Raw genomic sequence first — 1,153,433 nt, 5'->3', positions numbered from 1 at the left:
ATACGTCCTTATATTTGCTAAACTTACTTTAAGGAATAATTCTTGGCATTATTCTTAGTAATATTGGTAACAATGAATAAATAGAATAGTTGTATGATTTCAGATTAGTCTTAAGTGTTAAAACATTCAAAAACATAGGTGCTATTTGTAAGGCATATTTTAATCATTTGTTTTGTACATAGATCTTTGTGACTGATTTGATGTTAGGAAATATGGTGTTTTGAACTGCTGCCAAAGCAATGTTCCGTCTGGCGCTGTAAGATGCACTGGTATGTCTGATCCTTTACTAGGTTCTAGTGTTGCAGAAATAACTGTATCAACTGTCTCTATCCCCCACCTATCGTAAGGTGTGCGAGTTATCCATGTATAATAACAGAACCATGGGCAAGGTCAGAGGAAGCTCTGACCTTGGGTGAGCAGCTGTCAGAGAACAGGTAGTCCCATTGAAGCAAGTGACTTAGGAGGATGAAAAGGTATCCACCAGTCAGACAGCAAAAAAAGTGGGTGGAGACTAGATCATGGAAAACATCATTAACAAAGTTACCTAATAATGTATTATTCAAATTGGGGAACTTAAAAAAATTTTTTTTAATGTTTATTTTTAATTTATTTTTGGCTGCGTCAGGTCTTAGTTGTGGCATGTGGAATCTTTCGTTGTGGTTCACAGGCTTCTCTCTAGTTGTGGCGCATGGGCTCCAGAGTGTGCAGCCTCTGTAGTTGCAGTACGCAGGCTCAGTAGTTGTGGCACACAGGTTTAGTTGCCCCGCGGCATGTGGGATCTTAGTTCCCTGACCAGGGCACATCGAACCCGTGTCCCCTGCACTGGAAGGCGGATTCTTAACCACTGGACCACCAGGGAAGTCCCCAAATTGGGGAACTTTTGATATTGAAAGAGAGTTATTTAATGATGATGCTGGAACGATGGCCAAGATTGGATAAACAGGGTGAAATGGTCACCCTACTTGTGTACCAGGCTCATGTGATGGAGAGTAGCTGAATGGTTTTAAGGCTGGACAGTGACATATACACGTTTTCATTCTTAAAGGTCATTTTTAGTGGCAGTGTGGTGGATAACTAGGAAGGGAGAGGCTGTAGACACAGAGAGATCACTTAATTGACTAAGACAGTTAGTCATCTAGATGAGCGTTGCTAAGAGCTTCATCTGAGGCAGGCATTGTACTAAGATAAAACAGAAGAGGCAACAAATTTGAAACATATTTAGAAGTCAGAATCATACAGATTTGTAACTGGAGTTTGAATATCAAGAGGAGAGAAGATTTTAGTATAACTACAGAGTTTCTGGGTTGGGTGACTGGATGATGGTGAAACCTGTTGAAATAAAGATCACAAGAAGATCAGTAGACGTTGGTGGAGGGAAAGCAAAAGATTAGTGCTGGCAGTGTGGGATACAGTGTGATAGAAATGTCCTGTAGCTGATGGGAAAGAAGGACAGATGTTCAGAGTAAAAGTCATGGCTCTAGAGGAACACATGAAACTATTGTAATTACAAAACTACTTGGCTTCAATGGAATGTTTCTCACTGTCTGTACTTGCTGGAATTCCTGGAAGGCCTCTTTGGCTTTTCAATATTAATTCTTTTAATGTTAATGTGTCTTCTAGAAATACAACTCTAATAATGCTTTCTATTGCACTCTTGTTTTATAGCACATGTTTTCTCTATTTCACCGGAGAATATTTCTTCGGTTGTTTTCATAGCTCTATTTCAAAACATTTTGCACAAATTGTTTCCAGAATATTCACCTATGACATTTGTGTGATTGTGGCCGCCCAGACATTGAATAATGACAGTTAGCAACATGATGCTCGAGGGTATGACCCACACCACACGTTCAATCCTATCGTTTCATCTGTCATTGTCACTGAGGCACATTTAGGTATATTTTAATGAAACTATCCAACTAGAAACACTGTCATAAACTCAAAGATGCAGGTACTCATTCATCTACTGTTCAAGCAGTTAGTAAGGCCCTACTGTATTCTAGGAGCTTTTAAAGGTGGGAAGGTTCAGTAAGCAGATGGTCTTCCAACCCTAACTGTAATTATAGGTACCATGTTCATCTTGGTTGAGCTGATGTAAGGTTGTCCTGTATGACTCTTTGAATTTCTACCTCTGACTTCACTGTGAACCCATTTTTTCATTTTTCCTGGGTCACAGCTGTCCCAAGTGTGAGTAGTATAAAGGTTGATTAGTGGACAAAATCTTTAAGTAAGAAATATTTACTTTTGTAGCAAAAATTTTTAAATATCTTTATTGGAGTATAATTGCTTTACAATAGTGTGTTAGTTTCTGCTTTATAACAAAGTGAATCAGCTATACATATACCTATATCCCCATATCTCTTCCCTCTTGCATCTCCCTCCCACCCTCCCTACCCCACCCCTCTAGGTGGACACAAAGCACCAAGGTGATCTCCCTGTGCTATGCGGCTGCTTCCCACTAGCTATCTATTTCACATTTGGTGGTGTATATATGCCCATACCACTCTCTCACTTCGTCCCAGCTTACCCTTGCCCCTCCCCGTGTCCTCAAGTCCATTCTCTACATCTGCATCTTTATTCCTGTCCTGTCCCTAGGTTCTTCAGAACCAATTTTTTTAGATTCCATGTATATGTATTAGCATACGGTATTTGTTTTTCTCTTTCTGACTTACTTCACTCTGTATGACAGACTCTAGGTCCATCCACCTCACTACAAATAACTCAATTTCATTTCTATTTATGGTTGAGTAATATTCCCTTGTATATATGTTCCACATCTTCTTTATCCATTCATCTGTCGATGGACACTTAGGTTGCTTCCATGTCCTGGCTATTGTTAATAGAGCTGCAATGAGCATTGTGGTACATGACTCTTGAATTATGGTTTTCTCAGGGTATATGCCCAGTAGTGGGATTGCTGGGTCATATGGTAGTTCTATTTTTAGTACTTTTGTAGCAAATTTGATCATGACCTTCTCCCACTTAGACTTTTTCAGTGACTCCCAGTGCTTCTAGGATAAAGTCAAAACTCTGTGGCGTGTCATATAAGATCATTCATGATATGTCCTGGGTCCATCTCTCTAACTTGTTTGATTCCCACCTTCTCTTACACATCTTTCTGTCCAGTCATATGCGTATCTTTACTTGCATTATCCACAAATGGTCCTTTCATCTCTCATTCTGTGTTGCACTTTTCTTTGTGCCTTCTTCCTAGTTCACTTTTACCCACTTCCTTCCCTAGGTAATTCTTACTTGCCCTTCAAGATTCTTCTTAAGTATCACTTCCTCTGAGAAACATTGTTTGTTTCCCCAACTGAGTTAAGGGACCCTCCTTCTTGCCTTGTTAGCTCTCTGTATGTATTTCTATCCCAGCACCTACCATGTTCTATACTAAATATGTGAGATTAATTTGTCTCCTTACAGTAGAAATTTCCTTGAGACTAGAAACCAGGTTTTCATCATTATATCCTTAGCACCTCGCATGATTCCTGGCACATGGGAATTGTTCAGTAAATGTTTGTTGAGTGAATAAGTGAGTGAATGAGTCGATGAGTGAAGGAATGAACATGCTCCCTATGGCATCCTGTTCCCCAGGATTCTAGCATCCCCTGTCTCCCTCCTTCCTTGCCCCTCCGAGATTTCTTCCTGAGGCCATGAACACAGCACTCCCTCTGTCTTTCTAAAGCCACACTCTTACTCAAGGGCAGAGCACCTGTGGGCTCCTGCAACCCATTTTCCCATGCAGTTGTCTCTGGACTATAGAATATTCTCTTAGGCTTTCACTCTTCAGGACTAACCCCAAGCAAGGAATCTCCCTGAGTAATTTTTTCATACTTCCATGGTAACATATTTCAGTCAGTCAATCCAGGAGCAGAAAATGATTGTCCAGTACCTTGTTTATGTCTGAGCTGTGCCAGGTTTCCCTATACAGCCCTAGAAAAAATAGCCATGTCCCTATCACATGTGGATGGCATTTCACTTTTATACAGGACCCACATTATTTCATTTTACTTTAGTTTTTCCTCACGTCACTCCCATGAAGTAAATCGGGCCAATTCTAGTTTTCCATATGTGAAAGATGGAGAAAATAAGGCTGCAAAAAGGAACATAAAATGATTGGCTGGTAAACACCAGCTGACATTCAAACCCACGCCTTTGACTCTAGATTCATTGACCCATCACTAAACCAAACTGATGAACATCTTCCCTCATCCCTGTGTGGTCTGGTCATACTTATGGGGCAAAGTTTAGGAGATGTATGTGTGCTCTGGCATCCGCCTCCCCCCAGCTCACCTTTCTCTAAGTCCGTACTAGAAGAATATTCTTTACTGCGTCACCATGTTCTGAAGCAAGAAGAACAGAGAGAGTTGCAGTTCTTATATGAATTTCTGCATTGTTTTGGAGGTGATAGTGGAGTGTTAAAGAGCCTCCATCACCCGGGCATCCGCTAAAGACTTCCTAGTCGTAGATGACCTTGTCACCAGCCCAGCTTCCTGACAGTCACATCCCCCAACAGGTGGAGGAGACAATGAAGACAGGGCGACTTTGGGCCTAATTTTGATCCCAAGAAGGAACTGACTTGTGAAGGAGAAGGATAAGATGGAAACCTAAGGAAACGTGGCCATTATCTTAGAGCAGTGAGGCTCCATCTTTAGGAGGTGAGAAGAGGCAGTCTGTTAAAATGCACATTGCTGGTTTCCACCTCCCAGATATCCCTGGGGTCTGAAGTGATGTCTCAGATTCTGCAACACCAAGCACACCAGGCAGGTGATCAGAGGGTCCACTTTGACTTTGAGCATGTGGTATAAGAAATACTTGCTAGAGTCTGCAAGGGAGTGTAAAGAAGATGATATTTGGGGTTGACTCTCTTGAGTTCATCTACCTCTGTTACTTACTAGCTGTACGACCTTGGAAAACATCCTTAACCCATAAGGGTTCAGTTTCTTCATCTATAAATCAAGGACCTTTCCAGAAACAACCCAGGATACTTTATCTTCCCATTTCATGGGATCATTTAGAGGCTCTAATTATATTCGCAAAGGAGCTTCATAAAATGTTAAACTCAGTAAAGTGATAACGGGCATTCTAATGCTCTATATTTTGGTTTGTCTTCACAACAACCCTGTGTGATACGTTTTTCGAAGTTTCAAAGGCTCCTTGAATCTGTGCCACAAAACTCCTGAGGGAGAAGAGAGCTGAAGAGAGTCATCTTTCAAAGATGAAATTCTGCTTGTGTCACTGTTTTTTATTTCAGCAAGGAAAAAGCAGGCCTGGGTTCTAAAGAACCCACCTGACCTGGTGATCCAGGGAGTGTCCCAATGAACACAATTTTTAAAATCATATGTATAATAGGAAAAAGGAAGCAAAATAACCAAAGACAGAACTTTCTAAAAATTATGTCAGGAAGAATCTGTACCAAAAAGAGTTAAGGTTTGCAAAGAAGTCCAATAACAACCACAAAGGGCAATTTTATTTATGTTTATTGTATGTGTTTTCTATGATTATACAAAAATGTACTTCAAACCCTCATTTTTTGTCTCACAGTTTCCATGTTAGCAGTTTTGGCACAACTTAGCTGGGCTCTCCACTCAGGGTCTCTCAAAGCTGCAATCAAGATGTTGGCCGAGCTGTGATCTCATCTGAGGCTAGGGTCCTCTTTGAAACTCATGTGGTTGTTGGCAGAGTCCATTTCCTTGCATTTGTGGACCTCATGATGGTTTGCTTTTTCAGGGCCAGAGAAAGAGAGAAAGAGAGAGAGAGAGAGGTTCTGCTGCTTTGAGTCTCTGAGCTCAGGGAAGACCCTCTTATAAACCCTCTTATAATGGACTCCATGGATTAGGTCAGGCCTATCCTGGGTAATCTTTCTTTTGATTAACTTAAAGTCAACTGATTAGGGACCTTAATTGCATCTGAAAAGTCCCTGTGTTTTGCCATATGAAGTGACACAATCACATGAGTGACATCCCATCACTTTTGCCCTATTCTATTGGTCAGAAGTAGGTCACAGTTTCTACCCACTCTCAGGAGATGGGATTCCACAAGGATGTGAGTTACTCGGGGTCACCCAGGATGTGTTTGCCACATGGGGAGACAGAAGACCTGCTTCTGTTCAGTAGAACATTTACCAGGCTCACAGGATGCTCCAGGTACAGTGTGGGACACTAAGATGAGGTCACTTTCCCTGCCTGCCTCTAGGTGGCTTACAGTCTAGTGCAAGTGATAGGCCAGAGGTTTGGAGCCAATGAAGAGAAAACAGAAATCTCTCTCTCTTATTTTGTTTCTAACTCCTTATGGCAACACTGTGAAGGGGAATGATCTTCAAACTGAAAAGGGCAGACATGGAGGGGAAAGTGGAGAGCCTGGGTGGGTGAAGAAATAATACAGCAGCACTTAACTGTTCTGAATGTGTCAATGACTGTTTGCCTGGTAAATATCATTGATGGTGAGAGAAACCTTATAAATAAGGACGCTGAAGTGATTCAGAGATATCCGAGCAATCAAGGAGAGAAGGGCTAGAACATGGACAGATGAAAATATTCTAATGAAAATGTATGTGGTAATGATCGTTTGGAAGAACTCTGTGTGCAGATATCAGGCACCAGCTCTCAGATTCTCTTGGGGGGCCTGGAAATCCCTGGGGCTCATCTCTTAGGCCAGCTTTGCAGACCTGGGCAGGCCGTGTAAGGATTGATCCCATTGTCTCTCAGACCCCAAGGAGATGTAAAAAGCACATGGAAGAATAGGGTTCTACTCTTTACTGTTTGAAGCACAGAGCACCATCCAGAATGAAATTAGGCTCCAAAAAATCTGACTCACTTCCTTGAAGCTTATCATACAAAGAAATGCACCTTTCTCCTTTCTCACTTTCTCCTACGTTTGATGCTAGAAAGAAAAAGTTGGGGGAAGGGAGGAAAAAGAGAAAGAGAGGCATGAAAAGCTGAGGAGCTGCTTTCCAGGACCAATCTTTGGACCCAGATCTTCTGCCCGTCCCCCCCGCCCCCAATCTTCCTAAGTGACAGGCATATTCAGACCATGCGATGCAAGGTTAGCATTTCCCCAAGAATAACCTAACAGAGAACTAAAGATAATTCCTCAAAGGCCAAGGGCCTAAAATATCTGCCACGTGTTTTTCTATCTCTATTCCCCAAGCAATCAGGGATCATTCTCCAGCGTTGAGAAGACTGTTGGCTTTGTCACTGCTTTGCTGGCAATACAAGTATGCACAGCTGTGTCCGCACACGGCCTCAGCAGTAATGCTCCGAACTTCCTGCCTGGCAGACAGCTCCACCCCACTGCTCCAGAATCTGTTCCAATGGGTGAAATTTGCAGCAATGTGTCCCTTGAGTGTCCTTGTCCAGAATGATTTTTCTCCTCATGTGGCCTCTCTGAATCAAGTCCCTTTGGACTTGAAATAGAAGATGTTGCATGCCCCCTGGGAGTGCGACTTTGCCACAGGGGCTAGAAGGACAGCTGTATTGAGCCAGGTGTTGACCTCTTGGGATTCAGAATATCTGGGCTCCATCCTGAGCCATGCCTCCCCTTCCCCATCTAAAACCATAATTTCAAGTAAAAAATTTTTTCTTAAAAATCCATGTCGCAGATTCTTCTTTCTCTGAATGAGTCCTGTTCCTTGTATGGCAAAGGAGGATTCAGATAAAGTCTGACCTCCTTATCACAGCATGCAGGACACTGAGATTTAAACTCTGTTCCCTCTCAGCCTCTTCTATTACCTCCTTCAACAGAGCTGGAGCTGTTCAAAACTCCTTGTAGACCCCATTGAATTCTGTGCTTTTAGGTCTGTGAAGGAGTTCTGGTTTTCTCAGGGGGGAACATCTTTCCCTTCCTGCCTCTGCTGTGCTTCTATTCTTGTCTCCAAACTGACTTTGCCTTTTCCATCATTGGTGACCCCTTCCCTTCCCTTCTCAGCTCCCCTGGACCTCAGGCATGTTACCCTCTCTGTGCTCTGCTCCAGCATTTATGTTGGATTGTAAGGACTTACTTTCCTGTGTGTCTTTTCCACTCTATCTAAGCACGATGAGAAATGGAATCATGGTTTATTTTTAGACCCCAATCCTTTAGCATGGTGCCTTTATAGAACAATAAATATTTGTGAGACAAATGATGAATGATGTTGACCCCATGTAAAAAGATACAGTGGGGAGGGCATAGGGGATGGAAAGTCCCCAATTTTCGCACAAAATGTTGCCCATTATAGTGTAGTTACAATAAGGCAAAACTGATGAATATTATGTTTAGAAAAGTAAGCCTCAAAGGACCTATTGTTATGTTACCAGTACTAACTCTGAAACCTTGGTGTGTTGCTGAGTCAGGAGACAGATCATTTTACTTTTAAAGATACATATTGTGAATTTGTGGGAAAAGCGATTCACTCTGTACATGTGACCACGAGAGCCATTGAGAACCAGGCAGAGGAGTTTTTAATGGACACAGTGGAAAACATGGAGCCAGGTATTGTTTTGTAAAATTGTTTTGTAAAACAGGAACTGGCAGTGAAAGTTGTGTGTGTGGCAGATGAATCAGAGAATGGCTTTGGAAAGTGGTCTGTCCCTTCCTTCTTATCAGTGTGGAAATTCCTTCTCCGTCACTGACACAGGACTTTTCAGCTCCTACTTAATTCTAGAAGCAAGGAGTTTAGAATTTCATAACAAATAGATAGTTATGATTGTAAATATGCTCTTTATTATGTGCAGCGAAACTCTGTCTACCTACAACTTCTATCCTCTTGTTTTAATTTTTTTTTAATTGAAGTATAGTTGATTTACAATGTCGTGTTAGTTTCAGGTGTACAGTAAAGTGATTCCATTATACATACATATATAACTATTTTTTCAGATTCTTTCCCATTATACGCAATTACAAAATATTGAGTACAGTTCCTTGTGCTATATAGTAGGTCCTTGTTGGTTATCTATTTCATAGATATTAGTTTGTATCCACTAATCCCAGACTCTTAATTTATCCCTCCCCCTCTTTCCCCTTCGGTAACCATAAATTTGTTTTCTATGTCTGTGAGTCTACTTTTGTTTCGGATATAAGTTCATTTGTTTCCTTTTTTATTTTTAAGCTTCCACATATAAGCGATATTTAGCCTCACATGTTAGGGGGTGACTGGCTTTATTTTCAGTGTCTCCTTCCTTCCTGGCCAAGTCTTCTGGTTAATTTCTGAGTACTCTTACTAACAGACTTTCACTAATCTTTTAGTCTTTAAAAACCTAAAACCAAACACCTTACAGTCCTTCCTAACTGTGCAGAATAAAATACAGCTCTCATTACTTTTACTCTAAATCTGTATTATTATTATTATTAATAACATCTTTATTGGAGTATAATTGCTTTACAATGGTGTGTTAGTTTCTGCTTTATAACAAAGTGAATCAGTTATACATATGTCCCCATATCTCTTCCCTCTTGCATCTCCCTCCCTCCCACCCTCCCTATCCCACCCCTCTAGGTGGTCACAAAGCACCGAGCTGATCTCCCTGTGCTATGCAGCTGCTTCCCACTAGCTATCTATTTTACTTTTGGAAGTGTATATATGTCCACGCCACTCTCTCACTTTGCCCCATCTTACCCTTCCCCCTCCCCGTATCCTCAAGTCCATTCTCTAGTAGGTCTGTGTCTTTATTCCCGTCTTGTCCGTAGGTTCTTCATGACCATTTTTTTTTTTTTTTAGATTCCATATATATGTGCTAGTATACGGTATTTGTTTTTCTCTTTCTGACTTACTTCACTCTGTATGACAGACTCTAGGTCCATCCACCTCACTACAAATAACTCAATTTCGTTTCTATTTATGGCTGAGTAATATTCCATTGTATATATGTGCCACATCTTCTTTATCCATTCATCTGTTGATGGACACTTAGGTTGCTTCCATGTCCTGGCTATTGTAAACAGAGCTGCGATGAACATTTTGGTACATGACTCTTTTGGAATTATGGTTTTCTCAGCATATATACCCAGTAGTGGGATTACTGTGTTGTATGGTAGTTCCATTTTTAGTTTTTTAAGGAACCTCTATACTGTTCTCCATAGTAGCTGTATCAATTTACATTCCCACCAACAGTGCAAGAGGGTTCTCTTTTCTCCACACCCTCTCCAGCATTTATTGTTTCTAGATTTTTTGATGATGGCCATTCTGACTGGTGTGAGATGATATCTCATTGTAGTTTTGATTTGCATTTCTCTAATGATTAATGATGTTGAGCATTCTTTCATGTGTTTGTTGGCAATCTGTATATCTTCTTGGAGAAATGTCTGTTTAGATCTTCTGCCCATTATTGGATTGGGTTGTTTGTTTTTTTGATATTGAGCTGCATGAGCTGCTTGTAAATTTTGGAGATTAGTCCTCTGTCAGTTTCTTCATTTGCAAATATATTCTCCCATTCTGAGGGTTGTCTTATTGTCTTACTCATGGTTCCCTTTGCTGTGCAAAAGCTTTTAAGTTACATTAGGTCCCATTTGTTAACTTTTGTTTTTATTTCCATTTCTCTAGGACGTGGGTCAAAAAGGATCTTGCTGTGATTTATGTCATGGAGTGTTCTGCCTATGTTTTCCTCTAAGAGTTTGATAGTGTCTGGCCTTACATTTAGGTCTTTAATCCATTTTGAGTTTATTTTCGTGTATGGTGTTAGGGAGTGTTTTAATTTCATTCTTTTACATGTAGCTCTCCAGTTTTCCCAGCACCATTTATTGAAGAGGCTGTCTTTTCTCCACTGTATATTCTTGCCTCCTTTATTATTGCCTCCTTTATTATTCTTTCAAAGATATTCTTGCCTCCTTTATTATTCTTTCAAAGATAAGGTAACCATATGTGCGTGGGTTTATCTCTGGGCTTTGTAGTATAGTCTGAAGTCAGGGAGCCTGATTCCTCCAGCTCCGTTTTTCTTTCTCAAGATGGCTTTGGCTATTCGGGGTCTTTTGTGTTTCCATACAAATTGTGAAATTTTTTGTTCTAGTTCTGTGAAAAATGCCATTGGTAGTTTGATAGGGATTGCATTGAATCTGTAGATTGCTTTGGGTAGTATAGTCATTTTCACAATGTTGATTCTTCCAATCCAAGAACATGGTATATCTCTCCATCTATTTGTATCATCTTTAATTTCTTTCATCAGTGTCTTATAATTTTCTGCATACAGGTATTTTGTCTCCTTAGGTAGGTTTATTCCTAGATATTTTATTCTTTTTGTTGCAGTGGTAAATGGGAGTGTTTTCTTAATTTCACTTTCAGATTTTTCATCATTAGTGTATAGAAATGCAAGAGATTTCTGTGCATTAATTTTGTATCCTGCTACTTTACCAAATTCATTGATTAGCTCTAGTAGTTTTCTGGTAGCATCTTTAGGATTCTCTATGTATAGTATCATGTCATCTGCAAACAGTGACAGCTTTACTTCTTCTTTTCCAATTTGGATTCCTTTTATTTCTTTTTCTTCTCTGATTGCTGTGGCTAAAACTTCCAAAACTATGTTGAATAATAGTGGTGAGAGTGGGCAACCTTGTCTTGTTCCTGATCTTAGTGGAAATGGTTTTAATTTTTCACCATTGAGGACGACGTTGGCTGTGGGTTTGTCATATATGGCCTTTATTATGTTGAGGAAAGTTCCCTCTATGCCTACCTTCCGGGAGGTTTTTACCATAAATGGGTGTTGAATTTTGTTGAAAGCTTTCTCTGCATAGATTGAGATGATCATATGGTTTTTCTCCTTCAATTTGTTAATATGGTGTATCACATTGATTGATTTGCATATATTGAAGAATCCTTGCATTCCTGGGATAAACCCCACTTGATCATGGTGTATGATCCTTTTAATGTGCTGTTGGATTCTGTTTGCTTGTGTTTTGTTGAGGATTTTTGCATCTATGTTCATCAGTGATATTGGCCTGTAGTTTTCTTTCTTTGTGACATCTTTGTCTGGTTTTGGTATCAGGGTGATGCTGGCCTCATACAATGAGTTTGGGAGTATTCCTCCCTCTGCTATATTTTGGAAGAGCTTGAGAAGGATAGGTGTTAGCTCGTCTCTAAATGTTTGATAGAATTCGCCTGTGAAGACATCTGGTCCTGGGCTTTTGTTTGTTGGAAGAATTTTAATCACAGTCTCGACTTCAGTGCTTGTGATTGGTCTGTTCATATTTTCTATTTCTTCCTGGTTCAGTCTCGGAAGGTTGTGCATTTCTAAGAATTTATCCATTTCTTCCAGGTTGTCCATTTTATTGTCAGAGTGTTGCTTGTAGTAATCTCTCATGATCCTTTGTATTTCTGCAGTGTCAGTTTTTACTACTCCTTTTTCATTTCTAATCCTATTGATTTGAGTCTTCTCCCTATTTTTCTTGATGAGTCTGGCTAATGGTTTATCAATTTTGTTTATCTTCTCAAAGAACCAGCTTTTAGTTTTATTGATCTTTGCTATCATTTCCTTCATTTCTTGTTCATTTATTTCTGATCTGATCTTTTATGATTTCTCTCCTTCTGCTAACTTTGGGGTTTTTTTGTTCTTCTTTCTCTAATTGCTTTAGGTGTAAGGTTAGGTTGTTTATTTGAGATGTTTCTTGTTTCTTAAGATAGGATTGTATTGCTATAAACTTCACTCTTAGAACTGCTTTTGCTGCATCCCACAGGTTTTGGGTCGTCATGTTTTCATTGTCATTTGTTTCTAGGTGTTTTCTGATTTCCTCTTTGATTTCTTCAGCAATCTCTTGGTTATTAAGTAGTGTATTGTTTAGCCTCCATGTGTTTGTACTTTTTACAGATTTTTTTCTTGTAATTGATATCTAGTCTTATAGCGTTGTGGTCGGAAAAGATACTTGATACTATTTCAATTTTCTTAAATTTACCAAGGCTTGATTTGTGACCCAAGATATGATCTATCCTGGAGAATGTTCCATGAGCACTTGAGAAGAATGTGTATTCTGTTGTTTTTGGATGGAATGTCCTATAAATATCAATTATGTCCATCTTGTTTAATGTATCATTTAAAACTTGTGTTTCCGTATTTATTTTCATTTTGGATGATCTGTCCATTGGTGAAAGTGGGGTGTTAAAGTCCCCTACTATGATTGTGTTACTGTCGATTTCCCTTTTTATTGCTGTTAGTATTTGCCTTATATATTGAGGTGCTCCTATGTTGGGTACATAAATATTTACAATTGTTATATCTTCTTCTTGGATCGATCCCTTGATCATTATGTAATGTCCTCCTTTGTCTCTTATAATAGTCTTTATTTTAAAGTCTATTTTGTGTGATATGAGAATTGCTACTCCAGCTTTCTTTTGATTTCCATTTGCATAGAATATCTTTTTCCATCCCCTCACTTTCAGTCTGTATGTCTCCCTAGGTCTGAAGTGGGTCTCTTGTAGACAGCATATATACGGGTCTTGTTTTTGTATCCATTCAGCCAGTCTATGTCTTTTGATTGGACCATTTAATCCATTTACATTTAAGGTAATTATCAATATGTATGTTCCTATTACCATTTTCTTAATTGTTTTGGGTTTGTTATTGTAGGGCTTTTCCTTTTCTTGTGTTTCCTGCCTAGAGAAGTTCCTTTAGCATTTGTTGTAAAGCTGGTTTGGTGGTGCTGAACTCTCTCAGGTTTTGCTTGTCTGTAAAGGTTTTAATTTCTCCATCAAATCTGAATGAGATCCTTGCTGGGTAGATTAATGTTGGTTGTAGGTTTTTCTCCTTCATCACTTTAAGTATATCCTGCCACTCCCTTCTGGCTTGCAGAGTTTCTGCTGAAAGATCAGCTGTTAACCTTATGGGGATTCCCTTATGTGTTATTTGTTGTTTTGTTGTCCTTGCTGCTTTTAATATGCTTTCTTTATATTTAATTTTTGACAGTTTGATTAATATGTGTCTTGGTGTGTTTCTCCTTGGATTTATCCTGTATGGGACTCTCTGTGCTTCCAGGACTTGATTAACTATTTCCTTTCCCATATTAGGGAAGTTTTCGACTATAATCTCTTCAAATATTTTCTCAGTCCCTTTCTTTTTCTCTTCTTCTTCTGGGACCCCTATAATTCGAATGTTGGTGCGTTTAATGTTGTCCCAGAGGTCTCTGAGACTGTCCTCAGTTCTTTTTTTTTTTTTTTAAACATCTTTATTGAAGTATAATTGCTTTACAATGGTGTGTTAGCTTCTGCTTTATAACAAAGTGAATCAGTTATACATATACATATGTTGCCATATCTCTTCACTCTTGCATCTCCCTCTCTCCCACCCTCCCTATCCCACCCCTCTAGGTGGTCACAAAGCACCGAGCTGATCTCCCTGTGCTATGCGGCTGCTTCCCACTAGCTATCTATTTTACATTTGGTAGTGTATATATGTCCATGACACTCTCCCACCCCGCCACATCTCACCCCTCCCCCTCCCCATATCCTCAAGTCCATTCTCTAGTAGGTCTGTGTCTTTATTCCCATCTTGCCACTAGGTTCTTCATGACCTTTTTTTTTTTTTTCCCCCTTAGATTCCATATATATGTGTTAGCATACTGTATTTCTTTTTCTCTTTCTGACTTACTTCACTCTGTATGACAGACTCTAACTCCATCCACCTCATTACAAATACCTCCATTTCATTTCTTTTTATGGCTGAGTAATATTTCATTGTATATATGTGCCACATCTTCTTTATCCATTCATCCGATGATGGACACCTAGGTTGCCTCCATGTCCTGGCTATTGTAAACAGGGCTGCAATGAATATTTTGGTACATGACTCTTTTGGAATTATGGTTTTCTCAGGGTATATGCCCAGTAGTGGGATTGCTGGGTCGTATGGTAGTTCTATTTTTAGTTTTTTAAGGAATCTCCATATTGTTCTCCATAGTGGCTGTATCAATTTACATTCCCACCAACAGTGCAAGAGGGTTCCCTTTTCTCCACACCCTCTCCAGCATTTATTGTTTCTAGATTTTTTGATGATGGCCATTCTGACCAGTGTGAGATGATACCTCATTGTAGTTTTGATTTGCATTTCTCTAATGATTAATGATGTTGAGCATTCTTTCATGTGTCTCTTAGCAATCTGTATATCTTCTTTGGAGAAATGTCTATTTAGGTCTTCTGCCCATTTTTGGATTGGGTTGTTCGTTTTTTTGTTATTGAGCTGCATGAGCTGCTTGTAAATCTTGGAGATTAATCCTTTGTCAGTTGCTTCATTTGCAAATATTTTCTCCCATTCTGAGGGTTGTCTTTTGGTCTTGTTTATGGTTTCCTTTGCTGTGCAAAAGCTTTTAAGTTTCATTAGGTCCCATTTGTTTATTTGTGTTTTTATTTCCATTTCTCTAGGACCTGGGTCAAAAAGGATCTTGCTGTGATTTATGTCATAGAGTGTTCTGCCTATGTTTTCCTCTAAGAGTTTGATAGTGTCTGGCCTTACACTTAGGTCTTTAATCCATTTTGAGTTTATTTTTGTGTATGGTGTCAGGGAATGTTCTAATTTCATACTTTTACATGTACCTGTCCAATTTTCCCAGCACCACTTATTGAAGAGGCTGTCTTTTCTCCACTGTATATGCTTGCCTCCTTTATCAAAGATAAGGTGACCATATGTGCGTGGGCTTATCTCTGGGCTTTCTATCCTGTTCCATTGATCTATATTTCTGTTTTTGTGCCAGTACCAAACTGTCTTGATTACTGTAGCTTTGTAATATAGTCTGAAGTCAGGGAGCCTGATTCCTCCAGCTCCATTTTTCATTCTCAAGATTGCTTTGGCTATTCGGGGTCTTTTGTGTTTCCATACAAATTGTGAAATTTTTTGTTCTAGTTCTGTGAAAAATGCCAGTGGTAGTTTGATAGGGATTGCATTGAATCTGTAGATTGCTTTGGGTAGCAGAGTCATTTTCACAATGTTGATTCTTCCAATCCAAGAACATGGTATATCTCTCCATCTATTTGTATCATCTTTAATTTCTTTCATCAGTGTCCTATAATTTTCTGCATGCAGGTCTTTTGTCTCCTTAGGTAGGTTTATTCCTAGATATTTTATTCTTTTTGTTGCAATGGTAAACGGGAGTGTTTTCTTAATTTCACTTTCAGATTTTTCATCATTAGTATACAGGAATGCAAGAGATTTCTGTGCATTAATTTTGTATCCTGCTACTTTACCAAATTCATTGATTAGCTCTAGTAGTTTTCTGGTAGCATCTTTAGGATTCTCTATGTATAGTATCATGTTATCTGCAAACAGTGACAGCTTTACTTCTTCTTTTCCGATTTGGATTCCTTTTATGTCTTTTTCTTCTCTGATTGCTGTGGCTAACACTTCCAAAACTATGTTGAATAATAGTGGTGAGAGTGGGCAACCTTGTCTTGTTCCTGATCTTAGTGGAAATGGTTTCAGTTTTTCACCATTGAGGACAATGTTGGCTGTGGGTTTGTCATATACGGCCTTTATTATGTTGAGGAAAGTTCCCTCTATGCCTACTTTCTGCAGGACTTTTATCATAAATGGGTGTTGAATTTTGTCGAAAGCTTTTTCTGCATCTATTGAGATGATCATATGGTTTTTCTCCTTCAATTTGTTAATATGATGTATCACGTTGATTGATTTGCGTATATTGAAGAATCCTTGCATTCCTGGAATAAACCCCACTTGATCATGGTGTATAATCCTTTTAATGTGCTGTTGGATTCTGTTTGCTAGTATTTTGTTGAGGATTTTTGCATCTATGTTCATCAGTGATATTGGCCTGTAGTTTTCTTTCTTTGTGACATCTTTGTCTGGTTTTGGTATCAGGGTGATGGTGGCCTCGTAGAATGAGTTGGGGAGTGTTTCTCCCTCTGCAATATTTTGGAAGAGTTTGAGAAAGATAGGTGTTAGCTCGTCTCTAAATGTTTGATAGAATTCGCCTGTGAAGCCATCTGGTCCTGGGCTTTTGTGTGTTGGAAGATTTTTAATCACAGTTTCAATTTCAGTGCTTGTGATTGGTCTGTTCATATTTTCTATTTCTTCCTGGTTCAGTCTTGGCAGGTTGTGCATTTCTAAGAATCTGTCCATTTCTTCCAGGTTGTCCATTTTATTGGCATAGAGTTGCTTGTAGTAATCTCTCATGATCGTTTGTATTTCTGCAGTGTCAGTGGTTACTTCTCCTTTTTCATTTCTAATTCTATTAATTTGAGTCTTCTCCCTTTTTCTCTTGATGAGTCTGGCTAATGGTTTATCAGTTTTGTTTATCTTCTCAAAGAACCAGCTTTTGGTTTCATTGATTTTTGCTATTGTTTCCTTCATTTCTTTTTCATTTATTTCTGATCTGATCTTTATGATTTCTTTCCTTCTGCTAGCTTTGGGGTTTTTTTGTTCTTCTTTCTCTAATTGCTTTAGGTGCAAGGTTAGGTTGTTTATTCGAGATGTTTCCTGTTTCTTGATGTAGGCTTGTATTGCTATAAACTTCCCTCTTAGAACTGCTTTTGCTGCATCCCATAGGTTTTTGATTGTCGTGTCTCCATTGTCATTTGTTTCTAGGTATTTTTTGATTTCCCCTTTGATTTCTTCAGTGATCACTTCGTTATTAAGTAGTGTATTGTGTAGCCTCCATGTGTTTGTATTTTTTACAGATCTTTTCCTGTAATTGATATCTAGTCTCATAGCGTTGTGGTCAGAAAAGATACTTGATACGATTTCAATTTTTTTAAATTTACCAAGGCTTGATTTGTGACCCAAGATATGATCTATCCTGGAGAATGTTCCATGAGCACTTGAGAAAAATGTGTATTCTGTTGTTTTTGGGTGGAATGTCCTATAAATATCAATTAAGTCCATCTTGTTTAATGTATCATTTAAAGCTTGTGTTTCCTTATTTATTTTCATTTTGGATGATCTGTCCATTGGTGAAAGTGGGGTGTTAAAGTCCCCTACTATGATTGTGTTACTGTCGATTTCCCCTTTTATGGCTGTTAGTATTTGCCTTATGTACTGAGGTGCTCCTATGTTGGGTGCATAAATATTTACAATTGTTATACCTTCCTCTTGGATCGATCCCTTGATCATTATATAGTGTCCTTCTTTGTCTCTTGTAATAGTCTTTATTTTAAAGTCTATTTTGTCTGATATGAGAATTGCTACTCCAGCTTTCTTTTGATTTCCATTTGCATGGAATATCTTCTTCCATCCCCTCACTTTCAGCCTGTATGTGTCTCTAGGTCTGAAGTGGGTCTCTTGTAGACAGCATATATACGGGTCTTGTTTTTGTATCCATTCAGCCAGTCTGTGTCTTTTGGTGGGAGCATTTAATCCATTTACATTTAAGGTAATTATCGATATGTATGTTCCTATTCCCATTTTCTTAATTGTTTTGGGTTTGTTATTGTAGGTGTTTTCCTTCTCTTGTGTTTCTTGCCTAGAGAAGTTCCTTTAGCATTTGTTGTAAAGCTGGTTTGGTGGTGCTGAACTCTCTCAGCTTTTGCTTGTCTGTAAAGGTTTTAATTTCTCCATCAAATCTGAATGAGATCCTTGCTGGGTAGAGTAATCTTGGTTGTAGGTTTTTCTCCTTCATCACTTTAAGTATATCCTGCCACTCCCTTCTGGCTTGCAGAGTTTCTGCTGAAAGATCAGCTGTTAACCTTATGGGGATGCCCTTGTGTGTTATTTGTTGTTTTTCCCTTGCTGCTTTTAATATGTTTTCTTTATATTTAATTTTGGATAGTTTGATTAATATGTGTCTTGGTGTGTTTCTCCTTGGATTTATCCTGTATGGGACTCTCTGTGCTTCCAGGACTTGATTAACTATTTCCTTTCCCATATTAGGGAAGTTTTCGACTATAATCTCTTCAAATATTTTCTCAGTCCCTTTCTTTTTCTCTTCTTCTTCTGGGACCCCTATAATTCGAATGTTGGTGCGTTTAATGTTGTCCCAGAGGTCTCTGAGACTGTCCTCAGTCCTTTTCATTCTTTTTTATTTATCGTGCTCTGCGGTAGTTATTTCCACCATTTTATCTTCCAGGTCACTTATCCGTTCTTCTGCCTCAGTTATTCTGCTATTGATCCCATCTAGAGTATTTTTAATTTCATTTGTTGTGTTTTTCATCGTTGCTTGGTTCCTCTTTAGTTCTTCTACGTCCTTGTTCAATGTTTCTTGCATTTTGTCTATTCTATTTCCAAGATTTTGGATCATCCTTACTATCATTATTCTGAATTCTTTTTCAGGTAGACTACCTATTTCCTCTTCATTTGTTAGGTCTGGTGTGTTTTGACCCTGCTCCTTCATCTGCTGTGTGTTTTTCTGTCTTCTCATTTTGCTTATCTTACTGTGTTTGGGGTCTCCTTTTCACAGGCTGCAGGTTCGTAGTTCCCGTTGTTTTTGGTATCTGTCTCCAGTGGCTAAGGTTGGTTCAGTGGGTTGTGTAGGCTTCCTGGTGGAGGGAACTAGTGCCTGTGTTCTGGTGGATGAGGCTGGATCTTGTCTTTCTGGTGGGCACGTCCACGTCTGGTGGTGTATTTTGGGGTGTCTGTGGCCTTATTATGATCTTAGGCAGCCTCTCTGCTAATGGATGGGGCTGTGTTCCTGTTTTGCTAGTTGTTTGGCATAGGGTGTCCAGCACTGTAGCTTGCTGGTCGTTGAGTGAAGCTGGGTCTTGATGTTGAGATGGAGATCTCTGAGAGATTTTCGCCGTTTGGTATTACGTGGAGCTGGGAGGTCTCTTGTGGACCAGTGTCCTGAAGTTGGCTCTCCCACCTCAGAGGCACAGCCCTGATGCCTGGCTGGAGCACCAAGAGCCTTTCATCCACACGGCTCAGAATAAAAGGGAGAAAAAATAGAAAGAAAGAAAGAGGATAAAATATAGTGAAGTAAAATAAAGCTATTATAAAGCAAAGCTATACAGACAAAATCTCACCCAGAAGCATACACATCTACACTCACAAAAAAAGGAAAAGGGAAAAAATTAATATATCCTGCTCCCAAAGTCCACCTCCTGAATTTCAGATGATTCGTTGTCTATTCAGGTATTCAACAGATGCAGGCACATCAAGTTGTTTGTGGAGTTTTAATCCGCTGCTTCTGAGGCTGTTGGGAGAGATTTCCCTTTCTCTTCTTTGTTCGTACAGCTCCCGGGGTTCAGCTTTGGATTTGGACCCACCTCTGCGTGTAGGTCGCCTGAGGGCGTCTGTTCCCCGCCCAGACAGAACGGGGTTAAAGGAGCAGCTGATTCGGGGGCTCTGGCTCACTCAGGCCGGGGGGAGGGAGGGGTACGGATGCGGGGCGAGCCTGCGGCGGCAGAGGCCGGCATGACGTTGCACCAGCCCGAGGCGCGCCGTGTGTTCTCCCGGGTAAGTTGTCCCCGGATCACGGGAGCCTGGCAGTGGCGGGCTGCACCGGCTCCCGGGAGGGGCGGTGTGGATAGTGACCTTTGCTCGCACACAGGCTTTTTGGTGGCGGCAGCAGCAGCCTTAGCGTCTCATGCCTGTCTCTGGGGTCCGCGCTGATCGCCGCGGCTTGCGTCCGTCTCTGGAGTTCGTTTAGGCGGCACTCTGAATCCCCTCTCCTCGCGCACCAAGAAACAAAGAGGGAAGAAAAAGTCTCTTGCCTCTTCCGCAGGTGCAGACTTTTTCCCGGACTCCCTCCCGGCCAGCTGTGGTGCGCTAACCCCTTCAGGCTGTGTTCACGCCGCCAACCCCAGTCCTCTCCCTGCGATCCGACGGAAGCCCGAGCCTCAGCTCCCAGACCCCGCCCGCCCCGGCGGGTGAGCAGAGGAGCCTCTGGGGCTGGTGAGTGCTGCTCGGCACCGCTCCTCTGTGCGGGAATCTCTCCGCTTTGCCCTCCGCACCCCTGTGGCTGCGCTCTCCTCCGTGGCTCCGAAGCTTCCCCCCTCCGCCACCCGCAGTCTCTGCCCGCGAAGGGGCTTCTAGTGTGTGGAAACCTTTCCTCCTTCACGGCTCCCTCCCACTGGTGCAGATCCCGTCCCTATTCTTTTGTCTCTGTTGTTTCTTTTTTCTTTTGCCCTACCCAAGTACGTGGGGAGTTTCTTGCCTTTTGGGAGGTCTGAGGTCTTCTGCCAGCGTTCAGCAGGTGTTCTGTAGGAGCTGATCCACATGTAGATGTATTTCTGATGTATTTGTGGGGAGGAAGGTGATCTCCGCGTCTTACTCTTCCGCCATCTTGAAGCTCAAAATCTGTTATTTATTGAAACTTGATATGAAACTTACATTTTGGTTGCATTTATCTCTTCTACGGCACATGAAAAAACCCGGAAGTACAATTTTAACTGCTACCCAACCAAGACTTGCGAGACTGGCACTTAGAAGCCTGACTTTTTCTCCCTTAATATTTATTTCGTTAATTTCGCTGTAGCTGTTCTGTGTATCAAAATAATTTTGAAACTCGTTTCTGTCAACCTGCATATGAACCAAGCATTACAGCTTCGCCTGAAACTTCAGTATGACAGAAATACCTCTGATCATATGTCATCACCTAATTCCATTCACTAAGCATTTTTCTAGCAGTCGATATGGGCTGGATACTGAAGACATGAAAATTAAACACATGGGAAAAGTCAAATGGTTTTTGTTCATAAGGAGTTTGAAATGCCCCAGGGAAAACAGCTATTTACACAGATAACCATATGCCAAGGTGCTATATGGACATCTGACTCAAGCATGAACAAGGTCGGGGGAGCACAGAAAATGGAGAGTTTTATTCCCTCCTGGGATTGGAGAAGGAATCATGGGGAAGGTGACATTTGACATTAAAGGTCATGAATGCTGAGTAGAATTTCACCAACGTGGGGCCGCTATGTCAGTGATATTACTGATGACATTACAATGATATTAAGAAAGCATCATACAACAAAGATGCAGAAGTGGATAAGTTCAGGGCATTTTTTGGAGGGCACAAAGAGGTAGGCACAAGGCAGTTTAGGACCCATGGATAGAACAGAGTAGAAGATCCAAAAGGGTATGTACTAGAGCCAGATTGTTGGGGACCTGAATGCATGACAAGGAGTTCACGGTTTTTCTAAAAAACTGGGACTCAAAGCCGGTAGAGCAAGGAAGTGATATGATTAGATTTAGGTTCCAGAGAGAAAGAACTATTGGCTCTTTATGGCACACACTGGAGCAGGTAGGAAAAGGAAGAGAGATGAGCTCAGGAGCTGGAGCAGTTATAATAATAGTACCTCTAAGAAACACTGGAGTTACGTTTGCAATTTATCTGGTGCTTCTATGTGTGTTATATTATTTAACATCAAGTTTCATGTGAGCTAGAAGTGCACTAAAAGCCGTGAAAAGTAGAGAATGGATTTGATGTCATGGAGGAGTGGAATAGACAGAGCTTGTCAGTTATATGTGGGATACTAAGAAGAGAGGAAGCTGAGGGTTCCTCCAGAGTTTCTGAACCAATAGCTTCAGAGAACAATTGTATCAGCTGGAGTCCTGGCAGGAGGCAGTCGGCACACTTAAATGAAACATCTGAAGAGTCAAATGCAGCGGCATTTTACAAAGATGAGGGCAGGGGTAAGGGGAACTCACAGGGATAGCATTATTTGCTGGACTAGCAATGGGAGTTCTGAGGACATTACCATCCCTGGGCTTGTAGAGGTGAGGGAGGGGATCAGCTACTGAATGAGTAGGTCTTCCAACCCAGACGGAAGCTGTGGTCTTTAGCAGAGGAACAGAGCCAGCGCAGGTTCATCCCGCAGGCAGGGAGGTGGGAAAATGAACATGTCAACCCCACTCTTGTCCTGCTGCTTCCCCACATCGATTGAAACCAACAAGAAGCCAGAGGGCAAGGGAGCCCGTTGATGAGGCCATTAAAGGTCAGCTCCCCAGGGCTCGGTGTGATGTGAAGAAAGGTGAAGACAGTGGTTAGTGGATCTGGAGAGGCAAGTGAGAAACCTCGACATGATCATGCTACCATTCATCTTATCCAAGTTGTTAGTAAAAGGTTATCGACTAAGACTGAGGGCCTTGTGAACCAACTAGCTGTTCCTTCCCCTTGACATTGATCACCTCATCACCACTGTCTACGTAGTGATGTCACAGGCTGAGAATTCCCTCATGCATCTGTCCTTTCTCCAAAAGAACTTTGTCATATGGTTGGTTGAAATCAACATAGTAGCGTGCACACTGCCCATGATGTTCCTAAAACCAAGTAACGATCAAAACATTCGATCTAACAGAATGTAACCTTCATGATGCTTTTGTAGTCTGCCTTTTTATTCCTGACTTTTTACATGCTCATAAACACCTGTTTAATTGTGCTGTTTAGTAGTTTTTTGAGGATCAAAATCAAACCTACCAGTTTACAGAAATGCACTTGAAATTAAGAGATAAGCAACTCAGAACAATCATGTATATATTTAGACTTCTATAGAAAAACCTCATGGTAACCGCAAACCAAAAGTCTGTGTCTTTTCATTTGTTAGAGATAGAAACACACACACACACACACACACACACACACACACACACACACAAACACAAACACACACAGAAAGAGAACCTGTAAAAGTTAATGCTCAAATAATGTAAACTGGCCCAGGACATCAATCTTTCAGGCTATTTATTGACCCATTTATTACTCTGACCTATTTAGAAGCCACTAAGTTTAATTAGTGCCACACAAAACTTCAGATCCCATAAGCATTTCCTGCCATATCTTGCCCCTTTTGAATCTTGTACGAGAGAATTCCCACTCTACAATCACCACACCCTATAAGACTTCCAAATAAAAGTGTATTAGTATAAGTGGTGTATTTAATATTGCCTTGTCATGTTTGTGGCTTTCTCAGTTTCCCCATCTATATTATAGCGTCTTTGTAAAAACAGCCCATGTCCTGGTTACTTCAGTTGGTGTTTAGTCAATGACTCTTGAGCGGATGAATGAAGAATGGAGGGACAGATGAAAGGATGGAAGAAGTGATCAAGTGGAGGAGGAAATGGTGAAAAACAATACCAGCTTTGTTGTTCTGCGTACCCTTGGAGCTAACTTCACTCTTTCATTTATAATAACGCTGTACACGTGCATCTGTCATTCACATCTTTTCATAGCTACTCTGTGATAAATGAGATTTTCTTAGAGGCCATAAAACAGTTCAAATCTGCAATTTCATTAGGCATTCAACTTCCACTATAAAACTTAATGACTAAGCAGATGAACATAGAGATGATTTTGTAAGAAGAAAGTGCATTGGCCCACACATCATAATTGCAAGGCTACTGTACAGCATAAGCAATTCAGATAAGCCAGCTGCTCCGAAAGAAACAAGGCTGCCTTCCTGGCAGTGTTTATCAGCCGAATTATGCTCACAATTCTCTTTCAATGCGTACTTGATTTTGATTGGGATATTCTGAATACATCATGTGGTAGAATCACATGGCCCTGAGCATCCTATCTTTTCAAAAGCACCATGCTTCTTGATTACCCCAATTATATTTCTCCCTTTCCAACCCACAAATTTGTCTCCATTTCACAGATGGAGAAACTGAGGCAAAGTCAATTTAAGTCATATGATAAGTTTGTACCGTAACTAGGATTACATCTGGTAAAAGAAGTGTGTGTTTATATTAAGCTGCTAATTAAATTTATATACAGTTATAATAGTTCTTGTGAAAGCATCTTGTGGCGGGTACTCACATAAATTGGTAGAAGTATAAATCGGTACAATCTTTCTGAAAAGCCACTTGTCAACATCTATTGAGAGCAGTGAAAATGTTCATATACATTGACAGTGTAATTAGACTCTAGGTATCCATACCAGGGTAAGAATCTGGGATGTGTTAAAGGATTTATGTACAAAGATAGTGTTAAAAACATTGTCAGGCACATAGTAAGTGCTCCACATCATTTCATTTAGTCTGTGGTCCTCCCATAGGAGAGGGGTAGTGTCCTCCCCATCATACAGATAAAAGCTACTGAGGCTTAAGAGGAGATGAAGTAATAAAAATAAAAAGATGAATAAGTCCATGGCCACCTGGTTGGTAGAGAGAATCGGAATCCAATATTATTTATTGCACAAAATTTAGAAACTGAATAAATTCCCCAATTAAGAACAGACATGAGAGAGACTTTCCTGGTGGTGCAGTGGTTAAGAATCCGCCTGCCAATGCAGGGGACATGGGTTCGAGCCCTGGTCTGGGAAGATCCCACATGCCGCGGAGCAACTAATCCCGTGCGTCACAACAATTGAACCTGCGCTCTAGAGCCCGCGAACGAAAACTGCTGAGCCCGCATGCCACAACTACTGAAGCCCAAGCGCCTAGAGCCCATGCTCCACAGCAAGAGAAGCCACCACAATGAGAAGCCTGTGCACCACAATGAAGAGTAGCCCCCGTTCGCTGCAACTAGAGAAAGCCCGCATGCAGCAACGAAGATTCAACGTAGCCATAAATAAATAAATAAATAAATAAATTTATTTTAAAAATTAAAAAAAAAGAATAGACTTGAGAATGTTAAGAGTTACATATGATAGAAAATTATACTTTAAATAACATTAGTGGTATTTATTTGTGATTTATATCTAAAACAAATATTTATTAAGGACCAATCATTGGATGGGCATTTTCTGTATCCTGGAAATACACATATGAATCTGGAGCTTAGGCAAGAGGTCAGAACTAAAGATAAAATGCACAGGATTCACCAACATGGTATATAAAGCCTGAGGCATTGAATACAGTGAAGTAGGGAGTGAGTGAGATTAAGAAGGGGTTCAAGAGTCGACACCTGAGAACGTCAACGTAAAGAAGTTAGGGAGACGATAGAAACCAGAAAAGGAGACTGGGAAGCTGCAGCTGCTGAGGTGAGGGGTCAGAGTGGAGTCCAGGAAGTCAGGCAAAGAAAATATTTCAAGGAGGAGGGTGTGACCAACCAGTCAAATGCTGTTGAGAAGTTGAGTAAAATATGAATTGAGGCTTGCATTTGGTAATATAGAGGTCTCTGTTGACCTTATAATTGTTTCATTGAGAATGATGATTACAGAACCTGATTGGAGTGGCCTGGGGAGGAAAGACAAACTGAAAAATTGGAGAAAACAAATTTAAATACCTCTTTCCCTGAGTTTCATCATAAAGGAGATCAGTGCATGGAGGGTAATGATAGGTCAAGGAAGAGTTTTTTGTTCATTTGTTTAAAAAAAGACATTGTGGTATGTTTGTTAATAGGATTGCTGTAGGGAGGGAAAATTTGTATTTTTAGAAAGAGAAGTTAATTGCAAAAGTGATGTCCTTGAATAGGTGAGAGGAGATGGGCATAGCCTAGGGGTTGACCTTAGATTGGGTCCTGGACAGATAAGCTATTTTAAGAAGGAAAGGCAGAGCACATGCGTCCATATGGTTGGTAAATTTTACGATGGAAAAAGGATAAGTATTTCTTCTGATTGTTTCTATTTCCTTATGAGGTAAGAAATAAGGTTGTCAGCTTAGTGTCTGGAGAGGGAAGTGGTGTTGGAGATTTGAGGAGCGATGTTAAAAAGTTTTTTGGAAAGTGGGAATGTAGATTGACAATTGAAGAACAGATAGAATGGCCAGGCAGTATTTAAGGTCTACTTGGTCAATACAGAGGGGTGCAGGGCTAGAACTTATTGGCAAAAGCCTCAAAGGAGATGGCATTTTCTTTTCAGAAAACAAAGAGGGAAAATGGTCTAGATGTGGCTCTGAAGCCCTGGAAATCCAGTACCATGTGGGATAGGGCAGGAAAAAAAAATAGCTCCTGCTTGAAAAGAATGCAAGAAAACTAAAGTCCTCAGAGGTGAGTTCAAGTTGAGTTAAAGCAAGGAGCTTTGGAGAAGATGCAGAGAAGAGGAGGAAGAGGTGGAGGGTTTTGGTGATGACAGACTACAGGTTCCAGAGGTGACTGGAAAATGTTTCAAGTCGACTGGGAAAGTGTCCAGAAATGAGCATTGCGTATCTTGAGATGCCTGAGGGGCACAGGACATGCTGTGGTATGCCCTGAGGGTTTCTCATAGAAAGGTATTATTCTATTTGTAGTCTGTTTACTGGGCTGGATTCCTGGTCAGTTGATTTTAGTGAGTTGGAGAGTGTAGATGGGAGAGTGGAGTGATAATTTCACTAGAATTGTGTGAGGCACTTCGAACCCTCCTTACTATCACTTTTGCCAGTGTCTAGATGAAGAAAGGGTGGTGCGTTGATAAAGGAAATACTTATGAGGTAATATTAGTGATTCTTTTAATTCAATAGTAAATACGATAGCAGAAATCAAAATTGAATAATAAGAATGAATCGTGTAAAATGCAAATAAGAGCAATTTCTTTTAGATGTGATATTGTGCTGATAATGCATGGTTCTTTAATTTTTTTTTTCTACAATGAGCATGGATATATTTAGAGTCCATAAATCATTTCTCAATTTTTTGTGTATAATTGTGCATCCACTTATTGTTTTGCCCTTGCAATTATGGACTCATATATTGGCCTAGGAGAAAACAATATAAACAAAAAATGAAGCAGAATGAAAGAGAATAGATTAATAGTAGCATAAAAGGGAATAAGGGGTTAAAAATATTCCATTGTATGGGTATGCCATAATTTGTTTATATATTCATCTGCTAAAAGACATTTGGATTATTTCCAATTTGGGGCTATTATAAATGAAACTGCTTGAACAATCATGTTCAAATCTTTTGTGGACATATGCTTTTATTACTCTGGGTAAGCATCTAAGAGTGGAATATCTGGGTCATTTGGTGGGAGTATGTTTAACTTTTTAGTAAACTGCCAAAGTCTTGAAAAATAGTGGTAACAGTATATATCCCAAATGGCGGTGTGTGATTCTGTTACTTCACTGTCTCACCAACATTTGGTATTTGACTTTAGGCTTTCTATTGGATGTGTGGCGGTATCTTATTATGGTTTTAATTTGCATTTTCCTAATGACTAATGATGTTGAGTTTATCTTCATGTGCTTGTTTGCCATCTGTATCTCTTTGTTGATAAAATGTCTATTCTCATCTTTTGACCATTCTTGAGTTGTTTTTTTTTAATATATTCTAGACACAGTTCTTTGTTGGATGTTTTGCAAATATCTTCCCCCAATTTGCAGCTTGCCTTTTCATTTTCTTTCTTTTTTTAAAATTTTTATTTTATATTGGAGTATAGTTTAACACTATTGTGTTAGTTTTAGGTGTACAGCAAAGTGATTCAGTTATACATATACATGTATCTATTCTTTTTCAAATTCTTTCCCCATTTAGGTTATTACAGAATACTGAGCAGAGTTCCCTGTGCTCTACAGTAGGTCCTTATTGGTTATCTATTTTAAATGTAGCAGTGTGTACATGTTTTGACAGTGCTTTTAAAAAACAAATTTTTTATACTTGGTGAGATACAACTTCCTAATTTATTTTTATTTTAGAATTTATGTTTCTTGTATCTTATCTAAGAAATTTTGCCAAACCTAGGGTCACTAAGATGTTTTTCTATGTTTTCTTCTAGAAGTTTTATAGTTTTATCCCTTATCTTTCCATCTATGATTTATTTTGAATTAATATTTGTAGGTGCTGCTAGATGAGGGTCAAGGTTCATTTTTATCTTTATATGACAATCCAATTGTTCCAGCACCATTTGTTGAAAAGATGATAATTTCTTTCTATTTAATTTCATCTGTGTCTTGGTCAAAACTCAGTTGACTATATCTGTGTCAGTCTATTTCTGAACTATCTGTTCTGTTCCATTGATTTGTCTATCTTTATGTCAATACCCCAATGTCTTGATTACAGTAGCTTTATAGTAAGTCTTATAATAATATAGGATAAGTCCTCTAACTTTATTCTCACATATAAGTTTTAGAATTATATTGTCAATTTCTACTAAAAAATGACTGTTGGGATTATGTTTTTCTTGGGATTTTGTTGTATCTATAGATCATTTTGGGGAGAAGTGACATCTTAAAAATATTGAATCTTCTGATCCATGAATATGGTATATCTCTCCATTTATTTAGGTCTTCTTTAATTTCTCTCAGTAGTGTTTTACAGTTTTCAGTGTACAGATATTGCACATCTTTTATCAGAGTATTAGATTTGTCCCTAAGTATTTTATATTTTTGATGCTACTGTAAATGTCATTGTTTTAAAATATTCTCAGCCTTGTGTAAGTTCTGGAGCTTGTTCTCTCTACTTCTTTTGGGTGGATGCTTCCTTGGTCTCAGGTAGTTTCCACATGGACATGTGCTGTTCAGTGCTCAGCCGAGAACTCCTGGAGACTGTAGATCTCCAGAATTCTCTCTCTGTGTAACTCTCTTGTTTCTGGTAATCTTCTCTGTGATGTATAGTAGCCCTGGCTTCTCCGCTCCCATCTGCTTCTCCTCAACTGTGGGAGACCTCTGGGCTTCCCCTGGGTTTTCCCTCTTTGAGCTACAACCTAGAATCTCTCTTCAGGCACCAAGCTGCAGCAATCTAATGTTCACCCTGTCTCCTTGCTCTGAGATCACTGCCCTGTGATGTCTGATATTCAATGCCTGAAAGCAGTGTATTTTGTCTTTTGTTGTTGTTTCAGCTGAAAGGGTAAGTGCAGTCTCTCTGCTGTGTTCAGAAGCAGAACTCCTTTTTATCCACTTTTCAATACCTCATTTGAGAATCATGCCTCTCTGTGAAGAATACAGATAACCACTGCTGTAGGCAAAAATAATGTCCCCCAATTATGATCATGCCCTGATTCTCAGAACGTGTAAATATTAATGTTATTTTACATAGGAAAAGGGACTTTTCCTATGTAATTAAGGTGGGGAATCTTGAAAATGGAAGATTATTCTGGATAATTCAGGTGAGCTCAACCAAATCACAAATCCTTAAAAGTGAAGGACTTTCCTAATGCAAAAATTAAAGAGATGGCTGAGTAAGGAGCTGATATTTTGTTGTTGGCTCTGGCTTTGAAAATGGAAGAAGAATCCAGGTAGCCTCTAGAATCTGGAAAAAACAGGGATATCTGTTCTCTAGAGACTACTGAAAAGAACCAGTCCACAACATTTTGACTTAGCCCAGTGAGACTAAGTAGTCAGGCTTCTGACCTACAGAACTGTAAGATGTTTAGTTTCTGTTGTGTTAAAGCTCTATGTTTGTGATCATTTCTTACAACAGCCAGAGAAAAAGGACACATCTGCAGAACATTAAAATTTTTAAATGGATAAACTTCAAAAATATATATAATAAACAAGCTATATTTTTCTTTGTAATCTGTAAGTTACACTGCTGCCATTTCAGTACCCATTTGTTAAAATATTCTCCAAAGTATTTTTCCGACAGAGGCTTCATAAACTCTAGTTCCATGGCTGATGTTTTGTAGATAGTATTCTAGTCTTATTAGTTTCTCAGCCATTTGTCATTTATTTGCTAGTCAATAGTCATCCTATCCTCTTGGTGACAACTTAAGTATATGACATATCATTCTGTCCCTTCCACTCTATCATCACGATAATAGTTTTCATTTAGCAGGATAGCTTGTGTCAAAAAGATCGAGATGAATTTAGGAATCAGAATTTCAGGATTACAGCCCTCGTTTTGTTATTGTATCACTTTGGGCAGTTTCACTCTGTTAAATAGAATTCATGTTGGTGTGTCTTGGAGGCAATTGCATTTACTCTTGCTCAGAAGTCCCATAGGAGGTGGAAGGAAGTAGAGAAAGGATTCAAAATCCTTTTGTGGTTGAATTTTGGTTTTTTTCATTTTAAGAATGAATAATTAACAGAGGAGAGTATTTTACTTAGAGACTAAGAATTTTAATGTAAGTCAGCATGCAAAGAAAGAATATACATGAAGAACACTTTTTAAAAATTGAGGTAAATTTTACAAACAGCAAAATGCCAGATTTAAGTGTACAGTTTTTTGAGTTTTGTGTACACATGTGTAACTACCACTTGAATCAAGAAATAGAACAGCTTTATGCCCAAAGAAAATTCCCGTGTGCCCCTTAAAATCTAGCTTTGCCTCTTTAGAGGCAAACATTATTCTGACTTTTATCACAATAATTTAGTTTTACCCATTTTTGAACTTTATCTGTATATGGAATCATACAGTATGTATTCTTTTGTGTATAGCTTCTTTCACACAACATAATTTTTTGAGATTCATCAACATTCATGATGTTGTTACATGTATCAATAGTTTTTTCTTTTACTCTTATCCAATCAGGTTTACTGAAGAACAATTTACATACTGTGGGGAAATAAAGTTTCCCTGGTTTTCTCAGTGCTCCTGTAAAAAACTTCAGTCTCCTGACACATGGAAATGCATATGATAGGAAGATAGAGAATGTTTGCTTTCCTTTCCCCTAGAAATATTTCACTCTTTTCACACCATGAGAAGAGTATATAGCCATTTGTCTAACTAAATACTCTATGTGAAAGGACAGTACAACTTTTCTTATTTCCCTGATGTGGCCAAAAGGTTACAGCTCAAAAGAGTCTCCAAAGCCCCCAGGGTTCAAGGAAGCTTGGAATGTCATCTCCTCAGGTGTTTACATGTCAACAGGGACAAAGTCCAAATGTTGGAGGCATTTCTAGGTCAAAAAAAAAAAAAAAAAAAAATCCAAGACCCAGGGGGCTGTCTGGCTCCTAGAGAGGTTTTATTGACATTCCAAAAGGTTAAAGTCAGAACCTAGGATCCTTTCCATCCTGGCTCCAAGGAGCAAAGGTTTCTCTCCATCTTTTTGGCAGGAGAGAGGGAGACAGAGCTTCTTTCCTGTGTATAAATGGCAAGAAGCCATTGTTCTCTGTCTCTGGTCTACAAGGTATAACCCACCAGTTGTATAGAAGGTTTCAGTAATTTGAAGATAAAGAATTCAAGCGTACATGCTTAGTAATTTAAGGACAACTTAATCATTTATTGTTTAGAAGAAACTGACAATTTCACTATGCAGAGAGTTTTCTGTTTCACCCCCGATTACTTTTCAACAGCAAACATTAGAAATATTGTTAATAATATGCTTACAGCATCCAGCACTTACAAGGTTGGATACACACAATGCTGAGCTGCTGTTGATTGGTACAAGACTGATTAATTCAATAGACCCGTTGGCAACTAAATTTAGAAAATAATTTAAAATTTGTGTAACAAGTTACCCTGGGCGCATATGGCTGCACAGAAGATATGTATCATCTCCTCTTATGTGTCTTCTCTCTGTGGAATAACTTGGTACTTTCCACAGCTGGAGTTCAAATCTGTACATATGTTTCTAATAAACTATAAGGACACAATTCATATAGTATATTGGTGACACCTCAGAAAATGTTACCAGAAGGGCCCTTCCAGGGCCTGAGAGTGGGCTTTTGTCTAACATCCGGAAATGAATTGTTTGAAGAGACACACACGCTGACAAAGCAAAAAACTTTATTGGGAAGGGACGTCCAGGTGGAGAGCAGCGGGGAAAGGGAACCCAGGAGACCTGCTCTACCACGAGCTCGCGGTCTCAGGTTTTATGGTAATGGGGTTAGTTTCCCGGTTGTCTCTGGCCAGTCATCTTGCTTGTGCCCATATTTGGTCTGACTCTGTCCTTCCTGGTGGCCCGTGTATCTCTCAGACAAGATGGATTCCAGCATAAGGGTTTGGGGAGGTTGGCAAGACATACTATGGGCTGGTGTCTCCTGCCTCCTTTTGGCCCCTCCTGAATTTTTCTCGCTGTCGGAGCTTGTCACTTCCATGTTACCTCCTGTTGTGAGATAACTCATTCAAATGATTATTATCATGCCTGGGCAGGGCGGGAGGTTTTTATCAATGGTTCCCTAACAAAAAGAGAACACAAAGAAGAAAATCATGGTTCCTGAGACAATAATCTTTGTTTAAGAAGGTCGTTTTCAAGGCTGGGTGGCACCTGTGGTGATAATTCCAAATTCAGGGTAATGTCTGTGCTTGACCCTAATATCCCGAGAAAACCTCTGTGATCTATAAGAGAAAATTATTATAGAAATAAGATAATTATATCTCTAGAAGACCAAAAAAAATCTGAAAACTTGAAGCATTCTCACAATTCTCTGCAATATTTGGGTGTGGAAAAAATAACCAAATTATTAGTTAAGCCAATAAGGGAAGGAATTGAAGAATTCAGACTTATTTCTAGGAGTATTATTAAAAATGTGTTGTATGTCCCAAAATGTTTATTGTGACATTTTCTATAATCGATAGCAATATTCTAGAATGATTTAGTAAAACATAGTACATCAGATCCTTCCTTTATTTTCTCATGGCATCCTATGTATTCTTCTATTCTCGTATTTTTTTTTACCATGTAATTATTTCTTACCATTCTCTCACCGACTGTGAGCCTCTGAGAATGACAGTATGTCACAAATACACATCATTAAAATCACTCCCTTGGATATTTTCTCAATTCATTTGCTCCTTTGTCATTACCATGTTATCCTAACTTGTCAAAACCACAACCCTAGTTAAAGCTAACTTTGAACCAACTTTGCACCTTCATTCATGCAGCTAAAAATGGCTGGAGAAAATAATCAGAAATATACTGACTGGCATCACTTTTCGTGACCACAAACGTCCAGTTTGACTTTCATCCTCCCAGCAATCAATGCCTGGCTCGTCCACTGGCCTGGATCACCATTTTGTGCTTCTCTTCTTTCCTCAAACTTTCACCACTTTCTCCAACATCCCCACTTTTCACTGATCACTTTGCCTTCTACTTTTCTACAGTTATTAAGAAAAACTGAAGCAATCAGAGGAAATCTCCCCCACTCTCCCACCACAGCTACTCACCTTCCTGTCTGTCCCATACACTCTGCAGTAAATTCTTTTTATTTATTTATTTGTTTGTTTGATTTTATTTTTTAAATTTTTAAACTTTTTATTTTATATTGGAATATAGTTGATTAACAATGTTGTGTTAGTTTCAGGTGTACAGCAAAGTGATTCAGTTATACACGTATCTATTCTTCTTCAAATTCTTTTCCCATTTAAGTTATTACAGGATATTGGGCAGAGTTCCCTGTGCTATACAGTAGGTCCTTGTTGGTTATCTATTTTAAATATAGTAGTGTGTATATGTCAATCCCAACTCTCTCGTTTACCCCAGGACATCTTTCCAGCAAATCTCTCTCCTACCTCATTAATTTTCCTCTTTCTACTGCATCATTCTCATTAGCATACACATATGTATTTTTTCATTGGAATTAAAAAACAAACCAAATAACTTCTCTTGATCCTATTTCCTCTCCCATTTCCACTCCATCTCTTTGTTCACCATTTTTTCATGTAAATTGAATGACTCTTTGCTTCTCCGATGCTTCCATGATGCTTGGCACCATATACTCCCTCCAAAGAAGTATTTGGGAAGAACTAATTGTGTAGTTGTCTAAAACGATAGCTGTAAAGATGATATAGTATTTAAGAAAAAGGTATGTAATATTGTGCTGAATAAAAAATCAGTGAACAAATATTATATGTGCACCATTTATATAAAATGTGAACGTTTTGACAAAGAACAGAATCTGTTACACAAAAATGATGAGACAGTTTTGTCATATTAGAAGGAGCAACGCTGATTGATTGCTATTCTATGAAAAGTTCCTCAATGTTTGTTTACATATACAAAGTTAAGCAAAAGGAAACAGAGCCTCCATCACAGCCAGACTTTAAGAGTAAACCCATTGGATAGTTGGTGGAACCACGTGCAGGGGGGAGTCAGGCTACCCAAGTCCAGGCCAAACAGCCACAGCTCACAACCTCAGGCCTGACCCAGGGCTGGCTAGAACTTAGCCCTTAATCTATTTTTGAAAAGTTATTTATTGAGCTCCTAATGAATGCCAAGTACTATGTTAGGTGACGGGGATACAATAGTGAATGTAAGTATCCATGACCTCTGGTAGATAAATGGAAGAGTCCTGAACTGGACTGGGAAGGGGAGGTGCATGTAGGAGGCTTCCTTGAGGAAGTTGTCCTTGAGCTGAAAGCTATAGGAGGAGATGAAATTAACTGGGGGACCTGTAGGATGAAGGGGAGACATTCTTGTTTCAGAGGGACATCTGCATATACAAACCCTATGATTGGAGTCTATGAAGGGAGCATGATGCTTTTAAGGAAATGAATGAAGTCAGGGTAATTGGAATGCAAAGAGTGAGAAAGGAGGGGCTTAAGATAGCACCAGAATGGAAGCATGGGCAGATATGCAGGGCCTAGAAATCCTATCTTGACCTTCATTCTAAGAGCACTGTGAAGTCATTAGGCTTTTATGCAGAGGAGTTATGAGATCAGATTTGTTTGTTTAAGGCTACTTTGACTACAGATAACAGCCCTGCTTTCCCAAATTGTCTGTGTCATGGCACACTTACAGGATGATATTTCTTTCATGCCCTGGTGAAAGTAAGAAGAGATTTTGGGGTATTTAGATGAGATTTGATAAAAAGTAATTAATTATCATTAATTAATTGTTCTTCATATAATGTGATTATAATAAGTACGATGAAATGCAAACATTAAGATGTATATTAAAAATTGAATTTGTAAAAAATGTCCAATATAATGCTGAAGCTTTCATTTGTCAAGTGTACTTGCACACATGAATTGTTAGAATGGTCATCTTGCAGTTTACCTGGACACCAATAAAAGGACATATCAGGCAGAAGTAAACACAAGTTTATTTGACACAGAGATTTGGGGCATGTCTTGAGCTGTATCTACAGTAGCTTCCATCTGGCCAGACTCTGGGTTGTACACCTTGCTCCTTGGGCACCTGTAACCCATACATGTCATTGCTTGGGGAGCTCTGGGTTTTGAGAATGGACTGCGAAAATCCAAAAAGATTGTACAGGTGGACAAACTCATGGGCCATTTTGTTGCATAGCTGAAGAAAAACAGCCAGTTGGGTTAGCATGGTAAGTGTATAGATGTAGAGAGTGTATGGATTCGGTAGATATTTTAAAGGTAAAATCTATAAAATTGATGACAGTTTGGATGTGGGGGATGAGGGAGAGGTGTCTGGCTTGCCAGATGGATAGTGGTGCCATTATTCTAGGTAGAGGAGCATCAGGTGGGCCGGGGGGCACTATGAAATAAGTCTTACACGGGTTGTGTTTGAGACATTCACTTGAATATATGGTATAGGTGATTCAGTTATTTTTGAAATATATATTTGTATCATTTTTAAAAAATTTTATTTCAGTATAGTTAATTTACAATGTTGTGTAAGTTTCAGGTATACAGCATAGTGATTAAGTTATACATATATTTGTTCTTTTTCAGATTCTTTTCCCATATAGGTTATTACAGAATACTGAGTAGAGTTCCCTGTGCTATACAGTAGGTCCTTGTTGGTTATCTATTTTATATATAGTAGTGTGTGTATGTTAATCCCAAGCTCCTAATTTATCCCTGCCCCCCATGTTTCCCCTTTGGTAAATATAACTTTGTTTTTGATATCTGTGAGTCTGTTTTTTTTTTTTTGTAAATAAGTTCATTTATATAATTTTAAAAAATCATTCCACATATGGAATATTCCACATAAAATAGATTCCACATATGGATGATATCATATGATATATGTCTTTCTCTGACTTACTTCACTTAATATGACAATCTCTAGGTCCATCCGTGTTGCTGCAAATGGCATTATTTCATTCTTTTTTGTGGCTGTGTAATATTCCATTGTATATATACACCATATCTTCTTTATCCAGTCATCTCTTCATGGACACTTAGGTTTTTTCCATGTCTTGGCTATAGTAAATAGTGCTGCTATGAACATTGGGTGCATGTATCTTTTCGAATTAGAGTTTTCATCTTTTCCGGATATATGCCCAGGAGTAGGACTGCTGAGTCATATGGTAATTCTATCTTTAGTTTTTTGAGGAACCTCCATACTGTTGTCCATAGTGGCTGCACCAATTTACATTCCCACCAACAGTGTAGGAGGTTTCCTTTTTCTCCACACCCTCTCTAGCATTTATTATTTGTAGACATTTTTGTTGTTGTTGTTCTTTTTTTTTTATTTTTTGAATTTTATTTTATTAATTTTTTTATATGGCAGGTTTTTATTAGTTATCCATGTTATACATATTAGTGTATATATGTCAATCCCAATCTCCCAATTTATCACACCACTACCACCCCCCACCCCGCCACTTTCCCCCCTTAGTGTCCATACATTTGTTCTCTACATCTGTGTCTTTATTTCTGCCCTGCAAACCAGTTCATCTGTACCATTTCTCTAGGTCCCACATATATGCGTTAATATATAATATTTATTTTTCTCTTTCTGACTTACTTCACTCTGTATGACAGCCTCTAGGTCCATCCACATCTCTACAAATGACCCAATTTCGTTCCTTTTTAGGGCTGAGTAATATTCCATTGTATATATATACCACATCTTTTTTATCCATTTGTCTGTCGATGGGCATTTAGTTTGCTTCCATGACCTGGCTATTATAAATAGTGCTGCAATGAACATTGGGGTGCATGTGTCTTTTTGAATTACGGTTTTCTCTGGGTATATGCCCAATAGTGGGATTGCTGGGTGGTATGGTAATTCTATTTTTAGTTTTTTAAGGAACCTCCATACTGTGCTCCATAGTGGCTGTATCAATTTACATTCCCAACAACAGTGCAAGAGGGTTCCCTTTTCTCCACACCCTCCAGCATTTGTTGTTTGTAGATTTTCTGATGATGCCCATTTTAACTGGTATGAAGTGATACCTCATTGTAGTTTTTTTTTTTTTTTTTAAACATCTTTATTGAAGTATAATTGCTTTACAATGGTGTGTTAGCTTCTGCTTTATAACAAAGTGAATCAGTTATACATATACATATGTTCCCATATCTCTTCCCTCTTGCATCTCCCTCCCTCCCACCCTCCCTATCCCACCCCTCTAGGTGGTCACAAAGCACCGAGCTGATCTCCCTGTGCTATGTGGCTGCTTCCCACTAGCTATCTATTTTACATTTGGTAGTGTATATATGTCCATGACACTCTCTCACCCTGTCACATCTCACCCCTCCCCCTCCCCATATCCTCAAGTCCATTCTCTAGTAGGTCTGTGTCTTTATTCCCGTCTTGCCACTAGGTTCTTCATGACATTTTTTTTTTTCCTTAGATTCCATATATATGTGTTAGCATACTGTATTTCTTTTTCTCTTTCTGACTTACTTCACTCTGTATGACAGATTCTAACTCCATCCACCTCATTACAAACACCTCCATTTCATTTCTTTTTATGGCTGAGTAATATTCCATTGTATATATGTGCCACATCTTCTTTATCCATTCATCCGATGATGGACACCTAGGTTGCTTCCATGTCCTGGCCATTGCAAACAGAGCCGCAATGAACATTTTGGTACATGACTCTTTCTGAATTATGGTTTTCTCAGGGTATATGCCCAGTAGTGGGATTGCTGGGTCGTATGGTAGTTCCATTTTTAGTTTTTTAAGGAACCTCCATACTGTTCTCCACAGTGGCTGTATCAATTTACATTCCCACCAACAGTGCAAGAGTGTTCCCTTTTCTCCACACCCTCTCCAGCATTTATTGTTTCTAGATTTTTTGATGATGGCCATTCTGACTGGTGTGAGATGATACCTCATTGTAGTTTTGATTTGCATTTCTCTAATGATTAATGATGTTGAGCATTCTTTCATGTGTCTGTTGGCAATCTGTATATCTTCTTTGGAGAAATGTCTATTTAGATCTTCTGCCCATTTTTGGATTGGGTTGTTCGTTTTTTTGTTATTGAGCTGCATGAGCTGCTTGTAAATCTTGGAGATTAATCCTTTGTCAGTTGCTTCATTTGCAAATATTTTCTCCCATTCTGAGGGTTGTCTTTTCATCTTGTTTATGGTTTCCTTTGCTGTGCAAAAGCTTTTAAGTTTCATTAGGTCCCATTTGTTTATTTGTGTTTTTATTTCCATTTCTCTAGGACCTGGGTCAAAAAGGATCTTGCTGTGATTTATGTCATAGAGTGTTCTGCCTATGTTTTCCTCTAAGAGTTTGATAGTGTCTGGCCTTACACTTAGGTCTTTAATCCATTTTGAGTTTATTTTTGTGTATGGTGTCAGGGAGTGTTCTAATTTCATACTTTTACATGTACCTGTCCAATTTTCCCAGCACCACTTATTGAAGAGGCTGTCTTTTCTCCACTGTATATGCTTGCCTCCTTTATCAAAGATAAGGTGGCCATATGTGCATGGGTTTATCTCTGGGCTTTCTATCCTGTTCCATTGATCTATATTTCTGTTTTTGTGCCAGTACCAAACTGTCTTGATTACTGTAGCTTTGTAATATAGTCTGAAGTCAGGGAGCCTGATTCCTCCAGCTCCATTTTTCGTTCTCAAGATTGCTTTGGCTATTCGGGGTCTTTTGTGTTTCCATACAAATTGTGAAATTTTTTGTTCTAGTTCGGTGAAAAATGCCATTGGTAGTTTGATAGGGATTGCATTGAATCTGTAGATTGCTTTGGGTAGCAGAGTCATTTTCACAATGTTTATTCTTCCAATCCAAGAACATGGTATATCTCTCCATCTATTTGTATCATCTTTAATTTCTTTCATCAGTGTCCTATAATTTTCTGCATACAGGTCTTTTTTCTCCTTAGGTAGGTTTATTCCTAGATATTTTATTCTTTTTGTTGCAATGGTAAACGGGAGTGTTTTCTTAATTTCACTTTCAGATTTTTCATCATTAGTATACAGGAATGCAAGAGATTTCTGTGCATTAATTTTGTATCCTGCTACTTTACCAAATTCATTGATTAGCTCTAGTAGTTTTCTGGTAGCATCTTTTGGATTCTCTATGTATAGTATCATGTCATCTGCAAACAGTGACAGCTTTACTTCTTCTTTTCCGATTTGGATTCCTTTTATTTCTTTTTCTTCTCTGATTGCTGTGGCTAACACTTCCAAAACTATGTTGAATAATAGTGGTGAGAGTGGGCAACCTTGTCTTGTTCCTGATCTTAGTGGAAATGGTTTCAGTTTTTCACCATTGAGGACGATGTTGGCTGTGGGTTTGTCATATACGGCCTTTATTATGTTGAGGAAAGTTCCCTCTATGCCTACTTTCTGCAGGACTTTTATCATAAATGGGTGTTGAATTTTGTCGAAAGCTTTCTCTGCATCTATTGAGATGATCATATGGTTTTTCTCCTTCAATTTGTTAATATGATGTATCACGTTGATTGATTTGCGTATATTGAAGAATCCTTGCATTCCTGGAATAAACCCCACTTGATCATGGTGTATAATCCTTTTAATGTGCTGTTGGATTCTGTTTGCTAGTATTTTGTTGAGGATTTTTGCATCTATGTTCATCAGTGATATTGGTCTGTAGTTTTCTTTCTTTGTGACATCTTTGTCTGGTTTTGGTATCAGGGTGATGGTGGCCTCGTAGAATGAGTTGCGGAGTGTTCCTCCCTCTGCAATATTCTGGAAGAGTTTGAGAAGGATAGGTGTTAGCTCTTCTCTAAATGTTTGATAGAATTCGCCTGTGAAGCCATCTGGTCCTGGGCTTTTGTGTGTTGGAAGATTTTTAATCACAGTTTCAATTTCAGTGCTTGTGATTGGTCTGTTCATATTTTCTATTTCTTCCTGGTTCAGTCTTGGCAGGTTGTGCATTTCTAAGAATCTGTCCATTTCTTCCACGTTGTCCATTTTATTGGCATAGAGTTGCTTGTAGTAATCTCTCATGATCGTTTGTATTTCTGCAGTGTCAGTGGTTACTTCTCCTTTTTCATTTCTAATTCTATTAATTTGAGTCTTCTCCCTTTTTCTCTTGATGAATCTGGCTAATGGATTATCAATTTTGTTTATCTTCTCAAAGAACCAGCTTTTAGTTTCATTGATTTTTGCTATTGTTTCCTTCATTTCTTTTTCATTTATTTCTGATCTGATCTTTATGATTTCTTTCCTTCTGCTAGCTTTGGGGTTTTTTTGTTCTTCTTTCTCTAATTGCTTTAGGTGCAAGGTTAGGTTGTTTATTCGAGATGTTTCCTGTTTCTTGATGTAGGCTTGTATTGCTATAAACTTCCCTCTTAGAACTGCTTTTGCTGCATCCCATAGGTTTTGGATTGTCGTGTCTCCATTGTCATTTGTTTCTAGGTATTTTTTGATTTCCCCTTTGATTTCTTCAGTGATCACTTCGTTGTTAAGTAGTGTATTGTGTAGCCTCCATGTGTTTGTATTTTTTACAGATCTTTTCCTGTAATTGATATCTAGTCTCATAGCATTGTGGTCAGAAAAGATACTTGATACGATTTCAATTTTCTTAAATTTACCAAGGCTTGATTTGTGACCCAAGATATGATCTATCCTGGAGAATGTTCCATGAGCACTTGAGAAAAATGTGTATTCTGTTGTTTTTGGGTGGAATGTCCTATAAATATCAATTAAGTCCATCTTGTTTAATGTATCATTTAAAGCTTGTGTTTCCTTATTTATTTTCATTTTGGATGATCTGTCCATTGGTGAAAGTGGGGTGTTAAAGTCCCCTACTATGATTGTGTTGCTGTCGATTTCCCCTTTTATGGCTGTTAGTATTTGCCTTATGTATTGAGGTGCTCCTATGTTGGGTGCATAAATATTTACAATTGTTATACCTTCCTCTTGGATCGATCCCTTGATCATTATATAGTGTCCTTCTTTGTCTCTTGTAATAGTCTTTATTTTAAAGTCTATTTTGTCTGATATGAGAATTGCTACTCCAGCTTTCTTTTGATTTCCATTTGCATGGAATATCTTTTTCCATCCCCTCACTTTCAGTCTGTATGTGTCTCTAGGTCTGAAGTGGGTCTCTTGTAGACAGCATATATATGGGTCTTGTTTTTGTATCCATTCAGCCAGTCTGTGTCTTTTGGTGGGAGCATTTAATCCATTTACATTTAAGGTAATTATCGATATGTATGTTCCTATTCCCATTTTCTTAAATGTTTTGGGTTTGTTATTGTAGGTGTTTTCCTTCTCTTGTGTTTCTTGCCTAGAGAAGTTCCTTTAGCATTTGTTGTAAAGCTGGTTTGGTGGTGCTGAACTCTCTCAGCTTTTGCTTGTCTGTAAAGGTTTTAATTTCTCCATCAAATCTGAATGAGATCCTTGCTGGGTAGAGTAATCTTGGTTGTAGGTTTTTCTCCTTCATCACTTTAAGTATATCCTGCCACTCCCTTCTGGCTTGCAGAGTTTCTGCTGAAAGATCAGCTGTTAACCTTATGGGGATGCCCTTGTGTGTTATTTGTTGTTTTTCCCTTGCTGCTTTTAATATGTTTTCTTTATATTTAATTTTGGATAGTTTGATTAATATGTGTCTTGGTGTGTTTCTCCTTGGATTTATCCTGTATGGGACTCTCTGTGCTTCCAGGACTTGATTAACTATTTCCTTTCCCATATTAGGGAAGTTTTCAACCATAATCTCTTCAAATATTTTCTCAGTCCCTTTCTTTTTCTCTTCTTCTTCTGGGACCCCTATAATTCGAATGTTGGTGCGTTTAATGTTGTCCCAGAGGTCTCTGAGACTGTCCTCAGTTCTTTTCATTCTTTTTTCTTTATTCTGCTCTGCAGTAGTTATTTCCACCATTTTATCTTCCAGGTCACTTATCCGTTCTTCTGCCTCAGTTATTCTGCTATTGATCCCATCTAGAGTATTTTTAATTTCATTTATTGTGCTTTTCATCATTGCTTGGTTCCTCTTTAGTTCGTCTACGTCCTTGTTCAATGTTTCTTGCATTTTGTCTATTCTATTTCCAAGATTTTGGATCATCCTTACTATCATTATTCTGAATTCTTTTTCAGGTAGACTACCTATTTCCTCTTCATTTGTTAGGTCTGGTGTGTTTTGACCCTGCTCCTTCATCTGCTGTGTGTTTTTCTGTCTTCTCATTTTGCTTATCTTACTGTGTTTGGGATCTCCTTTTCACAGGCTGCAGGTTCGTAGTTCCCGTTGTTTTTGGTATCTGTCCCCAGTGGCTAAGGTTGGTTCAGTGGGTTGTGTAGGTTTCCTGGTGGAGGGAACTAGTGCCTGTGTTCTGGTGGATGAGGCTGGATGTTGTCTTTCTGGTGGGCTCGTCCACGTCTGGTGGTGTGTTTTGGGGTGTCTGTGGCCTTATTATGATTTTAGGCAGCCTCTCTGCTAATGGATGGGGCTGTGTTCCTGTCTTGCTAGTTGTTTGGCATAGGGTGTCCAGCACTGTAGCTTGCTGGTCGTTGAGTGAAGCTGGGTCTTGATGTTGAGATGGAGATCTGTGAGAGATTTTCGCCGTTTGGTATTACGTGGAGCTGGGAGGTCTCTTGTGGACCAGTGTCCTGAAGTTGGCTCTCCCACCTCAGAGGCACAGCCCTGATGCCTGGCTGGAGCACCAAGAGCCTTTCATCCACACGGCTCAGAATAAAAGGGAGAAAAAATGGAAAGAAAGAAAGAAAGAGGATAAAATAAAATAAAATAAAGCAATTATAATAAAAAATAAGAAAAAAATTATTAAGAATAAATTTATTAAGAAAAAAAATTTTTTTAATTTTTAAAAATAGATTTATTAATTTTTTATACTAAAAATAAGAAAAAAATTAAGAAAAAATTTATTAAGAAAAAAATTTTTTTAATTTTTTAAAATAAAAAATATGGAAAAACTTATTAAAAAAATTTTTTTTTTAATTTTTTTAAAAATAGAAAATAAGGAAAAAATTATTAAGAAAACATTTATTAGGGAAAAAAAATTTTTTTTAAGTAAAAAAAAAAAAAAAAAAAAAACGGACGGACCTAACCCTAGGACTAAGGGTGAGAGCAAAGCTATACAGACAAAATCTCACCCAGAAGCATACACATATACACTCACTAAAAAAGGAAAAGGGGAAAAGTTAATATATCCTGCTCCCAAAGTTCACCTCCTAAATTTGGGATGATTCGTTGTCTATTCAGGTATTCAACAGATGCAGGCACATCAAGTTGTTTGTGGAGCTTTAATCCGCTGCTTCTGAGGCTGCTGGGAGAGATTTCCCTTTCTCTTCTTTGTTCGTACAGCTCCCGGGGTTCAGCTTTGGATTTGGACCCGCCTCTGCATGTAGGTCGCCTGAGGGCGTCTGTTGCCCGCCCAGACAGAACGGGTTAAAGGAGCAGCTGATTCGGGGGCTCTGGCTCAGTCAGGCCGGGGGGAGGGAGCGGTACGGAGGAGGCGGGGCGAGCCTGCGGCGGCAGAGGCCAGCGTGACGTTGCAGCAGCCTGAGGCGCGCCGTGTGTTCTCCCGGGGAAGTTGTCCCCAGATTACGGGAGCCTGGCCGTGGCGGGCTGCACAGGCTCCTGGGAGGGGCGGTGTGGAGAATGACCTGTGCTCGCCCACAGGCTTTTTGGTGGCGGCAGCAGCAGCCTTAGCGTCTCATGCCCGTCTCTGGGGTCCGCGCTGATAGCCGCGGCTCGCGCCTGTCTCTGGAGTTCGTTTAAGTGGCGCTCTGAATCCCCTCTCCTTGCACGCCGTGAAACAAAGAGGCAAGAAAATGTCTCTTGCCTCTTCGGCAGCCGCAGACTGTTTCTCGGGCACCCTCCCGGCTAGTTGTGGTGCGCTAGGCCCTTCAGGCTGTGTTCACGCAGCCAACCCCAGTCCTCTCCCTGGGATCTGACCGAAGCCCGCGCCTCAGCTCCCAGCCCCCGCCCGCCCCGGCGGGTGAGCAGACAAGCCTCTCGGGCTGGTGAGTGCTGGTCGGCACCGCTCCTTTGTGCGGAAATCTCTCCGCTTTGCCCTCCGCACCACTGTGGCTGCACTCTCCTCCGTGGCTCTGAAGCTTCCCCCCTCTGCTACCCGCAGTCTCTGCCCACGAAGGGGCTTCCTAGTGTGTGGAAACCTTTCCTCCTTCACAGCTCCCTCCCACTGGTGCAGGTCCCGTCCCTATTCTTTTGTCTCTGTTATTTCTTTTTTCTTTTGCCCTACCCAAGTACGTGGGGATTTTCTTGCCTTTTGGGAGGTCTGACGTCTTCTGCCAGCGTTCAGTGGGTGTTCTGTAGGAGCAGTTCCACGTGTAGATGTATTTCTCATGTATCTGTGGGAAGGAAGGTGATCTCCGCGTCTTACTCTTCCGCCATCTTGCTAGAATGTCCCTCATTGTAGTTTTGATTTGCATTTCTCTAATAATTAGTGATGTTGAGCAGCTTTTCATGTGCTTCTTGGCCATCTGTATGTCTTCTTTGGAGAAATGTTTATTTAGGTCTTCTGCCCATTTTTTGATTGGGTTGTTTTTTTAATATTGAGCTGCATGAGCTGTTTATATATTTTGGAGATTAATCCTTTGTCCGTTGATTCATTTGCAAATATTTTCTCCCATTCTGAGAGTTGTCTTTTTGTCTTGTTTGTAGTTTCCTTTGCTTTGCAAAAGCTTTTAAGTTTCATTAGGTCCCATTTGTTTATTTTTGTTTTAATTTCCATTATTCTAGGAGATGGATGAAAAAAGATCTTGCTGTGATTTATGTCACAGAGTGTTCTTCCTATGTTTTCCTCTAAGAGTTTTATAGTGTCCAGCCTTACATTTAGGTCTCTAATCCATTTTGAGTTTATTTTTGTGTATGGTGTTAGAGAGTGTTCTAATTTCATTCTTTTACATGTAGCTGTCCAGTTTTCCATGCACCACTTATTGAAGAGACTGTCTTTTCTCCGTTGTATATCCTTGCCTCCTTTGTCATAGATTACTTGACCATAGGTGCGTGGGTTTATCTCTGGGTTTTCTATCCTGTTCCATTGATCTATATTTCTGTTTTTGGGCTGGTACCATATTGTCTTCATTACTGTAGCTTTGTAGTATAGTCTGAAGTCAGGGAGTCTGATTCCCCCAGCTCCATTTTTTTCCCTCAAGACTGCTTTGGCTATTTGGGGTCTTTTGTGTTACCATACAAATTTTAAGATTTTTTGTTCTAGTTCTGTAAAAAATACCATTGGTAATTTGATAGGGATTGCATTGAATCTGTAGATTGCTTTGGGTAGTATAGTCATTTTCACAATATTGATTCTTCCAATCCAAGAACATGGTATATCTCTCCATCTGTTGGTATCATCTTTAATTTCTTTCATCAGTGTCTTATAGTTTTCTGCATACAGGTCTTTTGTCTCCCTAGGTAGGTTTATTCCTAGGTATTTTATTCTTTTGTTGCAATGGTAAATGGGAGTGTTTCCTTAGTTTCTCTTTCAGATTTTTCATCATTAGTGTATAGGAATGCAAGAGATTTCTGTGCATTAATTTTGTATCCTGCAACTTTACCAAATTCATTGATTAGCTCTAGTAGTTTTCTAGTGGCATCTTTAGGATTCTTTATGTATAGTATCATGTCATCTGCAAACAGTGACAGTTTTACTTCTTCTTTTCCAATTTGTATTCCTTTTATTTCTTTTTCTTCTCTGATTGCTGTGGCTAGGACTTCCAAAACTATGTTGAATAATAGTGGTGAGAGTGGACATCCTTGTCTCGTTCCTGATCTTAGAGGAAATGCTTTCAGTTTTCCACCATTGAGAATGATGTTTGCTGTGGGTTTGTCATATATGGCCCTTATTATGTTGAGGTAGGTTCCCTTTATGCCCACTTTCTGGAGAGTTTTTATCATAAATTGGTGTTGAATTTTGTCAAAAGCTTGCTCTGCATCTATTGAGATGATCATATGGTTTTTATTCTTCAATTTGTTAATATGGTGTATCACATTGATTGATTTGCATATATTGAAGAATGCTTGCATCCCTGGGATAAATCCCACTTGATCATGGTGTATGCTCCTTTAAATGTGTTGTTGGATTCTGTTTGCTAGTATTTTGTTGAGGATTTTTGCATCTATATTCATCAGTGTTATTGGTCTGTAATTTTCTGTTTTTGTAGTATCTTAGTCTGGTTTTGGTATCAGTGTGATTGTGGCCTCATAGAATGAGTTTGGGAGTGTTCCTCCCTCTGATATATTTTGGAATAGTTTGAGAAGGATAGGTGTTAGCTCTTCTCTAGATGTTTGATAAAATTCGCCTGTTAAGCCATCTGGTCCTGGACTTCTGTTTGTTGGAAGATTTTTAATCACAGTTTCAATTTCATTACTTGTGATTGGTCTGTTCATATTTTCTATTTCTTCCAGTTTCAGTCTTGCAAGGTTGTACCTTTCTAAGAATTTGTCCATTTCTTCCAGGTTGTCCATGTTATTGGCATAGATTTGCTTGTAGTAGTCTCTTAGAATGCTTTGTATTTCTGTGTGTCTGTTGTAACTTCTCCTTTTTCATTTCTAATTTTATTGATTTGAGTCCTCTTCCTCTTTTTCATGATGAGTCTGGCTAAAGGTTTATCAATTTTGTTTATCTTCTCAAAGAACCAGCTTTTAGTTTTATTGATCTTTGCTATTGTTTTCTTTGTTTCTATTTCATTTATTTCTGCTCTGATCCTTATGATTTCTTTCCTTGTACTAACTTTGGGTTTTGTTTGTTCTTCTTTCTCTAGTTCCTCTAGGTGTAAGGTTAGATTATTTATTTGAGATTTTTCTTGTTCTTAAGGTAGGATTGTATTGCTATAAACTTCCCTCTTAGAACTGCTTTTGCTGCATCTCATAGGATCGTCGTGTTTTCATTGTAAGTTGTCGCTAGGTAGTTTTTGATTTCCTCTTTTATTTCTTCTATGATCTCTTGGTTATTTAGTAACATATTGTTTAGCCTCCATGTGTTTGTGGTTTTTACATTTTTTTCCCTGTAATTGATTTCTAATCTCATAGCGTTGTGGTCAGAAAAGATGCTTGATATGATTTCAATTTTCTTAAATTTACCAAGGCTTGATTTGTGACCCAAGATGTGATCTATCCTTGAGAATGTTCCATGCGCACTTGAGAAGAAAGTGTAATCTGCTGCTTTTGGATGGAATGTCCTATAAATATCAATTAAATCTATCTGGTCTATTGTATCATTTAAAGCTTGTGTTTACTTATTAATTTTCTGTTTGGATGATCTGTCCATTGGTGTAACTGAGGTGTTAAAGTCCCCCACTATAATTGTGTTACTGTCAATTTCCTCTTTTAGAGCTGTTAGCAGTTGCCTTATGTATTGAGGTGCTCCTATGTTGGGTGCATATATATTTATAATTGTTATATCTTCTTCTTGGATTGATCACTTGATCATTATGTAGCGTCCTTCCTTGTCTCTTGTAACATTCTTTATTTTAAAGTCTATTTTATCTGATATGAGTATTGCTACTCCAGCTTTCTTTTGATTTCCATTTGCATGGAATATCTTTTTCCATCCCCTCACTTTCAGTCTGTATGTGTCCCTAGGTCTGAAGTGGGTCTCTTGTAGACAGCATATAGATGGGTCTTGTTTTTGTATCCATTCAGCGAGCCTGCATATTTTGGTTGGAGCATTTAATGCAATCATGTTTAAGGTAATTATCAATATGTATGTTTCTATTACCATTTTCTTAATTGTTATGGGTTTGTTTTTTTTGTTTTTTTTTGTTTATTTTATTTTATTTTATTTATTTATTTATTTATTTATGGCTGTGTTGGGTCTTCGTTTCTGTGCGAGGGCTTTCTCTAGTTGCGGCAAGTGGGGGCCACTCTTCATTGCGGTGCGCGGGCCTCTCACTATCGCAGCCTCTCTTGTTGCGGAGCACAGGCTCCAGACGCGCAGGCTCAGCATTTGTGGCTCACGGGCCTAGTCGCTCTGCGGCATGTGGGATCTTCCCAGACCAGGGCTCGAACCCGTGTCCCCTGCTTTGGCAGGCAGATTCTCAACCACTGCGCCACCAGGGAAGCCCTATGGGTTTGTTTTTGTAGGTCCTTTTCTTCTCTTGTGTTTCCCACTTAGAGAAGTTCCTTTAGCATTTGTTGTAGAGCTTGTTTAGTGGTGCTGAATTCTCTTAGCTTTTGCTTGTCTGTAAAGCTTTTGATTTCTCAGTCAAACCTGAATGAGAACCTTGCTGGGTAGAGTAATCTTGGTTGTAGGTTCTTCCCTTCATCACTTTAAATATATCATGCCACCCCCTTCTGGCTTGTAGAGTTTCTGCTGAGAAATCAGCTGTTAACCTTATGGGATATGGTTGTTAATAACCTTGTATGTTATTTGTTGTTTTTCCCTTGTTGCTTTCACTAATTTTTCTTTGTCTTTGATTTTTGTCAGTTTGATTAGTATGTGTCTCAGCGTGTTTCTCCTTGGGTTTATTCTGCCTGGGACTCTCTGCACTTCCTGGACTTGGGTGGCTATTTCCTTTCCCCTGTTAGGGAAATTTTCGACTATAATCTCTTCAAATATTTTCTCGGGTACTTTCTCTCTCTCTTCTCCTTCTGGCACCCCTATAATATGAATGTTGTTGAGTTTAATGTTGTCCCAGAGGTCTCTTAAACTGTCTTCATGTCTTTTCATTCTTTTTTCTTTATTCTGTTCCATGGCAGTGAATTCCACCATTCTGTTTTCCAGGTCACTTATCCGTTCTTCTGCCTCAGTTGTTCTGCTATTGATTCCTTCTAGTGTATTTTTTATTTCAGTTTTTGTATTGTTCATCTCTGTTTCTTTGTTCTTTAATTTTTCTAGGTCTTTGTTAATCATTTCTTGCATCTTTTCGATCTTTGCCTCCATTCTTCTTCCTAGGTCCTGGATCATCTTCACTATCATTATTCTGAATTTTTTTTCTGGAAGGTTTCCTGTCTCCACTTCATTTAGTTGTTTTTCTGGGGTTTTATCTTGTTCCTTCATCTGGTACACAGCCCTGTGCCTTTTCATCTTGTCTATCTTTCTGTGAATGTGGTTTTTGTTCCACAGGCTGCAGGATTGTAGTTCTTCTTGCTTCTGCTGTCTGCCCTCTTTGTTTGTAGACTTTTTGATGATGGCCATTCTGACCACTGTGAGGTGGTACCTCATTGTAGTTTTGATTTGCATTTCTCTAATCATTAGCGATATTGAGGATCTTTTCATGTGCTTGTTGACCATCTGTGTGTCTTCTTTGAAGAAATGTCTAGTTAAGTCTTCTACCCATTTTTTGATTGGGTTGTTTGGTTTTTTTTTTTTTTGATATCAAGCTGTATGAGCTGTTTGTATATTTTGGAAATTAATGTCTTGTCAGGTTTTTTAAGGTGACGATGCTGTATTTCCCCCCTTCCCTTTTTTTTCCTTATGTTCCTTGGTTCCCAGTGTTAGGTCCACATCTTTTCCCTCCTGTTTCTGTGTGCTGGGTTTACCTATTCTCCCAACTTCCAGTTATAACTTTATGGGGGAAAATGATAAACTCTGACCCTGTACTTTTTGTTACAAGATTTTCTCCAGACTTTTACCCCATATGTCCAACTTTCTGTAAGTTAATTCCACTTGGAGGGCTTATTTCTCATATCAGATGTGTCATATATCAGAACCCCTCTGATGTGCTCTTCCTGCAAAGGCACCAACCCATTTCCAAGCGACACCAGGCTACTGGTCCGTCATTTTCCCTGCAAATGCCGGTCCCTCCCTTTGGCAGCCCGTTGACCTGCAATTTGGGGCTCCCCAAAATGTCAGGTCTTGGATGAAGCCTCACACTGCAGGTGATGGCTTCTGGCATCCTTAGTGCCTTCCTAAGAACTAGGTAATGAGGGAGCCAATGGTCCCTGGAGTGGACTTTGACTAATGAGAAACAGGAGTCTGTGGAAGCCAAGGAGATTGATTTCCCTTCTTTCTTTCATTCATAGACTAATATAAATTATGGGTTTGCTTCTCAGCCTGTGTGGAAAAGTCCTGTGAGCTGAGAGAAACACCTGCTGAGCCTGTCCTAGGCTCCTTGTGAGACAGTGGCCGGTCCAGGAAAGCATCCCCGTGCGGCCCACATCCTTCCTCACCTCCCTTCGCTGTTTCTTCACCTGCAAATCATGCATCCCCACGTTATTCATCACCTCAGGCCTCTCTTTCTAAAGAAACCAGGTTAAGAGAGCTCTTCAAATCCAACATTTTTAAAAAGAAAGGGAACTTTTCACCATTCAATTTAGCTCCTGTGTCTGTTAAAAATAACACTCTCATCCTATCCCTTCTGATATAAATCTGGTGCTCATTTAGGGCTGCTCATTCTTTCTTTTCTTGATTAAAGTCAGACTTTCAAAAGCCGTGGTGGTTCTTCCTTCACAGGAGGCATCTCCTCTCCAGTGCGGGTCATTGACATGACCCTGTTCCATGGTCACAGCACTCGTACCTTGATTACTGCACAGGCTCCTGATTTCTTAACCAGGTTCTCTGGCTCCAGTGTCTCCTTCCTGTGATCCGTCTTGCACCCTCTACCAGCCCCCAAGATTGATTTCTTACATATCACCTTTATTTCATTCTCCAGAAACACGTGCACACAAACACACGCAACAACACCTTTAATGATGCTGCACAGCCTACTATAGAAACTCGAAACTCTTTCTGGGTCTGAAATCCTTTAAACGAGTCAACATTCCAATCCATTCCTCTCTTTCTGGTGTAGTCACAAGCCAGGCTGTTTTTAACCTTTGAACCTTTGCTCATATTATTTCTTTGGCCTTGTTACCGCATCCTCCAAGCTTGCTCTGCTCGCCTCATGACAGGCTAATAAATCAGGAGATGAGGTGCTGAGGCAAGAAATAGCGACTTTATTCGGAAAGCCGGCAGACCGAGAAGATGGTGACTAGTGTACCCCAAAAAACCATCTTATCGGGGTCTGGATGTCAGTTTCTTTTATAGAACAGAGAGGGGGAGGAGGTGAGGAAGTAAAGTCAAAAGGCCATTAGTTTTGCCTGGCTTGGCTGTTATCCGGGAGGGGATGTGTTAATTTCTTCTTTTCTGCAGCCATTCACAGGTGGGCAAGGTCAGATTGTCTCCCTGTGAGCTGAACAAAGGCACTTTAGTTTAACATTCAGGCAGAGGGGCAGGGTCCCCTGAGGCAGGTCATTATGTATGATTATAATAACAAAAGCAATGAAAAGCAAAGATTAAAGTCAAAGAAACATCCAACCTGGAGTGTGATTTTGCTCTTCCATGTTACAGCCTGAAGTACCTTTTCCTTCTCCTATAGAATTCCTCCCTGCCTTCAAACCCCACCTTAATACAGTCTCCTTCATGAGGTTTATCATAAGAACTCTAGAACACTCTTCCCTTGAATGTCTTTAACATTAATTCTATGAAGTTTAATTGCTTAACTGCTTATTGCTTTATGCTGCTTATTAAATTGTTTGATATTTTTGCTCTGTTTTCCTACTGTTGACCTGCTGAGATGTAAGAAGTATCTGTTGGGTTTGCCCTACCTTGGAAATCAAACACCATAGAGTCTTGAACAGAAAGCAAAGGTTGAACCAGTTTAGAATCTGGGTAAGGAAAAGAGATTTGTGCAAGACCAATGCCTTGCAAAGGATTTTGTATCAAACAAGAATTTGGAGCAGAACTAGCGCTCAGAACAGTGCAAAAAAGGTCTCCATTAAATGATGATTAGTTGAATGAATGAGAGATTTAATGAAGGGGTTATTCTGTAGCTGAGGAGAAAGGAGCTAAAGCATAGTGATTCCAAATAGAACTCTTCCATTTGTTTTATTTGATGCAAGTATTCCTTCCTGCCTTCGTTGTGTAAAGGCAGCCCCAACTCCTCCTGATGATCAGGATTAATTATCTCTGCCAAGATGGTGACTCCATTTCTTGCCTATTGGTCCACGGACAAGAGGAGTCCAATGACAGCCTTGGCTTGTGGTTCAATGGGAACTTTCTGTGTCCTCTGCAAAGAGTGCTCTCCCCTTTGGTGACCAGGGCTCCAGCCTAAAGGTGCAGGGATGAGAAATGCAAAATCCCCCAGTGGGGTCATTAGGAGTAACGGAAAGTGGGCCCACTCCATCTGCCATCTCTTAATTTCCAGACTGATATATCCTTCCCATTGGGGGACTCAGTGCCATCTAGAGGTCTCTGATTAAATGCATATACTGCATCCTGAAGGATAGCACCCCATCCATTCACAGTGTTGCTTCTGAGCTTCATCTGTGCCTTTAGAAAGCCATTCTGGAATTCTGTGCGGCTGGCTGCTTCTGGATAATAGGCTGTGCAACGCAGTGGATCCCATGGTCATGGGCCCACTCCCTTACCTCCCTCACTGTAAAGTGGGTCCTCCGGTTGGATGCAATTCCATGCCTGTGGATCAGGAATTCCATAAGCTCTAGAGAGTGGTGCTGGCTGAGGCTCTGCTAACAGGAAATCCAAATCAATACCTAGAAAATACCTATTCCTATGAGGATGAACTGCTGGCCCTTCCAGGCTGGAAGGGGTCTCATGCAGTCTCCTTGCCCCCATGTGCTGGTTGGTCTTCTCAAGGAAGAGAACCATAAGCGGGGCTGAGCCCTGGTCTCTGTTGCTGGCAGGCTCGGCGTGTAGAAGTTCATGCTTTGAGCCCTGTATGCAGCCTTTATCTCTGCCACTGTGGATACTCCATTTGTATACCCATCACGATGGTGACAAAGTTCAGCTAATGTCAACTGGCTGAGTCATTTTGTTCCTACTTGGTTGTTCAGCACCCCTTTTATTTTGAATGGTTTCTGATGGTGCGTTGGATCTCCAAGTATCAGTATCAATTTAGACCCTGTGTCCAACCATCTTCATCATGTCTGAGTATTTTCCTTTCCCCAAGTACGGTCAGCAAAGTAACAGCTATAAGTCCCTTTAGAAAAGATTAAAAAAACAAGGAATCATTTGAATTTATACTTGCTGCAGTTTTGCAAATTCCTTTCTTCTAGTGAGTGGCTTCCAGATATGAACAAGGGATTAGGACATTTCACTGGGGCCCCTGCCCTCAGCCTCTTGCTCCTTGATTCTGCCTTCTCTGGCTACAGATAGTAAGCAGAGAATCCGTGTTGACTGCCCCTGCATTTTGCCTCTAGGGATACCATATTCTATTAAATCTCTCTATGAACTGCTTACTTTGTGTGAGTCAATGCACATTGACTGCCCCTCTGACTTTTCCAGTTGTTCCAGGAGCGTCAGCTACCTGGCTTCTGGTGGCTGAGCATCCCCACGTGGTCCTGACTGCCTCAAACCCTGTCAGTCCCACAGGTGTTCATTAACCCAGCCCTGGGACAGCATCTCTTGCTACCTTTGCCTCAAGGAGTCCCCCCACTGCCATTCCTGGTGATGCTCGTGCCCCCTCACCCACTGCCTTCATCAGGCCCCCTCAACATCCATCCCCAGTGAATCATGGCCACGTGCAGTTCATTTTTGCAGTCCTTGCAATAGATAATCTTTCCTGCTTTATCAGGCCCAGCGTATTCTCAGCTGGGTGATGCTGGGATTTAACTCTAGTTATATCAGCCTGGTATCCAGGAGAGGAGGTGGGAGCACCTCTTGAGGGAGGTACGTACCTTGTTGGGGAGAGGGCTCAGCAACACCTCCCAGCATAGAGGAAGTGCTGGCTTTTACTGGGGGTGGTGGTCACATCTCCAAGCTCTGAGGGTTAGGGTCTACAGAGCCAGCTCCGCTGGAACATCCATCCAGCTGTCCTATCTTATGCTTCAGGCCCAGGTTTTCTCACCCAGGTCTCCAAACTGTCTTGGCTGAGTGTTCAACTTCTCTGGAGTTCTGTGTCTCTAGCAAGTGAGCCTGCCCCTCAACTGAGTCAGACCTCTGACTACAGGTGATAAAGGCCTCTCTGAAAGCAACCAAAAAGGTCTTTGGCTCTCACTGTTACCTTTTATTATTATTATTTTTTTGAGCTTTTTAATTACCATTGATTTTGATTTTTATTTTTTGAAGTATAGTTGATTTACAATGTCACATTAGTTTCAGGTGTACAGCACAGTGATTCAGTTATACATATATATACACATTCTTTTTCAGATTCTTTTCCCTTATAGGTTATTACAAAATATTGAGTAGAGTTCCCTGTGCTACCTTTAACTGTTTGTTCATGGCCCTCAGTTTCTCATTCTACTTCTCTGGGGGCTCAATGCAACTTAGCAATAACCAGCCAGCTCTGCTGTCCTTGTAGCAATTACTCCCTCACGTCTTTCCGATGCCTGGATGGCTGCCCTTGGAGGGGCATCCCCTCTGCCAGGATGTCTTTCCAGGTTACCAACAAAGAACTCTGCAGCAGCTGGGCCACCGCTTACCCCGGAGTCTGTGTGTGGCACACACCACTCATGGTGGCATCCTCCTTATCCACTGGGTGGTCAGTGAGACAGCCTGGCCCCAGCTGTTCTTCTGTCCTTGTTTCCTTGGACCAACCCTGGCACCACCTGTGTTAGTTGGAATCCTCTGAACAGCAGACACTAGGATGGGATCAGACATGCAGGGCAGTTATTAAAGGAATGTCCAGGAAGGATCACGGGAAAAATCAGGAAAGGGCAGGGAGAGGCTTGGCTTGACACATGTGAAAGGCAACGGAAGCAGGGGATGGTAAAGGATGGGGTAGAAAGAGAATCAAACCACAGAGCAATGCTAGGAAAGATCCCGCCTGGCTAAAGCAGCATCCTCATGGCAAAGTTGATTTAGAGAAGTCCCCTGTCTAGAGGCATGGCTACACACTTGTCCCCCCACTGCCCAATCATTGGCTGGAAGCAGTCCCGGGGGAATGTGAGCCTTGGCATTCACATGGTGGGGTCCAGGGGCATGGGAGCCAGTAGTGGCCATCAACTGTGCTCCCCATTGCCACCATCAAGGACTGTAATTGCTTCCTGACTAATAGTGAACACTTCTTGAGCATTTTTTATATACCAGGCAGCATGTAAGACCTTTTAAATGCATCTTTCCCTTTCATCTTCCCAACAAGTATAATGATTATTCCCATGTTTCAAAATTGAACTAAGGCTTAGAGAGGTTAATTTGTCAAAGGTCATAAGGAGTTGATCCCTTTCCCAAGAATCTTTTACAACTTCCCATTAAAGCAATTTTGTATGTATTGACAAAACACATGTTCTGATTCTGAAAGTTTACCCAGTTTTGGAATATAATGGTAAATCAGGCAGAAAGGACCCTACCCTCACAGAATTTAAATCTAATGGGGGTTAGATTTGTTAGAAATTGATGTGCAGATATGCAATTATAATATGGCTTGTCAACTGCATGGAAAGGCCATCATGATGTCATGTAAAGCTTCCTGGGGGACGTGATATTTAAACTGTGACTGGAGGATGGGAAGCATTTAGCCAGGTAACAAAAGGTGGGCAAAAGAGAGCACCAAGTAGAGGAAACATTATATGCAAATACCTAAGGGCCAAAGAAAGCATGGAACCTGCAAGATAGCTCGTGATAAAGAGCATCAGAGCATGTGGAAAAGGGCTCCCAACTGTTAGTAATTTTAGACTGTGTTCTCTATGGATGTGCACAGAAGCAGTGACACACAGAAAAGACAGCGTCACATATCCTCAAAAAGTGTGTATTAAGTAGCATGAAAGTTGCCTTGCGGATGAGAAACAGAACATTCTTTTAAAAAAGTTATGGAATTGCATTGTATCGCATTGAATTGACTTAAGGTGTTAAAAAACCTTCCTATTTGATTAATACAAGAGTTTCCTGGTTGAACTCTCTCCCTTCCATCCGCCTCCACGTCCTGCGCCAAGGCTACCTTCTCTGAGCTATCACATCAGTTATTTCACCCTTAAACCTAGGGTAATGGTTTCCCATTGATTCTCACAGAGAATCAGCTTTGTGTCCTGACCTTCAAGATACTTCAGAGGATAGGGGACTTCTGGTTATAGCAGCAGGAAGAGTTCCTTTGTATCAACCTGGTCGGAATTGTCAAAAAGAACGATTTCAGGGCACTGGAAATCGACCCAGGAAAGAAAACAAATTGAAGCATTTATTCTTAAAAAAGTGCTAGACATTCAGGTAAGACCATGTTACTTTCTTGCCAAGGGCACTGTCTCCCACCTCACTTCTTTTAGGCAGGAAGGATGGTTTACAACCTGGGCTGCTCACAAAATCAGCAGCTTTGCTGCCGGGAGGGGTACAATCTGTCGGAGTTAAAGGCAAAACCCTGTGGGTTTTCAGGGTAAAAGTGGCAGACTTCACCTAAATGGGAAATAAGCCAATCACCAACTGGGCGTTGATAAACCAAACACAGTATCTGCTTTCAGTGGAACAGCACTCGGTGAGAGAAGGGAAGGAACCGCTGACCCGTGCAGTAACTTGGAAAACCTAAAACACATTGTGTGATGTGGAAGAAGCAGTCACAAAAGAACGTCGTATATGACGTGATTCTATTTATGTGAAATATCCAGAAAAGGCAAAACGACAGAGAAAGAAAACAGATGACTCAGTTGCCTGGGGTGAGGTTTAAGGACTGAGAGCCAAACAGGCACGAGGGAACATGTTGGGGACAGAAGTGTCGTAAAACTGGACATGGAAGTATTCACCTGACAGTATAAATAAACCAAGACTCACCAAACTGTACACTTAAATGAGGGTACATTTTATAATATGTAAATTACACCTCAATAGAGGTGTTAAAGTTCTCCAAAATCTTGTTCCGTTGCAAACATATTTCCTGATACTGTCCGCACTCACCGTGCAACAGAGCCGAGGTCCAAGCTGGTCCTCACTGGACGTGCGCTCCTCTCCTGCGGCTGCAGCCACACACCCTTTGGGCGGGGCTGCCTGCGGCGCTGAGCTGAGCGCAGGTCATAGGTGACAGCTGATAACTGCCACTTTGGCTGCAAGAAGTCCCATTTGCCCCAGGGGACTGAAGAGACATTATTATTTCTTACGTTTCCCCCTCCTGAAAACTTTAGGGAACATGACCCACGTCCCATTTTCACAAAGCTCTCCATGACTATTCTAGTTCATAGTGATGTACAGTCTGATAATTAGTTCTCCAATCATTTAATTCAATAATCTTTCAGCAGATTTTGTTGAAAGCCTACCATGTGTTGGATCCTCTGAAGCAGCTAGAGAAAGGCAAAGCTCTCACTTCCATGGAACCGATATTCTAGCAATTACATATGGTACTGTACCTGTGTAATTAAATCCATGTTTGTTTTGTTGCCTTTGTGATAGTATAATTTGTTCTCTGAGGGTAGAGAATCTCTTATGCCTCTTTGCATAATCTCTAATACCATCCTTAACACAGTTTAGACCATTTAGTCAAATGAAGGTGTTGTCTCTCTCAGGGATATTTGCATTGGAAGTCTTAATTTTATGTATAGCAAGAAAGACCTGGGAAGAGCAATTAAGGAATTTTAAATTAGGGAGCGGGTGGAGATTTACTGGTACCAAGTAAGTGAGAAGGGGTGATTCTCTCTCCATACTTCTGAGATTAAAACTCAATGAGTTTCAGCTCAGCCTAGATCTACTCCAAGTTCGATCTACTTGGGAAGTTCTAGATCTACTTTACTCTTCTATCTATACCTGTAACTTGGAAGTATGTTAAAGGTTTCACTGATTGTGGTAGGTAAAGCTAGCTGCTTTAATATAACTTTCGGAGATTCAGTAGCTTAAAAGTTTATTTCTTATTCATGTCAAGTCCAATGCATGCTTGGCAGGTGGTCTACGTCATGGTCATTCCGGGGGCAGGTTTTTAGGTTCCTTCCATTCGGCTGGAGCTGGCAGAGAAGAAGAGATTCCAGAGGGAAGATACACCCTCTCCTGAACCACTTCTATCTGGAATTGATGTGTATCCTTCCACTTCTGTTCTATTGGCTAGAACTCAGTCACATGACTACATCTAAATAGCTTTGCTTTGTGCTGAGGAGGAAAAGGAAACAGGTTTTATTGAACATGTAGCCATCTCAGCCTCAGAATTTGTACCCTGTTGTTCCAGAATAGCTCAGTAACCTTGGATATTTCTGACAAATGCTTATGAATAATTCACTTTGACACAGTGGAGAAATGCCATATGCTGGCTCTATTTGTGCTAACTTCAATTTTCATTTGGGTTACTTGCGTTTTTATAGTAAAAATAATAACATTGTTTCACATGACATTAAATAAAAACTGCATTTTACAGATAATTAGTATTGTCTGATGCCTATTTTGTGTGCACAAATACAGTCTGGAGGGAGAAATATCAAAATGTGAATAGTGGTTATCTCTTTGGAAAAAGAAATATTTTTCCCTCTGTTTTCTATTTTCCTGTATTTTCTGAAAAGTTTTAGAATAAGCATATTTAATTTTACAATCAGACAAATAAAACCATTCTATTTAAAATAATGGCAATCAACTTATAGATGGCGTAGCTGATAGTATGGGATGCTTCCACATGCTTTATTTTATTGCTCCTGGGGGTCAATAAGGCAGGCATTAGCCGTATTATGCCCATTGTGCAGATGAAGGAACTTAAACAGGTGGTGCAATTAACTTGCCCAAGGGCACACAGCTAAAAGTAGCCAGTCTGGGACTTGAACCCAGATCATATCCTTTCAAATTCTGTGTTTTATTCATAGTGTCAAGATGGTTTCAGGAGGCCAGCAGGAAGATATTGTGCTGTTGAATGTTCGGGTTCCCAGTTATTAAAGAAGAAAAACACACAGAAACATGGTTGGAAGATTCTTCTAGAGCAACTCTTAGAAAGACATCAGAGAAGTTTCCCTGTGACTTTCCCAATGACATGATACAGAACTAGGGGAAGGGAAGTGCTGAGTGCTTTTAGGTGTTTTTAGGGGAGGGCTTTTGACAGAGAAATTATAGTGTATGGTCACCTTTGTGACCTCTATCCACGTGGACAGAGTTTGTTTTCTTGGCCCTTGGCAGCTCTTTTTATAACAAGGACTGGAAAAATTTCCAGGCCATCTTGTCTGTGCCACATCTGATCCAGATGGCTTTGCACACTCCAATTTTAGTTACTATTTTGTTTTCACCTCTCAGGGTAAAAAAGAACAGCCTGTAACATTGCTGTGGAGAAATTTCTGGAGCACAAACTGCATGGTGAGTGCACAGGAAAGGCCAGGTTGCCACCGCTCTGGTGTTCTAATTAGCCTCTTGTCATTGTCACAGCCATCAGACTCCACAGCCTGCTGGGGTTCGGGCAGTGGTCTGTTTCAGGGGCATCTGGCGGGAACCAGAGAAGATGATTGGCATGCAGACTCTTTTTTTTTTTTAAACATCTTTATTGGAGTATAATTGCTTTACAATGGTGTGTTAGTTTCTGATGTATAACAAAGTGAATCAGCTGTACATATACCTGTATCCCCCTATCTCCTCCCTCTTGCGTCTCCCTCCCACCCTCCCTATCCCACCCCTCTAGGTGGTCACAAAGCACGGAGCTGATCTCCCTTTGCTATGCGGCTGCTTCCCACTAGCTATCTATTTTACATTTGGTACTGTATATATCTCCATGCCACTCTCTCACTTCGTCCCAGCTTACCCTTCCCCCTCCCCGTGTCCTCAAGTCCATTCTCTATGTCTCCGTCTTTATTCCTGTCCTGCCCGTAGGTTCATTAGAACAATTTTTTTTTTTTTTTTTTTTTTTTAGATTCCACATATATGTGTTAGCATACGGTATTTGTTTTTCTCTTTCTGACTTACTTCACTCTGTATGACAGTCTCTATGTCCATCCACCTCACTACAAATAACTCCATTTCTTTTTATGGCGGAGTAATATTCCATTGTATATATGTGCCACATCTTCTTTATCCATTCCTCTGTTGATGGACACTTAGGTTGCTTCCATGTCCTGGCTATTGTAAATAGAGCTGCTATGAACATTGTGGTACATGACTCTTTTTGAATTATGGTTTTCTCAGGGTATATGCCCAGTAGTGGGATTGCTGGGTCGTATGGTAGACTCTTAAAGATGTGCCACAAGGCTGGAAGTCTCATTAAGAAAGCTTGTTCAAGACTCACAGACGTAGAGAACAGACTTGTGGTTGCCGAGGAGGAGGGAGGTGGGGGAGGGAAGGATTGGGAGTTGGGGACCAGCAGTTGCACACAGTATGTATAGGATGGATAAACCACAAAGTCCTACTGTTTAGCACAGGGAACTATATTGTGTCCTGTGATAAACCACAATGGAAAAGAATATGAAAAGAATGTACATATATGTATAACTGAACCACTTTGCTGTACAGCAGAAACTAACACAACATTGTAAGTCGACTATACTTCAATAAAATCAATTTTTAAAAAATAAAAGAAAGCTTGTTCACATGCTGAAGGGCAGAGAGAAAGAGAGAACCACTTCCTAAGAACCAGCGTTTGGACTGGGCTGGAAACTAGTCATTACGTGACCCAAAGGGCATGTTCAAGTTGAAGCTAATGACAGGTAAGGTTAGAGCCAAATAAGCTAGTCCAAAGGCATTACAGCTTTTATGTCACCTGCCCCAAACTGCCAGCTCCTCCCACTCTCTCTCCCTTTAACCTTCCTCTTATCACTATTGCATATGCTGTTCTCTCTTCAGTCTTTCCAACAGAGCAAGTTTTAAAGAACCATGGTTGTCCTGGTGGTGCAATGTTATTTTAGGTGGCAGAATCATTTCGGTCATGAGAGGGTTTTCTCTACTGTTTTAGCAGATCTTCCTAGAGCCTGGGCATAATGTACCAAAACCGAGGAAATCAGACCTTGAGTTTCACTTGCTCAAATGCTGTGATGGAGCAGACAGTTAAGGGGTAAATTCTCTGGTCATGGGATAAGTGTCTGAATGTCACAAAGAGCAAGCAGGGCATATGTCATCTTCTCCAGATGAGATCCAATATTTCTGACCCTATTCCTGAAATGTAGCTTGAAAATTGAAGATGCTCCAAAAAATGTCTCCTGGCTAATGAATTGTCAAAAACTTGCAAGAGTCACAATAGGAAATGATTCTCCAAGCAGGAATGAAGTGAAACATATACATATAAGCCAAGAATGTTTCAAACTCTGTCACACTAGCCTCTTGCAGTGTGACCTAATTTGGTTCCTTCATCATTGGCAGATCTGTCAGGAAGTCAATTCAAGGAAGAGAGGAACCATGATGGGCTTTAATTTCTAGAAAAGAAATTTCAGGCAGATGTGCACACCAGATATTATGGAACAGCGTCCGTTTCCAAGCGTATTTATGTGAGACTGTTAAGTTTTATTATTACAAACACTGTTTATGGAGCGAAGATGATGTGACCTGAGTGTGAAGGAAAAAGCACATGGGGGGAGAGTGAGAGCTGGTTCTGGGGGCGGGGGGCAGGTGTGCAACTTGCATGTGAGGAAATGGTAATGAAACAGTGTCCTTAATCCTGTTTTTGAGGATGCATAGAGAAAAATCTGAGTTTTCCTAATCCAGTTCCACTCCCAGCAGTTAGTCAGCATTTGTAAGGAGAGGTCAGCCTGGTATGAATCAAATCTGTCAACCAGACACGGCAAGAAAGGGTGACTCAGGCACATACAAAGTCCTTGGAAGACGGAGAGGGCTGTGTTCCCACAGCTGACGGTGCCCTGGAGAGGAGTCCAGGCACCTGCGAAGTCTGGTTCCATAACTTAAGAGCTGTGTGACTCTGGGTTATCCTGTCGAAGCCCCATCTCTCTACACCATACAGTGGACATAGGGTAGTAACACCTTATATGTTGTTATTAAACCTGAATTCTACCTATGTACATTAAATGCAACTTCCTAATTCAGGGAATAGTCAGTAACCCTAAAAACACAGAGAAAATCCCATTAGAAACCTCCTAGATTTCTCCCAGGAAGATAAGGCACGCCCACATCTGTGAAGACAACTGCCATTTGGATAATAATTATACTATATTAAAATATATAACCAAATATGGGAACATATGTATATGTATAACTGATTCACTTTGTTATAAAGCAGAAACTGACACACCATTGTAAAGCAATTATACTCTAATAAAGATGTTAAAATATATGTATATAACCAAAAAGGACCTACTGTATAGCACAGGGAACTCTACTCAATATTCCGTATTAACCTAAATGGGAGAAGAAATTGAAAAAGGATAGATACATGCACATATATAACTGAGTCACTTTGCTGTATGCTTGAAATTAACACATTGTTAATCAACTATACTCCAGTATAAAATAAAATTTTTTTTAAATTTATTTATTTTTGGCTGCGTTGGGTCCTCGCTGCCGTGTGCGGGCTTTCTCTAGTTGCGGCGAGCGGGGGCCACTCTTCGTTGCAGTGCGCGGGCTTCTCATTGCTGTGACCTCTCCCGTTGCGGAGCGTGGGCTCTAGGCGCGCAGGCTTCAGTAGTTGTGGAACACAGGCTTAGTTGCTCTGCAGCATGTGGGATCCTCCTGGACCAGGGATCGAACCTGTGTCCCCTGCATTGGCAGGCAGATTCTTAACCACTGCACCACCAGGGAAGCCCCTAAAATAAAAATTTTTTAAAAACCAAATAATTATGGAAGAACTACTATTAGGATGTGAAATAGAGCTAATTAAATGTTGCTTTATAAAATATTCTGAAAACATAAAAAGAAAAAAAAGAGCAAGTCAGAAATGCAAGAGACAATGGATTTCTAACACATGCTCCCTAAAGAAGCATATTTAGATACCAAAATTCTTGGGATTGCCTCAGTGTTTGGCTGGTCTTATCATAGATGGGCCTATGTGGCCTTACTTGAGAGCCTGTCGGTCTCACTCAGGAAGACCTCATTTTATTTTTTTCTGTTGATTTTCATGTTGTATGAATTGTCATCATTCAGGGTCATTACCAAGCACTAGCACACGTGTTTAGCCTGTGAGGTTAAGAGCACTTGGCCTACCGAGTATTCACTCGTCTGCTACTACCCTCCTGCTATCCAGCTGGGATCATGGCCCTGTGCTGGGAGGGATGGAGGGGAAAAGAAACTTCATGGAATTTTCCTGGGTGTCAGCAGGGTGCTCTGTAGAGAAGTAAGACAGCATGAAGACCTTGCCGACTTAAGGGAGAAAGGAGATAGGAAGCTGGGGAGGAAGGGGGCAGAGGAATTGTGGATTGAGATAAAAAATTAAATGTACCTACTTCCTAGGAGTCTTGAGCTGCAGTAATCCATAAAATTAAGCTCCTCTTTTTATTCTGTTTCTTAACTAATTAGTGTTTCCTAATCATGCCTTAAGCTTTCCAGGCTGGTTTTGTTTTCTTGACCTCGAGTTGACCTCACCAATTTCCCTGCGCAACTTTTGTTTTACTCACCCTTGCATTCAGATAATTCATGAACACCCATTGGCCCTCGACTCATTCATCATTACACTTTCACCTTTGTGATAACCTTCTTTGTAGATTGCCACGTCTTCTGTTTGTTTCCTCAGGAATAGTTTACTATCTGGATGTCACTATTTCCATGTCAGTTGGGAACATCCTTAGCACTTGAAGACGTGTAAATCTTTTTGAATTGAGAACCACAACTTTTTCGCCCTGTCTAGACTGTTTCCTGCTATCCCCACTTTACTCTTTTCTTCAGTTCGGCGGCATTTACTATAGCTCTTGGGATCCCCCTAAATACTTCACTAATTTCTCCTGTACATCTGATCTTTAAGGCTTTCTTTGCTTCTCTGTGCTTCAATTTAATTCTCCTGAAAGGGTTCTCCTTACAAACTCTTTCCCAAGGCAGAAGGCAGAGCTGGGTAGCTTCTCAAAGGGACCCTTTCTGCTGCCTTGGAAAGCTGAATCAGGCTCCCCCAACCCCCAGCCTCATCTACGAGGCTATTCAGTGTCAGCTCGTGTATATTACATGTATCTGACACTGTTCTCAGTATTCTACATGCATTCAAGCCAGATGACAACCCCGTGAAATAGGTATAATTACAGTTACTACTTCCATTTTCTAGATGAGGAAACTGAGGCCCAAAGAGAAAAATTCCCCAAATCGTAGAGCTCAGAGGTAGAAGAGTTGGGATATGAATGCAGAAGATTTGGCTCTTATACTAAAACTTTTAACTGCTACATGTTTAGGTTAATACATTTTAATCTTCTGCTTTTATTTGTTGTCCCCAAAGTAGATCTCAGTTTGCACTTCATGTTGATCTGATCCTGCTACTTCATGAAAGCTTACTTTTACTTACTACAGAAACAGTACAGAAAAAGACCAGTTTGCGAAGAGCAGAAGACAGAGGAAATATCAGGAAATGAAACTAAAGAATTACTGATTTTATGGGAGATTTGAATGCTTAGAGGTCAAACTAGAACTATAGAAAAAGGAAATGGTCTTGGTCGTAACCACTTATAAAAGTACTAGAAAAGGAGGAGATAGAGTGTTACCAGATCAGTGATCAAATCACAATGAAATCTAACAGAGGAAGATCAGCAGTAACTCAGAGCCACCTGAAATGTACTCCATTAGTTCATTCACTTAACAAATACTCTGTGCCAGGGGAAAACCAGAGTGGGGCAAAGCAGTGAGCAAAATGGGCCAAAATCCCTACCTTTAGAGAATTTACATTCTAGTGGAATACAGATGAGATAAATAAGGTAAATCAGTATAACACAGTGTATGTCTAATGGCAATACATGACATGGAGACAGAAAGAAATAGGGAATGATAGGGGTTGTGACTTAAAGAGGAGGTGAGAGAAGCCTCCCTGGGAAGGTGACAGAGAGGGAAGACCTAAAGGGAGTGAGAAAGAGACACACGGATAACCGGTGGAAGATTGTCTCACGCAAGTGGACCCTCAAGTTCAAAAGCCTTGCGGGAGGAAGCTGCCATCATGTTTGATGAATAACAAGGAGCTGGTGTGGCTGAAGCAGAGAAAGCAAGGGGCAAGTAATGAGGTCTGGGTATTGTGAAATCTTCAGGCCATGATTAGGACTTGGATGGAAAATGACTCTTCCAGAAGCATGCCAGATACGAGAATGTATTGAGAGGTGCCTCTTTAAAGATGCAGAGAGTACATAATAAAAGCCACTGTGGGAACCATCCTCTAAAAAATGGGATAGCTATGGACAGATTGGGAAAATCAAAACAGAGCACTTCAACCCTTATTAAGGCAGCAGCTTCCTGTATGTCAGAGTGGATTTTATCAGCTTGAACTAGCAACTAACAACTCTAAAAACGAAATAGAATGTAAAAAGCAACTGTGTGAGGCAATGGTGAATGGTCAAAAGAAGGAAGAAACTGAAGGGGAATCCACCATTAAATCAGTCATTACACAGATTCTTATTTATATACCCCTCTCCCCCACTGGGCATTTCCCAGTTCTCAGGGAGCATTGCAGATAGAGTTCAAGCAGAAAAACCACAGTTCTATTGACCTGAGGAGTCAGAGGATGAAGTTTGAGGCTTCCAGAGTGGCTGGAAGTTGATTGGGGGAGGAGAGGAGTGATCCTAGGAAGGAGAGAACCATAGGGGAAGCTTCTATATCTGTATGTAAACATCCCTTAAATCCTTGCTGAGTCTTGATCTGGATAAGGTTAAGATTACGGGGATCCCAGGGGAGGAAACAGCTGGAGAGTTAAAAGAGCTGAGCAGGTATTTCAACAACTGCTCACCACAGGGGTATAGGGATATCTGAATCTCAGTAAGATAGAGAGACTTAGAAAATACCTTGGAATTTACACCAAAACCCCAAAAGGACCATGGGAGTAAAGACCATATCCTGGGCTTAAAAGATTGACCCTAAGACAAAGGGCAAAAAGGAAAGAGGGCTAACAAATTGCAAAACCAAAGCATTAAAATGGGAGGGACCTTGGGTTTTTGAGGACATACCAGTGTGATTTGAGTAGTCAGTGGGGTGCTGAGTGTCAGAAAATGAGCCCAGACAGAAATGAAGGGGCCAGATCTTGTAGAGCCTCAGAGGCCATGGGGAAGATTCTGGATTTTATTATGATGTGATCAAAGCTATAGGGATGTCCTGAGGAAGGCGAGGACATAGTCATATTTGGTAAAATCATCACTCAGCCTCCTCTATGTAGACTGGGCTATAGAAGTCAAAGTGAAAGCCAGCACCTATTATAGTTGTCCAGGTGAGATGATGATAGTTATGACTAGGCTAGCAGCTGTGGGAGGTGGAGAGGAGGGGTAGCGTCTGGTACATGCCTTGAAGATTGACAGAACTCACAGGAGGGTTAGGTATGGATGTGAGAGAGAGAGAGAAATCAAGGATAATTCTTGACATGCCCTGGCTTAGAAATATTCACCCCATCAGCTTCAGGCAGATGACGACAGGTAGGACCACACAATCCATCATACTCCCTAAGATGGAGAAAGCGCTGGAGGATGGTCCAAGATGTATATGTAATGGCAAAAATGTCCAACCAGTCAGGCTAGTGTAGTATCCAAAAAGTATGGCAACAGGTCAGGGAGGTCAAACAGCAGGTTACAGAGCGCTGCCATCGGTGACTGGAGCCGAGCTCATGAGAGTCACGGAGAAAACAACATTTTAAAGTGTGGCAGCAGCTAGAAATAGGGCTGAGCCAGAGTTTTGGGGTGACCAGTGGGAGAGAAAGGGGGCCTCTGCATTAGAGGGTCTTGGGCACCAGGCAAGCCAGTACTTGCAGGGAGCAGACAGACCCGACTTACCCAGCTTGGGATAGAACGTGGGCTTTTTGTCCTGGGAAAGGAAAATGTCTAATTAAGGGGCGTGAGGTGCCTGATCAGACTGAAATGATGAGGAAAAGGTGATGTGGTGTGGATTAACTGAGGAGTGAACTGGGGCACTTTCAACGCCCTGTCCCAGCAGAGCAGGGCAGGTCGCAGAGTTTACAGCAGCGCCATCTACAGATCAGGACTTGCAGTTGCCTGCTGTAGGCGTCACAGCCAAGGGAAGGTAGAGACCAGGGACTCTATTAAACTCCAGTGGGAAAAAACCCAGAAAATAAAAACTGTTGACACAGATGTGGGACATTTGAGCCCTGTGCACTGTTGGTGGGAATATAAAATGGTGCATACATTATGGAAAACAGTATGGAGGTTCCTCAAAAAATTAAAAAGAGGACTACCATATGATCCACTAATTCCACTTCTGGGTATACACCCAAAAGAATTGAAAGCAAGGTCTCAAAGAGATATTTGTACATCCATGTTCATAGCAGCATGATTCACAATATCCAAAAGGTGGAAGAAACTCAAGTGTCTATGATGGGTGAATGGATCAACAAAATGTGATATATCCATAAAAAAAATTAGCCTTAAAAAGGGAGGAAATTCTGGAGTTTGGCATTAACAGATACACACTACTATATATAAAATAGCTAATCAACAAGGACCTACTGTATAGCACTGGGAACTCTACTCAATATTCTGTAATGACCTATATGGGAAAAGAATCTGAAAAAGAATGGATATATGTATATGTATAACTGAATCGCTTTGCTGTACACCCCAAACTAACAGAACATTGTAAATCAACTATACTCCAATATAAAGTAAGAATTAAATTTAAAAAGGAAAGGAAGGAAACTCTGACACATGCTACAACATTAATGAACCTTGAGGACAATATGCTAAATGGAAGAAGCCAATCACAAAAACACAAATACTGTGTGATTCTATTTGTAGGAGGTCCCTAGAGTTCTCAGAATCATAGAGACAGGAAGTAGAATGTTGGTTGCCAGGGACTGGGGGGAGAGAATAGTGGGGTGATGTTGAATAAGTATAGAGTGTTAGTTTCGTAAGACGAAAAGAGTTCTGGAAATTGGGGCTGTACTGCAATGTGCATATACTTAATACGACGGAACTGCATAGTATATAAACAGTTAAGATGGTAACACAAAAACAAAAAAAACCAAAAAACCTAGTGTGGCATGCCTCCCTGCTGGGTGAAGGAGCAGTCAACGCAGGCAAAGAGGTCAGCCACCTGCTTCGGGGAAAAGGAGGCTATGCTCCCCCCTCCCCTTGGCTCTCAACACCTCGCTGGCTTCCATACTTCCTTATTCACAAGGGCCTCTGCCCTCTTTCCCCTTGTGAATGATGGCCTAAAATGCTTGCAAATGTGGCTCTCCTGCTGTCCTTAGTCACCATGGACTGAGACGAAGTACACCGTTTTACTATTTTTCCCCCAGAATAATTTACTCAACTTGACCCAGCACTTTCTCTCTGATCTTATCTGAGACTTGCTAGAAAGTAGTAAACTAAAAGGGATTTTTCAAGTTCTCCAATGTAAAATCAACAGAATGGTAACTCGGTCAAGGGTGGATTTGGGGGGTAACTTTCAGCTGAAAGCTGGCTTATGTCAGTTTTCATTTATTTAAAAGAATTCTAGTGATTGAGCGAATTTGAGTTTCCTTCTTTGCTGGTCTGTAAGATCTTAGAAGCCAGGACTTTTACCGGGTTTATCATTCCTCCCCCACGAACTGATAAAGTGGCTGACTGCACATAATAATTGATCAAGAAATATTCCTTGAATTGAAATTGATATTCATACTGTTTGGTTTTTCTTAATTTCTTTTAGCTTGTATTGAAATAGTACCTAGAGTTTTGATTTTTTTTTTCCTTAAGTATGTATTTCATGATTTCTAAGAACCCTATTATTGGGCTTTCCTGTTGGTGCAGTGGTTAAAGAATCTGCCTGCCAGTGCAGGGGACACGGGTTCGAGCCCTGGTCCGGGAAGATCCCACATGCCGCGGAGCAACTAAGCCTGTGCGCCACAACCACTGAGCCTGCGCTCTGGAGCCTGCAAGCCACAATTACTGAAGCCCATGCGCCTAGAGCCCGTGCTCTGCAACAAGAGAAGCCACCGCAATGAGAAGCCAGCGCACCGCAACGTAGAGTAGACCCCGCTCGCGGCAACTAGAGAAAGCCCGCGCGCAGCAACGAAGACCCTTCTTTTCTTTGTTCTTAGAAAACTTTGGATGGCGTTGAATCTCGATACTCTTCTGCTTATTTTCACGTAAATTTAGTTTCCCTAAATTGTTTAGAGGGAGGCTGGGTTCAGAGAGCTTTTGCAGTTACACAGAACTGCCTCTCTCTTGTATTATTTCTGTGTAGTGTTAACTCAAAGAGTCTTGCTCTCTGAAATATCCAGGCCGTGTCCACCTCCCTCATTTTTTGTGGACAATCCTTTTCCTTTCTCTGTATTTTGCTTATCCTGTTAAATTTTGCTTTCACTCCCAACAGTTTCCCTTTGGTGCGGACTCTTGTCCTGCAAGGAAGCCCCTGTGGGTCAGTTCTGAGAATTCATAAAAGGCCGGACTGCTCCACCCACCAGCCCCAGGGGAAGTAGGGGTGGGACGGGGAGGCCTGCATTCACCTGTTATCAGAAAGGGTGGCACTGCTCCCAGCTTCAACTGTTGTTCTCAAATTATCCTTCCACACTTTCCAGTGAAACTCTGCAGCTATTTTGGGGTTCTCTTGTTCTCTGGCCCTTCAGGAACCCCTCTGGCTCCCTCTGGTTTGGGGCGCAGATGCCATACACACAGGTGTGCCTCTTGGTCATTTGTCGCCATCTTCTCGTAGTTCAGGATTGGTAGGGACATCTTACCTCTTAGTTTTGTTATGGTAAATGTGACCATGAACTTTGGGTTTTGCTACCTCATTACTCTTTCAGGGGAGTGCATGTGTGTGTGTGTGTGTGTGTGTGTGTGTGTGTGTGTGTGTAGGGGGTGATGACCAGGGGTAAAGGAGTGGTTTGTGAAGGTCCAGTTTGTGAAGGCCACAGCTACTATCTCCCCAGAATCTCCTTGAAGAGGTTCTTAAATCAAATCAACACACATCCAGGAAAAGGGACATTCTACTTTATGTGTGGAGATATTTCAGTGGGATTTGAATCAACCGAAACTGAGGACAGGGGCTGTAGCGAGAATAAATAGTCGTTTGTTCTCCAGCTGGAAGGGAGCCTGAGCTCCTTGCCCTTCCGCCCTTCCCATGGCCCTCACCCTGGTCCTCACTTTAGCTGAGTGAGAAGGGAAAGCTCAGGGCTGTCTCAGTGCACAGACATGGTGGAGCTTTGAAAGAGCAAGATGGGACTTGCAGTCCAACTTCAGCCAAAGGTGAAGAAGGAGCCTTGAGTGTGGAATTGAGAGCTCTTCACGCCTCCTCCTGGACCCTGCAGCATCATGGCTCAGCATCCTGTCCTCGGTCTGTTCAGACATCCTCCTGGGTGGGGCTGCAGGTGAGCAGTGAGGGTGGAGGGTACCACTAAGTTTCTCCAGCACTTTTGCTCTTTTTGTCCATCCAGGCCTGTGGCATGGCTCAGGGGTTCAGCTCTTGCTGTTCTTCTCAAGGGACCATCACAGGTCAGTGTTGGAAAAGATCCACAGGCATCTCAGTGAGGCTGCTTCTCCTGTCCTCACCAGGTACACGTGTCTCCTTGAGACTGGCCCAAGATGCCCCATGCACTGATCATTAACATTTAGGTAGTTATGCTTGCTGGCGGGGTACCTTACACACTCACCCAGGAGGTCACATCACACACACACACCTCCCCCACATTTCATACTTCATCTTATGTCACAGCTGTGACCCTGCTGTTCAGTCAAATGCACATCAGAACTGTACATTCTACACTAGGTAGGAGTGATCTCAATTGTTATTGATAACTATAGAACACAGCAGAATATAAGTATTTTTGTGAGGAAAATAGAAAGATACTTGGTAGTATCTTTGTCAGAATGCCAGTTAAATAGCACCTTTAGGGCAAAGTCAATGTTTGAACCTAACCCTCAGCCAGGAGAAATGTTCCATGAAGAAGTGAATAGTGACATCAAAAGTTTTGTATCCTGGTGGGGAGAAAGGTGGGGTTTGCTTTTCCAGCTTCCAGATTCTTCTTTTGGAGACTAGCATCTAAAGCATTCTTATGGGAAGTTTCAGAACTGTGTCTAGAAGGCACCTCTAGCTTCCATGTCTTACCTATAGCCCACCTGGCTTTTGGAATTTTCCCCATAGGTGCTCATTATTTCACTGAATATCCCACTGTAGGGCCTGTGAATCTGGTACTTCTGGGCTGAGTGAAGGGCGGGTGTTATCCAGAAGCTCGGCAAACAGGGTGTCCACGTTAGTAACAGATACCTTTCCCAATAAAGGGCGTTCTTTTACACTTTCACTTTTCACTGTGTGTTTGGCACAGCCCAAGCATCCTCCTACTTCTCATCCTCTGTAAAAGCTACCTCAACCCCCTCCTGCTGTGGTTAGTGCTGCTTCAGTTCAAGGTCAGTTCCTTTGGGAAGCTCTGCGTCTTGTGTTCCCCCCCCCCCCAAACCTTTGCTTCTCCTTGGCTTCTGAATGACTTGGACCTTGGAAATAGATACTTTTCTGATAACGACATAGACAACTCCTTTGTCGTTTCTATTTCTCTGGAATAGAAATGACATTTCTCCTTTGCTACCCATGGAAAGTCAACATAGAAACAAGAAAAAGAGAGAAAGCAATTCTGGGGTATTAAACAGTGTACTATTGCCTAATGCATAGCACCACCAAGCCAAAGACTTGCCTTCCTTGACCTGCCCATTTAGAAGTAAGCTTGTATGAGGCCTGGGGATGAACCTCCCTGGCCACCAAGAGATATGGTACTCATCCTACTCCCTGGTGAGGGAGTGCAGCCAGCCACTCATTGGCGTGCTTACCATTGAGCCCAACCTGGTCCCAGAATGAAGCCTGATGACTCTGGAAAGTAATCAAGACATTCTTCCAGGTCAAGAGCTTTACTCTCCCCACAGTAGGCTTTTCCTGGGAGAATTACGTGACCATGCATGAACAATATGAAAACAAATCCATCAACAACATTTTGCTCAGAAGCCTAAGTGCTCCTGTTTTGATATGTTTGTCTTGACTTCCTCTGCTGTCCTCTGGACCCCACAGTATCCAAGAGGGAGTCAGAGCACAACATAGGAGAGAGGGCAACTCTACCAAAAGTAACAAAAAGGGAGTTAAACCTGACAATCAAAATTCTAGTGGACTTGCTTTTTAGTTCTCCTTCACTTGAAACGAGAAATGTTAGCATGTGAATAAATGTAATTCTGAGATAATATAATTTTCCATGAAGTTTGTTCATTTGTTCATTTATACACTCAACAGATACAAGTCATTGCAGTTAGGTCACTGGTGAAGATTTGACCCCTGTACTCATGGAGCTTGTAATTCACTCCAGCAAATGTGCAAGTGCCCTCTATATGTTGAAGATGGTGAAGTAAGATATCAGTAAGAAGAAGATATAAATATGGTGTGGCCACTTAAGTGAGTCCACTTCTACTCCAACACAGCCCTCATAAAAGGAAAATGGAGGAGGGGAGGGAAGAAGAGAATGATGGAAGAATGCAGTATAACTATGATGGGCGGGGGGACTGTAAAGGGAGACAGCCTTGGAAAGAGGTAGAGTTTCTTGTGGGATGAGGCCATGTCATCTTTCACAATTCAGAGTTGCCTGGTATCTGGAGGGTGCTGAAAAAATATTTGTTGGCTAGAATTGTAAGCTATTGAGTGCGGGGGTCCTCTATCTCCAATGACCATTATAACCCTCAAGACAGTGAATATCTGTACAGTGTCATCCACACAGTCAGGTGTGAAAATTCACCATGTATTTTGATTTCATTGGCTTCAAACAATAATGTTTTCCTCTAATTTAGGGCAATATTGATAAGAGCAGCCCATTTTACTATTACAAAATTTCCATTTAGAAGACATTATTTTGCAATTTTCTGAATTCTATTTCAGCGATCCTATTTTTCAAAAAATTTTAAATTATATTAGAAATAATACTCAATTTGTTTCCTGGAAACTTTTCAACCTTCTAGACCTCAGGTAACTGATGTTTTCCCACCCAGTGGAATTCTCTGTAGGTGGCTGTATGAGTTAGTTGATAGTTATGTTTGTATAATCCAAAAAATTGGTTATCAGTTACGGTAAGTGATAAGGAATTTTCCCTGTTTCTATAGCAATGTAAACCCTGGAGATGTTTTTCAGCAAGTCTACTTCCTAAATTATTCCCTGCTTGTGACTTAGGAAGCTAAAGAAGATCCATTGGTTCAATTAGTTTACTAAGAAGCTCTTTAGTGCCCTGATGAACAAGATAACTGAAACACTGTGATACAGCATTCCCATGGCTGGAATTTAACAATAGTTTATTGAACAAATGGTATGTGAGAGACACTGAGCTAAACTCTTTGAGAAATGCAGATGAATTCCATAAGAGACCTACTCTTCTCAAGGAACCTACAGTTCAGTGGGAAAAGCTGAAAGAAAATGAGTGTAGGAAGTAAGTGAATGTAGGAGTGAAACAGTGAGCAGGGAAATTTCAGGAAAAAAAGAGAAAAGATAAGTATATTCTGATACATAAATACCTAATGAACATTTAGCAAAAAGGGAGAGTACTAATTTTTATTAACTCTAGAATCTTAAAAGTAATTAAAAAACAATTGACCTAGAATTCTATACAGCAAAAACATTCTTCAGCATAAGGGGAAATCTAGACATTCTCCAATGAAGGAAAACAAAGAACATTTGTCACTGGGAGATCTATCCTAAAAAATGGCTAAAAGAAATTCTCTAAATAGAAAAGAAATGAACATCGCAAAAAGAAACAACAACGGGAAGAGTAAAAGTATAGGTAAAGTTATTTTCTCTTATTTTCTAAATTATGTTTGATGGTTGAAGCAAAAATTGTAACACTGCCTGGTGTCATTCTCAGTGCATGTAGAGAAAATAGTTAAGACAATTATATTATAAATTGGGGAGGGTAAAAGGACATAAGTGGAAGTAAGGTTCCTACACTTCACCAAACTAGTAAATTGTCAGCATATGTCCTTTCCCCTTCTTGAGTTTTCCTTTATTCTGCCTCTTGGAAAATGTATGTGGTGGCTGCCATATAACTTAGACTATTAGAATAAAGCCACAACATAAGGATAATGGAACAAAAAGCTAGAGCAACCTGGCTCTCTGAGTATTTGTTAGAGCAGAGCTGCTACACCAAGTCTGGACTTCCCACGGATTCTTAGTTCAGAGCAAAATAAATCTCTACTGTGTTTAAAAAATGTTTTAATCTCATGGAAAAACCTCATTCTTAAATCTTATTTAGCAGTAGCTTCAAATGCTGGTTTAAGGATGGAACCCAGAGAGCTCTAATTTTGTAAAGCTCCCCCAACTAATTTTAAGTTCCCAAGTCGGGAAATACCACTATAGCATCTGGCTAAGGAGTAAAAAACAGTCTGATATCAAATTCCCCCCTGGCAGAGAACTCACTACTTTGCCAGGCCACATATTCCTTCTTTGGAAAACTGAAGTATAGGGTATTCTTTATGATTTTGAATAGCAATTTCTCCGTGAAACTTCAATTTATTGATCTTTGTTCTATACTTGAAGCCACACAATTCAGGTTCAATCCTTATTTTCTCCTATGCTTTCTTCTACGAGTTTCATAATTTTGTATTTTATATTTAGGTCTATGATGTATTTTTAGTTAATAATTGTGAGAAGTGCAAGGTCTGTGTCTTGATTCATTTATTTTTGCATGTGGAAGTCCAGTTGTTCTAGCACCATCTTTTCTACATTGTATTGCCTTTGCTTCTTTGTCAAGATTTGTTGACTATGTTTATGAGGGTCTACTTTTGGGCTATTACTTTCCATTGAGCTTTCACCAATACCACACTGTTTTGATAACTGTAGCTGTATAGCAAGTCTTAAACTCAAGTAGTGTCAGTCCTGCCACGTTGTTCTGCCCCTTCAATATTGTGTTGACTATTCTGGGTCTTTTGCCTCTCCTTGTAAACTTTAGGGTCAGTTTGTCAATATCGTCAAAATAACTTACTGGGATCTTGATTAGAATTGCATTGAATCTGCCGATCAAGTTGGGAAAAACTGACATCCTGATAATACTTAGTCTTTCTGGGAATTCCCTGGCGGTCCAGTGGCTAGGACTCTGTGCTTTCACTGCCGAGGGCCCGGATTCAATCCCTGGTCGGGGAACTAAGATCCTACAAGTCATGTGTGGTGCAGCCAAAAAAAAAAAATATTGAGTCTTCCTATCAATGAACACGAAATATCTCTCCACTTATTAGTTCTTTGATTTCTTTCATCAGAGCTTTAGTAGTTTTCTTCATATAGATCTTGCACATGTTTTTTTTTAGATCTACACCTAAGTAATTTTGGGGGGGGTGCCAATGTAAATGTTATTGTGTTTTCTATTTCAAAGTTCAGTTGTTTGTTGCTGGTATATAGGAAAGCAATTGACTTGTGTATATTAACCTTATGTTCTACAACATTGCTGTAATTACTCATTAGCTCCATGAGTTTTGGTTGATTCAGATTTTCTACATAAGTAATCATGTCATCTGTGAACAAAGACAATTTTATTTCTTACTTCCCAATATGTATTCTTTTATTTCTTTTTCTTGTCTTTTTTGCATCAGCTAGGACTTACAGTAGAATGCTGAAAAAAATGGTGCGAGGGAACATCCTTGCCTTGTTCCTGGTATTAGCAGGAAAGATTCTATTTTCTCCCCATTAAGTATGATGTTAGCTGTAGGTTTTTTGTAGATATTCTTTACCAATTTGAGAAAGCTACCTTCTATTCCTAGTTTGTTGAGGGTTTTTATCATGAATGACTGCTGGATTTTGTCAAATGCTTTTTCTGTGTCTATTGATATGTTTATGTGATTTTTCTTCTTTAGCCTATTGATGTGCTGGATTACATTAACTGATTTTCACATGCTGAATCAGCCTTGCATATCTGAGACAAGTCACATTTGGTTGTGGTGTATAATTCTTTTTATACATTGTTGAATTTGATTTGCTAAAATTTTATCAAGGATTTTGCATCTATGTTCATTAGTGATATTGGTCTGCAGTTTTCTTTTCTTGTGATGTCTTTGTCTGGTTTTGGTATTAGGGCCATGCTGGGTTTGTAGATTGAGTTAGGAAGTATTTCTTCTGCTTCTATCTTCTGGAAGACATTGGAGAGAATTGTGTAATTTCTTTCTTAAATATTTGGTAGATTTCACCAGTGAACCCACCTGGGCCTGGTACTTTCTCTATTGGAATTTTATTAATTATTAATTCAATATCCTTAATAGATTTAGGCCTATTCAGATTGTCTATTTAGACTTACTTTTTAAAAACACAATCTTATTTTGTCACTGATGTACCTAACATCTTTTAATGACTCCACATTGCTCTTAGGATAAAGTCCCAAGCCCTTCAGATGGACAGTAGTCTATATGATTTTGCATTTTATTCCTCTAGAGCCTCTGTCTCACAGTTACTTTCTAGATCACAATTACATAGACGTTTTCAGTTCCTTGAAGGTTTAATCCTCAGGGGTTTTGCCCCCGGCCTTTCGTCTGTCCATAATACCCTTCTCCCAGATTCCTTTACCTAGGTAATAAAATCCCTCAGATCTCTGCTATACTTTCTTTGTGTGCCCCTTTCATACTGCCAACCAAAATGTAATTAAGTCTTTATTTTTGTTATTATTTGTTTAATGCGTGTCTTCCCTCCTAGACTATAAGTTCAGTGAAGATTCTACTTGACTTGATCACTCTTACATCACCCTGCACTTGAAACAAATGGCCATCATATATTAGTCATGTAACAAATATCTGTTGAAAGAATAATTCTCACACTGTTTCTGTGGAGGAGGTACTTACGTTACCTTCCTTGTATGGATGTGAAACTGAGGCTACGGAGAGTGGGTAAATGGCTCGGTTGCATTACCAGTAAATTAGATGGACAAATTGAAAACCAAGTCCAGGACCCTGGCCCCCATGTTATCAAAAACTGTACTGGAACAGAACCCTTAGCCAGGGCTCCATATAGATTCAGGATATACTGACCTTCAGGGGATCCTTGAAATCATTCATTTCTTTATAAATTAGTTTAGATATGTGGATTTTGAGAAAATCGAGGGTCCATAAATGTTATTCACTTCTTAAAATGCTCGGGTTCACAAATAATTCTAAGAACCATTTTCATGGAGAAAGGTCTTAAAGAGTCATCATTTGTTTCTCAACCTGTGTAGACAAAGCTTGTCGGTACTGTGTTTGGCACATAGGAAGAATAAAATCCAGCTAAGAGACGTCCTAATAATGGTTTTGACTTTTTGACAAGAGTAGTGTTGAAATCGTTTATTTTTGTTTAAAAGTTAATCTTAAATGCTGCTTTAAGAGGGGCTGGATTTTCCTCTGAAAATTTTTGGTAGTGTTTCAGATTAACTGATGCTAACCAGCTATTTAAACCAAATAAAGAACCTCAAGAGGAGAGTTATTGAGATTTTTTTAAAAAATCCATTTTTCACTATTTCGTAAATAAGCGAGGCTCAGTATTTGTTAGAAACAACTGACATTTTATAGAGGGAGAGGTCAGAGAGAGCTATGTCTCCTCAGTAGTTTAAATGCATAAACATTTTAAGCAGTAATAATGGACTATTAAGTAAGTGCCTTACAATGTTTAGAACCTGGTCTTTTTGTATAAGCTCCAGCAAAAGCCTGGCTAGAAGGGAAACGATTTGCTGATCATAGTTTTTAGACCAAACTCAGGCTCAAATCCTCTCGAGAATCAGGGAGTGTGCTATGCGGAAATGGGTTCCTGGGTCTCTGGAAATGAGCCAAGACGTTGAAAGCCGATTCTCATTCCTCCTCCCAGATGTGACTTTGCTGATGGTTAAATTGCATCAAGAACCATTACAGCCTTACATACATTAATATGCCCTTAAAAGAAAAAGCATATATTAGGAGTGCTTGGTCTTTCAGGATGGAAATATAAAGCCCAGTCATAAAAGTTCTGTTGTGTGACAAGAGTTTGGTGATTTCCTAGTTCTGGCAGGTCCTTACTTGTACTGAAAATGTTCCCTGAAATTTGTCCCATTAGGGCAAAGCCATACTGAGACATGCTGAATTAGCTCTTGCACTAAATAGCCTTCTCTTTAAAATTCTGTAAGCTTGGCTAAGTAAACCTGACAGTTTATAGAGAGATAGGTGTGTTTTCTCTTTCCACTATAAGTAACCCACCCGAAACCCTGCAGAAGCCAAAATTCAAAATGGGATCCCCTGTCTCTATCGCCTTCCCATCTCTTCTGGCTGTTACTCAACAAGTACATACATATCTAGAGACAGAATTAAAAGTTGTGCCTGGTACACAGTTGTCCGTACCCCCCAAACCCTTATCCACAGGGAATATATTCCAAGACCTTCAGTGGATGCCAGAAACCGTAGATAGTACCAAGCCCTATATATACTATGGCTTTCCTACACATACATACCTATGATAAAGCTTAATTCATTAATTAGGCACAGTAAGAGAGTCTCTGAATTGCCAGCATCTCTACTCTTGAGCTTTGGGGCTGTTATTAAGTAAAATAAGGGTCATTTGAACACGGGCACCACCATACGGAGACAGTCTGTCTGATAACCGGACAGCGGCTACCAAGTGACTAATGGGCAGATGCTCTGGACAAAGGGACGATTCACGTGTCCAGCCATATGGAGCAGGATGGGCACAGATCTCATCATGCTACTCAGAAAGGCATGCAATTGAAAACGTATGAATTGTTAACGTCTGGAATTTTTCATTTAATATTTTTAGACTGTGGTTGACCATGGGTAACAAACCATGGAAAGCGAAACCACAGGTAAGGGGGGACTGCTATGTTCCTAAGCTGGTCACAGGACCACATCTCTTCCCTGTGGTCTCCTGGGGTTATTACAATGGGAGTAATATGATTTGGAGTGATAGTGTTTTTTCAAAGTTTCATTTTGGGAATATATTTCTTCTTCAGTCAAGAGATCTTGGCTATAATGAATTTCATATCCATTAGGGAGGAAGCTGTTTACAACACACACGTGGTTAATATATATCTGTCTGAACTTTCTAGGGGTTGAAGTTCTGCAGTTGAAATTCTCACTGGTCTATTTGTATCAGAGTTTACAACCATGTGTATTATAGTTTAGAACCCAATATTTAATGAAAAAGGAATATTAGAAAGGCTTCAATATGGGGGCTTTGATCATTTCACAAATCCTAATACTTGAGGATAATTGGAGAAATCAGACGTAGGGTGGAAAATGCCAGGGTGGTCAGGCAGTAAAATGCTGCTGAGGGGCAGGAACCAGAGAGAACAGGCACCTGAAAATAGCAAAAATCTATCTGTATGCATGACTGGTGAGACAAAGGTTTCCCCCAAATGGATTCCTGCCATAACACTACAAATAAAACTCATTAAATATTTAATGTGCATAATGTTAAGGTAAGTGCTCAGCTGGATGCAGCAAGAGGATTTTGAAAAAAAGCGAGGTATCTCAACAATTTGTAATTAATCACGAAAAGAACACCATGAACCGTCCAACTTGTTTTGTCCATCTTTTTTGGGGAGGGAAATTAATGTTTAAAATTATTATCATTGGTTCTCTAAAATGGGCTGTTGAATATTGGATCAATCTCCTTGTTAGGCTTTTCCTTTTAAATAAGATTGTAGATTGGATATTTTGCTAAACAAAAGAAAATAAGACCATGTTCAGAAATCTGTTTTCATAGAGGATTCAAAATACAGTAGTAGCATAAAAGTAGCATAAAAACATCCTTGAGTGATCCCAAAGTGTACGTTTTGTTTTGATATGCTTCTCTGTGTTATTGACATTTTCCCTGTATTTTACAGAATAAAACTGAGGAAAAATCATCTAAAACTTAAACCACTGAGGGAAACACCCATTAATATGAATATGTGATGAATGAAAATTATGTAAGTTAAATTGTCTTTAAAAACTGGATTACAGTTCAGTGACTGAAAAAGAATTCTCCAACAGTTCACATTACTTACAATATATTTGGAGGCATTAATCAGATGGGAATTTTTCTCTTCTTATACAAATTGTAAGCTTGATTTTATCTTTCGTCACAACAGTCTCTAGAGACATAGAAAAGGAGAAGCCACCTTTATTAATTTGTTAATGGAGGTTTGTCATTACTTTCATGTTATACCTTTGTTTAAATGAGTTTTGCTGGCACCCTTCATCTTGTATTCTTGTGATATTAAGGGCACTGAATGGAAGTAGAGTTCAGGGCAAGGGGAAGACCACATTCTGTGTCATGTACATCAAATAACACAGGCTATTGTCACAATCTATCAGGCCTTTTCTGCTTTGTCTCCTTGGGGACCCAGCTCAAGCCTTACCACATCCTGAGACCCTTAGTGGAATTTATAATTCTGCTTCTATTCTTACTGTGGTTACCCTCAAGTTTTTAAATTAAAAATTTGGGAGGGAGAAATCATTCCAAACTTGAAAATGTTGCAAAAGTAATACAGGAAAACACCCACATACCCTGTACCCAGATTCACCTGTTGTTTATTTACCCTTTTGCTTTATCATTTCTCATTTGCTCTGCTCTCTCTTTGTTGTTGGTGTTTTGTTTTTTTGCTCTGCTCTCTTCTCCTATGTATCAATGTACTTATATTCACCTATCTATCACATATATAATATACAGCTACATAATTATTTTCCTGAAAAATTTGAGGGTAAATTACATACATTAAGATCCTTTACCCCCTAAGTACTTCAGTGATAAGGGATATTCACTTACATAACCTCAGTCCAATTCTCAACTTTGTAAATTTACATCGATAGGATATTTTTATCTAATGTTCTGTCCAGATTCTAATTTTGTTGTTCACCTAATAAAGTCTGTTACAGCGTAATTGTTGCTTCCAATACAGAACCCAGTGTAGAGTCATGTATTGTTCTTTGCTGTCATGATTCCTTAGTGCCCTTTATTCAGAGACATCTCCACAGCCTTTTTTCCTTTTGTAGCATTGACATTTGGAAGAATACACTCCCAACCCTTCCTTTTTATTAACAGAACCTTCAGCAGTTTATTTTTATGATATTTCCTCATAACTAGAATGAGATTACACATTCTTGGCCAGAATACTGAGTACATGATGCTCTGTTCTTCTCAAGATATCACCTCTGAAGATGAATGATGTTCGTCTGCCCCTCATGGGTGCTATTAATTGGTGAAGGTGTGGCCTGATTTCTCCACTGTATAATAACAATTTGTTTTTCTGCCTTACAATTAATAAGTGGTCTGTGGAGAGACGCTTTTTGACCAAGCAAATATCCAACTCACCATCACAATTTCCTCCTAGCTTTGGCTTCCATGGATGGTCCTGACCTGACCCAGTCTTTCCCATGATAGTCTCAAAGTGATGATTTTCCAACCCCAGCAGCCCCTCCACAAGGACCCATCCGCTCTTAGCCTTCTACTGTAAGCAAGAGCTCCTCCTTGTCTGTTTATTACTGATATCGACTCAGAAAATTTATAACTCATTATATATACTATCAAAGAAAAGGAATTTGAAAGTACAACTATTCTTAGTTCTTTCTTTTCCATCACCAACTGTTCCAAATCTTCACCATCCGTTTCACTCACGTATCCCTCCTCTCACTCCAAGGTTATCTGGCTTCCCACTTACTCAAGGAAATTGGGAACATCAGCTGTGAATGACTCCACCTCCTTTCTCTCACCTTGCACATAAAAATGTATTTACATCTACATCTATTTTTGTCCACTTTTGTCAAGGCACAGTAGGTGAAGCAGCCTTCCTCATGATTAAAGCCAAATGCTTTATCTATGGTATTTTTCTTCCTCTTCTCTCTTTTATCTTATTGAAAGTGTGTTGTATAGAATTAATCAAATTCTTTGGTTCGTGAAATATTCTGTGCAGTGGTTCATGCTTGGTTTTTTAAATCTTTTTATCTGTATATCTCTCTATGTCTTTTCCTTCCTTCCTTCCTTCCCTCCTTTCTTCTTTCCTTCCTTCTCTCCCTCCCTCCCTGCTTCCTTCCCTCCCTCCCCTCTCTCCCTCCTTCCTTCCTTCTTTCCTTCCTTCCTTCCTTCCTTATCTATCTAATCTATCTATCTATCTAATCTATATATTTAATTAAAGTTATGAGCGACTGTGAATTAATGGCCTCTTATTATAAGATGACCAACCATATTGAATGGGGTCCTCACAGTGACCTCATTAAACCTTAATTACCTCTTTAAAGGCCCTGTCTTCAAATACTGTCACACCCTAAGGCACTAGGAGTTAAGACTTCAACATATGAGTTCTGGGGGTACACAATTCTCATTCCACTTAGCATCTCACATGAGCCTTTCAGCTTACCTTCCTGTGGACAGTCTGGCCCACCTGAAGTCCACCAGTGCCCCCAGTGTTATCCAACTAAACTACAAACAGTTGAGGAACAATTTGTCTATTTTAAATACTTACCACTTTCTTCTATTCCCATCTGATCTTCAGCAGTATCACTGGTGTCAGAATTGTGGTCTTGGTAGAGCAAGAAAGTGCTATCAGAAGTGATGTCATCTCCATGCATTTTGACTATCGTGCACCAAATCCCTTTTCAGCTTTATAGTTGACTACTTTCAAATTTGATATGTGTTTTCTTTTGAGTTCTTCTACTGATCACATATACAGTTAGGGGCAACCTCAACCCAGCCTAGAGATTACTCTTAATTTCTTTTCTCGTTCATGAATTAGTATGAGGATGCTTATTGCACTAATATATGGTATGTTCACATATCCTACGCAGTTCAGTGAACATCCATGGAGCACTTGCTATGTTCCTAGCATCCAGCATTCAAAGATGAGTAGGACATGGTTCCTGTCCTCTAGGAGCTGAAGTCTATGTGTGGACGCATATACGTGAGAAAATAAATTACAGTTTGGTATGATGAATGAAGATAATGGAAGTTTCAGCAACTTTTCTGGTAAATCAGATGGTTTAAAGAAAAATCTGGCATGTCCAATCATAAGACTTTTTACCTCTCTACCTCCTTTTAAAACTGTCTTTACGTAAAACCTCTTCCCGTGTTATTAGTCATTTATTTATTCTCCCATAAAACATTGGAAAAAGCACCAAAGGACTGTGCCCTTTTGCTCAAAATTCCTGTACAAAATTCAGAGCAGGACCCTTAGATCTAGGAGCAAGCATGCTGCTTACATTTCAGTATTGATGCTTTCTGTAAGATTATATGTTTTCTTGGTCTTTTCTTTGATATTTCATCTTTGACCCACACCATTTTCTCTTTATTCTTCCTTTAAAATAGTTCCATTAATGCATTTTTAGATTATACATACTTTCTCTTTGGGGACCATCTTTTTTTTTTTTTTTAATTTATGAAAACCACCACCAACCACCCTTCTCTCATTCTTCTTGTTTTAAGTCTTTTCTTTCATGATCTGTACTATGTCTAATCAGAATTAACTCCCTTGATCATTGATGTTCATCTAACTCTAGCTGAAAACCTTTTTCTTCTTTCCATAAATACTCTACACTAAAAAACATCTGATGCTAGGAAAAAATTAATTTTATTTCTCACTGTCATTGGCATTACTCCTTCCTTTATATAATTTTCTCAACATTTTCTGACATCTTTAAAGCAAGTAGAGCTTTCATCATTTTTCATTTAGTTTTTAATCTTTCAAGAATTTCTTCACCTTTACTCTGTTGATGCCAAGTTTTCTTTCTTCTGAGAAAGTAATTCCACTTTTGAACAGTTTGATCACATTTTATTTCACACTTTTATTAGTTCTTGTAAATAGATCTTGTCTCATTTACTGAATCATTTTCTTTTTTTAAACTAATTTTTAGGCTGTAGTTTAAATAAGAATACTTTGGAATCTCTATTTAAGTGTTTAATTTCTTTAAATCAAGATCACTGTTATTTATTCCCTCCAACTTACAATGCATTCTCACACATTCTGAGAATTTTTATCTTTCAGATGCCCAATTATTGGAGCAGTAAACATAAAAATACACCCTTATGTAGGGGACTTTTCCTCTGTTGACTGGTACGAAAGTTTAAATCAGTGCATTTATCATCATTGTTATTATGTTATTTAAAAATAAATTTAGTCTGTCTTTACTCAAAAATATGCCTGCACAGTTTCACAGTTTACAATATAGATTCCTGTTTTATGTTGTGTCTCTCACAACATATTTGTGTATTTTCATGGCATGCTTTAATGTCCTTCTCTCTTTCCTCTAGTGGCTTTTCTCATTCTTGTTCACCCTGTTTTGTCCCTGTGGTTGTAGAGCACGATTTCTTCTGGGAATAGCGATTCTGTTCTCTTATAAATTCTCTGAACTCCTTCCCCACTATATTTGCTTTCTTTTCCTCTATAATCTTCAAGCAAAACTGACTCTTCTAATGTTACTTTTTCCCACATGGTTTTCTCGTATGAGAACAAGATTCTCCCCGATGAATTCTGCCTGGATCAGATTTAGTTTTAAGAGCTTCATTTTCCCCTTTCCCTCCTTTCTCCCATCTCTTCAACTGTAGAATAAGAAACATCATATTTCTCTTTCCTGAAGATTTTGCCTGCTGTCATTTTCTTGTAGAACTCCAGTAGATTTACCTTCGTCTATTTGATCAGATGCAGTATATAGAAGAAATCAAAACCTAGAATTTGGCAAGAGGCAGAACTAAACTTGAGACCCATATCCCCAGCTACACTGACTAGCCACATAAACTTGGGAAAATTATATACCCTCCCTAAGCCTCAGTTTCCTCATCTGGATAATGAGTATATGATGGAAGCATCAATCCTTTTAAGAATTTTTTAAATGATAGATGGTAGAATACTTAGCATAATTCTTTACAAATAGTAAGCATTAAATACATATTAATGATATTTTAATTTCATATGCATTATCTTCCCTTTTATTCTGAACTTTCAAGATGTCTTTGCTGTACCCAGTAACATTGTGATTTGCATTGTTATACATTTGTGGTTTTTAAAAATGACAATTTCTTTTTTTTTTTTTAGACAATATAGTGTCCATTTTCTCCACACTAGAATGCTTTTCTTGTCTAGATCTTAACCAAAAGTGATTTCTCGAGTCAAGTCTGTAGTAAGTTTTTGACTGTTTGGTGAATTTCAATTTTTCATTTATCCTAATTGAAAGTGATTAGTATGTGGCAAAGCTAATACTTCGAGGGCTCTAGTTCTATTTTAAACTTCTAGTAATCTGTCCAAACACCAAACCTATGTGCTAAATTTACTGGAACTGATCATTTGTCATGATGGAGTTTATGGGAGGGCACAGTATTGCCTACAGCCACTACCTCAATTTGGAAGCTATTGGACAGAGTCTTTAACATTGGCCTACACTTGAAATCAACACTAACATCTTCTTGTAGTCCTTTTTAACTTCTGGCAGAGAGTTTAACATTCATTTAGTAAATAACCATCTTAGGAATATATTCTATAATGTTGCTTCCAGAAATTACAGAATTCACAAAAGAAATACCATGGAGGCTTCTCAAAGTATGCTCAGGGAAAGAATATTGAATTATGTCATTTCCCTCCCTTCAACCTATTTTCAAGCTACTTACACCAGGAATATGAAACAGTTCAGAGTTTTCAAAACATCACACAAATAGTCCCTGAAGTTGACTACAGACCTTGAATGCAACCTATCCATAAAGGTGGCAAGTCCAATAACTGTTCTCAGACTTGAATGGAACTTTCAAGTGGTCAGTTTTAGTTCAGCTTTAAAGATCATAGTCAAAAGCAATGAGATGACATTTTTTGTTGTTATTTGAAGCTATGTGTTAAGATAGTCAATCTCCAAACTGCCATCTGTATCCAATGAACCTTTGACTCTCCTAGACATCTGTTTTGCATCCTCTGCTATTGTTTTTGCAAGTTTTTTTTCAAATTTCAACATATGTATTATTTTAGTTGAAAAATTCATCAGGATACTGCCACAAGTAACCACAGTATACAATACAACCAACCAGCATATTTTTAAGAGCTTCTTTTCAAATATTCACCTTCCTCTAGAAAGAAAAATGACTAGAGAAAAACTAATGGTGTTCAAAAATAACACACACAGTCTTACTGGAAAATATTAAAGCTCACTAGATTTCATTGAAAAGGACTTGTGGATATTTATGTATCTATTTTATCTTATCTTTCCCCACACCCAAGTCATTATTAATTTCTGATAATTTTATACTGATATTTTAATGTTACCTGAAACAAAATTAAAATCTACCTCTGTTACACCAAAAAGTTTTGTCTTTACTTTATGTTGTTAGGAGTTTGAGAAGAAATACATAAGACATTTGAGAACAGGATCTATGTTATCTTCACCCTTGATATTTTTTTCAGCACTGACACATCAAAAATGAATAACTCACCTGAGTGAACATTAGGCAAAATCAATTCATAAAAGCAAATAGTTAAATTATACTGTAGTGGATATAACCAAAATATTACATTCATTGTAAGACTAGTTTTCAAGAAAGTCATTTTGTAAATTCAAAGTCAATATTGTTTTCATTACTTTAAGAAAGTATTTCTTGGAGGGTCTCTTTGTCTATCAAGGAACCATGGTCATTTTACACTGTGATTGGTTTTTAAAAATGCAAATTTAAAAAATCTGTTTCAAATAATAAATTACCCAAGAACTCATAAAATTTTAGCTTAATAAATAAAAGGGAAAGTGTTTAAAGTACTTTGGTCTATATTCTACAGGCATGCCCACAGGGGGAAAAAAAAGGCAAAGGATAGGAAACTATATAATGAAAATATAGAACACCTATGGACTCAAACAAAACAAAGTCCAGTGTGTTATTATGCTTTTAAACAAAAGAAAAACACATTTGAAATTACGGTAACCTTGGGAAGAAAGCCCTTCTAAAAGGCTCTGTGCATTGTACCATATACCCGTTCATACAGAATCAAATAAAGTTAGGTGAAGATATTAACAGAGCCAATCAGGGCAAAGGCTGGTGGAGACCAAAAGACCCATATCTTCTGAGTGGTAGAACAACTTTCATTCTTAGGAGAGTGGAGGTAAAAACAGGTGACCTCGCCATCCTGAGAATTAATTGAATCAAACCAATCCCTTCCTACTTTCAACCTTTCTTCTCTAAAGAGACATTCTGATTGTATCCCAAAATAGTTTCTCTCTGTAGTCATCTCTGTCTTTTTAATGCCATTTCCTTCACTAACCAGTACTCTTTCCCTGTTATATACATGCTAACTAGAGAATCTCCAGTCCAGATGTTTGCAGTTGATAACAGACAAACTGTTTGCAAATGGAGTCTAGTCTTATATCGTTCATTCATTTGATTAATATTTCCTGAATGTCTACTATGTACCAGGCGCTATTCAGCAGATACCCAGGTGAACACCACAGTTTCTGCTTTCATGTATAAATTGCAGTATAAACAGGTACTGAAACAGAGAGGAGCAAGGAGGGACTGGATGAAGGGAGGGAGCTCACAAATGCACTCCACTGACCTAGAAATGTCCGCATGAAGATGTTCTGAGGGTCTAGGAATATGGCATGTGATTCCGTATTGGGGGGGAATTTTTGAATTAAGGGCTATTTGCAATTTCTTTGGACTGGGTTGTGTATCTTAAAATTGGCATAAGAAAAGTACAGGCCCCCAGGCCCCAGGTAGGTACCAGAATAACAACATGGCATGGCAAAGGCAATAAGGTATTGATTCAGGATGTTCAAGTGGAGAGAGAAACAAAGCAATTGATACCTCTCCCCCTGCACTAAAAAGGAGCCATAGATTTATCTTATGGGTAAAAAAGATCATGAGTTAATTTCCCGCTTTATATCTGTAGAACTGCCATTTGTACGTTTAGACATCTGAGGCAGTATTTACTTGAACCTCAATTTAAATGATCAACAAGTGGTAAACCTGCTTTAACCTCAAAGGCATCCCCCTAGTTCCCCAGCTGAAACTAAACTTCCTGGGGCTTTGGTGGCCAGTGTGGGTCGGGTGATCAAGAAGCCTTTCAACCTGCAGGTGGAGGAGGTTGGATGGTCTCAGAGATGAGAGATACGGATGTAAAGTGTTCTTAGAAGAGGCCCCTGAATTCCTGCGTTAGCTGCCAGCTTTGAGGAAGAGCTAGCTATTGGTGATTGAGAGTTGAAGGAGCTATAGTTGGAAGTCTGGGAGGGCTAGAAAGCAGTGTTTAAATCTGTGGGCTTCAGAATTCTAGTTCAAACCCAAATGTCCAGAGAAAAAAGGGAAATGGTCCCCTGATGGTTCCCGTGGGACTGTTGTAGTCCGCCATCCAACAAGATGCAGGGCAGATTGGCTTGTCAAATCAGTAACACCTGAATCTAGTTAGTGTCGGGTAATTGTTAATCAAGCATGATCGAACCAACCTGGATTCAAAGCGGAGCTACAGGGGTGAAGGAGAGAGGCGCAACCTTGGGACAAACTAGGGCTCAGGGAACAGGACTCAGAGCCGGGACTTCCCTGGCAGTCCAGTGATTAGGGCTCAGCGTTTTCACCGCGGGGGCGCGGGTTTGCTAAGATCCCGCAAGCGACTTGGCCCCGCCGAAAAAAACCTCAAAACGTCACAAGAAACGAGAAGGGCTGGAAATGAGGTGAGTGGCCTCGGCTTTCTGATGACAGACACGGGTCAGCCTTGAAGCCAGTGAGAGGTGAGTGAAGACAGCCATTAACTGGCAAGCATAGCTTTAAAATTTTTACCTGGACACATGTATAATATATTCTTTGTGTATTCTTTTATTTCTCACATGTTTAGGCAAAGTTTCTTCGCCCATCCAAAGAGCAGTTAAATAATTTTTTTTCACTTTTTCTTTTTTATATTTAACTCTTTATGTTAGAGTATAAAGGGAGGCTTGGATTTGATGATTGTTCTCCCCAAGGACCAGTTTCCCCCAAGCTCTTTTTTGAATAATCTAGCCCCATTATTGTTTTGTGATGGTCCTTTTTTACCTTACATCCTATTACTGTCTGTTACATCCCAGACAGGCTATGTTTCAGGATATTTACCCTGTCTCACTCTTATGTCATGTTTCGCCCCCATTCCACACTATTTTATTTATGGTAGTTTTATATGTTTTATGTTCTGTGGGTAACTTACTATCATAACATTTCTGTCTGAGACTTTTAAAAACTCTTATTATACCTATTCTTTCAAATAAACTTTAATTTTTGTCAAGTCCACAAAAATACCATCATGATTGAATTAAACCGTTATATTAATTTGGGAAATATTGACTTTTCAGTACTATTTAATACTTCTAGGTTAAAAATATGTGTATCTTAACATATTTGATCTCCCTTTGCATCTTCCAATTAAGTTCTATAGCTCTTTTTCTTAGGAATTGCAAACTTGCTAATTCTAGATATTTCATGCGTCTTTTTGCTTTTGTGAATGAAAAATATGTTTCTTTTATCTTCTAATTTTTGGTTATTGGCATAGGAGTTACCTAGTGATTACTGCATTATATTTGACAACTTACTAAACTAGTTAGTTTTAAAAGTTTTAAAATTGTGAATAATGTTGCATTAAACATTGGGGTGTGTGTATCGTTTCAAACTAGTGTTTTCATTTTCTTTGAATATATACCCAGGAGTGGACTTGCTGGATCCTATGATAGTTCTACTTTTAGTGTTTTGAGAAATCTTCATACTGTTTTCCACAGTGGCTGTGACAGTTTACATCCCCAGCAACAGTGTACAAGGGTTCCCTTTTCTCCAGGTCCTCATCAACATTTGTTATTTGTAGACTCTAATGATAGCCATTCTGACAGGTGTGAGGTGATAGCTCATTGTGGTTTCAATTTGCCTTTCTCTAATGATTAGTAATGCTGAGCGTCTTTTCATGTGCCTGTTGACCACCGTATGTTTTTGCTGAAAAAAATGCCTATTCAAGTCTTCTGCCCATTTTTAAGTCAGGTTGTTTGTTTTTTTGATATAGAGTTGTATAAACTGTTTGTATATTTTGGAGATTAACCCCATATCAGTCATATCATTTGCAAATATGTTCTCCCTTTCAGTAGGTTGTCTCTTCATTTTGTCAGTAGTTTCCTTGCTGTGCAAAAGCTTGTTAAGTTTCCTTAGGTCCCATTTGTTTAGTTTTGCTTTTATTTCTTTTGCCTTAGGAGACACATCCAAAAAAACAGTGCTATGATTTATATCTAAGAGCGTTCTTCTTATATTTCCCCCTAGGAGTTTTATGGTTTCAGGTCTTACATTTAGGTCTTTGATCCCTTTTGAGTTTACTTTTGTATATGCTGTGAGGAAATGTTCTAATTTTTAAATTTTAACAATACATAATCATATATTAAACAAATAGCTATCATTCATCTCCATATAATTAGTGAGAATTTTTGCATATTCTGGCATATTTGGCCAGTTTTCATTCTTAGTGTTCTGTGTTATGACTAGGGTTTTTTTTAGTACTGTAACTTATAGCTAGAAACAAAATTGTAAAATTGACAATTAAGGTTACAGACTGTACTGGGTGGAAAATTGAAATGCAAGTTGTATTTAGTTTGGCTCACCTTTTTAAAACCAGAATTTTGTTTCTTTTTCTTAATAATATATTTTGATGTCACTGGCACTCAGGATTTTTGTCCAAGAACCAATAAATACAATGACTGTGCTTTTTAGTGAATTGAAATACATTCTTACCTGTTATGATCAATAAAACTTCATCCCAATGAATCACTGAAAATTTTGTGAAGACTTTTATAAATGATAACTGTAGTAATAGTTCATTCAGCTTGCAACATATGAAGTCAAAGCTGAAGGAAAATTTCAAGATGACTCTTAACTCTGTATATGTAAGATGGAGTGCTTAAATGTAAAGTGTTGTTTTTTAAGATGTATTCCCAAAATGGTTCAGGGTTAGCTTTGGTACAGATTAATGGAGAGGTCAGTCAGTCAATCAGCAAACTTGTATTAAGTGGCTATTCTGGGTTTAGCACCATCCTATAGTCTGAGGAGGTTACAGAAATTGTTCTCCCCTTGTGTTCAGCCTGTTGTGCTAAGGAGTCCCTCCCTCCTTTGCAGGTTTAGTTTCCTTTGATCATCCTTTAAACAGCAGTTTTCCTGCTGGTTCCATCTTTGGCACCCTCCTTCTCACTCTCTTTCCTTTCCGACGACTCTAACAAGTACCACTATATAGATGACTTCTGAAATACCAGCTTTGGTCCTGACAGCCTTATACCCTGGGCTCAGTAGCTGAATATAAAGTCCTCTACCAAACATCTCTGTGTGCCCTTCAGGTATGTCACTTTCAGTATATTCCAAGTGGCCCAACATCTCTCCTGACTCTAGACCTTCTGCTCCAAATTTACTTAATTGTTGGTGCTTGAAACCCAAATGTTGTTCCTAATTCCATCTTATCCCTTACTTCTCATATCCAATTAGTAAGAAAGACTTACTGATCCAGTTTCCTTAACACCTTCTTCTTCTTTCTTTTTTTTATTTTTAAATTTATTTATTTTATTTATTTTTGGCTGCTTTGGTTCTTTGTTGCTGTGCGCTGCTTTCTCTAGTTGTAGCGAGCGGCTACACTTCGTTATGGTGCGCGGGCTTCTCATTGTGGTGGCTTCTCTTGTTGCGGAGCATGGGCTCTAGGCGTGCGGGCTTCAGTAGTTGCGACACACAGGCTCAGTAGTTGTGATGCACAGGCTTAGTTGCTCCATGGCATGTGGGATCTTCCTGGACCAGGGCTCGAACCCATGTCCCCTGCATTGGCAGGCAGATTCTTAACCACTTTGCCACCAGGGAAGCCCCTTCTTCTTCTTTCCTTCCACTCTATCACCGTTGCATTACGTTTGTTCAGGCTCACAACTTAGGTCACCTGGATCACCACCATGACATCCTTACTATTCTTCCTGCAGTTCCTCCTCACCCCCAATCATTGCTTTTCATCCCCTTAATTGCATTTTAGGTGCTAATATCATGTCACCCTTCCACTTAAGACTGCCTAATGGTGCCCTATTGACTCTTTTGATGGAATGTAAGGCTGTATCATTGTCTTCCACTCTCCGTACATCCATACTATTTTAAGCCAGATAGCATGAAACTTCCTATTACCCAGAGTCCCATGCTCTCTCATATTTCTTTATTTTTTTATAGTCTTGTCTCTCTCCGCACAACACCCTTCTCCATTTTCACCCAGCTAATCTTTTAAAATTCAGTTTAGTTTTCACCTCCTCTAAGAATCATTCCCTAACTTGCGGTGGTTTTAAAAGTACATCAACAAATTCTTTACTACTTCTCCCTTCAAGAGATGAAGCTAATTATCCTCCCCTTGAGTACGAGCCAGACTTGGAAACTTGCTTCTAACAAATATAATAGGCAGAAATTGTGGTAAATCACTTCCAAGAGTAGGTTTAAAAAGATTGCAGCTTCCTTCTTGGTTGCACTCCCTCTCTCTAAGATAACTTTTTCTGGGAGAAGCCAGCTGCCACATCATAAGGTCACTTGGGCAGAATATAGTAAGACCAGCATCGAGAGGACCTTAATTTTTTGACCAGCAGCCAGTCAGGAACTGAGGCCAGCTAACAACCACGTGAGTGGGGGGGGGGTGAGCTCCACGTCCTTACGTTCTGCCATTGTGATTGGAGCCACAACAATGTAAGTGAACTTGGAAGCTGTCCTTCCCCAGTTGAGCTTTCAGATGAGATTGTACCTCCAGCCAACAGCTTGACTGAAACCTCGCAAGAGACCTTGAGGCAGAACCACTCAGCTAAGGGGCTTCCAGATTCCTGACTCACAGAAACTGTGAGAGAAGAAGTGTTTGTTGGTTTAAACTGCTAACTTCTGGAGCAATTTCTTAACCCTTTCCTCATCTCTGTTCTCATAACACCCTGTGCTTACCTGTATGGGACCGCTTATTTCATTATTGAAATTGTCTGTTAATTATTATAATTTCCCTATCAGATTGTGAACACCTTGAAAGCAAGAAGTATGTTTATAAACTACATATTGAATGGGTAAATGAATATAGCAGATGACCTCCACTCTCATAGAACTTACATTCTGTTGAGAATATTACTACACATAGAATAAGTATAAAAAATAAAAGACAGTCTATAATATTCAGTAACCTTAGGTGGTACAGATTCCACTTTATAAGACTTCGGAGGGAGGAGAGACAGGTGAAAGAGAGTCAATCAGATCTAGATAACTAGTGAATTTCAAGCCACTATCTGTTGCAGCTAAACCACAAAAAGGAGTTTACTGATTGTCTTGGATTTTTGCTATTTTATTCCTCCATGGCAAATTATGAATGATTATCTTTTACACACATTATCACATTTAATTGTCAGCTGGACAAGTAGGATGTTTCTCCTATCTGAAGTTACAGTTTTTCGAGCTGAAGAATAGCCAATAAGTAACAGAGTCTTACTGGGACATCGTTTTGCCTCAGTGAAGAGCTCTTTCCCCTAGACCATATTGAAAGGGGATCACAGCTATGTGACTCAAACTGTGAGAGTTAGTTTGTGAAACAGTTCACAAATACAGACATTTTTGTCAATATTGCCGGTTGTAATTTGTGTGCTTCTAGAAAAGAGGAACTGAATTTGTTAAATTCACTTCCTGTTCTCACAAACCATCAAACACTTAGGCATTTAACAATAGATAAAAATATGCGGCTTCCAAGAGTTATCATCATTCAGGGGATTATCACACTTTCAGTCTCTTCAGATAAATATTGTTTTGTAGACTTTCAATAATAGTAGTGCAACAAACTACAAGGAGTTGTTTTGCTACTGATTTTACAGTATAATCTTCAATTTGAAACACATTCTGTAAATAGGCTTCATTTTTTATCTGTTGAGTGTGCTTTCATATAACAATATTACAAACAAGAATTTGCAGTGAGAGAAAAAAACATTTTATGTTCTATTCTTAACACAAGGACTACATTATAAAGCATAGCACAGAATGAATGGTAATATGAGCAAATTCTATGCCATTGATTACTTTTTCCTTTACAGTTAATGAATGAACTTTAAGTTTCATATAATTTACTGTATGTATTAAGGAAGAGAAAATACTATTTTCTGGGTGGCATTTTGTCCGGAACAGCATCTCTTCATTTTGTATTCAAATGAAGAGAATTAAGGGCGTTCTCTGTATTGATATCACTTTGTAGTGCGATAGAAGCAGCTTGTGGTGAAGTGAATGTAAATTCCAGATGGAGAGAAGTGATGTTGAACACTGTCTTGCTTCTATCAGCATGGTAAATTATTTATGTTTTTGGTGAAGGCTTTCACAGTGGGCTTGTCAGCTAATTTAGCGATGATAGTATGACTGAACCAAACCATCAACTGTTTATTCCTGTCTAAGTGTAGTCATTAAAAATTCTATAAAATTACTATCTAAATTATCTCCTCTGCTAGATCCTGTAAATGATGGTTTCAAGAACACTGAAGTGTATTTAAGAAAATCCATGTTATGTCCTAGTGATGGGTGTAAATTCGGGTTTCTGGTATCTCGTATCCTCTTTCTGAGACATTCATGCTTTTCCCTTGACCATCTTTAAAGAATGACTCCTTTGCCAGTTGTGTAGTTTTCTCAACCTGCTTCTTGCTCATAGCAAGTTGGGAGCCCAGAGGCCTTCTTGCAGTTTGAACACTCACTCCCTTTTCATCTAGACTTGGTGTTCTTTTGCCAGTTCAGTTTACTTAAAAACTGTGTGGACAGCCTACATATCTAATTACATTCTTCTCCAAACACCATACCCAAAACTCATTTTGAGATATGCTTCCTTCTAGACCTAATGACTGCTATTTTGGTATTAGGCTTCTGTGGAACTCTGCCCTCAAATTTCCAAGAATCCCTTTTGTCCAGATGAGAAGGGCTACCAGGCAAATCTTAATTTTTTCAGAGTTCTTTAAAAAGGGTCTTGCTGCCACACTCTTGATTTGATCTTACAGTTCTCAGACCTCATTTTACATTGAGAAAGCTACACTAACTGAGGAGACTGGAGATGAAGAGCATATCTATTTTCCAATCCAGCAATATATAGGAACCCCCTATATTTCTTCTAAATCATCATTCTACAATAGCTAGTTCTCTATTAACTCAGCTCTTTTTTTTTCAGTTCTGTATTAAACACAGCTAAGAGCAGTCAGTTGATACTTTCAAAATTCTGCCTGGATATCATCTTATCCAATTTTAAAAGCTCACAATGTACACTTACTTGCTTAAGTCCACAAAAATTGACTTCTAAGTCTTCCATTTCCTTTTGGGCTGAGCTCATTCATGGATCCTCAGTAAGCCAAGGGTCAGGTAGTCTGTTCTGATCATTTTGGCTGGACTATCTCACATGTTTGGGGGTCAGCTGGCTCTAGCCTTGTCTAGGATGACCTCAGCTAGGACAACTTGGCTTTTATCCACATGGACTCTCCTCTACCCGCAGGGAGCTTTGTCATACGATGGGGGCAGGTTTCCAAAAAAAAGAGTGGAATCACATAAGACCCCTTGAAAACTAGGCTCAGAACAGGCACACTATCACTTTTACTGCACTGTTGACCAATGCAAGTCAAGAGGCCAGCCTGTTTTCCAAGGATGGGTAAGGGACTTCCATCTCTTGATGGGAGTCTTTTCAAAGTCACATTACAAAGTACATGCATGCAGGGAGGGGTAAAGAATTGCAGCAATTTTTGCAACCTATCACAGAGCCTATCTCTTTAAATATTTCACTTACCCCATTCTTAATCACTTTTGTTCTGAAACTCTAACGAATTTCATTTCCATGTCCTGTAATTTTTTCCTATTTTCCAACTCTCTCTCTTCTTTTTAAAATAAATTTATTTATTTTTGGCTGCGTTGGGTCTTCATTGCTGTGCGTGGACTTTCTCTAGTTGCGGAGGGCAGGAGCTACTCTTCATTGCAGTGCGCGGGCTTCTCATTGCAGTGGCTTCTCTTGTTGCAGAGCATGGGCTTCTCATTGCAGTGGCTTCTCTTGTTGCAGAGCACGGGCTCTAGGCGTGCAGACTTCAGTAGTTGTGGCACGCGGGCTCAATAGTTGTGGCTCGCGGGCTCTAGAGTGCAGGGTCAGTAGTTGTGGCACATGGGCTTAGTTGCTCTGCGGCATGTGGGAATCTTCCCGGACCAGGGATCGAAACCGTGTCCCCTGCATTGGCAGGTGGATTCTTAACTACTGCACTGCCAGGGAAATCCCTATTTTCCATCTCTTTTTCTCTCTGTAAAATATTCTAAGCAATTTCTTTTGGCATATTTCAAGTTTACTATTTTTATCTTCAGCTCTGTCTAATGTGCTATTCAAATTCTCCATGAAATTTTAATGTTCAGTTATAATTTTAATTTCTAAAACTCAGATTATTTTTCAGACAAGCTTGGTGGTTCTTGATAATTTATCTTCTCTGCGTATGTTTTTGAGTTCTTTTATTATACGTAATAAGCATAGTATTTATTTAATCTGTGTCTGATTTTTCAAAATCTCAAACTTTCAGAGCTTGCTTTTTTCTATCTGTTGGTTTTCACTCATGGCGCTTTGTTTCCTTGTGTGCCTGGTGATTTTTCATTGTGAGATGTTAATTTTCCCTTAAAAGTGTTTAAGGATTTCTTTGAGTACGGGATGATAGCTCATTTGTATTTGCTTCTGTCAGGTGCCTGGGAAAGTACGAGGAACAATTTTGAAATTGATTCATTGCTTAAGGTTTTTTTATTGCGAGCACAGTTTGGGCTAATATCCATATGAGGACTTGCTGAAGGTTACGGTTCTCAAGGATATTTTCACCCTCCTCCTCTGCTCAGGGCCAAGGGAAATTTCCATTTATTTTCATAGGAGTTAGGAGGATAGAGCATGTTTACTGCTGGATCACTTTCTTTAAGACTTTATAATGCAGGTTTTACATATCATGTATATCACCCATTTCAAGGGTAATGTGTTTTCACTTAACAATATGTTTTTGAGGTGCATTCATGTTGTAGCATGTATCAGTAGTTGGTTCCTTTTTATTGTAGAAGAGCATTCCATTATATAGATATACCACATTTTGTCTATCCACTAGTTGATGGAAATTTAGGTTGTTTCTGTTTTTTGGCTATTATGATTAATGCTGCTAAGAACATTTCTGTCTAAGTCTCTGTATGGATACACATTTTCATTACTCTTGGGTAGAGATCCAAGAGTGGAATTGCTGGTTCTTATGGTAAATTTACATTTAACTTTTAAAGAAACTTCTAAACTATTTCCAAAGTGGCGGAATCATTTTACATTTCTACCACTATTGTATCAAGGTTCCTGTTTTTCCACACCCTCACCAACCAATGTTATTGCCTGTATTTTTTTTACAGCCTTTCTAGTGGTTTTAATTTGCTTTTCCCTTATGACTAATGATGTTGAGCATCTTTTCATATGTTTATTAACCATTCATATATATTCTTTGGTAAAATGCCTATTCAAATATTTTGCCCAATTTTTAATTGAGTTGTTTGTCATCTTATTAAGGTATAAGACTTTGTATATTTTGGACACGGTCCTGTATAAATATGTTTTACAAATATTTCTTCCTAGTCTTCTATTTGTCTTTTTATTTTCTTAATGGTACCTTTCAAATGGCAGAAGTTTCTATTCATATGAGGTCTATATCATCAATTTCATGTCTTATAGACCATGCTTTTTGTGTCATATAAAAAAGTTTGCCTAACCCAAGGTCTCAGATTTTTCTCCTATGTTATCTCCTAAAACTCTAAATTTTTAGTTCTTACATTTAAATCTATAATCCTTTTGAGTTAATTTTTGTGTTTTGTGTGAGATAATGGCCTAAATTCATTACCTTGCATGTGGCTATTCAATTGTCCAACTACCATTTGTTAAAAAAGGCTATCCATTCCCCATGAATTGAATGAATTAGCACCTTTGTCAAAAATCAAATGACCATAAATATAAGGATTTATTTATAGACTCTCGGTTTGTTCCATTGGCACATATATCTGTATTTATGTCAGTAGAACATGTTATCTTAGTAATTATGTAATAGTTTAGAGTACATTTTGATTTGGAAGGTGAAAGTTCTTCAACTTTGCTCTTTTTCAAAATAGTTTTGGCTATTCTTGGTCTTTTGCAATTTCATATAAGTTGGTGGATCATTTTGTAAATTTCTGCAAAAAGTCTGCTGAAATTTTGATAGGGATTGAATTGAATCTATAGACAAATTTGGAGGAATTTTCATCTTCACAATGCGAACATCCAAGAACATGGGAATGTCTCTCTATTTAGTTGGATTTTTAAAAGTTTCTCTCATCAATGTTTGACACTTTTCCTTGTCCAAATATTATACTTCTTTTGTTAAATTGATAACTATCAATATTTTATTCTTTTTGATGCTATTGTGAATGAAATCTTTTTCTTTATTTCATATTCAGATTTTTCATTGCTAGTATATAAAAATTAAGTTTGATTTCTGTATGCTGGTCTTATACCCTGCAACCATGCTGAACTTGTGTTTTAGTTCCAGTAGTTTTTAATAGATTCTTTATATGATTTTCTATATACAAGACTATATTGTCTGAGAGTAAAAACAATTTTTCTTTTTCCTTTCCAATCTAGATCTCTTTCTTGCCTGATTACACTAACTAAATTCTCCTATAGAACATTAAAGAGCAATGGCAAGAGTAGACATACTTGCTTTGTTCTCATTCTCAGGTGGAAAAGCTGAATTCACTCTTCTAATGAAATGTCCCTCTTTGTCTTTGGTAACTTTTGAAAAAATTTTAAAGTCTACTTTGTTTGACATTAATATAGCTATCCCAGTTCTCTTTATGTTACTGTTTGCATGGTATATCTTTTTCATCTTTTTACTTAAAACTTTTTGTGTCTTAGAATCTAAAGTCTCTTATAGACAGCATATAATTAGATGTCATCTTTTTATTTAGTATGCTAGTCTCTGCCTTTGACATTTAATGTAATTTTTGGTATGGTAGGATTTACATTATCTGCCGTTTTATTTGTGTTCTATGTTTTTTTTGTTGTTCCTCTGTTCCTCCATTACTAATTTCTTTTTGTGTCAGATATATGCTTCCTAGTGTATCATTTAAATAAAAACAAAATTTTTTTTCTATGCTTTTGCATTGTTTTCTTAGTGGCTGCTCTTGAGATTAAAATATATATCTTAATTTAAGGAAGTCTACTTTCAATTACTATGAACGTAATTCCAGTAATAACTAGAAGTCTTGCTCTAACATAGTTCTCCCCTCCTTTTGTGGTATTATTTCATACAAATGGTGTCTTTTACATTATAAGCCTATCAACTCATTTTTGTAATTATTGTTTTATGCAGTTGTCTTTTAATCAGAAGAGGAAAAGAATTTTAAAATGTTACACTGTCTTTTATATTTACCTTGGTAATCACTTTTACCAGTATTTTTTCTTTCTTTGTGTGGAACTGTTACCATTATAGGTCCTTTCTTTTCAGTCTGAAATATTTTCTATTTGGTACGTGATGGGTCATTTTTCTCTTGTTGTTTTCACAATTTTCTTTTTGTCTTTGACTTTCAACAGTATGTTTATGATGTATCTAGGTGGATCTTTTTTTTTTTTTTTTTTTTTTTTTTTTTTTTTTTTTAGGTGGATCTTTTTGAGTTTATTCTATTTGGAATTTGTTCAGTCACTTGGATGTGTAGATTATGATTTTCATAAAATTTAGAATATTTTCACAATTATTCAGATCCTTTTTCTGCCCTTTTCTCTCTCTCTTTTCCCTTTGGGACTCCCATTTTGCATATTTTTGTATGCCTACTTGTATCCTGCAGCTCTCTGATGCTCTGTTCTGTTTTCTTCTTCTTTTTTTTTTTTTTCCTTATTTCTCAGACTGGATAATCACTATGGACTTATCCTTAAGTTTGCTGATTCTTTCTTCTGCCATCTCAAATCTATTGTTGAGTCCATCTAGTGAACTTTTCCGTTATTTTACTTTGCAACTCTAGAATTTCTATTTGGTTCTTTACAAAAATTATTTCTATGTCTTTATTGAAGTTATTTATTTAGTAAGACATAATGGTCATGGTTTACTTTAATTCTTTCTGAATAATTTCCTTTAGTTCTTTGAACATATTTATAATACCTATTTAAAGTCTACTGAGTCAAATATCTGGACCCGCCTCAGGGGCATTTTTAAATTGACTGTTTCCCCCACCCCGTATATGGACCATACTTTCCTATATCTTTGCATGTCTCATAAATTCTTGCTGGAAATAAAAATACTAAAAAATATATTGAAGCAACTTTGGAATCAGAGTCTCCTCCCTCAGTATTTGTGTTAATTGCTCTTAGATTATGTATTCCCTTCAATGTGTGGTTATTGAGTTGTCTGTTTGCTTCTTTTTATTTTTATTCTTCTTTTCACTTTTAGGCCTGGATTCCCAGGGTTCCTCCCTAGATCATCATTGTTTAATGGTCCACCAATGGTCAGTTAGAACATTTTCTTAAATATCTTGACTCAGTGAGTCTGCAGTGTTTTGCCAAGGATATTTGTGTGTGAAAGGGTACCTCACATTTCGGGCATTTTACAAGTCAGCCTTAGCTTTCACTTCCTGATTGCATAGCGCAAGCCAGGATCAGCTAGAAGTGAGTAACCGGCATCCACTCTTTCCCAGTTCTTTCTGGGCCTAGCAAGAACCCTGTGCATATGTATAACATTCTAGATATCCATGAACATGTCAGAGATTTTTAAAGTACAGTATGTTCAGCTAGTTCCTAAATTTTCCTTTTAAATTTTTGGCCAGTCTCTTGTTTGCCCCAACAGTAATCAGACTTAAGCAGCTGTGATAGTAACATTCTAGTGTATTGCTATTGTTTTAGTAATGACTTGGGGCTATGGTTTTTTTCTGCAGAGCCGAGTTCTGAGTTAGATTAAATAGTGGCCAGTGCTCTGGGATCAGGGATTTTCTAGGATGTTACAAGCCTGGCCAAAATACTGACTGTACTCTGGAGACAGAACTTTTGACAACATACTAAATAGACCAGTCTCCTTTGCTGGATGCGAGGCTGCTAGCTTTCCATGGCTATTGCTCCATGGGTCTAGGGAGGAGACATGGAAGCAGCCACAGCTGTAAGTTAGCCACAGACCCAACTGTTCTTCTCGGGTTTGGTGGTTTTCTTCTGTTTGTTCTGTGCCTTGACTATTCTTAGCATTCTGAAATTATTGGTATTGATAAGTTCGCCATTATTTTTGTTGCTGTTGTCAGGAGAGTAGATTCACTGAGATTCTCACTGCATCATTCTAGAAGTCTCACCTGCTGGGTTCTTTTTAACATTAAGGATTAAACAACTTTGTGGTTCCTTCTTTGAGGAGGGAGTTAAATAAAAGACCCATTTCTTGGCACATGGGGAGAAAAAATCAACAAATGCTGTTTAAAACATCTTTCTGAATAAAATTATACATTTTATATAATCTAGTGGTACTTTTCAGTATCTTAAATGTAATATCTGTTATTAAATCTGTCGTAATTTGTGAAAATGTTGGGAAGAGTTACACTGATAATAGGAATACGATATTTAAAAAAATTTTACCAAAGCACTTGGGATTATACTTAAAAAATTTAAGTGGCTTAACCTTCAGAATGTTAGCTCAAATTATGTAAAGGAAGTATCTTACATTAGTACTTTTCTCAAGAGAATGTCATGGCTAATATAGGCATAAAGTATTCATGACAACAAACTCTATGTCATATTTAACTACTTGTGAACTAACAGATATGTATATATACATGTATATACACACACATAAAATTGAAGTACACAAATTTTTTTGTGGGGAAAAAATCAGTATATTTCGGTGAGAAAATTATGAACATTATTTTAGCTGTTTTTATTTGAAGAGAAAAAAAATTGTCTTCTCTCTACAGTTGCCTGCATAATTTTTTCACTGTAGAGGAATTTTTGTGCAGACTTTCATTTAAGAATTCAAACTTGATAATTAATGTTGATCAACAGAAGAACTTTGGCATAAAAATTAGTAGGAAGTTGTTTAACTCCTTTCTCTTTCCATCTCAAACCCTCCCAGTTTTATGGAACCTTCTCTATAAGGCCAATCCCATTCGCTTTAGTGAAAAGAGATTTCTTTCCATCCAAACTGCCAAAAATGCAAATGACAAAGAGAATACATGAGACACTTGATTATTTTGAATTTTAGCAGATTATATTATATGCAGAGTTTTAAAGAAGGAAAATGAGGTAGTTAAGACCCCACCATGGGGTTGGTCAGAGGCAGAGTCAGACATAGCTGTGCCCCGTGATCTTGTGTACATTACCAACTGGCACTGAGCTCCTGGGCAAGTCACTTTGCAGCTCTAAGACTCAGTGACCTCATCTATTAAGTTGGAGAATCATACCTCACAGAGGAGTTCTTGGTCAGTTAGATAAAGTGTTAAAGTACTTGGCAAATTCATCACACATATAAGCTGAAAAATAGGCACTGTAGTAGCTTTGCCCTTGGAAGGAGATTCTAGGCGCTAAAGAAAATGGACAGCTGTGACCTATGGACTTTTGTGTCAGGAGCGGGTTAAAAGTAACAAGAAATATCAGCTGACAGGAAGAGGAGTTAGATTTGGCTACATTGTACCTGAAACCACATAGTTTAAGGACAAGTAGGCTTTGTCCTCTCATTTTTTTCCTGAAGATATTTTTTTTATTATCAAATAGTGGAGAATTATTTTTAGTGATGGCCCATTGGTAATAAAGTTTGAAATCTACAGTGTCTCCCCATGAAGAACATATACTTCTTGAAGATGGATGTTTCTTCTGTACCTCCAAAGTATCAGTATCTGGCAAGCACTCAAATAATATTTGTTGAAATATAATCCAGTTACATGTTTTGAAAAATGATAATTAAAATTACACTACACCTAAAGAACAGCAAAGTGAGTCCCAGTAATGCTAGAAGTTTACATAGCAAGTCTCACTTGGAAAACAAAAGCTTTAGTTCCATCTTTAAAAATTGCCTTGGCTCTGACTTGTTTGGCCAATGAGACTAAAACAGTTCATTAATGTGATAAGTGTCAGAGATACATGTGAAACTGCATTGCATATGATCATAAACAGACTGATGTAAAATACTTTTTTTTTTCAAAAAATAACCATTATTAAACATGTTCCCCAAAAGTTAGAATCACAGTAAAAGATTACTCTGTGCAGAAAAGTGGATTTCAAATGAGTGCACCCCAAACCTCTTTATTACTTTTAACATAATATTTCTCCCTGATGTCTCATAACCCGTGTTATAATTATTACTCTAAATTCACTGGGCAGCAACAGTGAATAAGTTACAATCCCTGGCATTAAGTTCAATGGGCTCTTTACCCAGAGGACCTGCAGGGTGTTCTTTTTTTAAATGGCATACCAAATGCTTATTAATGACATTAATAATTATCTAAGTGATAAGTGAATTTTCTTTTCAGAAGCAAATTTAAAAGTAGGTTTGGAAAAATCATACTCTGAGGACATAATAACCTTTTTTCATTAGAGGTACATGGAATGACCATTCCATTTATTTTGAAAAGAAAGCTCCTGGACAAAGGAGGATCTGTGAATGAAGACCATTCTTCGGACAAGCAGGAACTTGTACTAGTTGTAATAATGGTAACTTCTCTCTGCATATCTAGATTTTTTTCAAGCATTTTACCTGCCTCCGTGGAGCAGCTTTTTGAAAAGTCATTGAAAGCATGATGAAAGTCAACTGTAGGAACTGACACTTTTCTATTCTCCACTTTTCAGCGTAGATATTTCAGAAACCATCAAAACCCAACATTTAAGAACTATGAAAGAATCTGGCAACTTTCCATCCACTGCCGCTACAGATAGGAACATGTAGGAGTGGTCTCAGTAAAAGCAGCCATACATGAAAAGAAATGGCACTTGGGCTATTTAGCTCTGGAAGATATTTACAATGTACATGGCAAAAATGTCACATGTATATGCATGTATGTGCATATGAATGTGTGTGTGTAGATATACAGATATGTTCAATCTCATTTGAACAATGGAATCCTTCTAGCTGTGTAAATCAAACAGTCAGTCTGCTAAGCAGTATGGAAACGCCATGAGAATATTCCACTTTTTTCAATGGAAATCAGATCCAAAAGAGATGTGCTTGTTCTAGCTTAGGAAGCAAATACCAGCTACTGTGTTTCAGTCCCTGCTAATTTCCTGGCTCCTAACTGCTGCCTAAGGACTCTACCTGCTGCTGAACTTGACCTGTGAGTCCAGCCTGCTCTCCACATTTACTTGATTATCTGCCTGTTTTACAATCAGCTTTTGCTTTGTCTTCTCTTATTCATACATGGCCTGATTCCTTTGCCCATTTGGCTTTCATTTCCTTAGCTTTTGTCCCTGTGCATCTGGGCTCTGGCATTTTTATTGTAACAGAGGACAAATTTTGTATCTCTGTGCCCTGATTACATTTGTCAGCAAACAATGGATTCATTGAATGATCTAGGTTCTACTCATTAAGGTGAAAAGGCTGTAAGATCACAATATCCTGTGGAAATATATATATATATACATAAAATATGTATTTATATAATATATAATAAAATATATATTTATATTTTTATAATTATGTGTAATACATAATTATATTTTCTGTATAAGAATTAGAAAATATAGAACAATACTAGCTACCATGTATTGAAGTTCTACTGTGTGCAAAGTACTTTGCATGCTTTATCTCCTCTCATCTTTACAGAACCACATCAATTAACTCTTGTCATTTTCATGCAATTTACAGGAAACCAAGGGTCACAGAGTATAGCTAGTAAGTAATAGGGAAGAAATTCTAATTCAGATTTCTTTTCTGCCTTAAAGGTACTCGCCGTAAAACTTATGGATCTGGAAAACAACTACATACTGTGATATTTCAGTGGAGGACAAACCTTGTCAGTATAGGTAAAGCAGAAGGTAGAAACCACCAATTTTCTGGCCAAAAGTAGTCTTTTGTGATCATGGTTAGAAAAATCACTCTTCGTAGTTAACTATACTGTTTTCTTTCCTAACGGTCAATGTGAGATCAACAGTCCATGAAGTCCATAATAATTAAAGGAAGAAATTTCATCTTTATCTCTTCCTTCTCCTGCATCATCTACACTCTGGTTTGTACGTCCTCTCTAGACCACTTGATAAACTCCATTCACCCTTCAAGGAAGTTCTTGATCTCCTTCATCTTTACATCCAACTCCTAAGCACACACACACGAAGACAGGTCCTCCACACTGTGTGCTCCCGCTGCATTGATTCCCTACTTCTTTCATACTTATTGCATGTAATCTCCTCCACCCACCATTAGCTGAGCCTGAGAGCAAGCATTCTCTTTTTCACATCTCTATCTCCAGTGCCTAGGATATAGCAGTAACCAGGCATAAATGAATGAGTGTAAGCCTTGAAGAGAAGAAATGCATCAAGGAATTGTCAAACTCAATGAAATAATAGAAAACATTCAGATGAGATGAATTTTCCCTCAGTTGCAAACTTCAGAGCCTAATTCCTCCTCTCCACCCCCAATTTCAGAAGGATTCCCAAATAAAATTTCTAACGTCAATGTAATTTTAATGATTTTATTGCGACTTAATTCATATACTGTACAATTCACCCATTTAAAGTGTACAGTTCATTTTGTAAATATATTTACGGTTGTGCATCCATGAACCCAATGTAATTTTAGAACATTTTCATCACCTTAAAAAAAGCAACAGTCACTCGCCATAACCTCCACTCTCCCCTGGCCCTAGCCCTAGACAATCAGTAATATACCCTCTCTATATATAAATTTAGCAGTTCTGGGCAACAACTATAAATGTAATCATACAATATGTGGTCTTTTGTGACTGGCTTTTTTCACTTAGCATAATGTTTTCAAGGTTCAACCATATTCTAGCATGTATCAGTAATTCATTCCCATTGCTGACCGAATAATATTCCATTGTATGGGTGTACCACATTGTTTCCATTTTTTCAGCTGCTATGAATAATGCTGCTATGAACATTCATGTGCACACTTGTGTGGACATATGTATTCATTTCTCTTGGGTACATGTCTAAAAGCAGAATTAATTTGTCATATGGTAGGTAACTCTATGTTTAACTCATTGGAGGAACCGCTAAACTCTTTCCTGACAACTGCACCATGTTACATTTTCACCAGCCATGTATGAGAGTTCTACCTTCTCCACATCCTTGCTAACACTTGGTTGTATCTGACATTTTGATTCTAATCACTATAGTGGGTGTGAATTGGTATTTCAGTGTGGTTTTTATTTGCATTTCCCTGATGGCTACTTATGTTGAATATCTTTTCATGTGCTTATTGGAAATTTGCAAATTTTTTGGAGCAATGTCTGTTCAGATACTTCACCATTTTTAAATTGGGTTATTTGCCTTTCTATTGTGTAAGAGTTCTTTACATGTTCTGAACACAAGTCACTTCTCAGGTATATGATTAGCAAATATTTTCCCTCATTTTGTGTTTTGTATTTTCACTTTCTTGATGGTGTCTTTTGAAGCACAAAAGTTTTTAATTTTGATTAAGCCCAAGGTACCTGTTTGTTTGTTTTTATCACTGTGGTTTTGGTATTATTTCTTAGAAACCTTTGCCTAATTGAAGATCACGAAGGTTTACTTCTAAGAGTAAGATTGTCTTCTAAGTTGATTCATTTTAAGTCAGTTTTGTTTATAGTGTTACGTATAGTTTTAACCTCATTCTTTCACATGTGGATATCCAGCTGTTCTGGCACTATTTGTTGAAAAGAACTAAATTTCAATTCAATTGAATTGTCTTGGCACCCTAGCACCAATATGGTTTTAATAAAGGCAGAATATATTCATTAAAGCCAGCAAGCAGTGACATCAAGTCCCTAAATCCTTTATCCTTTTTCCATCGTTGCCTCTATGTATGAATCTAGGACCTTCAAAACCAGAATGTGAGTTGCTTTACATTTTTGGAATAAAGCTATAAAGTAAAGAACCAAAAACTTTACTGGCCTTTAAAATATTCTCTTTGCTCTTGAAACCAAAATGCAGCCGTCTCTCATTTAGCAGCTTATTAAGTAGTCTGATGCATTAGCACTTAAGTGTTTGTATAATATCATCTCTATAATTTAGTTTCATTATGTCCACATCAACTGAATACAGAATGAATGTGATAAGTGACTTCCCAGATATTCTGCTTTAACAGATGGGACTCATTTCTCACAACTACTCAATCCACAGTGACTTGATACATTTCGTATACTGTGTTCCATTTGTGACACATGAACAACATCTATTTGCAAAGAGATTTACCCATAACTTTGAGAAATATCATGAACTATATAATCCAGTGTATCAAATTGTTTTCTTCTGGATCTTTTGGCCACCTTATATATAACTCTCCCCCAAGTAAATACGTTTGTTGTTTTTGAAATTACTGTTGAGCTGACTGAATATCTTTCTTGGCATCACTGAGAAAGTAAGTGTTAGAGTACGGATTAAAAACTGTACTGAGGATTTTTAATTCTTTGGATCAATAGGTAAAAGAAAAAAATCTTTAAAAACAAGCCAATTAAAAAATAAATCAACTCTTAGAGGAAAACATAGGGCAAAAGCTTCATGATATTGGATATGCAATGATTTCTTGGATATGACACCAAAAGCACAGGCAGCAAAAGAAAAAATAAATAAATTAGACTTTATCAAAATTAAACACTTTTGTACATCTAAGGACGCTACCCACAGATACCATAGTCAAACCTTTATTTTCCTAAAGAGTTTGTATTACGTATTAGTATGAAAATAGTTGTTCTTCATCTAATCTTTGGGTATTATTAACTGAAGCAGAGTAAATGAGTTCATTAATCCTGGTCTTTTGTAAAAGAACAACATATATTTAGAAATTCTTCAAATAATATGTGGATTCCTTAAACCCACCTTTGGCACAAAGGTTATGAGATGCTTCAGTCTCCTTTCACATCGATTCACCACTTAGAGGACTAAGTAATATCCATCGTCTTTTAAATTTTCCGCAAAATATGGGTATAAAATATCCTTCTCTATTTTGCTGCCTTGTGAGTGAAAATGATTCCTGAGTTTGACAAGATTCAGATAGTCCTCACTGGGAGCCGGCACATCTTAGAGCAGGTACCATATTTCCACTTGAATATTCAGGCTCTGAATATGTCAGTTACATCTGAGTGATGGTCACCTGGGTGAATAGAAGATTTTTTCCTACTTGCAGTTTTATTTGTGTGTGCGTGTGTGTGTGTGTGTGTGTGTGTGTGTGTACATATGTGCCTAGCAAAAATCCTCTAGAGCTACCACTTATTCAAAACACTAAAAACATTTTCAAGGAGGTTGAGTGAAAGTTATCACTGAGGAAACATTCTAGGCAGAAGGTACCCAGCGCTAATAATATTGGATAAGAATAAGATGCTAATTGAAGTAGTCAAATCATCCCCGTTTTATACCAAAGAACAGAACCAACCCAAGTCTGTTAGGCTAAAAGACTGAAACAGATTATGAAATATTTTAATTATTGAATATCTCATCAAAATTTTTCTTTCTGGGCATAGTTATTGAGAATTAGCAAATTTTCTCATCTTTATCATCTAATAAAATGCCATCGCCATGACAGTTCGTGCTCTTCCCCATACTGCGCTGACACAACACATCAGCTACTCTCGAATTCTACTTCATCCAACCAATAAAGCAAAGACTGAACATCAGCGCTCACAGCAGCACATTGCATGATCTAGCCCAGCATTATTGTCAACTATTCTTATACAGATGAACAAATAAGTCCTTTCATTTATACAGTCATCTCTAGATTCCCTAGCAAAGGAAGGGAATCCAGAGAAAGAATAATTCAATGGGCATCCTAAAGCTTTTGACAAATGCTATAGCCATGGTTTCTGGAAGCAGAAATCCAACAGGAATAAGTACAGGGATCTGGAAGAATAGTACTAAGGGAATCAGGAGGTATAAGGAAAATTCTTCTTCTCATTATATATGCTTATTTTTTCCTGAATCTTAAACTATTTGAGAGACAAAAGGTACTAATGATACTTTGCTTAACCCACTTCTTTGACCTGTTCTCCCTCCTCTGATTCTTTACCTGGATAATGCTACCCACTGTTTAAATCACCTCCTTGGAGGGGCTTCCTGACTTACAGACTATGTTATGGTCCCCTAATTTATGGCCCCTCATTTACAGTAATGACTTGCATTGTAATTACTTCAAAGAATGTCTGTCTTCCCATCTGGATATTAAGTTCCATTACAATGGGATGAGCCATCACTGTGTGCTCAGCAGCATCCCAGGGCTGACACACAGTAGGCAGTGAATACACATTCATTTAATGAATGAATAAGTCATAATATCCCCTGGGGAAGCAAAACTACCCCTCGTTGAGAAATACTACTTTAACTCTGTATGATATATAGTTGTTCGACGTATTTATTTAAGATTCACTTCTAAAGAACATAATTCTAAAATTAATATTTAAAGAAGCATTATTTTCTGGATAGAATTCGCCTTTATTTCCCACAACTGAATATACAGGTCTAGCAATGATTTTATGGATTTAGCATCAAAACATTCTCCTGGAGCCAACCCTGGTCTTTGTTACATTTTATTTCAAACATTTTCCCAATTCCCAGTACTTGAGGACTATCTTTTCAGAAGCAAACCTCCTATTCCTTTTGTGAATACACTGTACCAAGGGTAGTTTTTCATGGCTTCCTAGGAAATCTGTAAGAATTACTGAAGTTATTTTTAGTCCAGATAACTCTTAAAGGCATCCTTCATCTGTCTCAGTCATTCACATTTGCCTTTATTTCAGAGTTCCTTTTACATTAGCTCCACTCTGCTAGAATTTAGATGGACAAGAGCAAAGTTTCATGGGCAGAGGTGAGGAAAAGTTAAAAGGACTGTCATTTAAATTGCCTTCCTTTACCTACTGCTTGAAGGAAAGTCTCCTTTCTTTGAGTAGAATGTTGCTATTATATACCATTTACATTTTAATCAGGGACTGAAATAACTGAGTGCAGACATCCCAGAATAGTGTGAGACTGTTTTGTGAAATGCCTTGGAGTGATTTTCATGTACCCTAGAACATGATTTTGTAGATACATTTGAGGTCTGGGATGACAGAAAACAGATAGAGATGATTGCCTTTTAGACTTTGCAAAATTGATTTCTTTGCCTAAGGAAGTCCCTGAGATGGTATCATTTTGATAGTAATCCTAACCAGGTGCAGTGCCCACTTACCTGACACCGGATATCCTGATGGACTTGACTCTAGCTATGCAGAGGCACTGCCGTCATCAGCTCAGCAGAATGGGAGACTCAGAGGATCACAATGGGAAATGGTGGTTTCTGTTGGCCATTCAGTCCTAGAACAGGGTGACAGCTACAGAACAAGCTGTATTTATTGCCATTGGCCCTAGTCCAAGTCTCCAGGGCTAGCTTACATCTGTTCTAACACTCCCTACCAAGGGTCAGCAGCTGCAGAAGCAGAAGGTCAATTTGCTAGCCCTTGTTTTTCTATCGTGATGGTGGAGATAAATGTCATGGAGCACTAAAATGAGTGCCCGGGAACTTCCCTTCTCAGGGCATCTCCTGCAGAACTTACGCCAATTGTATTCATTTGACAAACAGGCAGCTCTAGAAAAGATGCCAGTACCAGTGGATGGAAAGATCAGAGCTACTGTTATGGATCATCCAGCTGAATCGATCATATTCCAGGCGACGTCAAGAGCAGTTGAGGACCAGGTTGCCAAGTCAACATGACAAACTCTTAGCAGAACTTGGGTCATTTGACCCCATAAGTAGGAAAAAAGTTTGTATACTATATATTGCCTAGACTTTAATGTGATTTTGGATGATTTGGGATTTCTTGATCAATTCAGGCTACTGTGGCTTGACACAGCTGTACCATAGACTGGGTGGCTTAAACAACAGGGATTTATTTCCCACAGTATTGGACCTGGAAGTCCAAGATCAAGATGCCAGAAGGGTGAGTTTCTCTCCTTAGATTGCAAATACTGCCTTCTCACTTTGTCCTCACTTGGCCTTTTCTCCACACATGAAGTTGAGAGAGAGAGAAAGCAAGCCCTTTGGTCTCCTTTTTAAGAAGGGCACTAATCCCATCAGGGGTGCTCCACCCTCATGATCTCACCTAAACCTGATTACCTCCCAAAGGCCCCATCTCCAAATACCGTCACGTTGCAGGTTAGGGCTTCAACGTATGAATTTTGGAGGGAGGGGACAGTTTTGGAGCGTGGACCTCTTTGGAAATGGACAGACCTGAGAAGAAGGCTCTTTGGACTATTACAAAGTGGTGTGAAATTGCTATTTGGGTCAGAGACTGCCAAGAGGGGGCAAAGCAGCCAAGGCAGCTTGAGGCAAAATTCACGAGTTTATTTTGGACCTACTAGAGACCACTGCCCCACCTAATTGCGAATGTCATGCCGTATGAACTGTTGATGTTTGTTTATGCAGGTGCCTGCCTGCGGCCACAACTTCTCAGTGGCATTCGAAGAGCAGTTCTCTCCATCCTGCTAGGTCTCCCCATATTGGTTTTTCTAATTAAAATAAATATTTTCTCCCTCTTACTATAATGACAATATCTCCATCTTATTTTGGTCACTTTTCTTTCAATTCAGTATATATATGGAATGCTTGCTTCTCAGAGCTCTGAAGAATTATCCCTGGAGGGCAGCAACTGGTACCTTGTGCCTTGGGAGGAGTTACATCAGCTAGAAAGGAACTCAGTGAGGCAGCTGGCAGCTACAGTACCATTAGCATCAGCTAGGCGTTCTTCTGGGGATCCTATCTGCCCTTTAATCCTTCTCTAGCTCCTGCCAGCATCTTTTTTGGGGTGTATCTTTGTTCCCTTTCTGTCCTAGTTCTTTTCTTATACACTGCACTTGATGTCAGTACACTCTTATCTCCATTATTTGACACTGTCGCAAGCCTTCATTCCTGGATTTGAGATGGTGTTTGAGAGAAATTTAATGGTTTCAACACTCATGATTATCAGATGTATAGGTCAGGAAATTTGTAAGACTATTTTTCTCTCCAATATACTTGTAGTTATTTGTAGAAAATATCATTGGTAAGCACACTCTAAACTTGTGTGCTTTTCTGGTTGGTTGTAGCCTTTATGTTATCATTTATAATTCAGATAAGTTAGGTACTACGCTATTCTGTTAGCTCAAAACAATTAAGAAACAACATTGTCATCAGTTTTAAGTTGTCTTGACTCTAATTGCATATACTATACTATAAACACTGGCTTACCAATTTGTTCTTTTTGTGTTGCTAAGTTCTGTTCAGTGACTCACCTTGAAGTCCCCTCAAAATGGTTCAATTTGGGTTTCTTTTATGTTTCCTTTTTTAGTTAAATAACCACCTAGGTCACTGCAAGTCTCTACTAATTATACTCAAGAGCATCTGTTCTTAAATCAGCCAAGGCTTTTCCCAATTTGGCAATTGACTGCTCGGGTGTCAGGCTGCTGCTTTTGCATAGAAAAAGTCAACATATACAAGGCATCATTACTGTTCTAACAGTTAAGGATTGTCCATGGTTGAACTCTTACTTATGGGGTCCAAATAAATTGCTAAAATGAGAATAAACTCTCAATCGGGGAAGAACTAAGATAGAACTTTGGAAAGGAAACCAAGTAAGATTCTGCCTGGAAAATAATCAATAGAGACTCTGCAGAATAACAGACTGATACACCATAAAAAGAAAATGTTGTTAAGGTATGTTTTTAAAGAGTACAGTAATACTGGCTATGGAGATGGCAACATTTATTCATGCGACCAATATTTCCTGAGTGGCCATTGTATGCCAGACACTGTGCCAGGCCCTGGGCTAGGTGCTGGGAATAAAACCGAATAAACTAAAAAGACTCTCCCAAGTAGCATAGGAAACGTATTACTGTGTAATATTTGTGCTGTGCTGTCAGTATTAACCATGGTATTTGTGTTGAGATAGACTCTAGAAAACTCAAAGGCAAAGCAGAAAGGCATAGGCTGCTTGATTTCAAGCTTTGTCACTTACTCTAAGTAAATTTTCAGGCCTGCTTTACCTCATCTGCAAAATAATGATATTAATTGTACATACTTCATGTATTTGTGTCATAATTAAATGAGTTAATATAGGTAAGCATTTAAAATAGTGTTTGGGGCTTCCCTGGTTGCACAGTGGTTAAGAATCCGCCTGCCAATGCAGGGGACACGGGTTCGAGCCCTGGTCCGGGAAGATCCCACATACCACAGAGCAACTAAGCCCGTGTGCCACAACTACTGAGCCTGCACTCTGGAGACTGCGAGCCACAACTACTGAAGCCTGTGCGCCTAGAGCCCATGCTCTGCAACAAGAGAAGCCACCGCAGTGAGAAGCCCACACACCACAACGAAGAGTAGCCCCCACTCGCCGCAACTAGAAAAAGGCCCGCACGCAGCAATGAATACCCAATGTAGCCAAAAATAAATAGATAGATAGATAGATAAATAGATAAATAAAAAATAAAATAGTGCCTGGCATATAGAAGCATTCAGTAAAGTCAGGCAAAGTCTAATCCAGGACTATGCTGTGATAAAAAGGCTCCTGAAGCAGTGTGTGAGTTCAACAGAAAAGAGTTCTATGCTCGATTAGTAATGCCTGCAATGAGTATGAGGGTGGAGAGTTGTGGTGTATGTGCCACTTTTATATATCTTCTCTGCGCTGTCCCTTACTGTGCAGATAAAGAAGCTGAAACAGACAGATTAAAACATGTAACTAAGATGACATACTTACGGAGGAACAAAGCTAGAATTATCATTCACACCCCTGTGCCAATTTTCTTAGACCCACAAATCATCTACTATTTGTAAAGAAATGATTTTCAGACAAGGCTATACAAGTAGTTTCTCAAAGAAGAGAAAAATCTTACCAGCTATCCAGAGGAACTAAAATAGAGAATAATTAAGGAATAATGTACCAGATTTGCTGGATTTATATATTTTAGAGATGAGTTAAGAGTTAATTGTTGAGTTGGCTCTTTACAAATTATATTCTTTTTCGTTTTACCAGTGACTTTTGAACATAACTAGTTAAATTTAACCTAAAGTTATTTTCATCCACTTTTCCATAGCACCATTCAAATCATGTGCATAAGAATTTCTGTAGTCACAGCAGTGTATACAGACTGGTTGGTTCTAATGTGTAGGTTTATGTAAGCTGGAAACCTTGAAACAACACACTATTTTTTTCAAATTAAAACATATTTACTAATAGATCTAGGTAGGAAATTAAAGGAATCCATTAAACCTAGTCATTGACTCTTTATCTACTCCTGTGTTCACAGAAGAAATAGTTTCTTCTTTCTTTGTAGCTGGGGGAATTAAGACACAGAAAAGTGAATTTTCTGTGAAATGAGCCACGATAAACAAAAATAAACCCATGAGAACTGGCTTCTCCTCCAGTGTGCTAATTGTGCAGCCTCTTACAAGTTGCCCTACATTCTGCTTTTGGTGGAAAACATGCAGAATTCATGGGTGAACATTTCAAAGACAAGAGGATTATGTCTCTTTGTTTTGGAGACAAAGAAAAATTGTATAATATCGTGCTGTCAGCATGCGGAGCTCCAGCTTTTTTAGCTTGTAGTGTGACAATGCAGCTGATATTATGTATGTACACAGTGGATGCCAACAAATTGTTATTAAATTCAAGTGAATAAGGAGTGCTACTGGATTTAAAAGATGAACAAACATTTTTACTTCATTAAGAAGTAGTGGAAAAAAAAAAAAAAAAAAAAGAAGTAGTGAAGAGCAAAGCAACCTGTTCTGGGATCCACAGGATTTTTGAACTCATTTAGGGATAGATATTTGGTGAATACACACACACACACACACACACACACACAAATAGAAGAATGTGCTGAGTCATAGCAGAAATTCTATATAAAACAACACCTTACTAAATATTAAAGAGTGTGAGAATTTCAATAAGGAAAAATTAACAGAAGTGGATGGATTAAATAGATTCTTTACTACTCTTAGCTTCACAAAGCATGGAAACATAAACACCAAGAACAAAAACAAATATCCCCAAAGTCACATATATTGGGTTGGCCAAAAAGTTCGTTCGGAACCCGAAGGAATTTTTTGGCCAACCCAATAGTTACTGTGACTGTTTTTTTTTTGGCTGCCTTGCATACATTTCCTTTTCAACTCATCCTCCCGTGTTTACTTTTGGGGAATTATCCTTCCCCACAGCATGTATAGTTTTGAAGCGAGGCTCATTCCAGGTGTCCACTCCCCATAGTAGAAATGAGGGTACCACCAGGGCTGTCATGTGACGTCAGCTTAGCCAATCAGATTCTGTCTCCTGGGATGCTGGATCATGGATGCTGTGTCGATGGTGGCTTGTTGTGTCCGCTCGCTTTGAACCATCCTTGTGATTCCTGCTTCCTGCTACTTCTTGTGCATTTATCCCTTTCCAACTCAAGTCTCTGCCAGCTTTCTTCATTTTATTAACATCCTTATTGAGGTATAATAAACATACAATACAGTACACATATTTTAAGTATACATTTTGATAAGTTTTAACATATGTAGACATCCGTGAAATCATCACCACAATCAATATCCATCTCCCTCAAAGTTTCCTGTGCCCCTTGGTCATCCCTACCTCCTCCTCCTCCATACCCCCTATTCCTTAGGCAACCACTGATCTTCAGTCACTTTTGATTAGTTTGCATATCCTGACATTTTATATGGATAGAATCATACAAAATGAGTATGTTTTTGTCTGTCTTCTTTCACTCAGCCTAAGTATTTTGAGGTTCATCCATGTTGTAGCACATATCAATGGTTTATTCCTTTTTATTGCTGAGTAGTACACCATTGTATAGATATACAACAGTTTGTTTATTCATCTATTGATAGATACTTGAATTACTTCAAGTTTTAGGGTATTAGAAGTGAAGTTGCTATGATCATTCACGTACTATATTTTGTATGGACGTATGCTTTTATTTCTCTTGGATAAACACCTATGAATGGAATGGCTACATCAGGTGAGGGGTGTATATTTTAAAAATTAAGAAATTCCAAGATGGTTATGCCATTTTATATGCCCATCAGAAGTGTTTGAGAGTTACAGGTCTTTCAGTAACACCTGGTATGGTCAATCTTACTAATTTTAGCTAGTCTACTAAGTGGGTAATGCCATCTCGCTGTGGTTATAATTTGAATTTCCCTGATGACTAAGAATAATTAGTCAATCTTACTAATTTAACTAGTCTACTAAGTGTGTAGTGCCGTCTCACTGTGGTTATAATTTGAATTTCCCTGATGACTAAGAATAATGAGTATTTTTCATGGGCTTATTTTCAATCCATATATCATCCTTGGTGAAGTATATGTTCAAATCATTTGCCCATTTATTTATTAGGTTGTGTTCTTTCTTACTGAGTTTTGAGAGTTCTGTATTTATTCTGGATGCAAGTTTTTTTGTTTGTTTTTTCATCATGTGTATAATGTGCAAATATTTTCTCACAGTCTTTGACTGTCTTTTCATTTTTCTTAACAGTGTCTTTCTAAAGTACAAATGTTTTACTTTTGATGAATTCCAGTTGTGCAAATATTCTTTTAATGACTTGTGCTTTTGGTGTCATATCTAAAAAAATTTTGACAAAACTTTAGTTTAGGCAAAATTTCTTGATGAAGTAACCCCTCTGTCATTATGAAATAGCTTGCTTTATCCTTTGTAATACTTTTTCTCTGAAATCTACTTTGTCTGATATTGATATAGCCATTCAACTTTCTTTGAACTACTTTTGGCCTGTTATATTTCTTCATCCTTTTACTTTAAATCTTTATGTGTCTTTAAATTTAAATTGCCTTATCTCTTTTATCCAGAAATAAAATCTCTTCTTTCAATTGGGGTATCTAGGCCATTTACATTTAATTTGATTATTGATATAATTAGGGATTAAATCCATCATCTTGCTATTTGTTTTCTCTTTATAACATCTGTTCTTTGTTCTCTTTTTCCACTTTTATTCTACTTTAGTTTCTTCATTGGCTTATTAACTGTGACTCTTTGTTTTGTTAATTTAGTAATTGTTTTAGGGCTTAACAGTGTGTGTATTTACTTTATCACAGTCTACATTAAAGTGATATTGCATCATTTAATGTATAGTATGAATACCTTATTTACATTTCCATTTTCCCTTCCTGGCCTCTGTGCTATTGTCATATATTTTACTTTCATATATATCATAACCCAACACTATGTAGTAATTGTTTTGTGTCAATAGTTAATAACATTTAAAAAAAAATTTTTTTTTTTAAAGGGAACGCTATTTATTTATTTTATTTTTTGGCTGTGTTGGGTCTTCGTTTCTTTGCGAGGGCTTTCTCTAGTTGCGGCGAGTGGGGGCCGCTCTTCATCGCGGTGTGCGGGCCTCTCACTGTCGCGGCCTCTCTTGTTGTGGAGCACAAGTTCCAGACGTGCAGGCTTGGTAGTTGTGGCTCACGGGCCTAGTTGCTCTGTGGAATGTGGGATCTTCCCAGACCAGGGCTCGAACCCGTGTCCCCTGCATTGGCAGGCAGATTCTCAACCACTGCGCCACTAGGGAAGCCCCCAAAATTTTTAATCAAAAAGAAATCTTCTGTATTTGACCATATAGTTATGATTTCCTTTCCACTGCTCTTCATTTCTTTCTGTAGATCCACATTTTATTCTGGAATCATTTTCTTTCTGTTTAAAGAATTTCTTTTAACATTTCTTGTAGTGTGGATCTGCTAGTGATATATTCTTTTAGCTTTCGTACTTTTGAAAAAGTCTTTATTTTACTTCCATTTTTGAAGGGTAACTTCACTGGGTACAGAATTCTAAGCTGATGGTTTTTCCCTTTCATGACTTTAAGGATATTGCTCTTCTTATTTGCATTGTTGCCAATGAGAAACAATATTCCTTTGTTTACAACATGTCTTTTTTCTCTGGCTGCTTTTTATATGTTCTCTTTATCACTAGTTTTGAGTGTTTTGATTATGATGTGCCTTGGTGGAGTTTTCTTCATGTTTCTTGTGATTGAGGGTCCTTGAGCTTCTTGGATCTATGGTTTTATAGTTTTCATCAAAGTTAGAAACTTTTCACTAATTGTTTCTTCAAATATTTTTTCTATTCCTCTCTTTCTCATCTCCTTTGGGGACTCCAAGGACATGTTACTAGGTTCACGAAATTGTCTCACAACTTGCTAGTGCTCTCCCTGTATTTCATTTTGGAAGGTTTATCTTGCTATGGCTTCAAGATCATTAATATTCTCTTCTGTCATATCTTATCTGCCTGTAGTCCTTTCTAATTTATGTTTTATTTCACATGTTCAGTTTATTTTTCTATGCCTTCCATGTTTTAACTGTTTGAACATATGGGATACATTAAAATGACTTTTCATGTTCTTGTCTGATAATTCTAATATCCACATTAGTTCTGGGTCAGTTTTTATTATTTTCCTTCTCTGCATTATACATTATATTTTCCTACTTCTTTGCATGACTTGTAATGTTTTGTTGGATGCTAGACTCTGAATTTTAGCAAGCTGCATGTGGATATTTATTTATTCAATATAAATGTTCTTGAACTTTATTCTGTAAGATAGTTAAGTTGCTTGGAAAGATTAATCCTTTTGTGCAGATGTTGACCATCTCTGTAAAGAACCAAATAGTATATATTTTAGGCTTTGTGGGCTATACATGATCTCTGTTGAGTATTCTTTATATTTTGTATTCTTAAAACTCTTGAATAATGTAAAAGAAGTTTTGAAACATTACTAGCCAGCAGGCCATAAAAAAATAGGCCATGAGCTGGATTTGGTCCACAGGCCATAGTTTATTGACACCTGCCTTTCAGTCTTACTTTTCTGAGTTGTTCGGCAGGACTGAAGCAGAACTCCGTCTAGACCTTACTCTTCACTACTGAGGCAAAACCCTTGTATAGATTCTACTCATAAGGTTTCAGTCAGTCAGAACTGGCACTGATTCCATACGTGTTTACTGTTTTGTGAATATTTCTGGTGGGAGAGTAAATCTGGTCCTGTTACTCCATCTTGGTCAGAAGCAGAAATCTTTCTAGTTTTCTTTTGATTCTGCCGTTTCTCTAACAATTCTGTAAGGCTGTATGATTCTTCCAATAGATTTCCTTATGCTAAGTTGAACAGAGTGATTTCTGTAACTTGTAATCAAGACCTAAGCAGATACAATATATCAGGAGTGTCTGATTAAGGTAATTGTGTTGTACTCTATGGGGAAAAGAAAAACTACATTGGTCTCTTGCTGCCCTGCAGAAAGTTGGGGTTTTGTTTTGGTTTGGGATTTTCTTTTTTCTTTCTTTCTTTTTTTTTTTTTTTGCTTGTGAGAATATAAACTGTGCTTTTAAAGATTATCATGTAAAGTTTTAATAAATTAAACATTGAAATTTACACAAATTTTATGCAAATGTATGTATATGAAACACATAACTATCACTAAATATGCGCCAAATATCATATCTTCTCAATGAAGTGATAAAAATCTATTAGCAATCCTGCTGGTTCTCCTTGTGATGACTTTAGAAGATCACAGAACCTCAAGGATTGCAAAAACCTGAAGAACATTATTTCTGCACTGTCAAGGACCACAGTCATTTAAGAAACCAACCTCTAAGCTCTATAACAGACAACTAATTTTTTTTAAGAGATAAAACCTGGAATCTGTTTTTTTTCCCATTATATTCACATATTCAAAATCAAACCAGTTAAAGTCAGAGCTTTAAGTTAGGATTTTAAAAAGGGAATAGAAATTGTAATGACCTTCCATTGTTGAAGGCATCTGGCAGACGATGACAATAAATGTCTGAAGTTGGAGACATTAAAGAAGAAGGTCATGTCTATAACAGTGCTTACATGAAGCCATGACAACCTTGATTTATTGATGAAGCATAGATTGGAATATATAATGGAGGATCCGAAACCTATATTTAAGAGAATTCTCTAACAGATAGGTAGCCACCTGCACCAATATCTCCATTGGCAGTACCAGACTGTTCCCTGATGTCACACTAACCCCTGGTACTCTGGTTTACTGTCCTGAACCTGCTCCTGGGCAGCCTGTTGTTTCAGGGGCAGCAACACTCTTGGAGCACATCTTATTCAAGGGTGGAGCCAATGAAGGACCTGCTGGTGTAGATTATACTGTCCAATTGACAGTACTTTGCTATTACCAGGAGGCTTTGGGATGCTTGGAATTTCTGACTGAGTTGCTGCTGGTTTTGCCTGACTTCTACTGCATGAACAGGGCTCTGGAAGGGAGCTTCCAGACCCTGAGGTTTCCCTTCTCAGACCCTGTGGTCACCTGCTGACTTTGTGGTTACCTGCATTACAGCACTTTGTTGCTGGGCCTCCTGCTGCTGACTATGAGGCAGTGTCTAACCAAAATTAAGAGTGTGACCAGAACCACTAGGAAAAAATCTTCAAGTGCAGTCAAGGGGGTCTAGGAGGGAAGGACTGTGCATCTTTGCACAGTACAGCTGTCAAACCGGGGACATAGTGAGACTCAAAGACCCTGCTCTGTCCCCAGATTCATGTCATCAAGAGAGTCAGCCAGCCAGCATTGGAGTCATCCATTTATCGCCTACCTAACAGGTTCTTCTGCTTTCCTTTCAAACATTACTTTTCCTATTGAGATGTGTGCCTGTGTACCCATCATCAGCGCTCATCTCTTGTAGCAATAAAACATCCCTTATCCTTACCATACAAAAAAAATTGGAAAAGATTTGGTCAGGAAAAGAAATAAAAATTCCTTATAATTCCACCATTCAAAGGAAATAATTTTTAATAATTCTAAATCTGTACTCTGCCTTTTCCATATATGTAGTCTGTATTTACATATACATATGTATATATCTGTATCTATAACCCCTTTTTTCCAAATATAATTACCTTGTTTTTTTTCTAATTTTTTGTGGTAAAATACACATAACATTAAATTACCATCTTAACCATTTTAAGTGTACAGTTCGGCGGGATTAATTGCATTCATAATGTTGTGCAACCATCTTCACCATCCATCTCCCTAATTCTTTTCATCTTGTAAAACTGAAATTCAATACCCATTAAATAATTATTCTCCATCCCCCTCTCCCCCAAGCCCCTGATGACGACCATTCTACTCTCTGTTTCTATGATTTTTGACTACTCTAAGTACTTCATTGAAGTGGAATTACACAGCGTTTTCTTTTTTTTTTTTGTAACTGGTTTATTTCATTTAGCATAATATACTCAAGGTTTATCCATGTTGCAGCATATGTCAGAATTGCCTTTCTTGGTGAGGCTGAATAATACTCCTTTGCCATGTATACCACACTTTCCTTATCCATTCATACACCCAGGGACACTTGGGTTGCTTCCACATTTTAGCTATTATGCATAACGCTGCTATGAACAAACACTGGTGTACAAATATCTCTCTGAGACCCTGCTTTCAACCCTTTGGATATCTACCCCAAAGTGGAATTGTTGGATCATATGGCAATTCTATTTTTAATTTTTTGAGGATCTGCCACACTATTTTCCACAGCAGCTACACCATTTTATGTTCTTACCAAAAGCGCACAAGGGTTCTAATTTCTTTACACCCTCACCAACACATTATTTTCTGCCTTTTTTTTCATAGTAGCCATTCTAATATGTGCGAAGTGATATCTCATTGAAGTTTTGATTTACATTTCCATAATGATTAATAGTGTTGAGCAACTTTTCACATACTTATTGAACATTTGCCTGTCTTTTTTTGAGAAATGGGTAGTCAAGTCCTTTTCCCATTTTGGAATCAGATTGTTTTTTGTTGTTGAGTTTTAAAAGTTCTCTATATATTCTGGCTATTAATCCCTTATCAGATATATGATTTGCAAATATATTCTCTCATTTTATGCATTTCCTTTTTAGTCTGTTGATAATATCTTCTGATGCATGAATTTTAAAAATTTCTTAATTAGAAGCCCAATTTGTCTATTTTTTTCTTTTGTTGCCTATTGTCTTCGATGTCATATCCAAGAAATCACTGATAAATCCAATGTTATGAAGTTTTCCCCTATGTTTTCTTAAAACTTTTATAGTTTTAGGTTTACACTTAGGTCTTTGATCTATCTTGAGTTAATTTTCCTATACAGTGTTAGGTAGGAATCTAACTTTATTCTTTTGCATATGGATATTCAGTTTTCCCAACAATGTTTGTTGAAAAGACTGTCCTTTCCCTATTAAGTGGCACCCTTATCAAAAATCATTTGACCATATAGGCAAGAGTTGATTTCGGGGTCTCTGTTCTATTCCATTGATCTTTATGTCTGTCTTTATGCCAGTACCACACTGTTTTGATTACTATAACTTTGCAGTAAGTTTTGAAATCAGGAAGTGTAAGTCCTCCACCTATGTTCTTCTTTTTCAATATTGTTTTGCTTATTTGGGGTCCTTTGAGATTCCACATGAATTTTAGGATGGATTTTTCTATTTCTGCAAAAAAAAAGGCCATTGAAATTTTCATAGGAATTGCATTGAATCTGTAGATAAATTTGGGTAGTGACATCTCAGCAATTTGGAGCCTTCCAATCCATGATATGGGATGTGTTTCTATTTATTTATGTCTTATTCAACTTCTTTCAGCAATGTTTCATAGTTCTCATTGTACAAATTTTTCACCTCCTTGATTAATATATGTTTTATTTTTAATGTTATTGTAAATGGAATTATTTTATAATTTCCTTTTCAGTTTGTTCATTGTTAGCATATAGAAATGCAACTGATTTTTGCATGTTAACTTTTTATCCTGCTACTTTGCTGAAATAATTTATTGGTTTTAACTTTTTTTGTGGAATCTTCAGACTTCTCTACATATAAGAATGTATCATCTACAAACAGGAATAATTATCTTTTTTTCCAAAAGCATTTTTACCATAAGCATCACTATAATATGAAAGTGAAATAGGTAATAGTTATAGAATAGCAAAATTTATTTCGTCTTCTGCTTCCAACCTTTACATCATTTTACTGATGATTAGAATTTCCTCACTAAGCGAGGAGACCTGTTTTCCTGCTTGCTCTAAATTTTATTAACTTGATGCAAAAAAAGTTACAACAGACTCTTTCAATGATTAATTCAACATACATTTACTTAGAGCCCATTAAGTGCACTGCAACATACTGGTAGTCAACTTGATCACACTAGTTTCAGTAGCATGAGCCCTCAATTCAAAACAGAGGTTATTAGTAGCATCATTTAAGCTGTCCTTTGTACTGCATTTTGTAGAACAGCTTTAACTTGGGGTGGATCTTAGGATTTTGACACTATAAGCTTTTTGAGGAAATGTCCAAAAAAATGAGGTAGTGAAGAGTGAAATTTAACATGTCGATTTCCTTAATAACCTTTCTGCCCTTAAGGTAACTGCAGGTTACTTTCTGCTGCGAAATTCCTCAATTTCTTCCTTCTACATTAATCTTAAATGACATTCCTATAGAACCTGGTTCACGGGACTAATTTTCAACAATAGCGCCATGCTTTTGAAAGAAAATATTGAGTTAGGCTTGCTGAATGGTTTCAGATACAGAGTTGTTTCAAAAATATATTTTAGGGCTTCCCTGGTGGCACAGTGGTTAAGAATCCGCCTGCCAATGCAGGGGACAAGGGTTCAAGCCCTGGTCCGGGAAGTTCCCACATGCTGCGGAGCAACGAAGCCCGTGCGCCACAACCACTGAGCCTGCGCTCTAGAGCCCGCGAGCCACAGCTACGGAAGCCCGCGTGCCTAGAGCTTGTGCTCCACAACAAGAGAAGGCACCGCAATGAGAAGCCCACGCAGCGCAACGAAGAGTAGACCCCGCTCGCCACAACTAGAGAAAGCACGCACGCAGCAAGGAAGACCCAATGCAGCCAAAAATAAATAAATTAATTAAATAAATAAATTTAAAATATATATATATATTTTAAAATATGTATATACTCAATAAAAAGGGCCAAGGCTGCTGAAATGCAAATATAATGACATCAATGACATATAGTAAAGTATAAGGTAAAAACAATTGATAATGGCAAATAGAAAGTTTATTATCTATTTGATTAATGGATCGAGTCTTAAGAGGATAACTTGATGGTGGAAGATGGACATGGAGAGGATTCTAAATGTCTAGTATCTTGAGAATTGGCTAAGAGATAAAGTCTGTCCAGAAAGCAAATGGCACAGACAGAGGCTGCACACTGGAGGTTTGGGTATCCTGCCTCTAAAGGTATGTTTCATTGAACTTTTATATGCAACTTAGGGTTTGTCTATTTCCTTTTCATTGTCTAAATAAAAAACAAGAAATGATTTTTTTCTAGTTTCCAAGTCCCTTAGGAACAAAACTCTAAACTATAAAAAAAAAATTGTGAAATTTGAGACTATAACAGATATGATTTCCTATGTCCTTAATTAATACTCATAGATCTAAAATATCTGGAAACTATTTAAGTGACTACTCTCTGTCAGGCACTGTCCTGGGTGCTGTGGATATAGTAATGGACAAAAATGGGCAAAACTGCCTGCTATCATAGCCTTACATTACAGTTGAGGGAAACTACAAATTGAAAATGAGTATATAAAAAAACATGGTGATAAGGTCTATGGATAAAAATATGGTCCCCCAAAAGGGACAACATAAATGGCTAGGTCTCACTGTCAAGGAATCATCTTTGACTTCACTCTCCAGGTAATGTTTGTGTTGAGACCTAAAGGAAACAAGGAATTGAACCATTCAGATACTAGGTATGAGGGAGGCTTTCAGGCCAAGGTCCTCAGGCAAGCGCAGTCCGAAGTGTTTGAGGATCAGCTTGGAGGAGGTGGGGTGGCTGGAGCATCATGAATAAAGGAAAAAGAGTAAGAGTTGAGATCAGTGTGTACCAGGCCCAGACTGGGAGTCTTGTGGGCCAAGGAAGGGATGGGAATCACTGATGGGGGTTAAGCAGAGCAAGAATAAGTGCCATCTGAGGGTTGTCTGGAGAAGGAAGGGAAGAGTAGGATCATGGGAAGCACTTAGGGGCCTTTTAAAATAACCCACACAAGTGGGTAGTGATGGTTTGGTCCATGATACTTGTACCTGGAGATGGTAAGAGGTGCTGGTGGGTAAGATGTAGAGTATGAGAAATTGACAGGAGTCATGGGTAACTTTCTTGTTGACTCATTTTTGCTTACTTCTTCACTGCATCTACAAAAAAAATCTATAGCAAACATCTTGATTGGAGACATAAAATATTTTCCCTTGAGGTTGGGTAAAAAACAAAGATGCCTCCTATGTCCATTTCTGTTCATCATTGTACTGGAGGTCTTGGCTAAGGCAGTAAAACAGGATAGAGTAATAAAGTTTTAATTATTGAAAGAAGAAATTAAAATATGTTACTGTGATTGGATATACCTAGAACAGAGAAAAATGGCAAACTTCAGTGAGAAACAATAAAATTTTATTTGTTTTTCAAAAACAGAGGGTTCGGGTTTGTTTTTTTTTTCAAGAACAATAATGTGGAAACTGCAGATGACACAGCTATGATGACACAGTCTCACTTTGGAGATGTGTGGAATGCAGTGATCCTTGAGTGCATCACATGATAATTTCCTCACTGACAAATCTGTAAGAAAAAGAGGGAATAGAAAGGCTGAATTAGCTCTGCAGAGTATAATATACCTATAACCATACAGTATTTTTTACAAATTAATTAATTAATTAATGTATTTATTTATTTTTGGGTGCATTGGGTCTTCGTTGCTGCGCGCAGGCTTTCTCTAGTTGCAGCGAGCGCGGGCTACTCTTCATTGCGGTGCACGGGTTTCTCATCGCGGTGGCTTCTCTTGTTGTGGAGCACGGGCTCTAGGCACGCGGGCTCAGTAGCTGTGGCTCTCGGGCTCTATAGAGCAGGCTCAGTAGTTGTGGCTCACAGGCTTAGTTGTTCTGCGGTACGTGGGATCTTCCCGGACCAGGGCTTGAACCTGTGTCCCCTGCATTGGCAGGCAGATCCTTAACCACTACGCCACCAGGGAAGTCCCACCATAGAGTATTAAGTGGAGACTTTTTCTTGAAAGAATAAAAGACTTCTGAAGTTACAGGAAATGATTTGTAATAAAGTGAAAAGAGTATTCAGCAGGACTTTGTTCCCTGCGTAGTCCTACATCTCAGAGGGTGTCTCTACACTGAAAACAACCTATTAATTGGAAGTAAAGTCAAGGAAATGGATCTAGAGACCAAGAAGTGATAGGGCATGGATACAACATTTGTTGGGTTTTTTTTTTTTTTTTTGGTCTTTTATTTTATTTTATTTATTTACTTATTATTTATGGCTGTGTTGGGTCTTCGTTTCTGTGCGAGGGCTTTCTCTAGTTGCGGCAAGTGGGGGCCACTCTTCATCGCGGTGCGCGGGCCTCTCATTATCGTGGTCTCTCTTGTTGCGGAGCACAGGCTCCAGACGCGCAGGCTCAGTAATTGTGGCTCACGGGCCTAGTTGCTCCGCGGCATATGGGATCTTCCCAGACCAGGGCTCGAACCCGTGTCCCCCGCATTGGCAGGCAGGTTCTCAACAACTGCGCCACCAGGGAAGCCCCATTTGTTGGTTTTTTTGCCACCTCAAACGAGCACATGGCCCCTGCTTTTGGTCACCATATGCAACAGCACAAGGATGTATAATGGCTGTGGGAATAGTGGCACATTCAGGTACAGCATCCTCCCTGGCGTGACTTCACAATGGTCAGAAATCTCTAGTTGCCTCTGTTAGGATTCTGTATCGATCGTTCTGTCAAGAGGATAGCCAATGGCTTTGATGAAAATAGAACTACTTATCAAAGTCTTAGTTTATGCCAAGTGGAAACAGTAGTTAATCAATTAAGTGGAAAATCAATATACAGAGTAAAGTTGACAGTCTAGAATTATCTGAAATTAATAATAAAATTTGACAGGAATAAAAAATAAATTCCTCCACTAAAGTTATACAAATTAATGGCATGAAAGAGGGTTGGAAAGTCTGGTTTAGCTCCAGTTTTAGAGGGGAAATGCCTTTCATCTTGCTTCATATTTCTGTATGGAGAGACCTCTAATAGGGTGCTGTTCCTGTTCTCTTATCCCATGACTTACCTGACTAGGGGGTCACCAGCATTAATTCATGATTGGTGGTGGAGCTGACCTTCTATAAATGTGTAAGTGCTGAAAGGCATTCTTACTTCTGTATCCCAGGGCATCGCAAGAGAGCAATTAAGGGTAAGTGCATCTACTCTACGAAACCAAATTCTTTAGGATTGCACTCTTCCAATACCCAGGTTCACAGGAACCGGATATAAGAGTTAACAAACTCATTGTGTTCCACACTTATGCTACATACTTCAGTTTAGCTTGTATCTTTAATAAATTTCCATTCATGTGACTTTTGTGTCTATCTTTCAATTTACCCAAAGTCATGTGGGCAAAATTGTATTATTAACTGTGTTCCCTCAAACTCAGCTAAATCGAATATGAAACAACTTAAAAGTATCCATATTGAGCCAAGAATATAGATGATTTAAAGGCAGAGAATACTAGTGGTTTTAAAATACATGAAGCACTCTCTTTGAGAATAGGGCTTGCTCTGTGTAGCCTGGGAAGGAAACACATTTTTATTAAATATAGAGAAAACATTTATAGCAATTAAAGTGGGGGCATAAGAGTTCTTTCAGGAATCTACCAAGAGCCAATCACAGTGCGAGGTGCTGAAGATACAGCCGTGAACCTGCCTAGCATGATCCCTTCCCTCAAGGAGTTTGCTATTCAGAGGGAGAAACAAACAGGCAATCACAACATGGTGTGAACAGTACCATTTAGGGAAAGTACAAGGATGTTACTAGATCACATATAACAGAGTGTCTGACTCAGTCTAGGCATATGAGAAGGGTTCCAAGAGGAAGTGCTATCAAGTTGACAACTAAGATGGTTGATCTAAGTGCAGGAAGGGGAAGTAGGACAGTGTTCCAGGAAGAAGGAACAGCATATCGAGAAGCTCAGAGAGGAATAAAGATGTAAGGTGCTTGGACTTCATCCTAAAGATAATGGGAAATAGCTGAAAACAGAAATGTACCAATATTTTGATTTTACAAAGATTACACTGTCCTGTAAAGCACAGAGGGTAGCACAGGAAGAGGGGTGATACAGATGGAGTGCATGGGGATAGAGGTGGAGAGAGGAGGGATACACTTAGAATACGGGATGAATGACATGTGAGGTGGTCAGCTCCCATCACGTGAAAAGTTTAAGATGCTGAATGACCACACGGTTCAGATGTGTTGTATATAAGCTTCATATTTTGGCCAAGCACACAGTGATCTCTAAGGGCATTGCTGCCTCTAGATTTCTTCACTACCCTGGTTAGTTCAAGTTGAATAGAACTGGGCGAAGGTCATTACTCTTAGAAATTGGAGGTGTTAACAAATGTTCAGCCAAATGAAGCGTAACAGCTGTATCTTCTCCATCTCACCACCCAAGTATGTGGTGATTTTCTGACGTGGAGGTGGTGAGGTCTGAGCTCAGTGTGAGGGGGTGATTTTTTGACATCTCTCTTTTCAAAAAGACATCATTACTTGGAATTTAACATTCCCTAGCGAACATTTAGAGACAGGATTGGTATTATCCCTAGAGATGAGTGGAAGCAATCTGCCTAAGTTATGGCCGGTGGTTTATATATATATGTATGTATTTGTTCTTTATATTTTCAGTTCTTATCAAAGTAATATATGCATGTATTTTAACAAATCAGTTTAAACCAAAATATTAACCGTGAAAAGCAGCTATCTCTTTCCCACCTTCCCCAAATCTCAAACGCTGATCCCTAGTGGCATTCACTTTTAGCTTTTAAAGCTATTTCTTCTGGCATTAACTTCGTCTCATATGTATTCTATTTCTTTACTTACCTCTTTTAGAAATTATCTGTTGGCTTCCATTATAAGAGATACAAATCTAAACTTATTTTCTTCTTCCGGCTTTAATTTCATCCTCTATAAAATGTAAGAAGGCAGTAAGCATTCAACCACTAGGTTGCTGTGAGCCTCAAAGGAGGTTATCTCAGAGCTTGGTCACTGCCACCGAATGGAATGTCCCTTTCACCCACAGAAACATTCTCCATCCTCTGCTCCAGCCTTAGAAACTCAGTGGGTTTTAACAGGGAACATGGCTGCTCAGGTTTCACTGCAGCTGGGATGTAGCCATGTGACTGTCTTCACCCATGGAATATGAATAGAGATAATGAGGGCTTCTTCTTAAAAAGAATTGTCACTTTCCAAACCTTCTATTCCATCTTTCCTGTAAGCTGGAAAGCAAATATTCTGGTGTCAAATAACTTTGACCCAGAACCAAAACACCTTAAAATACAAGGCAGCAAGATAGAAGGACCCTTAGTCCCAGGATGATCTCATGAAGCAGAATTGTCCTCGACACCCCTACATCAGTAGTTTGCCTCCAATTTGGGTAGCTAAGGCAGCAGACACAACTTTATTATTCTGTCATGTACTCCTATGACCTGTTTTTGTCATAGATTATTGTGTGAAAGAGAAATGTTTACATTAAGTTTATTTGATCCACTATAATTTGAAGTATCTTTGTTGTACTCCCTCAGCCTTTTCACTAACTATTGTAAACATTTTGTAAACTAGCAAGTTCTCACTAATGTTCGGTTATTATAACTCGGCTCATCCCATAGAGTCATTGACAATAGCTCTGCTCATTCACTGTGCCCTTCCAAGTTTCCATCCCAACTAAAAATTAGAGCAAGTCAGCCATGCAAATTAGCACAGAACTAGCAATTTACTAAATAGATCCCTTGTGGTTTTAAAGAGTTAATACAGCTTCTAAAAGTACCTAACCAAGCCTGCTCAAAGCCAAAGCCTCAGAAAGACCTGGCTCATTACAAACTAGTACTATCAATTTTAAGGTTTTGATAGTAGTTTTATAACATTCAGCTATTTGGGTGTGAACAACTAAGGCATTCAAAGACATTGGTTGTTCAGTTTAGCAAACATTAATTGAATAACCAACATTCATACACACCGATTTAGTAAACCTCTCCTGCCTGGGAGTGGAGGCAATTCTCTCCTGGGACTAGATTAGGAAATGGAGACTTTTTGGCAACAGTTGGCAGCCGTAAAAAAGAATGAAATAAAAAAGAATGAAATAATGCCATTTGCAGCAACATAGATTGACCTAGAGATTATCATATTAAGTATTATAAGTATCATATTAAGTATGATATGTCTGAAGTATGTCAGAGAAAGACAAATATATGATATCACTTACATGTAGAATCTAAAAAATGATACAAATGAACTTCTTTTCAAAACAGAAACAGATTCACAGTCATAGAAAACAAACTGATGGTTACCAAAGGCGAAGTGGTGGGGGGAAAGATAAATTGAGAGTTTGGGATTAACAGATACACACTACTATGTATAAAATAGATAAACAGCAAGGACCTACTGTATAGCACAGTGAGCTCTACTCAGTATCTTGTAATAACCTATAATGGAAAAAAATCTGAAAAAGAATATTTATATATCTATATATATAAATATATACATATATATGTATAACAGTCACTTTGCTGTACATCTGCAACTAATACATTGTAAATTAACTATACTTCAATTTTAAAATGGTTTAAAATTTTAAATATATATAAAATAAAATAACTAGGAGGCTTTGTTGAATAAGAGAATTATGGTACTTAAACAGGCATTTAGAAACACACTTTCCACCCCATCATGAACCAAAGGGAATACTTATGGGGAGAATTCCAGAAAACCAACCAGTGGGACTCTGCTTTGGAGAAAGCCTTATTTTGTTTTGCACTGTGATGGTAATTTAGTACTCTAGTAACAACCGCCTGGCAGATGGCATTTTATTGTCCTTATGGCACAGACCTCTAGTATACTTGACTGAGCTTCTCAAGGAAACTTCTAAAGTAACAAATTTGTGTTGCTTTATCAATGTGACAAGGATTCTGTGCCTAATTTAAAGCTGAGTTAGTGACAGTTTGCATTTCTGAGTTTCAGCATGTATTTCCTCTACACAAATAGAGAAATCATATTTTACAAGTGAAAAATTTGGACATGCTGCCTGATGGGTATGAGTAAATGGAGATAGCGAAACAAGTTAACTTGAAATTGAGAAACTCCTCCCAAAATCTGCGTGTTTAACGGTCGTTACGATGTTCAACTCGTGCTAATATCAACCTACTGTCTGCCTAAAACCTAGGTAAAAATGAGTTGCTCTGGAATTAGAATGAATACAGGTGTTGTTTATCGTCTCATTTTTAAAACTGGAATTCAACCCCATGGATATTTTGTAAAATCATATTTTATAAACATAAGTGGTCTATTAAGTGCTTTAATAAGGGCTATGTTTTCTGTCAAACAGCATACAAGAGAAGGAACAGTCTTTTAAACAGTAGTGTAAACCACGTACTGTTTGACCTCCAGCTTCTGAGAGGGATATTTAATGTTGTGACAAAGGGAGTATATATTTCAGAAAAGCAAATTTTGTAATACCTCAAAGTATTTACCTCTTTAAGTTGTCACAGTAACATGATTTATTTGAGTATCATTCTGCACCAAACCCTTATGACTTTTGAATCCATATTAAAATCTGTGCTAAACACAGGGGTTGCAAGCAGTTAGATGGGTAATGATGCACCTTCTTGAGTTGTTTTTTTCTTAAACATTATTTGGAAATAATTCACATACCCCATACAACTTACCCATTTAAGGTGTAAATTCAGTGGATTTTAGTATATTCACAGATATGTACAATCATCACCATGGTCAATTTAGAGCATTTCATCGTCTCTAAAAGAAACTCCACACTTTTAGTTGTCACCCACCTCTATCCCCTTCCTCTCCAGCCCTAAGCAGCCATTAATCTACCTTCTATCTGTATAGATTTCCCTCTTCAGAACAGTTTGTATGAATGGAATCATACAATATGTGGCTTTTGTGACTGGTTTCTTTCACTTAGCCTAATGTTTTCAAGATTCATCCATATTGTAGCATGTATCAGAACCTCCTTTCTTTTTATGGCTGAATAATATTCCATTATATGGCTATACCACATTTTGTTTATCTGTTGATCAGTTGATAGACCTTTGAGTTGTTTCCAGTTTTTGGCTATCATGAATAATGCTGTTATGAACATTCATGTTCAAGATTTTGTGTAGACAAGTGTTTTTATTTCTCTTGGTGTATGTCTAGGAGTGGAATTTCTGGGTCATAAGTTAATACATTTCATCCTTGCAACTACTACCAGAGTTTTTTGAGCAACTACCAGAGCAGCTACAGCATTTTACCTCCCCTGTATGAGGGTTCCAATTTCTCTACATTATTGCCAACACTTGTTATTGTTCACCTTTTTAATTTTAGCCATTCTAGTGTGGTATGAAGTGGCACCTCATCCTGGTTTTGATTTGTATTTCCCTGATGACTTACAAGGTTTAAAATCTTTTCCTGTGCTTAATGGCTACTTGAATATATTCCTTTGAGAAATGACTATTCAGATCCTTTGTCAGTTTTTAAATTAGGTTACGTGTCTTTTTATTCCCCCAAGAATTCTTTATTCCCATCTGATATTACATATTCCATGGATAAACAGCTTCTCTTTCCCTTCACTAAAAAGTAGTTGAACTATTTTTTTTCAAAGGCTAAAGCCTTTTTAGAACATTTGTTTCTGTGTGGTAAGCTTCTGCTTTTCTGGAGAGTATTGGAGATTTTAATTGCCTTCCTTAAGGCTTCATGACATGACTAAATAAACCCAACACAATTCCTTTCTGCACTAGTAGTTAGAGTTTTCCAGCCAGAACAGCTCTTATTGATCCCTAGGGGACCAGCTAACAGAATGACAGTGAGTTGGAGAGCTACGTAAGCTTCTAAAGTGATTACAAATTTTAGTATTTTTCTTTCACATTCTTCTAATTGCAGTGAGTTTTTCATGACGACTTTCAAATTTTGCTTTGTATATTGTAGACCCAGGCAAAAAGCAATTTATCTCCCAAACCTTACAAAATTAATTTAATTATGGTTAAACATTCATTTTGCTGTGATTTGTGCACATTTGGCTTTGTAATAAGAATTCCTCTTTATAATATAGATATATTTTTCATACATCAATATGTATGAGGAAAAAATATGAGAAATGGGTAAAACCAACAGTAATGATGGACACTAACATACCCTTTTAAGTCTTGAATCAGCAAGCAAAGGAAAAATAAATTACAAAGATAAAAGGATTTGAATAAAATAATCATAGAAATACAATAGAACTGATAAATAATCACAAGCTATCTATCAAATAAGCAATAAAAAGTCAAGAATAGTTCTTCTTTTTAAAAGTTTAATAATTTTGCTCCCCTGTTTAAAACCCTCAAAAGCCTTCCCGTTGCTCTCAGGATAGAATTGCAAATATTCCGTGTAGCGTAAGGAGGCTGTGCACATTCTGGCCCACGTGACCCTTTTTGCCTCATTTCAGCCATTTATTTCCTGACTATAAATTTCACTCACGTTAGCTTTCAGCCAATTATTATTTGAATGCATGAAGATCTTGCCATTAAAAGCCCTTATACACAATGCTTATGGGAATTTATGGTGTTTTGGTATTTGTACGAAATGGTATTAAGACCAGAAACCTAGGAATAAACAAATCTTAACAAACTTACAGTTACCAAAGGGAAAAGATGGGAGGGGGGGATAAATTAGGAGTTTGGGATTAACAGATACACACTACTATATATAAAATAGGTGAACAACAAGGACCTGCTGTATAGCACAGGGAACTCTACTCAATATTCTCTAATAACCTATGTGGGAAAAGAACCAGAAAAAGAAAGGATATATGTATATGTATAGCTGATTCACTTTGCTGTACACCTGAAATTAACACAACATTGTAAATCAGCTATACCCCAATATAAAATAAAAATTAAGAAAAAAAAGTCCTACAGAGACTCTTTTTTAAGAGATTCTCAAGGGAGATGCTTAACAGAGAATGGTAACACAGAAACAAAAGAATCATCGCACTTATGAAGGACTGGGCTGCAGTCTAATCTGAACTCTGGTTAACTGGGCTGAAATACGTGGTCTGGGCTAGTGGACCAACTGGCCTCCAAATTTCCTAAGGCAAACCCCAAGTCTTTGATTGACTGTATACCGACCAGTGCCATGCGAGACAGAAAGCACTGAGGATGGTCAGCCTGCTGGTTCCGAAGGCTGCCCTGGGTCAGGCAAACATCTCAGACAAACGGGTAGAAAAGGAAGGTGAGAAACCGCCACAACAAAGTACTAATAACATCAAGCCATGAGCAGAGTGCACCTTTCTTGTGCTGGATGCTGACATAACAGTTCCTCAGCCTGGGAGGGGTGAGAGCGGGTTGTTGGAAGTGTTAGAGAGAATAGCTGAAAATCCATCCCCTCGTGTCAACATTAGTCCCTTTTCTGAGATGGCTGACACCTTTCCGTGTCTTTAAAATAAATTATAAGAACAGGCTCAAAAAACAAAGACAGGCAAAACCAGAAAATCACAACAAATAGAGAAGGAGAGAAAAGTCAGAAAAGTTATTTTTCTCAAATAACATCTAGAGAGGCCTAGACCCAGACCGGTTTACAAATAGATTTATTCAAACACTTGAGCAAAAATACCTCTTACGTTATTAAGTTTAGCGCAATCAAAGGAAAGCTTCTCAGTTTACCTTATTTATTAGTGGTGAAAGTACACCAAATAGAGAAATTAAAGTTAGGTCTTCCAGTTCACACTCAGCATCAAGCTAAACCCCAAGTAGTTGTAGAAGAAACAGAGATCAATATTGTTATAAATGTGGCACGTGGACATATATCCCAAAACAGCTAACAAAGAAGAAAAAGGCAATAGAATTGAATACATGAAAGTTTAAACTTTCATATCGGCAAACTGTCATAAATGACCTGAAAATAGAATCCAGGCAAGCTATTTACAATTTATATCAATATATCTGACAAAAATTGAAATAAATATATAAGACCCAAGTAGACAAATAGGTGAAGAAAACGATTTACAATTTACATAACAGACAAAAAAATTGAAATAAATATATAAATAACTAAGACCCAAGTAGACAAATAGGTGAAGACAAATGTGAATTATAAAGTTGGGAAAAACTATTTTTTTTTGGAATGCATATAATTGATTAAACGTTAGAATGTACGTAAAAATCAGTAAGATAAAGAATAAACACTCCAGTTGCCAATGGGTAAGGCTAATGTGGAAACAATTCAAATGTTTCATAAATATATGAGAAAATGTGCCTTAGACACTAGTGTATTCTTATATGTGGAATCTAAAAAAATGATACAAATGAACTTACTTACAAAACAGAAACAGACTCACAGACAACAAACTTACAGTTACCAAAGGGGAAAGGTGAGGGGGGGATAAAAATTAGGAGTTTGGAATTAACATATACACACTATTATATATAAAACAGATGATCAACAAGGACCTACTGTATAGCCCAGGGAACTATAGTCAATATTCTGCAATAACCTAAATGGAAAAAGAATAGGTATATGTATAACTGAATCACTTTCCTGTACACCTGAAACTAACACAATATTGTAAATGAACTATGCACCAATATAAAATTTTAAAAAAGAACCAATCAGAGAAACACTGTGGAAGATGAACTGAATTTAAGCAGTTAAATTTTGAAACACAAACCATCAAAAAAGAAACTAGTATATTGAAAATAACTATTAATAATTCAGATCTTTACTAGGCATTTCTTCTGTCCTCTGAAACAAATTCTGAGGTTTACTATCCTCCCCACCTTGTAGGTTCTTTCAGCCATGTGACAGAAAAGGAAGACAAATGGGGGCGGGGGGGGGGCGGGAGGAAGGTAAGACCATGGCCAGGAAAAGGTTTGGGTTTTTTTTCCTGCAGTTTGTGGAGGAGACAGATTCAGATGTAAGCTGTGGTGTATGAGAAAAATGATGAGGGGAAAAGTAAAATTTCTAATATATTATTGAAGACTTAACGGAAACCACTGGGAAATTTGTTTTATATTTTCCACTGGTTTCATACACGGAGTTCTACTGGTTTTATACACTGAGTTCTTTTTCTGCATTGCTCTTGGTATATAAACTCTGTGGATCGCAGCCTTACGTGATTTACATACAATCTTATAGATACAGTATGAATGTCTTTATAAAGATATGATATAGTCACAAGTAAAAAACAAATGGAGAGAACAAATGCTTTTTGTTATCTCTGAGTGGATATAGGATAATCAATAATTTTTTTTGTAAGTTTCTCTCATATATATATACGTGTGTGTATGTGTGTGTATCTTTTTTTTTTTTTTTTTTTTTTTTTGGCACTGAAACCTGGGATCGAATCTCTCCTGTATTTTAAAGCAATGTATTTATTCTTGTTATTCCCTCCTCAAAAAATAGAGAACAATAAGGGGGAAATTTATAAGTTGGTTATAGTATTTTTAAGAGTGGCGTTGCCTTGGCATATTTTTGAAAAAGTCATTTTTTAGAACATCAGAAAAGTTGTCTGCATAAAAAAAAGTTTCCACTTACAGGGCTTTAAAAACGAATTTAATGTTTTTGATAGAATTAATATCTGTCCTGAATCCATTATGATTCATATCCCATTTATTTTAGCTTCAGAATAGAAAAGGAAAATTAAAGTTTGTGTTTTTTAAATAAGAAAGGTGACAAATCTTATTAAAACCTTTGAGATGATGGCAGGGAGGAAGGGACACCTTTTTATATAGGCAAGTTTCAAAATGTATCAAGTTCTGCCTCAATATTTTTTCCGAGTCAGTAGGAAAATTTTTCACTATAACTAGATGCATTTTCACTTTCTGTAGAGAATTATGTTAGACTTCAGCAGTGAAAATGTGGTAGCACCACATATACTTCAGTGATCCCTGTTCTAGTCCTGGCATGCCTACGGGCCAGGCACCGATGCTTTTCACATGTACACCTCTAGTTTGTAGTTCTCACAGCAAGTAAGTATGTAAGCTGAAAATGCTGCCTAGAAAATCACAGTAGAAGACAGAAAAGTAATGGATGTGTTCTAGATACATAAATGTTATAGTCATGCCAAATTTGGGCAATGCATCCTTATTCCATATAGATGAGCTAAAACTATATCTAATTCTTTTTTCTTTAACATTTTTATTGGAGTATAATTACTCTACAATGGTGTGTTAGTTTCTGCATTACAACAAAGTGAATCAGCCATACATATACATAGATCCCCATATCTCCTCCCTCTTGCGTCTCTCTCCCATCCTCCCTATCCCACCCATCTAGGTGGTCACAAAGCACCGAGCTGATCTCCCTGTGCTATGCAGCTGCTTCCCACTAGCTATCGATTTTACATTTGGTAGTGTATTTATGGCAATGCCACTCTCTCACTTCGTCTTAGCTTCATCCCTTCCCCCTCCCTGTGTCCTCAAGTCCATTCTCTATGTCTGTGTCTTTATTCCTGTCCTGGCCCTAGGTTCTTCAGAACCTTTTTTTTTTTTTTTTTTTAGATTCCATATATATGCGTTAGCATACGGTGTTTTTCTCTTTCTGACTTACTTCACTCTGTATGACAGACTCTAGGTCCATCCACCTCACTACAAATAACTCAATTTCATTTCTTTTTATGGCTGAGTAATATTCCATTCTATATATGTGCCACATCTTCTTTATCCGTGCATCTGTCGATGGACACTTAGATTGCTTCCACGTCCTGGCTATTGTAAATAGTGCTGCAATGAACATTGTGGTACATGTCTCTTTTTGAATTATGGTTTCTCAAGGTATATGCCCAGTAGTGAGATTGCTGGGTTGTATGGTAGTTCTATTTTTAGTTTTTTAAGGAACCTCCATACTGTTCTCCATAGTGGCTGTATCAATTTACATTCCCACCAACAGTGCAAGAGGGTTCCCTTTTCTCCACACCCTCTCCAACATTTATTGTTTGTAGATTTTTTGATGATGGCCATTCTAACTGGTGTGAGGTGATACCTCATTGTAGTTTTGATTTGCATTTCTCTAATGATTAGTGATGTTGAGCATTCTTTCATGTGTCTGTTGGCGATCTGTATATCTTCTTTGGAGAAATGTCTGTGTAGGTCTTCTGCCCATTTTTGGATTGGGTTGTTTGTTTTTTTGATATTAGGCTGCATGAGCTGCTTGTAAATTTTGGAGATTAATCCTTTGTCAGTTGCTTCATTTGCAAATATTTTCTCCCATTCTAAGGGTTGTCTTTTGGTCTCGTTTATGGTTTCCTTTGCTGTGCAAAAGCTTTTAAGTTTCATTAGGTCCCAGTTGTTTATTCTTGTTTTTATTTCCATTTCTCTAGGAGGTGGGTCAAAAAGGATCTTACTGTGATTTATGTCATAGAGTGTTCTGCCTATGTTTTCCTCTAAGAGTTTGATAGTGTCTGGCCTTACATTTAGGTCTTTAATCCATTTTGAGTTTATTTTTGTGTATGGTGTTAGAGAGTGTTCTAATTGCATTCTTTTACATGTAGCTGTCCAGTTTTCCCAGCACCACTTACTGAAGAGGCTGTCTTTTCTCCATTGTACGTTCTTGCCTCCTTTATCAAAGGTAAGGTGACCATATGTGTGTGGGTTTATCTCTGGGCTTTCTATCCTGTTACGTTGATCTCTATTTCTGTTTTTGTGCCAGTACCATACTGTCTTGATTACTGTAGCTTTGTAGTGTAGTCTGAAGTCCAGGAGCCTGATTCCTCCCGCTCCATTTTTCTTTCTCAAGATTGCTTTGGCTATTCGGTGTCTTTTGTGTTTTCATACAAATTGTGAAATATTTTGTTCTAGTTTACCAGTGGAAAAATGCCATTGGTAGTTTGATAGGGATTCCATTGAATCTGTAGATTGCTTTGGATAGTATAGTCATTTTCACAATGTTGATTCTTCCAATCCAAGAACATGGTATATCTCTCCATCTGTTTGTATCATCTTTAATTTCTTTCATCAGTGTCTTATAGTTTTCTGCATATAGGTCTTTTGTCTCCTTAGGTAGGTTTATTCCTAGGTATTTTATTCTTATATCTAATTCTATGAGCAATAATACCCTTCCCTTTCCTGGTGAAAAGCTCAGCTCTCTTACTAGTCATGCAAAAACTTCACATTTTAAAAAAACAGAAGCGATTTTTTTTGGCATGAATTTTAACCTCATACAGACTAGACTAACAGAACCGTTATTTAAAATTCTACAAGGTTTCTGCCCATTTCCAAGATTTTGTGAATGCTTTGGGCAAAAAGTAAAAAATGAATCACAGTTCCCATATACAGTGGGTATTAGTAGAGGCTGAAACGAAAATATTCCGTGGCCTTTGGAAGCGGGAGTGAAACGATGAATAAGATGTCACAGAATCTCTTAAACCTCAAGTTCATTTTGTAGACGTGGCAAAAATCATCTATTGTCTAAGATGACTCAGGAATTCTCAGGGTCAAATTTGAAATTATATATAGCAATCAATATTAGGTAGATGAATACTATATACACAATTTTATGTTATGTTACTTGGAGTAAATAAGATAATAAGATATAATGATAAGTTAGTTGCAATAAGATAACTTGTTCCATATTTCAGTTACAAGTGTGAGCTCTTAGAAAAAGAGGCTATTCCACTTGGCAGCAGTCCAGCAAATAGATCACCTGGGGCAAGTTGCTCAAATCTGGCTTCTGTAGAATGGAATGTGATAGATGCTGACTACTCTTCTGGGTAATTCACAGGGCACATTAGCATGTCAAAGACTTTCAGAAGTCCTGTAATAGAGACATCTTTTAACTTTGTTTAACCCACTGTCTCCCAAAATTGCTTGACAGTTGTTTTAGTCATTTTGGACTGTTAGAACAAAGTACCATAGACTGGGTGGCTTATAAACAATGGACATTTATTTCTTACAATTCTGGAGTCTTGGAAGTCTGAGATCAGGATGCTAGCATTGCCAGATGCTGGGGAGGGCCCCCTTTGGGTTGCACACTGCTGACTTACTGTGTTCACATCGTGGAAAGAGAGCTAGCTCTCTGCATCTTCTTAGAAGGACATTAACCCATTCATGAGGGCTCCACCTTCAAGACCAAATTTACCTCCCAAAGGCCCCGCCTCCTAAAACTATCAGATTGGGGATTAGATTTCCACACATGACTTCTGGCAGGACACAAACTCTCAGCCCATACAACTAGCAAATCTTTTTCTTTCTTCTTCATATACGCAAACTCACATTTCCATTAGTCTATATTCCACAGACATTCTCCAGGGAAATCAGATCAAGGGAAATGCCCTGATTCCAGTGTCACATTGTCTTGACATTGACTCCCTACCATCCTTAAAATACTTTAAAAACCCCACAGTGATTCAGGCTCCAGCAGACTACCTACTGTGACCAGTGACCTCCAGCAGCTGACCCAAGTGATAATTAGTATCCACCAAAACGCAGAGTCTCAATAGTCAAGGCTCAAAATACACATCCTGTCCTCTTATCTATTAGAACAAAGAACATAAGCAGAGACCCTAACATAATTTCTGGACTCAATCCTAGAGCTAATTTGCGAATGTTAGAAACCATTTGCAAACAGACTCCATCTTAAAAGAGAAATGGAAAGATGGACCAAACTCATGGGGTAGCTCAATCAAAACAGGCTGACTATAGTCGAAAATAAATGCTCCTTCCTAAGTCAAAGTGGGATTTTTCCCATTAATTTTGATTTAATTTTTCCATATTAAAATTGTCTTAATAAGAAAATGTGGATACAATTATTGCAATGAAATGTCATAGGATAAGGGGGGTTGGGGAGGGGAGGATTGGGAGTTTGGGATTAGCAGATGCAAACTGTTGTATATAGGATGGATAAACCACAAGGTCCTACTGTATAGCACAGGGAACTATGTTCAATACCCTGTGGCAAACCATCATGGAAAAGAATATATGTATGTATAATTGAATCACGTTACTATAGAGCAGAAATTAACACAACATTATAAATCAACTGTACTTCAATAAAATTTAAAAAAAAAAGAAATGTCATAAGATGAAATCATCTGAGGGAGTACCTAGAGAAACAAAAAAGCACACAGTAACTTTATTGAAGCTGGCAAATTTTCTAAGGCCAAAAGGAGGAAGAAAGAAACGAAGAAGCAGTATTTCTCTAATTGTAACTTACATGTGATAGTGAGAGTAAAAAATCAAAGCTGAGTTTCTTCATAGAATTAATTTCTCTTTTTTTTGGTTTTAAAAAAAATGTTCTTTGCTCTATTTTCTTTCTTTTTGATTTTGGACTGTATCTGTCAAGACTAAACCACAGAAATAGAACCAGTAGGAGATATATATTAAGAGATCTGTTACAAGGAGTTAGCTTATGTGATTCAGGGGGGGTAGCTTGGCATGATGGAAATCATTGGCCGGGCCATGAGCAAGGGCAGCTGGAACTCTCAGATGGGAGACGGGAGCGGAAACCGCTACCCACAGGTGGGGCTGTTGCTCCATCAGGAAGCCTGAGGCTCCTTTTGGGGACTTCTGAGTGATTGAATGAGACCTACCTCAAATATCTAAGATAATCTCCCTTAAAGTCAACTGATTATGGACTTGAGATAAATCTTCAAAATAACTCCCAGCAATACCTATATTAGTGTTTGATTGAATAAGTAGGATTATAGCCTAGCCAAGTTAACACATAAACCTAACCATTATGGAGACATATGAGTTCATAGATATAACCAAGTATGTTTTTAAAAGTGATTCATGACTCAAAATCGATGAATTCTAGATATGGTTCCACCAACCAAACACATGCACGCACACATACCCGGACCCATACACACACACGTCAAGTTACATGGTAACATGCCATAGTTTAAAACAAATGCAAGATCTTGTTTAGGGTTAGGTTTGGCTTTATATGACAACAACAGTGACAAGAAGAAAACATTATTTTTTAGAAGATAGAAGTTTATTTCCCTTTCACATAAATGCACTGTGTAGGTACAATATCTAGGGCAGGTATGGTGGCTCTTCCTGTCAGTGATTTGGGTCCCTTTCTGTTGCATCCTCTTCCTTTCATCTCTTCCATCATCAAGGTTAATTCACCACCCACGAAAGCTTCTGGAGCTCCATTCTTCATTTCTGTTCTCTAAGCAACAAAAAGGGCAAAAGAGGAGAAAAGGCTGGCCCCCTCCCCTTTCAAAGAGCCTGGAAGTCCCTCACGTGTGCTTTACACCTCCATAGCCAGAATTTGGTCACTCGCCACATACAGCTGTCACGTAAGGTGGGGAAGGTAGTCTCCAGCTCCAGGAGACGGTGCGCCCAGCTAACTTTTGTGGTTCTGTTACAGGAAGCAAAGGGAAAGTGCATGCTGGAGTTGGCAACTAGCTCTCTTTGCCTCACAGGTCAATCCTGAAATCTGCAAGAACATTCAGCCTCTTCTAGTTACACTAGTACAGCCTCTTTGAGATTGATTTCGAAGGGTGGGTTGAGCAGGCATTGTAGATATGCTTACGAAGCATAATGGTGATTTTTCACTGGCTCCTTTGGACTTTGCTGAGTTAGCAACTTCTGTCACCTAAGACTCCAGACTTAGCTCTGAAACCCTCATGGTGGAAAGGGTTTCAGGATCTAGGACCAAAATTTTGGGGATTAGCATCAAGTCAAATCACTTCTGGCAACTGGGCTTTTCTGTCTTGTCCTCAGATATAGTTCTCATTCTATATTCAGATTTAGCCAGGGGATTTGTGTGCGTGTGTGCGCGTGCCTTTGTGTTTTTATGTTTCTCTCTCAATATATCTTAGGGTCTATGTTATCTAAGATGGGGGAGAGGAGTGGTCCTGCCTTGCTTTGACCAGTATGACCTTAGGGTTTGATGTCGCTTCTGATGATGTTGCTGAAATTAATCAAAACAATTTTTTGCCAGCTTTGATTTCTGAAAATTAGTTAAAGTCTGAATTATACAATATTTGCCTTCTCCCTTTCTCCTCAGCTACCCAGCGTAAAATTTCCCTCTTTAAATATTGACATAAAATGATTACTCTTGCGTTCAATAAAGGAGGCTTACACATGCAAATCTAAGAACTAGGCTGTGTGGTGAGTAGCTGTGTTTTGAAGAGGACTGTAATTTCCTTTTACATTTTCAAACCTGCAAAGGGGCTGGGGGTAGAGAACAATATCCATTTCTATTTGTGAAAAGAAATGCCTCATTTGTTCATTGCTGATGTCTTTGATTAATCTTGAAATGCCTTGACGGTGCAATGATGAGGTTGAATACCTTTTGCTTATTGCAGTATTTGTAATCATTTACAAGGTTGCTGAGTAATAAATAATTTGATTATTGTTGGGAGGGGATGAGTCAATTAGGAAACAGTGATTGCCAACTGTTTATCCCTTATAGCGTCATGTAAAGAGAATTATGATACCAATCACAGTTTTCCTTGAAACTCTGGTCTTTAATTGGCAATAGCAGAGTACACTAACAGCTAGTGGAAGACTCCTTAAAACTATATTTTTTCCCCCAGATAGTCATAAAGGGACCATTGTCTTCCTATACTTGGAGTAGCATTGAATTTTGTATTCTCTATGATTTTAAACATTTTCATTTCCTCCTTCTGTTTTGGCTTACTCTTTTTTGTGCATCATCTTTGGAAAAAACTATCAAACTGTCATGTGTGTCATTTTGCTAATCGTATGTCAACAATTCATAAATTTCGATCACTTTTTGGGTTTGATGTTGTTGAAGACATTATTTTCCCCCTTCATTTGAAAAGTAGATGAGTGGTTTCAGCTCAGAAATGCAGAGAGCTGGAAAAAGAGCAACACACCCACCCCTACAATAAGAAAAAAGCTGGACAAAGTGCAAATCAATGACTTTTCTTAAATCTATCAGAGAACTGAGGTAACAGGGCCAGACCCCAAAGAATACATGTTATATGATCCCATTTACATGACATTCTGGAAAAAGCAAAGCTACAGAGATGGAAAACAAATGGGTGGTTGCCAGAGGGTGAGGTTTGGAGATGGGGTAGACTACAAAGGGATTGCGGGGGAGAAGTTTTAGGATGATAGAAGGAGGGTGGCCAACGACTCACCTTAGTTTCCCAAGACTGTTCTGATTTTCCAACTGCACAGCCTGCGTGTCAGGAATTCCTCTTATTTACAGGCAAACCAGGGTTGTTGGTGACCCCAGATGAAGTACCCTGTATGGTACTGGCTTGATAGATCTGTGACTCTACGCCTTTGTCACAACCCACAGAACTGGATGTTGCAAAAAGTGAATTTTACTGTATGAAAATTTTTTTCAACTCAACTAATATGTCATGGATCCCAGGGCATAATGCAGGCTATGACAAATGAATCTAACTATGTTAGAAGTGAACTTGATAAGGAATTGGAATCACATCAGTAAAAATTAAGAGCAGATATGTGGAGTTTTTAGGTTTACATGATAGGAATTTGCAAATATTTGCAGGGCTATTATAGAAAAAATGCATTAAACAATTTTTGTTCTAGCAGCATGATGTAACTGATACTCTTGGGTTTGTGTAATGTACAACCTGAACAACTGTGCTCTGTGGCCCTGCATAATTAGGCTTAATCATTAAATATCTTGAGGTCTTATTTTCCTCATTCATAAAATGTAGACATTACAGTGATGATCCCTTTTGCATTTATTTATTGAGGCTATGGGCTCTGGAATTGATCATATCTGTATTCCAATACTGGTTCCAGAACTTTCTACCTATGACTTTGGTTAAGTTATTCAACCTATCTTTGCTTTGGTTTTCCTTTCTTAGGATAAACATTATAATGGCACCTACCTCCATTGCTGGGATAGAGGTAAAATGAGATCATATATATAAACTAGCACAATGCCTGGCACATAGTAAAAACAGACATCATATATTATATATTCCAAGTGGATTGCTAGCTTTCTCATTTGACATTTCTAGTTTTTGGACTTATGTAATACAGAATATAAAAACTAAAATGCCAAAATAGACTTTTTTGTCCTGTTTTGAAAAAAATCAAAGTTGCAATTCTTGTAAATTTAACTTTGTCACCTACATACAAGAATGGAGTTGAAAAGAACACAGAAGGGTATTACAGGCAAGAAATAGTTACATAACAGAAAAACAGGTACCAAAAAATTGAGCAGTTTTTATTTGTCTGACCTTGGGTCAGGCCCTTTTCACCACAGAGCTTAGACACTCTTACTATATTAAACATATGGCAGAATTAAGGGTTGGAGTACTGTCTAATCTACTGCTACAAATCTATTGGAAGCTACCACAGTTGTGCAATTAGTGACCTGTTAAGGTAGTAAGCAGGGACTTCCGGTTTCCAGTTGCACATGTAAGGAGCTTGGAAGTTGTCCAAGCTCCATCCTAACAAAAAATAAATAGCTACATACTCTAAAAAAATCAACAACAATTCTTCTTGGATCCATAAGAGAGAGGAGGATGCAGTAACAAAGCACTGCCCCCAAGATTAGAGCGATGGATAGGTGAGTACAGGCTTACCAGAACAGACTCACAAGTAGAGACTTCCACAGGAACCAGTTCCAGGGTAGGAAAACCTGAAATGTAATTGATGAATTGCTGAAGGCTTGCTGGAGACAATGCTCAGAGTTAGAAACTCCAGGGGGACTCAGTCATAGGGAAGGCCCCACAATATTGTGAGATTTACCTCCAGGGAATTCTATCAGGTTCCCACAGTAAACAGTGGGGAAAAGTCCCCTTGTGCTTCCAGCAGGAGAAGAGGAAAAGAAAACATTTTGAAATATGCCAGAGCACTCTGTTCTTCACAAGACCTCCTGTCAGGAGAAACTGGTGAACCAGAGCCTAACCTGCTAGGGTATTATCAGAGCCTTTCTGACCTGGGGAAGGGATTTATCTGGCTCCAGCCCACTCTAGTCATCCTGTCCCACCTGAGGAGGGAGAATAAAAACCTGAGAAACACTTGTGACGTTCACAGTTCAGAGGCACAGGCTCACTAAAAGACTGAGACCTAATCATAGGACTATAGAATCCTTCCCCAGCTCCACACATTGCCACAACATTACTTAAGGCCTATTTACAGCTGTTCCTTTTACCTGATACATCATGTATGGCTGCCAAGAAAAATTACAAGGCATACTAAAAGGCAAAAACACAATTTGAAGAGACAGAGCAAGTATCAGAACTACACTTGGAAGGGATGTTGATATTATCACACTGGGAATTTAAAACAACTATGATTAATGTGCTAAGGGCTCTAATGGATAAAATAGACAGCAGGTAAGAACAGCTGGGCAATGGAAGCAGAGAGAAGGAAAGCCTAAGAAAGAACCAAAAGAAAATACTGGACATAAAAAATACAGTAACAGAAATGAAGAGTGCCTTTGATGGACTTATTAGTAGACTGGGCAGAGTTGAGGAAAGAATCTCTGAGCCTGAGGATATACTGATAGAATTTCTGAAAAACAAAAAGACAAAGAGAACAAAGACTGAAATAAACATAACAGAATATCCAAGGACTGTGGGGCAACTACAAAAGGTGTAACATATGCATAATGGGGACACCAGAAGGAGAAGAAAGATTTGAAACAGTAATAACTGAGAATTTCCCTAAATTGTCAGTTATCAAACCACAGATCCAAGGAGCTCAGAGAACACCAAACAGGATAAATACCAAAAAAAAAAAAAAAAAAGAAAACTACACCTTGAAGTATCATTTTTGAATTACAGAAAATCAAAGATAAACTCCTGGAGGAAGCCAGAGGGAATAAAACATCTTACCTGTAGAGGAACAAAGGTAAGAATTACATCTGATTTCACCTCAAAAACTATGCAAGCAACAAGAGAGTGGAGTGAAGTATTTAATGTGTTGAGAGAAAGAAAAAAACCCCACCAACCTAGAATTCTGTACTTGGCAAAATTATCCTTTAAAAGTCAAAGAGAAAGACTTTCTCAGACAAGCAAAAATTGAAGAAATTTGTTGCTAATAGACCTGTCTGGCAAGAAGTGTTAAAAGAAGTTCTTCAGAGAGAAGGAAATTTTTATAGGTCAGAAACTCACATTTACATAAAGTAAGGAAGAGCACTGAAGAAGGGAGAGGTGAAGAAAAAATCATTTATTTTTCTTATTCTTAATTAATCTAACAGATAACAGTTTGTTCAAAACAATACCAACAGTGTATTTGATTAGTCTGTACCATATTTATATGCTTATATATGCTTATAAAGTGAAATGGATGACAGCAATGATAAAGGAATGGAATGAAGGAATTAGGATTATTGTTATTATAAGGTACTCACACAACTGTGAAGTGGTATAATGTTATTTGAAAGTGAACTTCGATTAATTGTAAATGTAGATAGCAAACTCTAGGGCAACCACTAAAATAAGAAAAAAAATAAGTATAATTGATATGCTACGGAAAGAGAGAAAATGGAATCAGATAAGATGCTCAGCTAAAACCACAAAAGGCAGAAGAAGAGTGAAAGACAAAAATAGTAACGAAGAACAAGAGCAACAAATAGAGAACAGAAACAGATATGGTAGATAGTAACCCACCTATATCAATAAGAACTTGGAATGTCTACAGTCTAAGTGCACCAAATAAAAGACAGAGATTGTAAAAGTGGATCAAAAAGCGCAACCCAACTATACGTTGTCTACAAGAAACGCATGTTAAATATAAAGACATATATAGGTTAAAAGTAAAAGGATGGAGAAAGTGTATCATACTAACACTAATCAAAAGAAAAAAAAAGAGTATGTTATTTTCAGACAGAGCAGAACTTCAAAGTAAGGAACATTATCAGGGATAATGAAGGCCATTAGATAACAATAAAGGGGTCAATTCTCCAAGAAGGCATAATAATTCTTAAGGTGTATGTACCTAACAGCAGAGCATCAAACTACAAGAGGCAGAAATTGATAGAACTGCAAGGAAAAAGAGATGAATCCACTATCATAGTTGTAGATTTTAACATCCCTCGCCCAGAAATGGACAGATTCACTGGCATGGAAAATCATTAAGGACATAGTTGAATTCAATGATACCATCAATCAGTTGGATATAATTGACATCTATAGACTACTTCATCCAACAATAGCAGATTATACATTCTTCTCAAAACAGTAAACAGGAAAGGCCAGTCCCCTTGGCTTACTGCCACTCATTGGCTATATATATATTGCACTAAGGGGGGCCATGCACAGCACTAGTTGTAAACTAGTTGGTATTGTAACAAGCCCTATCGTTGAAGAGTTCCTAATCCAACCAGAGAGAATGGCAAATGATTATATACTTAAGTGATAGTAGAAGAATCCAAAAAGCCCCTTGGAGCAAGAAGAGAAGAGGACAGACACACTTTATCAAGATTTTATGCATATATGTGTTTACTCTTGTAACATTAGGGGATTGAGTTTGTAAACTCAAAACCCCAGAAGCACCTGCATACTAAATTTACCCCAGATAAAAAGTATATATTTCAAACTGAAATATAGGATAAAATATCTTGTCTTTCTTCATAACAATTGAAAAAAAACCTAAATAAGCATGAAGTCACACCATGAAGAATTATTTTGCAAATGCACACAATGTAGCTGTATGTGTTTTTACATGTTCACAATGTAATTATACTGCTTTATATTTTATTAGATACTTTTACACATATATTTTGATATATTGGTATATATTAATATATTTGATATTTTGCTATGTATGTATGTATAGTCCATATCCCTATAAATTTAGTGACTGTGCATATTTATATCATTTATAGGGGTACAAAGTAGTTTTATCAGAGCATAAAATTAAATAAATGTGATACAATATACACAAGGAAAAAACCATAGAAAACGGACCAGAAAATCTCTTGATATAAAATTGCCAAAGCAGAATCAGGTAATATTAGAATTTTAAGGAGACCTTAGTAGCCTCTAGTTCAAGTCTGTTTCAGAAATAGAAATCCCATTTACTGTATGTCTATTAGTTGATGACCCAGTTATGCTTGAATATCTTCAATATGAGAAGCTCACTCCTTTATCAGGTTGCCTGTGACAACACTGGCTAGCTCTAATCTCTTGGAAAATTTATTCAGAATTTCTCTCTTTGCAATGGCTCCAGGGTAACGTAGGTTTGCCTTTTGGAGCAGGAGAAAATAGGCCCATTCCATGTTAAAATCTTACTTATGTATCATTCTTTAATACCTTTCAAGCTGTTTCATCTTTATTAGCTTATCTCATTCTTACAGCTCCTGTTAAGGTTTGCAGAAGTATAGTTTTCTCAATTTTATGAATAAACAGCAGAGGCCCCTGTTATCAGGCTGTATAAAGGGAAACAGTGAATCCCATTTAAGTGGAGAAATTGTCTTTGTTTATGTGTCTGTTTGTTTTACAAAATGTTAGATAGCTCTCAGAATCTTTGGCGACTCTGAAAGGACAGAGTTCACATTAAATAACCCCCAGAACCACAGCTCAGAGCTGTCTGAGCCCAGTGTGGCCTCCCTACCCGCATTCCAAAATCAATGCCTTCCCCTCAGGCAGTTCCATTCTGATCTGACTTTCGTGGGTGCATCTCTTGGGTGGAATATGTCACACATCTGCACTTTACTGACAAGGGAAGCTAGGAAATAGGGTTCTTGCTGAATTTTACATGGAGAAGGCAAGATACACAATGTAAGAAATAGCAAAATGTAAAGAGCAAAATGCAATTCAATTATTTTGAGCTGTCAGAAATGACAGATGCCTACTATGACGTCCTAATTTCATTTCCTGATCCTGAGTTCCCCTCCCAAATAATCTTCCAGGATTTTCTCTCCTGTTTCTATACCTTTTTTAACCTGCACATGGAACTTTACATCTATATCTGTTTATCCAAAATTTACTAGTTTGGGCTCATTGCTTCAGCTTCTTTGGATCATGTCAACACCAGTTTCATCACTCATCATGAGAGCACGCTGAACCAGTTTTGCTTATTAATACATTGAATACGGGTCCTCTTTAAGTCCATGGGGCATAGCAGGATATCTCTTGGGTGGTGATGATGGCTTGAAAATGTTACCAAGGAAGATCTGATATGTTCTCTATGAAGCACTACTTCAAATACTTTAAATATATTTTAATTTTATCAATTATCCCTCAATCAAGCTGAAAAAAAAAAGATATTAAGAGAAGCTGGGTGAAGGGTACACAGAAACTCTTTGTACTATTTTTGCAACTTTTCTGTAAATCTAAAATTATTCCAAAATCAAAGTTTATTAAAAATTTAAAACAAAGAATCACTACTTTTTTGTACAGTTATTCAGGCTTCCATGAATTCATCTCTCTTCCCATCCCTCTCCACCCTATCCTTAAGAGTGTCACGACATATCAGGTCACCTTTGCCAGTTTTACTGCCTCACTGCTAATGTCTTCCTACTCACTTGCATCATACCTGCGATAGGTACTCTTCCCAATACTTGTTTATTCTAACCACATTTTGTTTTCTAGTTGTTAAGAGTATTTTGAAGAATGCAAGAAGAACGGTAAGGGGGAAGAGTACAGAAATTTTACCACTTCAAAAAATGTCCACTGTTCTAGAAATGATCTTACTGATTCATATTCACTCATTCATTCATTCATTCAAGAAATATTGATTGGGTACTATGGAGAGTATCCTTTCCTTTGGGAAACCAGCCCCTCCTACTCCATGGGGTAAAGATTTCAGTCACTATACCTTCCCCTAATCCTGAGGCAGAGGTGTGAATGAGACCCAGGATGAGACAGTCAGAATCATTTTCTGGAATTAATATGTGAACAGCCTGCCATATGCTTAGAGCTGGATGCAGAATGAAGCTGCCCCATGACAGGCAGAGCTGAGAGTTCCCGGTAACAGAGAACCTTGATGGCATCCTCCGAGCTCCTGGATCCTGCTGTATATAAAGCCCAGGCCAGTTTAGGCTTCTCTGTTTTATAAATTCCAGTTTTGTTTAATCTAGTTCGTGTTCCGCTTCTGTCACTCGCAACAGAAAGGACACTGAAAGGACACTAAAAATATTCTATCGTTAGTCTGACTTTTAGGCGTATTCGTGCTTTTTTTCTCTTTTCTCTTCAAAAATATATTCAGGAAACACAGAGGCTTTGCCAGGGGCTCTTCCATTCTCTGTTTTATAGAGAGGAATTAATCATGCATAATGATTAATTGGCATAATGGGTGAGGTTAATAACAGTATGTTCAAAGTATAGGAGGAATATCAAGGAAAAAATGAATAAATGCAAAAAAATCCACAAAACCCACCCCATGCCTTCTATCCCCCCATCACCACCTCCCTCCCACTCAGTGCCTTTGGCTTGATACCTGTTTTTGTGTCAGATCCTTGATCAGTGCCCGAATCCACATCAGCTTCAGTCCGCCTCTTGGCAGTATTCTAGGGCGACTGACAAATTTATTTCTCTTCTTTTTATTTTTTTTCTAGAATTTTAAAAATGTAGACTATTCTTTTAGGTAGAGTTTTTATGTTGCCTTTTATGCAGTATCTTCTCGTCAAGGTTAACCTACAAGTTTATGGTCATTTCATAAGCTGGCAATATATTTTTTTGACCTTCACTTGAATCCCCTTTCGGATAGTTTTTTCTCTTCCAGTGGCATTGGATTTGTAGATGCCACTGGCTGGTTAGTTCACCTTGGTATACTCAAGAGGAACAAGATGGGTAGAATTTAACCTTTGACATAATGATTAGAAAATAGCTACTTGGTTTGGAAAACATCTTGATAGCATCAATCCATTGGTTAATTGGCTCAAAGTCATACTTTTTTTTTTTTTTTTTTTTGGCTGTGTTGGGTCTTCGTTTCTGTGCGAGGGCTTTCTGTAGTTGCGGCGAGCGGTGGCCACTCTTCATCGCGGTGCGCGGGCCTCTAATTATCGGGGCCTCTCTTGTTGCAGAGCACAGGCTCCAGACGTGCAGGCTCAGTAATTGTGGCTCACGGGCCTAGTTGCTCCGCGGTATGTGGGATCTTCCCAGACCAGGGCTCGAACCCGCGTCCCCTGCATTGGCAGGCAGATTCTCAACCACTGCGCCACCAGGGAAGCCCAGTCATACATTTTTGACCTTTAGAAAATGGCAGTGTTTCATTCTGAGTCATCAGCCCGATTACTCTTTTGCTTTAGAAAACAAAGATTTCTGTGTATTACTCGACTTAGCTGAATTACATATGCAGAATTTAACACCGTGTGCTGTGACCTACAGTTCTTGCCAATGGCTAAAATCTTCTAACATTCAGTAGAAGTTGCATTAAGAGACCAGCTCCTGAGGTAATGGCATTGATGAATTTATCTATTAGAAGATAATAGTTTAATTTGCTGTCCACAATTTGTGAAACGCAATGGGGTCATTACTATATCTTAGTCATATTTTATCTCTCAAGTAATCAGCACAGTTTCTGGCACCTAACAAGAGCCAAATAAAAGTCTATAAATAAAAGTTTATACATGAATAACTAAATGAATGGATAAATATTATACATTTGAAAAAGAGTATACTGAATAATTTTCTCTAAATTTGCAATGTCCTCTTAGGCTTAAAGGAATTGTTTATGTTGGGTGTTCTTTTAGGTGAATCAGAATGAAGAACAAGTATTTCTACAACCAATAGAACTTTTCCATTTTGGGTATGTTTCTCCTTTACAACAGATGTTTTCAAAGCTTTTTCTCCAACACTTTATATTAAAAAGTGCCTTATTGCTATAATACCATTTTGATGTGTTTCTGTTGATTCCACATAGAGTAGCTGAAATATTATTGACAAATAGTTTCCTACAATCTTAACAGGAAAAAAGTTAAAGGTTATCGATTTAATTATTAAAAATAACTATAAGGCATTATGTGAAGATGCCTTGCTAGCTCAGAGAACAGAAAGATAAAGACGGTCAAAGAAAGAAAAAAGCATGAATCAGCTCATAAATGATCTTCAGAGAATTTATCTTCTTACATGTTATTAAGATGGTGAGAATCATTCTCATCTTATTTTTTAATCTACATTAAGAATGAGAGCTAAGTCATAATAGGACCTACTAAGTGGTAGGCCAAGAAAAGATTCTTGCAAATGTGAGAAAAAAAAATGTGTGTATATTTATGTACTTAGAAAAAACTCATTGAGGCTTCCCTGGTGGTGCAGTGGTTAAGAATCCGCCTGCCAGTGAAGGGGACATGGGTTCGAGCCCTGGTCCGGGAAGATCCCATATGCCGTGGAGCAACTAAGCCCGTGTGCCACAACTACTGAGCCTACTCTCTAGAGCCCACAAGCCACAACTACTGAGCCCATGTACCACAACTACTGAAGCCTGTGTGCCTAGAGCCCATGCTCCACAACAAGAGAAGCCACCGCAGTGAGAAGCGCACACACCGCAATGAAGAGTAGCCCCTGCTTGCTGCAACTAGAGAAAGCCCGCGTGCAGCAACGAAGACCCAACGCAGCCAAAAATAAAAAATAAATAAAATAAATAAATTTATTTTAAAAAATCTCATTGGTTCACTCAAAATAATATTAATCATTTTGGAAAGTGATTGTATTTATATTATTGTACTTAAACCTGCTTTTTTGTTCATTTTCATTTCTTCAGAATGAAACTGCCACCTGTATCAGGAAACTTACAGCTGAATAAAGAGCTGCTCATTTTAATAATCACCATGTGTGTTTCCTCATGCAGGTCCACATCACATCTGTAGGTACAAATGTTGAGCTGCAAACATTTCCAAGGGAGGCTATACAAATAAGAACTTGGACTCTGGGAAGAGAGTGATGTATTTAAATCTTAATTTGGCCTCCTGGGCAGGTTAATGTAATGGAACATTGCTAAACTTCAATTTTCTTGTGTGAAATATAGAAATGATGATAGATTGTTGCCTTGAGAGGTAAATGAGGGAATATATATATATTTTTTTAACTTTCTATTTTATATTGGAGTACAGTTAACAATGTTGTGATAGTTTCAGGTGTACAGCAAAGTGATTCAGTTATACATATACATGTATCTATTCTTTTTCAAATTCTTTTCCCATTTAGGTTGTTACATAATATTGAGCAGAGTTCCTTGTGCTCTACAGTAGGTCTTCGTTGGTTATCCATTTTAAATATAGCAGTGTGTACGTGTCAATCCCAAACTCCCTAACTATCTCTTCCCCCAACCCTTCCCCCCTGGTCCATAAGTTCATTCTCTAAGCCTGTGAGTCTGTTTCTGTTTTGTAAGTTAGTTCATTTATATATTTCTTATTTTTGTTTTTTTATTGACATATAGTTGATTTACAATGTGTTAGTTTCTGCCGTGTGGCAAAGTGATTCAGTTATATATACATTCTCTTTTTAAAATTTATTTATTGTATTTATTTATTTTTGGCTGCGTTGGGTCTTTGTTGCTGTGCGTGGGCTTTCTCTAGTTGTGGTGAGCGCGGGCTACTCTTCGTTGTGGTGCATGGGCTTCTCATTGTGGTGGCTTCTCTTGTTGTGGAGCATGGGCTCTAGGCGCACGGGCTTCAGTAGTTGTGGCTTGTGGGCTCTAGAGCGCAGGCTCAGTAGTTGTGGCACACAGGCTTAGTTGCTCCGCGGCATGTGGGATCTTCCCGGACCAGGGCTCGAACCCGTGTTCCCTCCATTGGCAGGTGGATTCTTAACCACTGTGCCACCAGGGAAGCCCTATACATTATTTTTAAATATTCTTTTCCATTATGGTTTATCACAGGATATTGAATATAGTTCCTGGTGCTATACACTAGGACCCTGTTGTTTATCCATTCTATATATAATAGTTTGCATCTACTAACCCCAAACTCCCAATCCATCCCTCCACCAACAACCCTTTGCCCTTGGCAACCACAAGTCTGTTCTCTATGTCTGTGAGTCTGTTTCTGTTTTGTAGATAAGTTCATTTGTGTCTCTTTTATATTCTACATATAAATAACCTCATATGATATTTGTCTTTCTCTCTCTGATGTACTTCACTTAGTATGATAATCTCTAGGTCCATCCATGTTGCTGCAAATGGCATTATTTCATTCTTTTTTATGGCTGAGTAGTATTCCATTGTATATATGTACCACATCTTCTTTATCCATTCATCTGTCGATGGACATTTAGGTTGTTTCCATGTCTTGGCTATTGTGAATAGTGCTGCTATGAACATTGGGGTGCATATATCTTTTGGAATTATAGTTTTGTCCAGATATATGCCCAGGAGTGGGATTTCTGGATCATATGGCGACTCTATATTTAGTTTTTTGAGGACCCTCCATAACGTTTTCCATAGTGGCTGCACCAATTTACATTCCCACCAATAGTGTAAGAGGGTTCTCTTTGAGACAGTATATTTAAAGTGCTTATCTGGCATAGTATGTGATTAGTTGTAAGAATAATACTTATTATTAACATAGTACACAGATAAAATCTTATAGACCGTGAGGCAGTAGTGGTGTCTGTTTTCTGAAAATTTTTACAAAAAAATTCGAATTATGAATTTCTAAGTATAATAAAATAAAAGACTTAGTCAGGCAATCACATTTTCCCCAGCTTTTTATTTTGAAAAATTTCAAACATGCAGAATACTTTCCAGAGTATTACAATGACCACCATATATTCACCGCAATTCACCAACTGTTCATTTTTTGCCACATTAGCTGTATCTCTCCCTCCTCATGTTTAAATGCATCTGCATGAATCTCCTAAAACCAAGGACATTCTCCCACGTACCCTCAGTGTAAAGATCACTTTCAAGATGCCTAACGTGGATGTGCTACTATTATGTAATAGATCATTCATATTCAAATTTTCCCAATTGCCATAATGTTCTTTACAGCTGTTTCATTTTTATGTTCACTTTCATTTTATTTTTATTTTCATTTTCATTTTAATAATGTTCTTTATAACTTTTATTTTTATTTTCATTTGATCTTTGTAACTATCTCATTTTTTTTCATTTGTGTTATTTGACACTAATCAAGGATGATTATTTGCATTTTATTGTCATGTTTCTTTTGTCATTTTTTTTTAATAGATCTTTATTGGAGTATAATTGCTTCACAATACTGTGTTAGTTTTTGTTGCACAGCAAAGCAAATCAGCCGTATGCACACACATGTCCCCATATCCCCTCCCTCTTGAAACCCCCTCCCATCCTCCCTATCCCACCCCTCTAGGTCATTGCAAAGCACTGAGCCGATCTCCCTGTGCTATGCTGCTGCTTCCCAGCAGCCAACTATTTTACATTCAGTAGTGTATATATGTTGATGCTACTGTCACTTCGCCCCAGCTTCACCCACCCACCCCACCCCACGTCCTCAAGTCCATTCTCTATGTCTACCTCTTTATTCCTGCCCTGCAACTAAGTTCATCAGTACCTTTTTTTTCTTTTTTTTAGATTTCATATATATGCGTTAGCATACGGTATTTGTTTTTCTCTTTCTGACTTACTTCACTCTGTATGACAGACTCTAGGTCCATCCACCTCACTACAAATAACTCAGATTTGTTTCTTTTCTTTTATATCTGGCTATCCAGTGTCTCAGGACCATTTGTTGAAAAGATTATTCTTCCCTCATTGAATGATCTTGGCACCCTTGTCAAAATCACTTGACTAGGTCTTTAGGTTTGTTTCTAGACTGTTCTATTCCTTGATCTATGTCTATCCTTGTGGCCAATACCACATGGTTTTGGTGACTGTTGCTTTGTAGTAGGTTTCAAGATCAGGAAGTGTGAGTCCTTTTCACTGGTTCTTTTTTAAGATAGTTTTTCCTATATTTCCATATGAATTTTAGGATCACCTTTTTATTTCTGTAAATAAGGAAGTTGAAATTTTGATAGGGATTGCATTTAATCTATAGATCAACTTGAGGAATATTGCCATTTTAGTAATATTAAGTCTTCTAATCCATGAACACAGGATACCTTTCAATTTTTAGATTTCTTTCAACAATGTTTTGTAGTTTCACTATCCTCATTTCTTCTTGTATCATGGCTCTTCCATCTGGGATTTTTTTCCTTTTCTTTAAATAGTATCCTTTAGAATTTTCTTTCCTGAGGATCTGCTGTTAAACTCTCAATTTTTGCTTGTTTGAAAATAACCTTTATTTTTGGTCATTACTGAAGGGCATTTTTGCTTGTTATTCAATTCTAAGTTGACAGTCATTTTCTCTTAGCATACTGAAGATAGTATTTTATAATATTTTTCTTCCTTTGCTGCCACTGTTGTCAGTCTAATTGTCATTCTTTCTATGTGAGCTTGAGCCTTTCCTCTTTCCCATACAATTTAGAATCAATTTTTTAAGTTAAAATAAATATCTTTTGGAATATTGTTTGAAATTGCAATTTATCTATAGCTAAGCCTGGAGAAAAGTAACATATTTACAATATTAAGTATTCCTTTCAATGAAATATGATATTGTCCATAATATCTTTAATATGATATAGTCCATAATATCTAATTATCTACATATTGTCCTTGCTCATTCTTTTTTAGATTTTCCTCAGGTGTTTACATTCTTGATGCTATTAAAATTGCTATCTATTTTTAAATTTCATTTTGTATTTTATTTTTTTTCTGATGCATGGAAGTAAAATTGACTTTTTATATTTCTCTTATATTCAGCAACTTGTTATACTAATATTTCTAATTATCTATTTGTACATCTAGAGAGAAGTTTCTATATAGTTATCTACATCATTTGAAAACAATAGCAATTAATGATATTTTCTTTAATCTGCATGCATTCAGTTTATTTTTCTTATTGTGTTAGGAATTTCAGTTTAATGTTTAATAGAACTGACAAAATTAGACATTTTTATCTTCTGAGTTTAAAGAACTGCTTTTAAAATTTTTTTGTAGCATTTATTTAATTTCCATTTTGTGTATAATGAGATGTTGTGGCACAGAAAAGGCAAATAATTCATTTTATTTCACTCCTCCGATTTTGGAGTTGGGAATGGGATCTGGAATTTTGAAGTAGTGCCTTCTTTAACCTCATCATATTCAGCCTCATGATGTTTAACCCCGTCAATATTTTCTTGTCTGTAGAAAGCAAAACAGTTTTTTTTTTTCTGATTTACATTATTATTTGGGACCTGGGATAAACTTAACGACTGTCAAGATTACTGGGTAGCACAGAATGTAAATATTTGAAGATCAGCAGCAGCCACAAGAAAGTGATATTTATCTTCCTTTCAGAGAATTAAAAGGGTGCCCTTGTTTATTAGAGCATTTTTTTAAAGGTCATAGCCTTATTATCACTTTAACAAGATTTTAAGTAAAGATCGTCTATACTTTTTAAAGCATAACTTTAAAAATGTAGTTGAATCTGAACTAACAGTGGTACTCCTAGAAAAAAAAATAACCCCAATCTGTTTAAATGGGAGTTTATTTTATGATAAATAGGGACCTAGGGTCATGTAATCAACATTTGAATATTTTCCTCATACAAACCTTACTTAAGCATAAAATACCATGATGAAACTAAGAGGCTTAATTTATTATAGTGACATAACTTGACATACATTTTAAATTAATTCTTTTCTACCTTCAAGTACAAAGCACATAACACGTTTTTTTTTTCTTCAGGTACATAGTAAGTTTCCACTAACTCATTTATCATATGCACGCAAGCAGATAGAACAAGGTATGCGGAAACTTTGAGATAATCCTTTAGAGACTCCCATGTTCTCTTCAACCCAGAATCTTAGCAACCCAGTTTGCTGATAGCCTTCTGGCTTTGGCTAAAGATCATTTAGAAAACTACGGAGAACTTCAATTAATGCCCTTCCTGAATATGCTTGGCTATTATTCTAATTTTTGAACTAACTTCCTATATTTCATTGTTGCAGTTGCCACACTGACACAGTTACAGAGATAGTTGCATCTGTATAGCAGAAAGCAAGTGGGCTACTTGCCAGATGAGGGATCACACTTACCTTCAACTGAAAAACTGAAAGAATAAGTCATGTTCTCAGCTGTTGAGAGCTGTCTCTGCGAGACAGAGTGGAGGGTGATTGGTGCCGAGGTCCACTCTAAGGAAGGGATTTCGTTTATCTGGAGGTCCATGTTTTCATATTCTTGCACACCATTTGGAACTAGTAATAAAAAGTATTTATTCTTATTCTTTCCAACTATTTAGGTAGGTGAGAATTGTTACTCAATGCCAATTTTATTCTGGCACACGTCTGCACTGTGTGCCAGAAATCCTCATTTCAAATGACACAGTGTGGTAAACATTGAGTCAAAAGACTCCCCTCTGTCCACTGTGACCTTAATGGATGGGAAGACAGGACTATTCAGATTGGAAGCCCTATCATAAAACTACTCTATTAATAGGTATGCATACCTGAGCCAGTATCTACTCCTCTTACGTTTAGAAAGACTCTACATTATTGACTGTAAATATTTTTTCTGCCATCTTACAACATCTGTGCAGCACAAATCATTAATCGCTTTCCTTGCAAGGTATCACCTCGAGCGCTGGTGTCAGCCTAGCATCATCCTCCTTAAGGACCTGCTCCTGGTATCTCAGTGAATGCTACCCCCGTGCTTGCATATTACACTTGCTGTAAGTGCTCTTGGGTTATGCTTCCTGGTCCCATCCTCAAGGAAGTTCATCTCAAAATCCCAATGTACTTACTCAGTTTGGGCATGTCTGACTGTCAACAGTGGCTGCTAAAGACTGGATCCTGTGCCCTAAAACATACAGTTCCAAGTTTTGCTGGTATTGACATCAGTTTGGCAGTCTAGATGGAAGGGACTGCTCCATGCTTATTTGAATGACATACAGGATTTAATAACCATGGCCTCTTATTCTCTAGAAATTAACCTACTGGCAAAGTAGTTCTTCCCTGTATACATGAATTTTTGTAATCCTGATAATCCCTTTATCAAAATGTCGACTGCCTAGGATAAGAGAATGAGTGCAAAGAAATGAATGAAAGAATGAATGAAAGAAAGAATGCATATGGCTGATTCACTTCAGTGTGCAACAGAAACGAACATGGTATTGTGAAGCAATTATACTCCAATAAAGATCTATTACAAAAAAATAATCAATGTGGTCCATGATAAGTATGCAGAGAAAACTCTGAACAAATTCTACCCATTATTGATGTTTGGTTCTATGTAGTGATGGATGGTTGATGGATGGTTCTATGTAAAAGAAGAAAGAGGACGCTCCAGAGGTGAGAAAAGGATGTCTGATTTCAAAACAAGAGACTTCTTGGTTGCTATGAAGACCAAAAGGAGGGATCATAATTACAACATCAGAAACTGCTGTTGAAGAAATGACTATTAACTGCAGGGTTCACAAGTAGAAGGGACCTAAATTATGAACAAAGTTTTCTGTGTTATTGATGCCCAGCGTTGATATTTTTAGCTTGTGGCCCTTCAAAATATTATGAGCAAAGGATGCCTAGAAAGAATGTGCTTTGTCAGCATTTTGGGGGCATGTTGTTGGTGTTAGAGTTATTTTGAGGGTCCTCAGGATGGCTTGTTTTGTTGGCAGTGTAGGGACTGTTGAGGAATGAAACTGTTGGAATGATGCTAAGAAGCTGGGACACCCTAGCACAGCATGGCCTGTTTTCTTGGTATATATGACTAAATTCCCGCCCAGGAAGGCTGAAACCAAAAACCACATTTTCCCAACCTGCCAAGGCTGATTATTATTACCTGTAAATATTTGCCAGTTTGTTCAGTAAACATTGAAATGCCTTATTCTTTGGATTTACATATTTTTATAATTAGGGAGAAATACTTTTGACGTGTGCTTGCACCGTTTATATTTCTCCTTTTGGATTTGTCTTCATGTCTGACTGATGCTCCCATAGGTGCATTTCTGATTTTTCTTTCATTTATTGATCTCTTTTTAATTCCTAAATCTTTTAATTCATTATGCTACTTTATTTGCATATATGATAAATTATAATTCCCGATTCATTATTTACCCTTTAATTTGGAAGGCAGCTATGCTCACCACTATACTCCCAATGCCATACCTACCCTTTAATTTGGTTTAAGATAGTTTATGATGAAAAGTCAAATTTTATCAAGCTTTCTTTATGGTTGCATTTCTGAAGTTCAGCCTTAGAAAATCCCATAAGTAAAAGATACTCTTTCTCAGAATGTACAAAATCACCACTGTTTTCTTCTTGCCATCTGATACTTACTTTCTAAGTGTTACAGGATGTGTCTAGTTATAAAAAGAGTGGAGTAAATCATTCTTTTACTACATTTTTTTCCAGTGACAAGGATGAGTAGGAATAATTGCTCTCCATGTGTAGTGATGACATAATATAAGAGAAGGGCAAGCTCTGTTTCCAAGCACAGAGCAGTATTCAGACTACTGCATTTTAGGGCAGGCGGGTGGGAAAGGACAGTTCCACACAAAGATGGGCACACGTTGTGCCCACCTTCAGCCTTCTTGAACCATTTATGTAGTTGGTCCTAAAGGACTGATGCTTGAAAAATTATGCTAGGTCAATATGAATAACTTCATATTTCAAGATTACTCACTCTTAATCAGAGCAAAGATTCTGATGTTTATCTGTCTCTGTTCCTAGAACGAAGAAAGAACAATTAGAAAGAAAACAAAAACTCTTTAAAAAAATTTTATTTATTTATTTATTTATTTATTTATTTATTTATTTTTGTCTGTGTTGGGTCTTCGTTGCTGCGTGCTGACTTTCTCTGGTTGCAGTGAGTGGGAGCTACTCTTCGTTGTGGTGCGTGGGCTTCTCATTGCAGTGGCTTCTTTTGTTGTGACGCACGTGCTCTAGGCGCACGGGCTTCAGTAGTTGTGGCACAGGAGCTCAGTAGTTGTGACACACGGGCTTAGTTGCTCCGTGGCATGTGGGATCTTCCCGGGCCAGAGCTCAAACCCACGTCCCCTGCATTGGCAGGCGGATTCTTAACCACTGTGCCACCGGGGAACTCCCCCCCAAAAAACTCTTTAAAAACAATTGTCATGAAAATAATAGCCATATAATAAATGTTCATATCAATATCATCATTTCATTTTAACCCAAGTGTATTGAAAGTAAGCTAAAAATATAAATCTATTAATTCAATCAACATATACTGAGCAAGAACCAATTAGGGTCCTCTTCCTGATTTCATAGAGATTATATTCTCACTCTAGCGTTGGGTCACAGGTCACAAAAAAATTAGTGAACAGGAAAAATTTAAATAGTTTTGATAAGTGCTCTGGAAATAATTAAAATACAGTCATGTGACATAAAGTGACAGTTGGCGTAATGGTCAGGGAAAGCATCTCAGAGGAGGTGACATTTAAACTAAGATCTGGGTGACAAGAACCATGATTATTCCTCCTTCTCTTATTCCCAGTAAAGGAACTTACCCTTCTTATAATTCAATAATACAAAATCACTATGGGGACTATTAAAATACCTGGAATATTGAAAGAATAAATGTTTATTTGGGACATTTGTTTTCTATTATATTTTCTGTATAATTATGTCAGTTATTGTAATTATATTAATAATCCTTAAATTCATGTCTATCATTGATAAACTTTATGCTTTTTAAAATTAGGTTTATATTAATCTGGAATTTTAAAAATATTCCAAATCAAAATATAAAGGATTAGAGAAGGGCCATGCTTATGTACTTGTCATGTTACAGGGAAATTATAGACAGATCCTGATAAATTTAGGGAATCAGTACAAATGAATCATATGGTTTTGGGTTTTAAGGTAAGGGCAATGACCATTAGAAACATGGAATGTATAACTTTTAAAATCATCAAAATAAAATTCAGTTAGTCTAATGGAAACAAGATAAAAGAAGAAACAACAACAAAAGTAAAGTAGAGTAAATGGAAAGTATGGTTTGCAATGGTAGAAATAACTCTGAAATTATAAATAATGAGAATATATATAAATAAGTTAAACTCACCAGAGACTCTAGGATTGGATTTTTTAAAAATTGAACAACATATTTTATATAAAAAGCACTATTTGAAAAAAATTCCTCTGGATACATGCAAAATATTTTTTGAGACCTTCATGATAATTTGGAGTTGCAGGCAATTTAAGGTGTATTGATGGAGTTTTTGAGCAAATATTGTGGATGGATACCATGCGGTACCATCCAGCCGTGTGAAGCCACAAATTAGATGTACATTGAGCACATTCAAAGTATAGAGTGGAGTGAGAAGAGTGAGAATAAAAAATGTGTGCACAATAGAATTTATATAAATTAAACATCTCCATAAACAAAATAACACATACAGACAGAAAGATACAAGTTAAAAGTATTTAAATATTTGCTCTCATAAATTTGACAACTTGGAAGAAATGGACCATTTCCTTGAAACCAAGAACTACCTATACTTAAAGATGAAATAGGTAGTCTAAATAGTCCTATAACGATGAATTAAATTTAATTTATAATTTAAAAGCTGGGATAAAAGAAAAGCCCAGGCCCAGATGGTTACTCTGGAGAATTTCACCCAAAAAATAACCTCAATTTCACAAAATCACAGAATCACAGAGAATGTATGAGGACGTAACAATTCCCAGCAGCTCATTCTCTGAGATCAGTGTTAACCAGTAAACCCAGACAAAGACAGCATAAAGCAAGGTAACATTGACTAATAACTCTCATGAATGGAGATGCAAGATCCTCAACAGGATACTAGACATTCAATTCAGCAATGGATAAAAAGAATTAAATACTATAATCAAGTGGAATGTGTAAGCCTACTCAATATTTGAAGTTTAATGTCATCCACTGTATTAACAGTCTGAAGAAGTTGTATAATCATATCAATTGACACAGAAAAAGCATTTCACAAAATGTAACATATTTATAATGAAAGCTCTCAGCAAACTAGAAATAGAGGAAACTTCCTAAACTTGATTTTTTTAAAAAAAGTCTGTTGGAAAAAAGAGCAAATATCGTACTTAAAGTGCAAGACTGGGTGCTTCCCTATAACATAGTGTACAAGGTAAGCTCTCACTACTCTTATTCAACACAGTCCCGAACGATCTAGTTGACACAAGGCAAGAAAAAGAAAAGGCATATAGATTAGAAAATTTTTCTCTATTTACAGATTATTTGATGATTTTAACATTAAAAATCCTGGGAAACCTACAAAGAAAAAAAAAAAAACACCTTGCAGAGCTAACAAAAAATTGAACAAGATTGCAGAATATAAGATCAAAACACACAAAAATGCAACAGCATGGATGGACCTGAGGGCATGTGCTAAGTGAAATAAGTCAGATAGAGAAAGACAAATATTCTATAACCTTACAGAAATGAGGGATCTAAAAACTGGAACTCATGGAAATATAAAGTAGAATGGTGGTGACCAGGGCTTGGGGAGATGGGGAGATGTTGGTCAAAGAGCACAAATTTCCAATTAGAAGATGATTAAGTTCTCAAATTTTAGGCACAACATTTTGATTACAGTTAATAATAATGTATTATATACCTGAAAGTTTTTAAGAGAATAGATCTTAAATGTTCTCACCACAAAAAAAAGAATGGTAATTATGTGACATGATGAAGGTATTAGCTAACACTATTGTGGTAATCATTTTGCAATAAAAGTATATCAATTCAGCACACAGTACACCTTAAACTTACACAATGTTATATATCAATTACATCTCAGTAAAGCTGGAAATAATTTTAATTAAGAAACAAAACATATTTAGAAATGGAAATATATTTAGATAATATTTAGAAATGTAAACATATTTAGATTATATTAGCATATATTAATATTTCTATAAATTTTAGGCAGATAGCTATATGCTATCTATATAATATATTGCATTATGTATAGTGATATAGTATTTATGTATAAATAACATAGCATATATTGTTTTAATATTGTATGTTATATTGTGTTAAATAAATGGTATTTCTGTATAGTTAATTAGTCTGGCCCGTGAAAAAGCAGGGAGTGTATAGTGGATAATGGTGCAAAAAAGAAGTGTAACAAAGTTGGATCCCTAATCACAGATGTTGTGATAGGTGCAATATTTTCGCAGATCAATATAGCCTCTGAAATTCATATGTGGCCACATGCATTCTTTTTAACTCATAACCAGAAAGAGGATCAAAGCAGTTTGCATTTCCTTAAAATACCCAACAATATATATTTATTGTCTTGCCCCAGGGCCATGTCTTTCCTCAGTGACTTGTGCTCTCTGTCCTAATATAGACGGAAAGGAACTTAATTTTCTGGATATTCTGCAGAACATAACATGTGTTCACTGTATCAGTTGACCTCAGAGTAATAGAGGTGTCCTTAAATAAGACCCTAAAATATACCCCCCCAAAATGATATATTGATGCATTTTAAAGCATTAAAATTAAAAGACAAACATGACTGTAATTTCATTATCACAATTATTTAATTTTGGGGAATGAGAGGGGAGAAGTATACCAAGTCCTTAAAGATTGGTTTGGTTCTATTTCTTAAGTAAAATGGCTGGTACTTGGTGTTTTTACTATCAGTATTATTATTTAAATTGTGCATTCGTGTGTTAAACTGCCATTTTATGTATGATGCATTGCTCATTAATTTTTTATGAGCTGGAAGAGCTGATAAAAGAAATGAACATAAAATTAAATCATTATAAAAATGAATGATACATCAAAAGCAATAAAAAGGAGTTTGACATCATTGGAAACAGAGATCTGAAGGATAGGTTTTAGATATTCAAGCAAAATGGAATAGAGAAGAACATAATGTTTAAAGAGTTAAGAGAAAAAAATGGAGATACGACCAAAATATAATCAACGTCTGCTGTTATAAATGCAATAGAACAAATGGAAAATAAGCATGTTTTAAACACATAAAGGAGAACTTCCCTGATATAGAGGAAGAGAGAATAAAAGGTACAAAGATACAGAATAATGAACACCAGTAGATAAATTAGTAAAATTACTGGACTTTAAAGAAATAATTGTATTGGCATCTGAACAAAATATTAAGTTAGTCTCATACTTCTTCACTGCCATATTGAATGATGAGATAATAATTAAATGCCTAAAATTCTAATGAAAGACACTTTTATCCAGAAAGTTGCCATTTAAGAATCAAACCAAGAGACACAAATTCTCAAACATTAAATAACTAAGGACTTGTAGCATCTGTTAATCTACTTCTAGAAAAATTCTTGTTGAGAATAAATGCCGATCAGCACAAAAGTTGACTGGCAAAGTTATGATTAAGAGATAATTAGCATTTAATAATTTTCATATGAAACAGGCTAACAACTGTGAAACTATGGTTAAATAATAGAATATAAATGTTATAAATCTGCATATTATAATAATGATGATAATATAACTAACTATGAATCTGCAGGGGATAGAGAAATGGGAAATAGGTTATCTTACTTCTTTCTTAATGGAATAATGTTCATATCCATGAGAACAGGGAAATGAAGATGATTTAAAATTAGCCAGTGGTGGCTAGTGTTACATTTTACCAGTTGGGAAAGAGTTTAGTCACACATTCTATACTTTATAAAAATTATTTCTGTCAAGTATTCTGCTTTTTAGCCTAAATAATTATATTTACATAGCTACTAATTATTTGTTTTCCAAACATTTTCATTGAAATATATCTAACCTACTTAAAAGCCCATATCATACATATACAAGTTGATGAATTATACAAAGTGAAAATATCAATGAGACCACCCTAACTAGGTCAAGAAATAGAGCAATACTAGAATCCTAGAAGTCTCTTTTTGTCCCTTTCCAACCACATCCCCCTACCTCCTTCCCAAATGTAGCAGCTAAGCTGACTTCCAACATCACAAAGTTTTGGAAATTTATGTAAAGAAAAAGAAACTGCTTTGTGGCTTGCTTCTTTTGCCCAAGGATATGCTGGTGTTGTCAGTCTTTTCCACTTTACCTGTTGTGGCTCAAATTAGCAATTCCCTGATGACTCATGAAGTTTCTCAGTTCTTTATGTTTATCAACTATTTGGATATGTTCTTTTGTGAATGACTATTCATGGCTTTTCCCATTTTTTTCATCATCTATTTGTTATATTGGTTTGAAGAAGTGCTTTATATTTTCAAGATACAAGCCTTCTGTGGGTTTTACATATATTAAATATCTTCTCCCACTTGGTGTCTTGCCTTGTCACTTCATGATGTTCTCTTTTGATTACACCTAATTTTGGATCAGTGCATTTATCAACATCTTTTCTTACAGTGATTTTTGTGTCCTTTTGAAGAAAACTTTGACTATTCCATGTTTGCAGAGATATTCTCCTATCTTATCTTCAAGAAGCTTCATTCTTTTGCCTTTCACATACTGTACTAACATCTAATTGGAATGGAGGTTTGTGAAGGAGGTATTGAAATAGGAGTTTGAAGGTGTAAGGGCTGATATTTTTAACAGCTCTATTGAGATATAATTGATATCCAAAAAACTGCACATGTTTAATGTATACAATTTAATGAATTTGAACATATCAATACACTCATAATTCTATCAGCACAATCAAGGTAATAAATATATCCATCACCTCTAAGACTTTCCTTGTGTCCCTTTTTAATTGTGGTAAGAGAACTCAATGTGTGACCTACCCTCTTAACAAGCTTACTATACTGTGTTGATAACTATGGGTGCTATGTGTACAATGGATCTCTAGAATTTATTCACCTTGCAGAACTGAAACTTTATACCCATTGAACAATTCCCCATTTCCTCCTACCCACATCCCCTGGAAACCACCATTCTTTTCTCTGCTTCTATGAATTCAACTATTTTAGATACCTTATGTGAGTGGAATCATACTGTATTTGTCCTTTTAAGACTGGCTTATTTTACTTAGCATAAAATGTCTTCCAGGTTCATCCATGTTTTCGCAAATTGTAGGATAACGTTCACTTGTAAGGCTGTATAATATTGCATTTTATGTATATGGCACATTTTGTTTATCCGTTCTTCTGTCAATGGACATTTGTCTTGTTTTCATATCTTGGCTATTGTGAATAATGCTGTAGTGAACATGGGTGTGCAGATATCTCTTCAAGATACTGATTTTAATTTCTTTGGATATATACCCAGAAGTGGGATTGCTAGATCATATGATAATTCTATTTTACTTTTTTGAGGAACTTCCATAATGTTTTCCATAGTGGCTGCACCATTTTACATTTCTACCAACAGTGTACAAGTGTTCTAATTTCTCCACATCCTTGCCAACACTTATCTTTTTATTTATCCACATGTTCACCCTTTCCATTGCTCTTTCTTCCTTCTAACATCCCCATACTTTAATCTGGGCTAATTTTCCTTCTGCCTTAAAAAATTTTCCTCTACTATTCCCTTATAGTGGATCTACTGGTGACACATAACTTCATTTTTCCTTTGTCTGAAATTTCTTTGTTTTTCCTTCATTTTTAATGATTTTACTGGGTTAAATTTTAGGTTGGTAGGGTTTTTTTTTTTCTTTCGGCATTTGAAGATGTAATTCAATCATTCTCTGCTCTCATTGTCTTTTAGTTGATAATTCAGTTAGCTGTTTGTCTTATTTTTGCATCTTTGAGGGCAAGATATTTTGAATCTCTTGTTTTTAAGATTTTTCTTTGTCTTAGAATTTCAACAGTGTAACTATGTACCTAGTTGTAATTTTCTAAGATTTTTATCACTTGAAATACATTTTAATTTTTTAACATATAATTTGTTGCCTTTTATAAGTTTTGGAAAATGCTCACCAATTATTTGTTCAAAAACTGTTTTTGTTCCATTCTTTCTGTACGCTTTTGTGAAATCCAATTACATGTGTATTAGGACAATTCACTGTGTTACATATGACTCATACTTTTTCATGTTTTCCTTTTTTTGTTTTTGTCTCTATAAATTCTGTCTGGATATGTTTTTCTGGCCTATTTTCCATTCTACTAATTCTTTCTTCAACTGTAACTAATATGCTACTGAACACAGTAGTTGAATTTTTAAGTCCAGTTTTTGTGTTTTGAATTCTAAAACTTCCGTTTGGTTATTTTTTAATAGTTTAATTTTCTCTTCTAAAATCTCCATCCTGTCTTCAAATTTCTGAGTATATTAATCACACATACTTAATATTATAGTCTATTTCTGATAACTACAAGGTCTGGGTCTCCTGTGGATCTCTCTCTCTCCCCTTTTTTTTGGTCATTTGGTCTTATTTCCTGATATATCTGGCGATGTCTAATTGAATGCCACTCATTGTGTATGAACAATTGTAAAGATAAATTTAGGCTCTGCCTGATATTGTCTTCCTCCAGAAGGAACTTGATTTTACAGGCATACCTGGGATATTTTGTAGGTTCAGTTCCAGACAACCATAATAAAGCAAATATCACAATAAAATGACTCACACGAATTTTTTGGTTTCTCACATAAAAGTTGTTTACACTATACTGTAGTCTATTAAGTGTGCAATAGCATTACGTGTAAAAAAAACTGACATACATACCTTAATTTAAAAAAACTTTCTTGCTAAAAATACCATAATCTGAGGCTTCAGCAAGTCATAATCTTTTTGCAATAGTAACATCAAAGATCACTGATCACACATCACCATACCAAATATAATAATAATGGAAAAGTTTGAAATATTGTGAGAATTACTAAAGTGTGACACAGAGACGCAAAAATGAGCAAATACTGTTGGGAAAATGGTGTCGATAGACTTGCTCGATGCAGGGTTGCCACAAACTTTCAATTTGTAAAACATGCAGTATCTGCAAAGCACAATAAAGGGAAGCACAATTAAAGGAGGTATGCCTTTACTTTTGGCAAGCAGTTATGCAGGGGCAGAGATTGAGTTAACTTTATGGTATGCTTTAGGCTTTGTGGAAGCTGGATTTAGCTGTGATTCACTCCTATCTTTGGAGTGTAGCCAGCTTTTCAGTGATTGTAATGAAAAAATTCTTTCCCTTCAACTTTTGAATGTCAAACTATTACGACTTTGGAGCTTTTTGGCCTCTCCTTGGGAATTTGCAAATGGCCAGATTAAAAGGTATGTCAAATGTAGGTTCATCCCTTCTCTCTGGGACCTTTACACTTTAAGCACTTGCTGCCTTTCGTTAGCTTTTTGATGGAAACACTTATGTTTTTCATTTCTAGCAATTAGAGTTGATCTCAGTGGGAGAATTGTTCAGCAGGATGCTAGTCTGCCTTTATTGGAAATGTTAACACTTCTAATTATATTTTAAAGACCATGTTTCTTAATATAAGAAGATATGAGGAAACATTTTTTCAGCAATTAAGAGTTTGGAGAGGGTCCTCTTACTCTTTGTTAATTGCAAAACCAGTACATTTTTGTCCAAGTTGTTGAAGAAGGCACTTGGGCAGAAAGAAAAAGAAAGCAGTTGGTAGGGCTCTTGATCTTATATTTGTTCTGATTTGACTTTATCTTGCTTTTATGTTCTATGAATTGTTTCAGACTTCAGTCTAGATTTATGGAGTCATAGAAACATAAAATATTTGAATTGAACTTAGACTTCATCCTTAACATTTTCCCTTATTAAATCATCTACTTCCATTTTTGTCATTATATCCTATCATATCTTCTTTCCAGGGTTTTTAAAGTTTACTCTCTACTATCTTTATTTCCATTATCATCATCTTTATCATGTCAGGTATGAAACATAGTTTATACCCTGTATTTCTAAGGGAGGTAGTTTAAATTTTCTAGCTTTGCCTCTACTGTAATGAAGGAAATTAGAATTGTTACTTCATAGATATTATCAAGAGTACCACTAACCCCATCTAAGACCAGAGTGTTGGTAAAAGACCTGAGGAAATATCCCAAGGAAACAATGAATCTCAGATTACAGAGGCCAAAGATACAATTTCTACCTGCTGTTCCATATGTAGGAAATTTCTATTTATTGTCAGTGAGCTTAATATAATTGAGGAAATTCATTTCCTTATAGTCTATGCCTGAATCATTTTCCAACTAATCTCATCATTTTCAAATTCATCCTTCTGGTACCTGCTGGAGTGAGCTATCTAAAACACAAATATGAGCATATTAATATATTACTATATTATACATATTGTATTTTAAATTATTGTATATTAATATTCTTCTTCAAACCTTTCAATGGGCCTCTATCACTTAAACACAAAGTTCATGTTCCTTGGGCTTTCCATGGTTCGTCTCATACCTATACCTCCCGTCTATCTAAATCTAAACTTTTCCACCTTGCATATATATTAATGCACTTTGGCCATATTTACAGGTATTCTTCAAATGCATGTGATTACATGCATGTGATTACATTACATAGGAATTGAACACTCATCTTGTGAGGAGACCCTCTCTCTTGCTGGCATGATAAAGTAAGCAGCCTGTTGGGGGATTCCCATATGGTTAAGAACTGGGTAGGCCTCTATAAAGGGAAGCCACCTCCAGAAACAGCCAGCCAGGACCTGGTGTCCTCAGTTCTGTAGCAACAAATGAATGAATTCTGCCAAAAATTGGAGTGAGTTTGGAAGTGGATCTTTCCCTAGTCGAGCTTCTGATGAAACTGCAGTGCTTGCTGACAAGATCGAGACTCTGAAGCTAAGAACCCAGGTAAACCATCCCCAGACTCCTGTCCCACCAAAGCTGTGAGCTAATAAATGAGTGGAGTTTTAGGCTGCTAATTGTGTGATGATACTGTTGTACAGAGGTAGAAAACGAGTGCTCCCATCATGCTGTTTCTCACCTTCATATTTTGCATTCGCTTGGCCTTGATGCTGTACCCTACCCACCTTTGTTCAACCAACACACTACTATTTGTCATTGATGAGACAATTCATCACTTCGACAAAGCTTGTGAATTCTTGCCTAATTCTGCCTATTGTGAAATACAAATCATCATTCATCTTGCTCCTTAACCTAATTAATTTTCAACTTCAGTTTTGCACACTTCACACTATATTAGGTGGGAATATTTTCCATAGACTAAACTTGAGGACAGAGACTGTGTCATAGTCATCTTTGTAACCACAGCATCTATCACTGTGCCTGTTATGTAGGCCCCCAAACATTTCTTGTTCCACTCTTTTCAAGCCTATGACTATTGCTCTGACTTTATTCTTATTATTATTCCCTTTCTTAGACTGCCCTTTCTGTTTCCTCCCCTTCATGTAAATAGAAATCATTATTCAAGGTCAACTGCAATTGTACCACCTCTGATTATCTTTGAATATGCTTGACAGTCTAAAAATTCGTAACAAAGACTAAGTGTACATTTGATTGCAGAAGACAGGGCAGTTGCCTGGCTTCCTTATCATGCCTCACTGCTCAGAACTACTTCCTGTTCTCCACTGGATGCTAGACAGAAACTGCCTCTTACAATGAAACCAGGCACCAATTAAAAACGAACTGATTCTGTGTCCTTAATGTACTTTGGTCTAAACTTTCTATGTTTAATCATTCATATTTTTGAGGGGCATCAAAAGTAGGATTGTTTTAGCTTAACAGGGTTTCAGGGGGGGAAAAGCTTGCAACAAACGAGAAACGAATGATTTATAACAGTACTCTGAAAAAAAAAAGTACATACTTTCATAAGAAAATTTCAAAAGTACTGACGAATAATGAATAAAGTACACAGTGAATGAACGGAAAAAAAATTTTTGGCTACTAATTATAATGCTTTCTCTTTGTTTTGGTATAGTGCTAAAATGTTTTACATATGGATGCTGTCTCATTTAAGCCTTCCAGCAGTCCTGTGGGGCAGCATGTTATAGGGGTTAACAGGGTAAATCGTGGTGTAATAGGAATGCCCTTTTCTCATGGAGTTGTGGAGGTTACCTGAATTGATATATAAAGTGCTCTTAGAATAGTGATGGCATTTTGTAAATGTTAGCTACTATTATTATAATAAAAGAAACAGGCTAAAAGAGGTTAACGTTACTAGTCAAAGGAACATTACAAGTAGGTGGAGCTGCTGAGTTTAAACCCAATGTGTCTGACTCCAAATCCTGCAATCTTAACCACTCAACTATATTGCACAGTAATAATTTTTTAAATTAATTAATTAATCTATTTATCTTTGGCTGCATTAGGTCTTCGTTGCTGCGCGTGGGCTTTCTCTAGCTGCGGCGAGCGGGGGCTACTCTTCGTTGCGGTGCGCGGGCTTCTCAATGTGGTGGCTTCTCTTGTTGTGGAGCTTCAGTAGTTGTGGCACATGGGCTCAGTAATTGTGGCTCGCAGGCTCTAGAGCACAGGCTCAGTAGTGGTGGTGCACAGGCTTAGTTGCTCTGTGGCATGTGGGATCTTCCCAGACCGGGGCTTGAACCCATGTCCCCTGCATTGGCAGGCTGATTCTTAACCACTGCACCACCAAGGAAGGCCCTATGAAACCACTGAAATGATCAGTCTCATCTATTGGTGGCAGGAATTTAATGGTTAGACTCAGAATAAAAACTAACTCTATAGTATTACTACTTAATAATCTATTATTATTCTACTATTTCATAATATATTTAATAATTCCCATTCTATGGATCTATCCTAAGTGGGGAAAACAAAACAAATAATTAGGTACAAAGATCTTGATCACTGAATTATTTATAATATCCTTGACTGTTGAAGCATAGTACAATGGTTAAATACATTATATTTTTATATTATTGAATATTTTATTTCTATATATTTATAATTGAATATCATATGCATGTTTTTAAATAATGCTATTATATAGCTAGATAAAATTCTATTTTAAAATAGAATTATTTTGATACATTTTATAAAAGAATTGCCTAAGAAAGAAATCTAATATACAAAATGAAGTCTGAAGGGAAATAAAATCGTAAATGAAAATAGCTCTCATATATGAGTAGAATAAATGAGTGACATTTTAATTTTCTATTTGAACAGTTATTTACCATACACACCTCTATAATGAGCACATGTTATGTTTAAAACCAGGAAAAGAACAATAAGTTTGATTTTTTAAACAAACTAAAAGCCTGATTCTCATTTATGAGTTATAGAAGAAATAAAAATAAAGGATTTTTAATAGGTTCAAAATATTAAGTATTGATAAGATCACAAAAGCAGTATTTGCTCTAGATAAGCTACCAATTGATATAGTAATACTATGCTTTTGCTGCCCAAATATGACTATTTCGGTAATAGAGGTATTATAACTTGGAATGAATCTCACTGCATTTCCACTCATTTCATGATTCTGTGAATTACCAGCAGTACTACCAGAGGAAGGAAAAACACCCAGCCCAGGTCCATGTCCCATACGCCTGATCATTTCTTTCCAAATTCTTGTGGTGATGGCTAACGTTCAGCCATGGCCAAGCATGTCCCTTTATAATTACTGCAAGAGCCTCATAGCCTATAAGGTCCTATCAGCAGGGAACCCTACTTATATTGTCTGTGTTGAACATATCTCATAGTTGAGTTTTTAACTTTAGCAATGATGCTCCTCAGGAGAAAAGGAGATGCAAAATATTCACGTCTTAGCAAAATGTCAGTTATCAGCATGTACATATTGCATCTCCCTAATGACTTGGTTTAGTAAGTGAGCAGAAAACACCACCTTGTTACTGTGAAATAGGAAAACTATGAACCAAAGCCTGACCTTTTGCATTCCCTCCATGGGAAGCCTGGCTGCGTGGCTCCTTTATGACAGCATTTAAGCATATTTAAGTATCTCTAATAGTTACAAATAGGCTTCCTAGAACCAACATCCCCCTTTATTTCTCCTCCCCCTTACCGTCAAACTTCTTGAACAATTGCATTCTCCACTTTCCCATTTCTTTCTTTTATCAAAAAAAAAAAAAAAAGCAACTTACACTGGCTTCCATCCTTAACACTCTACTGAAAGACATCTTCACTGTTACCAATAATCTTCTCATTGCTGTAACACATGGCTGACTTAAAGTTATTACTTAACATGATCTTTTTCCTATTAAGGAGTTTATTAAGAAGTAATTGACATACATGAGTGTATAAGTTTAAGGTATACAGCATGATGATTTGGTTTACATATGGTTTTTTTTTTGAAGTATAGTTGATTTACAGTGTTGTGTTGGTTTCTGCTGTACAGCAATGGTATATACATTCTTTTTCAGATTCTTTTCCCTTATAGGTTATTACAAGATACTGAATATAGTTCCCTGTGCTATACAGTAGGCCCTTGTTGTTTATCTGTATTATATATAGTAGTGTGTATCTGTTAATCCCAAGCTCCTAATTTATCCCTCCCCTCTCTTTCCCCTTTGGTAACCATAAGTTTGTTTTCTGTGTCTGTGAGCCTGTTTCTGTTTTGTAAATAAGTTCATTTGTATCTTTTTTTTAAGATTCCATATATAAGTGATATCATATGATATTTGTCTTTCTTTATCTGATTTACTTCACATAGTATGATAATCTCTAGGTCCACCCATGTTGCTGCAAACGGCATTATTTCATTCTTTTTTATGGCTGAGTAATAATCCATTGTATATATGTACCACATCTTCTTTATCCATGCACCTGCTGTTTTTTTTTTTTTTAATACATTTATTCATTTATTTTTGGCTGCGTTGGGTCTTCGTCGCTGCGCGTAGTTGCGGCAAACAGGGGCTACTCTTCATTACTATGCACGGGTCTCTCATTGTGGTGGCTTCTCTTGTCGCAGGGCACGGGCTCTGGGCCCACGGGCTTCAGTAGTTGTGGCACATAGGCTTAGTTGCTCCACGGCATGTGAGATCTTCCCGGACCAGGGCTCGAGCCCGTGTCCCCTACATTGGCAAGCAGATTCTTAACTACTGCGCCGCCAGGGAACTCCCTATCCATTTACCTGTTGATGGACATTTAGGTACTTTGTATGTCTTGGCTATTGTAAATAGTGTTGCTATGAACATTGGGGTGCAGATTTACATATGTTTTGAAATGACTATCACAGTAGGCTTAGTTAACATCTATCACCTCATATAGATACAATAAAAACAAAAGAAAAAAACTCTCCTTGTGATGAGAACGCTTAGGATCTACTCTCTAAACAACTTTCCTATACATCATGCAGCAGTGTAAATTATAGGCATTTGACACTGAAGACTTCCTTTAAAATTTGTCTATTTTCCTGGCTTCTATGACACACTGTTGTTTCTTGTTCAATTCCTTTTTATGGTTGCCTTTTCTCTGTCTTCTCTGTGAACTCTCTATCCCCTACTCTGTTTATGGCTCAGCACTCTATCTTGAACTCTGCATCTTCTCACTCTCCATGGACAGACATTCATGACCATCGAGTCACGTTTACAAATTATATAGCCTCCCTCCTACGCTCAAAATCTGAAATCGCCCGTTTTCCTACTTTGACATTTTCATTTTCAGATTGTACTGGGACCTCAAACTCAAAGCATAGAAAGCTAGTGAAAAACAAAAAGAGGCTGGGCTTCTGAGTTTGAATCTCACTTTCCCAATTTACCAGCTGTGTCACACTGGACGTATTATTTAAATAAACTCTCTGAGGCTCAGTTTCCTTATTTGAGTTTTTGGGAAGATTGACTAAGATAATGTTTTTTTTTTTGTTTTTTTAATCAATCAAAAATGCAGGTGCTGGAAATTGAACCCAGGGCCTCATGCATGCTGAGCATGTGCTCTACCACTGAGCTACACCCCCTCCTCCCTCATCTATTGTACCTGATTTGGGCCTTTTAGTGAGACCTTGCCTATGCCAACCATGGTTTGCCATTCACAGTACATTTCTAAAATGTAAACTTTCGGTTGGTAGGGACTGCTGTTGTCAGAATATGCCATGTTTTCTCACTTCCTATCATTTTATACACTGTTTCCTTGCTTTGAATATTCTTTCCTGTTCTTAAGCTCTTTTCTTTAAATTTTACCCGTCCTTCATGTCGCATAACCTCCGGAAAGGCTGCTCTGAAGTCTTAACACTTGGTCTGGTTCCCTTTCTCTGTCTTGTCCTGTGGTTGCACTTCTCACCCTGACGTGTGATCACCTCATTCTTGTGTGTGTCCCTGTTATACTGTCATCTCTGTAAGGTGAGGGACCTTTACTGATTCATCACTGTATGCCCAGAAGCTAGCAGAGTTCTGCCTGCCTTTTAAGAAGAGCTCAAAATACATTTGGAATCACACATTTAATACTTTTAAAAGGTGCAAGTCAAGAATCAGTGCTAAAAATCCTCTGCTTTCCTATAGAACCATTTTTTTTTATGTTTCTATTTTCAGTAATTTTCTCTAGCCAATGCTAATAAATGCTCTATTTGAAAACTAGTCCTATGACTAATTAGTCCAATGACACCTCTTTCAATAATGGGCTTAGTGCACTCAGGAGGCTGTCAGCAAATTCTTCTCTCATAATGAAGATCCCTTTCCTCATATGGGGGCCTGTTTTGATTTTGGTGTTGCTTTCCTCATTCAATATTTTTCTCTTCCTAATTTCCTTTTAATTTTATTTCTTTATCATCTTGTCATCACCAAAGCATCCATTTTCTTTGTGCTATTGTTTTCAGGGTGAAGGGAAATGGCCTTCTTGTTAGCACTTCTCTGGTGCCCGACAGCAGTCACTTCTCCCAGTGATTATGCTGGTAGCCGTGGGCCAGTCATTATCAAATATGAGGGTGCTGAAATTTTATGTACAAGAGCACGATGGTAGTTTATCACTCCAAAGAACTGATGAATGTTTTTAGGCAATTAAAAAATCTGTTAAGCTTCTGGAATCTTCTTGAAGCTTTTATAGTCATAATTATCTGCCCAAAAGTTACTGCCATAAAAAAGCATTTTATCATAATTTACAGAAGTTACCTTAAAATTAGATTTTATTCTGTTTTTACAATGAAAAATAATAATCTGGCTATAGAATGATAAAAGTATAAGAGGAAATACAAACTGACATGAGAAGAGAAAAAAGTAAGACATTGTCTTGCCTTTAAGGAGTTTCCAGTGTGCTGGAAAAAACAGACACATATAGATAGAAATAATCAGAGTTTACTCACATATGTGGTATAATAAAGCCAGGCATGGTGTGGAATTTCAGAGCGTGAGAATGACCCTAGACACGAAGATCTGTGTTTCCATCCTGTCAATTGTTTAGCGTTATAGCCTCATGTACATTTATTAACCTTTTAAAGTCTTGGTTTCTTCATTCTGAAAAATCGGGTTATTAATGTACTTTACCTCACAAGAAGTATTTGAGGATTAAATGAGACAACATATATGCCCGATATATTGAACATATAGAAAATGTTCAGTTCATGATAACTATTATTTTAATTTGCAAAGCGCTATAAACAGAGGAATGGATAAAGAAAATGTGGTACATATACACAATGGAATATTACTCAGCCATAGAGAAGAACAAAATAATGCCATTTGCAGCAACATGGATGGACCTAGAGATTGTCATACTAAGTGAAGTAAGTCAGATAGAGAAAGACAAATATAATATATCACTCATATGTGGAAACTTAAAAAAAAAGGGTGCAAATGAACTTATCTACAAAATAGAAATAGAATTACAGATGTAGAAAACAAACTTGCGGTTACCAGGGGGTAAGGGTGGGGGAAGAATAAATTGGGAGATTGGGACTGACATGTACACACTACTATATATAAAATAGATAACTAATAAGGATCTGCTGTATAGCACAGGGAACTCTACTCAATACTCTGTTATGACCTTTATGGGAAAAGAATTGAAAAAAGAATGGATATATGTAGTATATGTATAACTGAGTCACTTTGCTGTATACCTGAAACTAGCACAACATTGTAAATCAACTATACACCAATAAAAAAATTTTTTAAAGACAAAGTAAGGGCTATAAAGAGAATACAGAGGAGAAACTTTTAACCATACCTGCGAAGGACAACTGAGGAAAAGACTCAGCCACAAGGGATACCCTTGCGCTACTTGGAAGGCAGAAAGTAAGCAGCAACACTGTGTAGTTCATACGTATTGTTGCAGATCTGCTGCCTCACCTTGTTGGCGTGAAAAGTAGCTGAATCTACCATTGCTTCACCTTTTCTTGGAACCTCCTTTAGCTCTCTGCCTCCTGTGCTACATGTCTTAGCTTCATGACAAAGAGGATGACTTCTGTGTTCATCACCAAGGGCAGAGCCAACAGGACATGGATTCAGCCCATCCATGTGGGTTTCCAGCTCATGCGTATGGATTCTATCCTGCTTTTGGTCTTCTCCATTTGCCTCCATATTCCTTTTGATTGCCTGCCTTGCTAACTTCAAGATCTAGCATTATATGAGGAGACACTGGTCTTACAGAGATGCTTAATAAGCCCCCACAATTGTGTAAGCCAATCCCCCAAAACAAATCCATATGGGCACACACTCACTCACACTCTCACCTACTGGTTCTTCTTCCCTGATTGTACCCTGACTGATATGTGTTCTGCTCTACCAGTCTTCCAGTTTTTCTTTCTCTGCTTTATGGTCTTGTCTTCCATTGCATGTAAGTATCATGCCCAGAACAAAATCATGACAAATTTCCCATTCGTGTCTCTGAACACAATAGCAAACTTGTACCATGACATTAGACATATATACATTTATTTCAGAATTTCATTATCATTTTACAACGTTAATCTATGAAATAAATGAAAATATAAATGTATAAATGAAATATTTAACAATAGAGCTGAATGACTGGTTGATATCATTTCTTCAAAAGCAAGATTACAGTATTTGTGTTTGCACTGAAACAAACAATACATAACATTGAAGGAGCATACCATTTGTAAGACTGGTTATTCTAAAGGACAGCACGTGTGTCTTCTAATCAGTTCTGTAAACATTAGAGGTTTTTACAAATTGACGGAAAGAAAGGATCAAAATAGGGTAGAATGCAAATAGCTGTTAATATTGCTTCTATCAAGCTCTTTTTCTGCTTCTGCTAGGAGGGACTTTGACATTTAAAAAGATCAGAGACTGAAACAAAAGAAAAACTCAGAAAATTGCAAGTAAATAATTATCTTTCAGAAATACATACTTTATGTAAAGATACTATTCTTGGTTCTCATAATTTTTTTTCTCCCACTCATGATTTTCTGTACTGCACTGGTGTCCATGGTAACATCCGTAGTTAATGAGTAGATTACCACTAATGTCTTACAACTGCCAATCACTATTTTATTTTTTTCCTCAAATCATCATATTTTAAGCTTTACTTATTTATGTTTACATCTTTATCGGAGTATAATTGCTTTACAATGTTGTGTTCGTTTCTGCTGTGTAACAAACTGAATCAGCTATACATATACATATATCCCCATATCCCCTCCCTGTTGCATCTCCCTCCCACCCTCCCTAACCCACCCCTCTAGGTGGACACAAAGCACCGAGCTGATCTCCCTGTGCTATGCAGCTGCTTCCCACTAGCTATCTAGTTTACATTTGGTAGTATATACATGTCAGTGCTACTCTCTCACTTCATCCCAGCTTACCCTTCCTCCTCCCCGTGTCCTCAAGTCCATTCTCTATGTCTGTGTCTTTATTCCTGTTCTGCCCCTAGGTTCTTCAGAATCTTTTTTTTTTTTTTTTTTAGATTCCATATATATATGTGTTAGCATACGGTATTTGTTTTTCTCTTTCTGACTTACTTCACTCTGTATGACACTCTCCAGGTCCATCCACCTAGCTACAAATAACTCAATTTCATTTCTTTTTATCGCTGGGTAATATTCCATTGCATATATGTGCCACATCTTCTTTATCCATGCATCTGTTGATGGACATTTAGGTTGCTTCCATGTCCTGGCTATTGTAAGTAGAGCTACAATGAACGTTGCAGTACACAACTCTTTTTGAATTATGGTTTTCTCAAGGTATATGCCCAGTAGTGGGATGGCTGGGTTATATGGTAGTTCTATTTTTAGCTTTTTGAGGAACCTCCATACTGTTCTCCATAGTGGCTGTATCAATTTACATTCCCACCAACAGTGCAAGCGGGTCCCCTTTTCTCCACACCCTCTCCAGCATTTATTGTTTGTAGATTTTTTTGATGATGGCCATTCTGACTGGTGTGAGGTGATACCTCATTGTAGTTTTGATTTGCATTTCTCTAATGATTAGTGATGTTGAGCATCCTTTCATGTGTTTGTTGGCAATCTGTATCTCTTCTTTGGAGAAATGTCTCTTTAGATCTTCTAACCATTTTTGGATTGGGTTGTTGTGTTTTTTTTTTATATTGATCTGCCTGCGCTGCTTGTATATTTTGGAGATTAATCCTTTGTCACTTGCTTCATTTGCAAATATTTTCTCCCATTCTGAGGGTTGCCTTTTCATCTTGTTTATGGTTTCCTTTGCTGTGCAAAAGCTTTTAAGTTTCATTAGGTCCCATTTGTTTATTTTTGTTGTTATTTCCATTTCTTTAGGAGATGGGTCAAAAAGGATCATGCTTTGATTTATGTCAAAGAGTTTTCTTCCTATGTTTTCCTCTAAGAGTTTGATAGTGTCTGGCCTTACATTTAGGTCTTTAATCCATTTTGAGTTTATTTTTGTGTATGGTGTTAGGGAGTGTTCTAATTTCATTCTTTTACATGTAGCTGTCCAGTTTTCCCAGCACCACTTATTGAAGAGGCTGTCTTTTCTCCATTGTATACTCTTGCCTCCTTTATCAAAGGTAAGTTGACCATATGTGCGTGGGTTTATCTCTGGGCTTTCTATCCTGTTCCATTGATCTATATTTCTGTTTTTTTGCCAGTACCATACTGTCTTGATTACTGTAGCTTTGTCGTATAGTCTGAAGTCAGGTAGCCTGATTCCCCCCGCTCCGTTTTGCTTTCTCAAGATTGCTTTGGCTATTCGGGGTCTTTTGTGTTTCCATACAAATTGTGAAATTTTTTGTTCTAGTTCTTTGAAAAATGCCATTGGTAGTTTGATAGGGATTGCATTGAATCTGTAGATTGCTTTGGGTAGCAGAGTCATTTTCACAATGTTGATTCTTCCAATCCAAGAACATGGTATATCTCTCCGTCTGTTTGTATCATCTTTAATTTCTTTCATCAGTGTCTTATAGTTTTCTGAGTACAGGTCTTTTGTCTCCTTAGGTAGGTTTATTCCTAGGTATTTTATTCTTTTGGTTACAGTGGTAAATAGAAGGGTTTCCTTAATTTCTCTTTCAGATTTTTCATCATTAGTGTATAGGAATGCAAGAGATTTCTGTGCATTAATTTTGTATCCTGCTACTTTACCAAATTCATTGATTAGCTCTAGTCGTTTTCTGGTAGCATCTTTAGGATTCTCCATGTATAGTATCCTGTCATCTACAAACAGTGACAGTTTTACTTCTTCTTTTCCGATTTAGATTCCTTTTATTTCTTTTTCTTCTCTTATTGCTGTGGTTAAAACTTCCAAAACTATGTTGAATAATAGTGGTGAGAGTGGACAACCTTGTCCTGTTCCTGATCTTAGTGGAAATGGTTTCAGTTTTTCACCATTGAGAATGATGTTGGCTGTGCATTTGTCATAAATAGAATTTGTTATGTTGAGGTAAGTTCCTTCTATGCCTCCTTTCTGGAGACATTTTATCATAAATGGGTGTTGAATTTTGTTGAAAGCTTTTTCTGCATCGATTAAGATTATCATATGGTTTTTATTTTTCAATTTGTTAATATGGTGTATCACATTGACTGACTTGGGTATATTGAAGAATCCTTGCTTTCCTGGGATAAACCCCATTTGATCATGGTGTATGACCCTTTTAAAGTGCTGTTAGATTCTGCTTACTAGTATTTTGTTTAGGAATTTTGCATCTATGTTCTTCAGTGATATTAGCTTGTAGTTTTCTTTTTTTGTGACATCTTTGTCTGGTTTTGGTATCAGGGTGATGATGGCCTTGTAAAATGAGTTTGGGAGTGTTCCTCCCTCTGCTATATTTTGGAAGAGTTTGAGAAGGATAGGTGTTAGCTCTTCTCTAAATTTTTGATAGAATTCGCCTGTGAGGCCATCTGGTCCTGGGCTTTTGTTTGTTGGAAGATTTATAATCACAGTTTCAATTTCACTGCTTGTGATTGGTCTGTTCATATTTTCTATTTCTTCCTGGTTCAGTCTCAAAGGTTGTGCTTTTCTAAGAATTTGTCCATTTCTTCGAGGTTGTCCATTTTACTGGCATATAGTTGCTTGTAGTAATCTCTCATGATCCTTTGTATTTCTGCAGTGTCAGCTGTTACTTCTTTTTCATTTCTAATTCTGTTGATCTGAGTCTTCTCCCTTTTTTTCTTGATGAGTCTGGCTAATGGTTTATCAATTTTATCCTCTCAAAGAACCAGTTTTTAGTTTTATTGATCTTTGCTATTGTTTCTTCATTTCTTTTTCATTTATTTCTGATCTGATTTTTATGATTTCTTTCCTTCTGCTAACTTTGGGGGTTTTTTTGTTCTTCTTTCTCTAATAGCTTTAGGTGTAAGGTTAGGTTGTTTATTTGAGATGTTTCTTGAGGTAGGATTGTATTGCTATAAACTTCCCTCTTAGAACTGCTTTTGCTGCATCCCATAGGTTTTCGTTCGTTGTGTTTTCACTGTCATTTTTTTCAGGTATTTTTTGATTAACTCTTTGATATCTTCAGTGATCTCTTGGTTATTCAGTAGCGTATTATTTAGCCTCCATGTGTTTGTATTTTTTACAATTTTTTTCCTGTAATTGGTATCTAGTCTCATAGTGTTGTGGTCGGAAAAGATACTTGATATGATTACAATTTTCCCAAGTTTACCAAGGCTTGATTTGTGTCCCAGGATATGATCTATCCTGGAGAATGTTCCATGAGCACTTGAGAAGAAAGTGTATTCTGTTGTTTTTGGATGGAATGTCCTATAAATATCAATTAATTCCATCTTGTTTAATGTATCATTTAAAGCTTGTGTTTCCTTATTTATTTTCATTTTGGATGATCTGTCCATTGGTGAAAGTGGGGTGTTAAAGTCCCCTTCTATGACTGTGTTACTGTCGATTTCCCCTTTCATGGCTGTTAACATTTGCCTTATGTATTGAGGTCCTCCTATGTTGGGTGCATAAATATTTACAATTGTTATATCTTCTTCTTGGATTGATCCCTTGATCATTATGTAGTGGCCTTCTTTGTCTCTTGTAATAGTCTTTATTTTAAAGTCTATTTTGTTTGATATGAGAATTGCTACTCCAGCTTTCTTTTGATTTCCATTTGCATGGAATATCTTTTTCCATCCCCTCACTTTCAGTCTGTATGTGTCCCTAGGTCTGAAGTGGGTCTCTTGTAGACAGCATATATACAGGTCTTGTTTTTTTATCCATTCAGCCAGTCTGTATCTTTTGATGGGAGCATTTAATCCATTTACATTTAAGGTAGTTATCGATATGTATGTTCCTGTTACCATTTTCTTAATTGTTTTGGGTTTGTTATTGTAGGTCTTTTCCTTTTCTTATGTTTCCTGCCTAGAGAAGTTCCTTTAGCATTTGTTGTAAAGCTGGTTTGGTGGTGCTGAATTCTCTTAGCTTTTGCTTGTCTGTAAAGCTTTTAATTTCTCTGTCGAATCTGAATGAGGTCCTTGCTGGGTAGAGTAATGTTGGTTGTATGTTTTCCCCTTTCATCACTTTATATCTCCTGCCACTCCCTTCTGGCTTTGTAGAGTTTCTGCTGAAAGATCAGCTGTTAACCTTATGGGGATTCCCTTGTATATTATTTGTTGTTTTTCCCTTGCTGCTTTTAATATTTTTCTTTGTAATTAATTTTTGATAGTTCGATTAATATGTGTCTTGACGTGTTTCTCCTTGGATTTATCCTGTATGGTACTCTCTCTGCTTCCTGGACTTAACTATTTCCTTTCCCATGTTAGGGAAGTTTTCAACTATAATCTCTTCAAATATTTTCTCAGACCGTTTCTTTTTCTCTTCTTCTTCTGGACCCCTGTAATTCGAATGATGGTATGATTAATGTTGTCCCAGAGGTCTCTGAGACTGTCCTCAACTCTTTACATTCTTTTTTCTTTATTCTGCTCTGCAGTAGTTATTTCCACTATTTTATCTTCCAGCTCACTTATCCGTTCTTCTGCTATTGATTCCTCCTAGAGAATTTTTAATTTCATTTATTGTTTTGTTCATGATTGTTTGTTTGCTCTTTAGTTCTTCTAGGTCCTTGTTAAATGTTTCTTTTATTTTCTCCATTCTGTTTCCTAAGATTTTGGATCATCTTTACTATCATTACTCTGAATTCTTTTTCCAGTAGACTTCCTATTTCCTCTTCATTTGTTTGTTCTGGTGGGTGTTTACCTTGCTCCTTCATCTGCTACATATTTGTCTGTCTTCTCATTTTGCTTAACTTACTGTGTTTGGGGTCTCCTTTTCACAGGCTGCAGGTTCGTAGTTCCTGTTCCTTTTGTGTCTGCCCCCCAGTGGGTAATGTTGGTTCAGTGGGTTGTGTAGGCTTCCTGGAGGGGAAGGGGGACTGGTGCCTGTGTTCTGGTGTGTGGGACTGGAACTTGTCTTTCTGGTGGGCAGGGTGGCATCCGGTGATGAGTTTTGGGGTGTCTGTGAACTTAGTATGATTTTAGGTAGCTTCTCTGCTAATGGGTGGGGTTGTGTTCCTGTCTTGCTAGTTGTTTGGCATGGTGTGTCCAGCATGGTCTTTGAGTGGAGCTGGGTCTTAGTATTGAGATGGAGATCTCTGGGAGAGGTCTCGTTGATTGATATTACGTGGGGCCGGGTGGTCTCTGGTGGTCCAATGTCCTGAACTCAGCTCTCCCACCTTAGAGGCTCAGGCCTGATACCAGTGCGGAGCTCAAGACCCTGTCACCCACACGGCTCAGAAGAAGAGGGAGAAAAAAAAGAAAGAAAATATATTAATTAATTAAAAAATAAAAATAAAATAAAATAATTAAAAGAAAAAATAATTATTAAAATAAAAAAGTTTTTTAAAAGTAAAAAGAAAAAAAAAATGAAGAGAGCAACCAAACCAGTAAATAAACCCACCAATGATATTAAGTGCTAAAAACTGTACTAAGATAAAGATAAAAATCAGAAACAAGTCAGTTGCAGACAGCAAACCCTAAGTCTACAGTTGCTCCCAAGGTCCACCGGCTCAATTTTCAGATGATTCGTTGTCTGTTCAGGTATTCCACATATGAAGGGTACATCAAGTTGACTGTGGGGATATAATCTGCTTCCCCTGAGGCTGCACGGAGAAATTTCCCTTTCTCTTCTTTGTTCGCACAGCTCCTGGCTTCAGCTTTGGGTTTGGCCCCGCCTCTGCATGTAGGTCGCCTGAGGGCGTTTGTTCCTGCCCAGACAGGAGGGGGTTAAAGGAGTGGCTGATTAGGGGACTCTGGCTCACTCAGGCTGGGGGGTGGGAGGGGTATGGAATGAGGGGCTAGCCTGTGGCGGCAGAGGCCAGCATGATGTTGGAACCACCTGGGGTGCACCGTTTGTTGTCCCAGGGAAGTTCTCCTTGGATCACGGGACCCTGGCAGTGGCGGGCTGCATAGGCTCCTGGGAGGGTAGGTGTGGATAGTGACCTGTGCTTGCACACAGGCTTCTTGGTGGCTGCAGCAGCAGCGTTAGCATTTCATGCCTGTCTCTGGTTTCTGAGCTGATAGCCACGGCTCGCGCCCGTCTCTGAAGCTCATTTAGGCAGGGCTCTGAATCCCCTCTCCTTGCGCACCCAGAAACAATGGTCTCTTGACTCTTATGGTCTCCAGACTTTTTCCCGGACTCCGTCCCAGTTAGCTGTGGAGCACTAGCCCCCTTCAGGCTGTGTTCATGCAGCTAACCCCAGTCCTCTCCCTCGGAAATTACCTCCAAAGCTGGAGCCTCAGCTCCCAGCCCCCACCCGTCCCGGCAGGTGAGCAGACAAGTCTCTCAGGCTGGTGAGTGTTGGTCGGCACCAATCGTCTGTGCAGGAGTCTGTCTGCTTTGCCCTCTGTACCCCTGTTGCTGCATTCTCCTCTGTGGCTCCGAAGCTTCCCCCCTGCCCACTCCCCATCTCCGCCAGTGAAGGGACTTCCTAGTGTGTGGAAACTTTTCCTCCTTCACAGCTCCCTCCCCGAGGGGCAGGTCCCATCCCTATTCTTTTGTCTCTGTTTTTTCTTTTTTCTTTTGCCCTACCCAGGTACGTGGGGAGTTGCTTGCCTTTTGGGAAGTCTGAGGTCTTCTGCCAGTGTTCAGTAGGTGTTCTGTACGAGTTGTTCCACCTGTAGATGTAGTTTTGATATATTTGTGGGGAGGAAGGTGATCTCCACATCTTCCTCCTCCGCCATCTTGAAGCACCCCATCCAATCACTATTTTCTTAAAGTCAATGCACATTCTCTCTAATTTCAGTGGTTTTCTCATTCGCTCTTTCCATGATAAACAAGAGCTGAATCTGTACCAGGAATGCATGGCATCAACACACGGCTGTCTTCTGCCTTATCTGTTTTACCGCCTTGGAGAGTTTTATCAAGATAATAACATTTATTCATAAACACTTGGACAGATTGAAAACCTCCCTGTTCTCTTTACATTATGAACATGAAAATAATAGATGATCATATGTTGAATTATTCATGGAAGGCACTGTGCCTTAGGTACCATATTGATGAGTATACCTCAATATTTTTCTATTAAAAGACTGTTTATAGTATTAAGAGCAACAAACAAGAATAAAACATAATTTAAGAAACTGCAGCCATGTTTATTTCTAGTGAAGTACAGACTCCTTTTGGCTCTACTTCACTAGAAATAAACAGTGTAAGAAAGTTAGAGAGTGTGAGAAAGTTAGGGAGTGCTAGAGTAGCGTTTTCCATACACACTACTTTCCAGAAATTGATTCATGAAATCAGCTTGGTTGATCACGGTCATCCCTCTTTTATGACATCAAAGAGAGTAGGATAGGATAGGATAGGACAGGATAGACAAGTCAGATTGTATCATGTGCAGTAGGAGTTAATATTTTGTGAAATTTAATTTAATTTGAAATTGAATGTAAAATGTATTCATCACCACTGTTACTGTCCCCTGAAAGAATAATATCATGCTTCCTCTTGATTCTGTGAGATTTTAAGTTAAATTTTTTTTAATTTTAAAAATATGGCATTTATTTCCTGGAATTATCATAAGAATAGGAAGGGAATAAAGACATGTCTGAAAAATATAAACAATTTCTACCATAAGAATTCTACTTATTTATGAACTTATTAAAAAATTAAAAGTTAACCAAAATTCTTCTCATGGACAAAATTGTCTTTGTTTATGACAACATGTTTATAAGCTGCTTGGGCTAGATGATGAAACCTTGATTGTATGGATTTACAGAAGAGAAGCCAAAAAGAGAATTAAACTGCTCAGCTTTGGAAAAAATGAGAGAATTAAGTTAACTTTTATTCCTTGAGATTATAGTCTGGATACCAACTGAATGTTCACATACCAACTGGATACTCATATGTGTAGGCTGTTGTCTAATGGCTTCTAGATTCAAACCTATTTTTCTGAAGAATTCCAATTTCTTCATCACCATAAAATTTCTTGTATTCATTTCCTAGGGCTGCCATAACCAATTACTACAAACTAGGGAACTTAAAACAACAAAAATGTTTTTCACTGTTTTGAAGGCTACAGGTTTAAAATCAACGTGTTGGCATGCCCGTGTTCTCTATTCTCACTTCTGCTGGTTGCTGGCAGTGCTTGGTATCCCTGGGCTTGTATTTGAATAGCATCACAGGGCTGTGTGATCACATTGCATCTCCTCACTGCATGCATCTCTTCCACTGTTAGTCCAAGCTGGCAGTGTTTCTGCGGAGACGGTTGATGGACCTATGAGTCACGTGCCTAATCTCTTCACCAAAAGATTAACCAGACATAACCTTGGCTCTATTTCCAGCTCTCTGAATAGGCTTAGAGCATCCCCAACCATCAAATTCTGGTTCCTTTTTGCCTAGCAGTTCCTTCCTCAAGTTATCTCTTTCCCCTAACTTTTTACTATGAGCAGCAAGAAGAAAGAAGACTGCACCTTCTACACTTTTCTTGGAAATCTCAGCTAAATATCCAGGTTCATCCCTTACAAATTCTACTTTTCACCCAACAGCAGAAGACAATGTAGTCAAGTTCTCTGCCACTTTATAAATAGCATCATCTTTGATTCAGTTTCCAATAACATGTTACTCATCTCCACCTGAGACCTTACCAGAAGCACTTTGAATATTTCTAGACATATTCTGTTCATGTTGATATATGAATTTGCCAACATGAAAGCTTTTTCTATAGTTCTCACTTCTTTCTGAGCCCTCACCAAAATCACCATTTATGTCTATATTTCCAACAACAGTCTCTTCAAGGCAATCTAAGTTTTTCTATCATGCACCACAAAATTTTTCCAGTCCCTACCCATTATTCAATTCCAAAACACTTCACCATTTTTAGGTATTTGTTAGAGCAGCATCCCACTCCTGGCACCAAAATCTATATCAGTTTCTTAGGGCTTCCATAACAAAGTACTACCTGGATTTAGTATAATGCAACAGTAATCAGGACAGTGTGGTATTGGTGAAAGAATAGACACATAGATCAATGGAACAGAATAGAGCCCGGATATTGTCAACATATCTTTGACAAAGAAGCAAAGGAAATTCAATGGAGAAAGGATAGTTTTTTCAATAAGTTTTGCTATAATAAATGTACATGAACACGCAGAAAAATGAATCTAGACACAGACTTTTCTTCTTTCACAAAACTTAGCTCAAAATAGATCATTAGCCTAAATGTAAAATACAAAACTATACAACTTCTAGAAGATAACATAGGGGAAAATCTGTAATGACCTTGGGTTGGGTGATAACTTTTTAGATACAACACTGAAATATGATCCAAGAAAGAAAAAATTGATCAATAAGTTAACTTCATTAAAATTAAGAAGTCATCTGGAACATGAACAAAAATGTTAGGGTTTGCTAAAGTTGGGTGGTGGGCACATGGTTTGTTATGTTCTCATTGTACTTTTCTGGGTGTCTGAAATTCTTAGTATTAAAAATAACTTAAACTAAAAAATAAGAAAATTCTGATATTTTTCCTGTATAACATTTCCTGAAAATATTTTATTTAACTCTGTACATTCTTTTTTTAAAAATGTATCTTCATCATCACTAAAAATGTGTTTTGAATGATCTAACATGATTATTGCTTGAGATGCAGATGTTTGACCCAGGTATGGTATTGTAACTGAAAATTTGAGGACTCAAAGACTCATTTGCACAGCACTTCAACAGTTCTTCTTTCTTTAATTCTTCCTGTGGATGTAGATTTGTGGTCTCCACAGATAATTATTCACTCTGATGTTTTCATAATGACATTCAATACTCAAAACCATGATAACACCCCCAAGAATAATTAGCAAATTTGCATTAAATTTCTTTGTCCACTTTTACTTTAGAGAGATGACCTCTCTAAGAAACCAAAGAGGCTGTTGACAGTTTGGGTGGTGCCTTCCTTAAGTGTCAACTTTCAAAATAAAGTCATTGAGAGAGTGTTCTCTAATATGGAAGACTATATCAGGACTCAAATATAAAATTATTACACTTTTTCTGAAAGACAGTAAGGAGGGCACAATCCCATGTTTTATACTCAGATATAAGTTATTACCAGTTAAGGTTTTCCAGCAGAGACTAGGCTCCTTCATTTATGAGCTGTCCTGGGCATTCAAATACTCTAGTACCTAGAATTGTGCATGGCTTATAGTATATGTTAAGTAAATGCTTGTGAATGATTGAATGAACAAAATAGAATTTGCATTAGTTAAGTATGAGTGTACATGAGGGTTGTGTGCTGTAGAATACTCAGGGGTAAAACACATCACTGACAACATAATTGTCTGTTGAGTATGTCTTTTTTTCTGGTACTTGGCAAGCAAGTGTCTTGTTTTAACAAGTTAAGTATACATTAAGAGAAATTTCTGACAAGAAATAAGAAAACGTTGAACAGAGGTACAGTTACTATGGACTACGACCAGCAATAACGTTGGTGTTGGTGCTACAAACTACAAACTAGGTTCTGAAACAGTCTACTTCCTTGTGCATGAAAAGCATCCCAGAAGGAATTTTTGCCGTTGAAGAGAAAAGGATTATGTAAAATAGTTAAATTTAAAATATTTAAACATCAAAATTATGCAAAATTTTAAATATTTAAATATGGAGTCATATTATGAAGAACTTGACTTTAAGAAAAAAAACCTTGACAAAATTAATAATTATATGTATCATGTAGCTTGAAATGTAGTAGCCATTATTGTCAATAGCAAATCAACACAAGAGTTGCATTTTGCAACAGTAACAGCTTACTTGGCACCTCTATTTACAAAAAATTCACTTTTGGTGAAACTTAATTATGTGTTTTGAAGACATATTACAAATATTCTCTTTCAGCTGCCTGGCATATTTGTTGTCTTCTGTAAAGCTTATTTTAAAATGGTATTTTACTTCAAACAGCAAAATAAATGGGCTTCAGGCAATTTCATACCTATTTTGTAAAGCTGTGTAAAGAAGCATATTACTTTGTTACAAATAAATTATTGTCATACGTATTTTCCACTCTATTCTTAACCAATAGATAACACTCACTTCTCTCTTCAGATTATTGAGTGCCCCTGAACTCTCTTAAAGAAGATTTTGACAGTCTGTCTAAACCATTTTTTATCACATTGCTTGCAGGAGACTACTCTGTTTTGACTAGAATATGAAGTGTCTGCAGCACATTAAGAAAAAAGGCAATTCATTAATAACTATAAAATCTTTGAAAAGATAGTTAAATCATTTCATGCTACATTGTACTATTTAAATTGCCCTAAATGTTTATTACTGGTTTTGGTGATTCTAGGTAAATATACGACACAGTGGTAACACCGGTAAACAAATGTTCCCCAAAGAGTGAATTGCATACCACTGGTGAAGCAAAATATTATTTTAGGTAATACAGAGACCAACATTGTCTAATAGTAACACATTTATATTAACATGTACGGTAGCTCGTCTACAAAAATGATCCCCAATGAACCATTCTTTTCTGTTTTCAAGCCATTTTTAGTTACCTGCCACATTGAGCCTAGGTGAGTTGCTTTAACCAGTAGGATGTGGCAGAAGTGATGTTGTGCCATTTTCAGACCTAATCTTTAAGGAGAACTGACCCCTTCAACTTTTTGTGATTTAGGAAGGTCTGAGCCACTAATTAAGAAATCTGGTTTCCATGCTAGACTATGGGACAAGACCATGTAGAAAAGCCATTTGGAGGGGAGAAGATCTGGAACCACATGCAGAGAGAGACAGAGGTCCAGCCACCTCAGTGTCCCAACTGAGCCCAGAGTTCCATCTGTCCCAACAACAGAGTCACAGTCACAGTCACATGAATAAAGACATCCTGGAGGTTCCAGCCTCAGCACCATCTAGCTGCAGCAACAAAACAGACCCAGACCAGACCCAGATCAGCAGAAGAACCATCCAGCTGAGTTCTAGTCAATTCTTAAATCATGAGAGATAGTAAAATTGTGTGTGTGTGTGTTTTTTAAAGGATACAAAGTTTTGGGGTGGTTTATTAGACTGCAACAGACAATCAAAATGGAAACTGATAGCAGAAGTTGGTACTGCCATAGCAAAAAAAAAAAAAAATGTGGTATTGGTTTTGTTATTACGCAGCAGGTAGAGACTGGAAGGGCCTGAAGGTATTGTTAATGGAACCTGGAAAGTATGGACATCAGGATGAGATGCTGAAGAAAAGGGAACTCGAGTTGTATAACAATAGGAAATTCATAAAACGGCTGCCTGAGATGATGTGGAAGATAGAAGAGACATCTAAGGAACTTGTCATTTTAGCTATGGAGATTTCCAGACAGAAAGTTGAAAGTGCCAGTGGACTTATTTTGGCCCCCTTTGATGAAGTGTGGGAGGCCTGAGATGAGCTAAAGAATTCAGTTTGCAAACAGAATTTAGAGGAATGTAATGAAATCAAGGCTTGCTAAGTCTGAAAATACAACGGTTTCTCACCCCAAGTATCTCCTGTAAAAAGACTCTCAAAAATAATAATAGACCTCAGTGCTAAGATCACATCTATAGCAAAATGTAACCTCAGGTAAAGATCAAGCACAGGTTACACCTGTAAGACCCTTTGTGAAAACCTCAGGAAAATGTAAGGCAAGTGTGCAGGCCATATCATCTAGACAAAAGGTTTCTAAAAATCTGAGGGCATTCCTTATAGACCACCTCTGATAGATAATAGGGTGAACATCTAAGAGAACATCTAAGAATCTTATGGGTGTTGTTCCATAGCAAGCTGACCCATGGCCCAAGTAGAGAGGGGCTTATCTTGAAGAGATTTGTGCTTATGGCTTCTGTCTAGTGGAGCGGGTTATACCATAATACCTAGATGGCTTAAAAGTTCATTTAGGGGCTCTACTAGCTCAGACTAAAGGGTAAAGAGACAGTTGAATAAGAAAAGAGACCTCTGAGCCCTTGAACTACAAGAATAGAAAGCAGACAGAAATTTCCTTAAGTTGCCCACTCAGGCCATTTCTCATGGAAAAAGAAGAATAAGCTCAGAAATTAGAACCAAGAGTCCAGAGGACAGAGCTGAGTGATTAGAAGAATCACTCTCAGGAAGCAAAATTTGGGCTAAATCAATATTCACTCCCTGGCCCAGAGCTGGGGCAATTGGAAACACGTATCTGTCTAGATTTCATAACTGCTATGGTCCAGTGTCTGTTACATGCCTTCCCAAATCTTTTTGAATGAATTGTCTCTTTGAGTACTCCTGTTTCTGTCTCATCTTTGTTATATTTTGCCAATTCCAGGCCTAAGCCTTAAAAACTCCTTGTTATCTTCTGTTTTTGCACTTTTGTAAGTCCTGAAAGACCACACAGGACATCCAGCTACCCTGCTGAAGAGAACAATGTAGAGGCCTAGTGGAGAGGGAGAGACCCCAAGACTACATTGAGAGAGAGAGGCCCAGCCATCCCATTGCTACAGCTGAGCCCTGTCTTCTAGAACCATCCACATCAGGCCACCAGACATATCAGTGAAGCCACCTTGGACATTCCAGCCCAACCAGCAGTAAATGCTGCTACCTGGGTGTCCTCAAATAAGAAGAGCAAAAAAACCATCCAGGTGAACCATAGCCAAACCAGAGGATTATGAAGAAAATAGAATGGTGGTTATTTTAAGATAATAGGCATTGGAGTGCCTTATTATGAACCAATAAAACGATGTGTTTTGGAAACAAATGTAGTGATTACATAACACCTGTGATCCCCAACAGATTGCTGCCTTTAGTGGATCCACCCAGATAGTGGATTCACCATAACATTTCAAGCCTACCCCCTGAATGCCTCAAACCTACAGAAATTGAAACGTCAATCATAATTTTTTAGAAGGATGCAAAGTATAAAAAATGTGGGTTTTTACTGTGGATTTTTAAAAATTTTATTTTTTATTGAAGTATAGTTGATTCACAATGTTGTATTAATTTGTGCTGTACAAGAAAGTGACTAAGTTATACACATATATACATTCTTTTTCATATTCTTTTCCATTATGGTTTATCACAGGATATTGACTATAGTTCCCTGTGCTATGCAGTAGGACCTTGTTGTTTATCCATTCTATTTATACCAGTTTGCATCTGTGAATCCCAAACTCCCAATCCATCCCTCTCCCACCCTCCTCCCCCTTGACAACTACCAGTCTATTCTCTCTTCCTGATTCTGTTTCATAATTAGGTTCATTTGTGTCATATTTTAGATTCCACATATAAGTGACATCATATGGTATTTATCTTTCTCTTTCTGACTTATTTCACTTAGTATGGTAATCTCTAGGTCCATCCATGTTGCTGCAAAAGGCATTATTTCATTCTTTTTATGGCTGAGTAGTATTCCTACTGTGGATTATTAAATATTGAGTCTATAAGCACATCATTACATTTTTTCCCAGCAGTACTTTAAATCGTCACTTCTGGGGGTTGGCACCTATTGATTATAAAAAAAATTCCTATAATTATACATAATCGTGAATTGGAATAAGACCTGTCATTGGTATTTTTTTTGGTTTTCGTTTTTTATTTTGTTATTGGTTATCCCATCATGGATGAATAATTTAAAAGAGAATTTTTAAAGCGAAATGACAAAGAGACTGATAGAAATGTGAGTAATATTACTGTTAGCAATACAGCCATACGTCTTCAAAGAGTTATGAAGACTAAGTAAATAAATTACTTAGTGTTTCATAAATATTATCTACAAAAGAACCCCAAAATATCATTAAAATATATAAAATAGTTGACTACATCAAAGTAAAAATCTTCTGCACAGCAAAGGAAATCATTAACAAAATGAAACGGCAACATACTGAATGGGAGAAAATATTTGCAAATTGTATACCTGATGAGTGGTTAATATCCAAAATATACAAAGAGCTTATATAACTCAATAGCCAAAAAAATCCAATTAAAAATGGGCAGAGGATCTGAAGAAGACATACACATGGCTTATAGGTACATGAAAAGATACTCAACATCACTAATCATCAGGGAAATGCAAATCAAAATCACAAAGAGGTATTACGTCACACCTGTTAGAATGGCTCTTATCACAAAGATAAGAAATAAGTGTTAATGAGGTTGTGGAGAAAAGGGAACTCTGTGCACTGTTGATGGGAATGTAAATTTGTGCAGCCACTATGGAGAACAGTACAGAGGTTCCTCAAAAAATTAAGAATAGAACTACCATATGAGCCAGCAATTCCACTTCAAGGTATTTATGGGAAGAAAACAAAAATACTAATTTGAAAAGATATATGCACCCACATGTTCATTCCAGTATTATTTATAATATCTAAGACATGGAAACAACCTCAGTGTGCACCAATAGGTGAATGGATAAGAAGATGCGGCGTACATATACAAGGGAATACTATTCAGCCATAAAAAATGAAATATTGCCATTTGTGACAGCATGGATGGAACTTGAGAGTATTATGCTAAGTGAAATAGGTCAGAGAAAGACAAATACTATATGATCTCATTTATATTTAGAATTTAAAAAACAAACAAAAACAAGCCATAGATACTGATAACAGAATGGTGGTTGCCAGAGGCAGGGGATAGGAGGTGGGCAAAATGGGTGAAGGGAGTCAAAATGTCCAAGCCAGTTAGAAAATAAGTAAATCATAGGGATACAACATGCAACATGGTGACTATAGTTAATAATCCTGTATTGCATATTTGAAAGTTGCTAAGAGAGTAGATCTTATAAGACCTCACCACAAGGAAAAAAATTTATTTTTTAACTATGTATGGTGACAGATGTTAACTAGACTAATTGTGGTGATCATTTCACAATATATACACATATTGAATCATGTTGTACACCTGAAACTAATGTAATGTTATATGTCAATTTTATCTCAATACAAATTTTTACATAAAATATATAGAAATATTTGATGTTTCTTATTTTGATGAACTGGCAATAAAATTTGTTCTGTTTCATTCTGAACCATAGATTTAGAGACACACATTAAACTAATCAACCTCAAGAATAATTTTGAAGTACCCAAAGTATGCCAAGCAGAATCTATCAAAATATTCAAAATTAAGTATAAAGATATTCAAATATGTCTCAAAAATTAATGTCTATTGTGCCAGGGGACAAATGCAAAAGCTTTGGAATACTTGCGTTCAGTGTCACATTTAAACACAAGGTTAGAGATGCTGAACTTTTGGCAGGTTCTTTAGTAAATTTGCCATTAAGAAATGATAAAAATCACATTTGTGAACGGAATAAATACAGTGATCGATAAAGTGCTTTCATCAAAAAATAAAGTTTATTTTAATATTCTAGATATGGCAGAAACCAAAGAAATGATTACTATCTTAAGTGTGGCCATGTACAGTTCATTAACAACTGTTTTGCAGATATGAGTGAATAAAGAATTCCATGAAGACTTTTTTCATTCAACCATTGAAAATAGCTATGATTAGAGATTTCTAAATAATTTGACAACTCCATCCCAACTGGTAACATAGACTAAACGTGATAAACTGAGTTAAGCACTGACACTAAAGATGTATTTGGTCTTAGGCTAAGAAAACCTGTTTCAGGCATTTAAGTTGTTACAACAGAAGCAAATTATATTCTGTGTTGAACAGATAAGGAATTTTTGGTCCCATTAGTTATACACAATTTTTTAGGAAAAGTATTTTTTCATCTGTTAAAATTTTCATCTACATTAAGGGTAGACCTCCAAATTCTTGACTGTTTGTGAAGAGATAGGGAATGTTTACAAAAAACTGCTCTTTCAGACTGAATTATGTTGACTCTCAGAAAATATTGAGTGTTTTATCTGGTAATTAGAACTTTACCTTTCTCTGGAAGAAATATTTAATCAGTAAGATTTTTATGCAGGAATTTGCAAATTAATTTTGTACAAATAATGGCTCATTCGAAAAGTCTGAATGGATGAGGATTAGTCAGGATGGGTTAGATGAAGCTGTGGTGATAAATAGTCCCCCATATTCTTTGACTTGCAAAACATGAGTCTGTGTCCTGCTCAGTTTGGCTAGAACCCAGGTCCACAACAGTGGCCTTCATTTTATTTTTTATTTTTTTGCTTTGAAGACGTATCTTTTAATAGGTGAGCAGGGGCCATTAGAGAGGAAAGTACCTATGCGGTGCCTTCCACAGTGCCAGAGGGTATTCAGCACTGGCATTCCAAGGCTGGTGAAAATGACTTTCTTTCTTTCTCTGTGTGTGTGTGTGTGTGTGTGTGTGTGTGTGTGTCATTTTTTTTTTTAAGTGAAGTATAGTTGATTTACAATGTTGTGTTAGTTTCAGGTGTACAGCACAGTGATTCAGTTACAGTGTTTTTCAGATTCTTTTCCCATATAGGTTATTACAAGATATTGAGTATAGTTCCCTGTGCTATACAGTAGGTACTTGTTGATTATCTATTTTATATATAGTGATGTGTATCTGTTAATCCCAAATTTCTAATTTATCCCTCCTCCCCACCTTTCCCTTTTGGTGACCATAAGTTTGTTTTCTATGTCTGTGAGTCTGTTTCTATTTTGTAAATAAGTTCATTTGTATCATTTTTTTAGATTCCACGTATAAATGACAGCATATGGTATTTATCTTTCTCTGTCTGACTTACTTCATTTAGTATGATAATCTCTAGGTCCATCTATGTTACTGCAAATGGCATTATTTCATTCTTTTTATGGCTGAGTAGTATTCCATTGTGTGTGTGTGTATATATATACACACGTATATATATACATATATATGTATATATATACACATACATATATGTATACATATATATATACCACATCTTCTTTATCCATTCATCTGTAGATGGACATTTCGGTTGCTTCCATGTCTTGACTATTGTAAATAGTGCTGTTTTAGAACCTGATGGGACAGATTGCCACTAGCAAAGCACTGCCATTTGCCATGGCAGGGGCAAGAAAATATAAGGAATTGGGCACTGACTCTTAAAGCTTCCACCAGGAAGTGACCCACATCATTCCATTCACCAAAGCAAGTCACGTGGTGAATTTCAAGAAGGCAGTGAAGTGCAAGTTTACTGTGGGCCAGGAATCATGAGAACTAGAATATTGTTAGCTTCCTAACGACACCATAACTTCTTTACAAGTTAAGTTTGCTTAAGTATGAAGTCAAAAAGAATGTAAGCATCACATAATTAGAAGTACACCTACCTCCTTGATCAAATTGATATCTTGTCTAATCTGCTTATGAAATTTTTTGAAGAGTTTGCTAAAAACCATTTGAATTATTATAAAAAGACACTTGAAATATTTGGAAAAAGTTCTTGATAAACATTTTTCTTAGAAGGCACTGGTGAGTGGAGAATGAATCCTCTTCTTACCATGTGTGGGCAAAGTACTGATATAACTACATTCATTCATTCTGTAGATTACTTCAGAAATAATTCGAAATAAAAGTCTAACAAAGGTCACATATCTTCTCAGGAACTAACCCTCAGTATCCAACTATGTTAGAGAAAAAAGTAATTATCTTGCTTTCTGATCCCATATGCAAAGTTTTGATTCTTTATTTAACATAAAAACTTTAAAAAGCAAAAGTATTTTATTCAGGAACCTCATCTTCACCTTATGCTAAACCAAATGTGCCTCTATCACTGACTAATCAAAAACATTATCATTTTTTCTCACTGAGTAACGTAATTTTTGATGTGCAGTTTTGCAAATTGACTAGATTTAGCATTACTTATATAGTCTTTAACATAAAAGCTTGTTTTTAATCATATTTACATTTATAATCACTCTACTTAGGGCAAGTGAGATCATTTTAAATGCATGGCAGTGATACAAAATTATTTTAAATACATGTATTTTAATACAGGGTAACAAAGTATCAAGTAAGCAAAAGTATAGGTGGGACACACATACAGCCAAAAACTGTGGAAGAGTTATGCAAATGCTGATGTTTAGAAAGCAGTAATACAGGGCTTCCCGGGTGGCGCAGTGGTTAAGAATCCGCCTGCCAATGCGGGGGACGCGGGTTCGAGCCCTGGTCCGGGAAGATCCCACATGCCGGGGAGCAACTAAGCCCATGTGCTACAACTGAGCCTGTGCTCTAGAGCCCGAGAGCCACAACTACTAAAGCCCTCGAGCCTAGAGCCCGTGCTCCGCAACAAAAGAAGCCACTGCAATGAGAAGCCCGCGCAACCCAACGAAGACCCAATGCAGCCAAAAGTAAATAAATTAATTAATTAAAAAAATAAAAAAGAAAGCAGTAATACAATAAATGGATTATAAATAATTGTTTGAATTAAAATAGAAAAATAATTGGCTTAAGTTTGTTCTGAGTTAAAAGTTATCTTACTTTCTGTGGGACTTTTAATCATGAATAAATTTTGGAAGTGCTGAAGATTTAAAAGTACTACTTCCAATTTTAAAAAACCTGATTTTCTAAGGCTACTTATTAATAAACTTTCAAAAATCTGAAAAAAAATGTACTGTGAAAAATAATTTACATAAAGTTATTTGAATATGTACATATTGTTGCCTTTTTAGTATAAAAGATTTGCAATTATATAAATAAGTGAAGCATTTTCAGACCCACAGTGATAGTTATACTGTGACATTTTTCGCCCCACTCTAAATGGCTTTTTGAGTATATATAAGAATAGCAAACATTTCTTACCAAATAATTTACTGCTGTGAAAGTTTACTCTTAACCACAACTGGCTTAAGATAGGACAGGCAACTGCTTGGGTGAGGCAATTTTAGAGATGTCGAAAAGCCATCTAACTGCCATGAAACTTTACCAAAAACTTCACTTTTTTTGGTTTATGGTGTGAATTCTTATTAAAACCTAAGGAATCCTAAAAAGGACATAATATTCTCACCGGTTAGTTATTGTTTGTGATTTCAAGTCTCTGAAAACAGACTTTGATTAGGAAGGAGTAAGGGCTGATGTTTTAACTGAATATTTGAGAGAGAAGTGAGGAATGTGAGGATGAGGAGGAACATAGATTAAAAAGTTGAAAATGTCATGACTTTATTCAGGGCTGGCCCTAACAGTTAATCTAAAATCAGTCGCTAATGATATGCCACCAACCCCTTGCAGATACTTGACGATTCAAATCTAGAACCTACGCTAATTATTAAAGAACTGCAAATCAAAACTACAGTGAGGTATCACCTCACATCAGTCAGAATGGCCATCATCAAAAAACCTACAAACTATAAATGCTTTAGAGGGTGTGGAGAAAAGGGAACCCTCTTGCACTGTTGGTGGGAATGTAAATTGGTGCAGCCACTATGGAGAACAGTATGGAGGTTCCTTAAACTAAAAACAGAGTTGCTATATGATTCAGCAATCCCAATCCTGGGCATGTATCTGGAAAAAATGAAAACTCTAATTCGAAAAGATACACTGGCATCTTTTCTTAAAAAAATACTTTTGTCAGTTTCATGTATTCATGTACCTCATAGTTTATTCAGGAAGATTTTTAAATAACAATTTAGATAAATCCTAACAAAGCATGCATTACTCCATCAAACAATTAATTTTCAGTGAACTCCTATTTTGATACCAGTTGGTGATCATTTTTTTGTATGTGTATATGTGTCTTTTAATTTAGAAATGTTTCCATTTGGTATTGCCTTGGTATTTCATTTCTGTGGAAAGTCTAGTGGAGCCTTGAAAAGTCCTCAGCTCAGTTTTTGGATTATTTTTTACTTTATTTTTGTTTTTGTTTAGCTATCTCTGATTTTTTCCCCTCCAACTAAACTTTCAATAGTTCAGATGTGTAATATATTTTAAATTACCAATCTAACCATGTCCTACAATGTCCTAGAAATGGTAAGTGATTCATTTTGTCCAGAAGCAATATCACCATGAAATCAGAATCTTCTTTTGTTTATTCCTGGGTTCTACGGACACTAATTAAAAAGCTAGAGTTTTCCAAGCAGCAATAATCACGGAAGGAGGGTTTTTCTTTAGTGTTATATATACACAAAGTTTTCTATTTCTCTTATATATTATTATGACTTTATGAAATATCACAACCACAATTTGAATTTTAGACAGAAATTTAAGAGTATTTTTGAGGGTATGAAAAGTAAAACTTTTAGTTGTTTGGTTTGTTTAGTTGTTTCCTATCTTCAAATTTCTCCTTTATCCCCAGAGAAAACCCCAAACAAAACTCTAATAATTTCTTTTTCTTATATCAGTGTAGGTGTTCTATTACTAACCTACACAGTTCAAGTGATTAAAAAAAGACCAGCAAACTTCTAAGGACATACCAGCTACTTCCAAGTTGCCTTGCTCCCAGATGAGTGCGAAACTGACCATTCACTTGAGCTTCTATGATGGTGGAACCACACAAGCCAGGAAACAGGGTCAGGAGCTGAGGCCATAGGATGGAGGATGTATAATAGTTTCCCTGTACCTTTAGCTACGCAATCTGAAGGAAGGCTTTGAAAGTGCTGAGGGTTTGATGCCAAAGAAGAAACCCTTTCAGATGCATTTACCAAATGTTAGCTTAACATTCTTGGTGTGGTTTTCTGTTAATTAAATTACACCATAAAAATTCCCATGATCTCATTAATTTCAGTCGTTGGGTAGAAGAAAACCCAAATAAACTACTAACTTGTCATTCACTTCTTTCAGCAGGCAGAAACTCAGTTGGAAAATGCAGACACAAGATGAGCTACTGGAATATAACAAGGTCGGATGGAGTAGGAGCCATAATGGAGACACGCATGACCTTCCTTGTGTGAAAGAGGAGACTGGCCAGGAGACAAACAACAGGAAAAAGCAAGAATGAAGGACTCTTGGCAGTGATCCAAATAACAACCTAGGCTAGAGGAAAGAGAAAATCGGCTCCTCTAGACAGAACAAGGAATGATAGGTAAGTGCTTGGAGGCAACCAGTGCTTCCAATGACAGGTTGGTATAGGAGAGTCAGGTGTTATAAAAAGGGCCAGGGACCGAGCAGGTATGAGAGAGAATCCAAGCAGAAAAGTATAAAATAAACTTTTTTAAAAATGGAGCACTTTGCAATTAAGTATTGAGAAGCATATCTGATTTGTACTTAAAGTTTTTGATTTTTGTTTTGAGTGCTTGCTCTGATGGGGCATATAAAGCTGTTTACAGATAAAAATAGAAAATATAGCTCTCTGCTTTTAAATCAGTAAAGACACTTTTATGAAATCAAAAACAACTAATAAAATTGCCATGCAAAATAAATCGCGAACGAATTGCAAGAAACAGCACTTACTTTAATGGTTCCATCAATTTCATGGGGGTGACCCTAACACACAACAGCTTGGCTAGCCAAGCTGTTAAAAAAGAAAATTCAACTGAGTAAATTTGAAGATCTAGCTGGCTTTATTGAGCGATTCATGGATCCGGCAGCATCCCATCCAGTAAATAGAAGGGTGCTCCAAGGGGTTGTACAAAATGGAAGGTATTTGTAGGCAGAAGGAGGGTGGGGCAAGGAAGGTATTAGCAAAATAAAGGATCTTTCAGGCCAGAAGTCACCTTCTTTGGGGAGAAGGGTGAGTGTCTTTCACCACACAGATTACTTCTCCTTCCTTTGGAAAGGGTCCATGTGGCAAATTACCTCACTGGTGCTGACCAGAAAATTCCACACTGACCAATTAAGATTACATTCCTGCAGAAGGTTGAAACTACAGTGAGGTCAGGTATTAAATCTAAGTTTAGTTTCATAGGTTTTAGCACAAGTGGTGCCATCTTAGGCCTGTGGTTTTCTCCTTAACAAAGCTTAAATAAACTTTGATAAATACTCCCATGTAGGCAGCGTATGACTCAAGGGGTTACAAAACAAAGAGAAAATAGCATATCCAAATTAAGGAATTTAAGGTTTGGGGATAATTGTAGTTTTCAAGATAATGATTCACAACAGTATACTCCCTGGCAATAACTGTTGCTAAGAAAACCCTGTGCTGGGACTTTGCTGAGAATCCACCAGCCAATGCAGGGGACACGGGTTCGAGCCCTGGTCCGGGAAGATTCCACATGCCATGGAGCAACTAAGCCTGTGCACCACAACTACTGAGCCTGCACTCTAGGGCCCACGAGCCACAACTGCTGAGCCCGTGCGCCACAACTACTGAAGCCCGCGCGCCTAGAGCCCGTGCTCCACAACAATAGAAGCCACCGCAATGAGAAGCCCGTGTACCACAACGAAGACCCAACGCAGCCAAAAATAAATAAAATAAATAAATAATTTTATAAAAAAAAAGAAAGAAAACTGTGCTGTTGTTGGTGGTCGCTAAGAGAGGAGGAAGGACAAGGCGGAGAGAATCACTCTATCAGTTTGCTTTTTTTTCTGTTAATGAAGTAAAATTTAATAGCTGTCGTATCATCAAAGGCTTGTTAATGCAATTGTAAAGAATTACAATTCTTTTTTTCCAGTGAAAAATTTATTGGATAGCATTTATAGAGTGAAAACGATATGCCACATATGGTTCTATCATCTTATGCTCTGTGCTGTCTTATGCTCTGGGAACCCAGATGAAAGCTTGTCAGACCACAGTTCAAGTTCCCATAGGTGTTTATTCACATGCATTTTGAGGAAAATTTGTACGGAGAACCTAACCTAGCTACAAAACCTCAGACCACATCAATGTTTTTGAAAAGTACAGAACCACAGAGACAGTTTAACATGGAGGAATGTGTAAAAAGAAAGGAATTTTCCAACGATTTCCATTTAGCCAGCAATGGCAAACATGTTCGGATTTCCTTGGTTCCTTTGCAGAGTCGCTCCACTGGGGACAACTGCCCTCACGGCAGTGGAAGTGGCAGTGGCAGTGGTGGGGAATCAAATTTCCAGTGGTCCCCCCGCTTCACCTGTTGGAGGCAACAACATTAAGACACAAGATAGTCAAGACTCAGCTCATTTTCCCCTACTGTGCTGGTTCTCTGGTCTTTTCAGTAATGATGGCACCATCCACCTTTTCACAGAATCCAGAAACTTAGAACTTAGCAGAGACTGTCCTTAGGCTTTAACATCGCATTGTAATAAACCTGTACACACTGTTGACTCAAGCTAATTAATATCCTAATCATCCATCCCCTTTGTTTGATCCCCCCGCCACATGGCAACCTTTATTTTCCCAATCTGGACCAGACCATGGCTTCTTTCAACCTCCAGGCTTGACTGCCTTCAAAATGTCTGCTTTTTAAAGATTACCAGAGTAATCTTATAAAACTACAAATATTCTTCTGATTCTCTTGCTTAAAATGCAACATGGTTCCTTGGTGCCTATGAGTCATGTCTCAGTGTCTCAACTCCTTAGCAAGTGTCTAAGGCCTAACTTAATCAGACTCCTTCTTATTTCTTCAGTTGTATCCCCAACTTCTTTATGCTCCAAAAATAGCAAATGACTTACGTTTTCTTGTACGTATGTATTAGGTTTTATACTATGGGGAGTTCTCTCTGCCAGGACTTCTCTCGTTCTTCATATCGGCCTTGCAAAGTCTTATTCACCCTCTACAAACCTTCAATTTCCTATTCAAATGTGTCTTCCTCTCTGAGCCCCTTCCTACCTCAAAACAAAACAAAACAAAAAAATGTTCACTTTTTTCCTTGTCCACTTCCCTGCCTTTTATATACCTTTGTTAGGACACATATTTTTAGATTTTTTTTTTTTTTTTTTTGGATTGCTTCTTTCTACTGTAGTGTGAAAACATACTTAATCTTAGTACTTGCAGTATTTTAAACACTCATATGCATGAAGTTCTCAGCATCTGTTTATAGAATTAAAGATTTGTCTTAGAGCTCACAAGAGAAAAAAAGGGTCATGACTGACAGCTGAAATGCAGGGAGTTATAAAAGAGTTCAGTATATCCTGGGAACGGTGGTTAGTTTTGTGTAACTGGAGCATATGGTCGTATGTAATAAGAAGTGGTATTTGTTGGGGACAGATTATAAAAGATCTCATATGAGAAATGTAGGCGGCTCTTGAAATGATCTAGAAATAATCTGGAATAATCTTGCAATAATCTAGAGCCTGATTTTAGCAGCGGCAGATTAGAGGGAATTTCCTAGACATTTCTGGGAATAGTGTCCATATTGGATGTGTGACATGAAGGAGAGTGAATAATGGGAGATCCCTCCGTGGTTTCAGCTTGAGAAACTGGGTAGATTGTGACACCATTATTTGGGATAAAGAATATAGAAGGCTGACTGAAATTAGGAGACATTCTTTTTTTTTTTTTTTTTTTCCAGATAGGGGATTTCAGGTACTTGAAGTATAGAACACGGTTATCATCTGCATAAAAATGAAGGTTGAGTATGTTCAGACCTTACTGTCGCTGAGACAATTTCAGTCTAGAACGGCACCAAGATTAAATTCCCTGAATACCAGGAGGGATTTTGAAGAGGAGTAGCATATTGCCACCTCTGCCCTAATATCACCCTTCTCTGCCTTCTTGAAAAATGTCAAAATAAGCAAACAATATATATTTTGTTTTTGATGACAGAAAAAAAGTCTCTCTTTGTGCATCTCCAGAGCACCTAAAAAACAGTAAGAACTTTACGTCTGGGCTAAGGCTTGAACTTAGTATGAGAAATAACGGAATGAACATGCTTTTGTGAATACATCTGGGAATGCCGTCAAATAGAGTCCTTGTTACCAAATACTTAACTAAAAGATATAAACACCAAACAACATCATGAATATTCAAGTCCCAGACAAGTGCCTTTATTTTAGTTAAAGGCCAATCTGATAAATTAATTCTGAATAATGTTGTGTGGACAAAGTTTCAACTGTTTGTTCATGATATCACTTTCCAGAAAGTTTACTTGGTGAGATTGTTTGTAAAAACCATGCTTCTTTGTAAAGTCTGACTCACTTTTAAGTGCCCAAGACAAAGGAAATAATGTTTGAGGTATCACAGAAGGGTAGATCTCAATGCAAGGCAAGGAGCAAAAGCCCATTTGTATGTGACATATTTATATGTAAAAAAGACCTCTTTGTCTTAGAGGAATGTAATCGCTCTTGTATATACCTTTGTATTATACACAACGTATTTAATCTTTCCATGAGCATTTACTGACAACTTTATTAGCAATGGAAAATATAAGATGAACAAATTCTCTACCTTCTTGGCTAACTGGTCGCTGTGTTTTCAACTTTTTCTTATGTAGTATGGATTCTAGTTTCTGTATCATTCTGCTTGTCCTACTCTGGACATATTCCATTTTCTTATCAGTCAACTCGAAATATAACTAGCAGATTGAATTTTAACCTTTCAGCCATTGACTGAGATAAGCTATACATACTAAAAGGCTCAATTCCCCAGATCAAAGAGCTATTATGTCTGCTAATGAAATTTTATCTTACATTAAATTTTAAGGTTGGCATGCCTACTTTGGCTTCACATTGAGCTGATATTAAGCTTGTCATTTTTTAAAAATAAACTGTCAGTAAAATTTCCCCATCTGCTTACTCAAGTGATCTTTTAAAATTTTAAGAAAAAACATTCTAACAAGAGGCCCTAAGATTTATTCCTATTAAGTTTCATGTTGTTGTAGCTCATTGTCTGAGCATGCCAGGACTTTATGAGTAGTTCATCCGTCCTCTGATGCAGCGCCTATCCTAACAGCATTGTGGCTTTGGAGACTTAACCAGCTTGGCTTCTTTATTCAGTGCAGTGACAAAATCCAGTTGTAAAAAGGACATGGGAGAACCCTTTTCTATGTAACTATAGAGTTTTCTGCCTGTCATCTTCAGTGACTGATAAATTGCATTCATCAACACTTTTCTGGATAATATTGTTCAGTTAAATATGATTTCAACTAATTGGACTATAATATAGGCCACAGTTTTCAATCTTGTCCACAGGCTATGAGTGATGTACTGAAGGGGAGCAGACTATGCCACCCCAAAATAAGCCACTTTGGCATGTTGATTATTTTTTATTCTTTATTTTTAAAATTTTATTGGAATATAGTTGATTTACAATGTTTTGTTGGTTTCAGGTGTACAGCAAAGTGACTCAGTTATGCATATACATATATTCATTCTTTTTCAGATTCCTTCCTCATGTAGGTTATCACAGAATACTGAGTAGAGTTCCCTGTGCTATACAGTAGGTCCTTGTTAATTATCTATCTTATATTTAGTAGTGTGTATATGTTAATCCCAAGCTCCTGATTTATCCCTCCCTGCCACATTTTCCCTTTGGTAACCATAAGCTTCTTTTTGATATCTGTAAATCTGTTTCTCTTTTGTAAGTAAGTTCATTCGTATCATCTTTTTAAAAATTAGATTCCACGTATGAGTGATATTATATGATATTTGTCTTTGTCTGACTTACTTAGTATGAAAATGTCTAGGTCCATCCACATTGCTGCAAATGGCATTATTTTGTTCTTTTTTATGGCTGAGTAATATTCCGTTGATTATTTTAAAGTTACTTAAGAAACAACCAGTGCAAGATGGACACGCTGACTTCCTTTGCCCCTCCCTGGAAGCATGAAATAAATCTCCCACGTGAAGGGTATCCTCCCTATACCAGGAGGTACAAGGCATCCTTCTCACCAGAGATAGGGAATTTAGGGCCAAGAAAGTTGTATAAAAACACCTTGTTACTTCTTCACTAACTTGGTACCCCAAGCTCAAACCCCTTTTACTTGTCAGTTCCTCACAGATTTATTTTTTCCTTGTCTAAAAGGTGTAAAAGCTGCCTGCTTGGGTCACTTTTTTTAGTCTCATTTTATGGATTCTGTACATACAAAATTAAATTTGTTTTTCTCCTGCTAATCTGTCATATGTCAACTTAGTTATTAGACCAGCCAAAGAACCTAGAAGGGAAGAAGAAAAGTTTTCCTCCCCTACAGTACTTACATGAATTACTGAAAATTAAGATACTTTCCCAGTATTTGTAAGTTTCTTTTGATCTAGTCAATAATCCTATCTTATTACATGTTAGTCCATGAGAATTTATGCCTTATGCCTGTATATTTGTTTATATTGATGATCAACTTCTTAAGTGATTTATTAAATCATCTTTTTCACAGTCCTTTGTAGAATTTTCCTGGGGACCAATGTGAAATTTGGCAATATTTAATATCACAACTTTTTTTTATCCCCTTTTGAAAAAATACTATGGTGACATTGGTAAATCTAAAGTCACCCAACCTTCTCTCTATATCCAGGATTTCTTTTAAAACAAAGATTACTGACAATATTTCTTCAATTGTATCTGAAAGTTCCCTCAGTGTATTTTACTTTAACACATTTTAAGTATCTAAGGATGACTTACTGTATCTCATCTTCATTAGACTTCAGCTCTCACTTAATAAAGTTTTAAGAACTTTTCTGTGTTGCAGACCTTTCTCTTTGATTAAAAAATATTAGTAACGACAGAAAGGACACTGAAAATAAGACAAGTAGTTTGGTAACATTATGCCATCTATCTAAATGATTGTGCTTAGGCCATCTTTGGTCTTATTCCAATTTTTCTGTTTCCCTTATACTAAAATCATAAAAATGGAGTCTGGACCATGCTTTCATAGATCCTTGGTTCTGTGCTTCACTTCATAGCATTTAAAATTGTAATTTTCAAAATCTGAGCTCAACAGAAAGCCCACTGAAACTCATTTTGTTTCTTTAGAAGCTTTGCTCCGTCAATTCAGAATAATTTGTGACTGTACTAACGTTAGAATGTTTCATCCCCATTGAATATTAGTTCATTGAAGAGTTTCTCACTATTAGATCATATCCATTTTCTACAGGTATTTTGGAAGTGAGGGAGTCATGTTTGATTACAGTCATCTTTCCTACCTTTATAATTACTTCCTATGTCATTTTTACTTACAATTCATTCCAAATTTTGCTTATTGTTTGATTTTTCCGAACTAACCCATATACATGGTAAAAATTAAATAGTATTAAGGAATTTATAACATTTCATCTCATTCCCCACCATTTCCAATCCTACTACTGACAAGCAAGCATTTTGTAAATTTCTTCTAGTGTCTCTTCTGGTGGTTCTACCTGCAACTATTAATAATATAAAAACATTTCTCAACTTATTAAACAAAATTTTGATTCTCCTACAAATGACTAAGAGTTAGTTAAAATTCAAATACCCCCATCTAGCTGTCTCATAATATTCTCAATTTTATTAGTTATATTATTACAGGCATACCTTGTTTTATTGGGCTTCACTTTCTTGTACTTCACATGTACTGTGTTTTTTACAAAATGATGGTTGTGGCAGCACTGCTTCGAGCAAGTCTATTTGTGCCATTTTTCAACCGTATTTGCTCACTGTGGGTCTATGTCATGTTTTAGTAATTCTCACAATATTTCAAGCATTTTCATTGTTATGATATTTGCTTTATTGTGGTGGTCTGGAATTGAACCGCACTATTTCTAATGTATGCCTCTCTTTTAGTTCAGTCATTGCTTGATTTTGTAATCTTGATCCATTAATTTCAGACAGTCTCTCCTTCAGTTGAAGGTACTAGCTCTCCTCACCTTCCTTACATCCACCTTCTAAATTCTGTCAGGTATAGCTTTATCTTTACAAAGGAAATACCAATGGTATACGTATATATATAGTTATATATATGTAGTTATATATATAGTTATATATTGTGTAAGTTGATTCTTGAAACTCAATAAATAGCATGTAATGACATCTATGTAACTACTGCCCAAGAAAGAACACTCTGGTCTAGGATACCATTTTAATCTCTTCATGTCCAATGTCACATACCCAGGACCACTTGAGAAGAATGCTGCTTAAATCCCAAACAAATGTACTTTTTATATACTTCTTAAGTTGCCTGAAATCATGCCTTATTTTATTTTGTTTCATAAATTCACCATGGCTTTTTAGTATAGTTCTATTTTTTTTTTAGAATTTTTCATTTTCCCTACATTTTTGTGGCTGAGAGAATAAATATATGCATTCTTCAATATAACACTAAGAATATCCAGTTACCTATTATTTCATCTGTTAATTGGAATGTATCCCATTCTTTTAAAAGATATCCTTCTTGGAGTTCATTGTCTTAGGGATCTAATTTGAACCAATTTCTTTCTAGGCTTTTTACAAGCAAGTCATCCCAATGTTTGTTTCACTGCATTCCTAACGCAATTGCAGTGCTTCTCTTCCTTGAGCTTTACCCTTGTGTCGTGGAGGACAACCTCAAGAAATTTCCTCAGAAAGGGGACATCAAAAGTGAACAGTAGGGAGATTCCTTTAAAAACTAGAAAAAGAGTTACCATATTATCCAGAGATCCCACTTCTGGGCATAGATCTGGAGAAAACTATAATTTGAAAAGATACATGCACCCGAATGTTCATAGCAGCACTGTTTACAATAGCCAAGACATGAAAATAACCTAAATGTCCATTGACAGAGGAATGGATAAATAAGATGTGGTATATATACACAATGGAATATTACTCAGCCATAAAAAAGAATGAAATAATGCCACCTGCAGCAACGTGGATGACCCTAGAGATTATCCAACTAAGCGAAATAAGTCAGACAAAGACAGATATCATATGATACTTCTTATATGTGGAATTTTTTTAAAATGATAGAAATGTACTCATTTACAAAACAGAAATAGACTCACAGACATAGAAAACAAACTTATGGTTACCAAATGGGAGCGGGGGAGGGATAAATTAGGAGCTTGGGATTAACAGATACTTACTACTATATGTAAAATAGATAAACAATGAGGACCTACTATATAGCACAGGGAACTACACTCAATATCTTATAATAACCTATAATGGAAAAGAATCTAAAAAAGAAGATATATACATATATATGTATAACTGAATCACTTTGCTGTACACCTGAAACTAACACAACATTGTAAATCAACTATATTTCCAAAAAAAATTTAAGTGCCAATATAAAATAAAAATTTTAAAAAAAACTTAAAAAAAGTGAACTGTCATTGTAGATTATATTATCTTTATTTTATACCCACAATTGAGTAACAGATTGATAAGGTATAGGGCTATATGTTAATTGTTTATAAATCTACCATTAGTGGGATTTTGCTTGTTTTGTAAGTTTGATATCCTCTCTCTTTCTCTGCCTCTGTCTTTCTCAGACTTAAATTTGTTTATTCTTAGCGTTATGAGATTTCACAAGAATGTATATCTGTGTGGATTTTTTTAGCACCCATCTTTCTATGAATTGTATGGATCCTTTTTATTTTATTTGTATGTTTTAACCAAACCAAATAGTTTATGGTGTTTCTTATCTTTCTCTTCACTGTTTTTGGTGTTGCCATTTTCATTTTCATACACTATAATTGACTTTGGTGTAAAATTCTTTGAGTTTTGACAAAAGTGTAAACAAGACAAGATACTAAATGGTTCCGTTATCCCCAAATAGTCCCTGTGCGGCCTCTTTGCAGCCAACTCCTCCCCCTCTCCTCAATTCCTGGCAACTTCTGATGTGTTCACATTTCCTATAGATTTGTCAGGTAAATAGAATCATACAATATGTAGGGTTTGAATCTAGCTTCTCTCACTTAGTTTAATGTCATTGGGATTCATCTGTGTTGCGTGTATCACGAGTTCATTCTATTACTGAGCACTATTCCTCTGTATGGATGTACCACAGTTTGCTTATCCTTTCACCAGCTAAAGAACATTGGTTTATTTTTATTTTGGACAATTATGAATATAGCCAATAAGCATTCACATATTAGCTATTGTGTGAACATAGGTTTTCATTTTATTTGGATAAATACTTAGGATGAGGGTTGCTCTGTACATGGCAAGTGTATATTTGAATATATAAGAAACCACTACACACTTTTCTGAAGTGCTGTAACATTTTGCATTTCTACCAGCCACACATGAAAGTTCCACTTGTTCCACATCCTCATTATCATTTGGTATTGTGCCTTGTTCTTGGTCCTTGGCATTTTGGTGGTATCACATTGTGTTTTTAATTTTCATTTCCCTTATGAATAATGATATTGAAATTTTATTTATGGGCGAATTTACCATCTGTATATCTTCTGTAGTGAAGGGTCTGTTCAAATATTTTATACAGTTTGTAATCGGGTTGTTTCTTTTCTTATTGAGTTTTAAGTGTTCGGCAGGCATTTTAGATACAGTTCCTTGGTCAGATATGTGATATGCAAAAAATCTTTTCTAGGCTCTGTCTTTTGTTTTCATTCACATGATAGTGTTGTTTACAGAGCAAAAGTTTTAAACTTTGATGAAGTAAAGTGTGCGTGTGTGTGTGTGTGTTTATATATATATGTATATATATATATGGATTGTGCTTTTGGTGTCATAACTAAGAATTCTTCACGTAACTCCAGGTCCCAAAGACTTTCTCTTCTGTTTTCATCTAGAATTTTTATAGTTTTAGGTTTTATAGTTAGTTCTGTGATTCATTTTGAGTTCATTGTTACATGTGGTGTGAAGTATATAACAAACTTTTGAGGGTTTGGTTTTTTGTTTGTTTTTTTGCCTGTGAACATCTACATTAAGTCCTTTAACAGGACTCATTTGGGAGTCAATGCTCTACTGTCTTCTTCAAGGGATGCCATTTTAGAAGGGCAGTGCCATTCTTAGTCTAAGACATGTTTCTTTTTTTCCCCAGAGAATACTGAGATTCTTCTTTTACCAACAGTGTTTTAAGATTTTATGATGATATACCCTAGTTTGAGACTTTCTATTCAATGTACTTGTTGGGGACATAAATACAAATGATATCTCAACCAAGAAATGTTGGCAGATGAAATGGATTCCAGGAAGCTCTGGGCCAGCATATGCAAAAGTATTAGGAGCAAAGAAGGGAAGAGGCAACAAACAAGGGAGAAGAAAATAAGATGGATGGTTAACCTGGCACTTGGAGCAGCTGTGCTAGACAATAAACTGCCCAGAAGAAAACACCTAGGCTATTCTCAAAAGAACTGGACCACATTCTATAGGAGAAGTCAAGCAGCTTATCTGCATGTTAGTGATGTAGGAACCATTACTCTCTATTCCAGAATTTTGCAGAGTGGGGGAAAGTGTTGTGCAGAACCCAATCAAATGGTCATTTCCTGACTGTTGTAAGCTCTAGTCATCTGGGGATCTGGTTAATGTAGGGTGGTGAGAGAACAACAGGTAAATGTAGTAGAATAACTGGGCAGCAGTAAGGACCAACTGTGCTTAGCGGTCTTCAGCATCTTCAGAGATGGGGCAGCATGGCTGTGTGTCCATCTCTAGACTCATACATCTGCCTAGTGTGGGTACAGAGTAGGTGGAAGGTGGGAGTTTTGCCCAGTGCCATTACGTATACTAACTTATGAAATCTCACAATCATCCATTGCCATCATCTACTTAGTTCTCATCACAAAGCTTTCACTCCAGTTATTACCCAATCCCCATTTCAGGATTTCCTCAAAGCCAGTGCTTTTCAAACACAAGGATCTAGAACTCTCCACGAATGAATAGCCCTCTTATCTGTCCATGCCTTTTGTGCCTTCGTCCCTCACTTGATTATCTTCTTATATCATGGATCCCCTTCTGAAGAGAAAGGAAAAGAGTATGGTAAATAACCACTGCCTCTGAGGTGAGGATACCTACTAGACATGTCTAGTTGGACTGGCCAATGGAAAACTCTTTAAGACCATGTCTCCAGCAACGTTTGAAACACACCAGCAATCATGCAGAAGAGCAAGGTCCTGGAAGAAGCCAGCTCCATCCCCAACCTGCCAAAGGCACCAAGGTTGACGGACTGATTATCTGAGGAGGGGCCACTCAAAGACAAGTGGCCTCAAATAGTTCACTGATGCCCGAGTGCCATTTGAGGAATACTAAAAGCAGAAATAGATGAGAGGCTAGATGGTGTCCCAGGATACGTGGCCTCCTTTGCACTCTGGTAGACCACTTGACCTCTAATATGTAGATGACTAAACCCTTGACCCTTGGTTCTCTTTCTCAACTTCTATAAAGAGACTGTGGGCTGGAGCTGGACTGCAAAATATTTGCTGTTGGTCTCTGGGGAGATGAGTACTGAAAATGAGTAAACGTTTGAAAACTCTTCTAGAAATGTAACATTGCTGTGACCTTTGAGCACATTTTGTATTTTATAAATGTATTGGTTCTTGACAGATTAGGATTTTTAAAAATTAAATCTGGTCTTTCTGAAATTCTGCTCCATGGAACAGAATACACATAAAAAATTAGTGCATTTCTCAGGCTATTGTAAATGTGAAATAATGCTCTTTTATACTTTCTCAAAGAATATTTTTTAATTTTAATATTCCCACCCTCACCCCCTCCCAAACAAAGGCAAAAAAAGGAAAAATATTCTGCCAAAATGACAAACTATTTACAATGACCAAATCTGTTCCATTTTTTCCTTAAACTGAAGTATGACTGCCAGTCAGAAATGGGCTTCCCTCTGGTTGGTGTCATGTTTCAGTCCTACCAGGATCATGTCAGGAGTGAGAAGGTCTTCAAAACTCCCCCGTTTCTTCGTTTTATTCTTCCGATTCTCCATTTTCTATTTCCCTGCATTTTCCTGTTATTGATTTCAAGAGCAAGCAAGTTGAATATTTTGCAGGACTTTATTTAAATAGAAGCAACCCTGGGGACTTCCCTGGTGGTCCAGTGGTTAAGACTGCACTTCCACTGCAGGGGGCACGGTTTGATCCCTGGTTGGGGAACTAAGATCCTGCATGCCGCGAGGCATGGCAGATAGGTAGATAGGTAGATAGATAGATGGATGGATAGATAGATAGATAGATAGATAGATAGATAGATAGATAGATAGATAGATAGATAGATAGATAGAAACAACCCTAAAGAATGTTACTTTCTAAAAATTTGATTTCTCTCTTCTTTTGTTACTGCCTTCCACAATATCTGATTCTTTTTTAGTGTCCCTCGTTGTTGACCAAAACATCCCAGCGGCTCCCTGTTGCCAGCTCCATCAAAGCTCACTGCATCTTGCTCACAGAAGCTGAGTTGGTGGCCTTCCTTGCACTGTGCTGAGTGCGTGTGCGTACTTTCGCACCTCCACAACTTGACCCTCTTGTTTCCCAGGGGTGTGAAACGTTGAGCACTGCCCTGCAAAGCAGACTCAAAGGTGTTATGTTGTGAAATAAAATTTGAAGAGCTGAGCTTTGAAACAGAACATATTCACATCTCTACCTGAAATCTCTTTCTGAATGCCTGCACAGTATCAGGAAGTCCAAGATGAGAGCTGTGCTGACGTCTACGTTCTACCAGCTCTAATGAGGTGGTAATTTTTGTGACCACCTCATTATTCTTCACTTGACTGTTATCAACTGGAAAAAAGAAAAGAAAAAGAATTGGCTGAAATATCAGGAGACTCTGTTTTAATTTCACACCAGCGAAGAACATAAATCTATGCTGCTCATTCCAGACTTGATAGGAACAGGTGTCTGAGTTTCAAAACTAAATAGTCAAGGGGACAGGAAAACAGCACATAAAGGATGGGATACTCTTTACAAGTGTAATGCACTTACTTCATTGGTCTTTTTAAGCAGAACCTTTTCCATGGGGAAAAATTCCTCCATTTATCACAGGACTATTTAAGTGAAAATTACCAAATTTCCAGTAAACTAGCAACATTTATCTAGCACCTACTTCATATAGATTATCATCTTAGCACTCAAGAGGGAGGCTTCCCTACTAAATTTAATTACTCCTTTTTTTTTTTTTAACAGTGATAAAATATACTTTTATTTACTTCGTTGAGTCAGAGGGTCGTAAAAAAAATGATTGCTAAAGTAGATACCAGGCAAACAGAACGGTGCTTTAGAAGCCCAGTTACCTTGGAGTTTATTTAAACTAAGAGAAAAAGGTCATAATGTTTTCATGCAATACATACTTCGTTCTTTAAATAACAATTGTGACAAATAACAGAAAGAATTAAGGAATGCTGTTTTTATAATCCATACAAAACACCAACATTTTGGGTTATACATAATTTAAAGAAATGTCCCGAACACTTTTCAAAATACTGTAGTAGCCAATACATAGAGGCATGCCTTAGGTGGCCATAGGAATGCAGTTTAGAAAATAAAGAAAAAAATCACACTGAAACTACTCAATATCTTCAAAATCACTGAGCAAGAAAAGCAACAATGAACTTCCATACTGATTTTACATAACTTCTATACAGTACCTTGACTTAAATCCAAGAGCAAAAGTTAAGACTCTCCTCCTCTATTTTTGGTAAACAACTGCATGGTAAACTTAGATGACTTTTCCCCCGGATTTTACCTGGGAGTGGCATTTAAAATTTTTTATTTAAAAGAGGGCAGGTTTGGCACTTTTATACTGATTTCACCAATGTTAATATTTCTTGGGATCTCAGGAAGATTTATATTCTTTACAGCTGATACAGCACGGGCTGGAGCTCCCGCTAAGCCAGCCTCAGATTTCTCCAGTTTATTTTGCGCATCAATTTGTGTAACAATCTCATTCATGTTGGTCTCCAATACCATTCCCCCCATCACCATTTCTGCAAGAATATTGTGAACCTTGTCTCCATGGAAAATTAAATCCAGTTCACAGACGTTTTCAAAACACTTGTCTAATGTTTCCACAAATACTTGAATTAGATCTAAAATGCCAAGTTCACTTTCTGAAGAACCCACCCAGAAGACAAAATATAATGTTGCATAATGTCTATAAATCAGTTTGTTGTCAGATCCTCCAATTAATAATCCTCCTTCTAGGAAATTACGTTTTCATCTCTCTTAGATACCAAATGGAATGTCTCCCTGATGATTTGCTGTTGTGTATCTTCACTGTAGGGCTGGTAGAACTTGGAGAGCCGTGGCTTCCCGTGGTTGTTAAAGCAGAGGATCGCCTTCATCATGGCTGAGCCGGGCTGACTGGGTGGGAGCTGGGGGGGCCAGGGCGGGGGCGGGTGCGCGAGCCTCCCCTTGGGATCTCGCTGGCGATCCTTCCCCACCCGCCCCCTCCCACACACACATGCTAATTACTCCTTTTTGCCAAAGCAATGCTTTTGTAGATCTAGCATATATATAAAATCATGTCTTAAATCGTATTAACTGTTTCTATTTCTCGTTCTCTCACTAGACTGAAAATTCCTTGAGGGCAAAGATTAAGTCTTAAACTTCTGTGTGTAACCCCCTCGGCATCTATCACAATGCTTTCTGCATACGAGATGCTCAAAGGATGCTTGATGAAATAAAATATTGGAGGAATACTAGACTGGTTCCCTGTGTGGGGTTCATCTGGGGGACATGACCAAAGTTGGAAGACAGGATTCATTATTAATTAACTCATGTGGTCATTCCAAAAAAATTTACTTTGTACCTGCTGTGTGCCAGCATTCTTTAAGATGCTAGGGATAGAGTTACAAAAGAGATGTAGATCGTGTGGTCAATGCCCTCATGAAGTTTACACTTGAGTTTGGGCCCAAGAGTGGATTGCCTTACTTCTGGCGCTGCATCTGATGTAATTGTGCCATGAGTAGTTATGTTCTCCCCTTCCCACCCTAAATTCCTGACAATTATACACCTGCCCCCAGGGTTCCCATGATTCTTGTCCACTTGCTGACAGATGTGAAAGTAAAAGTATCTGATTGCCATTCATATTCTCTGTACCCCTATTAAAACAAAGAGCCAGAGATTCTCATAACTACCTCAGGCTTCCTGGCATCAGGTATTCTCCAAGATTTGCTGATTTTGCCTCCCCTAATTGCATAGGGACCAGAGTTAGAGGCCATGGAGGAAGTCCTGACACCATTCAGTCAAGGCTGTGCAGTCTAGGAGAAAAGACTGAAAGGGCTTTAGAGCCTAGGAAGCTGGGTCCGATCTGGACCAAAATGCATATTCGATACATGGCCTGATGCAAATATCTTAGCTTTTATGAGCTTCACTTTTCTCACTTGTGCCTAGAAAATAAAGATGCTCACAAAGCAAAAGGAATTATGAACATTGTAGGATAAAAAGAGTCTAATTCTGAGCATTAAAATTGGTACCATTTCAAATCAGGCCATAAAGGGGAAACACCCATCTGATTCCTCTGATGGCTGTAGCAGTTTTTTGAGAAGCCACTAGACTATCTATGAATAAAAGACTAATTTGTTACCTTTTCTTCCATTGGTATAAAGGACACTCCTCCATTTCCCTGTGGTTTCACAACCACATTGTCACTTAACTGGATGGCAAGAATAATGAATTAGCAATCTGTCTTGGCTTGGGTTCCCCAGTAAGCAGAGACTGAAACAAGTACTTCAGTGCAGGTAATTTGTTTGGGGGTTAACACGATGTGCGGGAGTGAAGAACTACAGAGACTAAAAAAAAAGAAGGGGGAAAAAAACTTACATAAGTGTCCATTCTGGATTCATTATTAAGGTGTACAAAAAGGTCTTCTGCCAAGACTAAGAATGTTATCTCCCAGAATAATCCATCTAAAGAACAGGAAGCAAGCGCTCCCAACCCTCACTGATCAAGGGTTGACTCAGGGCAACCCTGTATTTCCAAGATGCCTATGAAGTTAGGATGAACAAGTGCCCATGAGTATCTGGTAGCTTTGGAGAACCACTAGGGTAGAGGGCAAAGATGCCCAGTCCGTGCTAATACAAGATGCTGTCAATGAAAAGTGAATCACATCTTCTTCATGGAACTCTCCACCTGAGCTGTGGCTGGAATCAAAGTTATGGCCAAGAGGATATAAGTTGGCATACTAGATGCATCTCCTGTACAATCAGAACAGAACAAGAGATTTCTGTGGAAAAACATGACTTTGGGACAACCTGACACATAAAAACACATATCTGCCACCTATGAAGTTTTAAGGCCTTATATTAGACATAAAATCCCAAATAAGCTGGCTGCGCATATTAGTTCTTTGTGTTTCAATATTTCTCTTCCTTGAAATTTATATATGTATAAATAATTTTTATCTATGTCTAAATGACTATACTGATAAGTTTTGCCATACACTTACAGAAGAAATAATATCATTTCTACACAAAAAATCTCAGAAAATTGAAACTCAACTCACCTTATGAGGCTGGTATTACTCTGATATCATAAGCAGAAAAGACATACAAAGAAAATTACAGACTAATATACCTCATGAATATAAAATTTTGAAAATTAATGAAATTTTAGCAAATTGAATCCAGCAATATTACAATAGGATCATAAATCATGAGCAAATCAAGTTTTTCACTGGAAAGCAGGGTTGGTTTAACATTGCAAAATCAGTGTAATTCACTATTAATTGAGTTAAGAAAGGTGGGAAATGTGATCATCTCAGTAGATTCAGAGAAAACATCTGATAAAATACAACATCCATTACTGATAAAAATTCTCACCAAGCTAGAAATTGCAGGAATATTACTTAACCTGATAAAAAGCATCTATGAAAATACTATACCAACATCACAATCAATGATGAAGGAATTAATATTTCTGTGCTAAGTTCGGGACTGCAAGAAGAATGTCCTCTCTCACCACATATATTTAATGTTGTACTGGAGTTTCTAGCCAAGGACACAAGACAAGAAAAAGAAAAGGAATCAAGATTACAGGAGAAGTAAAACTGTATTTATTCACAGATGACATCGTTACCTATTTAGAAAATCCTTTGGAATATACAAAAAGTTATTAAAACTAATAAATGAGTTTAGCAGATTTGCAGGATAGAAGATTAATATACAGATATCAACTGTATTTCTATATACTTTCAATGAACAATTAGAAATTGATATCAAAAGAGTACCATTTTAATAGTATCAAAAATATGAAATGCTTCAGATAAATTTAAAAATAGATATCAAAATTTGTGTGCTGAAAACTACAGAACATTGCTGAGAGAAACTAAAGACCTAAGTAAATGGAGAACTTTATGGTGTTCATGTTAGGATGTCATTTATGCCCAAGTTGATCTTCAGATTCAAAGAGATCTTAATTGAAATCCCAGCAGTCTCTTTTGTAGAAGCTGATACTCTGACTCTAAAATTCATATGGAAGAGCAAAATACCAAGAATAGCAAAATAGCTTTTTAAAAAATAAACAAAGTTGAAGGATTTATACAACCTAACTTCAAGATTTATAGTAAAGCCATGGTAATCAAGGCAGTGCAGTACTGGCATAAAGACAGACACACAGATCAATGTAACAGAATACAAAATCCAGAAATAGACCCATGCATATATGGTCAATTCATTTTTGAAAAAGTTGCAAAGGTAACGTGGTGGAGAGAGGATCGATTATTTTTTCAACAAATGGCACTGAAGCAAGTGCATATGTGTATGCAAAAAATACACTTTGATCCTCATACTATATACAAAAACTAACTCAAAATGCATCATAGGTCTCAGTATAAAATCTAAAACTGTAAGAATTCTTGACTAAAACGAAGGAGGAAAACCTTTGTGACCTTCGTTTAAGCAAAGATTTCTTTTTCATATAAATTTATTTATTTATTTATTTATTTATTGGCTGCGTTAGGTCTTCGTTGCTGCTCGCGGGCTTTCTCTAGTTGCGGCGAATGGGGGCCACTCTTCCTTGCAGTGCACGGGCTTCTCATTGCAGTGGCTTCTCTTGTTGCGGAGCACGGGCTCTAGGCGCTCCGGCTTCAGTAGGTGTGGCACATGGGCTCAGTAGTTGTGGCTTGCGGGCTCTAGAGCGCAGGCTCAGTAGTTGTGGCGCACGGGCTTAGTTGCTCCGTGGCGTGTGGGATCTTCCTGGATTGGCAGGGAAGCCAGTGTGTCCCCTGCACTGGCAGGCGGATTCTTAACCACTGTGCCACCAGGGAAGCCCAAGCAAAGATTTCTTAGATCTAACATCAAGTGCATGATCCATACGTGAAAAAAACAATAAACTGTATTTCATAGAAATTAATGACTTCTCCTCTTGCAAAGGCACTGTTTAGAATGAAAAGACAAGCCACAGTTTAGGAGAAAATATTTGCAAGTAACATATAAAGGACTAGTGCCCACAATATATAAAGGACTAGTGCCCACAATATATAAAGAACTCTCGAAACTGAATAATAAAAAAACCACCAATTAAAAATAGGCAAAAATTTAAAGATACATTACTAAAGAAGATATTTGAATGGCAAATAAGCACATTAAAAATATGTTCAATATCTATAGATAAATGCAATGCAAATTATCTATAGATAATAAATAAATAAAATGCAAATTAAATGCAAATTAAAGCCACACCACAAGGGAATAACTCTACACATGGATTAGAATGCCTGAAACTAAAAAGATTGACCATACCAAGTATTAGTGAGGATGTGGAGGAATTTGAATTCTCATACACTTATGGTAGAAATGTAAAATGGTCCAAAAATGTTGGAAACAGTATGATGGTTTCTTGAAAATTAAGGACACACTTAACATATGATCAGTGATCACTCTCCTGTATATTTATCCAGAGAACATGTTCATACAAAGCATATGTCCAAACAAAGACTTGCACATAAGTGCTCATAAAAGATTATTTTGTAATAGCCAAAAAGTGGAGAAAAATATACATCAAGATGAGAATGGATAACCAAATTGTGGTATGTACACACAATGGAACACTACTCAGGAATAAAAAGGAGTAAGTTAGCGCTAACACTAAAGACAACAGCATAGATGACTCTCAGATACACTATAGTGAGTGAAATAAGCCAGAGGAGGAAAAATACATACTATGTGCTTCCATTTCTACAAAATTTTAGAAATAATCTATTATTAGAACAGAAAGAGTGGGTTTGATAACTGGTAGGAGGGAGATTTTGGAGAGGACGCATATGTTCATTATCTTGATTATGGTGATGGTTTCATGATGGTCTCACATACTGATACATTCCACATACACACGTGTGTGCACAGACATACATATGTAAAAATTTACCAAATCGTGCAATTTAACGTGCAGTTTATCGTATATTAATTATATTTCAACAAAGCTGTTTAATATAACTGCATCATTTTCTTCCATCTTAAACATTGTATACAAATCAAATTTCCTTTTCCTTTCCAACTCAGGATAATTGTTTGGTATATTAACTGCATTTTTGAACCAAAGTGTACAAATAATGTCAGTATCTGTTAGTTAATTAAGCCCGTTTACCCACACAAGTGGCCCTGGGCTTCTGTGTTTTGTGAAATTTTGTTTTAGCTTTTTAGAGTTTGTTATCGGTGGTTTCAAACATCAAAAATTTTGTCTTTTGATTTATTGCTTTAAACCTGTCATAGAATGTAACCCTTATCATCCAGTTAGAAGTCAACCAAAGATTATAGGAAGATGTGTTATAAAAATACTATCTCTGAAGTCAGTAAACTCAGGTTCAAATTCTGACTCTGCCGCTAACTGGCTGTGGATCCAAGGAAAGTTATTTTTAGTCAAGCCTCAGTCACCCCATCATGAAATGGGACTGCTACTGGCTAATTCATTGGTTTAGTTTGGAGAATAAATAAAACATTGTATTTATATACAAGGTCTAGTACACAGTAGACACATCAAATTTTTGCATTCCTTTCTCTCTTTTTTAAAGTAATACCTGTTATTTACTTATTTTAAATGTTTGTTTATTTATTTGGCTGCGCCGGATCTTAGTTGTGGCACGCGAGATCTTCGCTGCGTGTGGGATCTTTGTTGTGACATGCGGGATCTTCATTGCAACACGCGGGATCTTTAGTTGTGGCATGTGGGATCTAGTTCCCTGACCAGGGATCAAACCTGGGCCTCCTGCATTGGGAGCACGGAGTCTTAGCCACTGGACCACCAGGGAAGTCCCTTGCATTCCTTTCTTCATTGTATTAGATGAATTAACACTAACTCTCTAGCTGATAAAGCCCCAAAATCTCAGTGGCTAAGTGCAATAGAAATTTATTTCTTGCTCATGGAATGTCCAATTGGTATCAGGGAGTGCGGGGGGGGGGTAGCTTTTGGCGTCTTGGCCATTCAATACAAGGCACACTGCAAGCATCAATATCCAGCCAGCCATGCAGAGAGAGTTAGTGCAGGATATTTTGAGAGGTTTCTATGGGCCAGGCTTGGAAGTAGCATATGTCATTTCTAGCAACATTCACTTCACCAGGACACAGTCTTGTGACCATAGCCTAGGAAGAAGTGGAAACCAAATTTTGGTGAATAGCTAGCATGTTTCTACCACATTCCCTGTGTCAATCAAGAATGGAAGTCTGAGAAACACTCAAATGAGCTTTAGGATATAGCATTAGGAATATCCATTTGTTATACAGAGCCTGTGTCAGGGCTATATTTTAGAATTGAGGTTGCTGATATGTGAATTTTTATGTGAGGTGCTATCACTCTAAATACTAATGGTTATAAAATTATAATCATCATCATCCCTGTGGATGTCCTCAGCTACCAGTTCTTGAATGCCAGCTTTCCAACAAGCAGCAAACTCTGCATTTTACCAATATTATTTCATTAATTGCTGTTTTAGAGTGGAGAATTCTTAAAGACAGAAGGCATATCTTTTTTTCCTGCAAGTATTCTGATGCTGAGTACAGTAAAAACAGACTATGATTGATATTTTTGGAAAGAATGAATATTAGAAACAGAATTTTAAAACCTAGGAAATCTACCTCAGTTGTTCTAGCTTCCCAGACACGAATGTATGCTCACCATATTTTTAAGTGTATCTTAAAATGTCTTAGAATGGACATATCAATATTAATAATGCCTGTCTGGGAACTATGCTTCTGAGGATTCAATAAATTATATCTTATGACAAATTTGTATCTATAAAAACTGACAGAAAGTGATTCTCAAGAGAATATGGCTTATTTACAGAATTTTTTTGTGTGTAATTTATTCAGCTATCCACACGAATACTGGAAACTCATCACTGACTTTTCTTAAATTACACATTCTTTCGCTAAAAAAGGAAGTTGTTTTGCTTCTGAATACAACAATAAAAACAAAATAGAATTCTGCAAAAGTGTGTATGCTCATTGCTGATTTATTTGCTGGTTTATGCTAATTTGAGGTCATTTCAGTTTTACAAATTATTCTTTAATCTAGATTCTCTTTAACAGGGATAATGTTTAAAATGGCACTTTTCCTCTAGACATATCAAGTTCATATCTATCTTTATTATGAAAAATTTAAATACAAACTGGAGTTGAAAAAGGCAGTCAAATTAAGTGTAATGCAAAAAAGAATTATTGAGACTAACGATGTAATGATTTATTCTTTCAGTTGACTGGATATTTTGCATGTAAAATTAAAGGTTAAATTCTAATCCTATTATTTGTTTTTAAACAATTTTACTTAATGTAGTCTGTCAAGAACATTTATGTCTCTGGAGATATTAGAAGACTTCATAATTATAAGCGATTTCCCAAAAGGGTAAAATGTCTTGCTCAATTAAAATACTTAAGGGAGAGCTATTTTTTTCAGCTTTATTGAGGTATAACTGGCAAATAAAATTGTAAGATATTTAAAGTATACATTGTGATGATCTGATACATGTGTACGTTGTGAAAGGATCTCCCCCCTTCATTGAGTTAATTAACACATCCATCACCTCACATATTTATCATTTTATTTATTTATTTTTTTTGGTGAGAATGTTTCAGTTCTACTCACTTAGCAGATTTCAATTATACAGAGTGGTGGTATCAACTGTAGTCACCCCATTTTACATTAGATCCTCAGATCTTATTCATCATATAGCTGAAAGTTTATTCCTTTTTACCAACCTCTCTCGATTTCTCCCATCCCCCAGACTCTGGCAACCACTTTTCTACGCTGTTTCTATGAGTTTGACTGTTTTTTTTTTTTTTTTTTTTAAGATTCCACACAGAAGTGATATCATGCAGTATTTTTCATCTTCTGTTGAGCTTATTTCACTTAGTATAAGGCTCTGCAATTTCATCCATGTTGTTGCAAATGGCAGGATTTCCTTTTTAAAGGCTGAATAATATTCCACTGTATATCTGTGGATATGTGATTTTTCAAAATTTTTCAAAACACTTTTTAAAAATCCATTCATCTGTGGATGGACATGTAAGTTGCTTCTGTACATGTGCTATTGCAAACAGTGCTGCAATCAGTCCGGCCCAACCTCAGAGTTGCCTCTCAGACTTCCATGATTTCCGAGGCTCCCTCTTTGTTCTCAGTGGCCCCTGGCAGTCAGGGCTGTGCGAAGGGGAGCCTTGTAGTCCGCACCTAGATGCAGGCTGATTGGAAGCTGGACCCTCAGGCAGCAGCTGGGAAAACAGGCGGTGGAGTCCCTTCCAGGAGGAAACCAGGATGGGCCTTTTTGCCTGCCCCCTCTCTGCTGGGCCTACGTGTAGAGCTGCAGTGTCGGGGTGCTCCTAGGCCCATTAAGAACTGTTTCTTTGTTTGCTAGAGTCCTAGGGGACTTATGGATGCAAGCCCCATTGACTACTAGGGCCAGGAAATCCAGGCCACTCCCTCGGGTGGCAGCCACAAAAGCTGGAGCCACAGACATGTATACGACCTCCTTCCAGGATGATACTGGCACCTGGGTAGTGTTATTGGAGGAGGCTGGAGGGAGGAAGTGGGAGAGGTCCACTGGCTTCCCTGGCCTCAGGGGAGGGCCACAGCCAGCCCTTAGTACCTGCTAAGTTAGAAGGCTGACCCTCAGGCAGCAGCTTTTAAAGTATGCAGATAAACCCCTTTCAGGGAAATACTGGAAATGGGTGATTTTGCCTGCTTCCTCTGCGCTGAGCCCTCAGGGCGATAGGCCAGGTGCCTATCAGGAATCGTTGCTTTGCTATATAGTCTTGTGGGTCTCCAGACACAAGCATGTTGGCCTTCACAGCTAGGTGTTTTGCGAGTCCTCCCTCCCGGTGGTTGTCTTAAATGCTGGAGTGATGATATATGTATATGTATAACTAAATCACTTTGCTGTACACCTGACACTAACACAACATTGTAAATCAACTCTACTCCAATATAAAATAAAAATGAAAGTTAAAAAATGAAAAAAAGAATACATATAGATGTGTAACTGAATCACTTTGCTGTACAGTAGAAATTAACACAACATTGTCAATCAACTGTCCTTCAATAGAATAAACTTTTTAAAATGTTGGATTGATAGATGTGGGGTCCAAAGCCTTCACTCCTCAGGGAGATGCTGGGAGTTAGGGGTTCCCTCCCGACTGTGTGGTGCTGTGCCAGGGGTGGGGCTTATTGCAAGTGTGTGTCTCAGCCTTTCCTACCATTTTGATGGGTATATTTTCTCATCCGTCCAGTGTGCACGAATCGCTCAGCTGGTTTCTGGCTCCTTTGGAGGCAGTTGCTCCATGCGTAGCTGTACATTCAATGCATCCATGGGAGCAGGGGGCTTCAAGAGCCTCCTACATAACCATCTTGGTGGACTCTTTCAATCTATTCTTTATTCTCTATTTTTTCTTTTTTTAAAATATTAATTAATTACTTATTATTTATTATTTTGGGCCGCGTTGGGTCTTCATTGCTGCGCGCGGGCTTTCTCTAGTTGCGGTGAGCGGGGGGCTACTCTTCATTGCGGTGCGTGGGCTTCTCATCGCGGTGGCTTCTCTTGTTGCAGAGCATGGGCTGTAGGCACACGGGCTTCAGTAGTTGTGGATCGTGGGCTCTAGAGCGCAGGCTCAGTAGTTGTGGCGCACGGGCTTAGTTGCTCCGCAGCATGTGGGATCTTCCCCGACCAGGGCTCGAAACCATATCCCCTGCATTGGCAGGCGGATTCTGAACCGCTGAGCCACCAGGGAAATCCTCTTTATTCTCTATTTTTAATTTCTTGAGGAACCTCCATACTCTTCCCTAGTGACTGTAACAGTTTACATTCCCACCAACAGTGTAAAAGGGATCACTTTTCTCCACATTCTCACCAGCATTTGTTATCTCTTGTCTTTTTGGTAATAGACATCCTAACAGGTCCTTTGCCCACTTTTAAATCGGATTATTTGTGGGTTTTGTTTTAGTTTTTTGTTTTCTATTGAGTTGTATTGAGTTCCTTGTATATTTTGGATATTAATCCCTTATCCAATATGTGGTTTGCAAATATTTCCTCCCATTCCATAGGTTGTCTTTTCATTTTGTTGATGGTTCCCTTTGCTGTGTGGAAGCTTTCACGTCTGGTGTAGTCCCAGCTCTTTATCTGTGCTTTTGTTGCCTTTGTTTTTAGTGTCAAATCCAAAAAATCATTTCCAAGACCAATGTCAAGGAGTTTACCTCCTGTGTTTTCCTCTCTAAGTTTTATGGTTTCAGGTTCTAAATTCAAGTCTTTAATCCATTTGGAGTTGATTTTTGTGTTTGGTATAAGATAATGGTCCTGTTTCATTCTTTTTCATGTGTATATCCAGTTTTCCCAACACCATTTATTGATGAGAGTAGCCTTTCCTCTGTGAGTAGTCTTGGCTCCTTTGCTGTAAATCAACTGACCATATATGCTTGGATTTATTTCTGGGATCTTGGTTCTATTCCATTGGTTTATGTGTCTGTTTTTATGCCAGTACCATACTATTTTGATTACTATAGCTTTGTAATATGGTGTGGAATCAGGCAGTGTGATGTCTCCAGCTTTGTTCTTCTTTCTCAAGATTGCTTTAGCTATTCAGGGTTTTTTGTGCTTCCATACAAATTTTAGGATTGTTTTATCTATTTCTGGGAAAAATGCTATTGGAATTTTGATAGGGATTACATTAAATGTGTAGAGAGCTTTGGGTAGTGTGGACATTTTAACAATATTAATTCTTCCAAACTATGAGCACAGAAACTCTTCCCATTTATTTGTGTCTTCAGTTTCCTTCATCAGTGTCTTATAGTTTTCAGTGTACAGGTGTTTCACATCCTTGGTTAAATTTCTTCCTAAGTATTTTAGGGATTGGGATTGTTTTAAAGGGAACTCTTAAATACAATACTTCTGAACAAAAAAATCTGTAGTAGGTCTTTTCTCAAAATGTATACAATAATATATTAATTTTTTTTGTTATCAAGATATTCTGATTCTTTCTCTCCCTTTTACTATATGATGATATATAGTTTGCCCAGGGTCATTACTGTATATATTAGCAGTCTCTAGAATATATTGGTGAACATATGTTCTTTTTTGCGTTTATTGTTCTTGGTTTCATTTATTTTTATTTTTAACTATAAGTTTCAATTTCTAAACCATTAAAAATTTTTTAAATAAAGTTTTCAATCCAGTATGTGAAAAGCCAACCCACTCAAATAAATTAGTTTGATAATTTAATGAAGAAAGAATCAGATTGTGAAGGGCTTTGGATGTTATACATAAGCTTTCAGGTTTTTTCTTGAAGACAAGGAGGATGTACTGAATAATTTTAAACAGTAGAGTGAAATAGCTTATTGTTTTAGGAATTTGATAAAACTTGGTGACTAAGTAGAGTAGATAAGGGAGGAGAAAGAGTATCAGAATGACTTCTAAATGTCTGGCTTCAGGGTCTGGGTATATGGTGGAGGGGATCATCAGGGAATACTGTGTGGGAAAGAGCTAACGCTGGATGGAAGATGGACCGTTTGGTTTGTATCTACTGAATTGGTGACGTCTGTACATTTCTTAGGTAGGTTTATTCCTAGGTATTTTATTCTTTTTGTTGCAATGGTAAACGGGAGTGTTTTCTTAATTTCACTTTCAGATTTTTCATCATTAGTATACAGGAATGCAAGGGATTTCTGTGCATTAATTTTGTATCCTGCTACTTTACCAAATTCATTGATTAGCTCTAGTAGTTTTCTGGTAGCATCTTTTGGATTCTCTATGTATAGTATCATGTCATCTGCAAACAGTGACAGCTTTACTTCTTCTTTTCCGATTTGGATTCCTTTTATTTCTTTTTCTTCTCTGATTGCTGTGGCTAACACTTCCAAAACTATGTTGAATAATAGTGGTGAGAGTGGGCAACCTTGTCTTGTTCCTGATCTTAGTGGAAATGGTTTCAGTTTTTCACCATTGAGGACAATGTTGGCTGTGGGTTTGTCATATACGGCCTTTATTATGTTGAGGAAAGTTCCCTCTATGCCTACTTTCTGCAGGACTTTTATCATAAATGGGTGTTGAATTTTGTTGAAAGCTTTCGCTGCATACATTGAGATGATCATATGGTTTTTCTCCTTCAATTTGTTAATATGGTGTATCACATTGATTGATTTGCATATATTGAAGAATCCTTGCATTCCTGGGATAAACCCCACTTGATCATGGTGTATGATCCTTTTAATGTGCTGTTGGATTCTGTTTGCTAGTATTTTGTTGAGGATTTTTGCATCTATGTTCATCAGTGATATTGGCCTGTAGTTTTCTTTCTTTGTGACATCTTTGCCTGGTTTTGGTATCAGGGTGATGGTGGCCTCGTAGAATGAGTTGGGGAGTGTTCCTCCCTCTGCAATATTTTGGAAGAGTTTGAGAAGGATAGGTGTTAGCTCTTCTCTAAATGTTTGATAGAATTCGCCTGTGAAGCCATCTGGTCCTGGGCTTTTGTGTGTTGGAAGATTTTTAATCACAGTTTCAATTTCAGTGCTTGTGATTGGTCTGTTCATATTTTCTATTTCTTCCTGGTTCAGTCTCGGCAGGTTGTGCATTTCTAAGAATCTGTCCATTTCTTCCAGGTTGTCCATTTTATTAGCATAGAGTTGCTTGTAGTAATCTCTTATGATCGTTTGTATTTCTGCAGTGTCAGTGGTTACTTCTCCTTTTTCATTTCTAATTCTATTAATTTGAGTCTTCTCCTTTTTTCTCTTGATGAGTCTGGCTAATGGTTTATCAATTTTGTTTATCTTCTCAAAGAACCAGCTTTTAGTTTCATTGATTTTTGCTATTGTTTCCTTCATTTCTTTTTCATTTATTTCTGATCTGATCTTTATGATTTCTTTCCTTCTGCTAGCTTTGGGGTTTTTTTGTTCTTCTTTCTCTAATTGCTTTAGGTGCAAGGTTAGGTTGTTTATTCGAGATGTTTCCTGTTTCTTGATGTAGGCTTGTATTGCTATAAACTTCCCTCTTAGAACTGCTTTTGCTGCATCCCATAGGTTTTGGATCGTCGTGTCTCCATTGTCATTTGTTTCTAGGTATTTTTTGATTTCCCCTTTGGTTTCTTCAGTGATCACTTCGTTATTAAGTAGTGTATTGTGTAGCCTCCATGTGTTTGTATTTTTTACAGATCTTTTCCTGTAATTGATATCTAGTCTCATAGCGTTGTGGTCGGAAAAGATACTTGATACGATTTCAATTTTTTTAAATTTACCAAGGCTTGATTTGTGACCCAAGATATGATCTATCCTGGAGAATGTTCCATGAGCACTTGAGAAAAATGTGTATTCTGTTGTTTTTGGGTGGAATGTCCTATAAATATCAATTAAGTCCATCTTGTTTAATGTATCATTTAAAGCTTGTGTTTCCTTATTTATTTTCATTTTGGATGATCTGTCCATTGGTGAAAGTGGGGTGTTAAAGTCCCCTACTATGATTGTGTTACTGTCGATTTCCCCTTTTATGGCTGTTAGTATTTGCCTTATGTATTGAGGTGCTCCTATGTTGGGTGCATAAATATTTACAATTGTTATACCTTCCTCTTGGATCGATCCCTTGATCATTATATAGTGTCCGTCTTTGTCTCTTGTAATTGTCTTTATTTTAAAGTCTATTTTGTCTGATATGAGAATTGCTACTCCAGCTTTCTTTTGATTTCCATTTGCATGGAATATCTTTTTCCATCCCCTCACTTTCAGTCTGTATGTGTCTCTAGGTCTGAAGTGGGTCTCTTGTAGACAGCATATATATGGGTCTTGTTTTTGTATCCATTCAGCCAGTCTGTGTCTTTTGGTTGGAGCATTTAATCCATTTACATTTAAGGTAATTATCGATATGTATGTTCCTATTCCCATTTTCTTAAATGTTTTGGGTTTGTTATTGTAGGTGTTTTCCTTCTCTTGTGTTTCTTGCCTAGAGAAGTTCCTTTAGCATTTGTTGTAAAGCTGGTTTGGTGGTGCTGAACTCTCTCAGCTTTTGCTTGTTTGTAAAGGTTTTAATTTCTCCATCAAATCTGAATGAGATCCTTGCTGGGTAGAGTAATCTTGGTTGTAGGTTTTTCTCCTTCATCACTTTAAGTATATCCTGCCACTCCCTTCTGGCTTGCAGCGTTTCTGCTGAAAGATCAGCTGTTAACCTTATGGGGATGCCCTTGTGTGTTATCTGTTGTTTTTCCCTTGCTGCTTTTAATATGTTTTCTTTATATTTAATTTTTGATAGTTTGATTAATATGTGTCTTGGTGTGTTTCTCCTTGGATTTATCCTGTATGGGACTCTCTGTGCTTCCAGGACTTGATTAACTATTTCCTTTCCCATATTAGGGAAGTTTTCAACTATAATCTCTTCAAATATTTTCTCAGTCCCTTTCTTTTTCTCTTCTTCTTCTGGGACCCCTATAATTCGAATGTTGGTGCGTTTAATGTTGTCCCAGAGGTCTCTGAGACTGTCCTCAGTTCTTTTCATTCTTTTTTCTTTATTCTGGTCTGCAGTAGTTATTTCCACCATTTTATCTTCCAGGTCACTTATCCGTTCTTGTGCGTCAGTTATTCTGCTATTGATCCCATCTAGAGTATTTTTAATTTCATTTATTGTGCTTGTCATCGTTTCTTGGTTCCTCTTTAGTTCTTCTACGTCCTTGTTAAATGTTTCTTGCATTTTGTCTATTCTATTTCCAAGACTTTGGATCATCCTTACTATCATTATTCTGAATTCTTTTTCAGGTAGACTACCTATTTCCTCTTCATTTGTTAGGTCTGGTGTGTTTTGACCCTGCTCCTTCATCTGCTGTGTGTTTTTCTGTCTTCTCATTTTGCTTATCTTACTGTGTTTGGGGTCTCCTTTTCACAGGCTGCAGGTTCGTAGTTCCCGTTGTTTTTGGTATCTGTCCCCAGTGGCTAAGGTTGGTTCAGTGGGTTGTGTAGGTTTCCTGGTGGAGGGAACTAGTGCCTGTGTTCTGGTGGATGAGGCTGGATGTTGTCTTTCTGGTGGGTTCGTCCACGTCTGGTGGTGTGTTTTGGGGTGTCTGTGGCCTTATTATGATTTTGGGCAGCCTCTCTGTTAATGGATGGGGCTGTGTTCCTCTCTTGCTAGTTGTTTGGCATAGGGTGTCCAGCACTGTAGCTTGCTGGTCGTTGAGTGAAGCTGGGTCTTGATGTTGAGATGGAGATCTGTGAGAGATTTTCGCCGTTTGGTATTACGTGGAGCTGGGAGGTCTCTTGTGGACCAGTGTCCTGAAGTTGGCTCTCCCACCTCAGAGGCACAGCCCTGATGCCTGGCTGGAGCACCAAGAGCCTTTCATCCACACGGCTCAGAATAAAAGGGAGAAAAAATGGAAAGAAAGAAAAAAAGAGGATAAAATAAAATAAAATAAAGCAATTATAATAAAAAATAAGAAAAAAAATTATTAAGAGTAAATTTATTAAGAAAAAAAATTTTTTTTTAATTTTTAAAAATAGATTTATTAATTTTTTATACTAAAAATAAAAAAATTATTTAGAAAAAATTTATTAAGAAAAAAATTTTTTAATTTTTTAAAATAAAAAATATGAAAAAACTTATTAAAAATTTTTTTAAAAATAGAAAATAAGGAAAAAATTATTAAGAAAACATTTATTAGGGAAAAAAAAAAATTTTTAAGCCAAAAAAAAAAAAAAAAAAACGGACAGACCTAACCCTAGGACTAACGGTGAGAGCAAAGCTATACAGACAAAATCTCACCCAGAAGCATACACATCTACACTCACAAAAAAAAGGAAAAGGGGAAAAGTTAATATATCCTGCTCCCAAAGTCCATCTCCTAAATTTGGGATGATTCGTTGTCTATTCAGGTATTCAACAGATGCAGGCACATCAAGTTGTTTGTGGAGCTTTAATCCGCTGCTTCTGAGGCTGCTGGGAGAGATTTCCCTTTCTCTTCTTTGTTCGTACAGCTCCCGGGGTTCAGCTTTGGATTTGGACCCGCCTCTGCATGTAGGTCCCCTGAGGGCGTCTGTTCCCCGCCCAGACAGAACGGGGTTAAAGGAGCAGCTGATTCGGGGGCTCTGGCTCAGTCAGGCCGGGGGGAGGGAGCGGTACGGAGGAGGCGGGGCGAGCCTGCGGCGGCAGAAGCCGGCGTGACGTTGCAGCAGCCTGAGGCGCGCCGTGCGCTCTCCCGGGGAAGTTGTCCCCGGATTACGGGAGCCTGGCCATGGCGGGCCGCACAGGCTCCCGGGAGGGGCGGTGTGGAGAATGACCTGTGCTCGCCCACAGGCTGTTTGGTGGCGGCAGCAGCAGCCTTAGCGTCTCATGCCCGTCTCTGGGGTCCGCGCTGATAGCCGCGGCTCGCGCCCGTCTCTGGAGTTCGTTTAAGTGGCGCTCTGAATCCCCTCTCCTTGCACGCCGCGAAACAAAGAGGCAAGAAAAAGTCTCCTGCCTCTTCGGCAGCTGCAGACTTTTTCTCGTGCACCCTCCCGGCTAGTTGTGGTGCGCTAGACCCTTCAGGCTGTGTTCACGCAGCCAACCCCAGTCCTCTCCCTGCGATCCGACCGAAGCCCGAGCCTCAGCTCCCAGCCCCCGCCCGCCCCGGCGGGTGAGCAGACAAGCCTCTCGGGCTGGTGAGTGCTGCTCGGCGCCGAGCCTCTGTGCGGGAATCTCTCCGTTTTTCCCTCTGCGTCCCTGTTGCTGTGGGATCCGCGCTGATAGCCGCGGCTCGTGCCCGTCTCTGGAGCTCGTTTAGGCGGCGCTCTGAATCCCCTCTCCTTGCGCGCCGCGAAACAAAGAGGCAAGAAAAATTCTCTTGCCTCTTTGGCAGCTGCAGTCTTTTTCCCGGACTCCCTCCCGGCTAGCACCGAAGCCCGAGCCCCAGCTCCCAGGCCCCGCCCGCCCCGGCGGCTGAGCAGACAAGCCTCTCGGGCTGGTGAGTGCTGGTCGGCACCGCTCCTCTGTGCGGGAATCTCTCCGCTTTGCCCTCCGCACCAATGTGGCTGCGCTCTTCTCCGTGGCTCCGAAGCTTCCCCCCTCTGCTACCCGCAGTCTCTGCCCACGAAGGGGCTTCCTAGTGTGTGGAAACCTTTCCTCCTTCACAGCTCCCTCCCACTGGTGCAGGTCCCGTCCCTATTCTTTTGTCTCTGTTATTTCTTTTTTCTTTTGCCCTACCCAAGTACGTGGGGATTTTCTTGCCTTTTGGGAGGTCTGACGTCTTCTGCCAGCGTTCAGTGGGTGTTCTGTAGGAGCAGTTCCACGTGTAGATGTATTTCTCATGTATCTGTGGGGAGGAAGGTGATCTCCGCGTCTTACTCTTCCGCCATCTTGCCCCTCCCTCCTGTACATTTCTTGCAGGTGGAGATGTTACATGTATAGAAGTGCTAGTTTAAAATTCAGCATCAAATCCTATCTCCTAAAATGCTGTCATTCTTTGGTTTCCATGGAACCTGTCTTTTCATGGCACTGCTGTTCTGAGTCTCTTCCCACCTCTAACGTTGGCCTCTTCCTCTTTCACCAGTGGATATTGCAGAGACTCCCCAGGGTCCTGACCAAGGGCCCTTTCTCTTCAGAGGCCTCACTCTCACCAGTGGTCTCAGCTACCATCTTGGGGGCACAATAATTACAGCTTAGGAGAGGTAGTAGGAAAGTTTGGGAGCAGAGAACTAGAAGGGAAACCAGAAGACAGTAAAATAATGGACACTTCTAGTGGAAATTTTGAAAAATCACATATCCACTGCATAAAATTCTAATTAGGAGATCAAGGAAATAGGAACTACAAAGGGGCTTCTTGTTGGGAAAATTACACCACGTTTACCAGAACAAAGCCAGATTGCAATGCTCAGGGCTCACACTGTATTGCAATGGATGAAAGAGTAAATGGGGGTGTTTGGGAGGTGACAGGAAGGGGACACAGTGTATATAGATTAACGTATAAACAAGAATGATAGGGTATAAAAGTAGAGTTGGGACAGAAGCTAAATCAATTGTATTCCAGCATTTATATCTTTAATTAAAAAAATCAAATAAAACATAAAGCAAAAATGTTCATTGAAAACCGTTTGAGGATAACAAGACCATTTCCTTTCACTGGATTGGCTCTTAAAAGGAAAAACTAGACATGATGTCTTCATATGTCTTTCCTCAGGTTTTTTTTTGGCATTTGTTTAGCATGAAAAAGAACACTTTCCATTTATTAAACCTGATAAGTGATGGGTTCTAAAATTTGGCTACAGGTTATATTACATCACACACGGCCTTCTACTACCTAATATTAAGATATATTACAGACATCACAAAATATTCTCAAAGCCATTCAGGTTAATTCAGTCCCACAAATATATATTGATTTTCTATTGAGAGGCAGTTACTATGCTAGGTATTGGGGATCCCTACAGGGATAGCTACAGTCTCAAAAATACAACCCAGATAACCTGAAAAACTTAATATAATGTCATAAAAACTAAGATAGTAGTAGGTTCAGTGAGCGTGGGCATGACTTAATCCAACCTAATGATTCAGGCATGAGGACCACTGAAGCAAGCCTTGAAGGAGAAATAAATACTAGCCAGCAAAAGCAGAGAGAGGGCATGCAAGACAGAAAGAATAGTATGAGAGAGTTACAGAAATATTCTAGAGCATGTTACATGAATGGCATTATAAGCAGCAGTCTGATTTACTGAAGCATAATGTATAAATCATGAGAGCAAAGGCCTAAGAAAGAGATAAAAGCAGGAGAGCCTTGTATATCATTCTAAGGAACTGAACTTTATAAATTTATAAGGCGCTAAACCGTAGCTTTAACGTGTGATGTGTAACGTGGTCTGAGTTGTATTTTTATAAGCCCATTCTTGCTTCAATGAAAAGGAGGCAAGACTGGGGGAAAGGAAAGAAGTTAAGAGGATAATAACCCAGAGGTGAGATGACAAAGCCTTATACGGGTATACTGTTATAGAAATGGAAATATAGGAGGGAATCGAGATCAGTTCAGATGGTGGGAGAAGTCAACAGTGTTTGGTGATGGATTAGAGGTGACTGGTGGGTGTAGAAGTCTAGGATAACTCATGGGTTTCTGGTGTTGGTGACTTGGTGGATGACTGTGCCATGAATTCATATAGTATAACAGGAAAAGGAATAAAAATTTGAACAGATGGCAAGGGCAGAAAGCGATGAGTTTAATTTGGACCTGTTAAGTTTGGAGTGCCAGTGGAAATTGCAAGTGGATTTGTCTAGCAGGTCTTTGGATTCCCAAATATGAAACCTAGCTGAGAGTTCAAGGCTGAAGATATAGATCTGGAATCACCATTTAAATGTTACTTAAAACCATGAGAATGAGTGAGAAGGCTTTGTTAAATGCAGAAGCAAACGTGTATGTCTTTCACACTCACCATTCAGGTTGTCCTTCGAGTTCTTTCTTCTTTCACAAGTACACTTCATTCTAATGGGATTTTATCGGTTTGACCATGTTGTGGTCTAGGGGGAGTGCCGCCACATTGATTTAACCAGAGAAATGGAAACTCCTGAATAGGAACCCTATCTGTTCATGGTTTCTAATTTCCTCTTCTTACCAACTTAGTGCTGACTTAGCCTCCCTTTGAGTTGTCTTCTTCAGAAGGAGCTATGCCTTTCTGTGTTTCTTCTACAGTAAAGGCTCTCATGCCACCTGCTACCAACATGTGCTTTGGGGAGGATGTTCCCAAGGGTTGGGTAAGTTGTCTATATTCATTTCCTCTAGCTGCTGTTATAGCAACTTGGTGGCTTAAAGCAACATGAATTTATTATCTTAACAGTTCTGGAGATCAGAAATCGGAAATCAGTTTAACTGGGCTAAAATCAAGATAGTAGCAGACTGGCGTGAGTTCTGGAGGCTCTAGGAGAGAATCTTTATCTTTTCTAGCTTCTCTATCCCCTTGCTCATGACCTCCTTCCTCCGTCTTCAAAATGCATCACTCCAACCTCTGCTTCCATCATTCCATCTTTTTCTTCTGCCTTTGACTTTCTTGTTTCCCTCTTATAAGGGCCTTTTTGATTATATTGGGCCCATTGAGGTAATCTGGGATAAACTTCCCATCTCAAGACCCTTTACTTAATCACATCTGCAAATTGTCATGCAAGATAACCATTCACTGGTTCGCAGGATTAGGACATGGTCATCTTTCCAGCGCGATTATTCCACTACTATACTGTCCGTGACAAGAAATGAACACAGCTGCTCGCCCTGGCTTGCAGTAGTGCTTATAATAGGCACTACGCTTATTTAAATAAGATAACTGGCCATACATACAGTATTTAAACAGCATTCTTTAAGTGAAACAAAGTTGCAGTTTCACATTTACTGCTCATTTCCAAACAACTCTAAGCATTACAGTGTAAATTTCATGGCCAGTCAATGTAACAGACATCGATCTTTTTTTGACCTCAGCATCAAGTTCTCCTTCTTAATAGTTCCCTGAACTTGTTTTGAGGAATCACCTATCTCCAATCATGTGTACTTTTGGAAGCATGATAAATCCAGGTGCCTGCCTTCCATTCTGGAAGTCAAAGAACCAAATGTTTCCTCTCCCTCTCCTGGCACAGCCAGAGAGTGGGTAACTAACTGAAGTTTGGCCAGTCAGATGTTCTCCTTTGTGACTTGAATCTTGATCCAGTAACGTGAAGTTTGAAGAAATAGTTGACATTTACTGACTGTAAACTGTACATTTCAGTGCAACACCAAACAGAACTGCTTCTGTCTTTCTGACTTTCTAGAGCTACAGTATTGCCACAAATCCTGCCTGTTTCAAGACTGCAAAGCTTTCAATATCTTTCCAATAAATAACTTTCTCTTCAGTTCACCAAGTTTGGTTTCTGTCACTTACAGTCAGCAAACCCTAACAATAGCAGTGTTACATAGATATTATTGTTGTCTGGTTGAACCGACCATAAGAATTTTTAAGAAAATGATTTTCTGCTTCAAGCAAATTTATTCACTAAAGTCACCTAATTTGATTTAGGGCCTGACAGTTATAATGGCCTTCTTATTTATGTGACCTCATTAAAAATTCTATGGATTAGACACATTTACAAATCTGGAAAGGCAAGGTAGTTGCTCTCTCCAGATTAGGAAGGCTATTTTTCCTATATCAGTACTTTGCCTTTTCATGGAATCTTATTTGAAGAATAAGTGCCCCTATACAGTCACTCTTGAATTGGCTGGGGATAATTTTTAGAGCTTTGTTAAAGCATTATAATCACTGCTGAGGATTTACCTCCATTTCTTGGAGTGTTTCGTGGTTTACAGATTTTTTTTTCCTCTTTAATGGAAAATCACTCAGTGAAATTGCGGAAAAGCGATTATTTTATCTGAGTCATATTTTTATGGAAACTGTTTTTCACTTCTCTGTATTTTTAGAAGGGTTTTCTTTAAAAAGGATATTCTATTAATATTTATAATTAGATATCACACAAAGCAGATGCTAAATCTTATGCTATAACTTTATGGGTACAATTACAGAAAGAAGATCATATACTCTTTAGCATAATGTTCTCTCTGGGAGCTGTAGAACAAAGGGCAGACATTCTCCATGAAGATGCCCATTCTTTTTTGAGTAGAGGGAAACTGGAAGATGGTGATTAACCCCTATTTAACTATTATCATCCATGGTATTGATACTTAAGTGGGTAGAGCAGAAGCTCAATAAACACTTAATTGATTGACTCTTTTCTCTCTTTGACCCAAATCTTAGTTCATCTATTCACACAATATTTATTTCTATTCTTACTTTGAAGCCTTACGGGTGCTTCCTACTTTCAGAGCATGTGGACTTGTGGTCCTCCGCCTGTGTGAATGGGCGTGGCTTCCAAATGCAGTTGGGATGGAGAGCGGGGAGTTTTCTGAGGTCAGAGGATAGGAAGAAAAGGGATTCGTTTTTCTAATTACCTTTAGGCCAATACCTTGAGAAGCTGGTGGAATACATATTGTATAATCTAATCCACAAGAGCCTTCGTTGTACAGATGGGGAAACTGAGGCTCTGGGGGAGGTAATGGCACCGGGTGTGAACGTCAGTCCGGGTGAGTCTAGACTCTTTCCACGACCCCGGCTCCTCCCTGGCGATTGCTTCTTCAAAAATTCTACTAGGGATCCCGAGGATGGAGAGAGAGAAAGGCAAACCCTCTGCCCGTCAACATGAGTTCCTGTGATAGTGTTGAGCGCTCCCGATGACAAGGTTGGGAACGAGAGCTGTCAGGTGAGGAGGGGCAGGTTCACTTCTCCGCGGACGCTGCGCCGGGGAACGCCCGGGACACGCCCACTAACGCGCGGGCGCTTCGCGGTTCCTTCGAGGGGATGCGGGGCTTTCCCCTCCGCGTGGTGTGAGCGCACTTGCGGCCCGGAGCTGCGCGGGCATCACCCGCAGGACGCAGGGCGCCTCCCTGCGGCCCGGGCGCACGTGCCTGGGCTGGGTCAGGGCTGGTGGCCCGCCGTAGTAGCTGGGGCGGGTGGGAGTGTTGGCTCCGGGCCGCGGCCGCCGCCCGCCCGCCGGCTCCCGCGGTTGGGCGGAGGAAGCGCGGGACTCCTCCTCCCCACCGTATTAACATGCACCCAGGGGCGGGTGACCAGCCCAGCCTCGCCGCCCCAGCCCGCCGCGTCCCGGCGCTCAGCAGCCGCGCCAGAGGCGAGCGCTGCGCTCCGGGCCCCGCAATCCCGAGGACACGGCCTCTCCGACACCTCCGGCCCGGGGGAATCGGCGGCATCCGCGGCGGGAGCGGCCGTAGCCGCCTCGGCTCCTCACTCGAGTCCTTCCCATCGCCTCGCTGGGAGCCTGTCCCGGCCACGGGGACACCTCTTTCGTCCTCCCTCCGAGGCTCGCGGGACCGACGGACGTCCGCGGCGACCGAGGGCCGGACTGCGGGCAGTGGCAAGGTAACGCCGGGCTGCTCCGGGGGCTGGGGCGTGCGCTCGCGGCGGCGGCCACCGGAGCCCGGGCCGCCGCCACCGCCGCCACCGCCGCCACCGCCGCGCGCTGGGCGGCTCTTGCCCGCCGCGCGGTCGCCGCTTCTGTCTCGGGCGGAGGGACTCTGGACTGGGCTCCCCTAGCCGCCGGCCGGCTTCTCCTTCCCCTTCCACCGCCCGGGGCGCACTCCAGCGACCCCCGGGGTACTCCGGGAACCCGGGGATCGGCGCGCCGCTCTCCGGCGTGCGGTTCTCGCGGCTCCCCCCGGGGCCTGAGGAGAGTGACGGATTTCTAATTGCGACAGGGTCCCGGAAGGGGGAGGGGAGGAGAACTAAAGTCCCCGTCACGTCCACCGGCCAAATTCCCACCCCTCCCCCCCCCGACCCCAACCCCCGATGCACCTTGCAGGGAAGGAGGGGGCTGCTCCCTGCAGGGCATTTCTCGACTGGCTCCTGGGTCTTTGGCGAGGCAAGTTGTTGCACTTGTGTTTTAGGTGACATTTTGGCATTGGTAGTGGAGACAGCCCCCTCCCCTGTGTGTGTGTGTGTGTATGTATATGTGCGTGTGCGCGCGTGCGCGAGCGCGCAAGAGAGAGAAAGCCAGAGAAGCAGAGACAAAGAGAGACAGAGGCACGCAGGGAGAGACCAAGATATAGAAAGAGAGCCACACGGAGAGAACGGGGTCCAAGGGAGCGATCACGGGAGAGTCGACCCCCGCCCGCGGCCGAGGCCAAGGCCGATTCCCGGCCACTCGCGGCGCGGGCGGTGAGACCCGATATTCAGCCAGCTGAACAGTCGGGGCTGAGCCGGGACTAGACAGGGACACCCCTCCTCCGGGCCGGGAGGGATAACAAATTGCACTTTCATTGGGGGGGGGCGGCCGCAGCTTCAGGCGGGACTTCGGGGGGCCGCGCGGAGATGGAGATCCTGCCTGCAGGGCTCGGGAGGCTGCGCCCCTCGCGGGAGGCGAGCCAGCCCAGCCTGGCGCGGTGGCCCCGGGAAGCGGTGGGAAGGGGCTGCTCAGGTGCCTGCGCCCGCGACACTGTCTGTGCCGGCGCGCCGTTCCCGCCCAGGGCTCTCAGGCTCGCCTCCCTCCCGGCCAGGAGGCTGCGGAATTTTTTGTCGGAGAAGGGGAGGGGGTTTGAGGCGGCGAGGAGGCTGGGACAGGACCCTCCGTGGGGGGGCGGGGGCGGTGAGATGTTATCTCCTTTATGGACTCCTGCGAGACTGTCCCCTCTTGACACCGTGAGCTTGGCTCCGTTCTTGAGAGATCGATGCTCCTTCTCCCCCACCCTCCACCCCCAGCATAACACATGAAGTTATGGAATTACAGTGATGAAAAACATCATAAAAGTAACAATTCAAGGCAGATCTTTAGCTTTTAAAGTCTTCGAGAATGGCTTTGTAAACTGGTGATGGATCAGTCTGACTTGTAGTCAGATCCTGGGATGAGGAATGTTCAGAACTAGGAAAGCAATTTTAGGACCAAATGCAAACATCTTGCAAATTATTTTTTACCAGGAAGGAGCTAACTGCCTTTTGACGGTTATTTATAGCCGAATTTCAGCTTCAGGAAGCAACTTTCTATTGGCCTAGGTAATTTTGCATGTAGAGCAGTAATCTTTATCCCAACTTGAACCGAAATGACAGGAAGGCAAGAGATGTTACAAGTATCCTAATTTATCTAATGTCAGAAGGCTAAAGTTTTCTTTGCTTACATTTTTGAGAAGGAGATCCAAAGTCATAAAGAAATATCGAATAACTTTGCAAAACATTTGAAATTTAACTGTTTAGGTTACGAAAACTACCCTTGGTTCAGAAAATTCATATTGTGGCGTGAAATAGGAAAGTTCATAGAAATCTGGTGTCAATGGCCTTGTTATTAATTTCCTTTGGGTGTATTAGTTCAGTTTAAAGTTGCTGCAGTAAAGTCACTTCCTTGAAATATTCCTAATTCTAGATCTAAAATTCCATGACTATTAAAAAAACAACAACTGACTCACTTAAGAGAAAGTATTAGCTACTTTGTATGAAAAGAGACTTGAATGGCTTCACAAATATAGGCTATTTAAAAAATTATGTCTGCTGTTTCTCTCTATATTTCTATCCCAAGGTTAGTTCGCTAAATAAAATGTTTGATCTCAAAAATTATAGACAATATAAATATTGGCAAAATGAACTGATAAACAGATTCTTTAAAAGATTGTGAAGTAATTTTCTGACAAAACTCTTCAAGTCACACACTAGCAATTGCGCTTTGCGGTGTGGGGGGGAATAATACTTGAGTTTTCCTTATGGGGAATTTTCATGGTTTAGAATCTGTAATTTCTCCTTCAATGTAAACTTCATTCTGCCAGGACTAAAACCTTGATATGAGTGATTATTGAAATCAAGACCTTCTCAAAATATTATGTAGCCCATTCAGGGAAATAGCCTAAACTAACTATAAGTTGTTCTACTTTCTAAGTCCTTCTAAGCGTAAATGTTCTATTGAATCAAATTTGGAAATACAGATTGCATGCACTTTGATTTAACTTCTACTAGGTTATGTATGCCTTTGTTCTATATGGCTGTCTAGACTGATTACTATTTATTTATTTATTTTTTAGATTACTTTTTGTTGTTGTTATTTTTTGGCTACGCGGCGCGGCTCACGGGATCTTAGTTCCCTGACCAGGAATCGAACCCGACCCCCTGCAATGGAAGCGTGGTGTCCTAATCACTGGACCACCAGGGAATTCCCTAGATTGATTAATTTTTAAATATAAATTTAAAACTGGGAAGAGGGGAAATGAAGTTTTACTAACTACTCATTTAGAGATTTGTAGCATAGTAACAATTTCATCTACAACTCAGTTGAGACAAGTAACATTCTTTGAATAGCAACTTCTTCTGGAAACAAAGAGTTCAGTGTTCTGATTTGGATTTCATGTAATATTTCAAATTCAGAAGGGATAGTAATATGCCACCTAAATGTGTGTTTTCATAGTGAAGTTTCTATGACAGATTCACATTATGGTATCTTCTGGATCATTCCCACAAATTGTTCTCCCCTTATTCAGAGCAGCTCTGCTCCATGCAGGAGGATCTGTTTCCTCTTAGGAAGCATTCCATTGGAAGACTGTCATGAAGATTTCCTCTCTATAGAAACCAGCTTGCCTCTCATGGTTAATCTAAGGAAACAATGTAGTTGTAAGTTCTTTTGTTTCCTTTTCTCCTTTATCCAGCTAAAGGAGCATCCTTAAAGCAGGAGCATCATGAAAGGACTTTTGAAAAGTCTGAACACTTGTCTCCAATCCTCACCTCCCACACTTACAATCTACGCCTTACATCTATGAGATGTTGTTTTCTTTGTACATTTTTATTTTAAAGAAACACAGTCACAAGAAGACCCTTTGTCTAGAATTCTAAAAATTTTGTGCCACAGATACACTTGGAGGTTCAAAAGCACCCCATCATGTCTTGTGCCATCTCTTATTTCCAGAAGATCCTCAGGGCTTGTAATTCTTCATTTTCAAAGAAAGGAATCATTTCTTCTTGGACTTTCTTCCTTCTTTTTTTTTTTAAATCATGGGGAATGTGTAGCCTGCTTCCTGTTACTCCCCAATGAAGGTGACTTTCATTGTGTGGTCTCTCAGGAATTGCCAAAGATTTTGTTCCTAGGAAGGTCTAAACTGTTCTTCTACCACAGAGGAGGATTTAGAGCTAATCATCAGTCTTTCACTTTAATGTATTAAACATCCACTGACAACTCATTGTATGAGATACCAGGTACCAGTTCCTTTTCTTCTAACACGTATCTCTTTGGCTTATGCAAAATGTATATTTGCTATGTATAATATACCATTAATGCATACCAAAATTTGTTACTTCTTTTTTTTTGTAACCCTGCAACACACAAACCACCTGCTAAGGAAAACGTGTGGTTGAGGGCAGAAAAAATGGGATGTGGATATAAGGTGGTTAAAATGGTGAATGGCTTTTCTTTGAGGTCTTTTCTTCCTTTCTCTGATTGCACGGAGGTTGGTATTGCATGTGAGCTGTGCTGACCCACAAATTTTACATCTTTTAGTCTAGACAGTGGTGGGGCCAGACAGCTGGTGTACCAGTGAGAAACTGGAGATCTTCTCTGCCTTTATTGACCTAAGGTTTTTCCTGGCTGGTGTTTATTGTTTTCTCCTTCCTGCAGGAGGTAATGATTACTGGGTAACAAGTGACAGCCCACTTGGGAGCCCAGCTCACACCCAGGAAACCCTCTGGATATGTAGCCACGGATCTTTGGCTCAGATTCTTGGGCCTTTTCTTTCCTGGGTAGGTGAGAACTCACATAGCGGGGGATATCATTGCCCAGTTTGGGGTTGTTGTGAACTAGATATCAGTGCTCTGGGTCTTCTCTGAAGATGCAGACCCACCCTCCTCCTGGGATTTGCCTGACACTATACTGTTCATTTTCACATTCATTTATCATGGTTTGCTTCTCCGTTGTCATGGACAATTTCTATATCTTCTCCCAACGTTTCTTGTCAGGTTTGTAAGCAACAGCACAAAAGCAAGCGTGAAGAGTGTGGTTTGGCAGTGTATTAACTGCCCGATCCTGCCAGGACTTCTTAGGGTTCAGCAGACTGGTAGTCTCATTGGAGCCATGGATGAGCAATTAGGAGAGGAGGATTTGTGCTGGGACCTGAGTATCTCCTCGCTCCTGCATCCCCGTCTGCACCGGGAGGGCTCAGAGGCATTTCAGTGGCTCCATCAGGCTGCTTGTGGGAAGGTCTCTCTCTCTCTCTCTCTGGGCGCATTTCCAGCTCTGCTACTTTACTCCCTGACACGGTTTTGGCTAATTTGCAAACATCTGCTAGAGTAACTTCCCTTTTAATTCTACTACAGGAGAACGTTTATGAGTATTCTGATAGGAGGGCTGGCATTAACCCTCACTCTAACCTCCAGATTACATCCTTGCCCTGGGGGCCCTTGCTTTCTGGGTTTCAGTTTCAGTGGAAACTCAGTGTGATATCTTCTTCCCGGCTAGAAATTGCCCCTGGTAGATAGCATGAAGATTTCTTTGCAAGGCACAGGCTGCCGTTGAAAAGGAAAATGGCATTTTGATCTTGTCTCAGACTTTGCAAGCAGCTCTTCTTTGATATGATTCATCAGACTAGTCTAGCAAGAAGGCAAGGCACAGTCAGTCTCCTCGAAGCTCTTTACCCAGACACTAAGAAGCAAAGTCACCTTTTCTATCAGACAGGGATGAGCTTTCCCACTTGGAGCTGGGAAGGGGCAGCAGGGTAACCTTGAAGCAGTAACACATTTAGAAGTTTCCTGTGTGAACTCCCTGGAACATGTTTCTTACATTATTTCCACTTCCCTAGACCTCAGCTGAAAGGTCATTTAATCAGTGAAGCTGTCCGGTTGCAGGCAACTTAGTTGCCTTGATACTTTTTACCATGGTCCTTTTACAATTAATAATGATGCCTTGACTTTTGTGATTATCTGATCGATTGTCTTCCCCACTGAACTATGCATTCCATGAGATCAAGGACTAAAATAGCATGTTCACAAAGTATCACTGATGCCTAGCACAGCACCTGGGACTTAGTAAGTGGTCAGTAGACATTGACTGAGTGAATGAATAAATAATGAGTGCATGCAAATCTGTATTCCAACTGTGTAAGGACCGTAACTCTGAGGGTAGTATTACATGGCTTTTGCGTGGCCCTCCTTGCAGTCTCAAACTCTGCATCCTTTGGTCCTAAGCTTCTTCTGATAACACCTGGTAAACACAGGGCTGATCCCAGCATGGCCAGCATGTGATGGGTTAGGTTGTGCTCTGTTTCCAGCTACAGAAACTACAGTCTTCTGGTCAACAGAGGGAGGTTCTGAAATAAGATACAGATTAAAAAAACAAAGCAATACAAACCCCTCCCCCCCTGAAAAAAAACCCTCTTGCCCCTTTTCCTTTCTCCTCCTTCTCACTCACACATACGAATAGCTTAACCACCCCACTTGCCTTTATCAGATTCCACCCCCTCCCCCCGCCCTTTGACGCTAAACACAAACTTCTTTCCCACCCTTTACCCCAAAGGATCAAGCATTCCTTCCTGTGTCTCCACTGAATCTGATGCACATTTATTTATTTTAAAACATTTATTTATTGATTGATTCGGCTGCATCATGCTTTATTTATTAGTTTCAGTGTGTGGGATCTTTTGTTGCGGCGCAGGGCTCTAGAGCTCACGGGCTCAGTGGTTGCGGTGGGTGGGTTTAGTTGTCCTGTGGCGTGTGGGACCTTAGTTCCCCAACCAGGGATCGAACCCAAGTTCCCTGCATTGTAAGGTGGATTCTTAACCAGAGGACTGCCAGGGAAGTCCTTGATGCATATTTATATTCCATTTTCTGTTGATGTGCTTGTCAACCTCTATGAGACCGTAAGCTCAAGGGACAACAGAGATAGGGGCTAGGAGAGGGGTTGCTGATGGAAGGGATGCAAATGTTCACTGAAGATTGAAAGGTTGAATCAGATCACAGGGATGAGAGGTATGAAGTGGGAGGGGGAGAAGTGGCTACAACTGACTTTCTTGCTGGAGGTTGATTTCTGTAGAGGTACCTACTTAGAGCCTATGTGGGGTGGCTCTTGATCATAGGGGATGTTGGAACCTACCATTTTAAATTATATGGGTTCACAGCCTCCTTGGTATTTCCATGACTTTTTATACTAGTTTCTGGCCAGGCAAGTAGTATATTCTGTCCGATCTACACTTCTGACACACTGGAACGATGAGGTGTGGTGGGCCAGCGGCACGGGTGTGCTAACCTGCCCTTCCCCCCGCCCCCAGCTTTAGATGTTACACCACTGTTCAGCCTTACAGATCTGCGAGGCAGTGTGAGACTCAGCATGGACATGACCCATGTTTTTATAATAATGCATCATCATTTTTCTAGATTTGCCTCTACTTTATCGGTAATTTAAAATATTCTGCTTTGATGCTAAGAATACCAAGGGATTTAGATGATCCATGGCAGATATTTGGCATGGATATAGCCTTTCCAAGGACGGGCGAACGAGCAAATGAAATCATATGATCTTCCTTGTATTCATGAGTATGGAGACTGTCGAAGTGCAAAATATAGTTCAAATCCTTGGGCAGCTGAAAATCGAACCCAAAGGAGTGGGATCGTTTTGGAATGCTTCCTAAAGAGGACGGTCTTACGTTGGACTTGCCTAGATGGTAAGAGTTAAGTAGGAGGAAGGGATGACTTTTCAGATAAAGCAAAACTTTGACAAAGACATGGAGATGCAAACCAACTTGGCAGATTGCTGGCTCAGGGAGATGGTCTTCTGCACCAGCTTCTCTAGTGCATTTTAATTAGACCTGGAAATGAATTTGACTGAGAAGGATGGAGGCACACTCTGGATGGTTTTACTGATGATTCAAGAATGTTTAGCGTTGACAGGAGCATTGAAGGACTTTGTATAGACAGTGACATGGAGAAGTGGCCTCTGGGACGGATGGAAGTGGATCAGTCTGCCACCAGATGGGGACAGAGGGACGCCTTAGGGGGCTATTGTGCTAATTCAGGTATAAATGATGGGCTCCAGGTGGAGGGAAGTCAGAATGGGAGAAGAGAAGACATGAAATATTTTGGAAAATTCTCAAGTAATAGTCGACTCTTTTCTTTCTCTGTTACTGTGTACCTGTGCCTCAAACTACTTTTCAGTTCTTCATTACAAATTGAGAATTATTGTGAAATGTTTCAGCAACACGAAAAATTAAATATTATGGTAAACACCCATGTACCCAATCACTGCACATGCTGTTGATACTCTCAGAGTCTCTCCAAGGCTATGTCCCCTCAGTGGTACCCTGTACACTGAATTTTGTGTTTATCATTGCCACACATTTCCTCATCCTTTGCTAGGTATGTAGGTATATGTGTGTACCACACAGTAGAGTCTTGTTTTGCTGTTTTAAAACTCTATAAATAGGAACACCATGCTCTTTGTAGTCTTCTTTACCCAACTTTAATTGATTACTATTTTGTTGATATGAATAGGTATTACTTATTCATTCTTACTACCCTATGGTATTCCGTTGTATAATATATAGTGATTAATGTATTGATGGACATTCTATTTATTTTCCAACAAGGCTGCTACGAATGTTCATACACAGATCTCCTTGTGCTAATAAAGGACCTTTCCTTGGGGTATATTCTTAGGAGAATTGTAGGAGGGATTTGTACCTTCCCATTTAGCAGATAATGCCAAATTACCAAAAAGAGTTTTGTCTATTTATCCTCCCACCAGCCATCTATAAGAGCTCTTTTTGTTCTGTATCATTGTCAACACTTAGTGGTATATGTTATTTTTTGCCAGCCTTCGGGTTGTGAAATTATATCTCCTTGCAGTTTTAATGTGTTGTTTCCTGACCGCTAATGTTGTTAGACCATTTTTTTGCTCTCTTAACATTCAGATTTCTTTGGAATGTGTAGGCATACATGTTGTCCACTCTCCCACTGCATAAAAAAACTCATTGATTTGTAAGAGTTATTTCTATATTCTGGATATCAGAGTATTTTCTGTAATTTCATTCCAGAAATGAAATGAAGCTCATTTCAATGGGCTTCTCCCAACTGGTGGCTTGTCTTTTCATTTTTAGGACATCTTTGGGTGAAAAGATTCTTTTTAAAATTTAAAAGAGATGCATTTTTGATTCTTCTTGTTATGGTATAGATATCTTGTTTAAGAAATCTTTTCCATTTTTAAGTGGTAAAAGTATCACCCTTTTATATCTCATAAACTATTAAAGATTTATTTTCACATTTAGTTCTTCAAGACTTTTTTATCAAAGGTTATTTTATAAAGCCCTTAATTACATTCCAAATTTGGGCACAGCATATAACTTCTCTTGGTCTTAATTTCTTCCTCATGAAGTTAGACTTTGAAGCAGTTGTACTGTATGGATTCTGCTGTCGCCCCTCCACTTCAAGACTTCATCATGTTACGTCGGGAATGTACAGAGTCTCTTAGTGGAACTTCTTGCCTCCAGGGTCTCCTTCTGATTCAACTTGCATCTAGATTTACTTTTCTAAAGACCTATCAAAGTCACTGTGAGACTCCTCAAACTCTGACCTTGAGACCATGAGGGCAGCAGCCATGACCATTTTTACTTCCCTGCATCCCCCAGACTCGAGCACAAACCTGGAACATGGCTGGTTGGTCCTCAGATGTGTGAGTGAGAGAAGGCACAGCTGGCTCCCTTCGTGGCTCAGCTCCATTTCTTTTTCTTTTTTAAATTTTTATTGAAATATACCTGCTTTACAATATTGTATTAGTTTCAGATATACAGCAAAGTGATTCAGTTATACATATATTTTATATAAAATATATACATATACACTTTTTTAGATTCTTTTCCTTTATAGGTTATTACAAGATATTGAGTAGAGTTCCCTGTAGGAGTTCCCAGTAGGTCCTTGTTGTTTATCTCTTTTATATACAGTAGTGTGTACATGCTAATCCCAAACTCCTAATTTATCCCTCCCCCCCCTCCATTTCTTAGTCTCTTACATCAAAACTCTTCTTCACCATGACCACCTCTGCTTGTCAGGACTGTGCTATTCTGGCCCTTCTTTCCTCTTCCTTTGTTTCTTTTTCCTTCATGTATTTAAATTCTGTCGAATTGACAAATCGCCAGCAGCACATTCTCCTCGGGCCAGGAGAAGAGGAGTCTGGAATTTACTCTTCCCTTCATGTCCTTCTGTACAGTTTGAGTGTTTTACCATGAGCAAGAATTTCTTTTAAAATCATTGTTTCAATGCTTCCTCTATCCTTCAAGGCCCAGTCAAATCTCGCCTCTCACATGAAGCATTTTATGACTATTCCAGCCCAGGATAGACTGTCCTCTGAGTTCCAGTTGCATTTTTCTGGATCATTTACTTTATGATTTACATTTTAAACATTTTATGTGAATACTGCTAGATTTTAAACTCCTTCAAGTGATGAATTGGCTAATGTGCTTTTTGTCTGTCTTCTAGGCCTAAACCCAGTAGCCAGCAGAGTTTTTTTTTTTTTTAGGAGGTGGCAGCTGCTTTCTTGATGATTGTAATTAGTTATTGGAGATGGCTTGGGCTGAGTGGAGACTTGGAGTGTGAGGACATTGGGAATAGTGACATTACTGGAACATGTAAGGATCTGGAATAAGAGGCTAAATTGTGGTGATAAAAATTTGAGCTCTATTTTGGTTATGTTGACTTTTGATATGACCTGTCCCATCAGCAACTTGGGAAACATTAAACCTGAGTTTTAAGAATTGATAAAGATTTGAGGTTGTTGATTAGGGTGTTCTCTGCTGGAAGTCGATCATTAGATTCAGGATACTAGCAGCTGTTTCTATGTTCCAGACAGGAATCTTATTCCTCACCACCCCGAGTCCTGATTCTACTATTCTGATATCTAACTAACTAGATGACTCTGGGCAAGTTCATTCATTTTTTCGGAGTTCAGTTTCCTCATGTGAACAAGGAGGATAACTAAACTTACATATCAGAGGTTTTGAAAGGACTCAGTGAGCCAACCTTTGTAAAGTATCTCGCTCAGTGGTGGGCTTATGGTGGGCAAATAATAAATGCTGTTATTAACAATACATTTTTATCTGTAAGAACTCATCTGCCAACCATCTTTTTATAACAAAGTAGCACCTTGGTTTAAAAGGTGCTATTTTCAAAGAATTTAAAAATTATTTAGTCATGAAAGATTTTTTTTCTCCTCGTGAAAATTCCTAGATCTGCTTTCATTTTCCCTAATTATCTGATGACAGTGAGAGCAATTCACTGAACAAGTGCAATAATAGCTAATATTTATTGAGCAACCCTGGTCTTTGGACTCCGGCAGTAGTGCCTTTAGGCTCCATAGGCTGCATTTACAGGGAAAGAGGCCCACAGCCCCTACAGTTCAGCCCTGTCTGACGTGGTACCATATGCTGTGAGGAGAGTACAAAAGAAATCAAAGTCATGTCTTTCTCCCCAGGGAAGATTTAATTGTGAAAAAAATTAATGCAGCTAAAGCAACATGCAAAGTGTACATTTTAATTTACTCTGACCAGAATGCATATTTATTAAGGCAAGATAGGATATGGAAAAGGTCTCTAAGCTAACCAGAAAGAGACAGTCATGCTTGACCCTTACAGAGGAGCATCTCTTAACGGTCACGGTGAGCCCCGGGTCCATTGTACTTCGGCAGGTGGGGCACTCGTCTTCTGATTGCATCCACCTTTTTCTGCTGCGTGTGGCTTATCTTCTGCCTCCGAGTCATGTGTCTTCACGCAGCTCACCGTGAAGACTCAGCTGTGTCTTCACAGCTTCTCTCTTAGAAGGGGCTCAGCAGATAAAAACCAGTACTAAACAGAATGAGAACTTGACTGATTGATTAGATGGGAAAATTCCATTGTTTTTTCATTAAGGGAAGGGTTTCTGGGCAGTTACATCTAGATTATTTGGGTTTTGTAGGATTTTTATGTGTTATAGCAGCATGATATTTCATGTCTTTGTGATTTCGGTTTAAAACCCCATACACCCAAATACGAAATATTTTTTCACGTCCTTAATCTCACATCCTTAATTCTTTCAGGGAATCCTCTTGGGTAGAAATGTTGGTACACACAAACTGGCTTGAGGTGCTCCAAAGAGAGCTGATAAACACACATTAAATGTGAGAAATATTGGCAATACTAATTTACCAAGAGGTTGTAACGTTCCATAGGTGTGCTTATAAGCTGATTATTTTTGGACACCCAACAGAATTATCCCATAGAAATTATGTATCTGATAGTGGCTGGCTTCTAAAGTTTAATTTCTAGAGTCCTTTTTCACCCATTTTCTACAAGCAAATGAGTATTACTATAATGAAAACCATAGCTATTTAAAATTCCGGACCCTATATCTATGAAAAAAAGGAATTCTCAATTGTGACTAGGAACACATACCACCCTTTCTGCCACAGAATTAAGAAGTCTCTCGCTCTGCCAGGGGTCGGGTGCTGAACCATGTTCAGGCAACAGCCGCTGCTAACACGGCGGTGTGATTTCCCCTTGATCCAGGACCAGACTGGTGAGGGGATGAGGGAACCAAGAGGCTCACTGATGGGCACTAATAATTGTTAACGAGCTACATTTATATAAACCACTTCTCTTTATTTGAATATTTGAATGAAAGAAGAAAACTCTAGTATAGCTCAATTACCCATATTATGTCCTGCATTGAGAACCAAGATATGTAGGTGATTTCTAAGTCAGATGTCAATAAGGGAGTGATGGGTAGAAATGTACTCCTTTGTACTTAGTTCATTTTTCCAGATTTTTATTTTCCTATGCATTTCAGATCCTAAAGATGCCCACAGTTGGATGATAGGAATTACTGATTCATTCATTCATTCATTTCAACTAACAACAGTTTATTGAGTAACTAGTACATGCCAGGCACTATTCTAGGTACTTTGAATTCGGTCCTGAGCAACAGCAAGAACGAAAGACAAAAGGCATCCCCTGTGGAGTTTACGTTCAAGTGTGAGGAAACAGACAGCAAACAATAAACATCAGACTTCTTTTTGCGTGTTAGAAGGAATAACAACTATGAAAAAAATAGAACCAGATGAGAGGGATTATTGAAGTACCGTTCTTTGATAGATTTCCAGTATAGAAGGAAATAAGCTTTTTTATTATTTTTATTTATTTATTTATTTAAAGACTTAAAAAATAAATTTATTTTTAATTTATTTATTTTTGGCTGCGTTGGGTCTTTGTTGCCGTGCGCGGGCTTTCTCTAGTTGCGTTGAGTGGGGGCTACTCTTCGTTGCAGTGCATGGGCTTCTCATTGCGGTGGCTTCTCTTGCTGCGGAGCATGGGCTCTAGGTGCGCGGGCTTCAGTAGTTGTGGCACGCGGGCTCACTAGTTGTGGCTCACGGCCCTAGAGCGCAGGCTCAGTAGTTGTGGCGCACGGGCTGTGGGATCTTCCCGGACCAGGGATCGAACCCGTGTCCCCTGTGTTGGCAGGCAGATTCCTAACCACTGCGCCACCAGGGAAGTCCAAGCTTTTTTATTTTTATTTTTTAAATTCAGACCTTCTCTTGAAAGGTTCTAGCTTTGGGATTTGGCAAGGCTTTTGCAGAGGTGTGGGGTGATGTTCACTGCTGTGTAATTCTTTTATCCTTTCTGTCTTAACAGCAGTCTGTATACTTTTCAGATATAGTATCTACCATATTGCATTGTAGCTGCTTGTGGTTTTTAATCTCCTGCTAGATTATGCACTGTAACAACATAGGGCATGCTTCATAAGAACATATCCCTGTAATAATACTGCTAGTAATAATCATAGTTATTATATGTTTTACTGAATGCTTTCTATGTGCTAAGTGTATTATGCTGCCCCTAAGTAGAAAGTGATATCATGCTTTAGAGAATATATTCTCAGACTGCAGAACTGTCACGGGTAGAGCTGATCATTGAACCGAGTTCTGTTAGCACCAGCCTTTGTACCCTTCTGGTGCCTAACCCAGTACCTGGCATTTGGTTGGCATCCAAGAAATATGGAGTGAAATGGGAATCAAGTAAGTGGCCATATTGTGAAACTGATAACTCTCAGAAATGTGTCTCCAGCTGCCTACAAGATATACCCTCTTGTTTTCAATTGTTTCACTTGACAGCGTAGCTGGCCCAGGAGGTGGTTATTTGGAAATTTCTTGAAGTGACCCTTGTTTTATTTTTCTTGAATTCCTTCCCTCTGTTTCCACTCATCTCATTTGTGGAGAACTTGATGGAAATAGAAATACTTCTGCTAAAATCATAACCCTGTAGTCTGAAGGTAAAGCTTTTCGTTCTGTAATGTCTGTTATATGAAGGAATCTCCACATATCCTTTTTCTGAGTTTTACCTTGCTGCTGACTGGGGCCTGCTCTGATGGGTTCTTTCAGGACGTAGGTGTTTCAATGGCACCAGGAACCAAGGGCCTCAATACCTTGTGTTTGGCTCACCTTCCACTTTCCACCTGCCTCTTCCCACTTGTCAGAGAAATTTTGTGTGACAGAGGTGAGTCTCTGCGGAATCTTCTGGGGGTGGGACCATCTGCTTGCTCCGAAGAAAGTCAGTTCCTTCTTTCCAGGAAAGGATCTGTCAGCTGTAGGAGAAATGTTAGCTTCTTTTTTTTTTTTTTTTTTAACATCTTTATTGGAGTATAATTGCTTTACAATGGTGTGTTAGTTTCTGCTTTATAACAAAGTGAATCAGCTATTCGTATAGATATATCCCCATATCTCCTCCCTCTTACGTCTCCCTCCCACCCTCCCTATCCCACCCCTCTAGGTGGTCACAAAGCACTGAGCTGATCTCCCTGTGCTATGTGGCTGCTTCCCGCTAGCTATCTATTTTACATTTGGTAGTGTATATATGTCCATGCCACTCTCTCACTTCGTCCCAGCTTACCCTTCCCCCTCCCCGTGTCCTCAAGTCCATTCTCTAAGTCTGCATCTTTACTCCTGTCCTACCCCTAGCTTCCACTTCCCATCGAGTAATCTATTGGAAAGGACATTTAGAGCATCCCTCCAAGACAAAGCAGCACACACACAGGTGACACCGGCAATAAAGACAGAATTTAGGGAACACAGTGAACAAACCTGACACACCTTTGGCAACATTCAGATAAGGACTTTAATGGCAAGTGGGAAAAAAAAGATGTTAGATTGTCCTCCTAAGAAATCCCAGCAGAAAAGTGCTCATTGGCTGTTGGGATTCTTTGCGATTGAGCCTGATGGAATTAAACACTTCAATCTGTTTAAACAGACATTGACAGATCAACACTGTTGTATCCTTAACTCAAGTGCAAGGTAATTCGAGGGGCCTATAAAATACTAGCATGCTGCTATAGTTTTTTTTCAACTTTAATTTTTTAAGAAAACGGCAAGTTGACTGTATAAGCATCTCTATCTCAAATAAATATTGGTACGGGATGTTTGGCTCATGTAAGTTATCAGAAGCTGAAATGAAGATGGATATATGTCAAACTGGTAGAACAGTGAGCACCCTTTATAAAGTCCCTGCTGCCATAGTGTCACAGAAAACAAATGCATTTCATAAGTGCAATGTCTTCCATCTTTCTTTGCGTGTTTCTACATGTATTATTTCTGATGCTTTTGTTTGGGATTGCTTACGTTCCTTATAAATAAATTTGAGTGTTGAATTGCCTAGGGCATAAACTTAGTGAAAGTTCTAGAAAGGTGCTAGTAAAAGTAATGTACTGATAGTAATACATTAATTTCTTGAAGACAGAAAATATATGGCCAAAGGCTTGGCAAGTTTTCAATCTACGAGTGTCCTACATTGAAATTGAAATTCAGTTTTTTTGATATTAGACACGTTCTTAAAATTAACTTGTATACACATGTATGGAGTGCACATGAGTCAAAACGTTTTATTAGAACTTATATCATTGAAATTGAGTAGTCTACCTCACACAGTCATATATGTTTAGGTGTAAAATGGAAGGATAACTAATCTTTTCTAAGATATTTTATTCCGTCTGCCTGGAATTTTGCTCCCTCCCTCCTCCCAACTCGTTTTGCACATGACTGTTTTGTTTTGGTTTTTTTTCTCATTAATGCCACTCTTTCCCACCATTTGCAAAGTAGTTCAACTTATCACCATATTCTCTTCCCAGCATCCTGGTTAGCATAGAGCTTCTTAATAAATATTTGTCAAATATTGCTTCCTAATAAATATTTATCCAAAGAATGAATGTGAATGAAGTTCTCAATGACTTAACTTTTTTTTTTATAATAATGAGGCATCTTTGAACCATTGTTTACTTCACATACCACCTGACGCAAAATTGATAAACAAAACGAAGACCATACAGCATGATTTGTTCCATTAGTTATTGTTAACTGATCAATTATTCAGTAATTCTGAAAAATGGGAAAGAGGTTGAAAACATTATCCTTGCATTCGAGCGTCTCGCTTGGCTAGAATGTTCCAAGAGATTTCATTACCTTCCCTATAAAGTTGCATTAAATATCTTTGTCAATGTTTCAGTTCATCGATATTCTTCATAAAATTTCAGAAAAGAGCGAGTCCATCTGTCCCTAGAGCACTGTCCTTCCTTGGCAATTTTATTGGATTTTCCTCTTGCCTGCTTTATCGTTCTTTTGGAAAACTTGTTTTTCTTCTAAGTCCTGGCAGTGTGGATGGAGAAAACCAAAGTCTTCCTTCCATTGTTAGTGATTTCTCCTTTGTTTCCGAAAGATAAATTGAGCCTTCTATGATGGTTTATAAATTTTTGATGATGTTACCTAAACACTTTGTTGGCATAAATAGGATTTTGGTTGAGCAGGAGCTGTAAGTGCTTTAGTTAAACATATCCATTATTGGACCCGGTGAAGAGTTTAAGCCCATAGGATATTTGTCTTTCTCTGTCTGACTTACTAGGTCCATCCATGTTGCCGCAAATGGCATTATTTAGTTCTTTTTTAAAAAATTGTTTATGGCTGAGTAATATTCCATTGTATGTTTATACCACATGTCAGTCATTTTTTTAAAAAATTTATTTATTTTAGGCTGCGTTGGATCTCTGTTGCTGTGTGCAGGCTTTCTCTAGTTGCGGCAAGCGGGGGCTACTCTTCGTTGCTGTGTGCAGGCTTCTCATTGCGGTGGCTTCTCTTGTTGTGGAGCATGGGCTTCAGTAGTTGTGGTACGTGGGCTCAGTAGTTGTGGCGCACGGGCTTAGTTGCTCTTCGGCATGTGGGATCTTCCCGGACCAGGGCTCGAACCTCTGTCCCCTGCATTGGTAGGCGGATTCTTAACCACTGCGCCACCAGGGAATCCTCCCCCCCCCACCGCCTTTATTTTTATTTAAAATGGAAAGATTATTTGCTCTGTACACCAAATAGAATGCAAGCACTGTCATGACAAATATACAAAAATATGCAAATCAACATAAAATAGTAATTTAGTTTAAATGAAGGGAAATCTCTTTAAATGTTATGACAACGTACTCCTAAGAATCTTTTTTTCAGTTAATTATACATTTCAATAAAATAAACGGTAATGAATTAAGTGGAAGTTAGCTTGTGACTTTTTCTTAAAAATAAAAATCCAACCCTATTAATCCATGTCAGTTAAACACTCTAATTTCCAAGTAAGTGCAAAAGTAGATGGAGTTAGTTACCTTTTTTGCTTGAACAGTCCCAAGGAAAATGGTTCCTACAAATACAGCAGGCAAACTGTTAAGACCGACCGATCTAGAACATAGTGTTGAACTAATTTCAGTCTCAAGTTGTGCTAAATGCTCATCATTAGTATGGCACAGTTTGGTCCATGATATGGTTTAATGCCAAGACAGATCCCAATTTGTTACAGAAACACAGAGATTACTGTTGCTTTTTTTGGTTTTGTTTTATATATATATATTTTTTTTTTTTTTTAATTAATTAATTAATTTTTTTAAGCCAGGTATACTTCCACATACAAAGGCAGGTTTTCCCAGAAGGAATTTACAGAAAGTAGTCTGGGGTACTGTGGATCACATGAGGCGCTCCATGACGAGGTGCTGGGTCAAACTGAAGGAAGGAATATTTCAGTGTCATCTAATTCCATGATAGCAGCCTGGTTCCCACAACGATAGCAGTAATTGGGTGCACTGAAAATGGTAACCACATTCTGATCGTGACACCAATTGTATCCCTCAGTTACAAGTTGGTGAGCACGAGAAACCAGTGTGAGACGATTGGCATGGTTAAATGTTTCAGAAATATCTTGTCCAAATGTGTAGCCAGCCCTGAGTGGTGAAATACCCCACCCACCACGATCATCTGGATCTGACCGTAACAGATCACACATTGGGCCCGCATGTGGAACTTCTTGTAAACGATCCAGGGCTCTTATATGATCCAGTGTATCTATGGATGGGGAGAGGCCACCATGGAGGCAGAATATCTGTCCATCTACTAAAGCTGTAAGTGGCAGATAATCAAACAGATCTGTAAAATATTTCCAAACATCGGCATTTCCATACTTTCGCAGACATTCATCATAAAAGCCATATACTTGGGTAACTTGTTGGCTTTCGTGGTTTCCTCTCAATCTTGTCATATGTTCTGGATAACGCACCTTTAATGCCACAAGAAGAGTCACAGTCTCCACGGAATAATAACCTCTGTCTACATAGTCACCCATGAATAGATAGTTTGTATCTGGTGATTTCCCACCAATTTTAAAGAGTTCCATAAGATCATGGAATTGACCATGCACATCTTGACAGATGGTAACAGAACAACAGACCTCTTGCATATTTGATTCTTTTGTTAAAATTTCCTTAGCCTTTTTGCACAGCGTCCGCACCTGGTTCTCGGTAAGTTGTTTACACTCGTTCAGCTGCATGACCCATTGGTCCAGCTCCTTGGTGAATGCCTTGTCGTCCATGGTGGCCCGAGTCCCTCCCCCACTGCCCCTGCCCCGGGCACCGGTCCCCTCGCCCGGCGCCACCACCGCCGCCAGCTCCCAGCTCCCACGTATCAGTCATATGTGGAATCTAATTTTTTAAAAAATGATATAAATGAACTTATTTACAAAACAGAAACAGAGTCACAGATTTCTAAAACAAACTTACAGTTACCAAAGGGGAAACATGGTGGGGAGGGATAAATTAGGAGCTTGGGAGTAACATACACACACTACTAAATATGAAATAGATAGCTAAAAAGGACCTACTGTATAGCACAGGGAACTCTACCCAATATTCTGTAATAACCTATATGGGAAAAGAATCTGAAAAAAGAATGAATATATACATAATTAAATCACTTTCCTGTATGCCTGAAACGAACACAACATTGTAAATCAACTATATTCCAATAAAATTTAAAAAAATATGTTAATGAAAAAAAAAGAGTTTAAGCCCCTAGGTTTAAAGAGAGAAGCCAGCTTCCTTTCAGAAAGATACCCCAAACAGAACTAGTTTGTCATCATTTAACTTTATATCCCCACGTAGCAGTAATTCTCAACCTCGTGTAGGCGTTGGAAACATCTAGGGAACTTTGAAAACATACCGATCTCAGGCTGTGTCCTAGATCGCCTCATCTTCACCTCTAGGGTGGGTTCAGGTGTGAGCATTTACAAAGCTTGCCAAATGATTCTACGGCACGTCTAGGGATGAGAACTGAGGACCCATGGCACTGGTTCTCAAAGTATGGTCTCTGGACCAGCAGCATCACATCATCTGGGAACTTGTCAGAGATGCAAATACTTGGGCCCAACTCGGACTTACTGAATCAGCAATTCTGGAGGTGGGGCTCAGAAGTCACATTTTGACAAGCTCTCCAGGTGATTATCACGCACGTTAAAATTTCAGAACGATTGGCCTTTAGGTTCCTACCTCCAGCAAGATACTTACGTTTGTATGTCTCTGCCGAGAGTTCCCAGGCAATCATGCTTGGGAATTGGTACTTTTCATGGAGGGAGAAACATAAAACATCACTGCTTGAAACAAGGGATTGTTGCTCGAGTTTTCCTAACTTGGCCATGTTTGCCTGCTTTCCAGACCACTTCCCTGGGAGCTTTCCACCCTTGCCTACTTCTAGAAATGTTTCTCTGAGCCTCTGATTTTCTCCTTGCTCCCAAAGTCATCGTGCATGTTTTGAGCTTCTGGGCTGCTTGTTCTGGCCACCTTTCCTGGAGTTTGCTGGTTTCTAGCCACCTAGCTGTGTGTGTCTGTGTGTCCATCTACTTGGCTCTGAGCCCATGAGCCCCTCCCAGCTCTTCTGCATTCCAAGCCTGTCCGCAACTTTCCTGGTTGTAATTCCTGTCTCTGTGACCTGCCACTATCCAGGCTCTGGGTGCAAGTTTAATCTTTTCATGTTTTGGGAGAGAGAAGTGAAACAAAGAGTTCAGAATTGAAGCAGCTAGCTTTCATCTCTCCAGAATGACATTTTTGTTGAGTGATTTTATGGCTGTGATTAAAGAGTTATGAATTTGTAGAACATCTGGAGCGATTGCATTCAAATATACCCAAACTCTTTTCAGAGTTCAGTGATGGATGCAGCTGAATCATGGTGATTTTCCATCAGTGCCCTCCCTCCTTTGATGTGGGGATTGAGAGATGACTGACTGCCGTGACCGCTTTTGTGACCATTTGAACTTTATCGACTTGGGAACTTCTCTTCTACCTTGTCCATTGTTTTCTGATATTGTGGGAGTTATCTTTCCAGACCCCTAGTCCTTCCCTTTTCATTTTACGAGAATACATGTCTATTATTCTGACGTTTATGTCAGTGTTTTTATGTGACTGTATTTTTTGTTGCATGTACATTATCTTCCTAGTTACTGCTCAAGTCCGAAACCTGGGCGATTTCTGAGGTAGCTTTCAGGTGAGTGAAAAGAGAAGTGACTTCTATTTTGACTTCTTCACACACACTCGTAAATTTTATTAACCGCCCACCTTTATTCTCTGTTATTCTGTAACAGCCGACCTATTATTCTCACAAATCAACTTCCCTTCCACAAGCCAGCAACCTCCAGCCTACCTGGTCTCTTCACTGTCTATTTTTCTTCGCTAATCCAAGAGCCTCCTTTCCTGCTCATTCTGTTTTCCCATTCACCCTCCTCCAAACAATCCTCTGAAGTTATATTAGGTAAATCATTTTGAAATGTTTCTTTTAGCTGAATTTCCAAATTAATTCATTTGATGTCTTGCCCTCATGACCTGTTAGATGAAGTTCAACTCTGCAGTATGGCATTTAAGGTCTCTTATGACCTGGTCAGGTATACTTTCCCAGCCTTAACTCTTTAATTTGTAATTTTTATACAGTTTTAAGGTTATTTTCTATTTACAGTTATTACAAAATATTGGCTGTATTCCCCGTGTTGTATAATACATCCTTGAGCCCATCTTACACCCAGTAGTTTGTGCCTCCCCTCCCCCACCCCTATATTGCCCCTCCCCCATCTCCCCACTGGTAACCACTAGTTTGTTCTCCTTATCTGTGAGTCTGCTTCTTTTTTGTTATATTCACTAGTTTGTCATATTTTTTCGATTCCGATTTGTCTTTCTCTCTCTGACTTATTTCACTTAGCATAATGCCTTCCAAGTCCATCCATGTTGCTGCAAATGCAGAATTTCATTCTTTTTTATGGCTGAGTCATATTCCATCATATATATATATATATATTTATATATATACACACATACACACACACACACACACACACACACCCCCCCACATCTTCTTTATCCACTCTTCTGTCGATGGACATTTAGGTTGTTTCCATGTCTTGGCAATTGTAAATAGTGCTGCTATGAACATTGAGGTGAATGTATCTTCTTGAATTAGTGTTTTTGGTTTTTTCAGATACATACCCAGGAGTGGGATTGCTGGGTCATATGGTGGCTCTCTTTTTAGTTTTTTGAGAAACCTCCATTCAGTTCATCATAGTGTCTCAGTCTTAACTCTCAATCCTCTACCTCACGTACGTAGTTGTGTGCTTCAGGCTGCCTTATGTGTAATTCCTCAAATCATGTTATCTCTTATCACGTTTCTGTCTCTGTGTTGCCTCTGCGGTTTCCTCGTCTTGGTATGCCCTTACTTACTTTTCTGCCTGGCAGACATCTAAGTATTGCTCAGGATGGCTCAAGTTTCCCTCCCACAGCTTCCCGGGAAGTTTTACACACCACTTCCTCTGGTTCCAACAGTATCTTACGTGTGCTTACTACAACATAGTGTAAGACTTTGCCACCATGCTGGTCTCTTCATGAGCTGGTTGAGAAGAACTGACTTCTTGCAGGACCAACAGAAGAAGCATTCATCCCCCAGATAAGTGGAGAATTGGGAACACCAGACGATGCTGTTGGAACAAATGGAAAGCATGTGGGTCCCAGGGTGGGTGAACTGGGTGATGGAGGCCCAGTGGTATGAGAGTGATGTGCAGACTATTTCTGTAATCTGGACAGATTCAGGAAAAATGAGGGTTTGGGAAAAAAGTTCAAAAACCAGATTATAGCTCAAAAAACAAAGTGAGAGAGAGGAAGAGTTAGCGTGACTGTTATCTTTTCTTGCTTAGCCAATCACTCCCTACAAAACTTAGTGATACAAAATAACCATTTTATCACGCTTACAGATTCTGTGGGTCAAGAATTCAGACAGGGCATAACACACTTGTTGGAGAGACGTGTGTAGATGAGTGTCTGTGACATAAAGCAGCAGAGGAAAATGCTGTTGTATACGGACATGATGCTTTGGGGGGAAGGCACCTGCTTTAATTCCTAAAATAGGAAATAGGATGGAGAAGATGATGGAAGAGATACCTTTGGGGTTGGGCTCTGTAGCAGATGTCTCATAGCCAGGCTCAAGTTCAAGGGCTGGGTGAGGAAACAAAATGGGTAAACGTGTTTAGGTAGTGGTGAATAATTTGTGATGGTTGGAATGAAAGGCGTGTGGCAAGATATACATTGTAGAGAAGCTTTGGGACATAAACTAAAGAGCTTAATTTTATTTATTATTATATGCAGCAAAGGATCGTTGACTTTGTTTGTTTCTTTAGCAGAGCTCTCTTTCTAGAGCCCAACCAGACTTTGATACTAGCATATACTAGAAATGTCTGAAGAAGGAATAGATGAGTCAAGTAGATGGGTGTAGGGGTTTGTGTCGCCAGATCTCTAACAGGTAAGATGCTTTCAGGTTCTGTTGCGATTATAGACTAAATGGTCAAAGAGATAAAGAGTATCCTTGCCCTTGGCTCACCAGGAATCTTTCAGAATAGGTACTTACTTGGTTGTGACAGGGAAGGAAGGTCTGTGAGGGCTGCTGCATTTACAGTGGCTAGAATAATGTCTAGTATATTTATAAAAATCAGATTAACAAATGAATATGAGAATTTTTGTACGTGTCTCAATCACTCTATGTACCCATTTTCCTTTAACCTCTTCAAAATCAAGGTATTCCTGGTGGAACTTAGTGGTTTTCGGAAGTTTGGGTTTGGTACCTGATTTCTACAAGCTATTTGAATACTTTTTGTTAACAGTTGATTATTTAGGTCAAAAAGTTGTTCCCAAGAGGAAACTTAAATTAGGTAGAATTATACTATGCTGGAACAGAAAATGTTGCCAGAGAGCTTTGATCCACTTCTGGTGCTTTATTACAGATGAATAAATTGAGGTCTAGAGAAGTTAAGTGACTTAACCACAGTCATCTAACTGGTAAATGTTGAAGCCAAGATTAGGAGTTGACTTCTAATAGACGCTTGGTATTATTTCCATTGTGTAAAGCTGCACGCCACTTTGATTTTCAAGTCAAATCTTAGCTTGAACTGTAGGAGAAAAAATTCTCCATCTGGCTCTGCTAAATTCCCAGAGGGAAATTTAAATCCTAGGGTGGCAGAACTCAGGAATGGAGAGGAAATTAACATTGTGTTTAGTTAAATAAGTGAGTGTTTAGAAAGGACACATGTGGATGCTTGTACATTTAACTTCTTGTGGGTTTGTTTTCAAGAATTAAATTCAGGTAGACTGGACACTGCCTAAGGTAGAAGGCTTGGAGGTTTATACAATTGTAAGAATATTCTGTAGAAAAGCCCCAAGAGATTGTTACTTACGACCTGTATTTTCAGGTTGAAAGAAGAAGATCCTCAGAGAGATTAAGTGTCATGTCCAAGGTCACAGAACAATGAGTGACTCTTTCAGAAATGGAAACCAGAACTCTTAATTTGGGATAAGTGAATATTGCTTTTCAGGTATAAAATGCGTAGCCTTAAAGGAAATTTTTGGGTTTAGAGTGGTGCATTTAAAAAATATTTTAATTGTTAAATGTCTATTTATAATATGTAACATAACAGCTTAACACATCCCACAAACATGACATCCACGTACAGGAAGAACCTCATCAGCAGCCATGAGATGCTCCCCATGCCCTTGGCTTCCTACATTCGGTCCCCATCCTCCATCCTCCACAGTGAACTACTCTGTGGAGCTTTCCTCTCTGTCGTTCTCTGTTTTTTATTCTTTGACCATTATATGCATTATTGCTAAAAATCTGTTTCTTAAAAATTGTGCTTGCTTTTGAACTTGATCAAAATGGCAGCAAAGTGTTCGTATTCTTCTGCACGTTGCTTTTTCTATCCAGCGGTATGCTTTGAAGATCCGGCCATGCTGACGGACATGGTCAATCTATTGCAGTGATGTGCAAACTCCAATTATGCACAGTTCATTCATCCCTTCTCTCATTTTTATGTATTTGGTTTATTTGACAGTAGCTTTTGTTTGTTTGTTTTTGCTGTCACCAACCAGGCTGCCACAGACATTCTTAGGCATGTCTCGTGATAAATCTCTGGGAAAGGCTGGGCTGGGCAGTGTCCCACCTTTTCCAGATGATGCCCAGCTGTTATGCAAAGTGGCTGTGCCACTTGGAAATCCCACCAGTGGCATCTCAGAGTCCCCAGTGTTCTAAGTCCTTGCCAACACTTAGTGTCACCAGCCTTCTTAATTTTTGCCAATCTGGTGGGTGGATATTAGCATTCAAAGGTGGTTTTTATTGTGATTTGGGGTCTGATATTTTTCTGTTAGAAATAAATGGACAATATTGCAAGGGGATGTCAAAATAAGGCATTTTATAAATACTCACTTTAGACAAAATGACTAAGAAAAACTTACAACACAGTCAGATGAAGAAAGTCTAAAATGCGAGAAGAGAGATATTTTCGCACATTTAGCGTGATGGCTGTTGATATATTCAGCAATCACACTTTCATGTTCGTTAATATTTAATGATAATCTTGAATTAATTAAGTGAAATTCAATTTATTCATAGTTATTCATTTTATCCTGATGTTTTAACTCATCCTGGAAGAGAATATAGTAAGGTGGGATTTATGTATATATATATATATACACACATTAACATTTATATATATGTAAATGACTCAGGATGAAATCATATACTGACCTAAATAGATTACATTGCAAGGTTTACAGAAGTAATAACACTGTAACCCTTTGGGCTGTTTTGAGATTTTCACAGTTTAATTTTTTTAAAACCCTCTTAGATCCTTGGTTGAAAAGTGCCCTGCCTATGCTTATTATGTGACATTTGATGACCCTAGTGATGTGACACAGGCTCTCTTGGTTCATGTTATAGACTGTTTTCTACCCCAGTGGGATCTGATCAGGTAGCACCAACTTCCTGTTTTAATGTGATGGTAAAATTATGGAATCCCTGGTACCCATTTCTACCCTCCACTGATCAAGTAAGAGCAGTTTTGCTATAATAACTTGTTACCAAAGATAGATGATCAAACTCAGAGAAGTGGAACATCTTTTGATAAAGATCCAATAAATGCCCAAAGTTAAATGAGTTTTAATAAATGTCTCCCTCTATGATCACAGATCTGCACAGTTTATATTCCTGTTTGACAGAAAAGATCCTCTTTGTATTGTGAAGTTATTTTGTAATAAGACATCGAGCATGGACACAATGGGGTCACTTCAGGTGTTACGATCGCCTTAAGGACTTGGGATGGTTACCTAGCAAGAGTCAGAAGGGACAGAGTTAGGAGACCAAGTTTATTTTAGGATCCACTCAGAGCTCAGCGTTTAACCTGTGGCCATCCTAGAGTTTCTAAAGCAATGGACCCAAGCAGCAGATGGTTTTTCTATCTGAAGTTGGATTGAACAGGCATAGGCATGCTGGATTCCCACCCACCCCTCCTACTCTCTTTAGGTTGGGTGTCACCCTTTGATGGCAGCAAGGGACATGATCCAAATTTCAAGATGTGAAAATTGCCAGAAGCCATCCAACTGACAAAAGCCTCCGAAAGAATAAGCTCTCCTAATCCTAGCTGCCTTCATTGCATCTTGAGGCCTAGCAGAAAAGCTGAGGTGATGTGGATTCCCAAACACCTATCTTACTTATGTTGGCAGGTCTGCAGGATTCCAGAAGGTTCGGAGTTGACAAGTTGAGTATAGCCAAGGGTGTCCCTTGGGGTTCTGTCCTTTGTTGATTGCATAACTCCCTTCCCAACTCCACCACCAACCTTCACCCAAGGTGGACCTAACCCATCTGCTTGTTGCTCTGTCCCCATTTATTCTTTGCTTCCTCTGCATGTGGCTTTGCTCCATATGGTATCCCGAGCCTGGGAAAGCCGTCTCTGCTCCATTTGGTTCATTAGTCTCCCACTGTGTCTATGGCTCACCTTGTTCTTATGTTTACAAGATTATAAAAACTCTGAAACTTTCCCTTCCTAGTTTTCCTGCATCTTCAGGTATAACACCAAACTACAATTTCCCAAATCCACTACATTAAGGCATTCTATTTCCACTAACTCAAAATCTGTAATGATAGTTCTATAATCTATAATAACATTAATAATCATTTCTCAACAAGTGATCTCATAATCATTTCTCAACAAGTGATCTTCTCAACCAAATACATTTTGTATACTTCTCATTTAATCTAATATCTTTCCTTTCTCGTTATATTTCCCTTCTGATTACTGCTATTCGGTATTCTTGAAAGTACCCCATCACATTTTGTTGGTTTTGCATGATTTCAGATCTAATTGAGGAGATGATGCATATGTAAGAGGGAAACATAGCAATTTATTAATACATAGAAAATTTACTGAGATCTTATTTTGTCCTGGGAAGATGATAGTTTGCTATGTGTGTGATGTGTATTATCATTTAATTCTTACAGTGAGTCACTGATGCAGTAACGTTATTATCCCCACCTTATAGATATGGAAACTGAGGCATGTAATGGTCCATGGTCACACAGGAAGTAGCTTGTAGAACCAGTAGAGAGAGGGTGCAAATATGAGATATCTGTCCACGTTCCAACATTCTTCATCTCTGGTCTCTACTTCTTTATCAATATGATACATATTTCATCCTCTTTAAACCTTTTCTGAACAAGACAGGTCTTTTAATTTTTGAAACCTTTTTTTGTTGAACTATAGTTGATTTACAATACTGTATTAGTTGCAGATGTACAGCGAAATGGTTCAGTTTTGTATATATATAATTCATATATATATAATTATAATTATATATATATAATTTTTCAGATTCTTTTCCATGATAGGTTATTATAAGATATTGAATATAGTTCCTGTGCTATACAGTAGGTCCTTGTTTTTATCTATTGTATATGTAGTGGTGTGTATCTGTTAATCCCATATCCCTAATTTATCCCTCCCCTTTTCCCCTTAAGATGGGTCTTTTAAATAAATCAATCTGTTCCCTGGTCTGAGAGAATGGCAGAAAGTAGTATAAGAATTCAAAAGCAGAAGCAATCACAGCCAGCACTTATATGTAAAAAGAGGCTTTCTGGACCCTAGCTCAAAGGCATGAGTAGGACAGGACTTTCAAATGCCTTATCAAGACCACTTGGGGCGAGACTTTGAAGTGGAAGACGTCTTCTCCTACAGTGGCCTCAAATCCGGCCATCCTGATGTCCTACTTGTATTGGGGGTGTGGAGATGGAGTTAGGGTAGTTGGGGGACCAGAAAGGATCAGCAGTTTGTGTGCACGTAGCGTGTCAGTTTTGTTGTCACGTGACCAACACAACCATCATCCAGGCACCCTGCTCCTTTGAGAACCTGGATCTTACCTATGCTTCATCGGGTTCTGGGTGCTGTGATTTCCTTTTGCTTTTCCATTTCCCCAGAAGTGAATATGATCTTATCCATTTTGCAGGAAAAAATGCTGGGTCAAGGTGAACCACTGGGCAATTGGGTGTTTGAGGAAGTCGTACAAATTCCTGTGTGATGTCCAGTTTCTGCCCTCAAGGAATTTACTATCATGTTAGAGAGAAAAGACGGGCATAACCAAATTCACTAGAGAAAACCCCCAAAACAAACTTAATAGAAATAACTATGAAATCATTATGAAGTAATGGCTTTGTGGAAATAACTATCAAACGATAATAATATGGAGGTGTTAGGGGTTTGCAGATGGAGGGAGGTAAGGAGTAGGGTTGTCCCTTTGGTGTTTCCTGTGGTTAAGATTTCAGGAAGGCAGTGGTCATGTCTGTCCTGGTCACTGCAATGTCATCAGCACCTGGCATAGTGCCTAGCCTGTAGCAGATGTTCAATACGTGTTTGATTGTATGAGTGAAAAGGCATTTGGGGCTGAAAAATATAGGGAAAATGTTTTCTGCATCCCAAAAGCAATTTCCAGAGAACTAACTTTGTGTCTTTAAGCAGGCAGGTAAGCATCCTTGGCTCAGGTTCAATTCTGTTTGTGTCAAGTGCGTCCTGTCGTAGAGGCTGGACCACTGAACTGGTCCCTGGAAATCAGAACTGACACCTTCCTTCATCTTAACCTCAGCAGTGGTACAATAAGAGCCTGAGCTGAGATCAGGCCCAAATAAAAGTGTGAGTGTGTTTAGTCCCTGGTGGCCACCTTCAGTACTGGTAGCCAAATATTAAATAGTCAGTTTTACACTTGGATTTCAAGAATGACGTACAGTATATTATTTTGCTCAAATATAAATGAACTCTTTTGTTAACTCTCTTGTGATTTGTGGAACTATTTATTTTGTTTATTTTTTTTAACTTAATACTTTTGCTAGTTTTGAAATTGTTTTGAGCTTGAAAAAATAACAGCAAAAAAAGTAAAGAAAATGCAAATCAATGTTTAGCCCACCGAAGAATATGTAGCTGTGTTTCATTTCCCTAGACACTTGCAGAGTTTGGTGTCTACTCGGCATTACATACGTGTTGGAGTGAATGGGTAGATGGACCTAACTGTATTTTAGATTTAAAAGCAGTTTCTTCCAGTAGAATAAACAATAGCAGTAAATGTCAGATTCATGCTGCTAGGGAAATCTACCAATAAATTGGTTTTGGAAAAGTAAATGAAGAATGAGGTGCAAGTTTAGTAGTTAACTTCACCGTCTCTTGTATTTGCACTTTCCTTCCAAAAAAGGAGAAAATGGTAAAAGCAATCTAAGAAATAACTACTTAAGCCAAACTACTGCTTCTTTTTCTTTTTCCCAATTTGTGATGAGTAGCTCTGCACTTTCAGATATGCCATGAATTAAATCAGATTCCCACAGCGAACTGTATGTTCAATATTTGGTCACAGTTTGAAGGCATCCCCAGATGGTTTTAAAGAAAAACTAATTTTATGGGAATGCAGGATAAATGACTGATTTTATCCTTGAAATTACAAAGATCCCTCTATCCCAGTGACTATGATCACTTTTTCTTATCTTTATATCAAGTGTACATGAATTGAAATTTATATTTTAAAAAGTTGTTAATGCTGAAACTGGGAAGATGACATAACCAGCAGAAACAGAAGAGATGAATTCTAGCAAATGTGTGTTAATCTTTTACACTTTTTCTAAACTGGAATGAGGAACTTGGGGTCCTGAGATAGGGGATGCAGCATGTTATCAACTCAGTTGTTTAACTGGAGTCATGTAAAATTAGAAAGGAGGACAAGTTTGCCTAGGTTCCCTCCTCATCTGCAAGGATCCTACCGCATCCTTTTAAGACTCTCCACCGACCTTCACTGAGTGCCTCGTAAATTCATGTGGCTTCAAATTCTCTGCCCTCTGCTTCCCCAGGCAGCCATAAGATCTTCTCTGACCACCTCCACTGACGTATTGTCCCCTGCCCTCAGTGTCCCTGCAGTCTGTCACCTTCCCAGGACGTCTGTAAATGTTGCTCTGGAATAGGCAACCTTTAAAGCATCTTCTGAACCGACAGAATTGAAGCAGCTTTTCCATGATGAGTTTCTGTATTTGAAGCTCATTCAGGAAGCACTGAGTTCTCATCCAGAACAAACAGCAGTATGAATGAGCACATCTGCCCTGTTTTCCAGCAAATTCTGTTGAGAAAATATGAATTTGGAAAATTTTCTCTTAGATTGTTTGTGATGTGAGCGAAGTTGAATCATTTTACTACACTTTGTTGTACAAGGCTGAGGGTTCCAACCTACAGTACAATCTGGAAAAACCATTCCTGTAGCTTGATGTGAAAGACCTTGCACTTAGTAGGCAAACAGATGGTCATAGTGAATTTAGAAAAAAATAGCTGCCTAATCACTGTCATAGTTAAATGAATTGTGAACTACTTCTCACCTTAATATTGATGCAAATGTTCTGCCAGTGAACATGGCACAACTTTCATTATTCATTTTATGAAGATCTACATAAAGTTCTCCATAAAAACTCTAAGAGGACATCTTTTCATTAATCCATTTTCCAGATGAGGAAGCAAATACCCATAGAAGTGAATATTTACTGGTTTTGGAAGAATTGGTGGGTCACATTTAATGATAGCAAAAGAGCAATTTCGTGATTTTTTTTAGGTTTGAGCTATAAAGTGTACTCTGTCCTAGTAGTGTATAAAAGATCACTCTTTTACGAGTTAGATATCAATCAAAATAAATCTTGAAAGATGCATTTTGTGGGCAATAACGTCACTAATCATGATGCTTAATAAGATTAGAGCCTCTTCCAGAAACAATTAAATTTTATAATTTATGTGTATAAGTTTGTAGATGTAATTCATTCACAGTCTCATTTACCAAGCATACATACACATAATTGGCTTTTTAAAATGGCTTGTAGAGTGTATTCACAGCTATAGGCTAGTATTTTCTTAAATAGTGAATGTTTACTACACTTAGGAATAAACATTTTATTCTCACTTATTATATAAATAGATAATGCTAGTATTAATATTTTTACTTAGGTGGCTCAAATTTCTTTCACATTTGGACTTTGCTTTATTTAGAAAACAGATATTTGGCTTTTATCCCCAAATTCATTTGTATATATTGCTTTATAGTTTTCTTTTTTATCTATCAAAAGATAGATATCTATCAAAAGAAAATTTGTGGCTAATTTACCAGTGAAATGTCTGAAACTTTGAGGGTTATAAATATATTTGAAGAAAAGTTAATATGTGTCTGATACATTAGTTCACTTTTCAGTTATTTAAAAATATTATAAGTAAGCTCACTGAAGAAAAATTAAATATTATAAATAAAATGAATTGATAAAATCCCAGTGATCCTATTAATATTAATATTTGTATGAGCAACTCATTGAGATTATTTTAGATGTACCTTTTTATTTACTAAAATACCATACATGTCATTTAAAAAACTTTTTATTGGAGGACATTGTGAATCCTTTTACATGCTATAAACATGGAATTATATTACCAATTTTGATGGCTATACATGTCATTGATTCAATATATATATGTATATATGCATGTGTATATATATATATATATATATATATATACACACACATACACACACGCACACACACATAATTTAAATCCTATTTAAGCCCCTATTGTTGAGCATTTTAGGCTAGACCCAGGTTTTCTTTTCAAATAATAAAAAGACAGTGGTGAACATACTTGCACATTAATATATGAACCACATCTCTTTTGGGGATAAAGTTCTAAACTTGCAGTTGTTTTATTAAAGGCAATATACACATTTTCAAGCCTTTTTTTTTTTTAGCTTTGCCAAATTGTTTTCCAAAGAGATCATGCCAATGTAACTTTTGTTAATAGTGTGTGAATATCCTTTCCCCAATCCCTTTCTAACAGTGAGTCTTATTATTTTATATTTTTGACGGAGTGCTTGCAGTGAGCTGAGTGGTGGCCCCCCAAAAGATATGTCCACGTTCTAACTCCAGAACCTGTCAGTAACACTTAAAACGGCAAAAGAATGAACATGGCCTTATAATGCAAGGATGTGACTAAGTTAACAATCTTGAGAGGAGGAGTGTATTCTAGATATCTATCTGGGCCCTAAATGCAATCACATAGGAAAGAGGCAGAGGGAGTTTTGAGAGGGATACTGAGGAGGAGAAAGTACTGGGAAGACAGAGCAGAGATGCTGCCACAAGCCAAGGAGTGCTGGCAACCGTTAGAATTTGGAAGAGGGAAGGAATAGATTCTCCCCTAGAAGCTCCCTAGGGAATGTGGCCCTTTCAACACTTTGATTTCAGACGTCTGGCCTCCAGAACTGTGACGGTATACATTTCAGTTGTTTTAAGCCGTGAAGCGTGTGATGATTTGCTACAGCAGCCCCAGGAAGTTAGTCCAGTGCTGTACAGAACTCACTGTTTATGAAGAGGTATTATTACAGTTTGAAGGGAACATTTCTGAACCAAATTCTCAAACATCATCAATAACCTGGTCAGGTTCCCACTTCATCTTTAATATCTGCTTATAATTTTCTCTTGTCACCTCGGTTGTCTTCAGTAGGTACCAGAGCCTTGGGTCACCTCTTTGTCTCTGCCCACAACTAAGTTCTCCTCCCTCAGAAAGAATCACCCGTGCCTGAGATGTCAGTTACTTATCTGCACTAAGACCCAAATTCTTCTTTCTTCCTCACATGTCACTGCTGAGCTGTGACTAGACGGTGGCTTTCTGGAAAGCTTATTAGCACCTCAAAACCAGCCTACCTACTGCTAAACTCCCTGTCTTGCTCTGCGTACTATATTGTCTACCGTGGTGATTCATACGTTTCTCCACCCAGATGTTTAAGCCAGAATCATGCGTCTTAATTATCACTTCCATGTGGAATCGCTCACAAGGCACTCTTGATAAGCATTCTTTATATCTCTGTCCGTTCCATCTGGATTACATGATGAGACACCATCATGTATCGTATCTGTCAGAGTTGCCATCCTGATCTGTTGTACTGCCCCCAGCCCCAGACACCTAGTAAATATCCTGTAGAGTGAAACCAGAAACTTGTAACAAAAACTGGCTGTGTCACTTTGTCATTCAGCACCTCGTTACAAGATAAAATATAAACTCTTATAAAATGTGGTCTTTGCATCTCTTGTTCCTGCCATCGTACCTACCTGTCTTTGGAAAACTCTGCTCTAATAATTGAACCAACTGCAGCTTCCCAGTTTGCATGCCACAGCTTCCAGCTTTGCTCAAGCCATTCTGTCCTTGGAATGTCTTCTTTAATTTAGATAACTACTAATTCCTTAAACCTTGATAAGAGGTCTCCTATATCTGAGAAGCTTGCTTTAATTCCCCCACTTTGGTATAGCGGCATTTCCCTGTGGTCCCAGTTTGATACTGGGAGTGGTAATTTTGATAAATCTGTTTGTCTCCCCATTAAATTGTGAGGTTCTTGAGGGTAAGGGCTGTTTGTCATCCTTATCTCCAGTTCTACCAAGATGTCTACTAATTATTAGAAATTAACAAAAAATTAGCTGATATATATTAAGTACTTAATTTATGCCAGACATTGTGCTAAGGGTTCTACATAATCACATCTAATCTTACAACACCCCTAGGAAGTTCCCTTCATTTTGTAGGTGAGGAGTTTGATCCACTGAGAAGTTAAGCGAGTTGCCTGATACACATTTAGTACAAAGTGGGCCCATATTTGAATACTGGTGGTCTGACTTCAGAGTGATTTTTCTAATATAATCCTTTCAATACCATAAATTTCCTTCTAAGCATTGCTTTAGCTGCATCCCACAAAATTTGGTATGTTGGGTTTTCATTTTCTTTCAGTTCAAAATATTTAAAATGTTTCCTGACATTTCCTATTTGGCTCATAGGTTATTTAGAGGATATACTTTATATTATTAATATTTTTTGTCGTTTACTGATACATTATATATTTTTTATGTTTTTTATTTATTTTTTTCCTTCATTTTGTTTTTATTATAGCATGTTTGCTTAATTTACAGCAAGCAGAAAATAAGCTGGGTCTTGTTTTGATCCAAACATTGATGTTTTAAAGGTTGTACACAATATTGGTTAAAAAATATATAAAAATACCTTTTTAGAAGCTTCTGTAAGAAAGAAAATACAAAGTTTAACCCCACAACTTTCCTCTTTGCTAGAACTGCAAACTACTGCTACCGTTTTAAATAGACTTTTTGTTGTTTAAACTATACGTCCAGGAAAATCTAAAAAAATTAAAGAAACGTGCATATAAATGATTGCATAGCAGAACATGAACATTAACTGCAAACAGTAAAGAAATGAACGTTAGAAATACTATCAAATATACAAAGGTTCTAGAATCAATCCTTTAAACACATTCCACAAACAGTATTTAAAACCACCTTTTGTTCTTTACAGGCAAGGCCTAGATTACTAAAACCAAAATTGAAAAAAGTAGTCCTCTAAAAGGAATGGTTTTCCCACATTTTTTACTTATTATGCCTGTAAGCAAGCAATCTAAAATTTTTAAAGATGCCAGCTTTTATTCTGAAATGAGATTGGACACGTCAAGTCACTTTTTATTGCCCCCAAATGATCTCGTAGAGAGATGTTAGAAATTATAAAGAGTTAGGGTATTATTTTCATCAGGTACTACACTGATAATCAAAAACTCAAGAGATGTGACTTTCTTAAAATTAATTTTTTCCAGAATTATTTTAAATCTCATGGCACCACAGAATCACTTAGAATGGGAGTGTTGTCTTTTAACTTGCCTCACATTAAAGAAACTGAGGTGTGACGAACAAGCCTCCTTCATAAACATATGGGCAAATTTTGATACAAATGCACACACCAAGTGCTTTAAGCATCAAAATCCAGTCCTTTTACACTATGCGCACACACAAACAAAACCTACTTTGAAACACTTTACTTGCTTTTAACAGCAGTAAGAAAACTAAGCAATAGTATGGTCAACAGTGCTCCTTAAAGTTTAGAGTAACTGCGTAAGAGCATTCTTTTCCCTTAAAATTATTTCTACCATCATCAACCTGCCCAAATTTTAAGGTGAAGTTTTTCCTACATTTGTATGGTTCCAAATCTTCACAGAAACCAGGAAAGTGAAGGCTCCGTGTTTCAATCAAAAACTCTATCTCCCTGAAAATGCTACTTAACCCAGTTGACGTCATTTCCCAAGACAGTGGGGTTAACAAAAGAACTATTCCACACTGTGCCAAAAATTATCATCATGGGTCTAGACATCTTGATAAGACCAAAAGGTCCACCCTGAACCTAAATGTGTCTGGTCGGTCAGTGTTGTACGGTGGCTACAACTTCACTTTTGTATCATTCTACCTTATTGGCAAGCTACATTTCTAGGTTAACAGTTCTACCAAATATGGATATGAAAGGTTATTTTTAATAAGACAATGTTGCAAATTATGGTCAACCAATATCTTTTCACCAATACCTCAAGCATTAAAAAATGAGAATCGTTACAAAAATATACAGAGACACCACAAATTGGTAGCTGCCCATAACATTAAACAAACTGGACTCTTAAGAGTGGCTTCTCAACAGCATTTCATTTTAATAATAACCATTGCCTGGTACAGGGAAAACTGACAAGTGTTTTTTAAGCATCGTTGCAACACTGTATTCCTGATAATTTAAGTAAACCAAACTGTGAGTAAATGAATGATACATGCCTAAAAATATCATGGTTTATACTATCAGTGGCCACTGGACTTAGGACTAGTCCAAGACCTTGATCTAGATTTTGACCTAGACCTAGACTGTGATCTTGACTGAGATTTGGATCTAGGTGGTTCTTTTTTCCTTGATTCCTTTTCATATCTTGAGCCAGACGTATAATGTGTTTTGGAATCTGTTTTAGAGGTGCCTCTAGTTTTGGTGTGAGATGCAGACCTAGAACGTGATTTTAGCCTTCATTTCTTTCTTGGGCTGAGACTTGGACCGTGATCTTGAATTGGATTTGGATTTTGAAGAAGATCGATTTCGGTGTTTGAATCTATCATTGTTGGAATGGCTTCTGCTACGCTCTGGTCTTCCAGTCGGTCTACTGTTTCTAGGACTATAAGATCTTCTATCGTTGTAATCAAAGGAAGGACTTCTTGATCTCCTTCTTTCAGTAACTTCAGCTTCTAGAACGTCTGTATCTGTCATAATCATCATAGCGTGCAGAGCTATACACATTCCTCCCTTCCTTGGCTTTCATCTGATTTGGAGTCTTTTGATCCCCCTGTGCAAATGTATTTCAGTTTGGCGTCCACAAATCCATTTTCTGTCCAAATTATGTAAAGCATCTTCTGCATCACGAACATCCTCAAATTGAACATATGCAAATCCTCTTGGACGGCGAGTGTAGAAATCAAGTGGAACATACACATCAACTATAGGACCATAACGACCGAATTTACGTCGCAAATCTTCAGTCCTGGTATTGTCCGCAAGTTCCTTACAAAGAGAGACGTGTTGGGGGGACACAGGTACGGGGACATGATGGCGGCGTGAGTCTGAGCAGGGACACTAAGGGACTCAGCAAACCGTCCGCACCTCCGGCGCCGGATCCTCAAGACACACACAGCCAGAGAGCTGCGCTACGACCTATTTTATTTATTTTTTATGGAAGTGTAGTTAATTTACAATGTTGTGTTAGTTTCAAGCATACAGCAAAGTGATTCCATTATACAGATAAATACATACGTATTCTTTTTCATATTCTTTTCCATCATAGGTTATTACAAGGTATTGAGTATAGTTCCCTGTTCTATACAGTAGGTCCTACTTTATATTATTTTTATTATTTCAAAATTTTAAGTTTTCTTAATAAGCCAGCATATAGTATATGTTGGTGAATGTTTCATGTGAAATTGAAAAGATTATGTGTTCTGCTGTTGTCCAGAGGGGTGTTCTGTAAATGTAAACAGAAATTATGTCAAATAAGTTGATTGCATTGTTTAGGTCTTCTGTGATCTTACTCATGTACTCTGTACTTGTTCTATCCCTTCGAGAAGAATGGTGAAGTCTTCAGCTGTAATTGTGGATTTGTCTGTTTCTCTTTTCAGTTTTGCTTCATGTATCTTGACGTTCTATTTTAAGGTGCATGTGCATTTAGGATTGTTGTGTCTTTTTGGAGAATTAACCCCTTTATCATGCCACGATGTCCCTCTTTATGACTAATAATATTCCTTTTTCTGAAGTCTACTTTATCTGTTATTAATATAGCAACTTCAGCTTTCTTTTGGTTAGTGTTTACGCAGTTCATTTTTTAATTCTTTGTAAACTATCTGTATCTTTATATTTGAAGTATGTTTCTTGCAGACGGCATATATTTGGTTCTTATTTTTTATTTTTTACTATTCTATCTTTTAAGCTGCTTTCTATTTGTTCCATCTGTTGTTTCTTCTTTTTTCTTTTATTATATTCTCTAATAAACAGCATGTTTTATAATTTCATTTTATCTGTTATATTAGCTTCTTTATTCATTTGTGTTAATGTTTTAGTGTTTGCCCTATGATTTGCAATAAACTGTACATCTTTAATTAATTAGAGCCACCAATCAAATGTCATTTTATCACTTCACACATGTTATGTAAGGTCTTTCAAGGATCTTACAACAATATAGTCTCTATTCCTCTCTCCCATCTTTTGTGCTTTTTTTCCGATAAATTTTACTTTTACGTATGCTATAAACATACAATATGTTGCTACTATTTTTTACTTTAGACAGTTTTATTTTCAATCAATTAAAAATAAGAAAAAAAGAATTTTATGTTATATTCGTTGATTCCATTTTCAACACCATTTCTTTGTGTCGATCCGAATTTGTTTCCTCTCATATTCCTTCTGCCCGAAGAACTTCCCTTACCACTATTTGTAGGGAAGGTCTGCTGGAAATGAATTATCTCAGTTTTTCTTTTTCTGAGAGTGTCTTTACTTCTTCATTTTTGAAAAATATTTTCACTGGGTGTAGAATTTTGGGTTGACTTTTTTTTTCTCTTTCAGCATTGCATTGTCTTCTAGCTACAATAAGTCCACTGTAATTTTAATCTTTGTTCCTCTGCATAGAATGTGCCTTTTTCTGTAGCTGCTGTCTAAGGTTTCCTTTTTTTTTAAAGTGGAATTTGTTTGCTTTTTATCCTGCCTGTGTTCTCTGAATTTCTTGGATCTGTGTTTGCTTAGTGTCTGGGTTTTTTGTGTGTGTGTGAATATTCTTTTTTTAAAATTTAATTTTTCTTTTTATTTTATATTGGAGTATAGTTGATTTACAGTGTTGAGTTAGTTTCAGGTGTACAGCAAAGCAATTCAGTTATACATATACATATATCCATTCTTTTTCAGTTGCTTTTCCCATATAGGTTATTACAGAATATTGAGTAGAGTTCCCTGTGCTATACAGTAGGTCCTTATTGTTTATCTATTTTATATATAATAGTGTGTATATGTTAACCCCAAACTCCTAATTTATCCCTCCTTCACCCCCCACATTTCCCCTTTGGTAACCATAAGTTTGTTTTCCAAGTCTGTGAGTGTTTCTGTTTTGTAAATAGGTTCATTTGTATGATTTTTTTTTTAGATTCTACATATGAGTGGTATCATATGATATTTGTCTTTCTCTGTCTGACTTACTTCACTTAGTATGATAATCTTTAAGTCCATCCATGTTGCTGCAAGTGGCATTATTTCATTCTTTTTTATGGCTAATATTCCTTAGTGTCCATTTTTAATTTTGGAAAATTCTTGGCCATTATTTCCTCAAATATTAGTTCTGCTCTGGGAACTAATATTTCCTTCTGGGATTCTCCTTCTGGGATTCCAATTACATAGTGTATTAAACCGTTTGATATTGTCTCACCACTCTTGGATACCCTGTTACGTCCCTCACGCACGTGTGTGCACGTGCACACACACACACACACACACACACACACACACTCGTCTTTCTTTCTGTATTCCGGTTTGAGAATTTCCTATTGATGTATCTTCAAGTTCCTTGATTTTTTCTTCAACTATGTTGAGTGAATCTGTTGACGGCATTCCTCACCTATTTTACTGTGGATTTTTAAAATTCTGGCATTTTCATTTCATTCTTTCTTATAGTTTCCACCTTTCTGCTGAACCTTGTAATCTGAGCTTACATGCAATCCTCCTTTTTCAGTAGATTCTTTGACATATCAATCATAGTTATTTTAAATTTCCTATCAGGAAGTTTCACCATCTGTGTCACAGTTGAGTCTGGTTCTGCCAATTGCTTTGTCTATTGGGAGTGTGTTGTTTTTTCTTGCGTTTTCATATGCCCTGTATTTTTTGTTGTTGTTGAAATTTGGATACCTTGTGTAGTTCAATAGAGACTGAGGTAAACAGTTTTCATGCTTAGAAACAGGCATGCCTTTCCTTTTTTCTAGCCCTTTCACGTGAGAGTTTGAGAAATCTAGTTAGGATGTAGGTTACTCTTGAAGTTTGTTGTCTCTATCATGAACCTCAGTGAGCCATGAGCTTCAAATTCCCCTAGTGGTACCTTGTGTTCAGGATCAGGCTGGGCTGTCAGAGGTGTTTTGTTTTTCCTCCGTGTCTGCTCTGTTCTCAGCTTGAGATTTCTTCTTTGCTGAACCTCATTTCAGGTCTCCTTCCATACTTTTGTTCCTCTCTGAGCAGTGTTCTCTATGACTTGTTACTTGAGCTCTGTTAGCAATTTAGCATCACTACTGAGTGGAGACTGTATCCCTGGGTGTTTGGGGCGTGGCCTCCTGAGATCTCCTGCCCCTTCCCCATCTGTAATTCTGAGCCCAGCGTGTATTCTTTCTCCTCCCTCAAGAGTAGGTTGTTGGTTGTTCTGTTTCATTTGTTTTCTTCCCATGGCTGCAGTGGGTTTTCTCCAATACTCAAGGCTGGTGGGGTTAGTTCCTCTACCTCCAGAAGATGAATGCTTTAGTTCTGTAGGAGAGATAGAGGGGAAGGTTCCAGGTGGAGTTCTGTGTGCTTCCCGTGGGAGTTGCTATTCCCTTTTCCCAGGTATGCATTACAGGGGATGCTTTACTTAGACATTTTCTCAGCTTTTCTGTGACCACTTGGTGGGGATTTGTGGAGACATTGACCTGAAGGTGGCTGGACTCCTCTAATTTCTGTGACCTCCAGGGGCTTCTAAATCTCTTGCCACTTCACCCCTAGCTTCCGCCCTGACTGAAGTCTTCTTCCTGGTGCCTGGATGTGTCTCTCACAAGTACGCACAGCTCATATTATTTCTCCCTGCAGTCAGCTGTCTTTCCTCAGATGTGAGGCCAGTTGTTTGCCTCACAACCTCAGCTCTCCTGTAGGTACAAAACAGTCATGAATTTTCAATGTGTCCAGATTTTTACTGTAAGTGTGGCAGTACTCTTTTTCTTCCTTTCCATATCCCTGAGTGGAAATTAAAAGTCCCCAGAGCTCTTATTTTCTTACTAAATCATTAAACTAAGGCAACATTTACCAAACCTTAAAGTTTCAGGACCCTGTTACATAAAATTTATTGAAAACCCCAAAGGTCTTTCATTTATGTAATAGATGATAGATAGATAGATATTTACTGTATTTGAAATTAAAACATATTTTAAAATAATTTATTAATTAATTTAAAAATAAAAACAATAAACCCATTATATATTAACCTAACTTTTTTGGAAAATTAAACACATTTATAGAACAAAATATATTTAGTGATAAATATTTTACTGATTGTTTTATAATGTTCCAAATCTATTTGCTGTTTGGTTTAAGAGACAGTGCAGTTGGAATTTCATTATCTCCTTTCTGCATTCAGTGGGTTGCTGTGTGACATCATATAACCTCTGGAAAATTCCACTGTAAACTCATGAAGGAATGAGAGTGAAAAGTAGAAATGATGTTTTAGCATTATTATGAAAATAGGTTTGACTTTGCAGACCCTCTGAACAAGATGGGATTGACCTCCCCCAATGGGAGGAAATGATACTATACCCCTCACACAAATGAATATTTATCAAGTCCCAGTGTGTTAGAAGGTTCAGTTTTCTTATAACATACTACACTTCTGAGATCTTAGGAAAGAGAAAAATATAAAGGCAAATGTGGATCTAGTAAAGGACTGAAGTCATGTTTGAACCTAGGTCCACCTGACTCTAAGCCTATGTTCTGTCTCCCATGCCCTTCTGTCTTGGATGGATTGGAAAACAGGCACACCAAAGTGCACTCCACAGTTAGCACCTGTTTCCTATAGCATCTACATTGGTCTTCCCCAAACTGGGAACAGCATCTTGCACCCTCTATAGCTACAAATAATGTTTAGAAGATTGTTGGATCTTCTAGAAAGGTCAGTCATGAGCATTACCTTTGGATATTTAGAATTGTATAGGTCTATATGTATATAGTCAATTCATAGGTTTCTTACTGTTTCATATATTAACCAAGCATGTTTAATACTTTTTAAAAGTTCCCCTTGTATGTTGTTTTACAAATATCTTATGGATATCAACGTGTAACTTTTATTTTTCGTGAGTGAAAGGAATTCAAAATCTGGAATTTGTTATCAATAAAATGCGCCTGTTTTGATATTAGCAGCCTGTAAGCAGTCTAACCTTGGTACAGTTCATCTTTGGAACTTGCAATTATTATAAGTTATTCACGAAGGATGTAATTGTCAGGACACCTGATAATAAAGAGTGAGAGGACAGACAACATTATATGATGGAGTGTGAACATATGCTTTGTTCTTTCTTCAAGTCTGCTGCATCTTTGTTGAATTTCATGATGTATTAATATGTCACTACACATTTAGGTCCTGAAGCATGAAATATATTCTAGCCAGAATTCTTGCCAAGATACTAGTGCCAGAATTGGAATGCTGGAGTGTGTTTATTGAACAGCATTAACATACTAAATAGGGTTGCAGGTTTATGTTTTACTGTGAAGCCTCAAAGTGATTAAAAGAGGAGAGAGGGAAAGAGAACTGACAGGTTCTGTAAAAACTAAAACGGAATCAATTCTCAGGCACACACCAATATCATTCATAATGCAAATGTCCATGATATAAATAACCTGCTTTATTGAACTCCTACTGTATTTCATTGTGTTAGGCTCTTTCCTGACATTGTTTCTGTCCTTCACAACTACCCTTGAGGTGGATGATACTCCCATTTTACAGATGAAAAAACTGAGGTTCAGAGACATAAGAAACTTAGTCCCAAACCCAAAATTAGTAAGTGACAGAGCTTATATTTGAGCTTGTATCAGCTGAGGTGCAAAATCTATACGTGTCACTTACATTCCACCAAGCTTTTTTTTTTTGCAACAGTAGAGAAAAGGTAAGCCAAATTTATAGTCGAAATATTAATATTTGTGCTTAGAAACTTGAGTTGTTAATTCTGTATTAAAAGGCAATTCATTATGCAGCATTATATCCTAAGGATTTGACAAATCTGTAACCTGATTCATTGCATACAAGTTTTCTGATTTAAAAAATTTAATTTACTAAGGTTTTTCAGGGGGTATGAGACAGAGACAGGGTACTTGATTTAAAAGCTCTTTGAAAATTATTAATTGACTAAAAATTGTTCCTCTAATATTAACAGCTGTTATGTAAACATCATGTCCTTGGCCATAAGCAGGAGGAGGAGTGGGAAATTGTATTTCAGTGGACCCAGTGTTCAATCTTGTTTCATATAATGTCACAAAATCCTGTACAGTGAGCATCATCTTTTCTTTAGACACAAAGAACTATAGATTCAGATGAGAACCAACTTGTGCAAATTGATGCAGCTCGTAATTGGCAAAGTCAGAATTCATATATGAGAATATCACACGTTCATCTGACAATAAGAAGATGCCAGCAACCCTCACTTTGCTGAGAGGGACTATCGTCTCTACGTTACTTATTATGATTCTTGTAACAGAGTAAACATTTGTCATAATCACATTGATTATATACTATACTAAGCATCCCATAAACATAACTCTTTCATGTACTCCAAAGCAAAACAATTAGGTAACTTTATGTACTTTTTTATGAGTAAAACAAAATAAACTATTTCATCTTTATTTTGAAAGGCGATTTCCAGGACATGTCCTGGCAGTAGTTTAAATTTAATGTTTTCATAAAAAGGAACCAAAATAAACGTGTTATTGAATATTTTCTATATTCTATCTTAGCGTTGTCTTAGGTCTTTAAATGGATTTTCTTATTTGATAATCACAAAAATTCCATTCGGTACTGTTTTCAGTCATATTAGAGATTGAAGAAATGAGGTCCATAGAGTTGTAACTCAGACCACCTTCACATGGTTAGTCTAAGTCTGGCATTGAACACACAGTGTCAGATTCAGAGCCTAAGGATGAAGAATGGTAATTGGTACTCATTTTGATGATCTTGTGGCACCTCAAAAGAGAAATCCTTTCTGGATTGTCAAGAAGGATTGTGAAATGTAGGTTTCTAAAAAACATATTCTTGAAGTATAGAATATATAAATAGAATGCAGTAAACACAGTTTCCAGCTGGATGAATTTTCAGTGATCACATCCATGTCAATAGCCCCCAGATAAGAAGCAGAGCATTATTAGTTCTCTGGGAGCCCCTTATTCCGTCTTCGAGCCATTACCACCCTTCCAAGGAAACCTCTATCCTATACCTAACACTATGTTTGTTCTGCCTGAGTTTGAACTTTGTAAAAAATATACTGTGTGTGTTTTGTATTTTTTATTCTGGAAATCTTATACTTTATTTTTTTTAATACCTTTATTGGAATATAATTGCTTTACAGTGTTGTGTTAGTTTCTGTTGTACAACAAAGTGAATCAGCTACATGAATACATATATCCCCTTATCCCCTCCCTCTTGAGCCTCCCTCCCACCCTTCCTATCCCACTCCTCTAGGTGGTCACAAAGCATCGAGCTGATCTCCATGTGCTATGTAGCAGCTTCCCACTAGCCATCCTTTTTACATTTGGTAGTGTATATATGTCAGTGCTACTCTCTCATTTCGTCCCAGCTTCCCCTTCACCCCCTGTGTCCTCAAGTCGGTTCTCTATGTCTGCGTCTTTATTCCTGCCCTGCAACTAGTTTCATCAGTACCGTTCTTTTAGATTCCATATATATGTGTTAGCATACAGTATTTTTCTCTTTCTGACTTACTTCACTCTGTATGACAGACTCTAGGTCCATCCACCTCATTACAGATAACTCAGTTTTGTTCCTTTTTATGGCTAATATTCCATTGTATATATGTACCACATCTTCTTTATCCATTCATCTGTCGATGGACGTTTAGGTTGCTTTCATGTCCTGGCTATTGTAAATAGTGCTGCAATGAACATTGTGGTACATGTCTCTTTTTGAATTATGGTTTTCTCAGGGTATATGCCCAGTAATGGGATTGCTGGGTCGTATGGTAATTCTATTTTTAGTTTTTTTAAGGAACCTCCATACTGTTCTCCATAGTGTCTGCACCAATTTACATTCCCTCCAACAGTGAAGGAGGGTTCCTGTTCTTTTGTATTTGGCTTCTAACTTAGAAACTGACCCTGAGATGCAGATTCATATGCTGGAAGTGTACTGGGAAGTCCTCTTGGCAACTTCACCTGGAGGGAGTGGGTGAAGGAGGTTTCAGCAGGAGAAAACTGAATTGAGATGCAGTTGCACCAAAGACCTGAGCCAGTCCCACACGGAACTCCAGGGCTGGGTGGCCAGGATGTGCAAGGGGCCTGGGTCCCTGTACCTCCACCTTGGCCATCTCAGTCTTGAAGGGGGGATTGGGGACTCTTAGAGTCCACCCACTGGGCCATTGAGATTCGCTCCATTCATTTACCCTTGTGGGGAAAAGCTCCCCAAGGGGAAAGGGGGGATAAATGGGAAATTTGGGATTAACAGATACACACAACCATGCATAAAATAGATAAACAACAAGGACCTTCTGTATAGCACAGGGAACTATGCTCAGCATCTTGTAATAGCCTATGATGGAAAAGAATCTGAAAAAGAATATATGTATATGAATCACTTGGCTGTATACCTGAAACGTTGTAAATCAACTATACTTTAAAAAGAGAGAAGATGGAAAATCAGAGGTTAAAAAACAAACAAACAAAAAAACTAAGCAATAATAAACTTAAAAAAAAAAGCCTCCTCCAGGATTTTGGTTGGTCTGTTTTCTCAAGAAAACTTGCAAGAGGAGGTCTAGTGGGGTAAAATAAAGCCCTTGCTTCAGCAGCTGGTCTCTGGGCCACAACTCGTCATCCCCTTCCTCTCCTACCAATTCTAGAGCCCCTCACTCACAGTTACAGCACCTCTGCTTGTCTGGACAGATAACCGAGTAGAGTGATCCAGATCATCATCTCTAAAGTGTCTGCGTTCCTGAACACCGTGCCCTTCTCAGGCTGCAGCACTTGTCCATCTACCACCACAGTTGGTCAGGAGGATATTAAAAAATGCCCCGCAGGGACTTCCCTGGCAGTCCAGTGTTTGAGACTTTGCCCTCCAATGCAGGGGGCACGGGTTCGATCCCTGGTCGGGAAACTAAGATCCTACATGCCTCGCAGCCAAAAAACCAAAATATAAAAACAGAAACAATATTGTAACAAATTCAGTAAAGATTTTTAAAATGGTCCAAATCAAAAAAAAATCTTTAAACAAAAATTAAAAAAAAAAAATGCCCTGCAAATTATCTGAGTGCTAAATATGTCCTTCACTGCCCTGTTGAGATACATCCGCTTATCTTCCCGTAATGTTCAGAATCAAGTATTGCTGCCAGAGTTGTGACTTCTTTCCAGGTCTGCTAGTCTCTTGATACAAGGTGCTCAGAGTGACTGCGGGGTAGCTATAGTTTAAAGTTTCATTTTTCCCTTGACGTGTCCCCTTTGGAAGTGTTTCCTCTCTGGGAACCAGCCCTTTAGACCTTTGGTACCTGCAGTTTTGAGTACAGGAAGCACAAGTTTCCCAAATGGGTCACTGGGAGAAATGTTAAATGAGTCACTCTTTCATCCACCCCTTGGTTCCTAAACAATCATCATAATTTAGGGTATAGATTGCATCCTAGAAATATGGTGCCCCGTGCTGGCACGTTCTCATACCCAAGCAGGGACCTCAACTGCAAGTTCAAAAGGCCATTCCATCCTCTGTTGGGCTAGCAGCTTTTGGGTGGTGTGACATGTGATAGGACTGGTGGATCCTCATAGCTACGTGTCTGCTTCCATCCATCATTTGATATAGGTGGTCCTCTGGTCCAATGTGATATTACCCAGCCTCCTTTACCTGTGGAGTAAATACAAGCCCGTGGACAGTGGTTCTCTTTGAGATCCTTTGGGCACTGAAAGCAGACTTATACTTGGAGTAGGTATCAATTCCAGTTGAGATGAATCACTGCCTTTTCCAGAGTGTAAGGTTTCCAGTGCATTTCAGCTGGCCAAGCGTCTGGTGATTCTCCCAGAGGGATAATGCCCTATTAGGGTATCAGTGTTACTTTCTGTTGCTGGCAAATTTGACAAGTGGCTGGGCAGTCGGTAGATCACGAGGATGTTGGCCCTGTGCACAGCATCCAGGTCCACTACCACGGCCTCTCTGTTCACGTACCCATTGTACTACCGCTGGAGTGGTCAAGGGGCTGCTGGCTGATGTCAGTTGACCAGATCATCTGTCTGCCTGGTTGTGTCTGCCTCTTCTGTAGTGGCTGTTCCCTGGAGGGCTCTAACATAGGTTAACAGGTCCTTCAAGCTCTTCATACTTCGTGCTCACTCCCATGGTCTTTCCAAGACCCTCTCCCCAGACGTCCTTCCTCCCAATCTTTTTTTTTTTTAAGTTTATTGAAGTATAGTTGATTTACAGTGTTGCGTTAATTTCTGCTCTACAGCAAAGTGACTCGGTTATACATATATATATTCTTTTTCATATTCTTTTCCATTATGGTTTATCACAGGATGTTGGGTATGGTTCCCTCGCTATACAGTAGGACTTCGCTTCCTCCCAATTTTCCAGTCATTCTCCTTCCATGTAGCACTGCCTGGAATTTTGCATCCTGTATCCAATACTCCTTGACACCTCTAAGTATTCCCCTTTCCCTAGTCTCTGGGCACTGAGTAAATGGTTGTAGACCCCTTTGTGGAAGGACTGGGTGAATCTTTAACATACATACTTGCCATGGGTTTCTGGGTCCTTCTTAGGAACCCAGTTTTTCCGTTAGTTAATGGGCTTGGTGTCCGAAAACTGGCTCAGGTCCAGACGTTAGGCAAAGGATCGTGAATTTTTGTTGAGGCAGCCCTTCTCAACTTCCTGGTTATCCACCTTTGATTTGTTTTGATCATATAATTGGACAATATCCTTGTTGGCTGCCCATCTTTTTTTCCACAGAGAACGCTGAGTTTGATTGACCGTCCCCATTACCCTGAATGGGTCACCAATTCCTGGCTGCCATTCTTGATGATAATCGTGCTCATCTTTGCTGCCAGGAGCATTGCTCGGTAATAACATCTCCTACAGTCAGCCCTGGCATAGGAGAACAGCACCACCAAGCATGTCAACATAGTCTGTACCTATCTAACTAGTACATTTCTTATGACTCTGGTAAACTGTGTGTCCTCCAGGACCTCCCACAGAATGTGGTCACCTGGTAGGTTTTCTGGCCTTAGTATATCCTGGAAAATATACTCTACCATGCCCACTTGTCTGTACATTTTGGTCCTTTTTTTTTCATTGTCTGCCATGGTGTGGACATTGCTCCCTCCAAATTTCTGAGAACTATTTTAGCAACACGTTTGCACTGTCTTCTAGGTTCATGTTTAGGGAGTTACATCCTATATCATGGATGATTGTTCCCATATCAGTAAACTGTTCCTTATTAAACTGTATGTCCCTCCCCACTAGGTCTGGGACTCTCAGCATCCTACCTGGACCCCTCCTCTCAGCTCTGGCCATGCGCGTTTGTTTGGTCCCACAGCTGCTTCAGTATCCTAGACCCTCTGCTCCCCCAGCAGACCCAGCACTTACCCAGCCAGGTTGTGTCGTGACGTGACCTAGTAATTTTTCTGGCAGATCAGAGGGGAAGTGGACTGAGTTGTAATGGTGACATTTGTTGTCTTGCAAGGAGAGGCCTCAGCATCATCTTTATCCAGGGACTGGTGGCCAGCCTTAGAGAGGGGAGTGGCCCACTTTGTTAGGCCAAGGAGCTTCAGGGCAATCTCGTGATACAATATTTTCAAGTGCATTGACTGAGATGTTCTTATCTCGAATCTCAGGGTCCCTCTCCTTCCCGACAAGGGACCTGACCTTGGCGCAGCAGACTTGCTGGGGCCGGCTGAGCAGTCAAGTCTCCCCTTATTTAAGCCCAGATTCTCTGACTGCAGGAGCTGAGAGTCTCTGTATATGTTCACCAAGGAGGCTGTGTAGTGCCTCTTGCAAGATGAGGATACCTGCCACCCCTGCCGATTCTCCCCGTATAAGCATGACCCGTCAAGAAATGGCACTTATTTCTGCTCTCCTTGAATCTGGGCTGAGTTTGTGACTGGCTCTGACCAATAGGATGTGGCAGAAGTGATCGTTATGTTCCTGGACTTCTGAGCCCATTAGAGGCCTGGCAGCTTTCTCTTTCTCCTCTTGGAACCCAGCCACTGTGCTCTGAGGAGCCCAAGCCACAGGGAGAGGTCACATGAAGGACAAGTGAGGCGCTCCAGTTGAAATTCTAAGCCGATGTCTTAGGCACAAGCCAGAATCCAACGCCAGCGTAGGAGTGAACCACATTTCATGGGCCCTGAGATGACTCCAGGCAACATGACGTGAAGAAGCAAAGCTGCCCAGCTGAGCGCAGTCAACCCACAGATCACAAGAGATAATAAAATGGCCATTGTATTAAGCCACTAAGGTTGGGGTGGTTTATTATGCGTCAGTGGAGATCAGAGAGAGTTCGCCTAAGCTTCACGCTGTGCTGTACATTGGTGGCCTCAGTTTTTCATTGTCTTTCTCTAGTGAATCCTTAGCAAGAGCTAGCTGATCCCATTGCCCTTATAATGACTACTTCACCCAGATCTGTCAAACAGCCACAATATTGTACAGTGTCTTCCCTTCTGCCAGTAGAAGTTTTAATAATTGCACCATTATTGCATCCCAGGGGCTGTCAGTTCTCTACTGGTGATGGGTCCTCCTTGTTAGTTGTTGGGTGGGCGTTGTTATGCTATTCCTGGTATTAACCCTCTTAACTCAAGTCCACCAGGAAACACTCTGAAACTCAGAGGTTTGCAGGAAACAACAACATCTATGAGGGAAAGAGAGGAGCAGGTGAGGCAGGGGGAGAATTTGAACTGAGAGGTAGCGACACTAAGGGCCTCAGCCAAACCTGTGGGATGCTCGGGACCAAGACCAGCCCTTCAGAGATGTGCTGCATTGAAGCAATAGTGCCAGGGCCACATCACAGCCATTCATGGGATGCCGTTGATCCCTTTGACAGAGGAATCCAGGCATGAGCCTTCAGCGGTCAACACTCCTGGCAGCCAGGAAAATGAATGCCTTGGGTGTTGGGAAGATTCTGTGTGGTACACCAGACCAGCCACTACAGTTTCTTTTGTTGATTGTAATGGTGAGATTCATCCATGTGGTTGAGTGTAGCTGTTAATTGTCTGTCCTCATTGTGTGACTACACTGAAATGTATTGATGGGTTGTATTGCTCTGAACATTCTTGATCAGATCTTTTGATGAATGTGTATATATATGTAGGTATATGTGTATATATTTGGGGGGATTATATACCTGAGAGCAAAATTGCTGGATCAGAGTAGATATGTATTTCCAGCTTTAGCAAATACAGTTTTCCAAGATGTTTTAACCAATTTATACTTCTATCAGGAATGCATGAGGGTTCCGTTATATATAGTTTCATATTTCCTTTTAATTTTTGGAAACATGATACTTTTATATACATATATGAGTATTTCTAATAATTCTTAATTAGAATGATACATTATTTAGAAATCTTGGGAATTCACTAACGTTTAAAAAAGTCAAAGTTAATTTTATTTGGTTGTTTTGATATATTGGTATTGAAAATCTAGCTAGATTTATTGAATTTTTCTACCAATTTAATTTTTATCTGCTTAAAGCTTTAGCATATATAATTGGAGGATTGATTTCCTTTTACCAATGTTAATTTTGTGTGTCTGGATCCCTTCAAAAGGAGATAAATCTGTAGTTTTTAAATTTTCTAGATTTGTATATTCTTTGATAGAGGTAGGAAGACCAAAGTGTTATCATTTCTCAACATGATGTATATCTTTGAGGGGCCCAGATTCATGGCTATCGTGCTGTGCTTGACTGCCTTCCACACGTGAACTTCCCTAAAGATTTTAGCCACCTTGGAAAGAAACAAATAAAAAATTTAACCATAGTTTAAGGTGTCGTCTTTTTTTTTTTTTGGCTGCATGGTATGTGGGATCTTAGTTCTCCGACCAGGGATTGAACCCCCACCCCCTGAAGTGGAAGCATGAAGTCTTAACCACCGGACCACCAGGGAAATCCCTGTCATCTTTTTTTTTAGCATCATTTTTTAAATGAACACTGTCAGTATACCAGAGTCAGGTGCCTTTTCTTACCTAGTATTTTATTATGGTTATTTTCCTTGTCAAAAGAAATCTGCATCATCATTTCATTTTATATATTCATGGTTTAGATATATCAGAGTTTATTTAAATAACAGTGCTGAACATTTGGATTGTTTTCATTTTCTTGGCTCTTGTAAATAATGCTAATTATATATAAAAATATAGCTTTTCATGCTATTTTATCAATTAAGCTTAAATTTTGGAAGGAATTATTAGCTTGGGTTAAAGAGTTTTTCTAGATATTGTCAAATTACCTCCAGAAATATTCTTATTTGCTAATGTTACCTCTGCTGTTGGGTCTACAATTTTCCTACCCTTTTGCTGCTGACACAGTATTTACAGTGTATCACTTTTGCCAGTCTGATATATGAATAATATATGTTGTTGCTTTAAATTTTATTGCTTGTTTAGTAGTGAGATGGAATATTTTAGCATATTTTCATTGGACATTTTATTATTTCTTTTGCAAATTGTCTTTCATCTGTTTTTAATTGGTTCATCTTTTATCAATTACTACCAACTATAAACCCTTTGCTTTCCCATATGCCAATATGGCCTATATGCCATATCCTATATGTCAATGTCATGTTTGTATCTTGCCTTTGCTTTTCAACTCTTCCTGTAATTTTGACAAATTCCTTTTTTTGTTTATGGTTTATGCTTTATGGTTTAACCTGATGCTTTTAGGACCTTTCCAGCCCCCAGGTTTTCCTCTGATTTAGATCTCAAATTAGACGTGTCAGCCAGAGTGGACGACTTACTGGTCTAGTTCTGTGGTTTTTCATGGTATTTTCTATGCCTGGCATAACACTCCACCCCCAGACGTACAAATATACACACCACTATAACTGCTATAAAGAATAAGCACCTGGTAAATATCAACCCTTTTGTCAAGACTTTGGTCAAAGATGACCGTCTCTTGCAGCCTTCCCTGAGTCTCCTCCCTTCCTCCTCTCTGTCAAGTTGACCGTTCTTTTCTCCTTGTTTCCTCTATCATCCTCAAAGTAACTATTATAAGACCTCCAACACTTTAAGGCTTGCATGCTCTTACTGAACTGTAAATTTTTTGGACAAAATTTGTATTATGTCCATCTCCATACTCCCAGCAATGTAGGATACTTACACAGCAGATGTCTGTCGGGTACTTTCAGATACATGATTGATTGAAATGATTTGCCCAGGCTTGGAGGGCTGCGAAGAAGCACAGCCCAGCCTAATCCCAACATTCTGTTCACTTTTAAAAATTTTTTTATTGAAGTATGGTTGATTTACAATGTTGTATAAGTTTCAGGTGTACAGCATAGCTGAATATACATATATATATATAGATTCTTTTCAGATTCTTTTCCCTTATAGGTTATTACATAATGTTGAGTAAAGTTCCCTGTGTTATACAGTAGATCCTTGTTAGTTATCTATTTTATACATAGTAGTGTGTGTATGTTAATTCCAGCCTCCTAATTTATCCCTCCCCCCACCCCCTTTCCCCTTTGGTAACCATAAGTTTGTTTTCTGTGTCTGGGGGTCTCTTTCTCTTTTGGAAATAAGATCATTTGTGTCTTTTTTTTTTTTTTTTTTTTTTTTTTACTGTACCCCATTGCCACTGTTCTGCTTGTGAGGTAATGAGGACCAGGAATGGTTATCTTCTGCACAGATAATTCAATTCAGAAAGTTCACATCCGAATCCTTTCTTTTTCTTACCTAGTTTTCACCCACCTAGAACTTATTTAATTTACTTGTGTAAAGAAGAGATCTTTTTCTCCTTAAAGGGAAAAACTTGAGCAGCCAAATAATACTTTGGGATGGTTTTATGGAAGACTTGTCCATTTCCTTTAGACTTAAAAGTCCTCCCGCCTCCAGATTTTTTGTTTCTTACTGCAAATGTTACTTTTTTTTCCTTTTAACTAAATTGTGTTTTGCCCATTATTTTTTCTGGTTGGTAAAATTTGTATTGCTAAAGTGAGATTAAATTTAACGGTTATTGTTTTGTGGCTAGAATTGCATGGAATAAGCCACCTTCTTCCATAAAGTAAATGGATTTCATGGTTCAGCAACTAACACAAAACTCATTTAATGTGACAGGAGAACATGATTTTAAAAGTTAAGATCCAGATGATCATAAAATCATTGACTTCTTTTGAGCTGGAAGTGACCACAGAAATTGTTCTTTCTTCAAATCACCAAAGTCAACATCGTAGAAATATATCTATCTAGCTTTTGACTAAATTGCCTCTATTTTGCATCCTCTCTTAAGGCCACTAATTTTATATGGCTCTAATTTTTGTAAGTTTTCTTCCTATATCAAGTTCTGTTGGCCCCTTATCTCTCCATTGAATGCCTATTTGTTGGGAACCTACTAACCTTCTCTGTTACTTGGACTATTGCAGTAGTCTAACTGGCCTCTTGTTCCCATCCAACTCACTCTTTCCCACGACCACTCCCAATCCACATCCACACTAATTCTAATGTGCTTGGGCTTGCCAAAGGACATCTGCTTACCATTGCCTGTCTTCCTACCTGGTGAAAAGTTACCTGCCACTTCCTGGCAGTGTGAACTTGGATATTCACTAAACCTCTGTTACTCGATATTCTCAGCTATATAGGCTGATAACAGGCCTCCCACCTCACTGAGTGGTTTTACAGGTTAAATGGTGTGCACAGCAGCCACTATTACAACCACACCAGACCTTGTGGTCAGTGGCACAAGGTCCCAGACCTCTACGTCTCTTCCATGGACCATCCCAGGGAAGGTCTAATCCCATCTCAACAAGCCTCCTGAATGGTATAGCCCCACTGGTGTGTCTGAGTCCTCTTCCTCATCAACTATCTCTTGGAACTGAACACTTGCAGACGATTCTTTGCTCATGTGCTACTTATTGAAACTCTATTTATTCTTGTGCTAGTTATTGAAACTCTATTTGTTCTCTGTTTATTCTATTTGTTCTTATTTCTGCTGCCTTAGAGCAGGTGCATTTTGTTTGGTTTCCTGTTCTCTTCAGCAGCAGAACAGTGCCCTTTGTAGCAGAAACTCAGGATGTGAATGCTGTCATTTTCTCAACCCCCTGGCACCTTCCTTGGAGGCCAGTCTATTCTTTCAAGCTAGTTTTGGTTCCCTGGGAGGGACACCATTGATCCTAATGCCATCAGGGAAGCCACTGGACCCAGTCTCTGTCCTGAGGAAAAGTCTTCTAAACACATAAGCCAATTAGGTGAGACACAGTGAAAAAGCCACTTTGTATTAGATGTGAGAGTGAGAAAGGTCACAGGAAAAAATAGGAAGCTGTTATATGCCATCCCCACCACCCGTGTCTGTGGTTATATTTTTAAATTCTCAGATGGCAACACATTTTCTGAGACAGAGAAAGTTGGCACTTTGAAAAATATTTATTTTCTTGTTTTTTGAGCAGTGCTTGAGGCAGTGCTGGCCTGAAAGAAATATGGGGCTTTCTTCCTCCCTTTCCTTCTCAGTTAATGGTGGGTGTTTCTATGCTGTGTCCAGATCACAGGAAGTATCCAGAGGAAATGAGCTAATAAATCCACCACACGTGTTGACCACCCTTGGGAAATAGGCCCGGCGTTGCCCTGTGACTTCACCATTAGCGAATATCTGTGGCATTAGCACTGCTGCTTGGCTACAGCTTCTTTCTAGGTACTGATGACCAGTTTCAAGTTGTAGTTAATAATTGTGTGGAAACTCCCTTTTCTTTTTCAACCACTAACTGCACCAAGTGCCCAAAGTTCACTTATGAATGTGAATGTTTTTCCAGCTGTGTGGAGCTGAATATATTTCATGTTAAGTAGATCTCTGATATTCTTGTTCTTTTTCTAGAGAGCGTAGGTACCCTTCTCCACCACGGTTATTCTGTATTTCAGCAATTTGCCCAAAGAACTGGTAGGATATCGTTGTTCCTATTTTTAGCTTTTATTTCAGGATCATAGGAATGCATGGGGAGAAGATTTTTTTTTAGTTTTATTGTATGTAAATTTTTTACGTCCTTTTTTAAAAATATTCTTTTCCATTATGGTTTATCACAGGACATTGAATATAGTTCCCTGTGCTATACAGTAGGACCTTGTTGTTTATCCATTCTGTATATAGTAGTTTGCATTTGCTAATCCCAAACTCCCAATCCTTCCTTCCCCCATTCCCATACCCCTGGGCAACCACAAGTCTGTTCTCTATGGAGAAGACTTTCTAATCATACAATGGATACCCTACATAATTGTCCCCCATAAACCATGTGGGGATGTTTCCTTCTGACGAATCTTCTGTGACTTTGCTATGTTTGCCAATCCCTTCTATGTTTTCCACATATTACTGCATCCTCTGATTTAATAGGATTCGATGTTTATATCGCTACTTTTCCTTTGAAAGAATTAGAAAAGAAAGAGATATATGACAAAAGTATGTAGACTGAGAAAATAGAGTCCATTCCAACTCATTAGATTTATTCTAACCCTAAAAGCTGTTTCCTGGTAATGTATGTGAAAGTATATGTTATATGTAGCAGTCAATTCATGATATCTATACTTCTATTACCCACCTCGTGTATTAACTGTGGTGAATATATGTATAGGTAACATCTTATGGAAAAACCCGAACAAACTTTTTGGCCAACCCGATATATTTGTTTGTTTATTTATTTATTTTATAAGCTTTATCCTCATTTCTTCCTTCTACCTGCCACATTTTCCATTTTATTACTATCTCACAGAGCAGTTGGCCTGTGCCCACTAAATGCAAACTCATTTACATAATTATTAGAAAGGAAAGCTGTCTTCATAGGAAAACAATCAAAATGTATTTCCAACTAAGCAGGAACTGACTTCTGTGTTATCTCATGCTGTTAAATGAGATTTCATTTCCTCACAGTGCTTACTGCATGTCATTAAGCGTTGTCTGTTCTTTCCAAGTAAAATGTCCTGGAATACTGATAGGCTTGTAGAAATAAACTGCTGGATAGGACTTCCCTGGTGACGCGGTGGTTAAGAATTCGCCTGCCAGTGCAGGGGACACAGGTTCGAGCCCTGGTCCGGGAAGATCCCACATGCCACGGAGCAACTAAGCCCGAGTGCCACAACTACTGAGCCTGCGCTTTAGAGCCTGTGAGCCACAACTACTGAGCCTGCGCTCTAGAGCCCGTGAGTACAACTACTGAGCCCACGTGCCACAATTACTGAAGCCCACGCACATAGAGCCCATGCTGTGCAACAAGAGAAGCCACCGCAATGAGAAGCCCGCGCACCACAATGAAGAGTAGCCCCTGCTCGCTGCAACTAGGGAAAGCCCACACAGCAATGAAGACCCAATGCAGCCAAAAATAAATAATATAATAAATAAATTTATAAAAAAAAAGAAACCATTGGATAAAAAACATTTTCATCACCATCTCCAAACCTCTGCCCCTTTCCTCCCTGTAGAGTCCTACGACTTTGATGTCTGGCAAGAAGCCTCCCTCATTCAACAGTGGCCATCTGTGGGGTCTCTACAGGCCCCAATCCTGAGAGCCGTTTAGCAGAGGAGGAGTTTTGACTGGAATGGGGATGTTTAGAGGTTGGTGACCGGATAGTGTGGGAAGATGCAGCCGGGACCTAGCAAGTGGGAAGAAGGGACTGCAGAAGGGAGCCAGAGAGAAAAAAGGAAAGTGAGATTCAGTTCTCTGTAATATTGCAGAACCTAACATGTATACACACAACATTTTCTCTCAGAATATCAAATCGATCCTACAAATCAACCATGGCCTCTCAACTAGAGTTTGGCAGGAAGAAAGGAAGAAAGAAAGAAGAGAGGAAGGAAGGAAGGAAGGAGGAAAGAAGAGATGGAGGGAGGGAGGATGGAGGAAAGAAGGAAGGAAGAAGGAAGGAAGGAAGGAGGAGGAAAGAAGGAAGGAAGGAGGAAGGAAGGAAGGGAGGAGGAAAGAAGGGATGAAGGGGGGAGGGAAGGAGGGAGAGAGGAAGGCAGGCTATGTCCATTCCAAGAGACAACCTCAGCCTTTTTTGTAAATTTTTTTTAAATTTTCATGAGCATGAGAACAAGGTTCCTTATTTTAAAATGTAACAAAACATTGGTTTGCATAATTGAAACATTTCTGAAAACGTAATTTAGAATTTGGCAGGAATATAGACTTCACAGGGGAATGAAACTTCATCATCAGAATTTTTATATCTTGAAGAAATGCATGGTGAAGTATTGCCTATCATTTCAAAAAAAAATTCTTTTTTAAATTGTTTTCTTAAGGAGAATTTTTAGCTAAAGACCTTGCTTTTTTTTCTTTTAAAACATGGGTAGCATTAAACATCATTTTTATATTACTGAGTTTGAAAGATGAATTAAATAATTAGAATTGCCATTATCTTGGTCAAATTATATTTTCCGAATTTTAAAAATTCAGCCCCTATTTTCTGGGTATATTCTAGTTGATCATAAATGAATGGCCTTTGTGGCAGAACTTCAGTACTTTGTTTACAGACCAGGTAAACATTCCATTCCATTAATCCCCACTAGTGACTAACTACTCACATATGATAATGGAGACTTCTAAACAGCCATAGTCTTTATATTATAAATTGTAAAGTAAATTAAGCTGCTTTGAAATTTGCTGACATTTCCAAACCAGTACTAATAATACCTCACGTCAATTTATTTAGAAAATAAGCCTTTAGTTTACAATATTATTCAGAAAAAAAGAAAAACAAAAGGTAAAGCTACTTTTTAATCTGATATTAGCCAGGGCCAGGGTTCTGCCATAACTGACAGATTGATCCATTATCTTCTGCAATATGATACTAAGTAAGGATTCCAAAATATGCAATATTGTTGGAGATAAAAACATCTAATAATCTGTACAGTCTCCATCAAAGCTGGCTTGACCTATAAGCATTCTAAATTACTTTGGGAGAGAAACTGGGAAATTTTGGTGGGAGCTGTGGGGAGAACAATGGGCCAGACCCCATAATTTGCTGGCTACAGACCTCATTATGGCAGGCCTTTTGACTTTCTGTAATATTGCCTGTGGAATTTTGCCCATGGTTTGCCTATGGAAAACCTCTTTAAAACTGAAATATTGCCTAGAAAATGTGAGGAGTAAAGTGAAAAGTGAATATAATTTACAGCATAAAAAAGTCCTACCTGAAAGATACACAAAATGGTAACATTCAGTAGGAACATCAAGTATTTGAGGATAAATCTTCCCTAGGCAAGTAGATAACTGAAAATAGTTATAATTATTTTATTTGTTTTAGACAGATTAATCCTTTTAATTAATCCTTTTATTAATCCTTAACTTTTTTTTTGTTTACCAATTCAGTGCTTTTTAGTAATAACAAAGCAGTACTCTATAGTGGTCAAGTCTTAAAGTCAGAAAACGTGGCTTTGCTCTCCGATTCTGATGTTCATGGGCCATGTGACCTTGGAAATGTCATTTTGATCCATCCGCATCTTTCTTATCTGTAAAATAGAATTAACCATGCTTGCCCTGCCTGCCTCCCCTTGTTTTCTTGAAAAGCGGATAAGGTAATAAATATTAGTTATTTTGGTTTTTTGTTTTTTATTGAGGTATAATTGACATAGAACATTATATTAGCTTCAGGTGTACAGCATAATGATTCAGTATTTGTATTTTTTGCAAAACCACCATAAGCTTAGTTATCCATCACCGCATTATTTATTATTTTGAAAATGACTGTTTTAAATGAATGTATGGGATTATTTATGATTTTAGTTCCTAACATTAATAATACAAATGGAAGAGTCTCTTTCTGATTAACCTATTTTGTTCATAAATATAAAAATAATTTCCTCACATTTAGTGGATTTAATAAAACATTTAAAATATATAGTTACGAGTTCAACTTTGACCCCTCATACATCTTAATGTCCTAAAGGAATTTTAAACTTAATATCTGTTTTCACAGTTGGATAACACAAAGTTATTGATTGCTGTTTAGGTACCTATTGGCCACAGAGTAGACTGCAGCTGTTGCTACCCGACACAATAAATCTTCCTGCTCTCGAAAAGCTATAATCAGTAGTCCACTCTGTTGGTTTAAATCTGTGATTCCTTTCTTTCAGGGACCCCTGGACACATTACTCTGTCTGTGCTCCTGTGATGCTTAAGTCACACTTGTTAAAATACAGATTCCTGGCCATTTCACCTGTGTGGTCTTAGGATTATGCTTTTCCAATAAGATCTCCAGGTGCTACTGATGTACACTAAATAATTCCATATCACTCTTTCTTGGCCACTAAATTCTCAATGTCTGACAAATTAGTAAGTGTAGTTAATTCTTCTCAATTTTATATAAGGAAAACTCAAGGGGGAAAAAAAGACTTTATCATGCCTAAGATAATAATCGGCACTTTCATTTTAGATTTTCTTTTTTACCAGCAGCTATGGCTAGCTTTTTTGTTCTATCTAGGATAGGCAGCATTATTTTTGCAAAAAAAAAAAAAATTTAAAAAACGCAAAGATGAGGTTTAAAGATTTCAACTTCTTTCCCACCTTTCGTCCAACCAAAGCCTGTGAATGTCAACTAAGAAACCGCAGTATCTGTTTCAGCAGAAGAGTGTCGTGTTGCCAGCCATAATGGGCATCAGTTGGGCTCAACCTACAGCTGAAACAAATGGTTGAAATTTTTAATCTGACTGTTGATCATTTGGGAATGCTTCCACTGCCATTAGTAACAGTGTATAACTTGATTTCCTGCTTTTTACATGATTTACCCAACCTGATGTTAGTCTTGATACCCTGATAATGTCTAGGCTTCAAAGGAATTTAGAAGATGTTGCCATTTTTTTTTAGCTATCTAAGAGAAGAGTTAATTTATGGTAGAATATGGAAAAAAAGGATATCCATTGCTCTCAAAAATAGTAAAGTTTGGTAGGTGCCTGAGATGGAGGAAAGGAAACCTTCAAACCTTTGAAGCCAGGGTAGATTGTTCTACAGCAGTGTTCTTAATGTGTTGTCCCTCGCCAGCAGGATCAGGACACAGGGAGCTTGTCAAAAATGCAAATTTTCAGGTCCCACCCCAGATCGACTGAATCAGAAACAATGCGAGTGGGCCCAGCAATCTGTGCATTAACAGGCCCTCCAGGTGGTTCTTATGGGGGCTAGAGTTTGAGAACCATTGCTCTGAAGCATCGTTTGTGAACCCTGAGATGCAGTCCAACTATGCATTCTTTCAGTACCCCTAATGTAAAACCTGATGATTTATTTCCATTGATCTAGATCAGTGCTTCTGGCCCAGCCCTTCTGAGAAGCACCAGGCTGCCATCCGCCACCAGCAGATGCTGAAGCAGCAGGCTAGACACCTCTGCCTGTCCTTTCTCTGTTCAGGACAACAGCAGGAGAATTGTCCTTGATGATACATGTAGGGCAAAACTGGAATGTTTCTGCAAAATAATCCAGGTCAGCGTCTCTCTAGCTAAAATTCACCAGATCAGCCAGATGTTAATATCTTGTCAAAATCTTTGTTGGTTTCCTCTAGTCCTGAATGCGACACCTGCACCGTTCTTGGCTGCTCCTGTAAATGAGGCAGATCCTGGGTTTGTTGGCATACCAGTGCCTTCTGTAGACAGGGCTTTGACAGTGATGCTCTCAGGGCCGTTCTGAGACTCGACCTATGTCGCTTTTTTGCCCATATCAAATTGCTACTTAGAATGCATAATAACTAGGCTGTACTTACACACAATTATGCACAGAAGGAGAAGAGGCAGGTCCTGGGAAATACAAGATGCTTACAGAATAGGTGCTTTAGCTACACACACCTTGAAGGTTTCTTTCCATTTTTTAAAATCCCTTTCCAGTAGCTGCCTTGCTCAATGCCGACCTGCTTCTCCACCCATCTCTTAACAAAACCTGCTCCTACACCTGTAATTTGAAAAAGGTAAGCATCACATACTTTGGGGTTAATTGTGCTGTCAGAGTGTTGGCTTTACTTTCAACAGCCTCAACAAAGGATTTCTGAGAAAAGATGGGGGAAAAACTTTACTAAACATCCTAGCATAGAGGGAAAAAAACCTCAAAACACTCGGCATCATTTATTATGTTTACATTTTTGTTTCTCTACTCATTAGGTGTTTAACTTTGGACAAATAGCCTCTGACCTTTAGTTTCATCACCTGTAAAACAGGATCATACTACCTATTTTTACAAGGTTATTTTGTGTGGTAGATATAATTAATGCAAGGTGAATGTACATTAAGTGGATGCTTAAAAGCTGGTAACTATCATTTGTTACTCATTATTTTTAGGGCTTCATGTTAGAAGATTAACTTTATTTGCAATGCAGAAATGCTAAGAAAGTGGTTTTTAAAAATAGAAATATATCCTTTCTTTTTAACAGTTTGACATTGAAATGAGTTATCAAAAAGATGTTTTGAAATCACCTCCCCTGAAGGTCTTTAAGATAGGTCACACTGGATGTGGAAGAGGCTGGCTTGTCTTAATGACTAAACTCTAAAAATTCTTCCCCATTTTGAAATTTAGTGAGTTTATCCTTCCTGATGGACACATAGAAAATTGATTTAAGTGACACAGATGAAAGCAAAGAAATAACAGTTGTTCTCCATTGACCAGTTTTAGTGTTTGTGAAGTGGTTTCTATAGTTATCTTTTAGTAGCAGCAATAATGCTTTTAACTTCCATACCCATCATCATCTTGCATCAGTTTCAACACATTTTCTGTGATAGCTATTAAGTCAATAGACACTGCAGCCTGCTAGACTCCGAGTTGGTAAACAATTTGTCCAGGATAGAGAGGGGCCAGGCCTATGTAATTTCAGGTTAATATATCTGCTAAACATACATGCAGTTTCCCCTTTCACTATGTTTGACTTCAACTCGTAAGGTAATTGGGAAAATTGAAAAGTAATATTTCCAGCAATGAAAAAAATCAATTTATTAAAATCTTTTTTTCCCTTTATTCTTGCAGAAAAGCAGAGGGAACTGTGATATAAGAAATATATATTTGGCATTTGACCCCTTTAAGATACAGAGCTGCTAAAACCCTTGGAATTTCCTAAATGCAGAGAGCAATAAAGGTGTTCTTTGTTACATTAATGAAGTGACTTTTGGAAAGCACCTGAGGGTGGGGGCTGGTCGCCAGGGGCGCCAACCACGTGATTAGAGGGTGGGACCTTCCAGTCCCACCCCCTGACTTCCTGGGAGGGGAGAGGGGCTGGAGATTGAGTTCAATCGCCAATGGCCAATGATATGTCAATCATTCCTAAGTAAGGACGCTTCCTTAAAAACCCAGAAGAGCAGCATTCAGAGAACTTCCAGGAGAGTGAACATAGGCAGGTGCTGCAAGAGTGATGCCCTCAGAGAGATGGACGCTTCCAGCCCTTTCCCTGTGTGCCTTGCCTGTGCGTCTCTCCCATCTGGCTGTTCCGTGAGTTACATCCGTTGTAAGAAACAGGTAATCTAGTGAGTAAAATATTTACCTGGGTTCTGTGAGTTGCTCTAGCAAAATAATTGAACCCAAGGAGGGGGTCGGGGGAACCTCCAGTTTAGAGCCCGTTGGTCAGAAGCACAGGTGACAACTTGTGATTGTCTGAAGCCCGGCGGTGGGGGTAGGGAAGTCTTGCGTGTTTGAGCTTCTGACCCGTGGCACCTGATGCTACCTCCAGGTGGATAGTGTTAGAATTGAGTTGAATTGTAGGGTACCCAGCTGGTGTTGGCAAATTGCGGGAAAAATCCACCACGCATTGGAATTGGGTGCAGAATCTTAAGGACAAATCGAAACGTGCAGGAATTCACCTTGGATGTTGTTAAAAGACAAAATTCAACCGAGTGAATTTTAAAGATCTTACTGGCTTTGTTCAACAGTTTATGAATCAGGTAGCATCCATTCTGGCAGAAGGAATGGAGCTCCAAGGAGCTGTACAAAATGAAAGACTTAATAGGCGAAAGGGAACAGGACCAAAGAAGTCATACTGGGCAAAAACGTGGGTTGGTTATTGCATCTTTCCTTTAGAAGATGGCAGGGGTCTATCAGGATGATTTCCTAACTAGCGCTTATCAGGCTTTTCCTGATTGACTGGTTAAAGATTCCATTTCTGGGAGAGCTAGAAACCATAATTAAGTCTCAGCTTGGTGACCTGGGGCTTAGCATAAGCGACTACATTTTAGGCCTATTGTCTTGTTTTTAACACAACTCTAATATGCTTAAAATGCTTAAACATAGCATTTTTTCACTGCTTGCTTCACATGACTGTCCCTTATCTCCCGATATGATTTTATATGTCCTGTGGTTCTGAACACACAGTAGGAATTTATAAATATTCGTTGCATTTAATTAGTATGAGGTATACACTGGTATTTCTAAAAAATGTATATGGCAGAAATAACACGCACTTGACTGTACACCATTAACTAATATCACGCCATATGCCTCATTCTCTGTTTAGAATGAATGCCTTAGGAAGTCACTAAATCTTAAAAGCACACGGTAAATTAGAGTAACGTCTTGATGAATGGTCTATGAAACAGCTTTATTCACTCATCAACTCTGCTTAATAGCCAGATAAACAATGTCCTGAATAAAAGCAGGATTAAGAAATCTTTACTTCTATCTGCATACCTTAAATTTTAAATACCACTGGTTCCCAAGATGTGGTTAAGATTGAGCTACAGAATTACTAGTGTGTCCTCATGTATCTTAACATTTTTATTCACTGGAAATGTAATAATGGGTGAAATGGACTAATTTTGCCTCTAATAGTTCCAGATTTGTGATAGTGTCACCCCACTAAAAATTGCAGGACTTCTGTCCGTGCTGTTTATGAAAAAAGGACTTGTTAACGCCTGTAAGTGTAATTAAGAGCAATGAACGGAACAGTATTTGAGAAAACTTGGACTTTAACGTGTTTCCTTAAAACATACAAATGGACGCTGGTAATTTCAACTGAATGTTATCTGTTCAAAGAAGGTGGACGTGGGATCCATTTTTTTTTAATGTAAATAAAGGGTGGCTTCTAAGAACATATAGACGTAATAAAATTTTAAATTGTTATGTAGACTTTAGTAACGTAAATGGCCTTTCTTAAGATTAGTACCAGCTCTGACTTTGACATCAAACAATTACAGTGAACCAAAGTCAGCCTTGTGAAGCCAAACTAAGGAAATACAGCCCTTTAATGACTAAGTCATGATTATTAAGAAAACTAGTACTCATAATAATGATTACAAAGACTTGTTATACTTGTTATCGACTAGGTATTGTGCTAAGCAATAGAACAATAGAATAAGTGATTTATTTTCTTCTCAAAATTACTCTATGGCAAATGCTTTACCATACGCATTTGACAGGTGATGGCACAGAGGCTCGGAGAATTTAAGTGAACTGACTTGGTCATACAGGATCAGACCCTCAGGTGTGTCTGGCTCTAGAGCCCATGTTATTAACGTTCGGCTCTAACTTAACAACTCGGCAGCTTTCCCTCTTATTTTCAGTTCTTCCCCCACCGTGAAGTATCACACAGATGATACTCCAAAGAGCTCCGAGAACAAATTAGTACAAATTACGCAGTATAGGTTTCAGAAATAATGTGTAAAACCCAGCCAGGACCCCTGAATTCAGTGAATGTCAAGCCCCGCCCTCCAGCCCATGGGCCCGCTTCACCTATCCAGAAAGTACTCCTCCTTCAGCCTCTTGTTGCAAGAAAGATGTAGGAGGTTCTTCTCTCTATTGGGCCTCTTTAGGCCACTCAGCCCTAGCGTGAGTTCCTGCCTTCCCAAATGAACCAGCCAGGTTGTTCTTGAAAGGGGAGAACATTTCGCTTTCTCTCAGAGGCATCAAGTACCAATGCTTCTGTCGACTCCACATGGTTTGCTGTATGGAAAACTACCTTGATCTTTTATTCCTGGGAAAGGCTCTTCCTCACTCTCTCGGGCCTCAGAGTAACAGAAGAAGAACATCATAATTGAGAACAGTACAGTTTCCTTATTTAACTTTGCTATTTTGGAGGAATTCTTGGTCCTCACCATCATGAAGGACACTTAACTCTACAGAGGGGCTCCTGTCCCGTCCTTGGGGTGGAGATGGAATTCCCTGTTGGGTTTCCTGGTGGTCTTACCTTTGAAGGTAATGGACCATATAATGGCACTGTCTTTGTATCTTTGTAGAGCAGACTTTGGATCTGGAAGCTTTGTCAGTTTGCTCTCTTCCTTTCTTCACTCTCTTTTTCCTCAGACTTGGAATCAGGAGTTAAATTTTTATTTTCTCTTACTGAGTAACAGAGGCAAAAATCACCTGGAAAAGACTAATTCAGCATCTTTCATGTGTTTACAACTCAAGCTCTCCTTGCCTGAAACCTATGGGGTAGAAACTTCTCTCCGTGTATCTAAGTTAAGCTCAGGGTGGCTTCTCCATATGCCTTTTTTTGCAGGATGCGTGTTTCTTGGGTCGAATAGACCCTGAATCGCCCTCAGAATCTGTCACTTCTCCAGTGGTCTGAGGTCAGAGTGCACGTGATCATGAATTTGTCTTTATCCCAGGATTTAGAAACATTATGTTAATTCAAGCTCACACATACAGTGTTAGTTGGGCAATTGACTACCGAGTGTTTTTGTATTCCTTTTTGGTATTCAGGAGAGGCTGCAGATTGTGTTTTCTCTCCTACAAATCAGGAGTTTTATAATTCAATGGTCATTGACTTAAGCAGTTTGTTATAAACTCTTCTAGTATTCAAAAATCATTAGGTTGTTAAAAAAAAAAAATGCTATTTGGCCCTCAAAATATGCATTGTATCTATCTACATTTACCAGAATATTTCATCTTTTCATCTTTCCTGCGTCTTTTTCCATCCCTACTCTTAATTAACGGCAGATATTTATAGAGTCCCTACTGTATGCCTAGTAGATTTACTAGGTTAAGAAATCACCAGCAGCTGGCCAGAGGTAATGCACTGAGTTCTCTCACTGAGATAGACATTACTATTTAAAAATAATGATTTTAAAAATGAGACCAAAGTCTTAATTTCGTTTTAAACTTGCTACTTGATTCCAGATGAGTTTATCTTGATTTCTTTGGACCCAAGAGACTGCAATACTTACTGCCCTAATTTTTGAGAGACAGTAACAGCAATATAAAAAGAAAAAATATCAGATTAAATAGAAGTTAGTGCTCATTTGGAATTTCATCTTCTTTATTTTATATGCTGATAGGAAAAAATGTGAGCTTAGATAAGGAATGCCAAATGCAGTATGCTATCTCTTTTACAACATGTGTTCTGCGTTGGAACGCTTCAAAATTTTACATAAAATTCAAATGAAAGACTGAAAATCAGGAACTGGAATCTTAACATTGGCATTTCTCTGTAAGTAAATAGGACTCTTCCTTCTTTTCTTTGACACTAATATTATTCTTTGACTATTCTGAGGAAGATTTAATTTTAACTAATGGCTTATTTCAGCATAGCTGGGCCTAATGAAGATATTCCCCATGTGTGTCTCATGTTCACTTCCTGGAACCAAATGCTCTTTATCCTCCACAGATGAGGACTGAAACCCCCATAAAGCAATTTCTAAAATCCTTGAAGAGAAAAGAAATCTTAAAATGTCACTGTTGACATCACAACCTTGCTAAATTCTCTGATCATCAAAATCTTGATTTCTAGAAATAGATTTGTTCCCACCTGCTTAAAATCATCTGATTCACTGAGAGAGGAATTTGTGTTTCAAAGAAGGAGTATTTTAACAATAAAACTGAAGTTTTCATGTACGAGCTACATTTTTATGAATAATTAAATTCTTTCAAAAAGCAATTGAAGCCAGAGATGTGAGGGCTTTCCATTGGGGGGATTTTTTTCTTCAATTCTTCTCCAAGAGAATATTTCCATTTACAAGGGCATCTTTGTGTGCTGTTGCTTGATTGTTTAGATGCTGTCACATGTAGATTGAAGTAAGTTCTTTTTGAAATGCCAATGAAATAAGGAATGAAGAAAAAGGAAATTAATTTTTAAATTCTTATCTCACACCTTCAATAGCTCCTTGTTTCCTCCTGATTAAGAACAGTAGACATTTGATGATTGATATTTACTAAAATTTCAACAGTTTATACCAACAGCAAAATCCATGTCATCTAGTAAATGGATACTTTTTGAGGCTCACGGAGCCCCTAGTAGGACTTTGTGGCTTTCTTTTTCTGATTTTCTTTGCATATACAGAAAGTTTGTTGTCACATTACCCTATTCAGCCACATAGCTACTTTTGTATTCATTTATTCAGTAAGTATTTATTGCACACCTTCTATGTATTGTAAATACTAGGGCTTGGAGACGCAAGGGTAAGTAAAATGTTGTGTTTACCCTTAGTTCATCAGCTAGCAAGAGAGATGCACAGAAACAGACAAATGCAGACAAACATGTAATTACAAATTGTGTCACTAAGTAAAAAAACTGTGGATTGAGATGAAGAATAATGGGAGGGGACCTGGTTTAAATAGATTGGCCAAGGAAGGCCTTGAAGGAAATTGCATTTGAGATGGGATCTAGATGTTGAGGTTCAACCGCATGTATAATTGGAGGCAGAGTGCATTCCAGGTTTGTGCAAATATGTGCAAAAGCATTTGGGTGGAAAAGAAATTGACATGTTCAGGAAATGGGAGGAAAGACTGCTGTGGTTGAAGCACAGAGAGAAGGGCACGGGATAAGATACAAGCATCTGCATAGGCAAATAAATAGGAGTCCAGACATACTTTTCCAAGGTCACAGTAAGAAGTTAGGGTTTTAAATGCAAAGGGCAATCACCAAAATTGTTTAAGCATGCAAATGACAAAATCTAATTGATGCCTTAAGGTTGTTTCTTCTACTTCCAGGAAACCCCACCGTTGGGAGTTTGATTTGACAGTCATTTTGTGGTCTGCTCTAAGTTTTAAGAGGTGATGAATGTCTTGTTCGAGGTGGTAGCAGAGGACATGCAGAAAAGTAAATCCATTCCTTAGCAGTTTGGAGCTTGAGTAGACATGACTTGCTGATGGATTAGGGATGGAGCATGTGGGAGAAGGAAGAAGCAAGGGCAACTGTTACGTTTGTGGAAGCACAGGTGCCCGCTGATAACTTATCCTGAGAAGGAGAAACTTGGAAGCAGAGATGTCAGGATTCCGGTGTTTTCTCTCGGTCGGTCTCAGTTTGAAACAGCCTTGAAATACCAAAGTTAAGATGCCAGATAGGCAGCTTGAAATGTGAGGCTGGGCCTCAGAACCGAGACTTGGCCTGAGGCATATAAATATGAGAACCATAAAACATAAAGATGATTTTTATCCATGGGCCTGAGTAAGATCACCTTAGACTGTATGGTTATTATAGGGAGATGGGTAGATTATAAAATATCTTATATTAGCCTTTAAAATATAAGTAGGCACATCAGCCAGGATAAGATATCCACCAGCATTCTCGTTTATGGTCCTCAGGAAGGCATGTTTCAGTGTATTGTGACAAGAGGCTAAATTCCTTTTCTTCCTGGAACATCTAAAGCTTGGGTACAGACTCAGAATAAATACTCTAGTAAATGATCTACGTCGAGGACCCCTGGATCCTTGTTAACTTTTAGTTAGAAAACTCTGATGTATTTTCACTCTGATTTTTTAAGGATCCAATCAAGCAATAAGTGAAAGAATCACAGAGCTTCCAAAGGGAAGGTGCATAAGCCCCACCTGGGTGTAGACGCTCTTTTGCTAACATACCGTAATGACGTGAGGTATAAGGTCTTTGTCAGTGGATCTAGGTTGTGCTCCCACCGCTTGTGTGTAAACAGGTTTGGAGCTGCCCATCTGGGTTGCTTACGGCGTTGCTGGCCCCAGGCCCCATTTTTGTACGACATCTGACTAAAGAGGGAGTAGGCTCCAATTTCCTTGACCCAACTTACCAAAAGAATAAATTCACTTATTAGCGTCTCCTCCTGAGTCAACAGTTCATCTTCTCCCTTTAAGAGTTTCTAACCCAAAATAAATACACGAACGACAGTAAATCAGTAACAACAACAAAAAACCAATTACCTTAATCTTTTTCCGTACAAAATTTTTAAAATTTATTTTTAGATCAGGTAAAGGGGGCCTAGTATCAAAGCAACACACAGGTGTGGTGGGATCACAGCCAGATTGCTTGTCCATTTGGGTGAACTACTCTCTGGCGATATTCAGAAAGGCCTCTGGTGCCAGGGGAATGATTGTTCTGCCTGAGAACATCTGTTTTGGGGAGCATCCCTTAACAAAGGCTATACCTCTTCTTGACCATGACACAACGTAAGAGCCAGTATTTGTACTTGAGCAACTCTAAAGATCGCTGCTGCTACAGAAGATCAGTTTATCTAAGTTGCAAGTCATCATCCCAAGGTGCCGCTGTGGACTACGGGGTGGTTTCTTCACTTGCCCTCAAGCTAAGGGGCCCTTCATCAATTAGTGCCATACGTGTCATCGAAAATAGATGACAGCCTGTGATTGGTTGGGGCTGACATCACTCAGCATTCCAAGTTGCAAAGAAATAACCAGTGACTCCACTCAAGAGTATCGTGTTATGGGAAAACAAGGATCTTCATTGAGCAAGGAATTGAGATCCCAGAAATGCAAGAAAACCCAATGTGGTTGAAGTTGGCCCAAGGCAAAAGTGTGACGAAGAAAGAAGATTTTCTGAGCACATTCTCAGCAGCTGGACTCTGTCATTTTTCTGGCATGAAAGGAGGGTGGGGAAAGTAACCTAGTTAAATTCCGCTAGTTTCAGAAGTCTACTGCCCAGTGCTGTTGAAAAACAAGTGCCTGCATTTTAGAAAGTGATCACAGGAGGAGTCTTCTTCCCTAGGAAGTACTTTGTTTTGTTGCCTAGACAGATATATCTCCTTGAAGTTGATGTGTATCTAGTTTAAAGCAAACTGATATACAAGCTTGACTTGACCAACTCTATCAGTGGGAGTAGGCTAAGTTAAGTTGAGGTAATAAATAATGTTGCTTATGATTGATGTTCATTTTGGACGACTTATATTCCTGCACCAAGCTGCTTTCTTCCAGGATACGTGCAGGCTAATGTAGCTGGCCCAATGGTAAGCTCTCCAGGTATAGGTCAGAGAAAAAAGAAAACTTGGAGGAACCGTGAAAGAGGTTTGAAAGGAGATGTGCTCAAAGGGGGCAAACACACCTGAACAGGGATGTTTAGGGCAGTTTTATTTGCAGTTGCCAAAACTTGAAACCAACCAAGGTATCCTTCAGTAGGTGAATGGATAAATAAACTGTGGTACATTCAGACGATGGAGTGTTCAATGCTAAGAAAAAGTGAGCTATCAAGTCATGAAAAGACAGGGAAGATACTTAAATGCATATTACTCTGTGAAAGAAGCTATTTTGAAAAGGCTATCTACTGTATGATCCGAATTATATAACATTCTGGGAAAGGCATAACTATGGAGACAGAAGAAAGATTAATGGTTGCCAGGGATAAGGAGGGTGGGAGAGATGAAATGAGTAGGTGCAACACAGGATTCTTAGGGCAGTGAAACTATTAGATATGATACGGTATGGTATACAGCTCAGTAGTGTTAAGTACTTTCTATTATTGTGCAGCCAATCCCCAGCAATTTTTCATCTTGCAAAACTGAATCTTGGTCCCTATTAAACAACAGCAAATCCCCATTTCCCTGTCCCCTTAGCCCCTGGTAACCACCATTCTGCATTCTGTTTCTATGAATTTGACTACGCCAGGTACCTTATGTAAGTGGAATCATACAGTATTTGGCCTTTTGTGACTGGCTTATCTCACTTAGCATGATGTCCTCAAGGTGCATCCATGTTGTAGCATGTGTAAGAATTTCCTTCCTTTTTACGGCTAAATAATATTCCATTGTGTGCTATATATCACATTTCGTTTATCCATTCATCTGTTGATAGACACTTGGGTTTCTTCCACCGTTTGCCTCTTGTGAATAATGCAGCTATGAACGTGGGTGTACAAATATCTCTTTGAGATGCGGCTTTCAGTTCTTTTGGGTATATACCCAGAAGTGAAATTACTGTATCATATGGTAATTCATTTTTAACTTTTTGAAGAACTGCAGTACTGTTTCCCATATTGGCTGCACCATTTTACATTCCCCCCAATAGTGCACAAGTGTTGCAGTTTCTCTACATCTTTGCCAACGCTTATTTTCTGGGTTTTTTTTTTAATAGTAGACTTCCTGATGGGTGTGAGGTGTTGTCTCATAGAGATACATTTTTGAGGTAATTTTGAAATATGATGTAATTTTTATTTATTTTTAAAAATTTTTGTTGAAACATAGTTATTTACAATGTTTTCAGGTGTACAGCAGAGTGATTCAGTTATATATATATATGTATATAAATATATATATTTTATATTCTCTTCCATTATAGGTTATTATAAGATTGAGTATAGGTCCCTGTGCTATACAGTAGGTCCTTGTTGGTTATCTATTTTATATATAGTAGTGTGTATATTTTAATCCCAAACTCCTCAATTCTTTAATGGTTAAAATGTCTTTGGCTGCGGGTGACATATAACTTCCTTTCAAATTCACTGGAACAGAGAAGTTTAAGTATTTTGAGGGAATCCCATATTACATTTTGGAGAATTTCTGCATTGAAAAACTCTGTTTTAACATATTATACAGATAGTGTGAATGATGTATGTTTCAGGGAATACACTTTAAGAAGTGCTCTTGTAAGGGAGTAGAATGGGTTGTAGAGTTAGGAACATCAGGATTCAAATCCCAGTTTTATCTCTTATAAACTGACTGGCCCACAAATAAATGCACTGACTGCAGCAGACCATAAAATATTCTGCAAGAGGCAATTTACAGTTATCCAATGTCTTATCCAAAGATTTTTACCAGTGTTGGTTATTCCTGGGATTAGTAAATATTATCATCTCTGGGTTCTGATTCAGGCACCATTTCTGTGATATTTGCTAGCTATCACTAGCTAGCAAACGTCTTCTCTGAAACACCCTGTTGTCTTCTTAAAAATTTTTCATGTTGCGATCATCACTGTGTCGTCTGCTGCTCACAGGAATGAGTTGTTGCCCTGTGTCCAAATCTGTTGCCTTCTCTCATGAAAAAACATGATGTTTCAGGGGAACTCTCAGCTTTCTAGAATGCTATTATTATAGAGTGAGAGATGAGAGTGAAGAAGAGGTGAAACTGTGGAGGTTAAGTAAGGAACGAACTATATAATGAAGTGTGTTGTGTGTCAAGTTCAGCGGGTTGGACCTTTTTTCTATAGGGATTGAATGGCTTGCAGTAAGTATTAGGGTAAACAGTATGGAGGATGGATTGGAGACTAGTTACAAACAACAAGATTAGGTCGTAGATCTTTGCAGTGTTACAAGAGAGAAAGGAGGCTCTGTGTTGGAGTAATAGCAATGCTAAGGAGCCATTGCAAAATGGAACAGACAGGACGAGGTGAAGTAGGATAGGGAGAAAGAGAATTCTAGAATGACTTTCACGTTTCTGATCAGGGGAGAGTGAAGCTAATAACTGAGAAGGAGAAGATTTTGAAGGAAAGAAAATGACTTCCATTTTGGAAATGGATCCATGGAACATCCCTTTGGAGATGTATAGGAGGTAGATGAGTAGGCAGTTTTGGAACCTGGAAGGACTTGACCTGGGGATCGAGAGCTCGGAGTCTTCCGTGAAGAGATGGTGATAGGTTGCATCCATGACCTGGCTATTGTAAATAGTGCTGCAATGAACATTGCGGTGCATGTGTCTTTTTGAATTATAGTTTTCTCAGGGTATATGCTCAGCAGTGGGATTGCTGGGTCATATGGTAGCTCTATTTTTAGTTTTTTAAGGAATCTCCATACTGTTCTCCATAGTGGCTGCACCAATTTACATTCCCTTCACTGTACAGCAGAAACCAGCATAACATTGTGAAGCAACTGTACCCCAATTAAAAAAAAAAGAGTTGGTGATAGGAGCCATGGGGAAGGATGAGCTTGCCTAGTGAGAGCTTGTAATTCAGGAACAGAACCGTGAGGTCAATAGCATCTCAGGGGTGGGCCAAGGCAGAGAAATGGAGAGAAATAAGAAGGAGTAACGAAATACCGAAATGATGGCAGGAGAGATGGCCAATTTTTTCTTTAGCAAGGTCTGCATTAACTTTTTTGTAAAAAATTTTTTTTAAAGATTCTTTTTTTGATGTGGACCATTTTTAAAGTCTTTATTGAATTTTTGTTACAATATTACTTCTGGTTCATGTTTTGGTTTTTTGGCCCTGAGGCATGTGGGAATCTTAGCTCCCCGACCAGGGTTCAAACCTGCACCCCCTGCATTGGAAGGCAGAGCCTTAACCACTGGCCCGCCAGGGAAGTCCCTGCACTAACTTTAGACATCACATTAGCAAGGAAAAAGCTACTTTCCCCAACCTTTTTCAAGTGATAGCTCAAAACTTGTATGAATTTGGCTCTTGGTGTGACTCTATCTGGTTGTAATAAGAAGTATTTATGATCTAACTGAAATCAACAATCTCAAGGTAAGAGACAGAGCTGAACAAAAATTGACCCAGAAGAGTGACAGTTGCTGGTGGTGGAAACTGCTTGAGAGAGTTGAAGTTCTGGGTGCTAGTTCAGATTTTTTGCTACGGAATAGCTGTGTGATCTTGAACTTCCAATTTAACTTATCAGGGACTCAGTTTTACTATCTGAAAATTAGATAGTCTCTTCATTTCCTTCCTGCTGTAAAATTTTATTACTTTTAAAGCAAAGTCATACATTTTGCTCATTCAAGGTCAGAGAAGTCTTTCCTAGAATAAATGGTATAGCATTCATTAAATTAATTTAAAATAAGGTACATTTATTTCATTTATGAATTAAATTTCCATCACAATTACTTTCAATAACATTTAAAAATCATCATCTGGTCAATGATACGGCCTTGCTTTAATCTTTATTACATAGATTTGTAAATTATGGCCTTGTGTTGTTTTTCATCCACATACCTCTTATTTCCCAATTAGGCCATTAAATTCTTTTTTACTCCCCAAATCGTCAGACAAAATGCCTTGTAGATGTGTTTGCAATAAAGGCTCAATACATAGCTTTCAGTTGATTAATATCATTTACCTTTCCGCTCCAACTTGACCCATCATTTCTTCTTTCTACCCTTTTCATCCATTCCCATTTACCATTCCAAAAAGGATTTGAGTAGTTAGAGCACTGTGGGTGTTTAATAAATAATAAGAACAGCATACTTCCCATTTTAACTTAAATCCTGTTTTGTTTACAAGACACATTAGAATAGGTAGTTTGATATCTCTGAGTGTTACAGAGGCAACACTTCTTTTACCCCCAACACTCTTGCTCCACGGACTTTATATCCTAATTTTACCTATTATGCAACTCTGATGCGTCACTATTTTCTTTCTTTGCCTCATTTCCTTTGTTGTAACTGGCATCTCCTTCATTCTAAATGTAGCCCTACTCTGTGTGCTTCTTTTCGTTCTTGCATTTCTAGGTCTTACGTGTTGAGATCCCAGTTAACGATCTTCTAATGGTCTCTAAAATAGTTACTGCCTGCTACTCCATTTCCTCACAAACGCTGTGCATGTATGATCCTTCTCATTAATACAAGAATCTGAAAAGACTCTTGCCCATATTTTCCCATTACCACCTGTGTTCTTTTTAAATTTTTTTGAGTTTTATTGAAGTATAGTTGGTGTACAATATTATGTAAGTTACAGGTGTGTACATACCTGCGTTAACTCTTAACCAGCTCTTTGACCTTGGACAGGTGTATTGGCCTACCCAGGTGTGGCTAACTTACAAATGGGTGATACCTGCAACTGTTGCTTCTACATATTGCTAATGTAGTATTAAATCATGATGAACTGTATATCTGGTGATTTGCCGTATCTAGTGAACCGTAAGCTCCTGAAGGGATGCTTTAGTTGCCAAAGGAGGTCATAGCTATCATTACAGTCACCCTACAGCCCACCCATGGGCACAAATGTACTAAATATTTTTTTGAGTAACTTTCCCTTAGACACTTTGTCAGCCCACATCAATACATGTTCTAAATCTTCGTGGCAGTTTTTTTAAAGTCATGGTTTGTATTCTACACATTTCTTTGTGCTTTTCTATGCTTGGAAAGCTTTCATATAATTTCCTCTAAAAACCTACAAAAACTTCATGTTCTCTACAAAAATGATTTGAACAACAGTATAACATTATTGTCAGTTTAGGGGCATGTTTACCCTAACTCTATTCTAACATTGTACCCTAATTAATATGGGATTATTCATAACTGAAGTGATAAAAGTAAAATGTGAAAAATAAATCTACTTTCCTTTTATTATATGTATGTATATTTGTTTTTTTTTTTTTTTATTGTGTATCTTGTTTTAAAAGTCTCCGGATGGCAAGAACCCTGAATATGTAGATTTCTTTTACTGGAACAGCCTGTCAGTTGTATGATACCCTGTGGTTTTTTGAGGTCCATATGCTAATTCCCAGGGCTCTTCTTTTATTTATTTATATAATGTGGTAAATTATTCCTTGCAGCAAGAAGCAATCTGCATCTCTCAAATCAGATGTGATTAGCAACAGAAGGGCTTTCTGCTAAGGTATGGACCAGGGACAAAATGAATGTATGTCACTATCTAACTGAAACAGAATGAAAAATGAATGAAAAATAAATATCTAATCTACTTGACACCAGTTTGACCCAGATTTTAGGGGTTCTGAGGAAGGCATTTTAAGAGCTAATATCCTGAATAAAGTGGTTATGTAGCAGATGATAATCTCAAGTAATCAGAGAACAAGCTTCATTGTCTCACCATGACTTTGGCGTTCTCTTGATTCAAAATCTGTGTGCCGCCTGATACCGTCCGGGAATACATGTATGAAAATGAGAGTGGAAAAAGGAAAGGGAAGTCTAGTGGTCTAATGGCTGGATCAAGGGAGTAGTTGTTCGTGTCAGGAAGGCTCAGTTCCATTTCTGGCTCTCTCCTCCCTTCCTGGCTACAGTACAGGCTGCCGAAGCTGTCGTTATTACTTATTGTATTGTTTTTTAAAGTGATTATTTCCATGGCAACGAAGCACCGTTCCAGGCATCAGGGAGGCGTGACAGCCACAGTGGAGTTGAGAATCAGCAAAGGTAAAGGTATGTAGAACTTTGAGGGCAAAGATGTAGGATGGACCTGGCAAAGCAGCAAAGTTAGTCTAATTTCAAATGTCAGTTAATGGAAAATTTTGGTTCATGCTGACTAAGGCAAGCAAATAAAGTAGCTCTTTTTATTTTTCTAAGAGTACAAAAAAAAACAAACCAATAGAATACTCTTCTGGGAGGAATACTGCGGGTGAAATTACAAGATCTAACCTGGAGACATCAGTCTTTCTTGATCTGGCCATCAGTCTTATCTTTTTATGGGTGTCCAATTGATTAATGGTGATGGGATAATTTTAGCCATGTCAGAATGAGGGAATAGAGAGAGAGTACTTGATCTGGAGGCAGCCTTGATATTAAAATATATGTTCCCACTATTGCTGTTAAGGTTCAACTTGTTTTCCAGAGATTAACAAATAAAATTATTTTTATGAATAAGACATGGTATGTGAAAATAGATTAATCCCTGCCATTCCATTCTTTTTTTTTTTTTTTTAAACATCTTTATTGAAGTATAATTGCTTTACAATGGTGTGCTAGCTTCTGCTTTACAACAAAGTGAATCAGTTACACATATACATATGTTGCCATATCTCTTCCCTCTTGCATCTCCCTCCCTCCCACCCTCCCTATCCCACCCCTCTAGGTGGTCACAAAGCACCGAGCTGATCTCCCTGTGCTATGCGGCTGCTTCCCACTAGTTATCTATTTTACATTTGGTAGTGTATATATGTCCATGACACTCTCTCACCCTGTCACATCTCACCCCTCCCCCTCCCCATATCCTCAAGTCCATTCTCTAGTAGGTCTGTGTCTTTATTCCCATCTTGCCACTAGGTTCTTCATGACCTCTTTTTTTTTTTTTTTTTTTTTCCCTTAGATTCCATATATATGTGTTAGCATACTGTATTTGTTTTTCTCTTTCTGACTTACTTCACTCTGTATGACAGACTCTAACTCCATCCACCTCATTACAAACACCTCCATTTCATTTCTTTTTATGGCTGAGTAATATTCCATTGTATATATGTGCCACATCTTCTTTATCCATTCATCTGATGATGGACACCTAGGTTGCTTCCATGTCCTGGCTATTGTAAACAGAGCTGCAATGAATATTTTGGTACATGACTCTTTCTGAATTATGGTTTTCTCAGGGTATATGCCCAGTAGTGGGATTGCTGGGTCATATGGTAGTTCTATTTGTAGTTTTTTAAGGAACCTCCATACTGTTCTCCATAGTGGCTGTATCAATTTACATTCCCACCAACAGTGCAAGAGTGTTCCCTTTTCTCCACACCCTCTCCAGCATTTATTGTTTCTAGATTTTTTGATGATGGCCATTCTGACCGGTGTGAGATGATACCTCATTGTAGTTTTGATTTGCATTTCTCTAATGATTAATGATGTTGAGCATTCTTTCATGTGTCTGTTGGCAATCTGTATCTCTTCTTTGGAGAAATGTCTATTTAGGTCTTCTGCCCATTTTTGGATTGGGTTGTTTGTTTTTTTGTTATTGAGCTGCATGAGCTGCTTGTAAATCTTGGAGATTAATCCTTTGTCCGTTGCTTCATTTGCAAATATTTTCTCCCATTCTGAGGGTTGTCTTTTGGTCTTGTTTATGGTTTCCTTTGCTGTGCAAAAGCTTTTAAGTTTCATTAGGTCCCATTTGTTTATTTGTGTTTTTATTTCCATTTCTCTAGGACCTGGGTCAAAAAGGATCTTGCTGTGACTTATGTCATAGAGTGTTCTGCCTATGTTTTCCTCTAAGAGTTTGATAGTGTCTGGCCTTACACTTAGGTCTTTAATCCATTTTGAGTTTATTTTTGTGTATGGTGTTAGGGAGTGTTCTAATTTCATACTTTTACATGTACCTGTCCAATTTTCCCAGCACCACTTATTGAAGAGGCTGTCTTTTCTCCACTGTATATGCTTGCCTCCTTTATCAAAGATAAGGTGACCATATGTGCGTGGGCTTATCTCTGGGCTTTCTATCCTGTTCCATTGATCTATATTTCTGTTTTTGTGCCAGTACCAAACTGTCTTGATTACTGTAGCTTTGTAATATAGTCTGAAGTCAGGGAGCCTGATTCCTCCAGCTCCATTTTTCGTTCTCAAGATTGCTTTGGCTATTCGGGGTCTTTTGTGTTTCCATACAAATTGTGAAATTTTTTGTTCTAGTTCTGTGAAAAATGCCAGTGGTAGTTTGATAGGGATTGCATTGAATCTGTAGATTGCTTTGGGTAGCAGAGTCATTTTCACAATGTTGATTCTTCCAATCCAAGAACATGGTATATCTCTCCATCTATTTGTATCATCTTTAATTTCTTTCATCAGTGTCCTATAATTTTCTGCATACAGGTCTTTTGTCTCCTTAGGTAGGTTTATTCCTAGGTATTTTATTCTTTTTGTTGCAATGGTAAACGGGAGTGTTTTCTTAATTTCACTTTCAGATTTTTCATCATTAGTATACAGGAATGCAAGAGATTTCTGTGCATTAATTTTGTATCCTGCTACTTTACCAAATTCATTGATTAGCTCTAGTAGTTTTCTGGTAGCATCTTTTGGATTCTCTATGTATAGTATCATGTCATCTGCAAACAGTGACAGCTTTACTTCTTCTTTTCCGATTTGGATTCCTTTTATTTCTTTTTCTTCTCTGATTGCTGTGGCTAACACTTCCAAAACTATGTTGAATAATAGTGGTGAGAGTGGGCAACCTTGTCTTGTTCCTGATCTTAGTGGAAATGGTTTCAGTTTTTCACCATTGAGGACAATGTTGGCTGTGGGTTTGTCATATACGGCCTTTATTATGTTGAGGAAAGTTCCCTCTATGCCTACTTTCTGCAGGGCTTTTATCATAAATGGGTGTTGAATTTTGTCGAAAGCTTTCTCTGCATCTATTGAGATGATCATATGGTTTTTCTCCTTCAATTTGTTAATATGATGTATCACGTTGATTGATTTGCGTATATTGAAGAATCCTTGCATTCCTGGAATAAACCCCACTTGATCATGGTGTATGATCCTTTTAATGTGCTGTTGGATTCTGTTTGCTAGTATTTTGTTGAGGATTTTTGCATCTATGTTCATCAGTGATATTGGCCTGTAGTTTTCTTTCTTTGTGACATCTTTGCCTGGTTTTGGTATCAGGGTGATGGTGGCCTCGTAGAATGAGTTTGGGAGTGTTCCTCCCTCTGCAATATTTTGGAAGAGTTTGAGAAGGATAGGTGTTAGCTCTTCTCTAAATGTTTGATAGAATTCGCCTGTGAAGCCATCTGGTCCTGGGCTTTTGTGTGTTGGAAGATTTTTAATCACAGTTTCAATTTCAGTGCTTGTGATTGGTCTGTTCATATTTTCTATTTCTTCCTGGTTCAGTCTCGGCAGGTTGTGCATTTCTAAGAATCTGTCCATTTCTTCCAGGTTGTCCATTTTATTAGCATAGAGTTGCTTGTAGTAATCTCTTATGATCGTTTGTATTTCTGCAGTGTCAGTGGTTACTTCTCCTTTTTCATTTCTAATTCTATTAATTTGAGTCTTCTCCTTTTTTCTCTTGATGAGTCTGGCTAATGGTTTATCAATTTTGTTTATCTTCTCAAAGAACCAGCTTTTAGTTTCATTGATTTTTGCTATTGTTTCCTTCATTTCTTTTTCATTTATTTCTGATCTGATCTTTATGATTTCTTTCCTTCTGCTAGCTTTGGGGTTTTTTTGTTCTTCTTTCTCTAATTGCTTTAGGTGCAAGGTTAGGTTGTTTATTCGAGATGTTTCCTGTTTCTTGATGTAGGCTTGTATTGCTATAAACTTCCCTCTTAGAACTGCTTTTGCTGCATCCCATAGGTTTTGGATCGTCGTGTCTCCATTGTCATTTGTTTCTAGGTATTTTTTGATTTCCCCTTTGATTTCTTCAGTGATCACTTCGTTATTAAGTAGTGTATTGTGTAGCCTCCATGTGTTTGTATTTTTTACAGATCTTTTCCTGTAATTGATATCTAGTCTCATAGCGTTGTGGTCGGAAAAGATACTTGATACGATTTCAATTTTTTAAAATTTACCAAGGCTTGATTTGTGACCCAAGATATGATCTATCCTGGAGAATGTTCCATGAGCACTTGAGAAAAATGTGTATTCTGTTGTTTTTGGGTGGAGTGTCCCATAAATATCAATTAAGTCCATCTTGTTTAATGTATCATTTAAAGCTTGTGTTTCCTTATTTATTTTCATTTTGGATGATCTGTCCATTGGTGAAAGTGGGGTGTTAAAGTCCCCTACTATGATTGTGTTACTGTCGATTTCCCCTTTTATGGCTGTTAGTATTTGCCTTATGTATTGAGGTGCTCCTATGTTGGGTGCATAAATATTTACAATTGTTATACCTTCCTCTTGGATCGATCCCTTGATCATTATATGGTGTCCGTCTTTGTCTCTTGTAATTGTCTTTATTTTAAAGTCTATTTTGTCTGATATGAGAATTGCTACTCCAGCTTTCTTTTGATTTCCATTTGCATGGAATATCTTTTTCCATCCCCTCACTTTCAGTCTGTATGTGTCTCTAGGTCTGAAGTGGGTCTCTTGTAGACAGCATATATATGGGTCTTGTTTTTGTATCCATTCAGCCAGTCTGTGTCTTTTGGTGGGAGCATTTAATCCATTTACATTTAAGGTAATTATCGATATGTATGTTCCTATTCCCATTTTCTTAAATGTTTTGGGTTTGTTATTGTAGGTGTTTTCCTTCTCTTGTGTTTCTTGCCTAGAGAAGTTCCTTTAGCATTTGTTGTAAAGCTGGTTTGGTGGTGCTGAACTCTCTCAGCTTTTGCTTGTCTGTAAAGGTTTTAATTTCTCCATCAAATCTGAATGAGATCCTTGCTGGGTAGAGTAATCTTGGTTGTAGGTTTTTCTCCTTCATCACTTTAAGTATATCCTGCCACTCCCTTCTGGCTTGCAGCGTTTCTGCTGAAAGATCAGCTGTTAACCTTATGGGGATGCCCTTGTGTGTTATCTGTTGTTTTTCCCTTGCTGCTTTTAATATGTTTTCTTTATATTTAATTTTTGACAGTTTGATTAATATGTGTCTTGGTGTGTTTCTCCTTGGATTTATCCTGTATGGGACTCTCTGTGCTTCCAGGACTTGATTAACTATTTCCTTTCCCATATTAGGGAAGTTTTCAACTATAATCTCTTCAAATATTTTCTCAGTCCCTTTCTTTTTCTCTTCTTCTTCTGGGACCCCTATAATTCGAATGTTGGTGCGTTTAATGTTGTCCCAGAGGTCTCTGAGACTGTCCTCAGTTCTTTTCATTCTTTTTTCTTTATTCTGGTCTGCAGTAGTTATTTCCACCATTTTATCTTCCAGGTCACTTATCCGTTCTTCTGCCTCAGTTATTCTGCTATTGATCCCATCTAGAGTATTTTTAATTTCATTTATTGTGCTTGTCATCGTTTCTTGGTTCCTCTTTAGTTCTTCTACGTCCTTGTTAAATGTTTCTTGCATTTTGTCTATTCTATTCCCAAGACTTTGGATCATCCTTACTATCATTATTCTGAATTCTTTTTCAGGTAGACTACCTATTTCCTCTTCATTTGTTAGGTCTGGTGTGTTTTGACCCTGCTCCTTCATCTGCTGTGTGTTTTTCTGTCTTCTCATTTTGCTTATCTTACTGTGTTTGGGGTCTCCTTTTCACAGGCTGCAGGTTCGTAGTTCCCGTTGTTTTTGGTATCTGTCCCCAGTGGCTAAGGTTGGTTCAGTGGGTTGTGTAGGTTTCCTGGTGGAGGGAACTAGTGCCTGTGTTCTGGTGGATGAGGCTGGATGTTGTCTTTCTGGTGGGTTCGTCCACGTCTGGTGGTGTGTTTTGGGGTGTCTGTGGCCTTATTATGATTTTAGGCAGCCTCTCTGTTAATGGATGGAGCTGTGTTCCTCTCTTGCTAGTTGTTTGGCATAGGGTGTCCAGCACTGTAGCTTGCTGGTCGTTGAGTGAAGCTGGGTCTTGATGTTGAGATGGAGATCTGTGAGAGATTTTCGCCGTTTGGTATTACGTGGAGCTGGGAGGTCTCTTGTGGACCAGTGTCCTGAAGTTGGCTCTCCCACCTCAGAGGCACAGCCCTGATGCCTGGCTGGAGCACCAAGAGCCTTTCATCCACACGGCTTTTGGGAGGTCTGACGTCTTCTGCCGGCGTTCAGTGGGTGTTCTGTAGGAGCAGTTCCACGTGTAGATGTATTTCTCATGTATCTGTGGGGAGGAAGGTGATCTCCGCGTCTTACTCTTCCGCCATCTTGCCCCTCCCTCCCTGCCATTCCATTCTGTCATCAGAGTGGGCTGCCATGCTTCCACAGGAAAACAAAAATAGTTAACAAATCAGTAATAATAATCCTAAGGATCTCAACTTTTTGAGCACTTAATAAAATACAGGTGCTGATTTAATCAATTTCAGTATACTAGTAACTTCTCTGTCAAGAAGGAGATCTTTTGAAATCCTATTTAGTGTGGACAGTTACCTTCATAATGCAATTTAGCCCTTAACATGTCCTCACTGGACCCAAGAAACCTAGATAAAGCTGATATTAGGTAGGTTAGGTAGTTACTTCTCATTATATGTCAGATACAATATTGAAGGACACATTTGATTGTGTTATTAATACTTCCCTTGGGAGGAAGCCCCTCAGCTCCTGTTGACCAAAGCCATTTTGGGGGATGCAAACTGCTTGTTGCTTCGAGGAATAATTTACCATTTTATGGCATTACCGTAGTGTCGGGAAGCTTTATTGACTTTTGCCCATTTTATTAGCGGAGTGAAAGAGCATCTTGGACTAATCTTTTCCAAGTCACTGAGTTTCAGAGAACTGATCTAGAGTTACTTTATTGAGTAGGTAGGAGCCATTGAAATGATCTCAGTTAACTTTATTCTCAAAATTGCAGGTTGGATGTAGGTTCAAATGGGGATGGCAATACGTAGCTTCTTCTCTTCACTATCAAGATGCGTGGGTTTTCTCCATTTGGTTGCTTAAGGGCCACCTGGTCACATTACATGGGTTAAAAAGAAGGCAGGATAATAATCCATTGTATTTGAGCACTTTGTTTTGAGCACATAGCATAGTCCCCAAACAATCCCACTTGATCCTCATGAGTAAACATTCCTTTGAAGTATATATTTTCCTTGTTTTATGTCTAGGGGTGCTTAGTTCTGTACAAATCCGTACAAAGTTTAGTGACTAAGTTTAGAACCCAGACCTCTTAACTACCTGCCTAGTGTTATTTCTAGCATAGCCTCCTCCTGTTAAACCAGAGAGAGAGATCCTACATTTTAATTTTATTAGGATTATCTTTTCAAAATTTAATTATATAAGAAAGAAGAATACTAATGGAAATATGAAAATCTCCTTAACACACTGAGTACTTGGGGTTTAAGCACATAATATGTTACTCGTTAGTAAATGTGCTTGCACAGTAGTTGAATTTTAAAAGTTGAAACTCCAAAGATAATGACCTTTCAATTAGATGAATATTAGAACATGATTCCCCAGGTTATGTTTTAATGTTTTGTTTGTGCTTTTGTACTCTCTGGAAGATGATGCTGTAATTCTTAGGACATTTAGCCTTTGTAAGAAAAGGGAGTGAAGGTAATGAACCTCTGATTTCTTTGCTAAACTCTGTTAGCAGGCAGGTGGGTCCTGTGACCTCTACAGGGCAAAATTATGTGAGGGAAAGACATGGCCAGGAATCATCTGCTAATTCTAAATAATGTTACTGAAATACCCACTGGCCCCTATACATGTTACTTGGTTTTCAAGGTATGTAGTTGCCCTGGCTTTGAACCCAATGTTGCTGAAATGTGTCAAATTCATGTTTGATTTAAAGAACTTCAGGAGAGCCGTTCAACAATCCTTATTAAATCCTTGCTGTCTTAATTACTATGCTTGATGTGAGAACTATATATATGTGAGAGAGCACAAAATACAAAGCCAGTGATACAGGAGAGCTTTCATTTTTCATATAGCCTTTTCCAAAAATGGATTAGCATTCCTACCCTTGAGGGTTAGCGAGTAAATATTTTATTTAAACCCAGGAGTTAAAGACCAGAAATCTACAAAAGAGAAGATTTATTTTAAATTGGAAAATAATTGATTCTCCTCCATAGATGTGCTATGGTTATATTCATCATATAGGAAGAAACTTTTCAAAAGCAACTTCATGCCAAGATGTAATATTTCTCTCCAAAAGGAACACAGTGCTATGTTTTTATTGTCCCCAGAGTTGTTAAATCTTAGTTCTATGTTCTGAAATTTTTCCTACCGGGAAAATCTGTTAATTGACCATGAGAAAAATAATAATAATGAAAATAATAACTGTAATGCAAAATACAAATAATTAATCTAATAATGGCTAATCCTTCATTGAGGGCTTAATATTTTGAAAGTGCTGCAAGCCTAAGAGATGACTTCTACAACTATCCTTTTATATACATAAATAAAATTTGTATATAAATAAAATTATGAAATTTATAACACATATATAAAAATTCATATATGAATTAAAGTTTAGTGAAGTTAGCTTGGAAATGGAATCCTTGTGAATCTGACCGGAGCCTGGGCCGAGTCACTGTATTCCACTGTGTGAGGTAAGAAAAATTAGAAAGAAACAAGTACCTGGAAGTGTAGAGTGAGAAGAGATCCCCTCAGTATAAAGCAATTGAGAAAGACTTCAGAGAAACAGTGGTGCCTTAGTGGGACTTTGGAGGATGAACTGGATTTGAACACACTAGGGTTAAAAATAACATCAGCTCAATTAAAATTTTAGTTAAGAGTTTATTGTGCGTAAAAGAACAGTTCATGAACTGGGAATCTTCAGACTGAAAGGGGAATGAAACTCAAAGGTGCATTGTGATAGGTCAGCTTATAAAGTGAAAATGTGGAAGCTGTTTAACCTTTACAATGACTGGTCACACAGTGGAGGTTCATGGATGGAAGGAGGTTGGTGAAAAGTGATTATCTTATACCATTTTAGGATAATGCTTTAAGTTCTGTTTATGATTACTGGAGGCATTTGCAAGAAATAACCTAAATTTTGCTGTGTCACAGAATAAACTAGATTGGGTTTTACTTGCACGGTTTATCGGTTTTGTCAGTGTAGGGGATTCTCAGGTCAGATCTCCATTTAATTTTCACCCTAGTGAGTGGAGAAGGTGAAATGCCAAAGGAATAGGAAATGGGGGACTCTTGTCTAGCCCCTTCCTATCGTTGGAACGTGAAATGAAAATCGAGACAGATTGTTAGAGAGAAGATGAGAAACACGTTGTGGAAGACCTTAAATATGAAATAATAGAAAGGCATAATAATGCCACAGAGCCAGATCCTTTCACTTTGCTCCATGAAAGATGACTTTTGAAGATTGGGAGAGAAGAATCAGATTCATCAAATATTACCAGTGAACTGATTCTTTCAAAATGTGCTCCCAATCGTTTCTAGCAATTGGATATCATTGTGATTGTATTTTATGGTATAAATGTGCCTCTGAATATTTATCAGATTAGTCTTCATTTTTTACGTCTATCTACCTGTCTGCCTACCTACCTGTCTCTGAAGATAATTGTAGGCCCACTCTAATAGGTACAATAATGGCCATACAAGGTCTCAAAATTCTAGGCCTTAGAGGGTAGAAGCACAATAATTTTAACATGAGAAAACTTTTCAGTAAGTCATATGTCAACCATTTCAAATTGTGTGTGTATATATATATATGCACACAAAGTACATACATATACTAAGATACACATATACACATATACTAGTACGTATCATATACAATAGTATTGTATATATATATAGGTATATCTTTGAGTAGTATATGGATAGACATATATAAATACTATTCTATGTACTTTTATATGTATAATATATACTATATGTATATTATGTGTGTGTATATATATATATAAGTGTATATATATATATGTGTATGTGTATGTATATATATGTATATCATTGAGTAGTATTTACCACTTGAGAAATGCTACATGACAGGCTGGTTGGAAATTAATGATTATTTGTGGGAAATTAATTAAGGAAAGAGTATTCTTGATTGTTGTCTAACGCCCCTTAAATGTTAAATTAGGGTGTGCGTCACACTTGAACCATCTGTTTTAATCAGGTCAGTGGTGAGGGATATTGTGTGTGGCAGAGTCAGACTCAGCTGGTACCTGCGTTGCTAAGTTGCCCTCAGGAGTATATCCCCAGAGAGGCTGAGTCCTGACACCAGAACAGTGTGGATCGAAGACAGAGACAGATCTCATGAGCACTGTGTCTGAGCAGAGGAGATGAGATTGGTAAACTCAGAGAGAGAAGTGAGTTGAAATCCTGGGAAACAACATATTAATGATAAGGGAGAGCTTAAATGGGCTGGACAAAGTCAGAGGTTTGTAAAGACGAAGAGATAGTTGATGCTGAGTATCTGTTAGATTAGATTCTACTCTCAATGGCATCGCTTAATGCTCAGCTTATGTGCTTCTGGGACTGGAAACAGGTCTGTCACCTGCATGTAGATCATCTCTAGTAAATGGGAAGAGGGAGTGCTTTGGGAGAGGAAGGAAAGGGAGAAAGATGGAGAAGATGTGTTAAAGTATGTCTTATTTTCTTTCTTCTGTGACTCCTTGCCCCCCATTTTTATTCTATCGGTAGTCTCTTCTCCAGCCAAAGACAAATGCTTGTCCTCCTTTTCTGCTTGTTGAATTGGCAGATGTTTAAATGTTATTGTTATTTTGAAGGGGTAGTTATTTTAGTATGTTGTAGTGAAAATTAGAACAATAATAATTTTCAAAATTGAGATATATTCCCTTTACTTTCTAGTGAATAATATTTGGGAAGTTATTAAGAATTGTATTTTATGCCTTGTGTTACCCATTAGACTCCAACTCCTTTTAATAGTCATGAGTGTAATTTTACTTAAGATTTTCATCAATCTCATTTATTCTGTTCCTAGAGGAATATGTGTGTATAAGGGATGCAACACATCAACAATATTTTATTTGCCTTCTTTTTCTGTGAGATTGCATCTGGGTTTTGAACATGAAATTGGCGCTTGTACATGTACTTAAACTAACTCTAAATGTCTAAGCAGTGTATATTGGTTTATTCATTTTTTCAAAATTGTCTCCCATTTTCTAGTATATATCTCTTTAGAGACCTCTTCTTTCATTTAAATATTTTTATTAGATCTCAGTGGTAGAATACGTGCCTTAATTACTTAACTTGAGTGAGCTTCAGTTATATTTTTGGAACATAGGCGCAGCAACTTAGTCAACATACTTCTTGAACGTCTACTGAGTGTTCTGTATACAGAAACTATTGAAGAAATGGAGCATTTTACCTCTGCCCTAAAGAAGGCCCAGTCAAGTCAGCTTTACTAAGAAAATATTTACTAAAAGATGAGAGTGGTATCTAGTAGAACCGAAGGAGATGAAGACCCACTGGTTTGTCTCAGGGGTAGAATTAAAAAGCCCTTGGGGAGAAAGGAGCTATTTCTGTCCCCTCTACTCTGTTCTTTTCCTTCTCTGCACTCTTGTTCTCGCTGTTCATCCTCTGGTTCTTGTTTCTGCCTCTAAGTGCCTACAGTCTCTCTCTGTTTAGAAATTAGCACAGGTAGCCCCAGGAGCTTCCATGGCTCCTGATCCTACATGATTTTCTAGCCCCAAGAACAAGTAGCAATTTCTTCAGTCTTGGAGCCTACGACTATGTTGGTGAAATGCTTAAGAAAGAGAGGACCTAATCACCCAACTTAGATGATGGGTAGGAAGTGGAGACAGGAGATGACATGCTAGGAACATGGAAGCAGGGACCCGCCCTCTCTGTGGAGGGGAGTGTGATGGGTGTGTAGTTGTCCAAAGACTCTCAGAAAAGGGAATGTTTGCTGAGGTGGCACCTCAAGTGCATCAAATGCAGAGGTACGTAGGAAGAATGTGAAATACAAGATGTAAAATGTGGAAGTCTCTGTTCTTACCTCATTCCTGGCCTACCCATTTCCTAGTCTTCCCCAGTCTACTGTCTACACTGTAGATAACCATAGTTTGTAGCACTTTCAGACTTTGTTCTAATATACACACCCACTCACCCACACAAACGCATGGATGGATGGATGGATAAGTAGATAGATACAGAGGTTTAGTTTTTACATAAATGAGGTCATGTTGGATACATTATTAATCTTGGCCTTTTATTTTTCTTTTAACAATGCATCTTTCTATATTCAGTGCCTGTGACTCTATTTTTCTATATTTAACTGCTGCCTATTATTCCACATATTATCCCATAATACAGGTATGGATTTAATTTAGTCATTCCCTAAGTTCACGCCCAATAAAAGTGAAGGAATTATACTCTCAGGTTTATGCAATAATAAACTATCTTATACATATTTCTGTGCATATGTAATTATACTTAATATGATGGATTCCAAACTGTAGAATTTTTGGATCAAAGCATAGGTACTCTTTAAATTTTGATACAGCCAAGATGCCTTCCGAAAAGACTGTACTAACTTACACTCCCACCAACAGTGTGTGAGATTACTTGTTTTCTCTTCTCTCAGCAGTTCTATGAAGAATGTTTTCTTGGTACCCTTTCAAAGTGAATCATGATTGTGTTTATATTACCTCGGTGTGGATTATATATTTTATAAGAAAGGTCTCGTACATGTCACGATATAAGGGCAATGTAAGAGAATTAAGTGTGATTGAAGATGAAGTTAATTTAAAAACCCTAAGCAATGTCATCTCTTCACTAAAACTTGTTTATCCTTTAAAAGGAAATGTTTATTACACCCAACTCATTGAGATCAAAATATGCTCCATATTTTCTTAAACAAGAAAAACATGGCCAATGACTAAAGGTTTTAGAGCTTTTTATAAATACTTGACATTTTCAAGCAATGTCTTTGCCTGAGAAAAATTAGCTCAGAGTCTGGGAATAATGAATTTAGAGGAATACGCCAGTTCTTGTCTATTCTGAACTTGATTCTCTCCTTGAGATGATTAGAACGGTAGAAAATGATCTCTCCGAATTGCTAAAGGCAGAATGCATCATTCTCCTTTCCTTTGCCTCTTCTGTATTCATATCTGGAGGGAGTATTAGCTACAAATGCAACCATCATGCCTGAACTCTGTGCACACACACGTGTGCATGTTTGTGTGTGTATGAATGGGGAATGAATAGCAGACACCCAGAATAGCCCTCTGAAATCCTTGAAATGCATGGGTTGCATGGCAAAATCCAGACCTTTGAAGGTCCCTTGTTTTGGAAAGAGAACAGTTCCTCCCATTGATTCACTGGATGGAGCGAAAATGCATGGAATCAGAAAGCTCTATCACAGTTATACTCACTTTGGGAATTCCCTGGTGGTCCAGTGGTTAGGACTCGGTGCTCTCACTGCCGAGGGCCTGGGTTCAATCCCCGGTCGGGGAACTAAGATCCCACAAGCCGTGCGTTGCAGCCAAAAAATACAGAAAAAAAAAGTTATACTCATTTTAAATTGACCTAATCAATAAGTAATCTAGGCAACAACCGTTGTCGAGGAAATAGTGTTTTAAGTATGCTCTGGATGGTTGTGGGTTAGTCTTGTTAAGTGCCCTGATGCACATGGCAGATTCCAAACACGTGAAAACCCAGGACATTGTTTTGTGTCCAATAAGCCCTTGATGCATCTGTTAAATAAAATTTGTTTCACCTCTACCTTCGACTAAAGAAGAGAAATATTGCCGACTAAGAATTACTGACCAAGTGCTCAGAATCTTTCTTCAACAAAACCCAGACTTTGTTGTAAGACTCTCCTTTTGTTACAGAACCAAAACTTGGGCCCGCTCGCCCACACGCAGCAAAGCCAATCTACTGATACCAGATTGTGGTGAAGGAAAGTACAGTGGAGTCTGAGACAGCTAGTGCTCAAAAAGCCCAAACTCCCCGATGGGTTTCCGCAAAGCGTTTTTAAAAGCGAGACAAGGGGGGTATCCCAGCATATGTGATCAGATCATGCATAATTCTCTGCCTGGTTGATGGTTAGATAAAGTAAAAAGGTGATAAATTGTTACAAATATTTCCTGGTTCCAGCCAGACTCCAGAGGGGATGTGTTAATTTCTTGCAGTTGGTCACGGTTTTAGCATCTGCAAAACTCAGGAGATGTGCATCAGATACTGTTATCTAGGTACTTCAGAGGAGCTACAGCAGAGGATGGGGGGAAGGGTCTGTCCCAGGAAGGCCCCATAGGGTCCTACTTGGTTATACTTTTAAGACTAAAGACCATTTACGCTTCTGACTTAGAAAGTTTCCTGTTGACACTATCTTGGCTAAAACTAATATTTCCTAAATTGATGGATATTCCTTGATAAGTGACGGCAAAGGTCACAGTCCTCAGATAGGAACAGTAGAGTTCTGATTGACTGAGATTGTGGTAAGGATACATCACTTTGGTTTCCACTGAAATTCAAGTAACCATTTCTAACAGTGTAAGGCTACATGATGGAAAAGCAGAGGGAGAAAGGACAGAACTCAGCTGTTGCTACTTGGATCCCAGTAAGGGAGTTGTGGTTTTACATTATGGAAAACGTAATCAGATTGAAAGCTCTTGAGACAGAAGACAAGTTATGCAACTCAAGTATGTGCCAAAAGTAATTACTGGATATACTGAAAAACAAGTAAGTTGCGTAGGAGAGCCTAGTGACATCAACAGCTGGTTATTGCCTTGGACCACATACACTATTTGAAATAATGCCAGAATATATGCCAAGCGTTATTTATGCTTGGGATGGTTTTAGGTAGCTATTTGCTATTTTCTGTGATCAAATATGATTCAGTGTTTTTCGTTTGTTTTCATACTCTTCTGGAATGTTTTTCTTATTTTAGAATCTACAGATTTTCCTTTTTATATCAATATATCACATGCAAGTGTATTATAAATGGAAACTACCTGTGTTTGCCAAATTTCTCTACATCAACATTTATAAACTGAGTTTAAACTGATGAAGAGAAAAAAGTTGGTTTTGTATAGTTAGAAGCAGGAGGACTCATATGCTCGTAAATATTAACTGGACATAAGGGTTTGCTCTGTTTGAAAAAAGCACTCAGTATGATAAATTCAACTCTCAAGTCATAATTAAAGGATTTTATTCTACTGCTTCTTCTTCAGCCTAGGACTTGGCACAGTTACATATTGGGATCCCGTTACGTGCCAGGTGCCGTGCCCGGTGCGAGGCTGCGCGTGGAGGGTCAGGAGCCCAGGTTGGGCCGCTCACAACTCATAAGCCAATAATGCGAGAGGCAAGTGTCAGTAGGAAGAAAAGATGCTTTAATAAGAAAAGCGGGCAGTCTGGGTGGACTCGTGTTCAGAGACCAACTCCAAAGATTCTGCTCAGCCATGACAGCTTTCAAAAGGAAAGATGGGGTGGGGTTTGGGGGGGAAGAATCTCAGTGAATCATCCAGGCAGGAGGTGGGTGGGGGTCTGCATCATTCTCCACTGAGTGCAGACTGGCTGACTCTCTCTTCAGATGTTATCTCACCTTGTAATCTGCCTGCAGGATTGCTTAGTGGGCTGTTGGGGGTAGAGAGCTAGTCATTTTTGAACTGCTTAATTCTTCCTCCTTACTTCTTTTTATCTAGGAAAAGAATCAGCAGGTTAAACAAGGCATGGTGTGCATTCAGGAGAGCATAAGTCAGGAGTTAGTTTCAATTGCTTAGTGATCTCATTCCTGTAATTAGATTCTTTTAAGATTAGAGGGGAACAGAAGTGGGCAAACAGGAAACGGGAAAAAGAGGTGCTGTCACTCATGGCATGTACAGGCTAGTATGATACCCGAGGCTTACAGTAAAGACAGTAGAATAATACTGTTCCATTGCTTTTTTAAAAAAATTAATTATTTATTTTTGGTTGCATTGGGTCGGTTGCTGTGCGCGGGCTTTCTCTAGTTGCGGTGAGCAGGGGCTACTCTTCTTTGCGGTGTGTGGGCTTCTCATTGTGGTGGCTTCTCTTGTTGCGGAGCATGGGCTCTAGGCACGTGGGCTTCAGTAGTTGTGGCTCGCGGGCTCTAGAGCGCAGGCTCAGTAGTTGTGGCGCACAGGCTTAGTTGCTCCGCGGCATGTGGGATCTTCCCGGACCAGGGCTCAAACCCGTGTCCCCTGCGTTGGCAGGCGGGTTCTTAACCACTGCGCCACCAGGGAAGCCCTGTTCCATTGCTTTTTAAATGTAATGTTGAATCAAATCAATCTTGGGGGCTCTTAGAAGTAAAACAATGCTTAGAAAACCATTTGCTCTAGAAAGAACTCAGCTTTGGTCTTGGGTTGGTTGGTCTCAGTTTGAATATCTAAATGTATTTCTTACAAAGGAGACCATTGAATTCTGGAATTGCATATTGCTGTGGAAGGGTACTGAGGAAATAAAGAATATATGATATGTTTGCTTATCATCTGACTGAATGCTAGCAATAAACTCCTCCTCTTGTTGCAGCTCAGATTGGGTGAACAGTATCAACAAGATTTAAATTTGGGGACTAATCCACTTAATCCAAATGCTGCTGTATGACCTTGGAATACCATTCTGTAACTTCCTTTGGTTCCTTATCAGCATCCATGTATTAATATTTCTTTAAAAGACATGTTTGAGGCCTTCCCTGGTGGTGCAGTGGTTAAGAATCCGCCTGCCAACGCAGGGGACACGGGTTTGAGCCCTGGTCCGGGAAGATCCCACATGCCGCGGAGCAACTAAGCCTGTGCGCCACAACTACTGAGCCTGCGCTCTAGAGCCCGCGAGCCACAACTACTGAGCCCGCATGCCACAACCACTGGAGCCCGCGCACCTAGAGCCCAGGCTCCACAGCAAGGGAAGCCACCGCAATGAGAAGCCCGCGCACTGCAACGAAGAGTAGCCCCTGCTCGCTGCAACTACAGAGAGCCTGCGTGCAGCAATGAAGACCCAATGCAAAAAAAAAAAAAAGAGAGACATGTTTGAAACTCTTGGATCAGTGGGAAATGTTATGGTAAAATGATAAAATTATATCCGATAAAAGAAGAGCTCATAATTACGAAGCACTTAAACACAGGTTCTGAATTTTCTCCCCAAATTATGGAGCAAATTTCTTTTCTGGAAATTATGCAGAAATTGTTGTTGGTTTGAAAAGTATTAAATCCTCTAAGTTACTAGAAGAGAAAAAGTGCTATTTTAATTTTTTTCTGATCAATTTTTCTATTAATAATAGTTAAAAGTTATCTATTTCCTGTTCTTTATTTCCAATCTAGTAGTTATATTGAAAGTACAGATTTACATTCTACCCATATGTCCCAAATAGTACTTTTAACTCCCTAGTATGAATTGATGTTGAAATCACTGTATTTTCTATTCTTTACTTCATAACCCTTTTCCCATCACTTGATTATGTTTCTTGACATTTACCTTTTTACTGGTAAATACACTTAAAGCCACCATGGTTTGATTTATCAGATTCAAGTGATGTATCGCTGAGCTCTAAAGGAAAGGAAATGAGAATCTTTAGGCTACATCCCATTTTTTTTTTAACTCTCTCTCAACTTTGGTGAAAGTATTTCCAGCTTCTTCTCATCCTAATCCTGCATTTGTTTTAGTCTCAGTTCTGCTGTTGAACAGATTCAATGCTCACTGCCAATCTATTGCCATAGTCTTTCCATTCGTCTCCTGATGGCTCTAGTAGTTGCGATTATAAGTGCTCATGGGAAAAATATTACTAAATATTTTTGCATATTAAAACATATCTGTATGTGGGTTTTTTACCCACATGCCATCTTGGCAGAGTATAAACGCCACATCATAGTTTCTTTCTTCGTATGTGTGTGTGTGTGTGTGTGTGTGTGTGTGTGTGTTTACTGAATTTTGCAAGCGTCGTTCTGTTGACCTCTGGACAGTGATCTGAAGTAGTCAGTGGGCAGCCTCACCATGTTTTCCCTTAGAAGTCTTTCTGCCTAGCTTCCCAACTGCTCTTTTCCATATATTTTATTTGTGTTTTTATAGCTTATATTTTCTATTTATATTTTAGAGTTTTCCTGTTTTTTTTTTAATTTTTATTTATTTATTTTATCTTTAGCTGTGTTGGGTCTTCATTTCTGTGCGAGGGCTTTCTCTAGTTGCGGCGAGCGGGGGCCCCTCTTCATCGCGGTGCGCAGGCCTCTCACTATCGTGGCCTCTCTTGTTGCGGAGCACAAGCTCCAGACGCGCAGGCTCAGTAGTTGTGGCTCACGGGCCCAGTTGCTCTGCGGCATGTGGGATCTTCCCAGACCAGGGCTCGAACCCGTGTCCCCTGCATTGGCAGGCAGATTCTCAACCACTGCGCCACCAGGGAAGCCCAGAGTTTTCCTCTTTTAAAGTAACTCTATTAGGTCCTGTCTCAGGGTTGACCATTTCAGTGAGTAGTTTTCTGAGAAAGGAGGGTGCCCTTTGAACCTATGGAGTCAAATGTTATTTAAAATTTTTTCTTTAAAATTTCCTTGACTTACATTGTTAAATACTTTCTGGTTCTTTTTTTTTTTTTTTTTGGCTGCACCGTGCAGCATGTGGGATCTCAGTTCCCTGACCAGGGATTGAACCCGCACCCCCTGCATTGGAAGCATGGAGTCTTAACCACTGTACCACCAGGGAAGTCCCTGGTTCCTTTTTAAAAATTTTTTTTCTGTTAGAGATTCCTGTTACTGCCTACTTGAGACAAAATGTCCCAAACAGAAATACTTGTCTTTCCTTACACACTTGTTCCTTTTTATCTCCACTGACTTGACAAGATAAATGTGTTAAATCAAGTAGTTACACTGACTTCTTAACTCCCCAGACGTGCAAGAAAGGCAGACCTAAGGAGGTTCTATCTGCTCTTTGCACGAGCAGGGCGATGGGAGACAAATTGAAGAAAAGAAAAAAAGGCTAATCATTCTACATAAGACAAGTGTAAACAGAAAATTCCAGACTGTTGGAGAGGTTTAAAGTTGTAAAGAAGAAGATAGACATGAGAGGAAGGGAGAGACATAGTGACTCGGTGTGTGTGTGTGTGTGTGTGTGTGTCTGTGTGTGCGTGCACGCACTGATGTGCGCATGTGCGCACGCCCTGATGCAGTGATGTGCAAGGCTGGCCTGGAGGTGGCGCTATGTGTGAGCAGGGGAGGTGTGAGATGGCCTGGGTACATTTCACTCATAGGTCCTTGGATTTCCTTTCACACCCAAGTTAGAACCCTGGGAGGCTCCTTGGGTTCCTCCCATTTCCTCACCTTATTTTCTTACATCCGTTGCCCCATGAATATTAGCCTCCATTATCTGTTGATTCTGCTTCTGATCTGGCCTTTCCCACCCATCACCACTGCTTGTCTTCAATTCCTGCCTTAGTCTGGCCTTCAGCCTGTACCCTTAGTTTGTTCCTGTAGCTATTCTATTTCCTCTTCCTCTGTAATCAATTTTAGCACTATTATTAGAGTGATCTTGCCAAAATTCACATGCATCTGTCTCCCGATGAAGTTTTCAAGGTGGTTCCCTACTGTCTGTACTAAACAGGATAAAGGCTGGCCTCTTGAACGTGGCGTGGGACCTGTCAGCAGGTTCTTCTCTGACCATCTCCCACACACTCCCTGTGTTCCAGCCATCCACAATCCCATGCATTATTTTCCTATTTCATGTATTCTTTCATTGTACCTTTTCTAGTGATGTGTCCTGCTGCCTCCCCCTCCCCCTAGCCTCAGTCCCTGTTTCTTCAAGACTCAGCTTTAGCAGCACCGGGATTGTCCCTTCGTGTTGGAACACATGTCCCCGCCCCCACCCTCCACTGCATGTATCTTTTCGAAGTATAGTTTTGTCTGGATATATGCCCAGGAGTGGGATTGCTGGATCGTATGGCAATTGAGTACATTGTTGATGTCCAACTTGCCCTGCTGCTAGAAGTGTGTGCTCTGGTGTGATTTCAAGGAAGAGGTTATTTTCTGTACCTGAGAACAGCGACCTGGTCTTAAAATTCCGTCTTTACAGAGATGCATGATGTCAGGTTAAGAATTAACACCTGTTCATGGACTTCCCTGGTGGCGCAGTGGTTAAGAACCCTCCTGCCAATGCAGGGGACCTGGGTTTGAGCCCTGGGCTGGGAAGGTCCCACATGCCTCGGGGCAACTAAGCCCGTGTGCCACAACTACTGAGCCTGCGTTCTAGAGCCCGTGCTCCGCAACAAGAGCAGCCACCGCAATGAGAAGCCCACCCACTGCAACGAAGAGTATCCCCTGCTCGCTGCAACTAGAGAAAGCCCGCGCTCAGCAACGAAGACCCAACACAGCCAAAGATAAATAAATTTATTTAAAAAAAAATGAATTAACACCTGTTCTTGTGTCCTCCTTCATGATAGGAAATTAAAACAGCAGAACCTTGATCAGAATTGGACTGTCAAGGTCTTGGATCAGCCCAAGGTCAAACACAGCTCCCTGTGCATGCAGAGGGCTTGCTAAAAGGACAGAGAAGGAGGAGGATGTAGTCCACAAACCAGATTTTGCCTGCTTTGCTATTTTGCCTTAGGCTCATTCCGAAGACCAAAATATTTGCTCTCTGTGTGAAAGCCTCATGCATTTGTAATCTTCCTGCATTTTCTATTCCTAGCTGAAATAGGTGCACAAAGCCCAGTTTTAACAGACAATGATTAAGGACTGAAAAATCAAAGCTAGAAGTTACAAGGGTGATTACAAAAAGCTTAGAGCAGTGCTGAAATCAAGCAGGAGATCATAGTAACATCTGAAGTGAGATGGGGTTTGAGTCATCGGAGCCTTTGTGGGTTAAGAGGGCTGTCTGTTTAAATCACAAATGCATGTGATGTGATCTGCCTTAATATACATTACATGGATAGGTGAAAAACTGCAAGTTTTAAAGCCGAGATGCTTAAATGCAGGCTTTCTTAGTGCCATGCTTTTGTGCGGTAGAGGTCATGGAGTTTTCTTTCGCTTCTCTCTGTCTGCCTCACGCCCCGGCCCTGCACTTAGCTGTATACGTTGTACTTAACAAAGTCTATTTTTTTATTTTATTTTTCTTATTGGGGTATAGTTGCTTTACACTGTTGTTAGTTTCTGCTGTACAGGAAGTCTATTTTAATTGCCTATTTGTTTCCCTTGCTAGACTGTAAACTCCTCAAGGACACTGACAGTCTTATTGACATTCTCTTTCTCTCTCTCTCTGTACCTAGCGTACCTAATACAAGTTGTTTTTGAATGAATGAAAGGGACAACTGCTTATGCAATCTTTGAAGTTTCCTGAGTCTTTGTTTCATTTTTGTTGAGTGTGATTGTGTATGTGTGCTGTATTGTGTTGTTACATTGTTATTTTTGGCTAAAAAAGGACACTAGGCTGACTATTGGGTAATAATATGTTATTAAATAGACTTAGTTGATTACCTCCCATGAGGGTAGAAGGGGAGATGATTAGCATTTTCTTAATTTTCTGGGCATTGTTTCAGGTGGGTATCACAAGCATGCTTAGTTTTGAAAAAGATCAAAAATACACATGCATATACACACACAACAGAATTGGGAGATAGAGAAGCAGAGAATGGGGATAACAAATAAAAAGCTTATACTTAGAGCCACCTTTTCACCTTTCTTCCTTAGGATCATTAACAATTCTATCATCCACATTTTTCTAGGGGAGATAGGAATCTAAGCTTTGCTTCATTTTCCTGTCCGGAGACATGAGACTGGAATTAGTTCTTGGTGCCATTAAATCCTAAAGCAAGACTAGGTAGATGATGTTGATTAAAAAATATATATATATTGAGGACAAGAGAAAAACTCAACAAAAAGCCATTCCACTTAAAAATGGTGCTTTGCCTGAGCCCTCTCATTAATGACTGTGGTTTCAGTTACTTGTGCACCGTTGATTCTCAAATCCCTATTTCCACCTCAACTTCTTCCATGGGCCTCCAAGTTCAGTAGATGAATGATCATCTCCATGTGAATATCCCACAAGAACTTTGTATTCGTGATGTTACCATCTCCCTCCTCCATTTTCCTCTCCCCCAGATATGTTTTCCTGTGACCCTTCTCTAGCTTAACTAAAATATTCAGACCATTCTTTACTCTGGCATCTTTCTCCTCCACATTTGAAACATTCAGTAGGTCTCGCTGCTTTTGCCTCCTGACCAGTTGTTCAAATCCACCCCCTCCCTCTAGTCTTGCTACCTTTTTCCTAAGACTTAAGTCCTTGCCTTTGCCTTTCTCTCCCAGACTACAGTGCTGGCCCCTTAATTACAGTTGGCCTTCGGTGCCCACGGGTTCTGGATTTTGGTACCCGTGTCGAGTCCTGGGACCAATGCCCCATGGATCGCAAGGGACGAATGTGGTTTCCAGCCTTCATGATGCTCACTGCTTCCACTCCTGTGACAGTAATAGGTACAACAATGTGTTCCTAATTGTATCAGTCCCCTACTCAAGGATGCTCCCCCTTGATCACCTGCCTGGTCCTTTGTGTCTCCATCACTGAATTGCTTTAGTCCATTGCCTTGAGCACCATTCTCCTTTTTTTTTTTTTTTTTTTTTTTTTTTTTTAACTAAGGCAAGAGTTGTACCAGATTTTCTCCCCTAATCCCATTAGCCAATCCCCCAACTCCATCCACACGCTTCCATTCTCTTTCCCTCTGGGCAGAATTCCTGTCCTCTCTATTCCCCAAGAGCCTGGGCTTGTCTTTCTGTCCAACACTCACTGTGGCATCCAAGTGAGGCATGGGTTTCTACTGCCTGGCATTGTACCTGGTTGTTCAGTAGGTATTTTAATTTGACTGTAGAAAGACTAAGGGAGGGTCCTTGGATATCATAATTCTAGAGAAAACAGACAATGTAAAATTACTTGAATTAGGAAAAAAGAAAGAAAAGTTGTGGGTAAGTAAGGAATTGCATAATGTTTGTAGTTCTTGATGATAATTCAAATCAGAAGATAAAACTGGAGAGGTTCTTGTCAGCTAGAGACAAGGTAGAATAACAAATATTTGTTCTTAATGAGATGCACAAACACACACACAAAAAATTAGGGAGAATTATTCCAACTGATGACTACATCTCAGATATAGGGACAGGCAGTTCTATTTCTGGCTGTCCCATCAGATGATGTTGTGACCTTAGAGATTTGTCTTTGCTTATCTGAATGTTTCCTTCCATTGGAAAAATAGCTACATATCTCTAATGTAGGATGGGGGTCAGCTGTATTGCTTAAAATTTTGTACTAGTCTTTAACTTACTTTATTCCACAGTCACTGCTTCATCAGTGTTTGCAATAGAGAAATAGAGGGGATGAGAGAAATAGCACATTTTTGCCTTCTGTTCTCTCTGTCTCTTATCAACTGAGAGAGAAGTATGAATTTTAATAACAGTTTTATTTCAAATAGCATTCCACGGGTGAGTTAATCATTCCTCTATTAAAAACCTTTCAATAATATTATACCACCTTTAAAATTAAGAAAGTATTATAAATCTGTAGTAGTCAGGGTGCTCCAAAGAAATAGAACCAATAGGATATGAAATGTATATAGATACAGATATAATCTATCTACCGAGTGATTTATTTTAAGCACTTGGGGGCTGGCAAGTCCACAGTCTGCAGGGCTGGCTAGCAGTCCAGAGACCCAGGGAAGAGTTAACATTGCAGTTGAGGTTTGAAGGCAGTCTGCTGGCAGAATTCCCTCTTCCTTGGGGCAAATCAAGTCTTTTTCTAAAGGCCTTCAACTGATTGGATGAGGCCCATCCACATTATGGAGGAGAATCTGCTTTATATGTTAATCTCATCTAAAAATACCTTCACAGCACCATCCAGATGTGTTTGACCAAATACCTGGATACTGTGGCCTAGCCAAGCTGACACATACAATTAACCCTCACAATATCTGAGTCATAAAAATTAAATACCATTGGCCAAATTGGGAGAGAAAATTGTGAGGAATAGGAAAGAAAGATTTGTTAGAAAATGCTTAACATTTCAGAACAAAATTTTAACCATGGTGATGCCTCTGATTTACCAACATTAAAACTATGTCTTAGGTATTATATTTAAATTGTTCTTTTCTCCTGAGAATCTTGAATATACCCCAGTGCAGTCATACCATATGTGTACTGCTCTTTGTTTTGAAGGTCATTAAAATGAGTACATTCCTTATATCCTTTGTAGAAATGTATGTTGACAAAACAAGATTCATTAAGATTTTTTAGCATTTTGAGAAAAATAGGTAACCAACTAAATATTAAAGTAGTATCATTTTGAAAAACCACTTAAGTTTCCTGAAGAAGCTAATTTACTATTTCTGAGTGTTCCCTCTGTCCCTGTAAATCATTTTATTTTTGTGTAACATTTGAAAGAATTGCTAAATTTCTTAAGGAAGAATTTGATTTCTTAGTACTTCTGAAAGAAGTAGATGCATTGAATTAGAAAGTTTGCAGTTTTTTGTTGTAAAAGAAAGCTTATTTGGTAAGACGAAGTGAAAGCAATTTAAAGAGGATAAAATTAGGAAAGTGATCATAAAGAATACATTTTTGATTCTAAAAATATTGAATCAAATCATTAACCAGATGATTTTTTACAGAGTTCTGAAAGCCACGTGCCAACTGATTTCTCTGAAATTATACTATGCCAGTCCCTCTGATGTATCTACATTGGTACTCTGAATAACTGACTGTATTATGTGTTAGATGTAATTGGTGTTTAAAATTAGTTTGCTTGGATCGTCTTGAAGCAAGTGCTTTATAATTTAGGTCAGCAAAGAGAATGCAGTGTACTAGATTAGCACAGTTCTAGCTATTTTTGTTCAGCAGCTGCAGAATAAGAAAACTTGACTATAAGATTCCCTCCCTCCCCGACTGACAAAGCAATATACTACATTATTACATAGCATTTACATCTTACGAAAGTGAAGAGCAAAGAATCAGTTTTTCTGTGGGATTACTTTGCTACCTGTCTATATGTTTGTCTAGATTGTGTTTGATTTATGGTGTGAAAGATCACAAGCACTGTTGACTCTTTGGATCTTGCCTCTAGAAATATGCATGGAAAGTGTTCGGGTGTGCTTAACGTTATCTCACAATATGAGGCAGGAAGAGTTCACTTTTGTAAGCGTGATTGACAGGTTCTTACTACAGTGAGAATCTTTAAAAATTAGGAGTTAGGGGAGAGCCAGATAAATTATTTTGAAATCATCCATACAGGTCTCATCTATAGCAGTGTTTCTTAGCTTCTTTTCATTATTGCCCCACTAAAGATCCTACATGGACACTTTTTTTTCCTAAGCACTCCTGCATGAAACTTTAATACATGGATAGATACTCTATTCCATTTATGTACTCTGGCTCTTGGAACAAAATAGCTAAGATTTTTCACTTCCTGCAAGAAACAGTCCTCATGTTAATACATGACTTCCTCTTTATTAGTACTTTTCTATCAGATTTGCAAATGAAGTTTTATATTAAAGGGATTCAGATTTTTTTCCTCAGAACCCTAATTTCCAAGAAAAGTTCAACTCCCCAGCCTCCCTTAAAATGGTTCAAATTTTTCAATTTTTGATAGTTTGATTTAACATAGTTTTATTTACAACTAAGCATATCTTAAGAGATGATTATTTGGGACCCAGATAGACTGTTTTAGATTTCAGGATGATTTAAATTCATTTTATTTTATTTATTTTTTATTTTTTAGGAGAAACATTCAGCAAACAAGAGCAGTGAGGACCTTTGTTCTTGTAGGCATTACTTTTTTTTTTTTAACATCTTTATTGGAGTATAATTGCTTTACAATGGTGTGTTAGTTTCTGCTTTATAACGAAGTGAATCAGTTATACATATATAAATTCATTTTATATTGGAACTTTGCTAAGTAGAATCCAGATCTAGGGGAGTTTTATTGCAGAATGTGGTCCCTGACTACATCAGATGAATATATATTTGAATCATTTTGACAATATATATGTTTATAGATTTTTGGCCAAAATTGTCATAATTTGTTACAATCTTAATGTAAGTCCACTTGAAAAAATCAGAGTATTTTGCTAAAGAGGAAAGATAAGATATATAAATACTGATGTAAAAAAAAAAAATCTTCAGCTAATTACAAGCTACCACATTTTTGTGGGACTAGAGATACAGCTTTTGACTTAATATTAACTTTTTTTTTTAACATCTTTATTGGAGTATAATTGCTAATATTAACTTTTGAAATTTAAATTTATAGTTAAGACAACAGCCAAATAGTTTATTTAAATATTTCATTTCTAATGGATAAAACTAGAAGAGGGTATTTTATTGACAATAAAATTGTAAAGACAGGATTAAATGAATTTTTAAAAAAATCTCTGCCTATGAGTAGCACTGGATAGCTCAATTTAGTAATACAGAATTTCATTTATTTGTGCAATTCTCATGCATATTTTCCCACTGCCGATCAGGTCATTTGTATTTTAATAGCTTTATTGAGGTATACATTACCTAGTCAGATTCATTTTAGTTGTATAATTCACTGATTTAAAGTACACCTGTAGGGTTACACAGTCATCATTCCGATCCACTTTTAGGACATTTTCTGTCACATCAAAAAGACTATTGAGGCTGTTGGCAGTCAATTCTTGTTCCTTCCTCCAAGCCCCAGGCAGCCACTAATATGCTTTCTGTCTCTGTAAATTTGCCTTTTCTAAACTTTTCCTAATTATGGAATCTGCTTGCTATGGGTTTAGTTTGCTGTTCTGTTTCTAGTTTTTTTTAAAAAATGATGTCAAAGTTCTTAGACAGCTAGATCATAGGCCTGATTACTGATCCCCTGCTCTTTGTTCTTTTTTTTTAAATTAAAAAAATTTTTTCCTTTATAAATTTATTTATTTTACTTATTTTTGGCTGCGTTGGGTCTTCGTTGTTGGGTTTGGGCTTTCTCTAGTTGTGGCGAGCAGGGGCTACTCTCCGTTGCAGTGCGCGGGCTTCTCACTGGGTGGCTTCCCTTGTTGCAGAGCACGGGCTCTAGGTGCGCGGACTTCGGTAGTTGTGGCATGCAGGCTCTAGAGCGCAGGCTCAGTAGTTGTGGCACACGGGCTTAGTGGGGCATGTGGGATCTTCCCGCACCAGGGCTCGAACCCACGTCCCCTGCATTGGCAGGCGGAGTCTTAAGCATTGCGCCACCAGGGAAGCCCTGTTTCTAGTGTTTTAAGGGGGAAACTTTATTGCAATATGGCTACATTTCTTTCCATCTCCTTGTGTTACTACTGTCGTATTTTTACATCTTTATCTGCTATAAATCCAACAATAGAGATGTACAATGCTTATTTTATGCCGTTAGCTTTAAATCAGTTGAAGAAAAAATGTATTTACACAGCTTTTATATATTATCCTATGAATTTTTCTTTTTTTGGCACTGCATTTCTTCTTGTGGATTTAAGTTACCATCTGGTGTAATTTCCTTTCAGCTAAAGGACTTTCTTTAGAATTTCTTTTAGGGCAGGTCTGCTAGCAGTGAAGTATCTCAGCCCTTGCTTATCTTTTCTTCATCTTCACTTCTGAAGGGAAATCTTGCTAGATATAAGATTCTCAGTTGATAGTTGTTTTTTTTTATCCCCAGCACTTTACTAAATATGTTATCCTTCTGATTTCCCTGTATGTGATACATCATTTTTTTCCCTTGTCTTTCAAGATTTTATCTTTATATTGGCATTTCAACCATTTGTCCATGACGTTCCTAGGTGTACCTCTTTCTGTTTGTTGGAATCCTTTGGGCTTTTTGTGGATTAATGTTTTTCATCAAATTTGAGAAATTTTCGGCCACTATTATTTCTTCAAAAAATAGTCTATTCCTTTTTCTCTCTCATCTCCTCTGGGACCCTCATTTGCACATATGTTAGTGTGCTTGATGGTATTCTGTAGGCATCTGTTTACTCCCCATTCTTTTCTTTCTGTTTTTAATATTGTACAATTTCTATTGATCCTATGTTTAAGTTTGCTGATTCTTTCTTCTGCCAACTCAAACATGCTTTTGAGCCCTTCATGACTTTTATTTCAGTTATTGTATTTTTAAACTCTAGAACTTTTCATTTTCTTCTTCTTTATAATTTCTCTTTATTTATATTCTCTATTTGAAATCTCATTGTCATCATACTTTCCTTTAATTCTTTGAATTTGGTTTCCTTTAGTTCCTTGAATATATTTATAATATATTTGCAGTCTCTTTCTACTTAATCCCACATCTGGGCTCACTCAGACAGTTTCTGTTTTCTGCCCTTTTCCTGACTGTGGATCACAATTTCCTGTTTCTTTGCATGTCTCGTAAATTCTTTGTTGAAAACTGGACATCTTAGATAATATAGCAACCTTGGACTCTTCCCCACACCCACCACTCCTCCCTCCCTGGTTTTATTGCTATTGCTGTTTGTTGATTGGTTTAATTTCTTGCCTGAGCTAACTTTGTAACATCTGTATTTCCAGAGTTCAGAAATGGTTGTTTTTGATAATTTTGTCAAGTTTTCTCATTGCTTTTGGGGGACAGGATTTGCAGAAGCCCTCACTCCTTCATTTTGGAATTTCTGCCTCCAATCTCTGTGTTTGTCAGTGTAATTTCTGCTCTCACTCATCTGTCTAATCTGTACTTGGAAATGTGAGTGTATTTTCTTTTGTATCTTCCTATTATCATATGTTTAAATAACTATTTTGATTTAAGAATAGAATACATAAAAGACTATACATTGAACTTTACAGAATGATTTTTTTCTTTGTCCCTACTTCTTAAGGCTGTCATTTGAGAGGACTGTACTAGATTTGGTGTTAGAAGGCCAGAAAATTCATTATTATATTTTGTACAATTAGTTTTAATTTGGAAAAATTTAAGTCTTCAGTTCCTTTTGGGCATACCATCAATAAAACAGACTACTACTAATGTTTCTATTAATTAACATAATCTATTACTATATTAGATACTCCCTGAAAAACCCTTCTGATCCAAAGTCCTGATAGAAAGACTACAATTTCTGTTGGTTTTCTCTCTGCAGGAGGTAGCTTTAACTAAAGTTTAGGTTTAATGTTAATGTCTCATCATTTAACTCTTCTCACAAACAAGAGACAAATAGAAACAACTTTTATTGGTTCTTCTTTCATTCCACGGAAATTCTCCCCTTTTCAGCCCCAGGAGTAAATCCTTTTGACTACCAAGTGCTGTGATCCTAACACTGGATTGTAGACTTCTCATTTCCAACCAGCCTATCCAAATTTACTTCATTTATCTCATTCATCATCTTTTTGTGTTTGAAAACTATTTCATTTGCAGAACTTCATTGAAGATGAAGTTTTCCTTTGCTCTCACTGTCATGAGGCCCATCTGTTCTTCCATTCATGTTTCTCTTCCATTTTGGTCTGCTCCAACATCCTAATCACTTAGCTTCTGCTTCATAACATTTCTGGTTGCTCCTTTTTTGTTGTCTCAATCTTTCCCTTTTTCTAACATAATCTTTTATGAATGAAATAAATTCCTGTCTCTGGTTTAATTCACCTCCAAGCACACATATCCAATTCCATCCTTTCTAGAATCATAGCATTACACCAACGTTGGCATTTCCCATACCTTTGTCCTCAGTGCTCCTCTCTTTTCTATCAGTATCCTCTCCCCAGGTACTCTATCTCATATAATCCCAATGAATTTAAGCACATCTGAAAACTCCCAAATTTATACTTTTTTCCTGACCTCTCTACTGGGCTCCAAAATTGTCTACCCTGCCTGAGAGCCACTCTTGGATTATAGCTATTCCTTACCCACAGCCACTCAAGTTAGAAACCTGGAAGTCATATTTGATGCTGACTTGTTCTGAGCCCCACACCTAATTTACCAAATCTCTTTGGTTCCGACTTGAATATATATTCCAATTATTTCTCTCTCCCTGTCTACTATTCCCATTCCTAGTCCAAGCCACCACCATCTCTACCCTGAATAACCACTGTCATGCCCTCCCTGGTCCCTCTTCATTTTTCCTCTCTATACTCCAGTCTCCAAATAGAAGCCAGAGTAATCATTCTAAAACATAAATTAGATCCCTGTATCTATTGTTACAGACAGACAAACAAAACCTGTTGGAGTTTGAGAGGGCTAATGAGTTATATCCCCCTCCTCGCCACCAGAGTTTTAAAGCAATTGAAGGAGACAGAGGTATCAAACATGGAGACCAGAGTGTCAGCCAGTGATGAACTGGCCCAGGCAGTCACAGGCAGGGCTGAATACCTGCAAGCTAGGAGCTCCAGGGATAAAGATGTTACCACAAAGCTCAACTCTGGGCCCAAAGCAGACCAGAGCCTTGCTTTCTGCAGGCAAGAGGAAGGGGCTGCCTATTCACGGCTGGTTCTTCCTTCCAAACTCGCCACTCAAAGGTGTGAGAACATGAGAGAAGCCCCTAGTGATCATCTCACAGGTTTCCCTTCACATGAAGAAAACATTAAGAGTCAAGAGTCAGTATTCCAAAGGAATATCTCTAATGCTTTTCCCTGCACTTAGATTAAAATACAAACTGTTTGAATATACTTGCAAACCATATATCTGATTAGGAGTTAATATCCAGAATATACAAGGGACTCACACAGCTCAATAGCAAATAAATAACCTGATTTAAAACATGTACCAAAGACCTGAATATATATTTTTCCAAAGAAGACATCCAAATGGCCAACGGGTACATGAAAATATGCTCAACATCACTCATCATCAGGGAAATGCAAATCAAAACCACAATGAGATATCACCTCATATCTGATAGAATGGCTATTACCGAAAAGACAAGAGACAGCAAGTATTAGTAAGGATGTGGAGAAAAAGAAACCTTTGTGCACTGTTGGTGGGAATGTAAATTGGTACAGCCACTGTGGAAAACTGTATGGTGGTTCCTCAGAAAATTGAAACTAGAACTCTACTATATGATCCAGCAATTCTATCATTACTTCTGGGTATACATCCAAAGGAAATGAAATCAGTATTTTAAAGAAACTCTGCACTCCCATGTTCATTACAGCATTATTCACAATAGTCAAGATATAGAAATAACCAAAGTGTCTACTGACACATTAATGGATAAAGAAAATGTGATATGTATATATAATCCTATATAATATATATACATATTTTTGTATTATACATATGTATAATATAAAATGAATATTATGCAGCCTTAAAAAAAGGAAATTCTGCCATATGCAACAACAGGATGAACCTGGAGCACATTATGCTAAGTGAAATAAGCCAGTCACAGAATGACAAATACGGCATGATCTCCCTTATATATGGAATCTACAAAAGTCGAACTCATAGAAGCCAAGAGTAAAATGGTGGTTGCCAGAAACTGGAATATGGGGGAAATGGGAAGATACTGGTCACAGGATACAAACTTCCAGTCATAAGATGAATAAGTTCTGAGCATCTAATTTACAGCATGGTGACCATAGTTCATGTAATGAATTGTACACTTGAAAGTTGCCAAGATCTTAGATCTTGTGTTCTTCCCACATACACACAAAAATGGTAACTATGTGAGGTGACGAATGTGTTAATTAGCTTGATTGTGGTAATCATTTCACAGTGTATACATATGTCAAATCACCACATTGTGTACCTTAAAGATAGACAATTTTAATTTGACAGACCTCGATAAAGCTGGGAAAAGACCCAAACCCTCCTTTCCTGGGGTTCCTAGGATTGAGTGGGTAGTACCTGCTTCTCTATTGTCAGCTTCTAGAACTTTCCCTCCCACTCCCTATGCTGCAGACATTCTGGCTTTCATTGTTTATTTCTCAAACACACCACACTAGTTAGTCCCTGAAGGCCTTTTAACTTTTTCTTCTTTTAGAAGCATTCTGCCCTCAGCTTTTGCATGACTAGTTCTTTTTAATTATTCACATTTGTGCTCAAATGTCACCTCAGAGTAATAACATGACCACCCAATTTAAAGGAAATGCTTGAGCAATTTATCATCCCATTTTATTGTCCTCACAGAACCAATCATTATCTGAACTTAAATTGTTCATTCGTTTGCCTGTATAGTGTTTGTTGCCCTCCGACTCTGGAATATCAACTTCATGGGGTTAGAAGTATGGCCTGTTTTGTGCCTTACTTTATCCCAAGGGTCTAGAACAGTGTGTGATTCTAGTGGGCCGTTTGCAAAGATTTGTTGGATGAATAGACAGATTATTCTTTCTGTTATTCTGATGCTTTCAACAGACAAACATTTAATGGAAAGTTCCAGTCCTGGGCAAGCACATATGTAGATGTTTGTAACCTACATATGGTATTGACTGCACTGGAGTTCATGTTTTAGATGACCTGGGATGAGAGGAAGCTAGTAGTGTAGGTCAATGCTTTCTACCAGCTATTGGGTTGGCCAAAAAGTTTGGTCGGGTTTTCCCAAACAGAAAAACCCAAATAAACTTTTTGGCCAATCCAATATATCCCTTGCTGCCCTGGGGCTGTGGAATCCCTGGCAATAAGGAGCAGATAGGTCCTGGCTCCAGGGGGTTCTGTTGGTTGCCCAGTGGAGAGGTGCTGTGACTGTGGCGTACTTGGCCATCAGACTGGCCGACCTTGCAGAAATCAGGGGATTGCCAGAGCTATCGGTCATAGAGCAGATGGGGTTCTCTGTGGTTTTTCAGGTCTTACGGAATTCTTAGAGTGCATGCTGCTCTAACTACTCCATTTCTCATCCTGTCTGAAAGTAGAGCATTACTTGCATAATTGGTTAAATAATTCATTTGTACCACAGTTACTTACTGAGAGCCTTATTTGTTCCAGGCATGATTTGGAAACTGGCAATACAGAAGTGACAAAACACAAAATCTCATTTCCTATGAAGTTTGCCTTCTAATGGGGAAAGTACAGATAATAAAGAAAGAAATGGTATTTCATATAGATGATGAGGTGGTGGTGAGTCCAGTGGAACAGAGTAAGGCATGGGATGATAGGGATCTATTTACCTGGTAACGTTTGAGTACCTGAATTGGGAAAAGGGAGTGTTATCCTTGTGGTTATCCAGGCTGGGGAATGACAAATGCAAAGGCTCTGTGTCAGGGACTTGATATGTTCCAGAAGGGGCAAGGAGGCTAGTGGACTAAAGCAGAGTGAACAAAGGGGATAATAATAGTAAGGTATGAATCCAGAAAGAATAGGGTATTTGGGGGCAGAGGAATGTCATGATCTAACTTATGATTTAAAAGGATTCCTGGCACAGATGTAGAGAATGGACTTGAGGACACGGGGAGGGGGAAGGGTAAGCTGGGATGAAGTGAGAGAGTAGCACTGACATATATACACTATCAAATGTAAAATAGATAGCTAGTGGGAAGCAGCTGCATAGCACAGGGAGATCAGATCCGTGCTTTGCGACCACCTAGAGGGGGTGGGATAGGGAGGGTGGGAGGGAGGCCCAAGAGGGGGAGGGGATATGGGGATATATGTATACATATAGCTGATTCACTTCGTTATACAGCAGAAACTAACACAACAATGTAAAGCAATTAGACTTCAATAAAGATGTTAAAAAATAAATAAATAAATAATAAAAGGATTCCTGGGACTTTTCCTGGTGGGGCAGTGGATAAGAATATGCCTGCCAGTGCAGGGGACATGGGTTTGATCCCTGGTCCGGGAAGATCCCACATGCCTCGGAGCAACTAAGCCTATGTGCCACAACTACTGAGCCTGCGTGCCACAACTACTGAAGCCCACACGCCTAGAGCCCATGCTCTGCAACGAGAAGCCACTGCAATGAGAAGCCTGCACACCACAACAGAGTAGCCCCCGCTCGCCACAACTAGAGAAAGCCCTCGCGCAGCAACGAAGACCCAACACAGCCAAAAAGAAATAAAATTAAATCTTAGAAAAAAAGAAAAGGATTCCTTAGGCCACTGCACTGAGCATATACTATAGGGAGCAAGGCCAGAGGAGAGAGTTAGGACACTGTTGGAAGAATACAGGCCAAAGATAATAGTGGACTAGATTAGGATGGTAACAGTGAAGGAGGTGGGAAGTGCTTAGATTCACGATGTATTGGGTTGGCCAAAAAGTTCGTTCAGGTTTTTCCATAACATCTTACGGAATTCTCTGATAGACTGGACATGATGCATGAGAGAGTGAGAGGAGAAAATGATGACATCATTATTTTTGGGTTGTGTACAAGAAATGAGTTGTCAATGTTTGATGTAGGGAAAAAATGGGAATAGGCAGATTTGGTGGGCTGTCAGGTGTTTGGTTTGGGGCATGTAAAGTTGAAGATGCCTATAAGTTGTCTACATAGAGATTTGCCAGGGCTGTTGGATACAAATCTGAAATTCAGGGAAGAGGACTGGGCAGGAGATACAAATTTGGGAGTTGTCAGTGGTTAGGTACTAGTTGAACCTAGGAGACTGGACGGGTTTACCAAAGGAATGGGTAGACAGAGAAGAGTTTCTTGGATCTAAGGAAGAAGCTCCAAATGAGACTGAGCATGAGGCGCTCAGGAGAGAGAAGGAAGAGTGGGGGAGGGCTCATGGTGTAAGAAAGAGTACCAAGGACCAGTGTGAGCTCACTTCCGTCATAGGTGGTCCTTGGGTCAGGAGGGCGGGTCTACGATGAAGATGAATGGCTGACCTGGGACCCAGGAATGTGGACGTCACTGGTCACCTTGACGAGAGCAGTGTCCACGGAGCTGGTGGAGGAGTCGGAGCTGTGATTGGAGCAGATTTAAGATAGTGTAAGAAAGATATTAGAGACAGCAAACAGACGATTTTTGAGACATCGCTGTAGGGAGAGTAGAAGGGGAAGCAGAAAAGTAGCTAGAGAAATATGGGGGACCCCCGAAAAGGTTTCTTTCTCTTTGTAACTTTTATTTTGAACTGATAGATTCACAGAAAATTGCAAAAATGTACGGGGGCGTTCTCTGTATTCTTAACCCAGTTTCCTGAAAAGGTAACAACTTGCATGACTATAGTAAAAATCACAACCAGGAAATAGACATTGGCACCAGGAAATAGACATTAAAGATTTTACTAGTTATTATATGCACTCGTGTGTGTGTGTGTATTCTATATGATTTTTATCACATGTATACATTTGTATAACCACCAGATCAAGATCTAGAACTTTCCATAACCACATGGCTCCCTTGTGCTACCCCTTTAAAGCCACACATTCCCCATCCCTAACCCTGTCAACCACTAATCCATTCCTCACCTCTATAATTTTACTTCAAGAATGTTATATAAATGGAATCATACCTATAACCTTTGGGGACTGACTTCTTACACTCAGCATCATTGCCTTGAGGTTCATCCAAGCCGTTGTACCTCTCAGGGTTTAGCTCCTTTTTACTGCTGAATAGTATTCCATGGTATTATGGACCCATTGAGAGACATCTGCTCTATTTCCAGTCATTGGTTATTAGGAATAAAGTTGCTGTGAACAGTTGTGTACAGGGTTTATGTGAACAGAAGTTTCATTTCCCTGGGGCCAGATGCCCAAAGTACATTACTAGGTTGTCTGTTAAATGCATGTGTACTTTTATAAGACACTGCCACACTGTCCTCCAGAGTGGCTGCACCATTTTCCATGCCCACCAGCAATGTGTGAGGGACCCAGGTTCTCCACATCCTGGCCGGTATCTTGTGTTGTTTCTCTTTTTTTATTTTAGCCATTCTAATGCATGCATAGGCATAGAGATTTCTTGTTAAGAAGAGAGAAATTGCAGAAAAGTCGGAACCCTGCTTATACCGCCAGCCTCTTGTTAGGTAGTTTGAAGACTGTTAAAAATCCAGCCCATATTTTAAAGTATTGAGTGGCTGCTGTGACATGTATGACCATAGATGTGATGTTTGTTTAAAAGAAGTTCATGCCCCAACCTGGAAGCTGATTCACCTAACTTACACACATCTGGGCACTAGGGTAAAATTTATGGTAGTTTTCAGCAACCTAGGAATTACAAATTTGAGCTTTTGTATTTTTTTAATCTGTTCATATGTTTGTCAGAGGGACAGTATGTAACTTCAATGTTCCTAAAAGTTGATTTAAGCTTATTAAACACAGGTGAGTAGGACAAATAAAAAACCTTGAAAAACAGAGGGGAGGAAAAAATATATTTAAATATAAATATACAGGCAGACCTCATTTTCTTGAGGCAGAATTGTCACCCAAATGCTCGCTTTCTTCCCCTTGGTCACTGTACTTGATAGATAGCCTGTAGGCCTGCATTTCTGCTTGGAAGTCTCTTTGGAGTGAGTGAAGGAGCTTCTATAATTCTGGATTGATCATTGTCATAATCACAGAAGACATTAGTGTTTAATTGTGCTGACAGCTCAAAAGGTCGAGAGTTGATCTCTCTTCTCTAGGGATTTACAGTCACCCATGCAAAGGTAGTGGAGAGTCACATATAGAGAATCATCTGTAAAGAAGCATCAAGTCAGATAAGAATAAAGGTTTAGACATTTCCCAAAAATACTGCCATGAGTATATGTTTCCGGGGGGGGGAGGGTGTACAGAATTAAGGGTGGTGGTAGAGGGGGGAGGGGGATGCTGGCTTTTCTTCATTCGAATGGAAACACTTATGGAAAAGACAAGATGACAGGTGTGGATAAGTGGATGAGAGTTTGTTTGGCTGCTAGGACAGGGAGGACGTGCCAGGCGTCGGGAGCTGCCTTATAAAACAGGAATCACAGGACATTTATCTTTGTTGAAGGAAAGCCACGCCGTGGCCTGTGTGTATGTGTGTCCTTACAGCAAGTGGAACTGTGACTTTCACTCAGCAGGTGCTGAGTAAATGTCATTAGCTTGATCAATAGAACTTTAAAAAGGCAGAGGGCATGCTTTTCTAAGCCATGGTGAGAGAAAGCAGTGCTGTGAAACTGTAAACTTTACACAAACACGGGGTGCTGAGGAAAGGGAGAGATTTGGGAGCATTTTTCTCCAAAGGCCAGAATTCTTGGCATGTCTAATAAAATGGGCCTGTCATGTGACAGATGTGTCACCAAATGCAAGTTTGTGTGCCCAGCGCACAGTGAAGCCAAGTAATACCAAAACGTTGGAGTTTGGAGCAGAGAAAGGTTTATTGCAGGGCCATGCAAGGAGACTGGTGGCTCGTGCCCCACAAACCCCGAACTCCTGGAAGGGTTTCAGCAAAGCATTTTTAAAGGCCAGGAGAGGGAGGGGCATGGTTGGTTGTTGCAGATTTCTTGGTGTTGGAATCCTTTGTTCTTGCAGCTGTCCAGGTAGGTCAGGTCACAATGTTCTTGTAAATCTCCAAGACAAATGTTATTCTTTGTTTTGCAACCTTTTATCTCTGTATGAATGGAAAAGTGTTATACCTTTAAAGGTCAGAGCCTTGAGAATGGGCTATCCTGCATATTTCAGGCTATAGGCAACATTCTTAACTCCAAGCAGAAGCAATAGAATACAAAGGTTAAAGTAAAAGAAACAGATCCAATATGGAGTCAGGTTTGTTCCTCCCTATTACATATAGAATCTAGAAGCCTGAAAGTTCCTTTCTTTGAGGTTGCAGGAAAGAACAAAGTCAGGGAAGAAAGAAATTTGGCATGAGACGGGGAGGTGTATCTTCATTTTGATGAAGTTGGCAAATGCCTCTGAGTGATTAAATCAATGGTTTGGTGTTATCGCAGGAGTTGTGCAAACTTTTCTAGAAACAGTACTGTGAATATTTTTCTTCAGTGAGGATCTTACTCTATGACTCATTTCAGTAACTCATAGTTTTATTCCACATTTGTAAATTACGTTTGGCCGGGCAATCTGTTATGATTCTCATGGCAAAACTACACGTCGCCTGTAACAGAGGAAAAAAATGCATTTAAATGTATCAAATATGCCCAAACAAACTTCTAACTAAAGAAGGATCGTTAGTTTTACATTTCAGCATAGTTCAAACAAAATGTATATAACAAACAAAATAAATTTGAACCCGGTATGACTTAAATTCATGGTTCTATTTGTGCATCAAATCTAGATTATTCATGATGAAACTCTAATATTTTGATAAGTGATTAGGTACTCAGACTTATCTTTAATCAAAAGGAGTCAGAATAAACTGAAGCAGAAGTCTATGGTTTTAGATACTGATTTTTTCTGTTTATTTTCATATGCTGTAGATTTAAAAGTATTTTATTGTGCTGTGTGTATATATGTGTGTTTTAAGGTTAGAAACAACAGTCTATTCACCTAAGAGAATGAACTAAGAATTTAGCACATGTAATAAAATTGTTTATCTCAGAGCTGCTAAGAACTTACAAATGTGACCCTGTAATAAATAAGTATAGCTATTTTTGTAAGTTCTTACAAACCAGAAAACTCCTCCCCCAAAGATGTCAGGCTTAATTTTCTGCTCTATGGAGCACAGCTAGTAGGATAGCAAAACCCAGTGACATTTTCCACAGTGTGAGTTGCCAACCACTAGTAGCCTGTGGCAGTGTTTATGTAATAACACCAATTATGGATTATGTAATTCTTAAGATTCCTTTCTGTGGTGTTTACATCACTGTCAGAATCATAAAGGCAGAACTAGGGACTTTCTACTAAGGTAACATTTTCTTACACCCACGAGTCCATATAATCTTTACGCTTCTCTGCAGGTTTTTTTGGGTTAACCTCTCCATCTTTTGCTAAACTCCTAATGAAATGGACTATATTTGAGTGTGCTCCCTTACCTGTGTGTCACGGCTGTGATTTCAGTGGTCATTATTTTTGCAGAATGGCCTATATTAATTCCAAAGTCTCCTGGGGAGCATTAATTAGTAGGATAATAACATGCTGCTACCTGGGTTCTAATAAATGCTTCAGCAATTAGATCCAGCCTGCAAATTGAAACATTGGTAATGGCAGTAGGAAGAGTTGAATTCAGAACTGAGAGACTATTTATTGTGTGAATAGAGCAGAGCAAAAGTCAAAAGAGGACCATTACAATATAATGGACCAAAATATCTGTAGGTTATGAAACACTGTCAAAGTTCTAGGGGAAATAAGATTATCTAAATGGTCCTATTACAGTTCCTTTTTTTCCCCTGGATCTGTAAATGACATTTTATGATTAGACAGTAATACTTCAATTACCTGACAATGGTGTTGAACAGAAGGGTGATAAATAAGTAAAATTTCTAGATAATGGGAACACATCCCAACTGCCAGATTGAGTTTATTATTTTGCTTTTTATAATTGAATATGTACGTGTTTCCTGGTCATCTCTTAGAAGATATTGCTCATAATTGAAATTTTTCTTTTTGCCTTAAGTATTTACCTTATGGAATTTAGAAAAAAAAATATTGGTACCCAGCTGCGTTCAAGACACTGTATTATAGGCCTTGTGAGTAGTATAGAGGCTAATAGAGACCCTGAACATCTCACGTGCTATTGGTAGAAATCAGTACTTGGGCGACTGGTCCTCACATTTCATATGTCAAGCACGTAGTTAGTTATATTGTAATACTCTGTCGTCCAGGACAGAATGTGAAATCCTGAAGGAAAGGGACTGTATATCATTCATTCTTTAAAAGTATAACTTTTGGAGAAGAAATCATGGAGGACTGCAGTTTAAGAGATTTCAAAGTAATGTTAGTTGATTGGAGTTGGTGGAGATGGAAAATTCTAGAAATTTTACAATTACTGAGGGAAAATGTGATTATACTTACTTTTCATGTTGAGGAAAATTGAAATACGCTGTTTTGTATTAATACCTTTATATAGCTAGAAGTATTTTGTTTAGAAAAATATAATGTCTTATGTCATTTTATAATGCCTCATTTTAAACTGGTTTTTTCTTAAACAATCAGATTTGGTACACATAAGTTAACATATTTTTCTAAGATGTCCCAGAGAGCTGAACTGTACAGTATCCAATAACATTTCCCTCCATTTTTTGAGAAGAAGTAAACACTTTGAACAGATGGGATAATCAGCTTTTATTGTAAAAGCCAGGATATTATCTCTTCTCACTCTACAGAGTAATGAACAGACAGCTAAAGCATCCATTTTCATCAAAGGAGTTGGACAATAAAACTGTTTTTTCCTTTTTTCTGTTATATGATGGAGAAATGCATTCTCAGAAATTAATACTTGGTTTTAATTGCATCCCTTGGAAAGCTGTCTGATAAGGTGGAATATTGAACTGTGAAAATGAAGAGGATTCATTCAAGAAAAAAATCTTTTCTCTTAATTTCCACTGATTTATAACCTACATACAATATAGCACATGAATCTTAAATGTACAGCTTAATGAAAATGAGGGGTGAATACACCTGTATAACCCCTACTAATAGGAAGATACAGAATAATATCAGCCCAAAGAACTCCCTTGTTGCGCTTCCTAATTAATACCTCCCACAGGTAACCACTATGATGCATTTTTTTTTTTACTATAAATTAGTTTTATTAGTTTCTTGAGTTTTATATAAATGGAATAATAGATTATGTTCTCTTGATTTTTTTTTTTTAATCCATATTATCTGTAGGATTGATTGATCCATGTTGTAGGCAACAGTTGTTCATCCTTTGTGGCTATAGAGCAGTCAATTTTATAAATATAGCATAATTTATTAACTGATTCTATTATTGATGGACACTGCCTTATTGCTGGGTTTTGGCTTTTATGAATAAAACAGCTATTATGATTCTGGTACATGTCATTTGGTGCATATACCTACTCATCCCCTTGGCTATATCCCTGGAGTGCAATGTTGGTCAAAAGCTCTGTATTTGTTCAGCTTTAGCCCCACAATCTTTCAAGATGATTGAACCAATTTACACCTGGACCAGTCACGTATGAATTGCACTTCCTCTATATCTTTGTCAACAGTTTGTGTTGTTTTTTGTAATTTTAGCCATTTTTTTCCCAAAAGCTATCTTGTTTTACCTTTCATGTTAGTCTACAATCCATCTGGAATTATTGTTATGTTTTGCATACAGTGTGAGGAAGTAGTCAAGACTCATTGTTTTCCACATGCATTTTCAATTTATCAAGCACCATTTCTTGAAAAGAACTAATTCATTGTTTTCCCTACTTATTGAGATGGCATGTTTGTCATAAACTAGGTGGCGATGCATGTGGGTTCTTCACTCTTTGTTCTGTTTTATAAGTTACTAGCATAAAGCTATTTCTAACACCATTTAATTTACTGTAGAGATGCCCTCACTTTCATGTGGTATTGCTCAATTTCATTTTTCTTCTTTTCTTAATGTCTTATGAAGAGTTTCTAGAAACAACTTTTGGCATAGTTGGTTTTTTCCATTATATATCTTGCTTCAACTCAATTGTTTTCATACTCATTTTTGTTCATTTCTTTCATCTATTATTTTTGAATTTAGTTTGCTATTCATTTTCCAAGTACTTTTGAAATCTGTTTAAACTTTCATTTTGAAGTAAGTTGAGTTGCAAAACATTTGCAAGACTGTGACAAAGAGATCCGATAAACTCATCGCCCAGCTTTGCTAAATGTGGACATCTTATGTAACTGTAGTACAATTATAAAATCATGAAATTAATATTAGCTATAAAAATTGGTACCATTTATAAACCTTCTTTAAATTTTGCCAATTGTGCCACAAATATTTTTTTCCTAGTTCAGGATCAAATCCAGGATGACACATTGTAGTTAGTTATCATGTTTTTTTTTTTTTGGTGCAGAAAAATGCTATTTATTTATTTTTTAACATCTTTATTGTAGTATAATTGCTTTACAATGTTGTGTTACTTTCTGCTGTATAATAAAGTGAATCAGCTATATGTATACATATATCCCCATATCCTCTCCCTCTTGTGTCTCCCTCCCACCCTCCCTATCCCACCTCTCTAGGTGGTCCCAAAGCAGTGAGCTGATCTCCCTGTGCTATGCAGTGCTTTCCACTAGCTATCTATTTTACATTTGGTAGTGTATATATGTCAGTGCTACTCTCTCACTTCATCCCAGCTTACCCTTCCCCTCCCCGTGTCCTCAAGTCCATTCTCTGCATCTGTGTCTTTATCCCTGTCCTGCCCTAGGTTCATCAGAACCATTTTTTTTTTTCTCAGATTCCATATATATGTGTTAGCATACGGTATTTGTTTTTCTGACTTCACTCTGTGTGACAGACTCTAGGTCCATCCACCTCACTACAAATAACTCAATTATGTTTCTTTTTATGGCTGAGTAATATTACATTGTATATATGTGCCACATCTTCTTTATCCATTCATCTGTCGATGGACACTTAGGTTGCTTCCACGTCCTGGCTATTGTAAATAGTGCTGCAGTGAACATTGTGGTACATGTCTCTTTTTGAATTACAGTTTTCTCAGGGTATATGCCCAGTAGTGGGATTGCTGGGTCATATGGCAGTTCTATTTTTAGTTTTTTTAAGGAACCTCCATACTGTTCTCCATAGTGGCTGTATCAATTTACATTCCCACCAGCAGTGCAAGATGGTTCCCTTTTCTCCACACCCTCTCCAGCATTTTTTGTTTGTTTGTTTGTTTTTTGGGTTTTTTTATGTTACTTTTTATCTATTTATTTTTTCTTATTAGTCATCCATTTTATACACATCAATACATGTCAATCCCAGTCTCCCAATTCATCACACCACAATCCAGCATTTATTGTTTGTAGATATTTTGATGATGGCCATTCTGACCGGTATGAGGTGATACCTCATTGTGGTTTTGATTTGTATTTCTCTAATGATTAGTGATGTTGATCATCCTTTCATGTGTTTGTTGGCAATCTGTATATCTTCTTTGGAGAAATGTCTGTTTAGGTTTTCTGCCCATTTTTGGATTGGGTTGTTTGGTTTTTTGATATTGAGCTGCCTGAGCTGCTTGTATATTTTGGAGATTAATCCTTTGTCAGTTGCTTTGTTTGCAAATATTTTCTCCCATTCTGAGGGTTGTCTTTTCGTCTTGTTTATGGTTTCCTTTGCTGTGCAGAAGCTTTTAAGTTTCATTAGGTCCCATTTGTTTATTTTTGTTTTATTTCCATTTCTCTAGGAGGTGGGTCAAAAAGGATCTTGCTGTGATTTATGTCATAGAGTGTTCCGCCTATGTTTTCCTCTAAGAGTTGTATAGTGTCTGGCCTTAGGTCTTTAATCCATTGTCATGTCTCTTTATTCTCCTTTCACTTGAGGAACATCTTTAGACTTTGTCTGTCTTCATGACCTTGATATTTTTGAAGAGTGCTGGCCAGTTAATTTGGGGAATGTCCCTCAATTTGGATTTGTCTGATGTTTCTTCATGATTAAATTCGGATTATTCATTCTTGGCAAGAATACCCCAGAAGCAATGATGTGACCTCAGTGAGTCATATAAGGAGGTAAACGATGTTGACACACCTCATTTCTGGTGTTGTTAAGTTTGATCATTTGATTGAAGTGGAGTCTGTCAGTTTTCTCCACTTTAAATTTATGGGTTTTTTTTCCTTTGTAGTTAGTAAGTATCTTGCGGGAAGACAGTCTGAGAATACGCAAGTATCCTGTTTTCTCATATACCTCTGCCCGCTATTTTATCCTCCATCACTGATTCATGCCTCTGCAACAGTTATTATGGTGCTGGTTGTGAGATGGTGATTTTCCCTTTGCCTCATTCCTTCTGTATTTATTAATTTGATTTCTACTCTAAGGATGAGCTATCTCATCCTTATTTATTCATTCAACCACTTATCTGTAGTATGAACTCAAGCATATTTGTTTTATTCCATGAGATAAAATTCATTATTATTATCTGGTCATCGGGAGCACCTTCAGGCTGGCTCCTCGGTCCTTTTGACTTGCCATCAAAGTTTGAGCACCTGCTTACTTTCTGGCCCCAAAAGATGGGGCTCATCTTGCCCCATCCCCTCACCATGCTCATCTCTGCCTCGTTCCTGAGATCAACCATTCCTCCCAGGATTTTTCGTTCCTTTTATTGAAGAAGGATATTTGGAAACCAAGTTCTGGGTGCTAGGTGTGTTCATTGAACTTCTACAATTGCTTCTAGGTTCTCTCTCATCTGACAGAGCTAGGACATAGGTGTATATATACAAACACACACATCTATATCTATTTTACATCTATTTGTGTATATACACACACACATATAATCATGAGTTTATATTGATGCATCTGATTCCAGTCCGTCATCACAGGGTTCATTCAAGTCAACTTCCTTCTATTTCTAGTAACTTTTTAGCGCTGAGAAACCTGACTCTCATTATCATCAATGTATTTAATTTATTTACTCAATCTGGAAAATGCACATAAAGTAGTTTCACAATTGCAATTTTATACCTCTGTAAAAAAATCTTTAACTACGGTACAATATGTGTACAGTTCTTTTTGTCTTTAGCCTTAAAGTATGCAATCAAAACACTGTTTCTGAAGGTTACTTAGGTTAGCTCTGTTCTTTCCCATCCTCTTCAGTGTGGGTTATGTTATTTATTTATAATGCAATGTCTATGGAAGGTGTTAATTTCTGAGGATTAATTTCATATTCTGTTGCCTTAAAAAAAACTCTTTTGTTTGAGGTACTGTTTTTATTGATTCTTTAGAATTTTCCATTTTCTACTTTAGCATCCACAAGTAGGAATAGTTTTACCTCTTACTTATTCTTTAATTGATTTATTTCTTCTGATTGCATTTGCTAATAAAGTGAATAATAATGGAGATACTGGACCCCCTCCCCCTGTTCCTGATCTGAGTAGAAGTGCTTCTAGTGTTTTCCCATTAAGTAAGATATTGGTTTTAGGATTGAGGAATATGAATATTTTTCATGTTAAGAAAGTGTCCTTTCTTTTGTTTTCTTGAGGGTTTTTATGATGAGTGAATGTTGACATGTTTTTAGGCTTTTCAGCATGTATGGTAATATGTATGGTTTATGATATTAATAGATTTTCTAATATGAACCAACCTTGCATTTCTGGAATAAGTCCTACTTGATTGTGTGTGATGTTGTATTCTGTTTGCTAAAATTTCTTTAGTACTTTTGTGTTGATATTCGTAGACAACTATGGTCTGTAATTTCTTTTTTTGAACAAAGTTTTTTAGGTTTAGGTATCAACATTATACTGGCTTAAGAAGAAACAGAGGTTTTTCTATCACTTACAATTTATAGTGTGTTGGAACTAAGGGACAGAACCCCATAATCAAACCCATGGGTATTTCTATTGTAAATTGTAAGAATATTCATATTAAGCATCATAAATAATGATGATAAGTGGCCTCACATCAGTTCAGGTCAGATCAGGTTTTCCTGCCAAATAAGACACAAGAAAATCTTATCTTCAAGGGATTGTTTTGGAGTTTGATATTGTCAGTAAGGGGTTTATTTATTATTCCATAATAATAAAAATATTTAAATTTGTATATAAAATGTATATTGCATGATTTAATAAGAAAATTGTTTACAAACTATTAAAACCTTGACTGGTTTATGCTATCTTAGGAAAATAAACAAGATTTAGTATTGTGTTATATATCTAGAAAAAAGCTAACCATAGGAAAATAGTCTAGAAGAAAATGCACCATTATTATTAGCAATGACTATGATGTGGTGGTTTAAATATTTTTATGAATATTTTATAAACATTTTATATTTTAAATATTTTTATTTTATACTCTGCAGATTTTTAATGAAGACAGTAATTTTACAATGAAAATAATTTTTTTGTCAAATCGACTTTAGTACATAGTCTTCATTGTTCTGTAAGTTTGACTATAAGCAATTTGAAAAAGTTGCCTTTTGTTATCTTTTCATGGTGGTAAATTCCACTCTAAATCAGGTCCTTCATGATAGAGAGGGAGAAAAATTTCTTTGACTATTGTTTTAATGTGTTTGTTTCATGTGCTGAATTTTACTGGCTAATTTCATTCTCAGTCTATCTCCTAAAACATTATAAATAAACTTGGGATGAGTTTATAAAAAACAGTTTTATATTAAACCAATAGAGTTTAATCTGGCATATTGTCTGCTTTGCTGTGGAGAGCATCAAGATACAACAAATAGTCCCTCAAATATGAAAGAGTTCAGATGCAACAAGAACTTTGAAGAGCAGACGTCTTTTAAGTGCTCATGCTACTTTCTTGTAGTCTAACTTTAGCAACTTGCTAATTCCTGAATCTCAGTCTCCTTATTTATAAAACAGAAGGAATAACACCTCATCTGAGGATGAAGCCAGGTCATTTCTGTAAAGCACCAACCCAGTGCTTTATATTATGTGCTCACTAAATGGACATCCTATCTTCCTAAGTTTTAACCAAGAACAGCAAAGAAAGAGGGAAAGAATAAAATACCTACTCTTCATCAAGCACTGTTAAAAGCACTTTATTTGTATTAATTTCATTATTCTTTTCATAGCCCTCTGTGGAGGGCACACATAGCTTCCCAAAGAGGCAGGGTAGGTGGCTGGTCTGTGATGTCAAGTCTGTTCTTCTGACCCAAAGCCCACACTCTTGATGACTAGACAAGTCTGCCTCTGAACTATTAGTGTAAAAATGAGAGTAAGGCTGCTATTCGTGTGGTTTAGTATGTATAAGTAATATTGGAAAAGTAACTCTGAAGCTCAGTTAACAGATTGGTATTTCTTTTTTGTCCCCTTCTGTGTTTCAGCACACGGTGAATGGTGCTTTTGAGCGCCTTCTGTGATTACCATTCACACCTTTTCTGGGGACACTTTCTTAAAAGAACCAGCAAGCATCCAGTTTACTGAGATATAATTCCAGATTCATGGAGTTGTTGCAGACCAGATACCTCTTGTCTCACTAAGACTGGGTAAGCGTTTAAAAATTCATTTACTGTTATGGATGATGTTGGGTGTGATGACCTCTTCTGAAATATTTCTGCTTTGATATAAATCGGAAAGTTTCAATAACTAGACACATGGTGGAGGGAAAAATGTAGGCTACTGTAAAAAAGCATTGGTATTTGATTGATGCATTTATTATTATATAAACATATGCTGATGTATTTGAAGATATTTTTATTACTTAATGTGAAGTATGATGTGTTAACATTGCAAGGGGAATTTCATGACAAGCATTCTTTTAAAATATAACTGCAGACCGGTTTTATGAAACCTGTAATTGCTACAGTCTATGTTGTTTCTACTGCTATAAAATCGATGACTAAATTGGAGAGGCTATCTCCTTGAAATTGGTTATGATGAAAATGTACCTACTATGATTATCATTATGCAAATCCTGCCCTGACTGTGAGCTTTCCTTACCTGTACTTCTAGTGCGTATAATTTTACTTCTGCGTACCTTTTTCTCAACGTTAAAATTTTCTGTTGCAATATACTAAATTGCCAGTCAGTCCATTTGGGGTTAATCATTGAAACAGAATTGAGGCTGGGAAAAGGTAGTGAAATCGAAGCAGATGGCAGAATAGGAGTAGTTGCTGCAGGGGGTGTTTGGGGGAGATGAAGAAGATGAGCAAGGTGACTCTGCATCACTTAGAAGGATGCTCCAGTGACCTCCATAAGGGCAGAAGTGAAAGGATGAAATAGGTGCTTTGGTCATGACATGAAGTTATCTTGGGTGGATAGATGTTGAGAAATAAAGGTCATCCAAAGGTTTTCCTTCTCAAGTTTCCTTCTCAAGAGTTATTCTGCATCTCAAGTACCTGAGATTCAATGTGGGTCAGTACCTCTGAGACTGAAATAGAAAGATATTTACATGAACTAGACCTCTTGGAATGCATATTCATGTGCCATGTGTAAAAACTTTTCATTTATTTCGTATACAGTGTAGGGAAGTGATATCAAGAAAGTTTCCCAGTGAACAAAGCCTGGGAAATGGAAATTAGTAAGCCTGAAGGTGTGAAAATGCCCCTGGTGATAGCACGGTGGCTGAGAACATGGGCTTTGGGGAACAGATCAGTTTCTCTGATTTGAATCCTGATTCTGCCACCTTTTGGCAACCACTCCTATGGTAGTTGTGAAAATTAAATAAACTAAATTACAAATTAGCACACAGTAAGTGTTCAAAAATGGGTATGATTATGTTAGGTGATAGTGCACGTATTTGTAAGGACTTTTTTTGTTTGGTAAGGACTTTTACAGTTTCACCAATTCTTGATCTTAATACCGTTTTCTCTATGAGGACTTAAATTTCTCATCTGTAAACCCTCCTACTATGTTGAATTTTCCTTAATCTCACCTAGCCAGCACAGTTAGGAAGATATTACTACATTTTTCAAGACGAGATTGTTGGCTTTCAAATCTGGCATATATTATATTTCTCAAGATCATTGGTATTTTAAATTTTATGATATTAAATCTGCCACTATCTAGCATCTTAATATAGGGTAAATTATCTAACTTTTCTAAATAGTCTCATCTTTGAAATGGGAACAGTAGAATATCTATGAGAGTTTTTGTGCAGAATAAATAATGTAAGATACAGTGCATGACACAGAAGTACTCGATACATATGGCTACTGTGACTATTACTACCATTATTGTAATTATTTTTCTTAAACTCATTTACTAATGATGTGATTGCTGATGTTGTCAGTCTTTGTGGAACTCGAAGCAGGAAATTCTACAGTTTTTTCATTTTTATAAAGTATTATACATGAAAAATCTTACACCACTTTTACACTTTTGAAAACATTATTCACCATCATCATTTTGTACCCTCTAAATACAGTATATTTCGTTTAAACACAAATCTCATTTCATGATGCTACTAAATTATCTCTAAGAACAACTGCTTTTAAAACTCCCCAAACTTGTTTCTTTCTAGAGGGAATTATAAAACTTCCATTTTACATTTTTCACATTTTGATGATTCTTAATATCAGAGTTTGGCTGTTTCACCCTTAACTTTAGACTGCTGACCCAACCTCCTAAGTCTGTAAAAATCGTAAAATAAATACTAGGTAATCAGGATACTCTTTACTACTTACTCCATCCAGCCGTTCTAACTTTGTACTCTGTCTTATCTCCATGGTTCTGAATACTTAGAACTTGATTCCATAATCCAGCCTTAATGTCCAGCTCTGACTCAGATTATATTTGCCCCAGTGCAGTACTGGGTTTGAAATAACCAGTGAATTTTAGAAAACTGAAAAATGTGGCTCCTTCTTTCATATTAAGATCTGATATTGACCATGCAAAGCTGTGTACCAGGGTTCCTGATAATGTTCTTATGAACTGTTGTAAACAATAAAATAAAAAAATTTTTTTTTAGTTTTTCTCCATTTTATTTATTTTTCTGGTTTATTTCCAAAATGTTTTTAAGTAAGTTGTGTGAGCAAGTAGGAATAAGAATATATCAAATGTTTCACTATGTAGCTAAAGACTTATGGCATATGTAGGATTAGCCAATAAAGTAAATTTTCAATAGAGCTAATTTATTTTTTTATGTAATCTGGGCCTAAACCAGATTTTTGACGATAACAGTGTAATTATTTCACTAAAGCTTTTACAAGTAAGTAGATCATAAGATCTTTCAGAGTGGGCAGCAAGGTAACATTAGACCATTTGAATACATTTTATAACTTTTTTCTTTGCCACTTAAAGTATCTGGATAAACAAAAGGACTTATGCAATTATATATAAAAGTTAGAAACTGTTTTTATTGAGAAGATAGCAAAATTTTAAAACCACTTAGTCTTAGTGGTATAAAATATTTCCTTCCTAATTTTTAAAATAGAAGATCTTTGAGAGCGTTTATCCAAAAATTTAGCGTTATTTTCTACTTATATCTTTGAACGTAATTCTTATAGTTCAAAGACAAGAAATTTAAAGAATTCTCATTGCCTACCATTAAATTCCAAACATCATCAAGTGCAGGGTATTTGTTTTAGGTGATCTCAGTGTTACTGGTAACGCTCAGTGTTTCTAGATAGACTCCACTGCCAAATTAGGTGATCAGAGAAGACTGTCACTTTTGGAGTGTTGTTCATTCCCAGGTGTTTAGTCTTGCCTTTCATTTTATCATGTTTTCCACTTCGCTATTCTATCAAAGACTTTTTGAGGAAAAAAGCATCCTCCCAAGTAAGGTCTACAGTAATTTCTCTTGCGTTTGATGTCTAACAGAAGTAAGCAATGTCAAGTACATCATTGCCACTTCCTTAAAGTTTCTGGATAATCTGTCCTATTTCTCATATAGTTTCTGAGGACTGTTTCGATTGTTTCCTGGGAAGGGCAGGGGTGGAAGTAGGGGATTTTTGTAGAATGGGGAAGGTGTAAGGAGAAACTTGGGATGTTTGAGTACATAATCCTAGTGCATCCCAGGACAGTTCCTGAGAAAAAAAATCCTATTACTTCTCCAATGTTCTGAAGGAAATGAAACATTTGGTATTGATATTGGTGGTTAATGAAAATTTAAGGCCAGCTTTAATTGATATGACCTCTCATTAAGTCAATACTTAGTCATATTTATATTGTTTACTACAGTATTCACTGATAACCCAGATGTCTCATTTCATTAATTTAAATTGGGTTGGGAAATCTGCAGAGTCAAATAGCACTTAATACTTAAGATTTTTTTTTTCCCAAAGGGTATAATGTATTATTAGTACTTAGTCTAAGTTTGTATTTATTTTTATTTCTACTTTATAAGAAAACTGGTACTTTTCCCCTTATGCACATTTGCCTTATTGATTTTACTTATATATCCTCATTCTGAAAGTATATGGATAATAGCAGTAATTCATAATTCTTCGTATGAATTGTAAGGAAAGAGCATAGAGTTTCATACCGATCTGGAATTATCGATAAACAGATTATATTTATGAAACATTTAAGTTCACCTTAGTTCTTAAATAGTATCAAAACTCCAGTTGTTTTTACATTATAGAGATTTTTCTAAATGAGTCATTTCATATGTAATTTCTTATTCAGGTTCAGTTTTATAATATGATTTTAAGAAGATCGTGATCTAGTGAATTTTCCTTTTATACTGTTTGTAAAGGTCAATTTTATCTAGGAATGGCAAAATGTTTATTTCTTGGCAAATTTTCTAAAAGAGATCTACTCAGGTGTATTGAAAATTTGACTGTATAATTAAGAAGTCAGGATGGTTGTCAGGCAAAGAATAAAGTGGGTCCACAAATACCTTCCAGCTTTTTATATTTGCCCTGAAACTAAATCTGTGTGAGGGAAAGAGCACTGGACATGAAGTCAGAAGACCAGGTTGCTTACTGTGATTTTAGGCCACTCACTTTCTTGGCCTCTGAAGATTTAGTTTATTTTTTTCTTAACAAACAAACACACTTCTTTGGGTGATTGAGTCTCAGTGCTGTATAAACTGTGAAAGTGCTTACAGTAAGTTGTTTTAAAGGAAATTTTTAATACATGAGCAAGAAAGATATTTTTGAAGCTCTTCTACTAATTTTAGACCATTTACATCTAATAAATGACCCCTTTAATGTCCTGATAGGTACCTTCGTGACCTGTAGAATGATTCATAGATGACTACATAGGGGAAACAGTTTATTTGCATAGTCTTATTCTAAGAAATAAGTAGCTCCCTGCTCGAGGTTCATTTAACATTTTATTTATTCAACTTCTGTCCTACTTATCATCTTGTCCTGCAAAGAATGCACACTTGACAGTTGACCCTTTCATCATGAGCTCCTAGAGAGAACGGTCTGTGTTCTATTCATCGTGGTGTTCTTGCTCCCAGCCAGAGTTCCTGACAAATAATAGGCACTCAATAAATATTTAGGAAATGAAAGCTGGATAAAAATAATCAAGTACACACCCGGGGTCCTATAACAAGTAGCTGTTGTAATTGATTGTGAAAGTCTTATTTTTTTTATTTCTCATGTACTAACACATTCTGTGACTCATTTATTTATTTATTTTTTATTTATTTACTCATTATTTATTTATTTACTATTAAATAAATTTAATGTTTAAATTTAATATTTAAATTAAATATTTAAATTTATTTACTCATTTTTTTACTCATTATTTTTACTCATTTTTTATTTATTTACTCATATTTTATTTATATTTTATATTTATATTTTATTTATATTATATTTTTTATATTTTATTTATATTTATATTTTTATTATATTTATTTATTATAAACTTATTCATTATATTATTTATTATATTTTATTTTAAAATAAATTTATTTATTTATTTTATTTTATTTTTTTATATTTTATTTTTATTATAAACTTATTTATTATATTATTATATTTTTATTTTATATTTTATTTATATTTATATTTTATTTATATTATATATTTATTTACTCATATTTTATTTATTTTTTATTTATTTACTCATTATTTACTATTAAATTTAATATTTAAATTAAATATTTAAATTTATTTATTTACTCATTTTTTTTACTCTATTATTTTTACTCATTTTTTTTTACTCATTATACTCATTATTTTTTTATTTATTTACTCATTATTGATTTATTTACTATTAAATAAATTTAATATTTAAATTTAATATTAAATTTAATATTTAAATTTATTTATTTATTCATTTATTTATTCAAGAAGCATTTATTAGATATGTACTGTGTGCCCAGCCCTTCTCTGGATACCAAGGATACATTAATAAGCAAAACAGATGAAAAGCCTGACCCTCAAATGTTAATATAGAAATCAATCCGAAATAGAGTGGATGTTATTCTTTGAATTAGCCGTTGACCTGACCCCTTACATGAGCAAAGAGGAGATTAGATGTCACAGGATCATTTTGTTATAAGGAACAGAATCCCTTTCTAGCTAGCTTAGATGGAGGGGATTCACTGGGGTGACACACGAGGAGTATTTTATGTAGGTTTGCTGTATGAGTTCAGCCTGGCCTACAGGCAGCCGTTACTTTCTTGAGCTGACAGTCTTTGTGGGTCTCATGGCCTCTCCTCTTTCGTTCTTCCTTTAAATCTACTTCATTGTCATCTTTCTACCTTCAGACCTGCTCCTTCCACACTTGCCCATGGCCAGCGCACTGGCCCCCAAAGTGTACTTTACACAGACTTTCCAGAGCAGCTGTCCAGAGCTGAGTCCATCTCTGTGGACCAGATTCCATTTCTGGAGTGGATCTGATTGGTCCACCTTGATCAGTTATTCTTTTAAACCCAATAAGCAGTAGTTAGAAGAATGGGGTTACCTGGTGCATATATAAGCTCCCTCTATGCCAGTGGGCAGCAAAAGAACCCAAGAATGGGATGCGCGCACAAGCTGGCTTCTGTATAGTAATAGGCGAGTCCCATTGTGTTAATAGTGATTATAGGTGGATTGGCATTTATGGTTTATTTTGGTGCTTCTTATGTGATAAATAGAAAGCATATATTCTGATACATCAATTTGTGCCCAAAGAAGCAGTGGAAACCAACCAATAGTCTTATATTTCTACATTATAAAAATGTCACAAATGATTCATGGCATATATTTAATATGCATACTTTAAATGCCTGAATGTGATAAATTATTGGTAGGATTTTTAATTTAAAGGTTCAGTGGAGTTCACACTTTTTCTAACGCCATAGCGTTTCAGTTCCGTGACGTTGCTGATTGTCTCCTTTCAAATACATCTTGCACCAAAAATCTAGTATATTTGGTTCTTGACGACTTCAAGCAGGATATGGGTCATTTTTACTTTTCTTCCATTCTCAGGTTTAGTATGTAAGCTTTGATGTCCAGACCTGGAGTTGGCCACATTCCTTAGCAAAAGGACCTTATTTCTTCCAGGCAGTGCCTCCTTACATTTCCTTCCTTTACCAGAGCCATGCCAAACTCTAGGACATCCCATTTCAGTCCCAATCGTCTGAATTTTCAACTAACATATAAACCCATGAATCCAAGTCCAACTAAAACAAGCTTAAGTGACCGTTTAATGAGGCTGCTTGGCTTTTTGAACTATTGAATTATGTATTCAGTAGTGTTTATTACTTTTATTGTGCAGAGCTCTGAGTTCAATGCTGGGGACCTAGCAGTGATCCTTGTTCTTTTTCTCCGGCAGTGGATGGTGGTGTGGGCAGTAGGGCAGGATAAAAAGCAACTTTCTTGTTTGATACATTTTTGCCATTTAGTTGGATATTCCTGCTTATTCTTTGAGATGACTTTAAAGCCCACCATGTAAGAATTACTGCTTCTATTCTGGACATTCTCACCCATAAGAAATTCGCCCCTATTCGGATAATTGTTTATTGCCCAGTCAACTGTTTTTTGAGGAATTAACTATTTACTGCATTATTGTATCATCCTGTAGCCGTTTGGTCTACAAGGCATAAAGAGGTTCTTGAACCAATTTGTTTTCAGTAGTATTAGAGTCTTCATACATCTGTTGCATTAAATAATATACTAATTTGCACTCAGTTTTAATACTTGTTCAAAGTCTAATGTAAACACTATTGAGCTTTTAAAGTTCCTCGCGGGGCTTTCTTCACTGATTTTTCCCGCAGATTTGGAGTACCTCTAGGACGTATTGCTGCTGTCGTATTTCCTATAATTTAGATAAAGTCAAAACTCAAAGGAATATATTGCTTCTATTTAAAAGTCTGGATTTTTATCTTAAGAATGCTAAGACAGAGGTGGGCCTGAAAGTGAGAAATGGTATTAGTGACTGTAGTTTCAAACTCTTCCCACCCTCCCTAAGGAGACAGAAAACTTCTGCTCTGTCCTGCATCTAATATTCTTACAGAACCGACCCCTCTATTGAATGCGGTTTGAAGCTCACCTGTTTGACTTGAGGCTGTGAAGACACATCTCTAAACTCAGGCTGGGACCTTTTTTTTTTTTTTTTTTTTTTTTAACAAACTCTTTTGCAAACTGAGGTCAAGAAACTTTCAATCATCATTAGAGCTGGTGGACTCATTTGCTACATACAGTAACAGGGAGACGCTTCTGCAACAAGCAAATTAGGCCAGGAAATCCTTGGTATTTCTCAGGTTTCATGTTATCCAATCAAGAACTTGTTACCCATTTCTTTCTTTCTTTTTTTTTTTTTTTAAAAAATTTATTTATTTTTGGCTGCGCATGGGCTTTCTCTAGTTGCGGTGAGCGGGGGCTACTCTTCGTTGCAGTGCGCGGGCTTCTCATTGCGGTGGCTTCTCTTGTTGTGGAGCACGGGCTCTAGGCGCATGGGCTCAGTAGTTGTGGCGCACAGGCTTAGTTGCTGTGCGGCATATGGGATCTTCCTGGACCAGGGCTTGAACCCGTGTCCCCTGCATTGGCAGGTGGATTCTTAACCACTGCGCCACCAGGGAAGTCCTACCCCATTTCTTTGGATCCTCTTGTATACAAATGGCATTAAACATAAAATGTCAATTGATACTTAAATTGTCACAGAGGCTGAGATATGAAATGAACTGAAGTGGGGAGCTTTCACCCATCTATTCATTCAGTTAAGTGTTCAGTTGGAAATGCATTTCGAGGGCCTTTCTTACATGAGTGGAACTGATGTGGGGATTCCAAGGAAATGCTTGTTGTTGTTTTAATCTGAGGATGTGGTCAGTTCCAAATATGACCACACATTTCTCGCTCCTGGGATTGATGGTGAAGTTACAGATGTTCCCATCTAAAAGTAGTTTGCTTTGGTCAATGGGACATTAGCAAAAGTGATGCAAACAGTCTTGAAAAGTGCTTGCATGGTGCAGCTTGCCCTCTTGATGCTTTTTGTACCTGGTGTCCGTGGGAAGCAGCACAGGGCAGCTTGTTAGATGATTAGAAACACATGCTGCCAGAGCCCTGAGTGAGGGCGTGTAGGCCCAGCAGGCCCAGCTGACACTCAAACTGATCTCAGATGCGTGAGCTGACCTAGCTGAGATCAGTGGAACCTGACCCAGCACAGAATTTTGAGCTAAATAAATGGTGGGTGTATTCACACATTGGATCTGGGGGTGGTTTATTAAACAGCAAGGGTTAACTGACCCAGGATGGAAAGTAATACACCTTTAAGACAGTTACACTGGAAGGCGGGGGTAACATACAGCTAAATATTCTCAAGCTTAGATTACCAGAATTTGCAGGCAGAGAAACTTTTATAAAGATGGCAGAAGTTGGGGAAGAAGAGTTTAGTTTTAAGGTCAACTTTAAAATCTAAGTAGGCTTTGGGTAAATATAAGTAAGCAGAAAGGACAGTATAAATGAGGAGACACAGCTGAGAGGGCAGAAGGAAACATGAGACTTGAATGTAAAATCTTACTTTTCAGTCGACCTGATGGACTATATCCAATGACGTCATACCTCTATGAAAGTACTTGCTTTACCTCAAACCCAAGCCATTTGAGGCGACAGCCCCGGAAACAAATCTGAAATATTCTAATGTTTCTGTCCCTTATATTCGTCTGTTATGCCTCTAGCTTTAAGTTCAGGTCAGAAGAAGAGTTGAATTGGGTTGAGACATTTGGATGAGGCCTAAAAAATGTGCTTTTGGAAAAGGAAGTACTTCTTCGTTTTACTAAATTAATCTCTCCAGTCATGTAAATAAGCTTTATTTTGCTAACTTTACAAGTTAGGAATCAGAAGTTTGTTAAAAAGCATTCTATTTACTCTTTTTTAGTTCTTCTGTCTCACCGTGCACAAAATATCATTCCTCTCCATTTGAAATGATAAACCCATAATTTTGCTTTTAGATGTATGACAAGATTGTGCCAAATTGAGAGTTGTTATAACTAATTACTAATCATGATGTGTCTAATCAAAATTGTCATAATATATCTTGTTAATGGTACACGTATATGAGCTGAAATTTCAATTAATATGTTTTTATCTCTACTGAATTCACAATATGCTATATAACACTATTTCTCCTTCAGATCATGGTCAAAGAACCCTTCCTCAAAGAGACCTTATTTATAAATTCAGTCTATTTCCGTTTTACTAGGGGTTTCATAGAGCTGAGCTCACTTTCTTTACGGGACTTCTTTCAGTCTTTGTTTGCACTTTCATTGAATGAAGTCTGTCATCTTCACTGAATGGTAAGCTCCTTAAGAGCAATGACCAAATGTCTTTAGACTTACTGTTTTGTTCTTGGCATGGAGCTCAGTGGCTGGCATCTAATAGGCACTGAACAAATATTTGTTGAAAGAATGTATTAATGAAGAGATAGCTCTTTTGCTCTATGAGGTCTCAGTTTCAATGCTAACAATAGAAAGGTGAGGTGAATTTATTCCAGTCAGAGACAACAGCTGAGGTCCTAAATGGAAAAGAGTTTCATAGACTCAAGAAACAGAAAGAGCAGGTGAAACCAAAGCTGGGTGGTCTACAGGGAGAGATGGCTTCAGAGAGGGAGTCAGGGCACCAATCATATGGGGACTTCTAGGTCGTGGTAAGAGCTTGGGTTTTGTTTTAAGTGCAGTGGGAAAAATTGTAGGATTTAAAACAGGGTAATGATGTCGTGTATGCTGAGAAACCCTTGCTACTGTACAGAGAATGGGCAGGAGTGGGAGCTTAGGAGGTAGGTCAGAAGCTCTAAAGTAGTGAGGATTTTGAACTCTTTTTGTTTCATGCTGAGGGTATGGAGAAAAGTAGAGGAGTTTGTGATATTTTCTGAAGAATCATTAGGGTGTGCTTGACAGATAAAGAGGAATTGCAATATTTCCCACGTTTCTGTCCTCACTGATCAAGTGTCTGGTGTTTCATTCACTGACGTGCAGAAAGCCTATGGATGGGGTGCAGGTGCATTGGTAGAGGGGTGGAGAAAACACAATCCTGTGAGTGAAAAGATGGAAATCAGCATACCATGCAGGCACTAATCAAAAGAAAGCTAAGATGGCTTTATTACTGGCAAACAAGATTTAGAACTAGAAATATCAATATTACCAGGGGAGATAGGGATATTTCACAGTGATTAAGAGGTCAGTTCATCAAGGGTCCTAAATGTGTCTGCACCTGATAACAGAACCTCCCATCACAAGAAGCAAAGTTTAATGGAACCAAAAGGAGAAATAGACAAGTGCACAACCATAGTTGGATATTTTAACACTCTGCTATCTGTAACTGATGAAACAGGTGGAGGAGGTGGGTAAGGTGTAGAAAACCAGAACAAAACTACCATGGTACATGACCTGCTTGAATATTTCACACAGCAGCAGAGAATATACACCCAGAACATTCACTGGGAGAGATCATATGCTGGGCTATAAAACAAGTCTCAAGAAATTAAAGAGGATTGAAGTCTTGCAAAGGATGGTCTCTGAACGCAAAGGAATTAAACTGGATCTTAGTAAGACTATCTTAAAATTTGGTAAATATTTGGAGATCAAACAACACTTATAAATAATCCATATTTCAAAGATGAAATCATAAGGGGAATTAGAAAATATTTTGAACTGACTGAGAATGAAATCATTTCAGATCAAAATGGGTAAGATGCAGCTAAGCAATAATTAGAAGGAATTGTTTTTGTATTAAGTCCTTATATTAGAAAAGAAATATCAAATTAACGGGCTAAGCTACTGCCTAATGAGACTATAGAAATATGAGACAATTAAACCCAAAGCGAGCAGAAGCAAGCATAAATCAAGGAGCATAAATCAAGAACTCAGTCAAATAGAAAAAAAAAAAAAAAACACAAAAAGGCAGGTTTTTAAAAATATTAGTGAAACTGGCAAATCTTTAGCCAGACTGACCAGAAAACAGAGAATAAACAAGTTAATATTAGGAAAGACAGATAATATAAAACAACTGAGTTTCATTCCAAGGATGAGGTTTATTTAACATTCAGAAGTCAATGTAATTCATCATATTAACAATTGTAAAAATATGACTCATATGATTATCTCAGTAAATGCAAAAAAATTATTTAACAGAATCCATAATAAAACTTGCAGCAGATAAAAGGGAAATTCTTCAGCCTGATAAAGGACATCAGATTTAACAATTATTTTTCATTGTTAAATCAGAAACAAGGCAAAGCTGTTTACTCTCACAACTTTTATTTAACGTTTTACTTGAGGGTCCCTGGCAGTACAATAAAGAAAAAAAAAAAAAAAGGCATGTACATTGAAAAATGAAGAAGTAAAACTGTTTTAATCAGAGATGAAGTGATAGTCTTTTTAGAAAACCTTTTAAAATGTGCCAAAAAAGCTTTAGCACTAACAGACGAGTTCTGCAAGTTTGCAGGGCACAAAAAAAAATCAATTGTATTTTTCTATACTAACAACAAACAATTGGAAATTGAAATTTAAAAAATGTAATTTATAGTAGTGTAAGAATATTAAATATTTAGGAATAAATTTAACACAGTATATTCAGGATCTGTAGACTGAAAAGTTCAAAATACAATTGAGAGAAATTGAAAAAACAAAATAAATGGAGCAACATCCCCTGTTCATAGATTAGAAAACTCAATATTGTTAAACTTTCATTATCTCCAAAGTGTTCTGTAATTTCAGTGTAAGCCCAGTGAAAATCCCATAAAACATCTTAGTAGATTGACCAGTTGATTAAACAATGTACAGGAAATTTAAAAAAAAAAGACTAGCCAAGACAAACTTTTAGTAAAAACGTAGTTGCAGAACTTGTATTACTTGATTTCATGCCTTACTATATGCTACAGGAGTACATTATATACTACAGAGGTACATCATATACTACAGGGGTACATGATATACTACAGGCGTACATCATGTACTACAGGGGTACATCATGTACTACAGGGGTACGTCATGTACTACAGGGGTACGTCATGTACTACAGGGGTACAGCATGTACTACAGGGGTACATTATGTACTACAGGGGTACATCGTGTACTACAGGGGTCCATCAGTTACTCCAGGGGTACATCAGGTACTCCAGGGGTACATCATGTACTACAGGGGTACATGATGTACTACAGGAGTACATTATATACTGCAGTAGTCAAGACACTGTGGTGTTCAAGTAAGGATATTTTTATAGATCAATGAAAGAAATAGAAAGTCTACAAATATGATGAATTGACTTTTGACAAAGAAGCCAAAATAATTCAATACAGAAATGCTAGTTTCTTCAACAAATGATGTTAGAACAATTAGATATCCACACAGGAAAAAAATAAACCTCAACCATCACCTCACATCCTACACAGAAATTGATTCAAACTGGATGATAGACCTATGAACTGCATATAGACCTATAAATCATAAAATGTAGGGGAAAAACAGGAGATTATCTTTGTGACTTTGAGTGAGGCAAAAAGCACAAGTCATAAAAGGAAAACAAATTAGTAAATTGGACTCTTAAAAATTAAAATATATTGCTTACAATATATTTGTGAATATATTGTATCACAGTACACTACTTAGAAAATTAAAAGACAGGCCACAGACTGGGAGAATATATTTGTAAAATATAGACAAAGATAACCTGATTTTTTTAATGCATAGGTTATTTGAGTAGATACTTCACCATGGAAGATAAATAAATAGCAAATAAGCACATGAATAGATGCTCAACATCATTAGTAATCAGCGAAACACAAATGAAAATCACAATGATACACCCTTTCATTCCTGCTAGGATAGCTAAAGTGAAAACAGAATAACAAATGCTGGCAAGGATGCAAGGCAACTAGAAATATCATCCATCACTGGTAGAAATGCATAATGATACAGCTTCTTTGGAAGACATTATCACTGTATGTGTGCAGTTGATGAATTTTATTGTATGTAAAAATATATGTATCATATAATCAGTAAATTATGAATATTATTATATTTCAGTAAAGTGCATAAGGAAATGTTTATTCTACAGAGACCATAAGCGTAATCCAGTATAATTACAACTTGAGTAATTTATAAATCTATTACTGGATCACTAGATTGAACCCAAAATTCCAGAATTTAAAAGCTCTTGATTACCTAAAACTTTGAAGAATGAAAAATATTGGCCAAATAGAATTGCTTATAACAACATTGGACTGCATACATAAAGAAAATATTCATGAAAAATTGTTTCATAGTGTACACGTAATGCCTGGTTATGTCCTCATTTTATTACATAATACCTAGAATCGAGGAGTGTCGTCAGTGGTAAAACATAGAATGTTCTTGCACTAGTTTCTAAATTAGCTTTATTGTTTTCAATCATCGATCTGAATTGGTTTAGTATTTTCCCCAGATGATCTATTGGTCTGCTCTGGCTTTTCTTGGGGTGTTCGAAAGCTGTCTCCAGTGTCTACGTGGATAGACATTGTTTAGGAATCATTAGTGACCTTAGAGGCTGATTTTAAAGAGAGTGTGGTCTGTGGGGTGGAGGCTACTTGAATTTGGAAGTTGCTAGAGATAAACTCTCAAGTACTATGCACAACAGCTCTGCTATTTTCCACCGTAATTAAAGGGTCAGTGACAAATCGTCCTCAACCGCAGATTGGAGCTACTGAGTGCTTTGCTCTAGCTGCCTCTCCTTTTCAATGACTGAGTGCTTTCCATGACCATGACACCCAGTGACTGGTCAGATGTTCATGATTATCCATCATAATACTTACAATTATGTAATATTTTGTATGGCTAACACAGATCGATCCTCTGTAAATTATTTCCACCATTTTATATTAATATTCATCTCGTGTTTATAAATTTAGAGTGAAAATAAATGCTGACAGCACTGAAGAATCTAGGGTCTGCATATTGAAAATAGCATTTTTCTGTATTTGACTGCATAGTACTCAAACTAAGAGATGAGAAAAAGGTATTGATGACACTGCTTTTTAAAACGTTTTTCTTTTCCGACCGATGACAAAATAAAAAACTTTTTTTTCAATTGTGTCTAGTGCTATTTATTCAAAAAGATCTACTTTTCCATCCTGAAATTCTAGAAGTGAAAGTGTTAGAAAGGTTATTTTAATGTTAGCACCCAGAAAGGCTTCATTAAATTTCATCATGCATAAGAGATACAAAGATGGTAATGGTCCTGGGTATGTTTTCACTTCCTTTAAGCAACATTTGAGAATTGTAAGTCTTTTTCAGTCTTACGGGTTTGTTTGTTTGTTTGCAGTTGTTACGTGCATGCGTGTGTGTGTGTGTGTAAAATCGTAATTAGGGTTTCCACCACAGATTTAATGAAAGCTTGGAAAGGGCAACTTTCATCCATTATAAACGAGAGCAAGAATGAATTAAAATCATAGCTTTGGATCGTGTTGACAGGAGAGACAGTGGGGGGACTTTGGCCCATTGAGTGTACAGTCCCCCATTTGAAAGGTTTCCTGTTGGTTTTATGTATTTACCTCCTACTCAGTTTTGCTACTGCTTTGGCTAAGAATGTACTGTGGGGGGGTGTGTTGAAGAGAACAAGAGAATTACAACTCTTTAGACTGTGACAGAGTATACCATTTATTGAGCTAAAATTAAAAAAATAAATATATTTAATTCAACGAACCTTTAAAACATACAACCAGTTTAGCTGTTCAGCTTGAATGCATCTAGAAAGAAAAACAGAGTTCATCAAATAGGCATCGTCTTCCGTATTTGGAGTTGTTATGGTCACTTCCCCCAGCCCGCCAGCTAAGATGACACCAATAGCTGTAAAATCGTGAGAGGAGCAAACGGTAGAGATGTGAGCAATTGTACAGTATCTCACTCTGTTTTTCTCATAACCGCCTCCTTTCAATAGCATGCTGTGTTTAGGGGGAAATGCCCCTAGGACCTCCTACTTTGTTTCCATAATATTTTTGAAAGTGATTCTTCTGGAATTTAATTAACACTTGATACTGAAATTCTTACCAGGAAGTGTTGATGGCAAAGACAAGGTTGAAGGGAGAAGAGAGAGGAGACCAGTGATGGGTCACATTCCCTCTGGGAGTGGGAGGGCTGAGATCTGAGAAAGGTGGATGGAGTGGCCTCAGAATTGAAGAGGAAAAAGGCAAAGATGTAAGTCAAGGAGTGGGAGTTCCTCTAAGTCCTGCCAAGTTCTGTTTCCAAAGTTCAATTGTTATTTCCTACTCAGAAAATTTCAATATACACAGAACAAATGGAGATTTAAGGTCACAAACGGCCGATCAGTCTCCTCTCTCATCAACTTTTCCTCATCCTCACGTTAATCCTGTCCCTTGAAATGCTGTATCCTCCATGCACCCAAGAAGATTTGAGCCTTTTCAAGATTATATTTCCCTACCTTCTGTTCCTGTTGTACCCAGTTGAAATGTTTCCACCTTTCATAATATTCTGTAACTCCCTGCAACAGTTAATTTCTCTTTTGGAACCTTCCTTCTGGTTTGTTAATGTACCTATAGTAGAGCTTGTTTCATGTACTAGGTTCATCCATTTTGGTCCCCAAACCGGACTATGCACTGCTTTGTCTTTTTGTCTTCACATTCTTAGCATTTGTTGTGTAGCATGATTAGATACCCACTAAATGTTTAAATTTGAATATATAGAAGAAAATAATTTAAGATGTATGTTTAGCATGTTTAGAAAATCACAAAAAAGCATTAAGGCTATGTAAGATACTGTTACTGTTCTTTGCTGTTCTAAGATGATACATTTATAATTTTTGAAACTTTTATGACAGATGCAAGTATTGGTAAGACAAGCAGAGCTAGGAATTTTGTGGAAAAAAACCCAAAAGACTCATATATGTCTCGAGATGAAAAATTCTAAGTTACATTAATCAGAAGTCCTGTGAAATATTTTTGATATGAATAATAACAAACATAAGATACTTCAAGACTTAAATATAAAAGATTATCTTCAGGGTGATGTTCTTATTTAGGCAGGTAAATACACTTTTTAAAATCATGGAAATATGGTACCTTAAGCTGGCATTTAGTTCTTAGTGGACTTGTAAATCGAAAATGACATTTTTGAAAAATAAAGAGAGCTAGCTCTTACCAGTTTTCTTTGCCGTAAGATGGAACTCAAGTATCTTCTCCAGGAAAGCCTTTGTGAGTATATTCTACTGATACTCTCCCCCTGACCTGTTCTGTCCTACATGGAAGGCAATTCCACATTGGGTAAGTGAAAACTCGCACTGAGAATTGGCTTAGTGCATTGTTTTAGATTTTGCCTGCACTTGAATTGGGCTTTGACTTTGACATCACGTTACAACTTTTAGATTTCCTACCACCTTTCAGACAGTGCAGTTTTATGGTCCAGCAGTTCACATCCTAATAATTCTTATTCTCTCTAAAGATTTGTAAATTTTTCTGTGTCAAGCAATCGAAATGCACTGCATTTTCTTTCAAATTAAGATTGGTGAAACCATAAGTGAAACATTCTTGTTTTAATGATGTCTGAAATAAAAAGAATCCTAGGAAGTGTGTGAACCATTTGCTATATCTAGATGCTATGCTATGTCTTTCTTTTTAAGTAGGTCTTTCCTTTTTCATATCACTTTCTCATAAGCAGAGTAATATCCCTATTAAAAAGCCAATTTTTATTTTAATATATTTTAGTCACTCTTCTGTACATTCCCAGTTGCAACAGCTGCTAAAGTTTGTGTTTGATCATTTGGGGATCAAATTCTAATTATTCTTCAGCTCTCTTTCTCCTCCATCCCATATCTGTACTTGAGATTCTGGAGGGAAGCAGACAGGTACTTAAATAGAAACAAAATCAGGCATGAATAGGGAGTATGCAACTCGCTTTTGGGAGCTTGTTAACTTTCAGACTTTTCAATATCAGTGAATTCAGTCAAGAATTATTCACAAAACAGTGACCTCAGAGCCCTGGAAAACTTATTTTCCTTACAATCCTTTACTCTTAACTTCAGGAGGAGAAAATAGAACAAGAAATATGCTCCTTTATTGTTAGAGTTTATAGGAAACTACACTGAGTAAATTTTCAAAGGTAATTCTGTGCCATGATACCTGAAAAATTATACTACTACCTGAAAACAATTATCATGTATCTTTTTCTATGTCATGTTATCACTGATCATTGGCTGGCAAATGTTATTAGAGAAGAGCAAATTCATTAATAAATTGAGCCCAGTGAGTGGACCAAGTAATTCAGAAAAGATGGTAACAAATTAAGAATTGTATGTCAGTAACAGAAGTCCAACAGCAAGTCATCAGTAGGTGTCCCCACAGGAGGGAGGGCAGAGTAGTGAGGAATCTGTGGTCTGTAGTATGACTGTGACCATGTGTATGAAACAGGAAAGCATACAGAGTTATCTTTATCCCCTATACTCTTTCATTTGGAAATATTAAAACCTGGCCAGATATCAAAATCCATCCGTCCATCCATCCCAGCTGGGTATTATTTCACGTCTAGGGTATCTCTCAGTGTGGATCTAGCCAGCAGGCTTGGGTTTAGGACATGTGGTGAGATTGGCAGGGTTAGGAAAGGGTAGAAAATGCCAGAAAAACCCAGAAAGAGACAAAACATCGAATCCCTGGAAGGGGTGGCAATAACAAGTCAAGTTCCCTACCCTCAATAAACTGGGATCTCAGCAAGGATGTAGACATGAGGCAGAAGTCATGCATCTGGTGACCAGATTGTGACACACGGTAAACAACACGTGTTAGAAAAGGTTGATCCTGATAATCTCATCATAACTGGGGCACAGAGTAGTTCCAGAACTGCCACCCTAGTCCTGCCCGATTCCCTCTTCCCCATCCACCCTGTAACAGCACTTTTCCGTAGGATGAGGATAGAGATAAAAGCCACTTGTTTCCTATATTGTGCACCTGTGCATAGTAAACAGAACTTGTGGTATTTTCATATCCAATGTAGTGTAAACAGTACATTATTTCTTGTGATGCCCATGTGAGATTATTATTACTTTCAGAGAGTGCAATGCTATGTAATACACAGACAAACATTAGCTGTCCTACGTCGATGAAAAATATTTAGATGAGAAAATCAATATGATGGATCCAGTTGGGCATAGGAAATGTACAGCTTCTGATTGCCATTTAATCTATGACATTTTCAACTGCTAGAAAAAGAAGTCTGAGATAGCAATGGAATAAGATTGGAAAAATTATTTTTTCTCTGTGAGTCTGTTTCTCTTTCGTAGATAAGTTCATTTGTGTCATGCTTTAGATTCCACATAGTATAAGTGATATCATACAGTATTTATCTTTCTCTTCCTGTCTTACTTCACTTAGTATGATAATCTCTAGTTCCATCCATGTTGCTGCAAATGGCATTATTTCATTCTTTTTTATGGCTGAGTAGTATTCCATTGTACATATGTATCACATCTTCTTTATCCATTCATCTATTGGGGGAGAGATGGATTAGGAGTTTGAGATTAGCAGATGCAAACTATTATATATAGGATGGATAAACCACAAGGTTCCACTGTCGAGTACAGGGAACTATATTCAATATCCTGTGATAAACCGCAATGGAAAAGAAGATGAAAAAAATGTATATATGTATAGCTGAATCACTTTTCTGTACAGTAGAAATTAATACAACATTGTAAATCAGCTATACTATGATAAAATAAATTAAAACTTTTTTTTCTGTGTCAGTTCTTCCATGTTCTTCCTTACGTGCCAAGTGCCTTTGGTACAGCTGTGGGTAACATGCTTAGTAGGTGATGAATCATGCCAGTCATTCTGTGAGCTCCTTGTGATGCCTATGTGAGATTGTTATTGCTTTCAGAGGGTGTAATGCTATGTAATACATAGATGAACATTAGCAGTCACATATGAAATCTCATCAGTTCAAACCTTCATTCATTCAGTCAACATTCATTGAGTGCTTACTGTGTGCTAAATTTTGTGCTTCTTTACTCATTCCTACTTCAGAGTAAGACAGTTAATATGATATGTCATGCAAATATTAGAGAGAAATAATTTGATTATTATGAAGTATATTTGAAAGATTTGTGTAGGTTAATTATTTTTTCTTTAATAACTGGTACCTGGGCTGAATTAACTCTTATTAATTTAACTTTGAAAATCACTTTATTTTAAAATTAGGTGACCTTCAGCCTAATTTCAAAGATGTAATTGTAACAGATTTGGTAATTATAAGCATAATGAATAGCACTCAATGCATACTACCTAAAAGATTATAACTTTTCCCTTGTCTACTTCTACAAAGAATTTGAAGTAATTTACTGTTTTAAAACTCCTGTAAATAAATATAATTAGACACTAAGGGGGGAACGTGGCGGGGGATGGTGGTGGTGGTGTGATGAATTGGGAGTTTGGGATTGACATATATACACTAATATGTATAAAATGGATAACTAATAAGAACCTGCTGTATAAAAAAATAAAATAAAATTCAAATTTTATATATATATATATATATATATATATATATAAAATTAGAGACTGTTCAAAAGAGTTATCAAAAGCGAATTAACTGGAGAAAGAATTTCTGGGTACCAGGGATTTTTTTTTATGGCAAATAAGCATTTAATTCATTGCAAAATGTCTAAAAAGTAACATGGTAGCCTGTATAGTCCACATTATTATACTGAATACTAAATAAATTATAAATACTAAAAGTATTTATTAAATAATGATAATAAATGTATACACCACTTAATTACCATACGGCAGGTACTAATATAGGCACTTTACATATATAATTATGTTCTTACACCTCTAAGGTTCAGTTTATGGTTACTAACCCAATTTTGTGGATGAGGAAATTGAAATTAAGCTAGTTGCCCATATAGTAAGTGATGTAGCTGGGACACCACCCTAGCAGTTTGAGCTCAGGGTCCGTGCTCACAAACCCTTCCTCAGATTACTAAGTTAATGCCTATATTATGGATAATTTTTAGGTATTATGGATAATACATTTAAATTTAATTCTTAAAATTTAATTTTGGGGAAAAGCTTGATGTTCTTCAGATAAATGTTTATGTTGTCCCTCTGTAAACCATGAAGGTATAGCTGTTTTAACTTGTTGAAATCAGCACATTACCTTTGTTTCTGTAGACCCTGGGTATTTCATTATCTCCTCTTATCAACTGGCTAGTCAAACCTCTTTGATTTTTTCTTCTTTCTTCATCATATGCCTGTGCTCCATTGCACTAAAATAAGTGACTGCATTTTATGCTATCATCACTCCCGAGGCTCTGTTTTCAGGGTGTCCTCATTCATTTATTTGAACATTTATTGCGTGTTTCATTTATCCAGGCACTGGGCTAGGTACTGGGGAAACAATGGGGGATGAGACCAGCAAACCTGATTCTTGCTCTTATGAAACTTAGAGGGAGAGTCATGCTATAAATCACTGTTGTATGATCAATTATTTAATTACAATTATAGGAGTCCTATGAGATTCTAAAGCCAGGCAACTTGATGTAGTAGGGGATTTGTGAAGCCTTCTTTGAGGAAGTAATATTTGAGTTGAGAAGTAAATGAGAATAACAAAAATTAGAAATGTGCAATTTGGGAAATCACAGAGGTTCATGAAATTGTATTCAATCCTCAGAGCACGTATTGCTCGGTTTCTCCTTCCAGGCGTCCTTTCTCGGATCACCGGGCATTATTATGTAGTGGGTGGTGTCTTCCGGGCATAGTTTCTAGAATCAGAATCTGCTTACCCACCTCTGAGTCAGTTTGATGCCAGCATTTGGCTAAAGCTCGGGCATTTGAAAAATCAGCTTCCAGAGGTTTTCCTAGATGCAGATCTAGACTTGCCCCATTTATGTCTGCATGAGGAAGATAGGTCTCTCTCTACCCCACAGACTCCCCTTCTCTCTCCACTCTTGTGGGGACTGCAGATTTTGAAGCTGGCTTCTGAAACTCACTATCTTTATACCTGGCAGTAACCTTTGGTGAAGTTCAACTTGTTCCGTCTTCTTTTTAACTTTATTCCAATAAGAGATGCTATCATTTCAGGAGCCTGCTTGCTGATGGTCTTCTTGCTCTCCCAGTTCCAAGTTGGTGACCTCTCTCTTTGTTCAGACGAAAGCCTCGTGAATTTTTCTTTCTTATCTCAGAAATGTTCCTAAGTCAGAACCCACTTGTAAAGGAGAGATGAAGACTGTCTTGGGCTGTTAAATGGTCCATCTGGTCCTTTACAGCTCAAGTTTTCACTCTCAACGAACCACCAAAGTTTTCTCTTCTGCTCCTATTCACAAGAGTTAGTTTTTACAATCAGTTTTAAGTGAAAGAGGTATCCTCAACTCACCAGGATAAACTTCCCTCGTAGAGCTGCAAGGCTCACGGCCTCTCTTAGGCAAGTCTTTTCTTCTGATGGGCTTTTCTCCATGGTACCTACTCAGACCACCCTATGCAATGTCACGGTTACCTCCACTTCCATTCCCAAGCACTTTCTATCAACTAACCCAGCACTATTTTTTTCTTTATCCCACAGCACATAGCACCTTCTAACCTATTATAAAAGTCCCTTATTTATCACAGCAATTGTTTATTGTCTTTCTTCTGGTCTGTGGTGTAAGCGCCACGTGACAGATATTTTCTGTTTGTTGACTGATGTATTTCAAGCGCCATGAACAGTGCAATCAACAAATAGTTGCTGGATGGTTGAATATAACATGCAGAAAATGTTACAAGCAGAATTCTTCAGTAGAAGAATAAGTCCGTCATTTTTTCATAGCCTTTAGAAATGTAGGAAGGAAGTGAAGAGGTAACATGGAAAAGCAAAGCTTCCACGAGTTTGTGTGTGCATACGTGGGCACTCATGCTGGTGGAGTTTATACCAAGCGGTTATTACGGAGATTTAATTCATAAATAATTTTTACTTCTCCTAAACAGATTTTCCAGGGACATTATTATACTTAAAAGGCATTTATATTTTAGCAAAAACTAGACATAATAAGAAAATTCTGTATGTTGGTACAGAATTTAGTATATCATGAAATTATGAAGTATGAGAGTAATAGATATGAGATTAGTAATAAAAAGCGTTAAAATAAAACTGATAGAGAAATCTAAGACTGAAAATAATAAATTGAGTGTAATAGCTTTTGTCAGGAATTTTATGATTCAACTCCATTTTTCAAAATTGGAGTTCTTCCTCACTCAGTGGAGTATAAACTGTGTGGGTTGCAGTGGTAAAGACCATGGACTCTGGAGTCAATCTGTGTTCAAATCCCAGATTTGCATCTTCTTAGCTGTATGACATGGAACAAGTTTTAAAATATTTTTCAATTATTTGTATGTGAAGCACTTTTTTTTTTTTAATAAATTTATTTATTTAATTTATTTATTTTTGGCTGCATTGGGTCTTTGTTGCTGTGTGCAGGATTTCTCTAGTTGTGGTGAGCGGGGGCTAGTCTTCCTTGTGCCGCGCGGGCTTCTCATTGCAGTGGCTTCTCTTGTTGTGGAGCACGGGCTCTAGGTGCGCGGGCTTCAGTAGTGGTGGCACGTGGGCTCAGTAGTTATGGCTTGTGGGCTCTAGAGCGCAGGCTCAGTAGTTGTGGCGCACGGGCTTAGTTGCTCCGCGGCCTGTGGGATCTTCCCAGACCAGGGCTCCAACCCATGTTCCCTGCATTGGCAGGCGGATTCTTAACCACTGCGCCACCAGGGAAGTCCTAAAGCACTTTAAAAAGTGCCTGACAAAGCGTCAGCACTAAGAACACTCATTAATGAGTGTCCCTTAGAAAAAAATTTTAATGAAATTCTTGGCATTGGATCTAGAGGAAACCATATGTATGATTTAAATATAGCATTAAGCGTACCAATAATACGCAGCGTACCAATAATATGCTGCTAAAAATGTTCGAGAAGAAAAAATTCTAAATGGACACTAATGGCCTATAATTTCTTGGGTTGGAATCTATGTAGAAATCTCAAGAAGGAAATAAACAGAACTTGACTCTACTATGGTCCCTGGACTGTTCAAAAGGATTTGTTACTGAAAGATGTTAAAACCTAGCATTATTATTTCACAAATGTTGTTCACATATATTGTATTCAATGATATAGATAGAAACTGGAAAGATATCCCTGGCCTTTGGGGCTTATTATCTAAATAAAGCAGACAGGAGTGAAAGAACCACTATAATTATCCCAGTGGGCACTCTAAAAAAGTGAGGCTGATGTATAAATTAGGAGGTTTTATGATTTAGAGGGTAAAAAGATTTTGCCTTTGTCAAGGTTTAGCTGATGCAATAAAATGCTGAATAGTTACTGCCCAGGAGCCCTGATGCAGATGGATTTTGCCCAGAGGGAGAACACTTCCTTAATCAAATAGGATGCTTGGGCTTAACGCATTAGAATTGTACTTTGACTAATACCTAGGCTTCCTTTGTTTAATGCTGCAGAATTTTGGATTTGTTTTTCTCTTTAGACCTAGACTTTAGAGGGAGAAGTAAGTCAGCATTGTTTACGTGTGAGCATAGAGTAAATGTGCATTTACTGGCCTAAGTAGAGAAGAACTTGAAAGAATTGAATCCGAGAGAGAATTACTAAGATGGTCTGTCGGGCATGGGATTGGAGAATTGCTTGCATTTGTAAAGAGCCAGGACAGGGAATCTTATATTCCAGAGTGACTTGGAGAAGCATGGAAGCAAGAATGAATGAAAGCTTTCCCTTTGGATATGTGGAATAATATTTACTATTTAAATAGTACAGGAGAAGTTGACATTTTTGTTGCTTCGAGGTAAGTATCTTGTGTTCTTACCTACTGAGTGCCTGGTTACATGCCCAGGAACTAAACCCAGGATACACAGGGGAATCAGATGGTTCCTGCCATCAGAGAACTCACAGCCTGGTGTAGGAAAGAATATAAAAACAGATATGCTATGGGAAGCACAATACTAAAGATGTGTTCAAGATATTATGAAATGAAAGAGACATCTAACCTGATTGGAGTAGAGGAGTGGGTTAGGGGAGCCCTTGAAGTGGTGACAGATGAACTAGTAAAGAATGAGATGGGAGCCAAAGGGGAAAGACGGGGATGGGGGGAGGGATAAATTAGGAGTTGGGGATTAACCTATACACACTACTATACATAAAATAGATGACCAACAATGACCTATTATATAGCACAGGGAACTATACTCAATATTTTATAATAACCTATAAGGGAAAAGAATCTGAAAAAATATCTATCTATCTACATATCTATCTGTCTGTCTATCTATCTATGTATCTATCTATCTATCTGTCTCTGAATCACTGTGCTGTATACGTGAACCTAACACGACATTGTAAATCAACTATACTTCAATTAAAAAAAAATGAATTAAAAAGAATGAGATGGGAAACTTCCTGGGGAAGATAACAATTGAAACTTCATTGTAGATTTATAACTTGAAAAACACCAAATTAACTGCACATACCTGTGTACACTCATTACGCACACATAAACACAACAGTGCTAAAAAGAGGATGAAAACAAAAAGAAAGTGTATAGTTGAATGCAATTAAAAGAAACTGGCAGCCAAGGAAATGAGAAGTATCTTCTGAATGAGGACTAGCATTTCCCATAGGAATGATTCTAGGCAGACCAACCCCTGGTGTAAGATTTTTAGCGAAGTGTCTCATAAGTGAGGACAGAGGAATTCTAATAAGGATGGCAAAGTGCTTCATCTGAGGCTTCCCCTTTTCTCCTGCCTTTTAATTAGATGATAAAATATGGATAAATCACAAAATATTTAGCTTGCAAGTGTAGCTTAGAAGAAAAGAAAACTGATTTCATGGATCGTTACAGAAATCCAAGAAGCCATTCATACTATCTCAGAGCAAACACTCTGGTCTTCCTTTCTTAGACTTTGAGAAGTGGTGTGAAGAGAAAGGAGTTAAACCTTATGGTAAGAATTTCATTTTCCAAAACCCTATGAATGGAGTTTTATCACCCCCATCTATGGAAAAAAACTGAGGTTTAGAAATGCTAAATAACTTGTATGTTGCAGAAGGAAGAAAGTTCTGGAGTGAGGATTTGCCTTCATTCCTAAGGAGCCAAAGCTGTTGGTTTTTGTGACCTACCATGTTGCCTCCGCCATGTTGCCTCCACTATGTTGCCTCCTTGGTTTTCATAATTGTCTTCTCTTCTCCACTAATCCTGAAGACGTTGGGCTAAGGAAGAAAGAATGAGCTAAACTGAAATTCTTTCATATTTCTTTGGCGCTCAGTTCTGATTAAAGTTTTGGAGAAGGCAGAGGCTACCATTTAGAAGGAAGTGCTTAGTTCATGGTGATTTTCCACCTTTCAGAGTTGACCTCCTCGTCCACGCCTGTTCTGGTAACTCTTCAAATTTCCATCCAAACTGCAAAACTCAGTGCAAATTCCCTTGTTCTCTCTTGCTTTTTACACTTACCTCAACGTTTTAAAACTTTTCTTTTTCTGACCTGCAAAATTCAGCACTGGCTTATATCCTCCCATGTATGTTGCATTATTTCTGTGTGCACTATTTTCATTTCCCTATGTGGTTAAAGGCCCAGTGTACATGGATGATGCTGTAACTTTTTCCTTCAGACCCCAAAGCACAATGCTGATCACACTGTGCATTTTCAGTGAAAGCTTTTGTCAGAAAGTGTACCGGTAACAAAGTCCCGAATTGAAAATTGAAATCATATATGTTGTCATATCTTGGTTACTGACATCTAGCCTGATCATATACAGGTCTGTAGTTTATGGGATATTGCCATATGCATTGTATTATTTGACACTGCATCAAATGTATTTATATGACTTGTTATAATGATCAGAAAATGTTTACTTTTCAACTCACTTGTTAATGAATGAAGCAATCACACTTGTTCTTCTGGCATTTCTATCATTAAGAGCCTTGGATTTCACATGTATTACTGTTTAATAACTTATTTTAGCTTGGTTGGAGCTTTTAAAAGGTGAAGTTGATCTTATTTGGCAAAGCATGTGAGAGCAGTTCCTTAGCGTGAGGCTTCCTGTTTTGTTAATTAGGGTTGCTGTCAGCTTTCCACATAGAAATTGAAGTTGTCCTTTAGCATTTTCCTCCTTTTTTTTTTTTTTCCTTCCTGGAGGTTCACCAATAGATCTATTACTATTTGTACAAATGTGTATCTTTTAATGTATGAACACAGCCTGATCTTTCCTTTGGAATTCTTTGTCCAGTAACTACAGGGGCAGTCCCTGCATTTTTTTTTTTAACATGTTTATTGGAGTATAATTGTTTTACAATGTTGTATTAGTTTCTGCTGTATAACAAAGTGAATCAGCTATATGTATACATATATCCCCATATCCGCTCCCTCTTGCGTCTCCCTCCCACCCTCCCTGTCCCACCCCTCTAGGTGGTCACAAAGCACCGAGCTCATCTCCCACTAGCTATCTATTTTACATTTGTTAGTGTATATATGTCAGTGCTTCCCCCTCCCCGTGGCCTCAAGTCCATTCTCTACATCTGTGTCTTTATTGCTGTCCTGCCCCTAGGATCATCAAAACCATTTTTTTTTTATATTCCATATATATGTGTTAGCATACGGTATTTGTTTTTCTCTTTCTGACTTACTTCACTCTGTATGACAGACTCTAGGTCCATCCACCTCACTACAAATAACTCAATTTCGTTTCTTTTTATGGCTGAGTAATATTCCATTGTATATATGTGCCACATCTTCTTTATCTATTCATAAATCAGTGAACACTTTGGTTGCTTCCATGTCCTGGCTAGTGTAAATAGTGCTGCAGTGAACATTGTGGTACATGACTCTTTTTATTTTTTTAATAAATTTATTTATTTTATTTATTTTTGGCTGTGTTGGGTCTTTGTTGCTGCATGCGGGCTTTCTCTAGTTGTGACAGGGGGCTACTCTTCGTTGCGGTACGTGGGCTTCTCATTGCGGTGGCTGCTCTTGGTGCGGAACACGGGCTTTAGGCATGCGGGCTTCAGTAGTTGTGGCTCACAGGCTCTAGAGTGTAGGCTCAGTAGTTGTGACGCACAAGCTTAGTTGCTCCGCGGCATGTGAGATCTTCCCACACCAGGGCTCAACCCTGTATCCCCTGCACTGGCAGGCGAATTCTTAACCACTGCGCCACCAGGGAAGCCCCATGACTCTTTCTGAATTATGGTTTTTTCAGGGTATATACCCAGTAGTGGGATTGCTGGGTCATATGGTAGTTCTATTTTTAGTTTTTTAAGGAACCTCCATACTGTTCTCCATAGTGGCTGTATCAATTTACATTCACACCGACGGTGCAAGCAGGTGCCCTTTTCTCCACACCCTCTCCAGCATTTATTGTTTGTAGATTTTTTGATGATGGCCATTCTGACCGGTGTGAGGTGATACCTCATTGTAGTTTTGATTTGCATTTCTCTAATGATTAGTGATGTTGAGCATCCTTTCATAAGTTTGTTGGCAATCTGTATATCTTCTTTGGAGAAATGTTTATTTAGGTCTTCTGCCCATTTTTGGATTGGGTGGTTTGTTTTTTTGATATTGAGCTGCCTGAGCTGCTTGTATATTTTGGAGATTAATCCCTTGTCAGTTGCTTCATTTGCAAATATTGTCTCCCATTCTGAGGGTTGTCTTTTCGTCCTGATTATGGTATCCTTTGCTGTGCAAAAGCTTTTAAGTTTCATTAGGTCCCATTTGTTTATTTTTGTTTTTATTTCCATTTCTCTAGGAGGTGGGTCAAAAAGAATCTTGCTGTGATTTATGTCTGTATGTGATTTATTCTGCCTGTGTTTCCCTCTAAGAGTTTTATAGTGTCTGGCCTTACATTTAGGTCTTTAATCCATTTTGATTTTATTTTTGTGTATGGTACTAGGAAGTGTTCTAGTTTCATTCTTTTACATGTAGTGGTCCAGTTTCCCCAGCACCAGTTATCGAAGAGGCTGTCTTTTCTCCATTGTATATTCTTGCCTCCTTTATCAAATATAAGGTGATCATATGTGTGTGGGTTTATCTCTGGGCTTTCTATCCTGTTCCATTGATCTGTATATCTGTTTTTGTGCCAGTACCATACTGTCTTGATGACTGTAGCTTTGTAGTATAGTCTGAAGTCAGGGAGCCTGATTTCTCCAGCTCCGTTTTTCTTTCTCAAGATTGCTTTGGCTATTCAGGGTCTTTTGTGTTTCCATACAAATTGTGAAATATTTTGTTCCAGTTCTGTGAAAAATGCCATTGGTAGTTTGATAGGAATTGCATTGAATCTGTAGATTGCTTTGGGTAGTAGAGTCATTTTCACAATGTTGATTCTTCCAATCCAAGAACATGGTATATCTCTCCATCTGTTTGTATCTTCTTTAATTTCTTTCATCAGTCTCTTATAGTTTTCTGAGTGTAGGTCTTTTACCTCCTTAGGTAGGTTTATTCCTAGGTATTTTATTCTTTTGGTTACAGTGGTAAATGGGAGTGTTTCCTTAATTTCTCTTTCAGATTTTTCATCAGTAGTGTATAGGAATGCAAGAGATTTCTGTGCATTAATTTTGTATCCTGCTACTTTACCAAATTCATTGATTAGCTCTAGTAGTTTTCTGGTGGCATTTTTTGGATTCTCTGTGTATAGTATCATGTCATCTGCAAACAGTGACAGCTTTACTTCTTCTTCTCCGATGTGGATTCCTTTTATTTCTTTTTCTTCTCTGATTGCTGTGGCTAAAACTTCCAAAACTGTGTTGAATAGTGGTGAGAGTGGACAACCTTCTCTTGTTCCTGATCTTAGAGGAAATGGTTTCAGTTCTTTACCATTGAGAATGATGTTGGCTGTGGGTTTGTCATATATGGCCTTTATTATGTTGAGGTAAGTTCCCTCTATGCCTACTTTCTGGAGAGTTTTTATCATAAATGGGTGTTGAATTTTGTCAGAAGCTTTTTCTGCATCTATTGAGATGATCATATGGTTTTTCTCCTTCAGTTTGTTAATGTGGTGTATCACATTGATTGATTGGCATATACTGAAGAATCTTGTATTCCTGGGATAAACCCCACTTGTGCATGGTGTATGATCCTTTTAATGTGCTGTTAGATTCTGTTTACTCGTATTTTGTGGAGGATTTTTGCATCTATGTTCATCAGTGATATTGGCTTGTAGTTTCTTTTTTTGTGACATCTTTGTCTGGTTTTGGTATCGGGGTGATGGGGCCTTGTAGAATGAGTTTGGGAGTGTTCCTCCCTCTGCTGTATTTTGGAAGAGTTTGAGAAGGATAGGTGTTAGCTCTTCTCTAAATGTTTGATAGAATTCGACTGTGAAGCCATCTGGTCCTGGGCTTTTGTTTGTTGGAAGATTTTTAATCACAGTTTCAATTTCAGTGCTTGTGATTGGTCTGTGTATATTTTCTATTTCTTCCTGGTTCAGTCTCAGAAGGTTGTGCTTTTGTAAGAATTTTTCCATTTCTTCCAGGTTGTCCATTTTATTGGCATATGGGTGCTTGTAGTAATCTCTCATGATCCTTTGTATTTCTGCAGTGTCAGTTGTTACTTCTTTTTCATTTCTAATTCTGTTGATATGAGTCTTCTCCCTTTTTTTATTGATGAGTCTGGTTAGCTGTTTATCAATTTTGTTTATCTTCTCAAAGGACCACCTTTTAGTTTTATTGATCTTTGCTATTTCCTTCATTTCTTTTTCATTTATTTCTTATCTGATCTTTATGATTTCTTTCCTTCTGCTACCTTTAGGGGTTTTTTTTGTTGTTGTTCTTTCTCTAATTGCTTTAGGTGTAAGGTTAGGTTCTTTATTTGAGATTTTTCTTGTTTCTTGAGGTAGGATTGTATTGCTATAAACATCCCTCTTAGAACAGCTTTTGCTGCATCCCATAGGTTTTGGGTCATGTTTTCCTTGTCATTTGTTTCTAGGTATTTTTGATTTCGTCTTTGATTTCTTCAGTGATCTCTTGGTTATTTAGTAGCATATTGTTTAGCCTCCATATGTTTGTATTTTTTATAGTTTTTTTCCTGTAATTAATATCTAGTCTCATAGCGTGGTGGTTGGAAAAGATTCTTGATATGATTTCACTTTTCTTAAATTTACCAAGGGTTTTTTGTGATCCAAGATATGATTTATCCTGGAGAATGTTCCATGAGCACTTGAGAAGAAAGTGTATTCTGTTGTTTTTGGATGGAATGCCATATAAACATCAATTAAGTCCATCTTTTTAATGTGTCATTTAAAGCTTGTGTGTCCTTCTTTATTTTCATTTTGGATGATCTGTCCATTGTTGAAAGTGGGGTGTTAAAATTCCCTACTCTGATTGTGTTACTGACGATTTCCCCTTTTATGGCTGTTAGCGTTTGCCTTATGTATTGAGGTGCACCTATGTTGGGTGCATAAATATTTACAGTTGTTATATCGTCTTCTTGGATTGAACCCTTGATCATTATGTAGTATCCTTCTTTGTCTCTTGTAATAGTCTTTGTTTTAAAGTCTATTTTTTCTGATATGAAAATTGCTACTCCAGCTTTGTTTTGGTTTCCATTTGCATGGAATATCTTTTTCCATCCCTTCACTTTGAGTCTTTATGTGTCCCTAGGTCTGAAATGGGTCTCTTGTAGAGAGCACATATATGGATCTTGTTTTTGTATCCATTCAGACAGTCTGTGTCTTTTGGTTGGAGCATTTAATCCATTTACATTTAAGGTGGTTATCAATATGTTTGTTCCTATTACCGTTTTCTTAATTGTTTTGCGTTTGTTATTGTAGGTCTTTTCCTTCTCTTGTGTTTCCTGCCTAGAGAAGTTCCTTTAGCATTTGTTGTAAAGCTGGTTTAGTGGTGCTGAATTCTCTTAGCTTTTGCTTATCTGTAATGGTTTTAATTTCTCCGTGGAATCTGAATGAGATCCTTGCTAGATAGAGTAATCTTGGTTGTAGGTTTTTCCCTTTCATCACTTTAAATATGTCCTGCCACTCCCTTCTGGCTTGCAGAGTTTCTGCTGATAGTTCAGCTGTTAACCTTATGGGGATTCCCTTGTATGTTATTTATTGTTTTTCTCTTGCTGCTTTTAATATGTTTTCTTTGTATTTAATTTTTGCTAGTTTGATTGATAATGTGTCTTGGCATGTTTCTCCTTGGATTTATCCTGTATGGGACTCTCTGTGCTTCCTGGACTTGATTGACTATTTCCTTTCCCATTTTAGGGAAGTTTTCAACTATAATCTCCAAATATTTTCTCAGACCCTTTCTTTTTCTTGGACCCCTATAATTTGAATATTGGTGTGTTTTATGTTGTCCCAGAGGTCTCTGAGACTGTCCACAATTCTTTTCATTGTTTTTTCTTTATTCTGCTCTGCGGTAGTTATTTCCACTATTTTATCTCTCAAGTCACTTATCCGTTCTTCTGCCTCAGTTATTCTGCTATTGATTCCTTCTAGAGAATTTTTAATTTCATTTATTGTGTTGTTCATCATTGTTTGTTTGCTCTTTAGTTCTTCTAGGTCCTTGCTAAACATTTCTTGTATTTTCTCCATTCTATTTCCAAGATATTGGATTATCCTTACTATCATTACTGTGAATTCTTTTTCAGGCAGACTTCCTATTTCCTCTTCATTTGTTCGGTCTGGTGGGTTTTTGCCTTGCTCCTTCATCTGCTGTGTGTTTTTCTGTCTTCTCATTTTGCTTAACTTACTGTGTTTGGGGTCTCCTTTTCACAGTCTGCAGTTTCGTAGTTCCCATTGTTTTTGGTGTCTGCCCCCAGTGGGTAAGGTTGGTTCAGTGGATTGTGTAGGCTTCCTGGTGGAGGGGACTGGTGCCTGTGTTCTGGTGGATGGGGCTGGATCTTGTCTTTCTGCTTGGCAGGGCTGTGTCCAGTGATGTGTTTTGGGGTGTGTGTGAACTTCGTATGATTTTAGGCAGCCTCTCTGATAATGGGTGGGGTTGTGTTCCTGTCTTGCTAGTTGTTTGGCACGGGGCCTCCAGCACCAGAGCTTGCTGGCTGTTGGGTAGAGCTGGGTCTTAGCAGTGAGGCAGAGATCTCTTGGAGAGCTCCTGCTAATTGATATTATGGGAGAGCTCTTGCTAATTGATATTATGTGTGGCCGGGAGGTCTCTGGTGGTCCAGTGTCCTGAACTCGGCTCTCCCACCTCAGAGGCTCAAGCCTGACACCAGGTCGGAGCACCAAGACCCTGTCAGCCACACAGCTCAGAAAAAAAGGGAGAAAAAAAGAAAGAAGGAAAGAAAGAAAGAAAAATAAATAAATAAATAAATAAAATTATTTAAAAAATAAATATAATTATTAAAATTAAAAAATTTTAAAAGTAATAATAATTTTTTAAAAAAGAAGAGAGCAACCAAACCAATAAACAAATCCATGAATGATAACAAGCACTAAAAACTATACTAAGATAAACATAAAAATCAGAAACAGGTCAGTCGCAGACAACAAACCCCAAGTCTACAGTTGCTCTTAAGGTCCACCACCTCACTTTTGGGTTGATTTGTTGTCTATTCAAGCATTCCACAGATGCAGGGTACATCAAGTTGATTGTGGGGATTTAGTCTGCTGCCCCTGAGGCTGCATGGAGAAATTTCCCCTTCTCTTTGTTCGCACACTACTGGGTTTCAGCTTTGGTTTCAGCCCCACCTCTGCATGTAGGTTGCCCTCAGGCATCTTTTCCTGCCCAGACAGGACGGGGTTAAAGGAGCAGCTGATTCGGGGGCTCTGGCTCACTCAGGTCGAGGGGAGGGAGGGATACGGATGCGGGGCGAGTCTGCGGCGGCAGAGGCCAGCATGATGTTGCAGCAGCCTGAGGCGCGCCGTGCGTTCTCCCGGGGAAGTTGTCCTTGGATCACGGGACCCTGGCAGTGGTGGACTGCACAGGCTTCCGGGAGAGGAGGTGTGGATAGTGACCTGTGCTTGCACACAGGCTTCTTGGTGGCTGCAGCAGCAGCCTTAGCGTTTCATACCCATCTCTGGTGTCCGCGCTTATAGCCGAGGTTCGCGCCCGTCTCTGGAGCTCGTTTAGGTGGTGCTCTGAATCCCTTCTCCTCGCGCACCAGGAAACAATGGTCTCTTGCCTCTTAGGCAGGTCCAGACTTTTTCCCAACTCCCTCCTGGCTAGCTGTAGTGCACTAGCCCCCTTCAGGCTGTGTTCACGCAGCCAACCCCGGTTCTCTCCCTGGGATCTGACCTCCGAAGCCTGAGCCTCAGCTCCCAGCCCTCGCTCACCCTGGTGGGTGAGCAGACAAGCCTGTTGGGCTGGTGAATGCTGGTCGGCACTGATCCTCTGCGGGAATGTCTCCGCTTTGCCCTCCGCACCCCTGTTGCTGCGCTCTCCTCCGTGGCTCCGAAGCTTCCCCCCCCGCCACCCCCAGTCTCCGCCAGTGAAGGGGTTTCCTAGTGTGTGGAAACCTTTCCTCCTTCACAGCTCCCTCCCAGAGGTGCAGGTCCCGTCCCTATTCTTTTGTCTCTGTTCTTTCTTTTTTCTTTTGCCCTACCCAGGTAGGTGAGGAGTTTCTTGCCTTTTGGGAAGTCTGAGGTCTTCTGCCAGTGTTCAGTAGGTGTTCTGTAGGAGTTGTTCCACATGTAGATGTATTTTTGATGTATTTGTGGGGAGGAAGGTGATCTCCATATCTTACTCCTCTGCCATCTTGAAGGTTCTCCACCTGCATTTTTATTGTTAATCTGATGGAAAGGTTTGATGATTTTCCTACACCTGAAAAAAAGAAAAAGATGTTTAAATTTATACATATAGTACCAAAGTAGCGAATTCTCTTTTTACTTAGGGTTTTCTAGGTCAGTTTATCTTCCATAAAATTGCAAACATTATTGGAGGTTAACTATTACAGTGTACAGTCGATGAATTAAAGAGAAGCTGTTAGATATGGTAGTTTTGATCCCTGTTTCATGTTTCTGGTATATCTATTAGCTGCTTTTTATGTGGCTCCAAAGAAATTAATATTTATTAAGTGTTTAGTGGAAATCAGCACATGGCTATAGGGTACCTGTATTTGGCTACAGATATTTAGGCAGCAAGTAGTTTAAACATAGAGCAAAGGCATCAGCCCAATAGGGAGGAACTCGGGCTCAGGACAGGACAGTCCTGGGGTCACATCACATGCCCACTTGGCCACTTGTCAGATGCACAGTCTTCCTCAAGTTACTTAGTCTCCATTAGGCTCAGTTTCCTCATGTGCATACGTGAGTAATGTGAATGAAGAATGTTGCCTGCCATATCAGTAAACAAAGATGTTGCATCCATCAAGCCATTACATTACAGCCGCCCCACTCCATGGTGAACCCTGAGGGAAGTCAGGATGGAAACGGGATGCCCATCCTTAAGCCCTCAGTCACTGCAGCCATCCCCCCACCAACGGTGCACCCTGAGGAGACTCAGGATGGGAAAGCACAGTGTACTGGCCCCAGACACACACACAAACACACACACAGAGACGCTCTCTCGTGCTCTCTCTCTCTCTCTCTTTTAATTCTTATATCCTTCTAATATAATTATGTTAAAATTTGTGGAGGGACAGTCGTCTGATTGTTTGAAAAAGGAAAACCAACTGCAGTCTCCCTGCTTCCAGTGTAGGGTCTGTATCAACCACTCCACATGTACCCCTCTTGTAGTTCACTTTCCTGAGAACCTGGGGGATCAGACATGTAAATTCACTTGCCAGTAAGCTTCCTTCACTCAGAGCTTAGGCAATGCCTTCCCCTAATCTGATTATGCCTTTATCAGTCATCCATCACTTTCCAGATTCAAATTTCCTTGCTATCATCCCCATTTCTGTAATTCCCTCTATATGATGTTTCAGAACTGGCATCATTCCTGAGACTATCACTGTACTCAGCAACTTCCCCCAAAACAAAACCTAAAATTCCCCTGACAAGTAAACAGTCATTATGTCACGTTTCCCTGGACTCTCCTCCCAGTTTTCACACACTGTCTTCTTCTTTCTTTTGTATGTTGCTTTGTTTTGTTTCAACATTGGAAGTGATAGGTAATGTTGTGAAGTGATTAAAAACGTGGGCTTTGGAGTCAGAAAGACAGAAATGGATACTTCAAATTACTGACTCTCAGATACTGACAATGTTATCGTATCTCTCTGAGCATGATTTTATTGTTTGTAAAGTTGGAATAACTATGTTACTTCACTTAGAAAATTGTGGGGAGTCTTATCTGGGACAGCGTATATATAAAACTTATATCCTTCTGGACTCCATGTGACCTCTGGGGGTTTTATTGTTGTTATTGTTTCTTGTTGTTGTTGTTATCGTAACTTTGCTCGTCTTCCTCCCTTCTTCCATTCCTATCCCCTCTCCCCAACTCACCCCCTCATCTGGCCCTACGTGCACACTCAGACCAGGAGCTTCTTGACTTCAGTGTCTGTTCCTTTTCAATATTTATTGAATTAATTGAATTTATGAATGCATTTATTTAATAATGTTAAGGCTGAATAGAAAAAAACCTTTCTTCTTTCGGCTCAGAAAGAAAGAAATGAGCAGAAGCCACTCAAAGGACTTGCCAGTATTGGACCAACTGGACTCCATTCATTCCTTCATTCATTTTTTTTCCATGACCCCTATGGACCAGTCACTATTCCGGGAGCTGAGAATCCAGCAGTCAACAGAAAAGGTTCCAGCTCTTAAAATTCTAGTGGGCGGAAATAACCTATAAACAGATACATAAATGAGATCATTTTACTTAGTGGTAAGTGCCACCAAGAAAATTAAACAGGACAAAATGATCGAGTCATTGAATATCTTTGGTGACCTTTGATCTGAGAATTGAATGATCAAAAAACGCCTAACTTTGGAAGTGGGGGAGTGCTTTCTCCAAAGGAAATTGCACAAAGACCCTCATGTGCAAGAATATAGAGAGAATTCTTACAGATCAATAATGAACCTATCATTCAGGGGGCGATGACAGAACAAAACATGTTTCCACATGTCAGGACTCAGAATGTATCACATCTCCATATATATGTCATGGAAGAAGACACTTGAACTATTTTATCCGATCTAAATTCTCTGGAAGGGAAGACATTTTAGAGCAAAAATAGTGGTGAGCACTAACCATATTAGTGCTCAGAGTCAAGTCTAGACTATTGTTGTTAATATGGGCGTGACGTTTAATGCAAATATTAAAAAAGGATTTATGGAGAAAAAAATACAGGATTTTTTAAATTGTAAAATCAGGAGGAGCATGAGATATGTGTTTGTGGGTGTGTTTGTATGTGGTGTGGGAATAGGTGTTGGAAAACAATGAGGGAAATTCTGCTCAAGGTTTTGTCTTGCGTTTGACATCGATAGAAGGACTTACAAATTTATAGGAAAACCATAGTAGAATACAATTGGTAGGCATAATTTATAAATGGCTAAGGACGTTTTAAAAACTATTATTTTAGCAAAATCAGTCAAGAAGTGCTATAATAATAATATCAACAAAGTCATAAATAAGATGGAAGAAGAAGATGAAATATTGTTACCATTGTGGATTAAATTCTCTCTTGAAAGACAGACCCTTTTAGAATGAATCAAAAAGCAATATTTATCTATATGCTTGATGTAAAAGGCTAATCTGAAATGAAAGGTTACACGTTTTTTTTAAAAATAAAGACACGGGCAAAGCTTTATCACACGAATGAGAAAGAAACTTTGCTATTACAAATGAGATTGTGTTTCTTTTGAAGGCTCTGAATGGATTTTTTGGTACACAGGAAAGCTATGGATTGTTTGTAATTAAACATTTAGTGATCTCTTATTAGTTTTAATAATTTTCTGATTGAAGTTATCTTAAGAAATTACTTCTACCACTGGACAATATTTTTTGCAATAAAAGTTTAAAAAATAGAAAATTTTCTATCATACAGTAGAGGATGGATTGGTTATAAACAAATTATAGTTCAGAAGAATACTATACAGCCATTAAAACCTGATATCTGATACTATCCTTAAGTAATCTTTTTTGGCAAAAACATTCTGGAAGAATATAGAGCAGATGTTAATAGCGTTTAGTTTTTTCATTCTTTTTATATACTCTGAGCTTTGTATGATGAATCATCACAATTTAAAAAAATCAATAATTATATTTTAAAAAGCAAGACATTTCTGCTTAGAACAGTATGACAAAATGAGCTTTTCATTTTCATAGATGCTCAATACAGATTCTTTTTGGCTCGACTAAGTAATAAATTTAGAGTTGAGGCAACTCTTTGACTAGTGCTAAATCATGGTCATGAAGGTAGCATTTGTACTACATTAGGGAATTTTCAAATAACAACTCAAAACACATAGGAGTGATTTACACATAGGAGTGATTTCTTCCAAGAAATCCAAAGTGCTTTAAAGATAGACCTGTTGGGTGTTCTTTCAAAATAAATTTTTGTGAGCAGGGCACTTTTAAATGGAATTATTATGACTAGAAATACATGAATAAAGTATATTTCAGAGGTTCATAAATTTTATTGTGTATCAGATTCCTTGAATGGCTTATTAAAGAAGAAATTGTGAAGCTTCAACCCCAGAGTTACTGATTCCAGTAGATCTGGGCTAAGGCCCAATCATTTGCTTCTGTAACAAGTTTCCAAACGATGCTAATGCAGCTGGTCTAGGAACCCACTTTAAGAACCTCTGGTGTTAATTCAGAAACTGGGAAGGCTCTCAAAGTACCCCGCTTGCAAGCTAACAGTTGAGCCTGCCACAGTTTCATGCACATATATCAATACTAATAGAAGACACTATACCCTAGGTTAGAGACATAGATGGTTTATTACAGCAAAAACGGCAGCCAGAGAACTGTCTTCATTCTGGTTCCTGCTCCACACACCCCAGTCTGCACAGGGCAATACTGTGAGGCTGGATGTTTACCTGCGCTTGCAATAGGTTTGCATCATAGGAGAGAACACCTCAGTTAGGAGACTCTGAGCTTTTATTGGTAGCTGGGCCATCTGCCTGCCCTCTATTACAGAGAGAGAAAGAGATTGATTTTCCCTTATCCTAGAATGTAAGCAGATCTCTTCCAGAGACTTAGGAAGGAGCTGGCTTTGTCTCCAGTGCTCTCTATCCTAATGGAGATCCTATCTCTAGCTTCTCAGGCTGTCTGAGATGCAAAGATCCCCACAGTAGCCTTTGCTCAGAAGGCTCAGGACCCTATGGAAGTGTGAAAATAACCAGGGATAATAAAATAACCAGAGACCATTGTTTCCCCACAGTGGGTATAGTGGATATGTGAAAATGACAGCCATTAACCGTTTCTAATTAAGTCTTTTTTAATTTTTTCTTCATGAATAAGTTTTAATAAGGAGTTGCTCATTTTCCCATGTGTACTTACCATATTATACTTCCATAATCTTTTGCCCATGGCACAGAGCTTCTTAGGCGCTATTAGGCAGAGCTGCGTCTTCTCCAGGTCACGAAGCTGCGTGGTATAAAGCGAGGGCATCCTCGCAGTCAGATTCACCGGCCTGGGAGTTCCTCCTTTGCTATTTGGTAGCATCTTCTCTGGATGCTAAACCTTAGTTAACCTCTTGGAGCCCCGGATTCCTTGCTTGTAATATCGGCACACATTCCTTGTTCTCTTAGAAGATAAAAATAATATATAGCTAGTGCTTTGTATGACACCTACTACAGAAAAGGTGTTCAAAAATTGTAATTATAATGATTATTAGGTGTGCCATAGCCAGACAGAGTCCCCAGCTAATCCAAACTAATACACATAACCTATCCCACACTGAGTTGAGGTGAAATACGAGTGCCGTTACTTGGAGAATAACTCCAGATGACGCACCACTTATGGCGAAGTGCTCTTTGGGGATTAAAGATGTTGGAACTTTAAAGCCATCCATCGTGTGAGCAGGAAGTGGCTGCTTTGCCAGGCACAGGGAGCTGCTCGGGCAGATGCCACCCGTTCTACCCATTAGTCCACAGGTGATGGGGGAAGATAGGAAAAGAGGGTTTCTAAGGGCCGTAGCCTGTCCTCAGGAATGTGGTCTCAGGTAGTTATTTATTCTCCTGAAGCTGAGGTTGCCAACATCTAATGGTAAAGAATTATTTCTGGAACACGAAATGTTTCATCCAACAGAGAATGTAGATATTACAGAGCTATTCATCAAGGCAGCCATGCTGAAAGTGGTATTAACTGCAGGACTTAGGAGAGAAAGAAACTGGAATTAAACTATGAAATGATTCAAGGTGCAAGGTGGAAGAACTAACTGAGTTCCAGATTGTAGAAATTCAAGTAATTGTACCAGAGAATGTGTAACTCTGCATGTGTTCCATTTGGATGATCTAGTTTATTTGCTCATTGCTAGCGTGGTTTTGAGGTCAGGCTTTCCTTTAGTCTGCTGAGTTTTTTCCACCAAAATGGAGCTCGTCTTTCACCTTGTCTTCTGCATTTGGGTGTTGTATGCCTGTGGGTGCACGTGTGTGTGTACTCCAGTTTTGAGAGGGCTCTAAAGGTGAGTGACACAATCTCTGTCCTCAGTGAGTTTATAATTAATAAGGAATGGAAAGAAAGGTAATGCATACAATGATAATAAGGCAAAGTCTAAGCAAAATCAAGACAAGAGGAGACTGGGCCATAATGTGTGTCTGTCTTCACAAAAGTTGACTTGAGTGTTGCATATTTGCTGAGAGCCCAGATTATGAAGTGAGAATCTCAGTTTTTACTCTTTCTTCCTGATTAACCTTGCACCCGTTGTTTTCCTTTTAGCGTGTTTCCTCACAGCTAAAATTGTATAATGCAATAAAGATAAATGAAATGATGGATGACTAGACCATAGTAAACACTCAGTAAATACTGGCTCAGTTGACTCTCCTGCTTTAATCATTAGCATCTTTAAACACACTTAAGAAAAGCCTTTCTTGAGTACAGGAAGAGGTCTCTCAGAAATATATGTGATAATAGTAACTAACAGTGATTAAGCATAAACTTATGTTGCAGGTATGCTAAGTACTTTACCTACCTTTATTTAGTTTTATGAACAGACCTAAGAGCTGAGTGCCTTTTTTACCCCCACTTTACAGATAATGAAATAGAAGATTAGAGAGTTTATGTAATTTTCCTAAAGTGTGTAAGTGATAGAGCCAGATGAAGTGGTACCAGCTCACTTAGTATTATGGTTCCTTGACCTTTATTCATTTGTTCCTTTGTCTGGAATCTGTCTGCCTGTCTGTCTGTCTATCTATCTATCTATCTATCTGTCATCTTACTATTCTGTCCCCACCCCTAAACACTGCTAGAAAAATCAGTCTTCTGAATATTTTACTCATTCACTATCTCAAGAATCATTTTTTGTGCTCCTACTAAGTATTAGACAATGTGCTCTGGGGAATAAGGCACGATCTGTCTTTTGGAAGCATAATACAGCACAACCCAACAAATGTTTGTTGACACCCATCTAAGAATCGGGCACTGGGACCACCATTAATCTATAGGGGAAGCCAGTCATATAACCAGATAACCCCGGTGCAGTGTGGTGGGTGCTATCATGCAGGTGAACGTGGATTCCTTTGGAACCACAGGGGCAGAAAGAAGACAGACACGGAGGTATTTCAGTATCTGCACCATGCTGGATGCCATACATACCTCATCCTATCCACCCCTTGCACCAGCTCTGAATGATCCCAGAGGACATGTGTGGTTTCTCACTAAACCCTGACTCCTAGCCTGTGGGATCAAGGATGCCATCAGGGAGATTGGGACATTCATGTTGTGTCTAGAAGGATAAGTGGTAAACGTCTGGGAAGGCATCTTAGCTGGGAATAGAACGTAGCAAGCGTGGTCCATCTGGGAGGAATGTATAGTTTGGCCTGATTAGAAAATAGGATATTTTCAGAAGGATGAACAGGAAGTGAGGTGAGGAGAGTTATTTAGAATCAGCTGATAAAAGGCTGTGAATGTGATGCCAAGGAGGGTTCTTGACTCACAAGTGAAAAACAAAGGCATGTCTCAAAGGATAAAAACTGTGGGTATGAGATGCTCCAACATTTGGCTCGATTTAAACCCTTGGAATTTATAACTCGCCGATTTGCTTGTAGTTGGGGATAGGAGGGAACAGAATGGAGACAAAGAAAAAGAAGATACAAAGTTTAAAAGACATACATTTTTGGCATACCCCCAAGTTAAATTATTCTGTAACCTGAGAGAATACCCAATGCACCTGATTTGCTCTAATTTTAGACAGTTGGCAGAATAAGGGTATAATTATATAATTTCTAAGTAAATGATGATTTGTCCAACCAGTATTCCTAAAGTGGATCAAGCCCTTAATAAGTTTGTATTTGATCTATCCTTGTAGATAGACTATTAGTTTTACCTGTTCACCTACTATAATGAAATCATAACTTTTAGGCATTAAATTTTAAGTCTGTTCTCTCCTGGGAGAGAATCTCCTAAACATGTATTAAATTCAGGAAATGAAGTAAGAATGTGTTTTTTTAAAGTGATCAACCTTATTCTTAAAACATAGAATTCTCTCTTTGGTAGGGTGTAGGGGTACAGGTGGGAAATGGGCTGCAGAAAACCATTGAAATGCTACTTTTGTGATTTTAAATGCTATAAGGGTTTTTCTGAGCTAAAGCTTTTTGTCATAAAGATATTGATTCTGAATTCAGGAAAACACACGCAAACATAACCTCTTTAACAAATGCCAAATGGTTTTATCCATGTCTGAATAAAAATGAATCTTAATAATGACATAGGGTCTAGAGAATTTGGTGTTCTGTGACCTAATGGTTTTGTCTTTGCATGTGGAAACCTTCAAGAGGGACACTCTGCTTTTAAATGAATCAGTATTGTTTGGCAGTGTTGTTTAATCTGATTTTGCCTGAAGTAGTGTTCTTATTTTAATCGTAGCTATGATCTCTGTTGATATCATTGAATTTAACATGTAGATTGGATCTTACCTATCCCTTCTCCTGGAAATGAAGAGACTTGTTTCTGAGCCAAATTGGACTGTCTACTAACTGACTCCATCACAGGCATTTTTCAGAGGTATATTTGCAGGCAGTGTTTTCTCTGTTCCCGAATGCGTATGCGTGATAATCACATGCTTCATTACTGGAGTCAGTTCCTGCTTCTCCCATTTGCTTCTATCATCTTGTTCTAGTCAGAGAAGAAAGACATGTACGTGGCAGCTTCCAGGCATTAGAATCATAATTACCTTTGTCCTTCAATAGCACCTTGACCCACCATAGATTCCGTCTCCCTTTTCCTGTGTTCTTTGGAATACTGCGTGTATTGTAAGTACAGCTTTATCTAATTGAGTAAGTGATAATATTCAAAATTCCAAAGCTATCCCTTCCATAGGAATTCGTATGTGGGCTACAGGATCTTCTCTGCTCACCCAGGCCTTTGTTAGTCCCTTGGAAGATGGGGACAGACATCAGCTGGTGTTGAAAGCAATGATGGGCCTCGTCTACTAGGCATTTGGTCCCATCTCACACTGTTCCTCACTGTCTTTTTAGCCCGTTTCTCCCTTCCATGGCTTCTGTTTCCCAGTTGGGGAAAAAAGGTTGTCCTGAAAATTCTATCTGGCCTAATTTTTGCTTGTAAGAAAATCTGATACAATTGTGTATGTGTGTGTGTGTACTTAACCTCCAAGCCCATTCCTGGAAATATATAGGGGAATATTTATTGTTAAGGACATAATCAAAGAGCACTATTTATCGTAGATATCTTTCTTCTAATTTTTTCAATAATGAGAAACTAGGGAAGTATTTTATTGTATGAACAAAGATAAATCACGAAAATATGAGGCTGACAACAGACAAAATGTTCATTTGTTGCTACATAAAAATCTCGTTAGAACAACTCTAATGATCTGATTTAAAAACATATATATTCAAACAGCAAAAAAATGCATATAAATCAACTATAATCCAATAAAATTTAAAAAAACACGAAAAATTAAAATTTCATGGTAGTGGCAGTTAATGAACATTTTGATAATGGGTGATTAGGCTGTTTGCTTTTACTTCTGTTTTCCAAAACCAATCATTTAGTGTCTATGTAATTAAAACATTAAACAAACAATGAGAAAAATTAATAATTTGGATAAAAAGGGTAAGTTTCTCATTGCTCAGGCCCGTTTTTATGATTGCTAGCGCTGCTTAATTAGGGCAATTCCATATTACTTGTGCTATTCAGCTTTGAACCTTGAGCTCATTAATGGCAGAAAATGGATGGAAAACGCCTATTTGTAATGTTTTAGATGAAAGCCATCTAGCAGTGATTTCTGTACATTGCTGGGATTTTGGCAAAAATATTTGTCACCTACTGAGTCAGAGTCTGTATGTAGGGCTCTGACAAATGTATTTTAAACAGTGCCCCCAGCAATTCTAACATACAGCTCAAATTTGGGAACTGCTAGCCTGGCGGCAGCTTTGCCAAAATACTTTCCCTTTCTAATTTAATTTTTTTGCAATTTGAACTTTCTCGCATTTGTGATGCTCTTCCTTTAAGATCAGTGCTTCATAGTTTTTTCTCACATCTATAATTATCAGTATTCGTTAAATTTCTCGATGTGTATAGGGCTAGTACCTTCTTGGGCTTGCTTTTGCCAGGAAAAGATTTCAACTATCGGGAATTCCCTGGTGGTCCAGTGGTTAGGACTCCGCACTTCCACTGCCAGGGGCCCGGGTTTGATCCCTGGTCAGGGAACTAAGATCCTGCAAGCCACACAGCGTGGCCAAAAAAAAAAAGGTTTTAACTATCAACTCAATGTGAATTAATAGCGAGACATAAAGTACTACATAGCATCATACCTTGTGTTTCTTATGGTAGATACAACTGTACCTCCCTTGTTGTAATGCCTGAGACCTATTGTTGGCATTAAATTTGTTTGTGTGTATATGAGAAATAATCCAAAATGTATTCTTTAAGGAGTATATACCTATCACACCAGGTAATAGCTGTAATTTGGAAAGCTAGTTTTTAGTACGTCATTGGGCCATCTGGTTTGGAAAGTTCTGTAGACACTGTGCTTAAGTGAATATTGAATAGTTTTTTATGGTAAAGTCCACACCTAAGGGTATAACACCAAGAAAAAAAAGTCACGGCCTCCCAGGGGCACCTCTTCCCTAGGCCAAACCAGAGAAATGCCAGCAGCTCTGTTGTTAGTTGTATAAATACCTTCCACTGCATGTCTAATGAAGGCTGGCATCTTCTCAGTCTGTATTTTGGTTTCCATTTATATTATCTGCCTGCACAGGACTGAGGGCAAGAAGCCTAGATATCATCACACATTGTGTAAATTTTCGAATTAGATTTCTTGTATCGTCAATATCCAGCATCTCGGGATAAGAGGAAATATTTGTTTCAAAATGAAACCCACATTCCCCTGTCTTCCTATTCCTCCGCTTACTATGCTTTTGAGTTTTTACAAGATTAATAAGATCTGAATAATAACTGAAACACAACTGTGTTACAGTTTCTCTTGTCAAATATTCATTTTGTTATTCATAGAAATAAGAAATATCAAAACATTTTGACTACTTCCTGCAGGGCAATTTGGGTTAGGGCTATAGAAAGTACATCATAGATCGAAAAAGTTAATAAGACCATGTATGCAGTTTTCTTGTTTTCTTAGAAAATTTTCATTTGTCTCTCCCCTTTCAAAACTCATTATTTGATGTTTAAATAAAACATTTTTAGAGTTATAAATGTTAACCCTAAAAATCTGGGTGATCACTGATTGACAGCACAAGTAAATGGTCTTCTGTTTGTTTTACTTTTCTTGGATTTTAATTTGCAATTTACATCAGCACCCTTGGGAGACCCAAATGTATTCCTTAGACAGGCTGTCTTTACTGAGTTCTAGAAAGTGGTTCAAAACAGACTGAACTTCACTTCTCCAGTGACTGGCAGCTTTTCTCTGTGACATCACATTCAGAGAAGTTGTCTGCTTTGTCAGCTGGTGCCCACGTTGTGTTTGATCTCCACACAAATGTACTCAGCTATTGTGTCTTGCTAACTAAGCAAGAACGGCTGATGGTTAGAGTTCATAGATGATCCCAACTAAAATTAAAGTTATACATAATGTTCAAGTCTCTGTTTTATACTTATTTTTTTACTTCTATAAAGTTCACCTACAGAATACTTTTTCATATTAGTAGCTTTTATAACTTATGTAATTCTTCTAATACGTATTGTATTTCTTCATTTATTTTATTTTTTTAATTTAAAAATTTTTTGATGTAGACCATTTTTTTTTAAAGTCTTTATTGAACTTGTTACAATATTGCCTGTGTTCCACATCTCGGGCCTTTGGCCCCGAGGCATGTGGGATCCCAGCTCCCCGACCAGGGATCCAACCCACACCCCCTGCATTGGAAGGCGACACCTCAACCACTGGACCACCAGGGAAGTCCCTTCATTGATTTTAGAAATTGTATGCACGTAGTGTATAAATACTACCTAGTATATAGATACTAACTAATAAAAACCGAGCACCTAGTATATAAACATTAATGAATAGAAATATTTTTGCAAGTTTTAAAAAATCTGACTGGCTTCAATTTCCTCCTTTGGCCTAATGTTTCGCTCATGCGTGTAAAATGTTCACTCTGTTTCTGGTACCCCAAGCCTATCTCTGCACTATGACAGCCTCCACTGCCTTCAATAGCAGGGCGCCCCTCTATCTTAACATAACGTTCAATTCTGTCCTGCTCTTGGACCTATTGGAATCAGACTTCCGAGTGTCCATCTGGCTGCACCCTCAATTGTTATTAAAAAAACTCCCCTCTTGGGCTTCCCTGGTGGCACAGAGGTTAAGAATCCGCCTGCCAATGCAGGGGACACAGGTTTGAGCCCTGGTCTGGGAAGATCCCACATGCCGCGGAGCAACTAAGCCCGTGCGCCACAACTACTGAGCCTACAGTCTAGAGCCCGTGTGCCACAACTGCTGAAGTCCATGCGCCTAGAGCCCGTGCTCCACAACAAGAGAAGCCACGGCATTGAGAAGCCCGCGCACCGCAACGAAGAGTAGCCCCCGCTCACTGCAACTAGAGAAAGCCCGCGTGCAGCATGAAAGACCCAACGCAGCCAAAAATAAATTTATTTATTTATTTATTTATTTATTAAAAAAAGAAAAAAACTCCCCTCTTTGCCTGGCCACCATATTTCAGCCCTCAACCCCAGTACTTTATTTTTAAATTTTTTTTTAATTGAAGTATAGTTGATTCACAATATTGTGTTAGTTTCAGGTGTACAGCACAGTAATTCAATTATATATATATTCTTTTTCAGATTCTTTTCTCTTATAGGTTATTACAAAATATTGAATATAGTTCCCTGTGCTATACAGTAGGTCCTTGTTGGTTATCTGATTTATGTATAGTAGTGTGTATATGTTAATTCCAACCTCCTAGTTTTTCCCTTCCCCAGGCTTTCCCCTTTGGCAACCTCAAGTCTGTTCTCTGTGTCTGTGAGTCTTTTTCTGTTTCATAGATAAGTTCATTGTGTCATATTTTAGATTCCACATATAAGTGACATCATATGGTATTTGTCTTTCTCTTTCTGACTTACTTCGCTTAGTATGATAATCTCTAGGTCCATCCATGTTGCTGCAAATGGCATTATTTCATTCTTTTTTATGGCTGAGTAATATTCCATTGTGTATATATATCACATCTTCTTTATCCAGTCATCTGTCGGTGGACATTGAGGTTGTTTCCATGTCTTGGCTATTGTGAATAGTGCTGCTATGAACATTAACCCTAGTACTTTATACCATCCTTCCCTGCTTACTTTTTTCTTTTAAGATCCTCCCTTACATAAAATGATGTCACTCATTTATCTTGTTTATTTTCTTTCACCTTCCCTAGATTGTAAGTCCTACAAAGGCAACGTTTCCTGTCGGTTTTGTTCTTTTCCGTACCCTTAGCATCGTGCACAGGGATGCCAGCTGACCTCACTAGATATTTCCTGAATGAGTGATGAGGCCTGGATTTCCCAATCCTCCTCTTCTTTCTGTCTCTCTCCATCCGCAGCAAGATCCCACAGTAATTGTAGTTCTGTGTCAAATGGAACTGTGCTCTTCTCGCCCTGAATCCTCAAGGCCAGAGAATCCAGCCTCCCGGGGTGGCTTCCTCTTGGGCCCCGTAGCTTGAGAGTCATTTCTGGTCCCTGAATGGAGTCATGTGTGGATGTGTTTCCCTGCTTGTGCCCTGAGGGCCCTCAAACATGGTCTTTTCTCAGCTTTGAATCCTCCAGGCTTTGGGGAGTCATCCTTTTTGCCCTGTTTCTACTCCTCATGAGGAACCAGCCTGATGCTCTCTCTGGTTCCTTTCTAACATGCTTAGCTGGGTTTGCTTGCCTGCTTTCTGGTGTAGTTGTTTGTTTGCGTTTATTACATGCAGCTTAATTCGGCCCATCTTCCCTCTACCCTACTACACTCTTGGCCTCACAGTAATTTCGTTATTCTTCCTTCTTGGTTTCTAGATCCTGACGTTGTTTTTGTCAACATTTTTGTCCAGACTCTGTCCCTCGAAGTATCCCCGAGTAAGAGATATAAAGTTACTGTGTTCTGAGTTTGCCAAAGCATCATTTTGTTTTTCAAATCAACTTTTTCCACATTCCTCTCTCTGAGTATGGTAATTCTGCCATCAGTCCAGGCTACTTTAAAAGTCATCAGGAGGTACAGAGTTATTTTTCCCCTGAAATCTGGCTGAACTGCCCTGTGGGTTCTTAACATTCTCCTAAAGTAATTCCTCTTTTCCTTCCACCGACATCTTATCTTTTCAGTTCTCTTCTCTACCTCTGTTCTTCCTATAGACTTTGAGTTTTTTTAAAGTATAGTTGATTTACAATGTGTTAGTTTCAGGTGTACAGCAAAATGATTCAGTTTTATATATATATATATATATATGCTATAGAGTAGGTCTTTGTTGTTTATCTATTTAATATATAGTAGTCTGTATATGTTAATCCCAACCTCCTAATTTATCCCTCCCTGCCTCCTTTCCCCTTTGGTAACCATAAGTTTGTTTTCTATTAGACTTTCAGGTTTAACTAGTCTAATTCTCTTTGAGCTTTGGGATTCTAGATTAGAAAGATAACTTACAGCATGATAGCTTTCAATTTCCATCCTAGCTTCTAATTTGTGATAATTGCACCAAACTTTCCTCTGTGTGTACTTACATAGAAAATATTGATGAGATATGCCCCTTAGCCTACTTTGGTTTTTTTTTAGCAATTAGGTCTACCACCCACAGTCTGGGTTCCTGGTATCCAAATAAGGATCAAGACCTAGGTGTGAACAGCAGTGTCACTGGAGACCTGTGAGACCATCACTTCAGAAATCCCATGGATCCAAACCACCTCCTTAGTTGTACGCCATTGAAAACAGAGCAGGGCAGCCCATTGGGTGTCAAACATCAGTGCTAGAGACTTGTGCTTGTAAAATTGAAGAATACCAGATTCAACTGCACAAGGAATGTAATAATTTTGCTACAGCCATAGGTCAAAGGCAGCAGGTTCATTGACACCAAATTTTAGCCCTGGTGATTAAATTCAAGATTTGCTTGCTCAGAAACCTTTGGTGGGGTACTTTGTTGTATGTATTAAGTGGTTCCTCTTTCCACTATTATTTTTTGTTTCCTCCTCTGTCATCCCACCCCTACCCTACTCCACCCACATTCAGCTTGCACTTAAGGGACCTCTTCCCTCTAGGAAGAGCTGGCATTTATACATCTGCCCCTGAAGGGCTTCTCTCCACTTGGATGGCCATACTTAATCTTTAATTGAAAGTGACCTGTGTCCAATGAATTTGAATTCCACTCATGTTCTCTTATGTGTTTACTTTGGCGAGAGGATCATCATTGTGCTTGTTCCCACATCCAAGCCTTGACCTTCATTTAATTCTGTTGACCCATTAGGACTTTGGGTCCCAGCTTTCCTGGATGAGACAGAAGCATATTTGGCAGCTTGGCTGTGACTATAGTCTGCTTGAAATTAAACTTATAAACAGTTTGATTAGAAATAGTGCTTTTTTACTTATGTGTTAACATCATTGAATAAAATGTGTGCAAGTGTGTGGATAACTTCATGGCAATGTCTGTTTACCAATTATCACATTTCTCCATTATCACATTTAGTAGGTTTCAAAAGATTCTTTACTCCACATTGCTTCATCTTTTGAAAATTTACTTTATAAGCTCTGCCGATGATAAAGTCTTGCATATTCTGCCGTTTAAAGTTGTACACAGGTTTCTTGAGGAAAAGGATGTGTAGACAGAAATATAATGAAATTATTTTCACCAGAGTTGGCGATCCATCTCAGTTTTTATTTTAATTCTCATATTGATTTTGTAGGGCTCTTAACTGGTATGTAGCAACTAATATATTTAGGTGTTAGTACTGGCTCAGTAAGCCTAAGTAAATCTTATCCTTCTGCTAGACAATAGCTCTTAAAATAGTTAAAGACCCAAATAGTTTCCTAACTATCCCATTTTACATGTTAAACATTCTCACTTTCTTTAACTATCACTCATATTGCCAGGTTTCGGGAGCACTTAATTCAGAAAGCACTTGAACTCATCAGTGTTTCTTTTGAAAAATGACCCCCAGAAATCAGCATTATACATCTGATGGGGTCCAATTTGTGCATTGTACATCTGATGGAGTCCAGTGAGATTATCATGTTCTTAATTGGGTTTACTACTTGGGTTCGGCAGGCAGATATTTCATTAGCTTCTTTTGACAGCCATGTATGCAGTAGATAGTATTGAGGCCTAAAGCCACGTCCATTTGCTTGTCCCATTCACTTTGTCATTTTTCACCTGACCCACTGTCAAAACAGTTTTCCCCATCCTATGTGGCTAGGGATGAGTTTGCTTTTTTTTTTTTTTTTTTTTGTAAACAAACTCATTACAATTTTTGAAAGTAAATATTATCAAAAAACGTGACTGAGACAAAATACTCAAGAGAGTTTATTATGGTGTAGGCTGACTTATGACGTATTTCCTATAATTATTTGCTGTGATCATATCTATATTCTGTACAATTTAAGTTAGAGGCAGCTGCCCTGGCAGAACTGGAGAGAATGCTCTTTCCTCTCAATGCTGGGCCAGTTCCACCACCACAGATCACACTGCTTCTACTTTTTCAGTGCATAAATTTTGTAAGGCTTTGCTTTCTTAACAAATACAGTTAAATATTTGTTAATGCTTTAATGATGACCTTAACCCCTTCCATGGCAAACCCCTTTTTTGAGATCTAAAGCATTTTACTGTTTTCTGAAATGCAATATTGAACATACATCAGATATATTCCTTTAGTTGGATTGCAGTGAAAATTGATGAGTTTAGTTAAGATTAATTTATGGCTTTGTACACACTATTTTCATTTCTACAGGGGGCTAATTTATTAGAGTATATGTTATCCTCAGATACCTGTACCAACTCTATTCACAGATCATTTTGTCTCACCATCAGAAAAATCTATCATATTTATTCTTTTGTCAAAAAGAATAAATTATAGATATTTATAGCAATTAGGTATACTGATCATGTAGATTATTAATGACAAGTTTTAGACATTTCTTAGTGACACAAGTACTCGTGACAAAGTAGAATGAGTTTTAGAGTTCATTAAGTTGACTACCCTTCTTATAGGACTTTCACTCAGAAAAAAATCATCTCTATGATATACTAAATCATAGATATAGGAAGTATATATATACTTATTTATATGTGTTATATTTATTTATATGTATTTGTGCATTTATCCATTTTTAAATTTTTATTTCTGTGTAGCGTGTGTGTGTGTGTGTGTATAAGCCTAAGGAATTTAAGAAGTGTGCTCAACTTTGTGTTTTCCAGAGAAACCCTGAATACTTACTTTACAGAAGAATAGCTATGATATGGGAAACAACATAAAACAATAACTAACACATAGGAGTGAATGAAAGCTAATTATGGTAAATGTAACCAGTATCAATACAAGCTTTGTAGATGGACCACATTTTCTAAAATTTCAAAGCATGAAAACACAAACTACAGCTATGTGACTCTTAACATTCCTCCAACTTTTATACATCTCGGAAGTAGCTGCCTTCAGGCCGTTGATATAATATAGACATAAATGTTAACACCTAACAGGCATTCCTTTTGGGAAATTCAAATGATGAAAGCTGAAGCTAGAATAAAGTTAGGTTGATAGTTTATTTCAAAATTAGCAGGCAGAATTAATATATTTCTCATAGGCTTTGTCACGATTTAACCAAAGACAATTTTAGGGTTAGAGAGAAATGTTTATTTCTACCAAGGCCATGAAAAGGAAAATAGGCTTATTTTGGAAGAATACAGAGGATGGAATTAGTAATGATAGCTTAAAGTTTTTCTCATAATTCTGTATCAGAGGTAATCCATCATCAAGTATGTCCTGTCAATTCTCAGTGCCCGGTACTGTCAGACTCGCAAGTATAAGATGGGATCGTTGCTTACTTCATAATTGTCAGCATAAGACACATGGAACGTTCTCCACAGAAAGATGTCTGAAGGGAAATGTGTCATTGCAAAGGCGGGAAGTTGTATTGTTTTTATCAGACTGTGGAAGAGTCTGTATCAACTTTTGATTAATTACTGTAAAAGCTTAACACAAACCCATAAGGGGTTGGTGGGATGGGAAGAGGGGGAGCAGTGTGGAATTGTGGGAATATCCCTAGCCTGGGACATAGGACCCATGGGTTTTGAGCCCAGATCTACCGTTAACTAGGTATATGGTGGTTTGAAGGCAGGAAATAAACACTTAAAAAATAGACTAATCATATGCTTTGAACAAGTAATTTATTCATGCTGGGCCTCAGCTTCCTCATCTGTTTTAAGTGAAGCCATGAATCAGCGATTTTACCTGTTTTGTTCATTGATGCATTCCAAGAACTAGGAACAGCACTTGGCAAGATTGTTTCTCCATAAACATTTGTTGGATAGATGAATGAATGAATGAATAATTGCCAGAGTAGCTAGATGGATTCACATTATATACTTTAATTAACTTTTGCCTTGAAGGGTTGCCAGGACTTACACATGATTAAAAAATCTGAAAACTAACTTATACAGGTATTAAGATTTCATTCAATATCAGGAATGTGAAGGTCATGTTGAGGTTAAATAGAAGCCAAAACCAGTGTTCCTTATTTGATAAAATCCATGAAAAAGAATGTAAATGTCAGAAAAATGTTAGCAATATTTCAAAAAAAATACAAACTAAGAACAGTGCCTGGCAATTATAAAATGACAACTTATTTTTATTCATTGTAATGGAAAAGAAATTGGGCAAACTGTGATATAGTGACTTTTTTATGAATAAATCAATTTTTTGATTAAAAAGCAGTCACAGGCATACCTTGATAATTTTCATTATAGCAAGATGAATTAACATCAGTATAACTGTCTGGCATGTTTAGTCGAATATATAAAATACAAAATTAGTGAGAACCACAATATTGAGATTATATACTTAAGTGTTATCCATCTTTGAACAGTTGAAAAATCATTTTTTAATATTAGTAAATTTGATTTAAAATAATAGGGTTTCCCTGCTTTGTAAGAAATATTTACTTTAGTTAAGAAAAATAGCTAATTAATAATAGTTTTCTTAATATTTAGAATGTCAAATATATTTAAATCATTTTTAAACTAAAGATACAGGCATTCAAGTATTTTTTAGGCTATGGGGAGACCAGATAATTTGTTTACCTACAGTTATGTCTGAATTTTACCCACCATGCTACTTCATCACTAGGACCAAGATTCAGTCAACATTTTATTTTTAAAGCCCATGAAATCTTTCCCAAATAAAAGGGCCCTTTGACTATTACCTTAAACTTAGCCTAACTTACAACCTCTTGTGCTAACTAAACTTATTATGGTAGACATTTCACAACATATACATATATCAGATGATCACCTTGTATACCTTAAACTTACACAGTGTTATACGTCAAATCTCAATAAAGCTGGGGGAAAATAAATAAATAAATAAATATTCACAGCCTCTTGCAATCACAGTAAAAAGACATTATTACTTGGTGTATCTAAAATGCCCAAGATAAGGGATATTGGCCAAATAAAAATGAGTAAATACCAGTGCCACTTTTGTACTTAACCTAATGTTGTAAGTCAAAACCTTACGGATGTTTAAGGTTTTTCATTTCATAATCTAGTTTCACAAATGTTACACTTCACTCTGTGAAGTGTTATTATTTCTATTTCATGAAAGAAGCAGCACAGAAAATTTAAGTGACCTAAATAGAGTTACACAGCTACAAAGAACGATTAAGAACTTAAATCCAGGTCTGCTGTTTCCTACTTCGGTGCTTGTTCCCTGCGTCACCACTCCCCATGTCACTGTGGCCATGTCACCACTGCCCATGTCACCACGGCCCACACCGTCATTACCTTCACATATGGCAGCTTCCAGTAGGATTCTAGCTTGTTTGAGCAGCAAGTAGACAAACTGTACTAGTGTTTACAACTGCATCCAAGGTTAAGGGATACTTTTATGCTTGTTTTGGGGAGAAGAGGTAGAGATTTTTCTTGTTGTTGTTCACTTAAAAGAACCATATCAGTCTTACAGATTAGCATTCTGAGAATGGAAGTACTATGTCAATGCAAAAATAACCTTCTCATGTATGTATATATCTTCTATAATGTGCCATATTGTATAAACTGTAGTTTGCAATGAGAACATTACAAATACTGAATGACAGCAACAATAAAAGAATAACAAAGAACCAAAGGTAAGGAGGGCCTTTTTTATCGCCTAAATCAATTTGAACATGTCAAGAGTCCAAAAAATCAAAAGCTGTCTCCCATTATCAGATCCCCTAACTAAAGGGCTGTTTGATAGTAGGTTTGTAAGATAAAGAAGGTGGGGAGGAGGCTTTTAGAGGGCTGGGTGTCCAGTGAGGGCAGACACTGTATTTGCAATGACTGAAACTCCGTGAAGAATAGGATTTAATGCCAATGTATTGCTGTTTGGGCAAATGAAAATTCAGGCAGCCAAACTCTCACTGAAGTGAGAGTTAAAGACAGCTTTGTGCTACCCATGCTGAGTTCTGTCACAGTAGTATCTCTGGAAACCGTCTGGGTTACAGTAATATGTGATAACAATCCACAAAACATAATTAGCACTAAATAACCCAAAAAAAGGATAGTTATAGCAGCAAGTGCAATTACAAAATGGCTTTTTACATAAAGCTAGCTTGGAGCAGTTCTCTTTTAAGATGCAAAAAATAGTCTATGGTTCATATACAAATCTACTAGACATCCTTCATGGAACACATGACGTATATCTTCCCCCACATAAAACCCACACAAACTATTCTTACTTTCAGAATACGAACGTGCCTTGGGTTCAAAGTCATCATGACATCCTAAAATTATCAGACTTGGAATTATGGCTAAACTGTGCACACTGGCTTACACACTTACAAACACAGACACACACACGCACATTCCCCATGTGTGAAGTTGAGTTGTAAATAAAAACTGAGGAATTCTGTAAGCAAGTTTTAAATTAAATTGTGCAGTTCCATGCATTTATTCAAGTTTCTTTCTGATTGAAGAAACTTGCAGCGTTATTGGACCACGAGGACCTCCATTCTACACAATCCCCGATCAAAGCCTGCCTATTTTTCACAATCCTCTATGTCACCTACATGCACAGAAGATGATCAAAAAACCACTACACCAAGGGGGGAGAGAAAGCTCCCACTGTTTTGGTGACAACATTTTATTTCGACTTTTTTTCCTTTTTAAAAATCAGCATGAACTAACTTGCTAAGGAAATTTATTTATGGTTAGAAACTATATTCCAAGTCTAATAAGCAACCAAAATGTGTAATGAGGCTAAGACCAATATTTATGAGTATTTAATAAATAAGATATTCATTTCTTTAAATATTACATATATATTTATATTTATGCATATATATACACACACACACACACATACACACACACATATATATATATACATATAGTCAGATACATAGAAACTATATTTCTTTTTAAAGCCTTACTTTTAGGTTAATGGTGTCACATAGAATTTAGATGCCATACATTTGTTACAGGATTTTTTCCTCTGGCCTTATAAAATAGAGAATTTGAAAATTACCTATTGGTAGAATCATACTATAAGACATATTGTAATTTTACCATGAAATACTTCTAACTATGGGAAAATACAATGGTTTAATTTATTTTAACCTCTGTCTATAAACAGAACGTCGAAAAGATCTCAGATAATCAAAAGAGCTCATTATGACTCCTCACGCTATAACCAAAGTCATCTCACCATAACATAATTATGGTCATGTCTCTCATGCTTCCTCACTCCTCAGCCGCCACCAAATCCCCAAATGTCAGTGGTTTCACGTTATACTTGGATAATGACCGAAGCCATCTCATAGCCCACAAGGGCCTGTCTGGCTGGGCTCTTCCTCCCCTCCTGCTCCCCCACTTAAACCTTTCCCTTTGTTCCCACTGCTTAAAGGGTATTTGCATGTGCTCGCTCTTAGACAGTCTCTCCTTTACTGTCTTTCCCTTAGATTTTATTGAATTGCAGCAAGGTTTTGCCCTGACTTAAAATGAAGGGTGCTGGCATGAATGAGTTGTCTATAGCTACGTGAACCTTGTAGACAGTCCTTTAAATTTGCGTAAAGTCAGCCAGATCTTAGTACCATAGCCTGTAATGCAAATCATATCCCAATGGAGAATTGGTGATAAATTACTTATGTTTTAACTTACACTAAAGATATTGAGTAAATTTTTGACTATCCAAAGTGACAGAAAAATGGATCATTTTCTAGAACAGATCATAAGCTAGGCCATAAAGCAAACCTCAATAGTTTTGAAAGGATGTAAACAGTACAAAGTATGTTCTCTGATCACAGTGGAATGAAATTATAGAAATAAATAGCAGGAAAAAACATGGGGAACTCACAAATATATGGAAACTATACAACATATTACTAAATAACCAATGGGTCAAAGAAGAAATCAAAAAGGGAAACCAGAAAATACTTTGAAGATGAATGAAAATGAAGACACAACAAACTAAAATTGATAGAATGCAGATAAAGTGTTATTTAGGGAAATGTTTAGCCATAAATGCTTAAGAAAGAAAAAAGAGTTTAAATCAATCAAAATAGATCACAGACCTAAATATAACAGCTAAAACATGATACTTTTAGAAGAAAACAGGGGTAAATATTTATGACATGGGATTTGGCAAAGGATTCTTAGATAAGACACCAAAAGCATAAGCCATAACAACAAAATAGGTAAATTAGCCTTCACCAAAATTAAAAATTTTGTGCTTCAATGGACACCATAAATTAACTAAAAGTACAACCTGCAGAATGGAAAAAATGTTTGCAAGTCATATATTTGACAAGGGACTTGGATCTAGAATATATAAAGAACTCTTACAACTCAATAATAAAAGGACTAAGCAATGAAAACGTGGGCAAAAGATATCGCCAAGGCAGGTATACAAATGGCCAATAAGCACATAAAAAGATGCTCAATACCGCTGGTCGTGAGAGAATTGCAGATCTGCAGATCAAAAGCACAGTCAGATTATACTTCGCATCTACTAGGATGTCAGGTGAATAACAAGTCAGATAATAAGTGTAAGCTAGGATATGGAGAAATCTAAACTCTCATAAACTGCTGGTGGGGATGTAAAATGGTGTAGCTGCTTTTGGAAATAGTCTGACAGTTCCTTAAATGATTAAATGTAGAGTTACTTTATGATCCAGCAACCCCATTCCTATTTGTATACCCAAGAGAATTGAAAACCTGTCTGCGCAGAAACTTGTGCAGCTATGTTTATAGCAGCATTTTTCATAATAGCCAAAAGATGGAAACAACTCAAGTGTCTGTCAACTGACAGTGGATAAAGAAAAAATGTGGTATATCCATAGAATGGAATGTTATTTGGCCATAAAAAGAAATGCAGTATTGCTACATGCTACAATGTGGAAGAATCTTGCAAACATTATGCTAAGTATAAGAAGCTAATCACAAAAGACCACGTATTATATGATTCCACTCATGAAATATCCAGAATAAAGAAACCTATAGAGAGAGAAGGTAGGTTAATGGTTGCTTAGGGCTGGGGGGCATGGGGATGATAGGAGGATGGATTTGGATGCTAGCTAAAGGGTAAAGGGTACAGGGTTTCTTTTAGAAGTGGTGAAAATGTTCTAAAATTGACTGTGGTGACAGTTACATATAGCTGTGAATATGCTAAAAATCATTGAATTGTACAATATAAATGGATGAATTGTATGGTATGTGACTGATATCATAAGAAAGCTGTTTTTTTTAAGGTGATAGGGGAAAATATTAGCATAAGTAAGAGCTACCAAATAGCAGTGAATCTTAGTTTAGCCACCATCTTTTTCAAAGTTAGATTGGGGGCTATGGAATAAAACATTGTGTCTGAGTTTCCTTCTCTGGAGGAGAATCTAATGAACAGCGTAAAGGAAAAAGGATCAGTCAGTAGATATAGAAAGAAAGAAGAGAGAGGGTCTACCAATTTCCATCAGTCCAGTATAATTGTCAGTCATCTGTATACAGCTAGTGAAGACCTGTCTTCCTCTGATCAAGGGCCACCTGGTCCTGCAGAAGACATCTCCTGTAGTGAATCATGGGGAAAAAATCCGTGCTACTAACCAGCTGGGTAATGCCCAGACAATCTCAGTTCAGCTAAGTAAGTGTGCGTTTTTGGTAAACCTCTTCCGAATGCTAACGTTTTTGTAATGGAATATATTCTTAGTAGCCGTTTGTATAAATTTGTGTGTAACCAACAAGAAGTACTATCTAGAAGATCCATTCATTGTCTCAGAAGAAATTTCTCATAGAATCTGGGGTCCGGCATGCCCCATAGGGTGGTCTGTGTTCCATCCCATTGGTGGGCAGTCTTTTTCTGCATAATGGCCAAGCTAAGAAAACGAAAAGTGTTTACTGGCAGCACTTTTATTTCAAATCACAAAGTGCAGAATCTGCGATCAGACTTCCATATAATTTTATTATCACTAAAGGATTTCTTTTTCTGGGGAAAAAAATCCATAAACCGTAAAAACAGCACGCATAGCATGATTCCAGTGCTGTGCTTTTGAACATATATGTCAGGTAGGAACTGGTGGTGCTGGGTGAAGTGTTGGTGGGATTTCTTGGTTCAGTCAAAACCAGGACAAGAAAAGTGAGCACCAAGAACAGACCTGTGGGTGCTGGGGAGGCAAGAGGGGAAAGGATGGTTGAAGAGATCAAGTCATTTCCCAACACGGTGGGAGGTTAACAAGTGATTGCTTTTCTTCTCCACTCCCATTTGTTAAATGGAAAATTTTTGTTTCATGCTGTATCGGTTTCTTAGGGCTGCCATAACAAATCACCACAAACTGGGGAGCTTAAAACAACAGAAATTGATTCTCTCATTTCTGAAGCTAGAAGTTCAAAATCAAAATCAAGGTGTTGGGAAGATCACTTTCTCTCTGACCCTTCCTGGCTTCTGGTAGCTCCTGACAATCCTTACTATTTCTTGCCTTGGGGCTGCAATCTCTTCCTTTGTCTTCACATGGCCTTCTTGTAAAGACACCAGTGACTGAATTTAGAGGCTACTCTAATCCAGCGTCATCTCATCATAACTAATTATCTCTACCCAATGCCCCAGTCTGCCCTTTGGATAACGGCATACCCAGTTGACAGCTTGCCTGGAACCTTATGAGAGATCCTGAGCTAAGCAGGTGCCAGATTCCTGAACCTCAGAAAGATAACACATGATGGTTGTTTTAAGCTGCTAAGTTTTGAAATCATTTGTTCTGTAGCTCTCGATAAGTAACACACCACCTGACAGGAATACTTCCTTTGGGTGCAAAATTGGATTTTATGGTTTCAACATATCTTACAACCCTAGTAGTTGTTTCTTAAAAGATGTAAGTGGGGAGAAGTTCCTTGTTACACATGATAAGCAGACAATGTAATGGTAGAATTTAGCCGAAGTGATTTTATGGTAAATAAAATGTTTCTGAAAGGGAAAGATAAATAGCAAGAAATCTTTATAGTTTCTCACCGATAGCCTCTTCATCTCTGCTACAAATTAGAAGTCCCAAAGATTAAGAGAGCTAGTGTGCAGGTAGCCTCGCATTAATCATAGTATCCAGACAGCAGATGACTGAAATATTGGATTCATAAGATATATATATGTGTATATATATATGTATATATATACATTTACCTTACATTACAGTGATAGGAACAGATATTGATCTCCTATCTCACTAGGAGTTTTGTGTTTGTGTAAAGCTACTGTCATAAAATGTCCCGAATCAATATATAAAGATAAGAAAAATGCAAGCAAAAGGGGAAAATAAAGGAGAGTAGAGGCAGTAGGGTAAGTAAGGGTTGTTCAGGTAATTCACGTAGTGAGTGAGTGAGCACATTAGCAAACCCATGCCTGACATGAGTCTCTGGTTGTCAGACTTGCCCAGAATGTCAAATTTATATGAAGTTTACTCTTGGGTTTTTTGTTTTTGTTACCTAATAAATGACTAAAGGTTATACATATAACCCACATGCTGATGTCAGAAGTCTTCATTTAAAAATATCCCAGAGCGCTTTTTTGCCTGGAAGGCAATTGATCCTTGATGGCTGTTGTCGTAATACATAGATACGTGTGATCTTCTGAAATTCACTTAAATAGTGTTTAGTTTGGTTTTAACTTTCTCCCCACATGGGTTCTTGGAAGTGTGAAAAAGCAATTGAAATCATTACCTTGACTTCTTTCTTCTTTAAGCCTTTTGATGGACATGCCCATGGGCAGTGAAATAGGGAACAAAATGAGCAGGCCAACAAAGAAGCCAAGGACCTGGTCTAGTCAGCCCTGAACAGTTCTCTGCTGACCATTTAACTAGTCATACACTCAGACATGGTTAGCCCAGTAGGAGACCTCCAGTTTTTAAGGTGAGCGGTTGTACCCTCGTTGCCAGTGTGTTGACTTTCTAGGCTCCCTACCTCCATGTCATGGTTTTCTTGACCATCCAAGCAAGCACTTAGTGGAATCTCTTTATGCTTTATCTGTGGCAAACTCAAATTAACCTTCTTTCCTAAATCAAGGGCTGTTTATTGTACAGTTAGGTGGAAAGTAGAGGTACTTACGGAGAGAAGTGCTGGGAATTGGTGCTGATGGGGTAGTTACAGTCAATGTCATTTATTTTAGAAAATCAGCTAAAACAAAAATTAACTCCCTCGTCAAAATGATCTCTCATGTATTCTACAAATTTCACATTCCATTAAGTCATTGAGATTAGTAATCACATTGTAGGAAGCAAAATGTCACAGGAGAGTTCTACATACAGAACAATTTAGTGTTAATTGTATTAAGCCGATTAAGACTTAGCCAAAAATCTATCATTCTTTGAGAGAGAGGGTTATAACTGATGCCCAGGGGAAAGGAGGGGGAATCTGAGAAGTTCTAGGTAGGTATTTATTGCACAGCCAGAGGAGCATTGGGAAGCAAGTGAAAAGCACAAAAGGAAATTCAAAGGTGAGAATGGAAGATTCCATAGACAAATTCTGCCTTCTTCATGGTTTTGCCTTGGGCCATGGTGGCAGTTGGTTATACCTGGAGAAATCCCGGCCATCTGCTGCCTTCCCCCTGCTTCCAGTTTGCCTCTGCAGGAGGTGAGCTTCCAGAACCAGTTGGAAAGACTCAGAATCTTAGGTTCTATCAATTCAGCTCAAAGTCCCCAAGGACTAGCATGGTTCATCTAGATCTACGAGATTCACCTGCATTTCTTGTGTATTCCAGTCCTTCACTGCGAAAAGCTGAAGGATAAATGATCAAGTGAGATCAAGTGAGTAGTATCAGGATTTGGCCCAAGGCGGGGATTCTGAGAAGCCAAGTGGCAGGCAGCCTGGGCCGAAGTCCAGACTAGGGGGAGGCAGGGGCGAGGCAAAGGGAGAATGCAGAGTTGAAGTGTAGATGTAAGTGGAGGATGAATCTTATGAACCAGTTGTTATTACAAGGGCAGTTATCCAGAGCTGATGGGAAGATCACCAAGGACCAAGAGTGAGGCTTATCCAGTACTTCCCAGAAAACAGTGCAGCTGGGATCCCTTCTTCTTGCTGGATTGGATCTCACAATCTGAGCTCATGGTGGGAGCTGAACCTGGCACAGACATTTGATGGCTTAAAGGGGACCTGGGTGTGGGGATGAGGAATGATTACAGTACTTGGATGGACTCCTCGCCTCTTATTTTTTCCCTTTTTATTTTTAGTTCAAGGTATAAGTATTTCCCTGGATTCAGGGAGTCTTAACACCTTTCCCTAAAAATATAAGAACCTGCTGGATGGACTTTATGGGTTTTCTATCTTTGTAATTGATTTTCCTACCACAACCATGCCCTCCAGAATGTAATTTAACAAAGCACATATGACGAATTTATAAGAAGTTGTGGGAAAATATCTTCATGTGTGCTGTGTAAAGAAACTTTCATTAGAAAATGACTCTTAGCTTCCATTATGATATAATATGTCTTAGGCAGTTCTGCAATAACAGAGAACCATAGACAGGGTGGCTTATAAACAACACAAATTTAGTTTTGACAATTCTGAAGGCTGGAAAGCCCAAGACCAAGGTGCTGGCAGATTCTGTGTCTGGTGAGGATCCACTCTCTAGCTCACAGGTGGCCGTCTTCTCACTGTGTCCTTACATGGCAAAAGGGGTGAGGGAGCTCTGTGGGGTCTCTGTTTTAAAGGCACTAATCTCATTCCTGAGGGCTCCACCCTCATGACCTAATCACCACCTCCCCAAAGGCTCCATCACTAAATACCATCACATTGGGGATTAGGTTTCAATATAAGATTTTTGGTCAGATAGGAACATTTAGTCTATAGCATAATACTGATTCAATCAATATTAATGAAACTTTTTAATGAGCAGGGGGTTGTTTATGTTTGTAAAACATGTCTTCTTGTTTATATAGTTTAATATTCTAAAGTAACTGCACTCTATTTCAAAGAAAAATCATTAAAAAATAGGAAAGACAGTGTACAAGGAACACCTTTCAAATCTGATAATAACCCCCTTTTCATAGTATATGTGGCGATAAACTATGATTGATTAATTGTACATCCATTCATTTATTTATATTAAAGTTCTAAGCACCAGTTCTACCAAGTTAAAGTGAGCGAAACAGATACAGGTCCTGCCCTTACTGAACTTAGAATTCCAGTGGAAATTATTTTTCATCTAAAATTTTCTTTGTCATCTTAGGCCATATATTTTGCACTTGGTCAGATTTTAGAACCATTTATAAAATCATTCTTTATGTTTTTCTTTAATTTTGTACTTCATATTTATTTTATTTGAATATATTTAAATGTAACACTTGAAGCACATTTTAATAAGAATTCATTAAAACTAATGTAAGACTTTATTAAATCTCACATGAGGCATCGCTGCATTTCAGATAATGAAAAACGATGTATTGTAGAAAGATGCCTGTTGTGTTAGTTTTCTGTCACTGTTATAACAAATAACCACAAACTGAGTGGCTTAACACAATGCAAATTATCATCCAGTTCAGGAGGTCAGAAGTCTGACATGAGTCTGATTGGGCTAAAACAAAGGTATCAGCAGGGTTGTATACCTTTCTGGAAGGTCTAAGGGAGAATCCATTTCCTTACCTTCCTCACCTTCTAGAGGCCGCCCTCATTTCTTGGCTTATGGTCCTCCCGTCTTCAAAGTCAGCGATGGCTGGCTGAGTTCTCCTCGTCCTGCCATCTCTCTGCGTCCCTCTTCCACTTTTCAGGACCCTTGTGATTTGTCCAACCTGGATAATCCAGAATCATCTCCCTATGTGAAGATCGGCTGGTTAGTGACCATAATTCTGTTTGCAACCTTAATTCCCCTTTGCCATGTAACCTAAAATATCCACAAGTCCTGACCATTAGGACGTGGGCACCTTTAGAGCTGTTATTCTGCCTCCCGTTTCTACTGTCAGTGTAAGAAATGACCACCCCATCCAGCCAAGCACATGTCATTTCTCTTCAGGAGGAGATTTCACTGTCTCTTTGAGTTACCTGTTGCAGTTTCTGTTAACATTTGCCTGATTGCCTGTGTGTAATCTCAAGCTCACCTTGCACTATTTGAGCCCTTTCCCTCTTCTCTGCAGCTCTGGGAGCCACTAGCCATTATTCTTCTCCATTTGAAAACAGTTCATTTCCAGAAGCCATCACTGCATTCAGGCTTAGTTATTGATAGACATAGAAGAGATTAGCTTTACCTGCAGTATTAAATACGTTTGTCTTACATGTTTGATAAGTGGGAGGAATAATAATGACAGCAGCTAAGCTCTTTGTCATTAGTAATTCATTTCATTGTTCTAACTGTGCTATGAGGTAGATTCTTACCCTGAGAATGAAAAGCTTGATGGGAAGGAATGTAATTTACATGTATCGACCAATCATAATTCTGTAACCTTTGCATCTAGTCCTGTAAATAAACACTCGTAAACAATAACATTTTACTTTGGCTTTTTTGTTTGTTTTTTGTTTATTTTTCATTTATTATTATTTTTTTATTGAAGTATAGTTGATTTACAATATTATGTTAGTTTCAGGTGTACAGAACAGCGATTCAGTTATACATATACACATTTTTTCTTTTTCAGATTCTCTTCCCTTACAGGTTATTACAAAATATTGAGTATAGTTCCCTGTGCTATACAGTAGGTCCTTGTTGGTTATCTATCTTATATATAGTAGTGTGTATCTGTTAATCCCGTACTCCTAAGTTGTCTCTTTCCCCTTCGGCACCATAAATTTGTTTTTTTTATCTGTGAGTCTCTTCCTGTTTGGAAATAATTCCATTTGTATTATTTTTTAGATTACACATATAAGTGATATCATGTAATATCTGTCTTTCTCTGTCTTACTTCACTTAGTATGATAATCTCTGGGTCCATCCATGTTGCTGCAAATGGCATTATTTCATTCTTTTTTGTGGCTGAGTAATATCCCATTGTATATGTGTGTATACCACATCTCTTTATCCATTCATCTGTCGATGGACATTTAGGTTGCTTCCATGTCTTGGCTATTGTAAATAGTGCTGCAATGAATATAACATTTCACTTTGTATTGATAACTGTGGATCCACTAGTTTGAAAATGTGTCTTGGTACAATCATGACAGCTTACATTTGTGAATTCTTACCATGTGTCAACACTGTTCTTAGTGATTTACGGGGCTTATCTCATTCAGTGCTCATCAAATATCTATTAGGTAGGTGATATTATCCTCATTTTACAGTTATGGAAACTGAGGTAGACTGGAGTTAAGTAAGTTGCCCAGGAGCACACAGGTGTAGGTCACTGGTCCCAGCCCGGGAGACCGGGCACACAGTGCTTGCTTATTACCACCGTGCTCTGCTGCCCACAAATCGCCTGCATACTGCTGCATCTGTGAGGGTTTTGAAAACTATTCCCTTTCTTATTTGGACCCTGAGTCAGTAGTTCATTTGAACAATGACCAGTTTTGTTCCTGTTTCACTGCATGTCATTAAATGCTAATAGTTATTCAATGTAGTGTCACTTAGTACAAAATGCATTCTGTCCTTTTATTTGTTCTTAAATGTGGTCACTTTTGATGATCATGCAGGAGTACATTGCAAGTGTGCAGTATTTTGTCTTCTGTAATTTCTGATAATAGAACTTAGATAAACATTTAACTGCATGTTTGCAGACACATCGTGCACACACGTGTACACAGACATTGCACAGGAAATGCTTTTACTTCATTAGTTAAGGAAATTAGAAGTGCTAAGTACTAGCTCACATTTTAGCAGTTTGTTTTCTGGCGGTATCCTGACGCCCTGCAGCAAAAGCTTTCTTTGAGTACTTTAGTTTAACTAAACGTAGAACTGCATAGCTATTGCTATGTTATTGAAAGATGCAGATGGATATGTTTCTCTCACCTTTGACAAGAAGAGGTATAGCAGAAGACGCTATAGCATCTTAGTGTTGGGAGGGCTCTTAGAAAGTTCCTAATGCTCTAATACAGCCTCCCAATTATGAAATAATTTTTATGTGGTGTTCCTGACACTTTCAATGATGGTGAACAAACTTATTTACTAGGTGTTCTATTCCATTTCCAAGCAGATCTCATTATTTAAAAGTTGTTCCAGGGACTTCTGGCGGTCCAGTGGTTAACACTCTGTGCTTCCAATGCAGGGGGCGCGGGTTTGATCCCTGGTCGGGGAACTAAGATCCCACCTGCTGCGCAGCACGGCCAAATAAATAAATAAATGTTTGATTCTGATAAAAAAACAATTATAAAAAAAAAAGTTGTTGCATTACTGAGATGAGTATCTACTCGCTTTCTTTGTCTCTGGTATTAGCTAACTTAGCCCACCGCCTCACTGCTTGGCCCTTAATAGGAATTCAATATATATTTGTGGTTGATGGAAGCTCATTCACCTTTTAATATCATGGACATTCAGCTCAATTCAGCTAAAGTCATTCACAGCCGTTAGAAGTTAGATTGAATCTCTGCTTTCCAGTTCCCCTGCTAACAGAGAAGTTATACGTGGATCATTATAATTAAGTATATGCTATACACGTGCTCAGGATGCTGTAGAATCACAGAGGAGAGACTCTGGATGGGGCAGGGAGGTGGAAAGTAGAGGAGGGGGCGAAAATGTTCTCAAGAGTAAATAAGTTTGATCTGAGTCTTAAAGATGAGGAGGAGTTATCCCAGGAAGAAGGAATGCAGAGGTGAGAGGGCACCTTAAGGAAAGGAATAGTAGCACAAAAGCAGGGAGGCATCCTGCTGTGTGTTGGCTCCATAATGCAGGAGTTACAGTTGAAGTGGAGAGCAGAGGACTGGGGTGGAAATTGGTGGGGGGGGCGGGTAAAGTCATGAAGGCCCTGAGTGCTGTGTGTGGTCACTTTATATTTGTGGAAGTTGGGGATCAAGGGAGGCACAGAGTCACACTTGGTTGCTCTCTTCTTTTCCTGAATTTGGCTCCTTTTCAGACTAAGTAGCTACTCCCTTTCTTCCCCACCCCCGATGACATATCTTCAGTCCGGTCCCCATCATGCACATCCTCTGAATGTCTTCTAGATTTCAATGCACCACTTGAAATGGGAGTCCAAAAACCGAACTGAATATCCTGGTTGCTTCCTGAAAAAAATCAGGGTACCAAGAGATTGGTGTTTTTCCTTTCTGCACTCTCATTCCATGAACACCATCTATCTATGCTACCTTTTTGGTAAGTCATGTCATACCTTTGCTGCATTTGAGTGTGTAGCCAATTAAAATGCTCCGTCTTTTTCAGATGGCCTACTTTGTGGCCAAGACTTTGCAATCCTTTCTTAATGCCTTTTTATTTTGCTTAATCTCTGTGCATTTCTTGGCAATATGAGATATCACCCAGTTCACCATGCCTCATCATGACTGCTTGATGAGATCATTGGAATCCAGACTTTGCCTCTAGTGTAATCATAAATTTAGCCTTTTGCCATTTACCTATCTGCTGAGGATGCTATTGCATCTTGGGGCAAAGCAGCACAGATCTGTTTGCTCCTGAGAATATGATGTTTTGTAAAAGGCATGAGAAAGATTCTCACTCACCTCCCCCATATAAAATATATATCTGATATTTATTTCAAAATACGACTGTTAAGTAACAAAAGCAACTTAACCATATCAAATATTCATTTATATTTAATATGTCTACGCATAGCAAAATAAACTAGAACACATGTCCCTAAAGAAGGTAATGTCAATTTATTTTCTATTTCAGACAAAGGTAAATGCATTATTAGATAGTTAATGACAAAATAAATAGCCCTTTTTTTCAACTTATATGATCCTGAAATTGTACATTGTATCCTTGGTCTTCAAGATCACGTTCTTGTTATTATATAAAATTGTTTTCATCTTCAAAGGAGTTCTTGTCCTCAGTATTATAGGCTGGCACCTGTAGAAAAGTAACAGAGAATAGGCATAAAATAGAACAATAAAAGATAGCAGTAGACCTAATAGAGATTATTCTGATGGGCAGTAGATGTTTTGTTTGGGGAAATGTCTGGTTCACTAGTGCACCTGTCTACTTGCTAAGAGTGCCATCAGCCCTTTGACAAAAGTTGACTGTTTAGATTATTTTTGTTCTTTATATTATTATTTCTATCATTTATATTATCTATCAAAGTGCATTAACCTTGATGCTAAATATCAGGTGTTATGCTGTGTAACCACATACAGGTCAAGTACCCAACCCAGGAAATCTCAAGAGGATACTTACATTTCAGTGGAAATTGGTTTATTTTTAGAGATTACTTTCCTCCTCCTCCTGAGTGATGCAGGCCCAGAAACTGAGCCTGTCCACTACTGCCACCGAATAGGTAGTATCAGTAGAAATTTTCAGACCAAAATCTTCTCTCCACCATTTATAGGGAGAAAGTTGACAGACTTAATTAATGAATAATTTGTCTCTTTCTTCTGTACCCCAAAGTATCCAACTTGTTTGTGATTTAGGCACAGGTCTAATTTACTGTCTTCTAAATGACATTTTTTAAATGTGGACTTTTTAAAAATTTTTATTTTGATTTCCAGTGTGTTAATTTCTATTATATAGCAAAGTGATTCAGTTACACATATATATAATATTCTTTTTCATATTCTTTTCCATTATGGTTTATCGCAGGATATTGAATATAGTTCCTTGTGCTACACAGTAGGACCCTGTTGTTTGTCCATCCTATATGTAATAGTTTGCATTTGCTAACCCCAAACTCCCAATCCTTCCCTCCCCTAGCCCCCCCTTGGCAATCACAAGTCTGTTCTCTATGTCTGTGAGTCTGTTTCTGTTTTGTAGATAAGTTCAATTGTGTCATATTTTAGATTCCACATATAAGTGATATCATATGATATTTGTCTTTCTGTTTCTGACTTAGTATGATAATCTCTAGGTCTGTCCGTGTTGCTACAAATGGCATTATTTCATTCTTTTTTATGGCTGAGTAGTATTCCATTGTATATATGTACCACATCTTAAATGAGAACTTTTAAGATCTTTTGTCTAAATGACTTTTTAAAGAGATCTTGCTGGTGAAAACAGCAAAGGACTATTTCTTTGGGCTTATTCCACGTTCCACACTCATATACCTTAGGCTCCTCTCGCCAGTGCCCTCTCTGCTTCCCTTGCTTCTCTCTCCTGCATTTCCTCCTCTGCTTTTCCTCCTTCCAACCTCAGCCCCTGCTGCTGGGCTCAGCTCCACACCCTATGGAGGGTGAATGATTGCTAGGAGTCCTTGAATGCAGTTGTGGCCCAGACATTGTCTGAAACCCAGATCATTGATGACTTGCACATGTGTACAAATACTTCCTTCAGATGTATGTATAGTTGTCCCTGGAATAATGCAGCAGTGTTAGGGCCACCGACCTCCTTGCAGTTGAAAATCTAAATACTGCCGTCTCTGCCTCTGAAACAAAGGAATTGCTAAATGACTCACCCAAAGGCAGGAAGCTGAAACAGTTTGGGTAGAATCAGGACTCAAACACTAGTTCTTTTGATTCTACATCTTGTGATCTCTAATCGACCACAAACTTTCACCCACACTTAGTTAATCTAAAGATCTATAATATGAAAATACAGGTACTATATTTATTGAAAAAGATTCGTGTGTAAGATGTATAAGTGGACCTACTCAGTTCAAACCCATTTTGTTCGAACAACTAACTTGAAAAGCAGCTATAAGTTCAATGTTTCATAAGATTAGTATTAGGAGAGGGAAAAGAAGGTTGGAAGAGTCTCTGCTTGTCTCCCATTCTTCCTAATACTGCAAGGTTTAAGATCCCTCAGGGTTCTAAAGATGGGGAGATCTAAAGATGTGGTATTGCTATAATGAATCATCAGTTGGAAAATAATTGAAGTGAAATCAATCAAGTTTTATGATTTTTTTTCCAAGTCATTATAACTTGGTTGCAGTGTATAATATTTTAAGATTATATATTTTTTCACTTTTCTCACTTATCTTTGGTAGTTATATTTTTCTTCCCTTTGGATAGGAAACGGTAAAAGTGATGCTTGGTAAGTCTTACTGGTTGTGGGGAAATAGAATATAAAATAGAATCCAAATCAATTTACCTGTCCTTCAAAAATGGAAACTTTGGGAAGGGTAAGTCATCAAGATAGTCTAGGAGGAGCTTCAAGATGACGGAAGAGTAAGACGTGGAGATCACCTTCCTCCCCACAAATACATCAGAAATACATCTACATGTGGAACAGCTCCTACAGAACACCTACTGAACGCTGGCAGAAGACCTCAGACCTCCCAAAAGGCAAGAAACTCCCCACGTACCTGGGTAGGGCAAAAGAAAAAAAAAAACAGAGACAGAAGAATAGGGACGGGACCTGCACCAGTGGGAGGGAGCTGTGAAGGAGGAAAGGTTTCCACACACTAGGAAGCCCCTTCGCGGGCGGAGACTACGGGTGGCAGCGGGGGGAAGCTTCGGAGCCACGGAGGAGAGCGCAGCCACAGGGGTGCGGAGGGCAAAGTGGAGAGATTCCCGCACAGAGGATCACTGCCGACCAGCACTCACCAGCCCGAGAGGCTCGTCTGCTCACCCGCCGGGGCGGGCGGGGGCTGGGAGCTGAGGCTCGGGCTTCGGTCGGATCCCAGGGAGAGGACTGGGGTTGGCGGCGTGAACACAGCCTGAAGGGGCTAGTGCGCCACGGCTAGCCGGGAGGGAGTCCGGGAAAAAGTCTGGAGCTGCCCAAGAGACAAGAGACTTTTTCTTGCGTCTTTGTTTCCTGGTGCGCGAGGAGAGGGGATTCAGAGCACCGCTTAAAGAAGCTCCAGAGACGGGTGCGAGCCGCGGTTATCAGTGCGGACCCCAGAGATGAGCATGAGACGCTAAGGCTGCTGCTGCCGCCACCAAGAAGCCTTTGTGCAAGCACAGGTCACTATCCACACCTACCCTCCTGGGAACCTGTGCAGCCCGCCACTGCCAGGGTCCCGTGATCCAGGGACAGCTTCCCTGGGAGAACACACAGCGCGCCTCAGGCTGCTGCAACATCATGCCGACCTCTGCTGCGGCAGACTCGCCCTGCATCCGTACCCCTCCCTCCCCCTGGCCTGAGTGAGCCAGAGCCCCCGAAGCAGCTGCTCCTTTAACCCCGTTCTGTCTGGGCGGGGAACAGATGCCCTCAGGCGACCTAGACGCAGAGGCGGGTCCAAATCCAAAGCTGAACCCCGGGAGCTGTACGAACAAAGAAGAGAAAGGGAAATGTCTCCCAGCAGCCTCAGGAGCAGCGGATTAAATCTCCACAATCAACTAGATGTACCCTGCATCTGTGGAATACCTGAATAGACAACGAATCATCCCAAATTTAGGAGGTGGACTTTGGGAACAAAGATATATATATATTTTTCCCTTTTTCTCTTTTTGTGAGTGTGTATGTGTATGCTTCTGTGCGTGATTTTGTCTGTATAGCTTTGCTTTCACCATTTGTCCTAGGGTTCTGTCCATCCGTTTTTTTGTTGTTTTTTTTTTTACTTTTTAAAATTTTTTTCTTAATTATTTTTTATTTTTTATTTTAATAACTTTATTTTATATTACTTTATTTTATTTTATCTTCTTTCTTTCTTTCTCTTTTTTTCTCCCTTTTATTCTGAGCCGTGTGGAGGACAGGCTCTTGGTGCTCCAGCCAGGCGTCAGGGCTGTGCCTCTGAGGTGGGAGAGCCAAGTTCAGGACACTGGTCCACAAGAGACCTCCCACCTCCACATAATATCAAATGGCGAAAATCTCCCAGAGATCTCCATCTCAATGCCAAGACCCAGCTCCACTCAATGACCAGCAACCTACAGTGCAGGACACCCTATGCCAAACAACTAGCAAGACAGGAACACAACCCCATCCATTAGCAGAGAGGCTTCCTAAAATCATAATAAGGCCACAGACACCCCAAAACACACCACCAGACGTGGACCTGCCCACCAGAAAGACAAGATCCAGCCTCATCCACCAGAACACAGGCACTACTCCCCTCCTCCAGGAAGCCTACACAACCCACTGAACCAACCTTAGCCACTGGGGGCAGACACCAAAAACAACGGGAATTATGAACCTGCAGCCTGCGAAAAGGAGACCCCAAACACAGTAAGTGAAGCAAAATGAGAAGACAGAAAAACACACAGCAGATGAAGGAGCAAGGCAAAAACCCACCAGACCTAACAAATGAAGAGGAAATAGGCAGTCTACCTGAAAAAGAATTCAGAATAATGATAGTAAAGATGATCCAAAATCTTGGAAATAGAATAGAGAAAATACAAGAAACGTTTAACAAGGACCTAGAGGAACTAAAGAGCAAACAAACAATGATGAACAACACAATAAATGAAATTAAAAATTCTCTAGAAGGGATAAATAGCAGAATAACTGAGGAAGAAGAACGGATAAGTGACCTGGAAGATAAAATAGTGGAAATAACTACTGCAGAGTAGAATAAAGAAAAAAGAATGAAAAGAACTGAGGACAGTCTCAGAGACTTCTGGGACAACATTAAACGCACCAACATTCGAATTATAGGGGTCCCAGAAGAAGAAGAGAAAAAGAAAGGGACTGAGAAAATATTTGAAGAGATTATAGTTGAAAACTTCCCTAATATGGCAAAGGAAATAATTAATCAAGTCCAGGAAGCACAGAGAGTCCCATACAGGATAAATCCAAAGAGAAACACGCCAAGACACATATTAATCAAACTATCAAAAATTAAATACAAAGAAAACATATTAAAAGCAGCAAGGGAAAAACAACAAATAACACAAGGGAATCCCCATAAGGTTAACAGCTGATCTTTCAGCAGAAACTCTGCAAGCCAGAAGGGAGTAGCAGGACATATTTAAAGTGATGAAGGAGAAAAACCTACAACCAGGATTACTCTACCCAGCAAGGATCTCATTCAGATTTGAAGGTGAAATTAAAACCTTTACAGACAAGCAAAAGCTAAGAGAATTCAGCACCACCAAACCAGCTCTACAACAAATGCTAAAGGAACTTCTCTAGCCAGGAAACCCAAGAGAAGGAAAAGACCTACAATAGCAAACCCAAAACAATTAAGAAAATGGTAATAGGAACTTACATATTGATAATTACCTTAATGTAAATGGATTAAATGCTCTAACCAAAAGACATAGACTGGCTGAATGGATACAAAAACAAGACCCGTATATATGCTGTCTACAAGAGACGCACTTCAGACCTAGGGACACGTACAGACAAAGTGAGGGAACAGAAAAAGATATTCCATGCAAACGGAAATCAAAAGAAAACTGGACCAGCAATTCTCATATCAGACAAAGTAGAATTTAAAATAAAGACTATTACAAGAGGCAAAGAAGGACACTACATAATGATCAAGGGATCGATCCAAGAAGAAGATACAACAATTGTAAATATTTATGCACCCAACATAGGAGCACCTCAATACATAAGGCAAATACTATCAGCCATAAAAGGGGAAATTGACAGTAACACAATCATAGTAGGGGACTTTAACCCCAGTTTCACCAATGGACAGGTCATCCAAACCGATAATAAATAAGGAAACACAAGCTTTAAATGATACATTAAACAAGATGGACTTAATTGATATTTATAGGACATTCCATCCAAAAACAACAGAATACACATTCTTCTCAAGTGCTCATGGAACATTCTCCAGGATAGATCATATCTTGGGTCACAAATCAAGCCTTGGTAAATTTAAGAAATTTAAGAAAATCGTATCAAGTATCTTTTCCGACCACAATGCTATGAGACTAGATTATTAATTACAGGAAAAAATCTGTAAAAAATACAAACACATGGAGGCTAAACAATACACTACTTAATAACCAAGAGATCACTGAATAAATCAAAGAGGAAATCAAAAAATACCTAGAAACAAATGACAATGAAAACACAACGATGCAAAACCTATGGGATGCAGCAAAAGCAGTTCTAAGAGGGAAGTTTATAGCAATACAATCCTACCTTAAGAAACAAGAAACATCTCAAATAAACAACCTAACCTTACACCTAAAGCAATTAGAGGAAGAAGAACAAAATAACCCCAAAGTTAGCAGAAGGAAAGAAATCATAAAGATCAGATCAGAAATAAATCAAAAAGAAATGAAGGAAACGATAGCAAAGATCAATAAAACTAAAAGGTGGTTCTTTGAGAAGATAAACAAAATTGATAAACCATTAGCCAGAGTCATCAAGAAAAAAAGGGAGAAGATTCAAAGCAATAGAATTAGAAATGAAAAAGGAGAAGTAACAACTGACACTGCAGAAATACAAAGGATCATGAGAGATTACTACAAGCAACTCTATGCCAATAAAATGGACAACCTGGAAGAAATGGACAAATTCTTAGAAATGCACAACCTTCTGAGACTGAACCAGGAAGAAATAGAAAATATACACAGACCAATCACAAGCACTGAAACTGAAACTGTGATTAAAACTCTTCCAACAAACAAAAGCTCAGGACCAGATGGCCTCACAAGCGAATTCTATCAAACATTTAGAGAAGAGCTAACACCTATCCTTCTCAAACTCTTCCAAAATACAGGAGAGGGAGTAACACTCCCAAACTCATTCTATGAGGCCATCATCACCCTGCTACCAAAACCAGACAAAGATGTCACAAAGAAAGAAAACTACAGGCCAGTATCACTGATGAACATAGATGCAAAAATCTTCAACAAAATACTAGCAAACCGAATCCAACAGCACATTAAAAGGATCATACACCATGATCAAGTGGGGTTTATCCCAGGAATGCAAGGATTCTTCAGCATACGCAAATCAATCAACGTGATACACCATATTAACAAATTGAAGGAGAAAAACCATATGATCATCTCAACAGATGCAGAGAAAGCTTTCAACAAAATTCAACACCCATTTATGATAAAAACTCTCCAGAAAGTAGGCATAGAGGGAACTTACGTCAACATAATAAAGGCCATATATGACAAACCCACAGCCAACATCGTCCTCAGTGGTGAAAAACTGAAACCATTTTCACTAAGATCAGGAACAAGACAAGGTTGCCCACTCTCACCACTATTATTCAACATAGTTTTGGACGTTTTAGCCATAGCAATCAGAGAAGAAAAAGAAGTAAAAGGAATCCAAATTGGAAAAGAAGTAAAGCTGTCACTGTTTGCAGATGACATGATACTATACATAGAGAATCCTAAAGATGCTACCAGAAAACTACTAGAGCTAATCAATGAATTTGGTAAGTACCAGGAAACAAAGTTAATGCACAGAAATCTCTAGCATTCCTATACACTAATGATGAAAAATCTTAAAGTGAAATTAAGAAAACACTCCCGTTTACCATTGCAACAAAAAGAATAAAATATCTAGGAACAAACCTACCTAAGGAGACAAAAGACCTGTATGCAGAAAATTATAAGACACTGATGAAAGAAATTAAAGATGATACAAATAGATGGAGAGATATACCATGTTCTTGGATTGGAAGAATCAACATTGTGAAAATGACTCTACTACCCAAAGCAGTCTACAGATTCAATGCAATCCCTATCAAACTACCACTGGCATTTTTCACAGAACTAGAACAAAAAATTTCACAATTTGTATGGAAACACAAAAGACCCTGAATAGCCAACGCAATCTTGAGAAAGAAAAACAGAGCTGGAGGAATCAGGCTCCCTGACTTCAGATTATACTACAAATCTACAGTAAACAAGACAGTATCGTACTGGCACAAAGACAAATAGATCGACGGAACAGGATAGAAAGCCCAGAGGTAAACCCATGCACATACGGTCACCTTATCTTTGATAAAGGAGGCAAGAATATACAAAGGAGAAAAGACAGCCTCTTCAATAAGTGGTGCTGGGAAAACTGGACAGGAACATGTAAAGGTATGAAATTAGAACACTCCCTAACACCGTACACAAAAATAAACTCAAAATGGATTAAAGACCTAAATGTAAGGCCAGACACTATCAAACTCTTACAGGAAAACATAGGCAGGACACTCTATGACGTAAATCACAGCAAGATCCTTTTTGACTCACCTCCTAGAGAAATGGAAATAAAAACAAAAATAAACAAATGGGACCTAATGAAACTTAAAAGCTTTTGCACAGCAAAGGAAACCATAAACAAGATGAAAAGACAACCCTCAGAATGGGAGAAAATATTTGCAAATGAAGCAACTGACAAAGGATTAATCTCCAAGATTTACAAGCAGCTCATGCAGCTCAATAACAAAAAAACAAATAACCCAATCCAAAAATGGGCAGAAGACCTAAATAGACATTTCTCTAAAAAAGATATACAGATTGCCAACAAACACATGAAAGAATGCTCAGCATCATTAATCATTAGAGAAATGCAAATCAAAACTACAATGACATATCATCTCACACCGGTCAGAATGGCCAACATCAAAAAATCTACAAACAATAAATGCTGGAGAGGGTGTGGAGAAAAGGGAACCCTGTTGCACTGTTGGTGGGAATGTAAATTGATACAGCCACTATGGAGAACAGTATGGAGGTTCCTTAAAAATCTAAAAATAGAACTACCATACAACCCAGCTGTCCCACTACTGGGCATATACCCTGAGAAATCCATAATTCAAAAGCAGTCATGTACCAAAATGTTCATTGCAGCTCTGTTTACAATAGCCAGGACATGGAAGCAACCTAAGTGTCCATCGACAGATGAATGGATAAAGAAGACGTGGCACATACATACAATGGAATATTTCTCAGCCATAAAAAGAAACGAAATTGAGTTATTTGTAGTGAGGTGGATGGACCTAGAGTCTGTCATACAGAGTGAAGTAAGTCAGAAAGAGAAAAACAAATATTGTATGCCAACACATATATATATGGAATCTAAGAAAAAAAAAAAAAGGTCATGAAGAACCTAGGGGCAAGACGGGAATAAAGACACAGACCTACTAGAGAATGGACTTGAGGATATGTGGATGGGGAAGGGTAAGCTGTGACAAAGTGAGAGAGTGGCATGGAGATATATACACTACCAAACATTAAATAGATAGCTAGTGGGAAGCAGCCGCATAGCACAGGGAGATCAGCTCGTTGCTTTGTGACCACCTAGAGGGGTGGGATAGGAAGGGTGGGGGGGAGGGAGACTCAAGAGGGAACATATGTGTATGTATAACTGATTCACTTTGTTATAAAGCCGAAACTAACACACCATTGTAAAGCAATTATACTCCAATAAAGATGTTAAAAAAAAAAAAAAAAGAGATGGTCTTGCCTGTTATATTGAAAACAGGAGTCTTAATTTTGCCTAAATACAAACTTGGGTCTTCTAGGGAACCTTCTCAAGGCTAACTTACCCCTGAATTTTGGTTGATATCATGGATCCGATGAGTCACATGCTTCTTCAAGCAAAAAAAAAATCTTGCTTTTTGTTGACAGAATTTGACCTAGCCATTTTTTTAAAATTTATGTATACTTCCTGTCACAATCTATAACAATTACTTAATAAGGAAATAGAAAATGAAGTGGCCAATGAATACTTTTGTATAATTCCTTTCTTGTTGACGATCACATTAATTCCTAAGTGTTTACCTATTGCTGGGTTAGTTTATATTTTGGAAGATAGGAAGTCAACAGGTATCACTGGACCAGAAAATTCTGAAAATAAATTAATCAAGGGAGAGTAGTAGAACTTTGGGTCTTAAATCAGAGTTTATAAAAATTCTGGGAGACAATTTATTGAGAGAAGTAAATGATTCGACTGATACCTTTCTTTAATAATTATGGTTTTATTACTTTTTTTTATTTATAGCATTTTTTTTTGCCCCACGGCTTGTGAGATCTTAGTTCCCCGACCAGGGGATTGAACCCATGGCCCCTGCAATGGAAATGTGGAGTCCTAACCACTGGACCTCCAGGGAATTCCCAATTATGGTTTTAAAACAAGGTTTTGTTCACAGTTCTAAGATAGGACAATTTCCATATTAAGCCCTAGGTGTTTAGCCAGATGCTGCTAAGTCACCTGGTATTTACATTAACAACCAGACGAGTTAGCATCAGGCTCTATTTTCCCTTCAGACCTAGAGGACTTCAGCTGAGTGCCCTTCTCCAGCCCCTAAGTCAGATAATGGTCCATCAGGCCATGTTGATGCTTTAAGCATGCTTCATATCATTTGGACATCTTGTTCAACATTTCTCTTATCTCCTTGTTATGGATCACCACACCTTTCTGCTTACCCTGGCAGTTCAGTATCCTTGTACTTTTACGGTTCTCAAAGTATAAACATAAGTAACCTCTTTACTCTGCTCTCTGCATGGTTCCCTTCCCCCTGAAATGAGAGTAAATCCATCACCGTTATATAGTCCTTCGCAGTATGTTATTTCTGCTCCTTCCCTCAGTCAGAATCAATGCCAGAGTCACACTGTGGGAGCTTTGACAGTGCTCTTCACATTTGCTCTGTGCTGGGGAGAGGACCCAGACATGACATTCCTACTCTTCCTTTCCAGCTGACTTCATCCTTTCTCTTGGTCATGTCACGTTTCCTTGTGTCCTTGGACTGTAAAGGAAGCTTTGCATTCAAGACCAAGAATAGTCCAGTTGTCTTCATAGCTTGTTCTACTTTTCAAGGAGGGTACGTTTTCAATGACTGATGTAATTTCAGTACTTCAGGATCTCTCAGGAGAGATTGTTAATACAATCCAACATACTTTTTCAAGGCTTTGGCATAAAAGACACGTAATTGTAAAATGAAAACCTTAGTTAATCATGATGTGTGTGCCTGTGTACAAACACACACACACACTCTTCGCCTAAGAATTCTAAGTTGAGTAAGTCACAGTAAATTTTACAGAACATATTGAAGTAAAAGGAGTCCTTTTGAAGTAGTAGAACTTGTGTACAGAAGTATGATTTTTATTGCTAGGATTGCTTTTGACAAGGTGTTGCCACAGGGCTGGTCAGAAGGGCAGAGCATCAAATGATTTGCTTGAGTAATGTGGAAAGTCAGGGGTTCAACTTGCATTAGCATCTGCATGCTTGTGTGTTGCCTTGAGTTGTCAGAGCACACTGGGCTTTCCTCCAGTCTGTGTTCTTACACGTGAATGATTGGGTGGCACAGTAAAATCTAATCTTTCATTCTTTTGCCAAAGAAACTAAATAAGGATGATTGATGGTGAATTTCCTTAGAATTAGTTGAAATTTTCTAGATAAAAGTCTATAACATTTTACATTAAACATGGTGGCTTTTGTATTTTCTTTTTCTTTGGCAAAAATTTTTTTTTAAAACTTATGTTTATATTTAGTTTCTTTGGAGAAAACCTTAATTTATATCACCCCAACTGAGATTTAAGTAGTAACATCTCTCAGCCTTGCCTTTACACCTGAGGCATGTGGAAATGATTTATGCGAAATGGCCCGGACTTCAGGGTAGGTCAGACTGTGGCGGGAAGATGCTGAGTTTCATTGATGTTGCGCTTCTTTTCATGCTCAAAGCTGAAACTTTGCAGAATAGGGAAAACAATGGTCACTAATGAGTTTAGTGTAAAAAAGAAAAATATATGTATATAAATAATTGAAGTCAATTTGAAAGAAAATCAGAACAAAAGGTAAGAAAAAAACCCAATTTCCTTGGCAAGATGATGGAGAAGAAATATTTTGTTGAATAAAGGCATGAATTAAAAACTCAGAAATCTGCAGTTTAGGACTCATGAAAACAAGTTTTTGTTTTCACTTGTCACCTCCCTGGTTTCCACCTCTGCTTCCCAAACAGGTTCAATAAATTGTGGCAGAGGTCAATCTAAAGGATTGATAAACTTGGACGTGTACTCTATTCCGTGATGTATTAAATCTCAATCCCTGCTCTGAGGTTTCTGTCTGGAACGCCTGAAACAAATTCCTACATTATCTCCCAGGCTGCCTCAGCACCTCTTCTCTGCTTTGTCCAGCTCAGTTTGATTTCTTCACTGGTCCGTCCTGCTAATTTGGGGCCTTTGTTTATGGTTTCTCCCTGTCTGCCTTTTAAAGGCTCTGCCTGTCTTCCTAGATCTTGTTCCATTGAACTGCTTTCTATTCCTGGAAGTTTAGCACTTGACTGCAGACTGTCATGATTCATGCTTTTGTATGTTACTATTCCTGCATGTAAGCTATTTTAGGTCACGTCTTATTCATTTGTGCTTCTACAGCTGTCAAAAAATCAAGGGTCACTACAAAACATTCCTTGATTCAAGGTGTTTCTGAGAATTAGGACATAGAGTCAAGATGGGAAAAATTTTTTTAACTTCAACTGTTCCCCAATTTCCATAGACTGGAACAGGCCAAGATGTGCATATTTATGTAAAAATATGCTAAAATTTTTATGATTTCTTGCTTATGGACCTCAGAATGTGGTCTCATAGTCTGTCTTTTAAACAATGTGGAAATATAAACAATGTGATTGACAATAAGCATTATTTTAGATTCTGGATGTGTTCCCAAATGCAGGACAAGTTGACTAGAGGTAAGAGTGATGTCTTGGATGGGTCATGGTTGAGTCTAGTAATACGTAGATATTAGATCGGACTCAATTACCAGCAGTTGGGTATCTCAGAATTAACATCTTGAACTATCAGTTTTCTGCTAACAAGCTGGGCGATCATGGGCATGGTATTTACCTTCTCTGCATATGAACATCCTTGACTTCAAGACAGTTTGGACCAGTTGACCAGTTGGACCATCTCTAATCAACCTTGCAGCTCCAAAGTTTTGGTTTCCATTTAATTGTTGATAACTGGGACCATCAACAGAAGTACCTCTTTGTGCAAAAATAGGGTACCTGTGAATCATGGCACTTAGAGAGAAGAATAATTTCTAGGAATTAGGATTCCAACTTCCAGGTCTTGAGAAGAAGGAATCTCCTGGGCAACATTTGCCATGGATAAGCCTTCCCTCTCTCCTGTGAACTGTCGCTGCCTTATGTAGCACAGTGGGGACACATTACATAGGTCTTGATCGTCAAACTTGTTGTGCATCAAGGGATGAGAAAGAAGGGGAGGCAGGATGAAATGTGAGATGTTATCTCCCAGAGACTTATTTTTATCTTCTCTGAAGCATACAAATTTTAGAAAGGGAAGGGAGGAAGGGAGGGGCTGACCCAGAGGTGGTAGATAGAGCGCCGACCCTGAGAACAAAAGAAGGTAGAAACACGCTTATATGTGGAATCTAAAAAAAAAAATGATACAAATGAAGTTATTTATAATACAGAAAAAGACCCACAGACATCGAAAACAAACTTGTGGTTACCAAAGTGGAAAGCGGGGGGGAGGGATAAATTAAGAGTTTGGGATTAACATATACACACTACTATATATAAGGCAGATAAACAACAAGGACCTTCTGTATAGCACAGGAAACTACATTCAATATCTTGTAATAACCTGAAATGGAAAAGACTCTGAAAAAGAATAGATTTATATATATGTGTGTATAACTGAACCACTTTGCTGTATACCTGAAACTAACGCAACATTGTAAATCGACATTTCAATTAAAAAGTAAATAAAGACCCCAAAACATTATTTTAAAAAGGTAGAAATGGTGTACAAAATACAAATGGAAGGAATTATTGGAATTTAGTTGAATTCCAAAGGAATTTAGTCTTGGGTTTAGCAAAATCAGCCAGGGATTGGATCAGTATTTATGCTTATTCTGGTCCAAAGTCATTAGTATCGAGAACCTGAACCATAATCACCTTAGAATCAGGAAAAATGTCTTTTGATAATAAGAATTCTAAGAACTATCTCTTTTGTTTGCAATGTTTGAATGTTTCATAATATCATTTTCCTTTTCTCACTGAAACTTATCTTTTGCTTCTTCTTTTGTAACTCTTCATAGCATCCTGGAAAAGGTTAGTTGAGGGCTGGATGGATGGAGTTGAATGGCCGTAGAATCCTACTGCACAGCCCATGACTGTGTTTCCTAGGATTTTTCTTTTATGAGACTTTAGTACGTTAATGAACGGTCCTTTGCTGCTTCCCTGGAAGCAGAGCAAGTGGGTGAGTCTCTGCTGATAAATAACCGCACACGGTGCTTACTGCATCAGTTTCCTGCCTTTCTCTTCTCCCAGGGATTTCAAACGCCAGCCACCAGCGCTGGGCTTGTTGATAAAAATCTTTAACTGCTATGGTACTTTGAATCTGAAAATCAATCTCCAGGTGTCTTGAAAGCATTCAGCCTCAAAAATTCTCAAAAGTGAGGAAAATATGAGTTTGTTTAAGGAAAAAAAGGTGGCTTACGATTAGGGGCACAGCTATGGTGAGATGTGAATTGGTTTCTGATATTCAGCTCTCCCGGTGATAAATAACACTGACATCTGGGGCAATGTGCTCCTGACTCACCAGCAGCAAATGTTTTATCTTCCGTGGCTGCATTTGAATTCCGCAAAAACTGTTCTTTTTGAATTTGAAGGTAAACCTGACTGCTTTGTTTTGTTTTGAATATTCACCTTCCCGTTCTTAGCTACTGGTTTACAGCAAAAGCACAAATGTTTTAAAAGCCCACTGCTATAAGAGCTAGGAGTGCTCTTTTGTGTTAAACAAAGGAGTCTAGAATACAGTGTTTCATGAGAATATTGCCAATTTTTTCTTTCTTTCTCTTCTGACTCGCCTCAATATAAGTGATCACAAAGTTTATTTTCAGTGGATGCAGTGAAGCCACGGCCAGCCGCAACTTCAGATACTTTTCCCAGATCCCCCTATTGATACTAAATGGGGTTTTATTTATTTTCATAAGAATATTACCCACCCCCCCAATTGCTCTTATGTCATGTTCCTATTTACAGTGGCCTGAATGCATAGATATGATTTGCACATTCACAGTTTCAGAATGAGACAGTGAGTTCTTAGTCTTTTTCAACTCTAAGCAAATTCTGGAATTCTGCAAAGAGAGTGTGGTAAGGCAGGTTGTCTCCAACTTTGGTTTCCGAGAAAAACACAGGACGAAGTTGGAGGCCCCACTTGTCCCATCTGCTTGACCATGACTTGTTCTTCTCCCTCAGAGCCCAGTGCTCCCATCTGTAAGGTCAAGTTCTTGGACTAAATGAACTTGACAGACCTTCCAGCTTTAAAAGTTATATAATCCCACGTCTGGAAAATTTTCCTGAAAGATAAACAATTTATAGGATATATGTCTATGAGGATTTTGGAGAGAAAGATAAACACTCATCCTCCCTTCCTCCCTTCCTCCCTCTCTCCCTCTCTCCCTCTCTCCCTCTCTCCCTCTCTCCCTCTCTCCCATCCTCCCTTCCTCCCTTCCTCCCTTCCTCCCTCTCTCCCTCTCTCCCTCTCTCCCTCTCTCCCTCTCTCCCTCTCTCCCTCTCTCCCTCTCTCCCTCTCTCCCTCTCTCCCTCTCTCCCTCTCTCCCTCTCTCCCTCTCTCCCTCTCTCCCTCTCTCCCTCTCTCCCTCTCTCTCTCTCAATGCATCTAAGTGTATTTTACTGGAGGCTGCATTCCTCTGAGAATCCCTTTTACTTCCATGTTTCTAAAAGTGTTTAGTGCCCTAACATTCTGGCTTAACTTGGTTTCCTGGGGCATAATAGACTTTTTGTTTTTTTTGAGTATTGAATGAATCGGATATGATACCTGATTCAACTTATGTGGGTATATTCTTCCTAAGTCCATACTTTAGGATTTTGTTTTCTCTTTTCAGTATGTGAATCTGCTCTTAAATAAATTATTTAAGCAATCAAATGTTTTTTAAAAGTCTTGTTTTATAGCCAGCTCTACATGGAGAGTCTTTAGGAAGGAAGTGACACGTTGTCACTCCATTCATAGTAGGAAGTCACATGGAACAGGTCTGAAGACTCAGCTTTTATCCTTAAAGTGAAGTTTCCGAGTAAAAAATCTTGCTTAAGAATGGTGGTGACAAGCATGAGAAGGTACAAGGTTACTAAATATAAACATAAAATTATAAGAACAAACGTTCCTGAGCTGAAAAAAATATTAGCCCCTCAGTAATCTAATTAACCATGAACTATAAAGCAGTAGCAAAATACTCTTTCATGGTGATCGTCAAAGTTGTTGGCATGAGGACTTTCTCAGGTACAGAGAAACAATGTGACACCAAAGCTGCTGAGTAGTTGTTGTTTTTGTTTTTTTGTTTTTTTTGTTCCTGTTAACTACACGGGGAGGTGACAGCTGTGGGTGTTGGACCTAATAGCAGAAGTGAGCTTACCACCAATTATAAATACCAAGGTGAATGGAGTGATAACTTCTCCCTTCTAAATATTTTGCCCTCTTAGATAACAAGGCCTTCAGTTTCTTCTAAGGGGTAACTTCTCTTCTGAAATGACTGTGGGCCAAAGGCAAAGAACGGATCTTGGAGTAGAAGGGAAAAGAGTGGTCCCCCCCTTCCCCAACATCTGCAGCTTCCATCCCGTCTCTGGGGAGGTTCCAGAGGAACATCTGCTAGACTTTGGAAGTACGATTTGCTTGGTGGAAACCAAATTATTCTTTTTTCTGCAAAGAGGCACAGAAAGGTGAAGTTACCTGCCCACAGACACCTGGCTGAAGGATATGACCTTAGAGTCTATTGGATATAACTATGGGCAGTGGAATAGAAGGATGGAGACGAGGAACGTTTACAAATGGCCTGTGGATCTGGGGAAATTGAAAGTTGAGAAACAAATACTAAAGTCTGTCTTTACTGCATGGCTACTGTACTTCCTCAGGGTAAACATCATGCCTGGTTCCTTTGAGCTAGCATATCTAGAACCAGTTTCACTGTTAGTTGTCTTTGCCAGAGCATCTGACCACATCAGGCCGTTAATGTGCATCAGGCTTCCACGTCAGGCTGTTGTGCATCCGACCACATCAGTCTTCTTACTGTCGCCATGTAGCCAGGTGCATAGTTGGTCATTCCATCTAGTCTCTTTTCCTTATTTTGCAAAATGAAATTCTGTTTGTCATTCATTCATTCATTCCTTTGTTCATTGATTCAAGAAATACACATTGAGCACCTGCTACGTGCCCGGTGGTGTTCTATGCATTGGAAATTGAGTGCGGACAGAACAGACTCAGGCTTGTCCTCATGCCATTCACACTACAGAGGGAGCATCTATACGGCCATGAACAGAGTACGTTATGACAGTAGATAACAGTGTATGACATGGGGACAGGTGCAAGGGAGAGAAATAGAGCAGAGAGGTGAGTGGAATGGCAGGGGACAAAGCTGCCATTCTCAATAGGGGAGGGAAGGAAAGGAAGCCTCACCAAGCAGGTCACGTTCACCTAACAATGGGAAGTAGATGAGTGCCACACGGGTGTTTGGATGCTCCAGATGGCGCCCAGGGCCCCGAGGTGGGAGGGTGTCCAGCGAACTTGAGGAACTGCCCGCAGACCAGTGCACTGATGCAGCAGAGGAGGCTGAGGCCAGAGGGGCCCTAACATCATGCAGGACCTGGATTCCACTGTGATGACCTCAGCTTTACACTGAGAGAGAAAGGAAGCCACTTGGAGGGTTTTGAGAAATGTGATTTGATTATTTTTCTTTGAGGTGTAGTTGACATATAAGATGATAATTCATTTCAGATATAATTGACTGACTTTTTAAGAGGATCGCTCTGGCTGCTGGGCTGAAAATAGACTGAAAGGGAGAAGTGAGGAGGTCTTCTGTAAGCTTGAGAAGTGCAATAAACATCCAGGTGGAGATGACGAGGGGCAGCCTGATGGATGAGCCCGGGGTTCCGGGGCTGCCCACTGATACTTCCAGCTCTCCTTTTTCTGCATTCTTGGTAATGTGTCTACATGTCTTCCCTCTGCCCCCTTGAATAATTAACCAGATTCAGCAACTACAGTAAGTAAATGATATAAAAGGCAGTTAATTAAAGTAGAGAGCCATTCGTGAGGCTGAAATGCTGGAAAATAATGAGAAAGTTTGATTTCAGGAGAAAATAAGTCCTTACGCAGTGAAATCTTCACAAATGTAGACTTGAAGCAGTAAATATCCTGAAGGAATTGAAATATCCTGAAGGAATACGGTTAGAGCTCCTGCGTTGTGTTCTTTATTTCACCGCAAAGGTCATTGTTCATTGTTTCCTTTGAGTTTTAAAGTCAATACCCCTGCTTGCTTCTTCAGGTTTTTTTTTTTCCTAGTAAGCTAATTAATGCCATTATATAGGAACCTCAGGACAGGCTCGCGGAGGTCAGCACAGGGCCTGTGGCTGGAGCTCCTGCAGGGAGGGCCAGGAAGCCAGGAGGCCATGTCTCACTCTTGCCATTTGAGGGTGACTTTGAGCAAAATCACCAAAGTTTTGTTCACCTCTCCATCCCCGGTGCCGTGTTAATACCCAAGGAATTAAAATGATTTTGCTGTGTCTGTCACTGGCATACTGAATTTTAGATCTCAGTATATACCGAGTTCTTAGATGATAGGGATTTAATTATATAGCAGAAACAGTGAAAACTTAGGTTGCATTCCCATATCTCTCCTTTAGTAACCTTGGTAAAGGTGTCAGTCCTCTTAACTGCAGTGTCTTTATCTGTCAAACCTTTGCTGTGAAAAACATACAGGATAACATTTCTAAGGATGCTTTTTGCAGTAATAGGGCATAGAAATAAGGCAGCATTAGTGTAGTCATTGAAAAGCTGAGGCTGGCCTACGAGGATTCAATTTATGATTCTATTCCTTCCTAGCCAGGTGAACTAGGCCAAGTTTCTTAACCTCTTTTTTCAGTTTCCTCATCGGAAAAATGGGACTGAGAGTATTCTGCCTCATATCCCAGGTGGTTCTGAAGATGAAATGCCTTAATCCATAAAAAATGCTTCCAACAGTGCCAAACTCACGAATGCACGCAGCCGTGATTTACGATAAGCCTCACTGCTGTGACTGTCAGGGAGACTCCTGTTGTTCCTTGTACCTTCCTCCCCGGCCCTGTACTGCTACTGTAAGTGAAATTCTAAAACTTCCAAAGCTGCTTCACTACCAGGATCCCAGGATATGTTTTTGAAATAAGAGACCTTATCTCATGGGGCTTCAGAGCTTTGAAACAAGATATGATGAAAGAATTAGTATCACTCTCTCCCTCTCTTTTATTTCTGAATGGAGAAATAAAGGTAAAATGAGTGAACAAACGTCATGAGGAATTGAAAAGAAGCCTAACTAACTAGCTTGGAGTTCTCTCACTCCACATCCGTGAAATCGTGCGTGATGCTGTCACCTGTTGTGCAGACTGCAATTCCTAGACAACCTCTGTTGTCTTGTCTTTGTTACTCTTTTCCATCCTGTGATAAACTAGAAGAATCTTGTTTTCTAAAGAATTACCCTTAAGGTCTTCCCTGGTGGCGCAGCTGTTAAGAATCTGCCTGCCAATGCAGGGGACACGGGTTCGTGCCCTGGTCCAGGAAGATCCCACATGCCACGGAGCAACTAAGCCCGTGCACCACAACTATTGAGCCTGCGCTCTAGACCCTGCGAGCCACAACTACTGACGCCCGCACGTCTAGAGCCCGTGCTCCGCAGCAAGAGAAGCCACCGCAATGAGAAGCCCGCGCACCGCAGGGAAGAGTAGCCCCTGATCACCGCAACTAGAGAAAAGCCCACACGCCGCAACAAAGACCCAACTTAGCCAAAAATAAATAAATAAATTTATTAAAAAAAGAATTACCCTTAGGACTGAAGTCTTGGTAACCGAGGAGGTGTGGTGTAGGTAAATGGGGAGACTGTGGGGATATATCCTGTAGACTGTTGGGACAGGTACCCTGGCACCAGGAGGATGGATGACGCCTCGCTGAAATAAGATGTTATGACCTGTTTTGTTCTTTGCTGCATCCTCAGCACCCCCTGAAGTGCCTTGTGTACACTGGACATGCAGCGGAGGAAGATGAAGTTAGAGGGGTGGCAATGTCCTAGATACAGCTTTAACATCCCATTGATATAAATGCTCTCAAAGGTCAGTGCTTAAGAAACAACACCCACTTTAAAACAAGGTTGTTTTCTAATTGAATATAGTTGATTTACAATATTGTGTTAGTTTCGGGTGTATAGCACCGCTGTATATATATATATATATATATATATATATATATATATATATATATATATGTGTATATATATATATATATATGTATATATACATACATACACACACACACACACACACGTATACATACACACACATATTCTTTTTCAGATTATTTTCTCTTATAGGTTATTACAAAATATTGAGTATAGTTCCCTGTGCTATACTAAAACAAACTTTTAAAAATCAGAAATCACCCCTTAACAGAACTTGATAATAGAGGCATTCTATGTCAATGGGTAACAGAGAACAAGGATGGAAGAGTTTGAAACAATAGATATATAATACTTATTTATTTAAAGTTAAGTATATATTTTATGGAGTACCTATAGACATACAAATGCTAACAATACAGTTAGTTGGTACCTCTCTGTTACTGCCAGATCATCCAGTTTCATTGCATATAAAAGTGTTACACAGGAACACTTTGTCACCGAAATTCTGAAAACAATTTGTTCAGCCTTCTGAAATAATACCTTAGGAGAGTGAAGAAAATCATTTAGAACATTTCCTTAATATTGTTAAAAAAGCAAAGTTCCACTGAGTGAATTATAAAGATCTTATGGACTGTATTCAACGATTCCTGAATCCGGCAACATCCAGGTAGTAAACAGAAGGGAGCTTCGAGGAGTTGTACAAAATGAAAGACTTTTAAGGTAGAAGGGAACAGGAACAAGGAAGTTATGCCAGCAAAAAGTGGACTGACTGGGGCAAGGTCCCTTTCCTTTAGGGGATGGCAGGGGTCCATCAGGCCGATAATGTCACTAGTGTCAACCAGGCAATTTCTGAGTGACTGGTTTAAGATTCCATTTCTGGGAGAGCCAAAACTGTTATTAAGTCTGGGTTTGGTGACGAAGGGCCTGGCATAAGTGACTCCATTTTGGGCCAGTTGTCTTGTTTTTAACATTATCTATGTGAAGAACTTGGTAAAACCTAATTATACTTTATTACATTTTATAATTGTATCATGCTCTGCTTCTTCTGGGGAATATCAGGTAAGTATCTCCAAGATACATGCCCGCGCCCTCCCCCTCCTTCCAATAATAATGAACTCATACTCATAAACCCTTCAATAATAACTGAGACAAAAATATACATGAGGGTTTCTTTCTCATCAGCAAGTGGTGCTAAAAATTACAGGTTTTCAGTGTTAATGTTTGAACATGTACTTAAGGCATTGGATTTTTATGAAAGGTTCCCCCTTCCATAATGATGACTTAAAGTGGAACCTTGCATATGAAAAAAAAAAAAAACTGATGGATCTGAGCCCTGCCCCCAACCTCTTTGCTTTCTCTTCAGCACGTAGGTGTGATCATGTTAGGTGAATAAAGAACATGTGTGCATTCATTGATATAAATGCTCTCAAGCTCTCTAGAAATAGCAAAGTCAAATCTGACTTGAAAAGGAAGTGTAATGCTTCTCAGCAAAGTGATACTGTCCAAGAGGATTCTGATGATACATCATTATTTCCTGCTGTAAGGTCAATGAATTGCTCTGGGACTCTGTGTATTATCTCTGCACTGCTGTTGTCTGGGACTTACTGCTCCTTTCACAATGTGGGCCTATTGCTTATAAAGAAGAAAAACTGCTAGGATTAAGACTTGTAAGAGATTGAGTGTTTGTTTTATTGCATTTAAAAAAATAGCAGTAAAGCAGCTAAAACAGCAAGCTTTGCCTTTTTTTTTTTTTTTTTCCTGAAATGCTTTACTTTACTAAAGAAACGTGCTGAAAAAATCTCTTCGTAACATAAGCTTCCAAACGTGAGCATATGTCTTTTGTGGATGTCAGGTCATATCTGTAACTCATCACAATATATATATTTGCAATACTGATGGAAGAAAGGGTATGCATAAAATGTTAGAGCTTCAGTGGCAATTAATATGGAAATATTTGGACTTTAGAGAATTAGTAGACAGAGTCACAGCCCTCATGAGTGTGCCAGGTGTTCTTCTAAGCACATAAAGGAGCTTATACGATTTGAATATCAGAGTAATAGCAGTAGTCATCGGAAGAGTAGTAGAATGTAGCTATTGCAACTGCCACGTTGAATGTTACGAAATTGCTAATGCTGGGTCATTTTTAATCTATAGAGTGGTAATTTCACAGGACTTAACATTACTATGGTTATAAGAATAAAGACGAGCTAAAAGTTTATGGAATTTTACAGACTGTTCAGAAAATGTCTTACCGGACATTTGCTGCATTATAAGAAGAGTTCTACCAGTGTGGTATGCTATCACAGTGTACTTGGCTAAGACCCACTCCGTGACACTGAACTACAGCAGACATCATTGAAATGCACGTACCTGGGATTTATGATATGCCCTATCACGTATGAACTAAAAGCAATTTTATCCTATATTCTTTAGCCTCTTAGTATCCTTGTGATGTGGATAGTGATAAAAATCTTTCCTATTTTCTGGTTGAAAACAATGATGCACAGACCCAAGAACTCATCTGTAGTCACTTAAATATTCTGGCTTGGGAGAGGGACAGCCTTTGGCACAGAATCAACAAAGAATGACCAATGATATTAATTTTTGTGTTATTGCCATTTCTCCTATCACTAACTTGATGACTCATATAAATAAGAATCATATAAATATGATTACTGTCACATTTAAAGCAGTATTTACTCCAAAATAGGTACCACATGATTTTGTATAAATCGTATAAACTAGGCAGTTTTTATTTTCTGAAGATAAATTTAACATGGTGATGTTGAAAATCTAAAAAAAAATCTCAAAAATCTAGAAAAAAAAGAATGTTGTTTAATGCATAATTTTTTTAAATTAGAAAGTTAAAGTCATTGGTTAGATTCTTAAGAAGTGGCCCATTAATCTGATCAAAGCATGGTCATCTTAAATATCTTCCCCTCCTACAGAGGACTTGGTGGGAGAAGCAGGACTTTGTTAGCCAGGTATCCTGCTGGCACTCTTACCTATGGAAATGCATTTCAAATTATTAATAGAATGGACTGCATATTAGGTAATATTAGGGTATTAAAGTGACATTTTTGGGTGTACTTAAGGTAGGATGGTTATGTAGGAGAATGTCTTAGTTCTTAAGACATGCATGCTGATGTATGTAGGGTTAAAACATCATGATAACTTCAAATGGCATAGCACAGAAGAAACAAAAAGGTAACAAGAATGAGCAAAATAATAACAATTGATGAAATTAGGTGATGGGCACACAGATGTTTATTGTATTGCTATTAGTTTTTTTGAAGGCCCGAACAATTTGGAAATATAAAGGTAGAGAGAAAATATTCCAACATAGAGAGATCCTAAAGTCCATTTTTAAAGTCCATTTGGATGTTGCTTACCTTTGAGCCACAGTGTAGGGTAGCCCAGCTAGGAAAAAATAAAGTGGGTTTCTATTTTTCTAAAGCTACACCTGAATGAAATATCCAACTTTTCTTTTTAAAAAAAATAGTGAACATTTCTGACACCAAGGGGAAATCCCCAGGAGATAATATTTATCATCCAAGTCAATGGACTTAGAAGTAAACATTGTAGGGCATGAAGATAGCATGGAATAGCCCATTGCTGTGAAACGGTTGTGTTTGGTATTCGGTTTTGTTTGTGTTCTTGTGGGTTTCATAGTGAAATCTAAAACATATCATCAGGGACTCTAAAGTGACCTTGAATTAGCTCTTGATCTGACAAGGTCATGGATGATGAATATCTCTGCCCATGGGAATGAATTCTCCTCTCATGATGACTCAGGGATGCCAAGCCTTGGGAATACCTGGCAGTAAGTTCACCGAAGCAAAACTGGGGCAAGAGTGTCCTAGTCCTCAGTGCCCATCAGTTGTAAGTCTGTGTTCCTACCTGGGAGATGACAACAAAGATGCTCTTAAGGAACACTTACTATGTGCCAGGCACGGTACTAGGAACAGGCACTTCCTACGAGAAAGGAACTATTATTATATCCATCTCACAGATGGGGAAATAAAAACTTGCAAAGATTGCAAGTAACATGGTTCAAGAAATAGTTTTTTGAAAATTTATTTTATTGAAGTATAGCTGATTCACAATGTTGTGTTAGTTTCTGCTGACAGCAAAGTGATTCAGTTATACATATGTATTTGTTCTTTTTCATATTCTTCTCCATTATGGTTTATCACAGGGTATGCAATATAGCTCCCTGTGCTATACACTAGGACCTTGTTATTTACCCATTCTCTATATAATAGTTTGCATGTTCTAACCCCAAACTCCCAGTCTTCCCTCCCCCACCCCCCTTGGCAACCACAAGTCTTTTCTCTGCGTCTGTGAGTCTGTTTCGTAGATAAGTTCATTTGTGTCATATTTCAGATTCCACATATAAGTGATCTCCTATGGTATTTGTCAAGAAACATAGTTTTTGTAAGTGTCCAAGGCCAACCGTTAACGCAAATGACTCTGACTCCAGAACTCCCTGCTTTGCCCCCCCCACTGCAGTGCACAAGCCTCACGAAGTGTTGCCTAAGGGCAGCTTCCTCCACCAAATTAGCTCTGGGTTTGGGGCAGCTGGGAGGGGAGGCGTGTGGCAGGTGTGTGTACACTCTCCCCGTGTCTGATGTGCTGTCACCACGCTCATGTGACCTGCAGCAGCCTAAGCAGCTGAGGGCATGCTGCGTGAGTGCATCCCTAGCCCCAGTTGTGTACATGACACGCGCCATCGCAGGCAGTACCAGCTGCCTAACGCCTACTGCCTTCTGTCTACCCTTCTCCCCTGGTTGCCGCCCTGTTGTCCTCACGTTTCTGAAAAGAACTTCTGAATGAGCAAGTTAGCAAAATCTCTTTGCCCTGCCACTTCTCGGAGGAAATTGTGACTGTTTTTGAAGCTAAAAGTTTTTTGTATAAGTTCATACTTCCAAGGCCAGCTTTAGCCCCAGGTCTCCTTCACATCTGGCCACTTGTGTGCGCCTTCATTTCAGGTCTGTCTCCCGGAATGCTGGGCATACGGGCTTGCAGATGCTGGTGCAATCAGCTGCGAGACAGATAGGGTCCTTGAAAAGGTGATCCACACGAGCCAAGTTAATTCCCATGGCTTAAAAAAAAATAGAATGCATAAAATAGTTCACGATGAGTCTTGGTAAAGTTGTCACATGGGCAGTGCTCCTTTGGCCTCTGAAAAGACTGGGGAGGAAGCTATAAAATGGGGTGCATTTTGTTGTTATGGAAAGCCACATTCTATAAAAAATAAAATCAAAATTATGCAGGAATCGATTGAAGGCTCTGAGGATAAAGGGGAACCGTTTTTGAGTAGCAGATATGTCGGCATCTCATGGTTTCCATGAAGGAAGCATGTTAGCACATCATTCTTCTACATAATGGCAGATGACCACCCCAGGTAAATAACTGTAAGGGAGAAAGTCCCCAGATAGTATCACTGGCTACTCAATATGCTGACAGAATCATTGCCCGGGCTTCTTTCCAAAATATTCAGGATCATACCAATGTGTAGCAATGTAATGGCAGTACACAAAACCTATGTTTTTAAAAAATTGAATAAAGGGAGGAATGAGGCGCCATACTTTTTTTTTTGCTGGTATTATCCCATATCTTACAGCGAGGGCTTTGGGATTTTGCATTTCTGTTTGTTTCAGATTGGTGACAAATTATTTCCTTTTTATCATTCATCCATTCAACAAAGAGTTACCTCTTTGTAGGCACTGTGTAATTTCTATTGTATTTTACATGAAACCATTCTTTTTAATTTTTTTGATTAAAGTATAGTTGATTTACAATATTACATTAATTTCAGGTATACAAAATAGTGATTCAATATTTTTATAAATTATACTCCATTTGAAGTTACTGTAAAATATTGGCTATATTCCCTATGCTGTACAATGTCCTTGTGTCTTATTTATTTTATACATAGTAGTTTGTACCTCTTAATCCCCTACCCCTGTGTTGCCCCTCCCCCATCCCTCTCCCCACTGGTAACCACTAGTTTGTTCTTTATATCTGTGAGCCTGCTTCTTTTTCGTTATATTCACTAGTTTGTCGTATTTTTTAGATTCTACATGTAAGTGATATCCTATGGTGTCTGTCTTTCTCTGACTTATTTCACTAAGCATATACCCTCCAGGTCCATCCATGTTGTTTTAAATGGCAAAATTTCATTCTTTTATGGCTTAGTAATATTCCTCTATGTGTGTGTGTGTGTGTGTGTGTATCATCTTCTTTATCCATTCATGAGATGATGGATACTTAGGTTGCTTTCATGTCTTGGCTATTGTAAATAATGCTGCTATGAACATTGGGGTGCACATATCTTTTTGAATTAGAGTTTTCCTTTTCTTCAGCTATACGCCCAGGAGTGGGTTGTTTTGGTAGTTCTATTTTTAGTCTTTTGAGGAACCTTCATACTTTTGGTAGTTCTATTTTTAGTCTTTTTGAGGAACCTTCATACTTCACCTTTTCCATGGTGGCTGCACCAATTTATATTTCTAGCAACAGTGTAGTAGGGTTTAAATACAACCATTCTTTGTAAGAGTTGTATTTTAAGCTGATGTGGTATATTCTTGTCTGATTGTATCTATAGATTTATGGTGAAATTTCATCATAATAACTTAATGCAATGAAAGGCACTCTAGGAAGATTCACAGACTGGTTTCCCTCATCGATTCTGCAACCAGAGTGTGCTTTCCAGGCAGTAGCTTCAGCATCACCTGGAAACTTGTTAGAAATTGGGGGGCCTGACCTACTGCATTGGACATCAACAATCAGTATTTGAATAATCACCATGCATCAGAATCCCCTGGAGGTTTGCTCAGTCACACAGGCTGAACCCCATTCTCAGGAATCCTAACAGAAACAGCTAGTAACAGGGGAGTTTTGAACAGTGGTGAAAGACATGACCCTGGGCCTGGTAACTTATTGCTTTGACTTTTAATAGAACAAAAAATGAATTTTTCAAGGTAACCAAGAAAAGTGGTGGAAAGGCCATTGTTTTTTTTCCTCTAGTTCTCAGCATCTCCATTAAAATCGGGAAAAAGTGATAGTAAACGATGGCCTCATGAACAGCGAGATCAGAGGGCATGTGCATCTTATGGTATATTTGGTATCCATCATCACTGAGCCAAAATGAAATTAGGTTCGATGATTGCTGGGAAACCACATGGGACTTATAAGAAACCCATCAGTTGTTGATCTTTTCAATAGGAACGTAGCATGCCTTGAAATATTAGATCCAAAAATGTTGCCAATTTCCAACAAAAAACTTTTTACATTCCAGTGCTCTGAGCAACTCAGTTTACATCATAAAAGATAAAGTTATTTCTATGATCATACCTGGAATTATCCAGAAGGCTCCGATTATGTGAGTCATGTTAGAACACCTATGATTTTATTCGAATTGTTTCATTTTCACATTTATCCATATATAGGAAGAAAAAATTATTGCACGGCTTAATCTTTTTTCTTTAGATTTTCAGTCATTTTATGGAAGTTCTACTTTCATCACAAAATGATTACAAGATTATTAGTTTGATATTATTTATTATTAGTCTGATGTTATAGTCTGATATAATTGTTATTAGTCTGATGTTGATTTTCTAGAAACTGTCTATCATTAAAAAGGTTATTCTCTGAGGGTCTTAAATCCTTTTCCTCTCAATTCTCAATTTTTTTCCTAAGATAATATTTTATCATAACTAGTTTTTCTGTAATAGTATATTAAATCTAATAATATTTAAATATATTATAGTAATATTTAAATCCAAGTAGCATATTTGTAATTGTATATAAAAAAGTTACGGCATCATGGTGCTTATACTTACTGATAAAATATACCAACTAGATTTTGATGCATAAGTACCTATGTGATAAAAATACATTGCCAGGGCTATAAGAGAAAAAAACTACACGTTTTTTATAAAAAAAAAAAAAATACATATATATATATATATATATATATATAAATACTGTGGGAACCAAGGAAACAGTTAATCATTCCCTGGGATTTCCTTGTCTATTAAAAACAACAACTTGTGTCTGGTAACTGGTACTGCATTTCAGTAAAGGACTATTTGGCTACCTGAGAATTTCTGACGCAAGTAAAGTACAAGATAAAGGAAGTATCACTTTAGAGGGCAAACTTGACATGCTTGAAGGACTAAGAAGATGAAACAAGATATTTAAGTAAACAGAGCATGTAAAAAGAGGATAAAATATATGGGTGAGGAAATGATATGAAGGAGGTCCTAACAGATTCAGTCTCTATTATTGAAAATAACCATGAACATGCAGATAACCAGGAAGACTTATGTAATTGATTTTAAATGGAAGACACTTTGCTTAGCCTTTGATTTGAGAAAAATAGTTGTTGGGATGCTGCAATTCTGACTGTAGCTCTGAGAGCCATGAGCCTGATTATCACTTAACCACTGGCTAATTTTTCTAATGTGAGACTACTTTTTAAAGAAGCAAATCGGGTTTTGGTACTTTTTTCAAAAGAAGAAATGTATTTTTAAAATAGATTTTTTTTTCTTTTCAGGGATCTTCTAAGTGTATACTGAATAACTATAGACTAAAGACTGATCATTCCCATTAGCTAAGATTGCTTAACCAATACTTTAATGGTCAAAATTTTCTAACAAAATATTTTTGTTTCTCTAGCTCCTTGTTTTAAAAACCTAGATTCCATGAAATAAATGATGAAACAAATTGAATTTTCCAAATGATGTCAATAGTTTATTTAACATATAGGGGGTAGATCAAAATGCAACCCTTCATACATCTCATACTTAATGACATTGGTAACCGAGGCTTTGGAAAATGCAAATGGGATGGATTCTCTGAGTTGCTATTTTGGTCACTACTTTTTGGCCGTTATTAGATATGACTTAAGTCTTGCAGTCAGAGCTTCTGTACTATAGACTGTAATATCAACAGTCTATATCAACTCCCCCAAAGCTGTCCAGTGTACCACTCTCCCACATCACATCATGGCCCTACTTTGCCGTCTGTCTGCTCGGTGATAAAGTCTGTCCCACGTGACCTACACTATAGTTCTCAAATTTTGACGTTCATGAAAATACATGGGTCATTTGTTATCAATGTTCATTCCTGTTTCTACTCCTCAAGAAATTGTAATTTAGTAAGTCAGAGGGTTGGGGGACACTTCACACATCTACTCTGCTAAAAAGTTACTCCAAGTAATTTAGATGCAGGGGGTCCATGGATTATTCTCAGAGATCTTTACCCAAAGGTTACCCATTTCTAACAGTCTGGAAACAAGCAGCTTCCATTGCCAGCTCATTTGCTTTCAGTAGCCTGAAAGGGAAGCTACATACTTTGATTAGAATTAATGCTGCTACTATAAATGTATAATCCTTCAGTATGTTGTATCATCATGTTCTTTTTTACTATAGAAACCTTCTCAATAGTTACTGAATATGTTTTTTTGAAGGAAGCATACCAAAAGAAGGAGTGAGAGGAGATAATTTTTCAAACTTCTACTGTATATTTGAACAGTTGAAAAAAATTTTTTTCAACACCGAGAAGGTTTTTCTGCTTCTATTTAATTAAAGGAAAACACAATCCATCAAAACGTTGTCTGAAAATTGTCAAATTGACTTAAATTAAAAAGCTAGCTTTATCCGTTTTTAGGATCTAAATAACTTCAGATGTCAGCCCCTTTTTTTCTACTTAACAAAGGCATAAACTTAACCTTAGGTTATCAATAGAAAATAGTTTAGAATTGTTATGTAGATTTGGGTCATAATTTATGGAGGGTCTTCTAAGAACTTTTATAGATATAATCTCATTTAACTCATGATACTTTGAGGAAAGTGGCATTCTCTTTTACAAATGATGAAACAGACTGAGAGGAAATGTACCTTCTGCAAATAGAGGTATGACATACCTGAAATACTCTAAATGGCATGTGTCATCTACAGATTGTTTTTGCAGGTGAGGAATCCTAATGAATTTTTTATTTTGCGTATATAATAATATTGCATCATAATATATTTTCATTATAGCTTTACAACTCATAACTAATTTCACGCTAGTCATGATCAGTGACAGGAAGTAATTACAAAGTGATTCATGTTAACATAACTTAAAGTTTCATAATTTATGCTATCACTGGAGCCATTTGTACATATTGAATTTCATCTACTCAAAACTCAGACAACAATTGCTTCCCCCCCCACCCCAAATGGAGTTTTGCACACACATATGCAAACATGCAGGCATACACACATACATGCACACACACATGCAAATGCACACATACATGTATACACACATATACATGCATACACATGCACACATAAACATTCATACACACACATAAACACACACACACATAAACCGAGAAATCAAAAGTGACAGTGTCACCTCTTTAAGTCACAGTATAGTTTACAGCCAGTGGGCCTTGCCAACCTCCCCTCTTAATGAGACAGACTCACACGTAGATACTCACGCAGCTGTGAGCTCCAGTGCCCCCGGGGTGGCCCCGACCAAATGGCAGCATGCAGACCAGTACGAAGCCTCCTCCCTGGCAGGCAAACCCGAAAGAAAGAAGGGGCAGAGGCCAATCTGAGCCTGCTCTGTTCCTTCTCTCACATCACCCACTGAAGTGTCAACCCTTTGCCATGGGGAGGCATGTGGAAAAAGACCAGAGGTTATTATTCTAGCAGAAGTCTTTTCACCAAGACCTGAGGTCATGGAATTTGGGGCCACCCACCAAACAGTATCCATTATAACTTTAATTTTTTGTATTATAAAAGTGATTCTTGCATAGTGTAAAATTCAAGTCAATAAAGTACAAATAACAAAATTAAACTTTCTCGTAACACCACCATCCCCTAAAAAAACACAACATTTTGATGCTCGTGCTTCTTTCATTTTAGACATTTATGTACATATGCATGCCTACATATATTTACTTATATTTTAACACACATCTTAACACATACACACATGTATGTCTCCATCTTCATAGGCATAGTTCTAACATGACCCTAGTAATTCTTACTGCCGTAGAATCCACACTTTTGTGTAATCCCCTCTCCTTGAATGTGGGCAGACTTTGTGACTTACTTCTTTTTTTCAACCATTTTAAAAAATTGAAGTGTAGTTAATTTACAATGTTTTGTTAGTTTCAGGTGTATAGCAAAGTGATTCAGTTATACATGTGTGTATATATATACGTGTGTGTGTGTGAATATAAATATTCTTCTTCAGATTCTTTTCCATTTTAGGTTATTATAAGATACTGAATATAGTTCCCTGTGCTATACAGTAGGTCTTTGTTGGTTATTTATTTTATATATAGTGGTGTGTATATGTTAATCCCAAACTCCTGTGGTCTACTTCTCTATTTTAAATAAGTTCATTTATATTAGTTTTTTCGATTCCACATAAAAGTTGTTACGTGAGCCGACGCGGGTTGTGAAAGAATTCACAGACGTATTAAGAAGGGAAGCAAAGAAAGTTTTTATTCACTTTCCAAGGGAGGAAAGGGGCCAGACACATAGAGTGGCATTAGCACTGAAGGGTGGGGTTTTGAGTCTTTTACTGAGTTTCAAAGGGCAAGATGCAGGAACAGGGGGTGGGTTCATGTCTCTTCTGGTCCACAGCAGTACCCAGACTGGCTGTGTCTCTATAGGATTTGGTTTTTTGGAGAATAGACTTGCAGTCTTCAGTAATTTTCCAGTCTTAAGGTGTCTGAAAGAGACTCGATAGTGGCCCTTGACAGGCGCTACTCTATTGTGAACAATGTTAGATGGGTTTACATAAGTGGTATCATATGATACTTGTCTTTCTCAGTCTGATGTACTTCACTTCATATGGGAATCTCTAAGTCCATGCATGTTGCTACAAATGGCATTATTTCATTCTTTTCATGGCTCAGTAGTATTCCATTGTGTATATATATCACATCTTCTTTATCTATTCATCTGTTGATGGACACTTACGTTGCTTCCATGAGCATAGTTTTATTATATGTAGGGGTAAATATGTCTGGACCCAAAGGAGCCATGGATGTGGTTTATTGAGTTTTCAAGAATAGGAAAAGTGCTTATGTATTGGTCTCTCCTGCTCAAGTATGCCACCAAGCACATTTCTTGGAATTTCTCAATAAATAGTTGCTAAATAAAAATGAGGGGGAAAGAATAAAAGAGTTAAGCGTAAACAGTTGTTATTCAGCATTCTAAAAATCGGTAGGGATGTAAGTCTTATAGGTTTTAAATCAGCTAGACCAGACAACTGTGTAGATAGTATTATTTACTTTTATGTAGTAGATGTCATCTCCTCGAGGATAAATATCAATGAAAATAGGGAAATAAACAGCATTGCATTAAAGTGTTAAGATAATTCATGTAGGGGGAAAAACATGCTACAATTTATTTATAAACCTTAGGGGATCTGAGCTATAAAATGCAGCTTGGGAATCAGAGAATCATTTTTGACTGGTCTTTGAAAACATTAGCTCAGTGTACCACTGGAGCATATGAGCCAACAGATTTCCTGAGCCTTATTAGGAAGATATATGAAAACAGAGGTGAAAATATTGCAGTGTTCTTTTAGCATTCCAAGCTTCACCATCATAAATATTATGTGTGGTTTGCACACTGTCCCTCCAAGAGACCTAATGGACTTGATGAAGACCCAGAGAATGACCAGAGGGATCATGGCACTTCTATTAAAAATAATATTAAAAATAAATATTATTAAAAATAGATTCTATTAAAAATAATTAAAATAAGAATATCCAGCACTGCTTCAGTTCTTACTCCAGTCCAAGTGGGAGTTCCTTTGCGTGTATTTACAGATCGAATCCTCACGAAATCTTCTTGGGCAGGTAATATTATTTCATGCCCATTTTACAGATAAGGTTACCAAGGATCAGAGAATTTAAGTGACTCACCCAAGTTAGACAGCTAGTAAGTGGCTGAAGCAAAATTTGAACCCAGGAAATCTGGTCCTAAAATCCATGCTCTTAACCATGACACTCAACAGGGAACATCATATATTCTGTTCTGGGAAGTGGAAGGCAGGGACAAAGTATTATGGACATGTACAAAACAGAAAACCATGCCAAGAGACTGAACTTGGATTTGTCCTCCATTTACCAAAATACTGAAAATAGGTTATATTTTCAGACGAATAAGAAAAAGTGTTACTTTGGACAGTACAGGCAAAAACAAGCAAAAAAAACCACTTTTATTTAACACATTATTCCAAATAATGCTAGGAATAAAATAGCCAGTTCAAAAAAGGCTTAGATAGTTTTATGGCTTATAGCACCAGAACTAGAATAACTGCTATTTCACCTACAAACATGAACAATTTTCATGTGGTTCACGTGATTATTAATCTCATGCTGGTATCATGATGTCACCCCGGCCCCCAGGTCACTTCCTCACATTTGGGGGTGGGGGGAAATGCATCAGACTCATTTCCTCCCCTAATGGGTGACTAGCACAGGTGATAGTGTCACAGTTACTTTTCCTTTATTCCCGCCTTATTTTAGCAATTTCCCCATATTGGCGCCCCTTGAACCTTGCTGTTACCCAAACCTCTCCGTGTGTGAAATGTTTGATTGACAGTAAACCCATTCTTATATTAATCCTCTCCTTTTTAAAATTTGAGGCCGCCCTCCCCCTGCCCCGCCCCGTCCCCCCATCCCCCCATCCCCCCGTCCCCCCGTCACTCAGATTCTTACTTTTCTGGACTCTGTCTCTCCTGGATTATTTCATTTCCTCCCTGACCAGTCATCATTTCATTAAGATTTGCAACACCCTCAATTCCTTTACCCCATAGTCATTGGACTCGACCTGTCCTGATCCTAATCTTAAATCCAACCACATTTTTCCTTCCACTTGGTTTTTAAACAGCTAGAGAGTGTCTAACATATGCATTTCCTAATATTTGTCAGGGAGATATTAAATATATGATTCATGAGTCAATAAATGCGTGAGAAATACAACAGCTTTCCTAATTGGCTGTCACACATTCATGATTTCCAACCTCAGATGGTTCATTAATACCCATTGGCAAGCGGCACTTAAAACCCTTTACAGTATACACGGTGGATGAGAAACTGACACTGGAGCCACATCCTTGGGCCACATAACATCTCTAAGCCTCAATTTCCACATCTGTAAAAGGGGATAACAATATTAGCCACCTTATAATTTTTTTTCTTTTTTTTTCTAACAGTGCTTCATTATTTTTCTTCATTAAATATGTGTGATTTTGAATTTTTAAAAGAAAAGATATTTTTAAAATTCCATTGAACACATATTTAATGGGGTGTCCACTGTGTTTTGGACACCATGAGAGCACAAGATGAATGTGCTGTGCCCTCTGGTTTCAAGGAGCGCTTCATCAAGTCGCAGAAGATGTGCTTCCAGTGAGCTGGAAAATAGGCTTGACTAGGATAAGTCTTAGAAGAGAAGGACAAAAATGTCCTGGGTGAGCTCAGTGAAGGGAACAGCACTGACCCGTGCAGAAGTCAGGATACTGTCAGCAAATGAGGTAAAATAGGCTCTGAAATTTTCTTTTTCAACCCAAACAAAAAAAAAAAGGTTAAAGAATAAGTTCTAGGATCCACTTGCTTTTCTGTTCCTTCTGCAGTAAACATCCTAACTCTTCTTTTAGATTCATTTTTATGAATCAATAAGAAAGGAGACAAAGAATGTCAAGATGGATTCAAATTGCCATTGAGGAGAGAGGGGTGTAATTACTAGTTATAAGAGCAGGCCTAAATTCATTCACTTATTGTAATTCTTCTAAAGGAATATATATTGAATATTTTGAAACATATTGTTAAAATATGATTCAAAGAAGGGCGACTGTTTTGATAATTTATAAAACAGAAGGACTGGATTATATAAAATGTTTTCCATTTGATACAGTCTTTCAATCAAAGTTAAAAACCTAAAGAAATCTTCCAAAGGAAATTATTGTTCTCAGAAGGAAGGGTGGACAAGTTTGTGATTTGGAAATTAAATTGGCTGGGTGAATAAGTAAGAGCGGACTGAAAACTTAGAGCCCTTGTACTGGGAGGCATTAGCATTGGGTTGAATCACAAGTTTTCCTTGGTTACTGTCAAATGGAAATAGAAATTAAATGTAAGCAGAGCTTATTAAGAATTGTTAGTCTGAAGAGCACTTCATCAGTTCTAAAGTATATGCAAGTGTCATGGCTAATTAAAATTGAATTTTAGTGCTGCTAATATAATTTGCAGTCTTAAGAATCTGCTCTCTGGAAACCTCTCCAGTACTTGGTCGAGATATTCTTGGTACTGTAGTTAGTATTCATTTGGGACCAGTCTAGTTATGTCTAGTTGACCTTCCATCCAAGAAACAAACAAACAAAAAACAAAGCAAAACAAAAAACTTTACATATCTTGGGTTTGGAGAAGAGTTTTTTGGTGTAATTGTTTATAGATACATTGAATTCTTCTCAAATAGAATCAGGAGTGAAAGCTGAGATATGTAGGCTTTGAAACCATGCTTATCAAAGCATTTTTAAAAATTTTAGTGGAGTCATGACAGGAGGAAGATATAATTTATGTGGACTCTTTACTCATATTAAAATAAGAATAGGAATAAAGAAACGGTGACAGGTTACGAGTAGTCAAAAAGAGTAGAAATATTTTCCCAGATGTCCTATGGTGTTATCTATTTCCTATGCAGTTCTCTATCTCCACCAAAAATGGAGATAATCCTTATCTTCTATATTCCCACACTTGTATACATCCCTTTCATACTGAATCAGGACTGACCTGTGTACCACAATACTGCAAAAGGGATTGTTTGTGCTTTCTGAGCCTGGGTCCTCAAAGGCTGTTGTGACTTTCACCTTGGCCTGTTGGGTCACTTGCTACGGGAGCAAGTTGGCCTCTATGCTGTGAGGACTCTTTACAGACCTGTGGGAAGTCCCATGTAGAAAGGAATAAGACCTCTGGCTAATAGGCAGCACCAGCCTACTAGCATGTGTGTGAACCACCTAGTAAATGATCTTCTAGCCTCAGTTAGGCCTTCAGATGGCCAGAGTCCAGTCAACATCTGTCTTTATAATCTCATGAGTGACCTTGCATCAAAAATTGATAATAATTATTGCTTTAGGCTATTAATCTTTGGAGTATTTGGTTATGCATTAATTGATGATCAATACAGTTACTTACACTGTAATGTATAATTTCATCAAATGCCATTCTGACCAAGGAGATGATACCACATATTATAAACAACTGTTGTAGCCATTTAGTGCTACTTAGAATGTTTTAGAACTTAGATGATCAACAATATCAGTTGCTACCAAATTTGGAGCTGAATGATTAATGAAACATGTGCTTATATTCCAGATAGTAGTAAGAGTAAGCCAATGGAAGCCATGATCTACCAAGCTGAATGATAATTAAATATTTGCCCCTATTTGAAACTACTTCTGTTTTTTCCATATTACTGTGAATGGCATGCATTCCTATTTTTTGAAGAGTAAAACTTGGCTAAACCTGAGACTTTAGATCTACCAAAGACTCAGCCTCCAAAGAAAACTCATAATAGTTTCACACATCATCAGGTACGGTTAATGTCACTTTTTTTGGTGACTATTTCACATTTATTGGCTGTTATGTATTTTTTTCAATGAGCTATATCAGGAGTTTATCCTTGACCTTCCCCTTGCACTGAGTAACTCTCTTGAAATCCAAAAACCAGATATTGCAAAATTTCTCACATTTGTTATGTTAGCACATTGTTTTCCTACTTGAAATATCAGACTTGTATTTTATTTTATTTTTTTTAACATCTTTATTGGAGTATAATTGCTTTACAGTGGTGTGTTAGTTTCTGCTGTATAACAAAATGAATCAGCTATATGTATACATATATCCCCATATCCGCTCCCTCTTGCATCTCCCTCCCACCCTCCCTATCCCACCCCTGTAGGTGGTCACAAAGCACCGAGCTGATCTCCCTGTGCTATGCGGCTGCTTCCCACTAGCTATCTATTTTACATTTTGTAGAGTATATATGTCCATGCCACTCTCTCACTTCGTCCCAGCTTACCCTTCCCCCTCCCCGTGTCCTCAAGTCCATTCTCTACGTCTGCGTCTTTATTCCTATCCTGCCCCTAGGTTCTTCAGAACCATTTTTTTGTTTTTTTTAGATCCCATATAGCATACGGTATTTGTTTTTCTCTTTCTGACTTACTTCACTCTGTATGACAGACTCTAGGTCCATCCACCTCACTACAAATAACTCAATTTAGTTTCTTTTTATGGTTGAGTAATATTCCATTGTATATATGTGCTGCATCTTCTTTATCCATTCATCTGTCGATGGACACTTAGGTTGCTTCCATGTCCTGGCTATTGTAAATAGAGCTGCAATGAACATTGTGGTACACTGACTTTTAAAGTTGATGGTGAATTCCAGGCTCTTACACTTATTTCTGCAAAAATGGCCATTACAGCAACCTTGTCCTCTTAATTCTGTTGCACTATTGTAGTCTTTAGGCCTTCATTCATATAAAGGAATGCCTTCAGGGTGCTGATTTCTTGCAGGAAGATCATTACTGAGAAGACAAGTCTAACCTGTTACAATTTCTCTCTTCTATATGCCCTGGCCCATCAATTAGTATATTTACATCTCCTATTAAGTATGAACACCTTAAACTGCATATAACCTTAAACTGAGCTGCTTTCAAGTATGAAGAATTTTCAGAAATGTTAACGACCTATCAATAGAGCAAGAGATCAGATAAATTTTTTCTGTAACTAATGTTGCATTCTTGACCAATGGCATCTATTTATGTGTTGGTGGCAGGAATTCTGGGGGTAGTCTTTGGGTTTTATGCCCAATTTTTTTCTCTTTCTGCAACTAATGAGTAAAATTAATAAGCCTAAGTATGACTAAAGGAATCCTTGATTTTAGTAATACTGTATTCTAAAATTGGGCTAACTCCATAGTAAACTCCAAATATTTTAAAAAATATTTATTAATACCTACTATTAATAATGGATGCATGAGTCAGTCTTCAGTTACATAGAAAAGTAGCCATGTATTTGCATTCACAGTGCTTATAGCCTGTTCCCTTCTGACTTGTATATTTTATGGGCTTTTAATGTTAAGAGTAGTAATGTTCTAGTATTCTGTCTTCTCAATTGAATATATTAGTTATGGTTCAAACACTTTCTGTATCACTCACGGACCTGGCAGGAAGTAAGTTGCACTCAGATGGTTTAAATGAAGAAAGTTTTTTAAGGAAGGGTCGACTTACAGAGTGGTTGGCAGGACTAAGAAAACAAACAAAAGATGTTGAAGCACCAGAGAATAGCAATGGTAGGAAGAAGTTATATCTGTTAAAAACTAAGAAACAAGGGGATGAGCCCAAGAGAGCTAGAGCCCTAAACGAGATCATTTGGTAGATGTGATAGTCTTCAAAAGTTATAATTATTCCTGAAAACCTTTGCCACAGCAGTGAATATGCAGGGAGGAAATATCTCAATCTCTCCCACCCTACCTGCTGATCTGCTGTCCTGCAGATGCTTCTTACAGGCGTTTTCCATTCAGAAGCTAGTGTAACAATATGTCCTAGAGATCAGCCTCCCAGGTCTGCAAAGCAGAGCAGAGAAGTATGGAGATCTTGGAAAGGGAATAATGGAGAAAAACCAGCATACCTCCATATGAAAATGCATTTTTGGTAGCAGACCTTCTGATCTTCTCAGGTCATACTTAAAATGTACTTAAATATAAGGAAAAATTAGTAGTTGTTTGAAATTTTATTCAAATAGTAATATAAATTGAAATAATTACAATATCCCTGAATGTGGCACGTTTCCTCTCAAAGGTAATATCAGACAATAAATAATAAAAAGTAACTGATAATCTTGAAATTAATTTATGTATGTGTTGACCATACAATAAACAAACCCCAGTGGGTGGCCTCTTCAGCACCATGGACAGATTTCGCCTGGCTGTTCTGTAGTTCTCAATAGTATATTGTGCTTTTGCTACTTCCCTAGCTAAAACTTCCCAAGTTGTACTGAAATGATTGAAGCTGTTATCTGACTGATTTTATAAAGATGTTATGAGATTACAGCTAAAAACTTAGTTAAAATGATTAGGCACTTTGTGGTAGAAATTTTCCCTCGTATGGCAGGATCTATGAGCATCTGCCATGATGACTCTCTTAAGACTAATTCTCTCCTCTGTAGAAGCTGTGAGGGGTGATGTTTTGTATTACAGAGCAGGATGCCGGAAAAAGTTAGTATTTTACCACTACAGCTTCAGGAAGATTTGCATTTCTGGCACAGTAATGTAATAATTCAGAGTAGCTTTTAGAACTACAGTAATGCCTTTACATAGCAAGTGACTTTCAGCTGTTGTTACATAATCTTGAGATTTATTAAGATCATTATAGATAATGAAATTCCAGATGACCTCACTAATCACATTTTTCCAACTATATCAACTAGATCATTTCCTTTATTATTTATTTACTTATTATAAATTCATTTATTTATTTTAGGCTGCCTTGGGTCTTCGTTGCTGCGCGTGGGCTTTCTCTAGTTGCGGCGAGCAGGGGCTACTCTTCGTTGTGGTGCAAGGGCTTCTCATTGCAGTGGCTTCTCTTGTTGTGGAGCACGGGCTCTGGGCACGCGGGCTTCAGTAGTTGTGGCGTGCGGGTTTCAGTAGTTGTGGCTCACGGGCTCTAGAGCGGAAGCTCAGTAGTTGTGGTGCACGGGCTTAGTTGGTCCGCGGCATGTGGGATCTTCCCGGACCAGGGCTTGAACCCGTGTCCCCTGCATTGGCAGGCGGATTCTTAACCACTGCACCACCAGGGAAGCCTGATCATTTCCTTTAAAACAAAAAAATATAGTACTGTGGTTTTTTGCACTTAGCCCATCTTGTCCAGATGTCAGAAGCACCCACTAATACCTCAGAGGACTACATAGAAGGCTGCAGCTATTTTGGTGCAGAATTATAGACTAAGCCACTAAAGTAAAGGGTTTCAAAACATGGATCAGTTCTTGGAATACTTCTATAATTTAGGAAATATGAGGAATAGTGAACTAGGCTGGCCTTACTTTCTAATGAATTATAGATTTTACTTCTCCATAAACATGTTTCATACTCAGCTGGAGATAAGAAAATGCATTTTTTTATTTTTATTAAATATTAGTTAAAGCAATATTTATAAAACATCTGTAGGGTATAAAGAAAAATAGTACACTAAATACATAACCTACACACAGTTTTAAAAGAAAATGGTAACAGTATCCTGAATGTGTATTATTCCCTTGATATTCTTTGTCGCTCCAATCTTGAATTATGTCCTTTCATTTTCCTTCTATGTTTCAAAATTACACATTATGGTTTTATTCAGTAAATGTTTGTATAGATTTACCCACATATTTGCCACTCTCCTGTCCTGCATTATTCTTGCATCTCAGATTTCCATCTGGTATCATTTTTCTTCTGCCTAAAGTATATCTTTTGGGATTCTCTTTAGAGAGGAGCCACTGGCACTACATGCTCTTCAGTTTTTAATTTAGGTGAAAAAGTCTCTAATTCTGTTTCATTCTTGAAAGATCTTTTCATTGAATATACAATTCTAGGTTGAGAGTGTGTTCTTGCAGCCTCTTAAATATACTATTCCACTAACTTCTGGCTTTCTCTCTCAGTTCTAAGAAGTCAGCTGTCTGACTATAGTCAATCCTCGAATGAAAAATACCTTTTCTTTTCACTTTAAACATTGTATCTTTATCTTCAGTTTCACCCTGATATGTATAATTGTTATTTTTAAAATTTATCATGCTTGGAATATTTGCACCTTCTCAAAGGTACTGTAAGAGTCAAAAACAGATGTGGGCTCTGTCTTATGAAGCTTGTGAGGAAATGAGAGAAAATGAAATAAATGCTAGAAACAAACCTGGTTTTAGATATATTGAATGTGATGCATCTTGAAAGTATTTAAGTGGAGGTACAAAGTAGACAATATATATATTCTATATATATATAAACTCAGAAACTCAGAGAAATTTGGATTGAACATATAAGTTTGGACATCAGATAGATACAGGAAGAAAATAGTATCATAGATCTGTTGAGACTTCTTAAGATTATAATGTAGAGTGAGAAGGGATGAAGTCTTAGGATAGATCTTGAGAAATTCCAATGGCCAAGGAAATGGGGACTGAGGACTGAGAGGAAGCAACAAGGGACTAGGGAGAAGTCAGGAAGAGTCTATGTTTGCAGATTGCAATACAATCTTTAAATGAGATAGCCCTGAAATCAGACTTAAGTGGGTCAAGGGTAATGGAGAGAGAGAAAATGGAGGCAAGAAGTCATGTACAAGTCAATGTAGGCTAAAGTATGAGGCAATAAAGAACAACTTAGAAATTTCAATGGGCATATGATTGCAAAGGTTGATTTGGTGCTCAGCCAGTATCCGTTGTGGATTAACATCAGCCCTTCTGATGTCCTGAATCATTCAGAACCAGAATGAAGTGAGAGCCATTATCTGGGACATTATTGGTCTCATAGTGGTTAAAAAAAAGTGGCAGGACCATGCAATTACTCTAAAAGCTTCTTAGAAGTGGCACGTATCACTCTCACATATAATTTCATTAACTAAAGAAAGTCACATGGCCAGACCTAATGTGAATGGGGGTAGCAATGGGGAGGGGATATTTTAATTAAATATACAATCTAATATGGTTAAGGTCTCATAGGTAGAGAGAGATTTTTTTTTTCATTATTTTCATTGTAAATGAGGAGAATTGGAAATGAGAGGCCCTGTGAGTTGAGAGATTTTTTTTTAAGGGAGATAATTAATGATGTTTAACTATGATGGGGGTGAATCTAGCTGTAAGAGAATTATTGACCGTATTGAGAGAATAGGGTCTGGTTGATATTTTGAGGTTTCCAAGAAATAGAATCCAATTTAGGAAGGGTAGCCCTGGTCCTAGATAGGAGGACCTTCTCCCTCACTAATGAAATAAGTTTTAAAGAAGGGATAAGCGCTCCACTAAATATATTTGTAGGTTTGTTAGAGGGTACTAGATAGAATTCCAATATGTATGATGGTTTCTCTTTGCTCTGTGAAGTAGAACACAAGAAATATACTAAGACAATGGAGAAAAGTAAGGAAGGTGTCCTAGGTCGAAGAAAGCTAGGAATATAGAGAAATTCTTCAACTTGATAAAGAACATCTACAAACATCCTACAACTAATATTATACTTAATGGTGAGAAACTAGAAGCTTTTCCCTCTAAGATCAAGAACAAGGCAACAATGTCCCATATCACCACTCCCATTCAACACTGTACTGGAAGTTCTAGCTAATGTGATAAGACTAAGAAGGAAATAAAATTTGTACAGCTTGAGGAAGATGAAATAAAGCTGTCTGTTCACAGATGACATGATTGTCTATGTAGAAAAAGAATTGACAAAAACACTAGTGGAACTAATATGCAATTATATCAAGGTTACAGGGCACAAAATTAATATATAAAAGTCAATTTTTCTTATATACCATCAATGAACCATTGGAATTTGAAACTAAAAACACAGTAACATTTACATTATTAGCACCAAAAAATTAAAATACTTAGATGTAAATCTAAAAAATATGTACAGGATCTGTATGAGGAAAACTACAAACTCTGATGAAAGAAATCAAAGAAGATTTAAATAGGTGGATATTCCATGTCCATGGATAGGAAGAGTCACTATGATTCAGGTGTCAATCCTTCCTAATTTAATCAGTAGATTTAACAGAATCTGAATAAAATTCCCAGCAAGTTTTTTGGCACTGTCAACCAACTGATTCTGAAGTATACATGGAATGGCAAAAGGCCAAGAATAGCCAATATAATACTAAAGAAAAAGAACAAAGCCAGAGGCCTTTCTGTCTCTGGCTGCTGCCAGGAGAGGAGCTGCCGCTATGTCCGCGCATCTGCAGTGGATGGTCGTGAGGAGCTGCTGCAGCTCCTTGATCAAGAGGAACAAGCAGACGTACAGCACCGAACCCAGTAACCTCAAGGCTCGCATCTCCTTCCACTACAACGGGCTCATTCACCGCAAGACTGTGGGCGTGGAGACGGCGGCGGACGGCAAAGGGGTCGTGGTGGTCAGGAAGCGGAGATCCGGCCAGGGAAAGCCAGCCACTTCCTACGTGTGGACCACCATCAACGAGAATGCCCAGGCCACCCTCAGCAGCAACCAACACATGATCCAAAAGAACAAGTACCGCCCAGATTTGCGCATGGCCGCCCTCCACAGAGCCAGCCGCCATCCTGCGCAGCCAGAAGCCTGTGATGGTGAAGAGGAAGTGGACCCGCCCCACCAAGAGCTCCTGAGCGATCTATCCCCTTCCCCCATGCAATAAAACTGTCAGCTGACATGCTGCAAAAAACAAAAACAAAAAAAACCCCAGAGAACTGACAACTAATACTACTTGACTTCAAGACTTAATATAAAGCTACAGTTAGTAAGATGGCATAGTAGTGGTGAAAGAATAGAAACAATACAACAGTGGAATAGAGAGTCCAGAAATAGACTCATACATTTATAATCAACTGATGTTTTACAAGGGAGAAAAGGCAATTCAATGGAGAAAGGATTGACTTTTCAACAAATGCTGTTTGAACAATTGGACATTCATACACAAAAATAATTTATACAGACCTTACACTTTTCACAAAGATTAAATCAAAATGGATCATAGACAAAAATGTAAATCACAAATCTATAAAACTTCAAGAAGATAGCAAGAGAATAAGCTAGGTGACCTTGGGTTTGATGGTGAATTTTTAGATACAGTACCAAAAGCACCATCTATGAAAGAAAATATTAAGTTGGGATTTACTAAAATGAAAAACTTCTGCTCTGTGGAAGACACTGTCAAGAGAAACAGAAGAAAAGCCACAGACTGGGAGAAAATATTTGCAAAAGACATATCTAAAGAACTGCTATCCAAAATATCCAAAGAGCTCTTAAAACCCAACAGTAGGAAAACACACACACACACACACACACACACAATCTGATTAAAAAATGAGGAAAAGACTTGAACAGATACTTCATGAAAGAAGATATGCAGATGGCAAATAACCTTAAAAAAAGATGTTCCATGTCTTACATCATCCCTTAGGGAAATGCAAATTAAAACACAACAGTTACCACTACATCTTAAAATGCCCAAAATCCAAAACACTAACAACACCAAACACTGGCAAGGATATGGAACAATATAAACAATTATCCATTGCTAGTGGGAATGCAAAGTGGTACAGCCACTTTGAAAGACAATTGGGCAGTTTTTTATAAAAATAAACATTTTTAGCATACGATCCAGCAGTTGTGCTCCCTGGTATTTACCCAAATGAGTAGAAGACTAATGTCCACACAAAAACCTGCCACAGATATTTACAGCAGCTTTGTTAATAATTGCCAAAACTTGGAAGCAATCAAGATGTCCTTCAGTAGTGAATGGATAAATAAATGGTAGTACATCCAGACAATAAAATAATATTCAGTACTAAAAATATATGAGCTATTAAGCCATGAAAAGACATGGAGGAACAGGGCTTCCCTGGTGGCACAGTGGTTAAGAATCCGCCTGCCAGTGCAGGGACACAGGTTGGAGCCCTGGTCCGGGAATATCCCACATGCTGTGGAGCAACTAAGCCCATGCGCCACAACTACTGAGCCTGCGTGCCACAACTACTGAAGCCTGCACACCTGGAGCCTGTGCTCCACAGCAAGAGAAGCCACTGCAATGAGAAGCCCTTGCATCACAACAAAGAGTAGCCCCCACTCACCACAACTAAAGAAAGCCCGCGTGCAGCAGCGAAGACCAAACACAGCCAAAAGTAAATAAAATTAAAAAAAAATTTTTTTTAAAGATATGGAGGAACATTAAATACATACTACTAAGTCAAAGAAGCCAGTCTGAAAAGGCTACATACTATATAATTCCAATTATAGTTGGCTCTTGAACAAAGCAGGGGTTAGGGTTGACCCTCTATGAAGTCAAAAATCTGTGTATAACATAGTTGGTCCTTCATATATACAGTTCCTCCCTCTATATCTGCAGTTCCATATCCATAGATTCAGCCAATGGTGGATCGTGTAGTACTGTAGTATTTACTATTGAAAAAAATCTGTGTGTAAGTGGACCCACGCAGTTCAAACCTGTGTTGTCCAAGGGTCAACTGTATATGATGTTCTCGAAAAGGCAAAACTGTGGAGACAGTAAAAAAGATCAGTGGTTGACAGGGATTCCTGGGGAGTGAGGGAAGAATGAATAATACGGAGCCCAGACAATATTTAGGGCAGTGAAACTATTCTGCGTGATACTGTAATGGTGGATGCATGCCATTAGACATTTGTCAAAACCCATAGACTGTACAACACAAAGAGTGAACCCTAATGCAAACTATGGGCTTTCATTAATAATAATAAGTCAATATTGGTTCATCACCCGTAACAAATGAATGGACCATACTAATACAAGAGGTTAATAATAGGGGAAACCGTAGAGGGTGAGAAGGGTATATGGGGACTTTCTATACTTTCTGTTGAGTTTTTTTACGAACCTTAAACTGTTCTAACAATAAAGTCTATTAATATAAAAAATCGATATTAATCTAATTCCTTAACCCAACCCTTTGGAGGAATCAGATAGATGTTATCTATGCTTAAGCATTTTGTACTTTTCTCAAAAACCAATGCCTACGATGATAGATGCAAGGTACAGCCACAGACTCATTCATTGTATGTACTAAGCTATGATATATTTATTAACGCTTAGCCAAATAAACATGAATGTGTCTAGAGCTGTGTTTGTGTATGCCATGCACATGTCTCTCCTAAGCATTCAAAATATTACTTAAATAGTTTGTGAATATGGATAAAATATAATAAGGAAGAAAAGTAAAGAGAAAGAGAGGGCAACTAATTTAACATCAGTTGATAAGAGGTACTGAATTTGTGGGAAGCAACGTGTTCTAAAATTGCTCCATGCTTACTCCTTTTTGTCTTTCCTTCTTTGGTGTAAACCTTGACACGTTCCAGTGAATTCCCAATGTCCCTCCTCCTTCCAAAACCTATTCCTACTCACACTTTTGGTGAGGAAGAGCTACACTGACCTGAAGAGAAGCTGCCGTGCCAGTGATGTGATGTTTTACCTTTGCTGTGGAAACTGCATTAGTGCTTGTTTTAAGGACACACCAAGCCTTTATTTGTGTCTTTAATATCTGCAAACATCCTTGGCAGAGAGAGGATGCTCCAAATTAGAGTTGATCCTCCTCACTTTTGGCCAGTAAATGAGCCAATCTGTTTTAATGAAGAGGCGGGGCAGGGAAATGTCCCTTTTACGTGCCACGCAGAACCAGAAATTCTGACTGAAATATCAGAGTGGTGGCTTTGCTTCCGAGAGTATTTACTTTTAAGGTTCATTTGCTAAGTTAATTCAATAAAAGCACAGCAGTGAAGTCAGCTGAAACGTGGATTGTACGAACGTATTGAATACAAAGGATGAGACTCTGTTGGCCCCCTTCAATATCTGTTCATATGTTAACTCTTTGTCTTGAAAATCTTGGAAGTTGTATGAATTTATCTTTGAATATTGACATAGGTCATTGGTAACAACATATATGCTATGTTAACTAGCATTTTGTCCTACCTAGCCTTTATTTTAAGATATTTCATTGTGATCTCTCTCAGTTGATGTACATCTAGATAACATCATTGTGTTTTCACATTGAAGTTTTTAAAAAAAAATCTAAGGGTGCTATTTAAATGTATACAATAAAAATTTATGGGGGCTTCCCTGGTGGTGCAGTGGTTAAGAATCCGCCTGCCAATGCAGGGGACACAGGTTCAAGCCCTGGTCCAGGAAGATTGCACATGCCGCGGAGCAGCTAGGCCCGTGCGCCACAACTACTGAGCCTGCGCTGTAGAGCCTGTGAGCCACAACTACTGAGCCCACGTGCCACAACTACTGAAGCCCGTGTGCCTAGAGCCTGTGCTCCACAGCAAGAAAAGCCACCGCAATGAGAAGCCCGCGCACCGCAACGAACAGTAGCCCCCACTTGCCACAACTAGAGAAAGCCCGTGCACAGCAACGAAGACCCAACACAGGCAAAAATAAAATAAATAAATAATTTTTTTTAAAAATTAAAAAATAAATTTATGCATTCTCCAAAATGGCAGAATTTTGAAGTGTTTTAGAAGAGTTTATAATGTTCTTCTCTATTAGATATAATAGGATATTAATAGCACAAAATTATCTTGCATCTCACGTAAAGGGTAGCTGGTGCAAAATACAATGAAATAAGGTGAATGAAAAGAACGCATTTGATATTATAGTAAAATCGCAGCTTTCCTGACAACGTAGCCCAAATTTTCCACTTCTCTTTCCTTAACTATTTATAGATCTAAACTGTTGTCTTTATTTTACTGTGCATTTTCTTATCAGAGAAAAGACACACTATCAAAAAATGCATTATAATCCTAATAATCAAGGTAAAAATTCTGGTGTGTGTTTGTATGCTTTGTTCTGTTAGGGTTCCTTCCCTGAATGAATGAGATAATTAATCATGTCCTCCAGAGTGGAAAATTGGCCTGATTAGACCAAGGTCAAAATGCAGTTCATTGCTAAGGTTAATTAATTCCAGTACCCTGGCTAGATTAATAACTAATCTAGCCATCCAGTGGTCAACATGTACAAGATTGTGATTTGCATTTCTATTCGAGTAGGTGGACGCAGAGATAGAAAGGTATATAGGGCTTTTCTGTACTCATTGCAAGCTATAAATCAATGCTAAATTCATCACAGATTGCCTTGAAATTAGAAATGTCCGTGTGCACACTCTGCTTCCACCTGTTATTGGACCAAACTTGGGTCCCCTCCCCTGTGCGCAGTAAAGCCAATCTACTGACACCAGCTTGTGGTGAAGGAAAGTGCAGCATTTATTGCAGGGCACCAAGCAAGGGAATGGGCAGCTTATGCTCAAAAGACCCAAACACTTAGATGGCTTTCAGGGAAGGAGTTTTAAAGGCAGTGTGAGGGAGGGGGCTGCAGGGTGCGTGATCGGCTCATGCACAATTCTTGGATTGGTTGGCATCAAGGTGAAGTTTCAAGCATCATCAAACTTCTGGTTTCAACGAGTCTAGGGTCTATGTTCTTGCAGTCAGCAGTTTTCATCTGGAGGGGGTCTGCTTCCTGTAAAAACAACTCAGAAATGTGTGTCAGGCCTTTATCTATCTCTTTCAGGGAACTGGGAGTTCAGTGTTTCTGCTATGTGGTGGATTCATAGTCTAAATTGTACCACTTTCCTGGCCTGACAGCTATTCTTTGTTTCTACGTCTTCACGTTCCTAATCATTATCTCTTGAGCCAGCCTTTTGAGACTCAAGAGAGACCTGGGAAACTAAAGCAGAAGTCTTTTCCTTCAAAGAACAGGGACACAGGGGCATGCATATGGTTTGAATCCCCCCTTTTCTTTGATACTCCTCAATCTGGAGGGGAACATGTTCAGGAAAAGAAAGGGAGTAAAGTTTGGGATAGAGAGGTTACTCATAAACTGAGCAGAGGAACTCAGTTTTAGGGGGACTCAGCTTCACACCCCAACACTAAAGCAGTGAGTTCCTTGTGGGGAGGGACCTTGTTTGATTTCCCACCATAACCTCTGTGTGCCTAGCACAGCATTGGGACAAGATTGACCTTCAATAAATCTTACTAAATGAATCTGAAAAATTGACTCTCTTTGGGGGAAATCAGGGTCACATGTGGGGTTTTACAATGAATGCTTTCCCAAATAAAACAAATAAAGGAAAACACTGCCTCCTTAGGCTGCATCTTTATGCTCTGAGTTATCACTGGTTATCAGAACTCCAGTTCCCATTCCCATCTGCCTCTTCCTTCTTCATCAGTTTCTCTTCCTTTTTTTTTTAACATCCTTATTGGAGTATAATTGCTTTACAATATTGTGTTAGTTTCTGCTGTATAACAAAGTGAATCAGCTATACATATACATATATCCCCATATCTCCTCTTGCGTCTCCCTCCCATCCTCCCTGACCCACCACTCTAGGTGGACACAAAGCACCGAGCTGATCTCCCTCTGCTATGTGGCTGTGTCCTCTTAGCTATCTATTTTACATTTGGTAGTGTATATATGTCCATGCCACTCTCTCACTTCATCCCAGCTTACCCTTCCCCCTCCCCGTAACCTCAAGTCCATTCTCTACGTCTGCGTCTTTATTCCTGTCCTGCCCCTAAGTTCTTCAGAAACATTTTATTTTGTTTTACATTCCATATATATGTATATTTGTATTTGTTTTTCTCTTTTTGACTTACTTCACTCTGTATGACAGACTCTAGGTTCATCCACCTCACGACAAATAACTCAATTTTGTTTCTTTTTATGGCTGAGTAATATTCCATTGTATATATGTGACACATCTTCTTTATCCATTCATCTGTCAGTGGACATTTAGGTGCTTCCATGTCCCGGCTATTGTAAATAGAGCTGCAATGAACATTGTGGTACATGACTCTTTTTGAATTATGGTTTTCTCAAGGTATATGCCCAGTAGTGGGATTGCTGGGTCATATGGTAGTTCTATTTTTAGTTTTTTAAGGAACCTCCATAGTGGCTGTATCAATTTACATTCCCACCAACAGTGCAAGATGGTTCCCTTTTCTCCACATCCTCTCCAGCATTTATTGTTTGTAGATTTATTGATGAAGGCCATTCTGACCGGTGTGAGGTGATACCTCATTGTACATTTGATTTGCATTTCTCTAATTATTAATGATGCTGAGCATCCTTTCATGTGTTTGTTGGCAATCTGTATATCTTCTTTGGAGAAATGTCTATTTAGGTCTTCTGCCCATTTTTGGATTGGGTTGTTTGTTTTTTTGATATTGAGCTGCATGAGCTGCTTGTAAATTTTGGAGATTAATCCTTTGTCAGTTGCTTCATTTGCAAATATTTTCTCCCATTCTGAGGGTTGTCTTTTCGTCTTGCTTATGGTTTCCTTTGCTGTGCAAAAGCTTTTAAGTTTCATTAGGTCCCATTTGTTTATTTTTGTTTTTATTTCCATTTCTCTAGGCATTGGGTCAAAAAGAATCTTGCTGTGATTTATGTCATAGAGTGTTCTGCCTGTGTTTTCCTCTAAGAGTTTTGTAGTGTCTGGCCTTACATTTAGGTCTTTAATCCATTTTGAGTTTATTTTTGTGTATGGTGTTAGGGAGTGTACTAATTTCATTCTTTTACATGTAGCTGTCCAGTTTTCCCACCACCACTTATTGAAGAGGTGGTCTTTTCTCCATTCTATATTCTTGCCTCCTTTATCAAAAATAAGGTGACCATATGTGCGTGGGTTTATCTCTGGGCTTTCTATCCTGTTCCATTGATTTATATTTCTGTTTTTGTGCCAGTGCCATAGTGTCTTGATTACTGTAGCTTTGTAGTATAGTCTGAAGTCAGGGAGCCTGATTCCTCCAGCTCTGTTTTTCTTTCTCAAGATTGCTTTGGCTATTCGGGGTCTTTTGTGTTTCCATACAAATTATGAAACTTTTTGTTCTAGTTCTGTGAAAAATGCCATTGGTAGTATGATAGGGATTGCATTGAATCTGTAGATAGCTTTGGGTAGTATAGTCATTTTCACAATGTTGATTGTTCCAATCCAAGAACATGGTATATCTCTCCATCTGTCTGTATCCTGTTTAATTTCTTTCATCAGTGTCTTACAGTTTTCTGCATACAAGTCTTTTGTCTCCTTAGGTAGGTTTATTCCTAGATATTTTATTCTTTTTGTTGCAGTGGTAAATGGGAGTGTTTCCTTAATTTCACTTTCAGATTTTTCATCATTAGTGTATAGGAATGCAAGAGATTTCTGTGCATTAATTTTGTATCCTGCTACTTTACCAAATTCATTGATTAGCTCTAGTAGTTTTCTGGTAGCATCTTTAGGATTCTCTATGTATAGTATCATGTCATCTGCAAACAATGACAGCTTTACTTCTTTTCCAATTTGGATTCCTTTATTTCTTTTTCTTCTCTGATTTTTGTGGCTAAAACATCCAAAACTATGTTAAATAATAGTGGTGAGAATGGAAAACCTTCTCTTCTTCCTGATGTTAGAGGAAATGGTTTCAGTTTTTCACCATTGAGAACGATGTTGGCTGTGGATTTGTCATATATGGCCTTTATTATGTTGACGTAAGTTCCCTCTATGCCTACTTTCTGGAGGGTTTTTATCATAAATGCTGTTGAATTTTGTCAAAAACTTTTACTGCATCTATTGAGATGATCATATGGTTTTTCTCCAATTTGTTAATATGGTTTATCACATTGATTGATTTGCGTATATTGAAGAATCCTTGCATTCCTGGGATAAACCCCACTTGATCATGGTGTATGATCCTTTTAATGTGCTCTTGGATTCTGTTTGCTAGTATTTTGTTGAGGATTTTTGCATCTATATTGATCAGTGATATTGGCCTGTAGTTTTCTTTCTTTGTGACATCTTTGTCTGGTTTTGGTGTCAGGGTGATGGTGGCCTCGTAGAATGAGTTTGGGAGTGTTGCTCCCTCTGCTATATTTTGGAAGACTTTGAGAAGGATAGGTGTTAGCTCTTCTCTAAATGTTTGATAGAATTTGCCTGTGAAGCCATCTGGTCCTGGGTTTTTGTTTGTTGGAAGATTTATAATCACAGTTTCAATTCCAGTGCTTGTGATTTGTGTGTTTATATTTTCTATTTCTTCCTGGTTCAGTCTCAGAAGGTTGTGCTTTTCTAAGAATTTGTCCATTTCTTCTGGGTTGTCCATTTCATTGGCATGTAGTTGCTTGTAGTAATCTCTCACGATCCTTTGTATTTCTGTTATGTCAGTTGTTACTTCTTTTTCATTTCTAATTCTATTAATTTGAGTCTTCTCCCTTTTTTTCTTGATGAGTGTGGCTAATGGTTTATCAATTTTGTTTATCTTCTCAAAGAACCAGCTTTTAGTTTTATTGATCTTTGCTATCATTTCCTTCTTTTCTTTTTTATTTATTTCTGATCTGATCTTTATGATTTCTTTCCTTCTGCTAACTTTGCAGTTTTTTTGTTCTTCTTTCTCTGATTGCTTTAGGTGTAAAGTTATGTTGTTTATTTGAGATGTTTCTTGTTTCCTGAGGTAGGATTGTATTGCTATAAACTTCCCTCTTAGAACTGCTTTTGCTGCATCCCATAGGTTTTGGGTCATCGTGTTTTCATTGTCATGTGTTTCTAGGTACTTTTGATTTCCTCTTTGATTTCTTCAGTGATCTCTTGGTTATTTATTAGTGTGTTGTTTAGCCTCCATGTGTTTGTATTTTTTACAGTTTTTTTCCTGTAATTGATATCCAGTCTCATAGCTTTGTGGTCAGAAAAGTTACTTGATACGATTTCAATTTTCTTAAATTTACCAAGGCTTGATTTGTGACCCAAAATATGATCTATCCTGGAGAATGTTCCATGAGCACTTGAGAAGAAAGTGTATTCTGTTGTTTTTGGGTGGAATGTCCTATAAATATCAATTAAGTCCGTCTTGTTTAATGTATCATTTAAAGCTTGTGTTTCCTTATTTATTTTCATTTTGCATGATCTGTCCATTGGTGAAAGTGGGGTGTTAAAGTCCCCTAGTATGATTGTGTTACTGTCGATTTCCCCTTTTATGACTGTTAGCATTTGCCTTATGTACTGAGGTGCTCCTATGTTGGGTGCATAAATATTTACAATTGTTATATCTTCTTCTTGGATCAATCCCTTGATCATTATATAGTGTCCTTCTTTGTCTCTTGTAATAGTCTTTATTTTAAAGTCTATTTTGTCTGATATGAGAATTGCTACTCCAGCTTTCCTTTGCTTTCCATTTGCATGGAATATCTTTTTCCATCCCCTCACTTTCAGTCTGTATGTCTCTCTAGGTCTGAAGTGGGTCTCTTGTAGACAGCATATATATGGGTCTTGTTTTTGTATACCTTCAGCCAGTGTATGTCTTTTGGTTGGAGCATTTGATCCATTTACATTTAAGGTAGTTAATGATATGTATGTTCCTATTACCATTTTTAAAATTATTTTGGATTTGTTATTGTAGGTCTTTTCCTTCTCTTGTGTTTCCTGGCTAGAGAAGTTCCTTTAGCATTTGTTGTAAAGCTGGTTGGTGATGCTGAATTCTCTTAGCTTTTCTTGTCTGCAGAGGTTTTAATTTCTCTGTCGAATCTGAATGAGATCCTTGCTGGGTAGAGTGATCTTGGTTGTAGGTTTTTCCCTTTCATCACTTTAAATATGTCCTGCCACTCCCTTCTGGCTTGCAGAGTTTCTGCTGAAAGATCAGCTGTTAACCTTGTGGGGATTCCCTTGTATGTTATTTGTTGTTTTTCCCTTGCTGCTTTTAATATTTTTTCTTTGTATTTAATTTTTGATAGTTTGATTAATATGTGTCTTGGCATGTTTCTCCTTGAATTTATCCTGTATGGGACTCTCTGTGCTTCCTGGACTTGATTGACTCTTTCCTTTCCCATTTTAGGGAAGTTTTCAACTATAATCTCTTCAAATATTTCCTCAGTCCCTTTCTTTTTCTCTTCTTCTTCTGGGACCCCTATAATTCAAATGTTGGTGCATTTAATGTTGTCCCAGAGGTCTGTAAGACTGTCCTCAATTCTTTTCATTCTTTTTTCTTTATTCTGCTCAGCGGTAGTTTTTTCCACTATTTTATCTTCCAGGTCACTTATCCATTCTTCTGCCTCAGTTATTCTGCTATTGATTCCTTCTAGAGAATTTTTATTCATCATTGTTGTTGTTCATCATTGTTTGTTTGCTCTTTAGTTCTTCTAGGTCCTTGTTAAACGTTTCTTGTATTTTCTCCATTCTATTTGCATGATTTTGGATCATCTTTACTATGATTACTCTGAATCCTTCTTCAGGTAGACTGCCTATTTCCTGTTCATTTGTTTGGTCTGGTGGGTTTTTACCTTGCTCCTTCTTCTGCCATGTGTTTCTCCGTGTTCTCATTTTGCTTAACTTACTGTGTTTGAGGTCTCCTTTTCGCAGGCTGCAGGGTCGTAGTCCCCTTTGTTTTTGGGGTCTGCCCCCAGTGGCTAAGGTTGGTTCAGTGGTTTGTGTCGGCTTCCTGGTGGAGGGGACTGGTGCCTGTGTTCTGGTGGATGAGGCTGGATCTTGTCTTTCTGGTGGGCAGGACTGTGTTTGGTGGTGTGTTTTGGGGTGTCTGTGAATTTATTATGATTTTAGGCAGCCTCTCTGCTTATGGGTGTGTTCCTGTCTTGCTAGTTGTTTGGTGTAGGGTGTCCAGCACTGTAGCTTGCTGATCATTGAGTGGAGCTGGGTCTTAGCGTTGAGATGGAGATCTCTGGGAGAGCTTTCGCCTTATGATATTATGTGGAGCCGGGAGGTCTCTGGTGGACCAACGTCCTGAACTTGGCTCTCCCAACTTAGAGGCACAGGCCTGATACCCGGATGGAGCACGAAGACCCTGTCAGCCACACGGCCAGGTACATGGGGAGTTCCTTGCCTTTTGGGAAGTCTGAGGTCTCTGCCAGCGTTCAGTAGGTGTTCTGTAGGAGTTGTTCCACATGTAGATGTATTTGTGGGGAGGAAGGTGATCTCCATGTCTTACTCCTCCACCATCTTGAAGGTCTCTCTCTTTCGTTCTTTTGAGGCTCTGATATTTCTGTCTTGGCTCTTGAAACGTCTGTCTTCAGACACACACAAATCAAAGCAACCTTTTGAGCCCTCATCCGTCTTCATACTTTCTCATAGCCTGTAGTGTTAGCTGAGCTTCATGGAGGCATTGCCTTCATGTCATGACTCCCCCTTCCCACCTTCTATGTCACCTGCTCCTCATTCCCGTGCTCCTGGCCTCCACCAAGCTTCTCTGGTTGAAGACCCAGAAGACTCTCTGGAGCCAAATCAAGAGGTCTTCCTACCTGGACTCTGAATCACCCTACGCCATGTCCTCTTTCTTTACCTGTGGTTTCCAGGACATTCCCACCACTCACTACTTTGATTTTTCTCCTGCTGGTCTGGCTAATTTCTAGTCTTCTTGTCAGGATGATTCCTACCTAAATCTTCGGAGCCCAATACTTGTTCTTTGTTTTGTTAAACTCTAAAAACATTTTCTGAATGGGGGAGGGGGTTTCTCAACATTTTCTGTAGCTATTAGAGACTATTGATGCCTCTGTGTGTGTGTTTCTATGTACATATATATGTATGTACACATATACACCTCCCACTTTAGAATCTCCCCTGAGCTTCAAAGGAAACCATTTCTACTGGAATTTCCCACTGAGATTTCCAGTGTAATATGCCCAAAATGCATCTCATCATTTCCACAAGATTATACCCGCTCTTCTTCCTGTGTTAAGCATCTCTGTGTTTGGCACCATCATCTCTCCAGAGACTCAAAGTTTGGGAATATGGACTTCCTTGGTGGTCCAGTAGTTAAGACTCCATGCTCCCAGTGCAGGGGTCACAGGTTCTATCCCTGGTCAGGGAACTAAGATCCTACATGCCGTGCAGTGCGGCCCAAAAAAAAAAACAAAAAAACAAAAAAACCACAGATTAAAAAAAAAAGTTTGGGATAACCTCCACCTCATTAAACCTCAAACTAGTGGATTTTATGTTCTTAATGTCTCTCCAGTGTATGTACTTCTCTCCATTTTTCCCGCCAACTCTGTGATGTCTGCCTGGCATCATTTCATGCCTGAATTACTGCAGTGGCCTCCCAGCTGGTCCCCTCCAATCACTTCTCATACCAATCTCAATGCAGAGCTGATTGTATCACTTCCCTCCTCCACGCCCTTCCACAGTGGTTCATTGCACTCAGAGTAAAAATGGAATGCCTTAGGATAAACGCTTATGTTTAGACCCTATTTACTGTGGAATCTGCTTCACAGAAGGGCAGAGATTGTGTCTCATTAATTTGTATACCCTCAAAAATCTAACTTAGTGACTTGTACTTAATTAATGCCCAAAACATATTTGCTTAATACATAAGCAAACAGATAAAGATACAAATAAGTGTTATCAGTATACTTTAATACAAGGAAGAGAAAGTACTTTATGGAATAATATAGTTTGTCACTTTATCATCCATAGATTTCTCTTAACTTGGTTTTCCTCACTGATGATAAATACGATAAGTGTTTGCATCAATAATGTTGAGTTATTTGGGAAATAACGTTTTGAAAATTGTTTTAAATGGTCAGAAATTAAGTTACCTAAAATAGGATTTCAGTGATGGGGTACTTTTTATATCCATTAAAAATTAATGATCCATATATGATATAGATCCTATTAACCAGAATATCTGTATTATTAATGATATTATTAAAGGCATATGACACACCCATTAGGCTATATAATTTTCATAAAGGTCCTATGAACGTGGTATAATTATTATTTCTACTTTAAAAAATGAAATCACCCTATTCCCTTCTCTTACATTTCCAGATTAATGGCAGAATCAGTCAGTTTGGGAGTTATTGACACTGATGATGTGTTTGAAGGACTAAATGGCTCTGGCAGCATCCTAGGATCCAGCAAGAGCATCTCAAAGTCATCATGTTTGATGACATTTAGAGTTCAGTGTCCCCTGCCCTCCTGTGGGTACCACTCATTAGGCACGAGCTGCCTGCCTCCCTGTCACAGAGTTAAGTGACATGTGATTGGACCTATGTAGATTTTAATTCTGCAGGGAAAATGTATTCCTATTGGAATATCTGCTTTTGCAAAAAGAAACACAGGAAAGAAGCAGTATCTACCAAGTGTGGTAAATTAATAACTTTTCAACAATGTACACCAAACACATATATATTTATATTTTTAAAAATACTTTCCTAGAACTGCTGAAAACAGGAAAACATGCTTGCATTCTGTCCTTACCTGGGTGAATGAACTGTGAAAGAATGACCAAAAAAACCAAGGATGGGTAGAAAGTGAAGCTAAAATATAATTCAGAAAAGCCTCTTTGATACAGTGACTTATGTTGCCATCGTAGAAATAGCATCCCATCACTCATGTATAGTGATTCAGCCATTTTACATAGTGATGTGTTGCTTTATCCTTGTCTCAAGAGATTAAAGGAAGGTCTTTACCATTGTTTCACTGAGGAAGCATTTTGAGTGATTGCTGATATTTCTGGGTAAAATGAAGGAAATAGTGATTTACCACCAAAACTTTCAAACAGGGTCTGGGCCAACTTATACCAATTCTGTTGGGGACAGTCTAGGCTGTTCCACTGAGGAAACACTTAAAAGGCTAGATGTCTTACTGGGCTCTCCTGAGACATCAACTCATATCACCTTCCACCATGTGCAATGAATAGGTTTAATGCCTTCCAGATTTAGACTAAAAATCCCACCAAAAAGGACAATTAAGCAATCTCCCCTGATAACTCTAACACTTAGTAATGAACAGTTAATGCATACCTACTCCACGTCTATAACACTAAAATGTTGGTCCATCTTTTTTCTTCTGTACTTAGGCATTATGAACAACAGATCTTTATTGTCTTCTACCAGTGGCTTGTGATTAATGCCATTAATAACTCACCCTCGGTGTAAAACACCCTGCCATCTGCAGATGCTTTGTCGTCACAGGTCTAGAGAATCTGTGAGATTTATTGTGATCAGAGTTCCCTAAACATAGTGGCTGCATTGTACTGTGTGGTCCCTTCTCACCCGTGTGGCTCAGTGCTCAGATGGAATAAAGTAGGGTCTACTTTAACCTCAAAAATGTATTATTACAAGTGAATGAAGCTACATGATCTCTTTGGAATTTTATTCTTCCAACTTCTGGCCAACTCTTGTGCTTCTTTAGATTTAATGCTATGGGCTCTGGCCTCAAGGTCAAGAGACTTGTCTTAGAGTCCTAGTTCTGCCAGTAACGGCTTAGCAATAGCAACATGTTTCTTCTGAGGTCAGTTTCCTTATGTGCAGATGAAAGAGTTGAACTAGATCAGAGGTTTTCTTTGCACATCAGGGTTGCCTGAAGGGCCTTCAGTAGATTTTTAGGCCTCACCCTAGTGAATTAGAATCTTCTGGGATTGGAATCTTCTGAGTTTTCCCAGGTTCCCTATCTTGGAGTCACTGGGGTAGATAAACTTCATGTCCGCTCCAGCTCTTCAATCTCATGTACATTCTCTGAGAGGCTAGCACCCCACTTCCATCTGCAAAGTTTTTCGTTCCCCTGGCCCATTTTCCTGACTGATGTCATATGTACAGTAAATACTGAATCAGTCAAGACAGCAAAAATCATGTTTAAAAGTCTCTTCCACTGGAATCATCTTTTCCTTTTCCTAGCCCAGTGCGTAGGGGACATTAATGTTAACTGTTGAGTCGAATTCTCCATCAGTGATGTCCCACCTCAACAAAAAGACACCCAAGTCACTCGATGAGCTGACTTCCGCTACATCTGCACCCTCATCCACAACCACTCTCTGCTTTGAACTTCTACTTATGATCATAGACTCAGTCTTCCATTCATTTACTCTTTCTTCATTTGTAAACACTTACCCCACACCTTGTAATTACCATACACTTGATAGGGAAATGAATCCCATGGCGAACCTGGCTGAAATGGTGACAGCCCTCAGGGAGCTAACAGGCCATGAAGTATATGGACAGATAATGGATCAACATTAAAAAATGTGTGAGGAGTGATAGAGGTCATAGAGCAGGCCATGGGAACACCTGGGAGGGTTCGTTGCCCTGTCTACACAATTAGGAAAGGTCTTCCAAAGAAATGAATTTTAAGCTCACGCAGAACTGCTGAAGAGAATTTAATTAAGCTGAAGGAGGGCATGTTCAAGTCCAATGTAAAACTGCCTCTGAAGATTCAGGGAGAGAAGTTCTAATGGAGTAGAGCTGAAGTCATATTATAATAAATCAAGGAGCTGGTGGGGGACCAGGAACTATAGATATTGAGTATCTTGTGTATTTTCCTAGAAATCTCCCCTCTCTGCTCTCTCCCCTGGGCATTGGCAAGTCCTCTCATAGCACCCTGTGCACCAGCCTCAGTAATACACTGACTATGTTATACTGGCCAATTGCTATTATCCATCTTCCCTGACTACCAAACTCTTTGAAGACAAAGACTATCTTATTCTTGGTATCTTCAACCTCTAACACAGTGCAGTACACCTAGTAAGTGTACAATTACCTTTTAAACTGATCTGAACCAACATCCACTTCCTGCATTTCAGTATATGGCAACTTCCTGTTTTCCTGTCTCTTCTAATATGCTTTATCTTTCAAGAGGACAGAGAATATATCTTTCTTATATCATTATATTCACTCTACCTAACATAGGCCCTGACACCAATGTGCACCCAATAAAATTTTGTTTGATGGATTACCTTTATAAATTATAGTTAAATTTCAAATAAACACATATTAAGTAATGTAGTATTCTGCTTAATAATGTATTTTATACACACTATTGTTCCAAAAATGGATTTAAGTTTGATATAATGTAGCCATCATAAGTATATTTAAATATGAGGCATGCAATCTTTTTTAAAACTTAACTAAAATAAAACAAGAGTGAACACCTCAATGTTGGATGGCTGTATCAATTTAAATTTCTCAAGTTGAAGACATTAAAGAGTCCTTTAATCACGGTAGATGTGCATCTCTAATATTCAGGATTAAAATAGAAGTCTCTTATTTAAGGACACATACCTGACTACTGTCCTTTAAATGAAATGGTGTTTCTCTCTGTGAACCTCCTTCTGTTGGGCAAGAACCACTTTAGTTTGCTTGTTTGGGTGTATTTTTATGGCTTCAGTTCCTTCTTGCTGAGGTGATTCACCACTGCTGTAACCCTAACCCTCACCCCTCGGGCCCCAAAGCCAAAGAGCCTCCAGACCCCTGTCTTCTTTTACTGGTGGATGTGGGGCCGCCATTACCTGCTACTCCCCTGACCTCACTCAGTCCACTCATTCTTACCCTTTCCTCTCTTCCCTTTGATAGAGGGGGCAGCTTTTTTTTTTCCCTCACTTTAGAACAGTTACTGTAGTTTATTTTTCTTCCCACTACTTGGCAACTTAATTGCCACTGACACCTGCTCTGGTTGTGTGGGAGCTCTCTCCTCTCTGCCTGTTGTAACCGCCATTTTGTCTTCCACCTGAGGGCAGGCCTGGAGAGGTGCCTTGTTCTCACAGCCCTCATACTCTCTGTCTCTCTCTCCACTCCCACCCAACTGGCGAGATGGGACCATCTTCATTATTTGCATTTTAAGGTTTGCAGAAATCAAAATTACTTCTCTTATTGTCCCATTCCTCCAAAATTCCAGTAACGTATTATGTTACTGGCATAATGAAAATAGGCCCAAATGAGCTCCCAACTCCACCTGTGACTAAGACTGCAGCATTCAATTAGTCAAGCTAAGGAAACACTGTTCTTTGCATTGGTTCAAAAAGTGTTTTTATGTATGTAAAGGAAGACAAACTCTGATTCCATATGCTCTTTTCTATTGTTTCATGCAAATGTATGGTATTTCAAGTATATTGTGTCTCAAATTTGCTTGTCTGAGTTGGCTTAGAAACCAAATTATAATTTGTAATATTTTTTTCTATGGAAATTAGGTTCTCTGTTCCAAACACACAATTTATAAGGGAAATTCCAATCACAGCAACTCAGGTGGAGACAGCCTGTACAGCAAATCATAACTGCAGTGATTGTATATCTTACTTCCTCTCTGATTGTAGTATCGAGAATCAATAGAGCCATTTTCCTTTTAAATTTTAAGTGTGTAAAAGTTTTCTTTATGTAGCTGAACGTTCACGGAAAATTATGCAAAATAATTTACAGATAAAGATCCTTAGAGTTGGTTGAAATTCTAAGTATCAGAACTGAAATGGATACATGTTCATTCCTTCAGAAAATGTTTATGATTTCTGGTTTAAAAAAAAAAAAAAACCAACCACCTCACAGTTTGAGGCATCTATTCTCTTCTACATACATCAATGATTTTAAAAACAGAAAAAAAAGAAAGTTTAAAAGACTGACCTAGGATCCAAACCAAGATAGAAACAGAAACACAAATCTGGGATATGGGTCCCCAAAACAGGCAATGGTGAATGACAGTTGGCTCTTTGGGGGTCACAAGGACTAAAGCATTCTGTGTGGAGGAGGGGTGGCCCCAGAGCCGGGCTCTGCATTCGGCCTCTCCCAAGGCTACAGAAGCTGCTTCCAGGCACTCCCAGGAGCCGTGACTTAGATGGAGCCATATGAATCAGGAACCAAGCTGTAGGCAGGCTCGGTGACTGTCTCTAATGGGTAATTCCTTTGATGCCTTCAGGATCAGGTTAGATGTTGTCTCCTCCAGGGTCTTCATTCTTGCTTCCTTTCCTTCTGTGATAACGGAAGGGTGGTCCTTGCCCCACTCCAGTGCTAATCCATCCCCTGCACTTTAATCCCATCTACTCCAGCCTTTTATGAGACCTCATCAAGGAAATTTTCTCTTCTGTATCTTTAACGTTTTGGCCTTTACTGTCTCTTTTACATGAATATTTAAACATTCAACTGACCACCATCCTAAAGAAATTCTGTCTCACCTCTGTGTCTCTCTGTATCGTTAACCATTTGGACCGTATGCCTTCTGTGACTCTTTTTGCAAACCAGCAAATAGATAGGGATGCCTTCCTGTGAAATAAGCAGGAAAGTAGAGATGCAGGAAGGTGGCAGGAACCTTGGAATTGACATGTACTTCTGTGTTTTTTAGGAAGTCGGAGGCATATTCATTTGCTAAGAATAACGAGGAGGGGAATGAGAATTTTGGGGTGCAGACATAGCATGAGGAAGTAAGAAGTAGAATACCAAAGTCACTTTGAAGTGGTGCAAAAAGAATTTCCTTTTCTGATGGTAGGTAGACCCTTGAGTGGTGAGGTGGACCCTCTCCAGGCTTGTGGGTATTAAATGCTGGAAGGCATAGTTTCCTTCCTCTGACCTGAGTCCCACAGGAATGGGCACTACAGATCCTCAGACTTGGGAACTAAGGTTGCATCAGAGAGCAGTCGCCACTTTCTAGTATCCTTAGTTGGCGTATATCTTTGCCTGCTTATTTGCAGGTTTGGTAGCAAAATGAAGTGAAAGCAGCCTTAGATCTAGTCTCAGTCATTATTTTTGCCAGTTTGAGCCTCAACTCTCCTTTCTTGTTTAACCTACTTTATTTATTTGTTTGTTTGTTTATGTTTTTTCTTAACATCTTTATTGGAGTATAATTGCTTTACATTGTTGTGTTAGTTGCTGCTGTATAACAAAATGAATCAGCTATATGTATACATATATCCCCATATCCCCTCCCTCTTGCATCTCCCTCCCACCCTCCCTATCCCACCCCTCTAGGTGGTCACAAAGCACCGAGCTGATCTCCCCGTGGGATGCAGCTGCTTCCCACTAGCTATCTATTTTACATTTGGTAGTATATATATTTCAGTGCTACTCTCTCACTTTGTCCCAGCTTACCCTTCCCCCTCCCTGTGTCCTCAAGTCCATTGTCTGTGTCTGTGTCTTTATTCCTGTCCTGCCCCTAGGTTCTTCAGAACCATTCTTTTTTTTTTTAGATTCCATGTATATGTGTTAGCATACGGTATTTGTTTTTCTCTTTCTGACTGACTTCACTCTGTATGACAGACTCTAGGTCCATCCACCTCACGACAAATAATTCAATTCTGTTTCTTTTTATGGCTGAGTAATATTCCATTGTATATATGTGCCACATCTTCTTTATCCATTCCTCTGTCAATGGACACTTAGGTTGCTTCCATGTCCTGGCTATTGTAAATAGTGCTGCAATGAACACTGTGGTACATGACTCTTTTTGAATTATGGTTTTCTCAGGGTATATGCCCAGTAGTGGGATTGCTGGGTCATACGGTAGTTCTATTTTTAGTTTTCTAAGGAACCTCCATACTGTTCTCCATAGTGGTTGTATCAATTTATATTCCTACCAACAGTGCAAGAGGGTTCCCTTTTCTCCACACCCTCTCCATCATTTATTGTTTGTAGATTATTTGATGATGGCCATTCTGACCAGTGTGAGGTGATACCTCATTGTAGTTTTGATTTGCATTTAAAAACTTTAGGAGCCATGTGACAGCTTAGAATGCTTGTTTTAGGCAATTGTGAAAGGAAGCCTACTGTAAAGGAAAAATGGCAAGAAGTTACTTTTGAGACCTATTGACCCAAACCTCCTAAGTTCCAGGCACCTACATCTCAACAGGTCAAAAAGTTAACTCCTCTCCACCCCACTGAATTCCTCTGGCATCTTCTAGTTAAGACATCACCATCTTCTCAGTCATCTCCACTAGAAACTTAGCATGGTCTCTTGGTTCTGCCCCTCCAAATCTACTGAAATAGGCAACTTCCCTCCACTTTCCCACAACTACAATTTTTAATTAATTAATTTATTTATGGCTGTGTTGGGTCTTCGTTTCTGTGCGAGGGCTTTCCCTAGCCGTGGCAAGCGGGAGCCACTCCTTATCGCGATGCGCGGGCCTCTCACTATCGCGGCCTCTCTTGTTGCGGAGCACAGGCTCCAGACGCGCAGGCTCAGTAATTGTGGCTCACGGGCCCAGTTGCTTCGCGGCACGTGGGATCTTCCCAGACCAGGGCTCGAACCCGTGTCCCCTGCATTGGCAGGCAGATTCTCAACCACTGCGCCACCAGGGAAGCCCACAACTACAATTTTAATTCGGTCACTAGACAACTTCCTTCTTTTGGCGCTCTGTCTCCAGTCCCACTAACTCTATGCCGATTTTTCACACTCTACTTTGTAATCAAGCACAGTTTTAAACAGGACGGCCTCTTGCTTTGTAATTAGCAGTTAGGTGTGGTTTCTCCTAATGTAAGGCACTGCTGTCCAGTTGGACCTTCAGTGATAAACATTCTGTATCTGTCTATCCAATATGGTAGCCACTAGTTACACTACTGAGCACTAGGAACGTGGCTAGGGCAACTGAGCAATTGAAATTTTGCTTGTGTTTACTTTTCATTTAAATAACCACATGTGGATAGTGGCTGTTATATTGGAGAATGAAAGTTGAAGGAATAAAATCCAAAATCTTTGGCATGGTGTGTAAGAGCATTCACAGACCAACCACAGCTTTCCCACCTCCCGTCTCATCCATTTGGTACCTATGCTGTAGGTACTTCTTATCTCCTCAGAACTCCAAAAAGACCTCATATTCTGACTCGTTCTGTATGTGTCTTGGTTTGTGGGGTTTTTTGTCTGGTACATTCTTTCTCTTCTTAACCTCCTGTGAGCACCTATAAATCCTGTAAGGATGCTCAGATGTGACTTCTGAAAAGCCAGATGTGACTTCTGAAAAGCCTCTCAGGCATCAGTTAACTTCTTTTTTCAGGGCTCCCATAACAATATGTATATCCTTTAATAAAGCATTTAACTACTGATTGGCAATTATTTGTTTCCTTAGCCATTATCCTAAATTTCATTTTCTCCTTAAGCAGTCAATTAGAAAGCAGGTTCCAAAATTATTACGTATGATAGATAACTAATATGTTGAGGAAAAAAAAGATTCAAGCTAAATTTCAAGTGAATTATGAAAGGGCACAATGAAAAATAAAGTGGGAAGAGGATCACCCCAGTTACCACCACTGCATGCTCTATGCATAGAAGTCTGTTGAGGGAATTTAAGGGAATTAGTTGGCTTTGACCTTTATAGAACATCTAACATTTTCCTTTACAATTCCAAACTGTATTCTTTTACTTCTTACTTTGTCTATATTTCAGATGTGTTCCTGCTTGATGTCAAATCTCTAAAAGCTAATTAAGTGATAGATTTTCCATTGAGCACACCATATATCTTTCAAGGTTAAGCAAGAATAAAACACTTTGCCTGGATTTTCCATTGTGAAATTGATGGGGGGGGGGGGGAGGGTGGAGGGAGGATATTTTTAAAATGATGCAGGGCAGCACAGGAAAAAAAACAATGCTGTCAATTAAAACTGATAGATACAGCCAGCCTTATCAATGTTTTATAATCCCTGTAAAAAAAAATCAAAGTGAATTAATGATATTTTTGAAATTTCCTGGGAAAATGACTTCCTGCTCATTGAATTATCTTGGCAACATTCCCACCTTTTGAGCTCACTGGAGGGTGAAGAGAATAACATACTTCTTGTCCTGATTTTATGGAAAGCAAAGCAATCTGCTCTGTTTTTGAGGATGCTATTATTACCATTTAAAATAAATGAGTATTTAAATGAATCTGTTCCTTAGTACCTATTCAAACTCTTCTAGTTTCATTGACACTATTATGTACAGACAGTTGAAAGAATTATGGCTATTAAGCAGAGCTGAATATTATAGAAAGTGAATACATAATGACTGGGTTTCTGTTACTTCCTATTTTTATTATGAAGAGTTTTATAGTCAACCAGATTTTAAATTATGAACCATTTCTGGGCTGACAGTTGAATCTAGAAATGGTGGTAATCTTAAGCCTCTTGTTTTCGTGGGAATGGTATCAGGAATGACTTTTGAGAAAGAGTTTAAGTGTTAACCAAGCTACGTCCTCTTTTATTCCTTTCTGACCTCCTTGGACTCAGTGGAAACACTTTCCTCTCTGCTCCAAAGCACTCTATGTAGACATGTATGTATCACTGAATTTACCAGGTTATATTGTAATTAGATGTGTATATTTCTGCATCCCCACTGGCCTGAGTGCATCCACCCAGAGCCTTGCACATGGCCTTACACTAGATAGAGACTCAGTAAATGTGTCGGGGAGGAAGAACAGGAAGAAGAGAGGAAGGACGGTTATTTTCTGGGCAAAATGAATGATGAAAATATTCTCATTAAATTACACGAGACCTAAAAGCCTAAAAGCTTTAAAGTGTGTCGAAGTAGAAGCCTAAATAAAAACTCGTGGCAAAACAAATTTATATTTTAACAGAATAATTGATAATTGCTTCTATATTAAAAATCTGAAAAATGGAACTAGATTCTACCCGTTCCTAAAGTATTTCCCCAAGACAAATCTGAGCCCTTTGGAAATGTTTAATATTTAAGCAAAAATATTATAACGAATGAGAAAACTAAAGTAACTCAATATATGAATGGTCATAGACAGGGACACTTAATAAACAGAAACTATGATCAAACAAATATGTGGGAAGTTATTCAACTTTCTAATTAATTAAAGAAATGAAGTTAGGCTTAATTTATCATCTATTAAAAAACTCACAATAAAAGTAGAGCTAATCAACATCGCTAACTAGAGGAGAGTGCATATAATATCTGTACTATTATAAATAATATACAAGTAACTAGTATATTTGTTATACAAAAGTCACAATAAAATGAGTACCCACCGACATCCTAAATCTTGTGTCTTAAAGTCTGCCTAAATATTTCAAAATACATGAATCTTATAGCTTTTTGGAAACATAAGGGAAAATCACATGTAAGATACAGTACATTCGTTTTTGAAAGTATTATGCAGCCCTTAAAGGTGGCAATTAACAAAGTCTGGATACCACTCAGTAATATTTGTAATCCAGTTTTAACTAAATAGACACAAGATACAAAATTTTACATACATACAGTAACAAAGTACAATTATGATTATGCAAAAAGACCAGAAGGATACACATTCATAATATTAACAGTTGTGTTTGAATAATGAGACTCTAATTTTATAACTTTGACAACTGAAAATATGTTGAAATGAAGGGCCTTCTGAAGAATGGCGTTATCTACCCAGGTAGTCAAACTATCACTATGCAGCATGATCTCCTGGAAATCTCTTGGGAAAATGTTTTTTAACCACAGCAAGACTCTTAACATCCTCTTTATAACATGAGGATGCCAACATTCTCAGAAAGAACTACCCCTGAGAATTAAAATACCCTGCTTCACCATTTTTCCATGGTCCTGATAAAGCTGACCTGTCAAGACTGTTTTCCCATAAAGTAGTTTTCCAAAGTTGGCTTCATTCCTAAAGAATGAAACCCAGAAATCAGAGATTCTCTATGTGTTTGTGGTGATTATTTTAAGTCAGTGGTTAAATGGGAGAACACTTCCCCCCCAGTTCACACATGCCAGATAATATTAACACAAATAACAGACACATTCCTGTTGGCATGACCAGAATTATTCATAATTATCTTAATTCACCACATCTGATACCAGTTGTAAAACACATCGTATGTACCCTATGAGTCAGAAAAAAATGTTTATAGGTAAACTATGACATGCTACTAATTGTAAGAAGCATCCTATTTCATAGATGTTAAAATGTTTCTAAAATGCATATTAACATTGATGAAAACAATGATTCTAGCTTGCTGACAGTCACTCTTCCTTTACCCTGCTCTGGAAAAGATGTCTTGACTGCTAGCAACAGAAGACAAAGATGTTTGCCTACACGGTGGGCAGGAGGCCCGACCTCCTTAAGGGTGGAAGGCCAGGGCAGGGTTATCAGAGCTTCTGTGCTGCTTCCCTGAGCGGTTTGCATAGGGCTTGAATTGCTTTTCCACTGGTTTCCACTCATAAATACCCCATCAGCATTCATTGCCTATAAAACGCAGGGTAGGTGCAAAGTCGGACCCCTTGTTGAGAGCTCCACCCAGGCGTGCAGCTGCACCGCGCTTGGGATGATAAGCACGTGGAGGGTGGAGCCTGCCTCTCGCCGATCTACTACCTTTTCGTTTCCGGTTCCTCCTCCCACCAAAACGCTTGCTTCTCTTGAGCCCCAAGATGCCGCGGTGTTTGCGCCTCAGTCCATCACTCCAGAGCAAGTAAGTGAGGATGACTTTCTTCTAAGCATAACGTTGAATGTATCTTAATTGATTTTAAGTATACCATTGAAAAACTTCGGTGGGTAACAAATCATATGATATGTACCCATAAGGAGTGTGGGGAGAAAGGTGAATTGTAGCTTGAGGCCAAACACCATAAATATCTTGTCCTAATTCATGTGGTCATGTTAAAGAGGTAATTTAAAAAAACTGCAAATTTGGAGCGTTTTACAATACCATGGTAACTTCAGAGTCTAGCAGTTTGCTGACATTCCTGGCAACTCTTTTATCTTAAGAAATTTGAGGCATTTCATTTTTGAGGTTACAGAGTTTTATAATACTATCAATGACAATCCAAGTATAATTTTTAAAGATTACTGACAAAGGATTAATCTCCAAAATATACAAGCAGCTCATGCAGCTCAATATCAAAAAAAACAAACAACCCAATCCAAAAATGGGCGGAAGACCTAAATAGACGTTTCTCCAAAGGTATACAGATTGCCAACAAACACATGAAAGGATGATCAACATCACTAATCATTAGAGAAATGCAAATCAAAACCACAATGAGGTATCACCTCACACGGGTCAGAATGGCCATCATCAAAAAATCTACAAACAATAAATGCTGGAAAGGGTGTGGAGAAAAGGGAACCCTCTTGCACTGCTGTTGGGAATGTAAATTGATACAGTTCTAAAAATAGAACTACCATATGACCCAGCAATCCCACTACTGGGCATATATACCTTGAGAAAACCATAATTCAAAAAGAGTCATATACCACAGTGTTCATTGCAGCACTATTTACAATAGCCAGGACATGGAAGCAACCTAAGTGTCCATTGACAGAGGAATGGATAAAGAAGATGTGGCACATATATACAATGGAATATTACTCAAACATAAAAAAGAAACGAAACTGAGTTATGTGTAGTGAGGTGGATGGACCTGGAGTCTGTCATACAGAGTGAAATAAATCAGAAAGAGAAAAACAAATACCCTATGCTAACACATATATATGGAATCTAAAAAAAAAAAGAATGGTTCTGAAGAACCTAGGGGCAGGACAGGAATAAAGATGCAGACATAGAGAATGGACTTGAGGACACAGGGAGGGGGAAGAGTAAGCTGGGATGAAGTGAGAGTGGCATGGACTTATATATACTACCAAATGTAAAATAGATAGCTAGTGGGAAGCAGCTGCATAGCACAGGGAGATCAGCTCGGTGCTTTGTGTCCACCTAGAGGGGTGGGATAGGGAGGGTGGGAGGGAGATGCAAGAGGGAGGAGATATGGGGATATATGTAGCCGTATAGCTGATTCACTTTGTTATACAGCAGAAACTAACACAACATTGTAAAACAATTATACTCCCGTAAAGATGTTAAAAAAAATAGAACGGGTGACATCTGTCTGATGCATTAGTTAAATATGCATTATCCAAATATGTTCTCTGATATCTACTAACTGTTTAGTGAGCACACTAATTGTTTTAGTGCTTAAAGAAAAAGAAATATACATTTTCATGTCATTTGTGGAGACAGAAGCTGATTGCTTTCATTGATAAAAGCCTCATTTGAGAAGTTCTGGGATTCCGGTTTTGTCTCCAGATGTGGCGTGTATCTCAAATAGGTCGTGACCTTCTCTTAGGAATCTAAGAATCATTTTCAGCATCTTTCTCCACGAAGCTTTGCAGTTTCCCATGTATTGAAGCAGCTATGAGGGCTCTGGGAAAGCAGTGCTGGTTCCCTACGCTTCTCAGTCAATATGTTCTCCCTACTTAATCTCCAATATTCAAGAGATTTCAGCTGACACCGGAATGTAAACGATTTCCAAACCTTTGCATCCTAACTTCTTCCAGAAATTCTAGTCCTGAATATTCTGCTGGCAGCTTGAACTCTGCATGAGTAAAGTGGAACCCATCAACCCTCTCCATACCTGCCCCTACTCTATTTTGTATCTCATGGGAAACATTCCTATTTTCTCAGTAATCCAGGCTGGAAACATTGGGACCTTCTTTAACTTCATGCTCCCTCTCGTTCCCCATGTTTAATTAATTGCAAATCCTATCAATTTCATAGGGATGTTTGCAGTCTTTTGTATTGTATGTCTCATGAACCTTGGATGGGAATGGCTTAATTTAGTAGTCTTCAAGTGCGCGTAGACTGTCTGTGATAAAACTTTCTACTTTCCTATATTCCTGCTTTTCTAAAAGAGTAGTCATTAGTGATGACAATTTCAATTCTTTTTGTTTTTTATCCTTCAAATGATCTTTGAGTTAAAGTGATAAATCTCTATTAAATAATAGAAGGTATCCTAACATTTCAAAACTGGCATAAAATATACTTAAATTTTCTTAAATATAAAGGCAGAATTAATAACTATAGGTAGAGTTCTTTCATTGCTAGGTTTTAGCTCAAAAATAATTTATAAATCTGGAAAATGTTAAGTGAAACACTAGGACATGTTTTAAATGTGTATATAATTATTAATATGAACTCTTTCTTTATTGGTGTTAGTTCGAAACAATTCAGTATATCTTTGGTCTTGAATTTACTATTACAACTTGATAAGATTTTTCATCTGTAGCTAAGCTAATGATTTAAAGCTTGAAGAGTATATATATTAATCCCTTTATCTCTGTATTTTTCAACAATCTTAAGAACTATTTCAAAATTTCAACTTTAGTTTCCACATTAGAAAAATAGAGACCAAGAAAATCTTTAAAGTAACAGCTGCTGGAAATTAATCTTTTCTACTAATCTTTTCTACACCTAAGCTATTCAGTTAAACTTCCATGTTTTCCCATGAACTTTTGGATCTGAGCCATTGAGAATCCTCTTTATTGCAGGGGGTGGGGGGGAGTGTTATTGAATTCACCTGCACTTCAAAAATACATTCAAAGCAGAAAAGTCAAGGAACCAATGTAGAGGAGAGTATACAAACTCTGGGTTTTGGCTTTATTTCTCTTAATTTCCTGTCTCACATTCATTCATTATTTCATTTAACCAATATTTATAAAACACTAATGAGACATATTTTTCTCCAAACATCATCAAAAATTTATAAAATCCTACAAGATATAGTCATTGCTAGAATCCTGTCCTTTTTAAAATCAAAAACCATAAAGCTGTTCCATTTGATTTGTTGTTAAATTAATCTTTTCATAGATTCCAGGATTAAATTTGTGTTAGTCCAGGGTCTGACTCTTTTTTCCATAAAGCTGTGGTTTTTTGGACCATTTCACAAAGTCATGATGTTGGCTACACTTTAGTATGACTACAGACCTTCCCATAGCTTTTATATTTGTGTAGGGCAAATTGCAAAGGTGAAATATTAAGTCTACTTAGCTGATGATTTCCTGTTTGACCTAGTTTCAATAATATATGCATAATTTGGAAAATACAAAGAAAACACATTAAAAATGAGATCAAAAATGGATTCTTGCCAGAGCTGGCTGTTTCCCAGTCCTGAAATCCAGGCCAGGCCGGTGTCTAGCCCAGCCTTTTGTCTGCAGCCCGTTCCAGAGAAGCCATGTTGTCATAGCAGAGGGCGCGGAGACAGTCAGGTTCTCAGTACCTCTCTCCTGAATGTGAGGACAGTTTTGATGGCCCTGGCTTCCAATCCTGTTTGATGGCTGCCTTGGCAGCCTGCAGACATGACACACATCAGAAACTGAAAGTGAACATCCACAAGGGGAAGTATGAAAATCTACCATACTATGTAGTTTTCTGTCACCCTTCCAGTGTAAGCTGAGTAAGATGTCTTTTCCTAGGACCTGGACCATCAGTGCCTTTCTTCAATCAGGAGTTGTTTCCTACCTTCGCCTCCCTTCTCACATGCAATTCATCAGCAACTTGTGTCCTCTCTTTTTTTTTTTTTTTTTTAACTTTTTATTTTATACTGGAGTCTAGTTGATTAACAATGTTGTGTTAGCTTCAGGTGTACAGCAAAGTGATTCCGTTATACATATACATGTATCTATTCTTTTTCAAATTCTTTTCCCAGTTAGGTTGTTACAGAATATTGAGCTGAGTTCCCTGTGCTATACACTAGGTCCCTGTTGGTTATCCATTTTAAATATGGCAGTGTGTACATGACTCTTTAAACAAAACATAGCCTGAATTCCTCCCAAGCCCACAAAACCCATGACTTGATCTGCCCACAGCTTTCACCTCATCCCTCAATCTGCAACAGCCACATGGGTCGCCTTGGGTCCACTTTCCCAGCTTAGGGAACACTCGCTCTTTCCGTTGCCTGGAATTTGCTTCCTCTAGATTTTCACTTGGATGCCTTCTCTTGGCTTAAATGTTTCTTCCTCTCAGAGGCACGTAATATTGTTACACAATCAGAGAAATAGGAAACATCAACAGACTACCCTTACCAAATCTGTTCCAGTTGTGTCCTTCTGATAGGATGCCTGAAAGAGCAGTGCAGAGAGCAAAGTTCAAATTAGTTGAGGTTACGGGGTAAATGTGTTCCCGTGATAGCTTCTGCTTTGTCGGATTAAATTATTGTACTTCATTTTATTCCAATACCACTTCTCAGGACTGGCTGTTGTCGGGGAAAGAATAAGTTGCAGATGTTATCAAATCACATGCTTGGAATATCCCCATCCTTCTTTGATAGGCACACTTGTACAATCCATGATTGTTCTCTCTGAGGACCACCCTACTTTCTTTTACGCAATGGACTCACCAGGCACTTTAGAACAGAATAGAAATTCAAACCAGGGTTTTGGGATACTTTTAATATTTTTCTGAGGATAATGGGAGACAGATTGTGACAAATTGAATCCCCTTCCCTCACCCTCAGGAAATTTTATAAATAAGAGCTTCTTGGTGGTCAGGGAAAAAGTGATGTCCCAAACTAAATGTATTGTTGATGATTCTTTCCACATTTAGTTAAGTATGTTACCTAAATTTGATTTTCCTTCCCCTTCTGTCATCTCTTTACAGTGAATCCTTGTGTTGCTTTTTGTTTCTCTTGATGATGAGTTAGTCATTCAAGAAATACGTATTGGGCATATATGTGCTGGGCCCTGTGCTGGATTTGGGGGATAAATACAAATCTTGTGCACCCATGGAACTTACTTTCCATTGGAAGAGATGGGTTCTACAGATCACTGTATCCTTACACTTGGACAAGTGCTCTGGAGGAAACATACAGCATCATTTGATAAGACTGTAAGAGGTGTCCTAACCTACTCTGGAGCTCAGAATGCACCTCCTTAAGAAAGTCCCATGTGAGCTGAGTTCTGAAGAATGAGAGACAATTAGCCACAGAGGAGGGGAGAAAAGAGTAAACTTTGTGCTTGGAGCCTTTGAAGGATTTTAAGCACAAATGTGACGTGATCAGATTACACTTAAGCAAGATCACTACGGTACTCTGTGGAGAATGGATTAGAGAGGAAGAAAATGAAAACAGAACAGTTAGAAGACTATTAAAGTTGCCAAGGAAAGAAAGAGTTATCGCTTAGATAAGGTACGGGTATTGAAGACGGAGAGAGTAGATATATTTTTGAGTTATAATTAAATCTTACATAAGTACTACATGGGGGCTTGCAAAATTCTGATTAATAGTACATCTGTGGTTTTCATCATGTAGCAGTCAGGCTTTATTTAAAGTAAAATTTATATAGAGGTTTCTTTGGTATGAATTGTTAGATTGAAGAAACATTGAGAAATATGCTTGGTTTATCTGATCTCATAGAATAATCAAAAATTCATGATGCAGTCATAAAAGGTGTAGAAATAAATGTAAAACTGTAGGAAAATGTCATTTCATCTGTCATCAAGGCAAGCATATTTTGATGTGCTAAATACAACAAAACAGTTTTTTAAAGGAAAAAGTATCAATTTTAAATTTGTAACTTTTGATAAGAGGGTATGTATGAAGTACATTCTTTCTAGATAATTTTTCCTTCTAAATCAGAAGATTAATAAAAAAGACTTTTAAGCCATTAGTTTCTTATTTAATATACATCACATGAGATTAATATACTTTGAAATCTTTCAAATGAAAACTATTCTCAAATAAAATTTCTCTATTCCAAGAATAATTACATATTATTTTGGAGGGGAAAAATTAACTCTTATTTGTATTGTAAAGAGAAAAAAATTCCAGTCCTTAGAACTTACATGACAGCAAATTGACTGCTGTTTCTTCTTACCTCCAAATCTGGAGACAAGGTTTCACTGAAAATTCATTACATATGAAGTAGGCAACAGTATTTACTTTTTTTAGTAGACTTTATTTTCTTGGAGCACATTTACATTTACAAAAAAATTATGCAGAAAGTACAGAAAGTTCCCACATACCCCCCTTCTTTCTGTACACAGTTGATCTTATTATTAACATCTTGCATTAATGTGGTACATTTTTTCACAATTGATAAACCAATATTGATATTTTAACTAAATTCTGTAGTTCATGTTAGGGATCACTCTTTGTATTGTACAGACTATGAGTTGTGACAAGTGTAAACTATCATGTCTCAACCATTACAGTATCATCCAGAGTAGTTTCACTGCCCTAAAAATCTCCTGTGCTTCTGTTCTTCATCCCTCCCTTGTTACCGCCTGAACCCCTTATAACCATGACTCATTTGACTCCCTCCATAGTTTTGCCTTTTCCAGAATGTCATATAATTAGAATCATAGTTGTTTTTGAAGACTGGCTTCTTTCACTTAGCAATAGGTATTTAAAGTTCCTCCATGTCTTTTTCTGTAGCTTGATAGCTCATTTCTTACACCGCTGAGTGATGGTCCATTGCATAAATGGACCACAATTTGTTTATCCATTCATCTATTAAAAACATCTTGGCTGCTTCCAGTTTGGGCAGTTATGAATAAAGCTGCTATAAATATTTGTGCACAAGTTTTTGTGAGGACATAAGTTTTCAACTACTTTGGGTAAATACCTAGGAGTGCAATTGCTGGATTGTATTATAAGCCTCTGTTAAGCTTTGTAAGAAATTTCTAGAAGGTGTTCCAAAGTGGCTGTGCCATTTTGCATTCCTGTCAGCAGTGCTTGAGAGTTCCTGTCACACTATAAGGTCTGTATCTAGGTTCATTTTTTTGTATATGGATGTCCAGTTATCCCAGCACCATTTGTTGAAAAGTTTATCCTTTCTTCATTGAATTGCCTCTCTTCTTTGTCAAACATCAGTCGACTACCTTTGTGTTGGTCTATTTCTGGGCTCTCTAATCTGTTCTGTTGATCTATCTGTCTAGTCTTTCACGTATGCCACACTCTCTTAATCACTGTAGTTCCATAGTAAATCTTGGAGTCAGGTAGAGTCAGTCTTTCAACCTTGTTCTTCTCATTCAATATTGTGTTGGCTATTCTGGGTCTTTGCCTTTGCGTATACACTTTAGAATCAGTTTGTCAATATCCATAAAATAATTTGTTATGATTTTGATTGGAATCTGTTGGATCTATAGATCAAGTTGGGAAAAATTGACACCTTAATAATACTAAGTCTCTTGTCATTTATTTAGATCGTCTTTGATATCTTGCATTAGAGTTTTGTAGTTTCAGTGCTTACTTTGTAGATGACCTGTTACGGAAGGTAAACATTTTCAACCTAAATGTGATATCGTTTTGTTAAGACTTGTAAACTACCACTATTTTAAAAAATTTTATGGAAGTATAGTTGATTTACAATGTTGTGTTAATTTCTTCTGTACAGAAAAGTGATTCAGTTATACACACACACACATATATATATATATGTTCTTTTTCATATTCTTTTCCATTATGGTTTATCACAGGATGTTTAATATTGTTCTCTATGCAATACAAGAGGACCTTGTTGTTTATCTATTCTATATATAATAGTTTGCATCTGCTAAACCCAAACTCCCATCCCTCCCTCCACCTCCCTCCCCCTTGGCAACCACAAGTTTATTCTCTATGTCTGTGAGTCTGTTTCTGTTTTGTAGATATATTCAGCATATCATATGGTGTTTGTCTTTCTCTTTCTGGCTTTGCTTAGTATGATCATCTCTAGGTCCATCCATGTTGCTGCAAATGCCATTATTTCATTCTTTTTTATGTCTGAGTAATATTCCATCTGTTGATGGACATGTAGATTGTTTTCATATCTTGGCTATTGTAAATAGTGCTTCTATGAACATAGGTGTGCATGTATCTTTTTGAATTATAGTTTTGTCTGGATGTATGCCCAAGAGTGGGATTGCTGGATCATATAGCAACACTATTTTTAGTGTTTTGAGGAACCTCCATACTGTTTTCCATAGTGACTGCACCAATTTACATTCCCACCAACAGTGTAAGAGGGTTCCCTTTTCTCCATACCCTCTGCAACATTTATTATTTGTAGACTTTTTAATGATGGCCATTCTGACCGCTGTGTGGTGGTACCTCATTGTAAACTACCACTATTTTTAAGTAATATTCTCTAGTCATCAAAACAAAAGCAAAAGATGCAGCATCTGGGAAGGTCTTAATAAAATAAAAATAAGACGACATCAGTAACAACTAGGAATTAACAAGAAACATAATTTTTATAAGTAAAATGATTCCTGGATGTTTATAATATTTGCTCCTCTACAAATTAGAAAGGAACCTGAAAAAAAAGTAATAGTTCATAGTTACTGAGGGTCTTCCCACTGGGACAGATGAACTTTAATATGACTAAATGTGAAATAATAAACCACTGATGATGTCATTCAAAAATAATATCTGGGGCTTCCCTGGTGGCGCAGTGGTTGAGAATCTGCCTGCCAATGCAGGGGACACGGGTTCGAGCCCTGGTCTGGGAAGATCCCACATGCCGCGGAGCAACTAGGCCCGTGAGCCACAACTACTGAGCCTGCGCGTCTGGAGCCTGTGCTCCGCAACAAGAGAGGCCGCGACAGTGAGAGGCCCGCGCACCGCGATGAAGAGTGGCCCCGCTTGCTGCAACTAGAGAAAGCCCTCTCACAGAAACGAAGACCCAACACAGCCAAAAATAAAATTAATTAATTAATTTTTTAAAAAATTAAAAAAAAAAACTGCAAAGATATTATTTCTGCAAAAGAACTTCAGTAATGAAAAGTTCCATTTATTTGATTTAACTTAATCTATCAATGACTTTAAATGATGTTTTGCTCTGTTACAAAGAGAATCTGAGGTAACTTAAGTGAATGAATCCACTTGCAAAATATTACCTATAGTGTAGTTGGTTTTCAATACAGGTTTTGAAACTGAATAAGTGACTGCATTCTGAAGTGAATAAATTAACAAGTAAATGGGGACAAAGAGAAAGTACTGACAGTTTTTAAGATGAAAATAGTACAGAAAAAAAAAATAGAAAAATACATAACAAATTTTTGAAAAATTACTAGAATTATCTGATCAATCAAAACAAGGAGGGAAAGATAATCAGATACCACTGTCCTTTAGATATAAATTCTAGTTATACAATTTATTTGAAAAGGAACACAATTGAATAGCTGATAATGTAAATAATGTAATTATTTCAAAAGAGACATGACTCTTTGTAGTCACATTTTCAGTCAAATAATTTTGTATAGGAATAGCCCAAATCTCACAGCAATAATACAGAAAATGGTTGATAATGATCACACTTTGGTTTTCATCTAAGTGAATTCATGTATCTGTGTGTGTGCATTGTGTCTGTGTATATATAATAAATTATATGGTATGAGTATGTATATTATGTGTAGTATAATATATGTACAATATTAATGTGCTAAGAATTGAAAAGTGATTTTCTTAAAAGTGGTTTTAGTTCTTAATACTTTGGCATCTAAAATCTCCATATAATATATCAAGTAAGACATTTTAAAGAGAAATTAAACTTTAAAAACAAATTCTTGTTTGATACATATTTTGGACCATTTAGAAGAGCATTCACTCTGCCTTATATATTCACTACACACTGAGATAACAGTATCTAAGGGGCACTGTCCAGGGCCTGGGAATGAAAAGATGAAAAATGTAAGGATGACTAAGGAGTCTAGTGGGAAGGCAGGAATGTGTGCAGATCATAGTATTCCACTATGGAGATAGAACTACCATACGACCCAGCAATCCCACTACTGGGCATATACCCTGAGAAAACCATAATTCAAAAAGAGTCATGTACCACAATGTTCATTGCAGCACTATTTACAATAGCCAGGACATGGAAGCAACCTAAGTGTCCATCGACAGATAAATGGATAAAGAAGATGTGGCACATATATACAATGGAATATTACTCAGCCATAAAAAGAAACGAAATTGAGTTATTTGTAGTGAGGTGGATGGATCTAGAGTCTGTCATACAAAGTGAAGTAAGTCAGAAAGAGAAAAGCAAATACCGTATGCTAACACATATATATGGAATCTAAAAAAAAAAAAAAAAAAGGTTCTGAAGAACCTAGGGGCAGGACAGAAATAAAGACGCAGACATAGAGAATGGACTTGAGGACACGGGGAGGGGGAAGGGTAAGCTGGGACGAAGTGAGAGAGTGGCATGGACGTATATACACTACCAAATGTAAAATAGCTAGCTAGTGGGAAGCAGCTGCATAGCACAGGGAGATCAGCTTGGTGCTTTGTGTCCACCTAGAGGGGTGGGATAGGGAGGGTGGGAGGGAGACGCAAGACGGAGGGGAGATGAGGATATATGTATATGTATAGCTGATTCACTTTGTTATAAAGCAGAAACTAACACACCATTGTAAAGCAATTATACTCCAATAAAGATGTTAAGAATAAATAAGTAAACTGTATTAAGTGATCTGATGTACATATGTTTACAGAACATCAAGGGAACCAGGAAGTCAGCTGGGGAGAGGGAAGAATCTCTGAGTTGGGGTGCTGGACACAGGGCACATATATTCAGGCCTCAAAATATAAATGGCTTTTGGAAGATTCTTAGAGGAAAACATTCCTCCATTAAAGCTGGATACACATGGTGGCTTGCATAAAAGCATGATGGGATCCCAGAATTACAGTTCTGTGTGGCAAAATGGGCAGATTTCTAGCAATAAGAAAAGCACATGAGATTTACCTTTTATACTAAAAAAGAAAGAGGCATAGGACTGTTAATAGTTAGAAACATCACCATTGAACAAAAACAGTGTGTCATTTGTAATTCCAGTTTATTGAATCAATTTAGAATAATGACCCTACCTCCACACTGAGAGATTTGTCTTTTCTGGGTAAAGTAAAAGTGTGGGTTGCCGGAGCCCAATGGGAGAATTCCTGGCTTTTGAAACAGTAAATTTTAATACAGCATTAACCAGTAGAGACCTAGTTATCTTGTCTCCCCCCAAATGATCTTTGTCTCTGTATTAACTAATGTAAACAATTATTCTGCCATTTGATACTACTAGGTTGGCTATGGATTTTCTTTCCCCAGGGTTTTGGTTGTGGTGCGTAACACAGCCCTATAAACTGTGCAGAAGCAAATTTAGATCCTGATCAATATAGGTCATTACAAAGTCTTTGTAAAGTGGCTCAGTCTTCGAATTCATTTAATTATTTTAGATCCAATGTGGGAAAAGCAAGGGTTACTTTTAACATTTATCCAGAATTATTTCAAATCTTTGAAGATCTTTTTGCAGCACAGATTTGCTTTGCGTAAACTAGTTCTATTAGTCTAAAAATAGACTCTGGGTAGAGTATTATTAACTTACCTGTGTGGGCATTTATGAACATTTTGTTCTGTCACTGTAACAAGATGAGAAAATACCCTCAGGTCTCTTTTTTACTGTGAAAAGTTTTCTGGAAAAATAAAATGGAAAACTACTTAGACCATACTTGATGGGAAGAAAACTATAAAGTGTTTTGCAGATCTTAGTAGGAAACTACCAGGCAGAATGAACTTATAGGTGTGACTAACACTTTGCATTGTTAAATGATTCTGCATGCACCTTATGTAGAGATTATTCGATGGTCTTTCAAGGGAACCTACATGGAACTTAGTTCTTGGCTTTTAGAAGTGAAATCCATGAATCTTACCTTTCTGAAGGAAGGAGGATATGGGCCACCCTAAAGTAGCCACGTAACTTATAAAGAGTAATGAGATGAGACTTTTATTGATAATGTGGTTTTTATTGTGAAATAATTTTTTATTTCTCTAAACTGCCTACTTTTGGTAAACATTATAATTTATACACACACACATACACACACGAATCTTTTTGATCTGTCTAGTTTCACATCATCTAAGAAATCCTGATACATCCTTCTTCTTTCTAAATCTTTATTTACTTAATTTGCCTTTCACTTTAAATCAGTTGTCATTCTGTTTTGTGCTAGAATTAAACTTGGTCTACAATTTGCTCCGTAGACACTAAGTTATGCAGAAAAGGAACTGATACTGTGTATTCAACTTTTTTGCATAATCAGAGGGCAAGAATTTTATTTAATGTACTTTTCTTATTTCTAAAGAGAATTTTTGGTTTTTGGTTTCTTTTAGTCTATCTTGGCAGCTCATGCCTCTGTAACCATCACCCATTAGACTGTCTGTGAAGTAATAGAGATTTGTTTATAAAGAATCTGAAAAAATATCTACATATATGTATAACTGAATCACTTTGCTGTATACCTGAAACTAACACAACATTGTAAATCAACTCTACTTCAATAAAAAGAAAAAAAATCATACCATCCTACACACACACACACGCACACACACACACACACATAATTGCTATTTCTAAGGAGCCCACCTATGATCATCCTTCACTGAAAATACCTTCTTTCCTTGTCCAGAATCCTCTCAAGCCTTGTTCTCTTTCTCCTGGCCTTTACAAGGTAGATTTAGTGCTATCAACTCTTGACAGACAACACTTAATTAAACTCAACACATTTTTATTTCACTCAATTCTACATGTCCTTGATTTGGTATTTATAAAACCAGAGTCATCAGCCAAAGATCTTTTGTAGGCAGTGGTGTGCTGGTGATATTTAATATTTAATAACCAGCTTTCAGAATAAGGTGTATCATATTTGTCAGTTGCTGTGGTGTGTTATACTTTCTCCATGGCCAACTTCAAGCTACCAGCAAGTCTTCGCTGACCCCAGCACAACCCTCTAAAATAATACCAAGCACGAGTTTCTGCAAATCCCTACATCATCTCCTCTTAAATTGGCTGTATTTAGCGCTGCAGATTGGGATACATGTGTTGCTACGGGTGTTTCTTCTCGTATTTATTAGAACTACTGCTGCTGCTTTCTCAGTAAGATCTCCCCTAATTTCTTTCCCTGGAGCAAGTAGAACAAAATCAACCCAAAGTGTCAGCTGTAGATACGTTTGTTTGTTAGAACAACCCATACATAAGGCCCATGTGAGAAGTGAAAGTGCCAAATACTAGACGCTTTTTTTTAAAAAAAGAGAAGAAATCCAAAGAGATTTTTAACAAGGGAGCAATGAGGTAAATTGAAGGTTGATTTTCGTCCAGGTATAGCAGTAAAAAAAAAAAAAAAAAAAACCACAAAGTGGATCCTTGAGGTTGTACAAGAAGATTAGGTAGAGAAAGTTTAGGTTTTGTTTTGTATAAAAGTATTTTCAATCAGGATGCTAGTGCTTCTCGTTTCCTGATGTATATTCTTGTATCACAGGTGGTAGCCCTTGCTGAATTTACTCCTTTATACTGCGATAGTATATTTTTCAACCAACTGTGAAATTAAAAAATTCTCCCTGTAGCAGTTGGATACAGTTTGTTAGTTTGTATCTTATCAAAAACTGCTTAAATGCACCTCTGGTGGCATTTCAGTGCTAATTAAAAGCAGAATTCCAGTGTTTCAGGAGTGAAGGATATTTTCAGTTACTACTTAACTCACCCCCGCGTCACTCTGCCAGGAAACTAGTCCATCACACGAAATAACAGGGGCCTGATTCTTTGTTTGGTCCTTAATTTCGTCACTCCGTTTCTCAGTAGCCAGGGTGAGAAAATGGCTGTGATAAATGGGTCTCTGTTTCTTAACAGAAATGTGAAAAAAACTTAGTTAGACATAAGTCATCTTAGTAAGTCAGGTCAAATAGTCAAGGAAATGTGAGGCACTATTATCTAACTTGGGCAGAAAGAGAATATGATTTCATTTTCACGCCAACCCCGCAGTAGCTTCTGTCCGTGAGCAAAGTTCCTCAGCAAAGGAACTGCTGAGCTTTCTACCGACTAATCTGTTTCCAGGTTTTTTTTTCTTTCTAGACATTACTAGACACCCTTGCAATCGTTATCTTCCTAAAGCAGAACTGGGAACTTTTAACCTCCCAGTAACTCTTCGTTTATGGCCAATTCCTTCTGGTTAGAAGCGATTTCTCCTGTCTCTGAACCTATCTACGCTATGTTAAGCATTTTTTAATCCCCTACCATCTAAAAAAAAACTAAAAGAATATTATATGTGACAGAGAGAGAGGGAACACATATGATAAAGGGATAAAACATATTAACATGTATCCAGGTGAATCTGGGTAAAAGGTCCGTGAGTATTCTTTGTACAGTCAGCCCCCCGTATCTGCAGTTTCTGTATCCACAGATTCAACCAACTGGGAATAGAAAATATTGGGAGAAAGAAAATTCCAGAAAGTTCCAAAAAGCAAAACTTGAATTTGCTGCACTGGCAACTATTTATATAGCATTTACATTGTATTTACAACTATATACATAGCATTTGCATTGTTTTTACAACTACAGTTGACCCTTGAACAGTGGCAAGTTTAGGGGCACTGACCCTCCTTGAAGTCAAAAATCCGCGGATAACTTTACAGTCTGCCCTCTGTATCCACGGTTCCACATCTTTGGCTTCAACCAACTTAGGATCGTGTAGTTCAGTGTGCAATATTTAATGAAAAAAATTCTCATATAAGTGGACCCTTGAAGTTGTTATTAAAAGGCTCAGCTGTATTTACATATCATTTACATTGTATCATGTATTATAAGTAATCTAGAGATGATTTAAAGTAGGTATAACAGGTTATATGCAAATACTATGCCATGTATATTTATATAAGGGACTTGAACATCCGTGGACTTTGGTATCTTTGGGGGTCCTAGAACCAATCCCACGTGGATGCCAGGAGATTGCTGTACTATACTTATTCTTGCAACTTTTTTGTATTTAAATTTTATTTCCAAGTAAATAGCTAGAAGGAAAAAAAAGTTAAGTATTTGATCTCAATCTATCAAACCCAGTGATAATCCTCCTGTAGGGGCCACCTGCTCCGGTTACCCCAGGTGATCCACATGATTACGGCGTTGTGTTTGGATTAAGCCTTGCAAGGTGTGCCCTGCCTGATAAAGCAACACAGGGGAAGAGTCAAGTATGGGGAAATTTGGGAAAGTGGAATGCCTCTGAGGGAGGGTGACCAACTCTCCCAGTTTCCTTGGGACAGAGGGGTTTTCCAGGCGTAAGAGTTTCAGTGCTAGAAGTATGAAATCGCAGGCAAAGCAGGATGAGTTGGTCACCCCATTTTAAGGGGACTCTGAACAGATGAATACAGCTGATGCTAAAAGCTGGGGTCAGGAGAGCTGGGAGAGGAGGCTTGAGCAGAACCGTAAATTCCAAGGGAAGGTCTTTCAGCTTCATTCCATGCACAGTGGGAGACCCAACGAGCTTGAACTACAACGGGAGAGAGTTGTGTTGTAGGAAGGGTAAGCTGTATTAAAGGACAAGTAATCTTTGATTCGCAGGATTCTTCGGAGAGGGAGACCAGGTCAGAGATCTCTGTTGCTCCATTGTTCAAAGATTCCCAGTGAAGCCCAGGCTCCTTAGCTCAGAAGGAAAGACTTGTTTATAAGAACTGCTGTGTATCCAGGACTATTTAGTTGACTCTGCTTCACCACCCACCAAACTTAACTTTGTAAGGTTAGTGTTATTATGCCCAGTTTGCAGATATGGAAACTGGAAGATCAGAGAGATGAAGTGCCTATGGCCAAGGGCACTCAACTGCTCCTGGAAGAATTAGAAATCACACCACTATCTGCCTCCAGATTCTTGCTTTTCTGTTCCAGGTTTATGGGTCACACCGTCCCCATAGGAGGCCCTGTGCTTGCCACCCAGCGCTCACCACTTCCTAGATGGGCTGCAGCCTTTCCCTGGGGTCGTGTCCTCCTCAGGTTCCACCCACCAAAAGTCTACCCAGCCCTTAATGGTGCTCCCTCCATGCAAATTCTGATACTAATGCAGCTAGAAATGATTTCTCTGCCCTCTGAACACCTGGCATATTTTGTATCATTCACATAGTCCTTCCCTTTTGGGTAGTTACTTGAAAAACAATATAATGGGTTAGAAATATGGAGTGTATTTTCAGGGGACCATTTGGTTAAATTCACGATCTACCCCATCACAGGTGTAGCATGTGGTCTTGGTCTGAGACCCCGTGCTATTAGAGCCTCCAGTTTCTCTTATGTAAAATTGATACAATTTTATGTTATTTATACGATTAGCATAAAAAATAACAAATATATAAAAGATGACTTAACATGGTATCTGACCATTGCCACCAATGAAATGAGAAAGCTATGAAGGGCAAAAATTTGTCACGCTTTTTTTTTTCTTTTTTTGAGTTCAAGCCCTGTTTTGAACATGTAAGGCCCTCAGTGAGTGTTTAAAAAATAAGGGTTAATATAGAGTGGGGCATTGGAATAAGAAATGAAGAAAGAAGTTTCAGGAAGAATAAATGTGATTTAATAAATGGTTAGCTATATGTTTGGTGAGGCCACTGCGGGGAAGATTCAAAACGCGTGAAGCTTTGAGTCGAAGGTTCAGGTTCTAAAAGGAGGTGGGACAGAGCTGTCATTAATGTTTATTTAATTAAAGATAAAATTATCAAGCCACTGAAGCCACATAGGAGAGAGTGAGGGTTCTAGAGGTTAGAGCTTGGGCGGATGTGTCAGTCTAGGCCAAAGTGCCAGTTCCACCAGCTGTGTGGCGTTGAAAAAATTACCTCACGTTTCATTTTCCTCGACTCGTGGAATGATAATAATCCTCTGTAATGAATGTAAAGCATTCACCACAGTACCTGGTGGGCAGTAAGCACTGAGCACAGTAGCAAAAGTAGTCAGGACTGTTTTAATGTTAAAAGGAAATGATCTACGAATTTTAACTGACGCGGAAGCATTTGATGAACAGTGAACCTCACTGCCTGTGGAGAACCCTCAGGGCCATTCCTTCTGACAGCTGTTACAGCTGCTGATGTCATTTAGCAGAATACAGAGCACTCACAGATAATTCCTAGGAATAATGACAACCTCGCTTAACGCGTGGTGACATTTTTATGTTCCATAATCCCTATCAGTTTGAAGGCTAAAACAAATAAATAACAGATGTAGCTGATAAATTAAAAACATACTTCTTTTTCTTAAGTTTAAAGGCAGGGTTTGTCTTTTAGTCCATGCTTTGTTGGCTGCTGGTTGACTGTTAGCAAAGATAAAGTCAGAAGAGGTACCTTTACACAGATCGCTCTTAAGATGCAAATATTTTATAGTTTTAGTGATGGGAACCAGGTTTCTAACATACCATGATTTTTCGAAATAGACATAGTGTCTTTTTTGTCAGTGTCGATTTAGAAGAACATGTCATAAGAAACAAACAAAAAATCAGGTGGTACAAGCTTCTGACCCAGGTTTACCTGGAGAACCCAGACACTGGTAAAATTAAAGAATGAGTCCAGGCAGCTCAGGGCAGCCTTCAGTCCCTGACATAAGGACTGGACTTCTAGGCACAGACCGGAAGCCTCTTCCTGGGAGAAAGACAGGCCCCCCGGGGTGGGATAGGATATGGTGAGGGTTAAGATTGTTAGGAGCGTTGCGGGTACTCTGAGGCACCTAGAACTAGCACCCTGGGGACACTGGATCAAATGTCTGGTTGACCCAAAGAGGACTGGGGGTGAGGGTAGAGACTGGGTGAATCTTGGTTCTAAGAGAATAACTTATTCCTAACTTACAGGGCGGGAGGTGGGGGAAATGGAGGTTAGACAGAGGTAGGGGTGCAGAAAGGAAAGTGGAATTTATACAAATACTGACACAGGTTTTCCTCTGTGAGTAAAGGAGCTAGAGATATCCCAGAAGCCCAGAAGAAACCCTGAGTGGATCCAGTTGGGTGCAGTCATGGGAGAAGGGAGGGGAAGGACCACATACTTGAAATTGCCTTCTTATCAGGGAGAGTACTCTCAGTAGCCGTTACATGGCTCATGTTCCCACCAGGTCTGTTCACTTCATTATCTTGTCTTTCATCAGCTCACAGAAGGTATTCCAGGCTCACGGTCTCACTGGATTCATGTGTGCCTTCTTTTCCTCCTTTTGGTTGAGACTTTGTGCTCTGTGGTTGGACTGGGCTGCAGGATCACGCTTCACAGGAAGCGTACTTGAGATACTCTTCCAACTTCAGTAAGTAGAACTTGGGTTTATTACTTTTCAGATAGAAAACAAGGAAAATGAGTTGATTAAAATGACGGACGCCTGAAGTGGTTGGACATCTTCCCACTTTCTACCCTTAATAATATATACATAGGTCAAAGGTCATTTACTTATTAACCCTGGCAGGAGAGGCATTCCATGGCCACCTCACCTCCACCAGTGAGAAGGGACTTGATCCACTTCAGAGACAAGTTCAGAAGTCTACCTTGACTCCCTCTAATCATATAGGCTTCTAGAAAAAGCCAGCATGGAATCCCTTTATACCTAGTTATAGGTCTGTAAACCTAGTTACATCCTGAGACTGGGGCTCTGCAGAGGACCTGGAGTTCCGCACAACCCAAGCTGATGTGATGGTCCATCCAAGTGTTAGGCTCGTTCTGCTCTTGGCTCTTCCAGCTTTTGTTGTCCTACCTCCAGACTCACTGCACCCCTCAGGATGACATCTTTACCCAATCTCAGAAAAGAGCTGGTGTTCACGGGAGTGGTTCCTTTCAAGATCTAGACCCTATTATGGATGGTTGCATTGGCCTTTGAGTCGCAAGGGAAAGGATCAGATTCGCCCACCCTCGGGAAATGTCCAGGGATCAAATTCTTATGTGAAATGTGCCCAATGTAGGTGCAAATGCCAGCTCATAGGCCTGTAACACCAAATTCACCCAATTTTAATGTTAATGACATTTTAGAATACTGATTTTAATCAACATATTTCATTTTAGATGTTAATATTCCTCAAGTGCTGATGAAGTAGATTTGTAACTACAGTAAATTTTTCTTTCAAATGATCCATTTAAAAATTATGGAAAACCTTTTATCTTAGCAAAATAAATAAAAGATTTTCTCTAACTTTTCAAGGAACATAACAGTTTGGCTGAGAACAACCTAGGAAGTTTGCGCTTCAAAGCACTTGGCCTTGAGTGCTGTCATCAAAGTGGCTTTCACCCTGCACTGGAGCACTTACAGTTGCTAAGGAATAGTATCATTTAACATATGCACTCTCAGTAGGGATTTTTTTGTTGTTGTTGTTGAAGAAAAATGTCATATTTGACTTTAATGTGGATTACACTTTTTTCCGAGAATATTTCTTCTAATTTTTCTGTGGTGAACCAGCTGCTGTTGCTATGCCATCAGCTCTGTTGCTATGGGGGATGCCTTGGGTGTTTGCCAGACTAGGATTGGTTATTTCAGCACCCTTATGTTCAGCAGTTGACATTTTTCTGTGTTGAATCATGCTATTTTATCTTAATTCGATGGGTAGGCTCAATAGAGTTGATCAGCTTTGAAAGAACTGAAATTAGATATAAAGGAATCTGCCTATTTGTCTCCTCAGAAAACTTATTAAGAATTCAAGTGGTATGTGTAGGACACATGCACATATACACACACATGCAGCGCTAAATGGGGCTATATTTAGAAACAGGCCTGTTTACATGACATGTGACTCTTTAAGTCATGAGATTCAGAGAGATAAAAAGGGATGAATATTGGCATTTATGTAGTTATCCTGCACAGAGAAGTTATTTCAAATCGGAGGGGACCACATCCTGTCGACTTCATTGACAACTGTCAAAATGAATACAATAACTGCTATTTGGGATTTATTCTCCATAAATGCGGTTCTCCGCTCTCCTCTCTGCCTTCAAGATAATGTCTTTGGTAAATCTTTTCTACTATCAGATCAGATTTCTAATGAGCTGTCCTTATCTCTGTGATGTGGTGACATTAATTGAATATTTCAGACAAGTGTCAAACTTCAAATGTCAAAATTTGAAACTCTTTGAAGAGAAAAAAAAAAAAAAAAGAAACTCATTTTGATGATGATTGTCTCCCTTCTTGATCTTTTTCTCAAAGTGCCGGGAGAAATAACCTTTGGAAAAAAAGATCTAGGAGCTTCTGTGCCCTGGTTGCTTAGTCACTAGTCTATTAGAACAGGACAGGACCCGAATGTGTAATTTTTCTAAATATACATTCACAAGTAGGCTTTTATAAAAGGGATATAACTAAATTGGCTTAATACTGAGGAATCTAGATTTTACTTCTTAGAAGCGTAGAATGACCATATCTTGTAATGACTATTTCTGTGGCCTTTTTACTCTTCAACGTTAGAGAACACTGGAAGGTACATTTATGAGTGAATTTGACATTTCCAAAATAAAATTTATTTTAGCAAATACTTTGAATCATTTCCTGAAAGCATTGATTCTCAACTGCTGAGTGGATTTTTAATCTCAATAATTACCCCCCGTCCAAAATTACTTTCTGTCTTTAACAGTTAAAGAGGCTGTATGCATTTGGGTTTCAGAGAACACAATTTAACATTAATTTCAAGGAATTTTTTATACATATAGGTCTTTTCAGACTAGTGAGATATATACGTATATATAAATACATATAAAATTTTTACAATAAAAAATACTGTATTTTTGAATAAAAGGTATGTTTTTGTATTCTAGATAGAAAATGATAACTGAAGAGAACTTCAGAATGTGAATAATTTCCATGTCCAATTCATGATGGTATAATACATTTACTCTTCTGCATATTTAAAATTATGGTATATTTAGAAACAGAACTCAGTGAAGGAATAAGAACAGAAGCATATGTTGGTCTCAAGCTGTGTCCTCATCTCCCCCTTCCATATACCCTCCCCCCAAAAGCAAACAAAGAAATGTAAAACCTGGATGAACACTAGTATTCTGTTTCAAGATTTGCAAAATAATTTGAATTATTCTTTTGGGGGGGCAACATTTGGGAGGGAAGAACATAATGTTATTCTTAGTTACCTCTATAAATGCTTTTAGATAGCATGAAGTTTGAGACGTGTAACATGGCAGAATAATGCTGGCAGAATTAAAAACAGGGATAAGCAATTTGCTTAATGTCATATTTCACAGGCATTTCAAGCCCAGCTCCTTCATAAATGTGACCCCCATATCACTCTTACATACCTCAGTTTTTACACATAAACACTCTGTTCTTTCTGTCATCACTTCCATGGGAGCTTCTCCATGGTTGGGTCTGTACTTGATTTAAGTTTTATCTGAATGACCTCAATTATTGATTGCTATGTAGCTTAACTCATCTTTGGCCTCTCACATTTGCCCCTTCTCCAACACTCTGTTCAGCTGTCAATCTAAATGTCCCAGGCCAGACATCCTGGGGTCATCCAGGAGCCCTCCCTTTCTCCTTTATCGCATTTCCAATTGCCCATCAAGACCTCAATTATACTACTTTATTTTTTATTTTTTTAATTTTATTTATTTACTTTTGGCTCTGTTGGGTCTTGGTTGCTGCATGCTGACTTTCTCTAGTTGCCGCGAGCAGGGGCTACTCTTCGTTGCGGTGCGCGGGCTTCTCATTGCGGTGGCTTCTCTTGTTGTGGAGCACGGGCTCTAGGCGTGCGGGCTTCAGTAGTTGTGGCACGAGGGCTCAGTAGTTGTGGCTCACAGGCTCTAGATCGCAGGCTCAGTAGTTGTGGCGCATGGGCTTAGTTGCTCTGCCGCATGTGCGATCTTCCTGGACCAGGGATCGAACCCGTGTCCCCTGCATTGGCAGGCGGATTCTTAACCACTGCGCCACCAGGGAAGTCCCTATAATACTTTAAATCCCTTCCTCATTCCATCCCCGCTGCCACCGAATTAGTTCACACCCTAGCTCATTCTTGCTCAGACCATACCAGTAACTTCTGTCTGGTCCCTAGGTCCAGTCCCACTCTTCCCTAAGAATTTTTATAAAACACAAATCAGGTGTCTTACTCGCCATACTTATTTGCATGTCTAGTAGACATTTTATAAACTTGTCCAAACCTAACATTTGAGCTTCCCTAACACCCAAAACTTTTTCAAGCTCAGTCTCCATCAACGTAAATGGACCGAATCATTTCTTTTTTGTTTGTTTGTTTGTTTCCCAGTTTTATTGAGATATAATTGACATATAACACTGTATAAGTTTAAAGTGTAAAACATAGTGATCTGAAAACTGTATATATTGTGAAATGATTACCGCAGTAAGTTTAGTTAACATCCATCACCTCACATAGTTACATCCTTGTGATGAGAACTTTTAAGATCTACTTTCTTAGCTACTTTCAAATATACAAAACAACATTGTCCTCATGTTGTACATTACATCCCCAGAACTTATAACTGGCTATTAAGTCTTCTTTTTTTTCTTTAACGTTATGGTTTATTACAGGATATTGAACATATTTCCCTGTGCTATACAGTAGGACCTTGTTGTCTATCCATTCTCTATATAATTGCTTGCATCTGCTAATCCCAAACTCCCAATCCATCCCTCCCCCACCTCCTCTCCCACTTGGCAACCACAAGTCTGTCTCTATGTCTGTGAGTCTGTTTCTGTTTTGTAGATAAGATCATTTGTGTCATATTTTAGATTCCACATATAAGTGAGATCATATATTGTCTTTCTCTCTGACTTACTTCACTTAGTATGATAATCTCTAGGTCCATCCATGTTGTTGCAAATGGCATTATTTCATTCTTTTTTATGAGTGAGTAGTATTCCATTGTATGTATATACCACACTATTTACAGTAGCCAAGACATGGAAACAACCTAAATGTCCCTCAACAGATGAATGGATTGAATAATTTCTAAGGCCCAAAACCTTGGAGTCTTTCTCAACTCTTTTCTTTCATGCCCAACATTCAGTCAAACAGCAAATCCTATTGGCTTTGCCTCGAAGATATGTGTAGAACCTCACCATTTCTTCCCCCTTGCCCAGCCACCAGCCTGCTCTGAACCATCATCCCCTGATGCCCAGGCCTTTGCAATGGTTCCCAACAGTCTGCCTGCTGCATCCTTGTCTCCTGCAGTGCCTTACTGGGTTCTGACAAAGGTGAGTGTCAGGTGCAGTGAGCGGATTATTTTCACATTTTTATAGATAAAGATTCTGAGACTGTAAATGTTTGAGTGGAGCAGGGACTTGCCTCAGGTTCTGATTCCTGAGCTGAGGTTCTCTTCACCCACGACAGCTGTGTCTCTTAAAGCTTGAAGTGACTGGTTTACGGTGAGACAATTAAAGAAGAATAAAGCCTGGAACTCGACTCAGTACTCTGCCCATCCAAGTATTGTATAATTCATACAAGGGAAACACTAATGATGCATTTATTTTGACAAATAACATTTTGAATTGAAAATACACCTGGGAGTTTAGCAAACTGAGCTTTAGTTAATTCTTCAGGGAAACATGAAACTTTCCTTTGAGAGCTGAGATCAGGGCATTGAAGGACCTGGAGTTTTTAAAGTACATTCACAATTATATGTGAATGATTACACATGATAACTGCAACAACAGATACTTTTAACTTGCTGTATATGTTATATGAGGTTATCTTCCTTGAGTATAACTAATTTATGGACATTTATTCCATAAGATTCATAGTAATATATTTTGGGGGTCATAACGGGTGGAACAGGTTGTGTTCTTTTCATGCTTAAATAAATGTGTCTTTCTAAAATTATTATCCGCATTAGGGAAATGCAAACCAAAGCCACAGTGAGGTACTACTTCATACCCATTACGTTGGCTGTTAAAAAAAATAAAAATAACAAGTGTGTTGTTTGTTGAGGATGTGGAGATATTGGACCTCTTGTGTATTGCTGGTGGGAGTTTAGATCAGTCACTGTGGCAAACAGTATGGTGGTTCCTCAAAAAGTTCAACAGAATTATCACATGATCCAGCAAATCCATTCTAGGTACATACACAGAAGAATTGAAAGCAGGGACTCAAAGAGGTACTTGTACATCAGTTCCTAGCAGCATTAGTCACAATAACCAAAAGGCATAATCAACCTGTGTGTCCTTGAACAGGTGATTAGATAAACATAATGTGGTTTATCCCCACATTGGGACATTACCCAGCTTTAAAATGGAATGAAATTCTGATACATGCTACAACATGGATGGACCTTGAAAATATTCTAAATAAAATAAGCCAGACACAATAGGACAAATATTATATGTTTCGCCTATAGGAGATATCTAAAATAAACAAATTCATAGAGACAAAGTAGAAGAGTGGTTACCAGGGACTGAGGAGAGGAGGAATGTGGAGTTACTGTTGAATGGGTGCAGAATTTCTGTTTGGGATCATGAAAATGTTCTGGAAATGGAGAGTGGTGATGGTTGTACAATACCGTGAATGTAGTTAATGCCGATGAATTGTATAGTTAAAAATGGTTGGAAATGATGATTTTATGTTACATGTGTTTTACTGCAAGAAAGAAATTAAAATGTAAATCATATAGAGTGATTTTCTGATGAGCTTAGTACATACTATGTTGTAAATACAAGTTGTTCTGTTGTTTTGTGTTATCTTTCATGAATATTATGATTTTCATTGAACTTTAAATTTAAAGGGAGTTTATTCTCTTAGAGGAAAACATAGGCAGAACACTCTATGACGTAAATCACAGCAAGATCCTTTTTGACCCATCTCCTAGAAAATTGGAAATAAGAACAAAAATAAACAAATGGGACGTAATTAAACTTAAAAGCTTTTGCACAGCAAAGGAAAACATAAAGATGAAAAGACAACCCTCAGAATGGGAGACAATATTTGCAAATGAAGCAACTGACAAAGGATTAATCTCCGAAATATACAAGCAGCACATGCAGCTCAATATCAAAAAAACAAACAACCCAATCCAAAAATGGGCAGAAGACCTAAATAGACATTTCTCCAAAGAAGATATACAGATTGCCAAAAAACACATGAAAGGATGCTCAACATCACTAATCATTAGAGAAATGCAAATCAAAACCACAATGAGGTATCACCTCACACCGGTCAGAATGGCCATCATCAAAAAATCTACAAACAATAAATGCTGGTGAGGGTGTGGAGAAAAGGGAACCCTCTTGCACTGTTGGTGGGAATGTAAATTGATACAGCCACTGTGGAGACCAGTATGGAGGTTCCTCAAAAAACTAAAAATAGAACTACGATCTGACCCAGCAATCCCACTACTGGACATATACCCAGAAAAAACCATAATTCAAAAAGAGTCATGTACCACAGTGTTCATTGCAGCACTGTTTACAGTAGCCAGGACATGGAAGCAACCTAAGTGTCCATCGACAGATGAATGGATAAAGAAGATGTGGCACAGATATACAATGGAATATTACCCAGCCATAAAAAGAAACGAAATTGAGTTATTTGTAGTGAGGTGGATAGACATAGAGTCTGTCATACAGAGTAAGTCAGAAAGAGAAAAACAAATACCATATGCTAACACATATGTATGTAATCAAAAAAAAAATAGTACTGAAGAACCTAGGGGCAGGACAGAAATAAAGACGCAGACATAGAGAATGGACTTGAGGACACGGTGGGGGGAAGGGTAAGCTGGGACGAAGTGAGAGAGTAGCATGGACATATATACAGTACCAAATGTAAAACAGATAGCTAGTGGGAAGCAGCTGCATAGCACAGGGAGATCAGCTCGGTGCTTTGTGACCACCTAGAGGGGTGGGATAGGGAGGGTGGGAGGGAGACGCAAGAGGGAGGGGATATGGGGATGTATGTATATGTATAGCTGATCCACTTTGTTATACAGCAGCAACTGACACAACATTGTAAAGCAATTATACTCCAATAAAGATGTTAAAAAAAAAAACAAAGATAAAGTGAGTTTATTGCTTTTTTGAAATTCTTATGGAAATAATTGTAGGTTCACATGCAGTTTTAAGAAATAATATATACTGCATATACTTTACCCAGTTTCTTCCAATAGTAACATTTTGAAAAACTATAGTATATCACAACTAGGATATTGGCATTGATAAAAATCCACCAGTCTTATTAAAATTCCACGGTTTTACGTGTACTCATTTGTAGGGATCTGTGTGTGTAGGTGTGTGCATATGTGCAGTGGACTCTCTGTATCTGCGGGGTCCACATCCGCAGGTTCAAGCAACCTCGGATTGTGTATCATGTTTATCTGAGGTTGATTTAACCCATACGTGCGGAACCTGCAGATACAGAGGGGAAGGGTGACGTTGGGACATGAGCAAACATGCATTTTGGTATCCACGTGGGATCCTAGAACCAATCCCCCTTGGATACTGAGGGAGGATTGTTCTTAGTTGTATGCAATTTTATAACATGTATTTAGGTTCAGGTATTTACCATCAGTGTCAGGACCAGTTCCACTGCCACAAGGATCCTTAGTGAGACCCTTTCAGGGGCACACCCACCTCCCTGCAGCACCAGCCTTCCCCTCTTACCCACCCCGTCCTACCACCCCACCCTCAGTCCCTAACTCTGGCTGGCACTAATCTGTTCTCTGCCTCCATAATTTTGTCATTTCAAAAATGTTGTATAAATGACATCATTTATAAATGGTATGTAACTTTTTTAGGATTGGCTTTTTTCACTCACGTAATTCCTTAGAGATTAATCCAAGCCCTTGCTTGTATCCGTAGTTCATTTTTGTTTGTTTTAAGTTGCAGAGTGGAATTCCATTTTATGTAGATTTAACAATTCATCTCTTGAACATCTGGTCTTTTTCCAGGTTTTGGCTACTATGAATAAAGCTGCTATAAACATAAGTACTGGTTTCTTGTGTAAACATAATTTTTCATTTTTCTGCAGTAAACATACATGGATGCAATTTCTGAGTCATATTGTAATTGCATATTTAGTTTTATAAGAAACTGCCAAACTGTTTGCCAGAGTGGCTATGTCACTTTACATTCCTACCAGCCATACATGAGTGATCCATTTTCTCTGCATTGTCATCAGCATTTGGTGTTTTCACTATCATTTCTTTTAGCCATTCTCATAGGTATGTATTAATATTATGATTTTAATTTGGATTTCTCTGGCCAATGATGTTGAACATCTTTTTTTATGTACTTATTTACTGTCTGTATACCCTCTCTGATGAAATGTCTACTCAAGGCTTTTGTACATTTTCTAATTTGTTTGTTTTATTACTATTGAATCTGAGAGTTCTTTACTTACCGTAAATACTAGTCCTTTGTTGTATGTGTGATTTGCTAATATTTTCTCCTGCTCTGTAGCTTTTCATCCTCTTTCCATGGATGTTCACAGAGCAATAGTTTTTTTTTTATATATATATACATCTTTATTGGAGTATAATTCCTTCACAATGCTGTGCTAGTTTCTGTTGTACAACGAAGTGAATCAGCCATATGCATACATATATCCCCATATCCCCTCCCTCTTGAGCCTCCCTCCCAGCCTCCCTATCCCACCCCTCTAGGTGGACACAAAGCACCGAGCTGATCTCCCTGTGCTATGCAGCTGCTTCCCACTAGCTAGCTGTTTTACATTTGGTAGTGTATATATGTCCATGCCACTCTCTCACTTCGTCCCAGCTTCCCCTTCCCCCTCTCCATGTCCTCAAGTCCATTCTCTTTGTCTGCGTCTTTATCCCTGCCCTGCCACTAGGTTCCTCAGTACCATTTTTTTTTCGATTCCACATATATGCGTTAGTGTACGGTATTTGTTTTTCTCTTTCTGACTTACTTCACTCTGTATGACAGACTCTAGGTCCATCCACCTCTCTACAAATAACTCAATTTCGTTTCTTTTTATGGCAGAGTAACATTCCATTGTATATATGTGCCACATCTTCTTTATCCGATCATCTGTGGATGGACATTTAGTTACGACAAAGGAGGCAAGAACATACACTGGAGAAAAGATACCCTCTTCAATAAGTGGTGCTGGGAAAACAGGACAGCTACGTGTAAAAGAATGAAATTAGAACACTACCTAGGACTGTATACAAAAATAAACTCCAGATGGACTAAAGACCTAAATGGAAGACCGGACACTATGAAACTCTTGGAGGAAAACATAGGAAAAACACTCTTGGGCATAAACCACAGCAAGATCTTTTTTGACCCACCTCCTAGAGTAATGAAAATAAAAACAAAAATAAACAAATGGAACCTAATTAAACTTAAAAGCTTTTGCACAGCAAAGGAAACCATAAATAAGATGAAAAGACAACCCTCAGAATGGGAGAAAATATTTGCAAATGAAACAACAGACAAAGGATTAATCTCCAAAATATACAAACAACTCATGGAGCTCAATATCAAAAAAAAAGCAATAGTTTTTCATTTTGATGAAGTCAGGGTTTTTTTCTTTTATGGGTCATGCTTTAGTGTCAAGTCCAATAACTCTATTTAGTCCTAGATCCCAGTGATTTTTTTTCTGTTTGTTTTTTCCTGCAAGTTTTATAATTTTGCGTTTTATACTTGAGTTCATGATTCATTCTGGCTTCATTATTTTTATAAGGTGTGAGGTTTAGGTCGAGTTTTTTTCTTAGTTTTTGGGTTTTGCCTATAATGTTCGATTGCTGCAACACTGTTTGTTGAAAGGCTATCCCTTCCTTCACTGAATTGCTCTTGCACCTTTGTCAAAAGCCAGTTGAGCATATTTGTGTGGGTCTGTTTTTGGATTCTGCCTTCTGATCCATAGAATTGTCTATACCTCCACCAACACCAGTGTCTTTACTGCAGCCGTATACTAAGCCTCCGTATGATTGGATTGATTTCTCATTTTCATTTCTCTTTGTCATGATTATTTTAGCTATTCTGGGGTCTTTTTTCTTTCCATATAAACTTTAGACAAAGCTTCTCTATGTCTATAAAAGACCTGGCCAAGATTTTAATAGGAATTGTGTTAAGCCTATAGATCAGTTTGGGCAGAATTGACATCTTTACTCTGTTGAGTCTTCCAATCTATGAAGGCAGTATGTATTTCCATTTATTTTGATCATCTTTGATATCTTCATCAGTATTTTGTCATTTTCAACATATAGATTTTGCACATACTTTCTTAATTATTTAATTTGCAGTAGTTTTAAATGGCATTGTTTTTGTTTCCACATGTTCCTTGTTAGTATATTGAAATGTGATTGGTCATTGTGGCTTGACCTTGTTTTCTGCAAAATTGCTGAAGTCACTTATTGGTTCTGGGAGTTTTTTGTAGAGTCCTTGGAATCTTCCATATGTAATACAGTCATAACATATTTAAATAGAGGTGATTTTATCTCTTCTTTTCCAATCTGTATGCTGTTTATTTCTTTTTCCTGCCTATGCAGTGGCTAAAACTTCCAATACTATGTCAGTTAGAGAGTGGTGAAGGCAGATATCCTTGCCTTGTTCTGATCTGAGGGGAAAGCAGTCAGTATTTAAGTAGGATATTTAAGTATGATATTAGCTGTAGATTTTTTCTAGGTGCTCTTTATCAGGTGGAGGTAATTTCCCTTTATCCCTAGCTTGAAGAGAGTCATTATCATAAATGTATGTTGGATTTTGTTAAATGATTTTTCTGTATCAATTGATATAATCATGTGATGTTTTTCTTCTTTAGCTTTTTCATGCATTGTATTACATTGACTGATTTTAGAATGTTGAACCAAGCTTGCACAATTGGTCATGGTGTATAATTCTGTTTATACATTGTTGGATTCAATTTACTACTGTTTTGTCGAGGACTTTTGCATTTATATTCATGAGGGATACTGGTCTGAAGTTTTATTATTTTGTGTTTTCTTGTTTTGGTTTTGGTATTATAAAATGAGTTGAGACTTCTTCCTTGTGTTTCTGTTTTCTAGAAAAGATTGTGAAAGTTGGTTATAGTAAGTCTTTAAGTGTTTGGTATAATTCTCCAAGGAATCTATCTGGATTTGGTGATTTCTTTTTTAGTAGTTTTAGATTATGAACTGAATTCCTTTGATGGTTATAGGGCTATTCATATTATTTGTCCCCTCTTAGTTGTTTTGTTAGCTTGTGGTTTTCGAGGAATTGGTCCTTTTTTTCCAAGCTCTCAAATTTTTTAGCATAAAATTTTTCATTGTATTCTTTTATTATGTTTTTAACAGTTGCAGAATCTATAATGATATTCCTTGTTTCATTTCCAAAATTGGTGATGTGCATCCTCTCTTTATCTTTGTCGGTCTTGTTAAAGCTTTTTAAGTGTTGTTGATTTTTTTTTTTTTTGCGAAGAACAAGCTTTCTGTTTCACTGTTTCTCTATTTCTGCTTTGGGTTTATTTTGCTCATCTTTTTCTAGTTTCTCATGTGGGAACTTAGATTACTGATTTGAGACCTTTCCTCATTTCTAGTGAGGAAATAGAAATTTCTCTCTGAGCATGGCTTTAACTGCATCCGTGTATTTTAAGTTTTCATTTTTATTCATTCTGATATTTTTTAAAATTTCTTTGAGACTTGCTCTTTGACACATGGATTACTTAGAAGTCTGTATTTTTTTTTAATTTACTTATTTTATTTATTTATTTTTGGCTGCTTTGGGTCTTTGTTGCTGCGCGCAGACTTTCTCTAGTTGCGGTGAGCAGGGGCTACTGTTCGTTGTGGTGCGCGGGCTTCTCATTGTGGTGGCTTCTCTTGTTGCAGAGCACGGGCTCTAGGCACATGGGCTTCAGTAGTTGTGGCTCAGAGCCTCTAAAGCGCAGGCTTCGTAGTTGTGGCGCATGGGCTTAGTTGCTCTGCGGCATGTGGGATCTTCCCGGACCAGGGCTCGAACCCATGTCCCCTGCATTGGCAGGCCGATTCTTAACCACTGTGCCACCAGGGAAGCTCTAGAAGTCTGTATTTTAATATTGACATATTTAGAAATTTTGTTAGCTTTCTATTACTGATTTCTAGTTTGATTCCATATGGTCAGAGAACACATTATGTATGAGTTCAATACTTTTAATTTTGTTGAGGTTTGTTTTATGGCTTAGGAGCTGGTGAGTCTTGGTGAAGGTTCAGTGGGCGTTTGGAGAAAAACCTGTGTACTCTGCTATTGTTGGGTGTAGTGTTCTCATATGTCAGTGTGGTTCAGTTAGTTGACTGTGTTGTTCAGATCTTCTATAACTTTGCTGATTTTCTGTCTAGTCATTTTATCAGTTTTTAAGGGGAGGATATTGAAGTCTTCAACCATAATGTGGATTTCTGTATTTTTCTTTACAGTAACATCAGTTTCCATTTCATGTATTCAGGCTCATGTTTTCAAGCTCTATTTGTTGAGTACAGATATAGGATTAGGGTTGTTATGTCTTCCTATCAGATTGGTCTTTGTACCATTGTGTTACGTCTCTCTTTTTCTCTAGTAATAGTCCTTTTCTGATGACTACTTTATCTGATATCAATATAGCCACACCTGTTTTTTAAAATTAATGTTTGCATGCTGTACTTTTTCTATTGAATTTGAAGTGGGTTTCTTGCAAAGGGCATTTAGTTGGGCCATGTATTCATTCACTCTGCCAATCTCTGTCTTTTAATTGGTGTATTGGACCATGTATACTTAAGATACTTGCTGAAATGTTAGTGTATAAATTGGCCATTTCATTATTTGTTTTCTGTTTGTTTCCTCTAGTTCTTGTTCTTCTGTTTGTCTTTTCTTGCCTTTCTGTGTATTACTCAAATAGTTTTGAGTTTTTCTTGATTTATTTATAATTTTTTTATTGTGATAAAATGTATATAACATTCACCATTTTAACCACTTTTAAGTGTACGCAGTTCAGTGGCATTAAGTACGTTCACATTGTTGTGGAACCATCATCACCGTCTTGTCCAGAACTTTTTCATTATCCCAAACTGAAATTCTGTGTCTATTAAACTCTCCCTTCCTCTCTGCTTCCAATCCCTGGTAACACTATTCTTTCTCTCTCTGTGAATTTGCTTGTTCTAGGAACCTCATGTAAGTGGAATCATGCAATATGTGTCATTTTGTGTCTGGCTTATTTCACTTAACATAATGTCTTCTAGGTGTACCCATGTTATAGCATGCATCAGGATTTCATAAGGCTGAATAATATTCCATTCTATGTATACCACGTTTGTTCATTCATTTTTAATAAATCTGTGGGTTATTTCCACCTTTTGGCTTTTGTGAGTAATGCTGCTGTGAACATAGGTGTATAAATATCTCTTTGAGTCCCTGCTTTCAATTCTTTTGGGTATATACTTAAAATAGAATTACTGGATCACATGGTAATTCAATCTTTAAGTTTCTGAGGAGCCGCCATACTGTTTTCCACACTGGCTGCACCATTTTATGTTATTTTGTTTCCAACTTTATTGAGATATAATTCCGTATAACATTGTGTAAACTTAAGTTCTACAATGGGTTGATTCGATACACTTATATATTACAGAATGGTTACCAGCATAACATTAACTGACACTTCTATCTTGTCACATTATTACCATTTCTTTTTCGTGGTAAGAACATTTAAGATCTACTCTCTTAGCAACTTTCAAATATGCAACACAGTATTATTGACAATAATAATCATACTGTACATTAGATGCCCAGAACTTACTCATCTTTTAAGTGGAGGTTTGGTCTCTTTGACCAACATCTCCCCATTTCCCCCACCCTTCAGCCCCTGGCAACTACTAATCTACTCTCTGTTTCCATGAGTTCAGTTATTTTAGATTCCACATATATGTGATATCATGTAGTATTTGTCTTTCTCTGTCTGACTTATTTCACTTAGCACAATGTCCTCAAGGTCCATTCATGTTTTTACTAGTGGCAAGATTTTCTTCTTTCTCATGATTGAATAATGTTCCATTTGTGTGTGTGTGTATCCATTCATCCATTGATGGACACTTAGGTAGTTTCCATATTATTATTGTGAATTATGCTACAGTGAACTTGGGAATGCAGATATCTCCTGCTTTCATTTCTTTGCATATATATCCAGAAGTGGGACTCCTGGATCATATGGAAGTTCTGTGTTTAATATTTTCAAGAATCTCCATACTGTTTCCATAACAACTGCATCAATTTACATTTCCATCAACAGTGCACAAAGGTTTCCTTTTCTCCATATCCTCACACTTATCTCTTGTATTTTCATGATTGCCATTCTAACAGATTTGAGGTGGTATCTCATTGTGGTTTTATTTGCATTTCCCTGATGATTAGTGATGTTGAGCACCTTTTTCATGTGCCTGTTGACCATGTGTATGTCTTCTTTGGAAAAATGTATATTCAGTTCTTCTGCCCATTTTTAATCAAATTTCTTGGTTTTTCGCTATTGAGTCCCACCAACCATGCACAACAGTTCCAATTTCTCCACATTATCGCTAGCACTTGTCATTTTCTGGGGTTTTGTTTTGCTTTCTTTTGTTTATAATGGCCATCCTAATGGATGTGAAGTGATATCTCACTGTGGCTTTTACTTGCATTTCCCTAATGATTAGTAATGTTGATCATCTTTTTATGTGCTTACTGTCCATTTGTATATATACTTTGGAGAAATGTCTGTTCAAGTCCTTGACCATTTTTTAATTGGGTTGTTAGTTTTTTGTCATTGTTGAGTTGTGGGAGTTCTTTCCATGTTCCAAATATAAATCCCTTATCAGATATAAGATTTTAAAATATTTTCTCTAGTGGTTTTGAGTATATCTTTTTGCATAGTTTTCATAGTGGCTGCTCTGTGTATTACAACATACATACGTTTCTTATCACAGTGTATTAATACCAACATTTAGCACATTAAGTAAAATTTGGAAACCATAACCATTAGATCCGTTTACCTTCCAAACTTTTAGATATCATTGTGTTAAGTACTGGATTGCATTCTGTTTTTTTAATCATCAAATATATTTTATGAAACTCTTTAAATTAAAAGATTGCACATACCTGTCTTTCTGTTCGTTTCCTTGTTCCTTTCCTTATGTTCCATGAGTCTTTCTTTTTTTTTTTTTTTTTTTAATTTCCTTTCCATTCAAGGAACTTCCTTTAGCTAGTCTTTAAGATTAGGTTTGCCAGTGACATATTCTTTTAATTTTTCTTTGTGTAAGAATGTTTTCATTTCTTCTTCATTCCTGAAGGATCATTTTGATGAATATTAAACTTGCAACTGACAGTTATTTTCTTTTGTCATTTGAAAAATGCTTTACCACTTCCTTCTGGCCTCCAGAGTTTGAAGTGAGAAGTCTTCTGTTACTCACATTTGTGTTCCTCCATAGAAATGCTTGTTTCTCTTTGGCTGCTTTCAGATATTTTCTTGGTCTTTTATTTTCACAAGTTTTATTATAATGTGTTGGTGTCTACTTCTTTGGGTTTATCCTGTTTGGATTTCCCTCAGCTCCTTGAGTCTGCAGATGTGTGTATTTTACCAAATTTGAGAAGCGTTCAGCCACTCTTTCTTTGAATATTCTCTCAGACCCACTTTTTCTTTTTCTGGGACTCCGATGAAGTGAAATTTGGCTCTTTTGTTATTGCCTTGCACACCCCTGAACTTTCTATTTATTTTTAAAATATTCCGTTTTCTCCCTGTTTGTTGTTCCAATGGGGTGAATTCAATGATACGTCCTTTGTCTGCTCCACCCCTCTTTTCAGTCCACCCACGAAGTTGTTTTCTTCTACGATTTCTGTTATTGTATTTTTCAATTCTATTCATTTCCATTTGGTCCTTTATTATAACTTCTGTTTCTCTGCTGAAGCTTCTTTTGTTTCATATGTTCCAAAAGGATTTGCAGTTGATTGTTGAAATGTTGATCTGATGGCTGTTTAAAATTCTTGTTAGATAATTCAACCATCTGACTCATCTCAGTATTGCCATCAGTTGGTTATTCTTACTTAAGTTGTGACTTCTCTTGAATTTTGGTATGACAGGTGGTTTTTTATTGTATCCTGGACATTTTGTCTGTTAAATTAGGAGACTTTGGATCCTATTTAAGTATTTCATTGTAGCAGTAGTCACACTGCTGGAGTTTGGTATGAAGTCCTGGCCTACTTATCTGGGCCATGGTTCCAATGGCAATTGAGTTTTCAGTGCCTTTCCATTTTTATTTCGGTTGGCTGGGTTTTTTCACCAGTCCGTGCTGGCACCACCTGAGGGAGCAGAATGGGCTTTTGATGGCCATGCCTCTGGATGCCTCTCCGTGAGAGAAGAGTGTCTCAAGTCTGTATGGACAACGAGGCTTTCTTGGCCTACTACTTGTCAGGTATAGGAGTTTTAATGAAGGGACACTTGAAAAATGGTATCTGAGAAAAAAATACAAAATTGGTAAAGAGGTATACAAGATATATTCCCAAGAGTGGGGTTGCTGGATCATATGGCAGCTCTATTTTTATTTTTTTGAGGAACCTCCGTACTGTTCTCCATAGTGGCTGCACCAATTTACATTCCCACCAACAACGTAGGAGGGTTCCCTTTTCTCCACACCCTCTCCAGCATTTGTTATTTGTAGAGTTTTTTAATGATGGCCATCTGACCAATGTGAGGTGGTACCTCATTGTAGTTTTGATTTGCATTTTTCTAATAATTAGTGATGATGAGCATCTTTTCATGTGTCTGTTGGCCATCTGTATGATGTCCTCTTTGGAGAATGTATAACTGAATCACTTTGCTGTGCAGCAGAAACTATACAACATCGTATAGTTGTATGTTGTATAGTTGTATGTTGTAATACAGCATTGTAAATCTGCTATACGTCAATAAAATAACTTTTAAAAAAGGAGGTATACAGGAAAAGGACATAGAACTGTGCTGAAGACACAGCATTTTCTAGAGATGGCCCTACATACTTTCCATCTGTGATGGAGGTAAAGGAAATAAAAAGAGGCTCCCTATCTTTCTGTTCATGGCCTTTGCCTCTGGAATTGAGCCTATCACCTAATTACCATAAAAATTAGCATCATTGCCTTCTATTTTAGCAGACATTTGATTGGGGTGGCATTGGCCATGGTAAGTAAGTACATAATTTACTTCTACTGAATCTGCTGCCCAGTGTGAACCATGAGCGAACTGTAGAAATTAAGTTACAGCAAACTGCATTATTTGGGCACTCAACAGTTGCAGCATGGTTCCACGTAGATTAGCCAGGCTTACTCCTGAGACGTATTTCCCTTGCTGGGTCTTCTTTTAAAGGCACCGTGAGCAATGTAGGAACGAATGATAAAAGTTAGTTCAACTACAGTTGCTAACCCTTCAGATTTTTCTCCAAAAGTTGCCATTCAGGATGTTTTCTGAGTGTGAATTCTTGTATGTTTACCCCTCAGAAGGGTGAATAAGGAATGCATGAGAGATGAAAATACTTGTGAATAGTGCGTTCTCAGCAGCTCAGCACGTATGCTGGCTTAGGAGCAAAGACAGTTATGAATTGGTAACGATAAATTATATACCAGCTTCTCATGTCTTACTGTTGCTGGAATTTAATCAAGATGTTTTAGTATCGACCCTCCATGTCAGAGACTTCAAGGTAACATGATATCAGCCACATCTACTCAACATACTTAAGTGGGAGAGTCGGACTGAAGCATTTGATATCTTGGAAGACAACTAAAGCCTAGTTTGTGATCGAAACATAACTGTATTATATATTTTTTAGTCCCTGGTTACTGCAGATAATGGTGTGTATTGACATTGCAAAATATTGTAATTAAAGAATAGGCTTAGTATAGAACTTTAAACTGCACTGCTTTTTGTTTTGCATTATTGAAATAGCTTTAGGGTGGCCGTTTCTTTTCAGACTATTAGCAAATGCAGCCAGCCTTTGTGACCAAGAGCTCAGTTTTGTCACTTCGTTATCATTATTATTGACAAGAGAAAGAGGTTGGTTGTATGTTGATTTCAAGGCAATTTTACATTTTTTTAATTGTTATCTCTCTGCCACTGGACAAGTTGACACAAAATAAGGTATTCAACATTTAAAAAGACTTTAAATAGATCAATTTCAGAAAGTTTACCTGGGGCTTTGGGATTTCAGATTATTTGCTTAAGTATAGCTGTAATTCTCAGCAGCTATAGAGGGTGATTTTTAATTGTTACGGCGTAAAAGATAATTTTGGAATGTTATGGAATTTGCTTAAAGAGGTTTAATTTTAGGGGAAACCCTCTCCTCTAATCGCCATGACTCATGCTTCTTCCTTAAACTCCTTGAGGGCAGGCACCTTATCTTCTCCATCTCTCTGTTGATGCTGCAAAACCCACACCACCCCTATTTATGTGTAATGACCAGACTTTGATTATATATACAAAAGAGTAGATATAACAATAGGCTCTACCATCTCTTATGGCTTTGGACCATCCATATTTCAAGCCAGTGCTTCGTAAATAATCACTTTTTAAAAAAAAAAAAAACAGTGATTAAATTCAAAGTAACTTAAATATAGATGCATTACGTTGTACCATTACAATGCCAGGTAGTAAAGCTCCTTGAGGGCAGGAATTTTTCTTTTTTCTTTGCAACCCCATTCCCAGTACCTGGAACAGTGTCTGGCACATAGTAGCCCCTTAGTCTTTGTTGAATGCATGAATGTATTTTTAAGACACTGTGAAAAATAGCCAGTTAGGCTGCCTTTGTATGGGAAGAAAACCCCAGTTTTCATGTCAGGAAATCTAAATTATTGTCCCATCTCTGCTACTAAACTGCTGTGTGATCTCAGGTATGACACCTAACCTCTCTGTGCCTTTCTTATCTATGAAATGAAGAAATTAGATTTTATGAATGATAAAGTCCAGTCCATGTTTAAAAGTGCATAATTCACTGATTGGTGATTCTCAGCATGCATTGAGAAGTGGTGCTTGGAAACAAATTTACAATTTGTGGCCATGGAACCAGTGTTGCCAACTGGCATATCTGGGGGTTGGAACTAAGACTTGAGTCCCTGGCTATTAAAATTTTGGCTCTAACAATTGAACTAATCATCAGCTAAATAAATAAATAAATAAATAAATGAAAGAAAGAAGGAAGGAAGAAAGAGAGAAAAAGAAAGAAAGGAAGGAAGAAAGAAAGAAAGAAGGAAGGAAGGGAGGAAGGAAAGAAAGAAAGAAAGAAAAGGAAAGAAAAGACGAAAAGTCAAAAGCTTTTCTGTACTCTGGCATGGAAAAGTGATTTTTAAGAATAAGGAAAACTAAATCTAACACAGAAGAGTAAAATGTCGCACAGTGATAAAAAAGAACTAGATTTAAATCCTAACTCCAATGTTTTCTGTGACCTTGGCCAAGTAATTTAATTTCTGTGCCTCTATTTTGGCATCTATAAAAATGAAATAATGATAATATCTAAATGAAGTCATTTATTTATAGTTTCTGGGACATGGTAGGCTTTGAAATCCTTACAGTCAGCCTGATATAAAGGAATTAGGTAGGTGGATGGAAATGAATTTGATGAAAGGTAAATCTGTATATTTGGCTTGAGGCAGACACCAAGAGGTGTAATAGTGGTTGAGTGCATGGCTGAGATCAGACTGTCTAGGTCTGATATAAATAAAGCTGGTACCTTCACTCACCAGCATTAATAATTTGGTCATTTTCTTACCATCTCTGCATCTCAGTTTTCTCATCTGTAAAATGGCGCTAATAACAGTACCTCCCTCATAGGGTTATTGTGAATTTTCAATGAAACAATCCATGTAATGTGCTTAGAACAATGCCTGGTGTATAGCCAGCACTCAATAAATGAGGCTGTTCTTATTATGTTCCATTAAGTTCATCCAGAGGGGGGGAAATTGAAAGGGATGTAGAAGCCTGCCAGCCCAGTGAACGAAGAGAAAGCAATGGGGATTCAGTAGGACCAAAGAGATTATCATAGTCTAGTGGGTTTGGGGAGGGGAGTTGTTTGTTGTTTTTTTAGAAAACTATTTATAAACATATTAAGTTTTGAGATTTTAGAAAAGAAAGGCTGTGTAAATCCAAGACGTTGGGAGTTCCCACTTACGTCATTGACAGTAAATATCACAGTCTCCTATTTATTCTTGGGTGGTGAAACTTCTTTTAAGAAATCTGTCATAGGGAAAAGGTCTTTTAGTCTTCAGCCACATGGGTTAAAAGGTATCACTAAATCGTGCTCTAACAGTTGTAAGTAGTCAGTCTTTTTATAACAGGGCAACAGCTGAGGTATCAGTGAGTCATTACATACCCTGTGTCTACCAGGGAGCCCAAATCATTCTGTCTGTAGAGAAGTGAGTCAGGTTGGGGGCAGTACCTGTACATTTCAGCACAGAGGGTCCTCTAACCAAACTCTTGAAGCTGCGAAGCTGCCACAGATAAACTGAGATATGAGGACAGGATGGAAAGAATACAGGTCAAATTAAAAAAGACAATAAAATAGAGGCTAAGTTTCCAACTAGCACTACACATCTTAAAGTGCATTTCTTTGTGGTGAGCTTTAAAGAGACATGAAATAAGCCTGTGTGTTTCATGACTGTGAAACCTTTTTCAATTGATTGGGAAATTTTGGGTATGTCTGAGCACACATTACCTCATTTTTTAAAAATTGTGTGCAAAAACAAACAACCTGATTAAAAAATGGGTAGAAGGAATGAACAGACATTTTTCCAAAGAGGGCATGCAGATGGCCAACGGGCACAGGAAAAGATACTCAACATCACTAATCATCAGGAAAATGCAAATCAAAACCACAATGTGATAGCACCTCACACCTGTCAGAATGGCTATCATCAAAAAGGACACAAATAACAAATGATGGCGAGGATGTGGAGAAAAAGAAATCCTTGTACACTGTTGCTGGGAATGTAAATTGGTGCAGCCACTGTGGAAAACAGTGTGGAGGTTTCTCAAAAGACTAAAAATAGAACTACCATATGACCCAGCAATTCAATTCCTGGGTATATATCAAAAAAAAACCCCAAAACACTAATTCAAAAAAGATACATGCACCCCAGTGTTCATAGCAGCATTATTTGCAATAGCCAAGATATAGAAGCAACCTAGGTGTCCATCAACAGATGAATGGATAAAGAAGATGTGGTATATGGGTGTATATGTGCATATATATATAATATATATATGCACATATACAAAGTGGAATACTACTCGGCCATAAAAAATGAAATCTTGCCATTTGCAGCAACATGGATGGGCTTGGAGGGCATTATGCTAAGTGAAATAAGTCAGAGAAAGACAAATTCTGTATGATATCACTTATATATGAAATCTTAAAAATACAACAAACTAGTGAATATAACAAAAAAGAAGCAGATTCACAGATATAGAGAACAAACTAGTGGTTAGCAGTGGGGAGGGGAAATAGAGGGGTGAGGGATTAAGAGGTAGAAACTTAGGTATAAAATAAGCTACAAGGATAGATTGTACAACATGGGGAGGATAACAAATATTTTACAATAACTATAAATGGAGTGTAACCTTTAAAAATTGTGTATCACTGTATTGTATACCTGTAACTTACATAGTATTGTGCAGCAACTATACTTCAACTAAAAAAAAAAAAATGTGAACTTGTTCAGAAATAGGTTAAGACTCATTATATCAAGTGGATTGGGGTAGAAGGGCCTTCTTAACAGAGAGTAATAGAAAGATTTCTCCCTTAGAAGCGTTGTTTCTTACACATTAAGGTCATCTAGACAGTATGAAGTGCATCTTTAAAATGTAAATATCCCTTGAAAGTGTCAGGTGTCTACATTGTTTACACTTCAAAGTAAATCACTTTTATCACTGACTTTTCTCTCTTCCCCGGTTGAGGATTTGACCTTTAAGGCAATGAAGTTTCAAATGGAAGATAGAAATTAAATTAAATTAGAAATTAAATTAAACACTGAGGGACTTCGGAGATAAGTTGGCTTGAGGTAGGACCTTTGATTAAATGTTCAAGTAGTCAGCTGGTAAAGAAGAAGACATTGAGGCATTTGAGAAGAGCAGAGACTAGATTAATTTAGTTCACCTTTACACCAGGATTTTCAGAAGTAGGTGGTCCAGTTCCAAAATTCTATATACAGTGCTTAAACTGTAATTTAGTAAGGCTTGAAGCTCTTGCTACAGTCTGTGCCAGTTCATTACAACAGGGTGAATGTTAATGACTACGTAATTAGCAGGGCTCAGGGCAAAATGAAAGGGCAGCCCCTTTGTTCAAAAAGCAGGACAGAAAAAAAAAAAAAAAAAAAAGCAGGACAGAAGCTTGTTACATGTGCACAAATCTAAAACCATTTCTTTTCTTCCACCATCTCTCTCTCAACTTGTAGCATTTTTTATTGGCTATTTAATGTAGTTCCAGGTAAAGAAAAGCAAAAGTTTAAATTATTAGCATGAATTTAACCATTCATCTTTATATTGTGCAATACAAATATAAGAATATCTAACTTTCATGCAGAATCACCAAAATCATGCAATTTGTATGCCATAGATCATGCATACATATGTCATTCTTACCACAACAGTGGAAGCACTACACAAAACTTAGTCTACCATTTTTATTTCACTTATTGATACGTGTACCAACATGTACCAATAGTCTCCCTTTGGCTTTCTGATGAGTGAAGGAGAAAAAGAACTGTGATTGCCCTTCCTTTCTCTTCCTTTTTATGTATCATCTTCAGCATTAGCAGCTGGCTAATACAATGGAAAACATGCAAGAAATAAAGGATATGATAGGGTTTCTTGGTCATCTGTGTTTCTTAGAACACCAACGTCTTCTTGCAAAGTTGGAACCAAATTCTGGTTCCCATGGAAAGCATGGCCTCTTGGGACTGTCAGCCATAGACATAGCATACTCAGCAAATCTCACTGACCTCCCAGGAATCATGGGTCTACCAGAATTCACATTCACGCATGTTATATGCAGATGAGGCAGCAAGGGATGTCTGGGGACAGGCATATTATTCAGGTACCCCCGATCACACACATGCTCTATTATCCTGTTGGACTGTACCCACAGAACACTGACTCAAATATAAAAGCATTAAACAGCACAGGGCTGTTCTGAGCCTGGAGCCCCGTGGAGCTGCCCAGGTGGGCACGCCCATGCATCCAGCCCTGCTTTGAAGTTTCTTACACACAAATGAGGAATCAATCAGCAAAGAGGTTTGCAAAAGGAAGTGGCAACTGGCTAGTCTTCCTTTTTTTGCTTTTTATTTGATCTAAGGCTGCCTCAGGCATATGGGAAGTCGCAGAATAATTGCAGACCTTGTTGTGAAATGGATTCTTACTCTAAGACCTGCAGGGGTGAGAGCATCAGGAGGCTTGTAGCTAGTTTAACTTTTGGTCTTCAAACAAACACAGTGTGTTATGGACTATAAATGTGAGTAAAATTTTACGAGAAAACTTGAGATTTCAAAAACTGATGCTGCTTATTTGGTAATTGGGTAAAAAAAAAAAAAAAAGGAAAATTAAGAGAAACTATTTGAGTAGAAGGACAACTATACTGAAAGTTAGGAGGCCTATGGTCTAGCTCTGGCTTTGTTATCTACTAACTGTGACCTCAGATAAAACAGGTCACATCACTAGTACTCATCAACCTCATCTATAAAACAGGGTTTGAACTTATGGGGTTTCTATTTTAAACTGTGTTTAGTTGAAGAGGCGTTTATAAATCAAGAAACTCATTTTAAAGATAAAATTGTAGACTTCAAAGAAGTCTTTCTAGAATTTCCAGATCTCCCCTCTGTGCTTCCTCAGCTGTGCACGAGGACCTGTGGTTGAATGATCATCTCTCCCACATTTCCGCATCTTCTTTATCCCGAAGGACAATTAATCATTGCTAAAAATCAAGGGGGATTTGAGAGAAGTTGAGTGACTTTTTAGGTCTGTGGATTTATTCCAGTTCTGTTTTTATTTTTACTTTAGATCTTTCAGCTAGTGCCCCAACCAAAATTTACCTTGCTCCCTGAAAGTTCTGCTTTATGACTTATTGAGTAGCATTATTAATATTTCATCCGGTGATTATTTTCACTGTATTTTAGAAAGGACTGCCAAAATGTAGAGCATGGTTTTTATTACGTCTTGCAGAAAATTGATTTTTTCACACAAAGGTAGACTTAATCATTTTTTTTATCTTAATTTAATTTAATTTTACTTTTTAACATCTTTATTGGAGTATAATTGCTTTACGATGGTGTGTTAGTTTCTGCTTTATAGCAAAGTGAGTCAGCTATACGTATACATACATCCCCATATCCCCTCCCTCTTGCATCTCCCTCCCACCCTCCCTATCCCATCCCTCTAGGTGGTCACAAAGCATCGAGCTGATCTCCCTGTGCTATGCAGTTGCTTCCCACTAGCTATCTATTTTACATTTGGTAGTGTATATATGTGCATGCCACTCTCTCACTTCGTCCCAGCGTACCCATCCCCCTCCCCGTGTCCTCAAGTCCGTTCTCTACATCTGCTAGACTTAATCTTATAGTCAATAGAGAAATAAATATTTGAAAATAAAAGCAGGAAACAGAAGGGAATTAAAATGTGCTGAGTTCTGTTATGTACCAGTTACTGTGTTTTACATGTATTATTGCGTTTAATATCCACATAATCATCTGTGGTAGGTGATAATAAGAATACTACCAGTTTTCCATGGGAGGCCAGAAAGTCTTCTGGGAGCTTCCATTCCAATATAATATGTCCAACCTCCTGCATGAGAAGCCCACTTGGTACTGACCTCTCAAAGTCAATATGGCCAAATTTAGCTCATCCTTTTTCCCCAGAAGTCTTCTCTAGCCACAGGCTTTCTCATCTAAGTGATAGATAGTAATGTCCTCTTCCGGTTGTGTGGGCTAGAAACCTTGAGGTCATCCTTGCCTCCCTCATTCCTTACCCCCTCCACCCACTCCATCAGGAAATCCTGTTGACTCTCCTTCAAAAGACACCCAGCCTGGATCTGATGCCTCCTCACCAGCACCACGTGAGTCTGAGCCAACATCTCCTCTCGCCAAGAAGGCGAGCTTTCCACCTGCCTCCATCCTGGCCTCCCCTGTGGTCTCTTCCCAACCAGCAGCCAGGATGAGGCTACTGAAACAGAAGCTGTGTCAATTCTGAGCTCAAGCTCCTGTGGTGGCCCCCATTTCACTCTCAGAGTAAAAGCCAAAAAGCCTTGAGCTGCCCTGGATCCGTCCTTCCCTCCACCTCCCCACGGTACCACCCGCTGCCCCTCCATTTCTCTGCTACTAATCCTGTACTTGCCAGCGCTACTCCATCCCCACTGACCCCCTAGCAATTCCAGGAACAGCCCCTGGGAACACTCCTGCCTCAGGGCCCTAACCTTGGCCATTCCCTCTGCCTGGAACACGCTTCTCGTGCACATGACTAACCCCCTCACATCTTTCAAGATTTTGGTTACATGTCACTTTCTTAGTGAGCTCCCCTTACCGCCCCACAGCCAACGATGGCCAGGGATGAGGATTCAACGACACACAATGGACAGAGGTCACCTCTGAAGGTTGGGGAAGGTGGTGGAAGGCTGGGCAGATCCTAAAGGACAGGGCAGCAGACACCCCAAAGTAGTGACTCTAGCACAACCCAGTGCGGTAGGGAAGAGCACACTATTGAAGCAGACTACTTAAGTTCGGATTCCTGTGTGTGTGTGTGTGTGTGTGTGTGTCAGGGTGTTTTGTTTATTTTTTTGTTTGTATTTTTGTTTTATACCTTTCGTTTGCTCTCATTCTTTCGCAGATATAGAGACTAAATATTGTTACTCGGTGATAGAAAAAGGGCAGGAAGAAAAAGTTTAAAAGGGACTGTTGGGGTGAGGGAAGGGAAAAAAATACCCAAGAATCAGGAATTCTGCATTCTAATCTCAGTTCTGTCACCAAACAAATGCCTTGGGTAAGTCATTCCTTAGTTTCAGTTCCCTCATCTCTAGAATAAGGAAATTAGGCAAGAATCAGTAAGTTTCCCAAACCCCCTTGATCAGGAGAATGAACCTGGGAGCGTTTGCAAATTACCTTGAATTCAGGTAATGCAGATTACCCTGAATCTACCCATGAATAGTCTGATTTAATAGGTCTTGCATGAAATTCTATAGTTTGTATTTTTCACGAACTTTCCAGACAATTGTGATGATCAACCACACTTGGGAACTGCTAGATTAGATGACATTTAAGACACCTCCCATTGTTTAAGATATTCGTTTACCTAAATATTATTTAATTCAGAAAACATCCCAATTGTAATAAAATTGATTTTTATTGTATATGTGGGTGTCTCTGTCAAAAACTGCATAATATTTTCATTTTTTTCTATGGAAAATTAAGAACAATATCTAGCACAAAATAGATTCTCAATACTTATAAATGAATAAATTGTCAGTTCCAAATGTTTAGAAAGTAAACATTTTTTAGTATCTCCTTGAGTAACCTATTTCTCATATATGTAGGGAAAAATTCAGAGTTTGTCTAGTGTCCTTCAGTATTAAGAATATTTAACACAATAATCATACATAAACCAGGGCTCATAATGATAATTATACCTGAAAGTTTTTGATAATGGAAAACCATTTTTATCTTTGTTATAACATAGGTAAATGAGATACACGTGAAAATATAATATTCCCAAGGTGCTTTATGTGCTATGAAAATACATGATATTTTTGTGCTACTGTTGTTCTAGCTTTTTACCACCCACAGCGTTCAAATTCTTAACCTGTCAACTTTGCCAGCCTCAAATTATTGCTGGAACAACTTCTGCAGAGAACTGTATTAACCCCGAATTTTTTGAATGACCAGTGTTCTTTTTGGAAGCAAATACAGTGTTGTGGGTTTTGAAAGGGGTTGAACTTTGAGGCAAAGATTCTGAGATGTCATTCTGCCTTTGTGTCTCTTAACTTAATAAAATTAGGCAAGCCCTGTCACCTCTTCTGGCCTCTGATTCCTCTTCTGTGAAATGATTTCTCCATTTATTCAAGCACTATCATTCTTGTAAATAATTAGGAGGTAAGAAATTACTCACCCCCAGATTCAATTCTGAATATCCCTCCACCTCTGCCTAATACTTAGATCGACTATTTTTCTCATTCCCTCTGATGCTATTTGAATGTGCTACCGAGGGCCACAAAATCATATTGCTTAGAAGCAAACAGAAACAGAATTCTGTTGATACCTTCATTTTTCAACACCAGTCATCTGTGCATGTAACACAAGTCCTTGTCTCCGTGACCTTTCAGAAAGGAAAATGACAGCTCAGCATAAAGCACGTGATGTGGTCATACTAGGTACCCCCCTCCTTAAGTCTGGGCCCAATTAGAAGTTCCATTTTATCGCTTTCATGAGAAAGTATTGTTACTAATTGGGGGTAATGCTTTGGTTTAGGCATCAACCAGCACCTAGTAATGCCCTTGGAAAGATTCTGCCATAATTGGTGTCCTCCTGTAATATCAAAAGAACTACCCTGAAAAGAATATTTTTTTACCCCCTTTTTTTAGTCACAGCTGCTTAGTTGCAGTGTTGTTAAAACGAATAATGCACAGGAAGTGAACACAATCTTGTGTGTGTAATATGTCTTACAAAAATCACATGATCAGTGCTTGCATTTTATTGCGTTTTAAAGAGGATATAAATGTTAATAGTAGAAAAGTAGATTGTAGAATAGCAAACCTATTTATTACGGTGACATTGTTTTTTATTTGTATAGTTGATTTGCTTTTCTGAAAAGCATAAAAATAAAGTGTAACATCGTGCAAGAGCCCTGCCACACGAATTTTCTGTGAAACGCTCTTCTCACATCATTGAATTTAATGGCTGCCCGGGTGGTTCTTAGGCAATCTTTTTAAGTATCTTTTTGTTTCAGGGTAGTTACTGCATCTAATTATTGCATTCCGTTGTGTTTCAGAACAGTTGAGCATCACATACCAAGAGGGACATCGGGTTAAAAAAAAAACTGCAACGTTTGGATCTTTTCCTGCTTCAGAAGCAAGAGGAATGGAAAATTGATAATCAAAGGTAAAACTGTCTCCTTTTCCCTTAAATCACATATCCCTACAGCTTCCTTTTCAGTCACCCTAGGTAAAGCAACTTTTTTTTTTTTCTTTTTTGATTGCATGGTGGAGTTTAATGAAAGTATTTCTGGCTTGTAATTCCAGGCGTATTAATAGGCTGCTGACATATTCAAGTCTGTGTTGTTTTAACTCCTTAGTTGCCTGTTCAGAATCTGGACCAGATGTGTTTTATATGTTTCATCTTTATTCTTGGTGTTGATCTGCGGCGGCAGAGCGGGCCAATGCCATTTTCGTAAATCTGCAGGCTGAAATGTTGTGCTTTAGGTTAGGCATGGAATTGTGGGAGTAGATGACATAGTATCAGCTTCTTTTTTCTTGGAGTGTTGGACAGATTTGAATTTATCACCAGAGACGTGATCAGCTTGATCTGTGTGAGGTAAGAAAGGCAATGGAAACACTTGAGGCAATGCTATGATCTCTGCTCCTTTCATTTTATTGTGTAGTTTATGGAAAGAAAAAAGAAAGGTCTCGACAATGGAAAAATCAAAAATACTACATATGTGGTGTCAGATCTAAAGGGGATTGATACTGCTGAATATATTAACAATCGATCGTGTTTGTTTTGGTTGCTTGCCTGGGACAACTACTTGGGCATGATCCTTTATTGCGGAGCTGATCCCGAGCATCGGGGAGAGTGAATGGGGGAAGAAGCAAAGACCAAAGTAAGAGCAGGTGAATGAATTCTCCATGGTGGACATGGGAACGTGGTCCCCCTGGGACTTCCAAGAGGATCTGGGATCCCTCCTGGAATTTCTGCCTGAAGGATGTGTGGCCAAAGATTTATCCACTGGCTTTTTCCCCTTGGTTGTGGATTGCTCCTGGGTCATTAACTCCCCCACAGTTCTGGGCTGTGCTGGCACTTGTCACTTGTGGTAGACACTGCAAAGGCAAAGAGAATCTGAGTTGGCACAGAACCGTCCATCTGTGCAGCCATGGCTGAAATCAGAGGTGAACCAAGGGGGTGTGATGCAGGGAACCAGAGGTGTCTGTTGTAGCTCTTTTTACTTTATTTTCAATCATCAAATAAATCACATGATCCTCTTAAATGAACTATTTCCAGGAAGAAAACGTTTTGTGTTTTAAAGACATTGAAGCGTGATATCCAAATGGCATAGAACCAAAGGGAACTCTGTTTCAAAACTAACTTCCTCATCAATAAATTGTCTATGTTCAGAGTGAAAAGTACGTCTTGGCCCACGTGTGCATTTGATATTGTATATAGTAAGATTTGAAGTATGACCAAAATATTGGAACAGAGATAATAGAATAATATTTTATAGTACCTGTACTTATTACTCACCGAATATTGATTTATGTACAAGAAGGTATCTGTGGAAACACAAAAATATAATTATTGTCTTTCCTATTTAGAAACAACCTCATTAGCAGTGTCATTATTTGTGTGAAAGGCGTGACAAATTATGCGTGTCCGAGCATAAAGTTACAAGGATGGTCAGCTGGCAACATAGATTTAACACGTTAAAGTGAATCAGGGTTCGTTTGTTTGTTTTCGGCATGAGGATATTCAACAGATGAAAATGAAGCCAGGTAAAGGCTGTGGTTGTGTTGTGACCTAGAAGATCCTTTGTGCAGAGGAGGAATGTAATCGGTGAGCTCTCTAAGGAGCAGCTGTGAAAACAAATGAACAAGCAGACATTTCAACCGATGCAATTAACATGCAAATTCCTAATGAAGGAAATGAAAATGGGGGGGAGGAAGGAAAAGGGTAGCAGAAAGAGGCCGGGCAGGGGAACCAAGGAAGCAGTGACAGGTGGCAAGGCAGAAATCCCCAAACTGGACAGAATCAAACTATAGAATGAAGAGAATCCCACCAACAGTGGAGAGATACTTCTTAGAGCAGACCTCATCCTGAGCGAATGGTCCCAGTTCATTTGAGGCCTGATAAATTCCTGGGTCATCACAGAAAGAATCAATGACTGTGTCTTCTCACCTGAACAATGCCGTCACCTCTCATTTGTCTTCCTTTCTGTGGTCTCATGAGACTCCAAGGTCTCCTAAATAGAAGTTCTGACCGTATCTGCTCTTTGCTCAGAAAATATTTCCTAATTGACCCAACTCATCATTGTCCAAATTTCTTAATCAAATATTTAAAACCTGCCACTCTAAGTTTTTGACTTATTTCTTATTCCTTGACTTCACTCACCAGTGGTCTAGACCCTTGGTTAGTACTGCAAATTCTGTGATGTATCAAGTCTTCCAAGTGATTTGGATGCATTTGGGTTCTCAAACATAAGTTGGTCTAGGACAAGGCCCAAGAATTTGCATTGCTAAGAAGTTCCCAGGCTGTGTTGCTGCTGTTGGTGCAGGAACCTTACTTTGAGAACCATTCCGTAAAACAAATGATCCAGTCTGGCACTACAGTTCCTACATTGCAGTTTGAACTCAAAGACTGCAATAAAAGGACTCACTTGCCAGCGTCCATCATTGTGGAGAGGTGTACTAGATTAAGTACAGGGTCTGTCTTCTGGTCAGAGACCATCTTAGCGTCATAAAGTCCCCAAGAGTAAGCTTTTTGATACATTTTTATATCCCCCACTGTGTTATAGACTCATAAATATTTGTTGGATGGATGGATGGACAGATGGATGGATAGAAGTGAAGGGAGGGAGGGAAGGTGGGAGGAACAGATAGACAGGTTTGGCAGGCAATGGTTGGTTTCAGCAAGGAACTTAACGCCTACAAAGAAACTGCTCTACAAAGAAACTGCCATTAGGGAAAGACTAATTGCCATCACATGAAAACCTCCTTATTGTGTAAGACCGTACTCAATATATCAGACATTTGATTAGGTGGAATAACTATGTATTCAGAGCCTGAGCGTCTGGGTATCAATAGTATTTTGCTCTTTAGTAAGCAGAGTCTTTCAAAAAAGACTTTTTGCCATTTGGTTGAGTACAACAGGGGGGAGATATCGTTTCTATCAAGACAAATTGTACGTTTTGCTTTATAAAAGAGCCACTGGCTATGTGAAACCGGGAAATCACATCCAGTTAATAAATTCCTTTGCAAATGTCTCTTCCTGGAGTTTAAATTTTGCAGCTGCAGCATCGTTTGAATGTTTATTCACATTTCCGACAATTGTGCTTTCTGGTTTTTTGCTTTCTTGCATTCAAATGTGTTCGTGTATCAATGTTGCAAATTTTCTCTCTGCATCTTTTATCTGCACACATCATCCCATGATTGGCTTGGTAAATTTATCCTACTTTTCGTGCTAAAATAACTGTTCCTCCTGTCTGTTTTCTGCCTGCTCTTTGATTTTTTCCAGAAATTGGGCTGAAGGCCTGCTTTTAGAGCTCAGTGTGAAATCTATTCTGTATGTTTTTAAACCAAGTTCCCACATATTTCCTTCTGCTATAGGTTCTGTAGTGGCATCAACTTCAAAACGCACCCTTGAAAGAGCCTCTTATATTATGTATTAGCATAAATAACAACAATGAATGAAAACAGGAATCTCAAAAATTTATTGCATCATTCACTTTAACGGTAGAAAATTAAAATTGTCACGTCCTCCTATGGCATGCCTCATGTTAAGCTTCAAGAGAAGAATCTAGTTCCAACTTTGTTATTACCTTGATGTACATCCTTGGCTGAGTCCTTAGGCCTCAGCTACCTCCATTATAAAAAGAAGGATTTAGGATAAATGTCCCTAAAGGATTAATTCTAGTTCCTTATCTTGCGATCTCAGGATGCAGGTCATATGAAATGCTACTTAAAATCAGGCATGACACTATGAGTGAGTCAATTCATCAACTAATATGTCACCTATTTGGCAGTGAAGTTGAAAGAGCAGGGTTTTGGATACAGAAAAATCTGTGCTCAAAACCCAGCTCTTTCACTTATTAACAGTATGAGCTTGGAGAATTTAGTGCACCCCTCTATGTACCTTAGTATCTTCATCTGTAAAATGGGGGCAGTGTTGTTATCATCTGCCAGGTTGCAGATAAAGACTAGGGATAATCTTAAAAATATCCAGCACTTATCTTTTGAGCATAGTGATCTCTAAAGACCTCTCCAGGCCTCTAAGCCGACCAGAGCCCAAACCATGGTTTTAGAGGTTAATGGAGATTCCATTCTTCTTCTCCACTATAATTCTACAAGGCTAAGAAATGTTTATCTGTGACTCTAAAAGATGAACCCAGTTTGGAAAATGTATCTGTAATTTAGTCATCTGAGACTTGGCAAGACTAATGGGAAAATTCAACCGTAGGCTTTCAGCTAGACAGGATATCTGGTTCCATGCATTGTGAGTGATTTACATAGAGCAAACAAGGCCCTTTTCATCATCAAGACCGACTCCTTCAGTGTCAAAGCTTAAAGTTTGCAAATCGCATTCTGGCTGTGTCTTGTTATGTGGCCACAGTTAGGGCAGAAGTGAAAGATTCTTCAAGACATTGGTTGAGTCCGAATAAATATTTATATGCTCTTGATTTGTATATGATTCCAGTAAGTTCAAAGGTATTCCTTATTTTTTTCTTTCTTGTCCTCTGAAAAATTATGTTTATAGCCAATTTGTCTGATGCAGCCTTACACCCAGAGGCAAAAGAAATTAAATTTTGGTCAATAGATGATTCATTTACTACAGAATTCATGCAAATATTGTATATTTTTCTGCTCTTTAGATTTATTCATTTCTTTTGAGGTTGAATTGTCACTTTGATATTGGTTAACCCCAGTCCTACCTCAGCAGAAATCCAGAGCTTTCTTCTTAATAGGGGTAGATCAATAAAGTTTTGGTGGACTATTTCATCTATCTTAGCAGAGGATTTCATCCTGTTGTCTTCTTTACTCTTTCAGTATTTTATAAATCCTCTGCAAGGTAATGTCTTTTGAGATAAAGCTTACTATATTTTATTCTTCTATACTTTTTCATCAGAAGTAATTTAGAGCCAAGAACTGCTGGTGCCATTTGAGTACATTGGTTATTTTAGACACCTGTAAGATAACTAAAATCTAATTGTGGAATGTTGTATTTGTCATGTCTCAGAGACATATGACCGTCAAGATGAAAATCATACTGATGAAGCAGTTTCAAACTCTAGGATATATATATGTATATATATATACGTATATATACGTATATATATATACGTATATATATATACGTATATATACGTATATATATATATGTATATACACATACACATTCAGTGTGTGGTGATGGTAGTGGTGGAGGTGATGGTGTGATATTGTTTACTTGGACAACCCAGTCATTCACAATAGTATAGTTATTTCTTACAATATAATATAATATAATTATTACCAAAATTGGCCTTTTTTTAATGAAAAGATCTATTAAATACTCTCTGAAAGACACATATTCTCTGTTGTATGATAGAATAATTCCTTTATTAAACAGAATATAATAGAGTTTATCACAACTCACATTTTTTTAGTATTTGTTGACACTTTAAGAATACCCAAGGACAACATTTACTATGTAGTAAAAAGACCTCAGCTTGATGAGAATTATAAGAAAAAAAGAAAAGAATGAAAGGCATGTTGGCCAAGTTTATTTCATTCTCACTGCATTTTCATCATGTGCTAGGAATTTTCACCTAAAATATTTATTTAAAAGCTACGTTTACGGAAAAGATGATACCACTTTAAACAACCAGCATTAGTGCTGGCATTTTTTTTACCATCCCAAGAGGATCTGGGAATTATAAATCAAATAATGTACAAATCTGACAAAATAATTGTAGTGATACACAATGCGTTTCTCTCTGGCACTTCAAATATTTGAGGTCTTTGTTTGTATTTATTTATGATTAAAAACGTAATAGCAAACATATGTTAAATACTTAGGTTTGTGCCCATTCAGGGGAGATATAATTTTATGTCAGCCCTTTTAGGGTCTTTGGCTGGGCCTGAAAATTAAATTCATGTAAGAAAGATCAACAGCAGAAAATTACACAAATTTATTTAATATAAGTTTTCTGTGACATGGGGTCTTCATAAGGAAATAAAGACCCAAAGAAGTAGCAGGACCTACTTGTTTATATACTAGGTTGAACAAAGAGGTGGAATTGTGGCAGTGTAACTAAAATATACAGGGAGGCTAAAGGAGGATGAGTTATTTTGATAAGATCTCTTTGTACAGAATTCTCTCATCCTCTACTCTGGTGATAACAATGTTTCTTTCCTCCCAGTACAGGGAGGACATCTTTCACATGGGAGGTTTATCTCCTGCTTTTAGGAAGCAAAGGGGACATCAAAACACAATGTTCTACTTGTACCTGCTGTTTTTCAAATGCCTTTGACTCTAAATAATCCTCATGCCAAAGTGGCATATTTTGGGGTGGCGTATTCTGCTACCCTCCAGGCATTGTTTTGAGCACCTTCTCTGAGTTACCTCCCTTAACCCTTACTCTAAACTTTGAGAAAGTTTTATACAACTTCAGGGAGAAATTGACAAATCCCCCATCACAGTCGGTAGATGTCAAGATATTTTTCTCCAGGATAGAGGAAACTCACAAAAAACTCACTGAAGACATAGAAGACATGAACACACACTAAGAAGCTTCATTTGATGGTCATAAGTGGACTTTTTCAATCAACAATTGGAGGATACCAATTCTTCTTAAGTTCCTGTATAATATTTTAAAATTATGTACTGAGCCATAAACCAAGACTGAAATGTACTCTCCATTTCACAGATGAAGAAACTGAGGCATAAAGAAGCTAAAGAACTTGCCAAAGAACACAAAGCTAGTACATGGCAGAGCAGGGCACAGACCCATGGCAATCAGAGCCATCTGACTGCTGCATGACCTCTTCTTACTGGTTGTCCTACAGGGGAAAAGCAAAGAGCTGGTCTTTAAGAGATAATTTAAACTTATTTATCAGGACAAGAGGGCCAGGATTACCCCAATTTTATAGATTATATTTGAAAGCAAGGATGTGGCCAATTTGAGATGATCCAGTTGGAGTGATAGTGACACTAAATTTAGGAGAAAATTCAAACCATAAGTTAAAGAAAGTAGATTTAGATAATTGCTAGATGTTTAAATAGCAAAAGCGAAGCAAGAATGACGTAGTTTGAATTATTACTGTAAATTCATTCCCTTTAGTAACCCAGCCCTGAATTATTGATCACATTTAGGTTCCTGTGTATGAAATAAGAAGACATCCCACTGGTGCTTCATGGTCACATCAGTCTCTTATTTCCAACACTCAGCCCATAGACGAGCCCTCCCATCTTCTCCTCCCTCCTCTGCTGTTCTCTGTCCCCATCTATGTCACCATGACCCACACACCCAGTTGCTTAAGTTGGAAACCTGGGAGTCATCTATGAAATCACTCCCCCCCCACCACCATCTCTGGTAAATTTGAATGAACTTGTTGAATGAAGTTCCGTATTACCCATCTAATACATGAATGCCCAGCTAGTCGGGTGATTGCAGTCAGATTGTGGCGATCAGGCATTATGCTCTGATGTTGTCTAACGTGTTTGGGTTTCTGGCCACACTATTCAATTCCCTGTATGGTTTTGGTTTTTTTTTTTTTGCATTTTGTCGTTAGTGGTGGTGTGTCGTAGGTGTTGCGTGTAATGACATGCAGGGACGATCCACTGTAGAACAGCTGAGATGTTCTCTCCATGAAGGCATTGGATTTGTTGACAAATACAGCGTATTGCCTTTGGCACACACAGCTCTCAGCAGTATTGCCCACTTTAATTTTGTCTCCTGGGGAAAAAAAAAATCACTTTCCTGGCAAGGCAGCTTTCCTAATCAAAGACTTCCTGGGTCTTAAGTAATAAGAAACTCAAATGTTTCAAACAGCAACTTACAGTGGGGCTTAACTGGGCGTGTATTTTAATCTCCTTCGGGGATCAAGAAACTCTAAATGTTACACATAAGAAAATATTTCATGAGGGGACACATGGATGGTTTCATATATTTTGGTCCATTTTTATTTAAGAAGAGTTACTGGCAAAAGAACTTGTGCATTGGTATTAAAAGCTTGAGTAATGTATCTCTTTCTTGACCTGTAAATTTCTGCTTCTCTCCTGATAATTTTATTGTCATTATTTTTCACTCAAACCTATTTCTAGGTATGGGAAATTTTGCATAGTTAGAATATGAGGGAAGGTGCCTTGGGCAGGTAAACGGGAGGCCTGAGTTCCAATAGGTTTTTTTTTTTTTTTTTAATTTATTTTTGGCTGTGTTGGGTCTTCGTTTCTGTGCGAGGGCTTTCTCCACTTGCGACGAGCGGGGGCCACTCTTCATCGCGGTGCGCGGCCCTCTCACTGTCGCAGCCTCTCTTGTTGCGGAGCACAGGCTCCAGACGCGCAGGCTCAGTAGTTGTGGCTCACGGGCTTAGTTGCTCCGCGGCATGTGGGATCTTCCCGGACCAGGGCTCGAACCCGTGTCCCCTGCATTGGCAGGCAGATTCCCAACCACTGCGCCACCAGGGAAGCCCGGATTTTAATAAGATGAACCCTGCCCCCCAACCTCCCACCCCAAGGAGACGGTTAACAGAAAAAGAGAAGAATTATGGATTGAACTCCGTGGAAGGCCCTCAGTTAGGAGGCAGGAGAAGAAGGAATTAGCTGGGAAGTTCAAAGAAAATCAGAGCTAGACAGTGGTTAAAGCAGTTTAGAACAGATCTATTCAGGACTATTGCAACAGGGCCAAACAGACCTCAGTAACGAACTGGTTTCAATTCCAAATAAAACATGGACAAGTAGGGATTTATAGCCAAGGAGCAGGTGGGAGTCAGTGGATGGAATTTACTAAGAGGCAACATCAGGAGCAAGAGAAGATTCTGGTTAAACAGACCTAATAGGATTCTTGCTAAAGGCAGACCAGGGTGATCAGGTACCAAGGGTGGAAGGTGAAGAATTTGATCAGATATCAAGGGTGATCAGTTATGGAGGGTGCGGAGTTCTGTCTAAACTGACGTAGCAAGATTCTTGGTACAGCTGGATGGTGCAAGTCCAACCAGGGTGAGCCTAAGGGGGAGGCCCTGAGGCTTCGAGGAGCCTGACTCCTTAATCAAAGAGAGTCTTGGTCAGAAGGGTGCAAAGAGAGCCAGGAGAACAGGAATGGTTTTCGTCATGAAGGCGAAAAAGAAAGTTCCAGCATTCAGTCTAGCAAATGTAATTAATGTGGTTATGTCCTAATTCTAAATTTAGCAATTTCTTTTAAATATGGCATCTAAAGAACGAATAGGTCACGTGAGATGGGCTGACTGACTTTATCATTTCACAACTTGTAGTTATACAGGCTTATAAAGCCTGTATAACTACAAGTTGTGAAATGATAAAGTCAGTCAGCCCATCTCACGTGACTTATTCATTCTTTAAAAACTGGACCACCATTTGCTCAGTATCAAAATCTTGGAGTCATCCTTCCATTCCTACTTATCTAGCCCATCCCTAGGTCCTGGTTGTTTTTTCCTTGGTTGTTTCGAATCCCTTCAGGCCTGACATGCTCTCCACCATCACTGGTCTGCCTCACGCCTCAGCCCCTATAGAAGCACCCTTACCCAGCTTTGTGCCTCACGCTGACCTCATTCCCAAATTCCATTTTGCAAGCCGTCCTTAGATTAACCTCAGAATACCATTCCTGATATATTTTTAATAGTTGCTGTTCACTGAGTCCTTATGGACCCGATGCCATGTTAAGTACGCTATTTCATTTAATTCCTATAACCAATTTCAAATGGTAGGGGCTACTATTACTCCTCCTTTGCAAGCGAGAAAAGTGGATCTTTCAAGAGTTTGAATAACTCCCCGAAGGTCACAGCAACTAAGTAGAAAATTCTGTCTAACTCCAAAACCTGAACCCTTCACCACTGTCGCATGGTACCCTCTGTGGCCGTGTGTAAAAGAGATGATGGTAACCAGACAGCTGGGTAAACTGCGATTAGATCGTGAAAGATTCCATTGATCTCACCCAGTGGACAGAAGCTTATTCAAGATTCTTAAGCAGGGGGTGGGGAGAAACACGATCAGATGGTGAGTAGAGTAGAGGGTGAGGGATGTGAATTGCTCCCCTTCATGAGCCCTGGCCGTGTAGCATTTCCTGCCCGCTCTCTGCATGGGATGTCCTTACTGCATTTCTCTGCCTCACAAATCTCCTTCTAGACAGTCCTCTGGTGTCATCTTCCTGGAAGAGTATGCCTCTCCTCCATACCCTTATGGCCTCTGCTCAAAGCTCTTAGGGTATCGATACTCTGTTATATTTCAGATCACTGTGCAATGATTCACATATGATTCTCAGAAAATCTTCTTGGGGTGTTTCTAACTCCATCTCAAAGATGGGAAAGGAAGGCTCACAGAGTTTATGTTAGATAAAGTCATCTTTGCGTTACCAATGCCTGGTACCTAGTAAACGCTCAATAGATACGTAATGAGTACGTCAGCTACCTTTAACTGCGCATATATTTTATTGTATTAAAAAATTTAAACTCTTAGATAACAGGAATGAGTCTTTCCCATGTTTTTGTATCCCTCACAGTACCTCAGAATGCAGAGTGTATTGCACGAAGCAAATAAAAGTACTTGATTTATTCACCTTAACAGGTCTTCATTTTATGTTATGGGCAGACCTGAGAGACATTGAGGGTTTGGTTCCAGACCACTGCATTAAAGAAAATACCGTGATGAAGTGAGTCACATGAGGTTTTGGTTTCCCAGTGCATGTAAAAGTTACATACACTATACTGTAGTCTAGTAAGTGTGCAATAGCATTATGTCTAAAAAAAAAAAAAAAAAAAGTACAGACCTTAATAAAAGAAATACTTTATTGCTAAAAAAAAAATGGCTAATCATCATCTGAGCCTTCAGCAAGTTGTAGTAATAACATCAAAAATCACTGATCACAGATCACCCTAACAAATGTAACAATAATGAAAATGTTAGAAATACCATCATTGTGAGAATTCCCATTGTGAGAATTCCCACAATGTGACACAGAGACCCGAAGTGAGCAAATGCTATTGGAAAAATGGCACCAGTAGACTCGCTCAGCTCGGGTTGACACAAATGTTCAATTTGTAAAAAAAAAAAAAAAAAAAAAAAAAAAAAAAAAACACAATATCTGGGAAGTGCAATAAAGCAAAGCACAATAAAACGAGATATGCCTGTATTTTCTTCATTTCATTTTGAATGCAGGATACTTTAAAGTAGGGTTTTAAGTGAGTACTTTTTCCCAGAAATTAATACAATGCCTGGCTCTCTTGGAAGGCCATTTTTGCCCTAGAATTATATGAGGTTTGTATGCTCGATAACTATCAGACCTGGTAGAATGAAAATAGAAATGGAAATAATATTATCAACTTTTTTTGAAACTTGACCATGTAGCAGGCTCTATGCCATTCACTTTATAGACTATATTATTTTATTCTCATAATGCCCTATGGAGGAGTAGGTGTTATTTTTAGACCCATTTTACCAATGAGCAAGGAAGGCACAGAAAAGTTAAGTAAAGTACCCAAGGTCACACAGCTTAGTAAATGGCAGAGCTGGAAATTGAACCCGGGCACCATGATGCAGAGTCTATGCTCATTCCCTCAATTAATGAGTATTTTTATACCCTAGACTACATCAGTCTTGATTTTAGGTTCTAATAGGTGGTCAGTGAATGTGTTCTTAATGATCGTGTGAGGTGTAGTCGAGGGTATTCACTGGCTGACGTATAAAAGTAGAATTATTATTTAGTGGTGGTTGACTCATTTCAATGAAAAAATCATTTTTCGAAAGCGTTCGTTCTTAGTTTTCAGATTTTACATGCTGTACTGATTCATCTGCAATTAAAAGAAAGCAATTGCAAAGTGACTAGGAAATAGTCAATTATTGTTCAAACTGCCAAGCTTCAGGAATTAGCATTCTAGAATTTGCACAAATGTTAAGCCAGGAAAAAGAAGTCATAAAACACCATTTCAACTGCTTTTGAAATTCTTCCACATATTAGTAATTGTATTATAATTTAAATTTTGGAATCATAGAATTTTAGACCTGGCTGGGAACACTGGGATCCTCTGTGCCAACTTTCTATTTAATGCCAGAAGTGTTCACACACATTTAGAAAACAAGACATTTGACAAATATTACTCTAACATTGATGTAGAGCCCATAGAAACAGTAAGTGGATTTTTTTACACTGTGGCGTTACTTTGTGCCTGTGGCTAGTAAGATATTAGAATATTTAGCCAGTCCAGTCCAGCAGGATCTCTTGTCACTCTTTCCTGGGACTTTCCCATGCCACCATCTGGCCCTTGGAGAAAAGCTTGCCACCCTCTATCTAAAGTATTGCAGCTCTTTATATATTTTATTTTTAAATCTCAAAATTATTTCTTCTTTCATTTGTCACGTGGAATAAAATGATTGTGACTGACTAAACAACTTAAACACAAAGAGCCTACGTATGGTTTCCATGTCTAATAAGTAATTCTTTTCCTCCCTCCCTCCCTCCCTCCCTCTCTCCCTCCCTCCCTCCCTCCCTCCCTCTCTCTCTCTCTCTCTCACACACACACACACACACACACACACACACACACACAAAACACACGCATGCACGCAGTTGTTCCTGAAGCTGATAAACTGGGCACCATAATGGTCTTTCTGTGCAAAATCTGAGTGTCGGCAGTTGCCCTAAGATACAAACAATGTTGCATAATGTATTTGTGAGAAAAGACATAGTAATGTTGTTTATGATCATTTAAAGACATAATTTATTAGTATCCCATAGATTTGTGACTATGGTTTTTGAATAGAATCAGATGCAAATAGTCCCTTCTTCACTAAATCCTTCCCCATGTGGCCCCTGCCCTCTCGCCACCCTTTCTCCTGATCCCTCCCACTGGCTACCTCCTCATCGACCAGGGGGGACCATTTCCTCACAGGTTTTACCAAGGGCCAACTTCTTGCCACTCCTTCTTCCCAGACACTCCCTGGTCTTTTTCCTGCCTCCAGTGTCCTCCTTTTAGGTCTTTGTTAAAATGCTGTCTTCTCAGAGTAGCCTTCCCTGACCACCCTTTAATGTCTACGTCAGCTCCCTTTTTGTTGACATTTGTGACACTCATCACCATATGCAGTTCTCCCGTTGTCCACCTGTGTGTTACATGTGTTTGCATATGTGTGTGTGCGTGCATGTATGCAGGGGTCGTACCTTCTTTTCTACTTGGATGTAAATTTCCGAAGGTCAAGGACGGAATCTGTCTTGTTCACCAGTGTTTTTCTAGTTTCTAATATAGTGCTCAATCAATAAATATCAAATAAATGAATGTCCTGAAATTAGAAGTGTTGAAATGGTTAGAGGTATTAATGAGCATTCAAATGTCATTGGGATCTTTACCCAGTTTCGCTGAAGCCAATTATGCATTCATTTATTAACTGATCACTTATCATTGAATAATCATTATTCCGGGTGCTGTGTACCTATGTCCCTCTCCTTCTTCACGAGCAGTGATGTGGGTGTGTATTTGTGTCAGTGATGCCTCTGCAATTATACTTATTCGGAAAATTTGGGAAATAAGAAATAATTGTGTAACTGAGGACGGTGTTTTAGAGTACATACTTTAAGAGCAGCCTGAAAGACCAACAGGGAGGGAAGGCGTTTGATGTTCTTAAAATGAAATCAGATGGACTCTAGTGGTGGAAATCCCAGTGTTTGAGAATGTTTAGACATGATAGAAAGGCACCTGAATGACGGTGTGATTAAACGTTTCCAAGCAGATATAATGAGGCTTCTGTTTAGCAAGCTGTGGACAGTGCCCAGAACGTCCTATTCGGATATGGAATAAATAGTTCAGGATGGTACTGATCATGTTGTATCATTAAGTGTTGGAAATAATTGTTTACCTGGTGGTCAGAACACTTTGAAACATGATTTGAGAGATTCTTGTATCATCTCTTCCAATCACTATCTCAGAAAGAAATTATTTGCCTAAGGAATCGCACCTGTTATGAAATTGCCATAGACTGAATCCCGTAGTCCTAGCACTCTTCATTAAGCCAGTGCCAAAGTGGGCGGCGGGTGGAAGGCTCATCAGGTAGAGTGGTCAGAGGCAATTTAAAATGGTCTGCTGATGAACTTCCACTGATCCTTCCTCACATTCCTGTGAGCCAGACGTCTCAGGGGAGGCTGTACAGCATCCTTGTGGTCACGGAGACCTGTGTGTCTGTGAGGCTACAGACTGGCCTGTGTGGGTGATGGACCAGTGTACATGACACCTCTCAACCCAGGAGGCACCACTATTTCCCACCCTCTTCTTCAAGATTAGGGAAAAAGGAGAAGAGTTGCCCAACGTGGCCTCACAGGATTTTTGTAGAGCAGACGAGAGACAGACTGCTGAGACGTTAGTTACTGCAAGTGGTCCTCTTTCTGTCCGCTGCATGCTTGCCCGGCCCGTACATACAGTAGCTCTAAAGCCTCTTCCTTTCTTCATGCCCTCATTTCCCTGTTAGTTTTTCTTTCTGTGGAACTTACTGAAGGGACATATTCATTTCTTGTGCTGCATGCAATGAGTCGTAGTTTAGCCGTCACATTTTGGCTAAATTTGGAGAGCACAGTTGTGCTACAAGATGGCCTTTGACAGCAGATGCCTCTCCATCCCTTCCCCTACCAAGCCAAGAAACTTCTGCCGAAGCTATAGGCTCTTTATTCTGAACACAGCCTTCAAATACCGAGCATAACCTTTAGATGGAAAATTTGCAAGCATTTTGGGAAAACTCAAAAGAAGACTTATTTCCAGTTTTTACCACCACTTAGCAATTCAGTTGGGTCATTGGAGCACCATCATCTTCCGTGGCCCAAGATGTCAAGTTGAAAGTCAAGAGCTCTTGCATTTGTTTCTTGTGTGACCATTGACTGTGCTTGACCTTGGGCATGTATTTTGCCCTCCACTTGAGTAAATGTGCCTGGCTGCAGAGCTTTTGTGAATTAACTTGGATTTTTTGCTGCTGTCATGCTCTGTTTTCCTGCTTTTCCATGGCAATATTGTCTTTTAAGGCTCTGCTTGTCTTTGTGAGGACTCAGCCATTTCTCTTGTTCCCATTTATCATGCTTTTCTTCTCTACTCATTTGAATAACATGAGACTGTAAAGCATTTAGAAAACAGAAAGTGACCTAAATGGTAAGTAGTTATAGTCATGTTTTTCGTGTGTGAAATCAGCAGTTACAGGAGATACGTAATTGCCTCTAGTGCCTGAGAATGCTGTTGTTACAAGAAACCCAGTGGTGGTCTTGGGGGAAAATACTAGGTAGCTAACAAAGGAGAAAATTTCCCATTAGAAATAAGGTTTATCCCAAACTCAACATGCTTTTGAAAAAACTCAGTCTTGCTGTGAACTATTGTATGATGATTTCTTTTAACACTTGAACTTATTTTATGCCATCTTGAACCATGTCAAATGAATTTTCTAGATGTGTTTCTCTTCACAGTGATTAGATAATTTAAGTCAATAAGCCAAGAAATTACATATGAAAACTTACCACATCTGGTACCATATGTGGGATTAGAATCTTTAAAATCTATCTCTCAGGTCGTATTTTTTTTTTTGAGGTCTTAATTTACTATTATATTAGAAGAGAAATTAGCAACAAAGTAGTTTTTTTTTTAAATTTTTATTTATTTATTTATTTATTTATTTATTTATTTATTTATTTATGGCTGTGTTGGGTCTTCATTTCTGTGCGAGGGCTTTCTCCAGTTGCGGCGAGTGGGGGCCACTCTTCATCGCGGTGCGCGGGCCTCTCACCATCGTGGCCTCTCCCGTTGCAGAGCACAGGCTCCAGACGCGCAGGCTCAGCAGTTGTGGCGCACGGGCTCAGTTGCTCCGCGGCATGTGGGATCTTCCCAGACCAGGGCTCGAACCCGTGTCCCCTGCATTGGCAGGTGGATTCTTAACCACTGCGCCACCAGGGAAGCCCCAACAAAATAGTATTTTAATATCTGTTTTTCTATTTTATAGCAAATATGTGATCCTCACAATTGTGCTCAATTATGCTCTTCAGATAAAACTTTTTTTTTTTTTCCTGAAAAACCATCAAGTTGATTGCTAGTGAGCTACACGAGTCCGGTAATACCAGTTTTGCTCCTTGATGTTAGTTGACATTTTTTGTTTCATCAATGAATCAACTAAATAAATGCTTCCAAATGTTTCTTCTGTTCTCATTTCTCTGAATCCAAGATCTTCTTTTTACCTACTTTTCCCCCCTCCCTCTTTCCCCTGTTGCATTTCTCTGCCCCTCCATTTTTACAGTAAAATTTGACTAATGCTTACGAGAAGGGTGTCAATAGTCAACATCCTGATAGGTTAGTAAGAAGAAATTAAATAATGTTTTTCCTTCTGGACAAATATTTTTTCTTTTTAAAATGTACTGGTGGCTACAAATCTATTTTCTATACAGTACCACATCTTACTTTTCACAGAGTGAATGTAGTAGGTACCTGGCTTTTGAATAACCTTGAGGATGTATGGTAGCCCGTGTTGATGATCAAAATTTCCACCTTCATATTTTCAACTCAGATGGCTTCTTCTAGATCCTTTCCTGAAACAATATAATTGTTCCTAGAAATTTCAGCTGATACTACAGTATTCTGGGTCAAATGACTAGGAATACAGAAGTATTATTATGCAAATCTTTGTCTTTAAAGTGGAGCCAAAAGGCAGCTGCTATAAACGGACAGAAACATCAAGCAAAGAAAATTCATCTTCTGGACATACTGTTAGGCTCCCTTTTGCTATTTCTTGTAGGATGTTTCTGTTTTTCTCTTGAGGGGGGAAAATGGTTTCATTAATCTGGGACAGCTCTCTGTAGAGGTTTTATCCTTTTTAGAGGTTGCCTTTGAAAAGTTGCTTTGATATCTATATATTTGGGTCTCTATGACTTTAAACTAAAAAAAACTTTCAGCACCGTATGTAACCCGTTAAGAGTCATAGGTTGCTACTGTGAGCTTACACAACAGATTCATGGCAGGTCAGGGAAAAAGCTATTTTATGGGTTTTAAGCACCTTATATATCCTTAAAAGGAACTTGCAAAAAGACACACATCTCTATTTCTTAGAACTATAAATGCATGGATAAAATACATAGGCACATATACTGTATACTTACACTATATGTGAATATGTTTATTTGTATGTGTGTGTATCATATATGTATTTGGGCAACTATATAATCAAAAGAAATAAGTGTGGAGATGTTTAAAAATATGCTATTGCAAGTGCTTTATGTCTTTTTGCATGGTATTTAACAGGTTAACCCTGGGCTTTTATGAGCTTCGTATTTTACAGAGAGATGATCGTAGACGTTGTCCCTTTGTAATTGTGAGCCAATGAGGTCGTGCACAGCCGAGATTCCTACTGCAATCTCTGCACTTAAAGGCAGTGCAAAGTCAGCTCAGAGACAGTGTTTAATAACGGCAGAGAGATCCGCTCTATCCATCTTTGCAATCAGTTTTATTTATTTTTTAATGTGATCCCCGCCCCCATCCATGAGAAGATTCACTTACAAAAAGCTACAGCTGCGTCCGTGCTCTGCGTGCACTATCTTGGCCAGGTGCTTCTAATTGCAGGCTTCCGAGGAGAAGCCCAAGCCCAGCTGTGCTGGGATTGATTCCTGCCACCATGGGAAACTGGAGAGAAAGCCTGAACTAGGTCAGAAAACGGCCTCCCTCAGCAAGTCTCACTGACTCTGGCTGGTGCCCTTGTTTCCTGGTTTGCTGCTGCCTTGTCCCTTGGTCTCCGTGGTTCCTGGCCTCGTGATTCCAGTCACGCTGGTCCTGTAGACCTGACAGCACCCACCTGTGGACCCAGCTCCCTGCTCTTGACTTTGAGAGAAATTCTTGGCCCCAGACCAAGACATACAAAGCAGTAAGTCTCCGGCCAGGAAACAAGTCGCTCTGTATCTAGTCTCATCTACTTGGCAGCTTGAATCGAGTTTCTTCAGTGTCCCTCAGTTTTCCCTGTGATTAGGGTTCATGCCCTGGGATTAGCGATTTTTTTGAGTTCCCGGCTCAGCCTTCCTGGGTGACTGCATTTCCTGGCTCTGTCCGTAGTCCTTAAAGACCTTGCCCTTGAATCTCCATTATTCCAGTCCTATTTCTGCACAGCCAGATACAGGGGCTGGGTTTTTGCTAATACTGTTTGGATCTCTGCAATCCTTAACAACACAATTTGAGACCAGCCTGTTGTCCCTAATGCTTGGAATGTTCTTTTTTTTTTTTTTTTTTTTTTTTTTTTTGGTCTGGTCATTTGCTCTGTATCTGTTATGACTCAGCTCGGGCATCAGTGCATGAAGCCTTCTCTGGCCTCTCTCTGTACCCCACACCCCTACTGCTGGACTGGCTAGGTGCTCTTTGCCTGTGCCCTCCTCATGGCTTGTGCACACTTCAAACATGGGCTGTGATTTATATTATAATCATTTATTTACATGTTTTTCACTTCCCTGCCACACACACTGGTCTGTGTGTCTCCTGGTGCCAGGGACAAGGATGTGATTTTTAAATGTTTCTTGAGTGAATGAATAAATCTTCCGATGTGTGTTTCTGTGTGCTAAGTCTATGTACCATAGCGGACCCTTTGCCTCACTCCTATATATTGACCTCCAAGCTTCATCCAACTATCACTAGCCTTTGCTGGCCATCATCTGTACTTAAGCTATGACACTTGAGCACCAACTTGGACCACATGCTTGCTTGTCTGATGCCCTATGACCCAATTCCCATGTGCCTTGTCTTGCCCATTCTGGCTAGTTGTGGATGGTCTCCGTTGAAGTTCCTACTTCTGTTGACAGTAGCTAAACACCTGGGACTGACGCTTTCTCTGTCTCAGGCTGGGAGATAATCCATATCAAGATAATGTGATTCTTGTGAACTCTGAACCCTTGAAAGAACATGCCAAGCCCTAGACCTTCCTCTTCAATCAGAAAATAAAAAGTATTGAATGAATCACCTTTAACAGTGATTATCGAGATAGCAAAATATTTTACGGCAAATAGTTTCTGAAAATTCAGGACCATTATTTCAAAGTGAGCAACGGTGTTAGCTAAGCCCCAGGTTCTCTCTGGGGTCATAAGCTGTTTTGGTTCTTGTGAGCCAGAGGCCCTGCTCTGTCATTGCTTCAAGATCTGGGACCCAAAATACCAGAGATCTTCCTTTCCTCAACCACACCAAAATTCCATATCCTAAGCGACTTACAGTTGGTGAGAGATAAGACTACCTTTAGAGACAGTATTCAAACATTTTTCCCAATAATATTATATTTTGACTATGTTCCTTTTGGGGACAAAAATCAACCCACACCTTGTCATCAGGAATCTTCCTTATACCTAGCATTCTGTTGGGATTTTGCCCAAAATCTCTGTGAAAAGTTGACTTAGATTAAGGCACCGAGGAAGGGACAGGGTGACCTTGACTTTTTGTGAAGAGCAGTGGCTGACGAGTTTCCAGAACCTCTTCGGTCATAATCTGTTCAGTCAGTGACTCTAGGTATTTCCTTTGAGGTTCAAGAGCAGCGTCACCATTTCTAATTGCTCTGCCCACCTGGGCACTTAGGATCCCTCGGTGATAAGAGGTAGACATTACTTGAGATTCTCACTTTGATGTGTTCCTGCCACAACATGGTTTCTCTCCCACATTTTGAGTTGATTCTAATAAAATCTACCCATTTTTCCTTCAGTGCACTTCGGGGATTCTGCTTTTGCTGTTTCCTCAGCCCAGAATGTTCTCACTGGCAATTCCTTCTCACGCTCAGGTCTCGGGTGAACGTCTCCAAGAAAGCTTCCCGTAATGGCCCAACTACAGTGCCCCCGCCCCCCGACTCTCCACCCCAACTCACCCTAGCCCTGCTTTAGACACGTTCAGTCACATCATCCTGCTGACTTTTTTCCTAACACTTATCATAACGTGAAATCATCTTGTGTTTACTTGTTAACTGCCTGTCCATACCTCCTCCAACCACCACTATTAGAATGTGAGTGCTGAGAATGGGAAGCATGTTTATCTTGTCTTCTGCGATATCCCCAGTTTCTACCAAAGTGCCCAGCCTACTGTAATCGTTCAATGTGTATGTATTGAATGAATAAAAGAAAGAAATAAAGGGGGGTAGGGTAAGAGGAGGGAGAGAGACAGAGACGAAGGGAGGGAGGGAGGGAGGGAGGAAGGAAAGAAGGGAGGAAGGAAGGAAGGAAGGAATTGTGAATGTTTTGTTTTCATGACTGAGGATTTTGTATTTGGAAGAAAAAGAACCTGTGGAAATGACAACCAGTTGCTCTACCATTTGTTGATGTCTTCTTTTGTTGGGAGGAATCTTCAGCCCTCCCTAGCTGCTTGGAGCACAGATCTCATTCTTAAATGTCCATCATTGCTGAACTAACACTGCATATCTTACAATTACCAGTTATCTCTCAGTGATTCACTTCAAGATTCATCTGTGGACAACGAGTTTGAAAAGTTAGGAGTGATGTGAAATTCACCTCTCTTACTGGCTTTCTGTCATGACATGGTTACACACAGAACCATGTGTAACCATGTATTGTCTGATTGTTTCCTTCGCCATGAAGCCTTTAACTTCAGCTTTTCTACCAGTCAGTGACGGGATGACCTGTAGCAATTTAATGGGGCATGCTGACATATTTAGTAGCAGCTCACTGCTCTTTTTAACAATTGGTAACATTGTGTGAACAACCAGAGGCTTAATTTTATGGGTGGTTTTCAAACAAGTGATGGTTTTTAAAGGTCTCTTAAAAAATAGTATTATAATTAATCTTCATTAGTTTTTAGTCAAGATAAATATCCATTTTCGAGCTAGTGATTGTATTGAAGAGAACCCTTCAGCTAAAAATGAACTGTGTGTAATTCAGCACATTCTCTTTATTAATTCGGCCAGCCCCCTCTGCTGTTTAAAAGGTATTTTTTTTTCATTTTCAATAGCTTTTTTTTTTTTTAACCTCAAAAAGATACTTAAAATTCAGTCATTGTATCAAATAAAGAACAGGTGCGGATGTCAAGTAATTTCACCAGTGAGAATATTTATATATCCAGATGATGTCTCATTTCATAGGAAATCTTATCAAAAGCCCAGGTTTCACCACATTGTTACTGAATTAAAATACGGAAAGAGAAAATTTCCAGTTTAATAATGATCTAATCTTTGTGGGTAGATAAGTAGACAGAAAATAAACAGATTTTTTAAGAGCACTCTTTCTAATGAAAAGAATGAGAGTTGGAAGTCGGGGACCCTGGATTCTAGTCTAGCTCTGCCACCAACACTTGTGTGCCCTTAGACAGTCATCCTCAGTGTCTGTCCATATTGTTAAGAACATTCCAGCCACTTTCCAGGGAGTTCAAACTGCTATTATAATTTCAGTAGCATTGTGAAACAGTAAAATGCCACTTAAATGTAAACCAATTTGAGAGTGCATGAGCTTTTCTTTGTTCTATGATGCACTAATTATTGGTGGCTCTATCATTTAAAATACTGAGATAAAATTATTGGTATATACACACTACTATATATAAAATAGGTAATCAACCAGGACCTACTGTATAGCACAGGGAACTATACTCGGTACTCTGTAATAACCTATATGGGAAAAGAATCTGAAAAAGAATAGATATATGTATATGTATAACTGAATCACTTTGCTGTGTACCTGAAACTAACACAACATGGCAAATCAACTGTACTCCAATATAAAGTAAAATTTTTTTTAATTACTGGTATGTAAAAACATGTATAATAGTAATAGAAGATACCATCTTTGTCATGAAAAAAAAAAAGGTTATCCAAAAGAAGGAGTCATTTGTGTTTGCATTATGTATAATGCAAAGGAAAAGATGACTTCCAGAATGGGGAGTGAAAAACACTATAGATTCTCTTCCCAACAAACCATCACTTAACTGGGTACAATTTTTTTTTTTAAATTAATCATTTAAAGAGAATTGTCCTAAGAACATATAGCAAATAGAGAAAGACTCATTCAAGAAAATGAGAGAAAATCTACTAAATTTCCTTTAAGGCAAGAGTCTGTAGCGTTTGAACTATGACCCCACCTCCCACCCCAAGTTCCAGGTGCTCTAATCAAGGCAGGTGCAACCAAGAAGATTGGGCTCCCTCATTCCCCAGCTCCCAGTCAGGAGCCAGTTTCACCCAGGGAAGGACAGGTTGCCAGCTTTCTCATTTCTCCCCATTTTACAAAAACTATTCCAGGCAGGTGTGCCCAAGAGGTCCAGGACTCCTTTCCTCCACGTAACCCCCATTTGTAGGACAGAAACTCTCCCCCAGGCATAGCAAACCAAGGATATGAGGACCCGATTACTCTCACCCCAGCTCACTTGTAAACCCAAGGTTCCAGATGGGGAAAGGCAAGCCAAGAAGAGGGGGACCATCTCTGCCACCCCACCTGCTGGTGAGGCAGGGTGTCACTCTGGGAAAAGCGAGCCAATGTGTTCTGCCCCCAGCTCTTGTGTGGTGGTACAGAGGTTCTACCAGGGGAAGAGGTAGGACTCAAGGATGATGGACTCCACAGCTCTGCCTGAAGGAGCTGACTCTACTGGGAACAGTGCATGGAAAATTCCGTACCTAAGGACATTGTCAAAAGCAACAGACATCTTGTTAGAGAACAATTAAGAAGGAGCTCATAGCTCCATGATACAAGCAAAATGGCAGAGCAGGCAGAAGTTTAACAGAGAGAAACAATGGAAAAAACCAAGAAGAGCCCTCCTGAGATCATGGTGGTCAGGAAGGCTGTGCACAAGTGCTGAACTGCACTCACTCAGGAGCAATCAGAGCTGGATGTGGACAGACCTGAAACCATCCCCTAAATCATCCACAGATCAATCAATAAAGGGCAGAAGCCTCACGGGCACTAGGGGTTTTACCAAAAACTGGCTGAACACCAATCTACCTTGACCCAGAGGCAAAACTCCTAGGAAAGTGGGCTTAAAAACAAAATCACACCTACCCCTGGCAGTCAGTGTGCATGCCTGAGACAGCACCTTCTCAGGGGTGCTGGGAGAGGAAAAACCCACGCTGGTATTCCCTTACTAAATGTGGAGGCAACCACATAAACCACTTAAACTGTGATAGCAGCCTGCAAGCCACACACACACACATCAAATGGCAAAGAGTAAAAAATATAACTGGCTAACAGAGCTTAAGCACAACCTTTGGCCAATAAGTGGCTTATGCTGTCCCAGGAGAAATTCCTAAGTAGCTAGGCTGAAACATAAAACAAGAGGCTTCACACAGTGGGGTGGGGGGGAGAGTAGATTTCAAGTCACTAAATGTATAAATAAATGACTGAGAAAACAAAACAAAAACAGTATCAGCCTATGGAGGAAAAGGGGGCAGTCAGTATGTGTTCTAAACAGCTGACTTAAAAATGAACTTGGGACAACCTAGAAGAAATATGGACAAATTCTCAGCAAAGCACAACCTTCCAAGACTGAACCAGGAAGAAACAGAAAATATAAAGAGACCAATCAGAAGCACTGAAATTGAAACTGTGATTAAAAATCTTCCAACAAACAAAAGCCCAGGACCAGGTGGCTTCACAGGAGAATTCTATCAAACATTTAGAGAAGAGCTAACACCGATCCTTCTCAAACCCTTCCAAAATATAGCAGAGGGAGCAACACTCCCAAACTCATTCTACGAGGCCACCATCACCCTGATACCAAAACCCAACAAAGATGTCACAGAAAAAGAAAACTACAGGCCAATATCACTGATGAACATAGATGAAAAAATTCTCAACAAAATACTGGCAAACAGAATCCAACAACACATTAAAAGGATCATACACCATGATCAAGTGGGGTTTAGCCCAGGAATGCAAGGATTCTTCAATATATGCAAATCAATCAATGTGATAAACCATATTAACAAATTGAACATATGATCATCTCAATAGATGCAGAAAAAGCTTTCAACAAAATTCAACACGCATTTATGATAAAAACCCTCCGGAAAGTAGGCATAGAGGGAACTTATGTCAACATAATAAAGGCCATATATGACAAATCCACAGCCAACATCGTTCTCAGTGGTGAAAAACTGAAACAATTTCCTCTAAGATCAGGAACAAGAGAAGGTTGTCCACTCTCACCAATGTTATTCAACATAGTTTTGGATGTTTTAGCCACAGCGATCAGAGAAGAAGAAGAAATAAAAGGAATCCAAATTGGAAAAGAAGAAAAGCTGTCACTGTTTGCAGATGACGTGATGCTATACATAGAGAATCCTAAAGATGCTACCAGAAAAGTACTAGAGCTAATCAATGAATTTGGTAAAGTAGCAGGATACAAAATTAATGCACAGAAATCTCTTGCATTCCTATACACTAATGATGAAAAATCTGAAAGAGAAATTATGGAGACACTCCCATTTACCATTGCAACCAAAAGAATAAAATACCTAGGAATAAACCTACCTAAGGAGACAAAAGACCTGTATGCAGAAAACTATAAGAGACTGATGAAAGAAATTAAAGATGATACAAACAGATGGAGAGATATACCATGTTCTTGGATTGGAAGAATCAACATTGTGAAAATGACTATACTACCCAAAGCAATCTACAGACTCAGTGCAATCCCTATCAAACTACCAATGGCATGTTTCACAGAACTAGAACAAAAGATTTCACAATTTGTATGGAAACACAAAAGACCCTGAATAGCCAAAGCAATCTTGAGGAAGAAAAACGGAGCTGGGGGAATCAGGCTCCCTGATTTCAGACTATACTACAAAGCTACAGTAATCAAGACAGTATGGTACTGGCACAAAAACAAAAATATAGATCAGTGGAACAGGATAGAAAGCCCAGAGATAAACCCACGTACATATGGTCACCTTATCTTTGATAAAGGAGGCAAGAATATACAATGGAGAAAAGACAGCCTCTTCAATAAGTGGTGCTGGGAAAACTGGACAGCTACATGTAAAAGTATGAAATTAGAACACTCCCTAACACCATACACAAAAATAAACTCAAAATGGATTAGAGACCTAAATGTAAGGCCAGACACTATCAACCTCTTAGAGGAAAACATAGGCAGAACACTGTATGACATAAATCACAGCAAGATCCTTTTTGACCCACCTCCTAGAGAAAGGGAAATAAAAACAAAAATAAACAACTGGGTCCTAATGAAACTTAAAAGCTTTTGCACAGCAAAGGAAACCATAAACAAGACAAAAGGACAACCATCAGAATGGGAGAAAATATTTGCAAACAAAGTAACTGACAAAGGATTAATCTTCAAAATATACAAGCAGCTCATGCAGCTTAATATCAAAAAAACAAACAATCCAAAAATGGGCAGAAAACCTAAATAGACATTTCTCCAAAGAAGATACACAGATTGCCAACAAACACATGAAAAGTTTCTCAATATCACTAATCATTAGAGAAATGCAAATCAAAACTACAATGAGGCATCACCTCACACCAGTCAGAATGGCCATCATCAAAAAGTCTACAAACAATAAATGCTGGAGAGGGTGTGGAGAAAAGGGAACCCTCTTGCACTGTTTGTGGGAATGTAAATTGATACAGCCACTCTGGAGACCAGTATGGAGGTTCCTTATAATACTAAAAATAGAACTACCATACAACCTAGCAATCCCACTACTGGGCATATATACCCCGAGAAAACTGTAATTCAATAAGAGTCATGTACCACTGTGTTCATTGCAGCACTGTTTACAATAGCCAGGACATGGAAGCAACCTAAGTGTCCATCAACAGATGAATGGATAAAGAAGATGTGGTACATATATATAATGGAATATTACTCAGCCATAAAAAGAAACGAAATTGAGTTATTTGTAGTGAGGTGGAGAGACCTAGAGTTTGTCATTCAGAGTGAAGTAAGTCAGAAAGAGAAAAACAAATACCGTATGCTAACACATATATATGGAATCTAAAAAAAACCAAACTGGTTCTGAGGAACCTAGGGGCAGGACAGGAATAAAGACGCAGATGTAGAGAATGGACTTGAGGACACAGGGAGGGGAAGGGTAAGCTGGGACGAAGTGAGAAAGTGGCATGGACATATTTACACTACCAAACGTAAAATAGATAGCTAGTGGGAAGCAGCCGCATAGCACAGGGAGATCAGCTCGGTGTTTTGTGACCACCTAGAGGAGTGGGATAGGGAGGGTGAGAGGGAGACGCAAGAGGGAGGGGATATGGGGTATATGTATACATATAGCTGATTCACTTTGTGATACAGCAGAAATTAACACACCATTGTAAAGCAATTATACTCCAATAAAGATGTGAAAAAAGAAAAAAAAGAACTTTGGGGACCTCAAATAACCATAATTTGGAGATTGCCTGTACACAATATTTTTTACGCATGATTTATTTTCCTAATTACAGTTTATTAAACTTAATTCTGCAGTCAGTTTCCCTTCCCTGGATACACACTGGGGGAATTAGATGGCTTGAGAATAACCACCATAGCCCGATATATATGCTTTCTTTTTCTGGACACAAGAGAAATCCTCTAAATATGTCATGTGTATATATATTTATATATATATATATATATTATATGTATATGTGTATGTATATAGAGATTTTATAACATATATTTTTTATATTTAACATTCCAAGAGTTAAATGATCTCCCCAACAACAAGCTAGGAAAGGAAAAAAGAATTAAAGGGTGAGGATTTAAGAAGAAAATTAATTTTTGGAATGGTCTGAGTTAGGATGAATGGTAATTAGATTTGTTAGCATTGGACTGGGTTCAGCTCTGAACTTGACGTAGGCTGCGGTCCTAGAGCAAAGATGCCAGGAGTGAACCTAGGGAGGAGAGGAATGGTTTCAGGAGTAGTGGCTCAGGAGATCCCTGCTGGCTAGTACCTAGAGATTTTTTCATTATGTGAAAATGGCCTTCTTCACGGATCAGGAACAGAAAAACAATATCAGTGTCGGTAGCCAGGTAGGGAAGCAGGGGTCTAAAGTCAGTTGGCATTTGAGCCGCGTCCAGACATCACAGTAACCATGAACTGTTTTAACACCAGTCACCCTGTGACAGGCAAAATTCTGAGAATGACCCCCAGTAGACCTCTACCTTGTATTATCTCCTCCTCTTTGAGTGGGGTGGAACCTATGAAGATGAGGAGGTATCATCATCCTATTGTAGCAAAAGGGAGATGATTTCAGCTGGCCCTGTCTGATCACATGAACCCTTTCAGGGCATCATGGGTGTGCTCTGAGCCCCAAGTAGTAGGGGCTAACCTTAAACCCCACAGCTATTCCCCTAAAGTCCACCCTGTGTCATTGTGGATGCTGCAGGAAGATCTCCAGCTCTTAGTCATCAGGCGGGCCTGGGGTTAGCACATCCTTTTCTACAACATAATCATTGATGCTGAGCCCAGGTCATGAAACCAGACTCCTCAGATAGGAACTCAGCGGTTCAGGAAGCAACTCAATCCTGTCGGACAGCACCAAACATTGCAGAACTCTTCACGGGTCTCCCTCTAACTTACAGCTGTTGTACTCTTTGTACAACACAAACAGTTTTGCACAGTAAGGCTATGTGCAAAAGTCTAGTTGTTCTTTCACTTGACAGCCCTTCCTTTATTTAAAGGAGGGATAGTTTTCTCCTGAGTTTTCCCTGGGCTCTTTCTCTTTCCTGTGGAAGTATTCCAGGCCAGAGTGTTGCTGAAAGCTGAACACAAAGCCTAGGTGTGTCTGACCAGCACCCAGCTATGTCCTTCCTCAGTCTCAGCACCTTTCTTTAATAAAAGCTGCCTAAGCTGGCTTTAATATCTTTTGCTGCTGCATCATATAAATAGGAGCTTATTTCCATGTACCAGGAAGTGATCCCCAACCTCGTTCTGCATATAGACACACAGTAAGTGTCATTAGTTAATAACGTTTTAAAATAAAACAAATACAAGTTGCTGTTGGATTCTCTTTGATTTGTGTAATACAGTTTTTCAATTCTTTGCTTGTAAAGAAACAAGAAACAAGACTGACTTTTAATCAGACCAGATGCTTTCAAAGGAAAATCTAGAAAGAAAATCACACACATATATATATATATATACACACACACACATGCATACAACACATGGAAACATAACAAAATGTCAAGGAAATGGAATCCAGTAGCCAAATTATGTTAATTTGACTCTCATTTTAGTTGAAAAGCAAGAGGTCAGACATTGCTATCTAAATTCATTACTTACAGAGAAATTCCTTTTTTTGACAGCTTTATTGAGAAATAACTCACATACCATACAATTCACCCATTTAAAATGTATTCCTCAGTAGTTTTTAGTATATTCATTCACAGTGTTATGTAACCATCACCATAATCTAATGTTAGATTCCCCCCCCACCCCGAAAGAAACCCCTAAATCCCTTTATCCATCATGGTGAGGTAGAAGGCATTGTCATCCATTGGGAGTCATGGAGAGCAAGTAATCTGGGAAAGGGGAGGCAAAAAGAGAGTAAGAGATGGGTAAAGGAATGTCTATATTCTCTGAAGATCGCCCTGGACTCCTGGGCTTCTACTAGAAGGCAGACATCTTCACAACAGTTTTGCCTGGGAAATTGAGCTTGTGGAAGATTCGCTGTGTGATTCCATTTAACCCTAATGGAAGTATCAGAGCTTGGATAAAGGCTGCATTGTGAATTACATTCCTCACCACTGGGCTTGCCCTTTCCTTTCCAAAGGGGTTCAGGCTGAAGTAGAATCCGAGCGTAGTGTGTGTTTTGCTTCAGCAAAGAGGCAATTGTCATCAAGTGGTGCTGTTTTCACTAGGAAACTGAAAAACAAATACTTGTACTGGGTTGCATTTCATAATGCCTGTGTGATTTCCTTTCATTTTCTGCCTTTCTTTTTAAGTTCCAGGGGCCAGTGTGTTAAAGAAAATCTAGTGCATTTTATTTTTAAATGATCAGAATGTGAATAGAATGTTCATTAAAGGCCAACAGCTGTAACCAAATGCAAGAGTCTTTTCCTTCCTGAGAGTTATAAACTCTGAATTGATCTAAGAATGGACTCAAATGTGAATGATGGCAGAAATGGCTGTTTATCCTGTTTTACCTCATCTCAGCCCGAGGTTGGGTGTATCTGGAACTTTTTACATCAGAAACACCAACTGCTAAATTAGATATTGTTCTGATATAAAAAACCTTGGTAAACAGCCTTGTTCAAAAGTGCTATTTTTCTATATACTATTTTTCTAAAGCCACCAAGGGGAAACAGAGTTGTTGGTTTTGTGTTTTTTGCCCGTTGAGATAAGCATTATATTACTGGGTGTCTGGAGTTCTGTTCCTTTGTTCCCTCTGCCGGCTGAAGAGAAGTATTACTGGCGCTCGAGGGTTTGATTTTTGCAAGCCTAGGAGCACATTTTCTCCTCTGCCACAATTAAAAGAGCTAAAAAAAAATAAAAAATGCAGCGGTCCATATTAAAATTTCCAAAAGCAGATGAAATTTCTCCCACTTTCTCCTCTTCTTGGTCTCTTCCGTCACCCTCAGATCGTGAAAAAGTGATACACACAGGGCTTGGGGACCTGACAGCTGAAAAGACAGCCTTGTGTCAGGCAATGAGACAGTCATGTGTGTGTGGTTGTAAAAAGAAGTGAATTCCAGAGGAGGAAGTCTTGTGTGTGGGGAGGCCTCAGGAAGGATCTAGGATTCTGTGTGACCGATAGTTATGTCAGTTATTTTACAATATTGTAGGTATCTTGGCACTGAATATGCCTGTGCTCTTGAGTTCAGGACATGAGAAATCTGTCTCTTTTCCCTGCCATGTATTATCTCTAAACTAGAGATAGTTAGTAAACAACTGCTTCTGCTTTAAAAAACTTGGGTTCTTATTTAAGTTAAGCAGTTTTATGTTTAATTACTGCTTTTAAATACTCCTTTCCCTTGATACTTGAATATTGGGGTTAAAGAAGCAATGAATATTTTTCAAAATCGATTGCACTGAAATTATTTTAAATAGCAGTGCATTTCTATCATCTCCCTGTTTCTGTGGGTTAACCCCAAAGTTCAAAGCTGAATCAAAATTGCTAGTTGAATTAAATACGTTTCCTTCACAAACTCAATGATAAATGTATACTATGACTCCAGGTGACGTTTACTAAGATAATTTAAAACTTGAGATTTAGACCAGATTTACAGCTTAATTTCAAATGGTCTTTCTACTTCTGAAATCAGACTTCTTTTATTTCCTATTGTATATTCTTGAGATTTATTGGTTCTCCTTTTCCCCAAAAAGTGGTATCTAAAATTCACAGGCACATGTGACACTGGGGGCTTGGCCACTAACTCTCAGAGCTTACCTGGCCTCCCTTGCTCTATCAGGTCAAAAGTGGAGAAAAGCTACATCTGGTGATGAACTAAGGCCATGCACCCACTTCTGTGCCCGTTCTTTGTTTCATGCACCCGTCAGTCACTGGAGACTAATGATGCTTCCTGACCATCCATCCCGAGAGCTTGTCTTGATTTTAGAACACTGAGCACTTTCATTGGCTAAAGCACAGTCTTGGGATTACACACCATGTGTGTCCTTCTCCCCCACGCCACTGGAGGGCCTTTTATTCAGCGATGTTATTTTGTTTTCCAGTGTGTCCCTGGCACCCAGCACGGTGCCAGCCCCCCAGGATATATATGTGTGTGTGTGTGTTTCAACCATTGTTCATTGAATGAGTAAATGGGGTCAAGTGCTAGGCATTTTGATAAATGTTTTATAATTTCTTTTGCTGGGAGTTAATGCAGAGGAAGGAAAGATTAGTTAAGCCTAATAGAATTAGAGGGGTTGTAGATTAATTGCAATAACTAGAAAGACTTGTACCTTATGCTATTTTGTTTGAAATAGAGAAGGGAAAATCATTGTTTGAGTCACCAAGACCAACCTCTTATTTTAACATTCTTGTTTTCTAATATATATTCTGGATTGAGGAAAAGAGAAAATATGCATAATGTACAAAATGAGCAATCTAAAAACAGGATGATATCAGAAAATCAGTATATTTGAAGACTTTTCAGAAATAAAAAGCATGTGAGACAGTAATTATCAGAAAAGAAAGACAGAAAAGTCTAGAGTTGAAACAATAAATCAAGCTTGGTTCCTTAAAGTGACCAGTAAAATTGACAAGTCTGTGGCAAGGCTGATCAAGGGGAAACAGGGAAACCCTAAAAACAAATGATGTTAGAAATAAGAACAGGGATGTAACTATAGATAAGGAGGGTGGCAGACTCAAGAGAGCATAAGAAATTACTTTGTACACATTTGGATATTCTAGATGCAATTACCAATTTTCTAAGTTACATACATTATCAAAATTGGGTAGAAGAATAGAAAATTTCAAGAAAGCAATAATCATAGAATAAATTAAGGCACTCAAAAATCTATCCCTAAAATAGGCATGAGATTCAAAAAAATGTTATAGGTTATTCCTACCAAACCTTAAAGAAGTAGATAATTTTTATATTATAAAAATGAGACATATATTATTTCTTATTAATTCTTAATATAGTATTGATAACATGTAATGTTAACATAATTATAATATTTATGTAGTATAAAGAATAGATAATTTTTATATTATAAATCATTTCTAGTATAAAACCATGTTCAGATGACAGAAAAAGATTGGAAATATCTTGGCCAATTAGAGAAGGCTAGCAAAACTCTGATACCAAACTAGATGAGAGAAGACACCTGCAAAAAGGAAAACTGTGGTCCAATCTCACTTGTAAATACAGATGCAAAACTCCTACATAAATTAAAACATAACAAAGTTTAAAGAATTAAACATGCTGACAAAGTGTGGTTTATATTGACTATGCGAAGGTGGTTTAATTTAGAATATCCATGAATGTTATTCTCTCTGTTAAGAGAGAAAAAAAATGTTGAGAGGGAAAAAAAAAAGTGTTGTTGGATGTTGAAGATATATAATAAAATATAAAACCTACTGCTGATTTTCAAAGAAAGTAGCCAACAAAGAATAGAGAATACTTCATCTAACTTGCTGTAGCAAGTGTTGTCATCAATGCTAAGACATTAACTACATATCAATAAAAGTTAGGAATAACATGTGGATACCTGGTATCTCAGCTATTCAACATGATAGAATTCCTGGTCAGTGCAGTTAATCCCAAAAGCATAGTGGGATGAGAGGAGCAAACTTTCATTATTTAAGATATTACCAGATATGTAGAAATCAAAGATAAAGAGCTAATTACTAGAATTAAAGATTTAGTCACGTTGGCAAGAATAGAAATCAAAAAACAAACATAAATGGTTTCGTATATACCCCCATGTACCAATTACAAAAATTTCTTAAATTTCCTTCACCATAGTAATTAGTATCATGAAATATGTAGGACGAGATATACAAAGGAACATATAAAACTTACTAAAGAAAACTGTTAAGCATCTGTGAAGTACACAGAAGCCCTGAGTTAACAGAAAAATATGCCAAGCTCCTGGATAGGAAAGGTCTTTTTTAGGAGACCAATTCTTCTAAAGTTATTCTATAAATTTAATATCCCAATTAAAGGCCCAGAAGAAGTTTTCATTGGATCTGAAAAGTTGACCTGAAAATTTATCCAGAAAAGGAAATGAGCAGGAAACACCAAGATTTTTTGAGGAAGAAGTAGGAAAAAAAACTGAGGGAGACTTCCTGCACCAGCTATCAAAATAAACTATTGAGGCTTTAACCACCCCCACATCAGGTGCCTTTCCTACTTGTGAAACAATTGCAAATAAATTGATGAGCTGGTGAAGAATTAACATACAATTCCTTCACTGGAGATAAAGCCAGTGTGAGCTTTCTCTTTCTTCCCTCAAATTTAATTTACCCGCCAGGTCACAGGCAGAATGGTGTGAGGTAGGGGGGGGGGTAGATGGCGCCTATAAAGCAGGGAAGCCTTGCCAGGACACTGACCCTGGGAGGTAGCACGGGCTGAAGGCACAGGCTTGCAGTCCCTGCAGGTCCCAGAGATAGAAGCAAGAGCTTTGTCTTCTCAATCAATCAAATCACTTCTCCTCCCAGGGGAGAGGGGAATTAGTGTGGAGAGAGAGGAGTGTGAAATTCTCATTAAGAAACATAGGATTGAATAGATAAACAAGGACCTACTGTATAGCACAGGGAACTATATTCAAAATCTTGGGTCAGAAAAGAAGATGTAAAATTGTCTCTTTGCACATGACACAATAGCATATATAGAAAAACCTAAAGAAACCACCAAAAACCTGTTAGATTAATCAATGAATTCAGTAAAGTTACAGGATACAAAGTTAACCTACAAAAATCAGTAGTGTTCGTATACACTAACAATAGGTTGTCTGAGAAAGAAATAAAATAATCTCATGTACAATAACATCAAAAACAATAAAATACTTAGGAATAAATTTAACCAAGGAGGTGAAAGACCTGTACACTGAAAACTATGAGAGACTCTGATAAAAGAATTTGAAGAAGGTACAAATAAATGGAAGTATATCCCATGTTCATGGACCAAAACAATTATTATTGTAAATGTCCATACTACCCAAAGCCACTTAAAAGTTCAACCCAATCCCTATCAAGTTTCCAATGGCAAATTTTACAGATAGAACTAAGAACTCCTAAAGTTTGTATGGAGCCACAAAACATCCTGAATAGCCAAAGCAATCCTGAAGAAAAAAAAAAGCTGGAGGGATCACACTTCTTGACTTAAACTGTATTAGAAAGCTATAGTGATTTTTAAAGTAAAGTACTAGACTAAAAACAGACCAGTGGAACAAAATCAGGAGCCCAGAAATAAACCCATATATGATGAACTAATATTTGACAAGGGATCCCAGAATATTTGAAGGGAAAAAGAAAGTCTCTTTAATAAAAGCCAAAAAAACTGGATTTTCACATGCAAAAGGATGAAAGTGGACCCCTATTTTATATCAATCACAAAAATTAACTCGAAACGGATTAAAAACTTAAACATATGACCTGAAACTATAAAACTTCTATAAGAAAATATAGGTGAAAAGCTCCTTGATGTTGATTTTAGGAATTTTTTTTTTTATATTACACCAAATGCATAAGCAACAAAAGCAAAAGTAATCAATGAGAGTGCATCAAACTAAAAAGTTTCTGTGCAGGAAAGAAACAATCAACAAAATAAAAAGGCAAACTATGGAATGGGAGGAAATATTTGCAAAGCACATATCTGATAAGGGGTTAATATCCAAAATATATAAAGAACTCATACAGTTCAGTAGCAAAAAAAGAAATAATCCAATTTAAAAAATGGGCCGAGGACTTGTACAGACATTCTTCCAAATGGCCAACAGGTACAGGAAAAGCTGCTCAACATTACTAATCATCAGGGAAATGCAAATCAAAACCACAGTGAGATATCACCTCACACATGTTAAAATGGCTGTTAGAAGAGAGATAACAAATGTTGACTAGGATGTGGAAAAAAGGGAACCCTGATACACCCTTGATAGGAATTAAATTGGTGCAGCCACTGTGGAAAACAGTATGGAGGTCTCTAAAAAATTAAAAATAGAACTACCATATGATCCAGCAATTCCACTTCTGGGTATAGATCTGAAGGAAATGAAATCACTATCTTGAAGAGATAGCTGCACCCCGCATGTCACTGCAGCATTATTCATAATAGCCAAGACATGGAAAAAACTTGTGTCCACCAATGGAAGAATAGGCAAAGAAGTGATTTATATAGAAAGAGGAATATTGTGTGTGTGTGTGTATATATGTATGTGAATATATATAAATACACACAAATATATATGAATATATGTGAATATACATATACAGGAGTATTATTCAGCTGTAAAAGAGCAGGAAATATTGCCGTTTTTTGGCAACATGGATGAACCCTGAGGTTATTACGCTAAGTGAAATAAGTCAGACAGGAGATGACAAATACTATATGATCTCACTTATATATGGAATCCTAACTATCAGACCTAATAGAAACAGAGAGTAGATTGTGATTGTCAAGAGTAGAGATGGGGGCAGGAATGAGGGAACGTGGTCAAAGGTACAAACTTTCAGTTAAATGCTGAATGAGGTCTGGGGATGTGATGTACAGCATGGTGACTACAGGTAACAACAGTGTATTGTGTATCTGAAAGTTGCTGAGAGAGTACATCTTTAAAGTTCTCACCAAAAAAATGAAAAGTAACTGTGAAAATGGATGTGTTAACTTTGTTGTCCTTATCGTGGTAATCATTTTGCAATATATACATACATGAAATCATCACATAGTACACCTTAAACTTACACAATATTATATGTCAATTATATCTCAAAGCTGGAATAGAAAAAACCCGCTACTAAATAACCTATAGGTCAAAGAAAATGTCACAATGGAAATTTTAGAATATTTCGAATGGGATGAAAATGAAAGCAATACACATCAAAACTTGGGAAGCATTTAAAGCAGTATTTACAGGAAAATTTATAGCACTCAATGCTTTTAGTAAGTGAAGGATTAAGTTATAGGTTAACTTAGTTAACTAAGTTAATTAGTAAGAATGTCACTTTTATTTAGCACTTTATAGTTTAGAGAGCAGCTTTATTCATACTTGTTTGGTCTTTGCTCTGAGGAGACCAAGACTGAGAAAGCTGTGAAATGATTAAATTCAAACCGGATGTAGTGAATGGCAGACAGCCTACACTTCAAAACGCACTGCTCTCTGGAATGCCTTCTCAGCCCTCTATTTCTAAAGTTTGATTCAGCAGCTTCCCCAGGTTCTTCTCCCCCATCACCCACATGGTATCACACACTACCCCTGCACTGGTTCCCAGGTCTAAGCTTTCCCATTGCTTAGCTAGTCCCCACCAAGGAGAAGCAGAGCTGAGCATTCTGCAATCTCCACCTGATGCTAAAAATCTTGGCTCCCTGTGCACCAGTGCCAAACAGAAATACGGAGACAGAGATTTGGAGGGAAAGAGAGATGGCTTTATTCCTTTGCCAGGCAGAGGGGAAAACACAGCAGGCTAGTGCCTCAAGAACTGTGCCCCCCTCCCTGGGGAACCGAGAGAGGTTATATAGCCCTGGTCTATGGTAGGTGATAAGGCTCAAAGTAATGAAGATCTTGCATTCTTCTTCCTGCGTTATTTCAAAACAGTTACAGGCAGCCCCGCTAATTGGGTCCGTTTGTCTCCAGGTTATTGGCCTGCGACCTTCTTTCTGAAATGCAAATGCTACAAGGGAGTGCAGGATGTAATTCACATAGTGTTAAGGAGTGATAGGTTAGCTTCCTGAAGTACAAATCTAGTTACAGACACTACAGATTAGTAACAGTTAAAGTAAAACTAGGTGTGATTAACTCTTTCAGGCCATTTTATGTTTCTTCTCTAGCCTGTTCACTGTTCCCTTGTTTTCTTTGTTTATCAGAAAAGTCTCATTTCTATTTTTGCTGCACACCTTTCAAATAAGTGATGACCTTCTCTTCCCATTTCTGCCCAGCTTAAGTTTCACATTATTCAGTCAAACCAAGGTGATGGCAAAGTCAATAATCACTTTGAAAAGAAGTTCCCACAGTGAGCAAAATAGAGATAATTGGGAATTCAAAAAAAAAAGGAAAATAAAAAGACCTTTGAAACATGGAAGGAAGAAGGTGTCAGGTCAGAGGAATGTGCAGAACTTAATTTCTGATCGTTTGACTGGAGCAGGTAATTATATTCTGAGTTATCTAAGGAAATCCCTCTGTGTTTAAAGTAGAAAAACACATTTTGTTTTCATTTGGGGCAGGAACTGAGATCAGACAAGGTGAGCTGCCAGTACAAAGCCCTGTGATTTAAAAGCTGCATCAAAGGAGCACAACCTTGTAAAGTTGGTAAAACAAAAATTGACAGAAAGTTTTGCTCTCAAGCTACCGCCATATGTTATTAAATTGAGGTACAAAAATACAACTTGACAACTCTAGATGTAGACTAAGTATTAACTGACAGTCTTGTCCTAAATGTGAAAGAAGTTTTTTCCTGTGATAAAGAGAGGATAGGAGGGAGACGCAAGAGGGAGGAGATATGGGGATATAGGTATACCTATAGCTGATTCACTTTGTTATAAAGCAGAAACTAACACACCATTGTAAAGCAATTGTACTCCAATAAAGTTGTTAAAATAAAAATAAAAATAAGGAGAGGATAAAGGTTTCCTAAGTAGCAAACTTCTTTTTAAGCTGGTTTTGCTGAATTAAACAAAGGAAGCAGATTCTTCAATGAAAATAAAGCCTCTAATTAACATGTAAGTGAATCGGATGCTGATGCATATAATCACTGCTTGGGGGAAATAAACCCCAAGACTCCACATTTTTTTTTCTGCCTTGGTGAGTTGTCTGTGCAGTAAATAATTAGTTTCTTGATTTAAAGAGGTTGACATTTGGATAGATTCTGCAAAGAGTATTTTCCCTCTCCTTTTTCTTTTACCCATTTAATTCTACCGTTCACTTGCACCAAGACAGCCTGGTCTGCCTCAGTAATTTTCTTCTAGTATATATAGAACAATATAGAATGATCTGTTCTAAATTTATGTCCTGTAAGTACAGAAAACCCTTCCGATTCATAGACTTATAATCTGCAGTTTTGAGTATGCAACGTGTTCTCCGTTAACCACCCTGAATGTAATTGATACCTGCTCCTTGCCTTCAGAGTCAATTATAAAAACAACTTTTAAAAAGAAAGAGAACAAATCTAATTTTTAACAATAGATTGTTAAACAGGTTCTTGTAAAGAATCCTTTTTCCCCATAAGGGAAATCCTTAGAATAAATTAAATGAAAAAAGAAAACCACAGGATTCAAATTGAAACCATAAATTCTGTGTTTCCAGGTAGATAGATGATAGATCAAGCCCTTAGTTGATGGATCAATAGACAGACATCAGTAAAACTAAAAATGTGTACCTAGACACATATCAATTCCTAAGAAAAAATGATAATGTAACAAAATATTTTCTCCACTTAGCTAATTATGGGTGATTCTTTTTCTTCTTCATATTTTCCACAAGCAACATGCCTTACTTTTATTATCAAAGAAAGGTACATTGTTTTTACAGAAAGAGAAAGATGAGCTCCTAGTAGGAATGCTCTGTCCCTATTGTAACCAGAAGATGTTAAAAGCCAATATTACGAAGCGAAATAAAATTAGAACTAAGTCATTTGGCCAGAAACTTAAACAGCAGAATTTATCAGGAGATCAAATCTTTATTAGTGATAAATCCTTACCAACACTTAGGTGGACTATTCCAGGCGTTTTTGCCCTGAGCAGCTTCCTACTCTGCCCCTCATTTATAGTGGGGATCATATGTACATTTATTCCTTCTTAGTAGAACTTCATCAGAATTTCTAGCTTCGAGTTTGAAATGTTTGGGGGATCCCAGGCTGAAGCAGGCCATGGAAATGAAATGAGCTACATAATTTGCAGGGCCGAGTGCAAAATGAAAATATAGAGCCCTGTGTTCAAAAGTTATTAAGCATTTCAAGGCAGCTACAGCAGAGCATTAGACCAAGCAGGGGGCACTTCCAAGCACGGGGTCCTGTGCAACCGTGCAAGTTGCCCATGCAATGAAGCCAGCCCCAAAGAGAGAACGCGCTCGGGAGGGAAGAAGGTCTCAGCTGGAATCTTGTTCTGACACCAGCTATACCTGTCAGAGCCTCATTTCCCCCTTCTGCAAAAATGGAGGTCCTCTAAAGGGGTCTTTAGAGGGTAAAAGATCCGGTGCGGTGCCTGGTGTCAAACAAAGCCAGAGGCTGAAGTGGTAAGGACAGATTTTACTCAGTAGTACACTATTGTAATAGGGACAAGAGCCCAGTGTGAGCCAAACTCTAGCTCAGTTTGTACCAAGGTGACTGGTCATTTTAAAGGGAGGATGAGGTGGTAGGGAGTGGGGGGCAAGCTGGGGCTTTGTAGAGTCAGGCAAGTGAAAATGTACAAAAAGGACAAAGGGAAGGGTTGGTCCACGTGACACCTTCTGGTTTGCTACCTGACGCTTATCGAAATTAGGCTCCTCCCCTCCTGCAGAGGCAAACAACCATCTAGAAAATTCCTGTTCATTTCCTTAATTTATCTTTTACTTTGGATAGCTCCCGTTATCAAAAATAAGGTATTTCATGACGAGCAACAGTGTGGCGCAGTGAAATAGGATTTAAAATTAAATCCTCGTTCCTCAAGAGCAAATAGTACAGAGGAAAGCACTACACAGTGTCTAATTTGGGGCATAAAGAAGAACTTCGAATCAATTGTTCCCTCACTTCACATTCTTGGTAAATAGGAGTGGGACTCTTTGAAAAAATGTCATAAAGCCTTTTTAATAGAACAAACTCGAACTTGAAATTTTCTTTAAACGTGGAAATTACCCAGCAAAAGGAGAAGAAATGGCTCCTAGGCAGCTTATAATACCAATTTTACTGTTGACTTATTTCTGAACATTCTTAACTGAGAAGAATTTGATGAACAAACACTTTAGTATCCTGAAGTAAACCATGACAGAAATTTATTTTCAGAGGTACATCTGCTGGTTAATGGGTGGTTCGGGCCACTGTTTTCTCCAAGAGTGTGTAAGTTTCACTAGAGGGAAATTGTTTAAATTACAGATTCCTGGCTTCACTCTGGATCTACTGAATCAGAGACTCTGGCATTGGGTCTCTGAAATCTTATTGTTAACAGGCTAGTGATTCTTATGCACATTGAAGTTGGACAGACACACTCAATTAACCTCACAGTCATGTGGAAATAGATGAGCATTTTGTAAGGTCTCCAATGTGTAAAGATCAGAAGCACAGCTTTCTTTTTACTTGTTTTCTCTCCCCTGGTCAGGAGATCTACCTCTGTTCCTATGACTCTACTGTATACGCAAGATATTTTTTTCACCTGAACCAAGTACTAAATCCTGGATCTGGAATAAAAATGAAAACTGAAAGTGGCCCCTTGGCTCACATCCATGGGAAGAATTCCAACACACCCCCTCCCACCAGCTCTCTCCTAGTTCCCTTCTCTCCACAAGCTGATGGAGGATGGTTGGTGAGCATATGCCTCGTGGGGCTCAGAGCTCAACCCCGCCCCATCCACCTTCCTTTGCCTTGAATTTACATGGGAAATTGATGCTTCTAATTGGCCCTTGTCCATATGTGGGGTCTTCCAGCAATAATGATGGTCTCTTAATCATCAAACCACACTCTCATCACCTAAGCTTTATGAACAGGAGAACATGTCTGTAAAACAGTCAAAGTTTAGGAATCTGATCTGTGGCCAGAAAGTAGAGAACTGCTAACTGCTCCACATGGGGACTAAATCACAGGGCATAAATCTGGACCTGGCAAACTGTGTTACCTAAGGATTCTCAGGTTTTAAGGAAACACAAATCTATTTCTGTGTTCATCCGTATCTTCACCTTCCTCGCTCAAACCCTCCATTTTTCCACCCAAGAAACATTATTGAGTAGTAGGTTTCAAGGTTAGGTGAAGTGACTTCAAAGTAAATGAGAAAGACTGTTGGTGTTTTGTAATATTGTGGCACTCATGCTACCATGTACGTTTATATAACCTCTTTGTGCACCAGTTTTTTCATCTGCAAAATGGAGATTTTGAGGATTTAATCAGATCCAGGGTCTGAAACATCTACTGCTTCACTCCGTATTTACACTTTCAGCTGCACTGGAGATTGTCAACCCTGGTTTCACTGGAGTTGTCATGGGGAGTTATGTCCCTCCCCGGAGATCCTGAGTGTCCTTTATGGCCACTTGTCTTAAACTGGGCCAGCTATTCAATGACTTCTTTTAAATATAAGTGGGTGGAACTTTGAAAATGTGTCCTGCAGAGTTTTATGAGTCACTTCAGCTGATCTAATGCTGGCCCTGCTTCCCTCAGTTTTCGATTGTAGGTGCTTTAATCTTCTAATATTTCAGTGTCAATTTATTAGTTACACGGAATAGCCTCTCTAGAAGCATATATGTGAGGATATTAGATTCCATTGTAACTCTGTCAAGTCTCTTAAGCCTTAAATAACTTACTTCCCTGAGGAAAGATGTGGTTTACCTTAAACTTTGAAAACTAAAAAGGCACCTAGGGAAGTATCTGGTTTTTTCAATGACTAGGAAAACTCCTAACATTGAAAACTTCGTGACATTTTTCACAGCAGTCAGACCATTGTCCTCAATGTCTAGTCCATATTCTATCATGAGTGTTGGCATCTGCCAGTTTACATGGCCTGTTTAAATTCCTATTAGGTGGACTTGTCACTTCTGTGGTTCAGAGCTCTTGAGTACCAAATGCTTACTTTTACAGAATGCCTAAATGCAGAAATGACCTAATAGATAGTTTAAATTTACATAGTGCTTTGGCACCTTTCAACTTCTAAATAGCTTACCTTTCCTAGCATCATCTTTAAGATTTAGGAAGTTAAACACCAATGGGAATGTTGATTTCAAACATGGCTCTTCTCTACTTAGAGTTGAATGCCTATAAAATTAATGTCATTTAAAAAAATCATTGGATATTTAACCTATTTATTTAATCCATTTCCTTAACACTTTTGCATTAACTAAATGCATTTAGAAGATAAAATAATCAAAGGACAAAATCTGATTCTTTAACCATGACCCTTTGGATAGCATAGCATGAAGGTGATCCATTCATAAATTAATTGAACCAGAATCTATTGGAGACCTATTCTGAGCAGAATCATTTCCTGCCCTTTTGGCCTCCTTCAGTCTGTAAAGGAAACAAACATCCAGCAAACAGGCACTTATTATAGAATAACAAATAGTGGTAAATACGATGAAGAAAGAAAGAAAACAGGGTGTGTGGGAGACAAAAAATGGGAGGACAGCTTAATGGAAGTGCAGAGGGCAAAGTATTTCTATCAAGGCAAAAGCATTAGTGATGATGCCTCCAGGTACAACATGCAAACCTTCATTTTCCAAAACTTAGCTCTTTCACATTAGGGTGTTTTGTTTTGTTTTTCTCTCCTTCATTGGGTTAATTCCTCATTTTAACTCAAGCCCATGCATGAAAATACAGTTTCAACACTTACAAGGTATGGATGAGGTAGATGAGGCTCTTATCAGACCTTTGTTAACTTTCAGTTCTAGAAAGTTTATGCCAGATCCAGTCAGATGTACCAACTGTAGTGCGCTCTCTCCATTACACATAATTTCTAAAAAATAAGATATATGGTGTCATGCTAACAAGACAAGAAAAACAGCATATGTGGCGGAAACTGAGCTGAGAACTAAAAAAGTGAAGCTCAGCTCAAGGCACGCTGGAGAGGAGAGAGCCATCAGAAAACAAGAGTCTCAGGAATGTACTAGCGTTGGGGGTGGTAATGGGGAAGGAACAGGAGGAGGAGGAAGGAGAAGAAAGAGATGACATAAGGTGAGATATTGAGAGTTAACTCTGGAAGGAACCCCAGAGCTCTAGTGGGTCTGATCTTGGGCGGTGTGGGCATGGGGTGCAGCAACTTGAAGCAGGATCTTATTTCCCTGACCAGGAATTGAACCCAAGCTGTGGCAGTGAGAGCACTGAATCCTAACCCCTAGACTATGAGGGCCAGCAGGCTTGAAACAGGACCTCGGTCCTTGTCCTCTTTGAAGAAAGAATTCAGCAAAGAGATGGAGGTAGTGAAACAGGGAAAGTGTTTATTAGAAGCAAAGTATGTGTGGAAGAACACACGGGCGGGCTTGGAGTGAGCTGCATGCTTTTGGAATGGCTTAAATTGCTTATATGGGGGCAGTTCTCCAGTGTTCCCTCTGGCCAATCATCTTGCTTGTTGCCCATATCTGGTCTGACTCAGAGCCCTCCCTGATGTGCATGCACACCTTTTAGCCACGATGGATTCCAGTACGAGGGTTTCTGGGAGGTTGGCAGGACGTATTATGGGCTGGCGACCCCTCCCTTCCCTGACCCCTGAGGATCTTTTCTGCGCGTGTGTGGTCTGGGAGGTCTCCTTGATCCCAAGAAAAATGTGGCCTCCTTATCTTTTACTCAAGCAGAGCTCTGCTCCTGCCATTGTCTTTCTCTTGAAGTACCAGCAGGAGACAAGTACCAGCTGCTCAGCCTGGGGCCCTGCTATCTCCTGTCTCAGGTCCAGATCTGACAATAAGCTCCATACTTAGATTACAGACAGTAGATTCTGATTTTTTTCTAATCTTTACATCCTTTTCTGGATAATCAGCATGTCTCTTGTAAAGCATTGCAAATTCAGGTTGCATTTAAATACAATGGAACAAGTTGTTTGTGATGATGAGAAGTAGTGCTTGGCTTATTGCTGTTGGAAAGAAATATCAACATTGAATCTGTTATTGTCTTACTTAATGCTGTTATTAGTACTTATGTTCTAGATCGTTGAATAGCATTCTGTGCTTGCCGTCATTTCCCAGACCAGTCATGCCAGACAAAACAAGCTGTCTCTGATTTTGTTCAATGAGATTGTTGTCACTCACCATTTACTGTCTATATTTTGGGAACAGTGTACCTGCGACTGAAATAATCAAAGGAATTGAGAGCCCAGTCCCATTTTTCCGATCTCATTGTAGCCATAAAAAAGTATGGGTGCATTCAAATGGAGTGGAGTTGCTAAAATTTTTTATAGTGATTTGAGATTCAGGTCATTTTCTGTTCCACTTGGTTGAATGGTTTTTAGTTTGTTATATGTGTTAAGAAAGGAAGGAAAAGGAAGTATTTTCATTTCTTTCCTAGTTATTTCTTTTCACACAGGAAAGAAAGGTTGACCCAGTCATAGCTCAGAAGTCTAGAATTAGCAATCATATTAAAACATTCGAAGATTTCTTGCTATTAGTTTCTTGCTATTAGGTTTTCAGAAAACTGTTTGTTGTATTTGATCAATTAGGAGTTTATGATATTGATTAAGCTTGGTGAACGTAGATTAGCTATGATTTGATACTTTAAATAAAATGTTAAAAACTAAAAACAAAAAGCTCCTTGGGCCCTAGGCAAGAAGACATTGGCATGATAATATAAGTGGCTGAACTATTTTGAAATCATACATTAACATCTTTTTTTTTTTTTGGCAATTGATTTGCCTTCCAAAATTAAGGCTAATGTTAAAATGAGTTTCTGGAGGTCATGCTGAAATTATAGAAAATTGACAACGGTGAGACTTTAGAATATATTTATTTCTGTGAAGCAGATTCTCCCTCCCTTCAGCCATTTTTATAAAAGTTTGAGAGAAGCTTGCTGAACCCCTTCAACCCCTGAGATACCATATAATTAAACAGTGTGTCTAACTAGAGTATTAGAAGTAGAAAGAACCTCGTAAATAATATGTCCATCCAATAATGTGATCCAAAAAAAAGTCGCTGATGCACAGAGAGGTGAATAAACTTATCCTAGTTTGGACAGTTAGTAGAACTAGATCTGGAATCCACATCTATTGGCCTCTAGCTCAAAGCTCTTTATTTGACATGAAGCATTCTCATATCTTCTGCATGCATATCTCTTTTTTTTAATTGAGGTACAGTTGATGTACAATATTATGTAAGTTTCAGGTGTACAACATAGTGATTCACAATTTTAAAAGGTTATACTTCATTTATAGTTACTATAAAATATTGGCTATATTCCCTGTGTTGTACAGTATATTCTTGTAGCTTACTTGTTTTACACATAGTAGTTTGTGCCTCTTAATCTCTTACCCCTTTCTTGCCCCTTCCCCCTTTCCCTCTCCCCACTAGTTCATTGTCTATATCTGTGAATCTCTTTCTTTTTTGTCATATTCACTAGTTCGTTGTAATTTTTAGATTCCACATATAAGTGTTATCATACAGTATTTGGCTTTCTCTTTCTGACTTACTTCATTAGCATAATGCCCTCCAAGTCCATTCATATTGTTGCAAATGGGGAGATTTCATTCCTTTTTATGGCTGCGTAGTATTCCATTGTGTGTGTGTGTATATGTGTGTGTGTGCATGTGTGTGTGTCTGTGTACACAAACACACCATAGCTTCTTTATCCATTCATCTGTTGATGGACACTTAGGTTGCTTCCATATCTTGGCTATTGTAAATAATGTTGCTGTGAACATTGGGGTGCATGTTACTTTTTAAATTAGCATTTTTGTTTTCAGATATATGGATAAGTGGAATTTCTGGGTCATATGGTAGTTCTATTTTTATTTTTTCTGAAAAACCTCCATACTGTTTTCCATAGTGGCTACATCACTTACATTCCCACCAACAGTGTACAAGGGTTCCCTTTTCTCTGCATCCTTGCCAACATTTGTTATTTTTGATCTTTTTGATGATAGCCATTCTGACAGGTGTGAGATGATATCTCATCATGGTTTTGATTTGCATTTCCCTGATGATCAGTGTGATGTTGAGCAGCTTTTCATGTACCTGTTGGCCATTTGAATATCTTCTTTGGAAAATTTTCTATTCAGGTCTTCTGCCCATATTTTAATTGGGTTGTTTTTGTTTTTTTACTGTTGAGTTGTTTGAGCTGTTTATATACGTTGGATATTAACCACTTATCGGTCATATCATTTACTAATATTTTCTCCCATTTAGTAGGTTGTCTTTTCACTTTATCAATGGTTTCCTTTGTTGTGCAAAAGCTTTTAAGTTTGATTAGGTCCCATTTGTTTACTTTTGCTTTTGCTTCCTTTGCATATCTCTTGATGAGTAAGTATTTCAAGTTTTATAAAGTATTGGTTGTGGGGAAAAGATGAATTTCATTTATTTTCTTCAAAATAATCTATTCCTATAAATAAGGATATCAGCTCATAAGTAAGTTAGAAAGAACTTATTTGTTCTTCAATGCCTTCACCATCACCTTATACCTTTTGGTTGAAAACATTGACTTTGTTTCATTCTTTTTGTTTCCATTTTATCTCCAGAAAGTCTTACTAGGTTAGTAGTTTGTGGTGTTTAAATTATCAGAGTTTAAGTTGTGAACTAAGAAAATCTTTGCTATAAATAATCTGACTTTCATTGACTCATCTGACTAAGGAGCTCCAAAACAGAAAGATTGTTAGTATCTAAACGTTGTTTCCTCCCAGTGTCAACAGAGTTGGTGTTTTTGGGTTTTTTTTCTATTTCTTATTGTGCAGCTGATGTTGAAAGAAAATCACTCATAGGAAGTTTCTAGAACTTCTGTCTACTTAGTTTGTTAAGTGTGTAAAGAACCGCTTTGCTTATTTAGTTTGTTTCCGGCTAACATTAAAATAAGGTCACTTTGAGTTAGGCATTAAAACACTTGTGTCAGAATTTTTTTTTTTTTTTTTTTTTTGGCCTCTAAAACTACTATAACCTAGCCATTTAATTTTAATGACAAAGTAATATTAGATTCTGGTGACAAGACCATACAACCAGCCTGAACAATTAGACAAGTTTACTTTTTTTAAATGTACCTGAGAATGTTGCTGTAACAATTAAAAGGAATATTCAATTCAAATTAATAGTAATAAAGTTTGGCGGTTTTCTCCCCCATCTCCTTTGTGGAAAAATACATACAGTTTCAGAAGGTAACAGGCAGTAGCATGAGACTAATCTTTCTATGTGCACACTTTAGTAGACTGGTCTCATTTCTGGTCAAGGAGCTTCTCTAATTGATAGTTGATATTTTGCAGATGGTTTTCAGCTCCCAAAAGGGGTCTTGCTTTGAATAGCAGAGCTGGAAGGCTGGACGAATCATACGTTTCCTTTACATTTGGTTCTTTCTCTTGAATATCTGAATAATCTTGATGAAGCTGTTTTAAATTAGACAAGAAATATGCTGCATTCCTAAGGGAAGCTTTTCTCTCCTTAAGGTCATCATACTTTATTTGTAGTTGTTTCAGCTCTGGTTCTAACCGAAGCAGTTCATCCTGGACTTCAATCAAACGTTGCCTTTTCTTTTCGATATCTGAGATCATCTTAGTGTTCTTCCTTTTCAGAGTTTTCAACATCTGGACTTCTTTAAGCATTTTGATGAGTTCTTTCAAATTAGAATGAAATTTGTTGATGGCTTCCTTACAAATTCTAGAGTCTGTTTTTTGCTTATACTCTAGGAGGATGTTCTCAAATGCAGACAAAACGACATCTAACTCCATGATGTCACTGGTTTTCTTTTCTTTTAAACACCAAATAGGTAAACAGTCGGAAGTATCTTGCTGTGTCTTTAACAGTCTGCTTACTGGTGATTGAGATCTTCTTTGTTAACTGTATTTTCATAGTTTTTAATCTACCTGATAGGCCACTTCTAGGACACATAAGGTTACTGAGTGTATTGATTCAGATAGCCAAGTCTGCGGCTTCACTTCTTGGTTTCTTCCTTTTGCCACGAAACATCTTCTTTTTCTGAGTTTTCTTTTTAAGCGTGACTGATTCAGCTGGTTTCTCTGAAGGTTCTGAAGATGCTGTAGCTGAAACAGCTTCACGTTGTGTACTTATGTTCTCTGCTGGTTTAACTTTTCTTCTTACATCACTTTCTTCAGTGCTTTCAGATTCATCACTAATGGGCTTGAGTTTTCTTCCTGGCTTTTTTGCACTAATTTTTACAGACTCATTTTCACTTGCTTCAACGTCAGAAGTGTCCGAACTTCTTTTTGCTTCTTTTCCTTGAGGAGTTGAGGGGAGAGATGACCCACAGTGCTTGGAGAATTCTTCCTCATCAGCATATATAGCAGTGCTGTGTAAAGGAGGGTTTTATTGCAATATTTGCTTTATGGCAGTGGTCTGGAACCGAACCTGCAATATCTCCAAGGTGTGCCAAAGGTTTCATAGGGTTCTTCATCTTTCTCATTTTCACCCAGCCTGCCGATGCTTGAGATCCCAGAATTATCAGGAAAATCAAATATATCAGTAGGCTTGTACTTTTGGCCAGCTTCATCTTTCGTGGACTGTGTTCTTCCTACAGTGTTCTTTGAATATCTCGGACCCGAGCCCCTCACTCGCCGCGGCGGGGCCATCTTAGCCCACCGCTCACTCAACACTTGTGTCAGAATTTTTATACAGGATAAATCCAAGGAGAAACACACCAAGACACATATTAATCAAACTATCAAAAATTAAATATAAAGAAAACATATTAAAAGCAGCAAGGGAAAAACAACAAATAACACACAAGGGCATCCCCATAAGGTTAACAGCTGATCTTTCAGCAGAAACTCTGCAAGCCAGAAGGGAGTGGCAGGATATACTTAAAGTGATGAAGGAGAAAAACCTACAACCAAGATTACTCTACCCAGCAAGGATCTCATTCAGATTTGATGGAGAAATTAAAACCTTTACAGACAAGCAAAAGCTGAGAGAGTTCAGCACCACCAAACCAGCTTTACAACAAATGCTAAAGGAACTTCTCTAGGTAAGAAACACAAGAGAAGGAAAACACCTACAATAACAAACCCAAAACGTTTAAGAAAATGGGAATAGGAACATACATATCGATAATTACCTTAAATGTAAATGGATTAAATGCTCCCACCAAAAGACACAGACTGGCTGAATGGATACAAAAACAAGACCCATATATATGCTGTCTACAAGAGACCCACTTCAGACCTAGAGACACATACAGACTGAAAGTGAGGGGATGGAAAAAGATATTCCATGCAAATGGAAATCAAAAGAAAGCTGGAGTAGCAATTCTCAGATCAGACAAAATAGATTTTAAAATAAAGACTATTACAAGAGACAAAGAAGGACACTATATAATGATCAAGGGATCGATCCAAGAGGAAGGTATAACAATTGTAAATATTTATGCACCCAACATAGGAGCACCTCAATACATAAGGCAAATACTAACAGCCATAAAAGGGGAAATCGACAGTAACACAATCATAGTAGGGGACTTTAACACCCCACTTTCACCAATGGACAGATCATCCAAAATGAAAATAAATAAGGAAACACAAGCTTTAAATGATACATTAAACAAGATGGACTTAATTGATATTTATAGGACATTCCACCCAAAAACAACAGAATACACATTTTTCTCAAGTGCTCATGGAACATTCTCCAGGATAGATCATATCTTGGGTCACAAATCAAGCCTTGGTAAATTTAAAAAAATTGAAATCGTATCAAGTATCTTTTCCGACCACAACGCTATGAGACTAGATATCAATTACAGGAAAAGATCTGTAAAAAATACAAACACGTGGAGGCTACACAATACACTACTTAATAACGAAGTGATCACTGAAGAAATCAAAGGGGAAATCAAAAAATACCTAGAAACAAATGACAATGGAGACACGACGATCCAAAACCTATGGGATGCAGCAAAAGCAGTTCTAAGAGGGAAGTTTATAGCAATACAAGCCTACATCAAGAAACAGGAAACATCTCGAATAAACAACCTAACCTTGCACCTTAAGCAATTAGAGAAAGAAGAACAAAAAAACCCCAAAGCTAGCAGAAGGAAAGAAATCATAAAGATCAGATCAGAAATAAATGAAAAAGAAATGAAGGAAACAATAGCAAAAATCAATGAAACTAAAAGCTGGTTCTTTGAGAAGATAAACAAAATTGATAAACCATTAGCCAGACTCATCAAGAGAAAAAGGGAGAAGACTCAAATTAACAGAATTAGAAATGAAAGAGGAGAAGTAACCACTGACACTGCAGAAATACAAAGGATCATGAGAGATTACTACAAGCAACTCTATGCCAATAAAATGGACAACCTGGAAGAAATGGACAGATTCTTAGAAATGCACAACCTGCCAAGACTGAACCAGGAAGAAATAGAAAATATGAACAGACCAATCACAAGCACTGAAATTGAAACTGTGATTAAAAATCTTCCAACACACAAAAGCCCAGGACCAGATGGCTTCACAGGCGAATTCTATCAAACATTTAGAGAAGAGCTAACACCTATCCTTCTCAAACTCTTCCAAAATATTGCAGAGGGAGGAACACTCCCCAACTCATTCTACGAGGCCACCATCACCCTGATACCAAAACCAGACAAAGATGTCACAAAGAAAGAAAACTACAGGCCAATATCACTGATGAACATAGATGCAAAAATCCTCAACAAAATACTAGCAAACAGAATCCAACAGCACATTAAAAGGATTATACACCATGATCAAGTGGGGTTTATTCCAGGAATGCAAGGATTCTTCAGTATACGCAAATCAATCAACGTGATACATCATATTAACAAATTGAAGGAGAAAAACCATATGATCATCTCAATAGATGCAGAGAAAGCTTTCGACAAAATTCAACACCCATTTATGATAAAAGTCCTGCAGAAAGTAGGCATAGAGGGAACTTTCCTCAACATAATAAAGGCCGTATATGACAAACCCACAGCCAACATTGTCCTCAATGGTGAAAAACTGAAACCATTTCCACTAAGATCAGGAACAAGACAAGGTTGCCCACTCTCACCACTATTATTCAACATAGTTTTGGAAGTGTTAGCCACAGCAATCAGAGAAGAAAAAGAAATAAAAGGAATCCAAATCGGAAAAGAAGAAGTAAAGCTGTCACTGTTTGCAGATGACATGATACTATACATAGAGAATCCAAAAGATGCTACCAGAAAACTGCTAGAGCTAATCAGTGAATTTGGTAAAGTAGCAGGATACAAAATTAATGCACAGAAATCTCTTGCATTCCTGTATACTAATGATGAAAAATCTGAAAGTGAAATTAAGAAAACACTCCCGTTTACCATTGCAACAAAAAGAATAAAATATCTAGGAATAAACCTACCTAGGGAGACAAAAGACCTGTATGCAGAAAATTATAGGACACTGATGAAATAAATTAAAGATGATACAAATAGATGGAGAGATATACCATGTTCTTGGATTGGAAGAATCAACATTGTGAAAATGACTCTGCTACCCAAAGCAATCTACAGATTCAGTGCAATCCCTATCAAACTACCACTGGCATTTTTCACCGAACTAGAACAAAACATTTCACAATTTGTATGGAAACACAAAAGACCCCGAATAGCCAAAGCAATCTTGAGAACAAAAAATGGAGCTGGAGGAATCAGGCTCCCTGACTTCAGACTATATTACAAAGCTACAGTAATTAAGACAGTTTGGTACTGGCACAAAAACAGAAATATAGATCAATGGAACAGGATAGAAAGCCCAGAGATAAGCCCACGCACATATGGTCACCTTATCTTTGATAAAGGAGGCAAGCATATACAGTGGAGAAAAGACAGCCTCTTCAATAAGTGGTGCTGGGAAAATTGGACAGTTACATGTAAAAGTATGAAATTAGAACACTCCCTGACACCATACACAAAAATAAACTCAAAATGGATTAAAGACCTAAGTGTAAGGCCAGACACTATCAAACTCTTAGAGGAAAACATAGGCAGAACACTCTATGACATAAATCACAGCAAGATCCTTTTTGACCCAGCTCCTAGAGAAATGGAAATAAAAACACAAACAAATGGGACCTAATGAAACTTAAAAGCTTTTGCACAGCAAAGGAAACCATAAACAAGACCAAAAGACAACCCTCAGAATGGGAGAAAATATTTGCAAATGAAGCAACTGACAAAGGATTAATCTCCAAAATTTACAAGTAGCTCATGCAGCTCAATAACAAAAAAACAAACAACCCAATCCAAAAATGGGCAGAAGACCTAAATAGACATTTCTCCAAAGAAGATATACAGATTGCCAATAGACACATGAAAGAATGCTCAACATCATTAATCATTAGAGAAATGCAAATCAAAACTACAATGAGGTATCATCTCACACCGGTCAGAATGGCCATCATCAAAAAATCTAGAAACAATAAATGCTGGAGAGGGTGTGGAGAAAAGGGAACACTCTTGCACTGTTGGTGGGAATGTAAATTGATACAGCCACTATGGAGAACAGTGTGGAGGTTCCTTAAAAAACTAAAAATAGAACTGCCATACGACCCAGCAATCCCACTACTGGGCATATACCCTGAGAAAACCATAATTCAAAAAGAGTCATGTACCAAAATATTCATTGCAGCTCTGTTTACGATAGCCAGGACATGGAAGCAACCTAGGTGTCCATCATCGGATGAATGGATAAAGAAGATGTGGCACATATATACAATGGAATATTACTCAACCATAAAAAGAAATGAAATGGAGGTGTTTGTAATGAGGTGGATGGAGTTAGAGTCTGTCATACAGAGTGAAGTAAGTCAGAAAGAGAAAAAGAAATACAGTATGCTAACACATATATATGGAATCTAAGGAAAAAAAAAAAAAAGGTCATGAAGAACCTAGTGGCAAGATGGGAATAAAGACACAGACCTACTAGAGAATGGACTTGAGGATATGGGGAGGGGGAGGGGTGAGATGTGACAGGGTGAGAGAGTGTCATGGACATATATACACTACCAAATGTAAAATAGATAGCTAGTGGGAAGCAGCCGCATAGCACAGGGAGATCAGCTCGGTGCTTTGTGACCACCTAGAGGGGTGGGATACGGAGGGTGGGAGGGAGGGAGATGCAAGAGGGAAGAGATATGGGAACATATGTATATGTATAACTGATTCACTTTGTTATAAAGCAGAAGCTAACACACCATTGTAAAGCAATTATACTTCAATAAAGATGTTTAAAAAAAAAAAAAAACACTTGTGTCAGAATTTTTAGATTTGCTTCTTTCTTTTTTTTCCCCCTTCATTATCCTCAGATAGCACTGCCTGAAGGTGACTTTCCTGTTTTGAAAGTGTGAAGTTGGAGCATTAAAATGAATTCATCTTCTTTCTGGAAGAACGTGCTATGTTAGTGACGACAGGACATTTTAATATCTTCGTTCTCTCCTTACCAAAGTGTGAACTCTTAATTCCATTTGCCTCTTAGATAAATAGCTGTGTCTTCTAGGGTTTGTGTAGATTTTTACCTTCGAATCTACTTTGCATCAGAAACTGGCATTTGCCAAACCCTGCTTTTATTTGTGTAATTTGGTTATGGGTTAAGAGCTGGGTTACTTAGACATCTATAAGTAACAGCATAAATATAAAAAATGGTGAATAGTAATGCGAGATTATGTCATCCAGTTTGCCCAGTCTTCCCTCTTTCTACAGTTCATAGTCTCCCTGTTCTCCATCCCATCTTAACCTCCGTGGTCCATTATCGTGCACCGTTTTTACAGAAGAGCAAACTGAGCTTCAGGGAAGTTAAGAAACCTCCCTGCCATCACACTGTTTGTCCTGGGGGAGCCAGATTTTGAATCCAAGCAGACTCACTCCAGAACCCAAGTTCTGACTCGAGCATTTCTAACTCTGACCGTATGCAACTTTCTTAAACTCCCCTGCCTTCGTCTCTTCGCATGTCAACTCACGATGTAATAATTATACTCGCCTCATGGGGTTGAGAGGGTTAACTGAGTTAATTAACACTGACATGTAACTCATAACAGTATAAATAACTATAAAGATAATAGTGATGAAAATGATGATGATGATGATGACGATGATGATGATGATGACGATGAAGATGAAGAACGTTGATTTCTAATAGGATTGATACACTGACTATTTAGGGCAGATCACATCTAAGAGAAGCCAATCTCAATCTATGAAAAAAAGTTTCACCTTCCCAATGGTGTCAGATTTCAACTAAAAATGCAGGAAGGGCTTCTTGCTTTGTGCCTCTAAACTATCTGGGCTCAAAAGAATTGTTCTAAAGAAAAAGTCTACAGAAAAACATAGATTTGGAGTCTTTGCTCCACGACGCTGAACGTCTACACAGAACCTATGTTACCTGTTTAATATTCATCACCCGTTGTACTGGGGCGTGTAACACAGCCAGGCACAGCAGATGCTCTCCGTTCTTAGAAGGCAGCTGGAGGAACTACGAGATAATTGAAATTGAGACACACATATGTGAGCACATTCTTTATCCTCTGTGTAAAGAAATACTTTTCAATGGCAGAGAAAGATATGACCTTAAGTCAGACGAAAACTCTTCTCTCGTACTACAGCTGTAGGGGCTGCAGTATACTTAGGGAACAATGGGAATTTTGAATTACAGAGTTGACATTCTCTCTGTAACATGAATGGATATTTGAACAGAGTTCAGAAATCATAATGACAGCCTGCAAGTAAGAAGGCTCTCATTGTCTCTTGCCCTTCTCCTTCAAGATGGCTCAGACAAGCAAGCCCATCTTTTGGACATATTACAATGTCACAGGAGAACTTTTTTGTAGTCGGGGATTTCAAAATAGTGTAATTGTTATACATTATGAAATAGGAATCACTATAATAATGGGACTATTATTAGAGGTAATTCTGCCTTAGAATGATAGCCACATCGTTTTCCTGAAAGAACGCAGGCGTGTATTTCTTGAGAGATATGGGAATGAACGTTGTGCCGGGTGGTCTGAGAGTTGATTAGCTGTATTTCACATCATTAAATTATAAAGCATTTTAAATAGCAAATGGACAACTGACCGGGAGAAATGTAAACAATTATAAGATTTATCAGTTTATCATTTTGATGTGTATATTATCTCCTTATGAGAAAGTGTTAATATTTAAATCATCCCAAGGAAAGATTCACATAGGGACCAAGGATTTCTCAATAATTTTGCTTTTTCAAGAAATATTTTAATCAGGTTTAGGAATATATATACAGATGTATATTCAAATATAAGATATGCATACATACGTGTATATATTATATTTACCCTTTAGGTTTTAGATAAGTATTTTCCCTTTTCTAAAAATCCTAATAAGTCAAATATTGATGTTCACAGTTACAGAATTATGTTATAATAGTAAAATTTTGAAATACCTAAAATAGACCAAAATTATCATGTAGTCCGTCTCCCACGTTAGCTTGGGTTATCTCTGATAAAAAATACATTCTTTACAAACTATCAGGGGTTCCTAAAGAAGTATATCTTGGTTAAATAGAGATGTGAATAAAGATTACGACCTTATAGTAACACCAGTATTTTATGTAGGGCTCGTTTCTGATGATTTTTGTGGTCACTAAAGTCTGAGAAACAGTACTTCAATCCTCAACTTTAAAAAAATTTTTAAATCACTTAATAAGTAGATTTCTGAGGGGGCATGTAGTAAAGTCTCCCAACATGATTTTTGATCCCTTATGCCTATTATTTTTGCTTCAGATATTTAAGAAGCTATGTTGTTCTATATGTTTATGATTATTTTATCTTCTTTGTGGATTAAACCTTGTTATCTATATGGAAATATCTCAGTCAGCAGGAAGGAAGGAAGGAAGGAAAGAAATCACATTTAATTCTCATATAAATCATATAGTGTAAATATTATTCATCCCAAAAGGACAATAAAACTCAGAAAGTCTTAAGTAACTTGCTTAAGGCCATGCAGCTAAAATGCTAAACTAAGCCTATCTGATTCCAGAATGCATGTTTTTTTGCCACTAAACAGCACTTCCTCCACATTCTGCTCTGCTGGTAACAAGACAGACAGCAAATGTGCAAGTCACTTAATTTCTCACGTCCCTCTTTCTCACCTGTACCTGTAGAAGTTGGTTTGGATGGTTTCTAAAGTCCTTCCCAGCTCTCAGGTTTTAGACATTTGACACGTTTTGTTGCTGTTTTACCAACACACAGCAGATGGCAGTACAGATCAAAGGCCAGCTCTTCCACTTCCCTCTAGTCAGGCTCTTTGATTCCCTAAATAATGATTCCTCTTCATTTCCATTATTAGTTATTACACAGTCACTACAAAATAAAAACATTCTTAGGCTACAATGTATATTGTAAAGTATATTTTATCATATATGTTTAAAAAATACATATTGCATTTGCATACATGCATACATGCATGTATACATATGCATCATGTTTATCAGTACCTGCAAATAACCTAAACATCTAAATCAGTCTACATTATTGTTGATATTTAAAATATCTGGAAATCAGAAGATTAAAGTTACAGCTTCAAAATGTAAACATATATAAAAATACATAACATCTCTCACTATGTATTATACATACAGTATAGATATACATACAAAAACATACATAACATTAATATACCTGATTTAAAATTTATACCAAAACACAAAGTGTATAATTCACTCATTCAGTTAATATATACTGAACACCTATTAAGTGAAACATAATTACAAGCCTAGAGATCTGGTAGTAAACAGACAACTAATCCTGCCCTCCTGGAGTCTATATTACATTGATTACATTTAATCATTTACAACAATTAAATGAAAAGAGTAAATACATACAGTATGTCAGATAGTGATAAATGCAAAATAGGAAAAATCAGAAGAGGAATATGTTTATGTGGGGATGGAGGGTGTGCTTATATCCTATTTATGTATATATTAGCATATGCATTATTTATATTATATATTAACATATCATAGCTTTATTATAAAAGCTGATTGGAAAGTGTAAGATATGACAGATACTATCCTGTAATCCAGAAAAGTGGGGATATATGTATACATATAACTGATTCACTTTGCTGTACAGTAGAAAATAGCACAACATTGTAAAGCAACTATACTCAAATTTTAAAAAAAGGATAGAAAGATACTATCCTTTTGGGACTTCCCTGGTGGTCTAGTGGTTAAGACTCCATGCTTGCAATGCAGGGGGCTCGGGTTCGATCCCTGATTGGGGAACTAAGATCCCTCATGCCGTGGCACAGCCAAAAAATTTTTAAAAATAAATAAAATAAAAGCTAAAGCGATGCTCATTCAAAAAAAAGATATTATCCTTTTAATCCAAATGAGAATCAGTTAGTGAGAAAACCAAGGTAGAACCTAAGGACTAGATTGTGGTATAGAAAATCTCTGTAGAATATCAGTCCTATAGAATATCAGATCAAGGGCACCAGGGCTTTGGAATGCTGATACTAGACCTTAAAAGACTGGATAGTTGTTAGATCCATAAGGGTGTTTCAGGTGGGTGAAATTAAATGAGAAATGGTTTGTATTTGAAATTAAATACAGAATCCTCTCTCGATAAATAAAGGCGACTTTCCTCTTATGCAGGATTGCCTTAGCCAAGTTTATGTGCATCCTGACAACACAAGGACTCAGATTGCAGTCCCAGATGACAGTGCTTTGGTTTCAATGATGAATTAACATCCCTTAACCTCTAAAGTTTGCTTATTAGTGCACCAGTTGTTAACTTCCTTTGTACTCTCCAAGTAAGACCAGTGCTAATACTGGAATTGACAAGCTCTGAGCACCAAGTGTGGTGGCCTTAAAAACACACCATTCACGTTGTTACTGAGTCCAAGCTTGTACTGGTCACCACATGACAGGTCAATAAATTGAGAGACAAGTTGTTGGGACAAGGAATAGCAACTTTATTTGGAAAGCCAATAGACCGAGAAGATGGTGGACTAGTGTCCCAAAGAACCATCTTCCCCGAGTTAGAATTCAGGCTTCTTTTATACTAGAAGGGGAGGAGGTGTGGTTGGTTGTTGCAGACTTCTTGGTATCAGAATCCTTTGTTCTTGCAGCTGTCCACGTAGGTCAGGTCATGACATTCCTGTAAACCTCCAACAAGACAAATGTTGTTCTCTGTTCTGCAACTTTTTATCTCTATATGAATGGAAAAGTGTTATACCTTTAAAGGTCAGAGCCTTAAGAATGGACTGTTCTGTATATTTTGGACTATAGTGAACATTCTTGTAGCAAAAGCAATAGAATACAAAGGTTAAAGGAAAAGAAACAGATCCAGTATGAAGTCAGATTTGTTCTTCCCTTTTACAGCATCTCTTACTGTAGGTGCGTCATTGTCTGAGGGCCCAGCTCTCTACGTTGGCTCTCCCACCACAGCTGTGCCAAGTCCTATTTCCCCTGTGCTGCTTTCAGGGAAACTAAGCACATCAGGACCATGAAGACAGGCCCAACCAGTGAACAGGGGAGGACCCTCCTGCCAGTGGCTTTGGCTTGTGGACCTCCCATCAGCCTGCCCAAACCTTTCTGAGAAATGCGTTGCACTCTAAGACTCCTCCTCCCTTTCCTCTGTCCTTCCTCAGTCATCAGGCCTACTTTGAAGTCCACACACCCTCCCCACCATTTTTAGCTCCCTCTTCCAGAAATCTCTTGCACAGTTAATCTCATCTTTGGCCTCTGCTTCATAGCAGACCCAGATCAACATACCATGTGACTATGTATCTATCTTTAATGTGAAGACAACCCTCTGTTTTTCCATCTTCCCTGTATTTACACACCTTCTATCAGAGCACGGTCCGCCTCTGTGAGAGTCATCATCTTGATACTGACCAGTGTTCTTGACCTTCTCCAATCAATAGAAATTGATAAGAGGCCAGTCAAGAAATTCAGGCAAAGCTTTACTGGGGCTCCTGCAGCCACAGGAGGGAGTGAAAACAAGTAACAGGTTCCCTTGTTTGCTCGCCGAGTGGGGCGAGCTGGTTCCTTATATGGAGTGAGTGTAGGGATGTGTCCAGGGGTCAGATCGGAGGGGTGGCTTAGGTCGTCTGCCCACCCCTTTGGTGGTGTTGAGTTCAGGGGGCGTGTGCAGTACCCTGTTTTTGCTCCCGGCTCTTCAGAAGTGGCAGTTGGGGGTTTTTTTGTTTTGTTTTGTTTTGTTTTGGTCTTTTTGTGTCTTGTTGTCCAGAATTTGCCCCAGCTGCACCTGCACTCAGTTATTTTTAGTCCCTTATAGTTTCTTTGCATTTTGTTGCTCGAGAGGACGTTTGTCCAGGTGCAAGCACTGCAGAAAAGGGTCCCAGGTCCCAGCCTGTCTCAATCTCTGACTGACATTTAGAGAATCAGCCCTGGTAACGCAGGGTGAAGGTGATGCATCCATCTGTACGCCCCACCTCTCTTCTTTATGACAATGTAATTCTAAGCGAATCAGGGCATTCTGATGTTCTTCTTAAAACTTTGAGATGGCCCATTTCACTGGACTCTCTGATGGCGTGAGGGACACTGGGGTGGCCCACACATTCTGGTTGTGTCTCATCATTCTGCTGTAACATTAGTGCTGGTTATCAGATATCACTAACTCTTCTTCTGAGCACATGGTAGAGTCACACATGTCCTCTTTAAAGTTAGATGTGACTATAGGACTTGCTTTGGCCAAAATTATGAACAGAGATGCCATGTCACTGCTGAGAAGAAACTTCAGGAGCCAGTGTGCAGCCCCCAGTCTCTTCCCATTGCTGTGGTGAACTCGGAAAGCTGCGTCCAGATGAAACCTTTGTGAGCCTGTGCCCTCAGTGACTGCAGTAACCAGAGCCCCCCTGGCAACTCCTCTGGTCATATCATGTGAGCAAGAAATAAGCTTGCGTTCTGTTGTCACTGGGATGTTTAGAATTATTTGCTGTCAGAACATAGGCTGACACATACCGCTTCCCACTAAAAACTCCTTGAGAACAGAAAATATCCTATCAACTTGCTGTTCCCAAACCCCGTAATACAATGTTGCAGGATAAATACTTATTGAAAGAGTGTTTAAATCATAAAATGTGATCTCAATTTGATTCAAGGTTTTGGTGCCTGCTTCCTGAATATAAAAAGAGAGTTTTAACCACTCTAAGCGAATGCATTTCCAAAGATGGTGCTCAAATAATGAACATACTGTTCATTTTCTTTGAGTCAAATGTTATTAAAGAAGGGATATTATGAAGGATGTGATATTATGGCTGAAACTTGAGCTAAATTTTAAATGTTACCAAATCCGAACAATCTCAACTCAGATTATCATCATCTAGCGTCATCATTTTGGGTGTGTTTGGGTCTTCTTACACTTTTAGTGTAATAGTTGAGAAAACAGAAAGAGTAAAGTTACAGGGAATTTTCATTTCATTAAATTTATGCTAATGTTTGAACCAGTGTTTGCTTGTCTTCCTAAAGGAATGATATATCTCTTTTGTTTCTCTATGTATACTATTGTATAGTTATGATTTATACTTGTTGATTTTCTATAGTTATTTTCATGAAGCTGTTCTATGAATGAATCTAATCCATACAGAATAGGGATTCTTTTCAATGTGGAGGAACTATGCGCTCTTCAAAGACAGATCAATGGCTTACTTTGCCATCCTGAGGAGGCTTTTGATTAAATGCCTTGAGAAAAAAAAGTTAATTTTAAAATAACCCACATCATTAGAGGTTTGGGTTCCCCCCCCCCCGTCAGTTTGGTATCATTCATGGGGCTCCCATGGGGACAATTTCTTAATAGTACCACTCAGAAACTCTTCAGAGAATGGATATTTATACCTGAAGGATCAGGGAGCAAATGAGAACCATCAGGAGAATGTTCTCCATTCTACAAAACCAAGTGACAAAAATCACCTGAGGGCAAATGGCATAGAAGTAGGAGGGTGGCAATCACACTTCCCTTGACCTCACCCCAATAGTTGTCAGGTTGCTCTCTGCTTAAGAGAATTCAAGAGTTATAAAACGACTTTTAAAATTTCTATAATATTCTTACTTCAAAGTAATCATGGCACCATAAAATCACTTGAAGTTTTATCTGCAGATACAGATTCCACATAAAAATTTAAAATTCCATATTTTAACGATATTTCAACTATGTGATGTCAACTGCCAGACTTTTACCATCATTCCAGAAATAAAGTATACAGAAGAATGGATTAGCCAAAATATGATGGTGTGGAACACCTTTGAATTTTGCCTAGTAGCTTGGCATCTTAAAAATTTTACTGACTCTTGTGGATTGAAGGAGGCTGACCCTGAAAGGAAATTTTTGTAACTGAAGTTTCAAGAATGCAGGCTGTTTGGAGAAATGAATATTGGTATGTGAAGGGGAAAAAATGGAAAAGAAGAAGCAAACAACATATAACAATACATTCTGCTGACTCTAATTAAATATGGCAACAGGTGGTAAAAGGGTGTGTCTTCACCAATAGGGGTGATGGAGAGGAAGATGCCACAGTACAGCTTCAGCCTGAATCAATGTCTCCAAGTGTTCTTTGGAAAAGGTCTCAAGAGCTACCTGCTGTTTCTGTGAGGGTGTGGTGATGATCTCACATCTTCCAAAGACAAGTTATTTCATCTTCCCACCTCCCCACTTGGGTTCACAGGTTGAAGTAATAAACATTTAATGGAGGATAGATCAACACTTTAGAGTTCTGTGTGCATTCTCTTTTCTCACTTTTCCAGAACAGGTGACATACAAGGCTATCCTGTGAGCATTAACCTGTTTAAAAATATAGATAGTAATACCTCCAACTGCCATTACTAAGATTTTAGAAACTGTACAAGTTTCTACTGAATTATTTTAAAAATGGATAGAATTTCATATTAGCAATATTAAGCCTTGTTTTAGTTTCAGCTCTAAACTTTATCAAAACTAGTTTACCTTCTAGGAACCTTAGTTTCTTTTCTATAAAATGAGGATGAAAATAATGCCTACCCTGCCTGTACCTCACAGATGTGCTCTGAAGATCGAATAAGATCTATAAATAAAAGGATTTGCATATTGTAAAACTCCATGCAAATCTAGGGGGTTCTTATATAAATATGCATATAATATTAATGCTTGCTCTCCTGACTTGAAATTATTTTCCCCCTAAACTTCTCAATAAGAGAACTGAAAATATTAGCCTGTTTGGCCTCAGCAGGATATAGCTTTGTGCTCACAGGGCAATAAAGAGCATGTGGGAACTTGGCATTGACCCTACCTACTCAGGAAGATGAGTGGAGAACCACTTATCACATTGTATTGCAATTGTTTAATTATCTGTCTCTCCTGCTAGTGCAGGGATAATGTCTGTCTTAGGAAGCATTGTTTCTCCAGCAGTAAGCATAGGGTCTGGCATAAAGTAAGCCCTTAATATGTAAGAATGAAAAAAATGGATGGATGGATGGATGGATGGATGGATGGATGATCTCAGAGGCAATTAGCACTACAGTCAGGGGGAAAAGTCAAAACCTAGTCCAAACCCATGATTACAATGGGATATCCTAAAAGAGAGTACAGGCCTGGAACTCAGTAGTATGGCCCACCTGGCAGACCACATCTGGGAAGTCTGTTCTTGGGTAGCATGTTGAAGACAGTGACAAGAGCTAGGCAGTCAGATCATAGGTTAGCAGAAATCAGTGGGTCTAAGGCAGAAGATGTCTTAGCTCCCAGAATGGAGCTGGAATGCTTATCAGTTTACCAAAAAAAAAAAAAAGAAATTCCATAAGGGGCCTGGGACAAAAAATCTCAGACTTAGGAATTAAAGCCCAGAGGGGGATCAGATTTGGGCCAAGCAAGACCATCATTTTAAGAACAGGGAAATGATGGGAGGCTGGACCAGGGGAATCATTTCAGGAGCACAGATGTGACAATCAGCATGAGTGAGTATGTTGGCCAAATAGGAGGAGGAGACCCAAAGCCACCCAGCCAAGAGTGACTTTGGAATTGGGGCAGAACAGAGTTGGCATGAGGGCAACATGAGTGAGAACAGCGACACACAGCTAAACGGAGCCCAGGCATTGGCTGCCATCTGTGCGTCACGATCATCTATCCCCACGGGTATCAAGTTTTTAATTCTGATATGAGATTAAAGGTTACATGCAGACTAATGGTTTGCAAAGGGTAAAAGCATTTTACAGAACTGTGTAGAGCAGTAGTTACCAGGTTATACGGTGTGCCTTACTCTGAGCAGGGTGTTGTTTTAGAGACAGTGACAAACGTCAGCTCTTTTTCAATCTCAAGGCATTTTATTGCTGCTTCTACCTTGGCAGCTACTATTCAGATTTTCCATAATTCTTGGCACTTAACAGCCAACATTTTCCCCATGCTCTCCCCTGGTTTGGTATGGGATTGACCTAGCAGAGACCACAAATTTATTAGGTCATAATTTCCAGTTTCTATCCGTCCCCCTACACTCTAGGATTTGTTTGCCTAGAAGAAAGGGAAGAAAGAATAAAATTATTAAAATTCCTCCTAAATCTAGCTCAGATTATTACGCTGCATGGGTGAGTGGGCATTGCTTGACTGACAGGACTCAAGATAAATGCTACTTCTGACCAAAAAAAGATTTGGCAAACTGCACGCTTCATGCTTCGTCATGCTGTGAAAAACGCCATGTGATTTAGAATCAATATGGTACAAGATAAGTATAAAAAGCCAGATTTGAATTTCATTACTTTAAAATGTCAAGAATGGGCTTTGATGGCTTAGATTAGTGTTTCGATTCTTCCTCCTAAGTCTGAGTAATTACTTTTCTTCAAGGACTAACATATTTCTTGAAAATGGCTGATCAGCGTGTGTACGTACGCTTTGGTATGATACCATACACAATTTTCACATTTTATTTGTTTTTCTAATAATCTATTCGGATGAACATGGGATAGTTGGGTCAGACAGTTTCCTTCTAATTCAAATAGAAGCTTTTGTTCCTCCTTAAACCTCAGCAGTGTAATGGGAGAAGCCATGTGATAGGTGGGGAACAGATGTACCCACCACAGAACAAGTCAGTTCTTGATTTGGATGCAAGTCATTGACCAAGGTTTTTTCCTCGGGGTAGTGTATGTCTTGAGACATCTGATACAAATGGACTAAAATTGTTACCAAACTCAAGTTTGTGTGCCTCACGGCACGAGTGAGGCCAAACACTACCGAAACGTCACCTTATATTAATTAAATGGTAGGAGGGAAATGTGGTGGTAAGATTATAACAACAAAAATGTTTTTTACAATTATGTAGCCTTTGCTACAATCTGACCTCTATTTCCTAGAAACTCAAAATGTGGATAGTTCTGAACATTGAAAGCCAATGATCAGGAATTATTGAAAGAGACCAAGGAGTTATCAGTTCCTTTTTTTCCCTTCATTTTGGATGCATATGAAACTAATATATTTTTTTTTCAAATGGAGGAAGGAGATGATTAGAAGAGGGATCCGTGGAGCGTGGTTAAGAGACTAAGACCATATGATAAGGAGAGACTCAGGAACCTGAGTGAGCAGAGCAATTAAGTCAGTACAAGATGAGAATGGCTAGCCTTGGAATAGCTGTGCCCACGAGAACAGACCCATGCCTTAGCAGGGATGCACATGTAACGTGGACTTGGGAAATCAATCTGGGTCAGTCTTCATAACTTGTCTTGAGTTATTCATTTCTTATGGATATATTTATTTCATGTGTATTTATGTTTGTTGCTGTTTGTTTGCTTTGTGGGGAAGGGAGTAGGGAACATGCAATATTTCCTGAAGCTTCCCAATGGTAAGACTCAACAAGCACCTCGTACTCATGCAGATTACCAGAATTCCTTCTTGGAGACACTCCTCATTTTAACCTGAGGTCAGGACTGGGGACCTCAACACTGGCCCACCTGGGGAGATGTCTACTTGTTTAATAATGTGCTGATTGATGGCAGTGTTCCAAATAAGGGTATATGGAGAGATTCTTCATGGCTTTTTACTGTGGGAAGCTACACTTATGTGAGGCCCTAAACAGCATTTAGACTGAGCCCCTTCACTGTGGGGTGACCCAGTTATGAATGGGCCCAAAACCAGTCGTTAGGTGAAGCGACAGGCCTCTGTAGGAAGGAGAAATCAGACTTTAGTAGACTCTGTACAAGAAATACCAAAAAAAGAAAGGAAAAGAAATATCACTTATCGTGTGTACTTTGCCTTTGCCTCTTGTAAGAAATGTGCTGTCCTTTGATTTTAAACTTTTTGAAAGAATTCTGGTTTGCCAGAGATGAACTTTGCATTTCTTCACATTTTTTATTCACTTATCCTGATTTTCTGCCCTGTCACTGACGGTGCTCATTTAGTGTCTTGGTAATTATCTTTGCAGTTCCTGCATTCAATACACAGTGTAGAAGAAATAATCTATACTACTTAGCTTACATTCAGTGCTAATTGTAAATGCTTTTTAAATGTGCAGTTGTGATATTTACCCGTCTTCATTATTCACTGTTAAGACTTCAAAACTAGTATTGACTTCCGCCCCACACACACACTCAGTTTTCATTTACTAACACTTGAGATACTTTAGAATCTCACCACCAAGTTTCTGACTCAGCTTTTTCTTTCTCTCAGTAAATTTCTCCTGAGATTTGGTAGTCTTGGTGCTCTGGTGTATCCTTGAAAGATACACACAAAGGGAAAAACCAATTGCTTCTGTGGATATTATAAATCAGGGTATTGGTCTGTAAAGTTTGTGTACTTGGCTGCTCTAACTTACTAAATCAAGCTGAGGATGTTGAATTATAAAAGACAAAATGTGTCTGTCTTTCCAAGACGATCTTCAGAGATGAACAGCAAAAAATAAGATCTAGGTTACATATAAACTGATCATCCTTTTGAAATCTTCCACATAGAGAATGTTCTCCCCCTGGAGATCTTATATGACTGAGCTAAATATAAGTCATGGTCCGTTGGAGGGTTTCAATATAAATAAGTGCAAATTTCATCAGATTACAGAAGGGGAATCTGCCCAAGAACCATGGAATTAGATACTGTTATGACTCATACATTCCTGCCTTGACAAATTTCTGTTTTGATGTCAGACAGTTGGTGAGTAATTCCAGGTTTGTCATCTTCTGTATTTGCATAAGGTCCAGCCAGAGTGACTATGCAAATGCTTTCCTTTAATTAAATTTCATTGTATTGCCTATAGTGGTATAGAAATTATATTTGTAGTAAATATTTCCAATAGAAATTAAATATGTGCAAATATTACTATAGTGATGAAAAATCCCATAAGGAGCTCTACTCTTCCCTCTGCTTCCAAAGAAAAAGGTCAAGAGAAACGTTAAAGTCTACATTTTTGGTGGGTAGAGATATAAACATATTTTTTAGTGGTTGGAATGTAAAATATTATATTTTATGTCAAATGATTTTAATGCTATAAATGAATCTTTTAGAAGAGAAAAATTACCCTCTGTTCTACTGTTAACTATTAATCATACATAAGCTTTGAATATTTTAGGATATTTGTTTTAGCCAATAAGGACGATCTTTGGGGGGAATTGGGATGTTTTAGTCCAAAAACTATTAAAAATTAAAAGAAGTTTTCTGCATTGCTGCTTTGAACCATATTTTTTAAATAGATTAACTAATAATCAAAGGAGTGTCAGAACCTGTATTGGTATTCTGTAGCTGCATAACAAATAACCTCAAACTTAGTGGCTTAAAAAAATAACATCCATTTATCTCAGAGTTCTGTAGGTCAGAAGTCCAGGCAGCTTGGCTGGGTTCTCACCTTAGGGTACCACACGGTTGAAATCAAGGTGTCACCTGGCCTGGGCTCTTATCTGACTGCACTGGGGGAGAATCTGCTTACAGACTCATTCAGGTTGTTGCCGTATTTTCGTTCCCTGCAGCTATAGGATTGAGGTTTCTGCTTCCTTGCTAGCTGTTGGCCAGTGGTTTTCTCAGCTTCTGGAGGCTAACTACCTTCCTTGACTTGTGGCCCCTCCATCTTCAAAAATAGCAATGACACATCGAACCCCTCTTGTGCTTTTGGTCTCTCTGACTTCCCCTTCTGCCTACCTCTTCTGCCTTTTAAAGGGTTCGTGTGATTAGATCAAGTCAACATGATAATGTTCATAGCCTAAGGTCACCCTAGTTGGGAGTTTAATTACAACTGCCTACTTTTTTTTTTACAGCACCACCTAGATTGTTGAATGACTGAATAACCATGGGGCCATCTTTAGAATTCTGCCTACCATAGAACTCTTGTAATACAGCTATCTGAAGGCTGTCTTCCTCTTGGAGAAAAATAAACTGCCTGTGAATTCTAGTCTTGCAGATACAAACTTCATAGTTTCAGCAAATATCATGCAATACATTATTTAAAAGGAATTTGGAAAAGTTTGATGTTTTTAATTGAACCACAAATGTGAAATAAGTTACATTTTATGGGGAATGAAGAAGAGACTATTACTTATGGTAACTAGGACTTCTAAGGCATTTGATTTTTGCAACCTTTCCAAGTGACTTGAATGATTATGATAATACTTTATGAAATTCACCAACCCAAAACTGTCTACTCTAGTATTATAGGAAGAATGGCAAATCTGTTTTGAAAAAATTGATACATCAATCTTAGGAACATTTATTTCCTCTATCGTTCTTCTTTAAAGGGACACATGATTGTTAGAAATGTAGGTCTCATCAAGACATTTATATAAGACAATGGAATGAAGAAAACTGTTTTCTATAAAAATCAGCTTATTGTTTGTGCCATTCAATACCTCTACCAAGGCCACAGTTAGATCAACCTGAGATTTCCAGCAGTTTCTTTTAAAAGAGATTTGCAAAATGAGATTTCTTTAAACCTTTATTGTTAACCTCTTTGTATCTTGTTTAATATGGTCAGAAATTATTGTTTAAATCCCTAACAGAGATGAAGAGCAATTGGTCACCATCCTTTGTAGAAGGCACCTAGGGGAGGAAAAATCTTTCCCATGAGTAGAATCTCTCAGCAGTGGAACTAGTGAGTTCACCATTGCTAATGGTCTAAGTGCAATGGTGAACTATTAAGAGAGGATGGTTCCATGAGTGAAAGGTCTGGATAGCCCCACCCTTACTTATTCTTTAGTTCTATTTTGTCATAATAGCTTTGCTAATCTGAGAATGTTTCTTTTGGGAGTGTCAGCAAAAGTACAGAAGACACTCTCAAGTTAGAAATAGGCCAATTGTAAGAGAACATTGCTCAAACTAAACATGGACCATAACCAAGACCCCCTGGCCAAGGATTCCCCAAGGATGCTGCATTTTGACATTGAGAATGTTTCTTTTTTTTTTTTAAACATCTTTATTGAAGTATAATTGCTTTACAATGGTGTGTTAGTTTCTGCTTTATAACAAAGTGAATCAGTTATACATATACATATGTTCCCATATCTCTTCCCTCTTGCATCTCCCTCCCTCCCACCTCCCTATCCCACCCCTCTAGGTGGTCACAAAGCACCGAGCTGATCTCCCTGTGCTATGCGGCTGCTTCCCACTAGCTATCTATTTTACATTTGGTAGTGTATATATGTCCATGACACTCTCTCACCCTGTCACATCTCACCCCTCCCCCTCCCCATATCCTCAAGTCCATTCTCTAGTAGGTCTGTGTCTTTATTCCCATCTTGCCACTAGGTTCTTCATGACCTTTTTTTTTTTTTTTCCTTAGATTCCATATATATGTGTTAGCATACTGTATTTCTTTTTCTCTTTCTGACTTACTTCACTCTATATGACAGACTCTAACTCCATCCACCTCATTACAAATACCTCCATTTCATTTCTTTTTATGGCTGAGTAATATTCCATTGTATATATGTGCCACATCTTCTTTATCCATTCATCCGATGATGGACACCTAGGTTGCTTCCATGTCCTGGCTATTGTAAACAGAGCTGCAATGAATATTTTGGTACATGACTCTTTCTGAATTATGGTTTTCTCAGGGTATGTGCCCAGTAGTGGGATTGCTGGGTCGTATGGTAGTTCTATTTTTAGTTTTTTAAGGAACCTCCATACTGTTCTCCCTAGTGGCTGTATCAATTTACATTCCCACCAACAGTGCAAGAGTGTTCCCTTTTCTCCACACCCTCTCCAGCATTTATTGTTTCTAGATTTTTTGATGATGGCCAGAGAATGTTTCTTAATCCTGTAACAATTTGACCTCTGTAACCGTAGCCTGAGGAGGGATATTTCCCACCTATATTGTTCATCTGTGAAAGGTGTTCTGAGGACAGATATGACAAGCCTGGATTGGCCTTCATCCTTCAGATGGAAGAGGATTAATAAATACAGTGTAACATGTGATGATCCTGGTGAACACTGATAAGCATCCTAACAAAGCCCATTGGATGTCTCCATTTCCTTCCCTAAAATGCATCATTGACTCAACAAACTACAGGGAAATAGGACATATTTTACACTGACATCTCCCCACGATTTTATGCAAAGCCAGACTTCTCTATAGTTGGAGGATCTTTTGGGGGCTACGTTTGCTCCCTATTCTGGCTGCTCTTATTACTTTGCTGCTTCTGAGTGTGAACCAAGGACACCAAGGACAGTGGAACTGTAGCTCCCATGTCTATTCAGGCTTTGCTTTATTTCCTTTCAAGGTTCCTCTATAGGCTGCTATACTGTGGAGTAAGAAATTGGGTTCAATCTCATAAGTGAAGGTGTGGAGCTCGAAGGTTTACAACTGTAGCACTGTTAACACCTGGTCTCCAGGGAGCAGGTCTGGGGGAGGTGGATCACTGCAAACATGCATAGGTACTTTCAGCCACAGTAGGAAAGCTGCCCCTTGACCCGAGGAGCTAAGCAGCTCCTTATGTTGTCAAAATTTGCCTACAAAGAATGCAGTGTTGAAACCTCAAGCCCAGGTAGCACACCACCACATTCATATGTCAGTTTCCAAAACAATAGACATTTTCTTCTTGAACATCATCTCCCAGACATTCTGCTGTTGGGCACAGCTTATTACCAATCTGTGATTTCTTGGCTGAAATGAGTCAAGTTACTCCAGTTGTTTATGGCGTGTCAGGATATGTGTGATGGGAGGAAAAGAAAAAAGAACCTATACGTATAGCCTCACTTAGTAGTTTTTCACCCCGTTGTGAAAATGGGATATTTCTCTTTTTTTCTCTCTCTTTATTTGAGTAAAGATAGAAATCTCTCTGCTCTGAAATGGATGCCTAGACCTTGTTATGGATAAAATGTTTGGAGAACTGTATAGAAAAACTGAATATGACTCCATTTATATTTTATACATTATATTTTTTCAACCATAAAATCCTACTTTATTTTTTAAATTTCATTGTGATAACACTTTACATGAAATCTTGCCTCTTAATGAATTTAAAATGTACAGTACATTGTTGTTGACAGTAGGTACAATGCTGTACGTCAGCTCTCTAGACCTTATTCATCTTATTTAACTGAAACTTTATGCCTCTTGATTATAACTCCTTATTTCTCCTTCTCCCCGCCCCAGCCCCTGGTGACCACCATTCCAGTCTTTGATTTTATAAATTGAACTATTTTAAACCTCATGTAAGTGATGTCATAGAGCCTTTTCTTTCTGTGTCTGGCTTATTTCACTTAGCATAATGTCCTCAAGGTCCACTCGTATCACATATTGCAGAATTTCTTTCTTTTTTAAGACTGAATCAGATTCCACTGTATGTATTCACCACGTTTTCTTTATCCATTCATCTGTCGATAGGCATTTAAGTTATTTGGCTATTGTGAATAGTGCTGCAGGGAATATGGGTGCTAACATCTCTTCAAGATCCTGATTTCAATTTTTTCGAATATATACCCTGCAGTGGAATTGCTGGATCATATAGTAGTTCCAATTTTAATCTTGTAAGGAACCTTCATACTGGTTTCCATAGTGGCTGCACCAATTTACATTCCCACCAACAATATGCAAAGGTTCCAATTTCTCTACATCCTCACCACCAATACTTGTTGTCTTTTGTTTTTGGATAACAAAACCTCCTGCCAGGTTGGAGGTGATATCTCACTGCAGTTCTGATTTGCATTTCCCTGATGGTTAGTGATGATGAGCATTTTTTTTTTTCCATATACCATTTGTTTTTCTTGTTGATGTAAAACCTCAGGAGTTCCCCGGGTGAAAGTCAACACTGTCCCCTATACACAGAGGCAAGGAGTGACGGAGGAAAGGCAGGTCACTCCAGGTTAGTAGGTGGCAGTTTTAATATGCAAGAAATTTACTTAGGAGGCCTGTTTGGGGTGGCCTCAAGATTTGTAGACCTCCGCACCCACCAGCCAGAATTTTAGGAGTTTATTTAGAGGCCTTAATGGGGTTCAGTCACATATACAGTCTAGATGGTCTCAGTAACATGTTAGTCTTTCAAAGCCGTGTCCTTGAAGTGGCTCCTAGTGTGGGAACAATTGTCAGAACGTCCATTCCAAGGACCAGGAGTGGGAAGGAGCCTCTGATCACCCAGGTCCAGTTCCCAAGTCAACTAGTGGTCACGTCCTCACCATGGTCTCCTCCAACAGCTCTTTGGAGAAATGTCTGTTCAAGTACTTAGCCCATTTTAAAATCAAGTTATTAGGTGGGCTTTTTTGTTGTTGTTTGTTTGTTTCTGGTTGTTATTGAGTTATGTGAGTTATATTTTGGAGAATTACCTCTTATCAGATATATGGTTTACAAATATTTTCTCCCATTCCATAGGTTGCCTTTTCACTCTGTTGATTGTTTCTTTCACTGTGCAGAAGTTTTAGTTTGATAAAGTCCACTTGTCTTTGTAGCCTGTGCTTTTGGTGTCATATCCATGAAATCCAAGATCAAAGTCATGAAGCTTTTTCCCTGTGATTTCTTCAAGGAGTTTTATAGATTCAGGTCTTATGTTTAAGTCCTTAATCCATTTTGAATTTATTTTTGTGTATAGTGTAAGTGTCCAGTTTCATTCTGTTACTTGTAGATATTCAGTTTTCCCAACACCTTTTGTTGAAAAGACTATCTTTCCCAACTGTGTATTCTCGGCACTTTTGTGGAAGATTAGTTGACTATATATAAAACCCAACTATATTTTACAATGACTATAATTATAATAGCTGATAGTGTGTGTTTACTCATACTGGTCTAAGCTCTTATACTACCCTATATAATCCTCACAGCCACATATGAGATATTATTATCTCCATTTGATAGATGAGGAAACTGAGGCACACAGAGGTTAAGGAACACAGCTGGCTAGTCGTAAATGAGTGTTTGAACCTAAAGAGTCTGAACTCTTGACTACTATGCTATAGCTCTTCCGAAAGGCGTATTATTTTAAATGTCTTTAGAAAACAGGAATTGGTGCTCATTTGCCCCAGTTGGGAGTCCATGAATACAAAGCTCTTCTCTAGGTCGATGGAAAGGCGCTAAAATGAAGGAAGCCATTTTTCCAAATTTTATTATGTCCTCAACATGTAAATTTATGGCACTAGCTCAAAAGTAGTCTATCTTTGATAATTATAACTAATATTTGCGACAACATACAAAGAGATTTTGCATATAATCCTCTTAATACTATGAGGATTGAAATACTAAATGCATGTAAAATGGCGTACAGGTTACAAATATTGGTTCTTATTGTTTTGTCATTGCTTCTTTTGTATAGTATTTAACCATCTCAACAGATAAGTAAATTAGTGTTATCACCATCACCATTTTACATTTGAAGGGTCATACTCTAAGAAGTTAAAAGACTTACCCATGTTTACAGTATCGGATAATGAACCTCAATGATGGGAAGGAAAAAGGGAGAAAAAGTAAGTTACCAAAAGGAAAAACAACCTATAAAGCATTTCGAAAATATTTTCTGTGTTGTTTCTTGGTTATTCAATCAACGTTAGTTACTATTCACGAACTATCTAGACCCGTAACTACTCTTTAGACCCGTAACTACTCTTTTTCTCTATTTTCAAACTCATTTATTTTTCTCTATTTTACAGCTTATTAAAGAGAATGAGAAAATGAAAAGTTTAAATAAGCCTACTTTATAAAATAGAGGGAGGGAGATTTGAAATGGAGGGAGATAAAAATTAGAACTGTCTTCAGGCTTTTTCATTCTTGCTCTCTGTTACTGCTCTCTTATAGGCTTCTGCTATTGGCTGTGAAATATGGACTGAATTATTCATAAGCCCTGTAGAAGGAAGGCCCACACATATGCCTTTAAGGGTGCGTGTTTATGTGAGTCTATATGAAAATAAATCACTAAAAGTTATCAACACTGGCTGAAAGAATGGCTCAAAACCAGTACTTTAAAAAAAATAAATCACAAGTATTTGAGTATCCAGAAGTCCAAGTGATAAACGAGTATATATTTAGAACCCAAGCAGGGCAACCTGGTATCATACCATAACCAGACTATCCTCCACAGGGAGTGTGGTGAGCCAGCAGGTATTCAGGAACTCAGAGATGCTGGCACAGCCAACTAAAAAGCAGGTGATATTAGAGGACAGAGGAAGTAGTAAGTCCTTGATAAAGACTCCAGGTCAAGAAGCATACTAAGGTTCCCCAGCCTCAGCGCCATATATGAGGTGTGGTCATCAAGGCATGAGGCAATAGCCAGAATCAACCGAATGCATCATAAATTAGAGTTAATACATGTTTGAATCATTGTTTAATGTTGGTTGAAATGTATTATCAAGTCTCTTGCTCTGATGTAGGGTCAGTTCGCTTCTTTGTAGCTGTGGTATCCACAATGAGAAATCACTCTTTAGATCTATGGGGAATTATGCCTGCATTGCTTAATTATGTATCTGGAGTTATCAGCAAATTTATCACTGAAAGACTATCAAAAGAAAAACCAAAAAAAAAAACTTAAGGATATGCTAGCCATGTCTTTCCCTCTCCAACTAAAGGGTAAATTCAGTCTGTGTTCTCTGCATTAAAAAGCTCTATCCAGGGGCTTCCCTGGTGGTGCAGTGGTTTAGAATCCGCCTGCCAATGCAGGGGACATGGGTTCGAGCCCTAGTCCGGGAAGATCCCACATGCTGCGGAGCAACTAAGCCCGTGTGCCACAACTACTGAGCCTGCACTCTAGAGCCCACGAGCCACAACTACTGAAGCTCATGCACCTAGAGCCCGTGCTCCACAACAAGAGAAGCCACCGCAATGAGAAGCCCGCACACCACAACGAAGAGTAGCCCCTGCTCGCCGCAACTAGAGAAAGCCCGCAAGCAGCAACAAAGACCCAACACAGCCAAAAATAAACAAATAAAATAAATAATTTAAAAAAATAAAATAAAAACCTCTATCCAAAGTCTCTTAAGCCTTATCTTTTTGCCACATAGCCCCCCCAAAAGAGAAAGTACGGCTCAACTCGGAACAAAAGGCAAAGTTGGGTAAGAGGTGAGCTGCTGCCTTTCCAAAAGCCATGTTCAGATGTGATACAGTGATACAATAGGTATCAACTAGTGCGGATTTAACCAAGTCTAAAGTTTTAACGTGAAGTTTCCATATAATACATAGAAATGAAAGTTAGACCAACTGGCTATGGATAGTAATTGAAACACTGGATACCACCCTCTCTTCTTTTTCCCACAAGCTGACCATTTTTCTTAGCATAGATTCCATATTCATATATCCATATTAATAATATACAGTATAAAATGTCTGTAGCCACAAGTGGAGTAATATACTTTTCAAATTGACCCTAAAATGGTGTTTCAGATCCCCTGACATGTTGGATACGAAATTTTACAAATGACACCTTGTTGCTCTTTTTCTATACCCTCTCTCCTTTCTCCTTTTTTAAAAAAAAATCTTTATTGGAGTATAATTGCTTTACATTGTTGTGTTAGTTTATGCTTTATAACAAAGTGAATCAGCTATACGTATACATATATCCCCATATCTACTCCCTCTTGCGTCTCCTCCCATCCTCCCTATCCCACCCCTCTAGGTGGTCACAAAGCACAGAGCTGATCTCCCTGTGCTATGCAGCTGCTTCCCACTAGCTATCTATTTTACATTTGGTAGTGTATATATGTCATCTCTCCTTTCTTCTGAAGTACAGCTTTGCCTTCTAGTATTTTAGTGCCAGCCAATGATCAGTTCTCACAAGTCAGTAGGCAAAGAGAATTTGTTATACTGTCCAATGTGGAATCTCTTCGTATGAAGTGACAGAACTCAGGTTTACAAGTTACAGAATTCTCAAGGGAATTCCATCATGCCAAATAAGTTTCATGCCAATTTGCCCATATTAACGAAGAAAATGTTGCTAGAGTTTGAAAGATAAGAAGAAACTGAAGAGAAAACAATGCCACTTTTACTGAATACTTCTATTGAGCTTTATTTGTTTTGGTACTGAATTCTATTCTGGATTTTTTTCCTTCTCCTTTTCAAGCCTGAGAAATTTCAACATCCCTTTTCCCTCTACTTCACCTCCTGAAAAAAATGTTAAATTATAGTGGATTGAACGGTACCCAGCTGAGGCTTAAAATGTGTAATCTGTATGGAGAGAACAAAGCAAGCTAAACACGAGCTTTGCGTCAATGTGACCATCTTCAATTTCTCTTGAAAAAGTACATAGAACAAAGATGCACAGTGATGCAAATACTCGTGTGTTTTTTGGTAAAGAATCTCTGAGGTCACATCCCTGTATTCTCTAAGGGTTCTCGGGCGAGAAATGCTGGTAGGGAAATGAGGAATATTCTACTCGAATAAAATGAGCTATAAGGTCTGGGGGTGGAGCCACCACAGCCAATGTTTCCGTCTCTGTAATCACATCAGGACTCAGTTTCTTCACCCAGGATGCTGCATTTGGAAATGCAGTGCTTTTCCACTGAGACTCATTTTCAAATTCTCCTTGCACCTGCTTTGGCTTTTAACACATCTGCTTTTAAAAGACGCCTGAATTGGGGACCAGCTGTGCTCCTTCTAGCGTTACCTCCTGCCAAGGACTTGGTTTGTACAATAGTATCTAATCGGCTTAATAAAAATCTTTCAAAGCTGTCATAGAGAGCTACTAGCATTAAAGGTATCTGGCCTGTTTTTTCCTAACTGAAAAATAAATAGCTAAACTATAATCTTTCCCAAAGGATATATGATTGTTACCTTTGGGTTTTTCCAGCAGTATCTGTCCAAGAAGTGGACGGTGAGTTGTAAATATTGAATCAGTTGTCACTGAAATTGGATTGATGGTATGCTTAAGGATTTTCGAAACAGAACTGAGAACTGCACTTTAGAATCAGATTAGCCAGTGGGCTGTGATCGATTTGGAAAGAGGTGATCCCTTGGTGATTAAGACAAAGAAAATCCTTAGCCAGAAACCATTAGCAACCGATACAATGTCGAGTAAGTAGGTGGCTTTGTGGCAGCATGAAAGCTTTTTAAAGCCTGTAAGTGGCAATTTCCTGTTGTTCTCGGCTCAACAGTTCTATTTCGGAAACATTCCAATGATCCAGAACCTGGTGACTTGAAAGTTTATTATCTCCCCTAATCTAAGATATTATTTTCTGTAAATGATCAATTTTTGTGTCTTTCCATCCCTGGAAAATTTTTAATTCATTTTTTTTTCAATAGCATAAAATATGAAACACCCTGGGAACAAAGCATCTGACTTACATTCTTTCACATACTGACATTTCAGTATCTTTAACACTGACTCAGATACCTTACAGCCTGTAATTTAATAGGTATTCTTTTCTCTGTAGTTTTAAAGAAAGAAAACCTTAGTCCAATAGAGTAAGACAGCTAAGTGGAAATTTGTACAGGTAACAGAAACAGCCTTGTTCCAATTACATTTTGGAAACTATAGGTGCAATTTTGAGGGTTAGATATTTGATTATATGGCATATTTCAAAATACCCAAAGTGAGGTAGGCACAATAGGATGATAAATAGGAAATAATGGTGGAGTAGAAGCCCTGTTAATAGAAGCTGGAGTTAAAAACTGGTTTCTAAGAGCCAACATACTTCAAAATCTGAGAATAGAAAATATTAAATGGCCCTGTAGCTTGTTACTAAAAAATAATAGTTAGATTTATGTTATTCAAGTACATATTTCTGTGATCTTGCGAGAAATGCCTTGAGTGGAGGCTAGAGTTACTAGATTTACAGAGACACGTACTGTTCCTTCTTGTGAATTTCATCTCAAATATATTAAGGCTATTTCTATCTGAAAACTTAATGTTTCTAAAGCTTCTTCAAGTCACTGTTCCGTATTTAAGTGCTAACTAAAACTGTTCAGAATTTTACAACTCCCTATTAATACCTAATAAAAATAACATAAATTTCTTCAAGTGGATATAAAGGCATAATTATCAATTGGTGAGGATTTCTTCAGCTCCTGGACCTTCCTTCTTCATTGTTACCCAACATTCTATTCCTTTATATACCTAACTTTTCACCTGTTTTGAAGCCACCATCCTGCCTTCAATGTTCAAGTTTTCCTTTTGCCTCTGGTCAGGATTTTTTTTAAAAAACCTTTTTTTCAAAGTCTGTCTTTGAAACCAAGCAGATTATTTAATTTCTCTGGACATCTGTGTGATTTATGTAAAATGGAGTTTCATAAAATGAATCCCAGAAACAGGCTCCAAACTTTCTCTGCACAACAGCAGCTGTGTAGCTCTGGCTGTGCCACCTCACCATGGGGCTCTGCTTGACAGCAAGCTGGTGCATCATCACAGGCTGGGGTATGTAGAAGCCTTGGCTAAGTGGGGAGCTGGACAGGATTGGTCCCCAGCTGCCTGCATGAGCCAGAAAGAACCCAGACTCCCTGCACCTATTAAAGCAGCCTTGTAGAGAAAGAAGATGGCTGAAATATCAAGTACCAGGAAGGTGAGGAACAAAATCGAAATCAAAGGCGTGTTAACAAACCGAACTTGGGTCTGCTCACTCATGCACAGTAAAGCCAATCTACTGACACCAGGTTATGGTGAAAGAAAGTGCAGCGTTTATTGTAAGGCACCAATAACAGGAGAATGGGTGGCTGGTGCTCAAAAACCCCGAACTCCCTGAAGGGTTTCAGCAAAGCATTTTTAAAGGCAAGATGTGGGAGAGGGGTTGCAGGGTAGGTGATCAGCTGGTGCACAATTCTCTGATTGGTTGATGGTGAGGTAACAGAGTGGTTAACAGTATCAATCCTTAGGTGCCAGTAGGTCTGGGGGCTACATGCTCATGGTCATCAAGTAGTTAATTTCTTCCATTTGGTGGGGGTTTTAGCATCTGTAAAACAACTCAGGAAGTGTGCATCAGTTACTGTTATCTAGGTACTTCAGAGAGGCGCTGAGTCTCTGGGGGAAGGAAGAGGCAGATGTGAGATGCTGAGTCAATTTGGACCCATTGGTCACGAGTCTTTACTGATAGCTCACCAGTAAGTCCTTTGGGACCTCAGCCTTTGGCATTTTAGAATATGGAGGCTCTTTAGACTTTCCTCCAGCCCTTAGTTTAACTTTCAAATGAGTGTAGGGTCTACAGTGCATAAAAATAAATCAGGAAGGCCAGGTGACGCTAGGTGAACTGGGATGTCTGTGCCCCAGAGTGGACAATGGTACCTCAGCTCCAGCTGGTGGTTAAAATGTAGGATTGATGGACCGGCATTGCCAGATCACCCAGGATTTCAGGAAGCACTTGAAATACTTGTCTTTGTGTGAAATCTCTAGTGTTTTTTTTTTTTTTTTCCCTGTTGGCAGGCAAATCAGGGAAATGGAGTTGGCATCCCTCAATCTAGATAAATCCCTTGTTTTGTTCAATAAGACACCAAAATTCAGAAAAATAATCACAAGAATTGCCCATTGTCACATGGATGTTTAGTGGCAGGGACCAGATCTGAAGGCAGTCTCCTGATTCTCAGTTTAAGCTTTTTCACATATGATTATGAAATTCAGGGAGGTTGTTTATAAGTGAAAGAGGATGGAAGAATTTCAAGTTATATTGTTCATTGAGCTAAAGTAAACTATAGTTCTTTAAAAATACTTCAAGTACTTAAAACAAATTTTCCTGAATCTGAAACTATCTCATTTTCACCAAGTCAGTGAATAATGAGCGGTATATATTGAAAATTTTTTTCATACTTAGCCATTGAAAAGTTACTTTGACAGAACATAAACAGAGTCTAACCCATTTTTAAAAAATTGTAGAATTGTTCAGGACAAATATAGTTTGAAAAAATGAAGAACTATAAGTTTCTCCTTTTGTAATAATTTTCTTACCTTAATAATCCCTGTTCCAAAAATTATTAGTTCAAAAAATACCCAGCATTATACCATTCAGGATTTGTGTGTGTGTTTGTGTGTATATTTAAAATATCTTGACTAATACCTTTGTGTTTCCATTTATTCTCTTAATACCCAATCACTATCTACACCATTCACTTTTTAAAAATTAATTAATTAATTAATTTATTTATTGGCTGTGTTGGGTCTTCATTGCTATGTGCGGCCTTTCTCTAGTTGTGGTGAGCGGGGGCTACTCTTCGTTGCGGTGCGCAGCCTTCTCATTACAGCGGCTTCTCTTTGTTGCGGAGCACGGGCCGTAGGCACGCAGGCTCAGTAGTTGTGGTGCATGGGCTTAGTTGCTCCACGGCATGTGGGATCTTCCCGGACCAGGGCTCGAACCCGTGTCTCCTGCATTGGCAGGTGGATTCTTAACCACTGCGCTACCAGGGAAGTCCCCCATTCACCTCTGCCTATTAAAAAAAAAGAGATTTTTATGTGCCATAATGATCAGATAATTCAACTGATAATTTTTTACCCTTTGATCATAATAGTCTTTTTGACTTATGATTTTGCTACTTGACAGCATAGGAAGGCTCAGTCATTTTTTTTCAAACAATGGTAGAATTAGAGTTTAGGGTAGGGAAAAGCAGGGTGAGAATGTGGTTTCTAGCATTTGAAAGTTTTTGTTATGCCTAGATGGCTAAATCTATAACAACTGTAATAGATTTGTTCTCAATGTACCAAACCCCTGTGCTAGGCCTAAAGGCTGCAGAAGTAGACACGTAATCTCTATCCATGAGACAGTAACGTGAGTGAGGGGAGATTCACTTAGAAAGTGGAAGAAGTGATGTTGTCTTGAAGTAAGAACTGTTTGTCCAGAAAGGTGACCATATTTTCTGAAATGTATTGAAGGATTGCAGCCTCCCAGTGAGGAAGATTCTAAAACCTTGGAGCACTGGCGATCTTTCAGCACCACATGAATAGATAATTGTATTTTTGTGAAAATAGATAATTGTATTTTTGTGAAGAGTTTAAAGGTTCAGTCTTACTTACAATAAGGCAATAAGGCTGGATAATTTATAGTGATGACATGGTTTTCGTATTTTTAATATAATTCAAAATATATTAACTGAAAATATAATAGTGACAAATTCTATATAAAAAACTTGCTAAACTTCAGCAGTTATCTGAGAACTGCAAAATAAGATACCATTTTTCACTCAAATTATTAGAAAAAATTTAATTCGATAAAAATATTTTGGTACAAGTATAGAAAATGCATATGCTCTGCATTGCTAGCAGCAATGTAAATTTAATGAGGCATTTTTGGGGATGACAATTTGGCAGTATTTCAAATTTTAAATTTATGATAAAACAATTTCGTTTCTCAGTATCTCATCTAGAATACATTTCCCATAATAGCAAATCGTGTTAACCCCCTAAATGTCCATCCGTAGGGGAAAATTAACTTACAGTACAACCATTTTATGGAATCCTCTGCAGCCACAAAAAATAATGTAAGTAATCCATATTTCCTAAAATAGAAAGACCTCCAAGACAATGATCTTGCATGCTAAACCAACTACACAGTTTCCAGCATCATGGTTGATAGGTGAATTAGCTTTATCTGAAATGTTTGCATGTTTTACAATGTCATGCATTGTGAAATCAGTAATAAATATGAATTTTAAACTAACAAGCAAAGCAGAAATTAGGGAAAGGTTAAGAACGATTATTCTAGTACTTTCTAATCTGATGAAAATATGGAATGTTGATTAAGGACTTTTTTAAAAAATATATTTATTTATTTATTTTTGGCTGCGTTAGGTCTTCTTTGCTGCGTGGGCTTTCTCTAGTTGTGGCGAGCGGGGGCTACTCTTCGTTGCAGTGCGCAGGTTTCTCATTGCAGTGGCTACTCTTGTTGTGGAACACGGGCTCCACGCGCACAGCCTTCAGTAGTTGTGGCTCGTGGGCTCTAGAGTGCAGGCTCAGTAGTTGTGGCGCATGGACTTAGTCGCTCTGCGGCATGTAGGATCTTCCCAGACCAGGGTTCGAACCTGTGTGCCCTGAATTGGCAGGCGGATTTTTAACCACTGTGCCACCAGGGAAGCCCAAGGACTGTTTTATTAAAGAGCTGCATTTGGAAAAATGAGTTCATCTGGTCCAATATTCTGTAGAGCAAAAGAACATTCATTCATTCATTCACTCTATTGTTCATTCAAAAATGGCATTTGGTCAAATGATTGAGGGGAAAAATAATGTGTACTAAATCATTTATCTTAGTACAGAAATTTTCAGAGCCTTTAGTTAATAGTTGTATCGTGACTCTCCAGTAGGGGTAAAATCTCATTTAATGACACATCCCTTTTTTTTAAATTGAAGTATAGTTGATTTACAATGTTGTGTTAGTTTCTGGTGTACAGCAAAGTGATTCAGTTATACTCATATATATTCTTTTTCATTTTCTTTTCAATCTGGTTTATCACAGGATATTGAATGTAGTTCCCTGTGCTAAACAGTAGGACCTGTTGTTTATCCATCCTATATATACTAGTTTGCATTTGCTAATCCCAAACTCCCACTCCAACCTTCCTCCACACCCCCTCCCCCTTGCCAACCACAAGTCTGTTCTCTATGTCTTTAAATCCGTTTCTGTTTCATAGATAAGTTCATTTGTCTCATGTCCCGTTTGTGTGTGGGCAATACAGCTATTATTATCTGGAAAATTCTGAACACAGTTTGGGAAATCACTTTCAAATGTCAGTCCAAACATGTCAGTAATTGCCTTCCATGTGAACCAATTTTTCCTTAGTTACCTTAGGAACTGCTGTCACTTATGCTCCATAATCAATATATTTCTCTTATTATTCTATTAGTTATAAAGTATCAAAGCTGGGAAAATGAAGAAATCACTTTGCTTATTATTCATAATGTCACCTTCAAGTTTGTCCACATGCATATTTTTACATGGCTGCAGTCACCACATGTGGTTTCAAATATGTAAAGAATTTAATATTATTTTTTTTAATTTATTTTATTTATTTTTATTTTTGGCTGCGTTGGGTCTTCGTTGCTGCACATGGGCTTTCTCTAGTTGAGGCAAGCAAGGGCTAGTCTTCATTGCAGTGTGCGGGCTTTTCATTGTGGTGGCTTCTCTTGTTGCAGAGCATGGGCTTTAGGCCCGTGGGCTTCAGTAGTTGTGGCACGCGGGCTCAGTAGTTGTGGCTCGCAGGCTCTAGAGCCCAGGCTCAATAGTTGTGGCGCACGGGCTTACTTGCTCCGTGGCATGTGGGATCTTCCTGGACCAGGGATCAAACCTGTGTACCCTGCATTGGCAGGCGGATTCTTAACCACTGCGCCACCAGGGAAGTCCTGAGAATTTAATATTATTTCATAGGATTTTTCTAAGTTGCTCTCTGGTCTTTTTAGTTACCATTTTAACTGAAGCACCATTTTCCAGTCAGCAATTTACTTATTTATTTCCTTACAGTTAAACAGTTAAGTTCCTTCCAATCCTCCCCTACAATAAAACCACAAAGGACATCTTAACTTAATTCATTATATTTTTCATTATTTTCAGACAAATTTTTGAAAGACTCATCCTCCTTTGAAACTCACTGCTATAAAGCTCTTTTATGTCCCTTATTGAAGATTACTCTTTAAACTACCCAGCAACCCCTAGGGTTTTTACAAATAGTGATTTGACAAACACTGTTGTTGATTTCCCATCAACTAGCTTTAAAGTAGCCATATGAACTCCCTACCAAACAAGCAAGACCATTTTGGGGCAAAAATGGTCTGAAATACTGTGTACCTACTGGGTACACTTACAGAGGATTTTCCTAAGTAGGTCATCATTTTATTTTCATTGATGGCACAGTCATCGGTGCTTGCAGTAGTTTGGTGGAAGTATATTTGTAAATGCAACATATATTTTATTCTATCATCTAAAAAGAAATTGTATGCTACAGATCAACCAGCTAAAACTCAACTTTACTTTTTTTTGTAACCATAGGACTTTGCTTAACAAATAATTTGGTTTTTTTTTTAACAATTTCTTAACCTTCTTCACCAACAAGTAGAGTTAATAACTCAGAAACCCCCATATTGCAAACATTGTAACACCAGACTTATTCAGTTATCAAACTTCTGTGAAGTTTTAATCATTCAGACTAGTGACTTACTTGACAAATATTCACTGAGCACCTATTATTGGCCAGACATTGTTATAGAATACAGTCATGAACAAAAGAGACAAATACCTTTTCTTCACAAAGATGTCATTCTAGTGATAGGAAGAGAAAGACAATAAAATAAAATAAGGTAGATTGCATATATAGAAGGTTAGAATGTGACAAATGATGTAGACAAAAAAGAAATCAGAGAAAAGTGAAAATAATGCCAGAGAACAGAGAGAGGGTTGCAAATTTAAATAGAGCCATCAGGGGAGGACCTTACTGAAAAGGTAACAATTGCGGACAAACCCTGAAGGAGGTGAGAGAGTGAGGTATACATGAACCTGAGGGTAGAATATGACAGGCAAGGGAAAGGGCACATAGCAAAAATCCAATATAATTGGGATTTACTGTGTACGAGAAAGAGCCCCGAAATTTGGAATTAGGAAACCTAGATTTTAGGATGAGCTCCTGTAATATCTACCTACGTGACATTAATTAGCAAGTCACTCAGCGTCTCTGAAGTTCAAGTAAAAAATATAGGGATGGGCTTGGGGAACGGAATCATTTCTGAATCTCTTCCCTACTCTAAAATTCCATAGCTGTTTGTTCATGAATAACTGAGTCATTAAGAGGAGGTTAGATGGCATTTATTAGCACATCTAATTCACAAGGCAGGGAAACACAGGATGCATTTAAGAAAACTCGACATCGCAGATGCCTCCAGTGAAAGGGTTCAGTGCTTCAGTGTTAAACATCAGTAATCTGGAAATCATAATTACACCAAATACCTCATTCTCTGAAACAGAGCAATATGCTGATTCTAGGAGTGATGAGGATAAAGGGATGAAAGGGTAATAGATTTCACCTGCTGATAGCACTATTAGTCTCATGAAAGTTCCTATTTAGTTTGATATGATGTGTCATTTCAACACGTGGTATGTATGGTATGTTCTGTCCATGCATTTTGAAAACTGTCCAAGGTCTGATGGTTATTTATCTGCTGCCAATCAGAGTGCCCAAGCAAGTTAGGACACTGGCATCCCATGGAACAGACCAAGGCAATGCCGTTCTCAGCATGTTCATTTTATGATTTGTCACGTGCTTTCATTTTTCCTTCAAACTACACTTTGCGTAGAACGACGAATAAAAGTAATTGGTAGCTATGTGATAGATATCCACACAGAGAGATGGTTCCCTGTATATTTACATGCTTTGGGTGACCTTTGGTGATTAAAAATTCATATGCCTGAGACAGTTTTTGCACTAATAGCACCTCATCAGGGAAAGAATGAGCGGAATTTTTAGCATCTTCCCAGCAGCCTTGCGTTTATTTCTAGATTTTTCTATTTAGGTCCACTTTACAGCTGTTTCTAGGAAGGAAGCATACCTGATTCTTCTCCAGCTTGGAATGTTTTTTGTTTTTTCTTTTTCATTTTTATTGAAGTAGATGAGACTGAAACTGATTGGCTCACCAAGGGCCCTTTAGGGAGGATATCGCCATTGTGCGCTATTTAAGCAAAACCATCATGAAGGCACCACAAAGAATGGTTTTAAATTTCAGCTCTTAGTGAAGTAAATCAGATTCAAGGTCATTTATTCCTCAAGCTCTGCCCAGGGCTGCTGAGCTGGAGAGTCATGACCCGAGTCACCGTAAACAGAGGTATGTTTTATCTTCTCTTTTGCTACGGCTCTGTTTTTGCAGGAATGCTATTCTAAATTGACCTCAAATCAATGAAAATGTTATATGGCAAGTGGTCCTATGTGAACAAGAGCTGTAGAACTTAACCTCCTCCTATGGAGACGGGAGGGAATGTGAGGGAACGAACATTTTTTTGGAATACTTACTATGCTCCAGATTCTGGGCTACATAGTAAAACATACCATTTCATTTAACCTTAGTACAGTAGATCGTTATTCCTATTTTTAAATAGGGAAACTGAGACTCGGGCAAATCTTACAGGTAGTACATAGTAAAGACTTCCAAAATCTCTATACTTTCCCCCAAAAAAGCATGCGGACTCCCATTAGCTAGCCACTGATGGATTGCACAGGTCCAGTAGTCGTCTCACTTTGAACCCCAGAGCAGCACCGTGGCTGCCCCAGAGGCAGGGGGGCTCCAGGAAGCAGGCGCTGTCTGTTGCCAGGGGACATGGCTGGGGCAGCAGCTGATTCAGGCTGTGTCACTGGGGGCTGAGCCACCACCCCTAGAATTCATATCCTAATAATGACAGGTAGCTCCTGAACCTTGGGAAGTACCAAAACCCTCAGCCTGACTCACAGGACCTAATGCCAACTGATACATTTATTTTGTGAGACATTGCAGGACTGAGACCAAGGAACAGATTTTTGCATCCCCTTTCTGATAGATGGTTTCCCTGAGGAGTCTCTCTTGTAACCCAGAAAGTCACAGAAGAATCAGAAATAGGGACTTAGGCACTACTAAATGGATACCTGTCTAGCTAATCGAGTATGGGATGATCTTCTGGTGCTTTTTCTAATCTCCAGAACTAGAAATGATTGTTTAGAATCAGAGCTTCATTCTTCTAGAAGGTGTTGTAGACTCAGAAGATTCTATTCTCTCAACTGTTCTCTTCTGGTACTTTTTTTACATCCTCTGGTAACACCCAACCCCTGTGTATTTATGACCCAGTATACTCTGAGGTTTCAGTATTCTACCCTGAAAAGTGCAAAAACCATCCTAAACTAGAGAAGAAAAATTTGGCCTCGTTATTTTCTTAAGGCAGCACTTTTTAATCCTCTTTTCTTCAGGCTCAGAGTGGCGCGTGAGACTCTGGATGCCTCACAATGAAAGAGCGAGGGACATTTGTGCGACTCTCTTAGTCAAGAAGAACCACTAACGCCTGGAATAGTTTTCAATGGTTTAGAAGCCTTTTTCTAGCACTGCTTAAACTAAATTCAGTTTAGCCTAACTAGTGTGTGTGTGGGGGGGGGGGCGGGGGGTATGGCAGAGGTCAAGGGGAATCGACTTAAGAAGCACCTTTGTCTTTTGTAAATAGAAGTACCATTGCAGCCACAAGAACCCGACAGCACTTTTTTACATAATGTTGTCGATGCTCTTCTGGGAAGAGCAGGCACCGTTTTGACCTTAAGGCTCACTTCCCACCACGAGGAAGCAGATTCGGATTCACTCATCTTGAGGCATCTGTGTTGGGCTGTTTTCGAGATAAGACCACTTGTATCCTGGCAAGAGATTGTTTCAAAGCAAAGTAACCGTTTTCTAAAACTGCTTGGCAACGTAAAATGTCAATTTGAGGAATTTCTTGAGGGTCATGGAAAGAATCCAAGAAGTGTCCTGTGTCTATGGTTAGATTAACATTCTGTTTACATTTGTAATCACAGCAAATAGGACTCAGGTGCAAAATGCCAATCTTAGAAAGTAAAGAGCTACACTCAGGAAACTTTTCATTTGGTATTTGTGTTCTGGTGAGAATGGCAGCATCACAGTCTAAAAGTAAGATGAAAGGGGACTTTGGAGTCAGAGAACCGAGTCTTGGATCAGTTGTGTGATCGGGGGCCAGTGGCTTTACCTAATGCCCTGAAGGACCGTCACCACATTGGTGGAATGGTTATGACAATGATACCTCATTGAGTTGTCTCAGGTACCAAATGCAACGTGTGCAAGAAATGCTCGGGGAAATGAAGGGTGCACGCACCTGACCTTGGACCGGGTCAGCGCTGTGTCCCTGCACACACTCCAGACTCAGTGTCCTTTATAATTACTGTGCACCCTCCAGCCGTCTCATTTCCTTCTAAATCCCCAGAACGCAGAATTGTGCTTGTAGCTTGGTCAGTGCACAAGAGGCAGTTGTGGCTGGCAGGCAGGCAGGTAAGTTCCTGCTCTTATCCGAGCTGCCCAGCATCCAGGTCTTTCTCTCTCCGTCTGGTCCCTTCATGCCGCCTGGTTTCTTTTTCACTCCTGGATTATTGTCTCCTGGGTCAGCCATCTGAGTCTTGGAGACAACAGCCTGAGATCAGGCCCCATCACCCTCCCAGGTCAAGTCCATGCTCCACAGAAGTTGTCCCCACCTCCAGATCTGCCCTGGGTGCCTTTTAATGAGACATAGTGATACTCTGCAGAGAAAAAGAGGTTGTGCTCAGGACGCCCACCCAAAGGGAGGCTTTCAGAGTGTGGTCGGTCATCAAGGATGCTCTTCACCAGATATGTCTAGTCTCCCCATTTCTGGTTCATAAAGAACTGCACTCCCCCGACCCCTCTAGTTAGCTGTGGCCACGTGAGTTGCTTTGGCCAAGGACATGTGAGCGCGAATGGTTTTGCTGCTTCTGAGCACAAGCCCTCGGAGACAGAGGAGAATTTGACACGCCCCTTTTCTTGCCTTAGTGAAAACGGAAGCCAGTGTCCAGTGAAAAGCCTTAGTATTGGCATTGCTGGGGGTAATAGTCACTTGATCCAACTCAGAAAGACTGGAATCCTGCCCAGCGGTGGTGCTCCCTGTCTGCCAGGCCTCATCAGGGAAGCTGGGATTCCACAAGGACATGAGGTCAGGGCTCCATCGTCTGAAGCTCCCGCCTCAACTGCAACTTTTCCTTCCAGTCCTAAAACTGAGAGAGACTTCTTTCTTTTTTTTTTTTTAATTGAAGTAGAATTGATTTACAATGTTGTGTTAGTTTCTGCTGGACAGCCAAATGATTCAGTTATACATATACATTTTTTTATATTCTTTTCCATTACAGTTTATCACAGGATATTGAATATAGTTCCCTGTGCTATACAGTAGGACCTTGTCATTTATCCATCCTGTATATAGTAGTTTGCATCTGCTAACCCCAAACTCCTACTCCATCCCTCCCCCGCCTCACCTGAGAGAGACTCTGATGCTGATACTTAATCTAGAAAAAGTTTTAGGCTTTCCTGAAAGCTATATGACTATCATGGGGAACAGTTTTGCCATGGCTTTCAGGAAACTTATAGCCATATTTAACATGTAATCACTGTTATTTTTCCCCTTTCAATGAGTACATTTGCATTCTTGTATTTTCTTTGAACCCCATTTTTTATTCCAGTGGTGGTATTAACTTTTTAAAAACATCTCTTATCATCACCTAACTAAAGTATGTTTTGAAGGAGTCAAAAAGTTTTTTTTCAAAAAACTTGCTTATCTGAGGTCCGTATTTTTTTGTGTGTTTTTTTAATTGAAATATAGTTAATTTACAATGTTGTGTTAGTTTCAAGTGTACGGCAAAATGATTCAGTTATACACATATATATTCTTTTTCAGATTCTTTTCCATTATAGGTTATTACAAAACATTGAGTAGAGCTAAAAACATGTGGCGGTCACAGCAGGTGAGGACAGGAACTGCATCTCATTCATTTGAGGGTCCCCCACCCCAGCATGGGACCCGGCATGTAACAAGTACCCAAGAGTACTCTATAGAGTGAATGAATTTGCATTTTAAAAACAAGTATTATTATTCTTGTAGCTAAGCCTTGGGGCAAATCTGAAAACAGGAGAAAGGTTCTTCCATTAAGTAAACAGAAACAGCTGTATCAATTGGACTCAATCCTGAAAATATGATTCAGACTCATCATGACATTCACCGCAAATAGAGACTAGTGCTGTTGTTTGTGCCCTGATTTATATTATGGGTCAAAATTTCAAAATAGGAATCCAGATTATTTTTCTTCCTTTAGACGGAAGCTGGATTAAAAGCAAGGTTTAGCCAAGCAGTGACTTCATTTATGGCTTCAAGAGAGGAATGGTTCTATTTTAAGACTGTCACTCTCACACTTGAAAGTAAAGTGAAGGTTACTGATGATAGTAGAAAAGGGAAAACATCTGCAGAATCATTAATGAAGGCACAGTGCTGTGTTGACTCTTATCTTTTATCCCTGGCTTTAAAAAAAAAAAAAAAGTATTTATGCCTTAGGTAGTGCCTGTCAGTAAATAAAATGTTAAATTTTCCATTATTATTTTTGAATTATTCTGAATTTTTTTTCAGGCTGATTCATGCATCAGACATACATCTGGGCAAAATTTAGCAATTCTTCCCTCTAACACAACAAAAGACATATTCCTCCACCTCTGTTTCCCCCCATCATCTTATTGATAACCCCGTTTAGGAATATTTTAACGGGAGACCATGAGAAGCACTAATCTTTACAGAAAGGGTATATAATTTGCCGTTGGTGGAACTTCAAGCTTCGGGGGAGACCCACGTGCACACGTGGCAGGTGTGCACGTGTGTCGCCTGTGTGTCTCCTGTCCCAGATTCCCTGCACAGGCATAGGCGTGATCCCGGCTGACTGGTCAGTTCTGCCAGATAGAGGTATCTTGTTTAATAATTCTTACCGTTAGAGCAAAAACTCCTGGAAAAGACCTGATGATCCCTTAAACTAAGCTAATATAAACTAATTCATAGTACGACCAAAAAGTTACATTGGTATTATGTAGACAGAATATTCTTTTATTTTTTTTGTAACTTCTTTCATCCTTGAAATTCAATTACTTTGTCAGGATATGTCTCCTTTTATAAAAAATATTTATTTATTTATTTATTTGGTGTGGCAAGCAGGCTCCTTAGTTGTGGCTCCCAGGCTCCTTAGGTGCGGCTTGCCATCTCCCCAGTTGCAGCACATGGGCTCCTTAGTTGTGGCGTGGGAACTCTTAGTTGCGACATGCATGTGGGATCTAGTTCCCTGACCTGGGACTGAACCCAGGTCCCCTGCATTGGGAGCACAGGGTCCTATCCACTGTGCCACCAGGGAAGTCCCTAGACAGAATATTCTTCCCCAAATACATTGAACTGAAGAGTCAAACAGGCTGATCTGGAAAATGCACATTTACCTAATAAAGTTTAAAAGCAGTTTAAGAGAAAACTTGCTCTTTGGCATAAAAAATCAGTTGTCCTAAATATATTTAAATATTTATTTTTAAGTATGTTTTTTAAAAAAAAATTGTCAGTTTACTTGCTGTATCAGGATTCTTTTAAAGTAGGTATTAAGCTGGGACAAAGTGAGAGAGTGGCATGGACATATATACACTACCAAAGGTAAAATAGATAGCTAGTGGGAAGCAGCCGCATAGCACAGGGAGATCAGCTTGGTGCTTTGTGACCACCTAGAGGGGTGGGATAGGGAGGGTGGGAGGGAGGGAGATGCAAGAGGGAAGAGATATGGGGACATATGTATATGTATAACTGACTCACTTTGTTATAAAGCAGAAACTAACACACCATTGTAAAGCAATTATACTCCAATAAAGATTAAAAAAAAAAAGTATGAAATAAAAAATCTCTCTGAACGTTTAAAAAAAATCAAAAAATAAAGTAGGTGGAGATGGCAGGATCGTTTGGGATCCGTACAAAAATGATTTCATCTTAACAGGAACAGATCAGTGAGTCATAGTAAAAATTTATAGTTAGCACATTGGATTTATGCATTTTTGTTGCAGTATCATGATAAAGATATTTGATAAGTTATCTTTTAAGTCTTTAATCAGATAAATCTTGGGGGGCAGAAATGCTTATGGGCTAAGAAAACCTAGTTTGAAGGCAACTGAAAATAAAAGGTGAAGCGTTTTTGAAATCACCATAGAAGTCACGGGATAAAACGGATTCATTGCAACATCTAATTTATATATCTCTTTTTTAAAATGTGGATGTTGAGTAAAGGACATCATCTAATGGAGGAATGCATAATGTTGGGAAAGTGTCTTTGTGATTAAATTGCTGGCTGCAAGGTGAGCAGGTCTAAACACTCAGAGAAAAGGGTGCTGGACCATTAGACAGCAGCATAGGCTGTGCTCAGAAATGACCTTCACAAAGAGCTTTAGATGATGATTACGTTAGTTGAAAGGGCCCCAAGCAGGCAGAGTCATTAATTTTGGAAGGAGTTGATCAGTGATGCTTTTCATTTCTCTCTGCTGCTTCACACAAGACTAATTATTTGTTTTTTAAAGATGTGAAATTTTCTGTCAAACTCTTATGTAGTGGAGTAATCACTATTTTACAGTGAAAGGGGGGGAGGGGTACCCTCACTTGTTGTAACTTGATTCCCCAAGTTCCTTTTTGGAACTTTTCTCTCTACCTTCTCCCCAAGGCTTACTAAATGCAGAATCTGAATAATTTTAATAATTCAGTCAAATGGCAAAGTACATTTACAGATATCTGAGCTGGAGCTTTTCCTGGTTTCTGAGTGGATTCTGTATTTTCCTGTAGCCTCATTTTACATCCCTTCTGATGAAGTTTAAATCCAATGCTTATCATTCTTCCCTCATAATAACTACTCATTCACCCATTCAACAAATATTTACTAAATGTCCTTTCTGTGCAAATCATGAGTCAGTTATGCTCACTTAAATATAGGGTTGGCCAAAAAGTCCGTCATAAGATCGTATGGAAAAACCCAAACGAAGTTTTTGACCAGCCCAATATATTGTTATTTAAACCTGCCAGTTTCAGTGGCTGCTGTAATTGGCCATCCAGATACCCATTTAGGACCAAAGTATTTATTGCACCCGCTGCTGGGCGTGTTGGCAGCTGATGGCTCTCAGCTGCATCTCTTCTGAGGCATTTGGTTAAAAGGAGCTGCCTCACTCAAGGTTAAGCTTCTTCCCCAGGGCAGCCCACATCCAAGGACTAGTCAGTGATGGCGCTACAAAGGCTCAACTCCCTTGCCTCAATCTGGGACAATTCTGAAGGGCTATCTGAGCTCCAGAGCTCAGCATTTTCCTCCACCCAATCCTTCTTCCATGGCTACTTTAGTGATGGTTCTCCCCAGTGTACCTGCCACTGCATCCTGCTCTCAAATCTCCATCTCTGAGTCTGTCTCCATGGAACCCAACCTAAGACACGATAAACCATAGAGCATCACCTGTCCAAGCCATTCTTCACAGTTCCCTCTATTGTTTCCATCATCTCTCTTCATATTCAGAGCGGCACTGTATTTTTGGTTACCACAGTAGCCATTGCTTATCAGATTCTAGCCATCAAAACAAAATGCTCTGATATTTTCCCCCAAAACTTTGCAGTCTAACCAGTGGCAGGTGAGTGATGCTGGGTGTCCAGACTATGCTTAAAGAGAGTGATAAGATTGATGCTCGGTGCTAGTCTGTTTTGAAAAGCAAACTGAATCATTAGCTCATCTGGCAGAATATTTTCAATTGACTCCCATTAACCTAACTTTCTTGCGTAGCACATTATGCTTTAAGTAGATTTCATTGTATATTGTTTCGCCCATCAGGAGAGCAAACAGTAGGAACTAGCAAAATTAGGTCCCATTTGTTTATTTTTGTTTTTATTTCCATTACTCTAGGAGACAAATCCAAAAGATATTGCTGTGATTTATGTCAAAGAGTGTCTTGCCTATGTTTTCCTCTAGGGGTTTTAGAGTATCCAGTCTTACATTTAGGTCTTTAATCCATTTTGAGTTTATTTTTGTGTACAGGGTTAGAGAATGTTCTAATTTCATTCTTTTACATGTAGCTGTCCAATTTTCCCAGCACCACTTATTGAAGAGACTGTCTTTTCTCCATTGTATATTCTTGCCTCCTTTGTCACAGATTAATTGACCATAGGTGAGTGGGTTTACCATTTCTGGGCTTTCTATCCTGTCCCACTGATCTATATTTCTGTTTTTGTGCCAGTACTATATACTGTTTTGATGACTGTAGCTTTGTGGTATAGTCTGAAGTCAGGGTGCCTGATTCCTCCAGCTCTGTTTTTCTTTCTCAAGATTGCTTTGGCTATTCAGGGTCTTTTGTGAAACTTACATGAAACTGTAAATCAACTAATTTGTTCAATTATCATGCAGGTGAACTACTTTGTCTCAGCCTTTGCACCTTTTACTTAAATTTGGGCTGCATCAGAAGAGGGCGGGGGCCTCCTAATGGAAGAGGCATCAACTTTAGCAGGGCTTCTGTATGCTGGATTTATAACCTGTTACACTGGGGTTCCTGAGGCAGTTCACTGATGCTTTTTGCATGTACTTGAGGAAAATGAACAAGATCAAGCACCTTTTCTGTGGTGGAAACTTAAAGACTTCTTTCTGTTTTCTGATAGAAATCGTTATTTTCATCCCTGAACTCCAAGGAAAATAGGAACATTCTAGGACTTGATATTCTATTTTCTTCCTCACTATTCAGTTCTCTATATCAAATATTTATGAAGCACCAAATCCATATGAGAGGATGCTGACCTTCACACTTGGGACACGTCAGGGAACAAAACAGGCACTGTCCCCACCCTAAGTTCCTACCTTTGTCCACTTTCTTTATCCCACTACCTATGGGAGGGAGGAGCTAGGAAAGGAAGCAGTGATTTTATGGAACATATTTCCAGATTTTCACACAGGCCTTCTTTCAGTTGTTCTGTTCTGTTTTATTATCAGATCATGTGGCTCACTTATTTGCTTAGATTTATTTTCTTGAACTATAGTTGATTTACAATGTTGTTGTATTAATTTCTGCTGTACAGCAAAGTGAGTCAGTTATATATACATTCTTTTTCATATTCCATTCTTTTTCATATTCTTTTCCATTATAGTTTATCACAGGAGAGTGACTCTAGTTCCCTGTGCTATACACTAGGACCTTGTTGGTTTATCCATCCTATGTATAATAGTTTGCATCTGCTAACCCTAAACTCCCAATCCATCCCTCCCCAACCCCTTGGCAACTACAACTCTGATCTCTACGTCTGTGAGTCTGTTTCTGTTTTGTAGATAAGTCCAATTGTGTCCTGTTTTAGATTCCACATATAAGTAAGTAAGTGATATCATATGGTATTTGTCTTTCTCTGACTTACTTCACTCAGTATGATAATCTCTAGGCTCAGTATGATAATCTCTAGGTCCATCCATGTTGCTGCAGATGGCATTATTTCATTCTTTTTTATGGCTGTGTATATATATATTCCATTATATATGTGTAGGTTATATGGTCACTTTTATTTTGACTACCGGAATGCGATTTTTGGTGTGAATAAGACTGAAAGCTCTCACCCTCCTCTACATCACCTGTAAATATTGCTGGAGTGATGAGGGGCTGGGAAGGTGAAGGGAGGGTATATTTATTTAGTGTTTAGGATACTCCATGCACTTTACATAAGATGTGGCATGTATTCCGCACAGTGAATCTGAGAGTTGGATACTCTCTTTATCCCTATGTTCCATATAAGAAAGCTGAGCCTTAGAGATGGACTCCGTAACTTTCTGGAGAGGACACAGATGGTGGGTGACTGAGCCAGGACTGATCCCAGGTCCACCTGCCTCTCCCTCCTGTGCTGATTCTGCAGGTAGAAACATCACACTCTGGTCTACCAGCCTTATCATTATACCCAGAGCTAGAGAAACCATTCCCCAATACAGTAAGCGTGTTTTCACATTTTGAAACAAACGTGCTTTAAAAATGAGTTGGAGCAATAGAGCCTCGTGGGCATAAGACATTCAGAAGAAGAGGACGTGTTACAAAGATGGGTGTGACATTTGCGGCATCCCTCATTGATGGCCGCCACATATACAGAAATCTATTAAGAGTATGTGTTTATTACTCTTCAATCCTAAAGTTGTAAACTTCATGAATTGTCTGAAGCCTCCATGTGTTTCATGGAGGATTTAAAATACTGACACAGAAAATATTACTTGTTTGTTTCTATATATCCTGCTTTGTTTTGCAAAGGATGCGGAGTGGCCTGTAAGGGTAGTTATCAGTGGATCAATAGGGATATAAATAAAAATTAGTATCAATGTAGGTGGAATTTAAGGCTCTGAATAATTACTTACATTAAGCTGATATTCTTAAAAGCTAAAGCAAAAAGGAAAACTGCATATTAGTTTGTTGGTAGTCTGTCTACCTTAATTGCCAGGACAAGGATGCCAAAAACACAGCCCAGCACCTGGCCTGGCACATTCCTCACCCACACACAGTGTGAGTGAGGTCATAGAGCTCTTTTGTGCAAAGGCCAAATGGGGTTCAGGTTCATTTAAAACAGTGCTCTTGGCCGGCACTACCAATGGATTACAATTGGCAAAAATGGAAGCCTCTTTTTGTCATCGTGGACTGGCTTCTCTAGGGTCAGTACGTGCTTCAGAGAGTACTCAGGCCTCTGAAAGGCTGAAATGGTGAAACACACCATTTGATGTGTGTTTCTCTAAGTGTATTTTTCTAGGGAGAGACTTCAGAGCTTTTGATCCATGAAAGGGTCACAGTCAGGAATGCATTGATCTTGGGTCCTTTAAACCCCCCTTCAATATTTCTGTCAAGGGCTTCAATAAAAGGTGAGCAGCACATAGTTCAAAGGCCCACTTCTCTGGCAAGGGCCTGGGGCCAGTGTTCTGTGTCGCTGATTAAAGCAGGGCCGTATACTCTATACTCTAATGATCAAAGCCACCATCAGCCAGCACCGTCTTGGGAGAACTGAGAGCCTCGTCCAGGCTGGCTCGGACACCCACCTGGGCAGGGTAAAGGGTGAGGCAGAACCGATCAGATATGCTTCTTGAGGGTCTTCTCTGTGCCAGAAAATGAGGACACACTGTTAGATCAGGCTTATTCTCATGATCACACTATAATTAATTACTATTTTTGTTATTTGTTGCGAAGGACAGAAGGGCTGGAATTGTCCGTAAAATTAAGCTGAGTATCTCCCAGAACAAACATATCTCCAAAATTTTCACCACGTATTTATTTTCAGAGTGAGTCTTTCTTTTAAAGGTCTAAAACCATCATGTCAGTTTAGGGGGATACACGAATATGCTTATAAGAAACAGATCTAAATTCATCTTGCTGGTTTAGGACTATAGAAATCTACTGTTTATAACTCTGGCCATTGAAATAGTTTTTTGGTGCGTTAAATTCAGAGACTAGATTACTCAGGCAATACCGAGTAGATTTGTTAAATTTACATTGAAATATTTAATGCTCACCATCAAGTGAAGCCACAAATTGATCATGTTTTAAGGAATTTAGTGTTTCTTAATTTTACGATTGATTATTAGAAGGATTGTGTAGAGATGGGGTGGAAGTTTGCACTCATCTGATGGCTTCAGTTTCTCCATGAATTAGGGGAAAGCTGCACAGGAGAGAGAGAAATGTCAGAGGTTTGAGGAGAACGTATTAGAAATGAACATTGTGGTTTGTTTTGCTACAAGCAAAGAAAATATTTGTCAACTTCATTTTTAACCATGCACAGATATCCAAAATGCACTACTCATTTGAAAAGTAGTCTACCATACAATTCTACGGTCGGATTATCTGGATTTGGATCCAGCTAACTTAGTTGGGCAAGTAACACTCTGTGCCTGTTTCCTCATTTGCATAATGGGGAAGTAACAGGACCTACCTTACAGAAGTGTCGTATATATTCAATGTGATTGCTGTAGGTAAATGCTTACCTCTATGTCAGTAGTATCAATATCTGATACACAGTAAGCAAGTGTTGGCAATCATTACTTAAGGAAAACCGACAGCACCAGAGACAAGCTAAAATGAACATTCCAAATAAAGGACCCTGATGGAAAAAGAATTTTTAAAAAAACATTAGAATTAGAGATTAGAATTTAAAATTGCTCATACAGAACATTGAGAAGCTATTGCAATCATGCAATGGAAGTGATTTGTTAATAAGATAGTCAAAGAAAATTTAGAGCATGAAAAGTAAAAGGACAAAGCTATAAAACAAGAGCAGTTCAGGAGCTCCATGGCAGACTGCTCAACAAAACTGGCTTTCTCTTCTTCTTGTGCCACAGCCCGACTGCAGTTCCAGCCTCCCTTGCAGTTTGGTGTGGCCAAAAGCATGAGTTCTGGCCAGTGGAACCTGGGAAGTGATGTGTGTCACTCCCGAGCGCAGCCCTCTGTGCTGTGAGACAGTGGCCGGGATCGCACAGGAGCCAGGGTCTTGCTTGTCTGTGGCCACGGCAGAGGGGAGACTGGGCAGGTAGGCAGAGGGAACGGTGAAGTTCAGTGCTGCACTAGGAGTCTGAACTTTGCCTTGGCCCATCTACTGAAGTGTCGGTTTTCTACAGAGGGGAGTATAATCAGCAGATGTACATTTCCAAAAATCCACTCCTTGGGCTGGTGCAGGAGATCTAAGGGGGGTGGGTGGGATGGACGGCAGGGAGTGAAGGCTGAGACTTAAGTAACCACCCAGGTGAAAGGGTTAAGTCCGATAGAGGCAGTGTTGGAGGACGGACGACAAGTGAAATTTTGGCAGGTAGCAGCAGCAGTTGTGTTGGGCATGGGGTTGAGATGCCAGGGTAGGAAACAGAGGTGGTCACAAATGTCATAGCTCTGGGGGTGCTTGTGCCTCACGGCCTCGGTCCTCTCCTCCATCACCTCCTGCAGTCTGTCTCAAACAATTTTCGGGCTGGTTTCTATCTGGAATATACAACCTCCCCCACCTGGACAGTCTAGAAAGTTCCTGAACTGCCTTTTCCCCCCACATCACCTCTTCCGTGAAGGGCTTCTCTCCCCTCCAGACAAGCCTGACTGCTCATCCTTTGCCCCTTCTCTCCCTTCATGACCTCTCCTCTCTTGTAGCATGTATGGAAAGGTGGTCATCATGCTCACCGGACATTTTTCCCACTAGATGGAGAGCTTTGGGATGGTAGAGATTTTTCATCATCTTTATGACTAGCAGAGGACCTATGACATAATAGGTGCTCCGTAGATGTTTGAGCTAATTAATAGAATAAGGGGACAGGAAAAGGTATGAACCTTGAACTGGTACCATGCTCGCTTGCCTTCTCATACAGTCTACCCCATTGTATGATTCCTATTTTATAAGGAAACTCTGCTTAGGAGCATGTGAACACACTTGCACTGGGGGAAGAGAAAGAAAATTACTCCTGCCTTTTATTTATTTATTTTTGGCTGCATTGGGTCTTCGTTGCAGCACGTGGGCTTCAGTAGTTGTGGCGCACGGGCTTAGTTGCTCCGCAGCATGTGGGATCCTCCTGGACCAGGGCTCGAACCCGTGTCCCCTGCATTGGCAGACGGATTCTTAACCACTGCGCCACCAGGGAAGCCCACTCCTGCCTTTCTAACAGCCAGAGTTTTCCAGAATTGTACATTACAGCATACTCAAGTGAATATATCATTCACATAGTGAAATGGTTAATGGTAACTTTAACTCTTAGGACATACATAGTTTTTCGTGAGTTGTTTACCCAATATATATTCTTCCCTTTCTCTTAGTATCATAACTCCAGTTTTAGTTGGAGTAGCAATGTGAGTGACTGAAAGACCACATTTCCCAGCCGGCAGTACACCAAGATGTGGCCATTTACATAAAAAGAAAAAATTGAGTTCGTTGTTTGTAGTGAGGTGGATGGACCTAGAGACTGTCATACAGAGTGAAGTAAGTCAGAAAGAGAAAAATAGATACCGTATGCTAACACATATATATGGAATCTAAGAAAAGAAAAAAAAAATGGTTCTGAAGAACCTAGGGGCAGGACAGGAATAAAGACGCAGATGTAGAGAATGGACTTGAGGACATGGGGAGGGGGAAGGGTAAGCTGGGACGAAGAGAGTGGCCTGGACATATATACACTACCAAATGTAAAATAGATAGCAGTGCATAGCACAGGGAGATCAGCTTAGTGCTTTGTGACCACCTAGAGGGGAGGGAGACGCAAGAGGGAGGAGATATGGGGATATATGTATACACATAGCTGATTCACTTTGTTATAAAGCAGAAACTAACACACCATTGTAAAGCAATTATACTCCAAGAAAGGTTAAAAAAAAAAGATGTGGCCATTTAAATCAGTCCTGGCTAATGAGATGGTAGTGAAAAGGTAGTATGGAAGTTTACATGGCTCTTCAAAAAGAACTGACGTGCCTGGGAGCTTTGTCCCTTTAACCTCCTCCTTCTGACCCTGATGGCTGGCACCCTAGCAGCTGTCTTGGAACAGGAGGTGACCTTAAATTTGGAGAGTAGTTGTAGAATGACAACTACTGACAATGTAGAGAGTAGTTGTAGAAGAGCATTAAGCTAGTAAGCATCTGAATCTGGACTACCAAAGAACCAAATGCAAGCATAGGATGGGTTGTCTACTATTGTAGAAACCTAATACTATCTAGCATGGCTTCAACGTTTGGTAATTAATAGAAGTGCCCTAATGATTCTTAATTTTATTATGATTTCCACATTGTTTTGTGTATGCTCAGGAGGTAACAAATTTTCATCTCAGTGGAAAAATTAGAGAGATGATATGTAACACTGCAATGTGTCCTGAGACGTCTGGAAGGGCCTGCAGGTAGAGCCCATTATGGAAAACAGCATAATCGTACTCCTTGTTGATTACACAACTCAGAGTACTAACCACTCTGTGCTCACAGCTCCATGCTGATTACAAACACACACAAATTCTAGGATGTGCTGCAAATCATTGTTTGCCTTTTCTACATCTTTAGTCTTTAACGAGTCAGTCAGATAGGGTGGTCCAGAAATCCTTTTGTCCCTTGGCATGCTGCTCTTCTTTTCCACTGCCCTGTTCTCCCCTGCACCATAACCCAGCCCGTCCTGCTGCTGCTCCTTGTGGCCTGGCGAAGGGACTCATTCACCCAATGGTTCTTGTTCCTGGGAGGGTGAGGATGGACACTGTCATTCTTTTTTTCCCTCAGCTGTAATGAGCTGTAAATTAACGTTGTGTAGGTTTAAAGTGTACAGCATGATGATTTGATACACATATATATTGCAAGATGATGAAGGTTAGTTAATATATACGTCACCTCACTTAGTTACCATGTGCATGTGTGTGTGTGGTTAGAACATTTACTCTTGGGGTAGCTTTCAAGTATACAATACAGTATTATTAACTATAGTCGCCACGCTGTACATTACATCCCCAGGGTACAACTGACAGTCTGTACCCTTTGACCAGCATCTCCCCATTTCCCCCAATTCCCAGCCCCTGGCAACCACCATTCTACTCTCTATTTCTATGAGTTCAACTTCTTTAGATTCCACACATAAGTTAGAGAATGAAAAATGTTGTATAATCGCACTTATTTCATTTAGTAAAATGGTCTCGAGGTCCCTCCATGTTGTTACAAAAGGTAGGATTTTCTTCCTCCTTTTGATGGCTGAATAATATTCCATTATGTATATATATTTATCATTCATCTGGTTCGGGACACTTAGGTTGTTTCTATGTCTTGGCTACTGTAAATAATGCTGCAGTGCACATGGGGGTGCAGATACTGCTTCAAGACAGTGATTTCACTTCCTTCAGATATATACCCAGGAGTGTGATTGCTAGATCATGCTATTTTTAATTATTTGAGGGACCACCTTACTGTTTTCCATAATGGCTGAACCAATTTACATTCCTGCCAAGAGACACTGTCATTCTTTAATCACACTCATACCATAACTGCCATGGGTTATTATGCTAAAATTTTCCGTTCCCAATAGAATAAGGAGAGGAAGGGAAACAAGTAACAAAGGGAAGAGAAAACGCCATCCTGCCATGGGCACGTGATGGTCTCCTCCACTCTATCCCCAGTCTTATGCCTGGTACTCTCCTTATTTCAACAATTTTGTCATTAATTTGTTGAATGAGTGAATATGTAATGACCAAGCAAACGTTTGGTGCTGCCATGGTGGTTGTCCCAACATCAGCTGAAATACAGAAATAAATCAGCTGAAATACAGAAATAATAATGGGATCTCAAGGAATGTTTGGTTAATAGTGTCCACAAAGGATTGATAACGCCAGACAGTAAAGCAAAAACCTGGCCACCTGCACCCACTCATTCAGGGAAAGAGGCATAAGTCAAAAGAAAACTGGCAGATATCACTCCCTTCCTATTTCCTGTATCAAGGCTTCATCAGTATTTGTTCTACTTTTGCCTTTGAATAACCTTGTTTCCCTTTTGCGCATTGGTTCAAAAGTCAGAAAAATATAACCCCCTAAAAGCAGCGTATTGAGCACTTGTGCTACTTGAATAAAAAGCTACGGTAATTGTAGAGAAATGGAGATCATTATTTTTCCGCATCATTGGTTTGTCTGTCTTTCACAGGTTTGTCTGTCTTTCACAGCATGAGAATAAAATACTTTCTGTATTGTTCTGTGAAAGTTAGAAAATGCTGGGCATGAAAAATGATTTTCACTTTTGGACAGATGTGATATATCTTCAGAAGCTGTTTCTATCCAACAGCTTACCTGTCTTTTTGAAAACCTTGACTCTGAAAATACCTCCAGCATGATGAAAACCTCTTCAGCTTTCTGCATGGAGTCTTTGTTGCTTGGATTTAAAGATAAAAACTAAGAACATACAAGCACCTTGTAACCATAGGTGTCTTTGTTTATGTAACTGTACTTGAAAACTTACAGCTAGGTGTGTGATTTTGTAAAGGGATGACAACTTGATATTTTCATTTGCCAGAGTAGCTGGACAAAGTAACATTGTTGTTTCTATGTCATAAAATTCTACTAAAAAATCCTAATGGGTGGGCTGCCCAGATAGAGCAAACACCCACCGGGATTCGTTAGTAACTAACTAACTCCAATTTTTAAAATGGTTTATGTGATAGTTAAGGAAGTAAAATTTGGAAAATTTGACTTCTTAGCTTGCATTGGCAGAAAAGGGAAAACCATAATAGAATAACAAACTTAAGACAATCTAAAACTAAAGATAGGGAATAACCTCAAAAAAATTCAGCCTAAGTGAATGTTGACTAGTGTCCGTGTGGCTTATGCAATAAGCATGTAAATCCTTGAGAGACGTCACCACATAAGGACAGGAGAGCAAACCAATACAGAAACACAGAGTATCTAACTCACAATGATGAAAACAGGTGGTAATATAAGGGTTTGTTCTATTGAATGCTTAACACGAGCCCAGTGATATGCTGTATCCCATTTATTCCTCAGCACAGCCCTATTTCGATACAATCACCTTGGTTTTTTTTAGAGTTAAACATTGCCATACCTGCATTTCACGGAGGAGGGAACAGAGGGGAAATTCCAGTTCAAGATGGTCATAGGAGGATCCTAAACTCACCTGCTCCCACAGAACCCTGAATCTACATACGGAACAATTTCCTCTGAAAAAAAGCCCAGAAACTTAGCTGAGTGACTCTTACACATTGGAGGAAAAAAAATGTCGAAGCACGTAGGAGAGGCCATAAACCCCACGCACGGCAACTCCTAATCAAGAGGGAACTCATAACCTTGAGCTTTTCCCTAAAGAGGGAAGGGTTTGAACCCCATATTGGGTGCCCCAACATTTAAGAGCTGAGCCCCAAGACATCGAACTTTGAAAGCCACTGAGGCTTCATCCACAAGACCCACAAGTCTATAGTGAAGTGAGAAATAGCTCTTCAAGGGCTGGTACAGGTGCACCTTTCCAGGTCCCAGAGCAGATGCAGCCAAGTGAAAAGTGCCCAGTCTTTCTGTGACAGAGGCTTATTTCCTTATCCTAAAGCTTCAGCCTGAGGGGCAGGCATGTAATTTAACACTCATCCAGGGGCCTGTGAAATATTCTTCACAGAGGAGGCCAGCAGGTACCATTTTGCACCCTTCCTTGCCCCAGCTTGTCAGCACCTCTCAGAAAGGAGGTTGGATATTTCACTGGCACCCTGAAGCTTGTGGCTGCTGACCAGGGGACACCACTATATTGCCAGGTTCTGGTGGCCAGTGAGGCTTTCACTCACAGGCCCTGCAGGACTGTTACAAATGGAGAACAAGTTCTTAATTGGCTACCCCACCCAAGGCACAGCACGGAGAGAGCAGACTGAAACACACCCCAGTCTTTCTGTGAAAGAGGCTTATTAGCTTATTTTCATAGCTGTGGCCCAAGGGGCAGGCTTGTAATTAAACACACAGGAAGGGGCCAATTACAATCCTAGCCAGAGGAGAAAGGCATAGGCCATCTTTGCACCCTCCCTGACCTCAGGTCATCAGTGTGTCCAAGAAAGGAGACTTGTGTACATGTCAGGCACACTGGCTCTTGTGTCTGCCACCCAGAGGCCATAGTTCTTCTTATCCTGGCTCAGTGACCAGCAGGGCTTGTGTTCACAAGTTCAATGTGATGGTAGCAAAGAAAAAAAAAACAGTTCTTAACTATCACCCCAGGGCTCAGTGTAGAGAGAGCAGACAGGAACACCCGTCTGCCAGTCTTCCCCTGAAAAAGGTATATTTGCATACTTTAAGCTATTGCTTAAGGGTATGGCTTCCAGTCAGCCTAAATCTAAGTGTTTACTGAACTCCTCACCTTTGGAACGTTGGTTGATCATGGCATGCCCTAAAGTAGGGAACCTTTAAAAATCCAGTAGGCTACTTGAACAATCACGAAGGTTTGAGAGAAAACCAAGAGCTGGGGCAGGGTTGAATGATAAGTTTCATCCCCTACATGAGGTCACTCCTTCAAAACTGGGAGAGGTGGCAGTTTTAGCTAATGCATAGAAACCAACAAGAGTCAAGCAAAATAAAGAAACAGAGCAATATGTTCCAAATGGAAGAACAAGATAAAACCTCAGGGAAAAATCCTTCATGAAATGGAGATAAGTGATTTACTTAATAAAGAGTCAATATAATAGTCATAAAGATGCTCACAGAGCTCATGCAAAGAATGGATGAACAAAGTGAGAATTTCAACAAAGAAATGAAAAATATAAGAAAGCACAAATAGAAGTCACAGAGCTGAAGAATATAGTAACAACTAAAAAGTGCTCTAGAGGAGTTCAACAACAGACTAGATATAGAGGATAGGATCTGTGAACCCAAAGACAGGGCAGTGGAACTCACCCTATCAGAGCAGCAAAAAGAAAAAAGAATGAAAAAGAGGAAAGATAGCTTAATGGACTTATAGGATAATATCAAGCAGACAACACTGGCATTATAGGAGTCCAGAAGAGAAAGGGGCAGAAAATTTATTTGAAGAAATAATGGCTGACAACGTCCCTAACCTGGGAAAGGAAACAGTCATTCAGATCCAGGAAGCCCTGGGAGTTTCAATGAGATAAACCAAAGACAATCATTTCAAGACACTTTATAATTAGAGAATCTTAAAAGCAGGAAGAGAAAAACAACTCATTTTGTACAAGGGAACCCCTACAAGACTATTAGCAGTTTTCTCAGGTGAAACATTGCAGGCCAGAAGGGAATAGTATGATATATTCAGAGTGCTGAAAGGAAAAAAAACTGCCAATCAAGAATACTCTACCCACCAAAGTTTTCCTTCGATTTGAAGGACAGATAAAGAGTTTTCCTAACAAGCAAAAGCTGAAGGAGTTCATCACCACTAGAGCAGCCTTACTAGAAATGTTAAAAGGACTTCTTTACTGATAGTAAAGGGCTCTAATTAGTAACAAAACATATGACAGTATAAATTTCACTGGTAAAGGTAAATATATAGTAAAATTCAGAATACTCTAATGATGTATAAAGGTGATTGGTTAATCATTTATAAATCTAGTATGAAGGTTAAAAGGCAGAAAAGGTAAAAACAACTGTAATTACAATAATTTGTTAATGGATACACAAGATAAACAACGTAAATGGTGACATCAAAAACACAAAACATGGGCTATGGGGCAAAAATGTAAAGCTTTAGAATGCATTCAAACTTAAGCTGTCATCAACTTATAACAGTCTATTTTATGTCAGCCTCATGGTAAACACTAAGCAAAAATTTTCGGTAGATACACAAAATATAAAGGCATCTATGCATAACAGTATAGAAGATCATCAAGTCACAAAAGAAGAGAGCAAGATAAGGAACAAAGGAATTTCAACACAGCCAGAAAAAAAAAAGAAAACTTTAATGGCAATAAGTACATACCTATCAATACTCAAATGTAAATGGATTAAATGCTCCAATCCAAAGACAGAGAGTGGCTGAACAGATTATAAAAAACAAGACACATCTCTATCCTGTCTAAAAGAGACTCACTTCAGATGTAAGGGCACATGCAGAATGTAAGTGAAGGGACGGAAAAAGATAATCCATGCAAATGGAAACCAAAAGAAAGCTGGAGTAGTTGTACTTAGATCAAACAAAATAGACTTCTAGACAAAGACTGTAATAAGGAATTGAGAAGGTCATTATATAATGATAAAGGGGTCAATCCAACAAGAGGATTTAACATTTGTAAATATTTATGCACCCAAAAGAGGAGCACCTAATTATATAAAGCAAATATTAACAGACCTAAGGGGAGAAATAGACAGCAATACAATCAGAGTAGGGATGTTAATCAGTGGATAGATCATCCCAGAGAATCAGTAAGGAAATATCAGCCTTAAATGACATTAGTTAAGTCTGGTGTTAACTACATCAGTGACCTTAACAGACATGTCCAGAACATACCATCTAAAAAAGCAACAGAATACACAATCTTCTCAAGCGTACATGGGACATTCTTCACAATAGGTCATATGTTAAAACAAGTCTTATGAAATTTAAGAAGGGTGAAATCATATCAAGCATATTTTCCATCCATAACAGTATGAAACTAGAAATCAATTAGGAGAATACAACTGAAAAGTCGCAAATATGTGGAGATTACACAACATGTTACTGACCAATCAATGGGTCAAAAAACAGATCAAAATATACCTCGAGGCAAGTAAAAATACAACATAACAAAACTTATGGGAAAAGTTCGAAGAGGGAATTTCACAATGATAAATGCCTACATCAAGAAGCAAGAAACATCTCAAATAAACCACCTCGCTTTACACCTCAAGGACTCAAAAGAGAAGAAGAAATGATGTCCGGTGTTAGTACACAGAGAGAAAATGACAAAGTTCAGAGTGGAATTAAATGAAATAGAGACTAAAAATGATCAATGAAACTAAGTCACTTGTTTTTTTAGAAAACAAACAAAATTGACAAACCTTTAGCTAGTATCACCAAGGAAAAAAAGAGAGGACTCAAAATCAGAAATCAAAGAGGAGACATTAGAGCTGATTACCACAGAAATACAAAAGATCAAGGAGACTATGAACAATTTTACTATAAACAAGTATACACTAACAACTTAGAAGAAATCGATAAATTTCTAGAAATGTACAGATAGTCCCTGAATTATGATGGTGCAAAAGTGACATGCATTTAGTAGAAACTATACTTCAAATCTGAATGTAAATCTTCTGTATGATTCTCTCTTGTGGTGCTGGACAGCAGCAGCAAGCCACAGCTCCCAGTCAGCCATGTAATCACAGGGTAAACAACCAGTGCACTTAACAACCATTCTGTTTTTCACTTTCAGTAGAATCTCAATAAATTACACTTTATTTTAAAATAGACTATGGGTTAGATGATTTCGCCCAACTGTAGGCTAATGTAAGTGGTGTGAGCATGTTTAAGGTAGGCTAGGCTAAGCTACGATGTTCAGTAGGTTAGCTGTATTAAATACATTTTCAATTTCTACAAAGAAATAGAAAATCTGAACAGACCAATTACCAGTAAGGAGATTGAATCAATAATCAAAAACCTCCCAACAAACAAAAATCCAGGACCAGGCAGCCACACAGGTAAATTCTACTAAATATTTAAAGAATTAGTATCAATTCTTCACAAACTCTTCCCCAAAAAACAGAAGAGGGAACACTTCCAAACAAGGTTTTAAAATGACTTTTTTAAAATGACTTGCCCTCTTTTACAAGGTCAGAATTACCCTGATACCAAAATCAAACAAGGATGCCGCACACATACCCCCCCACACACATACACACAAATTATAGGCCAATATCCCTGATGAATATAGATGCAAAAATCCTCAACAAAATACTAGCAAACTGAATTCAACAATACATTAAGAGGACCTTCAAGATGGCGGACGAGTAAGACGTGGACATCACCTTCCTCCCCACAAATACGTCAGAAACACATCTACATGTGGAACAACTCCTACAGAACACCTATTGAACGCTGGCAGAAGAACTCACACTTCCCAAAAGGCAAGAAACTCCCCACATACCTGGGTAGTGCAAAAGAAAAAAGAAAAAACAGAGACAAAAGAATAGGGACGGGACCTGCACCAGTGGGAGGGAGCTGTGAAGGAGGAAAGGTTTCCACACACTAGGAAGCCCCTTCGCGGGCAGAGACTGCGGGTGGCAGAGGGGGGAAGCTTTGGAACCACGGAGTAGAGCGCAGACACAGGGGTGCGGAGGGCAAAGCAGAGAGATTCCCGCACAGAGGATCGGTGCCAACCAGCACTCACCACCCCAAGAGGCTTGTCTGCTCAGCCGCCAGGGCAGGTGGGGGCTGGGAGCTGAGGCTCAGGCTTCAGAGGTCAGATTCCAGGGAGAGGACTGGGGTTGGCTGCATGAACACAGCCTGAAGGGGGCTAGTGCGCCATAGCTAGCCAGAAGGGAGTCGGGGGAAAAGTCTGGACCTGCCTAAGAGGCAAGAGACCATTGTTTTGGGGTGCATGAGGAGAGGAGATTCAGAGCACCGCCTAAACGAGCTTCAGAGATGGGTGCAAGCTGCGACTATCAGCACAGACACCAGAGACAGGCATGAAACACTAACGCTGCTGCTGCAGCCACCAAGAAGCCTGTGTGCAAGCACAGGTCACTATCCACACCCCACCCCCAGGAGCCTGTGCAGCCCGCCACTGCCAGGGTCCTGTGATGCAGGGACAACTTCCCCAGGAGAACATACAGCATGCCCCAGGCTGTTGCAACGTCACGTGGGCCTCTGCCGCTGCAGGCTCACCCCTCATTCTGTACCCCTCCCTTCCCCCAGCTGAGTGAGACAGAGACCCCTAATCAGCCGCTCCTTTAACCCCGTCCTGTCTGGGCAGGCAACAGGCGACCTACATGCAGAGGAGGGGCCAATCCAAAGCTGAACCCCAGGAGCTGTGCGAACAAAGAACAGAAAGGAAAATTTCTCCATGCAGCCTCAGGAGCAATGGATTAAATCTCCACAATAAACTTGATGTACCCTGCATCTGTGGAATTCCTGAATAGACAACGAATCATCCCAAAATTGAGGCGGTGGACTTTGGGAGCAACTGTAGACTTGGGGTTTGCTGTATGCGACAGACTAGTTTCTGATTTTTATGTTTATCTTAGTTTAGTTTTTAATGCTTGTTATCATTGGTGGATTTCTTTATTGGTTTGGTTGCTCTCTTCTTTTCTAATTACTTTTTTATTTTAATAACTTTATTTTTTTAATTTTATTTATTTATTTTTCTCCCTTTTCTTCTGAGCCATGTGGCTGACAGGGTCTTGGTGCTCTGGCCAGGTGTCAGGCCTGAGCCTCTGAGGTGGGAGAGCTGAGTTCAGGACATGACCAGAGGACACCTCCCAGCCCCACATAATACTGGTCAGCAAGAGCTCTCCCAGAGATCTCCGTCTCAACGCTAAAACCCAGCTCCACTCAACGAGCAGCAAGCTACAGTGCTGGACACCCCATGCCACACAACTAGCAACACAGGAACACAACCCCACCCATTAGCAGAGAGGCTGCCTAAAATCATAAGTTCACAGACACCCCAAAACACACCACTAGACGTGGTCCTGCCCCACCAGAAAGACAAGATGCAGCTTCATCCACCAGAACACAGGCACCAGTCCCCTCCACCAGGAAGCCTACACAACCCACTGAACCAACCTTACCCATTGGGGGCAGACACAAAAAGAACAGGAACTACAAACCTGCAGCCAGTGAAAAGGAGACCCCAAACACAGTAAGTTAAGCAAAATGACAGACAGATACACAGCAGATGAAGGAGCAAGGTAAAAACCCACCAGACCAAACAAATGAAGAAGAAATAGGCAGTCTACCTGAAAAATAATTCAGAGTAATGATAGTAAAGGTGATCCAAAATCTTAGGAAATAGAATGGAGAAAATACAAGAAACATTTAACAAGGACCTAGAAGAACTAAAGAGCCAACAAACAATGATGACCAACACAATAAATGAAATTAACAATTCTCTAGAAGGGATAAATAGCAGAATAACTGAGGCAGAAGAACGGATAAGTGACCTGGAAGATAAAATAGTGGAAATAACTACTGCAGAGCAGAATAAAGAAAAAAGAATGAAAAGAATTGAGGACAGTCTCAGAGACCTCTGGGACAACATTAAACACACCAACCTTTGAATTATAGGGGTCCCAGGAAAAGAAGAGGAAAAACATGGGACTGAGGAAATATTTGAAGAGATTATAGTTGAAAACTCCTCTCATATGGGAAAGGAAATAATCAAGTCCAGGAAGCACAGAGAGTCCCATACAGGATAAATCCAAGGAGAAACACGCCAAGACACATTATCAATCAAACTAGCAAAAATTAAATACAAAGAAAACATATTAAAAGCAGCTAGGGAAAAGCAACAAATAACATACAAGGGAATCCCCATAAGGTTAACAGCTGATGTTTCAGCAGAAACTCTGCAAGCCAGAAGGGAGTGGCAGGACATATTTAAAGTGATGAAAGGGAAAAACCTAAAACCAAGATTACTCTACCCAACAAGGATCTCATTCAGATTCAACAGAGAAATTAAAACCTTAACAGACAACCAAAAGCTAAGAGAATTCAGCACCACCAAACCAGCTTTACAACAAATGCTAAAGGAACTTCTCTAGGCAGGAAACACAAGAGAAGGAAAAGACCTACAATAACAAACCCAAAACAGTTAGGAAAATGGGAATAGGAACATACATATTGATAAATACCTTAAATGTAAATGGACTAAATGCTCCAACCAAAAACATAGACTGGCTGAATAGATACAAAAACAAGACCTGTATATATGCTGTCTACAAGAGACCCACTTCAGACCTAGGGGCACATACGGACTGAAAGTGAAGGGATGGAAAAAGATATTCCATGCAAATGGAAATCAAAAGAAAGCTGGACTAGCAATTCTCATATCAGACAAAATAGACTTTAAAATAAAGACTATTACAAGAGACAAAGAAGGACACTACATAATGATCAAGGGATCGATCCAAGAAGAAGATACAACAATTGTAAATATTTATGCACCCAACATAGGAGCACCTCAATACATAAGGCAAATGCTAACAGCCATAAAAGGGGAAATTGACAGTAACATAATAATAGTAGGGAACTTTAACACCCCACTTTCACCAATGGACAGATCAACCAAAATGAAAATAAATAAGGAAACACAAGCTTTAAATGATACATTAAACAAGATGGACTTAATTGATATTTATAGGACATTCCATCCAAAAACAACAGAATACAATTTCTTCTCAAGTGCTCATGGAACATTCTCCAGGATAGATCATATCTTGAGTCACAAATCAAGCCTTGGTAAATTTAAGAAAATTGAAAACACATCAAGTATCTTTTCCGACCACAACACTATGAGACTAGATATCAATTACAGGGAAAAAAATGTAAAAAATACAAACACATGGAGGCTAAACAATACACTACTTAATAACCAGGAAATCACTGAAGAAATCAAAGAGGAAATCAAAAAATACCTAGAAACAAATGACAATGAAAACACGACGGCCCAAACCCCATGGGATGCAGCAAAAGCAGGTCTAAGAGGGAAGTTTATAGCAATACAGTCCTACCTCAAGAAACAAGAAACATCTCAAATAAACAACCTAACCTTACAACTAAAGCAATTAGAGAAAGAAGAACAAAAAAACCCCAAAGTTAGCAGAAGGAAAGAAATCCTAAAGATCAGATCAGAAATAAATGAAAAAGAAATGAAGGCAACGATAGCAAGGATCAATAAAACTAAGAGCTGGTTTTTTGAGAAAATAAACAAAATTGATAAAACTTCATCCAGACTCATCAAGAAAAAAAGGGAGAAGACTCAAATCAACAGAATTAGAAATGAAAATGAAGTAACAACTGATACTGCAGAAAAAGAAAGGATCATGAGAGATTACCACAAGCAACTATATGCCAATAAAATGGACAATCTGAAAGAAATGGACAAATTCTTAGAAAAGCACAACCTTCCAAGACTGAACCAGGAAGAAATAGAAAATATAAATAGACCAATCACAAGCACTGAAATTGAAACTGTGATTAAAAATGTTCCAACAAACAAAAACCCAGGACCAGATGGCTGCACAGGCAAATTCTACCAAACATTTAGAGAAGAGCTAACACCTATCCTTCTCAAACTCTTCCAAAATATAGCAGAGGGAGGAACACTCCCAAACTCATTCTACGAGGCCACCATCACCATGATACCAAAATCAGACAAAGATGTCACACACAAAACAAACTACAGGCCAATATCACTGATGAACATAGATGCAAAAATCCTCAACAAGATACTAGCAAACAAAATCCAACAGCACATTAAACAGATCATACACCATGATCAAATGGGGTTTATCCCAGGAATGCAAGGATTCTTCAATATATGCAAACCAATCAATGTGATACACCATATTAACAAATTGAAGGATAAAACCCATATGATAATCTTGCAGAAAAAGCTTTTGACAAAATTCAACACCCATTTATGATTAAAAAAACTCTCCAGAAAATAGGCAAAGAGGGAACTTACCTCAACATAATACAGGCCACATATGACAAACCCACAGACAACATCATTCTCAATGGTGAAAAACTGAAACCATTTCCACTAAGATCAGGAATAAGACAAGGTTGCCCACTCTCACCACTATTATTCAACATAGTTTTGGAAGTTTTAGCCATAGCAATCAGAGAAGAAAAGAAATAAAGGGAATCAAAATTGGAAAAGAAGAAGTAAAACTGTCACTGTTTGCAGATGACCTGATACTATACAAAGAGAATCCTAAAGATGCTACCAGAAAACTACTAGAGCTAATCAATGACTAAATCAATGGTAAAGTAGCAGGATACAAAATTAATGCACAGAAATCTCTTGCATTCCTATACACTAATGATGAGAAATTAAGGAAATTAAGGAAACACTCCCATTTACCACTGCAACAAAAAGAATAAAATATCTAGGAATAAACCTACCTAAGGAGACAAAAGATCTGTATGCAGAAAACTATAAGACACTGATGAAAGAAATTAAACAGGATACAGACAGATGGAGAGATATACCATGTTTTTGGATTGGAAGAATCAACATTGTAAAAATGACTATATTACCCAAAGCAATCTACAGATTCAATGCAATCCCTATCAAACTACCAATGGCATTTTTCACAGAACTACAACAAAAAATTTCACAATTTGTATGGAAACACAAAAGACCCCAAATAGCCAAAGCAATCTCAAGAAAAAAATGGAGCTGGAGGACTCAGGCTCCCTGACTTCAGACTATACTACAAAGCTACAGTAATCAAGACAGTATGGTACTGGCATAAAAACAGAAGTATAGATCAATGGAACAGGATAGAAAGCCCAGAGGTAAACCCACCCATATATGGTCACCTTATTTTTGATAAAGGAGGCAAGAATACACAATGGAGAAAAGACAACCTCTTCAATAAGTGGTCCTGGGAAAACTGGACAGCTACATGTAAGAGAATGAAATTAGAATGCTTACTAACACCATACACAAAAATAAACTCAAAATACATTAAAGACCTAAATGTAAGGCCAGACACTATAAAACTCTTAGAGGGAAACCATAGGCAGAACACTCTATGACATAAATCACAGCAAGATCCTTTTTGACCCACCTCCTAGAGAAATGGAAATAAAAACAAAAATAAACAAATGGGACCTAATGAAACTTAAAAGCTTTTGTACAGCAAAGGAAATGATAAACAAGATTAAAAGACAACCCTCAGAATGGGAGAAAATATTTGCAAATGAAGCAACTGACAAAGGATTAATCTCCAAAATATACAAGCAGCTCATGCAGCTCAATATCAAAAAAAAAACAACCCAATCCAAAAATGGGCAGAAGACCTAAATAGACATTTTTCCAAAGAAGATATACAGATTGCCAACAAACACATGAAAGGATGCTCAACATCACTAATCATTAGAGAAATGCAAATCAATACTGCAATGAGGTATCACCTCACACCGGTCAGAATGGCCATCAACCAAAAATCTACAAACAATAAATGCTGGAGAGGGTGTGGAGAAAAGGGAACCCTCTTGCACTGTTGGTGGGAATGTAAATTGATACAGCCACTATGGAGAACAGTATGGAGGTTCCTTAAAAAACTAGAAATAGAACTAACATATGACCCAGCAATCCCACTACTGGGCATATACCCTGAGAAAACCGTAATTCAAAAAAAGTCATGTCCCACAATGTTCACTGCAGCACTATTTACAATAGCCAGGACATGGAAGCAACCTAAGTGTCCATCAACAGATGAATGGATAAAGAAGATGTGGCACATATATACAATGGAATATTACTCAGCCATAAAAAGAAAGGAAATTGAGTTATTTGCAGTGAGGTGGATGGACCTAGAGTCTGTCATACACAGTGAAGTAAGTCAGAAAGAGAAAAACGAATACTGTATGCTAACACATATATATATGCAATCTAAAAAAAAAAATGGTTCTGAAGAATCTCGGGGCAGGACAGGAATAAAGATGCAGGCGTAGAGAATGGACTTGAGGACACAGGGAGGGGGAAGGGTAAGCTGGGACAAAGTGAGAGAGTGACATGGACATATATACACTACCAAATGTAAAATAGGTAGCTAGTGGGAAGCAGCCGCATAGCACAGGGAGATCAGCTCGGTGCTTTGTGTCCACCTAGAGCCATGGGAGGGAGATGCAAGAGGGAGGGAGGGGATATGGGGATATATGTATACGTATAGCTGATTCACTTTGTTATACAGCAGAAACTAACACAACAATGTAAAGCAATTATACTCCAATAAAGATGTTTAAAAATAAACAAATAAATAAATAACAAAAGGTGTATTTACTAGTAAAAAAAAAAAAAAAAAAACTACATTGAAAGGGTCATACACTGTGATCAAGTGGGATTTATTCCAGGAATGCAAGGATGGGTCAACATCTGCAAATTAATCAATGTGATACACATTAACAGAATGAAAGATAAAAATCATATGATCATTTCAACAGAGACAGAAAAAGCATTTGACACAATTCAATATCCATTTATGATAAAAACTCTCAACACAGTGGGTATAGAGGGAACATACATGAACATAATAAAGACCACATATGATAAGCACACAGCTAATATCCTAACAGTGAAAAAAGCTGAAAGATTTTTCTCTAACATCAGGAAAAGACAAGGATGCCCACTCTCATCACTTATATTTAACATAGTTTGTAAGTCCTAGCCAGAACAATTAGGCAAAAAAACCCCAATACATATAGGGTTGGAATGGAATCTCTAGAATAAATAGTCTAGGGCAATTAAGGTATTAAAAAACTATATTTAAGAATTAAATAGAATGAATTTCAATAGAAAAAATAAATACATATAAAAAACCCTAAAAACTCTATCAAAAGTCTGTTAGAACTAATAAATTCAGTAAAGTTGCAGGATACAAAATCAATGTACAAAAATGTGTTGCATTTCTGTACACTAGTAAGAAAGTAAGGATACAATGCCATTTACATTTACCTAAGAATTAATTTAACCAAGGAGGTAAAAGACCTGTACACGGAAAATTATAAGATCTTGATTCAAGAACTTGAAGACAAAAATAAATGTGTGCTCATGGATTGAAAGAATTAATGTTGTTAAAATGTTCATACTATTCAAAACAATCTGTGGAATCAATGCATTTCTTGGCCTCTAGGCTCTCGCGGTCTAGCAGAAAAGACCGAGGCACACAGGAATGCCAACGCAGTCAATAAGAGGTAAGTACAAAGGACTACAGATGCAGAGAGGAGTGAATAACTGTCTTCTGTCTAGAAGCTCAGGGAAGGCATTGTTCAGAGATTACATGTGAACCAGCCCTAAGGTGAGTGAGGTTTCTCCAGATGAAGAAAGGGGACAAGGCGTTCTAAAAGGAGCAGTACCATAAGGGCATATATGGATGTGACAGAAGCAAGGTGCATTCTGAGAGCAGTACCTACATAATGGGAGCATCTTTTGCTTGTGAAGAAATGACAGAGATGATACTGAAACAAAAGATGGGATCCAGATTTTAAGAGGCCTTGGGCATCACCTTGGAATTGTTCTTTATCTGTAATCACTGGGCACCATCACAGGCTTCTTCTGGGGTGGGGGTGGGGGTGAGTCCTGTCATGATACAGTTGTTTTAGAAAAATTAACTATGGCAGGAGAAGGAAGAGAGACTGAGAAGAATGTGGTGAAATGGTGGGGGGAGAGGGGCAGGAGCACAGCACGGGGCTGGAGGCTGCAGGCTGCCATCCTCCCCTCCAGGCCACCATGCAGCTGCCACATAACAGACTCTACAGCAAATCTATAAAAGTCTTAGATGAAAACATAGGAAGAACATTCTTTGACATAAATCACAGCAATGTCCCTTTTGACCCATCTCCTAGAGTAATGGAAATAAACAAGTGGGACGTAATTAAACTGAAAAGCTTTTGCACAGCAAAGGAAACCATAAACAAAACTAAAACACAACCCACAGAATGGGAGAAAATATTTGCAAACGATCCAACCAACGGGATTAATCTTCAAAATCTACAAACAGCTCATGCAGCTCAATATCAAAATGAAAACAAGCAACCCAATCAAAAAATGGGAAGAAGACCTAAATAGACATTTCTCCAAAGAAGACATACAGATGGCCAAGAGGCACATGAAAAGATGCTCAACATCACTAATTATTAGAGAAATTCAAATCAGAACTAAAATGCAATATCACCTCACACCAGTCAGAATGGCCATCATCAAAAAAATCTACAAACAATAAATGCTGGAGAGGGTGTGGAGAAAAGGGAACTCTCCTACACTGTTGGCAGGAATGTAAATCAGTACAGCCACTACAGAGAACAATATGGAGGTTCCTTAAAAAACTAAAAACAGAGCTAACATATGATCCAGCAATCCCACTCCTGGGCATATATCTGGAGAAGACCATGGTTCGAAAGGATACATGTATCCCAGTGTTCACTGCAGCCTACTTACAGTAGCCAAGACATGGAAGCAACCTAAATGTCCATCAACAGAGGAGAATGGATAAAGAAGATGGGGTATATGTATACAATGGAATATTACTCAGCCATAAAAAAGAATGAAATAATGCCATTTGCAGCAATATGGATGGACCTGGAGATCGTCATACTAACTGAAGTAAGTCAGAGAAAGACAAATGTCATATGATATCGCTTATGTGAAATCTTAAAAAGATACAAATGAACTTATTTACAAAACAGAAGCAGACGCACAGACTTAGAAAACAAACGTATGGTTACCAAAGGGGAAAGGTTGGGGAGAGGGATAAATTATGAGGTTGGGATTAACATATACACACTGCTATATATAAAATAGATAACCAACAAGGACCTACTGTATAGCACATGGAACCCTGCTCAATATTCTGTAATAACCTAAATGGGAAGAGAATTTGAAGAATAGAGACATGTATATGTATAACTGAATCACTTTGCTGTAATCTGAAACTAACACAACATTGTTAATCAACTGTACCCCAATATAAAATAAAAATTTTGGACTTCCCAGGTGACGCAGTGGTTAAGAATCCGCCTGCCAATGCAGGAGACATGGGTTCGAGGCCTGGTCCAGGAAGATTCCACATGCCATGGAGCAGCTAAGCCACAACTACTGAGCCTGCGCACCACAACTACTGAAGCCCGTGCACCTAGAGCCCATGCTCTGCAACAAGAGAAGACACTGCAATGAGAAGCCCATGCACCCCAACAAAGAGTATCCCCTGCTCGACACAACTAGAGAGAAGCCCGCACACAGCAACGAAGACCCAATTCAGCCAAAAATAAATAAATTTATTAAAAAATAAAATAAAATAGAAATTTTTTTAAAAAAAGAGGCTGCTGAAGACTTAAAACCTGAAGTATGAAGACTTAAATATGAGGTGGGGGGGATCGAAGCTGAGTCATGCATGTGTGGTCAAGAAAGACTTTCACTCTACTCTCCCAGGTTCAATAGCTGGGTCTATGAAATAAACTAACAACACAGACTAACAGGAGAAAAAGTACACAAATGCACTAACTTTTTTTTTTTTTTTTAAACATCTTTACTGGAGTATAATTGCTTTACAATGGTGTGTTAGTTTCTGCTTTATAACAAAGTGAATCAGTTATACATATACATATTTCCCCATATCTCTTCCCTCTTGTGTCTGCCTCCCTCCCACCCTCCCTATCCCGCCTCTCTAGGTGGTCACAAAGCGCCGAGCTGATCTCCCTGTGCTATGTGGCTGCTTCCCACTAGCTATCTATTTTACGTTTGGTAGTGTATATATGTCCATGCCACTCTCTCACTTTGTCCCAGCTTACCTTTCCCCCTCCCCATATCCTCAAGTCCATTCTCTACTAGGTTCCCGTCTTGCCCCTAGGTTCTTCATGACCACTTTTTTTTTTTTTTTTAAGATTCCATATATATGTGTTAGCATACAGTATTTGTTTTTCTCTTTCTGACTTACTTCACTCTGTATGACAGACTCTAGGTCCATCCACCTCACTACAAATAACTCAATTTCCTTTCTTTTTCTGGCTGAGTAATCGTCCACTGTATACATGTGCCACATCTTCTTTATCCATTCATCTGTTGATGGACACTTAGGTTGCTTCCATGTCCTGGCTATTGTAAATAGAGCACAAATGCAGTAACTTTTAATGTTATATCCATGGGGGCATCCCCGAGGAAAAAAAAGTGAATACCCAAAAGAGATGTGAGATTTGAGCATTTATATACCATACTGTCTTAATAGGGGAAGTGGAAGGGGGATGTAGGCCACTTCAAGGAGAGTGAATGATTTTTAGGAAAGATGGATGGGGCCTTGGAAGGGTAGATGGGAGACGTGATGGTTGTGACAGAGCTTGTCTGGCTGTGATGGGGACTTCTAGTATCCTCTCCTTTGTTAAGAGTCAGTCTTCCCTGGGTGATGAAACTCCCAGGAAGGGATGGATGAGAGTTGAGTTCCTTTGGGAGGATCTGTATGTCGGGGAATTCAGAGAAGACCTTTCCCTGCATTTGCATTTTTAGCTCGAAATTAGCCTTACACCAATGAGGCATATTTTAGGGTGGCATATTCTGCCACCCTTCACATTCAATAAATAATTCTTAATTGTTGGGAAAGTCAAAGATGAATATGGCATGGCATTTGCCATTAGGACTTGCAGCGAGAATTTAGGGCTCTGATAAGAGGAGAAACATTAGCTTCAGAGTAGAATGAAGAGCCAGAGGCAGGGGTGTGTGTGACATTTTTGAAGAATGGTGATTTTAGATCTGTTTAGCCTGCACAAGGTGAAGGTTTAGGTAGGTGACAAGTAAGAGAGTAAGTCTTTTCCAACCTGGCTCCACATCAGCTCCAAGGGGAACTTTACTGACTCACCTACTTTCCAGGTGCTTCCTGGACATCTGTGTTGCAAACAAATAACCAAGTAAAATTACCAATAGAATTTGATGCACGACTAGGGTTGAGAACTACTGGAACAGGTCAGATATTAGGAACTGGATTATGGATGCTCTGAGTTCTAGAGAAGGCAGTGAGCAGTGGGTTGCTGTGGACCAGGCATGATGGAGGGGGATCCCTGTCCGAGTGGCTAAGCAGGGATGAGAAGGAAGAAACGAGACACAAAGATACACTGATAGTCATGGAGGCGTGGACAGAAGGGAGAGAGTAGGCAAACAGAAGTCTGCTGCATCGTAAAGTCTTGAGAACATGCCAATGTTCACTGCCCCACCCAGAGTACCCAGTATCTTGACTCACAGCATGAGAATGGAGTAGGTATTTGTTGAATAAATGACTGAATCAAGTAAATACATGGGGAAAAAACCCAGGAAAACTGAGGGGTTGTGGAATATGGTACCACCAAAACATAATTCAGAAGAATGAATGTTTAGAGGAAAAACCTGAATCCAATTATAGACTTAGTAGGTTTAAGTAAACAGACATGATGATAGAGGTTCAAATGTTTGACAAGCCAGTGTACAAAAGGAAGCCGTCGGGCTCCTAAGTTTCTGTAAGTTTCCATCACTCCCTCCTGTTTCGTTTGTATTTGACTAGGGGACTAAAATATGCATAATGTTTCTAACAGGCAAAATCTACCCTGGGATCCACTGAGTGCCACTAGAGGGTCTGGTATCTGCTCTAGCGAAATCCTGATTGAATGACAAAGACGCTAAGAACAGTAAGTCACGATGGAGGAGCAAGGTGGGAAGAATGGAGCCTGTGAACCGCAGATATTCCAAAGGAGGGAAGGATTAAGGTTGTAGGGAATGTCTGTCTATATTTCAAAGCCAACTGCCAGCTTCCCACTACGCCTCCCCAATCCAGCACCCCCCCCACACACACACACACACCCAATTGCTTGGGCAGTTAGGGACCCAGAGAGTCTGTTGAGCAGGCTCTTGACTTTTTTGGAACCATAATATAGAAAGAAATGCCTGAGGCAAAAGGTTAATGCACCGTCAGAAATCACGGCCACCTTCCATTTATCCAAGCTCAACGCTAACATTTTAACTTTAAAAATATGCCCCATTATTTCCAGCTTGATCTCTTAGTGATTTTATGTAGGTTATTTTGATGAAAGCTGAAAATCTTTCACACACTGGTTGTTCTATACTGTGTAGCCAAAATTAATAGACCAGAAACACCTTCCTTTTAGTGACTCACTCTTTTTCCTTTTCTGATTCATATAGTTTACCTTTTTTTGTTTTTTTCACAGTACAGATCAGTGAGTATTCTGGTAGTCTAATTGATGTATATTTCAGGGCGAACAACAGAACATTAACATTGGCTGAGGGCAGGACTGGAGAATATACACGTTACCTTCTGCGAAGAACAGGCTAACAAGGCTAGAAGGGAAAAGGGGGTTACTGAGGAGGAGGAGGAGGGAAGTCCTAGCTTTTCGGTATTAACCTACCTGCTCCATCCATGATACCCAGGAAACAAGACAAAAAGTTTCAAAAAATATTAATACCATAGAGAGGAAAATAGAGTTTCAATTACCTCAAGTCCATTGATCCTTCTTCAATGATGAAAGAAACAGCATCTGAAACAGAGAACACATAAGTGGCTCAGAAATAGAAAGCTGCCTCTCCCTCTGAAGTCAACGTGACAAATCTTGCTTAAGGCAGACAAGTCTACTTATTTGAACCATACAGCTTAAACCATATATAAGAGTTCTTTAATTATGATATGACCTTAAGTTAAATTCCCTGGAATTTCTGTGGATTCCTCAAAATTCATCCTGAATATTCAATGCTCTTAAGCTCTTAAATCATCCACTGGGACTCCACAATCAGGCTGTCAGTTCTTTGAACTTCTCCACCTTTAGACCCTGTTACCCAGTCCTTGCTGACTTCCTTCCCAGAGCCTGAGGCTGTGCCAGCACCGGCACCCACACCGAACACAGATGCACCCACACGGAACACGGACGCACCCACGCGGAACACGGATGCACCCACACAGCACGTGAATGCACCCACACACCCTTTAACTGTGAACAAATGAAGATGAAAGCATTGATGAAACTGGCAGAGCTAATGACCCCTTCCAGTGTCTGCTGGCTGGTCCCTGTCCTCCTGTTGGGAATTTTCTCCGTATCTATGACATCCCTCTCTCCAACCTCTCGGCCTCTCTTCTTCTCTCCTCTATTAAAACAGCAACAGATTTGATACCATCAGTTTGTCTTTGATAGAAACACTTTCACACAAAATGCCATGTCTTTCAAACGTTCCGATTGGATGCCTGTTTGTATCAATCTCTATCTGTAAAATGAAGATTTTCTGTTTCAAGTTGAGAGAGTTTCTAAGCTGAACATTAAGCAGGGATAACTTTAAATGCCTTGAAGATAAATCTGCTTCCAATGTTAAGCTGCCTGAACAAGAAGAAAATGGACCCCCAAAGAAATTAGATCCTTGGGCTACTGTCTTCTTTCTTTTTTTTTTTTTTTTTTCTATCTCTTAAGAGTCATTCTCTTCCCATTTCTCTGCCCAAGGCGTCTGGACCCAGGGCTAATTCTTAGGGGGGCATCCTCTCTCTCTCCACCACCCAGAGCAGAGACTCCAAACACAACCCTAACAGATGTCTAATAGAATCCCTTGGGAAGCTTTCTGTCCAACTACTGAATGCTTCCAGTGTATTTCCCTCATCTTTCTATCTTCCCACTGGGGTCACACTTCTCTAAGCCTCATCCTCTACCACCCTCATTAAGAATCAGTGCTAACACCAAAGGAAACCATAAACTAAATGAAAAGACAACCTACAGAATGGGAGAAAATATTTGCAAACGATGCAACCAACAAGGGCTTAATCTCCAAAATACATAAACAGCTCATACAATTCAACAACAAAAAAAGCAAACAATCCAATAGAAAAATGGGCAGAAGACCTAAATGGACATTTCTCCAAAGAAGAAATACAGATGGCCAATAAGCACATGAAAAGATGCTCAACATTGCTAATTATTAGAGAAATGCAAATCAAAATTAGAATGAGCTATCACCTCAGACCAGCTAGAATGGCCATCATTAAAAAGTCTGGGCAGTGGCAGCGGATCCCGGCAGGTGATGGGAGTCAGTGCCTCTGGACCTGCCCCTGGTCCCGAGGCATCGGTGGATGGGCATTCCGGGATGGCCTTCATGGAGAAGCCACCGGCCAGCAAGGTCCTGCTGGACAACACGGTACCACTGACAGCAGCCATTGAGGCGAGCCAGAGCCTGCAGTCCCACGTGGAATATATCATTTGGGTACAAAGAGGAATTTCTGTAGAAAATAGCTGGCAGATTGTTAGGAGATATAGTGACTTTGATTTGCTGAACAACAGCTTGCAGATTGCAGGCCTAAGTCTACCTCTTCCTCCGAAAAAACTGATTGGTAACATGGATCGTGAATTCATAGCTGAGAGGCAGAAAGGTCTCCAGAACTATCTCAACATTATCACCACAAATCATATCTTGTCAAATTGTGAGCTGGTTAAGAAGCTTTTAGATCCAAACAACTATTCTTCAGACTATACTGAGATTGCCTTACAACAGGTTTCCATGTTCTTCCAATCAGAACCAAAGTGGGAGGTGGCGGAACCATTGAAATACATAGGTTGGAGGATAAGGAAGAAATATTTCTTGATGAAGATTAAAAATCAGCCAAAGGAGCGGCTAGTGTTAAGCAGGGCTGACCTTGGTCCTGACAAGTATCTGTCAGATAAAGATTTTCAGAGTCTAATCAAACTTCTGCCGTCCTGTTTGCACCCTTACATCTATCATGTTACCTTTGCCACAGCTAACAAATCCTCAGCATTGCTAATTAGAATGTTTAATGAAAAAGGAACTTTGAAGGACCTGATCTACAAGGCAAAACCAAAAGACCCATTCCTAAGGGACTACTGCAACCCTAAGAAGATTCAAGGCCTTGAACTCCAGCAAATAAAAACATACGGGTGATAAACATTAGAGGTACTAAAGTTTCTCCATGACAAGGGATTCCCTTATGGGCATCTTCATGCTTCCAACGTGTTGCTGGAAGGGGACACTTGCCGGCTGCTGGACCTTGAGAATCCCTTGTTGGGCCTTCCTTCTTTCTACCGATCTTACTTCTCACAATTCAGGAAAATCAATACATTGGAGAGTGTGGACGTCCACTGCTTTGTCCACTTACTGTATGAGATGATGACCACCAGACTTGGTGCCTGTAGACTCCTTCTCTCCTGCACTGTCTATGGCTGTGGTGGCCATGTTGGAGTCTACGCTGTCTTGTGAAGCCTGTAAAGATGGCAGGTCCACCATTTCCTGGCTCTTACAGATGCCATTATTCAGTAATGTTCTGCTAACTACTTCCGAAAAGCCACAGTTTAAGATCCCCACAAAGTTAGAAGAGGCATCGAGCATTGCCAAAGAATGTATAGAAAATAGGCTAATTGACGAACAGAAACAGGTCCACCAGCCTCAAAGACTGATGAGAGCTCAGCCTCACCATGGATCTGAAGAAGAAAGAAAACAGAGGAAGAGTATAGCTAGAAAGAAGTCAAAACAATCTGCTGTTGAAAACAGTGAAGAGCATTCAGCAAAATACAGCAACTCCAATAATTCAGCAGGATCTAGGGCCAGCTCACCTCTCACATCCCCGTCATCACCAACTCCACCCTCCACAGCAGGGATGCCCGCATTACCTCCTCCTCCACCTCCTCCACCACCAGCAGCTCTCTTGCCTCCTGAGAGCACAGAGGCACCCACACAGCTTCTGCCCCAGGCTGTGAATGGCGTGAGCCAAGGGGCCTTACTCAGCTCCATCCAGAATTTCCGAAAAGGAACTTTGAGGAAAGCCAAAACCTGTGATCATAGCGCTCCTAAGATTGGCTAAAGCTTTGTGTGTACACTTGGAGGGAAAAGTTCTTTTTTTTCCTTCCACCTCCAACCCCTAAAGTACCCTCTTTCTGGATGAATAATTGCTGAGCCAGTACAGCAACATACGACTTTGCAGATGCTCGTGTAAGAGGCTTTTCAAGAGGGAAATAGTCTTCAAGTAGAGTAAAGTCAGGCTAGCATTGCTGCCTTAAGAAATATTTTGCTCCTTTGTTACTGTTGAAAAGGAATCTTGTTCATCCTCTAATGGTCATCTTTTGGTGGCAGCAGCATATTGGAATCAATTATTTCCACCAACAGAAGGAAATGGGCAAAAAACAAAAACAATGACAATATACACTCACAGCAGTGAATGGCCTTTGTGTTGCAATCCCTCCTATCCTGTCAGACAGCTCCTAGAAATGTTCCTCTCATAGTTCATTTCTCTATTCTAAAGCATTTTCTGGTTATTTCTTAGATAACTCCCATTTTTGCTACCTTAATTTCATCCTAGACATTAACACTGTAGCCCAAAGCACAGTTATGCCCCTGAGAGTCAGAGAAGCAACTGAGTTCTTCATTTTCCCCTCAAATAGAACGGGGTTCTATTAAGTTCAAACAGGAACTCTACTGTGGTTATAGAACTCAGGGCTGCTAAAGGAACTACTCTAGACTCTTAGTTCACTTTAGTTAGTATGTATCGAACAGACAAAAAAATGTTAACATCAGAAAAAGTTCTTTAGGGGCTTCCCTGGTGGCGCAGTGGTTGAGAGTCTGCCTGCCAGTGCAGGGGACACGGGTTCGAGCCCTGGTCTGGGAAGATCCCACATGCCGCGGAGCAGCTGGGCCCACGAGCCACAACTACTGAGCCTGCGCGTCTGGAGCCTGTGCTCCGCAACAAGAGAGGCCGCGATAGTGAGAGGCCTGCGCACCGCGATGAAGAGTGGCCCCCACTTTCCGCAACTAGAGAAAGCCCTCGCACAGAAACGAAGACCCAACACAGCCAAAAATAAATAAATTAATTAATTAATTTAAAAAAAAAAAAGAAAAAGCTCTTTAGAGGATCTTCTTAATCCTCAGCAATTAGGTCAAGTTTGGGGTTTGCCAGGGGAGGGTGTTATTATTACAACACAAGTACATTTGGCAAAATGAGTTCTGATTTTCAAAAGATTTATCCAAATATATCATCTTTTTAATGTTACTCATTTATTAGAAAGATCCTTTATCCTATGATTTGCTTAAACCCTTAAATAAATTGCACTTTAAAGGATTATAAATAATCCATCTAAAAATTCAAGTTACACACATCAGTGTTGGTTACGATACAGAGAGAATGTCATTGTGTGTAGTTTCATATAATCTGTGATAAATGTTCAGCTGTATGTTTTATTAAAATAAACCATGTCACGAAAAAAAAAAAGTCTACAAATAACAAATGTGGAGAAAAGGGAACCCTCATACACTGTTGGTGAGAATGTAAGTTGGTGCAGCCACTGTGGAAAACAGTATGCAGGTTCCTCAGAAAACTAAAAATAGAGTTGCCATATGATCCAGCAATCCCACTCCTCGGCATATATCCAGACAAAACTATAATTCTAAAAGATATATGCACCACTATGTTCATAGCAGCACTATTCACGATAGCCAAGACATGGAAACAACCTAAATGTCCATTGACAGATGAATGGATAAAGAAGATGTGGCATATATACACAAAGGAGTATTACTCAGCCATAAAAAAATGAAATAATGCCATTTGCAGCAACATGGATGCAACTAGAGATTATTATACTAAGTGAAGTCAGTCAGAAAGACAAAGACAAATATCATATGATATCACTTATTTGTGGAATCTAAAATATGACACAAATGAACCTATCTATGAAACAGAAAGAGAATCACAGACAATAGAGAATAGACTTCTGGTTGCCAAGGGGGGGGGGTGGGAGAGGGAAGGATTGGGAGTTTGGGATTAGCAGATGCCAACTATTATATGTAAAATAGATAAACAACAAAGTCCTACTGTATAGCACAGGGAACTAGGTTCAATATCCTGAGATAAACCATAATGGAAAAGAATATGAAAAAGAATGTATGTATATATATAACTGAGTCACTTTGCTGTACAGCAGAAATTAATATAAATATTAATCAATATTAATCAAATATTAATCAACTATACTTCAATTTTAAAAAAAAAAGGAATCATTGCTAATACCCTGTTGCAGGGAGGAAAGGAAGAAGAGGTGTTTCCTACTGTCCCAAGGCCCGGTGATCATGAAGGGGCACTTCTGAAGGGCGACCCGTGTTCTACTGGCCTCAGTAGTCAGCATCCAGGACACTCGGGACCGCAGTGGGATTCTTCCCAGACTGGAGAGGGGGGCATTAGATAGGGTCCTGGCAGTGTGAAAAGACATCAACAGATGCCCGAACTGCGGAGATTTCACTGCTGAAGATTTGAGTGTTAACATGCGTGGCTGATGATGGGACCAGGATGATGAAACAGTGTAGCACATCAGAAAAACTGTTACTGTAGACATAGGCAGAGAGATGCTCACTAACCAAGTAAAACACAGAAGCATCCAAACTTTTAGTCTTTTTAACAGTAATCTGGAAAATGGCAGCAAGCTGGCATCATTTTTGAACTCCCCAAATCACCCCATACAAACAGAGCAACTAGGAGAGCAAAAGCAAAACCTCACAGGCCACATCTACAGTCAAGTGGTGGGAAAACATATCCCTGTGAACCCCCGGTATATGTGTGGGTTGGAATCAATGACTGGTGATGTTAAGATATGCGTGTTACAGGAAACAGAAAGAAGGAGGCAAAAGGGCCTCCTATGGCCCCAGGAGCCTGTAGAGTCTTGTTGGCTCCAGTCTGTGGGTGAACACAGAGCACCACTGTGGGTGGTGCTGGAGCAGCCTGGGCCCCATGGACCCTCAACAGAGACCCGTAACAGACGTAACCAACGTCCCTTCTGAGACAAAGCCCCGCACTGAGGAGAAAATGCTGGGGATGGAATCCGTATTGAGCAGGAAAGAGACAATAGGGGCAAAGGAGACAAGAGAAAGAGAAGATCCAGATAAAAGTAGGGGAGGGGGAAAGAGTAGATACCAGACACTGTGAGGCTGCCATTGTGAACGCTTCCCAAGACAGATGCGGGGTGCTAGAGCTGTGAAGCCAGGGAGCTCTCCTGATCCCACCTTCCCTCCTAAGAGTAAAGAAAACTCATGCCAGTTAAACATTAGTACAGAAAACAATTGCAGTCAAAGCCATAAGGGAAAATGGACTGTGAAACACAATAATGTCCCTACAGACACGAAACGCATGCTGGCAAGACAGGCCGACCCAAAAATGACAGTCTAATAATTCATATCAAACTAAATAAAAGGGAAATAAATGATAGAAGCCTTGAAAGAACAGCATAACCCCAAATTTAAAAAACTCAAAAAGATGCTAGTTAGAGAAAACACAGACTTGAAAAGCAAGTCTATAAAATTTGGGAAAATATTAGAGAAGAAAGAAAAATTCACTTTAAAATCTCAGACTAAATAAGAACAACCAAAGCCGTGAATGAACACCACAGAAAAATGCTTTAAGAAAAATAGAATGGGAAAGAACGACTATTTTTTAAATAAAAAGATAAAATATATATACATACTTATATATATACATATATGTAAAAAAGATATAGACAACAGGAAAGGAGATCTAGTATCACAGAAGTACCTAAAAAAGAGAATCAGTGTAATGAAAGAGAACATATATTATCAATTATAATTCAAGAATTTTTTTCTGAAATTAAAAAAAATACTTGCACTACATATTGAAAGGACATACCTGGCAAAATTGACCCAGAATGGCCTGCACCTAAACATAGTCTAGTAAAACTACTGATCTTTAAATAAAAAGAAAAAATTCTTTCTGGTGCCAAATTTAAAGGTTAATATCCCTTATAAAGAAAGAAAATGAGACTGTCATCAGATTTGGCAATAGCAGTGCTTTATGCCAGAGGACAACAGGGTAACGTTTAAGAAATACAAGGAAAGCAAACCTGAGCTAAGGAGTTTATATCCAGCTGCACTGATCTTTAAATGTAATGGTCACAATTGTTTATGCCCACTTAAGAACCCAGAGTATAGTTCCTATGAGTCTTTCCTGGGAAATTTACTGGAGAACAAGCTTCAGACAACCAAAATGATGGAAGAGACATCAACAGTAGTAGTGGTAGTGAGCACTAAATACAGTATATTTGTTTGTATAAGTTGGAGTCCCTGTAGGTTCTAAGGGAGAGGGTGTAAGAGGAAATGGCCAAAGGATGGAGGGTAGATGAGAAAGAGGATATGAGACGTAGAGGAAGCCCTCTGATTGTCTCACAGGTATCAATGGGGAGGAAAAAGGTATTCGTTGAAAGTAGATTCTGGGGAATGGGAAACAGGGAGAAGAAGGGGTCACTAGCTAATGTCAATTTCGTTCATAGTAGGATGTTAGGAGGAAGTAGTAAAAGGGGGATTAAAGGTATCATACACAGATGTTAGTAAGTTCATACATCATATTAGCTCATGTCAAAATATTAATAAAAAGACATCAGAACAAAGAAACACAAACCTTTCTAAATACAGAAAGATATGCAAAAGGGAGAGAGCAAGCAAACATTGTAGACCAGTACTTCTCAAACTATTGGTCGGGAAGGACCAGTAGTTTTGTTTGTGTGTTTGCTTTTTGTTTTTTGTTCCCCCCCCCCGAACAATGGCAAACCGCTATTTTTGTAAAATACACAATCACATGCTTGTACTTTACGGCAGATTGCCTAAACATTTCTAAATGTGTTCTTTTGCTTTCTGTACATATACCATGGCTTAGTAACAAACAGTTCATGGATCAGACTGGTAAAGACCATCCAGTGAAAGAATAGGAATGTAAAGCAATAAGATTAGGGGTGCGTGTATATATTATATATATGGAAATATACATAACATTAATGTGACAAAACTGATGCCTGTTAAATTAATTAAACAAGGAGGCCATTAGACTCATGCCCTGATGCCACAGAACCCTGTGTAAGCAAACCAAAACCTAAGACTGTAAATGCTTCCAGGTTACAAAATTGAGACCTAAGGACAACCCATCACAAAGAGCCAACTGGGCTTTAAGCTGCAGCTGATCAGTAATTTCCTTACTTCGCTTCCACCTTTTCTCTGTAACTTTCTCCCCAGGCTTCCGTCAGTGGAGCTATTAGAAAGTTCCAGTTTGGCACTGCCCTTTTGAATCAATTTTTGCTCAGATCTTAAATTTTTTAAGATCTTTTAACATGTCAAACATTTAGATCCTATTAATAAATGTAAAAGGGCTTAATTCACCAGTTTCTTAGAAAGGATTTTCAGATTACTTAACAAAGCAAAATCCAACACACCAGGTTAATATATTGACATATTATTTATGTATATTTTATATCTGTATACTTTTCTCCACTTGGAATAATACATGTAATTTTTTCAGATGAAGGAAAGTCTGAAAATTACATTAACACTTGTCTAATAAAGAGGAAGGGGATAAAAATATATATGATCTAGGTGCATATGTAAAATTAATACATATATAAGTAAACATTAACCTTAATGAAAGGATAAAAATCAGAGCCTTTAAAAATAAAATAGTAACCAAAAGGTAGAGGTAGGAAATAGGACAGAGGGGAAGAGGGGATAAGAATAAAAACTAGATTTGTTTTCTAAATTTGACTTTAGAGTCATATAAAAATTTACATAATTATAAAATTAAATTTAACATAAAGCAATCTCTAAATATCAAAATGTGACAGCTGAGCCTTATGTCCAGCAGGTGGCATAACAACACCAGGAGTACCCTTCCAAGTGTCTCTGAAACAGAGACTTGACTGTTGTCCTAAGTGGAATGTTACCATAAGGGCAAAAACAACTACAGAGAAACTTAAACTGATATTTTCATCATTTTCTTGGTGGTATCTTAATATTTATTCTGAGACCATGTGTGTGTATTATGGATAAAAGCAAATGAGTAATTATATCATTGAAAACCTGAATATTTGACATAAGGAAAGTACACGGCAAAAAATAAAATCCTCTACTACTCAATTTGAATAAGAAGTATTTTATGATGCACATTATTTTACTAAACTAAATAATTCCTAGCTTTGTCCTCTGAAAAGACTTAGAAACAAGTGCTCGATCTCACACACTGAGATCATGGTCTCCACATACCATTTTCTACTAAAAGGAATCAAGTGCTCCTTGAAGAAAAACAGCTGACTACAGATCTGTGGCAAGAAATATATAAGATGATATCAGAATATCAAAGGCAGCTTCGATGATATCAGAATGCTGATATTAAGTTAAAGAAGCTCCCAGCAGCCAAAGGTGAGAAAACTTAAACAATAATAAACACAGTAACTGCAATAAGTTGAAACACGTCAAGTGTGCCAAACTTCGTGTATTCCTAATGATACTATGAAAATAAAATACTACTGACCATCCTTGAAAAGGCAGGGAAACCAAAATCATTACAAACGAGCAAAGAGGAGAGATCAGGGAGGATGGAGGAGGGATGGAATGGGAGTTTGGGGCTAGCAGATGCAAACTAGTATATAGGATGGGTAAACAACAAGGTCCTACTGTATAGCACAGGGGACTATATTCAATATCCTGTGATAAACCATAATGGAAAAGAATATGAAAAAGAATATATATATATATATATATAACTGAATCACTTTGCTGTACAGAAATTAACACAACATTGTAAATCAACTATACTTCGATTTAAAAAATTACAAATAGAAAATAAAGGGGAGAGATCAAATATTTATCCTGCTTTCTCTATACAAACTATTCCAAGTAACCAAGTAGTAGATGAGATGTTTCTTTTCATAAAAGTATTTCATCTAATAAATGAAGAAGGGATTTTAAAATTTCAATGCCACCATTTTACAACATTTAATGAATCATCAGATTCAGACAATGGTAATCACTGACTGCCGAGATCACCAAAAAGCCATCAGGCATATGCTTCTGGATGGAGGTATACCCCGCCACCTATGGGATATTTTTGCCAGAAACTGAACCTTAATCTGATGACATCGCTATTCAATATTAGTTCTGTGGAGCTATCGAGCATTTGAAATGTGCCGAAGCCAAATGGAGATGCGCTTTAAATGTAAAATACACACCAGATGGCAAAAACTTAGTATGAAAAAAAGAATGTAAACTACTTCAATAATATTTAATATTGACTACAAGCTAAAATAATATTTGCATATGTTAGATTTTTTAAAATTATATCATTAAAACGAATTTCAGCTAATTCTTTTCCTTTTTTAAATGTCATTATAAAATTTAAAAGTACGTCGATGGTTAAAATAAGTGTATAAAAGGTAAAAATAAAATTATGTTTATGGCTAATATTATATTTCTATTTGGACAGCCTTGCTCTAGTTGTAACTACAGGTTACAGGAAATACCTTGGACAAAGGAACATGGTACATGGCACCAGAAGAACGGAAATAGCAAAATCCAGGCTTTTGGAATCACTGTAATTCATATTTCTAATCCATTTTAACGAGAGTCAAATTTAACACAAATGTATGTGCCTGAGCATTATATTATAATTCATGTAGAGGTAGTCATGAATATTAATATCTATGAAATCATAGATTTGGTTTCTCAGTTATATTCTCACTGTTGCTCATAAAAATAAATGTATAACAATTAAAAACTTGTAAAACTTTGCATTGCCTAAAGTAATTTATTACCAGTGGTATGTGAACTGCCCTATGCAAAACACTGATGTATAATTTGTTCCTCCTGAAATTTTTAATTTTTAAATAAACTGAAAACTTACTATCTCAGTTTTATCAGCTATATACATACGTAATTATTATCTCTATACTAGTAGAAAGCCTTGGTTTAAAATTTACTATGTCCTTAAGCCTCCAAATAGCATTCCTATATAGCTCATGAGAACTTAATTTAAAATAATTTTCTTGATTAAAATATAACACAAAACCAAATTAGACATGTGAAATTTTTAAATCCTTTCCATCCTGTCTTCCATCTTTACTGTTGTCCCCAAAGTTAGACATTAAATGAATAAATGTACTATAAAATGTCAGAATAGGTACTGACTTAACGTTTGCTCATACTTCAATTTTAATGACTTTTTTACATACTTGACATAATAGGCAACCAAAAATATTAGGTAATTTGTGTCTCTGTTTATTAAATCAGAAATAATTTAATGGTATCTTAACTTCTATTTTTACTCATTTATGAAAAAAAGTATGAAAATTTAGCCTGCTTTAATCTTTTACCAGGACAGAAATGTCTAGCCAACTCACAGAAAGATATCTTACACACTCATACAGCAATGCACTGATAAATACTGTATATATATTGAAAATCTTGGAATTTTTTTTCTTTACTCACACTGCACCAAAGCAAGCAACCACTAGGGGGCAGTGCTGTTAAGGCAACGGTCTCTTGGGGATTGGAAAGGACAGCTCAGATCAAACTACCAAAGGCTAATGAGATAAATAGCAACAAAGGCATGTGTTTGTTTCACCTTCCTTTTCTGAAGTGATAGGGACAATACGCAAATTCATCACAACCTCTTGGAAGAGACGTTTTGCTGAAAGCCTGAGCCCTTTAGCTTAGTGACAGTCTTTTGGTGACATCTTCAATTCAATTAAAATTAGCTGAATTCCAAGCAACAAAAGCATAGTAAGTAACTAACCCTATCGTTTCTCCGTTTTTTGGCTAACATTGAAAGTAGTAATTAACCCATAAAGCCGCCCACTACCTACAGAAAGAATAGGTTCAAAACTTAAAAATCCAAAGCTATGAAAATCGTTTTACAATTTCTAAGATTATATTTTTCTCTTTTTTAAGGGCATAAAGTTCTTATGAGCAGTTACTTGACGGTACATTTCGCAAAGAGTATTGGACATAGTCTATAAATCCTTAATCTGTGATAATGAGATAATCATTTATATGTCAGATGCAGAATAAGTGGACTGCTAAGTTCCAGTACCTTTTACTATGATGTGAACTTTCTAATATTCAAGCAACAAATCACTTTTTTTTCATTTAGAATATTAGAATCTAATTATTATATAAGCTATACTTTGAATCATGGGTTTGACTTACTTATATTTTAATAAACTATTCTAGAGAGTTCACATTATTTAGTTTTGAACAATTCTTGAAGTCTCTTTGGAATATATAATTTCACAGCAGGTAGTTCAGGTGATTATAAAAGTGCATGATTCATATAATTAACCCCAGTTGACTTTGATTCATTTCTTCAGATCTTTTTGACTTTGAAATTGTGCCTAGAATTTCTATAGCCTATTTGTCTTGAGGTTTTTATAAACAGTAAATGCTTTGCTCCTCTCCATGTGGTGGCCATCATCTGGCTTTTGGCAACTAGAAATTGCAGCACGCCAGGGTTTCTGTCAGGTTGGAGATATTTTTACTCTTACCATATCGGTCAGCATCCCATTGCACAGAGACCTCGCTTCAAAGGGTTGAAAAGAGAATTTAAAGCAGCAGCTGTTCACAGAGTAGTGGGCAGGTTAACAGAAAGCAACCAGAGAGGCTGAATTACCCAGAAATCAGCACAGTGGGAAGTGGTCCCCACCTTAGGCGTGAAGGGATGGAAGCAAGGAAGAAAGTGTTTCCGGAGCCTAAGAGCACTGGAGCTGCCATCCTAGAGGGACCACTGCTGACACATGGATGCTGGGAGGAAGCACGCCAGACAGCCCCACCCTCTGTCCGTCCTCCCACCCTCTACTCTCCACCAGTGCCTCACTTGACCACCCAGAGCTCGGCAGGGAGGGGTGGACCACAGGGAGAGGGGTGGCCACAGCAAATGGGGAAGAAACAGGACCACTGAAGGGACCGACTCAAAAAAGACAGTCTCACTACTGAAACTTGTCTGTATGGCTCCCCCCTGAGCTTTTTACTTCGCTCCCCACATGCTTGCCAAACCAAAGCAGAAACAGTATTTTAGGGAAACGCTTCCTTACACACGCCAGGCTTTTAGACAAACGTTTTGTTCCCTACTGCCTGTCTCCCATCTTTTGTGCGATTCAAGAGGAAGCACTGTTTGTGCTAGAAAAGCCTAGAATTATTTCTTTTCAACATCTCACCACGACAAGCTTTTGAGTAGATTCAGTGAAGTCAGTGCTCCTTGAGTTTGGGGAGCTCAGTCAGCGATCCCCAGAGAAGGGAGACTGGATTAATTCCCTTCTGTATCTCTAAGGAGTTGCCATGAAAGACCCAGCTCAACTCAGCACCCCCAACTGAACCATTGGAATCTCACCTTGTTTGGCTGATTTTCAGTGTTTCCTTTCCTTCTTATAATCTATTTGAAACTCCAGCAGGAAAAAAAATTCAAATGCAAAACATGTCACTTTCATAAAATATGGCTCTCATTGTAGCCTACCACCCCTTCCTTACCCTACCTCCCCTTCTTTTTTTAAAAATTTATTTATTTATTTATTTATTTATGGCTGCGTTGGGTCTTCATTGTGGCGAGCGGGGGCTACTCTTCGTTGCAGTGCACGGGCTTCTCATCGTGGTGGCTTCTCTTGCTGCGGAGCACGGGCTCTAGGCACGCGGGCTTCAGTAGTTGTGGCACGCGGGCTTCAGTAGTTGTGGCTTGCGGGCTTTAGAGCTCAGGCTCAGTAGTTGTGGCTCACGAGCTTAGTTGCTCCGCGGCATGTGGGATCTTCCCAGGCCAGGGCTCGAACCCGTGTCCCCTGCATTGGCAGGTGGATTCTTAACCACTGCGCCACCAGGGAAGTCCCCCTACCTCCCCCTCTGATCTTTCCTGAACGGACGAAAGAAAAGGAAATCTCTACGGTTTCACTCTAATTACACTATCATTAAATGACTGATGATTTTGTCACACAAGTATGGGCAAAGCTCTGTAAGAAAGCAACTGATTAAAGCTGATGACTTTCTTTCAAAACGCATATTCTGAAATTGAATCAGTGAATAAAAATTTATTCTTTTTTCTCCCTTCTTTCCTCAGAGTCCTCTGCATTATGCAAAGGAAGCCTCATCTTATTTTATTCCCAAACCCCTTTTCTTTCTCTTTCCCCTGCACTGTTGGTTCCCATCTTATTCCCACTTACATCACTGCTATACTGAGTGGGTCCCAGGTGTGTGGGCTTTGTACAAGCAAGCTTTCTCTCTTCATCTACTTGCTTCTGAAGATAAATCCTTGGCAGAAATGCAAACAAATGGAATGGGCTTGTACATTTCTGTCAGGGGCAAGGCCTTCCTATAGCAACCCAATCACAAAACTGACTTGATTTTCTTCTAACAGTTCTGAGCAAAATTAAAAACTGGATACTGCTACCTACATTGGGGCAGATTTAATATTGCTGGATTCTCTTGTGATTACAGGGTGCATACACTCTCTCACCTTTTCCAAATAGGTCTTACAAGTCTTCAAGGGACCTGTGTCAGCTAAATAATCTTGAGAGTTATTACAAAGAAAGTTTAATTGTTTTTTAAATATTTGTACATTTATCGATGCCAGTATTTATAGTTCAGTTTATTTGTACAGGTTGTACCACTTACTAACAATGAGACCTAATTAAAATAGGTAGCTTTTATGTCAATTTTGGAGGGGAAAAAAAGGAAGAGAAAAGCTAACAGATCTATGCCTTAAAAATATAGATCTTATAATTTCAGTTCAAAGGAGCCAGTTGGGCCACCAGACTTCCCCACTTCACAAAAGAGCTGCTTGGCTAAGGGTGTTCCAAACAAGACATCTTTTTTTTTTTAATGCTTTAAATCATTAAAAATAGAGGGAACAAATCTAAGAAGGTAAACCAATTAAGTAGGAACTTTTTAATGAACATTTTTTTAGGCATATAGAAATTGCAAGGAGTAAGAGAATTTTTCTGCAGGCACTGTCTTATTAGGCTAGATTTATCCTGTTTATTGTGGAACCACATGACTGGATGTGCCATCCGGGGAGAGGAGTATTCTATGATGTAGAGAAACATCTAGTTTCTCTTCAATTTGTCATTTTTAGAAATAATCACAAAGAAGTGTATTTTTCCATAGTCTTCCATATACAAAGTATGTCAAGGCAGGACAAATATTATGATTTATATTCCATTAAATAGTCATTGTAGGGTTATTACCTTTGAATAAATTATGACCTCAAATGTATCTAAGGAAATTATAAAAGTGAAAATAAATGTATTTGAATGCACTTTTTAAACTTTAATACTTACAAGGATAATTAAAACACTAGCACCTAGTGTTGTTCTATAGATTGAGTGTAAATACGCAAAGCACTTGGAACAAGACCTGGCAGAGGTCAATATAAGAACTCGCTATTATTATAGAGTTTTTAAAATAATTATGGTTATAATTGAATTTTAGAATTTTAAAATAGGATGAAAGAATTAGCGTTCAATTCAGTGGTTTTCACCCTTTTTTTTAAGCAGCAAAATCTAATTTTTCAAAAATTCTTTCCGCAAACACAAAAGGTCGAGTGCACCCCAATGAGTAGACCAGATAAAAAGGAGTCTCTGCTTGAAGTGGGGCCCAGATTCCCAGCATCAGCTGAATCCCCCGAGGCAACTCCGGAACCCAGTCTGAAAGATAAGCCAAGGCACCCCACCATTTCACAGATGAGGAAAATAAACCCTAGGGAGGGAGATGCCCTCATTCCCAAAGCCAGCACGTTCAGATTGCTTCCCAGAAAATAACTTAATACCTGGTCTACCTGAAAACAAATGCTTTTTGCAGGAGATACTCAAAACAGTTAACCAGTAACCAGCCAGAATATCTCTGCCTAGCTGGAGCCTCTCATAATCAGTATTAACTCATTAGTTACTAAATTATAAGGCATTTTTGTGGGAGGCAGGATGTCACAGTGGAAAGATGGGGGAGCCAGGCCTTTAGTATCAAAGTGATGTTAACAACTGGTGATTTCCTGTTGATGGGAATGTAAATTGGTGCAGCCACTACAGAAAACAGTATGGAGGTTCCTCAAAAAACTAAAAATAGAGTTGCCATATGATCCAGCAATCCCACTCCTGGGCATATACACAGACAAAACTATAATTTGAAAAGATACATGCACCCCTATGTTCATAGCAGCACTATTTACAATAGCCAAGACATAGAAACAACCTAAATGTCCATTGACAGATGAATGGATAAAGAAGATGTAGCGTGTGTACACAAACACACACAGGAATATTACTCAGCCATAAAAAAGAACGAAATAATGCCATTTGCAGCAACATGGATGGACCTAAAGATTATCATACTAAGTAAAGTAAGTCAAAAAGAGAAAGACAAATACCATATGATATCATTTATATGTGGAATCTAAAATACGATACAAATCAACATATCTATGAAACAAAAACAGACTCATAGATATAGAGAACAGACTTGTTTGTGGTTGCCAACGGGGTAGGAGAGGGACAGACTGGGAGTTTGGGGTTGGTAGATGCAAGCTATTACAATAGAATGGATAAACAACAAGGTCCTACTGTATAGCACAGGGAACTATATTCGATATTCTGTGACAAATCATAATGGAAAAGAATATGAAAAAGAATATATTTATATAACTGAGTCCTTTGCTGTACAGTAGAAAGTAACACAACATTGTAAATCAACCATACTTCAGTAATTTTTTTAAAAATCTATATTAAAAAAAAAAGAACTGGTGATTTCAACAATGTATAGTCATACTGAATGCACACCAGCTAAATGTCAGCTCTGGGTGTTTGAGATGTCCTCTGCTGGAAAAAATCCACGTCAGATTGGAATCCTGTTGAGAATAGCTATTCTACAGATGGAAACTCCAGAGAACGGTATCTATTTCCTCTCATTTGGTCTCTTTAGAAATTAAAGTTTTGTTCTCCTCTGGCCTTTTCCAAAACATTTAGGCATATTGTCATCCAAAAGAAGGAACTACTGATGATGTTCACCATTTTTAAAGAAAGTAACAGTATAAATCACCTCTCTTACATGGGAGAGAGCAATGTGAACCAAATATCCATTGCCATAAATGAATTTGTCTGTGATAAAGAACTACTGTGAAGTTAAAATTCTTAAACCCAGGTCATTGCAGAAAGTTGACAGTAGTTGTCTGGGATAGAAATTGCAAATGATTGCTTTGTATTTATCATTCAGAATAAGTTGAACAGTCCAAATAGCTGAGAGCTACTAATTGCAGAAGTGGATCCATCTTAACAGAAGAATTTACAAAAATACTTGTCGTTCCCTTGTACTTATTGAAATAAATGACTGTTGCCAGTGGTTCTTGACACAAAACGTTACCTGCATAATAGGCAGGTGATAGTGACAGGAGGAAAAAAAGAACAAAGACGAGCCTGGTGCCCCAGATGGGAGAACTGGTATGCTGGATTGAACGGGAGGAGGGTGCGGGGAGAGATGTGTGCAGGGAGAGATGGGAATGGGAGACTGCGTGTGTGAGAGAAACCGGCAAAGCGGGTACAAACAGCTTCTTAACTTGAACTCGGATGGATTCCTGCGACTTCATGAAGTTTAGACTAGACTCCCCTATGTCAAAAACAGGTCTGGCCCTCTGTCATATGCCAGAAAAATATCTCTGCATCACTTTTCTGGCTCCTGGAGGAAGGAAGGAGGGAGGCACGGGAGCAAATTCGTTTACGTGTATGACTTCAAGGGAAGAGCATTTGGCTAATGAGTCAGCAGCTGTTTGGTTAAGCTAATGACTCATCCTGGGATATTTATGGAGCACAGCTATTTTTCAAGCTTGTAAAAATGTAAAGGAAAAAAAAAAAAAGCTCCCTAAGACCCCAAAAGCAGATGTTTCTGCCATTGTGAACAAAGTATACTGTTCATACAGTAAGAACTGTAAGCTCTTCCCCCAGATTCATCAGTTTATCTGTGAAAACATATGAGTCTTCTTAAGAGGTGCTAGATTTATTTCCAGTGAACAGAGAACGTCTACCAATTACTTATTTTATGCCAAGCATTGTTCTGTGCAAAAAAAAAAAAAAAAGAAAGCATAAGACAAAAGCCTCAGCCTTTAAGGAGTAAAGTATGATAAGAAAGTTATATACCCCAAAAACATAACTAATAATGAAAAGTGATCTTTTTAATGACAACATGAGTGTCATGGGCTATAATTGGCATAACTTCTCATCTGCTTATAATAAATATATATTACATACTAGTTATATATAATTATATATTATATAATTATATTGTGTTATATATCAATTATATTAATGTATATTAATATGGAATCTATTACAATCTATTATTGTTATATGATAATTACTATATAATTATTAATAGCTTATAATTAATAGTTGCTATCTATTGAAACCTTACTATGATCCAGGCCTTGTGCATTTGAGGCCTCCTGTCAGAAAAGCATGTATTCCAAAGAGAGTTTAAAACTGGACTAAAAGAAATAGCATAAACCCCACTGAGAGGAGACAGAGGGGAGTGTGACAGTGGCCTAAGAGTTGGCTGTCGGGATGGTCATCACATTTGGCTCAGAGGTACTTGCTAATCAAGAAAGGGAAACTGGATATGTTACAGAAACTCAAGGAGGTGGTTCATCCAGCTGGTGTCTCTGAATAAGGGTTCGCGCAGGAATTAGATCTGAAATTGCCTTTGAAGAATGGGTAAGATTCAGTAAATGGCAGGAATTTCCCAGCAGGGAAATGGCTTGAACAAAAACAGTGAGGCAGACACAGGACAGTCACAACTCGCTGCCTGAACAGCCACACTCCGATCAGGACATAAACCCGTTAGATTAGAATGAAGGACACACGTGGGGAAGAATGGGCAGGAAACGTGGGCAGGAATCCGGGGCTCCTGGGCTGGAGAAAGGCTCAAAGGCCGAAGTGGATTAGTAGGAGGAAGATTACTCTGGGCCGAGTGCAACGTGCGCGAGGCTGGCAGCGGGAATCTGGGTAGGAGTTTGCTGTAGACTGGCCTAGGGAAAATGAGACAGGACCTGCCACACAGAGAGAATGCCAAAGAAAGGAAAAGGAAGCCACAGCGAAGGAAGGTGAGGACTACTCAACTGTGAGAAGCAACCAGAGAAGAAAACTAAAGATGGCTCTAGAGTCTGAAGCCAGGGTGACCGGATGAAAGTGGTGAGAGTAGACCTGTCTCATCGGACAAGAAGTTCTTTTAGACACAGCACTGAGCTTAGAGTGCTGGCTGAGCTCATGCTAGTGATGGACACAAGAAACAAATCTCGCCCGCATCTAAAATACAGGGAACTGCAGCCAGGAGCTGAGTGGAGACCTGCGATTTCTATTTGAACAGTTAGGTCCAGGTGACACCCGGGTGACTGACTGATGAGATCTCAGGGAATGTTGAGAAAAAAGCATACTGATTGCGGGGCGGGGGTGGGGAGGTGATAGTTACCTGCGCTTAGAAGGCATATTAGTTTGGGTGGTTTAAAGGACATAAATTTTTCCCACAGTTTTGGAGGCTGGAAGTTCAAGATCAAGGTGTCAGTTTCTCCTGGGGCCTCTTCTCCTTGGCCTGCAGATGGCTGTCTTCTCCCTGTGTCCTCACGTGGTCACCCCTCTGTACATGTCTATGTCCTAATCTCCTCTTCTTATAAGGGCCCCAGTCATATTGGATTAGGTCCCACCCATAGGACCCTATTTTAAACCTCATAATGTATTTAAAGGCCCTGTTTCCAAATAGTCATAGTCTGCAATACCTGGGAGTTTAGGACTTCCACATATGAAATTTGAAGGGACACAATTCAGCCCATAACAGAAGATAAGAAAACTCGTAAATGGGGAAGAGGATGAGCATTAAAGCTTCAACAGACACAAAGGGCCCGGGAATTACAGCCTCCTCTTTTTGTTTGTATGTTAGGTGGTACCAGAACTGGCATTCTCTGAGATCTTGCCCAAACATCTCCCATTACACAGTAACATTGCAAAGTGAATTTTCAACGTCGCATCTTTTCAGTTCTGCACACCTGAGAGCATGGTGCCTAGAGAGTCAAAAAAATGACCTAAATAAACCCAGTTAGTTAAGAAGCATAAATGACGTCTAGGTGGCGTTGATTTTTTATATCAATAAATGCATCACAAAAGCAAGGTGAAAATCACAAGGAAGATGGTTGAGACACTGCACTGTTTTGTCTTATGATTTTCGGATTTTTGTTCTTTCAAAAGACTACCGGAGAAGTTTTCCAAGCTTTCCCATTCGGTGAGGGTGCTTATTTTCTTCTATCTGTTCACAGGAGACTTCTCTTCTCTTCTTTCCATTATTTCTGACCAAATAGGGCTGTCTGTGCCTTTCTTTCCATTTAGAATTCCAAATTACCTGTCTTTTCATCTCTCCCCCTCAAGGTCAAGTTCCGGGCTCCGGTGGTAGCATTTCAGTGTTACCTGCTATCATTCTAGGGGCTGTTTGCTGGAAACCTGCCCAGCTGTAAGCTTCCTGCACATACTGATATCTCCTCAGAAAATAACACAGACTTTAGAGCAGGCTAATGATTTATTTCCCCATCCTGATAAGTTTTGCAAATGCTTCACTCACAATGGAAGACTATGGGTGGGGCTGGAATTTATATTTTTGTTCTCGGCAGGAGGGTGGGGTGTGAGAAACACCATAATCTCACATTGTGGTGTCAATCATTCTTTACTCAGTTTATGTTCTTTTACAGGTTTATTCTGGTATTTACTTTCAGTAGAGGACCCAAAGCATTTTTTTAAACCTAAATATGTCTCAGGTAAACTCTAGTACTCCAGAGACAGCTCACTTTGCACATGACTTAGTGGAACATATATTTTCAACCCCCCGTAACCAGCTAGTGGGAACTTGGCAAGTGACACATCCTTTGTCGGTCTGAGCTGCCTCATCTAACAGCAGAGATTGATACGGTGCTGAGCGCATCAGGAAAATGAGTTTTATTTTGGAAATACTGAGTTTAGCGTCCTGTTTGAACATACAAGTATCCCTGTCCTTCTGGGACTGCTGTGAGATTAAATGAGTACTTGGTATAAAGTTAATTCAAGAAATGGCAGCCAGTGAGATTATTAATTCAAGGTAGCTTTTGCCTCTTCCTGCTGAATATCCCCTAAACTCTCGCAAATATGAGATTAATGAGTAAGAAACAGATGTGCTCATAACTTTGCTCTGAAATCTCAAATAAGGCAAAAATAAATCTAAGTAACAAATATTCTTTTATTTTTTTGTGGGTAAGAACAATTAACATGAGACCTACACTTAACGCATTTTTAACTGCACAATACTGTTAACTACAGATCTAATATTATACAGCAGATCTCTTGAACTTAATCATCTAGCATAATTGAAACTTTGTACTCCTTGAACAGAAACTTCCCCATTTTTCCTGCACCCCGGCCCCTGGCAACCACCATTCTACTCTCTGTTTCTGTGAGTTTGACTATTTTAGAGACCTCATATAAGTAGAATCATGCCATATTTATTCTTCTGTAACTGGTTTATTTTATTTAACATGATGTTCTCCAGGTTCATCCATGGTGTCACAAAGAGTAGGGTTTTCTTCTTAAAAGACAAATATATATCTGTATTCCTTTGATTTCTCTAATGTTTTCTGTAAGTAAATTTTATAGGAACCTGTTTCTGATGGGTGATCGTAACTCTTTAGATACGAACACGAGTGATTCCATTTTACTCTTCAAAGTTATCATATTAAAGTTTAACAATTGTAGAAAACTACCTTTAAGAAAAAAATTCTAACAAATCTCTTAAAATACAAGCAATTGAGGCTTCTCATTTTATCCTTTACTTTTCCATCATATTCTCAAACCGAATTAATAAGTAACTATTAATCACCTAAACTCTGTAAGGCACTGTGCTAGACTGCTGTAGAATATACTGAAAAGTACAAAATCGGCTGCTTTCCAACCAGCTGGGAAGAAAAGGCATAATGATGAGGGAGAAGATGGATATAAATGCAATACATGTCTGAAGGGCCTACTGTGTGTCAGGCACATAGGGAGTAAGAACTACTTTAGACCATCTCATCGAAACCTCACCACATCCCCGAGATGTGCCTGACCCATTGATGTTCAGAGGAGGTAAATTGCCAGCCCTACGTCACAGGTCTGTCTTGCTCTAAAAGCCTAAGTATTTCCTATATCATAATACCCATCATGAAAAGTTACACGGTAGCCAACAACATACTAACAATAAACAACTGTCAAGATAATTGCAAAAGAGTTGTCATATGGTACTAGCGATGAAAAGTATGTGTTTTAAGAGATCAGAGGAGGCATGAATCATTGGATTAAAATGATCAAGGAAAGTCCTACAAAATATAACCCGACACTATACCCTACATATCTATGTGATTCAGTACCCCACAAATTCTCTATAACCCAGTCCAGTCCATCATGGGACAACCAAACAATAGTCAATCAGCTCTCTATTTTATATTTCAAGCATTTTATTCCAAGCCATACAGAACTGAAGGGCACTGGAGATTTGGGGTGACCTTCCCTTACCTTGCCAGCTCTTCTCTAAGCTCTTTTGAGGCCCCTGCCCTTAGCTACTGGACCTTCTGGAGCAGGAGAAGCCACCACTTTGCAATGAGCACAGAACATTCCCAGGAACTCTTCCTTCCTTTCCTTCCCCTATGGTCCCTAAATCCTTTCGTTACCTTTTAACACCCCCAGTCCAAAGCCCTGCCTCCTGTTGTATATGACTCCGCCGTATGTTGTCATCTCAGCCATGTCTGAGTTACGCTAGTGTGTCTACCTCCTTGCTGGCTTTGAGTCATATCACAAAAGGTGACAGAGGAGAAAGTGGGGAGGAAAACCAAGCCTTCTCCGAATATAACTATGATCCAAGTCTTTTTAAAAGGTGTTCTGATTTAATAAATAAAGTACATTTTCCTCCTTAGGGACAAATACTCTGCATTCTGCCTGTCCAGAAATATGGACTTCTTGTAGGCGGGCATTTCTAATTTTTAATTTTCTTGTATTTTGAAGTTCTACTGTTTCCAGTGCATTTGTCATTTGAGAATCCTTTTAAAATAGGAATCTATATAAAAACAAACTAGGATCTTGTCTTTAAAAAGTAACCTCTGAAAATGGGTGGCAGTGAGCATATGGATATATTATCTGGACCCTAGAGAAAGAAGAGTACAATGAAAATTGAATAATTTTTTTCTTTCCAGAGAGGAATAAGAAAGATATGTGGCATTCACACCTGCACAGCTAATGCAAAGCTTAATTATTTCTGCTAGAAATTAGAAAAACATCCTTCCTTTTGCAAACACAATCTAAATCACACTGAACAAAATTACCATTGGCAAAGATGAAAATCCCACCTCATTTTGGACAGAAATTATTAGTTAGCCCATAAGTACTTCCTGCTGATCGAGCACTGCTCCAAAACCTGATATCTCGAATTTGGCAAAGTCTTTCTTATCTAGCTGATGTTCCTGGTAAAAGTTGGGCCACTGCTCCCATGTCCTCCGACCCCACAATTAGCCAAGACCCATTGAGGCAGCGTGTATCACCTGTGGGTAGACCATGCTGCATCAGATTCTTCTCCTTTCTTGCTGTTTCTACCCCTCATTATATCATCATGACTCAATGCAACGACTTCACTCAGACAAGTGGATTATTCTTGCACTTCCCGCATACTCTTCATTTAATTCTACTTCTAAAATGTTGTTGTGCTTTTCCCCTAGTTTTTATGGCCTCCTCCTCCTCCACCTCACTGCCAGTCAAAATCTGGCCTATACACCCCAGAAAATTCCAAATGGAAGAGGAGCTGACTGCAAAATCCAACCGTTAGACAACTAGAGGGAAAAGAAGAAAATGGTCTTTAAAAAGTTCTAGAATGGGAAGAACTTTTAAGCTTTGGAACAATAAAAGAAATCATAAAAGAATCAATACAACTGATTGCATAATATTTTAAAATTTTGATATAGCTTTAAAGTAAATAAAATGAAAACCATTAAGAAAAAGCTATATAGAAGTATCAGTAGATGTGTGTTAAGACAATTTTAAAGAGAAAAGAGGTAACTACTAAAGAGTCATAGAGGCATGACTATGATTTAATGTCAGTTTAAATTATGAGAGGCAAGGTTTTTTTTCTATTAAATTAACATATTTTAATATTTCATCAGAGATTAGGTCATGATGATGATAGCACTTTTTATATGTTGCTGATAGCATTATTATTTAATACAGATCTCTTGAAAAGCAATTTTAATCAAACATTAAAAGCTAAGAATAGACTCATGCCTTTGACTCAATGATTCCATTAAAAGAAATTATCCTAAGAAAACAATATAGCATCTTCAATAAATAGTGTTGGGAAAACTGGACAGCAACATGCAAAAGAACGAAACTGGACCACTATCTTACATGGTACTCAAAATCATCAAAATGGGTTAAGGACTTGAACCATAAAACCTGAAACCCAAAACGATAAAACTCCTAGAAAAAATATATAAGGGGTAAGCTCTTAGACATCAGTCTTGGCAATGATATTTTGGATTTAACACCAAAAGCAAAGGCAACAAAAGCAAACAATAAACAAGTGGAACTGCAAAAAAATAAATAGCTTCTGTGCAGCAAAAGAAACCTTCAACAAAATGAAAAGACAACCTATGGAAAGGGAGAAAATGTTTGCATATCATATATTTGGTAAGAAGTTAATTTAAAAAATTTATAAATAACTCTTAATACTCAATAGCAAAAAAAAAAAGAGCAAACAATCCAATTAAAAAATGGAAAAAAGATCTGAATAGACAGTTTTCCAAAAAAGACACAGATGGCCAACAGGCACATGAAAAGATGCTCAACAGCAGTAATCATCAGGAAAGTACAAATCAAAACCACAATGAGACATCACCTCACACCTGTTAAAATAACTACTATCAAAAAGACAAAAAATTGTAAGTGCTAGGGAGGATGTGGAGAAAGGGAACCCCTGTGCACTTTTGGTGGGAATGAAAATTGGTGTAGCCATTATTAAAAATAGTATGGAGGTTCCTCAAACAATTATAAGTAGAAATACCATATAATCCAGCAATTCAACTTCTGAGTATTTTTCCAAAGCAAACAAAATCACTCTGTCAAAACTATATCTATATCCCTATGTTCACTGAAGCGTTATTTACAATAGCCAAGACATGGAAGCAACCTAAGTGCCCACTGACAGATGAACGGATAAAGAAAATGTGATACACACACACACACACACACACAAAATGGAATATCATTCAGCCATACAAAAGAAGGAAATCCTGCCATTTGCAACATTTATACACTAACAATGAACTATCATAAAGAGAAATTAAGAAAGCACTCCATTTACAATGCATTAAAAAGAATGAGATACCTAGGAATAAATTTAACTGAGGTGAAAGACCTCTACTCTGAAAATTATAAGACATTGATGAAAGAAATTGAAGACAAATAAATGGAAAGATAGACCATCCTCATAGATTGGAAGACTTAATATTGTAAAAATGTCCATATTACCTCAAGCAGTCTACAGATTCAAAGCAATTTCCATCAAAATTCCAATGGCACTTTTCACAGAAATAGAACAAACGATTCTAAAATTTGTATGGAACCACCAAAGATCCCAAGTAGCCAAAGCAGTCTTGAGATGCAAGAACAAAGCTGGACACATCATGCTCCCAGTTTTCGAACTATATTACAAAGCTACAGTAATCCAAACAGTATGGTATTGGCATAAAAACAGACACATAAATCAGTGGAACAGAATAGAGAGCCCAGAAATAAGCCCACACATATATGACCAATTAATTTATGACACAGGAAGCAAGAATATACAATGGGAAAAAACAGTCCCTTCAATAAGCCATGCTGGGAAAACTGGATGGCTACATTTAAAAGAATGAAACTGGACCACTATCTTACCCAATACACAAAAGTTAACTCAAAATGCATTAAAGACTTGACTGTAAGACTAGAAACTCTAAAACTCCTAGAAGAAAACGTAGGCAGTAAGCTCCTTGACATCACACTTAGCAATATTTTTTATCTGACCTCAAAGGTGAGAAAAGCAACAAAAACAAAAATACACTAATGAGACTTCATCAAACTAAAAGGCTTCTGCACAGCAAAGGAAAATATCAACAAAAATAAAAAGGCAACCTACTGAATGGGAGAAGAAATTTGCAAATCACGTATCTAATAAGGGGTTAATATCCAATATATATAAAGAATTTGTATAGCTTAATAACAAAAAATAATAATTTGATTTAAAAATTGGCAGAGGATCTGAATATTTTTCCAAAGACATATAGATGGCCAACAGGCACATGAAAAGATGTTGAACATCACTAATCATAAGGGAAATACAAATACAAATCACAGTGAGATATTACATCATACCTGTCAGAATGACTATCAAAAGGACTAGAAGTAACAAGTGTTGGCAGGGATATGGGGTTAAGGGAACCCTAGACACTGTTGGTGGGAATGTAAATTGGTGCAGCCACTACAGAAAATTATATGGAAGGTCCTAAAAAAATTTAAAAATGGAACTACCTTATGATCCAGCAATTCTATTTCTGGGTATTTATCCAAAGAAAATAAAAACGCTAATTCAAAAAGATACATGCACCCTGTATTCATTGCAGCATTATTTACAGTAGCCAAGGTATAGAAACAACCTATGTGTCCACTGATGGATGAATGGATAAAGAAGGTATGGTATATATACCCAATGGAATACTACTCAGCAATAAAAAAGGAATGAAATCTTGCCTTTGCAACAACATAGATGGACCCTGAGGGTATCATGCTAAGTGAAGTAAGTCAGACAGAGAAAGACAAATACCATATGGTTTCACTTATGTGTGTAGTGGAATCTAAAAGACAAAACAAACAAACAAAACAAAACTCACAGCTACAGAGAACAGAATGGTGGTTGCCAGAGGGGAAGGGAGTTTGCCGATGGACAAAATGGGTGAAGGGAAATAAAAGGAACAACCTTCCAGTTATAAGTAAGTCATCTGGAATGTAACATACAGCATGATGAGTAGGGTCAATGATAATATTTTACTGCAAATTTGAAAGTTGCTCTCATTACAAGAAAAAAATTTTTTTGTAACTTGGTGACAGATAGTAACTAAACTTATCGTGGTGATCATTTCACAATGTATACAAATGTTGAATCACTGTGTTGTACACCTGAAACTAATGGCATGTTGTATGTCAGTTATCCTTCAATTAAATGAAATGAACAAAGCAATTTTCTGATACTATAGGTCTAGTTTTAAAAGATTTAAAGACCTCACAGTACCATGAAGAAAATAAATAATATATAAAAACATGCATGGAGAAGAAAACACCAAAAGGGAAGTGTAACAGTGATGTGAGAGGGTGGTAAGAATTATGGGTGATGCTTATTTCATTTTGTCAATTCTCTACATTTTCTACAATGTATTTTTTCATTGTGATAAAATATACATAATGTAAACTTTACCATTTTAACCGTTAAGTGTACAGTTCATAAGCATTGAGTACATTCACATTGTTGTGTAACGGATCTCCAGAACTTTTTCACTTTGCAAAACTGAAACTCCATACCCATTAAACACTAACTCCCCATTCCCCAGCACTGACCATTCTACTTTCTGTCTCTGGATTTGACTACTTGAGTCACCTCATGCAAGTGCAATCAGACAATATTTGTCTTTTTGTGACCAGTTTATTTTACTTAGCATAATGTCCTCAAGGTTCATCCATGTTGTAGAATGTGACAGGATTTCCTTCCTTTTTAAGGCCATATTCCATTGTATGTATTGTATTGCTTTTATATTTTTTATTTACAAATTTTAAAATCCTACCCCACTATATGAATCTCATATTGACCTCTTCTCTGTTCAACCACCTAAAGCCCCTTTTCTACAGTAGGCCTTTTGACATTGAATTTATTCAGTGTCATGCTCTCATTTACCTGCTTCATAGTAAGTTCTTTATATCTCACTTTTAAATGGAAGCAGAAGCCCTAGGACAGCTAGCCCCATGAAAAAGAAAAGCATTCAGTGGCTGTGCTGGGAGAGACAAACCCCTGATGTATTATAGGAGAGGCTGGCCTTTTTCTCTCCTCCTATAGTGAGGTCATTTTAGTTGAAGGATATTGAAATCTGAAGTTCCCCTTAGGAAGCTGAAAAGTTTTTCAGAAAATATTTAAAAGTCCTGACTTGAAAGATCCTAATACATTATCTTCTGCCTTCTCCTATGGACTCCTGGGCCTTCCTTGAAACTTTCCAGCCTAGATTCATTTTGTCAGGTTCCAGAAATAACAAAATTACCTAAAATAGAGGAAAAAAAAAATTGGCAGGCAATTTGGCCAAAGCTCAGAGTTGGTCAGCTAACAACTCTGGCAGAAGGAAATGCTGTAAAGCCAGAAGCATGTTCCCCATGGGATGCTCACTCAGGAAGCCACAGGCCAACCAGGGAAGCCAATAGCTCCTGACACCTGAGCCAGGGCCACATAAGCTCTTGCACCATCACTCCCTCTCCCAAAAGAAGGGTCAATTCCCAAACCAGGCTATTTGATCCCCAGTAAAAGGGGCACAAGGTAACAGAGCTCTTCCTGAGATGAACTGCAACTTCCAGGAGTGAAAAAACTGGTAGCTTATTATTTGTTATTGGCTCTAGAAAAATCTTACAGCCTCATTAAAAACAAATTTATTGACTGTTTTCTGCAAAGGGCAATGTAATAGTTGATTTGATATGTCAACTTGCCCAGGTGATGGTGTCTAGGTATTTGGTCAAACCCCAGCCTAAACGATGCTGTGAACACATTCTTTAGATGAGATTAACATTTAAGTCAGTTGACATTAGAGCAGATTACCCTCCATGGTGTGCGTGGGCCTCGTCTAATTAGTTGAAGTCCTTAAGAGAAAAACGCTGGAGGTCCCCAGAGGAAGAGGGAATTCTGCCTCCAGACTGCTTTCAAACCTGAGCTGTAACATTCCCTGGGTCTCCAGCCTGCTGGCCTCTTCTGCAGATTTGGGACTTGTCATCCCCCACAATCACATGAGCCGATTCACTCCTTATTGGTTCCATTCCCTGGAGAGCCCTGAATAATGCAGGCAAGAAAAACCAGGTAATTCTCTATTTGCTTTGCCTAGTCTCTTTTACTGAACATTGTTTTTTCTAATTAGATATAGGCAGCTTAAAGGCTGGATCCTTTATTATATTTCCCTGTGTCCCTTACAGAATCTTGAAAAGTGCTTTGTAGATAGTAGGTATTCAATAAATATTTGATTTCTTAATTTGAATAAAAAGCCAGATGATAATACTGTCAAAATGAAGTCTTCCTGGGCAGTGATTTGTTGAGATTTTTTTAAATTAATTGTTAGACATGACAAGCCTGCAGCAAAAGACTTTGCTTCCATCAGTTGTCCTTTTTCTTGTTATCCTTTTGGAGCACCAAACCTAATTAATGTAGAGGCCCAGAGTCTGGTTCCTATTCTGGGTCAATACTAATGATTGAAATCTAGGTAGGGAAACGTGACCTCAAGGTTATGCTCTAGCTACTGAAAGAGGCAGGTGGGGATGCTGGTTCTTTGGGACAGATGTGGGGTGCTGGGGGGGGCAGTTGTGGAATCAAAGGTTAATACAGCTGTCTCAATGCTTGATTGTTCCTTAGGCCTGTATTCCAGCATTCCTGGCTTCAGGAAGTAAACATACCACAGCTGGACTGGAACCTTGGCCAGAAGCAGACCACGTAGGCCCCAGGGTGTAGGGTTTCTATGGGGTCCTCAGAGCAAGGGAGCAGGCTTATGTTCATTTCCTGAATCCCACTTAATATTAAAGTGGGTTTACAAACCCACAGCCAACATCGTCCTCAATGGTGAAAAACTGAAACCATTTCCACTAAGATCAGGAACAAGACAAGGTTGCCCACTCTCACCACTGTTATTCAACATAGTTTTGGAAGTTTTAGCCACAGCAATCAGAGAAGAAAAAGAAATAAAAGGAATCCAAATTGGAAAAGAAGAAGTAAAGCTGTTACTGTTTGCAGATGACGTGATACTATAGAGAATCCTAAAGATGCTACCAGAAAACTACTAGAGCTAATCAATGAATTTGGTAAAGTAGCAGGATACAAAATTAATGCACAGAAATCTCTTGCATTCCTATACACTAATGATGAAAAATCTGAAAGTGAAATTAAGAAAACACTACCATTTACCATTGCAACAAAAAGAATAAAATATCTAGGAATAAACCTACCTAAGGAGACAAAAGACCTGTATGCAGAAAACTTTAAGACACTGATGAAAGAAATTAAAGATGATACAAATAGATGGAGAGATATACCATGTTCTTGGATTGGAAGAATCAACATTGTGAAAATGACTCTACTACCCAAAGCAATCTACAGATTCAATGCAATCCCTATCAAACTACCAATGGCATTTTTCACAGAACTAGAACAAAATATTTCACAATTTGTATGGAAACACAAAAGACCCCGAATAGCCAAAGCAATCTTGAGAAAGAAAAATGGAGCTGGAGGAATCAGGCTCCCGGACTTCAGATGATACTACAAAGCTACAGTAATCAAGACAGTATGGTAGTGGCACCAAAACAGAAATATAGATCAATGGAACAGGATAGAAAGCGCAGAGATAAACCCACGCACATATGGTCACCTTATCTTTGATAAAGGAGGCAAGAATATAAAGTGGAGAAAAGACCACCTCTTCAATAAGTGGTGCTGGGAAAACTGGACAGCTCCATGTAAAAGAATGAAATTAGAACACTCCCTAACACCATACACAAAAATAAACTCAAAATAGATTAAAGACCTAAATGTAAGGCCAGACACTATCAAACTCTTAGAGGAAAACATAGGCAGAACACTCTATGACATAAATCACAGCAAGATCCTTTTTGACCCAGCTCCTAGAGAAATGGAAATAAAAACAAAAATAAACAAATGGGACCTAATGAAACTTAAAAGCTTTTGCACAGCAAAGGAAACCATAAACAAGACCAAAAGACAGCCCTCAGAATGGGAGAAAATATTTGCAAATGAAGCAACTGACAAAGGATTAATCTCCAAAACATACAAGCAACTCATGCAGCTCAATATCAAAACAACAAACAACCCAATCCAAAAATGGGCAGAAGACCTAAATAGACATTTCTCCAAAGAAGATATACAGATTGCCAACAAACACATGAAAGAATGCTCAACATCATTAATCATTAGAGAAATGCAAATCAAAACTACAATGAGATATCATCTCACACTGGTCAGAATGGCCATCATCAAAAAATCTACAAACAATAAATGCTGGAGAGGGTGTGGAGAAAAGGGAACCCTCTTGCACTGTTGGTGGGAATGTAAATTGATACAGCCACTATGGAGAACAGTATGGAGGTTCCTTAAAAAACTAAAAATAGAACTACCATATGACCCAGCAATCCCACTACTGGGCATATACCCTGAGAAAACCATTATTCAAAAAGAGTCATGTACCAAAATGTTCATTGCAGCTCTATTTACAACAGCCAGGACATGAAAGCAACCTAAGTGTCCATCAACAGATGAACGGATAAAGAAGATGTGGCATATATATACAATGGAATATTACTCAGCCATAAAAAGGAACGAAACTGAGTTATTTGTAGTGAGGTGGATGGACCTAGAGACTGTCATTCAGAGTGAAGTAAGTCAGAAAGAGAAAAACAAATACCATATGCTAACACATATATATGGAATCTAAAAAAAGAAAAAAAATGGTCAGAAGAACCTAGGGGTAAGACGGGAATAAAGATGCAGACCTACTAGAGAATGGACTTGAGGATATGGGGAGGGGGAAGGGTAAGTTGGGATGAAGTGAGAGAGTGGCATGGACATATATACACTACCAAACGTAAAATAGACAGCTAGTGGGAAGCAGCCGCATAGCACAGGGAGATCAGCTCGGTGCTTTGTGACCATCTAGAGGAGTGGGATAGAGAGGGTGGGAGGGAGGGAGACGCAAGAGGGAAGAGATATGGGGACATATGTATATGTATAACTGATTCACTTTGTTGTAAAGCAGAAACTAACACACCATTGTAAAGCAATTATATGCTAATAAAGATGTTAAAAATAAAGTGGGTTTTAGTTACATTGGGAGAAAAATCTTTCTTATGCTTATCTTTAATGTTAATAGTAATCCTAAGATACCTCTAATATGACTTAATAAAATATCGTTGGTTCTATTTGTAGTTTTGATTTGCATTTCTCTAATAATTAGCAATGTTGAGCATCTTTTCATGTGCCTTCTGGCCATCTGTATGTCTTCTTTGGGGAAATGTCTATTTAGATCTTCTGCCCATTTTTTGATTGGTTTGTTGTTTTGATATTGAGCTGTATGAGCTGTTTGTATATTTTGGAAATCCATCCCTTGTCAGTCACATGGTTTGCAAATATTTTCTTCTAATCTGTAGGTTCTAGATTTTGTAACTGAGGGTTAACTGAGAAAAAACTATGACTGTTTTGCAGCCTCATAACAGGTCAAGATGTTTATTTCCATCTTTGTTTCCACTTTTAAAAAATTCCCTAAAAGGTACATCACTTGTTTTATTGATTAGTCCAGTATTTCTCCCTCACCTCCCATATATTTGCAATACATATTCGCTATGATTTGTAGCAATGACATATGTTGTAATACAGCATTTAACAGTTATACCTGAGTAGAAAGTATGTTCATTACAAAGGCATTCTTCCTTTGGAGGACTTTTTATAGTTATTGGAGCCATTAGGATCAAGTTATGTAGCAAAAGAAACCTAGGATGAAATCTCTTTTTTAAGTTACCCTATTTTCCTAGAGCCCCAGGGTTTGAAAAATGCAAACAAATCATCTCATGTGTTCTCTATGAGATTTGAAATGAAATCTCTGATCAGTTAGTGAAATTAATTTTTATATGAAATAAGGGAGGGATAAATTGCTTGAGTACAATAGAATTCAACTCATCTTAAATTCTGCATTTTCACTTTTGTGATATGTTTGCTTTATCCTGCTCTGAAAAACTATGTTCTGTTGCTCTACCTACAATGACAAGCATTAATCAAACTTACCATTACTATTAAGCACTAATTAAACGTCCACACCCTAACACAACAAATCTGCTAGCTTCTCTGCATGTGCCTTCCATCTCAATGCAGACAAGACAGACAAAAGGGCCTCTTTTTTTGTTTGTTTTTTGGTCACACTGCACGGCATATGGGATCTTAGTTTTATCAAAGATATTTAATCCTAGAGTCTTCCTTTACATAATCTATACGTAAAAGGCCCTTTAGATGAGGCACATAAAAACATTAAATGAACACCAGCTTCGGATAGAGCCTCCTTAGCGGCAAGCTGACAGACGTGGAAGAGTTGGCAGAAGGAAGTTGGCACTCTTATTAAGGGCAATAATTTTGATTTTTTCATAGTTTTGTGGCTATTCACAGCTAAAGTAAAAACCCGAAGAGCTTCATCCGTGCTGATTTCTTTGTTAGAATTTTTTTTTTAAGGACAAATTCTGAAAATTCTGTACTTGGGCCATGGTCCTCCTTTTCTGTGAATATGGGTATCTTTACTTGATTCCAGGTATCTTTTATAAATTAGGTCCTGGGCCACTCTCTTCTTTCTATACATATTTTTTGGAGAGCATGCACCCTTATATTATTTTCCTAAAGTTGGAATGTGTCAGTGGTGTAACATGTGGAGAAGAATGTGCAGGATATTTTGCAAAAACCAACGGTCACTATATAATAGGAGACCTCCCTGTGCTTCTCTGCCATTTAATCTTCAAGAAGAAATGACTAAAGACTAATTTAAAGAATTGTTGGATGTGTTGATTGGCCAACTGATAATCAGAGAGATTTCTAATAGAGCTCCATAATATTAGGGTACTGTAAAGTTTGGTACATATAAATTCAAGTATTTCGACCTGGAGAGAGAAACCACCTTAATCTTCATAATTTTTCCTCTAAACACTTGCAGAGCAACACAATGCATAATCATCATTTTCTTTGAATATTGTTAGGGAAATTAGTATTTCTCTTTCAGAATAGACTCCTGTCTTCCCAATGCTTTTCATTCATTAGTTACCTCTTTCTCCTTTTTGTCTCATCAGCCTGTTAACACCTGCAGTGGATGTCTTTTAGAAGGAAGTTGGAGGAACAATGCTCTTCCCCCAAAAATCAGTTGTTTTATCACTAGTTGTTTGTTGTTATGATTATTCTCTCCATAAAGTTGGGCAGGAAGAAGGAGAAATTAAAAAGCTCCTTTCCATGGTATCACTTATGAGCTGTTCCAACAGAGGTTTGATGGAGTATGATGATTTAAAGTAGTAAGAAAAGGTATTTCCCTTGAATTTCAATTATCTCTGCTTTTTCTAGGTAACATTTGCACAAATAATTGACTGCCAGTTCTAACTCATCCTGCAAACATTACTGGGCTCTTTCTAAAACTTCATAAGATAATTATTTGTCTTTTGAGGACCAGGAATATAAAGATGCTTGCTATTTAAAACGTCCATGATGGTTTTCTCTAGGTAAAGAGATGATGCTTGATATACATTTTTTGTTAACTTTCTGTATTTTCAAGTTTTCTTTAAGGTGTACATTCAGCCATTTTATTCATCCAATGTTAGTCAACTGACTGCCCTGAGACAAACGACATGCTGGTTGATGGGATTATAAAGAGAAGACAGACACGTACTAGAAATTTTGCTGCACAAAATAAAAGATTGAGGTCAATAGCTTGAAAGTGATATGAAATTGAGACAAGATTCAGCTTTTCCTTTTAAGATGAAAGAGCCTCTTAACCATGATTAAATGCTGATGGAAAGATACTGATAGAGAGTGAAGGGCTTAAGATACAAAAGAAGAGGAGGCGAAGATGGGAGCCTGGTGAACTTATAGCTCCTTCCTCTAAGCATGATCAAAGAAGGAAAGATGTGATGGAGTTAGGTACATTTTTGGGACTAGTGTCAGGAAAATTTTCCAGTAAGTTATTTTACCTGAAAATAAAGAGTAAGAGGTAAGATTGATTGTTGGGAATGATTAACAAGTAGGCAGAAAGAACGTTCAGAACGGCTACCGGGAGAACACGAGGGAGCAGTGACAAGGAGGACGTGGGCTTCCACCTGGCATCTGGTGCCCAATGCAGCTGAGAGCTATACATTTATACTGGGACCAATCTGTACAGTTGGGTGATTTTCTCAGAAGCACTCAACAGTCTTACTTACATAATGGAAATAAATAACCCCCCCAACTTTTAAATAGCTTCACATAGTCTGAAGCCAAAAGTAGACTCAAATATGCCTTAAGCCAAAATAACCAAGGACGGGTTTCAGAAATGGAACGGAGAGTGACAAACACCACCATTAACCTCTGTATAGTCATCCCTTAGTAGCCGTGGGGGATTGGGTCCAGGACCCCAACGGATACCAAAATCCACGGATGCTCGGGTCCTGTATATAAAATGGCACAGTATTTGCATAGAACCTACACACATCCTCTCATGTACTTTAAGTCATCTCTAGATTACTTGTAATACCTAATACAATGTAAGTGCTATGTAAATAGTTGCTGGCACGTGGCAAATTCAAGTTTCGCTTTTTGGAACTTTCTGGAATTTTTTTTAAGAATACTTTTGACCTGCGGTTGGTTGAATCCATCAATGCGGAACCCCCAGACATGGCGGGCTGACTGTATGTGATGTCTTCTCCTTAGATACTGTCATTTTCAGATGGAGCTTAGATGATGGGGGGATTTCCAGGGCGATAGACTGCCTCTGTCCTTGCCAGTGATTCTCAAACTTGAGCGTGCATCAGGATCACCTGCAGGGCTTGTTCCAACATGGACTGCTGATTCAGTTTCTGACTCAGTAGGTCTAGGCTGGGGCCCTGCAATTTGCATATCTAATAAGTTCCAGGGTGCTGCTGACACTGCTGGTCGGACACCACTGCTCTAAGTCAAACCCTGCAACAGGATGAATATGTGCAGTGGTTAAGTTACCAGAACTGCTATGTTCAGGGTCTATTTCTCATTCACTGCTGGTTCTCTGCGTACCTACCGCAGTGCCTGGCACGTAACTGACACCCAGTAACTGCTTTGAGGAAGGCAGGCAAACCAGCATTACATGAATGCCCTCCACGAATGTGGCTGGCACATTGCTCTGTGGATGCAGAGAGGCACTTTCACATACACAGAAATATCAACTCATTGATAACATCTCTGTGGCAAAGGAATAAAATGCCAAGTTACTGACATAGCCTAAGCTCCTAAACTAATAGCATTTATTTCAGGCTATGATCTTAGTTCTGTATAAATAGAAGGTCACAACTAACCACAAGTGCAGATCTTTGCAAACTAGAAAATTTCAAAAAGTATATTATTTTCTCCTTTGACCCTGTAAGCAAGGCATTATATTTAGTACCATAATCCCCACTTTAGGGAAAATCTTCAGAAACTTCTGCCATGCTACTGACAACTAGGACCACAGTCTCTTAATTCTTGTGATGTCACCCCTGACCTATGCCTTACTAGGTCCCGTGGTCAGTCTTCTCTCCATCTTAGTCGGTCAGCAGTTTGAACCAGCTGACTAGTCCTTTTTCAAACCACTGTCTTCTCTAGACCCCGTGCTGCCTGGTTTCCCTTCCGCTTCTTTCAGAAACTCTTGCTCTCTCATCCTCTCCTGGACCTTGGAATGTCAGAAGGCCCCGGGGAGCTCTTGTCCTGACTACCTTCTCCTCTGTCCCTCGATGATCTCACCCAGCCCCAGGACTGTGGACAGCATGCTGAGGTCACCCGGGTCTGCATCCCCAGCCCAGACTTCCCTCTCGCCTTCACACTCATTTATTCAACTGCCAGCCTGGCATCTCCACGTGAATACCTAATAAGCATCTCAAATGTCAGAGGTCCAAAACAGAATCCTCACCTGCCTCAAACCCACTTCTCCCCAGTCTTCCTCGTTTCAGGAGATGTCACCCCCGTATATCAGTTACTCAGGCCAAAATCTTGGGCACCATCTTGGATTTCTTTCCTGTGCTAACTTTCCACAAACCCCTTTGATCAGCTTTTGCTCCCACACTCTTTCTGAAGCAGCTCCTTTGTACCATCTCCCCTGCTGCAACCACAGTTGAAACCACCTTCTCTCTTCCTTTAATCCATGGCAAGAGCTTCATAACTTCCCACTCACCTCCACTGGCCCATGCTCCACCAAGCAACTGGAGTGATTTTGTTTTAAGGTGAGTCAGACCATAACAGTTCTCTGATTGTAACCTGCCAAAGGCTTCACCCCACAAGTAGAATAAATCCAAGTCTCTTACCATGACTATAGGATGCTACTTCCCTATCCTCATCTTCCACCACTACCCTACCCAGCCAGCCCCATGGAATCCCAGCCACCCTGGCCTTCCTTCTCCCTCTTGAACATAACAAGCTTCTCCTGCCTCTGGGCTTTCCCCCTTTACAGCTGCTGTTCCCTCTGCCTGTACTGTCCTTTTCCAACCCCTTTCCTAACCACATTCGCCACAGTGGTTCCCCACCACCCCATCACTCTCTATCCCATTTTTATTTCCTTCTGAGCACTTACTTGAAATTATTTAAATAGTTGTTTGTTTAAATATTTACCTGTATCTGGCAACTGGAATATAAACTCCAAGCAGGCAGGGATTTTGTCTTTTTCATCCCAGATCATTTAGACCATTATTTAGAACATTGCACACCACACAAGCATGTTGAATTGATGAACTTTAAATCTGTTCTTCTTCTACAACGCCATGCTGGTGCCTCTTAATGTATTATTTCATAATTTGATCAGAATCTACTCCAATATCCAGAAGATAGGTTGTTCCAATCAATGGTAAAGCCACATACTCAAATCTCCTCTTCTTGAATGCCAAAAGTCATTATTCCAAAGATAGATGCTTGGGCAGCTTAACAGAAATCTCACGCCACGGTCTTTATATAGTCCTCAATGTTTACTTTTAACCCAGACCATAGACTATGTTTTGAACTCTGCATAAACTCTTTCTGGCTAGTATTTTTCAAAATGCTACAAACAAGATCAAGTTTTTCATTCAAGTCCTCCAGAATATTCTAGATAGACTTCAATTTGAGAATTAGTTGAAGTTCCCATATTGACTCTATGCCCTAGCTCAAAAATATTTGACAGTGATTATCTGCTTTTTGGTGTCATTCAGCATTTTGTGTTCTGAATTTAGGCCACAGAAAAGAAAGAAAGAGAATCCGTGCCTCAGGGTGTTTACAGAGTCGTGGGGTTTTTCCCTCCATGTTTCAATTCTATTACTTTAGCATTAAAAACAACAGGAATCTCCCTTTGGCCAAGTACTTAGGATTTGAAACCATCTTGTGCTCTGCTTTAGATTAGGAGTTAACCTAAATTTGGTTACATTTCCTACCACAGCCAGTTAATTCTCTTAATAGAATCGTTATAAACCTGCAGGAATAGAAGCAAGATTCATTCATCCCAATTAGACTGTACCAAGGTGAGACTCCCTTATTTCCACGCCAAACTCCCTTTGCCCACAGGTTTGTACTTTCTTCTTATATTTATGTACCACCTCCTGAAATCCCTTGACTGATAATAGCTTCCACTGGTTAAAACGTACGTCATGCTCTAGACTCTGCTGAAACACTAAGTGTATCGAAAGCTACTGTTAACACTTTGAGAGTAAGTTAAGTTACACAAGTGTCTACCTGAGGCCTGTCTTGTACCTTTGCTATGCTAGGTGTCAGAGTATAGAAGTTGGTCAAGGTTCCTTTGGCTAATAGTCCCTTTTCCTTCAACGCTCTTCCTCATCAGACCACAGTTACCTGGTAGGTTTCCCAAAGCGCCAGCACTGAGGGATGTGCCCCCGGTGATTTCATCCACTGTACTGATGACCCCCATGTTTACCCCTAGCTGCATGCTCCTAGGATTGCTCATGCTGTCATCCGTCTATGGGGACATGTGGATGCCCAGGGACACCTCACACACCACGAATCTGAAACCAAACTCATTATTTTCCTACCTTCACTGACACGTCTGCTCTCCTTTCTTCCTGTGTGACATCCCGATTCACATGATCGACAGGGCTATGACTGACCATCGTCCCCAGCTTGAAACATTGAATTTTTTCCTGAGCTCTGTACTCATAATAAATCGATCCCTAAATCACATAGATTCTACTGAAGAATATGGTGCCTCTGGCCTGACCTCTTCTTTCCACCCACACTACCAATTTTAGGAGCATAATTTATCTCACTCTTTTGTGTCTTTGATGAGATTTGGGGGTGGATGGGTAGTCTACATCTCCATTTATATCTTGACCTCCTCCTCCTAATTTTATCTAAGGAACGACCCTTGCAGCAATGTGAGTAGCATTGTCCGATGGAAACAAAATGAGCCACACATGAAATTTTACATTTTCTAGTAGCCATATTGTAAGAGAACAAAGAAACCAGTGACATTAATTTTGAGACTGTATTCAATTTAAACCAGTACATCCAAAATATTACAATTTCAAACTATGATTTAGATTAAAATTTTCAGTAGATATTTCACAGTCCTTTTTCTTGGTTCAAAGTCAAGTGCTCAATGGCCTTGTGTGGCCAGTGGCTGCCATATTTCATAATATTATTGTAGGTGATGAACTGGGGTGGTGCTAACACTCATAGAGAAGGACATACCTATAGCATCAGTGAGCAGTAAGGCCATATAATGAGATACTGGTGATGGAAACAAAAAAATAACCCATAACTACACTGAAAAATATGAAGGTAGCCATCAGGAGAGAACTCATAAAGCAGATGGAATCAAACTGAGGATAAAACCACAGCCCAAATTAGGGAGAGGGTCAAGTGGAAAACTTTGCAACCAGAAGATAAATAGGTCCTGGAGATCTAACGTACAGAATCCTGATTTTAGTCAAGCAAACTGTATTATGTGTCAGAATTGCTAAGGAACCAGATCTTAAATATTCTCACCACGATAAAGAAATGATCATTATCTGATGTGAGAGAGGCGTTAATGAACACCAAGGTGGTAATCATCTTGCAGTGTGTAAGTGGATCAAATCAACACACTGTACACCTTGAACTTACACAATGTTGCATGTCAATAATATCTCAAGTCAAAACAGAACATCACAGCCTAAAATACACAGAAGAGAATGGACCTTCAAGAATAACGTTTCCTAAACAAATCCCACTAGAGAGCTAGAGGCACACTGAATCAGGCACTAGAAAGGGCCCTGGGGCAGATGAGTCGGTAATTAAGAGATGGCCTTGGGAAGAGCAAGGTAAGTAGGGCACCTAACCCTCATGCACCTGTGAGCCCAGGCAGCTGTGACTCTCTCCTCCAGACTAAACGGCTCAAGAACTATTGTTTGACCTAAGTGAAAGCTCTTCTGCTGGTTTTTCTTTAAGGGAAGCAGACAAGAACCTGGGGGAATGAAATGGGGCCAGTGAGGCTGGTGTCGGCCCCCAGGGTAGAGCACTGAGGGTGTATTTGGAGGTGGGGACTCCAACAGGAGGGGCCCCTAGGCTTTGCTGCAGGTAAGGAGAAATGCCTCTCACCCATCCTGCCCTCCCCACAATGATAGAAGACAGACTGCTGAGATCAGAATGCACATTAATAGAAAAATTAATAGGGTTTCTTATTTCAGCTGAGGCAATTCAGACTTCAGTCCTGTCCTTGACCATAAGTGTGAACAGAAAGCCAAGAATCATCAAACTTTGAAAGAAAACACTTCAAAGAGAAACATCAAATTCAACAAAGTGAAGAACTCACTCCAAGGAAACAGTGTCAATAGAAAACTAAGGCAACTTGAAAATAAATATGAAAATAACATAATCCTCCTCCTCAAATATTCAATAATATTTAATAAAAATAGAACAAGCTACTATTTTTTTAAATGTCTGGGAATTAACCATATGACCAAACAACAAATATACAGTCTCAGCCTAAAGTCTGGAGAGCAGAATGAAACCGACTCAAAGAATGAATACTCTGGAAGGAACCTCTAAAATATCATGTAAACAAATGCAGGGATGGATAGAATGGGATGAGTCAGGACACGTAAGAATTGAAAATAGAGCCAAATCTTAAACATCTGTCTAATAGGAGTTTTAGAAGAGCAGAAACTGGAGGAGAGAAAATACTGAGCGACTTTGAAGAAAATTTCCCTGAGCTGAAGGGCACAGCACGGTTCACCTCCAGAATATTCAGATATAAATAAACGTATGCATGTATAACATCTTCCAGGCAGAGGGAGGGGTGGGCACAGATTAATTACAAGGGAGTAAGGACGAGGTGGGCCAGACTTGTCATCAGTAACGCTGTGTGCCAGCACGCCTGGGGCCAACCTTCCCAAGTGCGGAGGGAAAACGAATAGTAGTTTGTATCTAGTTCATACTCACATTTAACGTGGGAAAACAGAGTGTTTTGAATAAAGTTTACTACATGAGGTCCTTTCTGAAAAAATAACTAGAGAATTTATTTCAGCAAATGCATCCAAGGAAAGAGAAGGAATAAGGGTATCAGAAATAATACTACAGGGAAAATCTTACCACTAAGGTTTAAATGCCTGATTGTACATAGTACAATAAAATATAAAACCTCAAACAAAAACTCCCAGATCTTTTCACAAAATCAATATGCTAGGGTACTGTCATGTTCCAAAGCAGGATCCAAGCATTAGATGTGACACATTCCTGTGCAGCCACGGAAGCCTTCACTGGATGTGACTCAGAGAGTCCAAGAATCTGCTCAATCACGTCAGCATCCTTCATCCATTTCTGACACCTGAGCAGCTGGGGCCACTGCCCCGGGTGCCCTGGATGAGAAGGCCCACTGTGGCCTTCCTCTGGCCATGCCCCCCACAGCAGCATGAGGTGTCTGTGGGCTCCCTGAAGTCCATGCTTCCCATCGCCCCACCTGTAGACCACGCTCCTCGTACCTGGGAAGCTGCAGTTCCCAATCGAGCGTCCCTGAGCCGACTTCCAATCCCTGCCTAGCTCTTCCCGAGGTCGCCCTCCTGTGGCTGACCAGGCACCAGGGTCCTCAATCCTCTGACAGGGATGGCCAGGGGGTGGGGAGTTAGGGCAGAGCCTGGACTCACACGCAGGTGCCCACATGCATCCCACTCCCGGCATGGGATGCATCCAGGTGTGGGAAGAGAGATGCGCGAGGACCCTCCATTTGTGTTCCTGTTCTAAGCCCCCAAAATGTTAGGGACTGGCCTCCCCTCATCTTTGGCAGAGGAAGAAAGGCAGGGAGGGGAGAGAGAATTCAGTCGAGGAAGAAGTGGAGTTGAGAGCGGACTTCAGGAAATCACCAACCGGACATAGCGATTAGAGAGGGAAGAGATGAAAGCCCTCAGATGGAGTGTCAGGAGGTTTCCTGCACGAAGTTAAAAGTGGCCTAAACAACGTGTATACTTACTGCTGCACACAGCACAGGAGGGAGGCCCCAGGACGGTTTCTTCCGGTGGCTGCGTGGCATCCTTCGTAACCTGCTCCCTTCCATCTCTCCTCTCTGTGTCTGTAGTCAGTGCAAGCTTGACCTCTTCGGCCGTTGCCCTCAGGGGCCCAGCATGCTGACTCTAGCCCTAAGGGATGCAGCTAGGCAACAATGTCCAGAAGCAGGAAAATAACCAGCCTGTCTTGGGTCCCTTTTACAAAGCATGAAAAGTTCCTAGAAGCTCCACCATCCCCCGCATCTCATTTGCCAGAACCCATCACTGGCCAGAGAAAGTGCCTTTACCCTTGGCCAGGACTGACTCAGGCTGATGCCAGGTGGCCCTGAAGCACAGCCCACCTTGGGGCTCTGTGGGCCAGAAAAGGGAGCGTGGCTGCAGGGCAGGCATCTCCTGGGGGAAAGGCCAGAGGGCCAAGGACTGACAGGGGATCTCCAAGCAGGGTTCCCAGACCAACAGCACCACCTGGGGACTTATTAGAAATGCAGATCTCCAGCTTCACCCCAGATCTCTGGAATCTGCAGCTCTGAAAGTGGGCCCAGCAGTATGTTAACATGTCCTCTGGGGGCTCTGAGGTGCTCAGGTTTGAGAACCACTGCCTGTACCCACCCCCCTCTATTGGGATGAATCTGCAAAGGCGAAGAAAAGAGCGAATGAGCAGGCAGCTGTGAAAGCACCCCAGGAGGGAAGGAGAGAGTTGTCAGGAACGTCTAAGGCAGTGAAGAGACCTAGGTTTTACTTACAGAGCTTATGGGGAACAGGAAATTGATCAATTGCACCCAAAGCAGTTACATGCAAGCGAAGGGCTTTCAGGAAGGCCTGTGCAGTTTAAAGGAAGACAAAAAGAATCCAATGGAAAACTCAAGACACTGGAAATGAAGTAATTCTCAGGGGAGGACTTGCCTGGGGGCTGTGAAGGGAGAGAAATTAGCGCCATGTGCTTTAACACCTGAACCACTTCTCAAGAGCAGCTGTTGAGCGTTTGGAATGAGGCTCATCTGAACTGAAACGTGCCATTGATATAAAATGCACACTGGGGGCTTCCCAGGTGGCGCAGTGGTTAGGAGTCTGCCTGCTAATGCAGGGGACACGGGTTCGGGCCCTGGTCTGGGAGGATCCCACATGCCGCGGAGCAGCTGAGCCCGTGAGCCACAACTGCTGAGCCTGCGCGTCTGGAGCCCGTGCTCCGCAACGGGAGAGGTCCGCGCACCGCGATGAAGAGTGGCCCCCGCTCGCCGCAACTGGAGAAGGCCCTCGCACAGAAACGAAGACCCAACACAGCCAAAAATAAATAAATAAATAAATAAAATGCACACTGGATCTCAAGCCTCAGTATAAAAAGAGAAAATGGACAATAATCCCTTACTAATTTTATACTGATTACATGTAAAAAGAATAATACTTTTTGATAGATTGTTTTAAATATATTCCTAAAATTAATTGCACCTCTTTGTTTTTTAATGAGGCTACTAGCATTTTCACTTACATTTGTGGCTAACATATTGTTTCTGATGGAGAACTCTGGTCTAGAGCAAAAGGGAGTCTAATATGTTTGGAGAAAAACTGGATGAAAAAGTTTAGAGAAGGGTTTAGAAGTTTCAGGTCAACATAAGGATCTAAGGAAAACACTACATGCAGTTGTTTCAAGATTCTTCTCATGTTAAATTGTGTCTTACAATATTGAGAGAGAAAAATGTTTCTGCCCCTTGAAAAGAAAAAAAAAAAAAAAAAAACCCTGAGGAGATTATGAAGATACAGAAGTTCACCTGTCAAAGACTGGCTACTCATTTTAAGCTGTCAAGGAAGAGTTGAGTTCATTGAGTGAGGATATAATTTAGTGCTGAAATTTCTTCCATGTTTGAAAGAAACCTCCAACTAGTAGGTTGAACTAAACTACTGGTGGACAAAAGAAGAAAAAAATACCAAAGGTCATCCTTGGCTTTTTTGGGTTCATGCTCGAGCAGAAAGATCAAGCTATAAGAATAAGAGGTCTGACAGTGTTCCTTGAGATGTTATAGGTGGGTCCATCTCAGAAGTGCCTCAAACATCTAAACACAGGACTTGCTTAAGAAGAGTCTGGTACCAATGACTAGAGCAAACAGGAGGACAGTGCTAACTGAGGGCTTTTTTTTTTTTTTTTTAATTTTTGGCTATGTTGGGTCTTCGTTTCTGTGCAAGGGCTTTCTCTAGTTGCGGCAAGCGGGGGCCACTCTTCATCGCGGTGCGCGGGCCTCTCACTATGGTGGCCTCTCTTGTTGCGGAGCACAGGCTCCAGACGCGCAGGCTCAGTAGTTGTGGCTCACGGGCCCAGTTGCTCCGCGGCATGTGGGATCTTCCCAGACCAGGGCTCGAACCCGTGTCCCCTGCATTAGCAGGCAGATTCTCAACCACTGCGCCACCAGGGAAGCCCCTGGGGGCTTTTTAAAAAAGCAACATGTTGCCTCCTGAGAAGCTGTCACTCAAAACCTTCCTCTCAGTGCTTGGAGGCCACACAGGGGAGAGAAAAGATGCTATAGAAAATATCCTTATTTATAACTCCATATCCTCAAATTCCACAGAACCTACAAAAGCTTTTTTCCTCAACAGGCTTCAACTACAGCAACATGGATGGACCTAGAGATTGTCATACTAAGTCAGACAAAGAAAGACAAATATCATATGATATCACTTATATGTGGAACCTACAAAAAAGATACAAATGAACTTATATACAAAACAGAAATAGACTCACCAGACATAGAAAACAAACTTACGGTTACCAAAGGGAAAGGGGGGGGGGGAGGAGGGATAAATTAGGAATTTGGGATTAACAAATACACACTACTATATATAAAACAGGTAAACAACTAGGACCTACTGTATAGCACAGGGAACTATATTCAATATCTTGTAATAGCCTATGATGGAAAAGAATCTGAAAAATATATATGTATATATAGATATGTATAGAGAGATAGGTAACTGAATCACTTTGCTGTACACGTGCCACATTGTAAATTAACTACACTTCCAAAAAACCAGGATTAAACTGTCTTAGACTTTCTGTTTCTCAAATTGTGAACTCTCTTAACTTCCTTTTCTCAATCTTCATGTGTTTTCTTGGCCAATGCTAAGTACTTGACTTGGCTAGGAGACTACTTCTTGTTCATTCTGTAGCTTTTTTTTTTTTTTGCCTCCCTCATATTGCATTTTCTCTTAACAGTAGCACTGAAGTCCCAGCTACAACACCAGACATTCCCCACTCTCCTTCTTATTGTTGTTTAAAAAAATATGAAATGGGGAAAAAGTAAAAATGACCCCACTGGAGAATGTAGTCCCATCAAATACAGACTCTGAGATTCCCATACTGGGTTCTGCATGATTTACTATAAAGAGAGATGAATGGCTAGGACCATAAGAAAGACATTCTTCAGAGAGAGAACTATAGATCTAAGTGCTTTGCTTCCAACGGCAAAGTTTTAACAACCAGAGGTTTTATATGGTACATATATACAATGGAATACTTCTCAGCCATAAAGAAGAATGAAATAATGCCATTTGCAGCAACATGGGTGGATCTAGAGATTATCATACTAAATGAAGTAAGTCAGAGAAAGACATACCATCTGATACCTCTTATATATGGAATCTAAAAATATGACACGAATTTATCTACAAAACAGACTCACAGACATAGAGAACAGACTTGTAGTTGCCAAGCTGGGGGCTTAGGGGAGGGATGGAGTGGGAATTTGGGGTTAGAAGATGCAAACTATTATATATAGAGTGGATAAACAAGGTCCTACTGTATCCACAGGGAACTGTGTTCAATAGCCTGTGATAAACCATAATAGAAAAGAATATAAAAAAGAATATATATGTATATCACTTTGCTGTACAGCAGAAATTAACACAACATTGTTTTTTTTTAGTTGAAGTATAGTTGATTTACAATCAGAATTTTTAAATTTTCAAGTAACCAATGTCTAAAATACTTTTGAAGCAGAAAAATGTTGAATACATTTTCAAGGTTAACCAAACAAAGGAATTATCAGTGTGGTCATCAACAAATAGGTAAAGTTTTGAAAATATCTGACACGTGTAAAATCGACCTCCTTGGTCAATGAGAACACAAATGTCATCCCCTGAATGTGAGTATATTAAATTCCTATTGCTGCTATAACAAATTACCACCAACGTAGGGGCTTAAAACAGCACACATTTGTTAGCCTACATTTCTGGAAGCCAGAAGTTCAAAATGGGTGTCACTGGGCTAAAGTCAAGTTGTTGGCAGGGCTGTATTCCTTCTGGAGGCTCTAGGGGAGAGGTTTCCCTTCCTTTTTCAGCTTCTGGAGACCACCCCCCCAACAAAAAAACATTCCTTGGCTCACAGCCCCTCCTTCATCTTCAAATCAGTCTCTGGCTCTGACTCCTCTGTTTTCCTCTCACTTATAAGGACCCCTGTAATTACATTTGACCTACCTAATTAGGATAATCTCCTGATCTCAAGATTTTTATCTCAATCACTCCTGCAAAGTCCCTTTTGCCACATAAGCTACCTTATGGACTGAATGTTTGTTTTCCCTTCAGAATTCATATGTTGAAATCCTAACCCCCAAGGTGATGGTATTAGGAGGCAGGGCCTTTGGGAGGTGCCTAAATCATGAGAGTGCAGCCCTCCAGGGTGGGATTAGTGCCCTCATACGGGACACCCCACAGAACTCTCCAGCTGCCCTTCCACCATGTGAGGGTACAAGGGTAAGCGGACAGTCAACTCTCACAGAACCCGACCACCCTGGCACCCTGATCTCAGACTTCCATTCTCTAAAACTGAGAAATAAATGTTTGTTGTTTAAGCCTCCCAGTCTGTGGTACTTGTTATAGCAGCCTGAACTGACTGTATCCTATTCACAGATTCTGGAGATTAGGACATAGCCATCTTTGGGGGCCATTATTCTGCCTATTCAGTAGACCTCTAACGATTTGCTCTTTCTGGAAAAGAAAAGAAATGAGATGTTAGAGGAATTCCTTCAGAGTGAAACATCTTTATTTCACCTTCGCTTTTGAGAGATATTTTCCCCAGGTATAGATTTCTAGGTTGATAGGACTTTTTCTTCTTTACGTACTTTAAAGATAGATCTTTTTGGTTACATTGCTTCTGTGAGAAATCTGCCATTCTTATCTTTCTTCCTCTGTAAACAACATACTCTTTCTTTGGCTGCTTTTAAGATTTCCCCTTTGTTACCAGCTCTATACAGTTAGATTATGCCTTGGTGTAGTTTTCCTCATATTTCTCATGTTTGGAATTCATTGCGCTTCTTAGATTAGTAGATTTAATAGTTTTCACCAAATTTCAGCCATTATTTCTTCAGTAACCCCTTCAGGGGCTCCAACTACACAAATATTAGGCTGCTTAACACAGTCCCAGCTCACCAATGCTCTTTTGTCTTTGAGGGATTCTTTTTTCTCTATTTCATTTCAGATAGTTTCTATTTCTGTGTCTTGAAATCCACTAATCTTTCCTTCTGCAATGTCTAGTCTTCCATTCATCCCATCCAGTGTATTTTTCATCTCACACATATTAATTTTCTCTCTATTCAGTTTGGGGCCCTTTTATATCTTCAGTGTCTCTACTGATCTTCTTGATTGGTTACTAGACACTGTGAATTTTACCTTGTTGAGTGCTGGATATTTTTGTATTTCTAAAAGAGACTCTTGAGCTTTGTTCTGTGATATAAATAAATCACTTGGAAACAGCTTGATTTTTTCTTTGAGTCGTGCTTTTATGATTTGTTAGATGGGTCCAGAGCAGCACTAGCTAGTTCTTCCCACTACTGAAGTTAAGACCTTCCTGAGGACTCCACCCAGCGTCCCATGAATTCTGAACTGTTCCAATCTGCCTGGTAAGGACAAGTGCTATTCTCAGCTCTGAACGAGCACCACATGTTGTTTGCTAATCTTTTCAGATGTGTTTTCCCCCAGACTTAGGTAGTTTCTTCACATGCATTTGCTGGTCAGACCCTCTGCACCTCTCTGGGATTCTCTCTGTATAGCTCTCTCCTCTTGGGTACTGTCCTGAGAACTACATCTGCCTCAGTCTCCTTGGACTTTGTCTCCTACACTCATGCAGTCAGCTCAGCTGGGCTCTGCCTGGATTTTCCCCACCCTGTGCCGTAGCCTGGAAACTCTCTTTGGAATAAGTGAGTGAAATCGACAGGTTTTCCTCATTTCTTTCCCATCTCTCAGGAATCACTGGTTTTCATTGCCTGATGTGTAGTGCTTTGAAAACTGTTTTTTCATATATTTTGTCCAGTGTTTTTGGTTGTTTCAGGCAGGAGATAAATCTGGTCCCTTGTGACTCTACCTTGGGCAGAAGTACCTCAACCCTTTAGCAATTTATAGACCCGTTGAGAATTTCCTAATCTTGTATTTATCATTATCTCAAACAGTTCTTTCACATGTTTCTCGTAAACAATTCTGAGACTTTCCATTTATTTGAACACAAGGCTGTGGCACTAGGGACATAAGTCAAATAACTTTTTGCTTTAAAATCATTAAGTGTGACTGAACTATCTAGTGTGAAATAGTTTTCTTATTTTACTTATTAGAATATTGTTCAACTTTCATTGAAGTACATTCACTGATCTTTCACTCATCCTATTACTCATCTTCCAATGTGTCAGTTAAAATAAAACCTGTTCACACCACTTAACATCAAATATCATGTTTTGACAGTTTGGTATCAGAGGCTTTTGAGCAGAGACTGTGCCCTACAGGGCCTTTTATTCCCATCCCTTGAGTGGCATCATATAAACATGGTTCTAACGTATAAGAAAGGAAGTGTTATCAAACTCTTAGAGGAAAACATAGGCAGAACACTCTATGACATAAATCACAGCAAGATCCTTTTTGACCCAGCTCCTAGAGAAATGGAAATAAAAACACAAATAAACAAATGGGACCTAATGAAACTTAAAAGCTTTTGCACAGCAAAGGAAACCATAAACAAGACCAAAAGACAACCCTCAGAATGGGAGAAAATATTTGCAAATGAAGCAACTGACAAAGGACTAATCTCCAAGATTTACAAGCAGCTCATGCAGCTCAATAACAAAAAAACAAACAACCCAATCCAAAAATGGGCAGAAGACCTAAATAGACATTTCTCCAAAGAAGATATACAGATTGCCAACAGACACATGAAAGAATGCTCAACATCATTAATCATTAGAGAAATGCAAATCAAAACTACAATGAGGTATCATCTCACACCGGTCAGAATGGCCATCATCAAAAAATCTAGAAACAATAAATGCTGGAGAGGGTGTGGAGAAAAGGGAACCCTCTTGCACTGTTGGTGGGAATGTAAATTGATACAGCCACTAGGGAGAACAGTATGGAGGTTCCTTAAAAAACTAAAAATAGAACTACCATACGACCCAGCAATCCCACTACTGGGCATATACCCTGAGAAAACCATAATTCAGAAAGAGTCATGTACCACAATGTTCATTGCAGCTCTGTTTACAATAGCCAGGACATGGAAGCAACCTAGGTGTCCATCATCGGATGAATGGATAAAGAAGATATGGCACATATATACAATGGAATATTACTCAGCCATAAAAATAAATGAAATGGAGGTATTTGTAATGAGGTGGATGGAGTTAGAGTCTGTCATACAGAGTGAAGTAAGTCAGAAAGAGAAAAAGAAATACAGTATGCTAACACATATATATGGAATCTAAGGGAAAAAAAAAAAAAAAAAGGTCATGAAGAACCTAGTGGCAAGACGGGAATAAAGACACAGACCTACTAAAGAATGGACTTGAGGATATGGGGAAAGGGAGGGGTGAGATGTGACAGGGTGAGAGAGTGTCATGGACATATATACACTACCAAATGTAAAATAGATAGCTAGTGGGAAGCAGCCGCATAGCACAGGGAGATCAGCTCGGTGCTTTGTGACCACCTAGAGGGGTGGGATAGGGAGGGTGGGAGGGAGGGAGTTGCAAGAGGGAAGAGATATGGGAACATATGTATATGTATAACTGATTCACTTTGTTATAAAGCAGAAACTAACACACCATTGTAAAGCAATTATACTTCAATAAAGATGTTAAAAAAAAAAAAAGAAAGGAAGTGTTTCTAAGATAGTATCTTTTTAGGAAGATAGCTTTATTCTAAACTATGTTTGATCTTTTTATGTTTTCGACATTTGACCATTCCCTTCCTTAAAATAAAATACCTATGCATTCGCAAGTGATAAACCACTGCCTATAGCCTTCGTATATTGAGAAAAACAAAATAAATATGTACCTAATGTTAAGGGCAAGAGATGAAGTGTCTTCTCATAATAATAATGTTGAAAATAGTTTTCCTTCGTCAGTACAATCTGACAGGGGTGGAAATAAAAAGTCCCAAGCAAAAAGTCTTGGATGAAATAACTTCATCTAAGCCATGGAGTCACCTCAGCCATTTTTTTTCCCATCTTACTAGAGCCTAGTTTATGAGAATCCCAAAGAGATAACTAAAAAGGGTTCTGAACCCAGTTCCAAGGGGTCGGGGGATGGCTGTTTCCCTATATCATCGAGCAATTCTCAATCCCCAAGTCAGGGTCCTACAGTTTAACTTAATTCTGACACTGTCTACCTGGAGATGGAGTCAGACCACACAGGTTAAGGGCTCAGTCCTTCAAGACTGCCACCCCCCCTCCCCCACTTCAGATGCCAATCTCAAATCCAGGTTGTCACCTACATTTCTGACCAGACTATAAATCAGAGGTTCCCAAAACCCCTCCTTGGGTTCAGTTAATTTGTCAGAGAGGCTCACAGAACTCAGGAAGCCAGTTTACTCACTAGATTGCTGATTTATTACAAAGGATACAAAAGGATACCCACCAATGGCTACATGAAGTGACAGACGGGCAAGGTAGGAGGAAAGGGCACAGAGCTTCCGTGCCCTCTCCAGGCACGCCTCCCCACATCTCCCTGTGCTCACCAACCCTGAAGCTCTCCAAACCCCGTCCTTTTGGGGTCTTATGGGGGCTTCATTACATAGGCACAATTGATTAAAACATTGGCCATTGGTGACTGAACTCAACCTCAGCCTTCTCCCCTCCCCAGAGGTCAGGAAGTGGGACTGAAAGTTCCAACCCTCTCATGTCTTGGCTGGTTTTCCTGCCAACCAGCCCCCATCCTTAGGTGCAGTCCAAAAGGCACCTTATTAACATAACAAAAGACACCTTTATTGCTCTCATCACTTAGGAAATTCCAAGAGTTTTGGAAGCTCTGTGCCAGAGTCACAATGACATAAAAGCTTAGTGTGTGTGACTGAAATATCAGACATCTTACTATCATCATTTAAGCACCCATATTTCAATGGTTTAAATATTTCCATTTGGAAAATTTAGAGTAGAACTCTTGGACATACCATTGCAGGAGCTAAGGAAGTTTAAAGGATTGTTTACTCAAAAATCTGAGCTAAAGCAATTTCTTATGACTTTTAATTTTTTAAAGAATTAGCTTATTTTCTATGCTGTATATCTGGTTTACAACTAATAGACTTGGAGAGGACCTTCAGTCTCCTAAGGGCTGAACATAGAACCTAACTTTGGTGGGAACACAGTAGTATACGTAGACGAACCCTTCCATGGTTAAGTAGGCAAATGGCCCCAGACATCAAGAGAGCAACACGTCACAATCTGTCTTGAATGGTTTAAAGAGATTCCAAGTGCTTATTTACTTATTGTAAACTCTCTCTTACCTGTAATTTTATTCCGTTGCTTATGGTTCTGTGGCAATAAAGATAAATTGCTCAGCATCCTCCAAAATTGTTCATACACTTAAAGATAAAATTATTGACCCAGTCACCATCTTTCTTTATTTAAGACGATATCACTGAAGTTTGATAAACGACTATGTGTTAAGGGACTAATATTAATTTATCCTCTTCTCTGGGAACATTTGCAATGGTTTTGCTTCTAATCTCAGCACACCCTTTTGTGTCACCTCTCGCCTGGCTCAGTCCGTTGAAACACAAGGCTAGTGGGGTCAAGGCTGCAGGTTGAGGATAAGAGTTGGCCAGTTCACTCGAGGAAAACCAACCCCTTGCAATGGTCAGAAGCCACCCAGGTATTTCCATTCAGGTAACTGGTTAATGAGTATCACAAGGGAAACTGGTCAGTGGTGTGAAGTTAACTCAGAACAGCCTTTGCACCAATCGGAAAACCTGCTCCGAGGCTGTATATAGGCTTGGTCACAGTGCCAGAGCACCATGATTTGATACAACGTATTAAAGAGCCAAGGAGTTTAAAGGAAATTTAAAAAATAAAAGCAGTAAAAAATCATCTCTGAAAGGGGAAATTTTTTTTTTTCTTCCCAAGAAGGTCTGATCTGAGTTCAAGGTTAGTTGACTTTGGTCAGATGCTCCACAGATGGAACATCTTAAAAACCAACTAATCACTAACAAGAACGCAATATGCCATTGGGAACCATTTCCCTCTAGTATAGCAATTTCCATATGTTTTTCTACCGTCTTGCATTTCCCATAAAATATCTCGATAATTCTAATAACCTAAATCTTCAAGAAAATTAACATTCAGTTAATCGGTCAACTTTTCTTCTTTGTAAACCAAAGAGGTTTTGGAATTACAAAAGATTTTAGTGGATACATTTAAAATTAAAGTCAGAGAGTTAGACCAAACAATAAATCAGTAAACAAAAGAAAAATGAAAATGAAGAACCAGTATACCAATTTCAAGATACGTTGATAACTACTCTCCAAAAGTTTTCTAATACATTCATCAAAAGACATTTTCCACCAAAATTTAAAACTCAACCATTTGAGACTTATAAAATACCAACTTAAGTGTATTAGATGTCCATTTCTACTCTATTATAGTGATTTCCTCCCCCAGAAATATCTTTATGTATGTATTTGTCTATGTGTGTATTTGACGCTTTTGAGTGCTGAAATTAAAAACCACTTTGAGAAAACTACTGTCCATCACATTCTAATTCACTTATTTTATTCTAATTAGAGTATTAATGCTTGAATAAGCTCTAGACAAATGACATTAGTGCTACAGCATAGGCTACACACGTAGAAATAAGATGAGCTTTCTTCATTTGCTGTCTAGGGTCTGCTGACCCAAAAACGCTTTTTTTTTTTTTTTTTTTTTTTTATACGAAGGGCAGATACGGTAACTTCTTACTTGAATGATAATTTGCTTCATGTGCTGCGGTTTAAGGAAAACTTTCTCACCTTTTCTCCCACGTTGGATTCCCCCTTCAGTCTTTCCGTTCCTTGAACATGGATTACTGTCATCCCATGTAATTCATTCACCTTGATATATCTGTACTTTTCTTTTAAAATGTCGACCTATCAAAATCCTCTGTTTTATAATACTACAATCAGAAAAACACCATGAACAAACAGTCCCTTTTGAGGGCTGGTAGGGATGAAATAATTGGCCAAGTGAATTTGCCTCAGACTAGGACAAATGCAAGCAGAGGTCAGAAGAATCACTTCACACAAAAATTGGGGCCAGTTCCAGTGCCATGGCTACTTCCTCAGCTTGAGAAGTTCTGTGTCTATTCTTTACTCATTCACTCGGCTTGCATTAAGTATTGATGATATACTATCCACTAGGAAAATAAAAATAAGCAACATTAGAAACGGTTCCTGCCCTCACGGGGCTTTCTATGCAGTGGGAGAGAGAGATGCTTCTAATAATTCAGCAGACACGTGTGGACTTAAGTGTGATATGCAGCTGAGGGCAGGCGGGGTCTGTGAGACTTGACTGTAACAGAGAGGATTTGATTCCCTGAGGAGGTGCCGATTGACCGCAGGTTTTAAGGATAAGAGCAGTTATCTCCAGAATGTAAATTTAAATCGTGCCATGACTTTCCACAAATGATGAAATATTGGCTTGTGCCTCTTTTTCAGAGTTCCTGTCCTGTTAGGTTTATTAACTAGTCCTGTAAGGTTTGTAGGGATGCTCAAGCAATTGTACATTGAGTGGTAAATCTAATAGGCAAAGCACCTTGGTCAGCCTGTTCCTGAACATGGAGATATTTGATTGGTGGCATGGAAAATCTGTGTATAATGTAAAATTCACTTCTCTGATATTGTTGTAAAGCTGCATCTCTTCTGATGCTTTCCCGAGCATATACCATCTGTGTTTTAGGAGTTAAGTAATTTAATTTGTTTTCCTTAAAGAAACAAAATATCATGTGGACCACAAAAAGTGTAGACCCGTGGTCTTTGGTAAGACACATTTTCTTCCAATGTGATTTATACTACTATTTAGTCTAATAATTACTAACACCTCACCCATCTTAAAATGATCTTCTTAGAAAGAAAATAGCAGATTTCTTTTTGAGAACAAAGAATAAACTGGTACTTACGCCAAATGTTTTATCTATGTGATATTCAATACAATCAATTATATATTATATTGAGTCAACTACACACACTCAACTCAATTCAACATTAACTCAGAGATGATGATGTCCTATGTAGAAAAAAAAAGAGTGGTGTTTAATAAAGAAAAAGTTGTTCTGACCAGTAAAATTATCTAGAGTAAGATAATGGAGCTATAACAGCCATAGTCCTGTGAGGAAAACAGAACCCATGCCACGTGATTCAATAGAGGTCGTTTCATATAGGGAATTGGTTACAAAGATGGTGGCAAGAGCTGAAAAACAGAGTAGCAGCAGGAAACCTACACCACCCTGGAGCTGGTGGGTGGAGACACAGGGGAAAAGCTGTGTAACTAGGACCCAAAGCCACAGCATCATTAAGATCAAAGTTTTGAGATGCAATTTCCTAGAAGACGAGATGGCCAAGAGTATCATCCCTGGGCTTGGCTTATCTAATAATTTTCATCCACAGAGATTCTAAATATGTAGTCTAAGATTATCTTGGGTATCTATTATTGGAACTGTATGTTAATATTTTCATTATATTGGAAGGACACCTCATTATTTGAAACCACTGCTTTATGGAAGATATTAACTCTTGAAATCCCATAAGAAGATGCTCTTATCTTTCTTTTACAGGAAAGATATTGAGCAAGTATGTTTAAGAATTCTTGGTGGTGGTTCTTTTCTCTTCGAAAAATTTACCTTGACCTTCACGTTCACCTTTTTTATTTCTACTGAAATGTTGGAACCAACCATACTGCTCAGGGATACTTCCAAGCCCTACATCCTGCTCCAAGCCAAACTATCTTTTAAATATTATTATATATTCCCAAACTATGAGACATGGAGAGGTCAAAGAGTAGTATATGTTTTTTCTTCAAGTTTGCTTCTATCTTATCAGGTGGTTCATACTTTGGCTGCTAGGTCCTATTTTCTTCCTCAATCACATTATTAGGTACAACTGGAGATATTCTAATAGGTAATGTTTCTGAGCTCACCACCAGGCACTGTGAAAGATTTTACATGTATTAACTCTCTTAATATCTGCATCAATCTGACGATGTAAATATTCTTATTATTCCCATTTTCGAGATAGGGAAACTGAAAAGCACAGAGAGGTTAGTTAAGGGCATGTGAGGTTCAGACCCAGGCTCTATGGCCCCAGAGCCTGGCTTTCAATGGCTCTGCTGCCTCTGAGATTTATACCCCAGATGTAAAGAATTCAAAGAGTTTTTGAAAAGAAAACAAATATGATAAAAGGGCACCCCATTGTTTGTTAAATGCAACCAAACTCAACTGTTAGAATGAGAGCCACTTTCACTGTTTCCTCTGGGAATACTGTGGACAGGTTCCAATCCCTCGGTGCCTAGGCAGAAGGCTTGGTGGGTCCCTCTGTTCACCACAAAGGTGCAAGGTAGAAGCACACCAGGGACCCTCTCAATGACAAGGTGATTCTTACAGATGGCCAATAGGCACATGAAAAGATGTTCAACATTGCTAATTATTAGAGAAATGCACATCAAAACTATGATGAGGTACCACCTCACACTGGTCAGAATGGCCATCATCAAAAAGTCTACAAATAATAAATGCTAGAGAAGGTGTGGAGACAAAGGAACCCTCCTACACTGTTGGTGGGAATGTAAATTGGTACAACCACTAGAGAACAGTATGGAAGTTCCTTAAAAAACTAAAAACAGAGCTCCCATATGATCCTGCAATCCCACTCCTGGGCATATATCTGGAGAAAACCATAAATCAAAAAGATACATGCACCCCAATGTTCATTGCACTACTATTTACAATAGCCAAGACATGGAAGCAACTGAAGTGTCCTTAACTGATGAATGGATAAAGAAGATGTGGTATATATACACAATGGACTATTACTCAGCCATTAAAAAGAATGAAATAATGCCATTTGCAGCAACACGGATGGACCTAGCGATTATCAAACTAAGTGAAGTAAGCCAGAGAAAGACAAATATCATATGATATCACTTATACGTGGAATCTAAAAAAAATGATACAAATGAACATATGTACAAAACAGAAATAGACCCACAGACACAGACATAGGAAAAAAAACTCATGGTTACCAAAGTGGGAGGACAGAAGGGATAAACTAGGAGGCTGGGACTGACATATACATACTACTATATATAAAATAGATAACCAACAAGGACCTACTGTATAGCACAGGGAACTCTACTCAATACTCTGTAATGACCTATGAGGGAAAAGAATCTGAAAAAAAAAAAAAAAAAAAGAAATATGTATGTATTACTGAATCACTTTGCAGTACACCTGAAACTAATACAACATTGTAAATCAACCATACTTCAATTTTTTAAAAAAGACCCTATCTCCAAAAAAAGTCACCTCCTGAGGTATTGGGGGTTAGGACTTCAACATATGATTTTGAAAGGGACACAATTTACCCACAACAGAGACCTAAATCCAAGGACTGTGATACCTTGGAGATAAGAGATGCACATATAAGCTTATGTATATAAACATATGTATAAAGTGTACAATGTCACTTTACTTGCTGTATTATAGTAGATAGTTGGAATCATTCAGAAAGAAGAAAATTGGGATGTGGGTTACATTAATGGAATTTGGGTTTATTTCTAATGCCTGTTTTTCTTAGGTATGGTTTGCAGTCCCTGAGCTAATTCCTCTTTTCTAAGGTTGACCAGTCCTACTGATTTTCACACTCACAAAGGGAGTGATCCTCTGCGAGACCCAGACTATTTCCTGGCAGCAATGTTCTTTTTCTCACACCAGAAAAAAAAACTCTCTTTCACAGTAGATAACCCTCTATCTTTGTAGTTTATCGCTTTTGAAACCTTGACACGAGTAAGCTCTCTGACGATGCCAAAATCAAAATAGTGTTTTGTCATTACGTGAATGAAGCCTGGCATTCTATGAAACCAAACTTATAAATATCCAAGTAAAGTTTTTTTTTCCTTTTTTCCTTCCTCCTAATATATATATTGATCAATTTAACCTCTTTGATCCTTGGAAAATGACAGGCGAACAGCTTCAGAAGTGGGGGGAGACCATAGGACTCAGTGAAATTAAGACAGAAGATTGATCCGAGAAAACTAAATAACCAGAAAAGAGATGTGAAATAGGAAACTGAATGGAGAGCAAGAAAGAAAATGGGAACCAATTTCCTTTGAAAGTGAATGGTGAAAAAAGCTGAAAATGAAACCACTCCTTGCTTATTTTTAATAGCTGCATCAAGAGAGAGTTTCAGTAGAAAAAGCCTTAAAATGTTACTGGTCCTGATTCTCATCCTTAAGCTGACTCCCTCCTCGCCAGGCGCCCCCTCTCCCAAATTCTATCCAAACCACCACCCCCATATCTAATCCCTAGAGGGTATATTAGGTACAGGAACACAATTAATTTTCTTCATGGTGTGAACAAACCAAAGAATTTTCCATAAGAATTGTGAAAACAAACGATTTCAATTCAAGAAATATTAAGGATCTACTATGTGTTAGGTACTGTATAAAATAAATTTCTGCCCTCAAGGGGGGGAAAAAAAAAAGCCCAGAACAGATAAAGGTTTCTGGTCTTGACTCTGGCTACAGACTGGCTTGGTTCCATGAAGGGGCACCTACACCCCATCACGTTCTGTTCCCTTCATTCTGTTCAGGATGAATGTGAGACTAAGATATAAAGGGACAAAGATAAGCCCTCTCCTAAGGCAAATGTGGTTGTCACAGGTTCAGATCTGTGAATAGATGTGTTCATCCTTCTGAGAACTCGCTTCCGAATCTGAATGAGATTTCCCCAGGTAATCTCTTCAGTCTCCGGAACCGGCGCAACACGTCTGCTACCCGGCAGTGTCGCCCTCCTGGGGAGGAAGTCATCTCATGCAGAGATGGAGAGCTCGGGCCGCGATCAGATGCCTGCCTTCTGCCACCAGCACTTTTAGTTCCGAGGCCTCGGCCAAGTGATTTAGCCTCTCTTTGGGCCGCAGTTTCTTCATTCAGGAAGGATAACACCGAGGATCGTTGTTAGGACCGTGTACACATCACTGGGCACAGGGCCTGGCACTCAGCGAAGGCTGTAAGTATTCACTTCTGTTAGCTTTCAGCGGATGGGGTGACCCCGGACGACTCCTCTCTTGCATAAAAAAGACATTTCTTTTTCTCTCTGAATCCCAAGACTCTTCCAGGCTTCTGATCTTACAGTTTTGCCCTCTGCCCTTTCTGGAATTCTCTGTCTCAGATTCTGGGAATGAACCTCTGTCTCGGCCTTTTTTCCTCCAGTCTGTTCTGTTTGTCATCAAGACCCCTTCCTCCGATGCTCAGCAGTGGCTGCGTCCCCAAGGCCCTCTCCAGCATCTCAGTTTAGGCCGAGTGGCCCCATGGGAGAAGTGACACATCCCCGAGCTCACACCAGAGGCCAGGACACGTTTCTTTCCTGTCTCAACTGGTTCCACATCCATTTTGAGCCTGGTGTCCTGCACCATGTCCCCCGTCTGGCAAGTGCAAATCATAGATCACTGGCCAATTCTGAACTCCGTCAAAGGTAAATGTGTTTGCCCCAAGTTACATGTTCCATTCACATCCTGGTCTTCTGATTTACTAGAATTTAATCATTACAGTTTTGCGTTTACTGTACATTTAAAGTATTGTGGTAAACTAGCAGACATCGCTTCCAACAGGGAAGAAAATGCTATACTGGCTTCATCACCTTGGCTTTCTCCTCCGTGATGCACTAAGGTGTTCATTTGCTCCTGTCAAGTTCCTTAACAGACTAAAGGACCTGTCACACGCCATTCTCTGCCCCCCTTCTCGCCTCTCTGTGGGAAATTTTTAAGTACTTACTAAAAGTCAGGAAATACAAATCATTTCACTCATTTCAGTTCATCTGTTTATTATGTGTACTGCACATCTGTCTTTAAAAACTCTGTAAAGAGAACAAACAGGAGAGGTTTCCAAGCAAGGTGATGCTTTTTCAGAAGTCTGGATGATGAAGAAAAGGGAGCTTTAATGAAAACAACCATGTAATCTTAGGACTAATTGGTCTGTTTAAAGATGCAGCTAAGCCTGCCTGCAGTGCCAGCACTTGATTTTGCAAGGGCTGATTTTATAGGACTTGATTTTACCTGAACCAGGTGGTTACTTATCCTGACATAAGTTATTGCATTTAGCACCTTTACCGATAGGTGAGGAATCAATCCCAAACCGAGCAATGCTCTTACGCCCCAGCACCTCTCAGTAAGGCAGTTCTGGGGCAGAGTTCAAAGTACTGACTTAAATGGGGCCCATTTAATCTATTGTTGGGGAACAAATTACCCCAAAACTTAGCAACTTAAAACAATAACCATTTATTATCCACACAGTTTCTGTGAGCCAGGAATTCTGGGAGTGGTTTACGGTTGACTCTTGAACAAGGCAGGGGGTTAGGGGCGCAGACCCTCTGTCCCCAGTTGAAAATCCACTATAACATACAGTCAGCCCTCCGTATCCGTGGTCCCACATCCTTGGATCCAATCAACCGCAGATCGGGCAGTACTTGCTGTAGTATTTGCTACTGAAAAAAATCCACTGATGAGTGGACGCATGCAGTTCAAACCCGTGTTGGTCAAGAGTCAACTGTGTTCACATGTTCTGGCTCAGAGACACTCATGAGGTTGCACCGAAGATGTGGCCAGAGGGGTAAGTCTCCCATAAACTTCACGGGGGGCTGGAGGATTTGATTCCAAGATGGTTCACTCACGTGCCCAGCAAGTTTACTCTGGTTGTTGGTAGGAGGCCTCAGTTCTCGGCCACGTGGACCTCTCCACAGAGCTGCTCCCCCAACAGCAAGTGACCGAGAGCAGGGCACAAGCCAAAACGTCACTGATGACCCAGGCTCAAAGTCCCACACGGCCAAGGAACCTCTGTAACATCCCACTGGTTCACAGGTCAACCCTGTTTCATGTGAGAAAGGACTAAACACGCAAACATCAGGAATCAGTGATGGTTGAGGACCATCTTGGAGACTAGGGACCACAAAAGGAAAAAGATTTTCTAAATTATACATGTTTATAGAAAAATTGGTCATTGGAGGCTGAGGGTGTTATTTGTGTTTGAGCCTCAGGAGCCAAGATCCTTTACTCTCTTGAGTTTGGCACGTATCTTGATTCATGGCACATTACCACCACTGATCTGGCACAGACTCTTTTGTTTGATTAGTATTCCATTTTTTTGAAAATGGAAAATTTCCATTCTTCTTCCTCTAGTAAGCATCAGCTCAAAAGACCTCGATGTCTATCCTTAGATATACATGTATGTATGCATCCCTATAAGATACATGAGGTCTGAGGGTTAATTTTAAATATACATAAATGGTATTGTGCCATAGGTGTTTGTCTTTCTGAAATGTATGCTCCACACCATGTTTTAAATGTCTATTCCTGTCTCTATTTGTGGATCTAGTTCATTGCTGCACAATTCTCAGTAATATTCAGTGGTCACATTTTACCCATCTCCTCCCTTCCTGTTGGTTACCTCGTCCTCCAATTCCCCACTTCTTCCAGTTATACAGTCATGAACACAGTGTACACCCAGAACCTGGCCACTGATTGCCACCTCTGCCTTAACTATCCAAGTTCCAGCCCATCACCTCCAGCCTGGATTACCCTGCTACCTGGTCTCTCCATTTCCACTCTGTCCCCTGTAGTATATCCTCACCTGGCAGCCAGCATGATGCTTTTAAAAAAGTGAGTCATCTCACATCATCCACTTGCTCCAAGCCCTGAGGGGCCTCCCATAGATCTCAGAGTGACATGTGACTGCTCACCTTAGGCCACAGGGCCAGGGCCTGGTCTGGACCCCACTGTCCTGCCGACCACTTCCTCCGGCTTTCTTGCTTCCAATGCTGCAGCTACATGGATCTCCCTGCATTCATTCTTCATTCCAGCACATTAATGGAGCAAATACTATCTGCCCAGCATCCTTCTAGGTACCTGGGGTACAGCAGTGAATACAACAGGCCGGCCTTGGGGAGCTTTCATTCCAGTGTCAGCCACCCACCAAGCACACCCAGGCTCCCGGCCTGGCCCCTGCTGTTCCCTCTCCCAGCAGTACTCTTCCCCACATTTCCACATGGGTCGCTCCCCAGCATGTGGGTCTCAGCCCAGGCTCCTCCCCAGAGAGGCTTTCTCTGACCTCCTCCCCACGCGCTGCTTTATTTTCCCTCAGATCCCCATCATAGCTGACATTATAGGTTCAGCTGTTTAACGTCAGCTCCCTGGTCAGACTGAAAGATGCAAGAGGACAGCGCATTTTTTATTGTTTCAAGTTATTGGGTCAACAGCCCCAAAGTACCAACCTTTTTATATTTGTGTTTATGTTCTGACGCCTGTGTTGCTGCCAGGAGCTCAGCTGACGCGGCTCTCAGCACACCAGCCTCTGTAGCACCAGCCCATCTGCTGTTTCTAATCCATTCCGAACTTGGAAACTAAACAACCACACCTCATAATAACAGCCAGTGTCCGCCCAGCGCTTTCATCCTCACGACAGCCCTGTCAGTTACGGTCTATTATTATCCCCACTGTTCAGTTCAAGAAACTGAGGCTCAGAGAGTATAAATACTGTGTTTCTGGTGACTCAGATAATAAATGTCAGAGCCAAATTAGAATCAATGCAGCCTGGCTCCAAAGCCCTCACGCTCAACCACTGTAATACAAGCCTATCCCTTCCTAGAATTGCATGTAAAGAAAGAAAAATTGGCTGTGAGAGTGCCTGAGGGGGGCTTCCTATGAGGAAGGGACATAAATTTTGATATACCCATTTTGGTTACTTTGTACCTCAGAGAGGTCAAAGTATTAGGGGGAGGGGCTATACAAAATAGATAGTACAGCACAGAGAACTATACTCAATATTTTGTAATAACCTATAGGGGAAAAGAATCTGACAAAAAGATATATATGCATATATATGTATAACTGAATCACTTTGCTGTACACCTGAAACTAACACAACATTGTAAATCAACTATACTTCAATTAAAAGAAAAAACCACAAAGTATCAGGGGGCTAAATTCTAGACGTACGAGTTATATCCTATAAGCAGCGGAGTTGCAGTACATGCAGGATAGTAACTTGAAAGCATGTGTGAATTCATGTGATCTAGAGCATCCCCTCCACCTTCTCCATGTATTCCGAAGCTGGCGTCTCCCGGGGGTACCCACGTTTAGCCTCCATTCACAGCTCATTCTCTCTCTGCCTCATAAGCACTCCATATGCTCTCTCCATGAATCCCCTACAAACTGGTTTTTAATAAGAGCTGAGGCAGGCAGCTTATGTGTCAGAGCTGACTTCAAATGCCCACACAAGATCACTGTCTCTCTCTCTCCATCCACGTTCATTGGCTTTCAACATGAGGATTAGGACTTCTGAGTGGTGGGTCATCACTCCTGATTCTTTGCTCTTGGCTACGCTGACAGTTGCCACATTACCCTACGTGGGTCTCCAGATTGTGAATAGTTTTGTGGCTGTTGGAGGGCTGGAACTTTTCTCGAAGGCTATTCAACAGCATTTCGTCCATTCATGCACTCATTCAAACGTCATATTTAGAGTCCTACTGTAGACCAGAAATCCTGCAAGTGTGATCAGACAGACCCCAGGGCCTTTGCTCAAGCCATTCACAGTCTAATAGGCAAGAATATACCCAGATGATGGTAATAGTGTTGCTAGGAAAATCATGGCAAAATGCCTATGGAATTATGGAGATGCTTGTTGGGAGTGGAGTACCTATCCTGAACAAGGGGAGAATCTCTTCCTTTTCAAATGCTAGACCAACTAAGAAGAACTGGGCACGTGGAAAGGCCAAGATACAGGGAAGGGAAAAGCTCAGCTCCAGCCAGAAATGACATGATCTGTAGGGAAAACCTAGAATTGATATGTCATTGGAGTGGTGAGGGGAGACCACAGAACAAGGAGGAAACAGGAGTGGAGCTGAGAGAGGCAGGGTCGTGCCGGCCTCAGTTATGGTGAAGGTTCGGGAACTGATTCACGTCAGGATGCGATCACAGCTTAAACAGAGCGAAGTCTGCATGGAGATTGGACTGGCAAGAGGAGAGTGGGTTGGGGGCACCTAGCAAGTGTGAGGGATTCAGTCTGTAGCCCTATAACAAGGTAGGACTGAAAGATGATGGCTTGACCTCTAGAGGATGACCCCAGGATGGCTGCAAGGAGAGAGCTGTGTATTATGGGCTAAGTCTTTTATTAGAAGCAATGAGTGAAGCCAGGATCGGGGATTTGACTCTTATACAGGATTTGTATGAACAGGATATTTTCTTTCCCTTGGGAAAAGACAACCTCTCAAACCCTGAAGGCAGAGTGGAACAAGCTTGGACTTTGGAAGGAGAGCAGCTTCAAATCTGTATTCTAGCACTAGCTGTGTGACCCCAGACAAGTTATCAAACCTCTTTGATCATAACAGCCCTCACCTGCAATGTTTTACCATCTACACACAGTTCTGACCCACTGTTGGGACTCAGACCCAGGAGCTATTAGCCATTTGCATTGCTGTTCTCATCATCATCATTGCTTTGCAAAGAAGAGGTAGACAGGACAGCAGATGGACGGCTGCACCTGTCTTGTTGGTGATGATGAAACTGTGTCAACTTGTGTCATCAGCCCATCGTTGGGCATAGTAACCTGACACCCCTGTAAACAGCAGCAACACCCAAAACACTTGCTTTGAGGTACACCTGAATAAGTTTTTTTTCAACCCAATTTGCCCACCACTACCAGATTAACCTTCCCAAAATACTGTGGTTTAGAATTTTCTATTTAGAAGCTAACCATGGAGCACTGTTCCATTTCTACTTCCCTGAGGAAGAGTGGAAGAAATCTCCCAGGACCTGGAGAAGGAGAACATCTATACCTGCTTTATCCACCTCACGAGGTTGCGGTGAGGATCAAAGTGGGTAGTCCCTGTAGACGGGTTCTGTGTGTTACAAAGCTCTATATAGTAAGTCCCCTACATACGAACCTTCAAGCTGCGAACTTTCAAAGATGCGAATGTGCATACCAGCCCCGGTATGCCAGCTGTTATACTGTACTACTGTACTTTTCAAGGTACTGTACTGTAAGATTTAAAATGTTTTCTTTATTTTTGGGTGTTTGTTTTTTATGTACGTATTATTTGTGTGAAAAGTATTATAAACCTATTACAGTACGGTACTACATAGCCGACTGTGTTAGTTGGGTACCTAGGCTAACTTTGTTGGACTTAACGAGCAAATTGGACTTACAAACACACTCTTGGAATGAAACTCATTCGTATGTAGGGGAGTTACTGTACAGAAAAGGGAAATAGTGTTTACTGATGGCCTGCTATATGCCCAGTGACTAAGTATTCTTTCTTAGAGCCATTACAGTAACTCTTTTAGGTATTTTTATTCCATTTTCAAAGATTAAGAATATCTGCAGCTTAGCAAGGTCAAGTCCCTTGGGCAAAGGTGCACAGCCCTCAGGAACGAACAGGGTTGGGATTCAGAACTGTGCTTTGGATTCCTCGCTGGGTGCCTCATGCTCTTTCTAAAAGGACCCCCTCCCTCCAGGCAGACTGATCTAGCTAGCGCTCCATGGACACCTTCTCTTCACTGTTATCCAATTTTGTCCCCTCTGTACGGCCCCACTTAGGACCTGTCCTGGCTGCACCTCCATCTATCTGTCCCTTCCCCGAGATGCTTTACTTGGCATTAAATCATAACACAGATAGCACGAGGGGTTTTTGCACTACTGTCTGGTTTAACTCTTAATTCTGAAAATTTTCACTCTATGTATAATTTTATGTCACCAATAGGTCTGAAAGTTTTCGGGAGGCAGAGACTACCCATTCTCTATCATGCCTAGATTGTTCTATCGATTGATCCATCTACACCCACATGTAGTAGATATCTCTAGATATTTTAATAGAAATACGGTCGACATACAATATTATGTTAGTTTCAGGTGTACTACATAGTGATTTGATATTTGCATACATTATGAAATGATTACCACAATCAGTCTAGGAACCACCTGCCCCCATACAAAGTTATTATATTGATAGTGTTACTGACCCTACATTCCATATGCTGTATATTATTACATCCCTGTGGCCTAATGACCTGAGGTTTGTACCTCTTAATCCCCTTCACCTATTTTGCCCTCCTCCCACATCCCCTCTGGCAACCACCTGTTGTTCTCTGTCTCTATGAGTCTGTTTTCATTTTGTTTTTTAGATTCCACGTATAAGTGAGATCATACAGTGCTTGTCTTTCTCTGTCTGACTTATTTCATTGAGCGTACTCTCCCCTCTAGATCCATCCATGTTGTTGCAAATGGCAAGATTTCATTTTTTAAATGTCTGAGTCGTATTCCATTGCGTGTATATATGTAACATACACACATACACATATATAAGCCACAGCTTCTTGGCTCATTCATCTATAGATGGAAACTTAGGTTGCTTCCACATCTTGGCTATCGTAAAGAATGCTGTGTATATCTTTTCGAATTAGTGCTTTTGTTTCCTTGGGGTAGATACCCAGACGTGGAATTGCTGGATCATATGGCAGTTCTATTTTTAGTTTTTTGAGGAACCTCCATACTGCTTTTCATAGTGGCTGCACCAATTTACACCAATTGATAGTCTTCAAAACAGATGGTATCTTCCTGCACAATATTCCAAAACAGTCTCCCATAGACACTCTGGTATGAAGGCAACAGCTTGCTGGGTCCCGGGTCAGTCAGGGTCTTTAAAAGTAGTCAGGTGGGCTCTTAAACACTAACTTATTGATCTGATCTTTGAGTCGCCCCAGGCAATGCATGAGGGTAGATACCCCTGGACATTTAAACATGTATTGAATGAATGAGTCAGTGAAGACTCATTCATTCAATACATGTTTAAAGAGGCCTCCTGGCTTGTTTACTGTGTATAGGCCTTGAAAGCATTCTGTCCAGGCCCAACACCCTTAGGGAAATTCACACAACTGCAATCTCCTCTTACAGTGTCACGTGTATGGTCACTAATCAAAATGAAGAAACTGTAATGGCAGTGCCTGTACTTTGTCAATATTTTTTTTTTCAGTAAATGGAGTTTTGTTTTTAGTGACTAGGCAAGGTCACTAAATAAAAGTAACACTTAGTTAGCAGATCCTCGCAGAGAGACTTGTCTTTCCACACGACTGCTCCCTGCCTGGGGCGACTCAAAGATCAGATCAATAAGTTAGTGTTTAAGAGCTCACTTGACTACTTTTAAAGACCCTGACTGACCCAGGACTCAGCAAGCTGTTGTCCTCATACCAGAGTGTCTATGGGAGACTGTTTTGGAATATTCTGCAGGAAGATACCATCTCTTTTGAAAAGACTATCAATTCGATGAGTCTGCCAGCTTTTCTATACAACTGTGGCCACTGGGAGGCATTGTCCCAGGTCCTCTCCTTTTAGCCTGAGCCCCTCCCCATGTCCCTCAATTCTGATCTGAACAGATCAGGTCCCAAACCAGTAAGCGTATGAGAGGGAGAGTTCACACCAAGAGGGGACTGGACACAAGGTGAGCAGGCTGTGATCAAGGCCGGTGGCCAATGACCAGGAGGGCCAGGCTTTCAGAAAGAGAACAAGCAGCCAGAAGAAGCAGGCCCCTGCCTAGGGCTGTGCTTCTCTGCTCCTTCTTGCTGCCTTCTCTGCTCCTGGGTTCAAGCCCAGAGAGGAAGATTGGGAGGATCAATTCTGGACAATGAGTTGAAACTTTGAATCAGTCCAACTTAATTTCCAAATTGACTGTGAAATTACCCAAAAAGCTATGAAAAAGACCCCTTCAACTTCTTAGCAGAAATGGGGTCTTGAGAACAAATGCAGTTCAGATATGGAACAACAGAGAACACTCCATTTCTGCCACTTGAATTGTGACTAGAGATTCTGACCCCAATGCATGTATTTGGTCACTATTTCATTCATGTCCATTTGCCTCACTGGACGGGAAGCTACAAGAAGGCAGAGGCCATCTGTCTTTTCCTCTCATTTTATCCTCAACTCCAAGTTCAATGAGTGCCCTATTGAGTAGCAAGAGGCAGAGGTGTAAAGTGGGAAGAGTCCAGCCTCTGAAGCTGGGAGACCTGAGTCCTACAACATCAGTTGCATAAGTGAATGAAATCCCAAGTGCAACACACCCCGCAGCAACCAACCACCTTGAACACAGCCCAACTCCCAAGGTCAAATGTCTTCCCGTTCACCATCTGTAAGTTGCAGAGCCCGCTTGGACAGCAAGCTGAACCGCTAACCCCTGTCCCCTCCCCCCATCCCCATAGCCATCTACCCTTCAGATGTCCCTCCAGCAGGACCCAGGCTGAGCCCAGCTTGCCCTACCTGGCTTCCACACAGCACAGGTGCGTGTTCTCAAAACTGAATCTTGTTTTTCTAATGACCTAGACAGCAACTGGCTTAAGTGTTTTCTACTTCTGGCCGGTTAGTGCCTAGCATCAAGTGGTCAAGTGCATATGGAATGACAGTTCAGGGAAAGAAGCAGCCAATTCTAAGGCGACTGGTCCTTTCATGTTTCAGTCATGCCTCTGATTCAGTTATTATCTGCGAGATGCTCTGAGCAGCGATGAAACCAGCCTCCTCCAAATGTGGCTCCATCCCCTCTGCCTTTGTCACATCCTGTATGTTGACCTCATGGTCAGCCACGCCCCTTGAGCCCCTCAGGGTTCCCAGGAGGTGGAGACGTTCCTTCTGCTGGTGAGCAGGCCCTGGGCTCTTCCCGAGGGCACGTCTGCATGCTCCATCTTAGAGGCTCACTCCACAGCTTCCTTCTGGCACAAACCTTGTGGCGGAGGTGGGGGAGTGTTGGGGGGGGGTATTGTTCCTGTCTGCCACTGAGCTTCAGAAGATGCCCACGAGGCACTTTTTGTTGTTAGTGGCTAGATCTCCAGAGGGGAAAAAAGTGCCCAAGAGGATTTTTGGACCCCATAGTCTGTGGGAGACCGGATGTCAGGACATCTTTGGTTTGGGCTGTACCCGTTCACGCATCTACCCACTGCAAGCTGCTGTGACAACCCCCGTCTGCCCAGTGCCCTTCAAGTGGCCCTTTCCAAATGGCCAGAGCTCTTTAGAGCCCCCCATGTGGGCAAGTTGGGCAGGAGCGTTATTGGGCTGTTTAAGTACATTCCGGACACCCTGACATAGCCTTTCTACTTCTGTGACCGGGCCTGTGGTGGCCAGCATCTGCCGCAACAGTCCTCCTCACAGGAGAGGTGCAGGTCAGGGGTCAGTCCAAGCAGCAGGATGGGAGGGAACGTGCAGAGACCCAGAGATCGGCCGTTCTCCTGAGGGCACGCAGGCTGGAGGCCAGCAGATGCACCCATCTTGCCATTGCTGGAAGAGGAGATGCATCAATCAAGGCCAAGATGATGCAGACAGCAAAATGTGACCCCAGTGCCTCCCTGGATGCTCTATTTGCAAAAAGCCGTCTTCTTTAAGTGGGATTAATTATTACCATAATTACTTTGTCTTTTGAAAAATAATCTTCTGTCCAAAAGTAACACTGAGCTGCTATTGAGATTTGTGGGAAAGAGCACATTGAAAGGGATGCACCTTTAGATTGTTTTGGCCGAGACCAGTGACTGCTTCCTGCAGTCCTGCCAGGTGGGCTGGGTTAGAATTACCTTGGGCATAATGAATTAATTACAAGCACAGACTCCCAGGCCCTACCCTGTCCTATTGAGTCAGAGGGGATCAGGGCCCAGGAATCTAGATTTTAACCAGCATCCCAATTCATTCGGAATCATATCCAGATCTGAAAACCACTACCTGGCCATTGTCTGGCTCTGCACCTCACCTCCAGTCCCCGAGGAAGGCAGGTGCCCAGACAGGAAGCCAACATCTCGTTCCTAGACCCAAAGTCGGGGGCCAGGACAGAACTGCATGCAGGGCTCCTTCTCCGAGTTCCATCAGCCTAAAGGGTCAGAGCCAAAGTCAACGGAAAGACCACTTTGGCCTATTTCGACAGCTCCCACACCCAAAGCTTGCATCTCACCTCTCCATGCAGGGGAAGGCGAGAACGACCACGTAGATGCCAGTCAGAGGCTGAAGGGGGGGGGTGACAGCATGTTTGCCAACAAGCCAGGCCTTGGCGGAGTGGGCAGGGGGAGTGGGGAGCACTTAGCGGGGCTGCCCCACCTTCAGCAAGGCACAGCCTCTGCACCCAGAATGATGCTGTGTCCTTCGGGCCTTCTTAGGGGAGAGAAAGGGCGGGCAGTAGAGAAAGCTGTGGAGACAGTACTTAGGCGCTGCTCAGAAGCTACCTTAGGGCCATTTTAGACCAGCTTTCACGTAACCATGACAAGGTAGACAACTCCCAAACCCACAAAAGGGATGCATCTGTTTCAGGATGTTTCAAGGGCCAATGGGTCATTCCTGTTCTTCCTCAATCCTAGCGCTGTGTGATTTCCCACAGGTGCTTGGATAAATGTCCAAGAGCTCCCTGGATTGTTATGACCCCACCTTTCAGGGTCACTGGACAACGGTGTCATTGTCACCTCATCACACCTACTCTCATGGTTCTGCCTCTTAGGAGTTGGTGGAAAGAGGAGGCAGGGGGCACAGAGGGATCCCCGCTGAGTCCCAGGGACCTAATTCTGACGTCACCACCAAGAGTCCCAGGCCAGAGCATCTGGGGGAGTGACCATGTGGACACCCCGTCAGGCGGGGGTCTTTCTAATGGAGGAGGGGCTCAGAGCCGCACAGACGCAGGGGCAGCCTACACAGGCTCTGCGCGTCTGTCCCCCACTCAAGATGTTAAATGCTAAAAATGAACTAATGCGGACTTCTAAAACAGACTGCTCCCAAAACCGCCTCGAGAAATAGGAGTGATGATTTCATTAGGAAAGTATTTTAAAATGCAAACCGCCTGGGAAAATATTTGCTGCGTATTTGACAGCAGTGGGCTCAGCCCAATGCCAGGCACAGTAGCTACTTGACAAGTTGTATCTGTTATTGTCGTCATTAAAATAGAGCTTCCTGGGGCTTCCCTGGTGGCACAGTGGTTGAGAGTCTGCCTGCTAGTGCAGGGGACATGGGTTCGAGCCCTGGTCTGGGAGGATCCCACATGCCACGGAGCAACTAGGCCCGTGAGCCACAACTACTGAGCCTGCGCGTCTGGAGCCTGTGCTCCGCAACAAGAGAGGCCGCGATAGTGAGAGGCCCGCGCACCGCGATGAAGAGTGGCCCCCGCTTGCCACAACTAGAGAAAGTCCTAGCACAGAAACGAAGACCCAACATAGCAATCAATCAATCAATCAATCAATCAATAAATCTTTAAAAAAAAAAAAATAGAGCTTCCTACAAGTTGATACAAAAATAAGAAAGCGCTCACAGCAGACAGGTCACAAAAGATGAGGCTTAGCTGGCCCACAAAGCGTATAAAATATCCTCCTCATTGAAAATCAAATAGTAAGTTAATAAAAGAACTTTTCCCCACACATTGAATTGACAAAATTTGCTTTTCTAGTTGTTATATTTTAAGATAATACCCAGTTCACTGCAGCCCGACACTCGTCACCTTTCCATAGAGTGACCTACCAGTTCATCTTACGAGATTACAAACTCTAGAAATGTTCGTATATACTTTGGTGCGATAATTCCATGTGTGGAGAATTCATTCTAAGAAAAAGAACATGCACAAATACTTACCTACAGAATGTTCCTTACACTGTTATTAAAGCAAAACATGTTACGAATTATCTAAATATTTAACAGTAGAGGTTGACGAAAAATATCACTGTACAATATAAAGATATTCAGACATATGTATGATGTTGCAGACCACCTTTCTGTTATCATGCAAAGACGGTCGGGATAGCCAATATTGGGAAAGGGAACTTGCAAAACCTGAATGAAAGTGTAGAAAAATATAATGCGTGCTAACAATGATTGCCTATGCATGGTGGAATTATAAATTTTTTATTGTTTGGTTCTGCTTCACAGCATTTTCTAGTTTTTCTGTAGTGTATAAACATTGCTTCTATATTAAGAAAAGCAATAAACAATTTTGACTTTTAAGACTTCAGGACATAGTCCCAGACTTAAGCACATGTCTGAACTGGGATCCCTCTTTCATCTTGCTAATATTTATAGAGAACTTATATATGCCAGACTCTGCGGGTGCTGGAAAGAAAAGCATACATGTTAGCTGTTAACTATTGGCTTAGTACTTGTTTTATTATTAGCACGATTATTGGTATTGGTACTAGCGTCCATATCAGTATTGGCATTATTAGGGGAGTGAGTATAGATGCGAAAACAGGTCATTGCAGGATAGTATATTCAAGCACAGGGAGATATAGGAGGGGTCGCTAACCCAGACTTTAGGTGCCAGAGAAGGGCTTCCTGGAGGAAGATTTAAGTTTAAGTCAAGAGGGCTGCTAAGGAAAAGGAAGGGGACGTGTTGCTGGCAGAAGGAATAGCACAGGCAGAGAATTCACTAAGAGAGCCATGGTGCAAAGAACCCAGGTCCTGGTTGAGTCGTCCTTACCCACAGCTGTACACCCCCTTTGCAGAAAACTTTGACAAACACACTAAGGGACCTTTGTTCCGAGGAGACGATAAAAATCCACAGCAGAGAATTTAAAGTTCAGCAGAGAGAAATAAATTTAGTCTATATTACTCCTTCTTCTGCTAAAATACACATATCATAAGCATAGAAAATGTTTAGGTGGATTCATCTGCCCCCAAGGAGCAATCAATGGACTCATTTCTCAGCACACACCAGAGCCTGGGTAGGTCTGGAGGTGGCCTCCAAGTGACAGGCAGCGGGGTCCCTCATGGCCTCTGAATGTCATCATTGGACTAGATGTGGTTAGGAGAGCACTTCCCAGTGTTGCCATGAGTGTTTGCACTAAGGCAGAAAACCACAAATGTAGCTTCGACTTAGATGAACCACACACCTCGGCCCCGCGGGGTCTCCTCTCTTCCGACACAGACACAGTGACCCAAAGCCATCGCTGGAACAGTCAGAACAGTGGGATTTGCTTTGCCAACTTATTCAAATTCACTTGCAAATCCACGGGAAGAATATGCTTTAGACTTCAAAGTCTTGGCTTAGGGAGTGATTAGATTAGGTAAGCAACCTTACTTTACTCTTAAGTTCCTTCCATCTAAAAATGAAAAAACTGAAAATAGAGCTACCATATGATCCTACAGCCCCACTTCTGGACATATATCTAGAGAGAACCATAATTTGAAAAGATACATGCACCACAATGTTCATTGCAGCACTATTTACAATAGCCAAGACATAGAAGCAAACTAAATGTCCATCAGCAGAGGAATGGATAAAGAAAATGTGGTACATATATACAAGGGAATACTACTCAGCCATAAAAAAGAATGAAATAATGCCATTTGCAGCAACATGGATGGAACTAGCGATTATCATACTAAGTGAAGTCAGAGAAAAACAAATATCATATGATATTGCTTATATGTGGAATCTAAAAAAAAAAATGACACAAATGAACTTATTTACAAAACAGAAATAGACCTGCAGACATAGAAAACAAACTTACGGTTACCAAATGGGAAAGGGGGGGAGGGATAAATTAGGAGTTTGGGATTAACATATACACACTACTATATATAAAATAGATAACCAATAAGGACCTGCTATATATCACAGGGAACTATATTCAATATTTTGTAATAACCTATATGGGAAAAGAATCTGAAAAAGAATAGATATGTATAACTGAATCACTTTGCTGTACATCTGAAACTAACATTGAAAATCAACTATACTTCAATAAAAAATAACAAAGTGAACCACTAAAAAAAGATTCCTTATGTAATTATTACATTAATATTTATCTCAAAAATAGAATACATGTTAACATACAAAATGTGTTAATAAAATTAAATATTCATAACAAAAAATTTTTTTAATTGTAAATGAAATCATCCAAAAGAACAAGAAAAGAAAATTGTACATGGAAATAAGGCATAGATGGGGAAGAGTGGGTGGGTGAGGGCCCACACTCTGGCACCAGACCCTTGTATTTGGCCCTGTTTCCAAGATTTACCAGCTTTCTTACCTTGAACAAATTATTTAACCTTTTCGTGGCTCTATTTCTTCATCTGAAAGTGGGGGGATCATTGTACCTACTCCACAGTATTGTCATCAAGGTTCCATAAGCTTTTGTATCTGAAGGACTTGGAACCATGCCTGAATGATGCATGGTTCCATATACAAGCCAACTATGGCTTGAGATGGTAGTAAGGTCCATATGTAAGGTCCATATACAAGCCAACTATTATCATCATCATTATTAAGTATTATTCATGTATCCCTTTACTTCTCTATTCATTTTTGTTGAAAATAATAAATTAGAGCACTTAATTCCAACCTCCTTTCCTGCCTCTTTAAGAATATTTTTAAGGAGCACAATGGACTTTGAGCATATGACTGATGTGAGAAATATGCCTCTGTGTTCAAATGCTCCTCCAAGGAGAAATGCTCAACAACTTCACTGCCCAGGGAGCTGTCAAAAGATCTCATTCCAAAAACTGGATGCCTAGCTTCTTAACAATGAAAAACTGTATTACGTCCTTATCGTCAGATAAGCTCAAAAAACCTCTTGGGAGCCAGTTGCTGTGCTGGACACAAATACAAATAGAAGACGGTACAGATGCATGCCATGAAGAAGCAGGGAAAATAGTGATGTGGATGGGGTGGGAGGGAGGGGAGGTTCAAAAACTTCACACAGAGGACCATGAGCTGCTTAGTGAGAGAGAAACCACCAATGGCAGGGGTGGGTGGGGGGAGGCCATGTAGGAGGGGAAAATCCCTAAGCAGGTCTATCTCCAAGGTCGTCTTCTGTATGTAACTGGTCTGCAAGTCAGATCATCTCAGCTTTGTGAAAAATATCCTAATGGGGAGAAACTTTTTTACTGATGTACAAGTACAAACCTAAACGATTCTAACATTTTTTAAATGAATTCATACTGCTTAATGACCTAATGTACCATGTACCTGTTACAATTTGCCTTCCTTAACAAATTCACCTGCTGGTATCCCATCAGTTTACTCCAGTGGACTTCATATTAAAAGACAATGAATGTAAAAGAACAATTCAATTTTGCCTTCCTTATCCCACTAGTAGAAATGGTTTTTTCAGCATCAAAACGCTAAATCATATGCATAGCTGAAGGCCTAACATTTAAAACTTCTCTGATGATGTAATAAACATTTATTTAGGCTAAGAAAATTGCAACTGGCTGCTTTCCTCCTATGTCACAATGGCACATTTATGATTCTTACACTGATGTAACAGCCATTTATCATACTTAATGGGGTATATCATTCATTCAAATATTTATTTTTCTAGGCACTGATGCTGATAAGTATAATTATATATGCTCATTTGAATATGGAATGTACCATAATTTAGAGTTCTTTCAATCTTTCAATAAAAGCATTTATACAAGAATAATATGTCCTTCAATCAATCCGTTGGTTTTCCCCAAAATTTTAAGATGTAAATACACTGTTACTCATCCACTCTCACCCCCTGCTTTTAGCATCTATTAATTATTCTTGCCTGAATCCGTTATTAACCAGCCTATGTGATCTTCTAATGATAGAATCATCATCATTTCTAGATTCATTAGCTGATAGTCTACTGTAAAAAAAGAGCTCTCATTTATTTAGCATGGACTGTATATACTTATTTTATTCAATTCTATTCATTTTGCTGCTCAAATTTTCCTGCCCCAGATTTGGTCAGAGGGAGCACCTTCAAGTAAACTCCTATGACATTTGATATTTCCCAATGTTTCTTGAGGTTTTCCTTACTTTACGACATAACAAGAAGTTCCAGGATCATCTTATATTTTCCCAGCCCCAGTATTGGATTTCATAGAGAAGCCATTTCCCCAAGGAGCCCTGATTCCTTTTAGTCAAGAATGGTAGTTAGAACCCAAGATGTGGGTGCTGGAGGTACTCGTGGCTACAGTGGTGTCATCGCTTCCAAGTCTTCTCAGTAGAACTAGGAAATATGTGTGTGTGTGTGTGTGTGCACGCGCACACACACACCTCTATCTACATCTACTAGAAACCATTCGCTTAGACCAGTGGTTCTCCACCAGGGAGATTTTGCCCCCAAGGGACATTTGGCAACGTCTGCAGACAATTCTGGCTGTCAGAGCTGGGGTGGGGGGTGGGTACTACTCCCATCTACTAAGCAGAAGCCACGGTTACTGCTAAATATCCTACAAAGCACAGGACAGCCCCTCACAACGAAGAATTATCTGACCCAAAATGTCAGTAGTGCTGAAGTCGAGAAACCCTGCTTTACACTGTTATCTCGGATGTCAATCCAGCAGCAGTGTTGGCTCTTGCATTTCCTGTGACAGTGAGGAACACGGCCACCTCCAGCCACAGCACACTTACTTATGTGATCAATCCTCGAATACACAGAAAGTATCTTTCCGAATTGCTGTCCCATCTCTCTGCAGAGAAACAAACCTACGTACTGAAACAGTATTTGTCTAGGTGGGATTTCTTTTGTTTTAGTTTTTGGGTTTTTTTTTTTCTTTTTTGGTCTTTAGCCTGAAGATAGTCAAAGTACTGTATTCACAAGTTACTTGGGTTGTTTTTTTTTCCCTGAATCTAATTAATGCAGGAGAACAATCTGAGCTTTATTGCTTTGCTCTTCTCTATACTTGTAGCTCTGAAAATAAACTGTATTTTACTTAGATCCATATGTCCTGGAGTATGAAAGTCTTTAAATGTATGAGCCCTATTGGCCTGTGTGATTTTCTGGCTAAATTTCTTATACCAAAAGAGGTTATTTTCATAATATTGTTTTTTCCTTACACATTAGTCTTAAAAGAGCAGGTTAAAATTTGAGTTATGACAACTTCGGGAATGCCAGGGCTGTAACAGGAGGGGCCAGGGCCTGAAAGTGACTTGCTTAGGGTTAAAAACAGTGCTCAGCCTTCACATCTAAGTTAGAGATAGATGGGCACTTCTCAGCATAGACACACTACTGTTAGGGGTACTAACAGAGGTAGTGCAAACTAAAATTTCTGCATTTGAAGATGACACATTCTTTGGAATCTTAAAAGTGAAAGAAAAAAAACATCCCACGAATCTGTTACTAAATGGAAATACAACAAAAATGGGTTTATGTAAGGTAAATGCTACCAGACCACTTTACTCAGGGATGATGTATTTTGAACTCCCATTTACAACTCAAGAGCAGATTTTAGATGATATCGTAGAGTATAATCAAAAGGTAGCAAAACAAACAGAAGAAAAAACCAGTAACAAGATGTCTTTATTTCCAAATCTAGATCTCTCAATAGAGCACTCTTCTGAGCTCCAGAACTTTGAATCTAACTCTCTGCTGGGCATTACCTCCTCCTAGGGCCCACAGTCACCTACCCTCATCAAGTCCGAAGTAGATTTTATTACAGTTAACTGCAATTACTGGTTGCAGGTGAACTGGTTTGATGCTGACCAGTGAACTGGGACTGTTCACCCCCATAGCAGGGCTCAGAAACTAGGGAAGGAGGTAGTCACCTCTGAGCTATTTAATTTGCCGGCTGCACGTCCTTACGACCCTTAAGAAAGGCGTACTTGAGCTGTTCTATTTATTCTGACATTGACATATTACTTTACACTTTACAGTGTGGTTTGGCAAACATTTTTATTCGATCGTCTCGACAATCCTCTCCTACTAACCCCCTGCCTTTTTTTTAAGCAAAAAAATTCAACTTTAATAACATTCTCAAATGCACACTCATAGAAATTGATAGACCCAAGCTTCAAACCTGTATCTTCTGACTCTAAACTCATGCTTTCTCAACTGTGTAGGCATTGCAGACACTAAGTTTCTCTCGTGGTGATGTTTCCACTGTGCACAGAGAAACAATGTGTGCACACACTTCCATATTTTTTTTTCTCAAACTCTTGCATTACACTGAAGTAGTCTTCCCATTATATAACTGGGGAAACTGTGTCTCAGAGTACTGAATGATCTTGCCCAATATTACCCAGATTGGAAATGGCAAAGCTAGAACAAGACAGCAGATATCAGAGTTCCTAGTTTAATTTTCTTTCTTTACATTTGTGGATCATAAAAGAATGCTTCCCTGAAAATGCTTTCTACGCCTGTTGAGCTATAGAATCAATCCAAATTGCATCAGTATATTAGGAAATTAAATAATCCCTTTTACCACGTAGTGACTACAAGTGTAGCAGAACTACAGTTTTATAAACTTACAAGTTGAATTTTTAATGGTTAAGGCTGTAGTTGCTGGGCAAAAAATTAATAATCCTTTCTAGCAGTTATCAGCACTGAAAGTTTCATTTTCGCCAGAGGAATGTAGAAAACTGGCATAAAATTACTCGTATGAGTCAGAATGTAGCACTCACCATTCAGGAAAACTGTTGGGAAGGGGAAGCAATTGACAAGAAGTGATCTCATCCTTGAAAGAGGGCATGACTATTGATTGCTATCTGGTCAACAAGACCTCCTACATCAATAGACATTGCTTTGTGGATACTTTGACATGTCTCCTTGGGTGAGGTGGAGCGAGCCATGCTCTAAATGAAAGTCCAATACAACACAACACATTATAACACAACACAAACATTCATTTCATAGCTATCAAGGAAAAGTTGAAGGATGAGGTATGTGGCGGTAGGCAGTACTCAGTATACCCTGGGAAAGAAATGGTGCCTAAATTGGTCACGCCAGGTGGTGGCAGAAGGAAGGTAGAAACTTGAAACTGTGGCACAAAAATCAGAAATATAGATCAATGGAACAAGTTAGAAAGCCCAGAGATAAACCCACGCACCTATAGTCAACTAATCCATGACAAAGGAGGCAAGGATATACAGTGGAGAAAAGACAGTCTCTTCAACAAGTGGTGCTGGGAAAACTGGACAGCTACATGTGAAAGAATGAAATTAGAACACTCCCTAACACCATACACAAAAATAAACTCAAAATGGATTAAAGACCTAAATGTAAGGCCAGACACTATAAAACTCTTAGAGGAAAACATAGGCAGAACACTTTGTGACATAAATCACAGCAAGATCTTTTGACCCACCTCCTAGAATAATGAAAATAAAAACAAAAATAAACAAATGGGACCTAATTAAACCCAAAAGCTTTTGCACAGCAAAGGAAACCATAAGCAAAACAAAAAGACAACCTACAGAATGGGAGACAATATTTGCAAACAAAGCAACTGACAAGGGATTAATCTCCAAAATATACAAACAGCTCGTGCAGATCAATAACAAAAAAACCAAACAACCCAGTCAAAAAATGGGTGGAAGATCTAAATAGACATTTCTCCAAAGAAGACATACAGATGGCCAAAAAAGCACATGAAAAGATGCTCAACATCACTGATTATTAGAGAAATGCAAATCAAAACTACAGTGAGGTATCACCTCACACCTGTCAGAATGGCCATCATCAAAAAATCTACAAACAATAAATGCTGGAGAGGGTGTGGAGAAAAGGGTTACCCTCCTACACTGTTGGTGGGAATGTAAATTGGTGCAGCCACTATGGAGAACAGTATGGAGGTTCTTTAAAAGACTAAAAATAGAGCTACCATATGATCCAGCAATCCCACTCCTGGGCATATATCTGGATAATTCAGAAAGATACATGCAACCCAATGTTCATTGCAGCACTATTTACAATAGCCAGAACATGTAAGCAACCTAAATGGAATGGATAAAGGACAGAGGAATGGATAAAGATGTGGTACATATACACAATGGACTATTACTCAGCCATAAAAAAGAACGAAATAATGCCATTTGCAGCAACTTGGATGGACCTAGAGATTATCATACTGAGTGAAGTAAGTCAGGCAGAGAAGGACAACTATCATATGATATCACTTATATGTGGAATCTAAAAAAATGGTACAAATAGACTTATTTACAAAACAAAAATAGAGTTAAAGATGTAGAAAACAATCTCATGGTTACCAGGGGAAAAGCGGGGGAGGGATAAATTGGGAGACTGGGATTGACATATACACACTACTATATATAAAATAGGTAACTAATAAGGACCTACTGTGTAGCACAGGGAACTCTACTGAATACTCTGTAATGACCTATATGGGAAAAGAATCTAAAAGAGTGGATATATGTGTATGAATAACTGATTCACTTTGCTGTACACCTGAAACTAACACAACATTGTAAATCAACTCTATTCCAATAAAAAATCTTTTAAAAAAGAAACTTGAAAGTGATGCATTGCAATTTCAGTGAACTCAGTGGTAGCCTGGCTTAGAACCAACCCATCAGAGGAATGGTGAGAGCAGCCAGCATGACAGATCGATCCCATCCTACTAGTTCTGCCTCCAAGCGTTCGTGAATTCCTTCTTACATTCAAAGTGACTGATGTAAAAAGGAAGATTTCTTTTCTCAGGCTCATAACATCTGCAGAAAATCATCAGGCAATGACTCTCCCCTCCCAGGCAGCTTTATCTAACCATATGCCCACTATTTCACAGTGGGTCTTACACCAGCTCTTCCTTATTAGTATCATTTTCTTAGTTTGCTGGTTCTGAGCACAGGTTTGAAATCAGATGGGTCTTTGTTCAAAGCTGGCTTTGTCACTTACTAGCTGTGTGGCCTTAGGCAAGTGCCCTAGATTTTCTGAGCTTCTATGTATACTTCTGGAAAATGAAAGTGATAACATTGTAGCATTGCTGTAAGGATTAAGTGAGATAATACAGGTCAAGCACTTTATTTAGCACGGTGCCTGGCATATCACAGTGGCTATTACAATTGTATAGCCTTATATCTAGTACATTTCAGCAGCTTCCTATTTGATAGCATGACTCAAGAATCCTACTTTAATGGATCCATTTTTCCACTGCCTCCATATTAACTTGGTAAAGCAGTACGATGACTGTGGTACCCCTTGTGCAGAAACCATCAGTAGCTCCCCCTTATCAATCCAGTAACTTAAAAATGTAAAGTCATTCCCAGTCTAGCCTCAACCTAACTCTCCAGCCTTAACTCGCAGTTAAACCCATCGGGAATCTCCAGTCTGCCCCTGATGCATTGTAGTGAGCTACCCTTGAACATGAAAACTTGGTAACATCAGTGGATGGTATGGAGTTCCCTTAATAACTCGCAAGGAAGCGATACAGATTTGCCAAGGGGAACCTTCAAACAAAGCTAAGGATGTGAGATGTGGGAATTGCAGGTCTTTCCCAAGTGCCTACCAAGGAGATTAAAATTACTCAAGATGCTTGTGAAACCAAGGACCAGAGAAGGGGCAATGCCTTCACCGATCTTTCTAGTGGATCAACTCTACGTTCAGGAATCTTTGACACGGCATGTGTGTTATCTTGGCCAAACTCTCACTGGGCTGTGCATGTCTTAGATTATCCGAATGTTTCCTCCATCCCTTTGCATAGCTGGCCTGTGCTTCACTCTTGGAAACCTGTAAGCACCTGTGCTGAATGGTTGGGACCCCAAGTGCTGCCTGCCACTCCTTTCCTGAGCCCTGCCTTCCTCCTCAATTCGGTTTCTCCATTTTCCTTCCATCCGCCCCTTCCTTTCCAGCCCTCCACCACCAGCAGTTCAGGGCACCATCACTCCTCCTTCTATTTCAATAGACACCGCTGGTTCTTCTCCTTCCACGTTCCCTTACTGCCCTTGTCCCCCCGAGGAACGGTAGTCTCCTCTCTGAATGCCAGTTCCTGGAGCAACCATAACCCTGGTAGAAACCATGCTTTCAGCAGAGAAAATGTGTGGGGAAAGGCTCCAGAAACATATTTAATGGCCTAACGGGCTGCACCTCTAGTTGCTGAATCAAAACTTCTGAGATACAGTCCCTGAATGTCATTTGATTACTTTTCCCCCTTTAATGCCTGTGTTAGGCTGGTTGTTAGTCACTTTCCACTGACTCTTCGAGGCTACAGAGAGCCTGGAAAACATCTAACAGAGCACTGCGTATTTCAAAGAAACTGAGGCTCAGAGAGATGAAGTGACTGCTTTGACGTAGATGCACTCAAAACGAGAATTATTCTGCGTGCCAATGTCTCCTGTAGCCAACGTGTGTATTTCAAACCTTCCTCAGGAGTGTTTCATTTTCATAGCAACAGACATGATATTTAAGCAACAACAAGAAAGCACACAGCCAGTCCGAGAGCCTGGTAATAACAGGTAAGGCATGTCTCACAGCTCAGCTTGAATAGAGATGATTGAGAGGAACCAGGACAACGCAGACGTGCCAGCAGCATCGCCATCCTTCAGAATGTTAATATCCCAGCACTTCCTTCTCTACCAGACCCTCTCCCCCTTGTCAGACACGAGAAAACCCGTAAAAGTGCTTCCTTCCTCTTTAAGGCAGCTTAAAGGTGGAGGGGAAGGGGACGCAAGCTCCTTGAACCTGATTTCCTTTTTTTACCTTCTTCCCACAATTTGTGCTACCACCACAATCCCATATCCTCAGTCTGAGGGAGAATGTGTTATTTGTTCACTGTGATGTTGTTATCCGACATTTTCCCTTTCTCCCCACGTACTGACTTTCCCATATACACAATTTTCACAATATAAGTTTAGTGTGATTATTATTTACTGTAGCAGAGTATTTACTGGATCCATATCCTTACGTACATAATGCTGCTTTAAGAACCACCCAGAATATGCTCAACGACTGTCAAAGCCCAAGTCTTCTCTTACTTATGCCACCATTTATTTAGTAGCGAATGACAGGTGAATGGGGCAGACCCTTGAGATTGGCCAGGTATATGTCTAATGACTTGACGAACGCCCACATTTATAAATACTAGTGTCGCTCGTTACTCTATTATATGATGTAAAATATATTTTAGGTGACTGTTCCAGAAATGAGGACATAAAGATAACAAAACGGATGGAGAAAGATATTAGGCTCCTTGGACCGCAGCCATCACTCTTAGACTGACCTCCGGCTTCTTCTCGTTCTTATCTACTGGCGCAAAGGCAGGATGCTGCTGCCCCCTGTCTGCAAGTCCTTCAGCCCCGAATGCAAACCCCTGCCTCTCTAATGGACACTGCAGCCATTCTCTGGGCAGTTCACTACAGTGCACTTGAAACAGCTTCTATGCTCCTTCCACCCATCCTACCCTCTCCTGCATCCACACTCCCCACTGCAGTGACCAACTAGTTCCTCCCACCCCTCTGCAAGCATCAGCTCCTAGATTAGGGGGAGGCAGTGTTGCCTAGTGGTTACAAACACAGACTCCAGAGCCAGCCTTTCTTTACTGGTCTCCTGGCCCCCACCGTTTACAGTCTGTATTACTTGGGGGTAAATTATCCTGTTTCTTTATGCCACACTTTCCTCATTTGTAAAAGGGGGACATTAATAATACCTACACTGTAGAATTCTTAATAGGATTTGATGATTTGGAATATATAAAGAACTTAAACAGGGCATCTGAAACAGACGTTTAGTCTTTCAGGGTATCCTGCTCAATAAACAAACTGTTGGCAGACAGGTTGGAAGAATAACTCTGGAGTTTCAACGTACACAGTGATAAGTTTGGACAAGTTTTGAACTGGAAACAATCATGGTAACCTCATTGGACCATCCATCTCCTTACATAGGGTAGTCATATTAACTGTATGTTTTGTATTATTTCATTTTGTAGATGTTGGTCCAAGTTAGGAGAAAGGGTAAGATTTTCAGAGTGATAAAGGAGGATGCTAGAAAGGTCAGAATTCCAGGTTTTTTTTAAATAAAATTAATTCCCACTGCCATTTTCTTTTCTTTTCTTTTCTTTTTTTTTCTTTTTTGGCTGCGTGCACGCCTTGTGGGATCTTAGTTCCCCAGCCAGGAAACGAACCTGTGCCCCCTACCGTGGCAGCACAGAGTCCTAACCACCGGACCACCAGGGAGGTCCCTGCCATTTTTATACCTTACTTGTTAGGAACACAGGTAGATATGGAAAAGTGGTCCACAGGTCTCAGTTTCACTCATGAGGATATCACACAGTGCAAGTTCTTAGAAGTTAAAGGGAAGAGTTTCTGGGCAGCAGTTCAGTAAATGTTGTTATTATTTACAGTAATGTGATGATGATATTCTATAGCATGTGAATGAATGTTCAAGCTCAGGACAAACTGAGCAGGGTGTAAGGACTTTCTCCCCTCAAAGATCTATCGATTAACCCATGAGAGCTTGGGGTAGATCTGAGAGAAGAACAAGAGTTGTTTCTGTTTCATGGCTTCTCCCCGTCCCCATCTGAAAACTGTTCTTATCTGAGGGCAGCAGACCCTCACGATGGAAATTATCATCTCCCAAGCATCAGTGCCAATTGGCAATGCATGTGCCAGCTTGCCCACTCTCGACAGATGTCAAGGATCCCGAACATTCCATATGCTCCTCTGTTCTCCGGGAAGGCACGGGGGCACAAGCAGATTTGGCTGGTGTAGCCGTGACCGTGGGTGTCTCTCAAGCAACATCACTGTCCCTGGGCTATTTAGCACCAGACAAGTTTCCAGCAAGTTGAACATATTCCGTGGTGGACAGCACGGGGAGCTAGTCAAGCTCTCAGATGTTTGGCTATAAGTCTACGGATATCTCTGGGGTTTCTAATTAGCTCACTTGAACAAGGGTGATATGGTTTGGTGCAGCATCATTTCTACAGGCTGTTGGGCATCTTGCTATAATAGAGAGCAGGGACTTTTCTGTTTTCATTGACATTTCTTCTCACCGAAGGTCTCAGACTTGTCAGAGCTCACTCTTCTTTCTAAAGGCAGCAAAATGTCTTCAAAAATGACATTCTCCCAACAGAAAGAATTTACAAATATTGCATCCAACTGTAACTGGTATTTCAGAAGTAGCCCGTTCTGGGCTGGTCTGCTGTTTTCCTTATCTTTTCTTCCCCCTTGTGATCGTTATTTTCAAAATCAAAGGCTTAGTTGATTTTGAAACTCTCCAAGCTTACAAAAGCATTCCTAAGAACGGGTCAATCACATCTTCTGTTTGAGATTTGGTTCTAAAATGCCTTTTTCAGTTGCAACTAGCAGTTTCCATCTTTGTTTCTTTTCCTTTCCAACTTTCTTGGTTCCTTTTTAATCTTCTTGATCACCTCCTTAGGTCCTAACAGGGGCTACTTCTTCCCTGAGCTCTGGTGCCGAGAGTTGGCATCTTTCTACCGGGTCTCCGTGAGGTTCGCTTCCAAGGCCTCTGACTGCGGCTCATTCCGTGTGCTTTAAGTACTCTCAGTTATTCTTGTACATAATTGTCATAGCTGAGCTTATTACACTCAGCTTATAATAAAACTATTAAAATTCTTTTTTAGGGAATCCCCTGGCGGTCCAGCGGTTAGGGCTCCCCACTTACACTGCAGGGGGGCACGGGTTCAATCCCTGGTCAGGGAACTAAGATCCTGAATGCCATGCAGCGCAGCCAAAAAAAAAAATTCTTTTTTAAAAGAAGCCATAGTGAGCGTTGGAAGGGCTTTTAATTAAGACGGAGTTGGTAAATTGCTATGAAAGTAAAACATAAGTTTTCCAGTCCAAACTAGCTATGCACTTCCCATTTGTCATTTACTGCGTACTACTCTCTTGGTTTCTGCTTGAGGAAAAAATGTCATCTTTATTATAATGGTTTTAAGCTAGCAAGACATATGGCAGTGGATTAGGGAAGGAACATAATTTCAGTCACTGATTATTCATGAATAGACTAACTGAAGAGGGGAATTTAGTTTCAGGAGAAATAATGGGAACTTGAACTCTATGACATTTTTCTTCCTTCAGTTGAGATTTTGATCTCTTTTGAAATTTTGGTCCAAGTCCAAAAGGGTCTGTATTTCAGTCCTGCCATAGAAGTCATTCTCTGTTCTTAAATCAGGATAGAAAACAGAAAAAGTAATTATATGCCTCTTAAGGAAAATTCAGGAATTCACTACTTTTATATCCCACTTTGAGTAATAAACAGAAGCTGTGTTTGACAGGAATATTATTTCACCTTGTAGTTCCATAACAATCTCCCTCAAATAATTCAGGGTACCTCTTCCTACTACTGAGTCCTCCCAGAACCTTATAGAGAAGTAGAGGCCACAGAACTGCAGACCTGGAACAAACCTGACATCATCGAGTCTGGGGATTATTTTTCCTTCAGCTCTGAAACTTTTTGTTTCCAAACAAAAACTTACACTGGGGTCTGATAGACAAACAGACACAAGTTGCTGTTCTGGTTGAAGCAGAAGAGATGACAGAGTTGCCCCGACTCAGCTTCCCGCAACTCTCAACCCCTCCAAGTCAGCAAGGGGCCTTTCCAAATCCGATTCTAGCCCCACCTCAGACTGTTCTAGAAGCAAAGAAACAAGGGCACAGAAAGGGGGCTCGCCTTGGCTTGGCCGGGCTCACCGGCATCCCACAGCACCACATGGTTTCTGTTTGAGCTCAACCCCTGTCCCCTCCCTGGCTTTCCGTTTCCCCAGGGAGCTTATGCGATGCTGTATATTTATATCATGTGTTTATGCATTTAAATAGATATATGGATATGTATAACTGAATCACTTTATTGTACACCTGAACCTAACAACATTGTAAATCAACTATACGCCAATGTAAAATAAAAAATTTTTAAATAAATTTAAAAATACCCCCCGTTGATTGTAAAGACCCTGGAAGGAAAGAGCTCGTCTGATTCCTTCATGCCACCCGACAGCCCCTCGGCATCCAGGGCCGAGCTTTATATGAAGCAGGTGCTCGGGCCACAGTGACTGGTGTGAACTGAAGTTGGCCCCCACCCTGAATGATGGCCCACATTAGGTAAAGCGCTAGAGCTGTTAGGAGTACAAGAAATTCGATTTTGGCTTGTTGAAGTGTCAATATCCAGGTTCATATGGAATGTAATCTTTTATTTTCCGAATCAAAGTGGGCCTTAGTTGTGCCTCAGAGTATTAAGTATCAGAGATCAGGGGTTTCAAAACATCAGCAGGTATCAGAATCACCTGAAGCACTTGTTTAAACGGCTTGATTCACTAGGCCTGGGGTCTGAGAATCTGCATCTTTAACAAGGTCCCAGGTGATACGGATGCGGCAGGTCCAGGTCCTCTTTGAGAACAAACTACCATTGACCTTACACAAAGATACTAATTTGGCATTAAGTACATTTTCAACCCCTGGCATAGGCTGAGCCTGGAGCAGCTAAGTAGACGTTACCAATTAACCTCTCCTTCTGCAGCTGGGCTGCCAAAGAGGCAAGGGAAGTGCTATGATTCAGTAAAAGGAATCAGGATTTACTTCAGTTCTGGCTAAATATTTCACAGAGGAGCCATTACTCAGCTCATTAAGTTGCCGTGTTGTAGGGTTGAAAATTTATGTCATTTCCTCGCCAGGTGATTCAGTGAGCTATCACATGCAACGTCACCGTATACCCCACCGTGAGCAATCCTCTAGTCACTGTACATCTTGAAGGTGAGCAACTTCCTACTTATTCTGAGTTCGAATCCATCTACTGACAGTGTGTGGGGAATACATTTTTCCTGATCACCATAGAAAATGAAGGGAAATTCAGAAATAATGCCGTTTGCAGCAACATGGATGGACCTAGAGCTTATCATACTAAGTAAGTCAGAAAGAGAAAGACAAACATCAGTACCATATGATGTCACTTACACATGTAATCTAAAATATGACACAAATGAACCTATGTACGAAACAGAAACAGACTCACAGACATAGAGAACAGACTTGTGGTCGCCAAGGGGGAGGGGGCGTGAGGGAGGGAAGGGCTGGGAGTTTGAGATTAGCGGACGCAAACTATTATGTATAGGATGGATAAACAACAAGGTCCTACTGTATAGCACAGAGAACTGTATTCAATATCCTGTGATAAACCATAATGGAAAAGAATATGAAAAATAATATATATAGGTATAACTGAATCACTTTGCTGTACAGCAGAAATTAACACAACACTGTAAATCAACTATACTTCAATAAAATTTTTTAAAAATACAAAAATAAAATGAAAGGAAATTCAGTCATACTATCCTTTTTCATAAGGATCCAATCTTGACCTTCTTTGCATGATTACTACCATCATCCTCCTCACCTACCATCAGAAAAAATTCTTTCCCTAATTTGTATGAGATAATTTATGCAAAATCAATTCAGTTCCACAAACACTGAGTACTGTAAGCTGACCACTGTGCTTAAAAAAATCGGGTATGTGTAAGATCCAGCCTGCATCCTAGAGGCCTGCATAGTTCATGTAAAACAAGGAATGTGGACCAAATGGACTCAAAACTAGGTGCCCAGTAAACTTTTTTTTGTCTTCAGAGAGAAAGCCATTTGACCTGGTAGGCATTTACCATCCAGAACTTTCTAGTAGGACTTACCTATTTGCTCTATTTGTACTCGCCTAATTAAGCCAGCGCTTTCTCAGCTCACAGCTGGAGAAATTAAACTCGGGAGGGTTTCAATGTCTTATCCTCAAGTAAATTCGTGCACCAAAACCAGGATTAGAACTCTGACTCCTTCTAATTCCCAGCAAGCAATCATCCTCGCAGGTTTTGCAGAAATTCTCCCACCTCCACCCAGGCTTTTGTTAGCATTCACGGTTTTTAGACACTACTGATGACATCAGAAAGATTCCTATTCTAATTTTCTTCAATATTTTCATATATTTAGAAAATGAGGCATCCCTTCTCAATCCTTTATTTCTATCCGGGAGAGGAGGTGAATCACTCCATTGAGGCTGGCAATGGATCCGCTTCATCATTGACGGCCCCCAGATGCTGCCAAGGCGGCAGGCGCTAGCAGATGGCAGTGATTTCTAATCACCAATTTTGCCTTATTCTAAGGAGTCATTTATAGAGTTTTCATTGCTCTAGAGTCCACTAAGAAGACAGTAAAAACCTTAGTCCACCTGAGGTCACTTACCCAAAGGTTGTGTTTTGTTCTAAGTTGTTATCCAATTTGAATTTTGGCTGATAGGAAACAGCAGGTTTTAATGGATGAAATTTTTGGTCTGGAACTTCTTGACTTTCTTTTTTAAAGCCAAACCCAACTCTGCGTGCCTTGTTTTAAAATCACTTGTGGTGGATCATACCAACATCGAAACTGCCAGCAAACGCATTACATTTTCACTTCTTTGAAAACGAGGGTATGGAGAGAAAGCTGTCCTGCTGATAACACATAACATCTTCCAATTACTGCCCTGGGGACTCTACGATTTGAATAATGACATGATAATGCACATTCTCATTGGAAAGATATTTTAATGATTCCTTAATATTAGCTAGGAATACTAGGTAATCTGTAAAAAGTTCTTAACTGTGAAAGAATAGCAAATGATTTCTTCCTGTTCCTTGGCCACCAGAAGGGCATTCTCAAGAACCTCTCATTAAACCCATCAGAAATGATGCTGGATCAAGAAAGCTGAAGTTTGTCAATATAAGCCTTGAACTTAACTTGGCTTAAAAATAGGAGGAAAAAGTATTCTTCTAGAAAACTCAAAACCACTTGAACATGCCATAGTTAGATATCTAGGCAAGAGAAAATCATGTATGGGCTATATACTTCTCATAGAGTTTTCCAGCATTCTAGGTAAATAGAAAAGTGAATATACACAGAAGGTGTCTCAGGCAGGCAGTCAGTAAGTGAACACCTTTTGTGTGCAGTACACCAAAGAGACGGCAAAAATGGAGATGTATGGTCCTTGCTGTTCAAGGAATTTACCCACGATTAACACTGTCTACTTGGAAGAACCAAGAGAAAGAGAAACCTATAAAGTTTTGCAGTTCCAAGTGTTTTTTTATTCAACCACTCTCCCAGTGAAATAGAAGTAATTATCACTAATAAAAAGAAATCAAAAGCAGGAAGAAAAGATCCATGGTCAGTAATAGCAAACTAGCATCCAGGGTTCATTAGGTGTCACCTCTAGACAGCTGGTCCCTTTTAAAACTCAGCCTGAGAATACAAGTTGCAGTTAATGGTCCATCAAGGTGATGTAACCCATGACATGAATTTAATACGAAAGTACAGATGAACTTATGACTAGTCAAGGACTAAACCTCAACTTCCATCCAGCCATTTGGTTTATGTGATCTCAGGTCTTGAATGAGAAAACTTAGGTGCTAAAAACCTGGAAGCTATGACTTCAGAAGTCTTTCTTGCCTGCAGTCGAAAATTTCAGTCACATGCTACTAAATGGATGAACCTTGAGGACCTTATACTAAGTGAAATAAGCCGGCCATAAAAGGACAAATACTGTATGATTCCACTTACACGAGGCATCTAAAGTAGTCGAATTTATAAATAAAGAGAATAGAATGGAGGTTGGGGGGAGGGGGCTTGGGGGAGAGGGCAAGGGGGAGTTGCCGAATTGCTATAGAGTTTCAGTGCTGCCAGATGAAAAGGTTCTGGAGGTCTGTTTCACAACAATGTAAATATACCAAACACTACTAAACTGTGAACTTAAAAAATGTTCAAGATGGTAAATTTTATGATATGTGTATTCTATCACAATAAAAAAGTTTTAATGACATGGAAAAAAAAAGAACACCTCACTTAGGAAAGATCTTCAGCAATTGCTTTCAGCTGTTTAAGCCAGAACTTTTACCGCTGCCCTTTGCCTTGTATAGCAAAAGGCTATCGTCGCAGTAAACAAGCAGCCAGGTGGTCTTGAGTATAGAATTATCACTGTTACTGAGATTTTTCCAAGCAGACAGAAGTTCATTTCTAACTTAGAAGTCCATATTCTAACCAAACACCACCACCTATTTTTAGATAGTATGCTTTGCATCTACTGATTTCAGCAACTCAAGCTAGAATTTCCTCAACACACACACCTTGCCACCCGAACTATGAAGAACAAAATCAGTGAGGCACCCATGACTGTGGCTCAAGCATCTTAAAAACTAAAATATCCAGACCTTCGCCTCAGACAAAATTTATTGTTCAAGATTTAGGAATACGCTGTCCCTAGCATGATGCTTCAAACACATTTTTGTAAGTTACTTTTCACAAAGTTTATTAAGTGTATGCTAATTAATGCAAAATTGGATGCTACATGATAACATTCTGTTTAAGGATATTTTCTCACTGAGAAATCATATTTGTGAGATAGCCTGTTTCCTCCCCTCTTACGAATGCCACATAAAAGAATAATCAGGCATAAATAGAGACTCTCTTAAAAAAAACAACATAACCTTCCATGGCAGTGGCTACCAATGGGATCAGCACAGCAGAATCGCCAAGGGAACATTCTGAAAAAACAGACGGCCAGGCCAAACCCCAGGTTTTCACGAGTGGGGGTCCCGAAATCTTTTCTCAAGGGTGCCGCTGACGATCCTGAATCACAGCCAGAGTTAAGAACAAAATTCGATAGTTATACACTCCTTGTGAGATGTTTAATCAATGACTTAGGAGTGCACAGCTTTCGTCCCATGTAAGTTACCCCTAAATAACACGTCAGGAGATTTTTTATTCCTACTTCCTAATTATGTCACATTCATAACCATGCATCTATCCTGTTTCCCATCACACTCTTTGTATATTGTGTTCTCATTTTGCCCGTGAGCCAAACGAACAGGGAATTATGTTTGAATCAATGTTCAGTACAGTGTCTAGAACACTGGCACTGAGTTAAGTGTTAAAAAACAGTAGGACCTACGTGTGGCTTTCATACACCCAAAATTCTTTCATGCGGGTATATCAGGTTTAAAATCTGCCCTTACAAATCACGTGTGCAGGAACATAACTTTTTCTTCTTTGCTGCAAGTAAATTAAGCTTACCTTTGAGACCCCCGCTCCAGTCCAGATGGAGAACTTGGGATACTTGTGCCGTGAAAGTTAACAGTCACGCTGCGTGAGGTTCTCTCTTTTAGAGATTTGGTCAAATGAGGTGTTCTTTCTTCACGCGGGGAGGCTTACGCAGCGTCCGACGCGGGGCTGCCTCCTCTTCCTCCTCCTCCTTGGCGTCTTCTCCCCGGCCCTCGGGTCCTCCGTGCTACCAAGTGTTGCTAACACCTGTGGTCCGCACCGCAGCCTCTGGTCATGAAGTGGGAGCACCTGTGTCCTCCCCGCCCGCACCTCGGGCCTCTGGTCCTTCCAGCACTTCTGCAACTACTCAGCACTGTTCCTTCCTCCCCCGGCTAGGGAGGGAGGGGCTCTCTGAGGTCACCCGTCCACCGAGTCAGCCCTGGACCCTCACCAATCCCAGCGTGAATCAAACCTATGAGGCCTCCCTAGTAGGCTTTCCATCTTTCCAAGCGTGGGATGCAGGCACAGATCTGTGATGCTCCCAGGCCTGTCTCACCTGAGCCCACACCAGGTTTCGACCCTAGGAGTTGTTGATAGGGTGAGAAGTGAGCCTCCTTTCCAAATTTGTCTGGAAACACAAAAGACCCCGAAGAGCCAAAACAATCTCGAGAAAGAAGAACAGAGCCGGAGACATCACACTCCCTGACTTCACACTGGTCTTTTTTTACACACTGTTTTCTAAGCTGTAGGTCAAGAAATAATTGTGTTCACAGCCAGCATTTTTAAATTACATGGGATCCAATAGGATAGGGTCAACTAGAAGAGAACATTTGCTGTATTTCTTTTTTTTATATACTGGATCAAGAAGTAAACTCTATTTTTTTTACCGTCAATAAAGGATCAGAAACTCTGGTCTCTCATTCTGTCACCTTTTAAACTCTCTGGTGTCCCAATAAGAGCTTTTATCTCTTCTATCTCTGGCTTTCCCAGTAAGAAAACACTTCCATAGAATCACCCTTCAAGCTCTCTCCTCTCGGATTTATTTTGTAAACTGTACTCTAAGCCTTGCAGACTCTCCTGTGTCTGGCTTTTCTCCCTCCTGTGTCTGGTCCCCTCAGTGTCCAGTCAAGACGTTCCTAATGACCCCTTCTGAGCTGAGGACATTTTCATTCCTGCTTTCTCTGTGTCCCCTTGTGTCCTTCCTACCCTGGGGCCATTAGCTTCACCCTCCAGCCTAGTATTAATGGTCAGAGGACCCAGGGAATCAAGAGAGAGAAAATACAACACAGAGCAACTCAAAATTTTAACCTGCCACACAGGAATGTGGCGGTTTCCTAGCACTTTAAATAAGTATTTTTTTTAATGCTTAGACGCATAATAACAATCCCTCTAAACTGTTTGATTTGTTTATACTGGTAGTCACCTATTTTACAAGGCTAGATAAAGCAAAGAGTCATTTAAAAACACTGCCCTCAAACATTTAGGTTTGAGCAATTATACTCCAATAAAGATGTTAAAAAAAAAAAAGTAAAACACTGAAAACAGCAGCTGATATGCAAGGTGCAGGCATGGAGGCCAGGTATATAAGAGAAAGCAAAAGTAGCTGGACCAGAATCAGAGTACAAAGTATGAAAAGCAACTTAATCTGGGATGAGAGAGGAACATACTACACACTTTGTCATTTATTTTACTGCTATAGTCTACACCGTAGTTTTGCTTTAGAGGCCAAAGTAATTAACTCTGAATATAATTGCATAAATTACCCTATTATAGTCTCATAACCCATTGTGCTTCCTCCTCCACTCTCTGTCTTCCAGCCACTTTGGCTTTCTTTCAATTCCTTGGACTTGCCGTGCTCCCTCCTGCCAAAGAGCCTTTGCACATCTTTTCCCTCGCTTCTTTGCTGAGTTTGTCCCTACTTATCCTTCAGCTCTCAGTTTAAGCATCACTTCTGAGAAGTCTTCCTGGTGACTCCAATATAAATTGAATTCCTTTGTGGGGTTTTTTGTTTGTTTGTTTAAATTTCTTTTATTGAAGCATAGTTGATTTACAATGTTGTGTTAATTTCTGCTATACAGCAAAGTGATTCAGTTATATGTGTGTGTGTGTGTGTGTATACACACACACATTCTTTTTCATATTCTTTTCCATTATGGTTTATACTAGAATTTTGAATATAGTTTCCTGTGTTATACAGTAGGACCTTGTTGTTTACCCATTTTATATATAATAGTTTGCACCTGCTAATCCTAAACTCCCAATCCATCCCTCCCCCACTCCCTCTCTGCCTTGGCAACCATAAGTCTGTTCTCTATATCTGTCTGTTTCTGTTTCGTAGATAAGTTCATTTGTGTCATATTTTAGATTCCACATACAAGTGATATCATATAAAAAAAAACATTTAGTTTTGACTTAAAACACGTAAATGGTTATTCATTCACTAAGCTTTCATGAGGCACCAAGGCCTTTTTTTAAATGAATCTATTGATTGAAGTACCAAGCCGTCTTTCCTGCATGAGCCACATTCATGACGTATTACCTACAAATTCTGGTTTTGGTTTTCTTTAGGTTGGGATGTGCAAAACCATCTGAACGCAGCATCCTTCTAAACTGTCATTATTTTTTCCATGATTTACACTTGTCTCACCCACAACTACTTTGGCAGCAATTTTTAACAACACTTTGTCTTGTCAACCTTCGCAAAGCTTTCTAAATTGAAAGAGAAACAATTTCTTTAAACTCTTTTTTGAAGAGATTTTAGAGAAATGGCTTTTCTGCATTCATAGTTCAACACTCTTTGTAATACTTAATTGAACTAAGTAATCGTAATGCCACGTTAGACTGACATAAATAGATTTGAGGAAAAGTCTAGAAAAGCTCTAAAGTAGCTTGATAGTGTGAGCGTTCCCTGTGCCGTGGGCAGCCTAGCTGTTTCTCCAGAGAGGATGAAGAGGGTCCATTAAGCTGGGAAGCGAGTTAGGTGTTTTGTGAAAAGGGTTTCTGCTGCACTAAGAAAAAAGATTCACCCTAAGATAAAGCAAAATGCAAGGTATGATAATTTCAGAAAAATGTCCTCATGTAGCGAAAAGAGCACTTTTTGATGGGGGAAGGAGAAAGTGGAAGTGAGGAAATTCTAGATTCTAGACACGGACACTGCTTCATTCATGACTTTGAGTAAATCAAGTAAACTTCCTAGAGTTCAAGGTTTTAAAAAATTTTTTTTTGTTTTTCTTTTTTTTTTTAATGAAGCTAGACTAAGTCCTCTTCAGCTTCGAATCCTATTGTCCATACTCACCCAAAGTTCTCGTGGGTCAACGTGGTTTAGGTGGAAATGGGGTGAATTGTGCTCAGTTTCTTCTTCCGTGAAATGGGGGACTTCGCATCCCCCCACCCCCGATTCCTCAGGTCTGCTCTGCAGGATGATCATTCTGAAAAATGGCAAGAGGTAGTCTTTTTTTTTTTTTTTTAACATCTTTATTGGAGTATAACTGCCTTACAATGGTATGTTAGTTTCTGCTGTATAACAAAGTGAATCAGCTATATGTATACATATATCCCCATATCTCCTCCCTCTTGCGTTTCCCTCCCACCCTCTCTATCCCACCCCTCTAGGTGGTCACAAAGCACCGAGCTGATCTCCCTGTGCTATGCAAGAGGTAGTCTTCAAAAGATTCAGTGACCAGACAGTTTTACAAAATGCTGGGGTAAAAATGTTTAAAAGGTTTCTTTACTGAAAAACTTCACAGCCTTTAATAGGCTAAAGGGTCTGTGAATGTCTAAAAAGAGGATATAATAGCCAGCTTCCCCCAAATATATTGCACCAAATCTTTTTTTCTTTTCTTTTTTTCCTCATAGAATCTCTCTCAGGATTAGAGATCCACAGAAAACAACTTTGGGGAAATTCTAGCCCAGCTATTTCTGTGGTCCTTTCTATCTCCAAATTCCCTAGCCTACATTGTTGGCTAATTGAGGCTTTTAACAAACAAGGTATTGGAAATGGCCAGAGAAGCAATGGGGATTATTTTTAAAAGACAAAAGCTTGAACAAAATCAGGAAGGGTATGGAAATTTACCAGAATCTTCTTTTTTATTTTTTAATTTTTATTAGAGTATAGCTGATTTATAATGTTGTTAGCAGAACCTCCTTTTGATGTTTTCCCTGGCACCAAGAAATGACCACCAATAAACTACAATTACTTAAAAAATTATGTACAATATTGGTATTGGTAGAAGTGATTTCCAAATTATCTCTATTAGTTCTTTGGTCCCTCCCTTGATGCATATACATTTCAACTCTCTTGATTTATTTTTATAATGTCACTGATGAGACTATCCAGAGAAAATGGAACAGAGATTAAAGATGGTACTAGGAGTGAATAATAATAAAGAATAACAGAGTTGGGTCTTTCTACCAAGAAACCTTGCAAATTCATGTACAGAATTTGTCCAGAAAACGCATTTACCTCTATCTACCAAGTGAATAAGGCTCATGTTTTTATTCCTCTTTTATTTTATGTGCAAGGGATAAGTGAGCAAGAACCAAAGTGTATCTTGAAAGACTAATCTCAAGTCTTTTTAAGGAATGACTAACATTAAATGCATTAACAGCTAAGAATTATAGAAATTATACTCTTTTGTAAGAACAAAATATTTAGTCCTGACAGCTTTGCTTTAATTATGAGGTCTGTCTCTTCCTCAAGTGCTGATTCATTAAGTGGTTAAACTATAAAAAGATCAAGTGCATTTTCTCCCAATTTGAATGGATTGTTTAATCATCACTGAAAACTCACTGAATGGCAGCTCCAAGAATGCATATGATCAATGCCATTACGGTCTGACTCTATAGACTGAAGTTTGGAGGCAGGACCAGATGAAATCCACAGACTCCATTTTTCCATCAGCATCCTCAGAGGCCCAGCCTAACCTTGGCTTAACCCCAAGCTTGAGGACCCCAGAAGAATAAATAAAATTCCTAAAATTATATTTCCTTAATGTTTGAGGTCATTCTGAAGCCAAGCCAGCATTGCTGCAGTGTTTGTAGATTTCACCAGGTCTAGTGCCACCTACTGGACCATATTACCACTGTTGACCCCAGAGCAACCCAAATCTGTTCTCGATCTTACCCTGCACTGCTTAGTCCCATGGCTATGGAGCAAGATGCCCTGTTTAGCATCTGTCTGGGTAGCACCCTGCAAAAGGATTCTGATCTCATATGTCATCCTTCACAGCCTTTGGTTACTGAGACAATTTGTCAACACGTAACCTAAACGCTGTGCCTGAGAGTGGATCCCCTCAATTCTGTTGGTATAAAGTGGAGCGAAAGGGAATTCTCACCAGATGAGGGTCAGGAAGGAAAACTTTTCCTCCAGCTCAGAGTTGTAGGCTTTATTACTGGTGTTTCCTTGTAAAAGGCACCCATCTCTCTGGGAAATCATGCCATTAAAATTTCACTAAGTCCAATAGTCAGCCACAGGATAATCTCTTTTTTTTTGTCTTGTGTGTTTTTTGCTGAATAGTTCTTGACATACGAATGTTACTTAATGTTACCTCTGCCATTTCAGTATCGCTGTTTTCCTGATGAGGCATCTGGTATGAAACAAAGCAACAATTAAAGGTCAGAGGCAGCTATTATACAAGGATTTTCTTTGAAATGTGTTCTGTGATAATATCACTCCACCTGGAAGGAATGGTGAGCATAACGAGCCCAGTGTTCCTATAAACAGCCAACAATATCAGACCCAGAGGAGCAGGCCACATAGTACAAATACGGCTCTTATTGTTTATGGCTGTATCTAGGTTAAGGGAATTTTAAAGGGTGTGATTCCTCTGCGGTTTGAAACACATTCTGCAAAGAACCAACGGGCCATTTTTCCCTGTGCATATTTGCAGTGTGAACACTGGGCTGGTCATATATAAGTTTATATATGTCCATATATTATATTCATAGTGTTATCTCAATTTTCTTGCCTCTAAAATGGAAAGATTTGGACTAGATTATATTGAATAAATAATGTTCGTTGGAAAAATTATTTTTAATATTATTACATATCATTTTTTTAAAGGAGGCAGATTTAGACAAATTGGCTGAATTGCCACATTCAAATTCCTAGTGAGCTTTCCCTTCTGCTGAGTTTGCATTTACTCAGTGGAGTAAGCAGTGCGCTGATTTTCTGCATTTCCTTACTTCGGCATATTCCCAGATATCCCCATTTATTTATTAATTTCAGTCAGTAAGGTATTTAGTCAACAAAAATAGGGCGGGGGCAGAAAGATGCCTAAGAATCAGTTCTTGCCTTCTGAGAGCCTGCAATCCGAAAGAGAAAACAGGGCACTTAGGAAAACACTGAACGAATACCTTAAATATAATGTACACATACAGCAAAGTGCTGTCAGAGCTCAGAGAAGAGGCAGATCACCCCCGGATGGAATGAACAAAGAAGGCTTCATGGAGGGAGGAGAGTTGGAATGGGTCTTAAAAGATGAGTAGGAATCTGAGGGTTTTCCACTTAGAGTCTTCAGGCCAAGAAGATACCAAGCATATTCTAGGAATAACAAATACCCACACAGTTTATGCAGAGGAGCTTGGGCTGATGCGTTTGGAAAATAGATTTGAGCGAGGTTATCAAGGATCTTGAATGTCTGAAGTCAAGGCTTTATAAGCAAGAAGGAACCATGGAACGTTTGTGAGTAGGTGAGGCTTGCTCATGGGGGAGCTGAGCAGAGGGTAGAGGCAGGAATAGAGCTCAGAATAGGAGATCATTGTCGTCATACAAACTAGAGACAGAGCCAGATCTGGCGTGGAAGTTAGAGAAGTCAAAAGAAGAGGGGAGATGTGAGAGAGGTCCATTTATCCATTAGATTAACAATTACCGAGCGTTAGCTGTATGCCACCGTTTTCCAAACATCCATCATTTGTATACCACCATCATGATTTTTGCCACATCTGCTTCTCCTGGTGTTATTTTTTTACTTAATATTTTTTTACAAGTAGACTCATTTTCAGTTTAAATACATTATCTTTTTCAAAAGAAGTTTGATGTCACTTCCACTTGCCTTGCCTCCAACAGAAGTTAACCATGAAACTAAGAATAAGCAAAACAAAACAAGTTAATCACTTAGGTAGATGCTGTGTCTGCTGAAGCCTGCTTAAAAGGGAGGAAAAGCAAAAAAGAGATTTAAAAACATACCATCAATAAGCAGAGATGTTTCTGCTTTGACTAAACTCAATGGATTGTAAGAGAATTGAAATGGAAGTAACTTTCTCATTACATGTCAGTACTGGGGTACTGTGCTCTGAGCCAGCTCCAGTGCTGGGTCCTAGGGATGCAAAGATGAACATCATCCTCTGTTCTCAGAGGGCCTGGCTGAGCAGAAAGATAGGAAGCCCACAAATGAATCCTGACAGAGCAAGAAGAAAGCCCATAGTGGGCGGTGGACGCCCTAGGACACTGCTGGCCCATTGGGAGCTTGGGGCGCCCCTCTTAGAATTCTTCCTCAGCCCATGATTCCTTGGCAATTGAATCCTAGTTCTAGCGTTTAATTCCTATTTCATATGTGTGGGCTGCTTCCATCTAGTTGCTAAGAACAAGCATAACAACCTGCCCTTATTTTCTGAGAAAACAAAACAAAGGGGGAGATTTCTTAGGCTGAGCAGAAAAGTTAAAATAGGGTGGGAAACACCCCAGGTAAGCGGTAAACTATTGCCACATAGGAGGATCCACAGGAGGCTGTCAGATCCTTCGCCCCTGTCAGAGCTACACCCTGAGATGAATCAACCTCTTAGACAACCCGAGATCTCGGGTCTGAGAGCCAGGGGCACGCAGCCCACTGTCCCTCAGCAACCAGCTCCTAACTTCCTCCATGTGGTTCAGCATTTATATTTTTAGGAGATTATAAAGCTCACTGTGGATGAGCACTAGGCTGGCTGTAAACTGGAACGTGTATTGGCCTTAAGAGTAACGGAAGCCACCCCACAGTGGGAGAGGAGGTAACTAGAAAGATGGCTGCGGAAACAATGGCTGAGCTTCATCAATATGATGCTGTGCGAGGTGAATAAGATGGTGGGGTAGGGAAGCAGTTGACTTCTGAAGGATGAATAGGAATTACTAGGCATCGAAGGGCATTCCCCAAGTGGAGGAAGTAAGCACCACACAAACGTCATAAAGAACAAAAGAGCAAGATGAGTAAGGAAAACCACAGGTGGTCTGGGGGTTGTAGCCCAGAGCCTGGGGGATGGCGAGAGGGGATAGAAGTGAGGCTGGGGGATATTCATGTCAAGGCCCCGAGGGGCTGTGCAGGCAGGCTACACAAGGGGTCAAGCTTTATGTTGATGGGAATGGAGACAGTTTTGGGCAGGGAAGGTGCGTGATCAGATTAGGAGGTGAGAAGATCATTCTGGAGGAATAGGAAGAGGAGGTGGAGGCAGTGAATGGAAGAGGCAGTGGGACTTGAAAATCATTTTTACCATTTCTAAATCTCTTTCTCCTTTGCCCGTTTTGCTGTTCTCAGCACCCATAAGCCGAATAAGGGATGTCCAAGGCAGGATTCCATTATAACAAACGCCCACATTGGAGAAAATAGTTTTCCGAAGTCGAATTTCTTTTTTCTTCTAACCCATCATCTAATCTGTGTCGTTCCTCCTGCTTCCCGAAGGCGTACCGTTCCTCTTTCACAAGTCTTGGAGTATCCACTCAAATGCATTTATGGGACATGTAAGTGAGCCAGCAAACTGATGGGGTTTTCCCCCACCTTTTGTTTTATCCATTCAACATTTATTGAGCACTTACTCCATACATGGCATTGGGTTAGATGCCGAGCAGTCAGATCCCTTGAGGAGTTCACATTAGGGCAGAAGACAGAATAATGTGCAAATAAGGAGTCTTCAGTGAGGTGAATGCTTAGAAAGCACTAAAATGCAGTTCTTTCCAAGGGGCCATGAGTTGCCCAGGTCCAGGACTCAGTGGTGGAGGGAGGAGAGGTGGTGTGGTCCCCAGGCAGGGCACCTGTGGGCTCAGATGAAGAACAGCAATGTCCTGTGCTGGTACTTACCCAAGTACCGTAAGTTACCTCGAATTTCCAGGAACCCACAGGAGAGACAAACTGTGTTGCCTGTAAAAGATTCCCTGTCCATCTCGCGTTCCTGCATTCTTATCCCTTGGGCATAGGGAAGACGATTTCCCCAGGGCAGCCCTCCATTACCCATGGATCCAGTTTTACGCTGTGATTAGTTGCCATTGGATTCCAACCCTTTTCATAGAATTCATATTCGTCCTTATAAATGTGTTTCTCCCGAGCTTAATTTTTTAGGTTTTTTCATTTACATTCAGTGACCCAGAGCAATGCTCAGGGTCTATAAATAAAAATAAATCTTGATAGAAAACTTAAACAATTCTAAAGGGATTTCCTCATCCGCAGGACACAGGATGTTGACCATGTTGAAAACCAGTTATGTGGCTGCCAGTTGTAGACCAAGGACCATAACAGGTGAACTCTTATAATTTATAGAGCTGTTTTGTCCTAAAATAGCCTTCTCTAAAGGAGAGACAAAAAAAGAAAGAGGAAAAAAAAATAATACATTGCTAAGCCCACACAAGCAAAAAAAAGCAAAAAAAGTGGGATAGTAAGAGAAGATGCCCTGTTTCCAGTTAAACATTCTACGTGTTAGAAGCTCAAGGCAACAGCAAGGATGTTTTCTGAAATCTGACCAACCTTGGGCATCTTGGGTCCAGAGAATAAGTAGTAGGGCAAAAGCATCCCTGTTTTTTTTTTTTTTTTTTAATATACATTTATTTATTTTTCGCTGCGTTGGGTCTTTCTTGCTGCGCGTGGGCTTTCTTTTCTCTAGTTGTGGGCAGGCTTCTCATTGCAGTGGCTCCTCCTGTTGCAGAGCATGGGCTTAGTTGCTCTGTGGCATGCGGGATCCTCCCGGACCAGGGCTTGAACCCGTGTCCCCTGTATTGGCAGGCAGATTCCCAACCACTGTGCCACCAGGCAAGTCCCAGCATCCCCGTTTTGAATCTCATTTCATCCGAAATTTTTCTTGGAGTCTAAAATGAACGATTTTCCTGCAAGCAGCATCCATTTAACATTCCTATTCCCATTTGAAGCCACTTCCCATCTGACTTACACAGTTGGGTCTCACACTCACCACCCTTGCTCGTTCTCAGATCTGCTGGGCTGGAATTTTAAGCTGCCTGTTTATTTGGCTGGAAAGTGAAACTTACAGTCCTCCTTCAGTGGAATCGTGTCTTGACACAGATTCAGGTAGAGGAAACAACACCCCTCAGTGATCAGAAGGAAAGCTGCCATGGGCGGTGGTTACAGCAGGGACCACTCATGGGATGCCAGTCCAGTGAAGTGTTGATTGTGAGTTCTCTCCCCCACTCTGATTTCCTTCATTTGTCTTTCGGGTCTTTACTTACCACTGTAGCGTAGGCTGCCTCCCTGAATGAAGGGAATTACGGCCCCCCGCCCCGTTAGCAGATGGTGAGGAGAAGCAGCCATACAGAAATTGAAAATTTCCAGGTTAAGTTTAGAGATGTGAAGAGAAAAAAGGCGTCTTTCATGAAGAAGTTCGTAAATTCTCCTAGGTTTCTCGCATTTGTCCCTTTCAATGGCCTATCTACAAGTATAGGTAATATATATGTTAAGTATATGTCTATGTCTCTGAAATCTGTATGCAATTTCCATGGTTGAAATTATTGTCTTATTAGATAATAACAACAGATGAACAATCCTACTTCTATATGATGTTGGAACGCGTGATTTTTCTCCTGGGTCCTCTTTTTAAGTATGCTTATGTGACTATGTATTTAAATAAAAGTGCATCAGTGATGGCAAAGCGACAGGACTGCCACACCACACGACATCAGCTTGCCCCCTGCAGGTGTGCTGCTGTACACAATGTGTGCATATGCTGCAGCCTTGGTGACATCCCATCGCTGTGGTTGAGTGACAAAGACGAACTTTGTCATTGATAGCGTAGGGGTGCACAGTGCAAGTACTGGGATTCAACTTCCTGGATTAACTCTGAGTAAATTATTTAACCTCTCTGTGCCTCATTTTCCTCCTCTGGGAAATGCAGACAATAAGAGCACCTACTTGCTACGGCTGCTGTGATAATAACTAAGTGGATGATGCCTCTAACGTGCCCAGGGCAGGGTCTGGCACATAGACCTATCTGCCTAATGTTTGCTGAAATATACTAACAGGTATAAACTTAACTGAACTACCTCTTTAATAAATAAGCCAGTGTCTTATACATCATCGCCTAACGGACAATATAATACAATTACCACTATCTTAAACATTATATATTGTCTCCCAACACAAGAATGTACTTTCCATGAAGGAATGGACATTTTGAGTTGTGTTCATGACGCAATCCTTGGTTCCTAGAACTGTACCATCATTTAGTATATACTCAACAAATATTTGTTGGGAAAAAAGGAATACGTGAATGTTAGCTCTTTTATTAACTTCTAGAGATAACTGAGAAGTGATTGTCTACACTGGCTCACTTCTGTATTGAGGCTGAAGACATTATCCACATAATACACAGAGGTCTAGGTGAGGTGGGGAGAAGGGGGCACGGGTAGCCAGAGCCCTGGGCTCAGCACATTCACAGGCTGACATCTATGATGTGTATAAAGTTGCTGAGCCCTGAACAAGATCTCAGGGTTACCTAGTCACACCTGAGGATGTGCATTCCCAGGAGGCAGTTTCCTCATTAGCTTATTAAATGCTTATTAAATGTTTAAGCTAGATGGGTCTTCTTATATAAAAAAAAATTGATATGATGAAGTATGATAGTAGGTATTATCTTTTTTCTTTTCATTTTTTTCTTTTAGCAGCTAAACTTTTCTTCAAAGGAAAGTCCAAAAGCTGTTGAGGTCCACTGATGGCAGGCTGGTCCCTGATGTGCTGCCCCCAGCATCCTAAAGTTTCTTGGAGCTGTCAATAGGGCCGGAAGCACAAGTGCTTTAAGTCTCACAGCCCCGGGGTCAAGTGTTAGCTTAGCTGCTTACTAGCTGTGCTCCCTGGGCAAGCCATTCAACTTCTGTAAACCTCAGTGTCTTCATCTGTGGGAAGGGGAGAAATCATGCCAAGCTTGCAAGGGTTCAAAAGGGATCTGTACTGAGTTCCTGCCCCATCATAGGCCTCTATAAAGTGCAGCTTGTATTTCACAGAATTCAGAAATACCAGTGAGATCATTCTGTAGCTTATTGAGTCCCTTGTAAGCCACCTCAGCAAGAGAAAAGGGCTTCCCCTCGTGACATCGATGTATCAGCAGCCAGGTTCTAACCAGAAAGTTCTCCCATCTTCAAGATGTGCAGAGAATTTGACATGGAGTCTCCCAACATTTTCTCCCATCATTGTCATGGTAGCTCAAGAGCCTCTACTTGCTGAGAAGGTCGAGGAGGATGCCTGAGCCGCAGGATGGATGCAGCCCCGGTGCCGTGGATGGGACGGCAAAGTAGGCATCCATCCGCAATCTTCATGAGACTCCACTCACAGAACGAGTAGCACAGTGCCCACAAACAGACACGTTATTCCCAGGACAAAGACAGTCATTTTATTTATAAATTACCACCTTTTTTACATAAAAATATTGTGTTTCTGAATTTTCCTGGTGGTGCAGTGGTTAAGAATCTGCCTGCCAATGCAGGGGACACAGGTTTGATCCCTGGTCTGGGAAGATCCCACATGCCGTGAAGCAACTAAGCCCATGAGCCACAACTACTGAGCCTGTGCGTCACAACTACTGAGCCCACGTGCTGCAACTACTGAAGCCTGCGTGCCTAGAGCCTGTGCTCTGCAACAACAGAAGCCACCTCAGTGGGAAGCCCGAGCTCCGTAACAAAGAGTAGCCCCCGCTCGTAGCAACTAGAGAAAGCCCACACACAGCAACGAAGACCCAACGCAGCCAAAAACAAATAAATAAAAAAAATACAGATTGCCAAATGCAATGTGATACCCTGGACTGGAAAAAAAAAATATTGTGTTTCTAAATTAGGAGGCTGGGATTAACATATACACACTACTATGTATAAAATAGATAACCAACAAGGACCAACTGTATAGCACAGGAAACTATATTCAATATCTTGTAATAACCTATAAGGGAAAAGAATCTGAAAAGAAAATATATGTGTGTGTGTGTGTGTGTGTGTGTGTATAACTGAATCGCTGTGCTGTACACCTGAAGCTTACACAATACTGTAAATCAACTATACTTCAATTAAAAATTTTTAAAAATATATTGTGTTTCTCAAAATTGAGAAAAAATATATTGTGTTTCCGAAGCAGGAGACCTCCCATTCATGTATTTATTCCGCTAACATTTACTGAGTACATCCTATGGAACGGGGACTTTCCAGGAAATGGTTATACGAAAATGAGCAAGACCCCTTATGCCCACTAGAATCCCGTGGTCTCCTGGGAGAGATCCGCATAAAAGGCAATAAATGACCACAGACATTTCCAGTGCCTGGTGGCAGTTTGGATGATGTGCGTGAGAAAACACATGAGGCAGCTGTCAATTCTGCCCCCCTGGGTTCAGCAAAGGCATCACCAAAGAAGTGACAACAGGGCTGGGGCTTGAAGAAAAAGCTTGAGTTTAGTCTAATGGAGGGAAGGACCATGTGCATCCCAGGAAGAATCACAGATGTAAGAAATAGAGCGTCTAGTTGAGTGGTTCTCACTGTGATTCCCCAACCAGCATCAACATCAGCAGGGAATTTGTTAGAAATGCAAATTCTTGGGAAGCACCCCTGAAACTCAGGATTGCGTCCAGCAATCTGTGTCTTAACAAGCCCTCCGGCTGATTCCCTGCACACTCAACTTTGAGAAGCATTGGTACAGTCAGTTGATGGTATCAAGGGAAGGAAAAAAATATATTAGCCAAGTATTTGTATTTTACATAATACAGAGATACCTGGCTATAGATTTTCCATCCCCCCAAAAGATTGAAGCAGGCTACATGATTACATACATCATCATTAAAAGGGATAAGGTACACAGCCAGAGAAAACAATGAAAGTAGAATAAAAGTAGAAAAGCAATAACCATTACTATTTTATTGCAAATTTTCCAATGAACTTCCCGGGATTCAAATATAGATGGAAAGGCATTTATCTGACAAGAATAGCAGTACCTGCAAGATGTTAACAGTACCTGGCAGTTGTTAAACACACAGTTTTGCTAATACTAAGACCTGAGAGGGATTTCCTCATCACACCGCATTCAGAAGACAAGTTTTGCAGAGGTGGATGACATCCCAACAGTAAAAACCACACATGTATACATATCAGCTTCTTATAACTTCCTTACACAGGCTTAATATCAAAGAGAGTTCAGTGAAAGGAGTCCAGTGGGAGGCCTTAACAATGAGGTCAAGTTTGTAGCTCTCAGACGATCTGACTCACATCTGGATTGTATCCTCGGAGACGAACGACACGGAAGCATTAAAAAGCCAAAGGAGAAATGGAATGGTTAGACCTGAACGAAACACAGGGCAGGCTTTACACATCATCCTAAGAGCCTCAGCTTTGAAGACTGTGCTGCTCTGGACTCTCCAAACCTCCCAAATTGAGACGTCTTTGCATCCCTTAACTTTTGCACCTTCTAGACTTGTTTTTTTCCAAAAGCTTTTTACCTGATGCATTACATATGCAACACAGACCACACAATCTAGAGCTTGATTAGATTCCAATTTGTACTATTCTTGATTATTTTATATTTATGTGGTTTATTTTCTCAACTAGACCATAAATTAAATAAGGCCGCTCATTTCCATGTGTCCTTTGGCGCAGGGAAATTTAAGAGGAGGCTTAATTGGTTTATTTTTTTATTGAAGTATAGTTGATTTACAATGTTGTGTTAGTTTCTGCTGTACCTCAAAGTGATTCAATTATACGTATATATACACTCTTTTTCATATGCTTTTCCATTATGGTTTGTCACAGGATATTGAATATAGTTCTCTGTGCTCTACAGTAGGACCTTGTTGTTTATCCATCCTATATATAAAAGCTTACATCTGCTAACCCCAACCTCCCACTCCATCCCTCCCCCAACCCCCTCCCCCTTGGCAACCACCAGTCTGTTCTCTATGTCCATGATTCCATTTCTGTTTCACAGATAGGTTCATTTGTGTCATATTTTAGATTCCACATATAAATGATATCACATGATATTTGTCTTTCTCTTTCTGACTTACTTCACTTAGTATGATAATCTCTAGGTTCGTCCATGTTGCTACAAATGGCATTATTTCATTCCTTTTTATGGCTGAGTAGTATTCCACTGTATATATGTGCCATACCTTCTTTATCCATGCCTCTGTCGATGGACATCTAGGTTGTTTCCATGTCTTACTATTGTGAATAGTGCTGCTGTGAACATAGGGGTGCATGTATCTTTCTGAATTATAGTTTTGTCTGGATATATGCCCAGGAGTAGGATTGCTGGATCATATGGTAGTTCTATTTTTAATTTCTTGAGGAACCTCCATAGTGTTCTCCATAGTGACTGTAGCAGTTTACATTCCCACCAACAGTGTAGGAGAGTTCCCTTTTCTCCTAGGTGGTGGTTCTAATACGCTTGCAGCTGCCCAGCTGGGCAGAAGGGTAAACTTTACTTGGATGAGTAAGCTTTAGTGGGCCTCCCATGGTTCCGCCACAGACAGTACAGGGTCTCAAGCCACTGTGGCCAGGGAGCTGGGCCTGGCCAGGCCTAGGAAGTTGATAGGCAGCCTCTCTGTTTCTTTCCCAGGGCTACGTGGAGTCTGGATCTGTTTCTCCCTGTATGTTTGCTCCTCTCTCTTCTCACATGCTCCCCCTGCAGGACCCTTGTTTCTGCTGCCCCACAGTCTGAAATAGCGCATGACTCTGGCTTCCGGTGGTGCCAACATTGACCCTTCCTGTACTTGACCTTGCGGATAAGCTCACCAGGGTTCAGTGACTCTAGGAACATCCTCATTTAAATTTCCAGGAGCCAGCATCTGATTGATTCAGCTAAGCCTCCACATGGATGCCCCTGAGCTGGGGTCTGCAAACCCAGTTCAATCAGCTCAGAGGATGTGGTGATTGCCTCAACATTCCTGGCCAGGACAGCGTCAGCAGATGCTGAGCTCAGGGGAAAAAATTCCCCAAAGCAGGTGTCAGCTGAACAGCTACCGCAAAAGGGGGCCACTCTAGGTACTTTCTGGGCCTTAGCACTTGGTAAAGTAGATTTCTACAGAAAACTTGGTAAGAAAAGCAACAGCATTTAAAAGAAAGGAATTTATGAAAGGAAACTTTTGATTCAGGTAAAAAATAGATAGATAGATAGATAGGTAGATAGATAGATAGATAGATAGACAGACAGATAGATGATAGATAGATAGGGAGTCGGGCTGTGAAGCAAGTTGTCTAGAATGTGCCAGAACATGTTCACGGGACTATTCAGCTAGTGACGAGAGATGTAGACAAAAATAACTCCGTTTTCATCAGAGGCTATTTCCACTGCTTCTTTTCAAGTTGCCTTGTGTTGTATCAGTCGTTATGTTTTCCATCATGGTTGTCTTTATATCCCATTAAACAGTTTAATTCTATCATCATTCCTTTTTCTCCTAGATTAGTCAATGGCTTGCATGTTTTTCTCAGCCTTTTTTTTTTGGAGTAGACACTCATGGTTTGTGCTCTTTTCTGTGAAAATTCTGCAGATTATCTGTTTTATCCCCATAAGGATAGGGTGTCCCCCTGCCCACAGTGCCTCCTAAAGAGCTGATGGCCATGGCTGGTCAAGGTGACCACATTCTCTTAGCGACTCCCAGGGGAATCCATCTGCAGCCTTAGCTGAAATAATCACACCCTCTTCTAGAATGATCCAAATGAGGGTAATCCCATGGGGAGCACATCTCCAAAGTCACATAGAGTCAGGACAGCTACCTTCCCACCTGTGTCAATGCAAAATAACGTTAGGAAGTTTTATAATGTACTGCTTCAGTTACCTCCGCATAAAAATCCTCTCCTCAGCCCTGTGTTCTTTTACCCAACCAGCAGTAAGTATAGACCAATATTAATAACGACTTACTAACCATTTCTCAAGGAACACTACTCTTCACCTTTTTATTCTCAAAAACCATAATGAACCCACTTTTGAAAGCTTTGTATGAAGACAAAGGCAATGGCAATTGTGCTACCAATGTGACCAAATTGGAGGAGGTCTGGGTCCTTGTTTCATTTGTTTTGTTTTTTGTATAACACCATATCTTTTGAAAGGGAAATGTTCCAAAGGCGTTTATTTGTAGCAGCAGCCTGATTGAAGGAGGTATTCACAAACAAAATCAAAGTACAGATGATTAGGATAGCAATTAATGTTCATGAAAAGCCAAAATACATTCTGCGTATATAAAACGGCTTAGCCTTGTGCTTTGAGTAATAGAACTGGTGTATTTCAGCCTGTGCTTATACAAAGGTGCTCTAATGGTATTTGTACAATTTTAAGTACTGACACATAGTACATGAAAATCATTGAGTGGGGAAGCCTGAAAAAGTGAAAGAAAATGGCATTCAGTTATCTTCTGCAGCTACAAATTCAGAAAGTGAGAAAATATCCCCAAAGTGGGCCTTTGGGCAAAGTTAACTCACTTATATTTTCTGTTTACTTTTACCCTAAAATGGCATGACTTCATTTGTTAGTAGTATATTAATGAGAACCATTCCCTATTTAAAAAAAAAAATTATTTAAAATCATGCACCTGTTAAACATTCATATCAGTCTTTATTCTCAATCTCCATAGAATGGGGGTTTATTAGTAGTAGAGGAAAACATTACTAATAAAAAATCTGCATCCATGTTGCATAGAATTTTGTTCTGCCTGGAAAAAGTGCCCTGTGTGTTTAGTCTGTAGTGGAAACACATGTGGGCGGAAAGTCTGAAGTGGGAGACACTGCCCCCATCAGCCAGGACATTCTCACACTTTTGGGGGTTACTGTTAACTCCCTTTTAGTCTTCTCTCATGAACTGCCCAAGCAAGAAATAATTGCTTCTTTTAGATCTTCTTGCACCTCCCCACCCCTAAACCTATCCTCTAACTACAGCCAGGGAAATCTCTAGTATAACCGTCGCTGTGTCGCTGCCTGGTTTAAATTGCTCTCACGGATGACGACCACCAGCAAAGTCAAGTCCTGTGTAATACAGCGTAGCTGACAAATCTCTCCAGGATTCAGCCCTGACTACCCATCTCACTTAGGACTTGGTTCAAATGCAAGGGTCAGAAAACAAATCACAGTGGTGTAGACAAAGATACAGGTCCATTCCCTCCCCCATAAACAAGATGCCGGGTCCTTTATCTTGTGCTTCTACCATCCTCAGACTGTAACTTCCACCTCATGGTCCAAGATCACTGCTCCCCAAGCTCTCAAGTCTGAATCCCAGCCAGGGAAGGGGTAAAGAAGGTATGCCCTTCCCTTTAGAGTCATTTTCCAGAAATTGCACCTGCCATTTTCAATTATACTCCATTAGCCAGAATTAGTCACCTGTGCACATCTAGGGAGACTAGGAAACGAGTCATTAGTCTGGGACTGCCTTTATACTCTTCAGTAAGAGAATCCTTTCTTTCTCTGCAGTTGAATGTTGTAACCTGGCACGGGCAGGTCACAGGTAAATGGGGGGAGGCAAAAAAGTGACTTGACCCTGAAAACATTCATGGAGATTTATTCTTCCTGGCATCTCCTTAAACCAGAATACAGTGCTCCCTGTTCTCCTGGGCAGGGTCCCCCACGTTGTCCTTTCTAAAGCAAGTTGTGATTGTCCAGCTGTCCTTCCCGATTGAGGGAGAGAGTGGACACCCTTCGGGTGGGTCTCCTCTCTCTGCATGTAAAGAAAAATGAAGCACAGCAGCTCTAAATAAAGACATGCACAGAAGTCAAAATAAGAACTTGCCAGCTTTGCAAGACTGTTTTCCATCTTGTCAGCATCTTCTAACATGTGGTTTGTTTGTTTTTCCCTTGGTGCTAATAAATGACCTGCCTTGAGAATTTCCTTTACAGTGCTGGATTGTTCTCGCTTTAGTCATCATCTGGACAGCAATGCCTCTGCTCCAGGTGTGAGAACTCTGTAAAAAGCGGTACATCTCACACTCAGAGCTCATCTCACAGTAGCCAATATAGTCAACATATTTTCCAAGCCAACAATCAGGACATGTCATCTGATGGTAAAATCGAACTTAGGAGGATAACAAAACATAATTTTGAAGTCATAGTGAACAAGAAAAAATGAGAGATGATCACTGTCGTCATAGAAACCCTTACGAAGGCATGTTGACTCACACTCCCCACCCTGGCTCAGAGAGGAAGGCACAAAAGACAATTTCCCTTTCTATTTTCAGAAATCTTTTACGGCCACTTAAAACCTTATTCCGGAGCTAGCAGCTTCCTTTTCCAAGAATGTGGAAGGTAACAAGAATTGTTCTTTATCTTTTTTCATGACTAGATCACATCTCTCTGAGCACATCATAGGCCCTTTGGCCATTAGGGATCTGCTGGCTGCATTTGGTTGTCTGCAGCAGCAAATGCTGAACGCTGCAAGGGGGGGATGCTCAGTTAATTCTTCCTGGGATGGTGTTAGTCACACCGTGGGCTGCAGCAAGTGATGTCCATGGTTGCCACTTACGAACATGAATTAGGAGAGGGAAAAAAAGAAGTGACAGAAAGAAGTAGGCTGGGAAGGGAGTTCCTGAGTAACAAAAGAAGAAAAAAAAGAATGCGGGGAATAAACATATGGACACCAAGGGGGGAAAGGGGGGGTGGGATGAATTGGGAGATTGGGATTGACATATATATACTAATATGTATAAAATAGATAACTAATGAGAACCTGCTGTATAGCACAGGGAACTCTGCTTAATGCTCTGTGGTGACCTAAACGGGAAGGAAATCCAAAAAAGAGGGGATATATGTATACATATAGCTGATTCACTTCGCTGTACGGCAGAAACTAACACAACATTGTAAAGCAACCATACCCCAATTTAAGAAAAAAAAAAAAAGAATGAAGGGAGGAAGAGCAGGACTTCCATGGTAGGTGCCACAGCTATTATTTAGCCATTGAGGGTTTTAGATCATCTGCGCCCACTCACCAGGAAGTCACTGAATGTGTTGCTTTAATTTATAATCACAAATTAATCTATTTTCCTTTTTAAAAGACAAGAGAGTAGAAGAGACTGTAAGATTTTCCCTAGAAAGGGCCAGGGTATTAAGTCATTTATCTGGCCTTAGCCAGAAAGTTAGATGGAGCATTTAGAAATGTTTATGATTATTTATTGCCATTTTTTCATGACCTTATTTGCCTACATCACAGAGAAAAAGATCAAGATTTCAATATCCTTTTACAAATATGGAGTAAAGAAGGACCAAAGTTAACTTACTTATTCTTGATGCAATTTATTACTCTCTATGAAAATGTAAGTGCTTGCCACTAGGCTGAAAATAGCCCACTTAAATTGTAGTAGAAATCACACTGTGCATGTTTAACTTACAAAAATGATCATCAGTTACATCATTTAACAAATTTATCATTAATGGCCTTAAAAACCCTCTTTGTTTGTGTGTCCTCAGGCAACATCATCTTACATGAAATGCCATTCACAGATTAAAGATAATTACATAAATATTGAATACATGATTTCAAATAATCTTCTACATTTTGGAGTAAATACGTATAATTCATGTTTTCAGCTCTTGCCAGCTCCACATTTTATTTAGCAAAAAATATCCACCCAAGACCTAGATGCTTCAGAAGGAAAGGTTGAAGCATTATTTCATATTATTTTATATATTGAGATATATGTAATCATAAAACTTAGTATGTGACCATAATCCAACTGGTTTGCTATTTTTGTCTTTTATTTTTAAGTCTATATTTAAAAGGCAAAAATGTCTTCAATGGGACCTGTTTTATCCAGAGAAACTTTCTCATGCAATGGATTTTTCCATCTTAATTAGTTTGTGCCACAGTTTTGCTGAAAACATGTATTTAATCTTTCTGGATCCCTCTTTGCCACAGCCTACTCTTGGTATCGTAACTTCATACAAAGTGGTCCCAAGGTATTTTATGCTAAAATTTCCTTTATATTAGTGTCCTCAGTGGGCAAGTTTTGATTTACAGGTTCTTCCTGAACCACAGGTGTCATGAGTCCTGCTTTTCCTTTTTGTCTCTTCAGGTGTCATTTTCTTTCTCCCCTTCAGTTTGTCCTCAGTCTAGACATCCTGTAGTCAGCAGGCCAGGCAAACTCCCAGATTTTAACTCCAAGGCAGGGAGAACTTTGAGAGGTGAGATATTCATTGGTGGGTCGTGGAGAGTCAGAAGTGGAAGGCTAACGGGTAGCAAAAGGCACATTCACCTGTATGCCTCCTGCCTCACCTTGAAAACCACTGGTCCCTAAAATGCCTGAGAGATGGTCCCTTCCTTCCTTCCTTGGCCCTTTCCTCGTCACACAGTCCTGTTCTCACTCAGTAGATGTGACTTGAACCACAGGATGGACCACCCTGGGAAATTTTGCATTGATGCATTAATTCACTGACTAAATGCTTTACTGAGTTCCCACCATCAGCCAAGCACTTTGCTGGCCACTGGATGCATAAAACATAGTCTCTACCGTCAAGAAGCTCCTAATTTAGTAGACTAACCAAGTTCAAAAGATTCCAGTGATTAAAACTTCCCATCAGTTTTCCTGAGCAGTGAATCCAGAAACTGAGAGACTAGGAGGAGAAAAGGAGCTTCATAAAACATGGTTAGAGATTTTCATCAGGAGCTCCCACACACAGTATGTCCCATGGAACAGACAAGTCCTGACCCCACAAAACTCCGTGTTTTTCTTCATTAGGCCATATGTGGGTGTTTCATTCTGTTTTTTTAATTAAACCAATTATCTCTCCCTGTCTGAATATCTGAAATGACGTTTGTGATATTTTTGGAAAGTCACATTGGCTTTTCCGGACAACTCTCCATATGACAACTTTTGTATTGTAGGAAGCTTTAAAAAAAAAAAAAAAAAAAATCTGGCTGTCAGGAGAATTGCATTCAGCTACTGAAGAACTCTCTCTGTTAGAGTCCAAAGAAAGTACTATGCCCAGGAGAACAGCAGCCTCCGGTACTAAAGCGCGGGGAAGGCTTGGAATGACCTGATTTCCCACAGGTGGATCTGTAGGATGCCCTTCTCTCCCAGGCAGACATGACCCTTAGGTTCAGGCCCTTCATGTCCTCAGGAACATTTCAAGAGCCTTTCCTTTGGCCATCTTGCCATCGCTTGTAAATATTTACCAGAAACTTTTAAACCAGCAAAAGGAGATGCCCTGATATTCAAATTAGCCAATTCAAGCTTATTTGTTCTTCATCGGCTCTCAGTTTGCTGACAGGAAGCTCTTAATTCTCTGATGACAGAAATACACGGGCAGATTTTCTCTACAGCTCTGATTTATTTGCCACACCATTAGTTTTTCCAACTCTAATTACCATGGGGGGATTGTTTGCTGTAATTGTTACCACGGAATTCTAAAGGGAAAGTATGTAAAAGAAGATACAGAGATATATCCTAAAGTTATAAGGTGCCAGTAGCCTCTTTTATTTATGTTTTTCACTCAAATTTATGGGGTGCTTACTGTGTGTCTGTGTGGCCCACCTGGTACAAGGTAGGGAGATGTAAAGGATGTAAAGGTGGCTAAGAGGTAAGCTAGCCTCAAGGAGCTTGAGCTAGCAGGGAAAGCATGAGACAAAGCATTCCAGAGGAGCTGGAGAGTGTGCAGTAGATGCCCTGCGAGCACAGAGGGGAACTAATTCTCTCTGCAGGGGGCGGATCAGCAAAAGCTTCCCAGATTAAGTGAGCCCTTCCGGTCTGCTAGCTTGATGATTAACATACAGTTAAGAATAAAAGGAGAGCAGCAGGGGAAAGATACAGTTATTGGAATCCTGGAGGGAGGGGCAGTTTTTCTCCCAAGTCATTTAAAAATAGTTTAGCATTTTTATACGTTCTTTTCCGGGTTTACTAGCTTTCACCCCTACTGTCTCTCCTATAGGACTGGCATGGGCTTTCCTGGCCTACAGAGGTAACAGGGCTTTTCCAACAATGCATTAAAGCTGCTTTTAGGGAGAGTCATGAGTTCTGCCAGAAAACCAACTCAGTAGCAGACACACGTGGAAAGAGAGCAATATCTATTGACCAAGTGAAGCGTTAACCATTGTCCCCCTCTCCTTCATTCCCCCAGGTCCTTGCGGGAGACGGGTCTGGAACCTAACCACCGGGTGTTCATGACCCCCGTGGTTGCGCCCCATCAGCGATGAAAGGGTTATCAGGCAGCCGCAGCCATCACCACGGAGTCACCTGCGATTCGGCCTGTGACTCGCTGTCGCACCACGCAGACCGCAAGCCATACCTGCTGAGCCCGGTGGAGCACCACCCGGCCGACCACCCCTACTACACTCAGCGTACCTCCTTCCAGGCCGAGTGCGTGGGCCCCTTCAGCGACCCGCTGGCCAGCAGCACCTTCCCGCGCCGACACTACACCTCGCAGCAGGAGCTGAAGGACGAGTGCGCCCTGGTGCCTCGCACCCTGGCCACCAAGGCCAACCGCATCCCCGCCAACCTCCTGGACCAGTTTGAGAGGCAGCTGCCTCTCAACAGGGATGGCTACCACACATTGCAGTACAAGCGCACGGCCGTGGAGCACCGCAGCGACAGCCCCGGCCGCATCCGCCACCTGGTCCACTCGGTCCAGAAACTCTTCACCAAATCGCACTCCCTGGAGGGGCCGTCCAAGGGCAGCGTCAACGGGGGCAAGGCCAGCCCCGAGGAGACGCAGACCGTGAGGTACGGCAAGCGAAGCAAGAGTAAGGAGCGCCGCCCCGAGCCCAAGCCCCGCACCAACACTTCCCCGGGCTGGTGGAGCTCCGAAGACAACCTCGACGGCGACATGTGCATCTACCACGCCCCCTCGGGCGTGATGACCATGGGCAGGTGCCCCGACCGCTCTGCCTCACAGTACTTCATGGAGGCCTACAACACCATCAGCGAGCAGGCTGTGAAGGCCTCCCGGAGTAACAACGATGTCAAGTGCTCCACCTGTGCCAACCTGCCCGTCACCCTAGACGCGCCACTGCTGAAGAAGAGCGCCTGGTCCTCCACGCTGACCGTGAGTCGAGCCCGAGAGGTTTACCAGAAAGCCTCGGTTAACATGGACCAGGCCATGGTGAAGTCAGAGTCGTGTCAACAAGAACGTTCCTGCCAGTACCTTCAGGTACCATTTATGTGGAGGGATGGATGCTTAGATGTTGTACCTGCTGATTGTGTGGTATTTTCTCCTGGGTCCTAGTCTTGGCTCTACTATGAATTGTCTATATGAACCTGAGCGAATTACTTAGCATTTCTGGGGCTGAGGGCTCCTATCAGGAAACAAGCCTGCTAGCAACCTCATCCAGTTATCTTGAGATACTATATATAAACGTGCTTTGAAAAGCACGCCTACCTAAAGGCAAGGAGTTATTAATGTTTTGTGTTCCTCTTTTGTCTGAAGGATCGTGGGATAGGGAGGAGAGAAAAGGGGAGTTTACACAGAATTTTAAAATAAATCCACCTTTTTACAAAAGTCAACAATGATCTTTGGAATTCTGGAAAGAGTTTAATTAGATCTATTCAGTTTTTTTATTATTATTATTATTTTAAATTCTGCCTGAAGCTATTAGTTTGGAAAAATTAATCTACATCTTCACCATTGCAATTTTCGTACCACCACCAACACTAATCACACCCCCACCCAAGTCCCCACCCCCCAGAGCACAGGGAGTCAGGGTGATGCCCTGCGCCCTGAGGAGGTGGAGATGGAGCCAGTTTGGGGACCTGACAGGCACAGCTCCAGAGACCCAGGACAACAGAGAAGAGGAGGAAAAGAAGGGGAAGCATCTGCACAATAAAATACAATTAGTGTCAGAATGTAAATCCCACACACGTACAGACCCAAGACCACTCCTCCCCTTCCACGGTCTCCTATTTTTCCTACTGCCCTCCAATCCACTTAAAACAGATTTCACCTGGATAATAATATCAGGGGAAGAGTTTTTTCTTCCCTACCTCCTCCTTCTAGTATTGTCATTTTTCCCAAGACACAACCTTCCATAAGAGGGATCCTCATATTTTTCCTTTTCAAAGTGTCTTTCTCCGCCCTCCCTTGCTATCCTCATCTTTTTAAAAAAGGTTTTACTGAACTATAAAATCATGACATAATCATTTCCTACTCTTAAGAATAAATGCAAGGAAAAAAGTCTTCCACCAAGACATTCATCTTGTTGCTCTCTTTGGATTTCTTCTGACAAAGCTGACTCCCTTGGGAATGCCTCCACCAAACCCTGAAAATATTCCAGTCACTGGACAGTCAATGGCAGTCACTGGACAAGGACAGTGCCAGAGCCCATTCCCAGAGTTCAGAAGAGGCCACTATTGTGTGGATAGTTTTCACAAACAACACAGTATTTCCTACTGAAGGTGGCATCGTTTAATTTACTATAAGGTTGTTACATGTGTTAATTAAGTCATCAAGAACCACTAACAGAACTTTAGAGCTAAAGGGATCATCTAATCCAACCTCTTCATTCATTTAGCATGTAAAAAACTAGACTCAAAGAAAGGTAAAGGCCTAGTGGGTCATACTGTTAGTATGTGGCAGAGGTAGGACCAGAACCCAAGTCTCTTAACTTATAGAAAAGACCATTACAAGGGTTACAACTGAAAGCTTTAGCAATTCTTTAAGCACATAAATCTCATCCACTATTGAGAATAAAGTATTTTGATAAGATTTCTGTCTTGAAGAAAGGATGTGTAATGAGATAGAAAACCTAGGATACATTTTTGTCTATGAAGGTTTTGTGACTAGCGGCAAAAACAAAACAAATTCAATTTTTTTAAAAAACTTGAACTTTAATAAGTAGTGATGAGATTAGATAAGAAATATCTAATTTAAAAGGATACTGTAGATGGATCTAGGACCAGCCTTTGTTAGTAACAAAATGCTTTCATGATACTAGCATAATTGCCTGCTTCCTACCTTAAGTTCATTTTCCTTTCCTTTTTATAACCTTTATGAAGTTAAAAGCTCAAGTAGTGGTGAAAAGTGGAAGGATAAGGAAAGGAAGAAGGAAAATGATATTAACTGAAAATCTACTATGTACCAGATGCTGTAGCAAACATTTTCACATTTGTTATTTCATTTAATCCTCATAATAGTCCTGAGAACTACAGATAATAACACTCAGTTTTTGCAAGAGAGGAAACCAAGACTTAGAAATATCAAGTGACGTAATGCTATGTGGCCAGTAAGTTGTAGAACTGAGATTTAGACTTAGATCTATCTGATGCAAAATAGCTCTTTCCAAAACACCCCAGCACAACTCCAGAATCAAGGACATGAACTGGTGAGCAAGGAGGAAAAAGAATCTTTAAAGTAAACATATTATTATTCAAGTTCTTCAGTAAAATAAGAATGAAAGCTTGAAGATTTAAGTATGGGATTTAGTATAGTAGCATTATTGGATCTCATATTATAAAGATTTGGAAATTCTATTTTCAAATTGCTTGCCTTCTTTTAAGCTAGTTTTTTTTTAACATCTTTATTGGAGTATAATTGCTTTACAATGTTGTGTTAGTTTCTGCTGTATAACAAAGTGAATCAGCTATACGTATACATATATCCCCATATCCCCTCCATCTTGCGTCTCCCTCCCACCCTCCCTATCCCACCCTTCTAGGTGGTCACAAAGCACCAAGCTGATCTCCCTGTGCTATGAGGCTGCTTCCCACTTAAGCTAGTTTTTTTAAATTAAATATTTGAGGCTTATAGAAAGATATCAAGAAAAAAATAAATACCCATTTATACATCACCCAGCTAGAGAAATAAAACATTAATTACAGTGGATCACACAGGTACCCTCCTCAATCCCATTTCCTTCCCTTCCTCCCTAGAGTAATAGCTAATCTGACTTGATACCAGAAGCACATTTGTCTTTAATTCCGGAGTTATTGAAAGACTGAAAAAAATGTAATATTTTCTGTTCTTCATTGAGCAATAATTAACTCTAAGACAAGCTAGTTCAACACTTGAAATATAAACTGAGCTCCAAGTCATATCTTCTTTAGCACTAACTCCAAGTCATATCTTCTTTAGCAAATATTGACATTTATTGAGCTCCTATTCTGTGCAAGACTTTCAAACTGAAAAAAAAATCCTATATTTCAAAGTGGGGACATAGTATGTTTAATATATAAACTAAATGTAGAGCAGTGTGTTCTTCCCGACCAGTGTGCTGAGATGAAGAGCTCATATAAAGAAAGGGAAGAAGAAGCTGGACATTCACAAGGGGAGAGAGGAGATGGGAAACTCCTAAGAACTGGACGTCCTTCCAGCTCTCTTCTTGCTTTATAGGGAAGGGAGAATCTATGTCCTGCAGAAGCTCCCCTTAGGAAGATAGGTTTAGCCAGTCCCTGTCAGCTCCTATAGAATAATTTCATTTATAAGGTCATTCTTAGAAGCAAATTCGGGAACAAATAGGTTCTTTTTTTTTTTCCAGTTGTATTGCTTTAATTATCAACTAATATTGAAACTGGATGTACAAATGTGTTTGATTTCAATGTCACAAAGTTTAGTGGACAAAGCATTGAACTTTACATAAGAGGGTCTATGTTTTAGTTCCTATTTGCCGCTAACTAGTTGGTGATCACTCACTAATGATAGGGCTCAGAACCATCATTTCAGCTCTCCAGGTCTCCTTCTTCTACTATAAAGTAAGGCACTTGGTCAAGAAGGCCTGGGATCTCAGTCCACATCTTCAGACTCCTAAGTTACATATGCAGAGCACTAATTAGAGCCATTTTCAAGAGTTGTAAAGCCTGGAGCTACCATTTAATACATGCTTAAAGTAGATGCTTTTCCAATGTTATCTAATTTGCTCTCTGAAACTCTACGAGGTATTTTATAGTTGAAGAAACTGAGATTTAGTAAATTAGATTAAGTCACTTGCCCAAGGATACACAGCTAGTACATGGCAACACGGAGGGTCAAACCTGATTTGTCTGCCTTCAAAGCCTGGATTTCTCCGTTTACTTGCCTGATCCCTACCCATTCCAAATATAAAACAGAGGGAGGAAGCGACATATACTATATACCTATGATGTTCCAGAAATCGTACAATAGCTCATTTAGTATCCAAAACACCTTTGTAAAATTAGTATTACTATTTACTCCAATTTTATGGATGACAAAACTGAGGCACAAAAGATGAAATCATTTGTCCAAGAACTCATGGATAGTCATTGGGAGAGCTAAAACTTGACTGTGGATCTGTCTGAGTCTATAATGTACTTCAGAAATAGAAATAAATGCATTTTTTTCATTTTAATATTTGTCTTATTCTGTAACAAATGTATGCATTCATTTGACCTCCTCTGGGTGCACACAGTTAAGAATGCATGTCCATGAAATGTGACCCATCTCAGATGAGCAATGGAATGGCTGGAATGTCCCTAATTTAATTTGACTGAGCATAGGTTAATATTCACCAATAATGGAATTCTAAATACTAAAAAGTTCTGATCTGCTCTTTGTAGAATTATCACTTAGAAATCATTTAACTTAGGCCACTGCCATGATTATATAGAAAATGAGAGGTCTGTAGGTATTGGGTCTCCGTCTGACATTGATTTAAAAATAAAATACTGTAGCTTGAAATCATTGCAAGTTCCAGTTAATACAATTGGTGAGATGTGCTTCCTCACAAGCTGTTTGTAGTTAATTTAAAAAAGACTCCCTTTTTTTTTTCCAATATTGTTATTTTTAAATGTCAAGAATCAGATGTCTGCTGTTTAGAACTACTGTACGGCTGCCAGTGACTGTCTGTGTCAGATTTGGAGCAGAGACATGGATTTGAAGACATTAAAACTGTTTAATTCTCAGTTGAGATGTGGTTGGCTTTTGTATATTTGGAATAGAGCATTTATGGCACATCTCAGGGTAAGTGCTAATCGTTAAGTAAATAAAATAGGAAGGGGGTCAAAGGAGTAAAGGGAGTTTTGGTTGTTGATTTGTTTTCGCTTTAAGAAAGCAGGATTCTTGGTTCTGTATATGCCTCTTTATGTAAATGGGTGTTGAGCGACTGGCATAATAAGCTATTCAGAAGAGCAAGATTTTAGATTTCCAACTGTTAGCCTTAAAAAAAAAAAAAAAACCCTTCAAACCCGTGTATTTTGCATTCATCCAGCGGCAGACACAGGAAAAAGGAAACAAAACGCTCTTCGGCAAAAGTAGAGAGAGAGAGACACAGAGAGAGAGGGAGAGAGAGGGAGAGAGAGGGAGAGAGAGGAGAGCGCGCGTACAGGACGGACAAGAAAGCAAGCACCCTCAGAGATGAAATTTTAGGAGAGCAAAATGATCGACCTTTTTAAGGCTGAGTGGGTTTCTTCAGTTTGTGTGCAAGTTTCAAGAAATGGAAGGACTGACCAGGTTTGAGTACAGCTCTTTTATTACTTTGTATTTGGTGATAGTGTGTTGTTTGTTTAGGTGGGAGTTTTTTTTGGGGGGGGGGAGTTTTTGTTATTTTATTTTTTCTCTAAATAATGGCTAGCACAACTGAAAGGGCTACAATCTGATGTGTGTACAGATGGTAAGAAAACAGAGACATCAGATACCTACACATCTGTGTCTGCAAGAGGCTGCATAAAATTTTTAATTGACAGAGGATCTAAGGTGCTAGATGCCATGAGAGGACATTGTGTGTCTTAATGGTTGAAATGTGATCCGTTGTTTTCCATGACAACAATCCTGAATGCTTACTGTTCCTTTGCAAAAGTAAAATTTCTGGATGGTTGGGGTTTTTGTGGATTTTCTTGTGGCTTTTTTTCCCTGTTGGTTAAATAAGACTCCACAAAAGATCACTGAAGAATCATTCATAACAAGCATGAACCCAGAGTTATTTTATTTTTTCAATGCAGGTACAACTATTTTTCAAAATTTTGTTCAAGACTATGTCAGCCTTTGCCCAGTGGGGTTTTCTTTCCCCAGCTGAGGTTTTCCTTCCTCTTATTTTAGAACAATTTAAATTATGTTAAATCAGTTTTAAAAAAACTACTTTATGTGAAATGTGTGACAGGGCCAAGCAGTTCTGCTAGTGACTTTGGTTACTGTGATGTTTCCTTGCTGCCTTTTTAAAAAAAAAAAAAGTTAACCACATTGACAATTTTCTTTATTTTCAATTTAAATTGCCTTAATAATCCAGCAAAAAGTGTCAAGATTCTTGAATATATTTCCTACTTGGCTTGTACAATCTTCTCCCTATTTTTTCCCTGATCTTAGTAGAGATGTCCCTCTTTCTTGATAGAAAAATGAGGTTACTTCTGCCTGATCCTACTTTGAATGTAGAATCAGTGATTCTGGTAATTCTCTCTCTGATTCTCTATAACTCTCTCTGTTACTCATATCCCAGTATTGGGCAGGGGAGACAACTGGGAAAATATTCTGAGAAAGCAGGGGTCCAGAAAGAGTCAGTGGTAGTAAAAGAAAGATCAAAAATCCTTCCTGAAAGTTGTTCAACTTTATTATTCTTGGTCTGCAGTTTCATTATGCTAAAGACATTTTCAGCTATACCAAAAGTGCTTGGTTAGCCACAATCAAAGGTTTCATGGCACAGACTTTCAGATCCCACAGAGTCCAATCTACTAATGGAAGGTATAGCATTGCTTAGCACAGAGTAAAAAAGAAAAACCAGCTTTGGATCGCTTAGTGGCCAGTGGACTTTATCTCCTCTTTCTCCATTCTCCTTAGAGGACAGTTTGCTTGGTTGAAAATTAAATACAAGAGCCCAGGGTAAATATTTACCATTCAGTAAAGAAGCATTCATCCATAATCTCTGGTCCATTTGAGATCATGCCTTTACATGACCTAACACAAACAGTGATTTGTGAATGGTAGAACACATTGGTTTTTTGCTTACGGTTTTATAGGGGTCACTAAAATATATATGCAGTATGACCAGCTGGCTTTGACTCGGTGGTTAGACTAGGTTTTTTACCATTTTAGTTTTAGGTTCGAAAGCAACAACCTCTCTTGGTGGATTACTGTGTTCATTGGTGAGTTGAATCATGGAAAAGTTCCATCTTTATTGTTCCAAACAGCTGAAATCAGAAACTTCATATGGTTCAAACTGTAGTACCTCTGAACAGTCAGATTTTTTTTTCTGTCATTTGCCAGGATAGCTTGGTAGAGAAAAAAAAACTTGGCCTTTTCAGGTCAAATCAGGTTACTATTACTGAAATCCATAAGGAGTTATAAGACCTTACTATGATGTATGTTACTCATTTGAAATTTTGAATCCGTAAGTTTTCCTGTTGGATAAAAATAACATGCATTTGGGACTTCACGTCAATGGTTCACTTATCTGCTTCTCAAAACCATCTTGCCTCATTCCCCACCAGCAGGCTGTGTCCCTAGTAACTGCCATTTGGAACACATTAGGACACAGGGAAAAATCGTTTTACTCAATTTTTATAAATGCATATTTAAGTGTTTTAATAAATTCTTGGACAGAAGCCACGGTACGGTAAGGGGGGGGCGGTTAATTTTTTTTCAGTGAATGATTTATTCTCCTTCAGCCCAATCCTGTTTGTAACTAAAAGGTAAAGATAAAGAGCTAATTACTGTTAAACAATTAGCAAAGGTAAAGGAGGGAATAGAGTGTAAGGAGATGCCCACCAGCTCATTCCTTCATTTGCTGTGACCAATTTCTTACTTCTATTGTCTAACACTTTTATTTCTTGGGGAACACTCATATGACCAAGGAACGACCTCTTCTGATTCTCTGATCTTTTAAGTTTAAGAATATAAATGATTATCTTGTAAAAAAAAAAAAAAAGTTTTTTTCCACCTGTTAAAGTTTAGCAATATTCCCTGCCTTGTTTCCATTTCTAAAATAGACTTCTAATTACACTCACAAAATGGGCTTTCTAGGTAAGTATACCTTTTCTTTCATGTACATTGCCACTCTTCTCTATCAGTTGGAGCTTCTACTCCTTGTTCTCCCAGAATTTGGAAACTTCCTACAAAATTCAGGCTTGTGCTATCACGGAACTGTCTAGAAAGCAGAGTTATGTGGAGTCTAGTGTTACTGTATGTTGTACGCATGTGTCTAGGTCCATATATACACGTTACATCTGCATAGGCATTCCTGTACCCATACTTCTAAAATATGCATTTATACTTATGCTTTCTTTGATCTCTGATTCATGACTTAAGATCTATTTCAAACGTACCATTTCACAAAGTCCACGAAGGAAGAATGACTATGAAGTGGGGAAACAGACTTTTCATACATCCTGCTAAAAAAACACCTTGCCTTGCTTTTAAAGTGATTATTTTAAATCTCAGACCACTAGTATAAACCAGCTAGGGGGGGTCCTGCTTCCTTAGTGTAAGGATAAATCCCTTTCATACAAAGAGACATCCAACAACAATGAAAGGAAATGACTTCTGTTCCTCTCATTTTTTTTAACCACTGTTAATTATATATTTGCAGGATTGTCAAACTCCTCTCTGATTTTACTCTCCAAGTCTCTAAAACTTTAAGGTGTGTAATTAAAGAAGCAGGCAGGCTTTATTTTCTGTTTTTCAGAAAAATGATGGTTTTAGCGTTCTTGAGCCTCCTCATCGCAAGGCCGTCCACTATACCTTCTCATTCACAAACTCTTCCCTGGAAGGTGGGCGTAGCATCTTTCCACCTACCTATTTCTCACCTAATAATCCCCTTACAGAACAATTGTTTGAGATTATTTAGTGCAACCTACTCTCTCTAAAAGGGGGAAAAATAAACCCTAAGGAAATACCTTGACTGACAAAGATGAGTCATCTCACCAGTAGCAGGCTGAAACTAGCACACTAACTGCCCAGCTACAGCCCTGTTCTTTTTCCCACTATGTCTCTCACATCTATGAAAACTTTTAAGGCTCTTTTCAAAGACTAACTCATCCTTTCTTACTCCATCCATTTAAGACAGTAGGGTCAAGGTACAAGGAGGCAAAGAACTGATCTGAAAATGAGATTTGAAGCATGGTTTTGGCTTAAAAGGTTCACAAGAGATGAAGACAGCTGTTAACTAAATAATTACCGGAAGTTTGTAATTCTGTGGTTACAAATGGCAGGGTACGATTTTTAACTTCTAAATAAAAGAAATGGGTATGTTTCTCCTGTTATCCCTGTCGATCCCTCCTGCATCCCAATGGTTTTATTATGAGGAAACCCTGTACCAACGGAGGACAAAATGAGCAGAACTGTTCCAAGTTCGGGTGTGTAATCTCTAGGCATTACACTCAGAGCCCTGGGACTGGATTGTGAGGACGACATGATTCTTTCTGGCATCTTCCACTATCTTGGCAGCCAACTCCTCTCACCTCTCACCTCAATTTCCGAGGATAAAAATTATTAACATAGCTGTAACCATATTTTTCAAAGCAATGTGTGTGTGGGGGGGGGTGTGTGTGTGTATGTAATATGTGACACATAGGACATGCTATATTGGGATAATGGGAACAAATATATTAAATCAGGGTAAATCTAGAAAATGTGAAACAAATAATGCATAGGAGACATCAAGGGCTACAGGCTGATCTCTTGGTCATTGCTTTTGAAATTCAAAAGTGAGAAAATAGAAGATCTAGCTCTAAAGTTGAAAATGCTGTATGAAACGTTATATAGTGGCATCCATGTGGGTAAAAATGAGCACAATGATACCACATTCGTCTGCATGTGTAGTCATATATGTGTGTGGCCACTTGCTCTATCATTGAATATTTAGGGCAATAGCTCCTTAACTTTGTGTGTGCAAGAACCACCTTGAGGGTGTCTATAAAATGAGGATTTGTGGCATCGATCCAAGAGATTCTGATTCTGTAGATCTGGGATGAGTCCAGTACAGAGATCAATCTAAGGGCCACACTTGAACCTGATGCTAGGGAACTATCAGACTAGATTCATCATTGTATTTACTGAAGGGGGCAGTAGAGTCTAACAGATGAAAACATTGGCTTTACTATCACTACTGACCTCCCACGTGACTTTGGGCTCCCTCTACTTAGTACTTCCATTTCTATATCTGCAAAATGGGCATAATGATATGACTCTTGTGTTTGTTAAGGTCTTAGAAAAATATTTCATTTCAAATTTGGGAAAGAAGTAAAAACTATGTGAAATGTTTTGAGTTTACAAATCCTCAGATGTTAGCATGTTTCACTGCTTCTTCACGTGTTTCATATACCACTTTTTCTGTTACATTTTGCTTGATCGAACTTTCGTTACACCAAGGTTAGCCTGAACATATCTGATTCTGGGAAAGGAAAGCAGTCTCCCAATGTCGGATGACAAGTCTTCATCACAATGTAGATTTAAGGCTTCCTCGCCCCATGTGCCAAATAAACACATAAAGCTTTTGTCTGCAGATGAAAAGATCACAAAGGGTCAATCTTTTGATAGCTCAGCTTCTGTGGGTCAGGTTTCCCCCATGGCTCGATATTTGCCAATGGAACACAATTTTTCTGGCCTCCTCAAGCTTTCGTGTGTGTTTAGACAAAACCTGCTTTTGTTTTCAGATCCTAAGCCTGTCAAGACCTGCTGCCTTATTCCAGGCAGCTTTGGTAAGTCCACAGGGCAAGTCTAATTAAGAGCAACAGCTATGGGGCTTGTGTACAAGGGGACTCTATCCACTCACCTCCTTTCTTGGGTCTCTGTTGAGTGTTTCTACCAAGGCGGCTTCAATGCGTGGGAGTTCTTCCACTGTTGCTGGCAGATAACAATAGGTCCTTGTCCATCACTCTTTTTGGCTCGTGTCTAAAGTCCCTGATCACTCCTGTTCATTCTCAGAAGCCAGTTCCATCACAGGCCACCTGCTGGCCCAGGTTGTATTACAGGCATCAGTCTGACTGGTGGCCCCCAGCAGTAAATACATACAGAGAGACGCCCCTTTTAAGTCCCTTAAAGGATCCCGACTACTTGTAATCCTTGGATAATTCATCTTTTTTTCTTCTTCTTCTTCTTCTCTCCTAACTAGTAGAAGTTCAGCTGGCTTTTCGGTAACTCAGGGGGTGTCAGTGCAAGTAACTGTCATTTGTTTGCAAATGAACCTGAGCTTTCTGAAAATGATTCCCCTGTAAAATCTTCCCCCCATCACACTCCTCCAGGCTTCTCATTGATTTCAGATTGTTTCCTGTTCTCCCACCTCTTGGAAGTATTTCATGGCACGCTGAGCAGACACTTTTAGTCAAAAACGCCTATAAATAGCTGATTTTCCTGCTTGCTGCCTTCTCTCTAAGGCTTTCACAAAGGAGGTGAACAAATCCACTAGAAACAAGAACTCTCTGTGAGGGCTGTGCGGTGACGCTTATGAAAAATCTGATCTACAGGCCAACAATTATCGTATGGGTCCCTTTGCCATATTTGACTTAGGCAATCACTGCCCAGAAAAAGAAACATTTTATTTCATGCCAGCTGATCTCATGAACTGAACAATCAATCAAAAATGTCTCATATGAGCTTTCCTCCTTCTTTAAAAACGTTTATTTTGACTTTCACGCTGCTTTAAAAAAAAAAAATCCCAAAGCCAACAGCTGTTTCTTAGATTCTATTGGTAAATCTAGGTGACCAATTCCTATGGCTATTCTGTGATAGGAAATGTGAAACTACTTCCACGTTCCTCCTCCAAACTGGCCTTGCTTATAGAGAGTTTCACTGTCTGGCCTGTCTTTGCTCTGTCTCCTATGTCACCCATCATCAGCACCCCCAAATCTCCTAGGGTGGTGTCATGGAACTCCCTGGAAGACTGCACTCAGCTAGGCAAGGCCATAATACCAGCCTTCACTGACCTCACTGAAATGACCCTTAGAAATCAGACACATGACATTAATTATGCTCCTTCCCTTCCTCCACACCTTACTGAGCAAAGGAGAATTGGGCTTAGCTATTTTATTATATAATTTGGAATGGGAAACTGTCCCAAAACCATGTTTACAGCTGAGGAAACTGAGGCCTGGAGAGATTAACCAGCATTCCCTCGGCTCTTTGGTTGTAGAGAGGGGGGTGGGTGTCTTCTTCAGTCCTCTCACCCCACCTGTTAGCGGTCCTCAATCATGGAGCATGAGATCATCATTGATCTTGGTGTTCTGTCTACTCAAGAAATTCTGCCACCAGCCCTGCTCCCTGCTTTTTCCACTCTAGGCACTGGGTCTAATGTGGTTTGGGTTTAGTCTGTTGCTAAGGTTTCTAGAAAGTACATCTCGTTAAGGCTTTCTTCTTTGTGAACTGAACACGCACAGTCAACACAAGTATGGGAAAGAACTTCAAATGACAGTTAACTCAGTGCTTTTGACATTTTTAACCATGGAATTCCTTGTTCATATAAAGCAGAATATATTAAACATAAAGCAGTCCCCACTCTGTCTCCATGGGTTCCGCAAATGGAAAATATTAGAAAAATAAATAAATTTCAGAAAGTTCCAAAAAGGAAGCTTGAATTTGCCGTGTGCCAGCAACTATTTCCATAGCATTTCCATTGCATTTACAACTATTTTCAGAGCATTTACGCTGTATTAGGTATTATAAGTAATCTAGAGATGATTTAAAGTACACGAAGATGTGCATAGGTTATATGCAAATACTGCACCATTTCAAAGAAGGGACTTGAGCATCCCTGGATACCAAGAGATGACTGCGGTACTCACACTGAAGCAAGACTAGGAGAATTCAAATCCAAATCCCCTTCCCTCCCATCCACTGCCCTGCATCCAAGTTTCCCTGAAGGCGGGGGCTTCCAAAGCACAGTTTGAAACTTGTTGCCCATTCCTTAAGCAGATCTAAGCTAAGGAAGAGTTTAATGATTGGTTGGGGGGGAGGGGGGAGGAGACACAGGGATGGGAGGGACCAGGATGGGGCAGAGGAGGGGAGTCTGTATCCACTCTTGATAAACCAACTCTTGACAAGTCAGAAAAATCAGAAAACCCTGATGAAGTCCAAAAACTGTCAGTTAACTGTCCCAAGCTTGGTAAATTTAATTGGCAGCTCTCTCAGGCTGCAGTTCAGCTGCCCTATCTTTCCTGAAAACGACAACTGATCATGGGTGCCAAGAGTTCCTGATTGGCTCGCAGTATGAAAGCACTTCTTGACTCCAACAGACAAGTTCTTATGTCACCTTCATTCCTTTTCCTCAGCTGTGACCCAGAGAGAGGGACTGACTTTTCTACGAACAGGCAGGCCTTTCAGTCCCAGGCCAGTGCTCAGCCCGTACACCATACGGAACACTTCCATATCTTCATCACATGCTTTATGTACTTACGTGGGATAATGAACGATGGCAATGATAATAAGCCAATGATGAAGGAGAAGAAGGAGAAAAAAGGGAGAAAAAGGAGGACTATAATTTACTGAGAAATTTCAATAGGCCTATGCTTAACATATATTTTCCCTATTTCTGAAAGTTACTAGGGTAGCGGTTCATACCCTCATTTTATACAAAATGGAGGTAATTAATTTGCCCAAGATTATACTGCTGGTAAGTGACAGAATGGAGATTTAAACCTTGATCTGTCTGATTCCACAATCTGTTCACTACCCATCGTACCATGCTGCCTCTGCTTGGTAAATATTCCCTCTGATCTTTTCCTGACGAATTGTTTCTCAATGAGAATTTATTTTAATGACAATTTTTTAAATGATTAACTATAATTAAAAAACAGATTCTACCTCTATGATTAGGTATAGTTTGGAAAGTGGCCATGTTAGAAAGTAACATATGAGATTCATTTGCAAAGTCAGATGTATAATGTAAATTGGAGTAGAACAATATTATTTCATATAACTGGAAAATTACATCTCAGCCTATGAAAGAACCATCACTCAAAGCTTTGTGCTTATTTTTTTTCAATGAGAAACAATACAGTTTATCCCTTGAGACTGCCAACCTGATTGTAGTTATAACATTGTTAAAACACCATAAGGTTATGTCCCAATTAGAACTGTCTGCCCATTTAATATCCTTTGCTTGTATTAATTTGGGGATGTTTTCTTCCACAAGAATTAACTTCGCTGAAATGGTGAGGAAGGAAACGAGGAATCCCCAAACCCAATTTCTCTATAACAGTGTGACTTTATACTTTTGTCTTTTGGGGAGACCAGATAGTTACCTCCAAGGCATGTTTTGAGCCAGAATTCTACTGGCTGCATGAGCTCCACACATCCCAAATTGTTAACTAAATATTTGGGAAGTTCACAAACCTTACTGTTTGTTAAATTATCACAGGTCCAAAGGAAAAGATATGTTTCCCTAAAGGTCAACCTTTAGAATGCTTCTTAATTACTTATATAACTGAAACAAGTAAGCCATGTAATTAATACCCAGTGCAGAGGACTCATGTGTATCAGTTGAAGGTGGCCGGAGGCTACAGATATCCAATAAATAGTTCTGTTAGGGAATGTTAGCAGAGTTTAAACTAAATTTCTATAATAGATAATACAGAACACTCAGGCTTTTGAAATCCATCAGGATAAAAGGTGCCATACTCAGTTATGAATTTGGAAGTCGTGGAGTCCTTAGTATCCTACTTTTCAGCTCATTTTGGATTTTTCCTCATGTACATGTATCTCATCACAGAGAATTCAGTGTTCTAGCAAGCCCTTATTTAATGCCCTCCCCCTTTGCTTAAGCCCAGATGAAGTTCGTTTAAAGTAATGGATACAGTCTTAATGTTTCCACAGCCTCCACTTTCTCTTGGTTCAATATTTTATAAAATATCCCCATGCATAAGAAGGAAATGTTAATTATTCACTTCACAGGGACATGTAAGTAACTAAGAAATGAAAGAGTTCACTAAAATTAAACCATGCCAATTTCATCTCATTGATGTTTTTGAACACTGTATTTCTTAGAGTCAACCAGCGATGATTTCACCCAACTGTCATAATATGTAGTCTCTTCGCGTTATCTAGATCGTGAGTGTATAATGAAAAATTCTGTTAAATCATTTACAAGGACAGCCTTCTCAACATCTTTCATTCAACCAAGATTTATTTAGCATCTCTTTGACCCACACTGAACTCTGGGAGAGGTAACTACATAAAAGTGGGAAAGGGGAAGACCTGTGTGGGGAAAGGAACAGCACAGAAGGGGTAATGACCACCCAGCTGGAGAGAATAAGGAAATGGAGGACAGGATTGGGTCTCTAGTTGATAAGATGATAATGGAATATGTTTTTTCTAAAACACTCAAGTTTCCCAAAGATGGAGGATACGGTCTAGTCTGGAGGCCAAGCACCAGCAGTTTAACTCTCTGTGCAGCATCTCTAAGGACAAGCAATGGTGAGGATGAGACAGAGCAGGGCCAGACACCCCAGAAGGACATGGGAGGCATCAGACAACAAGCAGGCTCAGGCTGACAGGCTTCCGGCCCCGGAGACAGTGGGGCTGCCCGGGCCATGAGAAGAAATCTGGGCAGACAGCAAACCTGCTGTGGGGAAACCATCCTCGCGTTCACGTAGCATCGTGTGCTCGTCCAGCAGCAGGCCGGTAGGATGGGACCGCCTGGATTCTGTGGGGGGACAGCACCACCCTGTACCCCCAGAGAACTGAGATGCCGCTGGGGCACCAAAAGTTCACAGGCACGAGAACAGCAGAGGGACAGCAAATCGGGAGAGAACCCCAGGGAATAACAGATGGGTTTATCACACCAAAACCCCACTGTATCCCCAGCTCCTACCCCTGAGCAGGCAACTGTTAGGTAGGAAGATATTTCCTAACAAAGGCATCAGATCCCAAGTCAGGTGAAGACCTTCTTGCTATTAAAAATATGTAACGAGAGGCTGGCTGAACATGTCAGGGACAGAGCAAAGGATATTTCCCTATTTGGGGAAATGAGGGCAGGTGGCCCCCAGGGTTCCTTTCAAATCAAATAGTCTCAGCACATAGTGCTGTGCCAATACGGTAGCCACCAGCCACGTGTGGCTATTTAAATTTACATTAATTCAAGTTAAATAAAAGGAAAGATTCAGCCCCTCGGTCACCATAGCCACATTTCTAGTGCCCAGTAGTCACATGTGACTGGTGTTTACCATATTGAACAACAAAGATATAAAACCTGCCCGTCACTACAGAAAGTTCTATTGGACTGCGTGATTCTAGTTGTTTCTTGTCTATTTTAATATATTGAGTTCTACTAGATTTGGGCTTTGCCCCAAAAAGGTAACATCGTGTTGTGATGTCCCAGCGCTTAGAGGTGTCAGAAGCAGGCGGTACTGTCCTGTGTGCCCCGGTGAGAGTGAGGGCTGCCATGGGAATGTTTTCCACCACTTACGACACGGCATCAAATAAACCACTTCACCACTCATATCTTCTAGTTCTTCCTTTAGAAAAATACCTTGCTGAGTTATTGCGAAGAGTAAATTCTTTAAAGTACCTAGCGTTCAAAAAGCACAACTCATTTTTTACTAGAAACACAAGAACTAGCGTGGGATTTTGCCCAGATTCTCACCCACCATTTATCAGTACTTGCCATGCCTGGGGCCTTGCTCTGGGCGCAGAACGCACAGTGTTTCCCTGGATCTTCCCATCCGCCCTGGCGCTGGCCCCTCCACGGAGCCTGCTCGGCTCCCACTCTGCCTTTTGTACCTGATTAACCATGAGCTGCCCAGGCAGTACCCAGCCCAGCACTTCAATTCATACTCTGAGCTTTGGGCCGAAGCTCTCGCCCAGACAGTAACCCTCACCTGTGATTCTCATTTATGAAAGAGGGCTGCCAAAATTTTCTCCTACTCACATTGATTTGTAAATTACAATGTTGTGGCACCTCTGGGAGCTGCCGCTGGGTGCCAGTGGATTCAGAAGTTGGCGATGCATGGTATGATCTGCTACAGCCAGCCGCACGGCTGGTGCCAATCAGACGGGCCCCCCTCCCCCCGACAACAGGTACCGTTTGCACGTTACCTGAGGCACACCTGCATCCCTCACCTTCTCCTGCCTTTGACCAAACGGCAAGAGCTTTCTAGAGAGGCCCTTGGAGTATTCACTACGGGTTATTTGGGGGCAGTGTTTACTTCAGCCCTATTCACTGAGAAGAGTGGGCACCTTCCTGCTGCCCATGAAAAAAATCAATGTACCAATGGATGGGTGTCAATGAGAGACTTAGCACACCATTCTGAGTTGGAAATAAGAGTCACCTGCTTAGATAAGGGCAGTAATCTCATGGAATAATAGCCAGCACGTACGTTGTAGTCTTCTGTTTTAATGTAACTGGTATTACCAAAAACATGCTGTCTGGACACATTTGTTTACTTTCCAAACGTCAAAAGCCGTATTTTCTCACATTGTCCTCTGAAACCAAGTGTTCTTTGGCCAACTCTGAGGCCTAGAAAGAGATTGCTTCAGCCCCACAAGCCAGAAAAATGCCATTGGTGGCAGGCCAGTTGGAAAGCTTGCTTTCCAGAAAAGGCCTTTCTAGAAAAGCTTACAAGCCAGGGCTCCCTAATACAGACCCTCAGAGGAAGAGGGTTTCCAGGCCTGGAGCATCTCGGGAAGGTTACTTATAGCGCCGGGGCTGCCTGGAAGCAGAAGTGACGAGCTTGCACGTCTGACTGACTTTGGAAGTAATCCTACCTTGAGAAGACCGTTTGATGGGGTGAAGGAGAACTCAGAGGCAGGAAGGCAGGGCACACATATCCATCTAATTCAAGTGCTCTTAGCCTGAGACTGCGGACAGATAGGACACGTAGTCCCCAAGAATGGACTCTAGGGGGTCGTGAACTCCTGGACTTAACACATTAAGGAGGGGGTTGTGTGTATTCAACCTGCTCTGGAGAAAAGTCCTTAGCTTCTAGCATGTCCCCAAAAGACATAAAGGGCTACTAACAAGTTTAAATTATGATATCCTTAAAATTAGGTAGCTTTTTCCCCAGATGATCCAGCAATCCCACTCCTGGGCATATATCTGGAGAAAAACATAATTCAAAAAGATACACACACCCCAGTGTTCATTGCAGCACTATTTACAATAGCCAAGACATGGCAGCAACCTAAATGTCCATCCACAGATGAATGGATAAAGAAGATGTGGTACATATACACAATGGAATATTACTCAGCCATAAAAAAAGAATGAAATAATGCCATTTGCAGCAACATGGATGGACCTAGAGATGATCATACTAAGTGAAGTAAGCCAGACAAAGACAAATATATGATATCTCTTATATGTGGAATCTAAAAAAAGGATACAAATGAACTTATTTATAAAACAGAAATAGACTCACAGAGATAGAAAGAAAACTCATGGTTACCAAATGGGATGGGGGGAGAGGGATAAATTAGGAGTTTGGGATTAAAATATACACACTACCATATGTAAAATAGATAACCAACAAGGACCTACTGTATAGCACAGGGAACTAATACTCAATATCTTGTAATAACCTATAGTGGAAGACAATGTAAAAAAAGAATAGATAGATATAATTGAATCACTTTACTGTACACCTGAAACTAACACATTGTAAACCAACTATATTTCAAGAAAAAAAATTTTTTAATTAGCTTTTTCCTTAAAAACTTAAAGTTGATGACTTTCCTTCTTCCTTGTAACATCTCATTAGGAAAGCCTTTTGGGTTACAACCTTAGAATACTTTGAGGAATGGGCAATTTTTAAAGAATTATTATTGTGGGTGCCTTTTACCTGAAATAGATAGATCCTGTGTTGGAACTCGGAGATCCTGTTACAAAGTAAAGTGTGTAATAGGATTTATCATAAAGGAGCTCTTCCTGAGTGATCAATTCAAGTAACAAAAAGTGAGGTTCTGCTGTGTACAAGGGCTGAAGCTGAGAGGAGAGGGGAAGTCAAAGATTTGTAAAATAGCTCATACTCTTAGAGAGTTTGTAGTCTAGTGGGACACTGGGTGGTTAGATAAATAGAATACAAGGCAGAGTAAGAAGCAGTATGAAGATACCTGAACAAGGAATATGGAGGTTGATAGGAAGAAAAATTCCAACCTGGGGTTTAGGAAAGGGAGGATAAAGAAGAAAGGTTTCCCCATATGAAACACTATGTCTCTGAAGCTTTGGTGTCATTTCTTTGGAAGTATATTGGTAGGGATTTCTCTTAGCTTTTTCCCATTTTTACTAATCTCTCAGTAATTTAGCTCTGTATCTCCCATGCCTGACTTAGTGCCTAACAGACACCATTTATGTATGGATGGATGGATGGATGGACGGATGGGTGATGGATGGGTGGGTGGAAAGGTGAGTGGGTGGATGGATGGATGAATTAATAGGCGAGTGGGTGGGTGGGTGAGTGGATGGATGGATGGATGGATGGATCACAGGCAGGAGAGAGGAAAGGCACAGAGAGAGGGAGAGAAGAAGAAATAGAATTCACAACATCATAGTAGTTATTTCACCAGCCAGCTCAGTTCAGAGTCTTGTGGGAGAGGAGTTTAGAAAGGTAAACATCTCCATGGATCCAGAGTCTGGACACAGTCTAGCTCAGCTGACTGGCGTGCTCAAGGCCTTCCAAGGCTGAAATGAAGATATCAGCTGGGCTGGGCTCTCATCTGCAGGCTCTGGGGAAGACTCTACTTCCAAATGAATTTAGGCAGATAGCAGAATTCAGTTCCCTGCAGCTGTACAACTGAGGTCCTTTCATCTGCAAGCCAACAAACGTCATATCAAACCTTTGATCATGCTTTGAATCCCTCTTACTCTCTCTGCCACATCTCTCTGACTTCCTCGTCTGCCCTCAGCCAGGAGAAAACTCTTCTTTTACTTTTTAATTTTATTTTATTATGGTAACATAGACATAACGTAAAGCTCTTCTTTTAAGGGCTCATGTGATTACACTGGGTCCACCCAGATTAATCCAGTATAATCTACCAATTTTAGGATCACCGATTAGTAACCTTACTGACATCTGCAAAGTCCCTTTTGCCATGAAACAGAACATATTCATGGGTGTGACAGCAGGGGTTAGAGATCATGGGAGTCAAAATTATGTCTACCACAATAGTTAACAACAGAGTGCATATAAATAGTAAATTGGTGAGGAGGGCACTTTTAGTGACAGTCATGCCATTCAAAAGCATGCAGTCAGTTTTAGGAAGATAAAGTACAGCTTTGGATCCAGACAGCTGTGTTCAAACTCTGTGTTTTACAGATTAGGCAACTTTGAGTGAGTTATTTAACCTCTCTCTGCCATGGGCTCCTCCTTTGTAATATGGTGGTAATAACAATCCTATCATTTAGGGGTCTTGAGAGGATTAAATGGGTGAATGTAATATAAAAGATGTAGAACAACGCTTGGAAAGGGAGCATTATATATTATATAATGCCTCAATAAATGCTATTATTATTACTATTAAGTGTGAAAACATGGTGGTACCAACATGAACTGAAACAAGGCAGCAGATTTAAGAGACATTGCAGAAGTTACTGTTAGAGGACACAATTTCATTTAGTCAGGCTTTTGAGGAAGTGAAATCCTATAGCATCTGTACTCGTTTCCTATTGCTGCTATAACAAGTAACTGCAAATCTAGTGGCTTAAACACAAATTTATTATCTTATAGCTCTGGGGATCAGAAGTCTGAAATGGGTCTCACTGAGCTAAAATCATAATATCAGCAGGGCTGTGTCCCTTCTGGAGGCTCTAGGGGAAAATGCATTTTCTTGCCAATTTTCCAGCTTCTAGAGGCTGCCTGTATTCCTTGACACCTGGCTCCCCCTTCATCTTCAGAGCCGGCAATCACATCACTCTGATCTCTGCTTCTGTGGTCACGTCTTCTTCTCTGACTTTCCTGCCTCCCTCTCTCACTTACAAAGACCCCTGTAATCACATTGGGTTCATCTGGACAATCCAGGATAATCTCCCATCTCAAAATCATTAACTTAATCACCTCTGCAAAGTCCCTTTTGCCATGTAAGGTAACATTGTCACAGTTTCCCTGGCTTAAAACGTGGGCATCTTTGGAGAGCCATTATGCCACCTGCCACAGAATCTACCACCTCATCTGTGATATGTTTTTTTAACCTAATCATTTTTGAAACTTTGTATGAAAAGTGTGTGAAATCATCTGCCCAGAGCATATCAGCTAAATGAGATCGATGTACGCATTCAGTGGTCCTGGAGACTTCTTTCACGTGGAGATGGACTGAAAAGGGCATCAGTTTCTGTGTTTGTTAGATTATTTTAAACTATTTGACTATTTGACTATTTAAACTATGTTAGTCTATTTTAAGCCATTTTAAACTATTTTAAACTATTGGGTCTAGATTCCTCTTTTCCTATGTGTTATATATTTGCTGCTTTTTTAAAATTTAGAATGTTTAATATTCACTTAAACTTACACTAAAATGCCAATTCTTCATATCACTTGAAGACATCTTTCCAATATCTATATGTAAATACATACATTTTACACATTTGCAGTTAACATGTTGCATGTATTTTTGCCTTTTGTTGTACATAATATAATTTTTAAATCAAATACTTGTGAGCACTAACTACATATCAGGCACTCTGTTCAAGACTGGGCATACAAAGTTGAAAAATACAACTTCTATCCTCAAGGATTTCTTACCATAGTGGGAGAGAGGAGGGATGCTGATGGTAAGAATTTTTATTTTTAATTTTTATTGGAGTATAATTTCTTTACAATGTTGTGTTAGTTTCTGCTGTACCATGAAGTGAATCAGCTGTATGTATGCATATATCCCCTCCCTCTTGGACTTCCCTCCCACCCCACCCCCCATCCCACCCATCTAGGTCATCACAGAGCACTGAGCTGAGCTCCCTGTGCTATACAGTAGGTTCCCACTAGCTAGCTATTTTACACATGATAGTGTATTTATGTCAAACCTAATCTCCCAGTTCATCCCACCTTCTCCTTCCCCCCCGTGTCCACATGTCCATTCTCTACATCTACGTCTCTATTCCTGCCCTACAAATAGGTTCATCTGTACCATTTTTCTAGATTCCACATATATGCGTTAATATACGGTATTTGTTTTTCTTTTTCTGGCTTACTTCACTCTGTGTGACAGACTCTAGGTCCATCCACATCTCTACAAATGACCCAGTTTCGTTCCTTTTTATGGCTGAGTAATATTCCCTTATATATATGTACCACATCTTTTTTACCCATTCAAAAGGAAAAAACATGTTTAAAATATATAGAATTGCCTAGGCTTGGAGGTTGAATGACTTGGTTGTCAGGAAAGAGAAGAGTAGAAATGAAGACCAATTTATGGTTTGAAAAATTGGATGCATGTCAGTATCTCCAACTGAGATAGGTAATCTGGGAGAAAAAATAAGTTGGGATGGAAAAGATGATTTAGTTCTAGACATCTTGAATCTGATGTGCCTATAGAATATCCAGTTGAAGGTGTCCCATAGGCAAGCCTTCACTTATCTGAATATTATTTAGGAGGATATTACAATAATTCAGACAAGAGATGATTGTGATTCAGACTAAGCTAGAAGCAATAAAGATGGAGAGAAGTAAATGTATCTTTCTACCATATCTTTAAGGTGCCAGGTTGGTCGAAAGTCCTCAGGTGAGGAAGACAGAGAAGTGAAGGCAGCTGAATTTATGAGTCTGGAGTTCAGGAAGCTGTCAGGGCTGGAGAAAGGTTAGCTGGGAGTTATCACGTAGAAGGTAGAGGAAAGTTTGAGTGAATGAGATCACATTGGGACATGTATGTTAGAAGGTGAGCCAGCACAGACCAGTTTCCTGGGTTACACAGATATTTAAGCACAGATAGGTGCTAAGGAAAGGAAAGGAAAGGAAAACCATGCTAGAGTCAGCAAGATCAAAACAGCGTGGAAGTAAAGGGAGATCAGGATTTCAAGAAATAGGAAAAGTTGAACGAGGTCAACTACCAAAGAGGGGTCGGGTTAGACCTGGAATGAAAAGTCTATCAATGAATCTGGCAATTAAGAAGTAACTATTTAATTTGCCAGTAGTTTCATAATTATCATAACGTATCATTTTGTATATATACATTGTATGCATATATATGCTTATCATTTTAATAAATGCTTATTATTTTTAATGTCTAGCATTTTAATAAAAATATTGTGGCTATTAAAGTATGCTAACACACCATGGTTAGAATACTGATTTCTCAGTTATTTCACATTTGAATTTTTTTTACATTTTTCACCATTATGAATAATGCCTTAAATGTCTTTTTCAATAAAATGTGGACAGTTTTTTCTGGTTAGTATTCCCAAATATTACGCACTCGTCTTAAATTCAAAAAAAAAAAAAAGAAGTGCAAGTAAATCTTAGTATCTTCAAATAATTTAAAAATTCTGATTTTGAATAATTATTCTGCAGAGACTTGTTTGCCCTTTCCGTTGTTTTCAGATGGAGACAATCACAAACATTTGGACTATGGTCTAGCACGGAACACACACTTCCAAAGCCAGCATTTCCTCAGTATATTACATCCTGAAGTCCTCTATTGATGCAGCATTATAGTGAATAATCTCCAGAGGAATCTGTTTCCTTTCTCTACATTACAAACCATTTAACACCCATTAGTAACAGGTTTCTTCAGTTGCAAATGACTAAAGTAATTTCCCATTTATTAGCTATTTTTGTTGACCTCACTTCACTAGAGATCCTCAATCTAAGTTTTATTTTAGCAATCACAATTCTCTCATCTAATTAACAAAAAAATTGGGCCATTGCCTCAGTGGCCTGCATTCAACCCTATTTTGACTGGCGATTTTCTAATAATATCTCATGCTCCTTTCCACCCCTGTACTTGTAACAGTAGTTTCTGTTCCATTGAGTTCATTCTCTTTCCCTAATTCTCTTTGCCCCCATTCTGCTCTGTTTGTTTTTTTGTTCCCTCACATTTCTTTTTTTCTTTTCCTTTATTTATTTAGTAACCTATCCAAATCTTTCACTGTTACAAATGCCTCAAGAAGCATCCAATTACTTATTCAGTAGATTCGCTGGACCAGTGGGAATGCCAAGTGGTAAGGCTTTTTGCACGTTACCAAATGACCTCCAGAAAGGGTCCCTGAATTTTCACCCTAGAAGCAGTTTCCATTCTTGACACCCTTTTTAGAAGATTCTTCTCTATTGTGAGTCCAAGCCCACCTCTCTTTCTTTAACTTGGATGTAGAGCTATGTGAAATAAATCAAATTTTTCTTCTACAAGGCAGTCCTTCAAATGTTTGATTAAAACTATTGTTCGCCCATAAGTCTTCATTGTTCTATCTTCAAAAGACCTAGTTCCTTCAGCAATTCTCTGAGAATAGGACATCAAGCTCTTTTAGCTGACAACAGACAAATTGTATTTTGTTCCAAGAAAAGCAGCATCTCTCTTAACTTATGGTATTATTTTGTGAACAATATTTCAGTTGAATTTGGACTTCACAGCACCCATTGAAAATCTTTGGATATGAATACCCTACTTCTATCAAGGTACCAGCTCGTCTGGCAGCCATGCCAACCTGTCTCACACTCAGATAAAAATTGTGAGCCATTCATTCACGTGAAATCATTTTGACATGTTTCTCTTACCTTGTACTATGCGCTTAGGTGGTTTAACATAATGTAGACTATTATGTTTATCTTTATTAAATGTCATCTTATAAATACAAATGTGTCTTTCTAGCCCAGGGTCACTCCTTACTATTGTGCACAGTCTAATTCTAGAGAACATCATTTATATTAGTAGTTATCTTAGTTATTTATTTATTACCATAATTTTCCAGAAAATGACAGTAGAGTCTTGAGGAAGGGACAGCTTGTTTCTAATTCACCCACCTAAAAGTGCCATTTGGACGACCAGAAAGAATGTTTCTGCTGTCAAAATTGGAGAAATACTAAATCTGAAATCCAGTATTTTAAGTATTTTCCCAAGATGTATTATATTGTAAATCTCATAATAGTGTCTAATATATCATCATGGAAGTTGATGATTAAAAAACTGTTCAGAATAGGGCCAAAAAGAAAGGCTTATGCATACCACTAAAGACCATTCTCCAGTTTTTCTTGAAATTATTTATATACCATCTAGGAAAAGCCATTCAACCAGTTGTGAATCTCCTATTCAGTCCACATTTTTTATTTTGTTCAAAAGTGTATCACTTTATTACAGGTATTATTGGGAAGGTTCATAATATACGTTTATTGGGGAAATTTTGTAAAATACATAAGAAAATAAAGAAGATAATCAAAATCACCCAGGGATAATCACTGTAAAGATTTTTGTGTTATTGCTGTTCTTTGAAAATACTGATATCACTAAACCGCTGAATAAGCTCGCCGAAAAGAGAAAAAGAAAGCATAATATAAACACTATTAGGAATGAAGACAGGAACAGGGATAAATTTACAGTAGATATTAAATCTATCATAGGAATAGAACAGAAATAGATTTTATACCAATATATTGAAAACTTAAGTGGATAATTTCTTAGAAAAATAAATTATTCAAAACTCAGTGAAAACAAGAACCTTGAATACATCCATAACAATTTAAGAAATAGACACATTAGTTTAACATTTACTCAGAAAAAGAAAGACCAGACCCAAATAGTTTCATGAAACCAGCGAGAAAAAGGTAATCCCTGTCATATAAAAATTCTTCTAGAGATCTGAACAAAGAAAAGGTGCCCAGTTCATTTTAGGATTTCGTATAATCTTAAATAGATGACGGCAGTCTGAGAAAGGAAAATTGTAATGCAATTTCTCTCACGAACCTGATGCAAAAATTCTTAATAAATATTTCAATAAAATTAAATAATTATAAATAATGTAAAATAATATGACCAGACGGGATTTATTTGCTAATGAAAGGAGCCTTAGCATTAGAAAAAAAAATTCATATAATTCACAGCAACTAGGAGATTAAAGGAGAAAACACACGTGACTATCTCAATATACGCATAAAAGACATTTTATAATATTCAACAGCCATTAAGGATTTAGAAAAAAAGTAAAACAAACTAGTAATAGAAAAAAATTCTTAAAGTATATGTACATATGTATAGCTACAGAAACTTCATGTCATATCAGATCATAAAGGTATTCCTTTTAAATCCATGAAAATGATATACCTCTTCTAAAATGTGTTGAGCTAGATTTTGGCCACTGGTTCTTTTTTTTATTGTTATGGAGGTATAACTGACAATATAATGTTATATTAGTTTGAGGCATACAACATAATGATTCAATATTTGTATATACTGCAAAAACGATCACCACCAGAAATAGAGACACAGATGTGGAGAACAAACATATGGACACCAAGGGGGGAAAGCAGGGGCGGGCGTGGGGGATGGTGGTGGTGTTGGGATGAATTGGGAGATTGGGATTGACATGTATACACTAATATGTATAAAATAGATAACTAATAAGAACCTGCTGTATAAAAATAAATAAATTAAATTAAATTTTAAAAAAAAGATGATCACCACCATAAGTCTAGTTTACATCTGTCACCATACACAGTTAAAAAAATTTTTTTCTTGTGATGAGAACTTTTAAGATCTACTCTCTTAGCAACTTTCAAATACGCAGTGCAGGATTATTAACTATAATCACCATGCTGTACATTACGCCCCAGGACTTATTTATTTTATAACAGGAAGTTTGTACCTTTTGACCACCTTCACCATTTCACACAACCACCACCCCCCGCCTCTGGAAACCATCAATCTCTTCTCTGTATCTATAAGCTCAGGTGTTTTTTTTTTCAATTCCACATGTAAGTGAGATCATACAGTATTTGTCTTTCTCTGTCTGACTTGTTTCACGTAGCATAATGCCCTCAAGGTCCACCCATGTCACAAATGGCAATGTTTCATTATTTTTATGGCTGAGTAGTATTTCATTTCATATATACACACACACACACACACACACACACATATATATATATATATATATGCATGCCACACCTTCCTTATCCATTCATCCATCAATGGACACCTAGGTTGCTTCCATGTCTTGGCTATTGTGAATAGTGCTGTGATGAACATGGGGGTGTTGGCCACTGGTTCTTTGATGACATTTTTCTGTTGACATTTTCTGTTTCATGTCTGTCTACAGCCCATCCTCTAGGATTTTCCCCTAGAAAGGTTCATTTGAGCAATAGTACCCAAATTCTGGCATGTCCAAAGCTCTTTTTACTTGAGTCCTTACATTGGAAAGAGCTTAACTAGACAGAGAATCGTTGGCTCTTGCTTTCTTGGCTCAATCTCTTATAGATGCTGCTTTGTTCTGCGCTCAGGTTACATGTTTCTGCAGGTAAATCTAATGTCCACCTCATTTTCTCTCCCTTAAACTCATTTTATCTTTTTGCTTGACCACCTAAAGGATTCTTTTCAAAACTTTTTCTGAGACATTTCTTTACATTGACTATTCTGAATGACTTCTCACTGATAAAATGGTTACCTTTTCATTAAATAGATTTTAGACTTTTTATTTCAGAAAAGCGCTCTTGCATTATATTTTAAGATAATTATTCTATTCCATTGGTTTGACTTTCTTTGCGAATCACAGCTATGCATATGTTGGCTATATTGCCTTGTTTCTCTAATCCTTCTTTATCCTTTTTATCTCTGCACCATTTCTTTGCTCTTTTCATTCTTGTTTTTTGTGTCCCTTTATTTACCTTCCTTTCCTTCAATTCTGCCAGTTCCTATTTCACATCCTCCAGCTGTCTACCAGCAACCTTCGTTTTCTCACTTTTTTCCCTGAGTTCTTATAATTCTGCTTTGTGATCTTCCTTTATAGCTGTAATTGCTTCATGAATTACTGTTTCTAATTAGGGTTATGCTTTTAAACTTTGTGGCAACGTATTTTCCTGGTACATTTTCATTATTTATAAGAAATTTGTGGCTGCTGTTTTCCATATTCCCTATAGGACCTGCATGCATGTTCCTTTTATGTTACTCTTATTTGAACAAGTTTTTTGGTTTTTTGGTGGTTTTTTTTTTACTATTCAAACAGTTTAATACATCTTTTTTCAGAAGAACTCTGCTGTCGGTAAATCTTCACAATCGCACTTACATTTTAAAATTCAGAGACTTGGAACTATCACAAGAAATGCTAGAAGCTTACTAGATATATATTTTATTTCAATTTCATGGTACTGAAATTTCAAAGTACTTGTTTAGTACTCTGAATGTAAAATAGCCCTAGACCTTAAAGGAAAAATACAGTCAAATTTGAAATCAGAATGTAATCTTTGGGCAAGCTGTTACGGCTTTAGTGATTCCTCTTCCATTTTGAGCTTTTAAAAGAGTGACTGTTCGTAATGAAAGTAGTAACCAACTATTTTAGAAATAATAATAAAAATTCATTGCTACAAGTATGAAGTGCTCATAATTTGAAAGGGGACCAGTGAATTAAGCTGAACCAAGTCCGTGCCAACATATTTAAGAAACAAAGCAGTTTCTTTCAGTACTACTTAAACTCTAAGTATGATTTTGAACAGTTATACATTCTAAGTAGGGTAAATTTGTTGGGTAAATTAGTTGGGAAAATTAGTTATACATTCTAAGTAGGGTAAATTAGTTGGGTAAATTAGTTGGGAAGATTAGTTATACATTCTAAGTAGGGTAAATTAGTTGGGTAAATTAGTTGGGAAGATTAGTTATACATTCTAAGTAGGGTAAATTAGTTGGGTAAATTAGTTGGAAAATCAGTTATACATTCTAAGTAGGGTAAATTAGTTGGGAAATTAGTTGGGAAAATTAGTTGAACAGTTATACATTCTAAGTAGGGTAAATTAGTTGGAAAAGAACCATAAGGATATAACATTTAAAATAGAAGCCTTCACATTATTGTAAATATTTCTCCTCTGAGAAGACAAGATACATGATTTTTCAAAAATCACAAATCTGAAGCAGGACTTAGTTCTGACTTCAATGATAGCCTGGGAGCGGCAACCTATAGACCCTCTTTTGCTTCAAAAAATGTATAAGAAAGAGTGATGAGATCAACATTCACCGTTCTTGGATCTTCAGCAAATTCAGGATCAACGTAGAAAAATACTGGCCTATCTACTCCCTCTTGTGGATTAAGCCTTTGTTCTTCAAAATAGAAGCACTGTATTTTATTGAAATACTGTCCAGCTTCAAATGGTACAACACTGTATGTAGAAATTCCCATTACTGGTTTGTCAGTAGGAGTCTTAGCTTTATAAAACGCCAGTGCAGTCTCCCCTGGCACTACGTAGATTTCTGTTTGCTGAGGTCTAAAGTTCCACTGGAGACTTGCATGCACATCTGCATTAAAGGTGACTTCAGTGATGCGATCCTTAACAGGTACCATGTTTTCAGTCTGGTCTGATGCATGACCTGCTATTGCCGATTCTCCAGGTCCGGTAGTCTGGCAGTAGAGCCGGTAAAGGCACGGCGGCGTGGGACGCCCCCAGCATGCCCACGGCCGCCGCGGCCACGTTAGTGAGTGTCTCGTTCAGCCGCCGCCAATCCTCCTCCTGTATGCGCGTGAGGGGCTTCGTGCTCTTCGGCCGCCGCGGCGGCTGCACCGCCAGCCTCGGGCGCCTCCCTGTCCCGAGCCGTCTCAGCTCCCTCTCAGCGCCCCCTGTCCCGCTCCTCCCCGACCTGAGACAAGGCTCTACCCTCTCCGCAGCCCTGGTCCGGTTCCCAGGGTGATTCCAGGGCCACCCGCAGAGAGCGACGCGCCTTCATCCCGCACGCCAGAGCCCTCCCATGGCCTGAACAAGTTTTTTTTTTTAAAGAGAATCAGGAGAAGGTAGGCAGTCATTTTTCAAGCATTCATGAACCAAGGGCTTCCTTTGCTGTTGCTACAGTTATACACTGTTTCTTTATAGCATGATGCATCTGTGTACTCACACATCCTCTGACTCTCAGACGAAACCTAGTTCTTTTCTCCCTCAGTTACTTCATGGATGACCCCACAGATTGCCAGTCACGTGGGGACAGAAATGATACAGTCATTTTTAGAAAGACTTTTTCTGGCCCTTAGTGAGATTTGCTCATTCACCCTCCACCACCTACATTAGTTCCTGCCCTTCCACAGTGCAATGCTCGCAGACTGAAGTCCTCACTTCGGGGGACGGTGTATTTGTCAGAGCGTTCTGAGCTCTGCTACAGCTAGGTCCCCTTCATACCTCTTCATTTACCTGCCACGTTACTATCCCTTTCCTCCTTGGCTTTCTGCCTGACTCCGATTTGGGAGTTTGTGGATGGTCTGCTGGCTTTGCTGAAAATGTGATTTGTGGGTAATTCTCTTTGTTTTGTTGTATTACTGTTTTTTGTTGTTTGGAACGGCTGCCAGGAAGAGAAGTGAGAAAATTCAGTGGAAACCAGTCCTGTTAACATTTAGAAATATTTTCCTCCTGTTTTCTTTCTATAAAGATGACTTTGCATAAGGAAGCTCAGGTTATATGTATACCCATCGACCAAGTTAATCTTCAAAAAATAAAAGTAAAACAGAGTCAGCCTAGCACACTACTTCTTCATAAACCCAAGCTGCTTCTTCCGATGCTCAGAGATCTTCCTTTTAACTGCCTGTTCTAGGATGCTGCTGCTTTGTAAACTCAAGCCCCTCAAGCTGTTATCTTTTGGATGATTCAAAAGACTTGTCCATCGTCATCTTTCCCCATCACATTTTCTTTGACAGTTTTTAATTACCCACCTTGATTCTGGGGTCCTACCGAAAGCTCTTTGTGTACACAAAGATGTAATTTGCCTGAGCACAGCAACTTAAGTTGATTGTTTTTAGGTGTGCCCTCCTTTAAAAAGGAAAATGTCTTCACTGGGAAAATTAAATTATGAATTTAATAAATCTTATGATATTTTAAAACATCCTGCATGCTAATTTTCTAAGCAAAATGCTTAATAGTGGATCTTCATGCAGTAGCGAGATCACAGCTGTGATGACAAGGGAACGATATAAAATGGTCAGATTTTATAAACAAGAAGACTAGTCCTGACACCCAACATAGAACACATGCTTTAAATGATTTCGCTAGTAGCAATTACGCTATCATTACCCTCGCACCACAGCCTGCCAATTTAAGAGCTCTTTCATTGATTCATTCAAAAACGATTTATTAAATGCCTACTGTTGCCAGGCCCTGTGTAGTTGCAAAGGATTCAGAGATGATCAGAAACAGACCTGATTCCTACTCTCATGCTCCTTATTATCAGTGGGGAGATAAACATTACTCAAATCAATCACACAAATAAATTTAAATTTAACTACCATGGCAGGGGCTACTGTTGAATTATGCTGGGAGCTCTTCCCTGTCTGCAGTCTTCGTTGTCGCTTTCTTTGCTGGCAGGAACTGTGGCTGACTTCAGATTCCCATAGGACTAGGGCCCCTTTAGATTCTAGGGGATGGGCAACTAGTATTTCTTAGCGCTACCCTAAACATCTTGCACCTAAGATCAGACTGCTGGGTCCCTGAGCCAAAAATGTTTATTCCTGCCTTCCCTCCATGCAATCTATCCCTCGTCCCTGCCCCGTTAGAAGAGTGACCAGTGGGAAGGCAGGTCTCTCCATAGTGAGTTTAAAACTAAGAGGCAACCCAAGCAAGTGTCTTCAAAGATACCAAGAGTGTACGAGCCCAGCTCGTAAGTAAAAGCCTATTCCAAGTGATCAGTTTGCTCAATACCTACAAAGGAGATTATGATACTGTGATAGCAGATTGACTTAAGAAGTTGGGGGAAGCACACCCTAGGAAATAGTAGTTGGGATTGGGTCTGAAGGAAGACTTAAAGTCAATTAGACAATGAGCCAGGGGAATCAGGCAAAGGCAGGGAGAAACAAAAGGGTCAGAAATAAATCTAGTGTGGTTAGGTCACCAAGGTGGTACAAAATGAGTCTGGGAAGATATGCAGGACTCTATCAGGCAGGGTCCTGGAGGTAGTGTCTAAAATTTGAATCTTTATATCCTTGTTTGTGTGCGTAGAACAGCAGGAGTGGGGAGAGATGATATCCACGTTGCCTTCTGAAAACATCCCTTTAGAGGAAGTGAAAAGATAAATAAAATGAAAGAAGGAGAACCAGTTAGAAGACAAGTATAGCATCTCAGGTGAAAGAAAATGGTGACTGGGGCTAGGATGGTGACAGTGATGTTGAGGCAGGTGGATAGTTTCCAGAGATTCCCAATCTATAGGACTTGGCGATGTGGAGGGAAGAGGAAGTGTCCGGAATGGTACCTATGTCTCTGACTTGCATAAAAGATGGTGTTTCCATTCACTGAAGTAGGGAATTCGAGAAGAGCTACAGTGGGGTGTGGGCAGGAAAGGGGGAGGAGAAAATGAGTTTGATTTTGAAGGTACTGCGTGTGAAGTGCTTCAAAGAATCTAAGTAAAGTTGTCAGGTACCTGAAGTTCATATGGGAGATCTGGAATGAAAATACAAATTTATTTTTGAGAAAACAGAATTTTTTTGAGGTATGGTTGATTTACAATGCCGTGTTAGTTTTAGGTGTTCAGCACAGTGATTCAGTTATATTCAGTTATATACATATATATATATATATTCTTTTTCAGATTCTTTTCCCTTATAGGTTATTACAAAATCTTGAGTATAGCTCTCTGTGCTGTACAGCAGGTCCTTGTTGATTATCTATTTTATATATACTAGTATGTATGCGTTAATCCCAACCTCCTAATTTGTCCCCCCTCCTTCCCCTTTGGTAACCATAAGCTTGTTTTCTATGTCTGTGGTTCTATTTCTGTTTTGTAAATAAGTTCATTTGTATCTTTTTTTTTTTTTTAGATTCCACATATAAGTGATATCATATGATATTTGTCTTTGTCTGGCTTACTTCACTTAGTATGATAATCTCTAGGTCCATCCATCTTGCTATAAATGGCATTATTTTATTCTTTTTATGGCTGAGTAATATTCCATTGCATAAATACACCACATCTTCTTTATCCATTCCTCTGTCGATGGACATTTAAGTTGCTTTCATGACCTGGCTATTGTAAATAGTACTGCTATGAACATTGGGGTATATGTATCTTCTCAAATTATAGTTTTCTCCAGATCTATGCCCAGGAGTGGGATTGCTGGATCATATGGTAACTCTGTTTTTAGTTTTGAAAATACAAATGTATGAGTCATCTGCATACAAGAGGTTTTCCTGGAATTCAGATTTCTCTTCACCATGCTTCTTTTTCTAACCTTTCCAATTTGCAGATCCTTTTCTTTGATAGAGAAAATGGTAAAGTTTGAGAGTTTGATGTTTAGTCCTCCTCCTCCCCTTTCTCCTCCTTCATCATCATCTGTTCACATTACACCATCTGGACCACGTATCAGGACTGTCCCTGTTCTTCTGTTTGTTCCAATTCATATCTTTCAAAAAGCCTTTTTTTTTTTTTTTTTACTGTCCCTGGCTTTTTTATCGCTTTTATTATTTTTTAATTCAAACTTCATTTAATTCTGGGTTTAGCACTCTTGGTGCAATTCCTGTAGATGCTCATCACTTACGTGTATTCTCCCTTGATTGTGAACCCATCTCTCTTGTTAGAAACAAGTTCCTTTAATTTGAGCACTTCAAAACCCTCCTTGTTCAATTCTTTTGGTCTCTTTAAAGACTTTCTTCTTTTATTCTCATCTCAACCATTTGCTGTTATATCATCAGAATTAAGGTTTGGGATCCTACTTTCCCTCTTGAATCACCTGTCCTTTCGTACTATCTAATCAAAAACAAGTATCCCCTTGTTAATCAACTATACTCCAATATAAAATTAAAAGTTAAATAAATAAAAATACTAGTCTCCCCCTTCCTCTCTTCCTCCTTCTTTCTCTTCCTCTTTCTTCTCTTCTTCTTCATCGTCTTCCTCTTGCTCTCACTCTCTCTGATTTGGGGGGTTTTTCTTACTGAAAATTAGCCATGATTAAAAACCAGCACAAATGGTTCTTCAGGTAGGTCTACAGTCCATGAGTCCTCAAGGATTTTCCAAGTTTGGGGTTATCTTTACACTTTCCCCACCCCTCCCTATCTGCCTTTTACAGAATTTATTATATATAACAAATTCTTATAGTTGCAACCATTATATGACAATATTTCTATGACAAATTAATAATTTTATTAACATTTATTAAGATATCTGCAAACCATAAAATTCACCTATTTAAAATACACAATTCAGTGGTTTTAGTGTATTCACAGAGTTGTGCAAACATCACCACCATCTAAGATAAGAACATTTTCATCACTCCAGTAAGAGACCCATTTGTATTCACTTCCTAGTACACTGCCCACAAGCCTAGGGCAACCACCGAGCTACTTTCTGTCTCCATAGATTCTGCCTATTCTGGACATTTCATATAAATGGGATCATACACTCTGTGATGACTTCTGTCAATCAGCATGCTGTTTTCAAAATTCATCCATGGTATAGCATGTGTCAATACTCGATTTTTAATGCCAAATCATATTCCATTGTATGGCTATATCACATTTTTACATCCATTCATCAGCTGATGAACATTAGGACTGTTTCCACTTTTGTGTTTGGGCTCTTGTAAGACTGTTTCCACTTTTTTGTTTGGGGCTCTTGTAGATAATGGTGCTGTGAACATTTGTGTACAAGTTTTTGTGTGGACACGTGTTTTCATTTCTCCCGAGTATATGCCTAAGAGCGAAATTGCTGAGTCATATGGTAACTCTATGTTTAACATTTTGAGGCAAATCAATCATTATTGCTTTTTCTTTATCATTTCTCATTAGAGGCAGCCATGCTCTCATTAATTCAGGAGAGGAGAACTGGGGGCTTGATTTTGCATGGTGACAAAGTCAAGGAAAGCTTAAACAGTCTTTAAGCTAAAATTGCTTTGCTCAGTAACACTGTCCTTGTCTATTGATTATCCAAGGCTTGTCTCGCTGTTGTGATTGCATATTTTACTTGGTAAAGCTGGATTTTGGTAAATGAGACTGCTCGAATTCTGTGAAGTAAAACGCTTGAGAGAGGAAGCTGCAACACTTCCTTTGCCCATCTTGGAAATGAGACACTTTCACTAAATAAGGTTCTTCTGGGATGTTTTCTATGGAAGTCATTTTTTAAGAAAGAAAAGGTGTTTGCCCAAAGGTTTCTAAAACATGTTTAATTCATTTGAAGAAAATTAATCGATTATTAAAGAATGTGACTTTTTTTTCTGAAAGAGAATTTGATGACCTGAGGACAGATATCTATTGCTATCTTGCTTCTGGGTCTCCGTCTGTAGGAGCTACCGGAATGTTGTATCCAACACAATGTTGTGTGTGTCTGCACACTTATCTTCAAAATTGTAAAATGCATCTATCTTTCCATTCACTGGTCAGACAAGCAGGTTTTCTTTTTAAAGAAAATTGCAGAGATCGCTCCCCCACGTGGATTTCTCCTTGACAAAATATGTATTATCCACTAACGTGCTGCAAAGTGAATCAATAGCCCAAGAATCCACCAAGCTAAAGACAGCAAGGTAATTTTGCTGGGACCGTGAACAGGCAGGACATTATCATTGCAACTGCCCTGCCTACCGAACGGGCTTAAAAATCTCCACTAAGTAGTCACTTCGGTGATAAGATCTCTTCAGTGATAAGATCTGAGTTTGTTAACTATCTTCATATGAAAGAAACTGTAAAGTTGCAGGTCTAGAGTTGTGAGCCACGGGCCAACCGCTCCCCACCTCCCAAGTTCTGTGTTTACTGCCTTACTCACCCACTTTGCATCGGCAAATCACAGGGAGAAGCTAAATGCTCTCAGCTGCGCTAGACCAAATCAAAGCTGAGATGAATAATGAACTTACTTTTCCATAAAGACATTCTGTTTGGCATTTCAGCTAATAAGGTAAGCTAATGGCAATTCTGGGCTATGGAAAAGAAGATAAATAGTCTCTTTGTGTTTGTTTTCTGTGCTAATCCATAATTTTTCTTTTAACATACTGGAGTTAATGTCATGTTTCACAATGTCTGCGAATTTGGGATGAACAATTTCGTAAAGAGTACCCACCCCCCATCAGTGTGCCCTTTTCCTTTGATTTGGTTGCTTTTGGTACTGGAGGGGCTGAGGGAGAAATCCAGCTTTTTAGTAAGAATGGCATCTGTATAATAATATTGTTATCATGTATAATGCAAAGTGAATTTAGCTTAAGAGCAGAATAGGTAGATGCAGCAAAGACAGATAAAATGATATAAGCCCTGATCATTGAATGTATTTAGCGTGATATATTGTAAATTAAACATTGAATACGCTCCAAGGAAAGCAGAATACATACTTCGTGTTGGTTTCTGAGTCATTTCATTTCTAAGTACATGTTATTCTAGAGAAGGTAGTAATTTTCAATTGCTAAAATTATTCCACAGCTTCGGTTTAGGTGGGTTTTATTTTGTAAGACTGTTTTTAAAATAGCAGCATGCCGGTAATGTGCATTTTCCGTATTACTTTCTTGATTTACTGTGGCTGCAAGGATTTCAGTTCGTGTGGAAAACGTACTTGTTTGTCTACTGAAGTTCAGGGAATAAAAAACCATCAGACCTCTCTGAGACTTTCATGGCTACCTTGGCTACTATATCTTAAAAACAAAATGTGATGAAGCAGCTATGAGATTGGGATTTCTTTTTGTGATCCAGCTTTTCAGGGTTTAACACGGAGATTTTTCTTTTTGTCAAATTGGAGCACAAATCCCTGAGACTAGCAAAAGCTTAGCAAGATGGGGTGGGGAAGAAATTACCATCTTTTCTTTTCAATAAGAATGACAAAAATGAAAAATAAGATTTCTGTTTTCTGGGCTCATTGCTATGTCACCTGAAAATCAGAGACTCTGTTCTCTCAAAGTAGGTGACCTCAAAAGATATTTCAGAAGATCTATTCAAAACAGCCAAAGTATGTGGGAAATTTCGGAGAAATGGAAAGGAAATGGTTCTCCTTTTCCTACCTAATTTTCCCATTTTGTTTTTATGCATGGGAGGTGAGCTGTGACACCAGATATTTTTGTTTCGTGGAAACCTTTAAACATTGCAATCAGACTCTTATAGAAAAGGACGAATTTTTCTTCTCCCCTCCTCTAAATTGTTCACAGTATCTGTTTTTCCTAGAAGCATAAGGGGATGCTAAGTTTGAGCAAAACGACTAGCCACTGCTAAAGACTTAGTTCCACTTACATGTCCCCCATGTGCCACCTACAAATTTTAGGCATTTCTCTGGAAAAACCTCTAATTTAGCAAACCTATGAGAAGTAGGAGTGTAGCATTTTAGTCTATCACAGCTCATTTTTAAGAACATATGTTACCTATTCATACTTCAAGGTTTTAAAATATGTCCAATTTCACGGCTTTTCTCTGTGTGGGGGACTGTTGGAAGCTCAAACATGGCGGACTGCTTGGGGTTTGTAAAAGTGTTTGTCTTCTTTTCCTCTTTCTCCCCTTTCCCTCTCAGACCTCATCACTCCAGACCATCCTTGACTGTCCCATGCACTTTTATTGCTTCTTTATTTCTGACATTTCCCCCCATTTCCCTTCTCCCCAGCATCACTGATCCAGAGCCTATGGGTTGCACTGTGTCCATTTGGAAGTTGGAAGAAATGAATAAACTAGAAAGTAAACTTTGATAACCCCCAAGTTGTTGTCTTCTATTGCCTGTCATTTATACAATAAGAAAAGTTTGATACCAGCATGACTTTTTTTTTTTTAATTAATTAATTAATTAATTTATTTATGGCTGTGTTGGGTCTTTGTTTCTGTGCGAGGGCTTTCTCCAGTTGTGGCAAGTGGGGGCCACTCTTCATCACAGTGCGCGGGCCTCTCACTATCGCGGCCTCTCTTGTTGTGGAGCACAGGCTCCAGACGCGCAGGCTCAGTAATTGTGGCTCACGGGCCCAGCTGCTCCGCGGCATGTGGGATCTTCCGGGACCAGGGCATGAACCCGTGTCCCCTGCATTGGCAGGCGGATTCTTAACCACTGCGCCACCAGGGAAGCCCCCAGCATGACTTTTTATCCACTACTGCCACCTAAAACCAACCCGATGATTTCAATATGCAGGGTTTTTGACCAGCATCCTCTTGGTGATTCTTTTTGTCTACAGTGGTCAACCCACTCACCCTTCACCATGAGATGCAAAGTTCCTAGTCCTTCCAGGCACTCTTAGTGATGCCAGATGAAGGCAGGTGTTACAGACTGACTCATTAACTCTTTGTGTTAATTAATGGAGAAAATCTAGAGAAAGCAGCACCTCTGCCTTCCCTTCACACACACACACACACACACACACACACACACACACACACACACGTGGCAAAGACCATGGAGCAGCCATCCACGGAGGGCAGTGGTAACCGAGGCAACGGCGCGGTCACAGATGGCCCGCCATCCTAACAAGTTCTTGGCACACGGCGAGGAGGCTTGAGCAGGAGGCAGCAAACAGATTTGTTCCCAAATACATGTGAAGCCCATTTGTGGGGACAGTCAGAATTAAGTGGAGGAGGAGCAAAGATGAGAGGCGACTGGAACATCGCTAGACTTGGTCATGATCGCTAAGGTTACCTCGTTGACGCACACAGGCGGGAGGACCCGACGGTATCTGCGTTGTAAAAGTAAAGGCATTACTGAAAAGCCAACATCTCTCAAACTGGGCTCACTATCTTCCCCACAAGACTTCTTAACCTGCATTTCCTACTCCTGTAAATAGGACCACTGTCTACCCATTTTTTCAGCCCAGAAACAGAGGGGAAAACCTTGATTTTCCCCTCTACCTCCCCTCACATCTCTAAGGTAGACTCCTAAGAGTTGGTTGGATGGATGAATGAATGGATGGGAAAATCACCAAGTCCTACAGATTTTATTTCTATTTACTTCTCTTCATCCCCTCTGCTACTATCCTTGTTGAACCTCCATAGTTTCTCACCTAGATTAGTATTAATTCCTCCTAAGTGTTCTCCCTGCCTCTAGGTTTCCTTTAATCCAGTTCATTCTATATATTGGGTTGGCCAAAAGAGTTCGCTCGGATTTTGCCGTAAGATGTTACGGAAAAACAGGAGCGAACATCTTGGCCAACCCAATACTAGCGTCCAAATGACATTTCTGAAATACAGATAGAATCAGTAAATCTTCTGCTTTTACATCCTTCAATGGTTCCTCCATACTCCCAGTGGTAAAGTCCAGACTTCTTACCATGACTTACAGGGCATGACATACTTGGGGACCTTTTTCCTTCACAGCCTGATTTCTCAACACTCCCTCTGTCCACTCTGCATTTCATCCACACTGATGTACTTTTAACTTTCTCATATCCATTCACGCCAAACTCCTCTCTTCCCTACTTATGCCTTGTGAACTTTTTAGTCTTGGTTGAGATGACACTTCCTCCAAGAAGCCCTCTCTGACTGGCCATGTTTGTGTCCAGTCTCTCCCCATAGTTCTCATCGCATCCATTATTTCCTTATCATGCTCCTCTGTTTTACATGGGGTTGCCTATTCCACTCAGTTTCATGAAGGTAGATATCTGGTCTCTTATTCACAGTCGTGGCCACAAACAAGCCCAAAGAAAATTCTATCCAACTGCATGAATAGAAACTTGGACTCCTTAACGACTTTATTGCCTTTTGTTTTGATGAGGTTGCAGAAACCAAATGCAATGATTCTTTATGTTACTCATTCCTGCAAACAATTGTGCTAAAGCCATTCATGTAAATTCTTTAATCTTCATGTGCTTATTCCCATTTTATAAACGAGATGACTGAGGCTCAAGTTGCCATGAGTAACACTGATATTAATGAATGGGCCCCCTGGTCTGTTTGATTCCAGGAGCCAGCCCTTTCTATCCTCCACGTGGCCCACTGCCGCCCTGGAGTGAGAGAAAATTTTAATCTTAAAAATGAATAGTGGATGGTAAAAAAATCCTTGATTTTCCACCACCTGCCTGTTCCTTAGCTTTCTGACCTCCCCTAGTGCACCCCGAGTGTATTCTTCCCTTATTGTTAACCTGAAAGTACCTTTCTTTGTGCCGTATTCTTTCTTCTCCAGCCTCAGTGCCTTTTTCTGCCTTTCTTGTTCTCTCCATGGTGAGAGTAGCTGGGCCTCACGTTTCTGTTCTATTTCCATTGTCCTTTTCAACATGAATTTCTTTCCCTGTCCTGCTCTGTGATTACTCTTTCCACAGCGCTTTTGCCTGAGCTCAGTTAGATCTTAACATTCATCAGTCATAGCTTGACATCAGACTACTCAGGGGGCTTCCAGTGGCCTTTCAGGGGGAAGCAAATTGCTGCTGTTACCACCCAACCGCTTAATTAGCGGTGCTCTCTGCGGGAGAAATCTCTAGAAGTGCAGCTAGAAAAGGGGCATCTACAACTTCCGGACAGTGATCCACATTGTGTTGACCGTGATTGTCTTTAGGGTCCTTGTGATCCAAACCAACCCATGGACGCACATGGTCCCAAAAGCTGAGAGACAATAGTACAGCATCATGTGAGGAGCACACGCTTTTAAGGTGGATGGACCTCGGTTTCTCTATCTATGTGGCCTCGAGACATCAGTTTACCTTTCTGTGCCTGTTTCTTCATCTGTAAAACAGAGATAATAACGGTGCCCACCTCGTAAACTGTCGCCCAGCACAGAGTAAGTCCTCTTCCACGTTGGTAGTGCTGGTGGATGGGGTATATGGAAAAATGGCTCTGAATATGGCCCATCCTCATCCTAGAAAATTGTGAATGTGACTCTTTATGGCAAATGTGACTTTGCAGGTGGGACTGAGCTAAGGATCTTGGGATGGGAAAATGATCCCGGATCATCTGGGTGAGCCCTCAATGGAATCACAAGGGTCCTTGTAAGAGGGAAGCAGAGGGAGAGTTGACCACAGGGGAAGGCCACGTGACCATGGAAACAGAGAGAGATTTGAAGATGCTGTGCTGCTAGTTTTGAACTGGAGGAAAGATGGGCAAGGCAAGGACATGGACCATCCCCTAGAGCTTCCAGAGGGAGCTCAGGGCTGCCGATACCTTGGTTTCAGCCTAGGAAACCAACTTTAGACTTCTGGCCTCCAGAACTGTAAGGGAAGAAATGTGAGTTGTTTGAAGCCACTAAGTGTGTACAATTTGATACAGCAGCCCCAGGAAACTAATACAGCGGTGATATTTTAGGAAACGAAAGATGACTCCAAATGAGCTGATAGTGTAAGAAAGGGGATATTACAAAGGCTGCTGCATGGGGGGCTGGTGGGGGGGCAGGGGGGGATTGAGGAGGCCCTCTGAGCCTTAGATGTGCGCCTAACAGGTGGTTGGAGGTACCGCAGTGCCGTGTGTTAGAGGAAGGGCAGGAGAAAGTGGAAGGGTGCCGCCTGGGTGTGTATTTTAGGCAGAACCAGAAGGGAGGTCTTGTGGAAGCGGGAGCTGGTGAGTGGTGGTTGAGGCTGGGATGTGGCAGGGAGGGTGCCAAGCCGAGGGTAGAATGCCCTGCTCGGCAAGGAGTGATCGGTTCAGAAGAAAGGATGGTTTGGGGGATCTCCTTGAGGAGGGAAAAGAAATGTGGACTTAGAAAAGACCCACAGAAACCAAAGGACCCATTTTCTATTGTTCTCAGCTCCCTATTACTCATAGAAAAAAGGCAATCCAAGAAAAGGCGTTTTGAAAAAGACCTGTTGTGCTTTAAACCAAGTCAAGACTATTAGCATGAGATTGAGTGCCTTCAGCTTAATCTATAAAGCAGTCCCATCCAGAGAGGCTCAGTCTGGAGTGAAGTTTGTTTTGAACTCTCCATGTATTGCACATAATTTGGTGTTCCCTATAGAACACACTGCCCTTTCTCAAGGCCATGCCTCCACATATGCTGTTTCCTCTCATGTAATACTCTCTTTTTCTCCCCGGGTCCAGCTGGCAGTCTGGACCACCATCCAAGTCTCAAGTCAAGTATGACCTCCTTGAAGTCGTTTCCATGGTAACTGCACTGTCTAGTATGTATTTTCCAGAAATGTCGTCACTTCATTGCAGCCACACCTGAGTGCTTCTCGCTCCCCTCCTGCCACAAATTCTACCTCTCCCTCCACAGATTGAGATACTTGGGGACAAATACCAATCTATTAGTACTTGCGTCTTCTGCTCCCATAGTGCATGGCGTATAGGAAGCCCTCAATAAATGTGAATGGTTGCTAAGAGAGTAGATCTTAAACATTCTCAGTGCAAAAAAAAAGAAAAAATGGCACTGAAGTGATGTGGTGAGGTGTTAGCTATGTTAAGCTATGGTGGTCATCATTTTACACTATATAAGTGTATAAAGTCAATAGGTGGTACCCCTTAAATTAACACAGTGTTATATATCAATTATAGCTCAGTAAAGCTGGAAACAGCACACACACAAAAATGTATAAGGGGGCTTCAAGAACAAAAAATAAATGTGAATGGATGGATGGATGGATGGATGGATGGATGGATTCATGAATTTTATCCTGTGGACAGAGTTATCGTGGAATAAAGAAAACAATACAGTTCATGAATCCTAATATCAGTGTCTTGAGAAAGTAAGGCCTTCTACACTATTCTTTCAAAAGCAGGAAATTATAAAACGAAATAACACCAGAACTGCATGAAACAGGTATTAATTAATTCCTTTATCATCTATTGTATAGTTCAAACAACAACTCAAAATCAGAGCTAGAATTTAAGAACAAGTTTTCTGGACTTCCAGATCTAATTCACCATCTCTCCTATGACATGATTTTTTTTTTTTTAACTGAGGCAGTCTATCAAAGGAGAACAACAAAATACCACGTTAAATGCACACTGATTTATTTTCAAGTGTAATAAAACCGCAGGTGGGTTTTTACCTATTGTATTTCACAATTGAGGAAAACTTGCCTAAAATTCACAATTTTTTTCTTAAAAAAGATAAATATGTCATGTTCAATGCATGCTACTATCATTAATGGTTGCTGCTATTATCTTTTTTTTATAAAAATGGATAGTAAGAGCAGTAGTCAAACATGTCATGTTCATATTGGGAATAAAATTATATGAACTGACTCACAGATAAAGAAAACAAACTTATAGTTACCAAAGGGGAGAGGGAAGGGGAGAGGGATAAATTAGGGGTATGGGATTAACAGATACAAACTGCTATATGTAAAATAGATAAGCAACAAGGATATGCTGCATAGGACAGGGAATTATACCCATTATCTTGTAATAACCTATAATGGAGTATAATCTGCTAAAATACTGAATCACTATGCTCTACACCTGCAACTAACACAATATTGTAAATCAACTATTCTTCAATTTTATGTTATCTTATAGTAATTAAATGCATCACTAATAAATTATCAAGTGATTAAATACCTACAGTCTCTGCCCACAGCAAGCAACTCAAAAGGCCCAATTAGTATGTTGAAGTCTCAGGAATAAATTATAAACTACTTTATCCTCATTCTACATCCTTTTTTTAAATTTATTTAGGCTGTGCCGGGTCTTAGGTGGGGCATGCGGGATCTTCATTGTGGCATGTGGGATCTTTCGTTGTGGCATGCAGACTCTTAGTTGTGGCATGCATGTGGGATCTAGTTCCCCAACCAGGGACAGAAGCCAGGTCCCCTGCATTGGGAGTGCGGAGTCTTACCTACTGGACCACCAGGGCAGTCCCTGAAGTATTTTGTAAACTTTGAATTACATAGTTAACAAGCTCTAAGAGTTTATTCATTACTGTGAACAGGAAAAAGTTGCAGCTCGCTACCCGATTGGGTGATACATACCTACATCATACATCAAACATGTAGAATTTGAACACTTTCCGCCTGTACAAGGCACGATGCCTGCCATTGTAGGCGATACAGATATGTGTACCAACCATGCCCAGTTCTGTGCTTTACAACTGCTGAGAATTTCTGGTCTTATTTGTTTATAAACCAAGCAATGGGCTGTTTCTTAACATCTGAAAGACCCTGATCGGCGTGATTAAAACTGATTAATTGCTTTAAAGAAAATTGCCTTGAAGAAAGAACAACTAGCATTTTAATATTTCCTGACTTCAAGTAAACTAGTAACAGTTTTACTCCCTCTTATTACTCTGTAATTAAGTCCTGTGTTTGTGGCAGGAGAATAATTTTGTTGGGCTAAAACATCAGGAAAACTCAGTTCTTTTACCCACTCACTGAAGATTTAAACGGTTGGCTGTTATTATAACTCAGTTCCAATCTTCTCTCTCTCCTTTCCATGGTTTTAATTTTGTGGCTCTATCCCAATCTACATTATTTTAAAATTTCTAAGAAATTAGATGTCATCAACTAGTAATGTACTGGTCTTTTCAAAAATTGTCTCTTTTCTAAACGACCATGTAATCTAGAGAGAGGAAAAAACGTGTAGTGTTTGCATTCATCACTGAACGTGACTTTTATAAGCTGGCATATTTTGCTTTCTCAAAACAAAATTCTAAATCAAGTCTAAGGTTTTTTAAAAACTTAGTATTTTTGAAAGTTTTGTTTATGAGGAGGGTACATTTGTATAAGATATAAAATTAATATTGTTCATTGCTTGATTAAATTAATGTATTCACACAGAGTCAAAAATCACATACAAATCAAGCTGAAGGGACCATAAGAGGGAATATACTTAAATATCACCTATGTCTAAATGCTTCATTTTTATAGAAAAAACATAGACACTCTAAGTTACTGAGGAGGGAGAGCTAATTCATTTTAGCGGAGGTTTGAACATAAAAGGGAAAGAAGAAAGAAAATAACATGTTTGGATTTTGAAATCTTGTTACATCATAACACCCCAAATTGGGAAGAAGATGGAAAACACATCTTGAAAACATGTGCACATGTTTTTCAGATGTTAATGTGCAAAAACTAGTCCACACATGCATGCCTCCCCTCACAAAATCCCAGCCCTATTTTATTGACACATTTTCACACGGAACAGTTGGATCTAATGAGAGGCTAGATCTTGCCTTTGTGTCCAAAATTGACTTATTTCTCCCCTCATTCTGAGTTCTCCTGTAGCCAGCCCCAGAGCCTGGAGAGCCTGCTTCGTTGTTCATCATTAGCGTTTATCATTTTTACAGAATGCCACGGGGCGCTCAGAACTATACCTTGCTATTCAAGAGAAAACACAAAATCCTTGCACTTGGCGGGGAGGGTGACCCAGACCATTAAAAGCATTCACAGAGTCTAAGAAAAGGAAACTACAAGAGTGATGAAACCATGCATCTGGTAGGCTGCCTCTGAGAGGTGGATTCCCAGGGGCCATGGATGAATGGGTGCCTGAGAATTCTTTCTCCCGCTTAACCTGACCACCGACTGCGATGGCTCAGGGCAGCAGGCTACCTTGGAACAGGGGCAGGTGGCAGTCCCGCAGTGGAACAAGCCAGGTATTCAAGTCGTATAACAGGCAGGCGAAAGTGCCCTTCCTCCCCAGTGGGCAAACACCATTCACCTGCTATCTGTGTGACAGCATTCAGGGTCACGGGAACACCTGACAAAGGGTGAAAGAGAATCTTCTCCCGTTACTTTTATGATCATGCAGAGAAAACTTCCATAAAAACCGAGGATAAGAATGTGGCATGGTCCATTTGCAGCAACATGGATGGACCTAGAGATTGTCATTCTGAGTGAAGTAACTCAGGCAGAGAAAGAGAAATATCGTATGATATCGCTTATGTGTGGAATCTAAAAAACAAAAATGATACAAATGAACTTATTTATAAAACAGACACAGACTCACAGACTTAGAGAAAGAACTTATGGTTACCAGGGGGGAAGGGTGGTGGGGAGGGATAGTTAGGGAGTTTGGGATTGACATATACACACTGCTGTATTTAAAATGGATAACCAACAAGCACCTACTCTATAGCACAGGGAACTCTGCTCAATATTCTGTAACAACCTAATTGGGAAAAGAATTTGAAAAAGAATAGATACATATATATGTATAACTGAAAAAAAAAAAAAAGAATGTGGCATGGTGATGACATACACCCCTGCCCTCACACAGACTTGATTTCCTCTTTCATATTACCCAATAAATGCAATTTCCTCCTAAAGTACATTTTTAAATAAATAAGAGCGGTAGGATTCTGACAAAGGTATATTTTTCTGGGTGGGAAAGTGATGCATTTGGTTTCATTTCCTCCTGGTGTCGTAATCCTTTGTCACATCAGCAATGCTACCAAGACTGGAACACTGATTTTAATATTTCATACTTTAATTGACTAGAGTTCTCCTGTATATCTACTCGGTTTGAAATTTGGGGTGACAGTATATTTTCAGCTCAACCTATTTTAATTCTTATCCTAGACTCCATGGAATCAGATGACAGCAGGTTTAAGGTAACATTAACCACTTCTTATTTTTGGCAGGTTGGTAAAAATTATTAAATTTTAATTATTAAATCGGTCTATAAAGTCAAGTAAAATGCACTAAAAATCATCTTTATATTCATTATTGTAACCACAGAGCCTGCCACATAGCAGGCACTCAATAGATAGCTGATGAAAGAATGATGGGGGGAAAGCACATCATTAGAAGGGTGAAAAGAGAAATCTCCATATGCAATCAGAAGGAACTCTTTCTAACCATATTTGAGGTTTCCGTTAAATGAATTTCAATCACCAAAAAGTAAAACTCAGGTGAGATGCCCTTAGACGTCCAATGATTGTGACTGGTTTCAAAAGAGCTATAGTTTATTTGTTAGAAAGGAGAATAAGTTACATGAAGTCCTCATAACATAAAATTTGCCTTTCTTACATAATGGAAATGGTAAAAGTGGCATTAGAGTTCTGCTTCTTTCTCCAAAGGATAGTTTTTTAAAAGCACCCACAAATGTCATCCCATCTATTTTTAAGCAAAGTGCTGCTGGATAAACAGCTGAATCGTCTCAACCCAATGGGAAAATTCAACTTTAATAAGCTATTTTATCTCATTGAAAATAAGTGACACAGACCTATACAGAACATATGGGTTTTTGCATATGATTACATGTACATTTTCTTAACTTTAAATACAAAATTCTAACCCAAGCTGAAAATATAGGAAAGCAAAATATCTTCAACAATAGTTCTTGAAAGATTCTAATTGCTGATTCTCTTACCCATCTTTCATCAGTTTCCAGTTAAAACCTGTTCCTTAGGTTTTCTTTGCAAGCGATGGAATAGAATCTGTAGACTGAGATCATGTGAAGACGACACAAATTCTAAAAGGCCAGACCTATATGGGCTGTAAATTTGTGGACTTTTCACAGATTTCGTTTTTTTAAAGAAAAGTGGGTTTGGGGTTTTTCCACAGAATTCATTTTGTAATGAAATTGATACATGTTAATTCTGAAAAAATACAGACAGTACGGAATGGTACCGAGTTAAAAGTAAAAGCCCCCTGCTTCCCAGGCTCCCCCCTCCTACTTCCTAAAGATAACCACCACTATTATCATTTTACTGTTTTCTTCTGATATTTCTTGCATGTACTCAAACACACAAATATATGTGTATGTATGAGTGCTACACTGTAAATACTATTCAGCACGTGGCCCTTTTACTTTATTATATATGCAGTTGACCCTTGAACACGGGGGTTGGGATGCCAACCCTCCACGAAGAAGAAAATTTGCATATAATTTATAGTTAGTTCTTCCTATAGGCGGTCCCTCCATATCTAAGGTTCTAGATCCTCGGATTCAACCAATCAGGATCATGTAGTTCTGTAACATTTACTATTGAAAAAAAATCCACATATAAGTGGACCCACGCAGTTCAAACCCACATTGTTCAAAAGTCAACTGTGTTGGTCTTCTCTCCATGTCAGTAAATAGATCCACCCCATTCTTTTTAGTAGCTGTGAGATGCTTCATTACATGGCAGTGTTCCTTCCTTTAGCAGTTGTTTAATGCTCATCTACCATATGCCGGGCACACTTCCAGATACTGAGAATACAGAACTAAACAAAACAAAATCGCTGCCTTCAGGAAGATCACATTCTACATACTGAGGAACTAGGATGTTAGCAATGCATATCGACAACCGCCATTCACTATCACATTGTTAGCTTTTTACAAATGATGCCAAAATAAATCTCCCAGTAATTAAATCTTTAAACCAATTCATCAGTTGAATAACTTGCAGATATTATTTTTATATATTCAGTCTTTCAGTCAGTGCTTTCTTTACGTTATCAACTGAGAAATGAGTTGTGAATTTTTCATTAATTAAAATAATGCAATAATAGAATTTTTATGAATCACTCTTTTGTAAATCTACATCCTCAAGTACCTTAATAAAGACATTAAAATTTTATCTGAAGTGAATCCACCTGGGCTAGCCTATGTTAATGCTTCAAAGGGGAAGCTGGTCAGATGCCCTAGTTTCCCTCTACTTTTACTGATCCATGTGCTAGAAACTTCTGATTTAATTATTTCATGATCCCCAAATGCCTCCCGGATACAATTTTTATATCTCCTTTTGGTTTCTGTATAACATAAGAACAAAGGAAGGATGCTTTGTAAATCAAAACAAATAAATGTACCTCTCCATAGGAAATTCAAGAAAATTATGTCTCCTACAAAATTGGACAGATAAATCAATTGTTACTTATGTGATTCTTGTTCAAAAAGCCATCCCTAAAACACCAGATAGGGAAAACCACTTCTGAGTGTCTGTTGCCTCTGTGTCCCATATATTTATTACAACTGAAATCAGGTCAAATTTTACATCTAGAAGCACTTTGGACAGAAGAAGAGAAGAAATCCCCCCCTTTCCTGCCTCATCCTACCCCACAGTGTCCTACCCACCCCCCAAAAGTATTTTCTGTTTGGGACTTCTTACAGTGATATCGGAACATTTGACTAGTTTGGCTAGAAGCTAGGAAGCACTTAATTTTTTTTTCTGATTTAAGAACTATGTCCTCCTTTAAAAAAAAAAAAAAATTCCCTGTGGACATTCTGACACAAAAGAGTTTGTTTTGTTTTCTGGATGTTGTCCAACTCTGTCTCAAGAAAAAAGAAAATAATTACTTTTTGCCAGATGGGATATCATAAGTGGAGCTTAATTTAACACTTTTCTATTAATTCAAAATTTTTTCCTCTGCACAAACAATTGCAAACTTGAGTGGGAGGTTAAGTGCCCCCTCATCCAGCAGCAGTGAGGTGTATATGAATTACAGCAGGCCAGCCTTATTACTAGGAGGAAGCTTGAATAGCTGAAGAACCCAAATCAGGTCAGTTTGACTCATTACCGAAAAGGTAAAGAAGGGAAAAACGACCCAAAAAAAACCTTTCTCAAATGAAATATATCTGCGTTGTTACTGTTTGTAGGAGTTCACAACTTCTCTATTGGAAAAACATCATCGTTGAATATGAAATGTGGGTATGTGTCCATGTATGTGTGTGAGAGAGAATTCTAAAGACAGAATATTCCAGAATTCCAGTCAATATTGGGGGATAGAAGGAATCATGGAGCATGCCATTAGCAAAGACTCTTCTACAAAGATAATCATTCATTATCTTGAATAAGATTCTTACCTCATGACACTTTTTATCATAAAAAGTTGGCACGGTCTAGGTTCATGATACAATGCAAGACGTGACACATACCTATTTTTATAAGCCAATGTCACGTTCATGTCTCTATTTGCTATATTTCATTTGCACAGATTCCTTTGAGTGAAACAAATGTTGGTATAAGCTTTACAAAAATTATAAGTTCCCAAAGACTGCGTTTTGTTGTGGTTTTTCCCATCTACACATAGGAGCCACCCTCCATTTTTGTTCTCTGCATATCCATAGAGGAGATCAAAACAGTTTTGCAAATTGTGAAAAGAAGTCATGAAGATGAATCATTTTCTCATTTTGTTGAGTTCAGAGGATAAGTAGTTGCAGTATGACGAAGCTGAAAGCACACAGGTCCTAGAGAGAAGAGATCTGAATTCTAGCCCAATTCTGCCACTTATTAGCCGTATAAACCGTAATTTACATTCCAGATGTCAGTTTCTTCATTTGTAAATGATGGCATTTATCAAAGCATGATGTGAATAGATGTTCATCTGAAGAGAAGGAATTGAATTTGACAAACCGAGTGATATACTCAAGTTTCTTTATTGGCAGACCTCCACAGAAACACCCAATTGCAGCTCCCTAGAGGCCACCAATGACTCCCTCCTGGATGCTGGCTATGCATCCAATCCCCCAAACCCACCGCCATGATACTGCACCCCGCCACCAGCTCCTGCATGCACAGGGCACTCCCTACCTCTGCATATCAGATGGCAGACTTCTTCCCTGCTATTCATAGAGGAAAATCCAGGACTGAAGGTTCCCACACTTACATCCCAACTGATCCAAACATCAGGTATAACTCAGGTGACGTAATAAATGATTTAATGAGCACTTTTATCTCATTTTATTTTATTTTTTAAGCTTATTTGATAATCTGCTTGGAACTGGAAATACAGGCAGGAATAAGACATAATCTCAGCCAGAGGAATGATGTCATCCTGCCTCTCGAGTTGCTTACAGATGGGTGCGTGAGACGGATTTGTCAACAAGTGGTTTTAAAATATTGTGATAGTGTTACATTAGTAGTATGGGCAGGTTGTCAGAGCAGTTCTTTATTTTTTTAAGTGAGCTCTATATTTGTTCCATGAAGGCAGGTCATTATGGAATTCTTGGTCTTTTAGAATGTAGAAGGGCTTAAACAAAAGATAGGTCTCTGAGAATCCTGTGTATTTCGTGTGGTATGATGTGTAGATTTTCCTCTTCATTTGTCAACAAGAAACAAAAATTTCACAAATGACTCTCTCACCCTTAAAAGCTTGTCAATTAAATTCACGAGCCCGTCAGGTGCTCTGCTAGGCGCTGGGTCTGAAGTCCAAACAGCAGAGGTTCCCTCTGCTTGGACAGCCTTTGTGGGGCTCCTGAGCGGCTGGTTAGGGAGCTGGTATTTACATGTAGGTTTTGACCCAAACTAACTCCTAGAGAATGAACAGATCACATACAGCTCACGACTGAAGAGAGCCTGCCTATCACCCAGCGCTGGGGGGTTCTGTCTGCACCTGCAGTCTCGCGCCCACTGCCCCGGAAGCCGCCACCTGTGATGGTTGGTCCTGGGCGTCCCACCTGGCTAGGCTAGAGGACCCAGTTATTTACTTAAACACTAATCTAGGCATCACTGGGAAGGAATTGTGTCGATTAAAATCTCCAATCAGTTGACTAAGGAAAGGAGCTGACCCCTGATAATGTGGGTGGGCCTCGTCCAATCAGGTGAAAGGCCTAAGAGCAAAGCGCTTCTTCCAGGAGAAAAAGCAGCTCTGCCTGCAGATGGCAGCATCAGCTCTGGCCTGAGTTTCCAGCCTACCAGCCTGCCCACCAGATTTCATACTTGCCATCCCCCAAAACCAAAACCATGTGCCAATTCCTTCAAAGAAATCTCTGTTCATTCTGTTCTGCTCTCAGAACGTTGACTGATCCACTGTCCCTTACTCACAGGCCACTGAAGACTCCCCCAAGTGCACGGAACTTCCCACCCCAAGCCCCTCCCACCCCCAGGCTCAAAGAGCCTTGAACTATTCCACAGTCCACCACGGTTCAGCTCTATTATGAATCAAATAGGCTGTAGGGGGTTGGCTCCCCGTGGGAACTTAATCATCACTTACAACATGATTTCTACACAAAAATACCTTCTGAATTCCAAAAAAAAAGCTTTTATTATATATATATATATATATATATATATATATATAAAATACATATATGTAAGTTCATATCATCTTTATCCTTACAATAAGGCCCTGAGTATGTGTTCCTGTCCTCATTTGATGTTTGAGAACACTGAGGTTAAAAAAGATTAAGGTCACTGGGCCAAAATCACACCCGGTAAGTTGTAGAGTCAGATCTGAACCCAGGTTTACCTGATTCCAAACTCTATACTATATTCATTTCACTATGATCCTTCCCCGTACATGAAAAACTACCTGGGTAAGAACTGCATAGTGGCAAATCATTCCATTTTCTTCTGTGCCACATTTGTAGGTGTGCTGTGTGGAGAAGGGTTTAGACATTACCTAACATTTATTGAGAGCTTACTATGTGCCAGGTGCTTAAAGATTCCTTTAATGAAACGTCTAGGTTGAATAATATATCATTTCTATACTTGGACACTTCAAGATTCTAAAACATGTTATTCCTAATGATTTTTTGTCCCAATCCGTCTATTTTGGTCATAGATATTTAATGGGTTTTTCTCTCTTGTTCTTAAATGACAGAGGTTTCACATTGACATCAAGTACCATATAAATTAGAATAAAAAGACAGGGCTGTTCTAAGGTGAATGAAAGACTTTTAATTTATTTATTAATAACATGCAAATGCCTTTTCATTTTGTTAATGGTTTCCTTCACTGTGCAAAACTTTTAAGTTTGATTAGGTCCCATTTGCTTATTTTTTTTGTTTCCTTTGCCTGAGGAAACAGATCCAAAAAAATTATTGCTAAGACGATGTCAGAGTGTATTGCCTGTGCTTTCTTCTAGGACTTTTGTGATTTCAGGTGTTACATTTAGAGGTGCAAACAACTAGGTATAAAATAAGTTACAAGGGTGTAGTGTACAGCTTAGGGAATATAGCCAATATTTTATAATAACTTTATATGGAGTATAATCTATAAAACTACTGAATCACTATGTTGTACACCTGAAACTAATATACTATTGTAAGTCAAGTATATGTCAATTTTTAGAAAAACAACATGCAAATACATTCAAGCATCAGGCTGCCTGCTCTTGCTTTTGCACATGTGGTACCAACCCAGCTGATGGACTGACTCCTTCTGGGAGGGCATCTCCAACCCTGGCCAGTGCGTTCTCTGACTCTCGGCTACACAGGGGGCCATTCAGAAAGACACTCCTGTCTGTCCTTATTCTGAAGATAGAGAGCCATTTAGAAATATTCTTCTACAAAACTACAATCAGTAAACGTAAAGATAACTAAGAGCCGGAGTACTCAATTCAAGGAGTATTACTTTAGGGTCTCATAGCTATTCATCCAACAAGCAAGCACATCTTAAGCATTTACTTTATCGAAGGTGCTTTGGGAGAAACGAAGATGAATCACATTGTCTCTCTGATGAATAATGAGCGTGGCGGCGCTCGGTACTGGATGCTCCAAAAAACAATGTTTTTCAAACCAATGGCCGCAACCAATTAATGGTTAGTGAAATCAATCCAGTGGGTCACAAACAACATTATTTTTAATTAAGTAGAATACAATAGAAGAAAATAGAAGAGAGAGTGCGTGGCATGCAGAGAGGTTAAGTAGTTCTTTCTTTCACTGGTGTATGTGCATGTACCTGTTTCCAAAGTAAGATGTGTATTTCTTACTGTGAAACATAGTTAAAAGACTGTTCAAAAGCTCCTGCTTTAGAGAGAGAGAGAAAGAAGAAAACAAAAGCCTTGGACTCAAGAAGCTTGCAGCTTGCTGGGAAGATAAAGCTGATTAACGAACACAGAACCCTTCAGATAAAGCAGCTCAGGACTCGGGGCTAAAATGAACCTTGCTGATTTCGTGCCCCTTGGGATTAAGACCAGGGAAAAATCACCATGACAGTTCATTACTCCTTCCTCCTCAACAAACCCTCCACACTCAGCCTTGAGGACCACACCTCGGTGACCCTTCTCAGACAGCCTTGCTTGTTCCTGCCCAGCTCCCCAGCTCCTGAGGTTGGATCGGTGCCCAATGGGAACATCTCTTGGGCCACTTCTCTCTTTTACATTTCTTAGATCACCTCATTGTTCTCAGAGCTTTAAATACCATGCGACTGCCCACATTTGGTTTTCCAGCCACATTACCTGAACTCCCAGGCTTGGATACCCACATCCCCATTCAGTCTCTCTACTGAGATGTCTCGTGGGCATCTCAAACTGAATACATCCCCAACTGAACTCCTAAGCTTTGCCCCCCATCTCTGCACCTCCCTTGGGTCTCCTCATCTCAGCTAATGGGAATTCACTCCATCCCACTGATGAGGCCAAAAGCCTTGGAGTCTTTCATGACTCCTCTCTTACCTACAATACCCATGTCCCGATCATCGCTAAGAAACCCTCTGGCCCTATCTTCTCCCCATCTCCTCCTCCACCACCAGCATCCCTCACCTCCACTCTAGTCTGGATCACTGCATAAGCCCCCCACACTGTCCCTCTGATCCTACCCTTACCCCCTTCTAGCCATTCTCAACCAGCACCGGAAGTGATCCTCTTAAGCCAGAAAGTGTCACATCTCTCATCAAAACCTCCGATCTATTCCCATCTCACCCTGAGTCAAAGCCACAGTCATCACCATGGCCTGCAAAGCCCACATGATCTGCACCCCACACCTGACTGCCATCACACCCACCATGACACACAGCTGCGCTCACCTACAGTCTCCTCTGCCTCCCACCTGGCCTCCCCTCAGGACCTTCTCAGTCTTCTTTCAGCCTCGAGCACTCACCCTACAGATCTCAGGGCTAATCCCTCACCCCCCACCAGGCTGATCTTTACTCGGAGGTCTCTTTCTCAATGAGACCTTCCGGGTCTGTGCACACCCTTCAACACTGCACATCCCGCCAGGCTCCCTCCTCCACACGTACTCTCTGGTCACCCTCCCCGGCTTTCTTTTTCTCCATAGCACATTCGCCATGTAACGTACATTTTATTTATCTTATGAATGTCCTTTTCCTCCTTCCCTGCGAAGGCAAATTTTTTTTCTGCTTATACATTGCCGTGTCCCCTGTGGCTAAAGCAGCATCTATTTCACAATAATATACATTGAATAACAAATATGTATTGGATAAGTGAATGAATACTTCTACAGTATTTTGAAAACATCACAAAAGAAATGGTATTGTACTTTTACCTCCAGCCTAACCACTAAGCAAAGGAAAAGAATACCATCATAAAGTTTGGTCTAAGAAACCTTACCTCAAACCCTACAATGAATACTCCAGGTGGGACATGCCCTCTCACGGGAGCTTGAGCTAGTTTGGAAATCCTGGTTCAGGTAGCTGTTGGGTGTATCACTCATCTGTGCCCAGGCTTTAGTGACAACTCCTGTTAGTTCTAGATATCATGCTGCCTAGAGGAAGTGGGTTGAAATATAGGCTTAAAGTACAAATCCTCAAGAGACAGTTTCCCCATACAAGGATTATTAACGTGGAATTTTGTGTTACACATGTGCAAAGGACACTCAAAATATTATTCAGTTCTTTCTAGATTCACGTAATTTGAAAGATGATCGTATGGTTGTATTAGAGTGTGGTATTCAGGAAGGAAAGATTGTATTTTGGTCCACTTGAATGCAATACACTTTCAGGTGTTGTAAATGTAACTTGAAATAAAAAGTCCAAACATCACCAAGATGCAGTAGTAATCATATGATAGCGATGAAAAGTAGGAAATTTTTACTTGGGTCTCTTCTTAAACCTGTTGAGTTTTTTTAATAGACGCCAAATACCTAAGTGAATGATTCACAAGTATAATAATTTATAGCATCATTTGAGAAACTTAATATCCCCAAATTAATGATAAACTAAAGGAAAATATTTGCTGAAGTTCATTTCAAAATTCATAATTTGGAAATTAACTATTAATACTGGAGATGATGGCCTTGATATTTTTTAGACTCTAAACGAGCTTTAACAGTTGTTCCTAATAAGATTATCAGACTTTACATTCTAAGGAGAAAGATCCATGCTCATAAGCATTTGACAAGGACTGGGGTCTCCATACATGCTGGGAGATTCATAAAATTTTAGCCAATACTGAAGTTTACTTTTGATGAATGGTATCTCTACACCTGGGCTTCTATTGACCCCAGGAGGAAGCTCACTAACCTTCTATCCACATCGCTGCTTCTGAACACCAGACACAGGAGTCTAGTTTGCCTCAGGGGATTCAAGTCTTGGAATTATAGTACAGAAACCTACATGCTAGTGACTGCAAAAATAATGGAAAAATATGATGGCTCAGCTAGCCATGGCAAGCCAACAGACATGCCTCCAATATGTCAGAAAGACATGTTAGAAATGAACAGTTGCATTAAAAACTAAGGACTCTAAATTAGCTTATCTTCTGTATAGTCAGTGGAAATACATATATTTACCATAGACCTAAACCTCTGGTGTTTTTATCTTGCTATCTCTTAGAATGTTTGTGTTCTTGGTCATATTTCACTAAAACTTGTAGCCAGCTATAACTGCTGGGTGACGGGTGTTCTGTGGGCATTACTTTTTAAAGTCTTTTGGTTCTTCCAAGCAGCTAACCCTCACTACTTGTTACAGGTTTCAAAATGTTATAGTGTTGTATCTCCCAGCAACTTAATGCTTGAGTTTTATGTTTAATGGAAAATTACTAAGTTTTGAAGCTTACAGACAGAATGATATGATGATATGATGAAAAGAGCATAGAAATTTGAGTGAGACAAATGTGCCTTTCAATTCTGACTACGGTTTACTAGCTATAAATTTTCGAGGATGTTATTTAAAGCATAAGTCTCAATTCTCTCATCTTTTCAGTGGAATGACTAACAACGCTGGGGTTCTGTATTACATGAGATAATGTTTGTGTAGCAGGGAATATAAAATGGCTGCCAGCAGGTCCTAAAGCTAATTGCTTCCCTATAGATATACTGAAGGAGAGGAACGATCTTTGTCCCAGCTTCCAAGCAAAGGTCCAGAGATGCTTGCTGATTGAACAGCCTGAGATCACACGCTCGGCCATGAGACAAGCAATAGAGCTGGGGAACGTGATAAGCCAAGTCCTCTGCTACCTGACACATACGGAGACCTCAAATGGGGGGGAGCAAGGTTTCCCCAAAGCAAAATCGTGGGGATGTGACAACAAGAATCAGAAATAGAACCGGGTAGCAAAAGCCACAGATGTTCACTACAATCAAAATACAGGGTAGACAATGAATAAAATGCGTTTTCCTCCCCTCTCCTCATATTATACTGGAATATAGTACCGTAGTTACTATTTCTTGTTCTGGTATCACAAGGGTATCTTCCCAATAGATCGTGCCCCCTTTGACATGAGCATTACCTCAGCAATATTTTCTGCCAGCCCCCAAAGGCCCACGGATCCTTCCCCTCCTTTGAGGGGTCACAGACCTTGCCCCTCCACATCTCTCCTGCAGTGCCATTTCCCAATGGCATGTGCTTTGCGCAGATACATTCAACTCCAAAGGAACAGTTTTAGCACCAAGAAGGGGATTTATAAGAACAAACGACAAAGCCGTAGGTAATTCGGAGGTACTGAAATTTAATAGTCAACTTAGCTTGATTCGCTTTAAAGCTATTTTTACACTTTCCCTTCATCCATCCCCCAGATTTGCCTGATCCACTTAAAACTTGGAAACCCCTTTGAGACCAGACTGTGTTTTGTGAAATGTCTTTGGTGTATCGCCCTGGCACCTGCTATGGTGCAAGGTACCCTGTAGATACCTGTAAACGTACGTGGGTGAGAATAATTCCACAGGGTAGCAGTGAGTGAATCACCATCAAATAGCATTGTTTACAAAGTTCTATTCAAGGGTATTTTAAAATGTTATTTGGAGAAAGATGTGGCAAAGGGTATTAGCCCTATTTAAAAAGAGGTAGGTATTTACTCTTGTCCTTGATAGGTAATTTTTAAGCAATCTGAAGCAAATTAACTTTTACACCAGCTTCAGGATTCAAGGGGAGTTAGAAAGGGTGGTTGCCAGGGAAATCAGGCCTTGGGATCTACACATCGTGTAATTGTAATTTTCCTATTCTTGCTCTTTTTTTTTTTTTTTCTGCTTTTGCTCTGAAAAGAGCAAGCTAAAAAGGCTACAGGGACATTTATGCCAAGTCGCATTTGTCAAGTTGAAAGCTGTGTGGAGCAGAAAAGCAGTTCTCCCAGCTGCAAAGAAGATGCAAAGGAGCCGAGTGAGTAGGGAATCTGAGAGCTCACTAAAAGTGCTTAGAAGGCCGATGCATTACAGCCATTTCTGTACAGAGTGCTAGGCAGGACCTTGACATCCAGGGCAAAGCTTTCTTACAAATGCTGAAAAACCACCGGAGTGCTTGGAGGCCCTCACAGCACCCTTGAAAGCGTGGCAGTCATGCAGGTCTTCTGATTCCTCACAAACTGTCCATGTACGTTTAAGCAAAAATTGAGAACAACAGTTGTTAAGGGCACCACGCGATGGTGAGACAGCAAGCGCTGCTTTATCTCACAATTATTTTCCATATTTATTATTTTAAACCCTCTTTATCCATGCTAGCCAATTAGGGACAAGCTACTGGGTGTGCTTATTCCAATAGTTACATTTTATTTTTAAAAAGTACAGAGCATGGGAGCACGCACTCCATTTTTTTTTTAAGTTAATTTGTTCACACCCTCAATCAACATATCAGAGGCAGCGTGATATCCTCAAAGGCTTTGGTATCAGATAAATGCAGACTCCTACTCGTTATGATGACCTTGGGGCAAGTCGGTCCAGCTTTTTGAGTTCAGTTTTGCCACAGTAAAATGGAAACAGGAGCGTCTATTTCATAGGACTGCTAGAGGGATTAAAATAAAGTCACACTGGTATCACTTCCAGCCCTTGAGATTACTCTATAAATGTCAGCTTATTCTGTAATTATCTCAGATCCCCAGCTTTCCTTTCCTAAGTACAGGTTTGCCTCCTCCTATTTACCCTTCCTTATCAAGCTCGGGAAAGGCCAAATAGGTTGACCGCCTTCAGCTATAGCCAAGTGTCCTCACTTACCTGGTTGCTTCAATTGAAATGCTCAATTGTTGAAGAAATCAACAGCTGCTAATGGGTAGCTTTGCAAATACAAGCCTAGCATTGATACCCACGATTTTAATCACAGCTCTCCCTTGCTATATTGTCTTTATTTCTACCTAATGAACCAAATGCCTAAGTTATTTCTCCCAGCTTCTTTGGCTCCTGATGAAATAGAAACTGGCTGTAAACCTCACCTCTGCCTTAGGTTTATGCGTTTGCTTCCCAAATCTCTGCAGCCCAGAACTGCTCACAGAACTACCCCGGCCTCCCCTGGTATATTTCAGGACACATGCTGCATTTCGGCTGTCCCGGCTTTCTAAGTGTCTGCATTCCTTTTGTGGCTCTCAGATTTCCCCAAATCTCACGCATTTTCATTACTCCAAACCTCACCATCCAACTTCCCATCCTGAGATAATCTGCTCTCAAGGAGTCACTCACACATGGCTTCATCTCCCAGCCATCGGCTCCCAGACCATCCCTGGCACAGAATGTCTGACTCTATCTACATTGAGTTATACTCTATGACAGCAACTCTGCCAAACCCCGTGTGCATTGGAAGGGCCTTTTCAAAGTAAGCCTTCCCATGTCTGCAATAGTATGTCTTATTTTAATTTCAAGGCATGTAATTCTTTGTTTATGAATTTTTTTTTTCCTCCAGACAGACTTTAAAACTCTCAGAAGTTGTTTTCTTATCTGAACTCTGTGTTCTTTAGATTATCATAAAATGACAATTGTTACTCCTAAAACAACCAAGATCTAAATATGAAAAAAAAAATCCCTGGACTGTGTATGGCAAACCCCTCCCAGCTTGGGCACAGTGTCACTCTGACCTAGCTACTAACCTCTCTGGACTTCAGTTTCTTTATTTGATAAACTGAGATTATAATATTTACTCTTCCTATCCTTCAAGGCGGTTGTAAGGATCATGAGACAATTGTGTAAACTTATGTTTTTGGCCAAAGCATGACACAGATGAATGCTAACTGCTATTAATCTGGTCACTAAGGAATACAAACATTAAGTTCTATAATTGCTATCCCAGAATACATCCATTCATGTTCTTATTTTTGCACATATTCTTTAAAAAGCTGTTTGATAGATTCCTGAGCTCCATATTTTTCACATTTTAGCATCTTTGATACTGGAATGTATCCTTTAATCTATGGAGTGTCAGAGCTTAATTGGTGGTGTGTCTTTCTTAGTGGTACAGAAATGTATTGAGGAGTTTGCGTTGGTATCTTGGATTCAGTAAAATGCAGCATTTGGAGCTTAGGGGAAAGCTGAAGAAGTGTAAAAGTAGGGGTACCTTGTCTATTCAGAATAGAATAGAAATTCTATTAACCAAGAGGGGAATAGAATAACCTCCCCCCGACCAAAAAAAAAAAAAAAGCAATTAGCAAAGAGTTTGAGACATTCAGACAGAAGGAATTACCTTGAATGATGCCACTTTAAGGTTCCCTATGGGAAACTTTTTATATATATATAAAGTATATATAATATACATTATATTATACATTATAAATTACATATATTATAAATAGAAAATATATAATAATACATTTTATTTATATTTATAATTTTCATATATATGAGATTTTTCTATTTTTACATAGGGTTACATATATATATTCCCTTTGCTTTTATATCTTTATACTAGAATATCTACTTTAATGACTAGAGGGATATTAGTTAAAACACCACTGCTTTTTAATCCCAAGATATTTATAGCTCGCCATACTTTAAAAGTAGCCACGAGGAGACAGATCTGTAACATTTATTCTCAGATTTTTAATGGTGCTTTGAACTTCACAAGCTATATTCACACACATTATCTCTATTCATTATACATCTATTATCATCCCCATTTTACAGATGGAAAAATTGAATCAAAGAGGTGAAGTGACTCATTCCAGGTCACACACAGTGAGTGAAAGCAAAATTGGTGTTGGAATTAATTAGTTCTTCTTTTCCAGCCTCTCCCCACCACAGTGACTAAGCGCTGCACAGAGCAGACACTTCGTGCAGCCCAGCACCTCCCTGACCACCGGCTGTTGGCCTTAACTGTCCTCAGACATCTGGAATGCATAGGTCTTGAGTCAAGGTTTCTAAAAGAAAAATAGCTTCTCCAAATACAAAAATATCTCCCATGGAGTTTTCTTTTTCCTTAAGATTTCTGCTTTATGAACAAAAAGGAGCCACGTGAGATTCGATCACTGGGAAGCCAGGCCAGCTTCAGGTGGCCCAAGGAAGCAGGCTCCCCCCTCGGTCCTACAGAATAGAGATGAGTCCCCAGGACAGAGAATGTAGAGTATTTCCTGATGGGTCAGTCTCACTTAAAAATGATGGGCGTAGGCAGTATATTAGAAATTTAAGTTTTTGCTTAATATATTTCAATTATTTCTGCCCCTCCATTATCAAAGAAATTGAAAGCAAGGCATGAGAGTCTTCTTGGAAAGCCAACGTCATCCACCATGAGGGAGCATCTGTGTGCCGAGTGCCGAACTCCCATAAAACAGACCTTTATTGAGTATTTCCTGTGTGCTCGTGGTCATTACCTCATTTAATCCATGTATAACTTTATGGGGTAGGAAACAGACAAGGAAACTGAGGCACAGAGAATTTAATTAATGAGCCCATGGATGTCCCTATTTAGTGGTCCAGCGGAAACCCAATCCTGGACAATCTGGTTGCAGAGCCCAAGCCCCTAACCCTTCAGCAGTACAGCTTCCCCCAGTTTCAGCAAGCTTACTGAGCTGTTGGAGAGATGACACAAAGACACAGAAAACAAGTCATGTATATAAATGCCATTGTAGGATTATGCAACTTAAGTACTTAGAAGGAATCTGTGGATCAGGTTAGGGGCCATACCGTCTCCATCACAACCATACAACTCTGCCCTTCTCATTTAAAACCAGCCACAGTCAATACGTAATGAGTGAGCATGACTGTGTGCCAATAAAACTTTATTTACAAATGCAGATGGCAAGCTGGATTTCACCTGTGAGCTACAGTTGGCTGACCCCTTATGTAGATGGTACATGCTATAGATTTCACAAAGGAGTTGAATTTAGGCTGGAGCAGTTGGAGGGAGCTTTGGGATTGCTGAGTTCAGCTTGAAGGAAGATTTGAGATGGGTTTACAAGAGCCTGTGTGACCTGGTCCCACCTCCCCAGCCTCTCCTGGCATTTCCCTCTTGGTCAGGACTCTCCCGCCACAATGGCATCTTCTTCCTAGGCTTCAGTTACACACAAAGCTTATCCCTACTCTAGAGACTTCGCACTGGCTGATCCTTCTGCCTGGAAGCGCCTCCCCAGCTCTCCTCCAGGTTGGCTCCTTTGGTCGGAACTGATCTCCTCTTAGATGTTACCTCTTCCCAGTGGCTTCACTGAGGAACAAGTTAAAGGAGTTCTCCTCCCACCCCTTTGTCACATCACCCCATCTTATTTTCCTAATGGCATTTATGGTTTCTGAAATCGTCTTGTTCATTTATGGGTATACTTGTCTATCATCCATCTCTTCCTGCTCTCCTTCTGCAATGTAAGCTCCACAACTTGGGATCAACATTTGTATGGTTCACTGCCTGCACATTCCCAGCACCCAGACCATGGCTGGAAAATGAACAAGCAAAAAATACTTGCAGAGACACCGCTTTGGGAAAGCAGGTGTTTTCCTTACTTGCTGCAAGTAATAAATCCTGCCTTCTCTGGAAAAAAAAAGAAAAAAGAAAAAGAACCTTGCAAAAGTGAAGGAAGAAGGGAGGCAGACAAGGAGAGAGGCAAAGAGGGAGACAGAAAATGTAAGCATGCCACCATTAGGTGGTATTAATTTTCTCTTGTTGCATTAGGATGGCCCATCATTCAGTGCCCATGACACTATTTCAACTAAGAAAGCATCTTCATCCTGTAATTAGAGGATGATAGCACCTGGTTATGGTCATTCCTTGTCAGAGATAGGTCTTTTTACTCCTGAACCATGACATATGGTTTAAGTTATAGCCTGGCTATCCCCAAAATAGAAAAATGCACACTAATCCTCATTTTGTTCTCTCAAAAATAAAGTTCTCCACTGGAGTTTCATGCTTAAACATATGCATTAAAAAACAAATAATCCTCTTTTTCTCTAACCCATACTGTTGCTAAACCCTAAGCTTTATTAGACTGATTTTATTGCTATTTCTTTAACGAAGCTCGTGCAGGCAAGCAGGACATCTGGCTTGCCTGTCATCAACAAGTGCCCAGGCTGCTCCTTTATCTGCTCCAGCTTCCCTTTCTTACAAAGACTTCCATTCCCCTAACCACTAGGACCAGTAATAGGAAGGTTTTGGCAGACAGCTGCAAGGTTAGTTTTTTCTTTGGATTTGCCTAAATCTTTTCTCTCTGTGCAACTGACACAGAAAGACACAGCAACCTTGACTAGATCACAATAGTAGCTGCAGCACATGACTCTCCTTTCTTTTCAATGGAAAGGGAGTAACATTTCATGCCCTGGCCCCTAAACAAACTGGTATGCTTTCCTTGAAAACAATGTAACCCACCACTGCCTCCTCTTTTGCTTTCAAATTTAAGAGACATAATAAAAACTGTGGCTCAAATTATAGTGACTTTGCTGGCCCTTATTGTTCAGCAACAGTATTTTTCTTCTCCAAAGTCTTGAGGTTCTGTTTCTTTATGTTTTTCCTGGAGCTAATTTCTGTATTATTTTACATGTAATTTATTGTAGGCTGCTTTTCAGTGTATGACTAATGTATTGATTTTTAAAATCCATTCCAAAGCAAATCACTTCCATAAACTTCTTAGCTGCTATCATTTGAAAAATATGTTTAATTGAAACATATACGCATTAAATACTTCCCAGCTGGTTCCCTTAGCAACAGTTGCAGCCTGTTTCTAGTATAAGACCAAGTTTCTACCATAAACTAACTTTGAAAAAAACCAAACACCTAAACAAAAATTTGCCATGTTTTGTTTCATAAGCAATATGAGCTTATAAGTTGTCATTGGTCTCTGACATAGTTCAGAGAGCAACACTTATGAGCTGTGCATCAGTACTGAGAAATGGCAAGCGTTGGCTGCCTCCTCTGTGACCCTCAGCTGTACCAACTTAATTTATAAAATGTAATTACTGAGCCAATAATGAGGTTCTGAGTATGATCATATCTTTGCAGTGACTCACCTGCCAATGGAAGGAAAACAAGACTGTTCTCAGCATTTATAATTTCCCTAAGAAGTCTCCCTGTTGCTATGGTGATGTGGATGGGTTTTTAGCTAAAAAAGCAAAAACTCTACATTGCTACTACCATAATTAATAAACGGCAAATGGATCAGATGTGATGGATGACAAAGGTGTCATGGGACTATAGTTGTTCAGTTCTATAGGTGCCACAAGATCATACAGAGAGAGACAGCATCAAATATGGTCACGGCAAGACCCCAAGAGCTGCTGGGCTGGAACTCTGCCCCTTCGTAGCTGGGATGTTGGGCGAGTTACATAACCTCAGTTTCCTCATTTGTAAAATGAGGATAATAATAGTGCCCTTAGCTGTGTGGATCAAATGAGTTAACATTTATAAAGCATTTGGAACAGTGCCTGCACATAGGAAGCATGATTTAAGAGTTTGTTAAATAAAATAAGCTGCATAGTGAAGCTTAACCAAACTTTATTTGTAGTTTTCAGCATTAGAACCTACAAACCACTGTTTTCAGGTCCAGGAATAGTAGCATCTCTTCAGTCTGATGTTTCTAGATATACGTTTTCAAATTATATAGATAAATGTATAAATTAAGGAGGAAAGAATAGTGCTTTTAGTGGAATGTCTGTTCTCAGTTCCTAGAACCGATAATGTTTAAAAATCTATGTCTATTCTGTGTGTGTATCATTGTGGACAGTTAACACTTTAGGTTTAAAATTTGTATGTTATTAATCATAAATTTTAGATTAAGTAAACACTTATCTTTGAGTTAAACCAAAAATGCTTTGGACCCTAGTGCTGCCATTTATTAGTTGTGTGTTCTTTGGCAAATTTCTTAAGCTCTCTGAGCTTCTGTTTCTCATCCGAGAAATACAGAAAAATACACAGAGTTGTTGTATCGATGAAACAAGATCCTATAAGCAAATTTCTTAGCATAGTTAAATGTTAGTAATGAAACATGGCATTATTTAATGGATAATCCGTGAATAGTTAGCATGAAAATATGCAATACCTTTTTACCTTCTCAGTGCAAACCTGGCCAGTTCTAGGGAGTCCTTCCTGGATCCTCCTTCCCCATCACCATTACTAATAACTCCTGTTCCTAGTGTCTCCTTAGTGCATAGTCCATCTACGGCCCCACATCTGAAACTTGCTAACATGTTGACTTGGAACTGTTCCTAAATTTTTGTATGCTCTGTCTTCTCATCTCTGTTATCAGCTTGTTGAGGGCAAGAACCAGCCTCCCCATTTTCTGGTCTCTTTTAATTAAGCCCTGCGCAGTGTTCTGTGCACAGTACGTAGGATGTTTGTTACTTCTTAATGGATACAAAGAGTGGCCATTCTTATGCATTTCTTTTACCAAATGGAGGAGATATGAGACCCTAGGTTGGGTCCATGTTGAACTGGGGAATCTAAGAACTGAAAATAAGGTCAGAAAGAAGCCCTCTGTAGCATAGGGTGGTGCCCTGCTGAACTCAAAGGAAATGATTGTAGAAAGAAAAACGAACAGCGTGCTGAGAACATTGTCTTGAGGGGGTCCCCACAATTAGGGACTTGGAGCAGGATCCAGCAAAGCTAGAGGGAAAAAGGACAATCCAGATAAGTAGTGGATAAATCAGGTAAGTAGAGTAACCAGAAAACCGAAAGGGGAGAAACTCTTAAGAGGTGTGTGTGTGTGTGTGTGTGTGTGAAGAGGCCAAGAAAAATTTAAATTAAGAAAGTGCCACTAGCTTTCATGAGGAGATCATTGGAAACCTTCAAAGAGTGTTTCGAGCACTCTATGGAGGCTGAATCCAAATTAAGAGGATTCAGAAAGAATCGGTGCTTGGGAAGTGAATGCAGCTGGTGTAGACCACTGGTTTAGGAGGAAACACTATGGATACAAGATGCTAGAGATGGAAGATGCAGGGAAGGTAAAAGAGAAACATTCCTGAATTTTAAATAACAACTGAAAACAAATCATTGAAAAGCTCAAATAAAACCTCTTTCCAACGGCATCCGTATGCCTGACAATTATTTTCAGCGTGAGAAAATGGAGAAGTGAATCAAAGGGTTATAATTTTTCCTAGTACACAGGTTCTTTCAAAGCTTGAGACATAGATTTGCATGTATTCAAAATATTTTCAGACCAATTATGGTAAAACACTATTGTTGAAAAGTTAATGTCTAAAGTTTTACATAATTACCTGTATCACCCATATTCACAGTCAGGAAAGAAAAGAAGAAGATAGACTTTTATAAAGCGTGAACTATCTGTTTTGTATCTGCATAGGTCCCTCAGGATGAATGGACAGGGTACACCCCTCGAGGTAAGGATGATGAAATTCCCTGCCGTAGAATGCGGAGCGGCAGCTACATCAAGGCCATGGGAGATGAAGACAGCGGGGACTCGGACACCAGCCCCAAGCCTTCTCCCAAAGTTGCTGCGCGAAGGGAAAGCTATCTCAAGGCTACTCAGCCATCCCTTACAGAACTCACCACACTCAAGTAAGTGTTTCCAACGCTCTGCTTCCGGTAGCCCCGCCCCCTGTATAATCACCTACAATCTGATCTTGCAACTTCCAGCGTAAATGGGGCAGAAAACATCCCACAAATGGAGCACTGTGATGTATTGAATGTTCTATGGATCTTGACCTTGGGTCTGACTCATACATCCCAGTGCCTTCAAAGACACAGGCATCCAGGTGCGCCCTGCATAGAGCATAAGCTGAACCCCCAACCTTCCAAAAGAGTTTGCAACAATCCAGAATGGCCTCTAAAAAGAATTAAGATTTCTGACCAATGAGGATATCTGTGTATCCCCACTCTTGGACGTTGTTTAGCCACTAAATTTATGGGGCAACGCTTCCTTAAAAAACTCTTGAATTTTTCAGATGATTGAGTAATAAAATAGAGTAGATTATCTTGGAGAAGGTTATAGAATGTGGCTATGCTTAAAAATTGGGTAATATGTGAAAATTCTTGACAGATGTTTTTAAACTTGGACACTCGATACATATTATAAATTGTTAAGACCGTAAACATTTTTTTTTGTTTTGAAAAGTATGATTCTAAGCAGTCCTTACTTCAGTTTGTGCTATTTGTAAACAGAGAACAGCATTACAAAAGAAACTACTGAAACTGATTATTGTAAGGCCTGATTTAATTGTTAATATTATTTCTGGAGAGCAAATCAGAGCCTTGGAACAGATCATCATGTGGATCATCATTTGGACTATAAAAAGTATTATGGGTAATTAGTATTTTTAAGTGCCTTTGATTCCATATTTTGAGGATATACATATTACTATTCGTGCATTTATATTGCATTACAAAATAAAATATTAAAAGGCAAAGTAAATAAAACAGAAAAAAGACCAAATCCATCAGATTGAGGAGAAGAAACTAGATTATTAAACCTAGAATACTAAAAAACTGCTGACTTCTATCATGGAAATGTATTCAAATAGCAAACTATCAATATATTATATCTTAAAGAAGTGACAGAGAGGGTCCCCTCATGAATGTTTTTTCAGAGGATCATGTGGAACCACTGTGGATCATTTCAATGAAAAATGAATACCAATGACATTAGTAAACCAACCCAAGAAAAGCAGCTCTTTCTTTCCTTCGGCTTCTGGTTGCCCTTCCTCTTTGCCTTTATTACTGCAGGTGATAGTTTCCTAGTGTTGCCATGACCAAGTACCATGAACTTGAAACAGTACAGATTTATTATCTCACAGTTCTGGAAGCTGGAAGTCTGAAATCAAGGTATTGTCAGGGCCACGCTCCTTCTGAAGCCTGGAAAGAATAATACCTCGTTGCCTCTTCCTAGCTTCTGGCTGTGTCCGGCCGCCCTTGGCATTCCTTGGCTCGCAACTATGGCACTTTGATCTCTGCCTCTGTCGTCACCTGGGCTTCTCCTTTCCGTGTCTTCACGTGGTTGTCTTCTTATGACGTCAGTCATATTGGATCATATAGGATCAATAATGACCTCATTTTTAACTTGATTAAATCTGCAAAGACCCTATTTCCAGGCAAGGTCATGTTCACAGGTATTAAATTTAGGACTTTGACATATCAGTGTGGGAAACAAAACTTTGACATATCAGTGTGGGAAACACAATGTAACCCCTAACCCTACCACACAAGGTAACAGTTGATCACAGAAATGGAAAATACAATCGGGTCTTCATTGCACTGTGGCACCCCTCACAGAGGCTCAGAAAAGAACTGAGCCAGTCTGCAAAGAACTGGATTTGTAATAATGGCAGTGGGCCGAGGTGGTAGGAAAATTGGGGGGGCCAAGGAACCTTCTGGGAAGTATCTTCTATGAACTTTAGAATATCTCTCCCCTAGAGACAATCAAAGGTAGTCACAGCTGTGGTGTTAACTGACATCTTCTAGAAGATGCAAAAAAAACGGGGATGCTTTGGGCAAGAAATTCACTTTGACCCTCAAGATCTCAGTGTCCTCAAAAGAAAACCAAGCAGTGGGATTCTGCAACTTCCAGAGTCCCTTCCACCCCCTTTATATCCCATTCATTTATCTATTGGGATGCATGTCACTTCAGATGCCTGATACTTTGGGTCATGGGGGTTGAGATACAATGACTCCTGCTGCTCGAGTCCTACCAGGGACAAGGAGAAGAGAAAAGAGCAGAGCCACAGGGGAGGGTGCGGGGAGTGCTCTAAGGAGGCTGAGGACACGGGAGGCGCAGAAATCAACTTTCACTGTTGAGTCTTGGATCCATCTCCTTATTAGCTTCAGGGCTGTGGGGAATCTGCTCTGAAGTCACTGGAACTCTTTCATTTTGCTTCCACCTGATGTTATCTTCCTTTAATGTCCTAGAGCCTGTTTTTACAACCATCCTATATATATATTTTTTACTGTTCAGAAGTTTGAAGAGCAGAAAAAGGTGAATACACAGATAGTGGCTAAACTGATGGTAGAAAGGTCAGGTACCTGAGTATCAGAGTAGTGACTGCGCCTTTCTTCCTCCAAACCTATGGAAATTCCAAATGGTACCCAATTTACTAGGGGACACCTACTACACTGAAAAATGTTTTTCTTTTCTAAGGATGGAGTTTCACCAAACCATCTCTGTCACCCTCTATTCTTCAGTAGGCAAGACAACAGCTCACTGTCATTCACACACGCCTTTCTTCCCTGTGCTACCATCACCTCCCCCAGACTTATTTGTCATAGTCTGTTTGTCTCCATTCATTTCTCCCTCATCTGCTCCAGGAGCTCCCTTTCCCCTTACGGACCACATATTAAGCTTCCATCATACTCAACGACATAGGTGTCTTAGTGATGTCTAGTTTAATGAGATTTCAAGAGGTACACAAGGGAAAGAAGGGGAACACACTAGGAAGGCAAAAATTTGGACATGACATAACTCATTCCATTCTTTTCTTTCTTGACGATGTTTTGACTGGAGCTCATTATTTTTCTAGTTCGAAGTATTCCATCCCTCATAAGAAAAAAAGATCCCCATATCCTGGAATTCTAGTTCCCCAGAAAAGAAAACTATATTTTTGTTCCTACTTCTTTGACATTTAAGTCCATTTTTTTTCCTCCTTCCTCCTCAGCAATTCACAGCTTTAGGGATGAATCATAGCCATGAACCAAGATAACTAAAATTAGCCAAGTGAGATGGGGCAAACATTTTGTTTGAGGTTTTCAACTCCCATCTTCTCTCAGGAATGTTGGAGAAGAGGCACTCCTACACTTTCTTACATTGTTTTTCTTCTTTCTTTTCTGTTTTCCAAAGGCATCTTGAGAGCTTATTTCTGAGGCTGGTTTTCATCAGCTACTTAATGTCAATGATTGTGTCTTCAGGTAGATAAGGCCTAAGGTCAGTTGAACATTCTGGAGTCAGAAGGAGTCTTGAGACAATGAACTCCATCTTTGGGCTGCAAAACTTCTGTAGCTACTCTCTGGGGACCATTATCTCTCCCACTCCCGTCTCTTCTCCCACAGATAGTAACAAATCTCTTCCCCTCACCGCTAGCTTTTCCTTCTTTCTTCATTATTAACTAACAATGAATTTGAAATGGCATATCACCCAAGAATATTAGTATTTTCAAAAAGAACTTCTGAATGTTTAATAGTAAATTCTCAGGCAAGTAGGAGAGAGGTTTGGAGGCCCAAGTTCCCTCAAAGCAGGTCACCACATCTTGGCTCTGATGAGGGATTTAAGTCTTTTACTTGGATTTGCTATAGTATGCTATTTATTCTGGAAAGGAGACTCCTGTCTGCTTCCATGATTAGTTAAAGCCATGTCCAAATCCCATCGTGGACTTTTATTCAATAGACTGTAAAAAGGACTTTTAAAAAATGACATTAAGTGAGCTGTCATGTAAAAGATTCTAAAGTTAAATTCAAATAAATGTCCATTAATCCTAAGCAAATAACACTCTAAAATCTCTTCGTAGTTCTTTATCCCTTCATCCAAGCACTAAGAAAAATTTTCTCCTGGAAGAAATAGTCAGCCTCTGATATTATAGACTTTGAAACTCCTCTGAAATCGGTGAGATGGGCCCCAGGCTTCTGTGCATGCTTGGCTCTGGAGAGCTCCCAGCAATGTGGATAATGTATCTAACAAAAGGCTTCAGGAAGATTTATTTTCAATCCTAAATGCTAATTTATTTTCAGGATGGCTAATCCTCAAAATCATCATTCTTTTTCTAATCCTGAAACTTTTTAAAAAAATAAATAGCTCTGTGGCTTTTGGCAACTGGTTTGATGTCTCTGAGTCCCACCACCCCCCTCCCAAATTAAATGAGAGTCTCATGCTCTTAGCTTGGATGGTACCACTTAGATTGCTCCCTCTCAGCCCCACCCCAGCCCCATGCAGACAGCATCAGCTGATCCCAGAATTAATGGATCCCAGCACCCTCCCAACTGAGTACAGACTAGGCCTCGGATCCCTTCTCAACAGAGCTTCAACCACTCTTCTCATTGACCAGCCATGACACAAGGTGCTATCCCTCGTCTACATGGTCTCTGAGGAAACTTTCAGCACTAATGTGTATAATTATAAGGATGAAGCACAAAGCACTGGCAGTTCACAGTCTGAAGACAAAAGAAGGTAGTATTGGTAAATGAAATAATTTGAGAAGAGACAGATGGGGTTGTTCTCCTTCAGCTTTAATTCTGGAGATTTAAAATGAGTCAGTTCTACATCAGGAACCCAAAACTGTAGCCTCTTGCTGGAGTGTCTTGTTTTGCTTATCTATGTAGAAGTTTCCTTCTCCCTTTTTTCTCTCTAGACACACTACGTCCTCTGCTGTTTCTTCACATTCCACATGCCTCTCCCACCCACCTACAGCTCCTTGTATTCCTTGTCTTCCCAGAAAAAGGAGGGGGCACGGGCTATGAAGATGGAAGCATGGCGATTTTTTTTTTCCTAAGGATGTGAACCATATTGAAGAACATAGCCACGTACATCTTTCCTTCTTTGTCTTAAGTGGAGGGAAATGTCTCTGTTTTCCTTTGTTGTCTGTTTCCCCCAAATGCTTTGATATTCCGCTCCTGTCCCTCAGTAACTGTAACATGTAGAAGCCCCTTCCAATGGGAGGATGAACAGACTAGCATAACCCAACACTACAAAATTGTGAGTTTACATCCTCAGTGACGTAAACTCAAGATAGTTTCCCATCTTTCCCAACCATAACACTGTCTTCTTATATCCTCTATCCTCCCAACCCCTTCCCCCCCCAAAATAAGAAGAAATGGGAAAAAGTTTAAAACAGGGAAACTCATTCATTTACTCATAGACAAATTATCTAAGTATCTTTCAACCCACTGCTAGAAAAAAAAGCCTGGTTAAAAGACAAAATAAACAAACAAAACCACTGGTACAAGAAATTGCCTATTATATTCAGCCCCTGTCACCATGCCCAGCTTAAAAAAAAATAGGTCTCTCTTTGGGGTGTGAATACCCTCCTCCAAATGAGATGGGCGTGTGAGTATCATAGTCTGTATCCTGGTCTCTTGTTCTTTAGCAAAGACCATTTTGGAAAGGAGCCTGCATTGATTGCACTGTCCCTGCAATGATCACAGCCTCAGAGAGGAACGAATTGTCTGTGTGTCTTTGAGGGAGGTGAAGGAATGAAAGGAAATTCAGAAGCCTTTTAGAGAGAAGGAATGGCAAGTTTAAAACACAGGAGAGAGATTTCAGTTTTAATGAGGTTCTAAGTGCCTGAATGAGTGCTCAGGGCTTACATTTCTTTGTCTTGTTTTGTTTTGATTGTTTAATCACCATAACTCCATACATGAGATTTTCCCCACTTTACCAATGAGGAATCTCTGTCTTAGGGAGATTAAATAACTTGTCCAAGGTTACATGTCAACTAAGATAGGAGGCCAGGGGTTGAAAGCAGAAAGAATAAAAAGCTGGTTGGAATGATGGACTCACTGAGACTGCAGAGATGAGCAAAAGATATGAAAGAGGGTCCAAAATGGAAGAGAAAAGGAAGATCAACTGGGTGCCCAGGAAAAGGAGCCATTCAAGGCAGATACGGAGAATTCAGAGCAGATTTGAGGGGGATGTCAGAGGCTGCAGTGAAATAAGTTCTGACCTGGAAGTGCAAGCAGGCAGACATGCAGCTGAAACAGGAAGGGCCTTGAGAACATCTTGACTCAGGCTTGGCCTGGGGTAAAGAAAAGAAAGATCAAATGACCAAAGGATTGAGGAGATTAAGAGTTAAGTAGGCATTGGCTGATGGGGTCATGGGGAGAAATGATGGCCTCTTGGGAGCCTGGGTTCAGCCCAGTCGGGACAAGTGTAGTAGCAAACCCGGGACCTGTGTGTGCTCTGTGTCTGTACAGTGTGTCAGCTGGGCCTTCCTCACATGCCCCGGCCAGGTGTGGCAGTGTCAGCAAGGCCCCAGAGACAGTGGAGAGATGGGGGCAAGGGAAGACCCCAAAGAGTGTTCTGGAAATGAAAAGTCCTCACTCCTTTTAGGCTATACTACTTACTATCCTGCCAGGAAGACTTCTGTTTGCAAAGAGTGTTAAAACTCCTTTCCTTTGCCCATCTGTTTGCAACCATTCCCTCAATTTCATATCTGTGTTCCCTGTTAAAAGTGCAGACAACCAGGTATAAAGAACCCGCTAATAATAGTCAGAAATTTTATTCGTGTTTCACTCACTCATTTATTCATGTAACAAACATTTATTCAGCACCTTTAATATTAAAGTACTGTGTGAGGCATGTACACCTTGGTTTCAATAAATTTATTAAATGCTTTACTAAAATCTGGTTTTCCAGGGTCAAGTAGGAGTAAATATATATATATATATATATATATATATATATATAGCTGGATATACTCTCAAACCTAAAAAGGGCAAAGGCAGGCACAGTAGAAATGAAAGGAATTAAAATTCAGAGGCTGGCAGTACTAAAGTTGATCATTTTGTTCAGAATTTTTCTCTGATCAGAAAAATCCACTTTACCTGGCATGGGGAGGGTTTTGTTGTTGTTGTTTTGGGATTTTTTTTTTTTTTACAGTTTACTATTTTGTCAGGATAGTTCAAGTTATTAGCTTTGCTGTCATTTTATATCATTAAGGAAATCTCCTCATGGGCCTCAGATGGCAGGAATGAAAACAGTTCCTTGAAAAGGACCTCCAGGCAGACGTATTAGAAGCTGCCTCTCATCCTTTTTGAGGGAGGCTGGGCGTAAGTCCCAAGTACATGTACCTTTACAGAGGATGCATATGAATAACAAAACCATCAACATCCCTATATATAAAACAGAATGAAATGAGATCAAAACTGCAGCCCAAGGAATTTAGGTTAACTGCAGGGAGGAACTTCTAACTGCAAAGTTTTTAATTATTGCATAAATTAATTTGGGAATTTTGAGAGCAACTTTCCCAGGCATCTTTTAAAACAACCTGAACTCCCTTTCTCTGAGCACATTGATAACTCTGCTTGGAAATTTGGGTGGAACAGACCAAATCTCTATATCAGATTTTTCCAGCCTGTGGAGTCTAAGTCTTATCATGTACACTGATCCTATATTTTTAAGATAAGCATGCAGGAAGATGAGATTTCAAGGTGCTCACATAATTCACTGCTTTGTAAGTACATCACTTCTCTTCCTGACTCTTCTGCTTCAATCAACTAAATTGCCATTTTCTTAAATTCAGTCTTGAAACGTTGTGGTTCACCTCTCACCTCCTCAAGCTTAAGGGCTTCCCTTCACTCACGTGGTTGACTGCAATGGACCAGTTTGTCTAGCTGCCTCTAGCCTCTCTTGGCAACCACTCTTCCCAGAGACTTTCTACCAGGTCACCACGAAATCATTTCTGAACCCCATGTGTCTCTTCACATGGTCCCCAACAGCGTTCAGAGTTTCTCTCTCCTTTGAGAGCTTCTTCCCTCCTTTCCTCTTACAAGGATTCTATGTTTCTATCAAATGGAGCCCCTAATTGTTCTTAGGATCTATTTTGCTGGCTTCAGGCCTGTCCTAGTTGGGATAGGCTACATTATCAGAGAGGCTTCTAACAACAAAACTTTATTTCTTGCTCATGCTACCTGACCATCTTGGGTCAGTAGGGAACTCTGCTCGCCTTGGTCACCCAGGACCAAGTTATGGATACAAAACATCAACAAAGGCTCCCAGAGTCACCAAGGCAGGGCACGAGCACAGGGTCTTAACGCTTCCTCTCGTAAGTGGGACAGGTCCCCTCCATTCCTGTTTATGGGCAAAAGCTAGTGACGTGGCAATGTCTATCTTCAAAGAGGGCAACAAAGGCAATCTTACCATGTGCCCAGGACATGGATGCACAAAACAATATTTGGCAAGCAGCACCAATGACTATCAAAGTCTGTCTGGACACAAAATTTTTGGCTTACTGTCTCTCCCACAAGCAAAATATATTCATGCCCCACCACCATCAAGGGGAGAAAACCCAAAAGCCCTGTCCTGGTCCTATCATAGCCCCATCAACCTCAAAATGTATGGTCTGTGGGTGATGTGTGATAGCCTATAGAGCAGGGAATGATGCACTATAATAGCTACATCTGGTCCAGATGTGGCTCCTCTGCATCTGGAGACCTGCAGACTCAAAATGATAAACGATTTGCCTCCCATACACCCCATACATAATGACAGGAGAAGGTCAAACCATCCACAATAAACATTCCCATTCAAAAAGGAGATGGGATCTAACAGTAGTCACTGGTCCATAGCAATTCTGAAATCCCACTGGGTAGGATGCTCTCAACTCTGGGGGAGGGAATGTTTCTTGATTAGGCTGCAATTCTGCTCCCTGGAGCAACTTCTCTGGTCTTTGTCCCCCATGTCATCCAGCCCCTGGGAGACTGTTCCATTTCTATTATCCTCCATGACCATATCCAAAGTACACATCAGGGAACATGTTCTCCTTGGAGCCAAGAGACATTTTAGGACTTCTCTCATTGCTGTGTCTTTTAATTTAGGCTTGTGATGCTTTGGGAATGATGGCTCTCTCAAGACCATAGTCAACTGCTTACCTATTGGTTCCAGTGAGTTCCATGTAGCAAGCATCACACAGAACCCTTGGAGATGCAATGGCCATTTTTGCTCTATCTGTTTGCCTTCCTACCCTGATGCCTCTCTCTATCTCAGATACTCTCAGCTTATCAACTTATTAGCCACTCTTCCCTGAAACATTTTAATCTAATCAAAAAGATTCACTTAACTGTATCTTCATTCTAAATCATCTGACTCCATTCAGAAGCATGAACAATGGAGTGAGGGGGCCATGTCCTTGATTTGAACGTTGCCACACAGGGTGGTTTTCATCATGTCTTCTTTACTCAAAGGCTTTCTTGGGTTTACCTTTTACAAATCGGGTTGAGATCAGTTGCTTCTTCCAATCCCACAAGTCCACAAATGTCTAGACTCTTCTTATTCCCTTTCATTACTACTTGTATTTAACCAATTCTTTTCTGAGTTTATTTCAAAGTACATAACACCTTGTTGAAGGCTGCCAAGAGCAACCAACACATTTTATTAACAATGTGTTTTGCAACTACTTCCCCTAGAGTTATGAGTTCATTTGTTACATCATCTACCTTCCTAGTTGTTGCAGACAACAATTTACCAAATGACTCACCACTGTATAACATGGATCGGTATGTTTCCAGACTCTGATAATTATCTTGCTTCCTGTTACCAAATCCTATAACCATAACCACATATTTTAGGTTATTTTGTTGTTGTTGTTGTTGTTGTTGTTGTTACATGAGTACCCAATTTCTAGTACTAATTTATATACAAGCTAGGATAGGCCAGGTTAAGCTTTGTTAATAAACAACCCCAAATTGCCAAAGCTTATTTCTTGCTTAAAAGTTTATTTCTTGGACAAAATTTCTTGTGTCCATCATGAGTTAGCAGGAGGCTCTGTTCATTGCATTCACTCAGATACCCAGAAAATATATCTGAAGGTATATCTCAATCAGTGCTCCCGTGGTTATTGAATCAGAGAAAGGGGATGCAGTGAATAGGGCACTATTTCCTGGAAGTGATGCACATTTCTTGTGTTCACATTTCATTGCTAAAGCCACCTACATGACCACATTAATTTCAAAGAGGCAGAGAAGTGCAACATTGCCACGTGCCCAGAAATGGAGAGCTGGATGTACATGATGAACAGCAGTAATGGTCCTCAAAGCCTTTGTTTATGCCGTTCCCCACTCTATACCCCAGGAATGCCATCTCCTCTTCATCTGTTCATTCAAAAAAGGCTTACGATAGCATGTTGCTCAAGAGAGCAGGCTCTGAGGCGAGATTATCTGGGTTCAAAACCATAGCTCTGTCACTTCTAGATGGGTTACTGTGGGAAAGTTATTTAATCATTCTGAGTCTCAACTTCCTCACCAGTTATACAGGGATGGTAATATTTCCTACCTCAAGAGTAATTGTGAAGCTTGGGAAAGGTAGCATATGCGAAACTCTTAGAACAGTGCCTAACAATGGTCAGTGCCCCATTCATGTTAGCTATTACATCATTATTATTATCGTTGGCCACCTACTACTATGAGCTAAGCACTGGGATATATCAGTAGTCAGGGTTCCTAGTATATTAGAACTTACAGTCTAATGGTGGAGAAGAGTAGAAGGAAGTCGCCATTCTTTTCAATCTTCCTCTTAATTTTAACCTCTCCCTGTTGGCTGTTACTTCTTCCTCCTAAGAACTCCGGAAGCACTGTGTTGAAACCTTTTCATGGTAATTACAGCCTTCTCACACACTTGCCTATTTTCTCTGTTCCCCATGCCAAAGGGGGTTCAAATGCTATCTGAAGATGATTGTGGGGACTTCCCTGGAGGTCCAGCGGTTAAGACTCTGCGCTTTCACAGCAGCGCGGGTTCGATCCCTGGTGGGGCAACTAAGATCCCACGTGATGCACGGTGCGGCCAAAAATAAAATAAAGCTGGTTGTGAAGCCCTTGGCACAATCCCAAGGAGATGCAAACAACGCTAACTCACCATTACACCATCGCTACCTGCTTACGGGGCCTTGATCAACAGCTTCCTGGAGTAGCTTTCACCTGTAGTTGCTGAGATGAATTGTGATCTCACATCTGCCCTCCACCCTTTGGCTGTGTCTCTGCTCGCTCAGATTCTTCACCCTCCCTCTGCCTCTGAATCTGTGGTTCTCAGAAAGCTCCCTGTTCTTTCCCAACCCCGCTGAGCATCGTCAGCCCACCTGGAGGCTGGAAGCTCAGCCTGGCAGGTACACATTAGCGTGTTAAAAATATGATGCAGCCATGCCTCGTACTGTCATCCACGCTGAACATGGGCATATTTCCCTCAGTTCATCTGGGGAATCCCGTCCTTTCTAGTTCTGGGAGGAGGAGGGGAGTGGATGTAACAAATCAGCCTTAACTACTCCTTTTAGAATTGGAGAAGGGTTCTCTTCAGTGATCGTGGTAACTGTTTCGCACCCTGTCCAACTTATCTGTGAACCCAAATAAACCAATGAGGAGGAGATATATTTGCTCATCTATCCTGATAACTAGGAATATCTTAATATGCTTCCAAGCCTATTTTTCAGGATAAATAATTGTAGATAACAGTTTACCAAGTGTTTTCAGTATATCTCATTTGATCCTCTCAATGGCCTCAGAAGGAATTTAGAATTGATTTTAAACAACACTTTACAGATAAACGACGGGTTTCGCGTGGTTATGAACTTCACGAGATAGAGCTGGGCTCTGCTTTCCACTCCAGCTTTCTTCCTCCCACTGCCTAGTGGAACTCTGGTCACTTTTCCCCCAGCAAGACTGTCCTCGCCATCTGGACACCATTCCTGACTTCCAGCTAAGAAACTTCTTTTAGTTCTTTGCACCACTTCTCTTTCCCAGAAAAAGCAGAGCTGAGAACTCAAGGCATAGATCCAGGTTACCAACTGCCTATGAAATTGCCGCCACCGTAGTATCATCACCCCTGGGCCAGATGTCAGGAAAGATGGACACTTGGCTGTGAGTGCAGGTACCTGAGAAGATCGGGCTGGTCCTAGAGATCGTGTATGGAGAGGCTGGGATTAAAAAGCCAAGCTGGGACACTTTCTCTGGTTGTTTCCCTTGTTTCCTCCACTCAGTGAAGAAAGGTTGTGTCAGAGTTTCAGAGTGAGAGAAGCTAAGGATTAGAAGGGCTGGCTATGTTCTTTAAGCCTGAGACTGTGCACTTCCTCATTTTAAGGAATCACTCAGCGGTGTCGTCTGGGTCCAACTGGCCAATGAGAGCCGAGGGTTCACATCTCCTCCCAACTCCACTCTTGGTTTTGTCACCCTGGTAACTTGATATTGGCCATGATGGGAATATTTATACCACGGAAATCAACAAACCCTACCAATCAGATATTCTTCCTCCCAGAGAGCCAGTTTTTAAACATTTTCCTCTATGCCACTGCACATTATCTTCATGGAGTCTTGATTCTGAGATAAGATGAAAGAAAAATCTTAGAAGCAAAGCTGGAAAGAACTTTAGAGATGATTCCCACCCTGTTATATTACAAATGAGGTGGAGGCCCAGAGAAGATCAGTGACTTGCTTAAATTATTGGGCAAGTTTTAGGACCCAGGTTTTAGGACCCAGGTTTTCTCATGCTCAGCCAAGAATTCTTTCCAGAGAAATCAAAGTTTTCAGCGGCTACATTCCCTGAGGGAGACAAGAGAAATATAAAATTCGGTCTGTACTGCAAATATCTGATTAAGCACCACCAAGAGTGATGAAAACTATTTTGTATCATTATTTGTAAGTTTCAAAATTACATTATGTATGTTACCTCAGACTATAAGTGCTAGATTTGTTCAGGAAATAGGAAATTATTAGGAAGTAGAAATAGCAAGGGGTGGCTTCCTAAAACAGAAAGGATTCAGCCTGGAATTTGAATAATTACTCAGAAGTAATAGACTGGGGAGGGGAAAGGTGTCTGAATATAAAGAAACCAAGCTGATTGATGCATGAGGAGTATTTAAAAATGGGAAACTGTCTTTGGAAAGATAGTGAAGACTTTTATAAGCAAGATCCTTAAATATCCAGAGAATTCATTTTGTTTTAATCCAGTTAGTGAGAGTGAATTGTTGGTGACAGAGAAGGGGAATCAAGTGATGTTTTGTTTCAGAAAGATGGCCTGTACAGTGTGGAGTGAAAAGTCAATTATAGGAGGGTTTTTCTCCCATTTAGATGAAAGGATATGCTATACTATTTTCATGGGTATCTACATCTAGATGGATGTTTTCTGACATCTCAGTGTTCGTTCTTTCTGTAGGGAGGCTTTATGGGTGATTTCCTTTTCTTTCTTGTGCTTTTCTCTATTTTTGTTGTTTTTTTATTATTTGTGTTTTTTGTTAGTGTGTATTTAATTTTTTTAATTGAAGTATAGTTGGTTTACAATGTTGTGTTAGTTTCAGGTGCACAGCAAAGTGATTCAGAGATATATATATATATATATATATGTTTCTTTTCAGATTCTTTTCCACATAGGTAGTGTATATTTAATTTTAACCCAAAAACTGATCTCAAAGAATAATAATGACTAACACCTAGAAGCACACCCTACATGCCAGTACATATAATAATATTAATGGTAATGGAAAAGAATATGAAAAAGAACATATATATGTATAACTGAATCACTTTGCTGTACAGCAGAAATTAACACATTGTAAATCAACTATACTTCAATAAAACAAATTTTTAAAAACTAATAATTCTAATGGTACCTATAAGACAGAAATTATTATAGTACTGGATTACTCAATGAGGAAACTGGAACACAGGAGGTTAACTGACTTGTCGAAGGGTACAGAATTGGAGCTCCACAGCCAGTATTTCAATCCAGAGCCCATACCATGAACCACTATACTACGCTGCCTCTGGGTGTAATCCAGAGACAAATCATAAGCAGAGAGTTTGAAATCAAGTAAAGGAAGTTTCACTGATCCAGACACGAAGTGCTAGAAGTATAGACCAGGGTGATAGCAGAAGAGGTGATATGCAGTTAAACAGGTAAATAAAAATATCAAAAGTCAACCAGGAATGGGTCATTTCCCTTTGTATTGCTATTTTCTCTTGTTTGTCACAGTGATACCCTACATCACAACAAACGCCATGCCTACGCACCCCTCCTTTCTGTTTAGGAATAATGGGAAGGTTTCCTTTTATATTATTGTAAAAATAACACTCGTAAAAATTTCAACAGCACCAAAGAGTGTTTTAATAGTATGTAAAAGTCTTCCCTCCCTCTCCAATCCCTTTTTACCCCTCCTTAGAGGTAAGAATTGTAACCATTTCTTGTGTATCCTTTCAGAAATGTTCTATGCATATACTACATATACATATCTACACTTTCTTTACACACACTATTCTACAATTTGTTCTTTTCACTTAAAATTATTTCTTAAACATTGTTTTATATAAGTGCATGTAGATTAACTTTTTTTAAAAAATTCTTTTTAACAACTGCAAAGTATCCCATTGTATGTGTGTACAATAATTTAGGTAACCACTTCCCTCTTTTTTCAAAAATATTTTTTAAATATTTTTAAAATATTTTTAATATTTATTTAAATAAATAAATTTAATATTTAAAAAATTTTAAAATATTTATTTATTTATTTGGCTGCGTCGGATCTTAGTTGCGGCACATGGGATCTTTTGTTGCAGCGCGTGGGCTTCTCTCTAGTGTGGCACACGCTCCAGGGCACGCCGGCTCTCTAGTTGTGGCATGCGGGCTCTAGAATGCATGGGCTTAGTTGCCCCGTGGAATGTGGGATCTTAGTTCCCCGACCAGGGATTGAACCCGCATCCCCTGCTTTGGAAGGCGGATTCTTAACCACTGGACCACCAGGGGAGTCCCTGATGGGGAATATTCTGTATGCAAAGCTATGGAAGGTTAAAAGGGCTTAGTTATAAGAAAAAGAGCTATTTCTCTTTGGTTATGGGATTATAAATCTAGGGCAAGAGTGCAGTAATGAGCTAGGAGTTTAAACGTAATTTTAATAAACATGAGGTCTTAGGATCTCAAAGCCCTTGATCATTTGAAGAGAATGAAAAGGAAGCAAAAAGCATGATATAAAGTGAAATACGGTCCCAGCTACCGAAATCAAAAGGTATAATCATAAAGCCTGCTTTTTCAATTCCTTGCATGCAGGACTGTGTTCTAAGACTATGCCACTCAGGGCTTGAATATAAACAACCTACCACTGGAAAAACAATCCAGGGGCCATTGTAAAAAGAAGTAGATTTTTGGTTTTGGGTTTTTAACTGACAGTCATGGTGATATTTTATCAACAGCTAGAAATTTCCAGCTTATTTTCCTTTCTGAATATATTGAGATTGGCTGAGCTGTTTGGAAGATAAGTTAAGATCTTTTCTTCCCACTCCTCTGGCACTGGCTGTTTTGAAAAACACAACTATCATCTTACGTAGGGGAAATACTTAGTATTAGCTGGAGGGAGAAGTGACCCTTAGGGTAAAAAAATCTTAGGTTGTTTTGCCTTGTTTTCCCAAAATAAGGTAAAGCTATTAAATGCCTGTACTACTCAACACCCTGGACCTTCCCTGAGTTTGGTTAAGTAGTTGCCCATAGCAACCACCGACACTGGAAGAAGCTGAGCTGAGTATTGTGGGGAAACAAAGGTGGTGAGCATCTGTCCACCTTCCCTGATCCTTTCCTGTGCCCCGGAGGTAACTACGTTAAATCTAAATGGTAATTTAAATACATTAATAATGTTTTCTGTGCTCCTTTATTTAAAAAACAAAAGCAAAAAACACCTCTACTCATTCAATGACATGATAAAATACTGAAAATGTAACAATTGTCCTTTGAGTCTGCTGGCTGCCCTGGACTCTGTTAAAGACGGAGTACCAGGAAGCAGAGGAAGGCTGGGAAGAAACCCCACAGAAGGGACAGCTCGCTAGGCCACCCCCCTCTGTCTTCTTCCCTCTCCCATCATCGCCATGTCCACTCCTCAGGGGCCCACTCGTGACAATTAGATCGCAGACCTGACGATGTAAAAGCGGCACAAAATACTGAGAATAGGCAGACCCGAGTACAGATCCGCACTTCACCGCTCTGCAACCTTAAACCAGTTACTTAACTTCTCTGAGTTCAGGGTCTTTTTTTTTTTTTTCATTTTTAAAATGGTTCAATTATAATTAAGTGAATATTGTGAGGATTAAATGAGCTAACATATGGAAGCACCTAATCTGAAATGCTTTATCCAGAAAGCTTGTATTTATTGTCTCCAATGTGCAAGACACAAATTTTACTTTAAAACCAACCAACCAACCTAGAGGGAAAAAGACAACGGAAAACTACAGAAACAGATACGTTTACAGAGAATAGATGCCTCAACCCACCCCCACCCCCATATACCAAGCCAATTGGGCGGATCCCTGTGGGATTCTTTCCACACAACCGGAATCCTAGTCTCCTCCTCAAGTGGAAGACTGGCCCTGGACTGTTTTTCTTCTACTCTGTGGCTGCCCTTGGCCTTTGATCCCTGTAGGTTCACCCCCTGGTCCCTGTCCCCAGAAGGAAGGTACTTCCGTGGCTGCCTCTCCAGTTGTGCCCTCTGACTGTGGATCTATACGGGGTCCCTGGAAGCCCTGTCTTTGTTCTTTATCCATCCTCACTGATTCGTCGCCTCTGTTGGGAGCCTTCATGGGCAGGTTGCTGAGACCGATCGGTGGTCTGGTGCAGCCAAGTGTTTTCTTTACTGTTCTAAACCGGTATCTTTGCCTGTGTTTCCAGGAAGTCACTGGTTGGAGAGCAGGGCTTGCACTGGACCAGATCCTTCTGCTGAAACTTGTAATACACTAATTCCTTGACTCACTTGACCAATTTGGGTGAAACACATGCCTCTGATAAGGTACAAGGTCACCTACCTGATCCACCACTAAAAATGTTAAGAATACCCTGTTTTCTTGCTCACTAGCCTTTAATGATGGAAAGCTTTCTTTCTTCTCTTATTCTTCTATATCTTCGTATTTTTCATTCTTTGATCTACATCTGCCAGTATTGACCATTTTCTGTCTCTGAGAACAATGGCTCAAGAAAGGGTGGTGAGGGGCTTCCCTGGTGGCGCAGTGGTTAAGAATCCGCCTGCCAATGCAGGGGACACGGGTTCGAGCCCTGGTCCGGGCAGATCCCACATGCCTCGGAGCAACTAAGCCCGTGCGCCACAATTAGTGAGCCTGCGCTCTAGAGCCTGCAAGCCACAACTACTGAGCCTGCGTGCTGCAACTACTGAGGCACGCGTGCCTAGAGCCCTTGCTCTGAAACAAGAGAAGCCACCACAATGAGAAGCCCACTCACCGCAACGAAGAGTAGCCCCCGCTTGCCGCAACTAGAGAAAGCCCACGCGCAGCAACGAAGACCCAAAGCAGCCAAAAATAAGTAAATCTAAAAATATAAATTAAAAAAAAAAAAACAGTGGTGATGCACCATAGGAAGGAAAACTAACTACATGATTAAAAATGAATTCTGGTGATTATTTGTACCAACAAAGTGCCTGTTACTGGAACTTGCTTGGACAGCACCAGCTCCCAGCTCCTGTGTGACATCATCCCTTAGCTCAGTGGCTGAGCATTTGGGACTGAAGGGTCTGGAGCATGTTCACGGATCAAAGTCGGGGTATGCATTTTAACTTCCGCCCAGGATTTTTGGGATGGGCTGTCACTCAGTGCATGCTCCTCTCCTCCAGGCCCCCTAAGACAGCACATGGCCTAAATACTTCCGACGGAGTATTATGACTATTAGAAACACTTCTCATGTGCAGTGGTTACGAGACTTATTTCATTTTTATGTAGCTTTTACATTTGAAAGGTTTGTCATTATATCTCATGTGATCATTAAACAGCCCTCCTTCTCTGCAGCAGAATCCGCTCCACCAGTTACAGGTCACGAGCAAAAGTGGAGCTCAAGCCAGGTCTCCTTACTCTTCAGCCAGAATGTTCTTCAAAATACTAAATGCCAGTGAGGAATGGGTAAAGGACACAATTTTTAAGAAGAGAAAACAAGAGTTGTTTCCTCCACATCTTCACTATGGAATTTCTTGGGTCTAGAGTTCTGAGTGCTGTGCTTATCTTTATCACAAATTAATTTCTCTCTATCTCTATCTCTACACTAGGACCCAGGACAGATGCAAAGAAATGATATCAGTAGTCAACCCCAGTGATAATATTTGCCTGAGGTTTCTGGGAAAAACCACCCGGTGGGAGGTGTTGATTCTCACATCCTTAATCATGTCAACCCTTCTTATCATCAGATGACACCTCTCTGCGATGGACCAAGACCTTAGCTCTGCTCACTCCACTTAGCCTTTTAGCGCTGCCAGATGCTTAGAGAGATCATACAATGAGAGGATAATCCATTTTGTTGTGGGTTTTGGGTGGTGTGGACCAATAGAATATCTGTGCTTTATTTGGGTGATTTGCACTTAACAAGCCATGCAACTCTAAGAAAACTGGTAAGAATAATGTAGAAAATATTTTTTTATGAGTATCTAGCTTATCTCCCAATAAGAAAAGCCCTTTGTTACAAGGAATTTCGGGACCTCTTCCTGGCTTCTCATGACATCCAGCTCCCCTGTTGCTTATGACACCCAGTAAATGACTCTGTGATCCTCCTGATCCCGGTCAGTTACACATGTCTCGAGTATCAGGGTCATGCCAATTTGGAAATAAGTGGCAAACTCATTTCCCAACAAGGGAAGTTACTTTCTCCCTTAACAATAAGTAAGTTTTCATTGGATCATCTTATGATCTCTAAGATATCTGTCTTCTCTAAGATACCGATTCTAGGGACTTCCCTGGTGGCGCAGTGGTTAAGAATCCGCCTGCCAATGCAGGGCACATGGGTTCGAGCCCTGGTCCGGGAAGATCCCACATGCCGCGGAGCAACTAAGCCCGTGCACCGCTACTACTGAGCCTGTGCTCTAGAGCCTGTGAGCCACAACTACTGAGCCCAAGTGCTGCAACTACTGAAGCCCGCGCGCCTAGAGCCCGTGCTCCACAACAAGAGAAGCCACCACAATGAGAAGCCCGCGCACAGCAACGAAGACCCAATGCAGACAAAAATAAAATTAATTAATTTAAAAAAAAAAGATACCTATTCCATTGCACAGAGATGAATGCACGGGGCCTCATCCAGGGAGGCAAGGAGACAGCAGCTTGCAGAAGTCAGCTGTGGGGGGAAAGGAAACAAGTGACGCACTTCCTCCCCACCATATGTTATCAACTTAGCCCGATCCTGTGTGCGGAGGGTTGGCAGAGCTCCCTCTGCTGCTGGATCACTTGGACAGTAGCTCACAGCCACGCAGCTACCTTGATAATTAGGTGGAGTCCCTGCCAACTTCTGCAATCTGCCCTCTAGGAGGCAGCTGGCCAAGCCATGCCTTTGCGGCCGTGCGTGATCCCACGTGGATGATTCAACCCTGTTGTCCTATGTCAGCCTTTCCCACCTCCACACAAAACCCTGAAGTGGGAGAAGCTCTCTCCACAGAGAGGAACCTTCTGCGTTCAGCATAATGTAAATGCCGAACAGGGGACGCTGGCTTGGTTATTACCGGGCCCTCCTCACGCATCACTTCCCATTGCCATGGTCAGGTTCAACAAGGAATTAGGAGCAAGCAACACGGAGAGTTCTGAAGTCAGAAGAAAATGAATGGGTGCCTATAACTGAGATGGGCTTTGAATGTGTGTCACAATAATGCATGTTGGCGACTACATGGTCTTTTATTTATATATTAGGTACCAGTTGACAAGCTTCCCGTCTTATTGCTGGGCCCTGAGATGTCACCTTCCATGTTGCCATGGTTAAGGAAGGATTAAAGGAGGAGGAACAGCCAGATAGGGGTGTGAGGGCAGGTGGTACTAACAGAGCCCCTGGGACCTGGTCAGCCACGCCCAACCCTTCAAAGGAGAAAGGGGATGTATACAGTTAGACTCGAAACATGGAAATGCATGTGACAGCCTGGCTTGTTCATTTATCCATCTATTCAACAAGTACTAAATGCTTGCTGTGTACCAGGGACTATTCTAGGCCCCGGGAGTACCATAGTGAACAAGACAGACAGCAGCCCTGCCCTCATAGAGAGCTCGAAATCCAGCAGAGGAGACAAAAATAAGCGACATGGATAAATGAAGTAGAGTGTAGGTCAGATGGGGATAAAGTGTCAGGGGCAGAGCACTGGGCTTTGGATGGGGATGAAGTGCTGGGAAGGAAAAAATTAAGCAGGGGAGGCCACACTGAGAAGGGGGTACATGGGTGAAGGCCTGAAGGAGGTGAGGGCATCAGGCCTGCAGCGGTAGGAGGGGAGAGGATTCAGGTAGGGAACCATAAGTGCAAAGTCCCTGAGGTCACCTGGTATGGGTGAGGCCCAGCATGAGGCCTGTGTGGCCAGAGAAGAGTGGGCGAGGGGAGAGCAGAAGAAGGGTCCCAGAGAGAAAGGAGCCACACTCACAACAGGCCTGCAGGCCATGTGAGGACTCCAGGTTTTACTGAGTGAGATGGGAAGATATTAGAAAGCTTTTAGGTAGAGAAGTGGCATATTAAGAGGATTACTCCAGCTGCGTTTTTTTAGAAGAAACTACAGGGGGACAAGGATGGAGGCAGGGATGCTATGGCAGCATTCCAGGGTAGCAACAGTAGGGCCTGGACGGGTGGCAGATCAGGGGTGGGAGCAGAGCCTGTGGGTGTGTGAAGCATCACATGTGGGCTGTGAAGGGAGGGGCCAGGCAAGGGTTCTGGCTGAGGTTGGGGGCAGGGGGGTGATCGTGAGAGGAGCAGATTTAGAAAGAAAGGACAGAAGGTCCTTTCTGGATATTTAGGTGTTAAAAAAAAAAAAAAATCAGAAATCCAAAAAGAAGTTTCCTGGGGCGTCCTTGTTAAAGGCCCCTGCACCTTTGCTGTGACTTGGGAATGGGGAGGGGTGGGTCTAACAGTTGCCCTCCTACCGAGAGTTCTGAAGGTTTAGGTTCATTTCTTTCATATCAGGTAAATTTTAAACATTTTTTTAACATCTTTATTGGAGTAGAATTGCCTTAAAATGTTGTGTTAGTTGCTGCTGTATAACAAAGTGAGTCAGCTATATGTATACATATATCCCCATATCCCCTCCCTCTTGCGTCTCCTTCCCACCCTCCCTATCCCACCCCTCTAGGTGGTCACAAAGCACCAAGCTGATCTCCCTGTGCTATGCGGCTGCTTCCCACTAGCTATCTATTTTGCATTTGGTAGTGTATATATGTCCATGCCACTCTCTCACTTCCCCTTCCCCCCTCCATGTCCTCAAGTTCATTCCCTTTGTCTGCGTCTTTATCCCTGCCCTGCCACTAGGGTCATCAGTACCATTTTTTTTAGATTCAATATATATGCGTTATTGTACGGTATTTGTTTTTCTCTTTCTGACTTACTTGACTCAGTATGACACTCTAGGCCCATCCACCTCACTACAAATAACTCAATTTCGTTTCTTTTTATGGCTGAGTAATATTCCATTGTATATATGTGCCACATCTTCTTTATCCATCCACCTGTCGATGGACACTTAGGTTGCTCCCATGTCCTGGCTATCGTAAATAATGCTGCAATGGACATTGCGGTACATGACTCTTCTTGAATTATGGTTTTCTCAGGGTATATGCCCAGTAGTGGGATGGCTGGGTCGTATGGTAGTTCTATTTTTATTTTTTTAAGGAACATCCATACTGTTCTCCATAGTGACTGTATCAATTTACATTCCCACCAACAGCGCAAGAGTGTTCCCTTTTCTCCACACCCTCTCCAGCATTTATTGTTTCTAGATTTTTTGATGATGGCCATTCTGACCAGTGTGAGATAATACCTCATTGTAGTTTTGATTTGCATTTCTCTAATGATTAGTGATGTTGAGCATCCTTTCATGTGTTTGTTGGCAATCTGTATATCTTTTTGGAGAAATGTCTATTTAGGTCTTCTGCCCATTTTTGGATTGGATTGTTTGTTTTTTGATATTGAGCTGCATGAGCTGCTTGTATATTTTGGAGATTAATCCTTTGTCAGTTGTTTCATTTGCAAATATTTTCTCCCATTCTGAGGGTTGTCTTTTCGTCTTGTTTATGGTTTCCTTTGCTGTGCAAAAGCTTTTAAGTTTCATTAGGTCCCATTTGTTTATGTTTGTTTTTATTTCCATTTCTCTAGGAGGTGGGTCAAAAAGGATATTGTTGTGATTCATGTCATAGAGTTTTCTGCCTATGTTTTCCTCTAAGAGTTTTTTAGTGTCTGGCCTTACATTTAGGTCTTTAATCCATTTTGAGTTTATTTTTGTGTATGGTGTTGGGGTGTGTTCTAATTTCATTCTTTTACATGTAGCTGTCCAGTTTTCCCAGCACCACTTATTGAAGAGGCTGTCTTTTCTCCATTGTATGTTCTTGCCTCCTTTATCAAAGATAAGGTGACCATATGTACATGGGTTTATCTCTGGGCTTTCTATCCTGTTCCATTGATCTATATTTCTGTTTTTGTGCCAGTACCATACCATCTTGTTTACTGTAGCTTTGTAGTATAGTCTGAAGTCAGGGAGCCTGATTCCTCCAGCTCTGTTTTTCTTTCTCAAGATTGCTTTGGCTATTCGGCGTCTCTTGTGTTTCCATACAAATTGTGAAATATTTTGTTCTAGTTCTGTGAAAAATGCCATTGGTAGTTTGATAGGGATTGCATTGAATCTGTAGGTTGCTTTGGGTAGTATAGTCATTTTCACAATGTTGATTCTTCCAATCCAAGAACATGGTCTATCTCTCCATCTGTTTGTATCCTCTTTAATTTCTTTCATCAGTGTCCTATAATTTTCTGCATACAGGTCTTTTGTCTCCTTAGGTAGGTTTATTCCTAGATATTTTATTCTTTTTGTTGCAATGGTAAACGGGAGTGTTTTCTTAATTTCACTTTCAGATTTGTCATCATTAGTGTATAGGAATGCAAGAGATTTCTGTGCATTAATTTTGTATCCTGCTACTTTACCAAATTCATTGATTAGCTCTAGTAGTTTTCTGGTAGCATCTTTAGGATTCTCTATGTATAGTATCATGTCATCTGCAAACAGTGATAATTTTACTTTTTCTTTTCCGATTTGGATTCCTTTTATTTCTTTTTTGTCTCTGATTGCTGTGGCTAAAAATTCCAAAACTATGTTGAATAATAGGGGTGAGAGTGGGCAACGCTGTCTTGTTCCTGATCTTAGTGGAAATGGTTTCAGTTTTTCACCATTGAGAACAATGTTGGCTGTGGGTTTGTCATATATGGGCTTTATTATGTTGAGGTAAGTTCCCTCTATGCCTACTTTCTGGAGAGTTTTTATCATAAATGGGTGTTGAATTTTGTCAAAAGCTTTTTCTGCATCTATTGAGATGATATTGTTTTTATCCATCAATTTGTTAATATGGTATATCACATTGATTGATTTGCATATATTGAAGAATCCTTCCATTCCTGGGAAAAACCCCACTTGATCATGGTGTATGATCCTTTTAATGTGCTGTTGGATTCTATTTGCTAGTATTTTGTTGAGGACTTTTGCATCTATGTTGATCAGTGATATTGGCCTGTAGTTTTTTGTGTGTGTGACATCTTTGTCTGGTTTTGGTATCAGGTTGATGGTGGCCTTGTAGAATGAGTTTGGGAGTGTTCCTCCCTCTGCTATATTTTGGAAGAGTTTGAGAAGGGTAGGTGTTAGATCTTCTCTAAATGTTTGATAGAATTCGCCTGTGAAGCCATCCGGTCCTGGGCTTTTGTTTGTTGGAAGATTTTAAATCACAGTTTCAATTTAAGTGCTTGTGATTGGTCTGTTTGTATTTTCTATTTCTTCCTGGTTCATTCTTGGTAGTTTCTAAGAATTTGTCTAGTTCTTCCAGGTTGTCCATTTTATTGACATACAGTTGCTTGTAGTAATCTCTCATGATCCTTTGTATTTCTGCAGTGTCAGTTGTTACTTTTCCTTTTTCATTTCTAATTCTGTTGATTTGAGTCTTTTCCCTTTTTTTCTTGGTAAGTCTGGCTAATGGTTTATCAATTTTGTTTATCTTCTCAAAGAACCAGCTTTTAGTTTTGTTGATCTTTGCTATCATTTCCTTCATTTCTTTTTCATTTATTTCTGATCTGGTCTTTATGATTTCTTACCTTCTGCTAACTTTGGGGTTTTTTTGGTACTTCTTTCTCTAATTGCTTTAGATGTAAGGTTAGGTTGTTTATTTGAGATTTTTCTTGTTTCTTGAGGTAGGATTGTATTGCTATAAACTTCCCTCTTAGACCTGCTTTTGCTGCATCCCATGGGTTTTGGGCCATCGTGTTTTCATTGTCATTTGTTTCTAGGTATTTTTTGATTTCCTCTTTGATTTCTTCAGTGATCTCTTGGTTATTTAGTAGTGTGTTGTTTAGCCTCCATGTGTTTGTATTTTTTACAGTTTTTTTCCTGTAACTGATATCTAGTCTCATAGCATTGTGGTTGGGAAAGATACTTGATACAATTTCAATTTTCTTAAATTTACCAAGGCTTGATTTGTGACCCAAGATATGATCTATCCTGGAGAATGGCCCATGAGCACTTGAGAAGAAAGTGTATCCTGTTGTTTTTGGATGGAATGTCCTATAAATATCAATTAAGTCCATCTTGTTTAATGTATTATTTAAAGCTTGTGTTTCCTTATTTATTTTCATTATGGTTCATCTGTCCATTGGTGAAAGTGGGGTGTTAAAGTCCCCTACTATGATTGTGTTACTGTCAATTTCCCCTTTTATGGCTGTTAGCATTTGCCTTAGGTATTGAGGTGCTCCTGTGTTGGGTGCATAAATATTTACAATTGTTATATCTTCTTCTTGGATTGATCCCTTGATCATTATGTAGTGTCCTTCTTTGTCTCTTGTAATAGTCTTTATTTTAAAGTCTATTTTGTCTGATATGAGAATTGCTAGTCCAGCTTTCTTTTGATTTCCATTTGCATGGAATATCTTTTTCCATCCCCTCACTTTCAGTCTGTATGTGTCCCTAGGTCTGAAGTGGGTCTCTTGTAGACAGCACATATATGGGTCTTGTTTTTGTATCCATTCAGACAGTCTGTGTCTTTTGGTTGGAGCATTTAATCCATTTACATTTAAGGTAGTTATCAATATGTTTGTTCCTATTACCATTTTCTTAATTGTTTTGGGTTTGTTATTGTAGGTTTTTTCCTTCTCTTGTGTTTCCTGCCTAGAGAAGTTCCTTTAGTATTTGTTGTAAAGCTGGTTTGGTGGTGCTGAATTCTCTTAGCTTTTGCTTGTCTGTAAAGGTTTTAATTTCTCCATCAAATGAATGAGATCCTTGCTGGGTAGAGTAATCTTGGTTGTAGCTTTTTCCCTTTCATCACTTTAAATATGTCCTGCCACTCCCTTCTGGCTTGCAGAGTTTCTGCTGAAAGATCAACTGTTAACCTTATGGGGATTCCCTTGTATGTTATTTGTTGCTTTTCCCTTGCTCTTTTAATATTCTTTCTTTGTATTTAATTTTTGATAGTTTGATTAATATGTGTCTTGGCATGTTTCTCCTTGGATTTTTCCTGTATGGGACTCTGCATTTCCTGGACTTGATTGGTTACTTCCTTACCCATATTAGGGAAGTTTTCAACTATAATCTCTTCAACTATCTTCTCAATCCCTTTCTTTTTCTCTTCTTCTACTGGTACCCCTATAATTCGAGTGTTGGTGCTTTTAACATTGTCCCAGAGGTCTCTGAGACTGTCCTCAATTCTTTTCATTCTTTTTTCTTTATTCTGCTCTGCGGTAGTTATTTCCACTACTTTATCTTCCAGGTCACTTATCCGTCCTTCTGCCTCAGTTATTCTGCTATTGACTCCTTCTACAGAATTTTTAATTTCATTTATTGTGTTGGTCATCATTGTTTGTTTGCTCTTTAGTTCTTCTAGGTCCTTGTTAAACATTTCTTGTATTTTCTCCATTCTATTTCCAAGATTTTGGATCATCTTCACTATCATTACTCTGAATTCTTTTTCGGGTAGACTGCCTACTTCCTCTTCATTTGTTTGGTCTGGTGGGTTTTTACCTTGCTTCTTCATCTGCTGTATGTTTCTCTGTCTTCTCATTTTGCTTAACTTACCGTGTTTGGGGTCTCCTTTTCACAGGTTGCAGGTTCGTAGTTCCTGTTGTTTTTGGTGTCTGCCCCCAGTGGCTAAGGTTGGTTCCGTGGGTTGTGTAGGCTTCCTGGTGGAGGCAACTGGTGCCTGTGTTCTGGTGGATGAGGCTGCTTGTCCTTCTGGTGCGCAGGACCGCGTCCGGTGGTGTGTTTTTGGGTGTCTGTGAACTTAGTATGATTTTAGGCAGGCCTCTCTGCTAATGGGTGGGGTTGTGTTCCTGTCTTGCTAGTTGTTTGGCATGGGGTGTCCAGCACTGGAGCTTGCTGGTCGTTGAGCTGGGTCTTAGCGTTGAGATGGAGATCTCTGGGAGAGCTCTTGCCGATTGATACTATTTGGGCCCAGGAGGTCTCTGATGGTCCAATATCCTGAACCCGGCTCTCCCACCTCAGAGGCTCAGGCCTGACACCCGGCCAGAGCACCAAGACCCTGTCAGCCACATGGCCAGGTATGTGGGGAGTTTCTTGCCTTTTGGGAAGTCTGAGGTCTTCTGCCAGCATTCAGTAGGTATACTGTAGGAGTTGTTCCACATGTAGATGTATTTTTGATGAATTTGTGGGGAGGAAGGTGATCTCCACGTCTTACTCCTCCACCATCTTGAAGGTCCAGGATCTAAACATTTCTTTTATTAGGCCAAGGATTGATTCTTTAAGCATTTATTTATCTATTTAGGCACACGCCCTTTTGAGGAGCCAATGGAAACCATGAACATTCTCCCCAAACAGCATGCACACACACATTGTATCTTGCTCGCAGTATCTGGAAATCCATGAGCCCCCAGCCTATATGCAGCGTTTTGAGGCAAAGACATACCCACTTTTAGTGAAGAGTGGGGGTGGTCCCAAAGGACCATTTCGATGGGGTTTCATCTATGCTCTTATTTCACAAAATTGCCCTTGTAATATTGCCCTTGTAACAGGAATAATACTACAACCTTTAAAAATGCAAACTGGTAAATATTTAAGAAAAATAAATGCTGTAAATATGTTTTCACAGAATCAGTCCTCATGCAAAATCAAGCCTGTGCATCAGTGCCTCTTACTGTCTTCCCAAGGGCGGTCACCAGCCCAAGGTTGAGCTTCTCTGCAAGGGTGTCACTAACTCACCACTCCTAACAGGACCTATTGTACTTGGGACTGCTAAAACTTATAAATATTAAGCCAAAACCTCTTTTCCTGTTTCTAGGCCCCAAAACACATGGCCATACAGAACAATTCCCAAAATATCCAAGAATCCATCCACTTTTACCATAACCTACTTGGCCACTGGGGTGACACAGGCTTGAACTTTAACCACAGGGACCAGAGAAGTTATGAGTGGGTGGAGTGGAGCCTAGGGTGGCTGGCCTGTGAGCGGACCCTCCTTCTGCCAGGGCATCTTGCCATCCAGGTCATGTTGTCTGTCTCAACCCAGTTCCCCAGAAATGGCACCCGAGATAGAGCCTCCATGCTCTTCCTCAAAGGAAAAGGAGGCCAGACAGGGAGGGTGATGTCAGGCTGGGCAGAAGGCAGAGCAGGTGCAAGGTGGGACATTACCAAGCTGGCCGGGGCTTTGCAGGAAAACATAGCTGATTATTTGGTTACAAGGGATGTCTCCAAGGAGACCATATGGAACCACTTCATTCTGGAACATTCCATCAGAGAGTGAAAGGACAAGCAGTTTGTCTGCAAGTTCCTTCCAGTTTCCTGTCTCTCCTTGGTCAAAACTTGCTCCCACAGGGTATTAATTGGGCCACACTTTGGAGTTGTGACATTTGGTCCCTCCAGTCACCCAGTAAGGAAGCCTGAGGCTTCACAGGCCCAGCGGCTCCCTGGGGCTGAGTCCGAGGGGTCAGGCAGGACCAAAAGGACCTGGGAGGTGCGCAAGCTGCATCCAGTACGTTATCTTGGCAGCTGCAGGTGCTGGTGACACACGCTGTCGGGTCAGAGAATCACCTGGTTCCTTCTGGTCTGTGGTGGATGCTGAGCCAGCAGGGGAAATGCAGAGTCAGGGTCCCACCTCCACGGTGGACGGGTTGAGAGGAGGAAAGCGAGAGGTCAGGGTCTCCGTCTGAGAGGTCAGCATGACACCAAAGCAGAACAGAATGTCCCATCGTAACGTCTGCAGTAGCCCCAGCTCAGCGTAAGGCAGGAGGCCACTGCTGGGCAGGCGAGTGAGGATCCAGGGCCGAGCGGCTGGGGCTCCCGGGATAAAATGCAGGTTGGACATGGAGTGGGTTAAGGCTCGAGCCAGCCGGCCGTAGGTGGAGGGTCTACCGCACGGAGGTGGGAGCAGATGGGGGTCGACACGTGACTTTGCCATTAAAAATGACAGATTGCCTACTTGCCTATTTTAATAGTGCTTTGTTTGTGTTGCTCACCCTGAGTATCAGGTTTAAAATGCAGAGATTGTTACACTTTTTAGGAAAATATTTTTTAATTCACATACAGTATACAGCTATCTATGTATACCATATACATTACATAATGATGACCATTGACACCTAAATAGATATGTGTGTGTTTTGTCTCAAGCTCTCTCTCTCCCACACACATACACACACACACACACACACACACACACACACCACCTTGCTTCAGTAAACAGCATCATGCAACCCAGACTAGACTTCGACAGCTCTGGATTCGAGCCAGCTGTATGAATCCAGAGCCCATTGTTCTTACGAGCCACTTTGAGTTTTCTGACCCCATTGTAGTAACGAACATGTATGAAATAACAAGGGAAAAGAAAAAAAGGCTGTTTTTTACAAGCTTTCCCATCTCTGCTGATTTCTGGTGAGTACTGCTATGCTAAATTGAGCCAATTTTGATTAGTAATTATCATCGTGCCTTGCAAAGTTGCTAGAAGATATGGTGCTTGTCAAGTGTATTATGACATTGCACCTACTTTTCCGAGGGATATCATTTCTCATAGCCTGGTGAGTTGCCACCTCTTCCCCACCTATTCTCCAGAAACATCATCATAGTTGACAGGTCTTTATTGCCTCAGCCCCAAAAGTCCTGCCCATGGCATCCCGTGAAGGTGAACCTGCACTAATTGATTCTGTCATTTCTAAGAGGCAGAAACCACATCTGTGGGAGCCTGGTTGGTTCTTTTGTTTTAATGAAGCAAAAGTAGCCTCCATGTTTGTCTGTGCCTGTCTGCAAAGTGACAGTGATTTATTTCAGGCTGAAAGCAAGTTCAGGGCCCTCCTTGGGAAGCACATAAATCTCCCAGCCTCCTTGTGACAGATGCTGATGCCCTGCCAAATACCCTCACGATGATTCCCTCAGAGGGACCCGTCCCTCTTCCCAAAGCCAAAACCTTAGTGTCCACGGCCCTAAAAACCATCGAGCTCTCCCCTTCTCCTCCGATTCTGTCGTGGACGCCATCGTATTTAAAAGAAACACAGGCAAGTATTCTTCCTTCGGTTAAATCTAGTGTCTGTTCCCTGCTTTTCTGGAATAAACCAGATAATGAAAATCACAATTTAATCCCACTTCCTCATGTGAGAGATAAGAAAAACAAAGACTCAGGGAGACTCTGAAACTGTCCATACAAAGAAAGAGCACCGTTTGCCGGGGATCTGCTTGTTTTACAACTAAACAAAGAGTCCTTCTCATTCTAGCTCATTCTAAAATCTTTTTGTAGACTTTGAATTTTTTTATTTTCCACTGATTCTGACATGTAATCTGGGGGCTAATAGGCATTTCCCCAAACTAAAAATCAACAGTACTTAGTTGATCCTTGAAAGCCAAGAAGACCTTATCAACACTTGCCCCCATTTAGGCTACAAGAATCTTCTTTGACTCCGAAATAATTTATGTACCAGACCTACTGCTTCCAACAGTTTCCAAAATAGACCCTCTGACAATTAAAACTATTATTGCTGATTACCTTAGTATGGTGCCTAAGTTCTGGTATTTCCTTTTATTGTTTTTTTATTCTTTCAAACCTAAATTTCTTTTTAAAATGTGACACTATCACTTCTTTTGTATTTTTCATGAACACTTAAGATCACTCATGTCCTCCCAAATGCTTCAGCCAAGGGCATTATGGAGTTCTCACCTTTGTTGACCTGTCTGTACATTTTATCTGTTGACCACTGTCTTCCTGAAACTCTTCTGTTGGCTCCCCTCTCTCTTTGCTCTCGTCCTAAACATCAGACCATCCCCTCTCCCTGTCTTGTAGGTGCCCCCATTCTTCGCCGTCTCTTTAGATACTTGGTCTTTGTCTCTTCTCGCTTGATGCTGCCTCTGTAGACAAGCTCATCCACTTTTGCAGAGTCATCTATTGTCTGCTTGGTTTTAACTCTCAAATCGACCTCTTCAGCCCAGGCCTTTCAACTGAGCTCCACATCTTCTAGAAGGTTCCAACTACCTCTGAATGACACACTGGCACCTTGGTATTGAAAGATGTCACAACGGGACACTTCACTCTCTTCCTACCTGTTTCCTCTTCTCCATTCCCTGCCTCAGGGAGTGACATCATGATCTAAACCCTGCCTGAGTGGGCTCCCTGGGTTTCCCTCTGTCACCTCCTTTTTCTTCAGCCTCTACTTCAGCAGGTCTTTAAAGTCTATTAATTATGTCTCCTAAATATTTCTCTAATAAATTCTCTTCTTCATCAGATTCTTCAAGGACTTATCTCACTATGTCTTGTTATTGTTGTTGTTTTGCTTTACTTTCTTCTCTTTTTCCCCCCTAGGGTCTTAGTTCCCTGACTAGGGATCGAACCCATGCCCCCTGCAGTGGAAGTGTGGAGTCCTACCCACTGGACCACCAGGGAATTCCCTTTTCTTTTTTTTTAATTGAAATATAGTGGATTTACAATAGTGTGTTAGCTTCAGGTGTACAGCAAAGGGATTCAGTTACATATATTTTTTCAGATTATTTTCCATTATAAGCTATTACAAGATATTGAATAGAGTTCCCTGTGCTATACAGTAAATCCTTGTTGCTCATCTATTTTATATATAGTAGTGTGTATCTGTTAAGTCCGTGCTATTAATTTTCCCCACCCCACCTCCCTGTCCCCTTAGAAAACAAACTTATGGTTACCAATGTGAGTTTATATCTGTTTTGGAAGTAAATTCATTTATATATTTAATTTTTTTAATTGAAGTATAGTTGATTTACAATGTTGTGTTAGTTTCATTGGTACATCAAAATGATTCAGTTATACATACATGTATTTCTATTTTTTTCAGATTCTTTTCCCTTATAGGTTATTATAAAATATTGAATAGAGTTCCCTGAGCTCTACAGTAGGTCCTTATTGTTTATCTATTTTATATATAGTGGTGTGTATCTGTTAATCCCAAACTCCTAATTCATCCCTCTCTCCTTTTTCTCCTTTGGTAACCATAAGTTTGCCTTCTATGTCTGATATCTCACTGTGTCTTAACCGTCTGTCTACATATTACTCTCTGCTAAACTTGGGGCCGGACTAGATTGAGAACTAGACTTTCATAGCCATCTGTCACTTCAGTGACCAGCACTGTAGGTATTGGCACATAGTAGATGCCAATAAATTAATTCTCATGTGAATGAAGAAAACAGTAAATGTATAAATGACCTACAACATTAAAAGAGTTTTGAACAGAAAAATTAGCTATAATATCACATTACAGGGGTGGTTTGGTTGTTGTTGCTTGTTTTTATCAGGTCTTTTCAGTTCTTTGTCTATAGGCATACATTTTTTTAGGTAGTTATAATAATAATGGACATATAATTTTCTGTTCTGCTTTTTTCTACTTAAGCATTGATTTGTAGCCGTTTCTCCACGTGCTTATGTGGGCTTTATAGTTCTCCTTTGTAATGGCTACATTATATGGCAAAAGTAATTCCAGAACGATAGGGGTAGGATTGCCAAGCCAGCGCTGGAAGGATTACATCTGATACACAGCACTGAGTGCCAGGGGAACCTGCCAAAGTGTAATAACTTTGAAAACCTCTTTAACTCAAAGCCCAAATTTTCCCATTTGCCAAATAACCCTAATCACAGCTGTTTGTAATCCTCAGAGAAAGGGTGTTGTACAAGTGGAAATTATTTTTAGCATCTTATAGGTTTGAAATATGTTTGTAGACTAGAAATAACTTGCTTTCCTTTGTCTCTCCCTTTGAAGGCAGAGCAGGTTAATGATAACCTACCTTCCCAGAGCAGCCAGGGTTGAGAAGAGTAAGCGGGGAAGGCCAGGCAGAAACACTTCACTTCCTTTGTTGTTCTGGACCCACCTCATCTTTTAAAAAGTTTCCTCCCTGCCTTTCTCCCATAATATGACCATCTTTGCCTGAAATGATCAAATTTTAGCACTGATGAATTATCCTTAGCCCAACTCTCATGTTTCAGATGAAGAAAGAGAGTTCTGGAAAAGCTAAGCAACTTCAAAGTCCTCATGTCCTTGGCTTCTCCTTGCCCCTTCCAGAGTGACCCATTTCTGGAAGAATTTTGGAGTCAAAAGAAATCCCAAACTTTGGGTGACTTTCCATTAATTTTTCAGAAGAAAGGAAGACCAGCAAGAACGAAAAACACCTCCCAGAAGATAGTGAAGTCCCCTTTGTCCTCATGTAATGCTATGTTTTTATGACTCATCAGTTAAACAATACTAACCACAGTGAAATCATAAGGAAATCTACCATATTAATATATGCTCATTTTCCTCTCATTCACGTTAATGTGACAATATTTCCATGCCCAAAAAAGACAAGCCCATTTTGTTTTGATTACCGTTAACATTTTTCCTAAACTTTGTTTCAGAAGCATAAATTGTCGTGCAATGCTCTTTACCTCTGCTTGTTGCATAAATAACCATTGCTAAATCTCCCATTTTTTGTCTCAAAATCCACCATTTGATAATGGCCATTTTCATTTATGACAATGTAAAAAGGCAAATGATACACTCCATGAAATCTCTTTTGAGTTGTTTTCCCCACTGAAGTACATTCATTTGCCATGCTTTTTTTAAAATAAAAATTGTATATATTTAAGGCAAAAGCATGATGATTTGATATACATGTACATCGTAAAATGATTGCTACAGTCAAACTGATGGTGCTAACACATCAGCGCCTCACATAATTACTATTTTTATTGTGTTGAGAACATTTGAAATCTACCCTGTTAGCACATTTCCGGTATGAAACACAATATTATTAACTGCAGTCATCATGCTGTACATTCAATCTGTAGACTTATGTATCCTACATAACTGCAACTTTGTACCTTTTGACCAACATCTCCCCTTTTCCCCCATCCTCATCCCCTGGTAACCACTGTTCTACTCTCTGCTTCTATGAGTTAAGCTTCTCTACATTCCACATTAAGGGGATCATGAGGTATTTGTCTTTCTCTGCCTGTTTTGCCACTAAACTTTAACTCTGAGCTCCAAGCCAGAGTTCATTATTAATATCAAGCTTTTGGTAAATGAACGAGACCTCATTGAAAAACTTCTTGAGCTCAAATGCCTTATTTTATACAACACATGCAGTGCTTGAAAGTCATTTACAAATGAAAATTGTATTAATCACCCGTGCTGTCCATTCACTTAGCTTATTTTTGAGGTTCACTTAAAAGGTTTGGTCTTTGTTCAGTGAGAACCCCATACTCTCACCTGTGACAGCAGATTGCCCAAATGCTGAGACTTCGTTGTTAGAATCAAAGACTGTTAAAGTCTGAGGGTTCTCTGTCAGCATCCAGGACATTTAGTCCATATTTTTGCTTACATTTCTCCAGTCTGAGGGTACACATACCTCTGATAGCCTTTTCCACTGATGATACCTCTCTTGATCAGAAAGATATTTATTCACTGAACTCACATCTACTTCTTTGCTATTTTTACTCATTTATTCTCATTAGATATTTTAACATAGCCACACCAAAAAAAAAAAAAATCATTCTAAAATCTTTCAGAAAATGAGTTACCACCATGCTCTACTTTTCTATAAGTTCAAGTTAAAGAAAACATATCAGACATCAGTAATGCAGGCTCTCACTCTTCCCATAAAACCTATCAGACAAATATAAATAATATAAATCCATTTTCTTATATCTGGGATTCAACACTGAAGTTTGTTCCTGAGGTTCCTTCTGGGTTTGTTTCTATTATCTGTAGCTACTTTATCTCTTCTGGCCCTAAATATGTGACTATCTAGTCATCATCATAAAAGCCAAATGAAGTATTTTGCCTATAAAATAATGCATTGGAACCATGTGAGCCATTAGCCTCTGTGGAAAGTAGAATAATGACCCCCCCCAAAAAAAAGTCCACATGATAATCCCCAGAACACGCGCATATGTTACCTTACATGGCAGATGGACTTTGCAAATGTGATTAAGGATCTTGAGATGGAAATGCAATCACAAGATATCATATAAAAGGGAGGCAGAAGGGTCAGAATCAGAGAAGGAGATGATGACAGATGCAGAGGCCAGAGAAGGAAAGACTGGATGATGCTACATTGCTGGCTTTGGAGGTGAAGGAAGGGGCTACAAGCTAAGGAATGCAGACTGCCTCTAGAAGGGAAAAGACAAGGGAAGAGATTCTCCCCTGGAACATCTATAGGCAACTCAGCCCTACTGACTCTTTGACTGTGGCCGTAAGACCCATTTTGGACTTCCTATCCCCAGAACTGTAAGATAATAAATTGGGGGGGGGGCAGTTTAGATCATTTACATTTAATACAATTATGGATATGACTGGACATCAGTTTATAAAGTTAATGTCATTTTCTGTTTGTCTTCATGATTTTTGTTCCTCTGTGTCCTCTTTCCTGTCTTCCTTTGAATTATTCAAATAGCACTAATATTCCATTTTAATTTTTCTATTGGCTCTGTGACTCTCTCTCTTTGTATAGATGTTTGAGTGGTTATTTTCAGGATTACTTATTACATACCTAACTTTCCACAGTCTACCTGGAGTTAATACTTCCCCCCAAAATATAACACCATTTTCTCTCTCCCCTTTTTGTTATAATCATCCTATACATTTTCACATACCAAAAATCCCATTAAATGATGTTCTGCATTTGCTTTCCACAACATACATATTTTAAAGAACTTGAGAGGTGTGAAATAGTCTCTTTAGCCAGATATTTACCATTTCAGTTGTTTTTCCTGAATTCCTCATGTTCTAGTTTTCCCTCTGGTATCATTATCTTTCCATCTGAGAACCTACCTCTAGCATTTTTTTGTCTTAAAGCAGATCTACTGGGGATGGATTCTAAATCTGTGTGTTTTTAAGCCTCAGTTCGAGGTTATATGTTACAGCAGCGATAGGAAACCAATACACCTCTCCTTTAGAACTCCTTACATCAGTGAGGGGATATTTACAGACGCAAATAAAATGAATACACCAATGCTGCATAGGCTATTAAAAACCATGAGAAGGGAAGTGGACATTATTTTCTCAGTCCATAAAGCGAGGCAGATATTTAAAAGGGGGACTTGGGTGGCATTTTACAAATCTGGAGAAAGCCTTGAGGCAGGAGTGTGGTTGTCGGATGGAAGGAACAGCAGGAAGGCGGGTGAGTGGCAAGGAGTGGGCGAGGGGCCAGTGGCAGAAGATGTGGCCAAGAAGATGGCAGAGCCCCGGCCTGTGAAGTTTACAGGTTTCACCCAAAACGTTGAACTTGAGAGCACTTCTAGAGCTCATTTTTGTTTCCTTGATTTCGTCTTTAGCAAGATAGGCTTTCCAGGATGCCCCTTCCCCTGGCTGTGGCTCCAGAACCAGCCCGAGCGTCGCACATCTTCCTCGTGGCAGCAGCTGGAGTGGGCGCAGTGAAGAGCAGCCTGGTGGCGGTGGAGCCGGGCAGGAGGGGGGCCCATCAAAGGAGCCTAATCACAGAACACACTGACACTGCGGCTGGGTTGCCGCCGACTGGGAGAAAATATCTTCATCGTTTGGCCACCTGAGCAGAGGAGTAAAAATAGAATCCCCAGGATTTAAAAATAAAATGACACACACACACAGAAAGCAGACCCAAATCTCTCCTGAGACTAGAACAGTTTGAAGGGGGAAAAAAAGAAGAAAATGGAGCACCAATTTTGACAGAAAAGAGAACTGGGGAAGAGGATGGTGAGTAATTCCAGGAAGCCCAGTTGCTGGGGCACAGAGACCCAACCCCTGGGGGCTGGAGGAGGAAGCAGCCCAGGTCAGGCATCTCGTTCTGGTGCCTGAAACTGTGGACCCAGCCACCTTCCAGGAAGCCCTGGCATGGCGCCCAGGGACACACTATGGCTGGAAGGCTGGTGCTTCTCCCTTAATCCACCTCTCCCCTTACACATGTGTGTGCAAGCATACACACAAACACTGTTTGTTTCCACTCTAGTCTTCCAAATGACTCCTGCTGTGGATGAAGGACCACATACTCAATATTTTGAAATTAGGGGGTTTTTTGGACACTCAAAATCTGTACCGGGAAAGAAATGAGCCCACCAGGCAGCCTCCTGGGTGGGAACAACCTTACCTCAGTGCTTACAAATGAAAATACAAAGGATTCCCACCTCCATCACCATTACCACCACTTCCAGAAATTGCTTCAGGATCCAGGATCCACAGGAAGGGAAAAGCCTTTTATTCATAAGTAAGCACCTTCAAAAGGATATTACTTTCTTTTCATTACAGCTTTATGGAGATAAAATGCACATGCCATGCAATTCATCCATTTAAAGTAGACAGTAAAAGGGTTGTTAGCATCTACACAGCTGAGCAAACACTAACTACTACAATCAATTTTAGAACATTTTCATCACCCCAAAAACCCCTATGCCTCTTTTCCGTATTTCCCCTCAACCCCTCCTCCAGCCCTAGACAACCCTCAATCTACTTTCTGTCTCTATGGACTCATCTGGACACTTCTGGACACTTATTTCATAAATGTGGTCCTTTGGGATTGACTTAGCACGTTTTCAAGGCTAATGCATGTTGTAGCATGTATAAGTACTTCATTTCTTTTTATGGCTCAATAATATTCCATGTATGAATGTACCACATTTGATTTATCCATTCTTCAGTTGATGGACATTTGGATTGTTTCCACGTGTTGACTATTATGAATAATGCTGCTATGGGCTATGTGGCCTGTTTTCATTTCTCCTGGGTACACACCTAGGAGTGGCCTTGCTGGGTCATATGACAACTTTATGTTTAACCTTTTGAGGGACTGCCAGACTGTTTTCCAAAGTGGTTGCACCATTTTTCATTCCCACCACGTGTGGTGGGTTCCAATTTCTCCACATCCTGGCCAACGCTTGTTATTACCTATATTATTAATTATAGCCATCCTAGTGGTATTTCGTTGTGGTTCTGATTTGCATTTCCCTGATAGCTAATGATATTGAGCATCTTTCCATGTGCTTATTGGTCACTTGTATATCTTCTCTGGAGAAATATCTATTCAGAACCTTTACTCACTTTTAAGTGGGTTATTTGTCTTTCAATTATTGAGTTGGTTGTAGGAGTTCTTACAGATATAAGTTCCTCATCAGAGATATGATATGCAAAAATGTTTATCCCATTCTGCGAGTTTTCCTTTCATTCTCTTGACAGTGTCCTTAGAATTGCAAATGTTTTTAATTTTGATGAAATCCAATTTATCTATGTTTTCTTTAGTTGCTGTCTTCATTACTGCAGCTTTTGTAGTAAGTTTTTTTTTTTTTAATATATTTTTCTTAACCATATTTGCTTATTTATTTATTTATTTATTTTTATTTTATGGCTGTGTTGGGTCTTCGCTTCTGTGCGAGGGCTTTCTCTAGTTGCGGCAAGTGGGGGCCACTCTTCATCGCGTTGCGCGGGCCTCTCACTATCGTGGCCTCTCGTTGCGGAGCACAGGCTCCAGACGCGCATGCTCAGTAGTTGTGGCTCACGGGCCTAGTTGCTCCGCGGCATGTGGGATCTTCCCAGACCAGGGCTCGAACCCGTGTTCCCTGCATTGGCAGGCAGATTCTCAACCACTGCGCCACCAGGGAAGCCCTGTAGTAAGTTTTGAAACTGGGAAATGTGAGCCCTCCAATTTTGTTCCTTTTACAGATTGTTTTGGCTATTCTGGGTCCCTTGAATTTCCATAGGAATTTTAGGATCAGCTTGTCAATTTCTGCAAAGATGCCAGCTTGGATTTTGATAGGGATGCACTGAATCTATAGATCAGTTTGCGGAGTACTGTCATCTTAAAATATTAAGTCTCCCAATCAATGTCTTGAATTTCTTTCCATGACTTTGTAGTTTTGTGGTTTTCAGAGTATAAGATTGGCACTTTTTTTTTTTGCTAAATACGGTCCTAAGTATTTTATTCTTTTTGATGCTATTGTAAATAGAGTTGTTTCCTTAATTTAATTTTCACTTTGTCTGCAGCTACTATGCAGAAATCTAATTGATTTTTATATATTGATCTTATACCCTGCAACCTTTCTGAACAAAAGGAACTGGGATTAAAATATACAATTTAAAAAAAAAAAACAGGTCGCAATAAAAAAGGTCAAAAACATTGTAAAAGAAATTCAATTATAAGTTTGAAAAGAAGGTAAGTCGTGTTCTTATCCAGAGGAATAAAGGGAAATAGGACCCTTGAGGTCTGTAAAGAGGTAAGATAGTTTGTCAGGGGAGTAAAAACATTGCAGATGTTTTTGTTAGTTGAGATTTTAACTTTTAGAATATTTAACATAAAGTTTCTCTTGGTGTGGAAGGGACTCATTTCCTTGTCACCTCAGCACTCATACTTGGCATAAGCCAAGTTTCCAGACTTAGCATCCTTGGGAAGAGGCCACCTTACAGTGGTACAGTCACTGTACAACTAATCTAATGACCACAAGAAAGGCAAGATTGGGTGGACCTTTGTGAGTCATTGCCAGCATTTTCTTTTTTCTCAAAATCAAGCTAGGCCATTAAAGGGATTCTGGGTCTTTGCCCACATTCTCCCCAAGTTGTCTGACACAAGGACCATAAACACCAGCAAAGTCCCTCCTTGCATGACTAGTCTGGTGCAGTTAGTTTGTACCTAATATTTCATACTAAAATCTTGGAGCGAAAGTGAATTTTAATGACCCTTGAGGCATCCTTTTCACCTCCCAACCAAGATGGTTACTGAGAACAGCTTGGGATACAGAGATTCTATCCAGAAATCTCCTATAAGGTTTTTTAAACAAATAAACAGGCAACAGTAACTATGACAATAGCTGTGTTTTAATAAAATCAAGTTACATGGATGCATACTTTGCACACAGATGAGTAGCAGTTGAATCAATCAATTAGTCAAGAAAAGGAAAGATGTAAACTTACCGAGTTTTTAAGAATTTGAACAGTAAATAATCTTCTGTTTTAAAACTTCTACAGTATTTAATGGTATGTAATTGGCAAATATGGTTTAAAACTTTAAATAAAATTTTTAAATGCCCTTTGAAAAAATATATATGTTCTTTGCTCCCAAAGGATCCACTTATAGACATGTGTGCTGTAGTCAGTCTTGTCTAAGGGCACAGATATATACATGCAAGGGTAAAAAATTTAAAGCTGCCTTAAATGTCCATTAATAGGAAAATGTTTAAATAAACTATGGGATACTATGCAATCATTAAAAACAGTGTCAGCCTCCAAAAGAACTGACCCCCAAAAATGTGTACAAGATAAATTACTTACTGAGAAAATCGAAATATATAATATCACATATATATATATGGTATCTCACACTTTTAAAAATCACATATTAGAAAATAAATATTTCTCTATAACAATATTGATCTATGAATATAAAAGAAGAAAAATACATGGAAGGATCCTGTGATAAGCAGAATAATAGCCCGCAAAGATGTCCACATCCTAATCCCAGAACCTGTGAATATGTTATTTGGCGACGGAGAGCTTAGCACAGATGAAATTAAGGTTATGAAGCAGCTGACTTTAAAATAGGGAGATTGGGACTTCCCTGGTGGCCCAGTGGTTAAGAATCCGCCTTCCAATGCCGGGGACACGGGTTCGATCCGTGTTCGGGGAGCTAAGATCCCACATGCCGCGGGGCAACTAAGTCCACGTGCCACAACTAGAGAGGAGCCCACGGGCCTCGACGAAAGATCCCTCATGCCGCAACTAAGACCCGACACACCAAATAAATATTTTTTTTAAAATAATAATAAAATAGGGAGATTGTCCTGGATTATCTGGATGGGCTCAATGTACTCACAAGGGTCCTTACAAGTGAGAGGGGGAGGCAGGCGCGTCAGAATCAGAATCAGAGGGGCGCAGCGGGGAAAGACTCGACTGGCCATTGCTGGTTTTGGAGGTGGAGGAAGGGCCATGATTCCAGGACACAGCTGCCTCTAGAAGCTGGAAAAGGAAACCCATTCTCCACTAGCCTAGAGAAAACTATCCTGTTGACACCTTGATCTTAGCCCAGTGAGACCTGTTTCATACTTATGACCTCCAAAACCATAAGATAATAAATTTGTGTTGTCTTTATCCACTGATAAAGAGTAATTTTTTACAGCAGCAACAGGAAATGAATAAAGATGCATAACAAACGAAATAGTAAGTTATGTTCAATGGAGTAGAATTAAAGTGCAATGAGAGGACACCTTTATTTTTTACACTTTACAGTTATTGACTATGTTTTTTATATGAACACATGTACCTTTTGTAATTTAAAAGATTTTTTTTAAAACCTGCGGGGTTGTCTATGAGAGAAGAGTAGACAGACTGACAACTATAAGGATGTTGAGAAAAGAAAGGATAGTCCTTTCTGTTTGCATAACAGCAACTTTCTGTTTGCATCACAGCAACTGGAGGAGGTGGGATTTAAAGTGGATCTTAAATCAACAGGATATTCACAAGCAAAGATAGAGGCGATCAGCGTGAACAAAGGGATGGTCCAACCACGTGGGAAGACTATCGGGTGTAATTTACATGATATTCAGCTGAGCACAGTGGGACTTACCATCTACAAGAGCTTTAATCCCTGATCCCAGAGGCTTGGATGGGTTACTGCGGGTTTGGGCTTCATTTGGTAGGTGATGGAAACCTATGAAGGTTTTGGCATTGTGGAAAAAACTGAATGTGTTACTTTTTTCAGATTAATCCTTCAGTGCAGAGAGATAAAGGGAGACAGAGAAGTACACTCCACCACAGCTAGCCCTGAGATCAGAACAGAAGGGAAGAGGGCAATGCAGAGAGGAATTTGGGAGCTGCTGTGGAAGCCAGTTCTGGAAGGCTTCATCACTCAGCAGCTATGGGCTGGCAGAAGGAAGCAGAGCAGTAGGAAATGTGAGGGTGAGAGCGGGTTGGGATAAACTGAGTTTTAGATGCCAGGGGAGTCTCCTGTGTATGTGCTGGGTGGCAGTGGGATAGGGGTGACTTGTAAGGCTCCAGGACAGGGGGTTGCCATGGAGAGTGGGCACAGGGCCACGGCCAGAGCCTGGACAGCACCCATCTGCGTCTCCACAGCAAGATCCATCTTTCTGTCACATCCTCGTCCCTTCTCTTTAACCCATACGCTTCCCCTGCCTGCCCTCCCAGGGAACTTTTATACCTGGCATAGTGATCATTTGTTCTTCTTTCCCATAGCCGTACTTAGCCTTTCTAAATATTTCACAAACATAGTGGTTCAGCGCCAGAAGTCTTGCACTCTGCATATTCTCAGGGGTGAGTGTGTGTCTCTCCACATGCTGCTGACGTGCATGGGTCTCTCTCTGCTGAGATTCTAGTGACAGATTCCCCAGCAGCCCTGAGAAACCCGGGCCCATAGCCCACACTGTTAGGAAACCTGTTTTTACTGCTGACCTAGACCTTTCCATCAGAAAGGTCTTTTCCTCCCGAGATCTGCCAAAACAAGAGGCGTGACCTGCTTTTTGTGTGCATCGTAAAAGGTAATTAGTTCAAGACCCTGATGTGCACAGTTAAACTTTTCTCTTATACATACTAAGTATTTCATCAGAAATTCTTCTCGAGTAAGTCTCATTGGCAATCGTGCGAAGTGAGGGACTGGCAAAGAGCAAAAATAAAAGAACGGACCACTTGCTTTGGGGGGATTCATGCCATTTGAGTTTTACAGACACACACATCAACCCCTCCCCCTGGTCTCAGAAGAGGTGTCCCCACCCCAGGAATCCTACATAAGATCTGAAGAACTAGCTTCTGGTCAACTTTTTCCTCTTAATACCCAGGAAGCCAAGGGACCAACATTATTAGCTTAACTGTTCTATTGTATTGAAAGGAAACAGTATTTAACATCAAAACGCAAGACATTTTTCTGATCTGGTCCTGCTGATCCACTCAAACTTATCACTGATTTGAAACACCTTTCAGAATCAAAACATAACTCTCTACCCCAGACATCCTGGGAATGACATTTACATCTCTCTCTTTTTTTTTTTTTACAAGAGGAGATGACCATAGCAATATTCTATGAACAATCCCAAGTACACAGGCTGAGAATTGCTTTCTTTCCCTTATGTTCAATGTGAAACAATAAGCAACAGGACTCTAAGGAATTTATTTTATGATCGGCGCTTGTATCGCCCCTGCTCGCCCCTCCCCCAGCCACTATGCATATTTTCTACCACCTCCACTTTTACGAAATTATCTACTTTTTCTTCTTCATCATATTCCCTTCGGCTTGTTCCTTGAAATGATCACTTTGGATACCACATGGGTTGATACTGAAACGGCCCCTCCTGGTGAGGAGCTCCTGGTCACTGGGGAATATTTCAGAATTTCCCACTGAACATCCATGTTAAGTCCCCACCCCACTCTGCCAAATACCCAGCCCCATTTATGGATGGGTATTTAAAGAGAAACTTTGAACTGTCATTGAAATAGATTTTTTTAAAATTAATTAATTTATTATTTATTTATGTTTGGCTGCATTGGGTCTTCGTTGCTGCGCGTGGGCTTTCTCTAGTTGCGGCAAGCAGGGGCTACTCTTCGTTGCAGCGTGTGGGCTTCTCTTTGCGGTGGCTTCTCTGTGTTGCCGAGCATGAGCTCTATGCGCACAGGCTTCAGTAGTTGTGGCACGCAGGCTCAGTAGTTGCAGCTCACAGGCTCTAGAGCGCAGCCTCAGTAGTTGTGGCACACGGGCTTAGTTGCTCCACAGCATGTGGGCTCTTCCCGGACCAGGGCTCGAACCTGTGTCCCCTGCATTGGCAGGTGGATTCTTAACCACTGCGCTACCAGGGAAGTCCAGGTTTTTAAAATGTAGAAGGCCTTGACTTCCCTGGTGGTCCAGTGGTTAAGACTCCACTCTTCCACTGCAGGGGGCATGGGTTCAATCCCTGGTCAGGGAACTAAGATCCCACGTGCTGCATGGCCAAAAAAGAAAAAAATTCTTTGAAATGTAGAAGGCCTTGAAAATGATTTTATAAACACACATATAAAATAATTTTCCCAAGAATCTCTCTGAATTGGCTTCTTGAAATGGTAGCTGAGCAAATGTTACATAATTTCCCCTTTTATCACACTCAGGGTGAGAGAAACAGTGCAATGTCCCCAAAGAAACATGCAAGTGCTGGGGCGGGGATGGGGTAGAAAAAGCATTTTCACTTTTATGTTATGATGGAGAGTCGGCTTAGCCCCAAACGTGGCCAAGGTCCCTAAGCAAAGAAGCCAAGAACTGGGTCGACGTGAAAAGTTAATTGTGCATTTTCTCCTCCCAGAGGCCAGGCACTGGGATCCAGGTTGAGGCCACTGTAGCATGGTGATACCAAAAACCATGAGACCGCTGGAGTTCTGAGCATTCGTTTCATCTGGGCTCTACTAACACACATCCATGCCCCCCTCCTGACCTTCTAGAACTGAGTTCCCCGGAGACAGAGAGCTCCAGGTCATGATGATGAGAACCTTTAAAAGGCAAAATTAACTTTTCCTTTAAAACTAGCCATACATACTCTCCTCGATTTCCGAGGATTTACATTTCCTTTCTGAACGCAATTTTATAGTCAGGGCGTGATCTGTTATTCAGAGGCTGATGTGCCGGTAGAAGAATGAGACAAACTTTCCATTCTCCTCCCTCTCTTTTCACTCTGCCTGATCACTGGTCATTTCACTGGTCATTTCACTGATCATTAAATCATTCGCCAATAGGAAACACAAACAGGGTGACAGTCGTTCAGGGGGTTGAGGTGTCTCGGCAAAATGGACGGTGAAGTGAGCACCAGTTCTGGATTCTGAGGACGTGGGTTCAAGCACATACCAGATCTAGGCCACAAACGTGATGGCCAGAGGTGGGTCTCACCTTGGATTGAAACCTTGAAACCTCAGCTCTGCCACCGACCGTGTGACTGAACATGTGAATGCACTTTTTTGCATGTCGATTCATTGGTCTAGTCATTGGGAATGACGGTAATACCTATGTCGTAGTACTGTAATGAAACGACTCACGTACAAAGCACCCAACACAGGGACCGATAGGCAATAGGTAACTCTTGTTATATGTGATGGTAACTCTCGTTGTCCTAGTTGTATAAAATCAAATGTGTCCCTTAACCATCTGTCTTCAGTGCCCTAAACTATAAAATAATGCCGACCTCACAGAGCTGTAAGAATTATCCTATTGTATAAGATGAAAGTATGATGCACATAATCACCAGTAAAATACTAGTTATAGAAAAGTCTTAAAAATTGGGGTCAGCTGTTTACAATAGCCAAGACATGAAAGCAACCTAAATGTCCATAGACAGAGGAATGGATAAAGAAGATGCGGTATATATATATACAATGGAATATTACTCAGCCATAAAAAAGAATGAAATAATGCCATTTGCAGCAACATGGATGAACTTAGAGATTATCATATTAAGTGAAGCAAGTCAGACAGAGAAAAACAAATATCATATGACATCACTTATATGTGGAATCTAAAAAAATGATACAAATGAACTTGTTTACAAAGCAGAAATAGACTTACAGACAGAAAAGAAACTTATGGTTACCAAAGGGGAAAGGGAGGGGGAAGATACATTAGGAGTTTGGGATTAACATACACTACTATATATAAAATAGGTAAACAACAAGGACCTACCATATAGCACAGGGAACTATACTCAATATCTTTAATAATCTGTAATGGAAAAGAATCTGAAAATGTGTGTGTGTGTATGTGTATAGATATATATATATATACACACACACACACATATGTAACTGAATCACTTTGCTGTACACTTGAAACTAACACAACATTATAAATTAACTATACTTCAGTTTAAAAACTGGGGGTCAGAAGACCAATAAGAAATCTCACATACTACTTTGGGAAACGATTTCCCATGACCCACTCCAGCTGAAGGAGCTCTATCAGGGTGGAACCCCAGCCTCATAGGCAAGCAAGGGGTAATAAGACCCCAAAGGAGATGCCTGGGTGACAAGCAGGGCGGGTTGCCACACCCCACAGTAGCCCGAAGGGGACTCTGAGATGTAATAAATCAGAGCCAGACAGTTTATTACGCACAGCACAGCAAATGGCAGGAACATCAGGTGGTGGTGCTGGTTCCCCCGCCTCCCAAGCCCCCTGGGCAACATGGTGGGTCCAGATGGAAGCCGGTCACACAGCAGGCTGTGCTGCAGCCGAGGAACGTGTGGCCCAGAACTCAGCACCTTTGGTAGCAAGCGGCAAACAAGCCAGTGCCCCCGCTTCCACTGAGGAGCAAGCAGGAGCCACACCATGCTCACCTTGACCTACCTTGTTTGTATGTGACCAGCTACAGGAACTGCTCAGCAGCAGGGATGGATATGGCTTGAAGTCTGCACTCTCGAGAAGGACATTCAGGGATGCTTGGGGCCCATGGTGGACTGTCCCTCCCCCAAAATGCATAGCATATAAGCCAGTCATTACAGTAATTATTCCATCCTGGGTATATACACAACCGAAATGCAAGCCCATGCCACCAAAAGACATACAAAATATTCATAGCAGTGTTACTTTTTAACAGCCCCCAAGTGCAAAGGACTAAAATGTCCATCGACAACAGAATGGATAAATACATGATAGGACGGGCATACAATGGGATACTTACACAGTTAAACAAACAACAGCTACGCCGAACAACCAGGACGAATCTCGTAAACATCATGTTGAGTGAAAGGACCCAGACACACAAAAGGACACACCCTTTATGATTCCATTTATCTAGAGTTAAAAGCAAGCCAAACCAATCCACAGGCTTGGACGCCAGCAGGGTGGGAAACTTTGGGGAGGGGAGGAGGTGGTGACAGGCAGCCAGCCTCTGGGACACTCGTGATGCTCTCTTCCTTGATGGAGAGGTGTTTCCATGGGTGTATTCACTTTGGGACAAGGCATCCGGCTATAAACTTATAACTCATATCCTTTTTGCCTATATGTTATATTTCAGTAAAACTTTTTTTTTTTTAAAGAAGTTGGGCCAAGTAGAAAGAATGGAATGATCGGGCCCGCGGCCACCATCCCTTTAATGACGAGCCTTACTGCCAGCAGCGAGAGGAAGAGAAGCCATTAGCAGGCCAGCTCTTCTAACAAGGGACAGCATCGCAGATAGAGACTCCTAAGTGAGCCTTAAACAGGTGACATCACCAACATTCCACAGCATTCCAGAGAATAATCATACCACAAATGACTGCTCAGAACTATTGCTTCTAAGAACCCCCAATTACCACAAGTCCTTCTATCACTGACCATTACATAGTCTTCCTGATTAAGTACCTTGTCACTAGGAGGAAAGGGAAGATGAAGCTTTGGTGTCTGGCAGATGGAGCCACTGCCCTGGCTTTTATTAAGGCTTAAACAGGAGATGTGAGCTTCTTGTATCTGAGCACACGCCCATAGGAAAATTCTGGCACTGAGTTATTGGAACAGCTTATGGATGCTACCAAAATCCCGAAGTTGGCAGTCTTTGCAGAACTTTCCTCAAACAGCGGCTGAAAATTATTTCTAATAGTAGGAGGATGGAGGTGGGGTGCCAGCTGCTGGGAGATAGTGGGAGAGGTAAGCAGCCTAATTTTGGGGTAGAAAGAAGTCTTATTTCTCAGCTTGGATTCCCAGTAACAGAAATATATATTTTGGTTCTTTCTGTTACTTTTTAACTTGGCAATTTATAACTTCTAACATCTGACTGTCAGGCTACACAGAAATATTAGCAGAGTGTGGATCTGTTTCCCTCTCAGTCTGCTTAAGTTAATGTAGCACCAATGTCTGGTATTCCCAGAACAGAGTAGAATATATTTACTAACATATAGCATATAAGGTCAGTTAAAAATAAATAACATTTAGTGATCAATTAAAATGAATTTGGCTAGACTTTTATCAGCAGGGGAAGAAGTTATTCAAGAGATCTGCACTTAGTTAGACCAGAACGTGGACAACCAGATCTAACCTTCACCTCTAAGCATCTAATGTGAAAGCAAACAGGAGAGCTGGAATCATCAATCCAAATTGTCAGTACAGAATTGTACTAGAAACCCAGTTTAATCATTTCTGGTAGAAATCTTTATCCTAGTATTTATCATCCAGGATTTTTATTGTCCAACTATTTGTTTCCTCTGACGACCCTGGGCTTCCTTAAGCCACAGATTTCTTTATATGTCACAGGCTCTGGCATAGTACCGAGCACATGGCTGGTAGTCAATGCGTTTTGTTGAATGAACAAATAAACTTGCTTGGCTGGTATCATGGGGAGAGAACAGAAGTGCTTACTGATCAGCTCAGCCCATCTGACCAAGGTTCTCTCATCAGCTAGACCCACCAAGTCTCAGAACACAATGACCTCATTTCCAAGCTTTGTCATATTTTTCATCTTTTAAAATAGATTTTATCTTTTTAGAGTAGTTCTATGTTTACAGCAAAATTGGGCGGAAAGTACAGAGATTTCCCTTATACCCCATCTCCACATGCACAGCCTCCCCTATGATCAACATCCCCACCAGATGGTCCATTTGTTACAACTGAGGAGCCTACACTGACACATCTTCATCACCCAGAGTACAGAGTTGGCATTACAGTTCACTGTGTTGCACATTCTATGCATTGTGACCAAATCATAATAACCCACCACTGTAGTATGATACAGAACAACTTCCCTGCCCTAAAAGTCCTCTGTGCTCTGCCTCTTCATCCCTCCCTCCCCGCTAACCCCAGGCCACCAGGGATCTTCTCACTGTCTCCATAGTTCTGTCTTTCCCAGAATGTCATAGAGTTGGAATCACACAGTATGTAGCCTTTTCCAATTGGTTTCCTTCACTTTGTAATATGCATTTAAGGTTCTTCCTATCTTTTCATGGCTTGATTGGTTTGGTTTTAGTGCTTTCTATATATTTTTTTTTAATTAATTTATTTACTTATATTTCTTTTATTTTTGGCTGCAGTGGGTCTTCGTTACTGCTCGTGGGCTTTCTCTAGTTGCGGTGAGCAAGGGCTACTCTTCGTTGCGGTGTGCCAGCTTCTCATTGCGGTAGCTTCTCTTGTTGCAGAGCACGGGCTCTAGGCTCACAGCTTCAGTAGTTGTGGCACACGGGCTTAGTTGCTCCGCGGCATGTGGGATCTTCCCAGACCAGGGCTCAAACCCGTGTCCCCTGCATTGGCAGACGGATTCTTAATCACTGCACCACCAGGGAAGTCCCTGCTTTCTATATTTTTAAGATGACACTGTTTTTTTTAATGCAACTGTTTTTTATTTTAATTTTTTTAACATCTTTATTGGAGTATAATTGCTCTACCATGTTGTGTTAGTTTCTGCTGTATAACAAACTGAATCAGCTCTATGTATACATATATCCCCATACCCCTCCCTCTTGCATCTCCCTCCCACCCTCCCTATCCCACCCCTCTAGGTGGTCACAAAGCACCAAGCTGATCTCCTTGTGCTATGCAGCTGCTTCCCACTAGCTATCTATTTTACATTTGGTAGTGTATATATGTCAATGCTACTCTCTCACTTCGTCCCAGCTTACCCTTCCCCCTCTCCGTGTCCTCAAGACCATTCTCTACATCTACGTCTTTATTCCTGTCCTGCCCCTAGGTTCGTCAGAACCATTTTTTTTTTTTTTTTTTACATTCCATATATATGTGTTAGCATACGGTATTTGTTCTTCTCTTTCTGACTTACTTCACTCTGTATGACAGACTCTAGGTCCATCCACCTCACTACAAATAACTCAATTTTGTTTCTTTTTATGGCTGAGTAATATTCCATTGCATATGGGTGCCACATCTTCTTTATCCATTCATCTGTCGATGGACACTTAGGTTGCTTCCATGTCCTGGCTATTGTAAATAGTGCTGCAATGAACATTGTGGTACATGACTCTTTTTGAGTTAGGTTTTCTCAGGGTATATGCCCAGCAGTATGATTGCTGGGTCATATGGTAGTTCTATTTTTAGTTTTTTAAGGAACCTCCATACTGTTCTCCATAGTGGCTGTATCAATTTACATTCCCACCAACAGTGCAAGAGGGTTCCCTTTTCTCCACACCCTCTCCAGCATTTACTGTTTGTAGATTTTTTGATGATGGCCATTCTGACCAGTGTGAGGTGATACCTCATTGTAGTTTTGATTTGCATTTCTCTAATGATTAGTGATGTTGAGCACCCTTTCACGTGTTTGTTGGCAATCTGTATATCTTCTTTGGAAAAATGTCTATTTAGGTCTTCTGCCCGTTTTTGGATTGGGTTGTTTGTTTTTTGATACTGAGCTGCATGAGCTGCTTGTATATTTTGGAGATTAATCCTTTGTCAGTTGCTTTGTTTGCAAATATTTTCTCCCATTCTGAGGGTTGTCTTTTCGTCTTGTTTATGGTTTCCTTTGCTGTGCAAAAGCTTTTAACTTTCATTAGGTCCCATTTGTTTATTTTTGTTTTTATTTCCATTTCTCTAGGAGGTGGGTCAAAAGGGATCTTGCTGTGATTTATGTCATGGAGTGTTCTGCCTATGTTTTCCGCTAAGAGTTTTATAGTGTCTGGCCTTACATTTAGGTCTTTAACCCATTTTGAGTTTATTTTTGTGTATGGTGTTAGGGAGTGTTCTAATTTCATTCTTTTACATGTAGCTGTCCAGTTTACCCAGCACCACTTATTGAAGAGGCTGTCTTTTCTCCAGTGTATACTCTTGCCTCCTTTATCAAAGATAAGGTGACCATATGGGCATGGGTTTATCTCTAGGCTTTCTATCCTGTTCCATTGATCTATATTTCTGTTTTTGCACCAGTACCATACTGTCTTGATTACTGCAGCTTTGTAGTATAGTCTAAAGTCAGGGAGCCTGATTTGTCCAGCTCCATTATTCTTTCTCAAGATTGCTTTGGCTGTTCGGGGTCTTTTGTGTTTCCATACAAATTGTGAAATTTTTTGTTCTAGTTCTGTGAAAAATGCCATTGGTAGTTTGATAGGGATTGCATTGAATCTGTAGGTTGCTTTGGGTAGTAGAGTCATTTTCACAATGTTGATTCTTCCAATCCAAGAACATGGTATGTCTCTCAATCTGTTGGTATCATCTTTAATTTCTTTCATCAGTGTCTTATAGTTTTCTGCATACAGTTCTTTTGTCTCCTTAGGTAGGTTTATTCCTAGGTATTTTATTCTTTTTGTTGCAGTGGTAAATGGGAGTCTTTCCTTAATTTCTCTTTCAGATTTTTCATCGTTCGTGTAGAGGAATGCAAGAGATTTCTGGGCATTAACTTTGTATCCTGCTACTTTACCAAATTCATTGATTAGCTTTAGTAGTTTTCTGGTAGCATCTTTAGGATTCTCTATGTATAGTATCATGTCATCTGCAAACAGTGACAGTTTTACTTCTTCTTTTCCGATTAGGATTCCTTTTATTTCTTTTTCGTCTCTGATTGCTGTGGCTAAAACTTCCAAAACTATGTTGAATAATAGGGGTGAGAGTGGGCAACCCTGTCTTTTTCCTGATCTTAGTGGAAATGGTTTCAGTTTTTCACCATTGAGAACGATGTTGGCTGCAGGTTTGTCATATATGGGCTCTATTATGTTGAGGTAAGTTCCCTCTATGCCTACTTTCTGGAGAGTTTTTATCATAAATAGGTGTTGAATTTTGTCAAAAGCTTTTTCTGCATCTATTGAGATGATCATATGGTTTTTCTCCTTCAGTTTGTTAATATGGTGTATCACATTGATTGATTTGCGTATATTGAAGAATCCTTGCATTGCTTGGATAAACCCCACTTGGTCATGGTGTATGATCCTTTTAATGTGCTGCTGGATTCTGTTTGCTAGTATTTTGTTGAGGATTTTTGCATCTATGTTGGTCAGTGATATTGGCCTGCACTTTTCTTTTTTTGTGACATCTTTGTCTGCTTTTGGTATCAGGGTGATGGTGGCCTCGTAGAATGAGTTTGGGAGTGTTGCTCCCTCTGCTATATTTTGGAAGAGTTTGAGAAGGACAGGTGATAGCTCTTCTCTAAATGTTTGATAGAATTCACCTGTGAAGCCATCTGGTCCTGGGCGTTTGTTTGTTGGAAGATTTTTAATCACAGTTTCAATTTCAGTGCTTGTGATTGGTCTGTTTATTTTTTCTATTTCTTCCTGGTTCATTCTTGGAAGTTTGTCCTTTTCTAAGAATTTGTCCAGTTCTTCCAGGTTGTCCATTTTTTTTTGGCATATAGTTTCTTGTAGTAATCACTCATGATCCTTTGTATTTCTGCAGTGTCAGTTGTTACTTTTTCTTTTTCATTTCTAATTCTGTTGATTTGAGTCTTCTCTCTTGTTTTCTTGATGAGTCTGGCTAATGGTTTATCAATTTTGTTTACCTTCTCAAAGAACCAGCTTTTAGTTTTATTGATCTTTGTTATCTTTTCCTTCACTTCTTTCTCAGTTATTTCTGATCTGATCTTTATGATTTCTTTCCTTCTGCTAACTTTGGGGTTTTTTGTTCTTCTTTCTCTAATTGCTTTAGGTGTAAGGTTAGGTTATTTGAGATTTTTCTTGTTTCTTGAGGTAGGATTGTATTGCTATAAACTTCTCTCTTAGAACTGCTTTTGCTGCATCCCATAGGTTTTGGGTCGTTGTGTTTTCATTGTCATTTGTTTCTAGGTATTTTTTGATTTCCTCTTTGATTTCTTCAGTGATCTCTTGGTTATTTAGTAGTGTATTGTTTAGCTCCATGTGTTTGTATTTTTTGCAGTTTTTTTTCTTGTAATTGATATAAGATGACACTTCTGATGATCTAAATTAGTTCTCATTATTTCTGGGGGAGAACCCACAAATCCATTGTCCCAATCCTGACCGCAATTAAACTCATCAGAGGAGATAGACTCAGAGGTCCAATCAAGTGCTCAAGACTTTGAATTTTAACCAGTCTAGGGCGGGGTCTAGGCATCAGTACCATGTACTATGTCCCCAAGTGATATGACCAGAGTTGAGGACCGTTGCTGTAGTTGGTACATTTATTCTAAATACCTTAGAGTTGCTGAATGTCTATAATAATAAAGGAGGCTACGATTTCATCCGCCACATGCCCCACAAGTAATAATTTATTTTAATATAATCAGCAAAGTCATTGTTACATGTCATATCTAGCATTACCATATTTTTTTCTTTTTTTTGGCTTCTGCCAGCTTGTTGCTTCATTAAGAGTGCAGGTGACTTAAGATGCACTATTCTGGTTTTTTTATGCTATGATTATCTCATAATCTAACTCCAGATTCAGAGCACTCTTGGACATAAAGTTGGGCCTCTGATTTTAAATAGTCTAGAACTATGACACCATAAAACTCATAGAAGAGAACACAGGCAAAACATTCTCTGACATAAATCATACCAATGTTTTCTTAGGTCAGTCTCCCAAGGAAATAGAAATAAGAGCAAAAATAAACAAATGGAACCTAATCAAACTTATAAGCTTTTGCACAGCAAAGGAAACCACAAACAAAACAAAAAGACAACCTACAGACCGGGAGAAAATATTTTCAAATGATGCTACCTACCGACAAGGGCTTAATTTCCAAAATATACAAACAACTCATACAACTCAATAAGAAAAAAACAAACAACCCAATCAAAAAATGGGCAGAAGACCTAAATAGGTATTTCTCCAAAGACATACAGATGACCAAGAGGCACATGAAAAGATACTCATCATCGCTAATTATTAGAGAAATGCAAATCAAAAGTACGATGAGATACCACCTCACACCAGTCAGAATGGCCATCATCAGAAAGTCTATAAATAATAAATGCTGGAGAGGGTGTGGAAAAAGTGAACCCTCCCACACTGTTGATGGGAATGTAAATTGGTGCAGCCACTACAGAGAGCAGTATGGAGGTTCCTCAAAAAGCTAAAATAGCCTAGAACTGGAAGGTCAGTTCTGCCTTCATTATCACCCTGGACGGATAAACATGCAGCGAACCTCAGGAGATTTGTATGGAGAGAAATCACATAAGTATTACTTTTAAATGTGAGTGCCATATATGATGATCCTTTCCTCATTAAGGACTCCAAGCACTTCTGCGGTATATACTAAATAAGTAATGAATCACTTAGAAATGGAATCAAAGTCTAGTTTCACATAAGCAAGTCTGACAACCTCTCATAACACCCTGGCAGGACTTCGTCCTTTTGCCAATTCTCAGCAAGTGTCAAAGTTGAGTGAGGTTTCCTCTGCCAGGTCCCCTGCTGGGATGATTGCCAACAGGCAGAAAGAGATCATATTGGGGCAAAGATTAATATCTGACCCCCGGGTGAGATTACCTTTCGGTAATGAATCAGCAAGGTTTCTTTGAAATCAGCAGAAATATGAGAGGAAGCATCATTTACCATGAATAACCGTCACCAGGGAATTAGGAGAGTGACCTTTGGGTAAACTACTTAAACCCGTGGGTTCCATGTTATCATTTTTTAGAGCAAAGGCGTGTTCATTTTAAATGCCAGCACTGTGCCCGTGACCTTCCCCCCACCCCACGGGTCACCAGAAGCTCTAAGAGGTGTGACAACCTAACCACTCCAGCCTGGACTCTCCTCTCCCACCCACACTGCCCTGCTCTTGACCTCACTTCTCCCTCTTGCTCTTGCCCCTTTTCTCCCCCACTTCCCAGCAAAAGTCCTTGAAAGTGCTCTGTGTCCTCCCTGCCACCAGTGGCCTCCCCCAACCCTCCCCCGAGCCCACCGTGCTCTCCTGAGGTCACTGGTGACCCCACCCCTGGGGCCAAATCCAGTCTCCGCTCTCAGCGCTCATCATGCCCGACCCCCCAGCGGCATTTAATCGCTGACAGGTAGCCAGTCACAGACATCGTCCTCTCCTGGCTTTCCTCCTCCTCCTCCTCCTCCTCCTCCCTCACGGAAAGCTTCTCTCCATCTCATTTGCTGCTGCATCCTCCTCTCCAGCCTCTCCCTACGTGAGTGCCTCAGGGCTGTGTCCCCCTCCCATGGGGGCCTCAGCGATGGCCAAGGCTTTAAATATTATCATCACTGCGTAGACTCCAAAATGGGTACCTGTAGCCGTGACTTCACTGCTGGACTCTAGACTGAGACCTCCATCTTCCTCAACATCTCAACACCTGGATTCTCAAACTCAACAGGTCTCGTCTCCTCCCCACACCTGCTCCTCCCTTATCCTCCCACCTTATTTAATAGCCTCTAGAGCTGTCCAGTTGTTTAGACCAAAGGCTTTGAGGTCATCCTCCACTCTCCTTTTTTTTTCTCACATTCCACATCCAATTCATGAGCAAGTCTAACTGGTTCTCTTGTCAGAATGTATCTAGAATCCGACCACTCTGAACACCTCTACTGCCAACACCCTAGAGCCAGCCGCCATCATTACTTGCCTGAATGACTGCAGTCACCTTCAAACCAGTCCCCCCCTCCCACTCCTGGCTCCTGCAGTCACTCTCTACACAGCCACCAGACCAATTCTGTAAAACCCCAAGTCACATGGTGTTTCTGTCTGATTGGAACCCTCCAGTACCTTCCCATCTCAATCAAAGATAAAGCCAAAGACCTAACAAAGGCCAATGTGATCACACACACACACACACACATCCATCTCCTCCTGATTCTGTCTCCTGTGAGTCTTCTCTGTCCCCTCCACTCCAGCCACACTTCCCTCCCCGCTGCTCCTGGAACAGGCCGGGCACACACCCAGATCAGGACACTTGCACCTGCCCTTCCCTCCATCTCAATGCTCCATCCACAGTCATCACTCTACCCGGTCACTCAGGCCAGGAGTCCATAGACTCTCCATCTATTTTCTATCTCAGCATCAGCTTATTTCCTTTATAATACATACTATTATTAGGGACTTTTTATTAGGTTTTCCCCCTTTGTTTCATTGCACTCAGGCGTTTGCTTCCCCACTAAATTATAAGTACCATGATGAACTTATTCCCTATTATCCCCAGCACCTAGCCCGGTACCTAGTATATAGCAGGCACTCAATATATAATTGTTAAATAAGTAAATGAATGAATGAATTGGATAAATGAGCGGCTCAACCTGCCCTAAACTGATTGTGAGTAGGACTATACAGCTGCTCCATCACCACACTGGGAGCGTGGCAATAGGGCACACTGCACCTGTGGCTTGGAAACAAGGGACCAAGGCAGAGGGGAAGTTGTAGCATCAGGTACCCGAGGTGGCGCCCTGGAATATGTAGGGAGGCACCGAAGGGGAGAGCAGAGGTTTGGTACAGCTTCCTCCAGAGCCTGAGTCCTGGCAGCCAGGAAAGTCATCCTCTGCTGCCTTTTCAAAAGCTAGAACCATTCGAGGCCGCCTGCATAAGCCGTTCTCCCCCTGGAATAGGTTCTTTGTGTTTCAAGGTGACTTCATGGACCTGATAAGGTTTTCTCATTGTCCATATCATTTGACAGAAAAATACCTGTCTCCTGATAAAGAGAGAGATTTAATAGCAATCTGAATGCTTTGAGAATGTCAAGCTTGTGTTCAATTTAACAACTAATGTCTTTTGCAGTTCTAACTCAAAACTTTAGGACAAATGGACAAACTAAATGGACACGTACTTTTTATTTTAACATATGAGACGCAAAAGCCTCCACAAGGGGGGGGTGTGTGTGTGTGTGCGTGTGTGTGTGTGTCTCTCTCTCTCCCCTTTCCAGCATTTGTAATTACTGTACATTTATGAACAAACTTAGGGTTACATTAACCCTGATAAATTCACAGAGCAAGGACAGCAACTTCTTTTTATAAAACTATTCCAGATCAATCAATTTTTATGGATATTTCATATGCAACCCAAAGATGTTGCACTTTTGCCTGTTGAGATAATCCGTGGGATTTTTTTTTCTTCAACTTTTTGATTGAGCAGTTAGAGATATCAACCTATTGTCCTCATTTATGGCATCTGGTATATGCCCAGTCCCTCATATGGCCATGTTCATACCTTGATGGAAAAACTCAAGTCCTAATCAAAGTCATTTTGGGGTTGATTGAGTGGAAAGTCTCACTGTTTTCTCACGTGACTTTTGAGTCCAGAATGCCTAATGAGCTGATGCCATGTTATATTAGGAGATCTGTAAGGCAAGAGTCTACATAGAGAAATATCTTCGAATAGGCTGCTCTGCTTAAACTCACCTTTGGTTAAACCTTCTGTTCACATTTATTTCTTCATTGATCTTCATCATAAAAAGGTTTCTAACTCAACATTAAAACAATCATTACAGAAGATCTTAATTAATAGCAAAATGCCACCATCGTTGCAGATATTATTTGTTTGTGGTACCATATTTCTGCATTTAATATGAGCATTTAAAATGTTAGTCATTCAATGTGGAATCTTACAAAATAACATAAATCTACTCATTTACAAAACAGACACAGACTCACAGACATAGAAAAAGAAACTTATGGTTACCAAAGGAGAAAGGGGAGAGGGAGGGATAAATTAGGGGTATGGGATTAACAGATACACACCACTATATATAAAATAGATAACCAACAAGGATTTACTGTAGAGCACCGGGAACTATATTCAATATCTTGTAATAACGTATAACGGAAAAGAATCTGACAAAGAATATATATATACACTTATATATATATTCAATATATAACTGAATCACTCTGCTGTACACTTGGAACACAATATTGTAAATCAACTATAGTTCAATTAAAAATAAAAAATAAACTGTTATTCATTCACAGTTGTATCATCCATCTCTCTCAACTTCAGAACAGGACACAGTGGGCCTTTCTTCCATCATTGCTCTCAAGGACCCTAAACAGATGGGCACTGGTGCTCCACACCTGGAGGTCTCTGAGCTGTACTGGCGGGGCTGGTGAGAGTGTCTGTTTAGGCTCCCCTCCACCCCCTGAACTAGGCCTCCCAAAGGAGGAGCCTGAAACCGGCAGCCCACCAGGAGAACCGGCAAGTGAGGATTTGAGTGGCTCTGGAAAATCCCAGTCTACTATTAGGAAACATCTAGACAGATGATTTCTAAAGTCTCCAGCACTAAAACTCCCAAGAATTGAATAAAGTAATGTGTTAAAACACACTTCTAAAGTGTATTCTTTTAAGCACTCCAACATTTACATCATCAATTTTTTGAACATCGAATAGACAAACTAGCATGCATTTAGTTCCACAAATTCCAAAATGCTTAAGTTTAGTAGCACTGCCATATAGTAACTCATTTGTCCCCCAAATGGATAACTCCCCGGAAATACGCGAAGAAGCAAACAGATGTGACTTTATGTGTAGAATAAGGTCATCAGGGCGGCTCATCCAAAGATGTCCTTCTACCTACACCCTTCCATTGATAGCAATACAACATCAGCTATTTTAACTAATTAGGAAAACATTTTGATCCAAGACAGTACTTTATGCAAGGGTCGGGGGGTGCCGTTGGCAAGGATAGTTAGGCACGTGTTGAATACAGAATACAATTTTAGACTTGGTGGTAGAAAGAAAGAAAAACCATGAGAAGCTATACCGTCTCTGCGAATACTAGTTTACCACCACGTGTCCTTCTAGCTTGGGAGCCGACAGAGATTATGTGCCTTTTGGGACCCTAACTCATTACCAGTGAGTGAGTCAAGCACTGGGACTGGAGCCCACCAAGAAACTGGCTTGTTAGCTTCCATGAGTTTCCTATGAGAACTTTCAAACCTTCCTTGTATATTATCAACGTAGTGCCCTTACACATGAAAAAAAAGTCCCGTCAAGGAATCCACAGGGAACTCGTTACAAACTCCTCCACTCCATTATTCTTCCCGCCTGATTTTAAAGCACAAGTAATGCTCTTCTTTTAAATGGAAGATGCTAAAGACCATTCTTGGCAGGAACACCGAGGTAAACCAGGAGCTCAGGTCAGCTTAAGGTACAAAGGGGGTGGGTGGGGCCTGCCAGGTGGTACTGGAGTGGTACAGGCCTTAGCGTTGTTCTCTCCAAACTGTCATGCACGTAAGACCCACCTGGGAATCCTGTTAACATGCAGCTGCTGATGCGGCAGGCCTGAAATGGGGCCTGGGATTTTGCATTTCTAACAAGCTCCCAGGTGATGCTGGTCCTAGGACCAAATTTTGAGCAGCTTGCTTTTGAAAATACCCTGAGAGCCTAAATTAATTGTGCTGCAGTGGAGCTCAGAAAGAGAGGAGGTGGTGAAAATAATCCGAAAGTTCCCCCAAATGATCCCTTGAATGTGTGATTCACCAGAAAAGACTCCTTGTTTAAACATATGTGAAGAAAACAGGCAGACACAGCTAATTTAAAAAAACAAAACAAAACGTAGCTTATTAACTTTTTTACCGTCAGAGCCTACGGCTGTTATAACGTAGATACTGCAATGTATTCATAATTCTATCTTACTTCAAATTTGTGCTTGTTTCCCCCTAATGAGCTCCGCCACTTCCAGCTTAAATCCTAGAAATGCTAACTCAGAAGTGGGGAATGTTCTTTTCACATTAGATATTTATCTTGTAAATAAACCCGGCAGGGGCCACCTGGAGTTGTTTTTTTTTTTAAGATTTTTTTTTTTTTGATGTGGACCATTTTTAAAGTCTTTATTGAATTTGTTACAATACTGCTTCTGTCTTGTGTTTTGGTTTTTTGGCTGGAAGTGTGTAGGATCTTAGCTCCCCAATCAGGGATCGAACCCGGACCCCCTGCATTGGAAGGCGAAGTCTTAACCACTGGACTGCCAGGGAAGTCCCCACCTGGAGTTTTTTAAAGGGCCCAGGGCAGGCTGTTAGTAAACCTCAGTTCTAGCATCAGCTGTGCCACTAACTAGCTGGTTAGACCACAGACCTCCTCTGAGCCTGAATTCCACATCTGTGAAATGAGAGCCTTAGAAAAAATGACTCCATCAATCCAGGCCCCTGACCTCCTTTGATTCTTTAAGTCACCAATGGCAAATATTTAACAACTTGATTTGAGCGGATTACCCTGGATCTTCCAGAAGTCCCCCTTCCTTGCAGATTTGTCTCATGCTTGTCCTCCAAGAGGTACAGAACCTCCCAGCCAGCCAGAGCCTTCTGCTTATTCCACTGTGTCGACCGCCCCCTGCAGGCGCTCCCCGGGACTGACTCGCCCGGTGATCGGGGCACGTCTCCTTAGAAACAGACTCAGTCTTACCACCACATAGACACTGGCACAGGAAAGGGTAGGACAGAGCATACGTGTCTTTTTCATTAGAGGAGCGACAAAGGCTAATTCATAAAGACCCAGAGGAGAGGAAGGGCCCTCAGGGGTTGGAAAGGGGAAGGACAAGGGGCAAGTCTTAGCTGTCCCGACAGCAGCATCTGAAAAGGGAGCTTTATTTATTGTCTAATCCCTTAGCTCCCTAGCTCATGTTTCATACACATTACTTATCAGAATCTTGGGATTTTCCACAGCAGAATATGTATAATCTATTATGTTGCTACCATAATAGAGTACATTTTGACCAGACAGCTTTTATCCCTTTTTATGTGTTAGTAAATGATTGTTCAGTGCTTCTCTATAGAAAAGTTAAACCATCCTCAGTAAGATGAATATTATCTTTGCATTCTCTCTCACTCAAAGCATAAGAAATTACTATAATTTACTGCTGCGCAAAGGTAATAAAAGTGGGTAGAAGTCGTCTTTTCAACATCTAAGCACATTTCTGGAAAAGCTTTTGACTGCCAATAGTCCTAATGATTACCGTCTTTGTACCTAATTGACTTAGTAACAGTACATGCGGTCATTTGAATACTATTTGATCCTGGTGATAATGGATTAATGGGTCGTGTCTCCATTTTGCTCACAATGCTTTAGAGTATGTTTCTGCTTTGTACTGTAGGCAATTATACTTTCTTTTCAGAATCTGTGATGTTAATGATCCTTCACATTTCCTGAAAAACCTTTTTTTTCCTTTTTGTTCAGATGAGGGGGTACTTTCTCTCTAAATATGAGTTTTAGAACCGTTGTGTTTCTACAGCTTAAGCTGATGTAAAACCTAGCCAATTAATGTGCATTCCTGTGTGTTTCGTGGCACATCAAGACTGTATTTTAAATGCCTTTTCCTATGGTCACCTCATCTTTTCATGCCTTAATTAAGGCATCAGGGTGGCTATAAGGAGCTGTAGTAGCCAGCGATGTGTTGGAAAGGCAGCGGGCAGAGGAGTAAAGTCCAGTCCCTAGAAACCACCTGCATTTCCCGGAGAATCAGAGAACAAGGGGACAGCCCCACCACCCATTGGCTCCTGCTTGCCTTCCTTTCCTGTGACAACAGCGCTGACCCATTGGGCAGGGAAATGGAATATTCAGGAAGCCTCATACAGTGGTGTCTAACCAGGCCTTCAAGCCCACACCCATGAGTACATTCTTGACATTTATATACATTACAAATTGATCACCACGGTAAGTCTAGTAACCACCTCTTACCATACAAAGTTATTACAGTATTATTGACTATATTCCCTATGCCGTACGTTAGATCCCCGTGACTTACTTATTTTATAACTGGAAGTTTGTACTCTTAATCCCCTTCACTTTTGTCACCCAACCCTTCACTCCCCTCCCCTCTGGCGACCACCCATTTGTTCTCTGTATCTATGCATCTGTCGCTGTTTTGTTTGTTCCTTTTTTGTTTTTTAGATTCCACATATAAATGAAATCAGATGGTATGTGCCTTTCTCTGTCTGACTTACTTCACTTAGCATAGTATACTCTAGATCCATCCATTTTGCGGCAGATGGCAGGATTTCACTCCTTTTTATGGCTGAGTAATATTCCTGTGTGTGTGTGTGTGTGTGTATAACACATCTTCTTTATCCATTCATCTGTTGATGGACACTTAGGTCATATTGGAAATAATGCTGCAATAAACATAGGTGTGCAGATATCTTTTCAAATTAATGTTTTCATTTTCTTTGGCTATATACCGAGAAGTGGGCTTTCTGGGTCATGAATATATGCTTAAAGCATCCATTACTCACTGCCACAGACACAGACCCTTTCTTTAATGTTTTTTCCTCGTGGCAGAAGTTTAAAAATTTGGAGATTAATTTGGTTCTGCTTATTCTCAGGCATGAACGCAGTTCCAACACCCAGCTTTGGACTAGGTGAGGAATCATGTTATTAGTTTTCTTCTACATTCTAACCCGTTCATTGTCTGAGGGTAGACTTATTTTTTAATTAAATTTTTACTTTGGTATAATTGTAGATTCCCATGTAGTCATAAAAATAATGCAGAGAGATCCCAATGGCAACGTCTTGCAGAACTACAGTACAATATCGCAGGCAGGATGCTGACACAGTCAAGATACAAAACCTTTCATCACACAAATATCCCTCATGTTGCCTTTTTAGAGCCACATTCGCTCCCCACGCACCCACACCCCTTTCTATACCCCTGGCAACTACCAACCTGTCCTCCATTTCTATGAATTTGTCATCTCAAGATGGTTATGTAAGTGGAATCCTACAGTATGTAACCTTTTGGGAATTACTTTTATTGCTCAGCATTATTCTCTGGGGATTCATCCAGGCTGTGCCGAGTAGTCTTGCATGGTATGGATGTACCACAGTTTGTTTAGCCATTCAACTGTTGAAGGACATCTGTTCCCAATTTATTATGAATAAAGCTGCTGTACCTTTCCTGTGGAGGTTTTGCAGCGAACAGAGGCTTCATTTCTCTAAGATTAATTTCCAGAAGTACAATGGCTGGTCATGTAATAGTTGCCTGTTTCATTTTTTAAGGAGCTGTCATATTATTTTTTAGAGTGGCTGCACCATTTTACATTCCCACCAGCAATCCATGAGTGATTCTGTTTCTCTAAATCCTCGTCAACATTTATGGTCATTATTTTTTCCGTTTAGCCATTCTGATAGATGTGTAATGGTATCTCATTGTGGATTTCATTTGCGTTTCCCCAGTGGCTAATGATGTTGAATATTTTTTCATGTGCTTATTTGTGAAACGTCTCTTCCCGTCTTTTGGCCATTTTCAAATTGGATTTTCTTGGGGGGGTTGGGTTTTAAAGGTGCTTTGTTTATAGAAGCTACTAGTTCTTTGTCACATGTGTGATATTCAGATATCTTCTCCAGTGTCTAGCTTGTTTTTTTCATCTTCTTAATAGTCTTTCACAGAGGAAAAGCTTTTGATGAAGTCAAATTTATCAAGTTTCCCTTTTATGGATCATTCTTCGTGTCAAATCTAAGAACCTAGTTTAGAATCCCAAAGATTTTCTTTAATGTTTTTTCTGAGTCTATTTTACATTGAAGTCCACGATCCATTTTTAGTTTATTCTTGTACAAGGTGTGAGACTTAAAGTTCATTTTGTTTGTGTATGGATGTTTACTCCAATACCATTTATGAAAAAGCCATCTTTTCTCCATGAATTGCATTTGCACTTTTGTCAATAATCAGTTGAGCATATTCATGTGGGTTTCTAGATTCTCCATTCTGTTCCATTGATCTGTGTGTCTATCCCCCCACTAACACCACACAGCTTTGATTACTATAACTATATAGTAAGTCTTTAAATTGAGTAGAGTGAATCCTCCCACTTCATTTTTCAAAATTATTTTAGCTATTCTAGTTACTTTGACTTTCCATGTAAATTTTAGAATAGTCTACTTCTATAAAAATATGTGATTTTGATAGGAAATGCATTAAACTTGCGTATCAATTTGGGGAAAATTGACACTTTTACTATGTTGGGTATTCCAACTCATAAACATGGTATGCATCTCCATTTATCTAGCTCTTCTTTGATTTCTTTCATCAGTGTTGCATACTTTTCAGTATACAAGTCCTGCATGTGTTTTGTTTATAACATGTAATTAGATTACAACTAAGTATTTTTTAAGTGATTTTTTTTTAAAGGAGGCAACACTCGTTTTTTTTTTTTTTAATTATTTATTTATTTATTTATTTTTGGCTGGGTTGGGTCTTCGTTGCTGCACGTGGGCCTTTTCTCTAGTTGCGGCGAGCGGGGGCTACTCTTCGTTGCGGTGCGTGGGCTCCTCAATGCGGCAGCTTCTCTTGTTGCAGAGCACAGACTCTAGGCACGCAGGCTTCAGTAGTTGCAGCTCACGGGCTCAGTAGTTGTGGCTCGCACACTGTAGAGCGCAGGCTCAGTAGTTGTAGCACATGGGCTTAGTTGCTCCGCAGCACGCGGGATCTTCCCGGACCAGGGCTCGAACCCGTGTCCCCTGCATTGGCAGGTGGATTCTTAACCACTGCACCACCAGGGAAGTCCCTTTAAGTGATTATAAATGGTGTTGCATATGTAATTTCAGTGTCCATGTCTTCATGCTGGTATACAGAAATACAGTTGATTTTTATATAATCTTATATCCCGTGACTTTGCTGAATTGCTAGTTCAGGAATTTTTTGCAGATTCCTTGGGATTTTCTATGTTGGCAACCTTGTCACCTACAAACAGGGACAGTTTTATTTCTTCCTTCCCAATCTGTATGCTTTTTGTTTCCTTATTGCACTGGCTAGGACTTCTAGCACGATGTTGAATAAGAGTGGTGAGAATGGACGTCCTTGCCTTGTTGTTAGCTGTAGGTTTTTTGTAGATAATCTTTAACAAATTGAGGAAGTTCCCTTCTATTTCTATTTTTCTGAGAGCTTTTATTAAGAATGAGTTGTCAAGACAGTATGGTACTGGCACAAAAACAGAAATATAGATCAATGGAACAGGATAGAAAGCCCAGAGATAAACCCACGCACATATGGTCACCTTATCTTTGATAAAGGAGGCAAGCATATACAGTGGAGAAAAGACAGCCTCTTCAATAAGTGGTGCTGGGAAAACTGGACAGGTACATGTAAAAGTATGAAATTAGAACACTCCCTAACACCATACACAAAAATAAACTCAAAATGGATTAAAGACCTAAATGTAAGGCCAGACACTATCAAACTCTTAGAGGAAAACATAGGCAGAACACTCTATGACATAAACCACAGCAAGATCCTTTTTGACCCAGCTCCTAGAGAAATGGAAATAAAAACAAAAATAAACAAATGGGACCTAATGAAACTTAGAAGCTTTTGCACAGCAAAGGAAACCGTAAACAAGACCAAAAGACAGCCCTCAGAATGGGAGAAAATATTTGCAAATGAAGCAACTGACAAAGGATTAATCTCCAAAATATACAAGCAGCTCATGCAGCTCAATATCAAAAAAACAAACAACCCAATCCAAAAATGGGCAGAAGACCTAAATAGACATTTCTCCAAAGAAGAGATACAGATTGCCAACAGACACATGAAAGAATGCTCAACATCATTAATCATTAGAGAAATGCAAATCAAAACTACAATGAGGTATCATCTCACACCGGTCAGAATGGCCATCATCAAAAAATCTAGAAACAATAAATGCTGGAGAGGGTGTGGAGAAAAGGGAACACTCTTGCACTGTTGGTGGGAATGTAAATTGATACAGCCACTAGGGAGAACAGTATGGAGGTTCCTTAAAAAACTAAAAATAGAACTACCATATAACCCAGCAATCCCACTACTGGGCATATACCCTGAGAAAACCATAATTCAGAAAGAGTCATGTACCAAAATATTCATTGCAGCTCTGTTTACAATAGCCAGGACATGGAAGCAACCTAGGTGTCCATCATCGGATGAATGGATAAAGAAGATGTGGCACATATATACAATGGAATATTACTCAGCCATAAAAAGAAATGAAATGGAGGTGTTTGTAATGAGGTGGATGGAGTTAGAGTCTGTCATACAGAGTGAAGTAAGTCAGAAAGAGAAAAACAAATACAGTATGCTAACACATATATATGGAATCTAAGGGAAAAAAAAAAAAAAAAGAGGTCATGAAGAACCTAGTGGCAAGATGGGAATAAAGACACAGACCTACTAGAGAATGGACTTGAGGATATGGGGAGGGGGAGGGGTGAGATGTGACAGGGTGAGAGAGTGTCATGGACATATATACACTACCAAATGTAAAATAGATAACTAGTGGGAAGCAGCCGCATAGCACAGGGAGATCAGCTCGGTGCTTTGTGACCACCTAGAGGGGTGGGATAGGGAGGGTGGGAGGGAGGGAGATGCAAGAGGGAAGAGATATGGCAACATATGTATATGTGTAACTGATTCACTTTGTTGTAAAGCAGAAGCTAGCACACCATTGTAAAGCAATTATACTTCAATAAAGATGTTTAAAAAAAAAAAAAAAAAAAAAAAAAAAAGAATGCTCAACATCATTAATCATTAGAGAAATGCAAATCAAAACTACAATGAGATATCATCTCACACCAGTCAGAATGGCCATCATCAAAAAATCTACAAACAATAAATGCTGGAGAGGGTGTGGAGAAAAGGGAACCCTCTTGCACTGTTGGTGGGAATGTAAATTGATACAGCCACTATGGAGAACAGTATGGAGGTTCCTTAAAAAACTAAAAATAGAACTACCATATGACCCAGCAATCCCACTACTGGGCATATACCCTGAGAAAACCATAATTCAAAAAGAGTCATGTACCAAAATGTTCATTGCAGCTCTACTTACAAAAGCCAGGACATGGAAGCAACCTAAGTGTCCATCATCGGATGAATGGATAAAGAAGATGTGGCACCTATATACAATGGAATATTACTCAGCCATAAAAAGAAACGAAATTGAGTTATTTGTAGTGAGGTGGATGGAGTTAGAGTCTGTCATACAGAGTGAAGTAAGTCAGAAAAAGAAAAACTAATACAGTATGCTAACACATATATATGGAATCTAAGGGGAAAAAAAAAGTCATGAGGAACCTAGTGGCAAGACGGGAATAAAGACACAGACCTACTAGAGAATGGACTTGAGGATATGGGGAGGGGGAGGGGTAAGCTGTGACGAAGTGAGAGAGTGGCATGGACATATATACACTACCAAATGTAAAGTGGATAGCTAGTGGGAAGCAACCGCATAGCACAGGGAGATCAGCTCGGTGCTTTGTGACCACCTAGAGGGGTGGGATAGGGAGGGTGGGAGGGAGGGAGATGCAAGAGGGAGGGGATATGGGAACATATGTATATGTATAACTGATTCACTTTGCTATAAAGCAGAAACTAACACACCATTGTAAAGCAATTATACTCCAATAAAGATGTTAAAAAAAAAAAGAGTTGTTGAATTTTGTCAAATGCATTTTCTTCATCAATCGACAAGATCATTTAATTTTTCTTCTTTAGCTTATTAATATGGTATTACATTGATTGATTTTCAAATTTTGAACCAGCCTTGCATCTCTGCAAGTGGAATACCCCATCCAAGTAGAATAAACTATTACATATTGGGGAATTATCTTGCAACCTAATGTAAACATGACTCCTAGACATTCAGGGCTGCTGCTAGCCTATGTAGTACTTTTGCACAAATTAGAAAAAGGTGTCCCTTCCTCAAATAAAGAATATGGCCAACTACCTAAGCCCAACTTAGAACCAAAACCAGGTAACTGCCACAAATAAGAAGAAAACACCTAAAGCCCTGAAACTTTAGTTTCCATCTAAAGGAACTCAGATATAATTGTAGAATCATTATTGGTAATATTTTAGGAACCATGGGAAAAGTGCCAAGAAAAATGTAAATATTATCTCAGTTTTTCCAAAGAGAGGATTCTAAAAATTGAAAATAGTTAACCTAACGTAAATCCTTGGGGAGATTTCAGAATGAATTTTTAAACAGATGGTTTGTGATGATTTAGAAAATAGGGAGCCAGCATAGATTTACTAAAAAGCAATACATAGGACTGCCTATATTTTCCTCTCTGAAATGGTTGAGACATATCAGAGGAATGTAATTGCATTTAGGGTAGCATTTAAAACATTTAAAGAGTAGATCCCGATAGGCTTGCAGGCAAAAATTGAAATCAGAGAAGCATGGGCTGGGAAATAGAGGTATATGATAAAGAGCCTAACAGCAAAGACTGTATTGTTAATGGACTGAGCCAACTCAAAAGATCATGGATTTGCCCAGTCCTAGTCAATAATTTTACAGGTGATTAGGTAAGAAAATACATGGCATGCTTATGGGGAAGGCACAAGGTAGTTAAGACTACAGAAATTAGATAGATCGACCTTCCAATTCTAAGTTTACAAACTCATCAGCCTCAGTTTCCTCATCTATAAAATAGGAATAATAATGCTTCATAACTGTTATAATGATTCATAATATTGGTGTGCTAACTAAATAAGGTATTATAGGTAAAGCATAGAACCTTGTAGCACTCACGGATTTGGGGTTTTGTTATGTTTGCTTCTGTTATCACATTTGCTGGTGACACAACTGGCAAGAATAGCTGATATATTGTGTATATTGTATGGGGATGACAGGATTAGCCTTTGGTTTCAATTTCACAGGAACAAAAGGGTCAAAAATCGTAATGACTTCACATCTTTTGAGGTGAAGATCTAAAAGTTGCCCAAAGGGAGCTTACCAGAAGCTAACAGCGTGACTATATGCCAAACTATCCAAAGCTTTCTCAGACTGCACCCCAAGATGATTTTCTACAGAACAGACAGTAACAGCCATTCTGTATTCCACACTTGTCAGTCTATATTTGAAAGGCTGAGTTTGGTTCTAGATGCTCTGTTGTCAAAGAGAAAGTAACAAATTGGACCAACCTTAGGGACGAGTCATCAAGTTAACAGAGATCCTACAAATCTTGACCTAAGAGAACCAGATAAAGGGGGTGTGTCACCAGGAGGCTTAGCTGGGGCACGACAGCTGTGTTCTAATCAACTGAAGGCTGTTAACACGGAAGACATGTCTTCTTTGAGATCTTTTGATATGCCCGTAGTGAGTGTAGACACAGAGCATTTGATAATGAGGAGTAGAAGAAAACCGACATTAAAAGAATTATTTAAGACTCTGTCTTTAGTTGCTTTTCTGTCTTCCTAAAGTTAAGTCAGAATATGAAGCACTTTATGAAAAATCTATCAAAGTACTTTCACACAGGCTTTAACGGCTCCAATGTGTCAATGTCAACTTACATCTGTGTAAGTACATCTGTTCTGCCCTGACACTTTTTAAATTGAAAGAAACACTCTGCCTTCAGCTCAAAGCAGCATTTACACCCCTCCTAAGAATTATCACTGTGGGCTCTTTACTAACTAGTACATTTGAATTGTCATCCCATCTTCCTTAGTGATGACATTATTTCTTTCCTTAACCAGTTCATAAACTGACACTCCTGTCAACAGTCTTTCTGCAATCTCTAACTGCTTATAGAATCATTTTCCAGGATGTCTTAATCATGGCAATAGCATTTATTCTCAATAATACTGTACCAAGTTTTAATTACATTACTGTTTTGCAATCACTAGAGCAGTAAAATTATACTCAGATTTATTACTATACTTTCCACCAAATAATAGAAGTATCATTTTTCTGTTTTCAGCCATAGCAATAATAGTTAGTTCCTGAAATACTACTATATTATTTTGTGTCCCAGAAACTTACCATAAATGATCAACAGAGTGTCTTTTCAGGGGAAAAATGTGACAGTTTGTTTTCATTATGTTGGTCCCCAAATTTGTTGGTAGCTTAATTGCTAATAAATGAAATAGAAGAGGTTAAATACTTCTGATAAAGTGAGATTTCTACTTTGGAGCATATACTCAAAGGAATTGAAAGCGGGGACTCAAACAGCTATTTGTACACTTAGGATTATAGCAGTGTTATTCACAATAGCTAACAGGTGGAAGCAATCCAAGTATCTGTTGATGGATAAATGGATAAACAAAATGTGGCATATATATATATATATATATATATATATATATATATATATGATGGAATATTATTAAATAACATTAAAACAAGGAAATTCTGACCCATGCTGCAACATGGATGAACCTTGAAGACATTATGCTAAGCAAAACAAGCCAGACAAAACACTGTCTGATTCTACTTATGTGAGGTACTTAGAGCCATCAGACTCATAGAGACAGAAAGTAAAGTGGTCATTGCCAGGGAAGGAAGGGTGGGGAGTTAGTGTTGAATGGGTACAGAGTTCAGTTTGATGGAAAAGTTTTGTGGTTGGAGGATGGTGATAACTGCACAACACTGAATGTTCTTAATGCCACTTAAAAATGGTTGGAATGGTGGATTTTATGTTATGTGTATTTGCCACAATAAGAGAGAGAGAGAGATGCTTATTATGCAGTAAATTCTCCAAGCTCTATAAGGTGGGTATTGCTATCTCTACTTTAAACAAGAAATAAGTGTGGCTTGCCCAGTACCACGGAGCCAACTGTGATGTGAAGGCAGGTTCACAGCACACAGAGCCAAGTTCAGCAGCGCAAGTTCCCTGCTGTGAAACTGCTTGTACTAAGGGCACCTACTCCTCCACAACAAATCTCATGTCTCTCTGAGTTATTTTAATTGATTTCGTGATCATTTTGGTCCTAAGCCAACTAAAAGGAAGAGAATTGCAGGAATTATTTTGAGGTAATACGTAAGAATTGCTTTTGTAAAACTGGTTACCCTGGAGCAGAACAAAGACAGAGAAGCCCCACTACGAAGCTGCAGCTGTTGTTCATTTCTAGGTGGGATCTGCCCACGTGGATACGCAGCGTGTGTACTCGCGCGGACCTCCTTGGCTGCTAAAATCATGCTGTAGCCCCCAAATTCCTTCATGGGGATCTTTGGAAACAATTCTTTGTGTACTAAGTGCTGTATCCTCAGCCAGCCATCAATAAAACTCTGCTGGGCACATCTGAGTATTAAGAAAGGTTCTTTCCTTACTGCTACCAAAGAGAGAAACAAATTCCCTTGGGCCATCCCGAGCACTGTCCTGTGCCCTGTGCCTCCAAGCCTTTGCTCCCTGGGTCTGGAATGCCTTCTGTCTGGCTCACTTTTACCTAGTGACAATCTACCAGAGTCTAACTCCAAGCCGTCTTCTCTCCAAAGCTCTTCTTAATGCCTCCACTCCAAAAGAGTCTCCGTTTCCTACCCTCTTCTTGAACATCTATTATAAGCACAGCACAGATTCTCTTGAAGTTCTGCATATTTGTCTCTGTCTGGAGACTGACGTTATCAAAGGCAGGAATCTTGTGTCCTCCATAGCCTCTAGCACAAGCATTACGAATAGTTGGCATTTGATTCGTATTGTTTTAAATCTAATGTTGCACAGTCTAGAGAATCAAGGGAAAGAATGTTTGAATTCCAAGTGTCAGAAGAGTCTAAATGTGATAGATAAACATATTTGGCACACTGGAAGAACTGCATTTTATGTTGAAAATTTCCGTGGCTGATGAATTATTGTGAAAAGAGCTGCACCTTTATTTTGCACAAGACCCACTTTATAACTGAAATGAATTATCCCAGCTTATAGCAGATGGCTTTGCAGAGAGTTAGCCTGCGGCTCTTTGATAATCTTCCCAGTAGAACAAGTCAACAATCCCAACCCTTATCGGTTTTTTTTCTACAGAGCGAAGTTAATGGAGCAAAGAGAAATCCCCAAGATTATTTCCTCATCTCCCTTTTACTGCACCCTGGACTTCTAAGAGATAGCAAGGTCCAGAACACTTGACAATGCCATGTGTCCCAGAAATAAGGCTGACATTCATCCCCCATGTCAAACATTTATGGAAGAAGAACAACAAAGAATATAGCAAGGGACCTATAGGAGTTTGTTCCTTCAGTTTGTATCTTAAACTATAAAAGTTGCCCCTATGTCTAAGCTGTGCTCTTCTGATAGGGCTAATCAGATGGTAAAATGGATTGCTTTATGAATTTACAATTCTAAGAAATAGAAGGAAAATGAAGTGTTTAGGGAACAACATGTTGTTGCAAAAGAAGTTTGAAAAAAGGACTCTATGTGGCTAGCAATGAATCTCTCAGTCTGTTTTTCTGGGAATGTCTTAACTTCTTTTTTGAACGATGGTTTTTCTGTATATAGATTTCTTTGTTGACAATCTTTATCTTTCAGCACTTTGAATATTTCATCTCAATGCCTTCTAGCATCCATAGCTTATGATGGGAAGTCAGCTTTTAATCTTATTGATGATTCCTTGTAAGTGGTGAGTCATTTCTTTCTGCTTTCAAGATTTTCTCATTGTCTTTGCCTTCTGACGCTATGACAAGGATATGGTTAGTGTGGCTCTCATTGAGTTTATAGTATTTTAAGTGTTTTAAGCTTCTTAGGTATGTAGATTAGTGTTTTCATCAAATTTGGGAAGTTTTTGACCACTAATTCTTCAAATATATTTTCTACCTCTTCTTCTGGAACTCCAATTACGTGTATGTTGATGTGTTTGATGGTGTCCCACAAGTCTTTGAAACTGTTTATTTTTCTTTATTCTTTTCCTGTTTCTCAGGCTGCATAATCTCTCTTCAGGTTTGATTCTTCTTCGAGGGGCTTGCTGTGAGCCCCTTGAGTAAATTTTTCATTTTAGTTATTATTATGTAGTTATTACTAGGAATGAGAATTTATTACTTATTTATTTCATTTCAGAAAACAATCGTTATTTTCAACTCCAAAATTTATTGATTCTTTTTTTTGTTATATCTCTCTCTCTATTGATAGTCTCAATTTGGTGATACATAGTTGTCATGCTTTCCGTTAAATCTTTACACATACTGCCTTTAGTTCTCTGAAAATATTCATAACTGATTTAAGGTCTTTGTCTGTTAAGTCCAACATCTGGCTCCCTTCAAGGACATTTTTTATTAGCTGCTTTTTCTCTGTATTTGATCCATAATTTCTCGTTTGTTTGCAGGTCGCATTATTTTTTGTGGAAAATCGTACATTTTAGATATTACAGCAACTCTTGAACCAGATATTCCCCAATTCCTTTTTATTTAAATCTTTATATTGAAAAATAAAACACATATACAAAAATCACACAAAATACATGACTTAATGAATTATCATAAGGCAAATACCCTTGAAACTACCATCCAGATCAAGTATCTCCCTCTCCTAAAAAGTAGCCACTATCTGGACTTTTATGGTAATCATTACCTTGTCTTTGTTTATGGTTTTATTGTCCAAAGTGTCCTTCCCTTAATACTATACTTCATGTTTCCCACTTCCTGAATTTGATATATATTTTGAGTTTCTTAATCTACAAATTTCCCCCTCCATCCTTTCTCTCCCTCCCACCCCAGTTTATTTTATTCATTTTGTTTGTTTGTTCTACCTTGCTACTGCTTATTCTTTAGCAACTTTCCTGGACTAGCTCTTTAGATTCTGGATTCCCTACAACATATATCTACTGACTTCTCTGCCTCCTTTTTTTAAATTCTTGCTTTTATTTTTAAACCTGGCTTCCTTGGGTTCACCCTGGGGTCATCATAGTTTAGTGATTAGCCAGTGATTGGTCAGAATATTTTCTAAATACTTTAAACCAATAAGTCTTCCACCTTTTGCCAATGGCATCTGTCTATGAAGGCACACTTTCAAATTTCAGGAAGTTTACAAATCAGCCTTAGCTTTAAATTCCTGCTTATGCAGGGTTTCAAGGTCAGCCACAGGTGAGTGACCAAAGTCCTTTCTTTTCTTAGGTCTTTCCTGGGCATGTGCACAGCCTTGTGCATACATGAAGCCTTCTAGGTTCTTAAGCAGCACATCAAAACTTTTAAATATCCTCTATAGCCATCAAATTTTCCAGGTCTTTCTTTTAAATTTTGGGCTAGGCTCTTGTTTTGCTCCAACTGAAATTATAACCTCAGGTAACTATGATGTTAGCAATTTCAGCCAATTACTACTGTTTTTGGTAACAACCTGGGATAGGGGTTTTTCCACAGAATTGAGCTCCCAGTCAGATCAAATAGTATCAACACTCTGGGGATGGGGCTTTTCCAGGGAGGTGAGAGACCAGTCAAAACATCACCATGCACTGAAGATGATGCTTTCAACCGAGCTCCATGAGGTACATCCCCTGTGTTGGTTTTGAGGCTTCCGTGGTTTGTGGCTGCTATGCCAAGGAGCTGAGAAGCATGGGAATGGGGGTATCTACATTCAGTACTTTTTCTTGCATAAATAATTTTCAGTTTGTTCTCTGAGTTCAATTTCCAGAGTTCTGTAATGGTTGATGTTGCCAGTAGTTCTGCAATTGCTTTTGTGTAGACTAAGACTCACTGAGGTCCTTCCTCTGTCATTCCAGAAGTCCCACCTCATATGTGAAGTTTCTTGCTCTGTTATCTTGAATAATATTTTCCTATAAACCTTTACGGTCATGAGAATTGAAAAAACATATGCCAACACAAAAATTTGAACATGATTGTTCATATCGGCATAATTCATAAAAGCCAAAAAGTGGAAACATACCAAGTGTCTGTCAACTGATGAATGGACAAACAAATTAAGGTATAAATCCATGCCATGAAATATTATTCAGCCATAAAAAGGAATGAAGTACTGATACATGTTACAACATGGATGAACCTTGAAAACATCATGATAAGTGAAAGAAGCCAGTGGGAAAAAGCCACAGATTATATGATTCCATATGTATCAAATGTCCTGAACAGACAAAGACATAGAGACAAGAGGTAGATTAGTGGTTTCCAAGGGTTAGTAGTAAGGAGGAATAGAGAGAGACTAGTAATGGGTACAGGAATGTGGACAGGGAGGGGGAATGAAAACATTCTAAAATTAGTGGTTACGGTTGCACAACTCTGTGAATATACTAAAAACCACTGAACTGTACATGTTAAAAGGGTGAATTTTATGGTGTATGAATTTTATCGCAATAAAGCTTTAAAAATCCTTTATAGGGTCTTTACCTATAAGTAAGAGAATTTTGAAATTTTGGCAACTATTTCAGGTCTAGAGTAGTGATCAACTGAGTTACCCTCTCATTCATTTATGTATTCATTCATCTATTTCATGGGGTGATTCATGTGCAGTGCCTGGCATAAAGGAAGCACTCAGGTAGGTGTTAGTCATCATTAGTCATTTTAAAAATGTAAGGGCTAGTGTACCACTGCATAACAAAATGAATGAAATACTGACTCCACCTTCTAAGAACTCAAAAATCTAAGGAGTACACAGACATATAAACAAAAAACTACAACAATGGGAAAAGTGTGTGGCAGAGAAATATAAAAGACACTACAGGAGTACAGATGGAGAAGTAGTTTATTTAGTCAGGGAGAACAAAGGAGGCTTTCTAAAGAGAACTGACTAGAATCCCATTAGACTCAGTGATCTGGAATCATGATTCCAGATTCTCCCAGCAATAGGTGCTCTAACACCTAGTGACCTGATAAATGAGTTGAAGTAAGAGTTCTGTGGGTAGAAAGTGGAGGAAGAAGTGTATTCCAAGCAAAAAACAAAAACAAAAGACCAGCATGTGCAGAGATAAAGAAGCATGAGAGTGTATGCATGGTACATGTGAGGAAGTAGCAAAAGGTGATACTAGAAAAGTAAGTACAGAGTTTAGACTTTCTCCCACCGATGAAGAGGATTCACAGAGGACTTTTAGGCAAGAGAGTGTCCTAATCACTAGCAGGAGAAGAGAGATGCACTGGAGGGGACAAGACCGGCCATAGGGAGCCTGGTTTGGGAGGATCAAGATGAAGACTGAACTAAGGAAGTAATGAAGCAAGAAGGGTGAGGAAGACGTGGAGGAAAGGAATTGCAAGTGTATCCAGGAAGTAAAACTGAGAAAATTTGATCATCAGCTGGATTTGGACAGTTAAGAGGGAAACAGGATAAACACCTGGATATTTGGTTTGGTTGACAGGATAAATTTCAATGCCATTCATCTCAATGTGGAATAAGTAAAAAGGAGCAAATCTGAGGGAAAAGGTAACATGTTCATTTGGGGGTTGTGATGAGTATTTGATACCTGTGGAACACGTGGGTAGAAATGCACAGTTAATATTGGAAGTTTAGTTTTGAAGTTTAAGAGCTATGGGCTACAAATAGATCTGTGAGTTGTCAGGATAAAGTTAGTAGTAGAAGCCACTGAGCAGATGAGGTTGTCCAAGGAGAGAATGTAGAAAAAATGAGAATATAAAGAACTGTAAAATCTTAGGGAATAAGAACATTTGAGGGGCTTCCCTAGTGGCGCAGTGGTTAAGAATCTGCCTGCCAATGCAGGGGATACGGGTTCGAGCCCTGGTCTGGGAAGATCCCACATGCCGCGGAGCAACTAAGCCCGTGAGCCACAACTACTGAGCCTGCGCGTCTAGAGCCTGTGCTCCGCAACAAGAGAAGCCAGGACAATGAGAAGCCTGCGCACCGCGATGAAGAGTGGCCCCCGCTCGCCGCAACTAGAGAAAGCCTGCGCACAGAAACGAAGACCCAACACAGCCATAAATAAATTAATTAATTAATAAAAAAAAAAAAGAACATTTGAGGGCAAGGGAGAGGAATAGGAACCCCATGAGAGTGCAGGCAAGATACCCCAAGAAATAGGAGATGGGAAGAGAATACAGAAGTCAGGGAAAGACCAAGGTTCCCTCTCAATTACCTTGAACACGACATAACTTCTCGAAACCATGGTTTCCTTATCTGTAGGTTGGTATTAATAATAACTAAGTGGTTTGTAAATGGTAATAAATGTCAGCTATTATTATAAAGTAGAAATAACTCAAGAGTTCAGAGCTGCCAAAGTGAACAACTTGAATGCAAGTTATACTTTCAGAAGGACTATAAAGGCATCATACATGAAGTTGCTGAGAAGAAAGCTGGGCTCGGTTTTACCAAAGCAGGTTGACCAAAAGAACACCCTGCATTAGATTCCCCAAAACTAGTAACTGAGCAGTGTCACCCACTAAGTACCATTTTCCACACTGAGGCCCAAGGAATCAAAGCCTCTCAGTTGAAGCCATGAATGCTTGTGAGAGTGAATTGATAACAGAGTCATGACCAAGGACAAAATACTTTCATCTTCAAAACAGAGCAATTGGATTAACCCCAGAGTCAATAAAATGTTTCCTCTGAGTCCTATCGAATAACCTGACATTTCAATGCTTTTATAAGTCGGAGTCAAGGCAAAGTGGGAGAAAAAAAACAAACAAACAAATTAGGATACAGATCAATCAGTAAGATGGTCCATCACCTCCAGAAATTCTCCCATTAGACTCACAGAGTCATGAAGCATTTCCTTCTCTGGAGGAAAAAAAATTCAAACCATCTGAAGTTATATTTTTTCAGCTTTATTATCCATTCTGACAAACTTGTATATATTCGTATATATTATAACATGTATATATTATAACTGACAAAATGGTATATACTTAAAGTGTACAATGTGATAGTTTGACTGCATGTTTTTTGAAATGATTACCACAATCAGGTTAATTATTACCTCCATCACCTCACCTTTTGTGTGTGTGTGGTGAGAATGCTTAAGTTCTACTCTCCTAGCAAATTTCAAGTACATGACACAGTATTATTCACTCTAGTTACCATGCTGTACATTAGTTCCCCAGAGCTTATTCATCTTGTGGAATTATAATTTTAGTGACATATTACAGGGTTAATCATTTTCTCTTTGGGGACATTGATTTAAAATGTTGTGTTCCGGACAGAGAAAACAGACTTGTGGTCCCCAAGGGAGAGGGTTGGTAGAGGAGAGGGTTGGTAGTTGGATTGGAAGTTTGGGATTAGCAGAGGCAAACTAGTATATATAGAATGGATAAACAACAAGGTCCTACTGTATAGTACAGGGAACTATATTCAACATCCTGTGATAAACCATAATGAAAAAGAATGTGTGTATATATATATATATATGTGTGTGTGTGTGTATATATATACACACACATTTATATATATATATATAGAGAGAGAGAGAGAGAGAGAACTGAATCACTTTGCTGTACAGCAGAAATTAACATAACATTGTAAATCAACTATACTTCATATAGGTTATTATCACTATTCTTTTCCATTGTGGTAAATCAACTATACTCCAATAAAATTAAAATATTTTAAAACATTAAAAAAAACTATACTTCAATAAAATAAAAATTTTGTTTAAACGTTGTGTTCCAAGTATTATTGCATTTTCTCTATTTGCAGTGGCACTCTTACTGATACACTAGCCAAGTGTGTTTGTCTAGCTGCTCCACTGCCACCTAAGGGCGTCGTCCCACCTTTGGGTGCAGTTAAAGGACATGATAATGAATGGGGCTCAACCAGGCCAAAATCTCAGTTCAGTTGGGATAAGCCATGAGAGGTTAACTTAGCATAAGCAATCTGGGGAGAAAGTGAAAAATGATGGATGCCATTTGAATAGGCTAACATTGATAAATAATTAATCTTACACGAGAGCTAATATTTCTGAATAGGCACACTCCTTTCCTTCCTAGCAAATCAACTTCCTCTTGAGGTGAAAATAATCACTGCATTCTTTTTTGGAATTTCTTTCATGACTGTTTCAGCGTCAGTAGCACATGTACATACTGTACCCTTTATGTTGACAGCTGTGGGCTCTGCTCTCTAAGTGGACAAGATAAAAGAGTTCATTTCCTTATATTCAGTGTATCATTAAAGAATGCATTGTTTTATCAGAAATGACTCACCAAAGTAGAACTATTCAATCTCTTCTGAATGATTTTTCAGTTTGGAATTTGGGAATTATGCCTTATTTCATAACAAGCGGCCAGGGTGAATGATTATTTCAATGATGCTTCATTTCTCCATCTCAGCCAGCAGACAGACACTCATTTCTCAAAACATTGGGTTTTCACTTCTTCTTTTGAATGGAGATCATTTACAAAACAGCCACCCCCAATGCTGCCCTGATAACCGCTTGGAAGAGCAGCATTATTTATGTTGGCAATATCATTGCTCTGGGTCAGGTTACAAAATAGCCAAAGAAACACATTTGTCACCTCTCAAGTTCTATGTGAAAGTGAACTTCAGGTTATAAATGCTTCTAGCTAAGTCTCTCTTTTCCTAGAAGAAATCTCAAAGGGAAAATTTATTCTTCAGTTTATTTGTTTTTTGGCTGGAATTTTTGGCATAGGCATTTATAAAGTGGTCCATGGGGAATCTCCAAAATGGCACAGGATCCAAAGGGAACACTGCTAGAACAATCAGTTTCTCTTTTGTGGTAGTAAAATACATAAGAGGTTTCCTTTTGATGTTAAATTCTAGATCTGTTCTAATTTGTCCCCTCCTTCAGTGTAGTTGCAAAAAGTGGCTGTTAATCAAATTCTCAGCTTTTAGTATAAAATTTATAGATTAATTTAGGGAAATTTTAACTTTTTTTACAATATTGAGTTTTCCCTCCAGGAAATTTGTTTTCCTCTTTTATTAGGACTTGTTTATTGCCCTCCATAAAATTTTTTTTTTTTTTTTTGGCTGCGTTGGGTCTTCGTTGCTGCGCTCGGGCTTTCTCTAGGTGCGGTGAGCGGGGGCTACTCTTCCTTGCGGTGCGCTGGCTTCTCATTGCGGTGGCTTCTCTTGTTGCAGAGCACGGGCTCTAGGCTCGCAGGCTCAGTAGTTGTGGCGCACGGGCTTAGTTCTCCGCTGCATGTAGATCTTCCTGGACCAGGGCTCGAACCTGTGTCCCCTGCATTGGCAGGTGGATTCTTTTTTTTTCCTTTTTTTTTTTCCTTTTTTAACATCTTTATTGGAGTATAATTGCTTTACAATGGTGTGTTAGTTTCTGCTGTATAACAAAGTGAATCAGCTATATGTATATATATATCCCCATATCCCCTCCCTCTTGCGTCTCCCTCCCACCCTCCCTATCCCACCCCTCTAGGTGGTGACAAAGCACCGAGCTGATCTCCCTGTGCTATGCAGCTGCTTCCCACTAGCTATCTATTTTACATTTGGTAGTGTATATACGTCCATGCCACTCTCTCACTTCGTCCCAGTTTACCCTTCCCCCTCCCCGTGTCCTCAAGTCCATTCTCTACGTCTGGCAGGCAGATTCTTAACCACTGCGCCACCAGGGAAACCCTGCCCTCCATAAAGTTTTATCACTTTTTTCAAAAATTTCTGGTGCATTTCTTTTTTGTAATTTCTACTTATTTTATAATGTTTTGCCGTTTTGAATGGGATTTTTAAATTAAAATTTCTACTTGGTGGTGGAAGTATATAGAAAAATTATTAATTTCTCTATTTTTACCCTGTATGTAACTATTTGGGGGATCACTCTTATTAGTTCTCATAGTTTTTCAGTTGATATTCTTTTACCTTCCAGCTAATTAATTGTATAATCTGTAAACACTCAAAGTTCACCTTTTCTTCACAATATTTATATTCGTATTTCTTTTTTTTTTTTCTAATTTCATTAGCTAGGATCTCCAGAATAATGATAAATAATAGCAGCTATATTGGGCCTACATCTATCTCCTTATCAACTTTAATTTTTAATTGCAAGCAATGTTACAGCAAAAAATTTTTTAATTTAATAATGAAAGAAAAATCGCCCTGAATCCCACGTGAGAACAAACTTTAAAAATTAGTAATAAACACAGACATAGAAAACAAACTTGTGGTTACCAAAGGGGAAAGAGGGGGAGGGGGATAAATTAGGAGTTTGGGATTAAAACATACAAACTACTGTACATAAATAGATAAACAACAAGGACTTACTGTATAGCACAGGGAACTGTATTCAATATCTTGTAATAACATATAATAGAAAAGAATATGAAAAAGAATAGATATATATGTATAACTGAATCACTTTGCTGTACACCTGAAACTAACACAACATTGTAAATCAACTATATTTCAGTAAGATTTTTTTTAAATTACTAAAAAAATAATTGTTTGTACGTGTATAGAAAGGGTAAGGAAGGACGTACACTGAGCTGCTCTAGGTAGTTCTTTCAGGGGAGTGGAATTCTGGAGCAGGAAGAAGGGGAGTGGAGACCCACTTTCTGCTTTGAGCACCTATGGATAGCTTGGCTGTTTGCAAGGAGAAATTTCTACTTTTATAATTTTAAAATGCATCTGGGACACAACATTGTAAATCAACTATACTCCAATAAAAATTTTTTAAAAAAAGACTAATGTCAAATAGCAAAAATAAATAAATAAATTAATTAATTAAATATATTGGGAAATTTATTAATACATTTGAATAGTTCTGAATTTAATATATCAAATATGAATACATTTAATAAACAGATTTATTACCTTAAGTATAAAGATATTGTATGCTAAGGCTTTTTTCATTTTGCAAAAGATATTGACTTAATAAAGAAATATGTGTTCATAAAAAATAAAATAAAATAAAAAATGCATCTTGGAAAAAATCTGAAGAGTATAAAGTATGTAAAGACTTGTCTTTGGATATCAAGATTTAGAGATGCACACATTTTTAATGTCTAAAATTTAAGTTTTGTTCACTAAGTTAAATCTCAACTAAATGAGATCAAGATTAGATAGAGAGATAAATAGATGATAGAAAGATTGATATAGTTATAGATATATAACCACTTGCTGTTACTAGAAAGTCCAAAAACAAAAAGATGGCATAGAAAAGAATTGGGTACAAAGGAAAAGCTTGCAAATTACACAGGGCAGAAGTCCGGGGCAGGGCAGTAGCAGCTCTACTCTCCTCCCCTGGCTGCCTAGGAAAATATGATTGAGGAAATTATTTCCTGGGCTGAAAAAATTATAATTGTTCTCTGATGTCATCAGATCTCAATGATTTCCCATCAAACGTTTTCTTTCCTAGACCCCACGGGGGAGTTGAGCAACCATGGGAGGGCATCTCTAGTATTTGCCGCCGTGTGTAGGGTGCCACATCAATCACAGTCCTACCCTGTCTTACTACTGCCTGCGTGTTAGAACAGGACTAAACACACACTCTTCGTTGTTCTCTTCCAGGATTTCCAATGAGCACTCCCCCAAACTCCAGATCCGGAGTCACAGTTACTTGAGGGCGGTCAGTGAGGTCTCCATCAACCGAAGCCTAGACAGCCTTGACCCTGCGGGCCTGCTCACATCACCAAAGTTCCGCTCCAGGAATGAGAGCTACATGCGAGCCATGAGCACCATCAGCCAGGTGAGCCCGGTGGCTGCATCTGTGAACTGTACGAGGGTTGGTGGAAAACAAGAGGGCATGACATGAGGAGGCTGACACCCCCCGGAATGATGCTGATGGGTCCGGCAGGAGGTCAGGTCTAAATGCTGCCTGGTTTGGCCACAGGGGGCTCCTGGTACCAACAGTCTACCAGCAGGGGAGGGGTCCTTGGCAGATGGATAAAGCACATCAGGGGAGTCCTTGGAAATTCATTAGCAGTCAGTTGGCACCAACAAATTAGTCATTAAGGAGTTGTTGGATGAGGCTTCAGTTGTAAAGATGTTTGAAGGATAGAAGGACAGGGTAGACATCATTGGCAAAACCAAGGCAGTGTCAAATCATAAAAGTATTAAGCAGGTAATCAAGACAGGGACCCAGGCACGGGAAATGAGATACGATCTATTTACCCCAACTGGGTCCTAGGTGAATATTGCGTCTTGGTTATAAGACACAAGCCCACTTCTAAGAACTGCTACCCAGAACTAGGGATGAAGACTCAGTAAAGGTGACTTAATGGTGCATCCGAAATATTCAGCTGAAGTTTCTTGATGGCTCCCACTGATGGTCTCAGAGAATGTGGGAGAGGGTTAGGTTGCCCAAACCAAGGGAGGGTTGAACCTAGGACTCCTGGAGGGCCTGACCCTGCAGCTTTCAGGGGCCACCAGGAGAGCAGGAGGTGGCTCCAGGGCTTCCTCTGGGAGGACAAAAAAAAAAAGGGTATTTTTTTGAAATAATGTTTAGGAGCTCTGAATTTTAATTTATATCACAATTTTTAAAACTAAGCACCATACTATTAACTCAGCTCATATGCAGTGAGCAAAACACTGGGCCAGATTTTGCCAGCTAGTCAATGGTGAATAATGCCTAATTCCTGCTCCCCAAGTGTACAGTCTAATGCAGAGCATACAAAAAACGTAAAAGTGCTGTAAATAACAAACGTTATTTACTTGAACAAAAACACTCTGAGGTATGGGCTTCCCTGGTGACGCAGTGGTTAAGAATCCGCCTGCCAATGCAGGGGACACAGGTTCAATCCCTGGTCCAGGAAGATCCCACATGCTGTGAAGCAACTAAGCCCATGCGCCACAACTACAGAGCCTGTGCTCTAGAGCCTGCGAGCCACAACTACTGAGCCCACGTGCCACAACTACTGAAGCCAGCAAGCCACAACTACTGAGCCCACGTGCCACAACTACTGAAGCCAGCGAGCCACAACTACTGAGCCCACATGCCACAACTACTGAAACCAGCGAGCCACAACTACTGAGCCCATGTGCCTCAACTCCTGAAGCCAGCGAGCTATAACTACTGAAGTCCTCGCGCCTGGAGCCCGTGCTCTGCAACAAGAGAAGCCACCACAATGAGAAGCCCACGTGCAGCAACGAAGACCCAATGCAGCTAAAAATTAATTAATTAATTAATTATTTTTAAAAAACACTCTGAGGTAGGTAGGGCAAGAATTAACCATAAGAGCTGCTTTCATTGGGTCAGGCACTGTGCCAACTGCTTCATATTTTCATAATATTAGTTCTTATAAACATACTGTAAGATATGTAAGTAACCAGAAGTTAAATGGGACTTTCTTTGTGGTCACAAAATTGTCACCAAGATCCCAAAGTGACTGAGTAAAAGGTGTTCAGTACCCAGGATTCTAAAGAGAGAGCTTCTAGGCATGGGGTCTAGGAATATGCATTTTAACAAATATTCCAAGTGATTCTAATAAAGCAATACATTAATAAAGAAGTATTTATTAACGTAGTATATATCTGAACTTTGAAAATGCTGGCCTAAAGCATATTCAGGGAATAATGAATTCTCAAGTGTAGTTAGAGCTCAGAATACTTAGAGCAATGGGAAATCTGTTCTGAATTTTGTCCTGGGGACATTTTTTGTACATGGCCTTCCATGCAGGGCCCAGGGGACTGGACTTTATTCATTAGGAATGGGACTGACTGAAGATTAATTAAAACTTCAGCTTTTAAGCAGGCAAAAGATATGATCAGAACTTTGATGGAGGATAATTAATCCAGCAAAAAAAATGTAGGAAAGATTGGAGAGGATGAGAAAGAGGCTAGAGGCAGAGAAGCTAGTTTGAAAGGCATTGTGATCATCAAGGTGAGAATTACTACTATTGCTGGTGCTGCTGCTGATGGTGATGGTAGTGGTGAGGATAGTGGTGGAGATGGTGGTGAGGTGGTAATGATGGTGGTGGTAGAGTTGGCGGTAGTGGTGAGGATAGTGGTGGAGATGGTGGTGAGGTGGTAATGATGGTGGTGGTAGAGTTGGTGGTAGTGGTGAGGATAGTGGTGGAGATGGTGGTGAGGTGGTAACGATGGTGGTGGTAGAGTTGGTGGTAGTGGTGAGGATAGTGGTGGAGATGGTGGTGAGGTGGTAATGATGGTGGTGGTAGAGTTGGTGGTAATGCTGGTGGTGGTGATAGACTAAGCACTGAAGCATCTCTGATCTGTCAGAGTGAGACCCCGAAATAGGACCACTGCTCTCATTTTGTCCCTACCATCAAAATAGAGCTCCCTGCTCTAAATGGGTTCTTGAAAAGCAAAGGCAGGGACCACAGCAAGGCTCCAAAAGCAGGGTAGGGCAGGAGTCAGGGAGAGCTGACATACTGGATTCCAGTATTTGCCTACTGTACATTTCCTCACTTTAAAGTAATCTCCAAAGGGAATTCCCTGGCGGTCCAGTGGTTAGGACTCTGCACTTCCACTGCCGGGGGCCAGGGTTCGATCCCTGGTCAGGGAACTAAGATCCCCCATGCCGTGCAGAGCAGCATGCAAAAATGAATGAATGAATGAATAAATAAATGTAATCTCCAAGAGTATGCACACCTATCTGTGCTAGGTACTGCTGTCCAGTGATACCCACTATCCCAACTCTGAGGTAAATATTTGGCGCCTCATTTGGTGAAACTTGGACTTGCCTTGTTCTTACTTTTTTCACAGTAAACAATATAATATTTAAAACGTCTTTAAGCTTATCTTTATTCTGGACAGGCTCATGGTCACATAGCCTTCCAGAATTGCAAAATAGTCTACAAATCCCAGGTGTCATACCTGCAGAATACTTCTGTGGGTTTAGAATATTTCATTGGAAAATGTTTATACACACTTACTGCTTTCATAATTTTACATGGTTAAAACAGGAGAGCAGGTCACTTCCCCATCACGACATGCATCTACACAGCTGCCTGCTTTTAGTCCCTATGCTGTAGATCTGACCTTCCTTGAGACAGTGTCACTTCCTGGTGACAACTTAGTAAAGTATCAACAAATCACTGAAGAGGCACATGTGGGCCTTGATCCAGGGGCGGGTCAAGTCTGCAATTCAGTGGCGTGATCATTTCGCCTTAAGTAAAATACAGAAAGCAGAGCCATCCTAAATGGATTCCTAATGACACACCATTTTTCTAGTTCCATATTCAATTTTCAAGTAATAGAGTATCGTGAAGGATAATTTCAAACTTTCTATCGCAGTCCCAACGTTGTCATTATTCAAAGGGAATGGTTTCTTCTTCAAAGCAATCCTACCATATATACTCTAGGCTTTTCAAAAAGTAGTTGGTTTTTGTGATGTCGGAGATATTCTCTCTTATAGATCTTTAGGAGCAGCTCTAGTAGTATAGAATTTAAGTACATTATATCCTATTCCTCCTTAAAACCTGATATATTATTGATGTATTATTCATCAAAGGCTCCTAGAAAGATCAAAGTAAAATGTTGTAAGCCAAGAAATTGGTCTAGAATAACTAAATTGTTTGTTTCTGCCATTCATACCTTACAGAAATAAAACATTCCTAAAAACAGACTGTGCTTGGATGATAGAGAAAAACTGAACACCTTTTTATATGTTTATAACCTTTCTATATATTTTTACTATATGTACATCTAATAAAACAGGGGCTTTTAAAGTAAGACTTAAGAAGAAAGAATTATAGAAAGTCACATTTAAAAAAACTATTTGGTATAATAACTGTCATTTCCAAATTAGTTTAATTTACATCTCAATTTATTTCAAGTCCAAACCTCAAATATCTTCATCTGGAATCGTAAACTAGAAGCTCACAGACATATTTTGTCCAGTAACATGTTGAGTTTCCACATCATTTTTTAATTTTTTTTTAAGAGGGACTCCATTATCTTTATTTATTTTTTAATAGTTTTTTGGCCACGTTGGGTGTTTGTTGCTGTGCTCAGGCTTTCTCTAGTTGCAGCGAGCAGGGGCTACTCTTCGTTGCGGTGCGCAGGCTTCTCATCGTGGTGGCTTTTCTTGTTGAGGAGCACGGGCTCTAGGAGCACAGGCTTCAGTAGTTGCAGCACATGGGCTCAGTAGTTGCAGCACATGGGCCATAGGGTACGCAGACTTCAGTAGTTGTGGCTCGTGGGCTCTAGAGCGCAGGCTCAGTAGTTGCGGCGCACGGGCTTAGTTGCTCCACGGCATGTGGGATCCTCCCGGACCAGGGATCGAACCCGTGTCCCCTGCATTGGCAGGCAGACTCTTAACCATTGCACCACCAGGGAAGTCCCACATCATTTTTAAAACACGAATGTAATAAGCAGTTATTGTGCTTGGTGGTAATACCAGCAGTTTAGCTGTGACTTTTGACCTAGATCATCCCTTCACTTTATATATACAAAGAAATGGAAACTCAAATAAATTAAGCATCTGTCAGCACCCAGCTAGTCAGTGACATAACCTAGAAAACGCAGGTGTCCTGACTCCTAACTGGTAAGTTTCTCCAATGTCTGCTGGAATTGGGGTATGGGTGGCAATAATAATGCCAATAATAGTAGTAGTAATAATGAAAATGAGTATAATGGAATAGTTACCATGTATTGCTTACCTGATATAAGCTATAAGCTTTGCATATTATCTCATTAATTTCATAGCAACTATAAGAAAGATCATTTTTTTAATTTATGAAACTCAGTCTTAGAGAATTAGAGTAACTTGTCTCATTCTTCCCACTACACTACCTCACAAAATAATATCTAGTATTTATCGAATGCCTACCATGTGCCTTGAAATGTGCACTTGTATATTTCATTTTTTATCCTTAAAGCATCCCTATGATGTAGGTATTATTATATGCATTTTAAAGATTAGGAAAATGAGGCTCAGAGAATTCAAGCGAATTGCCCATGATATAGTAGAAAGAGCATTAAACTACTCCTTCTTTCCATATAGAAAATAAATCCAAATGAATTTAAAATCTGAGCACTAACACAAAGTGACAAAAAATTTTAAATTAGGGGAATATGTGTATGATATTATGGTGAGAATTATAACTTTTAATAAAAATAAGAATTATAGAAAACATAAAATAAAAGATAGACATCTAATCTAACTAAAAATCAAATATTTCTGTGCAGCAAAAACATCTTAAAAAAAAAAAAAGAAGACATCTTAAAGTTAAAATTGACAGGGGGAATATTTAAACACATCAAGAAAAAAGCTTAATGTTCCAGTTGCCTAAAGTGTTTCTAGCAATTAGTATGAAAAGATAACAACCTAAAAGAATTTGGGGCAAAGCTTATGAAATAGCAAATCAAAAGGGAAAAAAGTACCAAGTCCAATAAATATAGGAAAAGATGTTCATATACACTAGTAGGCTGGTAAAGATAAACTGAAACAGCACAATATCACTCTTGACCTATCAGGCAGCAAAAACAGCTAATACCCATTACTGGTGACCATGTTGAGAAATGAGCTCTGACTTACTTGCTATTTGGGATGAACTGCCACAATTGATTTTGAAAGTAATGTGGTAAAATCTACAAAAGGTAAAATAAATCTTTTGGCACGGGAATCCCACTTGTGGAACTTTATAATACAGAAATGAAAGTACCAGAATATAAAGATAAACAAACAAGGAAGCTGGTCATAGCATGGCCTCCAAGGACATACTTGAATCATCATCCACAAAGCAGTGGTTAAATAAATTATGGTCCAATCATACTATACAATATCATGGAGGTGGTGGCTTAGTGTCTGAATCTCCCTGAGTCTCTGTATAAAAGCAGACAGAGCAACTAGATAGAAAAACTAAAAATTCATGGACAACATTTACAACAAAATCAGATGACAAGATATTCCGTGAACCCAAAATGTAAGTAGATAGGAACAAACCACCAGTAGCCATAAGCCTGTGTTGCATCCACATCTGTGCTGGGGAACACAGAGGAAAACAATGACTTTCTTGATGGATGTGAGTAAAGCAGAAGGAAACCAGCAGCAGGTAGTTTGGGGGGGTGGGGTATGTATTTGAGAATAGCAGCTGAAACTGGGAAGGATTTGCCTTCTCTAAGAGCAGGTAAATTCAAGGGGCCTGCAGTAAAATCAGGAGAGGTTGGGGAAATCTGAGCCTATGTATACACTGGAAACCAACCAACCAGTTTTTCCTTCAAGAAGAGGTCCCAGTTCTGAGAAGAAACAGTTGGGAATAGAATCAAATACGAGCAAGATAGAGACAATAGCAAAGAAGAAAAGAGAAGGTTCAGGTAAAAGTTAGGGGAAGGAACAAGAGAATCAGGAAATCTTGGAAAGCAACACGATGCTAAAACAATAGAAGAGGAAGCCCTGTGGAAAATTCAGGGGGAAAATCCTGAATGTATCACCTCTCAAGGTCAGAAAAACTAATTTTACTGAGAAATGAGGAACAAAAAAATATCCACTTTAAATCACAAAGTCACGATAATAAAGAAAAGAGAATAAGGAGCAGAATAACATTCCTACAGAAAATGAAAGCATGCCAGAAAGACACACCCACAAAATAGATCAAAACTGTAACACACTCTTTCAAAATAAGCTAAAAGACATTAAGAAAATGACATAAGACATGGGAGGAAAAGATATATCTGAATTTTCAAAAACTTAAAAATGATGTCACAGAACTCAGGAAAGAATTAGAAGTAAAAGAAAAACCATTTCAGAAATGAAGATCAGACTGAGGGAATAGAGGAGCAAGTGAATGAGACATTTTATACACTGAGAAAAATAGAACCTGAAAAGGAGGAAGAGTTTTTAAATCAAGAAAAAAGAAGAAGAGTTAAAAAGGATTCAAGAGAAATTGATAAATATGGAAGATAGGCAAAGATTGACCACAGAGATAATAGAAGTCTCTGAAGAAGATAATCAAAGCAAAGGACCAGAACAAATAATAAAACATTAAAGAAAACATCCCTGAAATAAAAAGATTCAAAAGAATATACCATGTACCTGAGAAACTGACCCAAAACAATAAATACCAAGACATAGTCTAGTAAAATTACAAGATTTTGAAGAATTAAAAAAAAAAAAAAAACCCACCCCCCCCCCTTTGGACTTCTAGACAAAAAAAGCAAGTGACTTAAGAAAGAACAAAAATTAAATTATCATCAGACTCTATAATAACAATAGTTTATGCCAAAAGAAAATTGAGTAATACGTAATTATAGCCAAGGGGGAAAATGTGAACCAAAGATTTTATATCCAAAAAAACTAACTTTCAACCATAAAAAGCATGGGCACACTATTAAAAGCATGGATGAATGCAGGGAATACTGTTTCCATGAGCCCATCCTGAGGCATCTACCAGACAGTGAGCATTAGACAACCCAAAAGACCAAATGTAAGAACTAGTGGCAAATAGATGCATGACTTTACTTCTGGACTCTCCATTCTGTTCCATTGGTCTGTATGTCTGTCCTATGTCAGTGCCAAACTGTTTTGATTATTGTAGCTTTGTAGTAAGTTTTGAGATCAGGAAGTGTAAGTCCTCCAGTTTGGTTTTGGAAATTATGATGTATCAATATATTTTTCTTCATGTTTCTTGTTCTTGGATTCCAACAATGAACACTAGGAGTTTCAGAAAGAAAAGAGAAAACAGAAGGAAGGCAATTACTAATGAAATAATGGTCCCAGAAATGGTCCCAGAACTGAAAGACATGAATTTGCAGGTTGAGAGGGCCCACACAGTACCCAGCAAAAAGGATGGAGAAAGATCCACACAGAGAATGTCATGGTGAAACATTAGATCATTTGGTACCTTAAAAGCTTCCAGAAGGGATGGGGCAAACCAGCTCATGTGGAAAGGCTCAGGAATGAGAAAGGCATCCACTTGCTCAATCTCTAGCACACACGGAAGCTAAGAGACAAGGAGCAAAGCCTGGAAACATCTGAAGGAAGAAGGGATACAGCTAGAATTCTAAATGCAAGCATGCTCTCCCTTAACAGTGGAGGTGGGGTACAGACATTTCCATCAATGTGAGGTAGCACCTTCCCAAGAAAGCACTGGAAGATGTGCTCCACCGAAAGGAGGGAATAAAATAAGGAAGAGGGAACAGGGGCTCCACCACAGGCTAGATAATAAAGGGCACCCCTGGAATGATGGGGAAGGGAGATCCCAGGACAGCAGTGGGCTTGGCAGCCATAGACTGCAGTAGGATAGGAGGCTCCAAGAGGGATGCTTCAAGGGCAGGAAGGAAACCAAGAGGTCTATGAACATATCAAGAGATTCACATAAGCAAGTGTTCCACAATATGGATGCAAACACCATAAGATCCAACTGGAAGAACTGAAAATGGTTGCCTCTGGGGAGGGAGAATTGGGGGTGGGCTGGGTGGGTCAGGGGTCTGCGCTTTGTCTTTATAAGCCATCTAGAACTATTTGTCCTATATTTGTGTCTAAGTTGGATAAAGAATCATCTTTTTATACAAAAAAAGTAGTGGCAAGCATTAAATATATAGTTATCTGTAAAACTAAGACTAATGAGAGCTACAGTGGGAGAGAACATGTATGTTATATGCTCTGATAATGTCAATTTAGCACAACTATTTTTAAATGAGGGAATAATAGAGACAGCAGATGCAAAAAAAAAAAAAAGAATTGTGAACTGTTTTCAGTAATGGTTGGGCAGTGGTGGTATTAGTATGCTATTCTGAGGCTGTTGTGTACGTATTGTGGAAGAAAGCAAATGAATCATTGTAGTATATCCCAATTCCATCATCTTCTGTGTCCTTGAAAACCAGGATTTTTAATATGCAATAAAGATATACGTATAAATATAACATAGAAGAAGTTACATAAAAACACTGCATGTGAATTTGAATTAGATGTATTCATAACCTAGTTCTCTGTCCATTGAAAGGCCTAGGAAGAATGACCAACTCTGTAGCAATGACAGTGAAGCTTCCTGGTGCCCAAATTGTGTTCTTGTGATACCATTTACCACTAAAAGAAAAAAGGCTTTCTGGAAAAATACTAATTTCAGGACTGGGCAGGAAAGATGAAGATAAGTTTTGAATAACTTGTCATACCAGATATGAAGAAAGTTATCAAAGACCACTGGTCTCATGTCAAAAGGACCCAGGAGCCAACCTAAGAGGTTCCCACTGGCCACAGATGGGACAGATGAGTTAAGTAAGAATGAAAATAGAAGTGGATTTAAAACCGTCAAATACTTTTAAATCTATGAGTCCATTTTGATACTTTTAAAAATTAATTGGTCATGTTTAGTAGATATAAGAGAACAAATTTATTATCTTAAAAATTAGTAAATAGAGACTTCCCTGGTGGTCCAGTGGTTAAGAATCCACCTTCCAATGCAGGGGATGCAGGTTCGATCCCTGATCGGGGAACTAAGATCCCATATGCTGCAGGACAACTAGAGAGCCCATGTACCGCAACAAAGAGCCCACACTGCAACTAAGACCTGACGCGGCCAAATAAATAAATAAAATATTTTTTTTTAATTAGTAAATAAAAGGGAAAAGATCAAACATCTGCTGTTACTGTGTGAACTGAACCCACTAACCAAATAATATGAGAGGAAGCATTTCTTTATTTAAAAAAAAATTCCAACTAGTGACTATAAAAGTTGGTAGAACCAAGAATATCACCATTTTGCAACCCCCAATGAACTAATGGATCTAGGCACTGAGCATCAATGACTCCCAACAGCATAAAAAGAGAGATAACTAGACATAATGTGCTTCCTGATGAGACAGCCCATGACACATGACCTCTAGTCTTGCCAAAGAGATTGAACCTGAGTCTGATCAAGCCTCTGGATCCAACGTTCAAATTTCAGGAAACACGAAGGACAGTGGAACATGCTAAATCCTCCACGTGCAGGAAATCAGCAAATCCAGACTCTGGGAAACTTTCCAGGTCAAACGCCTCAGGTGCTTCAATAGATAAATTGTAATATTTGTTAAAAACGGGTGGAGGGAGGCCTGAATATTAAAAGTGAATTAAAAGATATCATAAATTTTAAAAATGGGTAAGACCAAACTGTAGAGTCTAGGGATGCACACTTAGGTGAAAAAAACATAAATGCAAAGCAGTGCTTGCAATAAAACTCAGAGTAGTAGTTACTTTTGGAGGGAGGGTGGGGGCTGTGGATAGGATGGGGTATATGGAGGGGCTTCTAGGTGCCTGAGAAAATTCTGTTCCTTGATCTGAGTACTAGGTACAAGGGTGTTGGCTTTATTATAATTCACAAGCTATGCATTTATTTTGCATGGTTTTCTGTATCTGCATATAATAAAAACAAAAAGTTAGAATGAAGGGGCTTCCCTGGTGGTGCAGTGGTTAAGAATCCACCTGCCAATGCAGGGGACACAGGTTCAAGCCCTGGTCGGGGAAGATCCCACTTGCCGTGGAGCAACTAAGCCCGTGCGCCACAACTACTGAGCCTGCACTCTAGAGCCCGCGAGACACAACTACTGAAGCCCGTGCGCCTAGAGCCCACGCTCCTCAACAAAAGAAGCCACCGCAATAAGAAGCCCGTGCACCCCAATGAAGAGTAGCCCCTGCTCAATGCAACTAGAGAAAGCCTGCGCACAGCAACGAAGACCCAACACAGCCAAAAATAAAGAGATATATAAATAAATTTACAAAAAAAAAGAGAGAGAATAAAGAAGGAGAATCCTATTAAGAATATAAGTATAAAATAGAAGGTTAAGTGGAAAAAAACAGGTTGCAGAATTATTCAATATATTTACTTTCTGATTCATTTTTTATGAAAAATAGGGTAGGGGGCACTAATACCCTCTGAAAGGTAATCATCCAAGTTTAATTGTTATTACCTTGATAGGGATAGATACTTTACTATTTCTTTGTGATGTTTGATTAATAGGGGGAAATCTAATAATAATAATATATATATATATATAGTTTGTTTTACTTTTTACTTTGAAATCATTCCAAACTGACAAAAGAGTCACATGTAAAATACAAAGACCTCCTGTACATCACTGACCAAGATTCATACTCATTGATTATTAAAGTTTTGGCTCATTTGCTCACTCTCTCTATGTTTGACAATTAGTTGCAAATATCATGTCCCTTTACCTCTAAATGCACCTCCAACTATCTCCTTAAGACAAGTATATATTATATATATAATTTTTAAATATGGAAGTATATAATTATTAGCCTTGAAAATGTGCAGGGATTTTATATCAAGTTAGATAAAGTATATGAAAATACTACTTTAAACTGTAAAGAATTATTATTAAGAAATGTATGTCTCTTTTCCCCTTGATATGCTTTAAGGTAATTGAAGTTTAAAGAAATTAGCCATTATTGGACTGCATCTTCATAGAACACAAAATGAAGATAGGCAAAAATTGCCATCATTTTCAGTATATGCTCTAAGCTTAATTATAGTTTAATCTGTTAAATTTTCAATTACTCATGAATTTGATATTAAGGAAATTTGATATACGAAGTTCTAGAAGGTAGCAGAACTTTGAAGAATGCTGCCACACCTCTATCAAATCAGCAGCAAAGTGAGAAATTGACAGAAGCACCTGGTCTGGCATTTTTTTTTTTTTAAGGTGGTGCTCAAATCCAATGTAAATTATGTACAGGGGAATATAATAATAAAAACTTATTCTTCGAAAAGGGAAGACCTCATTTGGAAGAATTTTAAAACACATTTATAAACAATTTGTGGACCATATCAGCTTTTATAGAGAAGAGTGAAACCTTCTTTAAATAGTATGTAGATAGTTTGAAAATCTCAATAGTGCCTTTCAAGATTTTGACATCTGGGTTTGGTCTATATTTGTGCATGATGTGGGTATCTTGCCAGAAAATATAGGGCCTGTTTTTATACTTTGCACTAAATTAAGTTTCAGTCGATGCAAATTATGTGACAAACTAGTCACTTCCAAAGGCACAATAAAAATACTAGTTTCTAAAACGTTTGTGCTAAAATTACAGCCCCATTGAAATATACGAACTCTGACCGTAGGCCTATAAAATTGGCCCCTAGGTTTGCATTTATAAATAAGGAAGAATTAGCACCTTGGCGTGCCCTAATGTAAGATTTCCCTACACCACGCTTCCTTGCATTCTAAAAACAAAGTTCTTTTTCTTTAGAATTTAATTGACTATTTGGGATCATAAACTAGATACCATTCTACTATAGTCTGTCAGGTAGAGGAAATAAAATGCGCTGGAGTTTACTGCAATCGGACGGGGCGTTCTTCTGGGGGATGCAGTTTGGAGATGCTCCGAGGGCGAGGTGGCTTCTCCCCCGGAGCAGCACGGTGTTACGGTCCCGTCTCGCCCGCAGGTGAGCGAGATGGAGGTGAACGGGCAGTTCGAGTCGGTGTGCGAGTCGGTGTTCAGCGAGCTGGAGTCACAGGCGGTGGAGGCCCTGGACCTGCCAATGCCCGGCTGCTTCCGCATGCGGAGCCACAGCTACGTGCGCGCCATAGAGAAAGGCTGCTCGCAGGACGACGAGTGCGTGTCGCTGAGGTCTTCCTCCCCGCCGCGCACCACCACCACCGTGAGGACCATCCAGAGCAGCACGGGTGAGTGGGCAGAGCTGGCCCCGCGCCCGGGGGGCGGCACGACTGCCCCCAGACACTGCACGTGGTCCCCTCGCTGTTATCACACGGTCACCCGTCACCAAACCCCACCCACACCCCGTGAGGCAGCGCCTCTGCTTCCCTGCCCGCCTCTATCCCCAGCCTCCGGCCACATCCACGCACCCCCTTCTTCCTCCATCTCCATCTCTGGTACCAACAGAGGAGACTGCAACTGTGGGACCAAGAGGGATGGCACAGGGGGAAGATCGTCCCAAAACGCCCACACAACATCCTAGGACCAGCACACTCATCCCACCCAACTCCTCCTCTCCATCATCAGGCCCTGACTTTTAGGGGTGTGACCCCTCCAGGAATCAGACACCCTGATTGTTGAGCATCACAGAGTTGGAAAGCTTTTTAAATTCCAAGATATCCACAAAATGACTCTCCCAAAAGACCTGAAGTGCCACTGTGACAAAATCAGAAATGGATGATGCAGTAATATTGATTGCACAGTTTGAGTTTTCTTTCCTTATAACAGAAGGCAGATTTATTTCATCATTTTAAAACCTCCTGACTATACACATACAGAACCTCCTTTTCCCTCTAAACTGAATTTAGGTTTATGCTGCTACACTGTCTTTTGATCTGATTTTAGTCAGAGAGGCACAGCAGAGCTTAACTGGTTTCCATGACACTGGACCTACATAGGAACATAGCCATGGATTGTGTGTGACAGTGTACGTGTGTGTTTTGGGTTTTGGGGTGCTTTTTTTAAAAATAACATTTAGGTCCAAGAAGAAAATCCCCTCCATAGTTAACTAGTCTTAACTTTGATGGAATTCAGCATTACTCCAATAAAGACTAATTCTACAAAAAGATCATCAAACCAAGCGTCAAGATAAATAATGATGAATTAATTAGAAGGAAGAGTCTGTGTTAGACTATTGTATTCTTCAGTTTTTGTTCTAGGTGCCTCAAATGTAATTGTCATTCAGCCTAGAACTTTTGCAGGCTTGAGAATTAATAGGTTCTCAAACCTGAATTAAAATCCTACTAACTAGAAAGACAGGGTTGAGATAGAATTTGCAAATAACCATTAGAGGTGAAACAATAGGCATTCCTTCTGGACCAATGCAAATTAGGATCTCAGGATTAGGGGAAAGATGCTCCTAGATGTTACCCTGGCTCAGCAGCCCTGCCAGAGCCCAGCAGCTCTGGCCCTGGCTGGCTGTCTCCCACCAGAGATGGGGGGTGTGCATTCTTGCTCACTAGGAAATTTTGCAAGAACAGCCCAGACGAGGTTAATAAGTTAAATAAGGTTGATTCAGGAAATGAACACATTTTTTAATTCATTCATGGGCATATTTATGTGTGTTTACATTTGTGCACTAAGTGTGGCTTGAAGGTCTGCCTGCGCCTCTAGCCCCTCACTGTGTCTTTGGTGTTTCCTTGTTTCCCTGCTTCTACCTCCAACTCCCCCCCAGCCCTCTTCCGTGTCTGGTCCGTTCTCTGTATAGCGGCCTCATCACCCGCCAGCTACTCTTCTGTGCTGCAGTTACTCCTTAAACATGCAAAATGCAGATCCTTGCCCAGAAGGGCCGAGGGAAGGAAAAGGGCTACTGGTTCACCTCCACCTCCACCACCCCTGCAGGGAGCAGTGTTGTGGGTAAAGTGACAAGGACTCCAGAATGGCTGTTTTCAGATCAACTAAGAGGCGTTTGTGTTTCGTCCTTTAAGAGACAATTTACTTACTCTTTGTACTGTGCTCTTCACCCCAAATACCCTATTCTGACCTTCCTAAGACCCTTCCCAGCTGCTCTGGGGGTTTGCAGAGTTCAAACAATAAAAATCCAGATAAAATCCAGGTTGCCAGTTACATCGGAATTGCAGATCAATAGTGAATACTTCTGTAGTGTAAGTATATCCCAAATATTGCATGGGACCTACTTATACGACAGAATTATCTGTAGTGTCTGTAGTGTTTGCTAAATCTGACAAGCCTATCAGAGAAGGAAGTGAGCAAGGCCTAGGAGGGCGTCCTGTGCTGTTGCATTTAGAATGTGAATTAAGGGACTTCCCTGGTGGCACAGTGGTTAAGAATCTGCCTGCCAATGCAGGGGACACAGGTTCCATCCCTGGTCAGGGAAGATCCCACATGCTGCAGAGCAACTAAGCCCGTGTGCCACAACTACTGAGCCTGCGCTCTAGAGCCCTCAAGCCACGACTACTGAGCCTGTGTGCCACAACTACTGAAGCCTGCGCGCCTAGAGCCCATGCTCTGCAACAAGAGAAGCCACCGCAATGAGAAGCCCATGCACCGCAACGAAGAGTAGCCCCCGTTCGCCGCAACTAGAGAAAGCCCACATGAAGCAATGAAGACCCAACACAGCCAATAAAATAAAATAAAATAGAATGTAAATTAAATTGGAGGGGTTTTAGCCAGAGGCCCTATGTGGGAGAACAGCCAAATAATAAAAGAAATAAATGAAAACATCACGGAGGTGACAGCAACTGCTCCATCTTGGGCTCCACATGCCTTGTCCTAAGTCCTGGACCCCGTCCACCTGCAGCCATCTAGATGGGAAGGCTCCAGGCTTGGCTGCAGCTGCAGGGGTTTAGGGGCAGGAAGATATCACAGGGAATGGTGAAGCATAAAATATCAGAGTTTTGTACAGGACAGCCGGTGACTTCACCCTTCATCATCCAAGTCAACATTATGATATATCATTTTTACAGTCGGGGAAAAGTAAGCAAACTATTTAAGGGCTAAATATTACAGTAGATTCTAAGTAAGGCCTTTAGAATTCTAATATCACTTTTCACAATTTCTCTATGCCATGAATTGGTTCTTTTTAAAAAGTCACTTTAGGATATAATAAGATTCTGTGCCCTTCATTCTACTGCTCTCATAATTCCTGGGTTTCCTCCTTACCCCTCTTCTTTCTCTCTCTCTCTCTCTCTCTCTCACACACACACACACACACACACACACACACACAGTTTTCCCTTTCTCTGTCACGTGATGTCAGTACCATCATATTTTCTTCTACTGGTTTCCTTCCATAGAAAATCTACTTTCTCATAGGACCTACTAATTTTTGAAAGCGTGCGCTCATCTGCGTTAATCAGGAACTGACTTTGCTCTAATTTTAACCATTTCCCCATGTACACAGGTCAGATTTACATCCGCGTTGGGACATGACGTAGATTTCTCCTTTGCTCATTATTCTTGGGACATTTACAGCAGATTGCATTTGTCTTAAACTTCCCTTTGCCTGAAAAACAATGCTTTGTTTTTGTCAAATGCAGTTAATAGCTATACCTTTTCTCCCCATGACAGTCCGCATTCTGAGTCTTTGATTTATGTGTCAGCCCATTTTGAATGGTTCAGATTTTCAACAAAATAGACTATTAAGCTTTTCTCCTCCAGCCTTGTCCATTCTTCATCTGAGCAAAATGACACCACCGACAAAGGTCCACAACAGTGTCTACTGCCACGTGGGAGAATCAGGATGATGGGCTTGGCTCTAAATGGCCCTAAGGAGCCCCGAGTAAAATGATCAAGGATTAATGGAGCCTCAGGGGCCAACTAGGAGCTGAGTTAGGGAGTGATTTATAGTTATGCTTCTTTTGGTTTATTGACTTTTCGGTTTATCTAACTATGATACAGTTCTATGTTATCTCAGCTTATCATCTGCTTCAAGCACGCAGATAATCTCTCCATCTAATAGATTCAACAGGTTTTTATATAATCATCGCACCTGGGACTATTTGGTGAGGATTAGAGCTACTGTAGGAAAGTAAAAATTTTAAGAGGGCAGTTAGCCCTATGACTGTGGGAAAACAAGCACCCTTACCTCAATCATCTGAATATTTTAGGTGAAAGTAGAACTTGGTGTTAGAAACAGACCCAGACCTCCACTTCAGAGTATTGGATTCGACTGGCCTCCTTGTGGAATATACAAATGCAATTGTATGTGTTTAAGGATGAGGTTTCTTTTTACTTCCTACGCTAAGCATCCAGGATCTATCAAAAGCATTACCACATTGCAGCTAGACAGACTTCAATATGGTGACACCAGGAGGCTGAATAAGCAAAAATAGTGTATCGTCGTCAGTGGATCTACTCATACAGATACACAGACACACACGTGGTCAGAAGAGACAAAATACATCGTTTGTAGTTGTTACCCAGCAAGTAGTAGGCAGGAGGGTCAGTGGGTATGGACAGAGGGAGATTTTTTCAATAAGCACGTATTGCTTTTCATGATTTTAAAAGCCAATATAATATTTGAATTAAAATAATACTCTTTGACAGAAATAGGCAGACTATCATGATATATGCTTCTCTGGTCTTTTAAGAAGTTTTCCCTTTGAAATTACAAGTTTTTGAAGGAAGCTTTATGTAGCAATAACATAATATTTATAAAGAGTAAGTATATGCCACATTGTTGCTCCTCGGAGCCCCCAGGAAGGGCAGCGAGGGCCCAGGACAGAGCGTCACCCTGGCGAGGAGCCAGGGCCCTCCAGCAGGGAGTCAACACACTTTGCCCTCTTGAGTGTGGCTTGGGGCCGCGGTGATCACAGCATGTTTTTCCAGTTTGATTTTTCTAACAAGAGAGATCGCATTTTCCTTTAAATAGAGACACGCTCTTCCATAATCTTAACCTCACACACTTTCCCAGCTCCAGATACAAAAGCCGTTACCTGTTTGAGCACCTGAGGTCGGGGCTAATGTCCCAGGAGTTCTCACAGGTTTGGGTCATCACACGCAGGCAGCCATCCCATCTAGAAGACCACATCAAACCTGCCTTCCAGCATCCTACACTCCGATCCCATACAGCCTGCTTCCCCCGCACACCCAGCAACAGCAACAAACCCTAAACACACAAGATCTTAAGCAGAATAACATTAAGGTAGTAATTTACATTTATAACACACATGCTAGGCATTCAATAATGGAGGAAAAAGAGGTAAGAGAAGATGCAGAAAAATACTTGTTTTACTCCGATATAATTGACATATTACATTGTCTAAATTTAAGTAACTGTGATTTTAAAACTCCCAACAAACAAAAGTCCAGGACCGGAGGGATTCACAGGCGAATTCTATCAAACATTTACAGATGAGTTAACACCTATCCTTCTGAAACTATTCCAGAAAATTGCAGAGGAAGGAACCCTCCCAAGCTCATTCTATGAGGTCACCATCACCCTGATGCTAAAACTGGACAAAGATACCACACTGTGTAAGTTTAAGGTGTAGAATGGGTTGATCTGATACATTCATATGATTAGCACCACAGTGTTAGCTAACACCTCCATCACAGCACATAATTATCACCTCTTTTCTGTGGTGAGAACATTTAAGACCTAGTCTCTCAGCAACTTTGAATGTAATACAGTATTGTTGACTATAATCACGGTTCTGTGCATTTGATCTCCAGAACTTATTCATCTTCTAAATGGAAGTTTGTTCTTTTGACCACTGTCTTCCCCTTTCCCCCACCCTCCCGCCCCTGGTAACCACCACTCTACTCTCTGTTTCTAAGAGTGCAGCTTTTTTAGATTCCACATATAAGTGAGATTATGCAGTATTTCTCTTTCTCTGACTTATTTCACTTAACATAATGCCCTCAAGGTCCACCCATGTTGTCACAAATGGCAGGGTTTCCTCCTTTTTGTGGCTGAATAATGTTCCATTGTGTATCTATATACCACATCTTCATCCATCCATCCCTCCATGAACACTTATGTTGTTTCCATATCTTGGCTATTGTGAATAATGCTGCAGTAATTAGCAAAAAAAAATACTTAAGTACCTCACAAACTCCATACTCAACAACTGTTTGGGGACTTCCCTGATGGTCCAGTGGTAAAGAATCCGCCTTCCAATGCAGGGGACGTGGGTTCAATCCCTGGTCAGGGAACTAAGATCCCACATGCTGTGGGGCAACAAAGCCCACGTGCTACAACTACTGAGCCCTCGCACCACAACTAGAGAGAAGCCCACATGCCTCAGCTAAGACCCAATGCAGCCAAAAATAAATAAATAAAAAATAAATAATTTAAAAGTTTGGATAATCAAGGTGACTTTCCCAGGGAAATAGCGTTGCTGTTAAAACAAGTTGAATCATAAAATATTAGCAATAGAAACTTCTACATCATCCAATCCAGGGGTCTGAAACTACAGCCTATGAGCCAAATCTAACCTGCTGCCTATTTTTATAAAAAAAATTTTATGGGCACAAAATCACATCCATTTGTTGACACATTGTCTGTGGCTGAGTAGTTGCTCCAGAGACCATATGGTCCAGAAAGCCAAAAATGTTTACGCTCTGGCCCTTTACCGAAAGAGGCTGCCACCCCTGATCTAATCCACAGAACCCATTTTAAGGTAGGAAAACTAAGGCCCAAAGTGGTGGGCTTCTAGCTGGAGGCAAAGTCAGAATAAAACCCCAGGTGAGCCATAGCCCTTTGCTTGTTTGAGCCCCAGCTCTACAAATTCATGGAGAATCCTAAGAATTCAGAGGAAGCTCACTTCTTTCTAACAGGCGCAAAGTTAATTAACAGGTTGTTTTTATAAAGCAATGAGGGAAAAGTTCAGAAGTCCAAAGGACACACAGCGGCCAGCAATTTTTTTAAACAAAGAGCCTTTCTTTTCTATTCAAGATAAGAACACGTAATAAATTTCAGATCTTGCCTGGACTGGTTCCTTTTCCCTCTGCTTATGAGGCTCCCTTCCTTGAATTTCTCCAAACATCCAAGTAGAACTGGAGATGTCCACTTCCTCCCATCTTAGAAGGCCTAGACCAAAAAAAAAAAAAAAAAAGGCAAGATTTGTAGTACAACTTATGCCTCTTGTGAGGCAACTGCTCTGTTTTTTACATCTGAGAAAACTGACAGTGATGACTTTTGGAAGAATTTTGGTTATAATGTTTCTTCTTTGGGGCCCTCAAGGTGACATTCTTCTGCACTCTAAGTAGAAATATTATGAAGTCATAAAATGCAAAATCCTGTCGACACTGAGGAAGACAGAGGGTCTGAAGAGGGTCTTCTGCTTTCATCTCCTCCAGTGGTTTTGCTGCATATAAATCACCTCTCGGGGGTATGGAGAGAAGGGAACCCTCTGACACTGTTGGTGGGGAATGTAAATTGGTGTAGCCACTATGGAGAACAGTATGGAAGTTCCTCAAAAAACTAAAAATAGAGTTGCCATATGATCCTGCAATCCCACCCCTGGGCATATACCCAGACAAAACTATAATTAAAAAAGATGCATGTACCCCTATGTTCATAGCAGCACTATTCACAATAGCCAAGACATAGAAACAACCTAAATGTCCATAGACAGATGAATGGATAAAAAAGACGTAGTATATATATATATATATATACACACAATGGAATACTACTCAGCCATAATAAAGAATGAAATAATGCCATTTGCAGCAACACGGAATGAGTTAGAGATTATCATACTAAGCGACATAAGTCAAACCGAGAAAGACAAATACCATATGATATCACTTATATGTGGAATCTAAAATATGACACAAATGAACTTATATAAGAAACAGAAACAGACTCACGGACATAGACAACAGTCTTGTGGTTGCCAAGGGGGCCAGAGGGGGTCGGGGGAAGGATGGATTGGGAGTTTGGGATTAGCAGATGCAAACTATTGTATATGGAATGGATAAACAACAAGTTCCTACTGCAGAGCACAGGGAACTATATTCAATATCCTGTAATAAACCATAATGGAAAAGAATATATATATATATATGAATCACTTTGCTGTACAGCAGAAATTAACACATTGTTAAATCAACTATAGTTCAATAAAATAAATTTTTTTAAAAATCGCCTCTCGTATAACTGATTCACTTTGTTATAAAGCAGAAACTAACACACCATTGTAAAGCAATTATACTCCAATAAAAACGTTAAAAAAAAAAAAAAATCGCCTCTCAGGACCAAAGCGCCAAGCCTGGAGGTATCATGCACCGTAGACAGCCCTCAAATCTGCCTTTGCCCATCGGAGGGGTTGTCACAGGGCCAATAGTGATGGGGCCCCAGGATCTTCCGGCCTTTAGGGTTGTTGTGAGGTTCAAATGAGATCATTAATAAGGAAGCACTATGTAAATTACACATCAGAATGCCTCTACCTTGGCTTTCATTTTAATCTCTCAATCTCGCTTAGTTTAATAACAAAAATAATGGCTAATCTTGGAGCGCGTACACCTTGACAAGCATTATGAACCAGTTGCATAGATTATCTTGTGTAATCCTCACAAATACTCTGTGACATGTATGGGATATGATATCATCGTTTTCATCATGCAGGAAAAAATATTAAGGCTTAGCGAGTTTAAACAGCTGGACCAAGCTAGTAAGTGACAGAGCAGGCTCGTAAATTCTCTTTACTCATCAATAAATGCTTAGTAAAGTATAGTATACCCTGAACTAATTTATTACAAATCTGTCTACAGAATGAGAGTTCCAGGAACTCTTTTCTTTCATTTCTCTTCCCACAAATATTCATTTAGTTCCTGCCATGTTTGAAACCTGTGTTTTCCATTAAAATTTCTGAAAATCCCTCTTTAAAAGAAACTGTTTTGATCACGTATTAGTGACATGGTTTTTCATGCTGGTTTGTCTAACCCTGGAATATCTGTTTAAAGTGAAATTAAAGATGTAGAAAAGAAAGAGAAATGACAATGAATGAAGAAAAAGCCTCAAAGAAGAAAATACTCTTTGGGTTTAAAATTTCACGTTACACTTCGTCATTTTGACATGAAGGTGGATTTAAAAGATCAAATATCCAACCCTTGATCTAGTTATAGTGCTCAGACAGCACTGAATGGAAAAAAGAATTTGTACCAACTCACGTGTAAAGTAAGCAGGTGGTAAAGTCTGTGTTGTGGCTGATGAAATCATCAGAGGTCTCTACCTTGCATTAAGTAAAAAAATACTACGATAATTTAATCTTGATCTGGCTGGTCTCTTGGCTGGGTTGAGCATTCACAACCCAGTTACCAAGGTCAATCAGAAAACACAAATTAGAAAATCAGACTTCTTTCATGTGAATATGGGAAATTGCTCAAAAAAATTAATGACATGACAACACAGAACCTAAAAATTCACTTTTTTATCTTTCCGATACCTCCGTAGACACTGTTTTGTAATGGAATAAGTGGACATTTTTAAAAGCCTTCACTAAGTCCAACGTTGTCTGATCCAATTCGTATTGAACTTTAACAAATATAGTAAAATAATAGCAACTGAAAACCATATGTGTGATTAATGCTGGCACTTGGACAACCCTACACAGCTCCAGCTAGTAAATCCAAGAGCCGAGGTTTTATATTTCTCTCTGTTCCTTTTGCCATTTACTTTCTGTCAAGCATTCAGGGTAACCTTTCACTGCTGCCAAGTGTCCTTACTTAAAAAAGAGAGAAGACCAAGATGAATAGCACCATGATTTTACTATATTAGCAACTATATAAGAAATAGTCTTATATTTATCGTAATGAGAAAGCAATGATCATGTCACTATTAACACTGAAAGTTTTCTCTGCCATCTGCTGGTGTCCTACTGACATGTAAATTCCACCAGCATACAAGATAACTTTTTCTTTTTTACCCTTTTCTTTTTATTGCCATTTTTTTAACTGAAGTATAGTTGATTTACAATGTTAATTTCCGCAGTACAGCAAAGTGACTCAATTATACACATGTACACATTCTTTTTCATATTCTTTTCCATGATGGTTTATCACAGGATATTGAATATAGTTCCCTGTGCTATGCAGTAGGACCTTGTTGTTTACCCATTCTTTATGTAATAGTTTGCTTCTACCAACCCCAAACTCCCACTCCATCCTTCCCCCTCCCCCCACCTTGGCAACCGCAAGTCTGTTCTCTATGTCTGTGAGTCTGTTTCTGTTTCATAGATAAGTTCATTTGTGTCATATTTTAGATTCCACATATAAGTGATATCATATGGTATTTGTCTTTCTCTTTCTGACTTATTTCACTTAGTATGATAATCTCTAGTTGTATCCATGTTGCGGCTCTTTTTTACGCTTTTCTATTAATTATCAGTATTACTGAGAATACTCATAACTTCTAATTTAACTTGCAGAAGAAAATAACTAGTCTAAATTATCTCTAAAAAATACAACAAACTGTCAAAATTTAATTAGTGTTTACCCCTACAATATTTTTTCAGTTTTATGGTTTCAAGGGGATATATAATACTATTAAAATTAACTTTGCTGAACCAGTTTTATACTTTACAGGTATATCCCTGACAAGGAATATCAGATCTGATGAAATCAGAAGCTCACTCTGAATTTCTGAGTAGAATTACCGTCCTTTGCCTCTTAAAATCCAACCTTGAACTTCTTTTTCATCTGATATCCTTATCCCATTACATATTTTCCCCCACAATTAAATTATATAATTTAAGAAAATCAGTGAGTCCATGTCATCCACTGCTTTGCCTCTAAAATACCTTATTCTCTTCCAAAATGTTGATGACGGCCAGAGAATTATGACGAGATACGAAATGTTGGCTTTTATCATTTTCAAGGAACTTCTTTCCATCATCTTTTATTTTTAACTTTTTGTTTAGAAATAATTATGTATTTACAGGAAATTACAAAGATAGTACAGAAGTCACTTATACCCCTCACTCAGTCTCCCCCAATGGTTACATCGTAGATAACAATACAGTATCAAAACCAGGAAATTGACTTTGGCACAATGTATATGGGTAGTTATCACAAGCGCAGATTCTTGCAACTACCACTGCACTCGAGATACAGAACCATACCATCACGACAAAGATCTACTCTTGTCCACATTTTACCACTTTGAATCAAGTATAGAAACCTAACCTCCCTACAAGTCCCTTTGCCTTCTCTCATTTATAATATAATTATCTTAAATATTTTCTCCACATACATTGAGAGCCACATCACACAACGTTATACTTTTTGCTTCAAACGTCAAATATAATGTATAAAGTATCGGAGGCTAGAGAAAGTCTACTGTATTTACCCATATTTTTTTGCCACATTGCCAAGTTTGGGAAATTTTCAGCCATTATTTCGATGACCACTTTTTCATCCCCACCCTCCTTCTCCCATCCTTCTGGGACTCCAGTGACCCAGGAGCCACGACTTCTTCAATGCGTGGTTTGAGCAGGGTTTCCTTCGAAGAGGGCACGGGTGGGCTGGCACTATCTTTTTTAAATCTCTATTTTACGACTTCTTCTGCCTGTCAAACGTCGAAACAATTCTTTCCACACACAGAGATGCCCCACCTAACGTGACCCAACTTTCACACAGGGGCGACCACCCAAAATTACGTTTCACGCTGCACCCTGTGCTCAGTGCCTCGTATCACTGTCAGAGTCCAGTATCCCCCTTCCCAGTCCTGTCCGAATACTCTTCCTCACCATTCTGCAACCTATGGGATAAATTGTACACTCTTTAAAAATACTCAACTACTCAAAGCAAACACTCAACAATCTTGATTGAGAAAAAGGTGAAGACAAAGAATGCTCAAGGACAGCAGTATCCATTGTCCTTCAAACCATCTAGGATGACTTTAGTGGCATATCATGTCACAGTGGCATTTTAATAAAGCACAACGTGTCTTAAAAAGTAGTGCAAACACCAGACATTCGCTGTTTATTTAGCCTTTGGAATTGCCATGTGTTTGCTCAATTCAGATGGCAGATACATCAATATCTTTTCCAGTTTTATTGACAGCACATTTACCATATCCCATTAAATAAAAAGAACGTTTAAAGAAGCTTTCTTTTCGGAATTCCCTAGCTGTCCAGTGGTTAGGTCTCCGTGCTCTCACTGCTGAGGGCCCAGGTTCAATCCCTGTTTGGGGAACTAAGATCCCACAAGCCGTGTAGCAGAGCCAAAAAAATAAAATAAAATAAAGTAACTTAACAAAAAAAGAAACTTTCTTTTCATTTAAAAATTAGTTACCTGATACAGCCACTATGGAAAACAGTATGGAGTATCCTCAAAAAATTAAAAATATAACTACCATATGATCCAGCAATTCCATTTCTGGGTATTTTTCCAAGGAAAATAAAAACACTAAGTCAAAAAGATATATGCTGGGACTTCCCTGGTGGTGCAGTGGTTAAGAATCTGCCTGCCAATGCAGGGGACACAGGTTCGAGCCCTGGTCCAGGAAGAGCCCCCATGCCGTGGAGCAACTAAGCCCATGCACCACAACTACTGAGCCTGTGCTGTGGATCCTGTGAGCCACAACCACTGAGCCCACGTGCCACAACTACTGAAGCCCACACACCTAGAGCCCATGCTCTGCAACAAGAGAAGCCACCGCAATGAGAAGCCCGCACACCACAATGAAGAGTAGCTCCTGCTCATCGCAACTAGAGAAAGCCCTGCGCAGCAACGAAGACCCAACACAGCCAAAAATGAACAAAAATAAAATAAATAAATTTTAAAAAAACAAACAAAAACAAACAGATATATACACACCTATGTTCACTGCAGCACTATTTACAATAGCCAAAATATGGAAGCACACTAAGTGTCTGTCAACAGATAAATGGATAAAGGAGATTTGCTGTACACACACATAATGGAATAGTACTCAGCCATAAAAAAGAATGAAATCTTGCAATTTGCAACAACAAGGATGGATCTAGAGAGTATTAAGCTTAGTGAAATGTCAGACAGAGAAAGACAAATACTGTATGATTTCACTTATATGTGGAATCTAGAAAGCAAATTAACAAACAGAAAAAGACTCCCAGATACAGAGAACAAACAGATGGCTGCCAAAGGGAAGTGGAGTGAGGGGATGAGTGAAATAAGTGAGGGAGATTGAGGCACAAACTTCCAGTTATAAAATAAATAAGTCACAGGATGTAATGTACAACATAGGAAATATAGTCAATAATATTGTAGTAACTCTACATGGTGACAGTTGGTAACTAGACTTGTGATGATCATTTTGTAATATATAAAAATATCAAATCACTATATTGTACACCTGAAACAAATATAATCTTGTAAGTCAATTATACTTCAATTAAAAGTTTTCTTCTTTTGTAACTAAGGTAATAAAAAGTTCAAAATTAAAAAATTTTAAATAATAAAATCAAAATTAGTTACCTAAAACATAAATAGCTGTCTATCAGAAAAAAAGAAAACCATGTTCCACAAGTCCTTAGTACTTTCTTAATTGCTTAAATCAAAAGAATGCAAGCTTTTAACTTGGGCCTTCGGCAGTCTTGAGGTCTCTACTAGTCTTATATGGTATAAGATCTCTGTTAGTACCTTGTGACCCAAACTATAGGTTAAAAGGTTTAAATACCACTTAATTTATCACTTTGCAGCTGTTCAACAATTAGCCTTCAAAACACAAAGCTACAGTTCTCACATACAAGATTTGCCCCATGAATATTTGGTGATAGTTGATTGATAGGTGCAAATGTAAGATTTCCTCAGGAAATTTTCTACTTCACTGAATTCTCTAAGTTTCTAGGATGACTCCGACATCTATACAGAAGCAGAAAGTTCTTTACTTTTTTCTCATGCACCTGAAAATAAACCACTTCATTTTAGAAAGAGTGGGATGGTCACATGTCTCTCGCACACCATCTTGAGAAACAAAGTTTCAATCATTTTTTATTTGGGGAAAGGACTTCCCCAAATGGGTAAAATAGTGAGATTCAAGGAGACTGGTAAATGTTAACTTCTGCAAATAAAGGCTTCCGTTTATTCTTAGGCTGTTAGTTTCTACTTTATGTTCTTTCCCCACCTTGTCCTAGCCAAAGCCCTATGGAGGTTACACCCTTACCTCTTCCCTCTCTTATCTGTAAATTTAAAAATTATACTAATATTATTAGCCTCAGTCCTAAGCTGGCCTCAAATCTCTGTTTAACCCATGAATAGCTGAGTAAGGGGGACCTCATGGACGGCTGATCCCATCTCTGGAATAAATTTTAAACTATGAGAAAATCTATAAAAGATTTGTATCAACATTGATTCTTTTTTTTCTAGCTTTCTCTTAAAATGCATCATATTATTCAGCCTCCAAAGTACTAAAGTACCATGAAAGGCCAGAAAAAATACTGATAAGCCCTAAAGGTGCTAGGAACATGGAATTTCTTCCTTATTTTGAATCTCCATTAAAAACCAAAAAACAGCAAAACTCCCACTCTTTGCAACCATCCAAGCCATAAGATACAACCCAAGCGGTGTGTTGAAATCTCTCAAAACTTTTTGAATGTTCATTATTTTTGACCTCTACTTCCCTTCAATGAAACTGTTCTGCAGAAACAATCTGACACAGAGAAAATTTTATAAAAATGTTCACCACAGCATTATTTATGATGGTGAAAGATTTGAACCACCTTTGTTGGTGGTGAACATTTGTCTACCGGTAGGGAAACGTTAGGTAAATTATGGAACATTCACTTCAATGAACTATTATGCCAACCATAAAAATTATATTTAGAAATAGCTTATGATAATATTTAGGGGAAGAGCTTCTGATATTATATCAAGCTAGAAATCTACAGTACGTTGAAGCACTGTCCAAAATTGTGTGTTTGTATATGCGTTGTGTACACACAAACCTGCATACATAGTGCAGAACGATGTTAAGAAATTGCACCCAGGGGAAAAAAAAACTGGGAGGAAATAAATACACTAGAATGTTAAACAGTGATTACCTTTGCTATTGGAGCCAAAGATGGTTTGGGTTTTTCTTTTTTTATATATATAAATTTATTTATTTATTTTTGGCTGCGTTGGGTCTTCGCTGATGCGCATGGGCTTTCTCTAGTTGCGGCGAGCGGAGGCTATATTCGTTGCGGTGCGCGGGCTTCTCATTGCAGTGGCTTCTCTTGTTGCGGAGCACCGGCTCTAGGTGCGCGCGCTTCAGTGGTTTTGGCTCGCGGGCTCTAGAGCGCAGGCTCAGTAGTTGTGGCGCACGGGCTTAGTTGCTCCGCGGCATGTGGGATCTTCCCGGACCAGGGCTCGAACCCGTGTTCCCTGCATGGGCAGGAAGATTCTTAACCACTGCACCACCAGGGAAGCCCTGGGTTTTTCTTTATACTTTATTTTCCAAATATTCTGTAGTGGGCATGTTTTACTTTCATAATACAGAAAATGAATTTTATTTTTAAAACAGAAATAGCTAACATTTCAGGGTTAGGGCTCCATTTGGAACACTAAATTAAATTTTAAAATTAAATTAAATTAAACCCTAAATTAAATTTTTTAAGGATCCTTTGCTTTGTCTTCCCCACCTCTCACAGGGGTAGCAAGTGAGCTTTCTGTAGATTTTGCAGGTTTTCTTTTTTGCCTTCAGATGTCAGAGGCAGTTCATTTGCAAACGGCAGTTGCAGGTGGTTTTTGAAGAGAAGGGCTTTTAGGACAAAGGCATAAAGCTACATAAAACCAGCTTAAGGGGTCTTTGGAAACATAAATCCATGCCTTTGTAGTTCTTATGCTGACAGAGCTAAACACTCAGAGGCACGCTGTCAGCTTTTACCTGTGTTCCAGCCAGAAAAGCTCCCCAAGCAATTATGGGGAGAGAAAAGGTTTCTGCCACCACCACGATCTAACACAGCAGAGGAGGCCACCTCTTTCTGTTTTTAGAAAGGCGAGAACTCTTTAGAAAGTAGAAACAGTGAAGTGCTGGATGGAATTGTGCAGAGTCCCGGAAGATATTCATCATCCTTATTCATTAAGAAAGAAAGTGATGTTGACAAATTTACACCAAAAACGGATTAAGAACTCTTGCTTCATGAGAAGTGTCAAAGCCACAAAACAAAGGCCAGTGCTTTGGGGGATTCCTGTGACCCTCAGCACAGCACTTTGCTGGCTCTGGAAATGAACATCACTGGGCTCATTGGTGGCATTCATCACAGCATCTGCCTTTTCCTTTCCCAAACCTTTTCCTTTGTCTACACCTCCTCTTTTCATTATTCTTTTCCAGAGAGAACTCAAAAGCACTTGGCCTTTTCTCACCCATTCCAACAACTCAAGGGGAAACTTTAGGAAAGGTGAATATTGCCATGCTAACCAATTCTCTCTCTTCTCACCTATGTTCTCCTGGAACTCTGTTTGAGGGAACACGGCACGAATGAGGCCCAGAAACAAGCAGTTGAGTTCCCTTCGTTCACATGGTCACACGGCTTTGGACAAAACTATTAATACTGTGGGCTGGCGATTCCCAATCGTTACTGTGTAGAACACGTTAATTACATCAGAAGCATTGTGAAGCCTTCCTCTAGGGAGTGAAAGAGATAACTCTGCTGTGTTATCTACTGAATTTTAAAACCTGTATACATTAATTCATACCTTTCAAACTGGTAGTAGATCTATATAGCATTCAAGCTGAACACGTGAAACAGGAGGATTTTAACCAGATGATGAGTGGACCGAAGCTTACTTCCTGCCTGTGCTTTACAGGTTTGCCATGAACTTTAATGATAACTGTATGTGTTCATTTGCAGCCTTCCTTCTGGGCTTGTACCTCCATCCACCTATTTACAGCCTCTGGTTCTGTTTGAAAACCAATGCACTCTTTGAACCTGTGTGTCGTTTGTGACAGTCTATTCCAAATACACTCCTCTGGGTTTCAGTTACATAATAGGGAAGCCCTAAACCATCTTAGAAAATCACACATGGTTTTGTTTTGCTTCCAAAGAAAGACTTAATAGGATTACATTACAGAACAAGACACCCACACTTCCCTCCCCTCAAACTGGCTCTGAATCAAAACTACGGATTTTTTTTTTAAAAGAGCAGGGGGAGATTAAGAAACTTGTGGTCCTCGGATAAAGTTCTTTCTTAAGGAGCTATTTCTGATGTTAACACACCTCCAGAAGCACTTGGACAATTCAGAATAGGGTAGAATCTTCATAGTGTCCCCGCCTGCTTGCCTATGTTTTTCTGTGTAACTCAGAATGGTAAATCATCGTCAAGACCTTTTATTTTTGGATGCCCCATATGTTCGTTTTCTCTCTTTCCAAATAGTCTGACGAAAAGGCACAAGCAAATAACTAAAGCCTTAATGAAATAGGCATATTGATCAATTCTGCTTCCTGGGCACTTCCTGGGAATGTGCCTGGAGCAAATGTGGACCTGTGGATGCCCACTAAACATCTGCAGGATGCCAGGCTTCCTGCGTGCTCTGTTTCACAGGCAGCTGTTTGTATGTTGCACGTGTCACGCTGCGTATCAGAGGAAGAACCACCAAATATTTATGTACTGAAGGTTATGATCAAGTGAAAGACTAAAAGCAAACTCTGAGTTCTGAGAATAGAAATGTGAGCAAAAACATAATTATCAATTCGCTGCTCAATTCTCCCTCCACAGAGCATGCTTCTACCCCATACCATATGCCTTCATTTTATCCCCAAAGGCAATTTGCACATCCTCATACTTCTAACTCCTAACAAGCTACTGGAAAATTTACTCGTCTCACCTTTTCAGCTAAAGCCTCCCCCAACTTGACAAATCTTTCCAATTACTGCATAAGCCTCGATTGTCTGAACTTATGTGTCCACAGGCTCCCAACCCCATCCATCTTGGATTTACCCCGTCCTCATCCTTATTTCTCCTTCCTCCTAATCTTCTCTCACACACGGTTAATATCAGCTGTTGTCAGTTTCGGTGCCTAGTAAATATTCTGGGAAAGGTGATTGAAGTTCAATCAGTTGCAGCTGTGCCAAACTCCGCTGATAAAGCAGTGGATGGTGGGGAAAAGCTGGGAGAGGGAGAACTGGCTGAATTACCTTGATTCAGAATTCACCCTGATTGTATTTGGTGGTGGTTCAGGTTCTGCCTTATGTGTACAGATTTCCCAATAGCCAGTGTCGGATTTGGCACCAAGGCACTGTTTTATGAGGATTCATTGATGATACTGGCAACTCTAAATGCCGATAATTGATTTTTCAGAAATATTCCCTGTACCTTCCCCGCCCCAGCCCTCTCTTTACCCATCCCACCCCCATCTATCTGAGCACATCTGAAGGATCATTCTGGAAAGAAAAGAAAAGCAATAGGACCACTTCACTATCTTATGTTTGGCTTTCAAACTGGGGAGTTGATGGTAAGAGGACTGGTCCTGTTGAGACAGAGTTTCTTCTATCTTTGCTACACAAACGTGTAGTTCTGCAAGCTGCAAAGGGTGGCAACTTAAGCATTTTAACTAAACTTGTCATCGCCTCCTTTGCCCGCCCTTTTTCTCTGCTCCAGTCCCCTACGACTTCAGCTGCAGTGGGCAGGCAGTTATTGAAAGAGGAAGTCTGAGATGTGATAAGCCTTTGCCAACAAGCTCCCGACCCACCTGCCACTGGACACCCCAACTTTAGTTCCCTTCAGTGGGCCTGCTCAAAATCACAGCCTGTTGTTACTCGAAGGAAATAACACCCCGGGCAGTTATCAGCTCTTAATAACTGAGATTGAATAAGGTGGTCAGATATTTCCCGGAGGAGAGCCCCAGGATAAGACGTTCTCATGGAAAACCCTGGGTAAACAGGAGATTGAAGCCCTTTTCCATGTGAAACGGAGACGAAGGAAAAGGGAGCCAGCCCCACGCCTATCACTTCCCCTGCCCCCAAAGTCCAGCCCGCTCGGTGCCTCAGAGGCCCCCCGTCTGAGCCCCCCTACAGACCCTGCTGTCACCCACACACTAGGACAGTCAAGAGATGGGGAGGGGGAGCGCGTTTCTCAAGAGGGACCAAGAGGGCAGTAAGAACGCTGAGATCCCCCATTTAGTAAATGTCCATTTGGGGTTGCAACCTCAGGCTTTAGGACAGAGCAGAATGAAACCCAAAACTTCTAGCCATTAACCGGTCCTTCCTTTTCCCCCCCTGGACCCAGTGTGAACTCACCAAAAAGGCCTCTGACCGGGACGCAGGCACAGCCCGTCAGGACCCTGCAGTGCACACCTCCACATCCTTCTCCACGCTTAGCCCCTCTGCCCGTCCTTCAGCTGCCTCATCACTACCAGCTGGGCTTAGGTCTGCCTCTCAACCCCAGTCAACACGGCTGATTGTCTGCGTGGGCTCCACGAACCGCTTTTCAGGTCTATCTCACCTGGGTGGCCCTTTCTCCTTTTCTTGTTTTACATTTCATTTTCGTTCCAGTAGACCAATTGGACATAAGCATTTCGCCTGGCTCTTCTCTAACTCACTTTTTATACTTCGTAGTGATACGATCTGATTCACTTTTATGATGGAAGAATTGATCACTGGAGTCATTATGGGAGGCATCGGGCTGTGGCGTTTACAGACCCCCAGCTATCGGTTCTTATCAGATGTCAGTTCCTGAAAGAAAACGTGATATGCTGGTTGGTCTTTTGCTTCCTTTTGTGTTACCCTCTTACAAGCAGGGGCTGGCCTCACTGGCCGTACAGCCCAGGCCTTGCCCCATACGGCCCCTCCCGCCCCTTGGCCCTCTTCTGTCCCAGGCACACGGCCTTCTGGCTACCCCTGGTCCACAGCACATCCCAGCTTTATCCCATCACATCCCAGCTTTATCCCATCATGGCTGTCCTCCAGCCTGAGCATGCTGCCTTCTTGGGACACCTGTAACCTATTAGCTGCTCACAGGGCACTTTGACCCACGCGATGGGGAGCTTTGACCTCCTGAACCTTGGCAAGCTTGTTCCTGCCTCAGGCTCTGGTGCCTCTGCCTGGACTCCTCCCCCGCCACCCACCCCATGATCCTCGTCCCCCTGGGCTCTATCTCAGGACCACCTGCCCCGCCCCATGGTGCTCTCCTATCCCTTGCTATGCTTTCTTTTTCTTCACTTACTGCTAGGGGTCATGAAATTCAATGTTTACTTGGGTATTTGTTATTTAATTCTAGACGACTTTCTCTGTCTTATTCACTACTGTGTCCCCAGCTCTTAGAACAGGGACATCTATAACAGATGCTTTTAAAAGATCTGCAGAATGAATATGAGAGAGAGCCGTGCTTCTCTCCCCATAGACATGACCCTCATGGAGACAATGTGAACCCATCAGACCATAATCTTCAGCCTTTTGAACCCATGCCCCCTTTTGATAAAGGGAAAAAAATCTCATGTCCCCCTGCAGGGCCTGTGAGCTAGGGGTGCAGTGGGATGGACGGGGGGGGGGTGAGGTCGGTGAGAGTTTTTGGATTACCAAAAGAAAGACTGAGCCACAAACCCTTCAAATCACCTTTACTAAATATACCTTCTCTCAACCAGGGATTTGGTGAGAGTAGGGAAGATACGGTTTGAGACGGTCTTGGTTTAGGGTAGGTGGTCTCTCCTAGTGTAAAATGAAGGACCATAGGGTATTCGTGGAGAGAGCCCACTGCACACAGAAGCACAGATCCATCCATGCCCCGAGCTGTCTGTCCTACCCTATTTAAAACACCTGTGCTGCCTCTCCTGTGTTAGAGGGATAGCAGTGATTCACTGTCAGTGGACTTAAGCTTTAGTTTGTGTGCTGATCTACCTAAAAAACCCAGATTCGGGCCTATCCTGGGAAGGTTCCCTCGGATCTCAGAGGCAGGACAGCATCCCTGCTATTCCCGTACCACCTACCTCTGATTTCTGTACCAGTGAAGTGTGGCAGCAGTGGAAATGAGGAGAAAAGAGGACTATCTAGTATTGTCTGATCCTTCAGTCCAGAAAACACTTCTCTGTGCCAAATCTGAGTTCAGGGCCAGGAACACCAACGTGATAAGAAAGCATCCTTGCCTGGAGGACTTCCCAGTCTAGCATGGAAACCAACACTTTTCATTTCAATGCCATTTGCAAAATGCCCAATTTTTCCATTGCTTTTACAGTGGCAGAATTTTCTAGGATTGGGTGCAAATATACATGTTCTCTGCAGACTGAAAAGAGGCTGAAAACCCTGGTGTAATCTGTCTCCCTGAATTATTACAGGATTTTAGAAAGTTGACACGTGCAGTAACTTTGAACTCCTCAGGCAGCTCACTGGGAATTCAGTTCCAGCTCAAAAGTGCTAACGGTACAGCTTACATCCAAATGGAGCCTCTCAGATCAGAAGAGTTGGTTCAGTACTGCTCTTGATTCACCCATGTACAGGGAAGGATTCCTAAAATGCATCCCTTGGAGTCAAGGACTTCTAAAGAGGTGTTTTTTGGTGACTGGCTGGAGGCTGAATGGACCAGCCCAGAATGAAGGACGGTGTCGGGGGATTGGCATAGATGTCAGGGTACAATGCAGTTTTCTAATTTTATTTAAGCCAGGATTTGGATTTGAGTTTACTTGTGGGTTGCATTTCCTTCATAGCACGTACCATCGTTTGCTATAAACACCTTGAGAAAATGTGCTACATTTGTTTTCCCATCATTGTATACCCAGTGCCTGGCATAGACTAAATGCTTAATAGATATTTGTTGGATAAATTAAACAAACAGACTTTGTACAGTTTCTGCATCCCATTCTCTCTGGAGAGTGGATTCAACCATATTCAAAGCTTCCCAAGTGGTTGAAGGCATCCCATTACTCTACCTAAAGAAACCTGGTCCCTCTCTCCTCTCTTCCTTTCACCTGATAAAAAACAAAAAAAAGGAAAAATGCCGTATCTGAGTTCCGGATGAAAGGTCCAGGGTGAAAGGTCCCCTTTGCAAGTACTGTCCAGTGTGCTCTTGAGATTTTTTTTTTCTTTCTTTTGGGAAAGCTCATTGGAGTCCTTTTGTATCCTTTTGTTCCTTCCACATTTCCAAGCTTTAGATCCCTTATGGTTAAATTCCTTAAGCTTGTAAATTTCCTTGTAAATTCTTGTTGGAGAGCAAGCAGCAAGATTAAAAGCCATTTAAGTCCAGACGCCTGTCACAAAGAGGCCCCTTCCCCTCTGCCCTTCCTGAAGGTGTCCTTGGAGGGGGAGGGCCCTTGACAGTCAGGTGGGATCCTGGGCTCTGGGGTAACCAGCCACGACTCAGCCGCCCCCAATACTTCTCAGGCTAAATGAGTTAAGACGACCCTGTATAATCTTCAAGTTGGTGAATCTGCAGCTCTGACAATAAAGGCATTGCTTTACCACGTCAGATCTGTGTTCTGTCTCAGGAATTACAAAGAATGAGTCATAGAAGGTATTTCTGCCATTTTCTCACAGATTGAACGATGCCATTCGGAATCTCAAAGGAGATTGAGGGCCTGGCGCTTCGCTCCATGAGGGTCCCCTGCTCTAAGCACTCGGTGGCCCCAGCATCCATTCTTTCTAAGGACCTTATTTCTGTGCCTCTTTAACGTGGCCAAAGGGCTCTAAAGGGCCCCTTTCAATCAGACTGATATAGTCCTTGCCTTCACAGAAGATAGGAATCCTACCTTCCAGAAATGCAACAACCAATGCAGGAGAACAGACAAAGATGTCAGTGATTACAATGTATCATTGTAAGCACAATGATATATACACATGTATAAGGATCTCTTTTCTTCTGCCTCCATCAAAAGCAAGTGACAAAGTGCTCTTCCAGAGATGGAAGCCTGAATACCACTGTCTCTCTCCTTTTCTTTTCTCAGACTGACACATAGTTACAGTGAGAGAACTCGCAGAGTCGTGAAATCCTAAGATACAAACCATATCCAGATGGGTGGGTATTCAGATACATGGGTATATAAGAGGTCAGCAGACAGATGCTAGATCTCTGCTTACTAATTAACCAGGCTTTTAGCAACCTGTTTCTCCATTTCAGTCCCATAGAGCTAACCCACAACATCATCCGTAATGCCTGGTGATACTCATTTCTCTCTTTCTGAACTCGGGTCTTCTCTTAAATTTCATATCAAAATTCCTTTTTTCCCCCAATTCCTAAACTCAGTGGTACCAGCATCCTCTGGATTCTTATGAATACCTCACTATCAAGTTCTCATTGGGGGGATTTTTCTGCCAGGTTATATGACTCTAGTGCTTCACTGCTCCCAATGTTTCTTGCTTACTTGTCCCTGGTAAGTTCACATCCTCCTCGGATGGGAGTAGCACACTGATCTGTATCACATCCTTCCATCAGCTCCTGTTTCTCTCTGCGTCCAGCTCATAACACCACTCGACCAATCGCTGTCACACATACTGCCTTCATTGGGCCTTTTCTTCAATGGTCAGAATCAACATTTACATCTTCAGAGCCCACGTAGGTTCTCATACCTGCCAGCACTTTGAGCAAGAGAATTTTTATCATGTTTTCCATCATCTGTCCTCGCCCTGGAGCTGTTGCTGTGTGAACTGTGCAGGGAGGATGAAGGGAAGAGATGCGGCCCGTGCCCATGGAGGCGTCAGTGCTGTACCTGTGAAGACGGAACGCCCACCTCTGCTCACCACCCACGTGCTCGGGGACTGGTATTAAATGTACGGTGGCCATTTAATGTATGGCCGAAACTGGGTCCCTTTGGAGAGTGAAAAAGGCACCATTAATATTTACACTGAGATATATGGTCACCCTATTGAAATGGCATTTTGAGTCAGAAAGTGTGTTTAAGCCCAGGACCCTTGATGAAGCCGTGTCCTAATGCTCCTTTGCTGATGGTTCGGGCAGAGCAGCCTCGTATAAAGAATGACACTGTGATTACTGAAGGGTGATACGTCTGAGAGGCAAACACAAATCACTCATTCCAGCTGCAATGTTTACACAAGTACAACACAGTAGAGTGCCAGGAGGTGAATAAAGCACAACAAAGCTGCATTCCCTACGCCACACCGAAGTTTCCTGAGAAGTAATCTGAGAAGTTTAAAATATTTCTTTCCAAAAAGAAACCCTGAAATAACCCCTTCATTTATTTTAGATTCCTTTCAGATAGCCTCGCAGATGGTTTGCTGAAATCATCACACCAACAAAATCTGTTTGGCTCAAAAAAGTAAAATAACCCTACCAAATTATCTACATTTCTCTGTAATAAAAAGCTGAATTTCTAAAACAAAAAACTGCATTTCTTATTTCCATCTATTAAACTTATCCCCGCTCTGCATTTTGTCAACTGAACTACAGAAATAATTCCTTAAAGAGCCACACGTTTTTCCCTTTATTACTGAATTCTGGAACCCCAAAATATAGTGTTATAAATGCTGACTTTTTCCCTGTTTGCTTTTTTTCTACATATTCATGTCTTTTCTCTTGACACAAGCCTCGTATCAAAACATCCAAAAGACGTTAAATACTAATACATCCAGGAGGTGTTCTTTCTTACTCTAATTGCAGGCATCCATCCAGTTTCCATGGCATCAGCTCAGGAACAAACAGACAAAGCTCAGATTAAAAATACTTCCCTCCAGGAAAGATACCTATGACCAAACAGGCCAGTCAGTGGGACAGCTGGGGAGCAGAGTCCCATGTTCTCTCAGAGGTTTTAGTTCAAAGTGGTTTCGAGAAGATTTGAGGAAATAATTGCCCCTCCCCACCAATGGTCTCGATGCAAAGACAAGCATGCCAGCTCCCCGGGGTCACTGGTACCCAGGACACAGCCCCTCCCGTGGGCTCTGCACAGCTTCCTCCTCACGAATAGGATGTGAGGAGATGCAGTGAGATGACTCAGTTTCCGAGATCCTATCTGCTGTCACTGCAGTCTTGTTTTCACATTTTTTGAAGCATCTGCTCCTGGGTGCTTATGGTTTTACAAAGCAGTCTTAATGTTCCCAGTAGTATAATTGTCCACATAGAGCCATGCCTGCGGCTGCTCTGGGAACCGTCAAGATTAGAGGCTCAGCATGGGAAGGCGACTTTGGGGAGGAATTTGTCTAATGTAGGGCATATTCATCCCCAAGGGGATTCTCCACTGAGTGCTGTTGGGTGACGTCTCCCCCTGGCGGCTGCTGACGTGCGCACAGGGGACAGACCGATCGGCAGCTGGGATGCCTTACCAGGAAGTTGCAACTATATACTTAGAGCTGATTCACTTTGTTGTACAACAGAAACTAACACAACATTGTAAAGCAATTATACTCCAATAAAGATATTAAATAAATAAATAAATTTTCAAAAAATAAAATATTTCAAGAAAACAGAGAATTTATCCACATTGAATGAAATTTTTTTTTTTTTTTTGGCCACGGCTTGTGGGATCTTAGTTCCCTACCAGGGATTGAACCCGTGCCCTTGGCAGTGAAAGTGTAGAGTCCTAACTACTGGACAACCAGGGAATTCCCTCGAGTGAACTTTCAAATAAATATCCCTTCATCTTCTAAAAGGAAACAAGTGAAAAGCAGCCACTGGCTCTCTGGACACACATCCCTCCTCATGTTTCCATTTCTTCATCAGAGGTGGGGACCACCATCCTCTCACACTTAAAGCCATTCTGGCAATTTCTCTCCTCCGTTTTCTCTGATTGGTTCGCTACCAGCCCCGTTTGCCCTTTATAACATTTCTCAAGTGCCCTGTTCATCAGTTCCTCCGACCTATAAACATACAACTGCCCAATAGCATTTGAAGGAAATGTGATAAAATTCAGAGCCCAGAACTCAAAGGCTCCCGCTGACAGGGAGTTCTGATTCCTCTTTGGGACAGCTCCAGACTTTCACCCCCAGGAACAGCTATTTCTGGTGACTCAGAGTCACAGCCTTCACACTGGTTCAGAGATTCTGGACTAAGCGGTTTCTATTCCCATAACGTGCCTGAGTCCCCATCCTCCTTCCTAGTCCTTCTTTTCTCCAAATGGTCTTGTGACCAGCTGGCACCACCAGGCTCTACACCCTCACAGCCTCGGGGTGGATCCTACCTTCACAGAATTTAAAACACCCGATACCCCCTTGCTTCTCTTTGTCCTACTAAGTAATTCTCCTGCCTGTTTCTAAGACCAAATTCCCATCTTACACTCTTTTCTAGGACTTGGATCCGTGTCCTCTGTCTTCTCACCCAGTCACTTATTGCTTCCTGGGTGAGACAGAAGGTCCATTTCCCCTGCTGGGCTCTACCCTCAGGGTCCACTGTGCCTCTCAGGAACTTTTCAATTGCCCTCCCATAAGAAGCGTAAAGAGATGGCAATTTGCACACCCCTAGTCTTGACTTCTGGGGTCCACTCCAGGGAAGTACTCACAGCTAAGCACATAAAACACACCGCTATTTTGCAATTCAAGGCCGTCTCAGGAAACTCATAGATAAAGAATAAAATAAATGTGTACATCTCAATGTCACCCCAGCATCCTGGCACACACTGAATATCTGAAACAGTCACTTGTAGGAGCTCTGTCTCTCTCACCCCACGACTCTGCTGTGATTCTTGATTTCGTATTGCCTTATCCCTCTCTACATCCGTCTGTCAGATCCTGGCTGAATTATCTCCATTTATCCTATGGAAACAGATCACTTTTTGCTCTGGGCTCGAAATATACCAACACAGATTCAGAAGGAATCTTCTCGCTATCACACTAAGTCCAAGCTACTCCCGGGCTCATCCCCTACCCCTTCTCTGCATCAGCCGCTTCTCCACTCTGGCCCAACTGGCCAACCCAAACCCAGCTTCCGTACAACCTCCGGCCCCTCAGGATCCCCAGCTCAACTCGCCCGCACAGATTTCATCCCATAGGTGTGTTTAGAATCCTTCTCCCACCTTGCTCTATTGTTTTCTTTGACTTCGCAGCCTTGTCTTTCTCCTAATCCCATGTTATGATTTTCACCTTCTTAGAGTCCTCACCGACTTGTGGGGCGGGGGGGAATTGCTTCCGAGCCCCCAACACAGGCCCTGCCCTACCTTCTCACCGTCAACCAGAACGCCACACACTGACGTGGCTGGATGAAGAATAACTCCAGAATGCCTTCACGCTGGAGACCCGAGGACAGTGGTTATTTCTCCCTGCTTCATGGAGTGTTTTGCCCCTCTGATGAGATCAGACCATTTGTACATCTAAAAAGCCATCATCCCCTTTCCATGAAAATAAATGTAATTTTCACATATCACAAAAACATAAAATAAAAAGCCATCATCCCCTTACATCAGCAGCTGATGCAGGTGGTACCAACACTGAACACCAATCAGTAGAGATGCAAAGACAAAATGCACCCCCTAGCAGCCTCCTTGCCCAACGTATGCTCCCTTTTGTCCTTTCCAAATAAACAGATTTTCAGTGGAGGAAGAAACTTCATTTTAAATGTATCGGGACACTCTGACTTCAGCTGTAAAATCACAGAGGATTCGTGGCCCTGCAGATAATTATATACCAAGTTGCACTGAGTCAATTACCCTGAGTATCTGAGTTTCCCTTTCCTCTTTATCTAATCATAGTCGGCAAGGAGCTATCCCACTAATCTGACTGGTGTACATTTATGCAGCGTTGGCCTTCATATTAAAATAGATTTTCTGACAAGTTTCTGCCTGGGCATCGTGTAATTAAATATTTTGCTTCTCTTCAACATGCAGATTAGCGTAGGTAGACAAGAGAAAATCAGGAATGGCTTTTGTGGTGATCTGGGGGCTGGCTTCCTGATGGCCATAGAGTTGAGCAAGGCCAGGATTAGTAACCTAGATCCCAGCTCTGCATCGCCAGCAGGCCTACCTCCTTCCCTAGTTCTGGAACACTAGAGAAGCCAGTTGAATTTTCAGGGACAGAGCGTCTTGATTTCCCAGTGGAGGAAAAAAGTTAATAAAGAAGGTGGTTGATGACAGTAATTCAGAGCTAATGTCCATCTCCCCAAGAGTGTAACAGGAGAACTCATAACAGGAGAGCACTTGGAAGCTTTAAAGTGCTGAATAGTTAGCAAACAGCTGCCATATGCAGATCTCAGACCAACTGGATCATCTGGCCCTCACTTATAGAAACAAGGTTGGCTTCCCAGGGCCTGAACCACTGCCAACTTAAATAAATTGGGAAAGGTACTGAGCGACCTTGGAGAGCCAATGCCTCCGATTTCACTGTCAATTGGGAGTGAGGGTGGGCTGTGGTGTGCTCTGATGCCTGGTAAAAGAATACATTGCTAATTAAAATGATAAAATTGCTTTTGAACTCTGGAGACCAGGAGAACTTTATAATTGACTCTTATAATGTGTTTTTGGATGCCTAAACACAACTACTAATTGTTGGGAGTTGGGAGGGTAGGGGGTGGGTAGGGGAGGGCATCCATTTCATTTTGTATTAACAATAAAAACACTCCAAAAAATGTACATAAAGGAAATGATTACTTCTCTCCTCTGTAAGAGTCAACCTTTGCTCTTGAGCTAAATTCCATTACCAGAGGCAGCTTATAAAGCAGCCAGGAATTTGTTTCCCTTGATGGAGTTTTGATGATATGTTGAAATGATTAGTAAATTGCTCAGACTTCTCCTAGGGATAACTCCTTATACACTGAGGTGAACTAAAACCAACACTGACTTGAGCAAATACAGAGAAAAATATGGGCCACCATTGTGTCATTTTCGGCATTTTCCCCTTATCTTTTCTTACGTGAAATATTAAACTAATTCCCCAACTCTTCTTAAAAATAGTATTGTATGGTGGAATTATGGAACTATTTAGGCCAGTATTTTATCATTACATTGTTACAATCATAAATGTAGGGCTTCCCTGGTGGCGCAGTGGTTGAGAATCTGCCTGCCAATGCAGGGGACACGGGTTCGAGCCCTGGTCTGGGAAGATCCCGCATGCCGCGGAGCAACTGGGCCCGTGAGCCACAATTACTGAGCCTGCGCGTCTGGAGCCTGTGCTCCGCAACAAGAGAAGCCGCGATAGTGAGAGGCCCGCGCACCGCGATGAAGAGTGGCCCCCGCTTGCCACAACTAGAGAAAGCCCTCGCACAGAAACGAAGACCCAACACAGTCAAAATAATTAATTAATTAATTAATTTAAAAAAAAATAATCTGTTAAAAAAAAAGAAAAAAAATCATAAATGTAAATACAGGCCAATAAATTTAAAGATTTTTTAAAAGTTTACTTGCTAAAGCCACACTCACATTACTATAACTTTCCAGAGTAAATTTTGTTCATCGAACTCATGTTTTTTTAAAGTAGCCCATTAACTATGGAAATTGTCTGGCCCAAATATAATAGGGAGCTTCCTTTTTCAGTTATGTGGCTGCTCCTGAGGGTCCCTACTAAACCAAACCTCCATATGTGCCTTTGGTCTATACCAAATCCTGTTCTGTGTGGCTAGCCGATTTTGTCCCATTTTCCTAAGTTATATTTGCTTCTTCCTGACATTATTAGAAACCAGCCACCCTGAGCACCTCTGAACCATAAGTCTTGGTCTCAGCGAACAGTGACATGAGATGCAGAGTCTAATTCTGATGTTGGTGGTTAAAAAAAGAAACAAACAAACAAAACAAAACAAAAAAACTAATAGGACCCTTGAAGGGAAAAAACATGAAAAACAAAAAAGAATAGAAATTATAAGAAAATTTCCTTAAAAAGAAATACTTGAGGAGGAAATGGGGAAACCAAAAGATCAATCACTTGCCTTCTTAAAACTCCCTTTTCAGGACTTCCCTGGCGGTCCAGTGGTTAAGGCTCCACATGCTCCACTTCCACTGCAAGGGGCATGGGTTCGATCCCTGGTCAGTGAACTAAGATCCTGAAAGCCATGCAGCCAAAAAATAAATAAATAAATACAGATTTTAAAAATAATAATAAAATTTAAAGTCTCAAAAAAATTAAAAAAAAAAACAAAACCACTGCCTTCTCCAATGTTCTTCTATCAGCCTTCCCTTCCTCTGGGCACTTGGACTACTTCATCCCAGAACCCACCCTCAAAGATCCTGGAACTAGCAGGCCATCCTAGGCCATTCAAAGACCATGGAGCTTCAGAGTCAAAGGCCCCAGGTCATCTTGGAATCCCCAAAACTTCTCCAAGAGCTAAACCAAGGCCAAGTAAATCTCTCCTTCCTTGGTATTGCCCACTCAAATCCTGACCCAGCCCTCAGGATACCACTAATAATCCTAGAGTTTATAAATTGTCAACAATCTTAGGAATTTCACCCAAAAAGGTGCGGGGTCGGGGGAGGCTTGTCGACTTTTCTCAAACTGTATTCCAGGATTTCATGAGGTGTTCTAGAAAAAAAAAATTTTTAACAAAAATATCTATATCCCACCTATGGAGATATGTTTGAATATAACACACATTTCAAACCTCTTAAGAAGTCACAGTGCTTGCTTCCATACTGAAAACTCTAAGAAACCCTACAGTAAAGCAATCTCTTCCATTGTAATTGATCCAGAATTTTACAAATTGCTTTAATCACAAAATCTTTTTTTTCCCTCAAAACCTATTTTTATGTATCTCAGGACTTCCAAGGCTTACATTTGGGAAATATTTGAACACAAACTATGCCATGTTAACCTGGGTGTATTTGTGTGGGTCCAAACCCTAGACAGGAAAATGTACCATTATATCCATCACCCATGTTTTGGTTTGCTGAGGTGAGTAGCAAGTCTCAACATGTATCAGCTTCCCCTTGAAATGGCTGATTATCTTTTCTTTTTAATGATGATGCTTAGAGGAGGAAGATGATAGGGCCACTACAAAAGGATACATGATGCCTGTTGTCGGATATATACAAGGACTTAGATGATTTTTCAGACATTCAGAGCATCACAAAAATGAGGGCAACCTGACCCTGACTGATGGGAAATCTAAAATTACATTTCTGAAATCCGTTAAAAGTCGAATGGAGAATAGAGTTTATTTGGCAGCTAGGTTTTCCTCTTTGTTATCTAGCTGATGAAAGGGTTTGTTGTTTGAGGAGCTCAATTATAATCTGAGGTTTTGGGAGCAGTTTGGAGCATTTAACCTGAGCAGGGAAATAAATGAACGTAAGTTCTGCCAGAAACCACTAATCCTGCTTTGCAAATAATACACTAATGCCATAATCATACAAAGACTCTTCTTCAAAGCTTCTTTTTCAGTTTAGTAGACATTTGTCCAGTGTATAGCCTGCAAAAACATTGTGCTAAGGGGTAGGACCTTAAAATCTTTCTCGAGAGACAGATATATGCACATAGATAGCAGGGAACACATGAAACCTGGGGCAAAGTAGGGGGCTGCTAAAGGTGTGCTGGGTGTGAATGAGCTGAATGGCTTTAAACTGCAACATTTCTGTTCTCTAATCTGTTTCTCATAAATACTTCCCTGCAGTGGAGTCAATAGTGAAGGGCCTTGGAGGATCTGGAGACCAGAAAGGAGGATGGGTGAAAGAGGCCACAGGCTCACGTATCAGTGAAATTTGTGCAAACATGTGAAGAATCCACAAGGGGGCTGGGGAGTGGGGCTGCAGACACTGCCAGATGTTTCCAAACCATCCCAGTCTACCCTTTAACCCATTCCTTACTTAGCCTGTTTGTCATCTTTAAGTAGAACACATTTTCGCTTATTTTTCTTTTGTCTTGTCCTTTTTTTTTTTACATATCTAGAATAAAATGCCTTAAACTAATGGGAGAAAAGCAAAGATTACCAACAGCAACATTCTAAAGTTTGTTCTAAGACACTGTAGTAGCCTTACATGAACAGGTATTTAACATCTTTCTTTTTGTTTATGACTTTTCAGAATTACATTGATCTTTCTCTTAGGTCGCCAAGATGCCCCAAAAGGTTGCATCTATTCCATTTCCGAGGATAATCTCTCTCTGCTTCCCTTCCCCATGTTGGATTTCTACTTTGTATCTCATGCCTCTGTCTGATTTTAAGTCACACAGATTCCTTCCTATGAATCAAGAAATTGGGAGGTGATAACCATGAACCACATACATTTTGGATGGAAAATAATTCTGTCTTATAATGTGATTAAATTTTAAATCCATCTTTGAGGTTTGGAATCATTGTACTCATTATGTGAGAGCTGCTATTTGTTCAGAATTTCTCTTTTCATATGATAGGTTGGTCATTTGTCTTCTCTGGCCATTTTTATCATTACGATACATGCTTAGCTTCCTAGCATAACATTTGTTTTGCCTTTTTTTTTTTTTTGGCATTAAATTCCCAGTTTTTTTCTATGAAAAGATTGTATATGCTTCTACAAGTCATTTTTTTATTCCTACCTACACCTTCAATACTTTCAGTATTTCTAAAAGCACCTTTCCATTATAATGACTTTACATAATTAGTTAATATTCTCAAAGCTTGATATATTTAGAGCTCGGCTCCTCATTTTTTTTTTTTTTTTTGGTCATGCCACGTGGCTTGCAGGATCTTAATTCCCTGACCAGGGATTGAACCCAGGCCCCAGCAGTGAAAGTGCCGAGTCCTAACCATTGGACTGCCAGGGAATTCCCTCAGTTCCTCATTTTTAACAGCAAATGTTCTTCATTATTTTTGATAATTCTAAATTTGGGAGCCAACTTCTTACCAGCTCTGATAAGATCATCACCCTGTTTAATCTATAAAGTGATTAACAATGATTAGCAAAGGACTATAGCAAAGCAAGTCAACTTTTCTGTTATGTTGTTTGCTATGCTCATATGATAAGTATTGTCCTTAATGTTTTAAACCATCTGTCCATTTTATGAAGGCTAATTCAGTGAAAACTAGATAATATAATCAGAAAATCCTCCTAAATGGGCACTCATCAGCTGAAACACCTGAAGGTACCCTGAATTGAGGGAAGGTGCCTGTGTCCGTTTCCTATAGCTACTGTAATAAATCATCAAAAACTTGGCGACTTAACACTAATATATTATCTTAGAGCTCTGAGAGGCTAGAAGTACGGAGTGGGGTCACTGTGCTAAAATCTAGCTGTCGGCGGGGATACCAAGCACCTTCTGGGGGCTCTAGGGAAGAACCCATTTGCTTGCTTTTTTCATCTCTTAGAAGCTGCCCAGGGACTTCCTTGGTGGCTCAGTGGTTAAGAATCTGCCTGCCAATGCAGGGGACAGAGGTTCGAGCCCTGGTCCAGGAAGATCCCACATGCCGCAGAGCAACTAAGCCCATGCACCACAACTACTGAGCCTGCACTCTAGAGCCCGTGAGCCACAAGTACTGAGCCCGTTTGCCACAACTACTGAAGCTGGCGCGCCTAGAGCCCGTGCTCCACAACAAGAGAAGCCACCGCAATGAGAAGCCCGCACACTGGGACGAAGAGTAGCCCCCACTCGCCACAACTAGAGAAAGCCTGCAGGCAGCAACAAACACCCAACACAGCCAAAAATAAATAAAAATAAAAAGTAAATAAATTTAAAAGAAAAAAAGAAGCTGCCCACAGTCCTGGGCTCATGGCCTCTTCCTCCATCTTCAAGCCAGCAGTGCCAGTCCAGTCCTTCCCACTCCCCATCACTCTGCCTCTGACCCTCCTGCCTCCCTCTTTTACTTATAAAGACCCTCGGAATTACCTTGCCCCCCCCCAACCTCGGATAATCCAGAATTATCTCCTCATCTCAAGATGCTTCCTCACTTCTGCAAAGTCCCTTTTCCCAAATAAAACAACATTTATAGGTTCCAGGGATTAGGACTTGGACATCTTTGCTGGGGAGGCGGGGATGGGCATTATTCTGCCTACCACAGTGCCTCTGACATCTGTTCCACAAAGAGGAGCCCATGCTCCTACCCACTCTTGCGGGGAGGGTGGTGTGCACCCTTCTTAACAGACTCTAAAAGGCTACTTAGAACCTGACCAATGATCTCTAGTCTGGCTGGAACTCTTCTCTTCCTGAGACAATTGAAGGCTGTTTCCATGGTGAAGGCCTGCCTGTAGGGCAAAAGTCACAGGAAAGAAATACCTGCGTATAAAACCTCCATTACTATCTACAGCATTAATATAAGGAAACATGGTATTTGCCCTACAAACTGAATAAAAATATGCAATATGTATCACTATCATAACCAACGCATTTATGCATGAAAGTGGAGGATCTCCAAATTTCAAGAAAAGTATGGGGACTTCCCTGGTGGCACAGTGGTTAAGAATCAGCCTGCCAATGCAGGGGACACAGGTTCAATCCCTGGTCCCGGAAGATCCCACATGCCATGGAGCAACTAAGCCCGTGTCCCACAACTACTGAAGCCCGCACGCCTAGAGCCCGTGCTCCGCAACAAGAGAAGCCACCACAATGAGAAGCCCACGCACCACAACAAAGAGTAGCCCTGGCTCGCCGCAACTAGAGAAAGCCTGCGCACAGCAACGAAGACCCAAAGCAGCCAAAAAAAAAAAAAATTAAAAAAAAATTATGGCTTAAATAAAAAGTCTTCCTCGGGCATACTGTTTATATAGTGTATCTTAACAAGCTGTCACCTCTCTCGGAGAACATCTTTCATATCAGTGTTAGAATACAGTCATTTGACCAGGTGGATAAAATATCACCTGTTTCTATTCTTGAATAATAGGTACCAATTATTGACACACACACCCTTTTTTTTTTGGCCACACGGCTTGTGGGATCTTGTTTCCCTGACCAGGGATTGAACCCGGCCCCTTGGCAGTGAAAGCTAGGAGTCCTAACCACTGGACCACCAGGGAACTCCCCTATTGACCCCTTTTATATTTCAGAAACATCATTTTGTGCTTCAGGTTTGTGACCTTATTTAATCGTTTTGTCACTCCAGTGAGGGTGATATTCCTTGCTCTACTATACAGGGGAAAAAATTAAGAATCTTGGAGAATAAGCAATTTGCCAAAAAGCATACACCTAGTAAGAGACCATGATACTGCATTCCCTCCCTGACACTAATTTCATTTCATTCACTTTTTCTTACCATAATTTCTCAACATTATGGCTAACAGTGTTTGCCTTTTACGGCCCTTGCAAGTATTCTCCGAGATGATTTAATACTCCTTAATTATTTGCTTACCACCTCATTTCCTGTCTGTGATGATAATTCTTTGTCTGATCTTCATTATTGCTGTACATTCCTCACATGGGGGAAGATGCAGCTATGTTTATTTCTAGCCACATAAGCACTTATTATTTCATCCTTGATTTTTCACTGGGCCTCTAGAACTGAAAAGCATCATTTATCATCTCAAATAGAGATGAAGAAAAAAAAGTTTCTCTCTTAACAAATTTGGAGGCTTTCTAGTCTAATCCTCTCTCCATAAAACCTCAGGCTAAGTTTCAGTAAAGCTATTTCTGTTTATAGCGTTGTATCAGGACAGTTCTTATTTATTGTTGATATATTGGGCTGTTTATTATAAAGAGAAACTAAATTGATCTCTTGGTCTTTTCTGAATATTTGGCCTTTTCTCACTCATTTCAGCTAACATCAGCATCTTCTCCATATTTTATCAGTCAGAGCACTCAATGTATTTTTTTATCAAAGTTTTGGACACTAGTCTTCAATCAAATGATGCACATAAATAATGGAGAATGCACCTAGGAGTTCCGTATTATGAGAGCTTTTCCTAGAACCCAGTAAGAAGTCCTGTGTTTAAACATCACACCGGTCCTCTGAGAGTTACCAAATTCTACAGCTGAAAGGGACTTGGAGTTCATCTAGAGTAGCTGCCTCCTTACAGGATAGGCAACAAAGATCAACTAACTTAACAGTAGTCAAACATCTTAGAGAAGAGTCAGGATTCAAATCCAGGCTTTCTGAGTCATAAATTATTAATCACATCTTTAGAAAAATTAGAAACCTAGAGGAGATCAGGCCCAACTTCTTCTCCTGTATCTTCTTCACTGCATCTCTGAAAACTGGTCTTCTGGCCTTGGACTTTAAATCTAGAACATTTTCCAAAGTATCATGGTCTCCCGGTAATAATATACTGGCTTTTAGAGGAGGAAAGGAAACAAATATGAACCCAACCAGAAGGAATCTGCCGTTTATCCAGCAGTATCCATTTATGTAAATACTTTAGAGGCTGCTCTTGGAGGAGACAAACAAGCATTTCATTTAGTCGTTATCATTGATCATATAAGGCAACTAGAGATCAGAGTTCTTTGAAGAAGGTGGTTATAAAATATACCATTGAATTTTTTAAACGCTTCACATTTTTATTAGCATCACACAGTGAGTACATGTCAGTCAGCAGACCTGGAAGCATAGTTTTCTCCCTGAGGATGCCGTCAAGAGAAATTCTTTCCTATAGATACTCCTGGGTCACAAATCAATGTGAGAAATGCCCTTTAATGAATCCTTCCCAGACGTTATCGTTGACCCTAAGAAATAACTGAAAATAATGACAGGATAGTGTTGTTTTCAAGTGCGTTTAAACCTCTTGAAATTTCTCTAGAATAATGCCAATTCCTAGCCCCTTCTCTGGTGCTGGAAACAGTGGTTGAATGGAATCCTAATAAGCCTCCATTTTATGTGGAAGATGTTTGTGCCGGTACATTGAGTTGAAATGATCCCCTCTTCTTTCTCCAAGGCAGCTAGTCCCACACTTTTTCAGGTCTCAGCAGATCAACAGTGATTCCAAGACCACTCCTCCCTGTGACCAAACCTTCTTAGCTTTCTCTAGTCATCTTTCCATAGGACTGTGGAAAGCACAGCTGGTAGCATAGCTTCAACAGAGACCTTCTTATTCTTCCTAAACCTGAGTGTGTGAATGGTAGTGGTTGTGTGTGTGTGTGTGTGTGTGTAGAACACTACCATGGGTAAAAAATATATTTTCCCCTAAATTCTCAATGACTAAGCTTTGAGGATAAAAGAACAGAACACGTGTAACAACAGAATAGAATATTTAAAATCAGGACTTCTTCAGAAAATTTAGACTGTGTGATCACTGCACCAACCTGTACTTCTTTCTTCTGCCCTTAAGCCTGTGGACATCACTGCCATCCTTTCTAGATCCCAGATAGACCCTGAGGGCAGAGTTCATAGCTGGTCCTTTTGTGGTCTTCTTCTTTCAACCCTAAGCAATCCGGACTGACGTTGTTGGTTTTGGTTTGCTCCTGTTCTGCTGTGACAATCATACAGAGAGAACAGCTGGGGAGTTCCAGCCAGTCTCTCCTGTCATGCTACTGGCCTGCCACTACCAGAGAACTTGAGTATTTTACCATCAACTAGAGCTAGGAAAGCCACAAAGTTTCTACAACCTCAGCTGAGATGTCCTGTGAGGACCTGCTGTGCTATTCTCTTGGGAAATAGCTCCGCAACCTAATAGAAGTCAGAAAACCACAGTGATACCTCACATCCCTAAGTTGGGTTTCTTAAAGAACCAAAGCAGCCTCAAGCTCATAGGCTGTATCTATGGTCCCATGTCATCTATAACACCTGCAGCTCTTGGGTCGTATCGTGATCACTAAGGGACTGAGCACACGGGGACTGAGGTGGGGAAGTAATAAAAACTGTGGATGGTCATAACATGCTCTTTTTGGGAGGTTTATACTTAGTCATTCCCAGCCACATTCCACGGGTCAAGTGCAGCCATCCAGAGCTGTGTTTTTCTGGAAGTAAAAGTTGATATTCATTCTTGCAACAGAAAGAATGATAATGTTGTCACACAAGCACTTTTATGATTACAGAGGCCTCACTCTGAGTTTGGCTGAAGCCTTGGATCCATGAAGTGAATGGTTCCAGACACACTAGAAACATGGACCTCCTCAGATCATGGAATGACTTGCTGTTTAGCAGAGAATTCTGGATTAAAACCCTGGGAAGCCACTGATGGTTTTTAAGCACAGAAATGTCTTCATATCTGTCCCAGGATATAAAGGTGATGAGTAATATTAGAATAGATATAAGAGGTAGTGGGGCAAGAGGACAGAGAACTCTCTTGTCAAATCAGGGTCCAGGCCAGGAAGGACAACACCTAAAACCAATAGGGCGCTGATTCACTGGGGCAAAATGGGGAAGTTCCGGGGGTCACAAATGGCCCTAGGGCAGATTCATTTGTACTGAAGAGCTGATTCAGGTGGAAGATAAGGGATCATGACCCAAGGAATAATTTTACTATTACTTAGAGGCAGAGTTGATTTGAGAAATGGTGATGTCTGAGGGATGACTGGGCTGGTGATGGAGGAACTGGAGTAGAGATAAGGTTACTAAAGTTGGGGAAATTGTGTGAGACCCTAAACCAGGATGTTGAAATCTCAGAGGATGGGATGGAAAAGTTCATGAATCAGGGGTTAAAGTTGCTACAGAAAAGGAGGAATATCCTGGAAGTTAGTCGATACAGACAGAGAAAATGGTGAAAGTGCATTTTAGCCTCAAAACAAGAGAGTCTATAGGGTGGTGGGAACAAACGATCTACAAATGGCAGTGGGAATGGAAAAGTACAGTGGTCCACGCGAAACCTGAGATCGATGATTATAGTCAGGGATAGAAACCTGGTGATTGGGAACACGGGTAAGAAAGAGACTTTTCTGTGGCTACCCTGCTGGATTTTGAATTTTTAACCATGAAAATGTGGTATCTTTTCTCATTAATTTTTTTAATAAGTTACTTAAACTCTATGGACTTAAGGCTTTCACGGACAAAAAGAGATCTTAATGTCACCCATCTCATTGAATTGTTATAAAGATTAAATGAGTAATGTACGTAAAGTTGTTAGGACAATACTTGAAACAGTAATTTTTCATTAATTGTTAATGATCTACACCATCACATATCATAATCATTTAATTAATCTCAAAATGTAGAGAAAACAGCATCTAATAACAATGGCTGGGGCTTCATCTGGAAAGACTCAAAGCTTTTTTCTTTTTCTTTTTTTTTTTCTTTGTATGCCGGCCTTAGCATCTCTTCTCGAGAAAGGGTGAGAAGTGGCCTCAAATTGGCAAGGGCTTGAGGGCAATGGGGTTATCAAGGAAAAGTCTTTTTCCTTAAGGCCAAGGTGGGGAAAGAAGGTTTCACTCACAGTACAAAGGGATCCCACAGAATTTGGGGTGCACTGGCACCAGCTCATACTGGCTCGTGAGAACTGATTGTGACATTTTCAAGAATTTTTCCAGCTGGTGGATGTCAAGTTGGCAGCTTCCCAACAGCCATATGGCAGAATTTGCACCATAAAAATCAGCAAATGTTTCAAATCAGAAGGCCCTTCAGAGAGCCGATTGCTAAACTTGACCAGCACACCCCTGCATATGCATCGTGGAAAGCACTGTAAGAGAATAAATGACAGAGTGGGTCCAAGGGAGGTGGGAATGTGCAGCCTGGGTGAGACAGCTGGAGGGGATGGAAGTGAGCAAAGATACCAGGAGTGGAGGAAACAAGAAATGGTGACATAAACAGCAGTATCTTATTAGTAACAGGGAAGAGCTGATTTTCTAGCCCGAGTTTCCATCGAAATGCTAATCTTCTGACCAACCCTCTGCAAATTTGCCTTCCTAATATAAAATGCTGTCTGACCATTGCTTGCAGCTTGGAAAATCAAGCAAAGACAGGTGATCTAATTGTTCTTTGCAACAGATTTTCTCACTAGAGTTCTAAGTGAAAACAAAAGCACATATGACTCCTTTTGCATAGATTTGTACAATTTACAGGGCACCAGGTGACATATACAAGACTCAGTATTTTCCCTTCAGCTCCTTCCGTACTTTTGATCTTTCCCTTCTAGTCTTCTTTCATTATCACATTCTTAGACCTAGGTATCTTCAGTGTGTATTGAGATTACCCTTGCCCTTGCCTTCCTGTCTTAAACCAAAAATAAAATGTCTTGGATTTAATAGGAGGAGCAAAATAGATTAAAAGCCAGATTACTGTTTTTGAAATGGAGACTTGATGAAGACTATCCAGGCCAATTATTCATGGTATGATATGCCTTTTTAATTAACACAGGCACACTCGGTAAGCAAGCTGGATGTCAATTAGGCTACCAAATTTTGCATCCAGGATTGAATTTCAACATTTATTTCATTCTCACCATGTGAAAAGCACTGAAAGAAGAGGTACAAAGGAAGTAAAATGCATGGCCTCTGTCCCCAAGTAGTTTGGAATATAGGAAGGAGACTGGAGATGAAGAATTCAGACTCTGAGGTCAGAGAGCCCCAACTTATAATCCAAACTCTTCCACCTGGAGTTGTGTAATCACAGGATTTTACTTAATCTCTCTGGGCTTCAGTTTTCTCATTGTCTTAGTCAATTCAGGCTGCTATAACAAAATATCACAAACTGAGTGGCCTAGGAACAACAGAAATTTACTTCTCACAGTTCTGGAGGCTAGAGATCTGAGATCAGAGTGCCCACATGGTCAGGTTCTGTGTCTGATCAGGCTTCTGCTTCCTGGTTCATAAATGGCCTCACATGTAACTTCATGTGGAGGAAGGGGCAAGGGAGCTTCCTTGAGCCTCTTTGATAAGGGCACTAATCCCATTCATGAGGGTTCCACCCTCATAACCTAATCACCTCCTAAATGCCCCACCTCCTAAGACCATCACATTGAGCGTTAGGATACCAGCATGTGAATTTTAGGGGGACACAAACATATAGACCATCTTTATTCAGTTTGCAGAGATGAAGTGAGAGAATGCATATAAAAGTTAACCTACTGCCTGGTACTTGGCAGTGCTAAATATTAATGGGTGGGGATGATGTTGATAGTGGTGGACTTGGTGAAAATGATAAAAGTGATGAAAGTAATGGAAGTGGGGGAAATAGAGGTGATGATGGTGGAAGTGGTAGAGGTGGTGGAGGTGATGATAGTGGAGGTGATGGTGGGAGTTGATGATCGTGGAGGTGATGGTGGTGGAGGTGATGGTAGTGGAGGTGATGGTGGTGAAGGTGATGGTAGTGGAGGTGATGGTGGTGGAGGTGATGATGGTGGAGGTGATGGTGTTGGAGGTGATGGTGGTGAAGGTGATGGTGGTGGAGGTGATGATGGTGGTGGAGGTGATGATCGTGGAGGTGATGGTGGTGAAGGTGATGGTGGTGGAGGTGATGGTGGCAGAGGTGATGATGGTGGAGGTGATGGTGTTGGAGGTGATGATGGTGGAGGTGATGGTGGTGAAGGTGATGATGGGGGAGGTGATGATGGGGGAGGTAATGATGGTGGTGGTGGCAGCAGTTTTCATTGTAAGAGTCATCTTCCTTTTCATCATAATAGCAATTTGTATACTAACAATAGTTATTACAATAGTCTTTTTAATAGAATTGTTTAGGCGTATCCCATCAACAGGGATTTTCTTTCAATTAGTACTTGTAGAGAGCCAAAGTATAAGAAAACCAATGGGAGCAATGCTGTAGGAGAATGCACAGGTCACTAAGGGCAACAGAAATGTAATTAATTATAATGCTGTGTACTAAGGGCCATAACAACAATATGCCGAGTGATAAAAGAATGCAATCGGGGGATAGATTTGTGCCTCAAGAGGATTGTGAAGGCTTCACTGCAAAAGGCAGTGAGCTGAGCCCAGAAAGTGAAAAGAAATTGTCCACATGGAAAACTGCGGAAGTGTGTCCAAGTCAAGAGTGTAGCACATGTAGAGGAACAGAGACCCAGAAGTACATGGTTTATGAAGGAAAGAGTGGACCACAGAATAGGGTAAACAGAGGAAGTGATGGAAGAAGAGGTTGGATCTGGACCTTGAACTTTATCCTTCAGGCGGTAGAGAGCTAGTACCTGTTTTTAGGTAAGGAAGTCACTCTTATGGAGAATGAATTAAAGAGAAAAAAGCCTAAGACAGAAAGACCAGTTGGAAGACAGCTGAAAGGGTCCAGACGAGAGGACACAGTGCTGGCCCAGGCGTGGAACTGGGGACGGAGAGAAGAGAATGGGTGTGAGAGCCTACCCCGGAGATGGAGGGGAAATAGGAACAAAGGAAAAGGAGTGGGTTTGAAGTAAGTTCTCCCCAGCTTCTCTGCATTTAGGCTGCCCTGATACGGGAGGTGTGCTTGCCACACTATTGATAAGCATCTGAAATTGAGCCTAGAAAGAGGAAGAACACAGTGGCTGCAAAAGTAATACAGATTAAGAACAAGTACTTCAGTAGCAAGCGGTCGCTAAAACATTCCCTGGTGTTACCTAGTTCTCATTAACTTTTAAGGATAAGAAATGTAGAAGGAGAAATGTAGAAGTCAAATTCTGTCTAGTGTGTGTGTGTCTCTCTAATCAGCAATGAGTGACTAAAGAGTAGTGATCATGTTTCCCCCCCAAAAAAAAATCTGGAAAAATCTGGAATCTTCATAACTGATTTTTAACAGAAAAGAAACAATATTAACTTACCAAGGCTCCTTTCTGAATGTCACTTCTATTTTTAATAATGCTTCTGTATTTCCTGAACAAAAATATGTCTCGTAGAAAATTCTGAAGAAGAGAATAACATGAAATTCATAAATAACATGAATAACGCAGGACTTTGTCGACAATTGGAAGGATTCGGCTTCTACTCTAAGTGAAACAGGAGCCATTTCTGAGTTTTAGCAAATGGGTTACATGATCTTGGTTTTTAAAGAATTCTTCTTATTGCTCTGCTGGGACTAAGACTATATGGGAACAAAGGTAAAAGCATCTATGATCATTTCTTCAAAATAAATTCTAAAAAATGGAAAGTAGAATTATTTCATCAAGCCTATATTTGTATAGGTTCTCTTACAAATTATAATCCCATCAGCGGTGCATGAGGATATGTGGGAGAAAATATCTGTTTAGAAAGTTAGCTCCTGGGGAGTTCAAGTTCAAAATCTGTTTTCTACCTTTGGAAAATAACTGGCTCCATCTAGGACTTAAATAATCTATTTCCATGACACGGTTATCATTTCTGCTCAAGTACAGTCATGAAGCAGGAAAGCATGAATTATCAATTTAAGAGTAGGTAGGATTAAGAATTGCTTCCCAAGCAGCCACATAGCACAGGGAGATCAGCTCCGTGCTTTGTGACCACCTAGAGGGGTGGGATAGGGAGGGTGGGAGGGAGACGCAAGAAGGAGGAGATATGGGGATATATGTATATGTATAGCTGATTCACTTTGTTATAAAGCAGACACTAACACACCATTGTAAAGCAATTATACTCTAATAAAGATGTTTAAAAAAAAAAACCAGAATTGCTTCCCATGTTTATCAAGCATTTATTAAGCACCTACTGTGTGCCAGGCACTGGACTGCTCCTGAGGACACAGCAGTAACACCCACCCAGGAACTGTCCTGACTTCAAGGAGCAGATAATCTGAGATTTTTTGATTTTTTGTAATGCTTATGCATATAATTGTTTACCATGGTTATAGGGTGCTAAAAAGAGAGAAATAACGGTGTTAAGATTCTAGGTCAACTATGAAATGTGTGGTCAGGGAAAATTCACTGCCCCTTCCTCAAGGAAATCTTCCTTGAGTTCCAGGTGAGGGAACAGCAAAGGACAGAGGCCAGGAATGAGAAGAAAAAGTTAACTAAAAAAAGCCAGCATCGCTGGAACACAGAGATTAGTAGTGGGGAGAGAGGGGAGGAGGGATGTGAGTGGTCTAAGTTAAAAAAAGAAGTAGTAAGGAGCCAGATAACCTAGAATGTCATACACCATCTGAAGGATTTTGGAAGTTTTGTAATGGGAGGCTAGTAAACGGTTTCAACCAAGAGTCAAGCAGCTTAACCTTTTCACATGTCCTTTTCTGAGGTATAATTGACATATAACATGTTAGTTCCAGGTGTACAATGTAATGATTCAATACTCGTATATATGGCTGAATGATCACCACAATAAGTCTAGTTAATATCCATCACCACACATAGATGTTCTTAATTTAAAAACCTAACATATGGGACTTCCCTGGTGGTGCAGTGGTTAGGAATCCTTCTGCCAATGCAGGGGACACAGGTTCAAGCCCTGGTCTGGGAAGATCCCACATGCCACGGAGCCACTAAGCCCATGCACCACAACTACTGAAGCCCGTGCTCCTAGAGCCCATGCTCTGCACAAGAGAAGCCACCGCAATGAGAAGCCCGCAACGAAGAGTAGCCCCTGCTTACCACAACTAGAGAAAGCCCGCGCACAGCAACGAAGACCCAATGCAGCCAAAAATAAATAACTAAATTAATTCATTAAAAAAAAAAAACCTAACATAAAACTAATAGACTGACCTTGATCTCAATGTGCTTAGTTATGGAAAAGTTAATGTTAGATGGTTTATAGACCAAATATGGACCATTTCGCTTACCGGACAGTTGTCAGTTGTTAACTTCAGGATATGGTTAATATAAGCAGAATTGTTCTATACATTTGGAGACATTGAAATAGAAATGACTTAGAAATTTCTCCTAAACATAACACAATGTTATGCTTGATTGCACTTGTAGAAACCATACCCTTGCATTTTCACTGTAGGCTTTGAGAATGACAATCAGAATTTTTGCACATCACTTACCAAATGAAAATGAAAACCTCTAAGACAAATTTGTTTCTGCAGGGTGGCTATTGCACTCACATAAAGATTTAGCTGACAACTAACAAAAAAGAATTTGGGGAATAGATGGGAGAAACAGCTGTCCGGGAATCTATCAGTTGCCAGGTTTGCCTGGAATGCAGTGGAATTCCCTGGAAGCCCCATTTAGCTCACTGATGATCATACACCTTTAGAAATCACATTAGAGGCCCAATTTTCTGTCTCATCTCCTCTTGAAAAAGAACATACATTTCCAGGCTCCCCCAGGATGCATCATTTTGCACCATATTTAGTGGTTATTACCACCATTTATCTCTCCAATCATCCCCCCAGTCCATTTTGTATAAGTCTGAATATGCCTTGCACACGTTTAAAAATGACACTCTCAGTTACACTTCAAAAGGCAGAAGTTAGCTAAAATGAGCTCACTTTGATTATCTTATTCCAACAATTTTAAAGTTTTAGCTTTCTTGGATTTCCCTGGTGGCACAGTGGTTAAGAATCAGCCTGCCAATGCAGGGGACATGGGTTTGAACCCTGGTCCGGGAAGATCCCACATGCCGCAGAGCAACTTAGCCCGTGCACCACAACTACTGAGCCTGCGCTATACAGCCCGCGAGTCACAACTACTGAGCCCACGTGCCACAACTACTGAAGCCCGTGCACCTAAAGCCCATTCTCCACAACACGAGAAGCCACTGCAATGAGAAGCCCTCACACTGCAACAAAGAGCAGCCCCTGCTCTCCGCAACTAGAGAAAGCCCGCACGCAGCAACGAAGACCCAATGCAGTGAAAAATAAATAAGTAAATTTATTTTAAAAAAAAACAAGTTTTAGCTTTCTTAACAGTATTCACTTTTTTACATCATCATATGTGGGAGATTATAAAGATGCAGCGCAAAATGAAAAAAATATCTAGAAGGCTTGGAACCCTGGAATTAGTCTGCCTTGCTTTGTCTTAAAGATTGGGATTGTACAATCTAGTGAATATTTATTTTTCCTTAACCATTACCTAGCACTTATATTTGTCAGCCGTTGTTCAAAGAGGCTTTACAAATATTAACACATCAAATATTACATGTGTAATATTTGATGTGTATTATTTGCATAATAACACATCATGGGGCATTCTATTTCTCATTTATGGTGGACAGCTCCTTAAACTGAGAATATCCTGATGAAAGGTGCCAAACTAGCTCTGAGGATCTGAGCAGATATTTAGCGGAGCAGAGTCCAATATTTGGCCAAAGCCATATAAGAATGTGTTGGTGAGGAAATATTTTCCCTCTACCCTCTTATGTTCTGTCCTTGGGGGCGTGCAAATTAAACTGACAAAAGACAGATTAGCCAGAGAAAACACAGAGTTTAATTCAGGTACATATGGGAATTCATAGAAAAATATGACTCAAGGAGGTAGTTAGAATTTGAGGCTTATATACCCTCTTACTAGGGGAAGGGGAGGAAAAAGCACGTAACCAATGACTCAGGAAAGATAAATGGGCCCTGGGGAGGATAGATGAGAGATATGATAGTTTTATGACAATATCTGCTTAAATGTGGTGACATTTCTCTTCTCTGGTGGTGAATCAGTCTTACCTGGTTGCAGGAACTCCTGGAGAGTGAATTTATGACAACCGAGCTGGCTCTACTTTTAAGCAGATAAGAGAGTTCAAAAAAAGAAACCCATTCTCAAATGTCATCAGCTCAAAATAATTTTATGCCACAGCAGCATATTCTGGATGCCTTTGGAAAGAACCAGGGCCAAAGAAGACTGCCCTTGACCCCCACTGCTAGCAGCCATTTGGGCTCTGCCCTGAGGGCAGAGCTCTGTACTGGAATGAGGCGAGAATGGACAATCTCGAGTCCCAACATACTCCAGAGGCCCACTCACGCTGGTCTAGAAGTGTCAGAGATGTGCTGAAGTCCAGATTTGCACTGAGGCCATCCTCAGGGACAAGACCAGCACTGGAGAAGCCTCACTACCTAGAACATTCCTCTGTATTTCGGGGTTTTAATGATATCTCATAAAATGGACTTTTTCAAGAGTACAGAATTTTTTTAATCTCCCCTTAGTCGATCATAGTGGGAAACTCACGTGGTCCTCCTCACCAACAAACACCACAGACATTTACCAACACCAGACAGTCTATGCTATTAGTGGCATCCTCGTTTTGACCATTGAGGAAACTGAGACACAGTAAAGTTTAATGACCTTTCCAAGGGTCAAATGGCTGGTCAGTGATGCAGTCAATATTTGTATCTGTTCAGTTTGACTCCAAAATTGAAGCTCTTAGAAATTCCCTGGTGGTCCCGTGGTTAGGACTCTGCACCGGGGGGCTGGGTTCGATCCCTGTTCAGGGAACGAAGATCCCCACAAGCCACGTAGTGTGGCCAAAGAATAATAATAATAATAATAATAAAGTCACTAGCATGTGATAATTAAAAAAAAAAATTCAAGCTCTTAACAACCATGAATCGTGCCTCTACTGTGAGGGCTTCCTTGAAATTTTTTATTTTAACTAAATACAAGCATAATAAGTGACTTCAAGGAGCTTTTATGGATAGTATTAATGTGACAATATTATAACCTAAAAAGCAGTCTTGCTAATAATATCACTCTCTCGACCCATCCTAATGTAATAGATTCTTCAGATCTGGTCATTTCTCTGCCCTAAGACGATATCTAAAGCAGAATAACACCATACACATTATACATGGGTATAGGTACCCTTGATTCACAGTTTCTGTTCCTTTGCAGAGTGCCTCTCGATACTCATAACCTGACCTAGACCCCAATGTTCCCCTCTCATTATCACTCAGCTCAGGAACAATGGACTCAGTCAACATGCCCCAGTATCTTCAATAGTATCATTCAGAAGCTTTACACTTACTCCCAGAAATGTCTGCCCCAAAGAAATTTGTGATTGAATTGGTGATAATGAATATACTCATGATCTTTTTAGAGTAGAGGTTCACTGGGGTAGGAAACAGAAGTTTGAACCATTGTATAGATTTCTAGATTGTTAGAGGTAGATATATTCTAATTTTAGATTATTCTAACCATTCTCCTCCATAATTGGACATGGTGCCTGCACAGTTTCAGGGGGCTTCAGGACCCCCCTAAGTCCCATCCAAGGACCATGTTCTCCTGCCTCCAATTCTGTGGCCACATTGACTTTCAGCTGCTGTTGATTAGGAAGTGTATTTGATCCTTTTGTGAACGGCATTGTTACATGCAACCAACAAACAACAAATTTTCATTGTACACATACTCTCTGCCAGGCACTGTGCACTGTGCTAGTCACGGTGGATACAAATATAAATCAGGTATAATCCTCGCTTTCAAGTTTCCATCAGAGAGAGAAGCATGAAGGCAGAGAGAGGCAGGCCAGTTCGGGTGTGTACAAAATGCAGAGGAGGGCTTCCCTGGTGGCGCAGTGGTTGAGAATCTGCCTGCCAATGCAGGGGACACGGGTTCGAGCCCTGGTCTGGGAAGATCCCACATGCCGCGGAGCAACTGGGCCCGTGAGCCACAACTACTGAGCCTGCGCGTCTGGAGCCTGTGCTCCGCAGACAAGAGAGGCCGCGACAGTGAGAGGCCCGCGCACCGCGATGAAGAGTGGCCCCCACTTGCCACAACTAGAGAAAGCCCTCGCACAGAAACGAAGACCCAACACAGCCAAAAATAAATTAATTAATTTTTTAAAAAATGCAGAGGAGACGTCAGGAAAGGTTTTACAACACAGGAGATATTTGAGTTGGTTCTGAAAAATGGGTAAGTGTGCAGCAGCCACTCACATGACCACTTACATACAAAAAACTGGCAGATTAGAATCTGATCAATTTCTTTTAAAAGCTATTTGGAAATCTCGAAGATTCCGCAGAGAGTGGAGAAGAAAAGAATCTGAATTTTAAAATTTCATTCCATGTTTTGTCAAACCATGTCTATATTCTGTGACCCCAGATAAGACTGGAAGCAGCATCCTTGCACAGCTTGATGGGCATTCTCCGGGCTTTCCATGTGATGGTGTAAAACAGCACGCAAACACCAGGGGGCAATGCGGTTTCACCAAAAATCACAGGAAACGCTCCAGATCTTGTTTTGACTATGAACTTTTAAAGCATCCTGGTGCAAAGGTGAAATCCTTAATAAAAAGAGAGTTTCGCTAAGGAAAAATAAAACTTTTAAAAATCGTTTCTTCGAAAGCTTTCCCGAATTGCCATCAAAATTGCCTTTCAGCATTTGCGCACAGCTGAACGTTTTGCAATATTATTTGCAAAAGAATTACTTCAAATTTTTTCTCAATACAGCTGCCTGATCGTCCCCATACTCTGCCTAAGAAATCTAACCAGCCCCCAGCTAGCCCGAATTCACACGGCTGGGACTCTATTGCGTCCTCAGCCCATCGTGGGCTCTCCTCCCTCCGCGTCCTTGCAGCGTACCCAGCTGCCTCTTTGGCGGAGCTGCGGCTCCCTTGAAGGTAATTCCAATCGGGCCCGTGTTTTGTTTCCGGCTCAGCAGCCGCCAGGTGTGTGCCCTCCCTTAACCCCCAAGGATGAGAGATCAAAGGTGTGTCTACATCTGCCTCCTGCCCGGCTCTTTAATCTGTTACATGTTCAAAAGGGACAAGTACGGTATTGTGTGCTTAGGAAGGGAGGACAAATCAGAGCCATGGAAATGGACAACGTCCCAGAGTGTGTGAACGTGCTCAAAGGATATGGGTTATGTCGGTCTACATACTAACCCTGCCATTTGGGGAGTGTTTTCTTTTAAATTATATTATGAATATTATGCGTAAATGGAAGTCTTCTTTTCTCTGATTGGAGCCCTACTAAACCCTCTTTAAAAATATATGGTAGGGAATTCTCTGCCGGTCCAGTGGTTAAGACTCGGGCTTTCACTGCCTTGCACCCGGGTACAATCCCTGGTCGGGGAAAGAAGATACCGCAAGCCGCGCAGCATGGCCAAAAAATAATTTAAAACAAAATTTTAATATTGTACATAGGCCCATTTGGAGACTACTGTTAAGAGAACTATAACGAGGCAAAGGAAAATCCTTTTAAAATTATGAAATGGACATTTTAAGGACATTTATAGGGACCTTATTTCACATACGCAAAAACGACAGACTAAGGACTTAAGGAAACAGCAGAAAAATTTTAAGAAAGACAGTTTCCTGTGGACCCATCTATTTTCCACATGAACAAGACTCAATAAGTACGGAAATACATTTTTTAAAAAACAGTAGACTGCATATTAGATATTAAGAAAATAGTCTTGGAAGCAGAGGTAATGGACGGTATGGAATCTACCCAGACATCAGCCCTCCTGCAGTTCTTTCCGGCCACAGTTTTGGATGAAGGGGTAGGGCAGAAAAGAGCTCACAATCTAATAAGAAATTATTTCTAAACTTAAATTTAGAAATCATTTAGAAAGTTGAGTACCCACAACTTTCTTTAGATTCTCAGGAGAGCTCCCTAATTTCCAGCAAAGATATAAATGTGAGAACACAGACAGTTTTCTTTCCTCTGCTCTCCTGTGCCCACACACACACAGAAGCAATTTTCAGCTTCCTCTTCTCTGCACAGCGGTGACCAAAAGGAACTTCAACAACTTCAGATGTGCTGAGCTGCTGTCACAGACAGATATTAAGTCACGTTGTCTTTCCTCAGTTACAACAACTTTGAATCCAAAAGTTCACAATGTGTGAGAGAGAAGAATAGTGACACAGTTATTAGATTCTCCGGTGAGGAGGTAGTCCTTATCAGCTGCATCAAATATTTCCATTCATCTACTTAAATATTTATTCAGCACTGTCTCCAGACACACTACTTGACTCTGGAAATCGTTGATCAAAGTGTCTTGCTCACAATCTAGAAGTGGAAGCTGGCATTCATGAAATAATCACAGAGATAATTGCTCTGAAAGAAACACAGTTCTTGCAGGAGAATCTACTGTAACAAAGGAACTAATTTAGAGGGTCAGGGAGAACTTCCCTGAGAAAATCCTCATAAGCTAAGAGCTGGAAAATCAGGAAGAGTGACAGAGGGCACATGTTAATATTCAGAGACCTAAAGGGTGGTGTGACCGGAGTACCGATTGCTAAGGGCTGAGATGCCAGGTAAGGTCAGAGAATTTGGGCTCAGGTTCAGTTACCTGTTGCTACATAACATATGACTCCAAAACATAGCAAAGGAACTTTAAAACAACTGCTTTAGTATACCGTACGATCTTATGGGACATGAACTTAGACAGGGTTCACCTGGATGATTCTTCTGTTGCATATTCAGCTGGAGGTTGGGCTGGTCTAAGAGATCCTGGATGGCATTATTCACATGGTACCTTAGTTTCAATGTCGGGGGGTGTGTGCTCAGCTGGGGCCGTTGAACAGAGCACCTGTAAGTGGCCCCTCCAGCACTGCAGCTTTAAGACGTCTTACAGGGTAGCTCAGGGCTCCCAGAGGGAGTGCCCGGGAGACAAGAACTATTAAGGTTGGGCCAAGATAGCATCATTTTCACCATATTCTATTGGTTAGAGCAGTCACAGAGCCCACCCAGGTCAAGGGGAACAACTGTTCTCAATGGGAACAGTTTCAAATAATTTGTGGCTATCTTTAGTCAGCCATGGTTCACCATTGGACACAATCTATTTACATTCCCCTGTAGGCAAAATGTACTCACTCCTAAAGCTGTCCAGAAAAGTCATCTTATTATGGCATTAAGTTCAAGTTTGAGGTCCAGGTTCTTACCATCTAAATAAGGGTCAAGTGCTGATAAGGCATCTTTGATATAGCTCTCTAGTACAGCTACTCTCACTATGAAGACTTGTGAACTGAAATGAAAAGTATAATACCCCCCACCATACACACACACATACCAACCCAGCATATACGGATGATACAAAGGTGAGATCAATGCAGTGAGCATTCTCATTCAAAGAGTGGAGGAACAGGAGGCACAGAGCAATCACTGGCCTGTAGCAGTTCTGAAATCCACATACTGCCAGTTCCTCGACTTGGAGGGCCCAGTCCTGCTCCCTGACTCTCTGCAGTTCTGGTTGCCACCCTGAAAACTCTTGGTCATACCTCCTAAGTTATCCTGTTTCCATAATGTCTTAGTTAGCTTGAGCTGCCATAACAAAATACCATAGACTGGATGGCTTAAACAATAGATATTTATTTCTTACACTTCTGAAGCCTGGAAGTCTGAAATCAGGGTGCCAGCGTGGTCAGGATCTGGTGAGGACTCTCTTCCTGTCTTGTAAATGGACACCTTGCTGTGTGCTCACAGGGCCTTTCCTCAGTGCATACATGTGGAGAGGGAGAGCAATATATTTCTCTTCCTCTTCTTTCAAGGGCACTAATCCCATCATGGGAGCCCCACCCTCATGACCTTATCTAGACCTAAGTAACTGCCAAAGGCCCTATCTCCAAATGCCATCACATTAGGGGTTAGTTAGGGTGTCAATGTATGAATTTGGGGAAGGGGCGAGGGGAACACAATTTAGTCCTTAGCACACAAGAAATGGCATTTGCCACTGAATAATCTTCTCAGCCTATTTCCTACCCATAGACGTTTGGGGGCTTTAAAGACTCTTCCACTTTGAACTACCTCTGCCCATTTTTATCCAAGCTGATAATGTGTACACTAATACACTCCTCTTGAAATCTTTGTAAGCCTCCTGTGAATCTTATTAGACTTCACTCTGTTAGACAAAACACACATCCACAATTCTCCTCAAGACAATCCCTTCTTTGGCCTGCACTCAGAGTCAGGGTGCCGTGGGAAAACACCCTTAGGATTCTTAGAAGAATTTTTGTCTCTTTTAGAAGCTTGAGGCACACTTAAGTCTTGCTGAAGGCATAAAAAAGGGTCTTATGGCCACACCCTTGAGATGATCTCCACCATCAGTCAATTTCTAAGTTGAGAGCCTCTTGCCTTTGAAAGAACTAGGAATGTGAAACCGTTTTATCTTTTTTCAAACCAACAAGTGCTAGCTCTATATATTTCTTCTAAATTTTGCTTGAAAACTGAACAGTTCCTTTCTTTAACTCATCTTTCTTTATACATTATTATATGCAACTTTTTTAAAGAACCAACTGGTACTTTAAGCATTCTACCTGCAAATCTCCTTATTAAAATCTATGAATTCATCAGGTATTTTTTTATTTTCCATGTTACTACAGGTGACAACGTTGCCAAGCGTCCTGTCTCTACATCAGAAGAGTTGCCTTTTCTCTAGTCTCGCAGTTTGGGAGGACAGTGGCAATTTTTCCCTGTCCTCCTAGCTTTCACCAGCAGTCTCCTCAAGGCCTTCTAGCTTCTTCCCTCAGCTGATGTTGTTTGCCAGAATGTCTAAACCTGGTCTCTCCATCACAGCAGTCTTAGGACTTCCAACCTGGTATTTCAGGGTTTCCAGAGACAGAAAAAAGAGGCTGCCTGTTTCATAAAGCCTGGGCACAGACATTGGGAGAGCATCACTTCCACTGTACTTTAATGGTCAAAGCAGTCTCAGAGCTGGCCCTGATTCAAGAAGAGGGGACATAGCCCACATCTCTCTATGGGAGGTGTATGGAAGAATTTGTGACCATTTTTATTCCACTATGGGTGACATCATGTAGGGCTTTGCAAGTCATGTTAAGGCTTTTGAATAAAGGCTTTTATCTTAAAAGTAATGAAAAGCCATTTAAGAATTTTAAAAGGGAGAGGATATCACATAATTGGACTTGCCGTTTGAAAAGATCACTCCAACTGCAGTATAAGAATGCAGTGGGGGACTTCCTTGATGGTCCAGTGGTTAAGACTCCGTGCTTCCAATGCAGGGGGCACAGGGTTCAATCCCTGTTCGGGGGAACTGAGATCCCACATGCCACAAGGCACGGCCAAAAAAAAGAATGCATTGGAAGAAGGTTATTAAAAACAGAATGGCTCTTTCTTAGTTCCTCAAATCCATATCTTATCATACAGATTCCTGTGAACATTACTATGGCAATTTGGCCTGGGGTAATGACAGTAGAGGCAAGAAAACTGCAGATTCTAGAGCTATTTGGATATAAAATCAATTAGCTAATACACTTTGAAGTCCACTTAGGGCATAATCTTGCTTCCAACCCTAACCCTAACCATAGCCCTAACCCTAACCCTAAACCTAACATTGCTAAACTTACTTCTTGGGGACTTTTTACATTATAATCCTGAAACCTAATCTCTACTGTAATTTATGTATATTCACTCCACACATCAATTGTTCACTAATCTCCGTGAAGACTAGCCTCTGAATAGAAATAGTCAGTGGTCAACAGAATAAAATCTAGGATTCTGCTCAATGATATCCACAATTAAGATAACATGTTTGAATTACACTTGCTGGGATTGATCAGATTTTCTTTTAAGACACCTGGAAACACTTGGGAAATATCACTTATTCATTTGATAAATATTGATTAAGTATGTACTGTATGCCAGGCACTATTCCGGTCAAGGGAGTTACAGCAGCAAGCAAGAAAGACCAGGTTCCTATTCCCATTCTGCTTACGTTCTAATGAGGAAGAAGAGCCCAAAACAAAGAACCAAATAATAAATCAATGAGATAATTTTTAAGTAGTGATAACTGCTATAAAAAAAAAATAAAAGAGAGAGATGGGCCAGAGAATTCTTACTGGGACTGCTCTAAATACAGTAATCAAGGAAGGATTCTTCGAGAAAGTGACATTTGAAGTAAAAGCTGAATGAAGAGAAAGAGCTAGCTGTGGGAAGATCCAGCAGTTTGGGGGAGAACATTCAGGCCGGAGGCAGCAGCAAGTAGGGGTGGAGGGGGGACAAAAAGGAATTAGCACTGCAAAGTACAGAGAGAAAACCAAGTGGCTAAAGCATTTGAGTGCGGGAGAAAGTCACCTGAAATGAAGTAGAAGAAATAAGAAAATAAGCAGGAATACATCACATAGGGCCTCAATGGCCAGGGTTAAAAATTTGACGAGTATTTTACAACAATGAGATGTCATTGCAGGGTTTTAGTGAGTCCTAGTCATTCACACTTTAGCATGAATTATTTTAACCTGACCCTTTCTCCTAAGAATTACTTTAGATCAACTGAGGTGAGTCATTAGGTGGAAAAAACATTTCGGTAGACTATGAAGATTTAAATGGGGGAGAGGGGATGGGTAGGCTCCACTGTGTGTATATATACATATATGTATGTGTTCTGGCTCACCCTGAATTCCAGGCAATGTCAATGTCAGCCAGTCACCAGATAATGTCTACTGTGTGTCCTAGAAGTCAGCAGTGCTACATGTAGCTTTTCAGCACCAACATGAATCATTTCTTAAATATTCATATTTTTTTAATATTTCTATTTTAAGATAAAGGAAATATCTCCTCATTCTATAAATTTTTGTATAATGTTAATATTAGCTACCTAACCAGATTTAGCCAATTCTAGATTTTCACTATAACATAGTTAACCTTGCAATATAAAAGCCTATCCTGCTATAGGGAAAAGCTTGATTTGGGGTTTAAAAAAATAAGAGAAGTACATATGGAGTAACAAATCACTAATGTTTTTGTTAAAATAATGTTTACAATTAGAGTTCTAAAGTCCGAATTTTGTTTTTTAATGGACCTTTTTATCCCTTACTCTATAAATGCATTCCTGGGCTCCCATCCACCACCACCCACATCTCCCATAAGAAATTCTTTAGACTTTCTTGCTTTACTTGCATCAAGCCTGTTTCTACACACTGATTAGATCGCACTGTTGTCCTTTCATCTGAGTGACAGTTGCTGACACCATAGTTGAGCAAAAAAATAAATATGGCTGGAAAAAAAATCAATATCCTGACCTGGCTTCCTGCATAAAGATTCCACAGTTTAAAAAAGACAGGATCATTGCTTACTAAGCCAATGACTCATACCTCTTGGCATGGTTGCCTGACCAAAAGAATGCCAAAACCGTTTAGCTTGTGTTCTTAGTTGATGGTCAATGACTGTTATTTCCAAGGTGACCTATGTATAGTATATTTTTGCATATGACAGGTTTAAGAGGTTGTGAAATTACTGGCAAAATAATAGTAAATGCTCAGCTTATTCACATTTGGCTTGTTTGGTTAAATTACAACCCCTTTTGTGAATATCTCAGAAAGTATTTGGAAGGTCAAGATTTTCTTCTCTGGGCCTGAGTAGAAAGAAACGTCAGTTATGGCCATGGTGTGCCAGTCCTGGTTCATACCAGCTGGCAAGAGCCAATTGTTACATTGTCAGGAATTTTCTAAGTCCATTATTTAACATAGCCATTATTACAAATCAAATTAGACAAACTTCCAATTATAATTATGTTAAAAAAACAAAGGTAATAAATACCTAAAACTCTTTACTTCCTAATAGTTTGACTACATTTTACTATCCATGCTCTTGGGGTTCTTTATGTCTCCTGTGCGTGTGTGGTGAAATACTACATGATGGTTTTGCTACCACCCATCTCTTCCCAAAGCCACGTTCGGTGACATCAAAGCTGGTACCTCGACATAGGCCTTAGTGGGAGTATTTACATAGTGTTGATGTTGAGAGAGTTTTAATTTAATGAAAATAATTTATACAAAAGTGAAAAATAGTTTAACAGCAGATCACATAAAAGATATAATGATAATGAATTTATTGGGAAAAGAGCAAACTGGGATGAAATTCAGTGCATGATTTTGTCAAATCATGATTGATTTGCTGGCTATGAATACGAGAGTTTGGCCCAAATCAACAAAAGTATTCTGTGAGAATCTATTGGCTATATGGAACTTGCAATAAAGAAGACGGTATATTTTATTATTATGTATAGTTTGTGTACATCATTTATATCAGTAAAACTCATAATATAGACACATAATACAGGCACACTTTTTCCTCTGGAGAGTCCCTTGTTAAACATTGACCAGGCATTACTGGTTCCACAGGAAAGATGAAATTCGACTGGTAACTTAAAAGCAGTTTTTTTCAGAAAGTTATAAAGGAGAGCGAGTTTGTCTCTTTGTGAACATAATCTGTTAAAACCAGTGTGTGTTCAAGCTGATAGCAGTTCAGTTTGCCAGTATGAAAAAGGGTTTTGTTTCCATTTTTCATTTAAGACTCCTCCTGTTTGCAAGAGAACCAGCATTTCAACCCAATGAAACACTAGACTTTTTTTTTTCAGCCTAAGGTATCATGGCTATCACATAGGGTTTAGGAAATATTGTTTATTTATAATTATGACATAAAAAAAAAACTTTCAAAATCAAACTATTGGACCAGGTCTAATTTAGTTTAGTATTTTCACCTTTCAATTCACCAAAAAGGCACATGAATCAAGGGTAGTGTCTATTTGCTTCATGAAAAATTTGACAAGCTCAGCCCCTCCACTGACCTGCAGGGGATGGGAACACTGAACACAGGAGGCCAGAAATGGCCTCTGGTCCAACCACCCCAGAAAAGGAAGTTGCCAGATCACACCATGATTTTTAACCACCTATTATGTATTTCAACAGAAATCCTGTCCCAACACGTATCAAATGATCTCTAAACACAATTTAAGTAGGAATTATTAGACCTTGGTGTCTTTTTGAGTAAAGTTTTATCAATCCATCATCCAGCATGATTTATCTACAGACATAGTCGTTCAGACTATTGAGACTTGGCCTTTGTTTCATCCAAACACACATCAGATCCCTTATTTAAGTGAAAAATGCTCCCAAATGGTACTAGTGGGGAGATGAAGACACTCATAAGGTCTAATCAACGACTGAAAATTACTTCGTTTCTGAAGTTGATATCTGTTTACTCGAATTCTCAAAAAGCCAGGAAAAGAAAAAAATGCAGATCTGAAGCATGTATGTATTGTGAGAAGCCTGGCAAAGGTAATTTGGATCCATTCTATAACTGCCACTTTTTGTTTTTATTCAAGGTGTCATAAAACTGAGTTCTGCAGTTGAAGGTACGTTTTTACAACCACAAAATCAATAACGTTTTTCTTCGAGGCTGCACCGCGTGGCTTTGTAGCTACACCGCTTCTGTGGCCGTGGTGTCTGAAGCCATGTTCTAATTGCCAGCTACCGCCATTCCATCTGTGTTTCTCCTCGTCCTGGTCCCTTTATGCCACGCGTCTCTCAGCGCCCCCATGAGTGGCCTTAACACTGACCCCAGAGGCAGCATTGATGAGAGCAAATGTGTTTGGTTCTGTCCCTGATGGGATGGTCTCGGGCCCAGTGCTCCTTAGAGAGCCCCTCCCTCTGTAGCATCCTTATCTGAGGCTGGACCTTGAGTCTTGTCAGGAACCTTGCCCCGCTTCTTTCAGTAGGACCTTTTCTAGAGGGTTTTGGTCCCTTATCCCAATGTAGCAGACATGTTTGCCCAGGATGTCTGCAGGCATGGAGTCATTATAGCTTCCTGATGAGGAAATTAAGTGGTTAAGGCATTTGCCAGTCTCCAAACACGAGGTACCACCCAGGAGGTACTGCAAGAACCAGCTTCCTTGAGTGTCACCCATGTCACCCACACTGGGCAGTCCCCTGGAATTGTGCATTCGAGAAACTGAGAAGAAAATGAAGAGGGATTTAAAGAAAAAGGAGGGTAGGTGGGGGAGAGAAGACACAGCCATGTTTCACTGAGTAACCCCCAAAATGATGTTAAAAACACCTCATTGTTTGAAATGACTTACTAGTTATTGGTATAAAATTGACCATCTTTCCCTCAGAGGAGCCTACATTTCGCAAGTAGGGAATGTGTCATTTTCTCTCTTTGTGAGTGTCTGTTTGTTGTGGGGGGTGTGTGTGTGTGTTCTCGTTTATTGGGGATTTGTCAGTCATGCTTTGGAGGGTTCTTCATGCCCACTTAATCAGGGGCGGCTCCTTGGAAGAGGTGGTGGGCTTTAAGGTGAGTTTTCAAATTTCAGAAGAGATATGGCTTCACGAATGGGCAACGCATGGAGGAGGGGAGCGGGAAAATGCCACGGGGGTTGGAGTGGTGAGACCACCTGCTAGACTCAAGCAAAAGGACCGTGTGGGCTAGAGTTGGTAGATTGGGAGATGAGAGAGGGACTCGGGAATGTCCCCACAGGGCTGGCACATCCAAAGCGGGGGGCTCTGTCCTTTTAGTGGATTTAGTACCATGATATTTTGCAAAACACATTAAAAAGGCAATAATTCTGACATTCATGGCAGAAAGTGCGCTGCTCTCTCAATTAAGGAAGGGACCAGGAGATGGTGCAGGCAGTGGCGTTTCAGGGTCAAGAGAGGAGCTAAACAATGTCCCTCAAGGAACGAGGGAGGGCACAGTGCATGTGTCAGGCTCCTGCAAGGCCAAGCAGGGATTCTAGGTTCCTCTGCACAGAAACACAGAATTTCATTGAGAGATGATCCAAACCTCACCCTGGTTAACAAAACAGAAGACACAGCAACGAAAGCAAGCAGGACCATGAGAATGACTTTGCCTGTGGAAACTCCCAGTGGCAAGTCAAGCCGTGTTTCAGTTAATTATCTGTAGAATTCCAGATAACAGTGGGTCCACACTGGGCTGTTTGGATGTGTTATCGAGGAATGGCTTTGAAGTCAGAGCTTTTAATATTGCCTGCTTGGCCTAAGCACGGTATTCCACTTACAACAAAAGGATGGAAAAACACATTTTTTAAAAAGCCAGAAAGCCAAGAGAACATTAGATAATGTAAAAACTATTGTTCTGCTAGAACAATGGCCCCGTCATCATTTTGCTCGTAACTATGGTTACTCCTGGTCGCATCTGAACCCCCCAAACAGGTTTATGGTCTTCAGAGAAAAAGAAGAGTGAGGAAAAAGAAGGGCAGGGAGCAGAATGACTGCCTGGGGCTTTTTCAGGAGCATCTTCATCGCTCTGAGTTCCTAGGGCTCACAGGGAGTGGCCGTGGGTACTAGAGGTCAGGACTATTTCGACTGCTGCTTGAGCATCTTTTTGGCAGCTTCTTGGCTGGGGGCTGTAGTAGCTTGAAGGCTTGGGAGCATGCTGTGTTGTAGCTGTGTTACAACCTGTGTGTCCAGGGGGCGCCCGGAGCGCCGTTGTTGAGTGGTGTTGAGGGGTGTTCCACGCATGCGCTCTCCGTGCATCTGGAAGGGGAGGGTTTGACAAGCATGCTTTGTGGGATGTACATTGGACACTGCTGTCTCGATTCGAAATCAAACCTCAGATGGTGGTGCTTGTGAATGCTTAGCTCTTTACTGGCTATTTTCCATCTGCGGAATGGACTCAAGGCGGCTTCTACAGCTTATGAAGGCAAGAAATATGCAAATCAGTGGACGGCATCCACTGCCAGAAATGAAACCTATGTCCTTTTCTTTAAAAATGACTCTGTTCTGGATTATCCTAGAACTCTGAAAATGGCACTAAGGTTTTAGGTAGGTTATCTTTTTCTTTTTCTCTTCTTTTTAAGGAAAAACAATGGTCAAATCATAAGAGAACGTCAACAAAGATTCCATGTGCTACTTCCTTCTGAGTATTTTTGTTACGCAGGTCTGTCCGTTCTCTTTTTCTGAAGCAGGGGTGCCCCCTTCAGCATTTTGCAGCTTCACGTAAGCTTCTAAAATCAGCAGAAAGGAAAAAGCTATTTATATCACGGGAATGGTAAGGTTAAAAGTGAATGGGCCTTTCACATTTTAAAGACTTAAAATTACGGCGAAAGAGAAACACACATCAATACTTTCTTCTGCGACGAAGAAAAAATATTTGAACAGGAGAAAATTTAGGTTTGAAAGAAATAATTGCAAAGTTTTGTTGATAACACTGATGAGTTCTGGACTCTAATTTCAGATTGATAACCCCAAACTCAGAAAACTGGGGGGAATTCCCTGGCTGTGCAGTGGTTAGGACTCTGCGCTCACTGCTGAGGGCCCCGGTTCGATCCCTGGTCAGGGAACTAAGATCTCACAAGACATGCGGCCAAAAAAAAAAAAAAGAAAATTGGGGTAAGAGAGAAACATCCAGACAGCTAACTGGGGAGAAGGAGAGATAGTTGGGGCTATAGCAAGAATTCCATGACAGAATCTTCTAAATATTCCTCTTAAAAAGGATTTTCCCTCTTGAAATTGGAGCAGGAAGAGGCACATATTTCCACAAGTAGGACCAACGTACCAGCCTGTCTGACCAAAATGAGAAGGGAGTTCATGGAAGCACTGAGTCATGCCTGAGTTAGAATTGCCCTGACATCCTGCAGGCATCTTTCCAGGGAGAGAGCCGGGGAGAGAGAGTCCAGCCCCAGCCAGAAGCTCCTTATCCGACTCCCAGCTCACTTGGGGCTGGGAGGCTGCAAGCCTGGAGGCTGAGAACAGGCCTTTGCAACTGATAACCAGGTGCACTCTGTGAGGAGACTTGCCTCAAAGGCGACTTGTTTATCCCTTGTAGGTAGGTGACAATCCGAAATTTCAAAATGATGTCAAATTCTTCTGAAAGCCTCTATGAGGGAATGAAGTTTGGCTTCTCTGGAAAAGTTCCATGTCTTTCAAAATGGGAACATATGAGCCTCTAGGAAGAAATCTAAGAGGCGAGATGGTGACCCAAGCCCCCACTGTAGATGGCCCCTTTGGAGGGGATGCTGGGTTTTCAGTTAACACCGGAGGTAACATTTTGATTGTGAATCCTGTGTCTCCATGAACAGCTTCGATTTCATAAACAAAAACTCTGCTGGGCTTGTGGAGCTTTTGTTTTCCTTTTTCCTTCTTGTCACTTCATTTTATTTAGATAATGTTTTTCTTCCAGTGTTATTGAGATATAATTGACATACGGCACTGTATAAGCTTAAGGTGGACAGCGTAAGGATTTGATTTACGTACATCATGAAATGATCATCACAGTAAGTTAATGAACATCCATCATCTCATATAGTTAGAAAATAAAAAAATTTTCCTTGTGGTGAGAACTTTTAGGATTTACTTTCTTAATAACTTTCATATATAACATACAGCAGTGTTCATCATATTTATCGTGTTGTACTTAACATCCTTAGTACTTATTTATCTTATAACCGCAAGTTTGTACCTTTTCATCACCTTCATCCAATTCCCCCCTCCTAACCCCCCATCCCCACTCCCCAACCCCTACCCCACCACCACCTCCCCACCTCTGATAACCACAAATCTGATTTCTTTTTCTTTGAGTCTGTTTGTTTTTGAAGTATAATTGACCTACAACACAATGTTAGTTCCTGGTGCACATCATGATTCAATATCTCTATACATTACAAAACAGTCACCACTAGATACTTCAAAAGTGTCTTTCTTCATGGTAATGACTTGTGTACCACAAACCTCACAGAGCAGGGCACTTAGGACTGTTGTCACATCCAAGGTGATGTTCTCTGTGGCCTCAAGGCCTCAGACCCAGTGAATGGAATGACTCCTCAAGAATAGGTAAAAATAAAATAAGGAAAAATGTGACTCAATCTTTGTTCCCATTTTCAAAATTCGCAACACCCACAGCTTCATGTCTGTATTGTAAATCTGTAAAAATAGGGCTGCTTTTCAGTTATGAAGCGTTGATCTGACCTTTCATGTGTGTTGAGGAATGAGATACTTTTGCTTAAGAAATTCTGTTTTCCATAATATGACATGCAGTGTTTCCAAAAATGCCCCAGTCTCAGTCTGTTTGGGCTGCTATAACAAATTACCATAGATTGGGTGGTTTAAACAACAGAAATTTCTCTCTCACAGTTCTGGAGCCTGAAAGTCCAAGATCAAGTCCCTGGCAGGTTCCTTGTCTGGTGAGGGCCCACTGCTGCGTTGCAGACAGCTAACTAGGGAGCTCTCTTGTGTCCCTTTCATAAGGGCACTAATCCCATTCACGAGGGCTTCTCCCTCATGACCTATTCATCTCCCAAGATCCCACCTCTTAATACCTTGGTGGTTAAGATTTCAACATATGAATTTTGGGGGGACATAAATATTAAGTCCGTAGCAACACCAAATGAATATAACATTTAAAAATATTTCAACTGTATTGATATCATTCCCTCCCTAGATGAATTTTGTTCTTGTCATTGTATCTTTCTTTCTTTTTTTGAGCAAAGCCATATACTCGATACATCAGGTTAGACTGTGGTAGATCCATTAACAAATAGATAGGTGATGGGACCTCTTTCTAGTAATAAATTTAGGATGAAGATTCCATATGTTTACTACTGGAAATCAAAGCAAAACATCTTTACAGACCTTCAAGTCAGAGAGCTATAGAGATAAGGAAGGGCTGCCTCCAGGGAAAGAATCCCTCCCCGTTCAACCAGAGTGAAGGAGGGCAGTGTGTCAGGGATCTAAAAACAGAACATTGTAGAAACTGAAATCAAGACTCAAGAAAGTTATTTCTGCAAAGACACCCAGACCCTCTGCCTGCAGGGCTAACCTGGACTCTGGATCAACTGTACTGAGCAATCAGGGTTCTCTCCTCAAATGTATTTTGCAGAGCATTGTTATACTTTTGGTGAAATTGTACTATTAAATAACAACGTCTCTGGGAAGAATGAGCACTGAGCTGAGAATTTACCAAGTAGCTTCCAAAAACTAGGACCCTCCTGAAATGGCAGAGATAGAGTCATGTGACCCATAAAATGGAAGTTGAATTTTGCCTGAATTGCAGTCTTTGTTGGGATGACCCTCACCTTGGGAAGAGTTCACCTCGAATAACCAGTGGCAGCATTTCAGAGCTTTCTCACAGTCATCTTTTTGTTTTGTGTTGTTTTCCTTTTTCCCCTTCTCTCCTTCCCTCTCCCTCCTCCTCTATTCCAGCTGCACTTCTGTTTCTGCTGTGTCACAGAAAGCAAAGTAGACGGCCCTTCAGGCAACAGAAGGCCAATCACTAACTGGATGGGTTTGGCAAGTAACTACTTGCCTAGTTATCCAATAAGATGGAGATCTCTATTGCCTGGGGCAGCTGAAAAGACCAAACAAGCTGATGTATGTAAAGGACTTAACCTAGTGTATGGTATACAGTAGGTGCTTCTAAGCTCTTGTTCTCTTCTCTACCTTTCCCTCTCTCTGCTGACTTCCCAAGCCGCCCTGCAGCCCTCCCTCTCGCCAGGGTCCAAAGATCTAGCCAACAAGTGATCACTTCCACTGGATTATATGGCGGCATGCCACCGAATGTGTCATTTTGGGCAAAGCCATAGAAAACAGCCAGAATAAACCTTTGCTTCTCTGCTTTGAGAGAGTTTTGAGGGAAGCAGCTCCTCAGATGGGAATAGAGCTCCTTGATCACCTCACGGGAGCTCTGTGCCCAAGTGAACAGGGCTGGGGTCCAATCGCAACCCCACTTGGAGGTGTTCCCATCAGATGGGATCATTCCCTTACCTGCTCATCCAGCCCTGGGTGGGGTGGGGAGGAGAGGAAAGGTTTCAGCTGGTCCAACAAACAAGTGTTAGGTAAACACTGATTTTATCAATATTAATAATGTTTTCTTATGAACTAGTTTATGAGGTCACAGTGTTCCTGAGTGTGCCGTTTGTCAACACTAACCAAAAATATGGAAGTTTTTGAATAAAGAAAACTAAAGAGACAACAACCACAGCCATCCAAAGAGCAGCCTTCTATAAATCTTTACATCTATAGCCAAAAACTAATAAAGTCTATGCTGAATAAGCAGCCTTGAGCACCTAGCAAGAGATTAGCATAACTCAGAAGATAGTTTGCTTCCAAAGCACCAAAACATACCCTTCACCACCCTCCCTGGGGCAGGAAATAGAAATTTATAAATCAAAGGCAAGCTGTAAAGGAAAATCTGCCAGTTTAAGTCACTGATTTATTTCCTTGCTTTCCTTTTTGTTTTTTAAGAGAGTAAGTTTCAGTGCTTATGTGTTGACTGTTTTTAGCAATCTTCTGGAAGTTTTCAGTGTACACAAAGCTCTTACATAAAAAAATAACCAACTCTATTATGCTGCATTAAGAAGGCAGCTTTTAAGGACAGTGGTCTAATTTGCAGTCTTTGAAGTCAATTCAATAGTGATTTCAAAGCCACTTCTAGTATTTTGGTTCCAAATTTAGAAAATGGTCTTTACATTTTCAATCTAAAATTGTGGTCTGACCTTACTATTAATTTTGGAACACACCATAATTTAGACAACTGCTGAAATCACTTAAGGCTTTGGTTTGGAGTATGAAGCTGGAAAATCACACCCTCTTAAATTACCCATCACATCCATTAAAATTAACTGTGAAATCAACTTGATGTTGATCCTGTGTGCATTTGGTATTCAACTAAGATGCTTACCTATCTAAATATTGCCACAGCTGTATATACAACTGTTTTGTTGAAGCCATTAATGCTTTAAGTTGGAAGAATACACATTATGACTTTAGTTTGGTTTCACTGAGGAAAAAGCCAAAGCATTTTTACAATAATACGTCAGTGAAATGCAAAATCAGATACCAGTCCCAAAAGCTTTATGGATCTGAAATGTTTTGGAGATATGTATGGATTTTCAGGTGTTTCCTAGTTTTAACCAACATGTATGCTTAGGTGGAAACAGAAAGCTAATGGTTACAGCTCTCTTGAGTACAGTGTTTCTTGAACACATGCCTGTTAGGAGATACAGAGGCAAGTTTAATTTCCTTTTAAGCCTTCTGTATACCATGGTTGATTTTATAGACGGCCTCCTCAAGTGTAAACTCCTACCACTGAGTTTGGAACACACTCTATTGGAGGAAAGTATTAAGCAGTATAAAGGACATTCCTAGGTTCAAACTTTGTCCCCATAACTCCTTGGCTGTGCTGTAATCTGAAGCAAGTTACTCTCTCTGAATCACACTTTCCTCATCTATAAAATGGGCTTAAAATTACTGAGCAATCCAGATGATTAAGAGGCCTAAATAAAATGAGATCCTGTTGAAGTACCTAGTAGTGTTTGGCACATAGGTATTCAATATATTTTAGATGTTTATATATATTGTTTTGTTACTGTCTTTATTTTTATTGCATTGGCTCAAAAACTGAATTCTCAAAATCAGTGCTCCTACTTTTGCTTGATGTTATTTCATAAGTTTTTAAGAGTAATGATCGTGTGCCTAAGTAATTATGAATTTGTTTTTTTTACTAAATTGAATATAATTTTATTGCACGCAACCTAATGGCAATCTAACCAAAGTTAGATACAATCAAAATCACATGGTACTTAGGAAAAATGATCTGCATGTCTCCAAATATCCTTTACTCCACTGTTTTCCTTTCTTCATCTGGTTGTTAATGTGGTTTAAGTTTGGAGCATTTTTGTTTTGTTTTAATATTGCTTTGGAATAACATTACTCCAGTAAATGTTCCTCAAATTAAAAATAGAACACTTTAAAAAATATCACCCTAGAATGATTCAGAACATACTAGCCTTTTCAATATCCCAGCACTTGTAGAATATTATAAGGCACATTGAGGGAAAGAATTCAGCCTGCTTGAGGCCTATGGCAGCTGGCACAGAAAGACTTTATTTCCAAACATATTTTATTACTTTATTGTTCTTAACCTATTAAGATAAAATTAATAAAGTTATTAAATGCCTGCATTATGCCATGTCTCATACGAGGCCATGAGGAAAGACAGATGAACCAGACGTAGTTCTCCTATCTAGAAAAGGTGGCCTCTATGGAAACAGATCATTACAATTTCATATAATAAAAATGGAGTAGGAGTAGATTAAAGGAGTTACATGAACATAGAAGTCAGTCTAGGAACTCTGCCTGGGGATCAGAAAGATGCCCCAGCGAAAGGCATACAGAAGGCAAAGCGGAAGCGGTGTATCTGCAGGTGTCCTGAACCCCAGTGCAGACAGATCCCGGCCGACACCTCCAGGAATCAGATGCGGCCGCTCCCAGGCACGATCTCGCCAGATGGCAGGAGGGAGCGGCTGGGATCCTTAGAATGGGACACATATAAGTGAACATCCTCCAGAATGTGTGTCTACAGTGAGGAGCTCTGGTCTCCGTGATCCCACTGAGGACGGGGGTCTAGGTGCTAGTGGAAACAGCTCTCAGAGGACACTGAGCAAGCAGCCCTGTACCCTGGAGGTGAAGCTGTGAGTTTCCCCGTGCACTTGGCTTTTGCCTTAGGCCAATCTTGTCCTCGACCTGCATGGAGCCTCACAGGCTCCTTTAGAAAATTCACCCTATATCATTTAAAATATACCACAATGATCCACAGCCCCTGTTTTCGGTTGTTGTTTTGTGGTTTGTTGTTGGGTCTTTTTTGTTGTTTTTGTTTGTTTGGTTGGTCGGTTGGTTGGTTGGTTTTTTTGGCCAAGCTGCACAGCTTGCGAGATCTCAGTTCCCCGGTGTGGACTGAACGCAGGCCACGGCAGTGAAAGCCTAGAATCCTAACCACTAGGCCACCAGGGATCTCCCAACATCCCCTTTAGATAAATTTGTCTTCTTTAAAAATCTTTTAAAGAATTTTTATCATTTTTTAATCTACGATTAAGTATGTAAAACTCATTCAGTTTATGATTAGCTATGATTCCTTGGTAATCATACATATTTAGTACGTATGAAAGTATTTTCAAATGTAATGGAATTTTGTGAATGGTAAGTTTAACAATTAGTGATGCTAACATAATGTTAGTTTATAACATTCAATTAAATTTTTATTAGTTTTGATTTTGCAATTTTTTAATCCATGGTTTAGTGCCAGTAACTTTTTTCAAGACTCAAATATTTTATATCCTCTTGAAAGGCTCATAAGCTGAGGCCTGGTGCCTCACAGGACATAATCATTGTACTACCTGTTCTGTACCCTTATGGGATTGCTGTGGGGTTAAGTGGGGTGAGGGACTGAAAGTACTTCTGAATCTAGAGTGAAATATAAATATTTGTTATCATGAATATATTGCTATGTATAGAAAATCAGTCTACTGTTGATACCACAGAGGACAGTGTATGTGTATATACATATATATATATGTATTGTCTTATTTTTATGGAATAACTGCCCCTAGAATACTTGGTAATATACATTAATCATTATTTATTAATACATTTGTTATTTATAATTAGTAAAAATATATATGTATATATACTCAGAGTAGTATTATCTATAAATACATTGTCTTACTTTTTCGGAACATCCGTGCAATCTTGTTCGCTGCCTTCATGAAGGATATGTTTCCCTATAGCATAGTTTTTCAGAGTTCAGTTCTAGAGTCTGACTGCCTAGGTTTGAATCCTGGCTTTCCTGCTTATTAGCTGTGTGACTGTGGGCAAGTTAACTAACTTCTCTGGACCTCTCTTGCCTCACTAAAAATTGGAATGACAATAATAGTTAATGATTAAGTTGTATAATCCATGATAAGTTCGTGGAACCATGTATGTCACATCGTATGCACTCGATAAACGATGATGGCTATAGTAAAAATAACATTAGCCCTACTAGGAATAAAGGAGGTGAGAACAATTCTCCAGCTAGGAAAGGTCTTTAATTTACACACGCGGTATAGGAAGAACACAGGTGTGGACATATGTTCGGTTTCCATCACTGCTGTGTCCTCAGTGGAGAATGTAGTACAGGGACCACGACTAGGGGCTGACTAACTCACCTCTCCACGTGCTGGGTTCTCTGTGTGGGAACTTTGTCAGTTTCCATTACTTGTTCAAGCGAGGATTCATTTCAGCCCCAAGTCCAAGGGCTCACTGCTCTGTTTCCTGCCATGGCACGTCCTGACTTTCCTGGATGCTTTGAAGTGCTTTTGAAGATCACATTCTATTACCACACATTACAAAGAATTCTGGTTTTGATCCTGGGAGTGGGCCATACTGCATTGCTTGGCCCAGAAATCAAGGATTTCAGTGTGAGGTTTGGAGTAAGAGCCCGTGGCTTTGCAAACAAGGCGGCCTGGCTCTTAGCCCAGAGCAGGCCTTCATGCCAAGTTACCCTGTTTCTCTTGCTCTATACCTTTTTTTTCTTCCCAGCAAATACTTATTAAGCATCTATTGTCTGAAAGACACTATCATAAGAGCTGTGAGAGATACCAAAAAAAAAAAAATCATCGTGAACCTATCTCATTAGTCTAATCAACTTAAAAGACAAGTCTAGGGGACCTCCCTGGTGGTCCAGTGGTAAAGAATCCGCCTTACAATGCAGGGGACACAGGTTCGATCCCTGGTCGGGGAACTAAGATCCCGCATGCCGCGGGGCAACTAAGCCCACGAGCCACAACTACTGAGCTCGCGCACCTCAACAAGAGCCCACGTGCCGCCCACTACAGAGCCCACGCGCTCTGGAACCCATGAACCACAACTAGAGAGAGGAAAAATGCGCACGCCACTGCTAGAGAGAAGTCCGAGCGCCACAGCAAAAGATCCCGCATACCGCAACAAAGATCCCGCGTGCCACAACTAAGACCTGATGCAGCCAAAAATAAATAAAATAAATAAGTAAAAAAAAAACAAGCAAGTCTATGAATAGCAATAGTGGGAGTCAGTCAAATGATATATTGTATTTCTTTTATTCATCAAACTGATGTTTTATCATTATGTGCGTCTGAGATTTAAGAGGCTTCCTGCCTGGGTCTCTATGGTAGATACCATATGCCAAGCTGGCTCTACAGGCATCACATCTGTGGGCAGATTTTAAGCAAAGGGGCCGCTTTACAAAATTCTATACAAAATTCTAGTCCTGTAACAGCCCATGACCTTGTGCTGTCTTCACAAAGCAGCACATTCATGTTCTTCCTTGCTTTTGTACGGGATCCTCTGGCCGCAGCCGAGAGCACTTAGGCCGTGGGGGGACTTTTCTATTTGAAACCAATGGGTGTAGAAAGCTCTATCAGGAAACCGAAGGTTAGTTTTTTTGAGTTCTCGTGGCCTTATCATGGAAGATGGTCAGATAAAATAGATTAAACAAAATGAGACTTATTATACAACCATCGAGGCCCATCTAATATCCACTTTGATACCATAAATGGATGTGACAACTTTAGGACCTTGGTGAACTTTATGCTACAAACAGGCTCATTTAGAGCTGTTCTCCAGATAAAAATAGGACTCAGAGACTGATGGTATCAAGGACTGACGGAATCAAATGTTCCTGCTAAAAACAGCAAATATACAACACCTCGGGGGCTTAATATTATTCTTTAAATGTTCCTACTCTTAAAAATGTAAGATTAACAGACGAGTCATTGTGATCTTTATAAAGTATAAAATTATTCCATTAACAAGATGACATTCAAAGCAGTGAAATACACATTAATGTAACTGAAAGAAGAATATGAAAGTATGAGATCAGGAGATGAAAGAAAACAAAAAAGCTGCCCAGAAGAAAAACAAACAAAAACCTAGAAATGATAGTGAAATACCAGTTGATTTATGAATAGAAAATATTAAAGGGCTAGCATGATGGAAGGGTCACGTGGTAGTCTTTCTACCTACCATATTTGGAATTGGTCCTTACCAAAACTCTATTATATTAATATATTTTTGAAAGAACTAGAAAACATTTTTAAAAGCGTCATCAAAATCACAAATACAGGAAAGTGGCCCCGGAAGCAAAGTGTGGCTACCTCTACCCAATAAGCTGAGCATATTTCTACAGGCAAACAAGAGGAAAGACTTAGACAGAGACCTTTCTAGAATCTGCAGTTCATTCATTTTATTTTACCAGAGCGTGGCACTTAAAATGAGGAAGTGAAATTCCTTGATTAGCCTTTGCCTCTTTCTTGCTTTTTAACTATCCCTACAAATATCCGTAAACATATACACGCAAAATTACAAAACAATAATAATAAGGACAGGGTACCCCAGCTGCCCATTAGGTAATCAGGCTCATTCTGAGGTCCTTTGTCTGATACTCTAGTTTTGTTCTTAGAGAAGGATCAGTTTCCTTAGAAAGACATATGAACTGGTTTAAGATGTGTAAAACTATAATTTTTAAAAAAATTCTACTGAACCAAGTACTATGGAGGTACAGGGTTAGAGATGGTCAAGACAGGGGGTCTGACGTTTTGGGAAGACAGAAATCCATAATCACAGTGCAGAGATGAGAGGTGTGTGAGGCATCTTCTAAGGGCTAAGAGGTCACAGGGATAGTGTGGGTAATTCAGGAAGTTTTCACAGGAGAGGTGATAGCAGACAGGACACGTGAAAGATGAGTAGGAGTTTGCCAGGTAAAGAAAGGGAGGGTGGAAATTACAGGCAGAAGGAACAGTGTGTGTCAAATCAAAGAGCAGGAAATATGTCAATTATATTATATTTGAAAAAAGGCGCCAATGCTGTATAGGGAGAGAATAGGAAGAAGCAGAAGAGAAAGGGTTAAGTTATAAGAATCCCAACAAGGGGTTTGGGCATCATCCTTTAGGAAGGGAAGAACCTCTGAAGACCTTTCAGGCAGGGAATACAGTGATCAAGTTTGCCTCTTCAAGAGATAACTCAGAGGATAGTGTAGGTTTTGACTGGAGACAGAGAATCCTGTAATTATTAGGGAAGGCCTGTCAAGACCAAGGCAATCCATGAGATGGAGGAGATTGGATTCATGGAATTGACGACTATGTAAACATACCTATGAGGGAGGGGAATGTGGGGTTACAAATTGGATATTGCCAATTTCTTTATTTTTGAATGTTAGAATCAAATGTAAGGGGGTTCCATTAAGCAAAAAAGAGTTGGATTGAATATACGAAAGTTGTTAACAGATAGCCAGCTGCAAGATGAAGTTCTTAATCTGGGTCAATGAATGAACTTCAGAGAGTCCCTACAACCATCTGAAATTAAAATCACACTTTGTACATGTGTGCATATGTGAATTATTTCTGGAGAAGAGTGTCTATAGCTTTCAACAGATAATCTAAGGAGTCAATGACCCGAGATGTAAAACAGCCTCTTCATTGCAAAATTTGTAGAATTGCAATTTCAATGAAGTTTTAGAAAACAGGGTTGAATACAGTTATGGATTGTGTTTCTAAACTTTTAAAAAATCCATACCCCCTTTTGATATCCTATAGGTATATATACACAGTCACCCCTGGCGTAAACAACCTCCTTCCACTCTGAAAGGCTGATAGATTCTCCTAAGGGAAATATGCAAAGCATCCCCCTTCCCTGCCTCACCCCTGTCTTCCCCCTGCTCCACCACCCCAATCACACTGAGTGTCCTTCACAGCAGGACCCTCCGGCCAAAAAGATATGGTTAGGTTTTAATTTCTGTCTGTAATATACAAACCAATAGATATTTCATTTTCCAAATTTAAAATTATGTTCTGATAGGGTTTCGCTTCTAGTAATATGACAGGATATATACACACGTATGCACACACACACACACACACATATATAAGCATACATATATATTCTTAAAAACATCAAAGATCTAATGAGTTAGTAAGGAGTTATAGGAAAGCAGGAAGTGGAAGAGGTAACCAAAACAGTAAAGGTGCTCCTGCCCTGAGGGCATTTGCTGAATCAGGTTGATCATAAATTCAGGTTTTGGTGGTCCCCTATAGTAGGAAGAAGCAGACAGACATTAAAGTCCAGAGCCTGCCCAAGGAGAAATCTAACAGGAAAACCCTATCCCATACAACATGCAACCCAAAAGCTTATACCCTATAGGTAAGGATGAATCAGAATGTAACCATCTCCACATGAGACACTTCCCAACCCCAGCTCCAAACGAAACAAAATAGACATGTACAAAAAACTCCTGTGGTGGTACGAAGGCAGGGGATTATCCGTTCATGAGAAGTTGTAACCATATATATACTTCTTTCATGCCCTTGGCCCAAATTCACATCAACTGAGCGGTTCAAACGCCCTCAATCCATGAATAGTTCAAATGATAATCCTTTACAGAAAAAGGAATATTTTCCTAGGCCACAAATAGCTTTCCAAAATAATTCTCCAAGGAAAGTGATCTGTTCACTGTCAAAAATAACCAAACGGGGCTTCCCTGGTGACGCAGTGCTTAAGAATCCGCCTGCCAATGCAGGGGACACGGGTTCGATCCCTGGTCTGGGAAGGTCCCACATGCCGTGGAGCAACTAAGCCCGTGCGCCACAACTACTGAGCCCGCGAGCCACAACTGCTGAAGCCCGCGCGCCTAGAGCCCATGCTCCGCAACAAGAGAAGCCACCACAGTGAGAAGCCCATGCACCGCAACAAAGAGTAGCCCCCGCTCGCCACAACTAGAGAAAGCCTGCATGCAGCAACGAAGACCCAACACAGCCAAAAATAAAAACAAACAAATAAATAAAATTTTTTTTAATTGACTTTAAAAATAACCAAGCACACAAAGAAACAGGGCATCATGAGCAAGAAGAGAACAGACCCTCTAAGGATTAAGATGTTAGATTATTAGAATTGTTACAATACAGATATACATGCCATGTGTAAAGAAATAAAAGATAAGCTTTAGAAGATCTGCGAGGAAAAAAAACTATTTGTAAATGACTAGGAGATTCGAAAAAGTGTTACTTCTGCGATGGGCAGAGCTTTATAACGGGGAAAAGACGTACGGGGGTGTGAACTGGGTGTTTCTGGGGTGCTGACAGCATTCTATATCTTGGCCTAGATGGTGGTTACAGGATGTTCATTTTGTAATTATTCTTTAAGAATATTATACACACAGAGAGAGAATATTTAACAAAATATTCTATTACAAGGCAAACTATGCTTTTTCAAATTACAAAAACAATCCCCCTCCACATCCCTCCCCCATCCCCCCAGGATTCTGATATGCCCTCCTGTTGGAGAATCAACAGGATGACATTTAGGGCTATAGAGTATAGAGGAAGGACTGTAGAGATAGGGTATGAGGAACCACATGTGCTCCAGTGGCACCTTCTACCCCATGGGTCTGTACTGGAGGGAGGAGCGTAGGGGAAGATTGACCAATGCTTGGGATGTGGTCAGTGTCTTCCCTGAGCTCTGATGCCTTATAACTTCTTTAATCTGTTCTTCTCAAGAGCATATGTAACCTAAAGTTTTAGTAATAACACACCAGAAAAATTTGGTTACAAAAAAAATTACTAACACTAATAAAATATTAGGGCTATTTTTATGAGACCATGACATTGTTTCAGAATTAAATGTTTGACAGCTTTCAAAATTGAATTCACATACCATGAAATCCACCCATTTAAAGTATATAATTAGATTTTTTTTTTTTTTTTTTAGGATATTCACAGAGTTGTGCAACTATCACCCACAATCTAAGTTTGGAACATTTCCATCACCCCAATTAGTCACTCTCCACCCTCTGACCCCAAACCTAGGCAAGCACTAGCTGACTTTCTGTCCCTCAGAATTAAAATGTATGCTTTTAGTTTAACTGCCTTAAAGCAAACTATTTTCTATTATGAATGCTTGAAATTGCCCCAAATCTAATCTCCTGAAAAGAATCGCTAATTCAGCCTATGACTGTTTTCTGTTGGGGGCAGTGTTTAAGTGGCGCTACCTTGGGGAACTGTGCAGATGCCGAGCATCTCCAGGGCAACATGCTTGACCTGAAGATGGTCTCTCCTCACCACTGTGACCCACTCACCCCCCAAACACACATGCAACCTCAAACAGGGTGTGATGATCAAAAATGCCAGCACAACTGCATGTAGGTCTTGGCCACCAAAGCTAGTAGGTGGCAATGTGCCCAAATCTTTACATAACCTCTGAATCGTTGTAAGATTTAACCGTCACAAAATCATTAGGCATGTACTGTAAAGATTTCCATGAAGGGAGAGGCAAAGCCTGGTAGAAGTCGCTGCCAGGAGCCCCGAGGCAGTAGAGGCAGTGGTGTAACTGAATCAAACTTAGGTCCACTTGGCCGATGTAAAGCCAGTCTACTGACACCAAGTGGTGGTGGAGGAAAGTACAACATTTATCGTAAGGTGCCATACAAGGAGTTTGGGACAGCTAGTACTCAAAAAGCCTGAACTCCCCAGCAAAGCATTTTAAAGGCAAGGTGAGGGAGGGGCATCCCAACTTGTGTACAATTCTCTGATTGGTTGATGGTGAGGTAACAGGATGGTTAACAGTGTCAATCCTTAGGCACCAGTAGGTCTGGGGGCTACATGCTCATGGTCATCAAGTAGTTAATTTCTTCCATTTGGTGGCATTTTAGCATCTGTAAAACAACTCAGGAAATGTGCATCAGATACCATTCTCTAGGTACTTCAGAGAGGAGCTACAGCTGAGGATGTGGGGAGGGGTCTGTCCCGGGAAGGCCCCGTAGGGTCCTGCTCGGTTCATAGGCTCTATGAGGCAGGCACCAGGCAGATTCAAGGGCTCATCACTTTGGTTCTTCCCTTTTGCAGGTTCTCTGAGTGGTGGGTAGACTTTGCTTCTTGGAACATCTGTGGGGGACCATCTATATGGGACCGTTATGTATTTTGTCTTTTAGGACAGGTGGGAGGGGCATTCAGTGAAATCCACCTGGGTCTTTGTGGTCTATTTCTTGGAGTTTAGATTATTTTGCTCTTGAGGTCCTATCTTAGTCTTATCAGGCTGCTCTCACAAAATATCACAGGCTGGAAAGCTTAAACAACAGACGTGTGTTTTCTCATGGTTTCAGAGGCTGGAAAGTCCAAGATCAAAATGCCAGCAGGGTAGATGTCTGGAGAAAGCTCCCCTCCTGGCTTCTAGACACTGTCTTCTCACCCTGTCCTCACATGGCCTTTCCATGTGATGAGAGAGAAGGGGACAGAGAGAGGGAGACATCTCCCTGGTACCCTCTCTTCTTATAAGGGCACTAATCCCATCACCAGGGTCCCACCCTCTGGACCTCATCTAAGCCTAATACCTCCCCATCTCCAAATACCAACACAACAGGGTTGAGCCTTCAACATATGAAGCCTCGGGGGAAGGGGGTGCAGACATTCAGTCCATAACAGGTTCCCTTAGGTGCATAAGGTAATATTAGGACCAATCCCTCCCTTTAAACAGAACAAATAAGATAAAATTTGAATTAAAAGGGGGGGGTAGTCTTCCTCTGTTAGTTTCCCCTATTCTTGTAAATAGTCTTTATCGTGACCTGTTTATCATGAACTGTTTCTGTGAAGGAAAAATAAACTGGCCCTTCCCTTCTAAGAAAGGTACATCTTAACGTTTGTGGGATTCAGGTGCTAAGTGAACGGCTACACAGTGGCTGCTGCTCAGAGAAAGTGACACGGCAGAAACCAGCCGCCAGCCTCGCCAAGCTGTTTCCTTTGACATTCCAGAGGCCCGCCCAGCCCTTCTGGTTTCGCGGAATGTTGTCCCTCGGTCATCACGGGGTGGCTGAGGAAAAACCCTGCAGCCTCCCCGGTGAGCTGGAATAAGACCTCATTCACCAACAGGGAGAGATACCCTGAGTGGCCCCCATGGAGCCTGATGCAAGCTCGGGGGCACAGTCACGGCGGCCAGTCGCCATGTGGCCCAGCGCGTGCAGAGTGCCCCAGGCCCACTGCCCCAAAGAGACAGTTCACACCCAGGTCACCAAAGCCCACCGTCTCACGGAAGAGGTGGACGTGACCGGATCGCACAGACGAACATCCGACAGGCTCCGACAGGCTCAGTTTAGGCGGCACGAGAGAGGCGGGCGGAGGTGACTGGGGAGAGTCTGGTTCCTCTCAGCACTGGCGTTTTATCAATTGTATCTCAAATGCTGTCACTCACCCGGAAAGGTCCTAAAACACCCCTTGCTTCCGCTTCTGAAGCAGAGGGATGTAGCGGCAGCTGTCTGGGGGAGATGGGGCTGGGCCTGAGAGGCAGGAAGGAAAATTACCAGAAGGGACTGGACCAGACAGAGGAAAGCAGGCAGTGAGGGAGGTTGGGAATATCCCCACTGATGTCCAGCCAGCATCCCCCCACTGGAGGCCCAGGGGCTGCGTAGAGAAGCTCCATCAGCTGGGAAGCTAGGAGAAATGCCCTCATTTTATAGGGAGGAAGAATTTTCCTTTTCACAGAGCCTTGAAGAAGCTCAAGGAGAGATGTCAGCACAACTTAAAAGGGACTGAATCCCTTACATAAGTGAACTTGTGTATTGGATCCATTATATACATGAAGCCTGGAAACAGGAGATTAATATCAGGGCTGGCGTAAATAATAGCTATTAATTGCAATTAATAACATTAACTACAATTAATTACAATTCACCGCAGTAGTATTAAGCACTTACTTTGTTCTAAGTCCTGCACTGGGACCTTTACCTGTATTACCTCACTTAACCTCTCAACAACCCTATCAGAGTACTTTCAGCATGCCCACTTTACAGACAAGGACACCAAGACTCGGAGAAATTAAGCTCCCAAGATCACCCAGCTAACAGGAGGCTGACCTAGGACTGAAATCATTGTGTGATTCCATAACTCTAAGCTCTGGCAGGAAGGAATGACCTCACTCATGTTTCTAAAGTGAGTATGTTTCCAACGAGCCAGTTTGGGATTGCCTGAGGCAGGCAAGGAGTTGGGAAAAGAAGAGAGGAAACAGCCACCCCTTAGGCCGCCCCAGGCTGGGGCAAATGTAGGAGATCTCGCAGGGGCTCTGTAACCACAATCTAGCCTTCTTCCCGGTCTCTTTAGCACAGCACAGGCTATGAAGGGGGTGGGGACCTGTAGCCCCCGGAGACTGAATTCTAGGCCACCCTTCTCCCACATTTCCCTGCAGAGCCCATCTTGGAGGGGTAACTGTGCCCATCATTCCCAGATTCCAAGCCAAGCAGTGTACACCAGGAAACGAGTTTAACTGTAGATTCGTTAGGAACACACACACATCCGAGGGTCCACGAGTACCCTTCATTCCTGAAGAACCAGCCCAGGTCACTTATTTTGAAGGTGAACCTTAGCGTGTATCAGAATCACCTGAAGGGCTTTTAAAAACAGAGATTGCTGGGCTCCACCCCCAGCGCTTCTGAATCCTGGGTCTGGGTGGAGTCTGAGAACTTGACCCACAGGTTCCGGGAGCTACTGACACCGCTGGTTGGGGGACCACCTTTGAAAACCACCATTTTAACTGATGGAAGCCTTAGCTTTGTCTGTGACTTCATTTCTGGGCACGTATCTCTGCATGTTGAAATGTGATAGCAGCTGTTCAAGGACGTTCATCCTTACCACCTGTGTTGATTTCCTATTGCTGCTGTAACATTACCACACACTTAAGGGCTTAAAACAACACCAGTCATCTTACAGTTTTGGAAATCAGAAGTCTAAAATGGGTCTGCAAGGGCCGCACTCCGTTGTGGAGCCTCCAGGGGAGAATCCGTTTCCTACCTTTTGCAGCTGCTAGAGGACGCCTGCACTTCCTGGCTCGTGGCCCCTTCCTCTGTCCTCAAAAACAGCAGCAGAGTAGCATCTTCAAACCTCTCCCTCTCTCTCACTCACACACACACCCCCCTCTGCTTCTAGAGTCACCTCTTCTTCTCTGACTAACCCTCTTAGAAGAATCCTTGTGATTTCATTGGCCCACCCCAGTTGAGCCCACCTAAATAATCCAGAGCAATCTTTCCATTTTAAGACCATCGGGACTTCCCTGGCGGTCCAATGGTTAAGACTCCATGCTCCCACTGCAGGGGGCACGGGTTCAATCCCTGGCTGGGAACTAAGATCCCACGTGCCACATGGCATGGCCAAAAAAAAAAAAAAAGACCCTTAACTTAATCACATCTGAAATCCCCCTTTGCGATGGAAGGGAACATACGCACAGATTTTGAACATTAGGACGTGGGCATCTTTAGGGGCCTTCATTCTGTTCACCACCCCACCATCTGACAGCTGCTTACCCTCCTATATCACAGTGCCCTTCCCACACAAGAAAAACCGAAACCTTATCAGGATTTGCATGATGCAATCCCTCCTTCGGACTCTCCTGGTAATGAAGCATCTTGCAGGGAGAGAGGACGGGGTAGTGGGGGGAGGAAGGCAGGAGCCCTGAGGGAGGGAGTTAGCCAAGTGCCTCTTAGACCAGGCCCCAAACACCCACTAAGTCTCCCCACGCTTGCCAGACTTTCTAGAATCTAGCGCCTTGGTGCCTCTCCCTCTGAGCCAGGAGCCTCCAGGCTCCCCACTGGGCCTCACCCCAGGTCAGTGCTCACCCCAGGCTCGGCCACCAGCACCGCCTCCCAAACCTGCCAGCAGGCGCTTGTGAAAGATGCAGAAAGAGGAACTCTACTCAAAGCCTTCTTGCCTTTTGAGTTTCCGATGATTACCTTCAGAACTTTTCTGGGCTGAAGTCCCAGCCTCCAGGCTGTGAACTTTCTGTTGGTGCATTAATTTGCTCGGGCTGCTGTAACAAACCACCACAACAGACTGGGTGGCTTAAACAACAGAAATACAGAAACGTACTTTCTCACAGTTCTGGGGCCTGGAAGTCTGAGGTCAAGGTGTGGGCAGGCTGTTTCTCCTGAAGCCTCTCTTGTTGGCTTGCAGACGGCTGTATCCTCTCTGCATCCTCACCTGACCCTTCCTCTGTGAGACGCCCCTGGTGTCTCTCTCTCTCTTTTTATAAGGACCCAGTCCTATTGGATTCCAGCCCACCCTCATTTTACCTCATTTTAACTTAATCACCTCTTTAAAGACCTTATCTCCAAATACGGTTGCATCCTGAGGTCCTGAGAGTGAGGGCTTCAACGTTTGAATTTGGGGGAGGACACACTCAGCTCATAACAGTTGGCTGGGATCCTGGGAGACTCATAAAGATCACTTCCATCCTCTCTGTGTAACAGGTGGGCCAGGCGCAATCAGGGCAGGTACGGGGAGGGTAGGCCAAGGTAGGCCAAGCTGGGACTGTCACCGTGTGCACCTCGGCCCAGGTCTGCCTTTTGGTCTTAGGTCAGGGATGGAAGGAAGGTGGAGGAGGTCAAAGAAGCCCCCGCAGGCTGAGGCTTAGTCTCTATAAGCAAGAAGCAGCATTTAAGGCTCACCCTCCCGAGAGCCGACTCCCTGCAGAAAGTTTTTTGCTTGATACACAATTTACAGCAAGTCACAGACATTCCACCAAGTCAACACACACCCTGGACCCAGAGGAAATAAAGGAGCAGACAGTGAGGGCTTGTGTTTGACGGTCTTTGCAGGGGCTGTGTGGTAGAAAATGATTTCATCCTCAAGGCATGGCTCTGAGAAGGAAGTCAGCCAGCAAGTTGAAACAAAGCAAACAGCCTTATCTTGTTCTTGATTCATGGGTTCCTCTGTCTTCAAAGCCCTTTAGAGGCAGGACACTGAATTGTCACTGTCAGAGTAACTGCTGATGCAAAGTCCCTCCTGGGACCTTGCATCTGTGACTTACAAGACCTGGGGTCTCTGACATTTTTCCTTGACAAACCTTTGCTGCTCGCTGGTCAGACTCACTACCCAACATGGGCTTAAAATATACATATATAGAATACACACATGTATATACTAAGTGAAATCAGCCGGTCACAAAAATCACAAACACTGTATGATTCCACTTACAGTATAAGAGGGACCTAGAGTTATCAAATTCATAGAGACAGAAAGTAGAAGCGTGGTTTCCAGGGGCTGGGGGTGAGGGAGGGGAAGCTCTTGTTTAATGGGTAGAGTTTCAGTTTTGCAAGATGAAAAGGGTCTGGAGATATGTTGCACAACAGTGTGAATGTACTTATGGAATTGTACACTTAAAGATGGTTAACATGGTAAGTTTTATGTTACATATATTTTAGCACCATTTTTTAAAAAGGCTGCTGTAAGCAATCATGTAATAGAATGATTAATGATTATGTAATAGAATGTCAAGCCAACCTAGGTTTGAATCCCATATCTGCCACTCACTAGTTTTGGGACAGTGTTCTAAGTTTTTTGTTTAGTGCCTTAAAACCACAGCAATCGTGTTATTATTTCTCAGTTTCTATGGGGCAGGAATTTGGGGAGAGCTTCGGCTGGGTAGTTCTGGCTCAGGGTCTCTTCTGAGCTTGCAGTTGGGTGGGTGGAGGGCTGGATCACTGGGGGCTGCTGAACACCTCTCCCTCTTCTTAAGAGTCTCCAGGCTTCTTCATGTGGTCTTTCCACGTGGCTGACTTGGGCTTCCTTACAGCATGGCGGCCTCAGGAAAATTGGATGCTTCTGTGGTGGCTCAGGGCTCCAGGCAGGCAGATGTCCCAGGGACTAAGGGAGAAACAGCATCACCTTTTCTGGTCTAGCCTTGGAGGTCATGCACTGCCAGTTCCTTCGTACTCTCTCGGTCACGAGCAAATCACACACTTCCCCAAGTTCAAGGGGAGGGGTATCAGACTCCACCTCACCATGGGAAGTGGCAAAGTTCTAGAGCAGGGTTGGCAAATTACGACCCTTGGAACAAATCAGGCTCACCTCTCCAAGGCAGCCATGTCCGTGCATTTACATATTGTCTCTGGCTTTGCCACAATGTCAAAGTTGAGTGTTTGGGACAGAGACTGCATGGTCTGCAAAACCAAAAATATTTACTGTACAGCTCTTTATATAGGACTTTCCTGACCCCTGTTCTAGAAGACCATGCTGGATGGACAATATTGTTTTAGCCACCTTTGCAGTATGCCGTTGGCTGCAGGCAGGTTACGAGCTGCTCTGAACTTTACCTGGGTCTCCAACTCGGCAAAAAGGAATGATGATCACATGTAAAAAGTACTCAGCACAATTCCACACCTGTAACAGGTAAAGTATACAATTTAGTTCTTCCCCTTCTAGGCTTAATTACGATTTGAGAGTCACGGAAAGTTGTTTACTGCCACTGTAGGTCTATTAGCAGTCGGAAATTCCCAATTTTAGACCCTCCTTGGAATTAAGGCAGACTTTACAGAGACCCTCTTTTTTTAAAAAAAAAAAACTCTTTATTTTATATTGGAGTATAGTTGATTAACAATGTTGTGATAGTTTCGGGTGAACAGCAAAGCGATTCAGTTATACATATATTACATGTATCTATTCTTTTTTCAAATTCTTTTCCCATCTAGATTGTTCCATAATATTGAGCAGGGTTCCCTGTGCTATACAGTAGGTCCTTGTTGGTTATCCATTTTAAATCTAGCAGTGTGTACATGTCAATCCCAAACTCCCTAACTATCCCTTCCCCCCCACCCTTCCCTGCTGGTAACCATAAGTTCGTCAGAGACCCTCTTTTTAAACACATATTTATTACTCTGGAGGAAGGAAATGTTTGCAAGAATTCTTTTTAAAATGCAATCCCCCCTCCCCCGCCCCCCAGCCATCCTCCAATGCATTATTTTATCAGACTAGCTACATTTTTACCTTTCAGAGAACAAATACCTAAGGGACTGAGGCAATCTCATAAATTTGGAACTGAGTGACCGGGGAACAGCACAGTGGCGGCAGGTCTCCGATGCCCTAGGGAGAGAAAGACACAAGAAATTTGACCTACTTCACAGCTGTGCTTAGGGCTGCCTCAGTCTCAGACAAAGCAATGAAAAATGTTTTCTTGGCCTCCCCTTACCCATCGCCTCCCTTTCCTATTGCCCAGACTTGTTATCTCTGCCCCGACCTCCTCCACCGGCCAAGATTGCCCTTGGATTTTTTCCTCTCCTCCCCTGGATGTTTCCAAGGCCAATCCTCCAGCAGCTCCCGGAGATTATCTGCTTGTGACCCTGCTTTCCTCCCTGCTCCAAATTCAAGCAGGGTCCTTCTGGAGCCTAGTTATTCAGTGCTTCTGAACTCTTTCTCTCTAGAGAAAAGCTTCTATCCAAGAAAATAGAGACCCCTAACAGGCACTTACTGGGGTAACATTAGACCTGCCAGTCCCAATTCTCCTACTCATTTACTCAAAAACCACCAAAATTAACAACTGTTAATTTGTGCATCATTTAAACAAACTATATTCTGTCTCCTCTCCAAATTACGTTTGACTCCAATCACTTTTAAAATCTACTTAGCTTCACCCTGAGCTGTGTTGGAAGAATAGTTCCTTTTTATTGCAGCTGTATGTCGCCATGTTATTTTTATATCAAATATTATGAGTGTTTGGGGGGGGCAGTTGGGAGGGGAAGTGTGTAACTAGATGATTAGAGAACACTCCCTCTGGTCCTATGAATTTTTACAGCATTTTCCCCTCCTATTTTGCTTAAATTTGCAACTTTATGCAAATTTGATAAAACATTTTGTGGTATCCCCAGAGCCCCAGCTCAGTATCAGCCAAAGGCCAGCTCAATTTACGCTGCTCCAGGAAGAGTTGTGGTTTGGAAAAAGTACTCGGCTGGCTGCCAAAAAAGTAAAAATTTTTACTACTATGGCTGGTGCTGCTCCTACAGATTGTTGTAAAATGAACAGAAAGTAGTTAAGCGCATTGCCCTAGGTCACAGACTTACTCATTTATGGACCTGGAATTCCAAAGACTTCTGGCTTTTCCAAGCATTCCGTTCATTCATAAATTCATACTCCCTAAGTGTACCAGGCACTGGGCCCTTTCAACCAATATTGCTTCCTTTACTCCGTTCTCCAGAATGCTTTTTTAAATTTTATATCCAATATCACTTATAAAATAACGTGCTGCCAACCATTCTCTTAAGCTCAAAAAAATTTTTTTGACAACATACTTTCTAATCTATCCTTAGGTTAGCGATAGAAAAATGGACTAAAATGACAGACATTGAGATATGTTTAGTAGAAAAGCTTTGGTTGTTTTGCTTATTTTTATCTCAGGTAAACAACTGGGAAGTAACTAAAAATAAAAGTATGTCTGAGATGGTCAATGTTTCTGAAGTACTTTTAGGACTAAAACCGTGAATGTAAAGGTCATATGAAATCAGAATTTTGAGTGTGTCTGTAACAGGAGTACTGCTGGTAGATGTGCTGAACAATAGAGTTTTAGCCTGAGATTCAATTTGTTTCATCACCTACCCCTTACCTGGCACCAGACTAGATAACTGAGACACCTGGTTGCCATGGAGATGAGATGGCATCATTGGATCACATCTGTGTACAAGTATAGCTTCAGAGTTTCACAGGCCTTTTGCACAGGAGCAGGGGTACACCCGGCTTACTAGCTGCTAAGACAAAACAAAGGGATTTCCCTTATGAAATGGTTGATGTTGTTGTTACATGTACTATTTATTGAGCACTTACTATGTGTCAGGTAATATTCTGAGCATTTCTCAGATATTACTTCATTTCATCCTCCCACCAACCCTGCAAGGGTTACTATTCCCATTTCACATAGTAAAAAACTGATGTTTAAACAGATTAAACATACTTCCCTAGGTCTGCCTCCAAAACTTATATTCTGAAACATCATGCATTATTGCCTCTCAGGCATGGAAAGCAAAGTTATTGCTGTTTGCTTGATAGGTTTTTAATAATTTAAGTGCATCATTTTAGGGCTAGTATCCTACCTAGTTACTTTGGCAAACTAGGGAGATTTAGTTGACAGGCCTTAAGCAGTGCTTGGAGAGGGTCTGTGCTTTTAAATTCTCAAGTACTTGAACTTAAACAGAGTGACCTGGTCCCATTCACATCCTGCCCTCCAGCCCCCTCTAGCTGGAAGTTATCACTGTTGACCACGAGGGCAAAGGAAAACATACTTGAAAATGTTTTGGGTTTGTTTTTGTCTCTTCTGAACTGAGTGGTAATATAGAAAGTAGGAAGACAGTTTTAAACCACTGACAGGGATCCATCCCGCAAGACCGCAGAAATTCGTGGCAATTTCTGCATTTTCCAAGATACAAGACAGCAGGGGCTGGGGCCAGTCATCCGTGTGATTTAAGGAGATGGGGGCTGCAGAGGGTGGGATGGGGTACAATGGCACAAAGCTGATAAAGACGGACCAGGCAAGCCACAACTCCCAACCCGAGGGGAGGGCTTGAGCTTAGGAAAGATGCAACACCTTCATAGGCCATTTTATTTTCTCCCCGCATCTCCTCCTCTCAGTAGGTGGCTCCATGGCTGGGAGGGCAGAATGTGGGGCTGCTCGAAGCTGGGTGGTGAAGGAAGGCCTCTCTAAGGAGAGGATTTATGAGCTGAGACCAGAGGGATGAGATGAAATTTTAACATTAAGCACTAGGGACAGGTATCTTAAAATGTGCTCTCACACATGGAACTTCTGCGTAGGGCTCTTCATGCTGTAGAAACCCCAACATGTGAAAAGGATAGGATCTCCCCACCTCCAGTAAAATCTCCTCGGGAGTTTTCAAGATGGTTTTTGTATTATTGGAATTTTGTTGTAACAAATAACGTAGGAAGGAAAGAAAAGAGAGCCTCCTTCCTGTGTTTGAGATATAAGTGCCACACCATGTCCCCTTACATCATATTAACTACATCATCCGTCTCATGACACTGTGAGGTCACCGAGGCTGTTACCCAAACTCAACAGATGAGGAAACGGGATGAGAGCTGAGTCATCTGAGGTCCTGCAGCCAGTAAGTGGCAGGTCAGGATTTCACCAGGTCTGGTTGCCTTCAAGGCACTGCCTTTTCCAGACACCACTGGAGGAAGCTGGGCCACCATAGCTGAGCACCTCTTTGAAATACAGACACTCTGGTTTGGTGAGATCTTGTATAATAGCATTTGCCATACAGAATCATTTAATCCAACAAATAAGTATAATAGGAAACAAAGATCTACCTGATCACTAATTTCCCTCTGCTTTCATACCAGAGCATCAGCATAACAGGAACGAGCAAAGTGTGATGAATTCTATAGGAACATATGTAGGAGGGGCTCACAGAACACAGATGAAGTGAATCTTGAAGCATGAACAGGAGTTTTCCGAGCCAGTAAGGAGGCTTAGCATCTGTAAAGTCATTGCATAAGTGCCAGGCCAAACAGATCAATAAGCAAATCAGTAAAATTTCTAAAAATAAAATTAGAGTGGACTTCCCTGGTGGCGCAGTGGTTAAGAATCCGCCTGCCAATGCAGGGGACAAGGGTTCGAGCCCTGGTCCGGGAAGATCCCACATGCCACGGAGCAACTAAGCCTGTGCACCACAACTACTGAGCCTCCGCTCTAGAGCTCACGAGCCACAACTACTGAGCCTGTGTGCTGCAACTACTGAAGCCCGCACACCTAGAGCCCGTGCTCCGCAACAAGAGAAGCCACTGCAATGAGAAGCCCGGGCACCACAACAAAGAGTAGCCCCCGCTCACTGCAACTAGAGAAAGCCCGCACGCAGTAACGAAGACCCAATGCAGCCAAAAATAAAATAAAATAGATAAATAAAATTAGAGTGACTTAGATGGTAAAGGCATTTATTTTCTCCAATAATAGCAAGTCTAGAGGTAGGGCAGCCAATGAATGTACCAAAATCAGCTTTGTGCCATCTTTCTGTCTTCTGGAGTAGGGGCTCCTTGTGGTCCCCAGATGGCAGCCACAGTTCAGGGTATCCCTTGCTGATGACAATGTCCGGGGGAAGCAAAGGGATGTCCCTGACTTGTGTCACTTTAAAAAGGGAGGTAAACTTGCCATGAAGCACTCGCATCAGAATTCCCTCCTCATCCCTGTCTTGTAGAACAATGAAGATTCAGCCTCCAAATCTAGGGAGGGGCCCACCTCCCCAAAAAGTCATGGCTGCTTGGAAGGGCCCTGTTAGCAAGGAGGGTGGTTATGAGAAAGCAAACAACGCTTGCCACAGGCATAAAGGCATGAAAAAAGATGATATTCTGGAAATAAGTTGTTAGGTGTGAAAATGTCAGGAGAAACTAATAATTCACACTGCAGCCAGGTGGTAAAGGAGTTATATGCCAGTGTTTGGCTGTGTCTCCAAAGTCCGTGTTCCTAAAGCTTTTAAAGACAGTAAAATATCAACAGTGTTAAGAGGTTTTTGTTATTTTTTTAAAATGTGGCAGTTGTATATAATTTCCTTCAAAAACAAATGGTTAAAAAAAAAGAGAAAATACACAGCAACATATATGGTAAAAGTAAAGCTATTTAATTTAGTCAGGCATCATAGCAGTGTAGAAATAATAGTGTATCTGGTCTTTATTTTGACATTTGTACTTTTTTATGATTACAAGAGTAACACATATTCATTTTTTTTAAATCAGAAAATTCCAAGAAGCCCAAAAAATAAAGTAAAAATCATCCATAAGCCCACGGCTTGGCTATAACGACTTGGTGTACATGGGGTCCTCATATACATAGTGGTTTTATACAGAGTTGCAGTAGAAAGTGACAAATTTTCTGTCAAATGAAGGCAAGCTACTGCTGGTCTGTTTAGAGGGGAAAAAGCAAAAAATAAAACAAATGTACACGCTGACTTACATTATAGAATAAAACATAGCACATAACATAGGGGGGGGAAAGTAGTATAGCTATTGTTTTTGTTTCTTTTTTTCCCTAAAGGGGTGTATTTCTGGTTTGTTGACTTTCTATTTTACAGAGCAGGTTATCTAACCCCCAAACTCTGTTACTAAGGAAATAACACAAGTCTGTCCATGAAAGCAGGGACTGCGAGGTGGTCCTGGCCGGGAGGGATGGGGGATGAGGTACAGGAACTGAGGACAAGTCTCATCCTGGTGAGTTACAGCTTTGGTCCTCAGAGTGGCATCAGATCAAGGCATGGGGGCCTCAGCACTAAAAAAGCCACGGGGATGCTCGAATCGGCACCTTGAGGAAGGCTGTGTCCATTTGTGCCTCTGCAGAAGGGCCTCTACAAGGGGTCAGGATGCAAAAGATTCTTGAATTTTTCACTTCCAGTTTTTAAAAGGAAATCTGAACATCTCTGCATCTAACAGCAAGATTGTTTTTTTAAAATGCTGGGACCTGCCTGGGCAGGAATCCGTTATGAATGCTGTTGGCTTTTGGGTTTTTTTGTCCCCTATTTCTTTAATTTTATTTATTTATTGTTTAAAAATATTGATTTGTTTATTTGGTTGTGCTGGGTCTTAGTTGCAGCAGATGGGCTCCTTTAGTTGCAGCTCAAGGGCTCCTTAGTTGTGGGATCTAGCTCCCTGGCCAGGGATCGAACCTGGGCCCCTGGCATTGGGAGCACAGAGTCTTAACCGCTGCGCCACCGGGGAAGTCCCTTCTTTAATTTTATGATTTTCTTTCAGGCACACTTTTTAGTGGCACTACCGATTTCTGGGTAGAAGGTTTTTTTGTTTGCGGCTTGCTGTTAAAAATCTATAGAAAGACAGACAATATCCTGCCACTAGAGAGCTGTTTGACCTTGGGAAAGTCACTTAACCTCTCTGGTCCTTAGAAAGTGCAAGCCAGAGGTTCAGAGTGGCAGCCTGGAAGAGATCTTAGAGGTCATTGAGCTCTGCTCCTCTGTATTATCTGAGGCCCAGAGAGGGTGAGTGACCGGCCAGGGGTACAACAGCTTTCCCCGCATTTTATTATTTTGATTTTTAAGAGGAGGAGTCCAGTGAATTCGGAAGTTAATTAGGTTGTGTTTGAAGAGCAAATGAACAAGAGACACTTCAGTGTAAAAGAATGAAAACTAAAGCTTTGAGAAATAGAGATACGATATTTTATAACTATTCAAATGGGTTTGTAGGAAGGAAGTGTGAACTGTGTAAGATGTGACACATTCGATGCACACTATTTACCCCCAACAAATATTTACTGGCTGCCCCTTGGAGCTTAAAGTTCTGTAAGGAACTGAGAAGATAATCATGATGCAATAAGTGCTCTGTCAGATAAAACATGAGAGGTTCTCATGAGAACTAAGAGGAGGCATTTAGGGGACTTCCGGAAGCCTTCCTGGAAAAGGCGACACCTCAGCTGATACCTGAAGGAGAAAGAGGACAGAACGTTCCTATAGGGAAATTCCATCTGCAAAGGCCAGGGAACTTGGTGGCTTGAACAGCTAAAAGAAAAAGTGGTCGGGAGGATGTGGAGTTCTGAAACCTGAAAGGATGAGGAGGAACTAAGTAATTAGAATCTCCAAAGCCCCAGACCCACGTCTTTATCCCTAGGGCAGAGCTGTCAGCTGGATCCGTTCATAATCTCCCCCTCCTGCTCTGAGCGTGTATAACAGTTTGGAGCCAGGGACAAGACAGAGCCCGTGAGACCAATTAGAAAAGTATTTCTCAAACTCCTGACAGACAAGATACATTCTACTTGTTAACCCAGAATGTACACAGATCTCGGGACACACACTGACACAAGCATCCCGAAACCAAACTTACCTTTCCTTTGTTTGATGCACTCTGACGTTTTCTAATCTATTCCTTTTTTTTTTTTTTTTTAATGGTGAAACTGCATGACCCACCTCAACTGATTTCGTGACCCGTTAATAAGTCACAACAAGTAGTTAGAGGAACGCTGAGGTAGGAAGTTGCTGTCATCCTCCAGAGAGGAAATAATAGCAACTAGGGAAGCAGAAAGGTGGATTGTAGGATGTGGAAGGGTTCCAGAAGGATTTAAGAGATAGGAGGGAAGGACCCAAAGGAATTAGAGGTGATGCCCAGAGTTGTGGCTTGAACTCTGGGTAGAAAAAGGAGTTACTTGCTAAGATAGGGAAAGTGAACTTGAAGATCTACTAGGAGGGTAAAGACACTGAGTCTTTGAGAAATGCCCATTTTGTTTGGTCAACACAAATGTACCTCTTCATTTGAGGCCTATCTGAAGAAAAAGCGTCTAAAGGCTACATTATGTAATTCCAGAAAGTGGTCAGGTTTTACTAAAAGAGGGAGCAAAATGGTGGTGTTGAAAAGGAGGAAACCATTCGTCGTGGGGCGGGGGGTAGGTTCTGCAGCGAGCCTCAAAATCCTACTTAGAAAGGACAGTCAAGCTATAAATCCCAAGGAAACAACCCAGATCGAATACTCACCTGGTGCTTTGCTGTGGCTGCCATCAGGGCTTTTGTAAGACAGAGAATAGTGTAAGTAGAGCCTTTGACTTTTCAGGTGCCAAACCCGATGGCAGGAGTTAACTTCTTTACAAAGTTGGCACCGCTTTTAGAATCCCCGATCACTACTTCAGGCAGGGAGCGGGCGTTGCTTATGCACTTCTTGTAAAAATGAAAATCCATTAACGTTATTCTTCATGCACGTTCTCCAACAGCATCGGGTCAAAGGGACTTTTTTCCTTCCTCTTTTCAGACCTTCCAGGTCCCAATCTGGCTCCTTCTAAATCTCTTCTTTTACAAAACAATAGGGAGTGGTGGTAGCCTGTGGCTAGTTGAAGATTTTGAACAATAGGTGTTTCTGAGCCGGGTTTATTGAAATGGTCCTGTCTGTGTCCTGGGGGTAGATTGTAAATGAGATGTCGACAGGAGCTCTTTTGTGTGGATGGCATTCGGCCTGAAAGAGAGGAATTTCCTTACTGTGCTAGTATTTAAAGTAGATTTGTTGCTGCTTTTGCTAAAACTTTTTATCCAGCTGCTGGAGCTAACAGCACTGAATGAGTCACTCGGTAAGACTGAGACTTCCTGCCCTCCCTAGCAGGGCTCCGACTCTGTCATTTACATTTAGAAAGGACAGACTCCTAAGAAGATTGCTTGGATTTTCATCAGCTTGAGCCTCTTTTTCAGATCGTCACGGGGACCTGAGCCGCCAGCAATCCGTTACCCCCAGGAGAGGGTGGCCAAGCCGGGCTGTTTTCTCACTCCCTGGAAAACTTCTGGCTGTTTTGCTCGCTTTCTTTTTAAAATCCAAGGAGAGAGACAAACACCATCTCCCGCCTTACGCCTTCCCTTTTTTGTAATAGCTAGGCAATTTCAGTTTACTGTAATTACCTCGGGCTGAGGTTGAACCAACTCCACACTTAGAAGATAAGGCAACAGTTTTATTACCTCTCAGCCAGGTGCCTGGGGGTGACAAGTCTGGCTTTATCTGGAGACGTCGCAAGGTTATCAGTAACTGAAAGGGGCTGAACCTTTGAGCGGTGGCCGGTAACATGCTTCCCTTCCCTGTGATCAATTTCCTAACTCTTTATTGGTAATTAATTTTGATCCAAAGGCCAGCGCTGGTCTCCTCCAGTGTTTCCGCATTCCGGCACCTCAGCACTTCGGCAATTCTACTGATAAATGGTGTAAATTGCAACCACGGGCCAGTCCCGTAACATGAGCTTGAAATTCCAAACAAGGTCCCAAACTTACAGCCCACTGAATAGCTTAACATCCTCTTATTTGGTAGGTTTGCAGTGGGTACAGCTGGTTTTTCAAAGAATTGATTAATAAAACCTTTCACCTACGACAGTAGAAATCCAGAAGAATCAAAATGATTTCGCTTTACTATCCATGGTTCCTTTTGAAAAGTAAAATGTAATCCACACCAGGAGGCACTGCGGGGCTTGTTCTAGATTTAAAAAAAAAAATTTCTAGTGCTTGATCTATTTCTGTCTAAGTTCACGGACATGTCTAGCCACACAACCGTTTATTCTTTAATTCAAGCTATTTTACATGGAGTCTCTCTGTTATCTCTTGGATTGGAAATGTGGGATAAAAACTTGTGTTCTGAAAATGATTTTCCAACTGTGTCCTGGGTAGAGCTTTAATGAATGAGGAATGCCCTTAGGGATCAGCTTTTAGGTGAGTGTCCTGGGCTGCATCAAATTAGCGCAGCAGCCAGCCAGGACCTAGCGTGGAACCACCCTCCCGTCAGTACAAAGTCCGGTGGGCCAAGAAGAATGTTACTTTTATCTCTTTGGCTGTGAAGTCAGATCATAGCTTTAGGGTACAGGATGAGAATGCAGAAGAGAATGATGGAAGGGATGGCTCAAAACACACACACACACACACACACACACACACACACGCACACAACCTGGCAGATATGAAGTGTTTATCTCCAAGCGTTTATTTTCAGACTACGCATTCTGTAATGTATATAGACAGCATTCCACACTGTGAGAAGAGGCCAGTTAAAAGCCCCTACAAGTACCCCGTTACCATTATAACAAAAACCAACAAAGGTGCTTCTGCCGATGGTGTGTGAAACACAGTGACAAACCAATGAACACCCAGAACTCACATGGTCGAGGAAAGAGAGACAATGTCAGAAGTAATATCGAATTTGAAATCAGATTCCTCTTTTCCGTAAAGATGTAGAAACCTTGCCCACCCACCAGGCCAAGCCCACCACCACCCAGTCACTACCCATCCCCCATTCTCCTCCTGGGCCAAGCTGGGACAGAGCTCCATCCAGGACCAGAGATGTTCTGGAGGAGGAGGCCCCTGGCGGGGGCTCTGATGCACCGAGGCACCTGAAGGAGTGGGTGGCCACCATCCTTCAGCTGCAGCTCTGAAAGCCATAGGCCAAAACCTGACCTTGCAACTACTTGCAGTGTGACTGTTTCACCTTTTCCTGCAGACAGACAGGTTAGAGTACCCAGGCCCCCCAGGGTGTGTCATGCAAATCAGCTTTCTACAATCCCAAAAGTTCTGAATTCCAAGCACGTTTGACCAAGAGATTCAGAAAAAGGCTTTTGGACATTGCTCTTGTGAGGGTTCAAAGGAGAATCTTAATGACAGAAGTATAAGGCAGCTCTTTAAAAGAAGAGAAAGGGGGCTTCCCTGGTGGCGCAGTGGTTGAGAGTCTGCCTGCTAATGCAGGGGACACGGGTTCGAGCCCTGGTCTGGGAGGATCCCACATGCTGCGGAGCAACTAGGCCCGTGAGCCACAACTACTGAGCCTGCGCGTCTGGAGCCTGTGCTCCGCAACAAGAGAGGCCGCGATAGTGAGAGGCCCACGCACCGCGATGAAGACTGAAGACTGGCCCCCACTTGCCGCAACTAGAGAGAGCCCTTGCACAGAAACAAAGACCCAACACAGCCAAAAATAAATAAATAAATAAATTTTAAAAAAATAAAGGAATTCCTTTTAAAAAAAGAAGAGAAAGGAGGCTTAGATGAGAAGAACCCAGGTTCCAATCGGACCCCACGCTGCAGAAGGTGGGCAACCCAAACCCTCTTGCCTCCAGTCACTTGTGGAGTTGGGATTATAGGTCCAGGCACCTGGCTCCAGGAAACACAGTGAATGAGGATGCTGGTGGGCAGTAGGTAGAGTAAACTGATAGATTTTAGTGCTGGCCTCACCAGTTTGCTGGGATTTTTAAAAACGTTTTATTGGAGTAGAGTTGATTTACAATGTTGTGTTAGTTTCAGGTGTACGGCAAAGTGAATTAGTTATACATATACATATATTCATTCTTTTTCAGATTCTTTTCCCTGTAGGTTATCACAGAAGATTGAGTAGAGTTCCCTGTGCTATACAGGAGGCCCTTGTTGGTTATCTATCTTATATATATAGTAGTGTGGGTATGTTCATCTCAAACTCCTGATTCATCCCTCCCCACCACGTTTCCTTTTTGGTAACCTTAAGTTTTTTTTGTTTGTTTTTTTTAATATTTATTTATTTATTTGGTTGCGTCAGGTCTTATTTATTTATTTATTTTTATATTTATTTTTGGCTGTGTTGGGTCTTCGTTTCTGTGCGAGGGCTTTCTCCAGTTGCAGCAAGCGGGGGCCACTCATCATCGCGGTGCGCGGGCCTCTTCACTATCGCGGCCTCTCTTGTTGCGGAGCACAGGCTCCAGACGCACAGGCTCAGTAGCTGTGGCTCACGGGCCCAGTTGCTCTGCGGCATGTGGGATCTTCCCAGACCAGGGCTCGAACCCGTGTCCCCTGCATTAGCAGGCAGATTCTCAACCACTGCGCCACCAGGGAAGCCCCCGGTAACCTTAAGTTTGTTTTCGATAACTGTAAGTCTGTTTGTGTTTTATAAATAAGTTCATTTGTGTCCTTTTTGAAAAATTAGATTCCACAGGGAATTCCCTGGTGGTCCAGAGGTTAAGACTCCGTGCTTTCACTGCCGTGGGCCTGGGTTCAATCCCTGGTCAGGGAACTAAGATCTCACCAGCCACGTGGCATGGCCAAAAAAAAAAAAAAAAAAAAATAGATTCCACATATAAGTGATATCACATGATATTTGTCTTTCTCTGGCTTACTTCACTCAGTATGACAATCTCTAGGTCCATCCATGTTGCTGCAAATGGCATTATTTCGTTCTTTTTTATGGCTGAGTAATATTCCATAGCATATACATACCACATTTTCTTTATCCATTCCTCTGTTGATGGACATTTAGGTTGCTTCATGTCTTGGCTATTGTAGATAGTGTTTCAATGAACATTGGGGTGCATGTGTCTTTTTGATTTTTTTATGGTTTTCTCCAGATATATGCCCAGGAGTGGGATTGCTGGGTGATACGGTAGTTCTATTTTTAGTTTCTTCAGGAAACTCCATACTGTTCTCCATAGTGGTTGTACTAATTTACATTCCCACCAACAGTGTAGGAGGGTTCCTTGATATTTTTATTTAATTCTGGCAAATGACCAAAACCCAACTGTACAGTGGAATTGTTAATGCAGTCTGAAGTGGACCTTTATGAACCCACTGTAAAGTCTGATGGTGTTTGCTGTGTGGTGCAGACAGAAGAAAACTGGGGGGCCCCAGCCAAGTTCTTCTCTGGACCTGTGTCCTCATCTGTCAGTGACACAGTTGGATAATGAGGTGTCATTTTGAAGCACTGATCCTGTCATCTGAGAGTCAGTAAGGGGCTGGTGTCCTTTCTGGGCCCAGCGGGCTGGTAGATGGTATTCCACAGCTTAACCCACAAAGTCTGTCCTGTTTTTCCTTTGAGGAGGGGGGTTTCAGGGAGGAAAGCGGAAAGGAGTCGGACGAATAATTAACTGCCTCACTGCACAGATCAGGCCCCCCTACATGCCTTGCTCTCCAGACACAGGTAATTATTTCTCATCGTGCTCCAACTGACAGGAAGACATGCTGGATACATTTTCTTTCTTCTTTGCTTCCTCATATATCCTGTTTCCCCCAGTTTGTCTGACGCAAAAGCTCTGCTCCGGGTGGAGCCAGCCCGCCAAGCCCTCTGTCCACAGGGCAGCAGCATCAGGCCGCTTTGACACAAAGGTCTGCCTTCTCTCCGAAGCCCAGGGTGTTGGCCAGAGAGCAGAGGCTCCTGATCGATCCAGCCAGAGGTTTCAGTGAGGACTCAGCCCGATGGACCATCATGAGACGTGACCTCACCGGGTTTGGACACAGCACCCTCGCTCTGCATAGCCAGCTCGCCGTTTCAAGGGAGACCAGTGGGCAGTGTGTGCCCGAGACCCTGCTCCCACCTGGAGCCAGTCAGCCACTCCATCTGGCCTCAGAGCTCAGTACCCCCCGAGGTCCGCTGTGTGTCCCAGACACAGCCCCATGGCAGAGAGTCCTGCTGGGCTGTATGATTTCATTCCAGGTTTCCCTTGCTTTCCAGGTCCATGGTACAGGTGTCATGAAATGAGACCAGGAAGTCAAAGAATAATAAGGAGTGGAAGGAACTGAGGAGGAAAGGCAGCTGCTCTGGGGAAAGGGCAGTGAGCATCACAGCCCCACATGGATAAAGCCCAGCAGAGAGGGTGGAGAAGTTAGGTGGATAATCCATAGGACTAACTGCTTCCAGCTGATACGAGGTGGGCCTTTCACATTCTAGCTCCATGTCAAAAGCTGGCCAATCACAGCTGCATTTGGCCAGCACTTGACCAAGGCCAAACAGAAGTGGGCATCAGTGATGGGAGATTATGTTGCAACATCCAAGGTCACAGAGACTGGCTTTGCTGAGTATTCATTTTCTTTCTACCCTGGTGACCTTGCTTTCCTAATTATTAGTCCCTTTTTCTGCTTCTCCAGGAAATCCCTTCTCATCCTTGTTCCTTCCTTCACGTAACAAGTATTTACCACCATACTACTACGTGCCATGCATGGTCTAAGTACTGTGGTCATCATGAATACAATGGACAACAATGCCTGACCTTGTGATTCTTACATCCTTAACTAATTCCTTTCTCTCAGCTTGGTCAGGAAAAAATAAAAAATTTCACCTAACAGGGAATATAGGCAAGTATTGCTAAGAAGTGACATCTAACAAGAAATGAAAGCTAGCTGATGAGAAGCTTAAAAGCAAAATGTCCTTCCCCACTCCTGGCACCATCCCTACCCCAGGTATCCCAGGCCTGTTATCTTCCAACAAGACCCAGTCTGCCCGAACCTGAGGAGGTGGGACCAGCTGCCCAAACAGGAAACCTTATTTCATTCTGTAACCCTGACCTTGGGTCCTGAATCTTCCCCTCCTGTAAACAGTCCATTCAACCCAGGAAAACCTGCTGACTTGGCTGGGACAAATTCTGAAAAATTCACATAATGTTACAAACATTAAAAAAGAAAAAAAATCCCTAGATCCTAGAGGAAGTGGTATCTGATTCAATTGTTAGAAATTGCTTTATAAAGTCATGGAACAAATGGAAATTTAATCCTAACAGATGACACTGCCAGGGCAGTCACTTGTGTGCGTGGATGACTCAGTAGCATCTGTTGTAGAGGCTGGGAAAATGAGCCATGAAATCCTGAAGGCATTCCCTGCTGGAAGCAACGGCCCCGCCTCACAAATTAGTAAGCCAGGCGTTCTCAACATCCTGCTGTGAACCTTTGTGCCTAGTTCTATGAAGGTTATGACTCACCTGAGCTACCGGTCAAATGATTCTTACTCAGAGCCCTCAGTTTTTAATCTTTACTATTAAATGATCAAGGCAACAACCAGCCGAATGTCTGTCTACTTTCAAGATGTTCCTTTGAAATGACTGATTTTAGGCAACAACTGGTTTTACATAGGGTAACCCTCAAATTCTCATATTAACTGGTTGCCAAGCTTCATTAAAGGGTCACATTAGAGGCTTTAGACCTCCGTCCCTGGACCTGGGCCTTCTAAAGTGACTTTCCTCCAAACAGCACTTAACTTCCTTTAATTTAGTTAATTAATGGAACTTTTTGAAGAGAATGGTTACTTTGATCTAAACCCCTTTCTTAGTTTCTGGTTAACATTTCCAGAGAGGGACAAAGAGGGACGCCCTCACGCCTGGCAGAAGCTACCAGCAGCTCACAACTGCAGTCCTTCCTCCAAATCAGAGACCATGGAGGGCAGGAGAAGCCCTGAGAGGAAGAAGGCTGGTTAAAACTACTGCCCTTGGCATTTTCGTGGGTGTTTGTCCCAGACAGAGAGAAAAGAGCTAGGGTGGGGCTGCAAAGCACGCTCTCTGGGAAGCTGGGTCTGCAGTTTGGAAATCCTCAGTCATCCTTGCAAATCAACTAACTGGAAGCAAGCGACGGGAATTAGAAATGCTTCTACCTGCAAGCTTCCTGCAAACAACCAACAAATTCAGATAAAAATGGAAAATGCAAGTCCCACCCACCAGGAATCCTCAGTTTCCTGGCTATTCATCCTCACTGCCATCCACCTAACCAAATGGCCACAGCAGTTTTTGCTTTTCAGCTTGCCAAGGAAAGAAAAACTGTTGCCCTAGCGGCTGCTTTGGAAAAAAAAAAAGGTCAGCAACCTCAACCCAGAGATCTTACCCTGCAGCACGGGTAAAATTTTTGTTGAGGTGATAAGTTAAAAAGCAAGACTTCTGACTCTTGACTTCCACTCTGCGTTTTATGGTCAAACGCAGCCCGGACGTCCCGCGTCCCAGCGTGACTTACCTGGGAGCCGAGCCTCGGACTGAAGTTGTACCTTGAAAGGTACATCGGTGATGTTCCGAGCTTGGTCACAAGGGGGCGCTCGAGAGCCGGGCTGCCGCAGCAATACTTTGTTTTCTCAGACTTGGTGTGGCGAAGGGGGAGGGCGGGGGGGAGGGGGAGGGGGTGGCGAGGGAGATGCAGCTGGCTTTCAAAAAATCCTTTTGTTCTCTGAAATCCTGCCGCTTGCCGTTTTAGAAGGCAAAGGTTGCCACGTTACCTGTTGCCAGGGTCCTGAGAGTGCTTGGGGAAAATGTGGGCGACAAAGGTAGCGTACAAAGTCCTGGGCTCGGTGGCCTTCCAGCCCTTTGGCCGGGCTTGGCGCTGACATTTGGAGAGCAGCTGCCGCGATCGCCGAGCATTGTTTGGTTGTAGTTCTAACAGAGGAGTGGCTGCGTCTTACATCATTTCCAGGCATGAAGTGCCTGGGGTTTTTTGTTTTTTTTTTTAATGACTAATTTTCGGATCCCTCCCTCCCTGGAGTTTGGGACAGAACATGCACTGTGCACGACAGCCTCACCTCAGGAAGCCCAAGTTTTGTAGCAACTTGTTAAAATAACTCGGGTGCCTCAAAAGGAAAAAAAAAAAAAAAAGCTATGCTTCTGAAACAAACCTTTCCATTCTTCCTTCTGAGAACAATGCTGTGTTTGATTAGCCATGGAGGCTGCTCCCTGAAAGATCTGCTCTCCCCACCAGGGCCGGGCTGCTATCGGCTGAATAGATCTCTGAGCCAGACAAGCCTGGGCTCCGGGCATTTGTCTGGCATTAGGAAGCGTCTGGAATACTAGTAACTACCAACTGGCGAGCCTTATGACTACAAGAGTTCTTACACCACCCTTCCCTCTCCGTCCACATCCCTCTCCGCCCCCCTCCACCGGCACACAAGCCTGCTTTTCTCTACTTCGAGGGAGGAAAGGTTAGCTCGTTTCTGTGGTTTCCGTGGCGGATGGCTCTGGTGGTAATCAGTCCCGTAGCCACGTACCTGGAGCCAAAACTAACCAGGACAGAGGCCAGCAGAAGCCCTGGGCCCCCTCCAGGAGCCCGCGTCCCGTCCCCGCAGCCCTCTGATCACCGCCTCCTCACCATGGGGCCAGCAGGCTGCGGACCGCTGACCACCACACTTTGGGTGGCCTGTAAATGTTAAGCTGCAAATATTTTGAAACAAGGGAGCGATTTTTCCATGTGTATTTTGTTTCGTGGAGTTTCTCTCCTTTTGCAGAATTTTTCAAGTTGCAGCTGGGCACCCCTTGCTGACCACTCCAAATGCATTCATCCTCCAGACCTTTGCGCTCCTAGCTTAGTCCTCTGGGTCAAAGGACTCCCAGAGGACTGAGCTAGGAGCAGTTTCCTGGAATTCCTCGTGGAGAGCATTATCTTCTACTGGACGCGGTGTTTCAGGGAAGGCTTACTAGGCGGATGAATACAGGTGGTTTGGCTGAACAGAAGAGGTGGGATTGGAAGCCCTGTGAACATCTAGGAGCTGCATGACTTAGAGAAGTCAGTTACCTACCCTGAGCCTCAGTCTTACCATCAAACAAATGGGTTTAGTGAGATCTGTCTGGGTCGTGAGACCATGTCTATTAACTTCTTTTTCTTTTAAATTAATTTATTTATTTTTGGCTGCGTTGGGTCTTCACTGCTGCTCTTGGGCTTTCTCTAGTTGCGGCCAGCAGGGGCTACTCTTCCTTGAGGTGCACGGGCTTCTCACAGCGGTGGCTTCTCTTGTTGTGGAGCATGGGCTCTAGGTGCGAGGGCTTCAGTAGTTGTCGCAGCGGGCTTAGTAGTTGTGGCTCACAGGCTCTAGAGCACAGGCTCAGTAGTTGTGGCGCACAGGCTTAGTTGCTCCGCGGCCTGTGGGATCTTCCCGGACCAGGGATCGAACCCATGTCCCCTGCATTTGCAGGCGGATTCTTAACCACCGGGCCACCAGGGAAGTCCTGTCTATTAAATTCTTAGCACAGTGTGTGTTACGGAGGAAAGATGGACTCTCCGGTGATTCAGTTGATCTAAGGGCAGGTGAAGCATCTGGACTCATTCTCCATCTCATCATCTTTGTTTTCACCTGGGTTTGTGCTTTTATCATGTGAAGGACTCCAGCTAGATCACAGATTTGTTTGGCGTTTGGTGGGGCAGTCCAGACTGGGGAGCATGTCACCCCGGGGAGGATGATCTCCACCGTTCATTGTAAATTCAGCACTTCTGGGCCTGCTTGCCCGCAAGTGGCAGCAGCAAACTTCTCGATTAAGAGTTTTGTCTTCATCGGTGCCAATATGTGCTCCCAGGATGCCAGAACATTCCTCAATGCTACCAACAGCCTGCTGGTAACTCTCCCTGGCCTCCTCTCTTAGCATCCTTGTCAATGGGTCCCTACTTCTCAGACAGAGAGCTCGCTCCCCAGCGAGGGCCCCATATTCCATCCTTGGACGACCAACTCCTAGAAAAGTATTCTTTATGCCTTTCTGAGCTTTTCCTTTTGTGGTTTCCCTGCAGGCCTCTTATGGCCTGAGTCCATGCCATCCTTTACACAATAGCCTTCGAAATAATGGGAAACCCCTCCGTCTACCTTCTCTTGCAAACGAAACACCCTCTCTCCTTAAACCATTCCTTATAAGACATGGTTTTCCTCTCCTCAGAGAACCCTGTGATTTCCCCTTAAAGGGAGGGCAGAAAGGCGGCAAGGCAATCCTTGCCTCATTCTAGATATCACACATGTACGCAGACATGCCTTCATAGAAATAGACAACTTACCTGACGTTAAAACCACAAGTCTACTCTTCCCGTCCTGTATTTGTGCAGTCCTCCCTTTATGTCCCAAGTTTAGGTCCTCCCACATTTCTTTCCTTTGGCCTCTCCACATCATTTTGCTTTCTAAAGTAGCCTGTAGTTTCAAGTTACCTCTCTAGTCTCTCAATCTCACGTGCAATACCACTGCCCTGTCCCCTGGATTTGCGAACGTTCCAAAATCGGTGCTTCTCAAACTATCTCTGGTGATGGACAGTTTGTTTGCTTATTTGATGTCCAATCTGTTGCAGATCAACATTTTGGTAAAATGCAATAAAAATGAATTACTAGAAGAAAGAAATTAAAAAAACAAAAACATGCAAAAAACAAGCCGTCATCTTTCTAATGGATTCAACTGACAGAATCTCTGTAGAATTGCTATAAAGTTTCTAAATGCTTCCTCTGGATGTTTTCATGACCTATCTCAGGGTGCACTCATCAGATACAGATACAGGTTTGTGAATCCAAACCTGTCTGTGGGTTACACTTTGTATAGCACCGCGTCTGTGTCATAGGTGTGCTGGAAATGCTTAACAACCAGCTCTCTGGGGGGATGCCTACTGAGTCACAGCACTTGCCAATTTCCGTGGTGTAAACACTCACACCAAGGTCAGTTTCAAGCTAGCAAGGAAATGTCACTGAACACAGACTTGGGGAGGGATTTGCACAGTTGAATCTAGCAAGCTGATAAGAGCCAGCTCCAGCGCCCCACTGTTAACCCCATTCCATTTTTTAAATCTCTTTTCCAATAAAGCACTTCCTTTTGAGGGCTTGTTAACCTCCTGTTCAGCTGGACCAAATCACTCAAATCAGGAGACCTTTGTCCTCAATAGAAACTAGACCGTGGTTCCAGGCAGCCCTTCTCTCTCTGGTGGTCTGGGCTCAGCAAGAGCAGACCATCTGATACGACTCACTGCAAAGCCAAAGTTGCTCTGACTAGTAAAAGCAGATCAAATCACAGCCTGCTTTGTGGTTAAGAACAACGTAGGACAACTTGTTTACACCTACAAAGTCAGCCATGTACTTGTATATTTTGGAATTCTTCTGTTGATCTTTTGTTTTTATTTGTAATTCCTTGTGGACTTGTTCTCGTATCTGACAGCGTTTCTAACATTCAGCAACCAGGAACTGCTAAATAATTCCTCAGCATAGCTTTAGAGTACGTGACCCATTAGCTCAGCCAGTAAGTCCATATTAATAAGAAGAAATAAAAAGTAGGTTTGCTCCTACATCCGTTTTGTGTCCAGCTGACATACATAGGATAACCGGAATGAAAAGAGAGTCCAGTTAGTTTTCCAGAAATCCTTCACCACTGCAGACAAAAATAATCCCTGGCTCTGGTCTTCCTGAGACTTACAACAGCATTATCTTTCTATGCAAATGGAGAAACTATTGAAGAATCAGCTACAAACTGAAATAGGGTAGGAATTTGTTCTCATTTGTTTTTCTCCATAAGTTCTTCTTTTAAAAAAAAAAAAATTTCTTAACTCAAATGTAAAAACCAATCTCTGGTCTCTTGATGCATTACACTATTATGTGAATGAAAGTAATGACAGTGAAATCTGGAAACCTGCTTCTTCTGACTCTTCTTGTAAATGGATAGGAGACTTTTCAGCCAACTTTGAGCTGGGATAGCACATCACCAGGACCCAAAGAAGGAGAAGAAAAATCAATGTATCTGATATGAACAAATAAACCTATCCGACAAAGGAAAGCAGTAATAATGATTAAACCAACAGCATCATTTCTTTTTCAAGTTCCACTTGAGTAAAAGGAGCACTTGCGTTTTTTAATCAGTGTTTTTGAGAATGTTCCTCTTAAACAAATGAAGTGTTTCCCTTACTGCATGTAAGCCCCTCATTTTTTGTTTCTGTCTTGACCAGACAAGATTTATTAACTTGTGTTTCACCGTCCTTGGGCCGCACTCTACCACATGCCTCATGGTGCTCAGACCTCAGTGGATTCTAAATCATTCGTGGTGCTGAATCATGAGAGTAGAATTTTAAAAACAAAACAACAACAACAACAAAGAGAGAAGAGAAGTGTTCAGGGCTTAGCCTGCAAAACTAAGAAAGCGTGATGCTGGGAAAAATTGGGGGATTTAGTTGTCTGAGTTTTTGGAGTAGCCTCAAATGCACAAGAACTGGGGCATGAGGAGGAAGGGAATTTTGAGAAGTGTGAGTTGTGTGTTGGGTCTCCTTTCTTCGCCCTCAAAGTGCAATCCTAAAGATTTGAATTCCTTTAAAATTCCTATTTGATGACTGACAGGTGGTGCTTCTTTGAGTTTGACTCCGATGGCCCTGGCAGAATTGTGCCAAGCTCTAAACACCAGTAAAATCTCATAGTAAAGCCCCTGGGATGTAACCCCGTGGCGATGGTCCCCTAATTCAGAGTGAGCCAACCTCAAATTCTTACCTCATTTGGGCATCAGGGCTGGGCCAGCCTATTGAGGAAGCCACGTCCCCAGGGTCCTCCCTGTCCAGTCTAACCCTAGTGGATGCCTAGCATTGCTGCTGCTGTCCTGAAAGTCCCCGGCGATCCAAGTCCCCAGAATTATCCCTATTGACATTGAAGAGGAAATGATAACAGCCACCAGATGGCGCCAAATTGCATTTGGCCCCAGGGGGTGCGTAGCCGACCCCGACATCACACTGGAAATAATGTGACACTCCCACCCCCAAATCATAGGTATCACATCGTACTGTAAATCACAGCAAATGATACAATACTGTATTTGGCTGCGTTGTCTGGTTTTGGTTATCCACACCGAAGGAGGAAATTGGGGGTAGCTAACAAGGACCAGTAAACAATCCAAAGGATCAGACATTTGATGTTGGAAAGTGGCACTTCATTTCTTTGGAATATAGGTGGGCTGAATGTCCTGAGAACCCATTTCGAACAAAATACAGTAAGTCCCCTACATAGGAACGAGTTCTGTTCTGAGAGCGCATTCATAAGTCCAATTGTTCATAAGTCCAACGAAGTTAGCCTAGGCACCCAACTAACACAATCGGCTATGTAGTACTGTACTGTAATAGGGTTATAATACTTTTCACACAAATAATACACTAAAAAAAACAAACACAAAAAATAAAGAAAACATTTTTATTCTTACAGTACAGTACCTTGAAAAGTACAGTAGTACAGCACAACACCTGGCACGGTCACATCTTTGAAAGTTCGCAATGTAGGGACTTACTGTAATGAGTTCACATTGAAGGAGAAGTCATAAAATGATCTAGTTTCTTAGATTCGAATAGATAGATTGATTCTATCCTAATGATGGTCCCTCCCTGGCCCACCCACTCTGGTCTGCAGCTGAGTAACTGACACCGAGCATTATCCCCTTCAAATTTCCTGGGAAGCGGAAGGTAGCTCCTCAGTGGTTACAATGCATGAAACTCAATCAAGTGAGGGGAAACATCAACGATGCACGTGTCTGCATCCCTTGGCTTCCCTGTGGCTGGTGGGATAACCTGAGCCCGGGCTGGTCCTGCTCCAGCTCTGCCTCCGCCAGCGCTGTGAACCTCCCTCTGCTGGTCCTGTTACCGTTAACTCTCAGGCTCGTTAGCTAAAAGCTGCGGAGTTTGGAGTGTGTACTGCTGAGCTCTGTTCATATTTAAAGATGTGTGATTCACGCACAGCTGAGATGGAAGGTTTTCCTGGGGGAGCCTCTGCCAGTCCCAGGTAACTGAGAGGAGGCTACATTTCTATTATTCAGGTTACCCTCACCTCCAGAGCACATGTGATACTGTAATGTGACATCTGTGCATTTCTTTTCCTTCAACTCTTGGGCAAGCCCTGGGAAGTAGCCAAACATTTCTGTCCCCATCTTTTATGGTTAAGGAAATTACACCAAATCACAGGGCAGTGGAACAGCAGGGCAGAGAAATGCGATCCTTCTCTTCATTGTTCATTATAGGATGCTTTTTTTGAGTGACCTCAGGAAACACCCTGAATATCGAAGTGAGTATTTCATTCAGCGAGATGGCCTGAGTGGCAACTAGAACCATGGGTAACTAGCTAGCATTGTGTGGTCAGGATGAGTCGATTTGGTGTTAACAACAGTCCCAAAAGGAAAGGCTGAGGGTGGGGCTGGGAATGAGGTGGGGGAGAAAGTGATGGAAACACAACAGTTTGAACCATTTTTTAAGGGGACTCAACAAAAGTCTTTAGAAAGCTGGTTAAGGAATCATTCTTTACCAGGGGGCGGTTCCCACGTGGAAACTTCATTCTTTTCAATCTGTGCTTTCCTGCATCGTGCTCCACAAATATGGAGTGCTGAGAAGCAGTGTGTACAGTTTCTTCAAGACCCTGGGTTTATCCTCAGATGTTTGCAGAGAGGGGCTGCAGGCTGCTCCAGTGGGAACCTCCAAAAGGGGCGCCTCTCTGTGCAGAACCTTGGGCTGATCACGTCACCCTGAAGGACAGCACTTTGGGGAGTGGGTTCCTACAGGCCACACGCAGGCTGACCTCCCAACTAGCGGGTACATTTATTTTACAGTAGGAGACGTGTGTGTGGTGTCCTCCCTCTCAGAGGACGGATCTGCTCGGAAACAGCAACACAATTCAGAACTAAAGTTTATAGAGTGAGCACATACCCAGAAAAAGGAAGGAAGGAAGGAAAGAGGGAGGGAGGGAGGAAGGAAGAGAAAGAAAGAAAAAGAAAAGGAGGGAGGAGAAATGGAATGAAGATAAAAGCAAGGTGCAAGAAGTTAAGACAGTGGGTTGAGCTCAGCCCCCCACCGGCGCCCTGCTCCCTCCCCATCCCCTCCCCCTCCCCCATAGGCACTTTGCCCTGTTCTTAGGATTAGAACACACAGGCTCACAACCTCTTTGCTTTCTTCTTTTTTTCAATGTTCTTTATTGACCCCCAGAATCTTCTCCAATGAGTTACTTTGTTCAGCATTAGCTGTGGTTAATATTTCCCTGAGAAGGCAAAGATTTCCCAGGTCTTTTCCGTGTTACACATTATCTCTCAGGGTGCCCTGTTGCCCGGGAAGATTTCTACAGATGGCTAGTCCTGTCTGTTTTCTGTCAGTTCATATTAATCTCCATTTCAGAAACTTCCATCTCAGAGATCAGTGTTTTTCAGTCTCTTTCCCCCTCAGTTGTATGGGGGTGTCGCCTTAGAGGAGGCCCAAATATGCCCCCTAAGCAGGGATCTCACTTACTCTATCAACAGATCTGTTTTCACGTTCAATGTCTTGGTGTGTTTTGTGGGCCCTAATTTCCAATGGATGTCAGTTACAATATTGGCAATTAAAACCCATGCAGAAATCAGTGTCTTTGTTTTCACTGTCTTCCAGTGTCATCTTGCATTACAACATATAAGAAGACACCACCTCCAGTCCCACCCAGAACTACCACGAAACCTTTCATTTCTATCACAGCCCAGAGTAGCACAGAGTCGGCCCAGGACGCCTACATGGATGGACAGGGCCAGCGAGGGGATATTATCAGCCAGTCTGGACTGAGCAACTCCACGGAGAGCCTGGACAGTATGAAGGCTCTGACAGCCGCCATCGAAGCCGCCAATGCCCAGATCCACGGCCCAGCGAGTCAACACATGGGCAACAATGCTGCCACCGTCACCACCACCACCACCACCGCCATGGCCACCATCACTGCAGAGGACAGGAAGAAGGACCACTTCAAGAAGAATCGATGCCTGTCCATTGGGATACAGGTAACAGCCTCCCTTTCTGTCCTTTGAAATAGGAGCCCAGGGAGTTCCCTGGTGGTCTAGGGGTTAGGACTCGGCGCTTTCACTGTCATGGCCTGGGTTCAATCCCTGGTCGGGGAACTGAGGTCCCACAAGCTGAGTGCCTCAGCCAAAAAAATAAATAAATTTGTTAAAAAAAAAAAAAAGAAATAGGAACCCCAAATGAAGAAATGTTCCCCCCCCCCTTTTTTTTTCCAGAATATTCACTATCTTGCTATTTTGGATGATGTAGCTATTTTAGGACCAGACTTTCAAATTACTGGCTCTGGACTCCTGTATGTTGTGAAATGTGATTTTTAAAAATTACGAAGGTGTTTTGTCTATAGACATCATCAGCATCTTTTTTTTCCCCCCAAAATTCCAATCTTTTAAAATTGAAGTATAGTTGATTAGCAGCTTTTATTTTTGCTCTCGAAGTTGAATGTGGTGAGACAAGGGGAGGATAATTAAACAAACATGAACACAATCAAACATAAAGTGTCCTCAATTCCTAATGCACATTTTGATTCTCAAAAAAGGAGTGGGCATCCAAGAACAACGTGGATGATTGGATGGTGTTACAGTGTGTTCAACGCTATTGAGTAACCATACGAGAACAAAAATGTGAACCACTTCGCACAGACGTGGGAGTGATGGCCAGTGAGACCAAAGGGAAGGAGAGCGTGGAAAGCAGTAACTCCCATCACAGCATCATGAGGAAAGAATGTGCACCAGGGTCAGCGTAATTGTGGGCTATTTAATCATGCATTTCATTAAAAAGGTAGATACTTCGGCAGGCTTCTCAGTTTAGCTCTGTTTTCTGTTGCCCAATGATAAGATCAAACTGATTCTTGGTTGTTAGATGGGTTCAGCTTGGCTTACCCTGCTAGAAATTTCCTCCCATCCATGGAGAAGAGTCATTCTTTCCCCCCATTTTTGTTGTGCTGTACCGTTCTGCAGGTGCCCTTTGAATAATAACTTCCTGACGTGGTGGCCCATAAATCTATCCATGCTGAACCAACTCTAAGGCACATCTAAGCACCAGGCGTGGGGTACGTTTTCACAACGATGATGGATGTTCCCCATCCATTCTGCAGAGTCCACTTTGAAAGGACAATTAAACTTTCTCTGGTAGCAATGAGTCAATGCTTTTTTATAACCAACAGGTTACCATGGCACGACTTGTCAAGTTTCCTAAAAGAACTTGTAGCACGGGTGCTTGGGACCAGATGACCCAGGGAGAGGCCCCGGGCCGGAAGCCAGCCTCCACCCACCCTCACCCCACCCCCAATCCCAGGAGTTAATTCCCTCCCACCGCCCAGAGGATTTCGAGGGGTGGGAAAGAGCAGAGGTCGGTCTTCTGTGTCGTCCCAGGCAAATTATTTAATCTTCCTGAGACTGTTTTCTCATCGAGCCCACGTAGGATTATTTGAAGGAGGGAGTTTACAAAATGCAGCTTCCTGTAAGGCTTTCAGTTTGGGATGATGAAAAAATTCTGGGGCTGGACAGTGCTGATGGTAGCACAGTAATGGGAATGTACTTAATGCCACTGGAACTGTACACTTAAAAAGGGTTAAATGGAGAATTTTATGTCTGTTTTACCATAATTTTTAAAAAATTCCACCTTTCTTATCTGGCACATAATTGGCACCCAGTAATGTTAGCTTTCTTCTACTTCCTTAATGTTTAAATTTTTTTCTTTATTTTACATTATTTTTTCAATAGATAATATATTCCTATGGCTCAAAATTCAAAAGTTATAAAAAGACATACAGTGACCAGCCTCTCTCCCCTTGCTATTCAATCGGCAGTCAGTTCTCCTTTCCGGAGAAAATCAATATAACCAATATTTGCATCTCCCTGCAGGGATATTTTGCACATATTCAAGCAAATATATATTTATTCCCCTTTTTACCCAGACAGTAGCAGCATATACCTCACACTAGTCTATATCTTGCCTCTTTTCACTTAACAATGTATTTTAAAGGTAATTATCTGTCTTACTGTTCATTTTATTTAAAAGCGTCTATCTTAATCACCTCCCAGGTCTACTGGTTGGTTAGGTTACTCTCTAAATAATTCTTAGAATAAAGCATTCATATACTGTATGACATCCAACTTACATTATTATTATTTTCACCCAGCAAGATGAAACTACTCTGAAATTCACAAATAATGCTGGGGAGAAAGTCTGTTTCAGAGATTACCCTGCTTCTTGAATATGTGGATATTTTAGTGAGCTAAAGAATTGCTCTTACTCTTCCTCCAATCATTGTTCACAGCTATGGAAATTATATGAGAGCACTGCGTGCTTTATATGGTTGTCTCATTCTGCCTCTACAGCAGCCCTATGGCATAAGTGGTGCTATTATCTCTCCCCCAGAAGTGAGAACCCAAGGTCACACATCTTATGTTGACAGAGCCTAGATTGTACCTTGACATCTAATGTGACCACATTATGCTGCTTCTTTGATGGAGAATAATAAGTAAATTTAAATTTAGGATACAAAATAGTCATCAAATTTCATTACACTGTAATCTAATTTAAATCCTGATCCCCCAAATATGTGATACTAGGACCTTGGACTCTTTCTCACAGTTTACCTTTTTAGGGTCAGAGTTTTCAAGCCTTCCCCAACATTTTAAATTCAATCTATATCTAATAGTTAATATTATAATTATTTACTTTACAGCCTGTGTGAACTTAGGCCAATTACTTAATGGTTTCCTCATCTGGAAAATGAGAATAATAATAGTTGCTATTGCATCGGGTACTTTATATGTTGTAATAAAAACTGATGGATAGGGACTTCCCTGGTGGCACAGTGGTTAAGAATCTGCCTGTCAATGCAGGGGACACGGGTTCAATCCCTGGTCCGGGAAGATCCCACAAGCCGCGGAGCAACTAAACCCGTGCGCCACAACTACTGAGCCTGTGCTCTAGAGCCCACGAGCCACAACTACTGAGCCCGTGTGCCACAACTACTGAAGCCCATGCACCTAGATCCCGTGCTCCGCAACAAGAAAAGCCACCGCAATGAGAAGCCTGTGCACAACGAAGAGTAGCCCCTGTTTGCCGCAACTAGAGAAAGCCCGCGCGCAGCAACGAAGACCCAACGCAGCCAAAAAATAAATAAATAAATAAAATTTAAAACGACACACTGATGGATACAATATATGTAAAGTTCAAAGCATAGTGCCTGGCATATTAAGGGCTCAATAAATATTAGGTTTGATTGTTATTATTAGTATTATCCTCCTTTAAAATTTTGATTAGCCAAAAACACTAAAATTATATCATCGGCTGTGGGCTTTCTCAATTTTTTTCAGGACAGAGATTTAATTAACCCTGCAACATATTTAAAATTTTTGAATGCCTCTTCATAAATTTAAGTAGATTACCCTACATACTATATAAGAGAGGTGACATTTGTCAATATTTGGATCTAACAAAGGGGATTAAAGTCAGAGAGATAAATTTACCTGCAATGACTAAAGCTTAAGAAGATGACAACACTTTGATGCAAATAAGCGAGGTGGGGCGAGCCTGGAACAGAGTACAACGTCCTTCATCCTCGGACCCCTGCTTCCTTTCTTTCTCCCTTTCCCGGTGCATTGAGCACCACGGTTCTTAAGGAAAATATCTATCGTGCATCTTCCGAAAAAATTTCATTGGGTAATTTTGAAACTACCCCAAAGTGTAAGGCTGCAGCATCGTACTTTGGCTGACATCCTGAGCATTTTTAATTTCCATGAGTGTAGCCATATGGAATCGGTTAGAATCCCATTCAGGAAAAAGGAAGCCGTGCTCGTTTCTCACACAGAGGCAGTTTCATACACCAAATTGGTTCTACAGTAATGGGAAGGCTGAGAGCAGAAAAGGAATGCAGTAAGCGGTCACCCTTGGACTAGGGGAGCAGAAGGGGAAAGACGGGGTTACCAAAATTCAGGAACTCAGAGGAGAGGCCCATATAGCCCATCCCAGACCACTGAGGCGAGCACGGCCGGCGAGTGCCAGGACTTGCAAGGGCTGGCGCACGCGCTGTTGGGCTTCGAAAGGGCTGGGGTTGGAGCCACAGCTGCCAGCAGAAGGTGGAAACAGAAAGGAAGCCCCCTTCCCTCCTCTGACCTTCCTTGGTTAGAACCTAATTGGAGGCCAGCGAGCAAGGAAGCCTGGGAAATGTAGTCTTCAGAGTCCTGGCCCCTGTGCCACAGAGCAGCTGGGTAGAGAAGGTGGGCTTGGGGCTTCCAGACAGTAACTAAGTCACCAGAATGAGGCACTTTGTCCGATTAATAAATAAATGTGCTATTTCCCTCAATGAGCACATGCATTCAAAAGCCCGTGACGGGTGTCGTGAACATATGATCTTGGTTCACGTGTTCTTCTAGTGGGAGCAACTCACAGCACTAAATACGATTCTAGAGTATTTTAAAATATGTATTTTTATATAATATGTCACCAAAACTCACATCAACTACTTTTTCTGGTGCTTTTTCTGGTGTTCTAGTCCTGGGTGGGTGGGGGAAGGATATGGACAAATGAATAAATGGAAAGCTATTCAATATTTCTATATGGGACTACTCCAAAGTGTAAAGATGGCAATTCTCTCAAAATTCATACAAATATTTAAAGAAATTTCAATGAAAATTCCAATGTGATTTTTATCACTTAGTCGAGACTGGGGGAGGGTTTTGACAATGTGATGTTAAAGTTTATTTAGAAGAAGTTAATACCCCAAAATACCCTAGAGGTTTTGGGGTTTTTATGAGTAAAATTTATTTTTTATTTAAAAAAATTTTTAAGTTTTTAATACAAATTTTAAATGTTACTTTCCATTTACAGTTATCACAAGATATTGGCTGTATTTCCCATGTTGTACAATACATCCTTGAGACCATCTTACACCCAAGAGTGTGGGCCTCTCCCTCCCCTACCCCTATATTGCCCCTCCCTCCCTCACCACTGGTAACCACTAGCTGGTTCTCTATATCTGTGAGATTGTTTCTTTTTTGTTCTACTCACTACTTTGTTGTATCTTTTAGATTCCACATATAAGTGGTATCATACAGTATTTGTCTTTCTCTGTCTGACTTATTTCACTTAGCTTACTGCCCTGTAAGTCCATCCATGTTGCTGCAAATGGCAAATTTTCATTCTTTTTAATGGCTGAGTAATATTCCATTGTATATATGTACCACATCTTCTTTATCCATCCATCTGTTGATGGACACTTAGGTTGCTGGAGTTTTTAAATTACATTTAAAAAAAAGAATTACAGGGACTTCCCTGGTGGAGCAGTGGTTGAGAATCTGCCTGTCAATGCAGGGGACACAGGTTCGAGCCCTGGTCCAGGAAGATCCCACATGCCGCAGAGCAACTAAGCCCGTGCGCCACAACTACTGAGCCTGCGCTCTAGAGCCCGCGAGCCACAACTACTGAGCCCGCGAGCCACAACTACTGAAGCCCGCGCACCTAGAGCCCATGCTCCGCAACAAGAGAAGCCGCCACAACGAAAAGCCCACGTGCCACAAAGAAGACCCAAAGCAGCCAAAAATAAATAAATAAAATAAATAAATTTATTAAAAAAAAAAAAGAATTACAAGAGGAGACTTGTCACAGAAAATATCAAGATTTATTACAAAATTATATCAGGAATAAAAGAGAGGGAGGAGCAATAAGACCAATAGATCAATAGACCCAAAACGCATTTTTATATATGAGAATGTTTGGGTAAATATATATGGTTAAAATTTGGTATAAGATAAAGTTGGCATCTCAAACCAAAGAGACGAATTAGTTAATAAAAAGAGCCAGGTCAATTGATGATTCATGTGCAGAAAAAATATTAAATTTCTGTATCTTCTACACAAATATTTCAGGATAGTGGATTTAAGAACTAAATATGAAAAAAAAAAAATGAAAGCATAAAAACAAATATAAGAGAACTTTTGGTCTTTCCCAACTATAAAAGCTAGATTGACTACATAGTAATTTAAGATTCTCTACAATGAAGGACAAAATTTAAAAGACAAATGATAAACTGGGAAAAAATATTTACAGTATATATAGCCAAGAAAGGGTTTAAGGGTCATAAAATATAAAGAGATCCTATAAAGAAGAAAATAACTCAATAAGAAAAAAACCCCACAATAACTAGCAAAGGATATAAATAGGCAATTTACAGATAAAAATACAAGAGGTTAATAGATATTTTTCACCTGTGATATTAGCAAAAATTTTAAAGTTTGCCAATATTTAATATTGGTGAACATTTGGAAAATGGATATTCCCATACACTGATAAATGCTTTGAAGAGCAGTTTGTCAATATTCCTTACAGTTGAATACGCTCAGTACTTCCATCTAACATTTCTACTCCTAAGAATTTTTCTCACACAATATTTGCAGAATTGTTCTAATGATACATATGAAATATTAATTATAATACTAATATGAAATATTAATTATAATACTAAATGTAATAACAGCAGAGAGAAAATTACCCTGATGCCCACGTTGCTTACATAACCATTAAAAGGAGTATTTATGTAGCCAACAAAAGGATTGAGTTAGAGCTATATTTACTAACATGATAAAATGTCCAAAAGATAGCAGTGTTGATGAATAAAGCAAATTGCACACAAAAAATATATAGTATAATCTCATCTGTGTAAATTTAGTATTAATAATCATTTTTATATATAATATATTCTACATATGTTAAAAGATGGTCAAATATGCATCAAAGGATTGACAGTGCTTCGTGAGGAACTTTTGCTTTCTACATTATATACTTCTGTGTTTTAGTTTTATACAACTTATGTTAAATTGCTTTCTATTTAGAAAAAAATAATTTATTAAAAACATAGAGAAAAATGAGGAATAAATCTAACTGCTCTGAATAGTCATAAAATTTATTTCAAATTTGGGTTGGGCCTAATCTGTCACATAAGCTATCAGTTATATACAGATACATTTTCTATATGAACTATAATATATGCATAGCTATTTAGAAACTATGGAGTGATATCCAAAGCCAATTCCTTAATTTAAGGGGAAAAAAAACCGAAGATACTCTATAGTTATATTAATAAGGTTAATACCTAAATCTCCTAATGTCAACAATTGTAACTACAATAAATGAAATTTCTTCCTTCTTTTTCATTTTGTTATCTGCAAATTCAAAACTTTCAACAACACAATCCCATGAGGTGCTCCCTTCTAATACAGAGCTCACAGGTAAGTACATCCTCACAAATCCATGCAGGAATCACAGACATTTATTAGGCACTTTGGAAATGAACAAAACTGCATTTTACTAAGATCAGCAGAGTCAAAGTGCATGATAATGAAGTTGCTCATCAAACACATAAACATCGAACAAAAAGGTTATAAATCACAAAACATTCCAATAATATTACAGAGGTTTCTAATGAAATGTGACTTTGTTTTTCAAGCAAGATGACTAAAATAGAGCACCTCTACTTTTGGTTATTTCTTCAGGTGGATGATGCTGAAGAACCTAACAAAACAGGGGAAAATAAAGCACCCAGTAAGTTCCAGTCCATAGGAGTGCAAGTAGAAGAAGAGAAATGGTGAGTCCACATGCATTTGTCCCCTTTCGTCTTGATGTTGGCAAGTATGGTACAAGTATTTTTTCCCTATGATAAACCTTCAAGATTCAGTGTTATTTCCCATGAACTTCTGGGAGCATTCAGAGGGTGAGCCTGAGTCAATATTAGCTGATTCCTTCCTCTACTTTAATACTGGAGACCATTCCATTTAAATGTTAGCTAGAATAGTAGTGTTGGGGCCCAAAATATGCCTCAATGGCATGTTGATTATTTTGAATTAAAACTACTTAAGAAACAGTCAACGCAAGAGGGATACTTTCACCCTCCTCTCTGTCTCCCTGAAAGCAGGAAATAAATTTCCCATGTGAAAGGTGCTCTCTCCGTACTGGGAGGTAGAAAGACACCATTATCACCAGAGATAGGGGACTCAGGGCTGAGAAGCCTGCATACTTGTTACTTCTTTACTAATTTACTACCTAAGCCCAAACTTTGCTTAAATTCCTTACTAATTAAACACCCAAAGCTAAGTTTCTTTGTCCTGTCAATCCCTCTCATATTTATTGCTTCTTTGTCTAAAAAATATAAAAGCTATCTGCTTTGGCCACTTCTTAGGTCCCATTTCTATGCGACCTCTATGTGCACACAAATTAAATGGGTTTCTTTTTCTCCAGTCCACAGGACACAATCTGTCTTGTGTCAGTTTTATGATTGGTCCAGCCACAGGAACTCAAGAGGAGAAAAGGGGAAATGTCCCCTCCCTGACAGCAGAATAAGTGGATCCCCCTCACACACACATAAACACTGTGTTGCCGAAGTATTCCTCTTCAAAAAACCGTCGCATTTTTGACTATAGACTTTCTAAGAGTAGAGGACTTATCTTATTGGTATTTTTATTTCTAGAGCTTAATAGTGTCTCATGTTTAGTATGTGCTCAATGAATGATGAATGAATGAACGAACAAATGAGGAGTAGGAAGGGGAGAAGACTCCCTGTCACTATCCAGAATCACCAGTTTCTTTAGATTGTTCTTTAAGATAAGCTTACTTTAGTCTTAGTATCTAGAAGTAGGAAATTTAGAGTTTGAGAAGATCACAGAATCCAGAAGCTGGAAAGGACTTCTGAGGTCAGTACATTCATTTTATAAATGAGAATTTGATCTGGAGAGGTATGTGAGTTTCCCAGTCAAACTGTGAGGACCATGATGGATGGAACTATGTTTTATTGATAGTAATACCCCCAGCTTCCAGGCTGTGCTTTTCATATACTAAGTATGTAGTGAATGTTGGCTGAATGAAGTAAAACTGCAGTTATAGTGGGAGAAAGAACTCTATATTCTAAATCAGGATATCATTTCAACTTTGCCACTAACTTTTTCTGTGTTAATAAGGAGAAATCAGTTGGATGTTATCCATCCATCCATTCATCACCCATCCATTCAATAAATATCTATGCAATGTCTCCTATATACAAGGCCCCATGTAACATAAACTTAAAATCTGAGAATAAGTCATGCATCAGTTCATGGAACGGGTCCTATTTTACAGCCTCCTGTTATTGACACTGCCTTTGTATCTAAAAGATTTTCAATATACATATATATAACATTTTGATGCTACTATATCTGATATAATTATACAATGCTGGAAGCCCAGAAAATTGGTACAACCCTAATGTGGAAACTAATATGACAAAAATTAGCAATAATTATACAACTATCCAAATCCATTGACCCAGTAATTCCATTCATGGGGCTATCCTGAATGAAATCACTCAGTGAAAGGGAAAAAATTGTGGAACATTACCTATCATTGTAAAAGAAAAATGTCAATCATCAAATGTCAAGCAATAAGAGAATGCTTTTGTAAATTATGGCATGTCACCAGGATAGACTATTATACAGCTATTAAATGTGATTATAAAGAAGATGTGGAAACATGGGAGAAATTCCCATGATACAATATTAAGTGAAAAAGAGGACATAATACCCACATATAATATTCACAAAGAAGAACAAGGACTGAAATGTAATCTGTAAAAATGGTAGGTTTAGGAGTGATTTTTTTTTTTTACTCTAAAATGTTTAGTTATTGTATTTACTTCAAGTTTTAGTAATCATTATTTTCAAACCAACCCTTCTGGCACATGTTCCTTTCATTGTTTTAGAAAATGTTTTGAAAATGTAAACTTAGTAGATATGAAAGATCTCATGGTAAGAAAACATATTCTTCCTTCCCCTACAAGCCCAACTTGCTTGTTTTCCTCCATGATGTAGCGGTTAAGAACACAGACGTCTGAGCCAAGGCACCCAGATTCAAATTCTGACTCTTCCACCTACTAGCTGGGAGGCCTTGATCAAATTACTAAATATCATTTTGCCTTGGTTTCCTTATCTGTAAATAGAAGATAACAGGCAATTTCTGGTCCAGCAGGTAAAGCAGAGCTTAGAAGTCACCACTCTGTCTTAACAACAAGTAAAAAAGCTGTTCAAACTGAAAAATCAACAACTCTTCTTAAACCAGTCAGAGAAGTGAGGCCACAAGACACATCAGTGCTCTAGGTACTGCAGAGACTGACAGACAACAGAGAATCACAACTTTCTGCAGTAGAAACCCACAAGAGAAAGCCCCATGGGAACCAGTACCAGGGTAGGAAAACATGAACTGTAATTGATGAATTGCTGGCAGCTCAGTGAGGACAAGTCTGAGAGTTGAAATTTTTACAGGGACCCAGTCACAGGGGGGCCTCCATACTTTCATGAGTTTTACCTGCAGAAGATCTACCAGGTCCTCACAGTGGAAATCAGAGAAGAATCCTCTCATGCTTCTGACGGAGAGAGGGGAAAGGAACCATTCTGAAATATGCCAGAGCATTCTATTCTTAACAAGATCTGCCTGCAGGAGAAACTAATTTACCAGCGCCTTATCTGCTGGGTTTCTAATCAGAGCCTAAATCTACCTGGGAGAAGGGAAATACCTAACCCCAGCCCCTTCTTGCCATCCTGTCCTGCAGTCGAGGGAAGGGGGGGAGAGATTGAGAAACACTGTTGAAGTTCACAGTCCAAGGGCACAGGCTCATTGAAAGACTAAGATCTAATCGTAGGACTAGAGAATGCTTCCCTTCCCCACCACCTCACCACCGCATTTATTAAAAACCCATTATTCACCACAGTGGTTCTACCCAGTACATCATGTCCATCTTTCAACAATGACTTTCAAGGCATACTAAAAGGTAAAAAACCCAGCTTGCAGAGACTGAACAAGCACTAGACCCAGAGTCATCTATGACAAGAATGTTGGAAGTCTGGGTGTACTCTGATGCTTTTGCAAAAATGTTCCTATAAAAGGGTTTCATCTTCAAGGAATTCATGGAAAAGACTGACAAGTACAGGTTTCTGGTAACTGACTATACTGCTGAACTGAATGAATAAGCATTTTCAGAACTCTAACGGAAAACTGATGAATTCATAAAAGTGCTAACAAAAGATCAAGATGAAAAAAAAAATTAATTACATGGGACTGAGTGAACTGATGAGGATGATTATAATTTTTGTGACCTTCTGTTTGAATTAAAAAAAAAAATCCCACAAGGACTCAGAGGCAAAAAATATACAAATCAATTTTCACTGCAAGGTAAAGGAGCTGTTACAGTGGAGGATTACTGGACTGAATGTCAATATTATGACATAGTATGAGTGTGTTTCGTGTTTGGTAATTGCAATCATTGTTGCTTTTGTTGTGGTCATCCATTTACAATGCTTGGTGTCAGTTTATTTATCTCTTGTAAAAATAAAATACAGTGTGTGTGTGAAAAAAATAAATAAGTAAAAGATTTAAAAAGTTAAAAAAAAATACTAAAAGCAGGAAAAAAAAAAGCTTGGATGGATGGCTGGGTAGATGGAGAGATAATAGGAAGTATTCATAAATTCACTGGTGAAATTTGGTAGGTTGAATCAATTGAATCTAAATCAAATATTTCTTTAGAGGGTGTGGAGACATGCAGCTTTTAGGTTAAATGACAGTTTAGAGAAGTGGCAAGTAAATAAAGGTTTTGTACATTAAAATAAAGATCTGGGTTACACAGTTTGATAGCAATTAAAAAGAAAAAGAATGTTGGAAGTAACAGATGAGGAATTTTTTTACACTATGATTAAAATGCTAAAGGCTTTAATAGAAACAGCAGACAGCATACAAGAACAGATGAATAATGTAAGCAGAAAAATGGAAATTCTAAGAAAAAATAAAAAACAAACGCTAGAGATTGGAAACACTGTACCAGAAATGAAGAATGCTTTTGATGGGCTCATTAGTAGACTAGGCATGGCTGAGGAAAGAATCTCTGAGCTTGTGGATACAACAGTAGAAACCTCCAAAACTGGAAGCAAAGAGGAAACAAAACCTGAAAAAAATCAGAACAGAATATCCAAAAACTCTGGGACAATTACAGAAGGTGAACATATGCATAATGAGAATACCAGAAGGAAAAGACAGAAAGGAACAGAAGCAACATTTGAAGCAATAGTGACTGAAAATTGCCCCAAATTAGTGTCAGACACCAAACTACAGATTTAGGAAGCTCATAGAAGGCCAAGCAGGATAAATGCCCAATACAATACACCTAGACATGTCATATTCAAAGAAAACCAAGGAAAAATTCCTGAAACAAGCCAGAAGGAAAAGACACCTTTCCTATTGAGGGGCAAAAATAAGGATTATATGTGACTTTTCCTCAGAAACCATGCAAATAAGAAGAGAATAGAGTGAAATATTTAATATTAGAGAGAAAAAAACACCAGCCTAGAATCCTATACTCTGTGAAATTATCCTTCAAAAGGGAAGGAAAAATAAAGACTTTCTCAGACAAACAAAAATTGAGGGAATTTGTAGCTGGTAGATCCAACTTGTGGGAATGTTAAAAGAAGTTCTTCAGAGAGAAGGAAAATGATATAGGCCAGAAACTCAGATCTACATGAAGAAAGGAAAAGCATCAGAGAAGGAAAAAGTGAAGGTAAAAGAAAAACTTTCATTTATCTTATTCTTAATGGATCTAACAAATAACAGTTTGTTCAAAATAATAATAGGAACAATATATATGAATATATTATACTCTTGAGTATAAATGAATTGAATAACAGCAATGATACAAAGGATGAAAGGCAAGAATTAGGGCTACTTAATTATTATAAGGTACTTGCACTACTCTTGAAGTGATATAGTATTATTTGAAAATGAACTTGGATTAGTTGTAAAATGTACAGTGAAAACTCTAGGGCAACCACTAAAAAGAGTGAAAAAGAAGTATAACTTACATGCTAAGAAAAGAGGGAAATGTGTGGAAGACAAAACTAGGACAACAAATAAAAAACAGTAACAAATATGGTAGCTATTAATCCAACGATATCAATAATCACTTTAAACATCAATTGTCTAAATATACCAATTAGAAGACAGACGTTGTCAGAGTGGATTAAAAACAATACCCAATTTTATGTTTTCTACAAGGAACCCACATTAAATATAAAGACACATACAGATTAAAAGTAAGGGAATCAGACTTCCTGGTGGCGCAGTGGTTAAGAATCCACCTGCCAGTGCAGGGGACACGGTTCAAGCCCTGGTCTGGGAAGATCCCACATGCTGCAGAGCAACTAAGCCTGTGCACCACAACTACTGAGCCTGAGCTCTAGAGCCCGCAAGCCACAACTACTGAGCCCATGTGCCACAACTACTGAAGCCCATGCGCCTAGAGCCTGAGCTCCACAACAAAGAGAAGCCACCACAATGAGAAGCCCGTGCACCACAACAAAGAGTAGCCCCCCCACTCGCCACAACTACAGAAAGCCCGTGTGGAGCAATGAAGACCCAACACAGACAAAAATAAATAAATTTATTAAAAAAATAAGAATAAAAGTAAGGGGATCAGAGTGAAGTAAGTCAGAAAGAGAAAAACAAATACCGTATGCTAATACATATATATGGAATCTAAAACAAACAAAAAAATGGTTCTGAAGAACCTAGGGGCAGCACAGGAATAAAGATGCAGACGTAGAGAATGGACTTGAGGATACGGGGAGGGGGAAGGGTAAGCTGGGACGAAGTGAGAGAGTAACAATGACATATATACACTACCAAATGTAAAATAGATAGCTAGTGGGAAGCAGCTGCATAGCACAAGGAGATCAGCTCGCTGCTTTGTGACCACCTAGAGGGGTGGGATAGGGAGGGTGGGAGGGAGATGCAAGCGGGAGGGGATATGGGGATATATGTATACATATAGCTGATTCACTTTGTTATACAGCAGAAACTAACACAACATTGTAAAGCAATTATACCCCAATAAAGATGTTAAAAAAAAATTTTTTTTTAAAGTAAGGGAATGGAGAAAGATATACCATATTTACACTAGTCAAAAGAAAGCAGATGTGGCTATATTAATTTCAGACAGCAGACTTTGGAGTAAGGAAAATTAGCAGAGATAAGGAGGGATATTACATAATGATAAAGCATTCAGTTCTCCAAAAAGACATAACAATCTTTAATGTTTATATGCCTAATAAGAGCATCAAAATACATGAAGCAAAAACTGATAGTATTGCAAGGAAAAACAGATGAATCCACTCTTATATTTGAAGACTTCAACCCCCTCTATCAAAAATAGACAGATCCAGAAAGCCAAAAATCAGAAAAGACATAAATGAACTCAACAGCACCATCAATCATCTGAATATAATTGACATCTGTAGACTACTTCATCTAACAGCAGCAGATTACACATTCTTCTCAAATTCATATGGAACATTCACCAAGATAGACCACATTCTGGGCAACAAAACATATCTTGATACATTTTAAAGAATAAAAGTTGTACAATGTCTGCTCTCAGACCACAGTGGAATTAAACTAGAAATCAATAACAGAAAGATGGCTGGAAATTTCCAAAATATTTAGAGATTAAACAATACATTTCCAAATGACACATGAGTCAAAGAAGAACTCTCAATAGAAATTTTTAAATATTTTGAACTGAATGAAAATAAAAACACAACTTATCAAAACTTGTGTGATGCAGCAAAAATAGCACTTAGAGCAAAATTTATAGCATTGAATGCATATGTTAGAAAGGAAGAAAGATCTAAAGTCAATTGCCTATGCTTCCACCTTACCAGACTAGAAGAAGAAGAGCAATTAAATCCAAAGTAAGCAGAAGAAAAGAAACAATAAAAATTAGAGCAGAAATTAATGAAATTGAAAATAGCAAATCAATATAGAATATCCACAAAACCAAAAGCTTATTCTTTGAAAAGACCAATAAAATTGATAAGCCTCCAGCCAGGCTAACTAAGGAAAAAAAGAAAGAAGACACAAATTACTAATATCAGAAATTAAGGGACTTCCCTGGTGGTACAGTGGTTAAGAATCCGCCTGCCAATGCAGGGGACATGGGTTTGATCCCTGGTCCAGGAGGATCCCACATGTCGCGGAGCAACTAAGCCCGTGCACCACGACTACTGAGTCTGCGCTCTAGAGCCCACAAGCCACAACTACTGAGCCTGCGTGCCACAACTACTGAAGCCTGCACGCCTAGAGCCTGTGCCCTGCAACAAGAGAAGCCGCCGCAATGAGACGCCTGCACACCTCAACGAAAGAGTAGCCCACGCTCACCACAACTAGAGAAAGCCTGTGCACAGCAGTGAAGACCCAACACAGCCAAAAATAAATAAATAAAATAAATTAAAAAAAAAAAAGAAATTAGAGGGGAACATCACACAAATCCCATGGAAATTAAAAGGATAATAAAGGAATATTATGAACAACTCTATGCCCACAAATAATAACCTAGATAAAATGGACCAATTCCTTAAAATATATAATCTGCCAAAACTCACACAAGAAGAAATAGACAATCTGAATAGGCCTATATCTATTAAAGAAATTGAATCAATAAATAATAATCATCCAAAGGAGAAATCACCAGGCCCAGATGGGCTCACTGGTGAATTCTACAAAATATTTAAGGAATGACTTATATCAATCCTCTATAATCTCTTCCAAAGATAGAAGCAGATGGAATACTTCCTAAATCATTCTATGAGGCCAGCATTACACTAATACCAAAACCAGAAAAAGACATGATGAGAAAAGAAAACTACAATCCAATATCTCTCATGAACATAGATGCAAAAATTCTCAAGTATTAACAAGTCAAATTCAACAATATATAAAACAAATTGTACACCATGACCAAGTAGGTTTTATCTCAGATATGCAAGGCTGGTTCAACATTTGAAAATCAATTAATGTAATCCATCACATCAACTGGCTAAGAAGAAAAACCACATGATCACATCAATAAATGCAGAAAAAGCATTTGACAAAATCCAATACTAAGTCCTGATCAAAAATTCTCAGCAAACTAGGAATAGAGGGGAACTTTCTCAACTTGATAAGGAATATCTATGAAAAACCTACAGCCAACATATTAGTTAATGGTGAGGACCTTGAAGCTTTTGTGCTAAGATCAGGAACAAGGTAAGAATGTTCCCTCTTACCACTGCTTTTCAGTATCATACTGGAAGTCTTGGTTAATGCAATAAGGCAGGAAAAGGAAATACCAGGTATACAGATTGGAAAGGAAGAAACAAAACTGTGTTCACAGATAACACGATTGTCTACGTAGAAAATCTGAATGAATTGACAAAAAAACTCCTGGAACTAACAAATAATTATACCAAGTTTGCAGGATACAAGGTGAATATACAAAAGTTAATCACTATCCTGTATACCAGCAATGAAATAAGAAAAAGAAATAAGCTATCAAGCCACAAAAAAGACAAGGAGGAAACTTAAATGCAGGTTATTAAGTAAAAGAAGCCAATCTGAAAAGGCTACATACTGTATGATTCCAACTATACAACACTCTGGAAAAGGCAAAACTATAGAGACAGTAGAAAAAAAGTGTTTGGGGGAAGGGAAGGGTAAATAAGCAGAGCACAGATGATTTTTAGGGCATTGAGACTAGTCTGTATGATACTACAGTGGTGTCATTTTACATCTGTGCAAACCCATACAATATACCACACCAAGAGTGAACTTTAATGTGAACTGTGAACTTTGGATGGTAATGACATGTCAATGTAGGCTCATCACTAGTAACAAATGTATCACTCCAGTGGGAGATGGTGATGGTGGGGAGGCTGTATATGTCAGGGCATAGGAGGTATACGGGAAATCACTGTACTTTCTGCTCAGTTTTGCTGTGAACCTAAAACTTCTCTAAAATGTATTAATTTTAAAAAAAGAGAGAAGGGTACACAATAGGGTAAACATCAGTGTTGTCCTGGGGTGTTTTGTTTAATATATGTAAAACGTTTAGAAAAATACTTGACACACAGGAAGCACTATATAAGTGTTTCCTATTCTATTAGGTACCTAAATAGAATCTCTCTAAAGACTGACATCTCAAGAAAGCAATTATACCATCTTTTCTTTAAAAATAAGAGAAAATTGAGACTTCCCTGGAGGTCCAGTGGTTAAGACTCTGTGCTCCCAATGCAGGGGGTACGGGTTGGCCCCTGATCCCTGGTCAAGGCCAAAAGTAAAAATAAAAAAATAATAAAATATAAAATGAAAATAAGAGAAAATCATCTGAATTTTTTTTAATGTACTTCAAACATTTCCCCTGCAGTCAACAATTCTGTATCACCAAATTCATGCCCTGACACTTGTCCATCTACAGGAGTGTTTAATATTACATTATTTGGACATGCCTAATAGCAACCCCCAAACTTCAAATGAGCTACTTTCATCATGTTATTAAAAAGTTGAATAATTAATAAATTATTGAAGTTCATAGGATGCTCAAGGTCCTCAGTAAACTGAGGGATTTCTTTCAAATTCATCCCCCAAAAGGGCTAGCAGCCCCAATTTTGCTGCTTAACCTTCCAAAATATACCCATCCTCAAAGGTCACTTTGTAGTTAACCGCTATGAAGTAAATAAGCATTAAAAATTGATGTTAATGATTGTTTTGAGCCTTTCCAAAAGGAACCCACTGTCAAACAAGCAGGGATTACTTGTTTCTTCTGTTTCTAATTATAATTCTTTTTGTAATTTTGCTGGTAGTCATTCATTTAGATAGGATCTTAAAACACAAAATTGGGCAGATGAGATTTCTTAAAGACAGCTGTGGGCTCTCGCCAGGTGTCCTGGAGTGAGTGACATCGTCTTTAAACCTGGCGTGGCAATGCCTGACGCACCGCAGTGATGCCCAGGGAAGACAGGGCGACCTGGAAGTCCAATTATTTCCTTAAGATCATCCAACTTCTGGATGATTATCCGAAATGCTTCATTGTGGGAGCAGACAATGTGGGCTCCAAGCAGATGCAGCAGATCCGCATGTCTCTCCGAGGGAAGGCCGTGGTACTGATGGGCAAGAATACAATGAGGCGCAAGGCCATCCGAGGGCATCTGGAAAACAACCCAGCTTTGGAGAAACTGTTGCCTCACATCCGGGGGAACGTGGGCTTTGTGTTCACCAAGGAGGACCTCACTGAGATCAGGGACATGCTGCTGGCCAATAAGGTGCCAGCTGCCGCCCGTGCTGGTGCCATAGCCCCATGCGAAGTCACTGTGCCTGCCCAGAACACTGGTCTGGGGCCTGAGAAGACCTCCTTCTTCCAGGCTTTAGGCATCACCACTAAAATCTCCAGGGGCACCATCGAAATCCTAAGTGACGTGCAGCTGATTAAGACTGGAGACAAAGTGGGAGCCAGTGAAGCCACATTGCTGAACATGCTGAACATCTCCCCCTTCTCCTTCGGGCTGGTCATCCAGCAGGTGTTTGACAATGGCAGCATCTACAACCCGGAAGTACTTGACATCACAGAGGAAACTCTGCATTCTCGCTTCCTGGAGGGTGTCCACAATGTTGCCAGCATATGTCTGCAGATTGGTTACCCAACTGTTGCATCTGTACCCCATTCTATCATCAGTGGGTACAAGCGGGTCCTGGCTTTGTCTGTGGAGACTGATTACACCTTCCCACTTGCTGAAAAGGTCAAGGCCTTCTTGGCTGGTCCACCTGCATTTGTGGCTGCTGCCCCCGTGGCAGCTGCCACCACTGTTGCTCCTGCTGCTGCAGCTGCAGCCCCAGCCAAGGCTGAAGCAAAGGAGGAGTCGGAGGAGTCGGACGAGGACATGGGATTTGGTCTCTTTGACTAATCACCAAAAAGCAGCCAACTCAGCCAGCTTTATTTGTGAAACAAGGAAATAAAGGCCTACTTCTCTTACAGGAAAAAAAAAAAAAAAAAAGACAGCTGTGGGGTTTTTTAAAAAAAATTACCCAGTGCTAAAGATGAGACTTATTTTCACATTGAATGGCCATTACAATCCATCTTTTCCTTCCCCAAATAAACAGACTGAAAAACAACACTAACCTAACAAAAAGTGAAAAAAGAATGAAAATAGAGCCAGAGAAAGAAAGAGATAGTGCAAAGAGAGGAAGATTAAAAGACTTTGGAAGAGGCCCAGAGACTCCTCATCACCTTTTGAAACCATCACAATTTAGGAACCAAATCTGACATAACAAAGTCCATCTGGCTGATACATCTATTCAGAGGTAGACTTGTAAATTCAGGGATCTCTTCAGTGTTCCCTATCCAAACAAAAGGAAAATTAATAACTCATTAGTAAAAACATAAAATGCACTGGGTAACCAATCTACTTCAAGAAAAAGAATCAAAATGGAGTATCACAAATCTTCCTGGTATATTTGCAGGCAGCCATCACACCCTGAAAATGCCATTGGTAGCAGGTGCCACGTCCATTCTCCAGAGCTGCCTCACCGTGGGGACTGGGCAGCGAGGAAGGCTGCCTAAAGATCACTAGTTTAAATGCCATGGCAGCACCAAGCCAGGGTCAATGAATGCATGTGGTTTTGAAGCAAGACTGCTTTCTTAAGCCAATAAAGAAATGCCTCTGGGACTTCCCTGGTGGCGCAGTGGTTAAGAATCCGCCTGCCAATGCAGAGGACACAGGTTCGATCCCTGGTCCGGGAAAATCCCACATGCCGCGGAGCAACTAAGCCCCTGCGCCACAGCTACTGAGCCTGCGCTCTAGAGCCCGCGAGCCACAACTACTGAGCCTGCGTGCCACAACTACTGAAGCCCATGTGCCTAGAGCCCGTGCTCCACAACAAGAGAAGCCACCGCAATGAGAAGCCCGCGCACCACAACGAAGAGTAGCCCCAGCTCACCGCAACCAGAGAAAGCCCGTGCCCAGCAATGAAAACCCAACGCAGCCAAAATAAATAAATTAAAAAAAAAAAAAAGAAAGAAATGCCTCCTCTCCATCCAACATTAGCTATCTGTCCCCAATTCCTGTTTCACGGGTCAGCTAGTAGGATTATTCAATAGGATCCACATGGCATATTTTTGCTGCTCTGCAGGACTGATCCTAAGCAAAGCAGGCACATCTTGCCAACCCCTCTCCCAGGGACACTCCCCTCAGCTGCTGCTCTATCCCAGGGCCTCCAAGCATCCCACCCCCATTCTCTCCCATCCTTTGGACTGCTCCCCAGGAGTTTGCATGAGGTCTTCTTGTCTTTCAAGCTGATAATTAGCGAAACTAGTAAACCAACCCTTTCTATTGACTAAGGTGAAAAAGCTAAAAGACTCCCAGGGATCTCCTCTTTCCTTCCAAGTAACAATTGTATTTCAACAGTAGTTCAAACTAGACTTTCTTACATTAGCCCACTAAGTGACTCCAAGACTCTTAACAGTGGACATAAAGAGGAAGAATATTATCATTTTCCTTATAAAAAGAGCATGCAGATTTACTTGCAGGAAAACATACAGCAGTGTGTTAACAGTTTATATAACTCTCTGATCGACTTTGGAGCAATTGAAAAAACTGTGATTATACGTGTGGATGGAGAGATAGAGAGATACCTTTTTTTTTTTAAACATCTTTATTGAAGTATAATTGCTTTACAATGGTGTGTTATTTCTGCTTTATAACAAAGTGAATCAGTTATACATACACATATGTTCCCATATCTCTTCCCTCTTGCATCTCCCTCCCTCCCACCCTGCCTATCCCACCCCTCTAGGTGGTCACAAAGCACCGAGCTGATCTCCCTGTGCTATGCGGCTGCTTCCCACTAGCTATCTATTTTACATTTGGTAGTGTATATATGTCCATGACACTCTCTCACCCTGTCACATCTCACCCCTCCCCCTCCCCATATCCTCAAGTCCATTCTCTAGTAGGTCTGTGTCTTTATTCCCATCTTGCCACTAGGTTCTTCATGACCTTTTTTTTTCCCCTTAGATTCCATATATATGTGTTAGCATACTGTATTTGATTTTCTCTTTCTGACTTACTTCACTCTGTATGACAGACTCTAACTCCATCCACCTCATTACAAATACCTCCATTTCATTTCTTTTTATGGCTGAGTAATATTCCATTGTATATATGTGCCACATCTTCTTTATCCATTCATCCGATGATGGACACTTAGGTTGCTTCCATGTCCTGGCTATTGTAAATAGAGCTGCAATGAACATTTTGGTACATGACTCTTTTTGAATTATGGTTTTCTCAGGGTATATGCCCAGTAGTGGGATTGCTGGGTCGTATGGTAGTTCTATTTTTAGTTTTTTAAGGAACCTCCATACTGTTCTCCATAGTGGCTGTATCAATTTACATTCCCACCAACAGTGCAAGAGGGTTCCCTTTTCTCCACACCCTCTCCAGCATTTATTGTTTCTAGATTTTTTGATGATGGCCATTCTGACCGGTGTGAGATGATACCTCATTGTAGTTTTGATTTGCATTTCTCTAATGATTAATGATGTTGAGCATTCTTTCATGTGTCTATTGGCAATCTGTATATCTTCTTTGGAGAAATGTCTATTTAGGTCTTCTGCCCATTTTTGGATTGGGTTGTTTGTTTTTTTGTTATTGAGCTGCATGAGCTGCTTGTAAATCTTGGAGATTAATCCTTTGTCAGTTGCTTCATTTGCAAATATTTTCTCCCATTCTGAGGGTTGTCTTTTGGTCTTGTTTATGGTTTCCTTTGCTGTGCAAAAGCTTTTAAGTTTCATTAGGTCCCATTTGTTTATTTGTGTTATTTCCATTTCTCTAGGAGGTGGGTCAAAAAGGATCTTGCTGTGACTTATGTCATAGAGTGTTCTGCCTATGTTTTCCTCTAAGAGTTTGATAGTGTCTGGCCTTACACTTAGGTCTTTGATCCATTTTGAGTTTATTTTTGTGTATGGTGTCAGGGAGTGTTCTAATTTCATACTTTTACATGTACCTGTCCAGTTTTCCCAGCACCACTTATTGAAGAGGCTGTCTTTTCTCCACTGTATATGCTGGCCTCCTTTATCAAAGATAAGGTGACCATATGTGCATGGGTTTATCTCTGGGCTTTCTATCCTGTTCCATTGATCTATGTTTCTGTTTTTGTGCCAGTACCAAACTGTCTTGATTACTGTAGCTTTGTAATATAGTCTGAAGTCGGGGAGCCTGATTCCTCCAGCTCCACTTTTCGTTCTCAAGATTGGTTTGGCTATTCGGGGTCTTTTGTGTTTCCATACAAATTGTGAAATTTTTTGTTCTAGTTCTGTGAAAAATGCCAGTGGTAGTTTGATAGGGATTGCATTGAATCTGTAGATTGCTTTGGGTAGTAGAGTCATTTTCACAATGTTGATTCTTCCAATCCAAGAACATGGTATATCTCTCCATCTGTTTGTATCCTCTTTAATTTCTTTCATCAGTGTCCTATAATTTTCTGCATACAGGTCTTTTGTCTCCTTAGGTAGGTTTATTCCTAGATATTTTATTCTTTTTGTTGCAATGGTAAACGGGAGTGTTTTCTTAATTTCACTTTCAGATTTGTCATCATTAGTATATAGGAATGCAAAAGATTACTGTGCATTAATTTTGTATCCTGCTACTTTACCAAATTCATTGATTAGCTCTAGTAGTTTTCTGGTAGCATCTTTAGGATTCTCTATGTATAGTATCATGTCATCTGCAAACAGTGACAGCTTTACTTCTTCTTTTCCAATTTGGATTCCTTTTATTTCTTTTTCTTCTCTGATTGCTGTGGCTAACACTTCCAAAACTATGTTGAATAATAGTGGTGAGAGTGGGCAACCTTGTCTTGTTCCTGATCTTAGTGGAAATGGTTTCAGTTTTTCACCATTGAGGACAATGTTGGCTGTGGGTTTGTCATATATGGCCTTTATTATGTTGAGGAAAGTTCCCTCTATGCCTACTTTCTGCAGGGCTTTTATCATAAATGGGTGTTGAATTTTGTCGAAAGCTTTCTCTGCATCTATTGAGATGATCATATGATTTTTCTCCTTCAATTTGTTAATATGATGTATCACGTTGATTGATTTGCGTATATTGAAGAATCCTTGCATTCCTGGAATAAACCCCACTTGATCATGGTGTATAATCCTTTTAATGTGCTGTTGGATTCTGTTTGCTAGTATTTTGTTGAGGATTTTTGCATCTATGTTCATCAGTGATATCGGCCTGTAGTTTTCTTTCTTTGTGACATCTTTGTCTGGTTTTGGTATCAGGGTGATGGTGGCCTCGTAGAATGAGTTGGGGAGTGTTCCTCCCTCTGCAATATTTTGGAAGAGTTTGAGAAGGATAGGTGTTAGCTCTTCTCTAAATGTTTGATAGAATTCGCCTGTGAAGCCATCTGGTCCTGGGCTTTTGTGTGTTGGAAGATTTTTAATCACAGTTTCAATTTCAGTGCTTGTGATTGGTCTGTTCATATTTTCTATTTCTTCCTGGTTCAGTCTCGGCAGATTGTGCATTTCTAAGAATCTGTCCATTTCTTCCAGGTTGTCCATTTTATTGGCATAGAGTTGCTTGTAGTAATCTCTCATGATCGTTTGTATTTCTGCAGTGTCAGTGGTTGCTTCTCCTTTTTCATTTCTAATTCTATTGATTTGAGTCTTCTCCCTTTTTCTCCTGATGAGTCTGGCTAATGGTTTATCAATTTTGTTTATCTTCTCAAAGAACCAGCTTTTACTTTCATTGATTTTTGCTATTGTTTCCTTCATTTCTTTTTCATTTATTTCTGATCTGATCTTTATGATTTCTTTCCTTCTGCTAGCTTTGGCGTTTTTTTGTTCTTCTTTCTCTAATTGCTTTAGGTGCAAGGTTAGGTTGTTTATTCGAGATGTTTCCTGTTTCTTGATGTAGGCTTGTATTGCTATAAATTTCCCTCTTAGAACTGCTTTTGCTGCATCCCATAGGTTTTGGGTCGTCGTGTCTCCATTGTCATTTGTTTCTAGGTGTTTTTTGATTTCCCCTTTGATTTCTTCAGTGATCACTTCGTTATTAAGTAGTGTATTGTGTAGCCTCCATGTGTTTGTATTTTTTACAGATCTTTTCCTGTAATTGATATCTAGTCTCATAGTGTTGTGGTCGGAAAAGATACTTGATACGATTTCAATTTTCTTAAATTTACCAAGGCTTGATTTGTGACCCAAGATATGATCTATCCTGGAGAATGTTCCATGAGCACTTGAGAAAAATGTGTATTCTGTTGTTTTTGGGTGGAATGTCCTATAAATATCAATTAAGTCCATCTTGTTTAATGTATCATTTAAAGCTTGTGTTTCCTTATTTATTTTCATTTTGGATGATCTGTCCATTGGTGAAAGTGAGGTGTTAAAGTCCCCTACTATGACTGTGTTACTGTCGATTTCCCCTTTTATGGCTGTTAGTATTTGCCTTATGTATTGAGGTGCTCCTATGTTGGGTGCATAAATATTTACAATTGTTATACCTTCCTCTTGGATCGATCCCTTGATCATTATATAGTGTCCTTCTTTGTCTCTTGTAATAGTCTTTATTTTAAAGTCTATTTTGTCTGATATGAGAATTGCTACTCCAGCTTTCTTTTGATTTCCATTTGCATGGAATATCTTTTTCCATCCCCTCACTTTCAGTCTGTATGTGTCCGTAGGTCTGAAGTGCGTCTCTTGTAGACAGCATATATATGGGTCTTGTTTTTGTATCCATTCAGCCAGTCTGTGTCTTTTGGTGGGAGCATTTAATCCATTTACATTTAAGGTAATTATCAATATGTATGTTCCTATTACCATTTTCTTAAATGTTTTGGGTTTGTTATTGTAGGTGTTTTCCTTCTCTTGTGTTTCTTGCCTAGAGAAGTTCCTTTAGCATTTGTTGTAAAGCTGGTTTGGTGGTGCTGAACTCTCTCAGCTTTTGCTTGTCTGTAAAGGTTTTAATTTCTCCGTCAAATCTGAATGAGATCCTTGCTGGGTAGAGTAACCTTGGTTGTAGGTTTTTCTCCTTCATCACTTTAAGTATATCCTGCCACTCCCTTCTGGCTTGCAGAGTTTCTGCTGAAAGATCAGCTGTTAACCTTATGGGGATTCCCTTGTGTGTTATTTGTTGTTTTTCCCTTGCTGCTTTTAATATGTTTTCCTTATATTTAATTTTTGATAGTTTGATTAATACGTGTCTTGGCGTGTTTCTCCTTGGATTTATCCTGTATGGGACTCTCTGTGCTTCCAGGACTTGATTAACTATTTCCTTTCCCATATTAGGGAAGTTTTCAACTATAATATCTTCAAATATTTTCTCAGTCCCTTTCTTTTTCTCTTCTTCTTCTGGGACCCCTATAATTCGAATGTTGGTGCGTTTAATGTTGTCCCAGAGGTCTCTGAGACTGTCCTCAGTTCTTTTCATTCTTTTTTCTTTATCCTGCTCTGCAGTAGTTATTTCCACTATTTTATCTTTCAGGTCACTTATCCGTTCTTCTGCCTCAGTTATTCTGCTATTGATCCCTTCTAGAGTATTTTTAATTTCATTTATTGTGTTTTTCATCGTTGCTTGGTTCCTCTTTAGTTCTTCTACGTCCTTGTTAAATGTTTCTTGCATTTTGTCTATTCTATTTCCAAGATTTTGGATCATCTTTACTATCATTATTCTGAATTCTTTTTCAGGTAGACTGCCTATTTCCTCTTCATTTGTTAGGTCTGGTGTGTTTTGACCCTGCTCCTTCACCTGCTGTGTGTTTTTTTGTCTTCTCATTTTGCTTATCTTACTGTGTTTGGGGTCTCCTTTTCACAGGCTGCAGGTTCGTAGTTCCCGTTGTTTTTGGTATCTGTCCCCAGTGGCTAAGGTTGGTTCAGTGGGTTGTGTAGGCTTCCTGGTGGAGGGGACTAGTGCCTGTGTTCTGGTGGATGAGGCTGGATCTTGTCTTTCTGGTGGGCAGGTCCACGTCTGGTGGTGTGTTTTGGGGTGTCTGTGGCCTTATTATGATTTTAGGCAGCCTCTCTGCTAATGGATGGGGCTGTGTTCCTGTCTTGCTAGTTGTTTGGCATAGGGTGTCCAGCACTGTAGCTTGCTGGTCGTTGAGTGAAGCTGGGTCTTGATGTTGAGATGGAGATCTCTGAGAGATTTTCGCCGTTTGGTATTACGTGGAGCTGGGAGGTCTCTTGTGGACCAGTGTCCTGAAGTTGGTCCTCCCACCTCAGAGGCACAGCCCTGATGCCTGGCTGGAGCACCAAGAGCCTTTCATCCACATGGCTCAGAATAAAAGGGAGAAAAAATAGAAAGAAAGAAAGAAAGAAAGAAAGAAAGAAAGAAAGAAAGAGGATAAAATAAAATAAAATAAAGCTATTATAATAAAAAATAAGAAAAAAAATTAAGAAAAAAAATTTTTTTAATTTTTAAAAATAGATTTATTAATTTTTTATAATAAAAAATAAGAAAAAAATTATTAAGAAAAAAATTTATTAAGAAAAAAATTTTTAATTTTTTAAAATAAAAAATATGAAAAAACTTATTAAAAATTTTTTTAATTTTTAAAAATAGAAAATAAGGAAAAAATTATTAAGAAAACATTTATTAGGAAAAAAAATTTTTTTAAGTTAAAAAAAAAAAAAACAAAAAAAAACGGACGGACCTAACCCTGGGACTAATGGTGAAAGCAAAGCTATACAGACAAAATCTCACCCAGAAGCATACACATATACACTCACAAAAAAAAGGAAAAGGGGAAAAATTAATATATCCTGCTCCCAAAGTCCACCTCCTGAATTTGGGATGACTCGTTGTCTATTCAGGTATTCAACAGATGCAGGCACATCAAGTTGTTCGTGGAGCTTTAATCCGCTGCTTCTGAGGCTGCTGGGAGAGATTTCCCTTTCTCTTCTTTGTTCGTATAGCTCCTGGGGTTCAGCTTTGGATTTGGACCCACCTCTGCATGTAGGTCGCCTGAGGGCGTCTTTTGGGAGGTCTGACGTCTTCTGCCAGCGTTCAGTGGGTGTTCTGTAGGAGCAGTTCCACGTGTAGATGTATTTCTACTGTATCTGTGGGAAGGAAGGTGATCTCCGTGTCTTACTCTTCCGCCATCTTGCCCAGACCGAGAGAGATCTTTTTAAGTGTTATCTATCTTTTCTATAACAATTGTGTATTATTAATATACTTAATGATAAGAAAAGTAAGATAGTATTTATACATTATGAAAATCTATAAATTACAGAAATAAAATAAAATTTCCCATAATCCCATCCATTAACCATGAACTAATAAAGGGGTATATTTTTACCCATGCTTTTTCCATGAACATTTTGAAAGTTGTTGAAATCATCCTATGTATAAAATTCAGTAATGTTTTAAAAATCAACTATTACAACAAGAGCTTTATCATTATTAAAAATTCATGACAAATACTTCTTTTAATGGTTACACAATATTCAAGAATATGGGTGGACCATAATTTGCTTCCCCTTTCTCTCCCTGTTGAATATCTACATTATTTCTAGATTGACTGTTGATTAAAGGTGGCGAAAAAAAATATACACATCGATCTTTGAGACCTTCTGAAACTAAATGACAGTAAAAGGATTTTGTGTTTGTTTTGGCACAAACTGTCAAGGATGAAGAGAACAAGAGAGGAAAAAATACAACAGCAAAATTGTGAAAGCTGGAAGGCAGATAGACAAGTAACATCTGACTTAGGCGACCAGAAAAAGCTGAATCTAAAGCCAGTGATGCAGAAATCTAAGATGTAATTCAATTTAAGTTTCAGAACCCACAAAAGGCGTGGGCATTGACAGCACTGGATGTAGGAGTAAAGATGGAGCTAAAAGCTGCCTGAATCTGCAGTCAAGTGACAGATAGCCCTTCCCCACTCTGGCAGGAGACTGGAGGCTTCCCTTCAGAGGCTAAAACAAAGGGTCCTGGGTCTGGAGGACAGCGGCACAGTTGAAGGCAGTTTGCTGTAATGAAAATAGGAGGATAAATGAAAATTCACAAACATAATGTTGAGGCACTTGCCCTAAGCTTTCTATGTTCACTCAGCTCCCAGAATCCCGGCAGCCACGTTCCCTCTACGCGGGCATATGGAACAGTCTATGGTGGGAGAGCGGACCAGTCTGAGCCCAAAGACCCAAAGAAACCACCATCAGGGATTTTGCAGGTGAAAGCCCAGTCAGATCACCTGACACTGAGGATCGCAGTGGATGAGCCCCTCACCAAGGCACAGACTTCTCCGGAGGCTTTTACTATGCCTTTCAAGGAGGCATGTGGTAGAGTGGGGCCCAAGGACGGTGAAACACAAGTTAATAAATCTTGTCTGGTCAAGACAGAAACAAAAAATGAGGGGCTTACATGCAGTAAGGGAAACACTTCATTTGTTTAAGAGGAGCATTTTCAAAAAGACTGATTAAAAAATGCAATTGCTCCTTTTACTCAAGTGGAACTTGAAAAAGAAATGATGTTGTTGATTTAATCATTATTACTGCTTTCCTTTGTCGCATAGGTTTATTTGTTCATTTCAGATAAACTGATTTTTTCTCCTTCTTTGGGTCCTGGTGATGTGCTATCCCAGCTCAAAGTTGGCTGAAAAGTTTCCTATCTGGGACTTCCCTGGTGGTGCAGTGGTTAAGAATCCACCTGCCAATGCAGGGGGACACGGGTTCGAGCCCTGGTCCGGGGAGATCGCACATGCCGCAGAACAACTAAGCCCAGTGCGCCGCAACTACTGAGCCCGCGTGCCACAACTACTGAAGCCCATGCACCTAGAGCCCATGCTCCACAACTGAAGAGTAGCCCCCACTCACCGCAACTAGAGAAAGCCCGTGCGCAGCAACGAAGACCCAACGCAGCCAAAAATAAATAAATAAATAAATTTATATTAAAAAAAATTTAAAACTTAACAGAGAACTGGAAAACCCAACAGAAGAGTTGGAAGGTACACATGAAGACATTTCTAGAAAAACGTACAAAAAGGAGAAAAGCAAAGAAAGAAGTAAATATAGAATTCAGGAAACACATGATCCAGCACAAGAAAGGGGGAAAGGAAAGGATGATGGAGAAAAGGAATCCCCAGACAATGGTGGTGCAGCAGGTCTGGGGAGTGACCAGGTGAGAGGGAGCAGGTCAGAAGCTGTGAAAGATTTCTTCAGGAAGACTGGTAGAATTCCTAACCTGTTTCAATGCATGGAGGGGACATTTACATACCTGGAGGAATTCTGAGGATTAAGTGCTAAGTACATAAAAATTAAGCAAATTTTTAAAAGGAAAAAAATGTGCAGGAAGTAGAATTTAATATGGCATATTTGTTTGCTAGGGCTGCCATAACAAAGTATCACAGACTGGGTGGCTTAAACAACAGAAATTTATTTCCTCACAGTTCTGGAGGCTAGAAGTCCAAGATCAAGGTGTCGGGAAGGTTGGTTTCTTCTGCAGCCTTTGGTTTGTACATGGCCATCTCCTTCCTGTCTTCAGATGTTCTTCCCTCTGTGTCTGTCTGTGTCAAAATTTCCTCTTCGTATGAGGATATCAGTTACACTGAATTAGGGCCCAACCATATGACTTCCTTTTACTTTAATTACCTCTTTAAAGGCCCTATCTCCAAATGCAGTCACATTCTGAGGTACGGGGAATTAGAACTTCAACAGGAATTTGTGGGAGGAGCACACAATTCAGCCCATAACACATGGTCAGCTGTGAATACTATTTTCTGGTCATAATAATGTGGCCATAAAAGGCAAGGTCTGAATATTGGTCCAAATTTACAATGCAAGTATATCAGGAGAATGGAAAAATACAGGAACAGACCAGAAATGAATTTATGTGTGTGTGTGTGTGTGAGAGAGAGAGAGACAGAGAGAGAGACACTGAGAGAGGAAGGAAGAATGATGATGAGGTGAGAGAAATCTAAATCTTCATCTTTCCTATGGACAAATGCTGAATATAAAAAAATAGCAATTTTTGTTATTTAGAAATAGTGTTTATAAGTGGCTGCCTCTGGAGCAGTAAATTGTTACGTAAGTGGGCCAGGAATTTCTATTTTTCATAGCCAGCCTTGTAGAACCATTTGATATTTTAAAACTGTGCATGTATAAACATAAAAAGTGGACTGATCAAAATAATAATATATAATATTGTGATAAATATCTTTGTACAGTATGTATTTTCACTATTTCAGATGATCCCATTTCCTGAAATGGAATTCCTGGGTCTAAGAATTATAACATTTTTTAATGTTCTTGATATCCATTTGCAAATAGCTCCTGAAAAAAAAATCTGTATCACTTTACACTGAGAGGGAGGCACTTGAGAGCACAGATACCTCCCCAAATCCTATCATGTACTTTTTTTGTTTTAACAGCTTTATTGAAGTTAATGAACATACAGTAAACTGTACATATGTAAAGTGTACACTTTGATAAATTTTGACATATATTTGTCAAATCTATATATATATGTGAAATGAAACTATCACCACCACCAAAATAGAGAACACATCCATCACTCCCAAAAGTCTCCTCCTATATAGTCACTCGCTCCTTCCCACCCACTCCTCCTCCCCTACCACTTTCCCCACTTGCTGTCACTTGTTTGCATTTTCCAGAATTTTGAAACAAAATCTTGCAGTACGTAATTCTTTTTGGCCTGGTTCCTCTCAGTTGGCATAAGGACTTTGAGGTTCATCCATGCTTTGCATGTATCAATAGTCTGAACCTTTTACTGCAAATTAGGATTCCAATGTATGGATATACCAAATTTGTTTATTCAGTGACCTGTTGATGAACACTTAGGTCATCTCCAGTTTGGAGTTATTAAAGTAAAGCTGCTATGAACATTGTGTACTAATCTAACATATGCTTTCATTTCTCTTAGGTAAAAACCTAGGAGTGGGTTGGGTGTAATAGGATGTGAACATTTAATGTTTTAAAAAACAGCCAAACATTTAATGTTTTAAAAAACAGTTTTCCAAAGTGGTATACATTTTACATTCCTACTGTGTGCAAGTTCCTTTGTTTCATATTATTCCTACCATGTAAGAGTTCCAGTTGCTCCGTATTATTGCCAATATTTGGTATGGTCGGTCTTTTTAATTTTAGAAATGTTAATAGATACGTGGTATTCTCTCATTGTGGTTTTAATTTGCATTTCCCTAATGCATAATGATGTTGAACATCTTTTCATGAGCTTATTTTCTATCCATATATCTTTTTTAGTGAAATGTCTTTTCAAATCTTTAAAAACAGAGCTGGTTTTATATATATTATTATTGAGCTGTGAGAGTACTTTACCTTCTGGATGCACATTCTTTATCAGACAGGAGATTTGCAAATATTTTCTCCTTGTCTGTGGCTTGTCTTTTCATTCTCTCAGAGTTGAAAAGCAGTAATTCATAATTTTAACAAAGTCCCGTTTTTCTTTTATGGATTGTGCTTTCAGTGTCATATCTAAGAAATCTTTGGCTAATTCAAGGTGACAAAGTTTTTCTATGTTTTCTTCCAGAATGTTTATAGTTTTAGATTTCATGGTCTATGACCTATATTTGAGTTAATTTTTATATATGGTGCAAGGTATGGATAAAATTTTTTGCATATGAATATCCTTTGTACCTTTTCTCAAATATTTATTGATGTATAAAAATGGACATATTTTTGCATTCTCTATGTTGTTCCATTGATCTAAGTGTCCATCTTTATGCCAATGCCACACTGTCTTGACTATGGTAGCTTTATAATAAGTCTTGAAATCAGGTAGTGTAAGACCACCAACTTCCTTCTTTTTAAAGCTCTTTTTTTACAGCTATTTTAGGTCTTGCACATATTCTGTCAGCTTTACTCACTGATATTTCGTATTTTTCTTGCTGTTGTAAATGGTATTATTTTAATGTCAGCTTCCAATTATCCACTGATAGATCATATAAATACCAGTTTTTTGGTATGTAAATCTTCTTTTACAGTTGTTTCAGATAGAAGTGTAAATAAATTCAGTCATTCTTACTCCATCTTGGCCAGAAGCAGAAATCATCAATGTAGGTTTTATTTGTCTTGTAGGTAGGGTAAGCCCTGTCATTTAGCACTATTCTCTGGTTGGAAGGTCATGGAATGTACTGGAATGTATGGAAATCATGGGGAAAGAAAGAGCATTCCAATCAAAGAGATCCAAATTAAAAGTAACTTCACCTTTCCATATCTAAAGTTTACAAGTTGGATACAATGAACACCAGTAGCCTCTTTTAGGCATATGTTCTCTGATTCAACATTCCAGCAGTGTTCCCTCAATTTTAAAGTAGCATTACACGTAGATGGAGGCTTTTAGTTGAAGGTCTAGGCCCAGTCTCCTGGGTCTTGCCTTTCTGCTTGTTGCCCTATTTCCCAGGTTGCTATATTGCTCTCATAATCTCTAGTTCAGAAACAAGAGATAAATGTGGATAAGTGTGTGGTATGGGTTCTGGCTTCCTGCCCCCATCCCCACTCAAATATCTTTTATAAGGTTAGATATTTATATGTGTTTTGGAACAATTTATAAAGCAATAATTTTTGGTCTTCACCATTGAAAGGGTTAAGGGGAGCTAGAAGCTTTGCAATGGTATACTTTTGCATTATTTATTAACATTGTCAAGTTGATAAATCGACATGTCTTTAGTGGTTGTACAGAGAGAAGCTACTGGTCTCACAGCAATTTTCTGGCAAGGAAACTCCAGAATGTTATTTTCCTAGTGTATGTGTATTTAATATTTCCATTTATGTCTTCGTAAACTACTTCTTAACTGTCTGGCCTATTTATCTGGAGCTCATCCAAGTGAGAGTCATTGTTACTGCAAGGGCTATTTACATTCAGAGACCAGGGAATTAGAGGAGAAAACTCATCCCGGAATAAATGGATAGTAAGTCACTCTGTGGTCTTTTCCTCCCTCTTCAACTCCCTCACCACCCCCCCCCATTCCTTTGTTAAACAGATGAAGTTGGAAAACAGTGAATGTCTAGAGCAGGATGTGCGTGTTTGGAGGTGTGGATATGCAAAGGGAAAGCCAAGATCTTTTCATCTATGTTTCATTTATGGGATGGGGATGAGAGCAGACGGATATTTTGGTGATTTGCATAATAGTTTCTGGTCTTTCTTATCCCCAGTTGGTGGAACCATCTCCTTCTCTCCTATGTTACAAAATAATACACAGACCTCGAGGACACGCTTAATGGTTAGGGGGGTAAATGCTGGCATCAAAATGTGCTTGTGGGGAATTCCCTGGTGGTCCAGTGGTTAGGACTCAGTGCTTTCACTGCCGGGGCCCTGGGTTCAATCCCTCGTGGGGGAACTAAGATCCCGCAAGCCGTAAGGTGTGGCAAAAAGAAAAAAATGTGCTTGTGAATGACACTTGCCATGTCAGCAGGTTTGTGAATGCAGAGATTGAGTCACAGGTGTGGAAGGAAAGCACTAGCATCTATTATGAGAGCTGCTCCCCATTTCTAGAAACAAAAGCCTACTTTTGTTTTTTCACCAAAATTACCTCTATTTCCATACAATTCTGAGTTTTTAACATCTCCTTTTCTTCACACACTAAAGCTTGTGGCCTCGTAACTGGGTGGAACAAGCATGTGGAAAGGGAGCATTGTTTTCTCTTTTAACACCATGTCAACTGCTACAAAAGATCTCTTTTGATTGTAAGTGACTTAAATACGTAAACATTTGGGCTTGTAGTGATTTGTGCCTTTTCAACTAAGCAGAATGTTAAAAACAAAAAGCCAAAATGGAGGCAGCATCTTCTGACAGCCAGTTCAGGGACCACAGACTTGGCAAGAACTTCGGCAGTCAAAAACATCCAGCCTTTGCCAACCCAGAAGCTTTGGATCAATCCCACTCCTCACAGCTTCCTTGGAGTATGACAAAGCCTAGCACTCACTCTCCATATTATACTTGACAAACAATCTCTTTTCTTTGCCAAGTTAACAATACCATAACCTAGCCAAATAGTTCTTCCAGTACACCTGACTTTTAAAGGTGTGGCATTCATGCAATTCAAATTTCAAAAGCCTGAAACTTGGCATAATTCCTGATATGCCTCATACATCTTTTTTTTCTTTCTTTCTTTTCTTTTCTCTTTCCTCTTTCTTTCTTTCTTCCATTCTTTCTTGCTCTCTCTCTCCTTCCTTCCTTCCCTCCTTCCTTCCTTCCTTCTTTCCTTCCTTCTGTCCTTCTTTCCTTCCTTCCTTCCCTCTTCAATCTCTCCCTCCCTCCCTTTCTCCTCCTCCTCCCTCCCTCTCTCTTTCTTTCTTTCTTCCTTTTTACGTGCTTTTCAAGATAATTTAGTTGGCAGAAAGAAAAATAACCATCTTACTCACAAGCCTATGGCCCCCATTTGACCCCAAAACAAGACTCAATTACAGAGAACTTTGAGTGAGACTTCTCAGGCTTTTGTTCGTTACCTGGGGTCAGGAGCCATCGAATGACCTAATGTTCTGGTTGCTGAGGGAAAGCCATTCCTTCTGGGGCACAGTCAGCTCAAGGATGTTTTGTTGAGGCTCCCAACCAATGTTCCCATAGTGACACCCATCAAGGATACAGCACCTGCCCCGCTGGTACTAAGGGGAGAATGGCCAAATGCTGGGCCCTCGCAGACACTATCAGGTGATTCCAAGCCCGCTCTCATCACTTTCCATTCCCTCCCTTTCTTTTATTTGACAAATGCATTACAATTATTTGGCCTAGAGAGAGTCTTCATGTAGAAAACCTATTCTAATTTTCTTTGCTTAAAGAGAGCTTCAGGCAAAAGTATGATGAACGTGGAGGGTTTTAAATAACCAATGGATGCTTGTGTTGAGGTAGTTTTACAATCTGTCAGTAGGACAGTGCTAACCACATACAAATAAGCAGCAGGATGGTTTTTTCCCACTGAACTTGTGAGCAGGGTTGCATGACATGTAGGTTCCTCTGTGCTCTGTTCTAACTGGGAAGCTCGTCTGACAGAGTGAACCTCTTTGTTAGGAAAAGTCTTAATTCTTGATCTCAATCTCCTCATCCCCCTTGCCTACCTTTTGATCTATCTTTCGTTTTATGTAATGAGACATACTGGATTTTTACATCGGTTAAGTGCCACTTCCCAAGAGACCAAGATGGCGCACTTTTGAAGAAAAGCATTTTCGAATTCCACATATATTCAGCCTTGACAGCAGGCATGGGGAAAATGTCTAAAGAAGAAAGAACAGCGTAGGACTAGCGTTTTTTTCTTTGAAACTAGATTTAGCCCTGAAATGCAACCATTATGTGGATGAGAGGGATGGAGAAGAGAACCAGGAGCCAGAGGATTCTGTAACGGGCGTGACTGAGGGAGTCTCCCTAAGATAAGTTTATGGCTTGAGTCTCAGATAGTTGAACTTGCAGGAACAAAGCATGTGCGTTCTAAAGATATAGACTGTGCTTAGTTTTCATTCATGACTTATTTTGTTTAAATACAGCCCCATCAGACAAGGGGGGATGAGAATGGGCCTCCGAGATTTACCATCTATTCGCTGATTTGTAATCTGCTGGACAGAAAAGTGGTGGGAGCAGGACACAAAATCCTCTCATCAGAAATACAAACTCGGGCTTCCCTGGTGGCACAGTGGTTAAGAATCCGCCTGCCAATGCAGGGGATATGGGTTCGAGCCCTGGTCTGGGAAGATCCCACATGCCGCGGAGCAACTAAGCCCGTGTGCCACAACTACTAAGCCTGCGCTCCAGAGCCCGCGAGCCACAACTACTGAGCCCAGGCGCCACAACTACTGAAGCCTGCATGCCTAGAGCCTGTGCTCTGCAACAAGAGAAGCCACCACAATAAGCAGCCTGTGCACCTTAACAAAGAGTAGCCCCCGCTCGCCACAACTAGAGAAAGCCCGCGCACAGCAACAAAGACCCAATGCAGCCAAAAATAAATAAATTAATTAATTAAAAAAAAAAAAAGAAATATAAGCTTGTTTCATAGAAAGAGCACAAAGCAACAGCAGAGGTGAATGCCCACAAGTGCCTTTCCTCTTGCCTTCAGAACAGACAAGGTATTGTACCCCGTAGTGGTTGGTCCAGTCTTTGGTTTCATGGTTTTCTGCTCCTTTGGCCAGAATATTGGCCGGTCCTTTTCAGAAGTTGTAATTATCAAACATTTTGCCTTTAGGGCATGAAGGACCAAAGAAGCTTCCAGACTGGAAATTGTGGGTTTGCAAACAGCAGGCCACGGGGTTCAGCTTTCAGGTTTATACCATCCACCAGCAACTGATCTATTCTCTTCAGAAACACAGAAGTGAACCCAATGACTCCCTCTGTGTTCCTAGCAAAACTTTTAAACAACAACTTGATTGCACCCTTCTCCCAGAAGGAACTCTGCACATGAAAGACATAAAGCGTTTCGTAGAGCAGAACATTCTTTGAAAACTCAGGGTAGAAGAAAGCACTTGTTTAAGAAACTTAATTGAGAGAAACAGTGTAGCCCGGACAGGGCTGCCTGAGTTCAAAGGCACCGCTTTTAATCCCAAACCATTTTAATTTTACTTAACTTCTCTTTCTTTCTGGATGACTAACCTGGAAACTTCTACTCATCTCCTGCCAAGTAATTTTTCTGAAGAAGGTGGATACTTTACAAGATTCATATAGCCAGGAGCCCTCTGTCAGGAATGCTGGTGGTACGGTTTTGTGTAGATAAAAACAGAGGCACAAGGAAAGTGGGTCATTGTGATTTGCGTGTGGAACAGACTCGGTCTCTGGCTAGTTTGCTCTGACTGGAAACAATAAGGCACTGGGCCTTCCTTAAGTTTGGAAATGGAATGCCTCTGGCAGCCCATGATCTTGGAGAGGGGAGCCGAGTGTTTTCATAGCTGGGATTTTGTGTTAGTGGAACAGGCAGAATGTCAACTGTTGTGAGGAAAGTCAACCAATTCGCACACATGCAGCTGGAGAGAAAGCTCAGCTTCAGATGTCATTTAACGTGTTGGTGGATGAACAAGAAGAAGGCAGAAATGGCCTCTCGCAGCCAAGAAGCTGGTGGTTATTGGAAGAATCGGGGTAGCACAATTGTTCTTGCTTTCACTGCTAGTACAAGGAAGGACATTCTTTCAGACTTTCACACTGAGCGATTTTTCCTATGACCCATTTCAGAGTTAAAGAACTTATAAAATGGCCACGCCTGATACCTTCCACAGAAGTAACTTCTTGCAAACAGCAAACAGTGAGATGGGCCGGCCTTTTTTGGCGGGCCTATCTTCATAAAATGAATGGTGAGAATCACAACATATATTATTGTGATCATCCTAATAATGAACACAGATCAATTGTGCAGTCATTTACTTTCTTGGTATTTATTCTCTAGGGGGAAAACATGGACTGATTAAGATGATTGTACCCTCTCCTTTTCGTGACTTCCAGTCTGTTCATTATTTATTTTTGAGGGACCAGAATATTAGTATTAATTGGCTCTGATAGAGTGTTCCACGAGAGTTAAGAAAAAAACATATAATCTGGTTTATTAAATGTTGTTGTATGGACATTATTCAGTGCATTCTCCTTTAAGGCTGGCACTATTGAATATTAACTGAAAATCGACTAGCAAATAAACCATCTTAACATGGCATAATCATGAGCCAGTCAAGAAAATATATCACCTCACACCCATTAGGATGGCTACTATCGAAAAAGTCACAGACGTAGAGAACAAACATATGGATACCAAGGGGGAAGGGGGGGGATGAATTGGGAGATTGGGATTGACATATATACACTATTGATACTATGTATACAATAGATAACTAATGAGAACCTACTGTATAGCACAGGAAACTACTCAGTGCTCTGTGGTGACCTAAATGGGAAAGAAATCCAAAAAAGAGGGGATATACGTATATGTATAGCTGATTCACTGTGCTGTACAGTAGAAACTAACACAATATTGTAAAGCAACTATACTCCAATAAAAATTTTAAAAAAACAAAAAGAAAAGAAAAAGTCAGAAAATCACTGTTGGCAAGGATGTGGAGAAATTGGAAAACATGCATTGTTGGTGGGAATATAAAATGGTACAACTGCTAGGGAAAACAGCTCCTTAAAAAATTAAAAACAGACTTAGCACATAATTCAACAATTCTACTTCTGGGTATATAGCCAGAAGAATTGAAAGCAGAGTCTCAAAGAGTTATTTGTACACCCATGTTCATAGTAGAATTATTCACAATAGCCAAAAGGTGGAACCAACCCAAATGTCTACTGATGGATGAAAAAATAAACACAATGTTATATACATATAATGGGATATTATTCAGCCTTAAATAGGAAGGAAATTCCGACATATGCTACAATATGGATGAACCTTGAAGACATCATGCTAAGTGAAATAAGCCAGCGACAGAAAGACACATACTGTATGACTCAACTTACATGAAGGACCTAGAGTAGTCAAATTCAGAGAGACAGAAAGTGGAATTGTGGTTGCCAGAGGCTGGAAGGAAGGCGGAATGGGGAGTTGTTTAACGGGTACAGAGTTTCAGCTGGGGAAGATGAAAAGGTTCTGGAGATGGATGGTGGTGATGGTTGTACAACAGTGTGAATGTATTTAATGCCACTGAACCATACACTTAAAAATGGTTAAAATAGTAAATTTCATGTTACATATATTTCTTCAGAATAAAAAATAAATAAAATATTAGATCAGGAAGTTAGCTTAAAAACAAAAGAAGTATAAAGTGGGGGTAACAGATACCTGATGCTGCCTTCAGTAGACATATTCTCTTATATCCTGTTAAATCATCATTTCCTGTCTGCTCTAGGAGCCAATGAAGCTCTCTGGTGGTGTGCTTTAAATTACTTCAGGCCCACACCTTCCCTTGCCCCTTGTCTGAGAAAGAATTCACTGCTCGCCTGTCCTTCCCCACCCCTCCCTCCTTCCATACATCCTCACCTTTGCGGTAGGGGTCAACAAGAGACATCTAGAACCATTTGGTTGTATGTCCATATAAAATGGTGTTAACAAGTTGTCTTTTATCACCTCGGTAGAAGAACTATGTAGAGGGAAATAAAAGGCGCAGGGAAGGATGATACTGGAAAACTCTAGAACCTTGAGCTGATTTTGCCCCAAAGGCTTTGTATCAAATTATCACGATGATTTCTATGATCAAGAGACAGGTGAAGCCTTCCCAGGAAAAGGAGCTTTAATGTTAAGGGGAGCTTAATGACATTTTAGTTTGCTTTCAGGTAAGAGCTGTCCCTGGGAAATGTGGTTATGTGGGATTCAAGATAGTTTTGGCCCAGGTGGTTTGTTTTTTTTTTTTTTTTTCCTCCTCGTTTCAAAGGAAATTACGCAGACTAAGAGATAACTGAACTGTTTCCTTACCCCTCACCAAACTTACCCCTCACTGAATGTCAGGATTCAAGCCACTGCCGATTTGGGGAGGAAGTTGAACCCCGGACATCATTCTGGCTTTGAGAGCGGTGCCTGTGGTCCACTTCTAAACCTTCTCTAGATACGCTTTCATATTCCATATTGAACAGAGATGAGGGCTCTGTGTTCTTTACACTAGAGCCAGGGCAATCGATGCGCTGGCGTCAAGGGCTACCTCTGCAGACTGAGAGGATGAGACCCCCTCTTGCACACCCACGAAGAGACGCAGAATGTAGTTCTGCTTCGAGAAACATCCTTGAACTAACTCGTCTCTCTCTATCCCTCGAAGCTTCCGCAGGTTCACTCGATCCAACAGCGTGACGACGGCCGTGCAGGCCGACCTGGACTTCCACGATAACCTGGAGAACTCTCTGGAGTCTATAGAGGACAATTCGTGCCCCGGCCCGGTGGCCAGACAGTTCTCCCGGGACGCCAGCACCTCCACGGTCAGCATCCAGGGCTCAGGAAACCACTACCACGCCTGCGCGGCCGACGAGGACTTCGATGCGGATTTCGACCCTTCCATTCTGCCGCCCCCAGACCCCTGGATTGACTCAATCACCGAAGACCCCCTGGAGGCCGTGCAGAGGTCAGTGTGCCACCGGGACGGCCACTGGTTTCTGAAGCTTCTCCAGGCGGAGCGGGACCGCATGGAAGGCTGGTGCCAGCAGATGGAGAGAGAGGAGCGCGAGAACAACCTGCCCGAGGACAGTAAGTGCGGCAGCGCAGCGCCTGCGCACGCGCCCGGGGTCGGGTCCCCGGGGCCGGGGAGGGGATGCTTTCGTAGCGCTGGGCAGGCCCTGCAGGTCCCCACCCCAAACGGGAACGTGTGGAAGAGCTGGGCGATTCGGGCCGAGTCCACACGCCCCTGGTGCCCAGTAAAGACACCCCCCCCACCCCCCGCCAGGCAGCTGTAACACCTTCTCTACCTCTGCCTCCGCGACCTCCACCTCTGGACCAACTTGGGGTGGACTCAGCTTCCAACACGGTTTCTCTTCCCCAAGATGCTCCCGCAGTGGCGCTGCTTCTCAGGGAATGAACAGAAATTCTAACTAGTTTCAAGATCCCCAGATACGCGTGCCTTGGGCATTTATAATCTTCCAGGCGTATTACTTTCATTAACATACAGGATTAAAACAAGGCTGGTCGTGTCTAGGCCTGTAGGCGCCAAGCTTATTGACATCCTTAGACCTGGTTAGCCCACACTTTCCCCCTTAGGTTTTAGGAAGGCAAACCTTCAGCCGCTAAAGCAATTAACCCAATTTAATGGGTTAAAATAAATGATCAAATAAAGGATAGTTAAGTTAAATAAATAACGGAGACCCCGCACACCGTTCTTTTCAGATTTGGCCTTTTAACAACAACGATTCCTTTTTTTTTTTTTTTAATTTATTTATTTATTTATTTTTGGCTGTGTTGGGTCTTCGTTTCTGTGCAAGGGCTTCCCCTAGTTGCGGCAAGCGGGGGCCTCTCTTCATCGCGGTGCGCGGGCCCCTCACCATCGCGACCTCTCTTGCTGCGGAGCACAGGCTCCAGACGCGCAGGCTCAGCGGTTGTGGCTCACGGGCCTAGTTGGCTCTGCAGCATGTGGGATCTTCCCAGACCAGGGCTCAAACCCGTGTCCCCTGCATTGGCAGGCAGACTCTCAACCACTGCGCCACCAGGGAAGCCCCAACGATTCCTATTAACAGTTGACAAAGAAGTTGCCAGATTACTGCAGTCCGGTTGCACATCAACAACAATTTTGAAATTGGAATAGAATTTATAATCAGTGTGTATTTCATTGTTGCGTGTTTATTTCCCTCTGAAAAACGATTATTAAATGAATGGTGGATCTTCCAACCGATGATATTTTTGAATCAGAGAAATTCAGTGGTAGGCATCAAAGCCTGCCTTCATTTTTGTGTGGGAACCACCTGGAAGAGTATTATCATGATGTGGTTTTAGACCTATTTTTAAAATCATTTAACTTTTTATTGTGAACATTTAAAAACACTTGCAAAAGTAGAGAGTTTACTGTAATGAACCCCCATATTCCCATCACCCAGCTCAACTACTGGCTGGTCTCATCTTCCCCGCCTTGTCATCATTTTTGCCAGAGGATCTTAAAGAAACTCCAACGCATCCCGTCACTTCACTATGTATCTCTGATGAGGACTTTATGTATATGTATATAACCATCGTGCATTATCATCCCTAACAAAAACAATAATAATTTCTTAATAATTAGATGGAGAGCTTTCTGTAAATCACGTTCAGTTGACTTACTAAGTGAACCAAACTAATTGTGTCAGGGAGCAGTGAGTTTTCCGTAAAGGAAGTACTTTTGTGAGAATGGAGACTGGTAAATGACAGTTTGCAGGTTGTGGGATTTCTGCTCTGTGTCTTGCTCGCAGCTCTTCTCTGCTTTTTCTTGCTTCTGACCCCTATCCCCTCGCTGACTAACTTCTTTGTTGCCTTTCTGAGCAGGTTAGAAAATCCATCAATGGGTTTCTGTAACGTTCCTTTTGTTCTTGCACATTATGAGTGCAAACAACTTAGCAGTGGAAAAGTAAACCTCCTTGACACTTGACCCAACCGTTGGTGCCACTGCAGGCTCACCCAGGTGTGGATCCACAGGGAGAATATGCTCTGTGCCTAGGTGACAGGGGTGTGAAGAAGCACAGCCCGGCAGCAGTGGGCGGGGGAAGGTTCCAGTAAGAAATTCTTAGCAGTTGCATCTTCTTATTCTCCTTTCCCCGTGGGTATACCCGAAGCCTAGTAGCTTTTCCTGGGAAAAATGCCCATGTCTAAGGAGCAATGGCCTCGGGTGCACAGCTCAACAGGGCAAGCTGTCTTGCAGATTTTAGTTCATTCAATGCATTGATTCGAACTTGTTCTAGCTTCCCTGCTTGGCTTCCAATAAGACCTGGGGAAGCTGCTCATCTGGTGTTTTCTTTTAATCTGATGCTTTCTTCCCATCTGAGACTAGATCTACTTCTCTCAACCCAGCTTTATAATGATGCATGAGGATAGCCATTGTATAAATATTTAGAAAAATCTTCCTTAACACTTAAGGAGCTATGAAAACAAGTCAATGTATTTTGATACAAGCACATATATTTGAAAGGTGAAAATCTTGTTAGAAAATCAGGTTCTCATCCTGTGTTTGAGATGAAAGAGAAGCATATTTGTATCTTGAACATGAAGGAACTGCTCATTCATTCACTGTTTCAGAATTTTACTTCAGATGTTATTTGAAATATTGATTTATAAATAGGACTTATAAACCTATTCCATATGAAGGTATTTTGTTATAACAAGATTTGTTCTAATAATAATTTGCTGTCTTTGTACACAAAGGTGCCGCTGTCCCACCATGAATAAGCTGTCTTCTTAAGGACGTTGTCTTTAGAGTAGTGATAAATTTTCTCAGATCTGCCTCTGTTTTACGAGGTTGCTGCCTGAGGGCGGTAGGGGGGTGTGAAGGTCATGGCTGCAGAACAGACAAAGATAACTTAGAGTGGGAGTATTTTTGGTGCTTTGCTTAAAGTATTCAACTGAGTAAATTAATCTTAGATGACAAGTATGCAATGAGACCCGCTGCACTGGGGAGTGAGTCTCCCTCTGTAGTTTGAAACGTATTTCGATATCAGAGCCCCTTTTTTCTAAGTTAAAAAAAAAAAATTACACACAACACCAATAAATATAATAGGAAGAACGGTGAAGCTCTTTGGTGAGGGCCTGGAGTCCTATCTCCTCAGCCTCTGCCACTCTCTGGACAGAGGTCCCTAGGAACCCTCCCTGCCACCAAAAAAATCCCAGTATTCCTAGAATACAGTTTGAAAGCCAACGGTCTATAGTGAAAAGTCCAACTTACTAATTTTTTTAAATACAATTTTATAACTTTAGATCAAACAGCTGACACAAAGATTAGAGGTAAATGCCTTTCCTACATGGTTTTTTAAATGTACAAAACTGATTCAGATTAGAAACATCTATTCGTGTAAGCCTATCTAACCTACAAAAATGGCTCTTCCTTCAAGTCTCAGCTTGGGCCTCACCTTCTAGAAGTCTTTGCAGAATGCATCCCTTCAGGCTGAATTGGGTGTGCCTCCCTGGTGCTTCTGTAATAGCCTGCACATTTGTCTAGCAGGTATTTCCAACTTTATTTGATGATAATCTATGTATCTCTCTCCTCCACTGAAAAGTGAGGTCTGAGGACAGAAATTACTCTTGTCTCATTCATCTTCATATCTGCTGCCCCTCTGACGGTTCTTGGCACAGAGTAGGGGATCAGTGAATATGTATTTGAGTCCTGGGACTATCTTGGAAATACTGTTTTACAAAAGTATTTTCCTTGGCAAAACCTTTCTTCCTAAGTAGTTACAAAATATTCAACAGGTAGCTCGCCGGCTATTGTTGCCAAAAGCTGGAAGGGGCGGTCCCTTGCGAGGTAGGGAGCCCTGCCGATCAGAACAGAGATTTGGCAGGGACATGAGCACCTGCCACAGAAAGGCTAGAAAGGACTTGTGTGTCGGTCAGCTGCATGGGCTAGATGAACCCGTGTGTCCCTTCCAGCTCTTGGGGCGCGATTCCATCCCAGAAGCACTTGAAAGCTTTCTCTATCTTTCATGCCCTGGATGGTACAAAACAGAAGCTTCCACCCACTAGCATTCCAGAATTCTAAACAGCGCGGAGGTACACACACATGCCCGGTCAAAGAGTCGCCAATTTCAAATGAGGCAAATGGAAATCAGTGAGGATCTGATCAGAAAGCTGGGAGGAAGGGAGAATATAAACCCGTGAACGAACACCCATCTTGTCCTCACAATCCCCTGGGCCATGGGCTATAGGCTTTGACAGGTGTTGTTTTATTTGGCCTCAGAACAGCTCTCTGGCAGTCTCTCGTCCAAGGTCACAGAACACAGAAGCGCCTGATGGAATAGATACAACACGAATAACATTTGACAAGATAATGATACTTTGTGTGTGCTTGGCTGCTCTAAAGCTCTGCATACATATCTGTCCCTGCTTCCTTGGCAACCGCAGTCCTGTTCTGATAAGTGGGCCTGGGGTTGCAGAGGGCCTTTGTTTTTACTAATTCTCTCATTTAACCTTCGCTTTTTTTATAAGGGGGGGGCGGGTGGTAAGGAAGAGGGGACAATCCCGTTTGGCAGGCATAGCCAATGTCTGAGTAACCAGCTTAAAAAAAAAAAAAATCTGTGTACACGCAGAAAAATAGCTTTGATAAATGGGTCAAACGCAGATCTGTCTCTTGGCTAGGCCACCTTATGTGTCCTTTGGGTCCTAGATAGGAAGTTCTCTCTTTAGGGTACATGACGACGGTGGCTCCGTGACAGATCCCTCCCAAGAGAGCTGGTCTTCATCCTCGGTAGGGAAAGATAAGCAGGATAGGGTGGAAGAAAGGAATGAGTCTAACCACACCTGCTTAATTTATTTCGTGGGGCCCCGGAATTATTCCAAATTTTAAATATTTTTAAACGTTTGGTGACTGTGCTTAATGCCTCTGAACGGCCCACTTAAAAACGGTTAAAATGGTAGATCTTACGTACATTTTACCACACACACAAAAATATCCACCCCCACTGCCCCCCCCAAAAAGTCTGCAGCAGCTGAAGGTAGATGGGTCGGGCTTGCTATCTTCACGTCCAGAGTTATTCATCATGCTTATAAGAATGTGAGGTATTTTGTTAAATATTTTCCTGAATTCAAAATACAACATGTCCACTGGCAAGGGTGGGGCGAGAAGTTAGGAAGAGAACTCATCTGCTACATGGGAACCTGAGGTTCAGATCTGGGGCATGGGGTGGCTGCCATCACCTTTCTCTATCACAGAGTTGAAGAAAAAAAAAAAAGCCATCCAGTCTTCAGGAATTATTCAGTGATCACTTATTTTATGCTGCAATCATCCTGATTCTGACTGCTGCTTCCTAGGGATCTTGTTTGTGGCCTTCCAGGACTGGAAAACATTGCTTTCCCCAAAACTGGACAAAGTGCTCCAGGAAGCACAGAGAGGAAACAAGCACTCACAGTCACCCGGTCACCTCCAGCCAGCTTTCCAAAAGTGCATCTATAAATTCTTTGGGTGTGTGGGTCTATTGTTTTCCCTGCTAAAATAAAAGCAGCGCGAGGACTTTAGTTCTTGGGTGAAACCTTCCTCCCTAACAGTCGATGGTAGGTTTTTGGCTCGATAACAGAAGAAGGGAAATCTGCAGTGAGCGAGGTTTCCTCGCGGCTGCGGCAGCTGACAGAACGTTCCCGCAGCTCTCGAAGTAAACCGATCCGAGCTTGTCTCAGACAATGGGGCCTTGTGTGAAACAGCTGTCTCGGGGAGATGGCTCGGTGCTGTTGGCCGGGGCCTGCCTGTTACAGAGATCCGTCTGGTATTATCTGACTGGGACGAAACGCCCAGATGGAGCGCAGGGCTCCCACCAGGAATGCGGTCCAGCACTGACGGCTCGAAACACGGGCTCGGGTTTCAGTGGCCCCAGGATGAAATACTGGTTGATTGTGCTTGGAAATCTAGCAGTGCCTCCTGAATTGTGGACAACTTATTTGTGGAATTTTCAGGCTTTATCTGAAACGAACTGATAAACCCAAAGCGTGTGCGGGATGGAGGCAGATTAATTCCACTTTAATTTTGCCTGGTAATAGCATCCCCGTTAGTGAAACTTGGCCTTGAGTCCCCCAGAAGGCCTGGGAGCCTTGGCAGCGAACATGGGGCTGGTAACGAAACCCGAAATGGGGTTTGCCCGGTTTCAGGTTGAGTTATGGAAAGCTGTGCACAGTCATTGCTGCGACCGTTGATGGGTGCCATGCCCAGGCTGGCTCTGCCCAGGGTCTCTGCAGCCTGAGGACTGGTGGGTGGGTGGCAGGCCGACGAGCGCTCTGTGATTTCCTCAGCTCAGTTGCCTCAAGCCTTGTGTGCTTCTAAGCGGGGCAAGGTGGGTCCATCCTAGCTCCTTCCTGTTTTATTCTCATCTTTCTTTTGCAATGACCCTCAAAAGGTCCCTCCCCACCCCCGCGCCCCAAGACACACACACGCACACACACACACACACATGCACGCACACTGCATAGTCTCTTTTTTAAGGTCTGGCCAACCTGAAATTAGTGACCAGGAAGTGGCAGGAATGAAAAGAAAACTGTGTGCAATGTGCCTTATGTTTAACCTTCTAGAACGCTGGCTGCATTTTGCTTTGCACAGCACTGGGCACAAGGAGAAAGGTGTTGGTGCTGGAAGGTCATTTCCGAGCATCCCTTCTATGGGTGTGTTTCACTGGGAGTGGTCTGAGGCTGAGGGGCGCGGAGGCGTGGAGAGGTGAAGATGGGCAGAGGGAAGGCAGGATGCCTGGAAGCAGCTCTCCAGGTCCCTGGGCCAGTGCTGTTCCCATTATTCCAGACACTTCTGCGTTGCAGAGAGGCAGAGATTGCAGAGAGAGGGCCTGACTCATGGAGCATGGTCCCCGATCGCTTTCTCTAACAATAACCAACAATTTCTGTGAAAGATAATTGCAATGGCCTTCAAATGCAGTATTTAGTCCTTCCATATTCCCAAGGGAAATGTTAACTCATTTCATCTCATTCAGCTTTCAAAGGTTCAAAAACTGTATTTATCTATGTGATGTAGATGCTGTTACTATTTCATGGCTGATGTAAATGGAGATGTGGATCGAAGCGTAACCATCTTTTATGAGTGAGACTCCTGGAGTAGGGACTGGGGAAAAACAATTAGCTGAATTTTTGAAAACTTGCTCTTCACAAACAAAATAATGTTTCCCCCATGGTTTAGCCCCGTGGAAGCTCTGGTTTTAGTCCGTGGGATAATTTCTACTTGAGAATTCTATTCTTTATTCATTAGCTTTTAATAAATTCATAAATTCATCATTCTTTGTTCATTTAAGTTTTGGCTCCTTTAAGGGAAAAAGAAAAGTGCTCTTGTTACATTCAGAGCAGCCCTTGTCAGCCAGGAGTGAAACAGATCCATGTTTTCTGTGGAGACCTTTTTATTGACAACAGCTCTGGATCACAAATGTGTTTGAGAAGCAGCTGGGCAGTTGGTTGGAGAAATTCTTTTCCACGAGGACAAACTCGTGAATAAAAATGTCTCCACTTGGATAATCCTGACTTGAAATCACACAGATTTGGTCTGACAAATTCACATGACTTTGGAGTAAGTGGGCGGATCCACTTTTTAAAAAATTCCTTTTTCCTCCTCATTCCTAAAGTCTACGACATTCCCCCGGGGTGGGGGGAGGGAGGCCAGGTAAGTAAAAAGTCAAAAGTTGAGGATAAGGAGGTTTAATTCACCCACAAACTCGTTCAACTTTTCCCAAATGGCTTGGTTCTTCCAGCCTGAGTCAGCACAACTAGTATTATAAACAGAAAACCAAGAGGAAGAATAGCCCCACCAAGACTATCTTAGCTAATTAATCAGTCAAGACTGTAAGGAAAAAGTGGTGCTAGGCACGGTAAAACCTTAAAGAAGCAGAATCTTAGGCCTGGAATCTTGCCGTTAATTAATTTTTCTGGTTAACATAGAGTTTATTGATGAGTCAGTTCACTTCGAAACTTCTTCCAACAGGATAATTGCGAGTTACATCAGCACAGTCTATGCCATGCCTGCTTATAAAGTCAGACATATAAATAGATGGTGCTGGAAAGAATGCGGAGAGGGCAGAGACAGAGCTGTGCACGGGAATTTGAGGAGCAAAGCGAGGGAGAGGTGAAAGGGGATAGGCCTTTCTGGAGGATGCACACCTGCGCACAGGGGGCAGGGCCAGTGTGGGGGTGGGGCCAGTGTGGGGCGGGGCCAGTGTGGGAGCCAAAGCAGGAGGCACCCCAGCTCAGTGTTTAGCCTGAGCAAAGGCACTGCGGAGAGACCAGCTTTTGGATTTGGGAAACTGAGGGCCCAGGGCACTGAGGGAGTGGGCAGAGGTGAGGCTGGACAGGTGGGCCATTGAAGGGAGTTTCCCGCTTATCCCAGGGATGATAGGGGAGCATGGAAAAGTTTTAAGCGTGAGAATTATATGAGATAAGAAGACCCTACAGTTAATAGGACCAAACCTCCCAATTGGCAATGGAGGGAGAACATTCATGCTGTGGAAGGAGTGATGGTGCCTTGTAGCCCTAATCGTAAGCAACCAGGGACTCCTGAGAGGAATGTGGATGTGGGGAGACAAGAGGTGTCCAGCGGTTGCTCAGACATGCTGCACGAAGGGTTGGTATACACCAGAGTTACAAATTTGAGCAAAATAAACCTTTTTTACAGAATAGCTGAACCCAGGAGCATGGATGGGATCACTCGAGGGGACTGAGGGAAGGGGGCTCAGGACCGAGTTTTGTGTTCAACATTCTCGAGGTGGTGGGAAGAAGAGGAAAACGAGGTCAGGGCCAGAGAGCACTGTGGGCGCCCAAGGGGCTGAGATTCCTTTGTGCCAAACGCAGAGGTCCAGGAGGGGGCAGGGGAGGGGAGAGCCAGACCGCAGGGAGGGGGGACCACTGGGAGCTGAGAATGTAGAGAGAGCAAAGGAGTCTGCCCTTCGGAGAATCCAGCGTTTAAGGGAATGTATTGGTAAGCTCCGGCTGCCGTAACAAAGTACCACCCATGGCCTCAGCAAGAGAAATTTCTTTTCTCACAGCTTTGTAGCCTAGAAGGCTGAGCTCAAGGTGCCCGTTTGTCCCTAGGCCTCTCCCCTTGGCTTGGTCTTCCCTCTGTGTGTATCTACATCCTGATCCCATCGTCTTATAAGGACACCAGTTATGTTGGGTGAGGACTCACCCTAATGACCTCGCTTTAACTTAATTACCGATGTAAAGGCCCTGGTCCAAATACAGTCACGGTCGGAGGTCCTGGAGGTCAGGACTTCAACAGATGAATCTGGGGAGGACACAATTCAGCCCATAACAGGGGAGAAGAGGAATTTTATTTTAGCTAGAGGGGATCACGAGATGGGGGAGGATTTTCCCCTTAGAATGGGAGAGACTTGAGAATGCTGGCAGCCCTCTCAAGTAAGGCTGCAGAGAAGGGCAGAGGTGGCAGAGAGGGAGTAGGTTCTCCGAGCAGCCAGGAGGGAGGCGGGCCAAGGACACAGGTAGATGGGAAGGGTGGGCGTAGAGAGCTGTTTAGGATGGGGGCAGTTATCGGTCGCGGGCTGATTCCGTTAGGAAGCAATGGCAGGAACTCCAGGCACCTGACGTCTCTGATGCCGGCCACGTCACTGCTCGCCCATCACTCGTTAGAGCTTTAGGGAACTGCGTGGGGGGCAAGTGTCAGGAGAGGACAGAGCACTGAGAGTGTTCATGCCTGATCCCGCTGTTTACTTCGTCTCATAGGAGGCAAAGTTATGGTTGAAGATGAGGTAGCAAGGGTCTAGTTGTGAGTGAATGAGAGTCAGAAAAGGAGGGTCAGGGAGGGAGGTGACCAAGACCATCTTGAAGGACTAATGAACGGCTGCAAGAGACGGGCTGAGTTTGGAGCCCATGGGTTTGAATGGCTCTAAACCACATGGCAAAACACAGCTCACAGAGCATCGGGTGGGCCCAGCGCCCTGCAGGCCAGATGTGTCTGGCCTACTCTGCACCTGAAGATGGACCTTGTTTTGCTGGAGCATCTGTGGCTCCCGGGGAGGGTCTGACCCTTGATTCTGCAGCGAGTCTGTTTTCTGCACAGACTCCGGCAGGATGGTCTAGGCGTCCAGCCTTGGTTAAGGTCCTGTCTTCTCCGTGTGTCTCTGTCATCCAGCAGCCAGTTGGCCACTGTTCTAGCTCTGTTAGGTGGGGAGCTATGCCAGACTCTACAGATAGGCACGAAAATCTGGGGCCCTGAAGAATTATTGTGGATTCCTTATGCACACAGACCAAAGGCATGATTCACCCACGCATTGACGCTTATCTAAGTCTGCCTGCATGAAAGCCACCAAAAAAAGAGGACATTCAGTCAGCTCACGCTGTTGGGGAGAGACAATGGAGCGTGAAGATTAGCAGGAGAAATAATTCCCTGTTTGGGATCATGTCACCTTTTAGTTTCCCAGGTGAATGACCAAGAGCTAAAGAATGTCGATAGGATATAGGAGTTATAATTCCTGCTACATCCTAACAATTTTCATATATGATTTCATTAAATAATCAGCAATCCTATGAAGATAGTATTATGATCGCTTGACAGACAAAGAAAACAGAGTCTGAGAGTACAATAAATTCTCCCAAGATCCGCAGCTGATAAGTGGTATTTCTGACTCCAGTGCCTATTCTCTTCCTGGTATGTTACCCAGAGAGGAAGTTAGACAGGAAAGGAAGCAGACCAGGTGAATTAGGTGTAGGCGGCAGGGCCTGGGACATGTTCCACCCAGCCTGCCCACTGTAGAAGCTTCACCACTGGTGGGACAGCCAGACGGACTCCTTTGTATTGATAAGTAGTGTCCAGGTTGAAGATATAAAAAATATGTCTGTTCTGCTCTGTTTCTGAGGCCTAACATGCTGATGGTGGAGCCGGCATAGTCTGTAAGAAATGGAAGCAGTCAAAGCAACCAGTACTTCTGGCTTGTCAGCTCTAGAGGCCTAACCCTTCCTGGAACATTCAATGCGTATGTTAGTTATGCTTAAGGATATTTTTTTCAGACAAAGGGTCACACATATTTATTCCTGAACCAACCTACTCACGCAGAAATGTAGAAACAAAGAAAAAAAATCATTTTCCCAGTAAAACACATCCAACTGTCTAGATAGTGGGGATGTTTTCAGCTTGACATGGTAAGATGCTGGTGCCTTTGATACAGTATAAATATGTGCGTCATCTCCCATGCGGGTCCTTGTAGACCCAGCTCAGTCTCATCCAGTGTCTCCGATTGGAGCTGGACCAGATTTTATTACCAGTTTTTATCCAAATCCACTGGGGAAGGGGATGATTCTGCTTTTGTTTCATGGCCAGGAATCCCTTGATCCTGAAAGTCTTGTGACAAACAGATTCAACCACACAGATCGTGATGGCAGAGATAGGGAGCTAGGCCTATGGATATACAATAAGGGTTTTGACTCAGCAAAAAGTCAGACACGTCCCCAGAGGAGATGGCCTTTGTTTTACTCAGCTACCACTGAACACTTGAGAGAAATTGTTCATTCCCTTCACTCCTGTGCCTTTTATACCACCTCCTTGTTCCCCAAATAAAAATGGTACTCTGTGGGGGTCAGTGGGAAGGAGGAGGTGTGCTCTTTTCTAGATGTCTGGGTTTTTGATTGAATGTAGCGAGGAAATTTTAAATCGTAGTTTTCATAAAAGACTATTTTGTCTTTCTCTGCTTCTCATTACGATGCATAGTCTTTCAAAGAAAAACCAAAACTTGAACCTTACACCCGCCATCTCTTTCAAGTGATCCCTGGTTCCTGCATTCTTTTCATGACTGAGATTTCTTTGTGCGACAATCATTTTCGGTAGACGTGCTTTGCCCTCCTGCCCTGATGTAGGACAGGGATCAGGCTTGCCAAACTTCTGCAAATTCCCCCACTGACTGGTTACAGCTGCCCCCCTTCTCTCCACTGGCCGTGGCTAGAAAGTGTGGATAAAGGAAAGAAATCACCCTCAGAGGCCTTCAGTTGAGTAGATTCAGAACCAATTCTCAGTAAGTGTTGAGGGAAAAGGGCACAGCTGGACCAGGGCCCCAGGGAAGGCACTTCATACTTTGAGCCCAGCTTTTCTCAACTAAAATGATGACATTGGCCCTGCCCCACGGGGTCCTGTGAGGATCACATTAGATATGCGTGTGAAAGTGCTTTGAAATACAAGGTAATAGTAATATAAATAGGCAGGTTTTTGCAAAAACTGAACAGTGATGGCCTTTCCGATCTTCCTGGCTTTGTGTGGTGAACTAACCCAGGCCTGTCCTCTCTGCTATGATCCCCCAGAGCCACGCATTCATCGTGGGATGAGAGGTCTCTAGGCTTATAAGTGGGGGAGTTAATAAAGAGATGCCCACTTCTTACGTAGAAGGAATTCAGTTCAACAGCGTTTTGGGTTGTTGTTCTGTAGTCCCACTGGGGGGTAGACTAACACAGGAGCTGGGAGGAAAGGAAAGGGAGAAAGGAACCTAAAAAATTCACCATCAGGGTTCTTTTAGGCATGCAGGGAAACCAGGCTTCCCTACATGCAAAGAGCGGCAAAGCAAGACAAGGCCTATTCTGTGATTACATGTGATACAAATAGATGGAATAAATCATGGTTAAATGGCATGCCTGGGGTGATACAGCAGAGATTATTATTCTGGAAGAGGCAGGGAATGGGCCCTGAGGGAAATGGATGGTAAAAACTATTAACTACATTTGGATGGAACAATCTGGAAAGACTGTGTGGACCAGAGTGTGAGAAAAAACCAACTAAAGGAAACCCTAGGGGCACATCTTCCTCCTGGATGGACAGAGCCTTAAACTGCCCATTCTAGGCCGTGGGGTCTCAGCTGTGCTAGAGGGGTCACCCCAATCTAACACTCTCCTTTGCTCTCAAGAAGGCCCTTAGCTGTCACCTTTCTAGGACCAAAGGAGACACCTTCATAAACTCAGGGGTGGGACTGGGATGTTGGTTGTCTGGTCTAGTGGTTTCCTTTAGGGAGGGAGGCAACGGGGACAGAAGTAGAGAACAAATACTTTATCCGTAGGGCTTCCTTTCACTGGAGAGGGAGAGAGGGGAAAAAAAGAAAGAAGAAGAAGGTCAGAAGCAAATTTGAAAAAAATTAACATTTGATCCTTTGAGGGAGAGCACATCCATGGATGTTTGCTCTCTTGCCCTTTTTGTACTTTCATGTATTTTAACTTTTTTCCAAAATAAAAAACAGTGACATTTTCAAATGATGATTACTGTAACAGTTTAGTCCAGAGCCAATTTCATATTGCAACTGATACCAACACAAACCACTTTTGTTGTTGTTGTTCTTTGCTTATTTTCCTTTTTTAAGGAGAGAGGCCAAGAGAACTGAAAGTTCTCTGATCACCATTTAAAGAATTCACTGTCCTTTGGCCCAATCATACTTCGTCCCATCCATCCCAATCCAAGTGATCTAGCAGATCCCAAACACGTATAGCTATGTTTGTATTTCTGACGTCCATCTCCCCCACGTCCCCTCACCAGAATGGAATCCACAAAGGCAAGACTTTGTCCTCATCACCATGTCACATCCATGCAGCACAGCCTGGCACACCGTATGCCCTTATTCAATATTTGCTGAGTAAATGAATGAATTCCCAGAACCCACAGGGACTGTCCCTGCACCAGCTTTTGTGTAGACCCCACAAGTCCTTTCAGGCTCCTTTGACTTTTTTGGCCTTGGCTTTGAGGGCCAACCCAGCCCCTGCGAAGTTAATTGCCACCACGTACAGTAAAATAGTGAGATGCAAGGCTAACACCTTGGGAAGATGTCCTGTACCTAGGCCTCTTCTGGAACTTTCTTTCACCAGGTTGGGCTGTTATATGCATAGGAAAGGCCCACAGGGGCAGCCTGAATATCTCATTTACTCTTGCTCCCTTATCCTTCTTTTCCTAGCATCCCTGAGAGTACTTTTCTTTCCACCCTGCTGAAGTCTGGTGTGGAACATTTTAGAGTAGTTTCAAAATGACATTCAGATTCTTCTTTCTTCTTAATCTCATTTCTTTTTTTTAAAATTTATTTATTTATTTATTTATTTATTTATTTATTTTTGGCTGAGTTGGGTCTTTGTTGCTGCGCGTGGGCTTTCTCTAGTTGCGGCGAGCGGGGGCTACTCTTCCTTGCAGTGCGCGGGCTTCTCATTGCGGTGGCTTCTCTTGTTGCGGAGCAGGGGCTCTAGGCGTGCGGGCTTCAGTAGTTGCAGCACATGGGCTCAGTAGCTGTGGCTCGCGGGCTCTAGAGCACAGGCTCAGTAGTTGTGGTGCACGGGCTTAGTTTTTCTGCGGCATGTGGGATCTTCCCGGACCATGGCTCGAACCCGAATCGGCACTTAACCACTGCACCACCAGGGAAGCCCTTTATCTCATTTCTTTACCAACCTTCAGCCTTTTTTTATTTTTCTACTTTTTACCTCCATTGGAGTTTACCATTTACTTTGTTTTTTTACTTCCTCAAAGCCTATGTAACAAATATGAATTTTACCTTCAGAAGAAAAGAGTTATTTCACCTACCAAGTGAGTGTCTAATGGAAAAACTAAACTAAAAAAAACTGTATTAGAGCTTTCTTAAGATCAAAGTGAGTTTTTAGTTCTCTGGAAAAGTAGGTGTGGAGGGCAAGGAAGTAGGGGTAATTGTCTGCTTGTCCCAAGCCCTCCTGGTTCATGGAGGCAAATCCTCATCTCCCCACCCTGGGCCTAGGAAAGGTCATCTCTCGGACACTAGAAATGCAAGTAATCCTGGAGCCAGCAGAGAATTTCCATTCAAGGAATGTGATGGTAAAAACCTGAAAAACAGAAGGGCCCCAACTCCATTCCCGGTGTTTTTGCTCTCACCAGACCATGCTGAGTGAAGATGTCCCTTGCTTAACTTCCAAGAAGACATCCGAGTTAGCCCCTACCTACATGGTTGGGTGTTGCCCAAATGACTGTTTGGAGCAGGGCTTTCCCCTCATTTGAGAATCACTGTCTTATTCAGCTCATCTTGTTATGCGGTCCATTACGGAGCTCAGGTATCTGGGTGTCATTGAGAACCATTAGCTCAAACTGTTGAGATGTATCCGGATACCTCAAGTTTCTCTCACAGTCCCCAGGAGCTGTGCAATCCCAGGCAGCCGATTGGAGACCTGGGTTCTAGTTCTAAGCTTTTAGGAATCATTCTGAGATTTGCTGGTGTCACAGTCCTGCCCTTCAGCAAGATCATTCAGAGAGGTCTCCAGAAACCTCAGGGTTTGCCTAAAGCCGTGTGTTCACTTAGGAAGTGCCCCTTCCGCCCTGTCTCTCACTGATCTGGGACAGGTCCTCCAAAGCACATACCTGTCCCAGACAACCAAGGGTACTGGTTGCCTGTGAATAATCCAGACTTTGTTTTTGTTTTTTTTCTCTCTTCTCTTCTGGGCAGAGCAAGTGTGGGGCCCACAGTCGCACACCCACAGAGGAAGTGTGGAGTCCTGGTCCTCAATAATAAACATTTATTGAGCACTTGCTGTATAATCAGATGCAGTCCTAAGCAATTCACACACATTGCCGCTTTTAACCTTCACAACAACCCTGCCAGTAAGTAGGTACCCTTAGCCCCATTTTACATATAAGAAAACAGAGATTAGGTGACTTGTCCAGGGCAGTGGCTAGGAAGTGTTCCAGCAAGGATCCTTGGCCAGTCAGGGCCAGTACTCTTAACTTCTGTGGTGCCCCGTGCTGTCTTTTCTGCTTTGGGGTGTTGAGAAAAGGAGGGAGACCTCACACAAGTGATTGATCTGTTAAAGAGGAAAAAGTAATCATCCCAAAAGATTTTACAAGCAGATTGAAAAAAAGTCAACTCCTAGGCCTGAAAAATTGCTGCCTGGTGGCTCTCAAGGGGGACCCCCGCTATCCCTGGGGAGGTAATCTCTGCACTTCAGCTCTGGTGTGACTGGTGACTTCTAGAGTTCAGAGATGCCCTGGTCACATGTGCGGGAAGGCTGAAATATTTGGGCAGTGCCCAGGGGGTGGGCAGCCGAGATCGTTATCCAGCCTGGCAGCCTTAAACAGAGGAGCAGATGACTAGAAACCCCAAAATGAAGTTGCTTTTCGTTGTCTTCTCAGTCTTTGTGGGGAATGAGATCAGGAAAGGGAGATCTAATTCCACTCCGAGTCTCAGGCTCGGTAAATTCAGAATGAAACTACAGCAGCAAAAACATTGCTTCAGTCCCATAAAATCTCTCCCTGTGAAGATCTCCAAGTGGGCAAGCCCCCCTCGGAGGCGCTCCCGCTCTGGCTTTCTCTGTGGGCGCTGTCTCCCCTTCCTTCCTGCCCGGTGCCCAGTGCCGGGTGGCCGGGCTCCAGCCGCGCAGCTGCCGGGACCCCACCGGCGTAGGGAGCGCCTCTGGGATAACGCGGAGCTCGGGATGCTCGGGATGCTGGGCCAGAGGCTCCTTTCTGCTCAGCTCGCCCATCCGCTGAAAGGTTCTCCCCTTCGACTGCACCGGAGGCAAGAAGTAGCTTGCAACGGGGAGGATTTTCAGCACAGTGCACAGGGAATTAAACCTCTATGAACAATAACGTTGGTCCGTGGAGTGGAAAAGCAGGGGCGGTCCTGGCGTCCCCTAGGCAACGGGCTGACAATGTTCACTCCTTAGACAATCTTGCAACTGGCCATGGCTCTTTCCTGACAGTACCAGTGGCTGAACTCCGGAAAAATAATGAAGGCTATGGATGGGATATGGTGAGTGCCACGAGATTCCCTGCTCCAAGTTAGGGCTGCTTTTCTTGTGTTTGGACTCGGATTAGAAAAACAAGTTAGCAGACCATGACTGTTGACACAAATAAATCCATAACTGTACTGGTAAACACTTGAAATTCATCCTTGCAGTGAAAGGAAAAAAAAAAGCAGAACTATTTGCCTCCTTTCCTGGTAACATCCAGGGCTGTGATGGAAAACTCCGTTATTCCTAAGAAAGATGCATGATGAGCATGTGGTTTTCTCCAGGTTGGTTTTCTGCTTTAACCCAGGACCGTCTGTTCCATGGACCGCAGAGCAACGGCCACGACCGGGCTGTGTGCGTGTGCGCGCGTGCGGTGTGCATATCGTTTTCCCTAATTACTACAGCATAACTTCCTCTTTGCTTTACCAGACTAAGTCTCAGCAATGAGACATCACGTGTAAACTTCTTGTCTGTTTGCTTTTTTCAGTTCTAGGGAAAATCCGAACCGCAGTTGGCAGTGCCCAACTTCTTATGGCCCAGAAATTCTACCAGTTCAGAGAACTGTGTGAAGAAAACCTGGTAGGTACCCTTACCCATCACTACCATTTTCCCTGCTAGTACCACGAGAAGAACCCGTTGTCAAGACCGGTCCAACTAAAGTAGAACCGAGTCAGAGCCCATCGGACTCTTTTACCTGGAATAGAGAGTTTTCTGATGAATCATATATTTCCTGCTTTTCTTAAAACTAAAAATATTTATGTTATACTTAAGTAATCTTTGAAGAAAGAATCCAATCAAGTTAAAACTCCATTCCCCCCCCCCCTTTTTTTTTTTTCGGTAACTGAAGACTTTCCATTTTCCTGGCCTTCTGATTTCATTATTCTTACCAAACTATGGAGCAGACTGATATGTAAAAAATAATATTACAGCAAAAAAATCATTTTTGATAATGAGTTTCTTTCTGAAATAGCCATCAGGGCCTATTTTCTTATCAGAGGTCTCTGTTTTAATTCAAGAATCAAAAGTGGAAGGTGTCATAAAGTATAGATTTGATCTCCCTGAGACCAATGAATCATTCATCCTTCTTGGACATACAGAAACAAAATAAACCAGAATAAAGAGACAAAACCAATACTAGCATCAACAACATTTAAAATAATTACCAGCAAAATACAAGGGCAAGAGCTTCCTCACAGAATTTTTTTTTTAATGCTACCATCTCTACAAGTGTCATTCCACAAAAATAGCTTTTATTGGTCAATTAATGATCAAGTTGGATCTAAATAAAGAAAATGAAAAGCAACTCATTTATCTCCTGGAAGGTTAAAAACACGAATCATTTGTAATCTGATTGACCCAAACTATGATTTTAGAGTTCTAACCACATCTTGTTAACAAGGACAAATACAGACTGAATGGAATTTATCTAGACAGGGCTCAACCAAGAGCAGATCTAAAGCCTGCGAAAGTTGGTGCTCTCCGTCCCTCTTCACCAGGCTTTTCTTTTTGAACCCTCCCCTTGGGGCTATCCTTTCCTTCCTCCTCACCCCCACCCCTGACATCCATAGTTTGTTTTCTCCTCCCTCAGCAAAAATTACCTGACCCTTCTTTCACCTGCTCAGAAATTCTATTCTGAATTATGAGCTAATATATATTAGTAGATGTATTGATAAGTGATTCAACCAATATCTCATTGAGCTTCACTACGTGCAAGGTACAGAATTCCTGCTAATCTGTAAACTTGCGGATGTGTCACAGATCTTAATTAATATGATTCTTTGCTCTTTAAATGTAAAAAAGTTCATATAAAGCCGTATTTCTCAAACTGGCCAAAAGACACAGGTGGAGACCAATAAGTACACACTACAGGGCAAACACAGCACACCTTTGAAAAGAATTATAGAAGGAGGAGCAGAAGCGCACCGTGTCCTCAGAGCTTTTAAGTTTATGATCTGGTTAAATCCTCAAAGCAACGGTCTGGAGAATATAGTGACATTATTTTTATGACTGTTTTACAGTTGAGGAAAACGGGCCTGGAAGAGCTCAGTGACTTGCCAGGGCTGCATGGTAAGAGGCAGAGCCAAGGTTCAAATCCCAGTGTGTTCGACTTCAATCCCTGTAAATCCCCCCCAGGATTTGAGTCCCCTCCTCACCCTGATCGCTCAGCTCCATCTCCTCTGCAGCAGGAAGCACGGTGGCCTGGTGATGGCACCACTTAGGTCTACAAAGCTGCATAAAAGCAGCACTGAGATTGGTCACAACCAGGCCCAGCTCTCCTTGCTTGGGTTCTTACTCTGAGGAGGACACCTGAAAACTCTTGCACCTTGTCTCCGACTTGACTCTCAGGCATAGAATAAACGGATTGCAACAAAAATCAACCCAGGGACCTGGCCCTCCTTATCCTTCTCAACCTCTACCACCTCTGACCTCCAAGAGGCCTGGTTCAGACTGAAGCGGGTTGTGCATCTCCTTCTGTGCTGGGGTGTCACAGGAGCCTCTGATTCGGAGACTGGCTGAGCACCCAGGCTCTTTCTCTCTGCTTCCCCATCCATCCCCTGGATGATGTGGCAGCAAAGAGAGTCTTGGTGGGAAAGGAACAAATTGCCCGTGTTACAGAGTTAAACGACCTCTATCATTTCATCTACTGATGCACTAAAACAGTTTAACCAACAGAGCTTGTGACCTAAAAGACTTTGGTGAACTTCAAAGTATGAGCAGTTTAGCTTTTAGTTACCAATAAGATAAGGAAATATATTGCGAGATCATAAAACTCCATTTGACAAGTACTTTGTCAAAGCTATTATCTGTCTATTCTGAACCTAGATATTAAGAAACTTTCTTTTTAGTTTACTAAATCAAAGTACTACAGAGAAACCCTCTTGTTAATTCAGATGTCATTAGAATAGAGTTTAACACTGACCCAAATACTTACAAATTTTAGAACTTACTTATTCCAATGATCTATGGGTAGTTTTAAAAGTGTAAGTTTATAAATATATTCTTTACTTGTATTTATTTTGAAGCCAGACCAATAATGCCAGTCCACGAAAGGGCTAAAACGTTCTTTCCAACTTATTAACTTTGATGGTCACCAACCTTGCGCTTCCTGAAATTCTGATGATATTTTCATAGGGTTGGCTTTAAAAGTACGAACTGGCCTCCAGTTATTATATGGCATGAGACTTCACAGTCTTTCCAATTGCCCGGATTCCCAGAGGTAACCAAAATGGACCCCTGCTAGAAACTTTTGGCAAATGGGAGTCCCACCCATCTTCCCATGAATGCCTTTAGCTACTGTTGCAGGTAGTAACCAGCGATGAACACAACACCTTCAGTCTTTAGTTGTGTTTTTCCTGTCTCAGACCATATAAATGAGTGGTTCATACTTTCTAGTACTTGTCAGGGATTTGTGAATGAGGGCAAAGAAAGTCAATCCACAAACCAAAGGATGTTTAATATTATCTAGCAAATGGGTCACTACAGACATCTATGTGTATGTATAGACAAGTGTTCTCACATTTGCCGTGTTACGTTATGGTCAATTTAAAACTAATTCGTTTCCAAATGATTTTGTCCAAGTACTTATATGATAAAATGACTTCCTACATTAGAGATATCTTAATTGTTAAACACACAGTACTTTGAAAATCCAGTTCTTTTATTACTTATCACTTGTTTGCCCTAGTATTTTCACTCAACATGAGTATTAAAATGAATCTTACTTTAGATTCCTTATATGTTCTCTGAGTATATTGGATGGCATGGAGTTGAATACTGACTCTAGTACCAATACACTGTATTTTTTTTTTTTTTGCAAGAATATATTTTCATTTAAATATAGCTTTAAATGCATCTTGTCATAGATCATACATTCTGGGATTTTTCAAATGTTTAGACTCCCTGCCATAGCATACTGATGGATGTTATATTAACAAAAGAAGAATTTTACTTTGACATTGAGAATCACTGACTCAAATGCGTATAAGATGAGTGTATAAACTAATCATTTGCAGTGGAATCTTTTTTTAAAAACCAAACTCATAGAAAGAGAGTATAAACATGGTTGCCAGGGGCTTGGGTGTGGGAGAAATTGGGAGAGGTTGGTAACATGGTACAGATTTTCAGCTATAAAATGAATAAGGTCTGAAGATCTAATTAGAACATGGTGACTATAGTTGATAGCAGTGTATTGTATAACTGGGCTTCGCCAAGAGAGTAGAACATAAATGTTCTCACACACACAAAAAGATAAATACATGTGGTGATGATGTGTTACTTAACTCAATGGGGGAGTCCTTTCACAATGTGTGTATATATCAAATCATCACGTTGTACACTCTAAATATTTTGCAGTTTTATTTGTCAATTAGTCCTTAATAAAGGTGAATATGTATATAAGACATATATACATATAAAATATAAAATAAATAAATAAAAGGGCCATCTATAGCCTCACTTTTCTCTCCTATCTGAAAACCAAAAGGAACTCATCCTCCTTGGTGTTATTTGAAATATTTGAAAATGCCACCTTGGTCCTGTGCTTATTGTCCTAGATCATCACCTCTAAAGCGTGAATGTTTTTCTTTCTCTTGTACAGAATCCCAATGCTCATCCAAGGCCCACCTCCCAGGATTTGGCGGGGTTCTGGGACATGCTGCAGTTGTCCATAGAAAATATTAGTATGAAATTTGATGAACTTCATCAGTTAAAGGCCAATAATTGGAAACAGATGGATCCTCTTGACAAGAAGGTAGAACAATGTAGATTTTGTATGGTTCATTTAAAAACCTGCACAAACACTGGACAGTCTAAATAGGCTTCTGCTTTCAGTCTTGCTGTTTACAATGTGAAATGGAGCTGATATCATATTAATTTCATTGTAATGACAATGTTTACATAGTAATCATTTGGGATATTATCTGTAATATGTTTCAGGCATATTTTTAAAGAAAAACCTGTCTTTGTGAATTGGAAAATGGGAATGTGGCTTTTTTTGTTAATTAAACTTTAAGTTAAACCATTTTAGTCACTGGAAGGAACTGCCTCCATTTTGCTTTTTAAACTAAAATAAATGACATCTTCAGTGCATGATTACATACAGCAAGAGTTCAACTTCCTTACACCCCTAGAATGTGTTTCCGAGAAAATAGGAAGCCCTGCAAACTAACCGACTTTGATAATCATTTCATAAATATAGTAATAAAGAAACCACTGTTGTTCAAGTCTAAAAATATACACACCGTAAAGTTTCACAGTAATCATAAATGTTGGGATTTTTTAAAGAGTTTTACTATTGGTTGATTTGCCTTGGGGAATATTGCTCACTGGGTTCCTCATGCAAGAGCTTAGAAATAAAGACTCAAATTCTTTTAGTTGAATTAATAAATGGCAATTTTCACATTTGATTATGGCGGGTCCACCAGCCTTGCCCAGGTATCCAATGTTCACCTCCCTAGGCTGGCCAGGCATGCATGACTTTTTTAACCCTTTGCTTTCCTATGGCCTGAGGTCAGATGTCTCTGAGAGATTCAACTTCTAAATATTAGGCACAGCTATACTTGTGATGCCCTTTTCTGATCCCTTCACCTATCAGAGAGCGAGCAGCAAGCCAATCCATTCTCCTGCTGCCCATTATAATACCAGGGTTCTTGGAGTCCATGGAGTCCCAGGAGAAATCCAGTGCCAACAGCCAGTGCACAATCAAAGGGGCCACCGCTCTCATCACTGTCGCTCATCTCTAATTCTGTCACCATCCACCTGTGGGGTTTTGGTGCGAAGCATCAAAGTACCATTGATGTCTGTGTGGCCTCTCACTGGGGGAGCCAAACATTTGCACTCAATCTAGTTTTCTTTAATCTGGGTTTAAAACTGTCTGCTAAATAAGCTTTTAAATTGGTCTGATTTTAAGAAAACACTACAGATGTACACACATACTGGTAACTGAGTTTCTAGAGCTGATCCATCTAATTTCTCACTCATGGATTTTTAAAAATTATAGTTAAAAAAATAAAATGTGCAAGGAAAGGAAAATATGACTAAAAAGTTTCCAACATTCATACTTTCAAAAATATCTACTGAGTTACCCAACAATGAAGATTTTAAACGTCCAAAAGGAGCGAAGCTAAGAATTGCTATATGTAACCTACTGACACAGTAAATCATTAGTTAACTTGATTTCTAAATCTTCATGCACGTTGTCTGTGATCAGAGCTTTGCATCACCCCATGAACTGGAAGGGGAACAATGAACAAGACAATCAGAGTTGGTGGAATATGGTTTGCACTCTGTGCTTCCCTTTTTTATCCACACAAGACTCCACCTTAAACAGGCGGCGGGCAACTCCAGTGCAATACGTTAACTAGGCGCTTCACCCAGGCAAGGAAGGAGGAACACAGAGAACGCCCTTTGAAGAATCATGGAATCCCTAATTTAAGATACTTTTCCCATTTAGTTCTATGAGAATTTAGGGTATTTTATTAAAAAATGAAATCATCAGATTCACGTGGACCTTTTTGCAGCCTGAAAACTCACCGTCTTTTTCCTAAAAATCCTTTGTGGTTTAGGTTCCCTTCTTTCCCACTGTACTTCTTTTTCCAGCCCAAGTGATGAACGGCTTTTGTTTTTGCAGCGGCATTTAAAAATAGCCACCCGTTTTCTAGTTTGCTGCTGCTAGGGGGATGAACTCTTTCAGTCTTGTGTTCAGTTTTCATGGCACGGTGTCTGTCCCTGTGATGGAATTGCCTTCTGGGCCGCCACAGTCGCCCCGAGGTCCCTAAGGCGTGACGGTCCAGCAGGATGCTTTAGGAGCTGACTGCACTAGCCCCGTGGGTAAGGAACTGTCCAAGTCCTCCCTCCAGGGTGACCCTGCCCAGTACATTGCTGTGTGTTTGTGTGTGATGTGCAAACGCGTGTAACTCACTGTGGCATCAGCAAAGCTAAACGGACGCAGGCTTACAATCTTCTTCCTCGTTTGGTTGTTTAGGTTTGGGTGGGCCCGAGGAGAGGGCGGGGAGGCTTTTAAACTCTGAACCGAGCTCGCACCCGCCGCCTCCCTCCTTAGGGGGGATGCAGAGTTCTAAGACACGCCCGCTGCCACCCTTTCCCATCTCTGGCACCCGGAACAGTCTGGAGCCTCCAGAGAAAAACCGCAGTAAATGTGCTGGGAGCCGCAGCCTTTTAGCAGGCGGGGGGCATTTTAAATACCCACATCCTTCCCTTGGAGAGACCTAGTTCTGCCATCCAGCTTTACCCTTGGCCTTAAACTTACCGGTATTTTTTTCCCCCTGCATCTTTTGAATACTCAAGCCAGAATAATGAAGAAAAAAATATATATATATCTATACATGTAAATATATGTATATACAGTGTGCAGATCAGAACTAACCTAACCACCCTTAGGCTTTAAAAAAAAAAAAAAAGTGTGCTAACTACTGACCTATCCCAGTTTTTCCCAAGCTTGTCCTGAGAAGCTGTGTAATGTCCTGAACCTTCTGCTTTGATCAGGAGCGAAGGGCCCCTCCTCCAGTGCCCAAGAAGCCGGCGAAGGGCCCCGCGCCGCTGATCCGGGAGCGCTCGCTGGAGAGCTCGCAGCGCCAGGAGGCCCGCAAGCGCCTGATGGCCGCCAAGCGCGCCGCGTCCGTCCGCCAGAACTCGGCCACCGAGAGCGCCGAGAGCATCGAGATCTACATCCCCGAGGCGCAGACCCGGCTCTGAGGCCCCCGGCCGCCGCGCCCCCGCCCGCCTCCTCCCCGGCGCCCGCCCTTCGCCTTCTTGGCCCGCCCACCCGTGTAGACGCGGCCCCTCTAGGTCACCCGCCATCCTCCGTTCTCTCGAGCTTGTCTGTCCCTAGATTCCAGCAATATCGAACCATAGGGTATCTCAGAAATCCAGGATCCTGGGGCGGGGGGGTCCCCTCGGGACCTCGCGGACTTCCACCCGAAAGAAACTAGGAAACTAGGGCTCCGATCCCCCTGATTTCCCCGACACGCTTCCTATTTCGGCAAGCAGATGGAACGCTTGATTTCCAACCTCAGAAATCACACACCCTGTCACCGGAGTCGGGAAGTGACACACCGAGAGGGGACGCAGAGGGGCTGGGGGGCGGGGGACCAGGATGTGGAGTGGGGGAAAGAGAAGCAAACCCTGCGGGTGCCGGGGGTACCTGCGTCGCTCACAGCTGCACAACTGCCTCACTCTCGTGTCATCAGTCACTGCTTCAGATGTCTCAATCAGCAGAAGATTGTCAATCCGATCTTTCAGGGATATCCATCTATTCTGAAAGGCAATAAAATGAAGACAGGCAAGGCAAGGCAAAGGAAGCACTGCTAGTTTAAAAGACTACATAAGGGATTTTTTCTTTTGTCCTATTCTTAAGAAAAGTTAGACCTGAAGTGTTTTATCAGCTTTTCTTGTACTATGTATATTATATTGTTGTGATGGTGGTGGTGGGGTCTTTAGGGGAAAGTGTTGGTTCTATTAATTTGTTAGTGTCCATCCTGGGGGCCTACATAATTACACAGAGCTAAGTACATCTCTGCTTACGGAGTGCTGTACATGGCAGCCGGGCTGCTTTCTGCGAAAAGTTGGGATTTTCCTAGCATCCCCTTGGAATGCTACACATCCGTCTCTTTTAACCCAGTAGTTCATACGGCAGATGTCTGTCTCCATCAGTCTTTTCTCACTGCTCCACAGCATCCTAACACATCCCCGAATAAGGATTTTGTCCCGTGTCAAACCGGTAAAATAAGCTTTCTGTCCCAGTAGACATGCTGCCTCGTTCCAATGAGCGGCCACTTGTCTTGAGGTCCCAGGTAGAGAGAGAAGAAATTTGACCTGCGAGGTTCAGCAGCCACATAGAGGGGGACAGTGTCATGATTCCTAAACACTGAAAGAAACCCAGGCTTTTGGCAGAGAATGTTGATTTCCGTTTTTAGTCCTGATGGATGGCCAGTATGACCTTTGCATCCAGCTCAAGTTATCTTTAAATGCCCTTACTCGTAGCAGTTTAAGCACTTAGAATGAGGTGATCTTAAATGATCACTGGCATTTTATCCAGCTCCCTAAAGCGTTAGAAATTACCATTGAAAAATGAAAGACTTTTAAAAACATACATCAAATACTCTTGCACCAGAGACGCTTTTTAAAAAAAAAAAATACACTCTCATAGCCAGGTGCTAATTTAATTTTATTTAAGAAATTAAGAGAGGTGATGGGTTCTGGCAACACTATTTTCATGGACATATTCTAAAACCACTAGAGAATTTGCTACCTCTCAGAGCCATTGATGCTTTGAGCTATCTTTATAAACAGGGCACAAATGTTTACTGCTGTGGTTTACAAGACAAGGGCTACTAACATTTAAAAACCAACCAACCAACTTTTAACTAGGGTGAACAAAGCACCTTTGAGTGCTTTATAAAATTGGAGCAGACAGAGAATTTGAGCTTCAAGTTTTGCTGGTTTTAAAAAGAATACACCTTTTCTTTACTCTGTAGCAGCCAAGGAAGGTCACACAAAGTTTGCATCAAGTAAGGCCAACTGCCACCTTGGGTAGCCTATGGTCTCATTCAATCCTGACGGTGACTCGGAACTCACAGATTAACGTGAAGGAAGCCACATGCATTTGAAGACCAGATGTCCCCATCCACAGCTCTGTGCCCTGAGGTGGAGATAAGATTTGGATTAAGAAATAGATTTCTAATAGAATTCAAGATCATCCTACAATATTTTCTTTGGAAACTGGTTTAGCCCAGGATATTTTAAAGAGAGACAAGAGATGGCCTATTTATCTTGTCTATGTGAATGGTATTTGTATATTCATAAGCTATTTTTGGTAAGAATTTTAAATCTTTTAGCCGAAGGCCTCCAGGCACCATGACCTTTGCCTTCCTTGAAAACACCAATTGTACGAACACTTTATAAAAGGCTAATTATTGATGTTAAGACATGATCCCACATAAAGCTGCCTGTTAATCACTTGCCCCCTTAAGCTGACATCCATGACCATAACCTTTGTTACGTTGTTCTTCTGATGTAATTTGTAGAAATGTTTTTTAGTTCATATTGGAAAATGTATGTACCCTGAAAAATTACTTATTTTGTTTAACTTTGGTATAAAGGTGTTTGGGCATTTTCTTGGGGAGGGGGGGATTACAAAAGAGGTTTGTCTCCCACATCAAAAAACGTTAAAAGAAATTAAGTATTTATTATATTTTTTGCAGATGTTTCCATACAACTCACATAACCTTTTTGTAAAGAGAGATGAAGAAATGGATTAAAGATTTTTAATATTTGAAATGGTAAATAGAACTAATTTATTTGTACTATATTTCTGTTATTTATAGATGTTTCCTTAATGTTTTACTGTGCATTACCACTTTAATTTAAGCCTTATCCTTGTGAATTTACCATTTCTTTTTTAAAACATGTCTAGATGCATATTTTAAATAACTGGAATGTAAATCACTAGCATATCTGAATTCCCAAATGTAATTTTTAAAAATTATTTTGGTTTGGAAAAAAAAAAGATTCATTTGAAAGCCTTCAGATGGAGGGGTGGGGAACATTTTTATGGCTTTATGAATTGGAATTTCATAGGCTTATCTACCTAGATTGTGTGTGGACAAAAAAAAATTGTAAATAGATGAATGTTTCCCATAATGTAAAAAGAAATTAATAAAATACTTAATGCACTGCTTTCAGGTCTGTGTGTTTTCACTACAGAGTCCTACTTCTTCTAAAATATAAGTAATTGTCTTTGGGGGGGGTGAATAATTAAGCAGTTAAGAAGCATATCATTGTGACTTTCATTGTAACAACACATGTACTAGTCCCCGTGAGCTGGTGGGTAGGCCTTGCACCCTATGGAAAGGCTTTAAGTACCAAGAACTAAAAGTCCTTTTATTGTGATGATTACACGCATCTGAAAGTTTCAGGTCAGGAGCTGTATGTTTTATGAAAGATGTTATTAGCTTCTCAAACATGTTCAAATCTGTATAGATTTTTACCCACGTGGATTTCTTTGAAAACATTTCATCAGTTTTGTTTCCTACACGGTTCTCTGGGGTAGGGAAAATCAGAATGATGCATTGTGGTTTTCATTTCATCCTCACAGTACTGAAAAACTTCTCCCTGAGGTTCGGTCACTCGCCCAGCGTGACACAATTATTAAGTGACAGATTTGAGTCCAAAATCCAAGCCTGCGTTCAGCTTTGTCTTCAGTGAGGTCTTTATCATTCTTCTCACATTTAGAATTGGTAATTGCCACTGTCAATTTCCCCTGGTTTTCCTCTAGGTCATATTTGTAAGCCTTACTTTATACACAAAAATACAGACTCACCAAAAACAACAACAACAAAGTAAATTAGAACACTTTATAAAGTGGGCTTACATTGATCTGAAAATGCCACAACCATGAGACCTGTGTCCACAGTACTTCCTCCCACCAAGTTCTTGGGCAAAGCCATCCATCTATATGCAACAAACTTGGAAACTGTTAAGCAGATAAGCCACTTTGTCCGATTTTTATACATAAGCAAGACCTGTGCCTGTCACCGAAATAACACAATGTACTTTTGAAAGTGCTTCCAAAGAGCAATGATCAAGTGGCCAGACACAGGCGAGGTTGCAAAGAGCTCGTTACTTTGGCTCATGCCCTGACCGTTCACGTAGTGTGAACTGTGATTATACTTCTTGACTTTTAGCAAATTAATTCTTATATTTCATCGGGGCTCCTTAAACATTTCAGCCAATCCTAAAACAAAATCAGTTAGTTTTTGCACACAGAAATTTGAATTTCAGTGAAGCAATTTCCCATGTTACAGGGTCCACTCCCGCCCCACCCACAGCAAAATGTAATTTCATTTTTTATAGATATTGAACAAAATGGTTTGAATTTCTTTTTGTATCTTTGAAATCCACACCCTTGAAAATATAAACTGATTTTGGTTTAAATAAATGACATATGGCAAATCCTACTGTCTGAATGTGTTCATTCTCGAATGCCACTGTTACCAAAGGGTACCGAAATCCACCTGGGGTTTGTTCAATAGGCTGTTTAACTTTCAGCTACTAAACTAAGATCAGATTAACTCCTTTTGCAAACAGAAACTAGTGGCCCAGCCTGAAAACCCTCTCTGGTCCTAACGCATTTACTAATGTAAGTTTACAGAATAGGTCTTAAATTCCTCTGCAAGTCACTCATTTCCCCTGAAGCAGAGAGAGGAAATAGTGTGTTCTTCCCTATCTGGGCTTCCTGCTGGCCCAGGGAGGCGTCATCAGAAAACCACAGGGATGGGAAGCCCCAGTGCAAGAGTCAATGGATTATTATGATATGTCCTCTATGCAAATGAGCACAACCCTGAATTTAGAGAACATGGCGGAAAACAAGAAAACACTTTAATAAACACCAAAAGTCAAAGTCTGCCATGTAGCTGATTGAACTGTTGCTATTCGTCAAATGTTTTCACTAGAACAGATGAAAAAAAATGCCATTCTTCTGCTTCACACTTCTAGACTGCCTTCAGGGAGAAGTAGATGCTAATGTCCTCTTTCCAGATTACTCGATAGGCAAATCAGTGTCATGAGGGAGCTTCTATAGAGACCTCAATAAAGAGATTCTTCCATAGAAAAACTCTCCTTGGGACTTCCCTGCTGGCACAGTGGTTAAGAATCCACCTGCCAATGCAGGGGACACGAGTTCGATCCCTGGTCCAGGAAGATCCCACATGCCGCGGAGCAACTAAGCCCGTGCACCACAACTACTGGGCCTGCACTCTAGAGCCTGCGAGCCACAACTACTGAGCCTGAGTGCCACAACTACTGAAGCCTGCGTGCCTAGAGCCTGTGCTCTGCAACAAGAGAAGCCACCGCAATGAAAAGCCCGCGCACTGCAACAAAGAGTAGCCCCCGCTCGCCGCAACTAGAGAAAGCCCTCCTGCAGCAATGAAGACCCAACGCAGCCAAACGAAGAAAAGAAAAGCTCTCTTTTTCACTTTGGAAAGGAGGAAGGGGGAAGCAAATAGAGTCTTAGTTTTCTCTTGTGATATAAAGAGGGAAAATGCATTCTTTCTATGGAGTCTAGTATGAGGAGGTTATAAACAATTACAGGTTTTGCAGTCTTAAATCCTGGTGCTTTCACTACCTCTGAAGACCAATGCTCTGCAAACAGAAAACATTCCTGCATAGCTAGCCTTCTGAGATCTACACCCATAATGATCAGTTGATGAGTTCTTCCTTCTTTCTAGGACATTCAAGTCCAATGCCTACTAGCAATTTCTATTATGAAAAAATGAAGAGAAACATCTAGGGAGTTAGATAATACTGTGGATGTCCCCATAAAGTACATTGGAAGAAACATCTCCGAAGATTAAAATATTCTATTCACTGAAAAAAAAGGGGGGGGGACACATTTTAGAGGGGTTTTAGTCTTAGGGAATAACCTCTTGCTATAGAAAATGTTTACTTCTATAAGTGACATTTTTTAAAACACCAGCTTTGTCACTTCATTTCCTTTCTAGAATAAGACCTAATGTACTTTGCAACCTCAGCCAATACAATGTCTGTTGGTAATTCCCAAGTGTGAGAAGAGGCAGATCTTAAACAAAGGTGAGAAGGAGTTTAAATAATTTACTTAGAGTCCTTTGGAGGGAAGAGAGCCTCGCTGCCTTCACTGCCTTTGCCGGTGGGAGTTGACAGTTTTCTTCTCTGCAGCCTGGCCCCTGGCAGGAGCAGGACCTGGGAGGTCAGAGTGAGCCTGGTACTTTTAACGTTGAACTTGACAAACTTGAAAGAGCAACTCAAGGGCTCCTGACTTGTTTCTTACATTAGTCAAGCAAGGTAATGAGTCTGGAATGTCTGAAAGGGAATCCTTTCCAAGGAGCTGGTGTCTGTCTCCATCTTGAGTCGATGCCCCAAAGATCCCTTGACTAGCAGGTTGTTCAAAATGACATCATAAAGAAAGCAAGCAGTCTTATAGAGAGAGTGAAAAATTGATCAGTAGTTTGGAAAATTGGAACAGAGGAGAGATGCTGGCACAATGGGGATTTCCAAACTGACTGAGCATGCCTGTTAAGCACTTTGGAAATAGTGGTGAAGTGAGGAATAGTTATTCAGATAATTCTGAGTAATTCTGGACACAAGGAAAGAAAAACACCCTACTAATGGGGACCTAAGCCACCTGTCAGTGGCTGAATTCTTCATGTATTTGTTCTCAAGGGCACTTCATTTAAAGACAGATTTTGAGGAGGCCAAAGACCAGCTGTTCTTCTAGCAAAGGCAACACATTACAGTTAGGTTAAATATTCAACTGAGAGAACCTGAGTTAAATATTAAGGTAATGCTGACCTACAGAAATACGAGGTCTTGACCACACTGGGAAAGTTGGTATACCGTCCCCAGAGACAGTCATTCTGATGGAACTGCGTCACCTGTATGATCCTCGTGAAAGAGGGCAGGTCCTCCACCACTCCTAGTATTAAAATGTGTTCATTAGATAATAGACACAGAAAAGACAGGTCTCTCCACCCCTTCTACACCCCGGGATCCCTGTTGGCTTCATCATGCCGTAAGATTTCCCAGCAGGATTCCTGTCAGGGACTCCAGATTCACAGGCAGAGAGGATCCAGCTGGGAGAAAACAGAGGCAGAGGGAAAAGTCCCTGCACACTCCAGCGGAAACACCCACGTGTCACCTTGATTGTAACATTCTGACATGGGGTTGGTCAGAAAGCATTGCCATAAGCTTGTAAGACATTTACAGATATTCTCAGCATTTCTCTTAGAAACTGGACCGACCCTCTCATCAGCCTCATGCTGCCCTGAGTAGACCTGTCTGCCCAGCAGGGACAGGGCCGTTGGGTAAGTGGGGAAAAGCTTGGGCTATGGAGCCAGATTGCCTGGGTTTGAATCCTTTGCACTACCATTTACTAGCTGTGTCTTCTCGGGCAAGGTACTTAGCCTCTCTGTGCCTCAGTTTCCCCATCTGTACAATTAGGATGAAAATAGTACTTGTTTCATAGGGTTGGTTTAAGGATTAAATGAATTAATATACGTAAAGTTCTTAATACAGTGCCTTGCACATGGTAAGCATTCAATAAATGTCCACTAGCATCATCATTATTACACATATACATTTACTAAGAAAATACTGTTTGATATGCATTCTGTAACTTAATCCTCACAGCAGCCCCATGAGATAGTCACTACAAGTAAATTAGGGAGCACCTCGAGGTCACAGGGAAGTGACAGAGCTAGTATTTGAATCCATCTAACTCTAGATGCTTTGTATGTGCGAGATTTTTGTGCAAGACAAAGCAATGCATCTTTTTCTTTTTTTTTTTTTTCTGGTGAAAAATGTACCCATATGAAAATTTCAAACAGAATTAGAGTGTATATAATCAAAATAAGCCTCCTTTCACTCCAGTTCTTTTCTGCGATATTCAACATCTTTGAACACTTTATTGTATACCCTCCCAAAATTTTTCTATACACATTCAAGTATATATTTTTCCTTTTCCCACAGACTGGAAGCATACTACACACATTCCTCTACTGTTTGCTTTTTCATTTAGTAATGAATGTTCCATTTCAGAACATTCTGACCCACCCATTCTCTTTAATGGCTCCATAGCATTCCAGTTTATGAATGAACCATAAGACATTGTTAGTCCCCCTCCTGATGGACTATTAGGCTGTTTCCACCACTTGCTATGACAAACAAAATCTGCAGTGAAAATCGTTTTACAATGTATCTTCAGTACACCTGGAAGTGTATCTAAGGATTATAGTCCTAGACAAATGGATGTGCACTTTTGTTTTTAAATGTTGCCAATTGGTTTTCCAAAAGGGCTGCCTTGATTTTCACTTCACCAAGCAGGTATGAGTTTTAGCACCTACCTTTGCAAACAAGGAAACAAAGCATTCATAAAGTAAATTCAGAGGCATGCTTAAAACAGCAACCACAAATGCAAGCACCTTCCAGTTGACTTTCAACAAGGAAGGAAAAAAGTCGCTAGAAATGTGGAGGCAGATTTAATGTAACATCAGCCCCAAGGTGTGAACTCCTCCAGGAACTGGGTTTATTTGCACAGCCCTTACTTAGATGGCAGCCTAAGATCCCAACGGGTTCCTGCAGCAGAGTCTAGGCTAACCCTGGGACTCGATCCAGGACAGAAGCAGAGCGGAAACACTTTGATGGTCAGTAGGTTTATACCGGGACACCAGTGCCTATGCATGGTAGTTCTGTTTTTTAATTATTAGTTTTTTAAAAAGTAAAACTCCAGGGACTTCCCTGGTGGCGCAGTGGTTAAGAATCTGCCTTCCAATGCAGGGGACGGGGGTTCAGTCTCTGGTCAGGGAACTAGATCCCACATGCATGCCGCAACTAAGGAGCCCGAGAGCCACAACTAAGACTTGGAGCAACCAAAAAAAAAAAAAAAAAAAGTAAAACTCCACATCTAAAAAGGCTTTAAGATGATTTACAGAATTAAATCATAAAACACTGAACAGTTTTAAATTAAAAAAAAGAAATAAGAAAAAGAAAATTGCTAGATAAGTAAATTCACCAAGCTCCCAGGGTCCTGAGTTGTGAATCCTAAGTTTCTTTCTAAGTTTCCTCATAGTCAGGGCAAAGCAGTCAGCGTTTTTTTACAGTCTGTTTTCATTCAGTTTGGAGACACCAAAAGTTTAAAAATCCCCCTTCTATGCTCAAAGAGCTACAAAACTGATTATGCAAACCTAATGTGTGAGTACAACCGCCTCGCAAATCACAGCGCTGACAAGTGACCACGTAGAACGAAGTATGACGACTGTGTCTTTAAAACCATCCCCCTTTTATTTAAGTGGTTTGAGTGATTTTTTGGTTCTTGGCAAACAAATGGCCCCAGAATAAGACAGAGTTAACTGACATCCTTGTTGAGCTCGACATCCTTTGAGTTCAATCCAAGAATGTGTCCTTCCTTCTAGGAAGTAAGCAATATTTCAGTGGGTCTTTTTTCCCCCCCACCTCTTTTCTTTTCAAGCAGACCTCCTGACAAGTAAGAGGTCCTCCTTTTCCTGTTCAGACAGGCCTACATCAGAGCGTGTGACTGTTGAGACCTATTTGTCTATGAGCAGGAAATCTTCATTTCCCAAACACATCCCTTTGTCACGCTAAAGGCTGCAACCCTTTCAGCCCAGCAGTCTCAGCGGGAAGACACTGCTGTCCCTTGGGGCTGTCACCACCCAACACTGGTATCTGTGCTGTGACCCGGAGGGCAGTTTCAGCTGCACTTAGGCAAACAGTCCTGTGCCTTTTAACACACGTCAGGACAGTAGATTCTTCCTCCGTGTGGGGATGCACATAGAGGACTTCACACAGCAGTTAGGGTCTGAAGGTCTGGTTAATAGTTCAGTCCCAGACCTGAAAAGATGGCTTTGAAGTTGAATTTATTTAGCCCTCCCCCCACCACCCACAAGCGGATTCTGACTCAGTAGGTCTGCTCTGAGAGCCAATTTGCGTTTCTAACAAATTCACCTGGGGAGTCTACTGCCAGAGTCCACAGGCACGTCCGCAGCAGCTTTCAACCTGGGAAGAAATCTGCACCGCAAATCAATTACATCAGGATGGGGGAGGCAGGAAGGGCCAAAGGCATCTGTGTTTGGGTGCAGCCAAGGTTGAGAACCTCCACTGTAGAGGCATCTTAAGCAAAAGGAATGGGTTGATCAAAGGCACAGAGGAGAGACGGAGCAGTGATGTAGGGGTCAATCGCCAAAGTACATAGGTATAGCTAGAATGACAGGTGCTTCGCAGGGGCTGTACTTTAACTCATACGCCAAGGCAAAGACAAATAAGAATTCGTGTGCTATGCACACACACAAATTCTATTGTTACCTAAATCATGACTAGGAATCTTATGACCCACTTGCTAGTGGAGCACAATTTCTCCATTTGTATCTAAGGGGACTTAGTCTGGGGCATAAGTGAGCATGTCTGATGAGCGTGAGGCTTCCCATTGAGGTTAAACATCTCTGTCAGTCTGGCTCTCATTCTGAGAATTAGAACCCAGAAAGTTCAACATCATACAGAGTATTTATATGAAGTGACTAGCTTGCATCAGTTTATTTTCCAAAATATACTTTGCAATAAAAGGTGAATCAATTACTACACACCTGAGAGTTTTCCACAGTCACCTAGCACAGACAATCACATATTGTAAGGAATCACTTAAGATGACAGTTTTCTCATCTATCACAATTTTAGTTCATTGAGACTATTATAACAAAAATACCATAGATTGGGTGGCTTAAGCAACATTTATTTCTCACAGTTCTGGATGCTGGCAAGTTGAAGACCAAGGCTCCGGTAGATTTGGTGTCTCGTGAGGGTCTGCTCCCTAGTTCATAGATGGCTAAGGGAGCTCTCTGGGGTCTCTTTTATAAGGGCACTGATCCCATTCACGAGGGCCCCACCCTCATGATCTAATCACCTCCCAAAGACTCCACCTCCAAATACATTGGCAATTAGGCTTCAGCATAAGAATTGGTGGTCAACACAAATATTCAGTCTATAGCAGCCACTTTCCTGCTCTTGAATAACTCCAGAATCTCTAGAATATTGGTCACGTGTACTCAATTACTTACATAGTAGTCAGTGCTATTCTCCCACAGGGGCTTAAAGCCTGAGAGTTCATATCCTACACAACAAAAAGACAGTGCCAGTTTGTGTCACAAAAATATCCTCAAGCTTTGGTCTGTGATCAGACTCCTTACGTTAATCAACCTTCACTACAATGAACTTCCTGTACAGTCATATTTTAGGCTCTCTCTGGATATTTTATATAAGAAAGAGATTTGAACTATAAAGATGAAACCACAGATACTGAACTTTCCAGGACAATTTAGATGTTAGAGATTTTGTATTTAGATGTTGATATCGATGGATATACAAATCAGAAAAAAAAAAAAAGGAGTCCTTTGTCAGACTAAGTGCCTCATACTTGGTTCCAAAGCATACTGTTCTCCACTTCATCAAATTCCTGCTCCCCGCTCCTCCCTCACCCAGAAATCTATGCAGATTTTTCTACAGATGATAATTTGCAAATCTAACTGACTTCCAGAGTCATCCTCCCTACTTTTAAAAGAACTCTCAAGCCTGTTGGTCATGCAGACGTATGTATATAGAAATATCAGAGATTGTGTGGGCTTTCCATGGCTCTGGAAACTCAATTATTTTGAGTTATCTTTTCTGTTTTCCCTCCTCCCCATTCCAACCCCTAGCTGGGGAAGTCCCAAGTAACTGCCCCCAGGATTTCTACTAATTCTCAGGTAAGAGCTTAACGTCTGTGGTCTTTTTAGGTCTTTGGGTTCCTGCTACATGATGTTTATATTCTGTATCATGTTGAATTGGCCTCAGACTCAGTCCCTTTTCTATACACACACTCACACCCACACCTACACAAATCTCACAGCATGATATGGTTCTTAGGGTCTGGCAGGGGACTTCCCTGGTGGTCCAGTGGGTAAGACTCCACGCTCCCAATGCAGGGGGCCCGGGTTCAATCCCTGGTTGGGGAACTAGATCCTGCATGCATGCCGCAACAAGGAGTCCGCATGCCGCAACTAAGACCCGGTGCAGCCAAAATAAATAAATAAATTAAATTAAATTAAATTAATTAATTAAAAAAAAAAGGTCCGGCAGAATTCTGAGTGCATCCTTCAGCCATCCCTCCTCCATGGAGCACCTGGGCCCAGCTTCACTGCACTGACTTTCCGTAGCTCCCCACCTTGCTCACCTCCCTCCCTCCCTCAGGCAAAATATTGAAGTGTCTCTCCCTGGCCACAAATGGGAAACTTTGAGCATCAATAAGAAAATAACTGCAATGGATTAAAACTCATCAAATATGTAAAATCCAGGAGTTCATCATGATACTCGACACTTCAAGCTCTCAGCCCAGCACTCACAGAGTCTTTGCAGTGACAGAAGTGTCTGTGTCTGACTGGAGCATCCTTCCTGCAGATTTCCACAGCATTGGTTCCTCTGTCCTCCCAGGTATCCTCCTAAGTGGGTCCTTTCCTATCACCCTATTTAAAATCGCACACTCCCACGTCCACCCGACCTGCAGGCACCTCTCTCTCTTCCCTCCTTGTTTTTCTCCACCTCTTCCCACCATCCAACCTACAATAGACAATCAACAAAATACACAAATAAAAGGTCCTCTTCCCTTCTCCCAACTAGAAAGTAAACCTGAGGAGGGTAGGGATTTTTCTCTTCTGGTCTGTTTTAATCATTTTGATATTTCCAGCACCAGAACAATGCCTGGCGTATAAGAGGCACTCAATCAATATTAGTCGAATGGATGAATGACAGTTGAAGTTATTTCTCACCTCTTCTGTTAATAATCCCTCACTATTCTCATTTCTTCTATAAAAAGTTGTTGCAGTTGTTTGTGTTTTCCTGTTAGGTTAAATATAGAGGAATTAAAGTCAAAAGGGCCTGGGGCAACTCAGGATGGAGTGAGCATATTTACTGCAGGAGGCAAGTAAGGTAAAATCGCTAATTCAGAGTAAAAGATGCTGATGAAAACGTAAGCCTGTCCCCTGATACTCTCGGAAATATTGGGCAGGGGCAGGGGTGGATGCTAAACTCCCTCCATAGGATGAGAAGGGAGCTACGGTGCTTTGGGAAAGATTTTTTTTTTTTTTTTTTTAAGATGACAGATGACTGCACACAGGAAGCAGAAAGATTTGGAGTTTGAGGTTACACAAAAAGGGGGACACACCCCAGTACCTCAGAGCTGGCACACTGAGAATTCACAGGATGAGAGAAATATCACAAAGCAAAAAGCAAACTTGTCCATGAAGCCAAAATGTTACAATCCGCCTGAAATCCGCCTCCATTCACACATGAAGACACTGAGGTGCGGAATCTCAGGTGTCTTGGGCAAGTTCACAGCCAAGCCCATGACACGTGGCTGAACTGGATTTCAACTATAGCGTTGTACCCATCGACTGTGTGCCTAGAGGCCCGCCAGGATTGACTCATATACTGTGTGTGTATAAAACCCTAACTTTCCCGTCGAGTTCATGACTAAATGTCAGTAAGATTGAAGCAGCAGGCGGAGCAGAATCCAATACCCTGAAGAGCTGTCGTGTCTGGGAGATCATTCAGCTCAGAACTCGCAACCCAGCTCTGTCAGGTCCCAGCTCCACGGCCTTGGATAAGCTCATCCAGCCTCAGTTTTCTTGTCTGTCAAAGACATAGGACGATACCTATTTTACCTACTTCATTGGCTGTTGTGAGGATTCAGTGGGATGACATTTCATAGGAAATCTTCAGCAGAGTCCTGGCACATGGGTAGCAGTCAATAATTGGTACCATAACATTTTTGCAATCGCAGAAGTTTTGAATTTTTGTTTCTGGCACAAAGGCTTGAAATTGGTTTAGTTGCAACATCTTAGATTAGCTATTAAATCTAACAGGTTTTTAACCAGTTGGACAGGTTACTTCGTGTTGTTGTTCATTTTTTCTGCATTAGTCATGAAGACTGGATGCCAAAGCACTCATTTTACCCTCCAACATTTCTCAGTGTATAATCTCAAACTTGCAGCCAAATTGAAAGACTTTGACAGTGGTCACCCCCACATATACCCACTGCCCAGCTCCTACCATTAACATCTTCCTCGACCGGCGGTATCACCCATCTATCCATTACTCATCCCTCTCCCAGCCGGCCATCTCTATTTTTTTTATGCATTTCAAAGTAAGTTTCAGACATTTACATCTGAATACTTCAGCATCCCTGTCTCTAATTAGAGTTTAATGTTTGTTTACATTTTTTAATCCCTGAATTTTGACATAGAAGGTACATTGGAGATCATTCAGTCTTATTCCCTTCATTCCATAGATGTGGAAACTGAGCCAGTATGTGTGTTTTCTGGAAATGACATTAGCTTTGAGAGGGATGATCCCCAGCAACATTCAGAACCATGTTTTAGGATTTTCTCCATTTCATTTTTCAGATAGTTTTTTTTTTTCAAGACTTTGTTTTTGCAGAGCATGTTTTACAACAAAATTGATGCACCAACTGCCTTAGCAGAGACCTGTGGTCACCTCTGAGCCAGGGGTAGTATCACCTTTCCCTAAATCACGCAGTTCCCCTAATGGAACTAACAAAGGTTACCACTGCAGAGCTTCCCTCGCAGGGCACCTGGGCCTGCGGAGTGATGGGGTTAAGGTCTGCTGAGAGCAAGGCGGGGGCAGCTGGGTTTTCCCAGGCAGGGCCCTCCAGCCTTGAGCTGCCACATACACTGTACAAGTGTGACCGCTTTCCATGTCTGTGGTGGCGAGAAAGGATTGGGAAGTAGGGCCCTACCAAGCCATTTGACTGTTCTCACTCCACGAAAGCAACGCATTAACAGACTCAGGCAACTTTCTCCTGATGGTACCACTTTTGTGAACTACTCTTCTATCTTAAACTTCCCTTTCCAGGAAAGGTTGTGGAAAAACTAGTTTGGATGCCACCTAGTCTAAATGGGGGGTCTGAATATAGGGTAAAGTACACGCCAGCTTTGACGGCAGGGATAGCTTGAGTGTTCCTCACCAACCTTCTGGGGGGAGGGGCGGTGTCAGGTTAGGATTAATCCAGTTTGGTTTTTTTTGTTTTGTTTTTATTTTCTTTTTGAGGTGGGGTGGGGTGTGGTGGGGACCATGCTGCCTGGCTTGTGGGATCTTAGTTCCCCAACCAGGGGTCGAACCCAGCCCTGGCAGTGCCAGGGAATTCCCAATACTGATCCAGTTAGGTTGATTGTAGACGACAGTTGAGTGCTAGCTTCCCCCCCACCCCAAGAACATGGGTTCTTATTTGGGGTCTGACAGAGGAGCCCCTGGTCTCAGAATGGCTTCTGTCACAGCCCTTTGGCTTCCAAGGGCTGAAGGCCAAATTCAGGGTTGGAGGAAGGACATATCCTTCACGAAAGCCACAGGTGGTCCCACGTGGCTCCAATTCTTAGGATTACACGATGTTGGCCCCGTTGGTCGTTTCTCCCGTGCTGGCCTGCGGCTTAGTTGTGTGAACACTTTAATGTACGCTTACAGTGACAATAGGGACAGAAAGGGCAACCCAGTGTTCCTTTCCCTTCTGTCTCTTCACCCAGACCTTTAGCCACACCTGTGGGTGTGGATGGGGCCTGGCTGGTCCTCACTTTCCCTTCATTTCAGAGGCCCTCGGCATGGAACCTGGATCATTGACCAGCAAGAAGTCAAGTCTGGGGTGGGAAATACTGAAGCGGAGCCAGGGCCGTTCAGGGGCGCGTAACCTGAAGTCCCACAGGGCTCCAGGCTCAGAAGGGTCCTGTGCTTGGTTTAACACTCTGCTATAACCATTTACAATTCCTGATCATCGTACCTTCCAATCTGTGTTTTGTCAGTGAAGACCAATGGGACGGTGGTGGGTGGGTGTGTATGAACGGAGGGGAGAGGCATCGTGGTGTGTGTGTGTGTGTGTGTGTGTGTGTCTGCAGCTATTCCCGGCTGCCCCATCCTCACATTGCGGTCCACACGCCCACGAGCACAGGACTCCAATGGACCCATGATGCCTGGGGGATCAGCGAGACTCAAAGTGGGCGCCAGGTAAGGTGCTAGACCTACACCCGAATCATCAGAGGAGCTGATGGCGCCAAGCAGCCATCCTTTCCATTCGAACCAGAAAGAAAGCAGTGACATTCTAAGAAACATGAACAAACAAGGAACTCCATCATATTCTTTCCTGCTCTCATGACTTCCCTGTATCAGCCAACTACTTATACCCACAAGGATGACAGAAAAGGAAAGGGAAAGAAAGAGCAGTCCACGGTTCCTCCTCCCTCCAGCCCCTCTGTACTCTGTGAGCTGAGAGAATGTTGGAGAACGTTGGTAGGATGTGAGCATATTAAGTGAAAAAACAAGTAAACAAGAATTTACTTTTATGTACTGTTTCCACTGTTCTAGTAAGAACAAAACGTACATGTAGGAACAAGCTACGAAATAGAAAGTGTGTAATTTGGGTGATTTTGTATGTGTTACATGCTGTTATATTTAAAACTGGCATTGCACAATATAAAGATGGATGGTAAAAATTCATGCTATTGGGGCTTCCCTGGTGGCGCAGTGGTTGAGAATCTGCCTGCTAATGCAGGGGACGTGGGTTCGAGCCCTGGTCTGGGAAGATCCCACATGCCGCGGAGCAACTGGGCCCGTGAGCCACAACTACTGAGCCTGCGCGTCTGGAGCCTGTGCTCCGCAACAAGAGAGGCCGCAACAGTGAGAGGCTCGCGCACCGCGATGAAGAGTGGCCCCCACTTGACGCAACTAGAGAAAGCCCTTGCACAGAAACGAAGACCCAACACAGCCAAAAATAAAAATAAATAAAATTTTTTTAAAAATTCATGCTATTAGTTTAAAATGGTAGTTTTTCTTTCCTGAAAACAATAAATAATAGAAAACACCATGACAAGTTGACAGAAAGGAGAAAGCTTTACATTTTAGTACCTTTAATGGTACTTTTTTCCTGTTTTATGAAGTGGTCCCACATGTGTATTTTGCACCAGGCCCTGCAAATTACAGAGCCAGCCCTGAATTTGAATTATGGAGCCTAGACACCTGTATTTGAAAGCCTCCTGCTGAGACATTCTGAAGCAGCCAGAATCTAGAAGCTGGGTGCTATTTCAAAAGCTTCCCAGGGCTCTCTTCCCACCACCCACCCTGCCCCTCTCCCCTTTGGCCAGTAGAGTCCTGAACACAAAGGTTCTCTGAGCACAAAAATTATCAGCCTTGCATAGCTGTGGCTCCCTCAAATGAGACTTAAAACTATTCTTCAGATGTCCTCAGTGTTAAGCATACAGTTGCCCAGCTACTCTGAAAAGACTGCTCAGTTTTAAACGCACTACATCTTGACTTCAGAGCCTACACATTTTTATTCCTTGGAGTCATAAGGTTCTTTCCTATCCAGTTTCTAAATGCCCCTCTGATTTCTAAGTTTACAATTACAGTCATTTTCCTAATCAACTCCAGGTTTTCTTGGAGCTCTGTCCTCAAGAAATCTCAGGGGCCCTTAAGCTGCTCCCCTGTTCTGTCTCCAGTGAAGGCCAACACACCTGGTCCTGGCAGGACCAGCTGGCACTCCGCAGCCACAAGGCCACGGGTACCCCTCTCCCACCTCCGTCTCCTTCTCGTGGAAACACCTCATCTTCCCCCCTTCCCTGTCCCCTCCCCCCACCCTGCATCCTCTTCATCAATTCTCATTCCTTCTACCTGAAGCAAAACACTTGGGACTCTCCAATTTGTGTGTGTGTGGCCATGCCACACGGCTTGTGGGATCTTAGTTCCCGGACCAGGGATGGAACCCATGCCCCCTGCAGTGGAAGTGCGGAGTCCTAACCATTGGACTGCCAGGGAATTCCCTCCAAAATATTAACATAGACTCTTCTCTTCCCTGGACTGAAGCGTCATCCCTGAAGTTTAGTCATCCTTTTGATAGTTTTGCCCAGAGAAAGTAGTCATTTCATCATTTGCAGACCCCTATATTAAACTTTTTACTTGCATTCTGTCACACAGTAAACATCTTACTTAAGTTTATGATGATACGATTTTAGGGGACTTTCAAACAACCTACAGTTATCAGATCTGTATGTATTAGTATTTATGTCCTTAGAAAGTTAGAGCTTTCAGAGGCTGAAGAGGTAGATTTAACCCAACCCTTTAGCTTTACTGGTGAGAAAACCAACCTGGAGAAGTTACGGTCAACCTGGCCTAGTATCACTCTTAGTTCTTCTGAAGTAAAGCTCAACGCTCTTCCTTCTTCATCAGGCGGCAGCTTCAGTTATAAAGTTTTTACTGAACCAGGTTTGTTCTGCCCTACGCGCAGCGAGCCAAACACCAAGACACAAAGCTCTGCAGCAGAGAGGGTTTATGCATAAGACAGCCTAACGCAGAAACAGGAGAAGAAAGTCTCAAAATCACCTCCCAGAAGGCTGAGGGCCTGGGGTATTTATGGGATGAGTTGACGTCCCAGGCGTGGGGATCGCGGAGAAAGGTGATGGGAAACAGGTTCTTCATCCTCGTTCTGCGCAGGCGCAACTCAGCCACCGCCTGTGTACTTTCAAAAGCGAAGGCGCTTGGCACGATCTGAGGGTGGGGTTTTCGGCCCTCTGACGTCAAAAGGTTACCGAGCACACACTAGAGCATGCCCAGATGGAGGGTCAGTGGTCCCATTGTCTTTTTTCTTGCAATTTTTATTGGAGTATAGTTGATCTACAATGTTGTGTCAGTTTCAGGTGCACAGCAAAATGAATCAGCCACATATACCTACATCTACTCTTTTTCCTTCTTTCCCTATCCAGTCTTAACCAGCTCAGCTCCGACTAGACACAGCTGATCCAGGTTCTTGGAAAACATCTTATTGTTTAGGCTCCCGAGCGGCTTAGAAGACAAGCAAGGTTTTTGCAGCAACATTTAAAAGGACCTTGATCAGTGAAGGCAGGTTACAGGTGAAACGGATTTAACTAATGATTACCCACGGTATCGCAGTCACCCCTCAGTTTCCCTGGGGGGTTGGTTTCAGGGCCCCGTGGATGCTCAAGTCCCTCAAATAAAATGGCCGTAATACAGTGAATACAGTTGGCCCTCCGTATCCGGGGTTCACATCTGCAGATTCAGAGGGCTGAGTGTATATCAAAACCACAGAAAGCAGGAAGCTTCTGGGTTCACGAAAGCATTCACGTGCAGGGAGGGTGGAGTACCCAGTTCCATGGAGACAGAAGCTCCTGTGCTGGGGACCCTTCCGGACCTCACCCAATGTACCTCTTCATCTGGCTACTGTATCCTTTATAATCTCCTTTACAATAAACTGGTAAAGGGATTTAAAAAGGGATAAAGAAAGAAAAAAGGAGGGCAAAGAGTGAAGGAAGAGGAGAGTTGAAGGAGAGAAATTTTCCTTGAGTAACGAGGGAAGGAAGCAAAGGCAAAACATCCAAGAATGGACACGTGAGATTCTCTTCAGCCAGTTCCTGTTTCTGGTTAAAAGACTGTGATGTGTGATAAATAGTCTCTGGAGTATAAAACAGACAGATGAAGAAACTGAGGCTTGGACAAGTAACTTGAAAAGGTTAAGAGACAAACCCAGTTTTCTTATCTAAATAATCCCCAAAGAGCCCTCCAAGAAGAAATGAAAAAAATTTTTCTGTCATAATAAATTTAGCATCTTTCAGAAGAACGGGGAAAAAAATATCACAAAAGGCACAATGAGATCTCTTCAGAGGATTCCTCTTGAGTGAGCCCAGAGGGAGCAGGAGAAAGCAAGTCAGAGGCTCTGGATGGTCAGCCCTTTAGTAACTAAGAACCAGTGTTATTTTGAACTTTGCAGGAATGATGCCAGTGGTAAAACTTCAAACAGCTAGTTTGAGAGAGATGATGATTACCTAGTCTTCAGCATAACGGCCACCACTCTCTCCAACGTACAACCCGTTTCTGAAGCCCTCATACCCCTGTTTTGTAGAACAGCCTCAGAGAGAAGGCAGTAGGCACAGCATTAGGGGTGGGGGACCTGAACTGCTGCCGTTGTGAAGACAGGCTGGAGGCAGGAAGAACTGGCGGGGCCAAGCCTGGCAGGACAAGATCAAAGGCTGAAACTGGATTAGGAACCTGCCAGGCTGGCTGTGTCAGGCAGGACTCTGCACCTGGCCAGGTAATGGTGGGTGTGTGGAGGTAGATTCATTCTATCTAAGATGCAACAACATTTGTAGATCAATCTGCTTTGCTCTAAAACTTTTAAAGCGTTTTCCCCTCGTTTCTTCATTTAATCATCTCAACAACGTTGAGATTTAGGTTTTATTTTCACCAAATTTAGAGAAGCAGCAGCCAGGCTTAGAGATGACAAAAAACGTGCTTGAGGCTACGTAAATTCAAATCTCTTTCACCTGTGCCCCCAGTTCTAAAATACCTCCCGAAGCAATGTAAAGAATAAAGCTTTTTCTTTTTCTTTTTCTTTGACTGGGCTGCGTGGCTTGTGGGATCTCAGGCTTGCAGTATCTCAGTTCCCTGATCCGGTACTGAATCTGGGCCACGGCACTGAAAGCCCAGAATCCTAACCACTAGGCCACCAGGGAACTCCCTAAAGCATTTTTGAAAATCCAAATACAGATGTATAAAATCCTGGAGGCCAAAATTGCATGGGCCTTGAAAGGGAAATAAAGCCTAAGGACTAGTATTGACTTGTAATTGACTGTAGAATTTAATTAAAATTTTTAAAAAGACTGGATGTTATCTAACCTATCACCCTTGAATATAAATGTGTCTTGGTAGGGAACAGTGCTGTATGTTTGTAACTCAGAATTTCCAATCCATTGACAGAGTCCATATTACCCTCACCCACACCTGTTATTTGAGTGCCATTGTGATGGACAGAATATATAGCACTTAATAGCTGCTGTACTGATAAGAGTTCCTCTACACTGAACTGTTTCTCCTGGTTAGTCAGCATCAGGCCAGCAGACATTAATTTAGGTACCCGCATAAATGTCCTTGTAAGTGAGCCTAAGAGCCCTAATCCTCCGTTGGCAGAGATTTGAGTTACAAAGAGGGACACCCCTGGACGCCCCCGCCCCTAACCTGTCCATTTAACATTGTGACACCAAGTATTATCATGGAAAATGCCCTTTAACTGAAGAAAACATGCTGTTGTGTGAACCCAGTAGGCAGATGGAGAAACAGGAAGGCTGAGATTAGGGTCTGCTTTACAGTTCTTTTGATGTTTCCCAAGCCAACTGGGGAAGCCGGTGAGGCTCTGAGAGAGTGATCAAAGGCGCCTCTGCAGGTTCAGATTAACAGGGAGTTGGCGAATCAGGGCAGCACCTGCCTGCGAATAGCAATACACCTCACCAAATAAAGTTAATCTTTTAGTCAAGCTTGGAGGTGACAATCCTTTTAGAAAACTTACACAGGCTAAGTTTATTCTTGCTGTATCTTAGGTCTCTGAAGGGAAAATAATGCTCTGCTTTTGTTTCTTCCCATAGAGGTATTTATTTATTTTAAAGCTGATCTTTGCCTCGGGTGTATACCATTTAACACCTCTGGCTCTGGTTTCACAAAAGGTGGATGTTTGGGGGTTTGGAGGAGAGGGGTGGAAAGGCACTGCCATAAATCTTTACTTGCCTTTAAAACTTCAAGTGTTAGGAATTCCCTGGCGGTCCAGTGGTTAGAACTCTGAGCTCTCACTGCTGAGGGCCCAGGTTCAATCCCTGGTCTGAGAACTAAAATCTCACAAGCTGTGCAGTGTGGCCAAAAAGAGAAAAAAAGAAAAAGAAAAAACTTAGCGTGTTATTCGATGAAGCTGTACCTCTGTCCCAGAGCAGTTCCTTCATCTCTATTTGGGGAAATATTGCTTAAAAGACATATTTTTTTTGTACAGAGGAAATTGAAAGGAGCAGCACAGAGTAACTATAGCCACTAGAACAAGTCTAAAAATTCTCAGTCAAAATAAAAAACAGAAACATACTAAAAAAGGTAGTAGGCCAAGGTCACAGGCTCAGAAAGCCAATACTTAGGGAAATGAAATGCATTGAATAGTAGATTAAGTGTTAAGACTTAGCACAGAGAAACTACAAAACAGATTTCTTGGCCTTGGAGAGTTCATTATTTCAGGCCCTGGCTCATCATAAGGTTTAGGAAACCAAGAGGATGTGTCACATTCCGCAAGTCTCCGTGGCCAAAAGGAAATGGAGTGGTGGAGGGAAGGGGGAGTTTGATAGCAGAAAAATAAGTGGAGGTACTTGAAAGAGAAAACTTGCATATGATCATCTGCCAAAGCGACCATCAAATCTTTACTGAACAGTCTGATAAAAGTGGGACGGTTCCAAGTTGTTTCATTTCAGGCATAGTACGTGGAAAGTGAACTTGCAGAATCTCGCAGGGAACGTGGCTCTATTACGGCTGGTACCCACACACAAGCTGAGCTCAGATGAGTCTCAGTTTCCTCAGCTACACAATGGGAATAACATCTCTCATCCGGGTTGTGAGGAGTAAATGAGATATGCACCCAAAGTGTTCAAGAACTGTTGTAATAATAATATAACAAATAATAAAGTCTTCAATAAATATTATAGCTTTTCTTTTCCAAATCACTCTAACATTTTTCATTTCAGTACTGGACTTACAGATGCTACCAGAAAACCACGTTACAATTGGAAGGACCGTTGATGAGAGAATTTAAAGCACGTGATGTTCCAGATTGTGGAGATTGACTGTACGAATAGGCTGGAGGAAAAGAAAAGTTAGCTAACGTAAATATACACGTAGGCATTTCACAAACTCATTTGAATAAATCAAATTCCAAAACAAAAATCACTGGAAATAACATTTTTACTTTCTTTATTATTATTATTTTTTGCCACACAGCACGGCTTGTGGGATCTTAGTTCCCCCACCAGAGATTGAACCCAGGCCCTCGGCAGTGAGAGCACGGAGTCCTAACCACTGGACTGCCAGGGAATTCCCTAGAAAGAACTTTAAAGCAACAAAACATTAGTGATCAGATTAGGTAACAAGCCAAAAGGTAACAAAATTTTATTTAAAGGGTTAAAAGTTAAAAAGACTATCTTTTACTGTATTTCAATCTATTTACAGTCTCTAAAAGCCCTATCCTCATATTAAAATTTATACGAAAAGAATACATGCCTCGGCTTCCCTGGTGGCGCAGTGGTTGAGAATCTGCCTGCCAATGCAGGGGACACGGGTTCGAGCCCTGGTCTGGGAAGATGCCACATGTCGTGGAGCAACTAGGCCCGTGAGCCACAACTACTGAGCCTGTGCGTCTGGAGCCTGTGCTCCGCAACAAGACATGCCGCGATAGTGAGAGGCCCGTGCACCGCGATGAAGAGTGGCCCCCGCTTGCCTCAACTAGAGAAAGCCCTCGCACAGAAACGAAGACCCAACACAGCCAAAAATAAATAAATAAATTTTTTTTTAAAGTTACTTAAAAAAAAAGAATACGTGGCTTTAGTGTATTAAATATATATATATTAGCAATAATTTGAGGCAAGATAGAAAAGCTGAATTTGTCCTAAGATCATAAATTTGAGTGATCCAATCAAATGTGACCATGTTCAAGTTTCAGCAATTTATTTATAAAGACAAGTTTGGAATATTAAAAAAAGCAAGAAAACCAAGTTGGCAAAGCTTCTTAGGATAAAAATTTACCTTCTAGAAAAACCCCTCTGTTGTTTCATTTTCCTTATCTTTATGCTGTTACTTAAATGTCTGTTCTCTGCAAGTCTGAGTACATTCCTATCATGGGATTTGATTCCATTTGTAAGTCACTGACTCAGTGCTTCAGAGTTTGTACATTCTCCAGTGTCTATAAAACATTTCATTCAAGAACTGTTTCCTTGGCATTTGGTGAAATCCTTGTAATTGTGGTCTCCATCGCTTTATCATGCTGCCCTTATTTGTCAGCTGTCCTCTTGTGACCGTCAACCTTAAGTTACTCCTTTTCTTCAGCCACAAGGTATCTATTAAATATTTTCTGCTTTCAGTCTCTGAATCATAAAACCCATCTCAGACGGCAGTCTGTTTTTAGTGAGAGGTCAAGACTTGACACATTCTCCTCTCACTGAGACTTGTTTAAACCTTGATCTCTGAATACTGCTTTTTACTCTCTGGCCAGGTTCCAGATATAAACTTTATTTTTTGGTTAGATCCAAACCCACGTTTACCTTCCTGCAGTGTTAGGTCTATTTGTTAGTGTCTTGGTTTTACATATTGTATGGGCTATAGGTATACCATAGTATGAGCTCAGTGCCAAATTAAACTCTCATTGGTTAAGCTGACCTGGGTGATAATTCTACAGCAAATTGCATTTCTTTTACAAAAACTGTCAAATGCCCCAAAAGACTACAAAAGCAAATTTTTCTAGGTCTGCAAAGAGAATAAATTGTCAACTCCCAGTGTTCTACTTACGAAGAAGAGACACAGTGGCTAAAGAATAGTTTAGGGCAGTGGTTCCCAAATTTGTTTACGTATTAGAATCACCAGGGGATCTTTAAAAAATTCCGAAATCCAAGCCACAGTTGTTTTTAAAGCTTTCCAGGTGATTCCAATGTGTAGATAAGTTTGAGAACTCCTGATTCAGAGTTTAAAAGTAACTAGAGGGGTCAGTCATCCACTTTCAAAAGAAGGGAACTTCGAGGGGGTAAGGCGTGCAAGTTTGTACCTTGATACCTGAGGGCACACCTCATTCTTCAGAAGACTAAGGGTGGCAGAGAGCTGCAGCCTTAATGGCTTGAGATATCAAGGACAGAGTTGGGGTTGGTAGTGCAGATGAAGTTAGGAGAGGAATCCTGGAAAGGAAGGAGCAGCAGCAGGCACAAACCTCAAACTCTGAACCCCAGTGAGTCCACTGAAAGGCAGCAGCTGGAAGCTGAAAGAACTCATCAGAGATCTGAGCTACTACCTACTACAGGGGAGAAGGAGACTAAGGTTTCAGTCCAGCCAAATGACTGGCTGCCAGAACACAAATTAACACTCTTCAGAGGAATGTAGCAGAATCCAGAGTCCTTATTAACGTATCATCCATAACGTCCACTGTATAGTAAAACATCATCAGACAAGAAAAAAGTATCAATACGTGACTCCTACTGAAGCAAAATGTAGTCAAAAACTTTAAGGAAGCTATTATAAATAACTTATAGGAAATACTCTTATTTAATAGACTGACGGGGAATCTCAGCAGAGAAATAGCAATGATAAAAAAAGGACTAATTGGGAATTCTACATGTGACAAATACAATAACTGATATCAAAATTCACTGGATGGCCTCAACAGCACTTTAGAGACAGTGGAAGAGTTGGTGAATTAAAAATTAATACAAACGATCCAATCTGAAGATTAGAGAGAAGCAAGATTAAAGAAAAGGGACTTCCCTGGTGGCACAGTGGTTAAGAATCCGCCTGCCAGTGCAGGGGACACGGGTTCGAGCCCTGGTCCAGGAAGATCCCACATGCTGCAGAGCCACTAAGCCCGTCCACCACAACTACTAAGACTGTGCTCCAGAGCCCGCAAGCCACAACTACTGAAGCCCATGTGCCTAGAGTCCGTGCTCCGCAACGAGAAGCCACTTCAATGAGAAGCCCGTGCACCACAACAAAGAGTAGCCCCTGCTCACCCCAACTAGAGAAAGCCCGTGTGCAGCAACAAAGATCCAACGCAGCCAAAAGTAAATAAATAAAATAAATAATTTATTTTTAAAAAAGATGAAAGAAAAACATGATAATCTCAGATAATGTACTGGAGTTCTAGAGATCTACTGGAGTTCTAGAAGGAGAGGAGAAAAGAGAAAAAATTTTTGAAGAAATAATGGCCAATATTTCCCAAATTTGGTAAAAAACAAAACAAAACATAAACTTACAGATCCAAGCTCAACAAACCCCAAGCAGGATAACTACAATTATACCTAGGCACATCATAGCCAAACTGCTGAAATACAAAGATGAAAGAGCCAGAGAAAGACATTACATACAAGAGAACAATGATACAAGTGACAACTGATGTCTCTTCAGAAACAATGGAAGCCAGACAATAAATGCCTTTCAAGTGATGGAAAAAAACAACCCAGAATTCTATCTTTAGTGAAACTATCCTTCAAAGATGAAAGTAAAATAAAAGTCATTTTCAGTGAACAAAAATAGATTATTAGTCACCAGCAGGCCTCCACAATTCTCAAGAGAATTCAAGCTGAAGAGAAATGACATGTCATTCAGACTCACAAGGAATGAAGAACATCAGAAATGGTAGATATTTAGCAAATATAAAAGGCTATAGGGACTTCCCTGGTGGCACAGGGGTTAAGAATCTGCCTGCCAGTGCAGGGGACACGGGTTCGAGCCCTGGTCCAGGAAGATCCCACATGCTGTGGAGCAACTAAGCCTGTGTGCCACAACTACTGAAGCCCGTGCGCCTAGAGCCCATGCCCTGCAATAAGAGAGGCCACCACAATGAGAAGCCCACGCACAGCAATGAAGAGTAGCCCACTCACCGCAACTAAAGAAAGCTCACGCGCAGCAATGAAGACTCAATGCAGCCATAAATAAATAAATTTATATTTAAAAAAAAAAGACTATATACAGGCATACCTTGTTTTATTGCACTCTGCTTTATTGTGCTTTGCAGATGTTGTTTTTTACAAATTGAAGGTTTGTGACAACTCTGTGTCAAGTCTATTGGTGCCACAGCATTTGTTCACTTCATGTCTGTGCCACATTTTGGTAATTCTCGCCGTATTTCAAACTGTTTCATTTTTATTCTATTTGTTACAGTGATCTGTAATCAGTGAGTTTTCTTTTTTTTTTTTTTCTTTTTTCTTTTTTTGCCACGCTGTGTGTCTTGTGGGATCTTAGTTCCCCAACCAGGGATCGAAACCACACCCTCGGCAGTGAAAGCCCAGAGTCCTAACCACTGGACCGCCAGGGCATTCCCTCAGTGATCTTTGATGTTATTAAGTATTGCAAAAAGATTATGACTTGCTGAAGGCTGAGATGATGGTTAGTACTTTTTATCAAATAAAGGATTTTTAAATTAAGGTATGTATTTTTTTATTGCACATTTAATAGACTACAGTATAATGTAAACATAACTTCTATATGGACTGGGAACCAAAATATTTGTGTGACTCACTTTGTGATATTCACTTCATTGTGGTGGTTTGGAACCAAACCCACAATATCTCCAATGTATGCCTGTATACATTCTCTTTTCTCTTAATTTTTAAAAAAGACACATGCCTGTTTCAAACAAAAATTATAACATTATACTGTTGGATTTATCAGGTATAGCTATTATATATGAAAAACAACAAAAAAAGAAGAGAGTAAATGGAACCATACTGTTCCAAGTTTCTATATTTTGTTTGAGGTTGTATAATATTAATTCTAAGTTGACTGTGATAAATTAAAGATGTATACTGTAATCCCCTAGAACAACCATTAAGAACAATATAGTTTGAAAGCCAATAGAAAAATTACAACAAAATATTAAAAATATTCAACTAACCCAAAAAAAGGCAAGAAAAGAGGAACAGAGGGAGGAAAAAATCCAAATGGTAAACTGAATCCAAACATATCAGTAGTTATATTAAATATAAACCAACTAAACACACCAAGTAAAAGGCAGAGATTGTTAGGCCAGTTAAAAAAGCACGACCCAACTACATGTTATCTTAAAGAGATGAACTTTAAACACAAATTAAGTTAGGGCTTCCCTGATGGCACAGTGGTTAAGAATCCACCTGCCAGTGCAGGGGACACAGGTTCAAGCCTTGGTCCAGGAAGATCCCACATGCCATGGAGCAACTAAGCCCGTGCACCACAACTACTGAGCCTGCACTTTAGAGCCTGCGAGCCACAACTACTGAGCCCACGAGCCACAACTACTGAAGCCCGCGCGCCTAGAGCCCATGCTGTGCAACGAGAAGCCACTGCAATAAGAAGCCCCAACGAAGAGTAGCCCCCACTTGCCGCAACTAGAGAAAGCCCGTGCGCAGCAATGAAGACCCAATGCAGCCAAAAATAAATAAATAAATTTTAAAAAACCACAAGTTAAAAGTAAACAAATGAAAAAAGATATTTCATGCAAATACTAAGCATAACAATTATTTCTATTTGGCTCCAATTTGAATAAACACTTTTTTACATGTACCTTTCCAATTACATTTGTTACACACCAGTTATTTATCAACCTGGATCCATTTGGGGTGATTCTTTTTTTTTAATGTTTGGGTTTCATTTGACCCTTGACATTTATTTTTCTTTTAAATCACTCACATGACTGCTTTCTCCCCTCCCCCCCCCCCCAGTATGATTAATGAAATGAAATGTCTTATCAAGGGAAGGCTTTCAGGATTTGCTGGTCTCCCTTATCTGTACTCAAAGGATTTCGGCATTTGATCTAGCTATTAAAGCAGGTAATGATTCTTAATCCCCTTTGATTTTTCATTTTTATTTGTTTACTTTGCTTTTATATACATTATTTCATTTTTGGTTTTGTCTATTTCTGCAACTCTGAGGTGGGGCTAGCCCACTGGAGGCTGATGAGCCCCTTCAAAGCTGCCCCCCTGACAGGCTAGAGGCACCACCTTCTCCTCCCTTGTTTTTTCTTCCAACTCCTGGTTGTCCTCATCAGTTTTTCTCTTCCACTTAGAGAAGTCTTTGAGTTTAGCTCTTTCTACAGTAGGCACTTTCTAAACAGAATTTCAAAATTAGACAAACTTAAGTTTGGAAGAATTTTCCTACATTCTTAAACAATACTGAAGCTCTAATGCTCCCTCAAACTTAGACAATTCATAGCTGGGGCAGGGCTGGAAAGAACATGACTATAATAACAAAGAAACCTCATACTAAGCATGACTACAAAGAATGGTTTTGTGGCATGTGACAAATCTGCTCAACCATGTAAGTGAAAGGAACACCACCAATTCCCTTCTAGCCATCCTGGCTTCATAAAGAATTGCCTGTCCCAACAAACTCCACTTGTGTATGGCACCACTTTTCACAAACCGTGACCTTAGGAAAGAAACCTAATAAACTAACAGTCCCATGGGAGACAGAACCCCACTGCTTTAACCACTTTAGACAATGTTTTAAAAGATGCTTTTAAATGTAAAGGCCTTACCTAACTAGACCACTGAACAAAAATTATTTTAGATGGTAACATGCAAGAGGCAATACTAAGAACTGCTTGGGTTGTTGTTTACTTCTGAAAACTTGAGCCATGATCAGGTGCTTTGAGATCTTCCTTTTCAACGTGGGTCATGTCTTAAAATACGCAGACCAGGTCACCAAGGGATTTAGTGGTTAGCTAAACACCGATGGAAACGATTCATTCCAATTTACAGTTTTAAGTAAAGATTTAAGGGCCTGCTATGCCTCCTATCAAGAGTAAATTATCACACATCCTGTTTATACAGACTGGCTTGTCCACAGTTCTTCAAAGAGCTGGTGACACCCCCCTAACACTCCACCCTACCCCCAACTTCCTGCTCATTGGGGTGCTATATTCCTACTCATTTTTAAGAAGCGCCTCCCTCAACAAAATACTCTGCATTACAGTACTTTTTAAAGAAAATACTTTATTACGTCATGAAAAAAATGCATCAATCAACTAGATTCATACTTGTTTGAAAAAAAAATTGAAAATTTATTAATTAGACAGTATGTGGGCATCCTGTTCCACATGGGAATGAGAAGATGCTATAGGTTCTCTAAGTATTGCACAGTCTGAAAAAGACACCAACAAAAAAAGGGAGAGAAAAAAAAAAAAAAATCACATGATCTTGGGAACCACCTCACATTATGAATAATCTACCAAGAAACATTTAAAAAAGAAAACCCTTTGTTTCTACAGTAGCTTTGAGTTTATAGTTCTTGGAATGACTGTATTCCATTGACAACATCTCAGTAACAGGAAGCTTCATTTTAGCAATCCCATGTGCAAATATTAATAAAAAAATATATAAAATAATGCAATTCATCTCTTGCCATCATCCCAGCAATCATAACATTTCTGAGAACTGTTTTGCTTGAAAAAAGGGGTTAAGCCATAAGTTTTGCCTGAAGCTCCATTTCTGCAGCCCGTTTGAGTGCAACATCTACCAGAAGCTGAAATCCACTAAAATCTTGGTTGAGGTCCGGTGGAGTAGGGGGAGGAGTGTTGAAAAGACCACTCTGTGTGTGTGCACTTGGTCCAGATTTACACGTGTCCTCTGGGTACATGAGGGAGGTGTCTGTAAAGCTGCTGGCTGCCATCTGCTGTATATCTGTGTTTTGTCCCACACCAACTGACTGGCAGAGAGAGAAAGGCACATCTTTCAGTGCAGTCACAGTGGTATGACAGATAACGGATGGACGAGCCAAAATGGATCCTGGGGATGATGGCTTAGGAGACAGTGGCCTCCCTAGGGCTGGGTTGGGTCCAGCTGTACAGGAGTGAAAAGGGCTCTCCTCTAGAGCCGGCATGAAGTTTTTGATGCCTGTTGCTGACTCCACAGAGCTGGCTTCAGATATCTTGGCCCCTCGGCGGGAAATTGTGAACTGATTTGGATCTTTGCCATCCTTTCTCAGCATGTCGGGGAGGAGCCTGCGCCGGGCGTTGATAAACCAGTTACAGACCTGAAATCACACGGGGATGTTTTAAACACTTTAATGCTCCGCCAACGCGCCCGAGAGCCTTCTTGGGGGCGCCGTACTGCTCTCTCTCTTTGCATTAAAGGAGGCATGAAAAGGCTTATCGGGACCTACAAAGTTATTTAGAGGTATTTGAGCCCGGCCAAGAAAAGAGAGGTGTTTCCTGTCATAAACTTCCTCTTTTCCTAATACAAATCCCCTTTTTGGTCTCTCATCATCCTTAAACCTTTTCAGGAGGAAGGAAAAGAAAGGTATACATTCTCAAACGTCTGAAAATGATTTTAGAGAGGGAATTTTACCTTTTAACTCTCCCCATATTAACCTGTTATCTACCGCCCCAGCATTTAAGTTAATCAACTACAGGAAAACCTTCCTGTATGAAAAGAGCCACTCCTCCCAGTTACTGATTTTTCCCAGTTCAAATGACTATGTCAACAGACAGAACATGAATTACCTCACTGAAGTCTGAACTTGTTTAAATATCAAACCAGTTTCCTGGGCAATAGAGTAAGATTTAACTTCCTTCTTATGTTTGTTGCATAAAGGAAGGCTCTTTTAGGCATTAAAGGAAATGCTATTTGACAGGTAACTGTCAAGTGTTTCTGTTTCTCTATATAGCCAGTTATTAGCTGTTAGCACTATAAAGTTTACAAGAAAAAGATATGCCCCCTTTTTTTTTTTTTTTTGAGTGGGGAGGCACTTAACGGCTTGCTATACAGGAATGCTGTAAAGCGACTTAGGGGAAAAAACCCACCACACCCCCGGGGAATACAGCTGGTGTTCCTTTCCCTTACCTGTAGTGTAGAGAGGTGTGTTTGTTGGGACAGTAACGCTTTTTCTTGCTCTGAGGGGTAGGCATTGTATCGGTGTTCATACAGCCAATCGCGGAGAATCTGAACAGACTCCTTGGGCAGGTTGCCCCTCCGTCTTCTCTTGCCTGAGCCAGCAGAAGAGGAGAGGTCCAGGGGGCTGTCCATGCTGTCATCATCCTCGGTCTCACTGCCAGACGCGGCAACAACACCTAGGAGAGGACAGAGGCCAGCCGTCAGCCACTTTTATCAGCAAAGCTCACCTCTTTTGACCACTCAGCACAACTGTGTTTTCTCAACTCCTGAGAGCCAAACAAGCGAAGAACCGGTGTTTTCCGTCCTGAAGCACCAGAGCTCATGCGAAATCTCAACAGTAATTCGACTAGCAGGATATTCTAGATTCCCAGCCCACTGGCAGATTCCCTTTCGTACCCACTTTCCTATAGGATTCAACATCTCACATTCCTTTTGAATGATGCTCAGAAATGTCTAATCCAGCAAGTGAGACAAAGCTGCACCTAAAGCGAATAGCTTGCCACGTGTGAAACAGGAAAGGTGTCATAAGCAGACGGGATGTGTCTGACAACCTTCTCCGTGAGGTCATTGCTAACTAGGAAAAACAATCCAACAGGTAAACTAATGTACCTTTGAAACACCGTTCTTCCTCCCTCTTCCACTGAAGGTTTTGAAATAAAAGGGAAGATTTTTTCCACTGATACAAGCAAAGAAAATTACACTTGTAACCCAGTTAGTATTCTAAAGATAAAATGCATGGCAGAATTTTCTGCCAATTCCTTTTCTTTTCCTTTTCATTGCTACCTCCATTTATTCAAAACTAGACACCTACTTTTAATGGACAGTACTAGTCACTTTTTACTAAATACAAACAACCACTGAAGTTTTCAGTTTCACTGCATAAAAATATTTTTCAATTTTTAGTACTTAATGTAAGAGGTCAAAAGATGCCTAGTAGTGAATAAATTTTAAAACTTCCATAAATTTCAACTGCCAGTTTAATCCGAACCCAGGATACTACATATCAATAAGCAGAGATCAGCTTTAAGTCATTACATGACAAAGAAAACTGAATATGCAACCCCCAGAGGAAACTCTTTTGTTTACAAGCGCTTTAATCCTACCAGAAATTTTTAAAAAGTCACACCCATAGAGAATATTTAAATCACACATAGACTGGGTTCTACAAAACTTCAGACTTGGCCCTTTTAGACATTTAAAGATAATTTTGAACTTTAACCCTTCCCCGTTTCAAAACTACAAAAGGCTACTCTGACTAAAGACCTATATTCTCGTTTTTGAAGACAATTTAGAATTGTTAAAACATAAATAAATTACAAACTATAGTATACTTGAAAAACCAGTATTTCTATATAAAGGAAATTAAAGTAGCATGACATTTAAAGGTAGGCATTCTTAACTTTGTTGACACAAGCTCAAGTGGTTTACCTTGATAGGAAATAAAAACAGAATATTCCTCAGAGTGATAAACCATTCAATGTATCTTAAAGGAACTTTTCTCAAACCCCATCCTTTCAAAGCATTTTAACACAATGAGACTCAAAAAGCTACTCATTCAAAGATTTGTTGATGAGCTAGCTCGTCAGTTAATTGAGTCTAACTCTTCTTGGTGACACATTTTCAGTTTTGGACTGCAGGGGGCAGAAGGTGCTGGAGGGAGTGTCGCAGAAAAGGCAGAACCTTCCAAAGACAAAGTAAAGCAAGTTCTAACAGAAGAGTAGGATGATCTTGCAAATTCACTTTGGCTCAAGGCTTAATTAACAAACAGCCATCAATAAAAGGCCCAGCAATCCTAAATTTTAACCACAGCTGTGTATCTGATGTTTCTCTACCCAGATTTCATTAAACTGCTTAAAAAAAAAGGAGGCACATTTAAAACTGAAAGTGCTTTCACTGTTGAGAAGATGAGAAACTTTTAAAACCTGTGTTGAAACTTGGGTGAAGAACTATTAACAAAAAAACCTTAAGAAATTATAAATGTTCCTGTTTTACATTTGCTCTGATAAATAAATCTTAACTTTTAAAAACGTGTCAAGTAACTGAATGACTAAAGCAAATGTGAATAAAGCAATCTGTTTAAACTCTTCAAAAAGTCTGAAAAGCCAGAACTTTTTCTCTAGGCTATTAACCCCACCTCCCCTTTTTAACGTTTTAGAAACAGTGTGAAAGTCTGCTCACTGAACAGTGAATTCCCAACTGTAAATTGATAATCACACATAGTTTGAAACAAACAAAAAACCCCTAAAGCCTGTCCTTTGATCTGCTTACTTAGTTTGACAAGAAGCCTGATCTTTCAAAACAGGTTAGTGACACAAAAGCAGGTTTCAGTTAAGCAGCACCAAACTGCAGCGACTTTACTCTGTTCTCAGTTCATTTAAATAAAAGAGCAGCCAGGCCTCCGGACCTCTTAACAAATATTTCCAATATGTGCACAAAAGCTGACGGAACAGGAAGTTAAGACTTCAGTTCCTTGGCTGTGCCAGCTGATATTTCACTACAGCAAACCACGTTTGCTGCTGTCAGGACTGTTTTCATTAAAACTCTCCCTCCGGATTGTGGCTCAACTTGGAAAAACAAAGACTTTTCCAAGTTACTCATTTCCTATTGTAACAGAGCTTTGGAACACTTTCCCGGTTACGACTTGTTTCCAAACGTCTTACTCTGCTCACACTTTAAAAAATGTGGTGGTCGGGGGCGGGGGGGGGGGCGGTGCGGGGGGATCACAAGCCTCTTGTACTCCATCCACATACAAGGAAATTTGTTTAGAAAGCCACAAGATGGCCTATGAATCCCACAGCCCTAAAAAGCATTTTTTTCCCCCCTGAATAGTAACAGGGGGAGGGGCAGAGCCCGGGGGAGGGCCAGAGAGACAGTGGTTTTGAAGTTGAACTCTTAAAAAAAAAATCTGGAAGAGGCTACAAAAGGATCTGGGAATAAGAATAACCAAAGGCAACGCTTAAGGGTACAAATAGTAAAAAGCAAACCTAACCTAACAGGTTTCCTGATCAGAACATCTCAGGAGAAGCGACGGGAAACGTACTTAACCCCCCAGGCACTAAATCCAAGGAGCGCTGGGATGAACCCAGCAGCAGAAGACTGAAGCAAGAATCCCACATCGTCAGAAACCGGGAGCAAAGAGACTTAGGGGATTTTCCTCAACGAATCTTCTGCTTGTTTGAAAATCTTTTGGGGAGATCTTTTGGGCATTCTCAGTTTTCTAAGACGAGACACTATTGTCACAAACCAGTCTTACCAAATCCCCGGCTCCGCGATTGAGTTTTTAAGTGCTTTTGTTTTCAACAAAACTTGCAAAGATTTTCACGGACTTTTATAAAACGGACAGTCCAACTCGGCGAGCCAGGCGGGCCAGATCTCTTCCGGAGCCCTAGCGGAGGCCACTGGGCGCGGGGCCCCCAGGTGGCTGGAGGCCGGGGCGGGGGCGGGCAGGACCTAGAGGGACTCGCCGAGGGAGGAGCCCGGCCCGGCCGGCCCGGGAGCTTTTGTTCCGCCAACTCCTCGGCCCCCGCTGAAGTCGCCCCTCCGACCGCACGAGTGAGAGCAAACCCAGGCCTTGGAGTTTCAGATTACAAGAAGAAACTGAAAACGGGGCCGTGAATCTCAACCTCCTCAGGGGCCTGCCCACCCGCAGAGGATTTGCCAGGAAAACCTAAAAAGGGAAAGAAACCCGGGCAACCTCGGCAGTCTCCGCTCCCCCGCAAGGGCTCCGAACCAGTCGCGAAGTTTCCCCTCCAACACGTCACCTTTCATTGTTTCCATGAATCGGCGCGGTAGCAGTACCTCGCGCCCCGGGGCAGCGCGCCCCGAAGATTCCCCAGGGACCGGCGGGTTCCTGCCCCGTCCCCTGACTGGGGTGGGGGGAGGGCGCCGAGAGAGGGGAGCCGGGAAGGACGGGGGGCACCGGTACAATAGCGGGGGGGGTACCCCAGAGCCTTGCGGGTGGTCAGGGAGGATCATCACTGCCTTCCCCGCCAGAGCCCGAACAATGGGGGGAGCCCGCCCCGGCGGCAAGCCCAGCTCTGGTCTCGGATCACAAGACGCACCCGTCAAAAACAACCCAACTTGTTCCAGTCAGTTCACCAGGAGGGAGAGAACGCCTCCCAGGGACGATCTGGACCTGTCAGCCTTCCACGAGTTGAGCTGGTCTCCCTGGGCGCCCCCGGGCTCTCCCCGCGCGCCTTTTCTCGCCGAGCCCAGTTAAACGTCCAAACCTCTGAGCCCCCGCTCTCGCCCTTCAGGGTCCGCGGGGAGTTAGTTCCACTACAACTACCAAGGCCCCGGGGTGGACGTTTAGTTTGACTCCCGCCCGCAAAGCGGGAGGTGGGGAGCTCCGCGTGTTTCAAAGGCATCAGCCCAGGATCAAACGAACAGAAGTCCAAGGTGAAAATGTGGCCGAGGGAACCCTCTCGGCTTCGAGGCTGTCCCACTCTAACGGGAGTCTGTTCTAACCGTATTCGCTCGACGAGTCTGAAAGAATGTGGAGCTGGAGAAACTCTGGCCGCAGCTGGGCATGCGCAGTAGTCACCCCTCCCCCCACCCCGCCCGCGCTGGCTTCCCCGAGCGATTAACTTCTGTTTTGAACCACTCGACATAAATCACAACAGAAAAGCCAACTCCGGCCCACGACGGAACATTCGGGGGTACCTCCCTGCTAGGGACTGAAAAGTTAACTTCAAAAGGGAGTTAACATTCTTTGACCTTTCGTGGTGGTCTTTTTTTTCCCTTTTTCTTTCTGTGTATTTTGTTTTTAAACCAGACTGACGGCAAGTTTTAGTTATAAAGCTTCCAGAACGCTTCGTGGAAACAATGACAGACTCACTCTTTGCATGTCACACTTGAACTCATTCTGACTGCACGCCGCTTGCCCTCAGTCCTAACTCTTCCTCTTGCCCCAGATACATCGTGGGAAAACTTGTAGAGGCTGGGAATTCTGAAAAGTCTAGCTTTCCAAAGGGACCGACACCCGGGGGCGACCTGGGGTCCAGAGTCGCCTTCCTCCGAAGGTGTAAACGCCCCATCCCTGGAGAAGACGTGCCCGGCCCAGCCGGGAGTGAGCGGGGGCCCAGGAGCCCAACTTTGAGACAAAGGAGCCGCGGCTCCGCCGGCCGGGCCGCCCAGGGTCCCGACGGGGAAAAGCGGGGCAGGGGTGCCCCCGACCCGGACCCCACTCCCCCGCCCGCGAGAAAGAGCAAGAAGCCACGCGGCGAGCGTGGGGTGTCGGCGGAGACAATGAAACTTGGAGGCGCACAAACAAGGCGGCGAGCGTGTTTCTTGACAACGTGCCAGCAGCGTGGAGAGGCCCGTCTCCCCACAACAGCCCCTCGTGTTGTGTCTAGAAGGAAAACAGCAACTGCCATTTCAGACGCAGCCTCAACAAAGAGAACGGCCGCCACTCGGGCCTGCGAGCCCCGGGGCGGAAAAGTCCACCAAGTCACTCTCGCCCCAAGCCCAGCGCCGCCCCTCAAGCACGTTTCCCTGGTACTCGCGTCCACGGCGCGCGCAGCCCGCGAGCCTTACCTTTCTTGCTTTTCATTCTGGAGCTCCCCTTCCAGCGCGAGGCGACGCTGGGGTCTCGAGGGGCTAGGAGCGAGGGCGGAGGGGCCGAGCGATTGTCCTCCTTCCCGGCCGACTCTCCCGTAACTTGTAGGACGCGCTCCAGCCGTTATTGCTAAACAAGGCGCTCGGATCCCAGGCTCCCGCTCCTTGGGTGGAATTCAAGTGACACTTGGGCTTCCTCCTGCCGGGATCTTCTGGCAGCCGGCCGGGGGCTCTCCCTCGCCCAACTCGCTCCCCTCCCCACTCCGCTCCTTTGTTCCCCGCTCCTGCTCGGCGCACCTCGGCGCTGTCAGAGTGAGCGAGGCGAGGAGGGAAGGTACAGGAGGTCCTGCCTCCGCCCCCAGCCGCCCGCCCCGTCCCCCGCCCGCCCCGCCGCTCCTCCGCCCCTCCCCCGCACCTTCCAGCCGCGGAGGACGGCACCGAGCGCCGCGGCCGCGCCGCCTCACTCCGCGTCCCCGGGCCGCTGTCACCCGTCCCTCGTGGGGGCGGCCGAGCCCAGAAACGCGATCGCTGCTCCCCACTGCGCGCACGCCGCCTGCATCCCCGGCTCGGCGGCGGCGACACCAGCCGAGCGTCCCGAGTTTCTACTTTAGGCCTTTCTTCTCGGGGCTGGCGAGGGTGCGTTTGGTTAGGAAATTGCAACAGATGGAAAAGAGGCCGTCTCCTCCTCCCCCTCCTCCACCCCAGGGAAGAAAAGGCTCCCCTTTCGTTTTTGACAGCTGCCCCAACTCCACCGTCCCCGCTCTGGCCGCAGGAGAAGACAGCGGCTGCTGGTTCAAGGGGCGGGGCTCCGTAGGAAAAGTATTCGGGACAAGAACCAACTTCTTCCAGAATGCGCGGCTGCCATTGACACGCGGGCGCGGCGCGGCGCACCCTTCTCCTCCGGGGGCTCTTCCTCCACAGCAACAGTGGGGGGCGGGGGGGGGGAGGATGAGACACAGACACCCCGGGCGAAAGTCTGTTCCCCCCGGCTAAAGCTGCGAGTTCCGGACTGGATTGCAAGGCAGTTTCGAAATCTAACATGTTGCGGACAGACACTTGTCATACTCACATGCTCTTTAAAAGTCTCTGCCTGGGGACGGCCCGGACGCGCGCCCGCCCCGCCGAGACTCGGCCTGACATCCGCACCCCCGGACCCGGGCAGCTGTGCCGCCTTTATGGGAAGGGGGCTACCATCCCGGGGGCGCTCATCTGTTTCGGTAAACAGAGTCTACTTTTAGGACTTATATCCTGCTAGGGGACCCTTTTCTGCCCACCCCCCCACCCCCGGTACTTCAAACAGAAACTAACCATTAAGTAAATACATGTTCCTGTTGCTTTATTTTGGTTGAGAGGAGGACTCCAGTAGGAGTTCCTAGATGAAATTACCCTTTAAAAAGACCAGATGCTTTAGGCTCATTTCAAGAAACGCGTGCCCCCTCCCCGCCTTATCCTCTGCGTGTAGTTTTCGCGTGTTTGTCCCCTTCGTTGTTTTGAAGTAAACGAACTGTCACATGCCACACTAAGACTTTCCCCATCACTTAAAAAAAAAAAAAACCCAAACGTAAATAATTTAGCCTAATAGAGACGTCAGCTCCCGAGTCTGCCTCCAGTTTCTGCTCTGTGCTGTTTTTGTTTTGTAATCTCTGTAAAGAACCCGGCAGAAGCTCCGTGGAAATAAGGTTCAACCCAAGGAGGAATAAGGCAGCCAAACGATGACTAACTAGATTTTGGAGCCTCTGTTTTAGGATTACACTGAAAATTAAAGGCAGCCTCCCACCCACTCACCCTCCCAAAAAAAAGACACCCCCGCCCCGAGAGTGAATAAGGCCAGAGTTTACAAAGCTTGGGTGGTTTTTTCCAATTACAGGACTTAAAATGAATAAGCAAGGAAAACAGCGTCACTCTAAGAAGGGAGCGACCTTACGATTTTTTTTTTTTCCTGTGGTGTGCCGACTGCTCGGCACCTAAGAGAACACACATCTAAAACGGCCAAGGGGGGAACATGGTCCTGGGGGAAACCACCAGCCTGGAAGGGCTCCCCTGCAACTTGCCGGAGCGCAGTTCCTTCCCGGCCTGGCTGCAGATGAATCAGCGGCTGCGCCCGCGCGCAGGACAGATGTGGGCCGGGGAGGGGCCCGTTAGAGGGCCGCTCCGCTCCCGCGTTTGAAGGGTTGTTTGTTGCTGGGATTGGTGGCTCACATCCGTTGGGGACCGGGAGAAGGGGGAGGAGGGACGCAGGAGGAGGAGCCGGAGCGCCGGCGTTGCGCCTCAGCGGTCGGGGTGGCAGGAGCCTTGTCTGGAGCCGGGCGGTTACTGGGGAGACGCTTTGTTTGCTAACTTCGAAAGCCGCTTCGGCTGCCTCGGCCGCTTTCGAAGCCGGTCCACGAAACCCGCCTTCGGGTCGGCTTAACCCTCCCCCCGGCCGTTTGCACCAGCGCGAGACAAAACTGTTTCCTTCTTCCGCGTGGTTCTCCGCGGCCACGCGGTGGCTCTCATTATGTACACAAAGGTATCTTTTCCTTCGTCTAATGAACTTGGCTGATTATTGCGATTCTCAAGCAACCGAGATGGAAACCGAGGGTTGCAGGGAGTTTATAGCTAGAAAACAAACTTTACGGGAGAAGGGGAAGGGGCGCCGAGAATTAAAAGCCTCTTTTCAAATGGCCAGGAGGAGAAAGTCGAACTTTCAACTCTCTCGCTGGAGGTCCGGCTTGATCCGGGCAATGCTTACCTTTGGCTCGAGCGAGTCACACCGAAGCAGTTATTAAAGCTGGCGAGATGCTCCCGAGAGGAACACGGGCCCCCTCCCCCGGGTCGATGTCCTCCCTCCCACATCCCCAAGGCCCGTCCCAAACTTGTTTGAAGCTTTGGATTGTTGGTGCATTCTGGGAAGAAAGTGCCTGGAGTCTGCGTAACACAGGCCAGGAAAACAACCCGAAAGAGTGGGCTTGAAAAACCAGCAATTGCTTAGGATATTTTTGTTTATTTGCTTTTCTCAAGGTGGAAAAACAAGTTTCAGTTCTGGCTCTGTGAGTCCCTAAATGTCCCAGGTAGGGCCTCTCGGTGAAACTGATCCAGTGTCCTTTAAGATTCTTCCCGGTGCTTGGGGGGAAAAAATGTGGATTCACATTTACTATGTATTATTTGCTGAATTCATATGGATGTTAATTATATTGGAAAATTGCATGAATGAAAAGTGAGAAAGTGTTTGGTACTTGATCATCGTTTTACACCATTATTTTTTCCCTCCAGGCACACAGTTCCATTTGGTGTCTTATCTTCCCAGGCTGCCTCAAGGCCAAGAAAAGACACAGTTAAGTTACTTTTCACAGCTGCAAACCCTTCAAAAGCAAAAACTCAAAAAGAAACTTGGAAAGGCACATAAGCCAGAAAAGTGTATCAATACTTGCAGTTATTATTATTTTGATACCTGGTCCATCAAGTGATTGGAGACTATTTATTTCCTTCATCTCAGTGACCGTTGATAAAGTCTGATTCCACGCGGCACTGTCTTACACGGAGGAATGATGACTCACAGTCACTGGATCCCTTTTGCTTCTCCTCTCTGGGGAACAGATATTTTTATAAAATATGCAGACTGCGGGGCTCCAAGCACTGCACAAGGGTTCTATAATCATCTCTTGACATCTCAGGTCAGGGGGTCCTAGGCTGCTTAAGGAGAAGCCAACCATTGTCTTTTCAAGGGCCTGGGGCTGGGCTACAACCATCTTGTGGTGATTTTATCTGTCCCATCAGCATGACTCTCCTCCCCTTAGTTACATGAATAATGTAACTTGTGCTACTACTTTTGTTTGTAATCACTTTTCTCCTGGCCTGCATTTCCCTTCCCAGCCCTTTTTTCCCTCTGTAGCACAGGCCTTTTTCTTTTTCTTTCCCTAGAGGGGATTTGAACTCAACAGGACAAAGCAGAAAGATAATTGTTGAGCACAGCCTCTTACCTCTCTATTCTCAACATCATGATCTGTACTGTGTTTTACAGTTTACGAAACAATTTAAATGACCTCATTTAATACTCAAACTAGTAAGCTAGGTTATTATTTTTTTCCTAAAGTCAAGATAACACATCCAAATATAACAAAGCTAAAAGGTATAAAACCAAGTACTGGACATAAATTACCTGGCTGTAAATCAAGTGTTCTCCGGCATCATCTGTGGAGGGTCTGGTAGATGTGGAAGGCAGTATAGGGCAGGGACTGACCACAGATTACGACACCAGGGCCACCTGGACACATGGAGGTTGCTCTAAAACCTGTCTCTTCTCTGAAATCTACCTGGAGTTTTACCAGAGGCTCTCTTCCAACCTGCCTGCTTTTTGTGCTTTTTTTCTTTCCTCATTTTTTAATTACAAAAAAAGGGGCGGGGTGGGGTGGAAGGTAGACTGTTCTCAAAAATCCAAGCAAGAAAGAAGTATACATAGTGAAATAGGAAAGACCTCTTAACTGACCCCTTCACTCTCCATATGCGCATATGTATACTACACTCAAATGTAAGGGGGTTTTCATTGTTATTTGTTGTTTTCAAGTCCCCTCTGCCTGGGATGGCCCCATAGCATTTGCTGCCTATCTGGCTTTTTCTCACCAGTCAGAATTTGGCCTAAATATCATCTTCTCAGAGGAGTCGTCTGTGACCACTTGACCTAAATTTAGTTACCTTCGCTGCCACCATCTAGCTCAGGGGTTCTCAACCGCAGTCCTGTTTGGGGCTGGATAATTCTCGGTTGTAGGGGGCTGTCCTGCGCATTGTAGGATGTTTACCAGCATCCCTGGGGGCTAACCAATACTGGCTGGTAACACCCTCCCCCCAAGTTGTGACAAACATCTCCAGACATTACCAATGTCCTCCAGAGGGGACAGAAATTGGGGTAGGGGGACACCTCTGGTAGAGAACCACAGGTCTCGCTCAACCCTTTCTTTCTTTCTTCCATAGCCCTACAATTTTTTTTTTTGGCTGCGCAGGCTCTTAGTTGCTGTGGGCGGGCTGTTCACTGTGGCGCGCAGGCTTCTCTCTAGTTGTGGTGCGCGGGCTCTGTAGTCCCGGCATGAGGGCTTACTTGCCCTGCGGCATGGGGGATCTTAGCTCCCCGACTAGGGATCGAACCCACGTCCCCTGCATTGGAAGGCGGATTCTTAACCACTGGATGGCCAGG

General features: G+C 39.7%; 5 protein-coding genes, 1 long non-coding RNA gene, 1 other non-coding gene and 5 pseudogenes across 14 annotated transcripts; 4 read left to right on the top strand and 8 right to left on the bottom strand.

Annotated features, from left to right (window-relative positions):
* Positions 1–176,959: 176,959 nt before the first annotated feature.
* On the bottom strand, positions 176,960–177,031 carry TRNAA-AGC (transfer RNA alanine (anticodon AGC)). Its single transcript has one exon. It is a non-coding gene; the product is annotated as a tRNA-Ala (tRNA).
* A 40,126-nt stretch (positions 177,032–217,157) lies between these two features.
* LOC133075629 (AP-3 complex subunit sigma-1-like) lies at positions 217,158–217,735 on the bottom strand (annotated as a pseudogene).
* A 22,715-nt stretch (positions 217,736–240,450) lies between these two features.
* On the top strand, positions 240,451–1,111,695 carry DLGAP1 (DLG associated protein 1). Of its 4 annotated transcripts, XM_061168915.1 has the most exons (13): positions 240,451–240,734; positions 362,728–362,889; positions 545,575–545,679; positions 780,660–781,688; positions 847,660–847,874; positions 929,130–929,307; positions 941,903–942,143; positions 1,046,700–1,047,079; positions 1,054,598–1,054,689; positions 1,086,664–1,087,085; positions 1,104,175–1,104,266; positions 1,108,285–1,108,437; positions 1,111,191–1,111,695. In XM_061168915.1, the coding sequence occupies exons 4-13, from the start codon at positions 780,732–780,734 to the stop codon at positions 1,111,398–1,111,400; spliced, it is 2,940 nt and encodes a 979-aa protein (XP_061024898.1). In that variant the 5' UTR covers positions 240,451–240,734; positions 362,728–362,889; positions 545,575–545,679; positions 780,660–780,731; the 3' UTR covers positions 1,111,401–1,111,695. The 4 variants fall into 4 exon arrangements, with proteins under 4 accessions (XP_061024898.1, XP_061024900.1, XP_061024901.1 ...); XM_061168917.1 differs by lacking the exons at positions 240,451–240,734; positions 362,728–362,889; positions 545,575–545,679; positions 780,660–781,688 and adding an exon at positions 786,230–786,446; XM_061168918.1 differs by lacking the exons at positions 240,451–240,734; positions 362,728–362,889; positions 545,575–545,679; positions 780,660–781,688; positions 1,111,191–1,111,695 and adding exons at positions 786,230–786,446; positions 839,238–839,351 and having other exon boundaries at positions 1,108,285–1,108,503.
* Positions 258,295–259,222, bottom strand: LOC133075359 (serine/threonine-protein phosphatase 2A catalytic subunit beta isoform-like; annotated as a pseudogene).
* On the bottom strand, positions 276,157–276,984 carry LOC133075644 (serine/arginine-rich splicing factor 10-like; annotated as a pseudogene).
* On the top strand, positions 473,752–474,179 carry LOC133075695 (large ribosomal subunit protein eL28-like; annotated as a pseudogene).
* LOC133075675 (centromere protein U-like) lies at positions 592,028–593,616 on the bottom strand. Its single transcript, XM_061170023.1, has 3 exons — positions 593,417–593,616; positions 592,957–593,351; positions 592,028–592,823 (listed from the first exon to the last, which is right to left on the bottom strand). The coding sequence occupies exons 1-3, from the start codon at positions 593,613–593,615 to the stop codon at positions 592,248–592,250; spliced, it is 1,170 nt and encodes a 389-aa protein (XP_061026006.1). The 5' UTR covers position 593,616; the 3' UTR covers positions 592,028–592,247.
* On the top strand, positions 667,006–668,731 carry LOC133074941 (PX domain-containing protein kinase-like protein). The gene is given in 2 exon segments (XM_061168919.1): positions 667,006–668,042; positions 668,044–668,731. Coding segments are annotated over 2 exon segments (1,725 nt in total).
* LOC133074943 (cytochrome c oxidase assembly protein COX11, mitochondrial-like) lies at positions 810,390–811,201 on the bottom strand (annotated as a pseudogene).
* On the bottom strand, positions 1,021,752–1,038,983 carry LOC133074944 (uncharacterized). Of its 3 annotated transcripts, none has more exons than XR_009697296.1 (5): positions 1,038,574–1,038,983; positions 1,030,870–1,031,341; positions 1,025,007–1,025,148; positions 1,023,398–1,023,493; positions 1,021,752–1,022,794 (listed from the first exon to the last, which is right to left on the bottom strand). It is a non-coding gene; the product is annotated as an uncharacterized LOC133074944 (long non-coding RNA). The 3 variants fall into 3 exon arrangements; XR_009697294.1 differs by having other exon boundaries at positions 1,025,007–1,025,145; XR_009697295.1 differs by having other exon boundaries at positions 1,023,416–1,023,493; positions 1,025,007–1,025,145.
* Positions 1,064,868–1,065,959, top strand: LOC133074942 (large ribosomal subunit protein uL10-like). Its single transcript, XM_061168920.1, has one exon. The coding sequence runs from the start codon at positions 1,064,927–1,064,929 to the stop codon at positions 1,065,881–1,065,883; it is 957 nt and encodes a 318-aa protein (XP_061024903.1). The 5' UTR covers positions 1,064,868–1,064,926; the 3' UTR covers positions 1,065,884–1,065,959.
* Positions 1,111,696–1,140,794: 29,099 nt separating the features above from the next.
* TGIF1 (TGFB induced factor homeobox 1) lies at positions 1,140,795–1,148,974 on the bottom strand. Of its 3 annotated transcripts, XM_061170042.1 has the most exons (4): positions 1,148,682–1,148,974; positions 1,148,246–1,148,430; positions 1,142,660–1,142,886; positions 1,140,795–1,141,850 (listed from the first exon to the last, which is right to left on the bottom strand). In XM_061170042.1, the coding sequence occupies exons 2-4, from the start codon at positions 1,148,259–1,148,261 to the stop codon at positions 1,141,275–1,141,277; spliced, it is 819 nt and encodes a 272-aa protein (XP_061026025.1). In that variant the 5' UTR covers positions 1,148,262–1,148,430; positions 1,148,682–1,148,974; the 3' UTR covers positions 1,140,795–1,141,274. The 3 variants fall into 3 exon arrangements, with proteins under 3 accessions (XP_061026025.1, XP_061026026.1, XP_061026027.1); XM_061170043.1 differs by lacking the exons at positions 1,148,246–1,148,430; positions 1,148,682–1,148,974 and adding an exon at positions 1,146,772–1,146,836; XM_061170044.1 differs by lacking the exons at positions 1,148,246–1,148,430; positions 1,148,682–1,148,974 and adding an exon at positions 1,143,107–1,143,129.
* Between the last annotated feature and the right edge of the window lie 4,459 nt (positions 1,148,975–1,153,433).

This window comes from Eubalaena glacialis, chromosome 15, assembly GCF_028564815.1.
Source record: "Eubalaena glacialis isolate mEubGla1 chromosome 15, mEubGla1.1.hap2.+ XY, whole genome shotgun sequence".
Classification (NCBI taxonomy): domain Eukaryota; kingdom Metazoa; phylum Chordata; class Mammalia; order Artiodactyla; family Balaenidae; genus Eubalaena; species Eubalaena glacialis.
Note: the sequence above shows the minus strand (reverse complement) of the source record. Positions and strands in the feature narration are given on the sequence as shown.

What these genes read in the sequence shown, in the direction of transcription:
- LOC133075675 (XM_061170023.1), bottom strand. Translation starts at nt 593,615, where the DNA reads ATGGCCCCGCCGCGGCGAGTGAGGGGCTCGGGTCCGAGATATTCAAAG. An exon ending in AGAACCCTATGAAACCTTTG is followed by an intron (nt 593,352 to 593,416) that starts GCACACCTTGGA and finishes TATTGCAATAAA; the next exon opens with ACCCTCCTTTACACAGCACT. An exon ending in AGAAACCAAGAAGTGAAGCC is followed by an intron (nt 592,824 to 592,956) that starts GCAGACTTGGCT and finishes AGACTGTTAAAG; the next exon opens with ACACAGCAAGATACTTCCGA.
- DLGAP1 (XM_061168915.1), top strand. Translation starts at nt 780,732, where the DNA reads ATGAAAGGGTTATCAGGCAGCCGCAGCCATCACCACGGAGTCACCTGC. An exon ending in GTTCCTGCCAGTACCTTCAG is followed by an intron (nt 781,689 to 847,659) that starts GTACCATTTATG and finishes GTATCTGCATAG; the next exon opens with GTCCCTCAGGATGAATGGAC. An exon ending in TGGATCCTCTTGACAAGAAG is followed by an intron (nt 1,108,438 to 1,111,190) that starts GTAGAACAATGT and finishes TGCTTTGATCAG; the next exon opens with GAGCGAAGGGCCCCTCCTCC.
- LOC133074942 (XM_061168920.1), top strand. Translation starts at nt 1,064,927, where the DNA reads ATGCCCAGGGAAGACAGGGCGACCTGGAAGTCCAATTATTTCCTTAAG.
- TGIF1 (XM_061170042.1), bottom strand. An exon ending in CACACCTCTCTACACTACAG is followed by an intron (nt 1,141,851 to 1,142,659) that starts GTAAGGGAAAGG and finishes GTGTGATTTCAG; the next exon opens with GTCTGTAACTGGTTTATCAA.